The sequence below is a fragment of the Elephas maximus genome, chromosome 1 (genome assembly GCF_024166365.1).
Source record: "Elephas maximus indicus isolate mEleMax1 chromosome 1, mEleMax1 primary haplotype, whole genome shotgun sequence".
Lineage (NCBI taxonomy): Eukaryota > Metazoa > Chordata > Mammalia > Proboscidea > Elephantidae > Elephas > Elephas maximus.
Window position 1 is genome coordinate 131,591,260 of NC_064819.1, and position 1,153,433 is coordinate 132,744,692.

The 1,153,433-nt window shown below is 37.2% G+C and overlaps 1 protein-coding gene across 8 annotated transcripts; it reads left to right on the forward strand.

The window, feature by feature from the left end:
• Window positions 1–144,029: 144,029 nt before the first annotated feature.
• ADGRB3 (adhesion G protein-coupled receptor B3) lies at window positions 144,030–936,401 on the forward strand. Of its 8 annotated transcripts, none has more exons than XM_049895042.1 (33): window positions 144,030–144,121; window positions 144,992–145,299; window positions 146,702–146,868; window positions 147,954–148,725; window positions 463,028–463,138; window positions 470,924–471,085; window positions 476,862–477,026; window positions 491,289–491,453; window positions 492,345–492,509; window positions 509,473–509,574; window positions 509,926–510,032; window positions 533,150–533,344; window positions 553,042–553,110; window positions 557,527–557,635; window positions 588,974–589,123; window positions 590,216–590,291; window positions 603,555–603,657; window positions 616,135–616,178; window positions 778,301–778,427; window positions 780,012–780,115; window positions 784,303–784,405; window positions 871,568–871,718; window positions 874,859–874,928; window positions 877,378–877,444; window positions 880,151–880,236; window positions 885,712–885,810; window positions 886,133–886,304; window positions 899,387–899,482; window positions 901,196–901,235; window positions 906,025–906,668; window positions 917,656–917,691; window positions 930,284–930,388; window positions 935,822–936,400. In XM_049895042.1, the coding sequence occupies exons 4-33, from the start codon at window positions 147,969–147,971 to the stop codon at window positions 936,008–936,010; spliced, it is 4,569 nt and encodes a 1,522-aa protein (XP_049750999.1). In that variant the 5' UTR covers window positions 144,030–144,121; window positions 144,992–145,299; window positions 146,702–146,868; window positions 147,954–147,968; the 3' UTR covers window positions 936,011–936,400. The 8 variants fall into 8 exon arrangements, with proteins under 8 accessions (XP_049750999.1, XP_049750991.1, XP_049750979.1 ...); XM_049895034.1 differs by lacking the exon at window positions 144,030–144,121 and adding an exon at window positions 144,390–144,812; XM_049895022.1 differs by lacking the exon at window positions 144,030–144,121 and having other exon boundaries at window positions 144,390–145,299.
• The last annotated feature ends 217,032 nt before the right edge of the window (window positions 936,402–1,153,433 follow it).

The following is a 1,153,433-nucleotide window of genomic DNA, read 5'->3' on the forward strand; positions in this document are numbered from 1 at the left end:
CCAGGGTTTCCTCTGCTGATATATGTTTGTCTATTTCTGACCTTTTTATTCTGTTCCATTTATCTTTTTCTATCTTAATGCCCCACCACCTTATTGTGGTGGCTTGCATGTTGCTGTGATACTGGAAGCTATGCCACCATTATTTCAAACACCAGCAGGGTCACCGATGGTGGACTAGTTTCAGCAGAGCTTCCAGACTAGGGCAGGTTAGGAAGAAGGACTTGGCAGTCTACTTCTGAAAAAATGGCCAGTGAAAAACTTATGGATAGCAGTGGAATGCTGTCTGATATAGTTCCAGAAGATGAGCCCCTCAGGTTGAAACACACTCAAAATAGGATTGGGAAAGAGCTGCCTCCTCAAAGCAGAGTGGACCATAATGACTTAGATGGAGTAATGCTTTCAGGACCTTCATTTGCTGATGAGACATGACTCAAAGTGAAAAGAAAGAGCTGCAAATAATCATTAATAATTAGAACATGGAATATACAAAGAATGAATCCAGAAAATTATCAATCTTCAAAAATGAAGATCTATAAAGATCAAGATCCCAGGCATTAGTAAGCTGAAATGGACTGGTATTAGACATTTTGAACCAGATAATTATATGGTCTACTGTGCCAGGAATGACAAATTGAAGAGGAATGACATCGCATCCATCGTCAAAAAGAACATTGCATTTCATGATCTAGCTTGAAGTACACTGTATGTGATAGGATAATATCCATAAGCCTACAAGGAAGGACAATTAATGGGACTATTTTTCAAAATGTGGGCCAACCACTAATGCCAAAGATGAAGAAATTGAATATTTTTACCAACTTCTGCAATTTGAAATTGATGAAACATGCAATCAAGATGTATTGATAATTACTAGTGATTGGAATGCAAAAGTTAGAAACAAAGAGGGATCTACAGTTGAAAAATATGGCCTTGGTGATAGAAATGATGCCAGAGATCACGTGATAGAATTTTGCAACTACTGATTATTCATTGCAAAGACCTTTTTTCACCAACATAAACAGTGACTATACACGTGGACCTTACCTGATAGAAAACACAGGAATCCAATTGACTACATCCGTGGAAAGAGACAATGGAGAAGCTCAATAGCATCGGTCAGAACAAGACCAGACAGTAACTGCAGAACAGGCCGTCAATGCTCATATGCGAGTCTAAGTTGAAGCTGAAGAAAATTAAACATACCTATGAGAATTTTTTTTTTATGAGAATTAAATTGCAACCTTGAGTATATCCTATCTGAATTTAAAGACCATCTCAAGAAAAGATTTGATACATCAAACACTAATGATTGAAGACCAGATAAGTTGTGGAATGACATTAAGGGCATCATACTTGAAGAGAGCAAAGGGTCATTAAAAGGATGGGAAAGGAAGAAAAGACCAAAATCGATGTCAGAAGAAACTCTGAAACTTGCTCTTGAACATAGAGTAAATAAAGCAAGTAGAAGAAATGATGAACCGAGAGAGTTGAACAGAAGATTTCAAGGGGCAACAAAAGAAGGCAAAGTAAAGTTTTATAATGACAAGTGCAAAAACCTAGAGTTAGAAAACTGAAAGGAAAGGACACGCTTGGCATTTCTCAAGCTGAAAAAAAAAGAACAACAAAAAAAATTCTATGCCTTAGTTTAATATTGAAGAATTTTTTGAGCAAAATAATGAATGACGCAGAAAGCATCAAAAGAAGATGGGAGGGGATGGAGCCAAGATGGCGGAATAGACAATCGCTTCCGTTGAGCCCTCTTTACAACAAAGACCCGAAAAAACAGGTGAAACAAGTACATTTGTGACAAGCTGGGAGCCATGAGCATCAAAGGCAAGCTTAGACAATGAACTGAGGGGCAGGGGGAGGAAGAAGCCGTTCAGAAGTAGAAAGGAGTTACGGGACCTGAATCACGGGGAGCCCTCAGGCACCATTCCTGGAGCAGTGGCAGTGGCAGCGGGCTGGTCCTAGCGTTGGGCAGCAGTTTCTTAAGGGAGAAGCAGCCAGCCACACAGCCCACTCACACCTCCAGAACCTGAGGAGAATGGCGTGCTCTCAGCAAAAGCTAAGTACTTGCGTATGTTTTACTACGCCCCTCCACACGCAAGCCAGCTTTAGCAGCTGAATCTCTGGGCCTGAGATACACCCTGGTGAGCACCTAGAGCCGTCCTCCCAGCCTTGGGGAAGGAAAAAATTTGCAACTGGGGGAAAAAGATAATTTGCTAGCTCCATTAACCAGGGAAGCTCAGGACAGAAGCGGCTCCTGTCCAGGCATAAACCATCCGTGGACCTTGAGCAACTTTCCCTTCTGCATAGACCTTAGCAGGCCTATTTCTGAAGAATAGGCCCTTGTTGGCAAACTCCAACCACTTCAGCTATGCGGTGGAGAGGTGGGTGTGTGACGTTTGACATTGCTTTGCCTGTTAAACAAGGTCCTCACCTACCCACAACAGGGACCTAAGGACTGATAGCTCCACTCAAGTCACCCAGCCACTCGTGACAGGGGTCCAAAGATAACTGGTACCTCCCAGTCCTTACAACAAAAAACTTTGGGTGCCCATGGTCCATCTGCAGAACCCACCCACCAGCATGCTCTAGGGAACAGAGGTGCATTTTCCTCAGAGACACTTGGGGGTCAGTTCTCAGCCCCCTGCCTTGTTCAGGGCATAACCCCCTGCTGCAATCAGATACGGGTATATACGTCAATCACCCCTGCACCTCTTACACTGTAGGACAGAGTCTGTACCACACATTTGATATCAGCTACCTGGAAACCTGAGCTGAATTCATACAAGAAAACTGAATGGACTCCTAGACTGCTATACCTGATAACACCTCTAACCAGCTGGGGACAGGACACCAGAGCTCCAAAGGCAAAAATAATCAAGCTAGCTCACTCAAGCAACCCATAGAGGTATACCAAAACAAAACAAAGCAAGCAGCTCCGACACAGTAAGCAAGCATAAGCTAATACAATAACTTATAGATGGCTCGGAGACAACAGTCAATATTAAGTCACATGAAAAAACAGGCCATGATCACCTCAACAGCCCTCAAAACAAAGAATCCAGGGATCTTCTAGACGTAAGTGCATTCCTGGAATTACCAGAGCCAGAATACAAAAGTTTAATATACAGAGCCCTTCAAGACATCAGGAAGGAAATGAGGCAATACGCAGAACAAGCCAAGGAACACACAGATAAAGCAACTGAAGAAATGAGAAAGATTCTTCAGGAACATAATGAAAAGTTTAATAAGCTGGAAAAATCCATAGACAGACAGCAATCAGAAATTCAGAAGATGAACAATAAAATTACAGAAGTAGACAACTGAAAAGAAAGTCAGAGGAGAAGAATTGAGCAAGTAGAAGCTAGAATTTCTGAACTCAAAGATAAATCACTTGGCCCTAATATATTTGAAGAAAAATCAGATAAAAGAATTCAAAAAAAAATGAAGAAACCTTAAGAATCCTGTGGGACTCTCTCAAGAGAAATAACCTACAAGTGATTGGAGTACCAGAACAGGGAGGGATAACAGAAAATACAGAGAAAATTGTTGAGGACTTGTTGGCAGAAAACTTCCCTGATATTCTGAAAGATGAGACGATATCTATCCAAAACACTCATTGAACTCCAGATAAGGTAGATCTTAAAAGAAAGTCACCAAGACATATTATACTCAAGCTTGCCAAAACCAAAGATAAGGAGACAATTATAAGAGCATCAAGGGATAAAAGAAAAGTCAACTACAAAGGAGAGCCAAAAAGAATAAGCTTGGACTACTCAGCAGAAACCATGCAGACAAGAAGGCAATGGGATGACATATTTAAAAAATTGAAGGAAAAAAATTGCCTGCCAAGAATCATATATCCATCAAAACTGTCTCTTAAATATGAAGGTGAATTTAAGACATTTCCAGATAAACACAAGTTGAGGGAATTTGTAAAAACCAAACCAAAACTACAAGAAATACTATAGGGAGTTCTTTGGTTAGAAAATCAATAATATCAGGTATCAACCCAAGACTAGAACACTGGGCAGAGGAACCAGAAGTCAACCCAGACAGGGAAATCCAAAAAATCACAGCAAGATTTAAAAAAAAAGGCCCAACACAGGGTAACGGTGATGTTATTATGTAAAAGAAGACAACATTAAAATAATAAAGAGGGACTAAGAAATGTAATCATACACCTTCCATATGGAGAGGAAGACACGGAGATACAAAGAAATAAAACCCGATAAAAATTATTAAAAAAAAAAAAACAGAAGCAAGCAGAGAGTTGGGGGCCTCATACCATCAAAAAAGCAGTGCTGGGAGCAGAGCATGTCCTTTAGACCCGGAGTTCCTGTGCAGAAAAGCTCCTAGTCCAATGCAAGATTGATGAAGAAGACCTTCCTCCAGAGTCAACAGAGAGAGAAAGCCTTCCCCTGGAGCTGACACATTGTATTTGGATTTCTAGCCTACTAGACTGTGAGAAAATAAATTTATCTTTGTTAAAGCCAAAAAAAAAAAAAAAAGATGGAAGGAATACACAGAATCATTGCGCCAAGAAGAATTGGTACATGTTCAATAATTTCAGAAGGTAGCATGTGATAAAGAACCAATGGTACTGAAGGAAAAAGTTCAAGCTGCACAGATGACAGCGGTGGAAAACAAGGCTCCAGGAATTGACAGAATACCAATTGAGATGTTTCAACAAAAGCATGCAGCACTGGAAGTGCTCCCTTGTTTATGCCAAGAAATGTAGAAGACAGCTACCTAGCCAACTAACTGGAAGAGTTCCATATTTGTACCCATTCCAAAGAAAGGAGATCCAACAGAATGCAGAAATTTTCAAACAACATCATTAGTATCACATGAAAGTAAAATTTTGCTGAAGATCATTCGAAAGTGGTTGTAGCAGTATATCAACAGAGAACTGCCAGAAATACAAGCCAGGTTCAGAAGAGGACGTAGAATGAAGGCTATCATTGCTGATGTCAGATGGATTCTGGCTGAAAGCAGAGAATGCCAGAAAGATGTTTACCTGTGTTTTATTGACTATGCAAAGGCACTAGACTGTGTGGATCTTAACAAATGATGGCTAACACTGCAAAGAATGGAAATTCCAGAACACTTAATTGTGGTCATGTGGAACCTGTACACAGATCAGGAGGCAGTCATTTGAACAGAACAAGGGGATACTGTATGTTTTAAAGTCAGGAAAGGTGTACATCAGGGTTGTATCCTTTCACCATACTTATTCAATCTCTATGCTGAGCAAATAATCCAAGAAGCTAGACTACATGAAGATAAATGGGGCATCAGGATTGGAGGATGACTCATTAACAACCTGAGATATGCAGATAGGACAACCTTGCTTGCTGAAAGTGAAGAAGACTTGAAGCACTTACTGGTGAAGATCAAAGACCACAACCTTCATTATGTATTATACCTCAACATAAAGAAAACAAAAATCCTCACAACTGGACAAAAAACAGCATCATGATAAACAGAGAAAAGATTGAAGTTGTCAAGGATTTCATTTTACTTGGATCCACAATCCACACCCAGCAGTCAAGAAATTAAAGAACATATTGCATTGGGCAAAACTGCTGCAAAATATCTCTTTAAAGTGTTAAAAACCATAGATGTCTCTTTAAAGACTAAGGTATGTCTGACCCAAGCTGTGGTGTTTTCAATTGCCTCATATGCATGTGAAAATTGGACAATGATTAAGGGAGACTGAAGAAGAATCAATGCCTTTGAATTATGGTGTTAAAGAAGAATATTGAATATACCACACACTGCCAGAGGAAAGAACAAACCTGTCTTGGAAGAAGTACAGCCAGAGTGCTCCTTAGAAGCCAGGATGGCCAGACTTCATCTCACATAATTTGGAACAGTGCATGGAGAAGGACAAGATGCTTGTTAGAGTAGACGGTCAGCAAAAAAGAGGAAAACCCTCAGCAAGGTGGATTGACACAGTGGCTGCAACAATGGACTCAAGCATAGCGATTGTGAGGATGCCACATTGTTTCATTCTGTTGTAAGTGGGGTTGCTATGAGTTGGAACCAACTTGATGGCGAATAAAAATAACATTGTGTATGTGTGTATATATACAGATATATATTGCTGGAATTGATTTTCTAATATTTCTTTAAGATAGTATGTCTCAGTTCATGAGGAATATTTGTTTGCTATTTTCATTCTTTGTAATCTCGCTGTCAGTCTTGGGTACCAAGATTATGTTGGCATCATAAAATGAGTTAGAAATGATGTGACTATTGTGTCAAACCATCTCATGGAGGGTTTCCCTCTTTTTCACTGACTCTCTACTTCACTAAATAGGGTATCCTTTTCTAGTGGTTAGTCTTTCTGATACATATTCAAAGTATGCAAGATGAAATCTTACCATTGCTGCTTCTAAGAAGCATTCTGGCTGTTTTTCCTCAAAGAGTGATATCTTGTCAGTAGTCACAATAAATGTAAATGGTCTAAATACTCCAATTAATATGAAAATATTGTCAGATTCAACAAAAGGCAAGAAACTCACTTTAAATATGAAGAAACAAGTTAAAAAAAATAAAGAGGTACATATAAGAAAACTAGAATGCTTATATTAATATCAAATGAAGTAGACATATAGGTAAACAATATTACCAGTTATGGGAATTTTTATAATGGCATAAGGGTCATTTCATCAAGACATAACAATTATAAATATGAATGTGCATAACAGAGCTTGAAAATTCATAAATGAAAAATATAATAAAACTAAAGAGAATTCCATAAATCCAGAATCATAATTCTCTCAATGATTAAGAGAATAAACAAACAAAAAATTACTGTGAATATTAAAGTCTTATAAAAACTTAACCAACCAACCAGACCTAGGACACATTTACAAGAGATTACATATTCTTTTCTAGTGCACATAAATCGTTCACCAAGATTGATAGTATTTTGAGCCATAAAATGAGTCTCAACAAATTTAAAAATGTTGAAATAATAAGGAATACGATCTCCAAATTATGGATATCAAGCAAGAAATCAACATAAAAATATATAGAAAAAACACAAATATCTAGAACTGAAATAACATGCCTCTCAATAACCAATGTGTCAAAACTGAAATCACCAGAAAACTAGAAAATATCACTAATTAAAATGGAAATGTAATATATCAAAATTTGTGTGAAGAGGTAAAAAGTCATGCTTAAAGGGAAATTTATAGCAGTCAATGCTTATGTTAAAAAAAGAAGGAAGATCTAATATCAATGATCTCATCATCTACCTTAAGAAAATAGGAAAAGAGTAAATTATACAAAAAGTAAACAGGTAGAAAGAAATAATAAAACAGGGACAGAAATCAATGAAACAGAGAAAATGAATAGAGGAAAATCAATGAACCCAAAAGCTGTTTGTTTGAAAGCATTCATGAAATTTATAAGCTTCTAGGCAGCTTTATCAAACATACAGTCTCCCCAGTCATGTGACCTGAAGGTAGTTAATTGACTGAAGGTCTTTCCATTGACTCAGTAACTTCTTAATAAGGCTCATTTTCCATTCAATATATCATACTTTGTGATAGAAATATCAAAACACATGGATATAAAACCAAGCTATCATCAATAATGCTATGAGTTGGGAACGACTCGACAGCAGTGGGTTTTGGGATCATCAATAACATGGTTGCTGAAACCGGTGATTTTTAGCATTAAAAAGAATAGATCTTGGGAGAAAAGAGTACCTGTCTTTGAATATATTCCAGCCAGGCAAGGTACAAATGTATCAGATATTCCAATTCTTACTACCAAGGGCATTGACAATACAAATGCATGAAAACTGTGAAAGACAAATATGGCCTGCCAAAAGGAAAGGGTTTCCTCAATTCCTATAGGGCGCTATTCGATATTCCCTTCTGACACTACTGTGTTTGTATTATTTGTGTACATACCACCTTCCTGAGGGGAGAACAAATATTTTATGTATTTTGTATTCCGCACAGTATCTGGCACAGAATTTTTTCATTGTGCTTTGCTTTTTTTTTTTGCTTATTTTGGGCTTTAAAGGTGCATTGTATAATGGATCAGAATTGATGCCCTAAAAAGAAAAGAAGATGAATGGAATGTTTTGGCAGTTACTCGGTTACCCCCCAGCAGAAAGGCTCAAGCAAACCTGGATGACATTTCTTTCGATCTCTCGTTGAAGCAGCTAAAGGGGTGCTGGCGTGTTAACTTAGGACCTGTGTTTCACAAACTATATGCTGGAAACCATTTGTGCTGATTTGTTCACTGCTGCCAGTCAACAAGTTGTGTCTTTCCTGAGCCATACAGAAAATGAAAGTAAGTATACAGGAAGATTTATAGCAATTAAACAGATTAACTTTGTCTTTTGGGTTAATTATAAAAATTGGAGCCTCATATATGTCTTTATTTTATGTTTATGTTAATCCATTTTTTATGTTACAAAAGTATCAGCTCACAACAGAATTAAAAAAAAATTTCCCCCAGATTGTTTGAAAGTGCTGCTATAAAAAAATAGCTCCCCCCCTCCCCGCCAAATTCTTTATCCTCTAAATATTCCATGGTAAAATGAATTCAGAAAATGTTTCACGGTGTTGCTCTTGCAGATTACAGTACACTTGGAAGTGATAAAGTGAATGAAAATTAAAGATGCCTCTTCAGTTTTCTTTTTTAACCCATCATTTTTCAAGCCTTTTTGAATGCAGACTTATCTTCAAACGGTACTGTTAAGATCTTCGGGAAGAGTGTTAAAAGGAGCACACAGTCATGTGATATGAGAGTTATGAGGAAGTATCTAAATCTATGAAGTTTTAATGATCATGTCAACAAGCTAACCCTTGTAAATTTCTAACAATATTGAAAACCTTTTCAGTTATTTATGAGAACTCAGCTGATGTGTAATAAATGGTGATTTTATCATAATTTTCCATTACCAGTATTAGATTGGTTCTCCTTTCAAATAATAAAGTGATATATATTTTTGAAATTAAATAAAATACTCTTTGCATGGTAAGTGTAAAATGAGGTAAGGGGTTCAAAATATAAATCATTGTGCAAAATCACAAATATAAAATACTTTTTGTGTCCTAAATGCATTTTTTTAATAACTTTTATTAAGCTTCAAGTGAACGTTTACAAATCCAATCAGTCTGTCACATATAAGTTTACATACATCTCACTCCCTACTCCCACTTGCTCTCCCCCTCTTGAGTCAGCCCTTTCAGTCTCTCCTTTCTTGACTATTTTGCCGGCTTCCCTCTCTCTCTATCCTCCCATCCCCCCTCCAGACAAGAGTTGCCAACACAATCTCAAGTGTCCACCTGATATAATTAGCTCACTCTTCATCAGCGTCTCTCTCCCACCCGCTGACCAGTCCCTTTCATGTCTGATGAGTTGTCTTCGGGGATGGTTCCTGTCCTGTGTCAACTGAAGGTCTGGGGAGCATGGCCGCCGGGATTCCTCTAGTCTCAGTCAGACCATTAAGTTTGGTCTTTTTATGAGAATTTGGGGTCTGTATCCCACTGATCTCCTGCTCCCTCAGGGGTCCTCTGCTGTGCTCCCTGACAGGGCAGTCATCGATTGTGGCCGGGCACCAACTAGTTCTTCTGGTCTCAGGATGATGTAGGTCTCTGGTTCATGTGGCCCTCTCTGTCTCTTGGGCTCTTAGTTGTCGTGTGACCTTGGTGTTCTTCATTTTCCTTTGCTCCAGGTGGGTTGAGACCAATTGATGCATCTTAGATGGCCGCTTGTTAGCATTTAAGATCCCAGACGCCACATTTCAAAGTGGGATGCAGAATGATTTCATAAAAGAATTATTTTGCCAATTGACTTAGAAGTCCCCGCAAACCATGTTCCCCAGACCCCCGCGCTTGCTCCGCTGACCTTTGAAGCATTCATTTTATCCCGGAAACCTCTTTGCTTTTCGTCCAGTCCAATTGAGCTGACCTTCCATGTATTGAGTGTTGTCTTTCCTTTCACCTAAAGCAGTTCTTATCTACTGATTAATCAATAAAAAAAACCCTCTCCCACCCTCCCTCCCTCCCCCCCTCGTAACCACAAAAGTATGTGTTCTTCTCAGGTTTACTATTTCTCAAGATCTTATAAGAGTGGTCTTATACAATATTTGTCCTTTTGCCTCTGACTAATTTCGCTCAGCATAATGCCTTCCAGGTTCCTCCATGTTATGAAATGTTTCAGAGATTCGTCACTGTTCTTTATCGATGCGTAGTATTCCATTGTGTGAATATACCACAATTTATTTACCCATTCATCCGTTGATGGACACCTTGGTTGCTTCCAACTTTTTGCTATTGTAAACAGAGCTGCAATAAACACGGGTGTGCATATATCTGTTCGTGTAAAGGCTCTTATTTCTCTAGGGTATATTCCGAGGAGTGGGATTTCTGGGTTGTATGGTAGTTCTATTTCTAACTGTTTAAGATAACGCCAGATGGATTTCCAAAGTGGTTGTACCATTTTACACTCCCACCAGCAGTGTATCAGAGTTCCAATCTCTCCGCAGCCTCTCCAACATTTATTATTTTGTGTTTTTTGGATTAATGCCAGCCTTGCTGGTGTGAGATGAAATCTCATCGTAGTTTTAATTTGCATTTCTCTAATGGCTAATGATCGAGAGCATTTTCTCATGTATCTGTTGGCTGCCTGAATATTTTCTTTAGTGAAATGTGTGTTCATATCCTTTGCCCACTTCTTGATTGGGTTGTTTGTCTTTTTGTGGTTGAGTTTTGACAGAATCATGTAGATTTTAGAGATCAGGCGCTGGTCGGAGATGTCATAGCTGAAAATTCTTTTCCAATCTGTAGGTGGTCTTTTTACTCTTTTGGAGAAGTCTTTAGATGAGCATAGGTGTTTGATTTTTAGGAGCTCCCAGTTATCGGGTTTCTCTTCATCATTTTTGGTAATATTTTGTATTCTGTTTATACCTTGTATTAGGGCTCCTAGGGTTGTCCCAATTTTTTCTTCCATGATCTTTATCGTTTTAGTCTTTATGTTTAGGTCTTTGATCCACTTGGAGTTAGTTTTTGTGCACGGTGTGAGGTATGGGTCCTGTTTCATTTTTTTGCAAATGGATATCCAGTTATGCCAGCACCATTTGTTAAAAAGACTATCTTTTCCCCAATTAATTGACACTGGTCCTTTGTCAAATATCAGCTTTTCATACGTGGATGGATCTATGTCTGGGTTCTCAATTCTGTTCCATTGGTCTATGTGCCTGTTGTTGTACCAGTACCAGGCTGTTTTGACTACTGTGGCTGTGTAATAGGTTCTGAAGTCAGGTAAAGTGAGGCCTCCCACTTTCTTCTTCTTTTTCAGTAGTGTTTTGTTTATCCGGGGCTTCTTTCCCTTCCATATGAAATTGGTGATTTGTTTCTCTATCCCCTTAAAATATGACATTGGAATTTGGATTGGAAGTGCGTTAAATGTATAGATGGCTTTTGGTAGAATAGACATTTTTACTATGTTAAGTCTTCCTATCCATGAGCAAGGTATGTTTTTCCACTTAAGTATGTCCTTTTGAATTTCTTGTAGTAGAGCTTTGTAGTTTTCTTTGTATAGGTCTTTTACATCCTTTGTAAGATTTATTCCTAAGTATCTTATCTTCTTGGGGGCTACTGTGAATGGTATTGATTTGGTTATCTCCTCTTCGGTGTTCTTTTTGTTGATGTAGAGGAATCCAAGTGATTTTTGTATGTTTATCTTATAACCTGAGACTCTGCCAAACTCTTCTATTAGGTTCAGTAGTTTTCTGGAGGATTCCTTAGGGTTTTCTGTGTATATAATCATGTCATCTGCAAATAGTGATAACTTTACTTCTTCCTTGCCAATCCGGATACCTTTTATTTCTTTGTCTAGCCTAATTGCCCTGGCTAGGACTTCTACCACGATGTTGAATAAGAGCGCTGATAAAGGGCATCCTTGTCTGGTTCCCGTTCTCAAGGGAAATGCTTTCAGGTTCTCTCCATTTAGAGTGATATTGGCTGTTGGCTTTGCATAGATGCCCTTTATTACGTTGAGGAATTTTCCTTCAATTCCTATTTTGGTAAGAGTTTTTATCATAAATGGGTGTTGGACTTTGTCAAATGCCTTTTCTGCATCAATTGATAAGATCATGTGGTTTTTGTCTTTTGTTTTATTTATGTGGTGGATTACATTAATGGTTTTTCTGATATTAAACCAGCCTTGCATACCTGGTATAAATCCCACTTGATCAGGGTGAATTATTTTTTTGATGTGTTGTTGGATTCTATTGGCTAGAATTTTGTTGAGGATTTTTGCATCTATGTTCATGAGGGATATGGGTCTATAATTTTCTTTTTTTGTAATGTCTTTACCTGGTTTTGGTATCAGGGAGATGGTGGCTTCATAGAATGAGTTGGGTAGTATTCCGTCATTTTCTATGCTTTGGAATACCTTCAGAAGTAGTGGTGTTAACTCTTCTCTGAAAGTTTGGTAGAACTCTGCAGTGAAGCCGTCTGGGCCAGGGCTTTTTTTTGTTGGGAGTTTTTTGATTACCGTTTCAATCTCTTTTTTTGTTATGGGTCTATTTAGTTGTTCTACTTCTGAATGTGTTAGTTTAGGTAGGTAGTGTTTTTCCAGGAATTCATCCATTTCTTCTAGGTTTTCAAATTTGTTAGAGTACAATTTTTCATAATAATCTGAAATAATTCTTTTAATTTCAGTTGGGTCTGTTGTGATGTGGTCCTTCTCGTTTCTTATTCGGGTTATTTGTTTCCTTTCCTGTATTTCTTTAGTCAGTCTAGCCAATGGTTTATCAATTTTGTTAATTTTTTCAAAGAACCAGCTTTTGGCTTTGTTAATTCTTTCAATTGTTTTTCTGTTCTCTAATTCATTTAGTTCAGCTCTAATTTTTATTATTTGTTTTCTTCGGGTGCCTAATGGATTCTTTTGTTGCTCACTTTCTATTTGTTCAAGTTGTAGGGACAGTTCTCTGATTTTGGCTCTTCTTTTTGTATGTGTGCATTGATCGATATAAATTGGCCTCTGAGCACTGCTTTTGCTGTGTCCCAGAGGTTTTGATAGGAAGTATTTTCTTTCTCGTTGCTTTCTATGAATTTCTTTATTCCCTCCTTAATGTCTTCTATAACCCAGTCTTTTTTCAGGAGGGTATTGTTCATTTTCCAAGTATTTGATTTCTTTTCCCTAGTTTTTCTGTTATTGATCTCTAGTTTTATTGCCTTGTGGTCTGAGAAGATGCTTTATAATATTTCGATGTTTTGGACTCTGCAAAGGTTTGTTTTATGACCTAATATGTGGTCTATTCTAGAGAATGTTCCATGTGTGCTAGAAAAAAAAGTATATTTTGCAGCAGTTAGGTGGAGAGTTCTGTATAAGTCAATGAGGTCAAGTTGGTTGATTGTTGTAATTAGATCTTCCGTGTCTCTGTTGAGCTTCTTACTGGATGTCCTGTCCTTCTCCGAAAGGGGTGTGTTGAAGTCTCCTACTATAATTGTGGAGGTGTCTATCTCACTTTTCAATTCTGTTAAAATTTGATTTATGTATCTTGCAGCCCTGTCATTGGGTGCATAAATATTTAATATGGTTATGTCTTCCTGATCAATTGTCCCTTTTATCATTATGTAGTGTCCTTCTTTATCCTTTGTGGTGGATTTAAGTCTAAAGTCTATTTGGTCAGAAATTAATATTGCTACTCCTCTTCTTTTTTGCTTATTGTTTGCTTGATATACTTTTTTCCATCCTTTGAGTTTTAGTTTGTTTGTGTCTCTAAGTCTAAGGTGTGTCTCTTGTAGGCAGCATATAGAGGGATCGTGTTTCTTTATACAGTCTGTGACTGTCTGTCTCTTTATTGGTGCATTTAGTCCATTTACATTCAGGGTAATTATAGATAAATAAGTGTTTAGTGTTGTCATTTTGATGCCTTTTTATGTGTGTTGTTGACAATTTCATTTTTCCGCATACTTTTTTGTGCTGAGGCGTTTTTCTTAGTAAATTGTGAGATCCTCATTTTCATGGTGTTTGAGTTTATGTTAGTTGATTCGTTACGTTTTTCTTGGCTTTTATCTTGAGTTATAGAGTTGTTATACCTTTTTGTGGTTACCTGATTATTTACCCCTATTTTTGTAAGTAAAAAGCTAACTTGTATTGTTCTATATCGCCTTGTATCACTCTCCATATGGCCGTTCAATGCCTCCTGTATTTAGTCCCTCTTTTTGATTATTGTGATCTTTTACCTGTTGACTTTCATGATTCCCTGTTATGTGTATTTTTTTTTAATTAATCTTAATTTGTTTGTTTTTATGATTTCCCTATTTGAGTTGATATCAGGACGTTCTGTTTTGTGACCTTGTGTTGTGCTGATATCTGATATTATTGGTTCTCTGACCAAACAATATCCTTTAGTATTTCTTGTAGCTTTGGTTTGGTTTTTGCAAATTCTCTAAACTTGTGTTTGTCTGTAAATATCTTAATTTCGCCTTCATATTTCAGAGAGAGTTTTGCTGGATATATGATCCTTGGCTGGCAGTTTTTCTCCTTCAGTGTTCTGTATATGTCGTCCCATTCCCTTCTTGCCTGCATGGTTTCTGCTGAGTAGTTTGAACTTATTCTTATTGATTCTCCCTTGAAGGAAACCTTTCTTTTCTCCCTGGCTGCTTTTAAAATTTTCTGTTTATCTTTGGTTTTGGCGAGTTTGATGATAATATGTCTTGGTGTTTTTCTTTTTGGATCAATCTTAAATGGGGTTCGATGAGCATCTTGGATAGATATCCTTTCATCTTTCATGATGTCAGGGAAGTTTTGTGTCAGGAGTTCTTCAACTATTTTCTCTGTGTTTTCTGTCCCCCCTCCCTGTTCTGGAACTCCAATCATCCGCAGGTTATCCTTCTTGATAGAGTCCCACATAATTCTTAGGGTTTCTTCATTTTTTTAAATTCTTTTATCTGATTTTTTTTCAGCTATGTTGGTGTTGATTCCCTGGTCTTCCACTTGTCCCAGTCTGCATTCTAATTGCTCGAGTCTGCTCCTCTGACTTCCTATTGTGTTGTCTAATTCTGTAATTTTATTGTTAATCTTTTGGATTTCTACATGCTGTCTCTCTATGGATTCTTGCAACTTATTAATTTTTCCACTATGTTCTTGAATAATCTTTTTGAGTTCTTCAACAGTTTTATCGGTGTGTTCCTTGGCTTTTTCTGCAGTTATCCTAATTTCATTTGTGATATCTTTAAGCATTCTGTAAATTAGTTTTTTATATTCTGTATCTGATAATTCCAGGATTGTATCTTCATTTGGGAAAGATTTTGATTCTTTTGTTTGGGGGGTTGGAGAAGCTGTCATGGTCTGCTTCTTTAAGTGGTTTGATATGGATTGTTGTCTCCGAGCCATCACTGGGAAACTAGTTTTTCCAGAAAATCTGCTAAAAAAAATGCAGTCAGACCCCTATCAGAGTTCTCCCTCTGGCTCAGGCTATTCGGATGTTAATGACGCCGCCTGGGGAGGGTGGGGGAGGGAACAGAGAAATAGGAGAGTAGCACCTCAGAATATAGCCAGAGTTGCTTGTCTTGCTTGGAATGACTATTATATCTGAGATTCCCGCGGGCGCGTCGCCTATGTATGCTGGCTGTGTGGATATTGCCCGGGGGGTCTGGCCTGCTGGAGTCATGGTCAGATCCTCCGCTTCCAGCCCCACGCCCAGCGTCAAGACTCCCCTACTGGGACGGTACACTCTCGACTCCAAAATCAGTCGCTGCCTCCTGGAGACTTCTTGTCCCTCCAGCCGCGTGGCCGTGCCGCCCCTGCGAACTAGCTGGGCCCCGTTAGTTCGGATGGGTGGAGCAGCTCCCCGTGCTTGTGCCGTGACCGAGTGTCCCGGCTGGGACGCTGTTCTCCCCGCTCCAATACCAGTCGCTGCCTCCCGGGGACTTCTCCTATTGGCTGCGTCCCACGCCGCCCACGCGACCCGGCTGGGCCCCTTCCCGGGGTTAGTTCAGGGGGGTGGAGCAGCTCTCCATGTTTATGCCGTACCTGCGTCCAGTCCAAATCCCGGCGAGATGGTTCCCCGGCTGGGACGCTGCTCTTCCTGCTCCAAGACCTGTCACTGCCTCCCCCGGGGACTTCTCCTACCGGCTGCGTCCCACGCCGCCCGCGGAACCGGCTGGTCTCCCTCCTGGGGTTAGTTCAGGGGGGTGGAGCAGCTCTCTGTGCTTGTGCCGTACCTGACTGGTACGGTGGCTCCAGGCTCTGGAAACAATCGCTGCTTCCCCGTATTAGTTCGTTCTCCATCTCTAAATCTGTGTTTGTTGTTCAGGGTTCGTAGATTGTTATGTATGTGATGGATTCACTTGTTTTTCCGTGTCTTTGTTGTAAGAGGGATCCGAGGTAGCGTCTGCCTAGTCTGCCATCTTGGCTCCGCCCCCCCAAATGCATTTTTATCTGGATAATAAATTTATATGTAAGCTTTGTAATAATAAGCTGTAAATATAATTTTGTCATTTATATCTACCAAACCAAAACCAAACCCAGTGCCGTCAGGTCGATTCCGACTCATAGCGACCCTATAAGACAGAGTAGAACTGCCCCATAGAGTTTCCAAAGAGCACCTGGCAGATTCGAATCGCCAACCCTTTGGTTAGTGGAAGTAGCACTTAACCACTATGCCACCAGGGTTTCCATTTAAATCTAAGATATTTTAAAATTACCATTATCCCACTTTCATACGAAATCATCTTTTTTCTATTTTCCCTTGCACAAATTATTGCAATATTTTTACTAAAGGAAATTACAATACCTCTCGCTCAGACTTGGGTATAAAAAACTACCAAAACCCACTGCCCTCGAGTCAGCTCTGACTCATAGCAACCCTACAGGACAGAGTAGAACTGCCCCATGGAGTTTCCAAGGAGCACCTGGTAGATTCAAACTGCCAACATTTGTTTAGCAGCCGTAGCTCTTAAGCACTACCCACCAGGGTTTCCTAGACTACGGGATAGTGATTTTTTTTTTTTAACCTGATGTCTTTCATTTTGTAAATTTAGGAGAATATCTCACTAAGAAATTACTTAAATGTCTATTTTTCAAAGATTAATTAGGTATATAGTAAGGGAAAAAGAAAGACAGGCATCATGTAACATAACCTTCCATAACTTTGGAAATACACAAAATGTAAAACTGCTAGAAAGCTTCTCTATTCTTACAGCTTTTTTTCCCCCCTTCAGAAGATAGTTCAACTTTAAATAAGAGCTATAAAGCATGTTGGAAAACTGCCATATATAATTAATTAGCAATGGTAGAAGTTAGATAATTGAAAATAATACTTTACTCTGACCCACCAGCCAAATAAAAATTAGTTTCCACTCCTCTCCTTTTTGTATGAAATGTCTAAAAACATTATCATTTGTAGAGAGATTTGGCTTTCTTTTAATATTTACTTGAACTGGAAAAAGCAATAGATATGTAAAACTCAATCTGAGCATAAAATTTGTTATGCTTATAAAGTATTCTGTGGTCATTTATGAATTTTAAGGTTTATTAAAATCAGTTTGCCTGTCTGTGAATAATATTCCAATTTCAGAAACACTGACAATCTATTCAAATTTTGAGAAATCCTTATGGAAGAAAAGTATTTCAGAAACTCAATATTCAACTTCAACACTGATTAACTTGGTCTTTAGTTTTTGATAAGAGAAAATGAGAATAATTATTTGGTACCTTCTGTAAGCCTTTTTTGTGTGTGTGCTTTAGGTGAAAGTTTACAGCTCAAGTTAATTTCTCATTCAAAACTTTATAAACATATTGTTTTTTGACATTGGTTGCAATCCCCACAATGTGACAGCACCCTCCCCATTTCCTCCCTGGGTTCCCTGTCCATTTGTCCAGTTCCTGTCCCTTCCTGCCTTCAGACATCAGCTGCCCATTTGGTCTTGTATTCTGGTTGAACTAAGAAGCACATTCCTCATGTGTATCATTTTTTGCTTTATAGTCCTGTCCAATCTTGGTCTGAAGAGTGGGCTTTGGGGATGGTTTTAGTTCGGGATTAACAGAGCTTCTGGGGGCCATAGTTTCAGGACTTCTGCCAGCCTCTGTTAGTCTCATCTTCATACTTGAATTTGAATTCTCTTCTACATTTTTCTCCTGCTTTGTCTGGGACTGTCTGTTGGGTTCCCTGTCAGGGCGGTCATTGGTGATAGCCGGGCACCATCTAGTTCTTCAGGCCTTAGGCTGTTGAAGTCTCTGGCTCTTTTGGTTCTTTAGTGCGTTGGGCTAGTATTTTCACTGTTTCTTTGGTTTTCTTCATTATCCTTTGCTCAGAGTGGGCTGGGACCAATAGCTGTATCTTAGAAGGCCATTTGTAAGCTTTTAAGACCTCATACACTACCCACCAAAGTGATGTGTAGGACATTTTCTTTAAAAACCTCATTATGCCAATTGACCTAGATGTCCCCTGAAACTATGGTCCCCATGTGAGCCATTTTTGAAGAGGTTATATTGACAAATAGGAAGCTATTTAGTGTAATAGCCAACCAAGAGTTCAAGAACAAGAGAACCCCTAAGGAGACAATCATTTTCAAATAGTTGAGATGTTAGACTTATTCTATATAGTTATAAATCTAGAACTGATGAATAGGTATTACAGAGAAGTATATTTAAATGCAAAATAGAGAAGAAATTAAAGATAATTACAGTATTTTGGAAATTGAATGTGGAATAGTGAATGGCTTAATTAGCGTAGTAAAACAAAAGCTTAAGTGTTCCTATGTCAGGGGAATTTTAGAGGGAAAAAAACCTAGGCTGAGAAGTTAAAGAGCTCTGAAGTCTCTAAAAGTTTGAAGGTTCTATAATTTGATCGAATATTGTCAAAGCAGTAGTAAATTCTTGATATTTTAAATCTTTTTTCACCTTAAAAGAGAAAAGAAAAGGCGATCTAGGTAAAATGCTATCTGCAGTTCCATTTAGTAACTCAGATGTACTTTTTACACATCTAACTCATTAAAAGCAACATGTACCTAATAGACTGAGCAAAAAAAAAAAAAAAATCAAGGTTTTATAACTACTACCAGTTTTTGGTTTTTTTTTTTAGTTGTGCTTTAGGTCAAAGTTTACTGCTGAAGTTAATTTCTCATTCAAAAATTGGTACACATATTGTTTTCCTATGTAGATTGCAATTGCTGCAATTCAACAGCACACTCTGCCTTTCTACCCTGGGCTCCCTGTGTCCATTTGTCCAGTTCCTGTCCTTGCTGTCTTCTTGTCCTGCTCTTGGACAGACATTGCATATCTCGTCTCATATATCTGATTGAACCAAGAAGCGTGTTCCTCACGTGTGTTATTGTTTGCTTTATAGGCCTATCTAATCTTTATCTGAAAAGTAGGCTTTGGAAATGTTTTCATTTCTGGGCTAGCAGAGTGTCCGGGGGTCATTGTTTCGGGGCTCCTCCAGTCTCTGTCAGATCAGAAAGTCTGGTCTTTTTTCTGTAATTTGAATTCATTTCTAAATTTTTCTCCTGTTCTGTCCAAGACTCTCTCTAGTGATCCCTGTCAGAGTGGTTGTTTGGTGGTAGCCAGGCACCACCTAGTTAGTTCTTCTAGCCTCAGGCTTGTGGAGTCCATGGTTCATGAGGCCCACTAGTCCTTTGGGCTAATATTTTCCTTGTATCTTTGGTTTTCTTCATTCTCCTTTGCTCCAGACAGGATGGGACCAATGTTGTTGTTAGGTATAGTCGAGTCAGTTCCAACTCATAGTGACCCTATGTACAACAGAACGAACACTGTCCTTTGCCGTTTTCATGATCGTTGTTATACTTGAGCTCATTGTTGCGGCCATTGTGTCAATCAGTCTCACTGAGGGTCTTCCTCTTTGACACTACTTTACCAAACATGATGTCCTTCTGCAGGGACTGGTTCCTCCTGATGACATGTCCAAAGTAAGTGAGGGGAAGTCTCACCATCCTCCCTTCTAAGGAACATTCTGGTTGTACTTCACCCAAGACAGATTTGTTAGTTCTTTTGACAGTCCATGGTATATTCAACATTCTTCCCAACACCATAACTCAAAGGCATTAATTCTTCTTCAATCTTACTTATTCTTTGTTCAGTTTTCCCATGCATATGGGGCAATGGAAAACACTATGGCGTGGGTCAGGCACAGCTTAGTATTTAAAGTGACATCTACACTTTTTTGTAAAGAGGTCTTTTGAAGCAGATTGGCCCAATGCAATGTGTCTTTTGATTTCTTGACTGCTGCTTCCATGGGTATTGATTGTGGATTCAAGTAAAATGAAATCCTTGACAATTTTAGCCTTTTCTTTATTTGTCATAACGTTGCTTATCAGTGCAGTCATGAAGATTTTTGTTTTCTTTATGTTGAGGTGTAGTCCATACTGAAGGCTGTGGTCTTTGATCTTCATCAGTAAGTGCTTCAAGTCCTCTTCACTTTCAGCAAACAAGGTTATATCATCTGCATATCTCAGGTTGTTAATGAGATTTCCTCCAATCCTGATGCCCCGTTCTTTTTCATGTAGTCCAGTTTCTCAGATTATGTGCTCAGCATACAGACTGAATAGGTATGGTTTTTAAAGGATACAACGCTGATGCACACCTTTCCTGACTAAACCAGACAGTATCCCCTTGTTCTGTTCTAAGGACTGCCTCTTGATCTATGTACAGGTTCTTCATAAGCATACTTAAATGTTCTTGGATTCCCATTTTCCCAATGTGACCCATAATTTGTTATGATCCACTCAGTCAAATACCTTTGCACAGTCAATAAAATACACGTAAACACCTTTCTGCTATTCTCTGCTTTCAGCCAGGATCTGACATCAGCAATGATATCCCTTGTTCCATATCCTTTTCTGAATTTGTATTGAATTTCTGGCAGTTTCCTGTCAATGTACTGCTGCAATGACTTTTGAATGATCTTCAGCAAAATTATACTTGCATCCATTTGTTAAAACATCTCAGTTCGTATTCTGTGAATTCCTGGAGGCTTGCTTTTGTTTTTGCCAATGTCTTTACCGTGCTTGGACTTCTTCCTTCATTACCATTGTATCTCGACCATATGCTACCTACTAAAATGACTGAACATCAACCAATTTTGTTGGTATGGTGACTGTGTATTCCTCCCACCTTCTTTTGATGCTTTCTGCATTGTCCAGTATTTTGCCCATTGGATCCTTTGATATTGCAACTTGAGGCTTGAATTCTTTGTTCAGTTCTTTCAGCTTGAGAAATGCCCAGCATGTTCTTCCCTTTTGGTTTTCTAACTCCAGGTCTTTGCACATGTCATTATAATACATTATCTTCTTGAGCCACCCTTTGAAATCTTCTGTTCAGCTGTTTTACTGCATAATTTCTTTTGCTGGCTTTAGCTACTGTACATTCAAGAGCAAGTTTCAAAATCTCTTCTGACATCCATTTTGATCTTTTCTTTCTTTCCTGTCTTTTTAATGACCTCTTGCTTTCTTCATGTATGATGTCCATGATGTCATTCCCTAACACATCTGGTCTTTGGTCATTAGCGTTCAGTGCATCAGATCTATTCTTGAGATTGTCTCTAAATTCAGGCGCGATATACTCAAGTGAGATGGTATACTCCATATAATTTTCCTCTCCTGGGCTTGTTCTAATTTTCTTCAACTTCAGCTTGCACTTGCATATGAGCAGTTGATGGTCTGTTCCACAGTCAACACTTGACCTTGTTCTGACAGATGATATTGAGCTTCTCCATTGTCTCTTTTCACAGATGTAGTCCATTTGATTCCTGTGTATTCCATATGGTGAGGTCCATGTGTATAGTCACCATTTATGTTGTTGAAAAAAGATATTTGCAATGAAGTAGTCATTAGTCTTGTAAAATTCTGTCATGCAATCTCCAGTGCTGTTTCTAACACCAAGGCCATATTTTCCAACTACCAATCCTTCTCCCTCATTTCCAAATTTCCCATTCCAATCACCAGTAATTATCAATGCTCCCTGATGGCATGTTTGATCAATTTCAGACTGAAGAAGTTGGCAAAAGTCTTCAGTTTATTCATCTTTGGCCTTAGTGGTTGTTGCATAAATTTGAATAATAGTTGTATTAACTGGTTGGTCTTCCTTGTAAGAGAAAAAAAAAATTCTTTTTTTTTTTTTTCCTTGTAGGTATATGGATATTATCCTATCACTGACAGTGTTGTACTTCCGGATGGATCTTGAAATGTCCTTTTTGACAATAAATGCAGTGCCATTCCTCTTCAAGTTGTCATTCCTGACATTGTAGACCATATGATTGTCCAATTCAAAATGGCCAATACTAGTCCATTTCAGCTCACTAATGCCTAATGCCTAGGATATTGACATTTATGCATTCCAATTCCTTTTTGATGATTTCCAATTTTCCTAGTTTCAGACTTCATACATTCCACATTCTGAATATTAATGGATGTTTGCACCTGTTCCTTCTCATTTTGAGTTGTGCCACATCGGCGAATCATCACTGGCAAGCTTTTAAGACCCCAGACGTTACTCACCAAAGTGGACTGTAGAACATTTTCTTTATGAACTATGTTATGCAAACTGTGTTCCCCAGAGAGTGTGATCCCCAGCCCCATGAACTTCTCAGTCCCTCAAAGTGTTTGGAAATTCCTGGGAAACTTCTGTGCTTTTGCTTCGGTCTAGCTGTCGTGACTTTCTCTATATTATGTGTTGTCCGTCCCTTCACCAAAGTTGGCACTACCTGCCTATTAACTAGTTAATAATCCCCCCCCCACCTTCCTAAACATCAAAGAATGTTTTTATCTGTGTGTAAACTTTTTCTTGATTTCTTATAATAGTGGTCTCATACAATATTTGCCCTTTTGTGACTGATTTATTTCACTCAGCACAATGCCCTCCAGATTCATCCTTGTTGTAAGATGTTTCTGGATTCATCACTGATCTTTGTTGCATAATATTCCATTGTATGTATGTACCATAATTTATTTATCCATTCATCTGTTGATGGGAATTTAGATTCTTTCCATCCTTTTGCTATTGTGAATCATGCTACAGTGAACATGGGTGTACATACATCTGTTTGTGTGAAGGTTTTTATACCTCTCAGGTATATCCCCAAGAGTGGGACTGCTGAATTATATGGTATTTCTATTTCTAGCTTTTTAAGGAAGTGCCATATCATTCTCCATTTTCCATTCCCACCAGCAGTGCATAAGAGTTCTAATCTCCCCACAACTTCTCCAACATTTGTTATTTTGTGATTTTGGATTCGTGCCAGTATTGTTGGGGTGAGATGGCATCTCAGTGTAGTTTTGATTTGCATTTCTCTAATGGCTAATGATCACGAGCATTTCCTCAGGTATATGTTGGCCTCCTGAATGTCTTCTTTGGTGAAGTGTCTGTTCATTTTCTTTGCCCGTTTTTAATTGGATTATTTGTCTTTTTGTTATTCAGGTGTTGAAGTATTTTGTAGATTTTAGAGATAAGACCCTTGTGGGATATGTTGTAGCCAAAATTTTTTTACCTAGACTGTAGGTTCTCTTTTTACTCTTTTGGTGCAGTCTTTTCATGAATATAAGTGTTTAATTTTTAGGAGCTCCCGATTATCTAGTTTCTCTTCTGTGCATTGTTAGTTATGGTTTGTATACTATTTATGCCATGTATTAGGGCCCTTAGTGTTGTCCCTAGTTTTTCTTCAATGATCTTTTCCATTTTAGATTTTATATTTAGATCTTTGATCAATTTTGAGTTAGTTTTTTGGATGGTGTAAAGTATGTATCTTGTTTCATTTTTTTATGTATCGACATCCAGTTATGCCACCACCATTTATTAAAGAGACTATCTTTTCCCAATTTGTTGGACTTTGGCCCTTTGTCAAATACCAGCTGTCAATAGATGGATGGGTTTACATCTGGGTTCTCAATTCTGTTTCATTGGTCTTTGTGTCTTTCGTTGTACCAGTACCAGGATGTTTTGACTACAGTGGCTGTATAATAGGTTCTAAAATCAGGTAGCGTGAAGCCTCTCACTTTGTTATTCTTCTTCAATAATGTTTTAGTTATCCAGGGCCTCTTCCCTTTCCGTATAAAATTGGTAGTTTGCTTTTCTATTTCATTAAAGAATGCTGTTGGAATTTGGATCTAGATTGCATTGTATCTGTAGATCTCTTTGGGTAGAAGTGACATTTTCACAATATTGAGTCTTCCTATCCATGAGCATCATATGTTTTGCCACTTACGTAGGTCTCTTTTGGTTTCTTGCAGTAGTGCTTTGTAGTTTTCTTTGTATAAGTCTTTTCCAACACTGGTTACTTTATCTTTGAGGCTATTGTAAATGGTACTGATTTGGTGATTTCCTTTTCTAATTTCTCTTTGTTGGTGTAGAGGAATCCAACTGATTTTTGTATGTCATCCTTGTATCTTGCTGCCTTTCTGAAATCTTCTATTAGTTCTAATAGCATCCTTGTGGATTCTTTCAGGTTTTCTGTGTATAAGATCATGTCATCTGTGAATAGGAATAGTTTTACCTCTCCCTTACCAGTTTAAAAAAAAAACAAAACAGTTTGGATGCCCTTTATTTCTTTTCCGTGAAACTAAGACTTCCAGCACAATGTTGAGTAAGAGTGGTGACAAAGGACATTCTTTTTCTGGTTCTCAAGGGGAATACTTTCAGTCTTTCTCAATTTAGAACGATGTTGGCTGTTTGTTTTGTATAAAAGCTCTTACTATGTTGTGGAATTTCCCTTCTATCCCCATTTTTCTTTTATAAGAATTTTTATCAGGAATGGATGTTGGACTTTGTCAAACGCCTTTTCTGAATCAATTGATAAGATCATGTAGTTCTTTTTTGTTTTATTTATGTGGTGGATTTCTTTGATTGATTTTCTAATGTTGAACCACTCCTGCATACCTGGTATGAATCCCACATGATCATAACATATAATTTTTTTTTATATGCTATTGAATTTTAGCTAGAATTTTGTTCATGAGGAATATTGATCTGTACTTTTCTTTTTTGTTGTGTTTTTGCCTGGTTTTTGTATCAGGGTTGTGCTGACTTCATAGATTGAGTTGGGAAGTATTCCTTCCTTTTCTATGCTCTGAAAGAGCTTGAGTAGTATTGGTGTTAGCTCTTCTCTCAAAGTTTGGTAGAATTATCCAGTGAAGTCACCTGGGACAGGGCTTTTTGGGGGGAGGGGGAAGTTTTTTATTACCTCTTCAACCTCATCTTTTGTTTTGGGTCAGTTTAGTTTTTCTACCTCACTTTGCATTAATTTAGGTAGGTAGTGTGTTTCTAGAAATTTGTCCATTTCCTCTAGGTTTTCAAATTTGTTGGAGTACAGTTTTTCGTAGTATTCAGTTGTGATCCTTTTTGTTTCAGTTGGGTCTGTTGTGATATCATCTGTCTCATTTCTTATTCAGGTTATTTGTTTCCTGACCTGTTTTTCTTTTGTCAGCTTGGCCAGTGGTTTGTCAATTTTGTTGATCTTTTCAAAGAACCAACTTTTGGTCTTGTTGATTCTTTCAATTGCTCTTCTATTTTATTTATTTCTGCTCTAATCTTTATTATTTCCATTCTTCTGGTGCCCGAGGACTACTTTTGCTGCTCTTTTTCTCTTTGTTCGAGTTGTGGGGTTAACATTTTGACTTTGGCCCTTTCTTCTTTTTGATGTGTTTATTCCTATAAATTTACCTCTAAGATCTGCTTTTGCTGTTTTCCAAAGGTTTTGGTAAGATGTGTTTTCATTCTCATTTGATTCTATGAAATTTTTTATTCCGCCCTTGATTTCTTCCACTACCCAGTAGTTTTTAACCCAGGTGTTGTTAAGTTTCCATGTATTTGGTTATTTTTTTTCCTGGCAGTTCCTGTTATTACTTTCTACTTTTATAACGTTATGATCAGAGGAGATGCTTTGTATTATTTTGAATTTTGGATTTTGTTCAGGTTTACTTTGTGGCCTAAAGTGTGATTTATTCTGGAGAATGTTCCACGTGCATTGGAAAAGAATGTAAATTTGCTGCTGTTGGGTGGAGTGTTCTGTACACATCTGTGAGGTTGAGTTGGTTGATTGCGACATTTAGATCTTCTGTATTTTTATTGAGTTCCTTTCTAAATATTCTGCCCTTAATCAAAAGTGGTATGTTGAAATCTCCTACTATTACTGGGGAACTACCTATTTCTCTTTTCAGTGGTGTTAGAGTTTATTTTATGTATTTTGGAGCCCTGTCATTGGGTGCATATATATTTATTGTTGATCCTTTATTCATTATATAGTGTCCTTCCTTATCTCTTATGGTGGATTTTGCTTTAAAGTCTAATATCACCACTTCTGCTATTTTTTGGTTACTGTTTGCTTGATACACCTTTTTTCCATCTTTTGAGTCTGTCTGTCTTTGTTTCTAAGGTGTGTCTCTTGTAGACACCCTATAGATGGATCATGTTTTTTTATCCATTCTGCTACTCTCTATCTCTTTACTGATGCATTTAGGCCATTTTCACTTAGTGTAATTATTGATAGGTATGAGTTTACTGCTGCCATTTTGATGTATTTGTGTGCATGTGTGTGTGGTGCTGATGGCTTCTTTGTTCTGCTTAATTTTCTGTGCTGAGTTCTTTTTGTTTTTATATTTTCTTTTCATTTCTTTCATTATTGCTGATTTTGTGTTTGTTGAGTCTTTGTGTTTTTCTTCCTTTTTATTTTGATGGGTAGGTTTGCTAGTTCCATTTGTGGTTACCTTGAAATTTACCTTTCTTTTTCTAAGTTTAAACCAGTCTTTTATTTCTTGAGGATCACTTTGGCTTCCTCTCCATATGGAAGTTCTATGACCACACTATTTTTTCACTCTTTTTTGCTCTGACATTGTGGTTGTTTACGTATCAACTACCTGGTTCCCTATTTTCAGTCTTTTATCTTTGTTTTGTTTTTGTGAATTCCCTATCTAGGTTGGTATCTCATTGATCTGTTCTGTGTCCTAGTCTTGGATTGTTGTCTGATGTTGTTGGTTCTTTAACTGGAGGACTCCCTTTAATATTTCTTGTAATTTTGGTCTGGTTATTACAAATTCCCTTAACTTCTGTTTATCTAGAAAGGCCCTAAATTTGCCTTTGTATTTTAGAGACAGTTTTGCTGGATATATAATAATTCTTGGCTGGCATTTTTTTTTCCTTCAAGGCTTTGTATATGTCATCCCTTTACCTTCTGTCTGCATGGTTTCTGCTGAGTAATCAGACCTTAGTCTTATTGGCACTCCAGTGCAGGTGGCTTTTCATTTATTCCCAGCCACTCTTGGGACTCTTTCTTTGTCTTTGGTTTTAGTGATTTTTATTATGATATGTCTTGGTGACTTTCTTTTGGAGTCTATTCTGTATGGGGTGTATTGAGCTCCTTGGATAGATGTCTTCTAATTTTTCATGAAATTAGGGAAGTTTTCTGCCAGCAAATCTTCAACAATTTTGTGTGTTCCATTATCCCCCTCCGTTCTGGTACTCTGATCACTTGTAGGTTTTTCTCTTGATAGTAGCCCATATAATTCTTAGGTTTCTTCATTCTTTTTTTTCTAATTTTTCCTCAAACAAATTGATGTTGAGGGATTTATCTTCAGCCTCACTAATTCTGACTTCCATGGTCTCAATTCTGCTCCTATGACCTTCTATTCAGTTGTCTAATTCTGAAATTTTATTGTTAATCTTTTGGATTCCTAGTTACTGTTTTTGTATGATTTCTAGCAGCCTATTTATTCTGTCATTTTGTTCTTGTATTGTTTTTCTTAATTCCTCTATTGCTTTTGTCTCTGTGTCCCTTGGTTTGATCTATGTTTTGCCTGACCTCCCTCTTGATCTCTTGGAGAGCTCTGTATATTAATCTTTTGAATTCTTTATCAGGTAGTTACATTTCTTTCTCTTCCTCCAAAAGGCTTCCTGGTTCTTTATTTTGGTTACTTGCAGGAGCCATCTTGTCCTACTTCTTTATGTGGTTTGATACTGACTGTTGCCTCTGAGGCATCAATAAGTTATTATATTTTTTATTGCATTTTTTCACTGCATCCTGTATTTTTGTTTTGTTTTGATATGTCCAAGTAGCCTGGACGTGTGTACTACTCTGGACGTTGACATTGTTAAAGTCCTCACCCTTTGTCTCCAAATGGTCAGAGCAGCTGCGAGATGTGTGAGCCCAGAAGTCTGTATGCTGTTCTTGCAGGGAGTGTTGAAGGTGTAGGTGGCATTTTTTTGTGAGATGATGAAACTGTCCTTCTGGTCATCTGTCCATGGGTACAGGGGATGTTTTCCCTGGTTTTTGGGTTGGGTTTTGGGTGTGTTCTCTGCTGCTTTCCATTTGGTTGGGGTGCAGACGTCCAAATCAATGGTTACTGAGTTTGTGGTGCGGAGACTCTCATCTACAATCCTGGTTGGGCAGGGCCGTGTGGGGGTGTTCGGAGCAGGCACAAGTCCCTGGTTACAGTGGGATGTGATGTGGGGGGCAAGGCAAGGGGCTGTTGGCTGCCCCTGGGTGCCCACGTGGAGAGTGTTCCCCTGTCCACTAGAGTGTGTAGTGTGTTGAGGGCATGGGGATAGGATGGAGTTATGCCCCTGTCCACTATAGTGTGTAGTGTGTGGGTAGTGCAGCCAGTCCTTGGGTGCCCAGTACTGTTGGCTGGAGGAGTTGGAGATACCACTGATTCTTAGGCCCCTGTCGTGGGTGGCTAGATGGAGTGGGTGGTACCATCTGCCCTCAAGCCCCTGGTGTAGGTGGTGAGGTCCCTTCTTAGGGAGTGGGGCAGCATCAAATGTCACACATCCATAGCTTCCACTTGGATGCTACAGGTAAAAGTGGGCTTCAGGTAAATGCCCTGCCCGTTCTGTCCCTATAAGAGCATGTGGTGTCAGGTCTGCCTGCTAGGCATTGGGGGCGAAGGGTTCTGCAAGTCTGTTGATCACCTAAGCCAGTGGATGGGCAAAGGAGCAAATAAATGCGTCTGGTCCCAGCTGTGAGTTCTCAGCTTAGGAGGTTTGAGGGTATTGAATGCCACAGGACTGGTGTGGGAGTGGGAAGGGGGATAGATGAAGAGAAAGGAGTACTCTTAGGCCATGGAGCTCTGGTAGGGGAAGGGGCTAATGTGTATGCCATGGTTTGGGAGCTTACACTTAACTTTCTGAGGTCTGGTGTTGCTCCTGTTTGGTTCTGGATGTAGGTGCAGATTCTCTGCTGCTTAGCTGCACCAAATGGGCTGGGTTTTGACTTAGGATGTTGCTGCTTGCCTTAACCTTTGTGTGCTGTGCCGATGCAGCTAGGAAGACACCATCAATCCCATGATCTGTAATTCCGCATTTCAGCAGTTTTTGAATTGTCTTTCTTTCCACCTGTCACTGAGTCCAATTCTTCAGCCTTGTCTTTGATGATTAGGGTTCCTGGATTGTCACATATATCTGATTCACTTGTTTTCTTAGGTCTTTGTTGTAAGAGGTACAACAGGAAGCATCTGACTATTTCACAATCCTGGTCCTATCTCCACTACTACCAGTTTTTATGGAGCCATGAAAGTGGTTGTTCTTATATCACCTACCTGATTTGATAGGAGAGATATTACACAGTTATTCTAGGTACTTATTGAGTGTAATTTATAAATTTCTGGTTCATTATAGATGTAAAGGAGTCCTTGTTTTCCAGGGGGTCCATAACACCAAAAAAGAGTGTTTTTCCAACCTTTGTAATAGAAACATAGTTTTGCCAGTGCAAACTATAAGAGATGGATATAAGCATTTTACTTGTCAAGTCACAGAAAATGTTTCATTCTACAAAACTATGTCATTGGACCACAATTTGTTAGTAGTATGATATGTTTAGAAACTATCAGCCATGGCAGTTACATGCATTGAATTTGTTAAAAAAAAAAAAAAAAGATGTAATTAAATTCTGGATTCATGATTTATTACTTCTATGGCATTGACAACAGAACCACTCCAATTGCATGTAACTAGTCATCATCTTAAAAAACAGGCCCTAAAATAGTGCTAAAAACAGAGAATACCAGAAGGATATTTACCTGTGTTCTATTGACTAAGCAAAGGCATTCAACTATGTGGATCATAACAAACTATGGATAACACTGTGAAGAATGGGAATTCCAGAACACTTAATTGTGCTCATGAGGAACCTTTACATAGATCAAGAGGCAGTTGTTCAGAGAGAACAAAGGGCTACTGATTGGTTTAAAGTCAGGAAAGGTGTGTGTCAGGGTTGTATTCTTTCACCATACCTATTTAATCTGTATGCTGAACAAATAATACAAGAAGCTGGACTATATGAAGAAGAATAGGGCATCAGGATTGGAGGAAGACTCATTAATAACCTGCATTATGCAGATGATACAACCTTGCTTGCTGAAAGTGAAGAGGACTTGAAGCGCTTACTAATGAAGATCAAAGACCACAGCCTTCAGTATGGACTACACCTCAACATAAAGTAAACAAAAATCCTCACAAATGGACCAATGAGCAACATGATAAACGGAGAAAAGATTGAAGTTGTCAAGGATTTCATTTTACTTGGATCCACAATCAACAGCCATGGAAGTAGCAGTCAAGAAATCAAAAGACGCATTGCATTGGGCAATTCTGCTGCAAAGGACCTCTTCCAAGTGTTGAGGAGCAAAGATGTCACCCTGAAGACTAAGGTGTGCTTGACCCAAACCATGGTATTTTCAATTACATCATACGCATGTGAAAACTGGACAATGAATAAGGAAGACTGAAGAAGAGTTGACATCTTTGAATTGTGGTGTTGGGAAGAATATTGAATATACCATGGACTGCCAAAAGAAGGAACAAATCTGTCTTAGAAGACATACAGCCAGAATGCTCCTTAGAAGCAAGGATGGTGAGACTGCATCTTACATACTTTGGACATGTTGTCAAGAGGGATCAGTCCCTGGAGAAGGACATCATGCTTGGCAGAGTTCAGGGTCAGCAGATAAGAGGAAGTCCCTCAACGGGGTGGATTGACACACTGGCTGCAACAATGAGCTCAAGCATAACGACAATTGTAAGGATGGCTCAGGACAAGGAAGTGTTTCGTTCTGTTGTACATGGGGTCGCTATGAGTCGGGACCGACTCAACGGCATCTAACAACAACAATGTAGTACCTGTGTGGAAAACACAGCCTCAAACCCACCTCTTTAATTCAATGTCCTATGCAAATATGTCTTAAAATAAATATACTTCATAATTTTGTCTAGCTTCTATGGATTCAGGTCCTTCAACAGATATTCATCTTAATATCTCCTGAGTGCCATGATAATAATACCCTATTTAAGACATAACCACTGACTTCATGGAGGGTCTCCTATCATGGGTTTAAATAAATGAGAAGCATTCTCTCTCTCTCTTTTTTTTTTTAGACAAAAGCCTTCAAAACTAAAGCAAAACAGTTTTTCATTAAAACCAAATATGAACAACTAGGAACATATGACTTAAATATTGAGCACCAGAGAAATTATTTCTGCTTTACGGCTACATATCCAAGAAGAAAGTTTCCCAGAGGAAGCATTATAGGTGTGATCTTCATTTATATGCAAATATAAGATGAATTGATATATTAGTGAGGGTAGGCTAACTGCTATAACAAACACCAGGAAATGGAGGGGATAGGACCTCTGTTCCATGCAGTTATCTAGGGACCCATTTTTCATTTTTACTGCACCCTTTCAGGCCCCACTAGCCATCTCCATTCAGCCTGCAGGTGAAAGAAAACAAAGATTACCTGTGGAAGGCTTGTAAATAACAGGAACTATGGCACATAATTTGATTAGCATGCCATCAGTCAGAATTTGGTTGTGTGACCACCTTATTGCAATGGAAGTTGCAAAATTTTGTCTAGCTGAATTTACAAGAAGAAAGGAAGAACATGGATATTGTTGCGCACCAGTGGTCTTTGCCATGAATGGTCAGATTCCACGGTAAAATCTGGAAATGTCACTTACAGAAGCCCCTGCTATGCAGAGATGTTCACTGAAGAGAAACTTAAGAAGCTCAGGGACACCTGGGAAGGATAGCATTGCCTCTGTTTCTGGGATTTAAAAATAAGATGATCTGTTGTAGAAAATCAGGTGATCCAAAACTAGACTCAGTGTAAAGAAAGGGCAAGAAGACTTCTAAAAATAATTTAGAAACCCATTACTGCCAAAATGAGGGTCATAGCTCAAGATTAAGGCCAGAGAGCTTTGAGATGGAGGGATGCTTAAGCCACTCTAAAATAAATCCATGCGCCTGAGAATAATAGTTAATTATGGGTGTGGAAGTTAAAAAAAAAAAAAAGGTTGCTATCGAATCAGTTCTGACTCATGGCAATCCCATGTGTGTCAGTGTAGAACTATGCTCCATAAGGTTTTCAATGGCTGATTTTTTGGAACTAGACTGGCAGGGCTTTCTTCTGAGGCATCTCTGGGTGGATTTCAACCTCCAACCTTTTGGTTAGCAGCAGAATGCATTAACCTTTTGCACCACCCAAAGACATGGACGTTCGAGAGGGAGTCTAAGCTTAGAATAACCTGGAAAAGTTTGCCGGTAGAGGAAGAGAGGATCATTCCCCCCCACAGGACTTATGTGGCCTCCTCCATGGCGTGGAGCCAGGGGAATCATCTCAAAAAAGAACAGCATATGAAGTACTAGCATTCCTTACTGCCTTCGGTGGCAGTGAGAAGCTTTGCAGAAATACCAGCGTTTACGTTTCATCATTTGGCATGGAAGTCAGAAGAATTCTTCACTTTAGTTAGCTTCCTTTCCCAAGAGTTGGGGAAAAAGGTGAAGGAGAAACTGCAATAAATGACTTGTTATGTCACCCATTCCACAGGTAGAAACTCCAAATAATTTATGAAAAATTTTAAGAGTGATATACAATAATTACACCTAGAATTCGTGAGAAGATCATGCCATTTACAGATATTTGACTTTCTTTCTTTATAGTCTTAATATGAAGATCAAATGAGATAATGCTTATAAAACAGTATACAAATCAGCATGTATTATGAGTTGCTATTGAGTAGATTCCGACTTATGGTGACATCATGTGTGTCAGTACTCTGCTCCACAGGATTTGCGATTACTGATTTTTTGTAAGTAGATTGCTAGGCCTTTCTTCTGAGCTGCCTCTGGGTGGACTCAACTTCCAACGTTTTGGTTAGCAGCTGTGCACGTTAACCATTTACACTACCCAAGATTACATAGTGTATGTTATGTAAAAGTAATTTTTATTACACAATTCTCTTATTAGTATTATCAACATGAATCAATGTTTTGCTAAAAGATTTATACATGCTTATTATTATATATATATAATTTAAGCACTGTATATTATTGTTTCACAAAAATCCATCTTCATATTAAGTATGATATATATAACACTAGATATTATTTATGTAGGAGAATGGGTTTGGGGATTTGAACCCTGTTGCCATTGAATGTAGATCTTTTTGCTACATTTGCATTCCTGTAGTTGTATCAAGAAATCAGAAGACATGTTGCTTTGGGCAAATCTGCTGCAAAAAACTTCTTGAAAGGGCCGAAAAGCAAGGATGTCACTTTGAGGACTAAGGTGCAACTGACCCAAACCATGGTATTTTCAATTGCCTCATATGCATGCAAAAGCTGGACAATGAAAAAGGAAGATGAAAGAATTGACGCATTTGAATTATGATGTGGGCAAAGAATATACTTTGGACTGCTAGAAGAATGAACAAGCCTGTCTTGGAAGTAGTATAGTCAGAATGCTTCTCAGAAGCAAGGATGGCAAAACTTCATCTCACATACTTTGAACAGGTTATCAGGAGGGACCAGTCCCTGGAGATGGACATCATGCTTGGTAAAGTGGAGAGTCAGTGAAAAAGACGAAGAGCCTCAACAAGATGGGTTGACACAGTGGCTGCAACAATGGGCTCAAGCATAGCAAAGATTGTGAGGATGGTACAGGACCAGGCAGTGTTTCATTCTGTTGTGCATGGGGTTTCTGAGCCAAAACTGACTCAAGGCACCTAACAACAACAAAGTTGTATAAGTCTAGGCTTTGAAATAAAAAAAATAAATTAAAAAAAAACCTTGCCATAAAGTTGATTCCAACTCATAGTGACCCTATAGGACAGAGTAGAACTGCCCCATATGATTTCCAAGGAGTGCCTGGTAGATTTGAAATGGGGTTAGCTTAATAGTAGATACTGTTTCAATACAGAAGCATCGTTTCAAACTTTTGTTTCCTCTGCATGCCAATGTATTGCTATCATAACTAAATGGTGGGTGGTAAAAATAAACAGAAAATTCATGGTGGTGGGATTGTCTTCCTCCTTTAAATGGTAAGGACTGCGCGTGCTAGTTGAAACACCATAGCAACTGCATATAATTCACTAAAACAGTGTTTTCTAGGGTACACCATGTTCCTGGACTTTCAGCACATCCAATCATGCTGGAAAGAAAACCTAGCACAATGGGATCCTGTGGTAAGATTCTGGAAAGTTTTTCCAATTTCAATTATCAACAGTAAATACTCCTCTGGGACTTTCTGCCAGGGCTGAGATTTATGACAAGTAAAATATGGCAGAAAGGAAGAAAAGGACTTCAGCATTATGGACCAAAACACAATATCACATCATACTAACAAGTAAACCAAAGCTCAAAGGGGTCATACAGCAGATTAGAGGTACAGCCCTGGGACTGAGGCTAGTGAATTTAGCACAGGAAATAAACATAAGGGGAGTTACTTGAAGCCGTTTTGCGTTTACTTTCCTTTTGTTTGCTTCAATTTAATAAAAGCATTTACCAACTGTGTTCTTTCTAAGTATTTGTCCTCAAACTTTAAATGGCCTTAAAGAGACAAACATTTACATCAGAAAATAGAAAAAGTCACAGTACAACACAAGGCAGTACATGATAAGTTCCAAAATGTCTACACACGTAATTGGTGAGGCTTTGAGTGAGTCTTCAGGGAAAAAACGGGGCTTTTCTATCTGAATGGAATATTCAGTTTTTAAAACGAAACTCCTTTTCTTTTTTATTCTTTCTCTTGACTTACTCTTGTGGTTTCTTTAAAGAACTAAAACTATCTGTTAGAAACATATATAACTTTTAGCTATAAAAACAGGTCTTGTTGCAAACAGGAAAACAGGCATTTTTGACTTTTGGCTTTACCAGTCACATGTATCATTGAGAAACCTGTGTTCCCTGGACTTAAACAGATTTAGGTAAACATATGCTTCCCTGAAAATACCTGCCAGGGGAGTCTGGTTTTGTTATTAAAATAGGATTGCCATTTAGAGCAGGTGGATTCGGCTATTGTTTTTAGCTTCCTTCTTTCCTTCCCTAACACCTTTCAGGAATAAGAAGCTGGATGAGCCCGATATACCTTCCTCAGACAGGTCTCTCAATTCTGGTTTACTTTACCAAATAAAACAAAGCATCTTGAGATGCGGTCATTTCTTAGACAGTGGCTTCCATAGTCTGTCCATTTTTAAAGAACTGAAAATGCCTACCAAACTATCCAGCCGCTGCTAAAATGGAAAGTGGAATGGAACGCTTCAGAGAAGGAAAACATCTTTAAAATCTATATTTACTTTTAGAACTTGCCCTAGAGAGTTGTAATGATGTAGATGACTGGGTAGATAAGATGCGGTTTTCGGTATAATATTTGTCAGTGGTCCATTTAATGATCACCATGGATTCATTCAGCCACATAGCTATAGGTAACCACACTAACTTCAGATGTTCTATTACACATTAAGGGCCAACTCAAGATAAAAATGTAAGGTAGATAGTTTATTTTTAGCCCCCATTCATTCTTCTATCAGAGCTTTCCTTGCCCTTTAAGTCATCCTTGAAAATCACTCTAAGTCATCCTTGAAAATCACTCTTTTTTTACTACAGAGCTCTTACTCTTGTGACTTTTAGTCACTACCAGAAAGTGAACCAAGAAACTAATCCCTGCCAAAGCAGTAGTTGATAAGGCTTCAGTTCTGGTCCCTTCCAGAATCTATTTGTTTATTTACTTTGTAACATGTAAATGAAAGGCTAAAACTGGATCCCATCTCTTTCAAATTAATGTATAAAAACATTTCTACTATCAAGATCTGAGTTTTGAAGAAACAAGTTTGGGCACAGGAACTTTCTCAGTATGTAGGAAATCAAGCCACATATTTCATCTATTCAGAAAAAAAAAAAAAACCCATTGCTGTCAAGTTGATTCCAACTCATAGCAACCCTATATGGCAAACCCTAACTATGGGTGGTTGCCTATATTTCCAAACAGGTTACTTATTACTTAAAAAAAAAAAAAAAAAGTCCAAAAAATTAGAGAACATGATCCCTTCTAAATAGTAAATAGATATCTTTGGAGAGAAGTTATTTACCTGGCAATGATCAGGGCTTACGATCCAGTAAGACAAACCTCACATAACTTGGACTGGAAGGGAGACTGAGAAGTTCACTGAGATAAGATGACTAGGTCTGTGAGTTATTGATAGATGGGACTGATGCCAGGAAAGTGCAATATGTTAGTGAACTCTAGGAAGGCATGCTGTTTTCAGAGCATTCTGTTAGTGGTTAGTAGAGTTTTAGAGAACTGAAAAATAATTTAGCACTGGACCACAAGTGAGAACAAAAACATAACTGCAATGGATAGAGTACCAATCAAGAGATTAGGTCTGGGGGATGTATCTAAAAACTTCTTGAAGGAAGAAGCAGAGGCTTGGTCTCAAAAAATAAGAGAAAAACAGTAAGAGCTTTAGGCAAATTAAGTGCTGCATTTCAACTTCAGGCCATGATGTAGCAAAAGGGAAACAGTTTACCTCCCATCTTAAACAATAATAAGCTGGACAAAATACATGAAACAACAGTTTTCAGATGTTACACAACAAACAGCACAGGAAAGAAATCCCTGAAAAAGGGAAACAAACAAGATGAGTCTTACGATTACCATGTAGTGTTTTCTTTTGACTCATGTTTACATGTTACATCCTTTTCTAACATTTTATTTTAATCTACTTGTTTTTCTGTGTTTTAAGTTGTATTCTTGTAGATAGCATATATTTGGGTCTTCTTTTTCTGCAATCAGATAATCTCTGTCTTTTATTTGGGGTGCTTTGACTGCTTACATTTAGTGTGATTATTTACATGATTAGGTTAAAATCTACCATTTTGGTATTTGTTTTATATTTCTCTCATCTTTTCATTGTTGAGTTTTTTTTTAATCAATTTTTCTGCCTTCTTTTGAATTATTTGAGTAATAATGTTCTTTGGATTATTTTGAGTGGTTGTATTCATTGTTTTGTCATTTTCGTGGTTACTTTAGGATTTACAATATGCATCTTCAACTTCGCATAATCTACTTCAAGTAATATAATACCTTAATGTAGTATAAGATCATTATGACATAATATTTCCATTCTATGCTATTGTCAAATATTTATATGCTCTAATTTCACACTTGGAAACTCTGTGGGGCAGTTCTACTCTGTCCTATAGGATCGCTATGAGTCAGAATCGACTCGACGGCACTGAGTTTGGGTAATTTCACACCTTTTACTTCAACATATGTAATAAATACCACAATACATTATTACTTTTCTTTAAGCAGTACATTTTTCCTTTAAAATGTTTTTAGAAATAAGGAACATGTTTTTTACACTGATCCACATATTTACCATTTTCAGTGTTCTTTATCCTTTGTGTAAATTCTAAATTCCATCTGCTATAAATTTCCTTCTACCTAAAAATTGTTCTTTAACATTTCTTGTCATGGTGGTTGGCTGGTGATGACTTTTCTCAGCTCTTGTGTGTACAAAAAGGTTTTATTTCATATTTTTCTCACCGATGTATTCCAAGTGTACAGAACAGTGCCTGCCCCAAAATAAACATGCAATACTTACCAAATCATTGACTCAGTAAGTAAATGAATGAATATTAAATTTAAAACCAGTTCTTCATTAAAAAAAAAAAAAATGCTACATACTTTATTCTCATTTGAATTAAGTAAGATGACAAATTCAGGTTCTGGCAATATTTACCTTAACTATTAACTCAAAAAAAAATTTTTTTGCTCTTAGTCCAGTCAATTTTAAAACAAAATATTATTCGATACAATGTCATTCAGATGACACCACCTCAAATTGTGTAAGAAGAGAAAAAAAAAATCACTGTCATTCTGTACAATCATTTTGTGCCTGATTCTCCTCAAACATTTCCAAAATATGTCACACTGGCAAAATATTAAATTCTTTCAAGCCAAAGGTCTAAAGTAGGAATTTGCAAGATGGTAGCCTAACATCTGAAATAATCAATATAACTACCAAAAGGTTTTAATAAACTGAAAGAATGTAGTCTAAAATAATAACAAAACCCACTGACCTCTTAAACAATGATACAAATACATTACTGAAATCTAAATTATCTCAGTGAGAACTATCAGAATTAAATAATAAATGCCTTTTCATGACAATGAGAAATTTTCTCAGTGGTCAGACTACTGCATTAGAAACAAAGAAGGAAAAACAGTGTACAGGTATTCCCCAACTTACAATGTATTCAGGTTACCACAAACCACACTTACGACTGTCCATTTATTTTGTTTTTTGTATATCTTATCGTTAGTAATATGTACTACGTACAATGTTGCAGCACATAATTTGCTGGTATTATCGTTCTCAGATGTAATATTTCTAACCCCCAAACAGAAATAAAGATGGAATTTATAAAAATACTAATGATAAAAGGCAATAATAATGAAAACTAAAAAAAAAAAAAATGAGGTATTTGACTTACATCACAACTAGTTAACAATGGAGTCATTCGAACAGAACCTGTCATAAATCAGGGACTACCTGTAGTTCATTTTAAAATTCTATGTTAATCCTATCTGAAATTATTAGACATCTACAAATATTCTGTTTTTCAAACTAAAAGATACAATTAAAGATTATGAGATCGAATGACACACTGTTTTCAACTTTCTTTTCATATTTTGGTTTTTATATGCAATTTTTAAAATGTTTTTTAAGCCAAAGAACCATAGAAACTATAATCCCTTCATAATTCACATTGCTATCCCTGGAACCTCCAGGATGCAAATGTTTCTCATGGTTTTGGACTATAAATATAAATCATTTACATACTTCTGTCTACAGTGTCTACTACCTAACATAGTGCTGTACTCAGTGGCTATTAATAAATATGTATTAAAAAATGAATGAATAATAACAGTAACTCTGATATACACCTGAATTCCTTAACGTTAACATTTCATCCATCCTTTTGCCTAAATTGTGTTTTTCTTTTATCAAACATATAAGGATGGTTATGTAAATGGTTTCATCTATTTCTATCAGTGATTTTACATACTGTTCAGCCCATATTGAATAATGCACCATCTCAATATTAAAGATTTCAATAAATTTCAGGGTAAGTAAACTCACTGTAACTTAAAATTTGAGTGATATATTTTGATACTTAATCATATCATCTTCAATTCAAGGTTATTTCCTAAGAATAAGAGTTGTAATATAAGAAACACCTAATATTTGCTTACCCAATTTATGTGCAATGCGAAAATCTGTAGTGTACATACACCCTCACACCCTTCCCCAAGTCAGTGCCAAATATTACTCAGTAAGAAAACCTACTGAATGTGAAAATTGATGTTTCAATGCCTCCTATTACAAGAAATATGTCATACCTTTTGGACACAGCTATGACTAACAACTTCAAGGAGACACTGAGGAAAATTTTATTTTTAAAAAGAAGATATATTTATAAATGTCACTATATATGTTTATATATATCATCATATGTAATTTTAAAATTGATAAACAAAAATAATTGAAAAATGAGCCTTTCCTTTGAGGGTTTGTTATTCACAGAGATTGAGCCTTTCTGGGGTAACCTATTGGAGCCCTGGTGGCACAACGGTTAAGAGCTCAGCTGCTAACCAAAAGGTTTGCAGCTCAAATCCACCAGCCACTCCTTAGATACCCTATGTATGGGGCAGTTCTACAGGGTTCTATAAGGTTGATATGAGTTGGAATCAACTGGACAGCAACAGGTTTGGTTTTGGTTTTATTGACAGTAAAATTACTTAAAGATGCAAAACCCCAATTTTGGATCTAGGGTTTTATGCAACTTTTTGCAAAACAGATTAGGTTCTCATATTAGGAAAGTAACATACAACTATAGTCTATTTTCATATTTTTCAAATGTTAAATGATTATTTCACTTCCCCACCCACCCCCCACCAATAATACACATCTCCCCACATGTGAGTCTCCTTCTTCCAAGAATCTACATTTTCAGCCTGCAAAACAGGCTTCAGAAAAGATGGGTATAATAATTTGATTTCTAAAGAGCCTGTTTTTAGTGCATATCTATGTTTACTTCAATACTACAGAATTTAGAACCTTATTAGTACATGGTTAAATTCACTTTGCATGGTAGGCTTATTAAATGGAACACTCAGTGTTAAAACAGTTTTAATGTCACTAACTAAAGGAGGTTCGACTATTTTTTAAGACATTGGGATTCCTCCAAGGGAAAAGTAGTGTCTAGAACAAGTCCATTTTTATACATTTGGCTCCAGCCATTAATCACCTACAAAACTGATTTTAGCAGTTCTCATTAGATTTCTTCCCTACCCCATGGACATAATGATTTGCAAAGGTTAAATTGAATCATGAGCGCTAGCCCACAGAGTTTCATCAGATCCTGCACCTTTACCATCCTAACAGTGTCTTTTCCAACTAATTCAGTCTCTGCTGTGCGTCCTATTTTTAATTCATGGATAATAGCCTGCCTTGCTTTGGAAAGGTACACCTTTTTCCCTTGATCAGTGACTCTCCTCTTCCTCTACCTAGAGTTCTATTACCTTCACTAGCCAGCCCAGGCCTCTCCCTATTTCTCTAAACTCTTGATGTCAACTCTCTGTCTAGATATGAACCTGCTCTTGCTACATATTTTAAATATCAGTGCTGACCTACAAACCTGAACTTGCCTTCTACTCCTGCCACTGGGCCAATGCCCTCCTCACCCCAATGTCTATTTACCAGCACATGTCCAATGCAGTCACATCTTATGATATGTAAGATCCTAAATGAGAGGCTGTTCCTAGGGTTGACTGTAAGTCCACTATGACTTTACATTTAACTTTTCTTAAAGTGTTGATCATATATCAATTCTACCCAGTACACCAGAACTTTATAAGAGGAACAGCAACATTTTGTTAATATCCATGTGCCTAGAAATGCTTATCACAGGGATTATAAACCCCCAAATCAACAGACTGTACAAAGTGAGTACTCTGTGCTGACTGTCTGGAAGAGCTGTCTTGGAAAGTCATACTAGTAGGGATTACATAACTCTACTAAATTGATAAACTTCTTAGTCAGATATTGACAATAGGAAATTATGCAAAGTTTTTATCCAGATGAATAACGTGGCAGAATTTTTAATTTGGAAAGTTTCTATGGATGCAGTGAGAATATAGGATGGAGTGGGAGAGGTTCTTGGAAGGTAGCCTAGGAAAACCTAGTAGAGACAAAAATAGATGCCCACTTCTATGGACAAGATCAACACAGAGCATTTAACAGGAAAATTTAAAGAAAGGGATGACTATGCCATTGGAGCCCAGATCCCAGGGAGTGACTTAATTTTGAACTTTCTAAATGTGTTTCTGAGGTTATTGATAATTTCCTTGCCTCAATTAGAATTAGTTTACAAAGAGATCCTGTTAATTCCCTTGCATCAATTAGAATACGTTTACAAAGAGACAAAGATAGTTTCCTTGCCTCAATTAGTTTACAAGAGGCAGGTGGCAGAATGTGCAGGTGGGAGCAATCAGTGAACCTAGTTCTAAAAAAGAGGTCTGGTAGGGCAAAGGGCAAAAGGGCAGACAATGACAAATTTTATCATTAAATATGGTGATATTTTAAAAAGAGAAGCAGTTTTCAGAGTGAGGATTAAGGGGGAAAAAGTGTTAAAATGTAGTCTTTTAAAAATTATGTTGAGTTCTTAGTATTATGGACTTTTAGGTGAATGACAAGTGGAAAATTGGCATGTTGAGTGTGGAACTCTGGAGAAAGGTGTGGGTTAGGGGCAATAGGGTTGCTAAATTCAAGAGAGGAACATTTCAGGAAGAGAAAGGCAGCATTATCTCGGGAGCTAGAGAGGCTATGTTGCAGGGCAAGGCTTCCCACCTTGGGACTAAGCCCTGCCTAAGTTCTTGCCTTCTACTGACAAAAGAAGGAAACCCTGGTGGCATAGTGGTTAAGTGCTATGGCTGCTAACCAAAAGGTCAGCAGTTGAAATCTGCCAGGCCCTCCTTGGAAACTGTATGGGGCAGTTCTACTCTGTCCTATAGGGTCGCTATGAGTCCGAATCAACTCGTCGGCACTGGGTTTGGTTTTTTTGGTACTGACAAAGAATGACCAGGAGAGGCTTAGAGGTTCCACAGGAACAAACGTCTATAAGGGACAGAAAGAGAGTAAAGGCTCGAGAGCAGGGAACAGAGAGGGAACAAGCAACACTAGCCTCTGTTCCCCCAAAGGTTTTTCTGGGGCTTATATGGGTTTGGCCAGGGTAATAAAGTAATGAATATTTAGTAGGTTTCTTTTAAGGGGCAGGTACTTCCCAGAATGGCGGTGAATACTAAATTAGGCTGCAATGAGCATCTGGGATCCAAGATAGAATCCTCAGCAAAGGCTCCTGGGACTGGGTGGCAGAACTTATTATGGGGTGTTGTGCCTGCGCCGTCCCCCTGCGGTGCCAGTTCAATCCCTGTAGCAGGTACTTGCATCACGGGGGAAGTCATCCATCCATCGCCTTGCAGATATCTGCGGTGCTCCAGGGACCAGATCGGGCGGTCCTTCTGAAAAACATCTTACAAGGAAGTACATCGTTTGTTCTTTTCTTATAGCACATTCCTGGATGGGGATTTTAGTCATTAGCCAAACACATAGCATTGAAGTTGCAAGTTGCCCGTACTGCAGGACTCCTTGCCTAGGGGCTCGGTCCCTGTTTCTTCCCTAGCTCAGTTAAATAAGGGATAAAAACGGCCATTGATTTAGCAATTAGGAAGTCATTGATCATCTATTACATTGTTTCAATAGTGTGATGGGATAGAGAGTAGACTATACTGACTCCTGAGAGGTGAAGAAGTGGAAGTAGTTAACGTTTTCATATAGTCTGACAAAGAATGAAAAGAAAATACACTAACAGTTTGGTGCCCCCCCCCAAAAAAAAGAAAAGAAAAAAGTTTACAGATTTTTAAAAACTTATTTTCAGACATGGAAAACTCAAGAATGTTAGCAAAAAAAAAAAATTTTTTTAAGTAAGTGAAGGAGAGAGACTAAAGATGAGAGAACTGCAATGGTCAGGGCTTCTAAAATGTAGGACAGAAAATTAGAATACAGAGGAAACTGTTGGTGGGAATATAAATTGGTACAAGTTTTCAAGAAAAAAAATCTGTCAACATTTTTCAAGAGTCAGAAAGATATTCTTACTCTATGTAGAAATAATTTAATTTATATGATTCTATACTAAATAAGTTGTATTATGTTATGATATAGTTTCTATAATTATTTCCAAAAAATCAGGTATGGTAAAATATTTACAAACATATATGTAAAATCATTGGGTAAATCTTGATAAATTGGAAACTCAAGGGTCTTTTAATAGTGTAATGATTAAATAAGTACCTATGCATACACCCCAATGTTATGGGGGTCATTGAAATCTTTGCTTTTGAAAAATATGTCATGACATGGAATAAATTTTCATGACATAGTAAGTGAAAAAGCAGAGTACAAATTTCTTTAAAGGGCATTACTACAATTTTATAAAATTGAAATATGTAGACTAATGACAACCATGCATATAATTTATAAACATAAAAAGGACTGAAAAGCATTGTATTAGAATTACTACACTGAATCAATCTGGAAGTGGTGGGTGAATCAGATGTGCATTTTTTTAAAGACAATTTTGGGTGCAGCATAGATAGAACAGGTTTCAGTTGAGCTTCCAGACTAAGACAAACTAGAAAGACCCTGCTATCTACTTTTGAAAAGAATTAGCCAGTGAAAATCTTATGAATAGCAGTGGAACACTGTCTGATATAGTGCCAGAAGATGAGCTCCACGGGTTGGAGGACACTCAAAAGACAACTGGGGAAGAGCTGCCTCGTCAGAGCAGAGTCGACATTAATGAAGTAGATGGAGTTAAGCTTTCAGGATCTTCATTAACTGATGTGGCACGACTCAAAATGAGAAGAAACAGCTGCAAACATCCATTAATAATCAGAACCTGGAATGTATGAAGTATGAATCTAGGAAAATTGGAAATTGTCAAAAATGAAATGGAACATATAAACATTGATATCCTAGGCATTAATAAGCTAAAATGGGCTGGTAGTGGCTATTTTGAATCAGACAATCATATGGTCTACTGTACCGGGAATGACAAATTGAAGAGGAATGGCATTGCATTCATCATCAAAAAGAACATTTCAAGATCTATTCTAAAGTACAGTTCTGTCAATGATAGGATAATATCCATACACATACAAAGAAGACAAGTTAATACAACTGTTATTCAAATTTACACATCGACCACTAAGGTCAAAGATGAAGAAACTGAGGATTTTTTACCAACTTCTGCGGTCTGAAATCAAACATGTGATCAGGATGCATTTATAATTATTGGAGACTAGAATGCAAAAGTTGGAAACAAAGAAAAAGTACCCATAGTTGGAAAATATGGCCTTGGTGATAGAAATGACGCCAGAGATCTCATGATAGAATTTTGCAAGACCAGTGACTTCTTCATTGCAAATACCTTTTTTCACCAACATAAACAGCAACTATACATGTGCACCTTGCCAGATTGAATACACAGAAATCAAATGGACTACATCTGTGGAAAGAGACCATAGGAAAGCTCAATATCATCAGACATAGCAAGGCCAAGTGCCAACTATGGAACAGACCATCAATTGCTTATATGCAATTCCAAGTTGAAGCTGAAGGAAATTAGAACAAGCCCACAAGAGCCAAAGTATGACCTTGAGTATATCCCACTTGAATTTAGAGACCATCTCAAGAATAGATTTGACATGTTGAGCACTAATAACCAAAGACCAGATGACTTGTGGAATGACATCAAGGAAAAAAGCAAGAGGTCATTAAAAAGACAGAAAAGAAAGAAAAGACCAAAATGGGTGTCAGAAAAGACTCTGAAAATTGCTCTTGAATGTTGAGTAGCTAAAGCAAAAGGAAGAAATGATGAAGTAAAAGAAATGAACAGATGATTTCAAAGAGTGGCTCGAGAAGGACAAAGTATTATAATGACATGTACAAAACACTGGAGATAGAAAACGAAAGGGAAGAACACGCTAAGCATTTCTCAAGCTGAAAGAACTGAAAAAAAATTCAAGCCTGGAGTTGTAATAGTAAAAGATTCTATGGGAAAATATTAAATGATGCAGGAAGTATCAAAAGAAGAAGGAAGAAATAGAAAGAGTCACTATACCAAAAAGAATTAGTTGACGTTCTACCATTTCAGGAGGTAACATATGGCCAGGAACCGATGGTACTAAAGGAAGAAGTCCAAGCTGCACTGAAGGTACTGGCGAAAAACAAGACACCAGGAATTGATGGAATATCAGTTGAGATGTTTCAACAAATGGATGCAGTGCTGCAATTGCTCATTGGTCTATGCCAAGAAATTTGGAAGACACCTACCAGCCCAACTAACTGGAAGAGATCCATATTTATGCCTATTCCCAAGAAAGGTGATCCAGCTGAATTCAGAAATTATCGAACAGTATTTTTTTTTTTATCATTAACATCACACGCAAGTAAAATTTTGCTAAATATCATTCAAAAGTGGCTGCAGTAGCGTATCATCGGGAACTGCCAAGAATTCAAGCCAGATTCAGAAGAGGATGTGGAACCAGGGATATCATTGATAACATCAGATGGATCCTGGTTGAAAGCAGAGAATACCAGGAAGATGATTTACCTGTGTTTTATTGACTATCCAAAGGCATTCGACTGTTTGGGTCATAACAAATTATGGATAATGTTGTGAAGAATGGGAATTCCGTAACACATACTTGTGCTCATGAGGAACCTGTGCACAGACCAAGAGGCAGCCATTCTAACAGAACAAGGGAATATAAGCATGGTTTAAAGTCAGGAAAGGTGCGCATCACGATTATATCCTTTCACCATACCTATTCAGCGGCACTGGGTATTCAATCTGTATGCTGAGCAAAGAATCCAAAAAACTGGACCCTGTGAAGAAGAACGGGGCAACAAGATTGGAAGAAAATGCATTAACAATCTGTATTATGCAGATGACACAACCTTGCTTGCTGAAAGTGAAGAGAACTTGAAGAACTTACTGATGAAGATCAAAGACCACAGCCTTCAGTATGGATTATACCTCAACATAAAGAAAACAAAAATCCTCACAACTGGACCAATAAACAACATCATGATAAATGGGGAAAAGATTGAAGTTGCCAAGGATTTCATTTTAGTTGGACCCACAATCAATACCCATGAAAGCAGCAGTCAAGAAATCAAAAGATGCATTGCATTGTGCAAATCTGCTGTAAAAGACCTCTTCAAAGTGTTGAGAAGCAAAGATGTCACGTTGAAGATTGAGGTGCACTGACCCAAGCCATAGTGTTTTCAATCACCTCATATGCATGCAAAAGCTGGACAATGAATAAGGAAGACCAAAGAAGAATTGACCCCTTTGAATTGTGGTGTTGGTGGAGAATATTGAATATACCATGGACTGCCAAAAGAATGGCCAAATCTGTCTTGGAAAAATGTATGACCAGAATACTCTTTAGAAGCAAAGACATACTTTGGACATGTTATTAGGAGGGATCAGTCCCTGGCGATTGACATCGTGCTTGGTAACACAGAGGGTCAGCAAAAAAGAGGAAGACCCTGAACAAGATAGATTGACACAGTGGCTGCAACAACGGGCTCAAGCATAACAAGGATTGTGAGGATGGCGCAGGACTGAGTAGTGTTTAGTTCTGTTGTACATAGGGTCACTATGAGTCAGAACTGACTTAATGGCACCTAACAACAACAACAACAATGGATAGAACTTGGAGGGATATAAGAAAATATGCAGGGAGAATAGTTAGGAGGCTATTACAGAAATATTGCAGGTTGCTGAGACTAGTAGACTGGTGGGAACAATAGGGAATAAGTCGAAACTTTCTCCAGATTTGGAAGTTAAGTAGGATTTGATGAAGTTAGTGTTGGGCTGATAGAGATGATGCTGTCAATTATGGCTCATAGATAGATCTCTCCCTTGAATAACAGGAAGGATATTGGAGCCACTTGTGATCACTTATTGCTTGTGATCACTTATCACTTATTGAAGGACATCATGCTTGGTAAAGTAGAGGGTCAACGAAAAAGAGGAAGACCCTCAATGAGATGGCAGCAATGGGCTCAAGCATAACAAGAATTGTGAGGATGGCGCAGGATGGGGCAGTGTTTTGTTCTGTTGTACATAAGGTCGCTATGAGTCAGAATTGACTCAATGGCACCTAACAACAACAACATTGCTTTTCATGCTTCTCACTTGAGCACTTAGCAGTTTTTCTCTATAGCAATGTTTGTTACATTCTCTATGATCACATGACTTCAGGATAGCACCTTTCCTGTCTCTGGCTATGTCTTATCTCTCTCCTTCTCTAGGTCCTTCCCTACTACACCTATTAATACTGTAGCTGTTAAGATCACAGATATAAGCCTCTGTCATGGATTGAATTGTGTCCCCCCAAAATATCTGTCCACTTGGCTAGGCCATGATTCCCAGGATTGTATGATTGTTTACCAGTCATATGATGTGATGTCCCTGTGTGTTGTAAATCCTATCACTATAATGTAATTAGATGGATTAGTGGCAGTTATATTGATGTGATTTGCAAGATTTGATAGTGTCTTAAGCCAATCTCTTTTGAGGTATAAAAGAGAGAAGCCAGCAGAGAGACAGGGGGGACCTCATACCACCATGAAAGCAGCACCCGGTGCAGAGGGTATCCTTTGGACCTGAGGTTCCTATGCTGAGATGCACCCAGGCCAAGGGAAGACTGATGACAAGGACTTTCCTCCAGAGCTGACAGAGAGAGAAAGCCTTCCCCTGGAGCTGGCACCCTGAATTTGGACTTCTAACCTACTGGACTGTGAGAGAATAAACTTCTCTTTGCTAAAGCCATCCACTTTTGTGGTATTTCTGTTACAGCAGAACTGGGTGACCAAGACAGACTCCCTCCCCCTTTTTGTTCTATACAGTCTTTCTAGGTCAATGGCTTAAAATGCTTTTGACTGTGACCACAGTAAATAATACATTTTACACTGCAACATAGGACACATACATTTATATATTATCGAAACAAAAGATTTGTGAAATAATATTTACCTGAGCTGTATGCAACACACGCTGACATTTTCTATTCTGTGGTACTTTGTTTCACTTTTTTGGAAATTTCAGTCCCTCTAAATTTGTTTCATGTCCTACAAAGAGGCCTTTGCCCATGATTTGAAATAATTTTGAGGGGCTCTTATCTACTACAATGGCTTCAGATTTCTCTATGCTTAATTAAACACAAATTTGTATCCTTTATAAAGAATTCTCTCAAAATCCACACTGATGAATTTTTCTATTTTATAACTCCGCTAGAATGAATTACAGACGCTTCAATTCAAAATGACTGAAATTGAGCCTATGATATCAGTTACCAGTTTCTGTCAAGCTGATTCCGATTCATGGTGACCCCATGTGTATTGGAATAGAACTGTGCTCCGTAGGGTTGTCAATGGCTGATTTTTTTAGAAGTGGGTCTCAGGTCTCAAGCCTCCAATCTTTCACTTAGGGGCCAAGCACATTACCATCTGCACCACCCAGGGATTCCTGGACCTATGATAATTCCCTCCAAATCTCTGCTCCGTTTCCAGAACTCTGTATTTCATCAAATGTTGTAGCATCTAAACGTTGTGCAAGCCAAAAACTAAGGGTTCATCCTTGAGGCATCTTTTTTACTCCTTATAGTCAACTAATTCCTAGATCCTGTCCATTTCATCAGCTTAATATACCTTAAAGACACATACTTCTCTTAAGCTCCATTAATAATATCTTTCTTGTTGTTGCTGTTGTTAGGTGCCCTTGAGATAATTCCAACTCATAACAACCCTAGATATAACAGAACAAAACATTGCCCGGTCTTATGCCATCCTTACAATAGTAGGTATGTTTGAGCCAATCATTGGAGCCACTGTGTCAATCCATCTCTTTTAAGGTCTTCCTCTTTTTCACTGACCCTCTACTTTACCAAACGTGATGTCCTTTTCCAGGGAATTGGTCCCTCCTGATAACATGTCCGAAGTAAGTGAGAGAAGGTCTTATCATCCTCACTTCTGAAAGCATTCTGGCTGTACTTCTTCCAAGACAGATTTGTTCATTCTTCCGGTAGTCCATAGTTTATTCAATATTCTTTGCCAGTGGTATAATTCAAAGGCATCAATTCTTCTGTCTTCTTTATTCATTGTCCAGCTTTCATATGCATATGAGGTGATTGAAAATACCATGGCTTGGGTCAGGTACATTTTAGTCATCAAAGTTACATCTTTGCTTTTTAAGATTTTAAGGAGATCTTTTGCAGCAGATTTTCCCAATGCAATAAGTTTGATTTCTTGACTGCCCTTCCATGGACAGTGATTGCAGATCCAAGTAAAATGAAATGCTTAACAACTTCAATATTTTCCCCACTTATCATTTTATTTAGTTGTAAGGATTTTTTTTTTTTTTTTTTTGATCTTCATCAGTAAATGCTTCAAGTTCTCTTCGCTTTCAGCAGGTAAGGTTGTGTCGTCTGCATATGGCAGGTTGTTAATGAGTCTTCCTCCAATCCTGATGCCACATCCTTCTTTATGAAGTACAGTTTCTTGGATTATTTCCTTGGCATAGAGATTGAATAAATATGGTGAAAGGTACATCCTGATGCACACCTTTTCTTATTTTAAACCATACGGTATCCCCTTGCTCCATTTCAATGACTGCCTCTTGATCTATGGACAAGCTCCGCCTGAGCATGATTAAGTTTTCCAGAATTCCCATTCTTTGTGATGTTATCCATAATTTGTTATGATCCACACAGTGAAATGTCTTCGTGTAGTCAATAAGACACAGATAAACATTTTCTGATATTCTCTTCTTTCAGCCAAGATCCATCTGACATCATCAATAAACCCCTTGTTCCAGGTCCTCTTCTGAATCCCTATCTCTAAATCCCATAAAAGTTTTTCTGGATTACTGCCTCAAATGTTATCTTAGCTTTCAGACTAGGCCAAGGCAATCTTTTTGCCACACTACATCAGTTGTATTTTTTTAAAAAACAAAGTATTTATAGCTTTTTTTTTATTATTATTTTAAACTTCTTGAATAGTTCCATGCTGCTAGTAGTAAATATTCTTAAGAACAGAGATAGCAGCCTTCATGATCACATGCTGATTTGCCTCTTTTGTCTCAAATATTAGCACTTATTCCTCTGCCCTTGGATTATTGCACCAGTCATACAGAGCTTTTAAAGCTCTCTTTAACTCGCACTTGAAATACTACTCTATCCCAATTCTCAAATACTTATCCTTCAGGTTTAGGACAAATACAACTCTTTCAAGAAGTCTTTCTAGTCTTTCTATAATGGGTTAGAAAATCATTCTACAAGACCCCATTTTGTGCTTATTTCAAATATAGAGCTCATTATACTGAATTGGAATTGCCTAATTGCCACATTAGAACATGTGCTCTTGAGGGAAGGAACACTTTCTTCTTCATTACCAACTCTTCAGTGCTGGGAAATGAATGATTGCATAGAAAGAAAAACAATTATTCAAATTTAAATGATAGAATTAGTTATCAAAACATATTTCCAGTGATGTCATTAAATTTAGAGATGCAGGCTAAATCAATGCTAACTTTTCCTTCCAACTTTTCATTAAAATACTCATGAAGGATGGATTTGGTACAAGGATATCATTGTAACCAATTTAGACACTCACCATATGATTAAAGGATCAAAAAGTAGGAAAGTATAAATATGAAAAAGAGATACAAACATGGATAGGGTGCCATATATATAATAAAGTTGATATATTTGTGCAAGATATATTGCAAATGGAACCATTACCTATATTTAATAAAAAAAAAAAAAAACCTGGTATCAACCCAACAAACATTACATCCTTGAAAATAAAAGCAGAATTTTCCATAACTCCATAACTCTTCCTAATCTGAGAAGGTCTGTCTTAGAGGGAAAGAATTGTGGGTCCCTCCTTTTTTTTTTTTTTTTTTTCCACATGAATGCTATCAAATCTTCCCTTTTCTTAATTCAGGTTACTGTATTTTTTAATCCTAGAATTTCTATTTGTGGTAGTTTCCAATTACCTGCTGAAAATCTCAATGCTGCTTGAATTTACTTGTGCATATTGAACACCACTATTTTTTAATAAAATTTTATTGTGTTTTAGGTGAAAGTTTATAACCAAATTAAGTTCTCATTTAACAGTTTTTATACAAATTGTTCCTTGACTTTGGTTACAGTTTTCACAATGTGTCAGCATTCTCATTAATTCTATTCTGTTTGTTCTCTTTCCGTTGATCTAACTTCCCTTTCCCTCCTTGCCGTCTCATCTTTGCTTTTGGGTAAATGTTGACCATTTGGTCTTATATAGTTGATTGTTTAAGGGAGCACATTACTCACAGGTGATATTGTTTATTTTATAAGCCAATCTATTATTTGGCTGAAAGATGACTTCCAGAAATAGCTTCACGTTCTAGTTCAAAGGTTATTTTTGGGCTATAATCTCAAGGGTTCTTCTAGTCTCTATTGGTCCAATATGTCTGGACTTTTTTAGAAATTCACATTTTGCTCTGCATTTTTCTCCCATTCTATCTGGGACCTTCTATTGTGTCCCTGGCTGGTCAGAACAGTTGATAGTGGTAGATGATCACCACCTAGTTCTTCTGGTCTCAGGTTAGAAGAAGTCATGGTTTGTGCGGGCTATTATTCCTATAGACTGGTTTCTTCTTTGAGCCTTTGATTTCCTTCATTTTCTTTTGTTCCATGCCAGTAGAAACTAATAGTTTTATCTTAGATGGCCATTCACAAGCTTTTAAGACCCCAGATGCTACTCACCAAACTGAGGTGTAGAACATCATTTTTAAGAGCTTGTCATACCAATTAATTAAGTTTTCCCCTCCAAGACTATGGTCTTAAGTTTTAACTCAGTAAACCAATCCCATGAGTTGTTTACATATGTCTAGGAAGACTCTGTAACTGTGCCCTCTATGTGTTTTGTTATATTTATTGATATATATATATATATATACACCCACAAACATGTATAGATACGTGCACACAGATACACCTGTTAATGCACATGCATTTACTCACAGATGCCTTCTTATACATATCTACCTATGTAACCACACATATTTTTTAGTTGTTGTTAGTGTTGATGCAAAATTTTACTTGTTATAACATGTAACCCAAATTGTCCCTTTTTTCTTTTGTGCTTCTTAGTGTCTTTACTTACTTTGGTCAAGTTGTGCTTGACCAAATTTGGTATTGCCTTTCCGTCACCAAAAATATCAAGTGTCTACTATCTAGAAAATAATTTCCCCCCTCTTTCTTCCCATTCCTGGTAACTGTCAAAGAATGTTGCTTTCTGTGTGTATATCTGTTCTTGACTTTTTATAAAAGTGAGACCAGACAATGTTTGTTATTTTGTGATTGAATTGAATGTGATTGACATTGAAATATCACTCAGCATAATGTCCTCCAGATCAAAGACTGTTATTTTAGTATCTTTTTTTCTTACAAGTTCATTATCTTGCTTTCCTGTGGTTCTGTTTTAATTAACTATTGTTTGTTATGGTTTAGAATCATATTGTCTTATCTCTTGATGTGTCTGGTTAGCTTTGCTTGAGTGGTAGATATTGTATACAAAAATTGCAGAAATAATTTTAGGTCCAGGATGATGCAATTTTCTTCCACAGTGAATTTGTTTTACTTCTGCCAGGTGCTTGTGGCAAATCATTGTGGGAGAACTACAGTCCAATTCCAGGACTGAGATGATCCAAAGCTGAGCTACAGAGTCTGTTAGATCATTTGTATTTCTGGTTCACCCCTATACCTTGAGGGGCAGCTTCTCTTTATCTCACCTCAGGGAAAGAGTATTCATTAGCATGTGCCACTCAATAGGCCCTTGATTTCAATCTCTGCTTTGCAGCGATGTGGGGTTTTCAAAATTGTTTCTCAACTTTTCAGATTACTCATTCCCTCCCAAATGAATGGACAAATGTCTTGAGGGTAAAGGCAGACCTAAAGGCTTCATTCTTATGCCTAGGTCTCCTTTCTCCCTTATATCTTGGTCCCGTATGTCTTCACTATCTTATCTCTCCTATGCCTTCATATAGATAGATATATTTGTATCAATATCAATGTCTAGGTCTAGGTTTAGATTTATCCACATTTTACATTTGTTCTGAGACAGGGGATTAGTCTAGTTAGCATGGTTCCCTATTGTTGGAAGCAGAAATTTCTAAGCTTATCTTCAATAAAGTTTTCTCTGGAAATCCTGTGAGAAATGCGTTGACTCTGTCTTCTCTTAAAGTATTTTTCTTTTGTACTTTTTACTTATTTTGTACTTCTCTTAAAGTATTTGCTTTTACTTGTTGCCTCCAGGCTTGGGATAAATTTTCATCATGATTCTCTCATTTGGTGCCTTCTGGTAGTACAGATTTGAAATCCAAGCATATTTGAGGTTCAAGCCCTTGGTTACAAATTCTCAGGTAAGATATTTTTCTGAACTAGGGCCTAAACAAAAATAGAGAAAATCTTCGCTCTGCTAGCGGTAGTGGATTAACTCCTGGTGTTATTCAGGGTTTTGGTTCCAACTCAATATCTTCTACAGACTCAAGCAAGGTCTTAGCATGTCTCCCCAAGAAGATGTTAAAAACCAAGGTTGTTGGTTATCAAACTGGAAACTCAACAGAAGGGCCTTAACAAAAGTTTAGTCACATAACTATTCTGATTTCAGTTCCACCTTCACTTTAGATGCTTAGAATTTCTCTTGCTTTCTTGAAAGTTCAAGTGCTCATTTAAAAAGATGTTTAATAATTTTATCCAGCATATCTCATGTTTTGTAACAGCAGCTTTTTCAGATTAATTTGTGTGATATACTGCCAGAATCAAAGGTCTATTGAAAATTTTTATTTATACTATTACTTTCTGAATAAAGCAGCAAAAAACTTAATTTGAATAACGATGAGACTCACAAAAAGTAGAAATATCATAATAGCACCAAAATGTAAGAATATGAATTAGCATACTTTCAAAGAGGAACAGATTGAGAAATTATCAGTGCTCAATGGATATTTTGAAGTCTAAACCAGATTAACAGCATAAAAAAAAGGGGGAGAGGTCAGATGTTGGAATTAGATTTGACCTAAGTCTCCTAAGATTCACTACTACAGAATCTCATTCTATCAACTCAGAAACTTGATAATCAATCCTTACTCCATGTGAACCCCTTTCTCAGAGCGGTCCACTCTTCCAACCCCTCACCTCTCACTGATTCCACCACTTCTCGTAGCCACCTAATTATTGTATACACCTTTATCCCTCCATCTATTTACAGCTACAATTCCCATGGTTGTACTAAGTCATCAGTGTTATGGACTAAACTGTATCCCCCCAAAATATATGTTAGAATCCTAACAACTATCCCTGTGGAAGTAATCTTATTTGGAGATAAGAGTATTCCTTGTTTCATGAATGAGGCCATATCAGTACGGGGTGTGTCCTAAACCTAATGACTTCTGAATTATAAGAAGCAAGACAGACACAAAGACAGGAAGCACAAAATGGGGGGGAGGGGGGAATAGATGTCATGTGAAGATCACCAAGGAACCAGAACCAAGGGACACTGTAGCTACAGGAGCTGAAATAGACAAAGTATCCTCTCCCAGAGCTGACACAGAAAGCCCTTCCCTAGAGCCAATGCCCTGAATTTGTACTTCTAGCTTCCCGAACTGTGAGAAAATAAACTTCTGTTCTTGACCACCACACACTTGTGGTAATTTCTCTTATGGCAGCATTAGGAAACTAAGACAATCAATGAAACAAGCCTAGGAGACAAAAGGAGTGCTTTTTTTCTTCTGTATTTCAGAAGAAAAAGTTGATATTAGAGGTGAAGTTGATAGCGTTCTGAATACAATTTACTTTGTTGATTGTAGTGTTTTTATGCATTCCTTTTGGTCAAAGAAGAAGTACACACTGCTCTTTATTTTACAGGAATATATGTTTCTTCCACAGAGAGAATCAGATAGTGGGAGCAGGGAAAAGTCCTTTCTTACTCACTAAATCCATTCTATACAAATGCTGCAAGGTTATGGGGCTTGTTAAGGGTGTGTACACCTCTAGGCTTTACAGCTTAAAACCAAGAAGAAGAATCCTGTCCTTATTAAGCTGGACATTAATGTGCATGAAAGAGAAATTCACACCTTATCAGTTGGCAAACATCAGTCTTACACAGAGCTATCCTTGTTTAAAATGAATAAATCATTAGCAGCAGGAGAGAAAAAATGAGAAAATGCAGCAATATAGGTGAAAGGAGCATTTCCCTAAAGATGGAAAGACAAATCATGCATTTTAACAAGTTTTTTCTGGGAAGTAGAAAAAATATTTGGAAAGCATCTAGCTTACACAGTTGTAAGACAAATACAAGACTCTGCGGCTGCTGTGAAACACGAGATTAAAGATGAGATTAAAAGACAATGGGTTGGGTGGCCCAGGGTGCAGAATAAAAAGGGATTTCACGAAAGATAGGAAAAGAATAAAAAGTAACTAAAATGCAATATCAAAACTGAGTTCCTCAGTAGAAGTGTCCATAAAAAGGAGAATCAACACGGCAAAGCAACGAATGAGGGAAAAAATGAAAATGCTTCCTAAGAAATGAGGGAAAATGAAATATAGATGAAAGTGAAACGAAATAAGGAGGGCAAAGAAGGAAGGCCCAACCTATGACTTACAGGCGCTGCTGAGGAAGTAATGAGAACAAGGGGACTAGAAGTAATCATCATAAGTATAATAATAATAACAGTAATCAATGTTCCTGTGGCAGAAAATCTGCCTGCAAATCTTTCTGCTCATAATATCATGAGAAAAGAAACAAAATAAACCCATGCCTGGGTTTACAACAAAATAGGTACGCTTTTGTTCAGAACTTAAAGGTGAACCACTAGAAGAATTTTTAAACGCAAAGATAAATAAATGAACATCACACCTCACAGAAAATATATATAAAAAAAAGCTCATTAATAAGGAAAAAATAAAAGGGAATCAAAACATTAGCTAAAGTATATTCAAATATTACATACCTCATTATTTTCTAAACACTTTATATAATCCCATTTAATTCTCACATCAACCCTATAAGGTAAGTATTATTAATCCCGTTGTGCAGAAGTAGATTAAGTGATTGGCCATTGTCACACAGCCAAGAAATGGTGAAGCTGGCTCTAAAAGCTGTGCATTTAATCACTATGGCATATCATTTAAATTTATTTTTTCAATATTTTAAAAGAGCAAACAAATAAGTTATGATTAAAAAGTAAAAAATGGGTTTAACTTTCTAATTCTCAGATTGGAATAAAAAATATAAGTGTATATGTCAATTATTCAAGAATCTTTTGGCTGCTAGTAACAGAAACCTGAAGCCCTTGTAGCGCAGTGTTTAACAGCTTGGCTGCTACCCAAAAGGTCAGCAGTTTGAATCCACCAGTCGCTGCTTGGAAACCCAATGGGGCAGTTCCACTCTCTCCTATAGGATTGCTACTGACGGCAACAGATTTGGTTTTTCTGGTTTTGAGCAGAAACCTAACTCAACAAATAAAATGTATTGCCTCTGATAATTGCAATATAAAAAGGATGTGACTGGCTCTAGATGTGATAGGATGCAGTGGTTCAAAAGATGCCCTCCATCTTTTCCCTTTATTGACTTCATTGGCTGGAAAGCTCTCCTCACCAGGTGTCCAAGATGAAAATAAGCTACCGCTAGGTATAAAAATTCTTAGTAATGAGTGATGACACAGAAAAGAAAGAGGGAGACCCTAAACGAGATGGATTGACACCATGGCTGCAACAATGGGCTCAAGCATAACAACTATTTTGGGATGGTGCAGGACCCGGCAGTGTTTCTTTCTGTTGTACATAGGATCACTATGAGTCAAAACCAACTCGAGGGCACCTAACAGCAATAACAACAAGGGTCACGAAACCATTTCTGAACCAGTCACTGTAGCCAGGTGTGTTGGACCACATGTGCCCACCCTGGAGCTACAAAGGTGGGAGTTTGCAACTAAAAGTTCCCCACGCCCACACAAGTAAAGGACCGACTGTTCACAAAGGGAAGAGATGAAGGACAAGCAAAAACAGTAATAGACGACCAGTTCAACCTGAGCATCAAAATGATGTAACATTTTTTTTAATGAAAATGATGAACAAAAATAAAGAAAACATAAAGTAAAATTGAGTATTAACATTAGGAAAATGCAAGTAAAACATCACTAATGGAACAAAAAATGGCATTTATATTGATGAAAAGTAAATGCATAATGAAAACCCCAAATTTATAGGCCTTTGTAAGTTGTGCAAGAAAAAAAAATAAACATAAAGTGTGAGAACTAAAAACATATCATTCCTCTTATAACAAATCAGTGGAAATTTGAAGACTAACAAGAGTGTTCAACATAATCGATAGGATGAAATGTTGATATATTTTTTTAATTTTATAGCCTAAAATACAAAATATGGCCTTATTTCAATTAACCATAAAATATTTTCAGAAATTGGTCATGCTGGAAGGCAGGAGGGAACAGGAAAGCTGGTGATATGGAACCCAGGGCTGAGAAGGGAGAGTGTTGACATATCGTGGGGTTGTTAACCAACTCATAGAACAATGTGTGTACTAACTGTTTGATGTGAAACTAGCTTGTTCTGTAAAACTTCATCTAAAGTACAATAAAAAAAGAAAGAAAGAAAGAAATTGGTCATAAACTGGAACACACAAATAAAAACATTCTCTAAATTTTAAAACATTAATTATCCCACCTGGAATTAAATAACAAACATTTATATAAAAATATTCCAAACACATATATTTAAAAATTCTCCTGAATTAATTACTAGAACAGATAAGATAAAAGATCCCTTCTAATTCCACACTTCCAGGATTCTGTGAGTTGAAAAATAATAATATGAATACATTAAGATAATGGGCCCCATTATTTTTAAATTAAGTGAAAGCATTGTTTACTCATGTTTAAAATATTAATGATAAATTCAACAGACAAAAATATAAACTGATTGCTTAAAACTTAATAAAATTTACTTTTATCAAATTAATTGTATTTTTAAAGTCTCAGCTTCATTCTGTCAGGTCTTTCAATACACAAAATAACCTGTTTCTTCATACTTAACTCTTTCAAAGAGGTTGATGTATACTAAAAGGTATCATACACATATGATGATAAAGTCAATAAAACTTGATTAAAAACCCAATATAACTATATTCTAATTGGGTTTTATAGTTATGATTGACATGAGGATGACGAAAAAAATTATCTAGAGTCATCTTCTACTTCAAGACATTTAAATTAATCTTTGTTTACTCTGATAGCGATGCTATTTTTCTCTCAGATATCTCTAAATTCTTAAAAAAAAAAAATTCTTACATACCATTAATTTTCCCAAATGAACTTGGCAAGCCCAGCTACTAGAGGGCAGTAAAGTCTTTTATAGTCAGGAGGTGGCCAGTACAATTGGTCCCTTGCAAAACCACATGGGGTACTGGATGATGTAACTTTAGGCTTTATTTTCTGCCAAGTAAAAAAGTCTACCGGAGAAAACAATCTGGTTCTCAGATTTGTGCCTTAAACAAAATCCAGTCACTTGATCCAGTCCAATCAATAAGCACTGATTAGCAAGTCCACTACGGTAATTAGGTTACAAATCAGTTAAGGTAGTATATTCCTTTTAAAGTATCAGAAACTCACACTTTCTTATAGAATTCCCTACTCAGATTGTTTTAGGATTTTTTTTTAAATGGTCATTAGAAACATAAACAGTTGCCTGTTTAAGATCTCCTGACAAGTATTTACTGTAAAATCATGTATCCAGCAAACTTTTCAACATTTGGAGATTCATGGGGGAGAAATATCCAAACTAAATTTTGATACTCTGAGAAACAGAACGTATGTAAAAATTGTTTAGTTGCCTAGCAACACCCTAAAAAATAGACGATGAGAAACTTTGTACAGTGCTCAGCCACTTTTTATTTAAACGTTATTCCTGTCCTGCAGCGTATTAGATCAGCTCGCCTTGTGAACAGGCTTTTAACAGTCAGGAGATGTGACTGTGTTTAAGATTCCTTTTTCCAGTCACTAGTTCATTGTCAGCGGCGGCTACAGAGCAGCTTTCTGTGCATTCAGAGACCGCCAGGAAATTAGTTCTGCATGACTGAGTCAGCACTGTAGCCCAGAGAACGAGGATCGTACATTTCCTTAAGCAATTGTTTATTCCTTGTTGTGATAACAATGTTAAATATAATTCTGGTGTAAAAAATAGTCATGCCATTATATTTCGTGTAAAAATTAAATCACCCCTACAACAGTGTACAATACTACACCCTTTCTGCTAAGTTCAGATGTGTAACCTGCAGGGCTTTTCTGTGCTCCTCATTGCATTCCAAAGTGCTTGAGAGCGGTTGATAACTTATTTTGTGTCTTCAAACCTTCTTCTAAACTATGTGAGACACTGAAGTAAAATGTCAGTGAAATGAATTCAAGGAAAATGAACATTTTAAATTGGCAACAGCTAAAATTAAGCTGGTCTTTAAATTAAGGCACATGTTTTTGTTTCTATGGTTTTCAAAGGGAAAAAATAGCATGGCAGTAAGATTTTCCTATCTGGACTAATTAGTCAGTGGGCTCTACCCCAAAGTAAATTAATGTTGTTCCCATGTGCTTCACAACTACCCAGTTCCTTGCATTCCCATACCCAAAGTAATACTTCATTTTTGTTCTTTCTGCAATGAGGAAATATAAAATGTTCAATATCCATTCCCATAAGTTAGGTCCTGTTCCTAATTATACTCTAACTTGTTTATCTGGATAAATCTCGTGCATATTCTTTAAGACTGGGAAGAATAATTTTCCTCATTACCACACTCTACACACTCAGGCACAAGCCTTCAAATAGTCCTAGTTTCTTCTCTTTTTGATATGTTGTCTAATCATATATCACAGTATTACATACAAACACGCACATATCTGGGAAGGGCCAGTTATCTCTGCCATAGCCCAAAGAAGTAAACAGTTTAGAATGCGGGCCTATGAGCTTTTGGGGAACTACGTATTTAAGGGCAGGGTTCCTAGTCTATGTTCTTTAGCGTACACCATATATATGCCTCTTTTTAGGGTTTCAAAAAAGTCGCTAGCTGTCACTTTTAGACCTGGGAAACTGACTCAAAGCTATAATCTAGAAAATGGCTAAGTAGTTCAAGTCAAATGAAATTTATTACACTCTTACTCTGTGGCTCAAACTTTGGTACCTGAAATAGTGAATACAGACAATGTGACACAGTTCTAACCCTGAAGGTTGTTCCTTTAACAACATGAAATATGCCGATTTACTCATCTGTCATAATTTTTCCTGGTTGAAAAATATAAGAACACATCAACCAAAATCAATTTGTAAAATTCTGTAATAGCATGGGGAATAGGAGAGAAGTTGCACATAACCATATTTTTCAAATTGATCAAATTCCCTTTTATGATGGAATGATGGACTCAGGAGAACCAAGAGATGTAATATATTGAGTCTATATAGTAGAGAATATTAGCAAAAAAAAAAAATGGAATTCTGGTTTACTACAAACTGTTTTCTCTGATGTTAGAGGCATAGTAGTCTCAGAAATAAATATTAACTCATTAGCCCAAGGAAAATGAAAAACTATGCCTAGTATGTTTCATTTGCACTTGATAAGTGGTAAGGTAGCCATCACAGGGCAAGTTGTACCACACATCAAACTGACGATGCGGCACAGATTAGTACATAGTATTAAAAACCCAACAAGGAATACAGGGTCGAATCAAGGAGTAAAATCAAAGACAATGAAGATTTTGCACCTTGTGCTACTTTCTAAATAAGTTCTATATTTGGTTCATGATTTGAGACTATCTTAAAGGCAGTCTCCTGAACATGTTAGAAACAAACTAGGTTAAATTCGAAAGAACTAAATCCCTACCACCCCCCCACCCAAAAAAAAACCCATGCCATCAAGTCGATTCTGACTTACAGTGACTCTATATGACAGAGTAGAACTGCCCTATAGAGTTTTCAAGGCTGAAGTCTTTACAGAAGCAGACCTCCACATCTTTCTCCAGCTGAACTGCTGGTGGGTTCAAAGCACTTAACCACTGGGTCACCAGGGCTCCTCTTGAAGAACCAAAGGGTATCACAATTCATTTAGTAAAAAATTTAGTCTTTAAAAAAATATATTAGGGACAATAACCCATAAAAATTTAGTAAAATACTTGGAATATTAAATTACCCATTTTATGGTAGTTTTGGAAACCCTGATGGCGTAGTGGTTAAGTGCTACAGCTGCTAATCAAAGGGGTGGCAGTTCGAATCCTCCAGGCGCTCCTTGGAAACTCTATGGGGCAGTTCTACTCTGTCCTATAGGGTCGCTATGAGTTGGAATTGACGGCACTGGGTTTGGTTTTTGGTTTTTATGATAGTTTTAGACTGTGTAAATCAAAATCATTACCATGAGTATCACTCCATATTTTACTTCAAATTTATCTGCCTGTGAGCATAAACTGGAATGTGAAGGTAGTGAGGGAATACTCTTAAGACATGTATAATGGTTATCTGTAAATATCATCAGGGGTGTTTTGAACAGGTGTGCAAGTTGTGTCCTACACAATTTGGACACTTGTCTAAGGGAGTGGTTATAAGCTGAAATGCACTTACTTTGCTTTTCAGGCTGTGAGCTCTAAATGGGGCTACACTGGCCTGAAGGAAGAAGTAAAAACAAAAAACCCATTGTTGTCAAGTCAATTATGACTCATTGCTACCCTATAGGACAGAGTAGAGCTGTCCCATAGGTTTTCCAAGGCTGTATCCTTACAGAAGCTCACTGTCACATCTTTCAACTGTCTGACATTAACTTCTAATGATCCTTGAATTTTTTTCTTAATTCACTTGCATTTTCCTGATCATTTGTGCTATTATGCAATAAAGAGGCATCTGCACTTTGTATTAATCTATACATTTTTACATACATTGGTGACATGTGAGGAGACCTGATGGCACAGTGGTTAAAAGCTCAGCTCCTAACTGAAAGGTCAGCAGTTGGAACCCACCAGCCACTCCTGAGACAGAAATATGTGGCAGTCTGTGTCCTTAAAGATTACAGCCTTGGAAACCCTATTGGATAGTTCTACTCTGTCCTAGAGGGTCACTATGAGTCTGAATCAATTCATTGGATGTAGGTTTGGTGTTTCGGTTTGGTAACATTTATTACAAAAAAGAGTGGACATAATTTTCATCCTTTTCATACTTTGTTGAATTATTTTATTCCTTTCATGTTGAATTTTTTTAAATTTTAAAGCAAAATTATTGTTTAGTTAGTTGGTCCATCTCTAGCACAACTATTGTTACTTTTAAAAAATGTGTCTTTCCAACAATAAAGAACTAGTTTTGTTTTCATTTTATTTAATAGATATGAAAATAAATTCCCTTGATCTTTGTCTTATTTAAAGTCAATGATTTTATCTTGTAAAAAAGAGCTAGTCAAGTGGTAAGAATAAAGATTACAATATTAGTTGCAAAGATTGATTTTCTAGGTAGGAATTATATAAATCTTAGAAAAATGCAGAAAATTATCCATTAATGACTGTTGTACAGTGGTGGGATATTACATTTAAATGACCAGATATTCAAAGCTCTGAAAACAAGACACTATACTAAGAACTGTTCAAAATTTAAACATTAAAAAGACTCTAAGCCCATTAGAAGCTGACAATCTGTCATCATAAGCAATTTCTACAAAGCAAGTGTGTGACAAGACTTGCAAACGTATATTTACCTTCCAAAAACATAACCTCAGTTATAAGATTTTAAACCTCTGCCTGAGAATGTAAAGAACCAAGGGATAATAAATTGGGACTTCATTGAGAAAAAGGAAATATAAATGGTGTGGGTAGTCTGTGGCAGACAGGTAGATGATAAGCATTAGAATTCTTAAAGAGAGCAGAGACAATACATGATGAAGGAATAAAGGAGAGAAAAGGCAACGTCAACCATGTTGCTGTTATTAGGTGCCATTGAGTCAGTTCTGTCTCATAGCAACTCTATGTACAACAGAAAGAACTGCCCAGTCCTATGCCATCTTCCCAATTGTTGCTATATTTGAGCCCAGTGTTGTAGCCACTGTGTCAATACATTTCACTGAGGTTCTTCCACTTTTTCACTGACTCTCTACCAAGCATGATGTCCTTCTCCAGGGACCGGTTCCTCCTAATAGCATATCCAAAGTATATGAGGCAAAATCTTGCCATTTTCACTCCTAAGGAGCCTTCTGGCTGTATTTCTTCCAAGACAAATGTATTCCTTCTTCTGGCAGTTCATTTTATATTCAATATCCTTCACCAACACCATAATTAAAAAACCATCAATTCTTCTTCAGCCTTCCTTATTTGTTGTCCAGCTTTCCCATGCAAATGAGGTAATTGAAAATACCATGGTTTGTGTCAGGGGCATCTTAGTCCTCAAAGTGATATCTTTGCTTTTTAACATTTTAAAGAGGTCTTTTGCAGCTGATTTGCCTATACTATATGTTTTTGATTTCTTGACTTCTGCTTCTATGCATGTTGATTGTGGATCCAAGTAAAATGAAATATTTTTCTCCATTTATCACCATGTTGTTTATTTATTCAGTTGTGCGGATTTTTGTTTTGTTTATGTTAAGATGTAATCCAAAACGAAGGCTGCAGTGTTTGATCTTCATCAGTCAGTGCTTCAAGTCCTCTTTGCTTTCAGAAAGCAAGGTTGTGTCTTCTGCATATTGCACATTGTTAATGAGTCTTCCTCCAATACTGTTGCCATGTTTTCTTCATATTGTCTAGGTTCTCCGATTATTTGCTCAGCATACAGATTGAATACGTATGGTGAAAAGATACAACCCTGACACACATCTTTCCTGATTTTAAACCAAGCAGTATCCCTTTGTTCTGTTCTAACACTTCCTCTTGGTCTATGTATAGGTTCCTCATGAGCACAGTTAAGCGTCCTGGAAATCTTCATTCTTCCCAATGCTATCCATAATTTGTTATAATCAGACAGTCAAAAATGCTTTTGAATAGTCAATAAAACACAAGTAAACACATTTCTAGTATTCTATGCTTTCAGCCAAGATCCATCTGACTTCACCAATAATATCCCTTGTTCCATGTCCTCTCCTGAATCTGGCTTGAACTTCTGGCAGTTGCCTATCAATGTACTGCTGCAACCATTTTTGAATTATCTTAAGCAAAATTTTACTTGCCTGTGATATTAATGATATTGTTCAATAATTTCTACATTCTGTTGGATCACCTTTCTTTGGAATGGGCGCAAATATTGATCTCTTCCAGTCAGTTGTCCAGGTAGCTGTCTTCCAAATTTCTTGGCATATACCAGTGAGCACTTCCAGCATTGCATCTGTATGTTGAAACATCTCAATTGGTATTTGGTTAATTCCTGGAGCCTTGTTTTTTGCCAATACTTTCAGTGCAGCTTGGACTTCTTCCTTCAATACTATCAGTTCTTGATTATATGCAACCTCCTGAAATGCTTGAATGTCAAACAATTTTTTTGGTACAGTGATTCTGTGTATTCCTTCCATCTTCTTTTGATGTTTCCTGAGTCAGTCAATTTTTTTCCCATAGAATCCTTCAATATTGCAACTCAAGGCTTGAATTTTGTTTTTAGTTCTTTCAGCTTGAGAAATGCTGTGTTCTTCCCTTCTGGTTTTCTTACTACAGGTCTTTGCATATGTCATTATAATACTTCACTTTGTCTCCTTGATCCACCCTTTGAAATCTTCTGTTCAGCTCACTTACGTCATCATTTCTTCCATTCACATTAGCTACTCTAAGTCCAAGAGCCAGTTCAGGGTTTCTTCCGACATCCATTTTGGTCTTTTCTTTCTTTCCTGTCTTTTTAATGGCCTTTTGCTTTCTTTACGTACTATGTCCTTGATATCATTCCACAACTCGGCTGGTCTTTGGTCATTAGTGCTCAGTGAGTCAAATCTATACTTGAAATGGTCTCAAAATGCAAGTAGGATATTCTCAAAGTCACTCTTTGACTCTCACGGATTTTTTAAAATTTTCTTCAGCTTCAACTTGAACTTGCATGTAAGAAATTGATTGTTCCAGAGTCAGCCCCGACCTTGTTCTGACTGATGATATTGAGCTTCTTCATTGTCTTTTTCCTTGTATGTCAACCATACAAGTTAACAAAGCAAAACAAAAAAAAAAAAAGTTGTTTCTTTCTTAACTGTCACATTTATTTGACATTGTGTTTCATCTCTAGTCATCCTCTCTCTACCAGCATGCCTCAGAAGAAGACTCAGCAAATGATAATACAGTTTTCAAGTCTACTCAGACCCCTTAGCATCTTACAGATTGAGACTCATACAGACACCCGCCGCACTGAGGGATTCACTCATATACCTCCTGTCTCTCTTCCTTGTCCACACCTTTGCTAGGATGTTAAGATACATCCTCTAGGTTGGTGTATTTTCTTGGCTCCTACCAGTCATCTGGGCATCCTGATGACTTTCTTCAGAGGGCGAGAAGAGGAGACCTACAAAAGATTATTCATGAAAGTAATGAAAATTCACAGTGAAAAAAATTCTCAAGTGATAAGCTCTCCAAGACACTAAGGTTGTCTATCAGAGTCTCGTGCTTTGCCCCAGAACCATTCCTCTGGCCATTTGAGTTTGCAGTATCATTTCACAATGCAATGCCCTCCACATATTAAATTTTACTGTTTTGCAGCTTCATTTACAAGGAGAATAACAGATGACAACTTGGGAGAACATACACAAACCCAGTAAATAGAAAATGGGCTTAGATTGAAAAGTTCTGAAAAAAGCACTCTTCCAACACTGTTAATTCCAAAACACAAAATAGAGAAAATATCATATTTACTGTCTTTAGTCAATGAGTCTATGGATAGCGCAAACAGTTAAGTGCTGGGCTACTAACTAAAATGTCAATGTTTTGAACCCTCCCAGAGATGACTCAGAAGAAAGGTCGAGCCATGAAAACCCTGTGTAGCACAGTTCTACTCTGACACAAATGGGGTAGCCATGAGTTGGAATTGACTTGTCAGCAAATGGTAACTTGTAATCATTAGTCATAAAAGAATAATTAATTAAATGTCATTCGAAGTTTGTTGAAAGAGAATAGAAGTTTTATTTCAACTTGGTCAATCAGGAATTGATGAGTTCATTATAGAATTTAGATAGGATTATGTTCTCATTAACATCATTCATAGGGTTGCTATGAGTCAGAACCAACGACATGGCACCTAACAACGGCATCACTTATAGTGTGATCAGCTATGTAATGGGGCGTTTCATAGACAGCAACGTACTTGCTTGATTTCTATTTATGAAGGCTATTAGTATTTTTAAATTATAGATTTTCTTTTATAGATTTATAATAATAGTAGAGACTAATGTTAAAAAATAGTGAGATTTGCAATAGATCTTAAAGTATATAAAGTTGTTAGACCATGACTCACAGTTTGTTCCCATCTTTAGAATTAGAGACCCTAACAGTTTCATAAGTTACCTATTTTTCCCTTCCTGAAGTTTCTAAATGCTCTAAGCCAAATTTTTTTTACCTTAACAGAATCTTGACACTCCATCTGGAACTTCTTGTGCATTGTCATCCATTACCTGACTGAACTGTGGAAATAATTTGTTGTTTTGTCTTCAGTAAGTGCACTAATGGACATGTGATAGACTCATAACCCTTGAAGGTAATGGTGTGAAACTGCTCCAAAGCTGGCTAGAAAAATAGAGATCCCATTTCAGCTCTGATCTCCTGATGGTTGCAAATCATATGTTTTTTTTTTTTCTATTAGAGAGTAAAACAGTCTTTCAGTCAAAGAATGTTCCTTCATTTTCACTCGAAATGAAATAAAATTTAAAAAACATTATGTACTAAAAAACAACTTTCTGGCCAAATAAATAGTTTGTATGCAAAGCTTTTAAGATCTAGATATTGGATGATCATGAACAAATCAAAGGAGAGGTTTTATCCCAATCGTAAAACTGCCTCATAACAATGATAACAGCAATAACTTACCTAGTACCTGAGGTCTAACTTACTAAGCACTATGCAATGTGTTTTACATGTACTATTTCACAATTCGCTGCCTGCAAACAAGCCAGCAAAAGTGACAAAATTACCTCCATCTCACATACATTACATCAGACTCAGAAAGGTTGAGTAACTTGCTCTGGACTGAGCCACAGTATATACTCCATCTTCATGAAATCTCATATTTTTGAATAGCACAATGACTTCATATGTTTGCCTTCACTGTATTTTTTTATTCTGTTTGTAAGCATAAACTGATTCCTCACAGAAAAATAAATTGCCATTTTAAATTACAAAAATTCTTTGATTTATGGATGTTTAAATCATTTTTCCTTTGTGAGAGGTTAACACTGAGGAGAACTTACATGGAAGGCTCCACAGTGTATGTTTTCTACATATCCAGGGGAAATCTGATTTCTTTCTTATCCTAGCAATTATATTTTAATGCTTTCATCCTAAACTACTCTATCCAATAACTGCTATATTTCTTCTTGTTTTCAAATAGCCACATTTTGTTTTTAATTATTTGTTTTCTAAAGGCTATACAGGCAGATATAGTTCACTGTCTATGTGGTAGATAGAAGGAACATGCTGTAGCCATCAAAAAACTGCAGACTGGCAGAAGAACAAAAGAGATAGTATTTTTTTTTTTTTTTTAAAGAGCCAGATTCAATGTGAGTGCTTATCTTACAGTATATCCCTGTTTTCATAGAGCCGCTCTCACTCATCCTCATAATACTAACTTTTGCAGAGTTAAAAATATAAAGCCATTGGAATAAATTATATCTAAAAAAGGTCATTGGAAAAAAAATGTCCTCTGATGAGGCAAAATCTTGTACTGTGAGATAAGAAACAGATAGAAAAAAAAAAAGATAAAGAAAAGGCAGGAGGGTTGAATGTGTCTACACAAGAGTGGATAAAGTAAAAAGATAAAGACTCTGAAAGTGGATAATTTATTAGCAGGAACATTTATACTATTTCCCCACTCCTCCTTCCCCAACCCTGCTTCAACGCTCTTCTCCATTCCAAAAAAAATTTTTTTGACTAAAAATAGTCATGGATCTTTTTATTATGCTCCATTAAAAGAAACAACATCTCCAATACTTGGGTCAGAAATATTTTGAGAATCAACAATACAGTAATAATAAATTTCTACTATGCTTAATTATTAAAAAGGCATGTTTTTTAGTGGGTTTGAATCTTGGGAATACTGCTTATTATCTAACTTGCTTAAGCTTTCTGAATCCAGCTTCCTTATTTTAAAACAAAGACACTATTTATCTCATGGAATGATTGTGCAGATTAGATGATTGAATAGAAAATACTCAGGAAATTATAGCAGTAAGGAATAATGAAGCAAAACTAGCAGGCCTCACTGTCTTGCTCCCTGTGACACAGCCCATCCATCCTTTCTTCTCAATGTTTTTCTCCCTCGTTAACACCTCCTCTGGTAGGCATCAATTCTGACTGACTCTGTACTCTCTTGATGACTTAATGGGCAGCCACTACCCATACACTTGCACAAAATAAATAAAAGTTGGGTGGTGTGATGACTTACAGTAACCAAGTAGATCTATCTTATAGACTTGATTCCTTTTTTGACTCTTAGGAATTCAGGGAAATCTACTAGCATGAATAAGTATAAACAAGTGGTGATGATACAAGTAGGAGTTTGGATAGTGATGCCAAGCAAGAGGTTTGAGATGCTGAGTGGATCGCATGGCAAAAAGTTAAGAAGCAACAGTAGAAGTAAGAGCAGAACGGGAAAGATGTCAACAAATAGTCTATATTTTGGAAACAAAGTCAGGAATGAGTGTTTTATTTTTATTGTTAAGATATGTATCAATACTTCAATTATAAACCCTATATAACACTAAGCCTTGGTGGTGCAGTGGTTAAAGAGCACGGCTGCTAACCAAAAGGTCAGCGGCTCAAAGCCACCAGCCATTCCATGGAAGAAAGATGTGGTAGACTGCTTCTGTAAAGATTTACAGAAACCCTATGGGGCAGTTCTACTCTCTCCTATAGTGTTGCTAGGAGTTGGAATCGACTCCACGGCAGTGGGTTATATAACACTACTCGCTCAAAAGTGGATATTGTTTCCTGTGGAGAGATTAGAAGAGTATGGATGTGGTGGTGGACTAACATCTGTCATTGCTCCCAGGGTAAAGACTGAGATATGTGTACGAATGAACTATCTACAGTGAAAACAAGGTCATCCATAGCTATAGTGACCAGACACTAGAGCATGAAAAGTACGAGAAAAGGCAGAAACGAAAAAATGGACACAAGAGAAAGCATTTTGAATGACAGTTTTAAAGGGGAAGGAAGTCAAAACATAAAAATCTGCTTTAAAACTAAATGGTTATTTGCAAAGCTGAGTTACATGTTATTCTATGATATTTAACACAGAGATCATTTTCATTTCAGTCAGCATCCCCACCTAGGAACTATTTTTGTCCTACTTCAGCTTATGTAAAATTGTAAAGTATACAAAGAGCTCTTTCTCCCTAATTTTTACTCTTTACCTTCATCTGAGTAATCTGCTGTTCTCTTCTTATCAAGATTTGGTTTTGTGGTCTATAAATAATTTACAAAAAGTCACCTAAAATGTCACCCTTAAGTAGCTTTGAATTAAGTAACACGGACCAGGGCTTGTATAAGGTCCAAGTTCCCTAGAGGCAAGGCCTGAGATGGAATGCCTATGATTTATTGAGTATCCTCAGGAGCAACCTGTAAGAAATTAAGGAAGCAGCATAGCAAAGGGGAAAAGCTAAGTAATGATGTGGTTTCTGGTGAAGTGTAGTGTCACTCTGATCCTATGTGGCGCTCTAGAGCATAAATTGCATCAAAGAGTCTGTCTCCTGTGAGGCAAAGGCTTTCGTAGCCCAGCACCAGTCAGTCATTGCCTAGTGAGCCAGCTCCAAGAGCTCACGGGAGTCTTCCAGAGAAGGTTGCAGATTGAGCCTTTAGCAGAAATGCAACCACTGTTAAAAGAAATTCCCAGGAGTCTGGGTGAAGACACCCACAATAGTCAGCTGCAGAATCATTATAAAAGAATTATTTCTCTAAAAAATTTAAAAAATGAAATAATTTTTGAATTATTCTGGAGGATTCTGGGGAATAGAAGAGGCATCTTTTGGGTCATTTTCCCAAGTTCCAACTCTGATTCCTCATAAATCTGCCATTACCCATGTTTGCTAAACATTTAGCAATCCGAACAAAGAGAAATGGCCTACAGACTTTCTGATCTGAGTGGCTCTTTTGTGCGTATAGGATTTTTCAGGTTGCTGTCTATAATATAGATATTAGTCTATATTTTCCTAACGATGCTGAAGGGCAAGCAGAACAAATGGTCGTTTTCATTTTACAAGTAAGCAGACCAAGGCCCAGAAAAGTCACGGACTAAAGTTATTCACACAACTCTTAAGTGGTGCTTCCAAAACCTGTGCCCAGAGTTTCACTCCAAGTTCATTGCTCTTTTCACTTCACTACGACATACATTCCAAAGGATATTTTAACTTCCCAAATGATGTATTTTGCTTGTTTTGTTTTATTTTTTAAAATCTTCTGTTGTCTAAGTAGGTCAGAAATTTATCATTCCAGATAACACTTTATAAGTAACCTCTACAGAAATAAAGAGGCAAAGCACCTAGAATCAGATGAACAACATTCAAGACCTATATTTATCACTTATTAGCTACGTAACCTTAGATAACTCATGCTAGGCTTCAGTTTTCTTCACTGTAAAATGACAGGTAGAAGAGTAGGTTGGGCTATTTTTGCAAGAGATACAACATTTCCATATTGTAAAGTACTAAACCAAGCCAAACCCATTGCCTTGGAGTCAATTCTGACTTACAGCAACCCTATAGAACACAGTAGAACTGCCCCACAGGGTTCCCAAGGAGTGACTGGTGGATTCAAACTGCTGACTTTTTGGCTAGCAGCCAATCTATTAGGTATTATTTTTATCATCACTACCATCATTTGGAAAGCACCACATAACCTACTGCCAGGCACAATCCTTTCCAGATGACTGTTATATCAGGCTTTCAGATCTTCTATCATCAACAGTTTTTAAGATTCAAAGACAATAGGACTCCAGACCTGATTTTATGAGACAGTGTCTCGACCATCCCCCACGTCTGTCAGTTTGTTGTACTGTGGGGGCTTGTGTGTTGCCGTGATGCTGGAAGCTATGCCACTAGTATTCAAATACCAGTAGGGTCACCCATGGAGGACAGGTTTCAGCTGAGCTTCCAGACTAAGACAGACTAGGAAGAAGCACCCAGCAGTCTACATCTGAAAAGCATTAGCCAGTGAAAACCATATGAATAGCAGTGGAACATTGTCTGATATACTGCTAGAAGATGAGCCCCCCAGTTTGGAAGGCACTCAAAAGACAACTGGAGAAGAGCAGCCTCCTCAAAGTAGAGCTGACCTTAATGACGTGGATGGAGTAAAGCTTTCAGGACCTTCATTAGCTAATGTGGCATGACTCAAAATGAGAGGAAACAGCTGCAAACATCCATTAATAATCAGAACCTAGAATGTACCAAGTATGAAGATAGGAAAATTAGAAATACTAAAAAATGAAACGTAATCCACAAACATCAATATCCTAGGCATTAGTGAGCTGAAATGGACTGGTACTGGCCATTTTAAATCAGACAATCAAATAGTCTACTATGCCGGGAATGACAACTTGAAGAGGAACGGTGTTGCATTCATCATCAGAAAGAACATTTCAAGATCTATCCTGAAGTACATCGCTGTCAGTGATAGGATAACATCCATACGCTGCTGCAGTCTGAAATTGATCGAACATGAAATCAGAATGCATTGATAATTACTGGTGATTGGAATGCAAAAATCAGAAACAGAGAAGAAGGATCGGTAGTTGGAAAATATGGCCTTGGTGATAGAAACAATGCTGGAGATCGAATGATAGAATTTTGCAAGATCGACTTCTTCATCGAAAGTACCTTCTTTCACCAACATAAATGGTGACTACACACATGGACCTCGCCAGATGAACACACAGGAATCAAATTGACTACATCTGTGGAAAGAAACGATGGAAAAGCTCAATATCATCAGTCAGAACAAGGCCAGGGGCAGACTGTGGAACAGACCATCAATTGCTCATATGCAAGTTCAAGCTGAAACTGAAGAAAATCAGAACAAGTCCACGAGAGCCAAAATATGACCTTGAGTATATCCCAGCTGAATTTAGAGACCATCTCAAGAATAGATTTGACACATTGAACATTAGTGACTGAAGACCAGACAAGTTGTGGAACAACATTAAGGACATCATACATGAAGAAAGCAAGAGGTCATCGAAAAAGACAGGAAAGAAAGAAAAGAGCAAGATGGATGTCAGAGGAGACTCTGAAACTTACTCACGAACATCAAGCAGCTAAAGCAAAAGGAAGAAATGATGAAGTAAAAGAACTGAACAGAAGATTTCAAAGGGTGGCTTGAGAAGACAAAGTAAAGTATTATAATGACATGTGCAAAGAGCTGGAGATAGAAAATCAAAAGGGAAGAACACACTCGGCGTTTCTCAAGCTGAAAGAACTAAAGGAAAAATTCAAGCTTCGAGTTGCAATAGTGAAGGATTCTATGGGGAAAATATTAAAAGATGCAGGAAGCATCAAAAGAAGATGGAAGGAATGAATATGCAGAGTCATTATACCAAAAACCGTTAGTCGATGTTCAATGATTTCAAGATTTGATCAGGAATCTATGGTACTGAAGGAAGAAGTCCAAGCTGCTCTGAAGGCATTGGCGAAAAACAAGGCTCCAGGAATTGATGGAATATCAAATGAGATGTTTCAACAAACGGATGCAGCCCTGGAGGTGCTCACTCAGCTATGTCAAGAAATACGGAAGACAGCTTCCTGGCCAACCGACTGGAAGAGAGCCATATTTATGCCTACTCCCCAGAAAGATGATCCAACCAAATGTGGAAATTATAGAACAGTATCATTAATATCACACACAAGCAACATTTTACTGAAGATCATTCAAAAATAGCTGCAGCAGTATATCGACAAGGAACAGCCAGAAATTCAGGCTGGTTTCAAAAGAGAACCTGGAACCAGGGATATCATTGCTGATGTCAGATGGATCCTGGCTGAAAGCAGAGAATACCAAAAGGATGTTTACCTGTGTTTTATTGACTGTGCAAAGGCATTCAACTGTGTGGATCATAACAAACTATGGATAACACTGGGAAGAATAGGAATTCCAAAACAATTGTGCTTATGAGGAACCTGTACATAGATCAAGAGTCAATTGTTCAGACCGGACAAGGAGATACTGATTGGCTTAATGTCAGGAAAGGTGTACATCAGGTTGTATCCTTTCACCATACCTATTTAATCTGTATGCTGAGCAATAATCCAAGAAGCTGGACTATACGAAGAAGAATGGGGCATCAGGACTGGAGGAAGACTCATTAACAACCTGCATTATGCAGATGATACAACCTTGCTTGCTGAAAGTGAAAAGGACTTGAATCACTTGCTGATGAAGATCAAAGACCACAGCCTGCAGTATGGATTGCAACTTAAAATAAAGAAAACGAAAATCCTTACAACTGAACCAATGAGCAATATCATGATAAATGGAGAAAAGATTGAAGTTGTGAAGGATTTCATTTTACTTGGGTCACCAATCAACAGCCATGGAAGCAGCAGTCAAGAAATCAAAAGACGCATTGCTTTGGGTAAATCTGCTGCAAAGGACCTTTTTAAAGTGTTGAAGAGCAAAGATGTCACCCTGAAGACTAAGGTGCTCCTGACCCAAGCCATGGTATTTTCAATTGCATCTTATGCATGTGAAAGCTGGACAATGAATATGGAAGACTGAAGAAGAATTGACACCTTTGAATTGCGGTGTTGGTGAAGAATATTGAATATACCATGGACTGCCAAAAGAACAAACAAATCAGTCTTAGAAGAAGTACAACCAGAAAGCTCCTTAGAAGCAAGGATGGCGAGACTGCGTCTTACACACTTTGGACGTGTTGTAAGGAGGGGTCTGTCCCTGGAGAAGGACATCATGCTTGGCAAAGTACAGGGTCAGCGGAAAAGAGGAAGACCCTTAACGAGGTGGATTGACACAGTGGCTGCAGCAATGAGCTCAAGCATAACAACTATTTTAAGGGTGGCTCAGAACTGGGCAGTGTTTCATTCTGTTGTGCACAGGATTGCTATGAGTCGGAACCAACTCGACAGCACCTAACAACAACAACAACATCTTGACCATCCTATTGACAGCAAAACATTGCCTGGGTTTAAGGCCACTTTGAAGCCACTCTGCCCACACTCAAATCATGTTCTGACTTTCTTATTTGATTTCCCTGTTCTTTTTTTTTTTTTTTAAACTAAGTGTATCATTTGCTGCCTAAGTAACCTAGTTTGGTGGTGCTATTTAATTCCACTTCTCTGGAAAAAAAAAAAAATCTTCACACTGTTCTGTGTTTCAGCTTCCCTGTGACCTCAATTAAAATTTCAAAAAGAATTCATAACTCAATTCTTGAACATAAAATAGGGATACCCATAAGAGATTTTCATTGAAGGTAAATAAGAATAAATTCTGAGGTTTTAAAATGAGTAAAACTACCACTCTTTAAAATGCATGTCAGATATACATTATTTTTAGTCCTGGACAATGAGTTAGAAGAGATTTCAAAAACTAGATTAGGAAGGCAAGATTTTCACCTCACTCTTTCCATAAGAAGCTCTGAAGATTACTGAATAGTTACCCCAGCATTCTGAGCTACGCTAATCATTATCACAAGCCATCACTGACTCCAAAGTTTTATGAGTGTTAATAAATTTTAAATACACCAATGCATGTTGATAAACTCACATTCATAAGATATTTGAATTCAAATAGTACTCTGTTTAAAACTTTTATAACCTAACCTAAAGCAACCATACCTCAAATTATTTTATCAAAATCAAATGTGTATTTTGACTTAAAGAAAGTACCTAAAAGACAGTCAAATAACTGAATATAATATGGTGGTAATAGAAAAAAAATATTTTTCACACACATATAGCAATTGGCACTGAAACATAAATAATTTTGCTTTAGCTTCCTGTTTGTCTGAATTGAAACCAGCAGTAGGTGGCTGTGCTATAACGCAAATGACTAAATATCCTAAATGCCTGCCATCTTAAATTTTATGGCAGATAATTCAAACTGCAGCACAATGCATAATTCAGCTCTAACAGAAGAGAGGGAGAGGGAGAACGAGAGAACGAAAGAAAGAAAAAATTTTAAGAAAGAGAAGCTTTTAATGTTTCAGTGAGATCAGATACCATTTTGTCACAACACTTGCTTGCTTAAATTCCACTGGAGCAATGCCAACTGTAGCAAAAATACTAATTCTGTGGAAATTAATTCTGCAATGACTTTAAAATATTTAGAAGTTGATGCCACTCAGTATTCTTTAACGAAATGGCCCTTCTAAATCAAGCATTTTGTTTTGACATTAATACAGTCTTAAAAATAAACAAAGTCATATATCTCATAAGGAAAGCACTGGTTTTACTAACTCTCAGAATTTTGCCTTTCTCTGCCTTCCTCATCCATGTGTAAGGAAGGATTTAAGAGGGCAGTGTATTAGCCTGTTAAACTCTAAGGACAAAAAAAGATGCCCTGATCATCTTAGATCCTCCTCTTCTGCTACTAGCTTTTTAGACCCCCGGTGCTCATCCTAACTTGAAGAGAGAATAGTACTGCTCATATAGGTTTAGTTTGGAAGAGGAGAGCACAAAACAAACAAGAATTCTAGGGGAAATTGAACTTGTGTATTGTTGTTAGGTGCCATCAAGTCAGTTCTCACTCACAGCAACACTGCCTGGTCCTGTGCCATCCTCACAATCATTGCTATGTTTGAGCCCACCATCGTAGCCACTGTGTCAATTCATCTCATTGAGGGTCTTCCTCTTTTTCACTGACCGTCTACTTTACCAAGCATGATGTGTTTCTCCAGGGACTGGTCCCTGCTGATAATATGTCCAAAGTATGTGAGACAAAGTCCTGCAGTATGTTTTTGAAAGTTTCATGTCAAACTGTGAGGTAGAAAAATAGTACATTAGGTCAAGCAGAGGACTTTCATCTTTGTCCAATTATTTTCAGCACAGGCTCTATCCACCTATGGTCACAGAATTGTCTGGTTATTCTTTTTGTTTTTCTAACTTTCCATAGTTACACAATTGATTGTATACTGGCCTTGCTAAAGTCCAAATTGACTTTTAATAAGTCCAGAATTTTGGAACAACTATTTAATGACGTAGTTGTTTCCATCAGTAAGACACGCTTTAAACTTGTAAAATCCCTAATGGATGTTGCTAATTGGCTTGCAGTTCTGAAATGAATCATTATATATTTTAATTATTTCCATAAATCAGTTTAAAAAAAAAGGTTCAAATTAAGTGACAACTATTAACTCCTTGGTTGCCATGGAATAAAATAGCAAAAGCATTAATTCTTCTACGTTAAAAGCTAAATGACTATTAGAGTGTAATAGCATGTAAAGCGGAGTGCCGAGACAGGAAGAGACAAGCTATCTGGTACTCTGTAATGAAAGCTCAATTGTTTTCTCTGTGTCCAAGAAATTGTTAATAAAATCCCTCCATCATATTCTCCTTCGGTCAGTGTTCATCTACTTCGGAAAGCAAAAATTTCATGTGTATTAGTGGATATTTTATCACCATGAAAGTGGTTCTATCTATACCTAAGTAATAATACCATTTATTTGTATGACACATAAAAGTTTAAAAAAATCTTCTACATGTTGCTCAACATGATAGTACCTCTGCACTTTGATCAGACTTCCTTTTGGGGAAGTATACTTTCATATCAATCACAAATTTTGCTTTATCTTCTTATAGGAGATCAGTTTCAAACTCATCCTCAGTAACTATCTTAGTTGGCTGCCAGGAAGTACATCCTCCTGCATATAAATATTGGAAATTTATGTTACATATGCGGGGTGTTAGTTATGTTTAAAAAAACATAGGGTAAAAGTATTTGGACAGAGCATATACAAACTAAACCTATATGGGGAAGATATGCCAGTTTTAACAAGCAGAATAATTTCTACTCCCTCTTATGTAAGATTATACTGTTTTTTATTAAACCAAACCAAGCCTGTTGCCATCAAGTTGATTCCAACTCAGAGCAACCCTGTAAAACCCAAACCAAACTCATTGCGGTCAAGTAGATTCTGACTCCTAGCGGATTACAGCTGATTCTTTCTCTGCTTTTTCACTAAGCACTATTTTAAGATCTGTCTGCGCTATTGTATGAACCTCAAATCAGTTGCACTCAACTGCAGTACAACAGGGCATGCACCAAGCACATTTTATCTATTCAGTCCTCAATAATGAATACCCAGAAAGCTTCCAATTCCTCACCTTTATAAACAACAGCTGAAAGGAACACATACGTTTATAATCACCTATAGATTTGCTTGGAAACCCTGGTGGCGTAGTGGTTAGTGCTATGGCTGCTAACCAAAGGGTCAGCAGTTCAAATCCACCAGACGCTTCTTGGAAACTCCGTGGGGGCAGTTCTACTCTATCCTATAGGGTTGCTATGAGTCGGAATCGACTCAAAGGCACTGGGTTTGGTTTTTGGTTTTATAGATTTTCTTAAAAATTATTTCAGGATTTGTACTCAGGAGGATCATTCATGGCTAGGTAGTAGTGTACTCCTCTCAGAAATGGCTGCACCAATCTACAACCACAGGGATCTGGGAATTCCTAAATCACACATAACCTTCAATGCTTTCCACTTTGGGTCAGGCTTAGAGTTGTATCATGAAATCATATGGCTGTTTTAATTTGCATTAAAAAAAAAAAAAAAAACCCATTGCCGTGAGCTATGATTTTACATTTATGTGATTATAATTAGTTTGGAAATTTCTCCATATGCTCATTAGATTTTGGGTTTACTTTTCTGGTCCTTGTTTTTTTGTTATGATTTGCTCATTTTCTATTTTGGATGCTTTCTTCATTTTATTAACAAGAGTCTTTTTGTCTTAGTTATCTAATGCTGCTATAAAAGAAATACCAGGAGGCAAAGCCAGGATGGCAGAATAGACAGACGCTTCTGGCGAGCTGTCTTTACAACAAAGACCCAAAAAACAAGTATATTTATGAAAAGCTAGGAGCCTTGAACATCAAAGGCAAGCTTAGAAAAGGAAATGAGGGTCAGGGGGAGGAAGAGATGGTTCAGAAGCGGAGAGGAGTTACAAGACCTGAATCACAGTGAGCCCTCAGGCACCATTCCTAGCAGCAGGGGTGGTGGGCTGGTACTAGCGTTCGGCCACAGTTTCCTCAGGAAGAAGCAGCCAACCACATGGCACTCTCGGCAAAAGCTAAGTACTTACATATATTTTACTGCACCCCCACACCCCCACAACCCCTGCTACCATGCCAGCTACAGCGGCTGACTTTCCTGGGCCTGAGATAGGCCCTGTTGAGCACCTAGAGCTATCCTCCCAGCCATGGAGAAGGAATAAATTTGCAATTCAGGGAAAAAAAAAAAGATAACTTGCCGGTTCCACTAACCAGGGGAGATCAGAAAAGAAGTGGCTCCTGTCCAGGCATAAATGGTCCGGGGACCTTGAGTACATTTCCCCTCTGCATAGACTTATGTGGGCCTATTTCAGGAGAATAGGCCCTTGTTGGCAGACTCCAACCATTTCAGCTATGCGGTGGAGAGGTGGGGTTTAATGTTTGACATTGCTTTGCCTATTAAACGGGGAACTCACCTACTCACATCAGGGGCCTAAGGACTGGTAGCTCCACTCAGGTCACCTAGGCACCCAAAACAGGAACCCAAGGATAACTGGTACCTCCAAGTCCATACAACCAAAAACATTGGGTGTCCATGGTCATCTGCAGAACCCACCCACCCGTACACTCTAGGGAACAGGAACAAGCTATCCTCAGAGACATATGGGGGACGTACCCAGCACTCTGCCTTTTTCAGAGTGTGACTCTCTGCTGCAACCAGATACTGGTACCTACACCAATCACCCCTGATCCTCTAAGACTGTAGGACAGAGCCTATACCACACACTTGAGGATCAGCTATGTGGACACCTGAGCTGAATTCATATGAGAAAAGTGAATGGACTCCTAGACTGATATTCCTGATAACAGCTCTAGCCATCTGGGGACAGGACGTCAGAGCTCCAAAGGTGAAAATAATCAAGCTAGCCACTCAAGCAACCTATTTGGGCATATCAAAACAAAACAAAGCAAGAAGCTATGATACAGTAAGCAAACATAAAATAAAATAATACAACAACTTATAGAAGGCTCGGAGACAACAGTCAATATCAAGTCACATAAAGAAACAGACCATGATTGCCTCAGTAAGCTCTCAAAACAAAGAATCCAGGGGTCTTCTAGATAAAAGTGCCTTCCTAGAATTACCAGAGGCAGAATACAAAAGATTAATATACAGAACACTTCAAGACATCAGGAAGGAAATGAGGTAACATGCAGAACAAACCAAGGAACACACAAATAAAGCAGTTGAAGAAATTAAAAAGATTATTCAGGAACATAATGAAAAATTTAATAAGCTGGAAAAAATCCATGGACAGCAATCAGAAATTCAGAAGATTAATAATAAAATTAGAGAAGTAGACAACTCAATAGAAAGTCAGAGAAGCAGATTTGAGCAAGTGGAAGGTAGAATATCTGAGCTTGAAGATAAAGCACTTGGCACTAATATATTTGAAGAAAAATCAGACAAAAGAATTAAAAAAAAAAAAACAAACAAAACTTAAGAATGATGTGGGACACTATCAAGAGAAATAACATACGAGTGATTGGAGTACGACAACAGGAAGGAATAACAGAAAATACAGAGAGAATTGTTGAAGATTTTTTGGCAGAAAACTTCCCGGTATCATGAAAGACGAGAAGATATCTATCCAAGATGCTCATCGAAATCCACATAGGGCAGATGTTAAAAGAAAGTCACCAAGACATAATCAAACTTACGAAAACCAAAGATAAAGAGAATTTTAAGAGCAGTTAGGGATAAACAAAAAGTCACCTGCAAAGGACAGCCAATAAGAATAAGCTCGGACTACTCAGCAGAAACCATGCAGGCAAGAAGGCAATGGGATGACTTCTATAGAAAATTGAAGGAAAAAAATTGCCAGCCAATAATTGTATATCCAGCAAAACTGTCTCTCAAATATGAAGGTGAAATCAAGACATTTCCAGATAAACACAAATTTAGGGAATTCGTAAAAACCAAACCAAAACTACAAGAAACAGTAAAGGGAGTTCTTTGGTTAGAAAATCAATAATATAAGGTGTCAACCAAAGACTAGAACACTGGGCAGAGCAATCAGAAGTCAACCCAGACAGGGAAATCAAAAAAATAAATCAAGATTAAAAAAAACACTCAAAACAGAGTAGCAGCAATGTTATTATGTAAAAGGAGACAACATTAAAACAATAAAAAGGGACTAAGAAATGTAGTCATAGATCTTCCATATGGAGAGGAAGAGAAAGCGATACAAAGAAATAAAAGTTAGGTTTAAATTTAGAAATACAGGGGTAAATAATAAGGTAAACACAAAGGAGACAAACTATCCTGCTCATCAAAATAAAATACAAGAGAAAAATAGAGATTCAACAGAAACAAAATCAACAATGACAAATATGAGGAAAAGACAATATATAAAGAAAATCTGCTCAGCACATAAAATTAAGTCGGAAAAAGAAACTGTCAACAACACACAAAAGAAGACATCAAAATGATAGCACTAAATTCAAACCTGTCCGTAATTACACTGAATGTAAATGGACTAAATGCACCAATAAAGACACAGATAGTGGCAGAATGGATTAAAAACACGATCCATCTATATGCTGCCTACAAGAGACATACCTTTAGACTTAGAGACACAAACAAACCAAAACTCAAAGAATGGAAAAAAATATATCAAGCAAACAACAAGCAAAGAAGAGCAGGAGTGGCAATATTAATTTCTGACAAAACAGACTTTAAAGTTAAATTCACCACAAAGGACATTGAAAGACACTATATAATGATTAAAGGGACAATATACCAAGAAGATATAACCATATTAAATATTTATGCAACGAATGACAGGTACCCAAGATACATAAAACAAACTCTATCAGCATTGAAAAATGAGATACACAGCTCCACAATAATAGTAGAAGGCTTCAACACACCACTCACGGTGAAGAACAGCACATCCACAAAAAAAGCTCAATAAAGACACAAGAGATCTAAATGCCACGATGAAACAAACTGACCTCGTAGACATATACAGAACACTCCACCCAGCAGCAACCAAGTATACTTTCTTTTCTGGTGCACATGGAACATTCTCTAGAATAGACCACATATTAGGTCATAAAGCAAGTCTTAGCAGAATCCAAAACATTGAAATATTACAAAGTATCTTCTCTGACCATAAGGCCATGAAAGTGGAAATCAATAACAGAAAATGCAGGGAAAAGAAATCAAACACTTGGAAACTGAACAATACCCTGCTCAAAAATGACTGGGTTATAGAAGACATCAAGGATGGAATAGAGAAATTCAGAGAATCCAGTGAGAATGAAAACCCTTCCTATCAGAAACTTTGGGACACAGCGAAACAAGTGCTCAGACGCCAGTTTATATCAATAAATGCACACACCCAAAAAGAAGAAAGGACCAAAATCAAAGAATTATCCATACAACTTGAACAAATAGAAAGGGAACAGCAAAAGAAACCCCCAGTCACCAGCAGAAAACAAATAATAAAAATTAGAGCAGAACTAAATGAAATAGAAAACAGAAAAAACAACTGAAAGAATTAACAAGACCAAAAGCTGGTTCTGTGAAAAAAATCAACAAAATCGGTAAACCTTTGGCCAAAAAAACAAAAGAAAAACAGGAGAGGAAGCAAGTAACCTGAATAAAAAATGAGATGGGTGATATTACAACAGACCCAACTGAAATTAAAAGAATCATATCAGATTACTATGAAAAATTGTACTCTAACAAATTTGAAAGCCTAGAAGAAATGGATGAATTCCTAGAAGTACACTACCTACCTAAACTAACACAAACAGAGGTAGAACAACTAAATAGAATCATAACAAAAGAAGAGATTGAAAAGGTAATCAAAAAACTCCCAACAAAAAAAAAAAAAAAAGCCATGGTCCGGACAGCTTCACCGCAGAGTTCTACCAAACTTTCAGAGAAGAGTTAACACCACTACTACTAAAGGTATTTCAGAGCATAGAAAAGGACGAAATACAACCAAACTCATTCTATGAAGCCACCATATCCCTGATACCAAAACCAGGTAAAGACACCACAAAAAAAGAAAATTACAGACCTATATCCCTCATGAACACAGATACAAAAATCCTCAACAAAATTCTAGCCAATAGAATCTAACACCATATCAAAAAAACAATTCACCATTACCAAGTGGGATTAATATTGGGTATGCAGGGATGGCTCAACATTAGAAAAACAATTAATATAATCCATCATATAAATAAAACAAAAGACAAGGGCCACATGATCTTATCAATTGATGCAAAAAAGGCATTTGACAAAGTTCAACACTCACTCATGATAAAAACTCTTGGCCAAATAGGAATAGAAGGAAATATCCTCAATATAATAAAAGGCATTCGTACAAAGCCAATAGCCAACATCATCCTAAATGGGCAGAGTCTGAAAGCACTCCCCTTGAGACAGGGAACCAGACAAAGATACCCTTTATCACAGCTCTTATTCAACATTGTGCTGGAGGTCCTAGCCAGAGCAATTAGGCTAGATAAAGAAATAAAGGGCATCCAGATTGGCAAGAAAGAAGTAAAAGTATCTCTATTTGCAGATAACATGATCTTATACAGAGAAAACCCTAAGGAATCCTCCAGAAAACTATTGAAACTAATAGAAGAGTTCAGCAGAGTATCGGGATACAAGATAAACATACAAAAATCAGTTGGATTCCTCTACACCAACAAAAAGAACATCAAAGAGGAAATCACCAAATCAATACCATTTACAGTAGCCCCCAAGAGGATAAAATACTTAGGAATAAATCTTACCAGAGACGTAAAAGACTTATACAAAGAAAATTACAAAACACTTCTGCAATAAAACAAAAGAGACCTATATAAGTGGAAAAACATACCTTGCTCATGGATAGGAAGACTTAACATTATAAAAATGTCTATTCTACCAAAAGTGATCTATAGATTTAATGCAATTCTGATCCAAATCCCAATGACAGTTTTTAATGAGATGGAAAAACAAATCACCAACTTCATTTGGAAGGGAAAGAAGCCCCGGATAAGTAAAGCATTACTGAAGAAGAAGAACAAAAGTTGGAGGCCTTGCTTTACCTGATTTTAGAACCTATTATACTGCCACAGTAGTCAAAACAGCCTGGTGCTGGTACAACAACAGATACATAGACCAATGGAACAGAATTGAGAATCCAGACATAAATCCATTCACATATGAGCAGCTGATATTTGACAAAGGTCCCAAAACAGTTAAATGGGGGGAAAAGACAGTCTTTTATCAAATGGTGCTGGCATAACTGGATATTCATCTGCAAAAAAATGAAACAAGACCCATACCTTATTCCATGCACAAAAACGAGGTCAAAATCGATCAAAGACCTAAATATAAAATCTAAAATGATAAACATCATGTAATAAAAAATAGGGACAACGTTTGCAGCCCTAATACATGGCATAAACAGTATACAAAACATTACTAACAATGCAAAAGAAAAACTAGATAACTGGGAGCTCCTAAAAATCAAACACCTACACTCATCCAAAGACTTCACCTAAACAGTAGAAAGATTACCTACAGATCAGTAAAAAGTTTTTAGCCATGACATTTCCAATCAGCATCTAATCTCTAAAATCTACACGATACTGCAAAAACTCAACAACAAAAAGACAGCCCAATTAAAACATAAGCAAAAGATATGCACAGACACTTCACTAAAGAAGATATTCAGGTAGCTAACAGATACATGAGGAAATGCTCACGATCATTAGCCATTACAGAAATGCATATCAAAACTACAATGAGATTTCATCTCACTCCAACATGATTGGCATTAAATCAAAAAACACAAAACAATAAATGTTGGAGAGGCTGTGGAGAGATTAGAACACTTATACACTCCTGGGGGGAATGTAAAATGGTACAACTACTTTGGAAATCGATTTAGTGTTTCCTTAAAAAGCTAGAAATAGAAATACCGTACAATCCAGTAATCTCACTGCTTGGAATATATCCTAGAGAAATAAGAGCTTTACACAGATATATGCACTTCCATGTTCATTGCAGCACTGTTTACGATAGCAAAAGGATGGAAGCACCAAGATGCTCATCAAAGGATGAATGGATATTTAAGTTATGGTATATTCACATGATGAAATACTACACATCGATAAAGAACAGTGGTGAATCTGTGAAACATTTCATAATGGAGTAATCTGGAAGGCATTATGCTGAGTGAAATTAGTCAGTTGCAAAAGGACAAATATTGTATAAGAGCACTATTATAAGAACTCGAGAAATAGTTTAAACAGAGAAGAAAATATTCTTTGATGGTTACAAGAGGGGGAGGGAGGGAGGGTAGGAGAGGGGTATTCACTAATTAGGTAGTAGATAAGAACTACTTTAGGTGATGGGAAAGACAGCACACAATACAGGAGAGGTCACCATAACTGGACTAAACCAAAAGCAAAGAAGTTTCCTGAATAAACCGAATGCAGGGGCAGGGGTTTGGGGACCATGGTTTCAGGGAATATCTAAGTCTAAGTCAATTGGCATAATAAAATATATTAAGAAAACATTCTGCAACCCACTTTGGAAAGTAGCGTCCGGGGTCTTAAACCCTAGCAAACAGCCATCTAAGATGCATCAATTGGTCTCAACCCACCTGGATCAAAAAAGAATGATGAATACCAAGGACACAAGGTAATTACGAGCCCAAGAGACAGAAAGGGCCACATAAACCAGAGACTACATCAGCCTGAGACCAGAAGAACTAGATGGTGCCTGGCTATAACCGATGACTGCCCTGACAGGGAACACAACAGACAACCACATTGGAGCAGGAGAGCAGTGGGATAAAAAAAAATGCAGACCCCAAATTCTCATAAAAAGGCTAGACTTAATGGTCTGACTGAGACTAGAAGGATCGTGGTGGTCATGGCCAGACCTTGGCCCCCAGACCTTCTGTTGGCCCAACAGGAACCATTCCCAAAGCCAACTCTTCAGACAGGAATTGGACTGGACAAGGGTTGGAGAGGGATGGTGGTGAGGAGTAAGCTTCTTGGATCAGGTAGACACTTGAGACTGTGTTGGCATCTCCTGCCTGGAGGGGAGATGAGAGGGCAGAGGTAGTTAGAAGTTGGAGAAATGGATACGAAAAGAGAGAGTGGAGGGAGGGAGCGGGCTGTCTCATTAGGGGGAGAGCAATTGAGAGTATGTAGCAAGATATATATAAGTTTTTGTATGAGAGATAGACTTGATTTGTAAACTTTCACTTAAAGCACAATAAAAATTTTAAAAAAGAGAAAGAGAGAGAGAAACATCAGAAGTAGATGGCTTTAACAAAGAGAAATTTATTCTCTTACAGTCTAGGAGGCTAGAAGTCCAAACTTGGGGCACCAGCTCCAAGGGAATGCTTTCTCTTTCTGAAGGCTCTGGATGAAGGTCCTTATTATCAATCTTTCCCTGGTCTAGAAGCTTTTCAGCACAGGGTTCCTGGGTCCAAAGTAAGCGCTCTGCTCTCGGCTCTGCTTTCTTGGTGGTAGGAGGTCCCTCTCCTCTCTGCTTGATTCTCTCTTTTATATCTAAAAACAGACTGACTCAAGATACAACCTAATTCTGTAGATCGAATCCTGTCTCATTAACATAACTGCTTCTAATCCTGCCTCATTTACATCATAGAGGTTAGGATTTACAACACATAGGATAATCACATCATATCACAAAATGGTGGACAACCACACAATACTGGCAATTATAGCCTACCAAGTTGACACATTTTGGGGGTACACAATTCAAACCATAACACTCAAGTATACTCAAAACATTAATTCAGGGTCACTGTCAGTTATCACATGTACCTTCTCCCATTCTATTGTCTAAGTCTCTTTCACTGAAGAAAAATTTGCAATTTTTACATAATCCACAAACCAAACCCATTGCTGTCAAGTTGATTCCAACTCAGAGCGACCCCACAGGACAGAGTAGAACTGCCCTGTAGGGTTTCCAAAGAGTGGTTGGTGGATTCAAACTGCTGACCTTTTAACAGCTGAGTTCTTAACCACTGTGCCATGAGGGCTCTTTTTACGTATTACCATGCTCACATTTCTGCCTTATGATGTGTGCTTTTAAAGATTGTTTAGTATTTCCCTATGCTTTGGACACAAAGACATTTTCCTGCATTTTCTTCTACTAACTTTACAGCTTTGTATTGCACATATAGGTCTTTAAGCCATCTAGAGTCCTCCTTTGCACAATTTTTCTATAATATACAGTGAATAAAATTGCCTTAAAAAAGTGAATAGGTATTAAAGCGTGAAAGTGACATTAAGAAAGTATAAGAGGGAGTTATAATAACTGACAAGAAAATATATTCATGGGTAGTAAAAACAGATTAGAGAATTATTTTTAACCATTTCACCTTCTAAAGTAAGTTTATTTTCAGATTCTTGCAGATGTATTCTAAAACATATAGAAAGGTAAAGGCACTTTACAAAGAATTATATATTAATTCAAACAGAATTTAGCCAGAGTTAGGTTTTACTAATACTGTAGAGAAAGCTGACTCATTATTGCAACAACATGTATATTTCTCGGTGTGGACAAGTAGTCCAAACTTTTTGCTTCCTCCACCGCTATGCTTTCCCCCTACTCTTTCTTCTTTCATCTGGGATATATATTTAGCATAAATGAGGAATTAATAATAATTATATAATTCTTCCATGACAATTTGCTTTTTAAGCATTTCTTCAGGTAGTGAAATAAAGTAGATTTTAAAGGAATTTCAAGTGTCATAACCAAGTCATTATTTGAGCTTTGAAATAATGCAAGAACATTGGTTTATCTTTGAAAACTAATAGATTACATATATCATCAGAGCAAACTTTCACCATTAATACTATAATGACACTTAAAATTCTATACGAATAATAAGAACATGGTAAAAACTGAATTGACTATATGAATCCCCTTGCACTGGCTATATCAATTAGAAATAGCAAATCCCTGCTTTTCACTTTGTTGCCATGTCTGTTCTGACACCAACTGCACGTGCAGCACTTCTGCCTCTGACCCTAACCACGCAAAGCTAAATCAGATCTTACACTTTAAAGAACACAACCCTCCAGACTACAAAGTAGGCCCAAGACAGATACCAGCACAATCTTGGGAATCACTAGGGATTCCCTCATTTTTGATCTACTGGCTAAAAATTCAGGGATTGTCTCTACTCCTTCAGGATATCAGCTGTAAGCTCAAAGCTCCCCAGCCTCCTCGATTTTGGTGTACTGGCTCGCACTGCTTCCTCAGTTTCAATAATTCACTAGAACAATTCATAAAACTCATGCAAAACACTATTCTTACCATTGCAACTTTATTATAAAGGATAAAAATCAGGATCAGCACAAAAAAAGAAGAAGAGGCATAGGGAAAAGTCTGGGAGGGTTCCCTACACTGAGATTCCATGTCCTGAGTGCTGATATGCTTCACCAACCAGGAAGCTCATGGAACCTGCAGAGCCCTTACAGAGACTTCATTGTGTAGGCATGATTGATAGAATCATTCACCCTCCCAGATCAGTTGATATCATAAGCTGGTTTTTCTGGCCAGACCAGCCTCCACCTGAATCATTCTACTGGCATAAACTTGCATGTGTGGCTTAGAGATCTCCAAGATATTTCAATCACTGGGGAATTCCAAGGATTTAGAGGTTATGGCTCAGGAACCAAGGACAAAGACTAAATTCTTTGACTAAACTTAATCGTAAAGCCCAAAGCCATAAATATAATAATAATTAGAGGGATGGCTAGAATATAAGAAACCTTGTAGCTATTATGAAACATATCAAAATAACTTCATTAAACATATTTTATTAAAAGTTAAACTGCTCATATACACTAAAATTTTCAATTTATTTTATGTTCATCTGTGCATGTAGGAAGGGAATATTGATGATCATTACGAGTGTTCAAAGTTTCAAAACAATTTAAATAATTTTAGGAGAAGCAATTTCAAAAGTAAATTAAGTTCTTGAGGGAGGATTCGGTCAATCGGCATAACATAGTTCTTAAAGTTATAGTTTACTTATAACCATAACTATTATAAAACTATAGTTATAGTTTATAACTAAAGTTATAGTGTCTGGGGTCTTGAAAGTTACAAACATCCATCTAAGATAAAATATTGGTCTTTATTTGTCTGGAACAAAAGTGAAAGAAAGAAGCCCAAGAATTAGAGAAAGAACTGGACTACAGAACTAATTGTTTCCATGAACCACTGCCTCCTGGACCTGGAGACCAGAAGAACTAGATGGTGCCTAGCTACTACTACTGAACATTCTAACTGGGGATACAATAGAAGAATCCTGACCTAAAGGGATAAAAATGTGAAACAGAACTTAAAATTCTTAAAGAATCCAGACATACTAGACCTATTGAGACTAGAGGAGTCCTTGAGGCTATCTCGCTGAGTTGCTCTTCAAACTTTGAATTGAAATTACCCCCTGAAGTCACCTTTAAACTAAGTTTAGCCACAGAGTAAAGATTGTCACCCATGAGTATTGGATTAAAATAATACATATATCTATATAAGACCAAAGGGTCAACAGCTATTTTAAAGCACAGACAAGAATGTTGGGGGACAGGGAGTTTTAGTAAATGGAAGTGAAGGCACTAGAACAGAAATAATGAGAATGCTGGCACAATGTGAAGAATGTAACCAATGTCGCTGATCATTATGTCTAGAAACTGCAGAATGGGGATGGGTTTTGCTGTTTATATTTTCACCAGAAATAAAATTAAATATTAAAAAAGTAAATTAATTCTACACATTTTAAATTAAACTTTAAATTTTGGAAAGTTATAAAAGCAGGTATACTGTTTCACTGCTAATTAATATATTTTTGTTCTATTTAATTTAGGTAGAAAGATTAAGAAAGCTTTATAAGCACAGGAGATATAAAAGATCTATGTCAAGAATGAAGCATTTCTTTAGAATATTTGTATCTGAATTTTATTTCTTTAAATTTCTAGCTCTATACAAAACATGTTAATTTCATTTCCTTTGTTTACTTATTCATTAATTCAGCAAATTTTATTTTAAACTATTATTTGATAGATACTTAATGCATCTCATAGACTCATAAAAAACACCATAGGACAGAGTAGAACTGCCACATAGTGTTTCCGAGGCTGTAAATCTTTATGGAAGCAGACTGCCACATCTATCTCCTGCTGAGGAGCTGGTGGGTTTGAACCAATGACCTTTAGCTAACCAGCTGAGTGCTTAACTGTTGCACCACTAGGGCTCCCCATAGGGTCACTATGAGTCAGGATCAGCTCAACAGCAACAGGTTTGATTTTTGGTTTACTTAATGTGTAGTACAAAGAAAACTAAATGTGCTATTTCCTACTCTTTAAATGTATTAAAAAAAAAAAAAAAAACAATTCCCTGCTGAAACAAAACAATGCAAAAGGAATTCTATAAACGAGTGATTTTTGTCTGACTATTCTTCCCATAAAAAAACAGTCAGCCAATAAAAAAAATTCTCCCTAGAGGAAACCCTGGTGGTGTAGCGATTAAGTGCTATGGCTGCTAAACAAAGGGTCCACAGTTTGAATCCACTAGGAGCTCCTTGGAAACTCTGTGGGGCAGTTCTACTCTGTCCTACAGGGTCGCTATGAGTTGGAATCGACTAGACTGCACTAGGTTCGGCACTGGGATTCTCCCTAGAATGTGTTTTCTTGTTTCATTTTAAAGGATTCCTAATATGGAATTTGTAATTGAAAAACACTATTAAAAAAGCAGAACTTATTTTTAATAAACTGTTTCTCCATATAAGTTAGAAAACAGAACACTCATAATAAAAGATGTTTCTCAATATCTTAACCAAGAAGATCTAATGATACCTTATAGATTATAAATGGATACTATATTTTGTCATAAAAGCAACATTCTTCTGAGCTTTCTAAAAAGGGTTTAGTTGTGGAGATCTCTTTTGTTTTTGTTTTTTGTTTGTTTGAGATTTAGCATGTCAATAAATTGTAAATTTTAGTACCTGAGGATAACCTAGACTCTTGTCTTGAAGTTTAAAGGAGGTGTCCAATTTGATTCAACTATAATTTTTCACAGGGATTCCTTTCTCACTACAATACTGTAAAAATAAATGAAAACAAATTCTTTCAGCGCAGCTTTAAAACTAAGAATCTGTTTTTATATGCATTAGTCATTGGAATATATGGGGAGGACAAAGATAAATATAATAAAAATAATTTAAATTGCTTTCAAGCAATTTTTAAATTAAAAGATAACACGGGCATCTGTTGTTATTTGTTGCTGTCCAGTCGAAACCGACTCATAGCAACCATATTTCCAACTGAGTGAAGCACTGCCTAGTCCTGAGACATCCACATGATCATTGTTATGCTTGAGGCCACTGTTGCAGCCACTGTGCCAATTCATCTCCTTGAGGATCTTCCTCTTTTTCTCTAACCCTCAACTTTACCAAGCATGGTGTCCCTCTTCAGGGACTGGTAGCTCCTGATAACATGTCCAAAGAATGTGAGACAAAGTCTCACGATTCTGGCTTCTAAGGAGCATTCTGGCAGTACTTCTTCAAAGACAGATTTGTTCATTCTTTTGGCAATCCCTGGTATATTCAATATTCTTTGCCAACACCATAATTCAAAGGCATCTGTTCTTTGGTTTTCCTTATTCGTTGTCCAGTTTTCACATGCATATGGGGCAATTGAAAACACCATGGCTTGAGTCAGGAGCACCTTATTCCTTAAAGTGACATTTTTGCTTTTTAACACTTTAAAGAGCTGTTTTGCGGCAGATTTGCCCAACGCAATGCACCTTTTGATTTCTTGACTGCTGTTTCCATGGGTATTGATTGTGGATCCAAGTTAAATGGAATCCTTGACAACTTCAATCTTCTCTCCATTTATCATGATGTTGCTCACTGGTCCAGTTGTGAGGATTTTTGTTTTCTTTATGTTCAGGTGTAATCCACATTGAAGGCTATAGTCATTGATCATCTTCAATAAGTGCTTCAAGTCTTCATTTTTAGCAAGCAGTGTTGTGTCATTTGCATACTACAGGTTGTTAATGAGTCTTCCTCTAATGCTGATTCCTCTTCATGAAGTCCAGCTTCTCAAATTATTTACTCAGCATACATATTGAAAAAGTAAGGTGAATGGATACAAGCCCGATCTACACCTTTCCTGAATTTAAACTATACAGTAGCCCCGTGTTCTGTTCGAACGACTGCCTCTTGATCTATGTACAGGTTCCTTATAAGCACAATTAACTGTTCTGGAATTCCCATTCTTTGAAATGTTATCCACAATTTGTTATGATCTACACAGTCAAATGTCTTTACATTGTCAATAAAACACAGGTAAATATCTTTCTGGTAGTCTCTGCTTTCAGCCAGGATCCATCTGATACCAGCAATGATATCTCTCGTTCCATGGCCTTTTCTGCATTCAGCTTGAATTTCTGGCTGTTCCCTGTCAATGTACTTCTGCAACCAATCTGAATGACCTTCTGCAAAATTTTACTTGCTTGTGATATTAATGGTATTGTTCAGTAATTTCCACATTTGGTTGGATGACCTTTCTTTGGAATGGGCGCAAATATGGATCTCTTCCAGTCGGTTGGCTAAGTAGCTGTCTTCCAAATATCTTGGCATGGCATGAGTGAGCATTGCCAGCACAGCATCTGTTTGTTGAAACATTTCAATTGGTTCTGTCAATTACTGGAGGCTTGTTTTTCTCCAATAACTTCAGTGCAGCTTGGTCTTCTTTCTTCAGTACCATAGGCTCTTGATCATATGCTACCTCCTAAAAGGACTGAATGTTGACCAACTCTTTTTGGTGCAGTGACTCTGTGTATTCCTTTGAAATTTTCTGTTCAGCTCTTTTACTTCATCGTTTCTTCCTTTGGCTTTAGATACCCTGTGTTCAAGAGCAAGTTTCAGAGTCTGTTCTGACATCCATTTTTGTCTTTTTTTTCTTTCCTGTGTTTTTAATGACTTCTTGTTTCATGTGTGATGTGCTTGATGTCATTCCACAGCTTATCTGGTCTTCCCTTATTAATGTTCAATGTGTCAAATCTGTTGCTGAGACGGTCTCTAAATTCAGATGGGATATACTCAAAGTCACACTTTGGATTTGGTGGACTTGTTCTAATTTTCTTCAACTTCAACTTGCATATAAGTAATTGATGGTCTGTTCCACAGTCGGCCCCTGGCCTTATTCTGACTGATGATATTGTGCTTTTCCATGGTCTCTTTCCACAGATGTAGTCTATTTAATTCCTATGTACTCCACCTGGTGAGGTCCAAGAGGTTTGCAATGAGTAAGTCGTTGGTCTTGCAAATTTTATCATGTGATCTCCACCTTCATTTCTATCATCAAGGCCATATTTTTCAACTGCAGATCCTTCTTCTCTGTTTCCAACTTTTGCATTCCAATCACCAGTAATTATCAATGCATGCAGATTGCATGATCGATCAATTTCAGACTGCAGATTTTGGTAAAAGTCTTCAATTTCTTCATCTTTGTGCTTAGCGGTTGGTGAGTAAATTTGAATAATAGTCACATTAACTGGTCTTCCTTGTAGGCGAATGGACATTATTCTATCACCGACAGGTTATACTTCAGTGTAGATCTTGAAATGTTCTTTTTGACAATGACTGCAATGCCAATCCTCTTCAATTTGTCATTCCTGGCATACTAGACCATTTGATTGTCAATACCAGTCCATGTCAGCTGACTAATGCCTAGGATATCAATGTTTATGTGTTCCATTTCATTTTTGACAATTTCCTGTTTTCCTGGATTCATACTTCCTACATTCCATGTTTTGATTATTAATGGATTTTTCAGCTGTTTCTTCTCATTTTGAGTTGTGCCACATCAGCAGATGAAGTTTCTAAGAGCTTGACTCCATCCATCTCATTAAGGTCAATGCTACTTTGAGGAGGCAGCTCTCCCCCAGTCATCTTTTGAGTACCTTCCAACCTAAGGGGCTCATCTTCTGGCACTGTATCAAACACTAAGACTTTCACTGGCTAATTTTTTTTCAGAAGTAGACAGTCAAGTCCTTCTTCTTAGCCTGTCTTGGTCTGGAAGCTCAGCTTAAACTTGTCCATCCTGGGTGTCCCTGCTAGTATTTAAATACTGGTGGCATAGTTTCTAACATCACAGCAACTCACAAGCCCTTGCAGTGTGACAAATTGAGAGTTGTGTGGGGGCACAGGCATTTCTTACTATGTAAATAAACAGCCACAAAATCTCAATAGCATATAAAAACAAGCCTTTATTTCTCATGCATCTGAGGATCTATTTCAAGCTATGGTTCTGGATGGGCTTGAGCCTTTACTGCCTATTCATCTCTGTTCTGCTTAACATGTATTCACTCAGAAGTCAGAGTGAAAGAGCAACAACTACCCAGGGGATGCTGTTCTCACAGTGATGGTGAGAAACAAGATGCAAGCCCCATTGCACAAGTACATCCCTAGTGTTCACTTGCATCATCATTTTAGTCATTCCTTTGGCCAAGCTAGTCACATGGCCAAAGCTAATGTCAGTTGTACACTCAGCCTACCATGAGGCCAAACCAGGATACATGACCAACACAGCACTTACTGATCTAGGAAATACATGCCACCCAGAGCTGGAGGGAGAGGAGAGTATGTTGTTTCTAAACAATAATGAAAACTATTACAAGATCCCTTTTAAAACAAGTGGTTAGAGGCATTCTTTACTCTTCTGTCTCCCTCATTCTTTACATCTATCTAAACTTTTTATTTTATCTCAGTATTTACCATGTAAATCCTGGTTTTCTATTTCCACTGCATTGCATTAGTACCATCATTAACTCTTGCTAGAGTTTTAAAAGGGAACTTGCCCCCTAACAGTAATATCTCTTGTATTCCAACACCTCTTCCAAACTGCTGACAAAGTAATTTTCTCAAAAATCAACTTCTATCTTTTTATATTGTAAGATAAACTCCTCATTACTTAGTATATAAAGTAATTAATATAGCATATGAGATCATCAGAATGAACCACTTTTATTTTACATATGTAGTATTATATACCTAACTATTCACATATTTATTTTCCTTTCCACACAAAAAGCAATTCGAGAGCAGCAACCATGTCTGCCTTAAGTATTTCTGCACCTGCCATGTTGTTACTGGTTGTCATCTAGTTAACTATGACTCATGATAACCTTATGTATAACAGAATAAAATGTTGCCATCTACACGATCATTGGCCCCTACCATAATATCTGGCATATAGCAAGATACTTGGTCTTTGGTATAAGGATATACTGATTTCAGTCCTGGTTCTGTCACCACCTGCTTCGGTAACTGTGACCAAATTACTAAAGCGTTCTCATCTGTATAATGAGAATAATAAAAGTACCCACATTTTAAGGTTGCTGTGAATCTTAAGATAATGTTGCTAAGATATTTAGTACAGCCTTTATTGAGCATTTATTACCTGTTTCATGGATGAATGAACAAATAAATAATATATGAAGGAATAAATGAATAAAAATTAAATTCAGAAATAAAAGTGCCTCCCAATTCTCACATTCAGCTAATTTAAAATAGCCATATATGTTTATTGAGCATTGAGGAATTACCTGGCATGAGTATTCCCCAATACCATAATAACGGTTATGATAATTGTATAAGATAAAATTCAGATATACCATCATAAACTCCAAATGGAAAAGATTTAAGTGTAAAAAAAAAGAAACAATATAGGTAAAAATAATATCATACAAGTAAAATAAGAAATACTGACGCATTTCCTTTTAATTGGAATATGGAGAAGGGACTTCTATGTCTGACTCAAAATCTAGATGAAATTTTTTTTTTAATTGATATATTTAACTACATAGTAAAAAAACTTTTGAGTGCCAAAAAAACCACTAGAAATGTCAAAAGAAAATGAACAAACAAGGAGAAAATAGTAGCACGAAAGAGTCACCAAAAAGAGCTTATCTTTCAAATATACACATTTGTGTATGTTTGTATGTAAATAACTCAAACATGAAAAGATAGTTATATTTACTCATAATAAGAAAAATGAAAGTTAAAACTACACCTAGATACGATTTCTCACATTGACTCTACTAGTAAAATCACAGGGAAATAGACTACCTCATTTATTGCTGGTATGAGTGCAAATCTAACAAAACTACATATACTTTTATTTTTTTCATCCAGCTATCTCACTTCTAGGAATTTGCCCTGAAAATATACCTTTAAAAACCAAACCCATTGCTGTGGAGTCAATTCCAACTCACAGAACAAGATTATTTATCGTGTTATTGTTGGTAATAGAAAAACACCAAAAATAATGAAATAGCAAAAAATAATAACCACATTAATGTTTTATATATTAAAAAATAAAATACACAAGGATGGAGAAAAAGCTTTAAAATTGAATACAAACAGAAACAAATGAACCTAATGGCATATCAAATTGATGAGATAACAGAAGAAAAAAATTATTTCAAGTAATTTAGACACAGTGCTCTTACTGCACACCTTCATGAGATCTCATCTAAGGACAAAGAGAACTGTGGAGAAAATATCTGAATCATACTTGGTGGGTGGGTAGTGTTGTTTTAATTCCAAAACCGTTTTGCTGGTAATGAAATTAGAGTAAGTGAATAAATTCTTTGAAATTGTTCAGCACCAGGCTTCTCAATGTGAAAGAAGAGAAACATAAATACGGAATGCTAGAAAGAAAGAAAGAACCGGGTAGGTGGTTTGGGAATGGGAAATATTAATATGAATGCATGACCTAGAAGCAATGATGCCTCAGTAGCAATGAACATATCCAATGCCATATTTTATTTACTAAATTCTTTTCACTACAAAAAGAAAAAAAAAGAATTTCTGGAGAAATGAATGATCCCAGGGCTGGAACATGGAAAGTACAGCTTACATTAAGCATGGGACATCTTGTTGCTGTGCTGAAAGTAAGACAGTGCTCAAAACTGAAGAGAATATGTCACAAGATGGAAGCCAACCTGAAGGAGCTCCACCTGATGGCCCAATCTGGAACACTTTGAGCATCAAAAAGAATAATGGCTTTAATAGAGTATTACACACATTGAATATTTGTGTATATATATTTTTAACTGTCATTAAAGATATGCAAAAATAAAATGCAAATGGATTTTTTAAAAAATAATAATGCCTGTGACTTTTTTTTGTGTGACATGAAAGGCACCAAATGAGGGGAATGGCTTTTCTAGATAAAAGGAAACTATACAAGTGAATTCAATGCTTTAAATTTCACTGTAGTCTGGATTTGTGTTAAAGCTATAAGGAATATTTTTGGAAAAGTGAAAAATTTTGACTATACACTATACATTAGATTACTGTGTCGAAGTTAAATATTTTCTTCTGGTTACTTTAGTGGAGTTATCTGACTGCATTTCCCTTCATTACTAAATATTGTATATTAAATATAATATAATTTTTCTGAATTATCGAAGGTTTGGACAGAGTTTTATTATGATCAATAAACAAACATTTATTTAGGACCTGTTATGTACCAAGTCTTTAACTGCCATAGGGCAATTCAGAGGCTGTGCCTGCAGTTAAGAGATCAACTAGTTACGTAAGGAATAGCCAATAATATAGAATTGTATGAAAAAAAAGCCAGTCCTCCTTGAGGTAGACCAGTGCTTTGTAAACTTTTTATGTGCCTATGAATCACTAGGGATCTTATTTAAAAGCAGACTCTGATTTAAAAGCAGACACTGATTTAGAAGCAAACTCTGATTCAGTAGGTCTGGGGCAGGACCTGAGATTCTGAATTTTTAATAAATTCTGATGATCCAATGCTCTGGTCCTTCGATCGTACTGTGAGTAAAAGGAGTATAGATTCTAAGAGCTATAGAAGAAAGAAATGATTAAAAATTAGAGTAGTTAAGGAAGGCTCCATGGAGGAAATGAACCTTGATGAATTAATCTCTTCTCAAAAATGAAGGGCAAAGGAAAAGGTATGACCTTATTTATAATATCACCATTCATTTATGCATTCCTTACCTAGTATATCTGCTCAGCATCTAACCTGTAAAAGACACTATTTGCAACAGTGAGGGCAATGTTTCATTCATCTTAGTATCTCTCACAGTGTCTTATATACAGTAGGAGCTCAATGGCTATATTTATTGAACTTAATTTAATTTATGGCTGGGATAACTTGAAACAGAATTGGAGAGAAATCATCATGATGCAATTGTGGGCTGGTAAAATAAATTGTCCTAACACAAGAGGAGTATAACTGCACCTGGGTGGACAGGATGAAGAAAGATTATGGAAACTAGAAGAGAAATATACATTTAGGAGTCAGGGTACAGGTTATTTTATATAATTAAAATTTTTCAAATTGGGGAATGACATTCCAAAAATAATATTTTAGGACAAATAATCTTGTAACAAAAAAGAAGTGTTGACTGGAGAGAGCGAAGTACACGCTAATCAGAAGCTGTTACGTAATCCAGAACACCTGGCTCTCCTTTCAATTGATTCATCTGCTCCTATCTGCAACCAGTTCCTTTGCCATTTCCTCCTTCGCCTGGATCAGAGCTTGAGAAAGCTAAGTTTATTCTAACTCCAGGACACTAGGTTATTGATAAAGGAGGAACCCTAGTCATCTTTTTCCTTTATTTATACCCAAGCTCTTACATTGACTTTTTTTTTTTTTTTTAACCTCTAAAAAAAAATTATTTTTAAGTCTACAGGGAGTTGATGTCAAGGCTAAGGCACCATGTTAATCTTTTTAATCAGGCTCTTTCCTGAATCATTGATAAAGTTCAGTTAGCTGGGCAATTGTTGATGTTAGCTTGTTAGGTATAAACATTTAAAAACCTCTGTATGCTACACTTAAATCCATCAGTAAATATTCACATGCATATCGTGAAAAATTTCTACCCATTCAGGGTTTGCTTGTTCATTTTCTTAATGCTGTATTTGGCCAACAGAAGTTACTAATTTTTTAAGAAGTCTTACTTATCTATTTTTTCATCTATACCTAATAAGCTACTGAAAACTGTCTAAAAAATTTTGAAGAAGAAATGAGGGAGGATGAAACTTTAATTACTAGATTAAATCATGTTATAAAGTTAAATGATTTGAATATGTTGGTTCTCTGGGTTATGGACCTCCGATTTATGGACAACTCATATTTGCCGTTTAATGTTATGTAAATTTGCCTTCACTTTAAAATGATTGAACCAACCCCTACTCCCAACAAATTCATCACAATCACCTTCTCTTGCTGCATGTATATCTTTTAAATCAATGAAGAACTTCTAGCATTTTCTTTCACTAAAGTGTGGGTCCTAACAAATTACAGATAACATCGTGAAGAATGGGAACTCCAGAAGCATTTAATTGTGCTCATGAGGAACATTTACATAGATCAAGAGGCAGTTGTTCAGACAGAACAAGGGTATACTGACTGGTTTAAAGTCAGGAAAGGTGTGCATCAGGGTTGTTTTTCTTTCACCATACTTATTTAATTTGTATGCTGAGCAAATAATAAGAGAAGCTGGACTATATGAAGAAGAATGGGGCATCAGGATTGGAGGAAGACTCATTAACAACCTGCGTTATGTAGATGACATGACCTTGCTTGCTGAAAGTGAAGAGGACTCGAAGCACTTACTAATAAAGATCAAAGACCACAGCCTTCAGTATGGATTGCACCTCAACATAAAGAAACAAAAATCCTCACAACTGGACCAATAAGCAACATCATGATAAATGGAGAAAAGATTGAAGTTGTCAAGGATTTCATTTTACTTGGATCTACAATCAACTGCCATGGAAGCAGCAGTCAAGAAATCAAAAGATGCATTGCATTGGGCAAATCTACCGCAAAGGACCTCTTTAAAGTGTTGAAAAGCAAAGATGTCCCCTTGAAGACTAAGGTGCACCTGACCCAAGCCATGGTATTTTCAATTGCATCTGATGCATGTGAAAGCTGGACAATGAATAAGGAAGACCAAAAAAGAGCTGATGCCTTTGAATTGTGGTGTTGGCAAAGAATATTGAATATACCATGGACTGCCAAAAGAAGGAACAAATCTGTCTTAGAGGAAGTACAACCAGAATGCTCCTTAGAAGCAAGGATGGCGAGACTGTGTCTTACATACTTTGGACATGTTATCAGGAGGATCAGTCCCTGGAGAAGGACATCATGATTGGCAGAGTACAGGGTCAGTGGAAAAGAGAAAGACCCTCAACAAGGTGGGTTGACACAGTGGCTGCAACAATGAGCTCAAGCACAACAACAATTGTAAGGATGGCACAGGACTGGGCAGTGTTTCGTTCTGTTGTGCGTAGGGTCGCTCTGAGTCAGAACTGACTGGACAGCACCTAACATCAGCAAAATAAGGCTAAATAAGAACCCTATGCACCAGTTCTAACTTACAAATACACTTAAAGATGCAGTTAGGAACCCGAGGACTGCCTGCTTTAGTTACCTATTACTGTGTAGGGAGTCCCTGAGTGGCACATATGGTTAAGAGCTCCACTACTAGCCAAAAAGTTGGTAGCTTGAACTCACCCACAGGTGCCTCAGAAGACATGCCTGGAGATCTGTTTCCAAAAGATCACAACCTTGAAAACCCTATGGAGCAGTTACACTCTGTAGAAATGGGGTCGCCATGAGCCAGAATGGACTCTACAACAACTAACAACAACAACATTGTGTAACAACTTACCACAAATTTAGAAGCTTTAAAAAGCACAAATGTATTATATTCACAATATCTTTGAGTCAGGAGTTCAGGCACAAGTTAGTTGGACCCTTTACTCAGAATCTTAGAAGGCTAAGCTGAAGGAGTTGGCCTGGGCTGCTGTCTTACATAAGGCTCCTGATCCTCTTCCATACTCTTCTTGTTGTTGGCAGAAATGAGTGCCTTGCAGTTGTAGGTCTAGAGACCACTTTTTGTTCCCTGGTATATGGCCCTCTCTGTAACTTGATAGACTGCTTCTTCACAGACAACAGGAGATCACCTCTGCTGTTTCAAGTCTCTCTGTCTTCATCAGTCTCTGACCTTAGACCTTCCTTCAAAAGTGCTCACCTGATTAGATCAGGCTCACACAGGATAATTCTTTTTTAATTAACTTGAAGTCAACTGATTAGGGACACTATTACATATGCAAAAGCCCTCTATCTTTGACATATAACTCAATATAATCATGAGGTTGATAGCTCACATTCTCCACCCAGAATCAAGGGAGGAGATTATACAAGGCATGTATAGTGGGTTAGGAATCCTGAGGGCCATTAGCGAATACTACCATATAAAGGCATTTTAAAGTTCATTCACAACACCTAAGTTAAAAGGTTAAGCATAAATTTTTTAAATCATTAAAAAAAAAACTAGAAGAAAATAACAGTGGACATTTAGGCCTTCCTCCTGGTGGCGCAGTGGTTAAGAGCTTGTCTGCTAACCAAAAGGTCACTAGTTTGAATCCACCTACTGCTCCTTGGAAACCTTCTGGGGCAGTTCTACTCTGTCCTATAGGGTCACTAGGAGTCAGAATCAACTCCAGGGGAATGGGTTTTGTTTTGTTTTGTTTTGTTCTCTCTTTTACTGTGGGCAAGAACATTCCCAGAATGTAAGGAAAGAAAGAAATGACAAGAGAAAATGATGATAGATTTGTTTAAAAATATTTTTAAAATACATACATTGAAATAATATATAATAAAACTAAATACAATAAACTGAAAAAAACACACATACAATTAAGTGTTCATATGCAAATACCTCTAATAATTAATAAGAAAAAAATAACCTCATCAGGAAAATTGAAAAGTTATAGGAACAAGAATCTGAAAACATCATAATATTAGCCAATAAAGATATTAATTTTACTCTGGCACATGCTGTGCTATGTATAAACAATCATTTAATATTCACAATGATGTTGTGGTGAAATAGTATTACTATAACTTTTTTCAACGAGGAAACAATAACACAGATTAACTTCCTTAAGGAAATGCCTCCACCCTTCTGTCAGTTTGTCATATTGAGTTGGCTTGCATGTTGCTGCAAAGTTGGAAGCTATGCCAGCAGTATTTCAAATACCAGCAGAGTCATCCATGGTGGGCAGGTTTCAGTGCAGCTTCCAGACTTAGACAGACTAGGAAGAAGGACCTGGAAGTCTACTTCTGAAAAAAATTAGCCAATGAAAACCTTATGAATAACAGCAGAACACTGACAGATATAGCACCAGAAGATGAGCCCCTTAGGTTGGAAGGCACTCAAAAGACAACTGAGGAAGAGGGGCCTCCTCAAAGTAAAGTCAACCTTAGTGATGTAGATGGAGTCAAGTTTTCAGGACCTTAATTTGCTGATATGGCACAACTCAAAATGAGAAGAAACAGCTACAAACATCCATTAATAATCAGAATGTGGAATGCACAAAGTATGAATCTAGGAAAACTGGAAGTCATCAAAAATGCAATGGAACGCAAAAACATTGACATCCTAGGCATTAATGAGCTGAAATGGTCTGGATTTGGCCAATGTGAATCAAACAATCATATGGTCTACTACGTAGGGAATAACAAATTGAACAGGAATGATGTTGGGTCCATTATCAAAAAGAACATTTCAGAGGCAGGGCCAAGATGGTGGAGCAGTCAGACATTTCTGGTGACCTCTCTAACAACAAAGACCAAAAAAAAACAAGTCAAACGATTATATATATGAAAAGCTAGGATCCCTGAATATCAAAGGCAAAGGTAGAAAATGGACTGAGCAGCAGGGGAAGGGACAGGCAGTTCAGAAGTGGTGAGGAGTTGTTGGAACTGGCTCAGCAGGAGCTGAAGCCCCTCGAGCATGATCCCCTGGAGCAACTACAGAAGGGCTGGCAGTAGTGCTTGGGATGCAGTTTCCTCAGGGAAAGACAGCAAGCTGCACAGTCTACTCACACCTCTGGAACCAGTGAAAAGCAGTGCTCTCAGCAAAAGCTGAGTTCTTCAGCTTATTTTACAAAGCCCCCAGCCCCCAAGCCAGCTTCAGCAGCTGTCAATTTCCCTGGACTTGAGACAGGTCCTGCTGCACACTCTGAGCCATTCTCCCAGCCTTGGAGAAGGAATAAATTCACATTTGGGGGAAAAGATAATCTGCCAGCTCCACTAAGCTAGGGAGCACAGGACAAAAGTGGCTCCTGTCCAGGCACAAATGATCCAAGGATTTTGAATGCCTTTCACCCCTGCTTGGACCTGTGTGGGCCCATTTCAGGAGATTAGGCCCTTGTTGGCAGACTGCAACTATTTCAGCTGTGCGATGGAGAGGCCGGTTTTTTATGTTTGACACTGCTTTGCCTATTAAACAGGGTTCTCACCTACCTACATCAGGGGCCTAAGGACTGGTGGCTCCATCCCAGGTCACCTAACCACCTGAAACAAGGGTCCAAAGATAAATGGTACATCCCACTCCTTACAATGGGTGCCCGTAGCCTGGATGCAGAAACCACCCACCTGTGCACTGTAGGGAACAGGGACATGCTTTCATCACAGCACTTGGGGGACAGTTGTCAGCCTCCTGCTTTGCTCAGAGAGTGACCCCCTGCTGCAACCAGATACTTGTGTCTACTCCTATCACCCCTGCCCCTCTAAGACTGTAGGGCACAGCCTACATACTTGATGATGAACTACCTAGACGCCTGAGTTGAATCCATACAAAAAAAAGTGAATGAACTTGCAGGCTCATGTACATGATGACACTTTTAGCCACCTGGTGACAGAACATTAGAGTTTCAAAGGCAAAAATAATCAAGCTAGCTCACCCAAGCAGCCTATTTGGGCATATCAAAACAAAACAAAGAAAGAAGCTAGGATACAGTAAACAAACAAAAAAACAAATTAATATAATAACTTATTGATGGCTCAGAGACAACAGTCAATACCAAATCACATAAAGAAGCAGACAACGATCACTTCAACAACTATCAAAACAAAGAATCAAGGAATCTTCCAGATGAAGATGTATTATTCCTTGAATTACCAGATGTAGAATACAAAAGATTAATATACAGAACTCTTAAGACATCAGGGAGGAGGTCAGGCAAAACACAAAACAAACAAGGAACACACAGATAAAGCAGTTAAAGAAATTAAAAAAAGTTATTCAAGAACACAAGGAAAAATTTAATAGGCTGCAAGAATCTATAGAGAGACAGCAATCAGAAGTCAGAAGATTAACAATAAAATCATAGAATTAGACAACTCAAAAGAAAGTCGGAGGAGCAGAATTGAGGAAATGGAAGGCAGAATTAGTGAGATAGAAGGTAAAACACATGGCACCAATATATTCAAAGAAAAATCAGATAAAAGAATTTTTAAAAGTGAAGAAACTCTAAGAATTATGTGGAACTCTATCAACAGAAATAACCTACAAGTGATTGGAGTACCATAACAGGGAAGGATAACAGAAAATACAGCAAGAATTTTTGAAAATTTGTTGGCAGGAAACTTCCCTGATTTCAGGAAAGATGAGAAGACATCTATCCAAGATGCTCATTGAACTCTACATAAGGTAGATCTCAAAAGAAAGTCACCAAGAAATATCATAATCAAACTTACTAAAACCAAAAATAAAGAGAGAATTTTAAGAGTGGCTAGGGATAAACAAAAAACCACCTACAAAGGACTGTCAATAAGAATAAGCACGGAGTACTCAGCAGAAACCATGCAGGCAAGAAGGCAAAGGGATGACGTATAAAAAGCACTGAAGAAAAAAAAACTGTCAGCCAAGAATCACATATCCAGTAAAACTGTCTCAAATATGAAGGTGAAATTAGGACATTTCCAGATAAACAGAAGTTTAAAGAATTCAAAAAAACAAACCAAAACTATAAGAAATACTAAAGGGATTTCTGTGGTTATAAAATCAATAATATCAGATATCAGCCCAAGACTAGAACACAGGACAGAGCAAAAAGATGCCAACCCAGCTACGGAAATCACAAAAATAAACCAAGATTAAAAAAAAAAAAAAATGCTCAAAACAGGAAAACAGTGAAGACAACATTAAAACAATAAAGAGGGACTAAGGCAATATATATATATATATTTTTATATATATATATATGTATTTTTTTAAGGCAATATAAAGAAATAAAAGTTAGGTTTAAACTTAGAAAATTAGGGATAAATATTAAGGTAATCACAAAGGAGACTAACAATCCTACTCGTTAAAATAAAATACAAGAAAAAAATACTCAACAAAAACAAAATCAACAATAACAAATAAGAGGAAAAGACAATATGTACAAACTACTCAGCACAAAAAATTAAGTGGGAAAAAGAAACTGCCAACAGCACACACAAAATGACATCAAAATGACAGCACGAAACTCATACCTATCCATGATTATGCTGAATGTAAATGGAATAAATGCACCAATAAAGAGGCAGAGAATGGCAGAATGGGTAAAAAAAAAAACACACACACACACAATCCTTCTATATGCTGCCTACAAGAGGCACACCTTGGACTTAGAGATGCAAACAAACTAAAACTCAAAGGATGGAAAAAATAAATCAAGCAAACAACAATCAAAAAAGAGCAGGAGTGGCAATATTAATTTCAGACAAAATAGACTTCAAAGTTAAGTCCACTACAAAGGATAAGGAAGGATACTATATAATGATTAAAGGGACAATATACCAAGAGGATGCAACAATATTAAATTTACACACCGAATGACAGGGCTTTACAATAATAATAGGAAATTCAACATGCCACTTTCAGTGAAGGACAGGACATCCAGAAAGAAGCTCAATAAAGACATGGAAGACTAATAGAAGAGTTCAGCAGAGTATTGGGATACAAGATAAACATACAAAAATCAGTTGGATTCCTCTACACCAACAAAAAGAACATCAAGGAGGAAATCACCAAATCAATACGATTTACAGTAGCCCCCAAGAACATAAAATACTTAGGAATAAATCTTACCAGAGTTGTAAAAACCTATACAAAGAAAACTACAAGACACTACTGCAAGAAACCAAGAGTGGAAAAACATACCTTGCTCATGGATAGGAAGACTTAACATTGTAAAAATATCTATTCTACCAAAAACGATCTATACATTTAATGCAGTTCTGATCCATATTCCAATGACATTTTTTAATGAGATAGAGAAACAAATCACCAACTTCATATGGAAGGGCAAGAGGCCCTGGATAAGTAAAGCATTACTGAAAAAGAAGAACAAAGCAGAAGGCCTAACACTACCTGATTTTAAAACCTATTATACCACCACTCTACTCAAAACAGCCTGGTACTGGTACAAACAGATACATAGACCAATGGAACAGAATTGAGAATCCAGACATAAATCTATCCACATATGAGCAGCTGGTATTTGACAAAGGCCCAAAGTCAGTTAAATGAGGAAAATGTAGTCTTTTTAACAAATGGTGATGGCATAACTGGAAACCCATCTGCAAAAAAATGAAACAAGACCCATACCTCACCCTATGCACAAAATCTAACTCAAAATGGATCAAAGACCTAAATATAAAATCTAAAATGATAAAGATCATGGAAGAAAAAATAGGGACAATGCTAGGAGCCCTGACCCATGGCATAAACAGTATACAAAACTTTACTAACAATACAGAAGACAAACTAGACAACTGGGATCTCCTAAAAATCAAACACCTATGCTCATCCAAAGACTTCACTAAAAGAGTAGAAAGATTACCTAGAGACTGGGAAAATTTTTTAGCTATGATATTTCCAATCAGCATCTGATCTCTAAAATCTACGTGACACTGCGGAAACTCAACAACACAAAGGCAAATAACCCAATTAAAAAATGGGCAAAGGATATGAAAAGGCACTTCACCGAAGAAGACACTCAGGCAGCTAACAGATACTTGAGGAAATGCTAACGATAATTAGCCATTACAGAAATGCGAATCAAAACTACAATGAGATTCCATCTCACTCGAACGAGGCTGGCATTAACCCAAAAAACACAAAATGATAAATGTTAGAGAGGTTGTGGAGAGACTGGAACACTTATACACTTCTGGTGGGAATGTTGAATGGTATAACCACTTTGGAAATCGATCTGGTGTTTCCTTAAAAAGCTAGAATTAGAACTACCATAGGATCCAGGATTCCCACTCCTTGGAATATATCCTAGAGAAACAAGAGCTTTACATGAACACCCATGTCCATTGCAGCACTGTTTACAATCCAAAAAGATGGAAGCAACCAAGATGTCCATCAACTGATCAATGGATAAACAAATTATGGTACCTTCACACAACATCGATAAAGTACAATGATGAATCCGTGACACATTTCATAACATGGAGACATTTGGAAGGTAGTATGTTGCATGAAATTAAAAAATAAAAAATAAGTAAAAAATTGAAAAAGGATAAATATTGTATGTGACCACTATTATAAGAATCCAAGAAATAGTTTAAATAGAGATGAAAATATTCTTTGATGGTTACAAGAGTGGTGAGGGCGGGAGGGAGAGGGGTATTCATTAATTAGATAGTAGACAGGAACTATTTTAGGTGAAGGGAAAGACAACACACAATACAGGAGAGGTCAGCACAACTGGAGTAAACCAAAAGCAAAGAAGTTTCCTGAATAAACTGAATGCTTCGAAGACCAGAGTAGCAGGGGTGTGGGTTTGGGGACCATGGTTTCAGGGGACATCTAGGTCGATTGGCGTAATAAAATCTACTAAGAAAACATTCTGCATCCCACTTTGGTGAGTGGTGTCTGGGGTCTTAAATGCTAGCAAGCAGCCATCTAAGATGCATCAATTTGTGTCAACCCACTTGGACCAAAGGAGAATGAAGAACACGAAAGACAGAAGACAATTATGAGCCTAAGAGACAGAAAGGGCCACCTAAATCAGGGACTACATCAGCCTGAGACCAGAAGAACTAGATGGTGCCCAGCTATAACCAATGACTGCTCTGACAGGGAACACAACAGAGAATTCCCAATGGAGCAGGAGAGCAGTGGGATGCGGGCCTCAAATCTTTGAAAGAACAGACTTAATGGTCTGACTGAGACTAGAAGGACCCCAGAGTTCATGGCCCCAGACCTTCTGTTAGCCCAAGACAGGAACCATTCCCAAAGCCAACTCTTCAGACAGGGATCGGACTGGACTATAAGATAGAAAATGATACTTGTGAGTAGTGAGCTTCTTGGCTCAAGTAGACACATGAGACTATGTGAACAGCTCCTGTCTGGTGGGGAGATGAGAAGGCAGAGGGGGACAGAAGCTGGTTGAATGGACACGGGGAATATAGGTTGGAGAGAAGGAGTGTTCTGTGTCATGGGGGGTGGCAACTAAGAGTATACAGCAAGGTGTATATAAATTTTTTTTAAGCAGAATTTTAAAAAATTAAAAAAAAAAATTCAAATCTAGCATGAATTACCACACTATCAGTGACAGGATAATATCCATAGGTCTTCAAGGAAGACAGAAAACCCTGTTGGCCTAAGAGCTACAGCTGCTAACCAAAAGGTCGGCAGTTCGAATGCACCAGGAGCTACTTGGAAACCCTATGGGGCTGTTCTACTCTGTTCTATAGGGTCGCTATGAGTTGGAATCAACCTGATGGCAACAGGTTAGGTTTACAAGGAAGACCAGTTAATATGACTGTGATTCAAATTTACACACCAACCACTAAGGGACAAGATGAAGAAATTGAAGATTTTTACCAACTTCTGCAGTGTGAAATTGATGAAACATGCAATCAAGATGGATTGATGATTACTGGTGATTGGAATTCAAAGGTTAGAAACAAAGAAGGGTTGGTATTGGCCTTGGTGATGGAAACAACTCCGGAGATCACATGATAGAATTTTTCAAGACCAATGACTTCTTCAGTACAAATATCATTTTTTCAATGACATGAACGGCTACTACACACATGGACCTCACTGGATGGGATGCACAGGAATCAAATTGACTACATCTTTGGAAAGAGACTACAGAAAAGGTCAATATCATCAGTCAGAAAAAGGCCAGGTGCTGACTGTGGAACAGACCATCAACTGCTCTTGTGCAAGTTCAAGTTGAAGTTGAAGAAAGTTAGAACGACTACACAAGAGCCAAAGTATAACCTTGACTATAGCATACCTGAATTTAGAGAACATCTCACCAGTAGATTTGACGCATTGAACATTAATAACAGAAGACCAGATGAGCTGTGGGATGACATTAAGGACATCACACATGAAGCAAGAAGTCATTAAAAAGATAGAAAAGAAGAAAGACCAAAATGGATGTCAGAAGAGACTGAAAGTTGCTCTTGAACATTGAGTAGCTAAAAGGAAAGGAAAAAATGATGAAGTAAAGGAGCTGACTCAACAGCACGTATGAACAACAACAACAGGAATCAAAAGAAATCCTTGACCACCTGTAAAACATGGCTTCCCCATCCCCATAATCATTTTCTACCATTTCATGCAGGCTCATTCATATTCATATGACATAAAGGAACAGTGCCTTATTTGACTTTAAATAGAAAAACATTTTAATAATAAATTACACAGTGAGAAATAGTTTACTGAATTGGTCACTGTTGCTCATTGTTATTTAGAACGTAAATTAACACAAGCTGATTTATGACTTCGATACTTTGGCAATATAACCAAATTAAAAAAAAAAAAAAAAAAACCTGTTGCCATCAACTTGATTCCAACTCATAGCTACCCTATAGAGTTGAATATAGAACTGTCCCCATCAGGTTTCCAAGGAGCTCCTGCTGGATTCAAACTGCTGAGCTTTTGGTTAGCAGCCTTAGCTCTTAACCACTACACCACCAGGGTTTCCTTGGCAATGTAAGTATACAGAAAATCTTACAAGTGTTCATCTTCTTCACTCAGCAGGGGGCTATCCTAAAATGTTATTAGAAAGGTGCAAAATGTTTGTCATTGCAGTAAGTCTTATGGTATCAAAATACTGGAAACATTTATAGTGATCAACAATAGGGGAAAATATAAACAGATAAGGCACATGTACATGATAGAACTTCATGTAATCATTAAAAGTGATAAAATAAAACTTTTTTTAATAGCTAAGCATATATTATTAAAAGAAAATTATTGGTGGAAACTTTTAATATCGTGAAAGGATTAAGAATGATATAGACAGATTTAGCACATTAAATTTTTACAGTATGTCCCACAGATCATTTTTTAAAGCAATAAAACTTTATATATACAGTTTAAAAACACCCTCACCACCATCCTTTTCTCATTCTTTCTTATCCAGACTAAACACTACCCTTGAATTCCTGTCTACTGCCTGAATGTATTGTATAAGTCAATTTCAACGTGTAGCTACCCTACAGGACAGAGTTGAACTGCCCCATAGGATTTCCAAGGCTGTAATCTTTATGGAAAGAGAAGGCCTGCTGAGCGGCTGGTAGGTTCAAACCGCCCACCTTTCAGTTAGCAGCTGAGTGTTCAACCACTGTGCAACCAGGAATCCATGCTATATATGTTGTTGTTGCTGTTAGGTGTCCTCGAGTTGGTTCCGACTCATAGCAACCCTATATACAACAGAAGGAAGCACAGCCCAGTCCTGCACCATCTTCATGATCATTGTTATGCTTGAGCTCATAGTTGTAGCCGCTGTGTCAATCCATCTTGTTGAGGGTCTTCCTCTCTTTTGTTGACCCTCTACTTTACCAAGCATGATGTCCTTCTCCAGGGACTGGTCCCTCCTATAATATGTTCAAAATTCATGAGATGAAATCTCACCATCCTTCCTTCTAAGGAGCATTCTGGCTGTACTTCTTCCAAGACAGATTTGTTCCTGCTTTTGGCAGTCCATGGTATATTCAATATTCTTTGGCAACACTAATTCAAAGGCTTCATTTCTTCAGTCTTCCTTATTCTTTGTCCAACTTTCCCATGTATATGAGGCGATTGAAAACACCATGGCTTGGGTCAGGAGTACCTTAGTCCTTAAAGTGACATTTTTGCTTTTTAACACTTTAAAGAGGTCTTTGCCAATGCAATGAGAAGAATGGAAATTCCAGAACACTTAATTGCTCTCATGAGGACCCTGTACTTAGCCAAAGAGGTAGAAGATCGAACAGAACAAGGGAATACTGCGTGGTTTAAAGTTAAGAAAGGTGTGCGTCAGGGTTATATCTTTTTACCGTACTTATATATATATGTATTTTTTATTCAATCTGTATGCAGAGCAAATAATCCAAGAAGCTGGGCTATATGAAGAAGAACGCAGCATCAGGACAGGAGGAAGAGTATTTAACAACCCAGTTATGCAGATGACACTAGCTTGCTTGCTGAAAGTGAAGAGGACTTGAAACACTTACTAATGAAGACCAAAGATCACAGCTTTCAGTATGGATTACACCTCAACATAAAGAAAACAAAAATCCTCACGACTGGACCAATAAGCAACATCATGATAAAAGGAGAAAACAGTGAAGTTGTCATGGAATTCATTTTACTTGGAACCACATGCTATATATAGTGTGCTGTTTGCTGTTGAGTTAATTCTGATTGGTAGCGACCCTATAGGACTGAGTAGACCTGCCCCGTAGACTTTCCAAGGAGTGGCTGGTGGATTCGAACTGCCAACCTTTTGTTTAGCAGCCCGATCTCTTAATCACTTGCCACCAGGGCTCTGCTTTATAGTAAAATTTAAAATTTCTTTTAAGTTTACATAAATGTGTTCATATCGTAGTATCAGTTTTTCCACTCAGTTGGTTTCAAATTTAATAAGTACAATACATCTATTTACATCATTCATTTAAATACTAAAGCTTGTTTAAATAATACATTTTTTCAGTTTATAAAAGTATGTTACAAAATATTATGTACAGGATGATAGAATTCTGTGTATGTACTTATATGTATCTGTACGTAGACAATAATACTGGAAGAACATAAGCAAAACTATTACTGAGTTTAGTTCTGAATATTTCCTTCTGAAACTGTTTATATTTTTTATGAACATGTGTCCATTATGAACAGTTTTCATGATAACCTGAGATATGAAACATGATTTGGATTCAAGCAAACATAAGTTGTCAGGAAAGAAGAAAAAGAAAATCTAAAATCCCTTGAGATATTTTCATCACTATCTCAGCCTTTTGCCTATAAGCCAGTGTAACCGAGGCATACAGGCAATACTTGCTGGCTGGTGAAGGTGAGCTTCAGAATCCCAACAGTGTTGGATTCAGTATGCTGGTTCCCAACCTACTCTGTCTGCAAATATTTCAGTCTGTGTGTCTTTACCTTTGGACTTCTGGTTCCTGAATCGTAGCTTCCCCAAGTCTTTGGCCTGGCTAAAGCTGTACACCCCTCCACTGCTGTCTTTTAGAGCCCATTATTGCCTGTCTACCTTCCAACATAATGCCTCAGTTTTCTCTCTCATATTCTCTCCATCCCTTGTAGATTCCTTATAATTATTTGTATACTCATATGGTTTCTATGTGGTTACATCAAATAAAAATAGACTCGTAATGCTTTTCATTGTTGAGACAGGTGTTTCTTGCCAATATCCATATGATAGTAAAGAGAAGAGAAAATAACCCTGGACTTGGATTCAAAAGACTTAGGTTTGCAGTCTGGTGATCCTAGATGTACCCCTTTCATGGCATCTGGGACATATGCATCCCAGCTACATTTTCCACACCTGAAGGTTTGTTGGCAGGTATTTGAGTCACTTTCTAGAGCCTTGGCAAATAGTGGTGCAACTGCCGAAAAAGCAAGACAGTTGGTCTTTGCCACATTTGAGTGTCGAGAGCCATTTCTATGAGTGGATGTTTCCTAGATGCTTCCCAGAGGAGTGATTATGTGGAACTTTTGTATCTTTCAGCATCTTTACAGGAAGATAAGGCTTGCAAGTACTTTTACTATTTCTTTTATGTTGTTGGCAAGGTATGGTTACTGGCATTCAGAAATATTCAAGATGAGTAATTTTGGGATTTATTCAAATATTCAAAATGAGTGATTTTTGGATGAAAACAGTTTGTGATGCACTTCCTGGGCCATGAGACTGATATGTCCCATCGCTATGATGGCTTCATGGAACATGGTACTGATATGGCCTGCTCTAAATCAAACTGATAATTACATGCATTAAGTGCAATGGTTGCTTAGTATTTCATGTGTCTTTTTGGAAAGTTGAGTAAGATATTTTATGGCTCTAGTGTAAGCAAGAAGTGTGATGTACTTCCTGGGCTATGGGACTGATGTCCCGCTTGTGTGATGTGTTTTATGGAACATGGGACCAACATGTCTCGGTAGCAATAGGCACCCCATTTTTTCCAGATAATAAAAAACTACCAGCAAACAATGATTCAGCATCCATTACATTATTGAAAATATGGCATCACCAAAAAATTCCAAAAAAAAGAAAATTCACCCACAAAAGCAATATAAAGCAAAACCCACAAAAGCCGAAACTTGTATTAAGGCGGAAAATTGTCAGAGAAGGAAAACGCAAATATTTTCCACTAAAACGAGTGATAGAAAAGTGGTAAACTTGCACCCTTTCAAAGGCGGAAAACTTAAAAAATTGGGAATAACAAGGCAGTCCCTTTGAATTCCAGCTGTCACAGGTTTCGCTGTAATATGATATATTAGATTAGATAGATAGGTAAAATACATTAGCCACACTTTCTGTAATTCAATTTAGTTATTTATAACAAGGATGGGGAAACTTTTTCTAAAGGATCAGATAGTAAAATATTTTAGGCTTTTTGGACTATGTAGTCTCTGTCACAATTATGCAATTCTGTCTTTGTAAAGCCAAAGCAGCCATAAATAATATGTAAAAGAATGAGGGTGGCTGTAATCCAATAAAAATTCATTTACCAAAACAGGTGGCTGTCTGAATTTGGCCCACATACCATAGTTTGCTGTCCTGTGGTCTATAAAGTGCTAATAATAATACCAATTCGGATTATGCCTGGCCAAATGGAAAACACAGGAATCAAACTGACTACATCTGTGAAAACAGACAATGGAAAAACTCAGCATCATCAGTTAGAACAAGGCCAGTGGCTGACTGTAGAACAGACCATCAATTGCTCATATGCAAGTTCAAGTTGAAGCTGAAGAAAATTAGAACAAGTCCACAAGAGCCAAAGTATGACTTGAGTATATCCCACCCGAATTCAGAGAGCATCTCAAGAACAGATTTAACTCATTGAGCACTAATGACCAAAGACCAGAAGAGCTGTGGGAAGACAATAAGGACATCATGCATGAAGAAAGCAAAAGGTCATTAAAAAGACAGAAAAGAAAGAAAAGACCAGAATGGATGTTCGAAGAGACCCTGAAACTTGCTCTTGAACATAGAGTAGCTAAAGCCAAAGGAAAAAATAATGAAGTAAAAGAGCTGAACAAAAGATTTCAAAGGGCAGATCAAGAACACAAAGTATTATAATGACATGTGCAAAGAGCTGGGGTTAGAAAACCAAAACGGAAGAACTTGCACAGCATTTTTCAAGCTGAAAAAACTGAAGACAGAATTCAAGTCTCTAGTTGCAATTTTGAAGGATTCTATGGGCAAAATATTGAATGATGCAGGAAACATCAAAAGCAGATGGAAGGAATACACAGAGTGACCATACCAAAAAGAATTGGTAGAAGTTCAGCCATTTTAGGAGGTAGCATATGATCAAGAATGGAGAGTATTGAAGGAAGATGTCCAAGCTGCACTAAAGGCATTGGAGAAAAACAAGACTTCAGGAATTGACAGAATACCAATTGAGATGTTCCAACAAATGGTTGCAGCAATGGAGGTGCTCACTTGTCTATGCCAACAAATTTGGAAGACAGCTACCTGGCCAAACAACTGGAAGAACTCCATATTTGTACCTATTCCAAAGAAAGGCCATTCAACAGAACACAGAAATCATTGAGCAATAACATTAATATCAAAATTAATATTCAAAATTTTTCTGAATACCATTCGAAAGTGGCTACAGCAATACATCATCAGGGAACTGCCAGAAATTCAAGCTGAATTCAGAAGAGAATGTGAAACGAAGGGTATCATTACTGATGTCAGATGGAACATGGCTGAAAGCAGAGAATACTAGAAAGATGTTTCCCTATGTTTTGTTGATTATGCAAAGGCATTCGACTGTGGGTTCATCACAAATTATGGATAACATTGCGAAGAATGGGGATTCCAGAACGCTTAACTGTACTCATAAGGAACCTGTACATAGATTGAGAAGTAGTTGCTGGAATCGGACAAGAGGATACTGTGTGGTTTAAAGTGATAAAAGATGTGTGTCAGGGTTGTATCCTTTCACCAGTACAGACTCAATCTGTATGCTGAGCAAATATGCTGAGAAGCTGGACTATATGAAGAAGAACGAGGCATCAGGATTGGAGGAAGATGCATCAACAACCTGTGATATACAGGTGACACAACCTTGCTTGCTGAAAGTGAAAAGGACATGAAACACTTATGGATAAAGATCAAAGACCACAGCCTTCAGTACAGATTACACCTCAACATAAAAAAAAAAAAAAATCCTCACAACTGGACCAATAAGAAACGTCATGATAAATGGAGAAAAGATTGACATCGTCAAGGATATCATCTTGAATCCACAATCAAAGCCTATGGAAGCAGCCATTAGGAAATGAAATGATGTCTTGCACTGGGCAAATCTGCTGCAAAAGACCTCTTTAAAGTGTTAAAAAGGGAAGATATCACTTTGAGGACTAAGGTGCACCTGAACCAACCCATGGTGTTTTCAATCACCTCATATGCACTTGAAACCTGGTCAGTGGATAAAGAAGACGGAAGAAAAATTGATGTCTTTGATTTATGGTGTTGGCAAAGAATATTGAATACACCATGGACTGCCAGAAGAAAGAACAAGCCTGTCTTGGAAGAAATACAGCCAGAGTGCTCCTTGGAAGCAAGGATGGAAGACTTCATTTCAGGTACTTTGGACATGGTGTCAGAAGGGACCACTCCCTGGAGAAGGACATCATTCTTGGTAAAGTTTCACCGAAAAAGAGGAAGGCCACCAATGAGACTGATTGGCACAGTGGCTGCAGCAATGGGCTCAAGTATAACAGGACCAGGCAGTGTCTCGTTCTGTTGTACATAGGGTTGCTATGAGTTGGAAGTGACTCAAAGGCACCTAACAACAACAATACCAGTTTGGGCTCTTTCACTGTGTTGATGTAAGTAATCAAATACATGGGGATTGACTCTCTAAACTATAAAATGCTATATACTCTTATATGATAATGACTACTATTAAATATTTTATAAACTTTGAATTCATTCCATGATATATTCTTATGTTAAAACATCATCTGATCCATCAATGCCATAGCAAGTAACTTTACAGTCTTCCATGAACAGCCTTATTCTAAAATCTGCTATATAATATTGAAATATAAGATTCCTGTTTTTTTTAAAATGTATTCATATAAGTGTAAAACTTCAGATACTTCGTTGATGCGGAGGGTATGGCACAAGCACATCACTGTATTTGATTTGTCTAATGAAAATTGACGAAAATGTAGAAATTCATGATTGGGGAAATAAAGTCATGATATAAAATTAAAAATGTAAAATATGGCACGCTTTTTTACTGGGCTACCTTAAGGAGATAGAATGTTCTTTCATGGTTTTCCATGAAGAGTACTAAGAGATGATGCTATCCATTTAAACAGATTTTAATTTGTTCTAAATTATAATTGAAATACAAAGCACATGAGATGACAACATTAAAGAGTCATTGTTGAGCAAGTCAGAGCTTGATGGCAGTTTTGCTGTCTGCTTGGGAATGCTGAGCGGAGACAATGGCACTTCTGCTAGGAAGTCTGGGAGAGCACATTTTATGGACATCTCTGAGGAGCAATTAAACTAACTGAATTCAATTAAAAATTGGCATGAAACCAAGAGGATATGAACTTAGCTAGGAGAATAGAGCTATGTATTAAGAAAGGAAAAAAAAATCAGACTTGGAGGCAAGAGGTAAAAGATTGTATTGATTTTTTCGGATGCTATCGAAAATGAGACTGTGTTATTGTTATAATAACAAATCATTTTAATAAGCGAGGAACTTGAGGAATTTTTTCCAGGTCACTGCTTCAAAAGCTGAACTTAGAAACTGAGTATAAACTTAGCCGAAGAATTGAGTTAGAATTGTTCTTATATCACTGAAGTTATTTTCATCTTTCTGATTACAAATTGTTTAACAGATGCTACATGAAACATTAAAAGTTATTTATATTTTTCTAAATTAATCATTTTTATTTAGTTTAACCTCGTGTGTTTTTCCCTTCTATTTGTATTGTGTTAACCTCAGCAAAACACACATAGAGTATGTACATAATAAACAGTCATCTATGAAGACTGTCACCAGAAGGCTATTTTCTATTATACTTAGGAGAGTGGATAACAAGCATCACAGATTATCTTCTTTTATTTTTAATATAAAATTTACCACTAATTAATAGTATGGATATCAAGCTCAGTGAAATGGAAGCATGTATTTCTTCCTAGGTACTTTTATGTTTATCTATTAGATTAACAGCGCACCTGAGTTTGAACATACAGGCCTAGTAAAAAGGCTTGGCTCCAGGATAGACAATAATAAGCAAACTGGCTTGAAGTTATTGTTTAAAATGATATTCTTATTAATAATGAGTGCTTATTAGAGTGCTAACTGGAATTCCTGGGTGGTGCAAGGGCTTAAGCACTCGGCTGCTAACCAAATGGTTAGGAGTTAGAATCCACCCAGAGACAACTCAGAAGAAAAGCCTGGCACTCTATTTCCAAACGATCAGCCATTGAAAACCCTACGGATTTACTAGTAAGGAATGTCTGCCTTGATCTTTGTGCTCTTTTAAGATCTCTCTGTATGGGGTCAAATTGATAACAGCAACTCAAAAGATTAGATAGAAAATTTAGGAAGCAGTGAGTTTCTGTTAATGGGGGAGGAACAACTCAGAAAAGGTGGGTGAGAACAGTTGTATAACTCGAAGAATGTAATCAATGTCACTAAAGGAAAAAAAAATATTTAGCACAGTTCTACTCTGACACACACGGTATTGCCATGAGTTGGAGTCAAATTGACAACTGGTAAATGGTATCATTATCACTAATTGCTAGATATATTAAATAGGTATTTTTAGAGAAAAATAATGTTGAGTTACCACTAATACTAGTAGCAAAAAATACATTGCTCATCTATTGTGTGGCATGACCTGTGCTAAGCACTTTAGTTGCATTTTCTCACTTAGATCTAATAATAATTTTGTGAAGCAGGTACTACTATTATCTCCATTTTATATTTGAGGAAACTGAGTACCTATGATGGACTAGGATTAAAAAAAAAAAAAGGATTAGTAACTTAATATTCCTTACCATTAATCTTCACAGCAACCCTATTAGCATTATTCTTCCCCATTTAACTGATGAGAAAACTGAGGTCCAGAGAAGTTAAGGTCACATCATGAATTAAGGGATAGGAATACAAATTAAACCTCAAACTGTGATTTCAGAATTCACCCTCTTCATCAACACAATATGCAAAATATAATCAGTAATATCAATTTCAATGTTGATATTGACTTAGCTATAAAACATAAGATTGAAATTAACTATCTTCACAGCTGGCACTGGAACATTTCTCAGGGAAGAAAATATTTTTCTATGAAATGATACATTGATGAGCTGCTTGAATGTAAACCCTGAAGAAGGATTCCGAAAACGTAAGAGAAAATATGATAATTTTGGGGGGTCTTTATTTCTGGAGAAGAAGAGAAAGAAGATGGAACAGGGAGATAATTATGTAATTGCATGGAATTTTAGGAATATGAATGTGTAATATGCAATGTCAAAATGTGTGGTGGATGGTGTGTGATATAATCACTCCATAGGTATGAAATTGGGTTTTTAAAGCACTCTTATTAAGATCTCAAAAGAATCCTGGGTGGCACAAGTGGTTTTTGATTGGCTACTAACTTAAAGGTTGGTGGTTTGAATCCACCCAGTGGCTCTTCAGAAGAAAGGCCTGGTGTTCTACTTCCATAAAGATTATAGCCAAGGGAACCCTAGGGAGCAGTTCTACAGCATAATACCTGGGGTCACCATGAGTGGGAATCAACCTGACAGCAACAGATTTTGTTTGGTTTTTTGTTAACATCTCCGGAGACATAGAAGACTCCAAATAACATCAGATTGCTCTATCTACCTACCTGTCTGTCTACCTACCTATTTAATAAAGATTGTTGTACCAAAACCCAAGTTAGCTTACTTATCAGATTAACTGAGATACCCATTCCTTTTTAAAATATATTGACTGATATCCCATGCTTGAAACTATAATATTAAATAGCATTTTGTAAATTATATGTTTTATCAGGGCAGGATAACCCAGTTTCTTCTTATTTATCCTTCTATGCCTTGACTTTTACTTTATCTTACTTTAAAACTGCCATCTTTGTTTATAGTTGTTTGCATAATATAGCTTTGCCCTTCCTTTAATTTTTAACAGTTCAGTGGTAGTTGTTACTGATTGTGTTTCTTTTAAATTAGTGTATTATTTCATATAATCTTGTGTCTTAAACTGGGTAGGCCGGACAGTGGGTTGGAAATTCTGGCAGAATGTTCACGGTTTTGAGGCAGGCTATTTCCTTTCTCCCTCAGGAAACCAGTTTTTGCCCTTAAAGCCTTCAACTGATTTGATGAGACCCACCAGCAGGAAAATCTGCTTTATTTAAGGTTAACTGATTAAAATACTAGTCAAATGTAATTACCTTCATAGCAATATCCAGACTAGTGTTTGACCAAATAACTGGAAATTATAACCCAGTTGAAACATAAAATTAGCCATCATAGATATGTTTTTTCCAAGTTGCCATCTTATGTATTTAAGCTCTTTCTTATTTATTGTTTTATTTTTCTCTAGCTTTTTCTGATAGCCAATTTTTTCTTTTTTTTTTTCTCTACTTACTTGTAAGATGTACTTCCTACTTAGCTCTAGGTTTAAAAAGATGTATTTGAATCAGCTCCATTATCAGCAACGAACTTTATAATTTGACATCCTATTGTATAAGATTAACAGTCTGGCTTGCTATTACAGCTTACCTCTTCTTCTCTTACTCTCACTGCTCAGGTTTCTATTTTTAATTCTTTATCCAAATTCTTCTCCAAGACAAACTCAAGTCTCAAGACTTCTAGTGTCATCTATTCAAATATTTACACCCAGGAGTCCCTGGGTGGCACAAATGGTTAAGAGCTCAGCTGCTAAATAAAAAGTTGGCAGTTTGGGTTCACCCAGAGGCACCTTGCAAAAAAGTCTCTGTGACCTATTTCTGAAACAACAGCCGTTGAAAACTCAGTGGAGCATAGTTCTACTCTAATTCACATGGGGTCGTCATGAGACAGAATAAACTAAATGGCAACTGGTTTGGGTTTTTTTGGATATACAACCAACTATGGTTTTCATTCCTCAGCATCAACAACCTATTTAACATTAGACAAAGATACAACAATGTGAGATACAAATTTATCAAATTAACTTCTTAAAATTTAATATGTTCAAAACAAACCTTCATTCCCTAAAACCCCAAACCTGATCCATTCTCATTTTTCCCTGTCATGGGAAATGGCACAACTACTCACTCTAACCCAAACATGGATGTAGCCCTGAATTCCTCTCTTTCCCACATACCCCACATCCAGTCTGTCAGTAAATCCTGTGGACACTAATCCCAAAATGTATTCCAAATCTGACCATTTTCGCTGCTACAACCATAAGTTAAGGCACCATCATCTCCCACCTGCCATGGACCCTGATTCATCTCCCTCATTCCTGTCTTACCTTATCCCTGCTATATTCTATTCTCCATACAGGTAATCTTTCAAAAACGTGTCATATTGTATCATGCCCTGGTTAAAACCATACATTGATTTCCAGTGGATCCTATGACTTACAAGGCTCCTGTCACTGACCCTATGACGTATCATTATCCCTCTCACTCACCTTCCTTCTGCTTTTCTTACTTGTCAAACTTGATACTGCATTCGGCCTTAGTGTTTGGGAACTTTCTCTCGATATTTATTCGGCTGGATGGTTCTCATCATGTGGGATTTCATCAAAATATTCCCTTCTCATACATTAGTTTTGAATGTTTTTAAATATTGTGCAATCGCCCTAAGTCTCATGTAAGTTTATAACTGGACAGGTTGAGAAAAAGTGGTATTGAAATACCTGGCTTAAAAGAAAGAGTAAATTAAAGTATATAAGGTGTCGAATAGATGATGTAGGAATTTGATCAAAATTTAGTTTTATTAAACCCAAAATCTGATTCCATTCCAAACTCCAATAGGCAGGAGGAGACTCTACAGAGAAGGGTGAAATTTCACTTGATACATTGTACTACATCTGTTGCGCTGTGAGGGTTTCAACATCCATTTCCTTACATAATGGGGGAGCTTATCTGATTCTAAAATTCCTATTGAATTTCAATGGGATTTTACAATTTTATGAGCTCCCTGGGCATTGATATGTGACTTTGATGTCTTTTCTACATAGTGATTATTCACGGAGACTCAGAAGAGTAAGAATTTCTAAGAGTCTGACTGAAAGTAGGTACAATGTTCTCTTCAAAAGTTTCTGTAAATTCTTTACTGCTCTTACATTAAAGTAACTGATACACTCAACAATCTTTTTAAAATAACAATATTGGTTGTTCTATCAAATTGGAGCCCTGGTGGAGCAGTTGTTAAGAGCTACAGCTGCTAACCAAAAGGTTGGCAGTTCGAATCCACCAGTTGCTCCATGGAAACCCTATGGGCCAGTTGTACTCTGTCCCATAGGGTCACTATGACTCAGACTCGACTTGACAGCAAGGGGATATCAAATTAACTCTTACACCTACTAATTGTTTGGAAAGAGTGTTGCAATTTAGTAGCACAACCCCAAAACACCATTTAACACCTTTCAAAAAATTTCAATACCTAGTAACAGCTAGGGTTTAATCTTAAAATTTGATTCATATGAACTAAGTTTTCAATGACTCATTACAATCTGCTTTTTACTGTAAGCACACTACAGAAATTTAATTTTCCAATTACTTCAGATTTATTATAAAGCACTCAATTATACTGCCAAAGTCATATTCTCTGAGTGTTTTTCAGAAGGTTACAAGCAGTTTGACATTAGCTAGAAATGTTCATCTAAGAATAAAACTTTACATTCGTGTCTTACAGCAAACTTTTAATCCCATAGATTGAAAAAATATAAAAAGTGTTATAGTTCACATACATTTTGAATTCATTTTCGTGCAACCCTTGAAATTTAAGGTGATCTCTATTGAATAATAAAAATAAAAAGTTGATTTAAAGATTCCAGTGATATTTGCTGACATGCAGAGAGATTTTAGTATCTCATAGATATTTTGATAGTTTATTATCTCTCTTATTTCACCAAAAGAAAACTAAATTTGATTTCCAAATGCTAACATTTGTCCTGAATCATGGGATAATTATTCTTTCCTCAGATCTGCTTAGGTAAAATTATTTAATATAATTAGGAATGTACCTGAATGCTGGTTTTCTATGTCATTAATATCTAAGTGTTAAATTCACAAAGGTCAGATTTTTATTTTAGATACTTACTAGTTGAAAAGTCATAATTCATATTTTACCATAAATAAGGTTTTTGAAAGCAGTCTTAAAATATTCAGCATGTACTGATTTCAGTCAGACTCCAAAGTTTATGGCATAAATGTCATCACCTCTAGAGAACTGTTTAATTCAAATATTTTTCTATATCTGGATTTTATTTTGCTTCTCATTTTGTGTGTATGTGTCTATATATATATACACACACATTATATATACACACACACATTATATATACACACACACATATACGTGTGTGTGTGTGTGTGTGTGTGTGTTATGATGATGCTATGATGATCCAGCAATCACAGGCCTTGATGTTTACTCAAACGAGTTGATCCTATAGGGTCGCTATGAGTCTGTGATAGATTACCCAGTAATAGAAAGAAAGGAACTATGAAGCCAGGAAAAGACATGGATTTCATTAATAAGTGAAAGAAGCCAGTTTGAAAAGGTTACATACTCTGCACTGTATGATTCCAACTACATGACATTCTGGAAAGGCAAAACTATAAACCAATCAAAAACCAAACCCAATGCTGTCGAGTCGATTCCGACTCATAGGGATCCTATAGGACAGAGTAGAACCGCCCCATAGAGTTTCCAAGGAGTGCCTGGTCGATTCAAACTGCCGACCCTTTGGTTAGCAGCCATAGCACTTAACCACAATGCCACCAGGGTTTCCGGCAAAACTATAGTGACAATAAAAAGACCAATGATCGCCAGGAGTTCAAGGTGAGGGAGGGAGTGATGAATAGATACATAATTGTGGATATCTATGTCAGTAAAACTATTCTGTATGATAATGTGATGGTGGGTAGATGACATTATGCATTTGTTAAAACTCATAGAACTGTACCTCACAAAGAGTGAACCCCACTGTAAACTGTGGACTTTAGAAAATAATAATGTATTGGTTCATCAGTTGAAACAAATGTACCACACTAATACAGGGTGTTAATAATAGGAAAAACTGTGGAGTGGGGAGGGGCAGGGGCATATGGGAACTCTATATTTTCTGCTCAATTGTCCTGTAATCTAAAACTTAACTTAAAAATAATCAAAAACAAAACAGCAAGACTCAGAGGTGAAGTGACTTGCCCAAGTCTACACAGTTATTAGGAGACCAAGTCAAAAATCAAACCTTAAAAGACTGTCTCAAAAAGCTGTACTGCTTCACTAATGTGTTTTGGTCTTCTTTGCACTGTGGGCATGAAAATCTCCTTTGAGTTTTATTTCGAATACAGCATGTATGATGCTGGGTAAAAGGCACAACAAAAGTTCTTCTTAACTGTGTGTATTCATAAAAAGTTTATTAATTCTATGAAGTTCTCCTTTACTACCATGAAGTTCATCAGCAAATTTAATTAATTAATTCTGAAAGAATTATAGTCTTTTTGCCTTTACCAGTGCACCCATCAAAGCTTTCAGCAGTTACAAGATACTTGATCAGCTCTCTATCTAAATGCAGATCAAAAGGAGTCCAGGGGTGGCTTCACATCTTGTGAAGGGCACCTACTCTAAGCAGTTAAAATGTGGATCCCAGTGCAGAATGGTAAACAGTGCCTATATCTTATCAAGGAAGAAAAGATAACGTAGTGCATATTAGTTCAAATCTAATACAATGATCAACAACATATTGGTTCCAGAGAATAGAATGAGTAATTGCTTAACCAAGATTAAAATATCAAATTAGAAATGGTTTTGGAGATAGAAAAGTACAAAAGACCATAAAAACCTAGCTGATTCCTGTTCTACCATCATCTGGCTGGGTAACACTGGACAGCTCACTGCTGGTGTCTGTGATTCAGCTTCCTTATCTGTAAAATGATGACCTTGAACTGTATCATTATTTCCCAAAATTGTCTGATCATAGAATCACCTGGGGTCATGGTTAAAAATATAAGCCTGGAAAACTTAGAGAATCAAAATCTCTGAAAGGAAATTGTGGGGTGTGTATTTTAATGAGCAGCCCAGTTGACACTGATGATTGTGCAAGTTTGAGAAACAAAAGAATAAACTGTTGCTAGTGTTGGTAACAACATGAAAATCCATAATTCATCATAGTGATGAAGTTTTATGTAGTAGTATGGAGAGTGGATAAAAGAAATGATTTATCATTGCCAATATTTGTGTTTAATCTAATTTTTTTTTCCAGTTTATAAGTCACTTTCTTAAAGAAAATAAAATTTTGTCTCAGTTTTTTTTTTTTTTTTCTGTTGTTTCTGGAGGCCCTGAAATGAGGACAGATGAAGAATGAAATTTTGATTTGATGAAGATAAATTTGGGCGTATAAGACGTGAAATTCTTCCTATATTTTATGTCTTCAGTTATTCAGAGGGTAACATTTGTTCACTGAACTTACTTCATTTTTAGCCTGTGGGAATACTGAACAACTTGATATGAATGTGCATTTTCATATCTTAATGCTAGATTAAAGTGAAGTTTTTTACTATTCCTAACTCAGTTTGATTCAAGAAAGGCACAGAGAGAAAAGGACTAGTAAAATCCGTGTTGGATACCTATCCCTTTCCTATGAAGATAGTATAAGATACCTGATATCATATAACCAATTTGTTTCTCTTTTGAAGTCACTGAATGAGTGCTTTAGAGTTAATGTCCTGAGGATTAAGTTGTGTCTGCCGTCTGGGCAGCTTCAACTCCACAATAATATTGAACAGCCTTTGGAATACAGAGAAATGATTTTAAATGTTGACACTGAATGAGTTAATTAAGAAGGTTAGATGGCTTTTAACAGGAGAAATTATTGAAAAGTTGTTTACCAATTTTTCCCTTAGTAGAGCAACTGAGATCCTAGAGAGACAGTGTTGATATGGAAATGGGAAATCTGCCCAAGATTTACTCTCCAACAGCAAAATCAAAGAATAACCTATTTAAAGAAATGCTTTCTCAATACATTGAAACTGTTAAATTCTCCATAGTATTAAATTTCAGGATATAAAAAAGAGATTTTAGTTTTTAAACAAATGCACTCCAAAAGACTTGAAATTTCTAATAGACGCTTTTGTCTTAATTTTTTTTTTAGTTATTTAGAAAAGAAATCGTTAAAAATGGGAGAATCCACATAACTACTGCTGATTAAGGCCAAACTGATGTGAGCCACAGTCAGTTGGATCAGTAGGAATCCTCTCACTTATATCAAATTTTATAAGAATGTGAGAAAAGGAGAAAGAATGCTGCACAATGAAGAATAAGAACAAAAAAGCTCCAATGTGTAGTAATAACAGAAACCCTGAAGAAGATCTGACTTTATGACACAAGTTGTTTAATGATAATAGAAGACAGAGAGAAGCAGTATTGCTCAATTGCTACTTTAATTCCATCTCCTTCCAAAAACAGAATAATCTTTCATGTTAAGTATGGAGCAACAGTATTTAAGAGTGTAATGATACAAAAGGAATCATGAAGACAGTAAAAAGAACCTAGGATTCTTTATATGAGTTCAAATGTCCTGATCTGGAAGAACTGCAACACAGTGTACTTAAAAAAAAAAAAAAAAGTGTTAAATGTTCTTCTGAAATCATTTTCTTATGAAAACCCTGGAAAGCAAGCAGGCACAGGAAAGGGACTGTAATGAATTGTTGACCCTGACACTATTTTAGAAGGGAAAAGGGACTGATTTCTAGCAGTATAATTTAAAGAACTGAATATCGCCCTATGAAAAAAAAATCTGGAATAAATGATTCAAAGGATTGTTTGAGTGTATATATATATATATATATGTAAATGGTGGTAAATGGGAACCATCTTGGATACACTAAGAAGCAATTCTATTACTCTAACAGTTACTGCTAGGGAAGTCACCAGAGGAGAATGTTGTAGGCATGATGCATATACTTATTATAAAGTGAGTGGCCTATTCTGTCACACTCCTGGGAAGAGAGAAGATAAACTGGGATTGGTTGGTTAAACAGCATTCTTTAATAATTAAAAGAATCTTGATTAGTGAGCTATCCAACAAATACTGGATGACATCCCAAAGGCTGCTAATACTGCCGTAGGAAATAATCACTTACCCTTCAGAAATTTACATACTAATGACTCTGTATTTGAACCTGACCTCCTTAACACTGGCCACTGACTTGGATGAGCACATCAGATATTTAGATGTCACTGATTATGGAATAACACCTAATGTTTTAAAAAAGAAAACTCACCAAGAAGACGTCAGCAAACTGAGATTGTGCACCACATATCATCGATTCTTTAACGTTACTTACATCAAGAGCTGGAGACTTTGTCCCCATCCCCATACCCCTTCCAGTCCAGCGTCTTGAATCTGGGCAAACTTAGTGACTGCTTTGACGTATAGAATAATGTCGAATATGATGCTGTGCCAATTTCTGGGCATAGACCTTAAGACACTGGCAGCTGCTTTTTCATTTATTTTGGTACATTGACTCTTGGGAGACACCTGACATGTTGTGAAGAAGACCAAGCAACTCTATGGAGAGACTCATGTGAAAATTTACTGACCCTTCCTGCCAACAACTTCAGCTGAGCTCCCAGTGGACAGCCAGCACTAAATTACCAGTCATATAAGTGAGCCATCTTGGAAGTGAATTCTCCAAATGCAGTTGAACTATCCCAGCTAGCATTGCAAGACAAAGAAACAAACCATCCCACCCAAAGAGCCCTCCGCAAATTGCATATTTATGAAAAAAAAAGTTTTGGGAGTGGCTTATTACAGAACAGTGTATACACACACACACACACACACACACACACACGTACACTCCTGTATTTAGGATAAAATATTCAATTGCACAAATATATAAATAAGTGAACCAATCAATCAAAGTTTTTTAACTGACTTTCACTTCAATATGAACAAATAGTGTGCAGAAAATAAAGCCCTTCTCAGGTAAGACAGTACACAATACTGGAGAAGCCAGCACAACCTGCAGAAGGCAAGGTCATGGTAGCTCCACAGATACCTCCAAACTCCCTGAGGGACCGAATTGCTGGGCTGAGGGCTGTGGGGACCATGGTCTTGGGGAATATCTAGCTTAACTGGCATAACATGGTTTATAAAGATAATATTCTCTATTCTACTTTGGTGAGAAGCATCTGGGGCCTTAAAAGCCTGTGAGTGGCCATTTAGGATACTCCACTGGTCTCACCCCTTCTGAAGCAAGGAATAATGAAGAAAACTAAAGATAAAGGGAAAGATTAGTCCGAAGGACTAATGGACCACATCTACCACAGCCCACAGCCTCTACCAGACTTAGCCTAGTACAACGAGATGGTGCCTGGCTACCACCACTGACTGCTCTGACAGAGACTATAATAGAGGGTCCCGGACAGAGCTGGAGAAAAATGTAGAAAAAAATTCTAACTCAAAAAGAAAGACCAGACTTGCTGGAGTGACAAAGACTGGAAAAACCCTGAGAGTATGGCCCCCAGACACCCTTTTGGCTCGGTAATGAGGTCGCTTCTGAAGTTCACTCTACAGCCAAAGATTGCACAGGCCTATGGAACAAAACAAGACTAAAGGGGCACACTACCCCTGGGGCCGAGACCGGAAGGCAGGAGGGAACAGGAAAGCTGGTAATAGGAAACCTAGGGTTGAGAAGCGAGAGTGTTGACATGTCGTGGGGTTGTTATCAATGTCATAGAACAATGTGTGTACGAACTGTTTGATGAGAAACTAGTTTGTTCTGTAAACCTTCATCTAAAGTTCAATTAAAAAAAAAAAAAAGCCCTTCTCTAAATATAGTGGAAACCCTGGTGGCATAACGGTTAAGTGCTACAGCTGCTAACCAAAAGGTTGGCAGTTTGAATTCACCGGGCACTCCTTGGAAACACTATGGGACAGTTCTAATCCATCTTTTAGGGTTGCTATGGGTCAGAATCGACTCAAAGGCAGCAGGTTTTTTCTCAATATAGTCACTCCTTTTATATCTAATCAATGACAAACGCTCTTGGTTTTGTCTCCATTTGTCTCTCAAATATTTCTCCTCTCCATTTCTACTGATGCTACCCTACTCCATTGTCATGTACGCAATAGCTTCCTAACTTGTTTCTTCACATTCACTCTTACCTCTCCCAAATTCTTCCTCATAGTGAAGCCAGAAAGAACTGTTAAAAATATAAACCTGAGTGAGTTACTTCTCTGTCTACAATCCCTGAATCCATTTTGCCACTAGAATAAAGGCTCGCTGATCTCATCTACATTCCTTGCCATTGTTGCTTTTCTATGTTTCCCTCACTTTGATCTTTTCCAAGAATCTGTTCTGCTCCATCCTGCCTCACAATCTTTGTATACTCTGTTCCCCTTCCTGGAATGATTAGTAATCTTTTATTGTCCTTCAGCTCTCTGACAAAATGTTACTTCTTTGGGTAATTTTCTTTGCCTTCCTACATTAGGTAAGCACCCCACCCAGAAACACACACACAAATACATACTCTTCACATTTCCTATAACATCATATCTTTCTCCTCTGAGACATGTAACACACCTGCAATTTATAATCAAGCGGTTGCTAGCTATTTATTAGCCATTTCTACCAATAGAAGGTAATCATCACAAAGGTAAGGGTTATATCTGTCTTGTCACCTCTATTTCCCAAACATTTTACAAAATATCTTACATGGAGTATGTGTTCATTGTTTATTTTTAATGAATGTTTGATTCATTTCACAAGGAAAACTATGCATTTTTCAGTTCTGTAACTGCAGAGTATAACTAAGTGAATATTCAGTAAATGTTTACTCATAAGCATTAAGAAAATAGATTTATCTTAGTTATACTTGTGAGTGAAAACCTGAAGTATTTTGCTTAATTACGGAATCAAAGGATCTTGACAAATTGAGATAAATTCAGTTCAAGATAGTCACAAAGATGAAGAGTCTGGAGGCCATGTCACATGGAGACCATGTCACATGAGAAACCACTGAAGAAAATCCAGAAAAAAAACTCTATATAGGTGGTGATATAAAGAGATTTTACACAGAAGTTAGAATATACATCATTCCAATGGAAAGAACTAATGACAATATATGAAATTTATACTATTACAAATTTCAGTTAGTTCATTCAGCAAATATGTATTAAGCACTTACTATGAGCCTTGAACTATGTTAGGCAGCAGCTGATCAAGAGCCAGTCGTTTAAACAGAACAAGGAGACACTAGTCCAAGAAGTTGGACTATATGAAGAAGGGGGCATCAGGATTAGAGGACAATTCATTAACAACACATGTTAGCAGATGACACAAACTTGCTTGCTGAAAGCCAAGTGGACTTGAAACACTTGCTGATGAAGATCAAAGACTACAGGCTTCACCATGGATTACGCTTCACCATAAATAAAACAAAAATCCTCACAACTGTACCAATAAGCAACATCATGATAAACAGAGAAAAGATTGAAGTTGTCAACGATTTAGACATGTTATCAGGAAGAATTGGTCCCTGGAGAAGGACGTCATGCTTGGTAAAGTAGGGGGTTAGTGAAGAGGAGGAAGATCCTCAATAAAATGGATTGACACAGTGACTGCAACAATGGGCTCAAGCATAACAATGATCATGAGGATGGCACTGGACTGGGCAGTCTTTCTTTCTGCTTCACATAAGGTTTCTATGAGTCAGAACTCACTTGACGGCACCTAACAAGAACAACGACAATATAATATTGCAGCTTGCAGGCTAAAGAAGAAAACAAATAAAGGAAATTAAATAATTACAAACCAGTACATACTATAAAACAGACAAACAAATACCTTGAAAGAGAATGGAAGGAGAGAGCAGCATAAATTGGGTGGTGAAAAAGCTTCTTTGAGAAGGGGACCTTTAAACTAAGGCCTGAAGGATGAGAAAGAGGCAGGCCTGTGAGGGTTCTCCTAAAAAAAACCACTAGCAGTGGAAAAAGGGAAGGTCATTTCAGGCAAAGGGATCCTTATCTAGAAAGGCTGTAAGGAAGGAAAAACTTGGTTCATTTGAGATACTGAAAGATGGTTAATGTAGCTTGGGTATTATAATTGAGCAGAAGAGCATTACAGGATGAAGTTAGAGAGGCAAACAGGAGTCAGATGATGTAGAGCACTGAAGGCTATGATAAGGGTTTTGGATTTTATTACATGTCTATTGAGAAGCCACTGAATAAAAAAAAAAAGAAAAAAGTTAAAAAATTTTTTTCAATTTTTTTTTTTAAAGACACATCTTTTTTTTTTTTTGGCTTGAGTAAAATTTATTAGTGGTAGATTAACAAAGAATATTGAAGACCAGTTAGGAGGTTATTAAAGTGGACCAGTCAGAAAATTACATGTCTTGGAAAACAAAGATGGCAGAGAAGAGGGAATTAATTAGACAGATTTGAGGTATATATGTTGGAGGTGTCAGAACTTTTCAAGAAATGGGTGTGGTAAAGCAATAGAAAATTAGGCAACAAACACAATGCCCATGTTTGCAGCTTGAGCAATTGGGTAGATAGTAGTGCCATTTCCTCTGAGGGAGTAACTGGGGGAAGAACAAATTTCTTGGGAGTAATCAGGCGTTTTTTTCTTTTCTTTTTCTTAATTGTACTTTAGATGAGGTTTTACAGAACAAATTAGTTTCTCATTAAGCACTTAATATACATATTGTTTTATGGCATTGGTTGCCAGCCCCACGACATGTCAACACTCTCCCCTTCACCTTGGGTTCCCCATTACCAGCTTTCCTTTCCCCTCTTGCCTTCTCATCCTTGCCCTGGGCTGGATTGTCCATTTAGTCTTGTTTTGTTTTATGGGCCTGTCTAATCTTTGGCTGAAGGGTAACCCTCAGGAGGGACTTCAGTACCAAGTTAAAAGGGTATCCAGGTTCCATCCTCTTGAGTTTTCTCCAGTCTCTGTCAATCCAGTGCTTCTGGTCTTTTTTTGTGAGTTAGCATGTTGTTGTTCTACATTTTTCTCTAGCTCTGTCCAAGATTCTCTATTGTGATCCCTGTCTAAGCAGTTGGTGGTAGTAGCTGGGCACCATCTAGTTTTGCTGGACTTAGTCTGGTGAAGGCTGTGGTACTTGCGGTCCTTTAGTTCTTTAGACTAATTTTTCCCTTCTCTCTTTGGTTAGGACTTTTGTTTTGATAATGTTAAATCTGATATGACTGTGAGACATCTTTAGTAGAGTTGTCAATTAGACAGTTGTTTATATAAAAATATAGAGCTCGGAGGAGATATTCGGGCTAAAGAATATATGCATGCACGTTTGTATTTATGTATGTATATCATATAGTCTACTATGCTGGGGATGACAATTTGAAGAGGAATGGTGTTGCATTCATTGCCAAAAAGAACACTTCAAGATCTATCTTGAAGTACAATGCTGTCAGTGATAGGATAATATCCATATGCCTAGAAGGAAGACCAGTTAATATGACTATTATTCAAATTTATGCACCAACCACTAGGGCCACAGATGAAGAAATAGAAGATTTTTATCAGCTGCTACAGTCTGAGATTGATCGAAAGTGCAATCAAGATGCATTGATAATTACTGGTGATTTTAACCCCAAAGTTGGAAACAAAGAAGAAGGACCAGTAGTTGGAAAATATGGCCTTGTTGATAGAAACAATGCTGGAGATCGAACGACAGAATTTTGCAAGACCAACGACTTCTTCATTGCAAATACCTTCTTTCACTAACTTAGACGGTGGCACATGGACCTTGCCAGATGGAACACAGAGAAATCAAATTGACTACATCTGTGGAAAGAAACAATGCAAAAGCTCAATATCATCAGTCAGAACAAGGCCAGGGGCTGACTGTGGAACAGACCATCACTTGCTCATATGCAAGTTCAAGCTGAAACTGAAGAAAATCACAGCAAGTCCACAAGAGCCGACCTTGAGCATATCCCACCTGAATTTAGAGACCATCTCAAGAATAGATTTGACACAGTGAACACTGTTGACCAAAGACTGGAAGAGTTGTGGAATGACATCGAGGACATCATACATGAAGAAAACAAGAGGTCATTGAAAAGAAAGAAAAGACCAGGATGAATATCAGAGGAGACTCTAAAACTTGCTCTCAAACTTCGAGCAGCTAAAGCAAAAGGAAGAATTGATGAAGTAAAAGAACTGAAAAGAAGATTTCAAAGAGCGGCTCAAGAAGACAAAGTAAAGTATTATAATGACATGTGCAAACAGCTGGAAATGGAAAACCAAAAGGGAAGAACATGCTCGGTGTTTCTCAAGCTGAAAGAACTAAAGAAAAAATTCAAGCCTTGAGCTGCAATAGAAGGATTCTATGGGGAAAATATTAAATGACGTAGGAAGCATCAAAAGAACATGGGAGGAATACACAAAGTCATTATACCAAAAAGAATTAGTCAATATTCGACCATTTCAAGAGGTGGCATATGATCAGGAACCGATGGCACTGAAGGAAGAAGTCCAAGCTGCTTTGAAGGCATTGGCAAAAAACAAGGCTCCAGGAATTGATGGAATACCAAATGGGATGTTTCAACAAACAGATGCAGTGCTGGAGGTGCTCTCTCGTCTATGCCAAGAAATATGGAAGACAGCTTCCTGGCCAACTGACTGGAAGAGATCCATATTATGCCTATTCCCAAGAAAGGTGATCCAAGCGAATGTGGAAATTATAGAACAATATCATTAATATCACATGCAAGCAAAATTTTGCTGAAGATCATTCAAAAATGGCTGCAGCAGTATATCGACAGGGAACTGCCAGAAATTCAGGCCAGTCTCAGAAGAGGACGTGGAATGAGGGATATCATTGCTGATGTCAGATGGATCCTGGCTGAAAGTAGAGAATACCAGAAGGATGTTTACCTGAGTTTTATTGACTATGCAAAGTCATTCGACTGTGTGGATCATAACAAATTATGGATAACATTGCAAAGAATGGGAACTCCAGAACACTTAATTGTGCTCATGAGGAACCTTTACATAGAGCAAGAGGCAGTTGTTCGGACAGAACAAGGGGATGCTGATTGGCTTAAAGTCAGGAAAGGTGTGCGTCAGGGTTGTATTCTTTCACCATACTTATTCAACCTGTGTGCTGGACTATATGAAGAAGAACGGGGCATCAGGATTGGAGGAACACTCATTAACAACCTGCGTCACCCAGGTGACACAACCTTGCTTGCTGAAAGTGAAGAGGACTTGAAGCACATACTAATGAAGATCAAAGGCCACAGCCTTCAGTATGGATTGCACCTCAACATAAAGTAAACAAAAATCCTCACAACTGGACCAATGAGCAACATCATGATAAACGGAGAAAAGACTGAAATTGTCAAGGATTTCGTTTTACTTGGACCCACAATCAACAGCCATGGAAGCAGCAGTCAAGAAATCAAAAGACGCATTGCATTGGGCAAATCTGCAGCAAAGGACCTCTTCAAAGTGTTGAAAAGCAAAGATGTCACCTTGAAGACTAAGGTGCACCTCACCCAAGCCATGGTATTTTCAATCCCATCATATGGATATGAAAGCTGGACAATGAACAAGGAAGACCAAAGAAAAATTGATGCCTTTGAATTGTGGTGTTGTTGAAGAATATTGAATATACCATGGACTGCCAGAAGAACGAATAAATCTGTCTTGGAAGAAGTACAACCAGAATGCTCCTTAGAAGCAAGGATGGCGAGACTGCATCTTACATACTTTGGACATGTTCTCGGGAGGGATCAGTCTCTGGAGAAGGACATTGTGCTTGGCAGAGTAGAGGGTCAGCAGAAAAGAGGAAGACCCTCAACGAGGTAGATTAACACAGTGAATGCAACAATGGGCTCAAGCATAACAACGATTGTAAGGATGGCACAGGACCGGGCACTGTTTTATTCTGTTGTGCATGGGGTCACTATGAGTCAGAACTGACTCGACGGCACCTAACAACAACAACATAGGTATACATTCTTATAGACGATATTTAATATTAGGAAATGGATTAGATTACCAAGGGAGAGGGTAGAGGAATAAAGGAAGCAGACAAACACTTATCCTTAAGGAAGTCAGCATTTGGAGCTTATATAGAAGAACTAGCAGAAGAGACTGACAGTGAGGTGGAAGTACATCTAGGAGAACGTGGTAAAACAGAAATCAAAACAAAATTGTTTTTCAAGATGAATGGCATTGCAAGCAAAATGCTCCTGAAAGTTGGAGCAAGTGAAGTGGTGGGAATGGAAGCCAAATTGCAGTGAGTTTACAAATGAGAGGTAAGTTAAGAAGTGAAGTAAATGTGATAGATGATAACTTTTTAAAGAAGCTTGATTTTTAAGGGGAACTGAGAAATAAGGGTTTTTGATCAAAGGTTGTTTTAGGGTGGGTGAACTGATATAAAACATCTGTATACTGAGGGGAATGATCCAGGAGAGGAAGAGATTATTGATGTGAGAGAGAGTCAACAGAAATGAGATTCAAAGTACTTGTGGTAGAGACGGCTTTTGAGATAAAAGGCAGTATCTAGTGGAGTGGGTTTTTTTTAGTGGAGTGGGTAGTGGAGACAGGAAAAAATGGAGATAATGGGTGAAGATCCAGTAAGTTTATTGAATTTATTATGTAAGATAAGGGAGTTTCCATCTGATTGCCTCTGTTTTATTGAAGAATGAAGAAAGATTAGTTAAAATTGAAGAGTCAAGGGAGGAAGTTTTAAAGATCAAGTAAAATTTACAAAATATTCATAGGATATAAAGAGAGAATGAACATACAGGTGAAAGTTAGGATTGACAGCCAATGTGATGAGGTCACATATTGTGTCCTCCAAAAATGTGTATCAACTTGGCGAGGCCATGCTTCTCCGTATTGTGTGGCTGTCCACATTTTGTGATCTAACGTAATTGTCCTATTGTCCTATGTGTTGTAAATTCTAATCTCTATGATATTAATGAGGCAAGATTAGAGGTGGTTATGTGGGTGAGGCAGAACTCAATCTATAGGGTGGGGTTGTATCTTGAATCAGCCTCTTTTGAGATACAAAAGAAAGAATCGATCAGAGAGGAGGAGGAAATCATACCACCAAGAAAGAAGCACTGAGAATGCGACACATCCTTTGGACCTGGGGTTCCTGTACTAAGAAGCTTCTAGACCAGGGGAAGATTGATGAGAAGGACCTTACCACAGAGCTGACAGAAAGAGAAACCCTTTTTCTGGAGCAGGCACCCTGAATTTGAACTTCTAGCCTCCTAGACTGTGAGAGACTAAATTTCAGTTTGATAAAGCCATCCACTTGTGGTATTTCTGTTGTAACCGCACTAGGTGACTAAGACAGAGTTTGGCACTGAGAAAGTAAGGTGCTGCTCTAAGAGCTACCTAAAACATGGAAGTGGTTTTGAAACTGTGAATGGGTAGAAGCTGGAAGAGTTTTAAATTGCCTAATAGTAAAAGCCTATAGTGCCTTGAAGAGACTGTTGGTGGAATTATGGATATCAAAGACAATTCTGGTGAGGACAGTAGGAAGTGAGGACAGCTGTTATACTGGAGATGACACAGGTGGCAAGAAACAGCAGCAGAGAAATGGCAGGAGTAGAGAAAAGTCAGCAGCAGAACCAGGAAGCCAGTGAGAGACAATGCTGGAGCTGACTCACAGAGCAAGAGAGCTGAGTACCTTCTGGCTGAAGGTTACTGGCTGAGTGGAGTGCCTCTAGGCACTTATCAGTGGAGCTAAAGAGGTTCAGAACACTTGCCCAAGCAGACCAGCCATGGGCAGTGAGGCCCGGGGCTAAGAGGCCAAGGAAGCAGGAAGCAGAAGCTGAAGAAACAAGGAACACAAGAAGCTGAACTGCCTCAGTCTCAAAGGGTAGAGCCACAACCTCTGGGGTCTCAAAGGGTGGAGCCATGGCATCTGGGCTTCAAAGGATGGGGCCATGGCCTACTAGGTGTCAAAGAGTCAGATCTTCACTAACTTGGTTCTGTAATGTGTGTGGTGTGTGACTGCCTTTCAGGAGTGCAAGAGGGATGGGACCAGATCCACTGCCCAGAACTGAGGGGGTGGGGCAGCCATGCCGAAGGGGCAGAAGAACGGGCCTGCTGGGGCTGAAGGGGTGAAGTCACCATTCAGGTGGACTAGGAGAATGGGGCTACCCAAATCCAAGGGAGCAAAGTTGTCATTCCAGTGAGCCTAGAATGCAGAGCTGAAGCCCAGGACCAAGAGGCCTCCACCCAGAATCCGGAGAGTGTGGCCCACATCCAGAGTCTGGAGGGCAGGGCCATTGCCTAAATGGTCTCAGAGAACAAAGAATTATTTTCAAGCCTTAAGAACTAATGTAATCTGTTCTGCTGACTTGCTTGGTCCATCCCTTTTTTCCCTCCAATTTCTCCCAATTTTAATGGAAATGTCCACCTTGTGCCTATTCCACTGTTGTACTTTGGAAGCAGACAACTAGTATTCTAGATTTCACAGGTGAAGAGGAATTTTTGGAATTTGGACTTGGAGTTGATTTAAGACTTTTGGGATGATATGATGGGTTAAAGGAGTTTTACATGTTGCAAGGATATGAATTTTGGAAGACCAAAGGGTGGAATGTTATGGATTGAATTGCATCCCCCAAAAATGTGTATCAGCTTGGCTATGCCATGGTTCCCAGTATTGTGTGGTTGTCCACCATTTTGTGATCTGATATAATTGTCCTATGTGTTATAAATCCTAACCTTTACGACGTTAATGAGGCAGGATTAGAGGTGGTTATGTGGGTGAGACAGGACTCATTCTGTAGGATGGGGTTGTATCTTGAGCCAATCTCTTTTGAGATATAAAAGAAAGAATCGATTGGAGAGGAGAAGGACCTCATACATCCAAGAAAGGAGCATCAGGAGCACAGCACGTCCTTTTGACCTGGGGTGCCTGTGTTGAGAAGTTTCTAGACCAGGGGAAGATTGATGACAAGGACCTTACCCCAGAGACAAGAGAGATTAGAAAACCTTTCCCTTGAATTGGCTCCTTGAATTTGGGCTTCTAGCCTCCTAGACTGTGAGAGACCAAATTTCTCTTTGTCAAAGCCATCCACTTGTGGTATTCTCTTATAGCAGCACTAGATAACTAAGATACCATGTGAGTCTGGTGATAGTGATCATGAATGTATAAAGACATCAAACTGCCTGAGGGTGCGAATTTTTTTTTTTTTTTTTTTTTTTTTTGCCAGTGTTCTGCTATACGGGTGCTGGCTTATAGGAGATAGTGGTATAACACAGTATATGTTGTGATCTGACCAGGAGAATATAATAAAGAGCTGAAGGTCATTGCAAGGCAATGATTATAATAGAATATGATTACAATGGTGCATGCAGAATCTATGGGGTACGTATTAGTTATCTATTGTTGTATAACAAATTTCCCCAAGACTGGGAAACCCTGGTGGTGTAGTGATTAAATGCTACAGCTGCTAACCAAATGGTCGGCGGTTCGAATCCACCAGGTGCTCCTTGGAAACTCTATGGGACAGTTCTACTCTGTCCTATAGGCTGAGCAGTTAGAAGGAGCAAACATTTGTTATATTACAGTTTCTCTGGGTCAGCAATCCAGGAGCAGCTTAGCTGGGTGGTTCAGGCTCAAGGTCTCTACAAGGCTGCCATCAAGGTGTTGGTCAGGCTGTAGTCATCTCAAGACTTGACTGGAAGAGCTTCCACTTCTAAGCTAACTCACATTGCTGGTGACGGGCCTCAGAAGATCTACCCACTTCTAATCACACTTATATGGGCCTCTCCACAGGGTGCCTTTCCACAGGCTGGTTTGTGCCACAGTGAGTGATCTAAGGGAGAATAAAAAAGCTCCTAAATGGAAAACATAGTCGTTGTGCACTCTAAATTTGGAAGTGACATCCCATCACTATTGACATGTTTTATTCATTAGAAGCAAGTCTCTAAGTTCAGCTCACATTCAAGAGTAGTAAATTACATAAGGATGTGAATACTAGGAGATGGGAATTATTTGGGGCATTGATAGAAGCTTCCTAACACAGAGGATAAGGAAGGGAGTACAGATAGTGGAAGAAATTGTAGGCATCAATGAATTAAAGATCTGAATTTTATGGAGGAATAGGCTTCATGTGGTTAGTAAGAAGGCATGTTTAGAAAAAAAAAATTTTCCAGTTGCAATTGATTCAGTTCCAACTTACAGTGACCCTGCGTGTGTTAGAGTAGAAATGAGCTTCGTAGGGTTTTAAAAAGGCTGAATTTTTGAGAGTAGACCACCAGCCTTTCTTCTGAGGCACTTCTGGATAGATTTGAACCTCCAATCTTTCAGTTAGCAGTTCAACTCATTAACCAGTTGTATTACCCATATAAAAGTTTGTAAATAAAGAATTGAAGCACTGAATGTAAAAGATTAGAGGTGACACAGTGAATGATTATGACACCTTTAATGGATGACCATGGAAAAAATGTGGTTGAGTTGTTACGGAGGAAAACATAGAAATGGAACTAAGAAGCTAGTATGTCAGACAAACCATCTACATTGATGTTGAAGACATGAGAGGGAAGAATGGAAGTTGAATGGAGAGGAAGACTGTGAGCCAGTAGCTAAAGGGTTCCTTGAATGAAAAGCAGTAACACAGAAGCCAATAGATGATGGTAAAGGAGAAAAGGGCAAAGCCGGCAAAGGCAGAAGGCATAACCATCAATGAAAAATGGGTATAAAGTGAAAAGAGGAGTAAAGATCTGAAATCAATGCTGGAGAGGCAAGGATATTGATTCTATCTCCCGACAGTACCTAGTTAATCATGGTGTGTAAGTAGCAGGAAAATAAGTGGCTTTTACTGGAAGCAGTTGCAAAAGACACTATGTCTTCCTAAGACGGCAGGTTTTAGTCAATGAAAGGTGTGGAGAACATTTTGTGAAAAGGTTTGTTGGTAGAGGAGAGCAAGAAGATACAGAGGGGAAGATGGGAGAATTTGACAGGAAGAGTAATGGTGGGGTGAGTGAGTCAGGAACAGATTTGGAGACACACAAAAGTTCAGAGATAATGGGTGACCAGAGGACCTCAATCTCTAGTACTAACTAAGGTCAAGAGATATGCTAGTTCTGACCATTTCAGCTCTTGTCTTTATTAATGGTAGGGTGTGACCTCAGTTTGAGAAAGAAATTTATCACAATAAGGGCAAAATAGGAGTGGAGAGGAGTGTCTGGACATTAGCAGATGACAGCAAGGAGTGAGGGGTAAAGATGGTACTACAGAGGTTAAAAAACTGTAGTAAAGGGCTTTCCAGCATTTGAATGAAACGAATGCGGTTCTTCCTAGTGTAGGATTTTGGTGTATTTTTCTCTGACTGCTTTCATTTCTTGTGAGATATTTTCTTTTATTTAGAGTCAGAAAGAACCTTAGAAATGGTTCTTTTTCTGTGAGGAAACTGAAGTCCAAAGGGTCCATATCTTCTTGTTCATACCCAGACTCCCAGTGCCCTCTTATTCATAGCCAGGTATATAATTAGTGTCAGATTCAGGGGTAAAAATGTAGAAATTTGATTTCCAGTTCATTTGAAATACCAGGAACTAAAAATAATAGCATAAATATAGTAACTTTATTTAAAAAATAGACAAAATAACTGACAGAAAAGCATTGTGGGGTGAATTCATGTTTAACTGCTAACATATATTTTGAGCTTTTAGAGTCCATATTTTCCAAGATCCTTCTGCAACACACAAACGTGATGTTTTGTTTTACCTATATGTGGCATTTGTCTTGGAAAAAGTACAACCCAAATTCTCCTTAAAAGCAAGGATGGTGAGACTATATCTCACTTACTTTGGACATGCTGTCAGGAGGGATCAGTCCCTGGAGGACATCATGCTTGGTAAAGCAGATGGTCAGCGGAAAAGAGGAAGCTGCTCAATGAGATGGATTGACTCAGTGGCTGCAACAATGGATTTAAGCATAACAACGATTGTGAAGATGGTGCAGGACTTGGCAGTGTTTCCTTCTGTTCTACATAGGGTTGCTATGAGTCAGAACTGACCTGATGGCACATACCAACAACATTTGTGGCATTTCCTGAGGGTCACAAATGAATCCTTGGGGTAAGGTAGCCAAAAACTTTTGTCACTTTGATTTTTTGTGTCATTATATAGGGAAATAACGATAACAACTAAGATGTGATGCAAGCAGGCTCAATGAACTTTTAAATAATTCTGGCTATGAGTACCAAGAACTAACCGCAGATAACCACCCTATCTCATCTGCCTTTACCCTACTCTGTCCTTTTATTTTCTAGCATATTTGTCATGTATTTTCTATTCTGGGGTGTCCAAGTTGAAAATGGCCAAATGGTTTTTAAATAGAGGCTACAGGGAATTCAGCTTGGTTTCTAAGAGACCTTATTATTAAATAATAATACTAAGTAGTAGAAGTAGTTTCAGTTAATAGTAAATATGCTAATTTCAAGCATAAGGTAAGTACTCATAACAATGTAATCTTGTAATATTTTGATCTTTTTATTAACACAGAATATATTAAAGCATTTCTTGATTATAGCAAATAATAAGATAATTAAGATTCATATCTCCAAAGATGTTACTAATTATGGAATTAGTGGTTTCCAAAAGACTTTTTTTTGCATGTATTCTAGACAAGTATTAGAAAATTGGAGCATATTGAACAAGGAATAATCTATAAATCTATTTGTGATTCTTAAAGTCTTGCTGAAGAAGACAATTTACAAGAATTAGGATGTGTATATACATACAGAGAGAGGAAGAGAGAGAGAACACTTTCTAAAATTGAGTAAACATACGCTAAGGACATGTTATTTGAGTCTGGAAAATATGCAGGTGATACGGAATTGAAAGCAATGATGCCGGAGTATGGGGTTATTCTCAAAGACAGAAGGACTAAAAAGCAAAAGAAGAAAAAGAGATATACTTATAAAATTACACTTAGAAACCTCATTTCTCTGAAGCAATCTTAATAAAATGTATAAATAATGGGTTAAAAAATCTGAAACAAATTAACCTTACATATCTGGGTCAACCTATATTTTGATGTGTTAACACTGATTTCTAAATAACCGTTTTGAAATTGTCAAGAAAACGTAAGTGACAATGACTTTATACAATTAATTGTCAGGTTTAGAGTGATAATACTACGATTTATCAAAGAGAAATATAAAGCAATGTAGTGAAACCACCCTCATGTTATTTTAACTTGAGTTTTTTTTTCTATTTTACTTATCAATAAATTTAAGAAGAGGCAGGTGAGTTGATCAAATCTCCCAGATACTAGTGTAACAACTGAAATGCATATGTGCATATATTATATATGCATATACGTAAATGTTTATCTATACGCATGTATATGCAATTTATATATGTAAACATGGGTATATGTGTGCACACATATATACATATACACACATATGCAGACACATACACAGAGCCTTGTGAAAGAGGCCAGTGAAGGCCAGTAATCATAATATGAAATGGTGCCTTAAAAATACATTGAAGCATAAAAAATGCGCCACTCTGGGGGGGGGAAGGGCACAGAGAGCCTAGGTTATGTAAACCGCTGCTCCCTTTCTGTCATTGGGTTAATTAGGTCAGCATTGCTTTCACCTGAAATATAGTTCAGACACTACACAAGGTGGTTCCTCCTTGGTTTGCCTTCGGATTGTGCTGTTGTCAGGGTCCACAGCCCAGATTCTCCATATACGGTTCTTTTTGTGATTCTTGATTATGACCCCCTGAGGAAGTCAGGCCAGCCTGGGGTTACTGGAGACTGTGTCTTGCTTGGCATATTTATCATCCACAAATCATCTGCTATAAATATACCTCAGCAGGATCATCATCAGGCCAGCTCAGTAGCCTGCAATTTATGAAGGTTATGGGAAACAGTGTGAAGGGTGAAGTGCTTTATTAAGGGTGGCTTTCTTCTCTGATCCAGTCCTTCATTCTACTTGAATATAAATGACCTGGGAGGGAGTGCTCCTTTCCATTAGGATTAAGGCTTTATAAATTGCTCCTTTTGGCTGTTATTCTTATGTCACTGTATCATGAATTTAAGAATTTCTAAGAAATATTAAGACCACAGTGGTGAAAGACAATGTTCAAATCACTGCAGAAAAAACAGAAGCATATCTAATCTCAGATTGTTTCCTCTCCTTTTTATGTACAAATCACGTAAAACATTCTCTTTTTCCCCCCTTGGTTTTATATCTGTCATTAATATCTTTATTTTTGCTTTGGTTCAAAGAACAGAACTGACCAAAATGTCAACAAATGTCATAATTGCAACCTCTGCTGAAGTTGGAATAAATGAAATGTTTTTCTGTTTTGCATTACTGAATGTTGTTTTTCAAAGAAACTGCGTTTGCCTAAGCAGCAGTGCTTTGGATTATGCCCTGAACATAAACCTTATTTTCTTTTCACATTCTCTCAAATGAATAAAAAATCTTGTAATGAAGCAAAAATGACACAAAACCAAAACACCACCCAGGCTGCTCTCTCAGGCAGTGATTTGTTCTTGAGAATATGGTTAAAGCCTGCTGAATGGGGAATGATTAACTGTTTCCCTTACAGGATGTTATTCCAAACACTTGTCTTAGAAGAGAAAGCCTTGAAGGGGGTGACCTTATTAATATGTATTAAGGAGTAAAGGGCCAATTTTAATATTTCAAACAACTCTGGTGAATAAAAGATCATCTGTACCTTCATGTTTTCACTATAATTCTCTTTTAAAATGGTGTTCTTGGCTATCCAATCGCCCCAGGGGAAAGGAACGGGAGGAAGAAAAAAAGGCAGAAAGAGCAAAAAGAGGAAATGATGGAAAATTGCTTTATTCAACTCCACCTGCCGCTCAAGCAACTCACCCTTTAGAAGACTTCCACACTTTATATGAATTACCCGTTAGGGTCTCCTCCCACCACATCACTGCACTGTTTTAGCACTTGTCTTGCAAACCACCAACTGCGTTTACAAGTAGAGACATAACCCAGAGGCGAATGACCTTTTTGCAGCATGTATCTGAGGCTAGTTCATCAAATACTTATTCAGCCCACTGCTCAGGAGGCAAAATTAAAAAAAAAAAAAAAAATTAAAATAAAATAAAGAGGAGAAGGGTGAAAAATTATCTTTTTTTTTTCCTACTAAGTCCAGAATCTGGTAGCTTCTCTTCCTTTTCCTCGTTTCTTACCACCCTCATCCTAAAACCTGTTACTAGGGAAACTTGAAAAAAAGAAATCAGATACATTAAAAAAAAAAAAGTTCAGACATCACAACCACGATCCCATTGCCATGCAGAAAGCAATGCAAGATGCCCAACCTCGGTCGCTGCACCGCGGTCCTGACAAAGCCTGTATCTAGCCAGAACAAATAAGATGTTAATTGCGACCTTGCTGAAAAAAACTATTGTTCCACCCGGAGACGCGCAGCACTTCGACCGCTGAGTTCTGCCGCCTCCGCAGCGGACTGAAGCAATTCCTCTGAATCCCGGTGTTGAAATGACAGCTGCGACAGGTCCGTGCTGAAAGACACTGAAAGAGAGACGATCAAGTCGTGCATTTACTTCCCACCCCTCAAAGTCGCCTTCCTGTCCTCCGCGCCCCCCTGTCTCGCTTCCCGGTGAGTTTCTCTTACAGTAGGTCGCCGCCAGCCTCAGCGGTGGGAACTGAGGATGCAAAAACCTCCCAGACGTAGAAAAAGCCGCTTTCAGGACGTGCTTGGTTTTGAGTAGCCGTTACGTTCAGGCGCACCGTGGTCCTGGCTGGAGCTCCGCGGACCCCCCTCCCGCACGCTCTCTCCCGCCGCCCTCCCTCCTCTCCCGCCCGCTGTTCCTGTGGCCTTTTCTCACACACACCCGCCCGCGCCCTCAGGAGGCAGGACTCCGGGGAAGGCGCAGCAGCCGCGCCGGGCGCGTCGAGCTTCATTTGGGCCGGCAGCCGGGCGCACAGGCGCTGGCGCGGGACGCTCGGCGCACGGGGACGCGCGCGCCCACGAGCACGCGGGGGACCGGCTGGCGGGCGGGCGCGAGCGGGCGGGCGCACCCCCAGCCGTCGCGCGCGCCCCAGGGAGAGCGAGCGCCGCGCGCCGGCGCGCACTCCCGAGACAGAGCTTTACTATCTCGCTCCCTCTCGCGCCTCCCTCCTTGCTGGGCATTCAAACAGCTTTCCGACATCACCAGCCAAGGATTTTTCTCCCCTTCTCCTTTTTTTTTTTTCCGTCAGTACCTGCGAGGGGGAGGAGGAGGAGGGAGGAAAGCGGAAAAAGGAAAAAGCATAAGCTTGAGCCTTCCGATCCGACCACGAATACTCCTGTAATAAACCCACCGCCCCAACAAATCTGCCTTCGCAGCCGCTGCCGCCGCCGGTCACTTCTCGTCTCAGCGCTTTCTTTGCTTTTGGCTAATCGGTTTGTTGGGGGGTAGATTTTGTAAAACAAATCCTCGCTCTTAAGCCACTTCCATTTTTTTTTTGTTGTTATTTGTTTTCTTAGAGTCTCTCTTCGGGAGGTACCCCCCTTGGTTTGGAGGTTGGATTCAGTTGGATACGGCGCCAGGCTCCGGGATCCTGGGGGCTTTTTTTTCTCCCACCCCTCTCTTGTGATTTTTTTTTTCCCCACGCCTTTTGCTTCTTCTACGTGTGCTTTTTTAAAAATAAACCCTGACTTTTGAAGCCGAGCCGGGGAAAATGGGCAACGGTGATTGGGACCGAAGGGGAGTCTCTCCGTCACTGTTGCTGGGACGCGTGGCTGTGCTGGTGTCTTAGAAGAGCAAGAGCCTCCCGGAGCTTTCGGAGTGGAAGGTAAGGAAGGGGGTCTGGGGGTCACCTTCTCTCTGCCGGGGGTCGCCACAGACGAGCTTTCGGTCTGGCGTTTGGGGGAGGGAGGACGAGGAAAGGAAAGGCTGTTGCTGGCGGATGGAGGGGGCTGCGAGCAAATCCGGCTGTCTGCATTTACTTAAACGCCGCAGTTGAAAAGTTAGAGAAGTATGGTTTTCAAGAGATGTACTGGGTCGGAAAGAACAGGCAGAGAGACCGAGAAAAGCTGGCGGTCGTGTGTGATTGAGGTAGCTTTTTGGGGGGGGGGGGAGTGGGAAGGATTTTAGGTTAACAGAAAATTAAAATAAGGGGAGGCAGTGGATCTTCTATAGGGGAAAAATTTTAGTGGAGTGATGGCGCCGTCTATGTTCGACTGAACTAAAGTGTCACCCGGAAAATCAGTTTTGAGAATAGCTCAACTAAACGCCCCTTTCCTTCTCAGCAGGAGACAAATAAATAAATAAATTCAACCTCCTTGAGACTTCGGTGGCTAACCCTACAGCCACTCCCCTCCCCCACTTTTTTTTTTCTTAAAGAGGGAAATACAGTTGTTTGAACTGGCTCTGCAGTACTGAGGGGGATGGGGGTTTCAGTGATTCCTGTTTGACTGTTTAGAAGAAAATGAGACTCTACACCAAGGCTGATTAGAGATAAAGAGCATTATATTGAGGAAGCTCTCTTGAGCAGGCGTGAAAGTGAAATCAGAGCTATTTCCTCACTCTTCCTAACCCTTGATGAGCACAGCACTGCAGACCTGCACTGTCAGATTAATGGAAGCAAAAGTACCAGATTTCATTAGGAAAAGATATACGACCGCTTTTTGAGTTACCGATTATAAAATGAAGCCCCTTTCAGGGATGGAATTCCTAATTTAGACACTTATTGTCACATTGGCTTTCAACGCCTACACTATCCTGAAGAATACTGCGCAGACCTGCATTGCCTGCAAAGTGCTACAGCAAAAAAAAGGAAATTGTTTCCAAAATTTCCTCCAACTTTCCTTGTTTTTTTAACCTTTAAATGCTCATTGAGTTTGTTTTCTCAAGAATAAGATGAATTATTCATTGAGCTGTATGCTTGAGATCAGAGAGCACTGTTTTGATAGTCCCAGCAGTTGCTGATGTTATTTTAAGTTGCTGCTTTATAGAGATTCAGAGTTGGGGCTGTTTTTGCCAACATCAAGACCAGAATTTGAATTATCATCTCGAAAATGCAGATCTATCTTCAGGGACTTTGGACACTGGATTCCGTGTGCATGTGTTGGTGTGTGTTATGCAACGGGAAGGAAAAGGGTTTTTTTTTTTTTTTTAATCCTCTAGTTCAGAAGCCCCAGGCAAAGAGATGAAAACTCTTAACTATGTGTCTGTATGTCTGTCTCTGTTTACAGAACAGTGGAAGAGACTGCAGCCTAAAGACTTTTAAAATTAACTCGGTATCACTTTCCTCAGCTCAAAGGCTAAACAAAAAAGCAGTGTCATTTATTCTAAGAAATAACTTCTTAAAGGTTAAAGCAGAAAAAAAATTCGAGTTATTTTTGGATAACAACTTACAGAGGTAAATATAACTAAAGGATTACTTTATTATGCAAGGCCAGGGTTAAAGAAAAAAGAAAAGAAGAGGAGCTTTGGAACTGTGTTGGAAAGGGAGCAATTCAATAATTGAAATCCACTAGAAAAGAAAATGCTAATATGTGTTATCTACCGTGTGTAAATCTTAAATTACAGTAGATAACTCCAGATAAAATAACACTAATTAAAAAAAAATTAAAAACTGAAGCCAGCTCAATTACTGCAGTTCTGGGATTTTTCACTAGTATCGCCTTTTGGATAAAGATACTAAAACAGTGATCCACTTTATGCATCCCAAGAGAGCATGTCACATTGAAATGACTACCTTAAATCCTGATTCTCAATGGCGATGTTGAACAACAAGTCTTAGCTATGTCGCTAGTGATCTAAGTCCTTTCCCAGGTGGTAGTTTTTAAATTCTGTTAACCCACAGGAATGCCCGTGTTTTTGTACAGGAGTTTTCCCATCGATATACATGGTGGCCCCTGCAAAGGCAATTAGGGGCATTTGGGAGATGATGTTCCATGTGCAACAAATTATAATCTGTGCTTTTAAAATCGTGGCTATCATTTATCATAATTGCTTTTCACATTTTAGAGAAAAGAAATAATGTCATGACAGCTGTTCCCAGATTATCAGATTAGATTTTGTGTCATGATGTTTACTGCAGACAGAAGACTGAGGGAGAGAAAAGGCTGTATAGGTTGATTAAAAATACCTCAATAATTAACCTGTCGGTTATGGTATAAAACATCCTATATTTTACTCTATTTACACCATAATGCACTTGGAGGGAAGCCTGCTAGATAAGTTAGGGCATTCCTACTAATATTCTATTAAATGTTATTTTTAAATTGAATCTAGAGAATTTGACCATTGTGTATAACCACGTGAGGGCGCTGTTCACACAGCAACGGATAATTTCCCGACGTTATAAAATAAGAATCACCAGCCCTTCTTTTAAAAAGGGTTTTTACTGAAATCTTGAGAACAGCTGGCTGTAATATTGGAAGAAGTTTCTTTTTTCAATGCGCATAGACTTGCATTTTACTTTCGTTGCCATTTTTACAGGCCAAATGACATAGGATGAAGGCTGTTCGTAACCTGCTGATTTATATATTTTCCACCTATCTCCTGGTTATGTTTGGATTTAATGCTGCCCAAGACTTCTGGTGTTCAACTTTGGTGAAGGGAGTCATTTATGGATCGTATTCTGTAAGTGAAATGTTTCCCAAAAACTTTACAAACTGCACTTGGACGCTGGAAAATCCAGATCCAACCAAATATAGTATTTACCTGAAATTTTCCAAAAAGGACCTTAGCTGCTCTAACTTTTCCCTCCTGGCTTATCAGTTTGATCATTTTTCTCATGAAAAAATAAAGGATCTTTTAAGAAAGAATCATTCTATAATGCAACTCTGCAATTCCAAGAATGCTTTTGTTTTTCTACAGTATGATAAAAATTTTATTCAAATACGTCGGGTATTTCCAACTGATTTCCCAGGATTACAGAAAAAAGGGGAAGAAGATCAGAAATCTTTTTTTGAGTTTTTGGTATTGAACAAGGTGAGCCCAAGCCAGTTTGGTTGCCATGTATTATGCACTTGGTTGGAGAGCTGCTTAAAGTCGGAAAATGGGAGAACAGAATCATGTGGGATCATGTATACAAAGTGCACCTGTCCTCAGCATTTGGGAGAGTGGGGGATCGACGATCAGTCGCTGGTTTTGTTAAATAACGTGGTGTTACCCCTGAATGAGCAGACCGAGGGCTGCCTGACCCAAGAGCTGCAAACCACCCAGGTCTGCAATCTTACCAGGGAGGCCAAGCGACCGCCCAAAGAAGGTGAGTGCCCAAAGGAGAGGGGGAGATCAATTCTGGGAAGGGGGGGAGGAGATGAGTGTGGGGCATGGAGGTAAAATGTGCTGTTTTGACACATGGGCCTAATGGTTGCTCCATTGCTTTGCCATCTTTGGATTCCTTTTTTGGTGATCTTTACTGGTAAAGAAAGGTCTCTTACACTAGTTTGAGGGTTCAAGATTTTAGAAATGGTACGATGAGGACGGTAATAGCCTAGCAGCATGTCCTGGAAATGCAGATGGCATATTCAGGAGAAAAAGAGATGCAGAAACGTGGCTGCCGGCTTGGGCTGTGGAGGTAGGGAGGAGAGGGAGGGGTGCCTTTATTCAGGCTGCAGCCCCTGGAGCGGACCTACACTCGCAAACTTACATATACACACTGCTGAGAAATGAGTTTGTAGACTTCTCTCTGCTCCTTTCCAGCCCTTGATCCTCTTTACCTCCCTTTGCCCCTTCTACCTCTTTCCCTCTCTCCCTCCCTCCCTCCCTTCCTTTCACAATTCCCCCCTCCTCCCCACAGCGGATTTGAACTTGGGCAACCCCACTAAAAGGTGCCACAAACTCAAGAGCAAGCCCCTTTGGCTCCAACTGACTTCCTGACACATGAATACAAGACCAGGCCTCACCTCACCCCCCCTCCCCCCCAGGCCCGGGATTTTATTTCAGATCCTCTAGCTCTTTGGTGGGTCAGCAGAACCCCACATGGGACCCAACTGGAAGCGCAAACTCTCGTGGTCTGCATTGGCTGTGAAGCCACGTGCCGGCAGGAGAGGGGGCCCCAGAATGAAAACGCAGACTTTGATTTGACTTCCTTTGTGGGATCACGTTAATGAGACTGTGGTTGCCGCGTGTGCTTAAAAGCAGATCCTGTAGGACTCGATTTGCCTCTTGCAAGTGGTTTTTGCGCTCACTTCTTGGTCCTCTGTTGATATACACGAAGAGGGAGCCTGTCAGAGATGAGCTAGATCGAAAAAAACAGTGCAACGGAAATGCGGAGGAAAAGACGGAAAGTGCAGGAGTGATTTATAGCTTTCCGCCCAATCCCCAGTGGGGGAGCTGCTACCAGAGGATTTAAGATTGTGGATTAGGTTTAATAATGCAAGAAAGCATGACATACTTTGAGAAAATGACATTCCTGTTTGGGAGGTTAATGGATGTGTTTCATTGGTGTGAGGAGAGGGCCGATACATACTCCTCCTCGCTCCCCAACGCTGCAACCAGGGAATGTGTTGATTTTTATGCAGGAAATGTTTTCTGATCGCCACAAAGATCCCTGTCTGTGGAAAGGGACAGCCAAGCTCCAGTCCCTCATTCCTCCTCCCTCCCCCAACAGAAGTTGTCTTTGTGACCAATATAAAATTGACACGTTGTTGGAGAATTTTCTTTAAGGGTAGCCAGAGCTTTGTAAAGGGAGGAAGGGGTGGGGGGAGAGAAGGACTTAACTAGCTTAATGCTATTTCTCTGCTGGGTGCAATTTGGGCAGGGAATTATGGAGGAGCCCTGGTACAAGGGGAAAAGATAGGTTAGAAAATAAGTGCAGACTAATGGCAATACAGGAGGGGTGAAAACCCTTACTATCACTACAGGTCAGCCTTTCACCAACAGCTGTGATTGAAGAAAACAAAGTGGTTTTAAATTACAGGAGTTCTTTTCTCTAGTAAAAATCCCAGAGAAGCACTTGCAACTGCAGGGATGGTATTTAACACCATTTAGAACTAATTAGTATCCCCTAGAATAAGAAGCTACAGTACACACAGAAAATGTAATCTTAACCCAGCCCAGTGCCATCACAGACTAGCTAATAAGACAGTTAACACCAGAAACTAGTTTTTGCTTGTTTAAATACTATCTAGAAAATACATTTCTTCAGTGGTTAAAATTCTGCCATCAAATTGTCTGTTGACGATAGTGGAAAGTGAATCCATTTTCATAACCCTTTGCTGTGAATGGTAGCAAATGACAAAAACAAAGTTGCTGTGTCCACATTAAACATGATTTTCAAAGATGTTCCTGGTCATAGTCGTGAGATGTGGGATAGGACAGTGCTGGGATTTATGGAAGCTGTAAAAGACTGTCATTTTTTGGTAAATGAATAAAAAATATTTTTATACATTAGATGTATAAATCAAGCAAGGGAATTTATATTTTTGTGACTGATTAGCTGAAAAAATGAGGAAGGAATACTTCTATAGGCAAAGAAGTTATATTAAAATTATTAAGATGTTAATAAGGCTGATCTAGGATAAGTTTATGCAATATGGGAACAGATCTAGGCTGTATCAGCAAAATTTCACGGCCTGTATTCTCTGTATTCTGAATATATGCCCTTTGTTTAGGTACTTTGAGTCAGAAAGGTAAGAATAAGTAATTCCTGGTGACATAATGTAGCTGATGCATTTTATAAGTAATTGTCATAAAATGTATATAACACTCTTTACAACTTTCAAAGAAGACCTTTTGTGCTATGTTGCATTGTAGGAAAGAAATATGACAATCTACATTCTCTTAGTCAGGTTTACTCAAAGTGTATTAAATCTTAAATATTGGACATAAATGATAGATGATACCTTAGGAAAGAATTATTTAATGCTGTTTCAAATGAACTATCATATAATAATATGCATAGGGCTTGGGGTTCATAATTACATATAGGTTTTGCTACTCATGACTAATTTTATTCCACTTTTTATGGTAGCATGTAATGCCATGCTTTAAAGTGACTTTTAAAAAATTCCACTTACATTACTTGATGAATTCTATTTCCTATGGAAAAGTACTCACAATATCCTATAAGTGATCAAGGGAATAAATCCAAGGTTACTCTCCACAGTTATTGGGTCCCATTTTCTTCACTGGAATAAGTACTGAAAGCCTCAAGTAGAAATGTTTTTCACATGAATTGCATCATAGAACTGACATAAATTTGACAAAATAGAAATCCTATACTTAGTAGATGCAATTCCAGATTGTTTTGTGTAACACTGTTATGATGGCAAAGGTATATCAAATGTTGAATATTGTGAATGTGCCCATTGAGATTACAAAATCATATTCATTTAGTATTTGTGAAAACATCAGGCTCCCAGGAATGGAATGTTTATTTTAAGATAGGAATCCTGCTGGAAAGTTCTTTAATAATACATTCACGCACCGAAGAATTTCATAACCAGAAAACAGCAAGAAGAAAACTATCGCTATAGTGACAGCACCAACAATGACAAGTGTAATCTCGAATATGTGATCAAAGGAAGTTATTGGATTGATGCTTCGTTAAAGAATTAAAACTTTAGTCCATTTAAGTATCTTTTTATTGAAAATTATATTTTATATATTTAGGGTGTCATGTGATTATAGAGCCTTAGTTGTCCTTACACCCGCTATTTCACAATGTGAAATTGTAAAAAAACAAGTAAATGAACACGATAAAGCCTTTTAGAAAATACAGGCAGTTATTTAAGCAAAACAAAACATAAAAACTCTCTATGTGGGTGAGTGTAACTATTTTTGAAGGAAACTCAATATTCCTGTTTACCGGATTTTCAAATATGACAGATCTAGAGAGAGACTGGCATTTATTCAGGAGGTCATCTTCAGTTTTCCTGGGGTCTTTACTATATAGGACCCTTTTACCAAAGATGATTTTGGACTATACATTTAAGATATAAAATGTGATACAAGATCTTATTTCTTACCATTTCATTTATAATAAATAATGAAAAGTTTAGACAGAAAAATTCCACACCAGGATATCTAAATCACTTAATAAGCCTTAATAGAACCTTTGTTCCTTACTAACATCAATGGCCCTACTTATGTGAAGGAAAATTGCTACCCCTGTATAAAAAAAAACAAAACCCTGTATAGAATCCAGGAAATCTGAACACACACACTCACTTGTCTTTCTACTCTGCCTCTGCTAATTCTTGAATTCTGCCACCCAAGGGAATACTCACCATGTGCCTGTTTAAACTTTAGCCATGTTTGTGTACATCTACAGATTTTTAGGCATACAGTTGGCAGTCTAGAGCAGTTTCTGCTCTAGCAGTTTAACTGTACCCAGTTCTTTCTAAGTGTGCTCTTTTTGCCCTCACATTACTTTTTTAGCCACCTCTCGTCCTCCTCTGTACATTCCTGTCTTACTGCTTTTGTTAATGACTGCCATGATCCCATACTCTTTATCGGAATGTAGGAGGGAATACTGGGTCTGTTGTTCTTTGATGAAACAGAGCTGACAGTTTGCTCCACCCCTTTGCTTAGTCCCATACCCCTTTGCACACATTGTATTCTGTTCTAGCATTTATTATATTGGACTTTTTACATTTCTGCCTCCTTCCACTAGACTTGGAACTCTTCAGAAATAAAGTCTGGTTCTTTAAAGTGACTAACACAGTCTAAACAGGCTTCAGTAAATATTGGTTGAGATAAAGCTTAAATGACCAAAAAAAAAAAAAGTCATTAGGAAGGATCAGAATAAATTAATTATAATCAATAGAGTAAAAATACATCACTTTGGGAAAGCAGCCATCTTATTACTTTTTTTTTAGGGGAAGATGGCTACCATTTATATAATTTCTGATTTCATCAATATATTATTTATGCCAGTTCCAGGTTTTAAAGTGTTACTTAATAAAATGTTTAAAACAACAAGAAGAATGGATTCATTAAGAAATATCCTTAATTTCATATATAGTTATTTCAAAAATTTAATGATTTATATAATTTGATATACATGGCTCTCTAGAAAACTTGCCAGTTTCTCTGTTTAATTCTTCATTTCTCTCTACGTTTCTCGTTTCTGGCCCTGTCATTGCTTCTTCAGTAATGACACTTCCAAAATCCTCTCTTCCCCAGTTTGAAAACAAATATATTCAATCTCTTTCCATGAAAGAGAAAAATGCATCATATTTCCATGCCAAGTCCAGTGCTTTTCTTATTCATCCTTAGTTATGATCTATAAATGTAGTAATAATGATAGAATATTACTAAAATTGTAGATTTGGGCAAGTAAAACACCATAATTTTTCCTTTTATCATTTAGGACAATTTAGGAAGTAGCTTGTATATGTAGTATTTAATAAAGCAAAACTCAATTACATGATAACATTTTTTGTAAATAATGAAAATATTAAGAGGACCGTGAAAGTCTAAGTTACATGTACATATGTGTGTGTGCATTGTGGCATGCATGCACACATGTGCCAGGATGTGTGTCGTGGCAGGTTTTTATGATAGCTGTAGATAAACGTGCTATAGATTAGTTTTATTCTGACATTGACATGGGAATTTGATTTCACTTGGAATCCCACTTCAAGCATGCCTTTATTTATTCTATTTCCTAATAGAAATGATTTTTTCATTGAAAAAAACTTTTTTTTTTTGAGATAGCTACTTTTATAAAGCATAGTTTTCTTTAGGCTCAATCTAATATATACATATTAGGAGAGTCATCCAGCTTCAGAATCAGAAATAAACCTTCATTAAAAAATAAGCTTTTCTTATTGTATTTAAAAGATCGTATTCTGGGTTTTAAGATCATGAACCAGAGAAAGCTGAGTTTTAAAATCCTCCTCCTTCCACATAGTAATTGTTACTCTGCATTACTACTTCCCTCTTCTCAGACACATTGCCTCGAGTTGATTCTGACTCATAGTGACCCCATAGCACAGAGTAGAACTGCCCCATAGAGTTTCCAAGGAGCACCTGGCGGATTCGAACTGCCGACCTTTTGGTTAGCAGCCGTAACTCTTAACCACTAGGCCACTAGGGTTTCCCGGATTAGTAATGCTTATAATCTCAGGGTGGAGAACAGGAAATGACATCATGTATGGAAAAAAAAAAAAAAAAACCCTAGTAAAATTAAAAGCTTGAAATATTTTAGTTCTTGTCCTTGTGGAAATTTCTTCCCAATTCAATTAACTAATAAGAAATCAAGAGAGGTATTCAATTTTTCTAGGTGTGTCGTTTCATTGAAACGAAAAATGTGTTTTGGTGTCAGATAGACTTAAGTGACTCAGCCACTTAGTACCACCTTTGGCAAGTGACTGAGTCCTCAGTAAATGTCATTGCCTTTTTCTTTTCCCTCACTATCCCCTCCCAACCTTTTGATGGGTAAAAGCAACTCCATTTAAAATCGATATTGTATTTTATATTCGTATAAAGATTTCTTGTAAAATGTTTAACATTGTTTTTATTGTCTTTTAAATCCATGTACAATAAATACTCCAGACATTAACATGGGAAAAAGTTGACATTAAAAATAATAAATTGAATTTGCATAGTGCTTCATAGTTTTTTGTTGCTTCATTTTGCCCTTTAATAAGCCTTCCGTATATCAGCTCTGGAATCCCTTTTCGTTTTGTTTTGTTGTATTTGGGTTTTTGATAGTTGTTTTTTGGCTGACTGGGGATTGGGGTAGTAAAGAGAAGAAATGGCTTTAATAACTGTGTGATAGTACAGGGGAGCTTGGTGGGTCTGCAGAGTTTTGAGAACCATTAGGAACTTTACACTAATGGTGCAAGTGTGTGGTATATGTTGTGTGAAGAAAGGTATAATGTCATTGGTTTAAAAACAGTTTTTTCTCTGGTGTGTTCATTATTACAAACATCTATTATTTAGTGATTGACAGCTTACTGAGTACTCGGCCTGGGTGGTGAAGTTTTTTGCATAGAGTCCCTTTCTTAATGAATGTAAATATGGGGAGCAGTGGTGGGAATTTGAGTTAGAAATTTTAACAAAGGGTTCCATTGATTTTTAGGTATGTAAAAAAAAAAAAAATTTTTTTTTTTTTTTTTTTAATGGATGAAGATATAAATAAGCAAAGTAACGTTCAAAGGAAAGAACACTGCTAATAGTGAAGTTGTTTGGTGTATAATAGTGCTCCAGTATTGAGAATCTGCAGGTCCATACTTTAAGCATGGAATACTCTCAAAACCTATGAATTGTAGGTGAAATAAATTCTCACTGCAGCATTTTTCACTAAATTTGAAACTGCAGATAATATTTCTTTGTGAAGCAAGAATTTATTTAAGTATATTCTTTACAGTTACAATGGTTGTGATTCTATGTATTTCTCATTCACTTTACATAAAATCCTTGCATGGTATTTAGTGTATCTGGTTGACTTTACCCAGCCTTTACATTTTATTAATCTACATCAATGTAAAAGATTGTTCTCAAATCAACTCAACTGTTGAAATATCTTTTTATTCGCATTTTTTGGCTGTAAACTATGGAGAATTGATAATAATGATGTAGCTTGTCATTGAATTTATTTGAATTTAGGGCATTTAACACCAAATCATAAGCATTTTGAATATGTTTCTATTTTGTATTAAATGTAGAAAAGATAGCATCTCAATACCTTTGTGTTGGTGGAGGCATGACTAATACATCAAAATAGATCAAGCTAGTGGTGTGTGAGTCACTCCAGGACTGGGAAGCTGTCCTTTGGGTATCATTGCTGATAGACTGCAAAGCCATTTGAGTTAAACAGTTTCAGATATTTTAATCTTTGCTGTATTATGCAAATAAAGTTTCTGTTTTGAGATCTATTTTGAAAAGGAATTATTTTGAAATTCTAGCTCATATTAATCCACTTGGGAAAAAATGACTTTCTTGAAAATTTTTTTCACTGAATTGTGATCAATTATTATAGATCAAAGAGTCCCAAGAGTCTCCCAAAGGCTTACACAGTCACATATTAAAAAAAAAAACAAAAATCTTTTGTTAGTGCTCATTTTAGGGCCCTGCTCATGCAATGGTTAAGTCTTCAACTGCTAATATAAAGGACAAACCCACCAGTGGCTCCAAAGGAGAAAAGACCTGGTGATCTGCTCCCGTAAAGATTACAGCTGAGGGATCCCTATGGGGCATTTCCACTTTGTCACATATAGTTGCTGTAAGTTGAAATCAACTGTATGCCACCCAACAACAGAACTCATTCGAAGGTTCTGATGTTTTCTTAACGCAGGTTAGTTATAAAATGGCATCTATAAGACTCTGTAAGATATTACATGCTCCATATTTGGCTAGCTTTCAACTAACCTCAAGGAATCTTGCTGACATGCAGAGAATGACCTAGTTACATAGCTGCTGAACCCAAACCCAAACCAAGCTCGCTGCCGTTGAGTCAATTCTGACTCATAGCGATCCCATAGGATGGAATAGAACTGCCCCATAGGGTTTCCCAGGAACGACTGGTGGATTCGAACTGTGACCTTTGGGTTAGCAACTGCTAAAGGTTAATAAGTAATGCGTTTCTAGTTTGCACAGGAAGTGCCAAAACCAAACCAAACCCTTTGCCATTGAGTGGAATCTGACTCATAGCGATCCTATAGTGGTATTTTTGTAAGAGCTGCTATGTGAATTTTTTTTTTGTTGTTACTGTAAAAAAATTAGCATAGTGCGATTATGAAAATACCTCATGGGGGGGAGGGAGTGGTTGGCAAGCCAATGAAGAAGTTGCACGTTATTTTTGTAAAATATAGTACAGCTTAGAAAACTGAGCAGGGCTGATCTACTTCTGTCACGTGGGGTTGCTATGAGTCAGAGTCAACCGGAACCTAACAACAGCCTAACAACAACAACATGTTAAAGTAATAAAAATACAAAAAAAAAAATGCTCTCCTGGGTAATTCATATTGGGTTAGTAGTGAGTACACAGTATTCATTTCATATTTCTACTGGTATACTTACCTTTTAGTTGATTAAAAAAAAATTGGTTATCTTTTTTTTCTTATTAATTTCTCTACTTGCATATCTAAATAATAATACTTTGTTCCAAGAAAACACATTTTAGAGAGAAGCTGTCATCTACATATCACTCCTAAGAAAATAAAGAAGTAAAGCATTTAAATAAACGTAAAAAATATTTAGAACAGTATAACAAAAACACTATTAAAAAATTAAAACATTGTAATTCAGGGTATGCTTTCCAGTTTGTAAAGCTCTATCTTTTTTTTTTTTTTTATTACATATATTCATTTGTTTAGTTTGGCCAATGGCTGTATGAGACACATATTCATAGTGCCATGGGGCATGTGCCAATTATGTAGAATACCCTTAATATCGTGGTCTTCCTTTCTCTAAAAATTTTAATACAAAATGTTTCAAATGAAAAGCTGGAGAATTTCAGAGCTATGAAACACTTATTTCAGAATTTCTTACACCCTCTTTTTCTAGAGCACTTGAATCTGAATCATAGATACTCAGATTTGTAAGGGATTTTGGGTTATTATCTAATCCAAAACGTACCTGATTAATGGAATCCCAGTCTGCATACAAATGATGGGAACATTATTTCAGCTGAACATAACTCTTAGAATTTATATTCAGTAACGTCTCTATAATGTAAAACGGGCACGGCTACCTAGGACTGTTTGATAAATCTAACCATTAAAAAAAAAAAAAAAAATTACTTGGTATCCAGAGAGGACAGTAATTAGATCAAAGACTGTACTTTGCTATACTGTTTAATGCAGACTTAAAAAAAAGACAAAAAAAATGTAGACTAGTCTCTACAAATTAAGGCTTCCATTCATTATATTTTTGTTCCATTTGGTATATGTTAAAAAAAAAAGTGGCATTAGCTTCAAAAAGCTATTGTTTTCTATGTATTCTCATTAAATTTAAAGAGCAATGTCTTTCAACTTCAGAGTGTGACCAGATTTACTAAAATGATTTAACAAGGCCTATCTTGGATTTTCATTTTGTTACCATTTACTAGGGAATCTGTGTTTTGGAGAGATACTATTGAGGGTTTTAATGAAGATGCTGCTTGTTTGTCTATTGCATGGACTGCTACTATTAATTCAATATAAGCAATCATGTTATGCTATACTAGGTACCAGGCAAAAGCAACAAAATTTGTATAAAAATTACCTGAAATTTCAATCTTCCCCCCAAAATGACTTTGATTAAAGTTTGATGTTACAACATGTCTGTAAAAAAAAAAAAAAAAATGGCCACAAAGTCAACTCCAGCTCATAGCGTCGCTATAGGACAAAGTAGAACTGCCCCATAGGATTTTCAATAGAAGCAGACTGCAGTGTCTATCTCCCGCAGAGAGAATGGTGGGTTTGAATCACCAGCCTTTTTGGTTAGCCACTAAATGCTGAACTACTGCTCCACCAGGGCTCCTTACAACACCTATAAACCAAACCCAGTGCCGTAGAGTCGATTCTGACTCATAGCGACCCTATAGGACAGAGTAGAACTGTCCCATAGAGTTTCCAAGGAGTGCCTGGTGGATTCGAACTGTCAACTCTTTGGTTAGCAGCTGTAGTACTTAACCACTACGCCACCAGGTTTTCCTACAACACCTATAGGATATTTTAAAACGATAAAAAAGATTGAACTGTCCTAAGTAGGTAGTTGTGCTGGATGTTTTCCATTCTCCCCTTCAGATCCACTTAACCCTCCTCCACTCTCCCTGAGTGGCATCCTTGCCCTTTGACTGCCTGCTGGCTTAGCAAAAGGGGGACCCTGGAAGGAGATTGGAGGGCGGAAGGAGAGTGAGGTCAGGGTGTGGCTCCCTCCTCTTTGGGTTGCTGTGGGTTGGCTGCATCCTCTATTGAAGGTAACAGCTCCTGTCTGGCAGGCTTCCCATGCAGCTATCCCTTTGAGGCTCTGGTGGATCACCCCTCATTCCTTTAGGCCTCCAGGTTGTATCAGTTCCCCACTGTTTTTAGCCCTGGGTACTATATTTTCTTTGGTTTCTCCAACCGTTACCCATGTCTTCATCTCTTCTCAAATTACCATAATTGAGGACACCATCTATTTCTTACTAGGACCCTGACTAACATAGGGATATATAGTTGTGTTTGTGAGGGGATTTCTGATATGAGTTTGGCCTGAAACTTTAAAATTTAGACCGTTCCATTTAATGTGATAAAGGTCTTATGTAGTCATTAGCCCTTTTGCAGATTGGCTTAGAGATCAGCCAAAACACCAAAAACCAAACCCATTGCAAATTCCAACCCATAGCAACCCTATAGGACAGAGTGGAACTGCCCCATAGAGTTTCCAAGGAGCTCCTGGTGGATTCAAACTGCTGACCCTTTGGGTAGCAGTCGTAGCACTTAGCCACTATGCCACCAGGATTTCCAAATCAGCCAAAGTGAGTAATTATTATTATTTAAAGAAGTGAATTAATAAAAATTAAAATCGTCTACTTTCTAGCTTAGTTGACATTATTATTATTTTATATTTAATCCTAACTCAGTACCAGTATGCGTTCATTTTAATAACTAAATTGAGCTTAGGCCCTCCAGGTGTTTTTCTAGATTTATCTATTGGTTTCTTATTGTCGAGCCTGTTTTAAAATTACATTATATGTGTATACCCACACACACACATATATATATGAACCTGGTGGTGCAGTGGTTAAAGTGCTCAGCTGCTAACCAAAAGATCGGTGGTTTGAACCCACCAGCCTCTCCCTGGGAGAAAGATGTGGCAGCCTGCTTCCATAAAGATTTACAACCTTGGAAACCCTGTGGGCCAGTTCTACTCTGTCCTATGGGATTTCTAGGAGTTAGAATTGACTCGATGGCAATGGGTTTAGTCTGGTATGTATGTGTGTGTATATGTAGGTATGTGTGTGTCTGTGTGTGTTTCAGTGTTGATGTGACCCTGTAACATTTGAACTGGCCTAGTATTCCAAAGAAATGTTTGTAAGTTGATAATTAAAAACAAATAACTTCAAGACCCCATATAAAACAAAAAATCCTGATGGATATTTAGTTCTAGTTTTATTTACAATACCAGAGGGATAAAATGAAAATAGGGTTTCGGTTCTAACCCAAGTTTCCCTTTGCCTGTGAATCTCACTATTCTCAAAGCAAAATAAACACACACACATTTTTTTTTTTTTTTTTTTTTTACTTTCTTCGCTCTTTATTCCAAAAAAGGAATCCGGGAATCCAGGTTTCCCTTATAGTTTCATAAAGAAGATTACAGTTATTTTTTTGTTTTGTTTTGACTTTTTCTCTGTTTATCTATTTGTTGCTTTTCACATCATGAAAGGAACCTCAGAGAGGAAAAGAAGTAACTACCCCCCTTCCTCCCCCCAAAAAGGCTACCCTTTTCTTTCTGAACTTCTGTTGAAAGAGCTTAAGATCTTTCTGAAGAAGTAATATATAACACATATTTAGTATATAGTGGGTGCTTTTGGAAATATGTCTTCTTATGTTTGATACTCATAATAATTATAATGTGGAAAATAGGGTACCTTGGGAAGACAAAATCTTTTTAACTTATACAATCTTCCCCTCTAAATCTGGCATACTTCCAAAGATCAGCTTTTGCATGTGGACTGAGAAATTTCAGTTTATTTTGGCCTCCCAGAGAGGTCAGCTTCCTCTGCAGATAGATCACCCTGTGGTCAGCTCTCTTTGGCTGGCCTTGGTTTTTATAACTTAGAGGGCAAACTGTGCATATTTTTTAAGTGGTGCCTGATGAATTAACCAATAACAGTGGCCTTTTCATTTCACAATAGGCTTTACTTTCCAAAATGATAAAGTAAGTAGCTATGGAACACCATCGTTCCACCTGCACAACAAAGAGAATTTTAGTACCTAGCTTGTATTAAAAATCTGCTCTCTTAAAAACACATGGCTTCTTTCTTTTAGTGATTTCCTTAGAATTTTCTGATGGCCATATTTAGGTGTTGAATTGGTTATAAAAGGCATAAATGAATTCTGGTCATAATAAATATCAAGTATGCTTGTCTTCTGAGACCACAGAAACCACAAAAATGAAGCAATGGCAGTTTGGGAACAGGATTGAGGTTGACTCACTAAATTGTAAGAACTGAGTAAGGAGAAAGAAATAAGCAAATGTCATGATGTGAGTTAATAAAACTTTCTTTTTTCTTGGTAGTGGAGCCTTTTTTCTACATAAAAGCCAACATATAAAAGAGATTTTTAAAAATAGAGCTGCTTTGGTTGAAGTGGGCAGGAGGCCTAGAGGACTACCTAATCAGTCTCTCCGAAATTTCTTCCTTCGTTGGTCCCAGAGGCAACTCAGCTTGAAAAACCACTGCAGAACTATAAATCTTGGAGCCTCCATATGAAGCTACATTTTAGAAATTAACCTTAGAAACTTTTCTAACTCTGCATATCTAGTATTTTCAGTACTGTGATCGCTAAGAATATGTAAGAACAGTCATTGTGTTTTTACTTCATTTTGCCCAGAACACAATTCATCATTTGTCTAGGTTGCTGTAGGCCACGTAGTATACTTAATTTGCTTCCATACCCTCTTCCTCCCCACCCAACAAAATAATCAGGTTCCCCTGGCTCTAACTCCCATCCCCTTGTAAAAGCCCTCAGCTTCTTATATTATTCCTCTTTGGTGCCTCCCGGGAAGTGGTCCATGAGTGTTCTCTGTCATGTCTCTGCCATGTTCATCCTATTTGGTGGGCATTTGCTATCTCCTGCCAGGCATCACTGTCTCTGCTTTTGCTTTGCAGATACCATAGTGTAAGGAAGCCATGTTGTGTTCAGGCCAGAGGTGAGAGACTGCCCCTCTTCTCCACTTTGTGTTGAGCTTGTTGAATAGGAGAACTGCTCATGACCCACCCCTAATTCCTGTCACGTAAGCACTTCCTTCAGAGTCTATCTGGAGCCACTGTGTTGTGAGGCTTCCTAAGGGACGTCAGGGTGAACTCCACAATTCTCCATCTCTCCCTCTAGTCACCTGGAGTCCAAACCTTTTTTTTTTTCAACCTGGTTTTTCAAACAACAAGTACTCCTGAAAATTACCTTATGCCAATCATCCTTCTTGTTCATGTACCTGCGTACCTAAATGTGAATCTTAGTTTAGAATTATTTCAAACCTTTAACTTTAGTTTTTAGAAATCCAGAAGTTATAATTTTAACTCTTTATAAATTGGATACAGTCCTCTGGGTGGTATTCATTCTGACCCTTTTTTTATTATTTTGTTAATCCCCAAATAATTCATTTGCCAACCTCCAATCTTGAATTTCTTGGAAGAAATTAAAATTACTAAGGCAATTACAACTGTTTTAAGCTTCTTTGATTGTTCACACATAATGGATAGCCACAACTGAAGACAGCTTATTATAACAACAAGGAAAAGCTTATTAACCTTGACAATCAAATAAATACAAGTAAGTAAGTAAATTATTAATGCTAGTCACCAAATATCTCCAGCCCTCTGCCTTGTGAAGCATATGTAGGAATTGTATTCCTGGCCCACCTGTGGTTGTTTGGGATTATGTATTTCTGGCCAATGAGTTGTGAGTAGAAGTGACATCCTCATTTTTGAACTTGAGCACTCCCCAATGGTGTCCCTACTTCTGACATGGTAACCTACACCTAAAGAGAAGGGGCCCCTCTGTCAGCTTGAGTCCTTGAATTAATAAAATAAGAAGAGGCCCATGTGCTGTTTGCAGGCCAAATGGGGATTATGAGGATTGTGTAGTATGAGCAAGGGATAACTTTTCCTGTTATAAAACACTGGGAATTTTGGGTTTGTTTTGTTATGGCAGCCTAACCTAACCTATTCTGACTGATATAATGTCCACCTGGGGGAGGACAGGAGAGTAGTTCTGGTGATGGTGCTAAAAGATGATCAGGTACGCTGAGATTGAATTCTCTAATTTAACTGAGATAACACGACGGCCATATCGGTATATAAACTCGCTCACATAGTACATGTTGTACGCTGAGGTGTCTGTATTTGAACTTAATGCTAGCAAGACTCTGAAACTCATTTTAGGTATTATATGTTTATCCATATGTTATTGTTTCAGTCTATTTAAAATTAATATTAAAATAGCTACAGTAATATATATTTACATTACAAGAGACCATTCCTCCAACATTTTTCCAAAAAGTTACTTGAGGGTTCCCATATTTGCAACTGTACCCACATTAGAGGGGGTACTGTGGTCTTTTGCTGAGCCAAGACTATCACCGGACTAAGTGGAGAACATCCATTTAGCATGGTAATTCATGCCGAAAGGTAAAATCTTGTCCTACTCACTGCTCCTCCTTCCTTCCTTTTCTTCCCTTACTTTTTTCTTTCATTCTTTCCCTCTATCCCCTCCTTCCTTCCTCCCTTCCTTTCCTTTTTTTTTTGGCAGATTAGTAGGTTATGCTTTGCTGTGCAGATTTAGGGACTATAGATTAGACATTGCAACAGTTTACAAGGAATCTGTTATTAATATACAAGTAGGTGTTTTTTGTAAACAGATATTTCTATGGTAGTTCATAGGGAGCTTCTAATCACTTAGTAAACAGTGCTTCATTAATCTTAACAATTTTCTTGTGAGGTTAATTATGTACAAATAATTAACCTCCCCTTTGAGTAGGTGGTGCTTTTGTCACATTGAGAAGTATTCTTAACCTCCCATGAGAGGGGGAAAGAGTAGGCTGCTGTGAACTTTAAGAATGCCTCTTTGTGACTTAGTGGGGAGAGAATAATTCTTCCCGATGTTTGTGGTACACTGGCAAGCTGGTCTACGGGGCTGTGCCGTCCATTTATTTCCTAGTTCCAGTTCTCAAGAAGTTTGGATTATGGTATGCTTGTTAATTATAAGAGACACACTTCAGCATTCAAAGAAGCATATATTGACCAACCGAGAAATTAAAATAGAAAACAAACTGGTGATGGTGGTGGTTAGTTGCAGGCAAGTCAATCCTGACTCATGGCAGCCCCGTGTGTAAAGTAGAACTGCTTCATAGGGTTTTCAAGACTGTAACCTTTCAGAAACAGATTGCCTTGTTTGTCCTCCAACATGCCTCTGGGTGGCAACCTTTTGGCCAGTAGTCGAGTGCTTAACTGCCTGCTCCACTCAAGGACTCCTAAAACAAACTGCTTTCTACTTGTTCCCCATTATATTGTGTCCTAAAGAAAATTCGGGAATGGAACAAATTGACAGGTTGCACAAGTTTATATCTGATACATAGGAATGCACATACACATACACACTTGTACATGAATATGTGGAATTAAATGCTCACAGGCATTATGTTGTTGTTGTTAGGTGCCATCAAGTTGGGTCTGACTCATAGTGACCCTGTGTACAACAGAATGAAACACTGCCTGGTTCTGTGCCATCCTCACAGTTGTTGCTATGCTTGAGCCCACTGTTGCAGCCATTGTGTCAATCCCTCTCTTTGAGGGTCTTCCTCTTTTTCACTGACCCTCTACTTTACCAAAGCATGATGTCCTTCTCCAGGAACTGATCCCTCCTGATAACATGACTGAAATTACTTGGAGGCTAATAGCAAAATGTCATCGAGAAACCATTTTTCAGGCTTCTAATTGAAGTGCTCTTCCAAATACAAAGTACCATAGAGAGTTAAAACTATGTGAGATGTCGTCTTGCCATCCTTGCTTCTAAGGAGCATTCTGGTCGTACTTCCTCCAAGACAGAATTGTTCATTCTTTTGGCAGCCCATGGTATATTCAGTATTCTTTGACAGCACCGCAATCCAAAGGCGTCAGTTCTTCTTCAGTCTTCTTATTCATTGTCCAGCTTTCGCATGCATATGAGGCGATTGAAAACACCATGGCTTGGGTCAGGTGCACCTTAGTCCTCAAGGTGACATCTTTGCTTTTTGACACTTTAAACATGTCTTTTGCAGCTGATTTGTGCCCAGTGCAATGTGTCTTTTGATTTTTTGACTGCTGCTTCAATGGGTGTTGATTGTGGATCCAAGTAAAATGAAATCCTTGACAACTTCAGTGTTTTCTCCATTTATCATGATGTTGCTTATGGATCCAGTTGTGAGGATTTTTGTTTTATGTTGAGGTGTAATCCATACTGAAGGCTGTGGTCTTTGATCTTCATCAGTAAGTGCTTCAAATCCTTTTCAGTTTCAGCAGGCAAGGTTGTGTCATGTGCATAATGCAAGTTGTTAATGAATCTTCCTCCAATCCTGCATATATAATTTGAAAAGGTAAACATTTGTCATTAGTTTAGAATATGCCCTTTGTTAAACTGCATTTACTGACTAAATGTTTACTAAATATAAATTTAATGGGATTGACTTAGAAGAAGGTCATAGGAGTGATAAAGGAGTGATGGAGACTAAAAATACCTTTTGCAATGGAAGCTTTAAAATTTAAGTTGATTTGTTTGAAAATTCATTTGGAATCTTTTTAGTAAATACATTCAGAATAGTGTTCACTGGATTTGCTTGGATACCACAAATGAAGATTTTACTTCGGATTTAAGAGTTAGTCATCTGACATATAGGTTTCTTGAAACAATGTCAAATTTAAAAGAGAACAACTCAGTTTTACATTTTGGAAATGGGAACATATATCATGCTGTAACAAATTAACCATCTTTTAAATTATCTTTAATCATCTGTTGTTTCCTCCATTTGGAACATTGTTACATACTAGATCACACAGCTATAAATTTAGTTTCAGATTTTAGATATTTCCTGGGAGAAGGTAATTTTACTGTAAAACATAAATTGCTGCAAGTAACAAGATCTCGTAGAGTTTAAGAGTTAGACTTCTTGGGTTCAGGTCCCAGTTTCCCCAATTCTAGCTCTGTGACCTTGGGAAAATTACATACCTCTCTAAACCTCAGTTTCTTCATCTGTGAAGGGATAATGATTTTAGTGAGTTAACTGGGAAATTAAATGAGGTAATACATATTACTACATATAAAATACATAGCATAGTGCCTGGATGGTTTAGTACAGGCTCACCAATTGTTAGCTGTCATTAATTGGATGATCCTGGAACCCTTCACTGCATTAGATTTTTTAATTCAACAAATTTTGATTCATATAAAAAAGCAATCAATTCTTTTATTGACCTTCTAGATTGTTCTGTCTTCAGAAAAGCACTATATCTTTAAATATTTATTCCTTCTCTATCCTCATGCTTCCGGAAAAAAATGCTCTGAGTTAAACTGCCATATTTGTTTTCCTTTTGTCCTCATTAAATTAAAAAAAAAAAAATCACTCTGTTCACAACATCGTTATTTTTTCCTCTTCAAACTGACTAGTCAGGGATATTCACAGGTTGTTTGAAAAAGGGTGATTGTCCCCAGATGATAGCCTCCTCAAGACTCGGGTCTACTCGGAAGAAAAAGCAGCAGCAATTGTACTGTATTTTGGCTGCCTAAGCAAATTTATCTTCTGAGTGTTTTCCTGGAAATATTTATGTCCCTTTTGTCTAGTCCTTTATCAATACTTTTACAGTTTAAATGGATTCACACTTTATAAGTTAAGTCAAGTTAAAATCTGTATTCTGATTCATTCTAAGGATTGCTACGCATGTTAAAATGAAGCAAACTATAATTTATGTCTTGGTCTGAAATTAATCGCTTTTCTCTCTGCCTTCTCCTGAGCAGAGTCGGTTCCCCTTGAAAAATACCTTACTTGCTGCCTCCTGTTAAAATTTGTTCTTAGGCTTAATGCACAAAAGTTGCAATAAAGTAGAAATCTATGTTCTGTTTTTCAGAAGATTATACTTCTTTGCTTTCAGTTTTATAAAAGTTCTGGACATTGCAAACAAGAGAATTAGTAAAGTGATAGTAGAGTTTTAACTCGCTATAGTGCTTTGTATTTGGACGAGCACTTCAATTAGAAGTCTCAATACTGGTTTCTCGATGACATTTTGCCATTAGCCTTCAAGTAATTTCAGTCAAGTCACATACTGTCTCAGAGAGAGCTTCAGTTTGATCAGTTATCAAGAAGAGTGGCCATCTGTAACTCACAGAATTGTGTGGAAAGCAAAACTGTAATATGCATGAAAGCCATTCAGAAAATAGAGAGTGATATCCATAAATGTTGGTAGCAGTTGTTATTATTATTGCCAACATAAACTTGTAAAATTAAGCTTTGTTATTTTAGTTCATTGTTGTGTATGCATGTAAAATAATGCTTCAGTCCTATGATGATACATGTGACAGCATGTCGGGTGGATCCCTGGACTTGGCATTTTTAGATAAGAATCTGATCCTCTGTCCTTGGAGACACATATTTATTATTTGGTTTTTCTTTTTATTTTCTGTCTCAATTGGAGCATTACAAGATTGGGCTTCACATTCAAATATTTCAGAGTTTGAGTCTCAGTCCTGCAGTTCATGAGCTTTGTGACCTGTGGCAGTTTGCTTCATATCTGTGAACCTCATTTTCTGCATCTGTAAAATAGAGATCATTCCTATGCCATTATTTTTAATGTAGTTTGTACAAAAAAATAACATCAATGTGCAAATAATGCAGAAGTGGGCAATTTTCTTAATTTGTGTGTTTTTGAGTAATCAAATACCTTAAGTTTTAGGCTGCTCACAGTAAATTGATGTATAATGACTTCGGTTTTATTCAGCTCCAGCTATTGTCCTTTGTACGTGAAGATCAGAAATATAATGAATCACCTCACAGGCAGCTTCCACCCTTACGTCAGTCAGACAAGCAGCTTCAAGAAAACACATGCCTTTCTTCCCTTTTGCTTCTTGGGAAAGTCAAGAGTTAACATGGTACAGATGGATGCTTACTGAAAACTTTTCCCAAGTCCTAAAACAATTGTCTGAGATCGGTCGGAATTTTATAGAACTATTTATTTTCTCTAGTGGCCAGTGGCTACATAGGAATATTAATTAAATATTAAATGAGTTAATCTTTATGGAATACAAAATAGGTAAATTTTACATCATTGTACATTTTTAAGCTGAGCAAAATAGAAAAGAATGTGGGCAGAACTTCTTAATTTCAAGGAGTATCTTTGTATCCATCTCGAAAAGACTACAGATTGGAATTTATCATTCTCTGCAGTTCATGGGGAGCCCTGGTGGCACAGTGTTTTAGAACTTGACAGCTAACCGGAAAAAAAGTCAGCAGTTTGAATCTACCTGCTGCCCCTTGGAAACCCTGTGAGGCTGTTTTACTCTTTCCTGTGGGGTCACTATGAGTTGGAATTGGCTCGACGGCAATAGATTTGGGTTTTTTTTTGTTTTGTTTTGGCAGTTAATAAAAGTTGAAATGTGGTCTAGCAGCCAGTCGTTTAGTTGTTCCCATGGGATTACAGAGCAAATTTAGGAGATAAACACCTGCTTGTTACTTTCTATTTGAGATAATCAATTTGTGAAGAGTTTTGGCAAACCTAATACTTGGCAAACACTTAAAATAACAACACTCAGTTTTGTGCTTTTGAACAAGCATAGCAAAATAAATTGATGAAACTATATGCAGATTTTTAAAAATAGACCTTGCTTAATTCCGATTATATCAGCCTTATGTCAAATATTTAATATTTTTGAACTTTAAGATTATAGCTTGCTACAACTGCATTGTACAACGTAACCCCTGAATATCATAAACTCTTCCGGTACGTGGCATCTGTGGGGCATGGCTACTTTCAGAACTCATTAGTAGAAATTAACCGTGTGTAGTGGATATTTTGAAGAGAATCCAGACAGAGCAAAACAGACCACTGAGCTTATACTTTTTATTTATTTATTAAATAATCACAGATACTAATGAATCAATTACCTGTTGGTCAGTTATAATTTTAAGTGCTTCTAATCCTCATAGATATGAGTCAGAATTGACTTGATGGCAGTGGTTTAATCCTCATACAAACCCTGTGAGATATCCATTACTATTATTATCCCATTTTCTAGATGAGGAAACTAAAGCACAGAGAAGTTAAGTGAACTTGCTCAGTGTACCATTGAGAATTAGAGGGTGCAGCTGAATTTGAATCCATGCCCTTAACTCCGACTGTACTGCCACTCTGTTGTGAAGATAGTCTAATATTTTCCAGTAATTCAAGAGCTACTTGATTTATCCAGTTCCTGTTGCCATAGAACGTTTTAAAATAGGGTAAAATTCTATTTTAAATCCTCTGAAGTACATTTCCTCATATATGTATAGTAGCCTCTGATAGGTTAACTCTTAGCCTTTCCGAAGCTGTAGCCCGCATCTATCTTCTCTAATAAAGGAACTTTTTTCTTTAACCGAGTCCATTAGTCAAACAACTCTTCATCTCATCTCTCCCAGGACATCTCCAAGTGATTAAAATAGGCATATTGATTTTGACCTGCTCTGAGACATGCAATGCTTATCAAATACTTTTTACTCATTAATATTAATTTCTTGAATTTTTATATTTAAATTAATGTAAATATTCATTTAGATATTACTGTAGTCTGTTTTTAATATTTCATTCTATAAAAGCATGAATGTCTTAGGTTACAAGGGCATAGATGGTAAAGACTTGGCGGTTTAATTACTTTGAACTTCACTTAGCACCACATTAACACAATGAGGTGCTTAATCTTTTCTGTAATTATGATCATAGAAGATCAAAATAAAACTAGAATTACAATGGTCTTTTCTTGTGTAAGTTAATGATTATAATTTGTTCAGATGTCATTTATATTAGACGAAAATAGTTTATGGTTAGATTAAGCGTCTCTAATACTAAAAAACAGTACTGTATAAAAAGAAACAGAGGTGAAAAGTTCATTCACTGTGTCAGGGAATATTTAATTTAATTTTTGTCTTTAAAAATAATTTTTATAAGTACTTATGAAATTCTCAGATTTTGTTTACCTGGGTACTGAAGATGAGTACTTTTCTATTCAGAAGAATAATAAATCCTGATCCATTTTGAATATAATGATACTTTGTGGAATTGTCTTAATTGTGACAACACTGAATTTCTGAAAATCAAGCTGATACAAACTTAAAATTTTTTTTTTTTAAATGATAGTGATTCAAATTTCTGGGGATGCAAAGGTTTCCTGACAGGAAGCAGTCAAAACAAAACTATTTTTCTTTATAAAAGAACATCTTCGTTTATTCTAAGAAAGGGGATCAGAGACCTTATGTAGAGCGGTGCCAGTCAAAATACAACAAACAGAAAATATATCTTGAAAATAATTACTTGGAATGTTCACAGACACTGGAAGATTTCAGGCTTTTTTTCCATTTTCTCGTATTGATTTTATATTTTCATGAATTTCTTATATATGTGCTGGAAAGCATACTAGGCTTTTGGTCTGTGTTATTTTTAAAGTACTTTGTACGTATTACATTTTTATTACAACACAAACGTGTCATCTGTCCTTTCAGCCCCAATGCTATTTTTATATTTCACCATTTCAAAAAGGTATGAGACCAGAATTACTCTGGAATTCTTCTATCATGATAATCGTGTAGAAGGACTTCAGATACATGACTAAAAATATTCTAGCATTTGCATAATTTAGAAGATTAAGAAGAAGAATTTAGAAAACCATTCCAGGGCAATTTACTTGTTTTGAACATCTGGTAAACAGCTGGAGTAATGAAAGTTAACACAGCAGTAACCATCTTTTACACCGATCCCCCATGCACACACAAACACTAGAAAGGATTAACTACTATTAATTCTTGCTCTCTTGTGCCATAGGGCTTTGCTTTAAAAAGGAAAAGAAGATTTGAGAATTCTTAACTGTAGAATGTCAGCTGAACTTCATATGCAAAATGAGAACAACACTGATTAAAATCAGATTTCAGCTTCGTCAGTATCAATCCAGAAAAGGAAGTTAGCTCTTGACAATTGATGCAGATAGTTGTGTGGTTCTTCGAAATTCATCTAAACACAATTTAGGCAATAATATTACAGTAATAGCCAATGTTACATTCCATAGAATTTGAATGTTGATTTGTTGATGAGGACTGAGGACATACCTTTTAAGATGTTTAATATATCTGTTAGATTGTAAATTTTATGATGTACTATGTATATTGGGGATATATCCATAGTATACTTCAATACTGCACATTTTTACCTTTTTAGCTAAATCTGTTTATTAATTTTTATGTTTTCATTTAGTTTATTGATAACATTGGGATACTTTCAGTTAAAAATGTTAGATGAACGTGCATCCTCAGGTCTCGGTAAAAAAAATAGTTAATTTTCTAATTTAAATTAAAAAATAATCTTTTATACTCTCAATTACCCTACGTGGGAATGGGAAGCAGCAGAAGTTGGCAATGCGAATTGTCCTTTCAAGTTACACATCACTCAGAGTCACTCAGATTGCTATCCCTCCCTTTTAAAATTTTATGTCATCTTTCCAAATTTTAGGACTATGGTAGAGCATAGTTCATACTGTGACAAAAGTTAAAGGTAAGGTTGAAACTATTCTAAAGTAAACCATGATGTAATTCTTTTAAAATGTCTCAGCTCTAGCTAAGTGCTATAGTAACATAGCAGGATATATAATTTTACAGTTACTCCTACACTATTTCTAGTTTTTGAGATCTTGTCAAAGAATAGGATTGAGTTTTGCTGTGTGCTTCTTCTCTTCAGCAAAAGTTAATTTAGCTCATGCCATGTTATAATGGTTGTAGGTGGCATACAAATGATTTACATGGGATAAGTTGGATAAGTGGCTACAAGAAAAGCATGATTCTTGGTGTTTTCTTCCTCTTAGTCTAATATCCTTTTTTTTTTTTTTTAAAAATATCATGGTATTATGTACTAGTTCACAAATATATAATTACCAGCATACGCGTGCCATGCCAGAATGATGTAGTATACTATGAATTTGATAATTTTACATGGCAAAATGTTTGAATTTCTTTTTCCAAGTAGTGTCCGTAGTTACTACCTGAATGAATAATGGCACATGAGTACTTATTGCATATTTAATGTTCTTGCCCTTGAAGTTTGAACCATGGAATACACATAAAGAATATATTTTGTTTATACCCCCAGATGAGGAGAGTGTTTAATATTTTTGCCACTACTGGGAAGAAGAAAATGCAGTAGTGGGCCAAAGAAGGAAAAGAACAATATAGTCCATGGCCATTAGGATTTGTATTGGACTTTCAAAGATTTGCAGGAATATAATTTGGGTAAAGTAAACGGCTGTAATGAGGTTATATCAGTAAATGTTTATGAACTATTCTTGAGTGGTAAAGAGATTGCACTGCAAAAGGTACGGGCTAAGGGAGACTTATGTATCTATGTTTATATATATACCTGTTGCCATCGAGTCGATTCTGACTCACCCTATAGGACAGAGTAGAACTGCCCCATAGGGTTTCCAAGGAGTGGCTAGTGGATTCAAACTGCTGACCTTTTGGTTAGCAGCCAAGCTCTTAACCACTGTGCTTAGGTGGGACAACTCAGAGTCCTTTCTTTAGGCTAGCTAGGCACTTTGGATTTTAATCTGAAGGCAATGGGAAGATTTAGAGGGAATTTGATGATGAAGGTGGTAGGAGGGAGTTAAGAGGTTATCATGAAGAAGGTAGAGGTTGAATGAAGTTTGTTGTTGTTATTAGTTGCTGTCCAGTCGATTCTTACTTGTGGCAACCCTATGTGTAAGAATCTTTAAGTTACCAGAATTAGGCTGTCTAGGAAGGGATATAGGAAACCAGGCATCTTGTCGCGACCAGTAATGGGGCTTCCTCTGTATGTAATACATAGGTAATGTGACTAAAACAGTAATAACTGAAAGTCAGTGATGACTTTGTGATCAGTTGAGAGATTTAAAATGGCAAGGGGTGATAATTTTTGTAAATGAAGTACCAAAGAGAAGGAAAATGCCTGAGTTTTGATGATCGTGGCATTGACCCAAGTTTGGAATTTGTAAAGGGGAGCTGGCTCATGCTGAGTCAAGAATGGTTCAGAAATGATGAGTCTGAAGTTTTTGCAGATAATTAGATTGGCAATATCTTGTGAAAAAGCAAGCAGACTTTCAAATTACAGTTCTGTTAACTTACTAGCTATGGGACTTACCATATAAAGGATGAAATAAATCTAAAGAACTTAGAATAGTTCCTTGCATGTAGTTGGTGCTTAATAATTTTAGGGAAAAATAGGAAAGAATTAGAGAAAGTAGTCTAAGTTGATTTTCAGAGGAATATTTATTCAGTATTATTAGAAGTGACAATAAGCTGAGAGAGAAAATTGAGGTGAAGTCCACAGGATAGAGCATGGTCATGGGGCTCTCTCAAGAACTCAGTGAAGAAGTGGAATGAAAAAACAGGATCAAGAAGCTTAAGGAAAGAATGTGTGGTGAGAAATTAAAAGTTGTGGTCACAAGATATGCATTTTAAGAATTGTATGTTTTTTCAGTGGAAGTCCTGTTGGCACAGTTTTTAAGTGCTCGGCTGCTAACCAAAAAGTTGGTGGTTGAAACCTACCAGCCGCTTCGTGAGAGAAGGATATAGCATTCTGATCCTGTAAAAGTTTACAACCTTGGAAACCTACAGAGCAGTTCTACTTTGTCCTTTAAAATGGCTATGAATTGGAATCAACTTGCTGGCAGTGGGTTTGGTTTTTTGGGTATGTTTTTTCAAAGTCCCCTAAGACTTGATGTCCAAAATCATATGAGGCAAAAAGGTAGCCAGGAATGTTCAAAGTACCAAGCTATTTTTCTTTCAGTGTTTTTAAAATGGTTTTTCTAGGGGTCATTGAGTTTTTTTAGGCGTCATTGAGTTAAGTTAAAGATAAAAGTTTTATTCTAGTGTCTGTGCACAAAGAAGTGGTAAATGTGTATTTTTTAAAATAGTGTTAGAATATAACATACCAAAAGTATAGACCACAATATGCCATATATAAAAATATCATTTTTGGTTTTGTTAAAAATTTATTGTGCATATACATCGATGTCATCATAAGTTCTGCATGCAAATAGTGTTTGTTACCTTCCTTTATTGATTATTTCACAAATTAACTCTAAAATCACTATTCTAGAATTATTTGGTTACAGGAGAAAAATGAAAGGAAAAAAATTAACTACTGTGGTTTTAAGAATTTGTTATTTATACTATGAAAAAATGTTATGTTAATTTTCAGATACGGTATAATTTTGCTTTGTACATGTAAAGAATGTTGGAGTGGCAAATGTTTTATTACATACATATTTAACACAATAAAAAAATAGACAGTTTCCAGGAAATTCATTTCATCAGCTTTCAATGATGTTATAAAAGCTGAAGTAGATAAGAAAAAAAATTAAATAACTCATATTTTCTTTCAGATTACCTCTGTTACTCCAATTTATTTTCTAAAGTTTTAGAAATAGGTAGGAAGAAGACTATTTAGATTTTGAGACAATTTTGATTGCAAACAATTATAGTTTGTATTTATTATGTAATTTCTACATAGAACTCTACTGTTCCCCATCAGTTCTAAGCTTTTGGAAATAGTTCTGATTTTTGAATCTTTTTATCTTATATTTGGAAAGAGGGATATTTAAAAAAAAAAGTATGATTTACCAAAATAATGCACAATTATGCAAAAGGCAGCATTTTTATATTTTAAAAAATGATTATATTTTATGCATGATTTTATGAGTTTAGAACTTGAGATTGATAGCATAAAGTTATCCATCAAGTCCATGCAACCAATTTTGTGTCTTTTTTTAATGGCCTGAGTTTGCTCAGATCTGCCATTACTTTACTTGTGTGTTCTACCCGTAGAAGGCAGTGCATTGTAGAAACTCAGAGTTATTATGAAAAAGATAGAATTTAAAGAAGAAAGGATTCAGGATTGTCCACTTGAAGTTTTTGCCGTCATTGTTTAGAAGCCATTAATAGGCTTCAATAGAAATAATTTTTAAACAGCGTTAAGTTCTGCAGTTACCAATGAGCTCGTTGCCCTATTTCAATGTGAGTTAAATATAAAGAGTTGAACAGAGTATTTGGCCTTCCACTATTTCTTCTTCATCTAGAAACTTCATTGTGAAATATGTGAACACCAGAGATGACCCAATTGTTTTAGTATACTACAGATTGTGACCTTTAGAGTTACATTATCTATAAATTACAAGTTACCTAAGTAAAACATCTCTAGTAGGGTGATTTCTACGCAGCATGACCGTCAATAGGAAAATCACCCTGTCAGCAAAATTTGAACATAAAAATTCTACTCAGGAGATAAAAGGATTATTCTAAGATGGGGAAAAAATCTTGAGTGACATTTGTTATTTTGTTAATGCTCAGTGTTCTCATTCGTCTTGATTTACTTTTATTTCCCCTAGTATGTCCTTGTTGTTGTTGTTAGATGCCATTGAGTTTATTCTGAATCATAGCGACCCTATGCACAACAGAACGAAACACTGCCCGGTCCTGTGCCATCCTCACAATTGTTGCTGTGTTTGAGCCCTGCTGTTGTAGCCACTGTGTCAGTCCATTTCCTTGAGGGTCTTCCTGTTTTTCACTGACCCTCTACTTTACCAAGCATGTTGTCCTTCTCCAGGGACTGGTCCCTCCTGATAACAAGTCCAAAGTACCTGAGACGAAGTCTCACCATCCTTGCTTCTAAGGAGCATTTTGGCTGTACTTCTTCCAAGATAAATATGTTTGTTCTCCTGGCAGTCCGTGGCGTATTCAGTATCCTTTGCCAACACCATAATTAAAATGCATCAGATCTTCAGTCTTTCTTATTCATTGTCCAGCTTTTGCATGCATATGAGGTGATTGAAAATAGCATGGCTTCGGTCAGGTGCACCTTAGTCATCAAAGTGACATTTTTGCTTTTATAAAATGTCATGGGTAATGTTTATATATTATACAATATCGAAGATAGGCAAAGCAGATGCAGCATCATCTTCAGAAACTGTATTCTTTGAGTAACATAAAGATGTTTGAAATTGTTTGATATTTGGGATAAAATATATCTGTCATCCTAGTATTTTCATGTTGTTTTGGCCCAGATGAAGAAAGTGAGAACTAGAGGTTAAGTGTCTTTCCCAAGGACTGACAGTGGCAGAGATTTGAACCAAGGTAGTTTCCAGAGCATATACCCTTATTCACCATACTTTTCTGCCTCCAAATAGTTGCTGAAAAATTACATAGTGGGAGGACAGTTAGGGGATATTTTTCTGGGTGGAGTGGGAAAGGGGTGATTGCAAATGAGTAAGCCAGAGGGTCTTTTATGAGAGTTTACTGCCTTACACATATTCTTAGTAAATCTTATTTTTGGTAGTTGGCAGGGGGCATATCTCTCAGTTATTTATTTATTTTTTTTATATTCATGTGCCTAGTGTGTGGTTTAGATTGTAGACTTGAAGCCACAGGATCTCTCCCCTTCCACCTTTAGCACACATCACCTTCAGGCCTCTGTATTGGATGGGATACTTTAGGGAACTCTGTGTCTTGCTCTAGGTCTGAGGAGTGAAGCACCACTCTTTATCATCCTCTGTATTTCACAATATTTGGTAACTTCCCTGTAGTTGGTGTTTTGGGGTTAGAGTGGCCTCATTTCTTTGCTGAAAATGGAGAGTTTATCTTCTTTATATTTGCTTTTTTGTGCTCAGTGGGTTTCAGGGATTGAAGGAAGGGGTTAAAGAAGTGTTGATTAACTCCAGTCTTTAACTGGAGTCCAAAATGTTTGCTCAAAAGATTTTTTAATATAAATTAAAATTAAGATTTTAGGTACCTTAGTATAACTTGTATGCCTTTGCGGGGGTGGGGGAGTACCTATTGCGTAGAGCTATGGTGCAGTTAAATGAAGCTAATAAACATGTAAAGTGTTTAGTCAAGTACCATATACCATAATAATTATAAAACAATGCTTAGCTGCCGTCACCATTGTCATAAATTAGGGCTTTTTTTTTTGCTATTATAGGGTAACTATGAGTTGGAAGTGACTCGATGGCACCTAACAACAATAACAAATATATTTGTTGTTTGTATTTCATTTTAAATTCTTGATTAATTCTAATTAATATCTTTACATATACTTTTATTCTGAATATAATAATTGGTGCAATAAAATAATTTCAATACTTTGTATTTAATAATTGTAGTAGAATCAATGTATTCATGTACTGAGTATTTTTTTAAGTTATAAGCTGTAGCCTATATGGATATAAATTTATATCATATAAATGTCAATATATTAGTGTCTGATGTCTGTTTTGGAGCCCTGGTGGCTCAGTGATTAAGAGCTCAACTACCGACCAAAAGGTTGGCAGTTTGAATCCACCAGTCACTCCTTGGAAACCCAATAGGGCAGTTCTTCTCTGTCCTCTAGGGTCGCTATGAGTCGTAATTGACTTGATGGCAACATGTTTGGTGTTTTGGTTTAATGCCTGTATTGCTATGTTTAGTAGTGAAACATAACCTCTTAAAAGGTAATCTAACATCAAATGATAGATATATTCTTATGTTTAATACAGTGTCATTTAATTATTTATGTATTTATCCCAGCTAGAATATAGTCATAGACTTTTTTATCTACCCCTGGCCCTAGAGGACACACTTACTTATTTCTGATTCTCATGTTTGTCATTATTAAAATATCTTACAGGCAAGCTCAAGAATCATAAACTAGCAGACCTGAATCTGGCCTGGAGAAATGTTTTGATGTATCTGCACAGTGTTTACAGCATTCTTGAATTTAAATACCTTCAGCCAAAGGCACAGGGTTCCAGTTCCCTTCAGTCTATGACTAAGTGTTAGTTTATGTAAGGCCTCTTCATACATTCATGTTAGATGTGTGACCACTGAAAGGATTTGAGATTTTGACTCCTAGACCTACATCTCTCAGGTCCCTTCCGACTTTAAAGGTTTGGATATCCATATGATGTTCCTCTTTAGTAGAAGGCATTTGAACAAATCCTTTATTTGCACCACACTGCCACATGCATTATACTTTTTTAACTGTTCTGTAACTAACTGTACTATAGCTCTTGGGAGGAATGACTTTGTTTTGTTGGCATGCATATTGTTTGACCAGAGGTCCCAGAGAGTAACATATTATGGATTTTTTAAATATCCATTATTTTGCTGACTTTCTAACTCCAGATATATTTCAAGAAAAAAAAAGTGTGTTCATAATTAACTATGAAAAAATAGCAAATTTAATGTCTATTTTATGTTCTTAATTTTTTTCACTGGCTATTTTCATTTTCTCTTATAATAATTTTTGAAAACTTGTGAATGTTGGTACTACAACTTATTTTGAGCTTCATAGAATAATTGGATGATTATTCAAAAAAATTCCTTAGTCAGTTATTTTTTAATAAAATAAGACTTGCAGTTTCTGTGAAAACCTATAGTACATTTATAAAATGCTTTTAATAGAATACTTTTTCAGATAACTTTTTAAGTTATATGTATCTAAACAAGTTTTTGAAAATCCAGAGGCCATTGGAGAAAAATGAATTTGTTAATATCAGATCAAATGACTGTTTTCAAAATTGAAAACAAAATAAAGACGTGGTATGCCTTAAGGTAAGATTACTAAAAACTATTTTTCAATTTTAATATATATCCCTCAAATAGCATATATTGGTTGCAATAAGGCTAAATTGAATTGAATATAACTAGGTTTCTACAAGTTAATTTATTTAGTTCCATCATTTACCCTTTGAGATTAATTTGTTAAAAATATTTTTTATACCAACTGGAGGATAGATCCTTTATAGGTAATCAAGTATGGAGCAGATAAATGCTGTTGATATCATGAAAGTCATGGAATTCTGGTGGGCTCACTATCAAGATAATGAGATAATTTAAGGAAGAGTCATTTGTACTGTTTGCAAATGTATCATATCCAAACAAATATGGTTATTTTTTGTATCTATAAAAAGGACGTGATCCACTAGTATTAGTACTGCTTGAAAAATTATAGTTGTCATTCAGTGGTTCTAATGGATTTGTTCTCATCAGCTGAACTCTGTAGTCATAATGAAACAATGACTGTGGATATTCTAATTGCTTAAAAGAAGGGCTTTGATGGAAGTTTAAAAGTGAATATTTGCTCATACCACAAATAAATTGTTTTAAATGTACAAAACTACACATCAAACTGGTAGTTTTGTACATCTACTGAAACTGCTTTTGTATGTGAAGATGCTAATGGATAGTTTCTACGATGAAAGTCAGCCGTACTGTGTTCTTTGGTTAACACAAGTCAATGGGCACAAAAATGTCAGGAAACCTGTCAATATGAATTTATGTTTATAGAATCTGAGAGAGTCAATCAAGCAATTATTAGAATTAATATGAGTTCCAGATGAATACAAGAAATCAATTATGACAGAGTGTGTTCACGTTATAAAGAAGAGCAAAATTTCATAACTATTATAAATAGCTAAAAAAAATTAGAAATATTTGGGGAAAAAACAGTACAACATTTTAGTAAAGAATATAATTTTAACAAATGCAGAAATATGTTCTTAGAAGATAATTTTGAGTATTATTAAAACATTAATTTTTCCTAGTCAAATTTTGACTCCTGTGGATTTTTTTTATGGAAGGAATTAAAAAATTGATGACTGGACATGTCATGTGAGAGCTTTCAGGAGAGCTTATACTCAGTGCTCAAATACTTAGGAATAACAAGTGTTAGTATGTACCCGAGAACCGACAGATCAGTGGGGTTTAATACAAAGCCTTACAGACCCTACATAAATTAGAACTGAATATCTCATAAGGGAAGCGTCACAAACAAGCACAGATGGAATAAATTATTCAACCCATAGGATCGGATGAATGTGCTATTTGGAAAATTACAACTCAAGTGAAAAATCTGCCCCCTTACGTTACGTCACGTCAATTCTGACTCATAGAGACCCTATAGGACAGAGTAGAACTGCCTGCATAGGGTTTTGAAGGCCGTAAGCCTTTAAAGCAGACTGCCACATTTTTCTCCCATGTAGCTGCTGGTGGGATTGCATATAGGGTTAGCCACCTGGAAAATGAGAGACCATAGGATAGAGGCCCTAGATCTTCCAGCCACCCGAGCTATATCTAGCCTTGGACCCAGATATGTGACAATTCAGCCAAAGTAGAACTGGCTGAGGATCAGAGGAACTACCCAGCCAACCTACATGACCTTGGAGAATAATGAATGCTTACTGCTTTAAGTCACTAAATTCTAAGCAGCAAAAGCTAGCTGATAATAATCCTCTCTGCTGCAAATCAAAGACCAGGAAGTTACCACTACAAATCCTGGCTCAAAACAATGTAGCAACTGCTAGAGCCAAAAACCGAAACCCTCTATTGTAGCTTTTGAAAACCATCCAGAGTGGGGCAATGCCCCAGAAAACCAAATGCTTTCATGGCCGTACTTGTGGCAGAAAGTGCATCCATCTTATAAATTGTACACAGTGGTGTCTAAAAACATGAAACTAAATCACAGTAAGAACTCGTATTTTCAGGGGATTCTGAGAAATGTAAATTGTAGCACTTAGAATTGGTTGTACAGGGACTCATATTAAAAGAAAAACAAAAACCTAAGCCTATTGCCGTTGAGTCTATTCCAGCTCATAGAGGAACTCATATTAGGAAAGTGTAAAAGATGTTGAAGAAGCCCTGGGGGTGCAGTGGTTAAGTGCTAAGGTGCTAACCAAAGAGTTGGCTGTTCAAACCCACCAGACACTTGTGGCAGAAATACATGGCAATCTATTTTTGTAAGGATTACAGCCTTGGAAGCCCTATGAGACACTTCTAACCTGTCCTATAGGGTTGCTATGAGACAGAATAGACTCGACGGCAGTGGGTTTTGGTTTAATAGATATTGAGCTTTAATTTATGTAGCCAGTCAGCATAGATTTTTTTTTAATTGCTTTCTTTTTTAAGAATTTTAGAATATAATTTCCTATAGTTTGATAAAGCACTATATTACAACTCATATTTTTACTCTTTAGATATAGAAAAGGATATAATCTGTCTTTGAATTAATATATATACCAAAAAACACAGTACTTATTCTTTAGGACTAGAATTCCCTGTAATTTTCTTAAGGATGGAATGATAAGAAAGGATCTTCTTTACGCAGTCTTTATTCCCATCTCCTGTTTAGCTTACTATTGTAGAGTTCCTTTTGTGTCAGGGCCCTCATATAAAGTACCACACATATCTGTATCCCTTCTCTCCACCTTCCAAGTCTAGTTATTTAGCATATAATTTACTTTACAGCCTAAATATCGCTTGCTGAGGGAGGCTTTCCCTAACTCCCGAAACTTGGTTATATCTCCTGTTATAGGCTTTTATAACACTGTATATTTCCTTCTTATGGTCATGGGAAACAAGAATGGTTAAATTTGTTTTAGGAGGAATGGTTCCTAAATGACTATCACAGAGAATATGTTTTAATGAAATTTAGCTAAAGTAATAGATGAGACCATTGTGTATTCCTAGGGTATAGCCATGAGTGAGAACTGACTCAGTGACAACGGGTTTGTTTTTTTTTTGGTATCTACCATTGGCAGCAAAGAACACAATCTACCCAGTATACAAGGGGTTGGAGTTTCTAAGTTGAATTTATCTTGGAATGTAGTCACCTGCCTGGTGCATTGGAGAGATAGAATGAAGGGAAGTGAGGTAACTAACCTACTGTTATGGATTGAATTGTGTTTCCAGAAATGTGTGTCACCTTGGCTAGGCCATGATTCTCAGTATTGTGTGGTTGTCCATCATTTAGTGATCTGATGTGATTATCCTCTGTGTTGTAAAACCTAACCTCTATGATTTGAATGAAGCAGGATTAGAGGCAGTTATGTTAATGAAGCAGGACTCAAACTACAGGGTTAGGTTGTATGTTCAGTTAATCTCTTTTGAGATATTAAAGAGAGAACTGAGCAGAGAGGGACCTCATGCCACCAAGAAAGAAGCTCCAGGAGCAGAGTGTTTTCTTTGGACACGGGGTCCCTGTGCTGAGAAACTCCTAGACCAGGGGAAAATTGATGACAAAGACTTTCTCCAACAGCTGACAGAGAAAGCCTTCCCCTGGAGATGGTGCCCTAAATTTGGACTTCTAGCCTCCTAAACCGTGAGAGAATAAACTTGTGTTTTTTAAAGCCACCCATTTGTGGTATTTCTTTTATAGCAGCACTAGGTAACTAAGATACCTACCAAGTGCAAAAACTTTGCTTGGATCACTGCTATTAGCTATTTTAACTCCCACAGAAATCCTGGAAAATGAGTATTAACATTATTGCCATGCAACAGGAGAATAAGAGAAGGTAACACTCATAGCGACCCTATAGGCCAGAGTAGAACTGCCCCATAGAGTTTCCAAGGAGCCCCTGGCGGATTTGAACTGCCAACCCTTTGGTTAGCAGCTGTAGCACTTAACCACTATGCCATCAAGGTTCTATAGGGGCGCTATGAGTCAGAATCAACTCGACGGCACTGGGTTTGGTTTGGTTTTTGGTTTAGAGAAGGTAAGATGTATTGCAGCCTAATGAATGATGCCATCCTGTGAACGTAGCTAATTCAATCTTCAAATCCCCTGTTCTCAGATTATTTTGCGCCTGCTAAAAAAAAAAAATTTATTCCTATCCCTGAGAGGAATTGGTAGGAGACCCTTGAAAAGTCAGAGAACAGTAACAGTATGTATGTTGCTAAAATAGGGCAGGGTCTGTGTGGAAGTCAGGAGAGGATAAAGGATAAAACTTGAAATGTCGTTGGGAACTTAATATAGTTGTTACTTGGGTTTTACAAGCAATCTTCTTCCTGCCACTGCCATGGGTCTCAGAGATGACACAGAAATTTCTCTAGTTTTAGAAAAGGAGTATTTCTCTAGACCTTTATTTTTAACCTGGGAAGGTTTTTGTCCTTGCTTTCAAATTTAGTGCCTAATTCCCCTGAAACAAGTCCCACAATTGGATATTTCACTGACGCAGGTTATGATGAGTTTTAGGACCAACTACAAAGTTTAGACGCAACAGACGCCACACAAAATCTTCACTTATGACACCAACTGCAGGAGAGTTCCCCAAACCACCTAGGGAGTCAGGACGCATTATTCTCCCAGTATTGGTTTGTGGCAATATGCCCAGAGTGTTGCCAGCCAGGGCTGCTCACTTGAGCTTTGGTGTCCACAGTCACCTTCATGTAACCTTCATGTGGGTGTGATGAATTGATTGGTTGCACAAGCGGTTAATCTCTGTCCCCGGGTCAACTGATAAACTTGACCTAAAGCCTCCATCCTAAATCGCATTTTTTATCTTTCTAGTATATCCAGTCCCCACCCTAAGACTATATGGGTATGTCCAGCTCCAAGGCTAAATCACATTGTTAGACTATCTGGAATGACCTAAGACCTCCAGGCAAACAAAGACTAGAGATTATCTCCTAGGAGCCAAGGACAATGGCCAGATCTTTTCTTTGGAGAAGGTCAGAGTTTTTAATACATGCAGGTCTAGGACAAATCTTTATGCCCTAAACATGGAGAGTGTAGGAGCTTTATATGTTTTTTATTCTGCTACCCATGTGTGCCTTGAAGTAGGAGCAACTGCTGCAAGAGTTCCCAAACTTTTTTTATGCTATAAAATAAGAGACAGCCTTCAATGCCCAATGCCAAAGTTATTTCTAAATGTTGCATTATTTAGAAGTTCCCTGGAAAGCAGCTCATGTCTATTTTTAGAACCATTGAATATGATGATCTGTTTGAGACACCATATTAGATTTCTCTTAGGATGCTCAGTGGTCGGCATCTTGTTTAGATATATAGAAGACGGATATTCTGATATTAATAATATGCTGTCCTTAATTGCTTTTTTTGCTTGGAATTCTGTCAGAATTCTTTATTTGAAAACATGAGTTAGGTGCAACATACATGATTATAAAAGTTAACGAGTTTTAGAAGATATGAGGCATTTTAAGACTTGGCAGAAGATAATTTTTTTTTTTTTTACCACAAAATAAAAACAAATATATATAAATAAAAAACTACCTTCCACAAATACATATAAATAAATATACTAGGTGTCATAGGGAACATTCAAATGAAAAGCTTATTTTTCAAATTTTTAAGAGGTTTACCATCCATTAGGGGTGACAAAGCAAATACAGAGGAATTATTAGCAGAACTAGAATTGAAAACAGATCTTCAAAGAACTGTAAACAGAGTATATCTCCTGGCTTATTATGCGAAAGGAGAAAAACAATTTCAGGTTTAAGTGAGGGGTGAGCTGAACCTTGAAGGACACATGGGATTTCAGCCTGATTAGACCTGAGGAAAAGAGTCCTGGTTGCACAGTGGTTAACTGCTCAGTTACTAACCAAAAGTTGGCAGTTCAAACCCACCAGCTGCTCCACGGGAGAAAGATGTGACAGTCTGCTTCTGTAGAGATTACAGACTTGGAAACCCTATGGGGCAATTCTATAGGGTTGCTATGAGGTGGAACTGACTAGACGGCAACAAGTTTAGACAAGAGGAAGCTCTTCTGAGTAGAAATGTAGCCTGTTTAAGGGTACAGAGGTGCAACGAGTGGAAGGGAAAAGAGAACTACATTCAGTTGAGCCAGGTGTGAAAATAGTAGCTCAGGTGAGTAATTTGTTGGGGATACCAGGACTAGTAAGTAAAAGAGGCAAATTAAAAGCCAAGTCTTTTTGATGCCAAATCCTATGTTTTTCCAAATCCGGAGAGCAGAGGAGTGTTCTCAGGGTTCATAGATTACTTAAATTTTGCTTGGAACATAGGGTGTGGATCAGAGTGAGACATAAGATAGGTAAGTTAGTTTAAAGTTTAGGTTTTAGACTCTGTTACAGGGTGTATCCTCAGTGTAGCTGACTAATGTATTTTAAGGCCTTGCAAGCTATTTCAGAAATCAGCCAGTGAAAACAAGGCTTTAATCTCATTGTGCATGAGGTCACCCTGAGTCCGGGCCTGACTTGGTAAGAGCTAGCAACAATCACAATCACCTCAAGTATATTTTGCAAATACTGAAATTTACAAAATGTCAACCCTTGCTTTGATGCCATGTCAGTTTAATTGCATGCAATTGGTATTGTCAAGGAAAAATAAATATTTTCTTCAGAACCCCTGATTAGAAAGGTCAAGAATAGCTGGAAGTCGCCAGGTCTCAAGGAGGCTTAACTTATGTGACAGTTCTCTGATAAAGAGCTCTACTGAGTCCTCCATAGTCAATCCTCTTGTTCTTATGTGGCTGCTTCTCCACCTGCCTGAAGGTGGTGAAGGACATTGGTTTAGTCCTCTCTTTTTCACTGGTGGTAATGCTGTGAATTATACGGTAACTCAAAACAGTTTGAGTTGCCAGAGGACATGTAGCTTTATGGATGTGAGAGCCATTTATCTTTCTCCTTTTTTTTTTTTAATGAAAATAAAAATATTAGGGGTTTAATTCCCTTAAAAAAAAAAAAAAAAAAAGAATAGCTGGAAGTGTAATACCCCCCATCCTCCTTAGTTTGTTATATTGACATTCTCTCTTTCAAGCTTGCATTTTGCTGATAAGAAATTTAAATCAGAAGAGAGAATAAAGGAAGCAAATAATAAATCAATAAATTATCACTGAGAAAGTTAAGGCCAGGCTTAAAACCAGTAACCAAAATAAAATACGGGGAAACAAATAGATAAAGATTTAAAGTAGGCGATATTAAAGATCGAAAGCAAAGAAGAAAAGGAAAATTACAACTGGGCTTAAAATTCCAAATATAGTTTTTAAAACTAAGAAATAAAGTACAATAAATGCTAGAATAAAAAGAAAAATTGAGAGCAAAATAAGGTAAAAATGCGTGTAAGATGGAGAGAGTATGACAACACATAGGGAAAGCTAAAAACCTAGTGGAAATGAGATTAGGAATAGAAGGACTAAAAAGTAAGAGAAGAAATAAAGAAAAGATCTGCAGAGATATCAAAACAAGTAGCAATTGAAGAATCTTTTGTTTACAAAATCCAATGCTGCTTTTTGATGTTTCTCTAGATTTTTAATTTTATTTTCTAGTTAGATTCATCATAATTAAAAACATTTTGTATAATTATAAAATGTGCATTTTATTTGCTAATTCTCGCCAGTTGTCTTCCACTCATCAACCAATGGCTTCTTTGTTCCATTTTAGCATTTATATAAAAAATAGTTTTTACACATTTATTTAAAATGTTTGACCTAAATAGTACCCTCCTTTAAAAGAGAGAATTAAATTGTCTTCCAATATTATTTGTTTGCTTTCTTGATGAAAGTGTGCCATCTTTATGAATGGTATTATCTTTCTAAAATGCTAATGCAGTAATGGAACTGTAAGAAAGCTAATTCATTGTCAAAGAAGTGCTATTTAAGCATTTACGTTGTGAATCTCTCTCAAGCTGTATTATTATATGCACTTGCTTTTGTTTTCTAATACTTCTGTGATGTAGCATTCCCAGATAGACTGTGAAATCCCCCAGGATGGTAGTATCTTACTGCTTTTATGCCCTCCATAGCTCTTGGTACATTGCTTAGTAAAATGTACTTTTTAATGAATGCATTTTCCATTAATGATACAGTTCTTTTGTGCATATAACTCGAGCCATGTGGCATCTTTAAATTACCAAGGATTTCAACTCTAGTAAACCTGCACTTAAATGAAAATAGCTAGCTTCCTTACAAGATAAGCATTTGCTAAATTCTTATAGTCCCTAATTCAATTTGCAAAAAATAATGCAGTTACACAGGAGCCAACCATTTCAACATACTGTTTATTTTAATTGCATTTTGCTGTTTCATTTTAGAAATCATAAATAAATCGTATTTAGTGCACATTTTTTCTTTTTGGCAAAAAGTATACATAAACAGTGAATACTCCATACATTAATTTTTGGCAAGGATACTTCCTTTATTTGGGAAGGTTCTGTTGTTTCTTTTATTCAGATATTTGTATTTCTTAAAAGCCTCACAGCAAACCAAAACAAAATGTGCATTATGCAAAACTAAAAGTTGATTCTTGAAGCTGCACGTAGCTTTCTTCTATTAAATATTAAAAGGTTTGCTGTCCTCCGCGTATTTCTGCTGGCTTTGGTTCAATGTAAACCATAAACAATGCTCAGTTTTCTTAAATGTTTTCTTAAGTTATTTTCTTCTTGTCACTACAAACTCCATTGAGAGTAATTTTCATGGACTTTCACTACTTTGACCTTTTATGGTTTTTTTTTCAACCTATATGTTAAAAGGATCCTTGTGGCACAGTGGTTAAGAGCTTGGTGCTAGCCAAGTGTGAGCCATTCAGATCTATCAGCTGCTCCTTGGAAACCCTATGGGGCAGTTCTACTCTGTCCTGTAGGGTCACCATGAGTCAGAATCAACTCAACAACAACTTTTTTTTTTTTTCCAATATGTTAAGAAAGAGCACTGAGAATTTGTTAATAGAAATGGAATTATGAGAATTTTAAAAGAATTTTTCAGAAATATTAAATGGGGCTACATAACAGATGCATCCAAATTTCCTTCCTTTTTCCTTATAAACTTATATGAAAATTAAAAAAAAAATGAGATTGTATGAGAAATACCCTGGGAAAAAATGACGCTATTAATGATCTATTTTAAACCATCATAGAAAATGATACCTCTTTCGGTCATGCAGAATCAAATGAGAAGCAAAAATACCTTTGCTTTCAAAATGATCTTTGTTCTTTATTGTCCTCTCCAATTTAAAATATATTCTCCGTCGTTTACATGTAGGTAGAATCTTCAGAACAAGGGTCATTACTGTGTACATAATGTATTTTTTTTGCATCTCAGTGTTTCCAAACTTAAGTCATTTCACTTGCAACTCTGGATTTTCAGTTTTCTCTGACAAAATCAGAAGATCTGAAGTCACTAGTGTGGCATTTCTACAAGGCATCAGTTGCCTGGAGCCTGATCATCTGTCCCATTAGACAGCGTGCTGCCTCCTGCATTTTGTCACAAAGCTCACCACTCCGGATAAGCATAACATAGAATTTATTCCTTCCCAGCTCCTGGTAAGGTTTTGAGATTGTGAATTCCGCTTTAGCATGTATAAATGGAAGGTAAGTGAAAAGCCGTGAGGGAAAAGTTGCATTTGGAGGGTAGTAGTGAAGTGAAGTGAAGACAGTTGGATGAAGTAAAAGATACGAAATTGAGGAGCATATCCTGGCTCAAATCATTATTTTAAGGAATCCTCATTATATTTAAGAGTTTTGTATCATTTCTGTGAGTTGCTCATATTCCTTACTTTTCTTAGGAATTTTAATATGTAACATTGTTAGTATTGTTATCAAAATCTTAACACTCCACTAACTCTAGAATTCACTTTAAATCTATAATCTGTAAATGAAAATAATAATGATAATGTCAATAACAAGATTAAAGGGATATAATAATAATAAAACATTTCAAAAAGGGCATTATTTCACATTGTCCAAGGACTTACCTGACAGATGTCTTGGTGTTATATATTTGGACGTGATTAATGGCTTTTCTTAATCCCAGTTCTTTTTAAATTTGTTTTCCCATATTAATGAATTGTTCAGATTTTGAGATCTTTTATTACCTCTTTTTAAAATAGAATACAATTTCCAAATTGTATAGGAGACCCTTCTCTAAGTTTAAATATTTTATATATAGTATGAAAATATTCAAGTCTGGGGAAAAAAAAAAACCGCTGTCATCAATAGAGCATTAGTTTGGGTAATGTTTTTTGCTATAACAAACTCCAAGGTTTTAGTGACTGAAGACAATGAATTAACAGTTCATTGAAGATATTCCTGGTTTATGAATGGCTTTTCTTTGTGGGGTGTTATAAGGATTCAGATTCCTTCCTTCTGTGACTCTGTACCACCTAGGGGCATAGAGTGTTTTGCATCGAGGTAGAAAAAAGGAAAGCTTATAGAGGAGACTTCGAGTGGTCCAGGAGTGTCATTTCCACTCACATTTCCATTTGCAAAAATTAGTTACATGGCCACACCTACATACAAGGAGTGTTGAGAAATATAGACCCTGGCTGGGCAGCTACTTTCCAAGGGCAAGGTAATTATATCAAAGTAGGAGCTCAAGTTTTGATGGGTAGCATGCCATCTACCACAGGCAACACTATCTGCCAGTGTTAATGAAATCTTTTTATTTGAAGCCTCAGTTTATAGCGACTGCAATACCCCTGACAGGCTGTAATTTTTAGTTGCCATCCAGTCAGCCCCAACTCATGGCAATCTTATGTATGTATGAACTAAATGTTGCCCTGTCCTGCGGTATCTTCATGATAGTTGGTGTGTTTGAGAACGTTAAGTCAATCCATTTTATTGAGGGCTTCCTTTGTTTTCATTAACTCTCTGTTTTACCAAACATGATGTCATTTTCTAGCAATTGGTCTTTCCTGATAACATGTCCAGAATAAGTGAGAAGTCTCACCGCCCTTGCTTCCAAGAAGCTTTCTGGTTGTGTTTCTCCCAAGACTGATTTGTTTGTTCTTCTGACCAAAAACCAAACCAAACCGATTGCAGTCGAGTCGATTCTGACTCATAGTGACCCTATAGGACAGATTAGAACTGCCCTATAGAGTTTCCAAGGAGTTCCTGGTGGATTAAAACACTGACCTTTTGGTTAGCAGCCGTAGCACTTAACCACTATGCCACGACAGTGCATGGTATATTCAGTATTCTCGGCTAACATCACAATTCAAATAGATAAATTCTTCTTTTTTCATTTTTCAGCTTTCACATGCATACGAGGCAATTGAAAAGTCCTTTGCTTGGATCAGGCACACCTTAGTCCTCCAAGTGACATCTTTGCTTTTTAAAACTTCACAGAGGTCTTTTGCAACAAATTTGCCCAGGTTGTTTGATTTCTTGACATTGGTTTCCACGGGTATTGATTGTTGATCCAAGTGGAATGAAACCCTTACAATTTCAATGTTTTGTGCATTTTTCGTGATGGTGTTTATAAGTCTGATTATAAGGATTTTTGTTTTCTTTATGTTGAAGTGTAATCCATACTGAGTGCTGTGGTCTTTGACTGTCATAAGTAAGTGCTTCAGGTCATCTTCATTTTTGGCAAGCAAGGTTGTGTCATCTGCATATTGCAGGTTGTTGATGAATCTTCTTTCAATCTTAATGCCATATTCTTCTTAATATATTCCCGCTTTTCAGATTATTTGTTCAGCATACAGATTGAATAAGTAAGGTGAGAGGTTACAAACAACCCTGCTACAAACTTTTTCCAATTTCAAAACACAAAGTATCCCTTACTTTTTTGAATAATTGCCATTATTTTCTGTGGAAAAAAACAGTAAATAAAAGTCACTGTTAGTAAAACCCAAGAAAAGTTTCATACACAGAAACAATCTTTGATGATTATTAGGGAGAGAAGGGTTAAGGAGGGGAAATCACTAACTAGGTAGCAGACAAGTATTAACTTTGGTGAAGGGAAGTCAACACACAATATAGGGAAAGTCAGTTCAACTTGACCAAGGCAGAGCTGTATAAGCATCCTAGACACATTCAGACATCTTGAGGGACAGAGTTACTGGGGCTGAGGGCTTGGGGACCATGGCCATGAGGAGCATCTAGATCAACTAGCATAAAATAGTTCATAAACGAAGTGTTTTGCATCCTACTTTGGTGAGCAGCATCTAGAGTCTTAAAGAGCAGCCATCTAAGATACATCTATTGGTGCCGTCACGTTCAGAGCTGAGGATAACGAAGAAAACCAAAGACGTAAGGAAAATATTAGTCGAAAGGACTAATGGACCACATGAACCAGAGCTTCCAGCAGACTGAGCCCAGAAGAACTGGATGGTGCTTGGCTACCACCATTGACTGCTCTCACAGGGATTACATTAGAGGGTCCCAGACAGAGTGGGAGAAAAATGTAGAACAAAATCAAAATTCACAAGAAAAGACCAGACTTACTAGTCTAACCGAGACTGGAGGAACCCTCAAATACGAATAATATGAATAACTGCTGATAATGGCAGTTATTCGAAAAGGACAAAAGCCACGCATGAAGTCCACTGTCATGAGTTGGACTGCCCCCAAGTTATCTGTCAACTTGGCTAGATCATGATTCCCAGTATTGTATGATTGTCTACCATTTTGTCATTTGATATGATTTCCATATCTGTTGTAATTCCTCTCACTATGATGTAATGAGATGGATTAGTGGCAGTTGTATTGATGAGATCTATAAGATTAGATACTGTCTTAAGCCAATCTCTTTTGATACATAAAAGAGAGAAGCCAGCAGAGAGACAGGGAGACCTCATACCACCAAGAAAGCAGTGCTGGGAGTAGAGTGCATCCTTTGGACCTGAGGTTCCTGTGCTGAGATACTCTCAGACCAAGGGAAGACTAATGACAAGGACCTTCCTCTGGAGCCGACAGAGAGAGAAAGCCTTCCCCTGGAGTTGGCGCCCTGAATTCTGACTTCTAGCCTACTGGACTGCGAGAGAATAAACCTCTTTGTTTAAACCATCCACTTGTGGTACTTTTGTTATAGCAGCACTAGATGACCAAGACACCTTTCAGCCAAAGATTAAACAGGCCTCTGAAGCGAACAATAACACACATGAGGAATGTGCTTCTAGTTCAGTCAAGTATATGAGACCAAATGGGCAACACCTGCCCAAAAGCAAAGACAAGAAGGCAGGAAGGGACAGGAAAACTGGACGAATGGACACGGAGAACCAGGGATGAAAAGGAAAAGGGGAGAGTGCTGACACATTGCAGGGATTGCACCCAATGTTACAAAACAATTTGTTTATAAATTTTTGAATGAGAAACTACTTTGCACTGTAACCTTTGACCTAAAATATAATAAAAAAAAAAAATCAGTGTGATTGTTTTAGTTGTCTAGTGCCATTGTAACAGAAATACCACAAGTGAATGGCTTTAACAAAGAGACATTTATTTTCTCACAGTCTGGTAGGGTAACAGTCCAAATTCAGGGTGTCAGCTCCAGGGGAAGCCTTTCTCCCTCTGTTGGCTCTGGAGGAAGGCCCTTGTCATCAGTTTTCCCCTGGTCTAGGAGCTTCTCAGCATAGGGACCCTGGGTCCAAAGGAAGTGCTATTCTCCTGGCTCTTGTTTCTTGGTAGTGTGAGGTCCCTGTGTTTTTCTGTTAGCTTCTCTCTTTTATATCTCAAAGGAGGTGGGTTTAAGATACAACCTAATCTTGTAGATTGAGTTCTGACTCATTAACATAACTGCTGCTAATTCCATCTCATCAACCTCGTAGAGATATGATTTACAACACATAGGAAAATCACATGAGATAACAAAATGGTGAACAATCACACAATACTGGGAGTCATGACCTAGCCAAATTGGCACACATATTTTTGGGGGACATAATTCAATCCATGGTAGTGATTGACATGCTTAAATGAAAAGCATCATAAAAAAACCCCACCATAATTCAGTTGTTTTCTCCTGTAGAGAATTAGAAATAACAAATGTAAACATTTAAAAAAAGTAGCACCAAAAAAAAAAAATGAAAAATATTCTTCTTGCATATGTTGTTGTCAGATAAGAAAAAGAGGATGAAGAATCCAACAAGAAGGAAAAAACAATCAATTAAGGAATAAACCAAACCAAACCCAAACCCATTGCCGTTGAGTTGATTCCAACTCATTGTGACTCTATAGGACAGAGTAGAGCTGTCCCATAGGGTTTCCAAGGGAATGCCTAGTGGATTCGAACTGCCGACCTTTTGGTTAGCAGCTATAGCTCCTAACCACTACACCCCAGGGGTCCGAATTAAGGAATAGAAAAAATAAAAAGGAAAAAAGATAAAGGTAGTAAAAACATCGATACGAATGAAGCAGGAGGGAGAATGAAAGACACTAACGATGGGCAGAGGAAGACACATTTTGAAGTGTGTGCTGGAGGGTGTCTCTAGCTATGCACTTTGGTAATGGGCTTTAGAGCATTCTGAGTGCTTAGTGTCTTAGAAACTCAGTAGAGCTGGTTAACCTTGCTGTGAGCTCTTTAGCGCCTTTAATCCTAGAGGCCTTACTCTGAATGGAATAACTAGAACTGCCCAACAGGGTAGAAATTAATTTCCAAGCCTAGGGGTCAGTAACCGGAACTAAATGAAATCTGTCTCAACTGATCTCAGTTCAACCTTCCTTTGAGGCATGGATTCAAATAACTATCAGTCGGTGAATGTGGAACTTTGAAGTTAAAACAAATTTTACTGAATTTATTATTTCACAACTGTGGGATTTTAAGGTTGCCATTGGAGGACTTAGATCTCATATTCCATGATTTATACACAGTGTAAGAGGTAAGTTTACTAGTCACATGGGAGAATAGTGTAGAGGGTAATAGGTACTTCAGTAGGATGTTTTAGAATCATCCGAAAGAGAAAGAGATTCAAGCCTGTGGGAAAAATGCTTTTGTTTTCTTATTCATTGTGTTTTTGATCTCTTCTTGCTTACCTCTAAAAGTTAAAATAAATTAAGTATACTTTGAAATCTATAAACTAGTCCATGAAATACTACTATTTCAGCCGTTACTGCTTTCCTACTCTATTATCTTAGTAAAACTTAAGTTGGGCCCAGATTCTGCAATATTATTATTTTAATAGGAATGAAGTTGGAAACATTAGGACATTTTTAAAACTACATTTTTTTCCCCTCTAAGTCAAAATCTCTTCAATTTTTTACGTCATTTTTCTAAAACATTGACCCTCTCCTAAATCTGTTGAGATGGTATAAACTAAAGTTAATATCTTACGTTTAATGAGGTCAGATTTATTACCATTTTATTTATTTCAGCATTTGGAAATTTAGATGAAGGAAAAGAAAAGTTTCTGATAAAGCTAAAATATTTTGGTTGGTAATAGAGTTTCCTCCATTTATCAGCGGGTACTTCCAAGTTGCTATCAGTATTTATTGATTTTTAAATAACAATTATTAATAAACTTGGTGTCTTAGTTATCTAGTGCTGCTATAACAGAAATACCACAAGTGGGTGGCTTTAACTCATAGCAACTTGGAAGTTTTTTTTACTTCCAAGTTGCTATGAGTATTTATTGATTTTTAAATAACAATTATTAATAAACTTGGTATCTTAGTTATCTAGTGCTGCTATAACAGAAATACCACAAGTGGGTGGCTTTAACAAACAGAAATTTAAATTCTCACATTTTAGCAGGTTAACAATCCAAATTTAGGGTTCTGGCTCTAGGGGAAGGCTTTCTCTGTCTGTTGGCTCTGGAGGAAGGTCCTTGTCTCTTCTGAGTTTGTTTCTGGGTCACCTTCATGTGGCTTGGCATGTGTCTTCCCCTGTCTCTGCTTGCTAGCCTGCATTTAATCTCTTTTATATCTCAAAAGAGTTTGAAAATACACCTTACATTAATTATGTCTCATTAACATAACAAACACAACCCATTCCCAAATGGGATTATGACCACAGGCACAGAGATTAGGATTTATAACACCTGTTTTTAGGGGACAGAGTTCAATGATAACATTTGGTTATCTGATTTTTCAGATTAGAGGTGATAAGAATACTGTAATAATAATAGTCTCATATAATGTAGAAGACACTGTCTATATAGTACCTGAAATCTAAGCATCATACAGTTTAGGCATAATACTATTTTCATACTTCTGCTGGGAAAACTGAGTTTTGTCAGAAATGGATAACTTACCAGGTTGCATAGGTGTAGATGGATTTAGAGCTAAGGATTGTCTGCACCTAGAACATAAACTCTTCGAATGACACCATTATAATCCCTAGTCTCAGAACACGGGTCACTTTATACTTTATTCAACATTGGACGGCCAACATGGTGAGACCATGTAAGAAATATATGTATTTTATATGCGTAGTTTTAAAAAGTGAAGAAATGTGTTTTCAGAGGACTCATTGACAAAAAATATATTTTAAAAATGGAAAATGCTAATTTATTGGAAAATTAATTTATGTGAAAAAGTACATTTCCTGATTGCTGTTTTTTATATCTGCAGAGCCAATGACTTGCTCATAGATAAAAAGAAAACAACTACACATTTACTCCCATGTGTTATGTTTCGAAGATTTTTCCACAGAGAATTACTATTTCCTACTAGAAAAATCGGCATCAAAACTAGTGTTTTGAGTCATCATTAATATAATTACAGAGCAGTATTAAGTAAATACTAAACATCTATCATAAATGTACCTAACTAACCAGTTTTTAAAGAAAAAAAAAAAGATGGTTACTATGTATCTATCTCCAGTCTTTAAAAATTATTTCTTTCTTAAGGTTTATTATTTCTCTCTCTCTTTTTTTTCTTTTTGAACTACTAATCCAAGATTAGAGAATTCATTATAGAAATAGACTAGACTTAGATTGACCTCTAGGCAAGTATTTAATAATAAGTCTAAACAAAAACAGCAATAAAAATAGACTTCAATTGATTGGATTAGGCCCTGGGTTAGTGTACTTTAGAATGTATTTTCATTTAATCCAGGAAAAATTCAGGAGCTATCCATGTCAGATTAGATATTGACAAGTATCCTATGTTAAACTTATCCTAGGAGCCTATGCTTTTACCCTGTTTGGTGTGACAAGCCAGCAGATAACCGGAAACCCTGGTAGCATAGTGGTTAAGAGCTATGTCTGCTAACCAAAAGGTTGGCAGTTCAATCCACCAGGTACTCCTTGGAAGCTCTATGGGGCAGTTCTACTCTGTCCTGTAGGGTCACTATGAGTCAGAATCGACTCAACGGCAATGGGCTTGGTGAGACAAGCAGATTAAAGTGTTGGTTCTAGGTGAGCAGGAAATGGACACCTGTGGAATGAAGAAAGAGCACCTGTAAAAAGTTGATAAAAAAGAAGAAAAGAAAGTGGGAGGTAGGCTGTGAATGGTATGCAGGCCAAATGATAGGAGGTTACTAGGGGTTTTAGTAAGCCAAGCAAAGGAGGGTCCGTGGTCAAGACTGACAGTGAGACCAAGAATCCGAGGAATAAATCACCAGGCACTGTGATTGGGGAACCAGTTGCAAGTAGGCACCATCTGTCTTCAACATGGCCAGGCTTCTCTTGCTTCAACTGTACAGTTAATCTAGTCTCTTTTATGTGAAGTCATTTTCTCTTGTTTTGTAAAAAACCAGTAGCTGCCAAGCCGATTATGACTCATGGTGACCCCAGGTGTGTCAGAGTAGAACTGTGTACCGTAGGGTTTTCCGTGGCTGATTTTCTGGAAGTAGATCACCAGGCCTTTCTTCTGAGGCACCTCTGGGTATACTTGAACCTCATCCTTTTGGTTGGCACCCAAATGTGTTAACCATTTGTACCATCCAGAAACTCCTGTTTGAAGACAAAGCTATTATATAAAGAAAGAAATAGATGGATATATTTGACTCCACAAAACTAAAAAAAATTGTACACTAAAACATTATAATAAGATAAATGACAGATGACACCTAAATAGTTGATCCAATTAAAAAACAACAGATAAATATTTTAAAATGAAAAGAGCCAATGCTGGTTAGGTTAAGGTAAGATATATATGTTAGCAACATCTACGTTGGTTTACCTGCATATTTTTAAAATAAGTTAGTATACCATCTACTTCCTAGAATATATTTTGCAAAAAATAATCTGAGATGTTAATAAAGATTTTTATGGGAGTAGTGTTTATAATACACTGTTTTGGAAACCAAGTACCTAAGTATTTGATGATAATTAAATTATGATATAAAAGGCAATATGTTGCAGCCATGAAACAAAGATGACTTAGAACATCTTTATTGAAGTGGTATATTTGTTTGCAGCATTACTATTATTAAATCTTAAAAAGCAGATTTTCAAAAAATTCATGTAGAAAAAAAACCAGCATAACAATTATTTTAAACTGTGGAATTATGAGTAATTTTTTTCCTTCACATGTTTTATACTTTTTAAGTTTTCTACAATGAGTACAGATTACTGTATATTAAGGAAATCTTTATATCAAGGAGAAGCAAAATAAGAGAAAATGACCTACTCACATCACTGGAATGAAGATGAATTTTGCAGCCAGGCAGCCGGGGTTGTGTTGATACCTTAAGACCTCTGGTTGTTCGTTCGGAGCGAGTGAGGTGTGGAACCAATAGAGTGTTATGATAAGAGGAATGACATTTTCTGACTTGTGTTTTCAAATGACTGCCAATATTTCCCTGCATTTAACCTTTAAGGCAGTGTTCTTCTGTCTGTACAAATGCCTCAAACAATGTATGGCAAATACAATGGTCTGCATGGACCAAGGAGGTACATAAGTGGGTAAAGGGGGCCAGGTGTTAAGTGCATTGGGAGCGCCTACACTGCATGAGTGATGGGGACACAGATTGGCTGTCTGGAAAGGTATTTGCCTCTCAGCTCCACATAATTCTGTCATTTTGAAATGGGGACACATGTTACCTAATTGACATGTAATCAAGAAAAGCTGGAAATCTGGATTTTATGTGAATTAAAATTTTTTTCATGTATCTGGCAACACAGACATATGGAATAAATCTAGCTCTGGAATGTTAGTTTGTGGTCGTTGTCTTGTTCTCATTCATAGTCTTCTGGAATAATTTGTAATGTTCCAGTCTAGTTTCCCTCTTGATAGCTCTCAAGTCTGCCCTCCAGTTTTCTCTGTCATTTTGGATTTAATCTACTTGGTTTATCTACCTTGTCTGTCTTATTTATTGATCTGGTTTGTTCCTGAGCCTACACAATGCCTTTCCTAGCCATATGATTCTTAGTTTTCATTTTACTGTATTGTTTGTTCCAGTTCATTAAGTCAGTTGAAAAAATAATAATTTCAGCATTGTCTGTAATAATACTGTTAGCTTAGATGCAAAAAAGGTACAACGATGTATTTTTTAAGACCCTCAACACTTAAGATATACAGAATATGGCCATTTCTTGAGATTCAATCTTGCATTTTATAATGGGGTCAGTGAAATCCAAATTGAGATGTCTGGCCTACTTTTAATTAGGCCCTCTCTTTTAGTATAACCTTTATTAAGAAGGACTTGATTTCCGTTGGGAGAAAAGTGAAAGGAATATGATATGAGTTGCAATTAGGAGATATTTTTATGTTAATGTAGGAGAAATTTTCCAGAGAGATTTTGAGAATGTACTTAGGATACACTGACTACACATAATGAAATATAGTGTAAACAGATTGTCTCTCTTGGAGTCGAACTGGGGCCATATACTGTACGGCCATATAATTTAATTTTGAAATGATTACTAATCATTAAAATCACCATAAAATTCCCAACTTTTAATAATCAGTCTTTTTAAATAGATGTTTATATTTTTGTATGCTTAAAATATATGTAAATATGGAACCAGGGAGTTTTGGCATGATTTCCCAGAATGATGAGGGGGTGGGGTGAGTTGCTAGACAAAACTGAGGGAATGAAACTATATGAGGAAAAAGGTGAGACACCCCTCATCCTCTTAACTCACTCTCGCCCAATCATTGTACCATTTATATCTCCCAGGGTAAGAATGACCAGAAATTAAACCAATCCAGACGAAAGCCTGTGCGTATTTCAACGTTCAGCATCCTCAGTGGAGGAGCTGCATGGCCATCTATTTGCGTATCTGTGAAACCCATTGATTAGACAGACATACAGAGTTTATAATCAACTTATTCATTGCATTATTCCTAAATAAGTAAAAGAAATCTTCTAATATTAAGAGTCCAAACAAAAGGGGGGGAAAAAAAAAGAACTCAAAAGAAATGAAGACTTTCAGAAAGCGAAATAAAACTTCAAAGAAGTATAAATTATCCTGTGAGGAATAAAATTAATATATTGCATCTCTGAAACCAAAAAGATAATTATATAAAAAATAACCAGAGAGCAAAAAAAGAATTCTTGAGAATTAAAAATATGAGCTAAAATAAAATTTCAGTATTTGAATTTGAAATATGAAAGTAGAGATAATATTCAGAAAGTCGAAAAAGTACAAAGATAGACAATGGAAAAGGAAAGAAATAGAAATGTATAGAATCAATCCAATATTTGACTGATAGGCATTCCAAAAATTTTTAAAAAATGGACAGAAAATAAATTTTAATAAGTTAATGAAAAATGTTAGAAATGAGTGAAGGACATGAGTATCCTAATTTGGGCCCCCAGTGAATGGGGGTGGGGGACATATCATTATTAATTTTGGAATATTGAGGAAAAAACGATGAAATCTTAAAAGTTTTCAAGAAAAAAATCAAACAAATTTATAGCATACAAGTAATAGAATAGGGAGATCGAATGTCGTTTAACGGCAACATTGTAAGCTACAAGATAATAAATGAATTCTTTGAATTTTTAGTTGGAATTATTTTCCACCCAGAATTCTATACTTAGCTAAATAATTCAACCAACATAAAGATTAATTGTAGACATTTTGAAACATAAAAAAAAAAATGACAGTAATTTGTCTCCCACCAGTATTCTTTCTCAGGAAGTTTTTAGGTGCTGTACAGCAAGATGAGATATAAACTGAGAAAGAGGAAAACGTGGCATCCAGAAAACAGGGGATCCAGGGAGAGGTGAAGGGATTCCCAAGACTAATGGTAAAGGGACATCCCACATGGCATTCTGTACCTCAAGGATTGGCTATAAGACAAAGAATACGGCATGTATTTGAACGTACTTAAAAATGTACAGAATTCCTACTTGTTGTTAAAATCCAGCTCAGATAGGATATTTCTCTTTGTCTTTCTCCAATCTAGAATTAATTTAGTAATCTCTCATCTCTGTTTCCATTTAATTACCAGTTCATTGAGATTGCCCTTATAACATGGAACAGGTTTACGGTGATTTTTTTGTGGGCATATCCAACTCATCCATGCATCAGCAATGCCTATTAGAGAATCACATTATGGCAGATCTTTAAGATTTGGCTACATGTTACTGAGCATGTGCTCAGGAAAGTCTTTGTTGTTTTCAATTTCAGAGAATGTTTAGCTCTGGAATGTTTAAGGAGAGCTCATTTTATATTCTTTAATTACAATAGCAAGTTCTTTAACATAAGGCAAATTCTGTGTTATTGTGTTGACTCAAAATTGAGAATAGTAATAGCTTTCGTGTAGCAGTTATGTATATGTATTTATAGTCCTTGGGTAGCACAAACAGTTAAGCACTGGGCTACTGACTGAAAAGTTGATGGTTCAAACCCACCAGGAGGCACCTTCAAAGAAGGGCCTGGTGATCTGCTTCCAAAAGATCACAGCCGTGACAACCCTGTGGAATGCAGGTCTACTCTGAAACACATGGGGTCTTTATAAGTCAGAATAGACTTGAAGATAACTGGTAATATGTAATATATATGTGTATATATATATATATATTTAAAACTTTCAAAGAAAAATGATAAATGATGTGAAATATAAATGTCTTTCTCCATAACACTAATAATAAAATCTTATTTTTCTCTGATTTGAAACTGATATTTAGGAATGTTTTTGTATGATATGTTTATGGATATTTCTGCAACACATTCAAATCCCCAAACTACTAGAAGGCATTGAATGCACTTAATATTTTAGAAAGCTTATATTTTTTTTAAATCACGTTTGAATTCAGTGACATTGATTACATTCGTCAAGTTGTGCAGTTATTCCTAGCCCCTTTTTCTGAGTTATTCTCCACCATTAACCTGAACTCACTGGCCCCTAAATTTATTCTTTAGCATTTCAAGTTGATGTCAGTTTGATCCCACAAAGACCTTTAAAAGAGCACAATGCTCAGTGCTGACATTCTTTACTAATTTAGCTATTCTTTGGTTTAAAGACAACTTCAGGGCATATTTTTGGTTTAAAATTTAAGGTTTAATGATTATCTCAGGGCAGTAGTTTCAGGGATTCATCCAGCCTTTGTGGCCCCAGAAAATCTGGACTTCATGAGATTTTAAAATTCTGTTCCATCCAACATTTTTCCCCCTTTTGATCAGGATTCTTCTGTAGAATCTTTGATCAAAATGTTCAGTAATGGTTGCCAGCACTATCCGGTTTTTAAGGTCTTATGGCAAAGGAGGCAGTTGTTTATTGTATGTATTATTGTGCATGTAGAAGTTGTTGAGTTGGTGTATTTTTTCTGTGTACATTTTCAACAACGATAACAAAAAATAAATTATTAAAAAAAATAACTTTTTAGTTTATAAAAAAATAAAAATGATTCTGACTCATGGCAGCCCTGACTACTAACCTAAAATTTGGTGATTCAAACCCACCCAGAGATGCCCTGGAAGAAAGAACTGGTGAATTGCTTCATTAAAGATGACAGCTCAGTAACCTCTGTGTAGCATTTCTTCTCCGTAACACATGAGGTCACCATTAGTTTTAATTTATAAAGATAGCTTTTTAGGTTGTCAGGTTATATCTCCCTGAGAACTAGAAATTATTAATGAGGGAATGTATTATCTGTAATCTTTCTGTAAACTACAAATAATAAAATTGGAGCTAAGTAAATAAAGAAACTTAGTGTGTGTTAAGTACAAGCTTAATAGATGAGAGTAGAAGAATTCAGATGTAATTAAAGGTTATATTAGGGATGAGGATGCTAAGCTTAAAGTGGTTATACAAATATGTGAGAATCAGTATACCCAAGACAGAAATCTAGCATTTCTGTGCCTCAAGTTATGAAGAGAAAGAGTTTTTTAAAAATTTTGTTTTTTGGCGAAATGGATTATCTTGGAAGAACGTGGAATTTCTCTTTGTGCAGGTCTTTGAATATAAGATTGCAGTCTCAACCATGTATGTTTGTTGAAAAGTCCTGTTTAAAGTGTGGGAGTGAGCTAGATGATTTTTTATGGTATTGTGTAGCCATGCTCACTTCTATATCCTTACTGGAATTCAGATGTAATTAATCAGCATTCATTCATTGATTCATTAATGATCAACAAACATTTATTGCATATTTGTTATAAGCCACTCACCATGAATCTTACCTTTCAGTGGAGAAGATATTAAATAAATAATTCACGTGAATAAATACACAGCTAGCAGTTTTCATCAATTCTGTGTGGGAAAAGGACAGAGTCCTACGAGATTTGAAAAGTACTTTAATATGCTTGGTTTTAAATGTGTAAAATGCCTGAAAGTTCCAAGCCTATTTTTTCCCAAATATTAGCTGCTAACTGAAAGAGCGGCAGCTTGAACCCACCAACGGCTCTGCGGGGGAAAAGACCTGGACGGGAGCTGCTCCATAAAGATTTCAGCCTTGGGAACCCTATGGGGCATTCTACTCTGTCCTATAGGGTCACTCTGAGTTGAAATTGACTTGGTGGTGACACACTGTCATCACCAATATGAGAGAAAAGACAGTCCTATGAGAATTGAAAAGTACTTTAATTTTTTTTTGAGTTTTCTTGTGTGAAATGTCTGAAAGTTCCAAGCTTATTTTTTCTGAAATACCATCATTTATAAAGTGAATTTTCTGAAGTATATTAATTACTGAGGTACACTAAGTTTTAGTGTAAATAAACGGTAATTTTTCACCATTCCTGTCAGTAGATTCAGTAAGAGAGAAATATATTGGTCATTGGGGAAACTGAGTCAAGGGGAGATTAACTTGTCAAAAAAAAAATGAAGTCATGAAAGCTGGAGCGCCATACTTCCAGGAACTATCCATAAGACCAAGTTGTCAAAGTCTGATTTATAGTTACAGGAACAACATAAAAAAATTGAAAGCCAACCGTATCATTTTGAAGATGATAACGAGATGGGTTGACACAGTGGCTGCAACAGTGAGCTGAAACATAGCAGTGATTGTGAGGATGGCGCAGGACTAGCAGATTTCATTTTGTTTTACACAGGGGCCCCATGAGTCAGAACTGACTGTACGGCACACTACAACAACAACATTTAGGTCAGAGAATGTGCCCACTGATAGCAAAGTGCTGAAGCTTAACTAGGATACAGATGACTAGATTCTAAGTCCTCTGTTCTTTCCACTCCATTGCCTTATGCCAGAATCAATAAGTTTAATTTGAAACTAAATCTAATTTTTAAAGATTTTACTTTCACTTCAAATTTAAATAGTCTGTATTGTAGGAGATAATGATTTTCCCTCCACCTACCTATGCTTCGTTGGGTTAAACATTTGGTATTCACCCAGGCATCAAATATGTATAGGAGGTAAAACTCCTAAGATACATCTAGTTTCAATCTTTTCCTTATGCTGGAATTTCTATTGAGAAAGACAGAGAGAGAGAGAGGGTGGTGGGTGTCTTAGTTATCTAGTCCTGCTATGACAGAAATACGACAAATGGATGGCTTTAACAAACAAATTTATTCTCTCACAGTTTAGGAGACCAGAAGTCCGAATTCAGGGTGCCAGCTCTAGGGGAAGGCTTTCTGTCTCTGTCAGCTCCAGGGGAAGGTCTTTGTCTCTTTTCAACATCGGTGGGTCTGCCATTCCTTGCAGATCTCCATGTTTCTTGGCATCAGTCTTCCCTGGGTCTAGGAGGTTCTCAGTGCAGGGACCCCAGGTCCAAAGGATGCATTCCACTCCAGGCTCTTGTTTCTTGGTGGTAGTCATGTCCGTCTCCTTCTGCTAACTTCTGTCTCCTTTTATCTCTTGTAAGATAAAAGGTGATGCAGGCCACACCCCAGGAAAACCCCTTACATCAGATCATCCCACCCTAATTCTGCTTATCTTTTGTAAGGAGGCGAAGGGGTGTGACTCAAGATACATCCCACCCTGACCCCGATCCTCATTAACATGTCCTAATTCTGTCTTGTTAACATAACGAACAGTTGACACGCAAATGGGACCATAACCGCAAATATACTAACTTGCTGCCATCAAGTCAATTGTGACTCATAGTGACCCTGTAGGACAGAGTAGAACTGCCACCTAGGGTTTCCTAGATTTTATAACACATCGCAAAATGGAGGATAATCAAATTGGAAAATGGAGGAAAACCACACAATACTGGGAACCATGGCCTAGCTAAGTTGACATATATTTTGGAGGAACATAATTCAATCCTTGACAGAGGGAAATGGAGAGAGGACATATCGCATTCAAGGTTGTTCTTCCAGAAATGCCAAGATATTACATACTTACTTAAGTTTACTAGCTTATTTTATACATACCACTGATTCGTATGCAATCACATGCTCCACTGTGTGATCATGAAAACGCATCTTGTATACCTGCCTTGATTTTTTTATGAAGAACCTGTCCTAAATTTATATCCCTACTAACTACCAATAAAAAGCAAACTATAATGTGGGCATTGCGTAGAGGGGAATTCACTAAATGCAAGCTTTCTCATGTTTAAATTATTTTTGATTTTTTTTTCCTGGTTATTATGTATTCATTCTTGAAATTTTTTTTTAATATAATGATTATTACTGACCTGAATTTTATGTATCTTTTATGAGTATAACATTGCTAGTTGAGGCTTAGGCATTAGTGCAGGCACTGTTATCCACCCACTGCCATCAAGTCAGTTCTGACTCATAGTGACCCTGTAGGACAGAGAAGTGCCCCATAGGGTTTTCAAGGCATAAATCTTTATGGGATCAGACTTCCACATCTTTCTCCTTCAGAGCAGCTAGTGGGTTTGAACCACCAATCCTTTGGTTAACAGCTGAGCACTTAACCACTCCACCACCAGGGCTCCTTGCAGGAACTGTTATATTTACTTTTCACAAAAGAACTTTTTTTTTTTTAATGTTACAGATAATATTAACCTAGTTGGTGTCTTAGTTACCTGTTGTTACTGTAAGACTACAAATGGGCTGCCTGAAAGCACAGAACTTTATTTTCTCACGTTCTAGATGCTAAAAGCCCAAATTATGGTGTCAGCCTTGTCGATTCCTTCCTGATTGGTAGCCCTGGTGTTCCTTGGTTCCTTGATATTCCTTGGCTTGTAGATAGTCGCCACATGGTATCTGTCTTGTGTATGTCTGTCTATGTGTCTGTTTTGGTCTTCCTATAACTCAGAAGTGATTAGGTTTACAATCTATCCAATATTGGTATGACGCCAACCAACTGATTATATTGCACGTGGAAAGTGATTAAATGATATTACATGTAAGGTGATTATATTATATTATAGTACATTATGGAAGGTAATCTCTACCAGAGGCTAACTGATGTAACCATTCCATTGAAGCAACTAGATTATTGTTTGACCGAACAACTGGGAACCGTAGTCTAGCTATGTTGACACGTAAAATTAACCATTGCATTTGCTTATCTTTACGTTGACACTGTTGTTGTGTGCCCTTGAGTCGATTCCAATTCATAGGGTCCCTGTAGGACACAGTAGAACTGCCACTTAGGGCTTTCTAGGCTGTAATCTTTACAGGAGAAGATAGCCAAGTCTTTTCTCCTGCAGAGCTACTAAATACTAGTGGGCTGAAATTGCCAACCTTTCACTTAGCAGCTGAGTGCTTAGCCATTGCACCACCATGGCTTTTTTCTTTGACATTAGCAGGGAAACAAAAAACAAAACAAGGAAACAAACAAACAAAAAAACCCTAGATTTTGTGGTGTCCAAAGCCTTACTCAATTTTGAGGACCCTTTTAAAAAAAGAGAATGCAAAAGTAGGTATGAAAGTAAACAAAGATGAGGAGAGAAATTTATAGCAAAATGCAAAATTTAAAAACTTATAAATGCCATAAATATCATGAAATCTAAAATAATAATTTAACAATGATAATATTTAACAGACTTTCACAGCTTGTTAAAATTTTTTTCTAGATTTTTGGCTGCATATTTTCGAAGCATTTTAATACTTTTTCTCCTAAAGAAAATAGATAATTCAATCTTACTCTAGCATGTATTTTATTGATAGCTGAGATGAATAAAATATGTAACTTTGCACCCAGATAAATTTACTGCTTGTAGTACTGCTACCCATTTGTGCTTTAAAAACATAGAGGTTCTGATAAATTCTGTTTCTTACAATGCCCATCAAAAAAAGAGAGGGGGAAAAAGTATGGTGTGTTTATCGAGTGTATGGTGATAGGAGAGCGTTTCTGCTTTGACTTTTTGGCATAGTCTTTGTCCATTGTGTATGTGGTGGTAGGCTTTGTTGTTGTTGTTAGTTGTTGCTGTCCAGTCACCCCGACTCATAATGACCCCAAGCACATAAGGGAACACAAACCGCCCCTCCTGCGCAATCCGCATGATTGGTTGTGGATCAGACTGTTGTGATCCGTAGGGTTTTTATTGGCTGATTTTCCAAAGTAAATCGCAGGCCTTTCTAGTCCTTCTTAGTCTGGGAGCTCTGCAGAAACCGGTGTCATAGCAACCTGCAAGCCTCCACTGACAGATGAGTGGTGGCTGCGCCTGAGATGTGTTGGCTGGGTTTCTAACTGGCTGTCCTACATTCCACCACCGAGCCCCTAACGCCTAGGCAGTGAGTGAGAGGCATCCTTGCCTTCCCTTCCGTACAGGCCTGTGATCGTTGAATGTGCAATGCTCTGTGAAGTGAGTGATTAATGTGGATACAAAGCTGGGCTTTTATGTACTGCTGAGATGCTGGGAACAACTTAGAGGACCAACGACAACTCTAGTTTGTGTGCGGGAGATTCCTCCCTAAAGATTTGGAAATATTATAATGTGCCTTTGTTTGTTTCTGAGGCATTGAAACACAGTTTAAAATATATTTAGAGTTCAATAACTGCAAGTTTCCTCCTTTCAAAATGTACATCACAAAAAGAATAACTCCTTTTTGTGTGACATTATAGTAGGTTTCCTGGTATCAAACTGCATGTTTCTGCCCATTCCTGTGCTCTCCATGAGCAGGATCACATTACTTTATACTTTAGATGTACAAAAATACTAAGAAAAAACTTTGCATTTCCAGGCCCTGCATGATTCTAATTTATCAGTTTTCATCTGGTGAAGAGAACAGACTTTTGAGTTAGAAAAGCTGGGTTTGAATCACTTTACTAGTTTAATGAAATTGAATTTACCCTCTAAGCTTTGCTTTTTTCATCGATAAAATAAGGCCAGATAGCAGCTACTACTACAAGGGTTAAATATAATTATACAGGTCAAACCTCTAATTTGGTATCGGGCATATAGTAGGAACCCTAAGTATGATGGTTCTCTTCTCTCAGTTTTTCCTCTTGAAATAACATGCTTTGTGTTTTATGTTTATTTTATGTCTATTTTCCTATTTATTTTATAGAGGACCCAGTCAAGTTACATTTTTTTCTTAAGAAAGAAATTATGCAAGGAATAAAAAAGAGAAAAAAAAATAACTAGGATATTTTTCCCCAGACAGCTAGATACTTTATCCAACGATACCGTGTCATAGGGTCGCTAAGAGTCGCAATCGACTTGACGGCACTGGGTTTGGTTTTTTTGTTGGTTTTACCACATTATTTTACACCTATCAGAGATTTAATAAATGTTCGTCAAAAATACTCTTCACTGATTTTATTTCATTTGTTATCACCGTGCACTTCCGCATCAAGTAGGTTTAAACACTTGTAGGCTTAAAACCAAAAAAAAACCAAACCCACTGCTGTCTAGTTGTTTCGGATTCATAGGTATAATTATTTGTGCATGTTAGATCTGGAAGCATCGGTCAAATATTGGACTGAATCTTAACAAAATTTAATGTGCTTTATAGAGTACATGATTTTTTTGTTAATTAACCGCCTGAATTTTGGCAGGCATTGAGGTAGGTTACTCACCATGTTTTCTTTTTTTTCTCTAAAAATAGCTGCTGACTTTGTAAGAGTGCTAAGTCACAGCTGCATGAACATTTAAGAGCCTTGAAACAAGAACTTGGCATTTGGTCGATTGATGGATGAAAGTGCAGTGTCTGAGTTTTATTCCTCTCAGAGAATTTTTGAAATTGATGTGGCTATAGTTGGCGGCAACTTACATGCACTGTTTGAAGCTTCTGTATTGCCAAGTATCTTGGTTAGTACCCTCCCCAGATTGACAACTGTGTATTTAAATTTATAATTTATTATGCAACCACCTAAATGTAAGTGACTTTAAATTCATGAATTCTATAGTTGCCATTCTTTTATTCAATAATTTTAGGTGTGATGGCAGTCATTGAAAAGACATTAATATAGTTATTATTTTATTTAATTCACATTTTCATATCAAAATAATTTGGAAGTCTGCATATCAGATCACATGCTATTTCAGTACATAGCTAGTTACAGTAAATGCCACTACTGACAGCTAAGTAATAACAGTAAGCATTTATTAAAATGCCAATTCCTTAGAACTAGAGAAGAATATGGAACAGAGCTTAAATACCTAAAATAAAATAAAATAAAATAAAAAAACAAAGAATATCACCAATGAGTACTGTGCTCCTTTAAAAAATCATCTATATAAGACCAAACAGTCAGCAAGTACTTTAAAACAAAGATAAGAATGTAAGGGGGCGGGAAACTAGATGAATGAAAATGGAACAACCAGAATGGAAATGTTGAGAACGGTCACACATTGTGAGGAGTGTAACCAATGTCACCGAACAATTTGTGTAGAAATTGTTGAATGGGAACCTAATCTGCTGTGTAACTTTGACCAAAAAACACAAGAAAATATTATTTAAAAAAATTCTAAAATTGATTGTGGTGATGTTTGCGTAAATTTGGGAATATACTAAAAAAGACACTTAAAGAAGTGAATTGCATGGTATGTGAATTATATCTCAGTAAAGCTAATACAACAACACAATGCCAATTCTTATTTCTACTCTGCGTGAGAGTGAGCACTATCTTAAGCCTTAATTAAAAGAACCACAATTTGTATGTATTTCAGTAAATTTTGCTTTTTTTGGCTTAAAAAAAAAGCGCATATTTGGATTCCTTATAAATTTCAAATGTGTTGTCTTTTCCTAAGAGGCACTAACGAATTCAAGGAATGAAGCTAGATCTTCATGCATACATTTTTAATGTAGAGAGTATTGCCAAAAAATAGCCACATGTATACAATTTGTACTACTGTGTACATATATACAAAAACTATGATAGATTAATTACAATATTTAGACCACATTATAATTATGAAAGAAAGAGAATTTTAATATTTATTTCCAAGAAAAATTTTAAATATATTCCCCCCAAAACTTAAAATAGAATAAACATTTTCTAACATTTGGAGTAACTATGCAAAATCTCTTGAAAACAGTTTTTAGAGTCCATTAACTTTGATGTCATTTGAAATGCTGTTTACATATGGAATAACTACTTTGATTATTCCCTAGGAAGTTAATTTGGTGTTTAAAGCAATGAAATCTGCTTTCTCCCACATTCAAAATTACATAGGGAGACAAAAAAAGCAAAGGATAGCAGTACAGTAAGCTAAGATATTGAACAAATATAAGCCATGCTGCTCAATGTATGCTTACTCTGTGGTCTGGAATGCCTGTTTGTTTGTTTTGTTAATTTTAAGAAGTGAGGCAGCATATTTAAATTTTCCGTATGTTACACCATTTCTGCAACTTGGTTAAAAACAAACAAGGAAAAACTTCAGTAAAATATACCTGAGGAGTTATTTAAACCTGTACTCTGGCTACCCAAAGGCCCATGAAATGCACATTTGCCAGCAATGGCCTTTAACTAATGCTAAAATCAAACCAGCAAGGGAAACCTTAGGGTATTTTGAAGTGGTTGTTTGAGACTAATATTGTCTACTAGAGGCTATTGAGCATTTCATTGCTGTGTTGTGTTACTGTAGTTTTGAAACTGATAGAATTTTGAAACTTGATATCATTGTTTTAAAAAGTTTGCCTTCTGACTCCTATTCTTACTTTGGAATGTGGGAAAATGATATTTCCTACTGCAAAGGGAGCTGTAAAGAGACATGGAAGTGGTAGCTACTAGTGTAGAGAGAGTTGCCCCCTTAAACATGTCAACAGTGAAATAATGTTTTCCAAAGGACGCAGAATCACACAGTTAAAAACATATACTGAAAAAAGAGTTGTCTTCAGGGCTTCTATACTTCACCTACTGTGTAGAATCAATTTAAGAAAATGCACAAACTGAAAACTGAAAGCATGTTCAGTTTTAAAGGTAACTGAGTTTAAGGGAAGAAGTAATAGTGGAAAAATGCTTGAAGTCAGATTTTTCCTAATGTCTACTTTTATGAGTTCAATGAATACTATAGTTCATTGACCACATTTTTATCACATGTCCCTATAATTAACTGTGAGTCTTAGGTTTATGAAAACTAATTGCATAACAAAGAAAGTGAATGAAATGAATGATCAGGCCTGGGGTATGGCCATCTATTGAAACATACCAGCTGTATCATGAATCTAGTGAACATTGCATTGCTATATTTCTTAGAGATGGTCTTCCATACTTAAGAAGTTTACAAAGTATTGAAAAGATTCCAGAACCTTCCATATTATGTAATACGTCAATTAACTGCCATATATAAATAAACATCATATTACTTTCTCTGACTTTTTATGGAATAATTTTGCATTTGCCTAAACCTAAGTAATGCATGATACTTTATACTCTAAGCATTTCTTTTTTTTATGATGTATGAGTCTTTGATTTTCATGCATATTTATGCCTGTGAATTACCAAAACAATTTTTTCATCCTGAACTTATGATATCAGCAGGACTGGATGTTCTATACTAATTGACAAATTAGATGCACATTAATCACCAGGAAATTTGGCATCTACCTCCAAATTTGGAAAGCACTTAAAGGTATCATTTGCAAATTTAGGACTGTTGACAAAATGAGCAGTTTTTCTTTGCATAAGACATGATGTCAGGTGCCTGGCAAATTGACATATTGAACTCTACCCATAAGAAAGTATAGAAGGCATGAATATAATTTCCCAACCTGCGTAGTAAGACATATAGATGTTCCTATAACAACTTATTCCCCCTTGGAATTGCTATTCCATTAGGTGGCAGAAATCTTATTTCAGTCAATTTCTGACATGCCTCCTCATCTCAGTTCCTGAGATTTGTCCATATTCCAAGGGGCAACTGGTATTAAGGCATTATCAGGGAATGGGGTGGGTGGGGGAGATGTGTGTAGGAGAGCTAATTCATCTTGTTCTCAAGTCCTGTGCCCATGCACACATATGTCTTCTGAGATGTCCATCATCCCTTATAGCCCTCAATTATGTTGTTCTATAATTACCCAGAGACATGTTGTTTTCACATCATTCCAGCACCTTAAGTTCTGATGCTCTCTCTCTCTTTTGAGGTTGGCAATTATTTTATTGTTTCTAGGTTACGTTGGGGAAAAGAAATAGGTAAACTTTGAGCTTTCCAAAATCCCAACAACCATCTAGACTGGCTGTGCCCTCAGGAAGCAAGAGTATTGGACCTTCCATCTCTGGAGTCTCTCCTTTAACCACTGTCTCTTCACTCCTCAGGTAGGGTCCTATCTCTGGAGAAAGCTCCAATCTCCTTAAATCTCCTTCTACACATTGTGGTTATATCTTGGAGTTCTCACTATATCCCTATGGGTTTAAGCTTTAAAACCAAAATCAGGAATAGTTGTTTCTTCTCTCTGTTGGGTTCTTTTATATTCCCTATGACGAGGCATAGGCACAGTTTAGTCTATCATCAGTGCTTTTCAAAGAACTTTTAACAATGATAAAAACATTCTATATCTGTGATGTCCATTATGGTAGCCACTAACCACATGTGACTATTAAAGATTTTGAGATCAAAGTTTGATCCATTCCACACACAGTTCCTCAGGAGTATCTTCATAGGATTGCCTATTTAATTTAAATTAAACTTAATTTAAATTTCCACATTTGGCTAGTGGCTACTGTATTGGATAGCACAGGTAGCTGCTTGAATGTCCGGATATGACAAAAAGGTGAAAAATGAGAATTTAAAGAAATGGTTATAATAGCAGAATATCCTCCAGTCCTAAAATCATATCCAAGAACTACAGTATAGCATAACAGAGTCGAATTTTACTCACTGCAACTCAGATTGCCTTTTTGGAAAAAATTGTCCCTTCTTCATTTACCATATCTGATTGGCATTTCCTCTTGTGTTCCTGTATCACTGAGTAATAAGTGAAGATGGGTAATTGGGAGGATAGAGGGTGACAAACCGAAACCTTTAGTTAAAGATCTCTTCCGGGTAAATGTGACAGTTCTCTCCTTCTCTTTCAAAGATGGCACCAGGCTGTAAAACAAAGTCCATGAATATGTCTTCTGGTGATGGGGAAGGGACCCCTGGATGCATGCCAATCTGAGTCTCTTCTGGTTTCCTATAGACTGATGTTGGACTGGTATGATGCCTGGGCAATCGCATCACCCCATCTGTTAATAGTCCATGGCAGGTGAGATGGCTAGTCTTTTCCTCTTGACAGCTCTGGCTGTCTGTGTTCACTCCCAGTCTGGTCTCTTAGTTGATGGGATTAAACGGCTGCCTCTATCATATTAGCACATGTGAGGATCTCTGAGTCCAGATGGATAATTCCCCAGTGCTTTGGAGTATGTTGTTGTTGTTAGGTGCCGTTGAGTTGGTTCCGACTCATCGCGACCCTATGCGCAACAGAGGGAAACACTGCCCAGTCCTGCGCCATCCTTTCAATCGTTGTTATCCTTGAGCTCATTGTTGCAGCCACTGTGTCAGTCCACTTTGTTGAGGGTCTTCCTCTTTTCTGCTGACCCTGTACTTTGCCAAGCATGATGTCCTTCTCCAGGGACAGATCCCTCCTGACAACATGTCCAAAGCATGTAAGATGCCATCTTGCCATCCTCACTTCTAAGGAGCATTCTGTTTGTACTTCTTCCAAGACAGATTTGTTCATTCTTTTGGCAGTCCATGGTATATACAATATTCTTTGCCAGCACCACAATTTGAAGGCGTTAATTCTTCTTCGGTCTTCCTTATTCGTCGTCCAGCTTTCACATACATGTGATACAATTGAAAATACCATGGCTTGGGTCAGGCGCACCTTAGTCTTCAAGGTGACATCTTTGCTTTTCAAAGGACCTTTAAAAAGGTCCTTTGCAGCAGATTCACCCAATGCAATGCGTCATTTGATTTCTTGACTGCTGCTTCCATGGCTGTTGATTGTGGATCCGAGTAAAATGAAATCCTTGACAACTTCAGTCTTTTCTCCACTTATCATGATGTTGTTCATTGGTCCAGTTGTGAGGATTTTTGTTTTCTTTATGTTGATGTGCAATCCATACTGAAGGCTGTGGTTATTTTACCTCTTTGGAGTATACAGAGGTAAAATAACTACCTCTGCCGCAATAAATGTGGTGGAGAAAAGTAACCTCATGCTTGGTTGGGTATTCTTGGGTTCTCCATTTGCACATCTGGAGTGCAGTGAATTATCTTAGTCCCTACTCATATTTTGTTGCCGTTGAGTGGATTCTGACTCATAGCGATTCTGTAGGACAGAGTAGAACTGCCCTAGAGGGTGTCCAAGGCCGTAACCTTTGCGGAAACAAACTGCCGCCTCTTTCTCCCAAGGATCAGCTGGTGAGTTCAAACCACTGACCTTTCAGTTAGCAGCTGAGCACTTAACCACTCAACCACCAGGGCCACTCAGCAAAGAGGACTTGAAGCACTTACTGATGAAGATCAAAGACCACAGCCTTCAATATGGATTACACCCCAACATAAAGAATGAAAATCCTCCTAGCTGGACCAATAAGCAGCATCATGATGAACAGAGAAAAGGTTGAAGTTGTGAAGGATTTCATTTTGCTTGGATCCACAATCAATGCAATCAACTGGAAGCAGCAGTCAAGAAATCAAAAGATAGACACATTGTATTGGGCAAATCTGCAAAAGACCTTTTTAGAGTGTTGAAAAGCAATGGTGTCGCCTTAAAGACTAGGGCATGCCGGACCCAGGCCATGGTGTTTTCAGTTGCCACATATGCCTATGAAAGTTAATAAGGACAGTGAATAAGGAAGACCAAAGAAGAACTGATGCCTTTGAATTGTGGTGTTGGTGAAGAATTTTGAATATACCATCGACTGCCAGAAGAATGAACAAATCTGTCTTGGAAGAAGTGCAATCAGAATGCTCCTTGGAAGCAAGGATGGCAAGACTATGTCTCACATACTTTGGAAGTGTTATCAGCAGAGATCAGTCCCTGGAGAAGGATATATCATACTCGATAAAGTACATGGTCAGCCAAAAAGAGGAAGACCCTCAAAAAGATGGATTGGCACAGGGGCTGCAACAACGGGCTCAAGCATAACAATGATTGTGAGCATGGCTCAGGACCAGGCAGTGTTTCGTTCTCCATAAGCTGGGACCGACATGAAGGCAGCTAACAACAACAACACTTGTGTTTAGCCGAGGCCCAGAGGGGTAGCCTCTTTACAGCTTCTGTTTGTCTGAATCTCCCTTTCCTTCCTTCTAGAGCCTTTCCATTCCTCCTCCTGCCTGGGCAGGACTTCTCTTAAATCTTATTATCAGTGGTTTACAGTAAGCTTTTATGATCTGAATTGGGCAAGCTTAAATCTTTTATTTAAAGGGAACTTTTGGAATTTCTGATTTTCCTTTTTCAGCAAAGCCTGGCCTTTAGGATAATTGTGTCATTGTATAATCATGCTTATTTTGAAAATTAAAAGCTGAGTATTGATTTTTTTCTCTTTGCTTTCCTGTATTAAAAATACAAAGAGCATAAATAATAATGTTAATAATGAGTTTTGAGTAAAATTTTTTTATAGTTTCCTGAATTTTTGAAAACTAACATTTGTCACCTTTAAAAGAAAGACTTAAAAGAGAAAATTATGAGAGATCACAGATCCTTATTTACCAGTAAAATAAAAATCACAGGTGAATTAATGAAAGTGTTTGGATAAGAAAACTCCTGCACTTGATATATTATTACTCTGACAAAGAACAACATTTATTCATGAGCTTCTTTCAAAAATGTTTAAATCTATACCAAAAAAAAAAAGCCAAAACCCAAACCAAACCCACTGCCATAGAGTTGATTCCGACTCATAGCAACCCTACAGGACAGAGTAAGAACTGACCCATAGGGTTTCCAAGGAGCGCCTGGTGGATTCAAATTGCTGGCCTTTTGGTTAGCAGCTGTAGCTGTTAACCACTATGCCACCAGGGTTGCCTTAAATTTATAAGAAAAATGAATATTTTCACATTTTATAATAAATTCTGAATCATAAAGTTTTACCTCATTTCTGTCCTAATGATTAAATGTCAGTTTCCAACCTGGCTCCAAATAGTTGGCTGTTAAACTATTTTAGATATCATAAAGTGGGTAGATTCCTTAGTCAAGAAAAGTAAGCCACTTACTTTTGTGTTATAGGAGGTCAATGTGAAGCAAATTTAGCCAAATTGTAGCTAACCTTGCATGAGTATTTGCTTCAAGAAAGTCTGAAAAGCCCAGATTGCTTTGATGTAATTAAATGGCTTTCATCCTCCCATAAATTGATTCCATTGTGCTAATCCCTTGTAGTATAGTACTTCTTACTTTAGGTGGATTATCACCTGTGCTGTTCAGTCAGATCCTTCAGTGGGAGAATAATAAAAAGACCTCAGGGAACCAAAAAGAATCCTCTGAAGATGTTCTCTGAGGAACTGTGTGGGATGAAATTCTTCAATCCTGATTTTATATAAAAGAAAAAGATATAGCTTTGAATATTTCCACATGGAGATGTTTTACATCTTTTTTTTTTTTTTGCTGGTATATCATTTTTGTGTTATGTTGGCAAAGATAAATTCATAAGCTACTGTTTAATTTACAAGTTCCTTCATGGTTAATTTTAGGATAGACCTCTTAAAGAAGGATTCTGTTATTTTAAAGTTAGAACTTTTTACATACGGTCTGAGTGGTCATCTGTATTGGCAACCCTTTTTTTATGTTGAATAGTGTCTCAAGTGGCTGGTGACTTTTTCTCTTTGAGCGTGTAAGTTAGTATTCCATTAACATTGTGTATTCTTTTAAAAATACACAGAATGACTTCCTGTGCTTCCCCCCACTCCCCTCATTTGTCTTCACTGTGGGAGGCTACATCCTTCATGATAAAGTTTTTGGTGTGGTTCCATATGGGTAATTTCATTAACAGTTTCAGTCATTTTAACGGAATGACAGCTGTTTGGTTAGTCCTGATGGTGATCATGATCTAGGAAGCAGGGATTCCACTGTCCTCAGCCTTCGGTGCCTTCTGCTCAGTGGAACAAACTGAACATCACTGTAACTTATTCTACTAGTGGGTGATATCATTGCTTGCCACCTGTCTTTTAATCTTCAGCATTTGGCAAAATAGATACTATTCAGCATATTCCAGGTTGCCCTGATTTCCAGACACATGATTACTTCTTTGTTATTGAAGATTTTCAAAGCAGGTAGGATTTGTAATCAGAGGGATTTGAGGTTGAATTCTAGCTCCACCAGTTAGTATTCAAATAACTTTATACAGTTATTCAATATGTATAAACTTACATTTCTTCATCTGTAATATTAGATTAATAATATGTACCATTTAGGATTATCGTAAGGATTAAATGGATATAGTTCAGTAGATACGGGTACGGATACTGATACAGATTACTAAACACAGTATGTGGCAAAAATTAAGATAAAAGTGTTATAACTGTTGCCATATTTGTTGGATTTATAACTAAGCAATCAAATCCTAATTCTAGGTATTTTCCAATTTTCGATAAGGCTCTGTTCCGATGTTTCCATCGTAAGTTGGTTCTGATGTAAATTGAATGCTTCCTTTAAAAAAAATTCAGTTGTCACTGCTTTTTATTATCAGGATCTTTATAAATCTGATCTTTGGGGGTTGGAAACATTACATATAACTTAATGTCTTGGTTATCTAGTGCCGATAACAGGAATACCACAAGTGGATGGCTTCAACAAACAGAAGTTGATCCTCTCACAGTCTAGGAGGCTAGAAGTCCAAATTTAGGGCATCAGCTCCAGGGGAAGGCTTTCTCTGTCGGCTCTGGAGGAAGGTCTCTGTCACCAATGTTCCCATGGTCTAGGAGCGTCTTGTGCAGGAACCTTGGGTCCAAAGGACATGCTCTGCACCTTGCGTTACCTTCTTAGTGGTATGAGGTCCTCTACCCTCTGCTCACTTCTCTTTCCTTTTATCTTGTAAAATAAAAGGTGATGAAGGTCACACCCCAGGGAAACTCCCTTTACAATGGATCAGGAATGTAACCTGAGTAAGGGTGTTACATCCCACCCTAATCCTCTTCAACATAACCCAATCCTGCCTCATTAACCACAGGCAGAGATTAGGATTTACAACAGATGGGAAAATTGCATCAATCACAAAATGGAGGACAACCACACAGTACTGGGAATCATGGTCTAACCAAGTTGACACATATATTTTGGGGACACAGTTCAATCCATAACACTTACAGACATATTTTAATACATACATACATAATTAAAAAAATTCATACATAATAAAAAAAATTCAGACATCATAAAAATTTACTTCCATAATGAAGAAGATTTGGACGATGTTAGCATTTTGTCAGTTGCAGCAATAACTCCACTTTTTGAAGGTTCTAGATCATCTGGATTATCCCCGGGGATGGGGATGGCCTTTCTAGTCAGAAAATTAGTGATAGTTATCTGTATGGCCCATTTCTTTTCTTTTTTTTCATTTATTTCACAGTCACATCTCACTGCTTCCCAAATCTGCCTATTGGCATTAGCAAAGCAGTGTTTAGGTCCATGCTTTTAGCAACTGAAGCCCCTGATTTAGTTTAGAAAAAAATCTTCATCTAATCCTTTCACTGTAAAATTTTGACTACTTCTCTCCTTTCTGTTCCTCGTTATTTCTTTTTTCGTTATCATTTCTTTTCTCTTTAAAACCTGTTAAGCCCTGATCTGTCAGTTCCCTTTCTGTGTGGTCTGTGAGCTGTTCCACATCAGCGATATCAAGTTCTAAATTCAGTCTTCTAGCCATAGAGATGATTTTTCCAGTAATCTCTTCTACCATATTATACTAATCAAATGCTTAGAGTCTGTTCAGAAAACTCAGCAAATTTTTCCATATCCCCTGCATGCATTTTCCTGTAACTTCCTCAGGAATATGCAATATTTTAGTTACACTGAAGAATATAATTTTTTCCAGAAATCCGCTAGTGTTACCGTACCTCCATCTGTGGCAGCTACTGCCTGAGGAAACATAGTCCGCAGGTAGCGTGCCTTGAAGGTGGTGACTGCACCTCAATCCACAGGCGGAATCACAGCTGTGATATTTATTGGGAGGTAGATAGACCACTTCCACATCTTGATTTAGATCAACTACATGAGGAGGATTTTCTGGGGCATTATCAAGTAGCAGCAGAATCTTGAAAGGCATGAATGCTCTTTTCAAGGCAGTAGGCATGCCCCTCTGGGCTGAAACAATTTAAAAACTAGTCTTTGAATAACACAATTGTCCTCAAGGCCCCAGAGTTACTCCTGTAGTAGTTCTGCAGCTTATTTTTGTCAGTGCTTTTGAATGCTCGGGGGTTTTCAGAACAGTAAACAAGAAAAGGTTGTAAATCCAGGAGCATTTCTTCCAAACAGCAGCAGAATTCTGTCTTTAAATGCCTGGAAACCAGGCATAGACCCTGCTGCTTTGTGCATAGGGAGGTCCATCCTGGCATCCTTTTCCAAAGCAAGCTTATTTCACACGTTGAAAATCTTATTGTTAGTGATATGTAGTACATACAGTGTTGCAGTGTATAATTTGTTGATGTTAAAAAAATGAAAAAAAGGATAGGCCTGAGTGCAAAGATTATCTGTATATTTTAATTTTACTGAATAAGTTGCCAATTTAGAACAATTTTGAGTTGTACACTGTGTGTTTGATAGTAAGCAAGACTGTCAAAGGTCAAAAGAACAAGAGAAAAGCAAGCTTTAGAAAAAATCTAAATGAGACAGTGATCACTTAAAAATGTGATTGTAATATAAATAGAAATCAGTGAGGAAAGATCAAAAGTAAGACACTTAAATCACACCACACAAATTTAGAATGAGTTTTTCACAATAGATGGATATCCTGATTCATACAAATGATTGCGTATTTCTCTATTTTGTTAGTTTATTTCATTTATTTTAGATCATTTATCTTTTTCCAAGCTTTTTGTTTATTTCATTTCAACTGACATCACTGAATGTCTACATGTTGTAGGCACCAAAAATATTCTGACCTTTCTGAGTATGGGCATTACTTAGTGATGGGCATCAAAGAAAAAAACCAAGCCCATTGCCATTGAATCAATTCTGACTCATAGCATAGGTGCATTTAAATATAAATAATACAGGTAATTTGGAGAGAACATGGTTATTCATAATGAGGTGAAAATATGCCCAAGGAAGAGATCGCTAGGGAAGTAAATAATTTCAAGTAAGTAATTTCAAGTTAAAGAAAGACAAGAAGGACATAGGTAACTGGCATAGCTCATAGCACCATCAAAGGTATACTTCAGACCTTTTGACTCTGTCTTTAAACTGTAGGCCTAGGCATGAGTGTTGTGTTGGAAAAAGTTTCCTAGATGATTCTGATGCTTATCTAGGGCTCTTTTTACTTCAAGATAGAAGTTTCTAACTTTTCTGTAAATTTTTCCCCAGAAAAAAATTAATAAAGTGAATATGAAAATTATTATTTTAAAAAAGAAGCGTTTATTCATAATGGATTTTTTTGTACCCTACTTAATTTGGACCACAAATCCTGAAACGTCCAGCCCTACAATGCACTAAGCTCTTGCCTGTTTAACAACTTCCTAGGTAACTTAGTCTTTGAGTAAGAACTTTATATTTTACTGGCACTTCAGCCCAATATATCTGACCAGACTGGCAGATCTACTTGTGTAAACTAGAGAGACAAAAAGAGCCATGTAAATGAGGTAATTGTAAAGAGTAAACCCAACTAATTTGTTCCTTGAAATTTTTAGAGATCAATATTTCACAGCTTTTAGAAAACAACATAGATAGAATTCTTGGGATGTAGTGATTTATTTTGAATCCTAGCAGAAGGGGAGGCACCTTCATAGTTTGGCTGACACAAGCTTTAATATTTTATCATGTATTTATGCGACACTGAAAATGTATTGTCTGTAGTAGGTGGTGGTAGATTGTTTACATTTGTGTGTACTCAGACAACCTCTTCTTTAATGTCTCATAGATTCCTTTGTATTTGGGGACCCAAATCAGGCCTGAGGGCATTGATACAATTACAAAGAGAATACATACCCTCAGAGCTGGGAGAGTGAGAAACTAAGGCGAAAAGAAGGTGATTGCATATTACCATCCAAAGCAGTTGAGCAGAACAGCATGACAGAGGATGGCCATTGTGTCCCTTAGTCCTAGGGTTCTTCCGCCCTGTGCCCAGTTTAAGCAGTCTTCCTGGTGGCAACAACAGGGAAAATAGGAGACACCTGAGCCCACCTCTCCAGGGAAGGTTGGTTAGTGATTCCAGCAGAGGGCAGTGTCCACTGTTTATGTACGTGGGACCAACCACTTGCCTTCAAGTCAGCTCTCACTCATGGCGACCCCATGTGTCTCAGAGTAGAACTCTGCTCCATAGGGTTTTCAATGGCTGATTTTTTGGGAAGTAAATGGCAAGGCCTTTCTTCCAGTGCATCTCTGGGTGGACTCAAACTTCAACCTTTGGGTTAACACTCAAACTCCTGTATATGTGGCCTATTTCAAAGGTATCTCCTCCCTTCTTTCTATTATTATTATCACTTACAGTGAAGAAATTTACTAAATGACGCAGCCATTATTTGGAAATCTATAACACACCAAACACATGCAAATTCTTTTAAACAAAGAGTTAAAAGAAAATTTTAGTGAAAATGGTATAATCTAACCCTAATGCAGAGCCAAGGATCCCTGATGGTGCAGTTTTTAAAGCGCTCGGCTGATATCTGAAAGGTCGGCAGTTCAAACTCACCAGCCACTCTGCTGGAGAAAGATGTGGCAGTGGGTTTCCGTAAAGATTACAGCCTTGGAAACCCTAAAGGGTTGCTGTGAGTTGAGACTGACTCAGTGGCAATGGGTTTAGTTTGGCTTTTGGAACGCAGAGCCAGATACTTAGACAAATAATGCAAAAACAGATATAGGTGTGTGGGTCAGAGAGGAGCTAGAGGAGACCATTCTGAATGTGGACTTTCATGTGGAGTCAGGGCAAAATCTCCAAATTCAAAATAGCTGTGGCCACAGCAAAATTTTCGGATAGGAATACCGTAAATATACTACCAAATATTAATAGTCCTTAGAGGAAACAATGCATTTTTTTCTTCAGGATTTTATTTTCAAAACAATCTCATTTTCACTTATTAAAGTCAATAGAAGACAAAAACTAATCTATGCTAAATGCGTTGGATTCATTTTGGCATTTCCCGATCATAGGAAAGGGAATTTGGAAAGCATGAGAGATGTGTCTGGTATAGTTTTTCTCCGCTAACTCCTGCTGTTAAAGCAGACAAACAAAACCTATATTCAAAGCTATTTTAATATGTTTTTTAAGTGTGTTCCCCCATCATCCACCACCATCTGAATAGTTTCATCAAAATAAAAACAAATGCAAAGCCCTTTTACAAATAATTCGTTAGTGATCATGGAATTGAGGAAGTTTTGGGCCTTTTCCTGTCTTTGTAACTAAGATAAAACATTCGTAAGATATTTTGGATTCAGTGTAGGCATTCTGTAGAACACATGAAAGGCTTAAATACTCTTTAATGTGTACCTTTAATGCCATAGAGAAGTAAGAGTAAATGTAATACCAAAGCATGAAAAGCATTTTTAAATGATTTCAATAGCCAGTGAAACTTGCTGTTATGAAATTGTAATTTCTTTTTGTCAGTGAGAAAATGCCTCTGACTAAGTCTTACAGTGTTGAAAAGAGCACAACATAAAAACCAAGAATTCAATTCCATTACATAGATGTTTCTCAGTCAACGACTATAAAGTAATTTCAGAATAATGCTTGGGACGAGGATGACAAATAAACAGAAATCATAGCTCTTTCCCCCCATCCTTTCCAAAGGCAGCCTTCAATCACCACTGGGGCATTTTTCCCTACCTGACCCCAATGAGACCCCACAGTCAAGTTCAGTACAGGACTCCAGGCCATCACTACTGACTGATCAGAGTTCGCACATAGAATGAAGCCTACTCACCCTCCCAGTGTTAGTATATATCTTCATAAGATAATTTAATCACAGGGAAAGGAAAAAAAAATTGTATTTGCAAGGTGTCTGTAGCTATGCTTATAGCTCTGCCTCTTATCTCAAATTAGCAGAACGTCTTCTCGAAAACTTACTTCTTTTACTTAATGGTTTCATTTTTATCACATCTTGGTTTAGAGCTCTTTTGATTGAGGGCTTGCAAAACAATAGGACCAAAGCAGGTTCATTTTTCTCCTTTGCTTTGAAAGCAATTTAAATTGGCTCTTCATTATTGCTCTGCTTCAAAAAAGGGAATCAGAGGTTTCCCAGATCAAATGCCACAGCTACATGACACTAGAAAAACCCTCCTTTTCACAACTATCCATTGCCTGATCACCCTTTAAAGATAGAAATGGTATTCATACATACATGAGGTTGTTAGTTTATTTATTTATTTTTAAATTAGAGGAAGCAAAATATATTGTATAGAGATAATTGATTATAGTTAGAAATAGATAATTGGCTCAGAGTTTGCAAAATTTGATTTTAAATATATTCTTTGACTGTATTTATTTAGTTAATTGTATTATGTATAAACTCCTTAAGGACTTGAGTGTCAGCAAGGCAGCCCTCCTGCCCTATAGAGCAGAACAGGAGAGGGACATGGAAAGGATCTGAGGCCAGAAGGCACAGGACTCAGCATAGCGATTGACCCCTTCCTTCCAAATGTTAGAGACTCTTAATGTTTCAGTCCTGTTGCTAAGAACACATATAAAAAAGAATCTATAATCAGCTAAGGTCAAAGAATCAATAAAGATCTCATGGTTATAATTTTGGACATTTAGAATCACTCAAATTCATTTCTCTTTTCCTGATTGGTTCCAGGCTGATGTGTTTGACTGTGAATTATAAAATATATCAAGACTTGTTTTATTTTCTGGATACATTTATAGGTGGTTAAGAATTTACATACTGTTTATGACACTACTGTCCTTTATTTCCACAGAGTATTTAAAATATATCTATGATTCATGAAATATTTTGAACTTAAGATTTTAGTAATATGATTGAAAATATTATTTAGTAATCCTAAGGATTTTTTCAATAATTAAAAGAACTGAATAAAAATAGTAACTGATTATATTTAAAATGTAATGTGAATTTATTTTAAAATGCATCAAAAATAGGTGGATTCTCTACTCAAGTGGATAAAAAAAAAGAATGAAGGAAATCAAAGACTCAAAGAAAAAAACTAGTCCACAGACTAATAACCCACAGGAACCACGTCCTCTTCTAATCTGAGACCAGAATAACTAGATGGTGCCTGACTACTGCTACCAAGGACCACAATAGAATGTCCTGGATAGAATGGGAGAAAAATGTAGAACAAAATTCAAATTCCTAAAAAAGGCCAGACCTACTGGACCAAAAGAGACTAGAGGAACCCTGGAGACCATCACCCTAAGATAACCTTTGAAGTTGGAATGGACGCTTTTCTGGAGGTCACCTTTCAGCCAAATAGTAGATTGGCTTATAAAATAAACAGTATCGCACGTGAGTAATGTGGATCCATTAAACAATCAACTGTCTGACACCAGTCAACATTTACCCAAAAGCAAAGATTAGAAGGCAAGGAGGGGAAGGGAAGCTAGACAAATGGAAACAAAACAAACAGAATAGAAATAATGAGAAGGCTGACACATTGTTAAAATTGTAACCAATGTCCCAGAACCATTTGTATAAAAATTGTTAAAGGGGAACCTAGTTTACTGCGTCAGCTTTCACCTAAAACACAATCAAATATTATAAAAAAAAAAAGTGAATGGATGGAAAGATTAAGAGATAATAGAAGTATAATAAAGTGTTAATAGGAGACGCAAGGTAGTGGGTATATATATAGCTGTTTACTGCAAAATTCTTTCAACTTTGTTCTGTGTTTGAAATTTTTCATAATAAAATGTTGGATAAGGCCAATTTTGCTAATTTTGAAACAATTTATCCTCTTTTTTTTTATACTTGGAATCAATGATTTAGAGCTCCTAATCAATAATTTTTCTTCTCTTAATTTGGTAAAAATGAACAAGGACAACAAGCATAGATACAGTTTAAAAAGTGCTTCCCATAAACGAACGCTACTCTGTGGATCATCAAAGGACTGTAACTTCAAAATATTTTGGTTGCATCGTCTTCCAGTCTTAAAGGCAAGATTCAGAATTGAAATTTTTAAAGCCATCATGACCATTTACTAATTTGTAGAGTAAATTTTGGATATAATTGGTGACCTTTGCTGTTTCAAAGATTTAATTGATGTTTTTAGAAGATACCTAAAATATTAAATAGAAGGACCCTTCTCCATTGAGGTTGCAATATTGCCATTGAGATACTCCATTTAAAGGTGAGTTTTTAGCATGAAGCTTTCAAGTGGAGCATTGTCAATATATGTTACTGATACATTTTGAAAACCTATTTGGTCATTTATAGTTTATCCATGAACAGCATCTGAACATTTTAATCATCAATTATTATGAAGCACCATCTGCATTTAATTTTAAAGGTAGTTCAGGTTTGTTATAAAATACAAGAGAGATATCTCCTGATATATTAAGGTAAACATATTATTTTTAAAGCATCAAGGCTTCTTAACCCCAAATATTATATATTTTTAAGTTTTATATTTTAAAAGTTTTGCCCTGTTTTTAGGTATGGGGCACCTAGAGAATAATGCAAACCTGATTATCATTCTCGAGTGAGCTTTCAAGAGTTCATTAAAAGGTAAGAAGAGAACAGCATGCTCTAGGAAGCAGCTATTTTTAATAGCACCAAATTTGAATTCACCTACTTTAAAACATTTTGCTGTTTTTAGAAAATATTTCTATCGATAACTTTTAGCTTATACATCTATTGAGGTCGCAGTTCAGTTTCATATTGCAGTGATCTGACATTTTTGCCTTCTTACAGAATTCATGGAACCCTAATTTTTTCACTTCAAGAATAGCCTAAATAGAGAGCATAGTGTTTGCTCTAAATAAATTTCAAAGTGTTCCATGTAATCAGGGGTCCACATAATATATGTATAATTATGCTTTGATGTGACAAAAGGCTGCTGAGAATTTTTACCATATGAAAAACTTGCTTTATGACAGTATTTGTTTCCCAAGGCTGCCATAACAAAGCACCATAAATTAGACTGCTTGAAACAACAGAAATTTATTCTCTCAACAGTCGGGAGTCTAGAAATCCGAAATCATGGTGTCAGCGCTGTTCTGTTCTCTCTGAAGGCTCTAGGGTAAGAATCCTTCCTTGCCTCTCCCTAGCTCCTGGTGGCTCCAGGCCATCCTTGGTGTTCCTTGGTTTGTTGAGTCATCACTCTAATCTCTGCAGCTGTCTTCACATCAGCCTCTACTGTGTCTAGGTAGTCCTGGGAAACTCTATGGGGCAGTTCTACTCTGTCCAGTAGGCTCACTATGAGTCAGACTACAGGGCAGTGGCTTTGGGTTTTGGGTTTTTTGGGCTTAGAGAAATAACCTTTGTGATTCAAAGCGACCCTACAGGACAGGGTAGAACTGCCCCAAAGGGTTTCACAGGCTGTAATCTTTATGGCAGTGGACTGCCACATCTTTCTCCCACAGAGCTGCTGGAGGGTTCCAACCACCAACCTTTCAAGAACAAGTCCTGGGGCATAATAAGCATTCATTAAAGGTTGATATTATTATATGTATATATAAAAATTTGTTTTGTTTTTGGTGTATATATAGTGTTGTTGTCACCAATGTTGTTGTCAGTTGTTGTGGAGTCTCTTCTGACTCATGAGGACTCCATACGTTATATATGCTTCATAAGGTTTTCTTGGCTGTAATCCAAAAAGGCTTTATCTTCCAGGGTACTCCTGGGTGTGTTCGAACCACCAACCTTTAGGTTAGCAGTCAGTGCCACCTAGGGACCTTATATCCACGCATAGATATTCAATTATAATTAAGATTGTTTTGAAGAAGGGATTTGCTGTCCGTTACTGTATCAGTGACAAAAACGGATTAAAAAGAACCATCTTTTTGCTATGGCGCAGCCCGTTAGAACGGATTGCCTGATGAATTATATTGAAATTGGTCATAAAACCAAGCTGAAAAAAGAGATTAAATCACATCTTGTTAAATTGTTTGTGCTCTGTGTTTTCCTTCCTAGCACATACGTATTATATATCCAAATTCCTTATGAAACTCCATAGTTAAATATTTTCTGTTACAATGAGATAAAATGGTTTTTATGTGTGTGTGGGGGGGGGTGTATGTATTATATGTCATGTGTATGTGCAGTGTGTGTTTGGAAGATAAAATATTTCAGATATATACAATTTATCAATATATCATACTCCAAGAAAATCAAATGAGTCTATTTTTAACTGTATCATTTGTTTACAGTTAACGTGCTCAATTAACGTGAACCAATTAAATAGGCTAAAGTTAAAAATGTAGTTTCACATAAGCATGAAATGAATTGAGTAATAACAATGATAAATAATTGAGAAATAATTTTTATTCTTATTCAAAATAAGGAGCCCTTTGTGGCGCAGTAGTTAGCGGGAGGTGCCGAGACTGTTGATGAGGATGGCTATGATGAGAGGACAAAAGCAACTGTTTTCCCAAATCCTGTGATTTGAGGCTGAGGAGGAAAGAGTGTTATTTCCATCAAGGACACAGCACCTATATTAAAATACTAAACTAGGATACATTTTGGCTTCAAACCAAAATCTCAGCAGTTTGAATCCACCAGCTGATCCTTGGAAACCCTATGGGGCAGTTCTGCTCTGTCCTGTGCGGTTGGTTGGTATGAGTCGGAATCTACTCTAGGCCAACGGGTTTATTGAAAATACATTCATCAAGTGGTTATAATCACATTAACTCATAAATGTTGTTGTTGTCAAGTGCCATTGAGTCGGTTATATAAAATTGGGTGAACTGCACCAACAGTGTAAGGACTGTAAGAGATGAGTTATTCTGACCCTCACCCTCCTCCACCCTGTTAGAGAAGGAGCCTGCTCAGGGCCTCAGGAGGAATGACCTAATGTTCCCTGTAGTCCTGCTTTACCCCAGTCCACAGCTTTTTGAGGTTGACACAGGGTAGGAATATCTAAGTCAGTCAGCAGTGGAGAGCTGAACAGGAAGCTCAAAGAGCTTGAGGGGCAAAGACCCTGTGCAAGAGGTTGGCTGAGCAGAGAGTCAAGTCACAGAGAGAAGCAGAGATAAGAGCCCATGCAGCTTTGGAGGTGGGATGAGGGCCAAAGAGACAGAGAATATCTGGACATTTTCTAGTTCTTCCTAGGCTCAACTGTAGCTTCTATACTTAAGGTCCATGAGATTTTCATGTTAAAAAAAAAAAAAAAAGAACTCTTTGTATGTGAGATAGGTCTGACGCACTTTTGCTTTCCTGGTTCCTTTCTTTACAACAGCAAAATATCACAATTTATGTGTTAGTATAAAAAGGAATAAATATAATCCAGGCTAGATTATAATCATTTTTCTCCTTCTGAATTTGCAAGAAATGAAAGGATTTCTCTGGATTCCTAAAAGTGTTGTGGGCTGTAGGTCTCTGTGCCTTCTGTACCTAAATGGCTGAGTCAGTCTTGACTGGAGTTTCTTTGGGTTATCCCTCACCACTGTCCGCAAGCAATTCCTACCTATGAAAACAAGATTCTCCAAAGAACTTTTGAAGGACTCAGTTTATGGATGCATAAAAATCTGTAACATTTGTAGAAGTCTGGAACATATCACATTGTTTGATTAAAAAAAAAAAACAGGCACGTGTAATTAAAAAGGTCTAGCACATAAAATATCCTAACCATGGCTATCTGTACTACTGAATATTTCAAAAATACATATTTTGAATTATTCCAAGGATAGTTAATTACGAACAATATCATGTCTTACTCTGGATACATATCAGATTTGAAGCTTCATTTGATTTCATTTTAAAAATAATTTTTTGTTACAGAAAATTAGGTATTTTATACTTGCAAATGGTGTCTTATAAAATTCTAAAAGTGAGCTTGATTAGTATCAATGCCTATTATCTATTATCAATCTGTACCTAATGTCATTTTTTAACTTAATACCATTGAAAGCAGAAAAAATCGTTATAACTCACTCATTGGCACATACACTGGGGTTTCAATGAAAGGAAATGCATTCCACATGGACCCTTTTAGTAAGGGTTTGTTTAAAATGTAGGTTGTTCTACTGTAAAGCTCAACGCTCTGGACATTTTGAACCTTTTGCTTCATTAACTGCATTCATTCTAAAATACCTTTCAATTTAAAACAGGAGATAATTGTAATACCTTGAAGCAAATGAGATGTTATTGCAATAATTACATCCAAAATGAGATGCAGATACTTTAGACCTGCTGCTGTTTCAGCTAGTTAATAGCAAATAGCATTTCCATTGATCACACTGATTTCTTTCTTCTCCAGTTGAGATGGAGTACTGCATACTAATCGTATTCTAATGTGTTTTACAAGAGGGAAAATGTGTATTAAGCACTATCACACTATTTTAAATTAATTTAACTTTGCAAAAATTATAATAATTATATGACATGATGCTTTCATCCCATGCAAAAATGTATCAGGTTTAAGAAAATAATTTAACATAACAATAAGATTGCTTGAATGCTAAATGCATGTTTTTCCACTAATGAATCTGCTGGTGGAATCAGGGTTTTTTTTATTAGCTCCCTTAAGGTTCAGAAATTTTCAGTGTTTAAAATATGCCTCAACATTTCAGCGGGAGGTGCTGAGCCTGTTGATATGGATGGCTGTAATGAGGGAAGGAGAAAACTGTTTTTTCTAAATCCTGTGATTTAACGGTGAGGAGGAAGGAGTATTATTTCCATCAAGGGCACAGCACCTATATTAAAACATTAAACTAGGATACATTGTTTGTGTCAAACTACATATGTTAGAGTAAGTTTCTGTTTATAGGAATGACCTAAATATAATATTTCTCTTGAAGAACTGCTTCAGGTAGAGGAATTTCTCTTTTGATGAAGATCATTACGTTCTTTGCTTTCTGAGAACCTGAAAACCACTCTGTTCTTGACTTCTCTTCATTTTACCCTTGCCTGTCTCATTCCTTATTGCTCTTCTCTTTACTTTTAAATCTTTATAATGATGATGAGGAGGAGGACACTAATAATAGCTAACACTTAGTGAGCACTTACCGGGTACCGTCCACTGTCCCTATTGCTTTGAAAGAGTACGCTTTCAATCGTCACACACATAAAATAGATCCCTTACTAGCTACAGTTTATAAGCAAAAACCAGAAGCACTGGTGATAGTGTAACTTAAACCTAATGCCATACAACTAAGTGGACAGTGAATTTGAACCTAGGTGGTCTAGCTCTTTCAGCTCCTTCCTCATCAGAAGCTACAAGGGCAGGTAGGGTAGAAGTGAGGAGAATAATCAAAAATGTAGGTACTTTTTTTTTTTTTTTTAAGTATTCTGAATAATCTTTAACCTGCAGTCTTACCCAAGGGTCAGGGAAATCTCATTCCCTAGAAGCCCCTTTCTTTGCCTAATTCTTTTTGAATGTTATTAAATACTTTTGTTCCCGTGTTGGTGCTATGAGTTTCCATTTTCTTGACCTCTGGCTCCCCATGCTCCCACTTGTACTGCCTCAGCTCCTGCTGTTATTAACTTTTCCGTTAAGTTTGGCGTTTCTCAATGTTAAACCATTTTTATTTGGGTTTATCTGTTCCCTCTCCTGGATGCTGATGTGTTTTCACTAAGTAGTTAAAGAAGAGTCAGCTACAGTTTCTTACCTCTACGGTGTTTTTATAATGTTTCTAGTTTAAAGCAGACCCTTTTCTCCACCTGCCACATGAACTTCAGGGAGTGAAGCAGAAACAGTACCAGTATACCATTTGCAGAAACCGTGAAAAATTACGAGACAGCCCTGGCTCCTGCCCTAGTTTCAGAGCCTTAGGCTTCGGGATGAGTATCAGCTGAGTGTTTTGCGTCATTTCCTAACCCTGATTCAGCCAGCTGGCCTTCATGGGAATTGAACTTCTGGAGATGTGCCTTAGTGATTTAAAATTTCTCTGAGGACTTGCTTCCCACTATAGTTTTCTTTCTGGACCCCCCCTCCCCCCCGCTTTCTTCTACCTTCCTATTTGTCAAAATAATCAAAAATTTTGGTGGGGAAAAGTTACCTATGCTTGTTCGCTTTATGCCTTCCCACCCATCATATTCTGCTGTGACATTAACCCCACTGGGTCTCCATTGGAGCCCTGGTGTCGCAGTGGTTAAGAGGTTGGCCGTTGAACAAAAGGTCAGCAGGTCGAATCCACCAGGGGTCCCTTGGAAGCCCTATGGGGCAGTTCTACTCTGTCCTATAGGGTCACTATGAGTCAGAATCAACTTGTCGGCATCATTTTTTTTGGGGGGGAGGGGGTTGGGTAAGTGTCCATTATGGTCTGTGCATTCTTTGTTTTTCTACCCAGGCCAGATCTTTCCCAGCCAGGTCTCTGCACTCTTATAGAATGAGGGCACTTGATGCTATCTTTATCTTTCTGGATCCCAGATTCACAACTCAAGACCTTGTTTCATTCCTCCTACCAAGGATGTGACCTGTTTGTCTTTCTCTCTCTCTCTTTTATAGCTACTGTAACATTTTCTTTGTTGTGGATTCCTTTCCACTCTACAATGCTGGTAAACTGTAGTTTGCAATGTCCCTTCTTCCTCCTTTATTATGCAGTTTGCAAAAACAGCCCATAAAGTGATTTCTGATTCATGTGAGTTTTTATGGTCAAGAGCTAGGCTGCTAACCAAAAGGTCAGCAATTTGAATCTACCAGCCACTCCTTGGGAACGCTATGGGGCAGTTCTACACTGTCCTCTAGGGTCACTATGAGACAGAATCAACTTGATGGCAAAGGGTTTTTGTTTATTCATAGGCAAACAAACAGAATTTGCAAGATTAGCACATACTGAGAATCGTGGAAGTGCCAGAGAATTTATAAATATTAGCCACAGTCTGCTATAGTCTTAATTTGATGAAATGGGAGCCAAGTGTGTTTTATAATATTCCCCTGATTGCCCCTACCTTGATTTTCAGCATGGGTGTTTTCCTCCCAACATCTGGTTATTGTCTGATGTTTTTGTCAGACAGCTCAGCAAAGCTGATGAGATTTTAGCCACAGGAGAAGTGAGATTGGTTTTGCTACTGGGTCACCTGTTACCCCATCCCTTCCATATAGTGTTTTTCAGTTTACAGTGCTAACCCACTTCTCTTTTCAGTATATATAGACTTTCTGATTGGTACATTTGCACTCTAGTGTCATTCACCAACCCAACTTATATCCATACAGTTACTGTTCACATGACCCAAAGAACATGTTCCTTACCCCTTGGTAGGTTAAGCCTAATTAACATAAAACTTTCTTGAGCACTCAGTACTGCGTCTGGGAAAATACCTGACCTAATGGGTTTTTTTTTTTTTTTCAATGGGTTAGGATTGGGAGTAGTTGCTTTTTTGGAGAAAGTATTTTGTTGGAAATCATAGTTTTAATGTGACTGTACTTTAATAATCCTGTTTGTTCTTGGATTGAAATATGATATGAAAACAAAGATAACTCTGGGGAATATATTCTTAAATAGTAAGAATTAAGCCTCCAAAAATAATGACTGAAGCAAAAATATTATTAATAAATTCATTAACTTCCCAAGTGCACTAAAATTTTTATGAAACAGAAGTTGAGCAGAGGCTTAATTTATGTGTGGAACATCATTATCTTGCAACTTACCTGAATTCAGCAGAGATAAAACTCTTTTCAGAAATGTAGAGGTAAAATGTTTGGTGGCTGTGAATGAGAAGGCAAAGGGCACAGTGTGCTTGCTGCACATAGTGGGTTTTAGTGCACTTGGGAAGTCAATGTATTTATTAATAATAATTTTCATTTCAGTCATTCATTTCAAATTCATTCTAAACTTTTTTTTTTGCATTTTAATGACTGCTACTAACACTAAAATGTAAATGTGAATTTTTGCCTCTAGCATATTTTACTCCTACCTTGTCAAAATCACCATGAGTCCACATTCTTATAATACTACCCTGTACTTTTCAGAAATCAGCAGGGGAAAGAATATGTGGGTAAATGTGAGAGGATAATGAAAAGATTCATGTGAAAGGAGGTCAGAAATAGAGACAAAGAAGTGAAGAATAAAGGAGGACGTACAAAAAGAAGACACTGGAGAGAGAGCAGGAAAAATAGGGAGAAAATCATGAGAACGAAGTTTAGTAAATTGTGACCTCGAATGTTTAGACCCAGGTGAATGGGTTTTGCTTTTCCCCATTTCCTTGGGTGATAAACATCCATAACTTCTATCACTGTTAATGGGAATGCTCACAATCTAACAGTTAAGAGCACTCCTTTTTTTTCCTTGAAAGCTTGTCAGCTTTAATTTTTATAGTCTAGCATTTTGATGTTTTTAAAATAAACCTTATCTTTTTGAATACTGGTGATTTTGCTAATGAATGAAGGAATGGTTTTTGTTTAGAAATTCATTTTGGGCTCTTACAGATGTTGGTCAATTTATTATATGTACTTAAATGCCTCTGACATTCAAACACTGGGAAAAAATCTAATTTTTTGTGTATTTTGGATTATTAAGTCTGCCTTTTACCAAAATAGATGAAGATTATACTTTGAATCAGCATATATTTCTAACTTCTCAGCCCTTTCATTCAAATCAAACTCAGGTTTATGGTCTAATTAGGGATAACACATGGTATGAGTAACAATAACAAAATGACGCCTTGATGGGGAAAAAAAAAAGACTCAAAGGTAAAATGGACTAGAAGCTTTTCCACTGTCTTCAGTTTTTGTGAGCAAATTGTTCAGAGAGTATCGTTCTGAATCAAATAATCAGAGCACCCACCATTTGTCTACTTGTTCCCGCTGCAAACACTCTGTCTACCTCAGATCCGGCAGATTCCAGTTTACTCTTTTACTGGTTTCTTGTAGTTCATGCTTTTGAAATCTCCAGAATATTTTATGTGATAGCAGAATCATTCCCAGAATGACCACGGTAGCTATTCTGTCTACTATGTCTTGATCTGCCTCTTGGTCTTCCTTTCACTTTCTCTCTTAGTGACTACCCATTGCTTTCTCAATCAAATGGAACTTTCTGAACGCTACCTTAACATTTTCATTTGTTTTACCAAAATTTATTTCTACTTTCATTTTCTATTGTGACTCCTCTGTTGTTAGCCCCCTTGTTAAAACAGATTGCCTTCTCTTTGCCCTTATGTTAAAATCTCTGTCCAGTATCTTAACAGAGAGAAACTTCTTTCAGTTATGCGCATACCTCTCTATCTTTAAATCCAAGTTAAATATTTATTCCTATAATTAGAAATTTGAAATTATTATTTGTTGTACTAGGACAGTCTCTCTGTTTATCTAATCTCTCTATGTATTTATCTCCATATGTGTCTGTGTATCTATCTATGTACATTTATCTGTTACTTATACCTATAGTTATCTGTTACTTATACCTATAGTTATTAATGTATATTATATGAATGTATATTGGTGTATATTAAAACACAGGTTTTAATATATTTATTATCTACTTTATATTATAATTCAATAGAATAATATTTACATTATTTATATATTAACATGTATTATACATTATATACATATATAAAGCACATTTTATGTAAATGGAACATTATGAAGTCATTTCTATTTATTAGAAGTGAAATAAATATGTGCTGATATTTTAAAATCATATATTTTCAAACTTTGTTGAGCATCCATCAGTGTAGTCTGCTGACAACCTGGGCAATATTTTTAATTCCAAAAAACAAGAGCGTATAAGAGAGAATATATCCAAAACAATAAGTGGATTTTTATTAATACAAAGGATTTTTTGTCAAAAGGTAATTGTACAAATTGTACAAGTATTTTTCATTCTACCGAAGTCATACGGCACTCTGTCCGTGTTTAGGAAACTTTTATCACCATGTGGCGGTAGAGGGATGGCTGCTGTGTAGGTGTGCATTGACCACACATAGATTCATATGTTTATTTTACCTAATAGCCAGCCTGAAAAATAATGATGAAAAATACTGATCTGGTAGGAAAACACAGCTTGATTGAATGCTTTGTGTACCACAATAAAATAGCATGTTGAAAAATTATGCTGAGGGTGTTTTAATCTAAAATGTACATACAATGAGGATAAAGGGGGAAAATACTAAAGAGTGTATAAAATAGCAGGTTTGTGGGGAAATAAGTTTTATAGTTTGATAATATTGTATGTCTTGGGAATAACAATGAATCTTTTCAAAGAGACAGGAAAATATAAGGAACATGAAGTTTTTTTGTTCATTTTTAAAATTGTCCTTTATTACATATTGTAGCAAATGTTCTTAAAAAATATAGACTTTGGAATTAGGTGTGAATTGCTTTCTACTTCCTAATACTTCTAGGTTTGTGATCTTCCGAAAGTAAGTTCTCAGAGACTGAGTATTCTCATCTGTAAAATAAGGTTAATATATGACCCATGTCAAATTTGAGGTTGTGAAGAGAATCAAATGATCTAATGCATACCAAGTGCTTAGATCATGGCCTGACCCAAAATAGATCCTAAATACATAGTAGTTACCTTTTTCATCCTTAAAGTTACCTTTTTCATCATTAAAGTTATATATTACGAATTGAACTTTATTTATGACAAAACATAAAAGAGCTTGAGGTTATTTCTTTCATCGTATCTATTTAGATAGTAGGACAAAACTAGGAGACCCTGGGTGGTGCAAATGGTTAAGCACTCAAGTTCTAGCCAGAAGGTTGGTGGTTCGAATCCACGCAAAGGTGCCTTAGAAAATAGGCATGGCTCCCGAAAGGTCACAGGCTTGAAAACCCTATGGAGCTGTTCTGTTCTGCACACATGGCATTGCCATGAGTTGAAATTGACTCAATGGCAGCTAAAAGCAACCGGGTAAAACTATAGTCTGATTAGAAAATAATTGGAAAGTTCTTTAGTATTAGTTATTATTATAGTTCTAGGTACTGAAATTGCAACTGAGATTTGGATAGATCACTGAGGAACGTAATAGTTTCTCTAAGACTCTAGTTCCATTCAGTTGGTGGCTCTGCAAGTTCTTTAACACACATCTGGTCTTCATTTCTGTACTGTCGCCATGCCCTTCCTATTTTAGGGATTGTGGAGAAGTAAAAGTTCACTGATGTTTATCAAGCACTGGTTATCTATGTGATCTTTTCACGTATTTTCTCTTGCTTACTCCTCATGGTAATATTTTCCAGTTGGGAATATTGCCTCCTTTTAAATAAATGATCAACTCATGCTTGGAAAAGTTAATGACTTTCCCACAGTCATGTGACCACTAAGTGGCACAGCTTGTACTAGAGCCGAGGTTTTCTCTTTGCATAGCGTATGCTCCCACTAACCTTCTGTGCTATTTCAAATATTATCATTTTTTTATAAATATATAAAAAGAAGGAAAGACCCTTTCTGGTAAATGTGTGGGCAAGTAGTGTTCTTTATTTTATGCATTCTGCCCAGGGCTTTAGTATTAGTTCTTATTTTATTTCCATTGATGCCAGTTAGGATGCTGTTGGATGTAATTAAACTCAAAATGGTGTAATAAGAAAGGGAAGTTACTATTTTACATAGCAAGGTGTCCAAAAATAAGGAAAGGAAAGAGTCCACAACCTGCAGGATCTCCTGCGTTCTTTCAGGCTTTTTGAGTGTCAGTGTAGGAGGCGAGGATGTACTATTGGAGTTTGGGATCTTAATCTTTATGAGCTTCTACTAAGTGCCAAGCATTTTACTTACATTATCCCAGCAGGGTTGATATTATCTGGAATGAACAAAATAAAGAAACAGATTCAGATAGGTCAAATGAGTTGTTCAGAGTTACACAAATCCTAATTGGCAAACTTGGCATTCAAACCCAGGTTTTTGTGATTCTGAAATCTGTGGTTTTTCCAGTGACCACACCATACTTCAGTGTAAATGTGTTGGCAATACCTGGAGTTGATCCTTTCATCTGCTTCAATTAAATGATAGGGTAGATTTACACTTGCTCATCTCTCATGGATATATGTTTATGTTATAGGGACTATATGTATAAAAACAATCTAGCTGAGTAATTTGAAATATTATTACCCAACCTCATTCATTGCAACTTATTAGTATATACATGCTCATGAAGGACCTTTGGAGATATTAAAATCCCCTAAGATTGTGGACCCATGTTTTACTGATCCTGTAATACTGGCTGTGTTTCCCACATTTATTTGTACATGCTAAAATTTACATCACAGCTTAGTTTTTATTTCTGTACTAGAAGTGTACAGGAGCCAGCTCATACCAACTCATAAGAGCTAGCATTTCTTCCCATTTCTTCTTTCGGTGACATCACACTGGTACGAAATGGGCCAGGGTGGGAGTATTTACACTATTGAAATTAGCAAACACTACAAGGCAGAGCTTCTTACTTCCTCCCCAACCCTCACTCCAGGAGAGTCAGTTGTTAAACTTTTACCAGCTCAACACTACTTTTAACTCTTTCTGTAGAAAGCCTGCTGACTTATTTGGGAGATTTTGTGAAGAGTCTGCATATAAGCAAGTTAATTTACCCTCCTGTTCTCTAAAGATAAGCTCTAACTTTTGGAAATGATTTATTTTCTCTAAGCCTGTAAAGTTAAGATTGAAATATTTTCTTTATTATAGGATTTATTAATTTTTCTCATGTTCTTTACTCTATGAAGAGACCTTATGATAAAGCTGAGTTTCTTCAATTCCTACTTATCCTTCTACATGGGATATTCAGCAATTTTCAAGCCCTACCCAGGAATATTTTGTTCAAAATGGTCCTTTTTTTCAAAAAGTGCCACTATATTTTATAACATGTTTGTAAATAAGTTACTTCAATTTGCCTTGAACAACCTTTCAATAAAGAACAATCTTTAAGGGAAATTTTTGCTTCTGCCATGTCACCAGTTTTAAATGTTAAGCATGCACAGCCCTTAAGGTCCTCATAGCAATAAATAAAAAAAAAAATAGACATACATAATTCACAGCAATTTATAACATTCCAAATTTAGAGCCCCTGTTGTAGATGCCAATATCTCCAACTCAGATTGTACTCAAAGAAAGCCTTGGCATTAAAAAGTGTATATTTTGGAATGCCATATCATAACAAATTCTGGTCCACAAATGCCTTAGATATCCAAAATGATGAAACTAAAAGTTATTACAGAAAGTCTTCTTGAATAGGTAAAATATCAACTGAATCTTAGTGTAGACAAGTGCAAGGCAAATCATTTAGGGAAAAGTGCTTCTACTTGTGAGGTGATTGGCTCCAAGAGATCTCAAGTACTGGGAAAGGGCTGGAAGGACTTAGCTGTTTTTGTTTTTAAAAAACGTGATGTGCACCTGTGGATTAGTGATGTATATATGTAGATTATAGATTAGAATCTGTAGATTTATATCACTGGGTGTATTTAATGAGGATTTAAAAATTACCCCCAATTTTTTCTTATGATTTTATAAATTAATAAAATGTTAGTGTGTATCCAACTGCTATGTTATATAAACCTCGTTGATGTGTCTCAAGAAAGAAATACTGAGAAATTCCATAGGGCAGATGCTTTGAAAATGAGTGAGAATAATTAAAAGGGGTTGTATATTTCATTCCTGAAAGCCAAGGCCTGGAAAGGAGATTAACTGATGTATAAAAATTCATCAGTGAATTGATATGGTGAACACAGGCTCATTCAGTGAATTTAAATAAATTACAAAGAGAAGGAACTTCATGAAATCCGCTTCAAACAGCGAATGGTAAACTTCTGGAATCCTTTACTTAAAGAGGGGATAAAAGCTGAAAACAGCTAAAATGTTAATTCTGAGACTGCTCAGCTTGTCTTACATGCTCAGCCTGTTTTAAGTGTTGAAACTGTTTAGCCTGTCTTGAATGATTAAGAAAATGAATTTGGAGATGTAGTAACTAACCGTCTATGTCAGTGGTTCTCAAATATTAATGTGCCTCAGAATCACAGTAATGCTTGTTCAAAATGGAGATTTCTAAGCCCTACCACAACTCTACTGAATTGGAATCTCTGGTGATTGGGGTCCAGAAATCTAAATTTTAACAAATAGTATAGATGATAGAGCTGGCCCATCGATCACTTAGGGAAACACTGGTTTTTATTGACGATAGGAAAGAACATGCTGATGTATTTTTAGAAAGCATGGTAACCTCCTGCTAATACGTGTTTTGGTGCCTCTGTCAGCTCCAGCTACAACGATCTACCTTCTCCTCATTGAACAAGTCCTATGCTGTTAAACCTTTTGTCTTTTCTCAAGTTGTTCCCACTTGCTGAAATTCCCTTCTCTCAATATTAATGAGGCCATATTCATCTTTCAAGACCCATTTCATATGTTGCCTTCTATAGGAAATCTTGCCCAGTTCTCTCAAACAAAATGTCTCTCAACCCTGTGTTCCCATAAGACACTAAACATATTACAGCATTTATCATAATTTTTTTTTTATGTTGTATCTATATAGAGTTCTATATGCATAATGTAATTGCTTGTCTATCCACTAGAGCAAGTGTTGGCAAAGTACGGTCTGGGGCCAAAGTCCTGCTTGCTCCCTGTTTTATAAATAATGCCTGTGAGAACACAGCCATGTCCATTCACTCACGTATTGTTTAAGACTGCTTTTGTGCTATAATGGCAAAGTTGAGTAGTGGCAATAGCAACATATGATTCTCAAAGCCTAAAATATTTACCATCTGGTTCATTTGAGTTTGCCAAACCCTGAACTAGGATGTGTGCTGTACATAATTAACACATTTATGCATTAACTGTGCATTTGTGCTTAATAGAATGTTTATAGAGATTTGGTACTATATAAGTTACATGAAATAGCTGGTTAAAGAATATAGGGAGTTAGGGGATATATGTTTGTTATACCAATAAAGGAAATACAAACTGTATTCTCACTCCTTAATGGTTTTCAAGTCTCTGTCCTTGAGTAACTCATTATGCAGTGCCATCTAATGGAAGTTTCTGTGATGATGGAAAATGTTTTATATCTGCAGTATCCAATACAATAGCCACTAGGTCCATGTGGATATCAAGCAATGGACATGTACAAGTGCCACTGAGGATGTTTAATTTTATTTAACATTAATTAATTAATTAAAACATTGTACTTAGTGGTTGCTGTATTGGACAAAGCAGATAGAGGGAAAAAATATATACAGATGTATCAATCATTCCACTAAAGAGAGACTGTAATAATTATGGAGGAATAAATACCATACAATGAGAATGAAAGGAAGGAAGAAATTAATTTAAGTCATAGTATATAATCTATAAGAGAACACTGGTGCCTTTTTTTTTTTTTTTTTTTGATAATTGATACGCTTTGGAAAGATATGTTATCCCTAGTTTTATTTTGACTAAGTTTTGGGTGTAAAAAATTATAATTAAATTCCAGATGTTAGACTAAAATTTTTACAGATATAAGCTTTTTTCACAGGTTTCCATTTTTTTATTCCTGTTGAGTCTATACCCATTGCCATTGAGTAAGCTCCAACTCATAGTGACTCTATAGAACAGAGTACAACTGCCCCATAGAGTTTCTAAGGAGCAGCTGGTGGATTTGCATTGCCAGCCTTTTAGTTAGAAGCCTAATCCTTAACCACTGTGCCATCAGGGTTCCACTGAGTCTATAAATCAAAAACCAAACCCATTGCCATCCAATTGATTCGGATTCATAGCAACCCTATGGGACAGAGTAGAACTACCTCCTAGTGTTTCCAAGGAGCACCTGTTGGATTCGACCTGCTGAACTCTTGGTTAGCAGCCATAGCTCTGCATTTATATTGATTATAATGGCATCAATTCAAAGAGTAAATGGTGCCAGAGAAAAATGTGAAAGAAGGAAGTTTAGAAATGCCTAAAGATTGATGCATAAATTCTGCATGTGAATGTATTTGGAGTAGTGAGGAGACTAACCTTGGATTTTTAATTTTAACCTTATTAGAATCGAATGCAAATGTTGAAAAGCAGGTACTCTGTGAGAGTTACACTGGATACGGTAATCTCTGGAAGGGAAGTATAACTTATCAAAGTTACAGGTGAGATTCATTGATTATGTTAATACAGTTTCTCCTCTTAAGGTAACAGACCAATGTGAGAATCTTGAGTCTATTACTATTTATAAAACCAAGTAAATTTCTCATATAGAATCTTCCATAGTATGTCCAATTAACAAAAAAGAAAAGAAAGGGCCTTGTATGTTTTCAGTTGGGTTTTCTAACCTCTTCTTCCTACAGCTTCAGCCATTCCCCCTTATAAGGATCCCACTGCACCCATTGGTACTACTGGCCTGGCCTCTGTATGCAAAAGTAGGTAGTGACACATACAGGGTAGAGGACAGGTTATTTCTGACATTACCATGCAGAATCTGGAGAACAGTAAGACACTCATTGAATATTTTGTTTCACAGAGTTCTTAGAATAATCATCTTGCCATTCTGGGTAGACAATGCCCAGGTTAAAGGGATGATAATAATCTTTGTCTTAAGTAGTCATTTAGGTATGGTATTTAAGCTCTCTGAGAGTTTTTTGCTCTTCAAAATGAGTGGGATATACATCTAGATTATCTCCTCAACTAGATATGTTTAAAATAAAGTGCTCTGATCTCTAAATTGCTTTAGCAAAGGAATGGAAGGCATACTTTAAATGGGTCTAAATGTTTTCAGAGGTGGGAAAACCCTAGTATTAACTGAATTTTCTTTTTCTAATGTGAAGATCTTTAAGTGGGGGAGGAGAGAATAAGACCACTTGAATAACTTTTTAGGAATGTAGATTAAGCATCTCTTTAATTTATAATAGTTTTTATGTAGCCACACAATAAAATTCTCTTAACAAATACTCATTTTTGTCTTTACACACACTTTGTGAAGCCATTTTCCTCATCCTTTTCACGTGCATCTTCTGCAGCTATGTCTATGTCATCACCAGGGTTATTTTTTTAGTTTTCTAACACAGATTTATAATATCACTTCCTATCATGCAGCCTAGTTTGAATCTATTTATAATTTTATTCCAAGCCACAAATATTCATTTCATAGTGTGAGGATTTAAAAAAAATGATTCTGAGGTACATATTTGTGGATGCTACAAAATTTTAAAAAGTGAGGTTATATTACCTTGAATAATGACAGAATTTATGTTAAATTTCTTTTTTCTTTTTAACTGAACCCATCAGATTACATTGGTAAGCATCCAAAACCAGCATTACTTGAGGTCATTTCAGGCTGATGTGTATTCTGCAAATAACAAATATATTTTTCAAAAGACAGTTATTAGAAATTGCCCCATAATATGAGAGACTGCATGAAAACTCAAATATAAACCAACTTCTTTTTTAAAGGATCTCTTTAGAGGGAATCCATTTTGTCTATATTTAATTATTACCTATGGTGGTGCTCATTTAGAAATAAGACCGTGAAGCCAAATAATAATAGTAATAATAAAAAGGCAAGGAAAAAAATCACAGAAGTACCCAGGGGAAAAATACGTACAACAAAAAGCCCCCAAGGGTACAGTACTCTCTGGAGGGTCACTTTTGGGTTTCCCAAGGGCTTCAAATGGTGGTATTCCTTTAGTGAAATTTCATCTGTAGACATGGCTGTACTCAGATAACAGTATTTGAAGGTCTTAAATGTATAAACAACTTCTCTTTTTCTCATTTCGTACTGAGCTAGCAAACGTATAACTTGGCTTCCCATGCGATTTGCTATGAAAAGATAATATGAAGATATGACTTGCAAAAAGACATTATGCTACAAGGAGTCAGTTCTTGAATTGACTAAACCCTGCCTTTGCCTTACTTTCTGTTTTGTCCATTTTTCCCAGGTTGAGCAGCTTGCTTTTAAATGACTTCTTCTGTTTTCGGGTGTTAATACATTCAGTGAAGGTACAGCCCATGTCTGCCAATCTCAGAGAGATTTGGCCTCTTTAAGATGACTTCGTATGATCTCTGCCTGATCTGTTAAGTGATGGCTTGGCAGTTTACCTTGCATGGGCAATCATATTTCCCTCTTGTACCAGGAGTCTGTAATCCCTGAAGACGAATGATTATAAATTATGTTCTCCCTCACATAAGAGATGTTGCTGCCCACCTACAAGCAAGAAAGTCAGATGATGTAAGTTCCCAGGAGCAGGGAAAGTTGATCACCCTCCTTCTGTAGGTATGGACTGGATATACCTTATGGATAAAACATATACTTGTAGGATTGCTGAGATAGAGTACAACGTATAGTCTCAAATATTAATTCAAGAAATATTTATTGAGAACCTTCAATGTGCCAGATGCTGTGTTGTATGGTGACTATATAAAGACATATAACCCAAGTTGCCCTACTATCTGAAGCAGTGATTCTCAGTAGGAGCTGATTTTGACCCCTATGAGACATTTGGTGATGGATAAGAAACTTTTGGTTATTGTACCTTGGGGTAGAGGGTACTGACATCTTTGGTGTAGAGGCTAGGGATGCTGCTAAGTACCTACAACAAAGAATTATCCAGCAAAAAATGTCAGTAGTTCCGAGTTTGAGCAACTTAGTGGTGTAAGGGTTGCGGGCTGTACCGGGTGACTCTGTCAGAGGGGGTGACACCAAAATGTATAAAAAAATCCCTGTAGCTAGTGATAACAAAAGTGTTTTTCTTAAGCCCAGCTTACATGTATCAATGTACCTACAAGGCTAAAACTCTGTGCTAATTTACTTTTTGAATCTTTTAATGCACTCAGGCAGAGCTGTCATTATTACCCAATTACAGTGACACTTTGAGTCATGTGGTTTTATCTGCATGTGCTACAAGCTTGTTGCTGCCAGTGTTTTTATAATGACTGATTTTGTAGAACTTTCTGGTGCTTTAGCCACAATATTGTGGTAATTAGTATTTGTGAGCCTATATCAACAACTGTTTTGAGAATGAAGTAGTAACAGAAGGAAAAGAAGGGGCGATATACAGGAATTACGATTTATGAATAACATTAGTAGAAAAAAACATTACTAAGAATTCTGTATGGCCTGGTATGGGGGGAGATCCATGGGGGCGGGGGGGGTGACACCATGAACTACCGCACGGGGTGACACCATGAACTACCCCACTGGGTGACACCAATCCTAGTGATGCCACTGGAGAAACCCTGCCCCAGATGTTAGGAAAATGTAAATAAATATTAGTATGACATGGTAGTGTCTCTAACAGAGATGTACGTGGAGAAGAGACTCAGTGAAAATGATGCATGCTATGTACTGTTGAGGAAGTGTGAGGTCTCAGTAAGTGCTTTCAGGAGTCCTAGATGTCATGTTACCACATTAAGAAGTCCCAGTTCTCCACACTGGCTCCTTTCAGTCTTTATTGTGCAGATTCTAAATTCCTGTCCAGAAACAGAGTTTAGCTGCAACATGGGGAATATGGAATTTAATTAGAGGTTCAATGGACTTTTATTCACTTTTGGGAATGGTCAACATCTAGGTCAACTGCAGGTCAGTTCTCTAAATTTCAATAGTTCATTGTCCTAGGAAGGAAGTTTCTAATTTAATAAAGCCTTGCTTATGGTGAACAACAAGTTTTTCTAAGTTCTGAATGCTAACAACATTTTTTTTTAATTAAAAAAAAAAAAATCCTTGAATTAGAATTAAGCAAAAAAAAGAAAAAAAAATTACAAACCCCATAAAATTTTAATCTGAACATGCCAAAATAAGAGAATTAATTACTGACTTTGTGTGTCCCTTTATTTTTAAGAGTTACGATCTTGGCACATCTGGGCTAGCAAATATAACAAGTAAGTACAAAGTAATAAAAATGAATTGTCTGTAAAAATCTCACTCATTTTTTGATAAGTTATTATGAGGAGTTTTCCCCATTATCCACTATTTCTTTAACATTTGTCATTAGCAGAAAATAATTAAGAACGATTTAGTTAGTTCATCAAGCAAATGCTTAAACAGTTTGTAAGGTACTAGGGATGTAAAGGAAACCCTGATGGCATAGTGGTTAAGAGCTATGGCTGCTAACCAAAAGGTCAGCAGTTTGAATCCACCAGTGCTCCTTGGAAACTCTATAGGGCAATTCTACTGTGTCCTATAGGGTTGCTATGAGTTGGACTTGATGGCGAGTTTTTTTTTTTTTTTGGTTTAGGGATATAAATAAGAGCAATATATGGTCTATATAGAAAGATAGCTACAAATGTTATAACAAAAGCATGCATACAGCCAGCATACATACCTGAATTTCTAGAACTGTCTTAATGTGTAACAATCTGATCTATCATTTCCATAAATACATTTATATTTGTCAGGTCTCATGGCTGTGCTACTGGAAGTCAGAGGAGCAGTGCTATTAATCACCATGGGGAGCATAAAAAGGCTTCACAGATGAGGTGGCATTTGAGGTCATCTTAAAGAATAAATGTAAGCCAGATAGGCAAAAAAGAAGGCGTTAGGATAGTCCAGGCAGAGATGATGGACTATTCAAAGGCACCATAGTATGAACATGTATCACACATTTCAAAAATGGTAAACTTGTGCTACTCGCGGGTTTGTTGGAGGAGCGTGGAGACGAAGGTGAAGGATTCAGTTTAGAATTTGAAGGATATTATAGGATGTTTTAAAATGTTTAGGCTTTATTCCATTGACAATTTATAAAGCATTGGGAATGACATGATCTGACTTTTGTTTTAGAAAGGTAATTTAGATAGTAGTTTGATGGATTAGTTAGAGGGAAAAGTGGAAGGAGATAAATTAATTAGGAGACTATTGCGATAGTTCACATGCCATAGATATGAACCAAGCCAGGAGGTGATATTACCGAGAAGTATTGTATTCAAATAGCGTAAATTGAAAGCAATTGATGGTAACTAATTAGATGTCAGAAGTGACAAAAAACAAGAACTAGAGAAGATGATTCCAAGGTTTTAGCTTGAGTGACAGGGAGAATGCAGACTAAAGAGCTTTTGAGAGTAAAGGTGGTTATTAGGTACCTGCCTGTGCAGCATTCAGGCAACAGTTGGAAAGACTCATCGGATCTCAAGAGAGAAGTTAGAGTGGGAGATTGGGATTTGGAAGTCATTAGGAACTGCAGGTGTTGGTTCTGATTCTGGGAGGAGATGAGTCAGCACTAGCAGAGAGCACAGAGTGAAACATGAGGATAGTTCAGAGAAGTTTAAGGGGATGGTTGAGGAAAAAGAGTCACAAGTCTGAGATTAAATTAAATTAAGGAAATACAGAGAAATTCGAAGAGAGTGTTGTCACAATAATTAAGATGGGAATAGAGGAGGACCATCAAAACTATGCAAGAGGCTTCTGGATTAGGTAATTGGGAAGCTATTATTGATGGTACATTTTTTTTCAATAACATTTATAGATAGTAACCAGGTTGTCGAGCTTTGGCTAAGTGTTGGTTTATTAAGAGTAAGTTTAGTTTAAGGAAGTTTATTTTGGATTAACTGTGGTGAACATTATCAAAAATATTATTAGGAAAGGCTTTCTACAATGATCTTTTTATTTGTTATTATTTGAGTGAATTTTTTTCATCTGAAGGTATATATAAAACCAAAACAGAACCCATTGCCATCGAGTCGATTCTGACTCATAGCGACACTATAGGACACAGTAGAACTTCCCCATAGAGTTCCCAAGGAGCGCCTGGTGGATTCGAACTGCCAACATTTTGGTTAGCGCCGTTGCACTTAACCACTACACAACCAGGGTTTCCGGAAGGTATATATATAAAAAAAAAAAAAAGTATATGTAAATAAAAAGTAGTACAGAAAAATAGTAGAGGGATACTGGAAGGGACTTTAGAGATTGTTTTATCCCACCCACTCAATTTAGAGAGGAGGAAATTAGAATAAAAAAGGTTAAGTGTCTTGCCCAATGCGTGCACACAGTCCGTTGCAAAACCATGTCTAGGATTGGTCTCCTGACCCCTGGTCCGGTATATTACCCATTACTCCATGAACAGAAAGATAGAGGTCATTTCTATGCAGAGAAAAACAAATGAGCTGTGTTATTGCAGAAATGTTCTGCATGGTTTGCCTCCATCTGTCCTAAACCTCAGTCTGGACTCCCAGGAATTGAGACTGCTGAGCAGCATTTTAGATGGACTGTGTGGACAGGCCATGGAAAATCCTGTATTTGGCAGTTTTGGTTATATCTATACTTGGAAGATAGAAAATTTTATGACAAAAATAATAGCCTAGAGCTATGGAATTTTTGAGGTTTGCTTTGATTTTCTGTTTTGTAAGATTTTGGATGTCTTTGTCATCTTGTTAGACCTGCTGTATTTTATGCATGTTAAAATGCTGATGGAGTATAATAATAAGCATTGCTTTTGGCGAGAAAAAATTATAAAGCAGTTAGAGCACTGAGATGGAAGTCAGGTAACCTAGATTCTGGTCCCAACTCTGATACTAACCATGTGCCTTTGAACACATCGCAGTATCTGGGTCCCATTTTCCTTGTTGACAGAATGAAATTATTGGACTAGATCAGGGTTTGAAACTGGAAATTTTTTGAAGCCCCTTGCAGACTTGTTTGGTCAAGCCTACACACCTTTTGGAATTTGAGTGCTGTTAATCAAGAATACTTAAATCCTGTTGTCATATCCTCCTGTCCTGGCCTCTGTAGGCAGTTGGGTTTGTAACCTCTGATGTTTAGTTTCCTTTCAGCATTGCCATTCAATTATTCTACAACAGGATTCAGAGTTAATAACTCTGTGGAGCCAAATGTTCAAAATATTGATTAACTATGTCAAAACTCTCAAAGCAAAGACCCTAAAACTGTATCTATGCAACAGAGAACAAATAGAACCCCAGAACTATTTTCCAGGCTTATTATTTGTTGTTCATTATGAAACGGTTATAAACTCCTTGAAAACTAATTGAAGACTAGAAACTAGGAATCCCTTAGTTTAAAGAAATATATGCCCAAAATGGCACAGCCACTTTTGAAGACACTCAAGCAGTTTCTTATAAAGTTAAACATAGGCTTATCATCTGATAGTTCTCAAAGCCATTTACCCTAGTGAGTTGAAAATGTATGTCCACATACAAACCTGCACATGAATGTTTATAGCAACATTAACCATAATTGCCCCCAAACGGAAGCAAACAAGATGTCCTTCAATAGGTGAATAGGTGAAGAAACTGTGGTACTTTCATACAATGGAGTATTGTTCAGCAATAAAAAGAAATGAGCTATCAAGCTGTAAAAAGACATGGAGGAACCTAAAATGCATATTGGTAAGTGAAAAAAGCCAGTCTGAAAAGGAGCATACAGTATGATTCTAACTCTAAGACATTCTGGGTAAGGTAAAACTATAAAGACAGTGAAAAAAAAAAAAGGTTGACAGGAGTTCAGGGGAAGGAGGGGTAGAGAATGAATAGGTGGAGCACAGGGCATTTTTAGAGCAGTGTAACTATTCTTTGTGATATTGTAATGATGGACACACTACATTATACATTTGTCAAAAATCACGGATTATGCAACACAAAGAGTGAACCCTAATATAAACTGTGGACTTAACAACAATTTATCAGTGTTGATTTGTCAATTGTAACAAATACGCCGCATGAACGCAAGATGTCAATAGTAGGAGAACAGTTGTGGTAGGGAGGGACGTACGGAACTCTACTTCCTGCACAATTTTCATATAAACCAAACGTTGCTCTAAAAAATAAAATATGTTTAAAATTAAACAAAAGAAATGTATCATTCAGTGGAATAAAGGCAATACAAAAAGTATCAGAGTATTTGCCCCGAGATTTGATCAGTGGGATACTCTTCCTTGATTGGCTGTATTTAAACACCCTTTCCAACTGACTCACAGTGACCCCATAGGATTTCCAAGGCTGTGAACCTCTTTGGAAGCAGCTTGCCACATATTCAGTACTCTTCCGTAAAATTTGGAGAAAGAGTAAAAGATATATACCAAGAAATTTGTGGTGGTTCATTGTCATTTAACCTTTTTATCTGAAAAGCCACTTTGCAGAGTAAGACATGTTCATCGCTGTAAGGAGTCACTACAGTTCTGTACTTTCTTTCACTGAAAATTTCTCAATTTGATTTTGAAAGGCTCATACAATTTGTCTTATGTACAGAACATTGGAACTTTGTGTTTTCTACATATTTCTTGGAAATCCAAATGTCACATGAAAAACTAGAAAATTGGTGCTAGAAATTATTTGTATGAATTCACTAGCGTGTACTGATCCAACTAGTTGACAGCAAGCCTGGGTAATAAAATGGTTGTCATGTCATTCAGATGACATAAAACAGTTCTCCAGAGTCCAGCTGATCTTCTTCCCTGAAGAAGAACGTTGAACTTTTAATAGTTTCTGAAAATGAAATAAGGATTTGTCAGAAACTTAATATAAATTTCATCTGTTTTATTTTATCTGGGTATTTATTATTGAATTTTATTTTATTTTATTTTTCCGACTCTTCTGTGACAATGGCTTATTACTTGTAAGTTTACTCAAATTGACATTTTGATGGTTTAACACATTAATGAAATTCCTAGAAGATAGGCTGTGTTCTTTGAAAAATAACATATTGACAGAGTACACTAAAAAAAAAAAAAAAAAACACTAAAGGGACATTTTAAACTGCATTTTGATTTCCTTTGCAGCTTGATAACGTATTTGCTGATGTTTGGTAGTTCCCTAAGCCATACTTTCTGCTGCGTGTCCAGATAAGATCTGACAATGTCATAGTACATCTTTCTGTACCAAGATTTCTGTATGCAAATTGAGTTCTTGGCATTATGAATACCACAAAACTCTGATCTCCCATTCTAGCAATATGGGACAATAAAAAAAAAATGCCTTCTAAAACCATGAAGGACTAATTTCCACAGGCACTGTTGCTTCCAGATCACACCAAGGGTTTAATTTGCTTCACAAAATAGTTTACGTCACCAAAACACAAATACGCGCATATGTAAAAACACATAAAGCACTATGTGCCCAGTACTCTTCAAAGTGACTATCTGTATTTTTGTATCTGCCTGCCTATCTGTCTGCTTATCTCTACTCTCTCTCACTCTATCCATCCATCCGTCTGTCGGTCCGTCCATCCATCCATCCATCCATCCATCCATCCATCCATCCATCCATCCATCCATCCATCCATCCATCCACCCATCATCAATCATCATTTTATTTGTTCCAGTTAGCATCCCTAATCATATAGGGATTATTTTTAGCTCTGTTTTACAGGTGAGGGAACTGAGGAACACAGAAGTAAGTAATTGCCCAAGGTCACACAGCCACCAAGGGGCAGAGCCAGGATTTAACAAGGCAGTGCATGGCTCTAGGGTCCCTGAAGCTAACCAATAAACTGCAGTATGTGGCCCTGACTTAAATGAGTGGAATAAGATTTAGAAGCATAGTTCCAGATCAGACATTATAATTATCAGAAGTTCTTAAGCTAAAAATTCTGTGAGGGAATATTTTTGTTTTGTCCATTAAGAGATTACTATATAACTTTTTACTTTCCACTAGTGAGTAACAAACTAAGATAAGCCACTCTGATGTACACAAGAAGTTTAGAGGATCTAAGCATAAGGTAGCTATGAGTAGGAATTGACTCAATGGCAGTGGGTTTGGTTTTATGTGGTGGCGCAGTGGTTAAGCTCTGGGCTGTTAACCAAAGCATCCAGCGGCTTCACAGAAAAGCCCTGGCAATCTGCTCCAGTAAAGATGACAGCCTCGAAAACTGCGGAGCAGTTCTACACTGTCATACAGGGTCGTTGAGTTGGGATGGGCTTGACAGCACACAACAGAAACAAGTGTGGAATAATAAGTAAACAGAATACTTTTGCATTGCAATCAGTTAAAAAAAAGAAGTAGACTCTATAAAAGGGTGGTATTAATTGTCCCAGGGACATTCTTTTTTTTTTTTTTTTATTTGAATTGGCATATATTTTATTTTTTAAATTTTTTATTGTGCATTAGGTGAAAGTTTACAGCAGGGACTTCTTGTCCCTTCTGCACAGTCACCCTGCTCTCAGAGATGCTCTTGGATGGCAGAGCTGCAGTGAAAGCTCTCCTTGTTAATTCTCCTGGTGTTTCTGGTGATAAATTTAGACGTCATTACCAAGAGTGCCCCTGAATAAGTAATCAGGTCAATATGAAGTCCCTTTGGAAAGTAAAATGCTGTACTTAAAATCAAGATCCATTCTAAATGCTTAATTTGCCATAAAAATCAGTTTCTTGGTATTGAAAAAGTTGTTATTTATTGCAAGACTTTATATATGCTGATATCTTTAGAAACCTTGATTAGAGCTAAGGAAATGATATGTCATCCGAACTCTTCTTCAGATGAACCGAAATCCAAGGTTCAGTTTCTGCATGGGGTCCTGAGTACCCTGGCTAGAGAAGCAGGGGCTCAGGGTTGCTTGTGGTTTGTGGTTCATGTCAGCAAGGGTTACTGAAGTGTTGGCAACCAAAACCTGAAACTCCAAAGCGAAGCTGGCAGTCTCACGAAGACATCAGTCTGAAGAGTCAGGCAAAGGGGTAGCAAACTAGTGCTGGAGAGCCTGACGGACTTTGTGAATGGGTAGCAGTCCAGAGCAAGAAGACTTTAAATGTTCAGTGTGAAGCAGATCCTGGAGGAGTTTCTCACGCTCCTGCACATCCATAGCCTGAGTTTTGTATGAAGTTCTGGTGCAGGCAGTTCAGGGCACTGAGCCAGCTTGGGTCCTGTAAGAATACCAGAGAATCTGTTCTCTACGGTAACTACTTACAGAATCAGGGCCAAAGTTTCAATTATTGTGTGGTTGTTGCAATTACTGTTCTTGTTATGGTGGCACTTTTCAGAACAGTTAACATCAGTGTTGTGCTGAAGAAAGTATAGTCAGATAATGACTTTTCTTCCTTGCTTTATTGATTCTCCATTTACAAATACACATTTTTTTTCTATATTCTTGCAGTATAGATCCTATCTCTAGAAGTCAAAAATCTTTGGTGCCACGTTATAAACTAGTAACGCAGTTTTCTTAGCTCTGGGATTATAAAGATGAATAAGAAACTGACTGTGCCTTAGATAGGTTTACAGTCTAGTAGCAAAAGGAGACTTGGAAAATAAGCCAGGTGGTATTTAGGAATAAGGCTCTATTTTAGTCCATTTACTTGCCTGTCTCCACCATTAAATAGTGTGATATTGGAATATAGGGCTTATGTCTTATTCGTCTTTATATATCTAATGCCTAGCACAGTTCCTGGTGCATAGAAGTCTTTCCAAAATGAAACCATGTGAATACTTAAACTCTTACACTCCATTAAATGTACAGGAAATCATATTTAACATTTTAGTAAATGTCTAGCCTTGAATAAATTATTAACCATACAGCCTCACACAAGTCATTTCTATTCTCTGAACTTCTAGACCCATCATAAGAGGTTGAGGCACCATCATAAGAGGGAAGATAAAATTAATCCTATAAGAGGAGGAATATCTTGTTGCCGTATACTATTTATTAATGTCTGAAGTGCCATACAGAATCTAAACACCATGACGTTTCTTTCTTTTAGAAATTTGCAATTTTAACATGGAATTACAACACTCATCCAAAGTAGGTGATGACTCAGGCACTGTGGAGACGGAAGAAAGAATTAGAAAATATGGTACATAAATATTGATAAATGATCTATATGGAAGAAATTGTAATTTCTTATAAGTTAATTTTAGGGACTGCTTTCATTTCTCCTCTTTTTATTTCTTGCTTTTGGTCATTGCTAGACTCACTGTTCTAGTAGGTTTAAGTAGGAAAGAAGGAAGTTAAAGGGGATAAAGCTCAAGAAAGTTAATTCTATCATTTCAACAATTCAGGTATAAAGAGAAGTAGTAGTGGAAGGTGCTGAAACTAATGGTTTAAATGAGACTTTTTAATTATATGTAACTTTCATTTATGCATAAGTATCCTTGTTTTCAATTAGCCGTAAATATGTAGTTACCTTTTATTCCAGACATTAATGTACAGATTGAGAAATTGTTCTGCTCTCTAGCACTAGCACTTGCTTTGGTAGATCAGTCACAGGCTTTTAGAATTATGTTCAGAAGGGAGGGAAAATATGTTATTCAGAAAGGCAAGGACAAACTGTAGGGAGAAAAAAAAAGATTTTCCTGGGCAACAGGAAAAAAAAAAAAGCTGTTGTGCCATTTCTGACTCAGGGTGATCTCATGTGTGTCAGAGTAGAACAGTACTCTATAGTTTTTTAATGGCTGATTTTTTGGGAAGTAAATTGCCAGGCCTTTCTTCTGAGGCATCTCTGGGTGAACTCCAACCTTCAACCTTTTGGTTAGCAGCCAAGAGTGTTAGCTGGTTGCACTACCCAGGGACTTCAAGGAACTGATAAGTTACATGTATTGTTTGAGCAGGTTCAAGAAATTGTAGTAAACAACCCCAAAAGATATATATCCTTTCTTGCAACTATGTTGAAGACAAAAGAGACTTAATAATGATAATAAGACAGATACATAAATGAATGAGTCTTGGGGTGGAACAAACAGGTGCTTGACTACTATAACCAAAAGTTTGGCAGCTCAAACCCACCCAGAGAACGTCAGAAAACAGGCTTTGGGATCTGCTTCTGAAAGGTCACATCTTTGAAAACCCTATGCAGCAATCCTGTTCTGTATACATGGGGCTGCCATGAGTTGGAATCTCCTCAGCAATCACCAACAACACAAATGAGTATTTGGTCTATAATCTCATATCTATTTTTTATTTTCTCTTGAAAGAGGATTTCTTACAGATGTAGCTGACTCTTCATGTTACTCATTTACTCCAGGTCAATTGCATAGTGTGTGTGTGTGTGTGTGTATATTTTAACTTAAGTCCACTAGAGTATGATTTAAATTATTATTTCTATTTGATTCTTATAGAAAGAATATGCAGTATTCTTTAATGCAGTAAACTTATAATCTGCATTTACAAATGTCAATAGTAGTAAAAGACCAGTCACATAAAAAAGTTACTGAAGAAAATAAAAGTCTAAAATTTCAAATTTAACATTAAAATATGCTGATACTTTTATTGAAGAGCTTCACATTTAGAATGTAAATGTTTTGAAAGCTATCCTTCAAATAAATATGGGTTTGTACTTTCTGATAATATTATGATACATCGCTTGTATTTTCATTTTCATATGCTTTTTGGATTACCCATGAGTCTGTCAGTTTGTCATACTGTGGGGGCTTGCATGTTACTGTGATGCTGAAAGCTATGCCACAGGTATTCAAATACCAGCAGGGTCACCATGGTGGAAAGTAACCTACCAAACTAAAACAGACCGGGAGAAGGACCTGGTGGTCTATTTCTGGAAAAAAAAAAAAATAGCTAGTGAAAACCTTATGAATAGCAGCAGAACATTGTGTGATATAATGCTGGAAGATGAGCCCCTCAGACTGGAAGGCACTCAAAAGATGACTAGGGAAGAGCTGCCTCCTAAAAGTGGAGTCAACCTTAATGATATGGATGGAGTCAAACTTTCAGAACCTTCATTTGTTGATGCAGCATGATTCAAAATGAAAAGGAACAGCTGCAAACATTCATTAATAATTGGAATGTGGAATGTACGAAATATGAATCTAGGAGAATTGGAAATCATCAAAAATGAAATGGGAAGTACAAACATCGATATCCTAGGTGTTAGGGAGCTGAAATGGACTATTATTGACCATTTTGAATCAGACAATGTTATGGTCTACTATACCAGGAATGGAAAATTGAAGAGGAATGGCATTGCATTCATCATCAAAAGGAACATTTCAAGATCTATCCTGAAGTACAATGCTGTCAGTGATAGGATAACATCCATAAGGCTACAGGGAAGACCAGTTTATACGACTGATTCAAATTTACACACCAATACTAAGACCAAAGATGAAGAACTTAAAGATTTTTACCAGCTTCTGCACTCTGAAATTGATCAAACATGCAATCAGGATGCACTGATAATTACTGGTGATTGGAACGTGAAAATTGGAAACAAAGAAGGATCAGTAGTTGGAAAATAGGGCCTTGGTGTTAGAAATGACGCCGGTGATCGCATGATAGAATTTTGCAAGACCAGCGACTTCTTCATTGTAATATATATATATATTTTTTAACAACATAAGCAATGACTACACATGTGGACTTTGCTGGATTGAATACACAGGAATCAAATCTACATCTGTGGAAAGAGACAATGGAAAAGCTCAATATCATCAGTCAGAACAAGGGTAAGGGCCGACTGCGGAACAGACCATCAATTGCTCATATGCAAGTTCAAGTTGAAACTGAAGAAAATTGGAGCAAGTCCACAAGAGCCAAAGTACCACCTTTAGTATATCCCACCTGATTTTAGAGACCAACTCAAGAATAGATATGATGCATTGAACACTAATGATCAAAGACAAGACTAGTTGTGGAATGACATCAAGGATATCATACATGAAGAAAGCAAAAGATCATTAAAAAGACAGGAAAGAAAGAAAAGACCATAATGGGTGTCAGAAGAGACTCTGAAACTTGCTCTTGAATATAAGTAGCTAAAGCGAATGGAAGAAATGATGAAGTAAAAGAGCTGAACAGAAGATTTCAAAGGGCAGCTCAGGAAGACAAAGTAAAGTATTATAGTGACGTGCAAAAACATGGAGTTAGAAAACCAAAAGGGAAGAACACTCTCAGCATTTCTTATGCTGAAAGTCATTTAAAGACACAATTTATTAGTCTTAAAATTGTTGTACAGGTTAATTATTTTAAAATTGAACCATTTTTAAAAGAAAGTTGTTTCTAGTTAAAAAAGCCATACAATTTAAAATGAATAAAGGATATAAAAAACCATACTGCCTTATCATGTGACCATGGTTAAAATTGTGGGGTGGTACTGGAGAGATGGTGAATGATATGAGAACAGAGATGAGATCTGAGGAATTGGAAAAATGAAGTTCAGGATGTCTTTGCAGAACTTTCATGGGTTGGGGGGGCGCGACGGGTAGGAGTCAGGCAAAGTTCCAAAGACTTGTGTGGGAAGTGAAGGAGACCATGAGTCTCCACCCTCACTGTGTATCAGAATCTTCATGGAACCTCTGATTCCTACTCAGATACTTGAATTCACATGGTCTGTGGTGAGTCCTTTTTTTTTTTTTTTCTAGTGCCAGAGTCCTAGGCAGGGGTAATTTTTGAAAGCTCCAGGTATTTTTAATGTGCAGCCAGGTTTAAGAACAATTATTATTCATAGTTCTCATGCTTTGTTCTTGTTGTTGTTACCTGCTGTCAAGTTCATTGTGGCTCATACCGACCCCATGAGTGCAGAGTAGAACTACTTTAAAGAGTTTTTGAGGCTGTGACCTTTTGGAAGCAGATCACCAGATCTGTCTTCTGAGGGAATGCTTTTAAACTTTGAAGATCATCCAAATCACCTATAGGGCTTCCTCAAGCACAGATTGCTGAGCTTCACCCCCGAGTTTCTGATTCAGTAGTTCTGTGGCTGGACTGAGAGTTTGTATTTCTAAAATTATCAAAGGTGATGCTGATGATGTTGTTCTGGGTACCATATTCTTAAAATCATTCCTTAACCATCTTTATAAGAATTTTGGTTTTAAGTTTCATGAGAGTGTCCTTAATTAGAGAGGGTACTTTCTCAAATCCTGTATGGTAGAAGGTGGGATCACAATTACATATTTAAATACACAAACTTGAAAGTAAAGCAAACTTCATAGAAATATTTTGTACTAGAAAATAGCTAAGCAAATTAGTTGTTGTTAGTTGCCATTGAGTTGATTCCAACTCATAGTGAAACAATAGAGTGAAAGAAAAATCCTCTTGGGTGAAAAAAAAAAAAGTATATCAGAAAGAAGGAACTATTAATGATTCAGAACTCTTAATATCAAGGGAATATGGAATATAGGTGGAAAGGAGTAAAGACGTATCCCTCCTCTCCCGACATGGTGATTTTGAACATTTTATTTTTGAACATTTTTTTTTTTTCTTTCTGAGCATTGCAGACTTAGAGATTATCTTTAATTAGGTTCCTACTTCCTATTCAAAGTTATGAATTTACATTAAAAAATCAGCGTCTTGCCCCTTTATACTGACTGGGATTTTTCCTTGCTGGGGACATCCTTTGACAAAAGTTAGAATCTCTTGCGGAATTAGTGGTGCTTTAACTTCTCCAGAACACAAAGAAAGTTAAGCACACAGAGTTCTCCAGTGTTTGAAAGCCAAGAGATCTTATTAGAGAGGGAAGGATTTAAATATTGTGGAAGGATCAAAAGTTCTGCCCCTTGTAATTATGTGGTTCAAGTGTTGGGCATGTTCCTTCTCCCTATTCAAAGGCATGTGTGGAGTGAGAGAATGCAAGAAGAAGAAAAAAAAAAAAAAAAAAGGAAGAAGAAATTGGACCTGAGGTCATGAAACTTTGAAAGGGCCATCCATATGGATTTTTAAAAATTTACCTAGTATTTTAGCTTCCTAGGGATGACATAACAAATTATACCACAAACTGGGAGGCATAGAAGAACAGAAATTTGTCATCTGTGGAGTTGATAAAAGCCTAAATCAGGATATTGGCCATGTTGATTCGTTCTGATAGTTGAGAGAGAAACTGTTCCATGCCTCACTCCTGGCTTCTGGTGGCTCCCAGCAGTCTTTGGTGTTCCTTGGCTTGAAGCTGCATCAGCCTCCCTCCTTATAGGACACCAATCTTGTAGAATTAGGACCCACCCTACTCCGATATTAACTGTTACCTCATGTTAATTTATAACATCTTTAAAGACTCCATTTCCACACAAGGTCATTTTTTTCAAGCAAGGTATAGGGATTGGGACTTCAGTATATCTTTGTGGAGGATACAATTTAATCCATAACATTAAAGGTGATATTAACGTAGAAGAAAAGTGGGACCATGAAAAACAAATTCTGTGAGAAATGTACTGAACATTGGAGGATGGTAATGAAAATGGGTAGAAGTGGATGTACTAAACATGACAAGGATAATCAAGAATGAATAAGGAGGCTACTTGGAAATCTAGTTAAACACTGTTATCTATCAATATAAGGAAGACATCAAAGAAGAATGAAGAGAATGGTGAACTGTCCATTTAAGAGAATATTTGGAAGAATAGGAAACTCTTGAAAGGGCTTAAAGGAATGTGGTATAGGAAGAGGGGAAATCGAGTTTTTGGTTCAGATAAGATTAGATCTGTCTAAGGAAAAGCCAAAGGTATGTATATTAGTTCACCTGAATGCCCTCCTACCTCATACCCTATTGATAAAGTCCAACCTGGGCTTCTGGTAGGAAGTTCAGTACTTAAAGGAGTAGAAGTGAAGTGATAACAATATAGAGGTCACACAAGGTCAAATACTACCATGAAAGTGACCAATACTGATAGAAAGGTTCAAGAAAAAGTTGAAATATTGAGATAGATTATACCACTGAGTCACTGCTAATTTAAAATCCTTAAATAGATTCCCCTTGTAGTCTCTCAATAAATCTGTCTATCTGTCATTTAGCTTTCTATCTTTATATCTCTGTCTTCATCTTATTCAGCTTTCACCTCATTCCCTATTCTACACTCAAGCTATTCAGGACTCATTTTATTTACTAAAAATATACCTTGATCTTTCCTGCCTCCTGGTCTTTGCATGTGATCTTTATTCTGCTCTGAAGCTATCCACACCATCTCTCTCCCAAGCTGTCTTTGTCTCTTTTGGGTCACTGGTTATCATCTCCTTTATGACACCAAAAACTGATTGAATTTGTCTTAAATGTTTTATGTGGAGTGCCTAGTATATAACATAGCACATGATCAAAAATAATAGTTGAATGAAGGAATAATCAACTAAATTCTAGAAGGAAGCCTATTATTTAAATTATAACGTATAGATAGGGTAATCTAAGCTGTGTTTGGATGTGAAAAGTATACTTACCCTAGATTCTGAAAGTCTAGTCTTTGACTTTTCTACCATGGAGGATAAACTGAAGATTTTTTTCTTTTTTAATAAAGGACCAAAACAAAACAAAACAAAAATCCATTGCTTTCCAATAAATTCTGACTCATAGTGACCATATAGGGCAGAATAGAACTTCCCTGTAGGGTTTCCCAGGAGTGGCTGGTGAATTCGAACTGCCGATCTTTCGGTTAGCACCGATAGCTCACCACAGCTCTTAACCACTGCGCCACCAGGGTTCCAGTAAAGGATGCTATTTGAGGAAATGGGATTAGATAGAATATGAGAAGATTTAAAATGCATTACAATTATAGGCTGTTCATATGTGTGATATAGAGAAGAAAGCAGGAGTATAAATTGGAGATACAAAGTATATCTGTTAATATATTGATCAAATGTTTGGAAAGTACTAGGGAGATTATGAAAATTCACAGCATGATTGTTCCCATGTTAAAATATATTGGCAATTACGGATTTGTCCAATTGATTAAAAATTTTGGCATTTTTTTAGCATGCTCGGCTTTGAGTTGTAACAAAAATTAGGAGGGGTAAGTTCCATCTTGAAATGTATTCCATGGAAAAGGCTTTCAATTCGAATACTTGGGATTATCCTGTTACCATGCCTTGCATGAGATAATTATTCATTGGATGTGTAAGGCTTTAGGCTGAATTTAATTTATGGAGAAGACGAACCAGAGACTATAGAATCCCGTATTATGGGCAAACATCTGAAACCTATTTGTTTTTTTCTGTCTGTCTTAAAATAGGTAAATGTTTCCACTTTGTGAAAGTTTTTTGGTGAAAAGATTTTTATATGTTCATAACCCAACAATCAGTGAATATCCTCTTAAAATAATACTTTATTATCATTATTTGCTTTGAATTTTGAATTGTGGGTAGATAATGGCATGACTTTAAATAGATTTTCAGTATTTTATGATGAAATGGACCTATTTAAATTTGTAAACTGGAATCATTATTGTCCTTATCAGAGAAACAGGAAGTTGGTCAATAATTTTTTAAGAAAATCTACAATATAAGTAGCATTGAATATCTCCGTGAAAATACAAATATATTTAAGCTGCATTAATTTGAATTCCACTTATCTGCAGTTGGTGATGTTAATTGACAACAAGACTTGTTTTCTCACAATTTGAGTGGCTCTAGTAATTGGACTTAATTAAATGCAAATGTATTACTACTGTTCTGTTTAAATACTAGTAAGATTTAAATGAGGCCTCTATGATAAAGGCCTCTGGATGAATAAGTAGCAGAGAGGGACTGGCACATGGATGCTTGAGAACTCCCTAAAACAGAACTTGGATGTGTTTTAGAGGAGCTGTGTATTTACCATGACCTAGGAGAATGAAGACTGAATTGTGTGTTAACAACATGATAAATATAACTAATGTCAATGGATGGTTCACGTGAAGAATGTTGAAGTGACAAGTGATTTGTTAAATATGTGTTTAGGACAATAAAAAGTGAACTGTGTGAAAATAAAAGGGTAGGATTTCGTGTAAATAATTTCAGTACCTTTAATTAATATAGCATCTTTGAATTTATTCACAATTCTAAGGGAGGTGGGCAATTTTTTTTAGTTATTATTTTCACTTTTTTAATATAGAACCCAGAGGCACTCCCTGCTAATCGTTTTTTTCTTCCAGTCTTTTCATACATCTTTACTTGAGTTTGTCATGTTTAACGCTTTACTTTCCTACATTCACTAAGAATAACTAAAAAAAAAAGAATACTTTCCCTTGATTATATATAATAAGAATTTTCCTGTGAAATGACTATTACATATGGCTATGTTATATTCTAGTTTGTGAACAAACTATGATTTACTTAACTTTTTTTATTTTTGATCTTTTTTTAATGTTTCAGCATAGTAACAAATGTGACACTGAACATCTTCATGCTTAAATCTTGACGTGTACCTCAGATCATTATTTCTCATAAGCAGAATTACTGTATTAAGAGCTATGGATAAGTATAGGAATTATATGAAATGATCTATCCTTTTTTTCATCCAGGAGCCAGCTTCCCACATCCTTAATAACAATGAATATTTTATAATTTATTATTTAGTAGGATAAAAAAGATATATTGTTTTACATTCATTTCATTACTAAAACCCAGACCCAGTGCCATCAGGTTGATTCCGACTCATAGCGACTCTACAGGACAGAGTAGAACTGCCCCATAGAGTTTCCAACGAGCGCCTGGTGGATCCGAACTGCTGACCCTTGGTTTAGCAGCCATAGCACTTAACCATGACGCCACCAGGGTTTCCATTTCATTTACTAGTGATCATAAATGCTTTTTATATGTTTAAGAGTCATTTGCACATTTTTTAATGTGATTTCTGTTGTTATAATTTGTTTATAAATATCCATTTTAAATATTAGGAAATTGTATCTTACTATTGACTCGATGGCAGTTGTTTTGGTTTAGTTTGGAGTAAGTCTTTTAGCTCCTTAGGGCTGGAATTAGGATTTGAATTCAGGTCTTCTGTCGCTAGAAATTCAAGTTCTTGCCACTTGGCTATCATACAATAATGATATTATTATCAAGCACTAGATGGAAGGCAAGACAAAGGAGTGGAAGGACTGTAGGGATCTAAGATGGTAAGCCAAGGCCAGCGACACAGTGGACTGTGAAATTAGGGTGGTTAAACATAGATCCTCTCTCAGCCCTTGCTATGCTTGTAATCCAGTTGTCCTCAGAATTCAGCTCATCTTCCTATAAACAGTTGTTTCAAACTAAAGCCAAAGAATATGAAACCAAAGTTCTTCTTTTCAATGAATTTATTGAATAAATATTTTGAACACTTCCTATGGGCCTACTTGAGCACTAAGGATACAACAATACACAAAATAGACAGGAGACAAATGTGTGCTTTACAGGAGTTCACATTTAGTGGGTAAGGGCTATAATAAATAAATACATTCATCAACTAAATACATAGTTTGCCAGTTAGTGACAAGTGGTGTGCAGAAAAATAAAAGATAAAAGAACTTGGGTTAGTAAGAGAGTTTTTACTAGAGTGGTTGGAAACGGCTGGTATCACAGAAGATGATATGTGAACAGAGATCTGAAAGAGAAAAGGAAGAGAGTCATGCTATGTTGGAGTAAAGAGTTCCCGTCTGTCTTAGGCTGAGTTCTCTAGAGAAGCAAAACCGGTACAGAGTATAAATATACATATGTAGAGAGAGAGATTTATATAAAGGAAATGGCTCACATAGTTGTAGAGGCTGGGAAGTCCCAAGTTTCTGGGTCAGGCTGAAGGCTCCTCCTGACTCATGTAGCTACAGGAGCTGGTGAATACAAGATCGGGAGGTCAGATAGCAAGCCCCTGGCTCACAGGCTGTGGAAGCGGACGAATCCCAAGATCAGCAGGTGAGACAGTAAGTAAGCTGCTAGCTCACATCCCAAGAAACGGAGGTCAGATGAACAGGAGCCAGCTGCAGGATCCAGAGTGAGTGAAAACCAGTGAGCCTTGCCATAAAGTCTGCCTACACTGAATGCAGGCCACATCTCCAAGGAAACTCCCTTTCAACTGATTGGCTGCTCACAGTACACCTCCTCATGGAGGTAATCAGATTATATCAGATCTCATTATGGAGGTGATTACATCATTAAAAAGCTTCCAAACTAATCATAACTGTGAAACCACTGAAGATCATGGCTCAGCCAAGTTGACACACAACTTTAGCCATCACACCATCATAAGAAATGTCAAGTACAAAGACATAGAAAAAGAGCATTGCTAGCATTTTGAAGAAAAAGGAGAAAGGCCATTGTGGCTTATGTGAACTGAGGAAGGGAGGGAGTAAGTAGCAGGGGAGGTCTTAGTGATAAGGAGAGGGGCTTGTAGCATCTTGTGAGCCATTAGGAGGACTGGGGTGGGTAAACAATTTAACTTTACCTGAAGAATTTGATCATTGTCCTTGGCTCCTGAGAGATAACCTCTAAAACCTTGGAATCTCCACAGTGATTGAAGTGTCTTTGACAAGGCCTCCAGACCATACCTGAGGGCTTATGCTAGTGATGTGACTGAAGTGGGGGCTGTCCAAGTCACAAAGACCACACCCAGTGATATTAGCTGACCTATGACTGGAGGATGATTCAATCAAATCATGTCTATGCAATGATGTCCCAATAAAGGCTCTGGACATGGAAGCTCCATAAGCTTTCTGCATCAGTGCATGTGGGAGGGTAGCGGATTTCTTTTTGGGATATGGAACCTACTCTTGGGAACTCCCTAAGACCTTGTCCTATGTGTCTCTTCATTTATATAGTTTTTCCTATAATAAAACTTCAGTCATAAGTACTGTGAGTTGTTCTACCCAATTATCAAACCCAAGAGAAGAGCAGGAGTCAGCAAATCAGAAGTGAGGGTGGCTCCAGGAACCCCCAGGCTTATAGCTGGCATGCTAAGGGATAGTGGGAAAACACCAAATCCGTAGTCCAGCAGGACAGAAATGATGGTGTCATGGGGACATCAAACTTAGGGCTAGCATCTGAGGTCTTGGGCAGACTTGGCAGTCTGGAGGATTGTGTCCTTTAACTTGTGAAATCTACCCTAGCTCCAGTGGTTAGAGGAATTAGCACTGTGTTATACAGTTGGTATGAAAGTGGAATTAATAAAATTGCATTGATTTGATCTAGATGTCAGGTAAGTTGGATTTGCTTTTCCCAGCAAGGACTTTGGTTATTTTTCTGAGTGAAATGTGTAACCATCAGAGGATTTTGAAGAGAGGAATGACCTTATCTGACACACATTTTAAATGGCTCACTGTGGCTGCTAGGTTCAGAACAGTTGGGGAACAAAAGTAGAAGCAGGAAGACTAGTTCAAAGGCTATTCCCATAACCCAGGAGAGAAGATGGTGGTGGACTGAGCCAAGGTTATAACTGTGGAGATAGGGAGAAGGGTTTGGCACAGTGGAGAAAGAGAGAATTATTGGGCTGTATTTTGACGATAGAGCCAAAAGAATTTCCTGCCTGATCAGATACAGAATATGAGAGTTAAGAGAGTATTCAGGGATAGCCCTGAGGTTTTCAACCTGAGCAACTGTAAGGATGGTTTACTGAAATGAGGAAGACTGTGGGAGAAACAAGTTTTGCAGGAAGATTACTACTCTGGTGTGGGTCATAATATATCTGAGATGTATATTTCACTTTCAAATAGAGATGCTAAATAGGCCATTAGATGTGTCAGCCTGGAGTTCAGGAAAGAGGTCCAGATGAAGATAAAAGTATGGGTGTTGTCAGCAAATCAAATGGTGTGTAAAGCCATGAAACTCGGTAATCTTACCCAAGGGCGATTATAAATAGAGACGAGATCTGACAAGACCTGGACCACTCCAAAGTTTAAAGGTTGGGAATATGAGGAAGATACAACTACGGAGACTGAGATGGATTGGTCAATATGATAGAAAAGGGTGTTGTGTCGTGTATGCAAGTGAAGATAAAGGATTGGGTATGAGCAAATATTGCAAATGCTGCTGTTATTCAAGTACAGTAGGACTTCCCATGGATGATTGAATTACACACGGTGGTCATTGGTGCTAACTTTTGGTGCAGTTTTGAAGGGCAGAAGCCTGAGTGACCTGATTGGTTTGGGTTTAAGGGTGAATAGGAGGTAAGGGATTGTAAGTGATAAGTAAAGACAACTCTTTGTTGGAAAGGGGGTAGACAAATGAATACTAGCAAGTTATGTATGGTCAAATGAGAGTTTTTTGGTTTGTTTTGTTTTTGAGGTGTGAGAAACTTTTGCATATTTTTATATGTTAACAAGAATGATTCCTTGGAAAAATTGAATGGTATAAGGAACCAATAGGAAAGAGCTTGTCCTTAAATAGATGAGAGGGGGTGGGATCTAGTACATAATTGGAGAGATATTCTTGAAATGGGAGCATACAGAGAGTTGAGGAAGGCCAGAGTCTGTAGGTACAGATGCAGATAGATAGTAGATATGGTGAGAGCCCTGGGAAGCACTTTTTTGCTTGTTTATATATTGAGTAAAATAGAAGGGTCATCAGCTGTGAGAGTGAGGATGGGAGGTGTTGAAGGCCTGGGGAGAGAGAGAAGATGACAAGGAAAGTGAATTTTCCTTCCTTTACTGACTTTTTCCCTAAAAAAAAAAAGAAATCCATGGTACTAGATACATTCCACGTAATGTTTACATATGCAAATTGTCATCAGTTAATTATTAACAGACCTCAAGCCCTCCGTGTAGTTTATTGTAGAGTTGAAGCCATCAGTAGTCATTTAGTTTCATTATCTCACCTGTTTGGTTTTAATTAACTTTCTGTGCTTTTGTTTAACTTTCTGTATGACTGGTAGCAAAAGGTTGTCTCTGATTAAGGAAAATGCTCATTTAGCATTTTCAAGTGAATAACAACATTCATCAATAAGAGGCTCAACCGTAAGTGACTAATGCCAATTATTCAGAACAAGTAGATCATCCACACAGTTTTCTGACTCTATTTTATTTTACACTCGATTGAGCCCATATAACGTTTTCTGCTTCTACTCTGTTCTGCTAATCAGTAAAGAATTCCTTTCAAAACAAATCTCAGAGTGCATTTTAGTGAATGCAAGTTTGGGCTAATTATAATCATGAACAGTGTTTGGGCAGGCTTTTCAAAGGACACTGGTTATAGTAATCCATAAAGTGATAATTAGAAACAAAAATCAGAAACTGGCAAAGAAACATTCTTATGGATATTTAAAACACTTAAAAAAACCCATCAGCTTGTGTCGTTAACCTCAGATGAGAATATGAACTAGATACAAATGTTTTTAAAAATTCCATTTTGGATAGTGAGAAAGAATCATAACTTTTATAAAAACCATGATGTTATGTGAACCACAATATCAATGTTAATTTTTACATGTTTTTTATTCAAAAAGTATATGAGAATTACAAATTTGTTCTTTAACTATATTATATGTTAGTAAGTTTGAAAAACTAGCTTTAACCTGTCTATAGAAGGACATCAGTAATTATGGAATTTAAATTGGCACACATTCTTTTCTTCCATTTCTCCTACTCCCTTAACAAAGATGAAGTGAGTTTGTGCGAACTGAAACACAGTTGGAGGGGATGTTGGTAGGCCATGTCATTCCCTTGCTTTGGTCCCTCTCCCTGATTTCTCTGTCATATAGAGAATGAGCCACATTTTAGCTGAGGGAATTGGGAAGCTGGTCTGGATTCTTACAAGAAAGGAAGTGTTTTGGTTTCCTAAGAAGGAAAGGAAAGTAAGCAGAAGAATGCAGGGTGAATTTAAGTTTTTAACATAGAAATTGTTTTAACACATTGAAACCGTAGTGAGACCAGAATGAAAAATGAAAGTAAGTTTCTGTAGGACTGTAGCTCTCAGCACTTAACATTTACCCAGTGAGGAGATCACAAGCTTTATTACTTACACGGTAGTTAGGACTAAGAGGAACTGGGTAAGAGTCCATCTCAGGCTGGTCTTCCTTTGGCCCTCATCTCAGGGTATGCTGACAAAGAGACCTTCTCTACTCATACTTCGCTCCTCGATGAATCATCGTAGGTGAAAGCCAGAAAGCCAAAGGGCCAAAGAGACCAGGGGCTTATATACCTGAGGGGTTTAGTTGTTGAGGTGCATAGGAAAAGGGGAAAGGGACAAAAAGGGAGGTACCCTGTGATGCAGTCTGTGCTCAGTGTACAAGTCTTGTCATTATCTCCAGCCTTGATGGCATCAAAGGAAGAACATTCTTTCCCCTCTGGAATCTAAGATTAGATCTTGCCAGCATGCAATTATATAGTTAATTACATACCTTACCCGTAAAGGCACTAGGGGAGGGGGACCTACTTCCCCTGGGGTACATTCTTTCAGTACAGCTTCAGTGTAAAGGTCATGCAGGTGGTGGAAGAAGAAATTGCTCTCTGGTTCTTCTGCAAAAATATTTCTGGAAAGTTGGTGGAAATCCATTTGTTACTTTGACATACAAAAACAATATAAAGGAAATACACACAGGAACACACGCTCTCAGAGAAAATAGTAGTGTCTGTTACGTACACAGGGCTTACTGTGTGCTTACACTGTTTTAAAGCATTTTACATTTGTTAACACATCTAATCCTCGTGACAATACCAGAGTTAATACTGTTTTCTATCCAGGTTGTACAGATCATGAAACGGAAGCACGAAGAGATAGAGTAGTCTCCCCAAGGACACAAAGCTAGTAGGTAGCAGAGCTGGTCCTGGCCTTTAAAACCACTATGTCATGATGTCTTTTCTGTCGTACACATGGAACAGTGAGCTAATATCAAATTGGTTTATTGATATGGCATTTTGGATCCCTTCTGTTAATTCCTTACTCATAACTTGTTGCCGTTGAGTGGATTCTGACCATAGCGACTAAGAAATTTGCTTCTGATGAAATGTTTTGGTTTCCTAAGAAGGAAAGGAAAGTAAGCAGAAGAATGCAGGGTGAATTTAAGTTTTTAACATAGAAATTGTTTTAACACATTGAAACCGTAGTGAGACCAGAATGAAAAATGAAAGTAAGTTTCTGTAGGACTGTAGCTCTCAGCACTTAACATTTACCCAGTGAGGAGATCACAAGCTTTATTACTTACACGGTAATAAACTTCTCTATCGTCATTTGTGACATTCTGTTTTTAAAAATATTTTATCTAAATGTGAAAATTCACATTCTATGCTGTTTTGGTAAAGAGGAGAACATGAGAAAGGTTGTTTAAAAAAAACTTGAGTCCACATTACTCTCCTGAAAGCTTTGTCAAAGGACTGAACTTGGATATATCTCTCATACAAAGAACTTAACCCTCAAAAGTGAAGAGTGACACCACAGCAGCACTTTCTCTGAAATATGAGTTATAATAATGTTGTCATTTACTGATGACTATTGTCACTGGGTTTTTGTTTTTGTTGTTTATTGTCACTATGAATCGGAATCGACTCGACAGCAGTGGGTTTTAGTGGGTTTTATTGCTTTGCAACTGACTTTTGGAGAAATCCTAGAAAATAAATTGCCTTCCCCCCCACCAGCCTTATCACAAATCATTGCTAATGAGCAGCTTCTCCGTTATATAAAAATAGTTTCAAATTCAGCATACGTGGTAGATTCTCCAAGCCCTAATTAAGCACACTGTTTATATACTATATTTCAACATAAATGTCTGAATGAAGGTTTAAGCCTTTCCAATGGCAAGTGATATACATTTAAAAAGAAATCTGACAATTTTTCTACTTCCTCTGGGATTTAGCTCTGACAGAAGGACAAAGAGAAAAATAAGAACACTATCTATTAAAACCTTTCTCAGAATTGAGGTTCATTTTTTGAAAGGTGAGTTGGTATAGTTGAAAGAGGACAGGCTTAGAATAGAAATATCACGGAGTGAGACCTGATTCTGCCTTTCACCTAGGTACCACCCTGGAAAGGCACTTACTCTCTATAAAAGGAGGCTAATTAATGCTTCTGCGCAGGATTTCCATGAAGGATAAATTACAGTAAAATTAAAGGAAATGTGAAAATTTTAACACAATGCGTGGCACTCAACAGGCAGTCCCTAAATGTTAATTCGTTCTAAAATATTAATTGAAGCCATAAGGCATAATATGATAAAGTACCCATGTGAGTTTCTAATTCTTTTTTTTCCTGTCATAGAAGGAAATAAACTCAATATAATGCTGTTAGAATTAAAAATCATTATGTCATGTGATGGGATTGTAGGTGATTTTTAATCTCTTTTATTTTCTATGTATTTCCAACATTTGTGTAATAAAAATATGTTACATAATTCTTTTTAAGTGTTTTTATTTTTCTCCTGTCTGGAGTTATGTAGGACTTTTATGTTTATTCTTAGAATTCAGTTAGTGTGTCAGATATAACTAGGTATGTATGTGTTTTGTGATACATATAGACTGGAATTTGTAAGCCTTTCTATTTATAGAATCACACATTTCTTTAGCTCAGAAACATTTGCTTCTGTTATATCCTTAGCTTCAGCTTTTTCTCCTTCTGTTGCTTCTTTTTCTGGAATCCTGGTATTTGAGTATCAGGTCTCCCAGACCTATTTGTCAAGTCTGGTATCTTTTCCATCATGTTTTCCTTCTTCTATGGATCCTTTAGGTCACTGATTCAGGTCTCAACAGTGACTGTCTTCACCTTCAGTTTATCTCCTGATGGCTTTAGTTGAGAAATACTTTGCTTGTATATTGTTTGTGGATATCCAGAACATAGTTTTAGTGGTGCATTTGAAAATTGTCAAGTGCACCGACTGTTTTGTCTGTGCAAGATGTTTTCTGATCCCCCAACAGTTCTAGTTCATCAGATGTGTGTTCTGTTTGTTTGGGCTCATAGTCCTTTCTCTGTGAGCTACTGGACGCGTGTGTTTGTGTGTGTGTATTTTTTATTTAATCAGTGCTGGTCAGGTTGTTAGGGTATACCAGGTATAGGCAGTCTCACAAATGGACGAGAAAATACTAATGCCTAACAACATAAAAAAAAGAACCTAATGCTCAGTATTTGCCAGGGAAATGTAGATTAAAATGAGATCTCTCCTTACACCAGCAGGCTGGCAGAAATTAAGAACCACAGAACTAACGCGTAGGGAATGGGGGCCTACTTATAAGCTGCTGATGGAACTCAGACTTGTTATAGCCTTTTTTTTACAAGGCAATCTGTGTGAGTTTATTAAAACTTAAGACACTATATATGGATATGTGTATATATGTTCATATGGGTTTGTGTGAGCACGGAGGAAAATGGCAGTATATATACTAGGTTTTTACCATGAATAAAGGGTGTGAGTACGGATGTGATTTGACAAGTAGGAATGGAGGAAGATGGGGAGGGCAGAACTAAGACAAAAAAGAAAGGAAGAGAACGTGTATTTTATTTTATTTTGGAAACTTCTTTCTCACTCACTTTTTTTTTATTACAAAAGAGAGCATTACACTTAGAGTGATACATGAAATAAAAAGTGAATGATGCTTCCACCCCTCTCATTTCCGTAGCCTGTGGGTTAATGCTCTTTAAAAATCAGTATGTAGTATCCTATCCTCCCATGCAATTTTTGTGCGTTACATACATATAAATCATATATATGTATATATGTACACCCCCCCCCCCACACACATACACCTTGGAAACCCTGGTGGCATAGTGGTTAAAAGCTAAGCTGCTAACCAAAAGGTCAACAGTTCAAATCCATCAGGCGCTCCTTGGAAACTCTCTGGGACAGTTCTACTCTGTCCTGTAGGGTCACTATGAGTCAGAATCCACTCGATGGCAGGGGGATTAGTGTGTATGTATATCATATATATATATATATAATGCATTTTGAGCATACCCGTAAATATGTTTGTGTGTGTGTTTGTTGTTACTAGGTACTGTCGAGTGGTTTCTGATTCATAGCGACCCTATGTATAACAGAACGAAACTGCCCAGTCCTGTGCCATCTTCACAATTGTTGTTATGGTTGAGGCCATTGTTGCAGCCACTGTGTCAATCCATCTCTTTGAGGGTCTTCCTCTTTTTCGACGACCTTCTACTTTAACAAGCATGATTTCATTCTCCAGGGACTGATCCCCCCTGATAACATGTCCAAAGTGTTTGAGACATAGTCTCGCCATCCTCGCTTCTAAGAAGTATTCTGGCTATACTTCTTCCAAGACAGATTTTTTTGTTCTTCTGGCAGTCCATGGTATATTCAGTGTTCTTCACCAACACCATAATTTGGAAACCCTGGTGGTGTAGTGGTTAAGAGCTATGACTGCTAACCAAAGGTCAGCAGCTGGAATCCACTGGGCACTCCTTGGAAACCCTATGGGACAGTCCTACTCTAGCTTATGATAAAATAAATTTAAATGTTTTATCTGAACAATTAAAAAATTAAGAATGTTTACTAATTCAATTTGAATGTATTATATTTTTATTTTAATTTACCTTTCCTTGATTACTAACGAGATGAGAATTTCTTCCTTTGTTCACTGGTGATTTGTAATTTTTCTCTGTACTTCTTGTTCATATCTTTAGCCAGCTTCTCCCTTTTTATTCTCGTTTTTGTCTTTGTCTTCTTAATTTAAGAGCTCTTTCTATAACTTTGTTTAAAAAAATCTCACTATAGAAATGCTTATGATTTTTTATGCAATCAAATAAACTAGAATTTGTTTTATAGTGTATTTGATTCTACAATTGTGATTAGAAGCCTATTTCTTGTATTATAGTAGAGCTCACCCCACTGTGCCTTGTAATATGCATGTTCTTTCAATGGCCTTTTAGCTCTTTCTTTCTTTGGTTGTAAAATTGTTCTCATTTCTACTCCTTCTTTATTGTAGAATGTTTTATTCGTCATCTTTGGGTTTTCTCTCTCTCTCTCTTTTTTTTTTTTTCTGTAGTTTTTTTCCGTATTCTTGAAAGGTCTTCTCTTAATTTCTTTTGGACTCTGTAATCCTTTTAAACAAACATTTTTTATTTTATTTAATACTCTTTGGGGCTAATTTGATTTTCACATCCTCTAATATTTCATTCCATTTGCTTTCCCTTGTGTATTGTTGAACTTGCTCACTTATTGGGTTGTTATGTCTTTTGGACATAATATATCAGTCATAAAAGCAGCAGGCTCTGAGTCATCTTATAGCTTTCATAAATTGCTACCTTGTTAATGCAGCATGCACTAACAGTGGCTTATACAGAGTTCAACTGAGGGTGAGATGAGGCAGTGAGCCCCTTGGAAACTAGAAAGTGGATTGCATTGTACAATCACATGTAATTCATGAAATCACGGGTGTGTGCGTATGTATACACACACATATATAATAACATTTTTTTAGTGTAAGGCATATGCATGTCTATATATTTATATATGTTTATGTATGTGTGTGTATATATATATATGCACACACACACACATGCTGTGCCTTAGATAAAAAAATATTTTCCCTAAACCCAAAAAGAACTTTTTCTTTTATGCCTATATGAGCAAACACTCTGGCTACGTAGAGAGAAGAATATGCTTGTGTACATGGCCCTCTCTGCCACTTCTCGGAGAGCAATGACTAAGCCATACATGCATCCTAAATAGGAAATGTAGTGACATCAGTCCAAAGGCAAAGGTTTATGTAACATAATGTTACGTTTATGTAACATTATGGCAGTTTGTGGTAGTGGATCAATTGATTAACAACTCTGTTGAAGTCTGTATTCAGATGGTATATTTCTTAATTATACTTTTCATCCATTTGAATATATAGAATGCACTTTCAAGCCGCAGAAGAAATCTCCTAGCATTGACTCAGAATCTGAATATACCATTTCCATATACTTTAGCATAATTCATCGAAGTTCTTTAAGTAGAACCATTTCAGCCAATTTTCATTTGCAAATTTGGCACTAAACATGGAGTAGGGAAGAAGGTGCTATGAAAGTGTGAAAAGGGAGAATCTTTGAATAGTTTAAGGGAGATTATGAAATCTAGAAATAGAATTATCTAGTTTAAAGTTTTCTTGGCATCAAAATGCCCACAGCCCTCGTATTACCAGTTGGCAAAAATTGTCATTAGCAGTATTAGTATTTCATTGGCAATATTGTGTGTAAATTAGTCCCATATTGTAATGCTGAATAAAAATAGTTTCAAATAACTACATCATGGCTCAGTTTTGTGTCAGTGTGAATCTGTCCAATGATACTGGCTGTCGAGAAAAAAATGTTTTTAAATTCCATAAATCATCATGGCTTAATCACTGTGATTACCTAATCTAACATTTTAGCATCAATAATTATGGCAGAGTTGCAGGATACATAAAACAAAGGACTCTATAACATTCTAAATCAAGGGTTGTGACTACTGATGAAATAAGTCAAAATAATTAAACACAGAGGGAAGCTTCTGTACCTGGCATTATGGCAGCATTTGTACACACAAGGATATTGATATTCATATTGATGACTCTACAATACCACAAGCTCCTGAAGCCCTATTTGAATCAATGAAAAATTAAATTGTTTATCGTAATTTAGGAATTGAAGACTTCATTGTATTCTAATTCTTGTATAATTAGTAACTCATGTACAACATTGTTTTGTTAACCAGAATATTTGATTAATGAACATCTGTTTCATGACCATACTGGATAATTAAAACAAAAATTACATTAAAATTTCAGGGGCTATGTTATGAAACTGGGTTTATTGCAACTCAAAGATGAACATTACTGCCTTTAACATTAGTAGCTGCATATTTTATGGTAAGAATAAAATAGTATTACTCTAAAAGGAAGTGGCAAAGTTTAGAGTATTTTATATTTAAGTTAGTATTAAATCAAAGGTTTTTATTAAGTAATGAGTTTTCTTGGGATTACTGAATTACTGTAAAAGCTTTTATATATGTGTAGGCTATGCCGTATTGAACACATGGTTTGGATCTGTGTGATGTGGGAAGTAGGGTGAATTTTGGAGAGAAAGATGTCAGTCATAGTAGGGCGTGTGTATTATTGACTGTCCGTGCTAGCATTTTGGTCTCCCATTGTTTACAGCTCTTGCATAAATAAATCGAATATATTAGTCCTTATTTTCCCATGTTAATCAAATATAGCTTTTCTGTATACTTGCACTACAGCAATATGTTATCAAAAAACTTCTCAACCAATTTTCATTTTTGAAGAAGTTTCTTACAACTTTGTTCATAAATGATTTTTTTTCCTGGTTGTTAGGAGGAGTTTTTTAATACTAAAAAGACTTTCTTCCACCTCTGCCTTATTTTTAAAACTTCTTTTGATGTGTGTTTTGAAACCCACCATTGGCCAGTGAATGGTGGGGGTGCAGAGGGAGGAGAGGAGGTGTGGGCTGGTGGAAAATTTGTACAGTTTTAAAGTACTTCTCTTTAACTGAAATGTTGCCGACCTCAGCCTTCAGCCTTTAATGCCTTAACAACCATTGTCTAAGTCACAGCATGCCTGATGGCAGGAACCCTTTGCTAGGTTCCTTTTTCCATGTATTTGAGACTCCCAAGGGCACTTACCTTTTCCTCCCATCTGCCCTGAGTTGCTGAAGCTCTTGTCTCATTACTCTAGGAATTGTCTCTTACCAGCAGAGTGTGGCTTCCCTTGCCCAGAAGCTGTTCCTCTACCTGTACCGCTGCTCCTCCAGCTGTGGATACAGGGTACCCTTTATTGCACCTAGCATACCTAAATCCAGGATCTACCATATAACAGAAAATGCCAGACACAGGCAGGAATGATTACAACTCCATACTAGATACAACTGCTCTCAGGCTCCATAAGAGAAGACTCTTTACCTGGTCTCTCACTGAGCACTTCTTGCTTAATCTTCTGTCATATTTCACAGACCAATTTATCTGCTCAAAAAGAGTATCTTCTTTTTTTAATTCTTGTGGTAAAAATATACATGTAACAACATTTGTTGATTCATTTTTTGGATGTACAACTCAGCGAAGTGACGTTGATTATGTTTGCCACGTTGTGCTACCATCACTAGCATCCATTGCCAAATATTCAATCACTGTTAACAAATACTCAGTGCTTCCTAAACAGGAATTTCCCTTCTCCCCTTCCTGCCCACCTCCTGCCCCTGGTAACCACTAATAAACTTTGGTCTCTGTACATTAGCCTATCCTAGATATTTAATATAAGTTGGATCTTACAATACTTGTCCTTCTGTGATTGACTTACTTTACAAATCTTTAACTGGATCACTCCCATCCAGAGTTTATGCTCACCTAACACCACCCTTCCCCTGCCCTGAAACCCTGCTGCTATTGGGTCGATTCTGACTTACAGTGACCTTATAGGACAGAGTAGAACTGTCTGTAACTAATAATGGAATTAGTTTATAAATTGTACTCATAGGGTTTCCGAGGCTGTAAATCTTTAGGGAAGTCGACTGCCACATCTTTCTTGCATGGAGCAGCTGGTGGCTTTGAACTGCCGACCTTTCAGTTTGCAGCTGAGCTCTTAACCACTGTGCCACCAGGGCTCCTTAGCTCCCCTTCCCTACAAACCTTAATATGCCAAGGCTAAGCAGAGACATAAAAGTGTACACCCCATCTTCCTCTTGTGCAGTCACAGCCCAGCCTTTAGGTTTAAAAAACAGAGAGAGAACCCTGAAGCTGCAGAGATGAAAGTTCATGGAGTAAGGAAGACAGCTATTAAAATATATATATTATTATGCAAAACAGTTGTCTTCTTTATATTATAATACGTTTACATAACCAAAAAGGCTTATTAAATTTCAACTCATATCAAGGGAGAGTTTTGCCCTCCAAAAATTCAAAATGCAACCTGGAGAGAATAAGAAAAGCTGACCATTTTTACAAAATGTATTCTATCCTCACAACCTCTGTCAAAATTGGAGTTTATTCACTGCTGGAAAATTCTGTTTCTTACACAGAGAGAACATAAATTGAAGAGGGCATACTGCAGTTAATTTTAATTATTAAGCATATATGATTATTTACTGAGCACAGACTTTGTGTATAACACATCTGCACATCCTCTCTCTATATACCATACAGTGCCCTGAGGATGCGATGCAGTTATATGAATAATCGGGAACTAATTATGCATATCCTGTTATTCTGTGTTAATTCAATTCAGTTATCATTAGCTGACTATTCATCCCACATCAGCCTATGCCAGATACTGTGGAAAATACAAAGACATTTAAAAGAAAGGTTTCTAGTTTTTCAAGAACCTATGATTTAATTGGGTAGAAGCTTAGGTATGAAACAGTCCGAGGTAGCTTGTAAAGCAATTATAAACAAATGCAAGATAAACTTGCATTCTTTAACACTATAAGTATTACAAGCAATAAAAATTGGGATATGGAATTAGTTTATTAAAAAAATTATAGAAATTGGCTCAGCTGAGAGGACTTTTCAGTTGTGGTAGAATATTCCTGAAATAACAAGTCTCAGAAATACATAGGCTGATTAAAGGAGAAATATTTAAAATGAGAAGGTGCATTCAGTTCATGGAAGGTCTTGAGGGTCACACTGACTTGTCAGGATTGAGTTTAAGGGCAACATTGTAAGTTTTGCTTCAGGTAGAGCAGACACATTACATGTTTGATTGCTTGGTTGATTCATTAAAAAATGTAGTGTTTTAGCATATAAATCTGGCACAAACTTGCAAAATATTTTAGTGTTGGAAGAAATTAGGAGCAAACTAGCTTCCAAGAATCAAACAAGCTTTAAGAAGCTTCTGAAAGAAAGAAAAGGAGATGTGTTCAGTTTTAACAGAGACGGCATTTGAGGTAGGACAAATGAAGCAGAGTACCTGTGGAAGATAATATGTTATGAACCTAAGTGGATGACACCATATTATCAGCATTTTCATAACAAAATTAGAAGAGTTACTTTGGAAAAGACACCATCATAGGTGATAAGGATAGAGCGTGGTATAATATACTACCCATGCCTTAGAGGGAAACAGAATTTGTACACAAAAATATCAACGACAACGAAAGACTTCACCTCCCAAGTAATTGTCAAATTTGTGTACCTGTTCACCATGGGAGGTTGATTAGAGTCTTTTGGACAAAGTTGAACTTGAGATAAGTCTTTAGGGAAGAGTAGGGGAGAAGGTGGAAAAAGGAGATGAGTCAATGACCTAGGTCACCTGGGTGTCTGCAGCTGTGTAACACCAGATTCCTGTAGGGGAGTACTAGGACATCAGGTTGACAAAGCAATTTGGAATTCATCTTTCCAGCAAGGGATACCTATGGAATGTTGTAAAATATAAGGGTGATCTGAAAACATTTGTTTTGGGGAGATATGATTAAGTTTGTATTACTTGGGTGGAGGGTAGAAACTGAAGGCAGGCAGGCCAGGTGCCACATAACTGTAATAGTCTAGGTGAGTTTCTTAGTAGTGAAAGATTAGTAATAGAAACACAAAGAACAGGACAGATTAAGAAACATAAAATATAATGCCAGTAACTGACTGGAAGTGGGAGAGGAGAAAGTAAAAAACAAAAACATCTTGTTTTCTAACGTTTTTTAGACAATATATTGACAAAAATAGAGTGGTCTGGTGCTGGTTGGAGAAGGGTGCGAAATCCCTAAGACAACACGACAAATTTGGTTTGAGGCCATGGAAGGGTCCACAGCTGGAAATGTTGGATAGAGATGTAATTTTTGAAAACATAGGGTCATTTTAAAAGGGGATTTTAGAAATTAAATCACTTTAAACAAAAAGGATTCGGGGACCCAGAGAGGCTGTATTATTTGTCTGAGATAACAGCTGTAAAGTGAAATAAATATAAATCCAAATGGTGTGTGAGACCTGTAAAAGAGCAGGTCCTTAGAGAAAGAGCATAATGTTACATTGTGGCTTGGATCATTCATATAATGAGGAAGTGAGAGGGTGGCCAGAAATCAGAGATTAAAAATAAGGATTAAAAATTTACAAACTGTTTTCAAGGACAAGGCATGTTTGAGTCTCATCTTAATTATGACTTAGGCAGGATATACAGTGTTATCCCTATGTTAGATTCAAACCAAAAATCCAAACCCATTGCCATCTAGTCAATTCCAACTCATAGTCATCCTATAGGACAGAGTAGAACTGCCCCACAGGGTTTCTAAGGAGTGGCTGATGGATTCGAACTGCCAACGTTTTGGTTAGCAGCCAAACGTTTAACTGCTAATTTTTGTTAGTCTGCGAACTCTTTCTTTTTCTGCCAGTCCCCTGGTTAAAACCAGTTGCCTTCAAATTGACTCTGACTCACGGCAACCCCATGTGTGTCAGAGTAGAACTGTGCTCCATAGGGCTTTCAATGGCAGATTTTAGGGAAGTAGATTGCCAGACTTTTCTTTTGAAGTGACTCTGGGTGGATTTGAACTGCCAACCTTTTGGTTAGAAGCTTAGTACCTTAAATGTTTAGAGGAGGGGAATTTTAGAGACCAGAGGGAAAAGGAGTTTGGATAAGGGCAATCATCAAGTGTAACAGAGAACCGAGAAGTTGAAAGGGAGTCCATCCTCTCTCCTGTTTACTCTCAGAGCATGCTGTGCTTGTATCTACTACTGTAACATTAACAGCTTGGTATTTTGATTGTTTTGTCTATGCTGGTGAACTTTGGATACATGCATGGTATCTTGTTTGTATTCTCTTCTTCCCAGCATTAACATAGCACCTGATAGGTGTTTAGAACATTTTTATTGATTTCTCACTATCTGCAAGGTACTATTTGCACAGAATTGGGGAATATGAAATGTATGAAATAGAAAATACCATTCCCGAATTCAAATAAATCATAAACTAAATAAATTTAGATGAGACTCTCTTCATTTAACAAAAGTGCTTATATGTGTAAGTTGTATGCAAAGGATAAGAATTCAAGAAAAATTTGAAAAACCACCATTCAAGAAGTCGCAGATAGGCATATGGATGCTCTCTCTGAGAATTCAAAAAAAAAAAAGAAAAGGACTGAGGATTAAACCTCCAGCAGTATTCTTGAATGTCAGGGGCTATGGAGCAGGTGAGGAAGGAGACATGGGGCGATGTCATGAGCAAGAAAAATCAGACAGAGGCAAAGAACTGAAGATGTTGAGGGGGGAAAAAAAAACTAGATAAGTAGAATATAGTAGTATCAAATGGAAAGAGAATCCTGAGGATGTGGAATGCATACCTGTCTATATGAGTTTATGTGTATGTGTTTGAGTGTGTTTGTGGTTGGACAGATTTATAAACACAATTGTATTTGACACAAAGATATGGGAACAGAAGCTAGTCGAAGGCACTAATAAGAGTAGGACTGAGGGCAGTAGGGTCAGATAAATTTGTGGAGTAGAGGCTTTATTTTCTCACAAGTTATTTGTCGATATGAAAGATATAAAGGAAGAAGCCAGGTAAGGAAGACAGCAAAATGCCACTGTCGGTGAGGATAATGAGTGAATGGATATCTCAGGAGTAAGAGGTGGGGGTTGGGCATCCAGGCTATTGTTTGGACCTCATCAAGCAGGAAGGGGTGCCTCTACTTTGTGACATTGGAGAGAACGATAAGAGTTAGCGATACTGATTGACCTGGGTGGCAGCTCTGGGAAGGAGCTCACCATAGTTTAGATGGTCTGCCTGGATTTTTCTTGCAGAATGAGAAAGTGAGGCCACCTGCTGAGAATGAGGTTGATGTAGACCAGAAGAAAGGAAGGTCAGTTGAGAACAGCCACTCTGTGGGAGGAGATCAATAAAGATGAATAAAGATGATGGGAGTTTGAGGGAAGCCAAAGATCAGCACAGGGAAAATTGAACATTCAGTGGTTGATGGTAGGAGGGAAAAAACCACAACGGGGAAAAGATTCAAAATATTTATGATAGAAGAGAGACGAGCAGGAGCTAATGTCTTGATTGACAGGAAGTGGAGAGGTCTTAGACACAGGGGAAATATTTTCTCAAGATTTTTACTCAGGGCATTTGCTTTAGAATACCGTGCCTAAGACTTCCCATTTTCTGACAAATGTCATTTTGTTGTTTTGTGTCAACCTTCTGATGTAGCCATGGTCCATTTGTGAGCTTTACCCTAAAGTCCATTTTTTTTTTTTCAAAAACATATGTCTTTAAGGAGGATAATTCTCAGGTAGAGTTAAAACCCTTCTGACTTTTTCAAGGCCCTGTTAGAAAAAGCTTTTAGAAAACATTGATGTATGTGTTCTCTAAATCTAGAGTTTCGATTAATGGGCATGTTGGCATGTTTCCGCTTCCTTCACCTGCTGGCTAACTCAGCTCTGGGAAATCTCTTCAGGTCAAATTAAGGGTAGAGGATAGAGTACTAATGCCCCAGGAGACGGCTGTATATAACTTCCATTTAAATGCCACCAATGAAAAAATTGCCGTGGTTTAATTTAAAGCATTTGGTTAAGGAGAGAGTTACTTTATAATTGAATAACGCTGCTTCCTTCCTATCTACCCCATGGGTATGAGAGTTAAGAACTAAAACAATTTAATAAGATAATATTTCAAGTGCATACAGCACTTCCTTTCCCATACACAGAGCACTTTAAATCCAAGGGAAATTTTGTGCATAGAGGCAATATAGAAAGCTAGGCTTGTGGGAGAAAGCAGTTGCCTAAATACAAACACAGAGCAGCAAACAAAAACACAGTTTCCTTGAATTTGAAACCCTTTTGAGATGAATGGCATTGGATTATTTTCCTCTAGTGCAGGAGCTCACTCTACTGCAGGCTGTATTCAACACCACAAAATCACTCAGGGTATATACACAGGCTTCCTGTGCTACACAGAGACCAGATGGGAGCTCGGGGTTGTTTTGTTTATCATATGGCCTCTAATGATGGAGGAAGTTGCCTCAAGGAACAGACACTGTTTACTTCCAAACCCCTTGGTATTCTAATAGTTGCGGATAAACTGTTTCTGTGTGCACCACATTTTTACATTCACGGAATGATTAAAATTTTTCAGGTATGGTGTTTCTCAAGGGTTGATAATGGACATTTAATCACATAACATGTGCCTCCCATTTGTGAAATATGGAACATTCAGTTTTCATGCTGTTACAGGCTCCATTTCTCATGTCTATGGTGCTCCTCCCTCCGAATGGCTGTTACCTATCATTAGGCTCTTCTCACATCTTCACATTCTCTTCCCTACACCCCAGATTCCTGTTTCTCTGTGAAGTAAGAAACCATTTGTTGAGAATTACTTCAAATTCCCTCCAATTCCATTATAAATTTCTGTGTATTCCTCCCTCTCTTTCTATTCTGTATCGGAGGAGGTGCCTCAGCCTCTTTCTGAGCATAAACTTTTTGACCAGGACTCTGTCCTGAACATAAGGTTGTGATTCTCCGGTTATCCAGATGTGTGAGTACTGTTATCACTGGGTGCCATTTAGTCAATTTCGACTCCTAGCAACCCCATGTAACAGAGTAAAACAACTGTATAGGGTTTTCTTGGCAGTAATCTTTATGGAAGTATATCACTGGGCCTTTCTCCTGTGGAGCCCCTGGGTAGGTTCAAACAACCAACCTCTTGGTTAGACGCTGAGTGCTTAACTGTTGTGCCTCTAGGGCCCCTAGTATTTTGGCTAACTTATCTACCAGTGCTTTTAGTCATAGGAGTTTCATTTCTCTAGTAATGTGTCCTTCACTTCCCCACATTCTCTTGAAATTTCCTTCTCACCCCTTCACAGGCTCTTTATCTGTAAGTCCTGGAGATGCTTGAGTCTTTGTACTACTAAGCAAATCAAGAAAAAATAAAAACCTTCCTCTAATCTTGCTTTCTTTCCTCAAATCACCATCCTATCTGTCTTTCTAGAAAATTACTGGAGGATCATGCCCTTCACCTCTTCTTCTGCCACACCATCAGTGTTTCATTCCTTTACTGTCTGGCTTCCATCTTAACCACTTAGAGAAATTGTTCTCTAGTGTCACCAATGATCTCTGAAATTGTTGAGTTCAGTGTTTGTTCTGCTTGACTCTACTTAAGCTTTGATCATAAGCTCCTCATTATGTCTTTCTTTTAGAGAGAGTATCACTGTTGGGAAGCACCATGGGGAAAGTCTAAAAATGTGTGGGCTTTGGAGGCTTTAGTAGTATGTGATCCTAGGGGAGCTATTTAATGGTTCCAACACTCAGTTGTTCAAAATTGGAGGATAAATTGTTCATACTTATTTATTACTAAGTTTAGAGGTAAGAGGTATTAACATTTAGCAAATTTGGCATACATATGAGGAATTCAGTAAAAAGTAGGGAGTACACTGACTCCTGATATCACCGGCTCCACCATCACCATCACCACCATTATCTGCAGCATCAGCACTGTCACCATCACTGTCATCATCACCACCATTACCGTATCATCATCATCATCATCATCATCATCATCATCATCATCACCTTTATTATCGGATCATCTAGGTCCTCTCTAGTCCTATTTTTATTCTCATTCTCATGGGACTGCATCTGCTTTTGTTAACAGTAACACAGGGATGATAACAAACACAGCTTTGAAAAATATAATTTCATCTTGTTGCTTTCTAAAAAGTTTCCAGTTGTAACTCAACTCTTCCTAATATGTCATCTGTGTCATCTATGATTTTCAGTCTTATTCTAACACGTTCCTCCATACACCCCATGTTTAAGTCACAACAGATCACACACTTCCAATTTTGTGCATGTTAGCTCTTGTCATGTCAGCCAAAAATGTTATTCCCTATGCTTCTCTCCTCATGCAGTCCAGCTGAAACATATCTTCTTCTTTGAAGTCATTCATACAGTGTCCAGTTGCAAATGAGTGATTAAATGTTCCTCCTACTGTATTCATGCAGCACTTTTTATAACTTTATGGTATTTTGCTTTCGGTATAACGAGTTTGCTTATATGTCTATTTCATCATCCTCTTCCCAATCCTAAAAGATGCTTGAGAGTAACTGCAGTATTTCATTCATTTCTGAATTAATCAAAACCAGTTTTGTACCTCAGATGGGTGGTTTCAGAGACTGACAGTTTTACACATACATGTATACAAACATACACATTGCCAAAGACATTTAAATATAGCAGGTACCCAGAGTATGAAGTGTTAGGACATGAAGCCCTCCAGGCTTAGAAACTTTGAAAGATCATTCTGACTGGAGAGACTAGCCACGACAAAGTATTATAAAACAGGCAACTTGCCTTGACAGTTTCTTACCTGCCGAGAAAATAATATATGCTGAATTATAGAATATCTGGGTTATTTAAGTATGTATTTTATTAATGGCTTGGGGCCCCTTTATTATTATATAGAGTGAATAAATATTCACAGTCACTAAACAAACATTTATTTTTCCATACATTTAGGGCATAATTTTAAAAAATATATAATCAATATATTCTAAAATATGTTAAGCTCCTTTGGTGTATATTTATCAGTTCAAAAATATTTACATATCCCTGTGAACTTTATTCTTCTCTGTGCTCAAAAGATAATTCACATAACCTTGCATAGCAAAATGTGAGCTCTTTACTAACTTCATATCTTTGCCAAAATCCTTTTGTTTCAACTGTCTGTATTAATTCTAATCCTGGCCTCATTTTGGTTTTAATATAGGACCTATGTGTGCAGCTTTTAGCCATTGCTTTCCTTGTTTTGGAACTGCCCTGCATTCTGACGTGGCCTAAGGGTGCTCACATAGTCTGTATATTAAATTGCTTCTTTTGTGTCCAAAATATTTCCAAAAACAGTATTTCTTTAACGTGTAAATTCCTTAAGCTCAAATGCAACTTAAGTGCAGAATTTTTTGTGTATTTATGAAAATCCCCTTAATATGTAAAAAGACCATTTCTTTCCTGAAAAATCAAACGAACTAGGTCAATTGAAGGGTGAGAAATGAGGGCTATTGTTTAAAAATATGGATGTTTAACAGCAGAAATTCTTTCATTAACTTCATATATTATAAAATTTTACCTAAGAAAATTTCATAGATTTTTGTCCATTAGCTAAAGTAATACCTTAATTATTTGCAATTATTTCTTTTATTTCATTTTGGAGACCATACTATACCTTTGGCTTCATTCTAGTCGATGTATCCTTAACATGGAAAATTATATTTAATTACCTAATTTTCTAATTAGGCTCATTCTTTTCTATTATTATCTTGATTAAAAGCGTAATATATAGGCAGAAGCAGGCAATTCAGTATATCTAAGCTTTTATAATTTCTATAATGCTCACCATTGTACAATAAAAATCGTTATTAGCTGCAAATGATGCTAGCTCCTTATGCCATTGAAATTGAAGGGAAAAGTTTTTGGAAGTATATGAGTTGACTCCTAAGAATGGCACACGCGTATCTTAAAAGCATTTCTACTCTAGAGGTGGTTGTCATGTTTCAATAATAGATATTAAATTCCTAGTAGTAGTTGGATAGATATTTTTCCTAACAGAGAAGCTAAAATTCATTAAAAACGAATTAGGAATGTATGCTGTTGTTGTTAGGTGCTGTCGAGTCGGTTCCAACTCATAACGATCCTCTGTAAAACGGAAGGAAACACTGCCTGATCTTGCACCATCCTCACGATCCTTGCTATGTTTGAGCCCATTGTTGCAGCCACCGTGCCAGTCTATCTCTTCGAGGATCTTCCTCTTCTTTGCTGACTCTCTCTCTACTTTAGGAATGTATAAAGCCAAAACCAAACCCATTGCTGTCCTGTCGATTCCAACTCAGAGCGACCCTGTATAACAGAGTTGAACTGCCCCATAGGGTTTCCAAGTAGCGGCTGGTGACTTGGAACTGCTGACCTATTTAGACCTTATTAAAGTGAGATAAGTAATTCATAAAGTATCAAAGGATTACTTTGAACAGAACCAAATCAAATGACACTAGTAAGTATTGTTTGCTAATAAATTTCAGAAAGCAAGTCAGTGCAAAGACTCAGGTCCAACTCAACTTGCTTTTGGTCAGAAGGAAAACAACAAACATAACGTCCACACAACTCTATTAAATTAAATAGTGGCTGCTGGCAAAGAATCTGTGAGGTAGCAGCTGTCTATGCAGGTGGACTGCATCCCTTTTAGTATTCTAGCTAGAGAAAACATGCCATTTGCCAGGATAAATTTTCCCTCAGCAGAACGTAGCTGGGTATGAATTCTAGCTAGATATAATGTCCAATTACTGAGTCTACTACAGAACACTATAATAGCAACATGTCCAGTTCTGGGAATACATTTGTCAGCTGCGTTCAATGTGAGATTTAGATACATGGCATATAATGGAAAACAAGGGAAATGTATTAAAATGCTATAATTTATCCTTTTGGTAAACTTACAATCTCTAAAATATAGAAGCATTATTTTTAATCTTGCCTTCTTGCTAAATAGCTTGGACATTTCTGTGCTGGAAAAATAAAGTCCATTTTGTTGATATCCTTCCCTTCTACCTCCTAGGGTGGGTGGTATCACTTCTCGCTGGTGGTTCTGAGGGTTGAGAGAGCTGCTTACAATAGTCAAACAGTAAAAATTGCAGCACAATTTCTGCAGTCCCAATTCAGCACCCAGAGCCTGCAAGGGAAGTGAACTTCCTCTCTCCTGGTCTCTTCATGAGAGGCAACAGAAAGAGAGGGAGGAAGAAGAGGTAGGTGGTGGTGGCGGTGGTGGTGTGCTGTCAAGTCAGTTCCAATTCATAGCAACTCTACAGGACAGAGTAGAACTGCCCCATAGGGTTTTCTAAGCTGTACTCTTCATGGGAGCAAATTGCCACGTCTTTCTCCTACGGAATTACTGACCTTTCAGTTAGGAGCTGAGGACATAACCTTTGGGTCACCAGGACTCTTCAAGAGGTAGGTAGTGCCCTAAGTGTTATTCAGCAGACTCCTTTGGGTGTGTATATACATACATACATACATATATACACACTGTCTTAGTTATCTAGTGCTGCTATAACAGAAATAACACAAGTGGATGGCTTTAACAAAAGGAAATTAATTTTCTCACAGTAAAGTAGGATAAAAGTCCAAATTCAGGGTGTCACCTCTAGGGGAAGGCTTTCTATCTCTGTCGGCTCTGGGGGAAGGTCTTTCTCATCAATCTTCCCCTGGACTAGGAGCTTTTTTGCGCAGGAACCCCGTGTCTAAAGCACACTCCCCGCTCCTAGTGCTTCTTTCTTGGTGGTAGGTTCCCCAGTCTCTCTGCTCCTTTCTTTCTCTTAAATCTCAAGAGATTGCCTCAAGACACAATCCAATTTTGTAGATTGAGTCCTGTCTCACTCACACAACTGCTGCCCATCCTACCTCATTAACATCGTAGAGGCAGGATTTACAACATATAAGAAATTGTACCAGGAATCATGGCCCAGCCAAATAGATACACACATTTTTTGGGGGAAGTAATTCAATCCATGACACACACAAACACAAGAATGGCCCAAACTTTATTTTGTTTGCTCTTTTGACTCTACCCAGGTTTTGCCTGATACCTCTTTGTGGGCAGTCTCTGGCACCCCAGGTAGTGCTGCCTACTCTGGTGCCTAGATTAGACTTGTACATCCACTGGTATTTCTTGTGAAATGTGCTAGTGTAACGTAGGTTGTGCCTTGTGTCCTTGGCAGCCTTGTTTGGTACCTGCGCAGTCCTTTTTTGGTTTTCCCTGATGAATGTACAACATATTATTACAGTATGATCCAAATTATGCACAACCCAGACATTTATTTCCTGTTTTATCACACGTAGACTCTAGTTGGTATTAGATTGACCTATTTTCTCGTTGTATTTTTCTTTAGTTTCTGCTCTTTTTTTTTAATTGTGCAAACTTAGTTTTCCTTAGATTAAGTATTTTGAATATGAAAATGCTAATATAGATTACCGTCAGGTTTTCTCCACATCATTTTACTCTCCTGTCATCCAAAATGATAACTGAAAAATAGAAAATGTAGTTATGAGTCTAGTTAGATAACGTTTATGTTAAATTTGAATTTACCTGAGAGATAGTGTACATGAATGTTGTATCACGTAACATTTTTGCATAAAAGAATGACATAGCATGTATAATGATCTAAAACACAGCACCATGTTTAAAATCTACCCTATGTAACAAAGTCCACCTAGTTAATATATTTAAATATTGGAGAGATTGGCCATGTTCTTGGAGGGTGAAACTGAGTAATGCGCAAATGTCACTTATTTCCAAATTACTTTGTAGTTTTAATGCAGTATTTTTTTTTTAAGGCCTTCATCCTTCTTCTCTTCTGTCTTTTTAAATTCCTCGTCCTTGTTCCTCCCTCCTTCTCCTTGACTTGTTCCTCTCTTTTGCTCCTCCCCCTTTTTCTTCTCATTCTTCTATCCCCCCTTTTGTAAAAGTAATCCTGGAATTTATACAGAAGTACAAACAGATGAAAAATAATATGTATTTTTGTTTGTAAAAAATTAGTTATGATGAGCAACTTGTACTAAGTGTTAAATCTTACTGTGAACTCACAATAATTAAATTAGCATTGTACAGATAGAAACACCAAAATAAAGCAAAATATATCCACTCCGTCACAAGCCCAAGTATGAATAAAAATATACTAAGTGAAAGATGTGGTCAAATAAATTATTAATGAATCAAAGGATAGTTGAATAAATGAGACTAGTAAATTAATTATTTTTTAAAAAATTAAGTTTAGATTCTCACCTTTCACCTAAGCCTGAAAGTAATGAAATAAATCATAAACTTACAGAATAAATTTCAAATCCTATGTGAAACTTTAAGTCGAATAATAGCTATCATATAATAGTTGGTAAGTTAGAACACACATAAAAATGGCAAAGAGTAGTTATGAATAATGAAATAACAGCAATAATAATAATAAAACAGTTGCCACTGAGTTGATTCCAAGTCGTGGCAACCCAGTGTATTTCGGAGTAGAGCTACACTCGATGGGGTTTGCAATAGCTCTGATCTTCTGGAAATAGATCACCCGGACCTTCTTTGGAGGCACCTCTGGGTGGATTCAAACGTCAACTTTCAGTTAGCAGCCAACTGCTTTAACTGTTCACACCACCCAGGGACACGTGGGAAACCCTGATGACATAGTGGTTAAGAGCTACGGCTGCTAACCAAAAGGTCGGCAGTTCGAATCCACCAGGTGCTCATTGGAAACCTAATGGGGCAATTGACTCCATGGTAATGGTTTTGGTTTCATTTGGTTTTATCATTTACTGAAACCTTGTGTTCTTTCAAGAATGTTAAGTGATTTATATGTAGCCTCACACTTAATCCACTATGAATTATATAAATTCCACAATCTTCAGTTGAGGGAGATAGGGTTTGTAGATTTCAAGTAACTCACCAAACTCAGAGTCATAATTTAAACCTTGGCCTGACTCTATACATTTAGTTCAATATGCTCCTGTATATGGTCATTTAGGTTGTTTAAATTTAATAGTTTGGTAGATTTTCTAAATGTGGACCATCTTTGGAAAAAACTTCCCTGCATGTGATATAGCATGTGATACATTTGTTTTTAAATATACCACTGGAACAGAGGTTTGACTTAATTATGCTTCATAGTTCATAGTGTTCTATGAACATTACTGATCCCTGCAAGGTTCTTATTTAATTCATCTGTATTTATAAGTTTGATAAGTTTATAATTTTCTTTCTTTATGATATTTTGTACTGTCCTAAGATCAAGATTAAAATTGGATACCTTTGCCTCTTTTTCTGAACTATGGAACGTAGTGTATAAGGGTTATCTATTTCTTGAAATAATAAAATATATATATATATCTCCCATGAAAGCTCCTTGACAAAAGCTCCTTGACAAATTATAAAATATATATATATATATATATTTATATATCCCACAAAAGGAACCATTTTTGAGGAGGTTTTTACAACAATTTATTGTTCTATTCATCCATTCTTTTTATTCTTTGATCAATTTTATAATTTATATATTTCTATATACTTGTTTATTTCTAGAAAAAAGCTTCGTTTAGATTTTCAGGTTTATTAACTTATTTTTAATAATAGCTTATGTGTTTTAAAATCACAAATTTTTATGTAGTTATATTATTTTACATATTTTTATCTTATATGTGGCTTGTATTTTTTTACTCTTTAGTCTTAATAGTTTTCTGGTTCTTTTTCAGAAATCGAGAAATACTTTTGTTGACCATCTCAATTGTACTTTTTGTTGTTGGTTTCTGTTTCATTGCATGAACTTTTTAAAGGTTGAACACAAATTGAGCATAGTTTCATAAAGGTTATGCCAGTTTGTACAGACAAATGCTTTACATATGAAAGTGCATGGTTTCTTGTATGATATGTCTAGCTCTGTGTATTCTAGAGATATATATATATTTTATTTTTTTAGATTTTAATAATAAATGAATTAGAATAAACACATTGTTACACTGATGTACACAATAGGAAGTTGCAGTTAAAAAAATTTCAAGGGCAAATATATACACAGTTTCTCCCTTATAAAAAATAATGTAGTATAATTCCTTACGGGGGAAAAGAAAGTAAAATTGTTTAAATTAAAAAAAGAAAATTAACTTTCTACTATTAAAAGCTATAATAAAATATCGGGGCAGTTACATTTTATATGTTAGTGCATTTTAGGTGTTGGCATTTAATAAAATGAAAAAATAAAATTGGAGAGTTTTAGTAAATATAGCAGTTCCATCATGAAGCATGTGTCACTGAACAAAAGACTCAGTTAAAATCTCTTCTTGTATTTTAGAATATCTTCCTCACACTAAAATTCCTTCCTCTGGAGAGATGGCTGATTTTTTCCTACAACATCTTAAGTAGTTTATTTGAGCTACTTTGTGTAAATATCTTTTAGGTTAGAGAAGGCAAAAAAAAAAAAAAAAAGAGAGAGATGTATAATGGTTGTCACAATGAAAAAAAAAGCATACATGTGATTCAACTAAAAAGGAAAATCCAAAACAAACTTGCCAATTTTTTGTCCCTAGTTGTTAAGTTCTACGGCTGCTAACCAAAAGGTCGGCAATTCGAATCCACCAGGCGCTCCTTGGAAACTCTATGGGGCAGTTCTACTCTGTCCTGTAGGGTCGCCAAGAGTCGGAATTGACTCGATGGCACTGGGTTTGTTTTTTTTTTGTTTATTACAATTATAAGCCTTTGTATGTAAAGAAAGTAAATTCACTTAAAACATGGCACAGGTAAACATATAGAAGATATTTAATGGTCTGTGTTAGTACTCTTTCCAAGGAGCGCCAGCACCATGACACATTTGAATTATATTGATAATAAATTTTAATCTACTATATTCACAGTATTATTTTTCTTGAAAGTAGTAAATATGCAAAATTAAGTTTATCTAAATTTTATTAAAACAAATGGGACATACGAAAATATTTTCTCATGCCCTATTCAGTAAGTGAATTTCTGAGACAAATTTTGAAATTGTTTTTATTGAATGTTATAAGAAGAATAGATATCAATCAGGTAAGAAGCTATTTCTAAACTCTTTGTCCTCTTACTCAAGATGGGGGAAGCTGAGTATTCTCCCCACCTCTCATTTTAAGAACCACTAAGAGAATGTGCCAAATTCTGAATGACTTTCTGTTGACATTAGCTGAAAATGAATCATAAAAACACGACATTGCATATCTTTATGCTTACAGTACTTGGGATTATGCTGGCTGTCTTCATTTTCAACTGACAATCACTGTCTGCATACTTCATTTATACTTGTTTTGTACATGAACCCTAGTAATTGGATTCTGAGACTCAGTTGTCATTTTTATCCCAGAGCTCTTACTATTTGGCCAGTAAGACAGGCACTCTGGAAGGAATACATTAGGGGAACAGCGACATTGATAAGTGGTTGCCAAAACCACTGATGTCGTTATTTTGGTAATGCACATCTCTGTCTTGCATTATAAGGTTAGGAATATACAGACCCTCTCCTCATCACTTTATGTATTATCAGTTGCCTTTTTGCCTCTTATTAACATCTGCAACCTGATATGGACAACAGAAGCAAAGGCAACGGAAACTTTTAAAGGAACATTTAAAAGACTTTTCTATTTTTTACTTGGTGCACAACCTTTAACACCACATCCACCAGCAGTGTAGATAAAATAATTCATTTTCTCTTTGTTCAGAGAGCTTGTTTCTAAAACGGGATGGTAGTTATTTACATGGAGGACTTAGGTTCTTTTCTTCCTGTCATTCATACATACCTCCATTGTGTTCTGAAAAGAATATGAGAATGTTTAAAATGAATACAAGAGTTTGTCCTCAGAGCTTGAGAATATAACCAGCTTGTCTTAGTTAGCTAGCACTACCATGACAAAAATACCACACATGGGGTAAAGAAAAAAAAAAAAAAAAAACCATGACAAAAATACCACATATGGGGTAGCTTTAAAGAATAAATTTATTTTCTCACAGATTTGGAAGACAGAAGACCAAATCAGGGCATTGGCTCTAGGAAGGCCGTTCCTTGGCATTCTGTGTCATTCCTTGGTTTATAGACTGTTCCTCACATGGCCTCTCTCTTCCCCTTATGTGTCTCCATGTCTGTTTTTCCCTTTTTATGATACAATTCAGAAGAGATTAGGTTTAGGGCCAATCCTACGCCTCTATGACCTCATTAACAGAAAAAAAGAAAAACTCTTATTTCCAAACAGGGCCACATTCACTGGTACAAGGATTAGGATTTCAATGTATGTTTTAGGGGGACACAATTCGATCCAGAACAGTAATATAGCATTATTTTTTAGATTTCCTTTTATTTTAACTAAAAGAGTGTTTATCAAACATTACCAACCCATTAATTATAAATAAGAAGAGTTTTAAATAAGTTTCAGAAAGTTGATAGAGGTGGGGCTAGTGTTGGAACCTTGTGTTGTGATCCCTGAGAAGTGACATGGGATAGTGGCTTCACGGGGAGAACTGAGCCTCTCCTGCAGTCAGACACATCTGGCTGCACAGCCTTCATCCTTTGCTTTTTGAGACATTGGGGGATTTACTCATTTATTCAGCAAATATATATTTAAAACTTCCTTATTAGGCAAAAATGTTAGCTACTCTCTTGAGCTGCCTCTTAACATTGCTATGAATTGAGAGAGGTGGTACGTGCCACGTGACTGGCACATGGTTGGTAGTCAGTAACTGCAACTCTTTCTCTTAGTCTGTGAATCCTAGGTAAAAAGTCTTTAACTTTCATGAAGTGAAGGGTCTAGCCTTTCACAGATTGTAGTAAGTTATCTTAATACTTAATTTAAACTTTTACTATTTAAACTTACTTTTCATTAGGAAATGTTTCACTCTCCAAATGTCAGATGTTGATGACTTCAAAAACAAAATAATTGAACTCAGAAGGTTTCTTTCTTTTTCTTAAGGGATTGAAAAGTGAGAATTAATGAAATCAGATACTCAAGGTATACACGAAATTCTATTCAATTCACCATTTATTGAACATCTATAATGTGTCGGAGACAGTGCTAGATACTCTGTTGTTGTTGTTGTTAGGTGCCGTTGAGTTGTTTTTGACTCACAGCAACCCTATGTACCACAGAAAGAAACGCTGCCCCATCCTGCAACATGCTCACAATTGTTGTTATGCTTGAGCCCGTTGTTGCAGCCACTGCGTCAGTACATCACCTTGAGGGTCTTCCTTTTCTTTGCTGACCTTGTATTTTACCAAGCATGATGTCTTCCTCCAGGGACTGATCCCTCCTGACAACATGTCCAAAGTATGTAAGACATAGTCTCACCATCCTTGCTTCTAAGGAGCATTCTGGTTATACTTCTTCCAAGATAGGTTTATTTATTTTTTTGACAGTCCATGATATATTCAATATTCTTCTCCAGCACCACAGTTCAAAGATATCAATTCTTCTTCAGTCTTCCTTATTCAATGTCCGGCTTTAACATGCATATGATGCGATTGAAAATACCGTGGCTTGAGTTAGGTGCACCTTAGTCTTCAAGGTGACAGCTTTGCTCTTCAACACTTCAGAGAGGTCTTTTGCAGCAGATTTACCCAACGCAATGCACATTTTGACTTCTTGACTGCTGCTTCCATGACTGTTCGTTGTGGATCCAAGTAAAATGAAATCCTTGGCAACTTCAGTCTTTTCCCCGTTTATCGTGATTTGTCCAGTTGTGAGGATTTTTGTTTTCTTTATGTTGAGGTGTCATGCGTACTGAAGGCTGTGATCTTTGATCTTCATCAATAAGTGCTTCAAGTTCTCTTCACTTTCAGCAATGAAGGTTGTGTCATCTGCATAACACATGTTGTTAATGAGTCTTTCTCCAATCCTGATGCCCTGTTCTTCTTCATACGGTCCAGCTTCTCAGATTGTTTGCTCAGCATACAGATTGAATAGGTATGGTGAAAGGATACAACCCTGACGCACACCTTTCCTGACTTTAAGCCACGCAGTATCCCTTGTACTGTTCAAACAACTGCCTCTTGATCTATACACAGGTTCCTCATGAGCACAGTTAAGTGTTCTGAAGTTCCAATTCTTCGAGATGTTATCCATAATTTGTTATGATCCACACTGTTGAATGCCTTTGCATAGTCAATAAACATGGGTAAACATCTTTCTGGTATTCTCTGCTTTCAGCCAGGATTCATCTGACATCAGCAGTGATATCCTTGGTTCCACATCCTCTTCTGAATCCAGCCTGAATTTGTGGCAGTTCTCTGTCAATGTATGGCTACAGCTACTTTTGAATGATCTTCAGCAAAATTTTACTTGTGTGTGATAGTAATTATATTATTCAATAGCTTCTGCATTTGGTAGGATCGCCTTTCTTGGGAATAGGCATGAATATGGATCTCTTCCAGTCAGTTGACAGGTAGCTGTCTTTCAAATTTCTTGGCATAAATGGGTGAGCGCTTCCAGTGCTGCATCCATTTGTTGAAACACCTCAATTGATGTTCCGTCAATTCCTGGAGCCTTGTTTTTCGCCAATGCCCTAAGTGTGGCTTGGACTTCTTCCTTCAGTACCATTGGTTCCTGATCATATACTACCTCTTGAAATTGTTGAACATTTTTGATGTAATGACTCTGTGTATTCCTTCCATCTTCTTTTGCTGCTTCTTGGATCATTTAATATTTTCTCCATGAAATCCTTCACTATTGCAACTTGAGGCTTGAATTTTTTCTTCAGTTCTTGCAGCTTGAGAGATACCAAGCATGTTCTTCCATTTTGGTTTTCTATGTCCAGATCTTTGCACATGTCATTATAGTATTTTACTTTGTCTTCTTGAGCTGCCCTTTGAAATCTGCTGTTCAGTTCTTTTATTTCATCATTTCTTCCTTTTGCTTTAGCTACTCAGTGTTCAAGAGCAAGTTTCAGAGTCTCTTCTGACATCCATTTTGGTCTTTCTTTCTTCTTGTCTTTTTAATGACCTCTTGCTGTCTTCATGTATGATGTCCTTGGTGTCATTCCACAACTTGTCTGGTCTGTGGTCAATGCATCAAATGTATTCTTGAGATGGTGTCTAAATTCAGGTTGGATGTACTCAAGGTTGTACTTTGGCTGTTGTAGACTTGTTCTGACTTTCCCCAGTTTCAGCTTGAACTTCCATTTGAGCAATTGACAGTCTGTTCCGCAGTCGGCCCGTGGCCTTGTTCTGACTGATGTTATTGAGCTTTTCTGACTGATGTTATTGAGCTTTTCCATCATCTCTTTCCACAGATGTAGTTGATTTGACTCTTGTGTATTCCATCTGGCGAGGTCCAAGTGTATAGTCGCCGTTTATGTTGTAGAAAAATGTTATTCGCAGTGAAGAAGTCATTGGTCTTGCAAAATTCTGTCATGGGATCTCCAGCATTGTTTCTATCACCAAGGCCTTTTTCCAACTACTGACCCTTCTTCTTTGTTTCCAACTTTTGCATTTGAATCACCAGTAATTATCAGTGCATCCTGATTGCATGTACGATCAATTTCAGACTGCAGAAGGTGGTAGAAATCTTCAGTTTCTTCATCTGTGGCCTTAGTGGTTGGTGTGTAAATTTGAATAATAGTTGTATTAACTGGTCTCCCTTGTAGACATATAGATATTATCCTGTCACTGACAGTGTTGTACTTCAGGATAGACCTTGAAATGTTCTTTTTGACAATGAGTGCAACACCATTCCTCTTCAATTTGTTTTTCTAGTGGCAGCATTTGAACTAGTCATTGGAGATATATAAACTTTGGGCAAATTAAAATGAGGTAGCTGGATTTCATGTAGGTGGGATATTGTGGATAAAGGCAAGAAGCCAATAAATGGAACTTGAGGGCAAAGAGGCTGTTTTCTAGGCACAGTTGTTATCAGACTGCATGGGGTTTTGAGTGGTTGCTAAGGAGTATGGCCTTCTAAGGGAATGGGAAGCCATTAACAGCTCTGTTTATTGCTTGCTTCTATTTATAAGCAGAGGACTACTGTGAGAAGAGCCGTACTTTAGGAATGGAATATTGCTCCACCTGCACTTTGTAGGAGGAATTGGAGAAGGAAAGAGCTCAAATCAGGTAAATCAGTTTGGAAACTATAACAGTACCCCAGGCAAGTGAGAACTAAGATTGTAATGGGTAAAGAAGGATGTACAGCATTGCAGAAGTAAAACTGGAAAGACTTGGCAACCTAATGTGTGTGCAATGGAAGGTGGTAGGGATGAAAGATGGGGAGCACTGGAGCTGCTTCAGAAGTTTTGAACCCAAGTAAGGAAAGGGATGGTGATGTGTTAAGGGAAAGATGGAAGATGGATGGAGGAACCTGTTTCTGGAGTTGGGACAGGCAATTTCAGACTTAGATCCTGTGATGTTGATATGGATCTTTACTTGAATATCCAGGAGACTTATACAGATGAGAGATGGATTTTGGAAGAAAGTGTGAAGTTCAAGATGCAGATTTGAGAGAGAATTTGTTTAGCATTAAAAAAAAAGGTATACCTGCGACATGTGATATAAAAAGAAAAAAAAAAAACAAAAAACGCCAGTAATGAATTACTGTATTGTTGCGTGCCATCAAGTTGATTCCAACTCATAGTGACCTATATGATAGAGTAGAGCTGCCCCACAGGGTTTCCTAGGCTGTAACCTTTATGGGAATGGATCGTCAGGCGTTTTCTCCAGCAAAGTGACTGGTGAGTTCAAACCACCAAACTTTCAGTTAGCAGCTGAGCACCTAACACCGGTAACCAATTCTGAGAGATTTGATACTCTGTCTGAGAAGAGGGATTCTGAAAGATTATTATTATTTTTAAGGCAAGGGTGATTTCAGTTGTTTAACAGAGTAACTTGAGCAGGAGACAGTGAGGTCTACGGAATGGTAAGAGGCTCATGGCTGTGGCCTCATCCGGAGAAATGGGAATAGGAAGAAACTTTCCTTAAGAATGAAATAAGCTTTATAAAACCTTAACTTCCATACTTTCACAAGCTACTTGCTCAAAAAAAAAAGTTAGATTTCTTACTTTTACCCAGTTCCCACTTTAATTCTAGGCAACATTTCTCAGTGGCTCCTGATGTGAATGGTTGATCAATAGGAGTTAAGATGAATGAGGACTCAAACAGGGGCAGTTAGCGCCTTCTACTCTGTCCTACAGGGTCGCTATGAGTCGGAATCGACTCGACGGCACTGGGTTTGGTTGTTTTTTTTTTTTTGTATTTCTTTAATGTAAGAGAACCCTATGGGCTGGGCCAGGAGAGCGAAGCTTCTGCCTCCATGAATCAGGAGCCATGTGTGAGCCCACAGGCCTCTGCAGGCACTGGAGGTGGCCCTGGGAGTGAGAGCAGGACAGTGCTTGCTTTTAGGGAGAAGACAGTAAGGGTAAGGCGGGAATTTCAATCCTGTGTGCAAACGCCCTCCGGACAGCAGCTGGCCAGAAAAGTTTTTGATGCCATACTCCTCAAGTGGCCCCCAAGTTGCATGCTTATCCTTGATGGTGAAGATTAAATAAATGAATATTTATAATGCACTCAAGACAATGACTGACATAGAGCAGGCACTGTGTAAACTGTTTCAAATAAAATAAGTAATCATAACTTCTTTCTGCTCTGTGATATCGAAAATAACAGATAAGAATAGCAAGACTCCACTTTGTGCCCTACATCTCCTTTTATACGCCAAAGCAGAAACTACTGTGCTTCAGCCATCACCAATTATGACTTAACCCTAAGAAGCTTCTTTTCTTCTCTTTCTCAATTCATCTTGAATTCAGGCAACCTGGCTGCCAAAATAATTTTTCTTTTTTAAAGAAATACCCAGCTGCTGATTTATCATAAAGATATTTTATTCATATAGTATTCCTTAAATAATGAATAGTATATGCTGCTAACCAAAAGGTCGGCAGTTTGAATCCATGAGCCACTCCTTGGAAACCCTATGGGGCAGTTCCACTCTGTCCTATAGGGTCACTATGAGTCAGAACTGACTCAATGGCAACAGATGGTAGTGATGTCATTAAATAATCCGTTGCTTTTTTTTTTTTTTTAATGGTTTTGCAAATAATAATTTGGGGGTCAATACAGAATTCTGCTGTTTCACGTAGTTCAGAATTTTCCTTACATGCTTTAGTGCATATAAAGTGCGTACTCAGTCAAGATCTAGAGGTTGTGACAAACTCTGTTGCTGCTTACAGCTTCCCTTCTTCACTTCTCATTTGTTGGACAATTCACTACTTAATAGCACCTCAAGTTTAACTGGATGTGTAAAGAAGAAACGGACTGAGTGTTGTCACTTTTATTCCTGATGAGAAACTCTAACAAGAACTTTAGTGAAAAAAGTCATGATATAAAAAACAGTGCCTGCAAATGTAGTCAGTGATGCCCTTTATAACCCTGTGCCCTAGACAAATGAGGAGAGGTTAAGTATAATGGAATATTTCCACATTCCCAGGGTGGCTGAGGAACATGGATGGAGTAGTTGACCTCTCCAGGTTCCTTTCGGCCCTTTGATTCAGTAAATTGAATGCATAATTTCATATGCATTTATTCAGAAATATGTGCACCCAGGCTCCTTTCTGCTAAATGCAGACTCCCACTCTCAAACACTGGAGAGAAAAACCTGCTAACTGACATTTACGATTTCAGGATGGCATTGTGTGGGAGAGAAAGCTGCCAATCATATCTGCCAACATGACTCTCAAGGGAAGTCTCAACGAGGCTAGCTTGGTCCAGTTAAAAGAAGCAATTATGAGTAATGGAAAGTAAACAAAGCTAAGAAAATGGATATTACAGGTTACATTGGGAACTCACAATGAAAGGCTGTGGTCCTTACGAATTTGCTTCTAAATCTATTAATATACTTTGATTTTCTTGAAGATTTTCATATGAAATAATAAGAAAGAAATCATTACACTTTATTTCATAACAGAAAATTCACAGTAGTAGAAAAATTAAAAAGCTTTTTACAGAGATTTAATTAGGTCAGAGTTTTACATGGCCTTTGGGTTAGGAAAAATATATAAAAATATTATACTGTGACCCATTTAGCTTCTTGATTACAGAAAATATTGCAGAACAGTCTAGCAGACCTATGTTTTTGCAAGTTTGAATGAATATTATATGAAGTCTGCTCTTGTGTTATGATACAATCCCACTGTTGTAAAATGCAGACTTTGATAAGTGGCATCCTATTGCCCTATGTGCAGGGGAAATTGAAGACATGATTTATCAGCACTGATACAGTGTGTGTTCCTACCTCTGAAAGCATAAAGATGGAGTCTTTTTACCAGGCCAACAAACTCTGCCAAGTTAATTGACCTTAGTACTTGCACAATGATGCAATTGACAAATATCTGTAGACATTAATATTTTGATTGTATTCCTAAATAGAATCATATGCCTGACCCAGCATTCTGGGAAGAATGTAGAAATATTTTTTCCTAAGTCATGTTCCTGCCCTGAATGCTTCTATACTTTCCTCATGCAAAATGAATTTATATTAGAAAGCAAAAATACAAATTTGTATTACCTGCCAGTGAAAATAGGAATTATCTGTGATAGAAGTCACAGGAGCAAGGGGAAAATCTCTTTGGACACATGGAAATGTTGGTGGATGGCTAAAAAAAGAAACATGCTCTTCCTTAATACTAGAAAAACTGCCAGTGGGGTCAAAGGGTATAGAGAGGGATCAGTTGCTCTGTCTGGGATCTAAGAAAACAAGTAAATATAAACACGGTATGCTTAACATATATGCATGGAAAATACCTAGATTAGCTCTCAAATGTGTTTACAGTTGAGTCTTAACTGAGCGGAAGAAAGTCAAGAGGATTCATACACAGGCATGTACAGAGTCTGCTTCAAAAACATTAGATTGAGGAGAGAGGCGGGGCCAAGATGGCGGACTAGGTGGACGCTACCGCGGATCCCTCTTGCAACAAAGACTTGGAAAAACAAGTGAATCGATCACATATATAACAATCTATGAACTGTGAACAACAAACACAGACTTAGAGACAGAGAATGAACAAATATGGGCAGACAGCGATCGTTTTCAGAACTAAGAGCCAGTGTACCAGGCAGGTGACCTTTGGAGCCCGGGCTGGGGCAGAGCCCAGGGGGGCAGACGGCACAGACAAGGGGCCCAGCCCTACCCCCCCAAACCCATCCCAGGAGGAAGTCTAGCTGGTTGGCGCGGGCGGCGTAGCGGCGCAGCCGGTGGGAGAAACACCCGGGAGGCAGTGACAGATCTTGGAGCAGGGAGAGCAGCGTCCCAGCCGGGGAGCCGTCCCGCCGGGAGTTTGGCGGGAGGCAGGCGAGGCGCGAGCGTGGGGATCACCTATATTTCCCTAAAACGACCCCGGGGGGGGCGCCCAGACGTTCGTGAGGGCCACGTCCACCCAGTTAGCACGAGCGGTGCGGCGCACCGGAGGGAGAAATCCCCGGGAGGAAGTGACAGATCTTGGAGCGGGGAGAGTAGCGTCCCAGCAAGGGAGCCGTCCTGCCGGGATTCTGGCAGACGGGGGCGGAGCGTGAACGCGGGGATCAGCTCTATATTCTGTGGTGCTACACGCCTAGCTCTCTGATCCCTCCCCCACCCTCCCCAGGCGGCTCCATTAACATCCGAATACCCTGAGCCAGAAGGAGAATTCAGATAGGGATCTGACTGTATTTTTTTTAGCTGATTACCTGGAAAATCTAGTTTCCCAGTGATGGCTCAGAGACAGCAGTCCATATCAAACCACATAAAGAAACAGACCATGACAGCTTCTCCAACCCCCCAAACAAAAGAATCAAAATCTTTCCCAAATGAAGATACAATCCTGGAATTATCAGATACAGAATATAAAAAACTAATTTACAGAATGCTTAAAGACATCACAAATGAAATTAGAATAACTGCAGAAAAGGCCAAGGAACACACTGAAAAAACTGTTGAAGAACTCAAAAAGATTATTCAAGAACATAGTGGAAAAATTAATAAGTTGCAAGAATCCATAGAGAGACAGCATATAGAAATCCAAAAGATTAACAATAAAATTACAGAATTAGACAACACAATAGAAAGTCAGAGGAGCAGACTCGAGCAATTAGAATGTAGACTGGGACTTCTGGAGCACCAGGGAATCAACTCCAACATAGCTGAAAAAAAATCAGATAAAAGAATTTAAAAAAATGAAGAAACCCTAAGAATCATGTGGGACTCTATCAAGAAGGATAACTTGCGAGTGACTGGAGTCCCAGAACAGGGAGGGGGGACAGAAAACACAGAGAAAATAGTTGAAGAACTCCTGACAGAAAAATTCCCTGACATCATGAAAGACAAAAGGATATCTATCCAAGATGCTCATCGAACCCCATTTAAGATTGATCCAAAAAGAAAAACACCAAGACATATTATCATCAAACTTGCCAAAACCAAAGACAAACAGAAAATTTTAAAAGCAGCCAGGGAGAAAAGAAAGGTTTCCTTCAAGGGAGAATCAAAAAGAATAAGTTCAGACTACTCAGCAGAAACCATGCAAGCAAGAAGGGAATGCGACGACGTATACAGAGCACTGAAGGAGAAAAACTGCCAACCAAGGGTCATATATCCAGCAAAACTCTCTCTGAAATATGAAGGAGAAATTAAGATATTTACAGATAAACACAAGTTTAGAGAATTTGCAAAAACTAAACCAAGACTGCAAGAAATGCTAAAGGAGATTGTTTGGCCGGATGACCAATAATATCAGGTACCAGCACAATACAAGGTCACAAAGCAGAACGTCCTGATATCAACGCAACTCAAATAGGGAAAGCACAAAAACAAACAAAGTAAAATTAATTCTAAAAAATAAATAAATAAACAAAATAATAGACATAACAGGAAATCATGGAAATCAATAGATAAACGATCACAATAATCAAAAAGAGGGACTAAATATAGGAGGCATTGAACTGCCAGATGGAGAGTGATACAAGGTGATATAGAACAATACAAGTTAGGTTTTTACTTAGAAAAATAGGGGTAAATAATAAGGTAACCACAAAAAGGAATATCAATTCCATAACTCAAGAAAAACGTAACGACTCAACAAACATAAAGTTAAACGTTATGAAAATGAGGATCTCACAAGCTACTAAGAAAAACGTCTCAGCACAAAAAAGTATGTGGAAAAATGAAAAGGCCAACAACACACACGAAAAGGCATCAAAATGACAGCACTAAAAACTTATTTATCTATAATTACGCTGAATGTAAATGGACTAAATGCACCAATAAAGAGACAGAGAGTCACGGACTGGATAAAGAAACACGATCCATCTATATGCTGCCTACAAGAGACACACCTTAGACTTAGAGACACAAACAAACTAAAACTCAAAGGATGGAAAAAAATATATCAAGCAAACAGTAAGCAAAAAAGAAGAGGAGTAGCAATATTAATTTCTGACAAAATAGACTTTAGACTTAAATCCACCACAAAGGATAAAGAAGGACAGTATATAATGATAAAAGGGACAATTGATCAGGAAGATACAACCATATTAAATATTTATGCACCCAATGACAGGGCTGCAAGATACATAAATCAAATTTTAACAGAATTGAAAAGCGAGATAGACACCTCCACATTTACAGTAGGGGACTTCAACACACCACTTTCGGAGAAGGACAGGACATCCAGTAAGAAGCTCAATAGAGACACGGAAGACCTACTTACAACAATCAACCAACTTCACCTCAGAGACTTATACAGAACTCTCCACCCAACTGCTGCAAAATATACTTTTTTTTCTAGTGCACATGGAACATTCTCTAGAATAGACCACATATTAGGTCACAAAACAAATCTTGGTAGAATCCAAAACATCGAAATATTACAAAGCATCTTCTCAGACCACAAGGCAATGAAGCTAGAAATCAATAACAGAAAAACTAGGGAAAAGAAATCAAATACTTGGAAAATGAACAATACCCTCCTGAAAAAAGACTGGGTTATAGAAGACATCAAGGAGGGAATAAGGAAATTCTTAGAAAGCAACGAGAATGAAAATACTTCCTATCAAAACCTCGGGGACACAGCAAAAGCAGTGCTCAGAGGCCAATTTATATCGATAAATGCACAAATACAAAAAGAAGAAAGAGCCAAAATCAGAGAACTGTCCCGACAACTTGAACAAATAGAAAGTGAGCAACAAAAGAACCCATCAGGCAACAGAAGAAAACAAATAATAAAAATTAGAGCTGAACTAAATGAATTAGAGAACAGAAAAACAATTGAAAGAATTAACAAAGCCAAAAGCTGGTTCTTTGAAAAAATTAACAAAATTGATAAACCATTGGCCAGACTGACTAAAGAAAAACAGGAAAGGAAACAAATTACCCGAAGAAGAAACGAGAAGGACCACATCACAACAGAACCAAATGAAATTAAAAGAATCATTTCAGATTACTACGTAAAATTGTACTCTAACAAATTTGAAAACCTAGAAGAAATGGATAAATTCTTGGAAAAATACTACCTACCTAAACTAACACATTCAGAAGTAGAACAACTAAATAGACCCATAACAAAAAAAGAGATTGAAACGGTAATCAAAAAACTTCCAGCAAAAAAAAGTCCTGGCCCAGACGGCTTCACTGCAGAGTTCTACCAAACCTTCAGAGAAGACTTAACACCACTACTACTGAAGGTATTTCAAAGCATAGAACAAGACGGAGTACTACCCAACTCATTCTATGAAGCTACCATCTCCCTGATACCAAAACCAGGTAAAGACATTACAAAAAAAGAAAATTTTAGACCTATATCCCTCATGAACATTGATGCAAAAATCCTCAACAAAATTCTAGCCAATAGAATCCAACAACACATCAAAAAAATAATTCACCCTGATCAAGTGGGATTTATACCAGTTATGCAAGGCTGGTTTAATATCAGAAAAACCATTAATGTAATGCATCACATAAATAAAACAAAAGATAAAAACCACATGATCTTATCAATAGATGCAGAAAATGCATTTAACAAAGTTCAACACCCATTTATGATAAAAACTCTTACTAAAATAGGAATTGAAGGAAAATTCCTCAACATAATAAAGGGCATCTATGCAAAGCCAACAGCCAATATCACTCTAAATGGAGAGAACCTGAAAGCATTTCCCCTGAGAACGGGAACCAGACAAGGATGCCCTTTATCACCACTCTTATTCAACATCGTACTTGAAGTCCTAGCCAGGGCAATTAGGCTAGACAAAGAAATAAAGGGTATCCAGATTGGCAAGGAGGAAGTAAAGCTATCACTGTTTGCTGATGACATGATCGTATGCATGGAAAACCCTAAGGAATCCTCCAGAAAACTACTGAAACTAATAGAAGAGTTTGGAAGAGTCTCAGGTTATAAAATAAACATACAAAAATCACTTGGATTCCTCTACATCAACAAAAAGAACACCGAAGAGGAAATAACCAAATCAATACCATTCACAGTAGCCCCCAAGAAGATAAAATACTTAGGAATAAATCTTACCAAGGATGTAAAAGACCTATACAAAGAAAACTATAAAACTCTGCTATAAGAAATTCAAAAGGACATACTTAAGTGGAAGAACATACCCTGCTCATGGATAGGAAGACTTAACATAGTAAAAATGTCTATTCTACCAAAAGCCATCTATACATATAACTCACTTCCAATCCAAATACCAATGTCATATTTTAAGGGGTTAGAGAAACAAATCACTAATTTCATATGGAAGGGAAAGAACCCCCGGATAAGCAAAGCATTACTGAAAAAGAAGAAGAAAGTGGGAAGCCTCACTCTACCTGATTTCAGAACCTATTATACAGCTATAGTAGTCAAAACAGCCTGGTACTGGTACAACAACAGGCACATAGACCAATGGAACAGAATTGAGAACCCAGATATAAATCCATCCATGTATGAGCAGCTGATATTTGACAAAGGACCAGTGTCAGTCAATTGGGGAAATGATAGTCTTTTTAACAAATGATGCTGGCATAACTGGATATCCATTTGCAAAAGAATGAAACAGGACCCATACCTCACACCATGCACAAAAACTAACTCCAAGTGGATCAAAGACCTAAACATAAAGACTAAAACGATAAAGATCATGGAAGAAAAAATAGGGACAACCCTAGGAGCCCTAATACAGGGCATAAACAGAATACAAAACATTACCAAAAATGATGAAGAGGAACCAGATAACTGGGAGCTCCTGAAAATCAAACACCTGTGCTCATCTAAAGAGTTCACCAAAAGAGTAAAAAGACCACCTACAGACTGGGAAAGAATATTCAGCTATGACATCTCAGACCAGCACCTGATCTCTAAAATCCACATGATTCTGTCAAATCTCAACCACAAAAAGACAAACAACCCAATCAAGAAGTGGGCAAAGGATATGAACACACATTTCACTAAAGAAGATATTCAGGCATCCAACAGATACATGAGAAAATGCTCCCGATCATTAGCCATTAGAGAAATGCAAATTAAAACTACGATGAGATTCCATCTCACACCAACTGGACTGGCATTAATCCAAAAAACACAAAATAATAAATGTTGGAGAGGCTGTGGAGAGATTGGAACTCTCATACACTGCTGGTGGGATTGTAAAATGGTACAATCACTTTGGAAATCCATCTGGCGTTATCTTAAACAGTTAGAAATAGAACTACCATACAACCCAGAATACCCACTCCTCGGAATATACCCTAGAGATACAAGAGCCTTCACACAAACAGATATATGCACACCCATGTTTATTGCAGCTCTGTTTACAATAGCAAAAAGCTGGAAGCAACCAAGATGTCCGTCAACGGATGAATGGGTAAATAAATTGTGGTTTATTCACACAATGGAGTAATACGCATGGATAAAGAACAGTGACGAATCTCTGAAACATTTCATAACATGGAGGAACCTGGAAGACATTATGCTGAGCGAAATTAGTCAGAGGCAAAAGGACAAATATTGTATAAGACCACTATTATAAGATCTTGAGAAACAGAAAAAACGGAGAAGAACACATACTTTTGTGGTTACAAAGGGGGGAGGGAGGGAGGGAGGGAGAGGGTTTCTTATTGATCAATCAGTAGATAAGAACTGCTTTGGGTGAAGGGAAAGACAACACATAATACAAGGAAGGTCAGCCTAACTGGACTGGACTAAAAGCAAAGAGGTTTCCGGGATAAAATGAAAGCTTCAAAGGTCAGCAGAGCAGGGGCTGGGATCTGGAGAACATGGTTTGAGGAGACTTCTAAGTCAATGGGCAAAATATTCTATTATGAAAACATTCTGCATCCCACTTTGAGTTGTGGCGCCTGGGGTCCTAAATGCCAACAAGCGGCCATCTAAGATACATCAATTGGTCTCAACCCACCTGGAGCAAAGGCAAAGGAAGAACACCAAGGTCACACGACAACTAAGAACCCAAGAGACAGAAAGGGCCACATGAACCAGAGACCTACATTATCCTGAGACCAGAAGAACTAGTTGGTGCCCGGCCATAATCGATGTCTGCCCTGCTAGGGAGCACAACAGACAACACCTGAGGGAGCAGGAGGCCAATGGGATACAGACCCCAAATTCTCATAAAAAGACCATACCTAATGATATGAATGCGACTAGAGGAATCACAGAGACATTGCTCCCCAGAACTTCTGATGGCACAGGACAGGAACCATCCCTGAAGACAACTCATCAGGCATGAAAAGGACTGGTCAGCGGAGGGGAGAGAGATGCTGATGAAGAGTGAGCCAATTAAATTAGGTGGACACTGGAGAGTGTGTTGGCAACTCTTGACTGGAGGGGGAATGGGAAGATAGAGAGAGAGGGAAGATGGCAAAATTGGCATGAAATGAGAGACTGAAAGGGCTGACTCAATAGGGGGAGAGCAAGTGGGAGAAGGGAGTATGATCTATGCAAACCTACATGTGACAGACTGATTGGAATGGTAAATGTTCACTTGAAGCTTAATAAAAATTAATTAAAAAAAAAAAAAAAACATTAGATTGAAAGCTGAGGCCACATTTTGCTTTAGCGTGCTGAGAAAATGCTATCTTGATAAGCGAAGTAAAGCAAAACTATCCCAGTCTGGTAAGCTAACCATATCCTTGAAATAATGAACCAGCAAAGTCTGTTGATGCCAAGGCATCATCAAGTTTAAGTAGATAGAGGACTACCAGTATTGATTTTACCCATTCTTCTCTATGGAACTGGCCCCTTAGCCTGTCATAGCTATCACATCAGGCATCCTGAAGTAGATGCTATTTCATTAGCATGACTTACTGCTAGCAAATGACGTGGTCTTGGAGCAGAGCCAGGCTACTGGCCTGAGAGATGTGTTAAAGATTCCGGACTGGATTTCCCTAGGGAATGGGTAAGAACTATCTAGTCTAGTGTGTGGTGAGGGTTGCTATGATAGACAGATGGAAAAATTTCATACACCCCATGTTGTTGGGCAAAATTCGATTTTAGAATCTCTTTATCACCACAGAAAGACGATCCCTTACAGGTTGTTTTTGTACATGTATACTGTCTCATCTAATCGTACCAGCAATATGTTGTCATGCCCATTTTCCAAATGAAAAGTTTGAGGCAATTTTTAGCTAGAAGCAGAAGTGTATTTAGAATACGAACCAAATGCCAATACTGACTGTAACCACAGACCTAAACACATTCTATGTTTTGTGGATTTGTTTTCAGTTCTTGCAGTGTCATGTAGCAGAAGCTTAGGTTAGTCATCAAAATATTGTTTTTTAATTCAGGCAGCTTCAATTGTTTGCTTTTTAGAAATGTTTGCAGAACACTTGTGATGAGTTTGTACAAAACACCTACACTTCATTTCTTATGGAACCAATCTGCATATTTGTCAGTTTTTCCCATTTAAAAAAATACCAGAATTACATACTTCTGCATCCTAAATCCAACCCCCCCCCCCCAGTGTTGTCTTTTTCTGTCCTGATGTGGGACTGCCATCTGGTGGAACAGAGAGGGCACTTCTGCTTTGGACTTAACCAAAATGATCAGGGTTTCTCAGTTAGGTTTCCAAAGGATCATTATAGCAAATGGGAACCCTGTCTCTGGCTTCAGTTGGAGATGAGCCTACTGGGAAGAAAGGAGACAATGATAATGATTATGGCAGCTGACATTCACTAGGAGCTGCAGTAATTATGGCGAATGATGAATTGGCAAGAAGAGACCACACACTCAATTTTATTAGGAGCACGAGTACCAGTTGCAGTTGATTCAGTTCTGACTCATGGTGACCACGTATGTGTCAGAGTAGAACTGTGCTTCACAGGGTTTTCAATGGCTGTGATCTTTCAGAAGTAAATTACCAGACCTTTCTTTTGAGGCACCTCTGGGTGAACTCAAACTGCCAACCTTTTGATTATTAACTGAACACTTAACAGTTTGTGCCACCCAGGGACTCCTCATTTTATTAGTCAAGATTAATATATATATATATATTTCAAAATAAAATTGTGTTTGCATATATGTATTTGTGTATATATATGTATTTGTGTATATACATATATACACGTGTGTGTGTGTATATACATATATATGTATGAAAATCCCAGTGGGAAGAAAGCAGCCTCAAAAGCTAGAGCAGATACAGCAGAGCTGCCTTTGCCCCGTCTACCACATACAAACACATAGCCACATGCTCACTCCCTAGAGATGCTAACGTGGGCATACTCTGTGCCCATATCAGTCTGCCCGAGCAATGTGGAGTCTCTAGATGTGGAACACTCAATTCCTGCAATGCCACAGTCTTAATTACACTCAGACTGAAGTCACTACTGCTGACAAACCATGAGCTGCCACTTGAGGAGATATTCCAACGTTTGGTGGACCTTATGTTGAACCAGAATTAGTATCAACCATCAGTGGGTAGAAAGCAGAGTCAGAACCCTGATCTTTCTGAATAATATCCCTGCCTCTGCATAAGAGAAAAAAAATGCTTCTCATGTGCCAGACTCATTGCCAAATTTATATAAACTAATCACATACTTCAACATATTAGTATTTTTACTCTGAGGCATAGAGAGGCCGAGAACTTTCTCAGAGTCCCATAGCATACATTTATGCTACTGATGGTTCATTCCTGGCGACTTTTTACATGTAAGAGAAGAAATGAGAGAGCAAGAGTCCATTGACTTGTTACTTTCCCCACTTCTTACTGAGCTGTGCCTGTGTGACAAGAGTAACATTTTGGAAGGGAATAAAACCCCAGTAGAGACACTAGGAGCCCTAGTGCTGCCGTGGTTAAAGTGATCAACGGCTAATGAAAGATCGGTGATTGGAAACTACCGGTGGCTACACCGGAGAAAGACGTGCCAGTCTGCTTCCATAGAGATTTACACCCTTGAAAACGCTTTGGGGTTGCTATTAGTCAGAATCCACTTGACAGCAGTGGGTTTAGAGATACTTTGCTATCCTCTAGAAGCAGTTTCCCTAAGAGTATGTCAGTTTCATTGAAAATAGTGTCTTTCAAGTTGAAGCATTCCATTGTATAAGAGAGAAGTATGCATGCTTGATTTTCATCTGGAGGAAAGTCAAATAGTTTTGTGAAATTATATAACCATTATTTACTGTTAGAACTGGGGTTCAGGCACCATCTTAAAAAACTGCAGGAATACCCAGACTCAGGGTGAAATCACTGAGATATCTACAAGTACACCCCAAAACATCTTCGTAATTAAGAAAGGAACTATGCTGTTTGTCCAACTGTTTCCTTTTTTGCTGAGTCCTCAAATAGGCCATCCATGTCAACTAATAGGTAAATATGGGAAAATAACCCAAAATCTTATGCTTGACTCATAGATACACAATGTGTCATTTTGAAAGCTGGTGTGGAGGATTTGATGAGTATTGTCCTTGAATGTTCAAGTGGATGACTAAACCTGGGGGCAGAGGAGTTTAAGTTACTTGAAACCCACAGCCAAAAGAAAGGAAAATAAAACATTTGCCAAACAATAAAATAAGTCAGAAGGAAAATGACAACACAGCCAATGCATGATATCTTGATACTCTACGTTTGTGCAGGGATTCAAAGAATCCATGAGTGTCTTAGTTATATAGCAGAGTGAGAACCATATTTCCATTTTAATGTAGACAGTTCTTTTAAGGCTGGCAAATTTTACTCTTCACTTTTTTAGTGGATTCTTTCTGCTGTATTATACATCCCTGGGTGGTGCTAATGATTAAGTGCTCAACTGCTCGCCAAAAGTTGGTGGTTTGAACTCACTGGCTGATCCTAGGCAAAAAGACGTGGCAGTCTGCTCCTGTAAGATTACAGCCTCAGAAACCTTATGCAGCAGTTCTACTCTGTCCTATAGGATGCTTATAAGTCAGAATCAACTCGACTGCAATGGGTTTGGTTTTGGGTTTATGCCTGTGGTTATAATTCCATTTGGGAATGGATTGTCTTTGCTGTTAATGTGCATAGGATTAGAGTAGGGTATGTTTTGAGTCAATCTCTTTTGAGGTGTAAATAAATTAAACAAGCAAGCAAGAAGCAGAGACGGGGAAGAGAGATGCCAAACCACATGAAAATCACCCAGGAGCAGAAGCTCAGAAGAAACAAGAAGCTTCCTCTAGATCCAAGAGAGAGGGAAAGCATTCCCCTAGAGCCAGCACCCTGATTTTGGACTTCTAGCCTCCTAAACTGTGAGAAAAAAAAAAAAAAAATTGTTAAAGCCACCCACTTATGATATTGCTGTTATAGCAGCACCAGATAACTAAGACGATGATTATACATATTAAAAAAAATTTTTTTTAGCCATCACTACCTTGATTAATTATTTTATTGTATCCAGATAGCTGTTTTGTAATATGTTCTAATTAATTCAGAGTTCAAAAATTTGAATTTATTAAGCAAATTCTTGCTATCATTTTTTATGTTTTTTGTTTATTTGTATTCTTCTCTAATAAGTGGATAACACTGCCTGCCACTGCATGAATTCTAGTGGAGTTTAATGTGAATGCTGACGTGAAAAATTAAGACTTGGAGCAAGATCTAAGATGGCTGTCTTCCAAGTGGTTCCTTGCCTTCGGTAAAATCATAATTTTCACTGTTTCCATCAGTGTCTCCTGACTTATAAGCACATAAAATGCTTCTTAGGCCAAACTCGGTGGCCACTTTGACTTTGTGCTCTCCTTTATTCTACCGTGTAAGTTACAGGCCTGGTGTCATGAGAAGACATTAGTATCTTTTAGAACATTGCTACTATAGAGCAATGAAACTAGGTTGATCATTTGTAATTAAAAATAATAAGAGCGAAATGTGTATATGTATAATAATTCCTAGTTTGAAAACGCTTTCATGGACAGAATTGTCTTTGATCTTAACAAGAACAAGAAATAGAGCAAACATTTTTACCTCCACTTAAGCTCCAAGGGTCCCTAAAACTATAAAGGTCATGTTCATTCATTGAAAAAACTTGCTTCATTCATTGAAAAAATCCTTGGCTCAGCCAGGACATATTTATGGCAGATAAATCACTAGAGGAAATTTAATATGGAGAATTTAATATGTATGATTAGAATTAGATAGAAGAGCAAAAAGAACAACCAGGGGGAGATGAAACAAACCTAAGGTCAGTAGTCATGAGCACCTGTGCCACCATGCCTAGGGCTGGACGACAAAGAGAGGAAGTTACTGGATCCCAGGAAGTAGAGGTACCTTCGTAGACAGTTGCTGCTTACTGGCCAAACCTTGCTGGAAGCCTGTTGACAAGGGAACCTGGGAAACATAGTTTCAACTCCCCAGCCAGCCTCCCTGAGATATTCCAAGCAGAAGCAGGAAAATGTAAGAATCTGAGAGCAAATATGGGAAATATTGTTGTGCTATGCATACTTGTTTTTTATGGAAGTATCACTTGGTGTAGCATGTTGTTGAACATGACAGATATGGATAAAATGGACATTATATCCTCTGTGAAGAAATTCTCAGACTTATAAGGGGACGCTGTCATATAAACAACAAAACTACTATCATTATTAGTGCTGCTGTCATTGCTAATACCAGCTAACATTTTTGAATACTACATATAAGGCCAGGAATTATAATAAATGATTTACGTATATTTTCTCATTTAATCCTTTGAGTTCAGTTTATTATTATCCTCATTTTGCAGAAGGTAAAATTGAGACTGTGTGATGTTAAGTATATTGCCCGGGGCCACACAGTGGATAGCCAAGATTTTAAGACAGTCTAACTCTGGAATCCATACTCTTAACCCTACCTTAAATATAATAAAGTGTTAAAAGTTCCAGGATTACTTCTATGTCCAGAACTGTGATGGTTAAGGTTGTATGTCAGCTTGGTTGGGCCATGATTCTCAGTGGCTTGGCAGTAGTATTATGTTGTGATTACTTCCATGATAAGACTTGGTATAATATGATCACCTCCATGAGGTAATCTGCTGTGAATAGCCAATTAGTTGAAAGGGAGTTTCCTTGGGTGTGTGGCCTGCATCAGATAAAAGTGGACATCCTGGCAAGGTTTGTGGTTTTTGCTCACTCTGGTTCCTGCAGCTGGCTCCTGTTTGTCTGACCTCTGGTTCTTGGGAGTTGAGATAGCAGCTTACCTGCAGTTTGTCAGCCTATCTTGGGATTCGACCATCTTTGCAATCTGTGAGTAAGTGCCCTGCTCTCTGACCTGCTGATCTTGGGTTCACCAGCCCATGTGGCTACTTGAATCGGGAGAGACCTCTGTCCTGACCCATGTATGTGGGACATTCCAGCCTCTGCAACTGCCTAAGCCATTTCCTTGATACACATCTCTCTCTCTCTCTATATATATGTAGTGTGTGTGTATGTCTATTTTTATTTATTTTGTTATTTTTTTGTTTTTTATATATATTTATACAGCCTAAGTTAGTTTCTCATACAAAAATTTATACACACGTTGTTATGGTTATGTAGCTCTAGTTACTATCCCTAAAATGTGACAGCACACTCCTGCTTTCCACCCCAGATTTCCTATGTCCATTCAACCTGCTCCTATCTGGTTCTGCCTTCTCATCTCACCTCTGAACAGGAGCTGCCCGTTTAGTCTCGTGTATCTACTTGAACCATGAAGCACGCTCTTCACCGGTATCATTTTATGTCTTATAGTCCAGTCTAATCTTTGTCTGAACAGTTGGCTTCAGGAGTGTTTTAGTTCTGGGTTAACAGAGAGTCCAGGGGCCGTGTCTTCTGGGGTTCCTCTAGTCACAGTCAGACCATTAAGTCTAGTCTTTTTATGTGAATTTGAATTCTGCACACTACTTTTCACTTGCTTTGTCAGGGACCCTCTTTTGTGTTCCCTGTCAGAGTGCTCATTGGTGGTAGCCGGGAACCATCTAGTTCTTCTGGTCTCAGAATATTGGAGTCTCTGTTTTATGTGGCCCTTTTTGTCTCTTGGGCTCATACTTCCCTTGTCTTTGGTGTTCTTCATTCTCCTTTGCTCCAGGTGGGTTGAGACCAGTTGATGCATCTTAGATGGCCACTAGCTGGCTCTTAAGATCCCAGATGACACCAAAGTGGGATGCAGAACATTTTCTTAATAAACTTTATTATGCCAGTTGACCTAGATGTCCCCTGAAACCGTGGTCCCCAGACCCCCACCCCTGCTACTCTGCCCCTTGAAGTGTTTGATTGTGTTCAGGAAACTTCTTAGCTTTTGGTTTAGTCCAGTTGTGCTGACTTCCCCTGTATTGTGTGTTGTCCTTTCCCTTACCTAAGGTAATTCTTGTCTACTATCTAGTTAGTGAATTCCCCTCTTGTAACCATCAAAGAATGTTTTCTTCTGTGTTTAAACCTTTTCTTGAGTTCTTATAACAGTGGTCTCGTACAATATTTGTCCTTTTGTGACTGACTAATTTCACTTAGCAAATGCCTTCCACATTCATCCATGTTATGAGATGTTTCTAGGATTCATCATTGTTCTTTATTGTTGGTGTAGTATTCCATGGTGTGAATATACCATGACTTGTTTATCCACTTGTCCGTTGATGGGCACCTGGATTGTTTCCATCTTTTTGCTGTTGTGAACAGTGCTGCAGTGAACATGGTGTGCATATATCAATTCGTGTGACAGCTCTTATTTCTCTAGGATATATTCCAAGAAGTGAATTGCTGGATCATTTGGTACTTCTGTTCTAGCTTTCAAAGGAAGTGCCAAATCAATTTCCAAAGTGTTCGTACCATTTCATATTCCTACCAACAGTGTATAAGTGTTCCAGTCTCTCCACAGCCTCTCCAACATTTGTTATTTTGCTTTCTGGATCAATGCTAGCCTTGTTGGGGGTAGTGTGATACCTCATTTTAGTTTTGATTTGCCTTTCTCTAATGACTAATGATCATGAGCATTTACTCATGTATTTGTTAGCTGCCTGAATGTCTTCTTTGGTGAAGTGCTTGTTCATATCCTTTGCTCATTTTTTAAATTGGGTTGTCTTTTTGTTGTTGAAGTTTTGCCATATGTTATAGATTTTAGAGATTAGACTCCCACCTGATATGTTGTAGCCAAAAAATTTTTTTCCCAGTCAGTAAGTTGTCTTTTTACTTTTTTGGTGAAGTCTTTTGATGAAGTGTTTGATTTTTAGGAGCTCCCAGTTATCTAGTTTCTCTTTTGGTATCTGTGTGTTGTTAGTTATGATTTGTGTTCTGTTTTTAGCATATATTAGGGCTCCTAGCATTGTCCCTATTTTTTCTTCCATGACCATTATTGTTTTAGATTTTATATTGAGGTCTTTGATCCATTTTGAGTTAGTTTTTGTACATGGTATGAAGTATGGGTCTTGTTTCATTTTTTTGCAAATGGATATCCAGTTATGCCAGCACCACTTGTTAAAGAGACTGTCTTTTCCCCAATTAACAGACTTTGGGCCTTTGTCAAATATCAATTGCTCATAGGAGGAAAAATTTAAATCTGGATTCTTAATTTTTTCCCCTTGGTCTATGTATCTGTTGTACCCATACCAGGCTGTTTTAACTACCATGGTGGTATGAATAGATTCTAAAATCAGGCAGAGTGAGGCCTCCCACTTTGTTGTTCTTCAGTAATGCTTTACTTATCTGCGGCCTCTTCCCCTTCCATATGAAGTTGGTGATTTGTTTCTCCATCTCATTAAAAGATGTCATTGGCATTTGGATTAGGATTGCGTTGTATCTGTAGATCTCTTTGGGTAGAATAGACATTTTCACAATGTTGAGTCTTCCTATCCGTGAGCAAGGCATGTTTTCCACTTATGTAGGTATCTTTTGGTTTCTTGCACCATCGTGTTGTAGTTTTCTTTGTGTAGATCTTTTACGTCTCTGGTTAGATTTATTCCTAAGTATTTTGTTTTCTTGGGGACTATTGTATTGTTTTGGAGATTTCCTCTTCGAAATTCTCTTTGTTGATATAGAGGAATCCAGCTGATTTTTGTATGTTTGTCTTGTATCCTAATATTTTGCTGAAATCTTCTATTAGTTTCAGTAGTTTTCTTGAGGATTATTTAGGGTTTTCTGTGTATAAGATCATATCATCTGCAAATAGGGATATTTTTTCTTCTTCCTTACCAGTTTGGATGCCATCTCTTTTTCTTGCCTGATTGCTCTGGCTAGGATTTCCAGCACAATGTTGAATAAGCGTGGTGATAAAGGGCATCCTTGTTTGGTTCTCGTTCTCAAAAAAATGCTTTCAAACTCTCTATTTAGGATGATGTTGGCTGTTGGCTTTGTACAAATGCTGTTTATTATGTTGAGGAATTTCCGTTCTATTCCTATTTTGCTTAGAGTTTTTAATCATGAATGGGTGTTGGACTTTGTCACATGCCTTTTCTGCATCAGTTGATAAGATCATGTGTTTCTTATCTTTTGTTTTATTTCTGTGATGGATCACATTGGTTGTTTTTCTAATGTTGAACCATCCCTGCACAACTGTTGTGAATCCCACTTGGTCATGGTGAATTATTTTTTTTGATATGTTATTGAATTCTGTTGGCTAGAATTTTGTTTAAGGATTTTGGTAGAATTGTCCAGTGAAGTTGTCAGGGCCAGGGCTTTTTTTGTTGGGAGTTTTTAAATTACATTTTCAATCTCTTCTTTTGTTATAGGTTTATTTAGTTGTTCCACCTCTGTTTGTGTTAGTTTAGGTAGGTAGTGTGTTTCTGGAAATTTGTCCATTTCCTCTAGGTTTTCAATTTTTCATAGTATTCTGTTAAGATTCTTTTAATTCCAGTTGGGTTTGTTGTGATATCGTCCATCTTATTTCTTATTTGGGTTATTTGCTTCCTCTCCTGTTTATCTTTTGTCAGTTTGGCCAGTGGCTTATTGATTTTGTTAATCTTTTCAAAGAACCAGCTCTTGGTCTTGTTAACTCTTTCAATTGTTTTTCTGTTGTCTATTTCATTTAATTCTGCTTTAATTATTATTTTTTCCTTTCTTCTCGTGCCCGAGGGCTTCTTTTGCTACTCTCTTTCTGTTTGTTAGAGTTGTAGGGTTAATGTTTTGATTTTGGCCCGTTCTTCTTTTTGAATGTGTGCATTTATTGCTATAAATTGACTTCTGAACACTGTTTTTTGCTTTTTTTTTTTTTGCCTCCCAAAGGTTCTGGTAGGATGTGTTTTCATTCTCATTTGATTCTGTGAATTTCTTTATTCTGTCCTTAATTTCTTTTTGAACCCAGTAGTTTTTGAACAAAGCATTGTTCAATTTCCATGTATTTGATTTTTTTTCCTTGTTTATTCTGTTACTGATTTCTACTTTTATGGCTTTATGGTCAGAAAAGATCTTTTGTAATATTTCAGTGTTTTGAATTCTGTTGAGTCTTACTTTGTGGCCTAATATGTGGTCTATTCTGGAGAATATTCCATGTGCTTTGGAAAAGAATGTATACTCGGCGGCTGTTGGGTGGAGTGTTCTGTGTATGTCTATGAGATCAAGTTGGTTGATGTGACATTTAGATTTTCCGTATCTTTAGTGATCTTTTTTCTGGATGTTCTGTCTTTCACCGAAAGTGGTGTGTTGAAATCTGCTGTTATTGTGGAGCTATTTCTCTTTCCAGTGCTGTTAGAGTTTGTTTTATGTATTTTGGAGCCCTGTCATTGGGTGCGTAAATATTTATTATTTTTACGTACTCCTGGTGTATTGACCCTTTAATCATTATATAGCGTCCTTCCTTGTCCTTTGTGGTGGATTTCGCTTTAGAGTCTATTTTGTCAGAGATTAATATTGCCACTCCTGCTCTTTTTTTGGTTGCTTTTTTGCTTGATTTTTTTTTTTTTTTTTTATTCTTTGAATTTTAGTTTGTTTTCATCTTTGAGTCTAAGGTGTGTCTCTTGTAGGCAGCATATAGATGGATCATGTTTTTTTATCCATTCTGCCATTCTCTACCTCTTTTTTTGGTGCATTTAGTCCACTTACAGCCAGCGTAACTATCCATAGGTATGAGTTTAGTGCTGTCATTTTGATGTCTTTTTTTGTGTGCTGTTGGCAGTTTCTTTGTTCTACTTAATTTCCTGTTCTGAATCATTTTTCTTTATGTATTTTCTTTTCATCTTTTTTCATTGTGGTTGATTTTGTATTTTCTGAGTCTTTATCTTTTTCTTGCTTTTTATTTTGATGTGTACGATTGTTAGTTTCCTTTGTGGTTACCTTAGTATTTACCCCTATTTTTCTAAATTTAAACCAATCTTTTATTTCTTTATGTTACCTTGACTTCCTCTCCATGGGAAAGGTCTATGACTACATTATTTAGTCCCTCTTTTTTGTTTTAATGTTGTTATCTTTCAATATTAATGTCTCTGTTTCCCTATATTCAGTGTTTTAGCTTTGATTCATTTTTGTGACTTCCCTTTCTGGGTCGATATCTGGTTGTTCTGTCCTGCATTCTAGTCTTGGGTTGTTATCTGACGTTATTGATTTTCTAACCAGAGAACTCCTTTTAGTATTTCTTGTAATTTGGCATGGTTTTTACAATTACCTAAACTTTTATTTATCTGGAAATGCCGTAATTTCTCCATCATATTTGAGAGACAGTTTTGCTAGATATATAATTCTTGCTTGGCAATTTTTTTCCCTTCCAAACTTTATATATGTCATTCCATTGCCTTCTTGGCTGCATGATTTCTGCTGAGAATTCAGAGTTTAGTCTTATTGGCTCTCCTTTGTAAATGACTTTTTGTTTATCCTTAGCGACTCTTAAAATTCTCTATTTTGGTTTTGGCAAATTTGATTATAATATGTCTTGGTGACTTTCTTTTGGGATCTAGGCTGTGTGGGGTTCAATGAACTTCTTGGATAGATATCTTCTCGTCTTTCATGATATCAGCAAACTTTTCTGCCACCAAATTTCAACAATTCTCTCTGTATTTTCTGTTACCCCTGTTCTGCTACTCCAATCACTCATAGGTTATTTGCCTTGATAGAGTCCCACATAATTCTTAGGGTTTCTTCATTTTTTAAAATTCTTTTATCTGATTTTTCCTCAAATATGTTGCTGTCAAGTGCTTATCTTCAATCTCCCTAATTCTCACTTCCATTGGCTCAGTTCTGCTCTTGTGGCTTTCTATTGCGTTGTCTAATTCTGAAATTTTATTGTTAATCTTTTGGATTTCTGTTTGCTGTCTCTCTATGGATTCTTGCAGCCTGCTAAATTTCTCATTATGCTCTTGTATAACCTTCTTAAGTTCCTCTGTTGCTTTGTCTGTGTGTTCCTTGGGTTGGTCTGAGTTTTGCCTTATCTCCTTCCTGATCTCTTGAAGAGCTCTGTGTATTAATCTTTTGAATTCTACCTCTGGTAATTCCAAGAATTTATCTTCCTCTGGGAGATTTCTTGGTTCTCTTTTTTTGGTTGCTTGCTGAAGTCATCATGGTCCGCCTCTTTATGTGATTTGTTATTGGCTGTTATCTCCGAGCCATCAGTAAGTTTTTATTTTTATTTACTTTGCGTTTGCTTATTGTGTCCTAGCTTCTTGTTTTGTTTTGTTTTGATATGCCCAAATAGGCTGGACATGTTAGGTACTTTGATTATTGGCGTCTTTGGAGCTATCACATCCTGTCATTAGGTGGTTAGAGCTGTTACTAGGTATGTGAGCCCAGGAGTCTGTTTACTTTTCTTGTGTGGATTCATCTCAGGTGTCCAGGTCGTCAGTCACTGAGTGTGTGGTGCAGGCTCTCACCTATGGTCTTAGATGGGCAGGGCTGATTGGATTAGGCACAGGTATCAGGCTGCAGTAGGGGTCATGTGGTGAGCAAGGCAGGGGGCTGACAGCTGGCCTTGAGTCTCTGGGTGGAAGGCATGTCCCTGTACCTAAAGCATGTAGGTGGGTGGGTTTTGCAGCCAGACTTTGGGCACACAATGCTGTTAGCTGTAAGGTCTGGGAGGCACCACTTATTCTTGGACCCATGTTATGGGTGGCTAGGTGTAGTAGGTGGAACCACCAGCCCTTAGGCCCCTGATGTGGGTTGGTGAGGACACTGCTTAATGGTCAGGGTGGTGTCAAATGTCATGAATCTGCCACTCCCCCTTATAACTGTTGCAGGTGAAAATAGGCTTCAGGTATATACCCTGTTGTACTGTGCTAATGAGGGCCTATGCTGTTGAAATGCGTCCATAGAGGTCTATGCCAGGTAAAAGACATTCGAAGTCTGCAGACCCCTAGGCAAAGGGGCTGTGCCTGCCCTGAGTTCTCTGCTTAAGGGAGCTGGCAGATTATTTTTTCATGTATGTTAATTTGTTCCCTCTCCAAAGCAGGAAGAAGGGCTCGGGGCACATGACAGGCCCTACTTCTGGCCCAGGGGACACAGCAATAGCTGAAGCTGGACTGGGACCTGGAGCAGAACGGGGAGGGGCAGGTAGATGGGAGAGAGGTACTTCCTAGAGAATGAAGGATTTTTTTTGATCTGCACGGTGGGTTAGATGCTTGTACTTACCTTTTGCCTCTTGAGAGCTGCTTCTCCCTGGTTCTGGAGGCTTGAGGGACTCTGCACTACTCGGTATCTCCTGACGTGGAAAACATGCCCTAAGCGCTACTGCTTGCATCAGCCCATGAGCTCTGGGCGATTAAGCCTGTGGGGTGCCGGCCAGGTTAGATCTGGTAAATCCTTGCTGCTTCTGAACTGTGTCTCCCTCCCCCTGCTGCTCAGTGTGACTCCTCAACTTTGTCTTTGATGTTCAGGGCTCCTAGATTGTCATATATAATAGAGTCACTTTTTTGGGGGGTCTTCATTGTAAGAAGGACCACAAGTAGTATCTGACTACTCTACCATCTTTGCCCTGCCCCTCACTCTATATGTATTTATACGCTTCAGTGGTTTTGCTTCTCTAGAGAACCTAGCCTAAGACAAGGACATAATGTAGGTACAGAACAAGAAGTGACCCAGTTTGTCTCAGTGGACAGGAGAGACTTCAAAGGAGGCAACACACTTAAGTTTAACTTGCAATGTGCCTGCGAGTTTCTCTGGATGAACAAGAAAGGCAAGGGAGGTCAGGGCAGAGTAGCAGTATCAGCATCGCATAACATTTGCTAAGAGCCTATTAAGCTTGGCTATCTGCAGGGAATTGAGAACTGTTGGAGCACAGCATGGGAGAAGGGCTTTTGGTAAGAAAGAGAAAAGGCTAGGGAAACAGGAGCCAAGTCAGGAGCTATGTCCTGCTCAGAAAACACTTCGCACTATAGAGAGTGGGAAGGTGTTGATTTTGTGCTGTCGGGAGGTCCTAATCAGTTCTGCTTTAGAAATACCACTTTGCCTGCAGAGTTAAGGAGCTGTAATGATGTGCTCATAAAGTACATGGTCATTGTTTGGGGCACCAGGTGAATGTCAGAAGAATGTCTTGAGAAAAGGGACTTGGGTTTAAATGCTGCACTAGTGCAGTAGAAATGCCACCAGTTCCAACTGGCCTTTTATCATTTTTTCTCAACTTCTCAATCATGGAAAATCAATATTCTTGACAACAGTTTGATGACATTTGAGAGAAGACTTTAGCTATACATGCTTGATTGGGACCTGTCTTAGTTATCTAGTACTGCTGTAACAGAAATACCGCAACTGGATAGCTTTAACAAAGAGAAATTTATTCTCTCACAGCCTAGGAGGCTAGAAGTCTGAATTCAGGATGCCAGCTCCAGGGGAAGGCTTTCTCTCTCTCTTGGCTCTGGGGAAAGATCTTTGTCATCAATCTTCCCCAGTTGAGGAGCTTTTCAGCACAGGGATTCTAGGTCCTGAGGAGACGCTATTCTCCTAGTTCTTTTTTCTTGGTGGTATGGGTCCCCCGTCTCTCTGCTCCCTTCTCTCTTTTGTATCTCAAAAGAAATTGGCTTAAAACATAACCTAATCATATAGATTTAGTCTTGCCTCATTAACACACCAAAAACAAACAAACAAACCAAACCCAGTGGCATCGAGTTGATTCCGACTCATAGCGACCCTATAGGACAGAGTAGAACTGCCCCATAGAGTTTCCGGGGAGCACCTGGTGGATTCGAACTGCCGACCCTTTGGTTAGCAGCTGTAGCACTTAACCACTATGCTACCAGGGTTTCCTCATTAACATAACTGCCTCTAATTCTGCCTAATTAACATCAAAGGTAGGATTTACAACACATAGGAAAATCACATCAGATCACAAAAATGGTGGACAACCCCACAATGTATGGAATTGTGGCCTACCCAAGTTGAAGCACATTTTAAGGGAAAAAATTCATTCCATGACAGGATGCTTTATTAATTTGACTCAAAATTAAAGCAATGATATCTGAATAAACATAGCTGTATAATTTTATAGGGAGACTTAGTGCTGCAGTGATTAAGCACTCAGCTGCTAGCTGAAAGCCTGGTGATATAAACTCACCAGCCACTCCGTACTACAAAGATGTGGCATTCTGCCTCCATAAAGATTTTCACCCTTGGATACCCTATGGGGCAGTTCTACTGTGTTGTATAGGGTTGCTTTGGGTGGGAATTGACTCGATAGTAATGGGTTTTGGGTATCTAATTTTATACTATATCAAACCCACTGCCATTGAGTCAGCTCTGACTCGTAGCGACCCTGTAGGACAGAGTACAACTGCTCCATAGGGTTTCCAAGGCAGTAACTCTTTACAGAGCAGACTGCCACATCTTTCTCTCACAGAATAGCTGATGGGTTCCAACTGCCAGCCTTTTCATTAGCAGCAGAGCCCTTTAACCACTGTACCACCAGGTTCCTATATAATTTTATACATTGCCATGAGACTTTCCCATGAATTTTTATATATGATCCTCATAACCCTATGATTTTAATAGCACAGCTGTATTAGCCACAATTTGAAGGTGATGAGAGGAAGCAGCAGAAAGATGACCTATTGTGATAGACCTATTACATAGCAGAGCCAAGACCATCAACTAGGCCTTTTTGTTCAATCCATTGTTACGTTTGCATATGTTCACAGATCATCTTGAACTGAGTCAACTTATCTCACATTATTATAATTATGTCACGTGTTTATTTAAACAATTTAAATTTTTTAATAATTTTCCTTTGAATTTTTCTATATATTGTGTTTTCCTTTAATACCCATATACACATTTATTACTTCTCAGTAGTAGATTTTCTAATGGATTTAATTTTTTGCATTGACAATTGTCTACATCTCAGAAATGTCACCAGTCAAGCATATCCATTACTTTAGTGAATAGAAAGCTGTTCAGTACTTTTTATAAGGGCTTTAAACTTAGCTTCACCTGGTATCCATTATGTTGTAAGGAGCTTTAGAGGTAAAAAAAGCATTTTTGGTCTGCTCACTAACAGATGAAAAATTATTTTTCTGCCTTCTTTGATTTTACTTTCTCGTAAACACTCATTTGAGTTATATTTCGTCTGTGTTAAAATTGGTAGCTTTATATCAGCAAAGCAGAAAGAAGTTTTGATATTGAAATAGTTTGTTTCCTTTTCTTGTTTTCTTTGTCACCGAGTTTAATAATGTTTGTTTCATTTATTTGTGTGTCAGAACTCCATAGTTTACTGCCATGTGTGTGATTAAAACATTTTGGATGAATGGAGAAAAGAAGGGAATGGCTGAGTTTAATTATGTTTAATGACCACATGAGGAAGGGATGAAAGACTTAATGATTTGCATAGAACTTCATTACTTATTTATCAAAATAATTTAGTATTAATACAGTTATAATTGATGTATTCCTGACTGATAGAAGAAAACGAATCTTCGATCAATGAATGGCAACATATATCTCCATCTTCTTAGTCTCCTTGGTCATAACTTCCTCTACCTAGTCAATAAGCTTTTATTTAGAGAAAAGAGTAAAGATTCTCCATATCTTGATTCTATAAGAAATATTTATTTATGTCCTTCCCATTTGTGCTGATATGCACATATATCCACAAAGAAAATCATGACCATGCAGGTGAAGATGAGAAATTTTTCTTTTGAAAAAAGTGTATATGTGTGTATATATACGTATGTGAAATAAAAACTATGAAGAAAATTAGTTTATTATTGTTTTTTATGTTGTTTCTATGCAAATTTACTATTTAGGAAAATTCATTTTCCTACTAGGAAAATATTCATGCTGGGTCATATATAGACACTATAGATTCCCTGAGTCAGAAGACAAGTTTCACTTCCAACTGTGCAATTAGCTAGCTGGCAGATTTTGAATGAGGAAAGTATGGCTTATTTTCCATATATGAAACGTAACTATCTTCTCAGTGTAAATAGTTTTCTTAAAGATAAATTACAATATAACCCACGAGAGACTTTGATGAGCAAGGTAAATTTGGTATTCAAATTACATGCTTGAAATTACTTTTATGCTTTAATAAGGTAAATTGGCAGTCAGTTCAGTGTGACAGTATAGAAACTTTTAGCCAAGTCAAGGATATTGTGACAATGCTTGTAGACAAATTGAAGTTATGATTTAGAAAGCTTTATAAAAGAAAAGTTCTAGGAATGAAATCAGAGTCTAAAGTCTGAAAAGTCAATGCAGGATTAAACAAGTAGTCAACCAGAGTAGTGTTAGTATAACTTGTAGTTTACCCAGAAAAATAATTTTTGTTAAGAAAAAATTTGGCTAAATAAATATGAAGGAAACCCTGGTGTCATGGTAAATAAGTGCTACAGCTGCTAACCAAAAGGTCAGTGGTTCAAATCCACCAGGCACTCCTTAGAAACTCTATGAGGCAGTTACATTTTGTCCTGTAGGGTCTCTATGAGTCAGAATCGATTCAACAGCAACGGGTATAGGGTAAATAAATGTGAATAAGTAAATAAATATTTTCCCTTTTTTGACAGCCTCTAGACCTCAGGATCTTGACTAAAAGAGTTACATAGGGTGCACCTAAGCCAAGTATCTTGAAAGATTGTTTTACTCAAGACTTTATCAAGGTAAATATATTTGTAAGAATGACTGACTAAACCCGTGCTCCGTAATGGCACTTAAATATAGTGTATTGGTCCTGAATCAGTCTGTGCCCTCCTCGCTGAGTTGATAACCTTAGAGTTGGAAAGAAAACTGTCCAACATTGCTTCTGTCCTGTGAGCTACAATGCCCAGTCTTGCTTCAGGGTCCTTATCACTAAGTTACAGTATGTCCCTACTCTCTTGCTTAAATGGTCTTTAATATTGAGTAAGGCCTCACACTTCTTTCTCTATGATCAACAAAATGAAAGTTGCCTTGTGGTTCTGAAGCCATCCCTTTTTCCTACCTGAGTACTTTCATGACTATATCTGTGCTGCCCTGGTGGCTTCATTTGCTCTGTGTGATCAACATTTTAAGTCCTTTTGGTAGAAACAGTTGTTTATTATTTGGAGTTTAAATTGTAAATATATCTCTTGATGGGCAGAAAAAAAAGCGTACCCGATGATGCTTATTTTTCATCAACAGTAAACAATTCTCTTTCACATGTCCCTACCCCTCACCCTTGCAACAGCTCAGAGGCATTACAGTTGAAAGACTTCTTGTTCTCTCCTGTACTTTTGTGCCTCCTTGTCATCTGGATAGACCAGGTTGGATTGCCAAATGTTCTACACAAAGATACAAGACCACTAGTGGGGGAGACGTGAAGCACAGTGAAAAAAGGACCAACCATATAGTTGGTTAGGGGAGCCCGTATGCTCAAACCTTGGTCTAGACCTGCCAACCTGTTCCTGGTGTACTCCTTTCATCCATCCTGTTTGTCCTTTTAGATCCAGGAGTTCCCATAGCCCGTTTCCTGATCTTGAAATGTTAATAGAAAAGTGCTGTATGGAACACTCTTATACATTACTACGTAGAGCCCTTGACGTCCCAGTCAGAAGTGTTTGCATTCAGATACCTGATCCAATGTCTGTGCTTACCCCGCAGACAAGATACAATACCTATATGATCGAGAAGACTCTGCAAAGTCACCCTTGCTAAAATACAGTTGTTCGCCTCTAGTAAGCACGTTTTTGGCCACTTTAGAATGGCTGTCTTTTCACTTGTTTGTTTTTTTATCCTTGCTTTTCATCATCAGGCACTTATAATGACTCCTGGTAATTTTTTCCATTTTATATATGTGAGATATTTATTTTATTTATTTGGCTTTTGGAACCCATTTAAGATCCTTGATAAACCTAGAACAAGACTTCATGGACACATGATTGTAACTAAGTTGAGGGATAAATCATGAGTGTGTAAGAGGTCTTCTAGGCCGTTTGTGTATATTGAGGCTAAACTACTGCATTCCTTCCATCTGCCTGGGCTGATAACTGGATTTTGATCATTACAATTTTCTGCTTATTTTAAGTCCCACACCCCACAGACCACACAGCTTGTCTGTATCTTTAATGTTTTACCAAGTTTACAGACTTAAGTGTATATTTTTTGTATCCTTTGTAGATATACAAATAGATAGGTAAGTAGGTAGGTCTGTAGGTAGGTAGATAGATCTATATATAGATACGTGTGTGCTTGTGTGTGTATTTAGGTTTTATATATATACTTTATATCCATAGATTAGCCATTTATCTGCCTAGTCCTAGTCCTTGTCTCTCTGCATGAATTTGTTCTGAGGGCATTAATAATTTTCTTTGGGTTATTCTCTGTTTTTAAAATTTTTAATTGGTTAAAAATTATTGGTTAAAATTATCATCCTATTTAGAGATAAGTTTGTATGACTTAGAATCCCATTCAGCATTGAAGAAATTCATCATATTTTAAATCTGAGAATTATATATACAGTTCCTGTGTTATTTACTGCCCTTATATCAGTGACAAAGTGAGCTTTCCCACTGTCGCTGTCTCAAGATGCATGTAAAACTGTCTCTCTAGAATTCTAAATGTTAAAAATTTCTTGTGCAGTTTGGGACTGGTATGTGAGAAGCAGTATTTCAGCCAAATGTGGTTTCTTACTTTTTGGTTGTCTGCAACCAACCCAACACTGGGGCTGCTAGATGGATAAATTGCTTATGTATATAGCAAAGTTTATGTATCTTTTAATTTTGGAAGTGATATAGGGCTATAGCCAGAGCCAGTTTATAAATCAAAATATCCCTTCAGAGTGAGCCATGTTGGTTAGCCCCGCTTAATGTTTTGATAACATATATCTAAAATTTATACTAACCTCTGAAAGTAGATCAATAAAATATAAGAATTGTCAATGCTATAGAATCAGCTTGAAATGCAAGCGAATTCATTTTACTCTTCTGCAAATTGAGGTGCCACCTGTGGAAGAAATTTATGCTGTGGTAATAGCTACAGCATATTGAGCTCATATCATGTGTGACTTCATATGCACATATTATTTAAAATTCACGGCAAATGTATAAAGCAAGGATTATTATTATTCCTAAATTACATATGCAATGAGACTTAAAGAAATTCTGTACTTTACCCAAGATGTGGCAGTTAGCACATCTGCAACCCAGTGATCTGGTTTTTGTCTTTTTATTCCCTTTGTAGTTCAGAAGGAAATTAAGAGCTACAGTGATGAACCCTTGATTGACTTTCTGGAGGATATTCTGTGAAAAATTTTGTAAATGTCAATTTTTAACCACAACTATTTTTGCCAACTCTGAGATTATGTGAAATAGTGACTAAAGCCATAGGTACATAGGAGAAACCAAGTAATGGGACGTTTTAGTAAAACTTTGGTCAAAGTGAACACACGTGTAGCAGTTAGAGATCCACGCCTCCTGAACTGTCAGGTGTGTACAGTGATTTTAGCAATTAAGTCATCTTTTAGGTATATGCCACGAAAATACAGTACTTTAGCAATCACCAATTTTCAGTCTTGTAATTAGTCTATAGCATTTCAAAAGAAGCCAGATAAAAATAGAAAACTAAAGTTATCTTTGAAAAACTCCAGGTAAATGAAATTATTTTAGAGGAAAAAATGTCTTGATATAAAAAGGTGCAGAGTCTAAAATAAATGAGCTTTTTTCTTTTTAAATAAAAATTGATTAGGCATTCAAGAAGGTAGAGGTTGCTATGAAAAACAGAAGCCATTATAAATTTCCTTTTAAAATAATCAGATTCAAATATGCAATGATAAAAATGCAAATCTTAACATGCACTTAGCTAGCTAGAGGTCAAACCAATGTTTTCTCTCAAATCAAAACATCACAATATTTCGTGAGTTAAGTTTTATTTTTTAAAGGTTGAATATGGGATAACTAAAAGTTGAATTTTTAAGAAGTCCTTGAAAAAGATGAAGCTAAGTAAGAAATAAACACAATGTTCTTGAATGGGCTTGAGGATGTCCACGACCATCCTTAATTAAAATGCAGAGCGCATGCATATAGATCGAAGTTCATTTATTCTGGGCAGAAAGTTTGTACCTTTCATCAGATTTCCATAGAAGTCTAAAACTCTCAACTATTATCCCAGAATAGTATATTTCTTTTTTTAAACCTGTCCATGGGTAGACTGGCTTGCAGACTTCATACTTAATGTGTCAAGTGGCTTTACATAATGCTGTAGAAACACAGACTCATAGAATTTCAGGTTCCATCATCCTGACTCTCTTCTGTTTTCACTGCCAAGTCAATGATAATCCTGTGCTTAGGAATCAGTGGCATGAAAGGAGGAAAAAAAAACTTTGGAGCCAGGTAGATTTGAATTCAGATGTTACTCTGCAACTTGGTCAGGTTTTGTAAGCTTTTTAAATCTCATCATTCCTTATCTGTAAAAATAATACTCACATATCATAGATTGTAGTGAATTAAATGAAAATAATATACACATACATAAAATAGAGAATGGACTAATATGGACCTATACCTAGATGTCAAGTGACACACACACACACACACACACTCACGCACTGTATTTTTCTGCAAAGAATTCGCACCTTCTATGTTTGTTTATCAACTGCTCCCTCCATCTGTGAGGCATTTTCATAAGTGGGCTATGTTAATTTTTGTTACAGAAACATGAAAAATATTGGGATAGCAACACTTATGAAAATACCTCATGGGGGGAGGAAGTGGTCGGCGAACAAATGTAGAAGGTGTGTACTATCTGTGTGAAAATACAGTGCATATGTGCTTGTGTGTGTGTCACTTGACATCTAGGTATAGTTCCATATTAGTCCATTCTCTGTTTTACTTATTTACAAATACATTCTTCCATATACCTCACTGACTGGAATCTACCTACATGTAATTTTCTGCCAGTGCTTCTGTTTTATAGTCTTGTATCATATAAGTCTAAATTCTCTTCTGCCTGAAAGTTCCTCTGTTATTTCCTAATACTGTAGGGTTATAAGTTTCCTCATCCTTGTCAGTCTTGTGAGATAGGAATATTCACGTTTTATGCCAGAGTTTCTGCAGCCATTCTGCCAGCAGTCTTTCCAAGTGATTTATGAAAATTTTCCTATTTTGTCTGAGAACTTCAGTTAAGTACTTTCAGAATACGGATCTTCTGGGAGTATGTTTGCCCCATCTTTGAGGTTCACTGCTTCGGTCTCTGTTGTCTTGGTGACAAGGCTGCTATTATGGCCCAAATTCAGAAAACTGTGAAATGAAATGTTTGTTTCTGAAGCTTCTGTTGCAGTCAGTCCAGGGGATTCTATTGCCCATTCATAATAAGTTAGGCACGATTCTTTCTGTAAATGCAAACAGAATGGGTTTGGCTGAACACAGGGTGAAACTTTTTAGGTATACTTTATAGGGGTCCTCCATTGGGGGTGAGGTGTGGGAATCAGTGTAGGACTAAAAACGTGATACTCAGCTATGTTCTTGTATCTGTGCTATACCTCTTCCTTTGCAAAATCAGAAGTATCCCATGGGTGTTGGTAAAAACTATTTGATAAACATTTCCAGAAACATAAAAATATTTGTTTCCTTAATTACCTAGGTTTTTTGTTTTTTTTCCTTTTAGGGGGCAGAAGGGATACCCTATGGCTAGAATGTCTGATTCTTCTTATTCTAGGCCTGTCTAGCAGTTAAAGTATGCCATGATTCTGAAATGAATGAACCGTGATGATAGTCCCTTATGTTAGTCATTCCTGTATTCGTTCACGGCACACAAATGTATTAGGTTTCTAACATAGATCAAACGCTGTGACAGGAGCTTCAGGGTTCCTGCCCTCCAGCAGCTCAGTGTCCAGGGAGAGGAGGCAGACGTGAACAAACGATAAGTTGTAGAAAAGAAACTACACAGAAATGTTAAAGCCTGCCTGAGTTGTAAGGGAAAGCTCTCTGGGAATATTTTTCATCTGAGTTTCTGCAGGTGAAAAGCAGGAAAAGGGTGGGACGTTTTAAGCAGAAGAAGCTGCTGCTTGCAGAGTTGAAGAGATCAGAGAAATCCTGGCACCCCCTGAAAATGAAGTCACCTTTCCTGGCTGGGGGGCAGGGCTCTTCGAGCTCACTACAACATCCATAGAAAGCTGGGAGGACACTGAGTCAGCTCCTCATCTTAAAGAATGGGAGTGGAGGTTCAGAGAAGTTAAAGATTTGGCCACAAGGCCACTATTTAAAAGTTAATTCACTGACCTTGAACTAAAGGCTTCCAGGTTCTGGGCTAGTGATTTTGCCACCTCACTAAAGGCTTCTGCTTGCTTTGGCTACGTAGAGGTGACCCATCCACCTCTTCATCAAGTCTTGCTTATCAGATTTTTATTTAGGTTATTCTTTAGTCATCTATGCTTTTTTATCCCTGTTGGACAGCAAATATTAAACAAGGAGGCTGAAACCATACAATGATAGTTTCTTTGCTTTACTAGTAAGCCATTTAAAAGTCTTTCAATCTGACTGCTTCTAACCAGTTACCAATGAATATACCCCTGTGTCTTTTCTTATCATGTTTCCTCCCTCTTACTTGTACTTTCTTATTTTGACATTTCTATTGTTCTAATTTCTAGTTTGAAGTCATTTTCTACGAGATGCATTTGTAAATTAAAGAGCATCTACCTTCTACCCCCTCCCCAGCAACAGACTTATTTTGCAAGTCAAAGGATGAAAGGTTTAAATAAAATTAAAAATAAACTTATTAAAATGGGTGGTTAACTGAAAAACAACTAACTGGCGTAGTGGTTAAGAGCTATGGCTGCTAACCAAAAGGTCAGCAGTTTGAATCCACCAGGCAGTCCTTGGAAACTCTATGGGGCAGTTCTACTCTGTCCTACAGGGAATCGATTCGACTGCAGTGGAGTGGGTTTTTTATACATGACACTGTAAGGTCGTTATGGTTCAAATCGATTTGATAGCAGCGGGTTTTTTGTTTTTTTTAATACATGACACAAGTTTATGAAAGTATGTTTTAATTCGGTTCAGCAAATATTCACACATTCATAAACCTGTTATGTTCAAAATCTGTTCTAGGTCTTCACGTAGAGGATTAAAATCCATTGCTGTCAAGTCAACTCTGACTCATAGCAACCCTATAGGACAGAGTAGAACTGCCCCATACGGTTCCAAGGAGCATCTGGTGGATTCGAACTGCCGATCTTTTGGTTAGCATCTTTAGTGCTTAACCACCACACCACCAGGGTTTCCATGTAGAGAATTAGGAGAGGAATAAAACACTGTTTCCACCTTAAAAGAGCTCTCAGGTTAGTAGGGGAGAAAAACATTTAAGCAAATGCGTTGGAATGCTGAATACAGAGTTCAACAGTAGAAGTACATTTAAAATATAGAGGTAACACTGAAGAGAGAGTGACTCAGTTTAAAGAGTAAGAAGAGAATCAAAGTTGGGTCTCAAAAGATGTAAAGGAGCTTTCTAGGAGGAACAAGTCAGTGGGGACAGGTTATTCACAGAAAAAGAACGTTTTGTGCAAAAACGTTTAGGAGTGAAACACTGTGGGTTATTAGGAAAGTTAAACACCTCAGTCTGTGGAAGCAACAGGTGTGAAACGGTGAAGAGAAGAGGGCCCTGGTGAGACTGATTGGCTGAAAGGCCTTAGATACTTATTGCTTAGACTTCACCCTCTGGGAAGACAGCGGAGTGTTTAAAGCAGAACAGGTATTCAAACAGGCTTACAGAATAGAAAAAATAAATACTTTTCAATTCAAGAATAGATTAGCGAGTAAAGCGAGGGAGAAGGAGTAGCAAATCTAGAGGGAAGGAGACTAGTTAAGAAAAAACAGAAAACAAAATATTAAAACACGTGCATTCACAAGGAAAACACTGTTACACAAGGCAGTGCCATAGGGAAAGGAGGAGAAAGTTATTTGGGTGGAAGGGAGGAAGAGAAACACTAGAAACTAGTGACTCTTTGAATCTGGGTAACAAGGAGGACAGAGCCCAAGATTACTTCCAGATTTCAGGCCTGGAAAACAGACTAAGAATTGGTACCATCTACCAAAGCAGGCAATAGAGAAGAAAGAGGTTTGTGGAGTAATAGTCATTCATTCATCTAACAAATGTTTTTTACTATATGTTAGTATTGTTCTAAGTGTCATATTGGAAACCCTGGTGGCATAGCTGTTAAGTGCTATGGCTGCTAACCAAGAGGTTGGCAGTTCGAATCCGCCAGGCCCTCCTTGGAAACTCTATGGGGCAGTTTTACTCTGTCCTATAGGGTTGCTATGAGTTAGAATCAACTTGACGGCAGCGGGTTTAAGTGTCATATTTACAGAAAATAGAAATTCTCTGTTTTTTTAGCTAGCTTATATTCTATAGAGAAAATACAGACAAAAAGAATATATAATTCTACATAGTGTTAAGTGCTATAGGAAAAAATGAAAGCAGATAAGGAAAGAGTGACTGTAGTCCAGAAAGGTTATTATAAGCAAGATGGCTAGATAAAAGGCCTCTCTGAGAAAGTGACATTTAACTAAAGAGATGAACGAAGTAGACATCCATGTGAAGATCAGTGAGAAGAACATTTTAAGTAGAGAGGTCGGGGACTACAAACACACTGAAATATGAGTAATGTTGGCAGGATCTAAGCAAGAAAGCCTGTACAGCTGGAGCGGAGAGAGCCTAAGAGGGGCTGGCTTAGGGAGTGGTTGTAAATGAGTTGCAGAGAGGTAGGCAGCAGCCTTGCAATGGAAAGAAGCCTGGAATTTATGCAGTGTGAAATGGAAACTCTGAAGAGCTTGACCATCAGAGTGATAAGATAAGATTTATATTTTTAAAAGATCACACTGGCTGTTGAGTATAGAGAATTGATTGTTAAGAGGCAAGAGTGAAAGCGGAGAGACTATTTAGAAAGACTGTAACAGTTAGGTGGTATATGATGGCATCTTGGATGAGGGGGATGATGAGGAACTGAGGACAGGTTTTTTTTTTTTTTTGGATTCAGTAAATATTTCAGTATTTTAAGTGAAGGTTTTGCTGATGGATTAGTTTCAATGTGAAGAAAAAGAGGAGTCAAGAAGGAATATTAGCTTTTTAGCCTGAACAATTAAGATGTGGGAATAGCAAAATTTTAGGAAGTTTTGAGGAGGGAAAATTAGGAATTTGTTTGGAGACGTTAAGTTTGTGATGCCTTTTAGACATTCATGCAGAGATGTCAGGTAGGTAGTTGAATATCTTTCTCTTGAGTTACGAGAGAGATCAGACTGGAGATACAAATTTGGGAGTCACCATCATAAATGCAGCATGAAATAACGTAGAGTAGAGGAAGGTAGCAGATGAGAATGATTGGAGACTCGTTGAACCTGGTGGCATATTAGATGATCAGGAAGAGGAGAGCACTAGCAAAGGAAAGCTAGAAGAAACAGCAAGGGATTTTTTTTTTTCTGGGGGGGGGGAAGAGTCTTACCTTTGAATTTAAGTTAATAAAATATTACTGGGAAGAAGGTCTGGTTAACTGTCAATTTCTGTTGAAAGGTTAGATAAGTTGAACATTAAGGTATTACAGAGTTTTAATACAAATTAACAGGATTCAGCTTCTTAATTAGGAGTTAAGATCTGTACATCTAAAATAATTCTGCAAAAATAAAATATTATTACTTTAAAATAGGTGCAAACAACTGTTTTAGGAGCACAGAGAAGGAGGTAAGTATGTCTACATGGGGGAGGGGGAGGATAGGAAACATGGGATTAACAAGCAGCCAACGTCAGAGCCAGAAGTGCCTAGAACAGTTACGCCAGTATGCCTTCTACCTCATCAGTGGCTTAATATAAAAACTTTATTCTGAGACATAAATGAAAGGGACTGTATGCTGCTGATGAGATGATAACCAAAAATAATATCAGTTTCCTCTGGTTCCATCGGCCTATATGTATAAAAAAAAAAAAAAAAAAAAGTATAGCGTTAATTAATGTAGGTACCATTAATGTCATTATTTTACTTGCTTGCTGCCCATGTATATAATGGAAAAACTTAGCTCTCTTCTTTTGCTCTGTGTTACTTCTGGGAATTCCAAGAATATGGGCTCATCAGGTACTCTTTTCTTAGCAGAAGAGTTTCTCTTCACTACTCAAATTGCACTTTATTCTTAGGGGATCTAAGCCTCACTGGCCTTCAGTTTGGGATTACAGCCTCCATTTTTTTTCCTCATAGACTTCAAACTCAGCAGAAAGACAATGTCTCAACTCTGTCCTTTCAATTGCTGATCTCCCCAACAGTTCTCAGCCTCCATTCCCAGATACCAAGAGCACAATACTCATTCTTTCCTTCATAAGCCAAAAAACTAAATCTTCCTGAAAATGCGTAAATCAGGTCTTTTTCCGGTCTATTCCACCAGCTTGTCAAACGTATCCAGACATGCCTGAATCATAACAATGGAAATAGCTTAAAATTAAACTAAACTCTTTGCCACATAGACTATGGAATTTAGTGGATATTGAAAGCACACAGTAATGAAGCAGATTAAAAGAAAAAAAATGGTATATTAAGAGTTTAGACAAAGAAAGGTAATAATCCAACTCCTTTTTTTGCACTTCAGGAAATTGAAATCCAGTAAGTTTGATATATCTGAGGACACAGTGTTCAAATTTGTAGAACTCAGACATGAACCCAAGTCTCCAAAATCCCAAGCTTTTCTTTTCCCATACAATAAAATATACCACAGTAACTGAAGTTTGAATACAGTTTAATTTCTTCTGTTGAGTAGGCGGATTAATTTTACTGCACTTTTGGAAACAAGAGCATTATTTGAGATGGGAAGTAAACACTGTAATACGTGGTCATGTCATATTACAGATGCAGAAAGAAAAGTACAATGCTCAGCTAATTTCTCTTCATGTTTTTCAGGTTCAAGTTGTATTCATTTGTTGTAACATAGAAACAGTGATATAGTTTTGAGTATACCTGCTGAGAGGATGGGGAACTTAATCAGTATTGACAATGAACGTAAACTCTTAATATTTAGTTTCTGAATACTCATGAACCTTGTGGAGAATAGCTTGGTACAACAGAATATTCAAAGTGATGTGTGTTTACTGAAACATCTGGTCAGTTGAAATGCAAATCTAATTGAACTAATCATTTGATTACTGAATCAATTTAGTCAAACTCATAACTGTATGTAGATAAAGCAGATGTCAGAGTTTTTAGAATGTATTTGTGTAAATGGCCAGAAATTAGATATTCTGTGTAGGTGGTTAGACAGTAGTCTCTACAGATCTCATACAGGTTCCACATTGCTGCTGGAGTTACCTTTTTTAAACCATTTATTAAAAATCTTGGACCACAACTCATTTCCCACAGAACAAATTTTAAGCTCCTTTATCTGATGGAGTCTTTTCCTTCTACTTCCCCTTACCTTTTCAGAGTCATCACCAGCTCCTGTTCCTCATTTCTTTTCTAGCTACACTTTTTTAAAAAAAAAAATTTTTATTATCTACCTTTTATTGAGCAACTGTCTGATTTTATTTATATTTCTTAATTATTTATTTTTTGGCCTGGACACACCACATACTTTCTCATGCCTGGGCTTTTATGTTGATCTCTCTTCTTGGAATGTACTTTTAATCCTCCTCCACTGGTTGAAAACTTCTTCAAAGGCCCAGATCACATGTTACTCAATCTGAGAATCCAACAACTCCTGGCTGGCTATGTTAGAATTTATAATCTCCATATTCATGGTATGCTTCAAGCTACCCAGCTCTCCCTTTTGCTATCCAAAGTTGCATACTTTTAGCATTCTCTGAAGTATCTAATTCAAATTTCACCACCCTTTTTTTTCAACTCTTTAATCCTCCTCAAGCCAAAGTATGACCTTGAGTATATCCCACCTGAATTTAGAGACCATCTCAAGAATAGATTTGACATGTTGAATACTAATGACCGAAGACTAGACGAGTTGTGGAATGACAGCAAGGACATCATGCATGAAGAAAGCAAGAGGTTATTAAAAAGACAGGAAAGGGAGAAAAGACGAAAATGGATGTCAGAAGAGACCCCAAAACTTACTCTTGAACATCAAGTAGCTAAAGGGAACGGAAGAAATGATGAAGCAAAAAGCTGAACAGAAGATTTCAAAGGGCGGCTTGAGAAGACTAAAGTGTTATAATGGCATATGCAAAGACTTGGAAAACCAAAAGGGAAGAACATGCTCTGCATTTCTCAAGCTGAAAGCACTGAAGAAAAATTCAAGCCTTGAGTTTCAGCATTGAAGTTTTCTATAGGGAAAATATTAAATGACTCAGGAAGCATCAGAAGAAAATGGAAGGAATACACAGAGTCACAGTACCAAAAAGAATTGGCCGATGCTCAGCCATTTCAGGAGGTACCAAATGAGCAGGAACCAATGGTACTGAAGGAAGAATCCAAGCTGCACCGAAGGCTTTGGTGAAAAACAAGGCTCTGGGAATAGGTGAAATACTGAGATGTTTCAGCAAACAGATACGGTGCTAGAAGTACTCACTCGTGTATGCCAAGAAACTTGGGAGACAGCTACCTGGCCAACTGACTGGAAGAGATCTCTCTATATATATATTCCCAAGAAAGGTGGTCCTGCTGAATGTGGAAATTATTGAACAATATCATTAATATCACACACAAGTAAAATTTTGCTGAAGATCATTCCAAAGTGGCTGCAGCAGTATATTGACAGGGAACTGCCAGAAATTCAAGCTGGATTCAGAAGAGGATGTGGAACCAGGGGTGTCATTGCTGATGTCAGATCTATCCTGGCTGAAAGCAGAGAATATCAGAAAGATGTTTACTTGTATTTTATTGACTATGTGAAGGCATTCAACTGTGTGGATCATAACAAATTATGGACAACATTGCAAAGAATGGGAATTCCAGAACACTTCATTGTGCTCATGAGGAAACTGAACATAGATCAAGAGGCAGTAGTTAAAACAGAATAAAGGGATACTGCGTGGTTTAAAGTCAGGAAAGGTGTGCTTCAGGGAGATATCCTTTCACCATACTTATTTAATCTGTATGGTGAGCAAATAATCCCAGAAACTGGGCTATATGAAGAAGAACGGGGCATCAGGATTGGAGGAAGACTCATTAACAACCTGCATTATGTGGATAACACAACCTTGTTTGCTGAAAATAAGTAGGACTTGAAGCACTTAGTGATGAAGATCAAAGACCACAGCCTTCAGAATGGATTACGCCTCAACATAAAGAAAACAAAAATCCTCACAACTGGACCAATAAGCAACATCATGATATATGAGGAAAAGATTGAAGTTGTCAAGAATTTCATTTTACTTGGATCCACAATTAACACTCATGGAAGCAGTAGTCAAGAAATCAAAAGACACATTGCATTGGGCAAATCTGCTGCAAAAGACCTCTTTGATGTTGAAAGCAAAGATGTCAGCTTGAAGGCTAAGATGCACCTGACCGACACCGTAGTGTTTTCAATCACCTCCTATGCATGTGAATGCTGGGCATTGAATAAAGAAGGCTGAAGAAGAATTGACAGCTTTGAATTGTGGTGTTGGCGAAGAATATTGAATAATGCCATCGACTGCTAAAAGAATGAACAAATCTGTCTTGGAAGAAGTACAACCAGAATGCTCTTTAGAAGTAAGGATGGCGAAACTACGTCTCACATACTTTGGGTATGTTGGCAGGAGGGATCAGTCCCTGGAGAAGGACATCATGCTTGGTGCAGTAGAGGGTCAGCAAAGAAGAGAAGACCCTCAGTTAGAAGGATTGACACAGTGGCTGCAACAATGGATTTAAGCATAGCAGTGATTGTGAGGATGGTGCAGGAGTGGGTAGTGTTTCGTTCTGTTGTGTATAGGCTTGTTATGAGTTGGAACCAACTCGTTGACTCCTAACAACAACAACAATCCTAGTACTTTTACCTGTCATTCAACAGAAGACCTTGTCTACTGACTCACTGAGAACTCAGCCTATTAAATGTGAGCACCAAATTCTATCCTTTGACCTCCATTAAAAAAAAAAAAAAAACATTGCTGCTGAGTTGTTTTGGACTCATAGCATCTGTATAGGACAGAGCAGAACTGCCCCATAGAGTTTCTAAGGACCAGCTGGTGGAGTTGAACTGTAACGTTTTGGTTAGCAGCCAAGCTCTTAACCATTCATTGTGCCACCAGGGCTCCATCTATCCATAAATTTCACTCCAGCTTCTTTCTTTCCCACCAAAGCAGAATTATTATCTTCTAAACCTTCCACTAGTGCTCTTGGTCACATTTCTTCCCAGTCTGGGACTCTGACACATCTGTCTTTTGAATCTTCAGTATCTTTTTTCCCCACTATCTCCTTCCTGTCAGCCTACAATATGGTTGTTTATGTCATTGTCAAAAACAGTGTTTTCTTACATCTCTGCCTCTTTCTCAAACTACTGTCGCGTTGCTCATTTCTTGCCCTTTGTTCATGACCAACTGTGTGGAAATGTTCATTGATTCACATTTCTTTCGTTCATTTCCATTCGTTCTTCAATTCTGTGCACTCAGATGTTAACTTTCACAGCGCTACTGAAATAGCTTTGAAGTCCAAATCAGTGGTTTTTCTTTGTTCTAATCAATGGTCTTTTCTTCCTCATTCTCATTGTACTTCACTTTTCCCCAACACTCAATACTATTGAACACCTGTTCCTTCAGAAAATACTATCAACTCTTAGTTTTAGGAATAAGGATTTTTCAGGATCTTCTACATTTCTCCATTAGCTGCTCAAGGCCTAGTTGGAAGACAGATCAGAGAATGTCACTCTTCATGAAATATTGGTGTCTCCCCATTACCTACAGAATAAACTTTATGACCCTCCACAGGCTTTCTAACTTCCACACAACCTTTTTCATAGTCACACCAAAAGGTCTGCAAAATATCATGCACATTCATGCCTTGAGACCTTGGTTTATGCGGTTGCCCTCCGCTTAGAATGCTCTTTCATACTTTTCAACTTAAGAAAGTCATGTTTATCTTGCAGTTATCTCCCAACTGTTGTCCTTACTGTGGTACTTTCCCTGATTTTTACATGAAGAATTAGCAGCTTCTCTGTGTTGCCTTAGTACTTTTTATGTACCGTAGAATTTTTCAATAAAAGTGTATATATATAAAATTAAATATTTTAATCAGTATTTTAAAATATATTTCCTTAATGTTTATTTTACATGTCAGTCATTCAATTAATACTAATTGTAGTTCCTATTTTTCTGACCTTTCATGATTTGTTATCTCTGACTTTTCTCTGGTTTCTCATATTTTAGATTAGTGTTCTGAAAAAAATGTATCTTAAAATATGTCTATACTCTTAAGGAACTACAAAATAGAGTATGAACATCTTACAGGTACGTAATCTCCCAACAATATTGAGTGCTCATCTGGTAATTTATTTATTTTTTTTGGCTAATTTTACTTTACTCATGTTTTTAAGCTTCATTTTGTTAGTGACTGTAATTGAATGGCTTAGGGAGTTCAAGATGAGGCAAACTCTATTGTGTTTTACCTTAACTAATCAAAGAACCTCCTGTCCCTCAAGGGTTCTGAAATTCTTCTCAACCACTGAAGGCCTTGAGATCAGAAATGAGAATTCAAACTGTCTAAAGCCATTGAGAGTATTATGTACATAATATTCTCTGTTCGTTATGAGTTGGAACCTACTCGATGGCACCTAACAACAACACAGCCATTCCACCATGGAAGTAGATATTTAGAGTTTGTCTTCACCAACCACATTATACGGTTCAGTCGGCAGTTACTGTGTCAAATGTGACTGCATCCTCAGAGCCTGGCATCAAAAACCCATACCCTAACTTATTGCCATTGAGTCGATTACAGTTCTTACCGTGAGTTACCATCCTCATCGTGTGTTACAGACTAGAACTGCTCCGTAAGGTCTTGGCTATAATATTTATGGGAGAAGATAGCCAGGCCTTTCTTCCCTGGCATCACTGAGTGGGTTCAAACTGCTAACCTTTAGGTTCTTTTTTGAATATTTTGAAATTATTCTGTTAGTAAAAATTAATGAATTTTCTTAAACATTACAAAATATCTCAAAATGCAATTTTAGTTACAGATAATTTGAGATTATATATTAAATATATTCCATCCAGATAACATCAAAATATATATTATTTTTTCTTAACATGACAGTGATTAGTGATATATTCCCTATTTGCCATGTGATCATAATTTCCAAAGTAAAAATAGAGACAGCATGATAATAATGCAGAGACAGTGGCATTCCAATTATCAGTAGCTTCTAGATGAGTTTTTTCAAATTAAGCATTTTAAAAAAATATGTAAACATCGTTCCACTTAACAGAGAGGTCAGAAATCAGTAAAATATTTTAAAAAAAGAGTTGTATTCTAGGAGATACTGTGCCCCTTTATAAGTGGAGCCACTGAGAACAGTGCTGTTGTTTAAAGTTATTATTAGGTAGTGTTTGCAAGGATTTCATGAAAGAACAATGAAAACATTTAATGAATATTAATATCCCACTTGATTTTACTGACTTTAGTACCTGGTCGCAATGAATTTGCCGGACCTTTGAGAAAGCTCTGAAATATTTGCAAAATTAGTTCGATAAGAATATTTCAAGGCCAAACCAAAACCAAACTTGTTGCTGTCCAGTCAGTTCCAACTCACAGCAACCCTGTAAGACAGAGTAGAACTGTCCCATAGGATTTACAAGGAGTGGCTGGTAGATTCGAATGGCTGACCTTTTTGTTAGCAGCTGAGCCATTAACCACAGCACCACCAGGGCTTCATTTCAAGGCCAAATGAATCTAATTTCATTTTTATCTATGAAAAAATAAAGCTGAATAAAATTAAATCAGACTCCCTGAATTCCTATATGGTAGTTTCTGACCCAGCATTTAGTGGTGTCAAAAGTACAATCAAAGGGAGAAGTACTTATTCTGGTAATATCATCCATCACCTTGTTAGCTGAGTACAAAGTAGACATTTGGATTATATTTCAGATAACATTATTAGGATAGTTTTCAGTACCACAGCCTTGTTACTTAGGTATTCAGGTAAGAGAAAAATCTTACTTTCAAAGAATTTTGTTTTGTTACCCTTAAGTATTTACTGGAGTCACTGGGTGGCACCAATGGTTAAGTGCTCCCCTCCTAGGCAAAAAGTTGGAGGTTCAGACGCACCCAGGGGTGCCTCTGAAGACAGGCCTGGTGATCTGCATCTGAAAAACCTTGAAAACCCAATGGAGCAGTTCTATTTGACACACATGGGGTCTCCATGAGTCAGAATTGTCTCAGTGGGCAACTAACAGCAAACACTATTTACTACATTTAACATTTTTTTCAAATATATTTTCAGTGCTATGAAGATTGTATTTTTCCAGCCTTTTTTTTTTGCACATTAATAACATATGCTATGAAAGGATGACATGAAAATACTAAGGTAAACTTTATAAATAATTGTTGTTTATTTCATAATATCTCTCAGAATGCAGTAACATCTAAGAGACACTATACCCATTGCTATTGAGTCAATTCTGACTCATAGTGACCGTATAGGACAGAGTAGCACTGCCCTATAGGGCTTCCAAGGAGCCGCTGGTGGCTTCAGACTGCCAGTCTCTCATTTAGCAGCTGGACTCTTAACCACCATACCACCAGGGCCCAAGAAACACTATACAAGGTAACTCAATTTGTATAAAAATACATTTTATATAGTAATGGATATCAGGATGAAAGAGGAGGGGGGATGAAAGAGGAAGGCAAGGCAGAGTGCAGGAGGAGGAGGAAGAGAAATAATGAATGATTAATGAACAAATGAAAGTCTTTGCACAGGGAGCTGTATCAGAGAATTACCTAAGGCAACATTTTTCTAAGTGTAGTTAGAGGATCACTCACATCAGAGTAATACTCTGTGCTTGTTGGAAGTGGAACTTCTTGCATGCTACCCCATAGCTACTAATTAGATTCCCTTGGAAAGGGGTTTAAGGGTCTGTATGAGCACCAAAGATGAGTCTTGTGCCTTTTGAAGTTTGAGATCTATTGAACTAATGTGTAAAGTTAATTGAAAATTCAGACCCATGGCCTGGTTTTTAATAACTTTTATTGCTTTAGAAAATCTATTCAGATATTATTATTTGCCCTCAAGCTTTAAGAAGCTTGTAAACACACAGAGAACTCTAAGAAAATGAACACTGGAAGGCAGAAACTCGTAACTTATTCACCCTATTCTGTTCACTACTGTGGAAGGAGCATCCTTAAAACAGGAGCAGTAGAATTTTAGGATACAAAAACTTTTTACTTATATTTTCTTTCAAGATGAGCTAAATGATGAATGTGATTAATACCTAAGTAACAAAATAATTAAGCTTGTGTAGGTATAGCCTATGAATTGCTAAGGCATAGAAATTATTTTTAGAATTTGAATACCAAATGTTGTTTGCATACCATCATATTTCACTGTGCGTTTATTGATGTTAAAATTTATTTTGCCCAGAAAATTATTGTAAATACAGTCTAAATAGTAGATAATGGCAGCTGAATATTGTGAATAGTGACTTTCCTTAAATAAAAAAAAAAATGTAAGGGCATGTTTAATTGTGACTTCTGAAATTGACAACCTATTTTTCTATATATAATTTAAACAATTTTTCCCATCTATGACAAAATCTAGCATAAAAAGCAAGTGATAAATTCGCAGTTCAAAGGTTAAGTTTGAATGTGTTTTTCCTTCATTTCAAAAAATATTGCAAATATCTATGTTGAAAATTGATTAAGGGAAAAAGGGATTTTCTAGGGATCTCTCTTTGACATGTACATTTTAATCTGTATTAAAAGCACATTAGTCTCTGCCTCTTTTTTCCTACTATGTTCGAAGTTGAATTGCAACCAAGCATATTATGCAAATCAAGACCTCTTTCCAAAGTGCTAGGAATCTAATGTCAAAAAATACATATTTTAGCATATATTATTTAGTGAAAAGTTCATTTTTATTTTTCTGCAAAAGTGTGCTAAAGTTTGGAGTAAGAGAAATTTGTGGGCACCTGGTTAAACCATATAATTAAGAGATTTTAACTTCCTCATGGGTATCTAAAGATGTTAATGTTTTACTTTTCCTGGCATTGCACCAATCTCATTTTATTATTGTTGTTGTTGTTATGTATGATCATAAATGGGAAATCAGTAGATCAGCAGTCGACAGCCTTCTTACTCCTGGTCAGTAATTTATTAATAATTAGAATGTGGAACATACGAAGTATAAAATCTAGGGAAATTGGAAGTTGTCAGAAAAAGAAATGGAACACATAAAGATTGGTATCCTAGGCGTTAGTGAGCTGAAATGAACTGGTATCAGCCATTTTGAATTGGACTATCATATGGTCTACTATGTTGGGAATGACAAATTGAAGAGTAATGGTGTCACATTCATTGTCAAAAAGAACATTTCAAGATCATTCCTGAAGTACAGTGCTGTCAATGATAAGATAATATATGCCTACGAGCAGACCAGTTAATACCACTATTATTCAAATTTACACACCAACAACTAATGCCAAAGATGAAGAAATTGAAGATTTTTTTTATGAACTTCTGCAGTCTGAAATTGACCAAACATGCAGTCAAGATGCATTGATAATTACTGGTATTAGAATGCAAAAGTCGGAAACAAAAATGATCAGTAGTCTGAAAATATGACCTTGATGATAGAAATGATGCCAGAGATCGCATGGTAGAATTTTGCAAGACCAACGACTTCTTCATTGCAAATACCTTCTTTCAACAACATTTATGATGACTGTACATGTGTATATCACCAGATGGAATACACAGGAACCAAATTGACTGCATCCGTGGAAAGTGATGATGGAAAAACTCAATATCATCAGCCAGAACAAGGTCAGGGGCTGACTGTGGAACAGAACATCAATTGCTCATATGCAAGTTGAAGCTGAAGAAAATTAGAACAAGACCGTGAGATTCAAAGTACAACCTTGAGTATATCCCACCTGAATTTAGAGACCATCTCAAGAATAAATTGGAGACTGAACACTAATGACTGAAGACCAGATGAGTTGTGGAATGATATCATACATGAAGAAAGCAAGAGATCATTAAAAAACAGTAAAGAAAAGGCCAAAATGTGTGTCAGAAGAGACTCTGATACTTACTCTTGAATGTAGAGTAGCTGAAGCAAATAAAAGAAATGTTGAAGTAGAACTGCTGAACAGAAGATTTCAGAGGGTAGCGTGAGAAGACAAAGTATTATAATGAAATGTGCAAAGACCTGGTGTTAGAAAACCAAAAGGGAAGAACACAGTCAACATTTCTCAAGCTGGAAGAACTGAATTAAAAATTTAAGCCTTGAGTTGCAATATTGAAGGATTCTCTGGGGAAAATATTAAATCATGCAGGAAACATCAAAAGGAGATGGAAAAAATACAGTGAGTCACTATACCAAAAAGAATTGGTCGATGTTTAGACATTTTGGGAGGTAGCATATGATCAGGAACCAATAGTACTGAAGGAAGAGGTCCACACTGAACTGAAGGCATTGGTGAAAAACAAGGCTCCAGGAATTGAAACACCATTTGAGATATTTTAACAAATGGATGCAATGCTGGAAATGCTCACTCGTCTACGCCAAGAAATTCGGAAGGCAGCTAACTGGCCAACTGACTGGAACAGATCCATATTTGTGCCCATTCCAGTGAAAGGTAAGCCAACAGAATGTGGAAACTATCTAACAATATCATTAATACCACACACAAGTAAAATTTTGCTGAAAATCATTCAAAAGCAGCTGCAGGAGTACATGGACAAGGAACTGCCAGAAATATAAATTGGATTCAGAAGAGGATGAGAAATGAGGGATATCACTGCTGATGTCAGATGGATTTTGGCTGAAAGCAGAGAATACCAGATTATTATTAACAACCTGCGATAGGCAGATGACACAACCTTGCTTGCTGAAAGTGACGAGGACTTGAAGCACTTACTAATGAAGCTCAAAGACTGCAGCTTTCAATATGGATTACACCCCAACACAAAGAAGACAAAAATCCTCACAAATGAACCAATAAGCAACATCATGATAAATGGAGAAAATATTGAAGTTTTCAAGAAATTCATTTTATTGTATCTACAATCAATGCCCATGGAAGCAGCAGGCAAGAAATCATGCATCATAATGCACTGGGCAAATCTGCTGCAAAAAACCTCTTTACAGTGTTGAAAAGTGAAGACGTGACCTTGAGGACTAAGGTGTGCTTGACCCAAGCTATGATGGTATTTTCAGTTGCCTCATATGAATGCAAAAGCTAGACAATGAATAAGGAAGACTAAAGAAGAATTGATGCATTTAAATTATGGTGTTGGCGATGAATGTTGAATATACCATGGACTGCCAGAAGAATGAACAAGTCTGTCTTGGAAGAAGTACAGCCAGAATGCTCCTTAGAAGCTGGGATGGCAAGACTATATCTCACATACTTTGGAGACATCATCAGGAGGGATTAGTCCTGGGAGAAGGACATCATGCTTGGTAAAGTAGAGGGTTATTGAAAAAGAGAAAGACCCTTGATGGGATGGATTGACACAGTGGCTGCAACAATGGGCTTAAGCATAACAAGGATTGTGAGGATGGCAAAGGACCTGGCAGTGTTTTGTTCTGTCATACATAGGGTTGCTATGAGTCAGAACTGACTCAATGGCACCTAGCAAAACAACCGTCATGCTTTTTTCTTTATTTAACAAAGATAACAACCTTTTTTTTTTTTTTTTAGTTTTTTACGTTGTATTTTTATAAGGGCCATTTAAAATATAATCTTCCAGTGTTGATTAAAATTAAACAACTGACTTTTACTTCAGTCATAAATTTCTAATGCATAAACATACTTCTATACTCTACCTTAATACTGAATTGATGCCTATTTCTACTTCTATTTTTTTAAACTACATTCTTTTATTTCTGTAATAATGATGTGGCGTAAGAACATTTTAATTTCTATGCACTTACATTTTCTTTATATTGGCAACCTGTTGAGCTTTCTACATTTATATGTACAAACAGAAGTGCCTAAAATTATGTATGACATAAATCATAGGGAGGAAAGACTAGGATTTTCTTAGTTGTTGTTACTTAACATATTGAATCATCCCATGCCAAATCCATTTTTTTCCAAGAGGTACTTGCAGAGCATTAAAATGTGATAAATACATACATACAGATATATATATATACAATTTATAATGTTATTAAATATATAAATATGTGATTAAGTCAGTGAATACTCTAAGACTTTAAGGAGAAAGAGATTATTTCCAGTTGTGTTAGATTTAAAAAAGCTCATATGGAGAAATGAGAATTTTTGCATAGGGACTTTATGGATGGTAGGGTGAGACAGGAAACCCTGGTGGCGTAGTGGTTAAGTACTACGGCTACTAACCAAAGGGTTGGCGTTAGAATCCACCAGGTGCTCCTTGGAAACTCTATGAAGCAGTTCTACTTTGTCCTATAGGGTTGCAATGAGTTGGAATCGACTCGACGGCACTGGGTTTGGGTGTTTTGGTTTAGGGTTTGAACAAGTGCAGAGAGGAAGGTCATTCCATATGGAGTGAAGGGCATGAGTAAAGATACAAGTTAGCAATGCCTGAAGTGTTCTCGGGGAAACACCAAGCAGATAAACAGATTAACCTGGCAGTTGCAGAGGCCTCATATGAGTGACTAGTGGTAGATGAAGGTGGGACCTGGTTATAAACAGCCTTAAATACCAGGCTAAGAGACTTCGAAATATATCCTATGATCTGCAGAGAGCTGAGGAAAAAGGTTGCTATAGAAATATTTACATTATTTAGTATGCTTAGGAAAAGCTTAACCTATCTTTTTTATTATTTTTGAGTTAACTTTTTCTAAAGAAAATCTACTTTGGAAATAAATATATTTCAGACAGTTTAAATACTTTTTTTCTTAGGCAATTATATTAGTTGGTAATAGAAGAATATTAAATCTTTTAAAGATATCTTTCAGATAATAGCAATACTGTCATAGTTATTTATACATTGTGCCTTACCTAATGGAACTGACCCCTGTGGGAATCACTGTACAAATTAGTGTCCTGTGTAACACAGGAAGGCTTATTCTTATCACAAAGAGTCATTTATTAGGTGCTTAATTGTGAACGTTGCTCCCACCAGACAGTGCACAAAGATTGCTACTTAGGGGTTTTTTATGAATTGAGCACGAGGAATCTAATTGTTTTTAGAATTCTCAATACGGCACAGTACTTTTACACCCACTGGGCATAATTGTGCTTGATGGTGTCAGCTAAATATGTTAAATAGTCACAGCAACAAACCAGCTTACAGTAATAACAGATATCTGACCTAATGTTACATGTTGCAGGTATGTAGGTTCACATTAATGGTAGACCTGCAGGAATCAGACAGTGAAAAGTATTGAACTTGCTGTGAGTAATGGAGTTTTTTACTACTTGTTGACTAACCAATCTGCAAGGATCCTTTACTCAGCTGGTATGAGTATTCAACATAGAGTTTCAGTTAGAATTTGAATTGCAGTTCTTAATATCTTCCTTTAAATACTGTATCTCAAATGATGGAGCTCATGTAGTTTTGAGTCTTTGTGTAAGGTAATTGTGTTGTTGTGTGCTGTTGTGTCGATTTTCAATGCATAGTGACTATGTGTGACAGAGTGGAACAGTCCCATATGGTTTTCTAGGATGGCACAGGACTGGGTTGTGTTTTGTTCTGTTGTACATGGGGTTGCTATGAGTCAGAACTCACTTGACGGCGCCTGACAACAACAACACAACAGTCTTTACTGAAGCAGATCTCTAGGTCTTTTTCCCATGTTGCTGATGAATGGGTTCAAACCAGCAACCTTTCAGTTAGCGAGCATTGGCATAATAAGGCAACAGGTTAAGTTCGTCAGAGTGAACTCAAGTTTTCAAATATCTTTGAAAGAAGCCAAACAACAGAGTTCTATGTCATTTTATTGAGTTAGAATCCCCAGGAGACTATTCTTACCAGCCATCCAAAAAGAAAATATATTCTCTTAATATAGTTTTTGTCAATCCAGAAATACTTTTAATAATTAACACTCAACTTTTAAGAGACTCATTTTCACATACAACTGATAGGATTATTAAGAATAATTATATATATAATATAAATATACATATGAAATATAATATAAAGTATATACAAAATTACATGTATCTGTGTGTGTGTGTGGTTCCTGTTTGTAAAATGGTTCCATGAAAATTCTTCCTGGTTAGGAAACTCAGTGAAAGAAAAAATTATTGACCATAGGCATTTTACATGTAGAATTGTACAAAATGCATTTAAAATTCAGACTTATGCATACAGAGCCAAAAATCTTCAGTGTAATTTCTAATATCTACACTTGATATATAGTTTTCTTAGAAGAATGGAATTATTTGATTGATACACATTATGATGAATTTTGACACTCTTTTAAGACGTTCATAATTATGTGATATTTGCCATACTTTGATAGAATTATTTACCAGACTCAAATTATTTTAAATTTTTTCTTTTGGAGCAACATTAAACCTCTCAGTTGCAAAGTGTTCCCTACTTCCAAAATCTTTGGCTATTTCTCTGAAATAATAATACCCCTGAATGTCATGGTTGTAGATTATAAAAATACTTTGGAACAAAACATTCTTAAAAAGAATTTGATAACAAGAGACAATTGCCTTTTGACATTACGGTTATCTAATGAAGTAAAGTTAAGAAGTCTTTGTAAAATAGGATCTATCCAGGGTATTTCAGCTTTCATTTGTTGGAACATATGCATTTTTGTTTTAATATGGTTTGGATAAAACTGTATCTTGAAAGAAAATCCTCAGCTGTGTAGACAGATATGAGAAAGGTGTTTTCCAACATCCTTTCTTCTGTTTTTACCTTTGAAATGCACCAAATACCTCATATAAGAATTTATTGCTAGGAAAAGAGAGGAAATAAATAAAAGATCAAAGAAAACTATATGTCATGGACAAAAATAAACACAGTAGAAACAAAAGCTTCTGAAAACAAAAATTAGTTAATATATGAGAAGAAAATAATCTTATTTCATTGATTTTAAAGGAGCAAACTAAATTAAATTGACTTTGAATTGAATTGAAGCACTCATTAATTTACCTAAATATAATGAATTGAAATAAACCTACTAAAAATGTTTAGTTTGCAACAAGTAGCCAATGCTTATTGAAATAAAAGTTATGATTATTTATTATCATGAAAATGATTAAGAATCTTTCTGAGTTATGACACTGTTAAATGGAGGGTTATTAGAAAACATAACAGAGTATTAATATGTAATTATATAAAATTGATTTGTAATTAGCTCTACCAGAGTGCAAAATAATTCTTGCAGTCTTAATGACAACCAGATTAAAGAGGAAGGCATTTTTCTCCTTGCTCTAATTAGTTTGGCTTATAAATTCTTATTTATGAAACAAATATATTTTGTATTTATCTACCTCTAAATGCCTGTGGCTCTCAAGCCACCTTTTCTACTGAATAAAAGGTTTTGTTGTCTTCACTTTAATTTCCTTTAAGTTATTAATGGAATCACACAAACATTAAGACAAATGAGGAAAAAAAAAACACACACACAAAAAAAACCAGAGCCATGCTTAACCAGTGTATGAATTAGGAAATGCTGGTGTTTGGTAATCCCTTTATTGTCTTTAATCCTGTTTCCCGATCTCTTTCAGATGTCAGGAGCCATCAGAGACATTGGTAGTATCAGCGCTCTCTGTCCCATTTCACCAGCTTGCAGGTTCCAGCCAGGGCCTGTACTTTGACTTCTCCTGACTCCCACTGCCCCATCAAAACTCAAATCTATTGGATCCTATTCTGTTATGTCTCTCCACATTTCTTGGTGGCAACCTCTAATGTGTTAGGAATCTGCTAAATGATATTCTCCCAGATATTATTTGGAGAATATGTAGAGAAAACTTCTTATGCCAAGTTATCAGATCTTCTTAACTTGGTTAGATGATCCCTGACTTTAACCTTCGCAAGACTCAGTATATTTTGTAGTATATACTTGCCTTTTATACCTGTCTTCTCTGCTAGACTAAAATTTCTTGATGTAGAAACATCTGTGTTATTCATCTTTGTATTCTTCAGAGGCTAACCTAGCACCAGTGCCACATGCTTGGGCATTGTCAACATTTAATAAATATTTGTTAAATGAATGGATAGGAAAAAAAAAAAAAAAATCAGCATCTAGTTTAATACAAATGCCAGTAACTACAGTGTTATTTAGTTAATTCTGAGGCAATTCATGGTGAAAAGGTACTTATACTTGCCATTTGTCCATACTTGTATAAAATATGTGACATTCTATTTCACATTTCTTGCTTTAAGGTATTAGTTATATTCCTCTAGCTAGTCTTCCCCCCTCCCCCCACCTTCTGAGTAGTCTTTTCCAACTGGTATCCCTGTACTGTACAGAAAGCTTATTTAATGTAGTATGCTAAAAGAATCCTTTAAATTAAAGCACTACAAGCTTTGTGAACATAGCTAGTAAAACACCCAGCAGCATCCAAAATACCTCTGTAAAATGGGTGTGGTGTAGTGGTTAAGTGCTACAGCTGCGAACCAAATGGTTAGCAGTTCGAATCCACCAGGCACTCCTTGAAAACTTTATGGGGCAGTTCTGCTGTGTTCTATAGGGTTGCTATGAGCCGAAATCAACTCAATGGCAACAGGTTTGGTTTTTTTGGGTTAATAACCCTTAAGATTGTTATAGATTTAGTAAAAATGTTTGTAAAGTACCTGGATAGTGCTTAGTGTCCATGGTAAGCTCTTAATATGTTGTAGCTATGATAGAACTTTATGCTGATTTTCAAGACATGCATTTGTGAGTAGCAGAAGTTCAGTTAAATAGACTAGTTATGATACATGTGGGAAAGTTGCATGTTAGAACTTTGAGGAAAAAAATAATCGCTCATCTGGTTTTAACATTTTCATTGCCATCTACCTGCTCATTACTGTAAAATACCTGTCATTCTTGTAGTTTAAATAGGTAGTGTTGTGATTTGCATCATTTTAGATGCGTATGACCCAAAAGACTGAGTAATACATCTTTAGCTAGAGGTAGAAGGACAAGAAAGGCAAGTGAGTAAATGAATGACTTTTTTTTTTTAAGCCGCTGAAGCACAGGGAATAGAGCAGCTTTCTGTCCTTATACTGCGTGTTAGTTTCCTAGGGCAGCCATAACAGGGCAGCACAAAGTAAGTGGCTCGAAACCACACAAATTTATTGTCTCACAGTTCTGAAGCCCAGTAATCTAAATTCAGGGTATTGGCAGGGCCATGTTCTCTGAAGACTCTAGGAGAGTATCCTTTCTTGTCTCTCCCAGTTTCTGGTAGTCCCAGATAGTCCTTGGTTTGTAAATGCATCTTTATATGGTGGTCATTCCCAGTGTGTCTGTCTGTGCCTCCTCTCTTCTACAACGACAATACTCAGATTGGTTAGGACCCACCCTACTCCAGACCTTATGTTAATTTAACTGAAAACATCTTCAAAGACCCTGTTTCCATTCAAGGTTATGTTCACAGGTACTAGGGGTTAGGACTTCAACCTATCTTTGTTGTTGTTGCATGCTGTTGAGTTGATTCTGACTCATAGCAACCTTTTAGGACAGAGTAGAACTGTCCCACAGGGTTTCCAAGGAGCAGCTGGTGAATTTGAACTTCCAGCTTTTTGGTTAGCAGCCTGAACTCATAACCACTTCGCCACCAGGGCTCCTCAGGCTCCAACATATCTTTGGAAGGATATAATTCAACCAGTGACTTTTTTTTTTTTTGTGACAAGGTGTGAACAATTCTTTCTGCTTCGCTATTTCAGCTGTTAGCTGAGAGGCTCCTGTTGGAGGAGGAATGTAAATGACATGTAGGTTCTCTGTGCCCTCAGCCTTCTCTATCTGTACACTTCTCCTTGCAGTATGAGTGGTTACAAGCACAGATGTGGGAGTTAGACATGACTTATTCTTTCATACCTTTAATGTCTGTAAACCTTCAAGGAGCTCACTCACCCACTCACCTGTATTACTGAGGATTGAAGACCCCATGACTAATAAGCATCCAGGGCCAAGCATGGCGCATGGTAGATATTCAGGTCCTTCCTCCTTTCTACCTTTCTCTTCCCTTTTCCAGCCCTCCATCCAATCTGTTGTGATGAAAGCACTTGGAGAAATGAAACAGCTGGGTTTGGTGAGAAATTCTAGGAGGGGGAAATTTTTATTTAGAGACAATATGGTTTAACTAGCATGAAGCCTTTATTGGAAAGGAGAAAAAAAAAAAAAAAAAACTCTGGCTTTGTCCTCACTAGCTATGCAATCTTGGGCCTTCTGAACTTTTCTGGCTCTCGTTTTTCTCTATAAAGTGTAGGTTTAATTATTTATCACTTACAGCCCTAATTACCTACAGTTCCAAAATGAACTATCCAGCTCTTCTTATCCTCAGGCAGATAGACCAAAAGAGATGTTATTATATTTTGCCAATATAAAAATTTTAGCTGCAGAAAATTCAAGGACAAGAAAGCCTCTCCATTCTTTATTTAATCTTTCTGAGTTTCTCTCAAGTTCTTAAAAAAAAAAAACAAAAAAAAAACTAACTCTGTGAGGAAAGGTAAATTTCAAAGAAATCTACAGTACTTCTACAAAAGATTGATAAATGCATGTTTCAGTATATAAAACATTTGCATGGAAAAGAACAATGTACATGGCCGATACTGCTTTATCTTGGAATTTCACAGCTGTCATCTGTTGCAGGAGCGATGGTTAAATGAGTGAAATATTGTTTATGCCACTAAAGAAATAATCCAGTCTTTAGTATATAGATACTTCTTTCATTTTTCTCACCTTTCTAGCTGAAAGTAATGGCACACACCTATCTTCTTTTGTAACTAACTGCTTATTGTCAGTTAGATGGGCTTTCCATCACATTCACTCCTCTTTTAACCCTTTATATTCTGGTGTTCATCCTTTTAACTCCATTAAAACTGTTAAATTCCCATTGCAATGACCGTGTAACAGCCTGACCACTTCTCTGCTCTGTCCTCCCAAATCTTTCTGCATCAACTGGCACTTTCTATGGCTCCCTTCACCATGTTGTTGTTGTTAGGTGCCGTTGAGTTGGTTCCAACTCATAGCGACCCTATGCACAACAGAGAATGAAACACTGCCCAGTCCTGTGCCATCCTTACAATCCTTGTTATGCTTGAGCTCATTGTCACAGCCACTGTGTCAGTCTACCTCATTGAGGGTCTTCCTCTTTTCCGCTGACAGTGTACTTTTGCCAACCATAATGTCCTTCTCCAGGGACTGATCATTTCTGACAATATGTCCAAAGTATGTAAGATGCAGTCTTGCCATCCTTGCTTCTAAGGAGCATTCTGGTTGTACTTCTTCTAAGACAGATTTGTTAGTTCTTTTGGCAGTCCATGGTCTATTCAATATTCTTCACCAACACCACAATTCAAAGGCATCAACTCTTCTTCAGTCTTCCTTATTAATTGTCCAGCTTTCACATGCATATGATACGATTGAAAATACCATGGCTTGGGTCAGGGGCACCTTAGTCTTCAAGGTGACATCTTTGTTCTTCAACACTTTAAAGAGGTCCTTTGCAGCAGATTTACCTAATGCAATGCGTCTTTTGATTTCTTGACTGCTGCTTCCATGGCTGTTGATTGTGGATCCAAGTAAAATGAAATCCTTGAGAACTTCAATCTTTTCTCCGTTCATCATGGTGCTGCTCATTGGTCCAGTTGTGAGGATTTTTGTTTTCTTTATGTTGAGGCGCAATCCATACTGAAGGCTGTGGTCTTTGATCTTTATTAGTAAGTGCTTCAAGTCTTTTTCACTTTCAGCAAGCAAGGTTGTGTCACCTGCATAACACAGGTTGTTAATGAGTCTTCCTCTAATCCTGAAGCCCTGTTCTTCGTATAGTCCATCTTCTTGGATTATTTGCTCAGCATACAGATTGAATAGGTATGGTGAAAATATACAACCCTGACGCACACCTTTCCTGACTTTAAACCAGTCAGTATCCCCTTGTTCTGTCCGAACAACTGCCTCTTGATCTATGTAAAGGTTCCTCATGAGCACAATTAAGTGTTCTGGAATTCCCATTTTCGCAATGTTATCCATAATTTTTTGTTGATCCACACAGTTGAATGCCTTCACCATATATACTTCCTTTAACTCCTCTGCACTATCCTGCATTCCCCTTCATTCCATCTTCTTTATTAGTCTGCCTTCCGTCTGTCTGCAACTAGATTGCCACCTCAGATGACTGCTTTCTGTAAAACTCTTTTTTGTGGTATATTTGTTCACTCCCATAAATTAAATTTACCTAGAACCTCTAGGGATGTGGCTTCCAAATTCTATCTGTAGTGCTGACAGCTCCCATATATTCCCTGCAGCTCCTGGGCATTTCTGCCTGGAGGTACCACTGGGCACCTCAACTGCCATATTTCCAAGGCCAAAATCACTATGTCCCCATGAAAATTTACTTCTCCCCTGTTTCTTATTCTTGTTAATAGAGATCAGGTTTGAAATGAAAGCAAACCTTACTTTCTTGTTCTCTTTTCTTTCTTGGTTGTTTTGTCCTATGAAATTTTCCTTCAAGGTTTTTTTTTTTTTTTTTCCAAATTCATTTTTTCTTTTTGTTTTCCACTATCACCAACCTTTCTAGTGCCAGCTTTTATTACTTTTAACTTGAGATATTGAAATAGCCTTATATAGTGGTTGTTCACATCATCTTATTCCCGATACCAGTCCATCCTTCTTCTCTGCCACGTCAGCCTTATTAAATATTAGCATTGATAATATCATTTCCCTTCAGAGTAGCTTCCATTGCCTACTGCATTGACCTGACATTCAAGGCCCTACACAGAAGGGCTCTGATTTACCTTGTATCCGCTCTCCTTCATGCTACCTGTATTTAGCCCAATCACTTCTATTGCAGCTATATCCTTCTCTCTACCCTTGCTCAACTTTTCTCTCTGTATAAAACTGTTCCTTTGTTCCTTTTTACTATCATAGTTTATCAAAATAATTCCCTTCCTTTCTTCCTCTGTCCATCCTTTCTTTCCTTTTTTTCTTCTTCCTACTGTCTTTTTCATTCTGTTTATTTCCAACTAACCCACCCATCCTTTTATTTATTCATTTGTCCACTTAAAACTTGTTTCAGTTGAATTCATTCTGACTCATAGCAACCCTGTAGGACACAGTAGAACTGTGGTTTCCTAGGATATAATATTTCCTAGGATGTAATATTTATGGAAACAGACTGCCACATCTTACTACTTCAGAGCAGCTGGTGGGTTTGAACTGCTGACCTTTTGGTTAGCAGCCAAGCACTTAACTCCTGTGCCACCAGGGTTCCTCTTAATCTACTTACTTGACAAAAATTTTTTGATCACCTATACCTGCACAGTCCTGGAGACTGAGACTAGAATGCTAGAGCAAAATGAAGGCTGTGTTCTCTTGCCTTGTATGGTCTACGCAGAAAGGCAGAGAATACTCAAATGGTCACATACACTATGGTCAGTGCTATGAAGATGAAGTACAGAAAAGACTGTTGAGCTGTCCTTTATAGGCCTGGTTTGTTGTTCAAGACTCCCTTCTTCATGAAGCACTTGCTAATCACTTGGCCAGGATGTAAATTTTGTGTCCCGATAATAATGCTAACTTTATGAAGACAAGAATGATTGCCATTTTTTTTAATGCTTATATTCCAGGCACCATAAGAGCAGATCTAGCCAGTGCTCCATAACTATTTATCAAATGAACAAATAATTGAAACTCCTAATTCTCTGTTTTTATCTTGTCTTATGGCACTTTTGGTACCATACCTTATTCTATTACTGTATATTTATTTGTGAGAGAAAGATGTGTCAGTCTGCTTCCATAAAGATTTACAGCCTTGGGAACCCTGTAGGGCAGCTCTACTCCTATAGCATCAGTATGAGTCAGAGCTGACTCATGGGATATTTGTATATCTCTATATTTATTTCATCCTTCCTTAAGTCTGTGAGGAAACCCTGGTGGCGCAGTGGTTAAGTGCTACGGCTGCTAACCAAAGGGTCAGCAGTTCAAATCCACCAGGCGCTTCTTGGAAACTGTATGGGGCAGTTTTACTCTGTCCTATAGGGTCATTTTTATAGGGTCGCTATGAGTCGGAATCGACTTGACGGCCCTGGGTTTGGTTGTTATTTGGCAAGTCTGTGAGGACTAAAAAGTCAGGGACTGTATTTTCCTTACTTTTAAAACCTTCCAGTGTTTAGCACAATGTACAGTATTCTCAAGTGATTATTGAATTAAATAAATATACGTTCAAACCTATCATTGCATCTACATGAATATACTTTTTACTTAGAAGTAAATATTAGTCAAATGCTATTGTCACATATTGACAGTAGTCTCATTTTGTCACTTGATAATACATTTTAAATGGCATGTCTTAATAGGCCTCACCTATTTATATGAGTCGGAATCGACTGGACAGCAGTGAGTTTTTTTTTTTTTTATTATTTGTCTCTACAAAAATTTTAAGTGTTCAGTGGACTGAACCATGTATGCAATCTGCTTCTTATTTTTTAAGACTACAAAATCTAGCATAGTGTTATGGGAAAAGAACTGCTGATTTTGATAACTTCTAGCTGCATTATTTTATTTAAACTTTTGTTGCATTAATGGAGTTATTTATAAATTTCTGACATGTATTTTATTAAGAGATGAAAGTATTTCCATGACACAATTGGATATTTGAAAATGATACAACTAATACTAGTTAAAATGTGTCTGACACTGTTCTAAAGAGAGATGTTAACCCATTTTTAATAACCATGCTAATTTTTTATGAAAACCATGGGAGGTTGGCACTATTATGTATATTTACAAATGAAGAAACTGAGGTACATGGGCCTGAGGTAATTAAGCACAGCACAAACCTAGTAGGTCAAAAATGCTGTGATTGAATCCTGTCAGTCTGTCTCCAGAGTCTGTGCTCTCAAGTTGTAGTTGTTAGTTGCTGTTGAGTCAATTCCTGCTGTTAACAATATTACTCTATTGCTTCTCTTAGATATGGATGTGCCTGTGGGGTAAGAGAAAGAAAAGCTGATGGCACTTTAGAAAATTAAGAGAAGAAAGACTAATCTTAAGTAGGTTATTAAAAATACTAAACACAATTTAATAGACAGCTTTTTTACAGCCAATCTCATCACCTCCAAAGTGATGAATATTAAAGAGAAGTCATAAAAAGAGAAAAATAGGGGAAAATGAAATAACTATAATTTGATGCATGCAATTCTTTATTCTATCAGAATATAGTAATTAAAACTGGTGTGGTGAGATCTTACTGATCTAATAGAATCTGGTTTCATTTTGCCTACCTTCTCCTTTTCTCATATTTTGTTCCATTTGAAATACTTATTTTTTAAAATATTTGAAATGCATTGTCATAGTAAGAATAGTTTAAAAACGTTCTTCAAATAGAGTTAATTGCGTCTTCTGAAAGCCAGTATTTCTGCTATTTAGCAATTTTTCCTATTAAAATCCAAAAGCAACCACTCAAGGTGTATCTGACGTCTATCTGAGCCTCTAGATCTCATACTGAAAGAATAGCTCATCATGCAGATAAAAAATGTTTCTTCGGTAAAGTTTCCATTTTAGAGCCTTGGATCATAGCTAAAGAAACTCTGTAGTGATCTTGAGAAACAGAAATTGTCATCCAAGCATTTTATGAGGCACTTCATTTTAGACTCCAGATTAAATGACTCTCTGGTTGTTAAAAAAAAACTTAGTGACAATTTACAGAGGCTGAGCTGGCAGGAAGTTAAGAGTCTTTGGAAGCATCTTTTCCTTTTACATCCTACAAAAAAACTATATTAGTTTCTAAGCTAAAGAATATGTCATTTTGCTTCTAGGAACCCAACTGGAAAAAAAAAATAAACATAAAAGTGCAAAGTTTTAGGCACAAGGATGATTGCTACTGTCAAACAATTCACAGCAACCGAAGAGATCCACAACAGGGGGAGAGGAAGGCACATTTTATACATCTGCAGAGTGGGATGTGATGCAGCCACTAAAAGGAACTTGTTAAAGTTGCTGATAATGTTAATTTAAAGATCCAGATGATAAAATTCTATAGTCAATATGATCATGACTTAAAAATGTGCATAGAAAAAAGAGGAGTGATGCAAGTTTGAGTTGTTACATATTTCTGAACTTTTGAAATCTTTGGATTTTGAATGAGAAAGCATTGCTTTTATGATTTAAAAAATGTGATTTACCTCAAAACTGTTGTAGCTTGTTCTTCCGTCTTACTCTTTAGGGGCTTCTAGACTAGATGATAGATTGGTAGAAAGAGTCACGCGCTGCATAGCAGCTACTGGGGCAATGTCCTACTGCGTATACATCCATGGTCCCAGAAGGTTGTAGTAGAGTTCAGAAATCCCAATGGGAGAACTGGACGTAGAGGATTTAGGCATGTCACACTCCACAATCACAATGATCCTCAAAAACAAAGGAAAAAATTCTCCAAGATGTAAAGGATTGGCTCCACTGAAAGCTATGAGGCTAACAAAAATGCAAGAGGGACTTAGATATGGAGAAATTGCTAATGAGGTAGATTGAGGACCAAAAGCAAATCCCTCTCAGCATGTTGGCAATCACTGCTAAGGTACGAAGCTTATTCAAGATACTTATAGAAAAAGCAGGACCAGACTGTGGTATCTGCAAGTTTAGTGGTAGCTCTGGGTGGTTCAAGTACTTCACACAACGTTTTTCCCAGCATAATGTGACAGTGAGTGGTGAGTTGGTGAGTGCTGATGCGAAGGCAGCAGAATACTTTGTTGAAATCTTAAATAAACTAATTGTAGAGGGAGGCTGTTTGCCCCAGCAAATTTTTAATATGGACAAGACCTCCTTATTTTGGAAGCAAGTGCCTGAAAGGACCTTCATCCATAATATGGCGCTCATATAATGTCCAAAATCACATGGTATCCTATTGCACAGAATACGTCATGGACTTTAAAGGACATGTGACTGTAGAGAGGTAGGTAGGTAGATAGGTAGGTAAGTAGTTAAGTCTGTAAGTAGGTAGGTAGATAGACAGACAGATAATAGCATTCTATGATTTATTTAAGCAAGCAAATGTTTATTAAGTTAATACAGAAGAAAATATTTCCTTTTCCATGTTCTTGTTCTTGATGCTTTAAGGCCTTCATTATAAATAGTGATGAGAATTTTTATTCAGTTATGGATATTGTCAGTTTTTCAAGAAAAACACATATTTTGGTTAATAATCAAGTCAGTGTCTAGCAATCTTAATGAGGCAAAGCCATTCATACTTCATGTGCTCTGTTAGATGATGTGAGTAGAATTTTGAAACAATATTAGAAATATTGGATCATGTTATAAAGTAGGAAATGGAACTCAATTACTTTATTAAACCAAATAAGCATTGCTTCTTGAATAACAATCCTTCCTTCAAGTTAGAAGTTCTTTCACTGAGTTTCTGTTTGTGGTAAGCCTACTCATGCTTTGCATAAAAATGTCATAGTAATTCCTTAGTTCTTGTTTTTTCTGAAAACTGATGATTTTACTCCATTATCTTCTAATTTCTGTTGTTACTAGCTTGTCTAATAGTTATTCCTTTATAGTATTTTTTTTCTTTGATTTTTTTTTTTTAACATTTTCTCATTTTTTGCTGTGGTGTGCTGAAGTTTTGCTGCTGTGTACCTGAGGAATTATTTATATTTGCTATATTTACTTGCTTCTAAATTTGAGGTTTCATGACTTTCATTGATTCTGGGAAATTTTATCCATTTTCACTTTGAATATTGCCCATTTTGCATTGTAGCAATTTTCTCATTGTGAAATTTATATTAGATCCAGGTGGGACTGATTCTATTTTTACATGTAATGTACCTTCTCATTTGGAGCCCTGGTGGCGAAGTGGTTAAGAGCTCAGGCTGCTAACCAAAAGGCTGGCAATTCAATCCACCAGTCACTCCTTGGAAATCCTATGGGGCAATTCTACTCTGTCTTGTAGGGTTGTTAGGAGCCAGCATCGACTCGATGGCGCACACGCGCGCACACGCACGCACACACACACACACACACACTCACACTCACTTTCTTTCATGCCTTCGTGTTTCCATTTCTTCTATTTCCTTGTGAAGAAGAGTAATTTCTCCACTTTATCTTTTAGGCCACTACTTTTTATATCATATTTAACCTACTGCTTACCCCATCTATTGGATCTTAAATTTCAATAACCATATTTTTCATTTCTAGAAATTATTTTTAATTCAAATGTGCAATTCATGTAACCACTACCACAATTACGATAGAAAACATTTCTAAAAGTTTTTTTTGTTGTTGTTCTTTTCCTATTTTGTTTCATTTTGGTAGTATCTTATTCCTTTCCTTTCACATATTTTCATTTATTATTTTATGTTTTTAATCATTTAGATTTATTTATTTTATAATATACATCTAGTAATCCTATAATCCGAATTTCTTAGTGGTCTAAATCTGCTTTATTTTTTGGTTTTGTTTTGTTTTTGCTGAATTATGCTCATGATGGCCTCTCTCCTGTGTTTATTTTGTAAATTTGCACTGCGAGTAGATTTTTTTTTTTTTTTTTTTGCACATTTTTATCTCTAGTAGTTCCATACGACCTTTATGGTGAGTCTGTTCCTCAAGAGAGAATTTGTGTTTGATTTTGCTAGGTGCCCAATGGGTACCCAGACAATTTAAAAAATTTTATTGTCTAATATTTCACATATGAACAAAATTTTCACATATATAAGATAATGCATACATATATACATGTATATATCATAGGTAAGTAAAACTCAGTAATAAAGTAAATGCCTATTTTCCCATCACACAGATTAGGAAACGGAACTTGACATGACCACTTTCTATAATAACTTCTTAGGACCTGACTGCCCATCCTAATGTTCAGTTTCCTCCCCATTTCTGTGCCAGAAAATTTTTCTTAGGAGGCCATCTAATCATTTATTTATTTATACCTTTAACAGATATTTATTGAATGCCTACTATGTGCCATACACTATTCTAAATGCTGAGAACACAAGAGTGAGCAAAAGAGACAAAACTCCCTGCCCTTATATAGAACACATTCTAGTAGGGAAAAGGCAATAATTAAAAGAAGTCATATAGTGTACCAGATGGAGATAAATGCTATAGAGGACAGAAATTAGGAACATAGTATAAAGAGTGTTGGAGGAGAGGATTACACTTTGTAAAAAGCCAGGGATAGCCTATCTGAGAAGAAAGACCTGAAGAAGGTGAGAAAGTGAGCACTAGAGCTATGTGGAAGAAGAGTAGCCCGGTGAGGGATGAAGCCACGTGGAAAAAGATTAGCCTAGGTAGAGGGACAGAAACCCTAGTGGTGTAGTGGTTAGGTGCTACGGCTGCTAACCAAGGGGTTGGCAGTTCAAATCCGCCAGGTGCTCCTTGGAAACTCTATCGGGCAGTTCTACTCTGTTCTGTAGGGTCACTATGAGTCGGAATCGACTCGACAGCAGTGGGTTTGGTTTTGGAGTTTTGGAGGTAGAGAGACAGTAAAAACAAAAGCCCTTAGTGGTATGGCGTGTACAAGGAAAACAGGGGAGTCAGCTTGAGTAGAGCAAAGTGATCAGAGGGAGAATGATAGGAGATAAGGTCAGAGTAGTAATGGGTTCAGACTATGTAGGCATTGGAAGAAATTTGGCTTTTATTCCAAGCGAAAGGAGCCATGGTGGTGCAGTAGTTAAAGCACTCGGCTGTTAACTGAATGGTGGGTGGTTCAAACGCACTAGCCATTCTGCAGGAGAAAAATGTACCACTCTGCTTCCGTAAAGCTTATAGCCTTGGAAACCCTATGAGGCAATTGTACTCTGTCCTATAGGGTCACTATGAGTCAGGATCAACAGCACTGGGTTTGGTTTGGTTTTTGACTCCAAGTGAAATTGGGAGGGAACCTTTGGAGGGTTTGGGGAAGAGAAGTGATGTGATCTAGCATATGCTTTAAAGTGATTTGTCTGGTTGCTGCTTTGAGATACACTAGAATTGGTCAATGATAAAAATACAGAGACCTGACAAGAGGCTCTTGTAGTAACTCAGATGACAAATGGTGATGGTTGAATCAGAGTGATAGAGGTGGTGAGAAAGTAATCAGATACTGGAAGTATTTTTAAAGTAGAGCCTACAGCATTTGTTAATGAATTGCATGTGAGTATGAAAGAGGATATTCAAGAATGACTGTAGTGTTTTTGGTCTGAACAACTGTAGGGATGGATTTACCAGTAATTAAATGGGGAAGAGAATAAGATGATGAGAATGTGGAGAGAAAATCAGTTTTAGAAATGTTAGGTTGGGAATGTCTATTAGACATCCTAGTGGAGATTTCAAATAGAAAGGCAGTTAAAGGGAGCAGGTCAGGACTGAAGATGTAAATGGGGGCAGTAACAATAGATAAAAACCCAAACCAAACTAAACCGAGTGCCGTCTTGTTGATTCCAACTCATAGCGACCCTATAGGACAGAGTAGAACTGCCCCGTAGAATTTCCACGGAGCTCCTGGCGGATTCGAACTGCTGACCCTTTGGTTAGCAGCCGTAGCACTTAACCACTATGCCACCAGGGTTTCCATCAATAGGTTTTAATTAAAGCCATGAGACTGGATAAACTCCCCAAAGCAGTGGGTGATAATTGAAAAGAGATAAATTCCTAGAGCTGGAGAACTCTATGTTGTGAGGTCTGGGAGATGAAGAGGAACCTGAAAAGCAGGTTGAAGGTGAACATCCCATGAACTGGACGAAAACTGGTGAATGCAGTGTCCTGGAAGCGAGGACAATGATGGAGTGATGAAATGTGTCAAGCGGTGTTGATAGGATCAAATAAGGTGAGGGCTGTGATTTGGTCATGGCGTTAGTAACTTGGAGAACAGCTAAAAGACAGATTGAAGTGCATCCAGAGAGAAGACATGAAATAGTTTTTGTTTTTTTTAAAATGGGGAGAACTGGACTATAGCGGAGAGGGAAGTGGGGACATAAGAGGGTATTTTTCCGATGGTAAAAATAACAGCATGTTTGTAAGGGGAAAAAATAAGTTGAAATAGAAAAGTAGAAAAAAATGATGATGCAGGAGAGAGAAGGCAGAACTGCTGGAGCTTTACTCTTGAATAGATGAGACAAGATGGGATCTAATGCAGCCTCAGTAGAGGAGTTGGCGTTTGCAAATTGCTGAGAGAGTTTGGATTCAAAAGAATGTTTTAAGGTATTTCATGGATGGAATTTTTTGGTTATGTAGTGTTTAAGATTTTCAGAAATGACCATAGACATTCACAGATAAAAAGTGTCGTGTTTATCAGTGAAGCATAAAAGGCCTTGCATAGTCTAGCCCTTTTTCTATGAGATACAATGGCCTTTCGGTTCCGGAAAGCCTCCTGCTCCCACTCACCACGGGGCCTATGCGTGTGCTGTTACACCTCCTTCCAAGGCATCCACTCTGTAGTTCAGTCCACGCCTTCATAGCACTTTCCCCAGATGTAATTTCCCATTTATTTGTGTGCTCATTTAATTAATGTCAGTCTTTAACATTAGGCATAAATTTCGTGAGGCCAGGACCACACTGTTAAAAATGAATAAAAAGCACATAGCATACTGACTAGCAAACAGTGGCATTCACTACTTATTAATTGATTGACAAGCACAGTGTAAACTAAATACATTTTTATTACAAAAATTGTACCTAATTTATGGTTACATAGTACAAAGTAAATAATGCAGGTGTCTTTTATTCAGCTCAGTTGCTTAAATGGCATATGGATTAAGTAGATTATTGCTATAATTACACTTAGTTTTGTGCTGCCCAGATAACATATTTTAGTGGGCAAAGTATAATTGCAGTAAGCCAGCAAATAGCTTTATACTGGAACAGGATGTTCTAGTACTTTGTTCAAAAGAGCAAAATACATAAAGAAAATGTTACTTACACATCCAAAACTAAGTTTAAATTTAAGAACTTCAGCTATGCTTCTACAACTTAGATAAAGTACTGCCTCAAGTATTTGTAATATTTACTCACTAAAATAAAATGTTCTCAGGTCTCTAAAGGAATGTCCTTAGGGGAGCATATGGATGTTCATTCAGACTATGGGTTGGGCAGGGCTATGGGAGCAATAGATAGAAATCAAAATTTAAACAATAAATCTGAATCACTGGCTCCATGTAGATTCAAATGTATATAAAAACAACAAAGTGAAGGATAAAACAATATGGTTGATTAATATTTTATTGACTTTCAAAAATCAGGAAAATTCTAACACTAATTAAAACCTAGTAGCATGAACTGCATCAAGCTTGGAATCAAATAAAATGAATGTTCAGCCATGGTTTCTGCTACTTGTGTTATTGTCAGCAGGGTTTTAAAGAGCAGAGACCTCAATTTTATAATGGTGGAATGGAGGCTACAGCATTCCTCCCATGTGCCTACCATGTGACTGGAGTTAAAGGTAGAAAGATAAATTTAAAGAATTGTGTTCCATGCAAAGAGATGGCCTAGTATTATCCTAGATTTTTTAAAAAATTTTCTATCAGTAAATTTGTAGCCTCCAGACTCATATAATCCTTTTAGTTGATGTCCAAGTGTTCCATTAGTACCTCAGGCAGAGCAGACAAGTTTCTTAAATGTACCTTTCAAGTAACTGTTATGCTATTTGACTGTACCTTTCAAATAACTGTTAGGTAATTCCTGCAGTCTTAAAGCAAAACTCAGCCCTAACAATTTCTAGTATGCAATAAGCGAGGAACTTTCTGACACAAAAATTTAAGGAAATGAAGGAACTAAGGTAGGGTAAAGTGTTACATAAAATTTTTGGGATCCTTAATGAAATATTCCGCTTTTTTAGAATTAATGGAGTGAAGGGGAAAAAAAAACTTGATGTTCTCCTGTTGGATCAATCTAGAATTTATTATTTTTTTTTAGAAAAAATTTATCGTTTTTCAAAGAAGTTGCAATCAACCTAAGGGAAACTAACATTACTTCTGAAAAATTAAATATGGTATGTTGTGTGCCAGGTTTGACTGTGTCCCAAAGGAGAGAGGATCAAAATCTCAAAATTGTCACACTTGCCAGTAACTTCTTAATAGAAGAGAAATTAATAATTTGTGAGGAAGACAAAATATTAATTTTTCAGCATGCTTTTAATGATACTTAAGGCCCTATTCTTGATGAATATAAATTAGGAAAAATCGTTATTGACAAATACGTTTAGCAATTTCAGGCACTTCTTCTTTTGAATTGAAACCTAATCAAAAGAGTTCACTTAGAAGTCACATTATTCAGGTTAATAGTTATTAATGTTTTCTACATTCATATTTAAATGACTATCATGTAACAAAAGCCCTATTTTGCACTTTGATTAAAATAGAAAATAATGTCCTCTATGGAATTTACTGGAAACTCTGGTGGCGTAGTGGTTAAGTGCTACCACTGCTAACCAAAGGGTCAGCAGTTTGAATCTTCCAGGCGCTCCTTGGAAACTCTACGGGGCAGTTCTACACTGTCCTATAGGGTCGCTATGAGTCAGAATCAACTCGACACCACTAGGTTTTTTTATGGAATTTACTATTCTTGGAAGAAGTAAAATCATCTCACATGAGATAGAACATAATGATTAGAATGAGTATTTGAAATAAATAGCTACATCTGTTACTCAAACATACTAAGTTTACAAAATTATCAGTGGGTAGGATTATACCTTGTTTAAGGAGAGTGATAAACAGCTAAGATCTTACTATCAAAGCAGATGTAATAAGAGCTGTCTAAACTTTCACCTTCAAAAAGAATAGTTGCAGATGAGGCTCATTTTAAGGAAAGTCTTGATTTCTTGTGAATCATAAGTATTTCTATAATCAGAGCCAGTTAACAATCTTCATTAGCAAGTATTATTTTTGACATTTTCAGATCTATGATTGTATCATAGAGAACTAGAAATACCTCGCCCTTTTCTCTCACATGGACAATAAAACACTGGATAAAGGGGAAAAAAGGAGAAAAATTCAAAGTAAGCAACGGTTCATATTCAGATTTGGAATTTGTAATATGAACCAACTTTTTCAGTAACCTAGATCTCTCAATTCTAACTACAAATCCAGTGTCTAAGGAGCAATATATAGAACTTGGAACTTTTGTCCTAGTTCTCTCATCTGCATGCTATCTGCTTCAAGAGACTTGGTAATCATGCCTTTCAGTTTCAATTAAAGCAACTGGTCTAATAAAATTTAGAAAACTGAAGTGAATTCATTCTCTGAATTTTTCTTAATTTCATTGACAATTTTTTGTGCCTGGGTTGCCAGAAATTATGTATTTAAAAATACTGTAGAACTAAAAATGTCAGGAATTGACTACCCAACAGAAAAAGTCAAGGTTAAGAGGAAGTAGAAACTGAGGATATAATAAAAAATTAATGGGGTTAACCATTTTAACCGTTTGTACAAAGCCTGTTATAACCATTTTAACCATTTGTACAAAGCCATAGAAGGTGAAAGATCATGGTATATGAGGGTGGTAATTCTGTACTCTGGGGCAGGGGTGCAGTGGGGAGGGCAGTAGGAATGGGGCTGAAAACATGGACAGTTTTTTTTGGCTTTGGTTTTTTTCTGTCATGCTAAAGAATTTGGCCGTCATTATAAAATGCAGGAGGAACAACTGAAGGGCTTGAATAATAGAAATGACCTTTTCTGACCTATATTTCACTCTCTGAATTTTAACACCATTACTGAAGGTGGATTGAGAAGGAGAGTCTGGAAACACAGAGACAAGTTGAGACGTTATTGCAGTCATCTGTGCGAAGGACTGCAAAGAACTGAACTGTGACAGGGAAAAGAGGAATGTAGAGAATGGACCTACCTGGAAGATGTAGAAATGCAACAGGAACAATGGTGATGAACAAGACATGCCTATAAGAGAGCAATGACATCAAAGATGACCACAAGGCTTCTCACTTAGGTAATGGGAAAGACAGAAGAAAAGATCTAGTTTTAATGATTTTGGACATGTTGAATTTGAAGTATTCTAGATTTTTGTAGACTACTTTTTACTTGGGTTGGAAGGTAATTAAGCAATTAGAAAATGAGCACAGAGCTTGAGAGATGATTGGGTTGTATTTATCAGATTGCTCAAAACTGCGATTGTTCTGTCTGTGGGATACGTAAGTCTGTCTTTAAGGTTTCAGAGTCATTGAATTTAGATAGCATTGAACAAGAGCAGTAAATGAGTTCTGCCAGAGAGAGCCTTTGGGGAAAACACTAGCTGAAATAGTCATCAGAGACATAGAGATAGAACCAGGAAGGAACGACTTCAAAGACAAGCGAGGAATCATTTCAAGAAAGGAGTAGTCGAAAGGATCAGATTCCTCAGGGAACTAAAATGAAATGAGAAATGAGTTGTGTCCCAAAGATTTTGGGTTTAGGAAATGATTGGGTACCTTAAAAAACAAAAAAAAAGCAAGCAGTTGAGGTCTACACTGAATTGTAAATATTGCCTTATTTGTTAGCACCACACAAATTCCTGTTCTGAGATTTGACCTTGTCATAAATTCTGAACTTCACTTTGTCATCCTAAATTCTGTCCTCCCCTCAAGTAGTATTTCCAGCCATCCGTCATTAGACTTCCAAACTCTCTTTCAGATCACTCCTAAATTTTCACTTCCATTAAATGTAACTCTTTTGACTTACACTACAGTGATCTGGGCCCAAATTGACTTTATATTTGATGTTGTTAGTCCTAACAGGACCATTGCAATGGATATATATGAAACTAGCAGCTACCTTTTAAATCCCAACTTTGAAGAGTTTGAATCAGAGTATTTATTTTAATTACTTATGTATATTTTAAATTGGACTTTATGTCCAGATATGAAGAACCCAGTAGGATTTAAAAAAATTAACATAAAAATTCTTAAGGTTATTTGACATAAACATATTTGTAAAAAATTGAGATGTTTAGAAGGTATTTTAAAATAATACTGTGGCATTTAAATCTATCTCAGTAATATGCTTTTATAGATATTAATAAGATAGCATATTCATTGTTTCTATTTATTTATTTTTACTGTGGTTTATAATTATTTGACTAGTCATTTTATCTCGTCATTTAGACTGAATTTCCCTGTAGAGGGAGGGTACTAATGTTTGACTCATTTCTGAGTTCCAACATTGCTTTGCAACCAGACACAAAGTCTAAAATTAGAGATATAGTGAAATATTTTCTCAATATGTCAAATCAATAAAGACGATATATCATATATCTGGTTTGATGAGATTAAGTTTTGCTACTGCCTTAGTAATAACAGCTCACATTTTACTATTTTATGGTTCTTCAGATTATCTCGTTTAATCTAATTTTCTCATTACATCCTTGACTAGTTATTAGATTGGTTTAGAGTATGCTACAAATAAAGTCAATTAAGCATTTGAATTCAGAGTGGAATTTTTAGCTGTCTTTTCCACAGCCACAAGTTCACTCAACCTTGGCCACATTTGCAACCGTGCACTACTGATTAAAAATAAAGATGGGGAAGGGTAGACAGAGGTAGAAAAATCATTTATATCCCTGGAAAACAAGTTCAAAGAGCATCATCTGTTTTTGCTTATTCTTAAGGATCAGCACAGCATTTTCTTCCCCCTGACTTGATACTTGAATTTTCTATGTTGATGATCTTCCCATATTGACTTGTTAGCAGGTGCCCACTGTTTACTTTCCTGCTGGCTGTTATCATCAGAATGCTCAGAAATACCATTAGCCCATACTTGAGGAATATAAGCCCGTCTCAGGAAGACTTTAAAGAAGAAATGTTTATTTCAGAAGCTTATGATTTGAAAACAAAATAGCTGTCTCTTATTTTTAAAGGAAAGATCATTTTTATGCAATTGAAAACTCAAGATAACCTATTGCTTCTTGGTTCAATCTTATACTTGTAACTTTTCATGCTGAAGTAGTTCAAGAAAAATTATTATTGAAACACATTACTTTATCCAAAATAGAACACAGAATTTCATCTTTAAAAATAATTTTTATAAGCAATATACCTAATAACCAAAATATCGAAAGAGTATTGGAGAGCAAAACTTTAAAATATTAAGTCATTCACTTTATAACGTTCTTGGCATTATAAAGGCCTTGTAGCATCAAAGGAACACAATATAGCTAGTCTTTCAGTTTGTGGCTTTGGCCAAACCTAATGGTTGAAAATTTGATTGTTGAACAAAAATATTATTACAATGTTCATATTATCAAGTAGTTTAAAAAAAATTCCTTATTATTTTAACTACTTTTTACCTTAAACGATAGAAAAGCATTTCAACTCAGAATGTTGCTAACTTTTCTATTTCACTGAAATCAGTATATCAGTTAGCTAACTGTTATTTATCTTACTAAAACAATAGCAATTCATTAATATTATTATAATTTATTTAAAACAAAGAAAAAAGTATTTTCTCAGCACTCATTCTACTAAAAGCAATTCATAACTCAAAAATGATTTAACTGTTAGTCTTAGTGGAAAAAAATTCAGTCATTACTCCAAAAAAAATTTCTTTAAAGCTTTCTTTTTTTCCTGGAATTAAAAAAATAACACGTAAAATGTCATTTTTTTGATACAATAACCGAGGCAAGTGGAAAGCCTTTTCCTTTGGTAAAGAGTATAAGCTCCATGTAGGAAGGGGTTTTGTCTGCTTTGTTCACTACTGTATCCTCATCACCAAGCACGGTGCTTATAAATAGAAGATTATTAATAAAAATTGTTAAATGAATTAAATGTGAAACTGATAATCTGGAAACGAACTCCTGTATATAAACCAATGTGATTGTGCTGTGCAAAGAAAAATAACACATAAACCTTAACTGAAAGCTAAACATTTTGGTATCGCTTTTTAACTCTAATAAATTTTCCAGTCTATGTTGTTGTTGTTAAGTGCTGTCAAGTCGATTTTGACTCATGAAGACCTCATGTGATATAGTAGAACTGCTCCATAGAGTTTCCTAGGCTGTAATCTTTACAGGAGCAGATTGCCAGATCTTTTTCCCATGGAGTTGCTGGGTGGGTTCGCTTACCCATTGCACCACCAGGGGACCTTTCCAATTTATGTAATACTTGAAAAAAAAGTGCCATTGCATCCATGTCTTGAAGTTCCCAAAGCTTTTTCTGTTCAATTGGACCAATGGAAGTTGTATACGGATTAACATAAAGCTAATAACCCTGAAAGAATCAAAGCTTATGGTCTCCAGAGTATGGGCCAATTCAGGAAAAAATAGGATATTATTAAAATAGTAATGGAACTAATACTTATAATTTTACATATATATATATAATTTATTTTTAAACATCTAAAATATAATATTATTTAAGATAGTTTGATGGTTTTCTCCTCTGGCTGTCATTGTTCCTGTTTTCATTGAGTTGATTCTGACTCATAGTTGACCCTATAGGACACAGTAGTACTGCCCCATAGGGCTTCCAAGGCTGTAATCTTTACAGAAGCAGACTGCCCGATCTTTCTCTCACAGAGCAGCTGGTGGGTTCGAACTGCCAAACTTTTGGTTAGCAGCCACGTGCTTAACCACTGTGCAACCAGGGCTCCTTTCACTTGTGACTAGTTGAACTGAATTCAAAAGCATGGAAAAAGCGGCTTAAAAAAATAATGACTTTGTGTAAAGGAGCAGAAACCTAGAAGATTGTTGCCATGTTGAAATCCTTAAGGAGAAAACTTCAACCCCATGTTTCCCAGATGTTTAAATTCTGAGTTAGGTTTGCTAAGTTTATTCATGGCTACTCTATCTGTTCAATGCAGAGAGAGCCTGGTGCAATATATTTCTGGGCAGCCTCTAACTCCAATCCCATGAGTCACTAAAGCAAAAAAGTACTTGGATTATACCCTAAGTCAGCAGGGCATGTGAGATACTGTTTATAAAATAAAGCTCAGGATTTTGCTTTGAAGAATCTGGGTCAGACCTTAAACCATTAAGTCTTGGATAAATTCAGGTGTATATATATATGTATATATATATATATATGTTTTGTTTATTTTTTTGGAGCAAAAAAAATTTACTATTTAGCCAAATTGGATATTAGTTGAAGAAACCAATATTTGGATCATATAAAACCATTTAACCTATTTATTCACGTAGTTTCCCTCCTTGAAATATTTTTCAAACCCTATTACAGGAGAATTTTAGGAGAAAGGACAAATTCATTTGTCTACATTGGAACGTTTTAAACTGACTGTATGGAGTTGGGACTTTAAAATAAGGTGTTGGACCCCAAGAGTATGGCCCCCAGACACCCTTTTAGTTCAGTAATGAAGTCATTCCTGAGGTTCACCCTTCAGCCAAAGATTAGACAGGCCCATAAAACAAAACAAAACTAAAGTGGCACACCAGCCCCGGGGGAAGGACTAGAAGGCAGGAGGGGACAGGAAAGCTGATAATAGGGAACCCAAGGTTGAGAAGGGAGAGTGTTGACATGTCGTGGGGTTGGTAACCAATGTTTTAAAACAATATGCCTAATTGTTTAATGAGAAGCTAGTTTGTTCTGTAAACTTTCATCTAAAGTACAATAATAAAAAAATAAATAAGGTGTTGAGTGTTAGGTTAGGTTGGTGAGGAGGCCTTGTAGAGCCACACAGAAGGTCTAGACATTTCAGTTGGTCCTCATGAACCAATACGGTTTTCCTGATTCAGCTTGAATTTATATCACTGAACACATGAAATGGTTGAGCTCTGTCTTTTTGTGGAATTTGTAGTTAGGCAAAATGTATGAAAATGATGAGTCTGGTGCTTCCTTGTACTTTTTATTTTTATAAGGAGGGAATTTGTGTATGTTTACTTTTCAGTTATCTTAGAAAACATAGCTATCTTAAACAAAAATGAAAATTATCTAGATGAGTCAGGGAGGAGCCAAATTACACCCTAAACCTATACAAATATGAGGGTCGACCTTATTTTTTTTTTCTTTCCAGTATGTTTCCCTTGCTATGCTAAAATTTCATTTTGTATTTTCTCTTTTTGAGCTTTGGAAGCCTTTATAGAGCTCTTAGGTCAGATAGTTCACAATTTATACAATCACTTAGATTTCATGAAGGAGCCTGTTTATAGCTTTCATCTACTTTACAGCATAATTTTTCTGCTGTGGAGTCTCCATCTGCCTTTAGTTTTTCTTGTCCTTCTTTATTTTTACTGGCAGTTTTTATTTTTATTAAAAACAATTTTCTTCCTGAATACTGCTCATCTTTTAGTGGAGGCTGTTTCTTCTTTCCAGGCTAGCTATTTTCATGTATAATGTGTGAAAATGGACTGGTGGAATATTAGCTGGTTGAAGCTGGAACTGGACCTATCTGGCCCTCCACTCTACAAGGAAGTGCCTCTGCCCTTGGCTAGAGGATCACCTGGGCTGAAAGAGATACATTACTCACTACCAGTTCTGTGCATTGTGCTTTATTGTACATCAGTATACCACACGCACGTTGCAGAGGTGACTTTTGTTCCTCCATGTGACAAACCAAGCCCAAATTGTATCAGAGATGCCATGAAGCTATGTTTTCTCATCTGACCTCATCTCCCCTGCCACCCTTTAGTGACAGGCTCAGGGATTTTGTTGCACACCTGTCCAGACACCTAGATCTTGTCTGTCTAAGCAAGGGGACACTGGTTTGGCATTTAAGGGCACGTATTCCCTGAGAGTTGCAGTGGAATGGGGTCACTTCGTGTTTCTTCCCTGGACCAGGTCTAGTTTTCATTACCCTTGGCAGCCATCTTCCTAGATCATGGTTCAGTATTGTGGTGGGGCATTTTCTACTTTCATCCAAGGTGGTATTTTCCTTTCTGTGTTTGTATTCTTGTTGATTAGTTTCATAGAGAAGAATCAGGCCAAGACAGACTTATACTTCAGCACCTTTAACTGGCCAAATTGCATTTAAATATGGTCTGTGCTCCTTCAAATTCTCATGAGCTGCCTGCTGTAGGTACTGGTGAACGTTCAATCTGCTATGGAAAAATGATTTTTCTCAGTTGTAAGAAGACAGCATTGCATAATATCTTACCTCACTTCCACATACTTCATTACAAGAGTAAAATGTCAGTGAAAAGAAGATATGTGGAGTGAGGATGGGAAGAAGTTATATATAAAATATGGTGCATGTGACTTCAGAAGTCATTTTCGTTTGATTACCATGCATCATTAAAAAAAAGTCCATGCATCATTAAAAAAAAGCAACCTCCTTTTGGAGGATTCTAACTTAGAGAAATTGGAAAACTGTTTAGCTTTTCCCTCCTGTAACTTTCCTCTCACCAATCCAACCACTGACCCTTCCCACCAGCACTTTCCTGCTCAAACCCCGTGAGAGGAAGAAGTGCCTTATTTCGTAGACTCAAACACCAAAAAACAGACATGGTGTGAAAAATAAAGCACTTGAGGAGTTTTTCTCTGTAACTGACTTACTGACTGTTAGACTTTGCTGGGGTGCAGGAATTAAACAACTGTCTTGGTTCATACAACTGTTCCTTTTGATACTTGCTACACCATAAGAGACGTGTAAGAATATAAGTAAAGATACTAATAATTTGAACTGTGAAAATTAGGAAAAAAAGGTGGGAAACCCAGCAAGAGTTGATATATTCTTACATTAAAATGTATCTTTGATATTATTAAATTCACTTTACATATTTATTTTAATGACAGATATGACTTTCATTTATGTAATTATTTGAATATCCTCATAGATAATGTGATAAAATTAATCTGTAATTTGTATGATGTAAAGTATATAAATGTAAGGATTTCTGTAAACAAAATTTTTTATTGATAGCCCCTTCTTTAAAGAAAAAGAAGGGGCTATCAATAAAAAAATTTTGTTTGCTCTTTTTGAAGTCTTCAAATAGGATAGAAACTGAGTTGTATCATTCAGCAATAGTTTATGGCCCTAGCTGAAGAAATAGATATGGGCTTAAAGATGTCCTTTCCAAGCTGGGATTATAGCCTTTCTCATTTGAAAAATTGGTTTGGTGACCTAGAGGGCTATTGCATGGCTTCTGAAGGCCAAGCTTCCCTCAGAGTGGATTTATTATTTAGAGCCACCTATGTACTTGGACTCCCACTAACTCTTTTCAAGGAGAATGCCACTGTGCAAAGATTTAACCAGGTTTAAAAACTATCTGTAGAAGCAACTACCAAACAGTATCGTCTCAAGCTGAGCTGTGGGAAAGCCCATTAAAGTTAACTTCCAAGGCTGTCTGATAGCAATCACCTCGATTCTGGATCTTGAATTTTCAAAACCTAAGTTCTCACTTTTATGTGGGGGAAAAAAAAAAAATCAGAGGTAAAAAGCCATATTCAGGGAGAAAACGTATATATAAAGGGAAATATCAGCCTGAAAAATGATAGGTAAAGGTGTGCCAACAATTCTGCAGAATGTATCTTCAGAAGCCAGAGTAGGTAGATGCAGAAAAAAGGAGTTTATAGAATGTTCAAGCATTACCAGAGCTCATTTTCCAACGCCTCCTTAAAATAAGAAATTGACATTAACTCTGTCCATAATACCTTCCTGGCAGAACAGATCAGAAGGACACCCTAAGATTGTTCTGCCTGCCTTTTCTAACCCTTGTCCCCTTGTAGCTCATCTGTAACACTGTCAGAAATGTAGTTCCTGGGGACATATGTGTCAATTTGCCTCAATTTTCTTTGTTACTTTTTAAATAGCACTAAAGGAAACAAATACTGCTACAGCTTTACTGAACTGGCTTTACTTCATTTCCCTTTTTCTCATCTCATTCTACAATAACTTCATTTTCCAAATACTATCAATTCAGATAGTATTTGATGGCAGGTAACAGTAAGATCCTCTTATGCTGTAAGCTGTTTTTTCTTTTGATTTTTTTCTTTAGTAAAATTGAAATTGCTGTAGCATAGCCAAATGAGCTAATAAATAGGAAGAGCATTCAGTGAAATAGGAGTGAATCAGTCAGATGGTTTAGAGTTCTAGCTCTGTTACTTATTTACTGATTTGATTTATACAATTTGCTTCACCCCTTCATCTTATCGTTCATGTCTAACATGCTGATATGCAAAGCTGATATGCTGTTTCAACTAGCTTAAAGGGCTGTTTTAAAGGTTATTTCATATGTCTGCTATAGGTCACTATGAGTTGGAATCAACTTGATGGCAATGGGTTTGGGTTTTTTTTTTTTTTTTTTTTTGGTCTGTATTTATTTTTTTTCACCCTGCTTCATTCCAAAATCTATGTGAAGTGTCTTACCAAGATTCATACAATACAAAAGAATAATTAAAACTAAGTCAAAGGCTAAACTAAAAGTATGACCAAAATTGGCTCTCAGTTCCTAGAAGTTAACACAAGAAGAAAAAGTAAACTGGTTACGTACTCACATCTGAAACACACTTTAATACACACGTTCACAGGAGACATTCCTGTGACCAGTGTGAATGGAGTGGTCCAAATTAGAAATACGGTTCTCATTTGCATGCTGCTCTAGAAATGCAGGTACCTCTTCTGCCATTTTCTCTCAGGACTCTCAACACCATCTGGCTCCTCATGAAAGCCAGACAAAGTTGTATTTCCTGCCTTCTTTCTGCTCCAGTGTTACAGCATATATTCATCAAAGCTTATGAGAGACCACGAATGTACAGCTTTCCGTATGATGATTTGATTATTTAGAACGTCAAAGGCAGCACTGTTCCAAAAGGTCAGGGTTACCATTTCTATCTGGACGTTACTTATTGCCCTGGGGAGGTTTGCTTTGTCATTCTCCCAAGTATCCAGGAATAAAAAATTTGTGTTGAACTGGTTTTAGATAAATGCTACCTAATAGAGAGAGAGCTCCAACCTCCTCTTGGTGATGTTGACTTTCTCTAGCCTTACAATCTTATTCCTCATTGACCACTGTAAAAGCAAATGATATCAAAAGAAGTAACGAACATAGAAATGGTCATTCAAAAGGAATTAGCAGAAGATTAGGTTTGTAAAAAAAAGAGCTGCATTAGCAAAGTAAAATTTTAAGAACCTAAGTAATACAGCTGAAAAATGAAGAACAAAAAATATATCAACAGAAAATAATTTTTAAAAATCTAAGACTTACATGAAGAAGAACTAAAATATGTATTGTATAGTTAAATAGTAAGGCATTAAATAAAGTGAAAAAGTTTATAAGTTAAGAAAGATTAGAAAATTTTTAACATAAAAAAGAAATGGTGACTATTCAAAACTTTTTAAAAAGCAATAAGAAAGTCAAAGCGTAAACCTGAATATTGAGTCCAAGGCTCTATTGACCTTATTATACAGTTCACTAAATACGATGTAAATAAAATGCATTCTAGTATTCCTATTAATAGTAGGAAAAATAACATCCTTTAGGCTATAGCTCAGAGGGAAAATTCTAATATTTAAGAAGACGGTGGAAGCTCAAGTCCTAAAGGCTTTCATTTAAAGTTAGCTGTTCCTAAAAATATGTTGACTCTTGTGCGTAAAAAGTCCTACAAATAATAAAAAGGCTATTGTTTTGCTTTTATGTAAGAAATTTGATGTCAAGTGCATTCCATTTATCATATTTTTAAAGAATCTGTTCATTCTCTGACCCATGACATTGTGCATGGTGTTTTGTATCATTCTACTAAAATGTTTCAGATTTCCTACGTCATTGAAACGACAATTTCAAAATCAATAGAGCAAAGGCAAATTCTGACAAGAACAAAATAATGCATGCAATGTTTTATTTGTTTGTTTTGTCACTATTTGTTTCACCTTAAAATTTGGTAATTCCATCAGTGATTAATACTATCAAGATTTAATAAACTTAATATTATTTCATATATATTGACATCAAGAACTTTTCCTGAGGTGGTATTGCACCCTCTAAATTTTCTATTGAATTTTGAACATTAACAGGTCAAAGACTAACCTGAGTTTTGATTTGTCTTCTTAGTGAAGGAGAAGGTCATACCTGAGATTGGTTAGAGAGAGGAAGAGGAAAACACTGAAGACTGCTCTCCGAGGTTGATTAATTAAAAAAAAAAAAAAAAAAAAAAGTTAAATGCTCGCTCAGACTCAGGTGGTGACTGAAATGTTTGAGTTGTTTATCAGCAAGATTTTGGAGAAGGAATAATATTTGCTTTGATCTTTAGGTGAAAATGGTTCTTGAATCATGAAAAAGGTCTATTGGAAAATATCGATGGCCTTAAATTGCTCCTGGTGGAAGTAGTTCATAATGTATTTTTATAAATATCATTTTTAATCTGTATCTGTTTGGGGGTTTTGGAGGAGATTTTAATGAATGACCACAATTTAAAGACTGGCATGTAAATTACACATTTAAGTTAAATTCAAACATACAATTGTTAAAGGATTACTGAAAATTATTAATTATCTCTTAGGAGAGGAAATATCAGAGAATGAACAGATAAGCTGCCTACACATAAGTATTAAAACCTAAATTACCTAAATCAAAACTGTGATAATCTTTGGTTAGGATTCAGCTACTGAAAATTAGAATATTATACATTTTTACATGTGCTCTTCCTGTTTTTAAAGAAAAAAATACCCCATTGGTTTTGGCAAAAATTTTCTAATACTGAAAGTATAAAGATGAAAATTCAAATTCTACCACTCTGAAATTACTATTTTTAACATTTGCTGAATTCCATTCCCTGTATCTGTTGATGCTACAGTCCCATTTACATCTCTGTGCCGAAATACAGGTAGAAATTTGGATGCGTGAATGGATGGGTGGATGAATATGTGAAGATAATTTATATGGCAATCACTATCTATATACTGTTTAAAATAAAAAATTGTCAACTTTAGAATGTCATAGGAAAAAAAGACACTGATACGGAAATGAAGAAATTGTTTAACGCTAAGTAAATGATTCTTCACCACAATATAGTACTTTCTAAAATATGACGCTAAGATAATGGAAAGTGAGAGGCAGTGGGAAAGAGGAGAGCAAGGAATGGAGAGAAAAGAGAAGAGACTGTAAAACTCTTTTACAGTAGAGTCATTTTTCAAACAACTTCCTTCAATTTTAACTGTTTATTGACACTCTGTTTAAAAGATGAATGTATTGCCACTCTCACATCTTCTGATTTTAATAAAGAAGAGTTTTACATTGTCAATGTTTATATCCCCCATGTGTCTGTCAGTTTGGAAACAAAGAAGAATCGGTAGCTGGAAAATATGCCTTTGGTGATAGAAATGATGTTGGAGATCACATGATAGAATTTTACAAGAATGACTTCTTCATTGGAAGTACCTTTTTTCAACAATACTATAAACGTGACTATATATATGGACCTCTCCAGGTGGAATAAATTGGAATCAAATTGGCTATGTCTGTGGAAAAAGACTGAAAAAGCTCAATATCATCAGTCAGAACAAGGCCAGGGGCTGACTGTGGAACAGACCATCAATTGTTCTTATGCAAGTTCAAGTTGAAGTTGAAGAAAGTTAACATAAGTCCATGAGAGCCAAAGTACAACCTTGAGTATAAAAATCTGGCCTGAATTTAGAGACCATCTCAAGAATAAATTTGATGCGTTGAACACTAATGACTGAAGACCAGACCAGGACATCACACATAAAGAAAGCAAGAGGTTATTAAAAGAGAGAAAAGAAAAAAATGGGTGTCCGAAGAGACTCTGAAACTTGCTTTTGAGTGTTCAGTAGCTAAAGCAAATGGAAGAAATGATGAAGTAAAAGAGCTGAATAGAAGATTACAAAGGGTAATCTGTAAGATTACAAAGAGTAGCTTGAGAGGACAAAGTAAAGTATTATAATGACATGAGCAAACCAAGAGGAATTAGAAAACCAAGAGGGAAGTACATGCTCAGCATTTCTCAAGCCGAAAGAACTGAAGAAAAAAATTCAAGCCTCGAGTTGCAATGTTGAAGGACTGTACAGGGGAAATATTAAACAACACAGTAAGCATCAAAAGATGGAAGGAATACACAGTCACTATACCAAAAAGAATTGGTCAATGTTCAGTCGTTTTCAGGAGGTAGCATATGACCAGGAACCAGTGGTACTGAAGGGAGAGGTCCAAGCTGCACTGAAGGCATTGCTGAAAAACAAGCCACCAGAAATTGACAGAATACTAATTGAGATGTTTCAACAAACAGAAGCAGTGCTGCAAGTGCTCACTTGTCTATGCCAAGAAATTTGGAAGATAGCTACCTGGCCAACTGACTGGAAGAGATCCATATTTATGCCTATTCCCAAGAGGGGTGATCCAGCTGAATGTGGAAATTGTTGAATAATATCATTAATATCACACGCAAGTAAAATTTTGCAGAAGATCATTCAACAGCAGCTGCAGCAGTATATCAACAGGAACTGCCAGAAATTCAAGCCAGATTCAGGAGAGGACATGGAACTAGGGATATCATTGCTGATGTCAGACGGATCCTGGCTGGAAGCAGAGAATACCAGAAAGGTGTTTTTCTGTGTTTTATTGACTATGCTAAGGCATTCGACTGTGTGGATCATAAAAATTATAGATAACACTGCGAAGAATGGGAATTCCAGAACACTTAATTGTGCTCATGAGGAACCTGTACATAAATCAAGAGGCCTTTATTCAAACAGAAAAAGGAGATACTGCATGGTTTAAAGTCAGGAAAGGTGTGCATCAGGGTTGCATCCTTTCACTATACTTATTCAGTCTGTATGCTGAGCAAATAATCCATGAAGCGGGACTATCTGAAGAAGAATGGTGCATCAGATTAGAGGAAAATGCAGATGACACAACCTCGCTTGCTGAAAGTGAAGAGGACTTGAAACTCTTACTCATGAAAATCAAGCCTTCTGTATGGCTTACACCTCAACATAAAGAAAACAAAAATCCTCACAACTGGACCAATAAGCAACATCACGATAAACGGAGAAAAGATTAAGGTATCAAGGATTTCATTTTACTTGGATTCACAATCAACACCCATGGAAGCAGCAGTCAAGAAATCAAATGACTTGTTGCACTGGGCAAATCTGTTGCAAAAGATCTTTTAAAGTGTTTAAAAGCAAAGATGTCTCCTTGAAGACTAAGATGCGCCTGACACAAGTCATGGTGTTTTCAGTTGCCTCATATGCCTGGGAAAGCTGGACAATGAATAAAGAAGACTGAAGAATTGACACCTTTGAATTATGGTGTTGGCAAATGATATTGAATATACCATTGACTGCCAAAAGAATGAACAAATCTGTCTCGGAAGAAGTACAACCAGCTTGCTCCTTAGAAGAAAGGATGGGGAGACTTCCTCTCATACTTTGGACATGTTGTCAGGAGAGATCAGTCCCTGGAGAAGGATATCATGCTTGGTAAAGTAGAGGGTCAGGGAAAAAGAGAGACCAACGAGATGGATTGACATAGTGGCCGCAACAATGGGCTCAAGCATAACAATGATTGTGAGGATTGCTCAGGACCCAGCAGTGGTTCATTCTGCTGTATGTAGGGTCACTATGAGTAGGAACTAACTAGACAGCACCCAACAACAATGTTTATATTTTCATATTTTTGTTTTGTAACCTCAGATTCCGTGTGTGTGTTTACAGTTTTGTTACCCTAAAACATTGTATATATTGCTTAATTCTTTCATTGAATGTTAGACATATTTACGGCTAGCCTAATGCTTTCCCTCCCATTAGGTAACTTTTTTTTTTTTTTTCTGGGTCGGGGGTGGCGAGCAGTAATCCATACGATAGTCAATAGGTATTGTCTCAGCATTGACAATTTTGTATTATGTTTGATTGAAGAATGATGTTTTCTTTTTATGTTTAGATTCAGTTCCTTCTTTATTCTTGGGAATTCTCTTATAATACAGATTTAAAAAGCACCTTCTCTTGCATTTGGTGGGTGCTGTACTTCACAGACACTAATTATCTTTATGCTGGATTCCCTTTGTCTCACTTTCATATCTACTTGTGTTCTCTAGTCATTTTAATCCCTTTCACTTTTTTAAAAAACCACATTCACTACAAAAACTTAAAGGTTTTCACTTGTTTTTTTGGTCAAGTCAGTTGTGTTTCTACAGTGTTATGTGTTGTTATGAAATAGTGGAGTTTTGATCCTCCACTGATAACCATTTTAACTTTATGTAGTTGTTTTATTATCTCATTTTTGAGCTTGTTTGTACAGAATTCATGTTTATAAGATGAAATAATTATGAGGAATTCCCCTATGTTCCATGCTTTATTTTTTCTTCTGTGTTGGTTTTGTCCCTTCTTTCTTTGCTCAAGCTGTGAATTCCATAGAGAAATTCTATCGCTCTAATAAAACGTGAGTGCTTTTTTTACTCTCTACGAAATATATGAGGCCAGTTAATATTTCTTTCCATGCTGCAATGTGAGAGCTGGGCATTGGTATTCTATTTTTTTTTTTTTTTTTCTGTAGCCTGAGGTAGTGGCAAAGGAAGTGGGAGGGAGAGGTTAGACTGACATGGTATGCAAAAAAACCAAATCAAACCCACTGCCATTGAGTTGATTCCGACTCATAGCGACCCTATAGGACAGAGTAGAACTGCTCCATAGAGCTTCCGGGGAGCACCTGCTGGATTCAAACTGCTTAACTCTTGATTAGCAGCTATAGCACTTAACCACTACGCCACCAGAGTTAAGCCTTTGTGAAATATTTCTCTTAACTCTGACATTTTGTCAAATGTCCAATTCTGGGTTCACACGATCTAACTGTGGGTATTATAGCATATATGATTCTATAGGGCTAACTCTTGGGATTTGGATGAACCCCTCCAATTCATATTTTTCCCCAGAATCTTTACTTCTACCCCATTCTCCTAATATGGGTGCCCATTCAGTTTGTTTCTATCCATATTTAGCAATATTAGTGAAGATTTTCAGGATTTCGTTACTGTTTGTAATAGCAGTATTGTTTGTAGAGGTAGAATAAGGTGCCAGGAAATGCTACTCTTAGTAGCTTCACATAAGAGGACACCCCCACCCCCACCCCTCCCCGCATTCATCTCTCTCTCCCTCTCTCTGTTGCTTAATAGTTTTGGAAGATCATTGCATTAAGTTGGCTTATTTCATCACCTGGATACCATTGAGATTTTTTTTTTTATATCATCATTTGTTGCTCATTAGGTATAAGTGGTGATATTTTAATTTGCCATCTTAACCCTGAAGTCCCTATTTAAAGTTCCACACATACATTGTCAAATTATTTCCGAGTTCCATGTGTAATTTTTCATGCTTGTTATATTTTTCAGACAATGGGCTGCATTAACTGTGGCATTTTTAAAATATCTTGCATTAAAAAAAAGTCCTTCAATAATGACAGAAGGTTTATCATATAGTATTGAGATAGTCTTTAGATAATCTCTGCACTTTGTTTTCCTCTAATTATTTCAGGTAGGTAAAATTACTTTTGGAATAATTAAGCTTAGTGAGTATAAGTTGCATTAAACATGGTTTTCATGGAGTTTATCCCTTTTTTGATATTGTTGACTGATGCAAAAAAAGATAAGTGACTTATTTGCATTGTTCCATGAGTTAAGTTTTATCTTCTTACGTGGGCAAGACACAAGCACGTGGTTAAAAATCTCTATATTAATTATTAATTTCCATGTTGGTTTTTATAATCCTTGTGCTTTAATCCAGTAGTTACTAGGCCACTTCCTAAATGAATTTATTTATGTTTCCTCTTTGTAAAAACCAGGGAATAAGAATCGTATATCAAGCAACAAGTACTTATAAATATGTTCTAGTCATGAAGGTCCAGATTTATTTAGTTATTTTTATTGTAGCTGTGTAAAAAAAATCGTATTATACTTCAAATTTTTAATTGTTAATTAGTGCAGGCTCCGCAGATAAACATTTGTAAATGGGCACGAGAATGTTTAAATAGCTAAGTCAGTATACATTGAATATATTAAGTTAATATAGTATAGATAAATAAATGAAATAGACTAATGAATCTCTATGATAAAAATGCTCATATTATTTTATATAGTGAATAGAAAGCTGTGTTAATATATATGCAATAACTTGTGTATCTTTAAAGACTATAAAGAAACTAGCTGTTATTAAAAAGTTCATAAAGACCACCTAAAATTATTTTCTTTCAGAGGTAAATAAATGCATTTTGGCTTCATTAAAAATCTTGATGTAAAAAAAAAATCTACATTTTAGGATTTATGTCAATATCAGTGACATCGGTTTAATAATATCCCTCTGTAAAAACGCTAAGTAAGCATATTCTGTGTTTTTTTAGGCTCTTGATTTTTTTTTTTTTTTTAAGAAACTCTGTAGACTTCAGTGCTGCACATTCTAACAAGGCAGGCTGTCAAGGACTAGATAACTAATTTAGCTGGAAAATGAATTAATGCTGTGCTCGTCTCACGTTTATTTCGGTGGAATTGGGTCTCAAGTAGAAAATGTTGGTCTTAAGTGTGGAATAATGAGTTACATCTTTAGACTCAATGGACTAAAATGCCAGGCATGGAAACTATGTCACCTTTCTGACTGGAATATTAAATAATGAACCATGAGTATTGTTCAACAGCACCAGTTTCCTCAGTGCAGAATTGATCAACTTGACTGAGCTCAATATTTAAATTCATCCCTGAAATAATAGTTTGCATTGTATGCATTCTAGAGCCCAGATTTTTTTTTCCTGTTGGAACTCTTGTCCATTAGTGTATATAATTGATTTTATCCCTTGAGTAAACCTTTAATCTCTTATGCAATCGTGACAAGCCAAAGCATAACAAATTATATGTCTTTGTATGGTAATACCTGACAGAAAATGCCCAGAGTAAATATAACAAAAAATACATTTGGGAAAAAAGCAATTAACTGTGTTATAATTCAGTGAGGATTTCATAACCTTTATTGTTTTCAACAGTTTTTAAAGCCTCATATGAATAACCTTATGCTTGAAATAAATGAATGGTTTCATTCTTTTTTTTTTTTTTTGGCAAGACATTCAATAATATTTTTCATTCTGGAGTGATTTTTAATCTAAGTAAAAAATTAGAGGAACTATAAAATCTAAAAAGTCATCACACAGAGAAGACCTGCATCCAGTGAGAGAAACAACTAAAATCTTAAATATATCTATTATTTTATTTTATTTTTTAATGTAGTCATAAAGGTCATTGTTGGTTAAATATATCTCTGTAGAGGGTACAGCACTCCTTATCCGCCCAGTCTGGGAATCTTTTCTGTATTTGTCAGTTGGGGATGTGCCTGATTCAACTATCTTTGTTTAAAGTAACTGAGGAGGTTCTTCTCAACTTCACCTTGAAAAGATAACCTAAAGTGTTGTGAAAGTTTTTGAAATGACACATGGAATCCACTTTTCACGATTTATTAGAAAGTTCATTTAGACATGGATAATTTTAACAAATTATGAATACTAGCAATATGTTTCTGATGTTTACTTCCAGTCTCTTTTCACCAGAAAAGTTCTGAAATATTTAACCACATGTGTGCACAGGAAATTTTCTTTGACTCAGCCCTGTTCAGACCTTTTATTAATCAGCTTAATTCTTAATTTTGCACCACCTTCTTATTGGTTGCTGTGTTTGTTTTGTAGTGATCTATGTAGGGATGGCCAATTTCTCATATCCATACTTAATCTACATATCTGTTTTTGATTGATCAAAGTTAAGACTATGTACAAGGCTTCATCAGTGGCCCCTTTATAGCATCTAGTGTTTCTTTCTGTTGGGCAATCTCTGCAGATCTCTGGCTATGGCTGCAAGTTTTCTGGAAATAGCTTTTCTCTATTTAGTTTGCATCTTTGCAGGTTCAGGAACTTGGCATTTGGAGCTGTGCTGGGCAGTTCAGAGAAATTACCAACCTATAAGGTACTCTGCCCTTATCCTGACAAAGGGTTTGGCTCTAGAGAAAAGACATGCCTTGCTTGTGCCAGCCATTTACAGATTTATACTTTGAACTGCCAGATGCTATTCACTCCATGTAGCACTCCAAACTCCATTCTCTCCAAAGCTGGAGATAGGCCACACACTTGTGTGTGTGTGTGTGTGTTTAACCTTGCCTCTCCAGCTTGACACTTGACCCAATTTTTAATCTTATTTTCCTTCCCTTAGCTATACTTCAGGGCCTCTCCCAGCTACATATTCATCTCTTCTTCTGGGCAAGGGCATTAATGGAGAACCAGCAGGGTATCACTGCTCTTCACTTCACCCTGCCCTTGGACCCCACTTCCTGTATGCTGCTGCTCCATATAACTTCTCACTTGTCTTGTCTCAGCCTGAGGAGCTAAGCTCAGGTGGGGCAGCTTTTATCAGGAAAGAAATTGCTCCCAGACTTAATTTGACGTGAAGAGCTTCTCCAGTGCCCAAAGTCTTTTGCTGTGTGTTGCATTGTTATTCTCTTTATGAAAGCTCAGATTTTATGCCTCAGTTTTAGATACGGAACCCTGGTGGTGCAGTGGTTAAGAGCTTGGCTACTAACTAAAAGGTCAGCAGTTCAAATCTACCAGTTGCTCCTTGGAAACCCAATGGGGCAGTTCTACTCCGTCCTATATGGTCGCTATGAGTCAGAATCAACTCAACAGCAATGGGTTTGGGTTTTTTAGTAGATATACATACTAAATATCTTTGAATATCTATAGCCAAGGTGATTGTAGAGTAGATTTTAAAGACAACAAGAGCTCTAATCTTAAATACTTGTAAATAACAAATAGAGCTTCAATTTATAGTGTCTTCAAGTAGTTCAATGTCCATTTTCCCTATTCAAGTCTACCAGAACATGAGCATTGAGATCCATAAAATTAATTTCAACACTTTAGTGAAAAAACTAATACAATCTAATTTCTCAGTATAAATTTATGTTGTTAGTGAGTTCTTAAAATAAATGCATCCCACTAAAAGTGGATCCTTCCCCCCCCAGATATTGAAGACTACTTTCCCATATAAGATGATCAGAAATTTTTATTTTACAGTTCATACCAATATTAAAAAAAAAAAAAACTCTGTAAGACCTTGTTAGATGATGACAAGCTTAACTCTGCAAAGAACAATAGAAAATAATGTTATAACTCATAGTCTTAATTGTATTAACAAATATTAGGAATATACTGGATTAGTAACAATTCTATATTTATATGTTTGAATAAAATGTCCAGTAATACAGGCATTTAGAACCTTTACCCTAGGTAGTAGAATGACACATTTTTTTTATTAATAATTTTTATTGAGCTTTAAGTGAACGTTTACAAATCAAGTCAGTCTGTCACATATAAGCTTATATACACCTTACTCCATACTCCCACTTACTCTCCCCCTAATGAGTCAGCCCTTCCAGTCTATCCTTTCATGACAATTTTGCCAGTTTCTAACCCTCTCTGCCCTCCTGTCTCCCCTCCAGACAGGAGATGCCAACGCCAACACAGTCTCAAGGGTCCACCTGATACAAGTAGCTCACTCTTCATCAGCATCTCTCTCCAACCCATTGTCCAGTCCCTTCCACGTCTGATGAGTTATCTTCGAGAATGGTTCCTGTCCTGGGCCAACAGAAGGTTTGGGGACCATGACTGCCGGGATTCCTCTAGTCTCAGTCAGACCATTAAGTCTGGTCTTTTTATGAGAATTTGGGGTCTGTATCCCACTGATCTCCTGCTCCCTCAGGGGTTCTCTGTTGTGCTCCCTGTCAGGGCAGTCATTGGTTGTGGCCGGGCACCATCTAGTTCTTCTGGTCTCAGGATGATGTAAGACTGGTTCATGTGGCCCTTTCTGTCTCTTGGGCTCATGGTTGTCGTGTGACCTTGGTGTTCTTGTTCTTCATTTTCCTTTGATCCAGGTGGGTTGAGACCCATTGATGCATCTAGATGGCCGCTTGTTAGCATTTAAGACCCCAGATGCCACATTTCAAAGTGGGATGCAGAATGTTTTCGTAATAGTATTATTTTGCCAATTGACTTAGAAGTTCCCTTAAGCCATAGTCCCCAAACCCCTGCCCTTGCTCCGCTGACCTTTGAAGCATTCAGTTTATCCCGGAAACTTCTTTGCTTTTGGTCCAGTCCATTTGATCTGACCTTCTGTGTATTGAGTATTGGAATGACACATTTTTAATTTACAGTGGGAACACTCATATGGATCAAAAAATTTATATATTATTACAACTGAAATTAAGGGAAAGGCTATTGGTATTTATTGGGTAGGTGCTATAGGCCAATAACTCTCAAACTTTTGGACTCAGGGCTACTATACACTCTTAAAATTTATTGAATATCCCAAATGACATTTTTATATGTCATTTTTATCAGTATTTACTGTATTTCAAATAAAATGAGAAAAATTTAAATATGTATTAATTCACTAACATCATAGAGGTAGAATTTACAACACATAGGAAAATCACATGAGATGACAAAATGTTGGACAGTCACACAATACTGGTAATCATGACCTAGCCGAATTGATACACATATTTTGGGGGACACAATTCAACCCATGATACTGTTAGTAGTTGCTTTTGTAAAACAAAAACAAGACGTGAAGTAAATCCTATTACTCTCAATTTGCACATTATGAATCTGATTTTAATAGAGTGGACAATGCCCAGACTTTATATTCCACCTGGCCTAGATTTGCAGCCCAACTCCACCACTTACCAGCTGCTGATTGAAACATTTTATGCACTTTTCAGTATACCACAGTCATGCAAGTATATAAACATGTAATATTACATTTCAAAGGACCATGTCAAAATGAACTCTCTGTACTTTCCAAATTGCAGGTTAGTCATGTCAGATAGAACTCAATTTTAAGTGACCATTAACCAGGCATGTAATTAGACACACTAACTCTTAGAACCAAACTTTTTCAATTCAAATTCAGATTGTACCAATTTCTATCTGTACAGCCTTGGCATGTCACTTAGCTCTCCGTGCTTCAGTGTCATCGTGTAGTTTATGGAGTTGTGGGAATTAAATGAGGTAATATGTGCTAAATACTTAGATCGGTGTCTGGCATATTATAAGGGCTAGATTAGTGTGTATTACTTATTGCAATTATTATTGTTATTGTCATTATTATTTGCATTAGTATTTTTATTATCATTAATTATCCTGCTGATGTTGGCCACTCTTGCATTTTCAGGAATGAGTCAGGCATTGCCCTGCCTGGCACAAATCCGCAGAGGATGTACTTCAAGCTTTCCAGCTCACCCCAGGAAACCTCCCTCACTAGGATTAAGGAGAATGAGTGGGAATCCCTATCCTCAGTAACCCTGTTCCCTTTGGGAGGATAGGGACTCATCATAGCTCTCCAAAGAAGCTCTCCTTCATAAGCGGCCCCCTCTCCAACTCTGACGCCCTTAAATAGCCTTGATCTACCCAAGTGTTATAGCATTGGCTTTCAATAATTTCTTTGTAAAATCTGTTTATTGGGATTTGTCTCTCACTCACATTGGTGTCTGCTATCTATCCTATAGACACCATGGTTGAAACAAACGTAGGTGTCCCATCCTAATATCCCATTACACAGTTGTAATGAATTAAATTATGCCCCCCCCAAATGTGTGTATCAGTTTGGCTGGGACATGATTCCCAGTATTGTGTGGTTGTCCTCTGTTTTGTTATTGTAATTTTATGTTAAAGAGGATTAGGGTGAGATTGTAAGCCCTTACTAAGGTCACATCCCTGATCCAATGTAAAGGGAGTTTCCCTGGGGTGTGGCCTGCATCACCTTTTATCTCACAAGAGATGAAAGGGAAACAACCAGAGAGTTGGGGACCTCATACCACAAAGAAGGCAGTGCTGGGAGAAGAGTGCATCCTTTGGACCCCGGGGTCCCTGCCTGAAGAAGCTCCTAGTCCAGGGGAAGATTGATGGGAAGGTGACAGAGAGAGAAAGCCTTCCCCTGGAGCTGACACCCTGAATCTGCACTTCTAACCTATTTTACTGTGAAGAAATAAATTTCTCTTTGTTAAAGCTACCCACCTGTGGTATTTCTGTTATAGCAGCACTAGATGACTAAGATAACAGTAACAGTTCAGGAAAAGGTGAAAGAGAACTAAGATCCTGTGTGCTGGATGCTTATTGTACAGCAAGGTGGTGTTGGCACTTTACAAACATAACCTCATTTAATTTTTACAGTGTCTCTCTAAGAGAGGTATCCAGTTACACAGAGGGCAGGTCAGGGGGACCATGGTTTAGAGAGATTAACATCACAAATCACGGAGATTATCAGAATGTACAATGTCTGCCCAAGCTACTTTAGCTAAATTTGCCTGCCATTTATACAGGAAATTTTCTTTCTTTCATTTTCTTTCTTACTTTTTTTTTTTTTTAATTAACTTTTATTAAGCTTCAAGTGAACATTTACAATTCCAATCAGTCTGTCACATGTAAGTTTACATGTATCTTACTCCCTTCTCCCACTTGCTCTCCCCCTATGGAGTCAGCCCTTTCAGTCTCTCGTTTCGTGCCAATTTTGCCATCTTCCCTCTCTCTCTATCTTCCCATCCCCCCTCCAGTCAAGAGTTGCCAAGACACTCTCCAGTGTCCACCTGATTTAATTAGCTCTCTCTTCATCAGCATCTCTCTCCCCCCGCTGACCAGTCCCTTTCATGTCTGATGAGTTGTCTTCGGGGATGGTTCCTGTCCTGTGCCAACAGGTCTGGGGAGCATTTCCACCGGGATTCCTCTAGTCTCAGTCAGACCTTTAGGTATGGTCTTTTTATGAGAATTTGGGGTCTGTATCCCACTGATCTCCTGCTCCCTCAGAAGTTCTCTGTTGTGCTTCCTGACAGGGCAGTCATTGATTGTGGCCGGGCACCAACTATTTCTTCTGTTCTCAGGATGATGTAGGTCTCTGGTTCATGTGGCCCTCTCTGTCTCTTGGGCTCTTAGTTGTCGTGTGACCTTGGTGTTCTTCACTTTCCTTTGCTCCAGGTGGGTTGAGACCAACTGATGCATCTTAGATGGCCGCTTGTTAGCTTTTAAGACCCCAGACGCCACATTTCAAAGTGGGATGCAGAATGTTTTCGTAATAGAATTATTTTGCCAATTGACTTAGAAGTCCCCTCAAACCATGTTCCCCAGACCCCAGCCCCTGGTCCACTGACCTTTGAAGCATTCATTTTATCCCGGAAACCTCTTTGCTTTTAGTCCAGTCCAATTGGGCTGACCTTCCTTGTATTGAGTGTTGTCTTTCACCTCACCCAAAGCAGTTATTTACTGATTGATCAATAAAAAACCCTCTCCCTCCCTCCCTCCCTCCCCCCCCGTAACCACAAAAGTATGTGTTCTTCTCCGTTTTTTCTGTTTCTCAAGATCTTATAATAGTGGTCTTATACAATATTTGTCCTTTTGCCTCTGACTAATTTCGCTCAGCATAATGTCTTCCAGGTTCCTCCATGTTATGAAATGTTTCAGAGATTCGTCACTGTTCTTTATCCATGCGTATTACTCCATTGTGTGAATAAACCACAATTTATTTACCCATTCATCCGTTGACGGACATCTTGGTTGCTTCCAGCTTTTTGCTATTGTAAACAGAGCTGCAATAAACATGGGTGTGCATATATCTGTTTGTGTGAAGGCTCTTGTTTCTCTAGGGTATATTCCGAGGAGTGGGATTTCTGGGTTCTATAGTAGTTCTAGTTCTAACTGTTTAAGATAACGCCAGATAGATCTCCAAAGTGGTTGTACCATTTTACATTCCCACCAGCAGTGTATAAGAGTTCCAATCTCTCCGCAGCCTCTCCAACATTTATTATTTTGTGTTTTTTGGATTAATGCCAGCCTTTTTTTTTGTTGGAGTGAGATGGAATCTCATCGTAGTTTTAATCTGCATTTCTCTAATGGCTAATGATCGAGAGCATTTTCTCATGTATCTGTTAGCTGCCTGAATATCTTCTTTAGTGAAGTGTATGTTCATATCCTTTGCCCACTTCTTGATTGGGTTGTTTGTCTTTTTGTGGTTGAGTTTTGACAGAATCATGTAGATTTTAGAGATCAGGCGCTGGTCGGAGATGTCATAGCTGAAAATTCTTTCCCAGTCTGTAGGTGGTCTTTTTACTCTTTTGGTGAAGTCTTTAGATGAGCATAGGTGTTTGATTTTTAGGAGCTCCCAGTTATCGGGTTTCTCTTCATCATTTTTGGTAATGTTTTGTATTCTGTTTATGCCCTGTATTAGGGCTCCTAGGGTTGTCCCTATTTTTTCTTCCATGATCTTTATCGTTTTAGTCTTTATGTTTAGGTCTTTGATCCACTTGGAGTTAGTTTTTGTGCATGGTGTGAGGTATGGGTCCTGTTTCATTCTTTTGCAAATGGATATCCAGTTATGCCAGCACCATTTTTTAAAAAGACTATCTTTTCCCCAATTAACTGACACTGGTCCTTTGTCAAATATCAGCTGCTCATATGTGGATGGATTTATATCTGGGTTCTCAATTCTGTTCCATTGGTCTATGTGCCTGTTGTTGTACCAGTACCAGGCTGTTTTGACTACTGTAGCTGTATAATAGGTTCTGAAATCAGGTAGAGTGAGGCCTCCCACTTTCTTCTTCTTTTTCAGTAATGCTTTGCTTATCCGGGGCTTCTTTCCCTTCCATATGGAATTGGTGATTTGTTTCTCTATCCCCTTAAAATATGACATTGGAATTTGGATCGGGAGTGTGTTATATGTATAGATGGCTTTTGGTAGAATAGACATTTTTACTATGTTAAGTCTTCCTATCCATGAGCAGAGTATGTTTTTCCACTTAAGTATGTCCTTTTGAATTTCTTGTAGTAGAGCTTTGTAGTTTTCTTTGTATAGGTCTTTTACATCCTTGGTAAGATTTATTCCTAAGTATTTTATCTTCTTGGGGGCTACTATGAATGGTATTGATTTGGTTATTTCCTCTTCGGTGTTCTTTTCATTGATGTAGAGGAATCCAAGTGATTTTTGTATGTTTATTTTATAACCTGAGACTCTTCCAAACTCTTCTATTAGTTTCAGTAGTTTTCTGGAGGATTCCTTAGGGTTTTCCATGTATACGATCATGTCATCTGCAAATAGTAATAGCTTTACTTCCTCCTTGCCAATCCGGATACCCTTTATTTCTTTGTCTAGCCTAATTGCCCTGGCTAGGACTTCAAGTACGATGTTGAATAAGAGTGGTGATAAAGGGCATCCTTGTCTGGTTCCCGTTCTCAAGGGAAGTGCTTTCAGGTTCTCTCCATTTAGAGTGATATTGGCTGTTGGCTTTGCATAGATGCCCTTTATTATGTTGACGAATTTTCCTTCAATTCCTATTTTGGTAAGAGTTTTTATCATAAATCGGTGTTGAACTTTGTCAAATGCCTTTTCTGCATCAATTGATAAGATCATGTGGTTTTTATCTTTTGTTTTATTTCTGTGATGGATTACATTAATGGTTTTTCTGATCATTAAACCAGCCTTGTATACCTGGTATAAATCCCACTTGGTCAGGGTGAATTATTTTTTTGATGTGTTGTTGGATTCTATTGGCTAGAATTTTGTTGAGGATTTTTGCATCTATGTTCATGAGGGATATAGGTCTATAATTTTCTTTTTCTGTAACATCGTTACCTGGTTTTGGTATCAGGGAGATGGTAGCTTCATAGAATGAGTTGGGTAGTATTCTGTCTTTTTCTATGCTTTGAAATACCTTCAGTAGTAGTGGTGTTAAGTCTTCTCTGAAGGTTTGGTAGAACTCTGCAGTGAAGCCGTCCGGGCCAGGGCTTTTTCTTGTTGGAAGTTTTTTGATTACCGTTTCAATCTCTTTTTTTGTTATGGGTCTATTTAGTTGTTCTACTTCTGAATGTGTTAGTTTAGGTAGGTAGTGTTTTTCCAGGAATTCATCCATTTCTTCTAGGTTTTCAAATTTGTTAGAGTACAGTTTTTTATAATAATCTGAAACGATTCTTTTAGTTTCATTTGGCTCTGTTGTGATGTGGTCCTTCTCGTTTCTAATTCGGGTTATTTGTTTCCTTTCCTGTTTTTCTTTAGTCAGTCTAGCTAATGGTTTATCAATTTTGTTAATTTTTTCAAAGAACCAGCTTTTGGCTTTGTTAATTCTTTCAATTGTTTTTCTGTTCTCTAATTCATTTAGTTCAGCTCTAATTTTTATTTTTTTGTTTTCTTCCGGTGCCTAATGGGTTCTTTTGTTGCTCACTTTCTATTTGTTCAAGTTGTCGGGACAGTTCTCTGATTTTGGCTCTTTCTTCTTTATGTGTGCATTTATCGATATAAATTGGCCTCTGAGCACTGCTTTTGCTGTGTCCCAGAGGTTTTGATAGGAAGTATTTTCATTCTCGTTGCATTCTAAGAATTTCCTTATTCCCTCCTTGATGTCTTCTATAACCCAGTCTTTTTTCAGGAGGGTATTGTTCATTTTCCAAGTATTTGATTTCTTTTCCCTAGTTTTTCTGTTATTGATTTCTAGTTTCATTGCCTTGTGGTCTGAGAAGAAGCTTTGTAATATTTCGATGTTTTGGACTCTGTAAAGATTTGTCTTATGACCTAATATGTGGTCTATTCTAGAGAATGTTCCATGTGCACTAGAAAAAAAAGTATATTTTGCAGCAGTTGGGTCGAGAGTTCTGTATAAGTCAATGAGGTCAAGTTGGTTGATTGTTTTAAGTAGGTCTTCCGTGTCTCTATTGAGCTTCTTACTGGACGCCCTGTCCTTCTCCGAAAGTGGTGTGTTGAAGTCTCCTACTATAAATGTGGAGGTGTCTATCTCACTTTTCAATTCTGTTAAAATTTGATTTATGTATCTTGCAGCCCTGTCATTGGGTGCATAAATATTTAATATGGTTATGTCTTCCTGATCAATTGTCCCTTTTATCATTATATAGTGTCCTTCTTTATCCTTTGTGGTGGATTTAAGTCTAAAGTCTATTTTGTCAGAAATTAATATTGCTGCTCCTCTTCTTTTTTGCTTATTGTTTGCTTGATATATTTTTTTTCCATCCTTTGAGTTTTAGTTTGTTTTTGTCTCTAAGTCTAAGGTGTGTCTCTTGTAGGCAGCATATAGAGGGATCGTGTTTCTTTATCCAGTCCATGACTCTCTGTCTCTTTATTGGTGCATTTAGTCCATTTACATTCAGCGTAATTATAGATAAATAAGTTTTTAGTGCTGTCATTTTGATGTCTGTTCATGTATGTTGTTGGCCATTTCATTTTTCCACATAGTTTTTTGTGCTGAGACATTTTTCTTAGTAGATTGTGAGATCTTCATTTTCATAATGTTTGACTTTATGTTAGTTGAGTCATTACGTTTTTCTTGGCTTTTTTCTTGAGTTATGGAATTGATATTCCTTTTTGTGGTTACCTTATTATTTACCCCTATTTTTCTAAGTAAAAACCTAACTTGTATCGTTCTATATTGCCTTGTATCACTCTCCATCTGGCAGTTCAATGCCTCCTATATTTATTCCCTCTTTTTGATTATTGTGATCTTTTATCAATTGATTTCCATGATTCCCTGTTATGTGTATTATTTTGTTTATTTTTTTATTTTTTAGAATTAATCTTAGTTTGTTTTTGTGCTTTCCCTATTTGAGTTGATATCAGGACATTCTGTTTTGTGACCTTGTATTGTGCTGGTACCTGATATTTTTGGTCCTCTGACCAAACAATCTCCTTTAGCATTTCTTGTAGCCTTGGTTTGGTTTTTGCAAATTCTCTAAACTTGTGTTTATCTGTAAATATCTTAATTTCTCCTTCATATTTCAGAGAGAGTTTTGCTGGATATATGATCCTTGGTTGGCAGTTTTTCTCCTTCAGTGCTCTGTATACGTCGTCCCATTCCCTTCTTGCCTGCATGGTTTCTGCTGAGTAGTCTGAACTTATTCTTATTGATTCTCCCTTGAAGGAAACCTTTCTTTTGTCCCTGGCTGCTTTTAAAATTTTCTCTTTATCTTTGGTTTTGGCAAGTTTGATGATAATATGTCTTGGTGTTTTTCTTTTTGGATCAGTCTTAAATGGGGTTCGATGAGCATCTTGGATAGATATCCTTTCGTCTTTCATGAAGTCAGGGAAGTTTTGTGTCAGGAGTTTTTCACCTATTTTCTTTGTGTTTTCTATCCCCCCTCCCTGTTCTGGGACTCCAATCACTCTCAAGTTATCCTTCTTGATAGAGTCCCACATGATTCTTAGGGTTTCTTCATTTTTTTAAATTCTTTTCTCTGATTTTTTTTCAGCTATGTTGGTGTTGATTCCCTTGTCCTCCAGATGTCCCAGTCTACATTCTAATTGCTTGAGTCTGCTCCTCTGACTTCCTATTGCGTTGTCTAATTCTGTAATTTTATTGTTAATCTTTTGGATTTCTACATGCTGTCTCTCTATGGATTCTTGCAACTTATTAATTTTTCCACTATGTTCTTGAATAATCTTTTTGAGTTCTTCAACAGTTTTATCAGTGTGTTCCTTGGCTTTTTCTGCAGTTAGCCTAATTTCATTTGTGATGTCTTGAAGCATTCTGTAAATTAGTTTTTTATATTCTGTATCTGATAATTCCAGGATTGTATCTTCATTTGGGAAAGATTTTGATTCTTTTGTTTGGGGGGTTGGAGAAGCTGTCATGGTCTGCTTCTTTATGTGGTTTAATATGGACTGCTGTCTCCGAGCCATCACTGGGAAACTAGTTTTTCCAGAAAATCCGCTGGTGCGCTGGCTCCTGGCTCTGAAAACAATCGCTGTCTCCCCGTATTTTGTTCGTTCTCCATCTCTAAATCTGTGTTTGTTGTTCAGAGTTCGTAGATTGTTATGTATGTGATCGATTCACTTGTTTTTCCGAGTCTTTGTTGCAAGAGGGATCCGCGGTAGCATCCACCTTGTCCGCCATCTTGGCCCCATCTCCCTCTTTCTTACTTTTAAAGGGTCAAATACATACAAAGGATTCTATCATAAAACAATTCCTTTTCTTCTCCACCTTTTTCACTAAGGCCACCACTTTTTCTTCTTTTGACTCTGGCATTTACCTTGATAACTCTTCATATAATTTTTCAGGTTTAGAAATTATTTCTTAACTTCCCATCATAGAAGATGAGGATTTGTTTCTCTTTTCTCTCCCTGTGCAAATACGTGCATCCTTCCCATAAAAGTTAGGTCATACTTCTGATGCAGATGAATATTATGTGTTTATGTTATTGTGACTATGTGAATGCTGTTCTCAGCTATGAATTCTTTGCCTTTTATGCAGTACTTTTTGTTTTCTCTGAGGTTAACAATGATTTTTTTTTCTTAGCTTTGTATATACCTAAAAACCATTTCAATCTGCCAATTTTTGCCAATTATCTAAAATTCCCCAGAAGCCCTCCAGTGAGGGATGTGCAAATAAAAACGAGTGTTTTTTGTTTCAGTAATGGTAACATTCTATTACCACCTATTTGGACTTTCAGGGATATTTTAACTGTAATTATAATTTCAAGGGTATTGGTACAGAATAAAGAAATAGCTGCATATATTCATTTAAGAAAAAAAATCACTAAAAATTCTAAGTATTAGTCATCAATATTTGATTTATTTACTGGCTATGTGACCATCATGAGATTCAAGGACAGGTATCCATCCATCTTATTTTATCTCCCAGTCACTCTCCTCTCTCTTTCTCTGTCCTTTCCTCTCATTCTAAGTGTTAAAAGTTAGTTGTTAGTAAAGTTACCGTATAAATATGAAATAAATAGTTGGTATATAATGCTTCACTTTGCACAGTGGCTGCAATTAAGTTTAAAGTAATTTGTAATACCTTAGCAATTATGACAAATTATGCCATTTCAGGATAAATGAAAATATTTCATTAAAGTGATGATGCATTTTTACTGGCACAAATCAATAAAACAGGAAATAACAGATGTTGGAGAGGCTGCCGGGTGATTGGAACTCTTACGCACTGCTGGTGGGAATGCAAAACGATGCAACCGTTTTGGAAAACGATATGGTGCTTCCTTAGAAAGCAAGAAATAGAGATACCATATGATCCAGCAGTCCCACTCCTAGAGAAATAAGAGTCGTCACACGAATAGACATATGCACACCCATGGCCATTGCAGCATTGTTCACAGTAGCAAAAAGATGGAAACAACCTAGATGCCCATCAGCAGATGAATGGATAAACAAACTGTGGTACATACACACATTGGAGTATTGTGCAACGATAAAGAACAATGATGAATATGTGAAGTATCTCATAATATGGATGAATCTGGAGGGCATTATGCTGAGTGAAATAAGTCAATCATACAAGGACAAATATTGTATGAGACCGCTACTGTAAAAACTCATGAAAATGTTTACATAGAAAAGAAACCATCTTTGATGTTTAAAAGGGAGGGGAGTGATGAGGATGAAAAAACACTTAATAAACAATAGATAAGTGGTAGCTTTGGAGAAGGGTTAGACAGTACGCAATACTGGGGAAGCCAGCACAGCCTGTACAAGGCAAGGTCAAGGTGGCTCCATAGACACATCCAAACTACCTGAGGAACTGAATTGCTGGGCTGAGGGCTTTGGGGACCATGGTCTTTGGGAATATCTAGTTCAATTGGCATATCATAGTTTATAAAGAATATGTTCTACATTCTACTTTCGGGAGTAGCGTCTGGGGTCTTAAAAGCTTGTGAGTGGCCATCTAGGATACTGTACTGGTCTCACCCCTTTGGAAGCAAGGAAGAATGAAGAAAACTAAAGATATAAGGGAAAGATTAGTCCAAAGGACTAATGAACCACATCTACCATGGCCTCCACCAGACTGAGTCCCGTAAAACTAGATGGTGTCTGGCTACCACCACTGACTGCTCTGATAGGGATCACAACAGTGGGTCCCGGATAGAGCTGGAGAAAAATGTAGAACAAAATTCTAACTCAAGAAAAAGACCAGACTTGCTGGCCTGACAGAGACTGGAGAAACCCTGAGAGTATGGCCCCCCGACGCCGTTTCCACTCAGTAATGAGATTACTCCTGACGTTCACCCTTCAGCCAAAGGTTGTACAGACCCATGGAACAAAACAGGATTAAAGGGGCACACCAGCCCTGGGGCAGCGACTAGAAGGCAGGAGGGAACAGGAAAGCTGGTAATAGGGAACCCAGGGTTGAGAAGGGAGAATGTCGACATGTCATGGTATTGTTAACCAATGCCATAGAACAATGTGTGTACTAACTGTTTGATGAGAAAGTAGTTTGTTCTGTAAACTTTCATCTAAGGTGCAATAAAAAAAGAAAAAAATTATTGAAATTCAATATAATTTCAATCCTCTTTAAGTGAATGCAGTCAATTTACAAGTCTATATATTTTAAAAATCTGTAATCTCATGTACATAAAGGTTGTTTACCAATGAACACATTTAAAAATATACATATGAGCACATTAAAATTAAACTCTTAGCTATCTAGATTATTTAGAGAATGGATTTTCTGGATAGCTGAGTTTTTAAAATACCCGATGAGTTTTGCTTGTAAGCATAGCAATTGGTTTAAGTCACTAAAAATGCATTACATTCAACCCTATCTTCCTTAAAAGAATCCAGCCTTTTTAAAAGACTCATAATGAACTTCAATTGTTATTCCATACTTGTAGTATAAAATAACAAATGAATAGTATACACATTGTACTAAATACTTCTAGATCTCTGTTTTGTTGGGTTGTTGGGTTTCCCTTTTGATCAGTGTAAAAATTGATAGTTCGAATATGAGAGGCTCTTGTGTGAATAAAGTGCACAAAGCTTATTGTTGTTGTTAGATGCCATTGAGTCGATTCCGACTCATAGCAACTCTATGTACAACAGAATGAAACACTGCCCAGTCCTGAGCCATCCTCACAGTCTTTATGCTTGAGCCCATTGTTGCAGTCACTGTCAATCCATTTCATTGAGGGTATTCGTCTTTGTCACTGACCCTCTACTTTACCAAGCATAATGTCCTTCTCCAGGGACAGATCCCTCCTGAGAACATGTCCAAAGTAAGTGAGATGTAGTCTTGCCATCCTTGCTTCTGAGGAGCATTCTGGGTATACTTCTTCCAAGACAGATTTGTTCATTCTTTTGGCAGTCCATGGTGTATTCAATATTCTTCACCAATATCACAATCCAAAGGCATAAATTTTCGTTTGGTCTTCCTTATTCATTGTCCAGCTTTCAAATGCATATGAGGCAATTGAAAACACCGTGGCTTGGGTCAGGTGCACCTTGGTCTTCCAGGAGACATTTTTGCTTTGTAACACTTCTTTTGCAGCAGATTTGCCCAATGCAATGTGTCTTTTGATTTCGCGACTGCTGCTTCCATGGCTATTGATAGTGGAGACAAGTAAAATGAAATCCTTGACAACTTCAGTTTTTTGTCCGTTTATCATGATGTGGCTTATTGGTCCAGTTGTGAAGAGTTTTGTTTTCTTTACGTTGAGTCGTAATCCGTACTGAAAGCTGTGGCCTTTGATATTCATCAATAAGTGCTTCAAGTTCTTTTTGCTTTCAGCAAGCAAGGTTGTGTCATCTGCATATTGCAGGTTGTTAATGAGTTTTCCTCCAATCTTGATGTCCTGTTCTTCATATATTCCATCTTCTCAGATTATTTGCCCTGCAAACAGATTGAATTCTGTTGCTGTAGAGTCCATTCCGACTCATAGTGACCCATAAGGTTTCCGAGGAGCAGCTGGTGGATTCAAACTGCTGACCTTTTGGTTTGCAGCTATAGCTCTTAACCACTACGCCACCAGGGCTCTATTGAATAGGTATGGTGAAGGGATACAATCCTGACACACACCTTTCCTAACTTTAAACCATGTGGTTTTCCACTGTTCTATTTGAACAACTGCCTCTTGATCTATGTACAGGTTCCTCATGGACACAATTAAGTGCTCTGGAATTCCCGTTCTTCTCAGTGTTAAATTTGTTATGATCCACACAGTGAAATGCCTTTGCATGGTCAATAAAACACATGTAAACATCCTTCTGGTGTTCTCTGCTTTCAGCCAGGATCCATCTGACATCTGCAATGATACCCCTTGTTTGACGTCCTTTTCTGAATCTGGCTTGTATTTCTGGCATTTCCCTGTTGATGTACTGCTGCAGCCATTTTTGAATGATCTTCAGCAAAATTTTATTTGAGTGTGATATTAGTGATATTATTTGATAATTTCCACATTCGGTTGGATCACCTTTCTTGGGAATAGGCATAAATTTGGATCTCTTCAGTTTGTTGGCCAGGTAGCTGTCTTCTTGGCATAGATGAGTGAGCACTTCCAGCACTGCATCCATTTATTGATATATCTCAACTGATATTCCATCAATTCCTGGAGCCTTGTTTTTTGCCAATGTCTTAGTGCTTGCACTTAGTCTATGGATTTCTAATACTTACTTTGGCTGTACCGAATATGTTTTTATGCAAATAACTTGAGCCTTCTACATTTGTTTGCCAACTATTCCTTCCCCCCAGCAGGTATTTTTGTAAGCACGCTATGCTAATTTCTTTTTATAGCAACATGTAAGAAAAAACTGGCATATTGGCGCTAATGAAAATACCTTTCAGGGAGCAACAAAGATAGCAGGTGTGCCGTATTTGTGTAAAAATACGGTACTCTAGTCCTGTTTTTGTTAAGTATGCTGTTGAGTTGATTCCAACTCATAGTGACCATATAGGACAGCGTAGAACTGCCTCATATGTTTCTTAGGCTGTAATTTTTACAGGAGCAGATCAGCAAGTCTTCTCCCATGGAGCATCTAGTGAGTTCAAACCAGAGCTTCGAACCAGTTTGAACCAGTTCAGTCATGATGGATGAAGTAAAATCACAACAGACGTAAATTCTTAAAATTTGGGTAAACTGAAATGATGACCAGAATGGGAAATATTACAGCTTGAAGCCTTGGAATGAGATATTTGGAAGAGGCATAGTGAGCCCTTTCAGGAGCCTAATGTGGGAGATTGGATTATTGCAAGTTCTGTCAAGAGGGATACACATGCAGAGTGGTGCAGTCAGCCACCATCGTTGAGTGGAGCACTGCTGTTTCATACCCTGCCTGTCAAGAGATTTGTTTGCTATGCAACGAACACATTTCCCTTGTTTCCTAAGAGGGAGATTCAGTTTCTAGCATGGCTTCAACCCATAATTTTTCCCATTCTGGTTTACCCACATTTTTAAAATTTGGTTCTGTTCTGGCGTTGCTTCATTAACCATGACTGAACCTGGAAGAACTTCCAACTTTTCGGGACCTGAATACTTAACCATTGCTCCACCAGGTCTCTTTATTCAATTCCTAAAAAAAAAAAAAAACCTAGATATGGTTTATCTATGTATAATTAAGGTTGCCATATAGGTGATTTGTGACATATCTTATCCTTTCTCCTGACGGACAGTTGTTTTGGGTCAGCATCTGCAGAATGGCTCCATTAGTGTCACCTGGTCCATGGAAACTCAAATATATTCCCATACCCAATGTTGGGTGTGTAGGTGGGCCAATATTACTCCTTCTGTGTACCGAGCCTGCTGCCTCTCTCCAATTTCCATTTCTCTTCTGTTCAGAGAGGCCTGGGTCATATTAGTAAATCTAATATGGTTACTAAACCTAAACAAATATCCACCCAGACAACAGAATGCTAGTCTTCCTTCCCCCTTTTCCCCATGGCGAGGGGAGGGAATTGCCTTTTATCAGAAACACAGACATCCTGCAGGACACATGACTCACAACTCTCACTCCACCTCCTCTCTTCTCCATGTACTTACTAGACAGGGATGGGAGGAGTTCTGTGGCTCCTACGTCTTAGAGATGACGGATAGGAGCCTGGCCCCCAGTACAGACAGCTGTCTTCAGAAGGTGAGTTGCTTGAAAACTCTTCATCATCAGAATTTTTTATGAATCGCACTCAACATGCTGTTACCTTTAAGAAGACGTAGTGGGAGAATTTGTAGTGGGGAACATGTATTGTTTTATACAGCACGTTATTTTTAAACCCAAAACAGATTTGTTTTAATCAATTACACGGTAGTTTCATAACACGCTTTTAAAGCAAACATTTATTTTCTCTTGCTCCCATAATGCTGCTATTTTTAAGTTTCATTTTTGAAAACCTAGTTTTGGGAATTGTCATAACCTTGATAACTACCGTTATCTTTCTGTGAGATGTTTTGAATAAATATTATGATACACATTTGTGCAGTATTTCTATGTGAGCATATGCCAGATGTGTGATGACATACAGTCTTGTAATATAAACTCCTGGAAGGGTAGTAACCATGAACTACTTTATATAATGAATATAGCTCAGAGGCAAGAATTGCAGATAGTTATGTGTGTGTCTGTGTTTGTGTGTCTGTGTGTATGTATGTGTATTTAACTCTAATATCTAACCCAGCTCTAAAATTCTATGCTTTGGTTTTGCTGATGCATTCTGAAAGCAAAATGAATGCTTTCCAGAAGATCCCACTGAAACTAATGAGTTTAACCTCAAAGATTTTTATCCTTCTCAGCAGTCAACTGGAAGCTAAAGTACATCAGAGAGAAACTAATTGCAAGATGCTTGCATTTCAATTATTCTGCATTCATCATGGCAATTACTGATTCTTTCCATCTTTCGCTTGCTAAATCTAGGAAAATGAAACACAAAGACCCCCAAGTTCATAATCCCTTCAAAAATGTAAAAAGTCTGTAGTTTATGTACACAGTTATTTATCTATTTATAATTTTAACTGTGACTAAAACCATAGTTAGAATTATTTGCAGAGATTTCTGCATTAAGAAAATCAAAGTTGTTTTAAGTATGCCAAATGCATGGTTATAATTTAAAGTTATAATTATATCTGCAAAAACTTAAGTTTTCTAGATGGAAAAACTGGGAAGGAAATCATACAAGGACATCCAGGGTAAATTTAAGCATTTATGATACAAAGATTGAAAGCTGACAGTAAAACCTAGTAAACAAAATTTTTTTTTTTATCAGTTAGGACATTCAATTCATAAATACAACATAAGAGCAAAAGTAATATTCCTGTCTAAGAAAAAGAAAATAACAAAAATAATCTATGTTTTAAATTTATTTAAAATTCTGGAATCATTCTCAAATATGAAAGATCATTACAGTTTATTTTAAAACCTGACGCTTTGTACGGGACACATACACACATCACATAGTTCTGAATAAAAGGCAAATATCTTGTACTATGGAAGCCAAACTCATCTTCCTTAATATGATTTTCACTGTATGTCCTGTATCAGAAACCAGTGGCATCATTTCCTTTTTTTCCCATGAGGAATGACCATTAAATACACCACCACAATGGATCTTATGGAAGAGTTTTAAGGCATTGACTCTGGAAGAAAACTTAAAAGTCATCTAGACTTGGAGACACACCCTAGTGGGTCATGGGCAGTATTCAGACATGTTGTGCTTGGCCCATTTAGTATTTGAAACATTTGGAATTTTAACATAAAAATCTTTATTCCTAGCTTATCTCGAAAAATTAAAATACACTTGAAAATACACTAAACTTGTCTTGTTACATGGCACCCACCATTTGGAACTGGTCCCTTTACTCCAGGTTGCCAACAGCACACATCATCCTTATTGTTTTACAACCAGCATGCCATACTCATTTAGTACCTGCATAATTTCCAAAGACATTTGAATCTTTTTTTTACCCCTGATCTAGTCTGTCTTTTATAATTGAAAAAAAAAATTAGGTCTCATTGCTCCCCTGAGTTTTCCAGGCAAAAAAATATAATTGTAATGAACATGGTCTCTGGAGCTAGTCTGTCTCAGTTCAAATCCCAGTTCAACAATTTACCAGTTCTGTGACCTTTAGCAAGTTTTCAAACATTTCTAAACTTTAAAGTGAGTAGAAAAATAGTACCTGCCTCACTGTGTTTTGTGAGGCTTAGATGAGGAAATATATGTGAAATGCTTAGAACAGTGCCTGGCAAACTTTATGTTCTACGTAAACATTTGCTATTGTTATTATATTACTGTATAGAAGCTGAGGACCAGAGCAACCTGCTGAAAGGATGAGTCCATCTGTGGCCAAGCTCCAAATCCAGGTCTTCCCATGTAGCCTGTTGTGGATTGAATTGTGGCCCCCTAAAATGTGTATCAAATTGCTAGGCCATGATTCCCAGTATTGTGTGGTTGTCCACCATCTTGTGATCTGATGTGATTATGCTATGTATTGTAAATCCTAACCTCTACGATGTTAATGAGGCAGGGTTAGAGGCAGTTATGTTAATGAGGCAGGACTCCATCTACAGAATTAGGTTATATCTTGAGTCAGTATCTTTTGAGATATGAAGAAAGAATCCAGCAGAGAGAAGAGAGACCTCATACCACCAAGGAAGAAGTATGTCCTTTGGACTCAGAGTCCCTGCACTGAGAAGCTCCTAGACCAGGGAAAAATTGATGACAAGGGCCTTACCCCAGAGCTGACAGAAAGAGAAAGCCTTCCCCTGGAGCTGGCATCCTGAATTTGGACTTCTGGCCTCCTAAACTATGGGAAAATAAATTTCTCTTCGTTAAAGCCATCCACTTGTGGTATTTCTGTTGCAGTAGCCCTAGATAACTAAGACATAGCCCTATCCATTTAATTACCCTTCTCTGTAAATTTTACCTCAGCTCAAAGTATTTGAATGAAGATTCATGCAACCTTGGTGTATGTGACCTTTCACTGCTCTTAAGACAATGTGGGCTTGAAATGAGGACAGGCACTATGGTTAGCGGGAAGATCACGCCCAACATGTAAAAAAGATCAAAGGAAAAGGTGATGAAAAAGAATTAAGCATTGTTCTTATAAACAACTTTACTTCTTTAAGCAAAAAACTGTGGAGATAGAAAAGCCATTTATGATTGCCACATTTTAGCTGTCAGTTGCAAGTATATAGAATGTCACTTTTCTTCCACTTCAAATGGAAAAAATGCATCATTAATATTAACATTTTGAGAAGGTAGAAACAGATCACTCATGGGGAGGAGGGGAGAGAGAAAACTTGCATTCATTCCCTTTCGAATATATTTTTTACCTTGGTTAGGTCAATTTAATGGTCTCTTCTTTAATCAAAAAAAAAAAAATTTTTTTTTTAAAGTTATATTGATTGCATTGGAATAAAGGTCCTTTTTTCTGATTGTTCATATAATCAATCTCATACTCCATAAAGAATGACTCCACATGATTTTGAATAAGCATATATAGAATAAGTACATTTCTTGTTGATAAGCTTGTTTGTATAAGTTTTAAAATATATGTATCCAAATGTCCTTTCCCCCAATTTTGTTGTAGGCTTAACCTGGCTCCCTGAACACCAATCGGGAGTCTTACTTCTTCCCATGATAAAGATTTAAGAGAGTTTTTCACACGCATCAGTCTATTCTCTGTCAAAAGGGGCTCAAAAGTCCTTTATATAAAGAAAAAAAAAATCTGTATTCTACAAATATACATAGGGTATATGTCATCCTCATCATCAATTGGAACTCCATCACCTTTCAGTCAAATGAAATTTGCTTTGTCATCCTAAAAATCTACCAAGAAGCAGGAGAGAACTTTTTGTTGAATGATTAATATTTCGTTGGAATTAGGTCTGTTCCGTCTTTTCATTAGGTCTGTTTCTTCATAAAGTCATCTCTGATGCTGAAGCTTGATTTTTCACTGATTATGAATGACCTCTATAATGGCTTATGAGTTTTGCTATTAAATTTCATTTTCTCTTGCTGTACCTCTCATATAAATAAAATGTGCAAATATCCATGACACTTGGATGGTAGGTGGAAGGGGGCGGGTGGTGGAAAGCTTACCATAACTCAGTTAAGGCAGAAATTATGGCATTTGGAACAGACACTTCACTAAAGAAGACATTCAGGTAGCTAACAGATACATGAGGAAATGTTCATGATCATTAGCCATTAAAAAATGCAAATCAAAACTACAATGAGATTCTATCTCACTCCGACAAGGCTGCCGTTAATCCAAAAAACACAACACAATAAATGTTGGAGAGGTTGTGGAGAGACTGGAACACTTATACACTGGTGGTGGGAATGTAAAATGGTACAATCACTTTGGAAATCTATTTGGCGCTTCCTTAAAAAGCTAGAAAGAGAACTACCATATGATCCAGCAATCCCGCTCCTTGGAATATATCCTAGAGAAATAAGAACCTTTACACGAACAGATATATGCGCACCCATGTTCATTGCAGTGCTGTTTACAATAGCAAAAAGATGGAAGCAACCAAGGTGCCCATCAATGGATGAATGGATAAATAAATTATGGTATATTCACACAATGGAATATTACACATTGATAAAGAACAATGATGAATCCGTGAAACATTTCATAACACAGAGGAATCTGGAAGGCATTATGCTGAGTGAAATTAGTGAGTTGCAAAAGGACAAATATTGTATAAGACCACTATTATAAGAACTCGAGAAACAGTTTAAACAGAGAAAAGAATATTCTGTGATGGTTACGAGAGGTGGGAGAAAGGGAGGGAGGGAGAGGGTTTTCACTAATTAGATAGTAGGTAAGAACTATTTTAGGTAAAGGGAAAGACAACACACAATACAGGAGAGGTCAGCACAACTGGACTAAACCAAAAGCGAATTTCCCTGAATAAACTGAACACTTCAAAGGCCAGCATAGCAGGGGCAGGGGTTTGGGGACCAAGGTTTCAGGGGTCATCTAAGTCAATTGGCATAATAGACTCTATTAAGAAAGCATTCTGCATCCCACTTTGGAGGGTGGCATCTGGGGTCTTAAACACTAGCAAGCAGCCATCTAAGATGGATCAATTGGTCTCAAACCACTTGGAGCAAGGGAGAATGAAGAACACCAAAGACATAAGGTAATTATGAGCCCAACAGACAGAAAGGGTCACATAAAGCAGAGACTACATCAGCCTGAGACCAGAAGAACTAGATGGTGCCGGCTATAACCAATGACTGCCCTAACAGGGAACAGAACAGAGAACCCTTGAGGGAGCACGAGAGCAGTGGGATGACCCCAAATTCTCGTTAAAAGACCAGACTTAATGGTCTGACTGAGACTAGAAGGACCCTAGAGGTCGTGGTCCCCAGACCTTCTGTTAGCCCAAGACAGGAACCATTCCCAAAACCAACTCTTCAGACAGGGATTGGACTTGACTATGGGATAGAAAATGAAACTGGGGAAGAATGAGCTTCTTGGATCAAGTAGACCCAGGAGACTATGTTGGCATCTTCTCTCTGAAGGGGAGAAGAGAGGGTTAGAACCTGTCCGAATGGACACGAAAAGAGGGAGTGGAGGGAAGGAGTGTGCTGTCTCATTAAGGGGAGAGCAATTAGGTGTATATAGCAAGGTGTTTATAAATTTTTGTATGAGAGTCCGACTTGATTTGTAAACTTTCACTTAAAGCAAAATAAAAATTAAAAAAAAAATTATGGCATTCGTAGCGACTAATGACTCCTGTCAGGTTGAATGAAATGAGAGCCTCTTTTTAAAGATAAAGTCTATCTTTTGTTTGCCTGTAAAAATACTGTGTGTAATTACTTAAGCACCTGTTATTTGTGTTCTATAATGCGATCACTAAGTTGTCATTGATGGGTGCAGGAGAATATATGGTGAAAATGAAGCTAAAGATCATCAGGGAAATATGATTTAAACAGAAGAAACAACTAGGAAAATGCTTTTTTAAAGAAAAAATGCATGAGAAGAGAAAGCAAAAAATAAAAGAGCAGTTTTGGAATTGAAGGTCTGATAGACATATTTTTTGAAGCTTCGCATTTCTTTAATTCCCTTAAGAAATAATAGCATTAGAGTCTCCAGATTAGAGTTTGCCCGTGTTTAGTGTTTGGTGTACAATATACTCCAAAAAGAGTGATCAGATGCCCTTATGAATATGTTCTTTAGTAATCTTGGGATTTATTTTACCTTATCGTTTGAATTAAGGATAAAATTCTTTAAATAATGTACCACAGAAAATGTATAAACTAGTTTTAGGCTTAATGAGGCTATATTTGCACTGAAGTGTAACCGAAACTATGACTTCAGATGGACTTCTTAGTGCTTAGCTGCTCTGAGCACGCAGTAGCTTCATGTTAGGAGGATGCTTGGAAGACACCTGGTCAAGAGGATGATTATAGGACCTCAGTCAGGATGGCATTGTTTTTATTGCTGTTTGAGCAGTCTGAAACATTCTAGTTCACTTTACAAAAATAGTATCTCAGAAAAAGAGAGTTGAAGAGAAACATACTGAATACTTAGATTTTGGTCTCATAAATATACTTATTAAGTAGTTATGGAAACCCTGGTGGTGTAGTGGTTAAGAGTGTGGCTACTAACCAAAAGGTAGGCAGTTCGAATCCACCAGGTGCTCCTTGGAAACTTTATGGGGCAGCTCTGTTCTGTCCTATAGGGTCACTGTGAGTCTGAATGACTCAATGGCGACAGGTTTGGATTTGGTTATGGCAAGTGGCTACAGACTGATCTATCTCCAAGTTCCAAAACCTAAAACCATGTGTGTATCCCTAGGCACTTAGCTGCTGGAAGACATGCTGACTTTTGGAAAACAGCATTGTTGAAAATGAAAAGAATTTAGATAGCCTTTATAAATTAAGAGTTTGCAATTATAACATTGTGACAAACCCTTCAATATGTCTTAAAACAGATGGTATTAATATATAATATGATAAATTTAACTTTGTATAATTCTAAGCCAGTCTCAGCAAAGAAAATGGATGAAAATTGTTTCTGAACAGCAGGTGAAAATATTCTGGTTTTAGGTTTGGCTACTTTTGTGAGATTCTGGTTTGTATAAAGGCTATATTTCATGTATTTTTCTCTCTGAAAAAGCTAATGACTATCCTTTTTTTTTATCCCCTGGATGTAATGCCATTAATCTCTGGGGAAGAAATAACCGGGACAACATTTAGTATAACAGATGTGATTGCTGTAAGTGTCAGTGATAAAGTAGGAATCTGTACATTAGCAACAAAGATTAAATAACAAAAGTTAGGAAATAGGGAAGGAAAATTTTTTTTCCCTGAAGGGAAATTTTGTGATGAACCAATCCCTTCAATTGTTATTTTCAATAACTTTCAAGTAGTAATACATAAGATTGAACCTTAAAATGATTGACTATGAATTTCAACACAGAAAAGTATAGGATATCATTTTAAGATCTAAGTTTCTTCAAAAAAGTAGCAATGTTAATAAAATATTTGCTCTTGGGAGGGGAAGTGAAAAAGAAAGTAAAATTGTGGTGACTTTATTATACTAGAAATTTGTATTAAATATTCAAAATGCTTCTATTACATTTTTCTGAAGGTAATTCAGTAGGTTCAGAAGGATGTTTTTATTCTACAAAAATTTTCTATATAATCTCTCTTCGCTCCAAGTTAGTTAACATAACTCAAAAATATCCTAAATATTAAATGAAAACTCTAAAATTATATTGGTGATAAAATAGTGTAATTATAATGATTCAATACAGAAGATCTCTGAATGTGAATATTCTACACATCACTGTATGTAAAAAAATGTACCGACTCTGAAATTTTGACTTTTCAGGAATGCTGGCTATGTGTATTTCTCATCCTCGGTGATATTGTTGATGGTATTAAGATTTTCTAATATGATGGGATAATATTCCCTGTAATAAATGCTACCATTTATAAATGTGCTGTTGGGAAGCATAAAAGTGTATGATCTCACATAAATATTACTACTGCAACTGTTTTCTTAAAACATGACCTTCTGGGAAATAACATGTTATGCCCTAATGATTGATTATTGCATTTCCAGGTAACACCTCTAGTTTCTGGGCTTGACTCTTATAACTATAAATCCTTCATAACTATGAATTATGAATTATGGACTATGAATTATGAACTGAAGACTCTTAAACACACTTTTTAAAATTCCTACCTCAAAGAGCACTTAGTCTTGATAACATCCTGTCTCTTAGAAAATTAATAATAAATAAAATTTTCACCATTTTCTGAATTAGCTTTCTATGAATCAATCCATTAAGCTTCATACAGTTATAGCCAATAAAAGGATTTAAAGCACATGTAGGCAGACTTGAAAATGGTATTTACATACCTTAACTAAAAAACAGAATCAATTTAGGAAGACTGAGAAGGCCCAATCTTAGTATTTCAGTAGCCAAATGTGTATGAGCCAGATTCTGTCAGAATTCCATACGTGAAATTCAGATAAAGCCATGAGTAGTTAAATATTAACATCAGAGACTCTATGCATTAAATAACTATCAGCTACTTCCATGGCATTTGGAACTAAATTGTTCAATTAAGCCATCCATCTGTGACTGTGTTCTTGTAACTTTTTGATCATGACTAACAGAATATGTTATTTGGTGTTTGCTCTTAAGAAATCTTGAATTTAAAGAATCATGAGCCGAATATACTGGTGACCAAAGATTACACCACGTGGAGTAAAAATACAAGCTCAAAGCAAGCTGGGTCCCACAGTGCCGAATGCTGCACATGAAAACTTGTGTAAGGATGATAAACGCTCCTGACGCAGACAGCAGCACTTTCCATTCCTTCACACCCTTTATGACAACCACCTCAAGCATCTGTGTGGGTAGAAATGAAGTATTTGACTTCTTTCTGCTTTTTTTTTTTTTTCCCTCAAAGCAAAAGTATAAAAGGGAGATTGGGTCTTAGTTCCCTTTCTTTTCAGTACTTGACTAAATCATCAGAGGCATTTGATAGGGTTAAATTAGAAGCATGAGCTTGAACAATTGCATATAGAAATAAATGGTTTCTTACAGATAATGACTGGGGCTCTAGTGGGGCAATGGTTAAGGGTTACAGCCGCTAACCAGAAAATTGGCAGTTCAAATCTACCAGTCGCTCCTTAGAAACCCTGTTGGGGCAGTTCTACTCTGTCCTATATGGTCACTATGAGTAGGAATTGACTCGACGGCAACAGGTATAGATAATGACATCGTCCTAAGATTACATTCTAGCAACAAATGCATATGTCCAGTTAGAACTACAGGTAATATCTCAATTTCAATTAGCAAGATGTTCTTTACCATCTTGATGTATGCCAAGCATTTACTGAGGTTTTATTTTGTTTCAGTCACTGTGCTGACCAAATGATTACATGAGTATAACGATATTATTAATGCCATTTCATGGATAAAGAAACTGAGTGTCTTACTGAAGTATACAGAGTTGGGATTTGAACTCAGGTCTTCTGGGTTCCGAACAGTTAGAGTACTTTAATTATTAACTATGTTGATACTATTTTAATCATACTAAAAAAGAAAAACAAATGACCTTATTTCAAAAAGAAATGAGTGAAATTTTTTCTGAAAATGTTGTATTAGATAAGCCATTTTAATTTTTTTAAAGATTTGAATGGGAAGAGTGAGAAGAAGCAATTTTATTACATTGTAATAAATTGTAAAAATTGTAAGAAAATACAACTGCTATTATTGTACATGCACCAAATGATGAAAATTTTAATTCATTAGTTTTTCTGTACAATCCTAAAGCATAGACTAGAATGAAATTGATGAAGTTATTTTAGTTAAAAATACTAGACTTTTATTTTTGAAACATATTTCCTTCATATACAGTTTAATAAGTAACTATATAATTGTAACTTTAAAATATAAACAATTGCTTTATTCATTTCTTTAACTGAGTAGACCAGTCATTCAGCTAGAAGCTGAATGAACCAGACATAGTCTGTCCTCAAGGAGCTTTCTGTGGAGTGATTCTTACAAACATACATGAGATGAATTATAGCTAAAAAGATAGCAGAGAGGTGAGCTACTACTTTGAGAAGTGCTCCCTCCCTACATGAGCTATGTCTTGGTGGAGTAAGCAAGGCCTTCTTTGAGATTTCTGAAACTGAACTCCATCAGTCTGCTAAGAAATGATCAGGCTCTGATAGACTCATTTTCACCAAACTCGTAGGAGAAGGATATAGAAATCAAAGCAGTATTTTACTGACTTATGAAGGGTGACATTAGGTAATGCCTTTATAGGAAGTACCTGGAACTTGAAATTATTTATAGATGGTTTTGGCAAATTTGTAATTATAGCGAGGGAATTTAGATGGTGTCACCAGATGGAAAATTTGTTTTTCTTTCAGTAATGGTCTCCAGCCCACTTCTAGAATACATTTTTGGTGACCAAAATACTTTCATTTTCCAGATATTGTTAGTCTTTATAGGCAGTGATAAATAAACACTGCAAAATTCTTTTGTTGCTGTTTTCTTTTTGTGGGTTACCAAAAGTACCATTATTAAAACATTAAGTAGGTTAACAGCTACGTTTCAATGCTGCCTTACTCTGGCTATACCCTACTCATCGTGATTAGACTGAGGCATTTGCCTTCTGCAAAATATTTACAGACTATAGATGCATTCAGTGTTTTTGCATATGGCCAAGTTTGCTTTTTATTACAGGTTTTGACTAGTTTGCATAAATGGCCTTTTACTAACTTTCTCTCAAAATCTGAAATTTCAATTTGTACTTAGTCCATAATGTATCAGCAAGAATGGAGCTCCTATTAATCTTAAATTTCTGGTCAGCAAATAAATATTTCAGACCTTTTCTTTGGAAACTGTCTTATTTAATATCATCTTTATTATTATACCATTTTGGTGCATATTTAAGTCACTGTCTTGATTTTTCTTTTTGCTAGTGTCACTGAAAGTCCATTCATTAATAATTTAAGTTTTTTTGAATCTCCAGAGAACATTCTCAGAGACGAGTTTAAATTAATATTTTGGCATCATGAGATGATTGAATGTTTTTTTAAATCTTCAGGTACTGTCCTTTTTTTGTCTCTAGACATTATGAGGCGTTACCCAACTTTAACCTTTAGGTGGCAGCATTTGAGAACAGTTATAGATAGAAAGTTGCCACCAATTAGAAAAATATAATGAAGAATAATTCATATGTTGAAAAGAAAGGATTTAGGGTTTATTTTTCTAAATGTAGATACATGATAATCAAAACACATGGCTTATCAAGCCATAACTCAGGCACATAATTTGGAACACTCAAAAGTAATTTCATGCCCAAATAAGGCCAGTTTATGCCCATAAAAGCCCATTATGTTTTGCGCTGCCATTTGTACTCTGCTTTTACTGAAGCTGGGGGTCTCCCTAATGGGTACTTTTAAGGCCCTTTGTCCACAGCATATCCCCAATTTTAATGAATTTGGGCTCATTAGACATACCTGAAAATTCCTTCTAAAGTGTTGAAGATAAAAAGATACTCTTGCTTCCTGCGATATGTTGATTTAAGAAATACTTTACATTGATACAGAATGAGAGATAAAAGGGGAAAATACAATTTAAAACTAGTCCATTTCAAACACTCTGGTTAATAGTCTGCCTTAGTTGTTAACAACAATAATTATTACAAAAAGTAAGTTTTGTTGAATAATTTACAAACCAAGTTAATCTGATCTGTCACTCCAATCTCATTTTCCTTTTGAAAATTAGGATCGACCAGTTTTGTTTCAGATTTACTCTGGATCCACGTTAACTATAATTTGTATAGAGCTGTAGTCTCTGGTATAAAACATCACTCTACAAAACTCAGTTTTCTCTGTAGTAAAATGGGGTATGATGGTCAGTGCCTTGGCTTTTATAAGGGTTCAGTGAGACATGAGTCCGGCACAGAAACTCACACAGAGCATCTTCACTTAATGATTGTAATTCAGATAACACTTTTGTGATAAAGATTAAAATTATTAAATAAAATTAAATTAAAATTATCCGATCAATTATTAGATTAAAATTATTAGACTCTTAAAAGTTTTAGTTACAGAAAAACTAAAGGTTTTATAGATTAAAAAAAAAATAGTTAAATTAAGAGTCAGTATATTCTTTAAAAAGCAAACCTATGAAGACTTTTTTAGACTCCTCTAAATTAAACCTCTGTATTTTCCTCTTGTCCTTGACTTGTTTTTTTTATTTTCCTCTTGTCCTTGACTTGTTTATAATAAAGTCAAGATTAAAGAGAGCGAATGCGAGCAATTGAGTAGATGTGCTCGTTTCCCAAGGACCACATCATTCTGCTGCTTGTTTCCTTGTGACTATCATATTTCTGTTCCTGTGATCCTGCTGTTTCCAAACTTAAAGAGTCTTGTATTAAAATCCTTTAGTTTTATGAAGTGTTTTGCATATATAGGTACTGAAAAATATTAGCAGAATAAATGAGAGAACTAATCCACATTTCATTTGGCATCTTTTCTTAGTTCCAACTGAGATCAGGCTCTGATGCACATTTTAGCTTATACACTGTCCAAGTCATTTGGGGCCAGCAGTTGATCTTCATGTTCAATAAAAGTCTGGAGAAACAAGCTAAATAAAAGAGGCTTTTCACTCTTTCTGCTGGCAGTTTGATCCAGTCAGTTGTTTATTTAAAGTGAGTCCACATGATGGCCTAGTAAGATGTAAACCAGCTTGTGAGATGTAAACCAATTTCAGTAAAACGGGAGTTGTGTGTATCCTAACACCTTGATAATACTGAGTAGGTATGATCAGATTGCTTGAAAACTGCTGAAAGTGGAGAGATTTCTAACTCAGGAGAACTGGTTATATTATCAGAAGGTTTGGTGTGTCAGAGATTCTGACCTTTGACTTTAGGTAAGAGCAGCCACTGCCTAGGAATAAGGGGAGGGTGTTATGGAGAACTGACCCACCGTCAACTAGGTGATGATGTTGAATCAGAAGTATAGGCTGCCACCATCTGCTAATAATTCCTGAGCCTAAGGCCAGGCATGACAACCAGTTCAAATATGTCCTATGTCAAATATGGCCTATGTCATCTTTTCCACATGAACAGTGTCCTGTTCTGTGTACTATATGCTCTATCACTTTAACAAAGGAGGTAACACAAGTCAATAAATTTTTTAAAATTAAATGTAAATATTCTTACACAGCCAAAATTTCATTAAATTGAGTTTAAAGGATTAACTTTTTTTTTTTTTTTTCTAAATTTTGGTCTTTTTATTACTTGGCAACTAAGAGCAGAATCAATTTTTCCCTCTTCAGCAGGGAGGTACCATGCATAGTAGGGTTAATAGGATGGTGCTCTATTGTCTGGTGAAGGGATCCAGGGCAAATAACTAAACCCTACCACAGCCCCATTTTTTAAGCTATCATTTCTTATAAGGTTATTTAATAGAAGTACTAAAAAATATGATTTTTTACATATTTGGTGTCAAATGTACAATTTGGTGACTGATAAAACACGTATCTTGCCTTCCTGTCATTTTTTCTCTGTACTGCAGCCAGAGTGATCTCTCTAAAAGGCAGATCTATTCGTTATGGCCCTCCCTTACTTTTCAACCTTAGGTGTCTGTCCCTTGTTCATCAGACATATTTATTAGCACATACTGCAAGGCTTTGTATGATTTCATCCAGGCTCATCCCTCTAACCTTTTCCACCATCCTTTCCTCCCCACTCTCCTACTCTGTTCCTTTGAACTTCTTTGAGTTTCCCTAACACAGCATAACACAGCATACTATCCTTCTTATTAAGCAACCACTGTCACCATTCTGGGTCCTTCCCATTCATCAGGGCTTGCTTTGCCATAATATCTTCCTTCAGAAAGTCTTTCCAGACTGCCTAGTTTGGTGCCCTCCTGCAGCATCCCGTGGCACACTCTTTTCATGTATCAGGACACCTCACGTTTATTATTGCATTTGTGTTATTACTTTCTGCCAAGCATTTAGCTCCATTAGGAAAAGGACAGTGTTTGCTTTGTTCAGTGCTTACCACAATGTTGGCACATAACAGGTGTTCAGTTAGTGTATGTTGAATGAGTAAACTATGTTCAATTCAGTATATGATTACTGAATGAGTATAGATATGCAAGGCACTGAACTGAGCACTATTTTTAATTGCTTTATATTCAATTCCGCCTTATGGCAACACTATGAGCAAAGAGTGGAATTGCTCCATTGGGTTTTCAAGGCTGTGACCTTTCGAGAGCAGATCGTCAGGCCTGTCCTCCAAGGAGCCTTTGGGTGGGTTCAAACTGCCAACCTTTTGGCTAGAAGGTAGTTGAATGCTTAACTGTTTGCATCACCCAGGGACCTATGAATCGACCGCTACAAAGATGACTAAGACAGGGTTCTTCTTTCATTTAGAATTGGTATACGTTTGGGGATAAGTCATGATACAAATCATATTATAAGGCAACATATATGGGCTGAAAAGAGTCTGTCATGAACAAATGGTTATGAAGGTTTAGTCTAAGAGATTAGAGATCATGGAGTTTCCTGGGGATTAGAGTTGATTGTGGAAGACTTTGATTAGTGTTTTGGAAGGTAGTTCTCTCTCTCTTAGCAGCTAGATTATAATCAGCTTTTTTGATAAATGAGTAAAACATAGCTTTGTTTCCTTTATGCTTGTGTTTCAGGTTAAAGTAGTAAAAGCAATTACAATACTCATCTTTTCTATACTGGAGTCAACTAAGTATTTGATACATATTTAAATACTATCATAATTATAGTTTTGATTTTATTAGGCAAGTTATACCTAGTTTTTTTGTATGTACATCTGTGACTATAACAATCTGTTCCTAATTACTTGTGTGAAACCTATGAATCTTTTTTTTTCTCCTCACTATTGTATCCTCCTAGATGTTGATAAGCTAGATCCATTAGCAACCTTTCATGTTCTCTTAAAGGTTATTTGACTTTGATTTAGAAATGCTACATTGCCATTCATTTCATAAATAATCTTCAAATGCTTTTTCTAAACCTGGGGCATAATATGAATCTTACTTCCACAGAAAATTATGGATATTATCAGTAATTGCTCTACTACTACTATGAAAAAAAAAATTTCGATTGTGCAGTCCCAAGCTATTTCAAAAAACCTTTTGTAGTAGCGATTCAATATAGGTAATGTATGTACTTTGCATGCAAATAATAGTTATTATACTTTCCCATACAACGTTTAAGCCACAGTGTACTGAAGTTCTCATTTCGTGTTGGAGTTTCCCATGGAAATGAAGTGCTATTCTACCTGAAGAGCTACAGATTTCTACTTTATTGTGTTAAATATACTGTGGATTAATAATGCTTTGGTGAGATTTTTTTTTTTTAATTATTATTTCAGAGGTCTTAAAAGAATTCTACTTTTCTTTCATATTGCATCATTTTCTTCTATTCCATGATAATTTCTGATAAAATTCTCTCCCTAAATTGAAGTTTACTCTGTGAATGGGATCATCCTCTTTCTTTTAGTGGCCCCTAGACTTCTTCCTTCTCTTGTGATATACAAAACCTCAGCTATGGTATTTGGTGCAAATTATTTCTGGGTATTCTCTGTAGAAATATAGGCTTCCTCCTCTTCCTGACTTTTTCTATAATTAAGTTCATATAACACCTAAAAAGCCTTTTCAGAATAGTTACTAATGTGGTGCTGAAGAGGCCCTTGGTGCTTATTCCCCTGAAAAACCAACAAGGTAAGCACACAATCCTGTTAGCTGCCACTTGTATCACCAATTTTGTAAGTTAGATGTAACAAGCTGACCTATAGAGGAAGAAAACTTCTATGATAGCAAATCTGTTTCTGAGGTGCTCATATAAAAAGGTATTTGACACTTAAGAGGAATTCATTTTCATAAGTATTTCATTATTCTTAATTCTTAATTGGAACCCCTGGTGGCATAGTGGTTAAGAGCTATGGCTGCTAACCAAAAGGTCAGCAGTTCAGATCTACCAGGTGCTCCTTGGAAACCCTGTGGGGCAGTTCTGCTCTGTCCTGTAGGGTCGCTATGAGTTGGAATTGATTGGACAACAATTTTTTTTTTTTTAATTCTTATTTGTCCACGTTGTAATTTTTTTTTGTCTTTCTTTTAGCCAAATGAGTAAAAAAAAAAATAAAAAAAATCAAGCTTATTCCTCTCAAAATCTTAAAGTAAAAGTAAGTAATAATAATAATAATAGCTGCCTGTTATTATTTTGGAAACCCTGGTGGTATAGTGGTTAAGAGTTCGGCTTCTAACCAAAAGGTTGACAGTTTGAATCCACCAGGTGCGCCTTGGAAACCCTATGGGAGAGTTCTACTCAGTCCTGTAGGGTCACTATGAGTCGGGATTGACTCAATAGCAGTGGATTGGTTATTATTTTATTATAATAAAATATATATTTTTAATAATTTCTTCTGATACGCCTTACTAAGCTGTCTTTGTGAAGAACCATCATATTATAAAGATGGAAATACTGAGGGAAAAAGATAGCTTTAAATCTTTATGGGCCCTGGTGGCACAGTGGTTAAGCATTTGGCTGCTTAAGTCTATATGCATCTCATTTATTTAATTAAAGTTAGAATTAATGAAACTCGAACTCAAACAGGAAGTTAAGCGTACTGCCCAGATTGCTGTTCCTGTCAGTGGGTATTTGTTTAATGCTATATTACAAATAAAAATGACAAAATGAAAAGAGAATTTGACTGGAGAGCTTCGTTCTAGTTCTAGCTTTGTTCATCATTAAATGTGGGACCCAGGCTCCCTCTCAATCTATAAAATGAGATCACAGTTTTGGTTTCCATGTTCTCTAAGGCTCATTCTAATTGTTCAATATGTGTAATTTTAGAGTTAATATATGCTTTCATACACTCTTTCACGTATTCAGTTTCTGAGCACAGACTTTGTGCCAGGCACTGTGCTACACACAGGGATGAGGCGGTGGACAAAACAGATGCAGTTTCTTCCCTCGTGGACCTCAGGGTCTAGGGGAAGAAAAATGGTACAAAATCACACAAATAAATATCCAAATATAAATTGTGAGAAGTGCTGCAAAGGAGTCAGGGGAGACAATAATGGGATGAAACTAAATTAGACTGAGTGTTAAGACTTGTCTTTCTGAGAGAAGAAGAGCTTTAAGCTGAAACCTGAAGCCTGAGAAAGAATTAGCAAGATGAAGAAAGAAGCAGGGCCCACCTAGCACTCCAGGCAGAGGAAAGTGTTCACAGAAAAGCCCTGAGGCATAAAGTCACCCAAGGGCCCAGGACAGTGTCTGAGATGAAGTTGGAGAGAGAAGGCAGAAAGTGTATCATGGGAGGCATAGGCCAGGCTAGGTGCTTGAAATTCAATGAAAATAAGACAGAGACAGAGAAATAGAGAGGCAGAGGAGAGGGAAGGGAAAGAAGGGGGACGAAGGGAAGGAAGAGGTATAGTGTGTGGGGTGTGTGCATGTGTGTTTGTGTGTGTGTGCTGAGGAGAAATGTATGCAATGCACAAAAGGTAAGCATCTAGATGGATAAGAGATTTGCATTTTGTCTGTTTGTTTTGTAAAGATTTTAATTTTTTTTGAGAAAGCTGGATTCTCGGGGAGATATTTTCAGGCAGGAGCACACATGGAATTTGAAGATTTGAAAATGTTCCTTAGAAAGGCTTCATGTACCCCTGGGAGAACTCATACCCCAATATAAAGACCACCAATATAAAACCCAGTACCTAATCTCAGGGAGTTTGAAATTTATTTGGATAGAAAAGCCTATGAAAATTTAATTCATTGTAAAATATTTAAATAACAATTCAGGATGATAACAGAGGAACTATTACAAGCAAGTCTTGTGTAATTGGTGCAAACGATGATTTGTCAGAAGGTTGCAGTGGCCTGGGACGTCTTTTGGGATCTTGAAAAATTGGGAGAATTTGAATGGGCTGAAAGGAGGATTTACAACATCCCAGACTAACAGTGGTGGAGACCATTTAGAAAGAAAGTGGAAGTTGCATTGGAGGCGACTGTGAGTATAGATGTAGGAAAACGTTAAGAAGTCAGCTTGGACTAGATTACAGCGAGTTTGGAATGCCAGCCTTCAGAATTTGTACTTCATTATGTAGGTCATATGGACCCACTGCAAGTCTTGGAATAGGAAAACACTAGGATCGAATTGACATGCCAAGAGTATCTAGTGAGAGCCTAACAAAGAGATTAGAAAGCTGGAAAACTATTTAGAAGCGTTAAGTTAGAAACTCAACCTGAGGCAGTAGGAAAACGAAAAGGAAGGAATAGTTTTTGAGAGATTAGGTAAAAGAAATCCAAAAGGACAGGATTAGCTGCTTAGATGTGGAACTCAAGGCAAAGTGAGGAGTCCTAAAAAAGCAGAAATTTGCATCCTTATTAATTTTGGGAATAGGTTTTGAGATTATTTGATCAACTGGAAGGTTTGATGAACTATAACTCAATGAATGAATAATAATATTTTTCAAAATGTATAGCTTGCACATCAACCAGATGCGACCTATTCTTAGCCTCCACTTCTACTTATTGGTTGTGACGTTATATGCCATTGAGTCGATTCCAACTCATAGAGACCCTGTATGACAGAGTAGAACTTCCCCATAGGGTTTCTTAGGCTGAAACCTTTATGGAAGCAGATCTCCAACTCTTTTCTCCTGCAAAGACACTGGGTAGGCTCAAGCCCAGTTAGCAGCCCTGGGCTTAACCATTGTACCACAAGGATTCTTTGTTGTCATAATACTAGTATTATCAGTGCAAGTTTTAGACCTAGGATCTGAGAGCCCCAAAATCTTCACAACTGTCAAATTCTGGTATTTAGACCTGTTACTGGGTTTGGGTTTAGTACAGTAGGTTTTCACTGCTGAGTCATTTTAGAAGTAGATTGCCAGGTCCTTCTTCCTAGTCTATCTTAGTCTGGAAGCTGCCCTGAAACCTGTGCATCATAGGTGACCCTGCTGGTATTTGAAATACTGGTGGCATAGCTTCCAGCATCACAGCAACACAAAGCCACTACAGTATGACAAACTGACAGATGAGTCCTTAAGTTGTAATGGTAAAGGATTCTATAGGAAAAATATTGAATGATGCAGGAAGCATCAAAAAAGATGGAAGGAATACACAGAGTCACCATACCAAAAAGAATTGGTTGATATTCAGTCATTTTTGGAGGTAGTGTTTGGATGGTATTGAAGGAAGAAGTCCAAGCTTAACTGCAGGCATTAGCGAATAAAAAGGCTTCAGAAATTGACGGAATAGCAAGTGAGCTATTTTGACAAAGGGATGCAACCCTGGAAGTGCTCATTCATCTATGTCAAGAAATTTGGAAGATAGTTACCTGGCCAACCAATTGCAAGAGATCCATATTTGTGTCCATTCCAAAGAAAGATGATCCAACAGAATGCAGAAATTATTGAAAAATATTATTAATATCACACACAAGTAAAATTTTGCTGAAGATAATTCAAAAATGGTTGCAGCTGTACATTGACAGAAAACTGCCAGAAATTCAAGGTGGATTCAGAAGTGATGTGGAACGAGGGATATCATTGCTGATTTCAGATGGATCCTGGCTGAAAGCAGAGAACACCAGAAAGACGTTTTTCTGTGTTTTATTGACTATGCAGAGACATTCGACTGTGTGGATCGTAACAAATTATGGATAACGTTACAAAGAATGGGAATTCTAAAACTTTTAACTGTGCTCATAAGGAACCTGTACATATACGAAGAGGCAATTGTTCAAACTGAACAAGGGGTGGATACTGAGTGGTTTAAAGTCAGGGAAGGTGAGTGCCAGAGTTGCATCCTTTCACCATACTTACTCAATTATTTGCTGAGCAAATATGCAGAGAATCTGGACTGTGTGAAAAAGAACAGGGCATCAGGATTGGAGGAAGACTCATTAACGAACTGTGATGTGCAGATGACACAACCTTGCTTGCTGAAAGTGAAGAGGGCTTAAAGCGCTTCCTAATGAAGATCAGACTACAGCCTTCAGCATGGATTACACCTCAATATAAAGGAAACAAAAACTATCAGAACTAGACCAATAAGCAACATCATGGTAAAGAAAAGATTGAAGTTGTCTAGGATTTCATTTTACTTGGATCCGTAATCAGTGCCCATGAAAGCAGCAGCCAAGAAATCAAAGGACGTATTGAATTGGGCAAATTTTCTGCAAAAGACCTCTTTAAAATGTTGAAAAGCGAGGATACCATGGCTTGGTGTGGTACACTTCAGTCCATACTTGTGGACTGAAGTGTACCACACCAAGCCATGGTATTTTCAGTCACCTCAAATACATGTGAAAGCTGGACAATGAATAAGGAAGACCAAAGAAAAATTTATGCCTCTGAATTATGATGTTGGCAAAGAATATCGAATATACTATGGACTTCCAGAAGAACAAACAAGTCTGCCTTGGAAGAAGTACAGCCAGAATCCTCCTTAGAAGTAAGGATGGCGAGACTTCGTCTCAAGTACTTTGGACATTTATCAGGAGGGATCAGTTCCTGGAGAAGGACATCAGGCTTGATAGAGTAGAGGGTCAGCAAAATAGAGGTGATCCCTCAACGAGAAGGATTGACACAGTAGCTACAACAATGGGCTCAAACATAGCAACGATTATGAGGATGATCCAGGACCAGGCAATGTTTCGTTTTGTTATACATGGGGTTGCTATGAGCTGGAACCAACTCAATGGCACCTAACAACAATAACAGTACAGCAGGCTGAAGTTTACCTTATTTGATATTATTTATTTAATTTTCACTAATTAATATTTTCCATAGCCTAAAGTGCAATATTCGTTACTTTGTGATTAAACTTTAATACAACCCTCCACGTGGCTCTCTTTTGATAAGATCAACTGAGACAGTGATGGCCCCTGTTCATGCTCTAACTTTGCCTAGTAAGTGAAAGTAGAGCACTGGTCAGACATGTGGATTGTCTCAGGTATACTCTTTCCTGCTCTTTTTTTAATAATACCCAAAAAACCAAACCCATTGCTGTCGAGTTGATTCCAACTCATACCGACCGTATATGACAGAGTAGAACTGCCCCATAGTGTTTCCCAGAAGTGCCTGGTGGATTTGAACTGCCGACCTTTTGGTTGGGAGCCATAGCTCTTAAGCACTACACCACCAGGGTTTCCATTTAATAATGACCTTCCAAAATTATAGTTAGACATAGCTACAGTTCATTTTAAAAAGCAAGTTCTAGTTCAGTAAGACTTCTTTCTACAGCCAAAATATCACCTTGTTTATTTTTAGGCAATTTTTCAAAACTTTTTATTAAAATAAATATCTTAATGCAATTAGTCCACTTATTAAGAAATCTCTGAACAACAAAAGATAATTAGAATTAAAACCACCCATCATCACCACACCATCCAGAGGTAACCACTGTCAGTATTTTAGCATATATCCTCAGGTGGTTAAGTGCTGGTCTACTAACCTTAAGAAGCGTTGGTCGTTCAAAGCTACGCAGAGCCACCTTGGAAGTAAGGCCTGGGGATCTGCTTCCAAAGAGTCACAGCCTTGAGAACCCTATGGAACAGTTCTGCTCTGCACACATGGGGATGCCATGAGTCAAGATCGACTCGGCTGCAGCTGACATCAGCAATCCTCCCATCTTATTCCTCTGCATAATACATAAAACTAATGCTTGTTACTGAAATATGATCATATTCTACGTACTGAAAAAGTGATCATTGTATATGTACTATTCTGTGGCCTGCTTTTCTCAATTCATCATTTGTTGTGAATATATTTTCAATGGATGACTGTAGAACATCATCCTTATGACTGCTATAAAATTTTCTTTAAGCAGCCGTCTCTTTTTAGATGTTTGGAAGGTTCTCAGTGTTTCCAGTATAAACATTGTTATAAAAATATTTGTATACACACATTATAACACTTGTAATATACATATACACATATATTTGTAAGCTCTGGTGGCGCAGTGGTTTAGAGCTATAACTGCTAACCAGAAGGTTGGCAGTTTGAATCCACCAGGTGCTCCTTGGAAACCCTTTGGGGCAGTTCTACTCTGTCCTGTAGGATTGCTGTAAGTCAGCATCAACTCGACGGCAAGGGGTTTGGGTTTTTTTGGTTTATATATGTGTATGGTGTGTGTGTGTGTGTATGTATACATATGTGTGTCTGTATATGTGTGTGTGTACATATACGTGTGTGTGTGCATACACACACATCCACACACACTTGTCTGATTAGTTCTTTAGAGTAAATTTCTAAAAGTGGCATTGTTAGGTCAAAGTTGTGCATTTTTTAAGAATTTTTGGTACATATTTTCAAAATGCCTTACAGAAATAAACGTTTCCTCCCCGAAGCAGGATGTATAAACACAGTCATCCCTCGGTATCTGTGGATGGTAGCCTAGGACTTCCCTGAATACCAAAATCCGTGGATGCTCAAGTCCCTTATATAAAAGGGCATAGTATTTGCATATAAGTTACACACATCCTCCTATATCTTTTAAATCATCTCTAGATTACTTGTAATACGTAATACACTGTAAATGGAATTTCAATAGCTGTTGCACTGTATTGCTTAGGGAATAATGATTAGATGCGAGGGGAACATTGCTCAGACAAGAGCGCTGGAGAGAGACTGAGGATCTGTGAAATGACAGGAGGCTACAGCAGGGTATGCCTACACGTCATTTCATTCGTGTGGATTCAGCGGTAGTGCTCGGCATGTGGCAAGTTCAAGTTTTGTTTTTTGGAACTTTCATTTTTTTGAGCATTTTTAATCCACAGTTGATTGAATATTCAGTTGTGGAACCCATGAATATGGGGGGCCAACTGTAGCTATTCTCTTACTCTTGCAACATTAAAACAATGGGCCGTATCATTGATTTTTATCATTGCAATCTAATCACTGAAAAACGATACCTTAGGGCTTTAATTCACACTTCGGGGCTTACTTGTAGGTAAATATTATATTTGTCTATTTATTGGTCATTTGCATTTCTCCTTTTTAAACTGCTCATTCTTTGCCCATTTTCCCACCAGACAGCCTGTTTCTTAAATCTTTTTATTCTGATCAACTAGCACAACTAGCTTTGAAAGCTTATTAAAATAATTAGATTTGTTATGTCTGCTTTTATATTGCAAAGAACTTTCTATGCCATGCAAAAGAGTTAAAATGCTGTACATCTAGTATTGTTTAACACTAATAGTCCTAGTTTTTCTGAACTGTTTATTCAATATATGCTTTAAGTAAAATGCATGTAAGTGGCAATATTTATCAAGATTATCTTATTTAATTATTTTACTATTCTTTCATGGGGATTTTCTTCTTAAAAATTCTGAAGTATATCAAAAGAGAACTGTATAAAAACAAAATAATTCTTGTAAAAGCCAAAAAAATAAGCAGTTACCCTCTACTGCCACTGAAGACAAACCTTGATTTTGACCAGTATCTGAACAGGCAGGATAATGTGGAAAATTCCAAAGTAAATCAGCATGACTATTCTTGAAAATTGAAATCTCTGCTCACATTGGTTGGGTGAAAAGATCTGGGCTTTTTCCTTCTCAAATTTGTCACTCCTTACAACCTGGTATGCTTACTGCCTACCAAAACAATTTCCTTTCCATTTCTGAGACAAAATCTTAGTTGCCTAAAATCTATCTTTCTTAGATGGAGATTTGGGATTGAGGAACCATTTGATATTGACAGTGGGAATGGGATTATGATGGTGTTCGTGGACCAGCGAGGTGAGAATAGAGGACTTGGGGGAGGTTAAGATGAAAATACTTCCACAAAGCATTGTTGGCCACAGTTCTCAAATATCTACAGGAGAAGACCCATGATGAAAGTGGCTTTTTAATATGGCTTAACAAATGATTTCGTATAGTAATAATAAGAAACATGGTAGTAATTTAAAATGATTTATTTTGTAATTAATATTTTAATTCATTCATGGACAAAAATTTTCTATAGATTATGGAAGAAGCAGACATCATGGGTATCTATTCATTTGATCATGCACTTGAATTGCCCAATAGGTTAAAATTGATATTTATTTATCATCGGTCTTTGTCAGTTACTCTTTTGAGTGCTGGACATGTGATAGAGGACAAAAGTCCTGCCTTCCACTTATATTCTAATGAGGGGAATAGATAATAAACAAATAAGTAGATATGGAACGTAATGAAGGATAATGATAAGTGCTATGGAGAAAAATAAACTATGGTAAGGAGATAGAGAAAAAGGGAGGCTTTCATTATTGTTCAGAGTGGTTGATGAAGATCATTTTGAGGAAATGTTATTTGAATGTGGTCTTGGGAGAAGTGAGCAGACATATGGAGTAAGAGCATTAAAGGCTGAGGGAACAGCAAGTAGGAGGACCCTGAGGCAGGAGAATGCTTGATTCTTAGCATATTCAAGGATTATTTGGAAACTTTGTTTTCCTTCCTCATTTTCCTATTGATTTTGTTTTCCCACAGTTAATATCCAAATCCATTAATTAACCCAGGTGGCTAGAAAATAGTAAACACAGAATCATCTTCATTACAAATTTGGTTCAGACACATTGATTTTCTTTTTTTTGAATGTTAGAAAGGACTCAAAGACCTGGGATAGGGGATGACGGGAAAGATAGGTTAGATTAGTATAAGCATGAAAGTGAGACAAAAGTGTGTAATTTGCAAGTATATAAATATTAGCAAAAATATTTTCATTGTGTTACCTGTAACAGTGACTTAAATAAATTAATATTATTCTACTTATCCAAATATTAAAATTGAAACTCATTTCAGCTTTGTATCTTACTTTACATGATTTAAGTTATAGTTTTAAAGAAAGTAGCATTTCAGAACAGTAACTCTAGGAGCTATATCTACATTAGGTGCCTAGAATTTGTTGATGGCCAATCAACCTGATACTATGAGCCTATAAATTGGCACCTAATGGAACCAGTTATATTATATCCATATTTTAAACAACATCTTGATTTTTGCTCCAGTCTGACAGCAAGTAAATATTCTTGACATCTAAATGAACAGCAAAGTGACTACAAAGCATGGGGCTTGTCAATAGCATTTGCATGGTTAACCCAAAGTTATGAAGTAAAATTTCCATATTCTTTTGTGTTTACACACATGTTTTAGGTACATAGTTATATGGAGATGCAAGTAGGTATAAATAGTGTTGTAAAACATGACTGTCAACTACTTATGAATTTCAAAATATTTCAAATGATTTCCCCAGAAGTATATACAAATAGGAAACCCTGGTGTCACAGTGGTTAAAGCTATGGCTGCTAACCAAAAAGTCAGCAGTTTGAATCCACCAGACGCTCCTTGGAAACTCTATGGAGCAGTTCTACTCTTTCCTATAGGGTCGCTATGAGTCAGAATCGACTCGATGGCAGTGGGTTTTCGTTTTTTTATATACAAATAATAAAACTCCAATGACATTTTGTAGACATTTTATGATTTAAAAGATGAAGGTATTTTCTTCTTGAAATTCCTTCTTTGGATAAAGTCCTAAGGAAATCATAAAACTCTTAGCTCATCAAAATGTCAGCCTATCATTGTGTGTACCTTTCATCAGAACTGTGCTAAGTATCCAAGAGCAAATCATGACTTTTACATTCTCAGGCATTCGTCTTGGACTAAAGAATTTGAGAATTGAACTCTTGGCAGAGGTTGACTTACAGGTAAGTACAATCCCTTGAGAATTTCACACACGATGTTCAATTTATCCTTAGCAAATACTTTGCCCTGACAAAACAGAACATTTTATGCTTCTTTTCACAGGTAAGAGCAATCCATTTGAGTGACTCCAGAGTGATGGAAGACTCCAGTTCTCACTTCCAAACTTTTTAAAAGAAACATTGTGATACTACATTTGAGCAGTCTTTACAAGGACATTAGACTTATATTGATAGCTAGATAAATCAAGATGGGGTGTTTCTCTTTATAGCTTCAATAAAATCTGTAATGAATTTGGGAGTCTGTGTATTTTACTTAATTCAGTTAAATACGTTAGGTGCTGCTGGGGATATAAATTTGTTCACACTATTCTCACTTTCAGAAATTGCTGGGAATAAGAGATTAATAAAGTCTGTAATGCAGGGTGGAGATTGTGAACTCCAAAAACAAAATTAAAAAAAAAAAAAAGTGCCTAGGAATTAACGAAAGAAAATACCAAGTTTTGAATCCAAGGAATAACCTCCTAGAGCAAATAGCATTTATGATGTGTACTAAAGTTTAGATTCACCCCACAACCATAAAAGGAGGTTAGAGGTTTGGCAGAAGGAAAAAGGATAGTGTGAGCAAAGTTTGAGGGTAAAAAGCATGGTACAAATTCAGCAGATGAGCTATGGATAATCATAGAAAAGAGTAAAATTGGAAATCCAGTATTATTTTTATAACAATACTGGGAGAGCAGTATGTGTCTTTGAGAACTTTAGTTTAAGACTAATCTACCAATACTGATTTGGTTTATATTTTAGCAGGAAAACAATAATAATAGCTTAGTCAAGGAGCCCTGGTGGCCCAGTGGTTAAGCGCTTGGCTGCTAACTGAAAGGTTGGTGGTTCGAACCCACCCAGCAGCTCCACAGGAGAAAGACTTGGTGATCTGCTCCTGTAAAAATTACAGCCTAGAAAACTCTATGAGGTAATTCTACTTTGTCACATGAGTTGATATTGACCAAACGGCACCTAACAACAACCACAACAGGCATGAATTAGGTAGGTAATATTGGAAATGAAAAGCATATGAGACATTATGAAGGTAAATTCTTTATGGTCAATGCAATTGACTGAATACCTGCCTGAGCGAGAGGGAAGGAGTGCATGTGACATCAGGATAGTGACGAAGAGTTTGGTAGTGCAAGGAGTAGAAGCAGAGAGGTCAGGAGGAATTACTCTCATGGTGAAAACAAAATACTTTTGAACATCTCAAATTAAAGGTGCTGTCATAATAGCTCTGTGAAGTTGGATAGCAGGCTGCTGGAAAGCTGGATCTGGAGCAGAGGATGAAGGGATGGAGGAAGGAGACTGAGAAGTGCTTATAGAACTAGAAGAATTAGGAAAGTGAGGAATGAGAATGAGGAAGCCAAGACCAATATTATAGCCGCCAGAGGCTGTAGAACGTTGGAAGAGCTGAAGAGTGGAGGCCAGGAGGATATGTGTGGTGTTCCAGAGCAGTGGTGCCCAGGAGAGCGTCCCTGCAATGACGGTAATGGCCTTTACTCATGCTGTCCAGTATGGTGGCCAGTAGTCACATGTGACTCTTGAGGAATTGAAATTTAAATTTATATACTCTTTATAGACTGGTGGCACAGTAGTTAAGAGCTCGGCTGCCAACCAGAAGGTCAGCAGTTTGAATCCACCAGCCGCTCTCTAGAAACCCTATGCGGTGGTTCTACTCTGTCCTGTAGGGTCGCTATGAGACAGAATCAACTCGACAGCAATTTTTTTTTTTAAATACTATTAATTAGTTGGAAATGCTGGTGGCATAGTGGTTAAGAGCTATGAATGCTAACCAAAAGGTCTGCAGTTCAAATCCATCACGTGCTCCTTGGAAACCATATAGGGCAGTTCTACTCTGTCCTTTAGGGTCCCTGTGAATTGGAATCACCAATGGCAATGGGTTTGGTTTTTGGTTTGGTTAATTAGTTTGCATTTAAATAGCCATGTGCAACCAGTGGCTACTCTATTGGGCAATGCAGCTATATACCCATTGCCATCCAGTCAATTCCAACTCATAGCGACCCTATAGGACAAAGTAGAACTGCCACACTTATTTCAGGGCAATAACTTTTCCACTCAGCTGCCCTGTGACAACCCTAAAATGATAAACTGGAACATGGCTTTCCTCTGCTTGAAACTTTAGTGCCTCCTCATTGTCTGGGAGTAAGATCCAAACTACTAAGCCAAGGCTATAAGGAAGTGTCAACATCACTCTTACCCACTAAAGACCCAGTCACACCAGCCTCTGAGTTGCCAAAAGAGGATATACCCCCTTTTCTGGACAAGTCCTTTGTCCTTCTTGATTTCTCTCTGCTCTTCACATTGCTGGCCTCTTTTCATCTTTCAGGTCCCTGCTTAAGTGTTGCTTCTCAAAGTGGTCTTCTTTCAGCCCGTTGCATAAATCTGATTTGTTCTATGAACTTCTATGACCCTTGAAAATACTGGAAAATATTTGCTCAGGATATTTTCTGGAATCGTCCATAATATTGGGAGGTACACACCACTATTTTTAGCATGTAGGAAACAAAATAAAAACTTTGGTTCTCAGATGGACAGTTTATTAGTGACAGAGAAAGGATCTGTTATTGCTTGAAAATGCATGAGAAATAAGGACCAATTTATTATCCAAAAAAATAGTTGTTTGCTTTCATTATCTCAGTGAAATAAAGCAGCTGGCCTGTTGAACTTAAGTAACCAGAGTGATACTTTTCAGAAAATTTTATTTCACTAGAAATGAAATTGATAGAGCAACATTTTTACTTTTTTTTAAAGATCTTAAGTTAAATATAAAAAGAATTACATATATGAAATCCAGTATTTTTCCTTAGCATTTAAGATGAGGATGCATATTTACCGTCAAAGAAAAGAAAACCTGTCTCTAGGACAACAGCTCTTTCTTTTTCTTTTTTTTTTTGGTGTTATGCTTCATGTTCTACTGCTATGAGTGTTTTAAAAGTAAAAAAAAAAAAAGAAGAAGAAAGGAGGAGGAAAAGCTCAATATGCTAGTATGAAGTGGGCAGCCTTTATCTCAAATAAAGGTATGGGTTTAATGAATGCTAAATATATTTCCAAACCTAAGTTTAAAATTAAATTCCCTGTATTATAATTTTTATGTATATTTGTGTAGCCTTTTTAAATACAATTGCCGTCAAGTCGATTCTGACTGATAGCAACCCTATAGGACAGGGTAGAACTGCCTCATAGGGTTTCCAAGGAGCAGCTGGTGGATTCAAATTGCTAACCTTTTGGTTAGCAGCTTGAGCCCTTAACCACTGTGCTTCCAGGGCTTCTTATAAACATAAAGGCCCTGGCAAATAAAGTTGAATTTTAAAAGCAGATGCTTATTTTAACTCTTTGTTGTTGTTAGTTGCCATCCAGTAGATTCTAACTCATGGAGACCGCATGTGTGCAGACTAGAACTACTCCATAGGATTTCCAAGCCTGTGACCTTTTGGAAGCAGCCCACCAAACCTGTCTTCCAAGGAGCCTCTCGGTGGGCTCGAAACACAAATTTTGACTAGTGGTTGAGCACTACGCAAATGCTTATATATCTTACTTTGTCTGAGCCTTAGCTCCATATGCAAATAGGTGGCTCCATAACTTAGTCAGAAAATATTAAAATTTCTTAAATGAGACTAGATAATGTATCTATGTAATATATGTGATTTATTACAAAAATGATATATTTTAGCAATATTAAGTTAAGCTTCAAATATAAAAAGTAGTTCTGCTGATGTTCTCAAATTGTAGATAACCTTATGAATAATATTGTGAAATAGCTTCCCTTCTGAAATTCTTCACTAATTCCTTCATCTTTCTACTGAATTAAATGTGGTTCAGTAGTAGAATTCTCTCCTTTTGTATGGGAGACACGGGTTTGATTCCTGGAAATGCACCTCGTATGCAGCCACCGCTTGTCTGTCAGTGGAAGCTTGCATGCTGCTATGATGCTGAACAGGTTTCAGTGGAGCTTCTAGACTAAGGCAGGCTAAGAAGGAAGGCCCGGCAATGTAGAAAATCAGCCAGTGAAAACCCTGTGGGTGACAAAGATCTGATCGGCAACCCATCAGGGACATGGTGCAGAATCGGGCAGCATTTATTTAGTTGTGTTGTGCATGGGGTCACCATGAATTGGGGGCTAACTCCACAACAGCTGACAGCAACAACTCAATGGCCCATTACTTAGCAGGTGATAATGGAATGCCTGTTAAATTAGATAAAAATATACTTCCCCACATAGAAACACAGCGTTTCGTAGCTAATTTTCCACATTAAGGAAGAAAGCAAAGTGGGTCTTTGTTTACTTGAGGCATGAAACATGGGACATATTATGTGAGCTATGTAAGGTTTTTTCCTAGTGTAACCATTGAACTTCCAGAATGTCTGTCGTGGAGAAGAATGCCTGTACTATGTGAGTTACAAAATGTATGTCATTGATATGCTGCTGCTACACTTAGGTAGAGAATTTAAGTAAATAAAAGATAGATGATTCCCAAGTGGTGACAATTACAACATGAGTCCTCAAAAGACCACATGCATTTTCCTTTATCTGCCTCTGTTTCCCAAAGAGGCATGTTAAACAGTAGATAATTACCTTGTGAACTCATGTTGTATACACAGATGGATTGATTAATATGAAAAAAAATACATTAATGGCCTGTGTAGATGAAGTAATTATTTAGATAGCTCCGTCAAAACACTAACTCATTCTGATCTCAAAAAATTTAAATGAGTCTAAGGAACATGTGGTTTACCCCAGTAATTTTGGCATAAACATTTCATTTCAAATAGTAAGAGTTAAGATGCAAGCTTAAATAACTATTGCTCCATTTGCTATGAGAATTAACATATTCTTTAATTTTAGTGTTTAGTGTATTGTGTATACTCAGATCGGATCCCATCATCACTTATAATCCCTAACTAGCTGAAGGCTTTAGGTTATCAAAAAGCATCATGGTTGGAAAAAAATCTGCTACTGTCATAGGTAAAGGGAGGTGGTGGAAAAATAATTCAAGTAGCAGCAAACGTGTTTTTAAATACAGTAAACAAAATTCTAGAAGGTATTCTCTGAAACAGACCATGTTCATCAGCATAATAATCCTGCCCCAGAAGTGACTCTCCTTTGGAATCCCCTTCTGCAGTATTTCGAGAAAATAGTTCATAGGCTTTACGATCTGCTGAATCTGCGAAAATTATTTTTTTTTCTAAGTTCGATGTTGTGTAGATGATACTTCCTTTCCAAGTCTTTGAAACAACTCACACTGATCTGAAATACGTCTTTTCGCTTTTTTCTTTTCTTTTATTTTATTATTACAAGTCTTTAGGAATGTGTATTTAATGTCCAGGATTTTTACAAATTATTATATTGCTCAAGAGGACATTTTTCTGGATATTGGGTTCTAGCCATCTACTAAATAGGTGGAGCTGAACAAATCTCTCTGGGCATTCCCCCATAGATCTGCAGTATTTGTTGTATACTCTCATTTAAGAGGAATAAACTGAACCTTTCGTACATGGAAGTCTTAAAACATAAATAAAGTTATGCTGTCTCAAAACTTGATACTGGCAAGGTGTTACTATACACCTTCTCACTTATTGACTATCTTGTTATCCAATATTTCGCGTTTATAACAATAGTAAGAAATCTACTATCCGACTGTTTTGAACATTAACGATGTACATCTGGCGGTAACAAATGCTGAGGTGCAAGGTAAGGGTAATGCTGGCTTTGATGGTTAAGGTTATGTGCCAGCTTGGTAGGGCATGATTCTCAGTGGTTTGTCAGCTATGTAATGATGCAATTTGGCAGTTATGTGATGATGTGGTCATCCTCTATTTTGTGAGCTGATGTGGTCATCCTCCATTTTTACGTAACACCGATTTCCCATAATGACCTCATCTTTGGAACCTATGTCAGTAAGTGAGGAGAGGGTATACTAGACAGTGTGCCAGTTATTTACATCAGTGTTTCCCAATGCTTGCTGATCATTGAAATCACCTAAAGAACTTGCTAAAGATATAAATTACTAAGACTCATAACAGATCAATGAAATCTGCATACTTAGGGGTGAGGCCTGGGAATGTAGGTGACAATTTTTATCTTAGATGGTCGCCTTATCTGCACTAACAGACAAAACTTATAAAAAATCAAACTTATATAGTTCAAAACAAAATATGACTATCTGGTACTAAAAATTATGGAGCAGAGAGCAAGAGACAAACAAAAACAGTGGTATTTCTTTGTGTGGCCAGCAATTTCACACAGGGAACTTCAGGTTCTGATTTAAGGATAAGAACCAGAAACAAGGTTAGTATGACCTTCTTGTGGATTTCAAAGATTAATGGAATTGGCAGCTTTTTTAAGAGGAACATATATACTCAATAATGTATGGGAGAGGAGCAGGGATTTGGGCATAAGTAATCCTTGAAAAAAAAAAAAGAAAAAAAAATTTTTTTTTTTTTAATCCTTGAAAGCTATACTTCTCTTAGAACTTGTTGACCTGACAGCTAATAATCACATACGGTTTTGAAAAAAATATAAAAGAGCTGGGAAATTCATAATAGTTTCTGAATGTTCTCTAAGCCCTGATACACATCATTTAGATGGAAGATAAGATGAAATATCCAAAGGACCTTGGGACCATGGTCAGAGACATTATGAGGAAGGAATGCAAAAGTTTCTCTTCTCCCTGATCAGACTAAGATTGCTCTTCAGCTTTACAAAAAAAAAAAAGAAAAGACAGAAAAGAAAAAAACAATAATTAACTGAAGAATTTTCAAAATGACAATTTTAAAGTTACTGAAGCAAGCAGAAAATGCTGAGAAGAATTTTCTTAGTCAAGACCCAGTTCTTCTCTTTTTAATTGACTATAACTTCTCCAGACTGTAACCTTCTTGCCTTAATTAAGCATACTTGTAAAGGTAAGATTGTGAAGGCGTGTATGAGTCTCACTGACACAAACCTGCTTCTTCCTTGGGAGGCACAAAGCATGTAAAGGAATGAGATTGAAGATGGAGGTAAAATGTATTATGTTGTACTCAGTAGTTTAAAGAGAAATTGTATTAAAAATGGTCACTTGATCCAACTGGATTATCAAAGATAAAAATAAATACATGTCTGCCAGGATAGGCACCTTGGTTCTGTTGCCACCCCCAACAACACCCTTGCCAGGGAAAATGGTTTCTAGCACATTATTTGTGGAATCAGAACCTTATAACTTAAAAATAAAAAAAAAAAACTGATTACCGTATCTATCGATCAGTAAATCTCTTGGTCCTTTGGCCACACCCAACAGCAACTCATCATAGCTCCTGTAGGTTACGAGATCAATCTTAGACTTTAATCTCAGTCCTGCTTTACTCACACTAAGACAAACTCAGGGATAATCCAGCCAACTGATGTAAACTCTTATATGTGTAGCCTGGCAAGAGGATGGTAGGCACTGAGAAAAGAATTGCAGAAAGGAGATGAACTAAAGGTAATTTTTATTACTTTAGAATTAGTATGTCTAATACAAGAAATGGAAACTCTGGTGGTTAAGTGCTATGGCTGCTAACCAAAGGTTCGGCAGTTAGGATCAGTCAGGCGCTCCTTGGAAACTCTGTGGGGCAATTCTACTCTGTCCTATAGGGTCGCTATGTGTTGGAATCAACTCAACGCCACTGGGTAACACTGGGTAATACAAGAAGTGCTGAGAAACACATTTTAGCAAAACTCCAGAGTATTTCCTTTGAGAGAAAAGATATTTCTGGCACTATTTTACAAATTAATTGATCTAGCCTCATAAAGGTGGAGTATAAATCCCTATTCCTTAAGTGTGAATTGTGCATAATGACTTCATTCCAGAGAGTACAGTATCCAAAGGAGGAAAAAAAGAATACAGTAGAGAAAACAGTAAGCCATCACCTCAGGTGATCAAGGTCAACATCAGCAGTAATAAGTCATGTTGATAGTCTGTACCCTTAATATATATGCTGTGATGAGAATGACATTTTACACCTGTGGCCTTCCTTCCCAAAACCCATTTAAAAAAAACAAAACTATTGCGGTGAGTTGATTCTAACTCATAGTGACCTTACAGGGTAGAATAGAACTGCCCCATAGGATTTCCAAGGCTGTAATCTTTCTGGAAACAGACTGCCACCTCTTTCTACTGTGGAGTGGCTGGTGAGTTTGAACTTCCCACCTTTCCGTTAATAGCCAAGCACTTAACCACTGCACCACGGGGCTCCTTCCAAAACCAATTAAAAAAAAAGTTGCCATCAGTTCATTCTGACTCATAGCCACCCTATAGGACAGAGTAGAACCGCCCCATCAGGTTGCCAAGGAGTGACTTGTGGATTGAACTGCCCTCCTTTTGGTTAGCCCAACGGCTCTTAACCACTGCACCACCAGGGCGTATGTATGTGTATAGACCTCTCTGAACAGGCAAACTGTTGCTGTTTTGTTGATTCTGACTCGCGGAAAACTCATGCGTTTCAGAGTAGAACTGTGTTCCCTAGGGTTTTCGATGGCTGTAATATTACAGAAGATCACCAAGGCTTTCTTCTGTAGCACTGCTAGGTGGATTTGAATCACCGGCCTTTAGGTTTGTAATTTGGCACAAACCATTTGCACCACCCAGGACTTGAATAGACAACTACTGTGAAAATATCTGTATCCCATGTGAAATGCTCACTAAAGGATGACTTCAGCACAGGAGAGTTTTAATTAACGAGTGAGTACGATGACCCATTCAGTGGATGTCAGTAAGCCTTCTTCCCCAGCCACTCCCAACATTGCCAAGACACTCATGAATGAAGTGACCATGGTGGCAGGAATGGAGGTTATGCCTGGGCTCAATAACGTGGACTTCCACTCACCAAGGGCAATATGGCTACAAGCAGTACTGAGTGCTTAGTCAGCTAGCAGGAGAGGACGACACTGAGCTCCCAATATGGCATCATTCCCCTAGAGCATCAACCAGTCATGGACCACTTTCATCATAGAAGGGGCAACACTTCATTCTTACTCAATAGACGCTTATTCTGGATATGGATTCATCTTCCCTCCCTACAGTGCTTCTGCCAAAACTGTCATCTGTGGATCTACAGAATGACTTATGCACTGTCACTGTATTCCAAAGAGCATCGTTTCTAACCAAGGAATTAATTTCCCAGTAAATGAAGCATGGCTTCATCCCATACGCATGGAATTATTGGTCTTGCGTATATCCCACTTCTGTTACCAAAATCTGTATTAGTTATCCATTGCTGGGTAACAGGTTACCCCAAAATTTATCAGCTTAAAATAACAAATGTTTGGTATCTATGGGTTTCTACGGGTCAGGAATATGGCTCCCAGCTTACTTCATGCTTCTTGCTCAGGATCGTTCATGAGGTTGCAGTCAGACAGGGTATGGTATCATATGAAGACTCAACTAGTGGGAAGATTCTGTTTCCAAGGCTCAGTCAAGGTGTGAAGACCTTGGCTCCTTGTTGCATGGGCCTCTCAACAGGGCATCACAACATTGTAACTGGCTTCCCCCAGGACAAACAAACCAAGAGAAAGAAAGAGCACTCAACACAGAAGCATCCACAGTATTTATATAACCTAATTTTGTAGGTAACATCCCATGACCTCTGTCATACTCTGTGTGTAGAAGTCACCACATCTACTCATTAAATCCAGGAGATTACCCAAAGGTGTGAATGACAGGAGCTGAGAGTCATTGAGGACCATCTTAGACACTGCCTACAACACTAAGTAAATGGAAGAAAAATACATGAAAATGCTTCTTTTTTTCATTATTTGTAACAACACTGTGAATTTTTAAATAACTTAAATGCCGAACAATAGAGAAACAAATAAATGAATTAAAATACAAGAAGCCCTTAAAGTAGTTATGTGTACTACAAAATGTAATGGAGACTGCTTATAAAAATAATCTTAAACCTAAAAGCAGAAAACAAAATTATCAAAATGTATGCATAAAGGTAGAGACTGGAAGAAAAGATCTAAAAAGCAAAATAATAATGTTGGGTTAGAGTAATAGTATTATAGCTAAGATTTTTTTTTTTTAATGTTTAGTATTATGGAAACACATTTTACTTGTTTTTTAATGGAATAAATTGTACCATATTGGTAATGTTTAATGTTAACTCATTCCTTAGCTGTAAGAAATATCTTGTTTTCAACATAAGAATTCACATTAAAGGCTATCAATGGATGTGACTGAGTGTATGGGTGTCTCACTACAAACCTGTCATCAGTAGTGATATTAGGTTTTTAGTAATATCATCTTGGTGTATATAGAATTCACAATTTTGTGTCATATATTTTCTTATCTATGTTCTGAAACCAGTCCACAAGAGATTAGATATTATTCATACTGCTATCTCTGACTCAAATGGCAGGTTTGGGCAAACATACTCAATTGTTTTATTCACCAAGGATCATGTCTATTATCACACCAAAAAGTGTGATAATAGAGGGTTTGTCCTTGGCAACTTTTTTTAGACATTAAACCATCAGTAGTAATGTTGGAAACCCTGGTGGTGTAGTGGTTAATTGCTACCACTGCTAACCAAGAGGTAGGCAGTTTGAAGCCACCAGGCACTCCTTGCAAACTCTATGGGGCAGTTCTGCTCTGTCCTGTGGGGTCACTAGGGGTTGGAACCGACTCTGCAGCAATGGGTTTGGTTTTCGGTTTTGTAGTAACTTTTTTTTTCTACTTAAGAAATGATTGTTAACACATGGCAGTGTCAAATGATTTTATCTTTCGTTAGACATGAAACAGCACATCATGGCTTCAGTAGACTGGGATTGTTTGCTTTTTTCATTATGAATTGCTAATTAAAGGGCAGTGCCTATTGCCCTCCCCAACATTATGTCAGAAAAAACTCAGAAACGTCCCTAAATTTGTGTTGAATAAAAGGATTTAAAGAAAAAATAAGTAATTTACTGTTAGTTCATATTTTGACACCCAAATTGTGATTAATATGCTTGGTTGTATGATAATCCTGAAAGAAACCATGAAAAAGCCTACGATCTTGTTCAAATAGGACCTTGGAGGGACAAATTAAATTACTTGCTATAAAAATGAAAAAAAAATTCATTTTACCAAATATAATCATATGAATCTTATTCCATTTGGATGATAAACTGAAAAAAAAGCTCTGAGTAATGATCTTGGCACTAGTGCTGTCGATTTAAACTCTGTGTGATTGAATGAATGAGGTTAGATGATGTGATTTAAAAGTCTCTCTAACCTCACATTGTATGTGCTTTCGACATTATTTTTAAATTGTTTAATAGCAAGGAGTGACCCTTTGCAAGGATTCTAGTTTCTGTGAATGGTCTCTGAATATTGAATATGAAAACAAATAACAGTCCATGAGTTCTGATAAGTATGAATATATCTATTGGTAGAGAATATTTATATTAGGACTTCCCTAGAAATCTAGAACATATAACTTAATCTTGGATAGAGATTAAAAAGGCAGCTGGCCCATAATTCGCATTTCTGACCTGAGCTCATTAGCAATAGCTCAGTGATCTAACCATAAAAGAAGTTCTCTGTGAGAAGAAGGTAAATTATTTAGGGAGACAAGGAGGAACTTTGTAAGTAACAGGCAATGATAAATGAGAGCCGTACATAACGGATTTGACAGCCCAAAATTGAACAGTTTCAGGATTAATAAAAACAGTAAGATTACACATTACCTTATCTCTAAATCTCTTATTACTTAAAATCAAGAAATTGCCAAATGATCTCTCATTTAACCAAAAGCCAGCCTAAAAGCGTTGATCACATATTCCTTCATGAATGGAATAAGATTTCAAAGTTAATGATGACATTTCAAAAACATTATGGCCTTACCAAAACTTATTTAATATTGGTATATGTTTATTAATTCCAGGATCAGATTTAGCATAAAAAAGCTAACAACCCAATATTTTATTACAATTTTTTAAATAGGAAATTCTACTTAAATTGGATACCTACAATTGACTTACTGCTATTTGGAACTCGATATAATGATAATAGTGCTTTTAATACTGATTACACCTATATTACTTTTAGCACCCTAAGAGCTGTAGCTAAATATCTCTCATTTACTCATCCTGAAGAAATTACGTTAAACTCTGTATGAACTTGCGATGAATAAAACTAAATAATTTACTGAGTGCATTTAGCACATATACAAGATGCCCTCTACAGAAATTCAGTCTGAAAGTCAGACACTAGATGTGAGTTATGAGATGGGATAACAAAATTATTTGTAAATACAGGAAATTCTAGAACCTACAGTTGCTAATGGGTAAAATTGATTAATGAGGCTCGTAAGAAAGGTGGTTAGTGTCTGGTGGGAACCGTGTCTAGTCTAAAACAGTTTTTATTTTATTTATTTTTTTCCATACAAGTAGGGTGGCCTATTTTGCCAGATCCGTAGATGTTTAAACAGAAGTTAGAAATATATATTTCATGTGAAATTTTATGATAGTTAAGATATGGTGCATACCAAACCAAACAGTTTTGTGTACCGTTTGTGATGGTTGATGCATGCTTTTGAAGATGAGTGGCTGTTAGGAAGGAGCCCTGGTGGCTAGCAATCTGCTTCCTCAAAGATTACAGCCTAGAAAACCCTAAGGTATAGTTCTACTTTGTCCTAAGTGGTTGGTATGAGTCAAAAATTGACCTACAACAACAGTAATAAATAAGTTGAAGTCTGCTGTAGAATCACCTGGTGTTTGTTAAAAATGCATATTCTTTGGCCCCTTCCCATTGATCTATTCACCAGGTATTCCTTATGCAAACTAGAATTTTAGAAACTCTGATTTAAGCTATTTATTCTAAAAATTGACAATGAAAGGAGATAGAAAAATAACTGGCAGGACCTTATTTACAGGCATTATTGAAATATCATGTCCTTCTCTGAAAACATCAGGTTTCTAGACAACATTACACATGCTAAGAGAGCACATCTCAGCCATGAGCAGAGGCCTGCTCCTATGCCTACTGCTCTCGTCTTAGACACAACCACATATAATACCTTCTAATTATTAACATTGAAAAAAATGGCACTTGGGCATGAGAATATTCATACTTTAAAACAATAAGAGTTTGCTAGAATAAATCACCTTAAGTGCAAATACTATGCTAGAAATAGAAAATTGCAAATAATGATGCCAATGGAAGTGATGGGTGGACCCAGTGGGACCAGCAGCAGTTTATCGTGTTTTGACTACAGAACTGAGTTAGTTGGGATTCTAAAGAAATATCCACATGGCTCTCAAAACCAAGGGAGGTTGTGGAGATGAACAATACAAATGCAAGTCTCCTAATGTAATAATCTCCCTCCTCAGCCATGGTTCCCTAATGCTTGTCTTTTAAGTAATCTATTCCCTGTATGCACCAGCAAGTCCTGAGCCACCTCTGGTTTAAAATTGTTTTTAAGGCATGTTGTTTTGTGTGCCATCGAGTTGATTCTGATTCATAGCGACCCTGTAGGACAGAGTAGAGCTGCTACATAAGCTTTCTTTCCTAGGCTGTAATCTTTAAGGGAGCAGATCTCCAGGTCTCTCTTCTGTGGAACCCATGGTAGGTTTGAACCATCAACCTTTCAGTTAGCAGCCAAGTACTTAACCCCTTGAGCCACCAGGGCTCCTCTTTTTAGGGCATATAAACCCCTAATAAATTTATTTAGATTTACAAGGATTAGGACCCTTTGGAGTCTCCCTGGCCTGACTGAATTTTTGGTTGTTATTCATAATCTATAGACCTTTTCTTTTAATGTTCACTGCAGAATTATTTTTTTTAAGTTTTTATTGCTTGAGCTATTATATCAATTCTTGTTTATTGTAAAAATTCCAAACTGTACAAGAGTTATATTGACTACATACTCCTCTGCTTCCCCCATCCAGTTTTGCTAAAATGAGGTAGCCAGTGTTAACAGTTGGTTTAATTCTTCTGAGACTTTTCTACAGAAATACCTACCCACACATACAGACATGTTTTGGTGAGAGTCTTGCATATATGTAATCCAGGTACAAGTTGTCTGACACTTGTATGTTTTGCTTGGCAATATATGTTGGCCATCGTTCCATGTCAATATGCACAAATCTTCCTCATACTTTAATGCTTCCATAAAAAAAAAAAGTATTTTGGATATATCCTAGTTTTTTTCTTTTTTATTCTTGGCTTATTGATAGCTTATTGTTAATGTAGGTTATTTCCATGGACTACTTCCAACCATGGATATCCGGGAACCTTCTGTTTCGATTATCAAGTCTCTGTCAAATTCTGAAACTATTCCCCAAAGCCATCCTATCCCTATACACCCAACCTAATGAAGTTCTATTGTGATTTCCATCACTTCAGTGGTGATAGGACTATTAAGAATGTCAATCTCCCTTTGCTTTTAATTTGAAGTGGGGACTGTTTAGAAAATGCATGACATTGCAGGGGATTTGAATGGTCTCCATTTACAAAGAGGAACATGACTATTGGGTGTAAACTACCAACTTTGGCTCATACTGGATGAAATCATAAGGAAGAAAATGTATGTTTAGATTGTTGGTGTTCTCTTCTACAGCTTATATTATCTGGCCAATGTATATAGCACCACTATTTCAGTATTTATGTCTATATTAGTAGTCTTAAATATTAGGCCCAAAATAATGGAGCTCTGGTTATTCCTAAAGAAGAAAAGCAAACATTTAGGATTCACTTATAAAGGTCCTCTAATTAGTTCTCAGGTTAGTTTTGTTAATGATGTAGGCATAGCTGCATTCTTTCTCCAGGTGGCATGAACTCCATAAAGCCTCTTCCTGTGCCTCTGGCATTAAGAATAACTAATAATAAGTTAATTCTGTTCCTAATTATATGAGACATCTCTTCATTTCTTCCCAATAAAACTGAGCAAAAGCACTTCCTTTATTATGGGCTAAAACTGTGGAAGTTTGGGAATAGATTTATTTTACAACAAAATATGCTGTGATCTATTATAATCAGAATAACAATGGCAGCAATTCTAGCAGGCTTCCTTTTCTGCTTGGTTGGTCAAGCAGACAATTGCTCCTGCCCTCCTCAGAGCCTACCTGCTACAGGCTAGTCCATGACCTCCATCTTCAACCCTGTCATTCCACAGAGGGGAACAGAAGTGGTGATCATCCCCGTGTCTCCTTGCTTCACAGCAGTTATTTGTCTTCAAACAGTAAATGAATTCTGCAAATTAGGTTGAAAAGTTTCCCAAATTTTCAAACTTTACTCTTCCCTCTAGCTATTGTCCCAATTTCCTTGTTTTTCACAGTCAAAGTTACAGAACGAGTTTGGCCACTGCTTCGCCACTTACTGACTCCTTAAATGCACAAATCTAATTTCCCTCCTTATATTCTAGAGGACTGTGCTGAACACCAGTTTGTTTGTTTGTTTGTTTGTTTTAATGCCCCCTTCCTGATTTTTAGAAATAATATATAGTCATTGTGGAAACATGGAAAAGACAGTTGTAAAGAAAACATAAAAATTATTTGTAAATACTGTGGCTGTGTTTTCTTGTTTTTTTCTTTTTAGTCTTTTTTACTGTGCTTATAAATATATAGCAAGAGCATTTTCTTTTGCCATTAAAATTTCTTGAACAACAGTTTTCACATGCTGCATAAATTTAATTATTTACTAGCTGTCATTCTTCTAATTTTTTGCTTTTACAAGTAATTCTGTAGTTAACATTGATCGTACATCTTTTTAATAAGGCAAACTCAGGAAAGTTGAAGTGCTCAGTCAAATAGTATCGGCAATTTAAAGTTCCTAGTCAAAATTGAGAATTTGTAAAGACAAAGGTTGAAATAGTTTAGATTCCAGTCACATTCTGTAAGTGCTCATGGGAGTGTACATTTCACTATACCCTTATACAAATTGTGTACGTTTTCATTAAATTTGCCAAACTAGTAAATAAAAATAATTATTGTTGTTGTAGTTTATTATATTCAGATTGGTAGTGGAATGAGCATGTTTTTAGTTATTGTCACTCCTTTTTGTGTATTCACGTAACATTGTCACAAGTATTTCCTTGGTTAGTTGTTAAACCTTAAATTGCATTTATGATGTTTCTGATTTAAAAAAAAAAAAAAAAACCTTTTATTATGTACAGAACGCCTTCCATAATCACCCCATCAAATCTAAGAATGTTTGCCTGTGTAATCACCATCTTACTCATCTCCTTTTCCTTCACCTCTTTCCTCTCCCTCCTGCCAGTTAATGTGCGATATTAGGCATGTTTATTTGACTTTCTAAACCTCAAAGGATACTAATAAATATAGGCATACCCCGAAGATATTGCAGGTTTGGTTCTAGACCACCGAGATAAAGAGAGTCACATGAAATTTTTGGTTTCCCTGTGCATATATAAAAGTTATGTTTATGCTATAGTATAGTTTGTTAAGTGTGCAATAGCATTATGTCTAAAAAAAAAAAGTACATGCCTTAATTAAAAAATATTTCTGAAAAATACTAACCATCATCTGAGCCTTCAGCAAGTTGTAATTTTTTTGCTGGTGGAGGGTCTTGCCTCGATGTTGATGGCTGCTGACTGATCGGGGTGGTGGTTGCTGAAGGATGAGGTGGCTGTGGCAATTTCTTAAAATAAGACAATAATGAAGTTTGCCACATCAATTGACTGTTCCTTTCCTGAAAGATTTCTCTGTAGCAGGCAATGCTGTTTGATAGCATTCTACTGACAGTAGAACTTCTTTCAAAATTGAAGTCAGACCTCTCAAACCCTGCTGCTGCTTTATTAACTAAGTTTATATAACATTCTAAACCTTTTTTTGTCATTTCAACAGTGTTCACAGCATTTTCACCAGGCGTAGATTCCATGTCAAGAACCACTTTCTTTGCTCATCCATAAGAAGCAACTCCTTATCCATTAAAATTTTATCCTGAGATTGTAGCAATTCAGTCACATCTTCAATCTCCACTTCTAATTCTAGTTCTCTTCCTATTTCTACCACATCTACAGTTACTTTCTCCCCTGAAGTCTTGATCCCCTCAAAGTCATCCATGAGCGTTGGAATCAGCTTCTTCCAAAGTCCTGTTAATGTTGATATTTTGACCTCCTCCCATGAATCATGAATATTCTTAATGGCATCTAGAATGGTGAATCCTTTCCAGAATGTTTTCAACTTTCGTTGCCCAGATCCATCAAAGGAATCACTATCTATGGCAGCTATAGCCTTATGAGATGTATTTCTTAAATAAGATTTGAAAGTCGAAATTACTCCTTGATCCATGGACTTTAGAATGGATGTCATGTTAAAAAAAAAAAAAAAAATTGCCATCGAGTGGATTCCAACTCATAGTGACCCTATAGGACAGAGTACAACTGTCCCATAGGGTTTCCAAGGAGCAGCTGGTGGATTCAAACTGCCGACCTTGGTTAGCAGCCATAGCTCACCATAGCTTTTAACCACTGTGCCACCAGGGCACTGCTTTGTTAGCAGGCAGGAAAACAACATTAATCTCCTTGTATTTCTCCATCAGAACTCTTGGGTGACCAGTGCATTGTCAATGAGCAATAATATTTTGAAAGGAATCTTCAACAGTGCAGTAGATGTCAACAGTGAGTGGGCTTAACATATTCAGTAATCCATGTTGTAAACAGATTTGCTGTCATCCAGGCTTTGTTGTTCCATTTATAGCCCACAGGCCGAGTAGATATTTAGCATAATTCTTAAGATCCCTACGATTTTCAGTATGGTAAATGAGCATTGGCTTCAACTTAAAGTCACCAGCTCCATTAGTCCCTAACAAGGGAGTCAGCGTGTCCTTTGAAGCTTTGAAACCAGGCACTGATTTCTCCTCTCGAGCTGTGAAAGCCCTAGATGGCATCTTCTTCCATATAAGGCTGTTATGTCTTCACTGAAATCTGTTGTTCAGTGTAGCCACAGTCATCAATCAGCTAGATCTTCTGGATAACTTGCTGCAGCTTCTATGGCAACAGTTGCTGCTTCACCTTGCACTTTTATGTTTTATGGAGATGGGTCCTTTCCTTAAAATTCATGAACCAGCCAACCTCTGCTGGCTTCACACTTTTCATCTGCAACTTCCTCACCTCTCTCACCCTTTATAGAGCTGAAGAGAGTTAGGGCCTTAGTCTGAGTTAGGCTTTGCCTTAAGGGAATTCTGTGGCTGGTTTGATCTTCTATCCAGACCACTAAAACTTTCTCCATATCAGCAATCAGGCTGTTTCACTTTCGTATCATTCATGTGTTCACTGGAGTAGCTCTTTTAATTTCTTTTAAGAACTTTTCCTTTATATTCACAACTTGGCTAACTGGTGCAAAAGGCCTAGCTTTCAGCTTTCAACATGTCTTCCTCACTAAGCTTAATTTCTAGCTTTGATTTAAAGTGAGAGATGTGTGATTCTCACTTGAACACTCAAAGGCCTTTGCAGGGTTATTAATTGGCTTAATTTCAATATTGTCATGTCTCAGGTAATAGAGAAGCCCAAGGAGAAGAGAGAGACAGGGGAACGGCTAGTCAGTGGAGCAGTCAGAACGCAGACAACATTCATCAGATAAGTTCGCCATCTTATACGGGTGTGGTTCATGGTGCCCCAAAACAATTACAATAGTAACATCAAAGATCACTGATCACAGATCACCATAACAGATATAATGAAAAAGTTTGAAATATTTTGATAATTACCAAAATGTGACACAGAGACATGAAGTGAGCCCGTGCTGTTGGAAAAATAGTGCCAATAGACTTGCTTCATGCATGTCTATTACAAACACTCAATTTGTGAAAAACACAATGTCTGCGAAGCACAATAAACCAAAGTGCAATAAAACGAGGTATGCCTATATATAGTAGGATCATTGTGAGGATTAAATAATATAATGTGGTAAAGCACTCAGCATAAAGTCTGACACACTCAGTAATTCTGATTAAAATGTGTGGCTTTACTTCGTACTACTGGGTTACTTCATACAGCTTTTGGCTATTTATTGTTAATTTAATTAGTTGTTTTATACTTTGTTGTCAGTAGTTTTTTTTTTTTTTTTTTGATGTTTTATTGTGTTTTAGGTAAAGTTTACAGACCAAATTAGTTTTCCATTCAACAAATTGTACACAGAGTGACACTGGTTGCAATACCCACACTGTGTCAACACTCTCGCCATTTCCACCCTGGGTTTCCTGTTACCTTTTGTCTGGTTTCCTCCCCCTTCCTGCCTTCTCATCTGTGCTTTTGGGCAAATGTTGCCCTTTTGGTCTTGTGTAATTGTCTGTTCTACAGAGCACGTTCTTTAGGATGTTTTTGTTTATTTTATAAGCCTGTCTTATTGCTTGGATAGAAAGTGGTTTCTGGGAATTGCTGCAGTTCCAAGTCAAAAGGGTGTTATAGGGCCTAGTCATGGGGGTTCCTCCAGTCTCTATCAAGCCAGGAAGTCTAGTCTTTTTTTATGAATTTGATTTTTTGTTCTACATTTTTCTCCTGCTGTGTCCGGGACCCTCTATCGTGATACTAGCCACTGCAGTCTTGGGCCGAGTGGGCTGTGGTGCATATGGTCTGTTAGTCTTTTGGACTAATTGCACCCTTGAGTCTTTGATTTTCTTCACTCTCCTTTACCGCGGATGAGAAGAGACCACTAGTATCTTCGATGGCTGCTCGCAAGCTTTACAGACCCCAGATGCTACTCACCAAAGTAGGATGTTTTTATGCACTATGTTAGGTCAGTAAGTTTTTAAAAATTATTGCTTATAATTTATCATTTTTGATATAGAAAAGCTATTCATTTGAGCATTTTTATCACATATTCAGAAATTATAATGAAATCTTATTGATTCTACTAGTTTTAAAATTAGATCTCTGGGGCTTTTTAAGTAGATTATTCTGTCCAAATAAAAACAACCTGTTTCTTTTCCCTTTATTGTTTGTCGTATAAATGATTTGCGTCTAATTCTGTTGACTCTACTGTTAAATGATCATTGTGACAAAGGGCATTCTTGTTTTGCGCCTTTCTTTATGCAGATGCCTCTAGACTTTTATCACTAAGTATGATATGACAATTGATTTGAGACTTTTGCTGTTGTTGTTGTTACTACTGCTTATATTAAAGGGCCCTGGTTTTAGAAGAATATTAATTACGAGTTCTTGAAACATTCCAGGTTTATCCAGGGCTATTTAAATTATATTTTTGAAAATGAATTCATAATATTAGGACATTTTAATCCTTGAATAATTGCAACTTAGTTGTAAGAGAATTTTCCTCTCATGCAGTTTTAATTTCATCCTAGTATTTTATTTAGGATTTTCACATAAATTATTTTTGCCTAAGATTTTTATTTTTAACTATGTCTGTCAAATTTTTCTATTCATGTTGTTTTAATTTTATAAAATGAATTAGGGAGCCTTTAATATTTTTCGAGTTCTGTAAAATATTGTATATATCAATCAATGTTGTGTATATCAATCTGTTTGTTATTTGTGTATAGTTTTTTAACATTTTCCATGTCATCTTTGTTTATTAGTCTAACAAAACTACTTCTTGAATTACTGTTTTTATTTTTTCTGAAAATTTTCATTTCAATGAGATCTTAATATTTTTATACATATAACATTTAATACTGAAAATTAACAAATTATGTAATTATCTATTATGCTTGCATTTTTTACATTTATTTATATCTCTTTATTGGATTTGCAGGAGTTTTCCAGTCATCCTCAAAGTCAAATAACATATTGACATTATCTATCAAGGATCATTTATAAAGTTTTTCTGTTTCTAATCAATTTTTTTTCTTTTATCCTTATGGAAATTATTTGATTCCAGAGAGTCACTAACAGTTACCTAATCTCCAGACCTAGTAACCTTCTGAGTCCCCAAGAGAATTTCTTTACTGGTTGAATGTGTCTCTTGACTGGCCCTCCCTGTGAAACACCCTCTTAGATTTTCTGTAATTTTCACTGTTTTTCTTCATCATACTTCAAGTTTCCTCTTTCTGCTCTCAAACCCAAATGCGGGTCTTACCCAAAAGCATCCTGTGAGTTATTTCCTTATTTGTAGAACTCATCCAACTTCCATCACAGTAAAAAGGCAATAAGGCTGTAGTCTCGTAGTGACATTCTTAGTCCGTATTTCTAACTACTTGCTGAACATTTCCATTAAGACGTTTAGTGAAATCATAAAGTTATTCCTTGTTGTGGCTTCCTGACTGTTGAGAGGTTGAATCATTTCTGTTACTTCTAAATCTTTTTTATCTTGAAGTTATCCAAATCCTTATCTGCTTCCTTCAGAAATGAATCCAAACTTGTATTTGCACTTTTTTTTTCATCATCCCACCGTCTCCCTCTGGTGCTCTCTCCTCTGTATCTGGCAGCAGCAGAGCTGGCAGACGGACTCTGGATGATTAAGCAGACATTCAGTGGGGAAAAAGATTTAAGTCTCCCCTGAATTTAAAACTGGTTCACCTGATACCCCTTTTTTTCTCCTTTTGGAAGAAAAATCTGTCAACCACCCTACCTTTGGATGAGTCTCGGTGGTAAAAGCTGCCTCTTCTGTTCCAAGGAAACATAGGATATTTTAATCCAGTAAATTTGTTCTCAACAGTTAAATCTTTGTGCTATTAGGTAACCACCTGCTGCGAGTTCTCAAGAAATCCTCATAACCCACGCACACACACCACACACACAAGTCCAAGACTTGGAAGATGCTATACCAAAATGTTAGTAAGGGTTTTTGGTGGTGGAGTGGGAATATATATATATATTTTTTTCCTAGCTCCTGTATTTCCTCTGTTGAACTTAAAATTACTTTTCTATGAAGGGAGAATACCCTGGCTTTGTTTGCTTGCTTCTAGTTTTGCAGGTCAAAGAACATGGACCTTTTACCTTTGAAATTATTTTGTTTTTTTTTTTACATGAGAATCTTTATTTTGATAAATAAATGTAGTATAAAAAATTGACCTGAAAGTTAAAAAAAAAAAAAACAGGTAAAAATAAATACCTTTACTGTACAAATAACACAAAAGAGCTTTAAAATTCTCAAAAATGAGGAAAAATCAAAATGTGTCCAATTATATAAAGGCTCCTCCCTTGCAAGAAATGAGGATAAAGCTGAAGACCCATTTTGAGTTTTTCTGCTGTGGAAAATGTACAAAATAACTCTTAAATTTACCATTGCTGGGCGACACTGTAACATTATTTTTTACTTCCTCATCCCTACATCGGGTGGGAGGAGTGAGAATTCTTATTTCACGTAAATAAATAAAGTAATAAATTTCATCCTTCCAGCAAAGGGTAATGACACAGTAGGACCTTACGAAATATTAGTATCACCACTTAAGGTCAGAAAGAAGAAAATATTGACACACATCTCTGTGCACTCTTAATTGATGTTTCATAGGATCCCTTCATGGTAGCTTTCTTTCTCCTGTGCTTGTTGATAAAGCTTGCTGTTTGGTCTCAGAGTGGGCCTTAAACTTGTTCTGAGTAACCTTTTCCTGACAATCGGCTTCTTCAAGCCTGGAAAGCACCTTTTCTGGACTCAGCAAGAGAATCGCTGAAGTCAAGATAGCAAACAAATAACCTACTTTAATGCCTAAATCACCAAGTTCAGTGAGACCTGATGGACACTAGCATGCAATGCTATGTCTCTTAACAGAAGACTGTGGGAGAAGGAGGTTTAGCAATTAAACAGAAAATGTACATTTTGTAGAGTTATCAAACCTGATTCAGCAGTGTTGCAAAAGTGACATGAGAATTGATGGAGCATTTCTACTTAATCTGGGCATTTAACTTCACTAATTTCAGTGGTGTTTGCAAAAAAAAGTTTATGCCTAGTAATTACTATTTTAGCTGGTAATGTCTTTTCATTTGCAAATTTGTTTCTGGGAAAGTCTGAATGTTGGCTTTTTGGAAAATGACTTCTCTTTTTGCTACACAAAAAAGGTCATTCTTAAATGTCAAACATCATTTGGTGTTTGTTTGTATTTCATTTTTATAATGTCTGGAAGCATATTTTTTCCAGACTTGTTTTTGAGGTCAATCTAGTGTTTTTTGGGTAGTGGGAAATCTGGTTCTCGGAAACCATAGGGTTAGAGAAAAACGCAGAGCACTGTTAAACAGAAAAATTAAGTTTTTGTGTGATTCAGTTGTGACCTTTCTGGGTAATTAACAGTTGCTTGTCTGGTTTTTTGTCTGGTAAAGGAGTTCAGCTCTTTCTCAGCCATTTACTAAGAAGAATTGAGTACTGTTACGAGAAATTTATTCTTTTGTTAAAATTGGAGTCAGAAAATTTTTAAGCTCTACAGAGAAAACCAAAATTAAATTAATGGTTTTTCAGTCTCAGTAACTTATGTAATGAAGTATGTAAATTTCTCTGATTTTTTTATGTCCCTCTTCTAGAATGGCTCTAATGTGGCCTAATAATCACACTTTTAAATGCTTCATTGAGAATATATATGCATATTCTTATTTATGGAGCCCTGGTGGCACAGTGGTTAAGAGCTCGGCTGCTAACCAAAATGTCGGCAGTTTGAATCTACCAGCCACTCCTTAAATACCCCATGGGACAGTTCTACTCTGTCCTGTAGGGTTACTGTGAGTCAGAATCGACTCAATGGCAACAGGTTTGGCTTTTTTTAATTCTTATTTATACTCAACAAAAGAAATTTTGATGTGGGCAAAATTAACAAGGCATCTGGCTGCCAAGGGCAGAAACATTAGGGAAGAAGATATGCTACATAACTCACCATTAAGGTATTCCCATTATATCAAACCTCGTGTTAATGACATTATAAGACTGCACACTTTTTTAGGGTTTCTTAATATCGATTCACATTTTGAGGCTCTTAATTTAGCATATTTTGCTTTCCATGGAGTATCAAGTAAAACCTACAAAGCAGCTGGAAGGGGACTACAGCTGAGGTTATTAAAACCCTGAGCATACGATAGCTTGATTCTATATTAATTATATTTGGGCTTATGCATGATGATTAACGCCATGATACCACACATTAAAGTTTAGGAAAGTTAACCACGAAAAGTGCAATTAACTTTACAGTTGAAAGAGATCTTACTGGTGATAGTAACTATAGTCATACTTGAGAGTATGCCTTGGCCACCATTATGTTTGATTTTTTTGAAGTCTCAGATCCAAAATATCTAGCTGTATAATGATGGACAAGTAACATAACCTCCTGCAATCTTATTGCCTCCATATCAAAAATGAGACTAATAATTGTACTTAATTCATAGGGAAATAATAATAATGGTGCCTAACTCGTTGGAAAAAATCCCAGCAGCATGGCAGAATGAGCTGATGTGGATGGACCCCACACCTGGTACAAACTCATAGAAATGCTGGATAAAATATAATGACCGTAAAAAAGAGCCAAGCTCTCAGTACAACTGGACTAAACTAAAAGCAAAGAAGTTTCCTAAATAAACTGAATGCTTCGAAAGCCAGCGTAGCAGGGATGGGGGTTTGGGGACCATGGTTTCAGGGGCCATCTAAGTCAACTGGCATAATAAAACCTATTAAGAAAGCATTCTGCATCCCACTTTGGAGAGTGGCTTCTGGGGTCTTAAATGCTAGCAAGCAGCCATCTAAGATGCATCAATGGGTCTCAACCCACCTGGAGCAAAGGAGAATGATGAACACCAAAGACACAAGGTAATTATGACCCCAACAGACACAAAGGACCACATAAACCAGAGACTACATCAGCCTGAGACCAGAAGAGCTAGATGGTTCCTGGCTACAACTGATGACTGCCCTGACAGAGAACATAACAGAGAACCCCTGAGGGAGCAGGAGAGCAGTGGGATGCAGACCCCAAATTCTCGTAAAAAGACCACACTTAATGGTCTGACTGAGACTAGAAGGACCCCATAGGTCATTGTCCCCAGACCTTCTGTTAGCCCAAGACAGGAACCATTCCCAAAGCCAACTCTTCAGACAGGGATTGGACTTGACAATGGGATAGAAAATGATACTGGTGTTAAGAGTAAGTTTCTTGGATCAAGTAAACACATCAGACTATGTTGGCATCTCCTGTCTGGAGGGGAGATGAGAGAGCAGAGGGGGTCAGAAGCTGGTGGAATGGACACGAAAATAGAGAGTGAAGGAAAGGATTGTGCTGTCTCACTAGGGGGAAAGCAATTAGGAGTATATAGCAAGGTGTATATAAATTTTTGTATGACAGACTGACTCGATTTGTAAATTTTCACTTAAAGCATAATAAAAATTAGAAAAAGATTAAAAAATTAAAAAAAAAAAGCCAAGCTCAAAAAAAGGGAAATTTATAGGTATTCAAAAAAAAAAAAAAAAAATACAATAATGACCATAACAACAAAAAGACAAAGTGTTAAGGGTAAGCTTGGGACTTTATTAAGTGTTTTCCATAGCTGTTGTTATTAGGTGCTATCGAATTAGCTCTGACTCCTAGCAACTTGATGTATAACAGAAGGAAATGTTGCCCAGTCCTGTACCATCCTTACAGTCATTGCTATGTTTGACCTCATTATTGCAGCCCAGCTGCTATGTCAACCCATCTCATTGAGAGTCTCCCTTTTTTTTCACTGACTTCTGCTTTACTAAGCATGACGTCTTTCTCCAGTAATTGCTCCCTCCTGATAACATGTCCAAAGTAGGTGAGACAAAGTCTCGCCATCCTGACTTCTAAGGAACGTTCTGGCTGCACTTCCTGCAAGACAGATTTGTTCATTCTTCTGGCAGTCCATGGTATATTTAATATTTTTGCCAACACCACAACTTGAATGTGGCAGTTCTTCGGTCTTCGTTTTTTGTTGTCCAGCTTTTGCATGCATATGAAGCAATTAAAATACCATAGCTTGGGTCACATACATCTCCATCATCAAAATGACATATTTGCTTTATAACACTTCAAAGCATTCTTTTGCAGCAGATTTGTCTCTAAATGGCTGAGAATTAGAATCTTGGTGCTGTTTTGTGGACAGGAGACTGTCCTTAGCCTATGAAGTTTTGAGGAACTAGTAGTGATCCACCTACATAAAGCCTGGAGCCTCAATAAGCTCTCCCTTCTTTTAAAAAAGGACTAAAAAAAATCAGTGGCCATGGAAAATAATAAGGAGGAATCTTGCTTCCTGTCTTGCACCTTGGATAGGGGTAAGGGGGAGGAAGCACCCAAGAAAAACCCAAATACTATGCAGGTGTAGTGTGAATTTATACTTTTTGTGATGCAGCAATCTAAAGTCAAGAAATTTGCTGCTGTGGAAGGATACTTTTACACTTAGACCTTATAGGAATTTCACAGGAAAAAAATTACTGCGCAAGATGAACCGTCAGCAGAAATAAAACTAAAAACCTACATGAGAAAACAAAGGTCATACAGGAGCATCAGCAGACGACACAACACAAGGAGCACAACAAGAACTTGGTTAAAAAAAACTGAATAAATTATAAATGATATGTTAAAAAAAATTTGTAAAAAAGAGTAGAAATAATAATGGAAGAATAGAAAAATGTGGAAGAAAAAATATTCAGATTTAGAAAAATAGAACTAAAAACAAAACATATAGTCATTGTAACTAAAAAGGTGTTAAACACCAATGTAGACACTATCAAAGGAAAGGTTTGTGAGTTGGAAGATAGACCTGAAGAAATCACCCAGAATGCAGTCAGTAAGATTAAGATGATAATATTGTTCAATAATATCTCTCTTTCTCCTTTCTTCAAAAATACTTTTCAGTCACTTACAAAGCATATAGTTCAGTGATGAATAAAATATAGACGACTCCTACTTTTATGAAGCTTACATTTTAGTGGGTTGGTGGATACAGTTGTTAAACAAACAATGAAGAAAACAAAGATAGTGGTGTTATGTGCAGAAAATTAAAATAGAGTCTTAGAGAATGACTGTATTTACTTTATTATTTGGTGGTCAGGGAAGGCCTCTTGATGGAGGTGAGATTTTAGCTTAAATAAAAATGACAAGAAAGAATTAGTCATCTAAAGATTAGAAGAGCATTCCATGTAGAAGAATCAGTTAGTGCAAAGAAGAAGTAACTTAAGCATGTTTGAGGAACTAAAGGAAGGCCAGTGTGTCAGGAGTGTTGTAATTAATAGGAAAAAAGATATAAGATGATTTTGGAGGTGTAGATTGAGGCCAGTTTATACAGGACTCTTTATGACAGCCAGGATAAAGAGTTTGAATATTATTCTAAGAGTTGAGAGGCCATTAAAAAAAAAAAAAAAAAACTTTTAAGAAGGGGATTTATATTATCTGTTTTAGCTTTTAAAGGATCTGTGTGTCTGCTGTAAGAAAATGTATTAGAAGCAGGAGAAATGAAAGGGGAGGGGGAGCCAATTAGGAGGTGATTGCCGTAGTCCGAGAGATAAAGGCTAGTGTTTGGACCAGTGCTAGTGGTGAGAATTATGAGACACTGGCTGATTTGGAACGTAATTCAGATGAAGACATGACAACAGTAGCAAATTGATAGACTGTGAGGTAAGGGGGTGGTGAATTGCAGTCAAAACCTAGGAATCAGAGATAATTCCATGTAGAAATTGCCTCTAATATTCATTATAGTCACAAAATCACTGCTTGAGCACTTCCAGTGATCAAAAACTTGGTCCTTCACATGGCCACCCATTCTTTTTTATGCATCCCAAATTGTTAAAAAGCTTGTCCTTACATTGAGCAAAATGTAGATTTGACTCATTTTTCCTGATCCTTTCCTCATAAATGACATAGTTAATTTATGTCCAATCCTTCTGCTACATGTAAAGAATTTCCAATTATTCTAAGACAATTACCTTTCCTCCCTGGGGTTTTTTTTTTTTTTTTTTTTCCTAAGCTAAATATCCTTAGTTCCTGACTGTACAAAAAATCCATTTGTATGTCACTTATAACACTTATACTTCTATATAGAAGATGGATTATTTAAATTTGTCCTAACTTCTCTACTAGATTCTATTCTCTAAAATACCTTATCTTTTTACTGGGGTATTCAAAAGTTTAACACCTAACAATAATATATAGATTTGAAGAAAGATTGAATTAATTGGGAAATACTAGGTAAAACATTAAAAAAAGAACAACTATAATGCAAAGGAAAACATTTTTCCTTTAGAAAAACAGAATTTTAGTCACACCCCCCCACTTCAGTGTTGAAGACAAAGTTCACTATAATAGGGTGGTCGGATCCAGCATCTCCTGTAAATGTTGAGGGGAAGGGAGAATAAAACCCTAAACTGAAATAGAGAAGGATTTAGTTTGCAGGAGAAGCCATCTTTAACTCCCATCATTGACCACTTAGCTACCAACCCTGTAGCAGTCCAGTCCCATGATGATGAGTAAATCACGATGGGCTCCTTGCTAGAGTATTTTATTCTATAATAGTTCCCATATGGCTCAGAAGATACAAAATTAGCTGGAGGAGCATACTTAATGGATGTTATCGATATGAACCATTCCAGAGACCAATATAAAAATATGAATTGTAACTTTGGTGGTGATGTCCAGGTTCTCCCAAATTCTGCAGCTTTCTGAAGACTATCTTTAATGTAATTTTTAGGTCAACAGACACTTGGCTTGAGCTTCCACGTAACTCAGAACTAGAAATTTAATATCCCCCTAATATTCCTGAAGATTCTTTGAAGGAGGAGCTGCATGCATTTCTACCTATCCACTCTTCCATGGATTTCACCTGTATTATCAATAATTTTGCATTTTGCTTACTGGAATTTTCTCTTTATTCTGTTCCTTGTAAACTCCAACATGAAACCAGCCTCCCTTTTCTTGAATCCTCTCTTTTAAATATTTCTAAGACAAGGTAAGTTGGCTTTCAAATAAAGTCGGCTTCAGTGGAGAGGAATTATATTTCACCCCATCATAGTATATAAATTTATAATTAAATATCACTTATTAAAATTGCTTCTGATATTTCCTCCACAAGAATTTCTCAGTGTTTCATCCTTCAGCTATTTCCGTGGACACATCTGTCTTTATTCCTCCCCCCAAATCTCTAAACCTCAACCTCTTTCTCTCTTGTTTCCAGTAACCCTCACCTTCTTTCTCTGGAAGCCTTAGTAGACTTCAAACTATTACTCATTTATTATGCAAAATAATTTCTGTCATTTTTAGCCTTTCACTTTCCAGATTAAGCCTTAAATCCTATCTTTATACAACCAAACTGGTCCATCAAGATGTTTTCATAAACCAAAGACAGTCTTCTGAATTATCTCTATTTATCAAAAACAAAGTTGCTGTTGAGTCAATTCTGACTCGTAGTGACCCTATAGGACAGAGTAGAACTGCCCATTAGGGTTTCCAAGGAGCAGCTGGTGGATTCAAACTGCCAATCTTTTAGTTAGCAGCTGAGCTCTTAAACACTGCAGCCACCAGGGCTCCAGAATTATCTCTACTGAAATTATACTTTTGCTTTGTATTTATTTTGGGTACTGGATGTTTGTTAAAAGACATTTGAAATTCTTGGCTAGGAATGACTCTCTTAAGGAAAACGATTCATTTGCTTTCATAAATGCTGTTTGCCAGCAAAATATGTAGATGACACTGTAACATAGGTGATCTGGAAGACGTGGATTGACCTATAGAAGTGAGAGGGAGACTGACAGTTGTTTGCCTAAAAGTGGTACCTGAATCGTAGAAGTTGGTGGGATTTCTGAGGGAGAGAATGTTGAGGTGGAACATGGGGGAAACCTACATTTAGTGAATGATGGAGGGAGGAAAGCAGCCAAGAGAGGGAAGGAAAATAAAAATTCTGTCAGCTTTGAGAATCAAGGGAGGTGAATATTTGAAGAAAGGTTGTGGGATGGGGGATGGTGTGAGGGTGTCAAATGCTGAAGAAATCAAGATGAATATGACAGTTCTAAGAGGAAACTCGCTTTCAAGAGAGCAGTTTCATTTAGGGAAGAAGGGTTGAAGTCAGATTGCCTGACATTATTGAGTGAGTGGGAAGTGAAGAAAGCTTTTCACAGATTTCTCTAAGTAAGAAAGAGAATTGCTCAGAGGATGAAATGGAAAATAGTATGTTTTGCAGTCACCCCTTAATAATAAGAAATCAGGGGCTGAGTTTTCCCAGAGAAGACTCTCACGTGTAGGGGGCTGAGATGGAAGCAGAGTACTGTGTGAGATAACTCAGAACCTCTACAACAGTCATGGAGGAAACCAAGGGAAAAAAAGTTTGGCTTAGGAGAAAAACATACTCAATATGCTCAGCTAAAGTACCAAACATTGTACTGAAATGGAACACAGAGTACCAAGTAAGCAGAATGAAAAAGATCCGTATCTAGATAAATACTGGCAAAATTTGAGAACTCCAAGGATAAAAGGAAATATCCTTCCCCCCTCCCCCCGTCAAAAAAAAATCTAGAAAGAAAAGCAGATTTTTTTCAAAGGCAGCACTGGGTACTAGAATTATTTGTAAAATAAGCTTTGAAGTTCTATGAGAAAAAAAGTTGTTGACTCTGAATTTCTAAGTCTGACAAACTAATATTCAAATGTGAAGGCAAAATAAATCAACTTTAGACACTTTTTCTATTCAAGGAATGCTTGAGCAAAATGAAGAGTATCACCAAGAAAGAAGATAAATGAAGAAGCTAATACAATTAATAGTTAAGTCTAAATAATTGAAGCACAACGGGCAAATATAACAATCTGGAATAAATAACATCTAGATGTCAAGGCAGGTAGGGGAAGTGATAGCACATTCAAATTACTGATAAAAAAAATGATAGTTTATATAAATTCCATATTTCTCTCAAAAAGTGATGAGATTATCAAATGCAATTGGACAATGTATAAAAAATATTACAAATAATTCCTATATGATTACGTGCATTGATGATTTCTCACATGGAACAGTGTGTCCAATTTACTAACATTTCCCAGAAGGATTTATACCCCAAATTTCCTAGAATTGTCCTAGATAAGATATTTTAGCATAATAATTTCTAAATACATATTCGAGAAGTTCTAAAAAAAATTCACCTTTTATAATTATTTCAAATTTCATTGGAATAAAGATAAATTAAAAGATAGCATCAGTGTTTAAAAGTATATAAACTATATTTGATAATCATGACTATAAAATATTTTATAAACTTTATAATTTAACAACTTGATTAAAAACTCTTGAATGTGTTTAACTCTCCTAAAAACATACTAAAAAAACTCATAGCCGTTGAGTCAATTCTGACTCATAGCAACCCTACAGGACAGAGTAGAACTGCCCCACAGGGTTTCCAAGGAGCACCTGGTGGATTTGAACTGCCGACCTTTTGGTTAGCAGCCATAGCACTTAACCACTACGCCACCAGAGTTTCCAAAAACATACTAACCCAGTATAAGCAGTGTGCTATTTGAGTATTACATGTTTTACCCGTTTGTGGAAGTGGAATAAAATTACCCATCTACTTAACAGGGTCATAGCCAACCACCTAATAAAATTATGTCTGTGGGAGCATTTTGAAAAGCAAGATTCTGCTTGGTTGTTATAAGAAATAGTAACTTGGTCCCTATACAAGTATCTAACTAACCAAGAAATAATTTCAGGGAAAGAATATCAACCACTTGTATTTTAATGATAGATTTTCCTGATTCCCAATATTCCTTAATATTTCTTAATTTATTTAAATATTTCTTAATATTAGTTTTAATTTCCTAAATATTTTATTTAAATATCTCACAATATTTCTCAATTTATTATATAACTATTACTTTCAAATTCTTTGGAAGTGATCTCCTACCCATTTAATCTCTGCCTGTTTGGTTATTTAGGAAAATGAGTTGCTTTTAGGACTCATTAAGACATACTTCCTTCCCATTAGAAGACTAGGAAGGGTAAAACACATAGTCTATTAAGTAAAATGAAAGTCCATTACTGATACAAAGTAGAACTTTTTAACTAATTCCTTTGAATTTCAAAAAATGATTTCTCACTGTAGAATTCCAAGTTGCAATAAGTGCATGGAAGTTCTACTCTGTCATATGGGGTTGTTACGAGTATATAGACTCTTTTGCCCAGCAGTTCTATCTTTTCATGAAGCACCTGGCTGTACAGGTACCTGACAAATGCTTGCTGAGTAAAAGAATGCAATTTTTAATTCTGATCTCACGTAAAAAAATATAAAAATCAAAACACAACCTCGGAAAACAGAAAGATGTCATAATGACTGATGCTCTGAATTGCCCTTCATTGTCTAACTACCTCCCGAGTACATTATGCGGGAAAAAAAAATTGCATTCGTGCAAAATTGTTATGCCAACTCTGTTTCCAGTAAATGTAAAAATAAATGAACAAATTCAATAAGTTTTATTCATTCTTAAATATGATCCTAAAATGCATTAAATCTAATAATCTTATTTCAGAAAATATCTGGTTGCTTCCTAACAGAATTTACTTTTCTACTCTATCTTAATCCCTCCAGATAATGGAATCTTTCTTCTGCTGACATGTCATTCATTTCATATTCTTTCTTGTAGGTTATCAAAAATGAGATGTCACTTCAAATTTTTAGGATATATATTCTCTCTTTAGAGACATATTAGTAAGTTACTGTAATTAAGGTTATTCTATTATTTGTGGAGTCTTTTGGTGGCACAAACGGTTAAATTCTTAGCTTCTGACCAGAAGGTTGACAGTTCAAATCTCACCCAGAGGCATCTTGGAAGAAAGGCCTGGTGACCTGCCTCCCAAAAGTCACATCCATGAAAACCCTATGGAGCTCAGGTCAGTTCTGCAATGTATGGAGTTGCTATGAGTTGGAATTGACTTGACAGCAACTGGTTTTATTATTTGGGCAATTAATATAAAAAGTGGGTCTCAAATGTAGCATACTTACATTTTTACTAAAATAAGGCATTTTACATATTTCTGTGGATGAGGCCATATTTAATTAGTGGTTTTCCTTGGACTGTGAGCTATAGAATATCAGGAAGCTTTTCTTATTCATCTTTATAACTTTAGTATATGATATGTATTAAGTACTTAACGAATATTTGTTAAAAAATAAGGCTTTATTTTTGGGCAGTGAGCACTTCTTTAATTCCTAAATGAAGTTTTATTTCAATAATGTATTTATGGATAATGAAACTTACTGACAGAAAAAATATTGACCATCGTACATAACTAAATTTCAAATAAGTCAATAAAAATTTTATTTTCTTTATCAATCTGTTGACAAAGCAAATTGGAGGCATGGCTCTAGACATCAAGAAAGTTTCATTCTGGAGGAGCAGCTCTAAATGTGAAATTTATTCCTTTAATAAAATAAGTATTGAATTCCAGCAACACGCAAAGCAGGTGGTAATTTTAAGACTTATAAGATATACTTTATAAGACATACTTCCTTTTCCTTAGAAGTTTATAATCTAGTAGGAAAAATAAGAAACTTATTCAGATAATTAAAATGGAAGTCTATTATTGACACAGAATCAAATAGAACTTAAAGAAGAGGCCACGTCTGAATGGTTGATGAAATAGTTCATGGAGGTAATGGCCATTAGAATTGCAGGCACGGCTGTAAGAGCAGGTGTTTCAGGTGGAGGAAAAGGTGTGAATGGTCAAGCAACTGCTTGACCATTTCTGTGACAAAAAGTAGTTGAGTATGACCACAGAGAGAGTTTCTTGCGAAGCAGTAATGGCCTGGACCAGGATAGTCTCCTTGGAAATTGCAATGGAAAGTTAGCTAAGAGTGTGAAGTTTGTAATCACATTGGAAGATCTGTTGCAGTATAACTGTTATCTGCTAATCTGGTGTTCTGCTTGTCGATACGCTGACAAATAAACCTATGGTAAAATAATAAATGAATATGTGTGTGTGTCTTAATTTTTGATGACTTTAATTTCACCTGATCATAACCCTTAACTTCCAACCAAAAACTTCATAACTGACAATTGACTATCAAAAGTCAGGTTTGAAGTCTATTTGTTTTTAATGATCCACTTATATGTTCCTGGATGGAAGAAGAAAAGACATAAGAAATCTTTCTTTCATGTAACTCTGATTGTATCTGACTGCCTGAGCTCTTTAGCAAGAAACACAATGAAAGAGGGCCTAAGAAAATGTGCCTAAACACGAAAGTCATCTCCAATCATTTGGGTTTTATACGTGAACTAATTGCTTACCCACCACTTCAGTTATATCACCAACATTCAACAAATAGGAAATAACCCTGTATTTTCCTAAGCCCTGTACCATATGTACATATACAATATTATGCTGTACAGGATTTCATTTGATTTCATAACTTGGTTTTCATTGTTTTCACTGAAGCAGGTCATCTTTTTATTTGGCTATGCCATTTTTCTCCTGTAACGAATGTAGTATATTATCTTTGCTAAACTGAATATGAATCAACTACCCATGGAGAACTTACATTATTCAGAGAGCATAACATGCTTAAAGCTTTACCTCAACCCACATTCACCGCAGAAGAGAGCAATAGCAAAAGTAATAGTTTGTGTTTTTTTTCTAAGTTTGAATGATACAATTGACCTATATTTAATTTAAAAATGAAGAAGATAATGTCATCTTGAAAGAAAACATAAGTATTTTCAAATTATCTCATTATTAGATATGGCTAGAACCACAGCATTTGTTATTGAATGTTAACATTTTTAACAATGCTGAAAAAAATAGATTTTTATTTTCAAACCCTTAGCACATACATATACCTAAGACACTCAGATAGTACTTTATATGTTTCATTTATAAATTTATATTGTGGTTTATTAGGTCTGGAATATTTTTTTTAAAATACCACCACAGTGTTATTTTTTTCACCTGAGAAAACGAAGTATGAATTATTGTCTTCTATGTTACAGAGAATTGAGTTTTATCAGGGTCTTATATGAATGTGTACTTTTTAAATATAATTTTTGTGAGAAATTATTTTGAAGATAATATCAACAATTTCATTTAGAACATTTGAATATATAAGAAGTATATAATCAAGTTCATAAATTATTGAAGCATTTTATATCTTAAATACCGTGGCCCATGATAAAGTACCAACACCAATACTCATGTGACATTCATTACTGATGATAAGTAGGAGATTGCTGTAGAGAAGGTTGAAATTTTAATTTGTATCAAACAAATTTTTGAGATATAAATCACATTCCAGCTAATAATTTGAAATGAGTTGCTAAAATTCTAATGTTTTTAAAAAATAAGTACTTCACTTGCTTTTAAACTTAACTAATCACTAAAATAAAAAAATGACACATCTAAAAATTATTTAGCAATGTCCACAGGCATACTCAGACCCCTAATTGCCAGGATCATAGCTTCCTCTACAAATAACCCTTTTTCCTTAGAAGACAAATTGCAGGTTATCATGCTGCCATTGAGTGGAATACTATTCTTCTACTAGAACAGGTTCTGAAGTTATATACTAAGAAGTTGTAAGTATGAACTAATTTGGAGGACGGCATCCTTTGTCAAAAATACCTTAGTGTGAGCATCAGAGCTCCCCGACTTATTTATGTAAACATATACTCTGATTTGAATGTCGTAAGTTATAGATACACACAACACACATTTACACACAATTCAAATTGCAAATTCAAGAGGAGATAAGTTGAAGCATACTATTAATTGAATGTCACTTCTAAATTTATTTTGCTTTTTCAGTTCAATAAAAATTTAATTATATGTAATATTTTTTAAAAACTGGATAGTGCATAAAAGTCTAGATATAAATTTTGTAAACAGCCAATTTCCAAAATCAATAAATGACATGTGATTAAATGCTTATTAACCAAAAAAACCCAAACCTGTTACTATTGAATCAATTCTGACTCATAGCGACCCTATAGGACAAAGTAGAATTGCCTCATGGGGTTTCCAAGGAGCACCTGGTGGATTCCAACTGTGGACATTTTGGTTAGCAGCCATAGATCTTAACCACTATGCCACCAGGGTTTCTAAATGCTTATTAGCATGGTGAAAATGTGGCTTAGGTAGTATATGATGGAATGAAAGAGTGTTTACATAATGGAAATCAGTGAAAGATTTTATAAGATAAAACCAACTGATATTTTATGAAATTTTCCATTTTCCATCTTGGATTTTATCTAAGCTGACAAAAACAAACACACATTTAGATTTCTTAAAATTTCTCAAAGGATAGAATATCTGGAAGGAATTTCTGTCACGTCAGCCTGTCAAGTGCCATACTTTACTTTTTATGCGGGAATTTTCCAGAGTGGACAAAAACTTGCTAGTCTTTTTTTCACTACGTAAAAGACAACAGTTGGTGGAATTAGTGCTTACAAACACACTGCTTGATTGTAAAAAGTAAGTTATATTATTTAGAAGATTATTATTTAAAAATTGCTGAGAAAAGGCTAAACAATAAGCTGGTAAGATTATCCGTTCCCAAATTACTGATAGAATATTTCAGGTGATATGTCTACACTATCATTAGAGTGTGTTTTACCTAAGGATTTCTCTAATACATAAAATACCTGGTCTTAAGGGCCCAGTCATTTTCTTGATGTAGCAGAAAACACTGCCCTGTCTGGCCCCTCAGAAATCCCTTTTTTCTATCTCCACTCCTACTAGGCAGACCAGCAATGATTTCATGCATTAGGCTTTGGTGTTTCAAAATCTTTTGACAGTAACAGTGCAGTTGAATTGCACCTTTGGAGAATTCTAGGCATATGAATTTTTAAAAAATATATTCGATGGAACGCCTTCCTTTGTCCGAATTACCTTTTTTTTTTTTTTTTTTGTCTCCCCCATTTCCCTCTGAGTAAAGCCCAGATTTTTTTTTGCATTTACTGGCAACTATATTTTTGGGTTATACCATCAAAGGATTAAATAACAGAAAATGGAGTCTCCCAATATACCTTTATCAGAGAAAATGCGCTCCTACCTATGGTTTGAAAAGGGGTGAGGAATTATTTTGGGGCAGGGCATGAGAAACTGAGGTTTACTATGGCCACCATTTTTCATGAGCATTTGGTAACACCAAGTGCAACCTCGTCCATCAAGTGAAATGTTTTACTCAGGAAAGCTGGGGGACCGAGTTCCCCATTCCTCAAGAAAAGTGCTGAAAAAGTTGTGGAATGATGAGTATTCAACAAAGAAGCAACTGTTAGCTAGTCAGGAGTCCATTTCTGAAAAACAATAGTTAACATTGTGGTTGTGTTTTTTCTGATGTGTTGCTTTAAAACCTTATCAGAAAAGAGTACAGTATTTGCTAATTGAGCTGACTTAAAACCTAATGTGTCATTTCATTGACTGTTAATATTGTTTCTTGAAACTTTGTTCATGTTTTTAGGTTTTCTGACTTGAGTCTAAAGATATTCCAAACAGACTAGCCTAGCAAATGTAGAAGCTGCCGAGTTTAATCAATTAACTCTAGGTATATGTAGGAACATATTGCATGAGTCAGGAATGTAATTTGTGAGAAATGTCTACACACAAGCTTTCATATACCTTTATTCTGTCTTTAGAATTTGGAATGATGGGAGATCATACAATTAAAAGTCAGCGACCTCGATCTGTTCATGAGAAAAGGGTCCCTCAGGAACAAGCTGATGCTGCTAAATTTATGGCCCAAACTGGTAATACGTTAGTTACATTTTTCTATCTATTGTCGTTAATTTAAATGAAACCACTGCATGTTTTCACAATCTTTTGCTGCACATTTGTCAGTTTTTGGAGCTGATATTTTTTTGAGCCATTTTTATTTTGGTCACCAGTTAAAGTCCATAAATAAAGTAGCTGTGAATTGAAAAGTGCACAAAAATTATGTAGCAGGACTTATTTTACTTTCAGTGTGGGACATTGAGAATTTACATATTATTATTTATATGTTAATTAACTGCTTAAAATGTATTGTTAAACTTTTAAAGAAAGTTAAAAAATTATTTCCAGAATTAGAATCTTAAATAGGACCTTGGATGATGAACTTTAACAAAATTTAGTATTTTGAACATTTTTCAAATTTCATACTTCATGTTAATATTGATTGCTAAAATGTATAGAGATTAGTTGAACATTTTTTAAGAATTTAATATTTTTGAGTTGAAAAGAGGGCTTTGTTATATAAGCTAAATAGTAAAAAGTTGACAATCTTTATTTGTAAGCTATAATACACTCCAAATAATTAAATATCAAAAAAATGACTTTTTGATTTATAAAATTTTAGAGTTATATATTATTTATTTATAAATGCCCCAGTATGTGTATGTATGTGTATATGTGTGTGTATATATGTATATATTATACATTCAGAATATATATATCTGTATATATTCCGAATTATACAATTTATGCCCATACATTTAGTTATAGAGTTTGAACAAAGAAATGCAATAAATTTTTTGACTGATCATAATAAATGGGCTATAATTTCATCTACTTACGTTGCATGTGACACACCTTTAAAGGAAAAGAATGTTTAAACTGTGTTATGAACATTTTCAGCTGTCACCTTTATTTTGGGAAATTGAAAACTAACCATTTCATCTGTGTCTTTAAAAGTTTTATACATTGCAATCTAGATGATTTGTTTTACCATTAATACAGAAGTTTCAAGTACATGATCAGAATGATTTTGATGAAATGCCGTCGAAGAATGAATTGCTTCCTTCAGTTCAAATGTTCTTAGGATAATATTTATTCAGAATGCTAGATCTGAATCTACAACTTAAAAATGCAAATGCTCTTAGGAATTATGTTCTTGGTAACAGGTGAGTAGTAGATTTTAATGCATTAGTTGCAAGTAGATCAAAGTTAGAATTCCCAGAACAGGAAGGATATTTAGAAAATGTTCTACAATAAGGACATATTTTTAGTTTTTTAAAGGTCTATGTTGCAGCCAAATCCAGAAAAAATTGTTTATCTGGATTGCTTTTGTTTCACCTTCTTATTTAAGGAAAAATGATTTATAATTTTTTACTATTTGCTTGAACAAGTCCAAGAGTGCATTACCAGGATCAGGCAAATTTCCAAGATTTCTAAATGTACTTTTCTCCTTAACAGGTAGCAAAAATCTCAATCACTGGCCAGGGATTAGGGGATGTTTGACTCTGAATAGGAGTGTAGAGTATGGACTGACTATTCAGCCTCCCTTAGGCACCATCACTTTGCAGTATTTCTACAAGAATAGAGAAGGTGCCCTCCCTTTCATTGTGCGAAACAGGTGGCAGGCATTGGTTAACTGCAGTTTCTATATGTTAGGGTTGGGTGGGAATAAAATGGAGAGCCATAGTTTTAGCTTTCCAAAAACGTGAAATTAGATTATACATAAATATTTCACAATTTGGCCAGGAATTTTTATAGGAATTTAATTTTTGGATTTGTCTGTTACGTAAAAAAAAAAAAAAAACAAGAAAATTCACAAACACAATTTTCAGCCAGAACCCTTTTGCAGGTTTAAATCACAAGGAATATGTGCTTTCTTATTGAGAAATTATTAATTTCTCTTTTTCCACTCTTTTCAAGGCATTGTTTTGTACCTGATAGATACAGTAATGTATGATTTGGTAAAATAGATAAAGTATTTATTAAATAGAGCCATGAGGAACTTCAAAACCATTTCCCCATATTGTTAACAATAATTCAGAAAAGACAATGAATGTCAGAATTAAAGTTTTGAAAATCTTGATTGGATGCGTCAATTGATAAATAATAAATAATAAGTATTTGCTATTTCATTTTAAACCAAAGCTAATATAAGCAAATAAAAATACAAGTATAATCCTTATTTTTAAATTAAATTGCTGCAATATTGACATAAGACCAGAAAACTGCATTGTTTCGAATAGTTTAAAATCCATAATTTTAAGAATAATAAGGGTAGTTAATTAAGGGAGACACTAGGCAGTTATACAGATAAAAAGGGAAGTTTTTTGCTTTAATATTTTTTGAGACTATACTTTGTTTAGGTGTTCAGATAGTCTGAATAAATTCTGGGGTCACACAAAATTTTACAAAAATTAAGTTTTATTTATAAAACTTTTTTTTTGTACTGCTCTTTCAAAGCAATAAAGAATGGGTGTTAGGTATAAACAAGCATAAACATTTGCTAAGTTGAATTTCAGAGCAAAGTATAATGCAATAGAGGTAAAATTAGATGATAAAACTATTTTTTTACATTAGAAATGAAGAAAAACAAAGCAAAAACTATCAGACTTTATAATTTAAGGACCCAGAAAAAAAAAAAAAAGAAGTACCCAGGTCTCTTCAATCAATATGATAAAAAAAAAAAAAAAAAGGGATTTTTCTATAAAGTGACTGAAAATTAAAAAAAAAAAAAGAGAGAAAATAATATCTGATAAAGGAGCATGCTTTATCAAAATAACTTGATTATGATATGGTCAGTCCAATAATTGAGGTAAAGTAGCTTGACTATAAATAGCCTCTGTTCTATAACCTAGGACACAAACTGCATTTATGGTCAAGAGAAATACAATAAACTAATAGACATAGATATACCCATATACTGTGGAGTTGATTTCAACTCATAGGGACCCTATCAGACAGAGTAGAACAGCCTAGGGTTTCCAAGGAGGAGCAGGTGGATTCAAACTGCCAACCTTTCGGTTAACAGCCAAATTATTAACCATTGCACCACCAGGGCTCCAGATATAGATGTAGACACATCTAAGTTAAATTCCAATAAGATGGTATAAGACACCTTCATTATATTTAGTAAGTTTTTTTAATCATCATAGTCAGTAAATGATTTTATAAACATGTTTAGAAAACTAGTCTTTTGTTACAGTGGAGAAAACAGTCTACACTGGGAATGTGTAGCATGTTATCTAAAGTGGAAAAATAAAATTAAAGGTATGTTTCTAATTTCATGATTTTAACAAACTAGCAAAATCTTATATTAGTAATTTGTTTATAATTTAAAAAGCACTCTCGTACATTATTTAATTCTCGTGAATAGAATTTGAGGTAGATAGATGTATTACTCATTTTATTGAAGTATTTCAGAGAAATGAGAAGTGATTTTCCCAAGGTCACAGAGCTAATATTCAGTAGGTTTCCATCAAGCCCAGGTCTTCTGACTTTAATTACAGTGATTTACCTTTGCTTTCCTTTTTTTTTTTTTTTGTGCCAGGATAAGAGCCTTAATAGTGCCTTAGGTACTGAAGCCTTCTACATGATCTTTAATATGCTTTCTCAGTTATGAGTTAAGGTACCAGATTAGTTTATGCCATCTCCCAAGGTACATACATTTAAAATAGTACACTTTGCATTAGACTTTATTTTTCAATGTTGTTAAAATTATTTTAAATATCTTTCTTAAAAAGTATATTAGCTGTTTCTCACAATGACCTAATGTGCTCAACTAGAATAGTCTTCACACTTTTGTAGGAATAAGGAAGTGGCAGCATGGAAATATTAAGTAATCAGTGGAAATGTCACTCACGATTGTAGTATTTGAGCTATAACAAGATCATTTTGGTAGGTAGGCCAGCATTTTGGTGGCAAAATTTGATTCCAGATTTAAAAGTCAGCATATGTTTTCTTTATTTTTGTTTATGATCAATGAAATGGACCATCAGTTTGAGGTAAAGAAGGCCAGTTTTGAGCTTTCACGTTCAACCTCTTATGATCTGGATGCCAGTGCTTAGCCGGTTCAGTGTGATTACTGTGCATTGATGGATGTACAGTCCTTTCATCATCCAGGAGCAACAGACACCCAGCATTCAGAATGGTGCAGTGCACTCATGCACTCAGAAGCAACCCAATTTTAAAAATATTTGCAGAAAAATACATTTAAAAGTATTTCTTGATCCTAATTTGTTGCTCATTTTAATTAAAACATTTTTTTCCCTGCCATCATAACAATGCATGGGTAAAATAAGGACTGCTTTTGTGGCCAAACATAATTAATTTTATTCATAACCTTTAACATTTTGCTTATTATAGAACTATTATTTATTATTTTCTGTTCTTAACTAATAACATACAACCATAATATTTTTGCTTGACTTAATCTAATCACAAACACAGGTTTAATATAAGAAAAAAAAATTGCATATTTTCACAAACTTTAAAGTTAAAATTTTCACTGCTAAATATGCATGTGCATATGTGCATATATACGTTTTGATATTTTTTAATCATTACCAAACAATTTGGCTTGTAGAAAAATGATTTTCACACTTCAGAGTATTCTTTACATATAAAAGGACAAATAATGAGACGTGATTTTAAACGTTGTTCAAATAGTCATACAAAGAATATTTTTATGAAATTAAAGTTATATTTTGGTGAAGGCAAAAAGTACTGAAATGAGCAAGGGTGTACCTTACTCCCAAGACAAACCCTGATCACAAACAGAAAAACAGACCTATCTGATGTAGTATGTTACTCCAATTACCGTTGTCTGAGACCTTATAGTATAAATCCACTCACACTATCATGTGCATCTCTGGGTGCATAGTGCAGATCAATAAAAGAGCGAATGCTTCATAATGGTGGTCAGATGCCCAGTGATTGTCAGCCAACAGGTTGTTATGGGCCCTCAAAGAAATAAAGAACTTGCATCAGAATGTAAAATTAACTTCTCCATCAAGCACATGTTTTAGTTCAGCTGACTTTTTTTTTTTTTGAGTGGAAATTTCTCAGTGATAAGATTAGTGTGCTGAGTTACATTTTGGTGCAAGCTCCTTCTGTCCTGGGGCACCAATAACAACCAATTTGAGTAGCACTGCAAGGCATTTACTAACCACCTCCCAAAAGCAAATGGATTATCATATTCTACCCTTTGGAATTCTATTCCAAAGGCAAATTCTAAATCAAATCTATAAAATAAAACCAAAATTGTTCTCCAATCTATATAATCAGTGATAGAAAATTCTCAGAAACACCTAATTTGTGAAGTTTTTAAACAACTAATGGGTTAACTTAAATAGTCACTGCTAGTAACTGCAAGGTCTGAAATCAATTTAAAAAATCTATCCTGAGCCCAATGCCAGAATAGAATTAGGAGCCTGATGTCATTAGAAACTCTTGACTTTAAATCTCCTTGAGACATGACTTTAGATAATAATAGAAATTAGGCACAGTTTTAATGTAATGCTTAGTTCGAGAAAATTAATGAATTCAGACATTCATTGGCTTTTTAGGGCCCTATTTCTAAGTAACTTTTAGTTTCATCTTAAAATTATAGAACTCTTTGAGGAATTTTTCTCAGTTTTGAGTGAAAATCACTTCATTATTTTAGATTGTAGGGAAAATTGTGAGCAGAGGTTTCTAATAAATTACCACAAAATAAAAAGCTATCGTATGATTAAAAAGCAGGAATTGGCACTAGGCATAAATTATAAATGAGTGTCAGTGTTCATCTCAGTGAAAATTAGATGTGCCCAAATTTCCAGAGGCCCATTTCCTCCAGCACTAGAAAGGGGGTCTGCAATAAAAAACTGAGGAAGAACACATCAATATATTCCTGCTCACGAAAGACATAGAGTAAGCTTAGCAATACGTTTTGCTTCCTCTCCCATCGTAGTGCAAAGCCTTATGGCTTGAAGAAAATTTCTGCAAACACTATTTGTGTTGAAAAACGCTGACTAGTCCTTCATAACACCCATACCAAAAAACCAAACCCGTTGCTGTCGAGTCAATTCTGACTCATAGTATCCTTAAAGGGCAGAGTAGAACTGCCCCATAGGGTTTCCAAGGAGTGCCAGGTGGTTTCAAACTGCTGACCTTTTGGTTAGCAGCTGTAGCTCTTAACCACTATGTCACCAGAGTTTCCTCCTAGCATCCATAGCATCCTCTAGAGCATCCATAGCATCTCTAGAACATCCATAGCATCCCCAGAGCATCCACAGCATCCCCAGAGCATCCACAGCATGCCCAGAGTATCCCCAGAGCATCCACAGCATCCCCATAACATCCATAGCATCCCCAGAGCATCCTCATAGCATCCCCAGAATATCCATAGCATCCCCAGAGCATCCATCGCATCCCCAGAGCATCCCCAGAGCATCCATAGCATCCCCAGAGCATCCATAGCACCCCCAGAGCATCCCCAGAGCACCCATAGCATCCGCACAGCATCCATAGCATCCCCACAGCATCCATAGCATCCCCACCGCATCCCCATAACATCCATACCATCCCCAGAGCATCCCCAGGGCATCCATAGCATCCCCATAACATCCATAGCATCCTCAGAACATCCATAGCATCCCCATAGCATTCATAGCATCCCCATAACATCCAGAGCATCTATAGCATCCCCAGAGCATCCATAGCATCCCCAGAGCATCCATAGCATCCCCAGAGCATCCACAGCATCCCCATAACATCCACAGCATTCCCATAACATCCACAGCATCCCCATAACATCCACAGCATTCCCATAACATCCATAGCATCCCCATAACATCCATAGCATCCCCAGAGCATCCATCGCATCCCCAGAGCATCCATAGCATCCCCATAACATCCATAGCATCCCCATAACATCCATAGCATCCCCAGAGCATCCATCGCATCCCGTAGCATCCCCATAGCATCCATAGCATCCCCAGAGCATCCATCGCATCCCCAGAGCACCCATAGCATCTCCGTAGCATCCATAGAATCCCCGTAACATCCATAGCATACCCATAACATCCATAGCATCCCCAGAGCATCCATAGCATCCCCAGGGCATCCATAGCATCCCCATAACATCCATAGCATCCCCAGAGCATCCATAGCATCCCCAGGGCATCCATAACATCCTCCAGAGCATCTACAGGATCCCCAGAGCATCCACAGGATCCCCATAACATCGATAGCATCTCCAGAGCATCCATAGCATCCCCAGAACATCCATAGCATCCCCACAGCATCCATAGCATCCCCATAACATCCATAGCATCCATAGCATCCCCAGAGCATCCATAGCATCCCCAGAGCATCCATAGCCTCCCCAGGGCATCCATAGCATCCTCGGAACATCTACAGGATCCCCATAACATCGATAGCATCCCCAGAGCATCCATGAAAAAAAAAAAAATAGCATCCCCATAACATCCAAAGCATCCCCAGGGTATCCATAGCATCCCCAGAGCATCCATCGCATCCCCATAGCTCCCCAGAACATCCATCCCATCCTCATAGCATCTCCAGAGCATCCATAGCACAGTGGAATTTGTGAAGAGCACCTTTGCTAACAAGGTTATAGCCAACTCAGCCCTCGCATTGGCATTATACACTTCCTGTCTTTACATTTCTTTTTCTCTGAAGAGTTATCTTGTACCTTTCGATGAACTGTCACATTTTTACATGAAAATTTTTCTTGCATGTTATAATGTCAGATTGATATAATGTTTTCTCTATGAATATTCAAGGCAGTATTTCATGTTTATTTGTTGTCTTGCACACAGGTGAATCTGGTGTGGAAGAGTGGTCCCAGTGGAGCTCATGCTCAGTTACTTGTGGTCAAGGGTCGCAGGTGCGAACCAGAACTTGTGTATCACCTTACGGGACACACTGCAGCGGCCCGTTAAGAGAATCAAGGGTTTGCAATAACACTGCCCTCTGTCCAGGTAGTGTTAGCAGCAACTACAACTGTGGATGTTATTGAATTGTCTCATGCTACGCATTTGGAACGATTTGTTATTTTCCTATGAACTGGGTATAGGCATTTTAATTAGAGTGGATAAGTGTAATTCTTATTCAACTGTAAAATTTTATTATGCATGTGATCGTTTCTGCTTTCAGAGCAGTCAAGAAATTACGTAAGTCACCTCTCTTCCCCTTCCGCCACAAGTATCAGCTTCAAATTTCTGTATCTGCTTCTAGTCGTATTTGAGGTTGAGATCTCTTTCCTGCATTTTAAATGGGGAAAATGTCCAATTTTATGATTCAGGAATAGTGTGTATTTTGCCAGCATACTGATAATGTGATTTGCTTCCATTGTTTAAGGCCGTGGTTGATACAGTCTTTAAGACAGTCTGCTATTTTCCTGCCATTTAGAAAGATCTTTAGTGTTAATTGGAGCACAGCATAATAGCTTGCCCACTTAGGTTGAGATTTTACATGTTACATCAAAATTTCCTTCTTCGGTTGATGCACACTTGCATATTTAAGGCTTTTCTCCCTCTCAGACCACTAACTTTCCTGTAAAAATAAGTACTAAAAGAAATCTGGCCTTTCCTTCCAGAAATCCATGCATACGATGCTGTGAATCTCCAAGTTTATGTTTTTGTCCAAACATCTGGTGGATGGATGACTGCAGACTTACTGCCCACTGCAGCTAACACTGAATATGCATTTTCATTCTTTCCAGTGGCCTCCAAAGCAGGGTGGGCACTGCAGCAGCTTTTTAGCTGCTAAATTGTATTTAAAAGTTTCCCAGTGAGTTCCATTTCCAGAGATGGCTGGCTTAAAGACAAAGTAGAGAGTAGGTGGCCTCAACGAAGGGCATGGATGATTCCAGTTCTCCAGCAGAATAGGTAAGGGAGAGCCATTAAAAGACAGTCTGGAGGGAATAAAAGGTAGAGGAAGTGGTGGGGAAAAGGTGAAGGAGGAATGATGCAATGAGATTGGAGATCCCTTTGTGAAAGAATTGGGTGGGAACAAAGCCGTAGATGAAGGTCGAATTATAGGCTAAACAGAGCAGAAAGCTGAAGTCTATGAGGAAGGAAAGATAGCATTAGCAGGAAAAGAACAATAAATGTCCCTAAAAACAAAGAAAATCAATGAAGGTCAGTGGGAATCAGACTAGATTAGAAAGGACATGAAGTGAAAAATGAAGATTTCAGAAGAAAATAAATGCTTAAGTAGTTCATGGAAAGGGGGAAGACATCGCAGGCAACAATGAAAAAAATCATGAAAACGGGTCGTAGAACAATGAGATTCTTGGTATGTTAGGCAATAGAGGTAAAATGAGAAGTAAGGAGCTGGGAATTTTAGAAATGAAGTCTTCAGACAACAAATGGCTTGTAGATTTTCAGTTGGGTTGAGTTCAGTGGGGTGTCTGGCTGAATAATTAAAGTTGGCCCCTGTTACAGTGTTTACAGCAGGGGCTCCAGTGTCCAGTTGCCTGCCCTTGGCAATGAGAAAAATGTCAATAGAGAATTAAGCTGTACTAGGTATAAAAGTTTATCTTATGAGCACCTACTTGAATCGTCAAGAACCTTTCAACATGTTCAAGGATAGAGTCTAATGGGACTCTGAGTTGGTGCTAAAGTGTTTTTCACAATTCTGCATTTAGAGGTTACTTTCCAGCCACTCGTTATGCACATTCATAGGGTTGACATGTGGAGGTCTCCATTCTACTGCCACAGATCTCTGACTAAACCCTCACTGGGCATGGACAGCGGCTGTAGCAGGACCAGAGTGCTTCTCCCAGGGTTTCTACCAGACCCTCCCTTTCTCTTTGTGTCTGATGTGCAGAAAGCTGATTAATATTCTATAATTATAAAGGTTTTCCTCAATTTCTTAAACTTCCTATCCTTATACCTGCTGAAGAAGTACATAATAGTTACTGGTTTCTCTTCACTTTAGTGTATACATAATTTTGGTCTTTCTAAATTTGGTTAAATAGTACTGATAATAATAATAAAATGCATCTTTATATCCTTGTTATAGTTCAGGTTGTTCAATTAAAGAGAGTGAAAAATAGTTTGTGGATTTCTTTTTAATTTTGCCAGCATGAAGAACATTTTATAACTTAGGAACTAAGATGTAGAATAAATATCCCACTATGGGAAATAGGAATTCCTTCCATATAGTTATTTTATTTGTTATGAAATATTTTGTGTTCAATATTTTGTTTCATTGTTTGCCATGCTAGTAAATATATATACTTTTTTTCAAACTAATATATCCTGAAAACAGTGACAGAAAATGAATTTAAATAAACAAACAGTACTTTTAACAATGTAAACATTTTTCTAAAATAATACTTTAAATTTCCAAGAAGAAAATTAGCTTAGAAATCAATAACCAACTTGTCATACTGTGAATACTCAAATGTAGTTGTCATTGAATTAATGAAAATGTTACAAGGAAAGGATGAATAGAATATTGAAGTCACCTTCCACAAAATATGTAGAATGATAGAATTAGAGCTTATGTTTATTTGAACTTTAAAAGATAAGAGTCATATAAACTAGTTATCTTTCACCTATACTTTTCAAATTTCACAAGAAGTATCTTTTTTTTAATTAAATTGCATAATAGTATGTTATTTCTAATATGGGTCCTAGGATATCTTGTCTTTTTCAAAATTGATGCTTTGACATTCTACTCTCTTTAGTAGGCCTATTACTCAGAGTAGAAAATGATGGGAGATACAGAGAAACTAAACTGAGAAAAGTAGAGAGCTACATTAAATTGTATATTTACTGGCCTGGTTGCTGACTAATGGTTTTACAGTCTACTTTTCAAGGTTTCTCAGTCTGAGCACTATTTCCATTTTGGTCTGGATAAGTGTTGTGGGGGGCTGTTAGCAGCATCCCTGGCCTCTACCCACTAGATGCCAACAGCACATCTCTGTCTACCCTAACCCACCCCCAAATTGTGACAACCAAAACTGCTTCTAGACATTGACAAATGTCCCCTGGGAGACAAAACTACGCCCCCCCTCCCCCCTCATTGAGAACTACTGGTCTACTCTATACATATTTTAATCCTTTAGAAGAAACTAATGGAGGCTAAGGAATGACTTCTGGTTCTTTTTTGTAAATGTCAGTTTTCACATCCATTTTTTATTAAGAAAGAATACTTTTATGTAAAGAATTATTTTATGTACAGCCTAATCTAAATCATATGAGAATTTATTTCAAAATCTGGTAGTTATATTTATTTATTTCAAAACCTGGCAGTTAAACAGCACAAAGTAGAGATGTGATCATGTAGCTAGCGTCTAAGTCAAAACTATTAAAATCGATACATTTGATTTAACTTTCTTAGTTTTATTAAGTATATTTTTCAAATGGGCTGGATAATTTACAGATTTTCATATTTTACTGCAAAATAAAAGAACTTACATAACAATTTGCCATTTAAAGGAAAGTATCTAATCTTTAAATCTTATGAATAGCATCTATAAACATTACAAGGTATGTACTATAATTCCCTACTAATTCAATACTTTCTTAAATATATTGATACAAATTCTGAGTCTTTTTTAAGTAAGAGTAAGCATTTTGCATTGAGTTTGATTAAACATTCCTAATTTTTTAATGAGAATAATTTTTGGGGCTTTCGCTTTTAAAAAATGATATGGATGAGTCATGAAGTCTCACCCTGAAAAAATAAAGACTATGGAAAAAATGTTAAGTAATTTTTTAGTTTTCAGAGGATTCCAGTTTCACAATTTAATTAAACTGTCAAGGTTAATAAACCTTTTGGGGATTAATAGAGAAAAATCTGCCAATTTAGCAACTTTTTTCCTGGGACTGTGCAGGGCTTATAAAGCAACATGGTTTGATAGAAGAGTAAATGCACAAAACCAGCAATATGAATGTTATGTGCTATTATTAACATTTCATACAAAAAATGGGGGGAATTTTTTTTTTAATACAGCACTCTTGGCAAGTGGAAATAAATACATAAATTGGTAAAAATGTATATTTCACATAAAATGCATTCATTTAAATTACTTTAAATATATTTAGTCATAATTGATTTTAATATATGTATGTATGTGTATGTATATAGTTTTCTTAGCATTAAATACAAACTTACCATTTATTCATATACCAATAGATACAAATTGGCTTAAAAATTATGATTTTCTTGATCATTCATGAGCAAAATTAAAATATCTTAATTTCTCTCATTCTCTTATTCTTTTTCTATATATTATTTAAAATATTTTTACTAATAAGTTTACATAATTTTAAAGAATTTTCATTTAATATTAATCAAATTTGGCTTTTTTTTCAATATTTAAACATATTTTCATAAGCCATTTCAGGTAACTAAATAGCATAAATAGAGAAGAATGGGGTACCTCATGATTAAGGTACCATATATATGTTTTTGAAGTAATAACTTGGTTAGCAAATACGTAATTTTTATTCTAGATACACTGTATTTACATGCTAACTTCCTCTGCCACTTTATATGGCCTTCTGCCAACACTATCAGTACTGGGGAGAATATGAAGATCTTTTTTTGTCATCTTATTCTATAAACTTTCACTCCTCTTACCCACCCCAGTGGCTGCCATATATTAAACGTCTGAACTCTTGAACTTCTGGTAAGACCAGAGGTTCAGAATCAAGATAAGAGCTTTTGAACCAAAAAGCACATTTGCCAGCCTTCTTTTTATTTGTATTATTTATGGGGTGCTATTCACTTTTTTTTTTTTTTTTATTCACTTACTGTCCCCAATATTAAGAATTGAGATAAGGGTAGTGAGTTGACAATGCAGGGAAGGAATCTAGACTTTTAAGCCTGATAGACTTTTGCAAAAGATATCAACATTTATTCACATTGGTTGGTATGTAGGAACACAAATTATGTTAGTGTTTCTGATGAAGTTTGAATTCATGGTAGTGGCATACTTGAAGAACAGTGTATCTATAGTTATGATAGGCGTAATCTTAGGTCATTTATTTTCTTTAGAAATTTGTATTTATTGGATTTCCACTTCCTTCAAGTTTGGGGGAGATGAATGGCGTCTTCTGGTGTCATGACCATTCGAAAGAGATCTTCATATTCGCTACTCTTGAAAACAGAGAAAAAAGAAGGACCTTATATAAGTGGATGCAGTGTCTAAAATTTCCCTCTTAGTCATAGAGACTGTGACTTTAAACACCCAAATATTTTAAATGATGAAAATACATTTATTTTCTCAAATGAGAGGTTAAAAATCTTTTAAAAATATGTCCCATTAATTTTTAGATTTATTTATTTTTTTCCGTTTTCTGAAGCCATCAAATTCATTAATCCTGAAACTTTACAGGTGTTGGAATAATTAAATTGAACCTTATCTACTTAAATCCAAGTTTAATTCCAGAAGATTTTCTGTAGTAACTTAGCTAATATTACTTTGTCCTAAATATAATTCATGACTATTTTACCATGTGGGAAGGGGGTGGATTTTCATTCAAGAAAAGAACAGCTTAAATTTTATTACATGAATAATTGTGTTTGAATGCAGAAAAAATACGTGTACTTTCTGTTTAGTGAATTTTCAAATGAATTTTTACATGTTATGGCAAATAATGTTAATTGTGTTTTTAAAATATCTTCCTACTTGTCTGTTTGCTGAGGTTTTGTTTTTCTTTCTTGATTATAAAGAAAACACTATCATTGCCTTTATCTCTCTGCTTTTGTTGTTGAAGCTCGTTTGCTTTATTACAGTACATGGAGTTTGGGAGGAGTGGTCACCATGGAGTTTATGTTCATTTACATGTGGTCGAGGCCAAAGAACAAGAACAAGGTCGTGCACACCTCCTCAGTATGGAGGAAGGCCGTGTGAAGGACCTGAAACACATCATAAGCCTTGTAATATTGCTCTTTGCCCAGGTGAGCATATTCTGCATTTGGTGAACTTTGCATTTCTGTGCTTCATCTATGGCCCTTGATATTAAGAGTAGAATGTTGATTCAGTCACACTGGATAATGTAGTCTTTGGTTTGAGAAACTTTGCATCAGGAAACTGGATTCTTTCCATGATTCTATCATATGCAGTGGTGTAATATTTCCTTGGCTGAGTACCATTCAATTCTCACTTTTATAGGACTTCTGTAATGTGTGTAATATAATCCGCAAAGGTTTTATCTACCCTCGATTTTCCCTGCTAGGAAAATTACAAGAAATCCCAAACAACTTGAGATTCATTATTGCCTTCATATTATAACCAGAGAGACTGTTTTAGAGGCAGTCTTCCAATGTTATTCTCTCACACTCATTCAAATAAAGAATGACAATGTATGAAAATAATCAAATATGTGTTAGGATATTAGACTTTCTAGATCTACTGCAAGATGTATACAATGGTTTATAAATGCTCTATAGTCTTCATATGACTATGAATACTCTGTATTCTGTTTTCAGAGTCTATTTACTTTATCTTAAAATTTTCTTTTCAATTCTATATCATCTTGATAATTAACTTCACCCAGTATGCTAGAAAGAAGTCTTCGAATTGATGTTCTTTAGGTTATTCAGACACTCAATAAAACATATCTACAAAATGGATAAAACTGATTCCCAGCTCACAACTTATGGAAGAAAACACATACACACACACACACACAGAGAGAGAGAGAGATGATGAAGCCCCAGAATTAGCAAAGGCACATCTTAGAGGATATGTTGTTGTTGTTCTTAGTTGCCATCGAGCTGATTCAGATTCATGGTGACCCCGTGGGTTACATAGTAGAACTGTGCTCCATAGGGTTTTCTTGACTGTAATATTAATGCAAGCAGGGCTTGTCTTCAGCAGTGATGCCATTAGGTGAGAACCACCAACCTTTAAGGTTAGCAGTCAAGGGCAAACCATTTGTTCCACCTACATAACTAAACCAAAAACCAAACCCTTTGCTGTCAAGTCTACTCTGACTCGTAGCGACCCTATAGGACAGAGTAGAACTGCCCCACAGGGTTTCCAAGGCTGTAATCTTTACAGAAGTGGACTGCCATATCTTTCTCTCACAGAGCAGTTAGTGGGTTTGAACCACAGACTTTTCAGTAAAGCCAAGCACTTAACCACTGTGCCACCAGGGCTCCTTAGAGGAGGATACAGGCATTCATAGATGTCAAATGGTAATGCCCAACAAGAAGAGAAAATGCCAATATAAATTATTGCTCTTGTACTCCTTTGGTGACTTTCTCAATGGCCCATTTAGTCACACATTCTGCATGCAAGCAGCCTAGCTGGGCTCCCAATAACATACTCCAAACACATATTCCAGTTCCCATTCAGTCCCATTTGCACTCTCATTTTCCCAAGTTAAGATCTTACATTATGAGGCAATCCTTCAAAGTTCTTCTGGCAATTTGAAGTATCTAAAATATCTGAGAAGAGTGAAAAACCAGCCAAAATGTACATATGCAACAGTCATTAACTGTTCCCTTTTATTTCAGAGAAGGGCTACTATTAAAGGACTTACAGATTCCTGTACTTAGGGCTGGAGACCTGGGGGCACAGTGGTTAAGACCTCAGCTGCTAACCAAAAGGTCAGCAGCCACTCCCTGGAAACCCTATGGGGCAGTCTACTTAGGGTCACTATGAATCGGAATCGACTCTATGGCAATAGGTTTGGTTTTTGGTTTATACTTAGGGATACACAGGTAAAGATATAATAGTTTTACAGAATATTACTTGCTAAAATTTTATGAATTAATAAGACAATTCGTGTGATTAAACATTGATGTAATTATCAATATTGGGGAGTCACATTCATAATTACATATTTGTAAATCACTCCCAAAAAATCTGGTTATGAGCTCAGTTTTATTCTCTCTAATCTGTCTATAAAAATACAGATAGACACACAGACACACACATACGTATGCCCTGCCTTTTCCCCAAAGATTTGGCAAAGCTTATACAAAGTTTAGGATCATTTTTTTTTTTTTTTAATTTCTAAACTGTGACATTTACAGAGAGCCACATACATTTCACTCTGATTTGTCTAATAGAATGAGAAAAATATATATAACATGGGAAAATAAAGAAATGATAGCTAACCATATGTCTTAGTTATCTAGTGCTGCTATAACTGAAATACCACCAGTGTATGGTTTTAGAAATTTATTTTCTCACAGTTTAGAAGGCTAGAAGTCCAAAATCAGGGTGTCAGCTCTAGGGGAAGGCTTCCTCTCTCAGTCATCTTGGGGGGAAGGTCCTTTTCATCAATCTTCCCCTGGTCTAGGAGTTTCTCAGCAAAAGGAACCTGGTTCAAAGGACACACCCTGCTCCTTGTGCTCCTTTCTTGGTGGCATGAGGTCGCTCTCTCTCTGCTTCTCTCTTTATCTCTTGTAAGATAAAAGATGATGCAGGCCACAACCCAGGGAAATTTCCCTTACACTGGCTCAGGGCTGTAACCTGAGTGAGGGTATTGCATCCCACCCTAATCATCTTTAACATAACCTATTTTGCCTCATTAACCATAGGAAGAGATTAAAATTTAAATCACATAGGAAAATTACATCAGATCACAAAAGGGAGGACAGCCACACACTACTGGGTGTCATGGCCTAGCCAAGTTGACACACATTTTTTGGAGATACAATTCAATCCGTAACACTATGGAATCTCTCTTAATACACTAGTTTTTATTACTTCTACTCACTCGGTCCCGTAAGTACAAGATACAGTGGCATTAATCACTTCAAATGTTAATGAGCCAGGTCTTTCATAATCTGCATTCTATGAACTTTCTCACGAGTAAAATACCTAGATATCAATTGATAGGAAGACTAAATTGTTAGAATTCAAATATGAAAACTTATTTTCCTAAGTTAATATTGTTGTGGCTTTATGACCACACGTTTAAACCACGTGTTTTAACGGTATTACACTATCATTAGAATCACTGTAAGACCATTAAGATCAGATGGCTTTTGTGCAGCTCCTTCATTTTGGGTTACTATGAGTTGGAATCGACTCGGCAATGGGTGTATGTATTTATATTGAGAAGTTATGTTTACATTATTTGTAAATTTGTATTCTTTCGTAAGTGAACATTATGAGTCCATTCTTTAGTACTTAATAAATTTCTCATGTGTCATTTCTTAATCTTGCTATATCCATTCTTGAATTTAGTTGTATCATAAAAGATGTAAAATTCTTACTATATTGTACCCTGATTAATTTACTATCTGAAAGGGAATTCTAATACCTAGTATTAAAAACCAAACCCTTCGCAGCTGAGTGGATTCCAACTCATAGTGAGCGAAACACTGGTTGCGTAGTGGTTTAGTGCTACAGCTGATAACCAAAAGGTCAGCGGTTCAAATCCACCAGGTGCTCCTTGGAAACTCTATGGGACAGTTCTACTCTGTCCTATAGGGTTGCTAGGAGTTGGAATTGACTCGATGGCAATGGGTTTATGGGTAGTATTAAAAAAAAAAGTATACTCTGCCAAAAATGTTGGCATTATGCTTTTAAAATATTTAGGATTTATTTGGTTCAAACATTTGGAATTCTCTTTAGAACTAATTTTCTTATAGCTAAACTCAGGTATATTCAGTGAATATAAAAACATCAAATATTGACTAGAAGTAAGACACTACTGAGAAGAATATAGAGTCCATGATCTCAAGAACCGCACCATCTATTCAGAAGATTCATACTTAAGTATGTTAAAAGTTGAATGCAGTTTTGAAAAAAATGTACAAATACTCTAGTCTCAATGAAAGGTTGTGATATGAGGATTCAGTGATCTTGCATATGCTTCTTCTAGCCATTCTACCTGAGACATCACGTGGGGGTGGGGGCTGGGGGAAGGTAAACTGTGATAGGAAGTGCATCAGCAGTGAAGGAAATGAGCCAAGCCCTACACTTGATACTTCTTCATTAGGCAGATTGTGAAGGGCAAACCGGAAGGGAGAAACATTCAAAACCAGGAATTAGGTGTCTAATTACTCACCACCTTTGCAAGACTTGACCATGTGGGTTGTGAGATTTTAGTGTGAGATCATGCCAGAACAACATTTGGGCACTCTGTATTTTAAGAAACATGTATAACTACCATCATGAAAGGGATACTTTGTAGGGATGATGTGCTATTCACATCAAGTAATGAAATATGTTTTATTTTTGCAGATTTTAATATATATTTATAAGTAGATGATACCATATTTTTATCAGATACTTCCCTTAGTCAGTGTTCAACTTTCTTCCACCTCCTTTGAGGTGAGAGTAGACCATTTCACTGAGATCATATAAGGAGAAAGAAAGAGTGGATACAATATTTCTTAGTTTAAGTTATTATTTACTAATTTGTGTGGCATGTCTGAGAGCAGGGATTGAAGTCAGTGAGGCCAAGTGGGCAGAAGGCCAAGAACAACAAAAGGAATTTACTGGCTCATAAAGGATTCATTCACTGGCTCATAAACTTAATTCCTCCTTCTCTTATCTGTCCTAATAATTAAGTGTCATATTATGGAAAAGTGTGTGTATGTGTGTGTTAGTTGGTCTTTGTGGTGTGTTTGTCTTATCTCACCAAATTGAAAGCTTTAGCAGTCCAACTTAAAAATGTCCAAATTTTCTATTTGCTCTGAATTTTCATTGCGGTCATTAATTGAGCATGAAGGTCCTAGTGGTATTAATTGATATAGCTGAGGACAAGGAACTTCTTTTCCATTTCCTCTTTATCTTCCCATGCAGCTTTTTACCTGGTAGTAACTAATAAATTACTACTGAATGGATTTCCATGACATGCGGATGTTCAAATTTCTAAAAAAAAACCCATTGCCATAGAGTCAATTCTGACTCATAGCGACCCTATAGCACTCATCTCAATTTTCCTTATAGGATCTTTTCTGTGTCTATTTATTAATGAATTATTGTTTAGTGGAAAGATCCTGGACTTTTGCAAGAGATCACATTTTAAAATTTACATTCACATTTTAGCATTTATTTCACTCTTCTGATCCTTAGGTTTTTCATGTGTTAATACAGACAACAGTAATACCTCACAGGATTGTAAGGGGACCATGTGAGATGTTGTAAAGGAGAAAACTCAGTAAATAACAAACGACTATCTGAGTATTATTGTTATCCTTATTATGTCAATGACCTAGAATCAAAGCCCACTGGGATTTTTGTACAGGACGACCTGTAGTTTAATAAGTTATGTTTGCTGTTCATGGAATGTGGGGCATCTCAATAGGAGGGCGTTAGAGAAGAGTAAGGAATTTGGACATGTGTTAGATGGTTCGGAGGAGGATTTAAGGAAAAGGAGTTTTGTTATAAGCTGGGTGAGTCAGGAAGGGGAGCAATTCTGAGATTGGGTATTTTAAGAAATCTTATCTAGGAGGAGGGAAGACGAGTGCAGAGTTAAGCTGTAATTGGTAAGGGAGTAGCTGCTGTTGTTGTGTGCCTTGGAGTTGATTCTGACTCATGGCGACCCTATTGGACAGAGTAGAACTGCCCAATGGTGTTTCCTAGGTTGAAATCTTTATGCGAGCAGATTGCCAGGTCTTTTCTCCTGTGGAGTGGCTGGTGGGTTCGAATGAATGACCTTTCCTTTAGCAGCCCAGTGCTTAACCATTGAGCAACCAGGACTCTTTAAGGAAGTAACAGCCTTTCATATTAACTGTAAGAGAGGAGTGTTTGGTATTTTTTGGGTTTCACTGTGACCTTGTTTTGTCTGTGCTTAGTCAAAATTATGAAGTGGTCTTGTTATACTTCACTTTATCATGGCCTTAGAATGAACTTGTCTGATGTTGAAGTTCTCTGAGATGGTTTATGTCCAGCAGAAGAACAACAGGGCCAAACTGTGAGCCCTAGGCAAGCTGCTAACAACATTAAGACCTCACTGTGAGTGTCAGACCAGTTCCTGTTGTCACCTCAATGGTGACTCCTCCTCTAGAGTGATTTGATCTCTTTAGACATTTCTGTTTTTAATATTTTTTGTTATTAATATTTAACAGGAGGAATAAATTCAGAATATTATGATCACTTTTGAGTCCTTTTTTTTTCTACAACCTTAATCATAGACTCAAAGGTATTCATTCTCTCAAGTTCGTACTTGAGAATGCACACATGGACTTGCGTCAGTGTGGGGGTTGAGCAGTGTCACACTGGGCAGCCCTGCATTTGAGAAATGCATTTCTGTGAAGCCGGAACTCCCCTAGAGAGATGCTGCCAGGTTGTAGCCTTCAGGCACATTTCCATGCTCTGACGAAGAGTAAGAAGAGGGAAGGAACTACCCAAGGGCAGGGCAGGGCCTCTGGAACACAGCAGGACCCAAATCTCTCTGTTACCTAGAGCAAGAGGCTTCAGACTCTGTGAACCTGAAATTTTGATCCCTCAGCATCTATGGGAGGGCGATCTGCCTGAGGTCCCTCTGCAGGGAGCCCTTCTGGTGAGGACAGTGGGTGGGAAGATGCTTAACATGAGCTCCAACCTTGGTTCAAAGGTCGCTGACTGTATCTGCATGAGAATGTTATAATTTGAAACTTATATGCTGCCTCATTAACCTGTTTGGTAATTAATTTAGATATTATCTTTTTAAACTTCTAGTCTGTTGTATTGTTATTGGTATTAGTTTTGTGTCATTTTAGATGTCTAGTATTATCTTGGTAATCTCTCAGTTTTCATTAATTGTGTCTTTATTAACCCTGGCATGCTTTCTTTACTAATTAATATTTTTTTCTCACTTACTTTTTTTTTTAGTTTTTACCAACTTTTAAAAATCCTTACTGTGATAACTTGCTTCTCTTTTTAATTCTAAGATAAAAAAATGATATTGCGTTTTAATTTTCTTTCTTTCATAGTTTATTTTAAAATGACAAGTAGGAAAGATAGGTTTGTGCCCTTCGGCGTATACCAAATGCAAGGGAACTTGGACTCTTTAACACTGCAGTCTTGTACTCTGAAGGAGTCTTTCCAGTTCTTTGTGTAGCTCTCAACTCAGTGCAAATCTGTGCTCTCCAAGGTTGTTATTATTAAAGTAAATAACCTGAAATCCAGGAGTCAGAATTCTTCCCCCACTGCAACTCCTACATATGACAATAAGCCAATCAGCACTAATCAACATGGAACAATTGCCAAAAGGATAATTGTATTATCCAAAATATTCATGACTTTATGGATGGGTACATAATCTAACTACTGTTCTATATGGTCACTAGTAATTGGTCAAGTCAAGTCATGAAAACAGACTGAAACAATACTTTCTTTAAAATGTGTCCTAGCTTTTAATTGGCCACTGGTCAGGGGAGACACGTTTTCAATCCAGGCAAACTCCGTATGTATGGTAGGAAGAGTTCACAGAGCAAAGTAAATTCCAGGAATCTAGCAGTTTCGCATTTGCAGTTTTAAATTCTTTGGAGTCTGAAAATCTGGTAATTTGTTACACTGCTGAAATGAAACTTTGTCCCTGTAGCGACACTGGTGTATAAGGAAGCACCTTACATTATGGTAACATAGGCTGAACTCTCAGCGTATTCCCAGCTTCACAATATAGTATTAATGTTCTCTGTCCTTAGTCACCTTTATAAATGGTTCATAAAGTAACAGGCATTTGGAGTTTTTTAATTAAAACCTAATACTGAAGATAAAGAAAGAAAGAAAAAAAAAAAAAAAGAAAGGAAATCCAACTGGCAATGCTCATGATAGAAATGAGGTGAAGTCAAAAAAAGGTCTGAGAAAGTGCTGATTCTTAACCTGGCTGCATATTATAGAAGAAATTATTACCCTAGTGCAGTGTGTAACGGGGAAGGTTTACATTTCAAATAAATTTGAGAGGCACAGTTTTAAATAAAGTTGATTTAATGCAAGACTTCCCTGTACTGTCTAAAATGGCACCTCAAATTTAACTTGTTCGAAAAATACATTTTTATTTCAGAGCTCTATGCCTCCAACCTGTTTGAAGCCCAGTATACCCTTGTTCAATAAGTAGCTCCACTATTCACTTTTTGTCAAGCCAAAAATCTAGAAGTCAAGCTTGATTTCCAATTTTCTCTTACCTCACCTCTGGCTTATCAGCTCCGTGTCCAGATATATTACAGATTCATTCGCTTCTGTCTCCACTGACGCCACCATAGTCCAAGCCACCATCATCTCTGTCTGGACTAGGGTGTAATCCCTGACATCTACCAGTACTCATTCTTGCCACTCTATTCTCTGTACAGCAGGAAAATTAATTTTTAAAATATGAATTATTTCATAAATAAGCAAGTGACTTATTAAGTACATTCTTTAACATCCTCTCTTGGCTTGCATCTTACTTAGTCACACAGCATATAGTAGGAAGTGGGAAAGAATCACACAAGAGTAGGGCCCCAGGAACACAGCTGACCCAAATATTTCTGTTATCTAGAGCAAGAGGTTTCAGACTCTGGGCCTAAAATTTTGGTCCCTGTGCGTCTATGGGAGGGTGACTGGCTTTTGCCCCCTCTCCTGCCACTTCCCCTTGTTCATGATCCTCGCAAGCCACAGCCTTGCATCTATTCCTTAGCAAGGAAGCTTGCTTGACTTCAAGACTTTCCTTTTGTGGTAAAGCTATCCGTAGATCTTCACGTGGCTGGCTCCTTTTAGTGGTTCAGAATTCAGTTCTAATATCATCTCTTCCGAGAGGTCTTGCCCAGCACTCCCTATCACATTCCCTCTTTTATCAGTTTGTCTTCATTACCCCTGTAGCTGAAACTCTTTTGTTTATTCTTTTTAACTTTTTAGCTTGTGTATCCTCTCCACCACAGCTCCCAGACTGTATGTTCCATGGCAGCAGACCCTATTCGGTCTTTATCACCCTGGTTTTTCCAGGATGTAGTAGAAAAATGCCAGTCACAGCATAGATTCTCTAAAACTCTTTATTTATGAGTAAATTATGAGACTCCAGGAGGGGTTGTGGAGTGTTTAAATTTCCCAACTTATCAGGGAATCATTTTCTGATACAGTGCCAAGATCTAAGTCAGCTTATCGTAGGAACATAGTTTTAGAACAAAGGTTTGAAGTATTTTCAAATGTGTGAGTTTTCAATGACTCTGGAAGTTATCTCTTATAAACATTGGGGATCAGCTGTGCAGATGGGACGGGTGGGCATTGGTGAAAGACATTGGTTGTCTATTGTCTCACCACTAAACCATGTGAAAAGCCAAACCTGGATGTAGGCCTGAAGGAGAAGCAACTTTGTACCTGCTTGGATCCCTACTTGAGGATCAGATAAACAGAAAAAGCAGTCCCTAGATGGGTGGTTATAAAAAAGAAATATTAGGAATATAACAGGATATAGGTTTTTCTTTTTAAATATCTCTCCATTTATTTCTTAAATATAATGCACATATCTACTTGGATATCTGGTAGGCTGTTATGCTTAACATGTCCAAAATAGAACTCTTAACTTGCACCTCCAGAAATCCTTCTCCTCCTCCATCCTTTCCCATTCAGTAAATGATATAACCATTTCCTGAGGACTTGGAGCTGATGTGCCTAAAAAGGACATAAGAATCAATGATTTTTTTTCTTTATTTCTAGAATATCAAACTGAAAATAAAATGTAAAAATAAAACAGTATCTCACATTTAACACTTAAAAAATTCTTTCATATATATGTAATGTCTGTCTTTTATCTAACTGTTTAAATTAAATTAGTATATCCCTTTCATTTCTGGCTTCTCAGTTTTCCATTTCCTCCATAACTTGAACTTGACATGCTGAAGAAATATTGTGTTTTTCCTCTTTCGTTTTTATATCCAATTAGTTTCTTTGTCAGGCCAGTTCTTTTATAATGGTGGAGCTAATGATCAATAAAAGGAACTTCCAGTTCTCAGAGCAAAATAAAACAACAGCAGCAAAAATCACTTGATACATCTTCAATTTCATTGTTATTTCTTTTCTGTAACTGACTTTGTAAATAAAACTGTTCCCATCTAAACTGCATGCTTTGGTGATGTTTAGGGTAGCGTTGAACCTTCAGAGGTCTCTCTGATATTCACTATTAGCTCAGTCTTGAATTTTGGCCAAAATAGAATGTATACATTGGCAGAAAGGACTGAACAACTAAATATTACATATTTAAATATGAATTTAATTTTTTTTTCTAATTTACTAATAGTGGTGCAAAGTCTTCTTCCAGGAAACATCTGATCAGTAAAACACCTCACAAGCAGATATTTTCATTGTCCTTCTGGAACGCTGGTGGTGCAGTGGTTAAGAGCTTGGCTGCTAACCAAAAGAAAATAGGTTGGCAAGTTCGAATCCACCATCTGCTCCTTGGAAACCGTATGAGGCAGTTCTACTCTGTCCTACAGAGTTGAATATGAGTTGAAATCAGCACTGGGTTTGGTTTTTTGGGTTGGAATCTCTTTTCAGCCTGGTCTCTTCTTCCATATCGATAATGGAGCCCCACGCCAAATTAATCTTTGATTTCCACATTTGACTTGCTCATTCCTGACTCCACATCTTCTTAGCTGGAAAGACTTCTCTCCTTTGCCAACGACTGTGTAACTATTCCATTAATAAAAAACAAATTGAAAATTTACCTCAAACCAGAATCTTTAAGGACATCACATATTCCTTTCTTCAAGTCGCTCAGTGCTTAGATTAGGTTGAGGTCACTTAATTTATGTCTGTTATTGTTTCTGACTATTCTCATTAAGTTGTGTGTCTGTACATCATCTTGCCAAATAGATTGTAAGGTGCAGGGCAAGGATCTCATCTTTTTAAGCCCTTCTCAGAATGTTTAGGACAGTGAGGATTCATAATGCAAACTCAATAAGTGTTATCTTTGAAAAGCAAAATTCTGAAATGAAAAATGCACTCATCTTTAAAGCCAAAATAGAGCGGAAATGGATCATTTATAATGTTCTTTTGAGTCATTAAAATTTTCTCTTTTTGTCTTGCAAATAGACTACATAGCCAATATGATGGTATCAGATACTTTTAATAAAGTGAGATGCTGAAATTATATAAATGGGCTGATTTAACTGGCATTTTGTGATTTTTCATTATCTTACAAGGGGTTTATTAAGTACAGCTAGAAAGCTGTTAAATGACCCTCTTTTTAATAGCTACATGCAAGGTCTGAAATTAGTTGAAAGTACTTACATTCTGCCTGGCTTTCTCATTTGTTTGGATGACTTTTCATAGCAATGTTAGTTTATGTTAGAATTTGGATTTAGGGTGAATTATCTTTCACCTGTAATGAAATTGACTAAGAGTCAGAAAATGATACTGGAAAAAGTAGATAGCCATATACTAGTGTATTTATAACATCTGTTTAGTAAAAAAAGAAAAAAAATTATATTTTTTTTATTCCTTTGGTCACTTGTATTTTGTGGCTTTGTCAATGCTGTCTCCATTCTCTAAATTATCCAAATTTCACCATGCTAAATCTAACATGGAAATCCTGGTGGCGTAGTGGTTAAATGCTACAGCTGCTAACCAAAGGGTCAGCAGTTCGAATCTGCCAGGTGCTCCTTGGAAACTCTATGGGGCAGCTCTACTCTGTCCTATAGGTCGCGATGAGCACTGGGTTGGGTTAAATCTAACATAATTACTTTCCAAGTAGATTGTGACCTGTCTTTTGAAAGTCTAAACACTTCGTGTCATTGTCTTAGTTTCCTAGTGCTGCTGTAACACAAATACCACAAGTGGGTGGCTTTAGGAGGCCAGAAGTCCAAATTCGGAGTGTTGGTTTAGGTGAAGGTCCTGGCTTGTCTATTTCAGCTTACAGTATCCAGAAATCCGTGGAATTCCTTGGCTTGTAGATTCATCTGTCTCCTTGTCATCAAATAGTATCTGTCTACCACCTGTATGTACTCTCTTCTGTATCTAATCTGCTCTTTTTAAAACTCAGAAGTGATTAGGTTTAAGACACACCTTACACTGACATGGCTCCATTGATATTAGAAGGAAAATTCTGTTCCCAATCAGGATTACATCCACAAATATAGGAGTTAGGATTCCAACACATATTTTGGGGGGGACACAGTTCATAATAGTCATGTTAAAATGTTATTGTCTTTAGCCTTTTATTTATTTATTTACATGCATAATGCAATTCTTTTATTAAATTATAAGGCTTTTGAGAGTAGAAAAGATATTTTTTATTTCTGTATCTCTCATAGCACCTATTGGAGTGTCTGATAGCTAGTTGTTGTTAGGTGCTGTTGAGTGGATTCCGACTCATAGAGTAACCCTATGTACAACAGAAAGAAATACTGTCCAGTCCTCTACCATCCTCACAATAATTGTGACATTTGAGCCCATTGCTGCAGCCATTGTGTCAATCACTGTCTACTATACTAAGCATGATGTCCTTCTCCGGGGACTGATGCCTCCTGATAACGTATCGAAAGCACATGAGATGAAGTCTTGCCATCCTTGCTTCTAAGGAGCATTCTGGCTGTATTTCTTCAAAGGCAGATGTCTTCATTCTTCTGGTAGTCCATGGCATATTCAATACTCTTTGCCAACACCATAATTCAAAGATATTAATTCTTCTTCTCTCTTCCTTTTTCATTGCCCAGCTTTCCCATGCACATGAGGTGATTGAAAACACCATGGCTTGTGTCAGGCGCATCTTAATCTTTAAAATGATTGAAGAGATCCCAACTTGAATATCTCAAAGACAAGTTCCACAATTTATATTAAATTCCTGTCACCAGAAATCTAAGAGTCATCTCAATCTTTTCTCTGCTTCAACTCCTGTGGCCAGTTCATCTGGAGGTCCTCACTAGTATCTCTAATCTCTCCAGGACTCTCCATCAGCACTGCCTCATCACCCTACTCAGATTCTCCCCATCCTCTCTGGTAATCCCTTCTCTACCTTGTACAAGAATGGACTCAAACGTATGAAGGATCATGAAGATAGCACAGGACGGGGTTACATTTCAGTCTGTTATGTATAAGGACTCAATAAGGAAAAACAATAACAACGCCCTATGCTATATCTGATCATATCATCCTCCATTTAAATCCTTCAATGGCTTCTTAATGATTTGATGATCATAGCCCAAATCCTTAAGACAACTGACAAAAGCAAAAGGCCTGAAAAATCTGATCTCAGCCTTTTTGATCAATCTCTGGTACAGTTCTCCACAAGGCTCTCTAGATTCCATTCAAAATGACCTTCATCCAGCTCTTGGGACTAACCGGGTTCCTTTCTCCAAGAACCTTTGTACATCCCTCTTCTTGAAACATACCTTTATCCTGGATATTTCCTCATTGTCCTTTACAGCTTACTTGAAACCTTACTTTGTGAAGAAAGACTTCCAAGATCCTTTAACCTCTCATCGCATTGTCTTGAAATGCTCCTTCATAGCACTGGTTTGTAATTAGTTTATTTAGCATGAATTAATTAAGTATAGAGACGCCTTCCCTAGAATCTGATTTCTATGAGTTATCGACAGGTATTTATTTTGTTCACTGTTCTTGTCTTGTTATCTAGTGTGGCTATAACAGAAATACCACAAGTGGCTGGCTTTAACAAATAAAAACTTATTTTCTCACAGTTTAGGAGGCTAGAAGTCCGAATTCAGGGCACCTGCTCTAGGGGAAGGCTTTCTCTCTTTGTCCTCTCTGGAAGAAGGCACTTGTCTCTTTGAGCTTCTGCTCCTTGGTGATCTCCATGTAGCTTGCCATCTCCCTTCCCATCTCTGCTTCTTTCACTTGCTTGTTTTATCTGTTTTACATCCCAAAAGAGATTGATTTTAAGACACTCCCTACACTAATCCTGTCTCGTTACTGTAACAAAGACAACTCATTCCCAAATGGGATTATGACCACAGGCATAGAGGTTAGGGTTTACAACACATATTCTGGGGGGACACAATTCAATCCATAAAAATTCTGTGCACATAAGGCCTTGCAGTTTTAAGTGATCAATAAATATTTTTGAAGGAAAAAATGAGTCAAAAGAGATATTGCATAAAAGGAAGTAGAGAAGAGAAAATTAAGTAGTATTACTTTGTGGGGGCAGGGGTGGGGGGTAATAAAAAAAAAAGTTTAATGCCAATGTGACCTTCTGTTGTAATCACTCACAGTCCACTGATTCCAGCTCATCATCAGGGTTAGTTTTACCAGGTACTTATGTACTTTCTGTACAGCCCTAGCTATGGGAAGATCTCCTTACTCTCCTAACACTGTCTCTCTTCTTGCTTTGGTAGTTGATGGACAGTGGCAAGAGTGGAGTTCCTGGAGCCAGTGCTCAGTGACGTGCTCAAATGGGACCCAACAGAGAAGCAGGCAGTGCACTGCAGCTGCTCACGGAGGCTCTGAATGCAGAGGGCCATGGGCAGAAAGCAGAGAGTGCTATAACCCTGAGTGTACAGGTAAGGCCTGATCATTGCATATAAAGTGTGCCTGCTATTTATAAAACATGACAGAATCATGCCAGAGTGTCATGGAATAATCAAATAATACCTACTTATTTCTAGTAAATGAAGCCAATTATACCAGAACTCACTGTACTGTGAGGCACGTTAATAAAATAACAAAATCCTTAAACAAAAGGATTTTGTTATGAGACAAAAGGAGGCTATGAGATTAAATGCTCATAAAGTTGATGAAATTTAGCAGTAAACTTTCAGTTTTTACAATTAAGGCCCAGTGTCCATGGAACAGTCTGACAAGCATATAAATTCCTGTTAATCACAATGCTTTATATTTGAATGGTAAGTCAGATATTTGAATAAAGTCTATTTATGTTGTTGTTAGCTGCTGTCAAGTCGGCTCCAACTCATGAAACCCCCATGTACAAAAGAACGAAATGTTGCCCAGTCCTCTGCCATCTTCACAGTTATTGGTATACTCTAGTCTATTGTTGTAGCCACTTTGTATTTTGAGTGCCTTCCAACCTAGGGGGTTCATCTTTCTGAACTATATTGTACAGTATTCTGTTGTGAGCCATGGAGTATTCACTGGGTAATTTTCAGAAGTAGATTGCCATGGCTTTCTTCCTCATCTGTCCTAGTTTGGTAGCTCTGCTGAAACCTGTCCACTGTGGATGACCCTGCTGATACATGAAGTACTAGTGGCATAGCTTCCAGCATCACAGCAATGTGAAAGACACCCCCATACAACAAACTGACAGATGGATGTTAGAAAGTCTGTTTATGGTGGTAGCTTATTAAAAATTGAAGGGACAGTGCTGTCCTCAGATTTTAAAATTTCTAAAGCAGTGTGTGGTAGACTGCTGCTCTTGACTCTAACGTTTCTTTCAGCCAATGGTCAGTGGAATCAGTGGGGCCACTGGAGTGGATGTTCCAAGTCCTGTGATGGTGGCTGGGAAAGGCGAATAAGGACTTGCCAGGGTGTGGCGATAACAGGGCAGCAGTGTGAAGGAACAGGCGAGGAAGTGAGAAGATGCAGTGAGCAGCGATGCCCTGGTGAGAACCAACTGAAATTAACCCTATGCAAATATTTTGTGACCTGAAAAAAAAAAAAAAAAGAATTAAAAACATTGTCATTGGTTAAGGGAAGTACTTCTTCAATTGTAGGATTACTAACGATAAGTGATAATTGACATATTTCTACTGTTTGAGGCATCCTTTTTTTTGCTTGTCATAGGATATTTCTGCAGTAGATTTTTAAATTGTTCACTGGAAAAATGACATTGAATGAATGATGTGATAATACCAAACAGCCATATCAAACAGCAAGGGGACTGAACGGGTATAAATTTGTGACGGGTACTATTTTTTTTCCACTGTTCTTTATGACATTTTTGTTTACTGAGAACATAAAACAAGTTGCCTTAGATCATATATACTACAAACAAAGACGTGAGTACTAAGTCATAGCTAAGTGAGAAAACAAGGAGATGATGTTGAAATTCAGAAGCTTTAAATTTCTGATCCTAATTAATCTTACCTTGATGTATGACCTTGGCCATCTCCAATAACTTGCTCTTGCCTCATTTTCTACTATGAAAAGGAAATACCTATGAGGAATACATTTTAAAATGAAAGTATAAGGTCTTAATCAGTAACAAAAGAATGGAAGCATTGCTATATTAGAGGATTTTGCATATAGGCATAGAAAAGAATAAAGGGTCAGAAATTGCCTAGATTATGGATCGTATAGTTTAAAAGATCATTTACAACCAAAAATCTTCTTAATCATGTTTACCAGTACTTGTTGTCATGGAGTTTATCCTCCATAGGTTTTCAATGGCAGATTTTTTAAAGCAGATTGCCAGGCCTTTCTTCTGAGGTACTTCTGGGTGAACTCAAACCTTCAACCTTTCGGTTAGCAGCCCAGCCCAGTGCCTGTTTGCACTACCCAGAAACTCTAATTCTGTGTACATTCTCTGAAATATTATTAGCACATTAAAGACTTAATAAATATGTGAAGATCAGGGTTTTAGAATGATCCAAAACAAAAAAAACCAAACCCATTCCAGTCGAGTCGATTCTGACTCATAGCGACTCTATAGGATGGAGTAGAAGTGCCCCAGAGAGCTTCCAAGGAGCGCCTGGCGGATTCGAACTGCTGACCTCTTGGTTAGCAGCCATAGCACTTAACCACTATGCCACCAGGGTTTTAGAATAATAAGATAGGCAAAATTGGCATAAACACAGTAGAAAACGTGAAATTTTAAAATTTCACAGATGGGTATAGAGGAAAGTGCTAAAATGAGAGAATTTAAAGACCAACTTAAAGTCTTGTCTCTGCTAGTAACTCTTTGTGGGCAAGTAGCTAATCTCTCTGGATGCTGGTTCCTCAATGATACAATGAATGGAGGTGACTGGAGATGTCTGAAATTCCTTTTCAGTTCAGAAATATGTGAATTTTTGTCTCTAATGTGACTATGTCAATTTAGAAAAAAAATAAGCAGCTCTAAGAGTCATCCAGGAGTCAGAACTTTCCATTTCCACAGTTAGAATTCAAAGATTTCTCACACTTCAACACAAGAATACCAACAGGAAATGGAGTTTAAGAGTAAGAACATTTCAGTGTTTTTTTTTTTTTCTTAGAGCTTAGAAAATATCAAAAAACAGTTTTTAGTTGTAATTCTTAGGACCACGTGAATTCAGAATGATAGTAAGTAGCCAGGGTGCAGGATCTGTTGAATAGGATACATATACAGACCTGCGTGCTGTGAAATTCCTCTTGTGCTGCATGAGAATTAAGAAGCATTCAACAAAAACATTTATTTTGCCCAGGGAGAAATTTCATTAGAACCATAGGCATGTTTAAGTAAAACCCTTTTAATATCTGAGGTTAGCTAAACCAGTATGTGTGTACCAAGATTAAGTGGTCTTTGAAAACTGTTTTTCATCTGCATATACTGAGGTAATATGGTGTTGCAGCAATCAAATTTACAAAGATTGCCACCTGGTGTTTGGAAAACATTTTGCAAAACTTTTTGCGAGAAAGATATTATACCTTATTTGGTAGGCTTGTTTACTGACTTTTATGATTTCAGGCAGGCTAAACTGATAGAAGCTTTGAAAAATCATGAGATAAAACAAACAATATTGTATTTATTTATATTACAATACACATTTTCTGGCATTCACCTTCGCATTTTCATTTTACTCTTTTCAGTAATATGACTTGAAAAGAACCACAAATCACTTCTAAGTATATAAATAACATTTTCAAAATTAAAATGAGTTCTTGCATCAGCTAAAAAATCTGTAAATTAGCACTTATATGGGGTAGAAAAATATTTGTACATACTGAGATATAATTTTTGAATATATACTAATCTGATGCTGTTACATAAACAAAAATAGCATTTTCCACCAAAAATTGTATGTGACTGGTAATTTAAAACGTGCCTCTACATAGAATTTTTTACCAAAATAGAAGTGAATTTCTTTTATATTTACCCTTTAGCTTTTCAATGTGCAATCATATTATTCCCAAATTATCTGGTCAAAAGAACAGGATTTGTAAATTACTCAGTTTTTCATATGGACTTGATTTGCATACTGGAGTTCTCTGCTCAATTGTCTCTGTGGTCAATACGTATTACCTTTTAATTTTGAGTATTGTATTCCTAATGTCAGCCATTGTGTTGCTCCAAACTTACATATTGACAATGTTAATTAAGAAAACTTGAAAATTACCAAAACAATCACTAAGGCATTTTTTTTCTGTTTTTAAAGTTACAAAGCTTCAACAAATATTTCTTTCGAAACAGTATATGTTTTTTTGTAGTATATTTTGAGTATTGTTCATTCTTAATTTTTATTCAGGTTGCTTGAAACAGCTAGTGTTTATTTTCATGTCTCATTTAATTTGGATGCAAAACAAATTAATCAAGTTTGCCAAGAGACCTCTGTCGTCAGGAGGGAGAAATATACGGATATCTTTGTCTGAATAATTAAAAAAAATAATGATTAATCATCTGGGTTTAATCAAAAGCTGCTCTGATGTCTACAAACAGTGGAAATAAAGAACATTTTCCCATGAAGATTAGGGTATTTCTTTACTGGCAAAAAAGTAAAATAAGAGGACGAAAAATGGCATCATTGACCAAAAATAAGATACTGCTTTTGTCTTCACAAGAGAAGAGAATTGGAGGAATAAAAACATTATATTATTTTAAAACAATTCTATTAATTAAGAAATAGAGTAGCTGCAGAGGAAATAATTTTTAAATTGGTCAAGTTGACCAAATAATGACTTTAATCTCATTGAACAGCCCCAGGCTTTGAGGGTTAAAATCGTAGAATGTTCATAGCTCCACTGATTTTGTCACATTACTATCATGTGAGAGCATATTATATTATTCTGTGTGTGTGTGTGTGTGTGTGTGCATGGGTTGAGGGGGAGTATGCTTGTTTTCAAATATTTTCTGGTCCATATCATTCAGAAAGCAGATGTTATAGATGGATAACTTCTAGGCTTCCTGGGAACCTCCTTGCGCCGTTGTCAGAGGCAAAACCAAACCTGTTGCCACTGCCTCCCACTCATAGCGACCCTATGCCCCATAGGATTTCCTAGGCAGTAACCTTTATGGAAACAGTCTACTACCTTTCTCCTGTGGAGTGGCTGGTAGTTTAGAATTGCTGACCTTTTGGTTAGCAGCTGAACGCTTACCCACTGTGCCACCAGGGCTCCTGTTGCCAGGAGAGGGGTTCCCTATCCCTCTAGCTTTAACCCTAAAAGCCATTACTCTGTAGTCATTTACTGCTAAGGGGGAACCTGCCGTTCCAAGGTAGATGTTAATGTAATTTATACATAAAGTTTTCTTCTTGGAGCTACAGTTGCCTTATCTGCAAATGGTGAGTGAAGGCTGCAGGCTGAATATGCTGAGAAACACTTGTGAAGTGATGTAGCCATATCAGAGATGTATACAGTAATCGTAGCTTAAATGTAGCAGTTGGAGTCATATATAACTCTAAAATAGTCATAGCAAAGGAAGGGAGCAGGGGCGATTGTCATCCAGAACTTCTTTTCTTCCACCTTGGGATGCATTTTGTGTTAGAATTTGGCACCTCTGTAGTATAGTGAATGTGAAGGACATGCCATCCTAGGAGTGACTGTTCCTTGTCTCCGTAAGGCTGCTTTCCAATAGCCTCATGTCTTCTCGGGAGACTAAGGGGTTTTCTTTTGGTTTCTGAGTAATTTTCTTTGAACTCTGCTTCAGTATCAAGAAAGAATTACAAAGCTTGTTTTCTTTGAGCTCTGCTCCTCATTGTCTAGAGGAGTGCTCCCCAAACCTTAGCATGCATAAGTATCTCTGGGAGACTTCATTAAATCGCAAATTCCTGAGTTATACCCCCAAAGCTTCTGATTCGTCAGGTCTAGTGTGGGCCTGAGAATCTGCATTTCTAACCAACCCCCTGGGATGGTGATGATGCTGCTCTGTGGACCACACTTTGAGTTTCGTTGGCCTAGAGTAAAACACATAAGAAGATAAAATTAACAAAGAAGTGGAAAACGGTTCTTCACCTTAGATCCCTGGTAAAAGTTGAGATATCGCCTTAAGATTGCAAAATTTTATTTTATTGATGCTTCTTCATAAATGGTGAAGGATTGTTTCTAAACAGGTTAATAATGAAAATACAGATTAATCTATTTTAAGTCTCCCGAGAGTCAAAATTGATTTGATGGCAATGGGTTTTTTTGTTTGTTTGTTCGTTTGTTTGAACTCATGTTTCAACCAAAATAAGATCTCTTTATAGTAGTCAGTCAAAGAAAAATTGGGCTTTTAACTAATTGTTGTAGACAAAGAAAGATGGTTTGTCCATTATCCAATTTTCAGTTCCTCAACTCCTATTCCCATCCCAGGGTAGGAAATGACTAGAGTTTGGGAAATGAAGATGTCTCATGACAGATTTAAGAGAAAAAAAAAATTGGGTGTTATTTGAGCAGGTTTGACATAAAACTGTCCACTGCCAGGACAGAGATCTTCTGTAGACTCACCGTTCCCAGCAGGACTCTTCTTAAGCAGGAGCGCATTTTTACTGCCTCATATCTTTCCAGACTGTTAGCTGGTGCGTACATATACAGGTATATAACATTTGGCGGTGGGATGAGGGAGGTGTGTTAGGAGGAGGATGATGTCTTATCTCACATTGACTTATTTTTCTCTAAAGTCCTAGCTAGGGGAATAGTGAATGAACCACTACAGACAGAAATTTTTTGTCATTGTTAATGACAAGTTTAGTAATTCAGATTCTTCTCCTAAATAGTGTGGACCACTCCATTTTAAGGCTAGACATAATCGTTTTGTTAAATATGTCCTGTGAATTTTACGTTTATTTTCTAAAGAGCAAAAAAAAAAAAAATCATAATGTTCTATGCTGGAACATTCCATACAATTTGAATCCTGCTTTACCTTTTTCATTCCAAACCATGAGGTTAGTTGATCACAAACAGTACTTTAAATGAGCTCCTATTCCAGGAGAATTTCTATTATTTTCTGTTATCAGATGCCAGGTGTATATCCTGTAAACACATTGCTGTCGAGTCAATTCTGACTCATAGCGTCCCCATAGGACAGAGTAGAACTGCTGCATAGGGTTCCCAAGGAGCACCTGTTGGATTCCAACTGCCGACCTTTTGGTTAGCAGCTTTATCACTTAACCACTACACCGCCAGGGTTTCCATATCCTATAAAGTAGTTTATAATTATGTGTTCAGCTCATAAAAGCATGAAAGCATGTTTTCACTGATTATTTATGGATGTATGGAAATAATGTCACGCTCCAGTGTTCACACTAGTTGTTCATCTACAACCAACCACTGAGTTCAGCGTTGACAGTAGGTGGCACTAAGTAATAATTTCTTTCATATCAAATGTTCTATTTTTTCTTAATCACCTCAGATACATTCTAAAAAGCAGGAAAATAAATTCAAGCTTGAGAGACTAAGCAAGAGACAACCTCTTGCTTAATAAGTATCTGAGGTAGCATCCAGTCCTTCCAAAAATCATGGGTTTTATTATCCATTCTAGCCTACAATTCTGGAACAAATCAACTAAATTTTATGGGCAGGATTAAGGAAGATCCACTGAGGTCTAAAAGAATTAATGTGTATCCCAGATATTACTACATGTGCATTATTCAAACCTGTTGGGGCAGTTTTACTCAGTCCTATGGGTCACTATGAGTTGGGATCGACTCGATGGCACTGGGTTTGGTTTGTTTTTTTTGGTTGCTATGGGGACAACTATTATCATAATTTATAATTCATCTTATCAGATGCTCATCAGACGAGACTTTGAGAAAGCTGTCTCAGCTTCTGCCACTGTAGAAACTTAAAAAGCAATTTGTTATAATCTTATATTACCCTGCTTTAGCCAATTTAGAAATATTTGACAACATGCTGATCATTTTAACTGAAATAGAAAATTTAAACAACAATTTTTGACAATTTTTCTTTCTTCCATTCATACCTCATTGTTTTTATAGTAAAAATAAACATAAATTATAGTGTCTACTTAACTAGAAAATTAAAATTATTGCAATTAGTGAAATTCCTTTTGAGGTTCAATGCTTACCAAGACACTAATCCTGAACGTCAGTCCTTGAAGTTTCTCATCCCCACTTAGTTCATCTCGTCTGATTCTCTGACATGTGTATGACCGTAAGAACTTTCCCCTAGTATGCTTCTTTTTGATTCCTGTCATCTCTATCTAAAACTATCAATCTGTGAGGAGTGCCAACAAATCTACATCTTCATGCTTAATCCCTCCCAAATTCCTGATGTCACCTCAACTCAGACCCTGTGTGACCAAGGAAGCTTTCCTCTCTGACCACTGCAAAGCCTTTGGTGTCTTCTGGAGTAGCTCCTCGCTCTCACCAATCCTTTGCCTAATGATGGACTTCACCTTCATCAAGTCTCCTTCCTCTGTGGTTCTGCTTTCTGTGTCCTCTACCACCACCTACTAATGGAGGAGGGGCAGTGCAGCATGAAGAGCCTGGGATTAAACAAAGTTGGGTTGGAATTTTGACTCATCATAAACTAAATATATAATAAGCTTGGACAAGTTTCTTAACCTCTCTAAGCCTCAATATCCTCGTGCTTGGCGGCTAACTGAAAGGTTGGCGGTTTGAACCCACCTGTTGCTCCAGGGAAGAAAGGTGTGGCAGTTTCTTCCACAAAGATTTACAGCCTTGGAAACCCTACGGGGGCAATTCTACTCTGTCCAGTAAGGCTGCCATGAATCAGAATTGACACAATGGCAATGTTTTGTTTTTTTTCTTGGTATCCTTATATATAAATTGGAGCCCTGTGGCACAGTGGTTAGGAGCTTGGCTGCTAAACAAAAGGCCAGTGGTTCTAATCCACCAGCCGCTCCTTGAAAACCCTATGGGGCAGTTCTACTCTGTCCTGTAGGGTTGCTATGAGTCAGAATCAACTCCATGGCAATGGGTTTATATATAAAATGGAGATAATAATACTTACCTCATGGAGTTAAGGATGAAAAAATAAAATGTTATCATATTTGGGATTATTAAATAGCAGTTTAGTTCCTCCTTGTCTGTTACCCGTGTCATTGCAAAAACCACCTTCTCTAATCTCTTTTACACAGGTTTGTCTGATTACTCTCACCTCTTCACGTGACTCACTTGCTCAGAAAACTTCTAGAGCTTCTCAATACTTGTCAAATTATTGCTAGGATCCCTAGGATCCTGGTAGCCCCATGTTTTGCTTTCCTAGGTTATCTCCCTCTACTCAAATATGTCCAATCTCTGGTTCGTGGATATGGAATACGTGTTCTCTCCCTAGGCTCTTGCTATCATTGTTGCTCACCAGGAATCCTGTAGTGTCCCTGTCCCCCTCCATCCTCACCTACTGAAATTGGAATATCTTGGGAGCCTGTCGTTTAAATGCTGTCTCCTTCCTGAATCACTCTTCCTTCTCCCACAATCTTATGAGCTCTCTTTCCTCTTTGAATTCCTATAAAATCTTCTTTGTACTTCCCTTATTATATTGTAACTTGTCTCTCCTGGCTAGGACTCCAGCTCATTGAAGATGGGGTATTTATTTTCAGCCTCCCAAAGCGCCTACTTTGCATTGAAACTATGACCATGTCTTGAACATAATAGATCATTAAATACATGCTATTTTGAATGTTTTTATTCCATACAATACCCACCTTAACTGAACTGGAAACTCTGGTGGCATAGTGGTTAAGAGCTATAGCTGGTAACCAAAAGGTAGGCAGTTCAAATCCACCAGGCGCTCCTGGGAAAGTCTGTGGGGCAGTTCTACTGTGTCCTGTAGGGTCGCTATGAGTCAGAATCGACTCGATGGCAACAGGTTTGGTTTTTTGGTTTTTATAACTGAACTAATGAAAACATTTGTATTAATATAAAATCATATGAATATAAAAGCTTTGCAATGACCATGATATTAATACTTCAGTGTTAGATCTTCTTTTACTCTTTCAAAATGTTTTAGTTTACTTAGAATTTATTGGATGACACTTTTATCACATATATTATTTATATTTTGTAGTTATAATTTGTGGTACAATGCTTCTTTCTTTATAAATAAATAATTGAGATTTTGGAGGTAAGAAAGATATGTAAGTTTTTACAGCAAAATACTCAGTCTCCCCAACTTATTTTTTAGACCAGAGCTCCCCAAGGCAGGCCCTCTCATGCTGGGTTTGTCCCAAGTGCACCCACATATTGATTTTCTAAGGCCTCTGGGAAGGAGCCCTGGTGGTGCAGTAGTTAAGCACTTAGCTGCTAACCAAAAGGTTGGCTGTTTGAACCCACCAGCTGCTCCAAGGGAGAAGAGACCTGGTGATCTGCTACAGTAAAGATTTCAGCCTAGGAAACTCTATGGCGCAGTACTACATTATCCTATGGGGTCACTATGAGTCAGAATCCACTCAAAGGCAATGGGTTTGGTTTTGGGGGCTTTTTAAGACCTCTGGGCAGTTGACAAGAGAGGAGGCTGTGGCCAGTGGCCTTCAGCCTTGAACAGCCTTGCCCGTTTACTCCATTGTACCTATAAATATGGTCATCTCATATATGTGTCATTCCATGGAGAAGGTTGAGAAGCAGTGCTACCCTAAGCAATTCATAAGATAATATAAAAAAGATAAGTAAATATCATTTCTCCAGCAACTCTTGAGTGTATCCCAATATAAAACTTAGACTAGCTAAAAGTTATTACTAGCTACTTGGAGTTATTCCTCAAAATTAAGTTAGCTATCTTTCTTTTCTTTCTTTCTTATTACCAGCAGGTTACAGCTAGAGTGACTTGTTTGCACCACTGAAATACAGAATTAAAAAACATATGTAATACAGAATTTGGTTGGGTATGTATATATAAAAACCATCCAGGACAGGTACTCAAACAGGCAAACTACAATGTGCTTTGTCTACTAATAAATTTAAAGCTTGTGGTTTGCTGACTTCTAGACTTAAAAACAGGAAATTATGCAAAATATCTAAGTAACTCGTTTAACACAACAAAACAAAGTCTCCTATGCTTACAGGCAGTGTAACATTCTCCAAGAGTGGTCTTAGAAGTCCTGGGCTTGATTGGTCTTAGGTCTACTACCTCCTAGCTAAGTGACTTTAGGCCAGATACTTCTCTCTCTCTGGCTTCATTTTCTCTTGTTTAAAATGGGACAATAATTGCACCCACTTTATAAGGTTACTGAGAGAATTGCATGAATTCAAATATGTAATACACTTAGAAGAGTGCCTTACTCATGGTTAGTGGTATGTGAGTACTGTGCTATAATTATATGGGTTTTCAGTTTGAGACAGGTAAATGCCATTTTCTTTGTGATAAATGGCTGTTTTGAAGCACACTTCATAAACACCATTCTTCTCCCTCAGCTCTCAGCAGCACCATGAATTCTTCACGTGAGAAGGTTTTACCTATTAAATTAGAACTGTAAGCTGTAGGGGCAAAGAGACGGGATCTCCCTCACTTACCTCCGCATTCCCTGGCACATGGAATTCTCAAAACATAAGAAATAATGAATTGCCAGCCAGTGAGATTTGAAATGGGGGGCCACACATAGCGCATGATTTTTTTTTTTTTTCTGCGTGCTAGCTTTACAGTGTAGAATCAGTTTCTCTTTAACGCCGGAATTCTAGCATATGGGGTAAAAACAAATTTTCCACACCAAATTGATTTAAGCTCTGTATAATTTTTGCTATTTTTAAGAGACAGAAAATCAGCTTGAATAGACAGATTAACAGCTAATCACTAGGTAATTGGTACCTTGTATATCGAATTCCACAGAGAAATCCTCCTCAGACATACTCTTCCCTAAAGTATTCTGAGAGCAGTCAGCACTTCCCTCATCATAGTGGGCATCTTACTGTGTTGTAATTTCTCCACTTACGTGTCCCTGACCAGCTTGGCAGTTAAGCAACCATGCTAGGGAGCATGCGGACTACATACTTACAGCTTTAAGTACAGTGGTATCTTACAAATGGGTTTTTATATCTTTGCCTGGTGATAGTAAACAGTTGTACCTTTCAGCTGATAAACAGAGTTGCTATTCCATTTTGCTGTGGCTTAAAAATATAAGAGCCCTTCATATTGCTATACAGTGATATGTTTTATTTTGAGCGCAGTGAGTGGACTCAGCTAATTCTGTATTTACTATTTTACAAAATGGAAACCCCGGTGGTGTGGTGGTTAAGGGCTACAGCGGCTAATCAAAAAGTTGGCATTTCAGATCCACCAGGCGCTTCTTGGAAACTGTAAGGGGCAGTTCTTCTGTGTCCTGTAGGGTCGCTATGAGTCAGAATCAACTCTATGTCAATGGGTTTATTTTACAAAATATAGGTAGCATTCCAAACCAAAACCAAACCAACTGCCGAGGGGTTTACAAGGCTGAAAATCTTTACAGAGGCAGACTGCCACATCATTCTCCCTCGGAGCTGCCGGTGCCTTCGAACCACTGACCTTTTGGTTTGCAGCTGAATGCTTTAACCACTGTACCACCAGGGCTCCTCATAGGTAGCATTAGGCGGGGGCGGGGGGGTGGTGGCTAACCTCTGCCTTATGTTTCTTTCCTGAGCTTTAGATCTCTGTTGTTGGTGGTGGTGTTAGGTGTTATGGAGTTGATTTTTGACTCAGAGCAAGCCCATGTGACAAAGTAGACCTGCCCCAGAGGGTTTTCTAGGCTGTAATCTTTTTTTTAATCTTTATGGGAGAGATGGCCAGGTCTTTCTCCCACTACTTAACTGACTTTTTTATAATAACTAGATGCGCTCAGATATCTCAGACTTGAAACATTTTCAGCATCATCACTCCCAGACCATCTTCTCCTTTGTTGTAGCTCAAGGTATAGCCCACCAGACATCCTACTTGAGCTTCATCATTTTTGCTCTCTTATCCTTTTTTTTTATCCTTATCTCCTGTGTCCAGTCAGAATGGAGCTGAGCCCATTCTCCTCCAAAATAGATTTGAATCCATCCACTTTCTATTGCCACTCCCTGTGACTCCATGCCCCTCCTCCGACTATATCATTTGGATTGTCACAGGCCTCCCTGCCTTCAGTCCTACTTACGTTCAATCTGTGCTCCAAGCCACAGGTGTCTTAGTCATCAGGGCCACTGTAACAGAAAATACTACAAGTGGGAGGCTTAGAAAACAGAAACTTACTTTCTCACAGTTCAGGAAGCTAGAAGTCCGAATTTAAGGTGTGGCTCTAGGGGGAGGTTCTTCTTTGTCTATTTCAATTTCTAGTAGCTGCCAGCAATCCCTGGCATTCCTGGGCTTATAGACATATCTGTTTTCATTGCCTGTATTCGTCTTTCCCCTGTGTGTGTGTGTTTCTGCATCTATTCTGGTTTTTATAACTTAGAAGTGATTAGGTTTAAGGTTCACCCTACATTTGTGTGACCGCTAATATAACAAAAGAAAAACCCCAACAGGGTCACATTCACAGGTATAAGGGCAAGGAACTCAACACATATTGGGGTGGGGGGGTACACAGTGGAAATAGCATTTAAGATATTAAAAAAAACTTTTTCCTTGCCCTTAAAATAAATTCAGACTCCTGTTATATCTCATCATTTCTTATAACTCCTCATCCTCCTAATATCACCCACCTCTATCCATTCCCAGCTTTCACACTAGCAGCTCTGAAGTAGAACGTGATCTCTCACATGAACTGACTTTTCTTTCATTCATTCAACAAATAATTATTATGTACCTGCAACATCCCAGGAAATGCTATGAGCTCAAGGGATATAGGAGTGAAAAAATACAGAAAATTCTATATTTTGTATAGAAAATATAGAATTCTATAGAGAAATCCCTACCCTCATGGTGCTCACATGCCGGCAGGCAGAGGCAAAAATAATCAACAACAAGAAAAAAGCTAGAAAAATATGTAGAAATTACAAGATGATAAGTGCTTTGAAGAACAGTCAAGTAGTGGAAGGCTTGGGAGCCCCTGAGAAGGTGGCCTTTGAGTAAAGGTTTCAGGCAGTGGGAGCGTGAGGCACGCAGCCATGTAGGTGGGAAGGATTGTATCCTGGGCAGGAAGATCCACCACAAGTGCACAGACTTTGAGGTGGGAGCCTTTCTGGGGCACTGGAAGAGCACCAAGGAGGACAGGCTAGCTGGGGAGGAGACAGAAGGGGTGGAAACTCATGTAAGGGGCCAGACTGAAGGGCCTTGCAACTGAACCTAATTTTTTGTTAACTGTGGTATTTACATGAGAGGAAGAAATTTCTTTTTCTCTTAAGCAGTGTATGTTAAAAAAAAAAAAAAAGAAAGAAAGAAAGAAAAATCAAGTATTCACCCATATTCCCAGGCAGATAGCAACTAGTGCTTTCCACCCTGATTTTGAACCTTGTCAGTTTTAGCTGCCTGCTCAGTAAGGATTTCACCCTATTTGCCCACCAGTGCCATCTTGTGGTATATGTTTGTAATTGCAGGATACTCTGACCGTAAAGTCAAAAGTGGGGGAGGGGCACAAGAAAGGGGAGTGACTGGCCAGGATGACAATTGTGAAAAGCTTTCTGAAACCACTACAGAGAAATGAAGAAGTCCAGTGCAAACTGCTTTTTCATTGAAAAAACATTAACACTAAAACAAAAGCTTTAGAAGTTATAACCACTGGTTTTATAAAATGTATTTCAAATTTCTTCAATGGAACAGAAGAAATGTTGAGCTTGAAAGCACAGAAAACCAAGAAGACGGTAGGAGTGAAGTGAAGGTAAAAGATGTAAATGAAGGGATAGCGAGAAAGGTAATGAACAGAAGTGGGGTGTGTAAATAGAACAGAAAGAATAATCAAACATAATACTAATTAGATAACTAATACCTTATCTTTTTTTTTAAATAGTCTAGTCATTGTCTGTAGAATTCAGTTACATAATAAACTGTGCTTCATATTTTTGTATTGTTAATACAGTTGAAATATTTCTATATTTGGTAACATTTATTCTTTTTTTTTTCCAAATTCTATAGTAGCTGTTGGTTGACATTTACAGAAATACAATGATCGTCTCTACAACACTATTCAACACCATAGCAATTTAAATTTAAGTTTGTGCTTATTAAAATTAAATGAAATTTAAAATTCAGTTTTTCATCATTGCAGAAAGCTCAATTGGACAGCATTGGTCTATTACATTGTTCCTTCAGTAAAAGTGATTTATTTAACAAACATGGTTTAAACACCTCCTGTATGACAGACACTATTGTAGTTCATTGTTGTTGTTAGGTGCTTTCGAGTCAGTTCCTACTCATAGTGACCTCACTGGTTGAAAAATCAATCTTAGAGCTTGTTGTAGTTCATTACAGGAGATTAAAAGGCAACAAAATAAAGCATGTTTACTCTCTTAAAAGATGAAGTTTGGGGATTAGGGAGGTTTCCACACATTACCAAATGCTTTCAGTTCACTGTTAAAAGAGTTACAATATTCATATATTCAATGGCTGGGGTATTTAGGAAGCCTTCTCAGAAAACACATTATTTAAGATGTTTTAAAGATGAATAGGAATTTTATCAGAAAAAATAAAGAAGAAAGCATTTTACGTAAAGGATACAGTTTGTGCAAAGACAAGGAAGTATGAATTGTCATGGAATATTTGAGGGGTGACAATTACCTGTGGCTGGTCCGTAGAATACATGTTAGCCGTGGTTGGAATGCCAGGTTGGGGCTTGCTAGAAGGGCCTTTTTCGGCGTACAGTACTCAGTACTGTAAGTACTGAGGAACCATGGAAAGGTTTTAAGCAGCAAATTATGGGATTAAACTTTAGAGATTACTCTGTTTATGTGGTGTGAAAATTGGATTAAAGAGGGAAGATGCTAGAGAATGGTACCAATTTGTACCCAGTTCTTCATGTCAGAAAGCAAACTTTATCCTTGACCCCTCCATCTCCCTCATCCCTCATGTCATTTGGCCCATCTCCTAAATTTACTGCGTGTCCATTTACTTTTCTTTGTCTTTAGTCCAGCCATCCTACCTAAAGCCACCATCGTTTGAGTGCTGAAGCTCTGAATTAGCCTCCTCAATGGTCTTGCCCCATCTGCTACCCCTATCCATTTTATCCACAGAAGGCAAACTGACCTTCTTAAATTAAAAACTGAATCCTGTCAGTCCTTTGTTTAGAACTGTTCTGTGACTGCCCACAAGGCTCTGCGTGCTCTGATCTCAGCTGCTCTCTTCAACCCATTACTCCACACTCCTCTTTGCTCTTCCCCCTCTGGCCACACTGTTCTGGGTACCCTAGCCTCTTACCTGCTTCAAAACCTTTGCACATACTGTTCCCTCTGCCTGGATCACTTCCTGCGTTTTACACAGCCACTTACAATTAAATGTTACTTCCTCCAGGAAGCCGTCTTTGATCCTTTCAGATTTTAGATGAAAAGAACTGTATTTTCCCCTTGTACGTTTTTATCACAGTTAGACTCAAGTAATTATATATTTCATTGTTTGCCCTCTGCCTCCTCCCATTGACTGAAAGTTCCATGAAGCAGACTGTTTTTCTCTTGAGTCACTGAACTTCCCTACAACAGGGCTTAGCATATAAGTAGGGTAATTGTTCCCTGATTGGATGGGACAGAATGAATGCCTGAACTAAAACAGTGGCGGTAGAGTCATTAGGGGTTAAGATGAGGTGAAGGTTTAGTAGGTTAATCTCATGGTTTTAGCTATGGGGCTAGAATAACCAAAAACCAAACTCATTGCCATTGAGTTGATTCCAACTCATAGCGACCCTATAGGACAGAGTAGAACTGCCCCATAGGGTTTCCAAGGAGTGCCTGGTGGATTCAGACTGCCGACCTTTTGGTTAACACCCGAACTTTTAACCACTACACCACCGGGGTTTCCACTATGGGGCTAGAATAGGATACCATTAAATGCAATAGAAAATACAGAAGAGGGAGGAAAGAGCTTTATGGGAGGAAATAAAGGGACTTGAGGTATAGGCAGGTTCACTTCGAGATTTCTTAGGGACAGCCAAATAAAAAATGCCACCCAGCAGCCTGATATACCAGTCTAAAGCTCAAGAAAGTCATCTAACCAGAAAAACACGTATGTGTTAACAGCACAGAGCTGAGGTGGAGGGCATGTGTTAAGACATAACTGCAGCATAGCAGTTAAGAGTATGGGATCAGAAGTAAAACTGCCAGCATTTAATTGTGGCTCCAGTATTTACTGGGAGTCCCTACTTGGTACAAACGATTGATGCTCTTGGCTGATAATCCTAAGGTTAGTGCTTTGAGTTCACTCAGAGGTACCTTGAAAGAAAGCCCTGGCAATCTACTTCCAAAAAACTAACCATTGAAAACACTCTGGCCCTGAAACTATTAGGTACGTATATATTTACTAAGGTAACTATATAGTCATATATTCATTTGTTTATTCATTCAATTTTGGGTAACTTCTGTATGCCAGACACACTGTTAGGTGCAGGTGAGAAAGAGATGAGAAGACCTAAACGAGATCCCGAGCAAGTAGTGAGACAAATATATAAACATATGAATGACAGGGCTGTGTGACAAGTACAACAGCAGGTGTGTCTAGAAGAGGGACAATCGCACTCTTTAATCTGTGAGGAAGTTATCATTTTGAACACAGTATAGATAGGTCTTTGGACATGTTATCAGGAGGGATCAGTCCCTGGAGAAGAACATCATGCTTGGTGAAGTAGAGGGTCAGAAAAAAGGTAGACTCTCAATGAGATGGATTGACACAGTGGCTGCAACAATGGGGTCAAGCATAAGAACAATCAGTAGGATGGTGCAGGACTGGACAGCGCTCCCTTCTGCTGCGCATAGGGTTGCTATGGGTCAGAACAGACTCGACGGCACCTAACAACAACAGCGACATAGATAGTCTCATTCTTTCAAAATTCTTGGGCTTTTCTTTTGCTATTCATCTGTTATTCTTGAAATTCCCTTTTTTGCCTCAACAATTAAATTGGACTTTTGAAAATAATAAGGCAAAAAGGTCAAATCAGTTTACTTTTATATCATGCAGTATAATTGGCATCATTGCTCTTGGTTAGAGAGATAAAACGTTATATACTTTTGCCCTTTATGTGTATTTACTCTTTACTATTTATAGCTGATAATTCTAATAAGGATTTCAGTTGATTGGAAATCACTTTATTGTATACACGTAAAAACATTATGAGTATTGGAAAGGATTTTGACTTATGTGCTTTGAATGTAATTTCACTGTCCAGGCAAATCCGAATGACTTTTTTAAAAACCCTATTCAGTAAGCACATTGTGGAGATTTTGTAGATAATGAAGTGGAAACCTGGAGTTCTTTTGTTTATGAAGACATCTCAAACCTTTCAGTAAACAATACATTTCAAAGAAAATGAAAGAGCTCTGGGGTTACAGAGATGCATTTGAAGATTGTTATTGCCAACATTTAAAAAATTAAACACTGCTGGCATTCAAGTCTCTCTGATTTAAATTGCAGCACCTTATGAAATATGCCCAGAGGATTATCTGATGTCAATGGTGTGGAAAAGGACTCCAGCAGGCGACTTGGCATTCAATCAGTGTCCTCTGAATGCCACAGGTATAGTAGGATGACCCACCCAAACCCGAATGATGGCCATCATCCGAGAGCAGCATGCTCTGTTTGCTTAGGAAGTCATCTTGTGTCTTACACCCCTTAATGAGTCCGTCCTGCAAACAATTCATGAAGCAGTTTTAGCAGAAGACTTCCTAAGTGAGCCAATGAGGAGACCTAGAAAAGATTACTGATGCACTGAGTTTTCAGTGTGACTGATGTGCATTATAAGAATAAAATTATTTCATGTGCATGTTGTTTAAAGCAAGAAAAAAAAAAAAGTACAAACCCCATTTTTAGCCTGATGCCTTCTAGCACCCTGTTGTAAAGCTTTTCTCTGTTCTTTGTGACGCGCAGGCACCACTAGCAGACGCTGCTCTCTCAGTCTTCATGGAGTGGCCTTCTGGGAACAGCCGAGCTTTGCAAGATGCATATCAAATGAGTACAGACACTTGCAGCATTCAGTAGGTGCAAAGCCAGCTTTAGTACTTGCTCTGTTTATTTCTTGCTAATGATCACTGTGTGAGAATTTAACCTTCTGCCATACAATCAAATCAGTACAATCTCTGAAAAAAAAAAAAATGCCTAAAGGATGTGATAGAAAGCTAATTTTTTTAAGTCAGTGAAAAATTGCTTTGTTTCTAGGATTTGTGTTTTATGGATCCTGCTTTAAATGAAAGAGTTGCTTGCCTAATGGGTGAAAGGACTGAGCAAAATCTGCTATTCATTTATATCTACAGGAGTTAAACTGTATATTAGGGTTGGTACAAGTCTATGTTCAAATAGTAAGTAAGAGGTGTTTCAAAATCAGTTACATTTTTTAATTAAAGTCTTTTAACTTTTCAGTAGTTGGAGAATGATAAATCTATCATTTAGGTATAAATTTCTCACTACAGTTTGAGATTAAGACATGAAATAATGACAGAGGAAATTAATTACTCGCAAAAGATTACATGGAGCAACTTCTTCAAAAATAGCCTCTCTTTCCCCACACTCACTGACTATGCTCAGAGTATGATATATGAATATTTTGAGCACAATTAAATTTTGCTTGGTAGTTTACAAGCACAAATCATTGTCATCAGAGACTTGTTATTTCATCCCAGCAGTCAGGCGAAACTCGATACATGAATAAACTCTGTAGGGTATGGAACAAAATACGAGCGTGAGCCAAATGGAAAGTTAGGCATTGGCAGAAATGATGTTAAGAGCCTTTAAGTTTTGTTGTTCTTTTAATTTTTTACTGTCACTCACAAATACACGTAATTAAAAACAAAACAAAACAAAAGATTGTTCTTGTGGATGGTGAAGTAGTTTGTGTAATATAACCCTTATCACTTAATGGGATTAGAAAACGTGCATTATTTTTATTCTGAAGCCAAATGGTGCTTAATATGTTTACATGCCAACATGTATATGTTAACATGTAATATGTTGAATTTATGATTATTTGGCTACATAGAGCCTATTTCTGTCTGTGTGTATACACCCAGGCAGAGCTTTTATATATATATATATATATATATATATATATATATATATATATATATATATATGCTTAACTTTATAATATGAAAATGAAGAATATGGAATTTAAAGTTTCTATTATTAATAGCTGTCAGTAACTCAGACCATGGATTTCAAAATTAAGTATAAGCAAAACATTTCTTATAAATTTAATTTTCTGATGGATTTTATTTTTCCCTGCTTTTAGACATTAAATTTTGTTTACTTTAATCTTAATTATATCCATAATTAGTTTTTGCTTAATCATGGTAATGGGTGGGAACATTACACGGATAAAGTAAATCGTAATATAAGCCAATTCTTACAAGTTTGCTAAGAATGAATAGTACCACTTGCTTTTGCAGAGAATTTTTACTTTATAAATTCAGTGTTTTTACATTAATATGTAAATGAGCTTGCATTCTGTGAGTGCAGACCCATCTGATAATGGAGAGAAACAAAGTACTCTATGAAGCAGAAAAGAAATTAAATCTCAAGTTGTGAATCTGGTAAAAATTATTTACTCAGAACTTTGACAATGTGTATATGCCCTCATTGATTTGGCTACAAAAATCAGGTGCATGAGATAGTGGAATAAAAATCAGTCTCCCTGTATGCAGCTCCTATAAAGTGCTGAGCAGTCTCGGGGGCACTTGCATGAATTAACTCCACCCCTCACAAGAACCTGCAAAGGTGGGATTCCTGTCTTGGTTTGCATAGAAAAAAAACTGAAGATAAACAGGGGAGCAGTTCACAAACGAGAGGCAAAGAGTGAAAATTATGCACCAGGCTTCAAAGCCCACTGTCTTGTTCAGGCTCTACTACCTTCTGAGCTCTTGCTTTAAAATCATCTGCCCTAGACTGGAGTACCGGGGGTATCATTTTCTGATTATCTGTACTTAGGATAAGTCATATGATCTCACTGAAGCCTCAGCTCCATGTCTGCAGAATGGAGTTGTTACCATCATCTTAGCATACCTGGAGGATTTGGGGAAGAGTAGATAAGATGCTGTATCCAAAAATATTTGCAAATTATAAAAGAATTATATAACTATGAGTTGTAAATATGTGTGCAGAAAATGCATTTGAGTTGCAAAAAATCATATAAAGAATAAAATTTTAGAACTCAAAATACTATTATCTGGAGTTGTACACATGGATGATGTAGCTAGAGAGAAATATGGATAGATTATAGATTGGTAGATGATGATGGTGAAGAAGATAGGTGGGTAGGTAGATGATAGATAAGTAGGTAGATAGACAGGTAGGTTGGTAGGTAGATGATAGGTAGGTAGATGGATGGATGGATGGATGGATGGATGGATGGATGGATGGATGGATGGATGGATGGATGGATGGATGGATAGATAGATATTTGTATTTGGACACATAAACTCCAGAAAATACATATACATGCATATATACACACATCTAGTGCTTGCTCAGGTATCACGATCTTCTCCTTTACATGTTCAGGGAAGTATAGGACCAATCTGTACCTAAAATGATGCTTGACTAATATAAATGTCTTATCATCTTTACAAAGTTAATTGGAGAAGGAAATGAAATCAACTTCTCCGCATGCTCTTACTCCTTCTGTAGCTTCCCTAAGCCAAGCTTTGTCTGAGTAGGACAGCTAGATAGTTTTGTGATATGGAACAGCCTTGGCTTCCACAAATTCTTAATGTACTTTGGAGACTCTTCATTTTCTCCTCTTGTAGAATTTATGAGTTCCACTTTTCATTGCTGTGTTTTCCTTGAGGGATTTCATTTTGCCCATTTATATCATGTTGTTGTTGTTGTGTGCCATTGAGTCAATTACAACTCATAGTGACCCCATGTGACAAAGTAGAACTGCCCCATAGGGTTTTCTAGGCTGTAATCTTTATGGAAGCAGATTGGCAGGTCTTTCTCCCTCAGAGCTGCTGGGTGGGTTCAAACCATCAACCTTTTGGTTAGCAGCCAAGTGCTTAATCATTGCTGCACCAAGGCTCCTTTTTTATACCATAAAGCTCATTAAATATTAATTGTCATCTGTTACAGAGAATTATTTAAAATATGTAACAATAGACTTAAGTTTTCAAATGAAACTTTGTTATTATACAACATTAGTTGAGCATGTCCTGTGCACCCTCATAATTATAAACCAGTTGGGGTGGAGAGAATAGGATAGTTAATCTGTTTAATATATAAAATCACCAATTTCTGTCATACTGGGCATTTAGTTTGAGTTCTTTGAGAATAGGGACCATGTTTTTCACTTTCATTCCTTTAGTGTTTAACAGAATGCTAAGCGTGTGTGAGATATTCCATAGATGCCTGTGTTAGAAATGACTTCACCACTTTTCTTATGAGTAGGAGGATGTTGTACATCCTGGGTAGGAGGATGTTGTACGTCCTGGGTAGGAGGATGTTGTACGTCCTGGAGTCTGAGGCAACTAGAGAGTTCTGAGAAGCTGATACACCAGACTTAATGATCATGAATTTTAATCATATGAAAATAATAAGCATTATCCTTAACATGCAATTTTCCTAGCCCAAAAATATTTAGAAATGTGGAATAATTCATGACATTACTTTATGAAATTATTTGGTCATTGCAGACCCAGTTTCAATAAGCTAACAATAGTGAAATTTGTTTCAAAACCATACAAGATACAAAATTAAACACTATGACCCAAATGTTACTTTATAGGCACACAGACACAAATACATGCACACTATTTAAAAAATGATGGTTTAGGATCGAAGTGCAAAATGTAGTGGTATTTTTGGAAAACTCTTTTTTTTTTTTCCATATGATAATGTTTCATTTCATACTGTGGGGTATTTTCTAAATTTTATAATATGCAAGGTAGAAACAATATCAGAACCAGTTGAGAGATAGGAACAAGAGTCCATAAAGCGCTTTGGAGAAAATAAGTGAATATTGCAGCCAAGTGAGGCCAACCTCACTCTTAATTAGATAAACAGACCCACTTCATATATAACCTGTTCCTGTCCGTCCGTCCATCCGTCCGTCTCTATCTTTGTATCTCTCTGTCTCTCTCTCATACACAAAGATACATTTTCACAAACACGCCACACTTAGAGGAATAGGCTGTGTACAACATGGCAGAATGCATGTTGTAAGTAGAAATATCTAAAGGAAAAAGAATTGAAATGCTAATTCACTCTCCTAAATTCATCAGGCCGATAAGTCACTTCTTCCCTAGTCAGAAGTGAGGGATGGGGGCAGAGAAAGACCAAAGATATTGCTCTAATGAAAGTTATTCTACATGTAAATATGAGGAGTTGGGTATAAATATCCCCTTTTAAGTTGCTGATCTGAACTTCTGTATCTGCTCTTCAAATCTTCATTTAGCAAATAAACAGATACAAAATTTGGAGTAAGGATTGCTAGTCATCAAAAGGTAGACTTTGTGGAAAAAAATACGTGAAAAATCTTGAATCCTGCCTTAAAGGCTTTATTTCTTCTATTTTCCCCTATTTTTATGAGTGGTTTGTTAGACTAGAAGAGATAAAGACAATAGATTTTCTTATTTTACTTCCTGCTTCTCAGATAAATTTTGCTTCATTGCAACAATAATCCTCACACTTATCACACTGTCCTGATTGCCACCTCATTGCGCAAATGCTCAAAACATTGCCTAAAAGAGGATAATACATTTTTATTACTGTAGCTTATCTAGGGAAAAAAGAAAACAATAACTATCATAGAGTTTGTTTATAACACACATTTACTGAGCCAAATATTGTACGAATCTTATTGTATCTTTAATGAAAAATTAAAAAAAAAAATCAGTAGTAGATCTGATCTGGCCAGGAGATCTAGGAGGTGATTTTAATTTTCAAATATGCAGCAGGTAAGTAGGGGTGAGTGAGTCTGAGAGTCAGGAGTGGCCTGTTCTGAGAAGTTTGCACAGCAAATATGGCTGGTACATGACAAGTTACAGGGAAAGCAGGGAGAGCTCTATCAGTAGTTTCAATCCTGGCTGAACATATAATCACCTAGGAATTCTTAAAAATAACAATGGATCATTCAAGACCAATTAAATGGAGTTTTGAACAGCCCATAATAATCATTCATTAAATGTGAGCTATTATTATTATGAATGGCAGTATTGATTTGGCATCTGCATACATGTATTTCTAATTATATAACCCACTCTTGAAAAAATCTGGACAGTCGTGTACTAAGTACTGAAACCATGGCGTCTGACTGCTTTTTCATTCTTGTTGCCATATTCCAAAAATTTGTCAGAGCTCCCACTCCCAGAATTCAGATAATCACTGCCCAACCAAACAATGCCAAGGACAAGTTGATGAACATTATGTCCTTTAAAATTGCCAGAAACTTCTTAATTTTATTCAGAACCACATGTTAAAGCTTTGGGATCTGAGTTCAACTCTAAATTTCAAAGTTTTTAACAGGTGGCCCTGAATAAAATTGTGAGTTCACGATATATTCAGAAAATAGTAATAATTCACATGTATTGAATGCTATCTACCCAGAAGGAGCTGACGGAAAAGAACTACTTGGAAGGTAGGTGTTGTTTAGATCTTGATGTTCTAAACAATTCCTGTGTCAAAATCTACAACGTGTTTCACAAATTCCTGATTAACTTTCCATTACACATACGAAAGTTTAATTGTACTGTTGTTGTTGTTAAGTGCTGTTGAATAGCTTCCTACTCCTAGCAACCCTATGTTACAACAGAAACGAAATACTGCCTGCTCTTGCACCATTCTCAAAATCTTTGCTATGGTTGAGTCCATCCTCACAGCCACTGTATCAATCCATCTCCTTGCAGGTCTTCCTCTCTTTTGCTCACCCTCTGCTTTACCAAGCATGATGTCCTTCTCTAGGGACTGATTCCTCCTGATAACAAGTCCAAAGTATATGAGATGAAGTCTGGCCAACCTTGCTTCTAAGGAGCATTCTGGCTGTACTTCTTCCAAGACAGATTTGTTCATTCTCCTGGCAGTCAATAGTATATTCAATATTCTTCAACAACACTGTAATTCAAAGGCATCAATTCTTCTTCAGTCTTCCTTATTCATTGTCCAGCTTTCCCATGCATATGAGGCAATTGAAAATACTATTGCTTGGGTCAGGCACACCTTACTCCTCAAAGTGACATCTTTGTTTTTTAACACTTCAAAGAGCTCTGGTGGGGCAGTGGTTAAATGCTTGGCTACTAACTGAACGGTTAGTGGTTCAAACCTACCAGCCACACTGCACAGGAGAGAGATGTGGTAGTCTGCTTCCATAAAGATTTACAGCCTGGAAACCCTACAGGGCAGTTCTACTCTGTCCTACAGGGTCACTATGAGTTGGAATCAACTTGATGGTAGTGGTTTTTTTTTTTTTTTCCCCAGCAGATTTGCCCCGTGCAACATATCCTTTGATTTATTGACTGCTGCTTCCGTGGGTGTTGATTTTAGGTTCAAGTTATAATGAAATCCTTGACAACTTCAGTATTTTCTCCGTTTATCATGATGTTGCTTATTGGATCAGTTGTGAGGATTTTCCTTTTCTTTATGTTGACCAGGTGTAATCCATACTGAAGGTGGTAAGTCTTTGATCTTCATCAGTAAGTGCTTCAAGTCTTCTTCACTTTCAGTAAGCAAGGTTGTATCATCTTTGTATCACAGGTTGTTAGTCTTCCTCCAATCCTAATGCTGCATTTTTCTTCATATGGTCCATCTTCTTGGATTATTTGCTCAAATTCCGTCTTAGTTATCTAGTGCTGCTATAACAGAAATGCCACAAGTGGATAACTTCAACAAACAGAAGTTTATTCTCTCACTGTCTAGAAGCCCAAATTCAGGGCATCTCCTCCAGGGGAAGGCTTTCTATCTTTGTGAGCTCTGGAGGAAGGTGCTTGTCATCAATCTTCCCCTGGACTAGGAGCTTCTCAGGGAAGGAACTCTGGGTCCAAAGTATATGCTCTTCTCCTGGCACTACTTTCTTGGTGGTATGAGGTCCCCACATCTCTCTGCTCGCTTCCTTTTTTGTGCCTAAAACACAATCTAATCCTGTAGGTTGAGTCCTGCCTCATTAACATAACTGCCACTAATCCCATCTCATTAACATCATAAAGATAGGATTTACAATACATATGAAAATCACAACAGATGGCAAAATGGTGAACAATCACACAATACTAGAAATCATGGTCTACCCAAGTTGACACATATTTTTGGAGGCACAATTCAATCCATGACACTCAGCATACAAATTGAATAAGTATGGTGAAAAGATACAACCCTGATGCACACCTTTCCTGTTTTTAAAATATACAGTATCCCTTTGTTCTGTTTGAATGACTGCCTCTGGGTCTATGTTCAGGTTCCTCATGAGCACAGTTAACTGTTCTGAAATTCCCATTTGTTATGATCCACACAGTCAATTGCCTTTGTATAGTCAGTAAACCACAGGTAAACATTTTTCTGGTATTCTCTGCTTTCAGCCAAGATCTATTTGACATCAGCAATGATATCCCTCATCTCATGTCCTCTTCTGAATCCGGCTTGAATTTCTGGCAGTTCCCTGTCAATGTACTGCTGTAACAGCTTTTGAATTATCTTCAGTAAAATTTTACTTGTGTGTTACATTAATGATATTGTTCGATAATTTCCACATTCTGTTGGATCACCTTTCTTTGAAGTGGTCACAAATGTGGATGTCTTTGAGTCGATTGGCCAGGTAGCTGTCTTTCAAATTTCTTGGCATAGACAAGTGAGTGCTTCCAGCACTGAATCTGTTTGTTGAAACATCACAGTTGGTATTCTGTCAATTCCTGGAGCTTTGTTTTTCGCCAATGCCTTCAACACGGCTTGAACTTCTTCCTTCAATACCGTTGGTTCTTGATTATATGATACTTCCTGAAATGGCTGAACATCAGCTAATTCTTTTTGGTATAATGACTCTGTGTGTTCATTCCATCTTCTTTTGATGCTTCCTGTACCGTTCAATATTTTGCCCATAGAATCCCTCAAATTTGCAACTCAAGGCTTGAATTTTTTCTTCAGCTCTTTGAGCTTGATAAATACTGAGTGTGTCCTTCCCTTTTGGTTCTCTAACTCCAGGTCTTTGCACATTTCATTATGATACTTTACTCTGTCTTCTCAAGCTGCCCTTTGAAATCTCCTGTTCAGTTCTTTTACTTCATCATTTCTTCCTTTTGTGTTAGGTACTCTATGTTCAAGAGCAAGATATTGTATTGTATCATAGTTCCAAAACAGGGGCCAGCAAATTTTTCTGTAAGGTAATGGACAGTAAATATTTCAGACTATACAGACTGTCTATACAGTCTCTGTTATAAGCACTCAACTTTGCTGTTGTAGCATGAGAGCAGTGATAGACAATAAGTCAATGAATGATTATGACTGTGTGGCAGTAAAACTATATTCAGTAAAACAGGTGGTAGGCTGGATTTGGGTCACAGGTGTAGATTACTGACTTCTGATATAAAATATACATCTTCTTCTCTTTTAAAAATATTCTAACATTTTTGGAATTCTGAATCATTTAATCTATTTTGTCCATTTTTCCTCTATTTTCTTTAATATTTTAACCATGGTTATTTTAATATCCTTGCCAGTTAACTGTAATGCTGGATAATTTCTGGGTCTGTTTCCCTTTCCCCTTTATTATCAGTTACTCTTCTGGCCTCTTTGCATATCTGGTAATTTTTTTTTTTTTTATTTAATACCTGACATTGTGTATAGAAGAAATGTAGAGTCTTCAGACAATGTTATTCAACAGAAAGCACTCCCCTTTCCTTGACTGGGCAAATACAATGATGGGCTGATACCTCCACGCAATTAAGAATTGGTGTAAGTCAAGACTGATTTTTAGTTTTGTTAAAATGACTTCTGCTTAGCCCCTTTTCCTCTAGCACGGCTTTTATAGACTTGGAAGGTGCCCATCTGTCTGCTTGAGAAATGGTGGGAGATTCAGCTCTCCCCTTCAGAGGTTCCCTGCTCAGTTTTCCAGCTTTCTGTCCAAACAGCCTCAAATCCAACAAATGTCTTGACAGGGAGACCAGCTGGGTGCTTAAAGCTGGACTCATCCCTCAGTAGGCATTTGTTTCCAAAGCATGTAGAAAGATGGAGAAAATTGTGCTCTGCATTTTTGTCTTCATCCTAACTCCTCAGCTTCCTACACACCCCAAAACTCAGCAAATGTCTCATGGAAAAAATCCCAGCAAAGTGTTTAGAATCCCTTAATTTTCCATATGTTTCTTCAGCCATGGGCAACCAAAAACATTAGTTCCTCTTTCTGCCCCAGGGGTCATGCCCAGATTTAGCAAACCTCTCTAGAAGAAAAAAAAAAAAAAAAAAGCAAAAACAGTTAAAAAAACAAACAAAAAAATTGGTTGAAATTGTTGGTTTACCTCAGAAAATCTTCATTGTTTCTGGGATTTCAGTTGAAGTCTTCATTGTTTCCATAGCTCTTTGATGCCTTTAAAAGTGTACTTTTTATAATTTATATGGAGATTTTTCTAGTTGTGGTGGCAAAATGTTGGCTTTACATGAATGACTACGCTCTACCAAACCAGTAAATTTCAACTGTAGTTAAAAAAGGAAAAAAAAAAATCTTGAGGCACATATGATGTGCTTCCTAGGGTTTTTGAAGGAGGTCTATTTTATAGATATATAATGAAATATTTCCATAAGTTATACACATTTTTCCTCTTTTGTATCATTACAGTGTTTTACAGATCATAGCTACAAAAGACCAGGAGATTTTTAGGCTTCTAGAAGCACATGGATTTAGTATGATTTAGAGAAGAAATTTTAGAGGAAGATTTAAACATTTAAATTCACTGAATTGAAACTGTTGTTCCTAGGATAATAGAATACAGTTGTGTAGATAGTTACATTTAGGCTAATACCAAAGAGGAAAAAATTACAAAAGAATATGTACCTTATTATGTAATCATTCATTCATCCATTCACCTACCCATTAATTAATTTTGCATAAATTTACTGAGCTTCAACTATGTGCAAAGCACATTGCAAAGACTTGAGGATGCAACATGAGTGTAACACACACCATACAGACAAAATAAAGTAGAAAGAAAAAAGGGATAAAGTAATTTCAAACTGTAATATTTTGAAGGAAAAAAACAGGGTGCCAACATAGAGAATAATGGTTGGGGTAAGGAAATGGCATCCCAAACTGTAACTGAAAGATGAAATGGATTTGGACATGCAAAGAGTTTGGCAGGAAATGAGAGCATATTCCATGTACAGGGAATAACATATTGGAAAACCCTAACCCTAACCTTAAAAAAAAAAAAAAAAAAAAAAAAACCATTGCCTTTAAGTCAATTCTGACCCATAGGGACCGTGTAGGACAGGGTAGAACTGCCCCAGAGGGTTTGCAAGGAGTGGTTGGTGGATTCAAACTGCCGACCTTTTTGATTAACAGCCAAGCTCTTAACCACTGTGCCAAAGGGCTCCAACCCTAACCTTAAGAAAGTAAAAAAGATACATTTGTTGAAAGGTTTTGATTAGGAAGAATGTCATGAGATGAAGTTGGAGTTGGGTAGGAAAAAAATTATGCTAGATCTTAAAAGGTCTTTTTTAAGACTTGATTTTATTCTAAATGCAATGGAAAGCCATTGAGGGTAGAGGAGTGATATTATTTAATCTAATTAAAGACGATCATAGAGCTGTTCCATGAAAAGTAGACTGTAGGGTGGCAGGCCTGCAAGGAGTGATGTCAGCTGCAGTAATCCAATGAGAGATTATGGTGTCCTGTATTAAAGTTGAGTGAACATGTTTAGCTGCTTGATGGGGATGTCATTTCCTGAGATGAAGAAGGCAAGGCCCTGAGGAAAAGCTTGGGATGAGTTGGGGTAAGGGAGCTGTCAATAGTGCTATTAGTTCAGTGGGCTATGCACTTGATAGATACTGAGAAGGTAGTTAGATATGGGAGTTGAGAGCTCAGACTTCAGCTCCTTGTCTAGAAATATAAATTTCAGAGTCATCAACATAAAGAACAGGAGGTGAGGAAGTGAAGAAAGACTGCATATTTATTCCTGTATTAATCAGGGTTCTATAGAGAAATACATACATATATACAGAGAGATAGAGAGAGTTATTTTAAGATATTGCTACAGAAGATTGTGGGTGTAGGCAAGTCCAAAATCTGTAGGCCAGGGGACAGACTGGAGATTCCAGCGGTCTTGAATCTGAAATCTGTAGATCTGCTGAAACTTCTGCAGAATATCAGCGTTTCAGTCTTCGGGCAGAACTCCTCTCCTTGGGAATCTCAATTTTTGCTGTGAAAGCCTTTTTGCCTTCAACTGATAGGAAAAGGCCCACCCACATTATGCAGAATAATCTACTTAGAATCAACTGATTGTAAATGTTAATCACATCTACAAATACCTTTAAAGCAATATCTAGACCAGCATTTAACCAAATAACTGGGTATCATAGCCTAGCCAAGCCAACATATAAAATTAACCATCACAGTCCCTTTCTAGGGATCATGATCATGAATGAGAGCAGAAAAATTGGGGCATAGTTAGTAGGAGATGTGAAGTCAAGAGGTTTTCGTATTGTTTTGTCTTAAATGGAAGATATCAGAACATTTTTGTATGTTAAATGATCCAATGAAAGGGTAACAGTAAGGATTTAGGAGAGAAAGAAGAAAATCAAAGAAAATTCAAGAAGGCAAACAGAGCTGACACCCAGAGTGAAAGTCAAAGAATTTTCTTCCCTAAAGGAAGGACACTGGTTCCATTATAACTGGAGGAAGGAAGATGGGGAAGATATGTGCATTGAAAAGAGCTTAGTAGGTTTGCTGTGGGGAAGATGATGGACTTTTCAGCTAAGGGATTCTCATTTCTCCATTGCTAATAGTGAGAATTTAAGAAGAGATGTAGATCATTTGAGGGGAAAAGAACAGGTAAGAAAGAGTAATTTCCAGGAGTTTGAGAGTAAGCCTACTAAAGACATAAAATTACCAGGTGTATTGAGTACAAGCTGAGATTGTCAATAAAGAATCTAGAATATAACTAGTAGGTTTAGTTGTAATTTTTCTCTAGCAGAGTTGAGCTACTTAGATGTAGGTGTAGAGAAGGCCTTTGATAGAACCTTGGTATTTAAAATATTTTCTGAGCACTAACAACATCCGCGGGACTTGGGAGCCTGTTAGAAATGCAGAATCTCAGACCCTGTCCCAGACCTACTTAATCTGAATCCACATTTTAAAAAGTTCCCTTTGTGATTCATATGAACATTGACAGTTGAGAAACACTGTGGTAGATTTCTCCTAGGATCAAGATTTTGGTGGGTGAATGCAATAATGGAGTGAGGGGGCAAAGAGATAAAATGACTCTTAGCTCCATAACCATCATAAAAACTGAAAAAAAAAAAAAAAAAAAACCTGTTGCCACTGAGTTGATTCCAACTCATAAAGACCCTATAGGACAGAGTAGAAGTGCCCCATAGGGTTTCTGAGGAGCAGCTGGTACGTTCAAATTGTTGACCTTTTAGTTAGCAGCCAAATGCTAAAACCAGTATGCCACCAGGGCCCCATAACTCTCATAAGACATGTCAAATTTGGTGATATCCAATTCTCCACTCCTGTGCACATAGGAAGATTGAACTTCCCCACCACCTTGAGGCTAGGTGCCCCAATGCGACTAGCTCTGGTCAATTGGTTGTTGATGGAGGTTGATCTGTAGCACCTCCAGACCTGAGATTGTCATTGCCAGTGCATGATCTTTCATCCTCCATCAGTCCTTGAATGGCTATGATGAACAGAAGAACCTCCCTGCTGACCTGTCTTGCATATTATGTAGTGTGAGTGAGAAATAAACATTTGTTGTTTGTACCCACTGAGATTTTGGTGGTGTTTGTTATCACAGCATAACCTAGCCTATTCTGGCTGTTGCAATATCCCTAGAACTCTAAAATCCAAGTAATGAAAATAGAATTGGGAAAGCCTTAGAGAAATACTAAGTTACTTAGAGCTCTACCTGCCAATGGGTACATTCCTAGACGTTTGGGTCCCACTTTGTGTCCACCACAGAAACCCTGGTGGTGTAGTGGTTAACAGCTATGGCTGCTAACCAGAAGGTCGGCAGTTCAAATCCCAGGCACTCGTTAGAAACTTTATGGGGCAGTTCTGCTCTGTCCTACAGGGTCGCTATGAGTCCAAATTGACTTGACAGCAACGGGTTTGGGTTTTTTTTGTGTGTGTATGTCCACCATACTGCTTTCTACTCATTGTGCATGCATTGGGCTCTAGTTCTGTCTCCTGGCTTGGAATACCAAAAATAAATTCTAGATTTGTTTGGTGTTAGGAAAAGGAATCTCACTCACCTATATGTCTTTTGCTCAGGAAATGTATTTTTGATGAATTCTAGCCATGAACTACAAAATGAGTTATTGTTTAGTTCCTACTAGGTAGGCAAATTTACTGTGTTCTCACATTTATTCTGAAAATTTCCAGGCTTTACCCTGAAATGTGCACGTTGTGTACTTGTCTTAGTTTTCTTGATCAGGTTAGGCAAGGTTTTTCTCATACAATGCCATCTAGTCCTCAAATTCATGGCATCCTCTCTCTCCCTTCAGGGATCCCTGGGACAGGAAAACAGAGTATCCAATTCCTCTATGGCCACATGTTATTGAAGCCACAATCCTGGGTTCTGTATCACACATATATGATTGCCCAGGGGAATTCTGGACTAAATCTGACTTATCAGGTTGTCTCTAGATAAAAATTGGCTTTTCAAATTTTAACCCCTTGTTCTTAGACAACTCTAAGGTGAACTCAAGCTCTTTGTATCAAATATAGTGAAAATTAGAAACTATTCATGCACTAGAACACAGAGTATGCCATCTTTACTATACAGAACGATCTATCTTTCCTGGAGATGCTAGGTAGATCTGTATATAATTTAATACCATCATCCAGTGAGTGGCTTTGGTATTAGAAAATGACAGAATTATCAACAGAAGCAAAAGAGGTATATTTAGATTATTGCTTTTTTAAAAAAGAAGTTCCTTGTATAATTATCTTTTAATTGAAGCCACTTGGAGCTGTGAGAACCTTTAATATACCTTACAGATGGACTGTAGGAGTTGATGCTGAAAATAATATATAAATATATGATGCTTAAAGTGTGTCATTTGCACAAAGTGACTATGATAAACCTTTTTTTAGCAATCACACAATAGAGGCAACTGTGGCTGGCAGTAGGAGGCATTAAGTGAAAAGAATAAGGTTATTTCAGAAACACACCTACTCTGTAAGCCGTGACCCTCACCACCTCTCTCTATACAAAGAACAAGGAGGCTTAATCTAAAACTGTAAAAAGTAAACTGTGTTTAGACCCCAGTTTTGTTTTTATTTTTTCTTTTCAATTGTTAGTCTTGTTAACTAGTGCCATCTAGTTAACCAGTGTTAAATGTGAATGAACACAAAAACTTTTTATGATTTGTCCTTTGGAGAAAAAATGCTCATAGAGTATTATAATATGAGCTGGGGTAATCACTGATAATTGTGATTTCAAAAGGAAATATTAAAATTTTAACACCTTTCCAAGCTACCTCAGAGACTAAGAGAATTAAAAAATACAGCCCAGGGGAAATAGAATCCTTAATATAGCTCAGTTTTTTTTTAACCTCTATTTGAATAAGACTATCCACAAAATCTTTTATAAACCTTGGTAAATGGTTTTAGGAACATTTAAATATTATATTGCAAAACAATGACTGCTAATCAAATAATTGGCAATAATACCACAAGGGTCTGGCAAATCATTTCAAATCTCTTGCTTTTTGTATTCTTTCCTCATATCAAAATATTTAATGTTTCCTTAAAACAAGCATGGTTGAGAATGATTTTTAAATATTTAAACATTTTGACAGTTTCTAACAAAAGCACTATAAAAAGCCTGAGTTAAGAGTGAGTCGTTAAGAATACTGAGTCTGAAATCAGCCTGCCTGGGCTTAAATCTTTCTAAAACCACTACTGAAGGGCTTTGTGATGGTCCTAGAAATTCAGTTAGCCTCACTAAGCCTCCATCCCACCATCTGTAAAATGCAGATAATTATAGCACCACAAGAAGTTGTTTTAAAAGTCAAATGAGGCAACTCATGTAAAACATTTAGTCCAATGCTTGCCATATAATAGGCACTCAATTAATGTAATATCATTGCTGCTGTTAATAGTTACTATTCTTAAAGGTAGCAATCATATACATATAACTGTAGATGTCTAAACTTTTTGAAATTATTTGCCTATTTATATTAATTGGATATCTTTAAAAGGTAATTCTCTCAGGAAGTATAAAAATTCTCCAATTACTACATATTTCTTTCTCTTGAATAATCACGGACTGCCATGTTTTACTTTGTTAACTTCTGAAGATTATAGCTTCAGAGGAAAAGAATGTTTCTGTAGTTCAATTCAATTTGGCAAATACTTTGAGCAGCTATCTATTATGTGTCAGACAATATGCTAGGGATTTCAAAGGAAACCAAGATGAGTAAAAAAGTACAAGTTCTTTAGGAATTTATAGTCCAGTAGAATGGATAAGATAAGAATACAAACACTATAATAATATAAAATACAGGAAGATTACTTCTGTGGGGTTGCAAGTAGAGATCATATAACGATTACGGTTATCTAAAAAGAATTCATGAAGGATAAAGGAAAGATACCAATTTAACAAAAGGACTTTTGGAGTACATTTAAAGTTATAGAATAGCATGGATCAGGTTGCAAAGACAGAAACCCATGGGGTTTCTTTGGGAAATGGTGAGTAGTTGAGCCTGGATGGTGTTAGGGTACTTCTATCAGTAGTGGAACAGTGGGATGGGCCAAGCTGACACCTAATAGATCATACTGAGTTTTGAATGCACTACAGCAAATATATGTTTTCAAGTATTGCATTATGGCTGTGCTCAAATGAAAAACAGGTAAATACTTAAATTAGGTACCAGAAATGGAGGAAAAATCAAACCCAGAGTTATAAGGGAAAACTGATGATTCAGCAGCCTGTAGGCGTTTCAGATCATACGTAAGCCTTAAGTGTTGAAGGCTGAGATTCTAAAGCGCTCTTGATGATGCTGATAAGGTACCCTCTCATACAAGCGGTGATGCTATATCTGTGCCTCCTGCAATGACCCAGCACCATCTTTCTGCCCTGGCCTTATGGACTAGAAAAACTCTGTGCACCCTCAGGTCTAGGATGTGTCTAAGAAATTTACAATCTATCTGTACAAGGATTTAAGGAAGGGAGAGGAAAGTTGTTGCCATTCAGAAACTGAAACCCCTAACATAAATCATAGGCAGAAGGAATTAACATAAAAATTAGAGTAAAATTGTCCAGGATCATTGAACTGCCTAAGATCCCCCCAGACAGTTACACTCAAAACTAATCTCTAACAACTGTTTCACACACTAGGGACTTTATGCCCCCCCACCAAAATAAATCCAACTGAATACAAGTTTGCAATAATTATGAATATCATGAGACAAAATACTATGAGGGAGAATCAGCAAATATAGCAATAAGAAGAATTAGCAATGCTAGAAGTAAAAACAATAGAAAATATCAAACTATAAAATATTTGTTGAAAATAATTTGAGAGGTGAAGAAAAGAAAGAACAATTAAAGAATGGAAGACTACAAAAAGGATTAAATGAAATTTCTATAAGTGAAAAATACTGTCACTGATAATAACGAATAGAATCATTATCCAACTAGACACGGTTGGAGAAAGAATTATTGATCTGGAAGTTAGGTCTGGAAAAAGATCTCTCAGAAGCCAGAATATATAAATAGATGAAAAATGTAACAGAAATATAAAATGAAGAATAAAATAAGAAAGCCTGGCATGTGTTTAATAGGAATTCCAGAAAGAGGCTATGAAGAGATTGAGTGAGAGGATATATTTTATGAGCTAGTTAGTGTGTGGAAATTTTCCAGAGTTTAAGACAGATAAGATATTAAGATTATAAAAAGGTTCCGAAGTCCCAAGCAGAGTAAATAAAAGCAAATACACAGAAGCTTAATATGCATTATACCTAGGATAAAAAGAAAAAACTTTATAGCTACCACAAATTAAAGATCGATAACCTATCAAATAAGGCTATTTGACAAACAGCAAACTTTTCAGCAGCAATAAAAAAGGCACTAAAACCACAATTTGAAAATGCTGAGGAGAAGATAAAACCATCTCTATCTAAAAGATCTATCAAAAGTGAGCCAACTGAAAAAAGTAAGTCAAAATTGAAATACCATTCATAGAACCTTTTTAAAACAATCACTAAAAGATCAGAAAAAAAGGAAAATTCACCCAGAAAAAAAGGAATAGAATGAAAGAAGCAATTATCAAGAAGCAATAGTTAATAAAGAGACTGGTTACAAATACTATTATCTTAAAAATCAGTAATAATAATTGTAAGGACAATTTGAAGAATTCAAAAAAAGATGATGAAAATAATAAATAGCAATAAAGATGGAATAGTAAGAGTGAAATAACCACTAACTGAATAGAAATGGAGCCCTGGTAGCACAATTGTTAAGAGCCCAGCTGCTAGCCAAAAGGTCAGAAGTTCAAATAGAAATAGTGGTCAAGTAGGGTTGAGGTAGATAAAGTAAGGTGGTGAGACCAAAGATTAGAATCCTAAGTTGGGGCCATATTTGAAGGGTCTTATGAATCAAACTACTGAGGCTGTTTTTATTTGAAATGAAATTGGAGGAATTTTTGTTGTACTGTTTTTTGTTGTTTTTTTAAGCAGGGAAAGAGGTTCAGAAATGTAAAAGATAGCATAGTTTGGCACAGAGGAAGACTCAGTGAGACAAGTTAGGAGACTACTATAATGAGTGAGATGAATGAACCAAGATCCAGCTCATGTCTATAGGTAAAAAGGTTGAATGTGAGAAATATTACTGAGTTAGTACTCAGAGGAGTTATGGAGGAAAAGAGAGGGAAGTCATTTCCTGAATATCAACCATGTTCTAAGTTTTCTATCCAGTGCTTTAATCTCTATCCTTGTATTAACTCATAATAACAAACATGTGATATTTGCTTCTTTCCACAGATGAATCAGTCTGATGATCCTGGGAGAGAGATAATAATTTGTTCAGTGGTCCTATGTAGTAAGCAGTAAAACCACAATTTAAACACAGGTTTTATGACTCCAGCTGCTCTTTAAATTAACGTACTAGCAAAATTTCCAGAAAGTACGTAATTAGCAAATTTAATATACAACTTACAGAGTCATGGGGTAGAAACCAGATTTCATGCCTACATCATCACTGATTTTGAAGAGAAACAGAGAAAACAGTAGTTGAGAGGGAGTATAAATATGGGAAGTTGGTATTTAAATAAGGTAAATGATATCAGACTATATTTTTGAGAGAGGGCAAGAATGAAGAAGGGATTCTATTCAAAATCATAAAAGGAGGGGGCTACCAGGTGGTGCAAATTGCTAATGAGCTCAGCTACTAACCAAAAGATTGGTGGTGTGGCACCTTGGAAGAAAAGTTGGGTAATTTACTTCCCAAAAAAACAGCCAATGAAAACCCTTTGGAGCACAGTTCTTCTCTGACACAGATGGGGTCGCCATGAGTCAGAATCAACTCGATGATAACTGTTTTTTTATCTTAAAGAAGAACGACACTTCTTCCATAGAGATAAAAATACAGGAGGAGGGGTAGAATGCAGGTAAAGGACAGTTTGAAATGGAGAAAAGGTAAGGTGAGCAAGCCCAATTTGAACTCAAGTACTTCATAATCTAGAGAAGAGACAAACAGCCTAGCAGTGGATTTGCCATTCTAGATAAAGGTAGTGAAAGCGTAGACATGAGGCAAGGAAAGAACTTTCACAGTGTGCCTGTATTGTGAAAGGATGATCGAGAAAGTAGAAATTGTCTTTGAACTAAATATGTTGTGGATGGAAATATGTCTTATGCGAACACTCTGTAGCCACTTTATACATGCTAGTAATCGTCCACACCAGCGTGTAAAAATACTGCAATATATTTGCTCTGCATGCTTTCTTCTGACATACCAGGAAGGATGCTAATTAGTACCAGTTGTGCGGGCTGGTGGTGTGATCTAGACACCTGTCTGCTAAAAGCTGGACTGAGAATAGCTCATTCCACATAAGCCTGCTAAGCAGCTGTCAGGTGGCAATGACGTTAATTTACTACTAACTCTGGCCAGATTTGGTGCTGACCCCGAGGTGCCATTCAGCGCCTTCTGTACCTATTTTTATTACAAACAGAAAACATGTCTACATGCTTTATTCCTCAAGATTCAAGTCAGTGTCGTGATGCTTTTGTTGGAGAGGAAGGATAACTTAGATCTGTACAAGTTAGATCTCTCACAGACATGGGTAAGGATTACCAAAATAATCAATAAAGGCCTGATTTGAAGCAATAAGGTATTGTTTTCCTAAACCATTGTTGCATTCTGTTCCTAATAGGGAAAAATTTAAGTCTTCTACAGCTTTGAGTGGTACAGCTGTGATCTGTATCAGTGGCAAAAACCTAAAGGCTGAATTTTAGGGTTTTTTCGTTTTTTAGATTAGACCCTATTATCTTCATTACTCTTCAGAACTTTCTTCATATTCCACCTACTGAACCAGACACTTTCCAGCTTAGAAGCTACACTGTTTCTTTAAGTATTAATCTCATGCTATTTGACACAAGTCCTGGGGTCATGTAAACAGTTAATACACTGGCTGCTAACCAAAAGTTTGGAGGCTCGAGTCCACTAAGAGGTGCCTGGGAAGAAAGGCCTGGTGACCTACTTCCAAAAACATCAGTTATTGAAAATCCTGTGGAGCACAGTTCTACTCCAGCACACAAGGGGTTACCATGAGTCAAAATCAACTCTGTGGCAATTGTGGTATTTGATACTAATGTTCGCTATGGACTGTGTTATGAGTGAGTTAGGAAAACTCTCAAGTGTGTCTGATTTAATCCTCAGATCTTATGCGAGCATAGCAGGAAATTGACTCAATCATTCATTTAATTCATTCATTCATTCAGTATGTTGAGTTATGTCTCTAGGAGACAGGAATATAACAGTAAACAAAATAGTCCAAGACCCTTCCTTTATAAGGCTTTTATTCTAATGCGGAAGCAGGAAAATGAATAAGCCAAGAGATACATGGCGCGATGTCTGGTCAAGTTAAGCATGATGAGGTAGACTAAGATGATTGAGAATGGCAAGAGTACCATAAGGAGTCAAGTAGGACTTCTCTGAGGGAGCTGACATCTAGGTAAAAACTTAAACCATGTGAATCTCTTTTGGAAGACGAGTCAAAAGGACAAGCAAGTGCAAAGGCCCTGAGAGAGGCCTGCACTTAATATGTTTGAGGAACAGCAAAAAGACTAGAGTGACTAGAGCACTGAGAATGAGGAAGAGAGGGTTGTAAGTTTCTGAAAACTAAAGCATGTAGGGCACACAAGTCATGGTGAGGCAAGAAGCTTTCATCTATTAATAATAATAAGAAAAGATGCCGTTGAGACGATTTTAACTCATGGCTGCCCTATGTGTTTCAGAATACAACTGTGCTCCATAGAATTTTCAAGGGCTGACTTTTCAGAAGTAGATCTCCTTGCTTTTCTTTCGAGGTGCCCCTGGGTGCACTCATTCTGTTAACAGTTTGGTTAGCCACCGAGTGCATTAACTCTTTGCACCACCCAGAGATTCCCATCTATGCAGTAACCCAAAAAAATCCAAACCCGTTGCTGTTGAGTCGATTCCAACTCATAACAGAGCAGAACTGCCCCATAGAGTTTCCAAGAAGCACCTGGTGGATTTGAACTGCCAACTTTTTGGTTAGCATCCATAGCTCCTAACCACTAGGCCACCAGGGTTTCCATTTATGTAGTAGCTTGTGCTAATTATTTTAGGCTTGTGTGAGTTTGTTTGAATTAGTAAAATGGCATTCAAAACTCTTTTACCATATAGGCATGTTTATCAAATCTTAGAGGAGAAGTGGTAAACTGAGTTACCAATGGGCTAAAATTTCATAGCTAATAAGTTGTGAAATTGAAATTTAAACCCTGGCACCGCTGAGTTTCAAAACCCATCCCATTTTTTTTTTTTACAACTGTGTAGTTAGAACATAACTCAGTACAACTAGATTTACTCCAACAAACATTAACTTTTGCTTTGTGCTAAGGCTATAAATAAGGCAGATAACTTACCCTCAAGGATCAGAGAGACTATTGGGCCAGAAAGATATTTAAGCAAATAATTATAATTTGCTGTGATAAGAACCAAGTATGTATAAGATAGGAGTACAGAGAAGGAATTCATTAACTCTGTTTAGATAATTAGAAGAATCAGGATCAAAGCTGAGTGGTTTATAAAGAAAAAGTGCTGAAAGGAAGGAAGATGGAATATCCAGTGCAAAAACATAAAGGCATGGAATGTATGACCTGAACAGAAAATTGCAAGCAGTTATCAGTAGCTTAGAAGCAGAGCTGGATTCAGCCCGGCATATACTATCATGGCAAAGCAGCTGGCTTCTTCTACTCTGCTTGGTAGATGTCCTTTCTGATTGGCCAGTGCTGTGGCTGTATCATGATTAAATACTTTAAAGCCACTTCTACTTAGAGAGAAACAGAAATGGACACTGAGACTAAAGAGACAGGCAAGGGCTCGATCATTGATGCCATGCTAATTGTTTGGACTTCAGTCAGTGGCTGATGGCTTCCACTGAGAGGAGACAGGGAAAGAAATGAAAGAACATGGGAAGAAACAAACTATTTAAATATGTTTTTTAGCATAAAACAATGAAACTAGAGTATGTCTCTGAAGATTTTTATTTTATCAAAATATTTTTAAATAAGTGAGAGACTAAAGGAAAGTATAACGGTTGTAAAATATCTAAAGTGTCAAAATAACACTTCAGTGAATATATTTTTTAAATTCCTTTTTGATTAGATAAGCTTGTCATTTTTGAAGGACTTGTTGGCACTGCTTTAATGGAAACAGAAAATAAGAAATTGATGGTTAAGCTTTTTTCACTTTAACCTTTATATTTTAATTTTTCTGTGGTGTTCTTGATCGCTTTATGATCTTTTTTCTTCTTTCTTCTTTTTTATTGTTGTAAAAATATATACACCACAACATATGCCAATTCAACATTTTTCACATGTACAATTCAGTAAAACCAATTACATTAATCATGTTGTGCACCCATCACCAATATACCTTATGGACTTTTGATGAGTCAATTTTATCACAAATTTAGCTATGGGAAGGTGAAGATTAATCTTTTAGTAAACAAGCAAAATTATAATGGATCCTTGATATCGATATCTCTTTATCCACTCTTACCTTACCGTTCCTCCACATTATAGTAAGATGATTTTCTTCCCTTGAACTGTAACGTAAACATATATGAAAATTGACAGCAGACTTCACTGGCCATCAAACTGATTTAAGTCTTGCACTTTAATAGTCTGTTGTTCTGCTAAAGACTTAGCTGAGGGTTGTTGGGTTTTTATTTATTTGTTTTTAGAACACAGCTAAAGTAATCTTTCAGTCATGCCATGGTAGTCCCTAAAATTTGGAGATCTTTTCTTAAGCTGAAATTGTTTTTGTGGTAGTTTTGTTTTTGTTGCTGTATAAAGATGTGTTTACATTAAGAGGTAAGGCAAAAAGTATAAGTTCAGCTTGTTAATAAAAATGGGTATTTTGAAGTATTTATGATCTCTCATCTTTGATCACACCTTTCAAAACTATTTTTATGTTTACTTCAGTTAGAAACCTAACTTAATACTCATTTTTCCGAATTTATTGAATTGGGGATTCTGAGAACTAGAACTGGCAAGACCGTCAGGCCTGCCAAACTGTATACGCTCATTAGTTTTCTGCATCTGGGATGTTTACCCATCTGAGTGTGAGATGCACACAATTTACAGTTCTGAAATGCTCCCAAGAATTCTAAGACTATTTTAAAGTTGACTGAGTGAATGTAAATACATGTGCTTGATCAAGATATGTAGAGAGCCAGTAATGAAGATTCTGATATTCTTACTCTGTTCTTTTGACCATCACAGATTAAAGAACACCTTGCTAAGGGGCAGCGAATGCTGGCAGGTGATGGGATGTCCCAGGTGACCAAGACACTGTTGGATTTAACTCAGAGGAAAAATTTCTATGCAGGCGATCTCCTAATGTCCGTGGAAATCCTCAGAAATGTGACAGACACGTTTAAAAGGGCAAGTTACATCCCTGCATCTGATGGTGTCCAGGTAAGGGAGACAATCACATGAAGGAAAAGACAAAAGACTAGAGACGATGCAGTCAATTTTTGGTCCCAAGAAGTTAGTGCAACCATCTTGAAGGCAGCCCTAGACTAAAAAAAGGAGAAAATGCTCAGTTGTGCAGGGGAGACATCCGGTTTGTGCTTAGAGTGAGCTCTTGAAATGATCTCATTTCCCTTAGTCATTTCCGCACCTCAGTGTCCTCAAACCATAAAATGCAGATAATGTACCTCAAGGAGATACTGAATGACAATATCAGACACATGAAGTGCTTTGAGCTCTCAGCTAAAAGGCGCTATAGCAAATTCAAGGTGGTATCATGAATGTTTTAGTCTCACATTTAATATCACCATCTTGCCATAGGAGACTATTAAAAGTACGTTAAGTGTAATGAAAGCACATTAACTGTAACATGCAAAGAATTCATCATTTAAGGTTTGTTTGGGGTTTGCTCTTAGAAGGGGGGAAGCCATATTTAATTTTGCAGAACCTTTGCCTGAAAATATCAGGCACACAGAGAATTGTTCTGAATAGGAAATTCAGTGACTCTTAACAGCATATTCTTCTTGTCAAGGAAGACTTTTAGAGTAACATTTATTTCCATAATAAAGTTTAAGTACTCATCGTATTTCAGTATTGCCTTTTTCATTAAAACAAAGCTAGTTGAATGGCAAACAAAGCATATTTAATGCAACTCCTGTTTGCATTTCAGATTAACCCCTTTTGTGCTGTAGGCTAAAATGTACTCCTGCCAAGAATGCTGAGCCGATTTCTGCATTTCCAGCTTAAGGTTCTTCCTGTATCTCTGCATAAAGTTCATTAAAATAGAGGGTTAGCAAGACTCCCAGATAGGTATTGTTTTCTTTCAGCCCACCCTTCATTTGGGAGTTTTATTTGCATTTCTCTTGGGCAGTGCAAGTTTCTTCTTCTTATTTTGGGGGACTTTGTTTTATTTTAATCAGCTATTGAAAGAAAAAGTCTTTTTTAGAATCATTCATAAATAATACTAAGGTCATGACTTGTGGGTTGTTGTGTGCCACCCAGTCAGACTCATACTGTCCCCATGTGACAAAGTAGAACTGCCCCACTGGGTTTCGTAGGCTGTAATTTTTACAGGAGCAGATCACCAGGTCTTTTTTCCCACAGAGCAGCTGGTGGGTTTGAACTGCAAACCTTTCAGTTAGCAGCCAAACTTAACCATTGTGCCATCAGGGCTTCTAGACTTGTGGGTAACCCAAAAAAAAAAAAAAACCAAACCCAGTGCCGTCGAGTTGATTCCAACTCATAGCGACCCTATAGCTCCGACTCATAGCAACTTGTGGGTAGAGATATATATATTACTTCTTACTGGTGAAAGTAACTGCTCTGAGAAGTATTAGCATGGGATTGTGTATTATTACCAGTGTTCAGAGAATACATATTTAATGGCTTTACTTCAGGGGAAAATGAAAAGATTGCCCTTATTTTAGCATTTTGAAAATGGTTTTTTTCCCCCTTACAAAGAATGAAAAAGTTTTCCAATTTTAAAAATTTAATAAAGTAAGCAAAGAACAAGTTTTTTTTCCCCGCAGTTCTGAAATACTTCTTTTCATTAGCATTTACATTAAATAAAATTCGATGTTCTTGACATAAAATGCAGGTTGTATTTTCAAATATATATGCATTTACATATATATGTATGTATATATATATATAAATCAGACACTGTATTTACTGTTCATACATCAGGTAGACTGCTACACTAAGTAATCTGTAGATCCCCTTCTAAGTCTCAAGAGTACAGGGCTTTAAAAAGTTTAGGTGGTAAAGTTTAAGACATTGAGATGATCAGGTTATATTGGGAACGTATTTTAATTGAGCTATTCGTTAGAGCGCATTGATTCAATGAACAATTAGTTTAAGCAAGTGCTTGGTCTTGGACAGTCACTGACTGACTTAAATAGAGCAATTTGGCTGATTATTTTGTTGTCTTTTGCTTAGTGAGAAATGGGCTCCTCCATTTCTATACTGCTAGCCCACCAGTCTTCTATATACACAAAGTTCCAAGCACATTGCTGTCCTAGTCATTCCCTCACAAACAGCAGCTGCATTTTATAATTTCACTGTCTTTACTAGTGTCTTTTCTGACACATAGAATGCCTTCCTCTTGTGGAACTCTTTCTTCTATCTCTGCCTGTCAAAATTCTAGCCCAACTCCAGCAAGTCTGTCTGAATGCTAGACCATCAAGTCCCCAACTCCATCTGACCTTTCTCTCCTTTGAAATCCCAGAGAACTGGGTACTCTTCTTACTCAGATTTTCGCAGTTAACTACATGTACTATAGCTGGCCGCTTGCTGTAGAGTCAGTTCTGACTCATGACAATCCCACACGTATGGGACTAGAACTGTGCTGCATAGGGTTTTCAATAGCTGATTTTTCCGGAGTAGATCACTAGACTTTTCTTCTAAGGCATCCCTGGTAGACTCGAACTGTGAACCTTTCAGCTAGTAGCCAAGCATGTTAACCATTTCCATCACCCAGGAACTCTATATATACTATTCATACATTTATTGTCTTCATTACTCTTGATTATAAACTCTGGTTTGTAACCTTAGTTAACATTCCCTGTACCTTAAGTAAATTTCAGTCTTCCATTTCCAAGGGCTCTGGGCATTTCTGATTGGCTATCACCTCAGGTTTAATATGACATAAACTAAACTCATCTTGAATTTCAAGTTTTCTTGCATTTTCTATTTCTCTTTGTAGAATTACCAGTCCCTAGGCTAGAACCATAATGTTGTCTTGACTTTTCCCTTCTCTTCCTTTCCTACTGGGCTGCCTACATAGCACCTCTTCCATCCATTCTTTCCTCTCTCTTCCCACTGCCGTTATACTAATTCAGTCTCTAATTACCTCAGCCTACATTATTTCCATGGCCTCATTCCCGTCTTTATTTACAACCCCATCATCTTATACACTGTGGTCCTGTTAGTTGTTCTAACAGCTCCCTACTGAGAAACCTTCAGCAGAGCTTCGAGGCTTCTAGAATGACAACCCAAAGTCTTTAGCTTGGCTTCTAGTGCACTATGTAATACATCGGTTACCTATCTCTCCAGCTGCATGCATGTATTTTTCTTCCTTTCACAGTCCATATATGAGCTAAATTAACCATTTCCTGCCTCTTGAGTGCCCTATATGTTCTTGGCTTTGCATCTTTGCCTTCCTCTGTGCTTTCAGTCTGGCTTGGTCCATCCAGTCTTCTAAAGTAATGTCTTAGTCCTCTGGGCTTCTGAATTCCAGTAGTACCTTCTTTGCTGTTTCTTTTTGTATTTTGTATTATTAGCACTCACAAGTAAGTCTTTAAAATGGAAGAAACTTTCCTGACCCAGCATTGTACCCCTGCCCAGCTCCAGCCCACTCCTTCAAACATGATTTAGCACAGAACTTTGACTCTAGAGGATGTTAAACAAGTGTTTTATGAATTAAAATTAATTTTAATAACAAAATTAATAATCATGTAGGCACCACTGAGTTTTTCATCCCTTCTTTCACTGGGAAATGATGAGAAAAGTTTAAAGAAAGATTAACTAAAAATATTTAGGGAGAGTATGTTTCTTTATATGTAGCCGTGTATAAAGCATTTTATCTAAAATGCCCAATAATGCTGGAAATACTGGATTCAATAAAAGATCCATCTGATATACTGTTGAAGGAGATAGAATAGCCACAAACTTAACTGACATGATTCATCCCAATGTATGAGGTCCTTCTATTTGCTGAAATGACTCCTATTTAATAATCATTTCCAGAAAGTAAGATTCCTTCACCCCTTTGGATGAAATCTATCCATGGACAATTTCATTTAGCAAGGCTTCTAAATCTCACCAAGACATTCTTCATATACAGTTTAATGCCATCTTTATCTGTTCAATAATCATAGTTTAGGACATGAGAAATGTTTATAAGTGGGTTTAAATGAACAAACTCATGGAACTTCATATTTAATTGTATGTTTTAAAGTTACATAATTATTTTTACCTTCCCTCAAATCAACTCGTAGCATTTTTTTTCTTTTTCATGGTGATAAGTTTTTCTTCCTTTTCATTCTTTATTTCTTTTTTTTTTTTTTCAAACAAGTGTGGCTTGACAACTTCATAAAACAGACCACTCTTTTAACTTAATAATATCAATTGCTATCAAGTCAGTCTGGGCTCATGTTGACCCCATGTGTGTCCAGAGTAGAACTGACAAAGGGTTTTCAATGGCCACTTTTCAGAAGTAAATCACCGAGTCTTTCTTCAGAGGTGCCTCTGGGAACCCCCAACTTTTCTGTTAACAGCTGAGCGTTAAAACCATTTGCACCACCCAGGGACTCTGCTTTCAGCTTAAGGAATCAGGAAAATTATAAAGTTAATGTTCCCTCAAATTATGCACCTTAGTGAGAGACAGCATCACTAGCTGAAAGATTGGCAGTTTGAAGCCACCCAGAGATGCTTGAAAACCCTGTGGAGTAGTTCTACTCATGGGAGTCTCCATGAGTCAGAATTGACTAGACAGCAATTAACAATAACAACCTGAATTTGGAGACCTTAGACCAGATGTCCTCTTTTATTATTTAAGAGCAATAATTTACTGCCACTGACAACTGAGAAAAATAGGAAGCCGAAATATAACCCACACATTTTCAAAAATCAGGGCAGTATGTAGTTTTTCCTTATTTAATGATTTTAATGAAGGTAATTAAGATTTTAAAACTTATAGTGTGGATTTTCATATGTAAAAAAAAAAAATGTACTTACCATTAATTTCATTGAAAAATTCATGATATGCACCACAAAAGCATTGCTTTGCTAAGTCAACACCAAATTCCATTTAAATGGGCACAGTTACTTTAATAAGTGACAATCATTTAAATAAAGTAAGACCCTTTCTCTTCATTTATTATTACTCTGTCTGCCAAAAGCCATTTAGCTCTTTGGCAGCTATTACATATTAAGATTATGCCCACCATCAAAGCATACATATGTACCCATTGTTTATTTATTTATTTTTATAATGTATTTTATTTTTGCTTTTGAGAATACACACAGCAGAACATACACCAATGCAACAATTTCTACATCTAAAATTCAGTGACATTGATTATATTCTTTGAATTGTGCAACCATTCTCACCCTCCTTTTCCAAGTTGTTTCTCCCCCATTAACATAAACTCACTGCTCTCTAAGGTTCCTATATAATCCTCTGAGCTGCTGTTATCAATTTTATCCCATATACAGAGTTCTTAAAAGTGGACATTGCTCAAGGCAGACATTCTTTACTAGTTAAGCTAAACTATTGTTTGGCTTTAAGAAGGCTTTAGGGGTTATTTTTGGCCTAAGATTTAAAGATTATCTCAGGGCAATAGTTTCAGGGGTTCATACAGCCTCCATGGCTTCGAAAAGTCTGTATTCCATAAGAATTTTCAATTCTGTTCAGCTTTTTCCCCCTTTTGATCATAATCCTTCTATAGAATCTTTCATGAAAGTGTTCAGTAGTGGTAGCCAAAAACCAAACCAGACCCATTGCTGTTGAGTTGATTCCGACTCATAGCGACCCTGTAGGACAGAGTAGAACTGCCCGATAGAGTTTCCAAGGAGCACCTGGTGGATTTGAACTGCCATTCTTTTGGTCAAGAGCTGTAGCACTTAACCACTATGCCACCAGGGTTTCCAGTGGTAGCCGGGCACTATCCACTTTTTCTGATAGAGGAGGCAGCTGTTCCTGGAGGCAATTGACCACACATTCCATTTACTCCTCCTATTTTTTTTTTTTTTTTAATTCCTGACTCTTCTTCTCCCTCTGTTGCTCCGGGCAAATAGGGACCAATTGTTGTACCTTGGATGGCCATTTGCAAGCTTTTAAGACCACAGGCACTTCATAATGAACTAGGAGGAAAACAGAAGCACTAAACAAACATATTATTAGGCCAATTAACTGCCATGTCCCATGAAACCATGACTGGAAACCTCCAAACCAAGGAAACAAATCCTATGAGATTTTTGGCTGTACATAAGCAACTCCAATAATTTTTTGGGGGGGAGGGAGGGGGCAGGGGTCATTGTTTTAAAAATATCTATCACATAACTTTTGTCAATTCTTCATTGTTTATTTTTAATCCCATAAACTTGACATAAAACCAAAACCAAACCCACTGCCATTGAGTCGATTCCGATTCATAGCGACCCTGTAGGACAGAGTAGAACTGCCCCATAGAGTTTCCAGGGAGCTTCTGGTGGATTCGAACTGCTGACCTCTTGGTTAGTAGCTGTAGCACTTAACCACTATGCCACCAGGGTTTCCAAACTTGACATAGACCAGGGTAAAATAAAAATGAATGAAAAAGGAGGACAAAGAAAATAATTTATGGGATTTTCACTGTCATAAACTAGCCACCTAGTAGATCTTTAGGCAAGGAATTTAATGCAACATGTGCCAGTTTTTCCTCATACAGAAGTGCAGGCCCTGGTCTCGCTTTGTTCAGTTGCTGGGTCATAAAATGAGGCTCCTCGTAAAGTCACAGTCTTCTCACCTGAAAGGACCCATCTCTGAATATGACTATGAGATTGTGTTTCATTGAGTTTTAGACTCTCTCAACTATAATACACACCATTATTTTATGTCCCTCTTTTTAAGAAGAAAAGATACTGCATGTAACATGACATGATGCTAAGATGCCACTAATTTCTTGACTAATCCTGATTTCTGAGATACTAAAATTTAGAAGAAAAAAAGTATGATGGTATATCTTAGAATGATAAGATATAGGTAATTTTTTTAAAACTGGTAGAACAGATATTCCAAAAGTCTTTTCCTTTCGGGCTTATTATTTTCCAAACTTTGGGATTTTGTCAGATATCCAAGACTCTACTTATGCCAGTTATGGGGAATTCCTTTTCCAATCTTTCACATGTTCCTTCAAGGCCCAGCTGAAAAATAATTTTTCCTCAAAAGTCATTCCACCAAATTCCAGACAGAAATTAGATTTTTTTCTTACTTCTGTGATCTTTTGAAACTTTGTAAATATCCCTCCCATATAACATTTTAAGTATTTGTTCCTAGGTCTTCCTGCAGCAATAAATTTAAAGCTCCTTGAGATACTATTATGTCTATGTTCCTTGGGCTTACCCTGACACTTGAAACATAGTAGACACTCAGATATTTGTTGGTATAATTAACAAATAAAAACCCATACCTGTTGCTGTCAAATTGATTCTGACTCGTCGCGACTGTATAGGACAGTGTAAAACTGCCCCATAGGGTTTCCAAGGAGCGACTGGTGGATTCAAATTGCTGGCCTTTTGGTTAGCGGCCAAGCTCTTAGCCACTGTGCCACCAGGGCCCCACAATTAATGAATGAACATGAGTAAAATAGTGACGTTTGGGGAATTCTCATTGCTTCGTGAAACATAAGAAAACTACTCTGTGAACATACTGTTGAGAGAGAAGGAGAGGAGGGGAAAAGGAAGGGATGCAGAGAGAAAGTAAGAAAGAGAGAGAGAGGCTTGCCTGTTTACTTTTTTTAACTTCTGTAAAAACACATACTAGTCTTATTTTATCAATAGAGAATTGAGTTTATACCACCTGCACCAGGAACTGCAGAGACTATAAAAAGAGGTGTCAGTGGTTATTTTACAGGGTTGTTATAAGGTTTAGAAATATAATATATGCTAAATACATAATACATACATAATAATATTCGTTAACACCTGGAACATAGTAAATACTCAGTAATGCCATTATTGTTAATATTGTAACTCTTAACCTAAAAGTAAGATAGTCTTTGCTGTCAAACTGATCATAAATTATTGAAGAAAAAAATAACACATAAAGCTAGAGTATGGTGATATAGTAGAAAGATATATGTACAGTATGTCCTATTTCTAATAATTCTAGAAAGATAGAGGCCTGAACTGCCACAGTAACAAAAAAGGCTTTATGGGAGAGTTAGGACTTGAGATACAATTTGGTGAAGGAAGATAGGCATAGAAACACTGAATAAATAGTCAAACAGTACAATCAAAAGCATGTTGGAAAGTGCAGATCATGAAAACAAGAGGGTCAAGGTCAAAGAGAAGAGTTTGGACTTGATTTTCTATAGACAAGTTTACTAAATGCAAGCACGATTATTGAAAAGATGCCCGGTAGAAGCAGAAAACTGGATTGGTGGATTGGTGAAATAAAGGAATCTTGGGAGGAAGGAAACCCATGGAGAAGCTATGGTAGTGATCCAAAGGAAAGAAGAAAGCTTGTTTTCCTGACAGTGGATCCGAAAATGTGGAGAGACCTCTCAGTGGGATGAAAGCCAGGTCCTTGAGACAGTTTAGATGAGGAAATGAGAAAAGAAGATATCTAAAGTATACATACCTGGAGGTATCCATGGAGACTCGGGGAGCTGTGTCCCTGAAACACTTTCTCACCACTCACCTGAATGCAAGGACCAGCCTCTACTTAGGTGTCCTGTTTTCTGCCAAAACTTGTGTGGGTCTAAATCTGTGTTTCCAAAGATTTTTCATTGTGTGTCACTGTAAAAAGCAACAGTTTAGATCAATTTACAATTGAAAACTGGGGTTTTACAAAATAGTATTTACTCTTATGATAGCATTCTATTTTCTACTCTTTTTTATTTCATTAAAAAAATGGTCATGAATGTTTGAAAAACACGTGTTTAGCTGATACTTTCCTTATGTTTGTAAAATTTATTTCTCTGTAGTTGAGATTAAGCAGGAAACTCAAACCTCAGTTTCGAATTTTTCCTTTAAATGTAGACTATATTCTAAATAAAATATTTCAGAGTGAGTGAATTAAAAGCAGAGGTAGTGATTTCAGCTTAGTCAAACATATTCTATCCTAAAACACTTGCCGAGCAGGCAGGTATGTTGCACTGTGGAACTTTCCCATGCTGACCATGAATAGTGTTAGGTCACCCAGTGAGGACCCTTGAGTATTATTTCTTCTCTGGTTGCAGTGCCAGAGACAGATTTTGCATAGAGAAGAGTGAGTTGGTGATTGTGTGAGCAAGTATTGCTATGACAATACATAATCTCATCATGTAATGATAAACTTCACCTGTAGAAGCAGTATCTACTTCATAAGGTTGATGTGGGGATTAAATTATCTATGGAAAACAATTTTGCAGTACCTGGCACATAGTAAGAACTCAATAAATGTAGCTACAATTATTATCTGTGAAGGTGACATTCTGATAGAGCAAAAAAACCTAAGGAGTCTGGAGAATAGTCAGCTGCTGCCAGCGCTGATGTGTACTTTTGGCATCTCTCCTGCCAAGCAAGGAAGGTCTTTCTCATGGCACCACCTAAGGAAGTAGGCACTGCTTTTTTGTTACTTGATTCAAAGAAGGATAGGCAATGTGCCAGGGAGAAATGGGAGACAGAAAAGATGCACTGGTCCTTATGGAAGAAACTAGAAGGCCATTTTGAAGTTAGAGAGCAAGTGGTTGAGGACAGTCACTTAATTAAACCAAGATCTGTGTTTCCTGGCTCAGTGGGAACCAAGTCCTGTACAGGAAGGTAACTCCCAGCTCACAGTCACTTCCTCAAGTCATCAATGGCTGTTCTTTTCAGTGCTTAACAGCCTGAGAGGATTCCCTGTTTTTTCTCTGTGGTAGAGGGAACCTTGAATAACTAACATCTCTTTCTAGGTATTATTAAAGCCTTGCCTTTATTATAAACTTGAAAATAAGAAAATTAATATCAAATAATTTTCTTAAATGGAATATTAAGATGTTAAACCACAAGTCTTTCTGCACAAATCGACACCATTAAATCCTACCATGAACAAACTTGGAAGATGGCTATTGGCTGACAGGAGCTAACAGTATCCATAAGAGAGTGGAAAGTATGCCTAACAGTCAAGTGGGAAAGGGAAAGGAGGCAAAGAGGTTTTCAGAATGTGTACGTCTTATAAATAAATTATTTATTTAAATTAAAAAAAAAAAAAAGAAACACTACAGAACATCTAATAGGTAGTGTCATCTTTTCAGATTCCCCCATTATTTCCTTCAGCATCAAGAAGATAACTGAGATTTGCATTAAAATATTGTACAGGTAGATTTCTATTATGATTCCATTTATTATCAAATTTATTTCTTTTTAAAACTTCATTGGAGAATCTTGAAGGGCTGTAAGAGTTAGCTTTTAGAGAAGGTGTGTTCCAGCCATCCTTCCCCAGCATAGGAGCCACTGTGGCTGCTGCATGCTGAGCGTCACAGGGGAGATTTATGCTGTGTGTGTCTTGCACATGGCAGCTCTCGTGTGTGTCAGCCAGGCCTGCTCAAACTTGAGGATTCATTGCCTCACTTCAGGCGTGCCCTGTGTGAATTTGGTGATGATTTTAATTCACTCAGTTATGTTTTTATAATGCTGGTTGCTCTTCCAGCCTGCCTCTTGGGAATACTCATTTTAACATTTATAATCATTACTAGTAACACTACTTTTTTTTACTTTTTATTTGTAAATAAAGTCTGGAGAGTAGCATTAAGCTCATGCCCCAAAGCACTGAAGATTAGATGACTTCTTTTTTTCATTTCAGCCTCTCCCCAGCCACTGCACCTCAAAGAAGACTCACTCTGCCACCCATTCATGAAATCCTTGATCCCAAGGACTGGTAGCTTTGTGTAAAAAATTACCCGTCCACATTATTTGGAAACCTTGCAGGTCAGACTGTCTTACGTCATGGCAGAGCAATGACAGTAGTGTGAAAGACAGCCAGTGATTCCTGGAACAGTGTTCTTATGTTGTTTTCCAAATGAGTCAGAGCTTCTATGATATTTGTGACTAAAAGAAAAAAAAAAAAAAAGTGTCCTTTAAGTCTCTATGCTTTTCTTAAACTAGAGGATATTAGAGGATATCATTTTCAATGACCAGCCCTCCTGTTGCACTAGGTCTGGCAGCTTGCAGTGGTCCAGTTTGGGCAGGCCCAGCCCTGCTGTCAGGAGCCCTAATTCAGGGCTGAGGATTCCACTACTGACCTTGGTACCCCAGTCTTACAGATAAGCACCTGCCCTTTGCCTCCCAGTTTTCCAGTAGCTCAGCTTATCATCTCTGGATCATATTCTCCGTATGTCTTGATCCCTGCTACCTGTTAGGGAGCCTTCTGGATTATAATCTCCTGCTTTCCTAAATCCTTGATGAAGCCCAAATAGTTTCTAATGGCCAATGACCAGTTCATCTGCTGTATGTATAGATACACTGAGTAACGGATCTAGCATTGTGATTCTTTTTCCTGCTCGATTATGAATTATTTTGCCTATTTACCTGTTACAAAAAAATAGTTGAAGCACAATTTAGGGGTTATTTATTTTTTTAAACAAATACATCAGAACAAACTGAAGACTATTCATATAATTATCCATATAATAAAGTTGCGCTTACTTTTTTTTTTTTTACTTAGTTTTTCCTATATGCTTTCTTAAATAGGAGACTAAAAAGTAGAGTTCCAGCCAGCACAAAGGGAATGAGACATTCTCTTATCCATGATTTAGTTAATCTATAATCTAGGTGTGTCCAAGGTCTTGTATATCATACATGCAAATGTTATCAATCATGTGCATTGAGACTTAAAAAAAAAAAAAAACCTTGAGAGTTGCTGCACTGTATCTTGAGCTCTCTTTGGATTTTTAAATGCCTGGCCTGTCTTCTCTGGCTTAATTCATTGCTTATCTCTTTTACTTATTTGGAAACCCTGGTGGCGTAGTGGTTAAGTGCCAAGGCTGCTAACCAAAGGGTGGGCAGTTTGAATCCGCCAGGCGCTTCTTGGAAACTCTGTGGGGCAGTTCTACTCTGTCCTATAGGGTCGCTATGAGTCAGAATTGACTCGATGGCACTGGGTTTGTTTTTTGGGTTTGGTTTACTTATTCCTCTTCCTCTCTAGTGTTCCTCAGTGTTTTATCCTTGACTTCATCCCATTTGGTAATCTGATTTTTCTCCCCCAGAAGGTTTCAAGTTTTCCGCTAAAACAAATGATTCACAGATACCTACCTTTTGAGTTTCAGGCTTGTAGTTACAAGTGTCTACTGGGCTTCTTCTCTTAGCTATATTATAGATTCCTCATAGTCAACTTGAAGGAAACTAAGTTCGCCATCTCATGTCTCAACCCTACTATTTCTTCTGTGGTATTCAGCATGAGTAACTGTATCACCAGCCTGCATTACCTAAGTGAGAAGCCAAAGGCTGCTCTTTGATTCTGTACTTTCCCTCCTGTGTAGTTGGTCATCATGCCATGCTATTTCCCTGGACCAAGGTACCATCATCTTTTGCCCAGCCAATTAAGACAGACCATGATCCCTCTTTTCACTCTTACACTTAATTTATTCTTCACTCAGAAGCCAAAATACAGTATTTTATTTTTAGTGAAACTCAGGTTGTATAAACATCCTGGGATCTGGGCTTCATTTGATCTTACTCATGCCTGTATTATTAATTCTGTATTAATATTCTGCACCTCTCTTCGCTTGCCAGTTCCTCTATTCAAGAGCGCTCCACCTCCATTGGCTTTCATTCTGCTCCTCAAACGTGTCCGGATTGTCTTCTTCCCAGGGACTTTGCACTTTCTCTTCTCATTTTATTCTGGAACTCTCTTCCTCCTGCTTTCGCATGGCTGCTTCATTCTCTTCATTCTGCTCTCAGCTTAAACATCACCTCCTTAGAAGGTCTTTCCTGCTGATTACCCAATCTAAAATAGCTTTACACACACACACTTACACCCTGACCCAGTCACTCTCTATCCCTATAAACAAATCTACTTTTGTATCACTATCTGAAATAGTTTTTTTGTTTGCTTACTTATTTATTGCCTCTTATCGTCTGCTAGAATGTAAGCTGCGTAGGGCAGGAACCTTCTTGTACATCTTGTTGTTTGCTGGTGTATCCTCAGCACTTAGAACAATTCCAAGCACAAAATAAAAACCAAACCAAACCTACTGCCGTTGAGTCTATTCTGACTCACAGCAACCCTATAGGACAGAGTAGAACTGCCCCATAGGGTTTCCAAGGCTGTAATCTTTACAGAAACATACTGCCACATCTTCCTCCCACTGAGCGGTTAGTGGGTTCCAACCACTGACCTTCAGTTAGCAGCCAAGAGCTTTAACCAGTTTATCACCAAGGCAAAGGCACTCAAAAAAAATACTTCTCAAATAAATAGGTAAATTCCCATTTTTTAGGTATTTTCCATGTCTTTCCTGCCTTTTCATTTCCACTTTCAATCGTCTACTTCAGACCTTCAGAATCTCTACTTTGGGCTATTGATAAAGCTTCTGGAGTGCTATTTCTTTCTCCAATGTTTATCTATCTTTGGAAATCCCTTCCGCTTTGCTGCCTGGGCTATATTTTTATAACTCTCCTTATGCTATGCTATTCTTTTGCTGAACAAATTTGCATCCTTGCCATCAAATCCATTCTGCTGGGGGGTGGGGGTCGGCAGTGAGGATAATAGAGGTACGTAGCTGGGGTTAGCTGTCTAGCAAAAAATGAGCTGTGTGCCTATGGAGGGAGAAGCGCCTTCCTTGGTTGCTGCCATGTCTAACCCTGAGGACCAGGGTCAAACATCTACAGATGCTTCCTCTTACTTGTAAAAATGTGTCAGTTTTCTTACTTGTAAAAATGTGTCAGATCTCCTTCCCTGGACATAGTGAAAACCCTGGTGACATCGATTGCAGGGGAAGGTGTCAGTGTGGATAGAAGGCAGCAGGTGACACCTATGAACCCCACTGTGAAGTTTGGTGAAAAAGCTAGAGGATTTCCTTGTCGTTCTTATGGTGGACACTGTGGAGACAGGTTTTCTGTGCAGGTCTCTGTGTTGGCGTTTCCGAACATCCTGATTTGGAAACCCCGGTGGCGTAGTGGTTAAGAGCTACAGCTGCTAACCAGAAGGTCGGCATCTTGCTTTAGCATTTCCTTTAAGGCAGGACGATCATTTCATGTTTTATTTTAATTCCCCCAATGACTAGCGCCATTGCCATATACACAGTAGGCAATCAATTAATTGTAAATATTTGAGTGTCTACATTTTGCTGTGCCTGATGCTGTGCACTGAGGGCCTAACAGTGAATAAAATCAAAATAAGGAGCCCTGGCGGCTCAGTGGTTATGTGCTTGGCTGCTAACCAAAAGGGTGGTGGTTCAAACCCATCCAACATCTGTGAGATAAAAGACTTGGCAATCTGTTCCCATAAAGATTATAGCCCAGGAAACCCTATGGGGCAGTTCTCACCTATCATATAGGGTCGCCAGGAGTTGGAATCGACTCGGTGGCACACAACAGTAGATTACAGATGGTAGAAGAGCAAGCACTAAACCAATCATTGTGCAAATAGGTCATAATTAAAATCGTGATGCACATCAAAAGAAGGCTACACAGTACAATGAGAGGAAAAAAGATAAGGAGACACAGGGGTGGTGGTGGTTGTCAGGCAAGCGCTTTTTGAGGAAATGGCAACTCAACCTAGATATGAAGGATAAGAAAGAGTTATCCAAATAAAGTGTGTGCAATAGAGCAGTCCATTAAAGGGGACATCATGTATTTATAGGTCTGTAGGCAGGGAAGAAAAGAGTTTGGGATATTTGTAGAAGGCCAGTGGCCCTACAGTATAGAGAGTATGAGGTGGAATAGCAAAAGATAAAGTTGGAGAGTAGGAAGGGCTTGGAGCATGAATGGCCTTGTGGCCATCGACTGTTCTTTGAATTGGGGATCCATTGTTTACCCTGTGTTCTGCATCCTTACCCTAATGGCTTGTCCCTGCTTCCTTGTTTAGTCTTTATGCCTTTCTTATGGATTTTACTTCTGGTCAAGACCATCAAAATTCTTCAGACTTTCAGCTCTATATTATTAAATCTTATTCCTTTGGGCTTGTCTGTGTCTCTCTGTGTACAAGAATTTTGCAACTGGATTAAGACGAAGTAAACACATTTTCTGTGGCTCAGATACCCCAAATTGCTAGCCTAATCTATAGCACCATTTCCATGAGGAATTCAGCAAAAGCTAAATGCTAAGGAAGACTAAAAAAAAACTACTTCAGTATATTTATAAAACCTTGCATATAACCCATGTGGAATCAGTCAAGTAGAAGTCAATCGGAAGTAGAACACAGAATCGTTTACCACTTTTCATAAAAAAGAGTATACCTTCTGGTTTGTAAGGTCAAATCTTGCATTTTGAATGTGGCAGAGGCATTTTTGAATCTCCTTGTAACATATTTTTACTGCAACGATTTTCATATGCTTTCTGGAGAGAAAAAGCAAAGAGCCATGCCTCATTGCCCTTTGTGTCCCATGACCATTTGTCACAGTGCCTGTCACATAGTAGGCATCTAATAATAACTGCACTTAAAACTCCTCCCAAACAAATGGATACCTAGGAAGAAGAGTTTTCAGCTGAACAACTTATAGGCCTGAAGTTAGTGGTGAATCCATTTTGTGCTCTACATATTACCAGAGAGGAAGAGCCATTATAAGGGGATAGGAGAGAGTGTCACTGGTTGTGCAAGGCTTTATCAGCATCATAGGTACATATTTGCTATCCTGCGCTATAAACACAAATCATGCAGCCAGTCATAAAAAGGATAACACAAAGGGAATAAAATCATAAAGCCACCATATAGCAAGCACTTACCATGTATCAGGTACTGTGTAAGAATTACCTCCAAGCTTCACAGCAGCTCTGCATGGCAGCTATTATCATTCCTGTTTTACAGATGATAAGGGAAGTAAGGCATAGGAGGGCAGCCTTTGCCCAAAACCACACAGTTAAAAAAAAGTTAGATAAAATTTTAAAGTAAGTCCGCCAACTTCAAGCTGCCAAGGACACTCAGTTTTTCAAATTACGCAAGGCCACAGAGAGCAGGGCTGATGAAAATAAATAAATAATTCTTTGCTGTCAGATACATTTTGTGATGTGACATAAGTGACCTGATCCGTATATCATCGCAAGAGAGATCCACCATTAGCAGAGCTCTTAAAGAACTGTAAGCAAGTAGTAGTTCTGTTGCTGTGGAAGGTGCTTCATACTTCCTTCAAAAATAAAGTCAGGTGACCTGAAATGTAATTAGTCCCCTCTTAAAAATACTGTTCTGTTTGGTTCAATTCTGTTCTCTCTGTATGATCTTTGAACAAATGTCAAAAATAATTGGCATATATCTATATCTGCATATCAATGCTAATTCAGCTCTGCTGATAAACACACATATATTTATATTTTACTTATATATGAATATATCATATATGCACATATATACACACACGCGTATATACTGTCATGTGCCCCATGGTCCATTCGGGCAAGGTCCGACCACATATACGTTCATGGTCCTATAAGGTAATGATAGAGTTCAGAAATCATGATCGGAGAACAGGACATAGTGGATTTAAGCATATCACACTTGGATATAACGATGATCCTCAAAAATAAAAAATTTTCCAAGCTGTTAAAGGATTGGCTCCGCTGAAAGCTACAAGGCCAACAAAAGTGCCTGAAGGACCTATATCAGATAAGGAGAAATAGCTCTTGTCGTGGATTGAGGACCAAACACAAAGGCGAATCCCTCTCAGCCTGTTGACGATTACTGCAGAGACATGAGCTTGTTGGAGATGCTTAAAGAAAAACAGGAACAGATTACGATATCGAGTTTAGTGCTAGCTCTGGGTGGTTCGAGCCCTTCAAACAGCATTTTTCCCTGCATAATGTGAAAGTGAGTGGTGAGTCTGCGAGAGCTGATGCAAAGGCAGCGGAATAATTTTGTTGAGACCTTAGATAAACTAATTGTGGAGGGAGATTAGTTGCCCAGCAAATTTTGAATATGGACGAAACCTTTATTCTGGAAGTGAATGCCTGAAAGGACCTTCATCCATAATATGGTATTTGCATAACATCCAAATCACATGTCTTATTTCACAGAACGGATTGTGGACGTCAGGCAATGTATGACTATGTATTCCTTAATTCTTTTTTCAATGTGGGTAACGCAAGCTGGAGCAGAGTCAGCTCAAAGAAATGGTGTTTGGGTCTTAGAACACTTGAGGTACTGACTTTGTAAATTCATTTTTTCCTATAACTTAGAACCTTATTAAATATCTGCTCTGGACCCAGACATTGTTATGCTGCGGGTACACAGGTGAATAAGAAAGATTCACTCTCCTCATGAACCTCATCCCCAGAGATGTTCAGGCTTCGCTCACTGTGCCCCTGCGTGGTCCCCCTTGACAGGGTGCTACTACTGATGGTTGCCAAATCCAATCTGCAGTGAGATAGAAGGCGAACCTAGCCTGTGGCAGGATCTTTATTCTCTACTACTTTCCCACTCTGATTTAGTAAAGCCTGATTTATTGGCCTTGGAGAATGGTACCAAATATTTCTTATGTTCTCTAGTTAGTTGAATGCATATTTTAATAGTTTTTTTTTTTATGTATGCTTTTTGATGACTTTTAAAAACTGAACTCCGAATTTATCATTTTTATCGAGGAGTTGTGCGTGTGCACTGGCTTTCATGTAAAGTGCAGTGTCACTGGTCCTCTGTCAGTAATACAGGTGTTGTGAAAGGTTTTCCCAGCAATGGAGATGCATTTGCACGAATTATTTCCGTTCTCCGGGTATCTGTTGTTAGCAGCAGCATGCATTTTGTATGAAAGCTGGCAGGGGACAGGACACAGAGTGTGGTCGAGGGCCTCAGCACAGTTAACTGACGTGTACAGGGATGAAATCTGCAACATTTGCCTCATTAGCCCCATGTCCCCTTCTGAGTTAACCAGCCACAGGCAATTGGAGAACTCCGAAGGTTAATTCTTTCTGCCCATAGGTAGAGATACAGCTCAATGGACTAAGCTCTTAAAATGTTATCATTCCAATCAGGAAATTTTTAAGTAGAAAAAAATGGCTGGTAGTACAAAAAGGTTAAATGAATTGAAAATAGGTCTAAAACAGACTTGCATTGTTTTTCAAGAGTTGCATAAAATATTCTGTAACTTTTATCGAGGTTATGACTTGAAACATGTTTCAACCATGTGATTACCAAGAACTTTTAAAATAAATAGCACAGATAGGGCAATTAAATATAGGTACTAACAGCTTCAAACCATAAGAGAGGGGGAAATAAAGCAGCTTTTTTTTTTTTTTCTAAAAACATCCAGGTGAATTTATTTGAATTAGAACAAATGCCTGTTTTGAAAACCTAGATAGGGAGGCCTACTCATCAGTCTAAAAAATCGTGATTATTTCTGGTCTCAAAGGAGTCTTGTCCCATGGTAATGTCTTAGTATGTAGGTAACATTCCTGCTAAACTACATGCAGACCAGTTAGAAGCCATGGGCTGTGAGGACACAACCAGGTGACACCATCTATGTAACTTCAGACAGAGGTCAGGCCCTGGCTTCACTTTACGCTTCTTGGGTCTTCTGTGATGCCCAAGTCACAACTCTCTTCTCCTACCTCCTGTGTCTTGATGGCATAGAGTATGAGAGGATAGAAAGGTCTTTCTCTGGTTTAAAAAAAAACCCTTATGAGTGAAATGAACACTTACAAAGCCGAACTGGATCCCATTCTTTGTCAGTGTGTAAACGAGTGAATGAAAAATGAGCATCAAGATGTGCCTGTCTGCATGGGAAAAGAAAACCAAAACTTCAGCTGGGGCATTGCTAGACTAAGATAAAACAAAGAGGGTCCTCAACAGTTAGTTAGGGAAGAGGGTGTTGGCAAAGGTTTTAAACTCTATTAGGAAAATGCTACTGTGTGTACTCATTCTTCCATTGTGACTTGCTGGCAAAGGGCAGAAGTGTAAAGAATAATTAAAAAACAACAACAACAAACGAATCAGTTGCCATCAAGTTGATTCCAACTCATGGTGACCCCGTGTGTGTCCGAGTAGAGCTGTGCCCCATAGGATTTTCAATGGCTGATTTTTCAGAAATAGATCACCAGGCCTTTCTTCTGAGGTGCCTCTGGGTGGACTTGAACCTTCAGCTTTTCAGTTAGCAGCCAAACGTTTTAACTGTTTGTGCTCCCCAGAGACTCCAATTTAAAAATGAGTAGGATTTATTGAGTGCTTTACCATGTGCCATATGGCAATTACTTGGAACTTTTCATTTAATCTTTGCAATAGGTAGTTCTACTATCACCATTCCGTAGGTGAGGACACATGCTAAGTGAAATAAGTAAAACATCCAGAAAGGGCAGAGCCAGAACTCTAACTGAGTGTGTCTGCCACTTGCCTCAGCTTTGCCCATAGTCGTGGTCTTCACTATAATGAACTTGAGAGCAACAGTATAAGTAGCAATCATAGTGAGAAATTAACAGGATAACTTGAAATAAGACAAATACTGGTGACTTTTGTTACAGAAGGAATAAGATGTGTTTATACATAATAATTATATAATGATATCCTAGAATAGAATGTAGACTATAAAAGAACAGATGATTGTGAGAGAAAATATGTATTTTACCTCCTCTAATTTCTTCTGAGGTTTATATGTGAAGCTACGTAGAAATCTTGAAGTTATGGTGCTAATAAAGGGTCCTCAGAGATCTAGAATAATCCATTAGAATCACAAAGCAATATTGTGACTTTTTATACCCTTGCCACATAATTAGCCCCAATGGGCGTTGTTGAAAAGTATATTCTCTCATGTAATATTAAACCTTTTATCTAATTTAATTTACAGAACTTCTTTCAGATAGTTAGCAACCTTCTAGATGAAGAAAACAAGGAAAAGTGGGAAGATGCGCAACAGGTAAGGTGTGAATTACTCAGAACGTAAAAGTGACATTGGCTAAGGGAAGTTTGAAATTTTTTATAGAAGTTAATTGCTTTCTATTCCAAGAATATAAAAGGATTTTTAGAAAGTCATTCTACATTATATCATGCTAAATTTAGAGAAAATACATGATCTTTTTATTTTATCGTATCAGTGTTTGGAATGAATGATATTTATAAATCTGAAAAAAATGAGCAGGTTAATCATTTATTTTAAGGAACTAATTCATAACAACTATATGCCTTACTTGGAAACCCTAGTGGCGTAGTGGTTAAGTGCTACAGCTGCTAACCAAAAGGTCAGCAGTTTGAATCCACCAGGCACTCTTTGGAAACTCTATGGGGCAGTTCTACTCTGCCCTATAGGGTTGCTATGAGTTGGAATCATCTCAACAGCAGTGAGTTTTTAAAAATTTTTTTGGTTTTTTATATGCCTTACCAATCAGTTTCATTCCTGTCTGCAGACTCTGGGAAAGACAGCGAATATAAAAGCACATAGTTCAAAATCACGCTAAGGAGCATTGACTAGCAAAATCACTTGCATTTACTACAATGCTCCCTATTGCCTGGGTCATATGTACAGATGTGATTTTTATTCAAAACCAAGAGTTGTAAAAAAGAGCTCACATAAAATCTTGTATTCTGATTTTTTTTTCTCTTTCTGCTATGCCTTATCAGTCTAGAAAGTGGTCTTATTACTTTAGTATTGTTTTAAAAAGCCTTGGACCACCATTCGTGCTATAGTAACTGACATATGGCTAGTAGCATTTTTTCTTAACTACATAAAAATGGGTTAGGAAATCAAGGAAGGGGGAATAAGCATGTTTTTAAAAATCCTACGAATGTTTAATTTAACTGAATGCACCAACTTCTTCGTTTTCTACTTGATCTTTGTTAAAAATTCCCTGAGAACAATGCAATTTTGAAAGGAAGAATGAATATTTACTGAGGTTCAGGTGAACCGTCTCCCCAATTTTCCCTTCGTAATTCTGTTCCGGAAGCAGGCCCTTTATTCCTTTCACGATTAAAAAAAAACAAACCAAACCCGTTGCCATGAAGTCGACGCCGACTCATGGTGACCCTAAAGGAACTCTAAAAATGGTCCAGTGTGAGCCACCTCATTATTAAGTACAACTTTTGTGCTTCTCAACATAGCAAGAAAAAAATCACTCCTTAGTTTGAGATACTGAGTCTGTCTTTCAGTAGAACTAGTTGAATTCTGCATTTGCCCTTGGCATCCTTCTAGAGGAAAGCCTCATTCACTCAGGGTAGAGAACATGGTATCTGTCCTTAGAATACAGCTGCAGAGGCTAAACCCATCTTTATAGAATGCTGGAGACTATTAATTATGGATATATTTAGAACAAATGTATAATACCCTATTTAAAACAAGACTGCAATTCATCAGATGGTGTAATTTACTGTGGAGTCCCAACTTGAACAAATAATGAATGGTGCCCTTCTTGTAGCCAATGGAAACTCCTCAATCCCATCTATTTGCTTGTGATTTTGAGTAAGCTATATTCTTGTCTTTTAAATACTTTTTCAGTAGTAATAATCCTTAGTATTGTTATTTTTTTAACTATTTGAAATAATTAAAAAATCTATTTTGTAGCTTTTGCTAACAGGAGTTGTCATAAATGCTATATTGTACATAGGTCTTCAAATCTGTGGCACGAAGGGTGGTCAGTGTCGTGAACTTTCCAGTAATGAGAGCAGTTTAAAATCTACCGAAGATAATCCCTTGTGGGTCTCCTTATCTTATTACAGAGGAATAGCATGAACAAACGAAAATATAAAACAACTCTGTATACTTTTGGAAATCTAGCTAAGAAAAATGGTGAATATTGATGTCAGAAAGTTTTTACAGACAAAACTTACATGTTTGAACAATAAAAAGTGTCACTTCAGGGCTCGGCGACTAGCCACCAGCCCTAGTTATGAAGGATCAAACTATATTCAGATAAAGCATCCTACTAGAAATGTGGTATTTGAAAGTGAAAAGAAGACCATGCTCCGTACAGCATATTTTGTACCACTTGGACTTGACAAGTCATTAGCCATTTCAGTCATGATGTTATGTTCTCTATTTCTTGTTAGACTGAAAATTCATGTGTCTCTAAAGCAAGAGTCAGCAAACTGGAGGCCAATGAACCAAATCCAGCCAGTTTTGTAAATAACGTTTTGGAACACAGCCACACCCATTTATGTAAATATTGTCTAAGGCTGCTTTCTTGCTACAACAGCAGGGTTGAGTAGTTTTGACAGATACCGCATGGCCCTAAAGGCATAGAGTATTTACTTTCTGGCCCTTTACAGAAGAAGTTTGCCCACTCTTGCTCTGGAATATTTGTCTATACATACCCATACACATAAAACCCAAACCAGCGGCCATTGTGTTGATTCTGACTCATGGCCACCCCGTGTGTTTCAGAGTAGAACTGTGCTGCATAGGTTTTTTCAGTGGCCATGTGATCTTTTGGTTGCTATTAGGCTATTAGTCGGAATCGACTCGACGGCACTGGGTTTGGTTTGGGTTTGGTTTTGGTTTGGTTTGTTCTTTTGGAAAACTCACTGGGTAGTACAAACAGTTTGCATTCTACTACTAACCTAAGGGTTGGTGGTTCGAACCCACCCAGCAGCAGCTCAGAAGAAAGGTCTGGCTGTCTGCTTCCATAAAGGGTATAGTTAAGAAAACCTATGAGCAATTCTGCTCTGTCACCCGTGGAATTATGAGTTGGAATTGACTAAGCGGCAACATTTTTTTGTCTTCTGGAAGTAGATCGCCAGGCCTTTCTTACGAAGCACCTGTGGTGGATTTGAACCACCAACCTTTGGTTTGGGTTGGTAGCCCAGTGCTTAACTGTTTGTGCTACTCAGGGACTCCTCATATACACATTACCTACACAAAAACAGAAAGAAAACACACACACATACAATAGTAATAAGAAGCTTTAGAGCCCATGGAGATTTTATGCACATTCTTAGAATGGGAATGACGGATTTTCAGAAATTATACTTAATGACTGGAAATGTAGGTAAGAAATAGGACTTTTTTTACCAAGATTTTTCTGAAATTAAAAAATGACCTCTATCTATGCCATACATTTTTAAGTGTAATAACCATTTTTTCATGTCTTCAAGTACGCATGAGTATATATATCATGGACATTCAGTGTCTGATTTTTAGATAGGCACAGCCACAAACCACAATACACACTGTGCCTGCTACCCACTCTTCCCTACATGCTCTCCTCCTCAGCCCCCTTCCAGCTCCTACTGTATGCTTTCCTGCTAGTGTCTCTTCCCCTAATGCTCTAACCTTTGCAAATATGAAGCAGCTGGAACTCTTTAATCCATTCAGTTTTTCGTGGCTTGAAGCTACAATGTTGCTGGATGACTAAAAAGAAGTGAACCTAACTTCAAAAGACTTTCTGCTCTAATATGGTCTTATAATGAAGGCTGACTTCAAGTTTTATGAGTTACACATGCGAAAATTCATATGCCCTTTTAAATGACCTTCACATTCCACACATAATAAGCTATCCTAGGATCTGGTTGTCTTTAAGAAAACATTTATCTGTTTATAATGCATGAGGTGGCATGGTGTTGGGGAAAAAATACTTGGGCCATGAAGGCAGATAGTCCTGAAAGAGATAAATATACACATAGATAGATACACAGGTAGGTCTATGGGGAGGCCCACCTCGGCCACTAGCAAAGACACATATGTCCTTTAACCTCCTTGAACTGCTTTTTCTCGCCTAAAATAAGAATAATAGTTTCAATCCCAAAGATATGTTTTGTATATGTACATGTGAAATATCTACACTAGAGCTATTATGATCCAGAAGTCATTGCTAAATTATGACTCATCAAGTGGCTATTGTAATTTTTAGACAATATTTCTCCCAAGATACATATTTACTATGCAAGGATGTAATAATTTGTAAATATTCTCATGATATCAATAAGATTTGTTTCTGTGTTTTTTCCTTATAGTATCATTTTTTATCCCTTTATATAGATGCTAAGTAAAAAGGTAAAAAGAGGCAATTTCAGTGTTTGTTTTATGTTACATTTAAGTGAGGAAAGGAGCCCAGTAAGAGTAAGACCATGTTATTTCGGAGTAGACAATCTCTCAGATATTTTGAGTTTTCTTAGATTTAAAGAGGATTAATCCCTGTGTCCTATTGCTTTCTGAGTTCTTGCTGTGTGATACCTGATGTCTTTCTCAACTAGTAGTTCAAACATTACAGCTGCTGCCAGGTGCAGAAACTTCTTAAAATAAGCCAGAACTCACTTGTGACCTGATTATATTGTCTTTCAGATTGAGTTATGTATTCCATTATAAAAGTATTTTATTCCATCTAACCTTTACTTATTTTTATAGATTTATCCAGGCTCAATAGAGTTAATGCAGGTGATTGAAGATTTTATACACATTGTTGGAATGGGGATGATGGACTTTCAGAATTCATACTTAATGACTGGAAATGTAGGTAAGAAATAGGATTTTTTCCCCAAATCTTTCTGAAATTAAAAAAAAAAAATTGCAAGTATCTACATCATTCATTTCTAAGTGTAATGTCCACTGTTCATGTCTTCAAGTATATGTGAGTAAATATATTAAAAATACCCAGCGTCTGATATTTAAATAAGCCCAGCCACATATATGTTATGCATACATGCACACGGGCACAAACACTCACATATGTGTGTGCATCTACGTGCATTTGTATGAATGCATATAGGCCTACTAGTGTGTATCTAGACATGGAAATGTAAAGGAGAATACATGCTACCTTTCCCATCTGCCAAATGCTCGTTGCTATCCAAGTTGGTTTCGAATATGTATACACCGGTGCATTTGAAAAAAAAGGAGTCTTCATAACCTTGGTGTCTCAAGCAGGTGCTGAATCTGTGTGTGTTGTGGACACTTCATAGTGCGTCTAAGGGTTGTGACAAGGGCATCACTGCTGCCAATGCAATTTTTCTGAAGGCTTCAAGGACACAGTGGGCCTCTCAGGTCCCTCTGTAGTGAATTCTATAATGCTGGAGCACATAAAGTGAAAATGTGTTTCTTCCTTTATTCGCCTTTAACGCTGCCTCTTACAATAGGAAGGAATAACAGAGAGAAGTAAAACCTACACACATTCACACTCCACACGTGCATTGAACTAACAACTATTGTATTAGCAAAATTGAACATTTCTCTTTGTAGGTAAAAAATGAGAAGAACAAAGAAATAGTCTTCCTAAATATTACACACATTGAACTGAGATAGGTTTACAGGTTTCTTACTTCTTTAAAGCTTCTTCTCAAAACGTTACCGTGACTCGGAAAGATTTCCTTTCATTTGTCATGCTGTAAGTAGTCCTCATGTAAAGACCACTGAACATTTTACCTTTTATTCTTATTCACAGTTGTTTAAGTTTTGGTTTCTGGATCAGGAAGAGACCTACCTTGGTGGAGGATCAACTAAGGGGTTCAACTGGTACAGAGCATAACTTTTTCTTTTTTTTTTTTAACGATTAAGGCTTTTGGTAATTTATTTTACACTTGATTACTTCTGAAGGTCCTCCAGTCCTACAGGGACTCATTCAATGCTAGAGTATCTTCCACCATGGTGGCCTCAGATTGTAATATTCTTCAGTAGAGGAAAGTCTATGTAAAGAAGTCATCAAAAGTCTGGAGACCTTTTGATGCCCTTATACCCTCTTCATGAATCATAAGGCCTGACCAGTTAGATTGATGTCTTAATGACCCCTCTGAATCATCTTCACTTCCCAGACTTTTCCCCAAACTGTGTGTCCCACAGCTTAAGTTGATTCAGGAATGGAGACAACTGCCCTTTCCTATAGGCAATGAGGAAAAAAGAGACCAAAGAGAGTATCTTTGTTAAAAAAAAATGAGCTCAGAAATCAGAGAAAGTCCAAATTAAGTATGTATTTCAAAAATGACTGGGCAATGAGGGGAAAACAATGCCTTAGGAAAGGATAAGCATGGTGAGCCATGTGTTTCAGGACACATGGAAGGAGAAACCTAGAGAGTCAGGGGATGCTGACCAATCGAGCTGGAACCTCTCCCATAAAGCTTTGTAGTTTCTCTGGTGGAGTGGGGAAGGAATTATGAAGGGCACTGTGCCAGACTGGACAATTGGCAAAGTAATTTAGTAGTAAAACCGGAGGAGAAAAAAGAGCTATTGTTTTCTCATTCTTCTTGTAAAACGTTGCCATCTAATTCTAAAAAACCAAACCCATTGCCATCGAGTCCATTCTGACTCATAGCGACACCATAGGACAGAGTAGAACTGCCGCATAGAGTTTCCAAGGAGTGCCTGATGGATTTGAACTGCCGACCTTTTGCTTAGCAGCCGTAACTCTTAATCGCTATGCCACCAGGGTTTCCAGTTCTAAAAGACACTGATATTTAAAAGTATTATCAGATCAATACATGGCATTTATTCAGAATGTGTTTGGAAAAAAACAAACTATGAAACAAGCCAATTTCAAGTAAAGTTAAACTTGGACTTAGAGTAGGCTGTTTCAGAAAAAAAAAAAGAAAAAAGTGTATTAAATTCTCTGTGGTACTAGTATTATTTGCTTTAAAAATTCTATAAATGTCTCTTTAAAGCTTGCAAACATTCATTCTTCTTTACTTTTCTTTTAACTTACCAAAAGTGTATATTTGAAAGTTTTGTGTATTACTTTTTGCTTTAGAATATGCTATCTAGGGTTTTCTACTTCCTTTCTTATCATAAAACTTTAAGAAGTATATTAAACATAGTAACTCAAAGCAGTTGAATGCTGCAAATAAAGTTAATATTGTCCTATATTGTCTTCATCTTGTTCAAAATCAGTGTCAATTCTCAGCCTTCTCATCATTTATGTAGTGCTAATAATCTGTATAAAACAGGTTATGTTCTGTGAATAAAGATCCTAAGCATTATTACATTGATTACCCAAAGAGACCTTATTTATTGTTGATTTTTCCAAATACCAGCCCAGGGTGTGCCATATAGTAGTTTGATGACCGAACTGAAGGTTATTCTCCACTACTAAAGTATATCCACTAGTATCAAATTGAATACCATGAAAAATAATCATTATTCAGGTTCTTCGTGTTCTCTAATTTGATACTAGTGAACATACTACCAGTTGCTGTAGACTTGATTCCGACTCATGGTGACCTCGTGTGTGTCAGAGTAGAACTGCGCCCCACAGGATTTTCGGTGGCGATCTTTTAGAAGTAGATCGCCAGGTCTTTCTTCTAAGGAGCCTCTGGGTGGACTTGAACTGCCAGCCTCTTTGGTTAGTGGCCAAACATGTTAGCTATGCACCACTCAGCAAATCTGTTAGTGTATATAGAATATGATATACTGTTTTATCTGATACCTGCAATGTTTTTGAACAAGGATGTGCATAGGGAACATTTTACAGTAGCAAATTGTGAAACTTGTGAGTTGGCAGTCACTAGCCCTATACATCCTAACTTCAAATATTAATTATCCAGCACTGATTTTTTTTGTTTTGTGAAAGTGTACACAGCCAAAGATACACCATGTCAACAATTTCCACATGTACAGTTCGGTGCCATTGATTATATTCTTCGCTTTGTGGTAGACACAATACATTTCATAAAAATATTAAGAACACTGCAGGTCTGCAGTGGGCTATTGATGACACTTTACAATAATGTTAGAAGAAAAGCTAACACCTTTATTAAATGGAGATATAGGAAGTATTTTTACTTTTTTTATAAGTTGTTCCTCCCACATTATCATAAATTTACTGCCCCCTATGTTTCCTATTTTCCTAGTTGCTGTTGTCAGTTTGATCCCATAAAGATAGATCTTAAAAGAGCACAATGCTTGAGGCAGACATTCTTTACTAGTTAAGCTAAACTATACTTGGTTTTAAGAAGACTTCAGAGGATATTCCTGGTTTAAGCTTTAAGGTGGTCTCTAGTCATCTGGAGCAACAAAGAAAGGAGAGTCAGGAATAAGAGAAGGAAATGGAATGTGTCACTAATTGCTCCATGAAAAACTACCCCCTTTGCTGTGAGACCAGAAGAACTGTATGGTGCCTGGCTATCACTACTGAACATTTTATCAAAGATTCTTTAGAAGAATCCTGATCAAAAGGGGGAAAATGTAGGACAGAATTTCAAGTTCACATGTAGACTTTCTGGAGCCATGGAGGCTGAATGAACCCCTGAAACTATTGCCTTGAGATAATAATTGATGTCTTTATACTCAACACACACACATACACACACACACAGAGCATATGAGTGATAAATAGAGACAAGGGAAGTAAGAAAGGTTGCTTATTATTTATGGCCACTTTCTTTAAGAGTGTTGGGAAAAGACTAAAGAATTCCAAAAGATCATTATGTATAAATAACCACCTCACTTTCCTGGAATATAGATAATAAGTTCCTTGAGAAAGAGAGAGTGCTGAATAGCCAAAAATAAATGTCATAAAGCCCTTACAAGTTAATTAGAAATCCTCAAAACCTTGCTAATAGCCTATTTATTTTATTTTAACTTTAAATATAGTTTCAGCATTTCTGTTTTCTGATTACTGGTTTAGATAAAATACTTCAGAAGCAGAGAGAGGGTTGTTGGAGTCACATACATAACAAGTAGAATAAATGAAATAAAGAAAAAGAAGTATTAAAAGAATGCAGCAAACAGTATGCAGTCCATTTTATGGGACCAAACAACTCTTCATGCCTTACTTTTGACAGCATTACTTCTAAGATTTAGGACATTAACTGATGTTTAAAATGATGGCTTTAATTCATCAAGATAAAAGTTCCTATAATCAGATTAAGATGACAGAGAAATGAGTAGCATATCTTAGAAAAAAAAAATTTTTTTTCCAAAAATAGTTCAAGTGAAAAGGTGTAAATCTTTTATCTGAAAAAATGTCCCTACCTACATCAGCTTGTGATAAATGAAATGCTCTTTTATGCTAAAAATCTGTGAATACTTTGGTATGTAGGTATGCATTCATTTTTCCAGGGAGCAGGCCCACAGCTTTGATCAGATTCACAAAAGATTTATGATCTCAAAAAGTTTAATACAAGGCTTGGAAAAATAGTTTTACTAACAAAAACGTTAAACCAGCCAATGCATTTATAAAAGCATTGGAATATGTATTTTTCATATTCATATATGAATATAACATTCAAAATAGGCATATGTTAATTATAATAAATGAAAGTTAATGAGCACTTTATTGTTGTTGCATTAGTTACTGTCTAGTTGATTGCAACTCATGATGACCCCATGTGTTTCCGAGTAGAACTGCTCCATAGGTTTTTCAAGGCTGTGACATTCCTGAAGCAGATTGCTAGGCTTGTCTTCCGAAGTGCTTCTCTGTGGGTGGGTTTGAATAATCAACCTTTTGGCTAGTAGTTGAGTGGTTACAGTTTGTGCCCCTCAGGGACTCCAGTGAGCACTTATTAAGGCCTACATATTCTGCTAAATAGTTCGTATAATTACTGAACAAATGAATGAATGAATGGATGAAGTAATGCTACAGATAGATATCAAATTTCTATCGGTATCCCTCATTTTATTATAAAATTGTATTCTAAATGTTTTAAAATATTGTAAAGGTGGATGGTTTTTATTTTAGCCAAAAGTGGGCATTATATAATGTATCGGTAATTTTTAAAATTATTATTGTCAGTTAGGTCAGGGGAACCATATGTTAATGTTGTATAATATGAATTTATTTTTCTTCAACAAAATGTTCTTTAAAGAGTTATTTACCCTTGCTGTCTGTGCTTCCTCTCCAAAGATTTTTCTCTTCAGTCCCTTGAAGTCAAGCATTTCTCCCATCATTGTCTGAAACTCCTCTTGGAAAAGCCCTCAGGAAACTCCCAAATGCCAAAGGAAACCTTTTCCCATTCCTCATCACTTCATGTTTTCTATGCCTTGATAACTACTCTCTTCTATTTGAAACTGTCCATTCTTTTAAAAGTTTTTATATTGGCTATAATATAAAATATTATCGAGGATGAAAATGAGACTCATGACTCAGAAAATTTTGGATTTTTTTAGAAGCACTAGCATAAAACAAATCAGATAAAGCACTGAAGAGGCAAAAATGGCATTTTTTGAGGCCCAGCTGTTGGCAATTCCAAAGACAAATAGAATGTATCTTATCTGATTAAACAATAGGACACGTGCATGCATCTTCATTGTTAGGAAGATTTGTCTATAAAGTTGCCATGTAAATTGGTTTTTAGTTTTTTATTATGTTTTTAGTCATCTGTTTTCCACAGTGACTTACTGTTATATATTGTATTTGCTTTATTTATTGTTAAGAATGGCCTATTCTTTAGAAATTGTTTTATTTTTGGACTTTGAATTTGAATGGTACTCATCAAATTGAATCCAAGGAAGATCAGCGATGTGTTGCATTGTTGCTAGCCCACTGATTATGTTCCATTTAAAAAAAAAAAAAGAATTCCTTACTATAAGCAAAGTCTTTGCTAAGTAATCTAGAGCATTAAAATAAATGAATGTCTTCTGACATGGAGGGATATTACAGTCTAGTTGTGGGAATAAAAGAATTACATAAATAAATAAAATGTCAAGTAAATGTTGGCATGTGTCATATAAACCAAATGTTACAGAGTTTCATTCCAAGAGATGTTGTTCCATGTAAAGATCTAGAGAAAGTTCTTAGAGAAGGGTTTAATGTAGTTTTTGAAGGATGGCTGGATGGTTGACAATTCAAGATGAAGGGGGAGTGAGTGATAAAGGGGTGGGCTTTGTGCCAGTACATTCTTTTAACAAAAATGATATAGAGATGTCAAAGTTGAGATTATGTTTAGGGGATGACAGGTGGTCTATCTTGATGTGAACACATATGTACTGAAGTAATGAAAGTGAAATAAGAATGCAGAGGCATGTTGAAATATGGTGGGGATGGCTCTGAATTCTAAGACAATAGGCAGCCACTGAAGCTTGCCTTGATTAGAGCTTTACTTTGGTAAAACATAGGTTGTAGCAGAAAATAGAATTTTTTGACATTGGGAAGACTATAAACATGGGGACTAGTTAAAAGGCTTTTTTAGAGTAATCCATGCAAGAGACAATGGTAATGGTAATAAGAATAGGAACAAAAATGTGCGTATGAATTTAAGACTCTCTCTGAGGGTATAATTGATAGGGTTCCATAACTTACTGCGATGTGAGAAAAAAAGGAGGAATTGATATTATACTTGTTGTCGTTGTTGTTAGGTGCCGTCGAGTCAGTTCCGACTCATAGCGACCCTATGCACAACAATATAAGAGATATTATACTTTCTAGGCAAATATTTGAGAATGTCTTCCATATATTGATGTTTAGATACAAATGTAATCTCCAAGCCAAAAAGAAAATGAAGTCTTGGGCTTTAATGGAGAAGCGAAATCTATAGATACACACGTGGGAATCAACTACATAAAAGCTGAAGTCATAAAAGTGTTTTAGATTATCAAGACAGTAATAAGAGAAAAGAGAGCTACAGCAATGCCTGCATTAAAAGTCAAGAATCAGGGCAGGTATGAGAGTAAGAATGGTCAGAGGTAGGCAGTACAAGGAGTTCCAGAACAGGGCAATATAAAATCAGTGTCATATAACTTATAGGAGGAAGTTGTTGTTGTTAGGTGCCGTTGAGTCGGTTCCGACTTGTAGCGACCCTATGCACAACAGAAGGAAGCACTGCCCGGTCCTGCGCCATCCCTACAATCGTTATGCTTGAGCTCATTGTTGCAACCACTGTGTCAATCCACCTCGTTGAGGGTTTTCCTCTTTTCTGTTGACCCTGTACTCTGCCAAGCATGACATCCTTCTCCAGGGACGGATCCCTCCTGACAACATGTCCAAAGTATGCAAGACGCAGTCTCACCATCCTTGCCTCTAAGGAGCATTCTGGCCGCATTTCCTCCAAGACAGATTTGTTCATTCTTTTGGCAGTCCATGGTATATTCAATATTCTTCGCCAACACCACAATTCAAAGGGGTCAATTCTTCTTCGGTCTTCCTTATTCATTGTCCAGCTTTCGCATGCATATGATGTGATTGAAAATACCATGGTTTGGGTCAGGCACACCTTAGTCTTCAGGGTGACATCTTTGCTCTTCAACACTTTAAAGAGGTCCTTTGCAGCAGATTTGCCCAGTGCAATGCATCTTTTGATTTCTTGACTGCTGCTTCCATGGCTGTTGATTGTGGATCCAAGTAAAATGAAATCCTTGACAACTTCAATCTTTTCTCCGTTTATCTTGATGTTGCTCATTGGTCCAGTTGTGAGAATTTTTGTTTTTGTTTTCTTTATGAGGTATAATCCATACTGAACACTGTGGTCTTTGATCTTCATTAGTAAGTGCTTCGAGTCCTCTTCACTTTCAGCAAGCAAGGTTGTGTCATCTGCATAATGCAGGTTGTTAATATGTCTTCCTCCAATCCTGATGCCCCATTCTTCTTCATATAGTCCAGCTTCTCGTATTATTTGTTCAGCATACAGATTGAATAGGTATGGTGAAAGAATACAACCCTGACACACACCTTTCCTGACTTTAAACCAATCAGTATCCCCTTGTTCTGTCTGAACAACTGCCTCTTGATCTATGTAAAGGTTCCTCATAAGCACAATTAAGTGTTCTGGAATTCCCATTCTTCGCAGTGTTATCCATAGTTTGTTATGATCCACATAGTCTAATGCCTTTGCATAGTCAATAAAATACAGGTAAACATCCTTCTGGTATTCTCTGCTTTCATCCAGGATCCATCTGACATCAGCAATGATATCCCTGGTTCCACGTCCTCTTCTGAAACCGGCCTGAATTTCTGGCAGCTCCCTGTCAATATACTGCTGTAGCCATTTTTGAATGATCTTCAGCAAAATTTTGCTTGTGTATGATATTAATGATATTGTTGTATAATTTCCACATTCAGTTGGATCACCTTTCTCGGGAATAGGCATAAATATGGATCTCTTCTAGTCTGACAGACATGTGGGGGATAGGAGGAAGAGAACATTTCAAAATGAATACTGTAGTTAGTTACTAATGAAAGTCCAAGATTTTAGTCCAAGAGTTGAGAAAAATTGTGTGTAATTGCTGATGGTATAACAAACAAGCTCTCTAGGAATAGTGCAGGCACAAGTGAACGTGATCTAAATTTCTGAGCTCTTTAGGTAGTTTCTGTGGATCGCACGATGAACATTTTGATAGTTATCTTCAAGTAATTAATTTGCACACATGAAGGTTTCCACACCCATTTACTGCTATCTCATAACTGTTCCTTAGGAATTATTCAAAGTTAACAATGTCGGATAAAAAATGAATGTTTTTAGGCTAATAATATCTCCAAATACAGAACGTTATAATTATTAGTTGTAAGAAATTTCAAAAGTTGCTCCTATGCATAAACTCTACAAGAGGTACAAGACTCTTTAATGTACAGTTTCTGTTCTTCCCGGGTAATCCAATAAGGCCAGCATCTTGAAAACACTGAAGTTAAGATATTTTTCTTTGCCAAGCTAAATATTACTGTCTATTCTTCTCTTAGAAATATGAAATACTAGGGTTTTCAGAATGAACATTCATACTTGATATTTTCCAAAATTGAATCCAAATTCAATCTGAAGAATGGCATAATTCTGACATCCCATCTTCTTCCACAATGCCTTCTCATCAACATCAAATCTATGGTATTTCTTACATGAAACTTAACCATGTCCTTGGTAGAATATATTGTTCTAAAATTGAGAAACCAACCTTCAATCTGATGATGTAAGTATAAAAATGAAGTGGCTTGCCTTTCTGGGCTTATTTTCCTTTTTGTTATGCTGAGCTTTGTGGTTCACACATGTTCGTTGCTTGTTCAACTTCCTTTCTTTAAAAATAAGACACTTATAGTCAGTTGACACCAAGTCTGAGAGATACACAATGTAACATCTTTTTTTGTTTATTTGCAGCACCTGAGGTCTGTTAAGTCAGCTAAACTTGAGTTTGAAAGTGTCAGGTTCTACCTCCGCCTCCCGGCTTTCTACCACTCTTGATAGACACTTGAAGCAAGCTACGTGTTTTGCTGTAGGTCAGAAAGAGAAAACTAAAAATACCTAGGTTGTTTTTTTTTTTTTTATGTTATTAATGTACTGGTTCCTTTGAGAAAAATAAATGATTTAAACATGGTTTTAAGCTCTGACTTGGAAAGATGTGCAGCACAATGAGTCTCTTAGTTGCCTAAGGCTGCCATAACAAAATCCCACAGAGTTGTGGCTTTAAAGGACAGAAATTTATTTTCTCATAGCTCTGGAGGCTTATGTCCAAATTCAGGGCAACAGCAAGGCTACGCTTTCTCTGTGGGCTCTGAGGGAAAATCCTTCCTTATCTCTTTCATCTTCTTTAGCTCTTGGTGTTTGTTGGCATTCTTTGGCTCTTAGACCATCCTCACAGGCTGTCTTCTCCTGTGAGTGCCTCTGTTTCTGGGTCTGTCCTTTTCTTTTGTAAAAAGCCACTCAGAAGGGATTAGGATTAGGACCCACTCTACTCCAGCATGACCTCATTTATCTTAACATCTGCAAAGAAAAGCCCTATTTCTCCTAACATGGTCACATTCATAGGTATAGTGGTTAGGACGTCAATGTATCTTTTTTATTTATTTATTTTTTAATTTTTTTGGAGGGGACACAATTCAATCCATAGCAATGAATTTTTTTTTTTTTATTATTTCTCATTTAATAGAAATTATCTCATTGTATTTTCTATGATCCATTTATTCCAAATGGTTGAGGGTGGAGGCACTAAGAAAGTTGTTGTGAAAAGCTGTATCAGCTCCTTCAACGGCCAAGCAAGGCACAGTCCTCAGCGGGATGGGCTCCTTTCCATCCAATCGAGAACCCCAATTTTAGATGGTCCTCAGTGTTGCTATGGTAAATTGGCAATGATTAATGGACTTGTCATTAAGAGGTCACAGACATTCATTCAACAAATATATACCAGGTTCTGTTCTATGTTCTGAGGATTTCACAGTGAACAGATCAGACATGAGGGGTTATAGGAAAACCAGTGAGGAATTTATTGCAATAAACCAGGTGAGAGAGCAGAGTGGCTTGGACCAAGTGGCCGTGGAAGTAGTGCGAAGAGGTAAAATGCTGGATGTATCAGCACTGCATTTTCGAGAACTCATCTACAGAGACAAAATAAGGCAGATTTTGAAAGCTATGCTAGAAACTAATGTCAAAAACCTACTTTGGCCACCATTTAAATGTCTCTGACATTTAGAGCCCCCAGCAAGCTTGTTTGGGTTTATTTTTATTTGTTCTTTTTCTTGAGTCCAACATAAATCCTTGCTCTTTCAATTTAAGCCCATTTTATTTTTACTATTCTCTGTGAGGTTGGACAATTTCTCCTTAGAAGCCATCAGAATTTTATCGTCATTCTACCATCTGAACATTGGGCAGGGCTAGAAGGAAATTATTCATTATTAGGACTTTGTAAAGATAAGCTGCCACTTCATGAATGAGATAGATCATGTTTTCTCTAACATCTTTATATTTGTGTTGCTTCTTCTATTTGGAAGGTCATAGAGACTCAGAATGAAAAGACTCCTCAGGGTTAACCAAGTCTAATCGTAAACCAGTCAGTTCCTTTCTGCTTTCTTTAACTTTTTTTAAATAGAAGTTTTTGTTTTTTTTAAATCTGTTTTGGAAAAGTTTTTGCCAGACATCTTTATTTATATGCTTTTAAAAAAAAAATTTTTTTTTTCAAAAATATATATATTATTTGTGATAGCACCACAGGTAGTCTTCTCTGACATTGGGGTTCCGATCTGAGGATTCTGTTTTAAGTTGTTCTAACGTAAATTGAATACCTCATTTTTTTTTTCGTTTTCACTATTACTGCCTTTTATTATCAGTATCTTTATAAATCATTTGTGAGTGAACATCTGAGTGTGATCATATCAGCCAATTCCGCACTACAACACTATATGTAGTACATATTACATAAGATAAAAAAAAAAAAAAAGAAGGACTCTTGGAGTGTGGCTCATTGTAACTTGAATACAGTGTAAGTTAGGGACTACCTGGACTACCTTCATTATAGACCTTGACCTTACGTAGAAAACACTGCTTATGTTATGGTGCTTCAAATTATCATCAGACCTGTGTTCTTTTAGAAGTTAACTGGGTGGAAAAAAATCTGTACAATATTCCTGTGTTTTTCTAGTCTGTTTTACACAGCCATGCTCAAGGACACAGCTTTCATACAGCTATTATCAAATAAAGCTTGTTGTTATTGAAAAATTATTCCAAAACTAGAAAGCATTTAATAGCCTTCCTTTCAGAAATTGAATAACCCAAGTGCCCTAAATGTTTCCTATATTGTCTCTATATTGCCTTAATTTCAGGAGTCCTGGTGGTGCAATGGTTAAGCACTCGGATGCTAACCTAAAGGTCAGCAGTTTGAACCTACCAGCCACTCACCAGGAGACAGATGTGGCAGTCTGCTTCTGTAAAGATGTACGGTCTTGTAAACTCTATGGGGCAGTTCTACTCTGTCCTGTAGGGCCACTAGGAGTCAGAATCGACTCTGTGGTGACAGGTTTGTTTTTGGTATCCCTATTTCTAGCTCGATTCCTAACTATTGCTCTGTTCTGAGTCTTTCATATCATCTCCAGATCTTGGTTTAACAGCTTTTGCTTCGTTATCCTGTATTAGTTTGTCATTAAGAAAGAACAGAGTCTTCCTCTTACCGCTTTGGAATGCCTTTTTCTTGCACTACCTTTGTGTGTATTATTTAAATGTACATTTTAATGGAAACTCACTAGTACCATCGGTGATTATTATTCTAAGAAACTCTTTTCGGAGGTGCTGTTTGAGTACAATGTATAGGAAAATGTTTTGTTTTTTTTTTCTCCTTTTCTTGCCTACACTTTCCAAGAAAAGTTTTGGTAAAGCATCCCCTATGTCTGACTGGCACATTATGAGCATTTTCCAAATTAATGCTATCATAAATATTTACAGTAGCATTTACTCCTAATAACCTTGAAGCCTGAGTTTTAAGGGCAACCACACAATTTGTCCTACCTCAGTGCTTCCCATTCAGAGTGGATACATTTTCCCACTTAGCATCTCAGTAATTGAAAGTTAAAGCTTTGTTTCATTATCTTGCTCAGCCAACCACACTTTAACTTTAACCAACTTATGTTATATAAAGGACTTCAGTGTGGTTTTGATGTGACTCTAGAAAGATCTTACTCTTATTCTTGTATTCTGTATCTGTATCTACATCAAGATAAAATAACTCCTGACCATTTTTTTTTTCTTTTGTAGTAATATTCTTTAAATATACCTCCTGTTTTAGGAAGTCTTAAATTGTTTCTTTGGTTAAATATGCTTTTTTTTTTTTTAAAGGATTCATCTGAATTACTCCTTTCATGAGTCTTTTATATTTTAGGCCAGTGAGATTTCATGAACTTTATTTTTACTCATTCCATCTCCATTCCTTCAGTAATGGTATAACAGAAAGAGATAGAGGAACAAATCTTTGGCTCTGAGGTCCATCATTTGTTTTGGGTTTTGTTGTATTTACTGGCGAAAATGCTAATGGCCTAACGAAGCCTACGGAGATCACACAAACTTCAGTTGAAAGTACAGTATGTATAAAACTAGTTGCCATAGAGTGAATTATGACACATGGTGTTGTCATGGCAACCCATGTGTGTCAGAATAGGACTCTGCTCCATAGGGTTTTCTGTGACTGATATTTTGGAAATAGATTGCCAGGCCTTTCTTTCAAGGCACCACTGGGGAACTCAAACCTCCAACCTTTCAGTTAGCAGCCCACCATGTTAACTCTGCACCACCCGGGGAATCTATATTACATATAGAATGCACCATAATAATGTCCTGCAGCACTGGGAACATGAATAGAAAACACAGAGGAAGGCCTGACTTCCATCACAGCTGTGCTTACTTATGACAAAAAAGTTTAAGGCCTAAAGGATGAAATGTAAAAAAACAGAGATATTGGCAATACCCATGTTAGTAGTATGTCTTGGTATATTGGACATGGATTGTAGACGTTGTCCTCAAATGAAAACCACAACTTTCAAAAATTGGGATTTCTGGTGAGAATACAGGATGAGAATTCTTGGACTTTTCACAGGTCGACACATAGGCATAGTCACAAACATTTTTCATTCTGAGTTTTCTTTAATTATTCTGTGTGCAGTTTTCTGCACAGAAATTGCTGATTACCTCTGTGCTCTAGGGAAGCTATGAAGAGGAGCTTTGCGTAAGGGGTTGGTGCTTTGCCTCAGGTCAAGAAATCTAGCAGAGGACTCTAACAAGGGAAAGGATTTTAGAGACAGATTGAAGACAGGGATGGAATGGGAAACCAGCTACTCCCTACTCCCTGGAGACCATGTATCTAAAAGAATATGGAAGCTGGGTCTCCCCAGTGTGACTTCATTCTTTTGTTTGATATAAATTCTTGCAAAATCTGGTAGACTCAGATTATATGCAAAGATAAAATCTAAAATCAAGTAAAAATAATTTTGGTAAACTACCTAGCCTCTATAGGCTTAAGTGATTCAAAATTAGTTAAATTGGCCTACCGTTCGCCTTTTTTCTGATTTTGCGATTCAACTGAATTAGAAGGATTTTTCTACCTGAGTTTGTGTGAATATTGAAAAAAAAAAATCCATTTTAACTGTCTGTATTATGGCAATAATTGCTTAGCTCTATAGTAATAGTGGTCTACCTCTATAACAATAACCAGTAAAGAGGAGAAAAAAGACACTGTCTTTTAAAATTTTTTCCAATTTTATTTCATTTTTATATTTTCATGGTTTCACCTTTTAAACAATCTTATTTTGTTTGGCCATACCAAGAATTCTGTGCTAAATTATTCCTCTTCTCCATTGCTTCCTTCACTGAATTCCAAATAAATGAGTTCTCATCTGGAATTAATTTTGCCCTTGAGAGACAAGAATTTGACAAATGAAAAATCTGACTCAGATTAAACACTGGTGCTTCTTATACCAAGGTGAACAGAGATGCTATTTTCTATCTTGGAAAACATGCTGGTTTTGGAGCTAAAAACATCTGGCTATATTGTTACTGTACGCCCATCTCTAAATTCCTCAGTGTGCTCCTCTCTAGAGATAATATCTCCGCTATACAGTTATTGGAAAGATTAAGTATCTGTCACATAATTGTTGTTAGTTGCCGTCAAGTCAGCTCCTTCTCATGGTGACTCCATGTACAACAGTCCTGCACTAGCCTCATGATTGCCAGCATGCTTGAGTCCACAGTTGCTTGCACTATATCAGATAATGTTTTGTTGTGTTCCATAGGGGTTTTTTATTGGCTGATTTTCGGAAATAGATCACCAGGCCTTTCTTCCTAGTCTGGCTTAGTCTGGAAGCTCTGTTGAAACCTGTCTGCCATGAATGACTCTACTGGTATTTGAAATAGTGGGTCATATCTTCCAGCGTCACAGCAGCACACAAGCTACCACATGATGACACATCGACCATACGGTGATGGTGGCACATAATAGCCCCTCAATAATTGGTGGACAGAACAGAGTCATTATTATCTGGGCTCCACTACTGATTGGGTGTGTGACTTTCGTTAAGTCATTCAGTCTCCCTAAGCCACGGTCTGCTCCTCTAAGGGCCTTCTAAAGTCTCTACCTAAATTTAATATCTTTTTTTTTGTTGTTCTCAATATTATGCTTAAAGATTACTTCACAAAGCAAACCAGGATCCCAGACTTCTAGACAGGTAATGTAACTAAAGCTAGAAGACTTTGTATGCCGTGTCTCTGTTTTAAAAGAGGTCTACTCTCTGTGGTGTAATGACACCACAAAAATTTTAATTATATTTGACTTTTTCTGTCATAAGAAACTACCTCTTTCTTCCATGTATTTATTTCTTATTAGTTAGATCCTAGCTCCTTTGAATGATTTAATGTAAAGGAATCTTTTCTGTTTTAGTCTTATAATTTCTGCTTCTTATGTGTAATTCATCAACTGTGCTCTGCAAACTTTTATCAATTTCTTTATGTTGTTGTTAGGTGTTGTCCAGTTGGCTCCAACTCATAGCGACCCTGTGTACCACAGAATAAAACACTGCCCAGTCCTGCGCCATCCTTAAAATCGTTGTTATGCTTGAGCCCATTGTTGCAGCCACTGTGTCAATCCATCTCCTTAAGGGTATTCCTCTTTTCCGCCAACCCAGTACTTTACCAAGCATGATGTCCTTCTCCGGGGACTGATCCCTCCTGATAACATGTCCAAAGTATGGAAGACCCAGTCTCACTGTCGTTGTTTCTAAGGAGCATTCTGGTTGTACTTCTTCCAAGACAGATTTCTTCGTTCTTCTGGCAGTCCATGGTATATTCAATATTCTTCGCCAGCACCACAATTCAAAGGTGTTGATTCTTCCTCGGTCTTCCTTATTCATTGTCCAGCTTTCACATGCATATGATGCTTGGGTCAGGCACACCTTAGTCTTCAAGGTGACATCTTTGCTCTTCAAAACTTTAAAGAGGTCTTTTGCAGCAGATTTGCCCAATGCGATGCTTTTGATTTCTCGACTGCTGCTTCCACGGGTATTGGTTGTGGATCCAAGTAAAATGAAATTCTTGACAACTTCAATCTTTTCTTTACAGATGTGTCAGAACATTCTTTAATGTTAGGATATGCTCCTGCATTCATAAACAAATTAGTACATTCTTGTCCTTCAGTAATGTCTTTTGAAGAGTCAAAAATATTTTTATCTGCTTTTGTAACTTACTTAAAATTTCCACATGAAGAGTTTTAACTTTAAAAATGTTAATGATTACTTACATGCTAGTTCAATTTGATCCCTTTAATTTGGTCTTTTGTTTTGGTCTGTGGCATGTAGATATAAGAGAGCAGGTGTGAGTGTGTGTGTATTTGTGTGTGCATTTCTGAAATATTTATCAGTATTTGAACCTGGGATGCAATTGTTTTCAATACCATTAAAATTCATACTGTGAGGCAAGGGGAATGTTTGCTATTCCTTTAAAAATTACATTAAGACTGAAGATGCTTTTAAATTAAAGACAAGCTACATTCAGAATTCAAAAATAATAATTCTAAAGGGTGTATAATTTTATCTGCTAGACGGTATTATATTTAAGGTATATCTGATCACTACAAAAGAGAATATTAAAGTTGTAGGGACTGAACAAGTCATAAGACAGTGATTTATATTGAATAAATAGGTTCCAAATACATATTCTGAATTCAAACAAAACCTAACACATTGAAGTTATTTTTAATAGAATTCTAAAATGCAGTGCGGATACAAGGGGATACAATTGAGACTAAGATATTGAAACATTTTCTTTGCTACTATAAAAGTGTTTTAATAATCATCTTCATATCCACTTGGGCTACATTATTCCACTTTGAAATTTGAACCTTCCTCCTTTTAAAGAATCTGTCTCCATTATTTGAGAGCATTAATGCCATTCTCTGTTTTTCTTCTTGTCTCAGTTTGCTTTCCCCAAACTCATTGCCTGATGCTCTCTCTTCCAACTTCTCCTTACTCCTTCACAGCCTTTCTTCATTGTCACTAAAGTAGAATAACATTCTTACTAATGAGGATAACCTCTATCATCTTTAACATTTATTCTAAGAATCAGTACCAATTCAAATTATCATAGCATCTTAGAAACATAGAATATTTGATTTTACATAGTAATTTCTTAGCAAAAACGTAGTACATATTATGCACAGTAATGTATATTATAGGTGAAGTAAAATTGTAATTATTTGGTACGTTCATTTCAACTAAATATAATTTATTGTAGTGAAATAGAGAACACATTTTATATTTGATGTGTTTTTATGTTTGTGCATCCATACACATGTGGGCGGAGGGAGGAGGAATAAATTACTGTTTGTTTCCCGATTTGGTTTTTGGTTTGATGATCCAAAGACCAAAACTGTTTTCTGAAGTTTAGTTCTGTTAATGAGGTTATTCCTTGAGATGGGAAAGAAATGATATTGACAAATACAGACCTGATATATTCATTTTTTCAGCAGTCATATTTTATTTTGTTTGTAATTTCAACTCTAAGTGCATGGATTTCTACTAACATATAATTGGGATCTAAAGATTGTTTTCAAGACTTTATGATTAAAAAAGAGCCTATAAGTGGGGTTAATTGTGTTTTGGTCAGAGCATGTTGTGGGATCAAGTCAGGTAGTGCACTGGTATCCAATACTTGGGTGCTCGGTAAATGTCTATTTTCCTTCCTCTTTCTTTAGAAAATTACATTGGCAAACGTACTTAATCTCACCTCTCCCTATTTTCACAAGTTCATAGGACTCATGATTTCTCTTTGCTAAGATAAGATGGCTGAAATTCTATAAATAATGGAGATCAAGGATAGGACTAAGGAAAAAATGTTCTAGATAAACCACTGTCGCCAAGTTGATTCAGAATCATGGCGACCCTGTAGGACAGAGTAGGACTCCCCACAGGATTTCTAAAGTTATAAATCTTTATGGAAACAGACTGCCACATCTTTTTCCAGTGGCACAGCTTTGGGTTTGGACTGCCAACCTTTCAGGTAGCAGCCCAGTGCTTAACCACTGCGTCAACAGGGCTCATGTTTCTAGATAGAGAGTAAACATCCTATGGTAGAAAAGACCTGTGTGGCTTGATCAGAGTCAGTAAAGGAGACAGCCATGTATAATGTGACTAGCATCTTAGAAACATAGAATATTTGATTTTACATAGTAATTTCTTAGCAAAAACGTAGTACATATTATGCACAGTAATGTATAAGAAAATTTTGCTAAGAAATTGCTATGTAAAATCAAATATTCTATGTTTCTAAGATGCAGAGACAAACAGAAGCCAAGCCAAGTAGGGCATGCAGGCCATGGAATAAGATTTAATTTTTATTCTAAGAGCATTCGCCAGCCATTGAATTATTTCAAATAAAGGAACAGCATAATCTGATTTATATTTTTAAAAGATCACTCTGGTATCTGAGAGAAAAAGGAATTGAGGGGACTAAAGTAGAATCAAGAAGGCCAGTCAGGTAGCTCTTGAATTAGTCCAGGTGAGACATGCTAGTGGCTTCCATTGTCTGATGGAGATGGTGGGAAGTTTGGGGATTTAAGACACATTTTATGTGTTGATGGTCAAGTTGTAGGAAATGAGGAAAAACCAGAAGTAAAAATGACTCACAGGTTTTTGGCTTGGTCACGGTAGAATTTTCTAGTAAATTGGGGAAAGACTTAGGAAGAAAGTGCTTTGGTAAGGGAAAATCTGTGGCCCTGCCTAATATTTGTTGACTTAAAGAACTATTTACTATTACTATTGCTCATGTAATGCAATTTTTTATGATTAAATACCATATTTTCTTGCCCTAACCATTCATTTCTGTACTGTTCATGGCTGCATTCACACTATAATGGCCAAGTCGAGTAGTTGCAACCAAGAATGAGTGGCCCGCAAAGCTGAAAATATTTACTGTTTGGTCCTTTACAGAAAAAGTTTGCAACCCTTGATTTTGAGCATAGCCTCAGCCTAATTTTAGAGTGTAATCTTCATTTTTTTTTTTTTTTTAACCCAATGGCCCTTCTTCATTCTCCATAATCTTTATAAAGCTTTGACTGTGTAAAGCCATTCTCTCATTATGGAAATACATCTCTCCATTTTTTAGTTAGTTTCGTATTCTGGTTTTCTACCCCCTTCTCTCTGTTCATTTAATTTTGATTTTTCTCTTCACCTTTTCTTGTTGAATTATCTTCACCCTCTAAAAGTAGGCCTTTCCTAAGCTAAATGTCTCACCTTTCTGTCATCTCCTCAATACCTACATAACTCACCATCTCACATCTTTCAAGTGTCTGCACAAGTGCCACCTTTTAGAGAAACCTTCCCTCTTTAGCATAGCCTCCCAGCCACACTCATCATTCTGTATCATGCCATTTATCACCAACAATATTCCACCTGGTTTTGTTTGTTTCTTCTTTGTCTGTCACACCAACAAGAAGCATGTCAGCCCCATGAGGGCAAGGACTTAGACTGTTTCGTTCACTGGTGTATTCCCAGTGCCTAGAACTGTGCTGGACATATAATAGGTACACAGCTAATGTTTGTTGAGTGAATGTATCTGTCCATTATATTTTCCCCTTAGGAAAATATATTATCAACTACTTCCAGTGAGAAAATATCCAATGTATATCTCCATATTCTAAATTTGATTGTTCTCTGGATTCATTAGTCTACAATTTCATTTTCAGTCCTTTCTCTTACTGCTTCTCTACCTAAACTCTATGCCCTAGAAATATAGTTATTAGCTATTTCCCTAAGATACCTTAGGTTTCCTTGTCTCATACCTTCGCTCATGTCATTCTTCCTATCTCGAATGGCCTTCCTTTTTTCTTCCCTTCTGGAACACTCCAGGCCCTGTCCAGCCTCTAGATCTGCAGAAGCTATTTCCTCTTCCCTTAGCTCATACTCATCTGTCAGATCACAGCACTGACAATACCACCTCAGTGAAGCTTTTTTGGCCAACTGATCATGCTCCATCTCATCAGTCATTTTCTTTATTAAAAAACCCATTGCCATCGAATCAATTCTAACTCATAATTCATGACACCCATCAAACTCTGGAATCATCTGAATTACTTACTGACCAATTGTGCATATTCCCCCAGTGGACTGTCAGTTCTTTAAGGACAAAAACTTTTTGTCTCTTGTTTATTTGCTACATCCTTAGTGCTCGGATAGTGCTTGGAACTCTCTGGGTGCTCAATAAAGGTTTGTTAGGTGAATGAATTTCCTGATTAATCACTTCAGTTTGTAATGATCTCTTTTCTGTCCTCAAGCCATAGCACTTTCCATTGTTTCTGCTCTTCTGAGAATGGATCATTCACTACCTTGTGCAGTCCCTCGTATCGCTGCCTTCAGTTGTCATTTCCGGCCTGCATTGATGCCTAACTCCTCATATGCTCCTGACTTATTTTTCTAGTAAGGTTTTAAATCAAAGCATCAAAAATTATATATTTTCTAATAATCACACACATATAGTTAATAATGCTGCATATATAAAAACCCTCATTTTTTAATGGTTGGTTGATTTTCATTTGATTCTTTTTCCTGCAGGATTTCTGTTCTGTAATTTCACTAGTTGGGGGAAACTAATTTCCTAATGTATTTTCTACATTGATTTTTATTTTTAATATTCAGATATATCTGCACAAATGACTCCCATATCACTTTCTTTAAATTCATGTTAGGTGTAAAATCATGAATTATTTGTGTAGAGAAGATGAATATTTATAATTGCTTATTTCTAAAAGGCCACAAAACATATCCTTTTTGGAAATGGAAAGGAAATTGGTGTGATCACTTTAAATTTTCTCACTATATTCTGTGCATCATAGAAAGAATAAGATAGAAAGAACATGTAATAAATATTAGGATAAGTGCAGAAACTAAGATGCTTTTAGAATATAAGAAAACACTGTCATATTCAAAAGTAGTTCTTACAAAATATTTCTAAACCAGGACTTGGCAAGTTTTCTGTGAAGAGCCAGATAATAAATATATTAGGGTTTGTGGGCCATGCGATCTCTGCAGCAACTACTCAGCTCAGCCATTGTAGCACAAATGCAGCTGTAAACAATATGTAAACAAATGGACATGGCTGTGTTCCAATAAAATTTTATTTATCGACACTGAAACTTGAATTTCATACTATGTTTACATATCAAGAAATATTATCATTTTGATTTTCAGGTGTTTAAAAATGTGGAAAATATTAATTTGCAGACCACACAAAAACAGGTACTGGGACAGGTTTGGCCTGCAGATTGTAGCTTGCTAACCTCCAATTGAGATAAATCAGCTTAAACAAAAGTGATGTGCATGGCATTGGAGGGACTGTGTGCATCATCGTTATTAAATACCGCGGGAATGGGAAGGACCAGAGAGGAAGCTTAGGGAGTCCTCTGAAGAGAGCACAAAAGTCTGGCAGAAAGACCAGGAGCAGAAATCACATATGTGCCCTGCTGCCAAAAGGCTCCCAGACTTTGAAATAGCTGGTGGATAAATAATGCTAATAATAATAATTTGAAGCTGATAACTCACAAATAATTTATAAGTTTTTCAGTTTTGACTCTGAAAAGGAGTATGCAAATGGTTAGTTATTTAGAGTTATTAAAATCATTATTAAATAACTGCTCAAATCATTATGCTATTAAAGATTTAACAAGTTAAAAAAAATTACTTTCTTGACTGCCTACCTTGTTTGTCTAACTTTTAAAATCAGAGGATCCTGCTTTTCTTCTAAACAACTTGTGATCTCCTGATGGGAAAAATGTTTCTCATCTAAATTTCCATGTGAAACTCCCAGGACTTGGGGATTCTAAACTATGTAACAGCAATGGTGAAGACAGAGCTGATGGAAGCAACTGTCAGAGCTCTGGGGTCCTTACAGATGCCCCTACCTTCCTGCTTTGTTAACTGGGAGGCGATGGCTACATGCTACTCTCCAGCCATCCTGCTCTTTCTCTGTGGCCATCAACCTTCCACCCCCAGCCACTGGCTTTGGAAAAGGAGACAGAGTAGATAAGGGAACCAGAGTGGAGAAGAGAGCAACTAAAAATCTGTTCTGTCTGAATGCTTGAATATTTTCTTTAGACCACCATTGCAGAATCCTAAAATGTGATTTTTCATAGAGATGTTAGAACATAAAGATTACGTTGGACTAATTAAAGTGCGTACATGCACCTGTATCTCCTTTTGATAACCACCATTCTTGAGTGGCATCTAGTTTTGATCTTCTGATAGACATGTGAGATAGTTTTATTTCCTCAAATTAAATATTTACATCTTTTAAATTTCATACAAAGATATTTCAGTAGAACGAAGTAAATTTGCTGTTAAGTAAAATCAAAGCTGCACCAGCTGGGCAAAATAATGGACTTTTGAGTAGGCAAACCGGAACTTGAATGACATTACCACTTATGACTTGTTTGATCTTGGGGAAGTGACTTAAATAGAGTCTCTGCTTCCTCACTTGCAAAATGAGGACACTGATAATAAGGACGAAGATACTGATAATAACAATAACCATATACGGTTGTTTTGAGTATTAAATAAGATGTCATTCATAAATCACCTGGCCAAGTGCTATGCTAAGAACGATGCCTGGCAAAGAGAAGGCATTTAAAAATACTTGTTGAATGCATTAAAAATTGAATGAAGAATGCTGAGGTCATAGCAAGACCACGATAAATGTCATCTATCTTTCTGTCCCCACCCAGATGCAATCAATATTTTACAAAGCATTTACCACTGGTTTTATATATATATATATCTCATATATATATTATACCATATATATACTGTATATATATATCTCATATATATATTATACCATATATATACTGTATATATATATACCATATATATATTATACCATATATATATACTGTATATATATAGCACTTTATATGTATATATATACACACACTATATGGTATATATATATATATGGTATAATATAAACATAGTAATCATCGCTTTTTAAACCACCAGATGCCAGAGGTCCCACTACGTGTAGGTACAGCACAGCCCCTATGTGCTTGCTGTGGGCACATGAAAGATGAATCACTGCTTTCTAACACACTGAGGAAATATATCGTTTCCTCCCATATTTTTCTTCCTGAATTTCAAAACGGTGTGCTTGACCATCTAGTAATGTTGAGTGATGTTTTTCACCAGCAATTCCTTTTTGATAACTGGGCAATTTTCTAATATTGATGAGTCCAGACCCCATTTGTAAGTTGGTTCCCTCTGGATCAACATGAAAAATGATGCAAACTTTAAACATATCAGAAACATCAATATTAGGAAACAATGGAAAGAGGGAAGGTTTTAAGGCAGCTCAAACTTCTCCTGTGTTGCCTACATGTTTGTTTATGATTATGAGGCACCGTTGTTTGGGTGCTTCCTCTAATTATTTTCACTGAGTGCTGTAGAACGTGAAGCACAGCGTTTAACACAAAAGCCACTGCTGAAAAGCCAGTCTTTGTAAGCTCTCTTCTCATTTTGCGGTCTTGGCTCTAATGGAAATACTGTACTTGTCGTCCGTGATGCAGTGATTCCCTTACTCTACTGAGGCAATAGATTTTTTCATCTGGCAGAATTTATCTGGAGAGAGGGGCAGGGGAAGAAACATCACTGAGCAAAAAGGATCCCTTACCCAACTCCCAAGCTGGTACATTTAAGTATTAAAGGATGAGCTCTATTTAAGTTCCATCCCTACCTTTGATTGTCTGAATATATCCAACATAAAGCTTTGAATGGAAAACCTGGTGGCATAGTGGTTAAGTGCTACAGCTGCTAACCAAAAGGCTGGCAGTTCAAATCCACCAGGTGCTCTTTGGGAACTCTCTGGGGCTGTTCTACTCTGTCCTATAGGGTCGCTATGAGTCGGAATCGAGTTGATGGCAATGGGTTTGGTTTTTTTGGTTTAAAGCTTTGAACATGTAATCTCATACCTAAGGTCACTGAAGGACAACCAAAAACAATAATAACTGGATGTAAAATTCAGATGCTTTATCATAACATGAAGCACGCTATAAGGTGTTTCCCTTGGACCCAATTATGGGAGAACTTGCTGAAAAAATAGCCAACTCTCACATTGTATCGCTCATGTGCAAGACACCAAGTGCACATTGTATCACTCACATGCCAGACACTCACCACTTGAAATATAGTAACGGTTTAGTACTCCAGCACCCCAATGAGACAGACAATGACTGTTGTCCCCATTATAGAAGAGGAAACTGAGACACAGAGAGGCTAGGCAACTTGCCCAGGGCCCCGCAGTTTATAAATTGAACATATAATTTATCTTCTAAACTGAGATTTTGAGAGGGAAATGAGTTGCTATTAATAAATGTACAAAACAGCAGGGGTAACCTGGGATTGTCCTGAGAAAACTAGGATGTAGTTACCCTAAAAAAATCAAGGATTTGAATCCAGGCGCCAGACTGAGTCCACAAGTAAACCACTCTAGTAGACCATTGTATTCCATTATTGGCCTCATTCATTTCCCCAGCATTTATCCATGTACTTATACTGTCTTGCGCTCTAGTCTTTTCTTTCTACGTGCCTTCCATTCCTCTCATTTTGCAATGTTGTATCAAATTAACTAACTCCAACCTGTATGTGAAGCATTGACAGTACAAGAATGAAGTAATACAGAGGTCTTATTCTCCAGGAGTTCAATAAGAGCAAAGGCCTAAAATCTCATGACTTCCCTTAGGAACAAGGTTAGAAGCACCACCTTGCTTTGATGAACCGAAGGAGGGCTCCATGGTTACCAAGTCAAATATCTCATGTACTTTTAGGCCCAGCTGTGAAAATGTCCATATACTTTCTGATGAGCAAAATCCTATACTGAACCGGAGTCCTGTGAAGCTGGGCCAGTATCAGACATGGTGCTCTCAAACAGATTTTATGCTGCAAATCCAAATTCAAAATGAAAGTATTAAAATTACAAAATGAATGTACAGCTGGTTTTGCTCCAGGGTTTATCAGTGATGAGTCACCTGTTTTTATTGCATAAGAAATCAAATCTAGTGTTGTAATGAAAACATGATACAGTGAATTTAGAATAATTCTTGGAGCATTCGAGATGTGCCTATTTGTTCAGGGACACTGTGTCCTTTGAGGTTTCCTCTAAGCAGTGTAATCTTCTGTAAGAAAGATGCTTTCTCATTTTTTTGAGAAAAGATGCCCCATCATCTAAACACTCACAAGGACTGGTTTCTATGCAGCAATTATTGCAGAAGCAAGGTATGTAGATTGTACATTTATGCTTCGCGTTAAGTTCCTTTGTCAACGCTGGGCACACATTTATTCTAGCTGTAGTTTAAGGTATTTATTTTTGAATCTTAGCTCTTCGGTATTCACTTAATGTATGAGCTTCCCATTTCCCTAAAGATTATAACTGTAACTAAATTTTACCTAAAGGTTTTAGGCAAACTCAGTGAATAGGGAAGAGATTAGGAACCGGTCCCAGTGTCTGGTATAGGGACTGAAGGACAGAAGAAATAAAAGCTGTTCTTAAAATATGTTTGCTGTATGGAAATAGGTTTTCTTATTAGCCACTCAGGTCATGAAGAACTACAGTGTCATCTTAAGCTTCTGCTTTGTTGGTTCAAGGTAAAGATTTTTATAATTTTAATTTACTTATTTTTTATTGTGTCTTAAGTGAAAGTGTACACTTCAAGTTAGTTTCTCATACAAAAACTTATATACACATTGTTATGTGACCCTAGTTGCTCTCCCTATGATGTGTGTCCACCCCGACTTTCCTGTGTCCATTCAACCAGCTCCTGTCCCTTTCTGCTTTCTCATCTTGCCTCCCGGCAGAAGCTGCCCATTTAGTCTCATGTATCTACTTGAACTAAGAAGCACCATCTTCACAAGTATCATTTTATGTCTTACAGTCCAGTCTACTCTTTGCCTGAAGAGTTGGCTTCGGGAATGGTTTCAGTTCTGGGCTAACAAAGAGTTCGGAGGCCATGTCTTCTGGGGCCCCTCCAGTCTCGTTCAGACCATTAAATCTGGTCTTTTTTTTACTAGAATTTGAGTTCTGCACTCCACTTTTCTCCTCCTCTGTCGGGGACTCGTAGTTGTGTTCCCTGTCAGGGCAGTTGGTGGTAGCCAGGCACTATCTAGTTCTTCCTAATTTTGCCATCATAGCAAAGACTGAGAGACAGTTTTTCTGGATTTATAATTCTTGGCTGGTGATTTTTTTTTTTTTTTCATCAAGGCTTTGTATATGTCATCCCATTGCCTTCTTGCGTGGTTTCTGCTGAGTAGTCAGAGTTTAGTCTTATTGACTCTCCTTTGTAGACGACTTTTTTTTTTTTTTTTTTTTATCCCTAGCCATTCTTAAAATTCTCTCTTTATCTTTAGTTTTGTCAAGTTTGATTATAACATGTCTTGGTGACTTTCCTTTGTGACCTACCTTGTGTGGGGTTTGATGAGCATCTTGGATAGCTGTCTTCTCACCTCTCAGGATTTCAGGGATTTTTCTGCCAACAAATCCTCAACAATTCTCTCTGCACTTTGTTATCCCTCCCCCGCCCCCTGCCCCTGTTCTGGTACTCCAATCACTCATAGGTTATTCCTCTTGATAAAGTCCCACATAACTCTTAGTGTTTCTTCATTTTTTTTAATTCTTTTATCTGATTTTTCCTGAAATAAGTTGGTGTCAAATGCTTTATCCTCAGTCTCACTAATTCTGACTTCCATTGCCTCAATTCTGCTCCTACGACTTTCTATTGAGTTTCTAATTCTGAAATTTTATTGTTAATCTTCTGGATTTCTGTTTGCTGTCTCTCTATGGATTCTTGCAGCCTGCTAAATTTGTCAATGTGTTCTTCTGTACTCTTAAATTCCTCTATTGCTTTGTCAGTGTGTTCCTTGGCTTGTTTTGCGTTTTGCCCGATCTCTTGAAGTTAGGCTTCAGGTATATACCCTACAGTACTGTGCTAATGAGGGCCTATGCTGTTGAAATGGGCCTACACAGGTCTATGCAGGGGTGAAAGGCATTCAAAGTCCACAGACCCCTTATACCTATGTCTAGACAAAGGAGCTATACCTGCCCTGAGTTCCTGGTTTAGGGGAGCTGACAGATTATTTTTTCTGTTTGTTAATTTGTTCCCACTCCCAGGCCAAGAGAATGGGTCAGGGTGCGTGATGGGCCCTACTTTAGACACAGGGGAAGCAGCAATTGGCAATCTCTGAAGCTGGCCTAGGACCTTGTGCAGAGTGGGGAGGGTGCAGGGAGGGAAGTTCTTCCCAAAGAGGGTGTTTTTTGATACGTGTGGTAGTTTGGACGCATGTACTTATCTTTTGCCAGTTGAGGGCCACTTCTCACTGGTTCTGGAGGGTTAAGCAGACTCTACGCTGCTCAGCCTCTCCCAGTGTGGAAGATGTGTCCTGAACACTACTGCTTTCCTCACCGTGCACAGCCAATCCAGCCTGCAGGGTACTGGTTCCCGCCAGGTCAGGTCTGGCAACTCCTCCTTGCTTCTGAACCATCTCTCCCTCCTCCTGCCACTCAGTCTGATTCCTCAACTTTGCCTTTGATTTTCAGGACTCATAGATTGTCATATATAATCGATTCACTTGTTTTTTCAAGCCTGTGTTGTAAGAGGGACCTTAGGTAGCATCTGACTACTTGGCCATCTTGTCTCGCCTCCCTCGATTTTTATAATTTTAAATACGTCACATTTTAAAGACTATGTATATTGATAGTTTGAAGGATAGCATTTGAATCCCATCAATCTATGAAGTCATGTCTTTTTATAATGGATTTACTGAAAATATCTTACATTAATAATTGCATTCCTGGTATAATGAATAAATATTTGTTTTTCTGCATTCCCTAAAGACTGCAATTTAAATGATGTTGTTGTACAAATAGGATAGTGATCCTAATTTATTTTTATATTCTTTTAATCTGAATTATGTTCAAAAGTAAAATCTAATCTATGTAGTCATAATTTAATAGTCAATGTACCACTGATTGAAGAATGAATATGTTTCATAGAGTGAGATATGTGCATATAAATGGTATCATTTTCATGTATTTCAGGATATGGTGTTAGTCTCTAACAGTTATTCAGGATAAAGTAACATGTAGTCAGTATAGGACATCCCTCCTCCATTTATTATTCCTCCTTTTTGCTTTGTTTCTTTGTTTTTCTATCTAAAGTATATAGAAACAGAAGAATTATTAAACATCAAGGTCCAGTAATCGATTTTATTTTCCTTTATAATAGAAGCCAGTTGTGTGACAGTCAGAAAACTTATATTTCTTTAAATCAGTTTCTAGAGCAGAGAGGTGAAAGGAATTTGTTCTAGACTCCAGGATGACCAAAGTTAGAGTCAATGAATTTTGAAGTGGATGAGCTTAGTTTTACATGTTGAATAAAGCTTAGAGGACTCTTCAGAAAGAATGTGTTGCTAATGTACTGACCTGTCCATCTATATGCAGTGGAGGATTTGGACCTTATAGGACACGTAAACTGGGTTATTTGTGCACAGCAAAGAGTTTATTGTTTTAAAAATAAAAGAAATTAAAATAATTAGAGCTGCTATCCAAAACCAGCATTTAATATTGATAACTTCTTTATAAATTCTAGTCACAGTAGTAGTAGCATCATCAGAACTAACCTGTCTAATTTTAGGGAGGATAATGTGAATCAGGAGCCCTGGTGGCACAGTGGTTTAACTTTCATCTGCTAAACTAAAGGTTGTCAGTTCGAATTCAGCTACTGCTCCTTGGAAACCCTATGGGACAGTTCTACTCTGTCCTATAGGGTCTCTCTGAGTCAGAATTGACTCGACAGCAAGGGGTTTGGTTTTGGTTTATAAGAATCAAGGCTGATCCCTAAGAGGTAAAGGTCAGACATACCTCCACCCACAACCTTTTTAATAGCCCTGGCACCAGCCGTTCGCCACACAGCACTCTCTATTTCTCTGCTGGGTTTGGTAATCTGTTGCGGTGGCCACACAGAACTCACAGACCATGCTTACAGTTAAGTGGTTTATTAAAGAAGCAACAGGATACAACTTGGGATCAGGATCAACAGGCTACAGCTCAGAATCCAGATAAGGAACTATGTAGCCAAAGTCTCCCTTCTTCAGCACAGAACAGCGTCCTCAGGTCCACTTAGCTGTGCAGGCTTCTTCTCAGTCCCCTCAGGACAGGCCTCCTCTTAGCCTCCTGAGGACAGATCTCCTCTCAGCCGCCTCAGAAGAAGTTCTTCTTGGTCCTGCTATCTGTCACTTCTAACTATGCTGCTGTGCTCCTTCTGGGCCTATCTCTGCTGGCCCTGACACAGAGGCCTTTCTGGGCCTCTCGCTGTCTTCAGTGTTACAGCCCTTGACCCATGTTACGGCTCTTTTAAGATGTTCTTTGTCTTCTGTCTCTCTGCTTCATCTCTCTTCCTTCTTCCTTCTGCTTCTCTTCCTGCTTCTTTCTGTCTCTTCCTGCTCCTTCTGCTTCTGAAACCTCTGTGAGGTTGGCTGCTTATATCTACAAAAGCCTTGTCAATTTCAAGGCATGGCCCTCCACCAAGACCACAAACTGACCAATCCCTTCTCAGTAGCTCACAGACACTTCCTTTGCACAGTCGGCTACAGACATTTCATTTGCAGAGTCTCTAGTCACTTCATTTGCCTAGTCTACTGACCAATTACTGCCAGGTGCATACCAGTCACGGAGCGGACTGCAGCCCAGGGCCAAGCAAAAAGTATCAAACCATCCTGGTTTACAGCTTACCCAGGAGATGTCAGTCAACCTGGACAAATGTAACAAACACTCTGGGGTAGAAAACTAGGACGAAGGTAATTCCTCAGAGCTTAGGGGAAAAAAATCTCTCAAGCTGTTTTTCCAAAGAACCAAGGCAAAAGGCCACATAAACGAACTCATTTGACCCAGCACCTTCTTTCCTTGAACATTTAGTTGTGAAATACTTTTTTTAAGCTTAGCATGTCAAATTACAGGCCAATTGAAATTCAGTTCTATGCTGATAATGGATGTGTATAACAGCCTGAAAGAGCTTTAATAAAGTACAATTTCACTTATATGACGCAATAATATATTACCAGCCCAATTTGGAACTACGCTAGTGGTGCAGTAATACATTTATACAACTAATATTCTTAATTTTCATCCTCTCTTGTGTTAAATTACAGCTTCCTTTAAGATTAAATCTACTTTTGAGCCTAATGGTTTCTTACTTTAATTCTCCTATTCTGATAGCTTTTACATTTTTCCTCATCTTTCTGTTTAAATCCTCTATGAGATACTTGTAAATTTTCATGAAGAGCAAGTAAGAAACTATGTAAAAGTCATACAAATTACACCTCTTATCGAAAATATGTATGACCTATAAGTGCTTAAGTATTTATCATAATATTACTACATTAGTGTAATAATATATATATTATAAAATATATATATTCAGGCATCACCAAACGTCATTCATGAATTTTCTCAATGTATATTAAAATTTTTCCAGTTGGTAGTGACACAATTCACCATTCACACACATACATTAATGACATTCACTTGCAGGGAGAAGTTTAAAGAATTGTTTATTATTATTACCTATTTGATGAATGCTTCTACATATAATATTGAATCTGTGGTTATAGCATTATCAGTGCTTTATTACTTGGATTCGTACTATCCTGTCTCTCAAAGCAATGTGGTTTTGTTCTCCATGTCTTTATGGTGTCCCATGTAATCAATGAAAAATTTGTGCCTAGTACAACATTCGGATGTAAATGCAGAACATTTGTTCTGAAGACAGAGCTCATATTTAAATACAAATTTCAGTCTAGTAATCAGGTGTTGTGATCAAAATATTTGACAAATAATACAGTATGGTCTGCTAACAATTGGAATGGAGGCCAGCCATGAACAACCAGTATGGTGGTACTTGTCCTCTCAGAATATCCACCATGCTCTTAACCATCATTGTATGATTCATGCTGCCAATAACACAAAACCTAGATTGATAAGTGAAAGAATCAACAAATTTAATGAAAAATATTAAGAATCATAAGAGAGAAGTCTGCTGCGTGGCTCTGATAAATATAATTTTGACTTGAAATTTTATTTTTTAATGTACATTAAGACTTAATTTGATCTACAGTGATTATACCAGGAAGTAAAACAAGATTTTATTTGACATGGTTTTTGTTTTGTTTTTTTTGTAGTGGCTAGCATTCAGAAGCTTCCTGCAGCCTCTGTTCTAACAGACATCAATTTCCCAATGAAAGGACGGAAGGGAATGGTTGACTGGGCAAGAAATTCAGAAGATAGAGTGGTGATTCCAAAAAGCATTTTCACTCCTCTGTCATCAAAAGGTAAATATGTGAAATGATTTGAGCTTTGAACAAAACATTTTCTGATAAGATCATTTAATGAGATGCTACATGTAAATATCCATACATTAAATGGTTTAGAAACAGTCCACAATCATGATTCTAAACTAATTTTGTAAATATAGAGAACTTACAGTTAGTCTTTACATCTCTGAATTTACTGAAGGAAAGGATCTATTAAATTGGCACACACATACACACACACACACAATTCAAGTGCTAATTATAGACCTGAGCTTAATGTAGTCAAGTTTCAGTATTGACAATTTTATTCCAGTATAACACCTGGCCTAATATTTTAACTTTAGCTATTAAAAAGCATTGCATTTTCTATGCAAAGTCATTTTATGTGCCTCACATTAAAATCTTCTTTGGCTTGAAGACACTAGTATATAAAAATAAATTCTAAAAAATAATTTTTAAGAACATCTTCAGTAGTTGCTAAAATTAATAAGCATTTTCAAGAGCGATAGTGTGCCCTTAATTCTTACCTTGGAGTCCCTGGGGGTAGCAAATGGTTAAGCACTCTACTACGTGCTGAATGGTTGGCAGTTCTAATCTACCCAGAGGTACCTTGGAAGATGGGCCTGGCAATCGGCTTCCGAGAGATCACAGCCTCGAAAATCCTATGGAGCAGTTCTACTCTGAAACATATAAGGACATCATAAGTCAGAACTGATTTACTGGCAACTAAAAATGTAACAACAGTTCTTACCTTGGAGATTTTGTCCATGTAACAGTGCTCCAGAAGAGAATTGACTCTCCTTTCCCATATCATTTGGGAATTTAAACTCATTAACTGCAATTAAAGCAGTTTCTTATCTCAGTGTGGTAGAGAAAGGTTACTTCACGATGCAGAACCACAAAAAACACATCTTTTAGAGCCAGCACCTGTGAGGCACATGAGGTATGCGGCTATCCTTCCCCATGGATGGTTAGGAAGGCTTTTCTTCTCCTTGGCTTCATCTTCACATCAGCAAGTAGTATAATCCCCTTATAATAAGCGGATTACTGTTTTATAAAACAGTATTTTTCTTGCTATTTTGCTAATTTTAAAAAATTTATTCTTTCTAGAATTAGATGAATCATCTGTATTTGTTCTTGGAGCAGTCCTGTACAAAAACTTAGATCTTATTTTGCCCACTTTGAGGTAAGCTACAAAGTAATAAGCTGTTGTAATCTCTGTAAATTATTCTAAAAGTGTGATTATAGTTCATTCTATGAAAATAGTCAAACATGCTTTGCTAATACAAAGGGCTTTTTCTTAAATGAAATAGAAAATACCAATTTAATGAACAGGTTATTAGCATATTACGCATTTCAAAAACAACTAGAAAAGACAATTTTGGTGTCTGATTATAGCCCTGCAATTCTTTATAACTAATCATGACTTGCTTTAAGACTGAAAAAAAAAAAAAACCCTCAAATCTCTGTACTAGAATGGGCCATTGTAGAATTAATCTGTCTCCCTGTATTTGTAGTTAATGGTGCTGTTCATCAATATTATATGAAACTGAAGGAGTGGCAGGATGACTGGGAATATGTGGTTTTTTTCGTCATTTGCACAAGATCTCAATTTGCTGTTAAATAAATTTTCAATTACAGCTACATTAAGAAAAAATGCTCTTGTTCAGTTAGGGAACTATTTTTGAAAGAAATTCATTGATTTCTTCCCTCCCAGGCATTAAAAGAAACAATTACAAACAGTAATTCTACTGCCATTAATTTATTTGTTTTACTATCTTAGCTACTTTACCAAATCTCACTGAAAACATCATTTATGTTTCTTTGGATAGTGATGTCACTCATAATGACCTGTTCCCTCCACACTGTCTCATTTTGGAGGACTGAGACAAAGTTGTATTTTAGTTCAACACAGCCACATTTGCACTTAGTACATACTTACCCCCCAAGAATAAAGCTGCAAGGTTTTAGGGAGGAGAGACTGTGACTGATGCTCACAGTTATACGAGAAATGTAATAGTCTAATAAATAAAAACAATTAGAGTTCAGTGCAGCAGAAAAAGCCTTCCTAAGGAAGTGGCTAGGTTTTCTGCAGCTGCAGTGAGTTGTCATAATCTTCGCAGAAAACATTTCTATGTGAAGCATTTATTATTAGTAGAGTTGGTGAGTCACTGAGAGTCCCTGATGCGAAACAGATTCTCCTTCAACCAGGGAGGTAACTGTGGGGAGGTATAGAGGTTTTTGTTTGTTTGGTTGGTTTTTTAACTCTCTTCTGTGGATGGAATTTGGGCTTCCTGAATTTAGATAAATTTATGTTTAGCTTGGTTTTGCTAACATAAAATTTTTTAAAATGAATAGCTTTACTCCCAAATTTTTTGATGGTTTTATTAGAACACATTGGTGTGTACAGTTATTTTAAAATAAAATTTATTTATAGTTACATTGCCTGTACCTTGGCTATGATGTTCACTTGAGGAGAGATGTGCAAAAATTTAAAAAGTTTTCAGATACTCCAATTCAGATATTTCCACAGGGGATCATTTATATTAAGCTTATCTTATAAGAATTCTAGACTAGACATTAACTTGAAATCAGGTAAATTAGGTTTCGATTTCAATTTTAACATGACAAGAGTTTTATAAACTTGTCCAGGTCACTGGACATGTTTCTACCTGGACAAGTTTCTGCTTTCAGTCCAGCTTTAAAATAGACACACATTTATGGGCAACATTTACTCTATTTCCCACTGAGAAGTATAGAGAGTGCAAATAAAACATTCAACAAAAGTGCTTTAGATTGTAAATCAGTTTCCCTCCCAGGTGTTTATCAAAGTTGTACTATGATTAATTTCATTTTGTGTAATATCAAAGAACTCATTCACCTGCATAAATGAAGTCAGGTTATTGTAAGTTTCACAAATTTACACAGTTAAGGAAACTGGAAATTTATCTAGGGACATCAGCCTTTAAAAAAAAAAAAAAACTTTTTTTTAAAATAATTTTTATTGTGCTTTAAGCGAAAGCTTACAAATCAAGTCAGTCTCTCACATATAAACTTATATACACCTTACTACATACTCCCACTTACTCTCCCCCTAATGAGTCAGCCTGCTCCCTCCTTCCAGTCTCTCCTTTCATGACCATTTTGCCAGTTTCTAACTCCCTCTACCCTCCCATCTCCCCTCTAGACAAGAGATGCCAACACAGTCTCAAGTGTCCACCTGATACAAGTAGCTCACTCCTCATCAGCATCTTTCTCCAACCCATTGTCCAGTCCCTTCCATGTTTGATGAGTTGTCTTCAGGAATGGTTCCTGTCCTGGGCCAACATAAAATTTTATTCACTTATCGTTTGAACACTTTTATCATGGCAGAGACAGTGGCCTCTTACAGTTAATAGATAAAGAGTAGAACTATAATTTAATAGATACAGCAGGAAGTATTCAGGACGGTTGGCTCCTAATCCTACCTATGACACAAACAGACTCAGATCAGGCTTGGACAAGCCATTGGCTTTCTTTATTTGTAAAATGCAGGGTCTGAACTCAAAGAATTTTCCTAACTTCAAAAATGTTCTGTTTTTATTTCAGTGAAATTATACAATTTCTGACATATTCTCTAAATTGAAGTCCTTAGTAAACTATGTATAAGAATTATGAATATGCATACATATGAAACTCTAATGGCACAGTGGTTAAGAGCTCGGTTGCTAACCAAAAAAAAAGGTCAACAGTTCAAATTCACCAGCCACTCCTTAGAAACCCAATGGGGCAGTTCTACTCTGTCCTGTAAAGTCACTATGAGTCAGAATTGACTCGACGGCAGTGGGTTTTTGGTATATGTACTTATAAGGAGCCCTGGTGGTAAGGTGGCTAAAGTTCTTGGCTGCTAACAAAAAGGTTTGGACCCACCAGACACTCCACTGAGGAAGATGTGATAGTCTGCTTCTGTAAAGATTACAACCTTGGAAACCCTATGGAGTGATTCTACTCTGTCCTATAGAGTCACTATGAGTCAGAATCGACTCTATGGCAAAGGCTTTGGTTTTGGATACATACTTATGCTTTCTATATATACATTAATTAGGCAAATGATTACTGGAGAAAACTGCTCTTTCTAGGAAAATTGTACTCACATTTTGTTTCATTGACCAGAAATAACAACGATAGAATGCTCAGTAAATAATAAAGGGCTAAGAAATGTTTGTTGACATAATTAAGTGTCCTTTCTTGATAGAATGTATCTTATATAATCATTTTTAAAATAAGGTACATAAAAATTTAGTTTTACTATAAAAATATTTTAGGAACAGAGGGAAAAAACATGTACCTTGTTATTTGTCTTGCTGTACATGTTTGACTTCATAGATTGAACCAAATAGGAAAGGAAGTATCTCCTTATTACAACATGGAAAAAAAAAGAATATACAAATTTGCTCTATACTAGTCATTTTTTTACCAAATTTTCATGAAATATTTTCCTAAGTGATCATTTTACTAAGCATTTTCTGAAGTTCCTGGGGCCATACACAGAGTAATGTCACGTTTGCTGTTAGGTTTCCAGAAATTTGATATTTTAGCATAATCATTTTCAAAATAATATATTGCATACTTTCCCTCATGGGGACTTTGAAGGAAAACTTGATGTCACGTTTCGAATAGATATAGTTTAGAAGTTTTTCTTTATACAAAGACAGAAATATCTTTGTCATGTTGACTCTTCTGTTTAGATTTGTTCTCTTCCCCTTCCCTAATATGCCTTCAAATAGTCTTCGAGCTGCAATGTTTATGTTACTGTTTGACTTTCTTCCTTTTTTACAGTTAAGTAGACTCAAATTGTCCCTTTAATGGAAGGAAATATGTTCTACTAAACCAAGCCAAACCCAACCCATTGCCAAAAGTCGATTCTGACTCCTAGTGACCCTATAGGACACAGTAGACCTGCCCCATAGAGTTTCCAAGGAGTGACTCGTGGATTTGAACTGATGACCTTTTGGTTAGCAGCCAAACACTTAACCACTTTGCCACCAGAGCAACTCAAGTTCAAAGTAAATATGTGCTATTCTTAGACTCCCACTTTTATGCTTCTTCAGAATTATTTCTTATAGTTAAAAGTTCTAGAACCATATTAGTGCTGCAAGGCATTTTAAAGGTCTTTGCATCCAGAACTTTCATTTTACAGATGTGAAAACTGAGATCCTCTTGCTTAAAGATCCTTAAGCCAATAATATATGACTAATAGGTGACTGAGTTCTAACCTTAATATATGACTAATAGGTGACTGAGTTCTAACCTAACTCAAGTCTTTTGTCTATCAAAACCATGACTCATCCACTGTATCTGGCTGTCTTTGTTGACTGCCAGTCGTGATTCTCTTAAGCGATTTAAATGGTGGCTTTCTTCTGTGTCAGTGAGTGGATACACGTGTAGCTTCCACAGAATGTCTTGTAAGGCAGCCACGTATGCATGGGCTGGCTCAGGGAGGACTGGGATCTTCCCAGTGACCCCAGCGTAGGCTTTGGAAGCCAAGACCTTAGGTGCTGCTCTCCCCACCCCCACACAACCACTCTTGGGTCTGAGAGATAAAGATGGTTGATGGTAATGCCTTCCACCCTGGAAACGCAGCTCTGGCCAGAGAATCCTTTGGGGAGGTGAGGCCTCACTTACATCAAGGAATTCACGAACACCCACGCTCTGGCATGCCCAGAAACTGTTGGTGAGAATTTTAACTGGAATGACATTTCTGAAGGCCAGTTTGGCAATATCAAGACACTTTACAAAATGCATTGTCATTGACACAGCAAACAACTTCTAAGAATTTATCTTAAGAAAAAAAAAAATTTTTTAATTTATGCTAGTGCACACTCAAGCCAAGGGCTCAAACATCAGTTGTAAACACTCCATTTGCTGATTGGTTTAATAAATTCTGGTTCTAGTTTTGTGGGAAACCAAATTACACCTAAACATATGAGCAATGTGCGATTATCCTGGTAAGACATGAAAAATGTAATCCTGTAAAAAAAAAAAAAAAAAATGAATCATATTAGTGTAGCTGTTAACATTCAAGATATTTTACAGAATCTAACTAACACTATATGCAAATGCGCCTGTAGTATTAAAATGCCAGGAAAAATACAGACGAATGCAAAACCACAACCTTCTCATAAGCCCAATAGTAGTTTGAAAATTATCTTCTAAAAATGGAACAAATTTCAATAATGCAAAACCACATGAATTTGCTGTCAAGTGCTCTGACCTAACAAAGATAAATGATGCTGAAATTCCTTCATATTTAGGAAATGGAACTCATTTGTGTTCCTAATATTACAGAAATTAAAGGCAAATGGGAAAAGCAATTGAACTAAATAATATTGGAAATAATAGAAAAGCAAAGACATAATCACTTTTATACCAATGCACCCAGAAGGCAATCAGCGTGAAGTAATCAGCTCTCTCAAGAGCACATGCTCTTTAGTTTCAGGCCCTAAACTTCGAACCTTATTTCTTTATTCTGGGTTTGCAATGAGATATTGTAGTTTAGTGACAGTCTATATCTTTTTATAATACCCTATCATGAACACATTAGGAATTACAATTATCCATGGGACAATGAATTTGCAAAACTGTTTTTGTTAGATCCCATCGAGTCTGTTCCGACTCATAGTGACACTATGTATAACAGAATGTAACACTGTCTGGTCCTGTGCCATCCTCACAATCGTTGCTATGTTTGAGCCCATTGTTGCAGCCACTGTATCAATCCATCTCGTTTAGGGTCTTCCTCTTTTTTGCTGACACTGTCTTTACTATGCATGATGTCCTTCCCCAGGGACCGATCCCTGCTGATATTATATCGAAAGTACATAAGATGAAGCCTTGCCATCCTCCCTTTTTAGGAGCATTCTGGCTGTGCTTCTCCCAAGACAGATTTGTTTGTTCTTCTGGCAGTCCATGGTATATTCAATATGCTTAGCCAACACTGTAATTCAAAAGCATCAATTCTTTGGTCTTCTTTATTCATTGTCCAGCTTTCTCATGCTTATGAGGGGATTGAAAATATCATGGATTGGGTAAGGTACACTTTAGTCCTCAAGGTAATATCTTTGGCTTTTAACGCTTTAAGAAGGTCTCTCGTAGCAGATTTGCCCAATGCAATGTAATTTGATTTCTTGACTGCTGCTTCCATGGGGGTTGATTATGGATCCAAGCAGAATGAACTCCTTGAGAATGTCAATCTTTTCTTCATTTATCATAATGTCACTTATTTGTCCAGTTGTGAGAACTTTCGTTTTCTTTATGTTAAGGTGTAATCCATATTGAAGTATGGATTTGATCTTCATCAGTAAGTGCTTCAAATCCTCTTTGCTTTCAGCAAGGAAGGTTGTGTCATCTTCATATTGCCACAGGTTGTTAATGAGTCTTCTTCCAAACCTGATGCCATTTTCTTCTCCATGTTGTCCAGCTTCTTGGATCATTTGTCAGCAAACAGCTTGAATAAGTATGGTGAAAGGATGCAATCCTGACTCATACCTCACAGTATCCCCTTGTTCTTATCAAATGACTTTCTCTTGGTCTATATACAGGTTCTACATGAGCTTAATTAAGAGTTCTGGAATTCCCATTCTTTGCACTGTTATCCAAAGTTAACTATGATTTACACAGTTGAATGCCTTTGCATAGACAATAAAACACAGGTAAACATCTGTCTTAGTCATCTAGCACTGTTATAACAGAAATACCACAAGTGAATGGCTTTAACAGAGATTTATTCTCTCACAGTCTAGGAGGCTAGAAGTCTGAAGTCAGAGTGCCAACTCCAGGGGAAGGCTTTCTCTCTCTGTTGGCTCTGGGGAAAGTTCTTGTCATCAATTTTCCTCTGGTCTAGGAACTTCTCAGCATGAGAACCTCAGGTCCAGAAGACACACGTGCTCCTGGCTTTTCTTGCTTGGTGGTAATAAGGTCCCTCTGTTTTTCTGCTTGTTTCTCTCTTTTATATCTCAAAAGAGATTGACTCAAGATACAGCCTAATCTTGTAGATTGCATCATTGATATAACTGCCTCTAATCCTGCCTTGTTAACATCATAGAAGTGGGGTTTACAGCACATAGGAAAATCACATCAGATGACAAAATGGTAGACAATCACACAATACTGGGAATCATGGCCTAGCCAAATTGACACACATTTTGGGGGGGACACAATTCAATCCATAACAAATTTTTCTGGTATTCTCTGCTTTCATCCAAGATCCATCTGACATTACAGTGATATCCCACATTCCACATACTCTTCTGAATTCAGCTTGAATTTCTGATAGTTTCCTGTCGATGTCCTGCTACAGCTGTGTCTAAATTATCTTCAGCAAGATTTTACTTGCATGTGATATTAATGATATTGTTCAACAATTTCTGCATTATGTTGGATCAACTTTGGAATGGACACAAATATGGATCTCTTTCAATCAATTGCCCAAGCAGCCGTAGTCCAAATTTCTTGGCATAGATGAGTGAGTGCTTCCACCATTGCATCCATTTGCTTAAACATCTCCATTGATATTCTGCCAAATCTGAAGCCTTGTTTTTATCAGTGCCTTCAGTGCAGCCTGGACTTCTTCCTCCAATACCGTTGATTCTTGCTCATACGCTGAAATGGTTGAACATAGGCCAATTCTTTTTGGTACAGTGACTCTGTATATTTCTCCCATCTTCTTTTGATGCTTCCTGCATTGTTCAATATTTTGCCTATAAAAAATACATAAAACCAAACCTGTTGCCATCGAGTCAATTCTGACTCATAGCATCCCTATATTTAGGACAGAGTAGAACTGCCTCATATGGTTTTCAAGGAGCACCTGTTGGATTCAAATTGCCCACCTTTTGGTTAGTAGCCATAGCTCTTAACCACTATACCACCAGGGTTTCCATTTTGCCCATAGAAACCTTCAGTATTTCAACTCGAGGTTTGAATTTTTTCTTCAGTTATTTCAGCTTGAGAAATACCACACGTGTTCTTCCCTTTTGGTATTCTAACTCCAGGTCTTTGTATATTTTGTTATAATACTTTACTTTGTCTTCTCAAGCTGCCCTTTGAAATCTTCTGTTCAGCTCTTTTTTTTTTTTTTTTCCATCATTTCTTCCAGTCACTTTAGCTACTCTTTGTTCAAGAGAAAGTTTCAGAGTTTCTTCTGACGTCCATTTTGGTCATTTCTTTCTTTCCTGTCTTTTTAATCACCTTTTGTTTTCTGCATGTATGATGTCCTTGATGTCACCCCACAACTCCTCTGGTCTTCCGTCATTAGTGTTCAACGTGTCAAGTCCATTTTTGAGATGTTCTATAAAGTCAGGTGGAAAATACTCAAGGTCATACTTTGGCTCTCGTGGACTTGTTCTAATTTTCTTCACCTTTAACTTGAACTTGCATATGAGCAATTGATAGTTTGTTCCGCATTCGGCCCCTGGCCTTGTTCTAACTGATGATATTGAGCTTTTCCACCCTCTCTTTCCACAGATGTAGTCGATTTGATTCCTGTGTATTTCATCTGGTGTGGTCCACGTATATAGTCACTGTTTATATTGTTGGAAAAAGGTATTCGCAATGAAGTCATTGGTCTTGCAAAATTCTATCATGTGATCTCCAGCATTGTTTCTATTACCAAGGCCATATTTTCCAGCTACTGATCTTTTTTCTTTCTTCCCAGCTTTTGCATTACAATCACTAGTAATTATCAATGCATCTTGTTTGCATGTTTCATCAATTCTAGAGTGCAGAGTTGGTAAAAATCTTCAATTCCTTCATCTTTGGCATTATAGTTTGGTGCATAAGTTGGAATAATTGTCATATTCATTGGTCTTCCTTGGAAGCATATGGATGTTATCCTATTACTGACAGTGTCCTATTTCAGGATAGCTGTTGAAATGTTCTTTTTGACAATGAATGTGATGCCGTTCCTCTTCAAATCATCATTCCAGGCATAGTACACTATGGGATTGTCTGATTCAAAATGGCCAATACCAGTCCATTTCAGCTCATTGATGTCACTATGAGTCAGAATCGACTTGATGGCAATGGGTTTTTTTAATGCCAAAAATATCGATCTTTAAGCATTCCATTTCGTTTTTGACAACTTCCAATTTTCCTAAATTCACAATTTGTACTTTCACATTCTGATTATTAATGGGTGTTTGCAGCTGTTTCTTCTCATTTTGAGTCATGGCACATCAGCAGATGAAGGTCCCGAAAGCTTTACTCTATCCACGTCATTAAGGTGGTCCCTACTTTGAGGAGGCAGCTCTTCCCCAGTTGTATTTTAAGTGCTTTCCAGCCTGAGGGACTCATCTTCTAGTACTACGTCAGACAATGTTCTGCTGCCATTTTAAGGTTTTCACCTGCCAATTTTTTTAGAAGTAGATTGCCAGGTCCTTCTTACTAGTCTGCTTAAGTCTGGAAACGCCACTGAAACCTGTCCACCATGGGTGACCCTGCTGGTATTTGAAATACCAGTGACATAGCTTCCAGCATAGAGGCAAGACTTCAGCCACCACAGTACCACAAAGTGACAGATGAGTGGTGGGTAACTAATAGTATTCAAATATTGTAATATATTCAGTGTATTATTTGCAAAAATCTGGACTTACTTCTGCCACACCTTTTGAAAGTGATTTTAAGGCTCTGATCATTCAGCATTTTTGCCACTTTAGATGCTACATCTCTTAGCAAACCTAACCTATAATTCTGGTTAGGTTGCAGAGGTCTAATTAGGTCCAACCCCGCCTTTTAGCAGCCATCAGTTGATTTCCTTTTTAAAAACAACTGAATTTGGCCTAATGATTTTGATGAAGGTCTCAGTTCCCAGAATATATGAAATCACCTATTTTACTTTTTTTTTTTTTTTGGTGGGGGGCTTTCAAATTTGAAGCTGTATGACCTATAATTCTAAAAATGGGAAGTGGCTACTGTTAATTTAATAATTTCTGTTAAACCATTAGCACATTTTTCTTATGTACCTTATCTGGCTGGAATTTATTTGCACCACAAGCGCCACAGCCCCCTCCACTGATGTGTGTTCTGTAACACTGCATTGCATGGTACCATCACTTTTTTTACCCTCCTTGAAGTGCGGCTTATGTGTCCTAAGCACCTTAAGGCTCTTCAAAAATTGTGAAGAATAAGTTGAGTCTCCTTGGAATGAATAACTCCACACATGTTAAAATGTTTTAGAGAGCAGCTAGCACTAATCTCAAGGACAGGAAAGAACTTTATGACTTCAGTCATGAAATTCATTTGGCTGTAAGATCTGCTTTCCTAGCCATGAACACAAACATGTACCCAGACAGGAAGTGCTAGTACATTGCAAAGCCTGACACGGCATATCAGGAGCCAGCTCTTCACTTATGCAAACTGGAACAAATTGGTGGAATAAATTAAAGAGAATTCTGTACACTGAACACTTTTTAAAAGGGAATCGTTGTATAATGTAAATTCACTTACATTTTCCTTCCTTAAGCATTTTAACACTGATACTGGGATTACATCTTAAACCAACTTGGTCAAAGTTTCAGTAGTTGTATTTAGTATGTATTTATTTAACAAGCCGTTGAAATTTATATTGAGCACTAAAATGTGCCAAGCAGCATGTGAATGGGGATATACCAAATGACAGACACAAATATGTCCTCACTGAGCTCATAACCTTGTGGGAAGGACACATAGTATTGATGGGTGCCGTGGTGGTGATAGGGACACGTCAGTGTTGTGGCACAAGGAGAGGAGTACTTACACGCTAATGAGATAAGCATGTTCATCTGCATGCATGCATCTATGTGCGTCATTTCCCAGTTGTATTCTAAATACATTACACAAATACACACACACTTCACCAAAGATATCTGGCCAACTCCATCCTCTAAGGACCTACTCCACCGTACCAGGTTGAACCTGACACGATATAACATACCCCACTGCTTATCTTAGCTACTTTGCCTCCCATGGCCCAGATGTCCCAGGCCAAGATCTCCACATTCCTAAGCATGCAGAGCAAACTTCATAAATACCTTCACGAAATTATGAAGCCCTGGATAGAAATTCTGTGTTTCTCAGTAAATTCTCCACTTGCACAATTTTTAAAATGATGCGAATTATATGTATATTATCAAAATTACCTTACATTTACTAATCAAAATTAAGAACCATTGGATTTTATTTGTAGCAGAGAAATGGGTTATAAACAGAAGCAGAATAAAAGGGCAGGTGGAATTTGGGTGATGAGGAAGTCATTTTCATTCAGGTCACCAATCAGAAATCATACATCTTCAGACCAATGTGAAAACGTCACTTGTATCTGTGTGCTCAAGACCTGTTCTTCTCTAGGATAAACCTCTATATTCTTTCTGGTGGTGACAGGCAGCCATTTCCCCTCAACTCTAAGCCATGTGTACCTTGTCATTCTCTGGGAACCCTGTCAGTTCTACTGGTACACTCAGTCGCCCAGTATTGCCTCCCAGTGTTAATTCCACCTATTCTCAGTTGATCCCTGAATCCTTTTCCTCAGCAGAGAAACAGGGAAGAACAAGTTGGCACAGGGAGCATGGCATGTGGAGCTTAGTTTTATATCCTCCTCAAGGTAGCTTACCTTCAGTTGACTCACAAAGAATGTGAGGTCCAACATTGTCCTGCAATATCAGAATTAAGTGACTTTGATGCTACAGCCACCTTAGAAAACAATATGGCAATAACTTATAAAATTAAACATGTCTTTATCGCATGACCCAGCAATGCCATTCTTAGGTATTTACCCAAGACATAAAAAATACATGTTCACACAAAAAGCATGTATACCAATTAATCATAATAACTGAATTCGAATAGCTGTTATTCATAAGATCTAAAAATCTGAAGCAACCCAAAGGTCCTTTAATTGATAAATAGACCAACAAATTGTAGTATGTGCATACTGTGGAATATCACTGAGCCATAAGAAGCAACAGGGATGAATTTCAAAAACGTTATGTTAAATAAAGTCAAACACAAAAGTCTCTGTAGTGTATGGTTACATTTGAGTGAAATTCTAGAAAAGACAAAATTATTGTGACAGCATACCCAAGGCTACCAGGTGAGGAAAGTAAAAAAAAAAAAAACCAGGGAAAAGGTGATTGTAGAAACTGGTTAGGAGAGAGAGCAGCTGTCTGTAGTCATTGTGGTGGTGGTTGCATGGTCATACACAACTTCTAAGAGCACTAAACCACACACTTAAAATTGGTAGATTTTATTATCTGTAAGTGATATCTTAACAAGCAGAAAGAGGGAAAAAAACGACTTTGTCTTTGATACCAAGTATGAGTTTCCCAGAATTGTACATGCCCTATTTTTTTTTATGAATAAGTAGTTTATTTCAAATCAAACAGCAGGGGTGAATACATATATATTTCTTCAAACAGCTAAAAGTACTATCAACAGATCTTTAAATTTCTAAATAATAAGGGATCTGGAGTGTTGTATGCATTTTGGATTAAAACCTATATATGCAATAAAGGTTTATTTCAGTTTTATATATTTAAATTATATTTATGTCTAATTTTTATGACTTGTAAATATGATTATACTTAAAGTAGCTTAAACTTTTTGTGAGTGAACTGTACTTGGTAAGATATTTCAAAAGGTAAATGCTTTCCATAGATTGAGCATATTTAAATAAAGCATTGACTTGTAAATTTCTTTCATTAGAATAAATGGCAGTCAATAATTAGGAACTAACCCAGTGCCGTCGAGTGATTCCGACTCATAGCGACCCTATACGGCAGAGTAGAACTGCCCCATAGAGTTTCTAAGGAGCGCCTGGTGGATTCGAACTGCCAAACCTTTGGTTAGCAGCCCTAGCACTTAACCACTACACCACCAGGTTTTCCAATTAGGAACTGCACTCATTTATATTTAATCTCTACTTGCTCTCTTGCTATGCCATATTCCAATCATTTTTCATAATGTATTTTGGGATAGTTTAAAAAATGTCGAGATAGCATTTTGCAAGAATATTTGGGCTCCTGGAGAACAAAACTACTAAGTCCACCTTGAGATAAATGAATTATATCCATTTAAAGATTGCCTTAAGGTTAAATTTACAATCCATCTCTCTCCTAGGTGAATCAGATTTAAGTAATGGAAAGCTTGTCAGTACTGTGGCTTTTTCATCTTTCTTAAAATGGTAATATTCAGCACTAGCTTTTTCCCAAAGTTCTCTAATTCCAGAGAGTCTGTTTGTACCAATAAACGGACTGTATCCTTCCATGAATGATACCTTGATATTTGTATCACGTTTTAAATCTACTCACCTACAGTTTCTTTTATTTTTTGCTTAGGTTGCATTTATTTAATGTGTCATTCCAGCACGTATTGAGCAGTAGGAATTAATATTTTTCATCAATCTTTTCTCCTTTTAATCATAATTACTCTGTTTCAGAAATTATACTGTCGTTAATTCCAAAATCATTGTGGTCACAATCAGGCCTGAACCCAAAACAACTGATTCGTTCCTGGAGATAGAACTAGCTCATTTGGCTAATGTAAGTATCATCCACTTGGCACTGAGTTGCTTGTAGAATTTACCTTAAGAGGTTAGCAGTCATTCTTTCTGACCAATAAAGCCTTTAACAGATTTTCTAGAGTATTTGTAGTTACAAATGAATGTATTTGTTATATATTGTTATTATATAGAAACGGAATGTCATACTATTCTATGATTTTCTTCAGGATTAATCTCTTTTTATTTTATCCAAGGAAATAGCTAGTGAATAGTTAATTTATCAGTGTATGCACATTAACTGGGCACTGTGCTAGGCACAAAGAGACCGAGATGAATAAAAGCCTGTTTCACTATGTAGTGGGGAATACTGACACATAAATATATGGAGTTAAGATGCATGCAGCAATAGAAGTTATAAAAGTAGTACAAAGGATTATGATTAACTGTGGATAGGAGGATATATAAGTGCAATGCGGAGGATGAAATTCTCCAGATCTTCTTTGGTGAAGGATGAGACAGTACACAGCACTTGGCAGGCCAGCACAACTTAACCAAGACAAGGTCTTGGAAGCTTCACAGACATATCCAAGCTCCCTGAGGGACGGAATTGTTGGGCTGACGGCTTTGGGGACCATGGTCTTGGGAAACATCTAGCTTAATTGGCATAACATAATTTATAAAGAAAATGTTCTACATTCTACTTTGGTGGGTGGTATCTAGGGTCTTAAAAGCTTGCGAGTGGCCGTCTAAGATGCTCCACTCATCTCTCCCCATCTGGAGCAAGAGAGGGTGAAGAAAACCAAAGATGCAGGGAAAGATTAGTCCAAAGGACTAATGTATCACAAGTACCACAGCCTCCACCAGACTGAGTCCAGCACAACTAGATGGTGCCTGGCTACCACCACCAACTGTTTTGACAGGGATCACAATAGAGGGTCCTGAAAAAAGCTGGAGAAAAATGTAGAACAAAACTCTAACTCACAAAAGAAGACCAGACTTACTGGTCTGACAGAGACTGGAGAAACCGTGAGAGTATGGCCTCCAGACACCCTTTTAACTCAGTACTGAAGTCACTCCTGAGGTTCACCCTTCGGTCAAAGATTAGACAGGCCCATAAAACAAAATGAGCTAAATGAGCACACCAGCCCAGAGGCAAGGATGAGAAGGTGGGAGGGGACAGGAAAGCTAGTAATGGGGAACTCAAGATCGAGAAGGGGAGAGTGTGTTGACATGTCGTGGGTTGGTAACCAAAGTCACAAAACAATACGTGTATTAATTGTTTAATGAGAAATTAATTTGCTCTATAAACCTTCACCTAAAGTACAATAAAAAAAGAAAAAAAAACTGTTGAGAGAATTAAAGGAGATAACATGATGTAAAGCACACACCACAGTGCCAGGATCATTGTAAATCTGTGATAAATGTTAGCTTGAAAAAAAAAAAAAAGAATGAAATTCTTCAGATCTTGTGCAGTCTTATGTAGAAATTAAAATTATTTATCACGTACATATTCACTTTAAACACTTAATCATTAATATGTTGGGGCAAGGCAGGTGATTCCCATTAAAACTTGGGTGAAAGTCAGCCAATCTCATGCTTAACATGTACATACTGTTTATCTCTTGTACTATCAAATTGATCTTTGCATACCAAAAAACTGAAGTGAAAAGTGATTAAGTCATTTTCCCAAGTCATCTAGTTAGTGAATGATGAAACAGAACTTATATTTACATCTTCTGGGCTACCAAGCCTGTATATTTTCTGCTATTGTATAGTTTGTGATTTCACAAAGAAATCAGGCTTGGTTTTATAAAAATGGCAATGATCTTCCCTGTGAACCACTTTTTACTAAGGTACCTCAGGCTTTCTAGATTGTTTAATGAAAACTGCAAATCTTTCAGCAGTAACTTTCAAATATCACGAATAATTCTTAAACTATCTAGGTCTTTTCCTACTGTTGTCAAAGCGCTATTGCATATACTGGTTCCCTCTAAACACAAGAACATGTTTTATTTCAATAGCTATCTCCTCATGCCTTAGTAGAGACCTAAACTCATCACTGCACTGAAAACTGGAAGAAACTTTTGATGTTTGTTTTCGGTTAGAATTTGTTCAAAATACGTTTTTAAAATGTTTATTTAGTTCTTTCTATTGTTCATTATGGTAATGCCTATCCTGTTGCAAGCACTGGGGAAAAACAGCAAGATCCAGTTGCAGGCGTTGGGGAAAAACAGCAAGAGTCTTTGTCTCAAAACTGTAGAATTACCGAGTAATCAATATCATGTCAAAATATGCACCATATTCCTTAGGGCGAAAACACTTAGTAAATGAAGAATCACTAGACCTTCCAAAATAGAGACAAAATCATTAATTGGAGTTCAAAAAGCATGTGAATTAAAGGAAAACATTTTGATAAGTTGAAAAAGAGTAACCTCAAAAACAGTCTTAATAAAGAGTCTCATTGTTTTAATTCAATAAAACTATTTGAAATGAACATATTTAAGCTTTGAGTCAAACGTTCTCCTCTGGCTGCATGTTATGTCTACCAATATACAAAAGAACTAAACCATATGTGATGGTTAAGGTTGTGTGTCAATTTGGCTGGGTCATTATTCTCAGTGGTTTGGCAGTTATGTAATGATATAATTTGGCAGTTACGTAGTGATGCAGTCATCCTCCTCTATGTGATCTGATGTCATCAGCCAGTCAGTTGTACAGGGCATTTCCTCAGGGGTGTGGCCTGCGTCCAATATATATATGGACGTTCTGGCACAGCTCACTTGTTTGCCCTGGATTCTGCATCTGGCTTATCATCGTCTGACTTCTGGTTCTTGGGACTTGAGCCAGCAGCTTACCATATTGCCTGCCAATCTTGGGTTCATCAGTCCCTGAAGCTGCAGGAGTCAGGAGAAGCCTCCAGCCTGTTGCCTGACCCATGAACTTGGGACTTGCCAGCCTCTACAACCATGTGAGCCATTTCCTTGAGATAAATCTCAATCTCTCTGGTTTTGCTTCTCTAAAGAACCCAGCCTAAGACACTTGGTACCGAGAGTGGTTCTAGAGAAACAAAATCGTAAGGATGAGTTTTCTAAATTGGTTCGCAAGTCTGACTAGCCTTAAAGGCAGCAATGACTCTGCCTCCAGTAGTAAAGAGGGTTCTTCTAATCCATGGCATGAGGTGGCAATATTAATATGCAAAATATCACCACCAGTAGATCAAGTATTAGTGAGGAGTAAGGCTCTGGGTGATAGCATGTTTATACTTTTCTACAATTTTGTCAGAATGAGACATATAAGGAATCTGGTTGGCTGGTGCTCCTTTCACTAGACAAAGCAGTGAAAGAAAGAGATTAGGTCAGGGCTTCAGAGTCACAGTTCAAGCACCACATAAAAGACCTCAAAGTTGCCACTTGTGCCCTAAAAGAAAGCCTTATTTTTGGTAGTCACAGAGCTAATATTGCCAAAAACCAAACCCAGAATTTATTGTAAGAGTGGCTAAATTACAATACCAGCTGAATTCCCAACATTCAGTTGTATCTGAAGTTAAAGTTAGGGTGTTGATTGGGAAGAAATGGGATCCTGAAAAATAGGATTGGGACATATGGGCAAATAATCAGGAAACTGAGGCCACTGGGCCCATAAATTCCATTGACTCATTCCTACCAACAGAACCAGCCCTCTTACTCCCATTTTAAGAGATTTCTCCATCTTTGTCTGCTAAACTACCTTCCCCAGTAAAACCACTAGCCCCTCCACCTCCACCTCCATCTGATGAGGTTAACCCAGGTGTGTTTGAATAGCCTTTGTCTGAGTCATTGCCTTGGGTGACATCTGAGTCATTGCCTGAGCACTGCCGGGGGTAGATGCCTTACTAGATATTGCTGAATGTTCCCAGGACCCACCCCCACCACCCATTTTTGTTTCTGGACCTATAACTAGACTTCGGTCCCAGGAAGCCCCAAAAGGTGAAGTACAAAGTGTGACCCAGGAGGAGGTACACTATCCTCCAAAAAAACTGCTGGAATTTTCTAATATGCACAAACAGAAATCTGGAGAATATGTGTGGGAATGACTACTAAGGGTGTGGGATAACAGTGCCAAGAACGTAAAGTTGGTTCAGTCTGAGTTTGTTGATATTGGCCCACTAAGCACAGATTCTTCAAAGATTCAATGCTTCAGCTCGAGAGGTTCAGAAAGGATCTAATAGTTTATTTGGTTGTTTCACTGAAGCGTGGTTTATGTGGTGACCTACACTAAATCAAATTGAAGCACTATACCTGTGTTGTTGTACTGTAGAAGATTTCTAAAGTTTAGGGAATTGGCATGTTAGGTGGATTTACTAGGTTAGGCCCACAAACCCACACATGGAATGCCCAGAGAACACATATTTTACAACAGTGAGGAGCAAATTTATGAAGGGAAACCCAGCATCCTTGAAGACTGCCATAACTGCTATTTTATGTAAGTGAGATTTAACAGTGGGAACTGCCTGAGCTGAATTAAAACACCTAACTACAATAAGGAGCCCTGGTTGCATAGTGGTTAAAGCACTTGGCTGCTAACCAAAGCTTCAGCAGTTTGAACCCACCAGCCATTCCATGGGAGAAAAGATGTGGCAGTCTGCTTCCATAAAGATTTACAGCCTTGGAAACCCTACAAAGCAGTTCTACTCTGTCCTATGGGATCCTTATGAGTTGAATTTGACTCAACAGCAGGTTAACTACGATGGGACTAATTGGACCCCATGGTAGGGGCCAAGTGGCAGCACTGAATTGACAAAGACAAGGTGAGTATGGTTACTGAATGGACAGTGGAGTTGAGGCAGTAATCAGAATATTCTGACTCGTATGGACTTATGGCATTGGCTACTTAGTAATGGTGTTCCTAGGAGTGAAATAGATGAATAGACACTCTGAATATGGACTTCCCTTCCCTGCATGCAGTGCTTCTGCCAAAACTATCATCTGTGGACTCACAGAATGCCTTATCCACCGTCATCATATCCCACACAGCATTAACTCTGGTTAAGGAACTCACTTCACAGCAAATAAAGTAAGGCAATGGGCCCATCCTCATGGAGTTCACTGGTCTTATGTTCCACATCATCCCGAAGCAGCTTGATAGAGTGATGGAATGGCCTCCTAAAGGCACAATACAGTGCCAGCTAGGTGGCAGTACTTTGCAGGGTTGGGTTAATGTTCTTCAGGAGGCTATATGTGCTCTCAACCAGCATCCAATATATGGTACTGTTTCTCCCATAGCCATGATTCACAAAACCAGGAATCAAGAGGCAGAAATAGGAGTGACACCACTTACTATTATCCCTAGTAAACTACTCTCAAAAATTTTGCTTCCTATCCCCACAAGCCTATGCTCTGCAGGCTTAGAGGTCTTAGTTCCAAAGGGACAAATACTCCCACCTTGGGACACAACACGGACTCCATTGAACTGGAAATTAAGAATGCCACCTAGCTTGAGCTCCTTATGCCTCTGGATCAACAGGCAAAGAAGGGAGTTACCATATTGGCTGGTGTGATTGATCTTTACTTCCAAGGGGAAATCAGATTGGCGTTGCATAATGGAGGTGAAGAAGATTATGTGTGGAGTACAAGAGATCCCTTAGGATGTCTCTTAGGACTACCATGCCCTGTGATTAAAGTTAATGAAATAATTTAAAGAAAGAAGTACTAGGAGCACAGTACTTCCTTTGGACCCAGGTTCCCTGTGCTGAGAAGCTTCTTGACCAGGGGAAGATTGATGACAATGACCTTCACCCAGAGCCAACAGAAAGAGAAAGCCATCTCCTAGAGCTGGTGCCCTGAATTTGGACTTCTAACCTCCTAGACTGTGAGAGAATAAATTTCTATTTGTTGAAGCCATCCACTTGTGGTATTTCTGCTATAAGCAACCCAGTTCCAACAAGATTACTTATGGCACAGACCCTTCAGAAATGAAAGTTTGGGTCATCCCTCCCACCCCCAGGCAAAGAGCCATGACCAGCTGTGGTGCTTGCCAAGGGTAAAGGGAATACGGAATGGGTGGTGGAAGAAGGTAGTTCTAGATACCAGTTACAATCATGTGGCCAGTTGAAGAAATGATGACTGTAATTGTTATGAGTATTTCTTTATTTCTTCCTTGTATGTGTGTATCAAATATTTTTGTTTTCTCACTTATAAAATATAAGATATAAACGGGACTAGTGAGTTTTCAGTTGTATGCATGTTAGCTGTATCATGTTAGGTAGAAGTATGACTTTGTAATTGTCTTTATTTAGAGATTTTGTATGGTTTAAGGTGATGTGTACAGGTGCCAAGCTGACACAGGGTGGACTGTGATGGTTAAGATTGTGTGTCAACTTGGCTGGGCCATGGTTCTCAAGGGTTTGGCAGTTATGTAATGATGTAGTTTGGCAGTTATGCAATGATGTAATTTGGAGTTACGTAATGATGTCATCTTCCACAATGTGCTCTGACATCAGCAAATCAGTTGTAAAGGGAGTTTCCTCAGGGATGTGGCCTGCATCCAAAATATATATAGATGTTCTAGCAAAGCTCACTTTCTTGCTCTGGATCCTGCACCCAGCTCGTTATCTGACCTCCAGCTCTTAGGACTTGAGCCAGTAGCTTGCCATATTGCCTGCCAATCTTGAGATTCATCACCCTCTGCTGCCTGTGAGCCAGCAGCCTGCCATCTGACCTGCCGATCTTGGGTTTGTCAGCCCCTGCAGCCACATGAGTCAGGAGAAACCTCTAGCCTAACACCTGACCCACGGACTTGGGACTTGCCAAACTCTACAACTGTGTGAGCCGTTTCCTTTAGATAAATCTCTCTCTCTCTGTCTCTCTCTCTGTATATATGTACACGCTTCACTGGTTTTGCTTCTCTAGAGAACTCAGCCTAAGACAACCTGTATGAACAAAATTTTTTTTCTACATATGGAAATCGGTGGGTTAGTCACCAAAATCATAGTAACGTTAGCTAGATTCTGGGGTATCAATGAGAGTCAGCATGTGAGAATGATGAGGTAATTATCCCAACTGTCTTAGAATCAATCCTATGCCTTTAAGTATTTTGAGTGAGTGAATTGACCAGGTGGCTAAAAGAATACTGTCCCCACTTTAAAAGACCCAACTTGTAGAGAATATAGGCACATCTGTTACCAAAAAAGGGTGGAATGGAGAAGAGGAAGAAGAAGAAAAGCTTAGGCTGGAGAAGAGAAGACCATCACAAGTGCTCTCGTTCTGATTATCCCCTCACTTGGAGTGTCGACCCCCTTGCTGTCTTTGGAAACCTGTAAGCCAGTTGCATTTGAGTGTATTCCAGCCCACAGCGACCCCACGTGTGTAAGCATAGAAAGGTGGCATTTTCGATGACTGATGTGTCAGAAGGAGACCACCAAGGCTTTCTTCCAAGCCACCTCTCAGTAGACTAGAACTTCCGACCTTTCGGCTAGCAGCCAAGCACCTTAACTGTTAGCACCACCCAGGGATTTCGATGTCCTTAGAGGCTACTTCAGTTATCACCCCACAATGGAACCTGTCTGGACTGCTCAAACCCTCATTTCTTCTCTTTAGTTGTCTATACCATATATAAAACCCTTTATGGTTACTCATTTTGAATTACTATGCTTGTTACTTTTATCTTATAACCCAAATCAGACTTTTTAAAAACGACTTTACCTCTCCAGTGAGAGGAAATATATGACTGATTTATTAAGTATCTTAGTATTTTTTGTCACTTTTATAAAGATATGTTCAATATACTAAAATCAGTTTATTTCCATTGAAGAGATAACCGATAACACCCTATGCAGAAATATAACAACCTTAGCTAAAATGTGAAGAAAAGATATGTCTTAAATATGTAGAATGAAATTGATAGGAACAAGCTGAAACATCATGTTGGGGTATAACCATCATAGCTGCTTTCAAAATTGAAACAATTTTAGACGGGACTTATCACTAATATTATGTCTGGCTGCTTTCACCTATTTTCTTATATCAAAAGTATCTGCAAGCACTTTCCTGAAGCTCAGGAAAGAATAATAACTTGCAAATTATATTTGGTTCATATACCATGTGGAAAAATGAGGAATGGGAACTAATAGTGAGTCTAGGGAAAAGCCTGTTACCATTTTCTTAATAAAATGTGTCCTTTTAAAAAAGCTTTTTAACAAATAGCATTTACAGTATGTTAAATATAAATAAGGCCCTTGGGAGCTGATAGGACCAGGTAATAGAATGTGGGACCTTGGAACTACAAATCGTACTCAGCAATGCCAGCAGCAGTTTTAACCAGCTCATAAGTCATTAATGAATCAATTGCTATTCTTAGTTCAGTTCTTCAGACGAATGATTTTATTGCTGTGATCTGAAGAGTCGTAGTTTGTAGTCCTTAGTGCCTAGCCACGGTGATTGTTTGCTCTTTAGAAATATCAAATTTGTTTTTCCCAGAAAAAGAATATTATTTTTTGTATTACTTAAAGTTACTTCAGAGTGACGTTTATATTTATCGATATTACTAGAATCTATGGTATATAAGGAAAGCACATAAGTAAATAGTTTTATTGAAAGTAATTCTTGAGACTTAAATAAGTGAAGTAGAATGGATCTGTAGGTGTACACATACACTCACACTTAAACACACATACACACACACACACCCCCCATGTGTGTGGGCCTGACCAATCAGGGCTTACTGTTACTTTCCAAGGTGGATAACATCTCTATCTTTAAGGAAGCAAGTACTTTGCTACCCTGAAAATATTTCCTTTTTCCAAACAAAAGTCATTGTCTAGTTGCATTTCGAGTGGGTAGGCAGATTAGACCATGCTGGCCTGCAGTCTTGTCTTGCCTTTCTTTTTCTTTCTTTCTCTGAGCAACAACTCCAATGGTGTAGGTAGGGTGTTACTGCTGGCTTTCAGGGTTGAGAAAAACTCATCAAGTTTACTTATAGTTCTCAAATTGGTCATATACACAAAAGATCTCATGGGAATTTGTGTGATGTATTATACTTTTAGGGGCTATGAAGCCATTTATGTGTTAGAAAACATAACCTTGGGAGGGTTCGCTCCCATGGATTAGTTTTCAGTGACCTGTCATAGATTTGACTGTGGAAAAATCTGTGATATCTACTAAGGTCTTACTTCTCCCCACATGTGTTCCCCAGATTTTTAATGTGCATTTCCTCAATTAGTACTAAAATTGTGCTGGCAAGGATGTACTATTATGTCCAAACCTCTTATTTTGTAAATAAGGAAAGAGAAAAATTATGCAGACCAAGGGAAAAGAGAGAACCGTCATAGGACTATATTGACAAAGCTGGTGATTTTTTCTTTTATATTCATTGTTTAAGTAGATATTGGGTTGGTTGACAGTGAAACAGAGAAGTAAAAGAAATAGCAAAGACTACTAAAGACACTTGAAAGTAATGTGTAGAACATCTATGGCAACTGGAAATTTGGGACATGGTGCATCTTTCAAGGGCTTAAAAATTGATGACTGAAAATGTTTAATTTTTAGGATAGAGCAAATTCAACTATACTATTTTGAATAGAACAAAGAAACTGTGTATGTGTGTGTGTGTGTGTGTGTGTGTTTTGGCCAAAAAAAAAATTGGCTGTCAAGAATACCATATCTTTTCCAAAGTTTTCAAATACACACAGTTTTAATATTTTTAAGTGTCAGTTATATTGACAGCTTGGTAAATTAATCTCCTTTAGCCCATCTGTTTCTTTTACCTGACAATTTTTGTTTTCTTTGTTTAATGCATTTCTTAAATCCATTTCAATAGGTTAGTTCATAGCTTGCTTGCTTTCCTCTTGCCCCCTGTCATTACATTTTTCTATTGCTCTGTTGGGCTCAGCATTTCCTGCTATTGATTTTCTGTAAATTCCTCTTAACAGATCTTGTAGCAGGGTCCCTTTGAGAGAAGTATCTGAAAATTTATAACAAATATTTTACAAGTGGTTTGTTGGTAGAACTTTATAGCCAGTTTTTTTTTTTTTTAATATTTAGAATTTTCTCATCTTTTGCTTTTTGCTTTATGTTTCCCATCTCACGTTCTTACTCCTTAAGCACAAAGATTCCTTTAATTGGTTTGTTTTGCTTATTTTTCTAAACTTGAGATTTGTACAAGTCATTGACCTCAATTGTCAAGCTGTACTAGAAGAAATGCTCACAGAGGGGGTCTGTCTGTTGTGAACATCCGAGAATGTATTGTGATACACAAGATTGAGGGGTGCAGTTTGGAACCTATAATAATTCTCACTTAGATGTTGTTCAAAATTTCACCAGCACAGAGAGAAAGGGAAAGAAGCATGAAATAATGTATAAAATGTGAGGGGTGAAGAAGGTAGAGGATAAAACTGAGCCTTAATGAAGTTATGGAATAAGTGTAAAGGAAGCATTTCCCATTTTTATGCTTTAATCTGAAAGCAAAAATCAGTTTTTTTAGGGGGTTAAGAAAGGAAGAGGGTGCCCAAACATCAGCTTTTATTGATGTCCATGTTGTATTTTCCTTCTAATATTTATTGTCTTTTGTCATAACCTATTATGAATAATAATTATGAAATGTTAATTCTGTAATTAGTACCCCATATTGGTTTATATGGCAGTTCAAATCTGCCAGGTGCTCCTTGGAAACTCTTTGGGGCAGTTCTACTCTGTCCTATAGGGTCGCTATGAGTCAGAATCGACTCAATGGCACTGGGTTTTTTTAATCGGTTTATATACAAATTAACTTTATTGGTTTATATACAAATTAACTTAATCTAACTCATACGTCATAAAAAGGAGTGAACCAAAAGTCTAAGTTCTGCATCCGAGTGATGTGAGTAGTATCTGGGGTCTTAAATGCTTGCGAACAGCCTTCTGAGATACAACTATTGGTCTCTACTCATCTGAAGCAAAAGGGTAAGAAGGTAACCAAAATCTCAGAGAAAAAACAGTCTACAAGGCCGATAGCCTACACGATCCACAACCTCATCTATCCTGAGACCAGAAGAACTAGATGGTGCTCTGCTACCACCACCGATCATTCTGACCAGAGTCACAACAGATAGAATGGGAGAAAAATGCAGAGTAAAATTCAAATTCTTTAAAAAGCCAAGACTAACTGGCCCAGTTGAGGCCAGAAAACTCCCTGGGACTACTGCCCTCAGACACTCTTTGAACCTTGAATTGAAACTTTCCTGAGATCACCTTTTAGCAAAAATAGCAGAGTGGCGCACAAAATAAAGGATATTACCTGTAAGATCAGTGCTGTTCTAAAAAAACATCCGAATGAGATCGATAGGTCAACATTTACTGTAAAGCAAAGATGAGAAGATAAGGGAGCAGGGAAACTAGAGTACTGGAAATGGAACAACCAGAATGCAAAGAGAATGTTGACAAATTGTAAAAAATGTAATTAATGTCACTGAATGAATTTTTGTAGAAATTGTCATTTGGGAGCCTAACTTGCTGTGTAAACTTTCATTAAAGTTTCATTAACTCCTGTGTACACTTGCGTTATTAGGAATATGGCACCAAAATTGTAGATGCACCTAAATTGTAGACTACTTTATTCTGCACAGGTTGGACACAAGTGGATGATTTCATTAAGCACACACACTTTAATAAGAGTGTGTGCTCTAAAAGATGAGTGACATGGAGGATGTAAGAACTTGAAACCAACAAAAGCACAGAGTACGTTTAATGTAGAAGAGAAGACTCTGCAGGAATGTGATATCGTCTATAGATATCTAAAGATATTCCATAAAGGAAGAATCACTTAGTTAATTTCAAAAGTCAAAATAAGGCCCAAAGGAATATAACCAGGCAGAAATAAAGAAAAAAAAATTCCAACAATTAGAACTCAAAACAGAAAGTACTTCCTTTGATAATCCAGTGTGGAAAACTCATTGTGTCATCCTGATGGTTATGGTGGGTACCCAATACATAATTATTGAATTGAATAAAATTCTAGCACTTTTTTCTTATAGTTTCATTAGACATGACTCTATACAAGTATGATCTGATGATTGAGAAGGTATTGCAAGTCAACAAACTCCTTGGAAGTAAATAGATAATACAACTACCTCTTCACTCCAAGCAGCTCACCATCTAGAGGCAGAGGAGCAGAAGTGGTGGACATACATGTGCATAATACAATGGTTTAAATATTGTGAATTTGTTGGTCTTCTTAAAGAAGGTAATCCAGAAATAAATATTTTAGAGAAAGCAAAATGAAATAGAAGTCATCAAAGTATGGGCCTTGTGGTATATGAAAGCTTCACTTTCAATTTTTGATGTTTGGAATAAATGTGTTGTTTTCATGACTGAGATTTCATGAAATGGGTCATCAAATTTATGAAAAAGGAAATGCGATTTCTTAAGCATAAAAAAAATAGTGAAAGAATCTTTAAAGGATCTTAGTACAAGATAAGAAATCCACCAATCTGCTTGCATTTTACATAACCCCTCATTTTTTAGTTATGTACTCAAGATATATTTATTCTTTCTCTGCTTATTTTTAGGGTACTTTGAATCCCTATTGTGTGTTGTGGGATGACTCAAAAACGTAAGTGACAGATGCTTTCTTACATTACTTTGAACTAAATATTCAAAGCATATTAAGTTATTTCAGCCGCCTGCTGGTCAACAGGAATATGATAAGTCAGTGGGATGTGAGTTACACTCAGAGAGAAAACATTCTCTTTTGTATCTGCAGGACAGCACGATGAATGTGTTTGTGTGTGAGGCCATTAGGTTATGTCCCAAGATAGGATTGCATTACCTAATATATAAGGCACATTACAATGTGGAGTCCATGAAGATTTTTTAAAATGTCTGGTATTTTTAAATTATAGAAGCTCAAATGCTATTTCAACATCTTCCCCTCATAATTCAGCTTAGCATTGCCGATTAAAATAGCAACTTCTATGGTCACTTGGCCAATGCATTACTTGCATGACCTTGAATCTATTATCAGAACAACCCGATATTTTTATGGGTCTTTCAACTTGTTTTGATATAAAAAAAAACATTGCATGACATTTAATTGTTTGTATTCGTATATTCTATGAATTTTTGCAGAAAAAAGGAATAATAATTGTACTCAATAAGGGTGAATAATTCTTTTATGTATTTCCTTACTTGTACAAGTGATTGCAATATATCTGGTCAAAATCATCTTCACCTCATTCATAATTCTGTGAGATTTTAATGTCTCAAAAAACAGAAAAAATCCTTCATTAATTCTTAATTAGACTCACACTCTAAATACTTAGGTAGGTTTCTTTCAGTGATGTAGCCATATTATACATTCCTTTTTTGAGGGAACAAGTGGGGAAAGGTGGAGAGATAAGTATCAATCAATCCCACGGCTAAAATGTTGTGAAACTATATTGCTGGATCCTGTGTATTTTAAGAATTCAGCCAGTATTCTTCAGCCTAAGTCTGATGTGCATACATCTGAGGTTTCATGATGTCAATTGCCTCTCACCAGTAGTTGTGGGTAAGTCCAGAAGAGGGACCCTGGCCATGTGCCCAGTCCTACAGTACTGATATAATCGAATCTACAAGTATCTTTATCTAGGTAAGAAATCCATGATATTAAGCATAATTTTTTGCTATTGGTTCAGGTATTCTAGGCTAGGTTCAGGTATTCTTCTGTTAGGAACCCTAGTGCCATAACGAGAATTCCAGCTTGCCCTGATGATTATATGAGCTGGATGCCTTCACTGATGTCATGATTTTTTTTCTCTTTGAAATATCTCCAGGAAATCACATAGAGAAACCCATAGTAGTAAAATTTCTGTGACTTTTCCCTCTGTGCCAATAGCCAAAGAAGACTTTGATGGACTATTCTAAGACACTACTTAGTATATTGTATAACCAAGGGAAGACTAAAATACTGTAAGAATCTAACTGAATCTTTATTGCTCAAGAAAAACATGCTGTCTTAAACTCCAAAGTTTAGCTACTTTCATATATTCATGAATAATAGCCAACTTTGATTTAGGTTTATTATCTTTTCAGTGGGTAGAACATACTTCTATGCTGATCCAGAGGGAAATGTTACTTATTCCCAAAGTCCTTCAGAACCGTTAAAGGGACTCTACAAGAGACAGCATTCCCGTATTTTTTTTGCCTCATCGTGGTTTCCTTTCACAAACAGTCTAAGGTGTTGAGTTTAATTTATAAGTCCACTGGTGTTTGAGGTCAATGTTAACCTTAGAAATCAATCACGCTGTACTTTCCTTAACATCTGCTGGTAACATGGCTCTTCTCAGTCACAAATAACATGTTTTAGCTTTACAAACTTCAACTTCGGAATTGTCCTTGAAGAAGAGTATTTGGTGAGAGAAGGAAGTATGCTTAGCTGCTTTTCAAAGAAGATTACATCAAGAGATAAATGTAGTCCGTGTTTCCTTGATGTAACGAGAAAAGTGATCAAAAAGCTTCCCACTGAGAGAGAATTTCTGGCCCAGCACACTTTTTACCTAATTGCTTTTCTGAGTGAGTTTTTAAACAATGAAGGTTAAAAAAAAACTTATTCCTTTGTTCACATCTCTTCTGTTTTGATCATGTTCATATATACAATAATTTCACTGATGCAGTGGTTTTAATGTTGAGTATACATCCTCTAAATAAAGATAATAAAAGAGGTATTGCCACTTCTTTTTATACAGAAGATGGATGAATTAAATGATACTTTAAAGATTACAGTAATAAAGTTGAAATTAGAAATTAGTTTTTAATTTTGGTTTAGGTTATCAAATTTTCTTTTAAAATTGTTTAAAGTAATTTTTATTACAAAAGTAATACATGTGTACCTTTTAACTGTAAAACTTTAAAACATTACTGCTAAGTCTAAAGGTTCCATTGACCATCACACCCCCACTTGGGTCTCCATACCCACGCACCTCTCCAGGGTCACCCTTATTAACATTTTGTTATTTATAGTTTCAGACATCCATCTCTTCACTGGCGTATGTATGCATACATAGAAATTAACCCTGCTTTAAAAGAAATGTTATCACACTGTATGTAATACTTTACAGCTTCAATTTTTCATTCAGCACTAGGTCTTGGAAAATTTTTGATGTTACTACTTACATTCCTTAAACGTGCTACATTGTATAGATTTATTTAAAACACCCAAAAACCCAGTGCCCTCGAGTCGATTCTGACTCCTAGCGACCCTATAGGATGGTGTAGAACTGCCCCATAGAGTTTCCAAGGAGCACCTGGCAGATTCGAGCTGCCGACATTTGGATTTATTTAGTGTTCCTTATTTATTTATTGGTCATTGAGGTAGTTTCCAATTAATTTTATTCTATAAACTGTGCTTCTATGTACCTATTTCCTTGTACATCCCACCTTGAGGATGTCTCTGACCAATCCAAAGTATTACCCTGTTGTTTATATTACCCTGTGTTATATCCTGCACAGTACACATTCCTACTTTCCTATTTATTTTTCTATGTAATTATTGTCTGTCTCTTCCACAAGAAAGTAAGCACCATAGAGAAGTATTTTATCTTTCCTATTTATCAATGCACTCTTGCCTACTATGATACTCACACATAGTATACATTCAACAAATATTTACTGGTTAGTTTTTTGAAAGAATGAATATTTGCATGTTCCTTGGGTACCCTTTCTATTTAAGAATTATTCTCATTTTTTTTTCAGTTGACTTACATATTTCTAGCAATTATTTGATCTAATATTAGAAGTGTAAAGGGAGAACATTTCGGCTTGTTAAGATACTAAGGTCCTTTATAAGCAACTAATTTTATTTTTAAGGATAACCTATTACCTAATGATGCCAAGCAAAGACATTGTAGTCTACTCTCATTAGGCATAACAGTTTTGGAAAATTTTTTAAATGTATTTTGATTTTGCCTCAGCTAACAAATTAACAGGATCCAGAAAATACTTCTCACTGCTGACCCATGAAATAAATTAAAAATAGTTTGCTCACTTCAAAAATAGGTCTGTTTTAGGTAGGAGATAACATGTCTCTTCTTAAAGTGTATTACAAAGTTATCATTTGGGTGACTGATAATTTTCACATTCTCTGGGCTAGCCCAAATCGGGATTTTGAGTATTAGAGTACATGTGGTGACTACTATATTCCCTGGGTAACATGTTTTAAATTAATCTGTGGTCTTTCTCTATGGGCCTTGGTAACACCATCTGATGCCCTCAAGTCTGTGAAGGGTTATGTTTGTTTTCACAAAATGTTTCAGAATTTTAATTCCTTAGTGTAACTTCTTAACTATCAGTGAACGGTTTTATCAATCCATTTGTAATTTATTTGCCTACATTGCTGTTGAAAACAAGAGCTTTTAAGGACTGGATATTCCCATTTTTCTACATTCCAAATTCATTTATTGGAGTTGGAAGTAGCAATAGTCATCTTGACTGAGACTGACACTGGCTTTTTTTTTTTTTTTTATTGTGCTTTAAGTGAAAGTTTACAAATCAGGTTAGTCTCTCATACAAAGATTTATATATACCTTGCTGTCCCGCTACAAATCAACCAAACAGCAACATTAGCTATATTCTCTGCAAATAGTAATTTATGACATTTCTCCAAAAACCAACATAGTTCCAAGTTCAACAGTAAAAAGGAAAAAAAAAAAAAAAATCACCAGCAGTTGCTACTTTGGAGCTCAAGACACTGTTTTCAACAGAATTTTACGTCTACAGTTTGGTTCTCTGTTTCAGAGCATGAATTGCTTTTCAGATGAAAAACCTGGGGTGGTGGAGGTGTATGTGTGAGGGGAGAGAACCCAGGAAGGAAAAACACTGGGCAAGTAACAAGAGGTGCATTTCTCCGGTCAGACAACCACATGAGGAGGTACTTATTCTGAGAACTTCTCAAATAGAGAATATTTTACTGATCTACTGAGAGTTGGGGAAATACAGGAGCTTCTCTGTGAAACTGAAGATAGCAACAGGAATACTTCTCCTCCCGGGAAGTCAGGACCAGGTGTCAGTGCAGCTTGAAAGTGGCTCTTTTCTGATGATAGAACTCTGTAAGTATCTTGTTACATCACCACACAAGGCAGCCACATACAACCTTGAGTTCCATCATCGCTGCTGTTGAGTTTTTTTCATTCCGCACTGACGTATTTCTCTTAAAAAAAAAAAAATTTTTTTTTTTTTTATTTCTGCTCCCTGTAGAGGTTAATATCTGCAAATGATTTGCTATTATTGATGGCAAACACACAGAGGAAGCCTTCGCCTGTCCTCACGTATTGGTCTCTCATGGCACTGTACTCCTCTTGTCCAGCTGTATCCAGTATGTCCAACAGACAGGTTTCACCGTCTATAACCACCTGTTTTCGGTATGAATCCTCTATGTCTCTCCACCCTGTATTCTCCCGTGTCCATTCAGCCATCTTCTGTCTCCCTCTGCCTTCTCGTCTCCCCTCCAGACAGGAGCTGCCCACACAGCCTCATGTGTCTACCTGATCCAAGAAGCTCACTCCTCACCAGTATCATTTTCTTATAGTCCAGTCCAATCCCTGTATGAAGAGTTGCCTTTGGAAATGGTTCCAGTCTTGAGCTTACAGAATTGCTGGGGGCCATGACCTCCAGGTTTCTTCTACTCTCAGTCAGAACATTAAGTCTGGTCTTTTTAAAAGAAATTGAGGTCTGCATCCCTCTGCTTTCCTACTCCATCAGGGATTCTCTGTTGTGTTCTTTGTCAGGGCAATCATTGGTTGTAGGCGGGCACCATCTCTAGTTCTTCTGGTCTCAGGCTGATGACACTGGCTTGTTTTATCTCAGTGTTAACTAACCAAGATGCAGTGACCCCTCTCCTTTGGTTCTGTTGTGCCTATTTCTTCATAACCACGACATTTCTCTCCTTTTGGCATCCATACTGGTAGTCACCATTTCATTTACCTCACAGTATGACTCCTAGCAAATATATAAGTAGCACCCAGCCTCATCCCATCATTCCAGGAGGGTTGCTCTTCTCCTTTAATCTTAAAGTGATTAACATAATCTATACCACTAGGGAGACATAGCATAATACCTTTAGGAATATAAAGCTAGAAAAGATCTGTTAGCTTTTAGAAGAAGTTCAAAGCAATTATACAAAGCATCACTATTATTGAATAGCCATCCATTCTCCTCGAGGTAATAACCAAATTATAAAGTTCTTTTTTAAACTTTATTCACACTGTGCTAGGCTGGGGGAAAACTAATATGGGCAGAATTTAATTTTCTTAAAATTGTAATAAGCAAAAAGAATAAGAATGAAATCTTGTTGATGATTTACTTTATGTAATAGTTAAGAAGAAAATTGTCTTAGTCATGTAGTGCTGCTATAACAGAAATACCACAAGTGGATGGCTTTAACAAAGAGAATTTTATTTCCTCACAATAAAATAGGCTAAAAGTCCAAATTCAGGGCATCACCTCCAGGGGAAGGCTTTCTTTCTCTGTTGGCCTTCCCTAGGAGCTCCTCTGTGCAGAGACCCCAGGTCCAAAGGACACATTCTACTCCCAGCACTGCTTTCTTGTTGGTGTGAGGTCCCCATGTCTCTCTGCTCACTTCCCTCTTTTATATATCTCAAGAGACTGCCTCAGAACACAATCCAATCTTGTAGATTGAGTCCTGCCTCACTAATACAACTGCCACCCGTCTTCCCTCATTACTGCCATAGAGGCAGGCTTTACAACATAAAGGAAAATCGCATAGTACCGGGAATCATGGCCCAGCTAACTTGATACACAGGTTTTCTGGGGGACATAATTCAATCCATGACATTAAATAGACCCAGAACAGCTAACTGTGTAAAACAGTAATATGATAGTCATGTTGTTTTTTGGGGGGGAGGGTATGAAAGCATTCTTTCCAGCTCTGTACTTACTTGACCTCTTTTCCTGAGCAGCAATGAAAACAAAACAAAAAAGACTGTCTCCAAAATATTTAGCACACATATAATCATGTTTCTAGTAGATCACTATATTTCCTGGTGATTCATTCAACCAAAGATAGATTTTAAAACTGTTTCACTACAAAGAGTATTGTTAATTTTATTACAAAGATTGATTTGTCTAAAACATGTTCATATGTACCTGAGTACATCATAGCAGTCAGTTCTTTGGAAGGAATTGCATGATTATATGACAGACGTATCTTCCAAATTAGCAATGTTCTAAGCAACTTCTAAACTGTCCAGCATATGTTCCAAGTGTCCACATGTTCAATTTCAGTCGATAGTCTTTAAGGTTATGTTTGCTTTTCCATAATAGAATGGTAAGAAATAACTATTTCTGACTTGGTGTGAACCTGCTTCAGTGAGTATATTCAGAGCCAGTATAAATATAATTGCAGAAACACCCATGTTAAATATTTGAAGTTTGCCTCTAAGATGTCAGGATTTCATGAAACTTCCCACAGTATAGCCACTCAGTGGGATTCAATGATCCATTCTCTAAGTATGTAAAACTATGTTACGCTTTCTTGTCCCTTGGTTATATTCACACTGATAGAAATGAGAACGTTAGACCTTTAAATGATTTAAACACTAGACCTTATAAATTGGCATAAAAGGTACCCAATCTCCAAAAACAAAGCATTATATCATAGTAAAAAAATAAATAATATTCAGAATCAGACCAGTTATTTCTTTTCAGATTTATTGTTGATAAAAATTTTTGCTTCTGTTTTCAAAGGAAAGGTGCTGTTTTAGAAGTGCTGTACACAGCAATAGAAAAATCTTCATTTCCTGAGAAAATAGAAGTGTAATTAAAGATTTTTTGGTAGGAAGCTTTATTTATTTTTTCTCTCTTCTGTTTTAGACTTTACATTACTTTTTGAAGTTTTGTGATTGCCACACTTGTGTGTTTTCTAATAAAGCCTTTATAAATTCTGAAGGACCTTGTTTCAACTTTCTTCAGCAATTTTTTTTTCTTTTTTATCCCTTAAAATGTTTTAAATTACATCATTGGTTTTATGATATTGAATCTTAAGTGCCTAGTTGCCTGAAGCTGTATTCCTGAATTTGTTAGTGCATAAACTATCCCTTTTTAACTGATAAAGTTTATATAAGTGCTTCTAATGTTATTAACAACCGATTTTGTCCACTAGCGTGAGCTATAAAGCTCAAAAAATACTGCATTATGCCTTCAACCTTCAACATGTATTCTCAGGGCTAACATTGAGAGTACAATGACGCTGCTTTTTTTTTTTTTTTTTAATTGCTTGCCTTGGTCTGTTAAAGCAGAGATTGGAAACTATAGCCCGTGGGACAAATCTATACTGCCACCTGTTTTCATAAATGAAGTTTTATCAGAACTCAGTTGCTCCAATTTGCTTATGTATTGTCTATGGCTGCTTTAGCGCTACAGTTGCAGAGACAAGTAGTTGCAGTAGAAACAGTATGGTCCACAAAGCCTAAAATATTCACTCTCTTGTCCTTTATAGACAAAAAAAAAAAATGACAACCCCTTCTGAAAACAGTGCTTTCCAACATGTTTCAAGGCTTGACACACATAAAAAATATTGATTGTACAGCACATTGGAGCAGAATGAAAACATTTGCAAACAGAGTCAGGATTGGGTGCCTGGGGCAAAGAGAACTGATATCTACATCAGTTCTGGAAAATTCTCAGTCATTATTTCAATATTAGCTTTGTTTATAATCGGTCTTATCTTCACCTGGAACTCTAAGGAATATGATTTCTTATCCACCTTGTCTCATAACTCCTCTTCCATATTTTCTGCTTTTTTTTTTTTTCTCAGTGGTACATTTTGGATAAATTTTAACCTGTCATTAAATTCAGGAATTCTCTCCTCAGCTCTGTCTAACCTGTTATTAAATATATCCATAGAGTTTTAAATTTCAGTTTTTGTCTTTTTTCATTTTTAGAGTTTCTGTTTGATAGTTTGAAACATTTACCATATTACTTTTTTGTTTCCTTTTTTAATGCAGGCATTTTTAAGCTTGTGCTTAATTTCTTTTAATCTAGTAAGCATAGTTGTTTCATAATCTCTGGCTGCTAATTCCTGCATTTGAAATTACCAGTCTGTTTCTGTTGTCTTTTGTTTTTCCTGATTCTCACTCAGTTCCTAATTTACTGGTATGCTGGATTAGGCTAATTGCGCTTGAAGAAATATTTGTGAGGATTTTTTGAGGCCTAGTATAAAAAAAAAAAAAAGTATAAAGGTGTATTTCTCCAAAGGGGATTTGTATTTACCTCTACTAAGCACTTGGGCATATGACTTTAAACCTAGGTTCCTTAAACTCAAATTCAGCCTAGAGCATCCCTGGACCATGGAGGTGATGTCAACCTAGGCTGAAAATCCACATGAGGGCCACATCACTGTTGTATTTGGTTTTTTCATATATATCTCAACATTTCTAGCAGTACTCAAATGGAAGGTTGATCTTCAAAAAAAAGTCATTACCAGAACTAGGAACTCTAAATCAATAACTCCTCACACATGTAAGTTTTTAACAAGATGCCAGTACCACAGCATACCTTATGCTAAGTGCTGCCCTAAAGTATTTTATCTATATATCTTTCATAACTTGTATATTAAAGCAATTTTATGTCCCCTTCTAGACTTATGTACTATAAGGTGTGGAAATGTGCCAGATTCTTCTTTGTAAATTCTACTGGGTTTAACAAAGAGATTTGCAAATAGTGCTTAGTAAATTCATCAATTTATTTGGCAAATATTTCATAAGAACCTATTATTTGCTCTGCTCTTCTTGGTGTTTGGCACATATATCAGTGAACAAACAAAAATACTGCTTTATGGAATTTAGATGGGGGTATGGGGAGGGTAATAAGAACATAAACGTAGTACGTAAATTATGTTGCATTTCAAAACGTAAATATTTCTTTAGGGGAAGGAGTAGATCAAGATAAGAAGAATGTTGTTGTTGTTGTTGTTAGCTGCCATAGAGTTGACTCCTGACTCATAGTGACCCCGTGCACAACAAAACAAAATGCTGCCTGGTCCTGCTCCATCCCCATGATTGGTTGTGGATTGGACGATTGTGATCCATAGGGCTTTCATTGGTTGATTTTTTTTTTAATAACTTTTATTAAGCTTCAAGTGAACGTTTACAAATCCAATCAGTCTGTCACATATAAGTTTACATACATCTCACTCCCTACTCCCACTTGCTCTCCCCCTCTTGAGTCAGCCCTTTCAGTCTCTCCTTTCTTGACAATTTTGCCGGCTTCCCTCTCTCTCTACCCTCCCATCCCCCCTCCAGACAAGAGTTGCCAACACAATCTCAAGTGCCCACCTGATATAATTAGCTCCCTCTTCATCAGCGTCTCTCTCCCACCCGCTGACCAGTCCCTTTCATGTCTGATGAGTTGTCTTCGAGGATGGTTCCTGTCCTGTGCCAACAGAAGGTCTGGGGACCATGGCCGCCGGGATTCCTCTAGTCTCAGTCAGACCATTAAGTTTGGTCTTTTTATGAGAATTTGGGGTCTGTATCCCACTGATCTCCTGCTCCCTCAGGGGTCCTCTGCTGTGCTCCCTGTCAGGGCAGTCATCTATTGTGGCCGGGCACCAACTAGTTCTTCTGGTCTCAGGATGATGTAGGTCTCTGGTTCATGTGGCCCTTTCTGTCTCTTGGGCTCTTAGTTGTCCTGTGGCCTTGGTGTTCTTCATTTTCCTTTGCTCCAGGTGGGTTGAGGCCAATTGATGCATCTTAGATGGCCGCTTGTTAGCATTTAAGACCCCAGACGCCACATTTCAAAGTGGGATGCTGAATGATTTCATAATAGAATTATTTTGCCAATTGACTTAGAAGTCCCCGCAAACCATGTTCCCCAGACCCCCGCCCTTGCTCTGCTGACCTTTGAAACATTCATTTTATCCCGGAAACTTCTCTGCTTTTGGTCCAGTCCAATTCAGCTGACCTTCCATGTATTGAGTGTTGTCTTTCCCTTCACCTAAAGCAGTTCTTATCTACTGATTAATCAATAAAAAAAAACCCTCTCCCACCGTCCCTCCCTCCCCCCTCGTAACCACAAAAGTATGTGTTCTCAGGTTTACTATTTCTCAAGGTCTTATAATAGTGGTCTTATACAATATTTGTCCTTTTGCCTCTGACTCATTTCGCTCAGCATAATGCCTTCCAGGTTCCTCCATGTTATGAAATGTTTCACAGATTCGTCACTGTTCTTTATCGATGCGTAGTATTCCATTCTGTGAATATACCACAATTTATTTACCCATTCATCCGTTGATGGACACCTTGGTTGCTTCCAACTTTTTGCTATTGTAAACAGAGCTGCAGTAAACATGGGTGTGCATATATCTGTTTGTATGAAGGCTCTTGTATCTCTAGGGTATATTCCGAGGAGTGGGATTTCTGGGTTGTATGGTAGTTCTATTTCTAACTGTTTAAGATAACGCCAGATAGATTTCCAAAGTGGTTGTACCATTTTACATTCCCACCAGCAGTGTATGAGAGTTCCAATCTCTCCGCAGCCTCTCCAACATTTATTATTTTGTGTTTTAGTTTTAATTTGCATTTCTCTAATGGCTAATGATCGAGAGCATTTTCTCATGTATCTGTTGGCTGCCTGAATATCTTCTTTAGTGAAATGTGTGTTCATATCTTTTGCCCACTTCTTGGTTGGGTTGTTTGTCTTTTTGTGGTTGAGTTTTGACAGAATCATGTACATTTTAGAGATCAGGCGTTGGTCGGAGATGTCATAGCTGAAAATTCTTTCCCAATCTGTAGGTGGTCTTTTTACTCTTTTGGAGAAGTCTTTAGATGAGCATAGGTGTTTGATTTTTAGGAGCTCCCAGTTATCGGGTTTCTCTTCATCATTTTTGGTAATATTTTGTATTCTGTTTATACCTTGTATTAGGGCGCCTAGGGTTGTCCCAATTTTTTCTACCATGATCTTTATCGTTTTAGTCTTTATGTTTAGGCCTTTGATCCACTTGGAGTTAGTTTTTGTGCTTGGTGTGAGGTATGGGTCCTGTTTCATTTTTTTTGCAAATGGATATCCAGTTATGCCAGCACCATTTGTTAAAAAGGCTATCTTTTCCCCAATTAATTGACACTGGTCCTTTGTCAAATATCAGCTGCTCATACGTGGATGGATCTATGTCTGGGTTCTCAATTCTGTTCCATTGGTCTATGTGCCTGTTGTTGTACCAGTACAAGGCTGTTTTGACTACTGTGGCTGTATAATAGGTTCTGAAATCAGGTAAAGTGAGGCCTCCCACTTTCTTCTTCTTTTTCAGTAGTGCTTTGCTTATCCGGGGCTTCTTTCCCTTCCATATGGAATTGGTGATTTGTTTCTCTATCCCCTTAAAATATGACATTGGAATTTGGATTGGAAGTGCGTTAAATGTATAGATGGCTTTTGGTAGAATAGACATTTTTACTATGTTAAGTCTTCCTATCCATGAGCAGGGTATGTTTTTCCACTTAAGTATGTCCTTTTGAATTTCTTGTAGTAGAGCTTTGTAGTTTTCTTTGTATAGGTCTTTTACATCCTTGGTAAGATTTATTCCTAAGTATCTTATCTTCTTGGGGGCTACTGTGAATGGTATTGATTTGGTTATTTCCTCTTTGGTGTTCTTTTTGTTGATGTAGAGGAATCCAAGTGATTTTTGTATGTTTATTTTATAACCTGAGACTCTGCCAAACTCTTCTATTAGTTTCAGTAGTTTTCTGGAGGATTCCTTAGGGTTTTCTGTGTATATAATCATGTCATCTGCAAATAGTGATAGCTTTACTTCTTCCTTGCCAATCCGGATACCTTTTATTTCTTTGTCTAGCCTAATTGCCCTGGCTAGGACTTCTAGCACAATGTTGAATAAGAGCGGTGATAAAGGGCATCCTTGTCTGGTTCCCGTTCTCAAGGGAAATGCTTTCAGGTTCTCTCCATTTAGAGTGATATTGGCTGTCGGCTTTGCATAGATGCCCTTTATTATGTTGAGGAATTTTCCTTCAATTCCTATTTTGGTAAGAGTTTTTATCATAAATGGGTGTTGGACTTTGTCAAATGCCTTTTCTGCATCAATTGATAAGATCATGTGGTTTTGTCTTTTGTTTTATTTATGTGGTGGATTACATTAATGGTTTTTCTGATATTAAACCAGCCTTGCATACCTGGTATAAATCCCACTTGATCAGGGTGAATTATTTTTTTGATGTGTTGTTGGATTCTATTGGCTAGAATTTTGTTGAGGATTTTTGCATCAATGTTCATGAGGGATATAGGTCTATAATTTTCTTTTTTTGTAATGTCTTTATCTGGTTTTGGTATCAGGGAGATGGTGGCTTCATAGAATGAGTTGGGTAGTATTCCGTCCTTTTCTATGCTTTGAAATACCTTCAGTAGTAGTGGTGTTAACTCCTCTCTGAAAGTTTGGTAGAACTCTGCAGTGAAGCCGTCCGGGCCAGGGCTTTTTTTTGTTGGGAGTTTTTTGATTACCGTTTCAATCTCTTTTTTTGTTATGGGTCTATTTAGTTGTTCTACTTCTGAATGTGTTAGTTTAGGTAGGTAGTGTTTTTCCAGGAATTCATCCATTTCTTCTAGGTTTTCAAATTTGTTAGAGTACAATTTTTCATAATAATCTGAAATGATTCTTTTAATTTCATTTGGTTCTGTTGTGATGTGGTCCTTCTCGTTTCTTATTCGGGTTATTTGTTTCCTTTCCTGTATTTCTTTAGTCAGTCTAGCCAATGGTTTATCAATTTTTTCAAAGAACCAGCTTTTGGCTTTGTTAATTCTTTCAATTGTTTTTCTGTTCTCTAATTCATTTAGATCAGCTCTAATTTTTATTATTTGTTTTCTTCTGGTGCCTGATGGATTCTTTTGTTGCTCACTTTCTATTTGTTCAAGTTGTAGGGACAGTTCTCTGCTTTTGGCTCTTTCTTCTTTTTGTATGTGTGCATTTATCGATATAAATTGGCCTCTGAGCACTGCTTTTGCCGTGTCCCAGAGGTTTTGATAGGAAGTATTTTCATTCTCGTTGCATTCTATGAATTTCCTTATTCCCTCCTTGATGTCTTCTATAACCCAGTCTTTTTTCAGGAGGGTATTGTTCATTTTCCAAGTATTTGATTTCTTTTCCCTAGTTTTTCTGTTATTGATCTCTAGTTTTATTGCCTTGTGGTCTGAGAAGATGCTTTGTAATATTTTGATGTTTTGGACTCTGCAAAGGTTTGTTTTATGACCTAATATGTGGTCTATTCTAGAGAATGTTCCATGTGCGCTGGAAAAAAAAGTATATTTTGCAGCAGTTCGGTGGAGAGTTCTGTATAAGTCAATGAGGTCAAGTTGGTTGATTGTTGTAATTAGATCTTCCGTGTCTCTATTGAGCTTCTTACTAGATGTCCTGTCCTTCTCCGAAAGTGGTGTGTTGAAGTCTCCTACTATAATTGTGGAGGTATCTATCTCGCTTTTCAATTCTGTTAAAATTTGATTTATGTATCTTGCAGCCCTGTCATTGGGTGCATAAATATTGAATATGGTTATGTCTTCCTGATCAATTGTCCCTTTTATCATTATATAGTGTCCTTCTTTATCCTTTGTGGTGGATTTAAGTCTAAAGTCTATTTTGTCAGAAATTAATATTGCTACTCCTCTTCTTTTTTGCTTATTGTTTGCTTGATATACTATTTTCCATCCTTTGAGTTTTAGTTTGTGTCTCTAAGTCTAAGGTGTGTCTCTTGTAGGCAGCATATAGATGGATCGTGTTTCTTTATCCAGTCTGTGACTCTCTGTCTCTTTATTGGTGCATTTAGTCCATTTACATTCAGGGTAATTATAGATAAATAAGTTTTTAGTGCTGTCATTTTGATGCCTTTTTATGTGTGTTGTTGACAATTTCATTTTTCTGCATACTTTTTTGTGCTGAGGCGTTTTTCTTGGTAAATTGTGAAATCCTCATTTTCATAGTGTTTGACTTTATGTTAGCTGAGTCATTACGTTTTTCTTGGTTTTTATCTTGAGTTATAGAGTTGTTATACCTTTTTGTGGTTACCTTATTATTTACCCCTATTTTTCTAAGTAAAAACCTAACTTGTGTTGTTCTATATCACCTTGTATCACTCTCCATATGTCAGTTCAGTGCCTCCTGTATTTAGTCCCTCTTTTTGATTATTGTGATCTTTTACCTGTTGACTTCCATGATTCCCTCTTATGTGTATTTTTTTTTTAATTAATCTTAATTTGTTTGTTTTTGTGATTTCCCTATTTGAGTTGATATCAGGACGTTCTGTTTTGTGACCTTGTGTTGTGCTGATATCTGATATTATTGGTTCTCTGACCAAACAATATCCTTTAGTATTTCTTGTAGCTTTGGTTTGGTTTTTGCAAATTCTCTAAACTTGTGTTTGTCTGTAAATATCTTAATTTCCCCTTCATATTTCAGAGAGAGTTTTGCTGGATATATGATCCTTGGCTGGCAGTTTTTCTCCTTCAGTGTTCTGTATATGTTGTCCCATTCCCTTCTTGCCTGCATGGTTTCTGCTGAGTAGTCTGAACTTATTGATTCTCCCTTGAAGGAAACCTTTCTTTTCTCCCTGGCTGCTTTTGAAATTTTCTCTTTATCTTTGGTTTTGGTGAGTCTGATGATAATATGTCTTGGTGTTTTTCTTTTTGGATCAATCTTAAATGGGGTTCGATGAGCATCTTGGATAGATATGCTTTCGTCTTTCATGATGTCAGGGAAGTTTTCTGTCAGGAGTTCTTCAACTATTTTCTCTGTGTTTTCTGTCCCCCCTCCCTGTTCTGGGACTCTAATCATCTGCAGGTTATCCTTCTTGATAGAGTCCCACATAATTCTTAGGGTTTCTTCATTTTTTTAAATTCTTTTATCTGATTTTTTTTCAGCTATGTTGGTGTTGATTCCCTGGTCCTCCAGATGTCCCAGTCTGCATTCTAATTGCTCGAGTCTGCTCCTCTGACTTCCTATTGCGTTGTCTAATTCTGTAATTTTATTGTTAATCTTTTGGATTTCTACATGCTGTCTCTCTATGGATTCTTGCAACTTCTTAATTTTTCCACTATGTTCTTGAATAATCTTTTTGAGTTCTTCAACAGTTTTATCGGTGTGTTCCTTGGCTTTTTCTGCAGTTATCCTAATTTCATTTGTGATATCTTTAAGCATTCTGTAAATTAGTTTTTTATATTCTGTATCTGATAATTCCAGGATTGTATCTTCATTTGGGAAAGATTTTGATTCTTTTGTTTGGGGGGTTGTAGAAGCTGTCATGGTCTGCTTCTTTAAGTGGTTTGATATGGATTGTTGTCTCCGAGCCATCACTGGGAAACTAGTTTTTCCAGAAAATCCGCTGCGTCCAGTCCAAATCCCGACGAGACGGTTCCCCGGCTGGGACGCTGCTCTTCCTGCTCCAAGACCAGTCACTGCCTCCCAGGGACTTCTCCTACCGGCTGCGTCCCACGCCGCCTGCGGAACCGGCTGGTCTCCCTCCCGGGGTTAGTTCAGGGGGGTGGAGCAGCTCTCTGTGTTTGTGCCGTACCTGACTGGTACGCTGGCTCCAGGCTCTGGAAACAATCGCTGCTTCCCCATATTAGTTCGTTCTCCGTCTCTAAATCTGTGTTTGTTGTTCAGGGTTCGTAGATTGTTAAGTATGTGATCGATTCACTTGTTTTTCCGTGTCTTTGTTGTAAGAGGGATCCGAGGTAGCGTCTGCCTAGTCCGCCATCTTGGCTCTGCCCTTCGTTGGTTGATTTTTGGAAATAGATTTTCAGGCCTTTCTTCCTAGTCCAGCTTACTCTAGAAGCTTCACTGAAACCTGTTCAGTGTCAGAGCAACACACCAGCCTCCACTGACAGAGGGTGGTGGCTACACATGAGGTGCATTGGTCAGTAAACAAACCCAGGCTTCCAGCATGAAAGGCCAAAATTCTACCACTGACCCACTAATGACCTTAACAGAGGAGAATAAGGTGTGCCATTTAATTCAATTAATTTATTTACATGCCTTTGATTGCCTTATTCTAAGATGCCACAATTCATTTATAATTTATTATTTATTTATCAAGTACCCAAAATGTGTAAGATATCACTTCAGGACCCATTTCTGGTTGCTCAGGTTTGGTCATATGCTTTCCTAAGCCACCTAACTAGCCGTGACGTTCAGCGTTAGAGTTCTCTGTCCATCTCACTTAGCTTTTCTCAAGTGTTTAGCCTACCATCTTCATCTGTATTTTGTGTGCAGTCTAAATGTCTATCCCCTCGACCCCACAGTGGACGTTATCTCAGGCATCCAATTAAATTGTGTATTGCCTGAAAAGTGGCAGGCATAAATTATGAAATGATGGCTAAATATTCTCAAATGAACACAGTTAAAATTCTGGCCAAAATGTATCCATATTACGTAAAGGGAAATTTTTTTAAATCAAGAAACCATGTCTGCTTGGCTCAGTGGCTAACACATAGAGGGTGCCCAATAAAAGTTTGGGGAATGGGTGGATTGTCTGGTTGATTGGTTGGTTAGTAGGAGTTCTTAACAGGGAAGGAGAGTTCTTTATATTCCTTTGCCCACACAATGGGCCTCATCTATCTGGGAGCCATTTTCTTTCATTTTTTTTAATGTGTCAGACACCTTGGGAAGTATTCCCAGAGTGGGGAGGAAAAAAAAAAAATTAACTTGGACGAAGTAAGGTCAAGAGATGCAGGCCAGGAGACTGAGGTGTCACCGGAAGCTGTCATCAGTGTCTGCAGTGGGTTAAACATACACTCTCTCCCTTGCCCCGTCTACCCTCTTTCCCCTTTCATCCCCTGAAAGTCATTGAAGTTAGTTTGCAAAGTATTTACTTAAACAAAATGTTTTAAAACCAATAATAGCAAAACTGGGAATTCATCCAATATTTCTCACCAATTTATACTGTTCTTCAGGTCCCTGGGATGATTCCAAGAGATCCTTTTGACAGGATTTTTAAAATTATGTTGTTAAAATATTAATGGGCATAGTATTAATAGGAGCAACCTAGCACTGGCTGGTAAGGATAGGCCCCTGGTGAACTTCTTCATTTTCTAGTGTCTGTGGTTCTATTTCCAAAAAAAAGGTCTATTTAAATTGCTGAAAATTCATATTAGATAATTTTAGAGCTGTATTTTTTTTTCAGCCTTTTAAATGACTCGGGCTAAAATTTTCCCTTCTTATATATCCTATAAACAACAAACTAGACATTTTTTCTTAATATTTAATTTGCTGTTTCCTCTTCTTATTTTAAGACTCAGAACTGCCCACTTGTAGCATAGTGAATAACGTGGTGTCCAATAAGAAAAGGTGGCAGTATCAGCGCTTCTTAGATACTACTAACGAAGCCATCCACTATGTATTTGTACCTATTTCTTAAATACCTTACTAACATTTTTTTCTAAATCATTTGAAATGTTGATTTGAATAACATTAGTGAGTGGGAGAAAAACGTAAATAGAATTGTCTTCAGGTGTGGTCATAAATACTTGAGGTTATAGAGCCAACTTTTGGGGGCCATTGAAAAAAGCAATAGGATAAAAATGCATGTCATAGTAATGGTTTTAATTTAAAAAATTAAAATCTAATGTTCAATCATTTTATTTTTTTGATATATTGTACATAAGTAATTATATTTGAGGATTGTAAATCAAATAATAACTATAACCACAACGTATTACAAATTTTATTTGGAGACAAATTGACTCCTATTGCTGATGAAATATTTTGCAAAGATTGAAAACAAAAGAAGGCATTTTAAAAATATATGGAAACATGGCTTATAAGAAAGAATGTTGTTTGGAAAGATGCGTTTGAAAAGATGTTAATATCTTCAAAATAGGAGTAAAATAATACATTGCCAATACAAAACAAACAAAAGGATATTTGGCCATTCTCTCTCCTTCCTACAAGCAACTCTTTTAGTGTGAACTGATAAATGACTGCTTTTTGTTGCTTTTAGTACAACTGGGCTTTGGAAGAATTGGCCCATTTCATTGCCTTGAATTTTTATCAGCATCATAAGCCTGCACTGGCCAGCACTGTTCTCACATGGTGTACTCAACAGACAAACTCAAAGTGGATGGTGCTTTTTCCTGTCATTAGTAGATTGTAGCTATGTTCTGTAGAAGTGTGGTTTTGTTTACCAGGTTTTGTGAAACTAAATTTGAGAAAACAGCTAGGAACTTGAAACCTGGTGCCAGATTTTTTGATTATTTTTGGTGCGTGTGTGTGTGTGTGTGTGTGTGTTTTGAGAGGTTGTCTTAGTTATCTAGCACTGTTATAACATAAATACCACAAGTGGATAGCTTTAACAAACAGAAATTTATTTTCTCACCGTTTAGGAGGCTAGGAGTCCGAATTCAGGGTGCCAGCTCTAAGGAAAGACTTTCTTTTTCTGTCAGCTCTAGGAGAAGGTCCTTGTCTCTTCAGCTTCTATTTCCTGGTTCCTTGGAGATCTCCATGTGGCTTGGCATCTGTCTTGCCCCATCTCTCAGTTTGCTTAATCTACTCCTTTTATATCTTGCAAGAGACTGAGTCAAGACACATCATACATTGATCCTGCTTATTAACATAACAAAGACAACCCATTCCAAAATGGGATTATAATCACAGACATAAAGTTTAGGATTTACAACACATTGAAGGACATATTTCAATCTATAACAAAGGGTAAGAGGGAAATTGGAGTAGTGTTGAAGGAAGTAAGAGAGTCTTCCAACCATATATATATATATAATTTTATTGTGCTTTAAGTGAAAGTTAATAGCCCAAGTTAATTTATCATTCAAAAATTTATACACATATTGTTTAGTGACATTGGTCGCAATCCCCACAATGTGACAGCACAGTCCTCCTTTCCACCCGGGGTTTCCCGAGTCCATTCATCCTGCTCCTGTCCCTTCCTGCCTCATCTTGGTTTTGGATAGGAGTTGCTCATTTGGTCTCTTATATTTGATTGAACTAAGAAGCGCATTCCTCACGTGTGTTATTTTTTGTTTTATAAAAAAAAAAAAAAAAAACTGTCTAATCTTTGAAAAGTGGGCTTTAGGAGTAGTTTCAGTTCTAGGTTGGCAGAGTGTCCTGGAACCATAGTCTCAGGGGTTCGTCCAGTCTCTGTCAGAGCAGTAAATCTGGCCTTTTTTCATGAATTTGAATTTTGTTCTACATATTTCTCCTGCTCTGTCTGGGACTGTCTGTTGTGATCACTGTCAACGCAGTCGGTGGTGGTAGCCAGACACCATCTAGTTCTTCCGGGCTCAGGCTGGTGCAAGCTCTGGTTCATGTGCTCCTTTAGTCCTTTGGGCTAATATTGGGCTACTACGTAACTAGGGTTGTCTCTCTATAAACTAAAAAAACCTGTTGCCGTCGAGTCGATTCCAACTCCTAGCAACCCTATAGGACAGAGTAGAACCATCCCATATGTTTCCAAGGAGCAGCTGGTGGATTTGAACTGCCGACCTTTAGGTTAGCAGACCAGCTCTTAACCTCTGCACCAGCAGGGTTTCTCCTGAAACCAAATAGCTATTTAATAAATATATGCTTAATTGAAACTTAATGAAGCATTTAATTTTATAATGGATTGAGAGAGGCAATTTTCTTGTCTATATTGATGTATATGTTGCACTAAAAATGGTAAATTTATGGACAGATATAAATAAAGAATATATAGTATTTCAGAGTTGATAGGTCACCTGGTTCAGCTTATAATGCCTAGCAATCTTACGTGTTCCTGAAAGTCGAAATGTTCTTGTTCTTCTTTTTTTTAAAATGAGAAATAAGTTCTTTTTGCCACAGAAAATACAAAGTGATTCAGTGTTCATGGGAGGGATTCATAATTCAGGCTCTTATTTTCACACTGCCTTTCAACAACACCTACGCTACCCAGAGTAATAATGCGCTAAGCTGCAGTGCCTGCAAAGTGTTTCAATAAAAGAAGGAAATTATTTTCATAATTACTGATAAGTTCTTAATTTGTTCTACTAAGTGGTAAATCAACCAGAGTTGGTGAAAGAAGCGATTCTTGTGTGTTGACATTACAGGTTTTAGAGAAGGGCTTACAGTTGTCTTAAAACGTTAGGGAGTGAGAATTTAATTTTTAAGAAGACAAAGGGTTAATTAGCAGTAATTCTTTGGTGCCAGTTCTTTGAAGATCTGACAGGCAAGTATCCTATTGCTTCCTGATATTTAAAATGCTCAGTAAAGTCATTGACTGATTTCTCCTATTAAAGTAGACAGTAGTAGGTTTTAGTGAATACAGCTTCAAGATATCAGCAGAACAGAAAGCAGTTGAAACTATAATTAAACTTGTCAAAAAATATTAACATGAAAAGGTATTTACTGAGATCTGCTCTGCACAGAGACATAATCATTGACTTTACAAAGAAGTGCACTGTTTCAGAGATTTTCCGATGCATGACAGTTTGGTGTTTAATAAATGTATATTAAAGGAAAGATTTGTTACATGAATGAATGTATGAATGAACATTTATATCTTTTTTTTTTTTTTAATGAGCCAGTCTCTCCCTTACAGGTTACCTGGCAATATCACAAACTGTTCTGAGCCTCTATTTTTAGAGTTAAGTAAATAATTCACTGACACTTCATTTATCCAGCATCTTTGTAGGATGAAATAATCTTTATACAAAAAATTCTGCTTAAGTGACCCTTATCTCTTTTAGATCTAATCTAAATGTTCCTAGAATGTACTTCATATCCTCGCATCTGTATGATGAGCATGTCCTAAGCTAAGATAGTGTTGCTGCCCTGGAGTACTGTCCCTTTCTACCTGATTAGAGGAATACTATCAGGCACACCTCTCTACCTTGCCATTGCAGGATGTTTAGCTGCATCCCTGGCCTCTACCCACTAGATGCCAGTAGCAACAGCTCCCCCTCAGTTGTGACAACAAAAAAATATCTCTAAACAAAAGATATCTTTAGACAGTGCCAACTGTCTCTGGGATGAGGGAGGATCATCCCCAGTTGAGAGCAATTGATACAGGGCGACTTGTTAAAAATGCAAATTTCTATCTTGTTTTTCATTTTTGAAACTTGTATTTCCTAGACTTGAAATCAAATAACCAAACTGAGTCTGTAAACTTAGTTTTACACAGACTTCTAAACCCCTGTTAGTGTTACCATTTATTCAGTACCTCTTTTCCAAGTTAAGTGCATGGACCCTGAAACCGTGCACTTCCTCGGGGCCCTCAGCTGTTGCTGAGCCAGTGAGGGGGCATGGCACGGTGAAATATGACTGTAATGTAGTGTGCTGTACATACCAAGGTGATGGGTGATGTCACTGTACAGATCATTCTCTGGCTCAAAGTGCCTTTTCTTCCAGGGCCTTTAACAAATTTTCTGCAACTAACCAAATAGGTAGCAACCATTGTAGATGGGGCATAACTTCTATTCACTCACTCACTCATTAATTTAGTTATTAACTTACTTAATCCATTCATACATTCTTCTATTCAAGAACTGTTTATTAAGCATCCACCATTTGTTGGGAATTTTGTTAAATGTTGGAGACACAAATAATAAGCAAGATATGGAACTTGCAAATTTTAGGGGAAGCATTAGCAATATGGTCACAAAAACAAAGCCTGCTCAACCACTTCGTGATTAAGACCTTGATCTTCATTAGCAAGATTCTATAACTGAGCTACCCAGCTATGGGAGGTAAAATAGCAACTTATTCAGCAAAGGAAATAGCACGCTGGTTGTCTGGAAAAGATAATTTAGTGCCTGATGTTTGCCCCAGTCATAATCAGTAACATAGGGGAAATTAGGTTAACGGTGCTGAACATATTTCCTATGTTCTTACTATTAGAGAGAGGAAATTTTCCTGAAATTTAATTAAATTACCATGATAGTTTAATTTTAGACATAAAAGTGTGTTAAAAATAGCATTCTGTGTCTTCTACTAATTTTAAATAAAAAATCATTATGTTAAAAGTATTGACAAGATTAGGAAACTGTAAAAAACATTAACTTTTAACAATAAAGTTAGAAAATGATTATCAAAGGGGTTGCTTAAGTTCCTTTCTGGAGCCCATTTTCCTTTACACTGTCTGCAGACATGGCCCCTTTTCCTGGGTTCTGGATTCCCTTTTCTCTAGCTTCTCTCAGGACCTTTCTCCAGCAATTACACCCTCCCTTTTCTGTTCTATAGCCTGGCCTTCCCTACTGACTTTTCCCCCTTTGCTAGTAAAGATCCTTGGGTTCTATTCACCTTCAGAATAAACTCCTTTTAACCTATTTAATTTTGTAGTTATTCTCAAAGGCTTGAGTCATCTGTCGTATTCCCTCTATCCTACATCAAGGTCAATGGCTTCTTTTACTGAATGCCAGAAATGTCCAGCATCCTTCTATATGTCCTGATGTCTATCTAAAGGGAGATAGAAACAATATAGTTGGCCCAATACCTTACATGCTTATTGAATGGTTTATTTGAAGTTAACATTTCTAATTAACTTTTCTTGAGTTCACTTCTTTCAACAATTAGATTATAAGTATCTTAAGGACAGAGACAAATTCTCTTTACCTTTGTATCCACCACTAGTCCCATCCCAAACCTGCACCTACCTTTTTACACATAGCAAATGATCCAAAAGGACTTTGGAAATTTGAATGGCTGATGATGCTTGTAACCAACATGTATGAAATGTGTTTGCTGTGCAAGTCGCTATGCTGGACACGGAGGACACACAAATTAATAAATAAATATCCTTCCCTCAAGAAGTTTTAGTTAGTGGTGAAAACAAAAAAGTAAACAGATGATTACAGTTGATAAGCAAAAGAGTACATATAGGGTGCTCCGATCTTACATTAGAAAACATTTAACCATCATTGAAAGGCATCAATTCTTCCTTGGTTTTCCTTATTCACTGTCCATCTTTGTCATACATATGAGGTGACTGAAAATACCATGGCTTGGGTCAGGTGCACCTTAGTCTTCAAACTGACATCTTTGTTTTTCAATACTTTAAAGAGGTCTTTTGTAGCAGATTTGCCCAGTGCAATTTGTCGTTTGATCATGGCAGGCTCCCGGCCTAGAGTTCTGAGCTGCATGTTATGAAGGTAGCACGCTCTGTATCAGCACAGGGAGAGAGCAAGCTGGCAGGCATGGCTGTCTGTCGGGGCCTGAGCATTGAGGAAGGAACAATAAATTTGTTCAAAGGCACAACCAGCATATTTAGTTAGTGAAAATTAGACTGGGAAAGTAGGGAAGTCTGGTTGATAAATAATATTAAAGTCCAGGCTAAGAAAATTGGGTTAGGAATAAGATTTTTCAGTTTGCCTGGATATTTTAATAGCTTTGTCTGCCTGAAAGAAAATGCAGTGCTTTGAGATGTTTACTTTTTAGTTCATGAGTTCTGCGCGTATGAAAGACATTTATTTACCTCACAAAGTAATCATGAAGTGAGTCCCTGAACTGGACAAACAGAGATGCCTATCGAAATTTATAGCTTCAATATCATGGGAATGGTGCCATACACACACACACACACACACACACGTCTTTGTTTGTACTGTTATATTCAGTATTGTTTTTTATTCCTATATATTCTTGGATTATCACACAAGTTTTTTATGTTTTCTTGGTTAATATTGCATAGGCACAGTGCAGGGGTAAATAAACATAATACCATTATTTTACATGTTATCTAATGTAAGATCAGAGTACCTAGAATGTCTTTGAAGACAATGAAAAAGCAGCACAATGTTCATTGTTCTCTCTCAGATTTTTTTTTTTTTTGTGGCTCACATTGCATTTTTTTTAGTGGAATTTTCCATTTCTTCCTGGAACTTTTTAAATACTCCATTTGGAGCGTTTCTGATATGATAAAGCCTGAAGGTCCCTTTAGGTCATAAATGAATATTTCAGCTTTACTAGTTCTTCACTACAAATTGTTATAGTTGAAAGCTTGAAATTTAATTTACTGTTTTATGTGATGATGCCTAACATCCGTATGTAAAACCAACCCAAATCCCAAAGCCATGTGAGCTTGCTTTAATTGAAGACAGTTTTATTCTGTTCAAGAAAAAGGATTTCCTCCCTTCTTGTTCATCACTATTAAATGCATCATTTATCCTAAGCGTCTATTACGTACGCATATCCAGATTTTCCGTGAAAGTAAGAGACACGTTAGCAGTTATATTAACTATATGATGCCACTGAAATACTTATAAGTATAAAAACCTCTCTGAATATTAACTCTCCTATGGCCTTAATTTAAAAAGTATCTGCGTTTTAGCTCATTAACTTAAAATCTGGTATTTTTCTGAGTTTAAGTCACCATAATAGTTTTTGTGATTTATGTTTAATTTTTTTTCTCTATAATAATCTTAGCTCCTGGTTTTTTCTACTCTTCTGATCCCGCTCTCATATATTGGGCTGGTACCCAGTTTTAAAAGGCACTGGTACACCCTGTCCAATTACATTAAATCTTGACTTCACCATAGAAGATGGTGATACCTTTTTGACCTCCGTGAGTGCCTCATTTAATCTTAGGGAATAGTTAGACACCAAGAAGCTTTGTTCTTTTGCGTGTTATCCGCACTACACACTGCGTTTCAAGCAAAATGTGAAGTGAATCGTAAGGTTTCTTAGGAATCTAAATGGAATTTGCATTGAGTCTTTGAAAGAAAAAGAACTCGTATTCTCTCTGCAAGTTAGGCTATTTGAATTGCTGCCTTATATAAATACTAGAAGCTGACCCTGATGTCCTCGAACAGAATAAAAAGGACACAAAGAAAGTGATTTCACTTTAAAAGCTATGTATTGGATGAGCCGGTAATGAGAGTTAAATATTACGCTGTGTTTCGTTTTATCTTTGGAAATGTTCAGTGATTTTTAAAGATGGGTCATGTTGATGCAATTTACAACTTTATGAGATTAGAATATCTGCAACTCAGATTAAGCTATGCACAATGACCAGTTAACTAAGGATAATAATACAAATGTATCTCTTTATTTAAACATTTCAAATGAATGGTAATATTCTTAGAACAAGAACTTTGAGCCAAATGATTTCACTAAAAGAAAGTTTTTTTTTTTTTTTTAATAATAGCTAGATCATGGATGCATTAATTAATCTATTCCTGAAAATGTACTGCATTTTCTGTGGTGTTTGAGGGCTGTAACTTCTCTGGAGTTCTTAAATGAGAAGTATTTCCTGAATGCCAAATGCAGTATACGCAGTCAATCATGTCTATGTGCTTGAGATACATTGTCTCAAATAGAATCTACTTTTCTGGGGTGGGGATGGTGGCAGAATAACTGTGAATTCCAAAGCCATCTCTAACACTAACATCACTGCATTACAAAATGATTGTGTGTGTGTGTGTGTGTGTGTGTGTGTATACAGCATGCATATATATACCACAGGCTGCTACTGATGTTGGCAAAAACTGGATATATCAAATATATTGGAAATGTTTCCTAGAATTTTTTAAATAAACAAATATATTCACCATCACTGCAAAATTACAGTCTTCCCTCAAAAGACCCTAGAAAATAGATAAAAATATTGAATTTAAACATTTATGCATTATTTTAACTAAAACTGTTGTAGTAATCCCATGGAAAAGAAAAAGTAAAAGCAATTATGTTAACATTAAAACCAGACATTCTGTGGCCTTATTTACACAGTTGGAATTTAGGTCATTGAGGTAAAAATAGGTTAGTTTCTTTCATTACCCAGTGAATGACTTCTGACTTGAATAAGCTACCTCAACTTTATCAGTTATTTTCCAGTTCTCTCTTTTACTCTGTGACACTTCACAGACATGCAAAAGGAAAACGTACCAAGTAGAACTGCAGCTTACATGAGTTTTTCTACTTTGAGCACCGGGATCATGACAGAAACAGACCACCTAGTTTGAGTATTATTAACTTAGGACTCTAAGAAGGCAGCAAAAGAATTTTTGAGAACAAAAGAAGTCATACTATGAGATATAAATTCATAGTTACTGTGTATTAACTTGGGATGTAATTGTTTCTCAACAAATAGTTATCAACTTATTTTGCTAAAAAAAAATCCAAAATAACACTATATATTATTGCCATCACATTATTAAAGTATTTTTTCACTCAAAATAACTTAAAAATTTAAACAGAAAAATTATAAAGTACATTTAGCTATGCTAAAAAGTCAATATATTGTCTTTATTTTTGTCATTTAATCTCATTTAAATGAAAACTTCACCAGTGCCAAGCACCTCTTTGAGAACTGGTATGTGGGAATCCCTTAAGTAACTTAACCTTAAACAGCTACATCTATAATGTTGTGACATGTGCAGTTTAGATATTAACATCAAGTTCGTTTCAATGGTTCACAACCAGGCACAATTTTGTCCCTTTGGGAACATCTCTGGAGACATTCTTGGTTTTCACTACTGTGGAAGGGGAATGCTATTGGCATCTAGTAAGAAGAAGCCAAGGATGCTACTAAACATCCTACAATGCATAGGACAGGCCCCACAAGAAAGAATTAAAACCAAAACCAAACCCGTTGCGGTGGGGTTACTTCCAACTCATAGCAGCCCATAGGAGAGAGTAGAACTGCCCCATAGGGTTTCCAAGGAGAAGCTGGTGGATTCAAACTGCCAACCTTTTGGTTAGCAGCCAAGCTGTTAACCACTGCACCACCAGAAGTCAATAGTGGTGAGTTTGAGAAACACTTTTAAACCTTTCTTCATGTATAACCTAAGGAACAGGTGAGACCATATAGTCAAATTGGCTAAGAGAGTAACAACTTCTGTTCTGATGGAGCCTACATTTCTCTGCTTTCAAAATCAAACCAAACCTGTTGCTGTCAGGTCTATTCCAACTCTCAATAGGATAGAATAGAACTGCCCCATAAGGTTTCCAAGGCTGTAACCTTTATGGAAGCAGACTGCCACATCCTTCTATCTCCAAGAGGCTAATGGTTTCAAACTGGTGATCTTTCAGTTGGCAGCCCAGCACTTAACCACTGCACCACCAGGGTTCCTTTTCTGCTTTCAGATTCTACTAAAACTCTCATATGTCTGGTGCTGATTTCCTTATTTCCTTACATGTTTCAGAGACTCCTGCTGTGTTATTATTAACAGCCAATCCCTCGTTTTTGCCTATGCATTTGTACAAAGTTCCTGTTAAGTAAAACCATTATCCATGGTATCCTAAGGAGGCTTTGCTCCCTTCCAATATGTTCTACAAAATCGTGGCCGTTCAAATGCAGTCTTCATCACCAGTTCAGTGTAATTCCATACCCGGAGTTTCAAGTGCTCATTCTGCTTAGCCATCTTTGTCCAGTATCCCATAAGCTATACTAAGCCAAGCTTAATGCCATAACCATGTCACAGTGACTTACATATGGAATATGCAATATTTTACAGTGCTTTCTTTATGTGCATGTTTGTGGCTCTTTCATAAATATCCATAAAGAACAAGGTAGGAAAAAGTAGAGTACTTTCAAATGTAGAAAATATTTTTAAAGTCTATTTTGTAAATCTTTTGGACACATCAGTTATTTACACTTGAATAGTTAAACAGTAGTATTTCCTATGAATAAACAACTCCTACTGGTCTCTCTCTGGATATTATTTTAACTATCATTAGAAATATGCGTCTGCAGAGGGATATATGTGGATGTGTTTCCTCTGTTGTAGTGTAAAATTCCATTTAAATCATTCTGTGCATAGCTATAATTTTAGTATGTCTCATATATTAACTTTCTATTCATCTTTCTTACTGATTTTGACTTTTTTTTTCTTTCCTTTATATTCTGGGAAACACACATATTATTTGTCATTCACCTGGAGGGTTGTAACTGGATACAGAAGAAATAAAAAAATAAAAACCAAAAAACATTTGTTCCAGTCCATAAAATGTTCACTGAGAAAATAATAGTGTCTTGAAAATAAATCACAATAAGTTATTTATACTCTGAGGCACGAATAACTTGCAACAAATACCATATATTTTATGCTTCTGTTTATTCCATTGTACAATTGAGAGGTCCATCCAATTTAATGCAGTATACATCAGGTTCCCCATACTAAGAGCAATAACCAAAGAGACAACAAAATTCTCAGCTCTGAATTTCAGCAGCAGCCATAAAAGATGAGAAATACATGCTTCCCTAGATTAATATTTTTTTCTCTGATTCAGGTCCCTAAAGCAATTTTTTTTTTTTTTTTTTTTAGGAGAAAGGGAGGGGGGAAAAAAACTAAATTATCCCATTTTGTAATTATTAACTGGGAAGTTTTTACTTGAGTGAAACTGTTGACCCTCTCCTACATTAAATGTCTTTGTGCTGTTCGGGCCAATGGAAACAGAAGTGCAACTGTCATAGACCAGATCACACACTGGTTTCTCGTCTCAAATTAGGTAAGGCCCTGATACTATTCTGATTGCTAGAACTTTTTAAAAAGAAGCCTTAAAAATGTATGTAATAATTCCAGAAAGATAATTACTATTTACTATTAAATTCTTCATTTTTAAAGTACATTTTTATTTCCTTCTTTTAAGAAAAGGGTAGATTTATTAAAAGGAAGGAATAAAGGAAAGGAGGGAAGGAAGGAATGAGAGAGAGAGAAAAAGAAAAGGAAGGAGGGAGATAAAGAGAGGAAGGGAGGGAAAGAGAAAGGAGGGAAGGACAAACCTGTTAAGCCCAGACTATCATAGGCCTGAACAAGCATCCACAGTCACTTAGAGAATATTGATGTGCAGTTATGATCCTGGAAACAAGAGATAAATCATTTTCTAGATTTTAAAATGAGATTTTATTTCCTACCTCATTTCCCAGATTAAGGGCAGCTTGGATAAGACCACTTTTTGTGCTTTACATGATTCCTAGTGAACCCTCAAGTAATCTAAAGTGAAGCACTCTGCTTAAACAAAAATTGTGGTTCACTAGTGGGTTTTTTAGTGGGTAGTGTATAAAAAAAAAAAGTGTATAGTGGGTAATATATATGTATCATGCATCAGTTGTTGATCTTCAAAGGTCTGTGATACAGCAAAATAAAACTTTGCCTAAAATTTTTCTTAAACAATGTTGTCTCTTTAACTTTACCCAGAAGGTTATTTTGAGACCTGAAAGACTCTTAAGCCACCAGCACAAATATTAGATACAGTAAGTATCATGTAATGTGTTAATAAAACAGCGGGCGAAAGTGGGAAATACAAACATCTGAGTCTAATTGGCATTAGACTGACAAACACTGGAATTGTTTAGTTTTTGCTTGAGTTTTTATTTGCTATTTATGTCCTTCTGATCCTTCTGATGAAAATAGAGTATGAAAGAAATAAATTTTAACCGTTTACTTCCTGAAAAAATATATTTGTTGACCCATACTGTATAAGAAACACTGACATGATACTCTCTATGTCTAGAGTACTGTTCTAAGTGTTTTTGTTTTTTTGTTTTTTAATATAAGAACATATTTAATCTCGTAAAGCCCTATAGGATGGTATTGTCCCCATTTTGCACAATAGAAAATGAAGAACAGAGAGTTAAAAAGCGTGTCCAATATCACTAATCTAGTGAGGATAGAGTGGGATTTGAGCTCAGTCTGCTCCAGCATCAATGCTGCTTGCCTCCTAAAATAGTCAAGAATCTCCATCTTAAAAACATTTACGTACAAAGTTTGCATAGGCTGTGGATTTGAAGCCTTCATATTGGAATCATTTCAATTTTTTATTATGAACTTGGAAAAGTGGTTTCAAACAGCAGAGAAACACATTTCCTGAAATTCTTGCAAGCAGGGTAAAATAGATCAGTATGAGGAGTACCCTAGAATAAGACCACAAAGATATTTCAGATAGTTGTATTTTTGTGCATTTTTAATGTACATCTAAAGCTTTGTTTAAGAAAGACCAACTTGTGTCTATAATGTGTTTCAGCTTTTAAGAAGCACTTTTTAAATACATGGCACTAGGGACTAGGGGTTACTGGCATTGTGATTGAGGCCATGTTCCCTGGGCTAAAAGGGAGCTGAGGCCCTCATGTCACCGTGAGTATGAGATGATGTTAAGGCACGGATCAGTGAGCAGCAGGGCTGCAAAGGTAGGACTGGTGAAGTCCAAATGGAAAATTGAGCTTCAGTAATTGTGCACTGATTACTTGGTAAAAAGAGTCTACCTGGTGCCACATCTGATTTATGGAACAGATTGGACTTGTAATGAGAGTCCAGATATAACTGACCTTTTCCAAAGGAAGTCACAACCCTTTTTTGATATACTTCACGTATGGGCTCATGAATAAATTAGTGCTATGGAGTTTTTATATTTTTCTGGAGGTCATTTTTATAATGTTTAGATTTATTCAGGGTTCTTTATAAAAATAGACATCCACAGAATCCAAAGTGTAATTCACTTCATTCTTTTACTGCTTTTTTTCTACTGCATTATTTAAAATAAAAAGGCATCGTGTTATATTGCATATTCGTTCTCATGACAACAGGTCCAACAAGAAAAGTAGGCTCCGAATGAACTCATTTCCATGGTATTCTCAATACAAAAATGTCAAAGCGCTCAGATATTGTCCTCAAAAAACCTAACCAAAAAAGCTACTGACCTCTGTATGGAGGATGGCATAGCTCTTGTTTGGGGCTTGCACACATGAAATTCTAGCTACATTTTAGAGAGAATTCAAATGCTTCTGGTATACAGAGATCCTATTACATTCAGCTGGAATAAGTGGGCCATAACTGGGCAATTGTTACAATATTTGCTGAAATGAAATTTAGACCATGCTGATACATAAAGAGAGGCTGATTTTCATCAAGTAAAGTAGGTATTGGAAAAAAAAAATTATATAGCTAAACTTAGATGGCTACATTAAACACGTTTTTAAAATAGATTTAATTATGCATGCCATAACTAGAGTGTGCCAATTGTTAATGAAGTAAAATGTCCTCACCTTCTGTCTCCATAATCATATTTTGTAATGTATTGGTTAAGCTAAAAAAAAAGTCTCGTTTGACAATGAACGTTTGGATATTTATTAATTATGACAACTCCATGGCAGCTGTCCAATTTTAAAAAATCTTTTTATCATCTCTTAATAAAATGTCTTAGGGATTTTAAGCAGGCTTTCTTGTGGCTGCCATCCTTTATTCTATCCTGTCGAGAATTGTGAAAGAAATGAAGAAGGGTAATTGCATGGCTCCTCTCGCATCTGCACTCAAAAGGCTTCCTTGACCATCCGTATTCTAAGTGAGTTTGTGCAAAAAATGTGTTTATGATTAGAAAGAAGCCTATATGAAGGCAGAAGCATTGGTGTTTAAGAATTATTAGGTAATGACAGCGGGAGAAGTTGTAGGCAAACTAACGATTAGGTCTTATCTCTCAAGGTTTTCGTGGGTGCTATCATCAATATTTAAATTATACATGAATATGTCAGGCACTGAATAATAATGTTCTATGAAGCTGGAATTTTTGTATATATCCTAGAGCCCCTGAAACTTCATATTTTAATGTGGCAAGGTATAGGACAGAATATAAAATCTGCTTTATTTAGTTATAGTTTGGAACTTTTTTTGTTTATTTTTATTAGACTGCTTTCAGTCTTTTGATAAAAAAGTATAAAAATAATAAAGTTTTAGAGTGAAGAATATTCTGCACTGTTCTATAACCCAATAAGGGAAATGTGTGGAAACTCCTAACCAACTACTGTTTGTGGTAAAGAAGCAATAAGTAACATTGAAAACATATTTGTTTCAATAAAACCTCCCCAGTTGCTTGATAATTCAATATTTCATTACTTATTCAGTCATTTTCTGGTAATTCACTTTTCCGGAAATTTGTAGGGAAAAATTCATATTTAAACTAGTTATTTGTGGTCTGCTCCAAAGAAGTTTAAGCAACTATTGTCTGTTCTGCTTTACTGTTTTGTTTTCTGTCCATTTTGGTCCAGAGAGCTCTTTCTTTAAAATATTTTGTAATTGGAAGATGTCAGTATCACAATTAACATGTGTATTTTTATGGTTTTCATATCATTTATAATGTGAAATTATTTCAATATTGTACTTTATATCAAATGCCTTAAAAACTGATCCTCAAATAAGTAAAGTAGAAGCTTAGTCAATACTAATAATACTAGTGATATAGGAACAATATTTAGTGGATATATAACTTGTGCTCCACAAATTCAGGATTGCAAGAAATATGCAAGAAATGTCTTATCATTTATTTTCTTCAAAATCAAATGTAATCTGATTCCTAAGTCCTGTCTTACTATGTTCCCTGGAAATTCAATCTACTGTTATAGCACCACCCTTTTCTCCTTCGCACCCCAACTCCTGTTCCTCCCAGCCTCTTAAGTCCTAGCAGCAGAATATTCGGGGGCCTCTACTGGTGTTGACTTCACCCTGGCTACCATGGATAAGCTCATTTTCCAGACTGAGGGTCCTTGAAGGCAGTATCTCTGCTGCACCCTTGGCCCTCATGGGTATGGGACTCCTTCCCAGCTCTGGATCCAGGTACCCTGAAGCATCATGCAGTCATTCTCCTAATGTCCTGCCCTCTCCTGGAAGTGATTTAAGGCAGCACTCCTCAGGTCTGTGCTGCCCTCTGACTCCTTAGTCTTGAGGAAACTCTCACTGTCTCTAGTCAAAGCTAGACTAGTTCATCACCTTCCATTCCTGCCAGGTCTAGTATTCTTCCTTAAGGAGTTTAGGCTTTTATAAAAGAAAAGCCATTTAATACTCAAAATAACTCTGTGATGGAGATACCATTATTGTCTCCCTTTTATGGATGAGAAAACTGAGGACAGGTTTTGTGGATGAGAATGCTGAGCACAGGACAGGTTCAGTAGCATGCTCAAGGTCACATAGCTGGTAAGTGGGAGACCCAGATTTGAACACAGTCTAGCACCAGATTCCAGACCTGCATCCCAGGGAGATCTGATTACCCTGTTGAATGGGGAAACAACAAGTACTAGAAGAACAAAAAACAAATCAACACCTCGGCAAATTATTTTGCTAGACCAGAATTTCTCAAACTAGACATCACCAGCATTTTAGGTTGGATAAATTTCTTTTTTAGAGGCTGCCTTTGCAATTTTCTTTTTTTTAAATATTCAGCAGCTCCCTGGCCTATACCCACCCACACCTCCTCAGTTGTGACAATAACAAACATCTCTAGTCATTGTCAAATGTCCCTTGAGAAAGGCAAAATCTCCCCAGTTGAGATACTTGCATGTACAATGATTTGTGCAATCAGTGTGTACTTTTATTTGTTGATATGCATCGGTTTAGTATAATATCCTTTTAATCTCTATTGAAAGTCTATCATGATAAGATGTTGTTAGGTTAAAACAGACAGGTCTCCTTGAAATGCCAGTTCACTTTACAACTGTGAGTTGTCATTTGCTAACTCTCAGATCTGAGTGCATGTTGTACACCAAAGCTGCTAAAATAACCTAGAGTTGGCTTTACTGTTGATCAGCCTCCTAACGTGTGCTAATTCTTCTCGTAGAGCTTCAGATTAGTTTGCAGAAATTAATGTACCTCATGTACTTTTTTGTCCCTTAAAGGAAAAGTTGATTTTTTTCTCCTGGTTGTTAAATGTACTATGAAATTAATTAATAAGTACAAAATGAAGTAACAGTCAGCTAGAGAACATGGGAATTGTCATATTAAAAGTAAAAAAATGTGATTATTACTATGATCCAGTTAAGATATAGGTTTCCATAAAAGCTTCTTTCTTAAGCTATCTGAACTAAATACCTATGCAAAAGTTAAGTATTGTGTCATGAAAATAATAATAATGCTCTTAAGGACATCATTTTATGACATGATCAAACCTGATCATATTTTTGTTACAATAATTACTATTACTTGACCAAGGCATGCTGGTCCAGCTATGCGCTTCCAAGTATATGGTTGTAAAGAGGTATAAATTGCATTTAATTGAGTGGCAGTGTGTATAGCTTGACAGGCCTGCCTTGAAATCTCAACCTCTGCCAGGTAGTACTTTTATTGGGCTTTGTTTTCACCTGTTCCAAGCAGTACTGAAAATGTGGAAAAATGTATTCATGTGCCCTCCTCCCTCCCAAGGAAAAATAAATGACCTTTTGAAGAGTATCTAAGTCAGTAAAAGCTTTTGTTTCTCTGCCAACTCATTTCAATTACCAACACTGGTAAGAGCCATTTTTTGCCATGAGGATTCCATGGATTCAACAGTTTTCCAGAGACTTTAATTATATTCCGTATTGTAAAGCTGGAAGAGACACTTTCCTCAAGGGGTTTCTGCTGTAAAAGAACTTTGCTTCAGGGAAAACATTAATCATGAATTATTTGTTCCCACCTACACTATTAGGTAGTGTAGAGATGGTCACTGCGCTACAGTGGCCATGTAAAAGACAAACAGGATTCTCTAAATAGCTAAAGGCAAATTATATCAGAATTTAAATATGCTGAGAGTATTCCAGTAGAGGAGCATCACAGTGTAACTCTGGCCCTGTGTAGAGGTTTCCAGGTTCCTGCAGAATGGAAACTTTCCATCAGAAAAAATCAAAATGGAGGAACTTTTGGTCCAGTTATGTCAGCTAACATGAACATGAATCTGGCCAAATTCGCCAGTCTCTCAAAACTTGTGTTGCTTCATCTGTGATCTTTATGCCATTATTATACATAAATTTGTTCCAAAATTATCTTCCCCAAAGAATGTCTAAATAAATCTTCGATGTTCTTTCTAAATAGTAAAACAATAGACTCTATGACTAATCTTTGTTGAGCTTCTGTAAGAAAATTATATGGTGTGTGTAAGTGTGCTTTCTTATTAATTAAGCTTTTTTTATTTTTAATAGAAGAATCTTGTATACATTTCTTCTTAGATACATAAGCAAGACAAATGAAAATCCAGGTTTCCTAAAATTAAGAAATTTCTTATTTTAGCACACTGAATGTAAGTATAAAGATCACTTTCATACATATGTTATTTGAATATATAACATTAAATATATGTTATAATATATTGAAATCATAGATTTAAAAAATATTTATTGAATGTCTGATATACGCCCAGCTATTGTTGTTTGCCATTGAGTCAATTCCAACTCATAGCAACCATATAGGATAGTGGAGAACTGCCCCACAGGGTTTCCAAGGAGTGGCTGGTGGATTCGAACTGTTGACCTTCACCACCAGGGCTCCATGCCTAGCTAGGTCCTAGGAATAAAAAAGGTTTGTTCTTTATATCCCTTTTTAAGTTGTAGCTTTCTCATTGTGAGAAATCAATCAAGAGTGTGTGAATTTCTTACAATCACTACATACACAAATAGTTACTATTTTTTAAAATGTAAAGAACATCCAAGGAAGAAGGAGCTGTCTTAACTGTCTAGATCATGGAGAAAGTAGATGTATGAACTGAGAATCTTAACTGCAGGTCACAAAGTATTGAATCTCTTCCTGACCATAAATGCTGACCTTGGCTAAGAGACCTCTTCTTCTTTTTCTTCTTTTTTTCATTTTTTTTTCTAAATTTTATTTATTTTGTTATTGTTGAGAATATACAGTACATAGCATCCACCAACTCAACAGTTTCTACTTGTACGTTTTAGAGTGACATTGATTACATTCTTGACGTTGTGCAACCATTCTCACCCTCTTTTCCTGAGTTGTCCCTCCCTCATTAACATAAACTCACTGCCCACCAAGGTTCCTATTTAATCTTTCCAGTTGCTGCTGTCAGTTTGATCCGATATAGCTAGTTCTTAAAAGAGTGTAATGCTCAAGGCAGACCTTTTTTTTACTAGTTAAGTTGAACTATTGTTTAGTTTTAAGGACACTTCAAGGGTATTTTTGGTTTATTGCTTAAGGATTATCTCAGGGCAATAACTTCAGGGGTTCACCCGCCCTCCATAGCTCCTGGAAGTCTAGAGTCCATGAGAAACAGACCTCTTCTTAACACTGAATTCCTCCATGCATTGAAAATGTGTACAGTGAAATGGCTGATTGTTTACCTAAGCTGTCAGACCAGACCAGCATGGTACAGGCAAGTATGAGGGAGATGGAGTTGAACAAACTTGAACTCTAATATCAGTTCCATTTGTAACTGGCAAGCTTCTTATTTTTTCTGAATCTCAACTCTCAAAGGAGGATAAGAATGCCTACACCGAGGGCTGTTGTGAGATTTTAAAACAAATATCATATGCAAAATACCTAGCTTCTTGGAGATGAGTGTAGGAATGAGGAAGGATATACACTAACATTTGCTTGTGTGTGTGTGTGTGTGTGTGTGTGTGTGTGTGTGTAATGGCAAATTTCGATAAGGACTAGGATGGAAAAGAGCAAGGTACTATGAGAGAACAATAGGGTGGAGGCCATAATTTAATTTGGAAAGTCCAAGAAGGCCTTTTTGAGGAAGTAAAATCAAGTTGATGCATTGATTACATCTGAGAATCATCCAGGGAGAGGTGGAGAAAACGCATTCAAAACAGAGGGTTAGGAACGTTGAAGGCCTCTGGGCAAGAGAGAGCTTGGTGCCCTCAAGGATCTGAAAGGCCAATGGTGTGGTGGAGGTGGGATGTCACGGGATAAATTAGGTCTCTTTTGGAGATGATTACATAATCGATATTCTAAGCTGGGACGCTTCGGAAGTGAAAGTTGTGGTAAAGAATGGAAACTTTCCATCAGAAAAAATCAAAATGGAGGAAGTTTTAAGCAATACTAAGCATTATGTAGGGACAATAGGCATAAATCTGGGCTGCCCTGGACATATAGGGCTACATGGGCACCAATTAGTTGGCCAGGTCAAAGAGTTTTGTTGTTTTGTCTTGTTTTTTTTTAATTCTAAATGCAGTGGGAAGCCACTGAAGAGTGGTCTATCAGAGAGTGAAATTATGTGATTTCTGTTTTAATAAAAACTGCCCATTCTAAGTGGCCTGTAAGATTCTGGGCTTATTATATTTATCTTGCACAAACAAGAAGTTTAAAAGTCCAGTTTGATAATGTAATTTAGCCAAAGTTCCATTTCTTTTGAAATTATATTTCACTAATGAAATAAATGGTAAAGAAGGAGAAGTGTCTTTTGAACTTTGAGGAGGGGTATGGAAGATCTTTTACTGTTGCCTACTATTGTGGCATGCTTCCATTACCAGCTGCCTAGGGGCAGTGAAGTCTAAATCAATATTGCTAACCAGTTCTACTCCTCTCAGCCTCCATTGCCTTTATTCCTTTGTGCCTAAGTACGTGGTTCTGCTACTCCCCACAGAGCTCAATAAAAATAAATAATAAAAACAGTAATAGTAAGAGGTAGTATTGATTAAGTACTTACCGAGTGCCAGAAAGCACGCTATGGGCTTCACATTCACTATTTTATTTAATTCTCAAACTACGAGCTAAGTATTATTAACCCTACTTTAGGTATGAAAAAATGAGGTTTATAGGGGTTAGACAACTTGTCCAGTTTTACTAGCTAGTAAATAAAGAGTTGAAATTCATCCCAGGTTGTCTAATGGCAGAGTGTCTGCTCTAAATCCCTATACTCTGGGTGGCTGGTCAGTGACTACTCAGAACCACATTTTGGTGATGTGGCTGAAGACGAAATGATTGACTACTATTTGATGGGATTAGCAAAGCAAGTCTTGTTTCTAAGGATAGTTCCATGTAAAATCAAACAGGGTTATGAGAGAGCTCTGCTGTTTTGAGGTAGTATGGCCAGTACTGTTTATTACTAATAACCGTGACACTTTAAAAAAAATGGACGGGTCACAGTGATACTATGATGGTGTTCTGTAAGTATTTTATGAGATGAACTATTGTTATATTGTTATATTTTGAGGTTGTGGTATTCACTCTGGACTAGCTTAATATAATGAGATTAAAATAGTCTGTGTTTTGACTTAAAGATGGAATAAGGCCATAATATTTTGGACATAATATCCCTAAGAGTAGTGAACAATTTATTATTGCTTAGTAACTCTAACTTTGTTGAAAAAGGAAAAAAAAATCATCAGTAATTACAGAACTACTGTTGGAAAACAGTACCCACTATAAAGACAGTTAAAAGTCTCCTGTGTAGGTGAAACCTCATTGATTGTTTTCAGGGTGTTTTGTCTTTGTTTGGGGGGCTTATAACAAAAATGCAACTGAGTTCTTACCTCATGAAACCTGTTTCATCATTATCTTTTCCTTTTTCCTGATTAAAGTGATAGGAGATAAGGAGTTATTTTAGAAAGTAAATTAAAAAAAACTTATCTATTTTATAATACAAAGCCCATCAAAATTGGTGAAGTGCAACCATTTCGTACATAATTTTGAGGCTGTTGATGGTACCAGCGGTTTATAAATTGAACAGGAAAATTAACAGCCTTCTTAATGTTGATATTTATTATCTTCCGTTTACATATGGTGAACATTTTAAAATCTTGTTCTTCAGCTTCTGACTGGAATATGCATGATTAGACTTTCAGCTTGTGGGAACAGTCAACCTTACAAAAATAGAGAATACATTTAGGAAATTTTCCTTGAAAATAAATAATGCATTTTCATCATTATTCAGAATATCAAATGGATTTGGTTTCTTTTTGATGATTCAGTTTTTAATGAAATATTATTATGGCAAAAATATATTCTATCTTTTATCAACAAATAATGTGTCCTTCACACAGAAACGTTAGAATTATATCCCATTTACACACATTAGAATCACTTAGGGACCTTCCAAATAGACTGTGATTGAAGTGGGTGGTTTGCTGCCCAGCGTGTATTTCCATTCCTTCTGGGAAGAATAACACAGCGACAGTCCATAGCAAAACCTCACATCCCTCCATACAAAGCCGTGTGTTTTTGTTTGGGTTTGACTTCATTCCTAACCAAGCAACAGCATATGCTGACTGGTCTAAATCTATTGCTCTGACTGTGTAATTGATTTGGGGTAAATGCATGAGCTAAGTTAGTCCAATCAAACCATATCTCATAAGTTTTTCAGGGACAAGGAATCTCATTTTTTGTGTCCATGACTGAGGCAATGTGTAGCCATGGTTGCCACCCACAGCCATCTTGTAACCTTGGGGTGAGCCAGCAATAAAATAAAACTATCGTGGAGGTGAGCAGCTTGGAAAAATCAAACAAAAGCATGTCCTTGGTGATAATATGGAGGTTCTGACTAAAGCCACACCTGAACTTGGCACTACCTCTGGATTCTTCAGTTAAGTAAGCCAACATGTTCAGTCAGCTTGAGTTGAGATTTTGTGTAACATGTAACCAAGATCATCGTAATTGATGCAGTGAACTATTTTTAAATAAAATGTCATTTCACCTCAGACTTGTGAAAAGCAGAATAAATGAAACAACTAGGTACGTTCAAGCCATCTGGTGAAAAAATTTCAGTGATAACTTTGAAAGAAAATGTGAAAGAACTTTTTTCCAGTTGGATGGCATATTGGGTATATGATGGGATATGGGCCAGTTTTTGTTGACATGAAGTCGTCATTTATAATGCCACTGGTTTGGAGTCCTTTCAAGGTCAGAACCGATCTAATCATTTGGGGTCAAGAATCTCCTGATTGCAAATGGACTTTGTAATATTCAGGAATAGGCTAAGCTTGTAACGAACAGATCTGAAAATGCAGGGGATCAAATAAGGAAACAACGTATAGGTAGACAGGCACCCCGGAGAGGGTGGGTAGCTCTGCTCCAAATGTCAAGGACCCCCCAGCAGGGAGTCTTACTTTGCTATCCTCTACTTTGGCTTCCATATCTGAGTCCAGGGCAGATATTCCACTTATCATCCTTGCCCAGTAGGCAGAAAGGGGGAAAGAAAGGAAGTGGAGAGTAAGCAGTTTCCTTTATATGATATGAATTAGAAGTTGATCACATTGCTTCTTCTCACATCCCATAACCAAAACTTCAGTCAAAAATCACATGACCCACCTAGCTGCTATAAGGAGCCCTGGTGGCACCACGGATAAGTGCTCAACTGCTAACTGAAAGGTTGGCAGTTTGAATCCACCAACTGCTCCTTGGAAGTCCTATGGGGCAGTTCTCCTCTGTCGTATAGGGTACCTATGAGTCGAAATCGACTTGAGAGCGAAGGGGGTTTTAGTTGCCATAAAGGGTGGCAAATGTAGTATCTGGCTAAAACTCTCTAAGGTCCTTATACTAGAGAGATGAGAGCATATTTTGGGGACAATTTGAATATGCATCACAAGTACAGGTCTCCATCTTTCCATAACATTAATATAAGAAAATATATACATATGAGTATATCCATACCAATATAAAGGTATAAATATGCATCCTGCTACGGTTACTCCTCATTGAAACACTGCTTTTTCTTATTTTTATGTGCCTTTACAAATTTTTAGTTTTTTTTTTTTTTACAAATTACAAAAATTCAAACTATAAAAAGTAAAATAAAGTAATAATTAGTAACCACAATAGATTGCATAATTGCTGGTCCTTTGTAGTTCTCAGTAAATTAAGTGAGGAAACCAGATTTTCATCTTAAAAGATTATAAATGTTTACATGCAACTATTAAATTTACTAATATATTACCTAAGTTCAGAAATGTGTGTTATTTGTTACATTTTCTGGAATGAAAATGTGGAAAGGGTAAACTTACATGATTGAGGCTATTAGTCAATTATTTTGCTTCCAGGAAGTGATTTATTCAAAGCCTTTTTTTAAGCAGCAGTGGACATAATTTGGGTCTTTATGACTTCTGTTAATAATGCTTTGTAATATCAAATAATTGAATGAGTATTACTTCAGGTCTGATTTAGACAGCTATTAATCATGTCACCTGAGTCAGCCTGGGTGGGGGAATTTATATAGAGTGAGGTGCTCTCTTTCAAGTCCATATTAAAACTGATTTGCATTACCTGGTCTCCTGTGTTCTAAGGGTATTAAAAAAAATATTCCTTCCAGTAGACTCCAACTCATGATGACTTAACCCTGCGGAGTTTCTGGTACCTAGAACAGCGAAGGGCCCAAAACAATGACATTCTGGGAGGAATAATGCAGTATCCTAGGATAGTCCCAGGCACTGTCCTAAATCCTTTAAATTTATCCCTTACAACCAAAAAAACCAAAGACCAAACCCACTGCCGTCGAGTCTCGATTCCGACTCATAGTGACCCTATAGGACAGAGGAGAACTATCCCATAGAGTTTCCAAGGAGCATCTGGTGGATTTGAACTGCTGACCTCTTGGTTAGCAGCAATAGCACCTAACCACTATGCCACCAGGGTTTCCAAACGCTTACAGCAGGTAAGTGTTATTATCACCATTTTACATATAAGAAACCTGAGTTTTGGAAAGTGATGGAATAGTTCAAGGCAGGACTGAGCCGCTCCCTCCCCCCCCCCACTTTCTTCTGATTTCAAAACTCTTGAGAATTACAACTTTTTGTTTACATATAGATAAGAGTGGATTTTAAAATAACACCCCAAACACACCCGTCTTCACCTCGCAGATTCCTTTTATGCCATAAAGACACAAAATAAAACTGAACTCAGGAAACCATCTTCAGGCTTTCCCCAACTTGTGTAGAGCTATGAGGATAAAAGATTTTTTTTTTTTTTAAAGACACAGAAGGGGTTCAATATTGTGACAAATTTTCCTTGATAATACTCATGTAAGCTATAAAAAAAAAAAATTTTTTTTTCTTTTTTAAGCTATAGGAGGTATCAGGAAAAATAAATATACTGATCGTGGTGAAAACTGAAGACAGTTTCTTGCCCCAGGTGGTGTTAAAAGATGGAGTTTCTGAAAAATATAGTATTAAATGACATCTGTGCCTTCTTTGGATCCCTGGGGGTTCAGTGATTAAGAGCTTGTCTGCTAACCAAGAAGGTCCACAGTTCGAATCTACCAGCTGCTCCTTGGAAACCCTATGGAGCTGTTCTGCTGTGTCCTATAGGGTCCCTATGAGTCAGAATCGACTCAATGGCAATGGGTTTGGTTTTTTGGGTTTTGGTGCCTCCTTTAAGGTTAACACCACTAGAGTGAGATGAAGGTATATAGTTTTCAGAGGGAAAATTTCATTAGCAAACTGACTGTCCTTGGGCCAGTGTCTCATGCCTGGGACAGAGCTTTGTGAAAGCGCATTACGGGCAGTGCGCATGCTGGGCTTACTTATGTGCCCTTGCTCATATGCATGCTTCATTAGTGGTTTCCAAGGGAGACTACTCATTGCAAATGTGGTCCTTGGCTGGTGGACCTCTGTGCAACCTCCTTCCTAGCTGCCCCTTTCCTCCAGCTGAGCCATGCTGACTTCAGAAGTCAAAACCCCAGAAATACTTCCTCTACCTCCAACTATTTGATTTTTTTCTTATTGCAAAAGTCATATATATTCCCTGAATAAAAATTAGAAGAAGGGATAAGCAAAAAAAAAAAAAAAAAAACTGTAATTCTACCACCTATGTTGGTGCATGTTCTTACACTCTTTCAATTTAACATGAATATTAATGAGGATTTGGCCATGTATGTAGAATGGAAGCTCTGGTGCAATAGTGGCTAAGAGCTATGTGTTAATCAAAAGGTTGGAGGTTCAAATCCACCAGGTTCTCCTTGGAAACCCAATGGGGGAGTTCTGCTCTGTCCTATAGGGTCACTATGAGTTGGAATCGACTCAACAGCAACAGGTTTGGGTTTTTTTTTTTTTTGGTAGGTAGAATATAATCACAAAAATGGTTTTATACTCTATACAGTGTTTTTATGCCCCACTTTTTAAATTCACTATTCATTAATATAGTTCCAGGTCAATGGATATATTTCTGTAAGAATCGTAGAGGCTGCATAGAATTCCATTATATTGTTGCTCTCTACTCCTATTTAAGTGGAGTGTATAATCCGTTGAAAAAGTATTAAGTGTGTTATTCCACTATAACACACATTCCTGAGACTTTTGTGGCTCTCAGCCTGTTCAGCATGCATTAATTTTTTTCTCTCTTTAAGCAGGAGGAATGGGAAAAGATATACTAGTGTATTCTAAATCACCACCTACTAATAAGTAATATCAGAGCTATATCACAGTAAGCTGAATTCTTGGAGGAAATAGGTAATATTTCAGTAGTAAACATTAGTTTAAAATTTAATTTTCATCTCAAGTTCAGAAAGAAGAGTGATGAATCAAGAACAGCCATTTTTTAATTTTTCATTATTATGAGCTTTAAGGTATCAGGCTCCAAACTCAAGAAAAATTTTCAGTGCCCTCTAACTATTGTCTTGTCTTCTTGTGTCTGAGTATGATGTGTTTTATTGAATTAGATTAAAATTAAGCTCTGGAGCTTATTATGCAGTGGTCTCCAAAGAGCTCACTTTTTCTTAACCACTGCTTGCTTTATGAATTGCTAATATCCACAGCATAAAGCTGTATTGTTCGTTTCTAGAAAGACTATCTCAAAACGTGAAGTTGATAACAGCACTGTCTGATTGCAACATTCAAGTTTTTCTTCCTTGTTTTTCTGACTCTCCTACCAATATATGCATTTTCCAAAGTCAGAACAATAATGGTGTAATTAATGCTTTTAGGCTAAGTCTATGAAATATAGTAAGAATTACTCTATACAAATAGGGGTACCTGGAGTCCAGGTATGGCTCTATCATCGATAAACTTGAGAAAGTAGCTGCCTCCCAGTTTCCTCATCTGTAAAATGAGGTGGTTGAACTAAAGGAGCCTTGAGATTCAGATAATATAAATTTCATATAGCACTCTCCCTTGAAGACCAGAATCTTCTCCTTCTAATTCATGCATTGATGACTGAGAACTAGTCCTGGGATTCCGTACTGGTCCAAGTCAAATTGCCAAGAAACAATCAACTTTAGCTAGTTTAATATATCGTATTAAGCGACATACTCAATCAACTAGTCTGAGCTTCTGGAAAAGACTCCCAACAGAAAACTTTAGCCAGCTACTTGGGTAAATGCTGCTCCTGCTACAATCAAGAAGCTGCCTAAAAAATTAAGCGACATACTCAATCAACTAGTCTGAGCTTCTGGAAAAGACTCCCAACAGAAAACTTTAGCCAGCTACTTGGGTAAATGCTGCTCCTGCTACAATCAAGAAGCTGCCTACAAGAGCTAAAGACACAGACTACCAGAGTAAGGTCCGGTTAAAATTTGTGTCAACAAAATGAATGCCTGGTGTCCTGCCTCTCTCTTCATTTACCTCAGTTCTAAGTTCAGGCCTTGAATGCATCTGATTGGGGAAACTTAAGTAATATTGAAAACCCTAGCTGCAGGGGCCTCTGGGACACACCACGTTTTAAATTTCCAGTCTCTGCAGTTGAGGACATCACACTAGACAGAGGTTGGATTAGATGTTGAGGGAGTCACATCACAATATCGACTTCAGATATTCTCAGTATCAGTTGGACCAGAAAGCCATAAGTAGGCCACTGCTTTATCAAAGAAATATGCCTTCATGTTGTAGTAAGTACACATGCTTTTTTTTTTAATTGTGCTTTAAGTGAAAGTTTACAATTCAAGTCAGTTTCTCATATAAAAACTTATATACACATTGTTATGTGACCCTAGCTGCTCTCCCTACAATGTGACACCACACTCCTTCTATCTACCCTGTATTTCCCATATTCATTCAACCAGCTCCTGTCCCTCTCTGCGTTCTCATCTTGCTTCCAGACGGAGCTCCCCATATAGTTTCATGTGTCTACTTGAGCTAAGAAGCACACTCCTCACCAGTATCATTTTATGCCTTGTAGTCCAGTCTAATCTTTATCTGAAGAGTTGGCTGCAGGAATGGTTTTAGTTTTGGGGTAACAGAGATTCCAGGAACCATGACCTCTAGGGTCACTCCAGTCTCAGTCAGACCATCAACTCTGATCTTTTTACTAGAATTTGAGGTCTGCATCCCACTTTTCTCCTGCTCCATCAGGGATTCTCTGTTGTGTTCCCGGTCAGAGGCAGTCATTGGTGGTAGTCAGGCACCATCTAGTTCTTCTGGCCTCACGCTAATGGAGTCCCTGGCTTATGTGGCCCTTTCTGTCTCTTGGGCTCATATTTTCTTCATGTTTTTGGTGTTCTTCATTCTCTTTTGCTCCATGTGGGTTGAGACCAATTGGTGCATCTTAGATGGCCACCTGCTACACATTCTTATTTTTTAAATGGGAACACATTACCATATAAAATTTTGAAAGTGGTTACTTAATAATTAATAATCAAATTTGTATTTGGTCTATCCAGAATAACATTGTTTTTGGTAACAATACTATAAATATTTTTTTTCTTTGAAATGAAGAACGTATGATAAATATACCCTAAAAGAATATGAGTTAAGCTCTAATTTTGTTCATATTTTATCCTACTCAGAAAGAACTAGAGCTGCTACTGTATGAACATATATTGGTACTTAACATTATAGATTTCTCTAAGCTGACATTTGTTATTAATAGCATTTTGAGTCCTCATATCACTGTATAAATACTCTTTTGCCAATTAGTCACTGTCATAGAAATTGATTTACATACAAGTCTGAAATTATTGATAATTGTATTTCTATGTCTGACTTTTAATGTTATTTCAGAGAAGGCATTGATGAGTGGCTCAGTCTAAGAACAGATCCCTTGCATGGAATTTATTAGTCTATGATAAAATATTAGATGAATAGAAAGAATTATTCATTCTTTCAGCAAATATTTATTTGTGCCTACTGGGTTGGAATATATTAGTGAGCAAAACAGAGAAGAATTCTTGTCCTCTTGGAGCATATATTCTAGCAGGGTAGACAGGCAATAAACAAGAAACATAACAAATAAGCACATTATATTATAGAAGGTAATAAGTACTACAAAAAAATAAAAAGCTGAGTAAGGTGATATGGGTAGGCATTGTGGTGACAGTGGTCAGCATAGGCCTTGCTGAGAAAGGTGGTTTGAGCAAAGGCTTAAAGTAATGAGAAAGTTATTCTTGTGACTATGGAGGAAGACAATTCCAGGCAGGGGGAACAGCTAGGGTAAAGATGCTAAGCAGGAGAGTACCTGACTTGCTCAAGGAGCAAGGAGGCTGGTGTGGCTGGAGTGCAGTGAGCAAGGGGAAGACTATGATGATGTGAGCTCAGAGAGCTCTGAAGGGTATGTAAGGGCCTTATAAGCCATTACAAGGACTTGGGATTTGGCTCTGACTGGAGGGTCACTTCAGGGTTTTGAGCAGAGGAGTGATATAGACTTACACTTAAAAGGATCTCATGGTACCTACTGTGTTGTCAACAGGCCCTAGGCAAGAAGGGGAGAAGCAGGGAGACCAAGTAGAAGTTTCTCACAGTAATCCAGGTGAGGGATGATGGCATCTCTGTCATGGTGGTAGCAGTAGTGATCGTGAGACGTGGTCTGATTCTGTATTTGGTTGGAGGATTGGATTTAAAGTGTAAGGGAAATAAGGGATTCAAGAATGACTTCAAAGACTGGCTGGAGCTATTGGAAGAATAGAATTTCCATGAAGTGAGATGGGGAACGCTAGAAGTGGATCAGGCTTATGGGGTAAGAACAGGAGTTCTGCATTATTTTATTAAAGGTGAGGAATAGGCATTTGTATATTGCAGTGGTTCTCCAGTTATGGTCCCTGGACCTGTAGCATCCACCTCCCCTAGGAACTTCTTAGAAATGCAAATTCCTGAGCTCTGTCAGGAACTCTGGGCTTGAAGCCCAGCAATCTGTGCTTTAACCGGTCCTCCAGGTGATTCTGATGCATGCTCAAGTTTGAGAAACACTATATATCCCTGCAAGCGTCAAGGACTACTGTTTCGGAACAGGAACATCATGGGTTTTAAAGTTAGAAGAGCTGGATTCAAATTCTGATGAGTTTGGAACAAGACGGTTACTCTACCTGAGCCTTAGTTTCTATATTTTTAAAGGGTAGATAGTAATAGTACTTATGTCACCAGATTGACCTGAGGACTCAGATAAAGCAACATAGGTTAAGGTGCATGTTAAACACCTTAAAAGTTTTGTAGCTTAAGATGGGAGGGTGCAGGTGGGGATGGTGCAATAGACTTTGCCTCTAGTTGTCTCTCATACTTTCTTGCTTTCAAGAAGAAATAATAATTACATGGAAAATCAGAGTTATTCTTAAAGGTTTGCTAGATTTTAAAACAGGATGACTTCTTTTCAAATAGACTAATCATGCTATATGTTCGATTCAGTAGAAATAGTAGCTGTATTTAATAATTTCTTTACTAAACACAAGTAGAAGAAAACAATCTGTACTTTTGAATAAAAAATGGAAAAACGTTCCATTTCCTTCCCAAGTTTATCTTTGTTATCTTTATATATTTGTTTAAATTTGGTTTTCAATCTTCAGGTTTGTTTTTCCCACTTCACCAAGTAGGGTATGACATCTGTGAGCTTTTTAGAAATCTCTAGATAAAGTAGGAACCCTGGTGTTGCAGTGGTTAAAGCACTCAGCTTCATAAAGTTAAAAATAAGAGGAGATACAGTCAAACTATTTTTTCAGGAAGACTCACCATTCTCTCATTTTGTCATAGGAAAAGATATTCAGGCTATTTGCTAAGGCCGAGTCTATGTGGTAGAAAAGCAATGCCTTAAGGTTTAAAGGATTTATTATATGTCATGGGTTTTTACATTTAAGGTAACTAACAAAGCCTCCCCTTTGGCAATGTTTTCACCAAAAATATGTTTGTGAAAACCGGCTTAGTTTGGCTATACTGATTTCCAGACAAAAGTGTCAGGTCATAGTTTGTCATGCTGATCTTCATTATTCTAGGTTTCTGATTGAGGAGCTATTAAGTGCTACATAAGAATGAATAAATTTGCATAATATCAATAAAGGGCATTAGGCTGAGAAATTGCAAATTAACTACTGTTTTGTATTTTTACACAATCCTTAGAGAATGAAGGTAATATATGTATAAATAGCAAATAATAAAGTCATGTTAAAAAAGGGTTGCCTCATATAAGTAGTACTTAAGTCAAATCTCACCTGCCAATTTGAGAAATGTTTGCTTTCTGCCTTTGAAATTATCTAATAATATTATATCAGATTGTTCAACATTCAGCAAATGTATATTGAACACTTACTGTCAAATAGAAACAAATCCAGGCTTAAGTAAGCAGAGACTTTGTTCAAAAAGACTATCGCAATAGATGTATTTGCAATAGGATGCTTTAAAAATATTGTCTAACAAAAATACCTAATTAAGTGGTAAATTTTTGTTTCAGTGCTAAGAGATAAAATATTCAAATGAGTTTCCCTCTGGTATTGGTGCTTAGGCACTGTCATATCTGTTTGTAAATGTTGTAGCATCTTTAAAGCCTGGATATAGTTACCATGTAGACCAGTCAAAAGTCACTCACAATCCATCAACTGTTCTAAACAATCAACTTTATATGTTTAAAAATTGAAAATAAAAACAAACAAAAAAACAACCAAACCCGTTGCTGTTGAGTCGATTCTGATTCATAACAACCCTATAAGGAGATTAAAAGCTAAGCTTTCTCCTCCCATTCTCAATCCTAAAAAATGAGGTCCTGAAATGACATTAAAACAATTCACTACAAGTCCATTAAAACAACTTTTACTCATTAGTACTCTTATTCTGCCTTAGCATATTTTAAGCAATCAGCAAATATTAGTTAACTCAGTGCTAGAGGAAAAAGGATAATGTAATACTTATGGGATCACTTCCTGCTTGACATCCTATAAATTAGTATTTGCACATGAATTGATTGAAGTGAATTTGAAACCAATCAAACTTGGTATTTCTCGACTTCGTATGTGAGTTTGTTGTCATTGAAAATGGCATCCCTAAATTGTAATGCCCAAGCTGGATTTTCCACCATCTGCTGCCTGAAGGCACTCTATGCCAATCTCCTTTTGGTTCATGTTTACTTGTTTCTCTCTATTGTGATAGTTCCTGGGCTGTGTTCTGTGACTTTATAAGTCTATCTCTGATCTCTGACTCTTGTTAAAATGGATCCTGTATGGGTCAGCCTGATCTATAAACTACAGAAAATTGTTTTTGAGGTTTGAGGCATTAATAAGAGGTAATGTCTAAATCTGCCATAAAAATTTCCCATGTGCTTTTTGTCCCACAGATAGTAATTACCTTCTTTAGAACCATATTCGAGTCTTGACAGGCTATGTTGCTTTAATAATACTGAAAGAGAAACAACCACATTCTTCTTTTGTCAAGCCACATGGTATAGTTCTTTTTGGAAATTAAATACTGATACTCCTAAATACAGACTTTCTCTCATAGTTTTGTTTTTTTCCTTTTCCTAAAGGAAATGATTGCTATTTTAAAACTCAGGTTATTTATGTGTGATGTCCTGGCTTCATATTCTTGAATGTGAGTTAAGCCTCTCATATTGGAAATTTTTCCCCACCGTCTTAAAATACATGCCATCAATCAAAATGATCCTTTCTTTAACCAGCAGGTGAAGGTGTGGTGGCTTGGAGAGTTCACAAATATTCCCCAGCCAGATTTTCACCTTATGTCTAGACAAGCTTGAATTATAAACCGAAGAAAAAGTAATTGGCATCAATTTTGCATTCAAGTTTTTGCTCTTATGTGTGATCATCCTTTTTCACATGGAAAAACTGAGTTTAAGTGGGATAGTAAAGGATGCATTTCACCCCTTAGTTCTGGGAATAACCAGCTGTGTAACTTTGAACAAATCAGTTTCAGTGAGTCTTTTATCTTCCATAAAACTGGAGGTAATTGGGCAGAAACCTTCTCCCTTATGAAGTAATGTTGTTAGCTGCCATTGAGTCAGCCTCCAATTCATGGCAACCCCACGCACAACACAACAAAATGTTACCCAGTCCCGCATCATCCCCAGGATTGGTTGCATATTGGACTGTTGTGATCCATAGGGTTTTCACTGGCTAATTTTTAGAAATAGATTGCCAGACCTTTCTTCCTAGTCCATCTTAGTCTGGAAGCTTGCTGAAACCTGTTCAGCATCATAGCAACATGCAGGTCTCCATGGACTGACAGGTAGTGGCAGTGCAGGAGGCACACTGGGCTGAAATCAAACCCAGCTCTCCTGCATGGAAGGCAAGGGAATCACTAATAGCAGCATTAAATGAGGTAGTTTATATGAAAGCCATAATTTAGTCATAGAGCAAAATATACGTTTAAAATAATGATGATATGATAATTTCTACTAGGGAGACAGAAAATAAACTACTTACACTAAATAAATGAATCATATTTAACTACGTTGGAAGACTATGTTATAGAAAAAAGCAGAGCAGGGAAAGGGAATAAGTGCTGGGGGTAGAGGGAATATTGTAGTATTAAATAGGGCGATTGGGATACACCTCAATGAAAAGTTGGCATTTGAGCAAAGTCTTGTAGAAAGTGTTTAGGAGATATTCAGGAGAAGAGCCTAGCAGGAAGAGTATTGCTTTGCTTTGTATTACTTAGGTTGTTGGCAGTTTGACTTTATAACAAAAGGCTGCAGCAAAGTAGTGCGTTAATAGGATAGACATTTATTCTCTGCTCTGACAAAGGCCGGGGAAGGGAAGCAAGGGTTGGCCTGGACTCATCAGGATACCAGGCTGCCTTTGCTGTTTTGCTCTGTTATCCATAACGCATGGCTTCCATCATATTATCTCCCAGGTGAGTGCTCTGGTACCACCATCACCTTTTGGGTAGTTAGTGAAAAGAGGGACAGAAGAAGATAAGGGTATGTTATTCTCTGTAAATGAAGCAACCAGAATTCACAACCAGAAATACAGATATTAACTGGGGTATCCTTGGGTATAAGAAAGGGAGAGCAGCTATTGGGATACACCCACTAGACTCTGCCACACATGGTTTATACTCTTTTAGCCAGGCTCTCTCAATGACTCGAACACCATGCCAGGGTATTTGGTTGACTCAGAAGTAGTTCCTGTCAAGATGGAGGTATAGGTTGTATAGCCAAATGGATTGTGGTTTTTTTCCTTTCAGCTTGAAACTATATATATTTAATTTTGCTTAATTAGCATTTTTGAACCGTGTTATGTGGAAAAATGCTAAACTAGAAGGAGGAGGACGCAATATTGAATACAAATTGAACTTTTCGCCAAAGGATCTTGATACTGGGGACACCAGTGTGCAGACAAAAAATAACATGAAGGGAAGGAATCCATGGGGGAAAGTTTAGAACTGGAAGAAAACACTAAGTGTACACTGAGAATGGAAGTAGTTAGGCTCAAGATTTTAATTTAACCATTGTGATTTTTTTTTAAGTCCATCCTTGTGAGATGGATGTCATTTAAAAATATCCAGGTTTTGAGAGAAGAGACCACTTTAGAGTCCTTTGCCAGCAGTAAACCAGAGCTGAGCACCAAGCCTTTATTAAGCATATCAAGAAGGCTTAGCAGCATATTGCTTCCCCATCTCTTTATGTTTGGGTAGGAGAGAAAATATGCTTTCCCTATAGAAATCATTATAATGCTACGTGGAAAGCAACAGGTGCCACAAGGGAAGTTTCAAATGAGTACTGTGAGAATTCAGGAATCTGAGATACTGCTTTCAGTATGAGGAGCAAGGCAATGAAAGAAGTGTCATTTGATCGGGCACTGGTGAATGAATAAGTGACAACTATATCATTTGCCATGAGGCACTGGCAGTTCACCAGTAGAATTCTCACCTTCCACACTGGAGATCCGTGTTGGATTCCTGGCCTGTGCACCTCAAGCACAGCCGCGGCTTGGCTGTCAGTGGTGGACTGCATGCTGCTATGATGCTGAATATATTTCTGCAGAACTTCCAGACTAAGATGAACTAAGAGGAAAGGCCTGGCAATCTACTTTTGAAAATCACCCAGTAAAAACCCTCTGGGTCACCATGGTTCAGTCTACAATCGGAGATGGAAAAGGACTGGGCAGCTTTTCATTTCCTTGAGCATGAGGTCACTATGTGTCAGGGGCCGACTCAGTGGCAGCTAACAATAAATATCATTCCCTACACTCTCAATCAATTAATCAAACATGTCTTAATTCATGGATTTTTTTTGTGTGCTATGTGGAAGACACAGAAGTATTCTAAGATCCTGCCCACAAGGAATTTACAATAAAGTTGTAAAATAATCTGTTGTCTGTGAATAAATGGGGTGGCAGAAACACTAGCCCGTGATAGAGTGTAGAGATCATGATTTGCAGTCAAACAGTTTCTAGCCCAGTTTCAGCACAATAACTGAGTAGAATAGAATAACTCAATAACTTGTGGCATGTCATTTGACCTTCTTCTGTCTTGCTTTCCTCTGTTATAAAAATGATAGTATAATACTAACCACTGAAAGTGTTTTAAATTCAATGTATTAACAAACAGCTGAATTGTGGTTAGAATTCAAAAACTTAACCTTCCTTCCTTTGTTTGCATTATACAAATCCAGTTTTATTCCAGGATTCATCAAGCCCTTATTTAACTGTGATTTTTTTTTCAAAAATTCTTTATATTGGTACCAAGACAGAAATCAGATTTTTACAACTATAAATGCTAAACCTTTGCTACATAAGTGCCCTGTGGCCTGATAATATGTATAAGGCAAGACCTACAGAGCAAAGCTACAGCCAAGATAATAGGTGTTGCATCTGCCGTGGCATTTGGACACAGATGCCATCGAAGGTCTCTTTCATAACCTCCCGCTTCACCCAGACAAGACACTAGAGTTGTCTCCCTATAAACCAAAAAACCTGTTGTCATCAAGCCAATTCTAACTCATAGTGACCCAATAGGACAGAGTAAAATTGGCCCATAGGGTTTCCAAGGAGTGGCTGCTGGATTCAAACTGCCAACCTTTTGGTATGTCTCCCTATAGAGAAAGAAAATTGAATGCCAAGAGTCACCATAATGTGTTCATATATGGACAGATTATGCATTAAAAAAAAAAAAAAAAAAAAAACGCAGTTACTCCCTTTCCAGTAAGAAATTGAAGGTAGGGTGTGAAATCTGTGAAAGATGCAGGCTAACTGTAAACTGCCTGTGCTTATTATCAGTATTTAAGACACGTCTTCTTATGCTCACTGCTACCTGCCTGTTCATAAGAAAAAGTATCTAAGAGATGTTCTTTTATTTGATGTATCTTTGCTATATCAATTTTGCTTAAAGACTTGATTCCCCAAAGCCAAAATGACAAACTCCACAGCTTAGAGTCATTTATTAACATGTTTTTTTTTTTTTTTAAAGCCTCAGTTTAAATGAAGAGAGCTGTTAGGGCATCCTGTGGTCCATGATTTGAAGATATTTATTCTGCAGGAATAATACTATAAATTATAATGTTCCTTCTCTGCCTTTAATATATAGTAATCGTAATCACAGAATTTCTTCTGAAATCCCCTGTCACTTGTGAATCATATAGAAGATATAGGTCCACTCACCCTCCTTGTCCCCCCAGGGAAAAGGAAAAAACAATAAACCCTCCAGGAATCATTGATCCAGGCTTGCAGCCAAGCCATGTATTCTTAGTACTTTCTCAACAGGCCACACAATAAAAATATAAACAGAATGGTGCTACTTTCTCCTCAGAATCTTTTTTAAAGTACGAGTTTGCTGCTGTTTAAATTGCTTATTTTGGGACCATCGTTAAAGAATTTAGTTACTCCAGCTTTAAGGCCTGCATACTCCAATTTCACATTAATTATCGCTCAATGTTTTTTGTAACTTCGTAACACCTGGCCTTTATAAACACGTAAGGATCAACTTGAGATATCTTCCCACTTCTTGTTGTCAAATTAGCACTCAGTCATTTAAGTCTATCAAAGTCTTTCTGTGACCAATAGACCAGTTCTTTTCAGGTTATTAATCCATTCTCCATATGGCATATTTTCAGTCAGGCTCTTAGGGTAGACGATTTACCGTTCTGGGACACCACTAGATTATAATAAACTCTTTATGAACACAGAACCGCATTTTTCATCATTTTTATCATCTGTATTACTTAGGGAAACCCTGGTGGCCTAGTGGTTAAGTGCTACGGCTGCTAACCAGGGGGTCAGCAGTTCGAATCCGCCAGGCGCTCCTTGGAAACTCTGTTACAGTTCTACGCTGTTCTATAGGGTCGCTATGAGTCGGAATTGACTCGAAAGCAGTGGATTTTTTTTTTTTTTGGTGTTACTTAGGACCTAACCCAGTGCCTGAAGTATATAATATTGGATAAACCCAAAACAAACAAACAAACCCATTGCCATTGTGTTGAATCTGACCCTATCTATATAGCACTTACAAAGTACTAACTGTATGTGCCAGGCACTGTTGTACACTCTTTACATATATTAATTTATTTAACCTTCACAGTCTTTTGAGGTAGGCATTATCATCTTCATTTTCCAGATGCATAACGTGAAGCACAAAGAAGGTAACTTGGCCAAAGCCACACAGCTAGTATGTGAGATAGCAAAGATTTGAGCCCAGCAACTCTTAAAGCCTACTTTATGCTGCAGCAATTCAGTGCTGTGTGTTGAATTGAATAAGCCCCTGTGGATCCTCGTGGGACTTTTAACAATTGTATATGATGCAGATGAGATAAGGACAGAAAAATAAAAAGAAAGATATAGAATAAGGAAGTTGGAGAGTGGCACCAAATAAAGAAGAGGCATGAATAAATGGTGAAGGAGGAAATTAGCCCAAGTGAAGGCGTTCCTGTGAATGTAGGGGAAAAGAGTTGAGAAGAGCCTGCTTGGAAAAAAGAAATAGGACCAGTAGAAGAAGGAGCATTAAATAGGAAAGGTCTGAGAAATCCTTGTTGATGAGCTTGGAAGATAATTGCAAATTGAAAAATGTAAAATAAAAAAAGCTTTATTCTTAAAATAACCATGCACTTGCTATTAGCTTATCGCTTCCCAGGTTTCATTCACTGTAACCTCTCAGCCTCCCAATCTCTGTCCCATGTGAATCAACATCAGACACCAGTTCAGATGCAAGGAGAAATTATTTCACCAGACTATATAGCAGTTGATGGAGCCTTAGTGGTGTAGTAATTAGGAGCTCAGCACTAAACAAAAGGTTAATGACCTATTACTATTTGCTGAGTCCTTACATTGTACAAAATCAGAAAAACAAATGTACTCTAAAGATTGTTTCTGGTGCAGATATTCACTATCAACCTCTCCTTGAAAACATTTACCAGATTCTATCTCGTAGCTCTCTTTCTCGGTAAATAATCTGCTCTAACTATCCGTAGCCGGTTTTTGTAGGGAGTTTTGGCCATGCCTGGTTGGTCACAGGAATGATGGGAAAGCCTTGGTTATCATTTTTGTCATACATTGTTCTTTTGTCTTTTATCTCCTTCTGTGTATCATCGTTTAAAAATCTTCTCCCTGATCATAAGAACTAACATATATATTGCACTTTTCAGTTTACCAATGTATTCCTGAACTATAATCTCATTTAAATAGACCACACAGCAGTTCTGTAAGTTAGGTTCTTATTACCCAACTATAACTAAAGCTCAGACTGGTTAAGAAACTTACCTGAGATCATAGCCGGCATGAGGCACAGGTATCTAGAACTCAAAATGTTTAACAGTAAATCCTATGTTCTTTGTGCTCTTTTATTTTTGCTTAATTTTAATGGAACACATATATTTTTTTTTTTTGTAGCGTGTGAGGGCTAATATATATTTATATTTTGTTCATTAACCAGTTAAAAAAAAAAAACCAAACCCACTGCCGTTGAGTTGATTCTGACTCATAGCATCCCTATAGGACAGAGTAGAACTGCCCCGTAGAGTTTCCAAGGAGCACCTGGCAGATTCGAACTGCCGACCTCTTGGTTAGCAGCCATAGCACTTAACCACTACGCCACCAGAGTTTCCATTAACCAGTTATTGCCTAACAAATAATTAGGATTTCTTCTTGCCTATTCTTTACCATTTGTATCAATTTGTAGTCAAAGTGAATATACCCTATTCAAAAATAGTCTCATTTCCAGTTGAATTAAAATTAAAAGACAGTTTCAAAACAGTTGAATTTCTGGGATGAAATTACTCAACCGCATTGACCTTTGCAGTAAATTCTGACTTGCCTTTTTCCTTTATTATTCTCTGATGCATTTGGTACTGATCCTCCTACTTTCATTGTAAAACTCTTTCCTTGCCTGTGACAATCAGAAATCTGATGGTCCTCTGATTCTTTTCTTAGCTCATTTCTGCCTTCTCTTTATTGTTGCTCCTTAAATGTGAGCATCCCTCAAGATTTAGCCCAGTGAGTTTGTTTGTTTTCACGTCTGTGCACTCCATCAGGAGCCTTGGTGGTACAAAGCTTAAGTGCTAGGCTGCTAACTGACAGGTTGGCGGTTCAAACCTACCCAGCAGTTCTATGGGAGAAATACCTGGCAGTCTGCTCCCATAAGGATTATAGCCTAGAAAACCCTATGGGACTGTTCTACCCTGTCACACGGGATTACTGTGAATCGAAAATCAACTCAACAGAACCTAGAACAACATATGCACTCTCTCAGAGTATTTATCTCACAACTTCTACTTTCATTCTCTGTGCTGGTGGATCCCACAACTATGTCTCTAACCTCTTACCTTAACTCCACTCTTTTAAGTTCCTAGACAACATCAGGGAGATCCCACTGTCTTGACCACCTTGACTTAACATGCCCAGTTCAGAACTCACTTTCAACAGAGCTGCCCTCCCGCATGGATCATATCGCTCACTGAAGCTCATATCCTTCTAAGGGTGCTGTACTGAATTTAAAATGAAAAACCAGTGAGATAGATTTAGAAGTTGTTTTGTTTTGTTTTCCCTATTCTTTTATCCCTTCCTTTGTTTCTTTCTTTTGTATTATTTAAGGCTTTTTGATTCCTTTTTTCCCTTTTCTGGTTTTAGAAGTTATATGTTCTGTTTCTTTTCTTTTAATGGTTATTCATTATTTTTAGATTATAAATTTGAGTTAACAAATTCTAATGTGAACCAGTACCTCAGCCCTTTTCCTGAACAATACAAAAATTTGGAATACTTTAACTCCTATCATAATGTCCTCCTGACTTATTCATTTTTATTTCCTAGACTTTTCCATATCTACCTTATGTTCATACTCCCCAAATTTTGTCATTGTTATTTTTGTTTTATAAATCTGTGCTTGTTAAGTTTTACCTGCACATAATTAGTAAATTCTTTGCTTAGTATTCCTTTCAGCATTATCACTCCTTCCTATTGGATCAATTTTCTTCTACTTGAGATACATCCTTTAGTTGTTCTTTCAACTAGCAAATCCTATTAGAGACCTCTCTCAGACTTTGTCTGAGTGTGTATTTTATTCCGTTAATTATTGAATGATGTAGGACATGAATTTTTCTTTGGCTAATTTTTACCCAAAATTATATTTTTCTATGAAAATAAAATCTCCAGATAAGACTTAAGAGCCAGAAAAATTAATGATGCCTGGAAAGAGGCCATGAATTTCAAGTGTTAGAAGATAGCCATTAATTATTTCAAGATGAAAACCTAATATAAATTGGATCCAAATAAGAAAATAGAAAAAGAGTGTTTAACTCAATAGCTTTCAGTATAAGACCTTTAATTAGAAATTACGGAATTGTCATGGAGGCCAAATTGTAGAGCACGAAAATCTAATATTGGAAATTCTCTTTAGTTAAATGAAGAGAAGATATGATACTGAAAATTTCTCGTTATGTTGAGCACCAAACAGCATTGAAGGAACTAATTTTAAGTTTGAATACAAATCCATGGTGCATAATCTCAAGTAGCACAGTATCTGTGTCTTCAGAGTTGTAGCATAAAATTTAAAACTAAGACTCGGTAAAAATTGTTAGTCATTATTTACTACACACTATCCATTCCAGCCTCCCATCCTTTGCTGTAACCAATGCAGTCTTACCCTACACTGAGGACTTGGGACAAGCCAATTTTCTTCTGAAAGCTTTTCCTCATTACCATAAATTCCTGTATCTTTCATAGCACGAATCATTACAATGCTCACCACCACCACACATTGCATTGTTGTGTCAGCTAACTTTCCCTTCTTACTTTGCCAGTTGAATTGTGAGAATGTATTTGAGTTTCAGGGGTGTGTCTTTTACTTCTTTGTAACCCCCCGTAACACTTCACGTGCATGTTGCACACATCATTCTCACTGGGTTTGTTAGTCCAGTAGTAAAACATGAGCAGCTTGCGGAGGAGAGAACAGGAGGGTACAAGGAATTTGAAAAGACAGCTTCTCCTCTTATGAAATTAGGCAGGTTAGTACGCTTATTGAACAGACATACACACCTACATAACAGAATTAATTGGAAAACAATTTTTTAAGATCATACACGAGCATACGGACAATAAGGAAATCCAAGGTAGACAACTAGGTTGCAAAAGAATAAGAACACCTTCTCCATAGAATATATTAAGTCAGAGAAAATTAACTACTGGAATATTTTTAATGTGCATTCTTTCTAAATGTAAGCTTTACTTTTAGCATACAATCTCTGTTGATGGTGGTTTTTTGTTGGTGTTGTTTGTTTTCTGTAAAAAGCACCTAATTTCATGGTATTTTTTAAGGGTATAAATTTCAATAGAATCAGAATCTTACGAAGAGGAACCCCTGGGTATTGTTTGAGAACATCATGTTAAAATAATAAGAAGATTTTTAAATTCCAAATAAGTAACGGAGCTGATTATGCTCAATAGTGACCTTTGTTGTCCGTTATAGACTTCTTATCATCTGTTTTCTGCTGGAAGTGGCCTCATAAATCCAAGTACTACTCAGCAAAAATCACAACCACATTTTATTTGGTAAGGATTTTGGTGTATTACATTAAGCCTTTTCAAGTAAAGTGTTTTCAGATTTTCACCTGGTGATATCAATTTTAATGGGGTTCATAAAAGTGTCTTCTAAAAGTTAATTTAATGCCAAGAAAAATCTAGTCATCTTTTTAAAAGTTCTCTTAATTCAATGAAATAAGATGCACTGTATTTCTAGGGAGGAAAGGCTATATATGAATTAACTCCTACATATAAATTTGTGAGTAGAGACAACATGGCATTTCTACTTCTTATGTCATTATAAAAAAAAAAAAATTCTTGTCTCAGCTCAAAGAAAGGCAGGTGGAAGCCTATGAAGCCTATGAATTGGTAGGACTGTGCAGTCTCTTGTGTCTAAATGCTGCCAAAGGACCAATTTCAACTCTGACTTGGGAAAGTCAGCAACTCATGTTTTTTGGCTTATGATTATCAAAAACAGCCTGAGTGTAAAAGGTCCTTAATATTCAGGAAAAGATACTACAGGGACAATTAGGAGAAGAAGAAAAAATGCCAAGTGTTAAATTGGAAAAGTCGTAACAGTTTGTTGTCGTTGTTTTTAGGTGCCATTGAGTCGGTTCCAACTCACTGTGACCCTATGTACAACAGAACAAAACACTGCCTGGTCCTGCGCCACCCTCACAATCATTGTTATGCTTGAGCCCATTATTGCAGCCACTGTGTCCGTCCATCTTGTCAAGCCTGTAGCAATAAACAGAAAATAAAACAAAAAATGTTCCCTGTACAAGAGATTACTTGTATAATTAAAATGAAATAAAAGGAAATGTACCAGGATATAACTTTGCTTTAGACATCACTGAGGAAGGGGAAAAATCACAGGAAACAAAATTAGGTAATGACTTGTGGTATCTCTTCCCTAGTCCATTCTTTAATTAAAAGAAATAGTTTGGGAAATATTACCTTAATTAGCATGAACATATCCAAAAACCAAGCCAGTTGACATCGAGTTGATTCTGACTCATGAAGACCCCATGTTTTCAGAGTGGAACTGCACTCCATAGGGTTTTCAATGGCTGTGATCTTTTGGAAATAGATCACCAGGCCTTCCTTTTGAGGCACCTTGGATGGATTGGAACTACCAACCTTTCAGTTAGTAGTTGAGCACTTAAACCTTTGCACCACTCAGGGACTCCATATATGTATATGAATGCATATACATAAAAGTTTTCGATCTGTGTGTTTATATATTAAATATACATATGTATTTTTTTTTTATTTATACATACGGCTATAGAGTACAAAGTACAGTGGCTATGAAAAATGTCGAACATAAGAAATAGCACCCTGAGTAAAACATCAGTTTTTCCTCCCATATTCTGTAGGTAACAGTGGAAAATAATCCATGCTTATAACCTCAAAAAATTTAGAAATGTACACCTAGCGTATATTTTTCTCTATGAATGCATCCTTTGTAACTGTAAATAGGTTCTTCTTTATATGCTGGTTGGCCCATGCTAAATGCTACCTGATGTTTTATGCTGCAAAAACATACATCCTACTATATTAAAAAGTACTTTCTTTTATTTGATATTAAACTCATTGTTTACTTCTATAGGTTGATAACTTTGGAATTCTGTAAACAAATCCATTTTCTTCAAAAAATTCCTGTGATGATTTTATTCCTTTTGGTTATTCTCAACTTGATGTCCTTTTTTTTTTTTTTTTTCCTTCAAAATGAAGAAAATACTACAGGTGGATGGCTTTAACAAACAGAAATTTATTCTTCACAGCCTAGGAGCCTAGACATCTGAATTCAGAGTGCCAGCTCCAGGGCAAGGCTTTCTCTGTCAGCTCTGAGGGAAGGTCCTTGTCATCAATCTTCCCTAGTCAAGGAGTTCTCAGTGCAGAGACCCCGGTCCAAAGGACGTGCTATTCTCCGGGCTCTTGTTTCTTGGTGGTATAAGGCTCCTATGTCTCTCTGCTCACTTCTCTCTTTTATATCTCAAAAGAGATTAATTTAAAACACAACTTAATCTTGTAGATTGAGTCCTGCCTCATTAACATAACTGCCTATAACCCTGTCTTATTAACATCATAGGGGTAGGATTTTCAACACATAGGAAAATCACATCAGGTGACAAAATAGTGCACAATTACACAACATTGGAAATCATAGCCTAGCCAAGTTGACAGATATTTTGGAGGGGCATAATTCAATCCATGACAAAGTTTATTCTTTTTCCTTTCCTTCTTTTTCAAAATGATTTACTTTCTAGTAGAAAATATCCATCATCTTCCCACCCCACTGATGTAGCTGTGTTTCTTTTTTGTATAATCTTTGTAGTGTCAAGTGTGAAATTAAAAGAGATGACCACTGTGGTCCCCTGTAATACATTCAGTGAGTCTCTGGTGTAGAATCTTAGTGCAAAATTCATAAATACCTAGTCTTTCTCCTTTTCTCTGTGCAGAGTTATTTTTATCTCAAACAACTGTTACCCTTTCCCCACTAGATGATATTTAAATATATTTTCAGTAATCTTATCCTTTGTTAAAGATCCATCAATTCAGGAAATGGTAAGGTAAACCTATGAAAATACATTTCCTGTGGTTTGTTGCATAGTCTTGAGGTACTCAGTTATGCTGTAGTAATTTAAAAACAAACAAACAAAAACAATCAAGCAAATCTCAGTGATTTAAAGCATCAAAGATTTATTTCTTGATGGTGCTTCACATTATCTTAGATCAACAGTGGGCTCTGTTCTTACATCACAGTAGGGGAGGGAAGGAATGTGTTGGATCATACATGAGGTGATCTTCCAATGGGCAAAGGAAGTCATATGGCCATGCCTAACTTCAAGGAGGTAGGGAAGTCCAGTCCTATCATAAGTTTGAAAAATGTTTAACTGAATGCTAGGAAACATCACTAATGGCAACTGCACCACCTGAAGTACCAATGTGAAAGAATCATGAGTGAAATTCTGTGTTATAGATGGCAAACACTTTATAATGATATCCAGAAAACTGGTATCCCAAAATGGATATTGGCCTCATAAATTTCATTTCTGATTTTTGGTTCATTGTTATACTACATTCTAAGAAATGGCAAAGTACCAAATATGAATGATAGCATCTATTCCTGTGTAGAGGATTTTTCTGGAACAAACTGGCCTTTGAGGGCCTTTCAGGGGTAAGATGTTTCTCAATCTGTAGTATTTGCTGTATTAGTTAGGTTATTCTAATTGCTGTTAAGACTAGCCCCTTCATAAACAGTGACTTGAACGCAATAAATCTCTTTCTTTTCCTCATGTTAGCAGAACAAGAAAGTAAAGAGTTTTGTGGGATAACCGCACCCCCCCCCCCAAGTTGTCATTCAGCAGCTCTGGCTGATAAAGGATTTGCCATCTTCAAAAAAATATCTTCCAAGGTGCTTTGAGGCCAGGTCCATTCCAGCCAACAGAAAATGGAAAATAACATGGAAGAGCACGTGTGAGAGATTTTAATGACTCCATCCTAAAAATCTTATGCATCACTTCCATGCACTTTCCATTGACTAAAACTGCATGAGGTGTTGTCTTAGTCCTCTAGCCCTACCATAACAGAAGTACCAAAAATGGATGGCTTTAACAAACAGAAATTTATTTTCTCACAGTTTAGGAGGATAGTTGTCCAAATTCATGGCACCAGCTTTAGGGGAAGATTTAGAAAAAATTTAAAAAAAAAAATTTTTTTTTTTTTTCTTTCTCTGTCAGTTCTGGGGGAAGTTCCTTGTCTCTTCAGCTTGTTTCCTAGTCCTTGGCCTATGCCTAGTCCATGTGGCTTGGCATAAATCTTCCCCCATCTCTGCTTCTTTTGCTTGCTTGTTTAATCTCTTTTACTTATATCTTAAAAGAGATTGGTTTAAGACACACCGTACACTAATCCAGTCTCATTAACAAAACAAAGACAACCCATTCCCAAATGCTATTATAACCAGAGGCATAGAGGTTAGAATTAACAACACATCTTTTGGGGGGACAAAATTCAATCCATAACATTCCACCCTTTGGCCCCCCAAAACTCACATCCTTCCCACATGCAAAACACATTCACTCCCATCACATCATCCCAAAATTCTTAAATCAACTCCAAGTCCAAAATCTCATCTTCAGAATCATCTAAATCATATATGGGTGAGACTTTAAGCATATTCCATCCTGGCACAAAATTCCTCTTCATCTGTGAACCTGTGAAATCTAGACTACAAGTTATCTATTTCCAAAGTACAATGGTGGATCAGGCACAAAGTAGACATTTCCATTACGAATGGGAGAAACTGGAGGGAAAGAATGGATAAAGGGCACCAAGCAAGTCCAAAACCCAGCTGAACAATTTATAGTAGCTCTCAAGTCTTGAAAATAATCCTCTGTTCTCTGAGACCATCTGGGCAATGGCGCTGCTCTCCAGATTCTAGGTGTTTGCCACACCCTTGGGATTCTGGGTGGAAGCCCCTTGGCCCTGGGCTTCAGCTCTGCCTTGTAGACCCACTGAGATGACACCTCTGCTCCCTTGGCTTTGGGCAGCCCCATTTTCCTAGTGCATCTGAGTGGTAACCCTTTCAATGTGGTCTTTATAGGCCCCGTTCTTCTGCACCTTGAGCAACAGCCCAAACCCCCTGGCTAGTGAACAGCAGCCTCGCATTCCAGAGCCGAGTTGACGCAGACTCTTTGAAACCTAGCAGCCATGGCCCCACCCCTGGAAACCCAGGAGGCAGTGGCTCCACCCTTTAAAATAGAGGCAGCTCTGCTTCCTATGCTCCTTCCAACAGTTCTGCTTATCTCCAAGCTGCTCCAAGGATGGTCTTTTTCTTTATTTGGAGGACAACAGATATAGATCCTTTGGCCTTTTTCCTGCCTGTAGAATTCCAAGAGGTAGATAATTTTCTTTCCTTTTATCTTGTTTCTGACCCCTTCAGTCTGAGCTAATGGGTTTTCTGCTGTGGTAGTTGGTTAGATCCATCAGTTACAGACTTAATCTCTTCAACAAATATTGTGTAGCCATGTCCTTGGCGAAAATTCTAGGACATGTGTCCTTAGTTTGTGCAGCAGAATTTTCCAAATCTTTAAGTTTTGTTTTCATTTTGCACAGTTCATTTTTAAGTCCATCTCTTTCCTCTCACATTTAACTATAAGCAACAAGGAGAAACCATGTGGCCCCTTTACAATCTTGCTTAGAAATCTCCTCAGCCAGGTGTCCAAGTTCATCCTTCCACTAAACATTTGAACACAATTCAGACAAGTATTTTGCCACTACATAAAAAGCATCGCCCTTCCTCCACTATCCAATCACATGCTTATCTTCTTTTTTTAAAGCCTCACCAGAGCACATTTAACATCCACATTTCTAGCAACATTCTCTTGTTGGTACCATATGTATTCTTTAGAACGATAGAGACTTTCTCTAAGCTCTCATCACTTCCTTCTAAGCCCTTACCAGAATTGCCTTTGACGTCCATAATTCTACCAGTAGTCTTTTCAAGGCAATCTAGGCTTTTACTATTAGGCACCTTAAAACTCTTCCAGCCTCCACCCACACTACCCAATTCCAAAACTTCTTCCACATTTTAGATTTTTTTTTTTTTTAGAGTAACACCCCACTTCTCAGTGCCAAATTCTTAGCTATCTAGTGTTGCTATTACAGAAATACCATAAATGGGTGGCTTTCACAAACAAATTGGAAGCTAGAATTCTGAATTCAGAGCACTGACTCTAGGAGAAGACTTTCTCTCTCTGTTGGCTCTGGAGGAAGGCCCTTGTCTCTTCAGTTTATTTCCTGATTCATTGGAGATCTCCATAGGGCTTGCCATCAATCTTCCCCCATCTCTGCTTCTTTCCATTCCTTGTTTAATCTCTTTTATATCTCAGAAGAGATTAAGACACAGCCTACACTAATCCAGTCTTATTAACATAACAAAGACAACCCATTCCCAAATGAGATTATAACCATAGGCTTACAAAAAAAAAACAAACCCATTTTTGTTGATTCGATTTCAACTCATAGCAACCCTACAGGATAGAGTAGAATTGCCCCATGTGGTTTCCAAGGAGCAGCTTGTGGATTTGAACTGCTGATTTTTTGGTTAGCAGTCAAGCTCTTTACCACTGCACCATGAAGGCTGCAACCACAGGCATTGTTGTTAGGTGCCACAGTGTCAGTTCTGACTCGTAGAGACCTTTTGTACAACAGAATGAAACGCTACCCAGTCCTTCGCCATCCTCACAATCATTCTTATGCTTTAGCCCATTGTTGCAACCACTTTGCCAATCCATCTTGTTAAGGGCCTTCCTCCTTTTCCCTGACTGTCTACCAAGCATGATGTCCTTCTCCAAGGACTGGTCCCTGCAAAGTATGTGAGACCAAGTCTCACCATTCTTGCTTCTAAGGAACATTCTGGCTATACTTCTTCCAAGGCAGATTTGTTCGTTCTTCTGGCAGTTCATGTTATATTCAATATTCTTCACAACACCATAATTCAAAGGCATCAATTCTTGTTTGGTCTTCCTCATTCATTGTCCAACTTTCATATGCATATGAGGCAGTTGAAATGCCATGGCTTGAGTCTGATGCACCTTAGCCCTCAAAGTGACATCTTTACTTTTTAAGACTTTAAAGATATCTTTTGCCACAGATTTGCCCAATGTAATACGTCATTTGATTTCTTGACTGCTGCTTCCATGGGTGTTGATTGTGGATCCAAGTATAATGAAATCCTTGACTGAATAAGGAAGGACAAAGAATTGATGCCTTTGAATTTTGGTGTTGTGAAGAATATTGAATATACCACGGACTGCCAGAAGAACGAACAAATCTGTCTTAGAAGAAGTACAGTCAGAATGCTCCTTCGAAGGGAGGATAGTACAACTTCTCTCACGTACTTTGGACATGTTATCAGGAGGAACCAGTCCCTGGAGAAGGACATCATACTTGGTAAATAGAGAGTCAGCGAAAAAGAGGAAGACCCTCAACAAGGTAGACTCACAGAGTAGCTGCAACAATGGGCTAAAACATAGCAACGATTGTGAGAATGGCACAAGACCAGGCAGTATTACGTTCTGTTGTACATGGGGTCACTATGAGTCAGGACAGACTCGGCGACACTTAACAGCAACAACAACATCGAAGTTAGGATTAAAAGCACTTAATTTGCGGGGACACAATTCAATCCATAACAGATGGCCATACCCAACTGCAAGGATGGAACCTGGAATATATGGTGCACTATGTTCTCAGGAAGAAGAAAAAGAAACGGTGATTTTTAGATCAGCGGATACTCTGCCACGTCTACTTTAATCAGCAATATTGACACAGAATCAGGAAAGAGGTACTAGAAAGTCACTAGCTACAGACGGTTTGTGGTTCACTATCTCAAGGTCTTCAGCATGCCAGAAGGGTATTCAGCTGCGAATTTCCAGAGCTTTTTTGGGGCTCAAAGCATAGCTATGTAGTGTTCTGACATGGTATCATCATTTTATCATTGCAGGTTACTGAACACTTATTTAGCAGCTGCCATGTTTAAGTTTATTGATGCTGTACGAATATGCCAAAATGAGAGTGAGATTTAAAACAAACCTTAGTAACCCTCACCTTCCACACACCCATTGACAAGTTATTTGATTCTTTGACAAGTTTTTTTTTTTTTTTTCTGTTGAAAAAGAGGCTGGCTCAGTGTCAGGTTCTTCTGTGATTAAAATGAGTTATCAGACACAATGAATTATTTTTCACTGGAGGTTGCTACTTTTTCTTCCCTGAATTTCAAATTAATGAGATTTACAATATTAAGTTTATAAAATGCAAAGTTAATGAATTATAATGAGCAATAAGAATATTCCATTGTAAAGCTGCCATTAAGACTACAAGAGAGTTGTATGATGAAATTCACATCATAATTCAAGTGACTAAGAAAAGCAAAGGTTATAAGAGGAAAAATGTTAATGTGAGAAAAATTGCTTTATGCCCATCAAAAGACTCTAGAGGGAAATATTATTTGACTTTAAAATTAACTAGTGCATGGCTCTATACAGAATAAGGAGCTTCTGGGTTTTTTAACTTACTCTAAGCCCAATAATTTCTATTTGAAAACTGACGAAAATGACTTAACATGAGGTGACTAGTACCTGCATTTTTGTGTGACTATATTTTTTTTTTATAGCTTAGAAGGCAAGTATATCACCAACTCCTGTCACTTAGCATTCAGTGACTCTGGCCTTGTTTTGTATTTTCCCAACGCTCTTTTCATGCCTCTTCACCTCATCCTTTCCCCACACCAGATACATGGTTACACCTGATAATCCAGGCTTTCCCTTCCATCTTAGGTCCCATGTTGCTCACCTGTACTCACTCCATTCACCTCACCTCTGTCAACACTCACCTGGCCTACTAGCAGCCCTCAGGGCCTTGCCCCCTACAGGAAATTGAACAAACAGATGCCTATGTGACTCACTCATATAAAATGAGAGTAAATAGGGGAATTCATGATGTGAGGGTGGGTTCTGCCACACCCTATTAGTACCAAAAGTAAGTACTGATCCAAGAATTGTAGGCATTCTCCATTCCATGAAAATGGTTTTTGACTATGGGTGTATCTTTGTTGTCCCTGAAATTATGACACATACCTGTTGGATAAAGTTGTGTTTTATGTGAAGAACTTTTTTCATTCATTTTTACATTAATAACATAATTAAATTATTTGTGTATGTGTGTATACATAGCTATAAATTAGATGTAGAAATGGGTAGAGAAGATAACAATAGTTACAATTTTGACTACCTATTATATGCCATTCACTTTTCTAAGTACTTTATATGTCATCTAAATTAATCTTCCTAAAAACTGTTTATGTTTATGGATTTTTATCCTTGATTTACAAATGAATAGAGATATTTAAAGTATGTAAATTGCACAGGCTCACCCAGCTACTAAGTGGAGAGCAAGCTTAGAACACTGGCCTGTCATGGGCCAGCGCCCAGTGTCTTAACCACAACTAGTTGATCCTGACTTCAAATACATATTTTCATTTGACTCTCAATATGCAGTGAACAAATTAGAAAACTCTTAGGTTTTGAAGGAAATTAAAGAACACCTTGCCTAAAGTGGTTGCTTAATGGTGACCCACAGAAATGAAATGTATTCATCAACATAACCTAACTGGTTAGCTGCACAGTGCAGACTAGAACCAGAGTCAGTATTCCTGCCTCTATAACATACTGCCTCCTGCATTGTGGCCTACATGATTCATTGATTATGCCATTTTAGAAACTTATCTTTTGAATAACTAGTCCTTTGAGCATGAAACACACACATAATAGAAAATATGGAAAGATTCTAAGCTTAATAGAAACACAGTATTTGGCAAGTTATATCGCATAAATTTATACTCTAAATTCCAGAGCCTCTAAGCCTGGCATATAGAATGAGAGTAAATAGGGCAATTCGTGAGAATTGTAGCTGGACTCAGTCTTCAAGAGGAGCACAGAGGAAAAATAAACAAAAAACTGCAGTCTTATTTGATCACATCCTAGATTAGAACATGTACATACTCCCACACAGAGAGACCCGCTGAGAGAGAAGCTCTCAGCAGAGGCCCCTGCAGACATGAAGAGACATTCACATCGAGAAACAAAATTGCTGCTCATCTGCCTTTGTTGTCATGAGCCAGAAAGCAACCAGCTTTACCCCAATTCAAGGCTAGGCAGTGGGTTGCCTGTGAGTGTTAAGAGGATGCTGCTGACCCACTGTCAGTACGGCATATGCTCTGAGCAATTTCTTTCCATCAGCATTGATTGACTTGTGTGGCTCTGTCCGTCTTCTGACTGACAGCATGGATTTTCAAGACAGCTGGCCAGGGTTTGGGATGCATTCTGCAGCTGTGGTGGGGCCAAAGAGCAAACCCACATAGGAAAGAACTCATGCTCTCAACTTAATTAGCTTCAGGCTTTAACCAACTGAGCTAAATGACCATAGAAAACTTTCCCGTGAAGCCCTGACTGTGTGCACACTCATATACAATTATAGACAAAAGATGATGCAATTTATATGCACAAAGCACAGAGGAGCACTGTATAGCCCCTAAACCAACTTTTGAGACTATTTTAAACCAACCTCCGAAGAATCAACTTAACCACTTGAAAACTTCCGTATGGAACACGCTCTCATTAAAAACATTCAGTAAATGAAATATTTGCCAAAATCAAGATCAAAGCATAATGCTAGAGAATTCCATTTCCCCCAGACACTTTGTTAATGTAATTGTTCAGCTTTAGAGTCACTGATTTTAAACTCATCAATACCAATCTCAAGTCTCCTTGAAGCTAAGAATAGTGTCTATGAAACTTTGAGACAATGTATGTGATTAAGATAAGAATTAGTTTCAAGCAGGGCTCCCCCTGCTGATAATTTGCATTTCCACCCCAAATACACTGAATCAGAATCTACATTTTAATGGCATGTCAAAGTGATTCTTAAGCATAATAAATTTTGAGAACCACTGCTCTACTAGTGGTTCTCAGAATTGGTCTCTAACCAGCAGTATTAGCATTGCCTGGGAACTTGTTAGAATTGCAAATTCTCAGAAGAGATTGGAACCAGAATGAACCCATTCCAGGCCCTGGTTTCAAATGCTAATCATGCTTCTTACAAGCTACATGTGGGCAGACCCCACCTCCTTTGTGCTTTGATTTCCTCATCTTAAGATAGAGTGCTTAGACTTGGGCATCATTAAGATACCCCAATTTCTAAATTTCTAAAATTTCACAACCTGTTTTTTTGCTCATTGTATCGGTAGGCAAAGTTCCTCTCAGACCGTGAACGCAAAGTAAAAACTGGCAGCTTTACTAGGACGTTCTGGTTTCTGCATGAACAGTCCTCCTTGCTCTCCACATTATTCTGGCCTGCCTGCTTTGCTTCCTGTACAGTAGGCACCCTCACCAACAGTGCCTTTGCACTCACTAGAATGCTTTCTCTCTAGATGCCTATGCACTTTGCTTTCTCATTTCTGCTGTTGACTAAAGTATTACCTTCTCAGTGGGGCATCCTCTAACTACTACCTCTGAAATTTAACAGCTGTCCCCACACTAGGAGGAGCGCTGGTGGCACAGCAATTAAGCACTCGGCTGCTAAGTGGAAGGTCGACGGTTTGAAACCATCAGCTGCTCCTCAGGCAAAAGATGTGGCAGTCTGCTTTCGTAAAGATTAAACCAAAAAAGCCAAACGGGTTGCTGACAATTCCAACTCACAGCGACCCAATAGGACAGTAGGACTGCCCCATATAGGGTTTCCAAGGAGTACCTGGTGGATTCGAACTGCCCTTCTTTTGGTTAACAGCCAAGCTTTTAACCACTGTAAAGATTACAGTCTTGGAAACCCTCGGGGGCAGTTCTGCTCTATCCTGCAGGGTTGCCATGTGTCAGAATCCACTCTACAGCAGTGAGTTAATAGATCCCCACACAGACACTTTCTACCTCTCTCCTTGCTTTATTTACTCACCTTAGCCCCAATACTGTATATTTACCTATTTATCCTGCTTGCTACTTGCCCCTACTACGTGCAAGTAATAAGAGAAGGGATTTATGTCTGTTTTGTTCACTTCTACATCTGAAACAGTGTCTGGCACTGAGTAAAAAAAAAAAAAAAAGTAGGGCTCATTAAATGTTGAAAGAAAATATAAATGAATTAGTGGATTTTTCTTTTTTTTTTTTCGGTCCTGTCTAGGTCCTCCTATCTATATATTTCCGATACCATAAATGGTCTGGATAGTTGGTTATATTATTCCAAAGGACCTAACCAGAGCTTACCAGTGCATTTTACTTTTGTTTTTAAAGATACCTTTTTGGGTGAGGAAAGAATAATCTTATTTCTTTCAAGCTCTATATCTAATTTAATGTGTCAAAAATACTTTCCTCAAAATGGATTTATCTTGTGGGGCCGATGCTCCTTGTAGCTTCTGCAGCATACAGAGAAAAATCTTGAAAAGGTAATGCTTAAATTCAGGTCCCAAATGTAACTCTCCTTGATGCAAATTGAGTATGAATTTATCAGAAACCATTAGTGGGATAAATGTTCTCCTATTATGTAAATCTGTGTCTTTAATCTGAAATGTGGAAAGCAAATTGCTTTCCAGAATATCTAATCTACGTTTCTGTAATTAGGAGAGCAGATGGTTAATTACAGGTGCTGTTCCTAACTTGCCCTCATCACAAGGACACAAACGTCTAATTCTCTGTGTCCCAAGTCAGTCATGGGGCAGTTGTGTTGGATGCACAATTTTTAAATCCATAAGTGTGTTAAGTGTCTGAATCCATAAGCAGAACTGGGTATGTGTTTTTATTTTATAAATACCAAAGTTGACCCTTCACATTGGCACACATTTAAGAAATTTTTTTGTGGTACATTGATATTGATTTTACTTGGTATTTTACAACAGTATTTGGTTGAATGTCCAAAAAACTGTGGAGAGGGTAGAGAAACTGTGTTTTTTTAATACTATAACAGTATGTGAAAACCTTAAATAAATTATAAAAAGGATCGTTTATATCTCTGGCTAAACTGAGAGTCCTGGAATTGCATTGAGGTACTCAATTTATGATATCACTTGTTTTATAATAAATATATAAGTTACAATGTTAAGGAAAAATTGTAAAATATGTCCAGGTGCTAAACTTGGAGTCACAACCAATAATTTGTAGCTCTAGCAGTGAAAACCAAATGAAGGGTCATCCCAGATATTAAATAGACTATCACTGGAATGTAGGATGAAGCTCAAGAAATCTAGCAAAAAGGGTTGAATTTTCATTTCTAAAATCTGTTACAAGGTAGGAAATTTAAAAAAAAAAAGAGCATAGCATAGGGGCAGAGATTGGCCCATGGCAGAAGATGTGAGAGAATAACATTATAAAGTTATCCTTAAAGACTCCTGAAGCTATCCACCCTTTCTCCTTACTCTAAACATATACCTTTGAAACCCAGGGAGTTGTAAACATTAAAGACATAGTAGTGAAAGTGGGCCTAGCATAATTTTAATAAGACAAAATGAACTGTAATGATGTAATAATAAAGTTGACTTCTGGAGCCACATACGGTTACCTTATACAAGTGCACTTTTTCTTTGCCCACAGTTCTTCAATTACTTATTGTCTCTATGCTAGACCACTATCAGGGTTTAAGGATGGCTCCTGGTTTTCATGTTATGATGAGACCTACATTTGTAATGAATAATTTCAGTAGGAGAAATGATTTGACCCTTCTCTTCTGTTCTCACGTCTCTCTTCTATTTTTCTACCAGAATTCTTTGTCTTTTGATAGTTCCCCACCACCTCATTAGATAAAGCCAAGGCTCCTCAGCATAATTAAGGAGGCCCTCCTCCATGATGCGGCCTTATCTCCCATCATTCTCTCTTCCCTCCCTGCACCTCTCTTCTCACTCCAGCAGTCAGCCATTTGTAATTCCCCCAACACACCACACTGATTCACATCTTTTGCATACCGTTCCTTCTGCCTTGAATAGCCTTCTCCGTACACTTTGCCTGGCAAATTCAGGTCACAGCTCCAGCCCCTACCTTCTGTTTTCCCAAAGCACCCTTTATCTACCACTAACTTAACACACAGCACAAGGTAATGAGCTTCTGTGTTAGTGCCAGCCTTCCCCTGGAGTACAGGTCTAAAGATCAGAGACTTGGCCCTTCAACTTGATTTCCCCAGTGCCTAGCACAGTGTCTAGTTCAAAGTAGATGTCCATTAAATGTCTTTTGAGCTGAACTGTATGCCTGAGTCTGCCACAATGTATTTATCCATCTATCCATCCATGCATTCAAACAACAGGTATTGGATTTCACCGTGTTTACCAAGGCCCTTGATACTTGCTGAGATAGCATATTCTTATAAATAAAGAATGATCATCTTAAAAGTTTTAAAATCACAGTAGCTTTGACAGTTTAAAAGTGATAAACTGAATAGAGAGCATTGAAAATGCATTTTGCCTGCATCTGGTTATTTAAGTAGCACTGAAACTCTTAATAGTCCTTACAAGTATTCTAAAATCTAAGACCTGATTTATTAACTTGGATTTGAGAGCTAATTCTCATACAGCTAATAACCTAATGTGACAAATTGCCTCATTTAGAGGGAGATGTCCAATATATCTAACAAAAGCAGAGACGGGAATAAACTGAATACTTCATGCCTTGGTAATGTTTGTCCTTCCCAGCCACATTACCCAAAATACTACATCCATTAACTTTTGAGACAAGATAAACATCTACATTTTGGTATAGGCCAACAAGAAAGTTATGTTTTTCTACCAAAATAGAAATAGCAATTCTCTATTCACAATGGTTTGTTTGCTTTCCAGAAAATCAAAGAAAGTTCAAGAAAAATACAAACTGACATTATGCCACTGTTAACATCAGTGAATATCTTTTGTTACTAATCAAAGCACAATTTAAACTCTAGATTATTATAAAAATTAAGCCAATAGTATTTTTAAAGAGTTATTAGATGTAGAAACAAATTGAGTCATCACAGAGTAGGAAATTGAGAAAGGCCAGCCACCACTATCAATCCAAATCAGTCAATCTATTGCGGTATCTAATATTGAGCTGTTTGTATGGCAGACCTCAAGGTACAAATAATCTCTATCATTAACAAATTTTTTCATAAGCCAGCCTGTTTCTACAAAATGCATTACTTTCAACTGCTTCCTAGAGAGGAATATATAATTTAGTAAAGCAGAGGACATTTTTTTCTTTATTTGGAAGCTTCAAACAAGAAAAATCACATGTAACTACCTGAGTATGCATATTTGCAAAATCCCCCCAAATTAGTCTTTTTCACTGATACAGCTAGCTATATGACAGTGTCTGTATATGTTCTTATATTTCTTATACATATTTAATGAAACTTAAAAAACGTACACAAGATATATAGGTGTAATTAGACGACCTATTAATTTAGTTTTATATATGCTCATTCTTTTAATTTAAATATATTGATATTAATATTAATTAAATAATATTCATTTTAAATATTAATGTAAATATTTAATTGAGAACGTATTCTAATTTAACTAAACTGTAAAATATTGTAATTGTCATGTACGGGTTAAAGAAAGGATGTGGTCCCTGCCCACAAACTAATTAACAATTTCAGAAAACGGAAGAATGCGATGAAGGAAACAAAGCAGAACGGTGTGATATAGAACAATTGTGTTAGCTGAGAGGCTGAGAGGGCCCTATATCAGACGGAATGGTCAAGGAAAGCCACTGTGAAAAGGTGATACTTGAGACCTTAAGTTAATAACTTTAGGATCTCCTGAGAAAGGCTGGAGCAAGAGTGCTCAAGGCTGAGGACATAGCAGGTCCAGTAGCCCTGAGTCAGGAAATAGCTTGATATGGTGAAGAACAGGAGCATGTTCCATGTGGCTGAGGCGTATTGAATGAGAAATCAGAGCTAGTCAGGGGTCAGATCATGTGGAATCTTCAGGCCATTTTAAGGAGTTTGCATATTTTAAAGACAGCAATGAGAAGTCACAGGGGGCCCTTTAGCTAAAGGAATGACATGATTGCTTTAATTTTCTAAAAGATTCTTCAGGATGCTATGCGCACAATGGATTGTAAAGAGACAGAATGGAAGTAGGAAAACCGGTGTTGCTCAGAAAACAGGAGTCTTACTTTCAAATTTTGTCAAAGCTACTCCCAAGATAAGCAAGCAGCTTTCTGGGTAAACCAAGCTTGCAAGTCAGAGAAAACACCAAACCTCCATAAATTCTTGAGGAGGTAGCATGTAAAGATGGTAAAAGTGCCAATTGTGGACCAAATGGCCTAGTTTTATATCCTGCCCACTACTTTACTGGGTGTGTGATTGTAGGCAAGTTACTTAACCTCTCTGGACCTGACTTTTCTCATGTGTAAACAGAGTTGATAATAACAGTACCTACCTCATAAAGTTGGTATGAGAATTGCAGGAATTAATATTCATAAAGTGCTAAGAGCAGTACTTGATAAGTATTATAAAATGTTTCTTAAGTAAGAAATAAGAGTAGACCACTGAAGCACAGGCATGGTAAGTGTTGTAAGCAACAGGTGCCAAGGCCCCAGAGATGTGCATGGAGGTTTGGGAGGACAGTACAGTAGTGGGAATGGCGAATGGTGTGCGTGAATCAAAGAAACTACTTATAGCAAAATAAACTTAAAAAAGAAGTTACTTGATGATGATATTACCAGGATCATCCACTTTTGGCTTCCTAACTAACAGCAATTTACCTTTCTTTTCTTCTTTCTTTGAGAGCTTAAGTCTCACAGAAAACAAACAACAAGTTTAAATGCCACATAAGTTTTTTCCCATATTTCGTTTCTGGCCTTGACCATCTAATTCTATCTAAGGGCCATAGGGAATGTGCTGGGGGTGGGGAAGAGGTACAAAGGCGGAACAAACTTCTAATAACAAATTGCCTCTCTAATTAAAAGATTATTTCTTTTCCCCTTCATGATTTTGGATATATTTACATGAGGATCTGATGGTTGGGATACGTAAACCAAAACCCATTGCCCTTAAGTTAATTTCGACTCATAGCAACCCTATGTGAGGAGTAGTAGCAGCCATGTTGTGACCAGGAAGAAAAGTCTAAGAGTGTTACAGAATGATCAGAATCCTGCAATTGTCCAACTGCTGAACTAGCCAGCCTGGAACTACCTATGTCTGGAACTCTATTTAAGGGAGATTTATTAATGGGTCCCTCTGTTTATGCCTCTTTGGGACTAGTGTTTTATTACTTGCAGTAGAATCATCCTACCTGATATGCTTTCCCCAATTATTCATTTTTTTCAACAAATATTAATTAGATCTCTGTCAGATCTCCTGCTTAATGTTATTATGTAAGTAAAAAAATATCTGAACCCTAATAGCATTTTATGATGATCTTCTTATTCCCTGTTTACTTCTATGATTTCTCCCTCTGTTGCCATCAAGTCAGTTCTGACTCATAGCGACCCTGTAGGACAAAGTAGAATTGCCCAATAGAGTTTCCAAGGAGCGCCTAGTGGATTTGAATAGCCTCAATTGTAAATAACCTCTGAGATTAGAGATTATTTTTTACTTGTTTCCTCCTCTGCCCCCGTTAACACCTTCTGAAGTTTTTTAGGTACTATATGAACTTGATTAATGTTTATTGAACTATATTGAATACCAAACCCATTGCCACTGAATCAATTTCGACTCATGGAGACCCTATAGGACAGAGTAGAACTGCCCCATAGGGTTTCCAAGGAGCAAGTGGAGGATTTGAACTGCTGACCTTTTGGTTAACAGCTGAACTCAACCACTGCACCACCAGGGCTATTGAATAACTTTGGATAATTACAACTTCCTTCCCCCATTTCTTATAGCTCTAATTCCATGTAACCTATGATGATCAAACTTAGATTGCAAAACACATATTGTTTATTTCCTTTCCCACAGCTAAAGTTCAGTTTAAGAAAGCAATTCAGAACAAGGGTTGAACAGTCTCAGAATCAATAGGAATAGACGAGTGCTGCTCTTATTGAAAAGTATTCTGGCTAAGAATTATGCTTCACTCAAATATAGCCTCATAAAAATAGGAAGAGTAAAATAAAATTAATTTTGAATTTACATTACTTTTAAACTTGCCTTATTGATAATACTTATAGGAGAATATCGTGCGGGAGAAATGTCCCTATCTCATAAGTCTTTTGCTAACGTATTGTGACGGATTTCTCTAAAACTACTTGAAGATTTTTTTTTTTCATTTGCTTCCCTACAGCTTTTTCTCATCTGCTTCAAAGTGAACATAAGAGCACTTTCAGAGTGAGCTGGTTTTCTCCCAACTCCAAAGTAAAGAACATAGTAACACAGAGTATAATATAATTTGATTACCACAATTTTTCAATCTTTTTGAAGATCTGAATAAGGTAGACTGGAGCTCTCATTTCCATAGATTTCTTAAACCATTTTTCATCTTCTCTTGTTTCTCCCAGGTTCCAAACCCCCTCCTCTCTACCATATCTTGGAAATTCTTTTCAGGTGTCATCAGGTGCAGAACACTGATAAAGTCCGACTTTAGTCTAATGTCTGAAGTTTCAAGATGTCCTTTGGATTCCTACATAGAGTCTGAAAGGTAGACATTCATAAATAACTAGGCCTATTTCCCAACTCCCTCTAATGCATCTGTTTTCATTTTTTTCTAAATTATACTTCCCAGGTATTAACTTCCTAACCTACTTTTAAGTTCCAAGCCCTAATAAGAGTCTTTCATGATTAAGTGGAATACAGATAGTCCCCAACTTACGATGTATTTGAGTTACAACGAACTACACCACAACCATTGTTGTCTTTTTTAATTTTATATTGTATCGTTAATAATACGTTGCAGTGCATAACTGCTGATGTTATCATTCTCAGATGTTCACTTGAAAATGATTTAATTTGTGATTTACTGCTTGAAATACTGCTTCATTTATAGACAGTGATAATAAAAGGCAATAATAATGAAAACCAAAAAAAAAAAAAAAAAAAGAGGCGTTCGACTTATGTCATATCCAATTTGTGACAGAGTCATTGGGAGGCAACCCAGCTCGTAAGTTGGGAACTACCTGTCTAGGGTTCCAAACTAAAAGCGATGACCTTCGCTTACATTCCACCAGCATCTTAAGATGTTGGTGGAGTGTAAGAGTGTATGCCGGAGTAGAAAGGGGGCGAGTGCTGTCACATTGCCGGGATTGCAACCAATATCACATCTTAATCCAACCATGTAAATCCCTCTGCTCAATACCCTCCCATGGCCTCCAATCCCATGAAGAGAAAAATCCAGAAGTTTTATATGGGGTTACAGTGCCCTTCTTTATCTTGCCACCCCCTTCTTTCTCTGACCTCATCTACTACTTGCCCCTTAACACACTCCAATCCAACCAGGTAGCCTCCTAATATTCCCCTAACACGGCAGGCACTCTCTGCCTCAGACGTTTGCACTCGCTCATCTCTAATCATGGCATTCCTCTACCCAGGCCACCAACTGCATCCCTCACCTGCATCAGGACTTCGCTCAAATGTTGTATTTCAGGGAGGGCCTCTCTGACCATTGTACTTCATATTGGGATCCCTCCCTACACCACCGCCAGATATCCTCTAGTCTTTCCCTACTTTATTTTACACCATTTTCCTATTATAATCTAGAATAACTATTTACTTTTTTCAAGTATTTTTTGTAGACTGTTTCCCTCCACTAGAATATAAGCTCCAAAGCAATAATTTTTTGTCTAGTTTTTTATTGTTTTTTTTTTTTTTTCTTCTAGCATTAAATGTTTAACATCTGTAATATTACTAGGTTTCTATAGTAAGCTTGGAACCCCTGGTGGCGTAGTGGTTAAGTGCTACGGCTGCTAACCAAAAGGTTGGCAGTTTGAATCCACCAGGCACTCCTTGGAAACTCTGTGGGGCAGCTCTACTCTGTCATATCGCGTCGCTACAAGTTGGAATCAGCTCAATTGTTTGATTTTATAGTAAGCTTGAGGAGCCCTGGTGGTGCAATAGTAAAAGCCCTTGGCTGCTAACTGGAAAGTTAGTGGTTCAAACTTACCAGCTGCTCCACGAGAGAAAGATGTGTCAGTCTGCTTCTGTAAAAATTACAGCCTTAGAAGCCCTATGGGGCAGTTTTACTCTGTCCTATAAGGTGGCTATGAGTTGAAATCAACTCAAGGGCAATGGGTTTTTGGTTTGGGGTATAGTAAGCTTTCCATAAATTTTTTTTTAGTTAATGAGCATATATCTCTGCCAGAGAAAGTTACATAAAGGGAGTTACTCCTGAACTTGGTCTTGAGACTTCAGAGAGCACGGAGAGTTTAAGGAAATGTATACTGTGCATTCTGGGAGGCAGTGTAGGCTTAACATTCCAGCTCTACAGCAGGAGCCATGTGGTCTCGGGCAAGTTACTTTCTCTCTCTGAAATTTATTTCCCTCTGTTATAACATGAGAATAACAACAGTATCAATCTCATATTGTCTTAGTTTCCTGGTGCTGCTGTAATAGAAATACCACAAGTGGGTGGCTTTAAAGAATAGAATTTTGTTTTATCACAGTTTTAGAGGATAAGAGTCCAAATCAGGGTCTCAGCTATATCGGTTTCTTCCTTGTTGGTAGCCCTGAGTGTTCTTTGATTCTTGGCAAACTTCATGTGGCATCTACCTTCCCCAGTATGTGCTTGCAACTATGTCTAATCTGCTCTTTTCATAACTTAGATGAAGTTTAGGATACTCCCTATACTGATAGGGTCTCATTAACATAATAAAGAAAACTGTGTTCCCAAATGGGATTGCATCCACAGATACTGGGATTAGGATTCTAATACATATTTGGGAGGGGGGACACAATTCAATTCATAACACATAGGGTTTGGTTAAATAGGTCTCATGAAATATTACATTGTTGTTGCGTGCCTTTGAGTCAATTCCGATTCATAGCCACCCTTTATGACCGAGTAAAACTACCCCCATAGGATTTCTGAGGTTATAACCTTTATGGGAGCAGATCATCAGGTCTTTCTTCTGCGGAGTTGCTGGTAAATTTGAATTGCTGACCTTCAGTTAGCAGCCAAGCACTTAACCATTGCCCCACCTGAGCTCCTTGAGATAGTGCATAGAGAATGCTTTTAATAAAGGCGGATATGTATTCATCACCCAACAAGTGTTATCTATCATTATTTTTATTATAATTATCACTAATAAATACAACAAAAATATTTATAATTTACTTAGCATAGTTTTGGCAGCAGTGACGGCTAAAACTTCCTCAATTGCAATCACCACTGCTGAGGTTGGTTAGAATGGAAAATGCTTAGGATGAATGGTACAAGCTGATGGAACAGAGGTTTAGAAAGAAAAAGGGGGGTATAGATAGGGCCATGTGTCTTAGTTAAGGAATTTTGGACTTTATACTGTAAAGTAGTAGTGCTCAAACTTGAACGAACATCCAAAACACCTAGAGGACTTATAAAAACACAGATTCCTAGGTCCCACCTCCAAAGTTTCTGATTCATTAGGTCTGGAGTTGATCCTCAGAATTTGCATTTCTTAACAAATTCTCAGGTGTATTTGCTATCTATTGCTGTATAACAAACTATCCCAAAATGTACTGGCTTAAAACAACAAATATCTGTTATCTCACAGTTCTGGGGAAGCAAGTATCCAGGTGCATATTACAGTCAGGGTATCAGCTAGGACTGTGGTCTCATCTTAAGGCTCTACTGGAAGGAGTTCCACTTCCAAGCTCACTCACGAGGTTTTTTGGCAGAATTCATTTTCTCTCAGGCTGTTGGACTGAGGGCCTCTGTTTCCTCCTGGTTGTTGGCTGAAGACCTCCCTCAGTTCTTGGCCACATAGCTTTTCCATAGGACAATTTACAACATGGCAGCTGGTTTTCTTCAGAGTGAGAAAATAAAATAGTAAGAGAGACTCCCCAAGATGGAAGCCACAGTCTTTTTGTAACCTAATCTTAGAAGTGACATCCCATTATCTGCCACATTCTGCTTGGTAGAACTGAGTTACTAAATCCAGCCCATACTAAATGGGAGGGAATTGTACAAGGGTGTGAATACCAGGAGGCAGGAATCAGTGGTGGCCAAGGCGGTGGTGATGCTGCTGACTCTGAGAACCACTGCTATAAAAGATTTTAAGCAGATGAATCACATAGGTGGATCCAGCATGGAGAGGTGCTGAAAATGGAGGTAAGACTAAGTAGGAAGTTACTTATGAGTAATCCGCACGATTATTTTTATGTTTAGATTAAAAAAAAAACGTTGCCGTTGAGTCAATTCCGACTCATAGAGACCCTATAGGACAGAGTAGAACTGCCCCATAGGGTTTCCAAGGAGCCCCTGGTGGATTTGAACTACCAACCTTTTGGATAGTAGCTGTAGTACTTAACTACTATGCCGCCAGGGTTTCCATGTTTAGATACTACTATTTTATGTTTAGAAAATCAATACCTTTTTTTAATCAACTTTTTTTTTTTTTAACAATTTTATCTAACAATTCTTTGTATGAACTTCTTCTATAAGTGATAATTGAAAGTAACTTTTAAGGTTATATAAAAAGAACTGTGTGGAGCTAAATTCCATTAAAGATTTCAATTCAGTCTTGTCCCTTTATTTTCCGTTAAACATGCGTTTAAATTGAGAGAGGCTGTAGCCTGCAGTTTCAGTAAAGATACTTTGGGTTTGGCCACTAATGACATTCCAAGTTGAAGGCACCTGATTTCTCTAAATACGTAAGTATACACATTCAAACATGCCTCTCTCTCTCTCTTCTCTCAAAAACAGTAAACTATCCTGCAAGTTAATAATATAATCAAGGACACAAAAACTGTTAAAGTCATGAGGAGAATCAACATAAAAAATAGAGCAGCATTTCATAAAGGGAGGGAAAAATGAATGTACTATAAAGGTAGAAACTAAGTGCCTTTAAAAGTGTGAGGAACTGTCTAAGTAGACGTGAACATTATTTTAATAGAATTACTTTTGCATGGAAATACGTGATGTTTTAATTATATTTTTTTCAAAATCTTGGTTGTCCAGTTGAGACTCCGCACCAAGAAGCTGTCCTCTGAGCCGAGCAGGGCAGGCTCCCTGCTTGACCTCATCAGCCGTTCCCACACAGACTCTGGGAGTCACTGTTATCCAATTCCAACAGCAGATTTCATATTCTTTTGCCACTGCACCAGGGGGCAGCTTAGCCTTTCTGGCTGAGGAGTCTATTCCCTCGGCCTGCTTATTTATCTGAAGTCAGTCCACTTGCCTCAGACCACACTCACCTCCCCGTTATTAATTTTGGCTGACATTTAGTTCAACATGTTATCAATTCTCTTAATCATCTCAAAAAGAGAAAAGGGAACAGAGATGCTCTAACGGTTACGCATCACATCAGCCAGACAGCTTCAGGTCATCCATTCCCCAGACAGCAGCCCATTCGAGATAAGCCTTTTCCTCAGCACTACTTCAGCTGTTCACTCCTGAATTAATGGCAATGGAAAAGTTAGCTCATGTGTCCAAAAGTACATCAAAGATTTGATTCGTTACTTAAATCAGGCAATTTGTCTTCAGTGTTTCTGCAACCAGGTGTTCCCACCCCTTCCAAATACTGCCATGGGATAAATGATTGATTAATGCTCAGCAAAGTGCACATGGACATGATTTTGAAAAGGTTAAAATACTAAGAAAATCAGCCAGTGAAACCGTGCACACCATATGGAAAAATTAAAGAGACAGAGATAAGATGTATTTTCGTTTGGCCTTACAAATGCTAATCATTTCAGCTAGGGAATCAGAGATGTAACAAACTGCTTTGAAGTGAGCCAAAGCCTGGGTGAAATAGAACAGGCAGGCAGGTACTGGTCACCAAGATTGCCTGAGGATAGATTAAGGAACTGGTTGAATTGTAGATGTGTAACCCTGTCAGAAAGAGGCTGGGTTCTAGTTCTGCAGCACTAAATTAAAAATAATTCAGCAAACAATGCTTCATATATAATTAAAAAAAAAAATTTTTTTTTTTAATTATCCAACAGTAATTCTATGGGGAAAATCTAGTGATCATTTGAAAAATTAACTGCTGTTTTTAAATTGTGCACATTCTGTTTAGAGTAAGCTCCTTCAAATATTGTATTAGTGAAACCATTTCTATGTTCATCTGTGACTTTCTCCTAAATTCCAGATCAGTATTTCTAATTGTCTAATGAGACACCCTTCAGGTCTGAGTCTGCCCCTCCTTAGTACACCCTGACTCTCTCAAAGGACAAAATCATCCATCTTGTTGTGAGATCTTTGAAGACAGAGGTAATGTCTAACTCGACTTTCTAGTCTCAGTATTTTTTTCCCGAGGTAGAAAGGAGTCACCCTTTTTTTTCTCTGTTTCTCAGCTCTTTTTATCATAATGACTTGTCCGTATGTGTATTTGTCATCAACTCAACTAAGCCCATGGGTAGGACCTGAGTTGCCTTTATCTTTTTTTTCTATTTGCTGAATAGAGAGGCCAAGACCAAAAGAAAGACAAGACAAATCAAGTCGACAGTGCCATTTTTTTCTTGTCAAATAATAAAAACTCAGAGAAAATGGCTTGCTGAATAAAAACATGTAGACTCAGAGGCAAACAGATGTAATCACATATCCAGACATTGAAATGACCCCATGAAGAGTAAGAGGAAATGATTTTATTATTTTGCAGCTTGGAATTTTAGGTTAGCATAAGATATGTCTCTTAGAACAGGACTTCGTCGCTAAAGGATAAGTAGAAGATGGCACTGGGTTTTTTCAGTGGTTATATAAGCATGATTGCCATCCCAGAGCCTACAGAGCTGTGTCTGTTGGCAAAACAGATAGGTTACCAGTCGAGGAACAATTAAGATATTTATTCCATTAAGCTCACTGCCATCAAGTCGATTCCAACTCATAGCGATCCTACAGGACAGAGTAGGACCACCCCAAAGAGTTTCCAAGGCTGTAAATCTTTACAGAAGCAGACCGCCACCTTTCTCCCACGTGGGGTGGCTGGTGGGTTCAAACTGTGGACTTGATGGTTAGCAGTTGAGCACTTAACCACTGCACCACTAGGGCTCCTACTTATTCCATTAAATAGACATTAATGTAACACTTCTGTGTGCAAGTCACCATACTAAAGGATAGAGAGATGAATATGATATAGTCCCTGAACTCTAGAAACTTAAATTTTAGGAGGAGGCCGAGCATTTATCACAGTAACAATAAGATAATTTCCTATGGTGTGTTTCCTCTATTAGTTTCAGAGCTCCATAAGGGCTGGGATTGTTCATCCCCAGCAGCTAGCACAGTGCCTGGCACATCCTTGTAGAGTGAGTGGATCATTCTAATACAGAGGTGAAGTGTGGTCCTCCTCTCCCCTCCATGCTGTCCCTCCCTCCTCCTTCAGACCCTGTCACCTGTGTCTGCACCACTAATTACAGAGGCTCCTCACTTCACACTGGAAATCTCTATGGGTCATGCTTCTTCCTTACTACCACCATACTGCCACTAGAGGGATCTTTCTAAACCCCCTCCCAAAAAAAAAATGACCCTGCTTAAAATTCCTTAACCCCAAAAACTAGCAGTAGGTCTTCATTCCCTTTGGAAAATGTAATGGAACCTCTCCCCACATAAAATACATCTACACACAAAATTTTATGTCTAATTTCTAGGAGTTTTAGGATCTCTCTGAAGTCCCTATAGAGGTCTGAGAAGCCTAAGTTAGGAAAGCCAGAGTTAACCCCACATTATTTAATAGGACAGAGGATATCCATCACTTCTCTGTGTCATTTTCTGGCACTGCCTGTCCTCTATCAGCTACACCCTCAACCTTACTTTGCACTCCAGCAATAACAATGCTTTGCACACTTCTCCCCCAATGTACCCTGCTCTTCTGGACTCCATGTGCCTTCCTGGTGTTGATTTTCTCATCTTGCTACTCCCAGCCCTTGTCTGCATCCTTCAAAAGCAAACTCACATACCACCTCCTCCAGGAAGTCTTCTACAACAGACCCTGATAAAAAGTATCACATATTTCCTTGGGTTACCTCTAGCCCTTTCACATACCTCTGGTGTTGCTTACCTTGTTTTTGTTAGGTGCTGTCAAGTTGGCGCCAACTCGTAGCAGCCTGTGTAAAACAGAAGGAAACATTGCCTGACCCTGCATCATCCCCACAATCATTGCTATGTTTGAGCCCATAGTTGCAGCCACTAGTTCAGTCCTTCTTGTTGAGGGTCTCCCTGTTTTTCACAGGCCCTCTACTTTGCCAAGCATGATGTCTTTCTGCAGAAATTGCTCACTCCTGATGACATTCCAAGGTAAATGAGATGAAGTGTCATCATCCTCGCTTCTAAGGAACATTTTGGCTGTATCTCCACCAAGACAGATTTGTTCATTCTTCTAGCAGCCCACGGTATAATATTCAATATTCTTCACCAACATCATAATTCTTACCTTACCATAATTGCTTAACTTAGCATATTATCTTTACTTACAAGTCTCTCCTCAAAACTCTAGTTAAGACTCCTACCACTGATCATAATGGCTAACTATTTAAGTTGCTGAGCCCTGGTGACACGATGGTTAAGAGCTCAGGCTGCTAAGCAAATAGTTCTCAGTTCGAATCCACCAGCTGCTCCTTGGAAACCCTATGGAGCAGTTCTACTCTGTCCTATAGGGTTGCTCTGAGTCGGAATCAACTAAATGGCAAGGTTTTTGTTTTTTTTTTGTTTTTTGGTATTTAAGTTGCTGGATGCAGAATTAAGGCGTATATTAGAAATTAAGTTATAGAAAGTTAAAGAAATTTGCACAGTATCTAAACCTAACTTCGTACCTGGAAACTCTTACCTGCTACATAGTTTAGCGTCCAATAAATTGTACAAGTCAGTGCCTATCAAGGAAAGTTGTTTAATCAATTGAGTCGTATAGCGTACGGGCATACCAATTACCTGTATATTCACTAACTGAGTACCAAAGTTATGATGCTGATGGAAAATCAAAGGTCATTTTAAAAGGAAAATATTCTCTAATAAATTAATGTTTTGTAAAACTAATCCCCATTAAAACACCCCACCCTGTTCACCATAGCATTTATCTCTATCAGGCTGATCAGTTTTTATTAGTCTGTTGCCTATTACGGCCTGTATTAAATGTTCACCCTAAAACTCAATTTAAATACAAACCAATTGCAAACTAAAATTTGGAATTTTCCAAGACGTGATTTCCTAAGTTTCTATATGTAGAATTACTCATTAGCAAAATCACTTTTAGAATGTCATTTTGTCCTATCTTAAATTTCTGTTGGAAAAACCAGCATTTGATTTAGCAGACACTTCTGAGAAATGATGCATAGTTGAAGTGTAAACTCAATTTTGTTAAAATACAAAATAAACATATTGTGATAAGTTATCTATTGGGTTTTGTACTTAAGTAACATTCCAATTTAACTTGGGTTTGTTGTTGCTGTTTCGTAATATTTGCCATGAAAACTTGTTCTGTTTAAAAGGGACTCACTTTCAGTGACTTCTAATACTGAAATGAGTATCTGTTGTAATAGATAAAAACCCAAAAAGCAGATAAAAATTTATGCAGTTAAAAAAATAGTTCCTCTCTATCTCTCCTGCCTGGGGGACAAATATATTTTAAAGAAAGGACCCTGATGATAACAGGGGAAACTTGACCAGATAGATGGATGGGGGGGAAGCTCAATGCCCATTCGTTATAAATCCTCTTTATACAATTTTAACGACTGGCTTCTGGAAAGGCAGCTTGTTTTCAAACACGTGGCCTACACTGAGCAAGCGTACGGGTCTTCACAGCGGACATGCTACCTTCACTGTAGCTTCAGGCTACAGTTGACTTATCTATCCTTGTTTTCTTTGCCTATTTCTTATGTATTTTAAATTTCTTTTGTCTTACAATGTTGTCTGCTTATTTGTAAGCCATCTGAAAGCACTTTAGTTAGAGTGACATAAATTAAACCATAAACAATAGATTTTAAAGATCTTGCAAAAAGTCTGCAAGTGTGAATCTCTGCTGAAGATAATAGCTTTAATTTTAATGTAAACAAGATATTCTGAGAAAAAAAACTAAAGAAGGAAAATATTCTATAGCTATTGGTTTACAATTTTAAGAGCTCAGGAATTTTCAACCTTTTCTAAATGCAGTGCCTCATAAACTTTTTCCTGACAAATGTGGCCTGGTAGTTGATAGTTTACGGCATGACCTTGAATTAGATTCTTATTCACAGTCTCTGTTCTGTCTGGGCCTTGGGGTCCTTGGCCAGCTAAGTGCAGAAAAACTTAGAATTGGCTCTGTGGTGCACCCTTGGAACCTATTAATTCTACCAGCAATTCAGCTCAAGAAGACCATCCAGGCTTCAGGAGGCACTACTAGTTCTAAGCACCACTAATGAGGGGAAGTTGACCCAAAGGAGAAGCTCTGGATGGATTTCCTTTGCCCCTGCTCTCAGGGGACCTCAGAAAGCTGAAATATCATGGTCATTTTACTAGTTTTTTAGACTGAATTGCTTTGAGAGGCTCAGAAGCAATTTTCCGAATTTCCATAATAAGGCCAAACCTGAGGCTTTTTCCCTTGAACCATTCCAGTTTAAGTGTATGTTGAGAATATATAGTGTTTTGCTTAAAAGCCCCTAGAATTAGGTTCTTTGACTGATGTGGATTCTCAGCTGCACACTTTAGCTTTCTATGGAAGGATTCTTTTTCTTTGCGCCCCATAACTCGTATTTCACGACTTTGAAACGCCCTCTGTGTCTTTGCTCTTTCTCTAGCACTCTCTCTAATTCCTTAGCCATTCTTCCAGAACATGCTTACCTGCCCCTCTTGTTTCTCACAGCAGCACTATTTGTTCTCTCATCTACTGATATTTTGTTAAGCATCTATCACAGCCAAGGGATTACAGAGAGAGTCAGAAGCACAACCTCTGCCCAGAAAAGAAAGTAAGAAGTCTAATAAAGTTTTTTAAATATACAGGAGTTCACGGTAACATAAAATAAAGGATGATCTTGGCCAGAAAGATCCGCAGATAAAATTGTAGGGTAGTCACAGACGGGAAAACATGACCTCCATTTGGGAAGGAATCATGGCAAGATTTTGAGGAAGAGATGGCATGGGAGCAAGAACTTGAACAGTAAGTAGGGATAAGGGATGCACTTATGGAATTAGAGCAAATCAGCTACAAGAAGTTCAGTTTTGCTTAATGTAGAAGGTGTCAAGGTGGAGAGCTCACATAAGGTAATGTCTTAAGAAAAAATCAAACACCTTTTAGGTCAGTATTGTCCAATAAAAATACAATATGAGCTGTATACATTACTTTTAATTTTCTAGTAGGCACGTTAAAAAAGCAAAGCGGGGGTAAAGAATTCGATATTATATTTTATTTAACCCAGTATCTCCAAAATATTATAATTTTTAACATGTAATCACTATAAAAATTATTTAGCAAATATTTACTTTTCTAGATCAGTGTAGTTATTTGGGTTCTTTTCTAAGAGAACTGGGAAGTCACTGAATTTTTTTGAAGCAGGAGAATAAAAGGTCTGATTTATTTATTATTTATTTAGTTACTATTTTATATTTTTGTATATCACTTAGTGGATAAGACAGGAGCACGAAAACTGCAGCAGTCTTAAGTAAGAAATTATTGTAGCTTGGACTAAGATGGTAGCAGTAAAGATAATGATGGACACATGGATTTTTATGCAATTAAAGCATTGTATAAATGGAAGGGACACTACAATAGTTAATTAACCTTGAAGCAATGATTTTTCTTTTATTGGATTATAAATCATTACTCCTCCTGTCCTCACCTAGCAGAGAGCAGGACCTAGAGTAGGAGAAATAATAGGTAAATAATGGCAGGTAAATGAAAAAAAAAAAAATTTTTTTTTTTTTTTTTAATTAAAAAGTTTCACAGAACAGGATACTATGTGAGAATACATAATCAGAGCAGCCAAGAGACAGCCTGAGGACACTGAGCAAATAAACCTATGGGAGCATCCCAAAGGTTTTTTTTTTTTTTGAACATTTTATTGTGTTTTAGGTGAAAGTTTACACAGCAAATTGGTTTCTCATTCAACAATTTATACACAAATTGTTCTGTAACATTGGCTGCTATCCCTTCAATGTGTCAGTACTCTCCCTGTTTCCACCCTGCCTTCCCCATTTCCATCCCTCCAATTTCCCTGTCCCTCCTTGCCTCTTATCTTTGCTTTTGGGCAAAAGTTGCCCATTTGGTCTCACATACTTGATTGTTCTGAGAAGCACTTTCTTCATGGGTGTTATTGTTCATTTTACGGGCCAATTTGGTTGAAAATTAACCTCCTGGAGTGGCTTCAGTTCCAGGTTGAAAGTGTGTATTAGGGGAATAGTCTCTGGAGTTCACCAGTCTCTGTCAGCCCAGTAAGTCTGGTGTTTTTTATGACTTTGAGTTTTGTTCTACATTTTTCTCACATTCTGAGACCTTTAATTGTGTCTCTGGTCAGAGTGGTTGGTACTGGTAGCCGAACACCATCTAGCTCTTCTTGTCTCAGGTTAGAGGAGGCCGCGAATCCTGTCAGCCATTAGTCCTCTGGAATAATTGCTTCCTTGTGTCTTTGGTTTCCTTCACTCTCCTTTGCTCCAGGTGCGAAGAGACCAATAGTTGTATTTTAGACGGCCGCTCACAAGCTTTTAAGACCGAAGGTGCTACTCACCAAGTAGGGTATAGAACATTATCTTTATGCACTCTTATACCATTTGAGTTAGAGACTGTGGTGCCCTGGGATTATGGCCCTTAGACTTCAAGCCCAGTAACTCAGTCCCATGAGGTGTTTGGATGTGTCTAAGAAGTTTCCATAACTGTGGCCCCTATGTGCTCTACTGTATATATGAATACATATGCAGCACATATAAATATGTATATACAAATGCCCACAACTGTACCTATACAGACACACATATGTACTTCCATATGCCCTCCCACACCTATATAGCATACATATCTACCTGTGTAACCACTCATAAAGTTTTGGTTGCTATTACTGTTATTGCAAAATTGTATATGTTACAGCAGTTACGTAAGTGGTCCTTTAATTCTTGCGTATCTCCTGTTGTCTTCATTTACCTTGATCGTGTTGTGCTGAGTTCCTTATATTGTGTATTGTCTTTCCCTTCATCAGAGTTAACACATGACTACTACCTAGTATTCTGTCAATTCCTGGAGCCTTGTTTTTCATCAGTGCCTTCAGATAAGCTTGAACTTCTTCCTTCAATACCACCAGTTCTTGATTATAACCTACGTCCTGAAATGGTTGAACGTTGACCAGTTCTTTTTGGTACAGTGATTCTGTGTGCTCCTTTCATCTTCTTCCCCGCCCCCCCACCAAAAGTATTACTTTTCTTCTTTATTTCTTCATTCTACAGGCCTATTTTCTTTTTTAAAATTTTTATTGTGCTTTAAGTGAAAGTTTACAAATCATGCCTGACTCTCCAAAAATCTATAAACACCTTGCTATATACTCCTCATTGCTCTCCGCCTAATGAGACAGCACACTCCTTCCCTCGTCTGTTTCTTTTCGTGTCCATTCAGCCAGCTTCTGACCCTCTCTACCCTCTCATTTCCCCTTCAGACAGGAGGTGCCAAAATAGTCTCATGTGTCTACTTGATCCAAGAAGCTCATTCTTCATCAGTATCATTGCTATCCCATAGTCTAGTCCAATCCCTGTCTGAAGAGTTAGCTTTAGGAATGGTTCCTGTCTTGGGCTAACAGAAGGTCTGGGGACCATGACCTCCAGGGTCATTCTAGTCTCAGTCGGACCATTAAGTCTGGTCTTTTTACAAGAATTTGGGGTCTGCATCCCACTGCTCTCCTGGTCCTTCAGGGGTTCTTTGTTGTGTTCCCTGTCAAGGCAATCGTTGGTTGTAGCCGGGCACCATCTAGTTCTTCTGGTTTATGTGGCTCTTTCTGTCTCTTGGTCTCGTAATTACCCTGTATCTTTGGTGTTCTTCATTCTCCTTTGCTCCAGGTGGGTTGAGAATAATTGATGAATCTTAGATGGCTGCTTCCTAATGTTTAAGACCCCAGACGCCACTCTCCAAAGTGGGATGCAGGATGTTTTCTTAATAGATTTTATTGTGCCAATTGACTTAGATGTCCCCTGAAACCATGGTCCCCAAACCCCCATCTCTGCTATGCTGGCCTTCAAAGCATTCAGTTTATTCAGGAAACTGCTTTCGGTTTAATCCAATTGTCCTGACCTCTCCTGTATTGTGTGTTGCCTTTCCTTTCACCTAAAATAGTTCTTATCTACTATCTGCTTAGTGAAAACACCTCTCCCTCCTTCCCTTCCTCCCCCACAACTCATAACCATCAAAGAATATTCCCTTCTCTGGTTGAACTATTTCTTGAGTTCATATAATAGTGGTTTTATACAATATTTGTCCTTTTGCAGCTGACTAATTTCACTCAGCCTAATGCCTTCCGGATTCCTCCATGCTATGAAATGTTTCATGGATTCATCATTTTTCTTTATGGATGCGTAGTATTCCATTGTGTGAATATACCATAATTTATTTATCCCATTCATCCGTTGATGGGCACTTTGGTTGCTTCCAACTTTTTGCTATTGTAAACAGTGCTTCAGGGAACATGAGTGTGCATATATCTGCTTGGGGAAAGGCTCTTATTTTTCTAGGATATATTCCAAGGAGTGGGATCGCTGGATCCTACGGTAGTTCTATTTCTAGTTTTTTAAGGAAGTGCCAAGTCGATTTACAAAGTGGTTGTACAATTTTACATTCCCACCAGCAGTGTATAAGTGTTCCAGTCTCTCCACAACCTCTCCAACATTTATTATTTTGTGATTTTTTGATTAATGCCAGCCTTGTTGGAGTGAGATGGAATCTCATTGTAGTTTTGATTTGCATTTCTGTAATGGCTAATAATCATGAGCATTTCCTCATGTATTGTTAGCCACTTGAATGTCTTCTTTAGTGAAGTGTCTGTTCATATCCTTTGCCCATTTTTTAATTGGGTTATTTGTCTTTTTGTAGTTGAGTTTTTGCAGTATCATGTAGATTTTAAAGATCAGATGCTGATCGAAAATGTCATAGCTAAAAACTTTTTCCCAGTCGGTACATAATCTTTTTGCTCTTTTGGCGAGCTCTTTGGATAAGGATAGGTGTTTGATATTTTGGAGCTCCCAGTTATCTAGTTTCTTTTCTGCATTGTTAGCTATGTTTTTGTATAATGTTTATGCCATGTGTTAGGGCTCCTAGCATTGTTCCTATTTTTTCTTCCATGATCTTTATCGTTTTAAATTTTATATTTCGGTCTTTAATCCATTTTGAGTTATTTTTGTGCATGGTGTGAGGTATGGGTCTTCTTTCATTTTTATGCAGATGGATATCCAGTTTTGCCAGCACCATTTGTTAAAAAGACTCTTTTCCCCATTTAACTGACTTTGGGCCATTGTCAAATATCAGTTGCTCATATGTGCATGGATATATGTCTGGATTCTCAATTCTGTTCCATTGGTCTATGTATCTGTTGTTGTACCAGTACCAGGCTGTTTTGACTACTGTGGTGCTATAATAGGTTCTAAAATCAGGTAGAATGAGGTCTCCCACTTTGTTCTTCTTTTACAGTAATGCTTTACTTATCCGGGGCCTCTTTCTCTTCCATATGAAGTTGCTGATTTGTTCCTCCCTCTCATTAAAAAATGTGGTTCAAATTTGGATCAGAATTGCCTTGTATCTATAGATGGCTTTTGGTAGAATAGACATTTTACAATGTCCATGACCAAGGTATGTTTTTCCACTTATGTAGGTCTCTTTTGGTTTCTTGCAGTAGTGTCTTGTAGTTTTCTTTGTATAGATCTTTTACATCTCTGGTAAGATTTATTCCTAAGTATTTTATCTTCTTGGGGGCTACTGTAAATGGTATTGATTTTGTAGTTTCCTCCTTGATGTTCGTTTTGTTGGTGTAGAGGAATCCAACTGATTTTTGTATGTTTATCTTGTATCCTTATACTCTGCTGAACTCTTCTAATTAGTTTCAGTTGTTTTCTTGAGAATTCTTTAGGGTTTTCTGTGTACAAAATCATGTCATCTGCAAATAGAGATACTTTGACTTCTTCTTTACCAGTCTGAATGCCCTTTATTTATCTAGCCTAATTGCTCTGGCTAGGACCTCCAGCACTGTGTTGAATAAGACTGGTGATACAGGGCATCCTTGGTTGGTTCCCGATCTCAAGTGGAATGCTTTCAGACTCTCTCCATTTAGGATGGTGTTGGCTGTTGGTTTTGTGTAAATGCCCTTTATTATGTTGAGGAATTTTCCTTCTACTCCTATTTTGCTGAGAGTTTTTATCATGAATCGGTGTTGAACTTTGTCAAATGCCTTTTCTGAATCAATAGATAAAATCATGTGGTCCTTGTCTTTTGTTTTATTTATATGACGGATTACATTAATTGTTTTTCTAATGTTGAACCATCCCTGCATACCTGGTATGAATCCCACTTGGTCATGGTGAATTATTTTTTGATATGTTGTTGAATTCTATTGGCTAGAATTTTGTTGAGGATTTTTGCATCTACGTTCATATAAGGGATATAGGTGTGTAATTTTCTTTTTTTATAGTGTCTTTACCTGGTTTTGGTATCAGGGAGATGGTGGCTTCTTAGAATGAGTTTGGGAGTATTCTGTCATTTTCTGTGCTTGAAATACCTTTAGTCTTAGTGGTGTTAATTCTTCTCTGGAAGTTTGGGAGAAATCTGCAGTGAAGCCATCCGGGCCAGGGCTTTTTTTCGTTGGGAGTTTTTTGATTACCTTTTCAATCTCTTCTTTTGTTATGGGTCTATTTAGTTGTTCTACCTCTGTTTGTGTTAGTTTAGATAGGTAGCGTGTTTCTAGGAATTCATTTCTTCTAGGTTTTCAAACTTGTTAGAGTACAATTTTTCATAGTGATCTGATGTGATTCTTTTAATTTTCTTTGGGTCTGTGGTGATATCAACCATCTCATTTCTTATGTGGGTTATTTGCTTCCTTTCCTGTTTTTCCTTTGTCAGTTTGGCCAAAGGTTTATCAATTTTGTTAGTTTTTTAAAAGACCCAGCTTTTGGTCTTGTTAGCTCTTTCAATTGTTTTTCTGTTTTCTATTTCATTTAGTTCTGCTCTGATTTTTACTATTTCCTTTCTTTTAGTGCCTGAAGGTTTCTTTTGTTGCTCTCTTTCTATTGGTTAAAGTTGTAGGGATAAGTCTTTGATTTGGGCCCTTTTATCTTTTTGGATGTGTGCATTTATTGATATAAATTAACCTCTGTGCACTGCTTTTCCTATGTCCCAAAGGTTTGATAGGAAGTGTTTCATTCTCTTTGTATTCTATAATTTGTTTATGCCATCCTTAATGTCTTCTATAACCCAGTCTTTTTTGAACAAGGTATTGTTCAGTTTCCAAGTGTGTTCCCTGCTTTTTCTGTTGTTGATTTCTACTTTTATGGCCTTATGGTCAGAAAAGACACTTTGTAATATTTCGATGTTTTGGATTCTGCTAAGGCTTGCATTATGACCTAATATGTGGTCTATTCTAGTTAATGTTCCATGTGTACTAGAAAAGAAAGTATACTTGGCTGCTGTTGGATGGAGTGTTCTGTATATGTCTATGAGGTCAAGTTTGTTGATTTGTGGCATTTAGATCTTCCATGGTTTTATTGAGCTTTTGTCTGGAAGTCCTGTCCTTCACCGAAAGTGGTGTGTTGAAGTCTCCTACTATTATTGTGGAGCTGTCTATCTCATTTTTCAATGCTGATAGAGTTTGTTTTATGTATCATGCAGCCCTGTCATTGGGTGCATAAATGTTTAATATGGTTATATCTTCTTGGTATATTGTCCCTTTAATCATTATATAGTGTTCTTCCTTATCCTTTATGATGGGTTTAACTTTAATGTCTATTTTGTCAGAAATTAATATTGCCACTCCTGCTCCTTTTTGATTGTTGTTTGCTTGATATATTTTTTTCCATCCTTTGAGTTTTAGTTTTGTTTGTGTCTCTAAGTCTAAGGTGTGTCTTTTGAAGGCACCATACGGACAGATCATGTTTTTTAATCCATTTTGAAACTCTCTGTCTCCTATTGGTGCATTTAGTCCATTTACATTCAGCGTAATTATCGATAGGGATGAATTTAGTGCTATCATTTTTTGTGTGTTGTTGACAATTCCTTTTTCCCACTTAATTTTATGAGCTGAGTAGATTATGTATTGTCCTTTCCTTATATTCATTGTCATTGATTTTGTTTCTGCTGAGTTTCTATTTTTTTCTTGTATTTTATTTTGATGTGTAGGATAGTTTGTCTCCTTTGTGGTTACCTTATTATTTACCCCTATTTTTCTAAATTTAAACCTAACCTTTATTTCTTTGTATCACCTTGTCTTCCTCGCCATATGGAAGATCTATGAGTACATTTCTTAGTCCCTCTTTATTGTTTTAATGTTGTCTTCTTTTACATAATAACATCACCGTTTCCCTGTTTTGAGCGTTTTTTTAATCTTGGTTTATTTTTGTGATTTCCCTGTCTGGGTTGACATCTGATTGGTCTGCCGAATTGTCTAGTCTTGGGTTGAAACCTGATATTATTGATTTACTAACCATAGAATTCCCTTTAGTATTTCTTGTAGTTTTGGTTTGGTTTTTATGAAGTCCCTAAACTTCTGTTTATCTGGAAGTGTCCTAATTTCACCTTCATATTTGAGAGACAGTTTTGCTACATATATGATTCTTGGCTGGCAATTTTTTTCTTTTAATTTTTTATATAAGTCATCCCACTGCCTTCTTTCCTGCATAGATTCTGCCGAGTAGTCTGAGTTTATTCTTATTGGCTCTCCTTTGTCGGTGACTTTTCATTTATCCCTAGCTGCTCTTAAAATTCACTCTTTTTCTTTGGTTTTGGCAAGTTTGATTACAATATGTCTTGGTGACTTTCTTTAAAAATCTACCTTATGTGGATTTCAATAAGCATCTTGGATAGATACCTTCTCATCTTTCTCAATATCAGGGAAGTTTTCTGCCAACAAATCTTCAACAATTCTCTCTGTATTTTCTGTTATCCCTCCCTCTCCTGGTATTCCAATCACTTGTAGGTTATTTATCTTGATAGAGTCCTACGTGATTCTTAAGGTTTCTACATTTTTTTTAATTATTTTATCTGATTTTTCTTCAAATACATTGGTGCTAATTGCTTTATCTTCAAGTTCAGAAATTCTGCCTTCCATTTGCTCAATTCTGCTCCTTTGACTTACTATTGACTTGTCTACTTCTGTAATTTTATTGTTAGTCTTCTGAATTTCTGATTGCTGTCCATGGATTTTGCAGCTTATTAAATTTTTCATTATGTTCCTGAATAATCTTTTTAATTTCTTCAACTGCTTTATCTGTGTGTTCCTTGGCTTGTTCTGCGTATTGCCTGATTTCCTTCCTGATGTCTTGAAGGGTTCTGTATATTAATCTTTTGTATTCTACCTCTGGTAATTCCGGGAATGCACTTTCATCTAGAAGATCCCTTGATTCTTTATTTTGATAGCTTGTTGAGGCAATCATGCTCTATTTCTTTATGTGATTTGATATTGACTCTTGTCTCTGAGCCATCTGCAAGTTATTGTACTAGTTTATTTTAGGTTTGCTTACTGTGTCATAGCTTCTTGCTTTGTTTTGTTTTGCTATGCCCAAATGGGTTGTTTGAGTGAGCTATCTTGATTATTTTCACCTTTGGAGCTCTGACATCCTGTCCCCAGATGGCTAGAGCTGTTATCAGGTATATCAGTCTAGGAGTCCATTCACTTTTCTTGTATGAATTCAGCTCATGTGTCCAGGTAGCTGTTCATCAAATATGTGGTATAGGCTCTGTCCTACAGTCTTAGAGGGGCAGGGATAATTAGTGTAGTAACAGTATCTGGTTGCAGCAGGTTGTCACACTCTGAACAAGGCAGGGGACTGAGAATTGTCCCCCACATGTCTCTGAGGAAAGTGCATCCCTGTTCCCTACAGCATGCAGGTGGGTGGGTTCTGCAGATGGACCATGGGCACCCAGTGTTTTTGGTTGTAAGGACTGGGAGGTACCAGTTATCTTTGACCCCTGTTGCAGGTGGCTGGGTGGCCTGATGTGGGTAGGTGAGGACCCTGTTTAATAGGCAAAACAATGTCAAACATCAAACACCCACCTCTCCACCACACAGCTGAAACAGTTGGAGCCTGCCAACAAGGGCCTATTCTCCTGAAATAGGCCCACACAGGTCCATGCAGAGGGGAAAAGTACTCAAAGTGCTTGAACCATTTATGCCTGGACAGGAGCCGCTTCTGTCCTGAGTACCCGCAGTTAGTGGAGGTGGCATATTCTTTTCCCCCAGTTGCAAAAATATTCCTTCTCCAAGGCCAGTAGGATGGCTCTAGGCACTCAACAGGGCCTATCTGAGGCCCAGGGAAATCAGCCGCGGAAGCCGGCTTGGGAGCAGGGGGAGGGGAGTAAAATATACACAAGTACTTAGCTTTTGCCCAGAGCGCCGTTCTTCTGTGGTTCCGGAGCTGTGAGTAGGCTCTGTGGCTGGCTGCTTCTACCTGAGGAAACTGTGACTGAACACTAGTACCAGCCCACTGCAGCCGCTCCCAGGAATGGTGCCTGAGGGCTCCCGGTGATTCAGGTCCAGTAACTCCTCTCCGCTTCTGAACTGTCTCTTCCTCCCCCTGCCCCTCAGTTTATTTTCTAACTTTGCCTTTGATGTTTAGGGGTCCTCAATTTCACTTGTTTTTCCAGTCTTTGTTGTAAGAGGGCTCACTGGAAGCATCTGTGTATTCTGCCATCTTGGCCCCGCCCCCTCTCTCTTTTTATTTTTTTGGTAAAGACTTTTAATGAGCATAAGTATTTGATTTTAGGAGGTCCCAGTTATCTAGTTTATCTTCTGTTGTTTGTACATTTTTAGTTATGTTTGATAGTGTATTTATGCCATAAATTATGACCCCTAAGTTGTCCCTATGTTGTGTTCCAGAAGCTTTCTAGTTTCAGGTTTAACATTCAGGTCTTTGATCAATTTTGAGTGAGTTTTTGTGTATGGATCCTGTTTCATTTTTCTACAAATGGATATCCAGTTTCACCAACGTCATCTGTTAAAGAGACTGTCTCTTGCCCATTGAATGGACTTCAAACAACCCTTTTTTCAAGAGCAGCTGTCCATAGCTGGATAAATTTACTTCTGGGTTCTCAATTCTCTTCCACTGTTCTACGTGTTTGTCGTTGTACCAGTACCAGGCTATTTTGGCTGCTGTGGCTGTATAGTTAAGTTCTAAGATCAGAAAGTGTGAGGTCTCCTACTTTGTTCTTCTTCGATAATGCTTTAGCTGTTTGGGGCCTCTTTCCATATAAAGTTGGAGATTAGTTTTTCCATTTCATTTTAGAATGTTGTTGTGATTTAGATCAGGATTACATTATATTTATGGATCATTTTGGGTATTATGGAGCCCTGATAGCACCGTGGTTAAGAGGTATGATGAGCTACTGCCGCTAACCAAATGTCCACAGTTCAAATCCACCAGCTGTTCCTTGGAAACCCTATGGGGCAGTTCTACTCTGTCTTATAGGGTCACTATGAGGCAGAATCAACACAACAGCAACAAATTTGGCTTATTTTTATTCAGTTTGGGTAGTATTGACATTTTCATGATGTTAAGTGTTCCAGTCCATGAGCATGGTTGTTTTTTGTTTTTTTGTTTTCATTTATGTAGGTCTCTTTTGGTTTCTTGTGGTAGTGTTTGTAGTTTTCCTTGTATAAGTCTTTTACATTACTGTTTAGATTTATTCCTTGGTATTTTATCCTTTTGAAGGCTATTGTAAATGTTATTGTTTTCTTGATTTCTTTTTCTAAGTTCTCCCTGTTAGTGTAGACGAATCCAACTGACTCTTGTGTGTTGATCTGGCACCCTGCCACTTTGCTGAATGCTTTTATTAGTTCCAGTAACTTTCTTGTGTAGTCTCTGGGATTTTCTACGTATAGGACACAAAGGGTTTTATGAATAGGCAAAAAAAGAAGTTCAAACCAAAAGTAAGGGGGAACATAGAAGAAAGGGAATTTGCTCACTTCAAAATTTTATCCAAGCCTATCTTGGAGAAAATATTTTAAATGATAGGATGAAAGTCTGAAAGACCTAGAGAAAGAGGTCTTCTATCATTTGCTGGCAAATAATAAAACTTTCGTTATCTTAAATGAAATGGCTCCTTTCTTAATACTGATGTTTTGGTCATGATTTATACCTTTCACTTTATACTTCCTCATAATATTCTTGTTTTCTTTTTTGATATTAGTACTACATTTTGCTAGTAAGACAAGTTGACTTCATGAACTCATCTTTTTAGTTAAATAAATTTTATTTTTTAGTTATAGGTACTAGATATGCATTATAACAATTTGTAAATTGGTAAGATATCTAGAGTTAAAAATACTCGTAGTTCCATTAGCTAGTGGCAAACTCTTTGACTAAATTTCCTTTAAAAAAATTTTGTACTGTTGAAATCACACAATTTTAAACAATTTGTTTTTTGGGGTTTCTTTCATATGTGTTATCAAATAAATAGAGTTCTATGTTTTTGAAACATTTTCAGTAAGAGATTTTAATGGTGGATAATATTTAATTTCATGGATATTGCACATACTTTCCTTAGCCACTTCCTAAATCTTAAATATATGGATTATTTTCATTTTTTCACTATAATAGGTAATATTGAGATAACCATCTTTGTGCATAAATCTCTGCCTTCATTTCAAGATTATTTCCTTTGTTTTGATTCCTAAAAGCAAAATTAGTGGGTAAAAAAATGTAAGTTTTTTTTTTTTTTAAATCTTATCTGGAATTATCCTAGACTGTCTTTTTCCTGCCTTCTCACATTTGGCTAAAAGCTAAATCCTGTAAAGCTCATTTCCGTCCTGGGTGTCACATCAGGCCCTACCTATTTATTCCCACTGCTACTACCCTCATCAAATCCTAAATTACATTTGCACTGTCCCTGCAGTAGTCTCTTTTCTGAACTCTCTAATGTCTCCTCTCCCTACTCAGATAAGTGCTGTGTACACTCCAGTGCCAGATTAACTTCTCTCAAGCCTGTCTCTAATACTGCTTCTCTGATCAAAAACCTTCTCAGTGGCTCAGTGCTGACCACTTAAATAAGTACAGATGCCTCATCCTCCTGATAATCAAGACCTAAGTGGTTCCTTGCAGAGTACGCAGAGTTTCCTAGTGGTTACTATATCTCAACCTATACACAGAACATAGCCTGCTTGGTCTTACTTCTGTCAAGAGCTGTGAAGAGTCTGAGATTTTCTCCTACGTGTACTGTATTCAGGTAGCCTTCTACAGTTTCATGAATGCTAGTAGACTACATGAAACTTCTGGGTCAGAAATGAAGGGCAATTTAATACTCAGTGCAAAAACAATAGCCAAGTTATTGTCTTTTTTTTTTTGTGCAAGTTCCTCAAGCCCCACTTCACACAGGTTGACACAAAGAGGGCCAGAAAATACCTGTATTTTCAGTGGGTTGTGTTATAGGAGAGAGGCCCTGAGTTTAGGAAACCCAAATCTTTTATAATGAACAGTGAGCATACCTGTCCTTTGTTCCAGGGGGAAACACTATTTGTATCTTTAAAATATGGTCCAGAGAAGAAGCAATCAGTGTCTTGCCCCCAAGATATGCAGAAACATGACAGACCCATGGAGAATTATCTCCCAATAACTTTAAAATACACTCTTTGTACGCTTTTTAAAAAATTTAAAATGCCCTCTTTCTACACTTTGTTTTATCAATAATTATCCATCTATGAAGGCCATTAAAACTATTCATCTTGAAACTGTCCTTATTTTTGTAGCCAGAAGTGTATTCTTCCTTCTTTGAATGCCTAAAGTACTGCCCTTGTACCTTTTCTATTATATTTACCTTATTTCATTTTTACTATAGTCCTTTGGAGCCCTGGTACTGCAGTGGCTAAGAGCTGGGCTGGTAACCAAAAAGATCTGCAGTTTGAATCCACCAGCCGCTCCTTGGAAACCCTATGGGGCAGTTTTACTCTGTTCTCTAGTATCTCTATGAATCGAAATCAACTTGACATAGCGGCAATGGCTTTTTTTTTTTTTTGGTACAGTCATATAATCAACTAGATATTTTTAGAGTCAATTAGATTGATAGTTAAGGAGCCCTAGTGCGCCAATGGTTAAGTGCTCAACTGCTAACCAAAATGTCATTGGTTTGAACCCACCAGGTGCTCCATGGGAGAAAAGACCTGGTAATCTGTTCCTATAAAGGTTACAGCCTAGAAAGCCCTATGGGGCAGTTCTACTCTGTCACATTGGTTCGCTATGAGTCAGAATCGACTCAAAAACACACAGCAACAGAATGACAGTTTCTTGTGTTTAGGGGTAATCTTAATTAGTATTGTGTTTCCAGTAATACCTAAAGTAGATATTCAATAAATAAGTAAACTGTGTAAAATTCAGTGATTCCAGTAAGAAGACTTTAATGGCAGATGTTCATCACTGAAATTGGTAACTCTATTAGGCAATCTTAGCACGTGCCATAATCAGAGTCTTTTTCCTAGGAGAAATGCCATCTGAACATTCTTCCTTGAGGGGATACCTAGATGTGTGTTCTGTACCATGTGACCCATCCTCCCCTTAGCCTTAGGTGATTTGATCAGGGGTTCATCTAGAACCCAATAATAGCCAGTCAGTTGACTGGCCTGTAGCCTGTTGAGTGGATAGCACAAAAACTCAGAACAAATAAGGATGAACTCACCAAATTTGCCAACTTCAATAATTTTGATGTGGAAATATGGGGAAAAATCAACTATTTGACAGGAACACTGAAAATGAAAAGATACACATAGGTGCACAAATGATATAGGAAGCATCTTATAGTTGTGAGTGATTCAGAATCATGAGGAGGCATAAACTATGACAGAGGAAAGTCACAGCTTAGAGTATGAAGAAGCTAGTCCCCAAACCAAAAACCAAACCAGTTGCTGTCAAGTCCATTCCGACTCATAGCGACCCTATAGGACAAAGTAGAACTGCCTCATAGATTTTCCAAGGAGTGCCTGGTGGATTTGAACTGCTGACCTTTTGGTTAGCAGCTATAGCACTTAACCACTCTGCCGCCAGGGTTTCCAGAAGCTTTTTTTTTTTTAGTTAGTAGAGGGAAAATAAAGATCATTGTTAGCTGCCTTCAAGTTGACTCCAAATCCTGACAACCCCATGTGTGTCAGATAGAACTGTGCTCTGTAAGGTTTTCAGTGGCTGATTTTTCAGGAGTAGATCACCAGGTCTTCCTTTGGAAGTGCCTCTGGGTGCACTTGAACTGCAAACCTTTAGAATAGTAGCCAAGTGCTAGCTTTAGATTAATAGCCAAGCATTTGCACTGGCCAAGGTTCCTATATAGTTACATACAGAAGCAGAAACCTAGCTAAGGAGTCCTAAGCTAAAATCCTACTACAGAGGAGCCTAGAGCTGACTGGATTCTGAGTCACTGACCTTTGCTTTCTCATCTCAGTGTTGCCCTGCTATATTTCATTCCTGATCTTCCCACTTAGCCTTGTGGTTTCACAACTAGACATTGTACCCTCATAGCTGAAATTAATTTCTTCCTTATTCTTCTCATTTCCACCAATATTTCGCCCATTATTAGAGGACCTGAATGAGTCACAGTCTCTTGCAATTGAAAGAGCCTAACATAAACATAAATTGGATATTACCAACTTTATGATGGTAAATGTTTAACAACTGGCTCCCCAGGGGGGATGGCTCTGATTTTTAGCATTTGTCAATTTCCCTGGTGTAAATACTCTCATCTTGGTTGATGTCAAGCTACCAGCATAACATTACAGAGCAATAAAGAAATGAGAAAAAATGTGCACAATTGACTCTTATAAGCCAGTATGAACTGGCTCCAGCATACTACTTGATAAGACATTAAACCTGAGAATATAGGTTGAGTTTTTGTTTTTTTTTTTTAATATTTCATTATAAAATTCAGTCTCCAAGTTATTACTTTAAAAACCTGATATTACTGTTATTTGAATATTAACCCCCCCACCTCTCCCACCTTTTTATGCCAACTGAACAATTTATAAGACAGTTTAACTTCATTTGAGAACCCTGGTGGCGCAGTGGTTAAGAGCTTTGCTGCTAACCAAAAAAATGTCGGCAGTTCAAATCTACCAGGCTTTCCTTTGGAAACCCTGTGGGACAATTCTCCTCTGTCCTGTAGGGTTGCTGTGAGTTGGAATCCACTCAAGGGCAGTGGGGCTTTTTGTGTCTGTATGTTTTGAAGGATATGTATTTTATATATATTTTCTTCTCTAACTATGTACACACTGTTTTTTATAGTTTTGATTAAATTGGAAATTCCTTTTGAATTGTTACATAATAAAAACTGTTTGACTTATTGTCAAATTGAAAGCCCTCAAATGAAACAGGACAGCCTATAAGTACTTCACTGCCTTAAAATTGCCCTACACTGTACACAGTGATTTGAAATCACTGTGGTACTTTCCTTTTTGTTATAAATGGCTCTTTTTATAAGTAGTGGGTACTTTAAACTTACAAAGTAGAAAATAATTTGAAATTATTGGAGTGCTTCAGGTTTTTAGGAGACCTTCATTCTTTCAAATTGAAATTCCAGTTTGTGAAGTGCACCAGTAGCTTTAAATTGCTGAATGATATAGACTCAAGATTCTGGTACAGAGCTCCTTACCAACGGACTTATAAAACATTAGAAATCCTTCATCTAATTCTCAGAGGACATGGCTAGATTATTGATTTGATTTTTTTTTCCTGAATCTGCTATTAAGAACTTAAATGGTATGCATGAAGACTAAAAGTAGATCCATATTTTAACTTTTAATGTTAATTTTTATCTTTAAATTTTAATTCCTTTAAGATAAAAAAGATACACAGGTTTATATCAGACTTTCTAAAACACTAAAAAAAAAAAACCCAAAAACACTACAGACTTGAAAAAATACAAATGAAAGTCAATTGCATGGATATGAGAAAAAACACCTCACTTTTGTGGAAGAAAAATGCCCTAATATTATACTTTGTACTTTGTGGATACAGACAATATAAATAAATTATGTCCTTAATCTTCCTTGTATTATGGTTTTAACAGTTATCATTATGTAAAATTAATTAACACAGTAGTTTTATTCCAATTGAAATAAAAAGAAATTTGCAAAAGGCCAAGTATAATTACTTTAGAATATGTTATGATAAATAGGCCAAAGAGATAGCAAACCATCATAACTCAAATGACAATTGAAGCTGGTAGCCATGACATTTTAGTTTGTCCAGTAAAAAAAAATTTAAGGCATCCCCACCTCCTCATACTTCTAGGAAGTCATTATTAAAATCAGTGACTCTTTGTATACCCACTCATTACAAAGTGGGTCTCCTTCCACTGGTTTCTAGTGCCATTTCCATTACTTGGTACCCATGTGTCCTTAGTGCTATTAAAAAAAAAAAAAAAAAACAGACAAATTAGCGTGACAGTTTGCCTTTTCTCCTATGACTTAGAGAAAAAATGTAAATGTAATTCTCCTTCCCTTTGAAACCCAAGCAAACAAACCATAACTACCACTACTACCACCACCACCAACAAAAAGTTTAACAAGTTAAAAATCATTTTTTTTTAAATCTAGGCAGAATGCATCACTAATTTGTGCAAGTACCTAGCTGTACATGGAATTTATGATTCTCTCTCATACCTAGAATTTGCAGTCCTAGAAACATGTATGAAATCAAAAAGCAGTGTTTTTTGTTTTGTTTTGTTTTTTTAATTATAAACTGGTTTGATATTTTTGCCTTAGTGGAGAAATTTGCCTTTTTTAAGTTATTTTATTTCATTGGTTAAAAAAAAAAAAAAATGGGCCTGTGGAGAGCATAAAAGGTAGTTTCATATAAATTTCAAAGAAAAACTCCTAATGCAAGGAAAAATAATATAAATGAAAATGCTTTGAAAAATATCCTTGTCATCCAAAATTCACAATTTTCATGGAGTATATGTTTTGGGGTAGAAAATAATAAGCTCTTAAAATTTCAGATTATTTAAGAATATATTTTTTAAATGTCTGATTTTGAAGTTTGGAGTGTTTTTTTTTTTGAAATACTATTGAGGGAAAAGGATGTTCTCTGTATAGCAGTTTTTTTTTTTTTTAATTAAGCACAAGAACCCACCTATGCATTATGCATGCATAGAGTTAGACTTGTCAAAGAATTCACATCTTTAATTATTTTTTTAATGTTAATATTACATAAATTGTTTTATGATTTTCTAAACTGGGGTTAACTTCAAATGCTTCCTTATAGGAAAATGACTTGTATGTGGAAGGACAAGGGCAATAAGTATACTTTCACTTGTATGGTCATTTTTTGGGAGACAATTTAATGAAATTTCATAAGCATAGTTGTACTATACATATAATCTGCCTCATCTAACTCTTAGATTGATCAAATGCAGGCGATCTAGCTGGAACAGAGGACAACATAGCATGAAAACTCTTCTTGTATATTTACAGGCTTTTATCCACTGATACAAGGAGGCCCAGTGGTACAGTGGTTAAGAGCTATGGCTGCAGACCAAAAGGTCAGCAGTTGGAATCCACCAGCCAATCCCTAGAAACCCTATGGGGCAGTACTACTCTGTCCTTTAGGGTCGCTATGAGTGGGAATCGACTCGATGGCAAAGGGTATGTTTTTTTTGGGGGGGGGGTTATCCTCTGATACAAAGGAGCCCTGGTGGTGCAGTGGTTAAGTGCTCAGCTGCTAACCAAAAAGTTGCCCCTTCGAGCCCACCAGCTACTCTATGGGAGAAAGATGTAACAGTCTGCCTCTGTAAAGATTAAAAAAAAAAAACCCAGTGCCGTCAAGTTGATTCCGACTCATAGCGATCCTATAGGACAGAGTCTTGGAAACCTTATGGGGCAGTTCTGCTGTGTCCTACAGGGTCACTGTGAGTCGGAATCAAATCCACGGCAATGAGTTTGGTTTTGGTTATCCACTAATACATTGTTTAAAATGCTTGACTGTACATCCTCTTGGCCACAGGGCTGCAAAAAGAGTATCTGAGGCCTCCCGTACCTTTCATAAAAGGAAAACTACTGTATGACTGAAGCACTAGGTTAGAACAGATACAGAAACATTTCCAGCACAGAACAGAACATGGTATATAGGTACAAGTACCAGGGTACCCTTTCTTAGCATTTCTGCTTTCATTTTATCCACTACTGTTCACACTGTATGCATTCTGAGTAGTGAAATGCTTTCTGAACTCTTAAAGGACCTCATTCATTCTTATCACTTCTTTTATAGCATACACACGTTGATCTTATTTCAGGAGGATCTATTTAGTTCTCAATTCATGTAATTGAAGGAAAAAAATATGTGCACGCATCTTATCTTTCAAAGGCAGAACCTACTTATCGTTGACTTTTAAGTTAAAAAAAATAACACGGTGACTTCTGTATGCTCTGGGAAGCAATTAGCATATTGTGAATTCCCAAATTTTATACAAGAATCTGGCATCTAATGCATTTTGAATCCATATTTCATGAAAATATTTCTGTCCTACGAAGTCTCTTTAGAATAGGCCAGAAGGACCAAAGTGATCAAACTGAGTAAAAGAAAGAAAATCAGAATTCTAGATTTAAAAATAAGCGGTGTCTGTGTGTATATGCGGGGGTTAGGGATAATTAGCTCTGTTGGAGATCAGCTCTGATGAAGAAAACTGGGTAAAACTTACTTGAGAGGGGTTAAAGGAGCTGGGTATCCTTTGCTAGACATTCAAGTGGCTGATCAAATATGCTACCAAATGAAACAGAGAAACAAACAAACAAAAAAGGAATCGTCAACTGGCTCACAACCCTTTACCCATCAAAGAGAAGTTTACCCGTTGCCGTCCAGTTGATTTCGACTCATAGCAACCCTAGAGCACAGAGTAAGCCTGCCCCATAGGGCTTCCAAGGAGTGGCTGGTGGATTCAAACTGTGGACCTTTTGGTTAGCAGCCAAGCTCTTAACCACTGCGCCACCAGGGCTCCAAAGAGAAATTTATACATATGTTATCTTTGTGCTTGGCCACAACTAGATTAATAGGCCCCGTACTTCTTATTTTAATAGTAATAAGTCTAAACACATTTTATTCATCTTTTAGTAGACACAGCATTAGAAGGCAGCATTGACTTTGTTGCCACTCAGAAATTTGGAATCTGTGGTGAGGACGGAAGACAGAAGCTTAGTTCAATAGAATCTCCCATTCCCCCATCATCACTAATCTCACTTATTGCCGACCCACTAGAACAGGAATACGAATACCACAGAAGGGGCAAATTGATCAGTCGTATGATCATTATATCCTCAGTGCCTAAAACCAATGCCTGGCACGTAGTAAAACTCAGTCACTGTTTTTTAATACAGATTTGAATAAATGAATAATTAAATAGAATAAATTAGAATCTCCAAATGATTGCATTAATTGAGCTTCTTAATGAGATCTTATCTTGAATCAGAATTCTGCTTTCTCAAATATTCCTTTCAGGCCTATACCGGAAGGAAATAGAATTGCATTCTGTAAAAGCATGAAATGTCAGTCCTCCATATATGTGGGAGTTTGAGTGTGTGCGTGTCTGCACACACATACTTTTTTTCTTCCTTAACCAGGTTGTGGTATTATCAATTTCATGGATCTCTAATCTCATGTATAATCATAGTAAGAGTTTTTTAAAGGAACTATGTGGCTTAATTGAGTCTTGTATGTCTAGGTTCAGCTAGTAGACAATAAGTTAGGATGGTAAATGCAACACTTGAAATTTGATTTTTTCTTTCTGATTTTCCCTTGTTTTCTTCTGAAATTATAAGGATTTCAAAAACATACTTGATTCTTTATAATATTTATGTTTCTTTGTGTTTTACAATCTGTGTGCATACATGGAAGAATGGGGTAAAGAGAGAGACCATGCATTTGAAAATCATTTTAATTCACCCAACAAATATATGTTAAGTGCCAAATGAAAGAAATAAATCATTTTTGCTTTTAAAAATCCACTAAGTAGTTAATTTAAATAACAATTTTTAAATAAGAAAAATTAAAATATTTACCTGTAATGTTGGATCTGAAGCTTTAAGGACCAGGTGTGAAAACGGCGTGGGCAACGACGTTCAACCTCTTCTAAATTCACAAGAGGGAAAGGGAATCAAGATCCACAGCCCGACACTGATTCCTATGAGATGGAGGTCAGACAAGCCTCCTCTCTCCACCATTTTTACTCGTTCTGATACCAACCACCCCTCCCATGGCACCCTCTCTACTTCTTTGCTGGGTTTGATAATTCATTGCAGTGGCCACACAGAACTCACAGACCGCACTCACGATCATGGGTTTCGAAGGAACAGGTTACAATTCAGGTTGAGGAACGCTCAGGATACAGTTCTTCCATCCGGATAGCCTCTTTTCAGCTGTGCTCACAGGCACACCTCTCCCCGGCACTCTGCCTCTGCCCAAAGGCACTTAGGGGTCTCACTCCGTGAGCCAGGAAGCTCACTGTGCCATCTCCTGCAGGTCTCTCCTGCTGATCTGTCTTGCTGACCTCTCCTCCCTTGGTGGTGGCGGGCTCTTCTATTTCCTGCCTTTGGGGTGGCTCATTTCAAGCTCAGCAGGATGGCAAAACTGACTAATTCCCTTGATAGGCCACGATTACCCTATCACACAATCCCAGCCAGTCATCTGGGTAGGAGTTACAAGACCATACGTAGCTAGAAAGGCCACACACAAAAGTGATCTACCACACTACCAAAGATAAGATTTTTACTAGATATGAGGCATAGGACAATAACAGCCACTATCATTTGTATGAAGCTGCTGCTGGTGATCCATAAAACTTACAAAATTATATCTGTATAATGATGCTGGAAACCCTGGTAGCGTAGTGGTTAAGTGCTACGGCTGCTAACAAAAGGGTCAGCAGTTCAAATCCACCAGGCGCTCCTTGGAAACTCTGTGGGGCAGTTCTACTCTGTCCTATACGGTCGCTATGAGTTGGAATCTCGACAGCACTGGGTTTGTTTTTTTTTTTTTAATAATGATGCTGTATCACAGACTAATAGACAACAACCTATATTAAATCAGGTCATATTGAATGATGTTTTCATTTTTAAAGTAAAATTATATGACTCATGTGATATTCAAATTCAGGCAGTAATGTGGCATCAATAATAATTCCACATTGCACTATTCATGTTGTGGCTTATCATCCTCTTTGAAGATGTTAGCCGGTGAGTTTTGTTTCCTGGAGCTTAATCAATTTAAAAGCAGAATGGAAATCAGTTACTTTAGTTTCAGCATAAATCAAAGAAGGATATTTTCTAAGTAGATGTTCTACATATAGGGACTTTCCAGAGCCACCTTTTTGTGAAGCCTCCCCAGCTTTTGACAGAGCTGGCTCTTGAATGGAGATTGGAGGCACAATGTGTGTGAAAGGGAAAAAAGCAGCTAGAGAAGCTGTGTGAGCCAGGTATTGGCTGATCACGAAGTTCTGCTTGCCCGGAGAGTCTTGAAATCAGCAACTGTGGAGAAGGACCTGGAGGCTGTCAAGTTCCTTTAATTTGGGGGCCATTCAGAAAATAAATTTTTCTCTGGTTTATCCAAGTGCTGGCTAAACTGGAGATAAACTAAAGATACTTATTCCTTGCAGAAATCATGATATGTTATTTCTTTTGTGAAAGGACCTTTTTCCTCAACTTTCTATAGTCATATAACGGTTTCATGATTAATATTGCCTTGTTCTATATGTGGTTGGAGAAGGGAGTGAGGTGCAGATTCAGGGAATTACTCATTCTAATAACACTGAAAAGTTGTATTCTTTTGTTTGTTTGGTTTTGCTTTTTACCTTAACCAATAGAGAAAGTAGTGTTCACCATAAATGCCTTTTTGTCTAAGAATTATTATCTAGGAAATATTTTGAGGCCATTTTCACTGTTTCCATCCTAGGGTCTCTTTTTACTAGGTTTATGTTCTGTAACTTTTCACAGCAGATACATTTTTATGAACCATGGTGTGTTCAGGCCTAAATACTAAAGACAAACACACAAACTTGTTTTAAAATATCTATGTGTTTGGGCTTAATTTTTTTAAAAGTTATTTGAAACATAGCGGACAAATTTATTTGGAATGTGCATATCTGGAGAAGCCGTTTGTCTCTATATATCTTTATTGGGCTGCACAGACAACTGTGAAATTTGATTATAAATGTCCCTCCGTATGTCGTAAAATTAAGTATCCACAGCAAGATAAAATAAAAATAATATTGCAAATGATCTCTGATATTTTACCGTGAAGGGAAAATTTTAAAACTTGAAGTATTTCTGTGTTGTTTCTCTATATAATCCCTCTGAGAAACGGTATTCATTGAACTTAACATCATTTCTTCTAAAGTACTAGGTGTACTTTAGAGGTACTTAGAAATGGAAGCAAAACTACATGTCCACATTTTGGGGAAAACAGAAAAATGTCAGAAACTGTGTAATGAAATGGATTAATAACAGCATCTTCTCTCTAGTGGAATCAGAATAGGGACTTGTGTGGTTCCTCAGTATTTGGTCCAATACTTCTAGGTCAATTCCTCTGGGAACTATTCACCGAAGAATTATTACCAGTTCAACTACGTTTTGATGTTTGCATTTACAACAACACTTTCCATGCTGCCAGTTCTTACTGCCGTTTGTCCACACGGGAGCTGTTTCCTGTTAAAGGTTTTGCATCAACAATGAAAGATTTTAGGGTTTACTCTTGACTCAGCATGAGAAAAAGAGTAAACTTTTTCAGTCTTGCTTGGTTAGGCATATTATAGAATCATTAACGTGACTATAACCAGAGCCATACACATATTAACATTCACATTCATTTCTGTGGGAAAGACTTCTGTCTGGTAAAAATAACATCTCGTTCAATATCCTTCTCCTTAGGGAATCTCTCAGAATTATAAATAGGCACATCTATTATCATTTGGGCCAATTTCTGCTAAATGAGTCAGCTGTTGACCTTAGATTGCTCATCAATAAAATTTTAGTCTCTTTGCTTTGTAAAGTACATACAGAATATTGAATTTTATTTACTAATATCATCTAACCTTATTTTTGGATAGAAAGGTCCTCTGCGGGATATAACCATAATAATGTCTTATGTTTGTATGGTGCTATTGGTTTTACAAAATGCTTTCACGTTCTTAATCCTATCTGATTCTCTCTGCAACTATTAATACCTCTTAAAAGTGAAATTCTGGCCTCTGAATATTATTGTTCTTTTTTAAGATCACGTAGTTATTAATGGTGGGCCTAAGACTAGAATCCATGGCTTCTCACTCCTAATTCAGTGTTTTGTTTTGTTTTGTTTTTCATTCCACCTTGCTGCTTTCACTTGTAAGTAGTCTCAACCATTGCAAATGTAAATAATTTCAGCTTTTGCAAATATAAAGGGATTTATTTCTGAAGGAATGGGTTGAAAAGTTGTAAGCTTTATCTAAAATCCAGGAAAATAATGGAAGTGATAAATATATAATTTTTTGACAAACACACCAATACAGTCATTGATTCTTTCTTAGCATTAATATTAAGAAAAAAAAAAAAAACTCATTAGATGTTGATATGGTAAAACTGGGACTCAAATATTTTACTTTTATATGATTCATAATACTAATAATATTATTTATACCTTATGTTTGCATAGCAAATATGTTTTAACGTGTTATCTGAAATAATTTTGTACTTATTTTACCCTCTCATAAAATACATACTTTATGGGAGAAACTGTGGGGAATCCCAAAGTCCAGCAAGAAAAGTGCCTTTGAAATACATTTTAGTTCACCCAACAAGTGTTTGTTAAGTGCCTAATGCGTGCCAGTCAAAAAAGCAAGATACAGTCCCAGTTGGAACAAAGAGCTCAAGATGAAGTAGGAAGACAATTAAACAAGTAAAGAAGTAATTACAATGCAGGTTGATGAGTGTTATGATTGGAAAGTACAAGATGCACAGGTTGCAAAGCAGGCTACGGGCACTTCTGGGACAGGTGTGAGTGAATGTTTCTTTACCGAAGTCTGGAATAGGGAATGAAAGAAAAAAACGAGGTTGGGGGGAATAAGGGAAGAACAGCTTGGCAGACAAAATCCTGCTAATCTAATAACCCTTATCCTTGTGAATTTTGCCCTCAAAATGTTCCTTCATCTACAATATAAAATGCAAAAGAGGTTCTAAAACTTTGAATCTTTTCATCATTTTTTTTTTTTTTCCAAAGTTGACCAACTTGGGTTGTCAATTTCTTTGTGAGAGTACTGCTGATTTCTTCTTAGGAGACCTTGCTTACATCTTGTGAATTGTAAAACATCTTTTCTTTTTTTTTTTTACTTCGTAGTCTTCTGCCAAATGTTTAAGTGTCTATTATGCTGTGCACTAATGTAAAGGGAAGGGGATACAACAGTGAGCAAGCAAACACATCACCAGCGCACTTAGAACTTTTATTTACATATATTTACATAGCTTTTCACTGATGAATGCAGTATTTTGCTAAGAATTCAGTTAGTTTTATAGGGAAGCATATACTTGGCTACTTGACGATTTTCCTCGAACTTATATTGGGGAACTGAAGCTAAGGATCATCCTTTTTCTTACTTTCCAATATCTTGAGTCCTGAACCATCAAGGTAAGTTACCTTAAACTGGATATCTTTTTGCTTTTAAATCAAGGCTCCAAGATTCTGGTGTGTAGTACTCTCTGCCAGTTTTTCATCAAGACAGCCTGCTCCTATCTTCCACATCCATCCCATTCCATCCCACAGCCAATTTCACCCTCCCAGATGGAGTCATGCCTTCCTCTGACTCAGCAGTCCATCTTCTACTTGGCTCCCCTGCTCCTCTCAGAGATTAGCCAGGAGTCATACGAGACAAAGTGGTGGCTAGATTACAGGTACTTGCCTGAGGAGAGACAACTGAAACAAAAACTATGTTTATACCTTTTGTTTGCATAGCAAATATGTTTTAGCATGTTATCGGAAATAATTTTCAGATTATTCTGAAATAATAATTCTCATGTCAATCTCATACAAAATCAGGATTGAGAGAGACAGAGAAAAAGAGAGACATCAAGACGCTAAGGATTTAGAAAAGTAGGCTTATTTCACCTTTCCTAACACTATGACCCCACATTTTGTAAGAGCACATTGCAGAAGTATCATTATGTAGTAGAAAGAACATTAAGTTTGTAGCTAAAACACCTGGACTGTGCCAGTAACTAGCCATGTGACCTTTGGAAAATTACTTCACCCTCTGAATCTCAATTTTCTCACCTAAAATGTAAAATAATAACCTGCTTTGGGCAAGTCATAGTATTGTTTGGTGAATTAAGGGATGAGAAGGGCTATATAAATTATGAAGCATAATGCATATTAAGATGACATTATTACAGTACTTGAAGTATAAGAGACCCAGGTCAAGTCTGGAAGGAAAAAATAAGAGCCAGGGCAAAGAAATGAAGCTCTGGTTTGTTCTGTTCCTTAGCATACAATGCTCATTCCCTTTCTCCAGCTACTATTTTGTTTCTCATCTGTCTTCTCCATCCACTATATTAATTTTGTTTTTAATTTGACAAATGGGCTTTATTTTTAGTTTGGTAACAAAGAAATTAGAAGTGGTTCCTTTGAGTATGCATTGAATTTGCTATGAAAATGGTAATACTTACATTTCAATCTAGCCATCAAATCGATTTTTAAAGCTCTGGGTGGGTTTTGTGCTTGTTACTTCAGAAAATGTTGTTAGTTTCTCAGGGAAGATTAGGATTTCAGTGGACTTATAAAGCAAAAATACTTTGGCACTGTTATCAGATTTAATCACAAAGAAATAAAGGCTAGAAACTAAAAGGTGTAGCAATCTTCTTATCTCAAAAAGAAGCTCCATTGAAGAGGGAGTTTTAAGTATTAACTTATTTGTTTATTTTAAAGGTGCTAATTTTTTCAAGGTTTAAATATAGTAAAAAATCCTCTCTCTCTCTCTCTCTGTATATATATGAAGAGATACAACGGATTGACGGGCATAGGAAATCTACTGTATTCATTTTTCCTTTTCATAGATTTTTCTTCCCCATCTTTCTCATTCTTCTCACTTCTCTCTGTAAATGTTCAAACCAGTGAGTGCCATCTTAGAGTGTTTCTCTCTCTTATTTCTCTGTTTACCTCAGGGTGACTATAATCAACAAACCTACTGCCATTGAGTTGGTTCTGACTCATAGCAAAGCTGTAGGACAGAGTAGAACTGCCCATAGGGTTTCCAAGGCTGTAAATCTTTTATGGAAGCAGACTGCTCCATCTTTCTCCCATGGAGTGGATGGTGGTTTCAAACAACCAAACTTTAGGTTGGCAGCCAAGCACTTAACCACTGCACTTAATAGGGCTCCACTGGGGTAACTATAAACACCTAAAACTAAATATGTATTCATTTTAATTTATTTTTAAAATGTAAGTCATATGACAGATGGGGGAGGAAATGGGAAGGCCCATTTACTCAAAATCAAAGAGCAGTAGGATATAGCACCTTCAAAATGACAGGAACTAAGAGTGTGTGAGGTTTTATTTAACTATGCCTTATAAAAAAAATTTTTTTTTTTTATAAGCATACTGTACAGTATTCTGCATGCCCACAAGAGAATCGCACATATTGGGTAATGGTGATGCTAGCCAGACTCTATCATTGTTTAGGAGGCCTTTATCTCTGGGACTAGATGCTGTAACTATCTCCTTTGCAAGTTTGCCAGAAGATCTTCACAATTTCTTAATAGTTGTTCTGGTTGTTCTTGATAAGGGCATAGTTAGGAAGCTAAAACCAAAGAGGTGATTAGCACTGAGTTCCATTCCCTGTTGCCAAAAACAATTTTTGATTGTGTGAGAATTATCATGGGGAATGAGATGTATTGGCTTGTAGTCCTGTTTCTACCATTTGTATTAGGAGTCATGTGATGGTAATCAAATCACTTAACCTCTAGTAAGGTTACTTCTTAACCTTACTAGAGGGACTTTTGGTGTTCTAAAAAAGAGCTTTATTTTATTTGAGTCCAAAGATCTTAATGTTTAAGGGTGAGGCTTCTGGGGCTACACTGCCTGGGTTTGGGACCAACTCTATACGTACTAGCTGTGTGACTTGGGCACTCAGTATCTCTCACCTGAGTGTATCAAAGTATACTACTAGTAATAGTAATATATTCTCACAAGATTATGAGACTTTAATGTGCTACTATGTGTAAAGTGCTAAGAACAGTGCCTTGCACATAGTGTCATAGTAGGTACTCAACAAATGTTAGCTGCCCATGTGTTCCATTTATTATGTGGCCAAATCACTGAACTTCATCGCTGGAGAGGGGTGTCTATTTGTAGAGAATAAATTGGAATCAGTAGACACACTGGTCCCACTATGTTTGAGCAGAAAAGGGGCTGGGAGAAAGATACCCCAAATATCCTAGGGATAGTTATTTATTGGAAGGACTCCCCATTGCTCTCACTTCTTGTTGGACACTTATTGGAAACAACAAGCTTGAATCCTTTCCAGTAATTCAGGGTTTTATTAATGGAACTATTCCAAAGCTATAAAAATTACGGATTCTACTCTCCAAAGTTGAAGAGGCTAGCTAGATTTTTAAAAGAGTATGAAGCCCCAATTTCATCTATTATTCTCTCGATCTTTTTTCCACACCTCATTTTTTCTTCTCACTTCTGTGAGGGAAATCAGGTTTTCATTTATTGGTTTTATTTACAGAAACCAATACATAAAGAGATTTTGTATACACAAAGCCAGACAAGGCCAGACAGAACAGAATCCTACAGGTACTCACAGTCCTTGCCTCTCTTCCTGTTCTATAACACCTTTCTAAACATCAATTAAATAAAACCTTTTTTTTTTCTTTATGCTTCACCAAGGCATAAATATGTGATAGCAAGCCCTATTTATCTTTTAGAGTTTGGAGTTTGGGAAACAACTATTGATTTCAAAGGAAAAATGAATATTCTACTGATAAAAGTTGTATGCTACCCAGAGAATCTCAAATTACTTCTAAACAGAAGTTTCCATTCATCTTATGATGCTTATAATGTAATGCACAGGTGCATGAACTCATAAAATTTTGCATTACAAAAATTTTCTCCCTTGCCAATGCCACATAAATTAGAGTCCTAGCTAGAGTTCTCTGTAATAAGAGATCCTTTACGTCATTCTTCATACAATGTCGAACAGGCCAGCCTTACATGACAAGACACTAGAGCAAATATCCCATTGCCATCAAGTCGATTCTGACTTATAGTGACCCTATAGGACAAAGCAGAACTGCCCCATAGGGTTTCCAAGGCTCTGTCCTATAGGGTCACAATAAGTTGGAATTGACTCGATGGCACTGGGTTGGTTACTGGGTAATCTTAATGGAAGCAGACTGCCACATCTATTTCCGGGGAGAGCAAATAAGGTCTCTGTTTTTATTTAAAGAGATAATTCCTTGGTTTATTATAGAGGGTGGTTTGTCATTTACTGAAAGGCAGTGTTGCATAGTGAAAGATGCATAGGCCTCAGAGTCCGACAGATCTGAGTTTGAATGCATTATTATATGCAAGTTATTTTTACCTCTCAGAACCCCAATTTTTTCGTCTGCAACATACACTGTGTTGTGGGAATTAGAAATAATTGCACTTAGCACTCTGCCAACCATATATACATTTGTGTGTGTTTGTGTCTAGGAATGTGTGTGTAATAGTTCTTATTATTACATTGATAATGTTGTTGTTGTGAGGTGCCGTCAAATCAGTTCCGACTCATAGCGATCCTATGCACAACAGAAAGAAACACTGCCCAGTCCTGAGCCATCCTTACAATCATTGTTATGCTTGAGTTCACCATTGCAGCCACTGTGTCAATCCACCTCGTTGAGGGTCTTCCTCTTTTCCGCTGACCCTGTACTCTGCCAAGCGTGATGTCCTTCTCCAGGGACTGATCCCTCCTGACAACATGTCCAAAGTATGTAAGACGCAGTCTCGCCATCCTTGCCTCTAAGGAGCATTCTGGCTGTACTTCTACTAAGACAGATTTGTTGGTTCTTTTGGCAGTCCATGGTATATTCAGTATTCTTCACCAAGACCACATTTCAAAGGCGTTAATTCTTCTTTGGTCTTCCTTTTTCATTGTCCAGCTTTCACATGCGTATGATGCGATTGAAAATACCACGGCTTGGGTCAGGCGCACCCTTTGTTTTCAGAGTGACATCTTTGCTCTTCAACACTTTGAAGAGGTCCTTTGCAGCAGATTTACCCAAAGCAATGTGTCTTTTGATTTCTTGACTGCTACTTCCATGGCTGTTGATTGTGGATCCAAGTAAAATGAAATCCTTGACAACATCATTCTGTTCTCCATTTATCATGATGTTGCTCATTGGTCCAGTTATGAGGATTTTTGTTTTCTTTATGTTGAGGTGTAATCCATACTGAAGGCTGTGGTCTTTGATCTTCATTAGTAAGTGCTTCAAGTCCTCTTTACTTTCAGCAAGCAAGGTTGTGTCATCTGCATAACGCAGGTTGTTAATGAGTCTTCCTCCAATCCTGATGCTCTGTTCTTCTTCATATACTCTAGCTTCTTGGATTATTTGCTTAGAATACAGATTTAATAGGTATGGTGAAAGAATACACCCCTGACGCACACCTCTCCTGACTTTAAACCAATCAGCATTCCCTTGTTCTGTCCGAACAACTGCCTCTTGATCTATGTAAAGGTTCCTCATGAGCGCAATTAAGTGTTCTGGAATTCCCATTCTTTGCAATGTTATCCATAATTTGTTATGATCCACACAGTCGAATGCCTTTGCATAGTCAATAAAACACAGTAAACATCCTTCTGGTATTCCCTGCATTGATAATATTAATATTATATATATTCTGTGTCCCCTGAGTACAAGACAGAAGATAAAAGATAAAAATTCTGCTAGTAGATTTTAATCTAAATTGAATATTTTACTGGTCAATAAAATTCTGTTTTCTTATTTAGTGGTGTTAGCATTCAGATAGTTTATTCACTATTTTCTCAAAAACAAAAATATTTTTTCATTTTTATTTTTGAAAACTTATGTATCTTGCATATGGTGATTGCTTAGAATGTCTCATATAAATTTCTTTTATATTGAGCAACTGGATTTATGTTTTGGCTTGAATTTTGAAAGCAAAATGCTTTAGGATCATTATTCTAAAGGCTATATTTTTCACTGCTGGATTTTTCAGTGACTCCCTTGGGTGAGAAACTGATAAAACACTGACTCATTTCAGGACTTCAGAATAAGAAAATGTACAGGATACATATATTCTTGGGCATGCTGAGTTGTGGAGACAGCAGAAAACTGCCACATCAGACCTCTTCTATGTGCTAGATTCCTGGATCCCTTCTGCTTTCTAATTTATGTTCCTCAGCTGAGTCTCAGAAGAAGTGTAGAGCACTGGGTATTACAAATAGTATCAATGCATAGGCATTTTATTGGTATTACAAACAGTATCATGTATAGGCATGTTATTGGTATGGATATAATGTTAACCAAAAAAGGTAAGAGACTAAGCAATGTAAAGATGGGGAGGAAATGAGGCAATCTGAAACAGTTAAAATCTAATAATGTACTTTGAAGAAAAGATTTAATCTGATATACATGGAAATTTTCCTGCCTCTGTATCCATCCACCCAACCTGTCTTCCTTTACTTAATTCAAAATTCACCTCCTTTGATTCCCTAACACTTAATCCTTGCTGGTTATTCCTTTGTGTTACTTTTCTTACATTTGTATTTGATTCCTTTGTATTTATATGAATAATTATCAATCCTTCAGGGTAGGAATATTTACTACAGGTTTATTTTTGAACCTCTAAACAGTGGTGTATTAAGGGTACTCAGATAATTAATTCATTACCATCTGTCATAATGAATAATTACTTATTTGTTTATTATTCATCTTCCCTATTAGAATATAAGCTCTATGAAAACAAGACTTCATCAGTCTTCTTCATTATTATATCCCAGAATCTAGAGTAGTGCCTGGAATAAACTAGATACTCAAGATGAGCACCTGCAATAAGCTAAGTACTGTTGGAGGTGCTGGTGATAAGAGGTGTGAACTGAAAAAGCCCCTACTCTCATAAGTTTATATTCTAGTGTATAAAATGGGAATAAACAAATATATGTTCTATGTCATCAGTTAGAAAAAGTGGTATGAACAAAAAAGCAAGGTGCAGGGGTAGAGAGTGGGATGGTGAGATGGTGTTTTAGATAAGGTGATAGAGAAAGCCACCAGGAAAAAGTGACATTTGAGCAGATACCTGAATGAAGTGAGCAAACAACCATCTGAGAATTCAGGAGGTCAAGTCGTCTGGCAAAGGTATCAGCAACTGCAAACTCTCTAAGGCAGGAATACCTTTGTCACGTTTAACAGAAAGAAAAAAGTCCCTGGACATTGCAAACAGTTAATGCCCTGGCTGCTAACGGTAAGGTTGGCTCTTCAAGTCTACACAGAGGTGCCTTGGAAGAAAGGCTTGGCAATCTACTCCCAAAATACCAGCCATTGAAAACCCTATGGAGTACATTTCTACTCTGGCACATGGGGTTACCGTGAGTCTGAGTCAACTGAAGAAAAACTGGTTTTTTAACAGAGAGAAAATAAATAAGGGAGTGCTGGGGAAAGTTGTTAGAGACAACTTGGGAATAATTAAAAAGGGGCCAGATCATATAGGGCATTGCAGTCATCTGGGAAGGGGTCTGATTTTTATTTTGAGTGTGCTAGGAACCCACTGAATGAATGAATAAGCGAATAAGTGAGTCAATGAAAGCCAAATATGGTGTGATACAAGTACATTTACTTAGGAGCAATTAACTGATTAATTGCTATAATATCATTTTCTACAACCTAATCACACCATCTATCAAAATCCAAAAAAAGTCTGATCATTTAATATGAATCAAGCTCAAGGGATGTGCTCATTGGAGCAAATGATGAGGACAATGGAGCAACTGAATGTGCAGCTAAACGCAGATCCATTACCTAGTTCCACCAAAGAGGCAAGAGGGCGCTGAAGGAGGCAAAGCAGAGATGTGCCCACAGCTGATATAATGCAAAGCAGCTATGGAGGTGACAGTGGAGCCCTGGGGGTGTAGTGGTTAAGTGCTCAGTGTTATCTGAAAGGTCAACAGTTCAAATCCACCAGCCACTCCTTGGAAACTCAATGGGGCAGTTCTACTCTGTCCTGTAGGGTCACGATGAGTCGGAGTTGACTCAAAGGCAAACTGTTTGGTTTGGCTTTTGCATGGAGGTGGCAGTAAATATCCCTAAAGGGGATACACTTACTCACTCTGAAAACTTTATTTCCCTAACTTTTCCTTTTCATTGTTCAGCACATCTCTGCTGACACTTTTTAGGGCACTACAATAAGATTCTGGAAGAAAAGCTTTCTCAATAGACCAATTGCATTCCAAGTGTTTCAGCGGAGAGAAAGTATATACAGAGGTTAACCACACAGGCTCTGGGATCAGGCTGTTTTTGAAGCCAACAAGGTGACCTTGGGCATGTTAAATTCTCATCGTCACAGATTCCACATTGGTAAAATGAAGATAATCTCACAGTATAGTTACGAAGATTAAATAATTCATTTAAAGCACTTAATAGAGCTCCTGGTACATAACAATTGTTTAAGAAACATTAACTTTCTTTTTTTTTTTTTTTTTCCAACCAAGAGAAGATAGAGTGTTTCCTGGCATTTAGCCTTACCTGGATTAATACTATAGGTTTCTAAAACCTAAGATGGGAATTAACCTCTTTCTAAGAGAGGAAAGACACATCCTATTTTCACTTTTAGTGGTTCAGGACAAATCACTACAGTGACAGAAGTCATGAATATTCTCAGAAACAGTCACATGTAGATTGGAGGTGATGTGGAATTGTGGAAAGCTCTTGAGGTCTGAATCCAGAAGACCTGGACTTGAGCCTTAGCTCAGCCACCTGCTTTATAGATGATTCTGTGGAGATTATTTAAGCTCTCTGTTCTTGATGGCTTTGGCTGTAAAATGAGGGTAATCATAATAATACCTCTCTTGTGAGGTTTTAACATGAATAAAAAGTGATCATGTAAATAAAAGTCCTTTGAAACTCATATAGTCCTGTTCAGATGTTAGGTATTTGCTATTGAAGTTTTTGATACCTTCAGTGGTAATTAAAAGGGTGTTTCTTAAACTGAAAAGGTACATGGGTCTGGCATTTGCTTTCTGAAGTAGAAGTAAAGTGTTGTTTATTTAGATGGCTGGCACTTGATGTCAATTGTCTTTGTTTTACACGTGTTTCTCTGTGTGTGTGTAGAAAAATAGAGAAAACTCTATTGGGTCTGGTATTCTCATGTTCAAGGTATTGGTTTACAATATGACAAAATTTAAAGAAATTCAGAGGGAGAAACTGAAGGGTTAGAGTTATGCCTGCATTTCATAAATTCAGCTCTGTTGGTAGTGGTAACTTGAAGAAAATCTCTAGATACTCTCTCCTTGACGTTAGTTTGGCAAGCGTATAGCACAGATGTGGCAGAGAGAACATTAAGGCTAATTTTATAACATCAATCTGTTATCATCAGTATACAAACGAAATTAAACCCACATTGACAGATCAGATTACTAAAGGGAGGCATGTGTGCATGAGAAAGGAGAAAAGGCTAGAGAACATAAACCATGCAGACACCTGAGACGAAATGTTGAGTGTCAGAGTCTGAGCCACCAACAGGAAGTTGTGTACCTGCAATTTTTATTCAACTGGAGGTTCTGTCCAAACATATAATGTTTCTGTTTGAAATGGAAACCTAAGCATCCATAGAAAAGCAAGTGCCATTATGACCTGATGGAGGAAGCTGTGAGATCTATGACATGGCCTTGCAAGGCTCCTTGCCACATTTCCTTTGGGTCACACACATCTTTAACAAGTGACACTCCATTTCTGTGCTTTAGGCAAAAACAGACCCAAAATCTGCAAGCAGGCAGCTTTTAAAAAACTAGAAGAAGCCAACTCCTCAATCCCCAAAGTTAAATTTTAAAAGTGGTCAGAAATAAAAGAAGAAATGGCAAAGAAATTTCTCTAAACCAAAGCTAATACCCACCACCTATGCAGTTTTAGAAGGGCTTAGGGCCTTTTTTTTCTATTGTTATTGATTATTAAAAAAAAATTCAAACAAATAAATTTATTTAATAAGTAACATAAGATGACAAAATGCTTCACAGAGCACATGACTTTATCTTTAACATGGAAATCTCTACTCTTATTCCACTGTCTTTCTTCATGGGACCTTGTTCCATAAATCACCTATTTTCTCTACTTCTTCAGTTGTACCCATCAAGTTTCTTGCTCTCTGAAGGAACAAAAATAAAAACAAGAAATCCCTGATTATTTCTCCCATATCTTAAAATATTTCCCTTGTCCCTTTTGAACTACCACCCATTTCTTAAAATGTTTTGCTGAAGAAAACTTTACAGAATGTTCTGGATTTGTTGTTTTCTCATCTCCCTCATCTAGCCTGGATCTGACTTCCTCCTCTAACTTCCTTAGAGTCTCTGGTTCCCAGGACTTTGTCTCAGCTCTTCCTTCCTGGACCTCTCTTTGTGACATCCAGCACTGTTGACTACCCACTCTATCTTGAAGCTCTCTACCTTTTTTTCCCCCAAACCTCCTTTTCACTTCTTTTTTATTATTTTCCCAACTTGCCTTATACTTACTTTTTCTCTGACCCCTCCATCTTTTCTTATTTTTCTCTGGTTCCTCCAATTTTTGTTCCTTAACTTCTTTAAGCAGGCATTTCCTATAGTTCTGTTTTTTTATTTTTTATTTTTTTACTCCACTGTGTTCTGTACATTTTCTTCTTATTTCTGAAAATATCAGAAGTCAACACTACTATCTTCCTTATATGTCTGTGTTCCTAACTTCATCATTGTCAGCATCGCCACTCTCTGGTCTATTTTAGAATTGAAACCAAGAGTTAATCACTGACATTAAGTTTATCTGAAATAGGGCCCCTTCTTCTGTAAAACTTCTCTTATACCAGAGTTTCCATTTGAATCCTAGTCTTTCCTTGAATGAAATACTTCAACCACCTTCAGGATATTCCCACCACTCTCCAACCCAGCCTGTCATTTCTTCAAATACTGTATATCTTCTATTACCTGCCCTTTTGATTTAAAATTACACAAATAAGGTATCCAGGAATATCTTATCATCACATTCAAAAATCTGATCCAGTCCTGAGCATCACTACTCAGAAATCTTATCCAGGTAAAAACTGAGCCGTGCTTTGCAGCTATTTGTATTTTGAACCCCATTCCAAGTATGCCAGTAGGCGTGATTTCTGAATGCCAAATTGGCCTATCTGTGTGATTTCCAGTAGTTTATGTCTTCTGCAGTACCAGAAGTTGAAATTAAGTTTACCTTGAGGATATATTTTATTCTGCTAATTCACAAATGTTTAATTTAGTGAAGCTGTGTTTTAGTTTTAAACATTCTAATGTTGATAGGAAGGTTATTGCATGAAATTGATATTTTGATGTTTCACTTTAGCCATTGAATATTAGGAATAATTCTGAGATTGAACTGTCAAATCGAGACACTATCTATGGTTTTATCTTATTTGTCTAGTGCTGCTGTTAACGGAAATACCGCAAGCATGGCTTTAACAAACAAAAGTTTATTCTCTCACATTTAGGAGGCTAGAAGTCCGAATTCAGGGTGCCAGCTCTATGAGAAGGCTTTCATTGCATGTCAGTTCTGGGTGAAGGTCACTGGCAGCAATCTCTCCATGGTCTAGTAGCTTCTCAGTGCAGAGACCCTGAGTCCAATGGATGTGCTCCGTTCCTGGCACTTTTTTCTTGATGGTAGAAGGTCCCCCTACTCTCTGCTCAATTCTCTTTTATATCTCAAAAAAGATTGACTCAAGATACAACCTAATCCTGCAGATTGAGCCCTGCCTCATTAAGATAACTGCTTCTAATCCTGCCTCATTAACATCATAACCCACTGCCATCCATTTGATTCCAACTCGTAGTGACACTATAGGACAGAGTAGAACTGCTGCATAGAGTTTCCAAGGAACACCTGGTGGATTTGAACTGCCAGCCTTTTGGTTAGCAGCTGTAGCACATCGTAGCTCTTAACCACTCCACCACCAGGGCCCCATTAACATCATAGAGGTTTGGATTTATAACACATAAGATAAGTGTATCATAAAATGGTGGACAAGAAGACAATACTAGGAATCATGACCTAGCCAAGTTGACACACATTTTGGGGGTGACACAATTCAATCCATAACAGGTTTCTATGATAGATTCCAAAAACCTCTGTACCCTTCTGTGTACTGAAGTAGATTCTGACTCTCTTTTTTTCTCAGATATACGGTTTAGATACTTAACCTGTTGCGTTATTCTATTAAATCCTGTAATACCCTAATCTATTTTTTTATGCTTTCTACTCCATTTATTTTTTTGTTTGTTTGTTTAGATATATAGAAACAGTCTCCTCCCATTTGTCTCAAAATCATCCTATAATTCACAGTTTACACCTGCAATATTAATAGACCTTTTCATAGAGAGAAATGAAAATATTCTTCTATATTTCTGAAAATACACAATGAAGTGTCCTAGTTGAGATTTAAAAGTAATATTTAGAACTAAGTTATTCTTCAACTGATATTTGAAGGTTGAGTGTGTAGGAAGCTGAATTTTTATGAACACCATTTCTCACAACTACTGAGTTAAGAAAAGCTGGGTATGAAAACAGAGAGCATTTGAGAAATCAGATACTTTATTGGCAGCCACCAGAAATAAGTACCTACTTGCTTCAACTCTGTGGGTTAAAAAAACTGATAAATTCCACAGAAGCCTGAGGAGTTGCCAGAAAAGAGTCTTTTCTCTGGCATAGTGTGCAGGGTGTGATCAAATGCTTTAAACAGGACGTTGCAGTTATATGACCTTCCACTATAATAACCAAATAATAAATTAGCCTACACAGCTGCTAGTACATAATCATAACAACAAATATTACGTGAAAATTGACTCTATGACCAATAGTGATTGTGGTAACTTAACATATTGATCACAACCACTAAAGGATAGAGTATTGAAGCCTGAAAGGAGCTTGGTAAAGACTAGAGAGATGTGAGAAAAAGCTACTTGTGAAATTAGCACAGCAATATAGAAAGAGTTGTGAAAACAATTTGAAATCACACCTTAATCCTGGAACATACAAGGGTATTGTCTGGCACATCTGATCGTTATTGCCTTAGTTTTATTATCATTATATTTGAATAGGTACTGAGCCACTACACCTTGTTATAAGCCATTCATCCACAAACGAAGCATTCTCAAAACTGAATGCCTTGATTTTAGAGACATAATGGCAGAACCCTTTCTCTTATCCTTTCTTCTTTATCCCTTCCTTCTAATTTTCTCTCCATTCTTCCCTTTCTTTTTCCCATGGTTAATTGCAAGCACATTAGATATTATTAACATTGGTAGAAGCTATGTCGTTGGCCCTTAAAATCTCGAAAAGTTGTCCCATCACCTATAAGATAAAGGCCAATCTTGAAAATGTGACCGTAAGTTCCTTAAGTAACTGGTAGGAGTCCCCTCCTGCAGCCACAACGCTTTTCATTTCCTGCCCCACATACTCTCTGCAGCTCCTAACTTGCTTCACCTCACATTGTGTTTCCTTCTAAGCTAACAAACATATTGGTGTTGCCAGACGTAACCCACTCAAACTGAGTATTATCATATGCCATTCTGAAAACCTGAAAATCCCTTCTGATGAAATGCATCATTTGCAATCTCATGGTTTAATTTCCTTTACCTCTCCACCAAAGTGTTGTCTATCAGTAGCTCCAATGATCCCTCTGTTCAATGTACAGAGGCTGTAAGAGCTGCCACTAGTTTTGTTTATATTTGTGTTTTATTTGATCTCAGATTTCTCATGTGAGAATTTTTCTCAGTTGTCATTAAGATAATTAACAGTTCTGATAAGAGAAATAGAGCTACCATTTATTTTTTTAATTCCCAAAGCTGTGCCTTGAATATATTCAGTTTTCAGTGAACTGTATTGACCTATTGACTGGCTGACCAGTGGTACACTAAGAATAAATACTAACCTTTGGTCTGGATGCATTAACTTAAACTTTGAAAGCCTCTGTGAGACTTGACATGGCTCTCAAGCCTTAAATGTTCTGTGTGAAATATGAAAGCCCAGAGCCCTCAAAATAATTTTCCCTTTTCCTTGAGGCAAAGTGTTTTCATTGAACATTGTATTTTTAGTTGACACAATTATTATTCTTTTTCCTGTAACAATAGTAAAAATTATTAAATTCTTAATTACAAAAATGTCTAAAGTGTCTAAAGATCTGAACAAGCAATTCGTACAAAACCGAGGCTTGTGTGCACCAAACTGGTATCTGGATGTCTTCAGTTTTCTTTCCTCTTGACTTTCAATTTTCCAAGGATGATAATAGAAGAGTTGGGTTCATAAAATTCATTTACTTGGTTACTTTTATTTATTTATTTGCTCTGTGTGTGTGTTGTATATTTTTTTCTTAACACAGTGACTTACTAGAAACCAGAAGACTAATTTTCTAGTTGTCACCATTGGTTGTTTTTTCGTTGAGCAAGTCTTTTAACCTCTCTGACACCTAGTTGCCAAAACTGTAAAATTAGGAAACTATTGACTATTGTACATTGGAAACCCTGGTTAACAGCTCAGCTGCTAACCAAAAGGTGGGCAGTTTGAATCTACCAGGTGCTCCTTGGAAACCCTGTGGGGCAGTTCTACTCTGTCCTATAGGGTCGCTATGAGTCAGAGTCGACTTGATGGCAATGGGTGTGGTTTTTTTTGTTTTTTTTTTTTTTTGTATTATTGTACATTATCTTCAATATCCTTTCCAGCTCCGGTACTAATGGGCAAATTAAGTGACATCTGAAAGTAGATAGTAGGTTATGTGTACTTTATAGAATTTTCAATTTCTGAAAATCATGGTGTGCTTCTTAACATGTTCCTAATGTAATATTCAGCAAAACCTAGTATGATAAAGCTGCATTCATTTCATATTGAGTTAAAAAAATCTTTTCATATAATGTGCTCATATATTATCATTATTTGAAACATTGCCCAAGTAAATGCTAAATAATTTGTTTAAAAAATTGCCATATAACAAACCCAGCCAGGAATGAACCTCGTTAAGACACAGGTGTAGGTGGAATAAGATATTGCTTAACACTATTACCATCAAAGTATTGACTCAAGTGGTCAGCTAATGTCCACTCAATACATACAAGTGCTGTTTAGCTTAGGTCATCTGGGGTCTACCAGGTTCCTGCATTTCTCCCACTCTCTGAGAAGATATTAGGAGTTTCACAGCTACTCCAGAGGAAGAAACTCATCCTATTTGGAGTTCTTACTTAAAATAAACCTCCTTGTTTATGTTGGCCCCTCTGTCCGAGGCCAAGACTGCTAAGTACCCACCAATATTTTCCCCTTTTTCTATAATAATAGACCTTCCATTTTTAGGTGGGCACATAGCCCTCCAACCCCCCTAAACAAAACAAAAACCATACATTTCAGACTCTTTCACTAAATCTGGCTGCAGAGCTGAATTCTAGGCAATGAGATATAAAAAGTGTTCTCTGCAACTTTTGAGGACAGTGCTAGTTTAGTGGAGAACTCTCTCCTTCTATGCAAGAGACTCAGTTCAACTCCCAGCCAGTGTACCTGAAGCATAGCCACCACCTGTCTTTCAGTGGAGTCTTGCCTGTTGCTATGATGCTGAACAGGTTTCAGCAGAGCTTCCACACTAAGATAGACTAGGAAGAAAGACTTGGTGATCTACTTTTGAAAAACTGGCCGATGAAAGCCCCGTGGATCATAGTGGTCTAGTCTTGTTGTGCATGGGGATCCCATGAGACGGGGCCAACTCAACGGCAGGCAACAACAATATGGAACTTTGAGGAAGTGTTCTTAAGGGAAGGTGGAAAATTCTCCTTCCTTTTTTTTTTTTTAAGCTGACTGGAATGAAGATGTGATATATCAGCCATCTTGGGGTATAAGGTTGCAGTGCCCTTTGAACTGGAGACCACACATGATGGAGCAATAAGAAAGAAGAAACCTGGGTCCCTGACTCAAGGGAGTATCAAACCAGCCCTGGACCACCTTCAGATTTTATGTGTGAGAAATGAGTATTACTTGTAGTTTTCTGCCAAATGTAATTCTGTAAATCCTGAACATTTGTTGAGTACATCTAAGTGCCAGACACTGGCTAAGCATTTATGAGTCAGAATCGAATTGATGGCAGTGGTATATCATTCAATCCATTACAACAATTCCATGAGATAGACAATATCATAAAAGTTAGAAATTGAGCTTAATGATGCCAACTTTCCCAGGTAGAAGCCCTGGACCCTGTCAGTCACTGACTATTCCCTTATCCTACTCTAGCTTATGTTTTATTACATATTTATTGGTTTACGTTATTATCTGCATCCTGCTCAAATAAAGGGACAAGGACATGGCTTTGTTCACTGCCGTATCCTCAGAACCTTGAACTAAGCCTGGAACGGTATTTGTTCAATATATGAGTGTATGGCTCCAAGGCCCATACTCTTAACCAGCAAATTATACTGATACCCAAAGTTTAATCTTTTATGACCAATTCTATATGGATTACAAATAGGCTACATGTATTTTGCATATTCTAACCTTTTTTGATTATAGAATAAACGTTTAGAAATTACATAATCCAAAGAAATCTATCTAAAGAAGGAGAGATAAAGTCAAGAATATACTATATTATTCTATTTAGTGGACTTGTTTTTACTTGTAGATGTAAAAGAAGTTTAATATGATTTGGCCCTTATAAATTCTAACATAGGAGTACCATTAATCTCCAGTATTAATTGCAGAAAATCAAATAAAGTTGCTGTAACCTCACTTAGAACAATAAAGCATTTGGAAATGCATCAAAACTCCCTCTCATTGCTTATTTGCTGTGAAGTGTGCTTCATCATGGCCTTTTCCAATACTGCCTTCTAATTAGCTCTGCTGAATTGGGGAAAATATAAATCACACACAACTACATTTAAAAATTAAAGTGGGCACATGAGTCTATTCAACCTAAAGTGAGAGAAGTTTAAGACTTTCTATTTAAGAGTAATGCAGACCCCACTATTTTGAGTTCCCATTTTATGTGAAAGCACTGAATTTTGCAAAAGATGGCCTAACAAAAGAGCTAATTTACAGCATTTTCAAAATGCATTTAAGGTTAAAGGTTGTATTTCTTCCATAAAATTTTTATTTTAAAAAAGAAAAAAAAAAAGACTCCCCACTAGAAACCAAAATACACCCTTTTATTCCTCCAGACGAAGTTCCATTCATAAAATTGTGCTGCTTGATTGTCCTGTTCCTCCCTTGGTTTGGTAGGCTGAATATTTGAAATATTTAATTGACCAGTTATTCCTCTTCCAAATCCCACTGCAGACAATAAAACTACTGGTTTGGTATGAAAACTTAATGTGTTAGAAAAGAAGAATGGGAAGCGTTTGATTAAGGGTCTTTGCATGTAACCTTTATCAGCAAGTCAAAGCCAGCTTATCATATTTCTTATTTTAGAATTTCTCATTGATCTGTGGGCCTGAGATGCTCCTCTTTGCAGCAGTAGAATGTGGTGAGAGGTAGCCAAACTTATTTTAGTTTTAAATTTATAAAGGAGTGAAAGGGAAAAAATGACATTAACTCGTGTAACAAAGCTGATGCATACCTTGACAAAAGTGTCCCTGCAATATGATCAAAGAATGTTTCAGTGTCACTTACTAATCTAATGAGATACATGAGTAGGTGCAAGCCGTAGACAAGGCTTTCGTTTCTCAAAGAAGTTACTTTATTTTGTGATGAATGTGAATACTTGATACAAAATTAAACTGCATGCACAGGAAAAAAAAAAATCCGCTAGAAGTTCATATTTCACTTCCCTCACCTCCTCCCTTTTGAAAAACTTTCAAATGGGCATAATTTTCTTCCCTATGTATTAATTCCAGGAATAAGAAAATTTGCAACAAACAGGAGAATTAATTTATACTTAACTCTTGCATGATGTTTACCTTATGGACAACATACTTATCCCTGGCTCCCACTGAGCTTTATTCCAAAATCACAACTGCTGTGCTGAAGAGGAAACAGATGTGTGCCTTGCTTCAGCAAACCTTCAGGGACAGGGTTATTGCTGTGTTTTTCCTTTTAGACCTTAATATTTACCATTATTGGCTTTTATGTAAAGAAATAATCACGCAGAACGTTCTGTGGCTACACAACATTGCCACATGGGTTTTGTGGCATTTTGGAACTTTTTCTTTTTTTTTTTTTAACATAAAGCTTAATTCGGACCTTATCTCTCAAAAAAATAAAGGCCATCATAGCATGTATTTTGCTTTATAGGCCACTGGTTCTGTCCTCCCATCCCTACTTTTTTGTATCTATCTTTCTTTAATATTATTTCTGTCTTTCATGGTATATTTAAATGTCACTTTAAATAATTTCTGGAACAAGGAGAGTTTATTTCATTCATTGAATCTTTCTATCTGTGAAATGCCCATTATTTTCAAAGTTACAACATTCTTTTCAGGAAAATGTTAACAAGACCCAAGCCCTTTTGCTTGAATAAAGCATTATATGACCTACCAGAGACTTAATGTAGCCTATCCCTACATTTCTCATTAAAGATACTTTAAAGACTTTTTTTCTTCATTTTTTTATTAACTTTTAATGAGCTTCAAGTGAACATTTACAAATCAAGTCAGACTGTCACATATAAGTTTATATACACCTTACTCCGTACTCCCACTTGCTCTCCCCCTAATGAGTCAGCCCTTCCAGTCTCTCCTTTCGTGACAATTTTGCCAGCTTCCAACTCTCTCTATCCTCCCATCCCCCCTCCAGACAGGAGATGCCAACACAGTCTCAAGTGTCCACCTGATATAATTAGCTCACTCTTCATCAGCATCTCTCTCCTACCCACTGTCCAGTCCCTTTCATGTCTGATGAGTTGTCTTCGGGAATGGTTCCTGTCCTGGGCCAACAAAAGGTTTGGGGACCATGACCGCTGGGATTCCTCTAGTCTCGGTCAGACCATTAAGTATGGTGTTTTTGTGAGAATTTGGGGTCTGCATCCCACTGATCTCCTGCTCCCTCAGGGGTTCTCTGTTGTGCCGCCTGTCAGGGCAGTCATCGATTGTGGCCGGGCACCAACTAGTTCTTCTGGTCTCAGGATGATGTAGGTCTCTGGTTCATGTGGCCCTTAGTCTCTTGGGCTCTTAGTTATTGTGTGACCTTGGTGTTCTTCATTCTCCTTTGATCCAGGTGGGTTGAGAGCAACTGATGCATCTTAGATGGCCGCTTGTTAGCATTTAAAACCCCAGACGCCACATTTCAAAGCGGGATGCAGAATGTTTTCATAATAGAATTATTTTGCCAATTGACTTAGAAGTCCCTTTAAACCATGGTCCCTAAACCCCCGCCCTTGCTCCGCTGACCTTTGAAGCATTCATTTTATCCCGGAAACTTCTTTGCTTTTGGTCCAGTCCAGTTGAGCTGACCTTGCATGTATTGAGTACTGTCCTTCCCTTCACCTAAAGCAGTTCTTATCTACTAATTCATCAGTAAAAAACCCTCTCCCACCCTCCCTCCCTCCCCCCTTCATAAACACAAAAGTATGTGTTCTTCTCAGTTTATACTATTTCTCAAGATCTTATAATAGTGGTCTTATACAATATTCGTCCTTTTGCCTCTGACTAATTTCACTCAGCATAATGCCTTCCAGGTTCCTCCATGTTATGAAATGTTTCACAGATTCCTCACTGTTCTTTATCGATGCGTAGTATTCCATTGTGTGAATATACCACAATTTATTTAACCATTCATCCGTTGATGGACACCTTGGTTGCTTCCAGCTTTTTGCTATTGTAAACAGAGCTGCAATAAACATGGGTGTGAATATATCTGTTTGTGTGAAGGCTCTTATTTCTCTAGGGTATATTCTGAGGAGTGGGATTTCTGGGTTGTTCTATTTCTAACTGTTTAAGATAACGCCAGATAGATTTCCAAAGTGGTTGTACCATTTTACATTCCCACCAGCAGTGTATAAGGGTTCCAATCTCTCTGCAGCCTCTCCAACATTTATTATTTTGTGTTTTTTGGATTAATGCCAGCCTTGTTGGAGTGAGATGGAATCTCATCGTAGTTTTAATTTGCATTTCTCTAATGGCTAATGATCGAGAGCATTTTCTCATGTATCTGTTAGCTGCCTGAATATCTTCTTTAGTGAAGTGTGTGTTCATATCCTTTGCCCACTTCTTGATTGGGTTGTTTGTCTTTTTGTGGTTGAGTTTTGACAGAATCGTGTAGATTTTAGAGATCAGGCGCTGGTCGGAGATGTCATAGCTGAAAATTCTTTCCCAGTCTGTAGGTGGTCTTTTTACTCTTTTGGTGAAGTCTTTAGATGAGCATAGGTGTTTGATTTTTAGGAGCTCCCAGTTATCTGGTTTCTCTTCGTCATTTTTGGTCATGTTTTGTATTCTGTCTATGCCTTGTATTAGGGCTCCTAAGGTTGCCCCTATTTTTTCTTCCATGATCTTTATCGTTTTAGTCTCTATGTTTAGGTATTTGATCCACTTGGAGTTAGTTTTTGTGCATGGTGTGAGGTATGGGTCCTGTTTCATTTTTTTGCAAATGGATATCCAGTTATGCCAGCACCATTTGTTAAAAAGACTATCTTTTCCCCAATTAACTGACACTGGGCCTTTGTCAAATATCAGCTGCTCATATGTGGATGGATTTATATCTGCGTTCTCAATTCTGTTCCACTGGTCTATGTGTCTGTTGTTGTACCAGTACCAAGCTGTTCTGACTACTGTGGCTGTAAAAAAAGTTCTGAAATCAGGTAGAGTGAGGCCTCCCACTTTCTTCTTCTTTTTCAGTAATGCTTTGCTTATCTGAGGCTTCTTTCCCTTCCATATGAAGTTGGTGATTTGTTTCTCTGTCACATTAAAAAATGACATTGGAATTTGGATCGGAAGTGCATTGTATGTATAGATGGCTTTTGGTAGAATAGACATTTTTACTATGTTAAGTCTTCCTATCCATGAGCAAGGTATGTTTTTCCACTTAAGTATATCCTTTTTAATTTCTTGTAGTAGTGCTTTGTAGTTTTCTTTGTATAGGTCTTTTACATCTTTGGTAAGATTTATTCCTAAGTATTTTATCTTCTTGGGGGCTACTGTGAATGGTATTGATTTGGTGATTTCCTCTTCGATGTTCTTTTTGTTGATGTAGAGGAATCCAAGTGATTTTTGTATGTTTATCTTATAGCCTGAGACTCTGCCAAACTCTTCTATTAGTTTCAGTAGTTTTCTGAAGGATTCCTTAGGGTTTTCTGTGTATAAGATCATGTCATCTGCAACTAGAGATAATTTTACTTCCTCTTTGCCAATCCGGATGCCCTTTATTTCTTTGTCTAGCCTAATTGCTCTGGCTAGGACTTCTAGCACAGTGTTGAATAAGAGCAGTGATAAAGGGCATCCTTGTCGGGTTCCCGTTCTTAAGGGAAATGCTTTCAGGCTCTCTCCATTTAGAGCGATGTTGGCTGTTGGCTTTGTATAGATGCCCTTTATTATGTTGAGGAATTTTCCTTCAATTCCTATTTTGGTGAGAGTTTTTATCATAAATGGGTGTTGGACTTTGTCAAATGCCTTTTCTGCATCAATTGATAAGATCATGTGGTTTTTGTCTTTTGTTTTATTTATATGGTGGATTACATTAATGGTTTTTCTAATATTAAACCAGCCTTTCATACCTGGTATAAATCCCACTTGGTCATGGTGGATTATTTTTTTGATATGTTGTTGAATTCTATTGGCTAGAATTTTGTTGAGAATTTTTGCATCTATGTTCATGAGGGATATAGGTCTGTAATTTTCTTTTTTTGTGATGTCTTTACCTGGTTTTGGTATTAGGGAGATGGTGGCTTCATAGAATGAGTTGGGTAGTATTCCGTCATTTTCTATGCTTTGAAATACCTTTAGTAGTAGTGGTATTATCTCTTCTCTGAAAGTTTGGTAGAACTCTGCAGTATAGCCATCCAAGCCAGGGTTTTTTTTTTTTGTTGGGAGTTTTTTGATTACCTTTTCAATCTCTTTTTTTGTTATGGGTCTATTCAGTTGTTCTGCTTCTGATTGTGTTAGTTTAGGTAGGTAGTGTTTTTCCAGGAATTCATCCATTTCTTCTAGGTTTGCAAATTTGTTAGAGTACAATTTTTTGTAATAATCTGATATGATTCTTTTAATTTCACTTGGGTCTGTTCTGATGTGGCCCTTCTCGTTTCTTATTTGGGTTATTTGTTTCCTTTCCTGTATTTCTTTAGTCAGTCTAGCCAATGGTTTATCAATTTTGTTAATTTTTTCAAAGAACCAGCGTTTGGCTTTGTTAATTCTTTCAATTGTTTTTCTGTTCTCTAATTCATTTAGTTCAGCTCTAATTTTTATTATTTGTTTTCTTCTGGTGCCTGATGGATTCTTTTGTTGCTCACTTTCTCTTTGTTCAAGTTGTAGGGACAGTTCTCTGATTTTGGCTCTTTCTTCTTTTTGTATGTGTGCATTTATCGATATAAATTGGCCTCTGAGCACTGCTTTTGCTGTGTCCCAGAGGTTTTGATAGGAAGTATTTTCATTCTCGTTGCATTCTATGAATTTCTTTATTCCCTCCTTAATGTCTTCTATAACCCAGTCTCTTTTTCAGGAGGGTATTGTTCAGTTTCCAAATATTTGATTTCTTTTCCCTAATTTTTCTGTTATTGATTTCCACTTTTATGGCCTTGTGGTCTGAGAAGATGCTTTGTAATATTTCAATGTTTTGGATTCTGCAAAGGTTTGTTTTATGACCTAATATGTGGTCTATTCTAGAGAATGTTCCATGTGCGCTAGAAAAAAAGTATACTTTGCAGCAGTTGGGTGGAGAGTTCTGTATAAGTCAATGAGGTCAACTTGGTTGATTGTTGTAATTAGGTCTTAACGTGTCTCTATTGAGCTTCTTACTGGATGTCCTGTCCTTCTCCGAAAGTGGTGTGTTGAAGTCTCCTACTATAATTGTGGAGGTGTCTGTCTCACTTTTCAGTTCTGTTAAAATTTGATTTATGTATCTTGCAGCCCTGTCATTGGGTGCATAAATATTTAATATGGTTATATCTTCCTGGTCAATTGTCCCTTTTATCATTATGTAGTGTCCTTCTTTATCCTTTGTGGTGGCTTTAAGTCTAAAGTCTATTTTGTCAGAAATTAATATTGCTACTCCTCTTCTTTTTTGCTTATTGTTTGCTTGATATATTTTTTTCCATCCTTTGAGTTTTAGTTTGTTTGTGTCTCTAAGTCTAAGGTGTGTCTCTTGTAGGCAGCATATAGATGGATCGTGTTTCTTTATCCAGTCTGTGACTCTCTGTCTCTTTATTGGTGCATTTAGTCCATTTACATTCAGCATAATTATAGATAAATAAGTGTTTAGTGTTGTCATTTTGATGCCTTTTTATGTGTGTTGTTGACAATTTCATTTTTCCACTTACTTTTTTGTGCTGAGATGTTTTTCTTTGTAAATTGTGAGATCCTCATTTTCGTAGTGTTTGACTGTATGTTTGCTGAGTCGTTAAACGTTTTTCTTGGCTTTTATTTTGAGTTATGGAGTTGTTATACCTCTTTGTGGTTACCTTAATATTTACCCCTGTTTTTCTAAGTAAAAACCTAACTTGTATTGTCCTATATCGCCTTGTATCCCTCTCCATATGGCAGTTCTATGCCACCTGTATTTAGTCCCTCTTTTTGATTATTGTGATCTTTTACATATTGACTTCAATGATTCCCTGTTTTGAGCTTTTTTTTTTTTAATTAATCTTAATTTGTTTGTTTTTGTGATTTCCCTATTTGAGTTGATATCAGGATGTTCTGTTTTGTGAGCTTGTGTTGAGCTGGTATCTGATATTATTGGTTTTCTGAGCAAACAATTTCCTTTAGTATTTCTTGTAGCTTTGGTTTGGTTTTTGCAAATTCTCTAAGCTTGTGTTTATCTGTAAATATCTTAATTTTGCCTTCATATTTCAGAGAGAGTTTTGCTGGATATTGGCTGGTAGTTTTTCTCCTTCAGTGCTCTGTATATATCATCCCATTGCCTTCTTGCCTGCATGGTTTCTGCTGAGTAGTCTGAACTTATTGATTCTCCCTTGAAGGAGACCTGTCTTTTCTCCCTGGCTGCTTTTAAAATTTTCTCTTTATCTTTGGTTTTGGCAAGTTTGATGATAATATGTCTTGGTGTTTTTCTTTTTGGATCAATCTTAAATGGGGTTCGATGAGCATCTTGGATAGATATCCTTTCGTCTTTCATGATGTCAGGGAAGTTTTCTGTCAGCAGATCTTCAACTATTCTCTCTGTGTTTTCTGTCCTCCCTCACTGTTCTGGGACTCCAATCATACGCCAAGTTATCCTTCTTGATAGAGTCCCACATGATTCTTAGGGTTTCTTCATTTTTTTTAATTCTTTTATCTGATTTTTTTTTTTCAGCTATGTTGGTGTTGATTCCCTGGTCCTCCACATTTCCTAGTCTGCATTCTAATTGCTTGAGTCTGCTCCTCTGACTTCCTATTGCATTGTCTAATTCTGTAATTTTATTGTTAATCTTTTGGATTTCTGCATGCTGTCTCTCTATGGATTCTTGCAACTTATTAATTTTTCCACTATGTTCTTGCATAATCTTTTTGAGTTCTTCAACTGTTTTATCAGTGTGTTCCTTGGCTTTTTCTGCAGTTTGCCTTATTTCGTTTCTGATGTCTTGAAGCACTCTGTAAATTAGTTTTTTATATTCTGTATCTGATAATTCCAGGATTGTATCTTCATTTGGGAAAGATTTTGATTCTTTTGTTTGGGGGGTTGTAGAAGCTGTCATGGTCTGCTTCTTCATGTGGTTTGATATCGACTGCTGTCTCTGAGCCATCACTAAGATATTGTAGTGGTTTATTCTATATTTGCTCACTGAGTCTTATCTTGTTTTGTTTTCTTTCAATATATGTGGTTGGGCTACTAGATTGTGCTGTCTTGATTGTTGTAGCCCTTGACTTACTTATGACCTATTATCAGCTGGTTTGGGCTGTTTCCAGATATATATGCCTGAGTCTATTCACTATTCTTGAGTAGAATCTGATTTTGGGTCATCAAGTGTGTGCTGCACCCTAACACCTATCCACCTTGAGAAGCAGTGGTGATAGATGTGTGCACCAGATTCTATTAGCACCTGGGGTTCACGCTCCAGGGGGGGCAGGATGCTGACAGGCTTCCCCCAAGTGTCAGTGAGGTAGGTGTGTCTCTATTCCTAAAGCACCTTTGTGGGAGGGCTCTGCAGCTGTACCTTAGACCCCCAATGCAAGTACCTCTACAGATTGGTAGGTGTCAACCTCCTTAGACCCCTAAGGCAAGAGGCTAGGTGGTCTGGGGGGGGAGCTTCAGCCTTCAGTTCCCTGTTGTGGGTCAGTTAGGGCTCTGTTGAATAAGCAGAGATATCAGACCTGGGAAACTTGTTTTTCCAGTAAATCCGCTAAAAAAAAATGCAGTCAGATCCCTATCAGAAATGCCTTTGCATTATAATAGCCACCTTGTTCCCTGTAGAGATGAAAGCCCAAGATATGGATCATATATGCTTTGCTGGAGCTGTTTCTGTGTTTTTAGTCCAATTAGGGAAGGATTTTTGGTCCGTGGGTTTTTTGTGGTTGCTTCTCTCAGGCCAGAAGAATGGGTTAGGAACAGACCAAAAAAAAAAAGGGAAAAGAAAAGCCGCGGAGCCGGAGCCGTTCTCCCTCTGGCTCAGGAAATTCCTCTGTTAATGAAGCCACCTGGGAAGAGGAGGGGAGGGTTCAGAAAAACAGGAGAGAGTAGCACCCCAGAATATAGCCAAAGTTGCTTATCTTGCTTGGGATGACTATTTTATCTGAGATTCCTGAGGGGCCTGTCGCCCATATGTGCTGGCTCTGTAGGGATTGCCCCCGAGGGTCTGGCCTGCAGAAGCCGGGGTCGGTTCCTCCGCTGCCAGTCCAAAGCCCCGCGTCAAGGTTCCCCGGCTGGGACGCTGCACTTCTGGCTTCAAAATCAGTCGCTGCCTCCCAGGGACTTCTCCTTCCGCCGCCCGTGCAGACTGGCTGGGCCCCCTCCAGGGGTCAGTTCAGGGGGGTAGGGCTGCGCCCCGTGTTTGTGCCGTGACAGGATGCTGTGCTCAGCTCCCCTGTGCCCAGTCCAAAGCCCAGCGCCAAGGCTCCCCGGCTGGGATGCTGCACTCCCAGCTCCAAAACCAGTCGCTGCCTCCCGGGGACTTCTCCCGGCCACATCGCTCTGCAGCCCACGCTGACCAGCTGGGCCCCCTCCCGAGGTCAGTTCAGGTGGGTAGGGCTGCCCCCGTGTTTGCGCCATCACAAGATGTTGTGTTCAGCTCCCCTGCGCCCAGTCCTAAGTCCGGCGCCAAGGTTACCTGACTGGAACGCTGGCTCCGGGCTCCGAAAACAGTCGCTGCTTCCCCGTAGTTGTTCGTTCTCCGTCTCTGTCATTCAGGTCAACTCTTTAAATCTGTGTTTGTTGTTCACGGTTTGTAGATTGTCATGTATGTGATCGATTCACTTGTTTTTCCTAGTCTTTGTTGCAAGAGGGATCCGAGGTAGCGTCTACCTAGTCAGCCATCTTGGCCCCCTCCTCCAACTTATACATTTTAGGGGGAAAAAAAAAAAAATCCAGGGCTTATAATGATGACCTTGTCCAATATCTCACCATAATATTCTTACAACTGATTTAAAGGCCTCCTCCCAGTTAAAGCACAGTGGTTAAGAGCTATGGCTGCTAACCAAAAGGTTGTTAGTTTGAATCCACCAGCTGCTGCTTGGAAACCCTATGGGGCAGTTCTGCTCTGTCCTGTAAGGTCACTGTGAGTTAGAATCAGCTCAACAGCAACGGGTCTGGGTTTAGGTTGCCACAGTTAAAATTTCTCTTGTTTCTTGTTAAAATTTATGGGCGGTCATCATTCACACAATGAAATAAATGTCCTGGGTCCTGATAATCCTCCAGCTGAATGTTGCTAACCCCTTTAATTCTTTTTCAAAGTTGAGCTAGATGGTTAAAATGAATTCAGATCTCCTGAGCTGATTTATCTACCTTGACTACTTTCTAGAATGCAAAGACTATTTTCAAAAACTTCTACTTGAACAGAAGATTATTGTCTAAATAAATGTGTACTCCACCCAGTATATTTTTAGGCTGTTACTAAATACTGACTTCATTTTAAATATTGTAATGGATTCGGCACAGAGTATCTTTTTCATTTTCCCAAATGCCTGACAGTAGTAGGCACTTTATTTATTAAGTGGATGGATGGATGGAAGGCCCTAGGCTAAAGAATTTACTTGATTGAGAGATCCTAATGGGTCTAAATAGAACTGCTTTTCATCTCCAAAGACTAATGCCTGGGGTCGTTTGCATCTGAACACCTGGAATTAGCGAGAAAATTTGCTTAAGACTGAGAATCAAGGTTCCCCTTGAGAAGCCAAGTAATTTGAAGGGCTTTTAACACCTTGTTAAAGGATGAGGCATCCTAGGTCTTGTTGGGGTTATCTGAAGGTGCTCCCGATGCCACCAGCCCAGGTTAAGGAGAGCACAATGTCAGTAAAGCTGAAGAAGTTGCTCCCAGACAATACCTACAGGTAAGGCTTGAACTCTGTAAGAACATATACAATAAATGTATATAATGAAGCCCCCAAGGATGTCAATTCTGTAGAAACAGAAATATAGCCTAAAAAAAAAAATAGCCTAGAGAGCCTTAAAAGGATCCCATGGACTCCCGAGATAATACTTACGGGTAAAACTTGGACTCTGTAAAAGTCTAGAACCATGGAGACTGCTGTATGACAACAGAGGAGAGGGGGTCATTCCGAGAACATATATAAAGAACATAAATAATGAAACTCCCATGGGTGCCAATTCTGCAGAAACAGAAAAATAACCTAGAGAGCCTTAGAAGGATCCCATGGACTCCTGATTGAAAAAGAACCTGATTGGACAGATTAGCTAGAGAGCCTATTCTTTGATTGTGGAGCCAAAGTGATCAGTGCGGACCCCAGTGGTTTTCATATTTAAATGACAGTCTACAGGAGGATAGTGAAATCAGCGTCAATCTGGGAAGGAAACTGCTTGCCCTGTGATTTGGAGATGAAGAGGGCACAGAGCTGCTGGCCCAGCTCCCACTCCTGCCTCACCCCTGTCTACAGCTGGCCTTGTCCTGAAACCATGAAGGGGCTTATTGAGGAAAAAGGAAAATGACATTCAACGGGCATGATTCTTTTTCCTGGAACAATACCAAAACCAAACTCACTGCCTTCAAGTCGATTCCGACTCATAGTGACCCTACAGGACAGAGTAGAACTGCCCAATAGATTTTCCAAGGCCATACTCTTTAAGGAGGGGCCCTGACAGCGTAACGGTTAAGAACTCAGTTGCTAACTAAAAGGTTGGCAATTCGAATCTGCCAGTGGCTCCTTGGAAACCCTATAGGGCGTTTCTACTCTGTCCTATAGGGCCGCTATGAGTCGGAATCTACTGGACAGCTAGGGGTTTGGCTTTTGGCTTAATCTTGATGGAATCAGATTGCCACATCTTTCCCACACTGAGCGGCTGGTAGGTTCAAACCTTCAGCCTTTTGGTTAGCAGCCCAGATGAGTGCTTTAGCCATTGTACCACCAGGGGTCCCCAAAAAAAAAAACCGTTGCCATAGTGACCCTATAGGACGAGTAGAATTGCCCCATAGGGTTTCCAAAGAGTGGCTGGTGAATTCGAACTGCCAACCTTTTGGTTAGCAGCTGAGCTCTTAACCACTGTGCCATCAGGGCTCCAACACCAAAAAAAAAAAAAAAAACTAAAAAACCGTTGGCTTGGAGTCGATTACAGCTCAGAGCAACCGATAAAAAAAACAAACACCAAACCCATTGCCATTGAGTCGATTCTGACTCATAGCGACCCTATAGGACAGAATAGAACTGCCCCATAGAGTTTCCAAGGAGCACCTGGTGGATTTGAACTGCTGACCTTCTGGTTAGCAGTCAAGCTCTTAATCACTAGGCCACCAGGGTTTCCATAGTGACCAATACAGGCATACAAATCATCCTCCTTTCAGCCATTTGGGATCCAGTCTAACTGAATTGCTGCAAGAACATGGGATCCTCATCTTCTCCGAGTCTTGAGTGGATGGTACAGACGCCTCACTGAGGAGCTGTGACAGTGTGGTTCTTTTAGAACATACAAGCCCTCTGGAGGCTGGCCAGAGTCCTGGCAGCAGTCACCAAGAAGCTGAGAGGGTTTTTCAGTTCTTATACTAATAGGGTGGTCTGAAATACTGACTAGACTTTTTACAGGAGCCTCTAAGACACACTGTGCGGTGATTGCAATTAAAACTTGTGTGGGGATTTTTTTCTTTTTTTAATGAAGTGCTAGGCAGCAAACAAAATAAAACTGGCAAAACCTGGCCTTGAGTGTTTGCTTTTCTGGTTCCTTATTCCTGAGTATTGCAGTCATAAATTATCTATAGTTCAGTAACATGGCTGATAAGGAAGTCTGCATGATGCAGCAGGAACGCAGTGGTTTGTTCAAGGTGGCCTTGCTGCAGGGGAACAGATGTAGAGTGTCACCCAGTGCCCCATGGGCTGCAGCACACTCCAGCTCTGGTCTGGAGTGCCTTCAGTTTGGTTCAAAGGTGCAGTGGGAGATGGATGGTTGGATATTAGTATGTTTTCTCCTTTTTTTGCTGGGGTGATAAAAACTCCAATTTGCTTCTCTGTGCAGCCCCTTTGACTATCAGGGTGAAGTCCTTGAGTCCTTCGTGAGATACATCTGACAGTAAGATTGGAACCTGAGAGAATTAAGAGTAATGTGGCTATCGTCTTCCCCCTTTCCACCTTGAGAGCTAGACAGGTATTTATTTTAAGAAATGAAAAGAGTATGATATAAGTGATGGGGAGTATAGCTCAGAGTAGCCCACTCTTACACACAGATACAAGACCATCTGGTATCCAAGAGATTACTTTGCATAAGCACTTTTTTTTTGCACTTAATTTTGCACATTGCTACCTTTGGGCAAACATGCATAACTCTTCCCTCCACCCAAAAAAAGGATCAAGACCTTTCAAGTCTTACACTGCAAAATGAAAAGTCATTCTTATATTAATATAAAACCTTTTGTGCAAAGAGATTCATAAGTACTTGTAGCTAAATATGTAGAACCCATTAATGTCAGCACTGATTCTGGTACAGAAAGAAGCTACTCATATTTTGAATAAGAGCCCAATCATAAAGCCCATTTGAGCCCAATCATAAAACCCATTCGTAATATTTTTCCATCTTTAATTCCCCCTTTTACATGAAGAGTCTATATTAACTGAAGCCCTTTGCAGTTTGTGTCCCTGTGTAGATGAATAAACAGAATCACTTTAGTCTCTGGGAAGAAGAAGAAGAGGGTGAATAGCTGTGTAACACTGAACAATAATGTTTTCTGTCTTGTCATGTAAGATATGAATTTAAAAAAACCTAATTCACAAGGATATGAATAAATTGCGGTAAAAATGGCTATAATCAGGACCTAAAAGAAATCATACTGAGCCACTGGAATTTAGACAGGGGACTCAGAAAGGAAGTTCTTTTTCCTATTCTTTTGTCCTTGACTTTCCATAGAGAATCTGTATGCTTTTATAGGAGGCTTTGTCCTCCAAGCTTGGTAGCAAAAAGAGCATAATTAGGTGAAGATAGCTCAGGAAGAGAAGGAAATTTATGGTTACTAGACAAAATTGAAGCCAATCAGAATTTGTGAAAATCCACACAATGGATTTTCTGTACATGTACTGACTTGTTAAACATTTTCCCAAACTTACATTTAGTTCATGGAATAACATCACTCTCACTTAAAGGTGCCGTAGATCTCCATCAGCATTTCTCTCCCATGTCAAAAGGTATAGAAGCCACCTTGGTAAGACAAAACTTCTGCTCCAAAAATGTAGTTATTATACTACTAGAGTTTTTTTTTTTTTAAGACTATACGTGAGACTGGCTACAGTTAAACTCTAAACCCAGTGCTGTCGAGTCGATTCCGACTCATAGCGATCCTAGAGGACAAAGTAGAACTGCCCCATATAGTTTCTAAGGAGCACCTGGCAGATTTGAACTGCTGACCTTTTGGTTATCAGCCGTAGCGCTTAACCACTATGCCACCAGGGTCTCCTTGGACATTGAAAATACATTTAATGGCCTGAGTTAGAGACTTTTGAACTTAGATTATTTGTTTCTTTGTCTTGAAATTTCAAAGTAGAAAAGTAAAATTTTATGGGCCACTCAGAATAAATAATCTTCACACCATCCTTCCCAAATGTATGCTCAGGAGGAAAATGTCTGACTTTTTTGCAGCTTTCTGTGTATCTTAGATAAACCCAAAACCAGACCCATTGCCGTCGAGTTCATTCCAACTCATAGCGACCTCATAGGACAGAGTAGAACTGCCCCATAGGGTTTCCAGGGAGTGTCCGGTGGATTCAAATTGCTGACCTTTTGGTTAGTAGCCATAGCTCTTACCCACTACGCCACCAGGGTTTCCGTACCTTAGATAGCTGGCTGTAAGAAATGAATTGCTTATATGGTGGGGCATGCTGCTGTCTGATTCTCTTTGAGAAACTTAGAGTCCACTTGTCCAGATGAAATTTACATCTGTGACAGATACTGTGTTCCTTATATAACCAACAAATAAAATATGGCAAATATTTTATTCTTTAACAGAGTTTTTTGCTTTGCTTTTTTAATATCCTTGACTAAGGTTAGGAGAAAAACAGAAGAACTGAGGGACACAGTGAACACACTGAAATTTGCAACATTGCTGAAGGGTTATGTAACTCATGGGTAAATGAGCATGATGTCCTTGGTTTTATGATTGAATCAGTAAGCAAAATTTAAAGTAGTGGTTGAACTACTTCAATATCTATGCGGATTATTAATGCTCACATCTTCTTTAGAAAGAAATAACTTGAGATGTTTTCTTTTCACCAAGAAATAAGTGTCAAAATTCTCTGAGATTCTGGAGCCTTTACCTAATAATAATATAGTACATATAGTACCATATGTGTAATGTACTTTCCAGTAATGGGTCTGCAGCACTCAGGAATGAGATATAAAGTCAGCAGAAGAGGCCTGAGTCTCATATGACTGATGCTATATTGACTATGACAGAGAAGGCTTTTCTTTATAAACCTCATTTTTAAGATGCTTGAAACTTTCCCACAGGACTTTTTCTCATGACAGTTTTTTTTTTTTTTTTTTGCCTAGTAATGAAAATAAGCAGACTGGTTTTTCAAGTTTTTGAGAGATTTTATCTGAGAATAAAAGTGTTTTTCCATCGACGAGAACATTTTTTAGGGTACTTTAGTTTCTGAAACCTCAAAACAAATAGCTGTTTTAATGACCTTCAAACTTGTCTCTAATGAAGAAGTTTAGTTCCTTTGGTGTTTTAACCAAAGTTTAATTGGCAGATAATTAAATTACAAGCATTACCCAATGCTTCCTCTGCAAATAACTGTGTCCCCAAATAGCAGTTAGCCCACCACACCTTACAAATGAGGGGAACTTAACAATGAGTCAGTCAGTTCCTCAAAATTAGCTACCCCTGGATTGTGAATGTTATGAGTAGAGTTTTGTGCTTGCTGAAGAGAGGAACCAGAGCTGAAAACTAGTTGTTGGACACTGGCATGGAGCCTTCGAATAGAAGTGAACTTTGTTAATAAAGGAGAGCAGCAGCAAGCTGAAGTAGTGGCTACGTGATATACTTTTGTTTCAAAATCTCAGCAACACAGAAACAATTCATGCTCTGAGCTCAACAGATTGAGATCCTCTCAGGAGACACACAGTCCAGATCCAAAACACCAAAGGCCTTGACTGCTCGTTAAAATGTTAATTATGCCATTGAGGGTTCAGTGCTGTCCTTCAACCAAGAATTTTTACTGCTTGCCTTACTAACATATTAAGAAGCGATAGTACCAGAGGAATAAGAGCATGATAAAAAGATAGAATGAACATTTATTTAAGTACATGGCAATGTGTATTTCTGTAAATGCCAAGTTTTTTCGAGAGACGTATTTATGCCTTTCTTCTTCTTTGTCACCACAGCGCTAGGCATAACCCTGTGATTTCTGATTTGGTTGCACTACCACCAGGTACAGTGGCGTCAATCCCAACTCACAGGGCCCATATGCTTCAGAGTAGATTTTCAGTGGCTGATTTTTCAGAAGTAGACCTCCTTCTTCTGAGGCACCTCTGGGTGGACTCGAACTGTAAACCTTTAGATTAGCAACCAAGCAAGTTAATAATTTGCATTGCCCCGACCCCATTTAGGTTATAGGTTTTGGATTTTTTTAATTGGGGGTGGAGCAAGCTGTATATTTGTCTCCACATGCTACTTGGGGGCAGAGACTATGTTTATCTTTTAATTTTTGAAATCCCAGTGCCTAGTACTGTGCCTAGCACCAAAAAAAAAAAAAAAAAAAGGTGGGGGGGAGGGCTAAAAAATTTCATATAAACTGACAAGTGTATGAGGTTAAGGCAAAATTTCATATTCTCTAAATCATGAAAGTTGGTATTTTAGGGTGTCCAAATTAGCACTGAAAATGCCTTAATTCCACCTCCTCATGAATTCATAGAAGAATACTGCCCTTTCAAATTATATATCAGAATTTTAAAACCAACTTTCATTGAACTTGTAAAGTACCATGCTGTGTAATCCATTTAAAGATACTCCTGCCTTTTTGTTATCCTTTCTGCACGTGCCATCATCGAGGAATTAAGCAGGGGCTTCCTTACTTTTCCTTTACTACTCTTTGGTCAAGTTGCCATGTAGACATAATACAGAGCTTGACAAATGGCCGGCTGACCCGGTAGGTGGTACAGGGTGGTCTGGAGCCTCAGGACAGTGCTTCCTGTGTGATCCCTTGTCAACCGTAGCACCTATTCTCCCCTCACTACCTAGTATCTTATCGTTTTGTGAAGGGTGGGTAGCTTATTACCACCAATTGCCAGTTGTCTTTGAGTCAAGTCTGACTCCTGGGCAAAAGTTTATAGAAATCAATACCTTTTTTGGAATTTCACATTTTGTTCTTCTTGACTGTACTTCTGATGCATTTATTTTAAATATTCATTTTTTCCAAAACAGCATTTATTAAATGGAAGATTTCCACTGATAATTTCTTGGTAATGGAAGTGTTTAGGAGATTGGAAAGATTATATCCTTTGCATTTTATGCTGGGGTATGGCATGGGTTCTTCCCCCGGGAGTATATAATTTTCCTTTTGCTATTTTGCTAGCCATGAGTGAATTAAAAACAATATTCAATTTAGCATTTGGTTTGCAGTTAACGTGATTCCAAAGAGATTTGCTAATCGGGGATTCCATTTGCACTTCTTAAAATCTTTATAGTGACAATTTTTTTTTTTTTAATGGTGAAGATCAATTTATACCATTTCTTTTCTTCTTCATGGTTGTATTAATTTCCTAGGTATGCTGTAACAAAATACCACAAACTGGGTGGCTTGTAAAAGCAGAAAGCTATTGCCTTACCGTTCTGGAGGCTGGGAGTCCAACATAAGGGTCTTGGCTGTGTTGATTCTTCCTGGTGACTCTGAGAAACTATTCCATGCCTCTTTCCTAGCTTTTGGTAGCTCCAGACATTCCTTGGCTTGTAACTGTAGCATAACATGGCATGCTTCCTCTATCTCTGTGTATCTTCTCTTTTATAAGGACACCAGTCAAATAGGACTGGACCCACCCTACCCCAGTATGACCTCATATTAACCTAACTGTTAACATCTTGAAAGAGTCTACTTCCAAACTGGGGCACATGCAAAGGTTCAGGGGTTAGGCCTTCAGCATATCTTCTTGGGGACCAAATTCAATCCATAATAATGAGGGACATCACTTACTTTATTTCTTTAACTTTGGGTCTTCCAAACCTGGACCCTGATATTCCCCTCCCAAACCTGGAGATAATCTTGGGTGGATAATCTTATTTATGTCACTTGATCCTTCTGCTGTAATTTTCTTGTCAATAAAAGGATACTTGTGATCACCTTAATAGGATATTGAATTTATATAGAACTTTTAACTTTTAGAAAAGATGTTTTCATTTCCATAACTTATGCCTGACCCATAATAGTCACTCAATAAATAATTGGTGAAGACATCTACTGTCTTGATTTTTACCAACACAATATTCTACAAGGTTGGTAGAGCATGCAGCAGCCTGATTTTATAGGTGAGGATACTGAGTCCCAGGTAAGGCTGATGATGTCCCTCAGATATCAGCAGCTGTAGAAGTGCAGCTGAAACCAAAAGCCAAGTTTCCCATTGTCATAGCCATGACTTTTTATTTTAACTGTATCTGCAGAACAAAAATATTTGGAAACCCTAGTGGCGTAGTGGTTAAGAGCTACGGCTGCTAACCAAGAGGTCGGCAGTTCGAATCCGCCAGGCACTCCTTGGAAACTCTGTGGTGTAGTTCTACTCTGTCCTATAGGGTCACTATGAGTCGGAATTGACTCGATGGCAATGGGTTTGGTTTGGTGTTTTGTAGATTCTAGAGATGATGTAAAAGGGAGGAGAATTGGCAAGCTCCTTTTGAACTAGTCACAAGCAAAAGCAAAGTATAATTTCAATTAGATGAAAAAAAAAAAAAAAGATGAAAAAAAATTTCCTGGTATTTATTGAAGCCATTATTATGAAGTATGATTTGATGGATGTACTTATCTCTATCATCAAGTAGGTACAAAATGTTTGCCCCATGGCTTTTATTGAGTGAACTTTTTTATTTTAAACACTGCAGTGCTGGGATATTGATTAGTTTTTAAATAATTCAGTAGTTGCAAATGAGTGATATTAGGGCTAGTACAAAATTAATGTGTTAGTTGAGTAAATATATGACTATGAATCACTTGGTTTATTGTAAATTGATGGTGTTCTTAGTTTATATTTTAATTGAATCCAGTTTTTCATACAAAGAGATCACTTTATTTCTTTTCTGTGTATTTGTAGGTAGTATACCTTTGTTCAGCCACTCGATCATTTCCATTTTCTCTCTTCTTATATCAGGGCTCCCAAACTACACATAATACACTGAGGAAGTAAGGACAGAAACATTCCCCTCGTACTCAGGACTCCCTTTTTCAGAATTCTAAGACTATCTTGTCATCCAGATAGTCACTTAAATTATAGAAATAACCAACGAGCCCTCATTTTTGCATTTTCTATGTAGATAATGATGAATTATAGTTTTTGAAGCATGATTAACTCAAGATTTAAAATTTGTATTTATTGAAATTGATACTCTGGTATCAAGATCACATATTCTTGACCCCTTTTCCAGAACTACTGCATCAGAATTTTGAGTGAATTAAGCTTCAACTCCTAGGCAATGCCTCTGTGAAGTTAACTGTTCTCCCAACTTGTGGTAACATTGAAGACACGTACTCAAATTATTGACTCAGAAAACAGCTAACCTATGACCCACTGCCAAAAGCATGATTAGTTCACTTTGTAGCCAAGCCTCGCCATAATTATAATCTGAAATGGAATGGGGAAAAAAAAAATGTTAAATGCAAATAGCTGCCTAAGATGTTTACTCAGTGATTCTGCTGTTGGAATTTTTGTCCCAGTGTTTTTGCCTATAGAAGACTATTGTGCATTATGGATGCACCTTTTATAGCCTAATTAAAAAGTTTTATAAAACATTTTTGTAGATAATGTTTAGCAGTATTGTGATTTGCCTTAGAAGGGAAGTATGAAAGAATCCACAACTCTTTCATAATCTCTTCTCAAGCTGTGTAGTATAAATTTTCAGGAGAAACACGTGACCTTCACTTGCAGGCCTACAACTATATGCTCTTTTTATCAGTTGTCTTTTTGCTAGGTCTTCTGCAAAATAATGGTAAAATCTTAAAGATGATCCTTGTAAGTCAGTAGTTAAATATCATTTGCAACATCTGCCTTATCACCACAGAACTGGATAAATTATATACATAAATTTACCAAAGGTTACATAAGATTACACCTCTTTGGTTAATAGTGGAAAGTAATAAAAATAAACATCAATCTATAAACACAAACATCGTTAATTCCATTCAGTGTGCCATAATGCTCCTGTAGTTTAAGAGCAAATATTCATGCGCTTCAAAGTGACTTTTGATGACCAATAGTAAAAGATTTGGAGAATCCATTTGAAAATGAAACTCTCATATTCTTAATCAGTATAGAGTCATATGCGTTATAAAACATGTATACGTTTTCCATATATCTATCTCTTTAGTTTTCTGGTGAGGGGACAATTTTGGTTCAAGTTATAAAACTAATTAAGAAGATATGTTCATTTCCTACAAATACACAGTATAAAAGAATTAACTGTCTGATAATCTTATGTTACTGTTGTTGTCATGAGGTGCCATCAAGTTGGTTCCAACTGATTGATAGTGACCCCATGTACAATCATTGTTATGGTTGAGCCCGTTGTTGTAGCCATTGTGTCAATCCTTCTTGTTGAGGATCTTCCTCTTTTTTGCTGACCCTCTACTTTACCAAGCATGATTTCCTCCTCTAGGGACCAATTCCTCCTGATAACATGTGAGATGAAGTCTCACCATCCTCGATTCTAAGGAACATTCTGGATGTACTTCTTCTACAACAGACTTTTTTCTTCTTCCGGCAGTCCATGGTATATTCAATATCCTTCACCAATACCACAATTCAAAAGCATCAATTCTTCTTCAGTCTCACTTGTTCATTGTCCAGCTTTTGGATGTATATAAGGCAACTGAAAAAACCATGACTTGGGTCAGGCACACCTTAGTCCTTAAAGTGACATCTTTGCTTTTCAACACTTTAAAGAGGTCTTTTGCAACAAATTTGCCCAGTACAATGCGTTGTCTTATTTCTTGACTGCCGTTTCCATGGATGTTGATTGTGAATCCAAGTAAAATGAACTCCTTGACAACTTCAATCTTTTCTCCGTTATCATGATGTTGCTTATTGGTCCAGTTGTGAGGAATTTTGTTTTCTTTATATTGAGTTATAATCCATACTGAAGGCTGTGGTCTTTCACCTTCATCCGTAAGTGCTTCAAGCCATCTTCACTTTCAGCAAGCAAGATTGTGTCATCTGCATAATGCAGGTTGTTAACGAGTCTTCCTTCAATCCTGATGCCCCATTCTTCTTCATACAGTCCAGCTTCACAGATTATTTGCTCAGCATACAGATTGAATAAGTATGGTTAAAGGATACAACCCCGACGTACACCCTTCCTGACTTTAAACCATGCAGTATTCCCTTGTTCTATTTGAATGACTGTCTCTTGATCCATGTACAGGTTCCTCATGAGCACAATTAAGTGTTCTGGAATTCCCTTTCTACACATTTTGTCTATAATTTGTTGTGATGCACACAGTTGAATGCCTTTATATAGTCAATAAAACACAGGTAAACGTCTTTCTGGTATTCTCTGCTTTCAGCCAGGATCCATCTGACATCAGCAATGATATCCCTGGTTCTGCATCCTCTTCTGAATCCAGCTTGAATGTCTGGCAGTTCCCTGTCAATGTACTGCTGCAACTGCTTTTGAATGATCCTCAGCAAAATTTTACTTATTATTTTATTAGTGATGTTATTCAATGATTTCTGTATTCAGTTTGATCGCCTTTCTTTAGAATGGTCATAAATGTGGATCTTATCTTAGTTTGACATTATTTCACATAATCTTCATTTTGAATTTCAAAAGAAAGTTTTCCTAATTTTGCCGTTGCTGTTGTTAGATACCGTCGAATCAGTACGCACTCACAGTGACCTTATGTACAACAGAACGAAATACTGTCCGGTCCTGTGCCATCCTCACAATCCTTGCTATGTTTGAGCCCATTGTTGCAGCCACTATGTCAGTCCATCTCATTGAGGGTCTTCCTCTTTTTCAGTGACTCTTTACCAAGCATGATGGCCTTCTGTAGGGACTGGTCCCTCCTGATAATATATCCAAAGCATGTGAGATGAAGTCTCGCCATCCTCACTTCTAAACAGCACTCTGGCTTTGAACAGATTTGTTCGTTCTTCTGGCAGTCCATGGTATATTAAAAAATATTCTTCACCAACACCAGAATCCAAAGACGTCGATTCTTCTTTAGTCTTCCTTATTCATTGTCCAAATTTTGTATGCATGTGAAGCAATTGAAAATACCATGGCTTGGGTCAGGTGCACCTTAGTTCTCCTTGCTTTTCAACACTTTAAAGAAGTCTTTTGCAGCAGATTTGCCCAACACAATAAGTTGTCTGATTTCTTGACTGCTGCTTCCGTGAGCATTGTTTGAGGATCCAAATAAAATGAAATCCTTGACAACTTAAATATTTTCTCCATTTATCATGATGTTGCTTATTGGCTCAATTGTGAGGATTCTTGTTTTATGCTGAGGTACAATTCATACATCTGTCAGTTTATCATACTGTGGTGGCTTGAGTGTTGCTGTGATGCTGGAAGCTATGCCACTGGTATTTCAAATACCAGCAGGGTCACCCATGCGGGACAGTTTCAGTGGAGCTTCCAGACTAAGACAGAATAAGGAAAAGGACCTGGTTGTCTACTTCTGAAAATATTGGCCAATGAAAACCTTACGAATAGCAGCAGAATATTGTTTTCCTGGGTATAAAAAAAAAACCCCAGTGCCCTCGAGTTGGTTCCAACTCATAGCGACCCTATAAAAAAAAAATGGAAGGGGTAATTTAGTCACATTGGAAATAATCGAAAGGTACAAAAAAATGAAGGAGCAAGAAAATAATACCTATGATAAGTACTCTGATATAACTACTGTTAATTATCTTGCCAAATATCTTTCCAGTTTTTTTTTGTCTATGTGTATTTTACATATTTGGCATTACTTCTCTATAGGAGGTATGTGAAGCAAAAGTCACTAATATCAGGAAATGGCCAAGTTGGATTCACATTGTCGTTTTATAAATTTTACAATGGCCTAATCATATCCCAGGAATGGATTTGTGTCCAGATTATTTGAGAACTAGTGTGGAAAGTAGCATATGTTTAAATTTGCTCTATTCTGTCTCAGTGATCCAACTTTTTCAGGTTTATGCACCTCAGCTGTTGTGAATTACATCAGGCCATAAATTGGTTCCTAGATCAGATATTTTTTTTTTCTTGAAAGAGAAAATATCCAAATATTTTGTGTTTGTGATGTTGAGATTAATTAGCAAACACTCAATTTTCAGTATATAATAAAGCATTTTGGAAAAAAGAAAAAAAAAATTGACTTGTCCCTAAGAATAACCAATAATGGCTTTGGAAAATTTTTTAACCTAGTTGTGTATAGAATTAAAATTTATTTTGCTATTTTATTAGATATACCTTCCACAATCCATCAATTAACTAAAGTGGATAGTAGCAGCCTTCTTCAGTTGTATTCAGAATTCTATTTCCATATCGCCAAAACTGTCTCTTTTCTCTGCCCACATCAGATTCTGCTTTTTTTTTTTTTTTTTAGTGGTCTATATGAATTTTGGGAAACCTTATGAGGAAAAAAAGCTTAAAACAATACAAGTGAAGCTTTATTTTCTTCCATCTTATTGAAAGGAATAATGTTTTTCCCCCTGGAATTTTCAGTAGAAGATGTTTTTTCTCTCCTTGTTTCTAATATTGAGACCCTCATTACTCTTAATCAAATTGTAGAATTTATGTCTCATGGTTACTACATCCTATCATAGCCTCTCCCTGTGTGGAATATTTTAGATCTGCTCTGAAAATAGTTAGGAGATTGATTACCACCTCCAAGTGAAAACACGCTCGAAAAAAATTGATCTGCTCTATTCGGCTTTCATGCAATCTTTTCCTTTTGTTGTTAAATTATTTGATATTACTAGATTCCTTTTTTAACTTTCAGCAACTAATTTCCATCTGACACCTCTACTAAAGTTGTTCTCTCGAAGGTGCCGAATGGCTTCCTCATCTATGCCAATCCAGTGACCTTTATCAAGCTACATCCCTTTCTTCTCTTAAGCATTTGACCTTTTGAGTTTACTTGGCCCTAAACACATTTGCATGAAGTTCTCCTGCACATTTTCTGTGAGATTTTAATCCCCAGTGCTCTAGCACCTTTCTGAGTGCTCTCCCTGCATGTTCCTAACTTTGGCTCTGCTTTTTCACTGTGTCTACCCCCTGCGTAGTGATTAAGCGCTACTGCTGCTAACCAAAAGGTCGGCAGTTCAAATACACCAGACGCTGCTTGGAAACTCTGTGAGGCAGTTCTACTCTGTCCTACAGGGTCGCTATGAGTCGGAATCGACTCGACGGCAGCGGGTTTGGGTTTTGTTTTGGTTTTAGCCCTTAGCGAGAGAACAGAGGAAGGGAAATCTGCTCTGGAGGCATACAGATTAAGGCTCAATTCCTGACTCAGACTTTTACCATCCGGATGGCCATGGGAAAATCATAATCTCTTGACTCCATTTATTTTTTAAAAAATAAAGTAATAAAGTCAAGGTAGGCAGTTCATGTTTTGCATGGCAATTACACAGGTTGAGATATCCAGGCAACTTTTAACTCCAGGGTCTTTCTTTTCTAGGGTCTTCATGATCCAAGATGTAGGCAGGTACTCCATCTGACTCAGTCGTCCTATCTGGGAAAATGACAACATTAATGTCCACCTTGAAATTTAGTATAAGGGTTTTTTAAAAATGTATTTGAAGTATCTACCATGCCACCTAACATTGAGTAGACACTCAGTAAATGTTAGCTGTTATTTTCATTAGTGTCGTTATTATCATTTTCCTATTGACTAATTAATGATGGCAGCTAGCATATTTTAACCTTTACTTATTAATAAATCATAGTGATGATACTTTTACATATTTATAACATGATGGTATATTGGCTTCCTTAATATTATTCCTTCCCATATTATTTTCTCCTCTAGCTATTTCCAATTTAAAAAAGAAAAAAAAAGTTACTGGCAATAAAGCTTGTGTTCCCATTCTGGTAAACGATGTACAGTGACCACAGAGTGACGTTCTTGATTTTACTGTGTATTTTATGACAAATAGTGATACTACACACCCAGAAAATAATTTCCATTGACGCTCCCAAGTTCCAAAAGTCAAAGTGGAAATGTAATATGTCCACAAAATAATTCAGAGCAGTGTCTGCCTCATATTTGATGCTGAATAAATGTTTGCTGAGTAAGTAAATTAATGAATGATTCAGGACAGCCCAACTATATCAGGTCATATTTTATACCTGGTATTCATTTAATAAATTTTTATTGAGCACTTTCTATGTGCCAAGTACCATTGTAGGATCTGGGAATACCAAAGTGAACATAACAATATCTCTGTCCTCATGAAGCTTACATTCTGGTGATGAAAGATAGGCGACAAACAAATTTTTTAAAATATACACATCTATCTATATTATATGTATTTTTTTATCAGATGTGATAAGTGTTACGGGCAACCACAAATCAGGATAAGGGCAAAGGGCATGCATAAAGTGCATGGAGTATATCAATTATTATATAACAACATATCTGAAATCTTAGTGACTTAAAGTAACAACGCTTTTATTTATTCAGAATTCTGTGGGTCAGCTATTTGAGTTGAGCTCAGCTGGTTGATTCTTCTGTTGGTCTCATCTAGGGTCATTCATGAGGTTGCAGTCATCTGGCAGTTCAACTGAGGCTGGATGGCCTAGAATGTCCTCACTCATTTACATGTCTGATGGTGGTGGTCTCTGATCCTCCGTGAAGCTGGTCTGGACTACCTCACTTGATGGTATTACTACAGGGTAATAAGAGTAGAAGCTGCAAGACCTCTTAAGGCCTAGGCTTGGAAGTCATACAGTGTCACTTCCATTGCATTCTTCTGATCAAATTAAGTCACAAGTCTTACCCAAATTCAAAGGAATGCTGGTAGACTCCACCTCTTGATGGGAAGAATTATATAGAATTTGTGACCATTTTTATCCTACTACAGATGGAAAGTTACTATCTTATGTTGGAAATTCAGTGACATCTTTGACAAGATGGCATGTGAGTAGAGACCTATATGATGTAAGGGACATGCAGTGTGGACATCTGGGGGGGGGGGTTATTCCAGGCTGAGGAAATAGGCTGCACAAAATTCCAAGGTGGGACAATAAGGAAGTCACTGTAGTTGGAAATGATTGGGCAAAGGCAAGTTTGGTAATAGATGAAAGGAGGGAGGCAGTGAGGAACCAAACAGTGTAAGACCTTGTGACCATTGTATGGGTTGTGCCTTTTACTCTGAGTGAGTTTGTAAGGGCCATTGTAAAGAGTTTTGAACAGAGTTGCATGATCTGACATATATGCCAAAAGGGGCTCTCTGCCTGCTGTGTTCATATTGGAGTTAAGGGTGTGTGGCTAGAATGAAAGCAATGAGCCCACTGAGGAGACTATTGTTATACTCCAGGCAAGAGATGATGGTGGTTTGGAATAAAAGGGCAGAACCGACAGCATTTTCTGGCATAATCTGTAGAGCCGATAAGGCAGAAAACATGTTCTTGGATTGTGTGTTATTTGGTGTTCCTAAACTGATTGTCAGCTTCTCTAAGAGAGAAACTACATTGTTGTTTTATGTATCTTCTACCTCATCTGGCATTTGATAAGCACTGACTAAATACTTATTGACTGGTTAGTGAAGACTCAGGTCTGGTTGCTGGATTGAACATAATCATCATAGGATGCTGATTCTTTCAGAGTTCACCATCAAATGATATTTGAAGATAAAAAAACAAATAGATGAGCCTATTAAGATCTGTTGATACTCTTTATATTACATCTCTGCTATAAGCTGAAGGGCAGCAGATGAGTTAGAGCTAAGAAAATCTGGATCAAACTCAGTATTAAAAGTCATCCCTTGAAATGTAAATAATTATTTAACTAACTAAATAGACATTTATCACTAAGTGCCTACTATGTGTAAAAAATGGAAACCCTGGTGACATAGTGGTTAAATGCTTTGGCTGCTAACCAAAGGGCCAGCAGTTTGAGTCTGCCAGGCGCTCCTTGGAAACTCTATGGGGCAGTTCTACTCTATCCTATAGGGTCACTATGAGTTAGAATCGACTCGACGGCACTGGGTTTGGTTTTGGTTTGGATGTGTAAAAAAATCCTCACAACTGGACAAATAAGCAACATCATAATAAACAGAGAAAAGTTTGAAGTTGTCAAGGATTTCATTTTAGTTAGATCCACAATCAATGGCCATGGAAGCAGCAGTCAAGAAATCAAATGGCACATTGCATTGGGCAAATCTGCTACAAAAGATGTCTTTAAAGTGTTAAATAGCAATGACGTCACTTTAAGGACTAAGGTGCACCTGACCCAAGCCATGGTGTTTTCAGTCACCTCATATGCATGTGAAACCTGGACAATGAATAAGGAAGGCCAAAAAAGAATCAATGCCTCTGAATTATGGTGTTGGCAAAGAATATTGAATATAGCATGGACTGCTAGAAAATGAACAAATCTGTCTTAGAAGAAGTACAGCCAGAATGCTCCTTAAAAGTAAGGATGGTGAGACTTCATCTCATATACTTCGGACATGTTGTCAGGAGGTGTCTGTCTCTGAAGAGGGACATCATGCTTGGGAAAGTAGAGGGTCAGCAAAAAAGAGGAAGAACCTCAATGAGATGGATTGACACAGTGGCTGCAACAATGGGCTCAAGCATAACAATGATTGTGAGGATGGCACAGGACCAGCAGCATTTCGTTCTGTTGTACATAGGGTTGCTGTGAGTTGGAATCAACTCGACAGCACATAACAACAATGTGTGTAAACAGCATATCAGGGATTCAAACAAGGTGCAACTCTCCTCAAAAGCACTAATATTCTAGTGTGTCATGGAGAGTGTTAATTTCATAAATGAGGAAAATTTATCAACTAACATTGTAGTGTAGGAGGAGGACTTAATAAGTGTAGAGGAATTTAGATAAGTTCTAAGTGTAGACTGTTTCTGGAACTAGTTAATATCTAGATAAGAAATTGGAAATCTGGGGTCTGGTATAGAGGGGCTACTCTTATATCCAGGCCCAGTAACATAGTGAATAATAAATATTCTCCTGGTGGTGGGAAAGTGCAGTCTTCTAGATCTCATACCAATGAATTAAGTATATGTGCTCTTTGTCAGTGTTATTGTTTTTACAGTAAAATACCTGTATTAGTATATAGTTATATATACAAACGTTATGAGAATTAACATAAAAATAACTTTGAACCATGATCTTCCATTGAATCAAACTACAGAGGATATCATTTTTTTTGGAAGGAAACAGAGCTTGTAATTCTTACCCATTATTGTGTTTTTAGAATTTGAAATTTTAAGATTTATATTATCCCAAATAGTGAATGACCTCACCAAAGAGATGTGAAATGTTTTACACCATTAAAAATTGGTTAAAAAAATAGATGTTTTTCTTCAATGTGTTATATGGTATATTACTGGGAAAAAAAAAAAAAAAAACAGAACGTAGACCATAAACAGAGCATGGCAGCCTATCTTATTTATTTATTTTATCCATTAGTAACATACACTTTATTAAAGCTGTGACGCTGGTGCCACAATGTACATGAGGGTAAATAGGGACAACACTGAGATCTTCTTATAATGTCATAGGACATGTACATTGCATTTTAAAATAGATTACAATTAAAAATTAACATTTAAAAAAGAAATCCCTAGTCTGGAAATGAGAAGAGCTGCATTCTCCTAGCTTTGCTTCTAACTCTATAGCTTAGAATAAGTTTCCTAAATTCACTGCACTTCCCTTTCCTCAACTATAAAACAAAGTGGCTGGGATAAATCCATGGTTCTCAACACTGACTGCACACTAGAATCACCTGGGAAGTGCTTTAAAAAGTAAGAATGGCCAGGCCCCACCCCAAGGTTTACGTTTTAAAGCTCTCCAGGTAATGCTAATGTACAGCAAATGTTGAAAACCAGTGGGCTAGAAGATCACTGAGGTCACTTTTAGCAAAACTCTCTAATTTCATGATTTACTTTGTTTTGACATAGTAACAGTTGCTAGAGATAACAATGTTCTTTAGTATTTGCAATGCTCATGAAAACTAGAATTACCCCCGAAGACTGTTTCAACTCAAAATTGGGAACATTTTCTCATCTGTACTCTAAAGTTTCTGAATTATAAGGATAATTTACACCAAGAGTCAGATATATGCCATTCCTTTGGGTGTGACATATAAATGAAAAATAATATAGTCACCTAATTCTTAAACATGAGCTATGTTCATTATTGGGAAACAAGCACTCTCTTTCCACACACATACGATGTGAGGGCAGTGTGTAAAATGCTTTAAGAATTGCTATTATACCTAAAGATCTTAAATAAATGGATCATTAATTTCCTAAAAGTTAATAAACTTTCTAAAATGTATAACTTACTGATAATAAATAATTTGTACACTGACTTATTGTGAAGCAGAATAGGCAGTTTTTTAAAAACTGATTCAAGCGCGATATCTATGTATGTGTTGACATTTCAAAAATTAAAGTGTGATTTTTTAAACAGTTTTAAAATGTATCACTATAACTTTTTGCTATCAGCTTTTTACTAAGCAATTTTTCACTGAAGGGAGCAGATAACGTTCCCTTTAATTTTAAATGCTAGAGATTATAGTCACATGCTTTATTATTTAAAGCTACCATGAAGCCCAGAACTGATCCATATACTGATATGTAGAAAGACACTGTGTAACTTCCTAAGAAATTGGGGAAAAGCCTCAGATAAATATTAAACTGGGAATTAATAGATTTTGTGTCTTATATTTTACAGAATTCTGTGTTTGGAGGTACATAGCTTTGAATACTTGGGACAGGCAGACTCATTCCTTCTTTTAGCTAGCCTAATAATAGAGAGAAGGAGAAAAGGTACAGATGACAGCTAGCAGCTAACATGGGTGCATGTAGGTGTAGCCAACAAAGAGTGTGCTGGTTTTATAGAATTTCTACAGACCTAGCTATTTTTGAAAAGTATTTAAAATATGACTTAATGCCTAGAAAAGATTCTATAAAAAATAAATATGTGATTTCCAGTATAATACATATGTCTGTACTATCATTCTGTTTTTGCTTCTGACATTGTCAGTTATTCTTATAATATCTATAATATTCATACATATTTTACTGTATTTGTTTGTCCTATTGATGACAACCTAGACTTAATGACAAAGTACAATTTACAGATATACCATTTATTATAGCATGCAAAATCATGACATTGGAAGACTAATGTGACTGCTGGAATAGTCCACATGTTTAAAAACCTTGTTCTGTGCAGACTGGGGAGCTGTTCTGGTTCACATCAGCTCTACCACGTATCAGTTTGCTTTACAAGATCTCCCTGAAATCAATCAGACGCGTGTGCCATGCTTTCAAAGAATTTTGTACAGTAGGAATAAGCTATGAAGAGTTTGGAAATAAAAGCAATACATAATACAGGAGTTGTAATAGTAGTGATATGTATGCTTGCAATTAAAAAACTAATTTGTGAGAGTTTTATCTGATTTGAAAATATCAAGAGGCTTCATGGAACAATGGAAAATTTAGAATCTGAGTGACATCACATTTCTTATTGTTCAATTCTTGGGAATGGCTAAATGCAGTAGTGGGTCTTACCTTCCCTCTACCCAGAATCTTCTATTCTACACAACTGCTACAGAGTCTCATGCTGTTCTCCTATCATATGCATTCTTTTGTGTTATATATCTTCTATTAAACTGGGAAGAGCATGTCAAGCCATACTCAATTACTCGTATAATATTATACATTAACTTAACGAAATAAAATCAGTGAAGAGATAACAGTTCTAAAGAAAGGGAAGGACAGAGGTGACATGTCCTCAAGAAGGTACACATGAAAAAGGGCTCACTGAGAAGATGAGAGGCATTTCTTGTTTCTGGAGAGCATGAGACTAAAAGATGAACCAAAGGTTGGAGTTAAAAAACAGTGTCACTTACTTCAGTTTTGCCTGGGGCTGGGCAAAGTCAGCAATGTAATCACTGTTCAAAGTAAGATAAATTGACCTACTTTTCTAAGGATGTCATATCAAATTTACATGATCTTCAGAGTCTAGCAATGTTATTGCCATGAACATAGACTTTTTAGCTGACACTTAGTCACAGTTTAGTGATGCTAACATTGTCTTTAGTAAATAAACTCTTATTACATGGATGTAAATATACAACTTCGTTTCATATGAGGTCTTAATTTTTTTTTTCTTGTTAAGCCATTGAATTGGTTTATTGGTAGTAGCCACATAATGTTAAAAGTGCTTATGCTGGACCCCATCTTGAAAGCACAAATACTGCATTAAAGTAAAGCTGCCATCAGGATGAATAATGCAGACTTATGTTTTAAAACATGTCAGATTCTCTTAAATGTATCTTCTTTAAACTTTAATCAGCTAAGATAAATGTTTTTCATTTCACCTTAACTGTTTGTTATAAGGAGATAAGAAACAGACAACTAATGAAATAAATTGATGTGCTACTATGGTTAGGTAGATTTACAATTTATTAGTGTTGTAGTGGAAGGTATAACTGATTTTTTTTTTTGAAGATTTGTCATGGTTGCATGAGAGCATGAGAAAGAAAGAGACCTATCGAGTTTTAAAATGACTAATATTTAGAAGTACTTAGGTGAACTTGAGTGTAATTTTTATGTAGCTCTCCCCAAATACATTGTATTGCTTCTTAGAATAAGTTATAATTAAGAATATATTGAGTCATAAATATTAAAGCTATTGAATCATGAATATTAAAAAAAGGTATTGCTTCTAGAAATGAAAAAGGGTAGTGTAAATTATATGCTGAGCTCAACTTGGAAGTTCAGCTGTCACAGAGCAGCCCTCTCATTGGAATCTCTCAGAAATAGATTGCCTGCATATTTAACCCAATAGCTTTAGGCATTCCGAGATGGAGAAGGTGAAATCAAAAGCACCATCTCAAAATTAACATCAAGCTGTGTGTTTTTCTCTTCTTCATGTTTTCAAGTCACTTTTAACATGGATAGTAACTTGGTTTGAAATTTAAACACACACACACAGTTTTGCTAGCTGGAGAGTTTCTGTGCCTGGGGGAGGGTTGGTGGCAATTGGTGCATTCAGTTTATAACACGTGTAATGATAATTAAGTTGATTGGTTGAATTGTATAGCTTTTTTTTTTTTCCCTTTTCTTATTTTTCCTGTAGAGTAGCTCAGCTGGGGGTGGAAGGGTTCTCCCACACCTTCCCCCCTACCAAGAAAATGTAGGTTGATACCATTTTTATTGTTCTACTGGGGTGGAAAATAAACCATATGCTTTAGCATTTTGAATGCTTAAAGCAAGTAGAAAATTGAACCAGGAGCCTCTTTTCCCTCCACCTACTGGACTTTGGGGTGGGCTTATTCCTCCAAATGTTCTAACAGACTTGGCATTAGCTTCTTTCTGCCCCAGGGCAGAGAGAGGGGTGAGGGGAAGACAGGTCAAGGACTTCAGAGGCGAGTTGGGCTGAGTGAAGTATGGAGTGGGAAGCTTGCCTCTGAAACCCACCCCTCCCCTGGATACCAGGCAAAGGCAATGAGAATCAGAACCAGCTGATGCCGCTGCTGCTGCTTCCCGTTTCCAGGGTGAAAATTTCACAGCAGCTAATTCTAAAGGGAGGAAAAATCCCTAACCAGCAGCGAAGATCCTATCTCCCAGCCCAAGCAATGTAACCTTTCAGGCAGGCTTTTCAGAGACATCCGCATTTTAAAAGCCAGCATTCACGGTCCAAAATACGGGACAAGAATCATAGCTGGTATGAAAATATGAAAAGCCTCTTTACACCCTGAGTGTTTGAAACGATCCGATGAGCATAGGAAGTGGCTGCCAACGCTCTGGCGGCTGCTCGTGCCGCCGCCGCCGCCGTTTCTGGCAGAGGGCTGGACAGAGCTAGTCCAGGTTTCAGCACCGCCGGCGCTGGACAGCTCTCTGAACGCCGCACCGCCGCCTGCTTGCTTTTTCCCACTCTGGCTTTGCATTACTGGAAATGCATCTAAATTACGTCCTGTTCAACAACAAGTAGATTTTTTTTTTTTCCTGTACGGGAATTACAGTAGACGATTCTCTCAAATAAACTGCATTTTATTCTTTACGGATTTGGCCGTCAGGCGTATTTATCCCGATCTCCCCCCCTTTGCAGGAACGAGTCTTTGGGAACGTGGTCCACCCAGGGATGTAAAACTGTGCTTACCGATGCATCCCATACGAAATGCTTATGTGATCGTCTCTCTACCTTCGCCATTTTGGCTCAGCAACCTAGAGAAATAGTAAGTAACAAAGGGAAAACACGGGTTTAATGCAAAGGCAGGGACATCGTGGCGAGTGTTTCTCCAGGGAACTGCATTTTAAATGGGAAAATGGAAAATGTTGCAGGGTGGCAAAATTGGGTTCATCTCCTCCTTAGCTACAGTGGCTTGGTGAAATGAATTATAACTAAATTCTACTCAGTTTTATGCCTTCTAACTTGAAATTTCTGCAGTATAATTTTGAGGGTGTACTCTAATCATATTACTAATATGCTACAAACTTTCAAATAAAAATAATTGCCAACTTAACCTTTATTTTAAAACTGAAAAGCTGTTCTGGGGAATTTGTGAAAATACCACTGGTAGTAGAATAAAGACCCCAGGCACTATAGCCAAACACACTGGATATCTGCATTGGATATTTTCAGTACAGGTTTTCTGAGGGTGTCCTTGAATATATCTATATATATTTTTAAATCAAATGAAGTTTTCATGAAAGCACAGTCTGTCAGAAACTGTAAAATCATTCCTTAAAAGTGGGCAGGTTTGTAAAACTAGTTTTAGGAAGAAAAAGCTATATAGAACTGTCTGTAAGAAAAACAGTACACTCATCAAATGTATTTTAAGAAGTTGTTTCAAAAACTGAAATACTGAAAAATAATTTTTAATATAAATGTGACTTTCTGCCTAAATTTGGCCTAAACATGCATCACTCTTTTTGCTTATTCTGATGATAAAAAAAATAACTTAGTATAATTTTATGTGCAAATCTAAGGACTTTGGAACACACTTGATCTTAGAATGTATTTCTTCAAACTTCCAAAATTAAAAATATGAAAAATATTTTATTAGTTAATGGCACGCTAGTATCTAAAAGAAAGAAACCTCTCAGATAAGTGAATGCTATAATCTTTATGTATGTTTTAACAGATATAAGGCTTACTTTTCAAGGTCACGTATTTGGGGAATGATACTGGCATTCTAAAAATTATTTCTATATATTTTGTTTATGGAAAAATCATGAAATATAAGGTCTTGCATTTGAAATTTGATATGCTTCTCTATTCTTAGAGGCCAAGCAAGTGAAATTAAGTGAGAGAATACTTAGAACAAAGTTGTCAAAAGTCAAAAAGTTTGAAAATTTTACAATATTCATATACCAGATTTGGCTAACATAATGGTCTGTACATGGGAGGATTAAGATAAATTTTATCAAAATACATATTGTGAAATGACTGGACTGTAGTTAGTTGAAGAAAAAATGAATGCTGCTTCAAATTTCAGCTAGAGAACAATTTTAACATGTGAATGTTGACCAAGTAATAGTTTCTGTTCTTTGTTTTAGAAAACAGTAAGTAGATAATATACCATAATCAAGCATTTACAACTCTAAGACTTTTATTAGTTCACAGTGGGAGAGAGGGGAGAGCTAGAATTAGTCATTTTAGTGGTTGAGAATATGGGAACAGAGTGGGTCCATGGGTAATTATTTGATAACTACCACTGTATTGACTATTTTTGAGTGATAAGTTAGCTTTGCTAAGTTTAGAAGTTATTTTAATTTATAATTTTTTTTTTCATCTTTCTTTTTTGTCCAATGTACAGATCATGGAATCCTCTGGTACACCTTCAGTCACCCTGATAGTAGGCAGTGGCCTTTCTTGCTTGGCCTTGATTACCCTAGCAGTTGTCTATGCAGCATTATGGAGGTATGTAATCAACTGACACTTGAAATAGAATGCTCAATTGTTCAGAGTTAAATTAGAGAATGTGATAACCATGGTATGTCTCCTGTCTTCTTAATTTACTGAAAGCTGTATTTTTACAGCAGTTATAATTGTAATTGAGCTATAAAAAATGAGCTGTGTTTACCTAATTTTTCTGTCTATATTTGCCTATGGTGGGAAAATAAACAAAACACACACACGAACACACACACACACACACACTTTTCTTCTCAAATGATGCTAGCTTTTCAACAAGTCCTTACCCCAAAGCCTGGTACTCTTATACCCCATTTTCAGGTCTATGTGTGGGTTCCATTTAACCCAATTGCTATTGAGCCTGAGTTTAATTGGAGTATGTAGTCAAATTATTTTATCTGTTATGGAAGTATGGTCTCCAGATTCTTAAGTTTTGAACACATGCTTTCAATATGTCTTAGGCAATGACTGAAACCTTCTGTGAGACTGAAGCACCAACATAATGCCACTGCTCTAGAAAAGGCTCTTTGTTGAGTGTCTCCAATAAATCAGATTTTGACAAATTGATTAAAGGGAGTCAGAAAAAAAATACACAAACAAGGAAAAAGGACTGAAAATTTTTGTATTATAATATTTGAAATTGTATCTGTTTGATATTATACAAAAAATTACTATTTTCTAAGATTTGGAAACCCTGGCACACCTTGGAAACCCTATGGATCAGCTCTACTCTGTCCTCTAGGGTAGCTATGAGTTGGAAATGGACTCGACGGCAAGGGTTTTTTGTTGGTTTGTTTTTGTTTTTTAACACTTGTGAGGTTTAATATATCTGCTCACATAATGACAACCTGTACATAACCACATGACCAACCTTTCTAATGGATTTCTAAAATTTTAAACGTTAAACATTTTTATATCCATTCGATTATTAAAAATGTTTTTAAAACATATTACTGTGTTAGGGGATAGATAATTATCCATCACTTGTTGAGTGTTTGCAATATTAAAATTGCATAAGTAAATGTGGTTTCTGCTTCAGAGATCTGCCAGCCCTGGTAAGTAAAAAATTAAGATGAAAAAACAAATCAGTTGAAATTAATTATAATTTAATAAGGAAAGGCCATTTGATTTAACATCTTTGTTTTCTAAATTATTGTTTTTCCATTATATTTTTTACTCTTTGAGGATAAAAATTAATTTTCAAAGACTATTTAAATTGTCAAAGATACTGATAATATTCATGCTTCGTACCAAAGCAAAATATGTACACCTTCTGGGCCCATTGGTGCAGGTATATAATAGAGGTTCTCCTTTCTGGTAAAGGAGTTACCTGGTAGGGAAACACTGACAAATTGGGACAGTCTGATGAAGCCCTGGTGGCATAGTGGTTAAGTGCTCCAGCTGCTAACCAAGAGGTCAGCAGTTCAAATCCACCAGGTGCTCCTTGGAAACTCTATGGGGCAGTGCTACTCTGTCCTATAGGGACACTATGAGTCAGAATCGACTCGACAGCAGTGGGTTTGGTTTTGGGTTTGGATGAAATATGGCCTATCCTAGAAAAAGAAAACAACACTTCATTAATCTAGGCCTGGCATTGTAGGCAATAAAGTCATAGGTTTAGGGCACAGTCAAGTAGGCATCGTCCTGGTAATATAAGAGCAAGATGGGCAAAGGCTGGAGGAGAACTTTTTCTCCCACAGTTGCCTGAACTGCACTTTCTGAAAAATGAGGCAGTGTCTCAGGGGCAGGATATTAGGTAATCACAATAGCATCATAACTTATACTCACTGAAGTATTTAGAACAACATTCCATTTCTTAGCACTTAGGGTTCCAGCACCATTAATTCTGCCTTCCTCTTAGCCTTGAATACAGAAGGCTAACCATACAACAAACACTACCAGTATAAATGACAGGTAAAATTTATCAAAGAAATACAGAATTAATTAGTCCATAATAAAATTTTCTTTTACCGGGAAAATCATCTACAACAGTAGTTTTCCAGGAACTACTAATAACCCTTGACATGAAATTGAGAAATATAGAGGAAAGTATCAAGAAGCAACGCAAATCTGAGTTCTTTAAGTTTAGCAGTCATAGACCCACTGTCTACTTTTCACATTGCTCAAATGTGTGTGTCTAGTAAAACGGAAGAATTGAAGTAATCTTAATAGTTTGATAGAAGTGTCAAGACTCATGAATTATTAAGCGAATCTTGTAGCATTAATCATTTAGTGCATTTTACAAATATCAAATTTATCTTGTAATATTACTGTTTGGTAATAAGCATGTTAAGACACTATCACCCTTTTTTTCTGACTAGAAAGTTGAAAGTTTTTTATTTTTTAATGATTTATAAAATGTACAAGTATAAGAATTATTTTATATATGTAATGCTCTTTTGAAATTGGCTGGTGTTCCATTTAGCTTGTCAGAAACAGCACACAAAGTTATGTCCTCTCTATCTCTCAATGGCACTGGGTTTTTTAATCTATAATTACGTTCAGTAGAGTTATATTGTTACATCAATGAGCAATTGAGCATGTCCTTTTAATAAGCGCGCTGAAATTATGTATTGATAATTTTCGTTTCAAACATCACGCATGGCATACAAAGTTTTAAAAGTTGAGGCATTTCACAGCAACTTTTTAGGCCACAATCTGTCTTAACATTGATGAAAATGGAACTAGCTAAAGACTCCTCGGAGCAGCCAGTTCTGGGTCTGTTATTACCATGATTTTCCTATTTACGGAGTAAATAATATCGCTGAAACCCTTTTAATAATGTCATCTGTGTGCTTGTGATATTGTAAAAGCCATTAACATCATATAAGGGATCAATTTTGTGCAGCCATTAAACTTTTTGTTATACCCCCACCTCCAAAAATGGGACAGTTTAAATTTGATCATACCTTTGGTGTTCCAGTGTGTGGTTTATTATGTTGTTAGCTTCTGATGATGTGGGGATGAGGTTAAGCAATACTTGAGGCCATTTTGTGCAAGACTCAACTTACCCAACAAAGGTTAGCCCTATTTGGGTTTGTTTCATGACGAAAGAAGTTTCTTTTATATTATAAAATCTGGGTTTTTTTTTCCTCTTGTTTTTGTTTTACTTTCTCATCTGAAATATTGGATGATATGTGGCACTTCTGTGTAAATACTCTTCAAAGACAGAGATTTTTACCTTCCAAAGAGTGCCTCCAGATCTTGGGCACTTCCATCTAACACTGCACAGGAGAGCCCACACCTGCTGCCGAATACGATTCTATGTCCTAATACAGATTGAGCAGGCTCAAACAACAAGTACAAGCGTGTCTTTTTGTTACTGCCACTCAGAGATTTACCACAGGGTACAGTAAAGTAAAATGCTGTCACCCTTCGAGGGCAAACAGCTGCTAGAACATTTGATTCTGACTAGTTTCCTCCGTGGCTTACGTTCTTGGTGCACTTAAAAAATTATACAATAAACCGTATATAAACACTTCTTCATAAGGGTAAAATATGGCAAGTGCCATGTAATTTTCCAGTCTAATGGTAAATTATTATAGGCCGGACTAGTTTTTAGAGGTATTCTTTTTTTTTTTTTTTTTTTTGGACCAATTATTCAGGAAAAGAAAAATATAAAGAGTAACAGCCTGACTACATAAAAATGCTTGAATGCGTGAACTGGTGGATGAAAAAAAATGTTCATGGCTTTATGAAAATCATGGCACCTTTCTCCTAGTAATCACAAGGGATACTTTTGAATCTGTGTGGGTTTTCATTTTTCAGTTCTCAGAGTTTCTGTTGGTTAATTTACATGACAATACTTAACATATTGTATACATGCATATATATATGTATATTATAAAGGTACATTATACTAACTGACATATTTCAAAATATTTCTAATTTCTAGTAAAAAAATTATACTGAAAACAGATGTTCAACTCAAACTCTGTCAGATATGCCATGTTGTCTACACAAATGTCTAAGGAAAAAGTAATTCTTAAGCCCACTTTCACATACCATGCCACCGTACAGTTGAGTCTCTAAAACAATATTTATTTAAAAAGCTTTTTTTCATATTTTTCTCCTGTAAAGGCTATGTTTTAGTGTTTTGTTTTTCTAGATGAGCCTCACCAATTTTCACAATATAGAATTCTGCACCTTTCTGTTGAATTTTGAAGTTGCACACTCTTTCTCTCTCTGCCTAGGTACATACGCTCTGAGCGGTCCATAATTCTGATTAACTTCTGCCTGTCTATCATCTCATCCAACATCCTCATACTGGTTGGACAGACTCAGACGCATAATAAGGTATGACTGGTAAATATTTTAATTCCCTTTGTGTGTTTGTTTTGACATAAAGTTGGTTATTGATCATCTAAATATTTATTCTAGATAAAATGGAGTGCTGATAAAATTATTCTTAAAAACCAAATAATCTTCTTGGCTCCTGAATAAAAGTATTATCTATTACAGTCCAGGAATATAGTCCTTGGCTTCATTTTCTAGGCGTTGAGCAGATGTTTTTAATAATAAAGATAGTGTTTGCTAAACATTATATGAAAGCTCCATGAGTTCAAAGCCTTGGGACATCAAAAGCACAAATTTTGACTTATTATCCTAATTGTAATAGGATTGCCTGTGTTTTGGTCTAATTTATTAACATACTGATTCTTTAAAGGCAGCTATAAATTGCTTACAAGAGTAGCATTGCTCTTGAAAATCTACTAAAAAAATGTCTATAAGCAACACTAAAAGAGAGCATTAAGTGAAAGCTACTCAAGGTTTTATGCCTTTTAATTTTTTTTCCTTTACCAAAAAATATTAGATACTTTACCAATAGGGGAGTTTAACTGCCTAGTCATTTTTAGTAGAATGTAAAAGTATAGGTCCTATTTATATGAATTGACCTGAGCTGAATGACCATGTCTTTTCCAGAAATGACTGTCAACTCTCTTTACTAAACTACTGTGAAATACAGCCCAAGAAACCCATTACAGCAATCTTAAATTAACTTACCCCAGCCTTGAAGGGATTTTGTTACACATTGCCTTGATAACTTATTTGTCAGTCAATCACATGGTTTTAGGCCTGCATTTTTTTTTAACTTTTTTTTTTTTCAAATACTAAAGCCAATAATTCAACTTTTTAAATAAGCTTTTATTTTTAAAAAATCAAATGCACTTTCAGTTGGTTCCTTTAATATGTTGGATATTCATACAACGTATATCAACCTCAAGGATGATGGGTTGTCTGTTTTGCTAATCTATATACCTGATATTGTTGATTCTCACCCAAAGAAACTGATTCTAGGTCTAGGTAGGGCTTAGGAAACTGCTTCCATGATTCTGATGAAGGTTCCTTCTTGAACCACATTGCTGGAGGGAGGCCACTAACCCTTTAAGGATAAAAGAAAAACAACAGCCTAATAAAGGGCCCTGTAGAAATTTAAAGCACTTTCATATATTTGAGTTGTTTTTTTTTTTTCTCTTCTTTCCTGTTTCTTTTCTTCTTAAAGAAAGGTGAGAGAACATAAAGTCTATTAAAATATATTCCAAGGCCACATTATAAACATTTAATATAATTTAAAATAAAGAAATACTTTTAATGAAAAGGGAAAGCAGAGGGAGATGGAATCAAAGGTGAGAGAGATGCCAGTTGGAATTGGTAGAGGAGAAATAGAAAAATACAAAATAAGCAGTAGGGGAAGAAATGAGGGTAAACCTGGGTATGAGCTGGGAAGGGAAGGAGAACCGGAGAAAGTGAGAGGGAAAGAAATAGGGCGAAGGAGAGAAGACAGGACTGTAGGTCCTCAGGACTTGTTAGATCACTCCTGTCACCCCTCCCTTTTTGGTTGTTCATTTGGGCTGAGCTTCAGACACTTTAGAAGTGCGCATTTCCTGATTAATGCCTGTTCACAATTCTTTAACCTTAAATCTCCATCCAGAAAACGAAACTTCCCTCACAATCAAAATATATCAAGCCTAGAGTCAGGTTTAGCCCATAGTTTAAGTTTTTTCCACCAAAGCTTCCCTTCCTGTTGTTTTTTACCCTCCAAACGCTCTTAAATAATTCTCATTAAAAAAAAAAAAAAAATTCTCATTAGGCAATGCAAAACTGCATGATCTTCAGTAGGAAATATGCTTTAAAAATCGTTTCATGCTGTGTGGCAAAGTTTTCACAAGTTCTAAGCCAATTAGAGAATTTTCCACAAACTTTACCACACATTTATAGTGGTCCAAATCAGTGCTGACCAATAGAAATATAATACAAGGCACAAATGCAAGCCCCACATGTAACTTAAAATTTTCCATTGGCCACATTAAAAAAAAGGTTTTTAATATAAAATTAATTTTAGTAACTTAATATACCCCAAATTCAACATATATTCAATATGAAAATTATTAATATGCTTTTTTTTTACAATTTTTTTATATTTTACACCTACAACACACCTCAATTCCAACTAACTGCATTTGAAGTGCTCAATAGGCACACGCATCTAATGACCGCCATATTGGACAGTGTGAGTCTAAACTGTAACTATTTTCAGGAGCTAAACTAGTCTCAAGAAATTATATCCTACCTACCCATTTTGGCCTTCTCAGAGTTCCAGTGTCCTTTTTAATGAAAATGTGTTTTTGATATCCATGAACATTGTGAATATGCCCCCAAAGATAGGATAAGACAAGTCTAGTTTTACTTTTTGTTTCTGGTTATGAGGAATGGCCGGTATGTGCTTATTATCTTTAAAAAAACAAAAACATTTAGCTTGATTTGGCTCTCCTCAAGTAACTAACTGTTGGATGGATTTCACATGGGTTTGGAGCCTTAGTGGTTCTATTCCAGATTGACTATGCTAATTTTTGCTGCTCCAGTTATTGATACTTGTGGAGAGGGATGGGTTGTGGGTGGTGGTGATGATAAAGAAAATGAGAAATTACTGGTTTTCTCTCATGCTATGTTAATTTTGCTTTACTAGCTCTGAGTAGATAAACTCACAAGCCTAACGGAATTCACTATGAAGTGACTGAGAAAGGAAAAAAAGGGAGAAACTGCGTTTTTACTCTTAGTCACTCTCAGCCATATCGAGTTTCTGGGGCTGGGGATAATCGTATATTCCATTACGATGTATGTATTGAATTGAACTAAGTTGGTTCTCTTTCATTTCATAAGTGAGATTTTGGTATGTGAAAGGCTACACCTGTCTTACTGTACTTGGGAGTAATGCTTTAAAAAAAAAAAGAACAGAAAAAATTATAGAATGTCTTATCTGTACAAAGTTAGGATGACTAAATCAGGAAAGCATTAAAAAATGCATAATAGTGATCACTGGCTACTGTATTTGATTTAAGTTGTATATAGAACCAGAATTGACTCCATGGCACTGGGTTTTGTATTTTGGTTTTGGTTATAGAACCCCTTAAGCACTTGGTTAAGTGCTCAGCTGCTAACTGAAAGGTCAGCAGTTCTAACCCACCAGCTGCTCTGTGGGAGAAAGACGTAGCAGTCTGCTTCAGTAAAGATTTACGGACTTGGAAACCCTATGGGGCAGTTCTACCCTGTCCTGTAGGGTTGTTATGATTTGGAATCAACTCTAAGGCAATGGGTTTGGTTTGGTTTGGTTTGGTTTGGTTTGATTTGGTTTGGTTTGGTTTGGTTTGGTTTGGTTTGGTTTGGTTTGGTTTGGTTTGGTTTGTAGGACCCCTTTGCTGTTGTGAGCATTTTGTAATAGGTAAGTTCCTGATAAGTTTTGATTTATGCTTTAGTATTTCCTATTTGGAAAAATGGAAACATTTGAGAAAGATTCTTGGTGAACAAGTTATTTGATACTGTCCCTGAGAGTTGTCATGGGTAAAAGCTGATATAAAAACTGGTATTTGATGCTGATGTCCAGAATAGTTTTGAAGAGTTTGTTATACAGGGATTTTTCTCTGAATTGCTTGTTGGAAATATAATTGACCTGGTTATCTCACTACTGAGTACCTCTGCTTCCTTTTGAATTTGGATAGAAACAAGGTGAAATAATCCATTGTTTAAAATATGATATATTCAATATTTTAAACCATGGATTCAATTGCTAACAGCAAAGTAAGGAATCAAATGCAATTTGTTATGTCTCTTCTTAAAATGCAATTGTAAAATTTAATTATAGCTCACATCATTATATTTTGAACTTTCTCGTGAAGTGGCATTTGATTGCCCTTTGATCTCTTTGTGCATTAAAAATTTCAACCAAGGTGTTCATGTCGCTTATTAGCAAAGGAGTTTTCTTTGCACCTTAAAAGTATGCACATATCTTTTGTTGTGATGTGTAAACTATTTTTGGAGCTACTATTTGAAAGAAAACAAAGATTAGTTTTGGAAACAGATAAATTCAGAGAATAGTATTTTTATCATATCTCCTTCTTCCCAAAGACTTAGAGGTGATTTATTATATTAAAACATTGATAGCATTCTTCTTAACCAACCAGAGCTAAACTTGGTAAAACTCTTGGGGTTTTTTCGGTTAGGTAATGGTAGCTACCCAAGGTGTTGAAAATATTATTCTCTTCCACAGCCTCACTACCAGCCTATAATGAAGGCAAACCTAAGTCCAAATTTTGTCATACATGTTGATATTATATAACCGCTGATTATCAAATCAAGAATAAAACCTATTCTGCAGGCTCAGTGAATTCCTGGGCCTTTGTCCTTTAGACATCTTGACTTCACTTTGTATGAAACTTTTCCCTGAGATGGTGTCTTAGCCTGGGTTCTCTAGAGAAGCAAAACCAGTAAAGCATATATGTATGTATATATATATATATAGAAAGAGATTTCTATCAAGGAAATGGCTCATGCAGTTGTAGAAGCTGTAACGTCCCAAGTCCATGGGTCAGGATAGAGGCTTCCCCTGATTCACGTAGCTGTAGGGGTTGGCGAACCCAAGATCTGTAGGTTGGAGAACAGGGCTGTTGCTCACAGGCTGTGACAATCCACGAATCCCAAGATTGCAGGCAAGACCACAGGTCAGCTGGTAGCTCAAGTCCTGAGAACCAGAGGTCCAATGAACAGGAGACAGCTGCAGTATGCAGAATGAGCAAAAAAAACAGAGTCCTGCCTGAACATTTGCCCTCACTCATGCAGGCCACACATCCAAGGGAACTCCCCTTCAACTGACTGGCTACTCATAGCAGATTCCATCGTGGGGGTGATCACATATTAAATCTCAATAGGGAAGTGACCACAACATCACACAACTGCCAAAACACTGAGAATCATGGCCCAGCCAAGGTGACATACAACCTGAACCATCACAGATAGATATAACAACAGTTTCAAGAGCCCTTTGGTCAGCATCAATCAGAAATACTTCTAAACCAATGGCTGGACACAGAATGATTAGGTATAAAACTATGGGCCCTATCTCTAAGAGGTATAGGATATAGGCCTCGATGGAATTGTTTGTACAAATTCATTCAAGACTAAGAAGTATTTAACTATATTAGCCAATCCACATATCTCAATGCCTTTATTTTCACCAAACTGAATTCATCAATATATCCATCATAATAATTAGACAGTATTCCAACAACAAAGACTCATCTTTTACGTCCAGCTTGGTAGTAATGGTTATCGTGACAAATACACCTAGATCAGCAGAAATTGTAGATGCCAACTCTAATTTAATGCCAACTGACCAGCCTACTGTGTGCATTCCTGGACCACGCCTAGAATTAAGGGTAAACTAACTGGTAAATACATAGTATAATACTGAGAATACCAAAGTTTTGTAAAATAAATTATAGGCATCCCAATATGCACATAAAAATTAAATATTTTGAAAAACAATAGAATCTAATCTGAGAGGAAAGTTAGACACCAGCTTCAGTCCTAAGAGACCTAGGGGCCAAGCAAAATCCTTATTGATAGATAAAGGGAAGCTTCCACATTTTTTGGTACGGGCAAACATTTCCTTAGCACTGTATAGGAGGAATTTATCTCCTGTATCTTTATGTATGGCACACTGAGTTATATAATTGGCTGTATTGTACCCCCACAGAGTTCCAAATATTCCCTAAGGGATTCTTACCACCCCCTGGTTGAGAACTTCTGAAAACTAAGCTACAGAAGATAGGTAACATGTCTCTTAGGCTAGGCCTGCCAACCCTTTTCATGGCATGACATTCATAAAGAATATTTTTACTTGTATGCTTGCTGGGGTAAACAGACAAGGCTTCTCCAGGCTGTCTGGAGAGCTGAGACAATTAGACTGCCACTCTCAAATATTAAATGTCTCAGCAAAAAATTGTTTATCCTGTCTACCCTCACTTCCCTGTCTTCTACAGGTTACTTTCTAACACAGCTTGGCTTCTGCTTACTAGCCCTTCTCTGAACCACTCTCCTTAAGGCCTCCAATGACTACCACGTTATCAAATCCAAAGGGACTTGTTCTTTCTCATCTTATTTTCAGTCCTTTTGTAATGGCAAGACCACTTCTCAATCCTTGTTAGACTAGTTCCTTTGCTTCTGAGGCACTTAACTCCTGAAATGTCTTTATTCCTCTCTGTCCATCCTTTTTGGTTTTCTTTTAGGGCTCCTCTCTCATAGCCTGCCATTAAATGTTAGTGCTTATTAAAGCTCACATTCTCTACAAAATTTTCTTACTTCATTTTGTGCTTATTTACCCTCTATAAAGATGCTTTGTTTTTGTTCTGTGGTTTATATAGAGATAATTAGTAAAGGTGGGCCAAACTACAAGGCTGTGATCATCCTAATGGAAATTTTTGTTTGCTTGTGTTAGTTTAGGGCCCTAGTGGTACAGTGGTTAAGAGCTCGGTTGCCAACCAAAGGTTGGTAGTTTGAATCCCCTAGCCGCACCATGGAAACTCTTTGGGGCGGTTCTACTCTGTCCTGTAAGGTTGCTTTGAGTCGGTATTGACTCAACAGCAATGGTTTTATTTTTTGGGGGGGAGGGGGGTGGTTTTGTGTTAGTTTTGGCAGAATTGTGCTTAAAAAAACAAAAACTACCTTGAATTTGAATACCTTGAACTCACCTGGTTCTACCATGTCCTTCTTTTGTCATAGACCCAGGTGCTTCACACATTTACTCACATGCCTGACCTCTGAAGGCATATGTGTTTTCCACTTCCCAAAAGGAATATCGAATATGTGCTTCCAGCTACCCATTTTTTCCTCCTGATACCCACTGAAACAGTGTGCCCTCTTTCCTTGAGATTTACTGCTCTACGTGCTTCCCTGGGAGGTAGCAATTACTCAGGTGGTGATGGTTAACAGCAGGCAATTTGAGCGAGATAGACCTAGGCATCCAAAGTCTGGAGTCCCTGGGTGGTACAAACGGTTAATGCATTCAGCTAGTAACCAACAGGTTGGAAGTTGGAGTCCACCCAGAAGTGCCTTGGAAGAAATGCCTGGTAATCTACTTTTGAAAAATCCACCATTGAAAACCCTATGGAGCACAGTTCTACCCTGACTCACATGGGGTCATCATGAGTCGGAATCAACTCGACTGAAACTGTTTTTCTTTTTTTTTAATTCTAAATCTGCTCGTTCTTAGTTACCTGACCTTGGGCAAGATACACAGCCTTTTTAGACTTTAGATGCTTCTTAGCATCCCTCTTACAGTGTTGTTGTCAAAGTTCTGAGAGATATCACATACAAAGTGCTTAGCCCAGTCTAGTACTTTGTAAAAAACTAGTACTTTGTAAGCACTCCTTAAATAGTAGCTGTGATTATGACAATGATGATAACGATGACTCCCAGCTGTACATCTAGTTCCAGACTTCTCTTCTGAGCTTTAAATTTCTGATGTCCAGTTCCCAGCTCACCACTAAATTCACCATGTCCCCACCCCACCGCAATCCCAAAAATTAGGTATAAATTGAGTGCATCTTCTGTAGCGTTCAACCCAGATACACAAGCTAGAACTCTGAGTCGCCCTCAGTGTCTCCATCTCCCTCACAAATAAATCTAATAAATCACACACCCGTGCCAGTTTTAACCTCAAATATTTACAGAATCTAGTTTCTTGCCTCAGTCAGGCAATCATCACCTTTACTAGTATACTGCTTCCAGCGTCATCGAATGCACTCTCTACACTGTGGCCAGAGAGATCAAGTGAAAATTCAGCCCTGACCACTGCACTTCCCTCTGTCAGCATTTATTGTTGTTCCATCTCTTACAAAAGTGGTTTTTAAGTTGAGCTCAGACACAAATAGTGAAACAGACTTCACTTAAGTATGAAGATCGCTACTGATGGCTTTTTCCACATTAATATGTTGGAGTTCAGTATTAAATTTTACTTGAGAAAAGCTCTGCAGCTACAAAGCTGGAGAAACCACAGAACTATAACCTGACCCACACTGACATCTCCATCCTCCCTCTTATTGTTCTCCAACTTTCATTTTACAACACTAGCCACACCAAATTGCTCATTTTATCAAAAAGCACTCTATGGTTTCTTGTTCCATGCTGCCCTTCGTGCTGGAAAACTGTTTCTCTTCCCCCACTTCACTTGACATCACAAGTCTTCATCTGGCTCCTGCTCGTTCTCTGGCATTCATCTCATTTCTTTCCCCCTATAGGAAACTCTCTTACATCCTCCACTCTTAGGTACAGCTGCTCTGGAGCTCAGTGAATCCCAATGCATGTGTACCGTATTGTATTATGATACCCATTTCCAACAAGACTATGTACTTCTTAGGGCAGATCTGTAAACTGTTGTCATCAAGTCAATTCCAATTCATAGCGATCCTATAGGACAGGGTAGAACTGACCCGTAGAGTTTCCAAGGAGCACCTGGTGGATTTGAATTGCCGACATTTTGATTAGCAGCCATAGCTCTTAACCCCTATGCCACCAGGGTTTCCTTTTAGGGCAGAGCTATGTTATATTCCTTCTTAACCTCGTTGCCCAGCATGTAGTCTGATTATAGTAAGCATAGCATAATTGCTGACTGTATGAATTAATGAATGGATTTATTTGAATCCATAATTTGGTCCTATACTTATGGAGCTAGTATGGAACATCAGTTAGTTTTACCAGGATTAGGCTCCCCTGCTCTAGACAGAATCTAAGCCAATATGGTGATAAAACTATTTTCCTCGGGCCTGCTTTAAGCTGTAAGTGATTAATAGCTTTAAAGGCAATCTGGTTCCTGGATTTTAGTTAAGGGGATTCTAGAATCTAACAAATATGAGCTTACTTACTTGATAAGTCACACAAAATAATGTTTATAAGTTTCAAAAGAAATGTGCTTATGTATGATTCCTCTCATAAAAAGAATGCCCTGGCCAATAATGTCTCAGATGTGTGTTTATTAGGTTTGAAATGTGTGCATGATCCTAATGGCTGAAGCTAAAGTTCCCTGTAGAGAATTTTTAATATCTGATTTATAGACTGACTCTTATGTTTCTGAAAAGATTTGGATGAAATAAGCTTATGTATGATTCATTTTTTTTATGATTCATTTCAGTCCATTTTAAGGTACTTACTAACCCTGCCAGGATTCTCCTAGATTCCTAAAAACCTTTATTAAACCATGGGACAGGATAGTTGGTTGGTTTCTTAATTTTCTCAGGCTCTGAGTTAGGAAGAATTAGTTTTTCCAGTTGGATCGATATTAACAGAGGTGAAAGACAGTATGATTTGGAGATCCTTTTGGCCCAATATAACCTTCTAGTCCCCTAACTATGCATTTCTGGTTTTGTGTGGTTTGAGCCAGAGATCACATTATTGAAGTCAACTTTCCACGATAGGGTAAGACATTAATATGTTGGATGGGTTTGATACAAGCAAAGAAAATTAAAATGGAATTATTTGAGAATAAAGAGTAATTGAAATAACTGAGATATCAGCAACCAAGTAACCTCAAGGGACAAGGAGGCCAGTTTGGATAGCCAATGAGTTTTCTTAAGTCAAACTCCAAAGCTGAGCAAAGCTCCCAAAGAATGAATACTCTCATTCAATAGGAGAGAAGTAGAACCAATCTGAGCTTGTATGATGGTAATTGCTTTGGGAGTATCAGGCCTACCCTGATTACCTTCTGTTCATTTATCTTTGGGTAGTTGTACAAAAGTGTCCTTGAGGCAGTGTAAAGAAACTACTTGGTAGAAAGCTTCCTTGAATTAGTTAATGCCCACTCACCATTCTCACCATCTCAGCTTCAGACAGAACTTTCTTTTGTGTAGGGTTTTACCTTAGAAAATTAATAGAGATACTCAGCCTTGACATGCACAAGCTCATTTAATGTATTGCAAGGTAGTCATGGCAAGGCATGCAAGTAAGACCTCACAACATTCATTAAGAACTGGAGAATCAGAATTAACAATTACAATTACAAGGTTAGTTTAATGGTTAGAGTCCAAACCTTAAGACTTCAGGCTTTTACCTTTAATGAGAGGTCTCTGGAGGAAGGCTTAACCATGGCTCACACTTGGCAGAGGTCCCTCATAGCTAGTGTCCAAGGTTGGCAGCAGCAGACAGAATTGCAGTTCCATCTCTGCCTTCTTTCAGTGAGTGAGCAGAAATTTAGGATTTATGTGTAAATTTGTCACCTTGGGTCTACATGACAAGGGCCAGTGTGATGTCAAAGAGTGGCATGTTTTGTCTGTTCTCTAGGGTTATAGAGTAGCCGAATGATGCGTCTTTTCTCCAAGGTTAGTGATTAGGGAAGTTGTTTACATTTATGTTATTTTTCTGTGTGTGTGTCACAGAATTCTGGGTCAGAGTGAACTTCAAGGTTGTGTACGTTCTTTACATGCTTTACATGCTTCTATGCTTCTATGTCTAAGTTCAGGAATTTTCTAAATAATTTTCTTATGACTAACAGGTTTCTAATGACTTATAGTTAATGTTAAGAGAGCCTCACAAATGTAGACATATTTCTCTTAAAATTAAAACAACACCTGATCATATCATTTCCCTGCTTAAAACCCTGCAAAGGGTCTGTCTACCAGGCACATAAGATTAGCTCTATGTTCTGAACATCATCCCCATTCAGAGTTGCCTCCAGCCCATAATGTGACTTTCTGGGAGCTAGAAAAAGACACTCCTTTTCGGTAGATAAATTATAAAAGTTCTCCCCCCACCCTCCACCCACCCCTTTCAGATTGGTATAGCCCCTATCAGGGCTTCAGACTTGGCAGCAAGAACTGGATTTCAGCCTCTCTTTTCTGCTCCCTGCTGGGTGTCATGTCTCTGTGCTTTTGTCCTTGCTGTTTACTTTGCCTTCTAAACCATCCTTTAGGAGTTGGGTAATGTAAATCATCAAAAACCCCTTAGATACTCCTTTCTGCTTCCATAAAAACCCATTGCTGACGAGCTAATTCTGACTCATAGCGACCTTAAAGAACAGGGTAGAACTGCCCCATAGGGTTTCCAAGAAACACGTATTGGATTTGAACTGCTTCCATAAAAAAAAAAATAGCACCTGGTATATTCCTCTGTTGTTAGAACCAACCACATTATTTCATTTTGGCATGTTATTTTGTAACTGTTCAATTACCGATTAACCTTGGCCATTGTATTGTGATTCTCAAGGGTGATGTTTTAGTTTTGTTCCTAGCCTTTAAACTCACTTATATGAGTACTTGTTTTATACATGGTATGAAATTAATAAATGTTGGGTGAACAACTAAATGAATGAATGAATGAAGTTGTAGTTTTATGAAATGACAGATCATAAAACAAGAGTACAACTGCTTCCACACTGGGGAATCTATTGGAGTAATTTCAACCCAGGCTAATTTTAAAAAGTGTTATGATTGTTGTTGTTTTCTGATGAGAGGAGGGAGTTGAGACTTACAGAAATCTCTGAAGTCCTACACTGCAGATGTACAGAATACTTTTGAGACCCTCCTTTGATGAGAGATGGTTGAGTTAAATCAGATTTTATCTAGATGCAGGGATATATAAAAGAAAATTTGAGAAGTTGAGTGGCTCTCCAAGAGTCTTATAGAAAGGTTGCTGATGATCTATTTTTCTCCCCTGGAGTCATACCAGTAAAGAAATCACAAATTTCTCCCTATGATTTTTCTCCTTTCCTGTTCTCAGTACACAATATGATCTGGTCAGAAGCTTGGCTAATGTCTGAAAGGGAGTCATAATGTAGGTAATTGTAGTTGACAATGTTTATGGGAATTCTTAATATTGTTGTTTGTTGCCCTCAAGTCAGCTCTGATTCATGGTGAGCCCATGTACAACATAGCAAAACATCTGGTCTGATGCCATCTTCATGATCATTTGTATGCTCAAGGCTATTGCTGCAGCCGCTGTGTATTTTGAGTGGCTTACAACCTAAGGGACTTATCTTCCAGCACTCTATCAAACAATATTCTATTGTTATCCATAGAGTTTTCACTGGCTAATTTTCCACAGTAGATCATTAGGCCTTAGTCTGGAAACTCAGCTGAAACCTGTCCACCATGGGTAACCCTGCTGGTATTTGAAATAGCTTCCAGCATCATAGCAATATGCAATAAGCAATATGCAAACCACCACAGTATGACAAACTGACAGATGGGTGGTGGATAAGAATTTGTAATATACTGTAAAATACTGAAGTGCTAAATAAACACCACATAAAGTGAATTATTTTAATCACAGATATTCTCACAAAAATTAAAGGCCCTTAAGTTAAAATTACAATTGAGTTTTCAGGGGCCAACTTTCCTAAATTTGGGGCCATGCCTTTCTGGGGGTGAGTGTGAGATGAAGAGGGTAGAATTTAGGTTTATCGCTAAGATCACTTTTCAAAGGCAAAATTTGTCTTGGAGGGAAATGGGGATGGATGGAGAGAACTCTTTTCACAAATGCTCCAGAACCTAATTCAGGTATTAGCAAACTTTTTGGATAAAGAGACGATAGTAAATATTTTAGGCTTTGGTGGGCCCTAATGTCTCCCTAGCAATTACTCAACACTGCAGTTGTAGCTTGAAAGCAGACATAGGCATAAAGGAATGGGTGTGGCTGGATTTGGCCTGGGACTGCAATTTGCCAACACTGGGCAATTTGAACTTTCTAGAAGCATCTAGTGTACATACAAACAAAAAGAACTACAATGTAAAGTGGGGCCAGCTCATTTTTAGGCTGCTGTTTTTAATGTAAAAATGACCTTCAGTCTTGAAGTGTCTATAGAGGGTTTAGCCTGTGTAGCCTGCAGAAATGGAACAGGGGACCTTTGACCATGTCTGAAAAGGCTTCTGCAGAGTTAAAAAGGAGTGAAAAGCACTTTGAATTCCTCCTTTGGAGCAAGAACTTAACAGAATTTCTTCACTTACAGTGACTATCAGTTGTCAGAATATAAAAAAAATAAAACATAAATCACTCAGTACCAAGCAAGGCCTTTTATGAACTGAAGAAGCAAAAAGCAGCTAACAAATGTTCAGTGCGTAAGACAACAAAGCTGGCTGTATTTGCAGAAACTTCTAAAGTACAGCAATAAATATTAAAGCCCCTATTAAAGAAAGTCTCCCATCTGTCAGTCTTGGGCAAAGAAACAACATTTGAAGCTGAAAATGGGGACAGCAGCGTCCAGCTAATTTCCCCTCAAAATTTAGCCATTGACAGAGCCCTCTTTTCAGTTTTCAGCCTCTTGCCCTTCCTGCAGCCTACAAATTGGATTATTATTATGTATATTAGTTATAAGCATTGCTACAGCAATCTCCAGAACTAAAGACCAAACATTAATGCCTATTATCAGGAAAAAAAAAAAAAAAAGCATATTTACAGATAAAGGCTCATCTTCCACTACTTTTGTAAAGGGCAGTCAGTTAACTTTGAATCTTAAACCTTGAAGAAAAAAGTAGGCATATGATTGAGTTGGGTCTAGGTCTTAACCATCAAATGTAAAGCATATGAAATTCAAGGTGAGTTAAATTCAAGTATATTTATACTTATCCTAGGCCAGTAGTGGTCTGAATTAAGGATTAAGGTTTCAGCTGTAATATGAGGAAGAAATGATTAGCTTTAACAGTAGGAGTATAAATATCTTAAACCATGAATATTCAGGATGAGGGCCTTTATAAATGTTCTGTGTTAAACTACAATATACATGTTGTTGTTATTTTTGTTAGGTGCCTTCTGGTGGATTTTTGACTCATAGCAACCCCACATGACGGAGCAGAACTGCCCCATAGGGTTTTCTAGGCTATAATCTTTTAGTGAGCAGATTGCCAGGTCTTTCTCCCTCAGAGCAACTGGGTGGGTTCAAACCACCAACCTTTCAGTTAGCAGCCAAGCACTTAATTGCTTCACTATCAGGGCACCTTAAAATACATGTAGTATCTATCTATAATTATCTCTGTATCTATCTGTCTATCTATATTGTGTATTAAAAAACAAAAACAAAAACCAAATCCATTGCTTTCAAGTCAAGTCCTACTCATAGTGACCCTACAGGACAGAATAGAACTACCCCATAGAGTTTCCAGGCAGCAGCTGGTAGATTCCAACTGCTGACCTTTTGGGTAACGGCCATAGCTCCTAACCACTGTACCACCAGGGCTCCACTGTGTGTGTGTGTGTGTGTGTGTAGGAGATGATACATCAGTGTATACGCACAATTAGGACTACTAAGGATTTTTGAATGAATCTCATCTGTATCTATTTTACTTTCCTACTGCTAATTAAATTCTGTTTGTATTTCAAAGTCATTTTTCCTAATGAGTAAGAGTGATGTACGTTACTTTGACAAATATGAATTAACTCTGGCCTTCTGGTTTTCATTCTCATATAGAGACTTATTTTTGTTTGTTTTTCTTTTTATTAAAAATAGGAGCATCTATTTTTCTGTTTAAAACTTTGTTGTATATTTTCCTAATCTCCAATAAAGTTAAAAAGTGAATCTTGTACGTACTTGAGGAATAATATTCCATATGGAAATGAAAATGATAATCTTTATTGGCTGTCTATTGCTACATACCAAATTATCTCAAAGTTCAGTGGCTTAAAATAACAATAAATATTTATAATCCTCACAATTTCCGTGAGTCAGGAATTTGGGAGCCATTCAGCTGGCCAGTTCTCTCTCAGGATCTCTCATGAGGCTGTGGTTAAGATACATCAGAATTGCAAGCATCTGAATACTTGACTGCGGCTGGAGGATCCGCTGCTATAAGGTCTAATGGAAGCTTCACTTGTTCTAACTGAAGGGTTTAAAGTTCCATCACTTACTGGCTATGTGCCTTTTGTCAAGTTACTTAGCCATTCTCCACACAGCCTAGAGATCTTCTAAAATTGTAAATCAGGTCATGACACTTACCTGCTCAAAGCCCTTCAGCTAGAATAAGTGAACTTCCATTACACCTGGAATGAAATCCAAACCCATAGCATGGCTACAAGCTCCTATATGAGATGGCCCCTAAGCACTTCTCCCACCTCACCTCCTTATCTGCATTACTTTTTCATTATTTTGCTATATTCCTGTCACACTGGTCTTCTACTAGAGACATTGCAGGAGTAGCCAATAAGCCATTAGCCAGGTGACCACATGTCCTGCTTTTGCCTCTTGTCCTAGTGCAAAATAACAGGGATGGTTATGAAAGTTTCCCAGCAATTATATGCTTCGCCAGCATACAACTCTTTCCCTACCACTAGGCTTTGTCACATATTGTTTCCTCTGCCAAGGCTAGTCTGCCATTCTTATCCTAGCCTAATTGGCTGGTACATGTCCCGGAGCTCAAACAGAATTTTCTCAGAGATGCTTACCCTAAACACCCACTCCCCCAAAACAAGCTAAAAAATATAATAGTTTTCCTGTTATTCTCTGTCAAGAAACCTTGTTATTTTTAACCATCATAGCCATTACTTTAATTTGTAATCTTCATTTAAACTCAGAAGTGAAAGGACATTATCTCTTTATACCTAGTGCCTAGCATAGGCCCCAGTATACAGCAAGCACACATTAAGTGTTTTTAAATCAATGACTGTACGAAGGAAGTTTTCCAAGCTTCAATTCTTGTTGCTGTTATAGTTTTTTTTCATCTGAAATAGGAGATGTGTTATGAGGATCAAGTAAGATATTATACCTAGGACAGTGTCTGTCACACATAAGCTTTTAATAAGTGTTTTTTAATTGTTATTATTGAGGTAAAATTTTCATAGAGTGAAATGCACAGTGAATAATTTGATGAGTTTTCGTCAATATATACCCATGTAACCTACAGCCCAGTCAAGATATGGAACATTGCCATCACTCTAAGAAGGTTCCTCTTGTCCATTTCCATCAGTCATCATCCCCCATACCAAAAAAAAAAACCCTAACCTATTGCCATCAAGATGATTCCCACTCATATCAACCCCATAGAGTTTCCAAGGAGCGCCTGGTGGTTTCAAACTGCTGACCTTTTGGTTAGCAGCTGTAGCACTTAACCACTATACCACCAGGGTTTCTATCATCCCCCATAAAAAATATCATCCCCCATAAAAATCCCCCATAGGCAACCTTTATTCTGATTTCTGTCATTAACAGTAGGGTTTTTTTTTTTTTCCTGTTTTGGGATTTCAAAAAATGCAGTGAGAAGTTTTTTTCTGGCCTTTTTCATTCAATATATTGCTTTTGAGGTGCAACTATGTTATTCTCCAATTGGCAGACACTTGCATTGTTTTTAGTTTTTTGATCACTATAAATAAAGCTACTTTAAATTTCTTGTACAAGTTTTTATGTACACATATGGCTTTGGGTAAATACCTAGAAATAGAATTGCTGAACTAATGGTAGGGTAGATATATTTTATTTCAAAAAGACTGCTAAACAGTTTTCCAACACAGTTGTACCATTTTATACTCTTATCATCAGTCTATGATAGTCCAGTTGTTCCATATCCTTGCCAACATTTAGTGCTGTTAGTCAATTTAATTTTAGCCATTCTAGTAGGTATAGTGGTTAAAAGCTTGGCTGTTAACCAAAAGATCGGCAATTCAAATTCACCAGCCACTCCTTGAAAATCGTATGCGGCAGTTCTACTCCATCCTGTAGGGTCACTAAGGGAGCAGCTATGTCCTTGTCTAGTGGAAATATCCTGCTCCAAGCCCTTGTTTCCTTGCCTTGGTTTCCTTTCAAACCCTAGCACTTTTTACATTTTTCACGGGAGATCTCTTGATTCAAGACAGACTACATTTATTACTTCTTAAGCATGTTTTCTTTTAAAACTGGAGCATTTGCCTTCCAAAATGCTATATGGTTTCATCAAAACATGTGAGGCAATTAGCAACTAAATTTATTTTCTCTGCCTTTCTTGAGATTTGTAATTACCAGCTGAGGGCAAAAATATTTCTAAGATCAAAAGTTCATGGGCTTTATGCATGTCCTTTATTTCTAGGCACAAAGAGAGTACTTGTAGAGAGTTAGAGCCTGAGTAGCCGTGTTTCCCTCTAGGCAGTCAAAGGCTGGTGGCATATTTCTTGCATGGGAGAAAAATATTTCTCAAATTAAGAAAAAAATAAAAAGGATCAAAACTCATCCCAAGCAAATACCCTTTGACTTCATTTTCAATGAATGAGAACAAGTTATGAAATTCATTAGTAAATATTTAGTCTAGAAACCATTTATGTCTTAAATTTTACTGACTAGGTTTGAAAAAACAGAGGTGGTATTCTGTATCTGGCATCTTTTAAACTGCTCCAAGCAAAAAAAAAAAAAAAAAGGGACCCATTGCCATTGAGTCAATTCCTACTCATAGCGACCTTATAGGACACAGTAGACCTAGCCCATAGGGTTTCCAGGGGCGTAGCAAGGGAGGTGGGAGGTAAATGGGGGCACTTGTGGGGGGTGGGGAAGGGGAGAGTCTAGGGGGGCCAAAGGGGGTGCGGAATGATATTCCCAGGCGCCACAAATATGAAAGGCGCCTGATCCAGGCAGTTGGACAAGAGGGGGGAAGGTGTTTGTGGAGGGAAGGTGTTTCTGCTGTGGCGTTGCTACTATCAATGTGTATTCATCCTGAAAGTATTCATCTTGAAATTAGTGGGGGGCAGTTTAGAGACTACCCCTGGGTTCTCAAATTGTGCGGGGGTACAACCTAGGACTGCCCCTGGGCCCTTGTCCTCCCTAGTCCCCTGAATTTACCAAGACTGTAAATCTGTATGGAAGCCGACTGAGACATCCTTCTCCTGAGGAGTGGCTGATGGGTTCGAACTGCCACTGAGCCACTAAAAAAAAAGGACTCCCTTTAAACTGCTCAGCAACCCAATATCTGAAAACAGCTGCTCTTTTACCTGTTAATTCAAATGTAATGAATGTTGTTATTTAAACGGTAAGATAAGACATTTCCCCATGCATAGTTAATAGAAAATGGCCCTTTTTACTAATAATAGCATGAGGGTTTCTATATAGTTTTTCATATACAAAGAAGGATTCTGTTGTGTATTAATTGCTTCTTTTTTTTTTTTTTTTTTTCTTATTAGAGAACTTTTCCATTTTTCTCTGTGAAGGTGTTGCCTGTTATGGAAACATGATTATGTTGCATAAATATTTTTGTGTTATCTTTTTTCTTTTGCTTTCTATACTATCAAGAAATAGTGATGTGTTTTATTTGATCTTTAAGTTTTGAAGCTATATGTCTTCTAATTATTTCCTAGATTTACCTTATTAAGTGTCTTTCTTTTTTCAATGGGACTGATTTTTCCCCCTGAAAATATGTTTTAATTCCATCCTGCAACCATTGCAGCCGTGTCTCGTTTGGCTTCATTAGCTATTGGCTGTAAATTTTTTAAAAAATCAAAATAAAAACATTTACCATCTGAAGTAAACAAAATACTGCTTACTTATTTCCACTGCTAGAAAGTGGTGATAAACTGAAATGAAAAGAAATGGCAAAAAAAAAAAAAAAAAAAAAATTACACAAATGGGAAAAAAGTTATTTTCCATTTTGTCTGCTGATCATGTTTAAGATTTAGTTGACTGATCTACAGTAGTGTCTCAAAGGGAGATGATGTGAATTCTGTGAGAGAAGTGCATTTTTTGGTGTACACTCTCCCCTGGATACTCACTTGTAATTTCTGTTGGTGATAATAGAGCTTAGCTATGCACATCAAGGGAAAACTAGATTCTCCAGGGTATCATGCAGGGTAGCTCATCACAGTACCCTTAATGCTTGTTGGCAGACCTATCTGTTTGTAAAAATGTGGTTGTTATTCTGTGGCAGAGATTGCTGGTATACATTTATGAAGCTTCCCCTGTCTCATGTCCAGCTATGAAGAGGATCCTTGTAAGCTTCCAGAGCCCATTTGTTGGGAAAGAGGGAATTTGAATGAAATCTCTGCAGCTAGTAATATAGAGAAGAAAATGTTTAAGCTTCATGTCCAGAAATGGAATCACAGAAAAGGATTAAAAAAAAAAATAAACTATTTCTGCTGGTAGGGATAACTCTAAGAAAATCCAAGGAATTCTTGGGGATTAGAGAAAACTAGCAAGTTACAGTGTTGAAAATGTTGATGGGAGGAGCTGATTATAATACTTTTAAAATTCTACCCTAACGAAATTATTTCCTTTTGTTGGCACTTGGAGGAGATATGAAGAATGTGTAGGATACTGACAAAGGGGCTAACTTACCAACAAAAGAAATCTCAGCATACTGAATATATGTATATATGAATGTATGTGTGTGTATATACATATATATACAGTTGATAATTGTTCTGATTATAAAATATTAGATAAGGTTAATGCATTCAGCTAAGTAAAAAGTTACGTCATTAAAAAGATGAATTATCTTTATGTGTCAGAAAATATTAGGGCTCACATCCATTTTTCTAAAGGTTAAATGGTGTATAGACCAGTGCTCAAAGGAGGCATTCTTCTATTGTAATAGTGGGAAAAACATTTAAAAGAGGATAACTCAGGGAAAAATATTTGAGAACCAGAGTGCATATATTGGGAAACTATACAAGGATCCAAACCCATTGCTGTCAAGTCAATTCTGACTCACAGCAACCCTATAGGACAGAGTAAATATCATATCATATCCTTGAAACAAACAAACAAATCCGTTGCTGTTGAGTCAATTTTGAGTCATAACAACCCTATACGACAGAGTAGGACTGTACCATAAGGTTTCCAAGGAGTGGCTGGTGGATTCAAACTGCCAACCTTTTGGCTAGCAGCTGAGCTCTTAACCACTGTGCCACCAGGGCTCTTCATGCAAGAATAGTGGTTCTCAATTAGGAGACAGGGCATTTAGAACCATCTGGAGAGTTTTCAAACTATCTTCCCCTCACCTCCTCCAAATTCTACTATGCCCTGGGCAACTGTATGAATAGATTGAACACAAAACATGGGTGATTTTGATAGGCTGCCTGCTACTGGAGCTTGTAACAGAAAATGGAAAACTGGGTAAGAAATAGAAGGCTAAAGTTTGCCTGTCAGTACTTCTGTGTTGCTCTATTCCATGTAGCCTATTCACCTGAGCTTTACTACATGTCAAATAAAGATAAGAATATACTGCAGCCATGTTATGAAGATTCATATTAAACTCTCTGATCTTCCCAGAGAAAAGCACAAGATTAAGAGAAAGGAATCTAGCAAAGCCAAATATACCATATCATTTCAAATTTGCTTAATAAGAAAATGAGTCAGTACAGTGTAAATGTAAGTTCTCAGCTCCAAGCAGATGAGATTCAACAAAGAGCAGAGCCTACAAGGAAAATAATTTTAAGTAATAGATAGCTTGTAAGTCTTCAGTGACTAACCTTGTTGCAGCCAATTTTATCTACCCTCCGACTGCATTTCTCTAACGTTACCCTCTGTGCCTCTGTTCAGGAACATATGGTTGGTTTTAACCTTGAAGAGGTTAAATAAGAACATGTTGTATGTTTTTAAACCCTTCTTTATTTGTAATAACATCTTAAAGTATCTCAGCACATACTGTTTACATGAGTTACTAATGGAATCAGAGAAAATGAAGGCACTGAACGCACAAAAACACATAGGAGAATAAAAAAATTAAGAAAAAATAGAATTCTTCAAATTGGATAAGTTTTCTTTTCAGGTTGTAATAAGCCATATTTTCCTGACTACACAATTACACTTAGCAAAAGAGAAAAATTAGCTAGAAGTTAAAAAATAATCTTGTTTAACTCAAACTTATGTGATCAAAAATCATCTCTTACGTAGAGGCCTTGTATAAACTCTGCTTTTTTAATATACAAAAATATGTAGGTGTGTTTTGCTCAGTCATAATTTTTTTCCTCATAATTCTCCATTTTATTGTAGGAGAGAGGATGTGAAGGAGGGATGTATTAAAAGTCAATTTAAAAAAAAAATTTCAAGATACGATGTCATTTTAATGCACACTAGGCCAGGCTAGATGAGTAAAGCTTTTGGGAAAAATACTTTGTCTGTATTTTATATGGCGAAGCTACCTATATACTTCCATGTGTTTTACCAGACCTTGGTGTCCTATTTTCCAAAGTTAGTCATTCAAACACACAGAGGTAGTAGGGCCTTTGCTTTAAGTACGGTTACCTTTCTTTGAGAAGTGCAAGGGGAGAGCTAGTGGCATTTCTCATTGAGACCGAAAATCAATCTATACATTTTGTCTTATACTTAGGACTTTCTTCTAGACAGTATTTCAGAGCCAACTGGGTATAACAAAAAGAGTCCTAGTCTCAAATCTTAACCTTGTCACCAACCAGTAGGTAACCTTGAGCAAGCTGCCTAGCCTATCTCAGTACCAATTTTTTTTTAACTGTTGTCTTGGTCATCTAGTGCTGCTATAACAGAAATATTACAGATGGATAGCTTTAACAAAGAGAAATTTATTCTCTCACAGCCTAGTAGGCTACAAGTCCAAATTCAGGGAAATAGCTCCAGGGGAAGGCTTTCTCTCTTTGTCGGCTCTAGAGAAAGGTCCTTGGCATCAGTCTTCTCTTGGTCTGGGAGCATCTCAACACAGGAACCTCAGGTCCAAAGGACTCGCTCGGCTCCCGGCACTGCTTTCTTGGTGGTATGAGACCCCTTGCCTCTCTGCTCACTTCTCTCTTTTATATCTCAAAAGAGATTGGCTTAAGACACTGTCTAATCTTTAAGACCACATCAATATAAAACCAAAAAAAAACCAAACCCAGTGCCGTTGAGTCGATTCCGACTCATAGTGACCCTATAGGACAGAGTAGAACTGCTCCATAGAGTTTCCAAGGAGCGCCTGGTGGATTCGAACTGCCAGCCCTTTGGTTAGCAGCCACAGCACTTAACCACTACACCACCAGGGTTTCCCATATAAATATAACTGCCACTAATCCATCTTATTACATCATAGTGATGGGATATACAACACATAGGAAAATTCACATCAGATGATAAAATGGTAGACAGTCATACAAGGGAATCATGACTTAGCCAAGTTGACAGATATTTTGGGAGGACAGAGTTCAATCCATGACAACTGTGACAGGGAAATCAGTGTGTATATGTTGGATGGAGGTTGGGTGGCTGTGGTGGATTAGGGGCAGGATGAGATGTGGCTGAGAGGAGGAAAATGGAAACCATCCTCCATTTCCTTTCAAAATTCTAAGATTCTAGGATTCTTACCTAGAAAAACAACTGATATTCTTTTTCATTTCCAGTACTTCTGTTGCAACATCCATAAACTCTCTTCTAGACCAGTATCTGTTTTTATTAAAATATTCTAATTTCTCTATATCCTAAAATTAAAATGTGGGCATTAGCAGTTGCTATTGTGTTTTTTTCCTAACAATTTAGTGATGATAAATCTGTATACTAAAAATGGGAAATATTTTGTTTATTATGCATTGGGACCAGTCTAAGCTGTATTTAGGAACATTATTTCCCTGCAAATGGACCAAATCTGCCCTCAGTCCCTTACACAATGATCCTTCCTAATGGTAATTATCAGTAAGTAAGCACAATCATGTGTTGCTTACCGTCCACGATATGTTCGGTGAAATAGGACATTATGTGATTTGGACCTTGTGTGAACACCATGGATAAAAAAAATGGGTAGGACCCTGTAATTGGGGTAAAATGCTTAGATTTTATTTCAAGGGCAATGGGAAGTTTTAGAGGGTGTTACATGGGGCGGAGGGAGAATGGCATGTTCCAATTTGATTTTTTGAAAAACTCTCAGGCTATGGTATGAAGATACTCTCCAGGGTGGCTGGGAGGCCAGAGAGGAGGCTGCTGGAATAGTCCTGAAGAATGATTATGGCTGACTGGGCTGGGGTGGCAGAAGAGAGGATAAGCAGGAAGAGTTGGGTTGTATTTCAGAGGCAATTTCCCGGAAGTTGTTTTTACAAGAGACATGAGATACATGAGTTGCCTGCAAGAAGCTGTTTCATTCGCTGCGTCTGGTTATGCCTGCAAGTCCTGTTCTCTGATCAGAATTTTTGAACTCTGTTATAACCTTATGGGACCACGGACATATATGTGGTCAGACATTGCCCAAACGACATCATGCGGCGTGTGCCTGTAAGGTGAAGAACAAAATTATGTCTAAAGTCATAGCAGTTCACTTTTGGATGTTTTTGCCACCATTTCCTCATTCTTTTACAGCAGGCTTTTGTATTTGAATAATTAGATGCAGTTGCACTACTGAATAGAAAATTGTCACCAAAGAAACACAAGGAAAATGGTAGCAGCAAGGCTAATCTATAGCTGTGGCCTTTCTTAATGAGTGTTGCTGGGAAACTTTTTAGAACACTGCAGGGAAATGCATGTTTTTGTAAGAGAAATGTCTCAAGCTGTTCGAATTGATAGAATTTCAGAAATGCCATAAGTTCAGATTGTAATAGATTTGTAGGTTTTATAAGCAGAATGTAAAAAAAAAAAAGAAAGAAAGAAAAAGAGAATTCTTTAAACATTCCTTTGGAATCAAAGTTCATCTAGAATGAAGAGCCATCAGTTGCAGGAAACTGAACATAGGTCTGACCCCAAATACTTATTCAGAAGCTGCTGAAAGAATTGAAGTTGTTGTAAAATAGGCTGATTTCTATAAGCTATACTTCACCTGGAGCCCTAGTAGTGCAGTGGCTAAGAGCTCATGCTGCCAACCAAAAGGTCAGCAGTTCGAATCCACCAGTTGCTCCTTGGAAACCCTATGGGGTGGTTCTACTTGGATTCAACTCGATGGCAACAGATTTTTACTTCATCTATTTGAAAATCATAAAGCCCCTGTAAAATTATGAAAGTGTCTTATTCTAAAAGGCATTTTTATACTTTTATTCAAGAACCACATAAAATCAGAAAGCCCGAAGTAAATACATATTTTTTATGTACATATATGAATCTCTATGTAGGTTTCTTGAGATAGAATTATCTTCTAAGCCATTGTATACAGTAATACTTCAAGTTTGGCTTTCATGGTAAATCTTTGGTTTATGTTATATAGTATTTATTTCAACCAATCAAATTGAAAATATCCAATAAAGGCAAACATATTTTTATACTTTTAAGTAAAGAAGGATTGTATGGTATATGCCCAAGAGGTATTAAAGGAAGCTGCAAACATAACTTTGCTATGACGTTCTTCAGCTCGCTGTGTGTAAGGCAAGGGAATGAAGCAACTGTCTTGATACACTAACTCTTGTGTAAGGGTGGCTGACGTCCGTGAATGTTCTCTATGCTACCACTGATGCCCGCAGGGTATACAAACCCTCACTCTCATTCACCTGCTGTATTTAAGATATAGAACTGGTTATGCTTCAGAAATATTTCTCAGTTCTTTTTTTCTTACAAAAATCATAACAGTGAGAAGGAAGGTTTGTATGTGATGGCACATGACTGACTTTTGCATTTTGACACAGGGAAGTTGGTTGACTGGAGTGAAGTCGCTGTTTTTTGTAAAGCAGCATTTGTGTTTCCTCACGGCACAGTGTTGAGAACCACCCTCTGGGAGCTACGGCCGTCTAGCTGGAATACCAGTGTTCTGTTTGCCTCATATATAAGTCTTCCATTTATTAACTTTATGTTTAGAAATCGAGGCTCAATTTTAAAACTACAACCAGTGAATTTCCACCTTCATCTTCAAATGCAGGCAGATTAGTGGTCTGCTTTTTTTTTTTTTGATTGATTAGGAAAGGCTTCAGGGAGAAGGGAAATTTCAGGCAGATTAAATGCGAAGGGAGATCAATGTGATGTCTCGTAGAAATTCATATAATATTGTTTTGGGAAGTAGTAGTAATGATTAACTTCCACCAAACCACTGACTTTATAGATGAGGAAACTGAAACATAGAGAGTTGATTAAAGCCGATAACTAGCAGGAGAGCTGGCACAAGCACTCAGCTTCCTCAGATTATTTGATGCTCATGTGAACCTGATTTAGATAGCTTCTATATAAATAAAATATTCTTTCTATTTTGTATATATTCTTAGATTTCATACCAGGCAGTTTGAACAGATGATACTGTACTCCAGAGTCAAAACTATAAAAGGATGCGGGGACGGAGCCTTTGCGCACAGAAATGCAGCATCCACAGATGGGCACATATAATGCTATCCTTATCCATTTCTTATCCTCACTTTTTACCGAATCAAAGATAAACACTATGATAAAATTATGTCCAATTAAAATTTGTTGGCAAAGCTGATTTACAAATCAAGGAAGAATCTCTTGGCAGAAATTTATTTTACTTGAAATACAAAAGTTAAATACAACTAAGTATTTGTGATCCATAGACTAAGGAGATTTATACCGAGAAGTGGAGAAACTGCCTTGGCTATTTCAAGCCCAGCAGGGCATCTTTTTCACGTGCTAAAATCTATCAGTGTGATCAGTCTTAACTTGAACTGCCAAAAACCAAACAAAAAAAAAAAAACCAAACCTGTTGCTATCAAGTTGATTCCCACTCATAGTAACCTTACAGGACAGAGTAGAAGTGCCCCATAGGGCTTCCAAGGAGCAGCTGGTGAGTTCCAACTGCCAATCTTCTGGTTAGCAGCCGAGCTCTTAACTTGAACTGCCAGTCTTAAAAATCTGGTTTCATTACCATATCCTGTTAACTATATTTTATCCTCTCCCCCTTTTTTTCCTTTTTTTACTCCTTTTTGTACTGAGACCATCTTTCTTACTAGATGGGCATGTCTTCCACGCCACTCCCTTTCTTTTCGGTTGATTTTTGTGCAGTAACTTGAGTATTTTACTACCAAAGCCATTTTAGTGCAGCACAATCTCATTATCCTATTTCGGCTCTTACATTCTCACTCTAGGTTTACTTCTCACAAACGTGGCTATAAATGTTTCTCATCTATACTCATTCCACACACCCACCAAACTATCCTATAGGAAACAAAACAACTGCAACAGATTTTAATCAGAGTTCCTTTCAACATTAGAAAGAAATATTTTTACACAGTTGCTAGGAAAATATCTATTTGTTTCTAAACTGGTTGTCTGACAATATTCTCAAGATCTTGTTCTTTGTTTCTGTTTCATTAATTCATTAAATTTCTGGGAAGTCTGAATCATTTAAGAAAACAGGTCCTATTGGTTTCTCTCCTAGTAAAATAACTAAGCAAAATATGATTAGACTTCTATCTTTCTCTACCTTTTCCCTCTCTTTTTGTTTCTTACTAAAGTCCTGGTAACAGCCTTTCACCAGGAACAAATGAACTGGAACAGTGCCTTATACAGTGGTCCTCAGCTCTGCTTACTCAGCAGAATCACCCATAGAGTCATTTACAGCTGAACATCCTGGGACTCAGCCGTGAAATGGACTCAACTAGAACCTTTGAGGATGAGCTTAGGGAACTAGAGTTGTACAAAGCGGCACAAGTAATGCTGACATACAGCCAAGGTTGAGTCATGTAGTTTTTACACTGCTATCAAAAATAGACTTTATAAAGTGATTTTGTGCTTCTACACAGGTAGAAAAATCACCTGTCCATAAAGTAAAATGCAAATATCTTTACTTGTTCATAATCTAGAGACTGTCTGTACTGTTTCCATGTGTGTCCTAAAGCACATTTTCAATTAAAAAAAAATTTCAATTAGCTTAGCCTAAATCCATGATGGACTGAGGTAAGCAGACATTCCTCCTTTTGGTAATAACCTGCTCATCAAGGTAAGACAAATGACTTCTTCAAGGCAAATGTAGTTTGTTAGTACCTCAGTCAGTCTTTGCTTCATTCCTTGGTCTGTTATTTACATGCTTAATACCTGAAAAAAATTTACAGAAATACTTCAAATTACTTGAATCCTTTCAGGAAGTATATTAAGATAAAGGAGAGTTTATAGGCTCTTTCTTAGAGGTTTTATTTATCTGATTTTTTAGAAGGGTAGTGTCGCTAACAAGTTTGTTTTGCTTGAGAATTTTAAAAAAGGGAGAAAAAGAAAAGGAAGATATAGTTCAGAGCTAAAGACATGGAATGTTTCTGAATAATTAAATGTAATAATTATATATTTGTGTATATGTCTTCAAAGGACTGCGTAGGATGTTAATTGTGTCTTGTTGACCGTAATGGGTAAAAAACAAAAACTAAATGTGTTTGTATGTTTTATTATTGTTATTATTATTTAAGGGTGTCTATTTTTTTTTTTATTGTAGATTTTCAATGTTTATATGCACTTGGTGACAGTGAGGTGAACAGCCCAAAGTCTCTGGAAGTTTTAGCTAGGTATAGATAGAAAATTGCTCCTTGAGAGCCAATGAGCGTACCTCTTTTGAATAAGTAAGAAATGGTAACAGCAATTGCTACCAACTTGTTCAACCCTTGAGCTGTACTGAAAGGTCAGAATAAAACCAGGATAGTGGGATGCCCCATACAGTATATTACTGTTAGGTGATGATTGGATTTTGAAGCAATTTGATATTGAAATGCTTTGATATTCCAATTGACATGGAACAAGCTTTTTTCCTGCCCCCCCAAAAGAATTCTGTAGCCTGCTTTGCTGTTTTCTTAAACCTTCTGTAAGAATTTATCATTTCTTGGGGCATGGCCATCCATCAGCAAATATCCTAACTGCTACTTTCTTTATATGAAATACTTCCTTTCAACCCAGTGGTGTAATGAATATTTTGAAAGAAATTTTTTTTTAGTATTATTTTTATCATGGAAACCTTGAAATCAGCTTAAACTACAGGTTTTATTACAAAACTATAGTTGTAGCTTTTGGTCAGAATAATATATGGTGATGGAAACTTGTTCATAATTTATGGTTACTATCTTTTTTTTATCAAAATGTTTGGATTTTCTCATTTTAAGCTAAATATTTTGATTTGTTCTGTGCCTTCAGTTTAAATTATTTCAGAACTTTTCATATGTGTTTAAATAATAGTGTGATAATCATTCAGGATGGAAGTAAAAGTCATCCTTTCTGTAAAAAAAAAAAAGATTTATTATGGCAGATAGAACGTAAGAGTCATTTGTACTAGTCAGGGTATTAATTTGTTCACCAGCTTCAATGTTACGTTTTAATAATATACCAAACAATCTTTTCCTGTTAGACTATTTTTAGCAGCCATACACACACGCACACATACATATATCTACATATATAAGTTAGGATATATCAAATAAAATATTTCTTGGAAACCCCGGTGGTGTAGTGGTTAAGAGCTATGGCTGCCAACCAGTAGTTTGAATCCACCAGGCACTCCTTGGAAACTCCATGGGGCAGTTCTACTCTGTCCTGTAGGGTCGCTTTGAGTCAGAATTGACTCGATAGCAATGGGTTTGGTTTTTGTTTTTTTCACAAAAATCACTTGAGACTTAAAAAAAGAATTGAGAATTGATTTTACTTTTATTTAATATTCAATGAGATTTAAATTAAACAATTTCTGTTAGGTTTGGGATTCATATCATGCTGGCATAAGTTTCTAATGTTTACTCTCTGGGCATTGAGTAGTAAATCCATGGGCACTGTTGCCATTAGTCGCTTTGACAACTGTAATATCTTAAGTGCAGCCCTGAAAATTATGGCACGAGAGTAATAATGTTACTGTTGTATTGTGAATGACATGTCAATAAACAGGAGTCCCTTGGGAGATGCAAATGGTTAATGTGCTTCAATTATAACCAAAAGGTTGGAGGTTTAAGTTCACTTAGAAGTGCCTCAGAAGAAAGGCCTGGCAGTCTAAAACTACTTTTGAAAAATCAGCCATTGAAAACCCCATGGAACACAGTTCTACTCTGACACACATGAGGTCGCCATGAGTTGGAGTCAATTGGATGGCAACTTGTTTTTCATCAGTAAGCAAATTCTGCTTCATTATAGCAGTTTTTTTATATTGAAATATTCATAAATGGGGACAATATTTATTCATAAACCAAAAAAATACTCAATTAAAAATATTTATTTTTATTCCCAATTTGAAAAATATGAACATTTGAAGATTTCTTTTTTTTTTTTTGCCTGATCTTGGAAAGCATTTAGCATTTTTTAAAGAGATATGTATGATTGTATCATTTTTTCAATCTTATTAAAAAATAGTAATCAAATAATAAGCATTTGAACAGCACAATGATAGTATTTGGATATGTACTGTGTAGATTTGTCATAGTTTTTTCTAATATAGTACAGTTGTAATTTTAAAATCCAAATTAATAATAGAATTGCATGAAAGCTAAGGAATGACTGTATCTTATTTTCTTGAACATATTATTTGACTGAGTGGTCCCAAAGAGCCTGCTTCTTTGTGGGTGAGTAGGATGTCAGACACAATGTATTATATTAAGCAATTACGATGTTATATTCAGTTGAGCTTATTGCCGTTCATATCAGTCACTATTTTGATAAGATGACCCTGCTAACATTTTAAGGCAGCCAGAATGCTGATTTGCCTTCAGGCTCCCAGGACGTTGTGAGAGTATACATGCACGTATTGACACATTCTGTCCTGGGGGCCCATGCCCTTTATTCTTTAGGCCCTGAGACCACTTGTTCTTAGCATGGAAGCGGTTCTTTGCATAGAAACTTCATATTGATTTTCTGAGCAATCAGTGAAGTGATTTAGCTTTGCCCTTCTGTCATGCGTGATTCCTCTCTGTCCGTTAGAGGAAAACCTCTTTTGAATTTGACATTAACACTACTTTCCTTGTGTTACTCGCTCCTAAAATGGGCTGCAGGGGATGAGGGCAGGGTATGTTAATAGCTAGAGCACTTTACAGAGAGTAAAAGAGCTGTTGGACCTGGTGCTATCACTGGAGTTCTCAGGCTCTTGGTCTTTTTCTCCATAAAATTAGGTGAACAGATGATCGTGGAGGTTCTTTTTGGTTCAAATATCGTACATTTGCAGTTTAGACACCTGAAACTATGCTACTGCAGCTACTTATGATCATCATCACCATAAGTGTTGTAATTGTTGCCATTAGCTCACTTTTTGTCAGCTCCTGACTCATAGCAACCCGATGCCCAGTGGCAAGAAACACTGCTCAGTTAGCACCATGCCAATGACTGCTTACGGATCAGACCATTGTGATCCATAGGGTTTTCATTGGCTGATTTTCAGAAGTAGATCACCAGGCCTACTTCAATATCATAGCAACACACAAGTCTCCATTGACAGACAATTGGTGGCGACACATGAGATGCACTGGCCAAGACTCAACTCAGGTCTCCCTCCTGGTAGCTGAGAATTCTACTACTGAACCACCACTGCCCCCATTGTTACTATACCCAGCATTTATTGACTATTTACTTTCTGGGAGGCACTATACTAAACATATGATATAAATTAAATCAGTTATCACATTGACTACTCAAACAACCCTTTAAAATAAGTTCTTTTATTTTCCCCATTTTAGAAATGAAGAAGCTGAAACAAACGTTAAATAACTTACCCAAGGTCACACAGCTAGTATAAGGCAAAACCAAGTATTGAACTTAGGCTTGTCTGCTTGTAGAAACAATATTTTTAGCCACAGCAGAATACAAAAAAAAAAAAGGTATTTATTCAGAATGTAAAGAAAAATTATGTATTAAAAGTTGTTTTCATTTAGTACAGCATTCCTTGAGGTTTTATTTGTAGAGTTTAAAATATTAAAAATCTTTGATCTTTTAAAAATGTTTTAAACAACAAAAAAATTCAGCTTAAAGTGATAGCTCCTCCTGTTATTTATAACTAAGCCGATGTGAACATTTTGACACTTATAATGGTACATTTAAAATTTATTATGTTTAAAGTGGCTCTCCTTAGTCAGTGTTTAAATTGCATAAAATACATACTCATGAAATAATTTTTGTATTTCTTTAGTTAGCATTAAAACTTAATATTTCTAAGAGTCAATATTAGTGCTAAATAATTTTCATTTCAAATCAAAATCATGGAATATCATGAGTGATGTGCCTATAGAAATAATTATTTTATAGTATCATATGATTTTCTAGGTAAAGACTAGGAAGTGGTCCAAGAAGTAAAATTTATTTTAACATAAGGCTTCATTTAGCTTCTATGTCATATTCTTGGTACTGTAGGCTTTTCAAATAGAATTGCCTGTGTAATAACTTCCTTTTAAAATTAAAAATGAATTAAGTGTTGTAGAAGCTACATTACACTTCACTGTCCTATAGAATCCTTCTTTCACCAAATATTAGAAAATCATTTGTCGTATGAACACCTTAGTAAAGACTATAAAATTAAACATTTGAGAGCAATTCTGTTAATTAAGGGACAGTTTTCTGTAATACAAAGGTAAAAAATGCAAGGTTTCTCATTTTTACAGTTTGCTTTATCAGAGTTGCATGCATGGTTATGGCAGTTTTGGGAATTTATGATGGGTCTGTTACACTCAATGAGCATGGGTCCTCCACTATGGCTGGTATTTTGATATTAGACTTCCAGCAGTGAATTCTTGCCGGAGATGTGTTTGAGATCACCAGGCGTCCATGATTAGAGTGTTGGGCATATAATGCCAAGTACATTCATCAGTTAAATGAATTAATTGTAAATGAGCATACTGTTGGTAACACAATGACAAAAAGAAATGCTGTCAGGGAGATAAACTTTGGTACTTGGAATAGTTCCTCTGCTCTTTTTAAAACATCAGGTCTTATCTGGCCAGTGTCTCTTATGTGAGCTTTATAGGGCTTACTCTGAAGAGTAGACTATGGACATGATTAAAATAAAATTATAATTTTTTAGCAAAAATGCATAATAATCTGTAATAGTTCAATGTTGATAAAATTGAAGAAATCCTTAAGAATTTAAAGTTGATCAAATTGTTATTTTAAGGGAAATGGAACTAGTTGTATATATATTTTACTGAAGAGAAAATTAAAACATGTAGAGACTATGAAACTGCGTAACCACTAGTTGATTTAGTTGAGCCAATCAAACGCATATGTCCCTTTTAGTAACAGTTTGAACCATAAGCCATAATAATACTGCAAATCATGGTGAGAAAGGGGGGCTGGAATCTCAAATTCCACTCACTGCCCCTTTGTGTGGATAAGAATGGTATTTTCCCCCAGGTTCATTTGAGCCAGTGGTGTGTATAAATGTTAAGTTGGTATTCTATTTTTTTGTTTTTACACTATTCTTAGAGTACATGTAGCTAGCTATCAATATTTTAAAGAAAAAATTTGCATGGAATAGTCATTTTTCAGGCAACCTAGTAAATTGATAGCATGACAGTTTTGTCTTCATTGCTTTTAGAGCAGTTGACAATTTTCTCATTCAAATGATTGGTTACCATAAAGGCATGCATAATTTGCATTAAATCAGGAAAGCTACAAATTGTGTAATTAACAGAATTCTCCGTCATGATTCTCTTAAAAAGCAGGAAAGTATCCTTTAACCATAAAAAAATGGCTTAACTATGAGAATGTTCATATTTATAAAATAAAACTGATTAATTAGGAAAGAAAGGCACCGTGAACACAGTATTTAGGATGATGGCTAACACAGGTTGAAGGAATCAAGGAGATTGAGTGGCAGAGGACCACGTGATTACATATTAGGCATTTTCAAGGTTCTGTCTTTTTGGTTGGGTGAGTCAGTCATAGGTACATATTGCCTTATTAATACATCAATAAATGAATAGATGAATGGATGAAGAAAGAGCTGTACATAGATTAGTGATAAGATTGTTTTATGTACCAAGGAGTAAGATTGCTCCAATATAGTGCACTTGAAGTAAAAAATAATACAAATAATTTTTTTAATCCATTCATCCAGATTTTTTCCCATTTACCAATAATATTTTCGGTAACAGGTTTATAAAACAACAAGAAATCATCAAAATTCCATTAATTATTATATTTTAGTTTCTATTTAAAATTAAGACATACAAAACATATTATATAATTTGTTTCCAGTCAGAAATTTAAACTTACTCCCCTCTTTCTCGTTCTTGCTTTCGTTCTCACTCTCTATGTCACTGAACTTGACTGTTCATGCAAACACACACACACGCACACCCTCCAATAACAGGAAACAATATTATAATTTAAATTAATGATTAACCAAAAAGTCTTTTTGTTCCAACCTTGTTGGTTTTTATTTTCTTAAATATGAATTCATTACTGACTTAGTGGGTACATTATATTAAAAACATCTGAGTCTTTCCGTGCTTATCTACAAAATCACATTGCTTAAAGCCATGATTTTTTTTTTTATTGTTGGATAGTGTGTCTGTTTGTGTGAGTGTGTACCCCATACATGACTACTTATCTGAAAAGTAAAAAGCAGCTTACAAAGTATTCCAAATACCATAAGGACAAAAATAATAGCAAAGAAGCAAAGAAAAAAATAAAGCATGAAAAAATGCGAGTAAACACATACACATATATCCAACCAATTGATAAAGTGTAGGATTTGGTCCAAATGGCTATAGAAATTCTTCTCAGAATTTGGACTACATCCTGAGATTTATTGTTATACCTCCCTTACTTTCATCTCCTCCCGCCCACAAAGTACTAGAGGTATGGAGAAAAATGGGTTTCACTTGCTGCCCTGGAGGAGACAGGCATGTCGGTAGCTAATTAGGACACAAGGCGGTAATTGGCCAAAACAAGACAGGAGGAGGGAAATAATCCTGCACAACAAAAATGAGAGTGGGGCAGAAAAGTAAGGGAAAGCTCCATGGAGGACATGATATTGGATAAGGGACTTGATGCATATATAGGAATTTGCCCAAGCAAGAAAGACATATTGGGGTAGACAATAACTAGCACTGTGGTGCAGTTACAACACAAAGTATATAGGGAAAAGAAGGGAGGAAATTGGAGCCAGAATGAGATGGACCTTAAATGTCATAAGAATGTTGAATAAAACTGTACGTTAGGTAAACAAGGCTGGCTGCAGTATGAGGGAAAGATTACAATGAAGAGAGACTGGAGATGGGAAAACAAAGCACATGTCTGTTGCAACAGAGAGGTAAGAGATGATGACCCCTCAACTAGAGAGCAGCCATAAGGGATTTGTGACTGTGGGAGGCAGAGGCGGAGAGAAGATCTGACATCAGACAGCACTCACAACTCTTCCCTGGTAACTATGGTGACTGGCCCACCATAATTTTTTTTTTTAATTATTCAAGAGTCTGGGATTCCTCATCTATTTTATGTTCCTGGTAACTATTTGGAAACCCTGGTGGTGTAGTGGTTAAGTGCTACGGCTGTTAACCAAAGGATTGGCAGTTTGAATCTGCCAGGTGCTCTTGGAACCTCTGTGGGGCAGTTCTACTCTGTCCTGTAGGGTCGCTATGAGTCGGAATCGACTCAATGGCACTGGCTTTGGTTTGGTTTGGTAACCATTTGTTCTCTCACCATTTTTTGAACTAACTACTCATCCATAAAAAAATCTACCTCTTTTTTTTTTTTTTTTTGTGAAGGTTAGATTTAGTTTGCTAGTCAAAGTTTGCTATTTGCATGTAAGAAGGTATGTAAATTTGGTTTATCACATTGAGTTCTCTGGAAAAGAAAATGAGGGCACATTGAAGGGCAATTTTATTGATCACATATAGCATAGGAAAAAAAAAAGGTAAATGCATAAAATCGAGAAAAATGGAAAATTTGGTTCCAGGTGGATTCTAACACTGGGAAGCCTTTGTATCAGCTGTTTGTAGCACTCAGGAATTTGAAAAATCACATCACCAGTAAGGCCTGGTGCAGAGAAGAGAAAATAAAGCAGTGAATTGGGGTGAGGAACTATTAGGACTTAGAAGAATTTTCTTCCCTTCATCATTTTCTTTGTTGATCTGTTTTGGGAATGTTTACATGCAAACTACTTTAAAAAAATATGGCAGCTTTCAGGTTTCTTTGTGTGACTCTATAGAACCAGTAATGTTCAGGTAAAACAGCCTTAAATAGCTGTGGATGGGTTGCAGGGATTTCAGGTGTAATGTGGACTATGATTTTGGAAAACAATGTGTCACTCAAATTCTCACCAGTCACCTGAAATACAGATAATGAAATGTATTAGAATAAAAAGGATGGCTTTAAAAGCTAAGCTATCTATATGGTAATTGGCATGGGGGCATGGTTGTTGTTAAGTCAATTCCGATTCATAGTGACCCTATAAGACAGAGTAGAACTGTCTCATAAGGTTTCCAAGGGGTAAGCCCAAAACCTAGTGCTGCTGAATTGATTCCGGCTCATAGTGACCCTATAGGACAGAGTAGAACTGCCCCATAGAGTTTCCAAGGAGCACCTGGCAGATTCGAACTGCTGACCCGTTGGTTACCAGCCGTAGCACTTAACTACTATGCCACCAGGGTTTCCTGGAGTGGCTGGTGGAAAAAATATGAATAGAGAAATTAAAAAAGCCTGTTGCTGTCAAGTCGATTTCAACTCATAGCCACCCTATGGGACAGAGTAGACCTGCCCCATAGGGTTCCCAAGGCTGTAACCCTTGTGGAAGCAGACTGCCACATCCTTCTCCTGCGAAGCATCTGGTGGGTTCTAATGCTGCCCTTTCAGATAGCAGCCAAGTGCTTAACCACTGTGCCACCAGGGCTCCCTCAAAGGGACATCCAGGGTCAACAAATCTCTATTTAAACCTAAAAGGAGCTGAATTGGGCATTTTGAGCAAAACAGCATCAAAGAGTTAAAAAAAAAAAACATTATCCATTCATACACTGAAGTGTTCACTTTAAAAGGCCTGAGGAGGAAAAAACAAAAATCAGTGTTTGCTGTACTGGTACACAAACCTTTCACCTCTGGGAAAACTCTTTGGGTTCTAAGCCAAACCAATTTTGTGAGCTTTACCTTCAATCCTCAGGTCACAAACAGCTAAACATTTTTACCTGACTGTCAGTGTCCATGCCAAGAAGGAAAGAATTTTGGAGTTACTATTATAGAAGTAGTGTACAGCAGCGGGAGAGAATGCACTGAGAGAGAGGTTGCCTTTCATGTTTGTGATTGTCTTCTCTCTTTTTTTTTTTTTTTTAATTCTAGCCAAAATATGAAGTTCAATCCAGTAAGAAAGATGATCCTGTACACTAAAAAAAGCCAGTCAGGCTACAATAAAGTGTTTAAAGGCCCTCTTACATCCTCCCTTCCCATCTGCCTCTTCCTGAAGGACAGTCTGGGGGACGCTTGACCAAGGAAGGAAACCACATCTTAGAAATGTATTAATGTACAGCTTATGGTCCCCCATTGTACCCCATCCCTGTTAGCAGTCTTCATTTTGTGCACTCTGTTACTATTATCTGGTCTTCATTGACTTAGAAAATAGTTTGTTTTCTTCTCAGGCAAAGGCAGGAAAAATAATCAAAGTGAACACCTTGGGATAGTATAGACCCACTGATAGTGAGCATCTTATGACACTATCTTGCTTCCCAGTTCTAGGACGTAGGACTGGGATGCCAGGAGCCTTGGGATCTGACAAATATGGCCTCCTTCCAGAATCTTACAAGCTGAACACTTTGAATAGGTTTAATTCTTTATGCAAAAATCTCAAAAGTGTATCACAGCTTACATTATCATTACTTTATAGCTTTCTCTCATCTTTATTTCACCTGAAATTCCTTAGGAAAAAAAATGCTCATGAGTCTAAGAGTTGTGGGTTATGAACAGTTAAAAAGAGAAAAAAAAAAAGGAAGGAGAGACGGGAGAAAGAAATGTTACTATGTGAGTATTCATAATTCCTCATTGGTCTAGAGATCCCAAAGATTATCTCTATGCAAGGCAATTTTTTAACTTCACTTTTTTTTTTGAAGGGGGAGTGTACATAATTGAAATTTTGTTACAACCTAGACATCGCTGTGATATATACTCAGAGAACTTTTTCCTATAAAATACATTTAATGATCCTCCCCTGTGTTAATTCTTGTTATATTTAGGTTAATGAAGACCCTTAAGATAGAAATGATAATGGTGTATCACACAATGCACGGGGCTAGATATAATTCTAAAAAAGCCAGTAGACCTGCTAATATTTCATCAGTATGTGGATTTATTTGAAATTACTTACTTATGGTGTCCTCTGATTATTTTGAGATTAATGGAATTATTGCTTCTGAGTTTCAAGGGCTAGTCTTTTCCGGAGGAAAGAAACATCTATCTCAAAATAAGAAAACATCATTCATGCTATGAAATTTCTCTCAATATTATTTCACTAGATATAAGTAATGGTGGCACGATGGTTGAGTCCTTGGCTACTAATGAAAAGATTAATGGTTCAAACCCAACCAGTGACTCCACAGGAGGAAGACCTGGCCATCTGTTCCCATAAAGATTACAGCCTTGAAGATCCTATGGGACATTTCTACTCTGTCACATGGAGTTGCTATGAATCGAAATCCACTCGACAGAATCTAACAACAACACATTGTTCCCTTTAATTTAAATTGCAGTTTCCCCATGGTAACTCAGCATCTTATTGTAGTTCCTTAAAAAAAAAAAAAAAAAAAAGTTCCTTACATAGTATTAAATGCTAGTTTTAAAAATAATAAAATTGTTACTTCATTCAAATTTATAGTAAACATTTGTTTTTCCCGTAAGGTAAAAATACAGACAGGCCTATGGAAAAAAAATTGATGAATTGCTCTGAGTTGCAGAGAGGAATCTCTTTGGAATTCTAAAGCGGCTGGTATTTAGCCTATTCCTGTGAAATGTCTTCATTTATGCTTGGGAAGAGGGAGTGGATGCCATGGGGAAGAGAAATATTGAAATCATTTAAAACAAACTCACAAATGACACTGAATATCTGGTTGCTAACTAAGGGCCAAATGGAAAAGAAGAAATTAAGATAAGCAGTCTTATAAATTCAGGCTGTGGTCAGGGGACATTCAAATTCGTTTTGAAAAAAAAAAAGAAGCAGGTAAACAACCTCTCAAGTACAAGTCGTTCCAAATCTGAATCAATCTAAAAAAAAAAAAGCTACTCCAAGGGCAGGTGAGGAGGAAGTCCCTACAAGAGAGAGATGTTCAAATAAATTCCTATAAAGGATTTAAAAAAAAAAAAAAAAAAGACATATATAATATCTGGGGCCAGAAAGGGCTTTCCAAGTCTTTCCATCAGCCACCAGCAGAGAATAGAGGGGCTCTTTTGGGAATGAATAAATGAACAGGATTCAGATTGGGTAAAAATTAGCCACCCTCACTGATTTTCCCCTTATAGTTTGTCTTCCTGAGGACCTTTGGTTAGCAGGGACCCTGCCTTTTTATAATGTGCTTTAAGAACACAAAATCTTTCCTAAGGTCTTAAACCTCTACTCATTTGCTTAAAAGTTGATTTTTGGAACACTGTTCTACATCGACCAGCACCATTCTCTCACAGGCAGAGTGGCCCATTGTCCTTTGCTACGTATGTAGCCAGCATAAATGCATTTGATACACTGGTAAATACAAGATACCAGGTTGGGCAAGGTAGCCACAGAGTTGGCACAGCTCAAAAAGAAGTGCTAAGTTTGTGAAGTAAGCTTTTCCCCCAAAGAACTTTACAGGTTTTATAGCTGTCATCTCATAAAGAGGAGTTCCTGGTGGCACAAATGGTTAACTGAAAGGTTGGAGGTTCCAGCCCACCCAGCAGTGTCTCAGAAGATAGGCATGGTGATCTACTGAAAAATCAGCCATTAAAAACCCTATGGAGCACAGTTCTACTCAGATACACATGGGGTTGCCATGAGTCGGAACTGACTCCATTGTAACCGGTTTGTTTTTGTTGTTTCATAAAGTGCTACAATGTCAGCTTTCAGGCAGCATATAGACTGCATTTTAGAGTTGTGATTAGCTATTAATGATTTCTATAGAGTTTTTTTTTATACAGTTAATATTCCTCTCACCCCCAAATATCATTATTTATTATTATTATCATTATTATTAGAAAACAGAAGAAATAGTGGTTGAGAACACAAGCTCAGGAGTACAACTCCCTGGCTCCACTACTTGCTTCCAAACCTTGGGAACCTCTGTGCTTTTGTTTCAGAATCTATAAAATGGAGATGATAATAATACCTACTTCATAGTGTTGTAAAGATTGAATGAGATAATACAAATAAAGTGTTTAGAAAAGTATCTGGCAAATGGTAAGAACATCACAGATGATAGCTATCATTGTTACTGCTATTTCATTGTTTTATCACATACCAAGAATAGTTTTCTATGCCATGGAGACATTTGTACTCTTTCTCTCTAGTATCTTCCTTTTCACATAAGGGGTCTTTTTCCTTACTGGTGCTTTATGAACATGTTTTTGAGGGAAAATAAGATGTTTCTTCAAAGGGTAGTGTCCTGAGATGTAAAATGTATAACCACAGTCTCAGAATTCCAATGTCTACGCACTGTGGGACAAACTGAGAAGAAAAAAATGTTAGTCTTTAGCATTTTCCATACAGTGTAGCATTCTGGAAAAACAGATTTAATCTATTCATCCAATAAATATATTCCTATATTCTGATCAGTTGCTTTTATAAAAAGGCAAGAACCACTTTGCTATAACATCGTCATCCTTTCATGAAGACACTTTTAGAGGTTTTAATTTAGTAAACGCTGATAAGTTCCTTGTGATGCATAGCACTAGTATATTAGTGATGAATTAATTCAGTGTAACAACTGGGATATTAGAATTTCTCTATTATCTCATAAATTACTTTCTCTCCATTGTTTATGATATCGTACCTCTCTTCACCTTTCTCAATCTATTTGTTGATGAATAGCTTTGATTGCTAATTACAAGCACAAATTCTTTATTAACCCTCCTGCACTTTTTTGTGTTTAAGAGATGACAACCAGGTTTTCTGAAAAATCAGTAAGCATTTATTCATCATATACCGTAGGAACCAAGACAGTGTCCTGGTGAAGAGCACAAGTTCCAGGTTCAATTTCCTGTGTTTTTGTTTTCCTACCCAATTTGATGTGGCCTCAGTTTCCTCATCTGTAAAATGGGAATAATAATAGTGTCTTTCTTAGAGGGTTATTGTGAGAAGTAAAGATAATAAAAAAAAAAGCTGTATAAAAAAACTTAGCAGTCCTAGCAAGGAAGAAAATGCTCACTATATTGAAACTATCATTAATAAATCATTTAGATATAATCCAGATGTAAAGAACTTTATGGATACTTGGAAAAGAAAATAAAAATCCTTTTTTAAAAAAAAATATTCTGATCATCACATGCCTATATAGGAATTCTATTCCAGTGATTCACTTCTCACTCCCCTTCCTTTCTTCCCCAGCATTCTGAATGATGATACCTTGCATGACCCCTTTTAAAAAATTATTTACCTAGCTATTTCTTAAATAATGATGCCTTCTTGTCTACATTTAAAAATGGACACTAGCTGATTTTGCTATAAAAACTAGTGTCATACCAGATATTAAATATGTGTGTGTGTATGTAGTTTTTGTACCACACTGGATTGACTACTAGGAGCCCAGGTGGTACAGTGGTTAAAGCACTTGTCGGCTAACTGAAAGGTCAGCAGTTCGAATCCACCAGCCACTCCTTGGGAGAAAGATGTGATAGTCTGCTTCTCTAAATATTTACTGCCTTGGAAACTCTATGGGGCAGTTCTACTCCATCCTATGGGGTCAGTCTCTGTGAGTAAGAATTGACTCCACAGCAGTGGGCTTGGTTTGGTTTGGGAGTGACTACTTTTGAAATTTTGGAGAAGCCTGGCTCATCACCGATTTCAAGGTTAATGCCTGCTTCATAAGCAATTCAATTGAACTGTGGTCTCCATTTGGCCTCATAGCATAATCCTGATGTATATGGGACCCAGCCCTCCTAAGGAGAGATGCTAACTTTGTCCTCAGCCTGGAAATGAAGAAGGGAGCAAATGGAAGGATCAGGGAAGGACCTGTACACTTACATTAATTAAATGAAACTATCCTCACCTTTCATTCCTTTACACTAGGCACCAGTACTCCCTCTTTGTATCCTGTCTCTCCAGTGAATACCTCCTTGGAAGAAAAAAGTGTATTAGAGAAAAGCCTCCTACTACCCTCAGCTGCTGTAGTCAGAGGCCTCCCACGGCTGCAGGTTGTCTGTGCGCCTGTTCCTGGCTGGGTTCCTTAGTGATCGGCAGGAGATGCACTCCTCAGAGGGGTGCTGACAGCCAGAGGAAGGAAGGAGGGCAGAGTGGTGGGACTTTAAAAATATATGTTCCTGGTTTTTACATTTGCTGTCTATTCCGCTATATGCAGAAGAATATTCCTCATTATAACAAAAGGCCAGAGTCAAGGCCAGGTCACCTGTAGATCTCAATGGACAAAGACATAAAACACTGGATGCTTGGGGCTGTCAAATCTTAAAGCTTTCCCTGATCTCACCAGCTAGAATTAACCCGTATCTCTTTTGTAACCGCACCCCTATTGGAGGACCTATCTCACTGCTGTACATAAATTTGTTTCTTCTGTGGGCTCCTTAGGGGCAGCATTCTGTTATGTTAAAATCAAAGACTCTGGCATAGGGCTGCCTGGTTGTGAAACCTGACTCAATCACAGCTTAGCTGTATGGCCTTGGGCAAGGGTTTTCACTCCAGTCACCTTATCAATAAATGGGAATAATAACAATATCTCCCTCTTGGTAATGTTTTGAAGATTAAAAATGAGTTAATACGTGTAAAGCACTTAGAAGCGTGCCTGGAGCATAGTAAGTACTATCAATAATTTTCTTTTATTTCTTTGAGAGTAGGGAACAGGTTTTGATCAATCCCTCTAATCCCAAGAACCCAGCACAATGCCTGGCACATAATATGAGTGTGTAACCTAATTTTCAAAGACAAAGCTATCCAGTGGCTCCAAATGGCAAATACTCCAGGCAGCCTTCAATGGCAAAAGAAAACTGTATGTTCTTGTAACTACAAAAGAAACCCAAAATGTATAGGAACATAATGGAAAAAAAAAAAAAGAAAAGGGAAAACAAGAAGTTCTCTGTAACAGGAAACAGAATCTCGGTGGGATCTCTTTTCTATCAGACTGAAATGTCCTAGTAACCAATCTTTCAGAATTCCCTCTTGAAATACAGCAGCAGGCCAATTAATTAGTACGAAAGCTTAGTCAAAAGGACAATGCTACCTGGAGAACTAAGCAATTCAGTCAGCCTCATAGCATTTAATTAAGCCACAGACCAAGGAACAACTTTGTTTGGTAATTTAGAGCATACATTTCCACTGGAGCATGTTTTCTGATACAGGTTTTCTATACAGTTGTTTTTCTGCTGGTCAAATGTGTTCTGAAATAAACGGAGAAACAGCGTACTCCGCCCACACAGTGGGTACGCCAGAGATATACTACCAGGCTCTTGCCCATATTTATTAAGGAATTTGAGCCTGTCTTCAGACACAAATAGTGATTCATAGACCATTAGCACTTTTACTCACTTCCCAGGAAACATTCAATAGAACAAGTGGTAAATTAGAGAAAACCTCTGATGGTGTCAAAAAGCCTAAACAACATGGCACCCCCATATAAATGTTTTGTTGCTCATGGAAACCTAGCTTAGAAGCAAAGCACAGAGTGTAGAGCAATTATCCCTCTCTTTGCAAACCCTAGAGGCCTGACTCAGGTGGGTGGGGAAGATCTAAGCTACCTTGGAATGCTTTCAGCCCACCTCACCTGCTGCATCCCAGCCTGCACTGCTCTGAGTTCTCCCATACGAGTCCTCCACGGCACTGGCAAACTGCTTTGGACTAGAGCCTAGCTAATCCAGCCAAGGTGCACCAAGGATTAGATAACTGTGGCTGCTGAGAAACGCTTGTTTGGGAGAATCCACTCTTTTAGGCAAATACAAAAGACTTATTCTGTTTTGGGACCAACTAAAATTACATAATGGACAGCTGTGGCAAGAAATTAAATACATTGTATTAAATTTGGCATAGCACATCATGTTACTCGAGGAAAAGGTGAGTTTCCTTGTGGCCAGGCTGGATCCCACAGACATCGGGAGTATACTATGACGACAAATGGAGACCACGGTACAACTGAATTGTTTATGGAGCAGGTATTAACCTTGAAATTGGTGATGAAGCAGACTTCTCCAATATTTCAAAAGTAGTCACTCCAGGGTGATACAAAAAAACATCTGGTAGATCAAAATCAGCTAGTGTCCATTTTTAAATGTAGGCAAGAAGGCATCATTATTTAAGAAATAGCTAGGTAAATAATTTTTTTAAGTGTTTTGAAGGTATCATGTCATTCAAAATATTGAGGAAGAAAGGAATTTAAGAATTTATAGGCATCCTAATTCAGACAATAGAAAAACCAAAACCATTGCCATAGCATCAACTCTGACTCATAACAACCCTATCTGGTGGATTTGAACTGCTGGCCTTTTGGTTAACAGCTGAGCTCTAAACCCACTGCACCACCAGGGCTAATGTTAATAACTAAAAAAAAAACCAAACCCGCTGCTGTCAAGTCAATTTTGACTCATAGCAACCCTATAGGACAGAGAAGAACTGCCTCATACGGTTTCCAAGGAGCATCTGGTGGATTTGAACTGCCTACCTTTTGTTTAGCAGCTGTAGCTCTTAAAGCAAAGGGGCCTCTCCCATAGTCTAGCATGTGAGACTCACAAAGAGAAAAGTATGCTCAACTTGAACTCTTTCCAAAGGGTTCTCCTTTGTACCAGAGTTTAGGATAGAAAGCTCTCTCTCCTCCAAGGGGTCTTACTTCTACCTCCCACCCAGCTTTCTGAAGAGAAATGGCTGCAAGTGAGAATTATTTGGCAAAAGGATGAATATGAGGATTTGAGCATCTGACTTAAAAAGCTGCTTACATGGAAACCCACCTACTGCTTTGAGAAGGCATAAGACTCTTCATATTTATTCCCAGAACTAAATAATGAGATCAACGTTGTGAGAATAAAAAGATCATAAACCCCAAAATAAAAGAGCAATAGAAAAATGCCCTAACCACCGTCGTATAGCCACAGTTTATTTTTAAAAAAGACAAATTTAATGATGGCACTGAAGTTGAATTACTTTAAAAAAAATAAAGTACACTTGGGCAGTCTCTATCTGAGTAACATGGTTCTTCAGAATTTGATTTTAAAAACTCTCAATTTCAAAAAGTACTTAAAGGGCTTAAGTCAGAATTATGAAGAGTTTGTTGGGGTTTTGCTGATGTTTTGTTTTTAGAGGACAAGCAGGTGATGGTGGGAAATAGTAAAATCATCGATAACGGCACTGTTGCATTTAACGGTAATCAGTATTTATTGGGCAGCCATAAGCTGCACAGAACTAAATTCGATTCCATGAAGTGGGAACATAGCAAGTAAGATCATTACATTAATATTTATCAATCCCTAGGTACTACGTAAGAGACATAAAAATGAGTATAAGTCGTGTCCTTAAATAGCTTAAAATACACAAAGGATGTCATGATCACAAATCTCACCATCCAAAGCATTGTAAGATACATGGATTCAGGTAAAATTCTATGACAGTATGGAAGAGGGGGTGAGAATAGATCAAGGACATTTGAGCTAGCATAAGAAGGATAGATACAAAAGAGATAAAGGTAGGCCAGTGAGAAGGGAAAGGTGCAAAGGCAGGAAAACCAAAGCAAGAAAAGAGCAATTGTGAGCAGTCTGGTGGCCCAAGCACAGGATAGCATAAGTGGAGTAAAGGGAGGTGTTGTTATGTGCCATCGAGTCAATGCCGGCTTACAGCGACCCTATAGGACAGAGTAGAGCTGCCACATAGGGTTTCCTACGCTAAAATCTTTATAGGAGCAGATCGCCAGGTCTTTTCTCCCTCGGAGCAGCTGGTAGGTTCAAACTGCTGACATTTCAGTTAGTAGCTGAGTGCTTAACCATTGTGCCTAAAGGGAGATAAGCCTGGGAAAATAATGGGAACTTTATTCTCTAGGAAATTACCAGCGGGCCTGGGAGATACATTAAAAGATATTTGTTTTTGCCATTGTTATGTAACAGGGTAGTGACACAATTAGGAACTGCTTTAGGGAAGAGATTAGATTGTAATGAAAGTCGAGTAAGACTGATATACCGTTGATACCCCAGAGAGCAGCCAAGCCCAAGGGGCTGCAGACAATTTCACGCTTCACTCTTTTTCTCAGGAGTGGGAGAGGGATATCCTGCCCTCTCAGCTGATTGTATAACAACTGTTATTTGAGGGGGGAGGCGGGGAGGGAGTCTCTCCCACCCTCTCTTGGCCAGGTGGCAAGCTGGGCTTTTTCACTCCACCAGGGTAGAACTTCTGGAGAAGTTGGCCACTGCTTTGGCTCCTTGTGGTGGGACTTATATTCAAATAGTGGTTGTATGAACTTTGGCAAATTACCTGACTTTTTTATACCTCAGTTTTCTCTTTCATGAAGACAGGTTGGCACATTGCCTAGCACATAGCAAAAAGGCAATAGCTAGTAGTTATAATTATGAATGGAGTTCTGGTGGCACAGTGGTTAAGTATTTGGCTACTAATCAAAAGGTAGGCTGTTTGAATCCACCAGCTGCTCCTTGGAAACCCTATGACGCAGCTCTACTCTGTCCTATAGGGTCACCGTGAGTTGGAATCGACTCTACGGCAATGGGTTTTTTTTTTTTTTTTTCCTTGCATGAATAGAAGGCCCTGGAAGTACAAATGCTTAATGTATTTGGCTGGTAACAGAAAAGTTGGAAGTTCAAGCTCACTGAGAGGCACCCCAGAATAGAAGACTGGTGACCTACTTCCAAAAAATCAGCTATTGAAAACCCTGGAGCACACTTCTAATATGACACACATGGAGTCGCCCTGAGTCGGCTTTAACTTGACAGTGACTGATTTACGGGTATATGATTAGGAATATGAATTATAGGAACAGCAAGTTGACTTTGGATCTGTGAATATTCTTTTCAATAAACCAGTGTGTACTTTACTTGACATATGATCAAATAGATTCAAGTTTCAACACAAGCAGATAAGGCAGTAACATTTTGAACTGTGGCATTACTAGACCAACTAAACATGCTTAGGTAGGGTGATGTCAAGTGAAAAGCTGAGCTTTGTACATATTCCCCCATTAAAATGCAGCAACGTGAGACAGTTACTGTACTCTATAAATCCTTCCCTGAAAAGAGAAAACAACAAGCATGACTCATGAGCCGCTGGCTTATTCACAAAAGGGGCTTTGGAACGATGCCTATTTTACCCAAAATTACTTTTGCTTCTGTTCTGTGTAGTGATGAGGAATCCCTAATTCTCGTTGTTCATTTGGAGGCTTGTCGGAAGCAGAGCAGAATTGATCATCTATCACCAATCACCCTACCAGGCAGCACTGGCCTGAAACAGAATCCTGAGTTTTTCTTTGTTGCCCCTCATCCTCCTTCCCGCCTTTTATCTTTTCTCTCTGTCACACCGCCTTTAGGCACATACTTTCCACACAGTCATCATATTTTTCCCACTACATTTGTAGTCAAGCTTTTTCCCAGACTCCACTGGGCAATGAAAATAATTGATCCCTGTTGTGTTCTTGTTAAAGGTCATAGAATCATATCAGCCAATTTGATCTGCTTGACTACCAGCATCGTGATTTGTATACTGGCAACTTGAGAGGGCCTCAAACTGTCAGAATTAAGGCTGCAAGCCTGGCCAGGCACTCAAGAAAGACCCTACAGGCATCACATAAAATGGGCTTGGTTATTGCTTTCTAACATCTGGCCCTTCCTCTGAGTCTATCTAAAAGGACTTTTTCTTGGCATTGTGCATCTTGCCTTCAAAAATAACTTTAGTTTATTTAGATTTATGTGAACATTGCCACTTAACCTGACAAACGACCAAAGGTGCTTCCTGAAATGTCTAGTTGCTGAAATGGTAGCACTTTTTTGTGCGTATGTGCTCCAATTTAACTTTTGTCATTTGAAACATGGAGAGAAGGAAATATGAATCATTATAATGAGCTTTATAGTAGGTGCAGAAAATGAGCAGGGAAAATTGAGAACTATAAGAAAAACACTAAGGAAACAAAAGAAAGTTTGAATTTAACTAGTGAAATTTGGCGAGAAATTGCAGAGAAAATCATTAAGAATATAGTTATTAACTGAAAATGAAAAAATGATTAAAGTTGACAATTAAAAATATATATATATATACACCTTTGGGGAATAATAAGATGCTCAAAAAAGGCTTTAGAATTTATAGGCTCTTATTTTTCATTTGCTTGCCTAAGAGGCATAAATAATTTTAATTTAAAATAATCCACAGGGATTGAGGCAGTGGTTCTAGTTTCCATTATCAAGAAGTCTGATGAGAGAAATTCTGCCAAAGGAAATAGAAATAATTTTTGCTCCTATACACTGAATAGTTAGGAAAGAGAGCATAAACTTGCCTGTGACCTGGGCTCCTAATAAGTTAATATGTGATCTACTTTCCCTAACCCCTCTCTCTACAAGTCTGTCTTGCTGCAACAGCGTCACAGTTGCCTCTACTTCCAAACCATCTCCACCTCAAACCCATAGTGATCTTCCTAAAATAGTACTTTCATTGTGACAGCCTCCTACCCAAGGACTACTTGCAACAGCAAGTTCAAGGCCTCTACTTGAACTTTCCTGTTCTGTATAATCTTTCCACACCCAACCCCTATCCAGCCAGCCTCTTCTTAATGCAGACCTTCTACCTGGGACTGGCCTGTCTTCCCACCCATTACCTCTAGGCAGGTGCCAGTTTACCAACATAGGTCTTCCCAAGTTTGGAGAAAGCAAAAGCAGTAGTTTAATTCTTCCCTGATGGTTATCGTTGCAGTTAGGTGCCATCGAGCCTACAACAGAAGGAAACACTGCCTGATCCTGTGCCATCCTCACAGTAGTCTTTACTATGTTTGAGCCCATTGTTGCAGCCACTGCGTCAGTCCATCTCATTGAGGATCTTCCTCTTTTTCTCTGATTCTCTACCAGGCATGCTGTCCTTCTCCAGAGAGTGGTCCCTCCTGAAAACTTGTCCAAATTATGTGAGACAAAGTCTGGCTATCCTCACTTCTAAGGGGCATTCTGGCTGTATTTCTTCCAAGACAGATTTGTTCATTCTTCTGACAGTCCAGTTCACTAATCTTCACCAGCACCATTCAAAGGCATCAATTCTTCTTTCTTCCTTATTCATTGTCCAGCTTTCACATGCAGATGAGGCGATTGAAAATACCATGGCTTGGGTCAGGTGCACCTTAATACGCAAAGTGACTTCTTTGCTTTTTAACACTTTAAAGAGGTCTTTTGCAGCAGATGTGCCCAATGCAATATGTTGCTTGATTTCTTGCAGGGACAGATTAGCCAGCAAGCATGGTATGTACCAGTTTACAGTAACCAAAGTAAACTCGGGCTTATTCGTGCTTACTTACTGATCTGTAGTTTATAATTTCACCTGTTTTTTATCACACTTATTGGGTAATCCATCCAGATTTCTTGACTGCTGCTTCTATGGGTATTGATTGTGAATCCAAATAAAATAAAATCCTTGACAATTTCAGCCTTTTCTCTGTTTATCATGCTGTTGCTTATTGGTCCAGTTGTGAGGATTTTTGTTTTCTTTACATTGAGGTGCAATCCATACTGAATGGTGCAGTCTTCAATCTTCACCTGTTAGTGCTTCAAGTCCTCTTTGCTTTCCGCAAGCAAGGTTGTGTCATCTGCATATCACAGGTTGTTAATGAGTCTTCCTGCAATTCTCATGTTGCATTCTTCTTCATATAGTCCAGGTTCTCGGATTATTTGCTCAGCATATTAAAGGAGTATTGCCTTTGCCTCCTTCTGTGGCTCCTGCCCCCACTTAGTTTCTCACTTCTGATACTTGAGTATCCCATTTGCATTGGCCCGTTATGGTTCCACTCTTGCTTCTGCAAAACAAACTGATGAAGAAACAAGAATAGGTAAACAAGAAAGCATTTTCCTAGGAAAAGTCTATCATTGTCTAACTTTTCATGGAAGTCCTCATTCTGTCTTCCATCTCCACCACGCCCCTGCTTTTTTTTAAGGGTTCCAGACAACTTTCAGAATATACCCTTCATTCATAAACCTTATGTTTCCCCCATTTGCTTAATCTCACCCCCTCTCTTCTCACTTACCCTGCTTTCCCTCTCTCCTAATCCCTTGTTTTAATATTCTCCATTTCTCCTTTTCCATCCTACTTCCTTTCCCATTTAATCTGCAGCCTCTTGCTTCCTAATTTCAAAGGCTCATTCCTAACAGCAGTGAGGGAGCCCTAACTTTCAGAAGAGGTGCTATTTATCCGTCCCTTTCTAACTGCTGTATTTCCAGAGTCTGTGTGTGCCAGACATCCCAGGTCTAGCGAGAGGAGACTGACAGGGTGAGGCTTGAAAGAGCAGCACATCCACAGGTCCAGGGGAAGGCCTGCCAAAACCAGACTCTGGATCCAAGCAGAGGATGCAACTGTTGCCATGCCAAAGATTAGACCAGGGAGAAACTGTGTTGCAGTCTTCTCAAAACTGGAAACTTGCCGTAAATACAGTGTTTAAAAAGTCACCATGTTTAAATCCACCATGGAAATCCATTTAACTCTTGGTTTGGATGCAACATATTGTAAAGAAAGAGAATAAAAATGTAACTCTTACAAGAAAAGAATTAGAACCAAGTTCTTATAAAATCTTTATATTCTGTTAGGGATTAAATTACTATGTAATATCTGTGCTATTAAATATGTAATATGTTAGTGACCAAATATGATATCCTTTTCTGTTGGGATTAGTGCTAATACACTGCTACATTGCTTTAATATTTATCAAGCCCCTATAATGCATGAAGTTCTATAGAGTCTACTGAACCATTTTATATGAATAGTCATTTCGAAGTTTGCAAGTCTAGGTAGCCTATCCTGATATCATACAACATTTTACATTGTAAAAACATTACCCAGTTGGCATAAAGAAAACCAGTTTAAAGGACGAAGTTTTCTGAATAGGTGTGTGTGGTGTGCACGTATGTGTGCATATTTTACCTCTCCCTTTCAAGGTTATGCTACTGGTGTTTCAATTTCTGGGGGCACTCAGTGCCTGGTTTTTAACTCTTAGCTGCAGAGTGAAGAATGACTCCTAAGCTAGAAGGGAGTGGCAAAGCCCCTGAAGTCTCCAAATGAATTGAGGCTTCCTGTGGGTTGAGAGAACAATAGGAAAAATTTTAGCATGCAGATTCTATTTTAAAAAGAAGTAAATTACGTAAATTTTCAATAGCACTTCTCCTGGAAGGAATTATTGCCGTAAGGAAAGAAAAAGTGAGACTGTTATGTAGCAGGCATCAAGCCAAGTGCCTTCACTAATGCTGATTTATTAGAATTTCAGGACAAGCCAGTGATAGTGTAAATTGTTCCTCCTTTTTCACAGTTGAAGAAACTGAGTCTCATGAAGGTCAAGGTCATAGAGCTAATAAATGACAGAGTCAAGGTTTAAACCGAGGCCCACTGGACTCCCAACCCCTGTACTCTTTTCACTAAACATGCCTCTTTGAATGTCATTTTGCCTCGATTTCCTCTTTAGTGGTGTCAGACCCAATTGATCTTGTGGATGAAAGTGACTTGGGTGATCTCTTGAGCTTCAATTTAAATCTTTTCTAGAATTGAGAAAATCCAATCAATATACGATATTGCCAGGAGTCTGAATTGTTCTTGTTCATGGAAGGTTACTCTAAAATACATAGAAACTTCCAGAAGCCTACTTTAAAAAAAAGGTAGAGACATGAATTCTCACTGTGTTCTGTTATTTGGGTGGCTGAAACCTGCGGTAGCAATAAAACTCATTTCTGACAGTGCCTTTTATATTGCAATTGAAACAGTTTTCTCTCCTTCAAGTGCATTGCTTACCATTCTCTAGCAACTAAAATGAAATTTCACTCAGACCTCTTTACACTGTTGCATCTTGATAGACAGGTTTGAGGTTCATCAGTCCAATGGCAGTTCTTGCATGTATGTCTCCTCAAGGGAGTCATTCATTAGCTTAAACACTGCTGTACTTTCTGGGCAAGGGTTTGATTTTAGCTTTACCAGTTTAGTTGCTTATTTATTTATTTTAATTAAAGACCTTACCTTCAGATCTACTGCAGAATTTCTTTTGATAACAATGGTACCTCTATATGTGGAACAATAGGAAAAAAAAAGAATATCCAGTTAGTTTCCTCTTCTATATGTCAAGGTGACATTATTGGTACAAGCATAGCCAACTCTCATTCAAAGGAACACAGTTCCTCTTTGTACCCCATACTTCTTTTTCCATAACATTGTATTTGCATGTGCACCATTTGTCCCCCAGAGTGAAATGCCTCTGTGTTATGTTTATTGCTTTGTGATCTATTTGCATTCCAAACAAATAAAAAATATAGCTAATGCAGTAATAAAATCTTTGGAAAGGAGGGCCCCTGTCTTGAGGCTTATTGAGTAACACAAGGGTATTTCAGAGGTGGGCTCCTGAGATAGAGTCCAGTTTTCTACCGAAGAGAGTAGCACTACATGGTGTGGACTTTAAACCAGGTGCAAAGGAGGTAGGTAACACAGCAAGGGATAAAAAGATCATTTGTGAGTGTTGGAGCCTTGAGCTGCCTCACTCATTACACATCTTAGAAAGCCAACTAAATAAAACCTCCACATACAGGAGGACCCTAACATACTTCACCCCCTAGAAAAAATGATGTGTGCTTCAGTAAGGGTCCATTTTGTCAAAACTACCAAAAAAACCCATTTTTACACTTTTAATAGAACTCTTACCAAAAGGAGGGAGAGAAAGACTTTTTTTTTCATTGTCCCTTTCCTTTCACAATTCACTAAGAATGGATTTTATTTCAGGCCTACGGGAATGTAAGTGGATTCCTTATGGGTCCGACACAGACTTTTCTTTGCAGCCACACCTGTTTCACTTACAGCCCACTCAGTTATTCGGCCCTGTTTCATGCCTCATCTACTCTTGAACGTCCGTGATCTACTCTTGAACGTCCGTGACACCAAAGACAGCATTAGCCAGGTGTGCACGGAGATGACAAGCCAGGCCCAATGCATCTGATCTCTGCCAAACCAAGGTGTACTTTTCTGTTCCCATAAACATCTTTGGCCATGCAGCCTCACCTGCGCTACCAATGGTTCCCTAAGCAGCCGGAGCCCTGAGAGCAGTCTCTCTGGCTTCACGTTGTGCTGTTCCAGTTGTGTCCATCACTGACAGATCACCCTGCATCCGGCCTCATCTGGTTTGCGGACAAATCAAACAGGATTGATATGCTGCAGTGATTTATGTCAGCACGTGCCACGGCCTTTCATGAATCACCTCACCTTCTCTGAGTGCACGCAGCCTCTAAATTATGAGGAAACAAACCTGTGGGAAAGCCACAGAAATACTGGATTTTCTCAGTGGAAGGTTTAATTTTCACTGGTTACGGATGCACACAGGAGCCCTGGTTGTGCAGTGGTCAGGCCTTGACTGCTAACTGAAAAGTCGGTGGCTGGAACCAGAAGCTCTGTGGGAGAAAGATGCGGCAGTCTGCTTCAGCAGAGATTTACAGCCTTGGAAACCCCGTGGGGCAGTTCTGGTCTATCCTACAGGGTCACTATGAGTCGGAATTCCCTAGGAAGGGAATGCATTTGCTGATGTACACACACCCCTCAGGACTAAAGCTGTGGCAGATTGGGCCGCAAATAACTCTTCAGTTCAGGTTGATAAACGCAGAGGATTAATTGCGCTAAATATTATCAGAATGAAAGGGAGTGGTGGGGAAGGATTGAGTCATCCTCATCATTAATATAACTGAGTGATTATAGACCTTTCCCAGGAGAAAATCAGACGGTAACTGGCCATTGAAATATAGAATAGAATCCTGAAGAAGCCTGGCACAAGATCTGTGCTTTGTAGCTAAGAATAGCAAGGTTAATTACAGAAGGGAGTGACAGAAACAGGAAAGCAGCAATCGCACCCAGCAGAAGTGCTGCAGCGGTAGTTCTAAAATAATTAGTAACAAGGGCTGATGGTGTAGTTGTCAAAACATTAACCCTTGAGGGCTGGAAATGGAGGAAGATGAGAGAGGTAAGAGAGCTAGAAAGCAAGCAATGCCCCAAGAATAGGTCACTTTTGCTTTCAGGTTCTTCTTGTAGTGTTGTAGTGAAGGGTAACAGTCACCCTGAGTCAAAATCCGAGTCTTTATATTTATGAATATATGACTCAGCCTTCTTAAATTCAGAATGTGTGATAGTCAAACATCTGTATACAATTCTATTTCATTATTCTCTGACAAGCACTAAATACTGTAATAAAAGTAGAGTATTTCAAGCAAGTAAGTAAATAAATTTTGTAGTAAAAGTCTAAATAAATCCTAGTTATTGACTTTTCTAACCAGATGAGTTGACCGGACAAAAGCTTGTGAAACTACTTAAGGAAATGATGATGATGATGGTGTTAATAATGATAAAAGATTTTTAAAAGAGGCATTAAAGTTAACACGTGAAAACATCGAGACAAGTGCATAATGAGGCTTTTACTTAAAAATAGGTTTTCTAAACATCTAGTATTTTTTCCTTACGATGATTCTGAGTCAAAGTTTATTACCTTTCCCAGATGGTAGCTGATAATCCCACATATTCCATGTATGCTCTGCTTTCACTTCCAGTCATATCAGATTGTGCAGACAGAAAAATTTTGGCTCAAGCGTTAAGATTAGTGATGAGGAATAAAATATTTAAAACTTGAAATAGGTTTCTAAAGGAAGCTTTGTTATCATCTTAATGTTCCTTGGCTTAATTTTTGAGATTGTCTCAATTTTGCTTTCCTGGAAAATAGACATAAGGGCTACTTTAGCCCTGTGGATATGTTCCCTCCTTCATGTAAATCTCAGGGGACCATCAATGCCCACTTTATTATTATTATTACCATGATTATTACCATCAGTGGTATTATTGAGCATCTGTTGTATGACAGGTATATGCTAGAGTATTTACATGCCTTAATTAGAACTCATAACTAAATATGTGGATACTGTAATCCTCATTTGAAAGATAAGAGAACTGAGGCTCAAGTGAGTTTAGAAATTGGCTGGAAGATATACAATAACCATTAATAAGTGGCAGAACTTGGATTCAAATGTAGAAATTCATGGTTTTTCCACAGTAATCTGCGGCTTCTTACTTTTATTATTGTTATTATTAAAATGATAACTCTTTTTTATTATTATTATGAATCCCAGCTTCTTTAATACTGTCAGCGTTAAGTAACTGCATTAATTTTTAATATGAGAATGCAGTTACTCATAATAGTATTTTCTATATTCCTTAACCTGACCACCAGTTTAGAGAAGCTGTCCAACCTTGTATATTGTGGTTTTTTCAATGAGATAAGCCCATAGCAGTCCCTAACCTCACGGCAAACATTTTGTAGAGATAGCAGAATGACTAGTTGTTATAAAAAGAATAAGGATGTATTTCAAATTGTCCCCCATATCACCCCAATTCTTCTTCCTTTATTTAGAAAAATTGATAAAGACAAAGAAAGGCATAGTATATATTCTTTGCTCTCAAGAAGTCTTTGAACTCTGAACAAGATCAAGAAGCCCATAACAGAATGTATTTGGTTTTTAATTTGTTTTATGTGGCATCCTTTGTTTGTCTGCTCTCACTTCCATCCCCTACTTCTTTCACTTTCAGCCCTGCTCCAGGTCACAAGGAACTGCACTTAGACACCCTCATTCTCTGGTTTGTGGGCAGGCTCTGCCAATGGGAGAAGGATGAAGGGAGGAAAAGGGAGGATGTCAGCCTGTTTCTTTCAACCTCTTTCTATGCTTAGAGTGGCTGCATCTCCTCCGTGATTCTGGCTTCTGTTGGACTGCCCCTTTCTTCACAGCCCCAGATCCCTCCTGGCAGCTCCCCAGTGCATGGCCAAGTGTCTAGCTCTCACTGCATGGTCCCAGCTGATGGACTTTGGCCAGCCTGTCTCAAAATTTATGAGACCCAGGGCAAGGGTACAAAAGGAGGCCCACAGATCTATGTCCAATATTTAAAAGTTATAAATTAAATTATCAAACTATTAAAAGTATTTTCCATTTTCCTACCTTGAAAAATACAACTTCTTAATGAAAAATGTTTTTTAAAAAATCACTTGCTTGGGTAATCCACAGGATAAACACTCACTTTCTCTTATTCATTATGTGTTGCGTGGGAGCTCTTATATTCACACTCAAGGCTTGGTTACTCACCCACCTATTAGTCCTCCCCCATCCCCAATGTCCAAGAACTGGAAGAACCCTCGGAATGGGACACCAGGGTGTTTCGTCTTACTCCAGCCAATCCAAGACAGGAATCCCTTGCCCATAACATGCACCACTTCCCCTATTCCCGCTAAAGTTATCCTTTAAGTTCTTCAAAGGAACCTCAGACTGGAAGGCCAAGTTCAAATTTAGAATTGCCAAACTATTTAAACCTCATGCTTGCAGCGTGCCCTCTTTTCATGTTTTCTTGTCTCTTTTCCATGCACTAAAGAGCCTGTGTGCATACACATGGACACTGTAGCCCACCCCACCCCCCAAGATCTATTTACCCCCTCACCTGGAAACAGTTGCCTCCCCCAACCCTAGGCCAAATCTTGACCCTAGGGATTGCAAGGGAGGACAGACCCAAGGAAAGGCCCATTCAGGCCCTGGAGACAGGCTTCATTCATCTGGGTAGATAAGGCCAAGGACCTTTAGGCCTGGTGCTTGGTCTGGAAGAGGAGTGGGACATGGAATTTTGCTGAGAATGTCACCTTGACCCAGAGGTTTCTTCTTCCTGTAGGAAAGAGCATGACTGTGGAAGACCAGAGTAGGGTCTTCTAAAGTGTGGAACCTATAACGGTCTATGCCCAGGTCTAAGGGTCCCACTAATTTTGAGGAATTTCCCAGGATGGTGGTGGTAGTATCTTTCTACTATTGCTAATCTCTGGATTACATCACTCTCTCCCATTTGTCATCTCAGCACTTCTATTACCTGTTTACCCAATTCCCTGTACTAAATTTCTTCTGTTTAAAATTCCTATAGAGATTTCTGTTTTCCTGACTGAACTCTGATTGATACAGCTTATTTAAAATGTTTTTTAAAAGCGTTAGATTACTGTAATATTTCTGTGCATTGTTTATCAGTAAATTTAAGAGAATAGGTCAATTTCAAAGATAAAGAGGTATAAATTCTTTTTCTGACTATCTAAATCTTTTCCTAACCCATACACATTTCATAAGTTATATTCCAAAAGACATTGTATATTTAGCTGTACCTAAATTTGCATGTGGAGTTACAAGGTAAATAGGACAGATAGAGAAAAATAGAAGTGGAATATTTCAACATGCTAGGCAGAGGGACAGGAAAGTGATAGTGATTCAACTAAATGCTGCCTCTTACCTAATATAGAGCCTTTGATGGCAAGCTGCAGCCTTTGGGTTCTCCACAATCCACTCTGACACTTCCCACATTGAAATTTTTTCACGTGTCATTCTACTAGGGCAGTGCACTGCTAGCTCTTAAAATAAGACTTAAACATATGGTACTTATATAATGAAGATAAAACCCATGCAGCAGGGCTGGAAATGTTCACATTTGGTCTCTTGATAACGCTTGAGGAGAGGTACTGCCTGGTTATGTAACAATTCAATCCCTAGATTAGGTTTTTTCCTTTTTTCCTAGAAGGCACAAGCACTTGACATACATGTAATTTCTGATCTTTGCTCCTTGTTTTTTTTTTTTTTTAAACAAATAACGTTTTGCATTTTTTTTTTAAATCCTTCATTTTGGTGATGAAACAATTACATTCTATATCATGTGTCCCATTATTCACTAATAACATGATTACTGAGAAAAACCAAGGATCTATTCGGTGATTTCTATCACTTCTGCTTCCGAGCCTTTGTTTGTAACTCTCACTGCAGCAAACCTGCTCTCTGACTGACCCAGCAGACCCTGCCAAGATTTAGCAATAGAAAGAAAAGGAAAGTAATCAACTTTATTGCCTGATGTGACTAAAATCTGCAGCCAATTTTCAATTATCCATGTCAATAGAGGCAAGGATCTTTGAAACCTAGATCTGATCTATAAATAGCAAGGCAACAATAGAAATGTAACAATAGAGCTTCATCTGATCAATAGTTACAGCCTCTTCCTGTATATTTAGCCAGTTTTTCTGAGGTGGTTATCATACTTCCTCCCAAGTAAGAAAGAGGTTCAAGGCAGGGTTGTGACTGATAGAGCTGGACTGGGAAACTTAGACTTCAGTTTTAGGCCTATAGGTATCCTCCTTCCCCCACTATCTTCAACTTGAACTTCCTCTCCCAGACAACACAGGAAGAATAGCTGGAGAAATTGAGTCTTCTTGCCATAGGGGCAAGCTACCACGAGTATAGAGGGAAAAGGGGGTAGGCTGGTGCATAGGACTGAGCAGGCTACCGGGAAACAATATTATCTATGTACCATCTTAAATCCACACAGTAGAGGAAAGAGTGAGAGGTGATGAGAAGGACTGCAGTGTTTCTGCGATACTCCTCCATCCTGGTAGCAGAAGCTCCATCATGCAAACACAGGGCAAGGAACAGAGTTCTTTCCATCAATTGCACCTGAGCTATTAAATATCTGCATGATTTTACTTTTCTTTTGACAGTACCTGAACCATTCCCAATGGAGACAAAAAAGTAGAGTCAAGCTGCAAACCATATAATTAACCCAGTTCCGTGAAGTGTTGTTGGTTTATGTTTATTGTCTCCAATTGTTTGTTCTGTTCCAAGTGTTGACATGGCCTCCTTATTCACAAGGGGGACCAGACTAGACTATGTCTATGAATCAGAAAATCTTGTTGACATGTTGGAGAAAAATATGAGATCATATATCCCACTCAATGAACTAGTAGTATCATGTTTACATATGTAGAATGGCTTATCCTACCTTCTAGCTGGTCTGTGAAATTGTGTCTCCCTTATGGCTTCTGTTGGCATTAAGGCTAAACAATAAATTGTGCTTTGTTGGTGACTCCCACCAAACCCAGAACCTTTTGTCATAATATCCGTGTTAACTAAGTTCATGAATATCCAAAGTGAGATAAGGTTATTATTGTAAACAGCTGCAATAAGTACAATGGACAGAATTGCATTGCAAATTTCAAGGAATTAAATAGTCCCATGAAGGTAAATAACCAGTGTGGATGGTTATTTACTAGCATTACAAACAAGAGACTCAACAGTGTTTCCATCTCATCATTAATTACTCATTTTATCTTTGTTTATTCCTCTTCTCCCCATCTCCCACATGCACATTTTGGGACATGGAAACAATTTTCAAGTGTTAATATGAACTGATGTCTTCCTTAGAAATAATTAGAGCCCTACACATGTCAGAGAATTATGAGACAGAGTGTCTTTCAGCTCAAGTAACGTTCCAGCACAGGAGATGGTGAAAACGTATTATCTTAAAATCACTCCATATAAAGTGAATACTCGTGTTCTCACTTGAATTCTTAGGAAACAGATGGCCACACTCCTAGTGATAAAAATAATTCTCTTTACTTACCAAGCTTTTTTTTTTCAAAATATATTTACTTGAATTGTGTCATGTTCTACTCATTCCTATGATGGAGATAGAGGCTAGACATGATATTTTATAGAGCCCTCAGCAGAAAAGTCTGAACCCAGCCTCTGAACTTGTCATCATCTTCAAGGGATCCCACGACTCCTTAGTGTCTTTATAGACACTGTTTTTCCCAGTGAAGATTTGCTGTTGCCTTTTAAAAAGATATTCTGAGGACAAGGAAGAAAGAAAAGTGCATGTCAACAGGGTATGAAATCAGAATTTGGTTTCTATAGGCTTACATTACATTCTTATTCCTTGGGCGGTGAAACCATTTGTGCTTGGCTACCAACCTAATGGTTGGCAGTTTAAACCCACCCACTGGTGCCGTGGAAGGAAAGCCTGGTGATCTGCTTTTGTAAAGATTACAGCCAAGAAAACCCTATGGGGCAGTTCTATTCTGTAACACACGGGGTTGCTGTGAGTTGGAATTGACTTGACAGCAAAGGATTTGGATTGTTATGCTCTAACCACATTGAAGCAGCACTTGGCCCAACTCCCATCTTTCTGAGATTCACTCAGGGAGAAGTGCAGCCCAACGTTGATGCATAACTTGCATCAGTTGCCTCAACAGAAAAACCAATTTGATCAGCAACCCTTCGTACTTTGAGTTTTGTCTCTGGGGTGATAGTGGAGGTCATGGTTTTTTCCAGCGGAGGCTGTTTGTCAGTGTATGAGGTCAATAGAACCAACGTATACCAGCCCAAAAAATGTTAAGGCAATTCCACTCTGTAAATGACCTCCGGCTTTCCATTGATTCCATACCACAGACCACTTAAAAGAGCTTCAGGAAACCTCTACCTCAATAAAACATGCTTAGAGATGGCTTTGTGATATAAAGCTACCAAAAGTACTCTCATTTCCTACCATTAAGATATGAGGGGTGTAGAGGTGGTAGGTCATGACTTTTCTCCCTCAGCAATCTGGTTGCTAAAGCTGACAAAAAAATGTTGGTTGTCAGAGGACTTAAATGAATAGAATATTTTCAAAAGATGGTTTACAAATCATATAAGATGAACTCAGAAAGAGGGACATCATTTGGTAATTAGGGACACTTTAAAATGGGAGAAGTAGCCAAGCAAGTGAACACTAAAAAGGTACATATAGTTGGACTCAAAATAGAAAACTCACTTTTATTTATGACTTTTTTTTAATGAGAAGGAAAGATTAAAATAGATTTCTATCAAAATATATATTTTACATGAATCCTTTCTGCCATTAGTTTGCTCCTTTACACAGGAGAGTGGAAAGAACTTGGCCTTGCATTGAGAGAGCTCCTGATATGAATTCCTACTCCACCAATCACTAAGTGTGTTTCCTTTTCTTATGTGGCCTCTTGAAGTTTCTGTTTTCTCACACCATTCAGGAGTGATTCAGGGAGTCACAGGAGATCACACACTGTAAGCACTCAGAAGTGTGATGTTCCTCCTCTTTCCTCTTACGTGTCATGCCCTGTGGTCTCTTATATTCAGCATTTTTCCTTCTCGCAAAGTTTTGACCTTTGTTTAGTTCCTCTCATCTAATCGGATGTCTTTAGAGGCCATCTCATCTTAAGCTTTTCTTTCCTTTTTGCTCACTTTTACTCTGTATCTTCTCTCCTACAAAATGATAGACAATTTTTCCTACATTATTTAAAAATCACACATAAAACTGACCTGTCTTTAAAGGATCCTTTGTTGAATGGAAGGCCTGGGAAAGGGGGCTTTTATTTTTCAACAGTTTGGGATTTGGTTTAATCATAAAATAGGACCCCACCATTAGCTTAATAATAACCACCTGCCATAAACTGTGATTCTTCACTGAAACCTATTTGCCTTGCCCCAGAGTGCATTTTAATGCCTCAGAGCCTCCCTGCCCTCCAAGTGCTCTCATGGCTCTCATTTATTATGGGCCCACCTTAGACTTTAATCCTTGTTCAACTTTCAATAACCTTATCCTAACCAGAAATTTGAACCAAATCAGAAATTGTTGTTGTTGTTTTAAAAAAAAAAGGGAAATTATACACCTATTTTCTAATTTCTATGTTGAACTAAATGTTTACACTCTTGGTTTATAGCTAAATAGTAAAGCAAGCTGAACTCTTGTATCCTTGGGTTGTTGATGTAGGTTTTTCCTGAAAAAATTATATTGAGTGAATAATTAAATCCTCATGGAAAATCCCATTTATTTTCTACAGGCTTTGAATCAAAACAAAAGGGTAACATCTATGTAAGTTGAACCTACTCATTAAGTTCAGACCCCTGATCCTAAGACTTCAGAGACAAAGGAAATAAATTTTAAAAGCCCTCTCCTTTCCTGGATAATATGTTTCTTAGACTATTTGCTACTAAAGGTGGGAATGGAATGTAGAACACATAGAGATACTGGAATTTAATTAAAATTGAACTAGATGTCCTAGACACTGCAACTTCTGTCCTTATATTTTAATTATGTTAATTTGGAATCTTAGCTATATTAAACTTATCTTTTTGCCTCTTCAGTGGCTTTATTTTTTTAGGCTTTTGTGTCGTAGCTATATGTCCAATTGTTTCTTCTACTGCTTCATTTCTGCCATAATGAATGTGGCAGTTAACTGTACAGAACTTGGTAATTATGTTCTTGACTCCTGTTCTGTCTTGTGTCTTCAGAGGCACAATATTTTTTCATTTTTCTGTTTAGCTGCCTAGTAAGGGCAGTTATTTCTATCAGAACTTTCCATTTTGAAGTTATGTACTAGTCTTTCCATTTCCCAAATTAGTTTGAGAATGAAGTTGTTGTGTTGTTAGATGCCGTCAAATTGGTTCCAACTCATAGCAACCCTAAGTACAACAGAATGAAACGCTACCCAGTCCTGTGCCATCCTCCCAACCGTTGTTATGCTTGAGCCCACTGTTACAGCCACTGTCTCAGTCTATCTCATTGAGGGTTTTCTTCTTTTTCGCTGCTCCTTTGCTTTACCGAGTGTGATATCCTTCACCAGGTACTGCTTCCCTCCTAGTAACATGTCCACAGTATGTGAGATGAAGTCCTACCATCCTTGCTTCTGAGGAGCATTCTAGCTGTACTTCTTCCAAGACAGATTTGTTTGTTCTTCTGCAAAACAAACCCATCGCTGTCAAGTTTATTCTGACTCATAGCAACTCTATAGGAGAGTGTAGAGCTGCCCCACAGGGTTTCCAAGGAGCAACTGGTGAATTCGAACTGCTAACCTTTTGGTTAGCAGCTGAATGCTTAACCACTGCGCCACCGGGGCTCTGCTCTTCTGGCAGTCCATGGTATATTCAATATTCTTCACCAACACTGTAATTCAAATGTATCAATTCTTCTTCGGCCTTCTTTATTCATTGTCCGGCTTTCATGTGCATACAAGGTGATTGAAAACACCATGGCTTGGGTGAGGCCCACCTTATTCCTTAAAGTGACATCTTTGTTTTTTAACACTTTTAAAGAGGTCTTTTGCAGTAGATTTGCCCAATGCAATGCATCATTTGATTTCTTGACTGCTGCTTCCATGGGCTTTGATTGTGGATCCAGGTAAAATGAAATCCTTCACAGTGTCAATCTTTCCTGCATTTATCATGATGTTGCTTATTGGTCCAGTTGTGAGGATTTTTGTTTTTTTTTTGAATTTGAGATGTGATCAGTGTAGTCTTTGATCTTCCTCAATCAGTGCTTCAAGTCCTCTTCAGCTTGAGCAAGCATGAGCATGAAGGATTCGGTCTAACAGCAAGTTCTGGGTTCTGAATCTGTTGTGGAGCATGCATGGTCTCTGTTTTCTACATCTACAATTTTCCAGTGTATCAGAGGGAGTATAGAGTCGTATTCATCACCTGGGAGTTTATTGTGTGGGGTGGCTTACATGTTGTTATGATGCTGGAAGCTACGCCACCAGTATTTCAAATACCAACAGGGTCACCTTTGGTGGACAGGTTTCAGCAGAGCTTCCAGACTAAGACAAACTAGAAAGAAAGGCCTAACAATCTCCTTCCATAAATTAGCGAATGAAAACCTTATGGATCACAACAGAACATTGTTCAACTCTCTTGCTTCGGACACTATCAGAAAGGCTCAATCACTGGAGGAGGACATATCTTTGGTGAAGGAGAGGGCAAGTGAGACCCTCGGTGAGATGGATTGGCACAAGAGCCACAACTACGGGCTTGACCGTGCTTCAATCATGAGGATGATGCAAGACCAAGCAATATTTCCTTCTGTTGTACTTAAGGTCACCATGAGTTGGAGTAGACTTGATGGCATTTATCTATCTACCCATCTATTGAGTCATATAAAGAGTTCGGGCAGAAAAGTTAAATGGGCATGTATTTGAATCCCAGCATGGGTCGTTACATTTTATGAGACCTTGGGCATGTTACTTAATCCTTGTGAGCCTCATTTTCCTCCTCTGTGTAATGATAATAATAATAACCTCCTGCAAGGGCTATTGTAAAGACTAGAAATAATAAAAGTAAAATCCTTACTACAGTGCCTGGCACATAGCAGCCCCTCAAAACAAAATGAAATAAAAAAACAAGAGTTTTTATTGCCATAGAAAGTATAATTTTCCTAAATTATACTTGTCCTAAATAGATTTAATCCAAAAACAAATGAACAGTATTTAATTCTTCTCTGATTATTAATCATAAGGTGTTCAGATTGTAACAATGCCACAAAGCCATTATTATTCACAGTGATTATTGTTATTTGCACAAAATTTACTTTGATGGTAAATAGCAATTCTTGATTGATAGAATGTTAAGTTATTTTTGTTTAGAATTGTGAGATTGTATTTTATTTATACTAAGCTTCTTTCCTTCAGGTATGAAGGTGATACTCCTAGCTCACTTTGAATGCTTTTTCTAGAATTAAGGTTGGATTTCTACCTTTCAGCACATAGGCTCCTTCCCAGTTATATTGGGACCAATTCACATTATGGCCATAGTCAGATTTGTGAAGCTTTAGCTAAATAAGCTATCTGGTTTCAAACTCATGGAAATAATCAACACTGGGCTATGTCTTTGACCACAGAGCTCTCTCTTACTCTTCAAGCCTTCAGATATTCTGTTATCATAAATTCTGAAGTGAGCAGAGAGTAAGTGCCCGTGAATTTTCCTTTATACCCTAGAGGTTCAGAGTGTGTCTGCGTATCATCCAGCACCATCATGATGTTATCTGCATAATTCCAAAGAGGAAACCCTGGTGGCGTAATGGTTAAGTCTGTAACTAAAAGGTCGGCAGTTCGAATCTACCAGGCACTCCTTGCAAACCCTATGGGGCAGTTCCACTCTGTTCTGCAGGGTCACTGTGAGTCAGAATTGACTCGACGGCAATTTTTTTTTTTTTTTTTTAATCCCAATGATGTCTTGACATACTGCCATCCAACACGTCATTTCATTTAAAAATCAAGACCACTGAAATTTATCCTCTGTTCTGTCTTAAATCCCAAATTTACGGTCTCCGTCATATATAGAATAACATATTGACTCTTCTCATTCATGGAAAAAATAAGAATGCCTTCTCATTCATGCATTCATTGAGTCCAAAGCCATTAGCTGAGAACTTGAGTGCTACATATGGTACATATACAGAAATAAATTGAAAATGGAGCTTCTTCAGGAAGCTTACATTATAGGGAGCTAAGGCAGAAACACTAATAACTATAAATACTGCAATGCAAACACAGAAAGTGCCTTGCCTAATAATTTATTCACTCATTCATTCAGCAACTGTATTTTCATTTCTTAACACAGGTCAGGCTCAGCACTCAATTCTGGGGTTACAATGATAAACAGCAACAATGATAACAAATAGTATCTCCCTTTATGGCACTTACATCCCAAGATGCATGAGTGTGGGGGTGGAGTGGGGGCAGGGAACAGACAGATAATTAAACAAGCCATGTTGTACAATGTGAAATGTGCTAATGGTGCTTATAGGGGAGTACAGGGCCCCCTAGAACACAGGAGGGCATATTGCAGACATTGGAGATCAAGGAAGATTTCTCCCCAGAGTATTTCTCCATCAATTTCTCCTACTAACTTTGATAGCATAGCTTCTTATTATAGCCTCTATCACACTGCATTACAATTCCTGGTTTACATGCCTGCCCCTCCCCCTCCTGCCCCTGCTTTGTGTTCTGTGCTCAAGACATTGTAGTAACTACATTAAAAAAAGAAGAAGAAAAAACCTCTTATTTTTTTTGACCTTTAACAACGTTCTTCCTTTCCCAATTATACTCATATTCTAGTTTCAAACTAATTTAAATACAGCCTCACTTTCTTCTCAGTAACTGCACCTTTTTATTGGCTGTTGTATTTGATTCCAGGGCAAGAATCTAGTGTTTCAAAAAGCTATCTGAATGTTGTTATCTTCTAAAAAGTTCTGATATTAAAGAACCAATTACATTGCAAATGATTAAAAAACATTTATTGTACTTAATTTTCTTCTGACATGGTGGATTTCAGAATCACATTGTATCAAGTGCAACATTTCAATCGAAGCTAAGGGATGTTTCCATGTTTGAGTGATTCACATAAAAAATAAGTCAAGTAACAAAAGAGAGAGATATTATAATCTTTAGCCTTTTAATAATTTGAGTACTTATTCATCTTGAGTTCCATTCAGCATCTGGGCTCAACACCCAAAAATTTAGTTTAGTGAGAAATTTTAGATGTTTAGAATTTGCTCCTGTCTAATAAAAAGCAATAGCCAAATTGGAATTGCATTGTAATCATATTTCCTAGCTTGTTCTTTGTCCTCTTTCCCTGACAATCTTGGAAGTTCTCTTCATGAGCATGCTTTGCCTAGATTTACCCATTTCTCCATAATCCTCTCAAATATCTCCTGTTATTTGCATTTTTCCAGTCTTTCCCTGTTATTACAAAGATTAGGATTTTTTTTTTTTTTTGGCCCCATAAGTTCAGTATTTGTGGTAAAGGTACCGGAAGGATCATGTATCTAGTTGTTCTCATTCGTTACAACAGCCCTGGCCAGTTGAGTATCCCAGTGGAATAACTAGAGGAAGTAGTCCGTCTGATGGTGGAATAATCTGAGTATGTGGCTGGCACAATTTTACTCTTTATTGTCATGGAGTCCCTAATCTCAAATAAAAGGGTGAGGGTGGTTCAATCGAAGTTTCAAATCAAATTGAAAGCTCAAGAGTAAATTCTCATGGCAATACTACAACGAGGAAAATATGAAGACCAGGGATCTTGGCATGAATATGCTAGAAAGGCAGGAAGGAATAATGTGAGAATTTAAGTTTAGTGAGAAATTTTAGATGTCTAGAATTCGTTCCAGCCTAATAAATTTAGATGATATCAGTCATTTTCAATTCAAATGATTCCACTCAGACTATTTAATGTAAAGACAAACCAAAGAGGCCTGTAGTAAATCAAAAGGCATGAATTTGGGTCCTGGCTCTGCCTCTACTATGTGACCTTGGGAAAGTCACTCAATCTCACTGGGCAAATTTCATTCATCCATAAAATAAAAATGAAAGTAATTATACCAGACCTACTTCACTTTATAAATATCATTATTGTTAAGTGAAGGAGGATTTAATGGGAAGTGAGAAAGAGACGGTTCTGAGTTTATTCAATGAAGTATAAATATTCAGATTCAGTTCAGAGGTTGCTAAATTAGTATAGTTCATTCCAGTTCACAGATTGCTTTTACTCAAGCACATTATGTAATATTTTACTGATTAAGGACATGATAAACCATGCATGTTTTCTGTGTACAGTCAGCCCTCTGTATCCACAGCGTCTGCATCCACTGATTCAACCAACTTCAGATCGAAAATATTTGGGGGAAAAAAAAAGTACCAAAAAGTAAAACTTGAATTTGGCCACGCAGAGCACTATGCTGAATCTAGCAAACGAAGTGATATGTAGGCATACCTTGCGGTAACCTCCCACCATTTCATAGATCCTCAGTCTCTCCCCAGCACTCACTGTTTGAGCATTGTTTCACCTCACGTCTCGTTTGTTCACTACTTGTGTTATGTGCACCCTCTGTTTCTGTGAAAAAATGGCCCCTAAAAAGCAATTAAGTGGTCAAAGCAATCCCTCAAAGGCTGAGGGGGAGAATAAAGTGCTATCCCTCAACAAGGAAATAAAAATCTTAGATCTTTTGAAAAGCAGTATGTTGCTGCTGAAGTGGGCTGTAAGGTCAGTAAGAAGGAATCAAGCATTAGCACAATAAAGCAGAAAAAACCTGAAATTCATGGAAGTGTTAGTGCTGCCCTATGATGGCAAAAATGGCCCTTCTGCTTCATGATAAAGTGCATGCAAAGATTGAGAAAGTATTAAGTGTAAGCATTAACAACTATTTGCATAGCACTTACATTGTATCAGGTATTATAAGTAATCTAGAGATGATTTTAAAGTATATGGGAGGATGTGTGTTGATTATATGAAAATACCACACCATTTTATATAAGGGACTTGAGCATCTTTGAATTTTGGTATCTGTGGGGACCCTGGAACCAATCCCCTTGCCCCCCTGCAGATACTGAATGACTGTATTAGTACCAAATGTAATGTTTAAGTTTAACTTTGGCTTTGAGTTATGGGGAAGCCCACGAAAAGTGTGACAGAAAAAAGATTAAAATTTATTTTATTCTTACATAAATATAGGCAGGTCTGTGATCACCAGGGACCCATTTCTAAGTGAATGTTTTGCTCTACTAAACTTGCAATTTTTACCTCAGTGTCCAAGATGGCTGCTCCAGCTCCAGCCATCAAGTACACATTCTATTTGCCAATAATAAGGAAAAGGGAAAGAGGATACTGTCCAAAGCTGCATATACTACTCCAGCTTATCTCCCATTGGCAAAAGTCTAATCATGTCACCTTAACTGAAAGAGAAGATGAAAAATTCATGTTTTATTTGGAGGACCCATGTACCCAGGTATTATTTTCTAAGATTCTGTTACGAGGAAAACAGAAAAAACAAATTTTTTGGAGTGCTAACCATCTCCACAATAACTGAAGAACTGTCTTTACTTAATAACCAGTAAGTAATAGCATGGCTATTCAGACCAAAATTTCCTCTAAAATTATTGATAACAGAATGGTTTCCCTAATTTTTCCCATAACAAATATATACTGGGTAAAATCTATGGGCCAGGTATTCCACTGAACATACAAAGATGATAACAAATCCCTGCCCTCTAGAAGTTATAATCTATGAAAATAGGGAATCCCAACAGATAATGTGATGATACAAGAGAATGGTGTTTTTTAATTCACGAAAGAAAAAAAAAGTGTTGTATTATTCCGAGGTGCAATCATCATTTGCCGTAGTCATGCATTAAATGGCATCCTAGAGACTTGAAAGAATGTGTCTCCCTTTCAAAGTGCTTCATTTACTACAAAGTAATATTTCATGCATTGAGAGACTGTAACTGAGAACCAAATATGAATAATAATCTAGTTTTTACTTAGAAATATACACTTGGTATATTCAAGTTGAATGGAATAGGATAGATAAGTAGGTACTTAGACAAAGACAGGAATTATTTATGTAATATTAGCTTGGTTTGAGTTGACGCAGTTATTTATGTTGTATTTGGTTCATTTAAAGTCAAGTAGATTCTGCAGCAAGGCTCTCTTCCTTGTGGAATTCTGGCAGTAAGGCATTGTGGTCAAAGTAGGAGGACAGGTTGCTGGATGTAATTGGATTCTCTTTGTCTTTCCTTCTCCAATACTATCTCTGACTACTGCCACGCCTCTTCTCAGAAGGCAAAAATGTATGGAAAAGAATAGAAGGAGGCAAGGTTGGAGGTGGGGTGAGAGGAACGGTTTTCACCCACTTAAAATGATAGGAGTGAAATTATAGCTCTCCAGAGAAGACCGGGAACACATTTCACCTCTTTTTCCACCCCTCTCCACCCTCTCCTCTCAACCTTGGGCCCAGATCTCTTTCTTACCCTACACTACTTTTATGCTCGTGTGTGAAATGGAGGGAGTTTCACAGCTCATCCACATTACTTTAAGCTGTATAATTTAAAGTCATGATATAAGAATAAAAGACTATACTTAAAATATTTGGTAAGTTCTATTTTTGACTTAATGGTTTTTTCGGTTTTGCTTCTGTCTTCTTGTTGAGACTTTTTCCTGTTTTAGTTTTAAATAAAGATTTAAAATATGGTAAGAGGAAACAGTATAATGCATGTGTCTTAGTTATCTAGTATTGCTGTAACAGAAATACCATAGATGGGTGGCTTTAGCAAGGAAATTAATTTTCTCACAGTTTAGGAGGCTAAAAGTTCAAATTCAGGGTGCCAGCTCTGAGGGAAGAGCCCTGGTTGCACAGTGGTTAAGAGCTCGGCTGCCAACCAAAAGGTTGGCAGTTGTAATTCACCAGCCACTCCTTCAAAACCCTATGGGGCAGCTCTACTCTGTCCTATAGGTGTCTATGAGGAGGCTTTCTCTCTCTGCTGGCTCTGAAAGAAGGTACTTGGCCCTTTCAGCTTTTGCACTGGACAATTTTCAAGTGGGCTGGAATCTTTCCCCCTATCTCTGCTTGCCTCCTAACATGCTTGTTTTAATCTCTTTTATATCTCAAAAGAGATTGACTCAAGACACGCCTTATGCTAATCATGCCTCATTAACACAACAAAGACAACCCATTCCCAAATGTGATTATAACCACAGACATAGAGGTTAGATTTACAACACAGAATTCTGGGGGACAGAGTTCAATCCATAAGAGCATGACATTTCTTATTGAAGTCAAAGGAACTTAATAGTAAAGGTTTGGCTCAACCCAGAAACATTGTGAGCCAGCTGTCACCATTTCTAAACAAACTCAAGGATTACTGTGTAATATACTGCTAATTTTTTCATGTTCTGAAAATATAGAAAATGAGGCTTTACTTCCTCCCTCTTTTCTGTCAACTCTTTTGCTATTCTTCTTCAGGCTCCAGATTTGCAATTGAGTTGTATCAATAAAATTGAGCTGTATTCTCATATCAATTTCTGATAAAGAAATTCAGGGATTGTAGAATCTGTTTTATGCAAAAAAATGTAAATTCAGAATTTGAAGAATCCTTATCTTCTTCACCTTGCTCATTCCAGTAATTCATTCTAAACACATGCTTATGTCATAACTGGATGCAGACATATTTTTATAATTACATATATATATTTTTCTTTTTTTAGTTTCTTGTGTAAAACCTTTATAACTTGCCTAATACAGGGTTTTTCATACATAGACTATTCAATAAATATTTTGACTCTGAATTCCTCATCAACAAAATCCATTAAGACGTAGCAAAAAAATAAAAGTTAAAAAAAAAAAAAGATTGCCTAGGGGTTGTCTGTGCTGAGCTATTCTTTATCAATAAATGAATGTCTTCCAAAGGATATTTATAGTTATCACTTATGAAAGTAGTGGCACTAGAAATGGTTTGTTTTGGCATCTGTTATTTTTGTCCAATCTGGCCTAAGCACCCTGACCACAGTCGTCTTTAGCACCTGCTGGGAAACTGAGAACCTTGCCTAGTAGGGTTCCAAGCTTTCAAAGGTAATTGTTTATTAAAAAGATAAGAAGCAGCTTGAGACACATCTTCAATCTTGCTGCAGAAAAAGGGATTCGCTACGATGTGATGTAGGCATTTCCCATCCAGCGTACTGAAATCTTGATTTGTTCCTGGTAATAGCTTGAATTGTTTTCGTAGAGCTTGTTTAATCTCTTCTTGGGGTACAGTAGGAAGGAGTGTTTCACTAGAAATCAAAAGGGGAAGGACAAGGAACTGTGCACTGGCATGGGCCATTAAAACAGTAGCCAAGAGGAGACCACCAAACAGCAAAACCAGCATTCTTTAACTTTGCAGAGGACTGGAATCCATGGTTTCAGTGTCAGGAGGTGGTCCATGCTACAGGTCTTTTGTTTTTCTGATGGTAATTAGTTGACAAATTCATGGTCACTCTGCTCAACAGAGTAGAACTGCCCCATAGGGCTCAAAAGAGCAGCTGGTGGATTCAAAATGCCGACATTTTGGTTAGCAGCCAAGCTCTTAACCACTGTGCCACCAAGGCTCTAAGAGGCCTCAGTGATACCTAGCAATTATGTGTTATTTGGTTTTCCAACTCTTGACAAAGACAATTTCCAATCTAGTCACATCTACTCAAACCTCTGATCTCCTTCCTACATCTTTAGTTTCAGTACCTAACCCAATACCTACTTCACAAAGAATTTGGTAGCCGTCACAGGCAGGAACTAACTCAGCTTCTCACCACAAAGTACGCTAACTTATCTACAACTGTATCCAGTCTTTCTTCTTTCATACCTGTGACAAACAAGAGGGAACCTCCTCTTATGAAAGGCCAGCCATTCTCATGTGCTTTAGATTTCATTTTTATTAGACTTTTCCAGAACTTGATGCAATCATTTATTTTCTCTCACTCTGATTCATTAGTTTCTCTCTCTACTTAATTCTTCTCTTACCATTTAAACATGCTTTAATATTTCTCATCTTTAAAAAAAGTCCTCTAATCACATCCCTTTCTAATAATTATAAAAATAATTACAACTCAAATTTATTGAGCACTTTGTATATGCTATACATATTCTAAAACCTTTCTGCTATTAACTATTAACTTGTTTAATCCTTTCAATAACCCTGAAGGAGCTGAGGCATAAAGGATAAGTCTTATTTCAATCATATCAGAAAAGTGATATAAGCCTATGTTTATTCCACAAATATTTCTGGAGATTTTACACTGTACCAAAGATCAGCTCAGCAATGCACAGAGACAGGGACTCGCTCTGCTTGAAGTGTGGAAAACAGGATATGGTCAATTCCCCGTGTTTTTCATGACTTAGTAAAGATGGTTACAATAGAGTTGCTTACTAAAAGAGGATCATGAATCAAAGTCTGGTAATGTAGGATGACTCAAGAATCCCATGGTGACTGATTTACACTGGGTTGAAAGACATGATGGAATTGGTAATGGTGTCTCAAGTCAGCGTGGAATCTTGAGGGGAGGGAAAAAGGTCTCTCTCCAGGAGCATGCCTAGGTCTGGAGCATCCATTTTACTCCTGCCAATGAAGGTGGACCCATGGGAGGGCTGGTCTTCCTGCAGGAATTTTACTCATTCATTGATAGGCTAGAAGACAGTGAATGAAGGCTCCTTCTAGAATCATGGAGAAAGAGAGGTCAGTGGAGTTGAGACACAGTATTAAGTAAAACAGAATTGGTAATTGATGGATGTAGGGGAATTACAAAGATGACATCCAGGTTCTTGATTGGGAATGAGGAAGTTCTTTCACTGGTTGCTAACACAGAAGGAGGAGCTGGCTTAGAGAAAGGTGAAGCATTTGTTTTTGAACATGTTGAGCTTGTAATGTCTGAGGTTGAATGGTTCGGAGATAAACAGGTAAAGATTTGAAAGGTAGGCACAATTAGAATTAACCAAACTCAGGGTTCAAACTGGTACTTTGTGGTAGATGTCCTTTGCGATTGCCACACGTTGTCATAAAAGGCCCAGTGATGACACTGAGCATAATTTAACTGTGGTGGTTGTTCCACACCAGAAGGTATTTTCTCTCAAGTGTCTAGAGAGGGGAAAGGACATGAGCACGTGATAGTGTGCTTTCTTTCTGAACACTGCCAAGAATAGTGTAAATTGTATTTTTGCTCTTTTTTTTTTTTTTTAAACACATTTCATTGTTAGAAAGTTCTTCCTGGTATGAACCATTTGATTCTGTTTTCATGTTGTTGTTGTTAGCTACTCATCAGTTCTAATGACATTGTAAATAAAAATATGAATGTATAGCAGAGTGCTCCATTTTTGTTACTTTTTCTAAAACTTTTAGGAGCTGGCTAACTAAGCCCAAATATATCATTACAATAGGTTGAGAATATGCCTGAATAACTGTTGTTGTTAATACTTTTGAGGACACATCAAGAACTAGTCACTTTATATTTATTATATGTGATTCTTAGAATAACTCTACATAGTTTGTATTTTCACTCCCATCTTACAGATGAGAGTAGAAGTGGAGAGAAGTTGAATAATTTGTCCAAGGTCATACATTTGGTAGCTTCAGATGCCCAAGTCAGTCCATGCCTGTCTAAGTTTCTGATCCTGAACCCTGGATGCATGTTAGAATCATCAGGGACCCTTAACAATTCCAATGCCCAGGCTGCACCTTAGACCAATTGCATTAGAGTCTTGGGGGACAGCACAAATGAATCTGTATGTTTTAGAACTCCCCAGGTGATACCAATGTGCAGCCAAGGTTGAGAATCTCTGGTCCACATCTAAAAACCTAGGAACTTTTCAATTATGCTGCCTCTGAATCAAAAATTTGTGTTCATTCCGTATTGAAATACTCTTTTGCCTCCAGCAGGACCACTGATAAATGAAATGTCTTCCTGATAGAAAAGGCATTGCTATCTTCCTCTGCCTTCCAAAGTCATCAAAGAAACATTTCCAAAGCCTAGAAATCTCACAACTTGGCTACAGGGTTTTGTTTGCTCTGCTTGTCACAACTTGAAGGCAACTTAACATTTGCATTAGCACTAGCTCTCTGACTGAGTGACCATTTATGGTGCTTGCAAGCTGGGAAAGGATGTCTGAACACACGAGCAGGTATAAACCTACCAACAGATATCTCCTTTATAGGCACAGAACACAGTGAAAATCAGTTCCTGGAGGTATCTTGGAGCTTAGGATACATTTTGAAATTTCTAAATTATTAGTAAATCTTTAATTGAACTCTTGGCCTTATTTAGTAAGTTAATTATATTTTGTTTTGAATAGAATTGTTATTTTCTTAAACCTGGAGATAGTAGTATATAAATGAAGCATCTGCTGTGTTTGAGGTACAAATGTTTGGATTCCCAAAGGGCACATTTCAAAAACTCAGATTTTCCTGTTACATATGGCAGACTTTCCAAGGTCTTCAAATTAGAACATGTTTTCGGCATGATCCATATTTTCGACATCTGCGCAACAGATTTTTATCTCTATTGACATCTAGCTAGCATTTCTTTTCTTTTAAATAATGATGCTTTATTTTAATATGAAATTATAAAAATCTAGCAGATTAGAGTTGCAGTGGTCTGAGGTAGTTATATTTAGAACTGCTTTTACTGTTCCTTCAGTCATTAACTATTTTGTATCATATGTGATTTTATATTGGCAAGTTCTTCTGTTTATGAGAGGTCAGTCTAGTGACAGAGATTTCCATTACACAGAAGTAACCGGACTCAATTTTTTCAAAGAGATGAGTTGAAAAAATACTTCTCCGTCATAGTTTTTTTTTGTTGTTGTTGTTATAGCTTTTACACAAATGTTGCAACTTTTGATTAATGGTGAACCAAGAATTTTCCAGAGAAAAATAAATCCCATTGTATCTTTTCCATTGCAATTTCTTACAACCAAGAATAAGAATTCGTAGGCTAAGTAGTTCGGGTCTATGAAAGACATTTGTCACCTGTCCAGCAATGATATTTCCATAGATGTAGCTTGTAACAGCAGCTCTGGAATAAGGATTAAAAAAAAAAAAAAAAAAATGACCTTTAAAAAAGCTTCCGATTGAATAGTTAATACCACAGAGGTTTTAATTGAATTTTATGAAACATGAAGCTTGTGGCCATGTTGCCCGCTGATTTTAATCATTTATATATCGTTGGGTTTAAAGTGCTCTGTCCGCACATGTTGGTGGAGTCTACATAACCATAAATATATTTGGAAATGCTCTATTTTTTTCTGTATTAGTTGGTGGTGCTATGGAAACTAAGGACTTGGCACATAATGTCTTTTTTTTTGTTTTTCATAATATGTATTTATTATCACTCTACACTGCATTCTTTCAGGAGGAATTTGAGGTGGTTTAGAAATATGTAACATAGCCATATCAAAATAAATATTAGCAAACTCACAGGAAAGAACACAAGCTTCTTCACTTGCTACCTGTGTGATTCTGGGCAGCTTATTTAACCTCTCTGTGCTCAATTTTGGAAATCCTGGTGGTGTAGTGGTTATGAGCTACTGCTGCTAACTAAAAGGTCAGCAGTGTGAATCTACCATGTGCTCCTTGGAAACTCTATGGGGCAGTTCTGCTTGGAATCTATTCCACGGCAACAGGTTTTGGTGCTTGATTCCCTCCTTCCTAAAATATTTACATTACAACGTTGCTATTTAATGAAAAGTAGGTGCTTCATATATTAGTTTTCTCATCATATCTTAAAATGCAGTTGAAAGTCTTTAATCATACTTATTTTGCGAAAAAAAATCAATTCATGTATTTGACTGTCTTTAATTGTGATATTATTATAAATGACTATCTTTTTGAGTGCTTACTGCATATGAAGTTTGCATTATCTTTATGAAAACCACATTTAATCTATTATTTTATCCTCATAGTAATTCATTTTTGGTCTGTTAGAACTGCCATCTTCTGAGTAATATAAATATACAATTAATAGTCTAGCCTTTCAAGGACTAGCTTTGAAATTACTGCGGTGATGAGCCAGGATTTCTTCCCAGAGCATCACTGCTACCCAGATAATTATTGGTGTGTCCTAGAATCATATCTATGTGTCTTTGTGGATATTTTTTACCTGACATGAGTACCAAGATGTTGTTGCTAGGTGCCCGTAAGTTGGCCCCAACTCATAGTGACCCTATGTACAACAAAACAAAACACTGCCTGATCCTGAGCCATCCTCACAGTTGTTACCAAGTTTGAGCCCATTGTTGCAGCCACTGTGTCAATCCATCTCATTGAGGGTCTTCCTCTTCTTCTCTGTCCATCTACTTTACCAAGCATGATGTCCTTCTCTAGGGCCTCGTCCCTCCTAATAATATGTCCAAAGTATGAGAGATGAAGCCTAGCCGTCCTTGCTTCTGGCTGTACTTCTTCCAAGACAGATTTGTTTGTTCTTTCTGTCAGTACATGGTATATTTAATATTCTTTACCAACACCATAATTCAAAGACATCAGTTCTACAGTCTTCATTATTCATTGTCCAGCTTTCCCGTTCATGAGGTGATTGAAAACACTATGGCTTGGGTCAGGGGCACCATAATCTTCAAGGTGACACATTTGCTTTTTAACACTCTAAAAGAGGTCTTTTGCAGTAGATTTTCCCAGTGCAATATGTCATTTGATTTCTTGACTGCTGCTTCCAGGGGCATTGATTGTGGATCCAAGCAAAATGAAATCCTAGACAACTTCAATCTTTTCTCCATTTATCATGATGTTGCTTATTGGTCCAGTTGTAAAGATTTTTGTTTCCTTTATGTTGTGGTGTAATCCATACAGAAGGCCACAGTCTTTGTATTTCATCAGTAAGTGCTTCAAGTCCTCTTTGCTTTCAGCAAACAAGGTTGTGTCATCTGCATATTTCAGGTTGTTAATGAGTCTTCCTCCAAATTGATGCCCCATTCTTCTTCATGTAGTCCAGCTTCTCGGATTATTTGCTCAGCATACAGATCGAGTAAGTATGAAGAAAGCATACCTTTTCTAGCTTTAAACCCTTGTTCTGTTCAAACGACTGCCTCTTGGTCTATGTATAGGTTCTGCATGAGCATAATTAAATGTTCTGGAATTCCCATTCTTTGCAATGTTATCCATAATTTGTTATGATCCACACAGTCAAATGCCTTTGCAAAGCCAATAAAACACAGGTAAACCTCTGTCTGGTATTCTCTGCTTTCAGCCACAATCCATCTGACATCACCAATGATATCCCTGGCTACACATCCTTCTCTGAATCTGCCTTGAATTTCTGGCAGTTCACTATCGATGTACTGTTGCAACCATTTTTCAATTATCTTCAGCAAAATTTTACTTCTGTGTGGCATTAGTGATATTGTTCAATAATTTCTGCATTCTGTTTGATCACCTTTCTTTGGAATTGCCACAGATATGGATCGTTTCCAGTCAACTGGCCAGGCAGCTGTCTTCCATTTTCTTGGCATAGATGAGCAGGCACCTCCACCGCTGCGTCCTTTTGTTAAAACACCTCTATTGGTTTTCTGTTAATTTCTGGAGCCCTATTTTTTGCCAATGCCTTCAGTGCAGCTTAAACTTCTTTCTTCAATATGATTAGTTCTTGATCATATACTACCTACTCAAATGGTTGAACATTGACCAATTCGTTTTGGTACAGTGACTCTGTGTATTCATTTCATCTTCTTTTGATGCTTCTCATTCAATATTTTGCCCATAGAATCCTCCAATATTACAACTCAAAGCATGAATTTTTTCTTTAGTCCTTTCAGCTTGAGAAATACCAAGCGTGTTCTTCCCTTTTGGTTTTCTAACCTCAGGTCTTTACACATTTCATTATAGTACTTTAGTTTGTCTTCTTAAGCCACGCTTCGAAATCTTCTATTCAGCTCTTTTACTTCATCATTTCTTCAATTTACTTTAGCTACTCTAATTCAAGAGCAAGTTTCAGAGCCTCTTCTGACATTCGTTTTGGTCTTTTCTTCCTTTTCTGTCTTTATAATCAGATTTTGTTTTCTTCATGTGTGATGTCCTTGATGTCATTCCACAACTCGTCTGATCTTTAGTCATTAGTGGCCAGTGTATTAAACCTGTTCATGAGATGGTCTCTAAATTCAGGTGGGATATTCTCAAGGTTGTACTTGGGCTCTCGTGGACTTGTTTTAATTGTCTTCAGTTTCATCTTGAACTTGCATATGAGCAATCTGATGATATTGAGCTTCTCCATTGTCTCTTTCCACAGATATAGTCAACTTGATTCCTATGTATTCCATCTGGTGAGGTCCACATGTATCTTTGCCATTTATGTTATTAAAAAATATATATATATTTGCAATGAAGAAGTTGTTGGTCTTGCAAAATTCTATCATGTGATATCTGGCATTGTTTCCATCACCAAGGCCATATTTTCCAATTAACAATCCTTCTTTTTTTCTAACTTTAGAATTCCAATCACCAGTATACCAATGCACCTTGATTACATTTTTGGTCAATTTCAGACTGCAGAAGTTGGTAAAAATCTTCAGTTTCTTCATCTTTGGCATTAGTCGTTAGTGGGTAGATTTGAGTAATAGTCATATTAACTGGTCTTCCTTGTTGGTATATGGATATTACCCTATCACTGACAATGTTGTACTCCAGGATAGATCTTAAAATGTTCTTTATGATGATGAATGCTATGCCATTCTTCTTCAATTTGTCATTTCCAGCATAGACGACCATAGGGTTGTCTGATTCAAAATGGCTGACAACAGTCCATTTCAGATCACTAATGCCTAGGATATTGATCTTATTCATTTCATTTCTGAGGACTTCCAATTTTCCCAGATTCATACTTTATATATTCCATGTCCGATTATTAATGGATATTTGCAGCTGTTTCTTCTCATTTTGAGTTGTGCTACATCAGCAAAGTTAACTCTATTTTGAGAAGGCAGCTCTTCCCCAGTAATGTTTTGAGTACCTTCCAACCCAAGAGGCTCAGCTTCCAGCACTCTATCAGACAATGTTCTGCTGCAATTCGTAAGGTTTTCACTGGCTGATTTTTTTTTTAGAAGTAGATCGCCAGGTCCTTCTTCCTAGTCTGTCTTAGTTTAGAAGCTCCAATGAAATCTGTCCACCATGGGTGGCCCTCCTGGTATTTGAATTATCAGTGGCATAGCTTTCAGCACCACAGCAACACGAAAGCCACCACAGTATGACAAATTGACAGAAGAGTGGTGGCTAATTTATTATAGACAAATCAGCACATGAATGGAAGAAAATTACATAAAAATTCAAATAAAAATTGTTTCATAAGTAGGAATTATTTTAGTTTATTTAAGCTTATTGAAATGCTGCAATAACTGCAAAGAATTCTGGAATTCTCAATAAATACCACAATTAGAGCACTTAGATATTGATACTATTTGTGAGATTGTGAACATGGTCCTGAAGTGCTTTATCTGTTCTGTTTTTTGCATTTCTAGTAAAAGCAAGCTCCTCTACATTTACATTCTGTGTATGTTTTTTATATCATGTGTCTCTCAAAAAAAGAAACGTTTTCTTTTTTGCTTTTTGAAATGATTACAAAATAGATTTCTGAGATTGCTTATTTTTAAAATGCTGACATCCTTTCTCCAATTCATTCAAAGGTTGGGAAAAAAGGTAAGCATAGTATTTTATATTTTGCTTTTAGAATTCTTGAAAATCTGCCAAATGAAAGTAGTAAAATATATATATATGTATATATATCATGCACTCTAAGAAATACTTCAATGTACTAATGTAAAAAATATGTTTTCAAAGTAGAATGAAAGTATTAAGATTTTTTAAAAATTAGTAGACTTCTGTGATATATCTAATAAGAAATAGAAAATGTAGGTATGCAATATTCAAAATGAAAGAAAATGTATTTTTTTTAATTTATAAGACAACATTACATACTATCGTGTACTAAGGATGGAAAATATAAATGAAATGGATAATTTCCTGGGAAAATATAAATTATCAAAATTAATTCAAGAAGTAAATAGCCTGATGAGACCGTTAATAGAGAAGATTATAGTATTGTAGAATTTTAGAGCTAAGAAAACCTTTAAAGACTATGTAGTAAATGTCCCTTATTTTATAAGTGAAAACAGGAGACCCAGTTTTTATGGCAAATAGAGAACATGTCTTTCATTAGCTTTGGAAATTAGGGGGGCATGGGTGATTCCCATGGGAGGGCAATTCAGGGGAGATGCTAGATGGCAAGAGGAAAACCTGTGAGCAGGTAATGAAGAAGTTAACATGTAGCTTAACCTTTCAAGATATTTGACCTTGACTGGAAAGCAGTGGTACCAGTGAGACAAACCAATCAAGAGGTTGTTTTGTTTAAGATGGAAATGTCAGCATATCAATAGGCTAAGAGATTTATTATATAGCCAATAATAAATAGGGGCTAACTTAAGGAGAATTGTATAGCATTGACCAAATATGGGAGCAAGAGTAGATACTATGCATCAAGTTCCTTTTAAAATTCTTTTACATGTCATTTAAACCTTGTAACGAGAGGTAGATGCTATTATTATCCTTATTTTACAGGTAAGGAAAGAGAATTGCAGAGACTTGGGGTAACAACTAGTAAGTGAAGGAGTGTATGAACTGTTCTCTATTGTGACTCCAGGGACCCACCTTCTAGCTATAGTATTATTCTATTACTTCTGGAATAGGAAGGGCTTGCTTAGGGAAGGGAGAAAGTGTGGATGAAGTTAGAGGGAAATTTCAAGGTGGGGAGCTCAGAGAGTGCAAAGATATATACACATGCATGCGATCTGTTTCTCCTCCATGTGATAGAAGGCAGGGGCATCTGATCTGAGAGGAAGGACGACAGTTGGGGCTTGAGAAGGTTGAAAAAGACTGGGGATTAGAATATGAAATAAGCACAAAATATTGTCAAACTGTATTGTGAGGTAGTAAAGGAAGTGCACAAGATCTGTAATCAGAGAGAATGATTTAATCCCAGCTCCCATTCCTTAACCACGTGATATTGGCCAAGTTACTTAGTTAGCCTTCTAAACCGTGACTTCCTTATATACAAAATGGGATGATAATCTGGCTGCATATTATTCTGTTTTGTATCATTAGGAAAATCTTTATCCTGCTCTCTTCTTTTCAGATTTCTGGACTATTCTTTGGATTTGATTTTCTCTATGATTTTCAGAATTGGCTTGTTAAACTAAAAAAGAAATTGATTAGGATGTGATGGGAAATGCATTGAATATCCTTATTAGGAAACTGACATTTATATGACATTGAGACTTCTGATTCATGTACATGGCATATTTTCCATTTATTCAGGTCTTCTGTTATGTCTTTCAATAAAATGTTAAAATTTTCCACATTAAAAGTTCCTGTGCATTTTTGTTAAATTTATTTGAAGGTACTTTATAGCTTTTGTAGTTATTATGAATAGAATCTTTTCTTTTAGCTGATAATTTTCCCTTGTACTTTTGTTCTGACACTTTTTGAAGAACTTAGCCTTTTTTAAGTTTTGGGGCTTGCTTTCTTTTTTTTTTTTTTCTTTTGTCTCTTCTTCTTCCCTTCCTTTTTACTTTTCTTTGCCTTCCCCACCACCCCCCCTCATGTTGGAGGCTTTTCTCAATTATCTGGTTATCCCAGGCTGTCCATTCATATATAAGAGCAATCCCCTAAAACATCATGTGAAGCTCTGTCTGGATGGATGTGCTTCTCAAAGCCTCCCTGTGTCAATGCTGGGTTGTGTTACATGGGGAGGAAACAGAGTTCCAGTCATTCCATAGATTTTGCAACCAGTCCTGTCTTTTTCAGCCCCATGCAAGTCTGTGTCCTTCTCCTGTTTCTGGCACCTACTGTTTTCAAGTATTAAACCCTTCAGAAGGTCTGACTAATGAATTAGCTCTATTAAAATCAATATTTCCATCACCACCCCCTGCACCTCATGGGCCCTTAGGCTGTAATTTTCTCTACCCCTTTATGTCAGTTAGATCTTCCTCAATATTTTCTGAATTTGTCAATACCTTGAATCCACTATTGTCTACAATACCAAAATGACCAAGTTTTTAAACCATGAGGAAGGAATAGGCATAAAAACATCGTCGTTTTAGTGTAGTTTGAGAGTGAGAAGAGAGATTAAACTGTCTTGTTTAAATAGAAATTTGTTACTACATTTTCCAAGTGATATTGTTCCATTGGAAAATTTGTTTTGTATATTGATATCAGTGCATAGGAAATACAATTTTTGTATGGTGATCTTGCATCCAGCTACCTTGTTGGTACTTATTTTTTCTAACAGTTTAAAATTTGATTCTCCTGGATTTTCTAGTAAGGAGATATGTTGTCTGCCGTAATGACAATGTTGTCTCTTCCTTTCATATTGCTTTTTCTTGTATTATTTTGATGAAGACCTCTGGTACTATCTAGTAGTAGTAGTAGTAGAGGTGACAGTGGGCATCCTCCTCTTATTCATGGTTCATGGGAATGCCTCTAATAGTTCAATATTAAGTATAATTTTCACTATAATTTTTGAAATACCTTTTGTTAAGTATGTTCTATTCATAATTTGCAAATAAGATATCTTTTTTTAAAAAACTGATAATTGGTTATATGAATTTCATCGTATCACATTTATTGATATGACCACATGGATTCTGTCCTGTAATCTGTTAATATCATAAAGTATATGGGAGTCATTTTTAGTGTTGAACCATCCTGCATTACTAGACATACTTTTATTTGGTAATGATTTATTATCTATTTGCTATATTTCTGAGTTTGATCTTTTGTTTGGTACTTTCACATTTACATTGACAAGTGAGAGTGGCTTCTAGTATTCTTTTTCATTTTAGTATCCCTGACAGCAGGCCATATTTAGTGAGTTGGATACTTCTGATCTTTTCCTGTGGCCCAGAAAAGTTTTATAAGATGGAAATATAGAACTTGCCTGTATATTTTAATGAAATTTTTCTCTTTTTCCAAGAAGTACTTCCTTTATTACCATTAAGTTTTTTCTAGGATTATTAGTTCAATGCCTTGGGCCATTTTGATAATTTATATTTTTGTAGATGAATGTCCATTTTATGTTAAGTTTTCAATTTTATTTACATACAGTAAATGCCATTCTTTTATAATACTTTTAATAACCTTTTTAATTCTTAATATTATTTATTTTGTCTTCTCTCACACCTTTTAAAAAACCATTATTGCCAAAAGTTTGGCTGCTTTATTGGCCTTTAGAGTCAGTTTGGCTTAATAGATCAATATTATTCTATTTGATTTTACATTTTATTAATTTTTTGCTCTTATTTTAATTAAATTCCTCCTTTTTATTTCTTTAAGTAGCCCATTTACTTTTTCTCTTATGTTCTTTCTTCTTAAGGCAATAAATGTCCTGAGTACTGTCATAGCTAAATTCCACAAGTTTTTATATATTTGTCTTCATTATTGTTGAGTTCTAAATCGTTTATAATTTAGACTTTTATTATTTTTTTTAATTCATAAATTATTTTAAAGCTTTTTTTTTTAATTTCCAGGGATAGAAAATTTTAATTTTGATTTCTGATTTCATTGCATTGTAGTTTTTAAAAATGTCCTATATTATGAACTTTCTTGAATTTATTTATTTTTTGTTTCCACTGTTCTGTAGTTACCTTAACATTGTTAACATAAATATTCAAACATATGTTTCTATCATCTAAAGATAATCAATTAATCAGTATCTCCAATGTCTCTGGGAAAATAAAAAATACTTAGTACACTTTTATTTCCCCGTGTCCTCTTGTGGCTCTTTCATCTTTTAAACCTGGTTAATATTATTTAGAATTTTATAACCAAGTGGCTATACATTTTTAGATTTAAAATAGGCATTAATTAGACTCAATACATTTTATTACTTTCTTTGCTATCCATTGCTTCTTTTATTTCATTCCCTCCTCCTGGATTCTTTTTAAACTTATTGGTTTATGTTGTCTAACAATTCTTTCAGAGAAGATTTTCAGGTAGAAAACTTCAAAGTTTTTTTCAATCCTAAAATATCTTTACTTCTGTGTCTCACTTGAATAATAGTTTGGCTGGGTGTAGAATTCTACTTTCAAAGGTATTTTACCTTAGAACATTGAAGATATTATTCCACCATCTTCTTGTATCCTGGGTTGCTCCCAAGGAGTCCTATATCAGCCTGATTCTTGTTACTTTGTAAGTAGTTTGTCTTTTCACTCTGTCAGCTTTTAAAATTTCTCTCTTTATTCTTGATGTTTCTAAATTGTGTAACAGGAAAGTGAGGTAGGTGTGTGTGTGTGTGTATGTATACAGTCAGGAAGATCTTTAAGTTCTGAGAAATTTGCTGGTAATATATCTTTAAATGTTGCATTTTCTCTCAATTTTCACCATTTCTTCCTTCTGGAACTACATTTAGATGGACATTAGAACTTCTGAGTCTAACCATGTACTTGACTCACACTTTTCATGTTTTCTTCTAGTAAACATTTTTTTAAGCACAAATTCTACCTTTATCAGCAGTTTTGGGCCATGGTATCCTTCTTTAAGCTGCTTTCAGTTTTTCAGCAATTTCTCAGTCTTTAATCCAACAAGGTTTACATTTCTTCTTCTTTTTCCCCACCCCCACCCCAAGTTAGTTAGTTAAAGAAATCTTTTCTGTTGTTTCTAGGGATTGGAGTGAGGGTATATGTGAGAATGATAGATATAAGCAGTGTTCAGTTTGCCAACTTACATCCCTTTTCAAATTTTGAAATATGTGTCAACAGCACTCATCATCTCTGAAGCAGAACTGATTGGAATTTGGTAAAGCAGGTGGAGTGGAAGAATTGTATGATCAACTTAAGGGTGCTAGGGAGGCTCACATCTGGAATGATGAATTTTGAAGACCTGGCTATCACAAGAGCCAAGAGTAGACACAAAGACATTAAATAGAGGTTCTAAGACTGGAGGTTATGACAGTGGGTCCAGTGGTGGCAATAACTGAATGGGTGCAAAAATTCTAACCTGTTAACAGAAGAGGAGAATCAGAGTTTGAGGTTTATTAGTAGAAAAATTACCAGTACTGAGGGGATCCAAGGACTGGTGATGTGGAATTTAGGTTATGTGGCAGAAGAGATAGAAGAACCCTGAACCTAGGACACTGAAATGGCCACCCTTGTGGATACCAGTGTGACATGTATGGAAAACAATAACGTTTATTTGCAAATTGTTATTTACAAAAGTAGTATTTTAAAAAGTCCATTTGCATCATTACAGCTTAGCAAATATGATGTATCAGTACTTAATCAGTATGTGCTTTATTACATGGAATATGTCAGTTTTATACTGATCACTCACATGAGGATGAAGCAAAATGTAGCTTCCTTTATCTGTTTCTCAGGATCATAGATTTTGTTAGAATCTTCATACAAGGTTAGTTTTGTGATCTTAAACCTATTTAGTACACACACACACGCACACACACACACACACACACTCTTTAGGTTCAGACATCTTACCTCCATACTTGAAGCATTTCCCAGGCATATATGAATATGTTCACCTGTTATAACAGAATGTTTCTCTAGTTTTAATACATTTCCCCACACATGTTGTGGCCATATTATTGTCCAGGGAGACATGAATTATTGAAATAAATTATATGCCCTTCAATTTGTATGAGAACTAAAGTGAGTGTCTGAAAGTTCCAAAATAACTAAAGAGAACAAATTAAAAGTCTCAGATCCAGACACTGAACACCTTACTCCTATATTTCCTATAAAATTTCAGTGTCTCCAGCACCTAAGATCTAAAGTCTCAAGTCATTTTTACATTGTTTAATATAACCCCATCTTGACAGAAAACGGTCTTTGCTAACACATACAGGCAGTCCCTGGGTTACAGTTGTCTGACTTACGTACAACCCATAGTTGTGAACCAAACCCCATAAAGCCTATTATTTTAAGAATTTGAGGTACGAACAATGGTTCATAATAACAAACGGGTGCTACTTAACAATGTGCATCAAAACATTATTATTATTATTCTGTATTATTATGTTAAAGATGTTTTAGTGTATCTGGAAGTGTTTATTTTATTCATAGAAAAGTACACTATATACTATGTGCTAAGACAAACATTTGACTAACTGACAGTAGATATGAATTGTACCTAACTGTTCTGACATAAAGACAGATTTAGGAATGGAACTTATTTGCAATCCGGGGACTCCCTGTACACTCTTGAGATGAGAAAAACCCGTGGAAGAAAATGAAGTGTGAATTAGAAAGTGTAACTAGTCTTCAGGAATTACATGGAAGAGTTATCTTTGAAATTCAAATATGGATCGGGACTGAAAATCAGAAATGAGCTAAGCAGGCAGCTCACAGATATTTAAACCTTGCTGTTGTTAGTTGGCATCAAGTCAGACTCATGTACAACAGAACAAAATGTTGTGCAGTCCTGCTCCATCCTCATGATCAATGGTATGCTCTAGCCCATGGTTGCAGCCACTGTGTATTTTGGGTGCCTTCCAACCTAGGGGTCTAATCTTCCAGCACTAAATCAGACAATATTCTGTTGTGATCCATCGAGTTTTTATGGGCTAATTTTTACAAGTAGATTATCAGCCCTTTTTTCCTAGTTTGTCCTGGTCTGGAAGCTCCACTGAAACCTGTCCACCATGGCAGAGACCCTGCTGGTATTTGAAATGCTGGTGGCATAGCTTCCAGCATCACAGCAACACAAAAGCCACCACAGCATGACAAATTGAGAGACGAGTGGTAGATTTAATTTGGAAAAAAAAAAATAGTCTGTATGTCTCATGTATAGAAGGAATCACAACTGGTTAATAGTTACTACATTATGCCTCATACAGAAATAAAGATAGGAGAAAGAGCATTCAAGAAATCCATGATTTTATCATAGAGAAAATTATAATCTTTGTAAGCATAAACATAAGTACTAAGTCGATTTAAGTATAGGAAAGTTTCCATACATTATCTGTCGTCATTGCCACACCCTGGTATGATAAACATGGTAAATATGGTAAAATTCTTCTTAGATTATTTAAAGAACTAGAAAGCTAAATTAACATCTGGTGAGTTTCAACAGAATAAACACATAGTATTTCATAAAAAAAAAAATTTATGAATAATTTGGGCCCAAAAATAAAGATTCTAAAAAGATATCCTGCTTTAGCAGTGGGGCAGAGTGGAGGTGGTACGGTAGGTTTGTACCTTAATTTACTTTTTTGTTTGTTTGTTTATATTTGAATTTGTTTTTTGTAATTTTTTTTTTTTTTTTTTAGTTCTATTGTTTTTGTTTTGCTGGTCTTCCATTTTTGGACACAACAAGACTGAGACTGATAAAGAAATTACTTTTGTTGCTGGCTCTGGTTTAGAAAGGATTCCAGCAACATTCACATAAAGAATTTATACCAATAGTGAAATAAGTATTTTTTACAGAAATGAAGCTGCAGAGCTTTTGCAGATGAGTCAGAAATATTTAATGGTGGGTATATTCACAGAGATTAAATATCATAAAGAAAATATATGAAATCATAGCTGTGTACTGCCAGTGACTTGATTAGCTTTTCAAAATGATTTCATTAGGACACACATGCAATGTAACACCACAGAAGCAATGTGTTAAAGCACTTTAAAATACATACATTATTTTTGTGTTGGGCTATTAGCCAAACTTCATTTTATAATTTGCTGTAATACCTTGAATATCATACTTATATAAAAGGAAAGTAATGATGGGTCATTTTTCCTTTTGAAAGGCCGTTGAGCTTGCATATGTAACCCTAACAACAACACAGATAAAATAACAAAGAAGGAGTCTCACTTAAAAAGGAAGGATATAAAGAATGCAGCCAAAATAATTATGCAAGATCTGTGTAACTTAAACTAGAGGAAGGACCATTCCCATAATTATATTCCAAGAAAAATTTCAAGTAAAGCAGTAATTTTAATCTCCCTTGAGTTTAAATTTACAATCAGGGTTCTCATACAAAATTGAATGTACAAATGGAATCAGGGCGTATTTTTTCTTTTTTATCCTAGATTCTGTGTACAGCATAAACAGTATAAGGTTTCTGATTTCTGCAAATAATTACTTTGTCACAGAGGTGAAATAGATATTTGAAGTAAAAGTAAAGAGTTGGAGGTGAACAATTCTGTGAAGTAGAAATGATCCCCCTATATTCAGTGGGAGTCTTTTTTGTTTTCACAGAGCATCTGTACAACTACCACTGCGTTTTTGCACTTTTTCTTCCTGGCTTCATTCTGTTGGGTTTTGACTGAGGCGTGGCAGTCATATATGGCTGTAACTGGAAAAATTAGGACACGGCTTATAAGGAAACGCTTTTTGTGCCTTGGATGGGGTAAGCATATTACTATGCCCTTTCATGGTCTTGTTAAAATAACTGTGAACACTTACATTATGATGCAATAGAGAGTGATTGTGCCCAGGCTACTTTTCTTTGTGTCTAATTTGATATATGGAAGTGGAAATATATTTTCAAACATTCATTGGTTATAAGGTATTGAATGACCATAGAGCTAGTCAGTTAACAATCAGCACAACCCACATGATGTGAGATGAGACTAGAGTTTTCTACAGGTGGGAAAGCAAATTATCCTCTAGCAATACTTTCTGAAAAGGCAAAGTGTCCTAAAACGTGTAGGATCTAAAGCATGACGGTTCACTAGGCATGTATTCCACCCGAGAAAACTTTGAGGAGCCCATTCCAAGAGACTTCAAAACAACTAAAGACTAAAGCTGTTCATGTGAAAGGAAGAGAGCCATTTAAAGAATAAATGAAATCTCATCCCTCATCGTGAGGGTCCTCAAAGGAAAAAAAAAAAAGAGAGAGATTGCTGTCAGACTGAGAATTGAGTAAGTTTTTGCCTGTCTTTATCAGGAAAATCTTTCTCTAAAATTGCTTCATGAAATGGATATTTTGAAGATCTATATATTTCATAGGCCCAACTCTAATGATAGCCTAATTAATTTAAGAAGTTAGATTTAGAAAAACCCAGCTATTTGGTCATGTTTCTCTTTGAGTTTTAAGCACTGGGGGGATTTTAGACCAAAATATACAACAAATACCTATCAATGGTACGGGGTTTTGTTTACCTAATGTATTAGAAGACTGGAGAGGAGAATGCTAGAGAGAACCTGGAAAAATGCAAATAAATGTAGAATCAAGAATACTTAAAGATTATCCATCAGGTTTATGTCTGACTGATGTATTAGGGCTCTTCCTACAGGCAAATTAGAAAGCGTTTAAGACAAAATTGGAGAATGTGTTCTACTTATGCTTTCATGAAACTTTGTCTAGGTTCCATGCCAAAGGCCTTTTAAAATTGAGCTTATATTGAACCAGAGGGACATTTTCTCATGAATTAGTATCATAGCTCCAGAAAATACAGACTGGGATAAATGAACACTTTTCTTAATGAAGTATAAAGAATGGTGATTTGCAGGATTGCTACTTGCCTTATTTAACGTGATTATGGAAGGTCTTGAGGAGAGAGCTCACAGCTAAGTCTCCAAAGTTTACCACTAGTACTAAACTAGTTATAGAAAGCTAAACTGATGGTTCTAGACTATCAGAAAGTCTATGAGAGGGCAGAAAAGTGGCATATGATTTCGTTAGGGGAAAGTGCAATGTAATGAACTTAGAAGAATTTTTTTAACCCTTTTTGTGAACCAGTTATTTTCTGCTTTGAAGTTTTTGTTGATACCATGTGTTTTCATTATTGGAAGCATGCTAAGTCATTGAGCGTGTCTGAATTTCTGGTAGGAAGTATGGATTTTTGTTGTTATTGTTGTCCCCTCCCACAAGTCTACCCTAAGTGTTTAGTGGTACATGTGAAGCACCACTAATTGTTCCCCAGAGTCCCCACTAGGGTCTATTGGTATATATGTATAATAAATAAAAATTTTCCAAATTTCTGTTTTTCCTACCAAAAATTCAAATACCTCTTATGATACCTTGTAAAAACAGTCATTTGTGGCATACATGCATTTCTTTGGTTTCAAACGGTCATAAAGACCCTTGCCTTGTGTCAGCGTGTCAGTGGTGCAGCAGCTTTCCAATAAACCTTCAGAGGCAGAAAAAGTACCCGTGAGCATGAAAGGGTTAAATCTAAATTGTATGGAGTGAAGAGCATTAACCCTTCAGTTATGATCCAGGAGAGAAAATTATTTTTTTCTAGTGAACTTGTTCCAATCAATCCAAAAAGTTGAAAATAATGTGAAGAAGAAGGAAAAAGAAAAAATATACAGAGAGATAATCACAGGCATTTGTTTAAATATATGGTATGTCCCTCCTGAGATGCTCCCCGTAGGTCTTGTCATTGAAACTCATGAAGGAATGCAATGTCACTAGACAAGGGTCCCAGAGGAAAGAGTTTAGCAGGAAGGAGGGGAGCTGGTAGAAAGAAGGTGGGGGGAGAGTATGTAAGAAAAGTGATGAGATGATGGACTTTTTCAGCCTGAAAAGGCAAGCATGAAAGAAAGGCATAGCTGGAATTGAAAAAGATTTAAACGGCATAGATTAGACTGAGCTCTATCCACAAAACATATGCAGGCTTCATGACCTTGAATGAGTTAAGTGTAATTCCCATAAATATAAATTAAAAGACATTAGTTGATAAAATTGGGACAGGTATGCAGGTAATTGAACTGAAAGAGAGACTGGGCAATGCTTGGAGTTATACATACCTAAACATCCATGGGAAACCCTGGTGGTGTAGTGGGTAAGTGCTACGGCTGCTAACCAAAGGGTCAGCAGTTCATATCTGCCAGGCGCTCCTTGGAATCCCTTATAGGGCAGTTCTACTCTGTCCTGTAGGGTCACTATGAGTCAGAAGCAACTCGATGGCAATGGGTTTGTATTTTTTTAAATGCCCATGAAGAGAAACTGGCAAGTATCTAACCTTCTTTCAGAATTGTTACAGAAGGATGACCAGGCTATCCAAAACCCAACCCCTGAAAACCCCTTAAACCTGTTCCTACATTCTTGTTATTGTCAGTAAATCATAAAGAGTTAACTGATAAGCTTTATTTTTTTCTTTGTTACTGTAAGTACAGCTTTTTATGATCAATATGTGGTCGACTAAATGTTCCACTTCTGTGATAGTCCATCACACCAGAACATCCATTTTTTGCCTTTCTGATTTTATAACTGTAAATTTCCTTTATAACGGTGTAAACCCCTAGGGAAAAAAATAACTTAAAAGATATACTAAATCTCTGTTATTACTTCCCTTTAAGCCCATGTCAATCGTGGTGGTAACCTAGCAACATCAGAGAAGTGCATTGAGTTAAAAACCCAGCTGTCGCTTTCAGATTTTTGTACCTGAACAGAATCTTGTAATGGAAACATACTTTGTGAAGTGATTCATCCAAAGGTAGTCTCTCTGATTTAGGCTCATAGAGTTTCTCCTGGCTACTCTTGGGCCAGTTATCAGTGGTTATAGCTGAATGTAACACGTGACAATGCTTTTCTTGCAGGTTTACCAGCATTAGTAGTGGCCACATCAGTAGGCTTCACCAGGACGAAAGGATATGGCACTGACCACTAGTAAGTCCATCCACAGTGATAAATCATGTTTTTAACTAAGCAAGCCATCAGATAGGCTTCATTAGTCTTGGTTGGCACTCCTGACAGTTGGCATTTTGTCACTGAGTCATTACACTGGCAGAAATTGCATTAGTGGGGAATGATGTAAGGTAGCTGAGATGCACACAGGTTGGGGAATAAACACTGCAGCTGTTCAGATTCCTTGTTTCAATTTTGCATTTCCCAATAAGGTCAGTGTATTTTACTTTTTAAACATTTTAATATTTACTTTGGATGTTCCATCTCAAATATTTTTTTTAAACTCGATAAATCTTGCCATACTTATCTTTAAAATATTAATTACTGCGATCTGAGATTCTAATTTCACTGATGATAATGTGTATTGGCATTAAGCAAATTTTGTCACATTAGTTCAAGTTTTGTTGCTATGTCACAGTGATCTATTCTGAAAATAATGAATCAGGTGAATCAATAGATTTCACATTAGAAAATGCCTGGGCTATGGAAGAAAATAGAAGAGAAAAAAGGACATGAACGACATCAGCCCATCTTAATCATAGCTGTAATGCTGATAATTCTATGATGGAATTTCTATGGAAAGTTTATATTTAATATTTTGTATTTAAAACAATGTATTTTTATATTCTGTCTCATCTCCTCTTTGATGTCGGGGAAGCAATTGATAATGGGGAAAGAAGTCTGATCTTATTAGAGAAATAAGTTTTAAACTGTGATGTGTAGTTCTGTTCAATTGCATCAGGATTCAGGTAGGAATCACTGCTCATTAGGCCTTCTGGTGGGCTCTTCCAAATTAGGAATGTGCAAAGAGACACCATTTCACCTGCCCATCCAAAAGTAACTTCGAAAGGGTTTAAAGAGCTTATTTTATTACAGCACTTGATTTCCTTATGCAATCTAATTATTAAAAAAAAAAAAATTCCAGTAGCACACAGTGTGTTTATTATAGCACTATTCCTTTATGTTATTACTATCTGACAACATTGTGACTATTTTGGTATAAAACCAGTATTTGAAAAGCACTGTAGTGGGAATATGGAAAGAGTAGGATTTTAGATGCTATGGTTCCTCTTTCAAGGAGTTTATATTTAAAGGCTGATACAATGAGTAATACATGTCAGTTTGAAGATTAGCTGAAACAAAATACAGTAGAAATTTAATGACAGTCCCAGAGACACCAAACTAAGGTTTTGTACCAGACAAAGGGCTTTCTCTCCAGGTATTTTATAGAAAATAGATGTTAAGTTGCCTATTCCAAAGTGGAATAGTAGTAGTATTTTATCTGTCCACTGCTATGGCAAAGAGCAATAACGAAATGCAGACTTTGAATACACACATGCATTTGTGTGTGTATATACCTTTATATGTTATTTGTGTGTGCATATATACATATATATACTTGATTAAATTTTTAATTAAGATGTAATTTACATAGAGTAACATTCACACTATTTAGTGTACAATTCTGTGAGTGCTTACAAATTCATACGGTGATGCCGTCACATATAAAACAGATATGGAACAGTTTGTCTTTATCGTTAATTTTAAGGGCAGTATGTGTATTCTGATAGCACACATTGAACTGATTTTAAAAAAGTATTAAAAGGATCAAATGTCAAAAATAAGTGGATGGAATGGCGGATGGGCTACTTGCCCCCAGAAGTGGTGAAATGCTGTCTCACACTTTCCTCCTGTTGACTTTGTGGATGGCGCATGTGCATATGGGCCACCCTGCAGGGTCTCCAGTGCCAAACCCCACGTCCTCTTCGCTTCTTATGCTGTGAAAGGGTGAATGCTTTCGCATAAATGGGTTACCATATCTCTGCATCTCTAGGTGACTTTAATAACTGAAATAAACACTGCTGCACTTATTTTTATTCATAAGCTTATCTTTAGTGAGTTTTCTTAGTGGACTGGGGAAAAAATAAAACTAGAAGAAAGTAACTATACAAAATGCAGATTACCTATTCCTTGCCATGATGGCTTTTAAACCAGTTTCTCCTGATATCTCAATGGCCTCGAGGCAGAGCAGGTAAATGGCGAGTCTAAAACTCTTAAAACATGCTATTCTTGCTTAAAAGTATATATAAAAAATTCCATAATGAAATAAAGCAGCATTTTACGAAACTTAATAGCCACGTTTATACTCAAACTAAATATAGAAATCTCACTGCAAGAGTAATTCGTCTGAAATGTTTTACCTGCTTTGTAAACAAGTTTCTTTTCAGTGAGCACTATAGCACTGCTCACTCACGAAAGGCTCTAATTCTAGCCTTTTCCACTTCTTCCAAATTTTTTATTTTATTTTTATTAGAAACCCTTAAAGTGTGCCAAAGTTCCAAGGCTAAATGCATAAGTTATTTGTATCACATTTTCGTGGTTTAACAATTTTCGCTAATTTTTGTTAGTTTTTATCTAATGTTAATTTCAGCTGCTGGCTCTCTCTTGAAGGAGGACTTCTCTACGCTTTTGTTGGACCTGCGGCTGCTGTTGTCCTGGTAAACATCAAAATCAACTTACACTGTTTCCTTAGTGAAGAGAGACTGTTTCCTTTCAATTAGAGCAACGATTTGGGAGTGCTGGATAGAAACTTTAAAGTTCAATGAACTATTACTTTGATTTGAATATCAATTGCTATTCAGTCCTTTATGACTTTAAAGTATTCTTATTCTGAATACCGAAGAATATTAAACGTGGGAGTGTGGGATTTCTCTTACGCAATTTTAGATTTACGAAAAAGTTTGAGTAAGCTTGAATAAATTCTTTCCCAGTAATGTATAGAATTCAACATTTATTATCATTTCACATTTATACCTATCATACAATCTGTGGGGCCCTGATGGTGCGGTGGTGAAGTGTTTAGTTGCTAACCAGAAGGTCAGCAGTTCGAATCTACCAGCCACTCCTTGGAAACCCTATGGGTCAGTTCTACTCTGTCCTGTAGAGTCACTATGAGTCGGAATCAACTGGAACACAACGGGTTTGTTTCTTTGTTTTTTAATACAATCTTTTCTTTTATGTAGTTTTTTTTTTTTTTTTATGTAGTTGTTAATAGGAATATCTCTTCAAGGCTACTACTACCGAATACCTACAAAAGAAAATATACATCTATATGTCAGCATTTCTCAGCCTCAGCTCTACTGATATTGTGGGGACTGCCCTGTGCAGTGTAAGATGTTTAGCAGCATTGGTGGTTGCTTCCCACTAGATGCTAGTAACACCCTTCAGTTGTGACAATAAAAAATGTCTCTAAGCATTGCCCGGTGTTCACTGGTGGTCAAAATCACCTCGCAGCAAGAACCAATGCCACATGTTATACATAAGGACTTAAAATTTTTCTTTTTTCAATCACAAAGATAATTCCTTAACACTTTTAATTATAGTAACTTGTAAAATTTCTCACCAATTTACCTTTGTCTCTCCCTGGAGTTATTGATTACAAATCTTTCCTGTCCAATAAATCTTTGAAAAAATGAGGGAGGAAAGAAATGATCTGAGTTAAATACAAAAATCTATAGGGTTGTACAATTAGATTTCTAATTGGAAAATTATCCTTTGGTTCCTCAAATGATCCATTCAATAAATTGGAAGCTAGTGACATCTTTTCTAATAACTCTGACATGCGACTTTTTTTTTTTTTCCTTTAAAGTTTGCTCTCTCTCCTCTAAACTATAACAGGGAGGAGAGGCTATCTATGGTTCACAAGAAAAATAAAATCTAGGCAGGAGATTTAGAAAAGAGCATAGGAAAATGAAAACTATTAGACACATTTTTGCCTGCTGCATTGAATTTTTATTTCATCAGTTGAATTATTTCCCTAAGCTACTAGGCTAATACACATCTAACTCTAAAATCAAGAAACAAAGAGTATGTATGTAATTGAAACACCACAGTATGGCCTTTGGAGTAGTGATAAATTCCCTCATGCTTACATTGTAGATTAATAGAATCCATGGAATGTAGCTCAAATTAGCTCAAATAATGAGAAGTCCAAAAAATGAGTGAATCTTTCTCTGGATTGAATACTATTTATCAGGAAGCAGACCATGAAGGGTGAGACCTCCAAAATCTCTGCCTACTGGGCGTGCTTTGGATCTTCCTTACATCAGCAGTCAACCAAGTTTCGCCTGTGTATTTCATCTAGCCAGAGTGCATTGGAGACAGAATTTTTCCTTTTTTCCTTAATTAGTCATCCTGCTTAATTTAAAACAGATTCACGTGAACTAATAATCTTAATGTAAAGGCTTCCCTGTTTGCATTGGGGAGCACCAAGATTCTGTTGCCCAGGGATCATGAAGGGGAAATGGTGAAGAAGACAAAAGGAGGAACTGTTTTTCCATGGTTATATGGGTTTAGCATTGGTCTGGATTCCTTTACTGTGACGTGCTGGTAGGTTAGAGAACCATGGGTCCTCATTGTATTATAGAGAACCATGGGTCCTCATCGTATTAAGCTGCTACAAATAGACCCCAGCTGTCTCTACAGCTTTTTACCATTCTACTTGAGAAAGAAAAACATGTGTGATTTGATTTCAGCTGTGTTATGCAAAAGACCATTTAAATGGGAGTAAGAGAGTCTAAGAAAGAAAATGACGAGAAGTATTCGGTTGAGTATGTTGTTAAAAAGGTGTTTCTGTCCATTTCTTAAAGGATTCTGATTAGTTAAGTAGGTTTTCCCTTTCAAGATGCCGGACCTCACAGGAAAGAATAGCCACACATCATGAGGAATTTGGCATTATCTGCTCACTACTGGGGACAATGACCTATTGTCAGCACCTTTGGCTTTCAGGGCTCACCCTAGCCTCACACTTTAAGGCTCAGAAGCTTTTGACTCTCAGGCATACGATAAAACTCATTTAGCCAGATGATTTTATCCAGGGATGACTAGAGAGAGAGAAGAACACCAGACTGGCATAGTATGGTACAATTTAAAAGTTAGGCCATTAAAGTTTCATTTCTCCTGTGTTAATTGCAAAGCCTGGAAATTAAGTGTTCTTATGAACTTTGAAGTAACACACCACTGTTAAATTGTTCCTTATTCCTTTATGCAGTTCTAAAATATTTGAGGAGTGCTTCATATGGCTCCTATTGTGAGTATATGAATCTGTGGTGGTTATAAACTGGTAAAAGATGGTTTTCAGGAAAAACAAATACCTGATTCCCTTCAATATCATTGAAAGGTCAACCTTTGTTTCTGTTTGACAGGTCAACATGGTGATTGGCATTTTGGTATTTAATAAACTTGTTTCCAGAGATGGGATCCTAGATAAAAAGCTCAAACACAGAGCCGGGTAAGCTGCAATTGGTAGATTTCAAAGGTTCTTTACCAGTGAATCCCATACTCCAATTCTAGATCATCATGGATTGCATTTGACTGTGCCTTGAGTTTTGTTCTTGACATCCTGGTCTGTCTGGTAGATTTAGTCATTCAAAAATTTCCAGTGCACTATGCTGAAGTAATAGGTCAAAAAAATCTATAAATAATAAAACAGACCATTAAGAAAATCTGGGTTTTTTTTGTGGGTGGGGTTGATTTGTACATATTGTCTCCTTTTAAGGTGAGAAGATTAAATGTTAATGCTCAGCTCAAAATAGTTGTCCTTGGGTAAAAGTTTCCAAAGGCCACCTAGTTTTGATTACAAAGGACAGGAGGATAGGTTGAACACAATGGATGTATGTGACAAAACGGAATGCGGACAAGCAAACCTACATAGGGCAAATATTCTGCTTTTTTTTTTTTGCTTTATTGAACATACCAGCATAGTTCTACACTTGAAATGATCACTTATCAAATACTATTCTTGTCATAGAGTGAATGGCAATGACAGAATAAATCTTCATAACATTTTGGTTATAACTTGCTAGAAAGCGTTGTGCATAATTTCCACTTGCACATTTTAACCACTTACAAAATTTGGAAAACCATCGCTCTTAATTTTACTCTTATTGTAATGTCACCATATCTAATGGATTAATGAAGACATTTAATATACGATTGATAGCAGTTTTTCCAGGTTGCCTCATCACCTCATCATTTAAATTTGTAGTAACCTGAGTGAAATATCAGTGCCTTTCAGTTTCCCTTTATATCTTTCTTCTCTTATAAAAAGTTTATAGTTTTTCTCCTTTCTGCTAAATTGTACCTTAATTCAAAACTTACCCTACAATTGTTCCCTTCTCTTTCATAATTTATGTTACTACTTAATAACCATAGTATTTGATCACCTGCTAGTAAGAATATTAAAAGTTCTTTGTTTTTATAATTCCATTTATGAATTTATTTGATAAAATCGTCCAGATATTTTATCCTTAGTAAACCATTGAGTTTCATGGTTTTCAATATAAAGATTTGATATCATTCATATCAAACATTAGAACTACAATGGAATAATAGAACCATAACTAGAGGTTCCTTCCTGGGTGGAGAGGGTATCACTTTCCATCTAGGATAGATTTTTTTTTTTTTTTCATTTCAGATATGTCTCCCTAGTATCCTTAAATGGGCAGACTTGAACTTCATACAGGAAATAAGCTTTCTCCACTATGTGGACCTGAAATTTTCATACTGTTACTCTTGTTAGTCTGCCACTTGTGGTGTGAATTGCAGTAATAGCTTCTTTAGTTATTTCTTTCCAGATCAATCATGTAAGAATAAATCAGTCGTACTGAGTACTGGATATAGAATCACAGCTTTGCTACTAGTGTCATAAACTTGTATGTATATTTTCTTAATTTCTTGGGGTTTTGGTGGTTAGGATAAAACTTTGAATTCAAACAAAGGCATGCTTCGTATCCAGCTCTGCATTTTACTAGCTGTGCTTCTTTGGGTCTGTTACTTAATCTTTTACAGTTTAGTTTCCTCACCTGTAAAATGGAGATAATAACTCCTATCTCAAGGAATATATTAAATATGATGTGCATGAAGCATTCATTAAAGTATCTGGCAAATAGCAAGTACTCACTCAACAAATGGTGGCTGTTCTTTTGATGAGTGAAATGAGGAAGCAAAGCCAGCCAGGTTGTTTTCAAAGATCCCTGCCCCCTTTATCAATCAAGGGTCCAGGATTCCACCTTCATGACATTGAGGCAGAGAAGGAGATGAGATCACCAGAATGCATACAACACTGAAGATTTATTAAATTTATTTTAAAAAATATATTATTTATTTTATATGCAATGTCCAGTTTGATTCACACAGATCTTTATAGATAAGTTTAGAAGAAATGGCAACATTACCATATTACAAAGTTAGAAATTATCCATTTCAATCTATATACAAACAAAAACAATTACAATTTTAAAACCACTAACTTTAAAAATATTCTTAGAAGTTTCATACATTTTAATTGGCAAAACTGAGTCAATACTTTTCTGGCTCAAAGGCCATTGCTCAAGAAACAGAAATATTGTTACTATATATTATAAAAGAGAATCCTGGTTACTGTCCAAAGCAGAAAACAGCTATTCACAAATTAATAGTTCTAGTTTTTGTTTAAATATTTCTGTTATGTAAGATGCATAGGTATATATGGATTAAAATTTGCTCTGTACACCAAAGTGTTAATAAAGGAAATTTTTTAGAAGATATAGATATTTGGAGCTAATTTTAGTTCACAGAGAAGCAGTGAGGACAGTAATAAAGAAGATTTGAGTGAAAAACAAGTAGTCTACATTAACTAAAGAAACGCTGAGCCAGGAGAGTACCTGATTGACTTAACCATCAGCCTCCCTAGTTTTAGAAATTGATCATCTCAGGTTTTTTAAATAAACGTATATAATCACAATTTCTTTTAAAACTATGTTTATTATTTAGAATCAAATAAGGTGTCAGGAAGTTACTCCATGCATTTTCTCTATTCTTTTCTTCCCTCCCTTCCTTTGATAATCAGTTATTAGAAACTTTCAGGCATATAGTTTGTGCTCAATAAATATTTATAAAGGAATGAGTAAATGAGTGAATATTTAATAAATAATGTACTAATTTAACAAGTTTTATAATACTCAAACTATATTAAATTTTTCTAACACATAAAATATATTTACCAGGGGGTAATTAGTTATTTAATATCAATACATGTATAAAAAATGGAAATTAGAAAATAAGATAACAAGATAAAGTGGCATATGGCTTTTTAGAAAATCTAAAGATTTTTGCAATGGAGTTTTATTATCTACTGATTTAAACTGCTTTATCTATGTGAAATGAAGGAGACTAATTTACCAGTGTCATTAACAAATTTCAGGAGCTTTTTCTAAAGGGAATACTTATATTTTCTTTCTAGGGAAGTTTTTACATGAAGAATAAACCTATCAGTCACACAGCATATAAAGCATTAGAGATTTTAATTGTACAGTAAAACATATACATTGACATTGCTGATTTCACTTAAAATTTAGTTATAAAGAAATGAAAAGGAAAATTGGGAAGGGAACTACCACCTATAGACTTCAACGGTCTTAGTAAAGGTAGGAGGAGATAGAGAATAACGAAATGACCCTTGTTATTACTTGGGGTCCCTGGTGGGTATTGGGTACATTTGAACTTATGGGCAATTTTATTCAATTTTTTTAACTGTCAGCACTTTTTATTTTATAAATGCAGAATTGTCTCTGTAACAAAGAGATAAGATTTTATTTTTCATTGGATATAATCTATAGTAATAGATTATAGATATACATTATATAAATTAACTTCAATAGTGATCATGCAAACTAGAAAAAAATATTAGATCACTCTGGGTAACCTATCTTCCCTGTGCTTCATTCAGATTTAATAATAAAATCCCAAGGATGCCCAACCAGTTTGCATCAAACATAGTTTTCAACAGTTATCTCTAACTGTTCATCTCAAATATATCTCAAATAAAGAGACATGAGCATTTCAAATACTGATTTAAGATTTTATTAAAAAAAAATACTTGGATTAAATCAATTTTAGGGTCAAAATACTTGCTTATATTGTGCAGTTAAAATTAGTTTTTAGTAATCCTTGACTTTCTAATCTCATTTCAGAGCTTAGAGCCAAATTAAATAGGGAAAAACAACCACATCCATGTTTGAAGAGCAAACCCCAAGTAGCCTAAACTCGGGGAGAAAGAAAACAATAAAGGACTAAGCCATGCCTTTTTACTGTTATTATGATGGGACTTAACAAGATTGAAGAACCTCAAATGTATCGTTATGTCAGTGATTTTCAGTTGAGCTTGTACATCAGAATAAGCTGTGGAGCTTTAAAAAATACAGATACCTGAGTCCTGTTGAGTAAGAGCCTTTGGGTTGGGGTCGGAGGAGCAGCTGATGTGCAACCAATGTAGAAAACACTGGTCTAGGTCTCCCTTTGGGCGTCATCTCAAACACATTGTCATGCCCATTGAGGCATTCATGAACTAAACTGGATAGACTATTGGTTACATATGATTTTGAAAAATTTGGACACATGTGGCTGATACATATGCCCTGGGTTGGAGAAGTACAGTGAGTGACTTAGTGTCATTTTCCCTGCTCCTACACTCAGCTCTGAAAGCTTTGATTTTTTTCTTATGGGCTGTATTTAACAATCTGCTTACTTAATAGCTTTCACATTTATTATCCCATCCAAGCACCTTTCACAGATGAGTATATTTCTGTATTTAAGAGAAATCAGACATTATAAATAATAAGCATCTTACAATTCTCTCTCTTCTACTACTTTTAATGGTTGTACATAATTTCTACAACTCCACTCTCATATTACGGAAAACTTACAGGGCAAACTTAGGTTTTAGAGGTAAAGACCACGTACGAATGCAAGAGAGAAGTATACTGCAGGAGATTATTTCAAGGTGTTTTTGAATTTTGATTCAATAATTTCCCATGTTTTTTTTTCCTAAGAGTATTATGTTTTAATAAAACAGCCATTTTCAATGGATTCTTTTTTTTTTTTTAAGCAGAATGTGTGTGAAGTTTTTCTTTGTAGTGTGACCTTGCTTCTATGATGTAGTAGACTGAATCTGAACTATTCGAACCTAGAGTTTACCCGCAAAAGCCTCTAGCTTAGAGCAGAGCATTTAAGGAGTTTATCACCAAATGTTCAGAAAGAATATTTTGACCTTAATAATTATGCTAAATGTGTTTATTAAAGCAGAAGACTATCATCCTTTTTATTATCAACTAATATTTCATTGAATTTCATCAGTCCCTATATTCAGATCATCCTAAAATATGGACAATACGTTGATGCTATAAGAAATTTCAGGATGTGAACCTGTTGAGCTACAAGCTACCTCTTCTGCAAATGATTAAAGACTCTTTAAATTATATCTTCCTCTAATGGACTTTAAGATACATGCTTAGATTTCAGAAGATTTTAACTGATTGCATGTGCCTTCTGCAAATGACAATAAAATTCGTTAAACTCGGGAGTCCTCACGTGTTCCATTATCGCGGGTCTGAATAAAGGGTGTTCACTGTGTGTCCACGCGAGCACATGCTTATGTTTAACTCGTGTATCGAGCAATTTGATCTATAGACACAAGGGCCATCTATGGTGTAAATGATGGAAATATGTTTTGCATGCAACAAAGGCCCATATTATTAAAAGATAAATGTTACAAAAAATAATATGTAGTGTAAATGCATCTTTAAAACAATCGAGAGCATTCGTCTTTGATAAATATACTTATTTTCTGCATGTAATCGTATTTAAAAGCTAACTTGCAGCAGCAACTTTTTTTTTTGGTGACAATTCAATATTTTGTTCTTTTTGTGGGTGTTCTGTTTGTTTGCAGTCAGATGAGTGAGCCTCATAGCGGTTTGACGCTCAAATGTGCCAAGTGTGGAGTAGTTTCAACAACAGCTTTGTCAGCCACCACCGCCAGTAATGCCATGTTAGTCCCAATCATTTACATCTTCTTGTTACAAATCTTTTACAGTGCATGTGAGAAAGTGCTATGATGAAAAAAATAATGTGTTTGCTAATACTAGAGCTAAGAGCATACTTAAATATTTATAATTGGCAACTGCCTTTATAACTATTGTGGGATAGTCTATAAAAAAAAACAAATAAAACCCTCAAATGTTATCTGCTTTGTGGTTTCCAAGTTAACGGTCTTGGTCCACACATAAAAATGCTTTGCTGAATGGGGATCTGGTTATTGCTTGGGACATGACATGCAGCTACGTAATGTTGTTTTCTCTGTCTCTCAACAGGGCATCTCTTTGGAGCTCCTGTGTGGTGTTGCCCCTGCTGGCTCTGACATGGATGTCTGCAGTTCTGGCCATGACAGATAAACGCTCCATATTGTTTCAAATACTTTTTGCCGTGTTTGATTCATTGCAAGGCTTTGTTATTGTCATGGTCCACTGCATTCTTCGGAGGGAGGTAAGAAATAAAAGTCCTGTGAAAGGAATGACTGTTGGGGGCGTCTTTTCCTTGCTAACAAGTATAGTCTTTTATTTTAATGTCTTGGTCTTCAGGTTAAAAGTAGTTTCCTAGAAAGACAATCATTCAGGAGCCAAAGCTGAAAAGTGGGTTTAAGAAATAGTTCAAAAGTATCCCTGGGACTTTGAAAGTGACAGATTGAAATACATGGGAGGCTATACAAGGGGAACCACAGCCCCAGGTGCCAAGAACCAGGGAGAGCAGATTAAAGAGTGGCGCTAACAGGAACCCTGGTGACGCAGTGGTTAAGCACCTGGCTGCTAACTGAAAGACTGGCAGTTCGAAACCACCAGCTGCTCCGAAAGAGAAAGTTGTGGCAGTCTGCTTTTGTAAACATTGTAGCCTTGGAAACGCTATGGGCAGTTCTACCCTGTCCTATGGGGTAGCTATGAGTAGGAATTGACTACATAGCAATGGGTTAGTTTTTTGTTTTTATGAAGGAACAGTTGGTGTAAATAGGTCTGTTAGAGAAACAGATCTCTGATGGAGAAGAGATTTCTTGTTATTAGCTCCCTTTGAGTCGATTGGGACTCATGGCAACCCCATGTGTGCACAGTGGAACTGCTCCATAGGGTTTTCAAGGCTGCGGCCTTTCAGAAGCAGATCACCAGGCCTGTCTTCTGAGGTAGCTCGGGGTGGATTTGAACTGCCAACCTTTCCACTAGCAGTGAAGCACTTAACCATTTGTGCCACCCAGGGACTTCTATGGCAGAAAGGGCAGGGTGGCGTGTTATAAAAAGTTACGGTTTACAAACATAACACAATATTTCTTAGACACATTCCCTAACTCATTCTTCTGCACACAGCACTTCCCCCATTCCTCACACTTAACCAATTTTACTTAAACAGAAAATGTTGAAGAATAATGAACAGTTCTTTTGTCTCTATACCAAATTGATGTAAAGGTTACTGAAGATTAATGATTTTAACATGGGTGTTTATGTCAGAAAACAAGAAAAATGTACACACTGGGGCATGATAGGCAGTAATTGTCCTAAAGAACTGTAGACCTGTAATCACGGCATTTCTCCAGGTCATGGTTGGGGGTTCCTGTCAGCAATGAGAGAAAGAAGTCTTCCTTCATGAGCAGAGACGTGAACCAGCACCAAATCCACCCACGACACTGATAGATTTCAGACTTGATTTGTTTAGGGATAAAATGATGTTTTCCAACCTGTGTGAAAATTATTCTGAGTGCTTGCAAGCACTGACACAGTGTTTACAAGGTTTATGAGTCATTTTAGCGTTTACTCTGGGGATGAGTGGTAACTAAAACACACACTGATGCAGTGCCATGTTAGTGATTTTGAGAAAACAGCCTACCCTGTCATTTTGCATTATCGAGCTGGTATGAGAACTTTATTATACAATGTGCACATTGCAGGAAGATACGTGTGCCTATGAGCACACACCACATAGCTTTTACCGTGATGTGTGAAGGTGACCAAAAGCTTTTACCTGATTTACCAGATGGGAAGAGCAATCTACCTGAGCAGCTTCAGTAAGATACAGATGTCAGCTGTAAGGACACATGCCTGTTCTAAGAACATCACATGATGAAAACAGAGGGAGAGTAAATTCCTATTTCGAAAGGGAGTATTTCAGCATTTAAAAAATCCAATTTAGCGTATGGCCACCAAAACTTATTCCCTCATCACAAATTTCTACCTAGAACGTCAGCAAATTCTTTATAACGCTCTTATTAGCAGCTAAGGTGCCCTGGTAGTGCAGTGGTTAAGTGCTCAGCTCTTAACGGAAATGTTGGTGATTCGAACTCACGAGCAGCTGTAATATTTACAGCCTTGGAATCCCTATGGGGCAGTTCTACTCTGTCTTATAGGGTTGCTATGAGTCAAAATCGACTCGATGGCAATGGGCTATGGTTATAACCCGTTGCCCTCAGTTTCGACTTATGGCGACCCCATGAGTGTCAGGGTAGAACTGCGCTCGATACGGTTTTCAGTGGGTGATTTTTTGGAAATAGATCACCAGGTGTTTCTTCCTAGGCACCTCTGGGTGGACTCGAGTTTCCAACCATTCGGTTAGCAGCCAATTTTTTTTTTTTTTTTGTACCATCAGGGACTCCTATAGACCAAGATAAATAAAAGTAAATAAAAAGAAAATTTAACAATACTTTAGGGTTATGTTCTTTTCCAACTATAACTTTCTTTTGGGTCTTCTATATTAATATTTTTATCTAATATATTTAGAAAACAAAATTATTTTAAATGAGTAGACACAGGATGCATTTTTGATTGACAATTAAGGAGGGACCATTGTGGGTTTTAAGCAAGGTATGTGGTGTACCTACATGGACTTTTTAAAATGTATCAATACCTCAAGTGTTAGAGCAGAAAAAGAGGAGAAGTGGCCCATCTCTAAATAAGCTTCCCTTTTTCTTCAGAAATAAACTTCATGGATAGCCTAAGGCTGTGGTTAAAATATGCAGGTTTTAAAGTGACAGATATATCATGATGGCTTATTATCAATTTTTTGCTGCTTACATGAAGAAAAATATTTGGCACCAAAAATCATTTCCATGAGAACTTGTCCATTCTTGCTAATTGGACTATTAATTGCCAAACACATGATGTAAGGGTAATTAAGTCAAATCATATAAAAGTGCTTTTGCTAAAGTTATGCCAGTAAATATGTGTTTTCTCTATTAATGGGGAATAAAAATGTGGACATTGGCCCTGTTATTATTGCATTTTCAATGATAAATTGAATAATTTTACAGCTGATAAATTAATAGCAGAGTAGCAAAACTCTTTTTAGTTCCAAAGCTGAAATGACAAATTACATAGCCAATATTTTTGCACCGCACCTTAGGAAAAAAAAAAAAAAAGAAACACCCTATAATATTGCCATAAATGCTTAGAGAAGATTGCACTTATTGGGTACATTTGCTTCAGAATTTCTCAAAGATATTGTTTTAGGAGGGGGGAAAAAAGAGCCTTGTTTAAAAGTTTTGCAAATCCCAAAAAGACTACATCATAATTAATTCTCATTGGGCCCTCAGAAATTATTTTTGACTTTATAAATGTATATTGCCTGGCACTAGGAAATTGGTCTATCTTATAATACTTGCAATCACATTGCCCTAACGTGACCCACAGTCGAAGAGAACAGAAGCATGTTCTCTTATCCTCTGTGTCTCCTGTGAACACAAGTTTCATAAAAATGGAATAGATAGCTACCTAAGAAATAGAGGGTAATAGATCATGCCTATTTTTTTTTTTATTTATCTACTTGATAATCTCATAGGCAATGCTAGGAATACAGTTTGATCTCTACTGTTTTTTCACTTTAAAAAGTATTTTCTTCACAATAATTCAAGATAATTCATATGGATTTTTCTTAAAAAATGTATAAGCAATGTAAGAAATATTTTGATTTAGAGACTGAACACAGACATACATATTTTTATTTTTAATGTATCATTGACATATCCTAGCATAATTTGGTAGGGTTTAGTCTTTAATGATTTTCTCAATATGAATTCAAAAGACTTTACACTTACATATTTTTTCAATTTTCCTAATAAAGGATAAGTGTACATAGGGGAGGAATAGAGCCTTGAAGTTTAACAGAGAAAAAAAAAAGAAAGAAAGAAACACTGTAACTGGCATTTTGAATGTAATGTTTATGGGACCTAATTTATTTTAAAAGTGTCTTTGCTTTTAGTGGTTTCAATTCTAAAACTAAAATTATTTCAAAACAAGAGATAAAGGAGAGCCAATCATTCTGGTGCTGCCAACTCAACTATACACCACATTAAAAAAAAGGAGCAGAATAATTATTTGTGTAACAATTTGTTGTGACATCCAGAGTTGACATCTTAATGTTTCAATTGAATAAAATTTATACTCTTGAAAATATAATTTCTTCTTCTGAGGTGCCTTTCTCTTTTGAAATACTTTCATAAATGCTTCTTTTAAAAAAGAGAAAATAAAAAGAGGAATCAGAATGAAAAAGAAAAAATTAAACCATCTGATTTGTCACACGCATTACTTTTCAGCAACCAAACGTACATCTTGGACACTAATAGGTGTAATAGTAAGATAGAATCTAATAGAACAAATACAGCTGCTCCTTTTATTTTTCCATCTTGTTGATTAGAATTCATTTGGATTAAGCAGGTAACAATGTATACTATTTACTATTCTCCACATCGCTATGGAAATCCAAACTACACAAAAGTTGTGAAACCTTTGAAGTAGTTACTGTTGCTAGGAAACCGCTTTCTTGGTGCCTGCACACTCTTCTCAAGTTTCTCTGTCTCTGGCTGTGCCTGGCTGGGAGACAATTTTACAGCTTCTTGTCAGAGGGGGAATATAACGAGATTGTGATACAAAATAAGCTACAGTAAAGCCCTTTTGCTAAATGAAAGGGAAAAAAGGAAAGTGCTTAAATGGATGATTTTGTTGTATTGGTGTGTGAGGATCCGGTGGCTGTTCCGTAAAGTCAGTGAGGTAACAGGGCCAGGCTCTTCTTTTCTTCTTTCCATGCACTGGTGGGAGGTCTGGGCTGTACCAGATAGGTCCCCAAAATCCTCATCCAGACCTGAGAAGTGATTTTGTACCAAAATGCTTAAAATAAGCATAACCATTTTTTCTTCTTTCTCCCTTTCTTTCTTCTTTCCTCCTTCCTTTCCTTTTTCTTTCCCTCCCTCCCTTTCTCCCTTCCTTCCTCCCTCTCTCCTCCCTCTTTCCTTCCTTTCTTTACTTCTTTTCTTCCTTCCCTCCCTACCTTCCTCCTTCCTTCCTTTCCTTCTGTGCCTTCCTTCCTCTCCGCCACTCTCTTTCACTTTTTTGATTCTTGCCAGTTTTCATTTCCATAATGAAGGCAGATAAACAAAATGGTTTAGAAACACACCATGGTGGCTATACAAAGCAGACAAGCATGTTTACCTACCTGTTTTCTTACTTAGTGCTGCAGTAACACAAATACCACAAGTGGGTGACTTTAAAGAACAGAAATTTATTTTCTCACAATGCTGAGACTACAAGTCCAACTCAGGGTCTCAGCTATGTTAATTCCCTTCCTGTCAGTAGCCCCATGCATTCCTTGGCTCCTTGGTTTGCAGAGGATCTTTACCTGGCATCTGGCTTCCTCAGTATGTGCTCCTGTGTTTCCGTGTCTAGGCTGTTCTTTTTATAACTCGGAAGTGATTTAGTTTAGGATATACCCCACACTGGTATGACCTAAACTGATTGATTGATCACATTACATTAAATTACATTATGGAAGATGATTACAGGTGGTTCAGTCATAGAATTCTCGACTTCCATGTGGGAGACCCAGGTTCAATTCCCAGTTAATATACCTCATGCACAGTTGGTCTGTCAGTAGAAACTTGGACGTTGCTATGATGCTTAACAGGTTTCAGCAGAGCTTCCAAGCTAAGACAGACTAGGAAGAAAGCCCAGATGATCTCTTTATGAATATCAGCCCATGAAAGCCCTATAGATCACAAAGGTCCAACCCATGATCAATCATGGGGATGGCATAGGTCTGGGAAGCATTTCATTCCATTGTACGCAGGGTCACCATGAGTCTGGGGCTGACTTGACTGCAGCTAATGACAACATTAGGTTATAGATAGCCACAGGTAGTGGGGTTAGGATTCCAACAGAAATTTTAAGGGGACATAATTCAGCACATAACACAATATATGTAACACCTCTCTAACCTAAAACCAATATTCTCCCCAAAATAAGCCATTTTTAAATTAAATAAAGCCAGTAGTAGTGAAATAACTACACAGCAATTTTTTAAAAACCCCATTCTGTATACAACATAGTTCAGATGGAGAGTTGCATGAATCTGAAAGCTTGACTTTTACAGGAAAATTAGGTTTGACTCATTAGTATGTGAGATGGTTAAATTTGTGTGTCACCTTGGCTGGGCCATGATTCTTAGTAGTTTGACAGTCATATGATGTTGTGATCGACTCCGTGATGGGGTCTGCTGTGAGTAGCCAATCAGTTGAAAGGGAGTTTCCTTGGATGTGTAGCCTGCATCAAACATAAGTGAACGTTCTGGAAAGGCTGGTGGGCTTTTCACTCGCACTGGGCTCTGCAGCTGGCTTCTGTTCATCTGACCTCCTATTCTTGGGATTTGAGCTAGCAGCTTACCTGTGGGTTTGCCTGACCATCCTGGGATTCACTGATCTTTGCAGCCTATGAGCAAGAGCCCTGCTCTCTGACCTGCGCATATTGGGTTTGCCAGCCCCCGCAGCTATGAGAATCAGAAGCCTCTATCATGACTCACAGACTTGAGACATTGCAGCCTGTACAACTGCGTGAGCTATTTCCTCGATATAAAATCTCACCCTATATGTATTTATACACTTTACTAGTTTTGCCTCTCTAGAGAACCCAGCCTACGACAGTATGGAAGGATATATTTGTTCCTTCTCTTAATGAATGGGACAGGAGTTTCAGTTAATCTTTGAAGATGAGATAACGAATGATAGGAGACTTCAGAATGTAATGGGTTCCTGAGGGAAAATTGGTGTTGGAGGATTAAAGTAGTAAGGTTTCAGGTAGAGAAAAAGGGGCATATGGTTTTCATGGAACCGAGCATATGATGCATGGTAGAGAGTTTGATTCTTTTCTGGGCCACAGGAGCACATCAAGGCATAAACATAATCATTGACACTTGAGTGATTTTTTTTTTTTAAACACCAATTTGCAGCACTGAGGGAAAGATAATATGGACAACACTTGAAGGCATAGCATGACTAAGTCACGGTTTAGAGCCTCCTACTTAGTGTGTTCAGGAGCCTGCTCAGTAGCCATAAGAAGCTACTGTGGGTGGTGCCGTGAAGAAAGTTAAATCAGTTTTGGACAGTTGAGTGAGTAGCCCTGGGTGTCAAGGGTCACGGTACTGATCCTAAAATTCTTAGCTTGCTCCGAAGGTAGTTGTGTATGGACAAGGATTTAAAGGGAGCCGAAGGGGGTTGTTAAGAGCTTTGTCTTTATCAGACTGAATTGGATGTTCAAAAAGAAATACACTTAAATAATTTGTTCTGATACACAACTAAGGTATGAATCTTGAAGTGGGAGAATGGCTAGCAGCATGACAAATCTGGATGTTGTTGGAACGGAGCATGGAGAGCACAAAGACTGCCTTTAAATAAGCACGAGACATGACAGCAAAGCAAAAGGAGAATATGTTCATATTCCTATATACCTTTCTCCAGAGATCACCAATACACTTCACCCAATAGCCATCCCATTTTTTAGGCAGGTAAATATAAGTCCTACCTCTCCTTCCAGAATGGGCTTTTTTGACTTGAGCATATTGGAATTACATCATGAATATTTACATCAGTCAACCTTAATCTGTACATGTCATTCTCCAAGTCCACGCAGAGGCTTAAGAGGTTAACAAGAGCCTGAAATCAGATGAGAAAGATGGAATCAGTGAAGAAGTCCAGACAAAGAGAGTTCATCTCAGAGATTCACAAACTGTGGCATATCTGCCGGGTAGCATCCAGCCATGACCTGCCACTAACCAAAATCCTTCTGCTGGAGCCTCATACTGCCCTCCCTGCTGTCCCTGCTCTGGGTAGGAGGACCTTTAGGCCAGATTCAGGAGGTGTACTCAACCACAGGCATGTGGATGGGTAAGTCCCACAGACCTCAGGCCTCCTCCCCTTGCAAAATTGTTAAACTGGGCATGAAAAGTTGAAAAAGATTGCAACAAAGGTTTAAAACTAAAACCAAACTCATTACTTCTTATTGTTTATACCCAAAAACATTTTAGTTAAATCATAAAAGGTAGAAGATTGTTGTTTAACAGCTTAATTTCTAAGGAGTTTGAAAATAATTGCTTTGGTTCAATCCTTCATTTAAACTGTCTTATTCTTTGCTCAGCAAGGCTATAAGAGACAGAGGCAGTGTGGCATTATGGGAGGACCAGGTTTCATGTCAAGTGACCTTGTTCCATTCTCAGCTCTGCCACTTGTTATGGTTATGATCTTGAGCAAGTACTTAAGCTTTCTAAGGTTCAAGTTCTTCATCTATGACACTGCAAAAATGTCCGCATCAAAGGGGATGGCATGAGGCAGAAATGAGATATCGAATGTGAAGTCATGGGCCATGGTGTCTAGGATATAATTTCCATTCCTTCTTTTCTTGTTTGCTTGCTAAAGAAATGCAGCTCTATTTTATGCAGATCATGTATGTGAAGTGTAGTCTAGGGAAACTTATGTGACCCCCAAAACTCTGATACAAAAAAAAAGTAATTTAAAAGTAAAAAGTTACACCAATTTCAGAGATTGGTAGATTTATTAGTTGTGAGAGGATTCCTATAGGACTGTAACTTGAGATGGAAGATCATATTTTTCCTTCATTGTATACCAAATGACAAAATTTCACTTTTGTTTATTTCTTTTGCTACCAGAGAAGTCAGATAATATTTTAAAAACATGAAGCCATTTGTGTTGCTTATGTCAATTGGCATAATACGTATGGAATTGAGAACAGTCTTACTTGTTCTTTTAATAATTAAATTATATAAAATTTAATGTCATTAAAAAGAGCTAAGACATTTGTTCAAATAAGAAACAATAAGAGGCATGAGATTCAGAACGGAGTGGGAGAATGGCCAGAAGTACAGCAATGATGCTGGATATTATCAGACCAAATAAGAAGCCTCCTCCCTAAAGCTAACAATCTCAAATAATTACAACCATGTAACTTTATTTCTTTTCTTGGCTTGTAACCATCCTCTGGAATAGGAAGTCAAGAATAACTGGATGCAAACTGTCTCTTTAAAGGTAAAGATTTGGGGTCTGCGCTGCTCTGTGGCTAAACACAGAGCCCATTTCAAACAGTGCAGCTCTTCCCTGTGAGGTTTTTCTAGATTGCAATGCTGCCAACCGTTGCTCGGTGCTCTTCCCCAGCAATCTCTAAATCTGGCACCGACTGTCACAGTGATACTCTGCCAACTGCCTTCTGAGAGAGGCCCAGTGGAGAAGCTCTCAGCTCACCACTGCTGTCAGGAACCAAATCACACTCTCCCTGGGGGAGAGACAGGAGCCAGACACACCCCTGCAAACCTCTTTGAATTCAAGTCTTATCCAAGAATCTGTCCACAATGAGAAGGGCTTAGTTTTTTTCAGGCATTTTTAGAGCAGCCCTCAGCAGGATCCAGTCAGGGTAACTTAGGTGGCGCCTAGTTGAATTCTCTCAGAAGGCAATCTTGATACTTTATTGTTTTCACCTCACCTTATTTTTAAAGACATTTCTTGCCATTCTTTTTTTAATATTTTTTATTTCACAACACCAACTGTCCTAAAGCTCCATAAATGTTCCAAGACTATTTGCACATCGTTTCTTTGCTCCTCCGCTATGCATATTTAAACCCTCTGTTGGTCTGGCCAACAGTGTGCTGTCGATTAACGTGAAAGACCTTTTGTAGAGTGTTATAAAAAAGAAGAAATTTTGAAGTCTAGATTTTAACTATGCCGTAATTTATGTTAAAGATTTAGCCATTCCAGCCAGTTTTATCTGAAAATTATAATGACTGTTCTTAAGTTTTAAAAATTCTAATTTTGAAAGGATTCAGAGGTATAATGATTTTAATTTCTAAAAATAATCTTCAAATTAAATAGTGTTACTTAAAATGTGACTTATTCTCCAGAAATAGTAAATCAGCTTAAAGAGTAAGTATTTGAATTGCTTTAACAATTATTTTCCTTCAATCTTAATCACAAGGCAAGAAAAGCGTCAAGACTATTGTCCAGCAATGTAAAAGTGACTCTTGGTACAGAAGACTCTCCCTTCAGAATGAGATGATCATCTAGATGTAGTTTTGTTTCATTTTGTTTTTATACTTTCTCCTCGTCTAGGATTAACGTCCTTGTAGACGGCACTGGGTTTTTAGACTTGCTTTAAAAAAAAAAAACTCCAGTTGTTTTCTATCAGGATAACTCACGTTGATTCACCAAAGATAAAATTCTTTTTGTTTGCCTGACAGAAAACTCAGTTAGTTATCAAAAATATTTCCAAATAGCTGCAGATGCATTTTCTGGGTACTGTCTTGCCTGAGGTACCCTATTCTGTGAGAAGCAATGTACAGTGTAAAATCTAGTCTAATTATTCTTCGCTGACAATATTGGACAAACACTTAAGGTTAATTCACCTAGATTGCCCCTATGCAATTTAAAGATATTTTAAAATCAAATGGAACCATTTGGAATCAAGTGGAATTTCTCCTGCAAATCCATCTGAATTAGAGTACCAGAGGCACAAAAAAGTGCCTGAGAATTTTATATAGCTATTAAAATGACCTTGAATTTACTGGGGAAGTTTTATGATTTTCTGTTTTATATTTCTTCTAAACAGCATTGACTGATTCATGAAGCTGACATCCTTCTCCAGTGTAGAAATGCACTTAATCTATTGCCATATTTGGGAGTTTGGTACTTTAAGGTATTGATTGTGTGTGTGTGTTCTATAAAGGTTAGATTTCTTTTATATCTCCTTCCAGCAATCAGATAGTGGATTTTGAAGAGGAACTTGACGAAGGCGCTTTTCCGAATTTCATTGTCAGCCAGAAATATCCTTGACAGCTATACTCTGAAGGCCTGAAAATAAGAGTATGGTTAGCGAGAACCAGTTAATGTTTAGTATTACCAAGTGCCACATTTCTTATTGTATATGTGCTAGTACTTAGAAATACACTTGAAGAAAAAAAATCCTCATGTTACAAGCTCCCGGAAGGCAATGTTTCTAGCGTATTATTTATCTTCGTTTATAAATGTGCTTCTTTAACAGTTGCCTCAGGGCACAAGTAGAAAATTAGCATGTACCTATTTTTCTGTCATTGGTTCTTCGGATTTTTTTTCTAAAAGCTAATATGCTTTCTTAGTGTTTCCTTGATACATATTTCTGCAGAACAGAAAAAGTGGTGATAGAGCAAGCACTATACTTGTTAGCAATTTTTGATTATTAATGAGTCACTTTATAACCTCTAGCTATGACTTCTCTTAATCTAAAAGGGAGGAGCCTAAAAGCATTCACAACAATGAACCTTTGTCCTAGTAATGTCTTCTTCACAGAGAGAATCTGAATGACTTAGTCCTAAGTATTTATCCAGTTTTTCAGGAAAAGGTGATCAGACTAGATTTCACTGGGTCTGTACTTTCACCAAAGTGTTGGAAAGAGGAAAAAGGAAATTACCCTAGTGGGGTATATCAGGAAACTACTCATTCTTTCTCATGGAAAAATTGAATTTAGAAATACTAAAAAAAAAAAAAAAATACTAGAAGCAAATAATAGAAGTCAGAGAACATTGAGTCCATCTATCTACTCCCTTATTTCATAGCTATAGTAGTGGCATCTCCAGAATTAGAACCTGAGATGGAGAAACGGAAGTGAACAAAGGTCTCATTAGTGGCTTGGTTGCTCAGAACTCTGTGGTGGTGACTAAACTCCATGTCACTTTCCAAATCCTGCAATTTGAGAAAGAGGCTGCTAATGACTATGAAATGGGTGAGAGAACAAAGAGGAAGCTGTAAACAACGTAATAGACTCAGTTTTGTTTTGTTTTTCTGGCTAACACATCTACTATGCACATCTCACATCGAAATAGTGGTAGGATATTTATATCAGTGCTTTTATCAAAAGTAAACATCATTACATGTTTACCTTGGTAGTGCCTAGATTGGTGCTTCAGTATGCTAGGGGAAATGCAACAGAATCTATGCTGTTTATGTTCTGGGAAGTATATAGGCAACAGAACACATATCATTTCTACAGTCTTCACATGTACAGTTCAGTGACATTAATTACATTCATCATGTTTTTCAACCATCACCACTATGCTTTTTTTTTTTAATCTAATAAAACAGATTATAAAAAATGAAAAGGGAAATATCAACAAGTCAGAAAAACAAGATATTAATAAAATGATCTTGCCATGGACTTGGGATAAGTAGCTACATATGAAGATGTCTCCTAACAGCTCCTTAGGAGCCTAATGAGCCACAGAAGGGAGAAAGAAACGTCACATAATCAGAATAACTATCTGTTGACTGGTGTGTTTGCTAATCGGCTATTCATGTTTATTGACTTGATAGTTAATAAAGGAATTATTCTTCAACACTTCCTTGTGATAAGTTTCTTCTTTACTTAGAATCTGAAGGTGAATGGATAGTAAGAAAGTTTCACTTTGCTAAGTGACCGTGTTTTTCCAAGACAGTCCACCAAAAATACAGATGTTTGCTTTGTTTTTGTTTTTCTTTGTTTTGTTTTTACCGCAGGGTACATAGCCCTGAAGGGAGACAAGAGTCTCCTGGAAGATCCCTTACATGAGATATAAGAGGAAAATCCCTAATCTATTCCAGTTCAAAAGGTCATAGAGTAATCTCATTTTTCACAATGTTTAAAGCTGTTATGAAGATTAGACTGTACCAAATAGTAAATCCCCCATGAAAGACACAGATATTGTTTGTAACAGTAGAAATAAATTTGCCCTTTGGCTGGAATTATTAGTGTTGAGCCAGATATAGCTATTTTGATACCCAAGGAGTTCCCACACTCCCTTCTATAGATGATGGCAAGTAATAAATTTCCTTGGCATACAGCAAAGTCCAGGTACACCTGTATTTGTATTAAGAAGTAAACAAAATGGGCATTAGATCATAAAAGCAATATGATCATCCCTTTTACATAGTGGAATGCCAATATAGACAGTGTCTAGCCATTATCAAAAGGAGCCCTGGTGGCACAGTGGTTAAAATCCTCAGCTGCTAACCAAAAGGTCAGAGATTCAAACCCATCAGCCACTGTGCAGGAGAAAGATGTGGCAGTCCGCTTCTGCTTTCAAGGGGTTACAGCCTTGGGAATCCTATGAGGCAGTTCTACTCAGTCCTATAGGGTCGCTATGTGTCAGAATCGACTCTATGGCAATGGACTTGATTTTGGTTTTTGGTTAGTCATTATCAAAGGAGAAGAGAATTAATGTTTTTCTTTCTCTCTGCCTCCACCCCTCCCCCCAACCAGGTTCAAGATGCATTTAGATGCCGATTGAGAAATTGTCAGGATCCAATCAATGCTGATTCTTCAAGTTCTTTTCCTAATGGGCATGCTCAAATCATGGTGAGCTTTCATTTTTCTTTTGATTGTTAATTAAGTCATGATTTCTCAAGGGAATAAATAAATATCTTAATCATAAAATCGTGCCGAAGTCCCATTTTGAGTAATTTTGGCTTTAGTTTATCTTTGAAAGACTTAGAAATCTGATACCAGATAAATATTCTGTCTGGGTTGCTTAGAATCCAGAATCTGTTATTGGTCCTCTGGGCTATTGAGTGTGGGAGTCCTCTGTAACAAAGCAGAGTATTTTCATCCTTGCACAGAATTAGGGATAAAAATTTGTCTATAGGACCATATTTTTTATAGCTCAGGAAACTATAAATCTGAACTTCTAGCCTTAAAGCAGCGGTTCTCAGATTTGGTTGCACGTTAGAATCACCGGAAGAGCCAATTAAATCAGAATCTCTCGGGCTGGAACCCAGGCATCAGTGTTTCCAATGTACAGCCCAAGGTGAGAACCATTGCCCTAAAGCATAAGGGGTAGTCACCCTTCCAGTGAAAGGTCAGTTATGATGCATGAGCTCTGACTACTGCTATAGCTAAGGGATACTATAGGTCTGACCACTTCAATATATTTTAGAAATGAGATAACATTTTTTTTGCAAGGTAAGGTTTTTTTTTTTTTTTTTTTTGGACAGGAAACGTGAGAATAGACTAAATGATACCCTGATGACTAAGACTTGAGAAGAAAAATCAATTCCTTGCTAAAAAAAGACAGATAGATAAATACTGAAATCTCTGATTTAAAGAATTGTAGAAAAATACGTATGATTAAATGACCGTGGTTAAGACGGGAAAATTTTATTATTTTTTAAAATCTAATTATTTAAAATAAAATTCGGGGAAAATACAAGAGTACAGCTAACCTTCAGATGGTTCTGGGGTGTTGTATTATTAGTATTATTTGACTGATCAGTATTATACAACTAGACTAGTATTATTTAATTGATTCAGATACTCCCAAGTTTTTAATTCCTAAACTTGGAAGCCTTTTGTCCCAAGTGAGTGAAAATGTATGATTAGAAAGGCCTAGTTTGACCATGTTATCAGGAGGGACCAGTCCCTAGAGAACGACATCATGGTTGGTAAAGTAGCAGGTCAGCAGAAAACAGGAAGACCCTCAACGAGATGCATTGGCACAGTGGCTGCAACAATGGGCTCAAGTGAGAATGGCACAGGACTGGGCAGTGTTTCATTCTATTGTACATAGGATCGCTATGAGTTGGAACCGACTCGACGGCACCTAACAACAACAAGTTTGACTATTGAGTTTGACAAAGCTGTGTTGTACATAGTACATGATAAACAATGTGTTCAAATCAAATGTTTCAAATAATACAAGTTACATAAAGATATTTATTTAAGTATAGTCATAATACTGCCTATTCCAGTCTTTTTCTTATGGCTTAGGGAATAGCCTTAAAATTCCATTTTTTAAAGCATGGTGGTCAGTCTCCTGACTGAAGATGGCACTGGGCATATTGCTTTATTAAAGTTGTATGCTATGTTTCCAGCCATTGATTTTATTCAACATTTTCCCTCTAGGAGATAGTCTTGAAAAAAATCTGGTAATTCCATGAGAAAATTCCTTTGCACAAAACAATACACTGGTACTGCCTAGTCAGGTCTCTATAAACTTCAGATAATCTGATTAGTACTGTCCCTTGAGATTTTCATTAAAATGACAGTTCTATATCTTATTATTTCTTGTTACAGACAGACTTTGAGAAGGATGTAGACATTGCTTGTCGATCAGGTAAGAATATTTGGATTATGAAAATATAGTCATTAGGGATGTTAAATCATTTCTATAGATTTAGGTTTTTTAAAAAATGCTGCAATTTACACATCATAGATTCATGTGGAAGGATAAATAGAACCAGTTGTAAGCAATATAAAAGTAGAAATGTGTGTGTGTGTATGTGAAGACAGGGAAATTGAGAGAAAGAAAGTGAGAGCATGAGAAAGGAAATGAGACTCAGAATGATTAAATTAGAGCACTGGGAGAGCAGTAAACCACTGACTCTGAGACAAAAGACTTGCATTCCACAGATTACTGGCTGTCGGGCAAAAGGCCCTTCCATTTAGTCCCTCTGTGGCTCAGTTTTATCATCTATAGAATATGAGTTGTTGTAAGGATGAAATGTGTGTGTGTGTGTTGTTGTTATACTGTGAAAGGGGAATAGGAGATACCATGCAGCACACCCTGCCTTCAAGGGCTAGTGTCCCTCATGGTTGTCCATGGGCCTATGTCTAAAACCTCACCAGAGCAGATGGCTCAAGAGTTTTGAAATGAAGCTACAGGGTTCATTTTTTGGTAAGTTCCAATTGTTGAAAAACTGTTGTTTTTTTTTTTTTATGTTAGGGCAAAATACACCTCATTTTACCTTTTACATATTGGTCTTAGTGCTGCCTTTTCGAATGAGAGGGCCTATCTACTTCACACTTAAGAAACAGTTCTCCAGATATTCGAAAGCAAATATCGTATAACCCAACCAAGTCTTTTTTCTCCAGACAAAACAAATTGTGTCTTACCATTCATTCCTATCTCCCAGGCATAGTGCCCCAGATAGCATTCAATTTGTCAATGATTTTAAATTATAGCACCCAGGTGTGTACACATTCATCGAGAATTTATCTGGTTAGTGAGAGTCAAACATTCGTCACAGTTGGGGCTTATGTTAATGCTATTTACATTTGTATCTGATTTCATGGCAGCTATTTTTTTTTTTTTTTTTTATGGACTAGCTGTCATTGGCTTTGTAGTTGACTAATTAAAACCTTTTGTAGGAGCTGTCAAGACTTTCCCAGTCAAAGATTATAGGAAGATTCTGCTTTTGTTTTTTTCTTTGCCTTTACCTCTATTTGTTATTATCTTACTTGTTCAAGCTTGGTATTCCATCCCTTTGAGATTTTTTGGCCAATGAAACTTGGTAAAAGTACCTTCTAAGTCTTCATTCAAATAGCCCATAAAGGAGTTGAATGGTATGAAGCCTAGTACAGCACCCCGCTATATTCAATAAGGCACCCCCCAGCCCCACCCATGCAGACTCCCTTTAAGAGTAGTTTTCAGATTCAGCTCATAGCTGTTAAACATCTATGGAGAGTCCCAGGTCACCATTTTTGTCACACACAATGATACAAGACACTAATCTCGTATTTTTATTCCTAAATTCAATCACAATGCTATATGTAGAGTAGGTTCATAGCGGGGCAATAGAATAACTGTCATGATTCGGGAACCCATAATTGATCTGTTAGGGGAGTTAGGAGTCACTCTTTCCTATTTAATATCTAATAAAATATTGCCAAGGCACAACCACACCAGTGTTTGGTTTCACGAATCTACCATTTTCCTCTCTGGAAAATTGATAAAACTTTTGCCTTTGCTTCATCTGTTTTTCCGAAATTTCTCAAAGATCACTGGTCATGGCTCTAGGTTCCACGTACATATCAGGGATAGGATGGGATATGTCTAGGCCAGATGTTTGAATGTACTTAAAATAATTAGATATTTGTTTAATTGCTATTCTCGCACCTGCAATTCAGTTTGCTTTCAGCCCTCTTTGGTGTACTCTTTACAGTTCTCCTTGGTAAAGAAGCAAAATAGGAGCGGACAGTTTTGTCTTTTCTTTAACAGCCATTAACATTAAGACAGTGATTGTCGAAGCGTGGTCCCCAGACCAGCAATGTTAGCATCACCTGAGAACTTGTTACCCACAAAACAAAAACCCACTGCTGTTGAGTCGATTCCGACTCATAGCGACCCTATCGGACAGAGTAAAGCTGCCCCATAAAGTTTCCGAGGAGTGCCCGGCGGATTCAAACTGCCGACCTTCTGGTTAGCAGCCGTAGCATTTAACCACTACGCCACCAGGGTTTCCGAGAACTTATTAGAAAAGCAAATTTTCAGGTCCTACCTGAAACCAAATCAGGCGGAAACTGTGGGGTGGGGAGAGACATAGTGCTCAGTCTTTTTACAAACCATCTAGATTATTTTGTTGCATGCTAAAGCTTGAGAGCTATTGCCTTAAACAATCCTCCTCAACCTACGGTCTCATCCCTTTGTATCCACCTTATTCTGAGTGCAGCCCCTCTTTTGTTAAATTACAATTTTTCCGAGCCTCATTTTATTTTGGGATTTATGTTCCTAAGATAGGCTACTATCATTATATTATTTTCTTCTTGTTTACATTTTCTACCTGTGCCCTTTTTTAGTTGAGCTCATCAGGAGCTTGCCTCTGAGTTTTTCTGAAGAGCGCTATCCATGTTGAGGTATACTCAATTTGAAAGTCTTAATTCACAGACTCTGAATCTTTCTTTATGTTGAATTAGAACTCACTTTTCCAAAGGGTGGAGTACACATCTGATTATGCACAATATTTGGGTGACTTTTGTTTGCTTTTTGACTTTGACACTTGATTAATTTCTCTCAACAGTCCCATTGCTTCATCAACATGTTTGTATGTGTGAGTGGTATGAATTTGTTTATGTTGTACATTCAAAACTTGGATATACATTTTAGTCAAGTCTATGAGATAGGTGTATCTCTCAAGATAATTCATAAGAATTATCTTTCCCCAAATATTTAAGATATACAACTTTTCCATAAAGATAGTTGAATCACTTGATAAAAATTTGTTACATAGAACTTCAAATCATATTATATTTTTACAAAACTAAATTTTGTACAAACTATGAAACCAATTGGTTTTTTTGATGAAACCAATACTCCTCAGTACCAATTCTCCCTTTAGAGTTTACACTATATCAATAAAAGTGTAAAATTACATGTTCTTAATTCAATATGATAGATTCCCATAACTAGCCTTCAAATTTTACTGCTATGAATCTTGGATTAATTTTTATATACAGTTAAGAATTGAAAGTATTCATCCCTGAATTTGAGGTTGTTTTTAAAGTATTTTATTTAGAATATCATTAAATTAAAATGCTGTGCTTCTTAATATTTTTTTGTGTATAATTGCTTTTGGCAACCACAATTTATGACAATCTATTATTTTAGAGGGTTTAAAATAACTTTTATTAAACCGAATTTTCCACTTTTTCGTGTAATAGAGAAATGTAAACGCCACAACCAAATTGTGGATTGCTTAAAAATATGTGGACATAGACTTGGCATAATTTTTAATGTCTAAACTAAAGACATAGAATACAGTAACTCCATACAAGATATCTAATGATAAAAGATACTAGATGAATGATGTGTATTTTGAAACAATTTTAGAGGTTTCTCTTCTTTGTAATAGGAAAAGACATTCATAATTTTCTACTTTCCAACTTCTGCTTTAATGCATAAAAATTATGATTCTACTTGAAAATTGGATAATGATGGGTAAAATTCAATATATCTGAAACTTTTTATGAGACATTAAATGAAATATTTTGTAGTTCCCTCTGCAAATTAAATTTTAAGTGACATTTGCCCTGCTTATATCATGAGGCACACATGTTGAGCCAAGTTTCACATAGTGCTATTCTGTGTGCTTTAATACCAGAGATACCAAGGCTATTTCTTTCTTCTTTTGTATACTTCAAAACACATTTGTTTATAACTAGGCATGATTTGAGTCATTCTGCCTCTATCTGATATAGAACATGGCTTTCTTTTTATGTAGAAGCAATAAAACAAAGTGAAACTAAAATATATTTTAAGAATTGCAACCTCTTTGTTGATGGTTTGTTTGTGTTTTCATTTTGTTCCCTCTCATACTATGAGTTATTATGCACTTTTATTTTTTTTTCTAAATCATTATTTTGCAGCCTGAAATCAGAATGGAGGTTTCAGAACCTCATAACAGTTTTTTTTTTTTTTTTTTCTTGCTTATACCCAGTCGGCAATTTTAATAGCCCCTCAGCAGCATTTGAGCATATGGATGGGTCTTGTAAAAAAAAAAATTTTTTTTTTCTACACCAAACTGAAGATGATAAATACTTTTGAACCCTGTACCTACCTTGACCATATGGACTTCAATAGATACATGCTCATTAGTTTTCAACATGCATAATTTTTGGAGAATTTTCTGATGCAATAGGATGAAGTTCTTATTGAGTACTTCTTTCAAGAAGTATTTTAATGAATAGAACTTCTAGAACACTTTAGGGGAAAAGCCTTTAAGAAAAACTCAAATTCACATGAATATATCTGTCGCATAAAATCCTTTTAATTAGATTGATGTAGAAATCTTCTCTCACAATCTTCCTTTCTCCTGGAAACTTAAACATAGTTGTTTAAGGAGAGTATACTGAGATTTCTGAAAGGCCATTAATCAGCTTTCAGGTAAGTTTTTTTGTTGACTACCTGGGATAGTATTTAAAAAAGTATTTAACAATCAATAAAGAATGATTGAGTCATTTGGCTTTAATTTTGGGCAATGTACAACCAAACAGAAAGGTAATTTTTTTAATATTAATTTTTTAAATTTTATTCAAGGAATTTTTTAGTAGGAAAAGAGACAACAGAATGAAAAACAAATCAGAATGCATTAGCTTTCTTTTATAAACGTTTATATTCTAATTCACAGTTCTTCATAAGGATATTGGTCCTTGCCGAGCAGCAACGATAACAGGAACACTCTCTAGGATTTCTCTAAATGATGACGAAGAAGAAAAGGGGACAAGCTCAGAAGGGCTAAGCTATTCAACATTGCCTGGAAATGTCATTTCCAAGGTCATCATTCAACAGCCAACAGGCCTGCATATGCCCATGAGTATGAATGAGCTGAGCAATCAATGCTTGAAAAAAGAGAACAGTGAGTTGCGGAGAACTGTGTACTTATGTACAGATGATAATTTGAGAGGGGGTGATATGGACATAGTTCACCCTCAAGAAAGAATGATGGAAAGTGACTATATTGTGATGCCCAGAAGTTCTGTAAATACCCAACCATCAATGAAAGAAGAAAGCAAAATGAATATTGGCATGGAAACCTTGCCGCATGAAAGGCTGTTGCACTACAAAGTGAATCCTGAGTTCAACATGAATCCCCCTGTAATAGACCAGTTCAATATGAACTTAGATCAACATCTTGCACCCCAGGAACATATGCAGAATCTGCCCTTTGAGCCTCGCACAGCTGTGAAGAACTTCATAGCCTCTGAGTTGGATGATAATGCAGGACTATCAAGAAGCGAAACTGGATCAACGATATCAATGAGTTCTTTAGAGGTGAGCAAGAGAAGAATAAACCTTTCCTTAATAATTGAAAATAAATAATGACTGATTCATGTTACAATGGCATTGGGGGAGAAGACTCACATTAGCTTTTGTAGTTATGTATCATAACAATTTGGGCATGTTGGAATTAAGATTCTGGACATATTTTTTCTTTCTTTTTCCAACAGTGCATAAATTCCCTTATCCCAAGACCTTGCTAAAAAAGGAACATGCTATAATTTTAAAAAAGGCCGCTGGGTGGCATGAATGGTTTGCAGTCAACTATTAACCTAATGGAACCCTGGCGGTTAAGAGCTTGGCTGCTAACTGAAAAGCCAGCAGTTCAAATCTATCAGCCGCTCCTTGAAAACCCTATGGGGCAGTTCTACTGTGTCCTATAGGGTTGCTATGAGTCAGAATTTTCTCGACAGCAACAGGTTTGGTTTTGGTTTTATTAACCTAAAGTTTGGTGGTTTGAACACACCCGATGACAATCTTCCGAAAAGATTACAGCCAAGAAAACCCCATGGAATAGTCCTACTGTGCAACACATGGGATTGCCATGAGTAGGATTCAACTTAACAGCAATAAGTTTCTTAATATTTAAAAAGGTAACTATCATTCATAATACTGTCATAATGGGAACTAAAAAAAAAAAAAAAAAACACCTTGCTGTCGAGTCCATTCTGACTCATAATGACCTTATAGGACAGAGCAGAACTGCCCCATAGTGTTTCCAAGGAGTGGCTGGTGAATTCAAACTGCTGAGCTTTTGATTAGCAGCTGTATCTCTTAACCACCGTGCCACCAGAGCTCCAAAACTAAGTAAGGCACTGATTAAGAATAAACAGAAGACCCTTGATGTGTCTCAGGTACCAGAATACTATATTTTGAATAGCATTACAAATCTGAAACCAAGATCTGGAACTTTTTGTATGAGGTCAACTTTTAAAAATAACAAAATTGGAAATGTTTCTCTGAGCTCCATTATTACACTGATTATAAACTTGTTATTTTTACATTGGGTTAGTATCTTTCAGAGTTAATATCTTGTTCTTAGCTCTTACAGAATGATGGCTACTAAAATTTTTTATTTTCAATTGTGAATTGTCAGGAGTGTTGTAAATCAAGCAGACTAAGTGTCAGGTTTCTAAGGTCTAACCATACTGGTATTGGACTTCATAAGGACTAACAGAATTAAAAAAGGAAACTCCTCTCAGAACCTCCTTTCTACCCCAAAAGTGAAGTTAGAGAGTAGCCAACAGCTATCAGTATCATATTGTATTAGAATTGATCAAGTAAGATCTAAAGAGTATAGTCTTATTTTCTCTTGTAATGTATCCTGTTGCTGACTTGTATGAAATATTTATATCCTTTTACCTTGAAGTTTTGCAGTAAACCCACCTCTGATATATTGCGTATATTTAATATGCATTGCAATACATGCATTCTTTTATACGTATTACCAATTGTCTTAATATGATAGATTATTGCATAAGACACTAGAGAAAGACACTATAGTCACTTGCCTACACTTTCCGTCAGATGTATGCTGATAGTCATATGGTCTAGTGTCCAAAAGTGCCTGGAGGCTATTGTCCCCCTCTTTTCCTCAAAAAGTTATGCCTTCTACCAGGTCAAAATGAAGAGAGAGGCTGAGATGCTAAAGTTACTTGGTGAGTGGCATAATTTTGAGGTTATACCCAAAGGAACTGGAGAAATTCTAGACCAAAATGGGAATGTAGCTAGGAACTAGAAGAAGTCCCTAAAATATGGATCAGCCTCAAACAGACTAGGATTTCTGTAGTTAGCAGAATGAGCTACTGTTTCTGCATTTGTAACTTGCATATCTAGGAGACTAGGAAACCTACTACAATAATGACCATATAAGCACAAACTACATAATATTTATGCAAAATCACAAAAGTTTTTAGAAGGATTTTCAGTGAGTATGCATATAATAACATAACATCATAAGTAGTCATAATGACTGCATGAGAGTTTTCTATATAGAATTGCTCTTTAAAATGTGCTAAAGAGGCTTGAATGGAATTGCATTAAAATATGTTGGTTATTATAAAAATGCTTTACATCTAAAAGCCTAAAACCTTGCTGGGTTTGATATTGTGCAGGCTGTGTGTGTTTGAACAGTAGACTGTATTTACAAGTGCTGCTTTGTCCAATTCGTGATTTTTTCCAAATCCCCATATCCTTATTATTAAGTATAAGCATTAACCTAAAGGTTGGTGGTTTGAACACAAACTAAAAGATCTGCATTTAAATGACTTAGAGATCACAGGGCTTACATCTTGAAAAGGTAGGAAATTTGGATTCAGAATGAAATTTCAGTTCTTCATTTTCATTCTTAAAAGAGTTTAATAGTTGATAATTGCTTAGAGTGACCATTTTAGAAGACAGCAGAAAAAGAATATATAGATGTGGGAATTAATAATAAAATTAGCATTTATATAGCATCTTTCATTAGTAGATTCTCAAATCACCTTAAAATATGAATTAATTAATCTTCACAACACCTCTGTGCAATGGATAAGCTGTTAAAATCTTTGAAGTAAAGTCATTTCTTCAAGGTTACAGAGCAAGTGCAGAAAGTCCTTATTGTATAGATGCATATAACCAACAGACTTCAGGGGTGGGTCTATGGCCCATGAAGGCAAAGGCAGTGGTACAGTTTTCTCTTTGGGCAGAGTGCCACATTGTCAAGTGGAGCTGTCAACTCTGCTAGAGTGTATCTGTAGATCCAAGCAGTGTGGAAAGTGATATTTTGACAATAGTTGAGGAGAAACAGAAAGAAGACTGGAGATCTGCGTGAAGAATTAGGATCAGCAGTGGCCAGGAGATATCTTATGTCTTTGAAAATAGTGGGAAGATGAAAATGAGTGAAGATGTTGTGGACATGAAGCCTAAGCGATAGAACAATTTGAGTCTTCTCCCACCTTGAGTGGGAAGGGAAGCTAGAGCCACAGGAGCATCCAGTCTGGGAAGCTGGGCCAGGAGAGGACCGCCAGGTGCCCCATGATCTTTTCAAGGATAGAATATAAAGATTCCTATTGATTCAGGAAGTTGCCTCCAGAGGTGTGGGCTTTCACAAAGTGAAGATGGGAAGTGAAGAGGGAAGACAGAGAAGAGAGTAAGTTACTGGTTGTAGCATGTTGTTAGTTGCTCTTGAGTAGAATGCATTATTCCTGAGGGAGAATGCAGGTAAAAAAAAAAAAAAAAAAAAGAGCTAAAGAAATTAAAAAGTAAAAAGGAAGCCAAAAAGACTTGTTGAGTGAGTGAGTGGGTAGAAGTGTGTATTCAAATAAGCAGGTGGCTAAAAAGAAAGAGGGAGGCTCCCCAACCCTGTAGGCAATGCCAGCAGAAAAGGCTCAGTCACCAGAGGAGTTTGTTCAGTTAACTCTCAATTATTGGGTGTAAAAAGTTGAATAAATTCATGAAGTGTCTTGGCATAAAAGCATATCCAGATTTTCTCCCTGCCTAACATCTTTGTTTCTTTCCTATAACATGCTATCTTCCAAACTGTAGCCATTCCCAGAATGGACTTGTTAAGCAGTTCTGAAATTTTTAGATTCAGAGTTTCCATATTTGTGGAATAATTGCAGCATTAATATGGTAGAGTTTTTCACAACAATGGCTCCAACCCCAGATATCTTCTGTTTTGCTTAAAGTGAAGCACTTAATTCACCTTCAATTAATGAGCAAAATGAGTTGAGTGCATGGCATGTGTATAAAAAAAATAGAGAGCAAAAAACACTATGGAGCAAGAGACAAAAATAGGTGTCATACCTCTCAAGCCCTTGAGGACTGTGAAATCTAGTTTAAATCTTGAATTATGGTTTTATATATGTATATATTCATTCAGTCAGTCATCTGTTTATTTTAAAATTTGTGGTTTGATTGGAAAATGACTGATATTATAGGAGGATATTTTAGTTATTTGTTTTAGATCACTGAAATACTGGTAGCTTGTAGCCATTAGATCTAAATAGTGAGAAGTTTCTCACAGAGAAATCTTCCTAATGTCATGGACTTGTCGGACACATGATCCAGAGTTTTTGTATCAATCAGTGTTCAGCCAGCAGTAACCACTGGTGGGAGATTGGAAAATGGGAAAAAAGAGAAACCAGGATGTTTGTCCCCCTCCCTTTGGGCAGCATCTTGGGCAATACTTGTGTCTCTTTAGCTGCAAATCCTACTGAATTTCTAGTTTCTGTCAGGTGCCCCAGACCCTGGGCTTAGGTCACCCTGTCAGCTCCCTTTGTCCCCACAGTTTGTCAGGGATCAGAATAGTGGTTTACTCTCCTGCAAATTCCTGAGTTACTTGAAGGTCCCTCATGTGGCTTTTTAGCTCCTCTATCCCTGGAATTATGTTTTTTTGGGGTTATCACTGGAATTATAAAATAGTTTGCTCAAATATAAACACATTAAAGTGCATTCCATTATTCTCCCCACAAGTCTTGCTTTATATTTTATCTTTAATTAAAAACAAACATGTTATTAGCTGATGAGAGTTAGACACTAGCTTGCAAATTTATTTTTATCAAAAACAGAAGCTTTTGTTTCTCTTGCTTTTCTGATCATTTTGGTGTAAACTTACGTATATATCTCTTTATATATCTCGAAACATGCTCAGGTAAGTCTCTCTCAATTTGTAAATGGTGGAAAGGGGCACCAATTCTAGGATAAATTTTTATGTGCCAATTCTCCTCCAAACATGAATTATAGAGCTCTCAGAGTAATGGTTCTTAAAAGTAGAACATTTTAGCTGTAATGTCACATCACAAGTGCCTCCCATATGGCTGTTATGAGGATGAAATTGGATAATATATGTGAAAGCCCTTTGAAAATAGTAAGGAGCACTTCAGATGTGAGGTTGTGTTATTATTTCATTATCGTTATCCCTTGAATTTCTACGAAGAAGCTTGAATGCTGCACCAAATCAATATTCAAGATGTAAGACAAAATGTTATGGCCTTACTTGGGAACTGGAAAACTTTGTCACTGACAGAAAGCATTCTATGGACTGACCATTGTACAAAAACAACCTTTTCTTTTTTACGTTTTTTCTCATGTAGTTCTCATGAAATGAAGGCTTGCCCTTCTTTACTGTTTTGTTTTTGCTCCTAGGTTAGGGAATTCTGTCTTTTATGCAGGCGTACAAACAAAATTAGCTCAAAGGAAAGTCATTTTAAAAACTTGATTTATCTCAGCTTTCATTTCCACAGATATTTTGGATGGATTTAGTATCAAAGCTTTTTCTTCTTGGTAGGCTTTTTGCTCACCCTGTAATAAAAACTTTTAATGGCAGATATATTGCCATTCATTAGTCAGTAGAATTTACTTCCTTGCTGTGAATCTTCTAGCGCCTTGCGCTGCTTAATTTGCAGTGACAAAAACAATGAAGTATTCCCTTTGAGAAATTATTCATTATTCTACAAGACATAGATATGAAGAGAAGTCGATATGCACACACTTGCTAATAAGTCTTTCTCTGAGTAGCCTATACCATTGTGCATTTTCTTACTCTTAAATCATTGTAAAGAATTTCTGCCTTCTATTAGTGATAAGCCTGCATTCTTGTAAATTGTTTTGAACTTCTTGGCTGCCAATTGATCCACTCAGAATGGTTTTCTTTGTGTATCTCATCCACCTGATTATTCAAGTTCTCACAGTGATCTGTAAAAACAAACAAAAAACCACCACCAACAAATTCTTTTGGATTTGTTTTGACTGCCATACTGCAACTAATTCAATCATTCATCAGTGATTTTGTGTATGTCTGCTATTATGCCAGGCCTTCTGCTAGATGCCAGCAATACAAAAGTAAGCAAGACAAGCCTGGAATCTGCCCCTCTGAGAATAGACTATGGGAGGGATAGATGATTAACAATTTAAAACAATGTGCTGTGATGGTTAATAAGCATGGGAGGTGAGGCAGGGACTTCTTTAGGTAAGGTGGTCTGGGAAGTCTTTTGAAGTGATGTATAGACTAAGAACTAAAAGTTGAGAAGGAACATGACCAGAGAGGAGCTGGGGGTGAGAGAATGTTCCACACAAAGGAAACTAGAAGTGCAGAGGCCCTGCAAGTGCAGTGGCCCTGAGACCTTGAGGAAAGAGCTTGGCATCTGCTCATAAGACCATTTTAAGGAGAACTCCTTAAAATGAATTTGGAATAAGAATAAGAGGGCAGATTACACAGGACTTGTAGAAATGGAAGCAAAAGAAGGCTTTTAAGTAAAAGATTGCTACAATCATCCATCCATCCATCCATCCATCCATCCATCCATCCATCCATCCCTACGTGGTTTGAAAGAGAAAAGATTAGGGACCAGTGGTAGTGGGAGAGAGGGTAGGACAGAAGAACCATTGGGAGGCTCCTGAAGTAATCCAGATAAGAGATGAGAGTCTCTTTGATCATAGACGTAAAAGCGGAGATGGAGAAGAGTGGAAGGATCAAGATGTATTTTGGAGGGAACAGAGCACTTGCTGGTGGATTTGATGTGCAGGGAGGGAGAGGGAGATACGAAGGGTGACTTCTAAGTCTCTGGCTTGACCAACTAGATATCCAGAATTTTCTGTGATGGGAAAGATATGAGGAAGAAAAGGATGATTGGAACATAAAGATGGTATTTAAAACCACAGGAATTAGTTATGTCGAGGAGAGATCTCGAGAAAGAAGAAAACTCAGGCACTCAACATTTAGAAGTTAGGGAGATGAGAAAGAGCCAGCGAAGACTTGAAAAGGAATCACAGCAAAATGAAAAGAAAGCCAGGGAAGTGAGACTTAAGGAAAAAAGAAAAAAAGCTAAGAAATAATGAGTGTTAACAGAGAAGTGATTAACTTTCAAAAAAACTTCTGAGAGGCCAATAAAATGAGGACAGGAAACTGACCTTGGAATTTAACTGGATGATGATCACCAGAGACCTTGAAAAAAAATAATTTTAATAGGGTGTTGAGGACAGAATACATGTTGGAGTGAGTTCTAAATAGAAAATTAGGAAGAGGAAACAGCATTGAAAGAAACATCTCCTACTTTGACCAAACTTGATTATTAGTATCAAGTTATTTAGATAAGTAGAAATATACACAGAGTGATTTATATCTTCACAAAATATTTCAACATCACCCTGACTTACTTTAAATTTTCAGATAGTATTTCCGTAGCTGTCAACTTGTTAGAAAAGTTGTTACGACTTGATCATTTTTCATAGTTGATCCTCATTTTTAAACATATAACCATTATTTCTAATGAATGTTATACCCTAAAATAGCACTTGAGAGAGCTCAGAAGGACATTTGAATAAACATGTAAGTCCATCATGGTTTCAACTGGCTTTGATGGCTTTGAAAGACTCTCCAGGATACTGTATGTGGACCAAGAGTGAAAACATACAAAAACTAAATGGAATCGAACATTCTGGTTCATCACTCACACTACCAAATTCCTCAATGACAGATATTTCTTTAAGTAGACTAGATTTTGCAATGGGAGAGTCACACATGGAGGCAAGGCTTTGAACCTGCTCATTCTGGTTGGCAACCGCTGCTGAGAACTTGCATTTCTAAGAAGTTCCCAGGCAATGCTAATGCTGCTGTTTAGGGACCAATTCTGAGAACCACTAGTTGAGCAATGGTTTTCAAAATTTATTATACATAAGAATCACTTGATGATCTTGATAAAATGTAGATTCTGATTCAGTAATCTGGGGTGGAAATGCAAATTCTCAGCAGAGGTTCGAACTGGCAGCCCTGCATGGAGGTGAAGTCCGGAGCTCTTTGATAGTAGTGTATTATTGCTCAGAAAGTATTCCATATTACAATGTTTAAGTTATTTACTCAATACAAATAATTGTACATTGTCATCAGACTTATCTCTCAAATGAGAGATATCAATACTTTCTGCCTTTCAAAATACAACTAACAAGCTTATCTGTTTGAACCTGCCTTATGCTTAAAAATCATCTAAGTCCCACTGCTGTCAGCCTTGACTGACTGGGTCATTTAATGTTATTCTTGTTGCATTCTAGTAAAAATCAGCAAAATATCACAGGCATGTTAACCAACCAAAAAGCCAAACCCATTGCTGTCGAGTCAATTCCGACTCATAGCAACATAGCAACCCTAAAGGACAGAGTAGAACTGCCCCATAGGGTTCCCAAGGAGCACCTGGTGGATTTGAACTGCTTACCTTTTGGTTAGCAGCCGTAGCTCTTAACCACTATGCCACAGGCATCTTAGCTGTAAAATATTACCACTTGTACCACTGAGCCAATAGCGAGATACAGTGGAGAAAATACTGGGTTTGGAGTCAGAAGACCTGTGTTGAATCTCAGTTGATTTGCTGGTGAAGTGACCATTATTTTAACTCTACTGGCCCTCACTTTTCCTCTTTCACAAACTGGGGATAATAAAATACTTTTCCTGACCATCCCATACAATGGCTAGCATGCTCAAATGTGAAAGCACTTTGAAAACTATAAAAAAATGGGCACACTTAATCGGGATTGTGGGGACCTGATTAACAGTACACATGTTTTTACCTCCCTTGGGCTCTGAAAATCTGCCACATTTTTCTTTCACTCTCCAGTTTTTTTTAGTCTCCCCTCTTTTATTTCCCAGCCCCCCATCTTTGGACTCTTTTGATTCAAATCTGTGTCCTTCATTTGTTCATTCTTTAGCCTAATCCTACAAGGCTGCCATTTCTGCTACACTTTGACATTAGAATTTTAATAGAATTAAATAGAAGAGAGAGTGATCCGTCTTTAGGAATGTATCTATTTTCTTTCCCATATTTCACATCCATACAAGTGACATCTGCTCTCAGAAGCAAAATCTACCACTATGTTCTTCTGGCTTCCCATCTTTTGCTCTTACTCCAAAAATACACAGCTTTTAGTGACACTTACCTGTCAGTATTTCCAGTTCTTAGGCAACACAACACTGAATTCAGAAGTGAACAGGGCAACATATGGCTGTTATGACCTTTGGCAACAGAGAACCAACCCTTTAGTGCCTGAGCAGAGGGCCTCTTTCTTACTCTTTTTCATAAGATTTTGCTATTTACTTTTCAAATGGAACTCAAAGCTCATGATTAATGCTCTATAATAATTGCTTAAAAACAAATGTCTCTGTGTTTGAATTTTGCTGTATTAAGAAAGAATTTTGCTTATTGTATACTTACAGAAATGTCCTGCTGAGTCACAGTGCCAGGAAGGCGAGGCATCCAAGAGCAGAATGGAAACACTGACATTTAGTCTAGCATATTGTAGCAAAGTGTGGTGCGGTGGTTGGAGCCTGATTTTTACACAGCACAGCTAGATAACAATAATGGCAGAGAGATGGAAAAAGGGGCCCGGTTATTATAATGCCTTCCCGTACACCTCTCCTTCTGGGATGTCTCCAGGGCTACACCAGGGCAATGGAGACAAGGAGCAAGGCCAGATTAATGTGCTGGGCTTCCATTTAATAAAGTAGTCTCCCTTTCAGCTCTTTCCTTGATTGTATATGAAGGCTGGATTCTCGGTCTTAAACAGCTCCATCAAAATGAAATTATTTCAGAATTTTACTTAAAAAAAAAGAAAAAATACAACCTTTCTTTTGATATATCACTTTCTGTCCACTGAAGCATGCTTTGGGGAGTCAGTTAATCACAGGGAGGTTCTGGTTTTGTAATGACAACTTTAATTCTAGCTGCGGAAGTTTAACCATGCGTTAGTGCTTTTCTGTCTTTCCTAATGGTCAGCAGTTATAAAAAGGCATCCCACCTATTACAGGTAGGATTCCCTGTTAGGTCATTGAAGATAATATCGTAAGTTTGGGAATGGGAGAAGAGGAAAAACTGAAACAGAAGATGTTTGTCCAAAGCTTTGCATATTCTTTTCCAACTGTCTTAATATTACTTGTGTTTAATATTTATTGAATATCCCTAAACTTCGTCCACACTCTTTCACCAAAAAAAAAAAAAAAAGGAAAAAAAACCCCACAAATGCCAAATTAAAAAAAAAAAAATCTATATTGGAAATTTACTTTGTTCTCTAAAAATATGGAGCTCTCTTTCCGCGTTTACCAGACATGGCCCTTCCTCCCATCTGTTCTAAGAATTCAAAAAAAAAAACATTGTAAAACAGAGTCTAAGAACCACTTGCCTACACTAATGTCAGGGAAACCATATCATCACATGAGATTACATTAATTTCATTTAGTCTCTTTGCTGATCTTATTAGGCCTGCTTCCTAATTATTTTATTAATGCTTGTTTATAACTAGATTTGGGAACTGTTTAACGGAGTTGGAGCCATAAAGGAACATTGAGAGATATTTACATCTACATCTATGCTTTGCTGGAGTGTGGAATATTTGTTCTTTGTTTGACTGAATTAAGATAAATACTTTAGTTGGCAGTGACTAACAATTAGAAGGACTTTCATGTATGGAAAGCTATCAAATGCCAAGAAATTTACAAATGAGAAGGGTATAGAACTTTGGGACGCTTAGGGCTAGTCTGAATTTGGTTGGTTGGTGGGAAGTGTGGAGGAGACTGCGTTATTTTCCTAAAGTTATGACAACTTTAATTCTAGCTGCGGAAGTTTAACCATGCGTTAGTGCTTTTCTGTCTTTTAATCTTCTCTTTCTATTAAGTAGTTTTGCTGTACTATATCTTATGTCTCCTTCAAGATTGAAATTTTGTGTGAATTTTCATGGAAATCAATCCCTATTTCTGGAAAATTAGTGTTAAAAGGTCAAGATGAGAAATACACTGTATTTTTTATGGGCTTCAGCTTCAAAGGAAGCCCTAAATGAAAATGAAATAATGTGAATGGAATATTTTGAAATCATAAAAATGTCCACCTTCTCCCATGTGAAGGAATATGCATGATACAAAGAAGCAGGGTTATCTTTATTGAAAATAATGAAAATGTTTGAATGACTAAACATACCTTTATTGATTTTTCTTCTTCTTTTTATAAAATATATCTAACAGAGAAGAAAATCACGATATTCAGACCTTGACTTTGAGGTAAGTTTCTATGAATTAATTCATAATTTTTATTATTTGAATTCAAAATTAACATAAATTACTTAAACATATTTCTCTGTGCAGCTATATAGGGGTACTATTTTTTTCATTAAATAAGTCAAACTCTTTTTGATTAAATTCTTACTACGTAATTAGCTGTAGACAAGATTTTTAAAGTTCTCGTGGTTTGTTAAACTGAGATTTCCTGGACAAGTAAGGAATCTATTTTACAAATGCTAAGATGAACGAACAATTTATGGTGGGGGTTGAGCTTGGTTGATTCAGTTCATGGAAAAGTGGGAATATCAGTTTCCTGATTTTTCACATTTAAAACAATTATCCCCGTTTGTCATCAGTGACACCTACTAAAGGTAGTGTCTACCTACAGAGAGTTTGTGAGGAAGCTTTGGCTGGTTAACTAGGCTTTCTCTGGTATTTTAGTTCCCTTGCTTCCCAACTCCTATTATTTAGGTTCTCTGTGGTACCTTTAGATTCATTTTTCCAGTACCTAGCATTGGTTCAATGTGCTCCTGTGTTTAGTAAATGCCTTTTCAAAGATATAAACAAGATGAAGATTTTCATTTTCCAATTTACATCAAATTTATATTGATGCTGTAATGTGGATGCTGGAAATGACTGAAATCATACCATTTGAGCAGCTTATGCTAAGCACAAAATTAATGATGTTTGAGTGCCACATAAAATGCAGTTATGCATCTTGGTAATTGGATATGATTCATAGCCTGCTGACATAATTGGATATAATACATAATAAATTTCTCCAGCATCTCCTATTTGTACCTTTGCACTGCTTAGCTGATACTTAGCTCCTGAAATTTTAGGAGCCTTCCAGAGCACGGAAACTCATAATTCAATCATTTCATTTATATAAATGAATGCTGTAACTCAGCAATGGACATAATGTATCAAAAATGAGACTTATTTGTTTTTATTTATTTCAATGGTGGACAACCTGTGGTTTTGTCTTGAACAGGGTTCTGCAAAAATTGGCCTTATTCAGTAATATTTCAGGTTCCAAGATGCAAAATAATGATAAAGAACCTAGCAAATTTTAATACTGATGCAGCTAGATTGTAGCAACCTGGCATGGGATATTTTATTATTTACTAACGTTTTAGCATAAAAATATAAAACTGTGCATTCAAATAGAAAGTATCCAGACATCTTTCCTTTCAGATTATTTAGTGCCTCATAGGTGGCAGGTATTTTATTATCTTTCCTATTAATTCTTCAGGTACAAAAATAGAAGACTATAATGTGTATTTTAGTTGTTTTAAAAGTAGTGAATTATTATGCTCAAAGGAAAGGAGGTAGGAATTAACCCACTAAGCATCAGGGGCAAAAGATGGTAAAAATCTGGATCTAAAATTAAGCCTCTGTGCAACCAACCAAAGTTATGTAATCATAAGCTCTGTAAAGCATTCTAATCACACTGCATCATTTAAAGCATTAGAAAAACTTTTTTTTTCTTTCATATGTTCTCTATGGCAACTGGTGGCAAGACTCCTTAAGCTGATACTTCTTCCTGTGCTTCACATTTTGCACATACAGCCATGGTATTTTCAAAACATTTTCTGGTGATGAGAGGAAGTTGCAACACAAGAACCCTGGACATTTTCTCTAGCTCTTTAATTACCATAATTTTTTTTTAATTACCATAGTTATTGTGTGATCGCTAAAGATGTCAAAGTCTGGGGATGGAGGGGAGGACTTTGAGGTATTACGTTTTTCTGCATAAACAGTTTGGTGCTACTTCTCTTAGTCTCATGTACAATTGCAGTTATGTGGCAGCTATTTCATAGCTTGTGTCCAGAAAAATTATTGCCAGATTTTAACACTGATGAATTTTAATACAATCTATTAGTACTTTTGGAGAAGGACATCATGTGTGGTAAAGTAGAAGGTCAGGGATAAAGAGGAACGCCCTCAATGAGGTGGATTGACACAGTGGCTGCAACTACAGGCTCCAGCATTACAAAAATTGTGAGCATGGCACAGGACAGGGCAGTGTTTCATTCTGTTGTACACAGGGTTGCTGTGAGTCGGAACCGACTCAGTGGCACCTAACAACAACATTAGTGCTTTGTGGATAGTCCATGAGGAAGAGTCTGCTGTCTCCCTTTTAATTCATGCTGGATTGATTAAGCCTGTTTATATAGCAAATTTGACCCCCCTCACACACACACATACACTCACACATTTTAATACATAATGGCCAACTTAGGCATTTTGCCAATGACAACCTTTGCCTCCTGGACTCCTGAAAAGAGGAGTTCTTCCCTTCAGGCTGTAGGTATTGGACAGTCTCCAGAGTCTATACATGATAGTAACTTTCAGTCAATTCATAGATCCATAAAAACTTTGTGATTAGCTAATGTTACACCTAGGGAAAAGCCTATTTCATGTAGCCAATCTCAGGACAGCACTGCATTCTTGGAGCAAATAAACAGTTGGCTAGTCATAAAATGATGAAACACCAATTTTTGCTTTCTGGAAAATTTTTAAAAAATACTGTAGTGATATTTAATATTCTTGACCAAACTCTTTATTCAATTTGTATTTCCAGTGCCAAACAGAATATACATAGTAAGCACTCATTAAGTTTCTACTGAATGATAAAATACATTGAATTACATATAATCCAGTTTACTTTAATAAAGGCAGCTGGGTTGTAAAAATGGTTAAGCACTTGACTACTAGCCAAAAAGGTAGATGTTCGAACCCACCCAGAGGCACCATGAAAGATAGGCCTGGTGATCTGCTTCTGAAAGGTCACAGCGTTGAAAACCCTATGGAGCAGTTCTACTCTGTACACATGGGGTTGCCATGAATCGGAATCAACTTGACGGCAACTAACAACAACAGTTTTAACAAAGCTGTTGAATACTATACTATATCCTAGTATAAAAATGGACAATTCTAGAGGTGGCACTTCAAAGATAACCATGATGGACTTCAGAGATATCCATGTCAAATATAACTCAAGGAGGTGGAAATGGCAGGTAGAAATTCCAGGAGGAGGGAAAGGCGTTGGAGGTTGGCTAATGGATGACATGCTCAAGAAACAAGACACCACACACCAGTTGCCATCGAGTTGATTTTGACTCATGGTGACCCCATGTGCTCTATAAGGTTTTCAGTGACTGATTTTTCAAAAATAGATCGTCAGATCTTTCTTCCAATGTGCCTCTGGGTGGACTCAAACTGCCAACCCTTCGGTTAGCAGCCAAGCACATTAACAAGAAGCAAGTCAAAATTCACTGAAATATAGGGTGTATGGAAAAAAAGAACAGCTAGAGAAGAGATAGACCTCCAGAGGGAGGAGTTGTTGCCTAGTTTGCTACTAACAGCTGCTAAGACTTTTTTGTTTTCTTCTGTTTTTTAGTGAGGAATTATGTACTCTGATCTGAGCTTTAAAAAAAAATGAATCTGGTATGACTGGAAATGATGGGTTCTAACAGGGTGAAAAGAGAAGTTGAAATACCAATTAAAAACCAAACCGGTTGCCGTCCAGTCAATTCTGACTCGTAGTGACTATAGAGTGACCCTATAGGACAGAATACATCTGCTCCATGGGATTTCCAAGAAGTGGCTGATGGATTTGAACTGCTGACCTTATGGTTAGTGGCCAATCTCTTAACTGCTTCACCACCAGTGCTCCTAAATACCAATTAAAAACCAAAAAACCAAACCTGTTGCCGTCGAGTCAATTCCAACTCATAGCGACCCTATAGGACAGGGTAGAACTGCCCCATAGGGTTTCCAAGGAGCACCTGCTGGATTCAAACTGCCAGTCTTTTGGTTCGCAGCCTTAGCTCTTTAACCACTACCCCACCAGGGTTTCCAAATACCAATTAGGAAGTGGCAAATCTAGGAAAGAAGTAATGAGTGTCCACTTTCTGAAGGTGGCAGGAAAAGAAAGAGATGCAGAGGCAGGATGTATGGGATTTGGTCCTTACCAGATTATAGGGGTGAAAGGGGCAGGGAGCAGAAAAAGATGTGTCTATAATTCTCAATCTAGATTTCTACTAAAACTAAAACAAAAAACCAAACCCGTTGCCATGGAGTAGATTACAACTTATAGTGACCCTTTAGGACAGAGTAGAACTGCCCTATAGAGTTTTCAAGGAGCACCTGGTGGATTCAGACTGCTGACTTTTTTGGTTAGCACCCTTAGCTGTTAACCACTATGCCAAACAGGGTTTCCAGATTTCTACTAGTACCATTAAAAAGAACAAGGGAAATCAAGGAGACATCTGTTTAGGGTGAGTTATATTTTAATACTTTGGGATCAAGGTGCCTAATATGATGTCGATGCGGTAGTTAAGCGCTTGGCTGCTAACCAGAAAGGTCGGAAGTTTGGACCTACCAGCTGCTCTGTGGAAGAAAGATGTGGCAGTCTGCTTCTGTAAAGATTACAGCCTCAAAAACCCTGTAAGGTAGTTCTCCTTTCTCCTATAGGGTCACTATGAGTCGGAATCGACTCGATGGCAACGGGTAATATGATGGTAAATCAGAAACTTTAGGAAAGTATTTAAATAATCCATCTTGGTAAGTAACGAGAAAGAAAGCTCAAGGAGCTCTGAGGAAAGCAACCACACACAACCATGCTGAAACCGTAATAGATAATATCATTCATTACATGTTAAAATAAGTACGAGTAGAGAGGTATCTCTTCCAAAAACGTGGGGATAAACCTTATCATGTTCTTCTATGGGAACCATGTAACCTCTTAACAACATTTTAGAACATTTCTTTAAAGTTCCTGATGACCCCACACATCCACTAAACCCATGCCTCTCGGATTAGGGGAGGTGATGGTGGGCAGAGGGCACAAGAAGGCAGTCACAGGATAATTATGGGCTATTTTCTTGGTGGCTTGGATTTTTATTGGAAGATTTTGGGGAACATAGTCAAATAAAATAAAATATTATTTTATATTAATTTTATATTACTGCGAACAGTTATACTATGACAGACAATAAAATATATATTAATTTCTAAATATAAAGCATAAGATTTCAAAAAAATGTTTTGCTCTAGTAGACCCCTTACTGCTAAGCACTCTCCTTTGGGAAATCAGGGTGCTTGTGGAGGAAAAGCTTAAACGGCTCAGTCCAGGCTATCTTGTTGTTGTTAGGTGCCATTGAGTCAGTTCCGGCTCATAGGGACCCTGTATACGACAGAACGAAACACTGTCCAGTTCTGCAGCATCCTCACAATCGAGGTTATGCTTGAGCCCATCGTTGCAGCCACTCTGTCAGTCCATCTCATTGAGGGTTTTCCACTTTTTTATTGACCCTCTACTTTACTAAGCAGAAGTCCTTCTCCAGAGACTGATTCCTCCGATAACATGTCCAAAGTCTGTGAGAAAAAGTCTCACCATCCTTGCTTCTAAGGAGCATTCAGGTTGTACTTCTTCCGAGACAGGTTTGTTCATTCTTCTCGCAATCCATGGTATATTCAATATTTTTTGCCAGTACCACAATTCAAAGGTGTCAATTCTTCTTCAGTCTTCCTCATTCACTGTTCAGCTTTCACATGCATATGAGATGGTTGAAAACACCATGGCTTGGGTCAGGTGTACCTTAGTCTTCAAGGTGACATCTTTGCTCTTCAACACTTTAAAAACATCTTTTGCAACAGATTTGCCCAGTGCAATGCGTCTTTTTATTTCTTGATTGCTGCTTCCATGGGTGTTGATTGTGGATTGATTAGCTAAAGCAAAAGGAAGAAACGATGAAGTAAAAGAGCTGAAGAAAAGATTTCAAGGGGCGGCTGAGAAGACAAAGTATTATAATGACATGTGAAAAGACCTGGAGCTAGAAAACCAAAAAGGAAGAACACGCTCCACATTTCTTAAGCTGAAAGAACTGAAGAAAAAATTCAAGCCTTGAATTGCTATATTGAAGGATTCTACAGGAAAAATATTGAATGATGCAGAAAGCATCAAAATAAGATAGAAGCAATACGCAGAGTCACTATACCAAGAAGAACTGGTCAACATTCAACCATTTCAGGAGGTAACACGTAATCAGGAACCAGTGGTACTGAAGGAAGAAGTCTAAGCTGCACTGAGGAATTGACGGAATACCAATGGAGATGTTTCAACAAACGGATGCAGCGTTGGAAGTGCTCACTTGTCTATGCCAAAAAATTTGAAAGACAGCTACCTGGCCAACCAACTGGAAGAGATCCATATTTATGACTATTCCCTAAAAAGGTTCAGGCTGTGTCTTTTTCTATATTACCAGATTTAAACTGTTGGAAAAATATGTATTTGAAGCCAAGTTTACTCTTGAGTAAGATGACGTAATAAAAATATATACCTCGTGTAGTTTTCTCAGATTCCTAGTCTAGTTTCTTTCAAGCCCAAAGTATATATTTATTCAAATAAAAATATATTTGAAACATAAATAGGCTCTGTTATGCCAGGCAATGTCCATGGGCTACAGATTCTATCTTATGGACACATTGGGACTGTGGCCAAGAACAGGTACATAAGTCAATCTCCTCCTACAATACAGCTTTAGGAATTAAGGTTAATTCCTGCAATGTGTATTGCTCCCTAATACGAGTTTTAATGTTCATTGCAGACTACTGTCCAACAGTCCACTCTGGAAAGAGACCCTTACATGCAAACAGTGAAGAAGAGAAATGGCCACAGGTTTATCCCTGTGGATGTGGACAAGGCCAGTGTAGGTGCTGGAAAAGGCAATTCAGGCAGAGCGGTTTCTACTTCCTCATCAGCATATGAGCTCCAGTCCCAGTAGTCTAAAGTTTATAGTCAGATTCCCCAACTTTATCTAACAATTTTTCTCTGTTTCTTAAAGTTCTTATGTATGGTAACGCATCTCTTATTTAAAATTCAGGCTTAAAGAAACTCCAACCCTGTGGTTCACATTCCTGAATTTAGAAGTGAAAATCTCCAGTTTATTGGAAGCCCACTTACAGGCTCTTTATAAGCCAGTTGCTGGGAAAATAAGATAAAAATAAGATCAGAAGGCAGAGGCAGGACTCTAAAGAGATGGAAAAATTATAAAGCACACCAGTCTGGGGCCATTAAAATGAGCCTTCCTTCCAATGGGAAGGCTTCCGATGTCTAAGGAGGGAAGGCAACATTTATCATGGCCTTCCGTGCTGTAGTCACCTTCCTTGGCCTATAAACTATGCCATTTCATTCATTTAATTTATTCAGTAAACATTTGTCAAGCACTTCCTGAATGCTAAAGACTGTGCTCAGTGCCTGGGATACAAAGACAAACAAGTCACTGCCCAGGAGGTAGAGACAAGATGCAGGTATTAGCCCATAAAAAGATAATTTCATCCTTGTGGAATAGCTGCAGGGTGATCAATATCCACAGTTTATGGGCTCACTACCAAAGACACATAACCCATCCTGGATTGTTTTATCTCCTTTTGCCCCTGAGCAGAGCATAATCACAAACTTGAATAGTCTAAAGGAGGATGCTCCAGGAATTTGGGAAACCAGTACTATCACATGATTTATGGGATACAGCTAAGATAGCAGCATAGAAAGAGAATTGGCTTTGTATTCAGAAAGAATTCCAGCTCTCTACCACCACCTGTGTGAGTTTGGGAGTCTGACTTAACCTCCTTGAGCTTCAGTTTCCTAATCAGTAGAGATAATGGTTCCTGCCTCCCAGGGTTATTGTGAGGATTAAGAAAGCTAATAATGGCTACCATTTCTTAAGTGGCTCTTATCTCCGTGGTCCAGTGATAAGTGCTTGATATCCCTTTTTAAATCTTCAAAACAACACTGCATGGCAAACTGATTATTGAAACTGGGGCTAATGGAAGATTGGATTTCCTGCCTCAGACCACACAGTTGTTGTTGGAACTGAAACCTAATTCTAAATTTGTCTTGATACAGACCTGTTAGATTTGACATGTTCCAAGTATTTAAGGGGTCTGGGAGAGTATCTGGGATATAGTAGGTACTCAAGACACACAGGTTACTTTATATCCTCATTTCCCTCAGTAACCTGAAATATCATGAAAGCACTTCACAACTTAACATTTTTTTTCTGTAATATCAACACTAAAGCGTTGCAAAGACTGACTGTCTCCCTTAAGTTACAAAACTATAAAGTGAAGGTAGGAGTCCTATGAAATAAACCACTCAAGAGAGCATATTTCTGTTCAATTATGTTGATGGTCCTCTTGGGATAGGGGTTCATACACAACTTCAAAATAATGTCAGGTGATATTAATCTAAATAGAAGGGAACATTACCAAGCATTTATCTTTATTGCAAAAATATCTATAATATTTGACAGACATTATAACTAAAGAAATTTGAATTTTATAGATACTGCCAATCAGAATATACCTTTATTTATTTAAATAGAAAATCTACATAACTTAAATTTTTATCATTTTTACAAGGTTTTAGAAAAGTGAATTCTAACTTAAATTTTTCACAGGTGTCATTTTTTTTCAGAGAACAGGATGTTTAAGTCACAAAGGAAAGAAAAAGGTAAACATAAACCTTAGTATCAATAAAGAGTCAAAAATAGCAATTGAAATGGACCAATAAGGTTTATAAGCATGAAAACTTCTAATTAGGTGATTAAGACCATAAAAGTCATGAGTGCTGCCTAAAAAATTATCAACACAATAAACAAGGGGAAACCCTTACTATTTGTGAAAACTAAAACTGCAGTTTTTATCCGTGAACATTGCTGGGGTAGAAAATTTCCAATGTGCACTGTGATGGACTCTCCCCCACCTACCTCCACTATAGAAGAAGCATTTGAGTTTATGAACAAGGAATCATATGTGGAAAAATCAAACTGAGCCCACAACAGATACGTGAGCTGTCTATTGGCAATTCTAATGTGGCATTTCTGCCAGAACCACCAGGTCATCATTGCTATGGTGATTTCTGGCTATGCCAAGATGGCAACTTCAAATGAGAATGATTAGCTGGCATGAGAATGTATTTGCAATTAATGTTTCTAGGTAGGAAGTGTCTTGGATTTCAGTTTCTAATTTTCTCATTTGCTTCTATATTCATTTCAGGTTCTTGATATTTATTATTCAGAATAATTGTCATGAACCTCTGCAGAACATTGCAAAATGCTTTTTGGTTATGTGTCCTTTGAGTGTGTCTTAGCAATCCAACTTCTCGAAATAAATTTCACTCAGTTCAGAATCACGTTCTGTCCATTTAATCAGAATATGATTATAAAAATGCCAATCAGTTAATGTAGTGTCATTTTCATGGGGCATGTTTGACACTCGGTTTACTTTATTGAACATGCTTTATCTCGTAGAAGTATGTGGTTGCAAGAAATATGAAGTGACTTTGACTAACAAACAAAAGAGAACTTTGTTGGAAAAGATAGGAAATAATTCACCTTTGGGGCCAGCAGGGATCTCACTCACAGTTCCAACAACATGGGAAACTATAGCTTCCCAAAACAAAATCGGATCCTTTCATGAGATGAACGGTAAATGGCAGCTTGCACAGACAAAATCGTCAGATATCCACCTCAAAACAAGGGAGCTGTGCCAATAGTATTAACTATCTTAGAAGAGAATGAGTTCCTTGTCTTTGAAAAGGAAAGATCTCATTGAGAAGAGGTGATTCAATCATAGGCTTGATCTAGAAATCCTTCAAATTCTAGAAAAGGGAAGAAAGAGAAGAGACAAGATCATGGCAATATCTGATTGGAGAATTTTCAATTTAAATATGAAAATGTAAAGGTTTCAGATCTGTCTTACTTAAATTTAGCAAATCCCCCAACCACTTACTCTCTTGTCAGCACCATTTGCTTCTGTTTATTTTTAATCACAGTTATAATTTTTCATTTATTGGTGTTATTATGTGACTAATGTCTATGTCCTCCATTAGACCTCAAGCTGCAACAGGACAGGAACTCTATCAGATTTTGGGGACCATTGTCATTCCAGCATCTGAATGTATAATGCTCACATGTAGGTAGTAAATGAAAGAATGAATGAAATATTTCTAGATGTATGTCAGGAGTATGACATCACTCCAACTTCACCCCAGAACAAAATTACTCTGTGTAGTAAGATTCATTACTATGAAAAATGCTATAACTTAGAGCCAGTCAGTATTCTAACTAGTATAGCTAACTACTATGTTGTTGTTAGGTGCTGTCGAGCTGGTTCTGACGCATAGCGACACTACGTACAACGCAAAGAAACACTGCCCAGCCCTCACAATCATTGTTATGTTTAAGCCTATTGTTGAAGCCACTGTGTCAGTCCATCACATTGAGGGTCTTCTCCTTTCTCTCTGACCCTCTGCTTTACCAAGCAGAATGTCCTTCTCCAGGGAATGATTCCTACCGATAAAACGTCCAAAATACCAAAGTATGTGAAAGGAAGTCTTGCCTTCCTCCTTTGGAAGGAGCACTTTGGCTGCACTTCTTCTGAGACAGATTTGTTTGTTCTTCTGGCAGCCCATGGTATATGCAATATTCTTCTCCAAACACCATAATTCAAAGACATCAATTCTTCTTCGATCTGTCTTATTCATTGTTCAGCTTTCACACACATATGAGGTGATTGAAAATACCATGGCTTGGGTAGGTGCACCTTAGTCAAAGTGATATCTTTGCTTTTTAACACTTTAAAGAGGTCTTTTGTAGCAGATTTGCCTAATGCAATATGTCGTTTGATTTCTTGACTGCTTTTTCCATGGCTGTTGATTGTAGATCCAAGTAAAATGAAATCCTTGACAACTTCAGTTATTTCTCTGTTTACTATGATGTTGCTTATTGGTCCAGTTGTGAGGATTAAAAAAAAAAAAAAAAATACTCCTTGTGACACAAATCCTGTGTCAGTATCTTAGGACCTGGTATTACATGGAAATATTTGCCTCACAAAGGACAGGATGTACTGCATTATGTTTGCCAGGCTCACGTCTCTCCATTCAGTTGCTTATGCAAATCCTCTCATAAATCTCCATCAGCTATCACCAGTGAAATTATGTTTGCCTGGCGTTTCTCTGTAAATCCTGCAAATCTGTTTCCTGTACTCTCCCCAAAACTGATGGGAAGTTAATCGCTCTATAATTGCTTGCTATGTTTCATGTCCCTATCATGAGTAATGTCTCCACATTCCAGTCCTCAACCACCTGATTCTTCACCAGCCAACTCCTAGAGCTGAGAGAAGCAAAGAAGGAAATAATTTGGTTATTGCAAGACTTAAAATGGCAGGATTCTCTTACATAAAAGTAGGTTAATTAAAATAGAAGAAATTAGCTAAGCAAATGATTGTCTAGATGCAGATTAATTGGACGTACGAAACTGAAGTTGGCATAGGAGAGAATAGACTGTTAATATGTAAAAGGTTCAATTTTCATTTCTATTTTGCACTTTTTTTTCCTCAAGGAGGTAAAGTGGGTTCCACAAGGGTCTTTTTAGAAGGAAATGAGGTATTACAGATATTCCCCCGAGATATATTTCTTTTTCAAAACACATCCATACATTTAAAAATATTTGATAATCAAAGAAATAGACCAAATATTCAAATCACATTTTAAGCATGCATATAATATACCTATGCAATCCACAGGAGCAAACTATGAGGTATGAAGTGTGTGCTTGAAAATACTGTAAAATCTTACTCATGCATGAAGCCACAATCTTGGAGAATCACCAAAATACTGATTTTTAACTTTTAAAAATCAAAACTGAGGAAGACTTTCTCTTTTAAAATAGCCCTTGTCAATCCAGGGTACTTATTATGTAGCTATTCTTTATAAGTGTTCTTTTAAATGCTCTGTAAGAGAAAAAGAGTCAGCCCTTGATGCTTCACCCTAAGATCATTTTTATTTACGGCTCTATTTGTTGCGTTAGGACGGAGCTGGGAGGGAAGGGTATAACTGGGGATGCAGAGTATTAATATATCTGTGTCTTTGATTTTAGAAGGTCATAAACCACACAACTTATGCTCTGAACCCTAATTGTTAAGATTCTGTACCATCTAGTAAACAAACATATGAAACCTATGGGTCAGGTGTTCCTGCTGTGAAACTCAATCATTATTCACATGGAAAGTACAGGGTTTTAGATCCCACATATATTTCAGACACTTTAGTGCTTTGAGTCAGCCTTAATGGCAGGGCCCGGGATTTTCCTCCCCCTTTAGTACAGCCAGCTAGGATTTTAGCATTTATAGAAATAAAACATAAAAAAGTAATATTTCCCATGATGAACATCGAGGGGCTCAGGTGCTTTGCAAGTCCAAATTTTTTATCATTTTTTTATATAGCATTAACTTTTGAGTGATGAAAATCTTACACAGCAATGACTGCTACATTTTTAAGGTACTCACAAGAGAAAACTATTTTTTTGGTAATCTTGTAAGTGGAAGAAAAAGCCAATTCTTCATGAAGTGCTGAACGGGAAGCAAGTATTTGGTGTAACTCATTTGCATTTTTGCTGTCTTCTGGGACCTCCTGGTTCCTGACTAACTTGATTTTCCTTATTAGTAAAGTGAAAATATGAAATCTCTTTTTTTAATGCATAAATCAGGTTAGCGATTAAAGCCAGCCTGTTCTTTTTTGCAGAAGGTCATGCATACAAGGAAGAGGCATATGGAACTGTTTCAGGAACTAAATCAGAAATTTCAAACTTTGGACAGATTTCGGGATATACCAAATACAAGCAGTATGGTGAGTGTGCTTTGCTTCATCCATGCCTAGTACCACCATGCTAAATGATGTGTAAGATGCCAGGTGTTAGCACTACTCTCCAAACCAGTTGCCACTGAGTTGATTGCGACTCATGGTGATCCCGTGTGTATCAGTCAATAGTTGAATCAGTGGTTGTTAAATGAAGATTATAAGAAATACTACCCATTTTAATTCTTAATTGGTCTCTAAATAGTTCATATATGCCAGTCTTTTTTCCTCTTTACAGCAGGAATCGTTCACTATTTGTATCACCAATACAATGCTAGGCAGATAGAAGATACTGCATACGTGAAGTGGTTCTTTCCCATCTACTCTTCTTAATATTAAGCTGTCAATTTTTAGCTAGCAAATAAAATGAGAATTACACCATTGAGATTAGACCTAAACACATTAGCTACTCATTTTGGAATATTGAAAGCTGACATTGAAATAAATAAGAAATTCCATTTGTTAAAATAAAAAAAAGGAGGGGAATATATTTACCAATCTTAAAGACTTATGTAACAGACACAGCTGGCTGACTGCTATAATGTGATTGTAGTTTCCCCTTGTTGTATGGTCTGGGTATTAAATCATTAATGCCACAAATATCTGTATCCGTATCTCAGTTTCCTGACAACCAAAATAGTCTACTAATTATACCAGATCTCTGCAGCAGCATGTCTTTTCTAAAAGAGATTTACAAATATTTAGTCTTTGGGAGGTTAGGAGTGGGGAGGATAGAGTTGTCATTGATGCTTGAATATTGTCCCAAATATCTGAGAACAGGGAAAAAGACCAAGAGTTCCTTATTCAGTTTTGATTAATAATGAACATGTGAGTTAGTTCATTATCCCTAATTCAGATACATAATTTGTTGTGGCACATCACTAATGAAAAATTGTATAAATGGATAAAGACATTTTTAAAAAATCTCAGTCTTTTCCCTTTTTTTTTTTTTTTCTTTCTGGCTACTAACTCACAACACCTGCCCAGCACTGCAAATGATGGTAATTATGTACGATAATAGAATACAGGGACTCGAATGGAAACTGAAGGACCATTTAAGTCCATTTACCAGCTTCTAGGCAGGACAATATTTAAATCACACTCCAAGCGAAGGCACTATTTAATGACACTCAGAGACACACTCTATTGCTTTGAATGGGCTTCTCAAACCATACGAAATCAAGACCTCTTTCCAAATAGCTTACCCAAATTCTTGCTATTTTAAAATAAATAAAAATGTATTTGTCCCCAAATATTGGTAGGTTGGAAGAAGGAAGAAAGTAAAGAAGTGAGGGAAGAAGAATTATAAGAAAGGGAAGGAGAAATGGATAAAAGGAAAGATGAATGAAGAGAGGGAGGGAGGAGGGAACAAAGGAGGGAGAAAGAGAGGGACTTATCCACAAGTGGACTAGTATCCTGCTTCTGGACCCATGAGTTATGGGAAAAGCTCAGGCAGCCTGGACGTATTTTGGGTGGCTCTAAATTCTGATATTCAGCTAACATCTCATCCGAACATTCTATTTCTATTGATGCAAGGTTAAGACCATATTAGCATTTTTGGAAGCTCTATAACATGTTGCCTCATATTGAATTTATAATTTATTAGAATGTTATTACACATGCTTCATTTTAGCTACGTCTCCTCTATTCTGTATTTGAGCTCAAAAACAAAAAACAAAACAAAACAAAAAACCAGCTGTGGAAATTCAGGAGTTTATGTTAACTCTGACTGAATTTTATGTTATGAGATTGAAGGCTCCATTGAAGCCTTCCCCAGCCTCTGTTGCTCTCACTACCATGTACAATGGCCCCTTTGAGCTGCTCCACAGTTTATCATTCATTTGGACCATTGGAAAGTGTTATACATTTCCACATGAGAGCCTGCAGGCTCATCTCCCAACCATATAGGAAGTTCAGTAGTTTGTGAGCACCATCCGCTGACCAACAGCTGTCTCCTCACTCCCTGCATTTCCACTTTCCACTCTGATTGCTGGGTGCAAGATGTCCTCACCACTTAAGGAGCTGAGAGCTTCTGCCCTACAAAGTGCACACACATTTGTGAGCAATGGTAAAAACCATAATTCTTCTGGGAGGATCACTGAATGCCAAAGGAGATGAACAAGAAAGCCAATCTTATTTGAATTAATTCATTACTCACTAATAGAATCTTTTAGAAATTCAACTGATAGAATCTTTTAGAAATTCAGTTGGTCCAGTACTGACAATAATACGGTACTCTTTGGAATTCAAATTTAGGTGTTCTGACAAGGCTTTAAATGGGCCTTTTTAATTCATGTATCTTTGGTTCTTGATCTTCAAAATACACAAATAATATCCCAAAGGGAACTCCCATTTTCAAAGAAAATTAACACTCCAGATACCTTGAATCCTTTTAGGGTTAAACTAGTTGAACTTTCTGTCAAGTTAAGGATTCCCAGGAAGTTACTTTAGACACAGCCCTTGTCTAAGATGGGTAAGACCATAAGACCACTCTATGCACTTGACTCAACCAGTGGATCTTTCATTTGATGATTGATGATTCAGGTCACTGTGGCACCCAAAAATGTTCAGTGGTTCCCCATTGCCTATAAAATGAATTCCAAATTCAGAACCCCTTATGACTCCCAATTCACCTTCCACCTGCTTTTTCTGTTATTCTTTTTCACTGTAACTAAAATTCATCACTTTTCTCAGAGTTTTCCCATCTCCATGCTCTCTGGGTTTTTCCTTCTCAGTATGCCTATTCAGTCACCCCATTTCCAACCACACATATGTTTTCATGCCCAAGCCTGTCTTCCTATTCCAGCTCTAATTTCACTTTTCTTGGAAAGGTTTATGTGCTTCCCACAAAAGGAAACCATCTCTCCACCTTCCTCTGAACTCCCATAGCACTTTTGTTGGATCATGGATATAGATATTGATATAGATAGATATACCTTATATAGCTCTTTAAGTATAAGCACCTTACATAATAAGTATGATTACTCTATAATTCTAGGCACTGTGCTAGCCCCTCCCCACCTTTGTGTGTTTGTGTGTGTGTTGTTGTTGTTTTTGGCAACTCCACAAGCTAGGTAGGTACTGATCTGCTCATTCTACCAACTTCTTGGGTCCATAACACAAAAAGTATCCCTGTCTTGCAGATACTAAAGTTGAAGTTCAGAGAAATTAAATTGCTCAAGGTAATATTCATATGAAGTGGGGAACTGGAAATTGGATCTGCATGCCTCAGGCTTTAAATCTTGTGCTCAGGACTACACTGCTTTTTCATATTTTACTTATCACCTTATTACCCCTAGCGCCTAATACAGTGTCCAGCAGAGAGCAGCTGGTAAATACATATTGATTCAAGGGTGACAGGAAGGAAAGAGGGAAGAAAAGAGGCAGGGAAAGAGAGAAAGAAAGGAAGAGCTGGCTCATGATACAAAATTTCAGAATATTCAAATTAAAGCATAATTAATCCCCTGCATATATCCTAAAAGTGAACTTTCTATTAAGTCTTTACTATTAGCTACTTTTTTTCTTGTATTTCTTCATGATGAAAGCTAATAAGTGCTGAAAACATCTAAAGTATTGAGGATTTTGATTATTTGGTTTCTAGTTATAGTAAAAAAAAAAAATTTTTTTTTTTTTTAGTTATAGTATTTTTTATAGATTGCCTCTCTTGCTTACTTGTAGCTATTTTTTATAAAATCATCTTGAGATGATGTTTAATACACTGGGTGGGACCCAGAAAATAATTCAAGCATCTGTATTATGTTCCACCTGCTAGTTGATTATAATCGTTTGAAGGTCTTGTTTAGGGATATGGTAGCAGGAAAGAACACATTCAACAACCATAGTAGTCTAACTAAACATAACGTTTTATCATGAAAATGATAATAATAGTGGAATTTTAGGCCTTTTAAACAATTTTAATGATCAGAAAGAATAGAAATCAAGAGCTTATAGAAATGAAAAGGCAGTGTTTTTCAAAAAGAAAATCTTTTTAAAATGTGGTGTATTTTGTTGGGATAAAATTAAAAGTAGAAAAATTGTTTAGAAAGAGTTAAATGGTCTCCGTCTCCTTTCATGAATAATGACTAATTTTAGTGAATCTCTGTATTGAATTTAGTAGTAGTGTGTAGCAGACAATTTTCATTTGGCCTTTTCTCTAAAAACAATAAATTCAGCTTTAATCAATAATCTCCATAATTCTGCATCCTTTAGGTTACCCACTGGTTGTTTTAGTTTTTTTTTCTGAGAAGTTTTCTGTTATGATTTCCTTCTTGTTCATTGATGATACTCAGCTTAGTCTATCCCATTCACATTCCTTTATTTTATAGAACGCTTTAAACATTTTTTTTAATAAAGAAAGTTCACTGCTAAATTCTAGCAAAATATTAGGCTACAGAAGCCTCTAGTGGGTCTATTCATATATTTATTTACTGAACACCTACAAAATAGCAGGGAGAAAAAATCCAGTTGCCGTCCAGTGGATTCTGACTCATAGCGACCTTGTAGGACAGGGTAGAACTGCCCCATAGTGTTTCCAAGGAGCAGCTGGTGGATTCGAACTGACGACCTTTTGATGAGCAGCTGAGCTCTTAACCACTACACCACCAGGGCTCCTGACAAGTATGAATGGGGTCATAATTAGGTAAAACATAATTCTTGGTAATAAGGGGGTGTGTGCCATAAGGATGATAAGGAATGGTGGTGTGTGGACATTTTCAAAGACCTGCTTTTATTGTTGGGTGCTTTCTCAAAGAACGGTGGGCTTTGAAATAAAGAATAATTTGTATTAATTTGTGTGTCATCCAAATATATAGAAAATTGTGACGAATGTATAGCATAAAAATAGATCACCAAACAAGAGAATATTACAATATTTTAATATTCTAAAAAGGATAATTTCTTGAGAAAAATTAAGCAAAGATGGGATCTAAAATTCTGTTTTTATGAAATTCTGTTTTATGAAACAGTTTGGGTAGCTATTTTTACTTAATAAATAACATGCCCCATTAAATATTCTCAACTTTGTTTACCCCAAACACAGATCCTGCCACAATATTTAAATTTTATACATTTCATCTTAGCAATGACTTAAACTCCTCTCCTTCCTTTTTGAACCTCTGGCCATACTGATCTTTAACAAGATACCCAAAACAAAATGTCATCTACGTTGCCTTCCAGAATATTAGTCACTTGCTTCGGTTCCTGGAAAAAAATATTTAGGATAACTTGAGAAGGTGTTCATCAGTTTGTTCCATGAGAGAAAGCTAGAATGATGACTTTTTCCTGCAGCTGGCCACAATTTCAAATCATCTCTGTAATCATATAAACTGAATCAGGCTTACAAACATGTTCTCTTCCTGGAAAACTTCGACGAGCAGCAATCCAAGTCATCAAATAAATGACTCTCTTCCTCTCTTTTCTCAACAGGAAAACCCAGCACCAAACAAGAATCCATGGGACACTTTCAAAAACCCCAGTGAATATCAACATTATACCACAATCAACGTCTTAGATACAGAGGCAAAAGATGCTTTGGAACTGAGGCCGGCAGAGTGGGAGAAGTGTCTGAATTTGCCTCTGGATGTCCAAGAGGGTGACTTTCAAACAGAAGTTTAACAAAATAAAAATGGATTGAGGTGGAGGCAAAACAATTTATTGCACTGACACTTAAGACTTGAGAAGCCTGACATTTCTATCTGGACAGTTTGACTATCCTATGTCAGGGCCTTCATGTGCCAAACATCAGTGGTGTTTTCGTATGGTAACTTCTCACTAGTCAGGCTAATGGAGAGAGGACCAGGTGTACAGTTCTGACCATCCTGTGTTGTAAGTACCCGTGGAATGGATTTGTAAGGTAATCTTTATAGATAAACCTCAAGCAACGATTCATGTTGTAACCGCTTCATATGGTTTAGTTTTCAAAAAACTTCACCATGAAGCACAATGTATATATTTATGCAGTTTTTAAAGTTTATAACAGTCTGTTTGGCCATTACTACACTTTTTACTTTATAATATAAAAGCAAAGTTTTTGTCATTAAATGAATGTTTGTTGAGCTACATTCTTCATTGCTTTAAATGCAATAAAGTAATAATCTCACTTTTATATGAATAATATATTTCACATCTTTATTATTGCAGTTTTCTCCAGAAAGCTCTGAGTAGCTTTCTCTGCTGCAGCTGTGTATAAAATATTTAAAATGTTGTATGGTGTAAATAAACTTTTGTCTACATATCAGTTTTTAGCGCATTTTATTTTGGATTTGTTGAAATTTACGAACTTTTTTTTTTTTTAATGCAGATACTGAAAATGTATTCCCAGTTTTAATAGCATACCGTTATTACTCCTTTGAGGCTAATGATTTCTCAGATGTAATAGTAGGTTTGTACAGTGCTGATGTATCTTCTACTGAAACACCCTTTGGAACAATGTACCATGTAAATGGAGCTTGTCGAAAGCCTGCTGCAATCATACTCTTACATAAATACTCTGTTTTTTCCTATCTTGTGGCAAAAAGACAACTAGTAGAAAACAGTAAGGAACAAAGAATATTAATACAGGGAAAATGCTTATTTTAGGTAATGAAGTTTTGTGCATGTTTCACAAAAGAAACCAATTGTACTAGTTTTTCACAGCATACAAGAAGTAGACTTATTCAGGATTTTTAGAAATCGTAGATATAGATTTCCTAACAAAAGGGAAAAGGGGATTTATCTCTGATTTGAAAAGTGGGAAGACTGAGGTGAGCTGGCTGCACAAATGGACCCCGGTGTCGTCTCTTGCATTAAAGCTCCGCTGGTGATGTCTCTCGCTTTCTTAGGTCCTCATGAAGGGAAATGCCATGGGAAGATCTCCTTTCCCTGATTTGAGATTGTATTTTTAAGTCTGAGGGAAGTGAAATGGGCTGGCGTCGGAGGGATATTAGGCTCCTTCAAAGTTCCTACAATATTTATTTAGCTTGTGGTTCAACTTGAGCTGCGTGGCCTTCTGTAGTCTGCCAGAAACTGAGGTGAGCCAGCCCCTGCTCCTCAGGGACTCCAGGGCCCAGCGTCTCCCGCCCATGAGGCAGAGACAAAGGTGCTTCAACACTCAAGTGGGTCACTAAGCTAGACCCTTAAAAACCACACAGCTGAGGCTTAACTCCTGTCAGATACTTTAAAATGCTCTCAATGTAAAGACATAGAAAGTATATTTTTAATCAGATTTAAAAAATAAAAGCAACACCATTACGCAGAAGAAGAGTATAACAAAATTAAGGATTGATTTTTCAATGAAATATACTCATCATGCTACTTATAATGTAATTTTAAAGCCTATTAAATTTATAAAATGACTTTCTGGTGATAGGAATGATATTTGATAAATCAGTCTTTCTCCCTCTTTGCCCCTCCCATTTATATATATGTGAGTGTGTTTGTGTGTGTGTATATATGTATGTATATATATATAATAAATATAAACTATCAATATATGTATACATATATATACACATTATGCTCTGCTCCAGCAACCTATAGCTATGAATGCAATGTAATGTATGCAGCCATTCATTACAAATTGTAAAAACCTTGGTTAAAAAAAAAAATCACACAAATTATATGTTTGAGAAAACATATAAAATCAATATGTTGGAAAAATATATATATTCAATATATTAGACTAGTATTTCTTCTAAAACCGTGTAATATGTACTGCCATAAAATAAAATCATTTTTTTCATTTCCTTATTTTTTTAGTTCTAGTAACTCAATATTAGATTAATATATGAAAGCTAACCAGAAATTACATACCTAAAATGTCAGAGTGAAATATTTGGTTGGTGTACGAGTAATAGAAGCTCTGGTAGCACAGTGGTTAAAGCTTTCAGCTGCTAACCAAAAGGTTGGAGGTTTGAACTACTCCCTGGGAGAAAGATGTGTCAGTCTGCTTCCGTGAAGACTTATAGCCTTGAAAACCCTACAGAGCAGTTCTGCTCTGTCCTATGGGATCACTATGAGTCAGCATTGACTCTACAGAAATGAGCTTTTTGATTTACACGAATGGTGCCACATTGTGGTGGTGGTGGTGGTTGTTTTTGTGTTTGTTTTTTGTTCTATAAATGTACAGAAGTATCAAGGCACCATAACTTTAAAGGAAGGACTCTGCTAGTCTACTCCTTTCCAGTTTCTACTGTACGTACACATATACACAGAGCTAAAGCTGACTTGCAGCTGTGACCTTAGATGGTGCACATGTCCTCTAGTCCTCAAAAGTTCCCTCCTAGAATTCATAACCTGCTGGGGTCGTCAAGCCCTTTCCCTCCCCCCATGTCAAATTTACTTATGTTTCAAGGTTCAAATCATATTTTATCTTTATGAAATCTTTCATAATCCCCCAAGCTAGAAAGAATTTCTCCTCTAAAGTCTTATAGCACTGCTTTTGTATCTTTCTTAGGACCTTTTTTCACTCTTCTATCTCGTTATTTATCTGAATATCTAATAACATCTGATGAACTGTAAGGGCCTGGAGGACAGGACTGACATCTGATTCATTTTGTATTTCTTCAAGGCCAAAGCACAGTAATGTTCCCACAATAAATATTTGTTGAATTATTCATGGAATTTATTTTAGCATGACTGCAGTCATCTATATCAAGTTATATGTTGGAACAAATTTTTTGAGCAACTGTTATGTGTTTACCCCTACGCTAGGCAGTCAGGGGACTATAGAGCCTATTTTAGGCAGCTCAAGTTCTATGGAGAAGACATATATTAAGTAATAATGCTATTTAAATATTAATAAATCCTCAGTATTTTATTACCTTATATCATCTGTTTTTGTCCTTTAGGCTACCACTTAAGCCAAACCAAACTCATTGCCATTGAGTTGATTCCAACTTATAGTGACCCTATAGGACAGGGTAGAGCTGCCCCATAGGGTGTCCAAGGCTGTAATTTTTGTGCAAGCGGACTGCCACATCTTTCTCTCATGGAGTGGCTAGGGGGTTCGAACCACTGACCTTTTTGGTTAGCAGCTGAGCACTTTAACTACTGTGCCCCTAGGGCTCAAAACTACCACATGAACCAGAAATTGTTATCCTAAAGAAATGGAGTCTCTGAAGAGGTTAAGTGACCTACCTGCAACATCATAAATTACTGACAGACCCAATTTTAGAGCCCAGGTGTTCTGACTCCTACTTTGGGGTCATTCCCAAGATACCATGTTGTTTCCACTTGTTCCTTGTAGATTATTAAGTTCCCAAATCAAATAACAGCAAGTTCCATAGGGAAGCTCTCAGGTGGAGAGCAGGGGCATAAACTGGACACATGTATCAGGTGTCACAGGGGTAATGAGGCCAGTAGCTGTTTGTAACAGCAAAGTGTGGCTGACCCAAAATTCAAGTGATCTTAAACAGATTTGATTCTGCAGCTTATTGTGATTCTATTTACACCTGCAGTGCTTTGCAAATCCTCTTCCATGGAGTTAATATTTTACTTATTTTATTACCTGGACACACGCAAAAGGAGGCAGAAGAGAGAAAGTATCTTAAATTTTCAGACGCCTTATGAAGTAAAAACATACAGCCACAATAAAAAGAAACCAAAGCCGACAAAACTTTGCTTCAGAAATTTAGTTTGTAAATTTTGAATCATCCTCAGCTGCTTAGAAAAACTTCTTTCGGTTTTTGTTTTCCAATTATCTGTGTCAAAAGCAAGTATATTCTGCAAATCTATAGTACTATATTGAACAATATAAAAGAAATATGTCTCTAGTATGTCATCTACCAAAGTTTTTTACAGTGACAAAATCATCTTGCCCTCTGGGATGTTTCTGTAGTCAAGTTTGGGTAACTGGGGTAATTGTAGCAGAAAAGAGATTTAAAAACCAGGAACCGTAGAATAATAGAGATGAAAGAAGCCTTGTAATCAATGAAATGATTAATTTCAGGTGAAAAAAAATCAAATCCAGACTTCTATAATGAGAGATTTTTATTTGAAAAGAGTATTGCAATAAGGGAAAGGGACTATCGCAATAGGGAAAACTGTCTCACCATCAAAGCTATGAACATCTTAGAGATCAGGCAGAAAGGTTAACTTTTTATTCTAATTACTGTTGACTCCAACTCATGGCAACCCCTAGTGTGTCTTTTATACGGTGGGGTAAACCAGGCCAGAAAGAACCAGGGGTCACGGAGTGGGCTAAACAGATGGCACAATTAGACAGGAAATGGCTTTAAGGTTGGCTGATTCTCCTGAGGGGCTGTTAAAGGAGGTTATTCTGCATTCCAGTGCTTGGTTTAACTCTCAAAGCTTGCTTAAGCTTAAAGAAAGGTAGGCCAAAGTTCCGGGGTCTGGGAGAATAAGAGAAGTGTGAATAAAGTTTGGTCAAGTCGAGTTAGTTTGTCCAGATTGGTGAGTGAGGACCAAGAACTCATCAAATCTGAGAAAAAGAATGGAAATTGGAAAGGTCTGTGTCCGGCCTCATTACAGGTAAACAAGGGGTTCATCTGTGAGCCTTCTCTAAGTAATACGGAAAAGGGTAGTTCTCTGCAGTAAGCTGTTCTGGGAACACAGAAGTGTGGAGAAATGTCTTGACTAGTCTGTTGCTGTTCACCAGGAGCACAGGGCTCGGGTAAAGTTCAACATTGTCACAGGTGAGGAAACTGAGCCCACAGGAATAAGAAGAAATTCTTCAAAAACTGTCAATGTTCAGCCAGCAGTGCTTCAGTGAAAGGTTTTTCTCATACTAGACAAATAGCCATGGTTCTTTAAGCAGAAATAATTCCAAAGTGAAAAATGGTAAATATTACAAACTGGATGAAAATACCTAATTATATTTAATTCTGAGCTTACCAATCATCTCCTGGTTTGGATTCCTGCTTGTGTCTTTATACCATAAAACTTGATGGTATTGAGATTCTGATTCAGAACTCATTTTTTATATTTACCTTCCTGCAATATAAAAAATGGCACTTTGGTTTGTGAATCAGTCCCTAAATGTCATTAACAAGAATCAGGGTCCACAAACTTGACCCCCAGGTACACTGAGAGATGTGGCACATGAGCACCACCTAAACTGAGAACCTTCCATGAGCTTAATCCATTGGAACCCAGTCACCTCAAAACACCCAGCCAGAAACATCTCACAATTCTCACTCTTACATAAAGACAAGCCATTCGTTTGAAAATGAGTCTTCTGGTAGCAACCACCTGTGTGAAAGATAGGCCTAAAAGCCTTTTGACAGGTGGCTGAGTATATCTCTCTCCTCACAAAACCAGCCACCAGCCTTGACAAAGAAGGGCCGACTCGTCTTTAATAAGTATTTTTCAGCAAGAAGGAAGAGTCACAATAATTAGAATTGAAGGTCAGCATTTCAATTCATTTTTTTCCTCCAGCTCAAAGTTTGTATCAATTTGCCAGATGAATACATTATCTAGTCTCAATCTCTCTCAGATGTAGAAGACCTCTCCTAAAATTCATAAAGTATATAGAGACCAGAGATCTAAATATGACTTTTTTTAGTAATTACATTGTGCTTTATTCTGAAATGGACTTGAGGTGGTTTATAAAGATACATACATTCTTTTGTTCATTCAACAAACACTTATTTAGAACCACTTGCAGTCTAGGCACTGTGTTAGCTGCTAGTGATTCAAAAATAAGTAAGACACAGTCCCTGTTTTCAAGAGACTTAGCATCTTTGGGGACACACACACCAACAAACAGAATTATAAGAACTTGTTGGGTTTCTGTGGGAAAGAATGATATGCTAGGGGAACACTTAGAAACAGCATGAATACATATTAATAAAAATATGAGGAAGGACAAACAAGGTGACATAGAGGCTAACTTAGTTCTTAAAATATATATCTTAAGGCCCTAGACTGTTCTATGGATCTGTGCTACATGATGGCTCGGAGCTTCCTAGCAACTTATGAAAATACAGAAACCACCAGTAGTTATGTAGTTCACAATGTCCTAAGATAAAATCAGACACTTCCTCCATAGAAACACAAAACCAAGAAATGGCTCCAGCGAATCCTCATGCTTTATTACATGGTAAATAACCAATAGCGTCCTTATAAATTCCATGAGTTTTATAGAGATAATTCTTAAAGTCCTTTCTTGAAGGGTAAATACTTAGCACCCAAATGGGTCAAAACAATGTGGTTCAAATGCAAAGCTCTCCCATTCGCTGCTGAATTTAAAAGAAAAAAGTAAGTAGAACACCCATTCTACTTCAAGAAATCATCCATGAATAGATTTCTCACAACCAAGCTTTTGGTAATAATTCTAAACTCTTTTGAGTGCTTTTGAATACTTTAAGGACAAATATTTATTTAATCCTTGAAATAAACCTATGAGTTCTATTTATATTTTCATTTTACAAATAAATTGAGGTACAGAACTTCTCCAATGTCACACAAGGCAGAGCCAGAATTCAACCTCACAGTTTAGCTTCAGTCTAAGGTCTCAATTATTATGCTGAAAATAGAATAATTTTTAGACAGTGAAAGTTCAAGATTAACTTTGCTGACAACTGGGAGGAATTAAGTGCAGCTCTGGGTGCTTTCCTGTCTACAGAGTCAACCAGAAATACACGAGTATTCGAAAGACCCCTCCCACATCAGCCAAGAATTTCCTCAGAACACACATTTCAGTTTGGTTCAACACAAGAGCCCATGAGAGACTGAAATACCAAAGTTCTATATGGTAACTTTTGCTTAGATAATATAATCCTCAGTTTATTAAACCATGTCATGTGCATAAAAATATTCTTCTGCAGTTCAGTATTCATGGAATATCTAACTTTAAATGATTTAACTTTTCAGTGAAATTTATAGGATAAATTGGCCACAAGGCATAATCCAAGGAAATCAATTCATATGAATTATTTATTAGAAATTTATTAAAAATGGTGACTAGGGTTTTGAAATGGTAAAGTGAAAGTTATGCTATAATGATTACATTACCCAAACCAAAAACCCAACCCAGTGCCGTTGAGTCGATCCTGACTCATAGTGACCCAACAAGACAGAGTAGAACTGCCCCCATAGAGTTTCTAAGGAGCGCCTGGGCGATTCGAACTGTTGTCCCTTCGGTTAGCAGCCATAGCATTTAACCACTAGGCCACCAGGGTTTCCAATGATTACATTAGATTACATTAGAGCACCACTATTTCTTATGGACATGTTATTTTATGATCATAAATTCATGTATGGGGGTACTAGGGGAGACAACTTATCTCTTTCTGTTTTGTAAATTGGAGGGTAGAGGAACGAGAGTTAACAAATATACCCAGTTAATCAAGAAGTGGGACCAGTTCATTAATGTAAACAGGAGCAGGACAAAGCTCATTTTTCTTCCCCTGTGAATTATCTAATACTTGGAGAGATCATTTCCACAAATCCTGACTCTCGAGGTAAAATTAAGAATTGGATTATGTATAAGCATGCCACTGACTACTGCCAAAAGGTTGGGAGTTCAAACCCACCCAGAGGTGCCTCAGAAGACAGGCCTGGCAATCTGCTTTCAACAGGTCACAACCTTGAAAACCTTGTGGAGTAATTCTACTCTGCACACGTAAGGTCGCCATGAGTCAGAAGTGGCTTGACAGCAACTAACAACAACAACAACAATAAATATCATTGTTATTCATTATCCAGGAAAATACATATTATTCATTATCCAAGGAATCCCAAGTTTATATGTCTTAACCTGAATTATTAAGTTAAAGGTAAATAAAGGCTACAGATAATCTTAGGGTCCCTCCTACCTCCCCACCCCAGCCCCAGCCCCGCAGAATTCCTGTCAGGTGAAAAAGAGCTTAACAGTCAAAGGAGGGTCACTGTGTGTCCAGGGCTCACTAGCTTTTCAGGTCAAAAACTGGCTTAAGAAGCCCAGATTTGTGATTTGTTCCCTGAAGGAAACTGCTGTGTTTTGGATGAGATGTCTAGCAACTAATAGTTCTAATTGTGGAAAGAGTGGAAAATTGTCTTTAGAAGAAAAAGAATGATTTTACCTAATCCCAATAGTTTTCGTCAACATTATCCTAGGGCAGGACTAATGCTAATTCTGAGCATACAAATGTCAAATTTGCCAAGTATGATTACAAAGTTTTATGTTGTTTTTGTTAAATGCCTTTGAGTCGGTTCCGACTCATAGTGACACTATGTACCAACAGAATGAAACACTGCCTGGTTCTGTGTCATTCTAAAACTCATCCTTATGCTTGAGCCCATTGTTGCAGCCACTGGGTCAATACATTTTGTTGAGGGTCTTCTTCTTTTTCTCTGACCTTCTACTTTACCAAGCAGGATGTCCTTCTCCAGGGACTGATCCCTCCTGGTAACATGTCGAAAATATGTGAGACAAAGTCTCGCCATTCTTGCTTCTAATGAGCATTCTGACTGTACTTCTTCCAAGACGGGTTTGTTCATTCCTCTGGCAGCCCATGGTATATTCAATATTCTTCGCCAACACCGTAAATAAATGTACCGATTCTTCTTCAGGCTTCTTTATTCAATGTCCAGCTTTCACATGCATATAAGGCAATTGAAAACACAATGGCTTGGGTCAGGGGCACCTTAGTCCTTAAAATGACATCTTTTCTTTTTTAACACTTTAAAGAGATTTCTTGCAGCAGAAATGCCCAATGCATAGCGTCCTTTGATTTCTCACCTGCTGTTTTCATGGGTGTTGATTGTGGATCTAAGTAGAATGAAATCCTTGACATCTTCAATAGTTTCTCCGTTTATCATGATGTTGTTTACTGGTGCAGTTGTGAAGATATTTGTTTTCTTTATGTTGAGGTGTAATCCATACTGAAGACTGTGGTCTTTGAACTTCATCAGTAAGTGCTTCAACTCCTTTTCACTTTCAGCAAGCAAAGTTGTGTCATCTGCATATCGAAGGTTGTTAATGAGCCTTCCTCCAGTCCTTGATGCTGTGTTCTTCATATGGTCCAGCTTCTCACATTATTTTCTCAGCATACAGATTGAATACCACCACCACCCACTGCCATCGAATCGATTCTGACTCATAGCAACGCTATAGGACAGAGTAGAACTGCCCCATAGAGTTTCCAAGGAGCAGTGGATTCGAGCTGCTGAACTTTTGGTTAGCAGCCATAGCTCTTAACACTATGCCACCAGAGTTTCCACAGATTGATTAAGTACAGTGAAAGGACACAACCCTGAAACACACCTTCCTTGACTTTAAACCACACAGTATTCCCTTGTTCTGTTCAAATGACTGCTTCTTTGTCTACATGCAGGTTCCTCATGGACACAATTAAGTGTTCTGGAATATCCATTCTTCAAAATGTTATCCATAAGTTGTTATGATCCTCACAGTTGAATGCCTTTGCATAGTCAATAAAACACAGGTAAATATCTTTCTGGTATGCTCTGCTTTCAGCCAAGATCCATCTGACATCAGCAATGATATCCCTTTTTCCATATCATCTTCTGAATCGGGCTTGAATTTCTGGCAGTTCCCAGTGAATGTACTGCTGCAACTGCTTTTGAATTATCTTTAGTGAAATTTACCTCTGTGTGACATTAATGGCATCATTCAGTAATTTCCACATTTGGTTGGATCACCTTTCTTTGGCATGGGTACAAAAATGGATCTCTTCCTGTCGGTTGGCCAAGTAGCTGTCTTCCAAATTTCTTGGCATAGATGAGCAAGCACTTCCAGTGGTGCATCCATTTGTTGAGACTTCTCAGTTGGTGTTTTGTCAATTCCTGGAGCTTTGTTTTTCACCAGTGCCTTCAGTGCAGTTTGGACCTCTCCCTTCAGTACCATTGGTTCTTGTTCATATGTTGCCTCCTGAAATGGCTGAGCACTGATCAGTTCTACTTGGTACAGTGACTGTGTGTATTTCTTCCACCTTCCCTTGGTGCTTCCTGTATCATTTAATATTTTCCCAGTAAAATCCTTCAATATTGCAACCTGAGGCTTCAGTTTTTTCTTCAGTCTTTCAGCTTAAGAAATGCTGAGTGTGTTCTTCCCTTTTGGTTTTCTATCTCCAGGTCTTTGCACATATCATCATAAGACTTTAGTATGTCTTCTTGAGTGGTCCTTTGAAATCTTCTGTTCAGCTCTTTTATTTCATCATTTCTTCTTTTTGTTTTAGCTACTCTATGTTCAAGAGCAACTTTCAAAGTCTCTTCTGACATCCGTTTTGGTCTTGTCTTTCTTTACTGTCTTTCAGTGTATGATGTACCTTTTGCTTTCTTTGTGTATGATATCCTTGATGTCATTCCACAGCCCATCTGGTCTTTGGTCATTAGTGTTCAATGTGTCGAGTCAATTATTGAGATGGTCTCTAAATTTAGGTGAGATATACTCAAAGTTGTACTTTGGCTCTTGTGGACTTGTTCTAATTTTTGTCAACTTCAACTTGAATTTGCATATGAGCAACTGACAGTCTGTTCAACAGTTGGCCCTAGCTTTGTTCTGACTGATATTGACCCTTTCCATCATTTCTTTCCACAGATATAGTCGATTTGATTCCAGTGTATACCATCTGACAAGGTCCACGTGTATAGTTGCCATTTATGTTGTTGAAAAAAGGTATTTGCAGTGAAGAAGTCATTGGTTTTACAAAATTCTATCACATGATCTCTAGTGTCTTTTCTATCACCAATGCCATAGTTTCCAACTACCAATCCTCCTTCTTTTCCAACTTTCACATTCTAATTGCCAGTAATTATCAATGCATATTGATTGCATGTTTGATCAATTTCAGACTGCAGAAGTTGGTAAAAATCTTCAGTTTCTTCATCTTTGGCCTTATAATAGTCGTATTAACTGGTCTTTCATGTAGGTGTATTGATATTATCCTATCATTGACAGCGCTGTACTTCAGGAAAGATCTTGAACTGTTCTTTTTGAGGATGAATGTGATGCCATTCCTCTTCACTTTGTCATTCCCGGCATAGTAGACAATACGATTGTCTGATTATAAATGGCCAATACCATCCATTTCAGCTCACTAACACCTAGGATGTTGATCTTTATGCATTCCAATTCGTTTTTGACAACTTCCAGTTTTCCTAGATTCATGCTTCATACATTCCCAGTCCAATTATTAATGGACATTTGCAGCTGTTTCTTTTCAAGTCATGCCACATCAGCAAAGGAAGGTCCCAAAACATTGACTCTATCGATGTCATTATGGTAGACTCTACTTGGAGGAGGCAGCTCTCCCCCAGTCATACTCTGAGTGCCTTCCAACCTGAGGGGCTCATCTTCTGGCACTATATCAATGTTCAACTCCTATTCACAAGTTTTTAACTTGCCAATTTTTTCAGAAATTGACTGCCAGATCCTTTTTCCTAGTCTGTCTTAGTCTGGAAGTTCCATTGAAACCTATCCACCAAGGGTGACCCTTCTGGTATTTAAAATACCGGTGACAAAGCTTCCAGTATCACAGCAACACACAAGCCACCACAGTACAATAAACTGACAGTTTTATATCTTATATAAATTTTTACGTACACTTGCCATTTGAGTTATGAAACAAGACTAATTTGAATGGCCTTAGATGTATTTCTACACAAACTCTGACTACCTGGTGTTTTTAATAAGAACAGCTAAGTACATGCCCAGTGTTGTCCTGCCTGAACCTGAGGAGGGGATGGACCTGGGATCTCACATGGCTGCTCCTTGGTAGCGGGAGAAAGATGTGGCAGTCTGCTTCCGTAGAGATTTACAGCCTTGGAAACCCTATGAGGTTGCTATGAGTAAGAATTAACTCTATGGCAGTGGGTTTGGTTGGGTTTGGCTCCTTGCTGATCTTCCCCTTCACGGGAACAGAGAGAAGCTGAACAACAAAAGCAACTGGCAAAGCCCTCCTCTCATTGTCCAATCTTCCCAAGGATCAGAAAAGCAGAATAAAGAAGAGAGAGTATTCGTGGCCAGCCTCCCCTTCCCATATCATCACCTCAGCAGACAGATTTGGCAGCTGTGCTTCCTAAGAACAGGGACGTCCCACCAATCACTCTGAGCAAATAGCCTCCCCCATGCGGCAGCTCTACTTGGCACTTCTCTTTGCTCTTGTTTTAGGATCTTAGAATATAGCCAGCTTTAAGGCAACTACCCATTTTCTTTTCATTTCCAGAGTTCCTTAAACCCATCTACCAGATGGATAAGCCATATCCAATGTTCCATCTGATGGGAGATTTTGGATAAAGCAGTTTATTTGCAAAATCTCACTCCTGCTTGTTCATCATGTGGTAGAATCGGACCCAACCTTCTTCATGGAGAGGAGCAAGTATAAAGTGTGCCACTTACCATGCTTTGATTCGATACGCTCCAATCATTATCACGGTCCCCCAGGTTTACTGACCTATGTACTCATTTGCTGGGAAGCTTGTTTGCTATGCAACTTTAAAGAGAGAAAACACAAGGGTGCATACAGAACTGTAGTGGAGCTGGTTGACTCACATGGAGTGCTGCTTGTGGATGGAGCACCAATCTCAGGGCAGGCCAAGCGCTTTTCTCTTGCCACAAAAAGGCATGGATGAAGAGGCCAAAACAAACCTCTATCCTTGCCAAGTTTGGCAGCGAATTAGAGAGCACTTCATAGAAATCCACTCTGTGGCCTCCCAAACAAGGAAAAGGCATTTGTCATCAGCACAGTTTCTTTGATTGAAGAGCAGATCATTTATCTGATGAAAAATATTTATTAAGCTGTTCAAAATACTTGAATTATAAGTAGGGTTATGACCATTTATTCTTTATATTCTTCCCAGAGGTATCAGAAAAAGCATTTTATCTTACAGAATGTTTTGTGTGTTAAACAAAAGAAAAAGGTAATTCTATGACGCAGGTGCTGTTCCAAGAAATTGTTACAACCACATTATAAACAGGTTTCTCAGGAATCCAAGCAGAGACCCTCTGCCTGTGGGCTTATCAGACATGTTTTCTGGGGCATTTCGGAGCTGAGGTCGCACATCTTTCTGTTGACATCTACATTATGACATTATGACAACCGTGTGTTTATGTAGCAGGATGCTAACCCTTGTCCACAATCCCAAATGCTTCCTTCACTTCACCACAGCTGTGCAGAGAGCTTGATGACCCTATTTGAATGAGCATAATTAGCATCCAATGTTATAATCCTAGCATGGTAGTTTTTCAGAATTTATCATTTGATGCTCAAAGAGAAAATCCATGAAAATTACTTCATCGTTTGAACAAATTATCCTAATTTGGCTTTGCTTCCTTTAACCAGGCAGCCAAGAAAAGCTAGTCAGCATTCACGGGCAGGTACCTAACTGTATATTATATGCCTGCAAAATTGTATATGTTCACTTTCCTCTGGTGAAGCAAGGGCTGCCCCAGAAATATTTGATATGTTGAGGGTGAAGGAGGTTGAACAATGAATTCCAATTCTTGCTCATAAGCACAGATGCAGAAATAAAGGTCATTCAGAAATGGCTCCCTTTCTCCTAAGCATCAAGTTATGCTTACATAAGGCTGTGTATTTCAAATTTCTACATATCAGAAGTTTTTCTGCTGTTAATGAAATTTTTATAAAGTCAAAGGTGAAAAAGAATGGTTTCGGCACGTAAGCTGTATAATGAAATTCAGTTTACCACTCTGCCTGGTGGTCGGTGTTTTCTCTTTCAGCAACATATAGATTAAAAATGTGATCATTGTTTTTAGGGGCTGGTGAATGAGAAGGGGGAAACAGAGAGGACGGGGGAGGGAGAGAAAGAGAATGAGAGTGAGAAAGACTTGACAGTTAAATTGGGAGAAATACAAAAGGCATATGTAGAAAATGATTTGGGGACCTGAAAACAAATGTGTGTTTCTCTGCTAGCCAAAAGCATGCAAGACTCGTGGGGATTACAAAGCATCTAGTCTACGGCAAAAACACTGTGCCAAAAAGAAAGGCCAAGAGGTATTATACATGTAGTGAATAGCAAGGCGTGGTGGACATTGAAAGGGGAAGAAAAGCAGACAGATGATGGAGATGCAGACAGAGATACCTACAGAGATGTTCAGCTACAAGGTGCTTTGTCGAGGCCGGTGTTCATGGGCTTTCCATCTGTGTGCCAGTTGTTGCTATGAACAATGAATAATGCTTCTTAATTTCTTTCCTCTTACAGCTTTTTCACATATGTGTCTAGGGAAAATCAGTCCACAGGTAGATCGTATAAAATCATCAGGGAAACATACTTATGGTACCACAGAGATATTGTGAAACTAACCCTGTTTTTCAATGTGCTTGAAGTCCGTTTTTATATTTTGCCAAAGTACTGATCAAAATGAAGAACAAGATTTTTTCCCTTAGGAATTTGTTCAGCCTTAACTCTAGACTCACAAAAGTGGCCCAAAGGAACAATTGTTCTGATTACTTATGCAGAAGAGATGCAAAGAATCTATTGCATGAGAAAATATGTGGCAGAAGGGAAAAAGGAGAATAAGAATGGGGAAAACAGGAGGGGGCTTTTTTCATGGAAATAATTCTCTTCTAGTTGGACAGAAAGTGGGACAGCCAAGCAGGATTAATAATAACCTCACTACCTAGAGGACAGTGTGTTGAATCTGATGATGTCTTGAAGTTTTCTCTGACTTAGAGTGTCTATGATTACATTGAAGGATTTTGACACAGAAAATGGGTAAACACCAGAATTAGTCGTATTAACAAAGCATAGTTGGATAGAGAGACAGATGGATAGAGAGATGGATGGGCGGATGGATGGGCGGGTGGACGGGTGGGCGGGTGGACGGATGGGTAGGTAGATGGGTAGATAGGTAGATAGATGACAGATAGATGCTGTCCAGTCAACTCTTACTCATGGCAATCCCATGTACAAGAAAATGAAACATTGTTTGCTTTTGCATCATCCTCACCATTGCTGGCATGTTCAAGTTCATCATTGCAGGTACAGTGCCAATCCATTTTACTCAGGGTCTCCTTAGCCCTTACTGGCCTCTACTTCACCAAAGATAATGTCCTCCTCCAGGAATTGATTCCTCCTGATGACATATTCAAAGCAAGCAAGTTGGACAATGTTCTGTTGTGATCCATAAAGTTTTCATTGGCTAATTTTTGGAAGTAGATTTCTAGGCCTTTCTTCCTAGTATGTCTGGAAGCTCCACTGAAATCTGTCCACCATGGGTGACCCTGCTGGTATTTGCAATACCAGTGGCTAGCTTCCAGCATCACAGCAACACAAGAGCCACCACAATATGACAAACTGACAGACAGGTGGTAGTAGCAAAGTACCACTTCTTCTCACTTACTTTGGACATGTTATCAGAAAGGACCAGACCCTGGAGAAGGACATCATGCTTGGTGCAGTACAGGATCAGTGAAAAAGAGGAAGACCCTCAACAAGATGGACTGAAACAGTGACCCCCAACAATGGGTTCAAACATAGCAACGATATTTAGGATGGCACAGGACCGGGCGGTGTTTCATTCTGTTGTACATAGGATCGTTATAAGTCGGAACCAACTTGATGGCACTTAACAACAGCCATGCCATCCTCACAGTCATTGCTACATTTCAGCCCATTGTTGCAGCCACCGTGTTATTCCTTCTCACTAAGGGTCTTCCTCTTTTTCACTGACCCTCTACTTTACCAAGCATGATGTCCTTCTCCAAGGATTGTACATAAAATATATAAAAGTATGTAAGGATAATATTGGGGAAATGTATGTTAATAAAGAGGCTATGTGTTTCTGTGTTCCATGGCAGTAGTTTCTGGAACATAAATCCTCTCCTTGGAATGCTGTCTCATCAGCCCTGGATTGCAAGTGATATAAAAATGCCCTGTGTTTCTGTCCTCAGGGAAGAAACCTGTGACACATGCCTCATTTCCTACTTGGCATGGCCTTTAAAAATTTTCAGCATTCTTTTAGTCAGTTTTTGTTTTTAATGAAGATGAAACAATGAATGCTTCCAAATATTATTGAAAGAAAGGAGAAGAAAGATTTTATGGCCATCGTTGTATACCATCCCATCATAGGAAACAGCACAGAGCTCACTGCTGCTTTGGTAACAAAACCTGGTTACATCATCTGATAAACCAGTTGCCAGTGAGTGGATTCCAACTCATGATGACCTTATGTGTGTCAGTGTAGACCTGTACTCCATAGGGTTTGCAATGGCTGATTTTTCAGAAGGAGATTGACAGGTCTTTCTTCAGAGGTGTCTCTGGGTGGACTTGAACCTCTAACCTTTCAGTGAGCAGCCTAGAGTGTTAACCATGTGCACCACCCATGGATTCCTCATTAGCTGGTAGGAGATGTCATACAAAGCTGCTTTCTTTCTCCAGGGAGCCTAAAGGGATATTGAAATATATGAAAGATTGACCCAGTCCAGTTTAAATACCCTCTAGCAGCAATGATTTACTCCTTTTTCTGAGAATAAAGAAAAAATTTTCTTTTCTGACTAAGGTAACTAAAGCAATTAAGAATTAAGTTATTAAAAAGTAGATTATCAGTTGGTGGTGGTGGTGGCTGCCATCGAGTCAATTCCAACTCATGGCGACTCCATGTGTGCAGAGTAGAATTGCTCCATAGGGTTTTCAAGACTGTGACCTTTCAGAAGCAGATCACCAGGCCTGACTTCCAAGGTGCCTCTGGCTAAGTTTGAACTGCCAACCTCTTAGCTAGTAATCAAGTGCTTAACCGTTGATACCACCCAGGGACTCTACAGATTATCTGATAATAGTGTCATTTCCTGATGTAATCAGAAAAGCTGGAAGGGAATCTCAGGATGTCAATGAGGAAGGGTTTAAAGAGAAAGTCACATTGTCTTTACAATTGGTTGGCAGATAGGGTGAACAAACCCTTGTCAGGTGTGGTTGTTTACTTTGCCTCATCCATCAAAGGCCTTTTCTTACCCTGATTCCAAGCTGAATCTAGCTTTTCAAATCAATTTTTCTTATATAAAGTGATAGCGTTTAGTGTAAGAAATTAGATTGTTGTTGTTTTTTATGTTTAGCTAAAGTCAGCTCCTGGTGAGTCGAGCCCTCCTTAACCTGGATTTCTCCTCCTCTGCAGAGCCCTGAGGCTCAGCAGAGACATAGCAGCAACTTCAAGCCTTGCCTGACCTCAGCCTTACCCTGTCTACCATACCAACTTTGGTAACATTCTAGAAAAGTTTCTACAGTGCAGTGATTAACACCAGGCCTCACACAATGAAGCATTCACAAACTACTCAGCAATCATCCCTGTTTTGTTGACTTAAGAGTTCTGATCTATTATTCCTAAAAGAAGCTCAAGGATGTCCTTTCCCTTAGAAAAAGAACACTGCACAAAAACAAAAATCTGCTAGTGCTTGCTTGAAAATACACCTGTAGGTAGGCTTATTGGGCCTTGAACTTCTAAAGCAATACAGAGAATGCCTTTCAGTTGTCCACTAACCCACAATGAAAGCTGGTGGTGCCCTTTGAAAATGTTATCTAACCGCCTAATAATAAAATAATAAAAATTATTGAAATAGCTTCAACATCTCTCCTCTCTGTAAGAAACATACCTCTTTACCTGCAATTTAATCCTTTTTGAAACGCTTTGAAAGATTTTCAGATAACAGAATTTTTTTTTACTCTAGATTATGTCTTGAGCTTATATAGAAGAGAGGTATTTGAATTTTTTAATTATTAAAATTGTTACAGCGGGCTTGAATGCAGATACTCTGCCTATAATGTCCCTGTGAAAGGCAGTGAGTAAATGAGAATGGATAACCATTGTCACAAAACAATTTAGTTCTCTGGTAAAGAATTAAGGAAGATGTGCTCGTCATAAAACTTGGTCTTCATTTGGCAAGTTGCTTTTCGTCAAATGGTTGAAGTTAGCACTTCATAGAGATTGTTTCACCACAATTTTACAATCAGTTTTGCCCCAGTTGTACTTTTCCAATTTCAGGAAGAAAATAAATATCTTCATTAAAAACTCAAGATGATAGCTATACTAATCGTTCCAGAACAAAAACTTTCCATGTCACATACCTCACCTCCCATTATCATTGCCCAAGTTATTTGCAAAAAATAAAATAAGAAAGAAAATAGACTGACAAGAAAATTGATTGAATTATCATGTTCTACAGACGGAAAAACATTTAAGAAAACAATGAGAACATAATTAAAGGTTAAAAAAAGTTTACAGCAAATTGATTCAAATTCCTGTTTCTCTTCAGCCGTGGAGCCGACATATGCCTGTGTTCTGGGGCTTTGACGCATGTGAAGCGGAGCCAAACAGAACACCTGGAGCTGTGGTTGCCAGGAGTGAGGTGGACTCGTGTCATGAGTCTGACCAGTATGCAAAGCATTTTCAGGTTTTTTAATCATCAAAAATCTCTACTATGCCTAAGCCAAAAAACAACAAAACCAAACCAGTTGCTGTCAAGTTTTTAAGCCTCTTTAGCCATAAAAGGCCAGGGGTCTATTACGGGGAGCCTTTTATGCCTAAAAGGAGCCCTGGTGATGCAATGGTTAAGCACTCCGCTGTAACCAAAGATTGGCTGTTGAAACTCACCCACTTGTTCAGTGGGAGAAAGACCTATCCATCTGCTTCCATAAAGATTATACGCTAGGAAACCCTGTGGGCAGTTCTATTCTGTCGCATGAGGTCACTATGAGTAGGACTCAACTCTGTGGCTCCCAGTAGCAACCCACTAAAAAATAACCCACTGCTGTCGAGTCGATTCCGACTTATAGCGACCCTGTAGGACAGAGTAGAACTGCCCCATAGCGTTTCCAAGGAGTGCCTGGTGGATTTGAACTGCCGACCTCTTGGTTAGCAGCCGTAGCCCTTAATCACTATGCCACCAGGGTTTCCCCAATAGCAACATTATGCTTAAATAGTCTTAAAGTGCCCCTTCCTTTGTACGATTCCACAGGGAAGCCCAGATGCAGTGCACAGACTTCTCAGAAGGTGGAGGGAAGGAGGGTGCCACAGGGCTGTGCAGAGAGAAACCTGTCCCCAGGGGTCTTGTACCACAGTGGTGCTCAAAGTTTTCTTGGGCTCAGGACCCTTTGTACTGTTAAAAATTATTAAGCACCCCAAAAAGATTTTATTAAAATATTTGAAACATACACATTAAACAGTCATAAGAATAATTTTTAAACTATTTATTAATTTGTTTTAAAATAACAATAATAAACTTACTACCTTTAAAGATAAATCATATTTTGAGGGAAAAAACCTATTTTCCAAAACAAGTTAAAATTTAGTGAGAATAACATGGTTTTCCATTTTTGCAAATCCCTTGAATGGCTGACCATAGGAAAGAGCCGGATTCTCTGACCTGCCTACAGCATGCAATATGTTGTAATACGTTGCTTTGATAGAAGCATATGAAGAAAATCTGTCCTCACACAGTTGTGTGGTTGGAAAAGGGAGGAGTCTTTGAATTACATTTTTTAGATAACTTTGGATCTTCTTCTTTGATACCACACCAAGACTTGACAAGTGGTAATAGCTTAAAAGTTATTTGCAGTGTGGAATCTGAAACCATCCATACAGTAAACTTTTCATATTCCATTATGTTAAAATAGGGTAGTTTTTCTTGCTCTGTGAATAGACCTTGTAGTCTGCACAGTTTTGGAATGGTAATGCATTGACCATTGGAAAATATTGGTTCTATTATGTACATCTTTCAAATTTTAAAATATTTATTTATGTAAATATCAAGAAATCACATCCATTATTATCAACACCATTCTCATCAGAAAAGTCTTTGAGTATTTGCAGTTGTCAAGCTCACAATGGTGGATACAAATTTTCCAAAATTGTAAATTTTGTTTGAAGCCTCAGATTTTATCACTGGCAACAAATTCTATCAACCGTTTTCCTTACAGTGGCAGGCTTATCTCACTCAGTTTCATGAAAATATTTCCCAAATACCCAAGCAGGGCATTTGTTATATTCATTCTTTCAGGCAGAAAAGTTACTCCATGAAAAAAAGTAGCTAGTTCATTTTGCATATCAATCACGGTGTTTTTTCTTGAGACAACCGTGGTATTTCAGTGGGCAGCGGAAATGCTTTATGTATACATCTCATTTCATCTCACATAAACCTACTAATACAATAGATGTTTTTTAATGTTCCACTACTGCAGTTCTAATATGAAACTGGTTTTTTGCTGTGTTTTGTTTTTGTTTTTCTACTGGGTGTGCCTGGTAATAAAGAACAACACAATGACTGCTTTATTCACCCTAAAAGCACCAGAAGTTTTTTTTAACTGTTGCTTTTTTATTTCATTAGTGTAAACATCAACACTGTTGCTTTTATTGCATCAGTGCAAATATCCAACCCCTTGATTAGCAGCTGAACATGTTAACTGTTTGCATGCTTATGGTTAACGAATAACAGAGAGATTGAAGATTGGAGTCCGTCCAGAGGCACCTCGGAAGAAAAGCCTGGCAAACTACTTCTAAAAAATCAACTATTGGAAACCCTGTGGAGCACAGGTCTACTCAGACACACAGGGGTCTCCATGAGTCAAAATTGACTGGATGGCAACTGGTACAGGGCTTACGGTACTTTTGTACAAATTAGAAAAAGATATCCCAACACAAGGGCACATATTCTGGAAAGCAGAACATGCACTGAATTTCTCCCACCTCCCATCCACTTGGCCAGGTAGCCTTTTATGCATGGAAAATCCTGAGCAAACCATTCTCAGCAGCCCTGATAGGCTGAGTTCTGAGGGCAGTCAGTGATAGCAGGACCCAAACTTCTCATCCTCCACAGGCCCAGGGAATGACTTTCCAGCCACCCTAGCCCAGCAGGCTTGCAGCTCTGTCCTAGAACAAAACAAAGAAAAATGGAAGACAGGGAAATGTGAAAATAACCAATATCAGAACCATACCTGTTTTAATAGAAGACAGATATTAAAAAAGAAAAGGCCTGAAGGTGAGAAGGGAAAGGATCAATAACAAGGGGAGAAAATGGTACAAAATTGGAGACCGATGATGAAAATAAGTGCAAATATCTGGCGTCAAGTGCTTTCCTGTTTTAATAGAAAGGAAAGAGTTTGAGAGAAGGAGGCAAAATGGGCTTGAAACAGGGGCAACAGAAGGACACAGAAAGGGTGCACAAAAGCTTCAGAATTTAGTTTAGAGTCACCTCTGCTTACTATCAACTGCTTGCAGGCAAATAGAAGCCAAAACAGACCGGCTGTGGCCCACGGGTACACACAAAGCCCAGCCCAAACACATACTGTCAATGCTTCTTCACCAGGTTTAGGAGCTTTGCTTTAACCTCGTCCACATCAACAAACTAAAGCATCAGGCCTAAACGATGTCTTATACAACCATTAGAGCATGCATTCATTCAGCAAATAGCTATTGAGCGCCTCCTATGTGCCAGGAACTGTTCTGGGAACGGGGGACACAACAGTTAGTGAAAACAAATTTGGCCCTAGACCTTACAAAGCTTATAGTCTTATGGTAGAGACTCCCCACCGTTAATTAAACCCAAAACCCATTGCCGTCTGGTTGATTCTGACACATAGCAACCCTATAGCACCCTGTAGAACACAGTAGAACTGCCCCATAGGGTTTCCAAGGAGAGGCTGGTGGATTTGAACTGCTGACCTTTTGGTTAGCAGATGAGCTCTTAACCATTGTGCCACCAGGGCTCCACTGTTAATTAGGGATTCCTGAAGTAAAATAAGTGCAGTGAAGGAGAGAAGTGCTATGACACAGTGCCATGAGGATGACATTTCCCAGGCTCTTCTACAGCCTCCTGTGGCCCTGAGACTAAGTTCTGCCATGAGATGTAAATTAAAGTACTGAATTGTATGGGGACCTTTAGAAAGTCTTCTTAAAGGGATAAGGTGCCATTCTTTGTCCCTTTCTCAGTCCTGTTGGTTGGAATGCGAATAGGAATATTTGCACTGAAGCAGCCATCATGCGCTACGATATAAAACTCTAAGAATAAAAGAACAGTAAGAAAGAAGATGCCTGCATCCCTGAGGATTGTAGAGACACTATGAAGGTCTTTGTCTGCCAAAAGTCCTCGCTAGAAATATAAACATCTAACTAGTTTAAGTCATTTTTTAACGGGTTCCTAGTACATGCGTATGGACCTAGTACTAAATAGCTTAATATTGTAACCTGAGAAGAAACTACAGCAGACAGAAAATCCAGGTGAGACTTCAAGAATGAGGAGGGTTAATTGAAGTTGAAAGTTTAAAAATAACGACATTCCAAAAGAACAGTAAATAAAATAGATTCAAAGAAAGATGCCATTCTCTGTAAAATTAATCAAATTTGGAGTGTTAAATATAATTTGTGTAAACCAAATAATGTTTGTCAAGCATGTCTCTTCTTACTTGTTTTCAATAATATGTTAGAATTTTTCATTTGTCTATCATTTCTGGTTTCATTTACCTGGAGTTAAGATAAATTCTACTACACAGTTAATAAGAAAATTTAGAATTTAAATTTCAGGGGAGGTGAGAAGGTTGTGATAAAGCACCCATCCCTTTAAATGGCCATAAGCCTCAGAGAGGAGATGAATGGTGCTAAAAATGCTGAGGAACATGCAGCAGTGAACTCAGAGCCTGTCAGTGCAGTCACTGAGGAATAACAGAACTAGGAGACGTGCCAGGGGTGAGATGGGCAAACGTCCCAGGAATTCCAGAAACTATAGATCAGTGAGCTTAACATCCATCTTCAGCAGAATCCTAGAACAGATTATTAAATGAATGGTTTATGAGCAATTTAGAAAAAAATGGTTAGTGGAATGGAAGATCTCTAGGTACCAGAGTGGAATGCTGTGTATTCCTTCTTACTCTCACCTGCCAGTTCTCCTCTTCTTTATATACTGGTGCTTACCAGGATTCCATCGTCAAGACTCTCTATGCTCACTCTACAGCCTCCTGGTCAGGATATCTCATATACATTCATGGCTTTAACTACAATTCAAGGGTCGCCAACGAGACAGTGAAATTCCAGAAGTACAAGAGATACCAAAGAATTTTAATACAATTATGCAGGATGCATTAGAGTGTGCTAATATCAGACCAGAGAGGGCAACCGTTCCAAATTTTGGACACAATTGGGACATTAATATGCCTGTGAAAGAGGGATGGGATACCTTCTGGATTCTCCATCCAGTATTTCTTAGCTCTCCTGTCTTTCTACCTCCTCCTTGGGACTGAAAACAAGAGCACAAGACGCCAAAACAGAGATAATAGTTATTGAGGGGAGAGAGGTGGTAGGCCAGTCACAAGGTATCTTAGGCTGGGTTCTCTAGAGAAGCAAAACCAGTAAAGCTTATAAATATATGTAGAGAAAGATTTATAGCAAGGAAATGGTTCAAGAGGTTGTAGAGCCTGGAACATTCCCAAGTTCACGGATCAGGATAGAGGCTTCTCATGATTCACATAGCCACAGGGGCTGGAGAACCCAAGATCAGCAGGTTGGAGAGCAGGGCTCTTGCTCACAGACTGTGAAGACTGAGGAATCCCAAGATTGGCAGAAAAGATCACAGGTAAGCTGCTAGCTCAAGTCCCAAGCACTGGAGAGCAAACAAACGGAAGCCAGTGGCAGGATCCAGAGCAGGCAAAAGCCAGAACATCTACTTATATTTGGATGCAGGCCACAGCACAAGGAAACCGCCTTTCCATTGACTGGCTACTCATAGCAGATTCCATCATGGGGGTGATCACATATCAGATCTCAACAGGGAAGTGATCACAGCATTATACAACTACCAAAACATGGAGAGTCATGACACAACCAAGTTGACACAGTCTTAACCATCATATATGGGAAAAGAAGCAATATCAGGGTTAAGTAATAATAGAAAGCAAGTGTTCAGTAGAAAGCATTTGAAAAAAAATACCACAATGGAGGCCCTGAGTGTTGCAAATGGTTAACATGTTTGGCTGCTAACAGAAAGGTTGGCAGTTCAAGTTCACCCAGAGATGGCTTGGAAGAAAATCATGGTGATCTACTTCTGAGAAATCAGCCATTGGAAACATTACTGAGTACAATTTTACTCTGACACACATAGGGCTGCCATGAATCAGAATAGACTTCACACAACTCATTTGGTTTTTTTTTGTTTGTTTGTTTATTTAGTAGGAAACATTTGAGAAAAAAAGGAACCTCTAAATACCACAATAATAGCTATTCTGAAAGTAAACTTTGAGCAATTACAGATGAATTTATGGACATAGCTTACTGGTGTGGGACAAAAACAACAAGGAACATACAAGAAAAAGACCAACAGAACCAGGAGGAAAAGAAATAATTATCTTTACCACATCTGACAGAAGATTTTGTCCAGTTCCATGAGCAGGATCTAGATGTAGATATGCTTGACCAAAACTGCTTATTATTTAGAAATTGCCTATTATTGGATTGAACTTAACTCCATTCAGTTCTTGTTTCCTAGTGTGGGCTCAGTTATTTTTAACTCATTCTTCTATTATCTTCTTAAAATCCTGAGGAAAGACCCCCTCTAGGTATTGTTATAGGTAGGGACATCTGAATAAGGTGAACCCCTTCTGATTATTGTAGTTAAGATTCTGTTGTCAAGAGTGAGTAAGCCAGCTGAACAGAGCGACTTCCAGAATGCTGCCTTCCCAAGGCTTACTGGAGTCTATGTGGTAACCATGAAATCTCCTGATCAGTGCACTCCATCCCCATCTGAACTCACGGCCACACTTCTATCTGCCTACCGCACATTGCTACCGAAAACTCAGAAGGAACAGGATTTAAGACCTTGTCTTTTCCCACACTGTCCCCTACCTTAGTCAATGGTATCATCATCTTCCTCCATTCTGTCTAATCAGGAGAGACTCCTCAGAGTTACTAAGCATTCCTCTCTGCCCACCCGGCACTTCCATCAGCCACCAAGTCTTATTGATACCGCATCCAAAATTCTCTTGAATCAGTCAATCTCTTTATCTTCTTTCCCTCTGCCACTGCCCTAGTTCAATCCCCTATCTATTCTCATCTGCAGTTATCTTTCTAAAACAAAAATCTAATTATGTCACAGCCATACTTTAGAAAACTTTCTGTGGTTCCACTCTGCCTACTGGATAAAGGCCAGCTCTTCAATAAAGCTTTCAAAGTCCCGAAGGATTGAGTTCTACTTTTTCAGCCTTATCTCCTATCCTGTTGCCAAACTCCTATTGACTCGTACTCATTCTCTCTCTCTGCCTCTACTATCCTATTTTCTCCTTCCTTTCACAGACTGCAAGACAGAAACAGAAACTCCTTGTATTCTAATCAACAAAAGTTAACCTAAATACAAACAATAAATTTTTACCCCCAAAATACAAACAATGAACATGTATCCCCACAGAGTTTTGTTCCTCTGGGTCTGCAATTCCTGCATTACTGCCTCTAATCACCAACAACACACCAGTAGCAATTCCACAGACTCTCAAGCCCAGCTCAAATATCACACAGGAGATGCCTTCCCTGTTTTCTAAAGGCCAAATTAATAGTTCTCGCCTTTGTGTTTCTGTAACACTTTGGTCTGATTGAAATGCTGGGTTTTTGTTTGTTTGTTTACTGTCTTTGGTGTGCCAGGACTGTTTGGACCCAGGGGATTCTGAACTGGAAGGAGCATGTGGGTCTGAGGCCAGGCCACTCGGGTGAAGCTACTATAGTTTGGATGTCGCCATTCAGGAATATCACTCAGAGGGTAATAAGTAGCTTGGGGAGAGCAGAGATGAGGAGGGAGAAGGAAAGGGTTTCTAGTAGTTTGGTTCTTTTGTCTATTCCCCACACTATTCAACATTTTCTCAGTGACTTTGATAAAGACATAGATACTACATCAAACAACTCAGCAGATGAGACAAAATAATAGAAATACATAAGGTGGTAAAACACAGAATAAGAATAAAATATATACAGGAGTAATATGAAGACATGCACTTAACATTTAAACACCAACTCTGCACAAGTACAAGTTGGAAGGGGAGGGATAATTTAATGTAGTTTATGTGAATTGGATTTAGTTGAATAAAATAGTTAATATTTATTTACTATAGATTCTGTGCTGTGTACAGTGCTAAATGCTTTATAGGCAGTATCTTTTTTTAGGCTTACAGCAATACTATTATCATCCTCATTTTACAGATGGGGAACCTGGGGCATGGAGTGTCTAGTCCAAGGTCACACAGCTAAACATAATGGGTCCGGGATTTGAAACCAAGTCATCTGACTGAAGCTACACAATCAATCATTGGCAATGCTGTCTAGAATGAGCAATATGGAGCTGGTGAGAGGATATGACTGATTTAAACAGTGTCTTAGTTATCTAGTGCTGCTATAACAGAAATACCACAAGTGGATGGCTTTAACAAAGAGAAATTTATTCTCTCACAGTCTAGGAGGCTAGAAGTCTGAATTCAGGGTGCCAGCTCCAGGGGAAAGTTTTCTGTCTGTGTCAGCTCTAGGGGAAGGTCCTTGTCATCAATCTTTCCCTGATCTAGGAGCTTTTCAGCACAGCGACCCTGGGTCCAGGGGACACATTCTCCTCTGGGTTCTTCATTCTTGGTGGCATGAGATCCCTCTGTCCCTCTGCTAGATTCTTTTGTATCTCAAAAGAGATTGGCTCAAGATACAACCTGGTCTTATAGATTGAGTCCTGCCTCATTAACATAACTGCCTCTAATCCTGCCTCATAAGACATCATAACCCAAAAAACCCAGTGCATCATAGAGATAGGATTTAAAACACATAGGAAAATCACATCAGATGACAAAGTGATGGACATCCTCCTAATACTGGAAATCATGGCCTAGCCCAGTTGACACACATTTTTGGGGGATACAATGCAATCCATAACAAATAGCAAGTGCAATATTGGGCTGTATTAATAGAAATATATTTCCCAGATCAAAGGAAGTTATTTTCAGCTGTCATTGATTACTCACCAACTAACCCAAATGTAGAATACTGACTTTTATTTTGGAATCGTGGTTTAGAAAGAGCATAGACAAACCAGGAAGCACACAGTGGAAGGCAGTTAGAAACATAAAGGTTCTGAAACTTAGCTATATGACTAAAAGTTTGAAGCTCTGAAGATGGTTAGCCTAGAGAAAGGCTGGAAGAAAAAAAAAAAAAACTCAGGAAATATACTAGCTTTCTTCAATCATTAGAAATTTTTATATCATATAGAAGAGGATTAGGTTTACTCTGTATTGAGGTTGTTGCTAGTTACCATTGAGTCAATTTCAACTCATGGTAACTACATGTGTACAAAGTAGAACTGCTCCAGGCCTGTCTTTCAAGGAGTCTCTGGGCAAGTTAGAACCATCAGCCTTATGACTAGCAGTTGAGAGCTTACCTGTTCGCACCACCCAGGGACAACTTCTGCATTGATAAAATAAGCAAAATTAGGATCAAAGATTAAATAAAGAAGCAACTTTTGACTCAATATAATGAGAAAAAATTACAGCATTTAGAACTATTAATAAATGTAATAGTTCTGACAAATGAGTAAGTTTCTAGTGGTGAAAATGTTCAAAGGGAATAGAGTTGATCAGAGGCAGGGTAATGTAGACAGAGTTTCTGTATTAGAGAAAGGTTAAACTAAATGAACTTGTATTCTGTCTACTCTATGGTTTATTTTTCACTAGTCTAGTTTGACAATACTATAGTTAAACAGAGAATGTATGACAGGTTTTTATAAATGGCTGAGCAAAGAGCAGATGCTCAGTAATTATGCCTTCAGTGGTCTCGTTATGGAGGATATTTCGTTACGATCAAAGGCTTCCTTTCATGGGCAACATGAGACTTCAGTGTGTTTCTATAAATAGGAATGTGGTGTTTTTAAAACATGGACTCAACATTTTTGGACACACTCCTGATTGAGAGGTGGGGTCTGCATTGGATTGAATTATGTCCCCCCAAAAATGTGTGTATTAATTTGGTTAGGTCATGTGTGGTTGTCCTCCATATTATGATTTCCCTACGTGTTATAAATCATAATCTCTGCCTGTGGTTAAAAAGGATTAGGGTGGCAGGTAACATCCTTGCTCAGGCCATATCCCTGATCCAATGTAAAGGGAGTTTCCCTGGCATGTGGCCTGCACCACCTTTTATCTCTCAAAAGACAAAAGGAAAGGTAAGCAAACAGAGACTTGAGGACCTCATACCACTAAGAAAGCAGTGCCAGGAGCAGAGTGCATCCTTTGGATGTGAGGTTCCCGCACTGAGATGCTCCCAGACCAAGGGAAGACTGATGTATCACAAGGACCTTCCTCCAGAGCCTGCAGAGAGAAAGCCTACCCTTGGAGCTGACACCCTGAATTTGGACTCGTAGCCTACTCTACTGTGAGAGAATAAACTTCACTTTGTTAAAAGCCATCCACTTGTGGTATTTCTGTTACAGCAGAACTAGACGACTAAGACAGGGTCTAAGTTTCCACTGTGGCATCTGTGCAGGCTCCTGTCTCCTCTGACCTATAGTACAGAGCAGAGGTGACACTGTGTGACTTCGGGGTCATAAAAGGTAACATAAGTATCTGCCTGTTTGCTGAAAAACTTGTCCTTGGAGTCTCGAGCCACAGTATAAGAAGTCTGACCATCCCGAGGCCACCGTGTTGTGAAGAAACCAAGCCACTTTGAATGGTCTCGTCAGCACTCTGTATGGCAGCTTTAGCCTTTGAATCACCCCAGCCCTGACAGATGAGTCCAGTGCCCACCCATCAATCATCTCTGACCTTTGAGTCCTCCCAGCTGAGGCCTCAGACATCAAGAAGCAGAGACAGGCCATCCCCCGCTGAACCCTGTCCAAATTCCAGACCCACAGAATCTCTGCGCATAGTTAAATGGTTGTTGCCTCAAACTACTAAGTTTGGTGGTAGTTTGTCACACAGCAATAACAGCAAAAACAGAATAACAAAGACCCAGGATGAGTAAGGACTCATTTGAGTTGAGCCCTGTGCTTAATAAGCTTCCTGACAGGAGACACTTGGAGATACTTTCTACAGGCAATATGGCAAGAGGCTTTGCCTTAGGAAATAGATGGCTGAGGCAAAAAAAAAAAAAAAAAAAACCCAAGATCATTTGAAAAGTAAGCTAGAAGGCTGAATTGAATCTATTTCTCAAAGACGACACTGGCAGTGACACTATGCAAGTTCTTAAGTAACCCGCATATTTTTCCTTTGCCTTTCTAAATATACTTGACCATCTCACTTGAGGACCCTCCAGGTTTTAACCTTTCTTTTAGAAACCCTTGGTAACCAGAAGCCACCCCTTCTTACTGTCATTAAAAACCCAAAAACTAATTGTACGTGATCCTTCTCATTTTTGACCAGGGTGAGGAAACCATCACAAAATTGGTCTATTCTCTTGAACTATCAAATTCCTAGCAAATAACTCATAACTTTCTCTAATAAACATGTATGTTCTGTTTCTATTGGAGGGGTCAGGTGGAAGGCATCATCCAGAGCAGACAAGCATTTTCCCACAAAATAGACTGTTTATTCTACAAACTCTTGCTTTAGAGGTGGTACAAGGCCTACAGCTTCACTTCATTAATATTTGCTTCATTATTTCACTGGAGGATGAAATAGAATTAATAGAAGATAATTATATTATTGGCTTTGGGGCTTCAAAGGAAAGAGAGAAAGAAAGAGATCAGTATTACATTTGCTCCTTCTTAATCCCCTAGCTCTTCTCAGGGCTTTTCAAAAGATAATTGCCTGTAATTCAGAAAGTGTATGAGTTAATTTACTTAAGACCCTAGAAACACACATAAGACCCAAGGAAGACCTAGGGACACCATCTGTAATCTTTTTCCTAACAAGATTATTGAAGAGAAGATAATTATAAAGATGCTGTATTAAAATGACATGAAAACTTTTTTTGGGGGGGGGGTTATGCAGGTTTTTGCAAAGCAAAAATAATAGTATCACAGTATTCGTGAAAAGCAACATATATGTTAGCATTTTTTCTTAGAAAAGTAATACATGTTTGTGATTTTTTAAAAAGGGTATCAGTCAAATTCCCCTCCATGAGCCACCTCCAGTATACCCTAAACTTTTTTCCTAAAAGTAATTAATCTAAAAGCCTGTATCCATATAAAATATTTATGTGTCCTGGATTTGGGGACACAAATCCAGAAACTGCACCTCAGTATAAAATGCAAAGCCAGGCCTGCAGTTAAATCTGTTTTCTATCTTGCTCTGTTTCAAATAGGAATTTTATATACATTTTCTTCTTCAAAATTTGTCTATGTAATATTTCCTACAAAAATACACCAGTATCAATATTTTTAATGGACCTGGTATTCCATTTTACGACTGCCTGATAATTTGTCGTCAATCCCCAGTTAATGGATATTTACATTGTTACCAGGTTTTTGCTCTTATAACCACTACTGCAATAAGTGTCCTTGAACTTACATATTTCCGTAACTGGGAGCCTATTCTATGATAGAGGGAAACCCTGGTGGCATAGTGGTTAAATGCTGCGGCTGCTAACCAAAAGGTCAGCAGTTCGAATCCATGAGGTGTTCTTTGAAAACTCTGTGGAGCAGTTCTACTCTGTCCTATAAGGGTCGCTATGATTGGAATCGACTCAGTGGCAATTGTTTTTTTTTTTTTTATTCTAAGATAAATTGCTAGTAGTGGAATTCCTGTATCAGAGGATGTATGTATTTTAAAAATATGCCAACTGGACCATGTGTTTTAAATCCATGAAGAAAAAATGATTAATGTCTGCATGAAATTTATAGCAAAAAATGAAATTCACTTTATTTGAAATGGAACAGAGGTTATAATTTAATTGTTTGCCTCCAAAATATGAGGGATCTTAAAATGAATCCTTTCTTTTCCCTAAATAAAGCAAAAGGGGTTAAAATCTCTTGTTTAAGCATTTCCCAGAAGGATTGCCATGAATAACAGACAACTGGAATTATTTTAAAGAGATGCATTTTGAATGGTGCTGTATGTTTACACATTTCACAAACCCCGGAGAATATAAGTGCTATTTGTGAAACAGTGTAGAAAAGGAATGCTTCACAAGAGTTAGTTATTTGGAAGGTTATTAAAAAAAAATCTTCCCAGTGAACGAAAGCCAGTACTACTAAATCAGACTGCTACTAATGCTCGACAATGGGAGCACAACACATAATAAGTATGATTGCATGGAAAACAGCGTATGGAAATGGGTGGCTCCACCTGCTCAGATATTCGAAAGTCATTTCATGGTTGTTGTAATCTAAGATAAATTTCCTTGGACGTGCCTACTTGTGCATGCATTAGACATGCCTCTAAGCCAAAAGAAACTGTACCTCAGTACAAAATGCAAAGCCAAAGCCCGCAGTAGGTCTGTTTTCTATCTTATTCTATTTCAAGTCCTGTTTTTTCTAATTCCTCAATTCCCTAGGTGTTTTCTGTCGCTTTCTTTCTTTCTCTTAATATAGACACAGAAATTGCAAAATTTCACTAAGAAAAGTTTGGAACTATACATTTAAATGTTAATATTTAATATCCCTCCCCCCTTTACAGCTTTGGTTTCACTGTCAGAATTGCTAAATAGAAGGCCCAGGCAACCAGTGATGGCTCCCTTGTCAATCTCAGTGGGCACCAGCAGTCGCTGGAGCTTGCAGTATCAGTTGCTAGGCAACCTGTTCATCTGCTGAGCCTGATATTTCAATTCAGCAACAGTAAACTTCTGTTTTATGTTATGGCCTTTCGGAACTACCTTCATTACATAATATCTGCCATTTATAATAAAGGAGCTCCAAATGTGGAGGGGTAGGAGGGGAGCAAGCAAAATCAGCGCAGCTGTGGTACTGAGTGTGTCAAATTAGACTTTCTGCATATAAAAATGTATAAAATGATGACATATTTAACACTCACTCCTTCCTGGCAGAGCACTGAAGGAACAGGAATATGTACTTGACAATATCAAATCCAGCCTTGTTATCATTCTAGAAAAGTTTCTAACTGCCACTAGAATGAAAGTAATACAGCAATGGCCTAGAGAAATGAGAATATTAATGTTCTGGATATAATAAGTGATGCCGGTATATCCAACCAAGTATTTGTACAAAGAACAATTCGTCAGAACAGGCTTTTATGTAACTAATTTAAGTCTGAATAGCCACAGGTGTGTATTTTGGGTTGCTAATTTTTTTTTTTAACCTTGCTAAGGAAACCCTGGTGGTGTAGTGGTTAAGTGCTACGGCTGCTAATCAAAAAGTTGGCAGTTCAAATCCGCCAGGCGCTCCTTGGAAACTCTATGGGGCAGTTCTACTCTGTCCTATAGGGTCGCTATGAGTCGGAATCGACTCGACAGCAGTGGGTTTGGTTTGGTTTTGGTAAGCTTGCTAAAACATTTTTCTTAATAAATGAGATTCTACAGCATTCACTGGAAATGATTTCAAATATCCCACTCTTTATCCTTGAGTTTATTTTAAAAGAAGCAAATAATCATTGTAATATAATGGCTCAGAGCACAGTTTTGTTCACTTTTCTACTCTGTGTCCAAGTTTAGCCTATTTCTAAAATAAAAAAAAAAATTTTTTTTTTTAGGACTGTATTAATTAGAATACAAATCTGAATTCAGTAACCAAAAAACCAAAAGTTCCAATTAACAGTGTTGTAAACAAGATGGAAGGTTATTTCTCTCCCATACAATAGTTTAAGAAGTCCAAGGTTAATATAGCAACTTCTGTTTCATTTATTTTTATCTTTGCAATCATCAACATGCAGTTTCCATTTCATGGTCTAAGATGGCTGCTCCAGCTCCAGCCATCACAACTGCATTCCAGCCCATCAGAAGGGCAGAAGTGCATACACTCTTCTTCCCTTTAAGGGAACAAGTGGTAATTGCATTCATCACTTCTGCTCACATCCTATTGAACAGAACTACCTTAAAGAGAAAATGAGAAATATGGTTTTTAGTTAGGAAGTTATATGTCTAGATGAAATTCAGGGTAGCTATTACTAAAGGAAAAAATTAAAGAATGGATTTGGGGGGATGCCTTACTCTCTTTTCCACAGAAGAAACAAAACCAATCCTCAGTGGTGTTGTATAGAAGAAATAATAAAATTACCTTAAGCTGTAAAAATAAGATCCCTTTTATAAATTATAATATGGAATAAAACATGGAGAATAATTTAAAAAATTAAATTCACTCTTATATCTTACTTCTTCATGAAATGATCAAGGACTATGAAGAGAATGGGCCTGAAGATCAAAAAGAAGGGGAGGTGGCAGATATGTTCATTATCTTAATTGTAGTGACAGTCTTATCTGTATACACATTTGCCAAAGCTTAACCAATTGCATACATTAAATATGTGCAGTTTATTGTATGTCAATTATACCTCAATAAAACAGTTTTTAAAAAGTATGAAATGAGATTTTAAAAAAAAAAAACATTTAACTAAAGTCATGGCTTTCCCTAGGGAAATAGCTATCAAGTGGGTTAAACACAAAGGATTCAAGGTGACGCTCCCACCATAAAGTTCTCTGGTGAAGCAGAAAACTAAAAGTGTGGCAGTTGGCAAACACAATAGTACAAGGTGTATGGAAAAAGCCAGCAGTCTCTGTAGGAGAACTTCAGCTGAAAATGGATCACTGAGAACACTTGAGCCAAACTAGATTTGTTCAGTAACGTTTTGTTCATGATCTCTCTTGAGTCAACAACACAGGAACCTACTGCATTCAGGTCAGGGTCAAGGTAATTGCGATGAAGTATAGGAAGAACAGGCCTTCTGGGTAAAAAAAAAAAAAAAAAAAAAAATGCAGATACACTCTCTTTTGGAACAGAGTCAGAACCTCCAGGCAGTAGACAACTGGCAAAAATAAGACTGAAGCAAATGTGCTTTGTTTTTCTATAAAGATAAATAGAAGAGAGAAAAGCAGGGAAACCAAAAACCTTCCTGATAACAGCAACGCACATTGAGAAGGTATCCTTGTAAGGGGTTGTAACTTCTGCCTCCTTTCGTTGTTGTCCACTACTGTCTTCTTTATCTAATGCAGCTACAACAGAAATACCACAAGTGGATGGTGACTTTAACAAAGAGATATTTATTTTCTTACAGTTTAGGAGGCTGGAAGTCCAAATACAGGGTGCCAGCTCCAGAGGAAGCCTTTCTCTCTCTCTGATGGCTCTGGAGGAAGGTCCTTGTCATCAATCTTCCCCTGGTCTAGAAGCTTCCAAGTGCAGCGACCCTAGGTCCAAAGGACTCACTCCACTCCCAGCACTTCTTTCTTGGTGATATGAGGTCCCTCTCCTCTCTTCTCCATTCATTTATATCTCAAAAGAGATTGACTCAAAATACAATATAATTTTGTAGATTGAGTCCTTCCTCAATAACATAACTGCCTCTAATTCTGCCTCATTAACATCATAGTGGTTAGGATTTATAACACACAGCATAATTACATCAGATCACAAAATGGAGGACAAACACAGGGTACTGGCCTAGCCAAGTTGATACACATTTTTGGGGGGGGGGGCACAATTCAATCCATAACAGCTACACGTTTCCTAATCTCATCATTCTCAGGAATTGTTTTTATATATTTATGTATTCGGATATTCACCCAAACATTTTTTGAGTACTTAATTTTTATGTTTCACTTTGATAAGTGCTAGAGATAAAAAATAAATTAATTAATTCAACCCCAAAGAAGCTCACAGTATAGACAAAGAGATAGGTGGAAACCAAATCTCTCCTGCTCAGTTCATCCATTAATTTTATTCTTTTTTTCTATTGTGGCAAAATATATATACAATAAAATTGTCATTTTAATCGTTTTTAAGTATACAATTAATTTGGTATTTATTATATGTTGTGCAGCAATCACCACTATTTGTTTCCAGATCTTATTCATCAGCGCAAACAGAAATTTTGTAGCTATTAAGAAATAACTCTCCCTTTCCCTCCGCCCCCAGCATATGGTAACCATTACTCTGCTTTCTGTTCTAATGCATTTGTCTGTTCTAGATATTTCATATAAACGGGATCATACAATATTTGTCCTTTTGTGTAGGGCTTATTTCACTTAACATAATGTTTTTAAGGTTTATTCATGGGGCAGCATGTACCAGAACTTCATTCATTTTTATGGCCGAATTTTATTCCATTGTATGCGTATTCTACATTGTCTTTATCCATTCATCTGTTGATGGATCATCCATTTATTCTGAGTTTTACAATTACAATGTAAAAAAAATTCCAGATTTGTTATCTATTTTAAGTAAGCCCCGAGGAGATAAGTGGTAGAAAAGTGACAGAAGGCTTTGCTTCCTGCCCTAGATCCCAGAATTCTTTCCTGGTGTGCATCATTGGGAGTTATTTTTTATCTTTGTTTTAGAATAACAAGTCGGGTGGGCTTGGCCTCTTGCATATCCTTGGCTTCCCTTCTCTCCACAATATTGTAATATAAAAAGAACACAGATTGAAGAGAAATTTATGAGACGTGCATACATTTCAAAAATAAAATAAATTAAAAGCTAAAACCCTTCTCTTAGAGCAAAGAGAATAGTGAGATTTTATGCTAAGGAATCAACTAAAAGTGAATAAATGTTCTATTTTACATTTCACATAATTGTTTTCCACTTTGCTTTATCTTTCATCCAATGTTAAATAAATACATACATGGAATATGATTTACTCTATTAGGTGACTTGTCCACAACCCCACCAAACCTTTTCAAATATAAAGCCTGTCTTCTTTTCAGAGGAGCTAAGAAATATGCCATCAGAAAAAGGGATGCACTCAGGGTTGACATTCTTTTCTTCTTAGCCAGGTAATGTACTTAGGATCCCTTATATTTGGATGAAAAATGAATGTGTGGACTTGTGAAATGTGGTAGAAGCAAGCTGAACACAAGGAGAATGTCTAAATGGCAACGGTGACAATAGCCTAGGTGAAAATAGTCTTACATCATCCCCATCAATGTATAACAAGTACAGATTTCATAATGTTAATTAGATAAATTAATTTATGTAAAAAGCATGATTCATAATTTTAATTTTGTATATCTACTTACCCTTAGTACGTTTTCCATATTGTCAAAAACTTTCTAAACTCTTTATAAGCAATACATAGTCCAATTGGTGCATTGTGATGCCTTTGGAACTCCTTGATTGAAAATTTCATTTTCATTTTAATACTTGCATTGAATCAGCAGTACATATTAAAATAGGTTGGTTTTGGACATCACATTCACCATCGGCTGGATGAGACCCTCACACCCCCAACAGCTCTTTCCTGACTTGGGAAAGCAATTGAATTATAGGTGAAAGTACCGACTGTGCTTCCGTAAGCAGACAGGAAAATTTGATGTTCATAGGCTCTACCTTCTGTCCTTTACTCAAGTAATTGAAAACATAACTGGAGTACTTGCAACCTTCTCTAAATTATCAACACTGCATGAGACAGTTGAGTGCCCAAGGAGTAAACATAGCTTCCAAAGGCAAAAACAACTCCTCACTCTATCTAGCAAAACCTCATCTCCACTACCTAAGTAAAGTTTTCAAGAAAGTTAAAGATATAGAAATTCATAGCACTGGAGTCCAGTGCAGTTCAGGTGCTGCCATTTATAGTCTTTCTAAAAACTGATGATGATTATCTTAATTTGAAATAAGAATCTTTCTCCTCCCCTTGATCCATGGCTGTTATCCCCCCAAACAGCTGTGGGTTCATAAAAGAAAAAAGTAATGCCTACGGTTGCTATTTTGCAAGTTCTAAAATCTGGAGTGTGTTTTATATTGATTAATTCGAGAGTCTTTCTCCACAAAGCTGCAGGATTTCAAGTGTTATAGAACCTATGTGAAAATGTTACTGCAGGCTGTTGTGGGGTAAACTGGAGGCAAAAAATTCAGGTGGACACCTTGCCACTCTGTCTCAGGCTCACTTGGAGGCAAATCTCAGCCTCGGGAGAGGGAAGTGATTATTGCAGTCAAGGATGTACTTGTATTTTAACAGAGTACTCTTGAAGAAAATCCTTCAATTAACACACTAAACCAAAATGATAGACAAGGGTTGGTGTTTTAGGAATATATGCTAGAAGTACCTCCATTAAATCACAGAGATTCTTGCTTAATTTGCCAACATGCAGAAGAAAATGTATTAACTAAAATGGTGTATGCCTATAGGAAAACAGTGCGTTCAGATAATTCCCAGATTATAGATCATACATTGGCAGCTTGCTGTGTCAATGTTGCTAACATCCTGAACTTTATCAACCCATATAAATTACTAAAAAAATTATTCATTTATTCAACTGCTAACTACCGTGCCATGAGCTGTGCAAGATATGGGGGCTTTGACAGGGAAGAAAACAAATGTCTTCCAGGCCATTCTGTTGTTGTTAGCTGCTGTTGAGTTAGTTCCGGCTCTTGGTGACCCCGTGCACGACAGAACGAAACACTGCCTGGTCCTATACCATCCCTAAGATTGGTTGTGAATTGGACTGTTGTAATCATAGGATTTCATTGGTTGATTTTTGGAAGCAGATTACAGGCCTTTCTTGCTAGTCTTAGTCTGGAAGCACCACTGAAACCTTTGCAGCACCATAGCAACACCCAGGCCTCCCCTGACAGACTGGTGGTGGTTGTACATGAGGTCTGTTGTCAGGGAATCAAATCAGGGCTGATCATGTGGAAGGTAAGAATTCTACCACTGAACCACCAATGATCCCATCCAAGGCATTCTAGGAACTGTCTAAAGGCCAGTGGGAAAGAAGCACAGATTTCCCAGAGAAAAGCAGCCAGAAAGAGGCCTGATCAAATGCAGCAAAAAGAGAATGTAGGGAAATTCATCAAACAAAATAAAGATAATCACTGAATGGTTAAAAAAATAAAAAAGTTTAAAGCAAATTTCTCCTTAAATCCCCCTCCCCCATCCATTCTCCAAATTTTTTGCAAATGTATGTATGAGTTTTAAAGCACATCACAGATGTTTCTTAAATCACAGAGAATGTGAATTATTCAATACCAATACTATTGGAGTTCAATCAAGGTTAAAGAATAATAAATAATAACACATTCAGAAGCCGTTAATCTACTGCGCCAACGTTTGTCAACCAAAATGATTACATGTTTTATCACCCAGGCTAGTAAAAGTGTCATTTGATGAAGCATTACATATTACATCATAAAGATTAGAAATTGAAAAGCCTTTAGAAGTCATATAATCTTGCTCCACTCATCATGGTGTGGCAACAAATTTGGTGGACCTGCTCAGTTACCCAGGAAGGGCACTGTAGGGAATTCTCACACAATATACCATTAACTTACAGGTCCCCAAGAACCCAGAATTCAAACATCCTTTAGCCTTCTTTGAAGCTGATAAGGCAAGAAAGACTGGTCTGCTTTTTGGAGAGAATATCTCCTTTCCTTGTGGAACTGGGGACAAGGCTGTCAAAATAACAAGGATTCCCTGATGACGATTTTGTCTGGCTCTCCGAACTGGGGAAGTGAAAATTGGAGTATTTACAGAAAAGACTCCAATTTTAACTTCCCCAGTACCCCCAGGTGCCCTGTTGGCACAGAGGTTAAACCAATAGACTGGTTGGCAGTTCGAAACCACCAGCACCTCTGTGGAGAAAGATGTGGCAGTCTGCTTCTGTAAAGATTTTACAGCCTTGGAAACCCTATGGAGTCACTATGAGCTGGAATCAACTCCACTGCAATGGGTTTTGGCTCGTATCCCCGTATTCAACTAGCTTTTTTTGAAGTTCAAGAGTCTTGCTAGGTGGCACAAGTGCCTGTTTAAAGACTCAGGGCATATTAATAGAGCTGCTACTAATCAGCAGAGTAAGCAGATGGAGACTAGAGATCTGAAACGGAAGGCTGGTATGGTAGTCAGAGGTAAGAGGCACAAGGGCAGACTTAGATAGATAGGGTCTCTGTGTATCTTGTTTTTCCAAAGGCAGTTCCTCCTTATGCTTGTTGTTCAGGCATAATTTTAGTAGTACCTCCTTTCACTCTCCAAGTTTTTCTATAGTTTGGAAAACAAATTATATAATTCACCTATAGACAGCAGAAAGAGGATTGCTGACATCATCCCACATGGCCAGGCCTCAATACATTTGTAAAGCAGACACTAAGGTGTAAGAGCATACCCAAAGGATCTTGCTTCCACTGTACAATTTGCTGAGTGAAGTCTGATTTTACACTCCCCTCATGGGCAACATAACCTTCTCATGGACCGTGATTACCACTCATGCACATAGACAAAAGGTGGTTATTTTCATAAGCACTATTTAAGACCATGAAGACCAGGCATATCCTGGAGCCTCAGTATGTTGCTGAGAATGTGAGCTCCTTGCAGGCAGGGACTATGTGTGCTTTGTTTATCACTGTATCCCCAGTGCCATTAGAAAAAGGGCATGAATAATATGGATTGCTCCGTAAACATCACATCCTGCTTATCAGGGCCTGAACACACACCGGCACATGGAAAGTAGCTTTTATTACTTACAAGAATCAGACAGTATACCACTGAAAATCCCCATAACAAGCAATACCCCTTCACAGGCATCCAGGCAGAGATGCACACCCCATTTTTGCAATGGCTGAGGAGCTTAAACGGGATCCTACTTACTGCTGGTCTTCCCGTGGCCGGGTAGGTCCCCTTAGGTGGACTATAATTTTATGCTATGTGTGCTACACTACAGCTGAGGACACAAAGAAAACTTCTCTCCTAGCTACTTTATGAGTTGAAATCCACTCGACAGCAACCACAGGTTTTTTTTTTCTTTTTTCGGTTTAACCTAAGTGTTTACCTGTATCTTGTTAACCCTACTAACAAACATCTAAATGCATCATGCCACCCTGAATTTCTGAGGAGGGGGGTGTTGGTTAGCCCAGAATTGTATCTTTTTGATCTTGGTAACAAACATTAGCCCTCACTGGAAGGGAAGGAGGGAACTGAGGCCTAGGAAGCCCCTCACACAACCAATTGATCATGTTGCCATGCTAAGCTCAGGAAATCAAGCATATACTCTTTTCTGATACTCCTTTTCTCCTCTCTGGTAGGTTTTTGTATGAGACTTCCAAATAGCTAATTTACTGCAACATTTTTTTTTTCTTTAAATTACAAAGAAAAGTTGTACAGGATAAAATATCTCTTCCCCGTGTTTAACCATTGCTCGAGCTAACACCAAGAATCTTTTCCAAGATGGGGGAGAAATCAGTAACAAAATGTGTTAGTAAAAGTCATTCCTTTTTATTTACTAAGACTTGGGTTTATTATCTCTGCAAATTGCAAAGCTGTGACCCTAACTACTATATGTAGATGTGTTTCTTTAGGAAAAAAAATTCATAACAAGGAGAATAAAACACATAAAAATTTCTTAAGGAAAAGAAATTCGTAACAAGGAGAATAAAACACATAGCCCAGTTTGTATGTCATTTATTTTCCCACTTAACAAAAGGCATTTTTCATTTTGAATATCTTTCCAGACTTAAAAAATATCTGGAACTTCACAGAAAGATCTAGAATAGGTCTTAACTACCCATAAAAATGGATATTTACCCAAACTACAAATCATGCTCACATGCAGCAGGGTCTTCTAAGTGTATCCCCCCTCTAAAACTCTCTGGACAGAAACACTGTTTATATGCTTTCTTTGTTTTGTCCGGTCCCAAAAGACTGGGGTTGAGACCAGCAGCAGAATGTGAACAAATACATCAGTTTGGAATACTTAGATTCCTGTGACAGCCACCCAGTGCAACTAAGAAAATAGACCAATGAGTTCTCAGAATTTAATGGACTTATGTACAGCTGGGCTCCAACAAGGGCAGAGGTGTGTGAGGCCTCAGGGCCACTTGAGACCAGGGAATCCCAATGGAGACCTCAGGACACTGTTTCCATTTCTAACCACGCTTTTCAGCATATTGGCTTGATTCTCCTTTCTTACTACCAAGGGATTTTCTCCACGTGGCAGGGAAACATTGACTGCTGCTAGCCCCAACTTAGCAACAAGAGGAAAGAGAGACAACGTAATTCTTTTTCTGAGCTAGATATGAATTCCAGGAAGCAACTACAGCATTCCTTGAGTCACCTGTCCACCCCTTGAGTAAATCATTATTGTCAGAGAAATGGGCTACTCCTACTGGTCAGGTCCAGGTTACTCAGACACACAAATACATGTAATAATACCATTGTAGTATAAACACCACATGTTTATTTAGGCTTGAAAACAATATGTTTTATTATGGCAAAGAAAGTGTCCTGCAAAATGGGGAGACACAGTGCTGGGAGAAATGCAGCAATTGGTTCCTGAGGGGAATACAAATACAAAGACTTATGAAGATAAAAACCACAAGCGGTCAATCACAGCTAAAACAATTTTGACTGGTTAACATACACAAAGCTGCAGGTGACAATGCCTTGGTTGACCACCCTGGCAGGTGCTGACATATTTAGCAAGGATGGCTCTAGGTGATACAGAAATGCCACAACTTTGTAACATTAGTTTATTCTAAGTTTTAAGGTCCTCCTTGGGTTTAGGCTGAACAAGATTATTAAAAAATACAAGGGTTCGTAAAACCTAGGCACAGACTAGAAAAACATTTTTCAAGGGAAGGCACCTGCATAGGTCTTGAATTCTCTTTTTACCAGTGGCCATTTTCTAACCATAAGCGCTTCCTCTAGCACAGTCGGAAAAAAAAAAAAAAAAAACCATTGCCACGAAGTTGATTCCAGCTTATAGTGACTCTATAGGACAGAGTAGAACTGCCCACATAGGGTTTCCAAGGAGCAGCTGGTGAATTTGAACTGCCGACTTTTTGGTTAGCAGCCAAATGCTTAACCATTGAGTTGCTCCTGTTGTTAGGTGCCATCAAGACGGTTCTGACTCATAGTGATTCCGTGTACAACAGAACAAAACACTGCCTGGTCCTTTGCCAGCCTCACAGTCATTATTATGCCTAAGCCCATTGTTGCAGCCACTATGTCAATCCATCTCACTGAATAAAAAAAGGCAAAAATGACAAGCTGCATTATATGACAAAGAAGAACTCCAACATGGAGTAGTTTAGGACAAGAGAGGATTGGACTTAGGCCCTAGCTGGAAATCCCAGTCATGCCAAGGGTTTTAGCTTCGGAAATGCTCTTCCTCCCTACCAGCCTATGACTGGTTATCTCTATACATCTTATCTATAGGGAGAACACGCTAGAGTGAGGAAAAAGCTATAACTGGCAAAGAATCAGCTGTCACTCAGGTTAGCTGAGAAGGGGAAGTTGATATTTTGTGGATCACACAGTGAGTTTGTTTTTGTCTCACTTATTGTTGCCTCTGATTGGCCTTGTCTGATGTTGATGTTCTTTAAGATTGTTTATGTCCTACAAAAAGATGACTTGACCTAGCTGTGAGCGTCTTCCCAGCGTGTAGTAACAGTGAGGTCTAGATATGTCAGATCAGTTTCTGGATGTCAGGGACTGCTTTATTATTTTTTTTTTTTCTTTTTACCTTCTTTCTCAAGGCTTTGAAAACCGCACAATCATAAGCAATTTTGAGAGTCACTAATGGTGGGGCAGGTGGGTAGGTAGTGATGTTTCAGTGGTAGAATTCTCACCTTCCATGTGAGAGACCCAGGTTCAATTCCCGGCCAATGCATTCATGCGCAGCCACCACCCATCTGTCAGTAAAGGTTTGTGTGTTGCTATGACGCTGAACAGGTTTCGGCAGGGGTTCCACACTAAGATGAACTAGGAAGAAATACCTGGCTATCTACTTCCAAAAATCAACAAATGAAAGCCTTATGGACCACAAAGATCTGGTCTACAACCCATCATGCAGATGGTGCAGGACCTGACAGTGTTTCATTCCATTGTGCATGGGGTCACCATGAGTTGGGGTCAACTCAACGGCAGCTAACAACAAGGTTTAGGGAATAACCAAACAGCAGAGGACAGAGTTTTGAGTAGCCAGGAAGCAAATGAGCATATAAAAACTTAAAAAAAAAAAAATTCAACCTTGAAAGAAACAGTAAAAAAAAACACCAATAGCTTGAGACTACCCATAGGCAAGTGGATAGAAGTCAGTGGAATAGGGTTAATAAATACACAAAGTGCTGGAGGAAGTGAGAAGGGATGAGGTAGAGAACTCACTTCTTATTCTGGGGTGGAGGAAAAGGATGTGATGAATAAAAGCCAAAAGTTTGAGATGAGTGAGATAAAATTTAAAAGAGCTTTTTTTAGTGGATCTCAGTCTCAACAGGCAGTCTGTAAAGAGTAAAGAGGATCGGGATTGGGTTTGGAGGAGAATAGAAAAGTACCACAGCGCCATTTGGAATGTGTCCACTGATTATTCTACCCTTTCATGGACAAATTTTTTTCGGGAGGAGCTTTTTGGTCATGTCATGTTTTTTCACTAATAAAATGGATGCTGATAACATGGAGGAATCTGGAAGGCATTACATCGAGTGAAATTAGTCAGTTGCAAAAGGACAAATATTTTATGAGACCACTATTATAAGAACTCAGTAAAGAGTTTAAAGACAGAAGAAAATATTCTTTGATGGTTACAGGAGTGGGGAGACCCTCTGTTAGCCCAAGACTGGAACCATTCCCGAAGCCAACTCTTCAGACAGGGATTGGGCTGGACTATAAGATAGAAAATGATACTGATGAGGAGTGAGCTTCTTGGCTCAAGTAGACACATGAGACTATGCAGGCAGCTCCTGTCTGGAGGGGAGATGAGATGGCAGAGGGGGACAGGAGCTGGTCGAATGGACGCGGGGAATACAGGGTGGAGAGGAGGTGTGTGCTGTCACGTTAGGGGAGAGCAGCTAGGGTTACACAGCAAGGTGTATATATGTTTTTGTATGAGAGGCTGACTTGATTTGTAAACTTTCACTTAAAGTGCAATAAGTAAAAAATAAATAAGTACTTAAAAATAAAATGCCAAAAAAAAAAAAAATAGCCTTAAGAAAATCAAGAAATGCAATAGCTGAGCTGTATTTAAGCATTTTAGGGTTTCTTCTTTAGCTAAAATGTCAAGAACCACATGATTAGCCTGCACTGCAGAATCTAATTTCAATATTGCACCTTTGAATAAATTTGATTGCTGAGGAAGACAAAAAAAAAAAAAAATATATAGGATGCTGCATCAGTATTTGTTGGTAGTTTTCTTATTATCTGAAAAAATGGATGCCAATTGCAAAATATTAGTCCCATGTTCCAAGAAGCACATTGTGCACACAGAACATATCGGGCCCATGGCACGTCACACTTCTTGGTTACACTTGAGCCATAAAATAGCTTACTCAAGTTTCCAAAACCACACACAAAATACTAAATAAACATTGCATTTGCTGCATATCACTGTTATCAGTTTGATTTATAGTGGGCCATGTCAGTACCATGTACCATGAAGCATACCACACACACAGGGCATATCAGTCCCATGGCCCAGGAGGTGCATCACAAACTGTTTGTACCCCCAAAATAACTAATTTACTTGAATATTTCCAAATGCTGGTAAAAATACCTTCCCAATAACACAAAGGAAATAGTAAACAGACTTGCAAGCCTTATCTCGCTGTACAGAAGTCAAAAGACATAGAAGTTTCACACAACCTCTCCTCCAAGAGGCATTCCCTTAGATGAATGGCTCTTAACACTCAAATGTGGTGCAGACCAACTTCCATGTTTTTTGGGCAGTTGCATCAGCATCCACCAGTGTGCCAGAATGTTCTAAGGTGGCTCAAATGCCCATGAATAAACCTCTAGGGGCAGAAAACATAACAGGGCATATATAACCCATGGTTCATGAAAGGGTCCAAGAAAGGATTGCTGGCTATAGTGTGGGTCTAGCTAAGATCAGGTCATATGAATTGGTGGTGACACCAGCTGTGTCCTGACTTTAAGTGATGATGATGTAGACATTATCCTGACACCATGCTGGACAATGGTAATTCATCCATAGGCTTAAGATTAGAAAATAATATTGATACTCTAATTCTAAAACTGGAAATATTTAGACAAGATAGATCCCTTTCACTGTTTTTTCTGAAACTGTACCTGAAATGTTACATTATAGGAACAAATTCTGTTATTCCTTTCTATCCTAGTGTTCCAAAAATCTCACTCTGCCTGTATATTACATTTGTTTTTAAGTCTACAGTGTTTCCATCTGATTTTACACATCTAATGAGATTCAGAGAGTTTAGAAATGTTCAAGTATGAAAGTATTCAAATTTCCAACTTAATATGAACCCAAAATATCAGTCTATACGACTGAGTTATTTAGTGTCCTCAAACAGGGGCTCTGAGCTAAGAATGAATAAATGGATGAAAATGTTAATAACATTCTGACACTGATCCATTTAATTGCCATTAAGTGTGGACATCTTATAAAAAGTACCTTTTTCAAATTACCACTAAAAAAAAAAAAATTTTTAATTTTTTTTTTTTTTTTACCACTAAGATTATGTTAAAATACAATAGCAGACATGCTAAGTCAAGCAGATTTTCTGCTTTGCTTCTGGCTAGACAGATATATCAGGTCTTAACTCATATATACATTGATTTGTTTTCTTTTTGCACCCCGCCACTAAACCAGAATGTAGATGCCACATACTATTGACAATATTCAAATCTAAAATTCAGTATTTAAGTACTAAGAATTCACCCCAGTAAGGATTAAAAAAGTGTTTGAATTCATAAATTCTAAGCTCTAAGTCCTATTTTGCTTTTTGAATCTCTAAATCTTATAGGTAGACTTGCCCGGGTAGAAAGAACAAGAGTTTTAATTTTGAATGGAAACCTTAGACTTTGAAAGGTATGGTCTAAACTTCCTCAATAACCCAAATAATTTTATTAATTCAAGTTTTGGAACTTGAGCCCATCTAACATCAAAGAAAACAAGCTCTCTTATAATTTTAACCATGGCATCTTCTGTGTCTCGTAGTAGAGTTGGCCATTAAATAATGTATTAACAACCAAGCCAAGGGCTAATACTAGGGGAGAAAGAAGAAATGCATTGTTTTATGAAGAAAGAAATACTGAAAACCACAGTCGTGATTTTAAGTCTGTCCTCGTCAGAAATCTAAAAAGTCCCAAATGAAAAAAGTAATGTAACAAATATTTCCTAGAGAAGCCTATAATTTAAAAGCCCCAGATTTGGTGAGTTTTGCTTTATTTCCTATGGATCCCAGGGCCCAATCAAATCAGAGGATTAAGGATAACTTTCATCCTTATGAGGCTCTGAATAAATTTAGTTTACCACTCTGCTAACAGATACGGCAATTTCTTAAGTTTAAAACTGTTGTGACCTTTCCTTGAAGTTTTCTTCTTTAAAAATCTAACTTACATTTTAGTTCAGTGTTAATTTAAACTAACTAGATTAAATTCATTGGCATCCAAGAGGGGTAATTTTAATAAACTCTTCCAAGGAAAGGAACTATGGCTGTACGGAGATTTCTGCGTGACTCACTTGGGTCATTGCCTCAGTGCACAGCACCCAGGGATGTAGGAATAATTGTCCTGCCTTTGGACCAATGGCTTTAAAGAGTACTCACATTAGTTGAATAGAGTACTGTCTTAGAGGGCACCAAACCTAACAAACCAAACCGGCTGTCATTGAGTCAATTCTGACTCATAGCCACCCTGTATGTATGACAGAGTAGAACCTCCCCACGGAATTTCCAAGGTTGTAATCTTTATGGAGGAGACCTGGTAGCACAATGTTTAAGGGCTGCTAACCAAAAGTTCAGCAGTTCCAATCCACCAGCCGCTCCTTGGAAGCCCTACGGGGCAGTTCTGTTTCCTCCTACAGGGTTAATATGAGTTGTAATCTACTCAGTGGCAATTGGTAATCTTTATGGAAGCAGGTTGCCACCTTTCTTCCATGGAGAAGCTGGTGGATTCCAACCACCAACCTTTCTTTCTGTTAGCCACTGAGTGCTCAACCACTCCTCCACCAGGGCACCTCTTAAAGTATACAGAAGTGTCAAATTAGAAACAAATCCCGACTTAAGCAAGGAGAGACTTTATTCAAAAGGATTCTTGTAAGAGAAAGAAAAGAACAATTGCAGTAAGGGGAGGAGGACTATTACAATAAGAACACTCTGAGCATAAGATCTGCAAGGGTCTCAAGGGTAAGGGTCTCAAGGGTAGGCAGAAGGGGGCTCTTCTTTTATAGGGAGGAATAAACAAGGCTAGAAAGACCCTGGTGTGGGGAAGTAGAATGAAAGGGTGGGAGTGGCTGTGATAAGGCAGTAGCTCACAGAATGCTTTACTCTGAGGTTAGCCTATTCTCTAGAGGGGCCATTACAGAGATACTATATGCTGCTCAGCCTGAGAGTAGGCCTGGGGAAAAGAGATAAGTGTATCCAAAGTTTGGTTACCAAGAATTTTGCTCTGATTGATCAGAGGGGATAAAAAGCTCAGCTAATTATTTCTGAGATAAAAAATGAAAATTTGGAGGGTCTATGTCTGGCTTGGTTACACTTAAACGGGCAACCGTAAGTTGTGTCTGAGCCATATGGAGAGGGTGGCTCTTTGCATTGAAGTGTTTCCCAGAGCACAAAAGGGTAGGGGGATTTTTCAATCGTCATTGTTTTCTAGGAATACAGGGTTCTGGTGAAGTTGAACGTTGTCAGTGCACAGATACAATAATCAAGCTTTTTACTGCCTATTATGTATGAGACAGAGGAACCCTGGTAGAGCAGCGGGTTAAGCATTCAGCTGCTAACCGAAAGGCTGGTGGTTGGAACCCATAAGCCAATCGGTAGAAGAAAGATGTGACAGTTTGCTTCCATAAAGATTACAGCCTTGGAACCCCTATGGGATGGTTCTACTCTGTCCTATAGAGTTGCAATGAGTCAGAATCAACTCGATGGCAATGGGTTTGGTTGGGTTTTTTATAAGTGAGATGACAAAAATTTCACACAGGAGCTTCTCCTACCCTGTGAAGGCAGAATTCTAAGATGGTCCTCATGATTTCTGCCCTTTAATGTACACGCTCTGTATAATCCCCTTCCCTTGAGTGTGGGCAGGCCTGTGAATATGACGGGATATTATACCCATGATTGTTACCTTAAAAGAAAAAAAGCGGTTTTGCAGATGTAATTAAGGTGCATAATCAGTTGACCTCTTCTCTCTAGCAGAAACATATCAATAATATTTTGCATTAATCTGTCCAAGAAGCCTCTGTCCTCTATCCAGTTGCCTACTCTGCAGAACATTATGAATGTTACATAAATAGCCATTCAGTGCTGTAGGAGATTAAATTGCAACTAGAAGGTTGAAAACATAACAAAATGAACTCCTTGCTTCACCCAGCAAGGAAGTGTCCTACTCTGAATTGCCACTGGGCATTTTGTATCATCGAATCTCATTTCTTTCTGTGCTAAGTAAGGTAATACTGCCCTTTGAGGTATAAAAATAAGTGACATGGGATTTTAAAGATCTTGAGTATGCTGTTACCACAAATGCAAATTAAAAGTGGCTAGCTGAGTGGGGACACAGCTGGCTGAGGGTGGGTTCTTCAAAACCTTCCTCTTCAACCATGTGTCTTTAGGTAAGTTCTGAACTTCTCTGTGCTTCTCTTTCTTTGTCTGCTAAGTGGGAACAATAATACTATGCTCCCATGAAGCTATGAGGAGGAAATGAGATATTCCATGTCTATAAATAATAGCTAACCCTGGTGGCATAGTGGTTAAGTGCTACCGCTGCTTACCAGAAGGCCGACAGTTCAGTTCCACAAGGCACTTCTTGGAAACTCTCTTGGGCAATTCTACTCTGTCCTATAGTGTCGCTATGAGTCGGAATCAAATTGATGGCAACAGGTTTTGGTTTTTGGTACAGTGCTTACCTAGCATCAATAACTGTTAGTTGTTATGGTACAAAGGAGGATTATAAAGAAGGGATAAAGAGTTTTAGTTTTGTTTTTGTGGTTTGTATTAAATTGCCTCCCTTGATTTAAATGTGTCCTTAGTTAAGATTTTTGGGTTTTTGTTGTTGTTGTTGTCATTATTTTTGTTGTTTGTTATAATTGGTAGGCTATGAATTTGTTTTGTTCTTTTTCATTTTTTGTTTTTCTATTCCAGTAGAGGGGTAAAGAAAAATATTTTAGAGAGTTAGAGGTTTACTTTTTAAACTGTGTCACTAATAAGATTCTAATTTTTATTTAAGAACAAAACAGGAGACCCTTTGTTTAGAGGTAATAACGAAAGGACAAAAGAATCTGTCAGGTTGCTGAGGGAACTTACATTCTAAGGTAAAAGATAGATCAAGTCTTAGATTAGAACAGAATGGATTTATTTGAATGTCTTGGCTATTAGGGCAAAGTAGACACAATTGCTCTTATAACTGCAATTTTGATTGACTTGCGAATACAAAGGTAAGGAATAAAATTCAAAGGAGAGTTATTTTTGCAGAAAGACTAAACAGGAAAAACATTCGCCCTTTCTATTCAGTTGGCTGATAATGTTGCCCTTTCTTTCTCGAGGACAACAGCCTAGGAATGCCTTCTCAAATGAATTTGTGGGTTCTAACTTGCTTTTCATTTGCTACATTAGCTTTGCTGTTTAATTAAAAAATTATCTGTCCATTTAGTTTTCTAAATAAACAAAGGAGCCAGTGTATATATGTTAAATTCTAGAAAAGTCTTATGATTTTGTTATTTCAGTATTCAGTAACAGCTTCCACTAGCTGGTTCCTGCTTAGCCACTTAATGCCTAGGAAACCCCTCTAACTGAAAGATAAAAAACACTGAAAACCATTGCCACTGAAGTGTTCTCCCTTAATTAATCAGAAGAATTGAAAGAAAATGCAAAAAAAAAGGTTGGAAATTAAAAATGGACAGCATCATATATGTTCTTTGGATATCCAGATCTACAGGGGGAAAAGCAGCGGACAAAGAAGCAGGGAAGAAGCAAGGAAGGTATTCCCCAGAAATTTTCCTGTTTTAGCTTAGCATCTCCCTGGACCTTCCTAATAGTAAGACCCCGTTCACAGCTCTCAAGACATCAAGATGTCCATTGGCACTTAGGATGGAGCTACAGTTCTGTACAATAATGGTTGGAAAAAGGAAGTACAATTCTACTTTATGATCAATGGGATTTTTTTTTCTTTTTGCTGTCACTTATTTGTGTGTGTATGTGTGACAATATGTATGATATTCTGGCCACAAAAGCGCCAATCTAGTTATTCCATTCCAGCATTTTCTTACTACAGATGAGATATGGGTGTAGGCAGGCAGAATAATTCATCGGGGATGGCAGAATCCTGATCACAATTTACAATGCCCAATTTTGTGATCTATGCAGGCACCTTTAGTTATTACACAATTTCAGAATACTTTATAATTGAGTTTCAGATTAAAATCCTCGTGGAAATTATTCTTCATTTTACTGAACTGGATTCCAGTTTTTTTTTTTTTTTTTTTTCTTCACTACAGTTGATTTCTACCTACCTGTGTTTTATTACATTCCCCACAGCTGGAAACTAATACTCCTAGTTCATTTTTCAGCTGTTCCATTAATTTGATGTTTACTTCTTATTCAGATTTCCTAATAAAAATGCTAATTATGATCATGTCTAATAGGAACTGCTGAGGCACCCTGCCAGCTCCTTCCCACCTCCAACTGGACCTACTCACATTTATTATCAGGCTTTGGTTCGTCAGCCAGATTGCAATGTTCCCAACTGCTCTTCTTCAAGCCTGCTAGACCCAGTTTGGGAAATAAATCCAATTCGCAAGATACACTATCAATTATCCTAGCAAACCTCAGATGCAGAGCCACATTCTGTTTATTTACTAATGTAATTCCAGTGGGAAAGAGAAAAAAGTTGAAGATAAAATTGAAATTATTCTTACCTGTTCTCATAATATGATTGCATTATTTATTGCTTCTGCATGTATAGATTTTTCTGGAATTGCCTCTGCTAATATTAAGTTCACGTGTTTATCTATCTTTCACAAAGCTACAAATCACAATTCTATGTGCATGGAATTATTGCCTTTTGTTATCTCCAAACTGATTCACATAATGTGTTACACGTGGCTCTGATGTCCTGGCTTTATTTTAGTATTCTTGGGCATTCTTGTTATTTTCCCAAAAGCTATTTTGACAAATTCTTTAATACTCTGAAATAATAAATTTATTTTTTGCTAATAGATTTAAATGAGCACAGCATGCTTTTATAAAGTCCTCATGTTCACTACACAGCCACTTATTTATTAGCAAACATTTCTTCTTTCAAATGTTACTTTAGTCATCCAGATACTATGCTGTGTCTTTCTTTCTTTTTAAAATTCTATCTTGGCATACTATTTCAACCTTGAAAAGAGAATTCACTCTGAAAGATAAGCTATAGGAAAAACTTTAATGTAATCAGCTCCCTTAAATAATCAGTCCCTCCTCCCCCTCAAAGACACTCCCACCACCTGTGGAAAATTCTTGGTTCCTTGAAATTAGAATATCTTTATTTTTCTTGTGATGTTCAGAACTACTCTTTTCTATTTCCACATATCTCCCAATAACCCCACTCTGAGTATCAGTTTTGGTCCCTCTCATCAACTATAGTCCCCATGTCCATCAACTCAAATAATGAAAATGAGTCTTTTGGATTGTGTTGCCATGAAAGTGGGCTGTTGTGCAACCCACAGCTACAGATAAGATAAAGCAGCTGTGATTTTTCCCACAGAAACTTGTCCCTTCTTACCTAAGTTTCAAGGCATGATTCTGATCCAGTAAAGGGAGTCATCACTTTGCACAAATTCCAGTTGCCACAATTTAGTTAGATAATACCAGTTTCCTAAAACATAGTTTAAATCTCAGTATATTAACCGAGAGTAATTGCATAGGGTGCAAACGACACTGCCAGCTCTTCGGTCCACAAATCTTTACATAAATAACAACAGTAAGCAATTGCCTTAGCTATCCAGTGCTGATATAACAGAAGAATCACATGTGGGTGGCGTTAACAAACAGAAATGTATTGTCTTACAGTTTAGGAGGCTAGAAGCCTGAAATCAGGGCATCAGCTCTAGAGGAAGGCTTCCTTTCTCTATTGGCTCTGGAGGGAGGTCCTTTTCTCTTCGGCTTCTGTTTTTGACCCCTTGGAGATCTCATGTGGCTGGAATCTATCTTCCCCCATCTCTGCTTGCTCCTCTGTCCTGATCTGCTCTTTTTACATCTCAAAGGTGATTGGCTTAAAACACACCCTACACTGATATGACTTCTTAACACAACAAAGAAAATTCATTCTCAGCTGAAATTATAACCATAGGTATGGGGTTAGGATTTACAGCACTTATTTTGGGGGACACAATTCAATCCGTAACACCAATCACATCACTTCTTTCAAAGTCTGTCCACAGTTGGTCACTGCATATCTGTTACTCAGTTCACACGCAAGCAGTAAAGCAGGCACGTGGGTTGCCACTTCAGTTCCCGGTGTTAAACTCATGCGATATTTTATAAAAATGGGTCATTGAAAAGAGAGAATTGTCCTAGAAAGATAAAAGTGCCACAAAGAAACAAACCATATAAACACTGAAAGTGAAATTTGAACTGTGCATAAACGGAGTTATAGAATAAACAGCTGACCGTGGGGACATTGATACTGCCACTGCTCAGGACAGCCTAGATGTGTGGTCAGGGGAATTTAGTCAAAGTGAGTCTACTGCTATACATGAGAAAAGTGACCATGACCAAAAGGATGGATTTGGCCCAGATGAAGTGACACTGGCAAAACACTTCTTATTAAAAAAAAACTCTTAGAGATATTTTACAACATTGAAAGTGCAAAGGATAAAATGTTGGAAGTTGATTTATTTTAGGAGTATGACCATTTGCTAAGGCATAACAGATGCTCATTTCATATCACAATTTTTATGATGCCAATAATGCAAGCATTTATCAAAATGCTCTTTGTAGAGTTTTTTACCAACACCTTGATTACTAGTGTTTCTAATATTTTAAATTAAAGTGTACTGAAAATATTTCACAATTTTTTTTTCCCTGAACATTTAAAACACACAGTAAGAGAGTTTTTAAAGTGTTTTGAGAAAAAATTCTGAGGATCACAGAGCGATAATAATTTTATCCTTACATTATTATTAAGATCACTTTACATGGTCATTTTTATGTTCTCAAAGTACTATGCAAACTGAGGACTGCCTGTATTAACAAGAAATTTTTTTTTTTTTTTAAAGCATAAATAGCTAACAGGGAGCTGTGGTTTTCCATAAGAGATTTATTTCCAGACTGGAGAAAGGAAAAAGAAATTTATTCACGCATTGGACTTTCATTACCCTCTCCCTATGGGCATTCAGTTTTAATATTTTGATACAATATAGCATATTTCTAGTTCAATTCTCTGACTTTTTTTTCCAGAAGCTTAATCTAAATGCTGTACAAGTTCTGATTTTCTTCCTTCTTGTACAGAAATCAAGTAGCTTACACTTCTGGTAACAAAGTTGTATATTGTTCTCGCACGAGTACAGATGTCTACATCACCCAGGAAACCAGAGATGTGTTTCTAAAAAGCTCTCAAGGGCTTACAATTGACTGAGTTTCATTGGATTCTGGTTGAACTGCACCAAAAGAGCTCTATGTGTACACATCTGAGCCCAGCCACGGCTGTGGATAGACTGGAAGTACTTTGACCAACTTCAGGGAAAAAGAAGCTCAGAGGGAGTGGATAGAATCTTTTCCTTAAATTTGCAGATTGTCTAAATTAAACTTGCCACTCAAAGTAGGAACACAGATTGTCTCTTGTTTATTCAGAGTCTTACAATGGCCCAAAAGGCTAAGTGACTGCCAAAGGGAGAGAGTGTCTAGAACAGAACAAGAAGTTCCCATTCGACAATACTTTTTATAGCAAAGAATGTTGGTTGGAACCCCAAATGATTTTGTTTTACACTCAGCATTATATATGGTGGATGGGCCAGCCCACAGAAACCTATTTATCCCATACAGCACCTCAACTGTAAGACTAACAATTACATTCCAGTAAAAATAACAGTATAAATAACAATTACATGGCAGTAACTATTTTTCTAAAGATTATTTACTCAATAAGCTTTCAACAGGAAAGAAGTGATAAGATTTCTGGGAATTTATCTTACGGATATACTTGTACAGTACGAAAGGATATAATAAACATCAATTCATTGCAACAGTGTTTGTAAGAGTGAAAACTGGAGACAACCCAAATGTTAATTAATAGGAGATTGTTAAAAAATGATGCTATCCCATACGGCGCAATACTCTACAGCTATAAAAAATGTAAAAATCCCTCTACATCCTGATGTGGACAGATCTCCAGGATATATTTATTGAAAACTCAAGATTCAGAACACAGTAAAAAAAAAAAAAAAAAAAAAAAGGATGAGGAAATAAAAATCTGTATTAACTTGATGGTATTTGCATAAAGAAACACTGGAAGAATATACAAGAAAAAGAATAAAATGATTTTTTATAGAGAATGGGAGGAAACAGGGTAGGCAGTGACAGGGTAGGAATAAAGCATGTCAGTGTATACCTCATAAGATTTTATTTTTGTACCATGTGAAAGTATTATTCATTAAGAAAATGAATACATTTAATGTAAAACTGTGTAACAATATAAAGAAATGAGGCAGGAGAATTGGGGTAGCCCCAGGGGAAATATTTTATTTCTTTAAACAATAAGAATTATTTTCGTTAGCATTAGAACTGATTGTTAATTGAGCTCTAGTTGTTTTAGGTTTTTAAACTGAAAACCAGCTTTTAATAAGGGTCTTTGAAAATTCCTTTGGGTTTTTCTCTAATACATAAGCTTTTGATTAAAGTAACTATGCCCATTGTCTCCAGCCCTGTTCTATTAAAAGGTCACTCAGGTTTTAGAAAAGCAACAAGCTTAGGCAAAGCAAAATCAGAAAACTTGATCAATACACTTAGAGCATAACTAGTGTACCCATTTCTGGTCCCACGTCTTCTAAAGAAAGACTTTAAATACATGTGTTTTGTTATCACCAACCCAAGTTTCACACATTATGATGAGATTTTCAAACAGTCGTGTACATTCTTAAAAAACAAACAAAAAACTTCTCCAAATGGTAGAGTAAAATACTGAGGCATAAAGTCCTGTCTTGGTTTTAAACTGTAAAAATCAAAGAATATTGATCTTAACATAGCAGTACAGTAAATAATGGAAGCTTAGTCCTGTACTGCCACTAGCATTATTAGAAGTTTTGTCTTCCTAATGCTCTCCCAAGTAAGCACTTAAACAGTCAAACCCATTAGCTCTTTATAGAGATCAACTTTGTCAACTTATCGACAGATTTCTTTAAGCACAGATCTCTTCCCTGAGTCTGATTACTTGCTCGGGCATAGTGATGACAAAGTGTACCGTATTATCCGAACTCTCATTTAAAGCAGCTGTAAACACCTGCCTATAAGATGAATGCAGGTGCACAAGTAGCACAATTTTCGTCCTTCCTCTTATTTTCTGTCCTGCTGCACTAGTCTGCAGTCGAAAACGCAGTACTCACTGGAGAAATGGCAGGACATGAGTTTACTGGTATTAATTGCCTTCCTACCAACACCACCAACACTTTTCTCCTCCGACGAACAAATTGAAAACAGCCTTTGCATTATAAAACATGATTGCAGAAGATTGTATTGAACAACACCAAAAAAATTGGAAAATGTGCATTAGAATTCTGCATGAAAAATGGTTATAGTCCATCCATGTGAAAATATTTACAGAGTCAAGTTGAAATTAGTGATTAGTGAAAATAATGGGAGTATTTTTTACCAATAAGTACAAGGTTTGAGCATTATTTCACATGGTTTAGAATAAAAAAAAAATTGCTCTTTTGGTGAGCAAAGCTTAATCAGGACAGTCTTTTTTCTAGAAGGAGCGTGGGGCTGGGGATAAGGAAGCCAAAACAAAACACCCAGCAAGGCGTCTGGCACAGGGTAACTTAGTAAGTGCTCAATAAATCAAAATCAGGATCAAGTTCTCAACATGCCACTCACTGCTTTGTGACCTTGGATACTTTGCTTCTCTATCACACAGTTTTCTATTTAGTATAACGGTATCTACCTCATAGAATATCATGTTGCAATATACATAAACACTTGAATTGTTTCAAAGGAATATATTATCACAGCATTTTACTATCTGCTTCACTTAGGAATTGCTGTCTTATATCAAGATATCAGAAACCATGTTGGAACAACCCAATATTCACCTATTTGGCTAAATTTACAGGTTCGTGTGGACAAAACAGTAACATAATTGAATAAGAATCCACCATTTGGCGCTATGTAAGTCAGATTAAAAATGAGCTAAAGACCCGTTGTTGTGGACTCATTCCAACTCAGCAACCTTGTGGTGGTAGAGGTTAAGCACTCAGCTGGTAACCAAAACATTGGCAATCCAAACCCACCAGCCACTCTGTGGAGAAAGATGTGGCAGTCTGCCTGCTTCCATAAAGGACACAACTTTCAAAACCCTGTAAGGGCAGTTCTCTGTCCTACAGGGTCACTGAAAGACAAGCTAGATACCTTAACTTTCTGTCTAACTAAACTACCTCAAGCTCCAGGTAGTAAAGGCTTCCATGTATTGGTTCAGAACCCTGGTGGCATAGTGGTTAAGACCTTGGCTGCTAACCAAAAGGTGGGTAGTTTCAAATCCACCAGCTGCTCCTTGGAAATGTTATGGTACAGTTCTGCTCTGTCCTACGGGGTCACTATGAGTCGGAATTGACTCAATAGCAATGAGTTTCTGTATTGGTTTGAACCTCCCAGCACCTAAGCAGAATATTAGATGTAGGATCTGTATCTAGTGTTCCTGCTGGGCTCTGGTTGTACCTGAGATGAGCTGTGCACATCACAAGCACACACCAAGCTGAGTCTTCTCTCTTTATTCAGTTCTTTCTCATGGCTTTGCCTTGATTTTCTGAGTGTTTTCCAGATCACAGCCACTGCTGCAATCAGTGTCTACTCTGAGATCCAGCTTTCTTGATTGGGGCTCTAATGCCATGTCTAGTTCTTCCTAGTCTCCTACCCCTACTCTCTGTCCAATTATGTCCGTGTACCAGCTGGAGACCTGACTGAGCCTGAGATAAACTTCTGAGAGCTAGACCATCACCACCTGCCTATTTATTAATTGATCCACTAATCATCCCAAATACACATTTAGCTGTTAGACTTGAGACCTATTTCACTGATAAAATCAAAAAGAACTTCCAGACTCTCACCATCACCTCTACTCCTCTCCCTTCACACACACCCACATACTCTGCCTCCCAGCCTGCTACTAAAAATGATCTGTCCCTACTCCTATCTAAAGCCAAGCCACTCAGGTGATGCCAACTCTTCCTTCCTACTCAAGGACACCATTCTAGCAAGTTTCCCCCTTTCTCCCCTACATCAACACTATTTTCTCTACTTGATCTAGTAGCATAAAAATGCACTGTAATTTCTCCCATATTTAAAAAAAATCCTTTCTCTCACCATCCCCTGCCAGGTACCACTCAATTTCTTCACTCTCCTAGGGCCAAATTCCTTGAATGCATTTTCTACACTCACTATCTCCAATTGCACTCTTCTACTCTCTTTAAATTCACTCCAGTGTGACTTGTATGGCCAACTTCATCAAAACTGCTCTTATCTAGGTCACCTATCACCATGTTGCCAAATCCAATTCTCAGTCCTTATCCTACTTGGACTATGGGCAGCATTTGACTCCTCCTTGATGTGCTTGGTTTATGGTAATCCCACTCTTCCAGTGAAAGAGTCAGCCCTCATCTTGCCACATCCAATCCAGGAAATCCCTTGACATTGCCTTCAAAATATACCTAGTATCTGACCACATCCAGCAACTCCAGTTCTCATACCAAGTTGGAACCACCATCTCTCTTGTTTAGATTATTATGGTGACCTCTTAACTGGTCTTCCTGGCTTCACCTTGCCACATTACAATCTCTTTTCAACATTAGACCCAAAGTAATACCTTTAAAACATAAGTCAGGTGATGTCTCTCTGTTCAAAATGTTCCAGTGGCTTCCAATGTCACTCAAAATAAAACAAAAGCTTTAAAATAGCTTATAAGAACCTGCAGGATGAGGTCACCAATTCTCTCCCCTGACATATTCCCCTCATTTGTTCTGCTCCAGTACATGGCCTTGTTGCTTTTTCTCAAACATGCTGCCACAGGACTCCCTCTCCCCTTGGGGTATCGCCTTTCTTGTTGCTCACTTTACCTCCAAGTTTTCTGTAAGTGTGTCTGCTTGGAGGAACCTACGGACATGCAGGATCCTAGCTGCAAGGGAGTCTCAAAAAGTAATTAGTAGCTGGCTAGCATTTGTAGTATTGGGAGGCCAAACAGAAGGGTGATGGAATGGTACTGGGTAAGCCAATCGGATTGAGAAGCCACAGGAGTGAAATAATAACTAGAGTTTAGTAGGGAGAAAAGGTAGTGGGAATTAATAATGATTTACTCTGCACCAATGCAAGAAAATAAAGAAACTCCCTTTGGATAACAAAATCAATTTTAAAAAATGTATATATGGCAAACAATGAAATCCATGTATTATTTTTCCTTTTAAATGTATACGTGCTAAAGGAAACAGATTTACTCCACAGACTAATATGATGCATATAAGACAAAACCACTTTTTTACCCGAACACAAAATAAAATGTCTAGATTGCTTTCAGGTGAAAAACAAAACAGATCATGCCACATAAACTAGCTACTTATTGATTATACAGTTATCTAGTTATATAGTTATCTAGTGCTGCTATAACAGAAATACCACAGTGGATGGCTCTAACAAAGAGAAATTTAGTCTTTCACATTTTAGGAGGCTAGTAATACAAATTCAGTGTGCCAGCTCCAGGGGAAGACTTTCTCTCTCTGTCGACTCTGAGTAAGGTCCTTGTCATCAATCTTCCCCTAGTCTAGGAGTTTCTCAGTGCAGGGACCCTGTGTCAAAAGAATGTGTTCTTCCCCTGGTTCTTCTTTCTTGGTGGTATGAGGTCCCTCTCCTCTTTGCTTCCTTCTCTCTTTTACATCTCAAAAGAGATCGAGTCGAGATACAACATAACCCTGTAGATTGAATCCTGCCTCACTAACATAACTGCCTCTAATCCTGCCTCATTAACATCATAGAAGTTAGGATTTACAACACATAGGATAATCATATCAGATCACAAAAGAAGTTAGGATTTACAACACATAGGATAATCACATCAAATCACAAAATGGCATACAACCATACAATACTGGGAATAATGGCCAGCCAAGTTGGCACACATTTTGGGGGGACACAATTCAATCCATAACACATAGTAATTTGGATAGTGTATCAGATACATCTTATATGAGCTATACAAGCAGGATGGTAGACTTAATAGGTCCTTTCTAAATATATAAATGGATCTCACGGTCACCATCACAAAATGATATGTAAAATTTCCATTTTGAAATTTCACAGGGTTTTAAGAACCTTCTCTAGTTAAAAAATTTTTATGTGCTTACTTTTGGGTGTGAAACGAATGATCTAGAGGTTCAAACAGGCTGGTTAAACACCACATGCACAGCCATAGATAGATACTGAGAACTTTGTTATCTCTATTCCTAAGATTATTCTGCTTTAAGTTGAGATATTGTGGTTGTTTGAAACAAGGTTCAAGAACAGCATATTAAATGAAAGGGGGCAAAGTATTTTATTTGTTTCCTCAAGGCAGGTTTTACAGTTCAATGATCTCAGGATCCAATAGTAACATCAAAATACTGACTTGATATTACTTTCTGCCAATGCTGCATTTCTTCCACACTACCACACCAGTCATCTCAGAGTTCAATCACTGATGGAACTGCCAACACAGCTCAAAAATGTTTTACTACTGGATTATTTCCAGAGTCTTCCTGGTGCACTCCTTGGAAATAGATTTTCTTCTCTGTCCAATATTTCCCATACATTTCAGACCATCATCAGTTATAATCCTCTACCTCAGAATAATTTCAAACATTTTTTTCCCTGGAAACATAAAAAATAATGTAATTTCTCCATTGTTTTTCATGGGATAGGATGGCAGCCCCTTTTGCTCTGTTTTCTTCCTAAATGCTATTTTATTTTATCACTTCTATAACTTCCTAAATGCAGTAAATTGAGTGAATACGTATTGTTAGAAGATACGTACTGAAGAAGATGGCTTTGATGGCTTCATTTAAGAAGAAAACTCCCCAATATAAATGATAAATTCCTAATGTCAAGTTTGACTTCAGTCAAACACATAATGCCCCAAAGAGATTTCTTTACCTTTTCAACTGGTGATGATAGCAAAAGGCCAATATTTACTGGGCATTTTCGAATGAGAAGCACATTTTTTATAATAAGATATATAAATAATAGCAACAATTTTGTGTAAATTATAAGTATATAAAACATAGCATTATACCTCAAAATCTTAGTGCTAATGAGCAGTACAGCAGCTAGGGGACAGAGATCACCTCCATCTGGGGCAGCGATTCAGGATATAGGAAACTTTTCTGGTGTTTGAAGGATCTGAAAGACATAGACTTTGGAAAACAGGCTTCTAGGTAAAGGGAATGTGGTGACCAGAGACTTAGACACCTGAAACTTAAGGTGAAAATAATCAGTTGTTCAGGGGTTAGTAAGCAGAAAGATTATTATTATTATTATTATCTTTTACTAAAACCCGGGATTGTTTACCAGCTAAGCAAATCCCAACCAGAAATTTTAGTTAAATTCAGATCTAAGAGTGGCCTGAGCATAAAACTAAATAATTTAGGCATCATATTTAGATGTATTATAAATCAGGGTCACAAATTGATGGTCTGTGGGCCTCACCAGCAGCATATAGTTCCTGCTTTTACTCACCTGAGGGCATTTGTGTTTGAGACTCCCACTCTGAATAGTGGAGATCCATTTAAAGCACTATGTGGAAGAATAACATGTAGAGTATAGTAGTTTCAGAAGAGGAGTCCATGATGCTCAAGAAGAACTAGAAAGCAGATTAACTTTAATGAAGGCAGGCATTCATTAAAGGAGACAACAGCAGCAATTTAATTTTGAAATGATGAAGGTCTGAACCAGGGTAGTGACCAGAGAGGAGATGGGAATCCCCAAGGGCATTGAAGAATTCATGTATTTACAAAGTGCTTAAGAAGCATCTAACACTGTGGATAAAAACAATAATAATCCTTGCCCTCATGTAGCTTATGGTTTAGCGTAAGAGACAGAGTAATAAAATCATAACATAAATAAACACAAAACTACAAATATTATAAGTGCTTCAAAGGGAAGAATATGCGTATAATTGGATGCTTTGACATAACCATATTAATGAAGGAAAACTTCAAGTAACCCTTGAGCTTGGATCTGAAAGATGAGTTGCAATTAATCAGATAAAGAAGAGAGGAAAGCGAGTTCTGGGCAGAATATATGTGTGGTAAAATAAAGAAGTCCTTTAATGTGGGCATTTGCCTTAGTTCTTTGGAAAACAGCTTGAGAGATTTTTCCCCAAAGCCTTGAGGAGTTACCCTTGCCCTACTTTTCTACCACAGAGGGTTTGTTAGCCAGGTTGAAAGACATTTCCTGGATAAGCTATAAACAACTTGTGGTTTGATACTTTTTGTCTGGTCCTGGACTGCAGCCTGCCTTATGATTGGTATGCACCTGGCAGGGATTGGTTAATAGACTATGTAAATGAGGAAACTATAGCCTATTATACAAAAGAAGTGTCTGTAGCCTACAGAGAGGGGATCGGTAAGGTTGTGGCCCCCCTCCAGGAGAGGCTGTGCCTTGAAATTGATAAGGAGTTGCGTATGTAGGCAACCAACCCCACAGAGGGTTTTGAGACAGAAAGAAGCGGGAAGGCAGGAAGCGGATAGAAGCAGAAGGAAGAAAGAAGAGAGAGGAGGTAAGGAATCTCCTAAAAGAGCTGTAACTCGGGTCAAGGGCTGTAACACTGAAGACGGTGAGAGACACAGAAGGGAACCAGTGGCATAGCCAGTTGCAACAGATGTCAGGGCTAAGAGAAGCCTGTCCTCAGGAGGCTGAGAGGAGGCCTGCATGGCCTAGAGGAGCTGAGAGAGCTGTCCTGCACTGAAGAAGGGAGACTTTGCCCACCTGCTTCCTGATTCTGATCCTGATCCTGAGTCGTAGCCTGTTGATCCTGATCCCAAGGTATACCCTGTTGCTTCCTTAATAAAACACTTAACTGTAAGTATCATCTGTGAGTTGTCAAACCCAGAAAAGTAGAGAGTGCCTTGGGAGGGAGGGATGGTGTCAGAATTGGTAAAAAGGTGGGAGGTATGCCTGACCTCCACTTCACGGGTATCAGCTTTGGGCTGATCCTGGTCATTATCCTCCTGAAGTTAGACAAGTTCTGACACTACCACTACTACTCAACAATTTTTACAATGTGACAAATGAAAAAATCCCCGTGGTGGGAGGAGCATGGCGAGCAGTAGATACTGAGAGAAGGACAGTGTGGCTGAGGGCAGGGGAAGCGGAGCACAAGGTAAGGCTGGAGAAACTTGAGGGGGCCAGATCATGCAAGGTCTTAGTAAGGACACTGGTCCTTATTCCAAGAAAAAAATGAAAGGTTGTCTGAAGGCTTTAAACAGTGGGTGATAGGACCCAATTTGCATTTTGAAAAGACCAAGCCATCTGTCACTAAAAAAGTCACTAGGAGGAATGAATTACAGAGTGGGCATGGAGGATATAGTTCAGACCTGAACACCACTGGTAGTTTTGACAGAGAGAACGTGGAAGTGAGATAAGATATTTAGCACTTTCTAAAACATGTTTCATAAAACACCAGTGCAGAAAATCCCGAGGGCATGGTCCGTGTTCCATGGTCCAACAGCTTTGGGCAACCCTGTATACTCTTCTCCTACTCTGAGAGAGCTGCAGTGACTATAACATATTAAAGGGTAAGGTTGTGAATGTTTACACCTAGAAAACAGAAGGAAGCATTTTTGACTTTGTTAAACCTGAATATTGCAACTGTATCTGACCTTGGAACTTTTTGCACACAAAATACTTCTGGGGAAATACAGCTATAAACTGCTTTCTTACAGACACTGATACGTATTTTAATAGATGACTCTGACAAATTTTTCATGTAACTATTACAGACAAAGGAGCTCTCGTAGTGCAATGGTTAAGCTCTCAGCTGCTAACTGAAAGGCAGCTGCTAACCAGAAGGTTGGTAGTAAAAAGTTGTGCAGCCACTCTGCAACAGAAAGGTCTAGCAATCTGCTCACGTAAAGATTACAGCTAAGAAAACCCTGTGGGGCAGTTCTACTCTGTCACATGGAGTTACTATTAGTCAGAATTGACTCCATGACACCCGACAACAACATTACAGACAGGTAGTTATCCACTGAAATTTTTAAGAATAATATTGAAGCGAGAAAAACAAGAATGTAAGTTAAACCATTAAACTATCACTACCATAGAAAAATGAAATAATTTTAGAAGTATAAAAAAGTGAATAATAAAGATAGGTTTATTTCTAAGGAACTGATGTGGGGGGGGAATAATTTAAAAAAGATACACATTTAAAAAAGAGAGAAATATTATTTTCCACTTCTAAAAATAAGAAACGAGTGTTTGAGTGGTAGCTGGCCTCCAAGACGGGCCCTAATGATATATTCCTCCTGCTATTTATGCCCTTGCTAGAGCTCTACCATACTGAAGCAAGGGTGACACTGTCGACCAATAGAATTCAGTAGAAGTGACTATGAATCTCAAGGCTAGGCTATAAAAACACTACACCTTCCACACTGGGCTCTTGGATCACTTGTTTTGAGGAAAACTAGCCATTATGCTATGAGGACACTTAAACTACCCCATGGAGAAACCCAAGTAGAAGGAGCTGAGGTCTCTGGTCAACAGCCAGCACCAACTTGCCAGCTATGGAGTGAACCATCTTACAGCAGATCCTCCAGCCCCAGGCAGGCATTGAGATGACGGCAGCCCCTACTGATACGTGACCGCAACCACAGGAAAGACCCAGAGACAGAACTGCCTAGCCAAGCACTTCTCAAATCCCTGACCTACAGAAGCCAGAAGAGACAAGAAATGGTTGTCATTTTAAGTCACTAAATTTTTGGAGGGTTTTCAAATGTAGCAATAGATACCTAACACACAGAGGTTTTTTTTTTTTTTTTTTTTTCTTAATTCAAATTTCTTGTTAATGTAAGTCATTGAGCTATACTTTGCCAATTAAGCATGAAGGTTTGTGGAAGCATTATTTGGTTTCCAAATTAGCTTTGACTATGATCTTCAGGAAGAAAGAAAGTTCCAAGGATATCACCTGGTAATCCACAGGAACTCATCAAAAAATCTGATGATATAACTCGTAGGGACTGACAGATAACATCCCAGGTGTTAATGCATAACCCTTTCTCTTTAGTGGAATCAAATTTTCACAGAAGCAGTTCCTTAGAAGGCTCTCAAATCTTGAATGGGATAGCTTTTTCTGATGATGAATATGACATAAAGGCTTTGAAAACTCTGATAGCCACTCTGAATGAAGAGGAAAATTTCACCAGTTGAAGAGAGTAAGTCGCACATTTTGCAAGGTCTTTCCTTTAATACTATCTACCAAACTCTTCCCACTTGTATTTTCTGTAGAGCCTACTCAATTAGGAATAAGAATGGAGGCCTAGGACAGCATAGATAATTCATTTCCATGATCCTAATGCTTCATTTCATCCATTAGCTTCAACCTAGTTCCTCACTCTCACCCCGATGCTTCTAATAGAGAAAAAAAGTGGGCTTGGTTTTTCTTTTCTTCCTCTTTTCTCCCACTCCCAACCACTGCAGGAAGTCTTTTTTTAACCTAAGAGAATTGCACCAAATCAGAGACATTTGAGGAAAATGTGAGAACGTATAGCTACAGAGACTCTAGAAGTAAAATCAGCCTTTGGATAACTAAGATGTGACTACTATAATTGTAAGTATATCCTGTTTTATTTGTTTTAGAACCTCCTTGACTAAGAAACTCTGTAAATATTTTATATTTGTTATAATGTTGAAGAAAATAAAATGTTTCATTTATTTTTATTTATAAAAAAAGATATTTGGACTTCTAGTTTTAGCTTGGACATGTAAAGAGCTTAGGAATAGTCACTTCTGCTCCTACAACAAGAAAAAAGGTAACCAAATGGAAAGTAAATGACTTTTTTGGACCCATTAGTGAATTGAGGTCTCAGGTCAAACATAACCCCAGAATTTGGAGAAATAGGCAAATACAGAGATCATACCTGAGATCAGCTCATGTGAAGCAGAAGCCACTGGAACCATAAACTGTTGTTGTTAAATGCCATCAAGTCGATTTTCGAATCATAGCAACCCAGTGTGACAGAGTGTAACTGCCCCACAGGGTGTTCTAGTCTGTAATCTTTGTGGAAGCAGATCACCAGGTCTTTCTCCCGAAGAGCCACTGGGTGGGTTCGAACCACCAACCTTTCAGCTAGCATCCGAGCACTTTCCTGTTGACCCACCAGGGTTCCTACACACTGGTAGGAATGCTTAAATGGTAATTGTATGAATTGCTGGAGGCGAGTGTGCACTAGCTTGAAAGTGAAAACTCCTGGGGTTCTAGTCTTAGGGGAAACCCCCCACACACACTTCTTTTGGGTTTTACTTCCAGAATTTCTTAGTTGAGAAGGTTTTAAAATAAATAAACCTGAATATACTTAAAACGGTTGTTGTCAGCTGCCATTGAAGTCAGACCCTGCCTCACGGCAGCCCTGTGTGTTACAGACTAGACTTGATCCATAGGGTTTTCTTGGCTATAATCTTTACAGAGGAGCACTGGTGGCCCAACAGTTAAGTGCTGGCTGCTAACTGAAATGTTGGTTGTTCAAATCTACCCAGCAGCTCCATGGGAGAAAGACCTGGTGATTTGCTCCTGTAAAGACTACACCCTAGGAAACCCTATGGAACAGTTCTCCTTAGTCACATAGGGTTGGCTATGAGTCAAAAACAATGCCATCTAACAATAACAATCTTTACAGAAGCCTATCACTCGGCCTTTTCTTCTGTACAGCTGCTTGGTAGGTTCGAACTGCAACCTTTTGGTTAGCAGCCCATTGCAAACTGGTTGTGCCACCCAGGCTCCCTTAAAATGAATGTGGTCAAATCTTACTTACCAAAAGGCTAGGTTCTTTTTCATTCCTTTCTTCTTCTGGTATTCCAATTAACTATCTGAAATTGTACCACTGTTTTTGATATTCTGCTCTTTTTTTTTTTAATTCTACCACGCTATTTACATACTTGTTGATAAATTATTGTCTTAGTCATCTAGTGCTGCTATAACACAAATACCTCAAGTGGATGCCTTTAACAAAGAGAAATTTATTCTCTCACAGTCAAGTAGGCTGCAAGTCCAAAATCAGGGCATCAGCTCCAGGGGAAGGCTTTTTTCTCTCTGTCAGCTCTGGAGGAAGGTCCTTGTCATCAGTCTTCTTTTGGTCTGGGAGCATCTCAGTGCAGGAACCGCAGGTCCAAAGGATGTGCTCTGCTCCTGGCACTGCTTTCTTGGTAGTATGAGGTCCCCATGTCTCTCTACTTGTGTCTTTCGTTTGTATCTCAAAAGAGGTTGGGTTAAGACACTATCTAATCTTGTAGACCTCATCAGCATAACTGCCACTAATCCAGCTTATTACATCATCGTGATAGGATTTACAACACATAAGGAATTCACATCAGAAGATAAAATGGTAGACAACCATACAAGGTAATCATGATGTAGTCAAGTTGACAGGTATTTTGGAAGGACACAATTCAATCCATGACAATTATATATTTATAATACCATGCAAATATTTTTGTATGTTATGAATACACCCAAAGATAAAAAATTTTAAAGGTATTATTAAAGCATGCAATAGAATAATATTATAACTATATTTTCAGATGATATTGCATACATTAAAGTATGCAATATCATCTGAAAATACAGCTATAACATTTTTCACTATGCTAATAACTATCTTGTATGTTCTTGGGATATACACACCCCATTTAGAAATCCTTACTCCAATCTGAGACCCTTCCTATAATAATCCCCAAATGAAACTCTCCAATTTCTCAGAAATCATGCTATTTTCTCTGATCAGCTAGCAGTTTCTTCTAAAATTCATCTCTTTATCAGAGAATGTAAGTGTCATGGATTGAATTGTGTCCCCTCCTCAAAAAAATGTATCAACTTGGCTAGGCCATGATTTCTTGTATTGTGTGGTTGTCCTCTATTTTCTGATCTGATTATCCTCCATTTTGTGTTGTATTGTAAATCCTAGTCTCTATGCCTGTGGTTGGGGTCAGTGGTTAAGAGCTTGGCTGCTAGCCAAAAGGTTGGGAGTTTGAAGCCACCTGCCACTCCTTGGAAACCCTGTGGGCCAGTTCTACTCTGTTCTATAGGGTCATTAAGTCAGAATTGACTCAATGGCAAAGTGTTTGTTTTTTTATGCCTGTGGTTATGGTCCTATTTGAGAGTGATCTGTCCATTATGTTAATAAGGCAGGATTAAGTCACATCAAAGAAGATTAGGGTGGGATGCAATACACTTACTCAGGTCACACCCCTTACCTGCTGTAAGGAGTTTCCTGGAGTGTGGCATGCATTGCGTTTCATCCTACAAGAGGCAAAAGGAGAGAGAAGCGAGCAGAGAGGGACCTCAGTACCATCAAGAAAGAAGAGCCAGGAGTGGAGCACATCTTTTGGACCCAGGGTCCCTGCACTACGAACTTCCTAGATCCCGGGAAAGGTTGATGCCAAGACACATGGAGACCTCCAAGGAACATTGGGCCCACATATGTTGAAAGCAGATAAGGACCGTCCCCCAGAGCCAACAGAGAGAGAAAGCCTTCCCCTAGAGTTGGTGCCCTAAATTTGGACTTCTAGCCTCCCGACCTCTGAAAGAGTAAATTTCTGTTTGTTAAAGCCGTCCACTTGTGGTATTTCTGTCATACCAGCACTAGATAACTAAGATGATAAGAAAGAGCCCATTCGAAAGAACTTACACTTTTTGAGGATAGGTTGAAAGCCATCCGATTGATTCATTACTCTATCCATGATTTTCAAACTTGTCTGAATATTGGAATATCCCGAGGAACTTTAAAAAATTGCTGATACCAGAGTGCTACCCCCAAAGATTCTAATTTAGTTAGTCTGGTGCACAAGCTGGCAGTTGAAGGTTGCGAATCAATGCTCTGCCTTTTGCATTATGCCCTGGCTTTACACCAGGGAAAACTGCAAGGAACACTGTATGAAATCTACTGTTACTTTTATTGTAAAAATATGGTTGAAGATTTTGCTCCTCATTCAGTTTCATCAGAACACTTCCTTGACTGTGGGCTGGAACTGGTGATTTTTTTTTTTTTTTTCAGAAACTAATATTCATATTCTTGATGGAACGTGCAAATTACATAAATATTTTTTATTTGGGCTTGAGGAAGCTCAGTGCTAAATTTATAACACACCTTTAATAACTGGGTGTGATATTTTGACTTGCAAAATCACATCTTAACTTCCTCTTTGACCTTAAACTTCCATTTTATCTGTACTGTCCCTGCTCTAAAATTTTTAAAGTTTTCCAATTTACTAAGTGCACTTGTGTAAACAGTCTAAATCCTCTTTAGAATAAGATAAGGTATTTTTTAAAGATAAGAAGAGAGATTTCATATTTAGTGCCTAATTTCTATAAACACTTCTCATCAATAAGTAACTGGTTGCAAAGAAAAAATACATACTTCAAGGTATATTAGAACATAGAACACTATCTCACATAAAATATCTTATTGACAATAAAGCATATTCAAAGACATAAAACACTCTCCCAATGCAAATTGGTCCTGGATTAATATTATTATTCTGGAATTCTCTAAATGTTTCTAGGAAATGCAGCCCCACCCTAATACTCACACAATTCCTTTTACCTCTCTTTTACCCTCACATACATATTAGAGGACAAACACCATGATCAAAAACAACTCCCAGCTAATGGAAGCCCTTAGAGAGAAATCACAATGCGAAATGTATGAAATGGAGAAATCAAATGCTTATTCTTGCCCAGAATTATTTGATAACATCAAATGCAATATACTATGAATCAACATTATTTTTTATCTCAGCATTTTTTAGAGCTGCTCTTTTCTTGTAAAACACAACTCGGCATTTTCAATTAATTAGACAATGTGGTAGACAGCTTTCTAAGATGGCTCCCAATGATAGCCAGCTACTGGTATTCACATATTTGTGTAATTTCCTCACTTGACTAGGCTGGAACTGGTGACTTTTTTTTAATGAATCCAACTTAAAAAAAAAAAAGTTGCCATTAAGTCTACTCCTACTCCAGGTTGTCAGATGAAAACTGTGCTCCATACGGTTTTCGGTGGCTCATTTTAGGAAGTAGATCTCCAGGCCTTTCTTCTGAAACACGTCTGTTAGAACCTTTCAGTCAGAAGTAGAGTGTGCTAACCCTTTGTACCACTCAGGGACCTTAATGAATAGAATGTGGATATCAGGTTAAAAAAGACTGTGACTTCCATTCTGCTCAAAGCCTTGCTTCATTCTCTCATAACTTCTTGCTTGCTTGCTCTGATAAATCAGCTGCCATTTTGTGAGCTGGCCTGTGGAGAGGTACATGTGGCAAGGAACCAAAAGACACCTCCCACCATCAGTTCATGACGGACTAAGTCCCTGAGTCCACAGCGGTAGAAGAACTGAATCTTGCCAACACCAACTTAAGTGAAACTTGAAGCAGATCCACACCCCCCTCCCCAATGTGAGCCTTAATATGATTGCAGTTTTGGCTGACACCCTGATTGTAGCCTTGTAAGAGATCCTGAGAGGGAGGACCCAGCTAAGCTTCTGACTCACAGAAATGTGGGGTAATAAATGTTGTTTTAAGTCAAAAAACTTTGAGGTAATTTGTTATGCAGTGTTAATACAGACATTAAGAAGATTGAATAAATGTTTTCACCTAAACCCTTCAACTCCAGCCCAGTCAACCATCAACTACCCAAGGGAAGGAATGAAAGAGCAGCTTCCAATGTCAACTATATTTGTTTGGAGGAATAATTGTTCAACTCATCTTGGCTAAATTGTGAATGATACTACAACTTTGCTGTTTCCCAGGGACTTTTTCATTTAAAGTAATAAAATTAAAACTTTTTCCTTGATCACATTGATTGCCATTGTGGAAATGAATTTTCCATTTGCAAATATCTAGTGATAATTAAGCATAAGGACAGACCTTCATAATTTTTAGTGGGCAGGGGAGAGGCAAAAGTAGAGCTCGTGAATACATTAAAGGAAATTTTAAAATCCTTCTCACAAAGTGACCTAGTTTATCTTTATGCGGTTCTTACATCTCTGTAGGTAAGCTTTGCCCAATTACCGAGAAACGTGTTTTTTAAAAGTTTGCTGTGTTTCACAACATTCCAAGCGGGATTCCATTCAGGACTAAAGTGAAGGAGAAAAAATACTTCAGGTTTAAGTTAGGATGGGAAACATACAGTGGTTTAAATGAGGGTAAGTTTAAGTGATTTAGGAGATTTCTGAGAAGATTTAATTATAGAACAAACAAGGAACAAGAAAAGGTTTCCTCAATTGCACAAAGTTATATATTTATGTTTAAGAAACTATATACAAGCTTTTCACAATTGCCCTGTTCAAGCTACTGAATCATTTAAGAAGGGACTGAAGAAGGAGTTTTGTGAGAAAGACCATTTTACTCTGAAGGTTTTAGAAAGCACTTTGTATCTTGGAAACAAAAGCAGATACGGAGTTTGTTGCAGTATTGTGGTACAGACCACATACACATAAACACGAAGCTTCTGCATGTCTGATGTGGAAAGTCGGCAATAAACAACATTTTTCAAGCCCAATGTAGCAAGCAAACGGATACCACTGAGCTGAAACAGCCAAACATTTCCAGGTATTGTAATGCTGAAGCTGTCACAGGCAGAAGGGCCAGACATTCAGATCATAGATGTGTCAATGTGAATTACACCTTTGGGAAAAATGGACAAAGTATAGTATAAGCAGTCACAGTTCTCTTCTTCCCTTCTCTTCTAAGTACCATCTTCTTTTAAGTTGCCCTGGGCCCTTTATTTTCCTCATCAGGACTAATGTGTCGAGAGAATTTGAAGGTCATTAGCAGTTAGTTGTATGTAGATTTATATTTTTTTAAAAGTAGGAAACTGGATAATATTAAAACTAAAAACTTCCACTTATCAAAAAAATACTTATAAGGCAGTATAAAACAACATGGAATGGAATGGGAGGGGATATATATATATATATATAAAGTATCCAGAATGCATAAAGAATGCTTATAAATCAATAGAAAAAGAACACACAACCCAGGGGAAAATGAGTAAATATTCCTGAGCAAACACTTTACAAAAAGGGATATCCAAAAAGCCAACGAAGATATGAAGAGGTGCTCAACTGCAGTCATCACAGAAATGCAAGTTAAAACCACAAAGAGAGAAGGAAAACAAACCAACAAGTAAAAAGGAAAAACAGCAAGTGTTGTTTTGGTTGTAGAGCAATCAGAAAGCTCATATTGTTGGGAGGGTGAAACAGTCCAACCACTCTCTACCACCTATTGGCAGTATCTACCACAGCTGAACATGCTGGGAGGAAGGAGTTAAAGTGGCTGGACTGCAATCCACTCATTGCCTTCACCAGTGGTAGCTCTTGGGAGAAAGAAAAGAAGGCAGGTGATCCAGTCTAATCTGTTTCACAGTCGGACCAACCTCCAAATAAATGTTGTTGTTGTTAGATGCCTGCCGTAGAGGCATAGTGATCCTGTGTGACAGAGAACAACTACCCCATAGAGTTTTCTAGCTTGCAGTCTTTATGGGAGCAGATCTCCAGGTCTTCCTCTCATAGAGTGGGTGCGTGGGTTCAAACCGCCAACCTTTTGGTTAGCGGCTGAGTGTTTAAGCATTTGTGCCACTAAAACAAAACCAAACTCATTGCCGTTCAGTCAGTTCTGATTCATAGCAACCATATAGGATAGCGTAGAACTGTCCCCATAGAGTCTCCTTGAGGGGGAAGACAGGACCTGAAAATCCACCCTGATACCCCAAACCCTCTCTTCTAATGGATAAACTCTGACTCTTGTGAATCTGATCTGATAATTCAATTCTCTGTATTAGCTTAAAAAAAAAAAAAAAAAAAAAAAAAGCTAGCTGCCTTAGAGTCAATTCCGACTCAGGGCAACCCCATGTGTGTCAGAGTAGAGCTGTGCTCCATCAGATTTGCATGGCTGTGACCTTTCAGAAGCAAATCACCAGGTCTTTCTCCTAAGGTATCTCCTAGGTAAATTCCTGATACTGCAGGGTTACTATAAGTCAGAATCAACTCGACATCAATGGGTTTGGATTTTTTTTTTTTTTTTGGCTTATTATATTCATAGCAGCATTATTCTTAATGGACCCAAATATATACAAATGCTCATAAAGAAGAATAGATAAGTTGTAGTATATTCCACAATGGAACACTATTCAGCAATTAACACTATGCGTTATGTAACAATATGTATCAATATGGATATATCTCACAAACATAATGTTGGTTGCGGGAAGCCAGACACAAGTAAGTACTACATGTTTCTATTTAGATAAAGCACAAAAACAGGCAGCTTAACTAAGCTGTTACAATAATGTTACCCCTGTTGGAGGCAAGTAATAATGAAAGAGAGAGTGAGAGGGCTTCTGGGTAACATTTCTTTATCTAGGTGCTGGAAAATCCAGTTTGTAAAAAATTACTGAGCTGTACACTTACGATGTGTGAACTGAGTTTAGAGTAAAAGAAGACTCACTGGAGGGACCAATGACCATAAACGAGTTTTTGAGGGTTCCATGATTAAGAAAAGATGTTAGGAATTTTTGCTAGATAATAAGTCATAGAATTCTCCCTTTGCTGACCCTTCTGGAGGCTTCTGAAGAGATTTATACAATTTTCAATGGTTTTAAAAGTCAGATTGTTTATCTTTTCAATTTGATAAAATGTGAAGATGGGTGTTTTGACATGAACAACAACATACTAGGATTACAACTGAAAAGAAAAATAACCTTGTCAAACAGACATAAACAAGAAAACTTTGGAGATAGCAGGTCGTAGGATTGCTGATAGTCCTGATACTTTATATTTTGGTCTTAAGAAAGTACCCTTGTATAGTGTTTTAGTTAAAAATCTATGCTGTCATATTTTAGTGAGTTTTGTTGTTGTTGTTAAAAATATCGAGTAACAAATTAACTTATTTGATAATTTTCTGCACTTCTATTATCCACTTGGAGCCCTGGTGGTGCAGTGGTTAAGAACCATGGCTGCTAACCAAAAAGTTGGCAGTTTGAATCCACTTTGGAAACCCTGTGGCACAGTTCTACTCTTTCCTATAGGGTTGCTATGAGTTGGATCAACTTGACAGCAATGGATTTGGTTTGGTTTTGATATTATCCACTGAGTCGTAACAAAGCTTTTCTGCCATCTGATGGCAGCTACCAGAATTACAGGCACAGTGTGTTGTGTGCCATTGAGTCAAAGGCACAGTACATCTTTTAACAAATATTTATCAACACCTATATATATATTTTTTTTTCTATTTTATACATAGAGAGAGAGAGAGTCCCTGGGTGGTACAGTTAAGTGCTGGACTACAGACTAAAAGGTTGATGGTTCAAATTGACCCAGAGGTGCTTTAGAAGGCAGGCCTGGCAATCCTTTTCTGAAAAGTCACAGTCTTGAAAATCCTATGGAACAGTTCTACTCTGTACATGGGGTCGCTGTGAGCTGGAATCAACTTAACGGCAACTAGCAACAGCATCATATGTATGAAGTCCCTGGGGGGGGAGGCAAACAGCATACTTACTGGCTGCTAATTGAAAGGTTGGCAGTCTGAGTCCACCCAGAGGTGCCTCAGAAGAAAGGCCTGGCAATCTACTTCCGAAAAACCAGCCATTGGAAACCCTATGGAGCAAAGTTTTACTCTGACACACATGCGGTGCCATGAGTCAGGATCAACTCCGTGGCAACCAGTTTACTATATATTAAGCATTGTGTTCTTACTCTAGGCCTGTGCCTTATTAAGTCTATGCTATTTAGGACTCGCAAATGTTAAAATTATATATGTTTTTCATATAAATTATTTGTAAAATACCTACAACCATCACTAGCTCATAGTCATTAGTCTTCACCAACGTTTTTAATGGTAATACTTGGATATTGTTCATATGAGTGCATATCTGAGGAAAAGATATTTCTCATTCTATATTGCTAGTGAACACTCACTTTGTAATATTTTCTTAGTATGTCCTAAGAACTTTAAATGCATTATCATTACATCAATAATCCCAAACACATGTTCTTGCCTTCCTAAATGATGACAATAATGATGGTAGTAATTGCAACAATATCAAATTTGCTTAAACTATTAATCTATAAAATACTGTGCTAAACCCTTTAATGCAAGGTTCTTAATTCAGAGTCCAGTGGAATTCAGGGATCCATAAATTTGATAGGAAAAAGGTACAACTTTATTTTTACTAAGGTTTAACTGAAATTTACCATTACTGTCGGTAGAAATTAAGCATGTACTTCAATAGAAATCACAAATATTTTCATAACACATTACACTTACAATAGATATCTTGAAAAGCTTGCTTATGCTCATCATTACTTTGAACTTAAGAGTTATTAGATGTGTCATCGGATCTACTATTTAATGTGTAGAGAATCACATCTATTTCTATCTCACATGTTCTTTAATAGTTTGATAACTAAATTTCAATTTGATTGTTTTCATTGTAACCCCACAAATTTTATTTTATGCATTGAAAATATTATTTTTCAGTTGTGCCAAAGGGTACTGTGGCACAAAAAAAGGTTAAGAACCCCTGAAATATCTCACTTAACCCTTACAATCTTATGACATTGATAATATCATCATCTCTTTTTACCTTCAAGCAGTCCCTAGAAGCAATCTTTTACCCTGAACAACTTTAAGGGAAGGACCCCTGTTGCCATCAAGTTGATTTTGACTCATGGTAACCTCATGTGTTATGAATTAAAATTGAGCTTCATGAGGTTTTTCTTGGTTGTGATATTTATGGAGGCAGATTGCCATGCCTTTCTTCCATGTGCCATTGGGTGGGATGGAACCAGTTGATAGCCAAAGGCAAACCACTTGTGCCACCCAAGGACCTATCATCCTATTTTAGAACTTAGGAAAAGAAAACAAGGAAAGTTGACCAACTTGCCTAACTTAACAAGACCAAGAAATCCCAGGGTTAGGATCAGAACCCAAATGCATTTAGCTTCAGAACCTGTCCTTTTGACCACTGGTCTATGTAACTTGTTATGAACAATATCTATTGTCTACAGAGTCCTGGGGTTTTTTTGTATGTTCCCTGGGGATGTCATGGAAAGGAAAGGAGGCCAAGCTTCACACAGACCAATCCCGTATTTATGAGTTTGATAATTTGGAGTTCTATTTAAAATTAAAAAAAAAAAAAAAATCCTGGTGGCATAGTGGTTAAGAGTTTGGTTGCTAACCGAAATGTCAGCAGTTTGAATCTACCAGGCGCTCCTTGGAAACCCTGTGGGGCGGTTCTACTTTGTCCTATAGGGTTGCTATGAGTTGGAATGGGCTTGACGGCAATGGGTTTTATTGAAAATTTTGCTTGCAGTTTAGAATGGCTAAACTGTTTCCTCTTTTTTTGCCACATGAAAACATCAGACAAATATCAAAGGAGAGACACAAGTTAAGCAAATATCCAAGTCACAGTGAGAACTCCAACAAGTGCCATATGCATGAGTGATGGACAAAGGTGACAGGTGGGGCCCGGGGCAGGATTGCAGTAATGAGACAGGCAAGCAAAAACCTAGGCTGCTAAAGAAAACATGGTGCAGTGGTTCATGACTCGACAAACAACACCTTGGGCCTCCCTGTAACATAATAACATCTCAACTTCCCACGTGATCTACCCTACCATCTCAACACCAAGAATGTTCCAGTCCTATCTTTTCATTTTCGTATTTCACCTGCGTGTTCTCAATCCCAAAGTGGCACAGGAGTGAAATACACAAAACCTCATTCTTTAAAGCGAAATCTCTTTGTGTGCTGTGATAGCTCTAGAGCCTAAATTAGTGCCTGGTATACCGTAGGTGTTCAAAACCTGTGTTAAATGAATGAATGTTTTACTATTCACCTAACATAATTCATTGATCTCCCTGCGGCAGTCATATGTGTGTGTACCACACATTTAATCATATGCAAGTATACATTAGATGAATACGTTGCAAATATACCTGGAGGTACATGTAGGGCAATGCATGTGATGGCAATGTTAACAGGAACCCTTTCAAAGACTTACAACCTACATGGGGGAAAGACGTGCACATAGCCAGATAAATCATACAATTCAGCATGTGCTATTTGATGAAATAAATGGTGTACTCATTATATGATTACAGGAGAAAACCATCACAGATGGGTGAATCCAGGAAGGAAAGCTTCATGTTAAGAATAACAATAGCAATAGTTGAGATTTTAAGCCAGTTATTTATATACATTACCTAACTTAAATACTTTTCCATTACCCTGTGAAGTATGTACTCTTATTATTTTCATTATACGGATGAGAAAGCTGAGGGTCAGGCAGATTAAGGAGCTTTCTACAGGTCACACAGCTAGCAAATGTGGACTCAGCTTTGGAGGCCCATACTCCTAACCACTATGCAGTAGATAAGGAAGCACAGACATATATACTTATTACTAATAATAGTTATGTTGTTGTTGTTAGTTGCCATCAAGTTGATTCCAACTCATGGCAATCCCACGTGTGCAGACTAGAACTGTCCCGTAGGGTTTTCAAGGCTGTGACCTTTCAGAAGCAGACCACCAGGCCTGTCTTCAAAGGATCCTCTGGGTGGGTTCGAACCACCAACATTTCAGCTAGTAATGGAGCACTTAACTGTTTCTGCCACCTAGGGACGGTCAATAGTTATGATAAAGCCAAAATCAAACCCGTTGCCATCGAGTTGATTCTGTCTCATAGCGACACTATAAGATGAAGTAGAACTGCACCATAGGATTTCCAAAGAGCGCCTGGTGGATTTGAACTGCTGACTTTTGGTTAGCAGCCAAACTCTTAACCACTGTGCCACCAGGGTTTCTAATAATTATGGTAGCATCTAATATTTATTGAGTGCTTTTTTTCTTATGTGCCAGACACTGAACTAAATGTTTTCCATATATTATTTTATCTACACAACAATTTTATGAGATAGGTTCGATCTTAATTCCCACTTTACAGATGAAGAAACTGAGACTTAGAGAGGTTAAGTAACCTGCCAAATTCCAAGGGTTAGGATTAAACCAGGGTACAAGCTGGGGTGGCCTAACTTGACAGCCTGCACACTTAACCAGTACGAAATAGAGACAAGTCCTACACAGCAGGCAGTTTTTGAGATAAAACCAGGCAGTGGCAAAGAGGGTGTAGAGGAGTCTTTTGAAACAGAGTACAGTACTATGTGAGCATTTAAAACCAACTGTATTTTCCATCCCTTTTAAAGTAACATGAACTCTCTGAAACTTCTGTTTGAACGGAGACTGTCCCCTGCAATTGCAAAGAAAGTGATTCGGGGCTGTTAAACAGAGACCTATTTAATACAGAATTCATTGCTGTAGAGAAGTTCTCACTGTAGATTTCTGAAATCTGGGCCAGGGGTGATCACCAGAGCCTCTTCACAGAGCAACATGGATAGCCCTTGAAGCAGTACACATCAGCTAAAGAAATGAATGCCCCTTTTATGACATGTACCAAAGTGGTCTTCTCAAAAATTAGATATTACAATAAGGAGACCGGCTGACACTGAAAGGTCAGCCTAAAAAGCAGTGCGGCACAATGAGAATTTTAAGGGGCAGAGAGTCTAAATTAATGGTGATGAAACAATATGGGCAGAAATAATGATAATAATGATACAATGTGAAGTATGTAACCAAGGTTATTGAACTGTTTGTGTAGAAATTGTGAATGGATGTTTGGTTGTGTGTATTGCCACCAAAAATAAATAAAAAGAAGAAAAAGCAGTACATACAAAGATTTTGTTCTTATTACTATTGAGTAGTGTTTTTCTTAAATGTTCAAATCCATTACTAACTAAATTTTATTAAGCCTCTCTGCCTCAATCGCCTTATCTATAATTGGGGATAATAATACCTACTTCTCAGGGTTGATGTAAGGATTTAAATGATAACCTATCTTAGGTGTTTAATTAAGTGCCTAGCACAAACACCCAGTAAATGGTATCAAAATCAATATGCACAATTACTATTAGTATAATCCATCACAATAATTAGTAATAATGACCATATTTCAATTTGTCTTGTGTACCATGCAAACAAGAGGGTCCTACTGATGAACGAAAGAAAGTCAGGGGGAAAATGATTCTGAAGTGGAGAGGAATTACAGAGAGTGTAAAGAAGAGAATAAAATAATGTGATTCACAAGAAAAGAAACCCTCACAAGTTAACATCAAGTATGAGGTTTGGCCCATGGAAAGTAAATATACAACTTCTAAAGAATTATTAGGGTACGATATTTGATGAAACACCCAGGGCACTAGCCAGAGATTCTCATTGCACCTCCTGAGAAGTGGAGCTAAACCATGATGGCTGGTAACTCTCTGTCTTGGGGGAAGCAAAAGATCTCTTTTTACCTCAGATAGCCTGTGTATGGACCAGTATCTTGAGTCCCCCTACATTGCTGTGGATACTGAATTTGGAGAAGAGGAAAGGCTAGTAGCAATAAAGTCATGACATGTTTTCTTTCCACCTTTTCAAACCACCTCTTCATGCCTGAGAACTCCCATGAATGGCGATCTGCTTCACAATGCTGGGAAGACTCATCTGGAAAATGGCAGACACCAGAGCTCAATAGAAAACTCGCCTAGCAGAAACAAAACATGGCAGTGAGAACACTCTCTCTGACAGTCCAAGAGGGAACCACTGCCCACCAAGAACTGCTGTCTTTCTGTCCTTGGAAATATTTTTTATATTAAAAAGAAGGAGGAGGTGTGGAAACTTATATCAAAGGCGCCCAGATACTCAGATGTTATGCAAACCTTACTGGAGGATACATATAGATTTTATTATTATTATTCAATCAAGATGGTCAGAGGGTTTTCATAAAGTTTAGGGTAAAGAACAAAACATAAACTAAAATCCTCTATTGTGGCTTTTTCTACAGACTAAAAAAAAAACACATTACACATTACATAGTGTAAATAACAATGTTTGATTTTTATCTCGGTGTTATGAATTGAATCATGCCCCCCAAAAATATGTATTGTAAATCCTAGCCTCTATGTCTGTGGATATAATTCCATTTGGGAATAGGTTCTCTTTGTTACATTAATGAGACAGGGTTAGTGTAGGGTAAATCTTGAGTCAATCTCTTTTGAGATATAAAAGAGATTAAGCAAGCAAGAAAGAGAAAACAGAGATGGGGCAAGAGTGATACCACCCACATGGAGATCTCCAAGGAACCAAGAAACAAGCTGAAGGGACAAAGGACCTTCTCCCTAGAACTGGCAGAGAGAGAAAGACTTTCCCTAGAGCCAGAATCTTGAGTTCAGACTTCAGCCTCCTCAACTGTGAAAAAATATTTTGTTAAAGTCAACCACTTGTGATATTTCTGTTATAGCAGCACTAAATAACTAAGACATTCGGCCTTTCCATTTGCAAGTAGTCTTTTGAAACCTGTTCTGTACACTTTCCCACCCACCTTGGTAAACTTTTACACACTGATGCCTCCATTTCTCAAAAGAGTACAGGCAAGGGTTATACATTGTATCAGAGTAGTCTCATGTCTCAGAGTCTCTCCCATTAATTACAAGGTTTTATATGTGTGGTGGTCTGAGCGCCTAGAAACAAAGATTCTCCCAGAAACCTCCCCAACCCCACATAAGGAACCCACCATGTTCCAGATAGTTGGACAGGACTCGTGAAGCCCACATCTTGATTCATCAGCCTCATCTCCTCTCAGATTTATGTATCAGCAAAGAAGTCTTTGTTCTTTCAGATTATATAATTGTATGTTCTGTGTGAATCAGAAGAAATTGGTGAAAATGTGAGCTTCATGAGCCTGGTCAAACTCTTTGAGACAGCTTGAATTCATTCCCATAATGAGTGATTTGGGAAAAGCTTGGAAGGAATGTGGAATACAGTTCTCAAGGTTTCAAAGACTTGAGTAGCAAAGGTTAGGGACACAAATAATGTTTTTCAAGTTTTCTTCAAATTGATGATCGCAGTAATAAAATAAAAATTATGTTATAAATAGAGCAAAAGAAATAGGGTATGCATGACTTTTTTATGTTTTATTCTTGCTTTTGTTGAGAATATACACAGCAAAACATTTACCAATTCAACAGTTTCCAAGTGTAAAATTTAGTGACATTGATTACATTCTTCTAAGTTGTACAACCATTCTCACCCTCCTTTTCTGAGTTGTTTTTCCCGCATTAACATAAACTTACTGCTCCCTAAGGTTCCTATCTAACCTTTTGAGTTCCTGTTATCAATCTGATCCCCTATAGAGAGTTCTTAAAAGAGTACAGTGCTCAAAGCAGGCATTCTTTACTAGTTAAGCTAAACTACTGTTTGGTTTTAAAAAGACTTCAGGAGATATTTTTGGCTTAATGTTTAAAGATTACCTCAGGGCAAAAGTTTTGGGGGTTCATCTAACCTCCATGGCTCCAGAAATCCTGGATTCCATGAGAATTTTACATATTGCTCTGCATTTTCCCCCTTTTGATTAGGATTCTTCTATGAAATCTGATCTCATGGCAAAGGAGGCATTTGTTCATGGAGACAATCAGCCTCACATTTTATTTCCTCCTCCTATTCCTGACTCTCCTTCTTCCTCCATTGCTCAATATGGACAGAGACAATTGTTGTGCCTTGGAAGGCCACTTGCAATCTTTTAAGACCCCAGCACTCTGCAAAAGAAGATTAGGTAGAGCAGAAGCACTGAACACATTATTAGGACAATTAACTGGAATGTTCCATGAAACCACAACCCTAAACTTCCAGACCAAGGAGCCAAATCCCTCAGCAGTTACTCTTAAATATTTATTTTTGCTGTTGTTGCAAGTATACCTATTTTACTTTTGCCAATTCAGCTTTTTATAGGTGTACGACTTCATGACAGCAATTAACATTAATTAGCTATGCAACCCTACCCTTGATCAATGAAATTTTTCCATCACTATAAACTGATATCCCATAAGCAATACCTCCTTTCCCCCCTCGGTCCTGCCCCTGTTAACCATTAATAAACTTTGGTCTCTGTATATTCACCTGTTCTTGTCTTTTCATATAAGTGAGGCCATTTATATAAAATTGACTTATTTCACTCAGCACAATGCCTTCAAGTTCCATCCACATTGTAGCATGTATCAAGACTTCATTTCTTTTACCGGAAGAGTGGTATTCCATTGTATGTATGTATAACATTTTATTTATTCATTCAGCTACTGATGGGCATTTAGGTTGTTTCCACCTTTTGGCTATTGTGAATAGTGCTACAATGAACACTGGTGAATAAGTATCTGTGTGAGTCTCTGCTTTCCAGTCTTTTGGGTATATACCTAGGAGTGAGATTTCTGGGTCATCTGGTAGTTAGTTCTAGTTTTAGTTTTTTGAGGAATTGCCGCACTGTTTTTCACAACGGCTGTGCCATTTTCCATCCCCACCAGCGATGAATAAGGGTTCCCATTTCCCAACATCCTCACAAACATTTGCTATTTTCTGGTTTTTGTTTTGTGTTTGTTTGTTTTAATCTTAGCCATCCTAGTGGGAGTGAAATGGTATTTCATTGTGGTTTTGATTCACATCTCTCTGATGGCTAATGACGTCGAGCATCTTTTCATGTGTTTGGTGGCTGTTTAACTATCCTCTTTTGGTGAAATACCTATTCAAGTCCTTTGCCCATTTTCTGATCACGTCATTTGTCTTTTTTTGTTGTTGTTGTTGAAGCTTAATATATATTTTGGTTATTAGATTCTTATCAGATATATAGTTTCCAGATTGACACAGTGGCTGCAACTATGGGCTCAAGCATAACAACAACTATTAGGGTGTCACAGAAAAGGGGAGTGTTTCCTTCTGTTGTACTTAGGGTCACTATGAGTCAGAACCAACTTGACTGCACCTAACAACAACAACATATGGTTTTCACAGATATTCTCCCAGTGGTAACTTCTCTTTTTACTTTTTTGGTAAAGTCTTTTGATGAACAAAAGTTTTAATTTTTATGAAGTCCCATTTATTTATTTTGTCTTTTACTATTTGTGCTTTTGTTTATTATATTAGATGATCCATTGCTAAAAGCTAGGCCCATCAGTGTTGACCCTGCATTTTCTTTTAAGAATTTTATGGTTTTAGCTTTCACATTTAGTTCCTTAATTCATTTCAAATTTGTTTCATGTATTGTGTAAGCCATGAATCCTGTTTCACTTTTCTGCATATGGAAACCCAATTTTCACAGCACCATTTATTGAAGAGATTCTTCTTTCCCCACTGAATGTCAAAAATCAGTTGTGGGGTTTATTTCTGAACTCTCAATTCTATTCCTTTGGTCTAGGTGTCTATTGTTATAATAGTACCAGGCTGTTTTGATTACCGTTGTTGTCTAATACGTTTTAAAATAAGGATGTTTGAGTTGAATATGTGTGATTTTTTATTAAAAAACTATGACATTAGAACAATGGACTTTTGGCAGAGGGATTGCATTGCATAAAGCCAAGTTAATACATGTTTGAAGGAGATTTGCTCACCTAAATCAGAGAACTCTAAAGGGATAAAAAGAAGAGGAAAAAGAATCAAAATAATTGTACTTATAAATATATAAAAATGTTTTGACACATATTTACAGTACACACACACGTATATATATTACACATATTCCCATTGGCTTCAATTAGCATCTGCATATTGAATTTTCCAATAGCCTTGTTTGGTTTATGATTTTCATTCATAATCCAAAATATATGAAAACAGGGTGTTAATCGTACTTTAAATCCTCATTTTACTTAAGTTCCTGATTTTAGCTTTGCACTTAACACTTTTTCACTCCTGTCTATCCACACTGTTCTTCTTCCTATACTGACATTTCTAAAGCTAGATTGTATTGGGCCCTCTTATGTGATACTCTAACTCCTCAACTTCTCATATATTGTATCCCAAATTCAGCAGCAGAATTTCTGCGAAGCTAAAGATGCTTAACTCTTGGGACTCCTCACTTTCATGTGTCACTTACAAAGCTTTCAGAGGAGTCCTAGCAAAGGTTTTATGAAATTTAGAAATGTAAGGTATTTTCGTGCTCTTAAAGATGTAAAGCCTCAAAACTAGGATGGACTCCTGCACCAAATGAATGCTTGCTTAATATACCCATGGATGAACAAAAAAATGGGTGAGAATATTTAATTTGTAGCCTAATGGAATCAGTAGTTTAAACACCTTCAGTTTTCAAAAGAATGAGTCAACATCACAAGATAAATTTACAAGAATGAATATAAAGCCCTAATATTAAGTTCAAATAATTAAGTGTTTGGATATATAATGGAAAAGGAATGGTTTCACAGCAGCTCATATGAAAAAGCTCTAGGATATTGGCACAAACACACTAGGAGACAACAGTATTAGTGCTATAAACCAAATGTAAACTTAGATTTCAGAAATGTTAAGAAAGATTAACTAGGTCTGTTTTTCTCCACGTCAGGAAGATATCTAGAGGGTCAGATTCAATTCTAGTGGCCTCTACTTGAGTAGCTTGGTTACACAGCAGAGATAGCAGGGTAGTGGAAGGGCTAGGAGACTCAAAGAAATGGCTGAAATAAGGAGGTCTGTTTAATCTGGAGAATACTGGGGAGAGTAAAGAGGAACATAGTGCATTTAACTCATTGAATAAAGACTACATGGAATAGAGAGCAGATTTTTTCTTTCTTGCAAAAAGACAACAGTAGAATCAAAAGGTGAAAACTAGAGCAGAAGATGTGTTCAACAATTGAAATGTTTGCCTCAAGAAATAATTAGTCCCTGTTAATGGATTAAATTGTGTACCCCTGAAATAATCTGTCGAAGTTCTAATCCATATATGTATGAATATGACCTCGTTTGGAAATAAATTCTTGCTTTGAAGATGTTATCTGTTAGGTTAATAAGGTCATACCAGAGTAGGCTGGGTCTTAATCCCTCCTGAGTAGTATATTTTAAAAGAGGAGAACATACATGGAGACAAAATCACACAGGATGCCAGGTGAAGATGCATCTAAAAGCCAAGAGCTGCCTGAGGCTACTGGAAGCTGGAAGAGACAAGAAACAGTCTGGAGGAGACAGAAAGAGCATGGTCCTATTAACACTCTGAATTTAGATTCCTAGCCTCCTGAACTGAAAGACAAAAGATTTCTGTTCTTTAAAGACACCCGCTTTGTGGTATTTTGTTACTGCAGAATTAGGAAAATAAGATAGTCCCATTTGGTATAAGCACCAGCTGTAAGTACTGGGGAAGAGTGTATTATTGTTCCCAGGTGTTTGTTCCCATTTATGAAAGAGGAAAGAAAGAAAAGACCAAAATGGATGGCAGAAGAGACTCTGAAAGTTGTTCTTGAAAGTAGAATAACTAAAGCAAAAGGAAAAAATGATGACGTCAAAGAGCTGAACAGATTTCAAAGGGCAGCTTAAGAAGACAAAGTAAAGTATTATAATGAAACGTACAAAGACCTGGAATTCGAAAACTAAAAGGGAAGAGCACACTCGGTGTTTCTCGAGCTGAAAAAACTGAAGAAAAAAATTCAAGCCTCAAATTGCAATACTGAAGGATTTTACGGGGAAAATACTAAACGACGTAGGAAGCTTCACAAGAAGATGAAAGGAATACACAGAGTCACTGTACCAAAAAGAAGTAGACGACATTCAACCATTTCAGGAGGTAGCACATGATCAAGAACTGAAGGTACTGAAGGAAGAGGTCCAAGCCACACTGAAAGTATTGGGGAATATCAAGTCTACAGGAATTGACAGAATATCAAGTGAGATGTTTCAACAAATGGATGCAATGTTGGAAGTATTCACTTGTCTATGCCAAGAAATTTGGAAGACAGCTGCCTGGCCAACTAAGTGGAAGAGATCCAAATTTGTACCCATGCCAAAGAAAGATGTGGAAATTAATGAACAATATCATTAATATCACACACAAGTAAAATTTTGCTGCAGATCATTCAAAAGCGGTTGCAGGAGTACGTCGATGTAGAGAACTGCCAGAAATCCAAGCTGGATTCAGAACAGGATGTGGAAAAAGGAATATTATTTCTGATGTCAGATGGATACTGGCTGAAAGCAGAGAATACTGGAAAGATGTTTACCTGTGTTTTACTGACTATGCAAAGGCATTTGACTGTGTGGATCATAACAAATCATGGATAATATTGAGAAGAACGGAAATTCCAGAAAGCATAATTGTGCTCGTGAGGAAACTGTATGCTGAGCACATAATCCAAGAAGCTGCACTATGCAAAGAATGTGGCATCAGGACTGGAGAAAGACTCATTAACAACCTGCATTATACTGATCACACAACCTCGCTTACTGAAAGTGAAGAGGACTTGAAACACTGATGAAGATCAAAGCCTACAGCCTTCAGTATGGATTTCACCTCAACATAAAGAAAACAAAAATCCTCACAACTGGACCAATAAGCTGCTAAGTAACATCATGATAAGTGGAGAAAACATTGAAGTCGTCAAGGATTTCATTTTACTTAGATCCACAAGCAACACCCATGGGAGCAGCAGTCAAGAAATCAAAAGAAGCATTGCATTGGGCAAATCTGCTGCAAAAGATCTCTTTAAAGTGTTGAAAAGCAAAGATGTCACCTTGAAGACTAAGGTGCCCCTGACCCAAGCCACAGTATTTTTAATTGTTTCATATGCATGTGAAGGCTGCACAATGACTAAGGAAGACTGAAGAAGAATCAATGCCTTTGAATTATGATGTTGGCAAAGAATGTTGAATATACCATGGACCTCCAGAAGAATGAAAAAATCTGTCTCAGAAGAAGTACAGCCAGAATGCTTCCTCAGAAGTGAGGATGGCGAGACTCCATCTCGCGTACCTTGGACATGTTGTCAGGAGGGACCAGTCCCTAGAGAAGGACTTCATACTTGATAAAGTAGAGGGTCAGCAGAAAAGAAGAAGACCCTTAAGGAGATGGATTGACACTGTGGCTGCAACAATGGGTTCGAGCATAACAACGATTGTGCGAATGGCACAGGACTGGGTAGTGTTTCATTCTGTTGTAAATAGGGTGGCTATGAGTTGGAACCAACTCAATGGCACCTAACAACAACAAGAAAGAGAATTATTAATCCTTCCCCATTGCCATGTGACTTGCAGTGTTTCTCTGTGAGTGTGGACCTTCCTGACCCATGCTGAATTTGTCCACGTGAAGCGATTTGTTCAATGATCGTGAGGGGGTGTAATATGTGCTGGTGTTTTTCAAAAACCAATATGCCTGTGAATTAGCTGAAGATCTTGCTAAAATAAATATTAATATTCAGTAGATTTTTTTTTAGATCTGGGATGGAGTCTAAGATGTTCTATTTCTAACCCACTCCCAAGTAGTGCTGGTCATCAGACCAAACACTGAATAGCAAGGATTTATGCTACATCTAAGCTTGAAGAAGTTATCATGTGTTTACTCCAGCTTCCTTGTTTTTTTTTTTTCTCTTTGCCACAAAACCAGCATGTGCCAAATCTGGGCTACTCCTTTAGCCTGGATCCTGAAATAAGAAGACATATGGAGCTGATCCACAGCCACCGATATGAAAATAAATATGAAATATATATTTTGGAATTATTCGCTAGTGCAGCAAGGCTTACTAATGCAAGATCCACCTGTAAAGGATACATAGAGGGCATTCCTGAAATGAGAAATAGTCTGGACTTCATAAATTCCACATGTCTGCAAATTTAGAACCTATATCTGTGAATCCTGGCTCATACATTGGTGGTGTTGTTGTTGTTGTTGTTAGGTGTCATCGAGTCAGTTCCAACTCATAGTGACCCTATGTACCACAGAACGAAACACTGCCCGGTTCTGCACCATCCTCACAATCGTTATGCTTGAGCCCATTGTTGAAGCCACTGTGTCAATCCATCTGGTAGAGGGTCTTTCTCTTTTCCGCTGACCCTCTACTTTACCAAGCATGATGTCTTTCTTCAGGGTCTGATCCCTCCTGCCAATATGTCCAAATTATGTAAGATGCAGTCTCACCATCCTTGCCTCTAAGAAGCATTTTTGCTGTACTTCCTCCAAGACAGATTTGTTTGTTCTTTTGGCAGTCCATGGTATATTCAATATTCTTCTGCAACACCACAATTCAAAGGCATCAATTCTCTTTGGTTTTCCTTATTCTTTGCCCAGTTTTCACATGCATATGATGTGATTGAAAATACCACGGCTTGGGTCAGGTGCACCTTAGTCTTCAGGATGACATCTTTGCTTTTTAACACTTTAAAGAGGTCCTTTGCAACAGATTTACCCAATGCAATGTGTCTTTTGATTTCTTGATTGCTGGTTCCATGGATCCAAGTCAAATGAAATCCTTGACAACTTCAATCTCTTCTCCCTCCATTTATCATGATGTAGCTTATTGGTCCAGTTGTGAGGATTTTTGTTTTCTTTATGTTGAGGTGTAATCCATACTGAAGGCTGTAGTCTTTGATCTTCATCAGTAAGTGCTTCAAGCCCTCTTCATTTTCAACAAGCAAGCTTGTGTGATCAGTATAATGCAGACTGTTAAGGAGTCTTCCTCCAATCTTGATGTCTCATTCTTCTTCTTATAGTCTAGCTTCTCGGATTATTTGCTCAGCATACAGATTGAATAGGTATGGTAAAAGGATAGAATCCTGACGCCCACCTTTCCAGACTTTAAACCGCACAGTATCCCCTTGTTCTGTCCGAACAAATGCTTCTTGATCTATGTACAGGTCCCTCATGAGCACAATGAAGTGTCCTGGAATTCCCTTTCTTCTCAATGTTATCCATAATTTGTCAGGATCCACACAGTCAAATGCCTTTGCGTAGTCAATAAAACACAGGTATACATCCTCTGGTATTCTCTGCTTTCAGCCAGGGTCCATCTGACATCAGCAATGATATCCCTGGTTCCACATCCTCTTCCGAATCCGGCCTGAATTTCTGGCAGTTCTCTGTCGTTATACTGCTGCAGCCACTTTTGAAAGATCTTCCACAAAATTTTGCTCGCATATGATATTAATGATCTTGTTCAATAATTTCTGCATTTGGTAAGATCTCGTTTCTTGGAAATAGGCATAAATATGGATCTCTTCCAGCTGGTTGACCAGGTAGCTGTCTTCCAAATTTCTTGGCATAAAAAAGTGAGCACTTCCAGGGCTGCATCTGTTTGTTGAAACATCTCAATTCATATTCTGTCAGTTCCTGGAGCCTTGTTTTTCACTAATGCCTTCAGTGCAGCTTGGATTTCCTTCTTCAGTACCATTGGTTCCTGATCATATGCTACCTCTTGAAATAGTTGAACATTGACTAATTCTTTTTGGTATAATGACTGTGTGTATTCCTTCCATCTTCTTTTGATGATTCCTGCATTGTTTAATATATTCCCCATAGAATCCTTCACTATTGCAACTTGAGCCTTGAATTTTTTCTTCAGTTCTTTCAGCTTGAGAAATGCTGAGCATGTTCTTCCCTTTTGGTTTTCTATCTCCAGCTCTTTGCACATGTCATTATAATACTTTGTCTTCTGGGGCCACTCTTTGAAATCTTCTGTTCTTTTACTTCATCATTTCTTCCTTTTGCTTTATCTGCTTGACTTTCAATGGCAAGTTTCAGAGTCTCCTCTGGCATCCATCTTGGTCTTTTCTTTCTTTCCTGCCTTTTCAATGACCTCTTGCTTTCTTCATGTATGATCTCCTTGAAGTCATTCCACAACTTGTCCAGTGTTTTGTCATTAACGTTCAAAGCAAAAAATCTGTTCTTGAGATGGTCTCTAAACTCAGGTGTGATATACTTAAAGCTGTATTTTGGCTCTTGTGGACTTGCTCTGATTTTCTTCAGTTTCAAGTTGAACTTGCAAAGGAGCAATTGATGGTCTGTTCCACAGTCAGTCCCTAGCATTGCTCTGACTGATGATATTGAGCTTTTCCATTGTCTCTTTCCACAGATGTAGTCGATTTGATTCCTGTGTATGCCATCTGGTGAGGTCCATGTGTACACTCACCGTTTTTGTAAAAAGGTATTTGCAATGAAGAAGTCATTGGTCTTGCAAAGTCTATCATTCAATCTCTGGCATTGTTTCTATCGCTAAGCCCAAATTGTCCAACTACAGATCCTTCTACTTTGTTTCCAACTTTCACGTTCCAATCACCAGTAATTATCAATGCATCCTGATTGCATGTTCGGTCAGTTTCAGACTGTAGAAGCTGATAAAAATCTTCAGTTTCTTCACCTTTGGCCTTTACAGTTGATGGGTAAATTTGAATAATAGTCATATTAACTGGTCTTCCTTGTATGCATATAGATATTATCCTATCATTGACAGAATGGAACTTCAGGCTAGATTTTGAAATGTTCTTTTTGATGATGAATGCAACACCATTACTCTTCAAATTGTCATTCTTGGCATAGTAGACTATATGATTATCCTAATCAAAATGTACAATATTAGTCCATTTGAGCTCAATAATGCCTAGGATGTGGATGTTTTAGTGTTTCATTTCATTTTTGACAATTTCCAATTTTCCTAGATTCACACACTTGTCTGTCAGTTTGTTGTACTGTGGAGGCTGGAGTGTTGCTGTGATGCTGGATGCTATGTCACTGGTATTCAGATACCAGCAGAGTCCCCCATGGAGGACAGGTTTCAGCTGAGCTTTCAGACTAAGACAGACTAGGAAGAAGGGCCTGGCAGTCTACTTCTGAAAAGAATTAGCCAGTGAAAACCTTGTGAATAGCAGTGGAACATTGTCTGATATAGTGCTGGAAAATGAGCCCCCCAGGTTGGAAGGCAGTTAAAAGACGACTGGGGAAGAGCTTTTTCTTCAAAGTAGAGTCGGCCTCAATGACATGGATCGAGTAAAGCTTTCAGGACCTTCATTTGCTGATGTGGCATGACTCAGAATGAGAAGAAACAGCTGCAAACATCCATTAATAATCAGAACCTGGGATGTATGAAGTATGAATCCAGGAAAATTGGAAATCATCCAAAATGAAATGGAACACATAAACATCGATATCCTAGGAATTAGGGATCTCAAATGGACGTATATTGGCCATTTTGAATCAGACAATCATATAGTCTACTATACCAGGAATGACAACTTGAAGAGGAATGGTGTTGCAAGATACCATTGGTAAAGACGGTCATATTGATGCCAACCATCCGTAGACTACATTTTGGACAGGTTCGTGGGCATCAATAACTAACAGATTATTAAAATGCTGGGGTTAACACACTTCTCTTTTCAATGTTACATGCAGGGATGGATTTGTAAATTTTAAGATCTCTTAGAAGTTCAAGCTTTGCAAAATGTGTCTGAGTGAACAGCAATCACAAGGCCTAATTTGGCAACAGCACTGTGGAAAGTGACGCTAAAGTTTGGTTAAAAGAGAAATAAATGCCTTCTTTCCTCACTTAATAACATTTGCTGCCAGTTACTAAAGGTTTGGGGTAAAAGTCATTTGCCAAAAAAGTCCACCAAAGGGTAGGGAGAAAAAAACGGAGACTTCAGGTCAAACGTGAGAAGTCGCCCACCCTGAAATGATCATTGTCATATAAGTCTAGGCTTCAGACACAGAACCTAGGTATGTGGTTGAGATGAGGACTGTGGGGTTTATCAGCCACAAGAGATTTAGAAGTAATTGCCTTTAGGAAACAGGAAAACTGCCTGAGCAAGAGCAAAGTACACCTTCCTCAAGGAAGCCTTAAAGGAAAACTTTCCGCATTAGCTCTTTGGAACTGGCTGGCAGACAAACTCTTGAGATTATGACTTTGGCAGCACAGAGAAAGAGATGCTGCCAATTTCATAGTCAAACCACTGAATTAATGTTGTTTTATCTTAATTAAACTTATTATTATAACTCTGTGCTAAGTGTAGCTGTCCTGTCTTTCCAATATTCCCAAGAGGGCCAGGAGAGGGGAAATATGCCACGCCAGCAATATTCCAGGAAATTAATTACCCAGGAAAATTTGCTGGATTGTGATCTCACATGGATGCATTTCCTGCACTTACTTTTTAAATTCTATGGTTAGCTTTTAAATTGGTTAGAGCAGTTGTTACACTTTTTAAGAAAATAAAACTCTGAATAAAGCCCCTGAACAATATTTACCAATTTAATATTTAATAAATCAATAACTCATCAAGTTGGTGAACTTTTACAGGGGATTACTACTTATTAGAACCTTGCGAAATCTCCCATTGCCAACTAAGAATGGATTGTTGATATTTCCTTTGTTCTATATTGCCAACTCTATAATTTTGCAACAAATTAATTATCTGTCTAACTAGCAATTTTGCTAAATGATTATTGACCATATATTATAAGACCTGAAGGAATTACCCATCCATCCTAAAACGTAATGATCTCCATTTTAACATGCTCTGAAAGACTATATTTTTAAGTGTTTATGTAGATTTTTAAACTTCCTTAAAAGAAGAGTTTTCACTTTATTGTGAGTATAACCACACACATGCTGTTAATGAGCAATTCATTTACTACGTTGGTAGATGAATTACCTGCTTCATCATCCAAAATGCACCTCATATTTCTAGAGGAGGCTTTTCCCCAAAAGTTAAAGACATTTTATATGTCTCCTATCACAAACCGAGGATGCCTAAAAGGTACTTAGCAATAAACATTATCAAAAAACTACGTTCATAGAAATTGAGGGCATAGGACAATGGTAGCTAAACTAGACGGACACGCCTTACGATTAAATGCTTTAGTCTGAAAATTAAGTTAATTTTAGACTTTACTTATCTTTTTGTTTGTGTGTGTGTATGTGTGTGTATTTTGGTTTGTTTTCTTAATAAGCACTTAAAGACTCATTTGCGCAGTAGCTTTAGCAAGAGAATCTGAAGGAGAACCCTGAGTTTTCTGTGCATCCTGGATAAGGACTTACCCTTTGACTTTGGGCTAAGTTTCACACCAACAAAACCCTCTGCTGGGTCAAGATTATTGTTCCAAAGAAAATAATATTTATTTACCGCTTTAGAGAGCTACAAATTTTAATTAATGCTTCTAAAGAGCTTTTGACCTCATTGAACCTGTACTAGCCTTTGTATAATGATGTCTGTTTTCAGTTTGGTCATATTTTTAAAATCATCTTTAGAATGACTTCCTTGGCAGATATTGCAATAAAATGTTAGATAAGTTAAAATTAAAAGATGACTACTCATTTTTAATGTCCTAGTACATTACATTGCACAGAAGGAAAGGGTGCCCTGTGGCCTCCAAAACAGACATAACAGAAACTTAAGGACTGTAATCATTTGAAAAGAGACTACAACTATCTCCCTTGGCATTTCCACAGAGCACTGCTCTCTGTGACCTGGATTTTGTCATTACCAAACCAGTAACAGACACAATTGTTTCCAAGGTATTTTAAAAAAAAGACAGCTAACACAGATTAACTGAAATCGGTCATGACTTACTTTGTAACTCAAATATTGCTTCCTTTCCATGAGAATTTAAGGGTTGGAACAAATGTCTTATCCCCCAAATCTATGACATGAGCATTATTTTTGGAGCTCATGCCTCAAAATTTCAATCCACAATTTAAAAAATTGGCTTCCCTGATATTATGCTTCCCTTCATTCTTTTTAATCACAAGGGCAGTGTATGCCTCAAATAATTTTCTCTTTTATCTCTAGACTTCACTCATACCTACTTCATGGTTTCTCTTCTTAAATAGCTCTACCTTATCTCTTCCACAAATATCATGGGAAACAACTATAAACTAGCATTATAACTGACGCCTACTCATAACCTTAATTTAAATATAGGTACTTATGTAAATAACAAAAAATTAATAGTTAAATAATTTTAATTTGCCTATTTTAACTAAATCATACCAATTTCTTAGACTTAATCTACAAGTTACATATGCCCATGGGTTTCAATATATTTTTTCAAGTTATTTTTTATTATAAATTATATTAAATATACAGGAGAATACAGAGGATAGTAAGGGAGATATGTATGTATCCACACCCCAAAGCCAACAATATGAACATTCTACCATAATTCCCCAATATCTTCTTTTTTTTTCAGTAATAAAGTGTTACACATATAAAGTTCTCCCCGTCTGATTTCACCTCTCTTGGCTTATGTGCTTTGCTGTTAACCAACATACAGGTGGCTTGAGTGCACCCAGAGGTACCTTGGAAAAACACCCTGGTAATCTGCTTTTGAAAAATCAGTCATTGAAAACCCTATGGAGCACAGCTCTGCTTTGACACACATGGGGTCACTATGAGCTAGAACCAACTAGATGGTTTTTCTGAGAAGAAGCCACTTCATGAAGTTGTTATATAGCCTTCCCACCTATGTTTTCACATATGTGTTTTTTTCCTAAATGGTATAGAGATCAGCAAACTTAGAGCCAATGTCAGATCTGGCCTCTGGCCTGTTCATGTATGGGCCATGAGTTAGAGTAGTTTTTATATTTTTTAAGTGTTTAAAAAAAAGAAGAAGTATGTGCAAAAGAGATCACATAGAGCCCACAGAACCTAAAATATTTACTATCTGGCCCTTTACAGAAAAGTTTACTAATTCCTGACATAGAGTATGGAAACCCTGGTGGTGTAGTGGTTAAGATCTACGGCTGCTAACCAAAGGTCAGCAGTTTGAATCCACCAGATGCTCCTTGGAAACTCTGTGGGGCAGTTCTATTCTGTTATATAGGGTTCCTATGAGTCGGAATCGACTCGATGGCCAAGAGGCTTATGGATATACAGTATTGTTTTATATCTTTTCTAAATTTACATAAATGTTGTCATAGTAAAGGAGCTCTCTGCAATTTCATTTTGTTTACTCAACATTGTTTTTAAAAACTATCCATGGTGATACCTACAGATGTGATTCCTTTTGAACTGCTGCATAGTTAAAATACCAATGAAAAATGCTTTCATTTATTTTATAAAACATCTGTGTCCAATTTCTAGTTTTGTCCAATTTTTGGTTGTTAAAACAAAAGCTGCAATAGATTTCCTCACACGTATTTCCTTGTACACCTTGCAAGATCTCCTCCATCATGTATATCTAGAAGTAGCATTGCTGGGCTATATAATGTAGGCACGTTCTCTGCTTTGCTCAACAGTGACAAATCGATCTTCAAAATAGCTTTATTGATTGCATTCTCACCAGTGACAAAGGATGATTTCCATTTCCCTGCACCTTTGACAATACGTAGTATTATCACACTTGCCACTAGTGTCCCCTTCTTATTTCACTTGCATTTCCCTAATTGTCAGTATGCCAGTTACCAATTTATTGACTCTGAGCTCCAAATCTACCCTTCTTTGCCCTTTTCTATGGTTCTGGAGCTGGCCTATAAACATCTGTCCTTTTGTTTTAAGCTCTGTCAATAAAGACCACTGGAAGAATTGCAAGGCCATACCAAGAGGACGATGTAGCTAACTGACTTGTGAGAGACCTGATAGTGCACTTATCTCAAAAGCAAAAAACTCATTGCCATAGAGTCAATTCCAACTCATAGTGACCCTGTAAGACAGAGTAGAACTGCCCCATAGGATTTCCAAGGAGCGCCTGGTGGATTCGAACTGCCTCATCTCAGTGGCCTTCAAAGTCCTACTCCAGCCTACACACACCCACTGTCAGGTTTCTCAGCCCCTTGCTACTTCTATGGACCAGCTCCAGCCCTGGCCTCCTGGCAAGTTTCTTTCCACTGGCATACTAAGGCTTCCTGTGGCAGCCACACCCTCTTCAAAGAAGTTTAGATCTCAGCTGTGGCGGTACGGGTGGAAGAGGGAAGTCTTCTATGTTCTTAATTCCTTTCTTGTTTACCCTCTCTCAGTTTAGCAATAGTAGCTGCTTTCTGTGTTTTTCTGCTTCTGTACCCTTAGTGTCCTTTTTAAATTTTTTTTTTTTAGTACTTAAATCACTTGTTGTTGTTAGGTACTGTCTAGTCGGTTCTGACTCATAGTGACCCTAAGTACAACAGAACAAAACACTGTGTGATCCTGTGCCATCTTCATGCTCCTTACGCTCAAGCCCTTTGTTGCAGCCACTGCATCAATCCATCTCATTGAACGTCTTCCTCTTTCTCACTGACCGTCTACTTTACCAAGCATGTTGTTCTTCTCCAGGGACTGGTCCTCCTGATAACATGTCCGAAGTATGTGAGACGTAGTCTCACCATCCTTGCTCCGAAGGAGCATTCAGGTTGTACTTCTTCCAAGACAAATTTGTTCCTTCTTTTGGCAGTCCATGGTATATTCGATATTCTTCGGCAACACCACAATTCAAAGGGATCAATTCTTCTTCAGCCTTCCTTACTCATCGCCCAGCTTTCGCATGTATACGAGGAGATTGAAAATACCATGGTTTGGGTCATGTGCACCTTAGTCCTCAAAGTGACATCTTTGCTTTTGAACACTTTAAAGTAGTCTTTTGTAGCAAATTTGCCCAATGCAATGTGTCGTTTGATTTCTTGACTGCTGCTTCCATGGGTGTTGATTGTGGATCCAAGTAAAATAAAATCCTTGATGATTTCAATATTTTCTCCATTTATCATGATGTTGTTTAGGTCCATTTGTGAATTTTTTATTTTAATGTTGATGTGTAATCCATACTGAAGGCTATGCTCTTTGATCTTTTTCTGTATGTGCTTCAAGTCCTCTTCAGTTTCAGCAAGCAAAGTTGTGTTATCTGCATAACGCAGGTTATTAATAAGTCTTCCTCCAATCCTGATGCCCTATTCTTCTTCATATAGTCCAGCTTCTTGGATTCTTGCTCAACATACAGATTGAATAGGTGTGGTGAAAGGATACAACCCTGACACACACCTTTCCTGACTTTAAACCAGGCAGTATCCCCTTTGTACTAGCTAATTCTTCACATTAATTTTTCCCTTTTCAAATTATTGGTATAGTAATGTCTGCTGAGTGGATACTAATCGGTACAACCAATGAGGTTGAACATCTTTGCATGAATATGTTGGCCATTCAGCTTTCTCCAGTTAATCATAGATAGGTAGGTAAGTAGGAAGGTAAGTAAGTAAATGCTGTTTAGGTTGTAGACGTTCTTAATGTATTCTCAATATTAATGCTTTCTCAGATCTATGTTTTCCAACTATCTTCTCCAAATCTGTGGCTTATCTTCATACTCAGTGGTCTCTTTGCCATAAAAAAGAATATTTTCATTTATGGTTTATGTATTTTGTGTCTTATTTCATCATCCTGATATTATAAAGATCATCTCCTAGTTTTCTTATAATAGATGTTTTAGAATTTTGCATATTTTTTTTTTTTTTGTCTTTAATACACCTGGAACTTTTGTGTGAATAAAGTACATGTTGGAAATATTATTTTTCTTTTTCCATATAGATAATGATTTTGTCTCAGAACTTTATATACTGAAGAGTCATCCTTTCTCCACGAATGTATAAATACTCATCTTTTAATAAATTTTCATAAACATGGGTGTATTCCTGGATTTTTTATTCTGCTCAATGTAGCCTATTCGTCTAATCCAGTACCAATATCCACTGTTTTAATTATGAGAGTTTTTTTAATAAATCTTGAAATCTGATAGGGTAAGTAAAGACTTCCTCCATCCTCTTTTCCTTCAAAATTATCTTGATTATTTTTTGTCCTTTACTCTTTGTAAAAATGTCATGGGGGTGGCTTCTGATCTCCTCTAAGTTCACACAGGGGAAGGAGAATCAGCATAGCACCCAAGGCTATGGAGGTCAGACATGCCTCTTCTCTCTGCCATCTTTACCAAATCTGACTGTACCTCCCATGACACTCTCTACTTCTTTGCTGAGTTCAATAATTCATTGCAAAAGTCACATGGAACTCACAGACAATGCTCACAATTATGGGGCTTATTAGAGAAGAAACAGGTTACAGTTCAGGTTGTGAAACGCTCTGGATTCCATCAGGACAGCCTCATTTCAGCTGTGTGTGCAGGCATGCCTCTCTCTGGCCCCTTGGAGTCTGCTCTTCTAGGGCAGATGTTACAAAGCTCTTTCAGCTCTGCTGATAAGTGTCTCGAGGCACCCCACTCTGTTTATAAGCCTTGGCCCAAAGGCACTTAGCTCTAACTCCATGAGTTAGCAAACCTAGCTCCACTAAGTACCAGGAGGCACCTACTCCGCCAGCAAGCTTCCTGCCAAAAAAAGCACTCAGCTTTTTCACTCCACGGGCTGGAAAGCCCACTGTGCCATTTCCTGCCAGTCTCTCCTGCTGCAGTTTCTCTGCCACTGCTTCTCACCATCTTCAATGTTACAGCTGTCTCTCTGTCTGTCTCCTGGTTCCAGGAGCTTCTCAGTGCAGGGATCCCAGGTCCAAAGGATGTGCTCTACTCTTGGCCCTTCTTCCTTGATGGTGGTGAGATCCTCTCCTTTCTGCATCTGGGATGACTCATTTTAAGCCAAGCAGGATGGCAAAACTGGCCAATCCCTTCATTAGGGTTCCTTAGACCTTATCTGCATGGCCCCACCCAATCAGTTGGGTGGAAGTTATAAGACCATGGCAAGAAAGGCCACACAAAAGTGATCCATCACATTGCATCTTCCATCTGAATTTAGCATCATCTCATCAAGTTCTAAAAAAAGCACTTTTGGGATTTTGATTAGAAAAGTATTGAATTTATTAAATAATTGGGGCAAAATAGAAATATTTACAATGTTGAGTCTTTCTACCCATAGCAGCATTTTTCTCCTCTATCTTCAGCAAAAATTTGAAAAAATGTTTCTTAAAAATTTGAAATTTTTCCTTAAAAATATCTGAATAACTTTTGATATCTTTAGTCCTAGATACCATATAGATTTTTTTCTATATTAAATGTGCTTTTAAAATCACATATTATAATTGGCTTGTATGGGGTATAGAAATGCTATTGATTTTTGTACTTAGCAAACTTGCCAATCTCATTTCTAAGTTCTAATAGTTTTCCTGTAGACTCTTTTGATTTTCTATGTAGTCAATAACATCATCTGTGACATTTTGTTTTACATTATATTTCTCCTGGAGTACTGAACATTCATAAAGATCAAGGTATTTAATCATCAAAATGGAATTCACTTTTAAGGAAATATCCACATTGCCATCTACTTTAAAAAGAAAAGTTTCCTCTATAAATGAGTTTAGCAGCATTGAGAGCCCTCGTGTGGAAGCAAATCAAGAAAAAGCTCTACTTAAACTTTGTTTTATATACTAGATCAGTTCAGTCAGACATCGATGATTCACTTACCCGTCAGCATTTAGTTAAGCTGAAAACTTCAGAAACTTCATTTACTTGTGTTGTAACAGAATAGTAGGTTTCTGTAGTGTTAGCTGTATGTCCTTAAACAAATATATAAAAAAGATAATATTTCCTTTTTCTGTCTTTACTTACCAAATAGCCTCTCTAGAAACTTATACCTAAGGGCAACGAAATAAAGATTTCAAAGATGACCTCCTGGATTCTCCCCTAAAAAGGAATAAAAGGATTATAAATGATCAATAAATACATAAAACTGAACTTCACTAGTAATTAAAAAATGGAAATTAAAATAATAAGATAGCATTTTTACCTATATCAAATTATAATATTGTCATTTGGTTTTGCTATTTTAAGGGATGATAAGGAGAGCGAATGGATCTTTTTATATTGCTGGAGTTCAGGAAAAAAGTACTCTTACAGATGTTCCTGGGAGGTATAAATTAGTGAGCAAGTGAGCAATATTTATTTTAAAAGCCTTTAAATTATAAATACTATTTGGTCTAAGGGTTTCTCCCCTATATCTTTATTTTGAAGAAAAAGTCATGTCTGTAGTAAAGATGAAGATAAAAAGAGGTTGATTGTGGCATTATTTATAACAACAAAAATAACACATTCAATAATAGGGAATTGTTAAAAAAATTGTGATGCATTTTATGCCAAAATACTATGTAACCATTTTAAATCATATTACAGGAGACTGTTTAATGAACTAGAAATAATGTCTCTAAAGCTTTAAAAATCACACGTACAATATAAGTTCAATTTGAATAGAAATTATACATATATATATAGCTTTTGCTTGCCATGTACCAGACATATATGTGTGTAAGTTTATATACTCTTCACAACAGTACTCTGAAAAAGCTATTATTGTTACCCCTTATAACTAAAGAAACCAAGATAGAAGGAGATGGAGCAATTTGCTTAAGATAAGTGCCAAAGCTGATTACACACATGCACACACACACACACACACAGAGGTTTATGCTAGAAAATAACACATTAATTATCTCTGAGCAGTGGGATTGTGGGTCTTTTTTGTCTTCATATTTGTTCTTTTTTTATATTTTCCAGATTTCCTATAAGGAGCCATAATTAATAAATCCAATAAATGATATAAATACAGAAATGAATATTATTTCTGTAAGAGCTGACAGATAAAAGCCTATTGAATCATAGATAATGCAAAGGCTCATCAATTCTCTTTATATATATGTACATGTATTTTGTACCAAAGTCTAAAAAACTTAGCTCAGGTTCCATGTTGATTTACATTTTGCTGTGCATATTACTTTTGAGAAAACAAAACCAAAAAATAGTAAGCTGTTCCAATGCACCAGCTTTATGTCTACTATCAGTCACATTTGATGCTGGGGAGAAATTTCCTACCCCTCTCACCCTGAAAATAACTGACGTCAGGCAACAGCTCTGCCTGTATATACTCATTACCCTTAGCCAGAAAGCAATGGGTTCTGTAAGAAAAAATATTGCCACATTAAAGAAAGTGTCATCATTGAAGAGCAATCATTCTTTTTTATTTTTCCTATGAGGCTATGTTAATAACTCACTCATAACAGTTATCTCCCAGGGAACATCTAATTCAGAGTAAGACTGTTAAACAATATGAATCCGGTACAAATAGCACAGGATGAATGTTTCCAACCATGAAGTGTCTGTATTTATTAAAAATTCTGTAAAAGGCAAAGACTGCTGCAAGCTACTGCCTACCATTGGTGGAAAGCTAACATATTCTTGGTATTTCAAGACTTTCCAAAGTAAGCGGCTTGTCACATTAGAAGCTATCTTTTAACTCAAAAAAGAAAGCTAACTAAAACCTAATCAGCAAACCCAAATTTTGGTTTATGAGACGCAAGCTTTGTGAGTAATAATGGATAATTGGCATTTTAGATAATTGGCTTTTTTTTTTTTTTAAATCATTTTAATCTCACCAGACTAGGATTGGGGAGAACCCATTTTATTGCTTTTCTTCCAACATGAAATTGGAGGGAGAATTTCCAACAAGAGTTCCATTGAAATCTTTACAAAATGTAGATGCTTATGACCACGGGGACTCTACACACACATATGCACATAGGGGCCCACAGGAAGGATCACTAGCTCAAGTGACTTGAGCTCAGAACTACCTACATTCTTGTTCTTCCATTTATTGCATTCTTCTCAACTAGCAACTTACTGGTGGCACAACCGTTAAGCACTCAGCTGCTAATGGAAAGGTTGGCCGTTGGGGTTTACCCAGTGGCTCCATGGGAGAAAGAACTAGCGATCTTCTGTGAAAATTATAGCCTAAAAACCCTATGGGGCAGTTCTACTCTGTCATGTGGGGTTGGCTATGAGTTGAAATCAACTCAACAACACCTAACAACAACACAGACTTACTGAAGAAATATTGACAAAAAAAGGCTATGAGTTGAAATCAGCTCAACAACACCTAACAACAACACAGACTTACTGAAGAAATATTGACATCAAGCATAAATTTGTATCACTCAGTGCAGGAAATAAGAAAACACTGTTGGAAACATATTATCAAAACTTGGCTCCTAACAAACCCTGAGCATGGGGCTCAAGCGCATAAAGCTTTGAAGTAATTTATACTGGAAATCAGTACTTTTAGATTCACTACATTTTATTTTTTTCAGCGGCAATGGTAGTGTTTCATTGATGAGCCTTTTTCAGAAAGGGAATGAAGTGTCATGCAAGGAGAAATAAAAACCTCACTGCTTATCAATCACCTGATTTGGAGTGATGATTGCAATTTCCAAAGTAGGGTTTTGTGTTTCACATTCTTTGGAAGTTAGGACTGAGATTTGCTTTAGTAACCGTAGTGTACTAGTTATCTATGACTGTGTAACAAATTATCCCAAAGTCAGTGGTTTAAAACAGCAAAACCTATTATCTCACAGTGCCTGTAGACCACGAAGCCAGACAGGCTCAGGTGAGAGCTTTCCTTCAGGGCATCTCAGCTGTCTCAAGGTTTTCCTGAGGAAGAATCCACTTCCAAGCTTATTCATGTGGTTGTTGACAGGATTCAATTCCTTGTAGGTTGTTGGACTGAGGGTTTCAGGTATTCCCTGGCTCTTTGATGAAGGCTGCCCTTGGTTTCTTCACATGAGCCTCTCCCACAGGTTTCTTTCCTCATCAAAGTGAGCAATGGAAGGAGAGCGAGAGAGCCTCTTTTAGCAGCGAGAGCATGCTACCAAGATGGAAGTCAGAGTCTTTTGTAACTTAATTATGAGAGTGACATCATATCACTTTTGATGTGTTCTATTCTTTAGAAACAAATCCCTAGATCCAGCCTACACTTAAGAGGAGGGGGTTACACAAAGGTGTAAATTCCATTTTAGAAGTCTGCCAGCATACACAGTGACAAATTGTGAATTAAAATCATGCTTATATTGAGAAGTACTATAAACCAATCCTTATTTGGTTTATTTCCATTTTCTAAAGTAATTTTCATCAAAAGCATACAGTAATCCCAAATTGTTTAACTGGGAGAGAGACAGGAATCAACTTAGAATAAAGATTTCCAAGATAAGAGAAGAATAAAGAATGACATTCCTTAAACAGTTTCTAAGGTGATGCTTAGGACAAAGATGGAAGCCTATATTCAGCGATGTTTGCCTCAGGTGAGGGCCCACAGACCCCGAAATGAAGAAGTTATCTGAAACCCTAAATAGATTCTTTGAATTCAAAGCAGAAATAGTAAGCTCAAAAACAAACAAAAAACCCTTCTATTATGTTTTTGAACTCCAAAACCAAACCAAACCAACCAACCAAGCAACAAACCCAAAACACCTGATAATATAAGGATCCTTATCTGTGAAAGAAAGATCATAAAATTCAACCGTAAACGATAGACTGCAAAAAGAATAGACAAGGAGCCTGTTCCTCCCACAGGAGAAGAGATAAAAGCCCTTTAGGGTTTGGGAGCCAAAAAGACTGTGGCCCACATCCTCACCACCCACCCTTCAGCCCCACAGTGAGGGTGGTCTCCTACACTCTGGGAATGTAAAGCATTGTAGAATTTTGGAAGTAATTATGATGGAACATTGGCGGGGACATCACAGTATGGCCTTCCTGGCGTCAGTTGTTGACGCCACCAAACTGGAGCAGGAGGAGCTAATATATTTATCAGGCAGCTTCTAACCAATTTTTTTTTTTTTTTTCAAAATCTGAGTTTGCCTATTGGAGTAGGTCTAAAATGTTAATAACATCCATCCTGCTGGGCAAAAAATAAATTTTAAGTGCTATAAAGTTTTGGAAAAGGGAAGTGAATGAGGGCCGCAGTAGTCAGGGGAGACACCTTACAGGAAGTGGAACTTGAGCTACAGGTTGAAGAATGATGGTGATTTGGACAGGCAAGGTGAAGTGTGTGCCAGGTGAGGGAAATACTATGCACCGAGGCTATATGGTGGGAATCTTCTGGACCAACTTGGCTAGAAGCTAGAAGAGACCTTAAGAAGGAGTGCCTGAAAAGGTGAGGCCAGATTGCTTACGAAGCTAAATCAGGGTGGCAGTTCCAGTAATTGTGAGTAACTTGCCTGTTGTATTTATATTCATTAATTAGAAATCCAAGTACATCTTTTTTCATGGAGTTTCTCACTTTGCTTCTAAGATGTACAATAACCCAAAACCAAATCTAATCCCTGGCCATTGAGTTAATTCCGACTCATAGTGACCCTATAGGACAGAGTAGAACTGCCCCATAGAGTTTCCAAGGAGCGCCTCGTGGATTTGAACTGCTGACCTTTTGGTTAGCAGCTGTAGCACTTAGCCACTGTGCCACCAGGGTTTCCAGATGTACAATAGCACACCTTTTTTTTTTTTTAATAGTTAACTATTTTTTTCTCAAACAGCTTCTCAGAAGTTAAAATCTATGTATTTGTGTTTATTGCCTCTAACATAAGTTCAATATTTCTGTAATAGAGTCTAATAATTTAAGTTCCCAGTTGTCTCAGTCTTTCCTACTAATCTTAATAGCTTGCATATAAACCATTGACGACTGTGGGCACCAGCTGATGGGTGCTTTCAAAGCTGCAGGGTTGTAGCCTCAATTTTGGCACAATCAACCTACCTGTGCTTGCTATCCTCATTTCAGAATCCTATATCTACTATCAAGATAGGCCTTCCCGTGCTTTAGAATTTATACATTTATTCATTCAACCATTAACTTAATATGTTCCAGGCACTCTTCCAGTCACTAATGTCTGTGGCCAAGTCTGAAAAACAATGACATGTTGGTCTCTGGGAACAGACATCAACTCCCAAGGTTTTGGAGGTATCTTGTAAACTAGTTCTCCTCTTCCTTCCAGATTCTGAATGAAATAAAGGGGATTAATATATCATTTATATAAATCTGGATAGAGGACAATACATGTAGGCAAGTTAGTTTCCCAATACCGAACCTCAGACATCAACAAATTTGCCCTCTTGGACCAGAGAAGTGTTCCTGTGCCTGGCCCCCAAATTGGCAAAGCCTCTCTCTCTGGAGGAACAGAATGCAGTGCTCACTTAGTGCCTAAGAGCACAAGAAGAGGAAAGGTTAGAACTACAAATACCCAGCTTGTCTTTCCAGACTTCCAAACATAGTGAGACTATAGAGGGAAGTCGGAAGTCTTGCCTCCACACAGAACAGGAGTAGGAAAATGATGGGCCATGGGACCATATTTGACCCATGATCTGTTTTCCTACAGCCCTCAAGATAAGAATAGTCTGTACACTTTTTATTGGTTGAAAATAAATGAAAAGAAGGACATATTTTGTGACACATGAACATTATAAAAAATTCAAATTTCAGTGTCCAAAAGTAAAGTTTTATTGGAACACAACCATGCCCATTTATTGAGATATTATTGATGGCTGTTTCATGCTACACTTCCATGGTTCAGCAGCTGTGGCAGAGACTGTGTGGCCCACAAAACCTAAGACATTTGCTACTTGGCCTCTTACAGAAAGTGTTTGCTAACCCCTGACACAGAAGTAAATATCCAGGTTGGAGAAGAAGCATTCTCTCCCACAAAATCAGTCCCTAAAGAGCAACAATTCTTGCTGGAGGTGGAATCTCCCTCTATGTTTTTGTCTTTTATACCGGACCACCATTCTCTCAACCCTCCTTTTCAAAGTATGGCAAGCATTTTTTAAACTCTTTCTTAACCTTATTTAATTAACCACTCCCCTGGTTAAGTGTTTGGCTGCTAACCAAAAGGTCGAATCCACCAGCCACTCCTTGGAAATCTTATGGGGCCGTTCTACTCTGCTGTATAGAGTCGGAATCAGCTCAACAGCAATGGGTTTGGTTTTTTGGTTTGGTTTTCTGTTGAGTTTTCCTTTAAAATATTATTTGAAAATTTATTTCCATTTTTCCCACTATTGTCCTAGCTTCACCACTTCACACCAGGATCCCTGTAACAATTTTTCTATTAGACTTCTTATTTCCAGTATTTCCACCCTTTTTTAGAATTAAAATTAGCTTCAGAGAGTTTTTTCCAATCCTCTTATTAGCAAAATGTGGAAATTATTAACCTATGAGGTTACATGACTTTATCAAATTTACAAATCTAATTAGTGACAGACTAGGGACTGGACTACAGATCTCCCAACTAATGTATCTCTGTGGTCCTACTACCATGACATGCTCTCTCTTCAGGCTGTCATTCTCATAAAATTTTCAAAGGCTCCCATTGACTAAGACAAATTTATAATCTAGACTGAGGATCAGAAAACTACAGACGGTGGGCCAAATCTGGCTCTCTACTTGTTTTTGTGAAGTTTTATCGGAACACAGGCACACTCATTTTCTTACTTATTGTCTATGACTGCTTTCTTACTACAATAGCAGAGTTGAGTAGTAGTTGCAACAGAGACCATATGGCCTGCAAAGCCTCATATATTTACTATGTGGTCCTTTTCACATAAAGTTTACTGATGCCTGATCTAGACCCACTCTAAGTGCTCTACCTTATTCTGCCTCACTTTCTGTGGCTAGCTGCTCCCTATATCCACTCTCAACTCTTCTGCAGTAATAAAACTGTAAGGGGGAGGGAGAGAGCTTGCACTTGGGAAGAGGAAGAGGCAGGCGGTGGTGACATTCCTCAATAAGACAGCCCCTACAAAGGAAGGGGGGGGTGACATTCCTCAACAAGATGTTCCCTACATAGTTAAACTTTAAGCCAAGGAAATGATCATTACAGGGGCCCTTAACTTGATAAAGTCCTTAACTTGATAAAGTCCCTAACTTGGTACTTAAACCTTAAGCCAAGGAAGTAGTCTCTATAGGAGTTCCTGTTCTGGCTGTTAAACGTTAACAGGGAGAGATGAGAGACAAGAAGGGTATAAAACCCTAAGAAAATGACTATCGGGGCACTCAGATTCTCTCTCTACCTGAGTAACCCACTTGATGCTTCCTCGTCAAGTGTACTTTCACTACTAACTCTCTGCTTGCTAATAAATCTCTGCTCGCTTGGCATTATTTGTCTCAGTGTTTGAATTCTCTCCTACACCAAAGACAAGAACAGAGGCCATTCTCCGGTAACAAAACCTCTGCTTTTTTTTTTTTTTTCTTGGCAGCCTGAAATGAAGACAATATTTCTCAACTTTCTTTGCATCTTGGTGAGGTCAATGGGATCAATGAGGTCTTCGTGGGCTTGTGTGTGTAACTTCTAGGAAATGTCCTTAAAGGAAGGGAGTGCGCCCTTCTCCCCCACCTTCCCTCTTTCCAGCTAGAATGATGTCAAGATAACTGGGGAAGCCATCTTGCATAATAAGAGCACCTTGGATATTGAGTTAGTATATGGCAGAGCAAGAAGAAAGAAAGATCCTGGGAATTCGACCTCAGTGTGTTCCTACCATCCTCAGACCAAATATCTCTGGGTTTTTACTTGAGTTAGAAATGCAATTTTATGTCAAACAAGCCTCTGTTAGTTGCGATTTTTTTTTTCTGTCACTTATAATAGTACTTAGTCCTAACTGATATACTTTCTAATAGGAAATTTCCCTTCCAGCTAATCCAATACATTTATAACTTGCTGAATTGGCTATGCTTACTTCCACCTCCATTCTTTTGCTCATGCTGTTAGCTCATGTTGGATTGCCTACATTTTCCTCCTCCACTTGGCCACATTTTACTAATTCTTCAAAGCAGCTGAAATTCTACCTACACTTTGAAGCGTTCTACTTCATCTCTTCATGTTTAGAATTGGGTGCAATATACTTAGGCAACTAAGACTGCATATTATATTATATTCTTTGAGTCAAGTGTTTTAGTCTGTTATGCTTGATGAGGATGTAGGCTTCTAAAGGATTGGGATCCCTTCTTTTGTTTCAGCTTTTTTTCTAGTGTCCCCATACTATTGTTGCTGTTGTTGGTTGCCATCGAGTTGATTCCAACTCATGGTGACCACATTTCTGCACAGTAGAACTGCTCCATGGGGTTTTCAAGACTGTGACATTTTGGAAACAGATTGCCCGGCCTGTCTTCTGAGGCACTCCTGGGTGAATTTGAACAGCCAACCTTTTGGCTAGTAGTTGCACATTTAACTATTTGTGCCACCCAGGATAACCACAATATACTTGATAAATTTACTTAAATCAATTTAGGCAAAATGAAACCATACTTAACCATAAACGCATAGAATGTCATGTTTTAAACTCAAAAATGTTTTCCAACACCTAAATTAAAATGTATAAACCAGCCAAAGGAAGATCCGTCTCAGGTAAGGTCATTCTAAATTGCATATGATGGACATTTAGACCAAGAAAAAAATTGGTGCTGCCCAACTAGATTGTGCCTGGCTACCACCACCGACTGCCCTGACAGGGATCACAATAGAGGGTCCTGAACAGAGCTAGAAAAAATTTAGAACAAAATTCTAACTCACAATAAAGACAAAAAAAAAAAATACCAGACTTACTGGTCCGACAGAGACTCAAGAAACCCCAAGAGTGTAACCCCCAGACACCCTTTTAGCTCAATAATGAAGTCACTCCTGAGTTTCACCCTTCAGTCAAAGATTAGACAGGCCCATAAAACAAAATGAGACCAAAGGGACACACCAGCCCAAGGGCAAGGAAGAGAAGGCAGAAGGGAACAGGAAAGCTGGTGACAGGGAACCCAAGGTCAAAAAGTGGTGAGTGGGTGACAGGTCTTGGGGTTGGCAACCAATGTCACAAAACAGTATGTGTACTAATTGTTTAATGAGAAGCTAGTTTGTTCTGTAAACCTTCATCTGAAGTACAATAAAAAAAAAATCGTGTGCTTCCTAGTAACACCCTCATCAAACAATGTGCATTACCATCATGTGTGGTAAATTTGACAAATGTGCCATGTTTTCAACAAAACGGGTCAAATTCCATATTCAATTTCTTCCTTTAACTCCATTATTTAAAAGATGCTTTTAGCCCATGAAACTACATAGTCTTACCCTCTGCCTAACCAATGGCACATTAAACATTTAAACTGAAGAATGAGAAGCTAATCAGTTATTGTTTATATTTCTCCCAGTTCATAAAATAACAAGAAATGCATTGGCTTGTCAAGGATTCCAATGCCAAAGCTCAAACATTTGCTGAACCAAAATCCAAGCAGTTAGCTCCCTCTGGAACCGCAGGAGGTAGACTAGACCTTCTTTATGTGTAGGGCCATTTGTGTTAAGCCAGCAAGCAGTTCTTAAATGGTGATGTGTAGTCTGTCTACTCACATTAGCTTACAGCAGAGCTCTTCTTAGAACATTGTTACAAATAAATTGATTTCCAGTGTCAGCCAAAAGCCTACCTGCAGACAAATGTCAGGAGCTGCTGAAGAGAGAATTGAGTTAAAGCCATATGAGCACTGATTTTTTTGAACACAGGAAAGCTGTTTGTTCCTAATTCTTTGCTCTTACAATTTGAGATATCTCTAAGACCAAAATCCCCTGGGGAGGCAGACTGTTGCCTCTCTGCCGACGGAACTGGCACCATGGAAGAAGCAGAAACTTGTCAGATGGTATGGGAACAGAGTGGCTCTCAAGTCTTTTGTTTGTTTTAGTCAAATCCACATCTCCAAAGGCTTATTCTTCCAGTTTTACTGAACATTTTGTTCAAGCCTTCTTGATTTGTCAGTAGAAATTACTTTTTTGAAGTCCTTGTCAGAAATTTTCCTTTTCCTAAGCAGAATATGTTATTAAGTTATGGCTGTTTGATTATTATCACCAGCTCCAGTTTGAGAAGGCAGTCTTACTCTGCCTTACTTCATGCCTTCAGCCCAGCTCCACCCAGCTTCAGGAAAGTCACAGCTACGGAAGTTTCTTCCCTTTTCACCTCAGCCCCAGAGTCACTATGGAAACAATAGCAAAAGGCGTTCCCTTTAATTTTAAGATAACAGTCCTTCATAGGTGCCTTAGGTCATCTTTAAATTTCTGCCTTATCTATCCCAAAATATTTTAGCACAGTCTACTCCACCATATTTTTCCTCCCTTCCTATCTTCTAGAGTCTTTCCTTTAATCAATTGTTAGATGCCGTCGACTTGGTTATGACACACAGTGACCTCATGTACAACAGAAAAAAACTCTCCCTGGTCCTGCGCCACTCTCACAATCATTGTTATGCTTGAGCCCATTGTTGCAGCCACTGTGTCAATCCATCCCCTTGAGGGTCTTCCTCTTTTTCACTGACTGTCTACTTTACCTAGCAGGATGGTTTCTCCAGAGACTGGTCCCTCCTGATAACATGTCCAAAGTATGTGAGATGAAGTCTGACCATCATCTCTTCTAAGGAGCATTCTGGGTGTACATCTTCTAAGCCCGATTTGTTCATTCTTCTGGAGGTCCCTGGTATATTCAACATTGAGAACACTATCATTCAAACTTATCAATTCTTCTCTGGTCTTCCTTATTCATTATCCAGCTTTCACATACATATGAGGCAATTGAAAATAGCATGGCTTGAGTCAGGCACATCTTAGACCTTAAGGTGATATCTTTGCTTTTTAACACTTTAAAGAGGTCTTTTGTAGCAGATTTGCGCAATGCAATACTTCATTTGATTTCTTGACTGCTGCTTCCAGGGTGTTGGTTGTGGATCTAAATAAAATGAAATCCTTAACAACTTCAACATTTTCTCCATTTATGAGGGTGTTGCTTATTGGTCCAGTTGTGAGATTTTTTGTGTTCTTAATGTTGAAGTGTAATTCATACTGAAGGCTGTAGTCCTTGATCTCCATCAGTTAAGTGCTTCAAGTCCTCTTCACTTTCAGCAAGCAAGGTTGTGTTATATGCAAGTTAATGAGTCTTCCTCCAATCCTGAAACCACATTCTTCTTCATGTAGTCCCTCATCTTGAATTATTTGCTCAGTACACAGATTGAACAAGTATGCTGAAAAGATACAACCCTGACGCACACCTTTTCTAATATTAAACCATGCAGTATTAGGACAGGGAACAGAAGGCCCCCCAAATCTAAAAACAAAGTACAAGAAATGGGCCAGGGCGCAGAAACAAAGCCATTCCCCAGAACAATGGGGCAAGGTATCAGAAAATAGCCTGCAAATTTCTTTAAAGTTGTTTTACAGAAGCAGTTGAGTAAAACCAGCCCCAGAGACATGCGCAGAACTTCCACCTGTGGCCATTGTGTGACCTTCCACCAGGGGGAGTGAAGGACTGCAGCAGCAGCTGGGAATCGAACTTGGGGAGCAAGAGGCTGCACAGGCATGGCATCCCATAATAAGTCCTGCTACTAATTCCAGAGGCCTCCAGGACGGGAGCCATCTTAGAAAGCTGCTGAGCGTATACCTTAGTTAACCTATCCCCGCCCAAAGCGGGCTACTGGCCGGAAAATCCAGTCTATGCCTGTGAATAAATGTGAATCTTTTCCCGCCCAAGAACTTTTAAAAACCCAGGCAGGTCTTTTGTTCTGTGAGAGGCTGTAAGGGTTGCTTTAGGCCCTCCTCTTCTCTGCTTGCAAGCCTCTTCAACAAAGCTTTGCTTGTGTGGAAAATTCTGTGTGTCTTACCTGTTCATTCTTGACCCATGACAGGCAAGAACCTTATTCTGGTAACAGTATCCCTTTGTTCTGTTTGAACAATTGCCTCTTGGTCTACGTACAGATTCCACACGAGCAGAATTTAGTGTTCTGGAACTTCCATTCTTCAAAATGTTATCCGTAATTTGTTCTGATTCACACAGTCAAATGCCTTTGCATAGTCAAACACAGGTAAACATCTTTCTGGTGTTCTCTACTTTCAGCCAAGATTCATCTGACATCAGCAATGATACCCTCTTCTGAATCCAGCTTCAATTTCTAGCAGTTCCCTGTCAATGTACTGCTGCAACTGTTTTTGAATTATCTTCACCACTTAAAGTTCTCTTATTCGTGGTAAACGATGTTCTCTCCTTTAATTACCCTCCCTTAATGGGTTACACCTTGGCTTTATTATCCTTGATCTCTAGAGTAGTGATGTGAAATGGGAGAGGAGGATCAGAGGTTTGGATGTAAGGTATGAAAAACTTCCAAAAACAGGGAGTAGGGGAAATCAGAGAGGAAATAGCACAGACTTAGCCCTGAGATAGAAGAAAATATGGTTCTTGGAAGCAGCTCAGAAACGCTCACTGATCATCACAAAAGGGGGACATATTAGATGGGGATTCTCAGGTCCCACCACGGGCATTCTCATTCAGTTAATTAAGTTTCAGGAAAAGCTCCAGAACATGTAACTTAAAATTTTTTCCCAAATGACTTAGACATGTATCCACATTTAGGAACCATTGATTTGGGGCATAACAATGTGAGTGCCTCTCTAATTTTCCCAGTCCTAGAAATCTTGGCCTAAGATCTTGGAGAACACGAGAAACAAATAAAATTTGTAGTAGTAGCAGTTTGTTAACAAATAAATAAATAACCGAAGTCCATTCCATTTGAAATGTTTTGGAAAGTGGAATTAAAAAAGCTTCTCCCACCATAGCAAGGATAGCTGCTGCTGTGGGTGGTTCCTGCTTCCCTCCCACCCATGTTATGAAGTGTGAGAATTGAGCAGTAGGCAAGGCCCCAGGGCTGCAAGGGAGGCAGGTGGGGACAACAACCCAGGAGTCTTTAAGAGTCACAAGAAAAGGAGATGGGGGGAGATTGAGTGGAAAGGAGACATCCAGTGATTTCTTGGTGGAGACTCAGATCAGCTTGCCATCATCCTTACCCTTATTTACTTGGTGATCTTCATCCAGACTCAGGTTTATAGATGAAAAAGCCAAAGGGGAGCACACCACTTCTGCGGATGTGTGATTGACAGCAATAATTAAGCACAAAACTTGGTTGAAGGATAGGTTTTCTGAATAGTATTAGGACCCTCAGGGCTGATAAAATATGAATTTCTTAGCACCTGCAGGTAAACTGGAAAGCCTACAAAAGATGTTTTCAAGATTTCCTGGTAGGTGAGCAGCACTGTTCAGCAGTGATCCTGTCCAAAGAACAGATGGTCTAAAAGTAGTCTCTAGAGCACAATGGGGAGGAGTGGAGAGATGGGAAAGCAAGAAAAAAGTGCAAGGGGATATTTTTACAAATCAAAATGATTTAATAAATTGCAAAAGGAAAGTGAAGGGTATGTAATATCTAATAAAAAGATTTAAGGTGAAAGATGGACTGGGATCAGAGATAAAATTATACATAAATGCACACCACAGGTGATATGAATCTTTTATAATCCTTGCCACCAAATGGAAATATGTCCACCCCAGAACACACACAAAATAAATAAATAAATAAATGCCAGCTCACATCACTGTGGTAACAAAAATAAAACAAAAGAAATGAGAAGCCTCATCTGGTAATTATGAGAAAATTCAGTTTCAGTAAATGACCTACTGAAAACACACCTTCAACAAATGCCATAATAAAAACTGCCATTTGTTGAGCACCCACTGTGTGCCGAGCAGGAGGTTAAGTACCCCATATGTGTTATCTCAGCTAATGCTCAGTGCATTCTTAAGAACTAGATATTATTTACATATTATGTATATGAAGCATGAGTTTCCAAAAACTAAATTGTCCTAGATTGCACAACTAGCCAAGGGTGGAGGGAGAATTGAACCGAGGTCTGCGGGACACAGAGCCTTTTGCATGTTCACACTGGTTTCTAGTACAGATTCTGAGGATTATGTTTCCCATACATTTCTACTCTGTAATTCTATTTGAAATGGTCGTCACACAAAGGAGCTCTCTGATCAGCCCTTTCCACATTCAACGCTCAATCACTAGATGACTTTACTCACCCAATTAACCTCAAAGTTTGGATCTCCAAACTTTTTCTATAATATTACCCTATCAGTACAAATTTTTTGATTAGGCAGTCCCAATATATGTATATTTATCTACTTATAAATTTATACTAATATATTAATATATTGCATACATTATAACATTTAAACATGGGTAAATTTTTTCAAAAATCAGTTTGAGGTGAAATAAATAATATTGCTGAAACATAGTCTTGAGTGCAATGTGATTGAACATGAGGCCTTATTTTTTAAAAGCTTGGTGTAATGTAATACATTGTTATACAGCAACTAGATTCTAGGTCTGATTCTGAGCTCAGCTTATTTTGATATCAGCATGAGGTATCTTTCACTTGGCCATATCAAAAAACCAAACTCATTGCTGCCGAATTGTCTCCGACTTATAGCAACCCTAAAGGACAGAGTAGAGTAGTTTCCAAGTCTGTAATTTTTACGGAAGCAGACTGCCACATCTTTCTCCCATGGAGTGACTAGACCTTTCGGTTAGCAGCTAAGGGCTTAACCACCAGGGCCCCTTTATTTGGCTACGGCAGCATTAAAATCAAATATTCAGCTCATAAATGTTCATGCTCCTTGATGTTGGCCAGCTGTCCTTGAAAACTCCTCGAACAATGTTGCTTGTTTATATTTTTAACAAGTGGATTTAAAAACCTACTGAAAGCATGAAATACTTTAAGCCACTTAGAAAATTATGTTCCAAGTTTCTTAAATGTGTGTATACATATTTATAAAGATACATATATGCATATGTATATATGCATATATATGTCTTTACCAGTGGCATAGCTATTGCTGAAAAGATAAAGATTTCCAAATTTGTAATTTCAACCTATTCTTTCCATAGTGCAAGGTAGTTATTTTCTCACTTGCTATTAAATATAAAACCTATACATGGATACATAATTGTGACTTTTTTTGGCAGGCCCTCAGATCTGAGTAGATCACCATTGTTTTTACCATGTAATATGGAGCCCTGGTGGTACGGTGGTTAAGAGATATGGCTGCTAACAAAAAGTCCACAGTTTGAATCCACTAGCCCCTCCTTGGAAACCCTATGGGGCAGTTCTACCCTGTCCTGTAGGCTCGCTATGAGTTGGAATCGACTCCAAGGCAATGGGTTTGGGGTTTTTTTGGGATTTGGTGGCTGACAAAAAGCTCCTATTTGGAGAGAAGTGTCAGTTCTAACACTTTTTTTGTGGCACACATGTGCTGATATTATTAGGATCATTTTCAAACTACATAGTCTCTGTAGAAATATTTTTAAACCTCTTGTCCCTGTCCTGAGGAAGATTCTTTAAAGCTGGATAGAAAATTCTGTAAAACCATTTAACCAAATACGTCACTGTGTGTCAGTGCCCTGATGAGACAAGTGAGGGTGCTTCCTTGTTGCATAACCACACTTTTCATGCAGGAAACTTCTCTTCCTATAGGTACAAGGAGCAAACGAGAGAGTTGGTGCCCACCATATGTGACAATTAATATAGCCTAATCCCTTCTATGGAAACCCTGGTGGGGTAGTGGTTAAGTGCTACAACTGTTAACCAAAAGGTCTGCAGTTCGAATCCACCAGGTGCTCCTTGGACACTCTATGGGGCAGTTCTACTCTGTCCTAGAGGGTCACTATGAATTGGAATCAACTCAACAGCAATGGGTTTGGTATTTTTTGGTTTTTTAATCCCTTCTGCAATTTAAAAATATAATACAAGTAGAAGTTCTGCTATTTTCTTCTCACACCACAATGAGTACCCACACTCTGGAGACCATTCCAGTGGACAACGCCTACTAGATGCCCTGCACACACCCCAAAACAACTTCTACCAAATTTCTCTTTCTTCTTTAAACATCTGCCACAAACCAAAATGCATCCCTTTCCTGTATTCCCTGTTCTAAAAGCAATGAAAAGAAAATGTCAATAATCTAGAATCATTTGTTGAGCTTTTACTAGCTGTCAGCATTGTGTCAGGCCAAACAATGTAAATTTAAACCAAAATGTCAGTAACTTTTATAAAAATGTGCTTTTATAAACTAATAAGAAAAAAATAAGGATTTCTTATTAACATATAAAAGAGTTTTTATTTCATTAGTAATTAAATAAGTATAATTTTTTTTTAGAAGAGAGGCCATTTTTATAAATCAAGTGACACGTGATATTTTTAAATGGCAATACCCTGTATTGGTGATGAAGAGAATGTCCTTTTTGGAAGACAATTTGACAAGATTTACAACGAGTTTTAAAAATGTTTGCCATTTTAAATGACGATTAACAATGTCATTTCTATAAGTTTTTTCTAAAAATATAACCATACGTGTACAAAAAGACTGACTCAAAAATTAGCCTAATAAGAAATATCCAAAAATAGGGGATTTGGTAAATCCATTGCAGTAGGTCCAAAAATGGATGACTATGTGGTTACTAAAATTAGATCCTGGAAGAATATCCAATGATATGTCAAAATGTTTATACACTAATTTTAAGTTAAAAAAGGCAGGATATTAGTGTATATAAAGGATAATTTCAATTTTGTAAAGTATTCTTAAAAAAAGGACTGGAAGGAAACATACTGTTTTAACAATGTATATCTCTAGGTTGTGAGGTTTTAAGTGTCTTTTATTTCATTTCCATACTCTTTCATATGTTAAAATTTTTCTGCAGTGAGTATACACACATATAGACACACACACACACACACAGGATTCATTTGATTTGGCTGCATATCATAACCCAGACCCAGTGCTGCATATCATATAAAATCCAAATACATGGCCTAAAGAAAATATTTATTTCTCTCACTTAAAAGAGGCCCAGAGAAATGGACCCGAGCTGGTATGACAGCTCCAGAGTTGTCACTGACTCAGGTTCCTCCAATTCTGATTCACCAGGAGGACATGGATTCCTTCCTCATGGTCACCTCATAGTCCATTTCATCTGAATTCCAGGTAGGAAGAAGGATGAAAGAGGGCAGGCAAAAGGACACAACTCATGCTGACTCAGGTCCCTTTGAGGAGCTTTCTCAGAAGTCCCACCCAACGACATCTCGTGGGCACCACAATCTACAAGGAAGTGGAGTCTTTACTTAGGCTTATGTTGCTCTTGGAAAAAATTCCAGGATTTCTGCTATGAAAGCAGAAAAAATGGCATTTGAGTAGGCAATTAGCAGGCTCTGCTACATGTATGATTTTTTTTTTTTCTTTGAAGCATGATGGTGGCATAACAACAAAAAATAAGTCTGCCCGAGAGAAGGATAGGAAGGGCAAAGATAGGACATGTAGATTAAAAATTAAGAATCACAGAAATAAAAGATTATACTGATACTCATAACAGGGGGAAGAGAGGGGCTTAAAAGTGAGTTCAACTACAAGCAATGCAAGGTCTCAAACAGACCCTAACTCACCTTCTGAAAATAAATTCAAATAATAGTAAACTGGAAAAAAACAGAAAAATATGAAGGACTGCAACACTCAATATGACATTCACTCTTCTTATCTCTTGCCAGAATTCTCAGCAGGTAAAGTGAATCTTGGGATCAGAGTAGATATTGGCAAGTAGAGTCTGGTCCTTTTATTCCCTCCGTGTAAAACAGAGAAGGCTGTAATTCCCATAATGTATACCTAGAAAAGATCATTTCTATCTGTTCTCCTACTCCATGAGGTTGATACTTCCATATAATAATTGGTGATAAATTAATTTCTAGCTTTTTATAAAGATTTACTAGATAAATATGAATCTTAATATTTTTAAATATATGTAAAATTTAAAAAGCTTATACATCATTTTTTTTTTCTAGTCATAGTGAACCATTCATTTCTCCCAATAACCTCATGGGTGTATGTGAAATTATCAAAACAAAAAATATTTTAAAATTCATTTTGAGTTTAAAAGTTAAACATTATATCAAGCCCATGAGTTCGAAAAAGTCGAAGACAGTAATAGAAAGCCTTAAATTTAAGCAAACGGAAAGATTATGCCAGCTTATACAGTTACAGGCAGTCATTTGAATAGAACAAGGGGATACTACATGGTTTAAAATCAGGAAAGGTGTGTGTCAGGGTTGTATCTTTTCATCACACTTATTCAATATGTGTGCTGAGAAAATAATCCAAGAAGGTGGACTATATGGAGAAGAATGCAGCATTCAAATTGGAGGAAGACTCGTTAGCAATCTGCCATACACAGATGATACAACCTTGCTTGCTAAAAGCGAACAGGTCTTGAAGCAGTTATTGATGAAGATTAAAGGCTTACAGCCTTCAGTGTGGATTGCACCTCAACATAAAGAAAACAAAAATCCTCACAATTGGACGAATAAGCAACATCTTGATAAACGGAGAAAATATTGAAGTTGTCAAGGATTACATTTTACTAGGATCCTCAGTGAACACCCCTGAAAGCAGCAGTCAAGAAATCAAATGGAGAATTGCATTGGGCAAACCTGCTGCAAAAGACCTCTTTCAAGCGTTAAAAAGCAAAGGTATTACCTAGAGGTCTAAGGTGTACCTGACCTAAGCCCTGATGTTTTCAATTGCCTCATATGCGTGTGAAACCTGGATAATGAATAAGGAAGACCAAAGAAGAATTGATGCCTTTGAATTGTAGTATTGGCAAAGAATATTGAATATACCATGGACTGCCAAAAGAACAAACAAATCTGTCCCGGAAGAAGTACAACTAGAATGCTCTTTAGAAGCAAAGATGACAAGATACATCTCACATACTTTGGACATATTATCAGGAGGGATCAGGCCCTGGAGAAGGACTTCATGCTTAGTAAAGCAGGAAGTCAGCGAAAAAGAGAAAGACCCTCAAGGAGATGGATTGACACAGTGGCTGCAACAATGGGCTCAAACAACGATTGTGAGGATGGCGCAGGACCGGACAGTGTTCCGTTCTGCTGTACATAGGGTCGCTATGAGTCAGAACCGACTCAATGGCACCTAACAACAACCACAACAAATTCAGTTAGGTAACTAAAGAAGTCACAAGAAAATAGAAGAACTTTCTATGAAAATTGTAGATTGGCTAATTATAAGTTATTAGCATTTCTGAGTAAACAGGATGGCCAAAAAAATTGAAAAGAACCTGATGCCTGGGTTTAGAATGGAACCACAATGTCATTTTAAAGAGAACAGTTAGAAGATGCTCAATATTAGAGCATGGCAGTCTTCTTATCGCCACAGAGCTGAAACTGAATATACCATCCTGACATTCCTTTACATGTTATTCTCACTAATTTGTTTTTTTCTACTTTATTATTTTTTTCATTTGAGAACAAAACTATATTTGGGATTCCCTAAGTGACACAAACATTTAAACACCCTACCACCAGCCAAAAGGTTGGAGGTTCAAACCTACCCAAAGGTGCCTCAGAAGACAGGCTTGGTGAGCCGCTTCCTAAAGTTCACAGCCTTGAAGTCATGATAGAGCAGTTTTTACTCTACACACATGGGGTAGCCATGAGTCAGAATCAACTGGATGGCAACTAACAACACCTTTAAGCAGAACACCTTTTAGCAAAGGCAACTTAGGAATCAAAATGTTGCTGACATTATTTCATATACAATAGAGGGTCTCCATATTGCCTTTAAAAGTGATGGCCCTTTCCTGGTCTAAGTTATCAGGTTTGTAACAAAAACCCCACTCCTAATAAACACAGAACACAGAGCTGTCCTTTTGATGCTAAGCAATAGGATATTGATAACCACAAGAATTTAATTTCCCCACTAAATGTCAGTAGTAAATTTGGTTAAGGCAAGACAATACCATTATCAAAGAACAGTTAACAAATCATTGAAAAGCTACTAAATTACACCATGAAATTCTTTGAATTTATTATCTCTTTACTGTGCACTGACTCCCTCATCTGTGGCACCAGCAAAATCCCTAAATTCTGAATCTCTCTCACCTTATCATTCAGAGTCAAGCAATCGAATAGCATTTATCAGAAGCTTTGAGGCACATTCTGAAATATTGGGAATTTTACCAAGAGACTTCTACAAATATGGTCCCTGACCTCTGGAAGCTTTTGTGTGTATGTGTGTGTGTGTCTGTCTGTCTGTCTGTGAATGTAAGACCTTGCTAAAATTTTAAGAAGAAGAATTTTAACAGCTGCACATTGTTATGTATTACTTCTTATCTGGTATTGCACTAAATGTGTCACAACAATCCAATGAAGTGGGCACAATTATTATCTTCATTCTATAAATGAAGAAACTCAGGCTCAGAGAGGTAAAGTGATGTGCCCAAGATTACATGGCTAATAATAAGTGGCACTAGTTTCAAATGTAACTGAAATCCCAACACTGCCTCCTTTATCATCTCTGATCACCCAGCACTTGGAATGTAAAGTATCAGATTATCTAGGATACACTGTGCATTAGTGTGTCACAGCCACTGTGCATTTTTTTTCCTAAGGTTCTGTCATATATATAATTATGTTTTTGTAACTTCAAGGTCTTTAACAGAAGCAGATGAGAAGGTGTTACAGTGGAGGATAAGGAAACTTATTTATGGGTAAACAAAAAACAATCCACCTCTAGCTTCTATGACCCCCAAGAAGGAATAAAAAAGAACCATGTTGATGATATTCCTGGTTCTCAACAGAAGTAAATATAAATCCTCTGTTATGGATTGAAATGTGTCCCCCAAAAATGTATGTTAACTTTGCTAGTCCATGATTCCCAGTATTGTGTGCTTGTCCACCATTTTGTCCTCTGATGTGATTTTTGCAAGTCTTGTAAATCATACTTCTATGATGTAAATGAGGCAGGATTAGAGGCAGTTATGTTAATGAGGTGGGACCCAATCTATAAGATTAAGTTGTGTCTTAATCTATTTTGAAATATAAAAGAGAGAAGCAAGCAGAGAGACATGGGGACCTCATGCTACCAAGAAAGCAGTGCTGGGAGCAGAGTGTATACTTTTGGACCCGGGGTTCCTGTTCAGAGATGCTCCTAAACAAGGAAAGATTGATGACAAAGACCTTACTCCAGAGCCAACAGAGAGAGAAAGGCTTCCCCTGGAGCTGGCACCCTGAATTCAGACTTCTAGCCTACTAGACTGTGAGATAATAAACTTCTGTTTGCTGAAGCTATCCACACTTGTGGTATTTCTGTTATAGCAGCACTAGATAACTAAGACTTCATCTCTGGAGGAAAGCATCCCTGATTTAGACCCACAAGATTCCCATCAATTAAGATCAAGAAAAAAAAACAGAACCAAACCCACTGGCGTCGAGTCGATTCCGACTCGTAGCGATCCTATAGTAAACTCATAATCGAAATTCACCAAATGAACAAAAAAAGGACCAACATGTTTATAACCCCATGGACTAGCAATAGTAAGATTTTTAGATACAGTCAATGAATCTAGTCCTAATTCACTAAGAAAACTTAATCAAGCCTAAGTGAGTGTCTATGAGCTACTCCACCAAATCTACCAAAATCTACACTCGTATACACTGCCCTCTCTTTTGGCACCAACACATTTTTGGTCTCTACGTGATTATTCCATGTACTTATTCTATGTGAGGGGATTTTATAACAGTATTCATAAACCCTCCCTCCTGTCCACTGTAACTTTGCTGTCATTTATTTCCCTTATTCATAAGTACATAAATCCAATATATTGCTGCTATTATTATTTTAAACAAACTATCTAACAGTAATAAAAAAAATTTTTTTATTACTGTTAGATCAGTTAAGAAAAAGAAAATACTTAATTTTACCTTCATTCATTCCTTTTCTAAAGTTCTTCATCTCTTTATGTAATCTGAGTTCCTGACCTATATTATATTCCTTCTTTCTGAAGACCTTTAATATTGCTTGCAAAGCAGATTTATTGGTGACAAATTCCTTTAGTTTTGTTTGTCTGAGAAAGTCTTTATTTCTCCATTTTTGAAAGATAATTTTTCTGGATAAAAAAAGCCTGGGTTAATTTTTTTTTTCTTTCAACACTTTAAATATTTTGACTCCGCGTTCTTCTTGCTTGCATGGTTTCTGAAGAGAAGTTTGATGTAATTCTTATGCTTGCTCCTCTATAGTTGAGGTGTTTTTCTCCTCTGGCTTTTTTTCAAGATATCCCCTTTGTCTATGATTTTCTAAAGTTTGAATATGAGTAGATTTTCTTGGATTTATCCTTCTTGGTGTTCTCTGAGCTTCCTGAATCTGTACTTTAGTGTTTGTCATTAATTTGGAGACGTTTCAGTCATTATTACTTCAAATATGAGTTCCCTTCCGTCTCTCATTCGTTTTCTTATGGAATGTCCATTACACGTGCGGACACAATTCTTGGGTATTCTTCTTCTCTTGTTGGTCTTTTTTCTCTTTGCTTTTCAGTTTGGGAAGTTTCTATTGACATATCTTCAAGTTCGCTGATTCTTTTCTTGGCTGTGTCCAGTTTTTTGATAAGCCTATGGTACAGTGCTTTTGATTAACAGCATTTCCTTGTGATCCTTTCTTAAGAGTTTTTATCTCCTTGCTCTCATTACTGTCTGTTTTTGCAGGTTGTCCATGTTTTCCAGTAGAGATCTTAGCATATTAATCACAGTTATTTTAAATTTGAGCTCAGTAATTCTAAAATTTCTTGCTCTCTGGGTCTGGTTCTGATACTCAGTTTTCCTCTTTAGAATTTGTTTTTATCCTTCCAGCATGGCTTGTAATTTTTTGTTGCAAGCCAGACATGATGTATCTAGTAAAAGAAATTGAGGTAAATTGGTCTATAGAGTGAGGCTTCATGATTATCTGTTATGAGCTGTGTCCATTGTTTGCAGTAACTGTAGGTTTCAGAGGATAAAATTTCATCTGGTACTCATTTTCATTTCCCTAGAGACTACTTCTTACATAGAACCCAATACTTGCAGTTCTTTTCATTTGCAGTTCCCTGTTATTATACAACATCCTTGGTGCCATGGTGGGAAAGTGTGGGGGAATGGAAGTATTTTATGATCCTGTGATTAGGTCTCAGTCTTTTAGTGGGTCTGTGTCCCTGGGCTATGACCTTCACAAGTACTCCTCAGTTTTGTTTTGTTTTGTTTTGTTTCCTCTTTTAGTGAGACAAGAAGGTGAGAGGAGGGGAAAGTTAGTTGGATATTTTCCTTCCTCCGTGTGGAAAGGTAGAGGGGACTGTAGTTGAGTATTTCCCTTCCCCTACATGGGTTAAAACAAACAAACAAAAAAAAGAACTCACTGCCATCAAGTCAATTCTGACTCATATATAGCCACCCCATAGGGTTTCCGAGGCTGTAAATCTCTACAGACACAGACCACCATATCTTTTTCCCACAAAGCTGCTGGTGGTTTTCAATCAGCAACTTTTCAGTTAGCAGTTGATTGCTTTAACCACTGTGCCACCAGGACTCCCCTACCTGGGTTCCAAAATGAAAATCAAACCCGTCGTCATCAAGTTGATTCCAACTCATAGTGACCCTATAGAACACAGTAGAACTGCCCCCATAGGGTTTCCAAGGAACAACCAGTGAATTCAAATTGCCAACATTTTGGTTAGCAGCCATAGTTCACTGTAGCTCTTAACCACTGTGCCGCCAGGGCTCCCCACATGGTTTAGGCTCTGACATATTAGTTTCCCTTGAGGTAGGCCTTTGTTAACGAGAACAGAATGATCTGGGGGTATTTCAAAGTGGTTATTTCTACCCTCCCCACGTGGGAAACAGGAGTATAAGGAGATTTTTCTATGATCTTCACCCTGAGAACCTGGTGGGGCTCCTGTAGGTACTCATGAAAATGTGGTCTTCTCCCCACCCCTAAAGGCTTCTCCCCAAGGAGTTTTTATCTCTCAATCTAGTATCAATCAGTCTGTAGCAATCATTCAATTACCCTTTAACGGCTCCTTTACTAGGTACCAGCTGTGGCTTCTGCTTCCCATGAACTCTGATTCCCTGTATTTGCATGTGTCTCCAGTTTTTGGGGTGGTGTTTGCCTTGTGACCTCAATTCTCTGATGGATCTAAGAAGAGTTGTTGATTTTCAGTTTATTCAGTTTTTTTCTTGTTGTGAAGATGGGCATGGTGGCTTCTAAGGTTTTTACATGTCAGATCAGAAACTGGAAGTCCTGATATCATTTATATAAAGCTCAAAGACAAGCAAATATTATATTGTTTAGTCATATATACATATACGCTAAAACTATATAAAACAGAGGGAAATAATAAACATAAAATTCAGGAAAGTGGTTAGCTCTGAAGATGAAGTGGAAGTTTGTATAGGTGAAGCACACAGGTAGATATAGTCATTGTAAAATTCTAGCTCTTAAATTGGTTGATGGGTTCTTTCGTATTCATTTAATAGTTAACGCTTTATGCCTTATAATTTGTTACATACTTTTTTATATAAGAAATATGACATTTTAAAGGATAATAAATCAAAAAGAATAATACAATGAACATTAGAGTTTTACAAATATGAAATAATAAATGAATGTAAATTACTTCTTAAAATAATGTTTAACCAAATCAATGTTTTGAGCTATATGCAAAAAACAAAAACAAAAAAAGCCTTAAAAAATAACACATCTCTTTGATTTATCTCATTTAATCAGCTAGGTTAAGGTAAGGTTTTCTTGGTCAGTGTTCAATAAGTAATAGCTATTCTTATTATTAGTAATATTATTATTATTCCAAGGTGTTGCCTGTGCTTTCAGGGGCAAATAAAGTAGCAGGAAGGGGAAGACAGAATAGCTTTTCCAATTGGGTATCACTCTCTAGGCTTAAAATTCAAGCATCAGACCAAAAATGTGTGCTCATTCCCTCTCAACATTTAAAACTAGGCCTCTAGAAATTATCAAATCCTGATTATTCCAAGAGAATGTATACAAATTAAAATTAAGCCTCTTTCTTTTTTTAATTAAAATGTGTTTTCAGTGAAAGTTTACATAGCAAATTAGGTTTCCATTCAACAATTTCTCCATAATTTGTTCAGTGAGATTGGTTACATTTTTTCACTGTGTCAATTTTCATATTATTTCCATTCTGGTTGTTTTGTTTCCAGTAATCTAATTTCTCTGCCCCTTTGCCTTCTTGTCTTTGCTTTCGTCATGTTGGCCATTTGGTCTCATAAAGATTTTTTAAAGGAGCACAGTACTCATGGGTGATATTGTTTATTTTATGAGCCAGTCAGTTATTTAGCTAAAAGATGACCTCATGCGATAGTTTTGGTTCAGGGTTTAAAGAGTATCTCAGAGAGATATCTTTAGGAATCCTCCAGTCTTAACTGGTCCAGTAAGTCTGGACTTTTTAAGAATCTGAGTTCTGCTCCATACTTTGCTCCCATTCTGTCAGGGTCCATCTATTGTTTTCCTGATCAGAACAGTCAGTGGTGGTAGCTGGGCACCATCTAATTCTTCTGGTCTCAGGATAGACGAGGTCGTGGTTCAGGTAGACTATTAGTCCTGTGGACTAGTTTCTTCTCTGAGCCTTTGGTTTCCTTCTTTCTCTTTTACTTTGGTCATGTAGAGACTAATAGCTGTATCTTAGATAGCTGCTGGCAACCTTTTAAGACTTTGGATACTACTCACCAAACCAGGATATAGAACTTAAACTTTATGTACTATATTATGCCAATTGATTGAGCTGTTCCATGAGACTATGGTCGTAGCCTTCAGATTCCATAAACCAATCTGGTGAGCTGTTTGATTAAGTCTAAGAAGTCTTTGTGTTTCTGCCCCCATGAGCTTTATTGTATGTATAACTATATATGTATGTATACACTTACATATATATATATATATACATCTGAATATAAATGTATCTATAAATGCCAACATATATACACACATATACATGCCTATACACTTATATGCATGCATGCATACACATGTAACCACACTCCTATTGTTTAGTTTTTGTTGTATAGTTGTATGTTGTCTTAGGCTGCATTCTCTAGAGGAGCAAAACCAGACAAACATGTATAAATGTATACAGGCAGTCCCTGGATTACAAATGAGTTTCATTTCTAAATTTGTGTTTAAATTGAATTTGTGTATAAGTCAGAACAGTTTGGTACAGTTCGTATCTAATGTCAGTCAAATGTTTGTCTTAGTATATAGTATATAGTGTACCTTTCTAGCCATAATAAACATTAAAGAAACACTTCCAGATACTCTCTAACATCTTTAACATAGTAATACAGTAATAATAGCAACAATGTTTTATTGCATGTTGCAAAGTAGTGCCTGTTTGTTATTCTTAACCATTGTATATACCTCAAATTTTTAATATAATAGGTTTTATGGGGGTTGATTTGTAACTACGGGTTGTATGTAAGTCAGATGTTCTTAACCTGCGGGCTGCCTGAACATACAAAGATTTATTTCAAGGAAATGGCTCACACAATTGTGGAGGCTGACAACTCCCAAATCTGTGGGTCAGGCAGCAGGCTGGAGGCTTCTCCTGACTCACATGGTTGCAAGGGCTGATGAATACAAAATCTGCAGGTCAGGCCACAGGCTGCTGACTCACATTCCAAGAACCAGAGGTCAGAGGATAATGAGATGGATACAGGATGAGGAGAGCGAGCTTTCCATATATATTGGATGTAAGCCATACCCTCAAGGAAACTCCCCTTCTAACTGATTGGCTGCTCACATCAGATCACAAAATGGAGGATGGTTACATAATATCTGCCAAACCACTGAGAATCATGGCCTTGCCAAGTTGACACATAACATTAACCGTCACATATTAGTCATAGATTTATCAAAAATATCCTTTTTTCTGGCATACTCCTTAGTGACATTTACCTTGTCCAAACTGTGTACATTTCATCCACATTTGGTATTATATTTCCCCTCACCAGAAATAACAAGTGTCTACTGTCTAGAGAGTGATCTCTCCCCGCCCACCACACCTAGCCCTGGTAACCACCAGCAATTGTTGGTTTCAATATGGATACCTATACTTATCTTTTTATAACGGTTAGATCATATAGTATCTGTTCTATTGTGATTGACTTAAGTGACTCAGCATAATGTCCTCCAGATTCACCCACATTTTGAGAACTCATCATTACCTTAGGCTGCATTGTATTCCATTGTTTGTATGTACCACATTTTGTTTATCCATTCATGTATTGATGGGCACTTCAGTTGTTTCCATCTTTTTGCTATTCTGAATAGTGCTGCAGTGAACATAGGTGTGTGTATGTCTGATTGTGTCTTTAGTATTAGGTCTTTATATACCTAGAAGTGGGATTGCTGGATCATAAGGTAGTTCTGTTTCTAGTTTTTTGAGGAAACACCATGCCGTTTTCCATAGCGGTTGTACTGTTTTACTTTTCCACAGCAGTGGATAAGGATTCCAATCTCCCCACATCCTCACCAGCATTTGTTTTTTTTTTTTTTTTGATGAGTGCCATTTTAACAGTGGTGAGATGGTATCTCATTGTGGTTTTGATTTGCATCTCTCTAATGGCTAAGGATCATGAGCATCTTTTTATGTGTTTGTTGACTGCTTTAAGCATCCTTCTTGACTATGAGAAAGCCGGATATAACAATGTCTCTGTCAATGAAAGAAGGCCTTTGCCTCCTTCAGTCCTATTAATCCTGGACTAACTTTTCCCCAAACTAGGAAATTCCTTGGGACTATATCCCCAGTCTAGGCAGCTCTCACCTCCTAAGTCTTCTGCACAAATCCTGGCTCTCTCCACTCTGATGTACCACAGCTGACCTTATAGAGTATTTAACACTAATTGAGGACAAAGTGTCAAGGAAGAAATAGCAGAGCACAAACGTCAGCTTTCATGGCATTAACTACATCCTTCCTGATCTGACAGTAGCTTTATCCAACAAAACAATCTGCCGGATAAAAAAAAAGCAACTAAACTATACTCAACATTTTCAAATCACGATATTCATCACTAGTGTAAAAAATTCATATAGCTTAAATAGTCACCATATATCACTGATAGTGACAATTTTCAAAACAAAAACGAAGGGCAAAATATAGACTTTAGTGTGAATTTATGGTTTGTCAGTGTCATAGACAGAAATGTATCCTGACATGTTCTTTGAATTTGCAGTTTGTTATATTGCTGAGCCTTTCAGGTGATTTATCTTCTAGCTATAAGGCCAATATTTGCGTCTCAACTCATTTTTATAGCTACATTGCTGGATTCTTATGACCCAGAATGCAGTATGCTGGTATAGGAATGACAAACACTTTGGAATATTGTAAACATTTTACTTCTGTTCCTTTAGAACAGGTAAAAGGTGCTCTTCAGCCCCCTTTGTATAGTTCAGGTCATGCTACATCACCAAAGTGGATGAAATGTTTTGGAGTGCAGATGTCAGAAATAATGAAATACTATATTGACCATGTTTATATACTTTACCCATTATTAGTTTGTTTTTCTGGGAAATGATTAGTATTTATTTTTAAAAAACCACAATTTAAAAAACAACTTGTAATAGTTAACCTGCCCCAAAGACTATGACTTAAGATTAAAAAAAAGCTAGTTTCTAATTTTTAAATTCAACTATTTATATTTTAAAGTATTTAATGACTATTCTTACAATAGTTTGTATCTTGGCAATACCTAGATACCATTAGAGATAATGTATGCAAGAATATTTGTACTTTATACCTTCTTCTGATTTTATAAGTGCTGTTTTTAAAATCATGAATATATGGAAAGAATTTTATGTAGGAATGTAAAGTAAATTTATTTTATTCCATTTAACTTTGAGCCCTTGTGGCAGAATTGTTAAACACTTGTTGCTAACTAAAAGGCCAGTGGTTTGTTCTGCGAGAGAAAAGACCTGGAAATTTGCTCCCATAAAGATTACCGCTTGGCCTGTGGGGACCATGGTCTTGGGGAACATCTAGCTCAATTGGCATAACATAGTTTTTTTTTTTTTTTTTTTAATAACTTTTATTAAGCTTCAAGTGAACGTTTACAAATCCAATCAGTCTGTCACATATAAGTTTACATACATCTCACTCCCTACTCCCACTTGCTCTCCCCCTCTTGAGTCAGCCCTTTCAGTTTCTCCTTTCTTGACAATTTTGCCGGCTTCCCTCTCTCTCTATCCTCCCATCCCCCCTCCAGACAAGAGTTGCCAACACAATCTCAAGTGTCCACCTGATATAATTAGCTCACTCTTCTTCAGCATCTCTCTCCCACCCGCTGACCAGTCCCTTTCATTTCTGATGAGTTGTCTTCGGGGATGGTTCCTGTCCTGTGTCAACTGAAGGTCTGGGGAGCATGGCCGCCGGGATTCCTCCAGTCTCAGTCAGACCATTAAGTTTGGTCTTTTTATGAGAATTTGGGGTCTGTATCCCACTGATCTCCTGCTCCCTCAGGGGTCCTCTGCTGTGCTCCTTGTCAGGGCAGTCATCGATTGTGGCCAGGCACCAACTAGTTCTTCTGGTCTCAGGATGATGTAGGTCTCTGGTTCATGTGGCCCTTTCTGTCTCTTGGGCTCTTAGTTGTCGTGTGGCCTTGGTGTTCTTCATTTTCCTTTGCTCCAGGTGGGTTGAGACTAATTGCTGCATCTTAGATGGCCGCTTGTTAGCATTTAAGACCCCAGACGCCACATTTCAAAGTGGGATGCAGAATGATTTCATAATAGAATTATTTTGCCAATTGACTTAGAAGTCCCTGCAAACCATGTTCCCCAGACCCCCGCACTTGCTCCGCTGACCTTTGAAACATTCATTTTATCCCGGAAACTTCTTTGCTTTTGGTCCAGTCCAATTGAGCTGACCTCCCATGTATTGAGTGTTGTCTTTCCCTTCACCTAAAGCAGTTCTTATCTACTGATTAATCAATAAAAAACCCTCTCCCACCCTCCCTCCCTCCCCCCTTCGTAACCACAAAAGTATGTGTTCTTCTCAGGTTTACTATTTCTCAAGATCTTATAATAGTGGTCTTACACAATATTTGTCCTTTTGCCTCTGACTCATTTCGCTCAGCATAATGCCTTCCAGGTTCCTCCATGTTATGAAATGTTTCAGAGATTCGTCACTGTTCTTTATCAATGCGTAGTATTCCATTGTGTGAATATACCACAATTTATTTACCCATTCATCCGTTGATGGACACCTTGGTTGCTTCCAACTTTTTGCTATTGTAAACAGAGCTGCAATAAACATGGGTGTGCATGTATCTGTTTGTATGAAGGCTCTTGTATCTCTAGGGTATATTCCTAGGAGTGGGATTTCTGGGTTGTATGGTAGTTCTATTTCTAACTGTTTAAGATAACGCCAGATAGATTTCCAAAGTGGTTGTACCATTTTACATTCCCACCAGCAGTGTATCAGAGTTCCAATCTCTCCGCAGCCTCTCCAACATTTATTATTTTGTGTTTTTTGGATTAATGCCAGCCTTGCTGGTGTGAGATGGAATCTCATCGTAGTTTTAATTTGCATTTCTCTAATGGCTAATGATCGAGAGCATTTTTTCATGTATCTGTTGGCTGCCTGAATATCTTCTTTAGTGAAATGTGTGTTCATATCCTTTGCCCACTTCTTGATTGGGTTGTTTGTCTTTTTGTGGTTGAGTTTTGACAGAATCATGTAGATTTTAGAGATCAGGCGCTGGTCGGAGATGTCATAACTGAAAATTCTTTCCCAGTCTGTAGGTGGTCTTTTTACTCTTTTGGAGAAGTCTTTAGATGAGCATAGGTGTTTGATTTTTAGGAGCTCCCAGTTATCGGGTTTCTCTTCATCATTTTTGGTAATGTTTTGTATTCTGTTTATACCTTGTATTAGGGCTCCTAGGGTTGTCCCAATTTTTTCTTCCATGATCTTTATCGTTTTAGTCTTTATGTTTAGGTCTTTGATCCACTTGGAGTTAGTTTTTGTGCATGGTGTGAGGTATGGGTCCTGTTTCATTTTTTTGCAAAGGGATATCCAGTTATGCCAGCACCATTTGTTAAAAAGGCTATCTTTTCCCCAGTTAATTGACACTGGTCCTTTGTCAAATATCAGCTGCTCATACGTGGATGGATCTATGTCTGGGTTCTCAATTCTGTTCCATCGGTCTATGTGTCTGTTGTTGTACCAATACCAGGCTGTTTTGACTACTGTGGCTGTATAATAGCTTCTGAAATCAGGTAGAGTGAGGCCTCCCACTTTCTTCTTCTTTTTCAGTAGTGCTTTGCTTATCCAAGGCGTCTTTCCCTTCCATATGAAATTGGTGATTTGTTTCTCTATCCCCTTAAAATATGACATTGGAATTTGGATCGGAAGTGCGTTAAATGTATAGATGGCTTTTGGTAGAATAGACATTTTTACTATGTTAAGTCTTCCTATCCATGAGCAGGGTATGTTTTTCCACTTAAGTATGTCCTTTTGAATTTCTTGTAGTAGAGCTTTGTAGTTTTCTTTGTATAGGTCTTTTACATCCTTGGTAAGATTTATTCCTAAGTATCTTATCTTCTTGGGGGCTACTGTGAATGGTATTGATTTGGTTATTTCCTCTTCGGTGTTCTTTTTGTTGATGTAGAGGAATCCAAGTGATTTTTGTATGTTTATTTTATAACCTGAGACTCTGCCAAACTCTTCTATTAGTTTCAGTAGTTTTCTGGAGGATTCCTTAGGGTTTTCTGTGTATATAATCATGTCATCTACAAATAGTGATAACTTTACTTCTTCCTTGCCAATCCGGATACCTTTTATTTCTTTGTCTAGCCTAATTGCCCTGGCTAAGACTTCCAACACGATGTTGAATAAGAGCGGTGATAAAGGGCATCCTTGTCTGGTTCCCGTTCTCAAGGGAAATGCTTTCAGGTTCTCTCCGTTTAGAGTGATATTGGCTGTTGGCTTTGCATAGATGCCCTTTATTATGTTGAGGAATTTTCCTTCGATTCCTATTTTGGTAAGAGTTTTTATCATAAATGGGTGTTGGACTTTGTCAAATGCCTTTTCTGCATCAATTGATAAGATCATGTGGTTTTTGTCTTTTGTTTTATTTATGTGATGGATTACATTAATGGTTTTTCTGATATTAAACCAGCCTTGCATACCTGGTATAAATCCCACTTGATCAGGGTGAATTATTTTTTTGATGTGTTGTTGGATTCTATTGGCTAGAATTTTGTTGAGGATTTTTGCATCAATGTTCATGAGGGATATAGGTCTATAATTTTCTTTTTTTGTAATGTCTTTACCTGGTTTTGGTATCAGGGAGATGGTGGCTTCATAGAATGAGTTGGGTAGTATTCCGTCATTTTCTATGCTTTGGAATACCTTTAGTAGTAGTGGTGTTAACTCTTCTCTGAAAGTTTGGTAGAACTCTGCAGTGAAGCCGTCCGGGCCAGGGCTTTTTTTTGTTGGGAGTTTTTTGATTACCGTTTCAATCTCTTTTTTTGTTATGGGTCTATTTAGTTGTTCTACTTCTGAATGTGTTAGTTTAGGTAGGTAGTGTTTTTCCAGGAATTCATCCATTTCTTCTAGGTTTTCAAATTTGTTAGAGTACAATTTTTCATAATAATCTGAAATGATTCTTTTAATTTCATTTGGTTCTGTTGTGATGTGGTCCTTCTCATTTCTTATTCGGGTTGTTTCCTTTCCTGTATTTCTTTAGTCAGTCTAGCCAATGGTTTATCAATTTTGTTAATTTTTTCAAAGAACCAGCTTTTGGCTTTGTTAATTCTTTCAATTGTTTTTCTGTTCTCTAATTCATTTAGTTCAGCTCTAATTTTTATTATTTGTTTTCTTCTGGTGCCTGATGGATTCTTTTGTTGCTCAGTTTCTATTTGTTCAAGTTGTAGGGACAGTTCTCTGCTTTTGGCTCTTTCTTCTTTTTGTATGTGTGCATTTATTGATATAAATTGGCCTCTGAGCACTGCTTTTGCTGTGTCCCAGAGGTTTTGATAGGAAGTATTTTCATTCTCGTTGCTTTCTATGAATTTCGTTATTCCCTCCTTGATGTCTTCTATAACCCAGTCTTTTTTCAGAAGGGTGTTGTTCATTTTCCAAGTATTTGATTTCTTTTCCCTAGTTTTTCTGTTATTGATCTCTAGTTTTATTGCCTTGTGGTCTGAGAAGATGCTTTGTAATATTTCGATGTTTTGGACTCTGCAAAGGTTTGTTTTATGACCTAATATGTGGTCTATTCTAGAGAATGTTCCATGTGCGCTAGAAAAAAAAGTATATTTTGCAGCAGTTGGGTGGAGAGTTCTGTATAAGTCAATGAGGTCAAGTTGGTTGATTGTTGTAATTAGATCTTCCGTGTCTCTGTTGAGCTTCTTACTGGATGTCCTGTCCTTCTCCGAAAGTGGTGTGTTGAAGTCTCCTACTATAATTGTGGAGGTGTCTATCTCGCTTTTCAATTCTGTTAAAATTTGATTTATGTATCTTGCAACCCTGTCATTGGGTGCATAAATATTGAATATGGTTATGTCTTCCTGATCAATTGTCCCTTTTATCATTATATAGTGTCCTTCTTTATCCTTTGTGGTGGATTTAAGTCTAAAGTCTATTTTGTCAGAAATTAATATTGCTACTCCTCTTCTTTTTTGCTTATTGTTTGCTTGATATACTTTTTTCCATCCTTTGAGTTTTAGTTTGTTTGTGTCTCTAAGTCTAAGGTGTGTCTCTTGTAGGCAGCATATAGATGGAGCGTGTTTCTTTACCCAGTCTGTGACTCTCTGTCTCTTTATTGGTGCATTCAGTCCATTTACATTCAGGGTAATTATAGATAAATAAGTTTTTAGTGCTGTCATTTTGATGCCTTTTTATGTGTGTTGTTGACAATTTCATTTTTCCACATACTTTTTTGTGCTGAGGCGTTTTTCTTAGTAAATTGTGAGATCCTCATTTTCATAGTGCTTGACTTTATGTTAGTTGAGTCGTTACGTTTTTCTTGGTTTTTATCTTGAGTTATAGAGTTGTTATACCTTTTTGTGGTTACCTTATTATTTACCCCTATTTTTCTAAGTAAAAACCTAACTTGTATTGTTCTATATCGCCTTGTATCACTCTCCATATGGCAGTTCAATGCCTCCTGTATTTAGTCCCTCTTTTTGATTATTGTGATCTTTTACCTATTGACTTCCATGATTCCCTGTTATGGGTATTTTTTTTTTTTAATTAATCTTAATTTGTTTTTGTGATTTCCGTATTTGAGTTGATATCAGGACGTTCTGTTTTGTGACCTTGTGTTGTGCTGATATCTGATATTATTGGTTCTCTGACCAAACAATATCCTTTAGTATTTCTTGTAGCTTTGGTTTGGTTTTTGCAAATTCTCTAAACTTGTGTTTGTCTGTAAATGTCTTAATTTCGCCTTCATATTTCAGAGAGAGTTTTGCTGGATATATGATCCTTGGCTGGCAGTTTTTCTCCTTCAGTGTTCTGTATATGTCGTCCCATTCCCTTCTTGCCTGCATGGTTTCTGCTGAGTAGTCAGAACATATTCTTACTGATTCTCCCTTGAAGGAAACCTTTCTTTTCTCCCTGGCTGCTTTTAAAATTTTCTGTTTATCTTTGGTTTTGGTGAGTTTGATGATAATATGTCTTGGTGTTTTTCTTTTTGTATCAATCTTAAATGGGGTTCGATGAGCATCTTGGATAGATATCCTTTCGTCTTTCATGATGTCAGGGAAGTTTTCTGTCAGGAGTTCTTCAACTATTTTCTCTGTGTTTTCTGTCCCCCCTCCCTGTTTTGGGACTCCAATCACCCGCAGGTTTCTTCATTTTTTTTAATTCTTTTATCTGATTTTTTTTCAGCTATGTTGGTGTTGATTCCCTGGTCCTCCAGATGTCCCAGTCTGCATTCTAATTGCTCAAGTCTGCTCCTCTGACTTCCTAGTGCGTTGTCTAATTCTGTTATTTTATTGTTAATCTTTTGGATTTCTACATGTTGTCTCTCTATGGATTCTTGCAACTTATTAATTTTTCCACTATGTTCTTGAATAATCTTTTTGAGATCTTCAACAGTTTTATCAGTGTGTTCCTTGGCTTTTTCTGCAGTTATCCTAATTTCATTTGTGATATCATTAAGCATTCTGTAAATTAGTTTTTTATATTCTGTATCTGATAATTCCAAGATTGTATCTTCATTTGGGAAAGATTTTGATTCTTTTGTTTGGGGGGTTGGAGAAGCTGTCATGGTCTGCTTCTTTAAGTGGTTTGATATGGATTGTTGTCTCCGAGCCATCACTGGGAAACTAGTTTTTCCAGAAAATCTGCTGCGTCCAGTCCAAATCCCTGCGGGACGGTTCCCCGGCTCGGACGCTGCTCTTTCTGCTCCAAGACCAGTCACTGCCTCCCGGGGACTTCTCCTAACGGCTGCGTCCCACGCCGCCCGTGGAACCGGCTGGTCCCCCTCCCGGGGTTAGTTCAGGGGGGTGGAGCCACTCTCTGTGCTTGTGCCGTACCTGACTGGTACGCTGGCTCCAGGCTCTGGAAACAATCGCTGCTTCCCCGTATTAGTTCGTTCTCCGTCTCTAAATCTGTGTTTGTTGTTCAGGGTTCGTAGATTGTTATGTATGTGATGGATTCACTTGTTTTTCCGTGTCTTTGTTGTAAGAGGGATCCGAGGTAGCGTCTGCCTAGTCCGCCGTCTTGGCCCCGCCCCCCATAACATAGTTTATAAAGAAAATGTTCCACATTCTACTCTGATGAGTAGTATCTGGGGTCTTAAAAGCCTGTGAGTAGCCATCTAAGATACTCCACTGGTCTCACCCCTTTGGGAGCAAGGGAGAATGAAGAAAACTAAAGACATAAGGGAAAGAATAGTCCAAAGGACTAATGAACCACAACTACCATGGCCTCTACCAGTCTGAGTCCATTACAACTAGATGGTGCCCAGCTACCCCCACCAACTGCTCTGACAGGGATCACAACAGAGGTCCCAAATAGAGCAGGGGAAAAATGTAGAATAAAATTCTAACTCACAAAAAAAGACCAGACTTACTGGCCTGAGAGAAACTGGGAAAACCCCAAGAGTATGGCCCCTGGACACCCTTTTATCTCAGCAATGAAGTCACTCCTGAGGTTCACCTTCAGCCAAAGATTAGACAGGCCCATGAAACAAAGCAAGGCTAAGGGGGCACACCAGCGCAGGGGCAAGGACTAGAAGGCAGGAGGGGACAGGAAAGCTGGTAATAGGGAACCCAAGGTCAAGAAGGGAGAGTGTTGACATGTCGTGGGGTTGTTAACCAATGTCATAACACAATATGTGTACAGTTTAATGAGAAGCTAGTTTGATCTGTAAACCTTCATCTAAAGCATAAAAAAAAAAAAAAGATTACAGCTTAGCAAACTATGGGCCAATTCCACTCCGTCATATAGGGTTACTATGAGTTGGAGGTGACTCAGCACATAACAACAATCTATGTTTACTAATTCTTTCTTCTGCTAAAATCTAAATCTAGATACTTCAATCCAACATCAAGAAAATTGAAATAGTTTCTTGAATCTGTTCAATGGTTTATGTAGGCCATTTTGTGTAATAAACCAAAAACCAAACCAAACCCAGTGCTGTCGAGTCAATTCCGACTCATAGTGACCCTATAGGACAGAGTAGAACTGCCCCATAGAGTTTCCAAGGAGCGCCTGGTGGATTTGAACTGCTGACCCTTTGGTTAGCAGCTGTAAGCACTTAACCACTATGCCACCAGGGTATCCTTGTGGAATAAAGGAGCGTGGATTTTGGATTCAAACAAAACTGGAGGGAGGGAGGGAAGAAAGGAGGTAGGTAGATAGATAGATGATAGACAGACAGATAGATAGACAGGCAGATAGACAGGTAGGGAAATACAAGATAAAATTTTCTGTCATTGTCGTATGGGTTCTATTCCTCAATTTATCTCTTTGATAAATCTATGATTTATGTCTTTGTTCTCTTTGATTTAAAATACAGTTATTTTAAAATTCTTTTCATGTTGCTCTGTTATTTCCTGTTTCTGGGGGAAGTAAATTCTACCTTTTCCTCTCCCTCTCTCTGTCATGGTGGCAGATTTCGTTGTGTGCTTTACACTTTTGACTGTGAGCTTTTTAAAACAGAACGCCCGTTCCAGATTATAGAGGCTTCCCTGTGAGCAATTTTATTGTATGTTTTAAATGAGTTATAATTTATGTATAGTAAAATGACAAATCTTAAGTGTTTAACTTGAATGATTTTTACATATGTATATTTCTGTATAACTACCACATAATAAAGACATGAAATATTTCAAACACTATTATAGCCCTTCCAGTCAATGTACCCTGAAAAATAACTAGTATAAAGTCTTGATATTTGATAGCATAGCTTTCCAGCTTTGTTCTTCTTTTGAAAGGTTGCCTTTCTATTAGAATTTCCATCAAAATTTTAGAATCACCTTGTCAGTTTCCACCAAAAAAAAAAAAAAAAAACTTGTTAGGATTTTCATTGGAATTGAATTGGATCTATAGATCAAGTTTAGAACTGACATCTCAACAACATTAAAGTGTCCAATATATGAACAGAGTATATCACTCCACTTATATTTCTCTCAGCAATATTTTGCAGTTTGGTACATTTTTACTGGATTTATTTTTAGCTATTGTAAAAGGTGTCTTTTTTAAATAACATTTTTAATTATTTGTTGTGTATAATAGAAAAACAACAGTGTTTTATATATTAACCATATATTCAGCAACCTTATCAAATTTATTAATACTAATATTTTGTTTATAGATTCTTTTAGATTTTCTACAAATGCAATTATGTCACTGTGAATAATGATAGTTTTCCTTCTTTCTTTCTAATCACTATACCTTTTTATTTTTCTTGATTTATTACACCTTCTATACAAATGTTAAATAGGAGTGTTGAGGGTAGATATCTTCATCTTTTTCCCAAACTCAAGGAAAAACATTCAATATTTCACCATTAAGTATGTCAGCTGTAGGCTTTTTGTAGATAACCTTTATGAGATTTAGAAAGTTCCCATTTACTCTCAGTTTTCTGATAGGCTTTGTCATGAACAGGAGTTGAATTTTAGCAAATATTTTATCTGCATCTACTGAGATGATCATATTTTATCCTTTAATCTGTTAATGTGGTAAATTCTACTTATTGATTTCTTTAAAATGTGAAATCAACCTTGCATTCTTGAGATAATCCATATGGCAAAATTTTACATTAGCTGCTTCCATAGTCTTATGGAGTTCACTATTTCCAGACAGTATTTTATACTACTATCTGAGCTTGGAGCTTTGGGGCCGTAAGAATAGTCTAAATGAGAATCCATATATAGGAATTTAGAATCATCCTGTAGGTAGATAAGTGAGTAATATGATGGTTTTATATTAATCTGAGCTTACTAAAAAACAAATAAATAAAAAAGCCAATATGGATATACATGTCCTTAAAATTTGTGGATTTCTGCCCGAGTAGAATTCCTTAGGTGTTGGCTGTCTGATGAGACCGATGAAAAATAAGTACATGAATACGTTAGGAAAAGAGCTGTAAGCAGGAACAGGGACAGCAAAAGGTACTGAAAGTGGATAAAGGTAAGAGTATAGCCATCTGTGGCCTTCTTTTAGAGAGATCAGAAGACAAACCTGTAGCTTCTGGGATGTGGGCCTCATATTATTGCAGGTCAGAATGACAATTAATTTTATAATGATGATCCTAAATCTTCTAGAAAGAATTAAATTATATTAAATCTATTCTTATTAAGAAGGTGGAAAGATATTAAAACATGTTTTAAAAATATTTTATGTAAAATGGTTAAGATATCCCAAGTCCTATAAATAAAGAGGTAAACTTTAGTCCCATAGAAAATTCAGCTATCAGGGACTCATTCCCCAGGCTTTAGGAAAATGGAAGTTTAACTTTAGTAGGACCATGAACTCATTCTCTGCTACTGTGTTCTTTAAAAATCTAATACAATGTGCTCACTGGCTAAGAAATTTCACCTAGCAAACAATCTCAGACATGGTTTGAATAAACAACAGATGTTGTAATGGTTTGGATTTACCTGTTGTTCCATTCTTACATCAGTGAAATCATTTCCTTTTACACAAGAGTATACTGAGGAATAATTAGGTAGTGTTTTTGAAAACAATCTGGAGTTATAAAAGATCACTCCAAAATGTTAATTGTGATTATTATTATAATAGCCAAGAGGCAAGAAGGATGATATAGTGATCCTAATTGGTGACTTAATAATAGAGAAGATGTCCTTAGCCATCTGAAAGGAGTAAATAAAAAAAATCACATCCTCTGGGCCCAAAGCATTAGCAAGGAAGCAAGTGGAAAACTGATGAGGGTTAAAGTTTTGCCCTGGAGAATCCTAATTGGATTCTCTCACCTTTTGCTTGTCAGACCATAATCTTCAAAACCCATTAAGCTCTCTGTCTTCAAATGTATCCTGAAATCTCCACAAAACTCCATTTAAGTGAGACTGAGCTAGGCATTAATGCCCATTCTACAATAAAATCTAAAGCTTGTATGACCTGAAACATCAAAGACGGCAAATATGACTTCACGATAAAATACTTATTTTTGTATCTGGGATATTTCACATCTACAGAATAGGTGTATGCTATATTATATATGATCTTATAAATGTCTCATATACCATCTATATGCCAATAACTTCCAAGTTTACATCTACAATTCAGATACCACCTCTGAACTCCAGACTCACATATTAAGCAGTTATTTGACATCTCCAATTAGACATTTAACAGGTATCTCAAATTTTATGTATCTAAAATAAAAGTGCCTGTAATTCTCAATTCTCCATCTGTGTTCTTTCCCATGTATCTTCCACATCTGTATAGATGGCAACACCATTCACCCAGTCGCTCGAACCTGAGAGCTGGTTTTTCTTCCCCCTTCTTTCTCGTGACTCACATCTAATCCAAGTCCTGTCAATTCAGCTACAAACACATCTTGATTCCATTTATTTCTCTTCATCTCAACTGCCCCTGGCATAATAAAATCCATCATCCCCTCTCGCCTAAATTATTACAACAGCTGTCTGTTTATAATCCTGCCATGTTCAATGCAATAGCCAAAACAATCTGTTGAAAATATAAATCAGATTCTGCCACACGCTGCTTAAAACCTCCCAGTGGCTTCCCATTTTACTTAGAATCAAAATGTTTTTAATACGGGCCACAAAGGTCCACCGGATCTGGTCCAGTCTCATCTACTGCTCTTGCCTGTAACCCATGTTCTAGCCACACTGATCTTCTTTAAGTCCTCAAACACACTAAGCTCTTTCCCTCCTTACGATCACCAGGCTGTTCCTTCCACTTGCAGCACTTTCCACTGGCTTCTCCGGTTTCATGTCTAATCTCGAATATCGCCTCTTCAGAGGTATTTTCATCACCATCACTCTGCTAAAGTGGTTTTCTCATCCTCCACATTTCCAGATAACCTCTCTTACTGCACCTTGCTATTTCCCCCTCATAGCATCTGTTGCAATCTGTAACATATTTACTTGATTATTTACTTATTTTTTGTAACCCTCCCCAAGTAAACTAGAAGTTCCACCAGGGCTGGAACTATCACTATTTTGTTCATCATTGTAAACATAGTGCCATATAGTTGTAGAATACATGTGCTGTGCTAGAATCCTGATGGATGTGTGCCTTTGGAAAGTAGAGACTCTTTGGTTAAACTTGCTTTTAATTGCACTAGTTCCGTGCCTTCTCTTGAGTGGAGAAATTAACAATAGGAAGTTAGAAAGAGTTGCTGGCATGCTTTCTATTGGGTTGAGTGTTCACCATCTGCCCTGTCTCCTCTTCTCTTTATTTTTTGTATTCTCTCTCTTCTCATTTAGCCAACTGGTACTTCTTTCTTTGCTGCTGCAGAGATTATCTTCCTCCTCAAAGACTTTCAGTGGTGCTCCATCCCGCATTGCCATTCAGTCTGGATGTCCATGTCACTCTGCCCAACCCGCCTACCTAAATCACCTCCATCATTTTTCCCACCTGCTTCCAACACGCTAACCAAGAAATACCAATCATCTCTCCTTCTGTCTCTCTCCTTCTATAGATACTTTACAGGACAGTTTATGCTATTTCAAAAAACCTAGAACAAGCTCCCATCTGCCATCTGCTAAGCCATCACTTCTCCTTCATTAAAAAAATCTTTTTGAAATTCAAACTCATTTCGGAGAAAGTATGAGTTTAGAAAGCAGTGAGATTTCTCACATTTAGATTCATGTGTCTGACAATGTTTTCAATGTCAACCTGGTTTTACTTAATAAGAAAAAAACATTTAAATAAATCCTAAAATAGAAAAGCGAACTTATAACATTTACATTGTCTTAAATACCTGTGACTATATTTATACAGATGTGTATTCTACATGTGTATGCTGCGCTGTTACAAGGTTATAGGCGTCAAGAACTATGCTTCTCTTCTACACAATGCCTAGCACATTGAGGACACATAATAAATTTTAAAATATTGTTTAATACCATAAATATAACAATATATAAATATATATGAAACATGAGATGAGTTTCAGGTCGGAAATTTTTCTTAAACAACAAACACTAGCTTACTTCTGCTTATTAGGAATGTATCTTTACATAGTAATGTCAAGTGAGTCGACAACTAGCTCTCCTCTTCCTGGAGTAATTAAACATTTTATGTTCTTAATCGGCCCATCTTCACAAATGTGGAATAAAGAGATTTGACAGTTTCCAAATGGGGGTGCAATTCATCACTCATGTCATGCCAGCCCCCCCCAAAAAAAGATTTCACCAGGCATCCCCCAACCCTTTGAATCCTAAACCAAACACAACTCTAATTATGGAAATCACAGGCTAGACATCAGGACCATATTTTTTTTTTTAAAGTGAGAGCTGATAACAGACCATGAGTTTATAATGAGTCAGCACTGGCTCTTTAAAAAGCTCACACTTAGAGGAATTGAGCCTGATAAGAATAGGCAACGGTTCTCCTATATTTGTATAAACTTTATGTTGGTCTCCATATTTTAAAGGCAATTTAGAGAATTTGGAAAAGGCAGGCCAAAATGGACACGATGATAATAATGTCTATTAAGAAAGGGAAAGAAATGGGGGTTATTTAATCTGCAGAAGTGGAGGTAACAAAATGATGACCACTAAAAAGTGTAAAAGATTTTTATAAGGATAATACTTGCCAACTTTCCCCATAGCTATGAGGGTTATATAAGGTGGAAAATGGGCTTAAATTGTGGTTGAGAAGAGATTTACACTAGAGAGAAGGGAGGTTTGTTGGTAGACATGATAAAATTCAAAAAGAGGCTTCTACAAAAACGAATCAAATCCCTACCTTTGGAGAACCTTAGAAAAGGGTGCATAGTAATCTGCCTGAGGTTGCTTTGGTATCAGAGAAAATTGTTCAAGCATTTTGCATGTCGGGAGTCTCTTAAGAATTAGGATTCTTTGATTCTACTTTCAGTTGCTCTGCAAAACTTTTTCCTTAATAATAACAACTTTGTATCTTAAAATAGTACATGGAATACTGACTATTTTAAGAAACTAATGTTTGTTATTAGAAATCTCTGATGTGAAGAGAGAGCAAGACGTGAAACTGAGGTGTTGAAAAAGGGAAGTAACTTTTCTATGAGTACAGGTTAAATTTGACAAAAGACCATCTCCCTCTCATTCTCCTTTCCTTCCTACTTCTGAAGGTCACTTCTGACACAATACTGCATCCCAAGAGTGAGAAGGTAGAAATAGCTATCACTAAATTTAAACTCTGGGAAAATTTAAAGATGGAGAACTTCATAAATTAAATATGTCACAAATATTGTATGCTGAGGAATTGGCTTTCGTTAGACACAGAGTTGCTCTCATTATCAATTTGCAGTACCGTGCAAGAGTGATGCGGTCATCCCTATATCATGGAAATAAATTCCACTATCCTCTGTCTGGCTCTGACATTTTCTCTCCACATAAAGTGCATGATGGCTCAGTTTCAGTCTGGCCTTTATCTTTCCCTGTAAGGGGACATCCTAATAATACCTGCAATAGCAACAGGAAGTGATTGAGCTTGACCTTTACCTATCACAGGAAGGAGATAGTACTTTTTACCAATATATCACAGTTAGGAACTGAGAAACCTCCCAAAAAATTGTTTCAGAATTGTCATTACAAATTATGAAGAGTTCATAAAATCTGAAGACTCTGACAACAATAAAGATGTACAATTATGCCAAGTTACCAAAAATTTCATCCTATTTGTGGCAGACATTTTACAACTATAAACAGAATGGATAAAACAAACACAAATGCATTTATCTAGTTAAGTGGGAATTACATTACAGTTGATTAAAAAAAAAACTCAATTCAGTGACTTCCTTGGATTAATACAGTGAACCCCAAGACTACAAAATGCCTTTCTGCTAATACTCTTTTAAGAAGTCTTTCCTCTAACTTTTAGCCAGAAAAGTTCATTCAGCAAATGGACCTGTTGAACAAACATTTTGACAGTTCGAGGAGCACATTCCACACCCTGCATCTCACATCACCATCACCATCTCTCAAAATCAAGGCCCTCATCTTCGAGCAGGAGGAGGGAAGAATAATAATGTGGAGCCTAAAGTTTCTGGAAATGGTAGAAAGGGTGACTGAATGATTAAAAAAATGATTGAAAAGGGAAACATTTAGAAAATATAGTTATATGCATTAAGATATATATATATATGAATTTTTAAAAAGAAAAAATCAATAATTTGACTACAAATTTTTAGAGGTCTGATTTTATTTCTAGAAAAATATAAATAATTGACCTAATTAAGTTGTTGTTTAAACATTATCCTAAAGTTTATGCTTAAAGCTAACCACGGTTTTCGCTAACAAATTTTTGTTTGCAAAAGGTAAACATATTCCTGTCTCTTTTGCAAATAATTTCAAAATACTGCAAGATGAAACTTGACTAATGATTACCTAGATTGCCAGACAGTCAAAATGTCCTAAAGGAAATAAAATCAAATACAAAAGAACACCATATTATTTACCTCCTATTTCATGCCGTATAAATATTCAAATATTCCTGAGTAAAATAACATGTCAATTTACTTTCAAAACAAAGTTCAGGCTGATGGGTTTTTGAACGTGAGTTTTCATGTGGGAGAACTGTGATTGTCTGAAATTAGTTGAGCAAACAAGACAGGGACTTGGAGAAAAGGGAGATTAGGCTCTGTATACTGAGGACTCTTTTGGCAGCAAGCAACAGAAACCAAATCAAACTAGCCAAAGCACAAAAGTGATATATCAGCTCAGATAACTAGTAGATTCCGATTTCAGGCATAATCGAATCTGGGTACAATATCTCATGTATAGAAATGTCTATCTCTACTTTCTGCTGATCTCCTTTTTCTTTGTTTTAATCGAGGAAGGCTCAATCATACAGTAGCAAGGAAGACCTCTAGCAGCTCCAGGGTTATAGCTAAGAAATCTAGAGGAAAGAATGAGACACACTCTCCCCACTCCATCCTCCATATCCATATAAATCTATATCATTCCTTATCAACAGTGTGTCCATAGCTGAACCAATCCAGCACCATGAGATACACTGTTTAGCCTGGGGTCTTGTGCTTCCTCTGTTTCAAGGAAGGTGGAGCTGGGTAATGAACTCCCTTATCATAATCACAAAGATTTGGAAATGCCCCCTTGCTGTCAAGTGGACTCTGACTCACAAGAAATGAGTAGTTCCTAAAACAGAAAAATGTAGGACAGACCACAACTTCTTCTCCCCCTGTACCCACAACACACACACAGATACCTGATACATTCTACATGTTCCAACACATATCACACTATTATTTATCTGTAGCTCCCTTACCTCTGTTTCTCTCTCTCTCCCTCCCCTTTCTTCCTCCCTTTCTTCATCCTTCCTTGTTTTCCTCTTCTTTCTTTTTCTTCTTTACTTCATTCTTTCTTCAAAATAATGTATATATACATTTTTTAAAGTCAAATACTATTGTGAGGATTACAACAAAAAAATCAGTGTGCCTCCCCATCCTTCCTCTCCACTTATTCCTACTACCAAAAAGTAAATCATTTTAAACTGTATTAGCTCTTTATTCTATTTTTTACTTCCCTATTTCTAAATAGCAGGTTTATGCTATACACACACACACACACACACACATGCACACGCACACACTTATTCTTAAAATTTTTGGTATAATGATTCATCCCTGCCATCAGCTGTGCTTTCTGTCCTACAGTCCACATCTTCTCTGGATCAACTGCCTAGATGATAAGCCTTCTGTCTTTAGCTGGAACAGTTGTATACCTGTATGAGGTGGTAAAAGTTACATGAGAGGTCTAATTGCTTTTTATAAAGATTTTTCAGCCTGTGTTCCACTCTATTTTTCACCCCACCTTCAGATGTATATGGTGACTCCAATTGTCAAGAACGGTGAAAGATCTGGGGCAGTAGTTAACAATTATTACATGTTGTTAATATCTTACCAAATTGCTTTCCGCAGTATGATATCAAGATGAGAGAGAAGAAAGTCTGATGATCTTGACAAGGAATGGGAAGTGGACTACGTCTAGAAACTTCCTGTAAAAGGCAGATCTAAAGGTAAGTATTCCAGTGAAGATTCTAGTTCCCTGGGCCACAGTGGGAGGAAGCTTCACCAGGAATGAGGGGCAGAATAACGGAAAGGTGGAAAAGGCTGATGTCTAACTATGAATATGGCGGGATTTGGTATAGGATGAACCTGCTATATGCAATTTGCCTTTTATTTCACGTTTGGCTGTCTTATTACTTCTTTCCACAGTTGATTAAATCACATTACATATTATCCTGTCCTCTACCCAAACAGAAACTGTTGTATTCTTTCTCTTACTGAATGAAAAAAAAACAGAACTCAGATGTTACCGGATTCCTTCAACTACTTCCTGACTCCAGGGCTAATAAGCAGTGTTCTACAGCAAAGGAGGTGTCACACCCGCTAAATTCCCAGTCCCAGGTCTGCATCAGAATAGCAGCATCAATTTCACCTAAGAATTGCCATCCTATTCTCCCCTAAACCAATCATTACATTTAGCAATTATCTTCCTTGGGTGGACAGATAATAGTTTATTATCATCCTGGTCACAGTACAGAATCGATGCTAGTAGCAATAACCTACCTAGAATAGGAGATTCTTTGCCATGCCCAACTCTTGACTTACTGCTAGTATATTAAAGAAGCCCCATTATCTCACTCCTATATTTGAAATTTTCTTTCATCAGAATACTGATATTTATCTAGGTGATTCAACCCGTATACTTCTGCTAATGTTGTAGATTAATAGTACATAGGCACACATAAAAATAACACAAATAATAATCATTTAAGACCGAAGTTAAAATAGTAGTTTGAGATTTAAATGGGTAAATTTGCAGGAAAAACAAAAAAGCCAAACCTGCTGCCAATGAGTCAATTTCGACTCATAATGACACTATAGGACAGAGTAGAACTGTCCCATAGAGTTTCCAAGGAGTGCCTGGTGGATTTGAACTGCCAACCTTTTGGTTAGCCACCATAGTACTTAACCACTACACCACCAGGGTTTCCAAAATTTGCAGGGGAGTAGCAAAATATTATTAATTATTGTTACTATTGATAAGAAAGAAAGGGAATAAAAAAAAAAAGCACCATATAATAGTAAGAGTTGAGATAGGCTCTAAGCCACATTATTTAAGTTCAATGTATTTATGTAATGCCTTTCATTGCTGCTTCAGACATCTTTTTTCTTTTTTCAAGGTCACAAATCTTAAAATGTGAGCCAACGTTCTACTTTCCTGAAAAAATTGAAGCCATCCAATGTGATGTCTCCTTTTACATTCCCTTCAACCACTAACCAGGAGTGGCACAGAGTGGTAATCTGGTTAAAAGGGAGGATGAAGGGCCACGTCTTGTAATTGCATTTTTAAGCAATAACATTGTTTTTAATTATATCATATTCTTTTGGACCAATAAACAGAGCAAAGTTTTCTAAAGGTGCATTTATTCACATTTTACATAATACTAAAGACAGCAAATACATTAAATTTGAATATCATTATCATTATTCTTGTTTGGGGTGGTTTTGGTGCTCCTTCAGCTGAGAGGGGTGGCTAAAATTACCTCAAACAACTATTCCATCATTTGAACACTTCTGTATACTTTCTCCCATTCTCATATTTGTTTTTCTGTCCCAAAGAGCTATGTCCTGTCTCCTTTTCAAAGTTGTGTTCTTAACATCCTCACCAATTTTTACCAAGAATTTGACCCTGTCATGCTTTAACATATATGCATTTAAATACACTCTACTATCTTTTCTGGTAAGTCTACAGATAACAGTCTTAGGTTTATTGAAGGTGATTCAGGGGCTAGGACAGTTAATGAGGAAGTCAGGAGGAGCTGGTGAAGGTAGGATCCATCTAACCCCATCTATCAGCACTACCCACAGCAACAGTCTTTTGTACATCTTGGATTTGGAGTTTACAGTACTTTTTTTTTTTTTCCCCTGAAAAGAAACTTTCTCTGCTAGAAATGATCCTTAAGAAACCCAGGGCACACAAACCTGCTTACATCTTCCATTTTTAACAAGACTTTCCCAATTAGGAACCATCCTTTACCTTGCCTTTACCTCCAAAAGATCTATAATCATTATTGCTCACTCTCTACTGCTGCTACTTTTTCTTCCTTCTCATTTTCATCCTTCTCCCTTCTTCCTTCCCCTCTTCTTCCCCCTTCCTCTTCATTTTCCACTTCTATTTCTTTTCTGCATTTTTGTTTTTTTTGTCAGTCTCCTTCACAAGAATTTAAGCTCCACAAGGATCGAAGTTCTGTTCTATTTTGCTCATTGGATACTATCTAATGCCTAAAACAGTAACTGGCACAAAATCAATACAAACTTGCTGAATAAATAAAAATAATTAGAAAATTCAAATTAATGGTAAAATAGTGTTTTTTAAAAGATAGCAAGTAACTTTAATATCCAAAGATAATCACTGTTAACATTTTAGTGGGACTCTTTTCTGTGCAGATATATGCCATACATTCCTCAAGGAGCTCACAGTCAATTTGAGGAGACAGAATATAAATTGGATTACAACACACTAAGTGTTATAACTGAACAAAACTCTATAGAGCAGAAGAACCAAAACCAAAACCAAACCCACTGTCCTCAAGTTGATTCCAACTTATAGCGACCCTACAGGACAGAGTAAAACTGCCCCATAGAGTTTCCAAGGAGCGTCTGGCGGGTTTAAACTGCCGACCTCTTGGTTAGCAGCCTTAGCACTTAACCACTACACCACCAGGATTTCCATAGAGCAGAAAAGACGGAGTAATTAATTCCACCTGGGAAAGCTACGGAGTATACTGAAAACTAAGTGTAAACAATGAGTAGAATTTGCTGAATTGCCACAGGAAATTTTAAAGAAAATCCCCAATTTCCCATCACCCTGCTATACAATTATTTTATTTCTATTAGGATAAACAATATTAATAAGTATATGCGCATCATTCCCAAACAGGGCCAAAAATGTTTGCATGGTTTCCTTAAGGAAGGCAGAATAATGCATGCGAATTCCCTTGCCTAGGTTCCGTTTGTTCTATTGGCCCTTGGTGGCCGATCCCATCTCTATTAGTTTAAGGATTCACTTAAAATTTTGTCTCCTGTGAGGAACCCCTGAAGCTATGACCCCTGGACGCTGTCTGTTAACCCAGACCTAAAATCATTCCTGAAGCCCACTCTGCAGACAAAGATTAGACTGGACTATAAAACATAAAATAATACTCGTGAAGAGAGTGCTTCTTAGTTCAATCAGATACACCAGACCGAATGGGTGGCTCCTCTTCAGAGGCAGGATGAGAAGGCAGGAAGGGACTGGAACTGGTTGAATGGACACAAGAAATCCGGGGTAGAAAGGGGGAGTGTGCTGTCACATTGTAGGGATTGCAACTAATGGCACATAACAATACATGTATAAATTTTTGTATGAGAAATTAACTTGACCTGTAAACTTTCACCTAAAGCACAATAAAGAAAAATTGCCTCCTGTAAGAATTAATGAGATTGACTAACTTTCCAAAAAAGTTGTGAATATTTGAACAGCCACAACCTCTGCCCTCTTAGCCCCAAATAGGCAATTAAAAGAGAACCATGACATCTTTTTTTTTTTAATGACATCTTGTTCATGTACTGGTATTGAAGGTCTTGGATTTCCTGTTTTACTGTATACCCTCCATTCCATAACCCATGTTCACCGTCCCTAACAACACCAGATCTATGCCCAGGATTGTTCAGTTTTCCATCTTTAGGCAGAAGACAAAGAATATAAAAGTAACATCTAAGTATAGTTTGGGCATTTATTCAATGAGGAATAAATGGACATTAAAACCCTTTGATCGGTTTCTGATTTTGAAGGCTCAACATTTTTGCATCATTAAAATTAAAAGAAACAAAAGTGATACATGATGTGAACCATAGAGCGATGTTATCCCAAACTTGGAGCTGATTCAAAAACAAAGATTAATAGGAAGAGCAGAGAGGTTTATATTCAGGTAGAATATGAAATGAGCAAATGCATGCAGATTAAGTAAGGCATATCGAGAAAAAGGAAAGGTTTGCTGTGACAGAAGTGAAAGGTATAAACTGTACTGGAAGATGAGACTAGAAGAGATAGATTGGGACAAAATTGTGAGAAACACTGTATGCTACTCTAAGGAGTATGGAATTTATATTACATATTACCATAAAGGTGGTTTATTATTACTATACAGTGAGTTAGCAATTCCAATGGCTTCTATCAGGTGTTGATGATGCCCAATTAAAAAAAAATGTATATATGCTAGGGGAAAATACATATATATTTTTTTTCTGGGACAAACCTCAACTCCAATTCATCCTTTATACTTTGCTATAGCCTCAAGATTTTTTTTTTCTTTTGCACAAATAGAGACAGAAATAGGGACAATGGATCTTGTTCTAATAATCTTGAGACAAGGCTGAAAGAAAATTTTGCAGAGCAAATGCATGTAGACTAATGATTTGGAGGAAAAAATTTCCAAGCTAAACTAGAAGAATTATCTGGCAGTTCAAAAAAATAGACTGACTTTTATAAATTAATATGATGTTATAGTTAAACAATTACTAGTGTGAATTAGGGGTCAGCAAATCTTTTTCTGTAAAGGCTGAAAAATAAACGTTTTAGATTTTTTGAGCCATATGGTCTCTTTTACACCTACTCAACTCTGCCACTGGAGTGTGAAAGCAACTATAGATTATACACGAACCCACCAAAACATGAATTATGGAAAATAAAATTTCATATATTTCTTAGGTGTCACAAGATATTTTTCTTCTTTTGACTTTTTTCAACCATTTAAAAAGGTAAAAACCATTTTCAGCTCTTAGACAATTCATCATTTGGTTGTTTGTGGAACCCTACGTTAGATGACAATAGGTCAAAATACTTGAACAACTCCTCTTCCACTGTGCCACAACTCTTCTTCTTTTTTTTTTTTGGCCTTAAAAGTCATATGTGTATAATATAATTTTATATATATATATAATTATAAAACCCATTGCCATCAGGTCAATTCTGACTCATAGTGACCCTACAGGACAGAGTAGAACTGCCCCCATAGGGTTTCCAAGGAGCTGCTGGTAGATTGGAACTGCCAAATTTTGGTTAGCAGCAAAGCCCTTAACTATATATACACAAATAAAAACGGAGTTTTGGAAATGCAGAAAATATAACTTTTTATATATCTGGTTCCTTTAGCACTGCATAAAAGTCAAAAAGAATCTTTTACAAAAATTGAGGGGGGAGTTTTATTTTTAACTACAAAAACAAACAAACAAAGCACCCAAAAGAAAATCTCAATCATTATCTGTTTTAGAAAACTATAATGTAGTATCAGTATCTCTTTAAAGAAATTCCATAAATATTTTTTGAATACTAGAAATCTGTGAGATTTTATTCCCTGTCATTAATGTAGCCCTTATCACAGGAGCACTCAAACACCACACTACAAATGGGGTCGGCTGAATATGTTCTATTTTAGTGCAGCAGGAGGTGGCAGAGATGTCCCAGTTTAGTCAATCCCATTTTCAGTTTTGCAGGTCACACTCAAGCCTTTCAGTTCATGAAGTTTCTCTCTATTTTGGGGATAAAAGCATCCCTTGCCTGTAGAGCACTTCAACCATGTCAACTCTGAGAGGAGAGAACTGATGGGACTGATTTCTCTGCTGGATGTTGTGAGCAAGACAGCATAAAACTGACAAGCATAAGGATTCAAATGAAATATCCCAATTAAAGTGCAGTTGAAATGCAAAGACTAGTTACACAGCAATATATATGCCAAGAAAAAGAGAAAAGGGCGTTAACTGTGACCAATGTCACACAAGAAAGAGCATGGAGAAAGAATATGAAACAAGGAATTTTAAAACTATAAAGAGAGGTTATAAACAACAGGATAGAAAATGAGAGACAAAAAATCTGCAATAGATATAATGCACTCCAGTAATGAAACAGAGCATTGCAGCATTTAGGCGCATAGAAGCCCTAATGCGGTTAAGAAACAAGGAGCAGCTTCTTTATAAGACTTCCTGATTCTTCTCAAAACAACATTTTCATTTTCCTGAGCTATTCTAAAGTCCTTCCATTTTAAGCACTTCGATTAAGTATAACTTTTCTCTCTTCTTTCCCTCTATCCCTGCCCTACCTCTCTCTCTTCCATTTTAGATGTGCCTATTTGTTGTTTTCAATTGTTTGCAAGCATGGGAGGAGAAAGGAGCAAGCAAATCCAATTTAATGATGTAGAGAACAAATCACCCCAAAAGTCAAATTCATTGCCGTTGAGCCATGTCGGACTCAAGGCTACTCCATGTGTAAAGAGTAGAACTGTGCTCCGTAGAGCTTTCTTGGTTGTAATCTTTATGGAAGCAGACCACCAGGGTGGGTTTGAGCTGCCAATCTTTCAATTAGCAGCTGAGCACAAACTGTTTGCACCACCCAGGGACCTATGTAGACACCAGAGAATGTAAAGATCCAGAAAATCAAGCAGTGGGCAGACAGGAGTACCTGAAAGATATCAATGAGCAAGGGATCCCATAAGTCTTAAGTCAAAAATGGCAGCCATGGGCTACATTCAGAGTGCAGATATGTTGTCTTTGGCCTACGTTTTATTGACCCACACAATATTTACAATTTCTTTGAATTAGATGCCAACATTATAAATGTGGAGATTCTACACTAAAAAAAAATTTTCTGATTTTCTTGGAACTCTGCATCTCTAATACTGGCTCCATCAACTCTATGACCTCTGTATCTAAATTCCCTTATTTATGAAATGGGATTAATAATATAACTTACTTCTAAAGCATTATTGAAGATAAAGAACAAAGTAAGAGGCCTTGCACTACCTGACCTCAGAATTTACTGTACAGCTTTGGTAGTCAAAACAGCCTGTTACTCATACAACAACAGATACATTGAACAACGGAACAGAATAGAGAACCCAGATGTAAGACCATCTACCTATGGCCACCTGATCTTTGACAAAGGTCCAAAGTCCATTAAATGAGGAAAAGACAGTCTTTTAAACAAATGGTGCTGGCCAAACTGGATGTCCATCTGTAAAAAAATTAAATAGGACCCTTATCTCACACCACACACAAAAACTAATTCAAAATGGATCAAAGACCTAAATATAAAACCAAAAATTATAAAGATCATGGAAGAAAAAATAGGTTAAACACTAGGGACCCTAATATACAGCATAAACATTCAAACCATAGTTAACAATACAAAACACCAGAAGATAAGCTAGATAAATGGGATCTCCTAAAAATTAAACTTATGCTCATCGAAAGACTTCATCAAAAGGGTAAAAAGAGAACCTGTAGACTGGGGAAAAAATTTGGCTAGGACACATCCATTAAAGATCTAATCTCTAAAATCTACAGGAAAATCCAAAACCTCTAAAATAAAAGACAAATAATCCAATTTAAAAAATGGGCAAAGGATACGAACAGACACTTTACCAAAGAAGACGTTCAGGTAGGTAACAGACACATGAGGAAATCCTTGCGATCATTAGCCATTAGAGAAATGCAAATCAAAATTACAATGAGATATCATCTCACCTGATATTATTGGCACGAATCAAAAAAAAACAGAAAATAACAAATGTTGGAGAGGCTGTGGGGAGATTGGAACTTCTATGCACTGTTCATAGGAGTGTAAAATGGAACAACCATTTTGGAAAACAATATAGCTCTTCCTTAAAAAGCTAGAAATAGAAATATCGTACAATCCAGCAATCCCATCCCTAGGAATATATCCTAGAGAAATAAGAGCCATCACACAAATAGACATATACATACCCATGTTCACTGCAGCATTATTGACAACAGCAAAAAGATGGAAACAACCAAGTGCCCATCAACAGATGAATGGATAAACAAACTATGGTATCTACACACAATGCAATACCACACAGCAATAAAGAACAATGATAAATCTGTAAAACATCTCACAACATGGTTGAATCTGGGGACATTATACTGAGTGAAATAAGCCAACCACAAAAGGAAAAATACTGTACAAGACCACTACTATAAAAACACATGAAAATGTTTCCACACAGAAAAAAACAATCTTTGATGGTTATGAGGGAGGGAAGGGGTGAGGATGCAAAAGCATTAACTAGATAGTAGATAAGTGGCAACTTTGGTGAAAGGTAAGACAGTACACAATACTGGGGAAGTGAGCACAACTTGGGCAAAGTCATAGAAGCTTCACAGACACATCCAAACGCGCTAGAGACCAAGCTACTGGGTTAAGGGCTGGGGATCATGGTCTCTGGGACATCTAGCTCAGTCGGCATAACATAGTCTGTAGAGAAAGTGTTCTATATCTGACCACAGTGAGTAGCAACTGGGACCCTTAAAGTCTGAGAGTGACCATCTAAGATACACCTACTGGTCCCATTCTGGCTGGTGCAAAGGAGAATGAAGAAGGCTGAAGATACAAGGGAAAGATTAGTACAAAGGACTAATGGACCACAACTATCACAACCTTCACCAGACTGAGTCTAGCACAACTAGATGGCACCTGGCTACCACCACAGCTGCTCTGACATGGATCACAATAGAGGGTCCTGGAGAAAGCCGGAGAAAAATGTAGAACAAAATTCCAATTCACACACACACAAAAAGAACAGGCTTGCTTGTCTGACAGAGACTGGAGAAACCCCAAGAGTATGACCCCCGGACACCGTTTTAACTCAGTACTGAAGTCACTCCTGAGGTTCGTCCTTCAGCCAAAGATTAGACAGGTCTATAGAGCCAACATTAACACACGTGAGGGTCATGTTTCATAGTTCAATCATGTATATGAAACTAGTGGGCCCACCAGCCCAAAAGCAAAGACAAGAAGGCAGAAGGGGCAGGAAAACCGGACAAATGGAAACAGGGAACTAGGGTGGAAAAGCGGAAGTGTTGACACATCGCAGAGTTGGCAACCAATGTCACAAAACGATTTGTACATCAACTATTTAATTAGAAACTAATTTGCTCTGTAAACTTTCACCTAAATTACAATAATAAATAAATAAATAATATAACTTACTTCATAGAGTTTTTGTAAGAATTAAATGACAATGTACTGAAAGTACTTGTAATGGTGCCTGGCATAGTAAGTACATAATGCATATTAGGTATTAGCAGTATAGTAGTTGCTATTGTATTTGATAAAGTAACCTTTGTAACTTGGGGGCAAGCATCAAAAGGAACTCAGAAAAATGTTTTAAAATTTATCTACAGGGCTTATTTTGTGAAATGGAAAAATAAGCAAGTTATATATACTTCTAATATGATGATTTGTTTTAAGAGAGCACTGAGTATGCATAATGGCATGAAGAACCCCTTTCAAGGCATCTTTCAGTTCCAAAGTCTATATACATTGCCGTAGCTGAGCAAAAGCAGCAGAAATTTGATCAGGAGAGGAAATGAAGCCTATTGCAAAATGTGGCAGTCTTATTTCAGTGAGTTCTTGATAAAGAAAAGTATCTGAAACAACATTATATTAGAACTTTGAAGATGGTAAATTACTGAGGCAAAATTCCTTAACCTGCATATAAGTTTAGTAAGATCGTACTTCCAGAAATTATTTTTAAAATTTAAGAGACTTACAATGATGCTATTTCTAAAAAACAAATTTTAAACAATATACCATATAAATTAACATTCTTTTTAATCACAGCCTATAATCTAGAATTAAATAATGCATAGATATATTTATATAGGTATTTTACATGTAAGAAAGAAGCAAAACGGTACGTGTGTGTATGGGAGTGTGTGTATATATGTATAATAAAACAATATCCATCAAAACCAGTTGCCATCAGTCAATTGCTACTCATGGCAACTCCATGTGTTTCAGAGTAGAACAGCAAGCCACAGGGTTTCCATGGCTGTGACCTTTCAGAAGCAGATCAACAGATCTTTCTTTTGAAGTGCCTCTGTGTAGGTTTGAACAGCCAATCTTTCAGTTAGTAGCCCAGTGCTTAATTGTTTGTGTCACCAGGGACTCCAAAAAAGAAGTATAAATATGCAATATTTATACAGGTTTTATATATATATACACACACACACATATAAGTCAGGGAAAAAATCAGATTGTTGAATACTTACTGTGCTATGTAACAATTAAAGGATTAATATCCTTAATATATAATGAGCATTTATAAATCCATAATAAAAATTCAAATACTTAAAAATGATGTAAGTACATAAATTTTCATTTTCCCGAAGAAGAAATACAACAAACAAATAAAAAAGTGTTAGCCTCAGTAATATACTCTTTCCTCACTTATCAACATGGCTAGGTTCCAAAGACCAAATTGTTATGCAAAATCAGTGTTGTGCAAAGACGGAGGATGACCCCATCGGATCACAAAATAGACAATGACTTCATCACTACATAACTGCCAAATTACATCATTACATAACTGTCAGATAAACTGCCAAATCCCTGAGAATCACGGCCCAGCCAAGTTGACATGTAACCTTAACCATCACAGCCAGAATTACCCTTGCCTCACGCCTCAGATTTGTTACTGCCAGATGTACATCATTAATACACAAAATAGTTGAATAGCAGATTTTTTTACTATTGTCATTAATGTGAAATATTGCATAATGAGATAGTTGGTAAATGAAGGGAAGATATAAGCAAATACATGAAAGTTACAATATCATATATTTCACCTATCAAACTGTCACAGATTTTTAAAAAATTTAACACTCAGTGTTAATAAGGGCTCTAGGAAAAGTGACTCATTCATAGCTGGCATCAATTTTATACAAATTTTGGAGGGCAATATATGAATAGGTATTGAAAGTCTTAAAAATATGCCTATTCTTCGGTACAAAACCTTTTAGTAATTTTCCCAAAGAAAATCAAGTGGACAAAAAAAAAAAATTGTATGTATAATTATGTTATCCCAACATTGACTCTAAGAGCAAAATCCTGGAAACAATATAAATACTCAAAATAAAGAGTCTGGTTAATTAGGTTACGAGAGCATTTGAAGGAACACTATACAGCCTGAAAAGATGACGCCGGGAGAAACCACCTAATAATACAGCGTTTATTAAAAGAAAAGGAAGTCAGGGCAGAAATATGGACAATGTCCCTCAAAGCTCAATGAAACCATTCCAAGGGCAAATTTTCTATGGATTTCTAAAGAAGGTTTTATATTCATATCAAGTCTACTGGGATGCAGAAGAGAAATGAGCCCCTTATTCCTGTATAAAAAGTATAAATCTATCTTCCTTGATATACTTGTTGAATACTGCAGGGAAACCATTCAAGTGCTCTATATTTTATTTTCTAAATCTTCTTGAGTAAGGTGAGCAATAAACACCACAAATAGTTTCAAGAACACTGTTAGTACTGATGCACTGAAAGGACTTTCTCTGATAAGCAAACTGGGAGATACCATCTCTTTTTCATACATCTACAATGAAAAGTGTAGGCTGGGACAATGAAACTATAAAATATATTTTTAAAAGAGGAGATTCTTCATATTTCACTGAAAGCTCCTGACATACAATAACCTATTAAGAAATAAATTCTAACGAATGAGAGGCTCATGACCTATTGCTAGGGTTGCTATGAGTCAGAATCAAGTTGACTGCAACCAACAACAAAAACATTTGCTAGGACAGTCCGCCAGCAAGCTCTTGTGTTACAAGGAGGGTGATAAATTCACTACCATGGCAGATGTGACAGTGATTGCCTTCCTCTTACTACATTACTTTAATCTTGTAGTGACTTGCCTTAAAATCTGTTAAACTGGGTTGGATCATATTCAGAACTCAAACACCTTTATTCCTAACCCCTGGTTCTCTTATGCTCATCCCTTAAAAGCACACAGAACACCCAGAGAACAAAGATTATTCCCTACTCTCAAGCCCATCATTCAAAAGAAGAGTTTAAAATAAATAACAAAACCCAGAAGTCAGAGAAATATTGATTAACTTGACTACATAGCAATATTAAATGCCTACATCATGCAAAAAAAAAAAAATTCATAAACTATGTAAAAGAACTGGGAAAAATATATTTGCCACAGATATGTCAAAGATCAAATATCCTTAATATCCAAAGAGCCTTACAAATCAATATAAAAAAGACCCCAATCCCAATTTATGGAATAGGCAAAAACAAACAAAAAACTCACATTAATTAACTGTTCAAATAAAAATAAATACAATTTTTAAAATATATCAGAAGAAGTCAACCTTACTCCTACTCACATCTCACATGAATGCAAGTTAAAATTGTGAGATACCATTTTCCAGCTCTCAGACTGGTAAAGACCAAATTTGATAATCTTTTGTGTTAATAATACTGTGGCGACACAGATACCACCCTTTATCATTGATGGGTGTGTAAGTTGATACAATATCTAGGAAAGTCAAGTTTGAAAGATTTATCACTATTTAATGTGAGCATATGCTTTGAATTTCACCTCAAGAAATTGACCCTACAAGTATGCTCATATCTATAAAAAAAAAACAAAATTATTCATTGCATCATCATTTATAGTAGCAAGACTGCAAACAATCTAAATATTCATTATCAATGGGTTTTAATGAAATAAGAATATATCTAAACAACAATATATTATAAAGTAATTAAAAATATAAGGAAGGGGCCTTGATGGCATAATGGTTAAAGCACTCAGCTGCTAACCAAGAGGTCAGCGGTTTGAACCCACCAGCTGCTCCACAGGAGAAAGATGTAGCAGTCTGCTTCTGCCAAGATTTATAGCCTTGGAAGCCCTGTGGGGCAGTTCTACCCTATAGGGTTGCTATGAGTTGCAACTGACTCTATGGCAATGGGTTTGTTTTTTTGGTGTGTATATACTGGTACAGAATGATTTCTATGATCTACTGTAAATCTTTTAAAAAGTACAGAAGATACACAGGTTGCTTCCATTTGTTTCTATAAAGCACAAGTGCTTTTATCTGCATAGAGTATCTCCAGAGTATCGCAAGACACTTTTGCTAATAATACATAGAGCCCTGGTGGTAAAGTGGTTAAGAGCTCAACTGCTAACCAAAAGGCTGGCAGTTTGAATACACCAGCCACTCGTTGGAAACCCTATGGGGCAGTTCTACTTTGTCCTGTAGGGTTGCTATGAGTTGGAATCGACTTGACAGCAACGAGTTTGGTTTTTGGTATAGCTAAGTTTTACTGAGCACTTACAATGGGTCAGGCATTGTTCTAAATGGTTTACTTCTACATGGTATGTTATTAGCCCCATTCTTGAGATGAGGAAACTGATGCCCAGAGAGGTTAAGTAATTTGCCCAAGGTCACACAGCTAGCAATTGCAAGCTGTGATTTGAACCCAGGCAGTCTGACTTCAAAGCCAGTGCTTTTAACCACTAAGTAGTTTGCCTCTGGGGGTCAGGATTGGGAGAATATTTACTTTTCATTTTATTGTTTACTCTTTATCATATGCCTGTGTTACTTTTTCAAAACAAAAATAAAAACTATACAAGATATCATGCAAATTCTAAAGTGTACCTGAAAAAAACGTGAGAAAAAAAGCCCCAAAATTCTAATAAAGTCTAGTGGAGGAATGGCCCTACCAGATGGTAAAGGCTGCTATAAACGCAGAAAAATTTAAACTGCAAAGACCTGACAGAAGAATTAATAGAGAGATCACTATAATACGAAAAATAACTTAGAAGGCAATTATAGCAAAATAAAAACTTAATATATGAATTTCAAAACATGGAAAAGTTGTAGGATTATTCAATTAATGCCATTGGATAAACTGACTCATTATTTAGAAGAACATTCATTTAAGATGTCATCAGATATATACATATATAAATATCAAATATATATATGTACATATATATTGAAATGGAGGAAATAACCTGGGGAGGAAAGGATGAAGAATTTGCTAATACCAAAATTCTAAAACTGCACATTTACAAGATCATAAACAATTGGGAATAATAGTTCACAACAAATAAAATGAGTTATTAGCATTACATATTAAAAATTATAAATCAACACGAACATTAAGATGTTAAATGAAAACTCAGCTAAGGAAATGAACTGACCACATAAGAAAAATACAAATTATACATAACTTATTTCATTCTTTCTTTGACGTACATAAATTATTGTCCCCATTTTATGGATGAAAAACTGACGCTCAGGGAGTGATTAAGTAATTTGACCAATTTCATATAGCCAGATAAGTAGTGGAGGTGAGATTTGAACTAAAAATTTACTTTACACCAAAGCTATGGTTTTAATCCTTAGAGTCCAACCTCTAGATAGTGATGTGCACCTCTGTGGAGGTGGATAATGCAAGCAGTCCCCAAGTTATGAACCAGATCTGTTCCTAAGTGTGTCTTTAAGTCGAATTTGTGGGTAAGTCAGAAAGGAGCATACGGTTCTTATTTAGCCTTACTTCAGTGCTAAAAAAGATTCGAAACCTTTTCAATGATTTAGAAGTTGTACATGCAGCAAGTAAAGGTGATTGTGATGAAGAATTTGTTACAAGTACAGGTTGGGTTCAATTGTTTCAGAGTGAGGGCAAATTTGCATAACATTAAAGGGCAAGTATGAGCTGTCGGTAAAGTAGACATTCTAACCCGGGGACTTGCTGTTATATCAATCAGTGGGTGTCATTATCAAATGCAAAACTGAAGAAACTTTGTTTCACTCATGGAATTGGTAAATTGGTGAGGCATTTCTCTAAGTAAGCCTAGTCTCAAAATGATATCACGACTTATCAACTCAAGGGCATATTCTTACCACTTTTGCTGTGTGCAAATAGCCCAATGGTATCTATGTGGGAGTTTTGCATTTTGCGGGGAGGGCAAATAGAGAAAAATATGTAAATGTCTCAGTGGGAAAGGACTAAATGTATTCCTGGTTGAGTATTGCTCCGTGTGATATAGCACAGCTTTCAGGGAGCCAAAGGCCAAGTACCAATAACCACCTAAAGAATTCTGAACCTGCAAAAGCACTGCTGGCATGCCTTATTGCCCAGAAGAAGTGGAAATCATAACAATGTTAACAATATCTAATTTGAATTTAAAATTTATTTGCATTATTTAAAATAATTTTGTAACCAGAAAAAAACCTATCCATATTCCAAGTTTAAGTCAACTTCCCTGCCAAATTTTTGGCCCGAAGTGCTATTATTGCTGAAGTTAATTGACTGCTGAACAAGGAAGAAAAATGTCAACTTTGGTAGCAGAGGTTATCTACGAAGCTTTTCTAAATTCCTGCCAAATCTAAGCTCTATTTCAGTCTTAAGGCATCTGTTATTCTGCAAAGGGGCACTCTCAACCTTCCTCCCTCATCTCTCCCAGAGTCGCCAGCTTCTCTCAGCCTGGAATTTTCGTCATTTCTGACACTACTGCTTTATGCCTCTTGTTGCTTTTCTTCTGGAGCCTCACTCTGCAATAATATCCATGTTCTATTTCAAAATTCATAGGCAGCATTGGAAGGGATAATCATCTTTATTCCAGAATCTACCATGATCACTATCTAAGAGAGGGAGAGAAGGGAGGGATGGAGAGAGACTGAGCCATTGAACTTTAACCCTATTCACTTTCTCTCAGATACACGGGCTTATTTGGTAGGGAGAGACAAGAGGAGGTTGGTAAGTGACAAATTTCAGGTTCAACAATAACCATTGCTAACAATTGATGTGGCTTCAAATATCCCCTCAGCAAACAGATGGCATGCAAGTTATATCAGTAGAAAATATGACACTTCTTTAAAATACTTACAATGAATTAGCTAATATTAGGTTGAATCTCAAACTTTAAAATGGCTTTATCTTACAATTATACTTCTATGAATAAAACTCTACAGCATATAGAATATTAATACAACCATGTATCCAATACATTTCAAGAACTTTAGGTGAAGTTCTTTTTTTATTGTTGTAAAAATATACATAGCACAACAATTGCCAGTTCTGAAGTTCTTGAAATATACTATGAATATGACAATATCTATTTCTACAGAACCAAAAACCCAAACCAAACCCACTACCATTGAGTCGATTTTGACTCACAGCGACCCTACAGGACAGAGTAGAACTGCTCCATAGAGTTTCCAAGGAGCACCTGGCAGAATTGAACTGCCAACCTCTTGGTTAGCAGCTGTACCACTTAACCACACGCCACCAGGGGATAATAAATACACTAATATCATCTGAATAAAAGCGCAAAGATGAAACCATTTACATTTATTTTATTCTGGGTACTGGAAAATTTCAAAGAAAATGAAAAAAAAAGCAATTATGGGAACCATATGCATTTTAATTATTAAATTAATGTAAATACATGCATCCTATTAAAAGTTACCTAAATTATTTTCTCTTACATTCTTTAAAATATTACAGCCTAAGTTCTATTCTTACCACTGTATATAATAACTGCATTTTTCAAAATCAGAATTTTTCACTTCTTTTTTCATTTGTTTTATAAATATAAAAGTTTTGCTCACTGTATATATTCATAGCAATGTCTGTGATGAGAAGTGGATGCTAGCAAAGTTCTGTTTTACCAAATAGTATCATGAGTATTCCAAAAAGATCAGTTTCAGAAGTACCAATGAGTTCTGACACCAATTGAGCCCTCATCACTGAGGACTGATTATTTGTGCACATTTCGTGTCATATTTTAAATACCTACCATTCATTTAAACACAAATTGTCATGGTCATACTCCATGCAAAATAATAAAACATAATAAAAATGTTTCTGTTCGCTCTCAATATGACAAGACAGGCTTGATCCAAGTAACAAGGGCCAAATTTCACCCTGGAAAGTCACAAGCTATGGAGTCCCCAGTATTCCAGGATGGACCAAGGCAAATCACTCGCCTAAATGCCACACTCTCTGGAATGGACAATTTCAGGAGTCTCTAATTCCCAGGTGAAAAGAGTAAAAGGAGCAAGAAAACCAGAAGAACCAGAGTTAAAAGTCAGCATGTAAAATAAACTCTTCATTTGTAACTTTCTGATTTTTTTCTTGATATAAAACTCAAAAAGACAATAAGAAAGATAGCTGCCCCTGTATCCAAACTGGTTTCCCTCGCCAAAGTCCACAGTCTCTTGTGGATCTTTCCACAGATATGTATATGTAAAAAAAAAAAAAAGGTCTAATTTTCATTTTTTAAGCAAACATATGCATCGTTCTGCACCGTGCTTTTTTCGCTTAATTCATCTTTCAAGTCAGCACATTAGGAAAAGCTTTCTTCTTTCACTGCTTAATAGTCATTGTATAAATATACAGTTAATCATTTAAATTCCCTATTGATGGATCACTATGAGTCCGAATGGACTCAGTGTCAGCAGATTTGGTTTTGTATTTTTTTTTTTTATTATTGATGGGTATTTAGTTTGTTTCTTATCTTCATGTGTTATTATAAAAATATAGATATAGATATATACATCCTAAGACTCTGCTTGGAAACCCTGGTGGCGTGGTGGTTAAGTGCTACAGCTGCTAACCAAAAAGGTCAGCAGTTCGAATCCACCAGGCACTCCTTGGAAACCCTATGAAGCAGTTCTCCTCTGTCCTATAGGGTCGCTATGAGTCAGAATCGACTCGACGGCAAGGGGTTTGGTTTTTTGTGTTTTTTTTTTTTTTTTTTGCCTCTGCTTAGATCCTAAACTCTATAATAATTGTTTAAATACTGGTTGAAATTTTAGCACAGAGGCATAGTGTCACACTTGAAATTGTTTCATCTGGTGATTTTACCCTTTACAACTCTAATTGTCAAGTTTAACAGTAGGCCCTTAGGGTACATTAATTAAGGATAAAGTGGCATATTGAATTCATTAAAATTCTAAATTATACTACCAATAATCTGAATATTGCCTTCATTTGAAGATATGTTTGACCCTAATTAATAAACTCCACTTAACTTTGTCTTTACTGGAAAAAAAAAGGAGGCGGCAGTAAGCCACATTATTTTGGATTTGCAGCACCAGTTGTGACTGATCACCCCCATTTCAGTATCGACTAGATCGACATTTAATTCTTAGGGCATCAGTCTCTAGTTTAAAAGAATTAAACGCCAATCTACCCGATACCGAAATGTGGAAGGTCAGTCACAACTGGTGCTACAAATTCAAAATAATGTGGCTTACACCCTCCCCCATTTTCAGAAGGGATCAGTCCCTGGAGAAGGACAACACACTTAGTAAAGTAGAGGGTCAGTGAAAAAGAGGATTGAGATGAGTTGACACAGTGGCTGCGACAATAGGCTCAAGCACAGCAACGATCATGAGGATGGGGTAGGACTGGGCATGTTCCGTTCTGTTGTATATAGGGTCACTGTGAATCAGAACGTCTCAGCGGCACCTGACAACAGCAAAAACAAAGTATCATTCAGAAATTTGGAAGCTACAGAACCCAAATATTGTTCACTTTAAGAAGCAAAAGAATTTACTGGAAGCATATTGGGAACTCATAAAACTCCCTAAAGGGCTTGGAAAATGGTCAGAAACTAATGTAACTACAAGAGGTTCAGGAAGCAGAAGTACAACATTTGAACAAGACACTACATCAGTTATTTCAAACAGCATGTCTGCAGGACAGTGTGGCCACTGTCCCTGAAGGCTCCCACAGATGTCACAAAACCTCTGCAATGTTTTTCAATCCTTCTTATCTGTGTCCCGCATTAAGCAATATAGTTTACATAAACCCATTGGTGTCAAGTCGATTCCGACACATAACGACCCTATGGGGTAGAGTAGAACTGTCCCGTAGGGTTTTCAAGGAGCGGCTGGTAGATCTGAACTGCCGACCTTTTGGTTAGCAGCCAAGCTCTTAACCACTGCACTACCAGGGCTCTATAGTTTACATAGCAATCTAATATACACTCACATATAATTAAAGCCAATTTCATAAAAAGAAGACTCACTTTTGTGTGTTATGCATTGTAATAGCATCTATTCTGTTGTATTTTTGTGTGTGTTTGTGTTCCCCCCGCCCCCAATGCTGGTTGCAACCCAATAAATGGATTTCAAGATCCACTAATAGGTCAGGATCCGCAGTTTGAAAAACACTGCTCTAGAGAGATTGATTTAGACAACAGTGTCGCTGTTGATAAGTAAAGGGAACAAGTTTGTGGAGCAGGTGGAAAGTAAAGAAAATAGAAGACCATTCTGCATCTGGAAGGGGACGAAGTAGAAAAAAATGGAAAATGAAGGTTGCACACACATCCTCTATCAGCAGAATGAAACTAACACGACCTCAATTTAATACCATACCAAAGATCAACCCACACACATTGTCATTTGGCACTGAAGCCGTATAAATCCTGACTTTTTTGAGAAAAAAGAGAGGGAGCGAGAAAGGGAAACATGTTGCTAAATGCTACTTTACTATGCAACCCACCAGCTTGAATTCAAAATCATCGTTTATTTCAGAGGCAATTCTTGCTTTGCTCACGACCTTTTCAGCTTCACAAGCTTCCCTCCCCCACCATTACTCAGGCTGGAATCCCGTTGTCTGACATGAGCTGTCAGCATACTAAGAGTCATAAAATTAAAAAGAGTGATCTTGTAGAATCCTGCTTCGTCCGTACACATTCACCTTGATGCTAGACTAAATTCTTGCCATGTTGCATGCCAGGGAACAAATCTAAATTCAACGTTGAAGTTATGTGTTGAGGTCACAACGTGCCTAACCTTGTGGTCAATTTTGTGATCCTTCTGCAATTAGGTGACATTCTCCTGGTCTCTCCCTGTCGTTCTCACCAAGTGGTAACTACTTCTCCTCTGGGAACATTACGCCTTCTTGTGAGGTTCCACTGTTGGCATTTATCTCCTCTACAGTTCTAAAGTTAGTAGAGAAGTAGAAATATTTCACTTCCTTGATTATCCCTCCACTCTTTCAAATTAGTCCTAGGAAATGTCAATGCCAGGAAGAAATATCTCGGAGACTGAGCTGTGTGGAAGAGCAGCCTGCCGTAATGAAATGATCCAGGACACACACGTTCGGCGGTGAGTCCTCTTAGCTAAAGGAAAGCGTTGCCTCCATGGCTTTCCTGCTCCTGCTCAGCTTCAATAGTCCTGGAAAGGCCAGCTGGAATCTCCAAGCTAAGTAATCATGCCTCATGTGGCAGGTGCTTCTCACCACGATTTCTTCAGATGTGGAGTGAAAACCCAGTACAACTTCTATTTTTAGTCACGTTTGTAATAACTGAATGAAAAATAAGTGACTTATTGAACTGCTACACGTCAGTCAGAGAGAGCTAATATAGCCCACTCTGACAGTTACTAAGTTAGAGCTAAAGAATTTCTCAGCAGTTCAGGGGTGTGAATTTGCACATTCTTTAAGCTGGTTGTTTCCTGGGTGCACTATCTCTGCAGATAAAATGTGAAACACGGTGTGGAAGCATATTTGGCATTCACAGGTGACAATCAGATTCTTGTAAGTCTAACTATAGCATGAAGGATTATCAGCAAAGTGCTGGATTCCTAAAAGTAGTGGGACGGCGAGGCGACGTCATTATGTCCCTCCCACTTTCCCGCAGCCACAACGTCACAAACCTCAACACTACAATCAAGGCTGAAGGAAGGAACAACGTGATACAAAACGCAAAGAATCAGACTAGGGTCAAAAGGAAAACATAAGACAAGCAAGGAGTGTGCTTTTGTTAAAAAAAGAAAATAAATACAAATTGCTTCTAAATGTTGCTTCTTAACGTTCTTTAAATTCACAAATAAAATGTTAAACTTATTGTTTCCTGATTCGGTTTTGTTTTCTCTATTATTCTTTGATGTTATATCATAATCTGATTTCACTAATATCACTTTCCTGATTTTACTTTAGCAAATTATTTTGAATGAGGTAATTCAACAGATATCATTTTAAAAGAATAATTAATAGCCCATAATAAAGGATTGCATTTCATGTCAGAGAATATCTGTTCTGTAAAGGTTATTTCAAGTTGCTTCTATTTTACCGGCTTACTGCTCAATGATCAAGAGTATGTAAGATATAATTTTTTGCCCACAAATATGCACTGTCAACGTCTATTCTATGTTACCAAAATTCTGTGTCATCTTTTAGTTCCCACCTGTGTGTTTATTACTGTCTATCTCTATGCCCAGTAAGGTAAATACATGATTTTCTATGTTTAAAGACATTAAGATGCAAAGGTAAGCTTCATTTAGTTCATCCCCTAAAAGAACACTGGAACAAATCGCATATTTTACATCTCGTTTACCTCAGTCCAAGACTTCCAGGTTATAACCCATTCTCATCCTGCACAGTTCTATAGATTCCCTAATCAGATCCAATCTCAGCAGTAAAAAAAAAAAAAAAAAAAAAAAACCTTTGCATTCTAAACTTCACTTCTTCCTGAAATCTGCTACTACCCTGAGATCCACTGTAACTCACCTGTTACCCACCCAAGTGGTGGTGTATTTTTCTCCAATGCTACACATACTTTAGGATCTGGGGTTTGCATAGACATCCTCCTTTTTCCCTGTTACCACCTCCAGACAATTTCCCTGCTTCTTCTCTAATAAATCTCAATGTCATTGAAATTACAAGTCACCTGTTGTAGTTGTCTACTAACTCTCTGGTCAACCCCTCTCAAGATGTTAGCACCTCATTCATGGCTTTTCTCTCCACCACTACTCCAGTAGGATTCGTTGTTAATTCACTGTCTTCATGGACGGTCCACTCTATGCCCTGGCCTTTCAATTCCTTCCACCTTTTCTTCTTCAATGGTCTTGTCCAACAGTCTACCTCAATCATTCATTCTCATGGTCAGACTTTGACTTTCCAACTATCAGCAGTTCCTAAATGTTCATCTCAAGGATCTACCTCTATGATCACCATGATTAATCTTTCCAATCAGCTTCCTTTGGTCCTTTCACACTATCTACTCCATTTACCCTAGCACTTTTTCACTGTTCATTCTACTTTCACACCCTCCCTTCTCTAGCTTAGATTCCATGATCACTTTAATCCCTACCTTGCGTACACTCTCAACTTTTTGGACCCTCTTCTTCATCAGGCTTCCCTGCAAAATCCAAATTTGCTTAAACCCAATTCTCTGCTTACTTTGTGATTGTTCCAGAGATGCAGATGTTGGCTGGCCAAAAGCAACAAATGCACCCACTAGATTGACTTTCATTTGTTACCCCAAACTTTAAATGGGCCCTCCAGCATACCTCACAATTCTATTATATTCCTGTAGTCAATTCATTCTTTACCTTGAGATTATATTTCACATCTGCTTTTTCTTCAAAACTTCAACTTTTTCCTTCACCTCTTTGATTGCAACTGATCCTTGATCCTAATTTTTATCTTATTGGCAAATAAAAGCAATCAAAAGAAAACTATTAAAAAATGTAAACTGGAGTGGAGAAGGGTAAGGAAAAAAACTCTATCATGCTGGGCTGGAATTTGAGGTATTGGTATGAAGTCATTAATTTCTTGAAACTATATATATACCCTGGCTCTATTAGAAGGCCTAGAAACAATGACATCTCAGAAATTATGTGTGTACCTAGCATCCCATTAAGAGGTACTTGAGTTCCTTGAGGAAATAGTTATCTGTTTCTTGGGTAGGGAAAATATAAAATGAGCCTAGAACACCTTGTTGTGCCAGAAAGTAAAAAGTCAGCCTGAAAATGTTCCCCCTGGTTAGATCTAGGACATTTTGATCACCCAAAAGAATAATGGCAGTAAAAAATACTACATATTGATTAAAATAAAATATCCGTAGACTATACCAACTAGATATGTAAATAGATAAATAATAAATAGGAGAAGTTGACAACTCTTAAAGTTAGAAAGAATGATAGAGTCAGAAAACCACCATTTTGAAACCATACTAATTGTTTCATGTAAGAATTTTTGATGAATACTAATAACATTTAGGGAAAGTTTTGTTGGGGAATAAGATATTTATACAACTTCAAAGTATCTCCTCAAATATTACTTATTAACTACAAAAAAGGAGGATACAATTTCCTTTAGAATGGTGGAATCTTGCAGATACCACCTGAACTAAGTTGTAAAATTTACTATCACCAGTAATGGGGCAAACTGACAGTATGTACCTGCTTGTGCGATGCACTCAGAAGGACACTCCATTGATGTAGCATGCTTGCCAGAAATGCTAACCTGAATTTATCACAAGTAATCAATCAGATAAACCGAAGTGAGGAACATTCTACAAACAACTGGTTGGTACTATTCACAATGTCATGAAGACAAAGCAAGGGTGAGGAAGGTTCCCAATCCCAAGTGAAAGGATCTGTTCCACATTACTCGCTGCTGTCAAATTGATTCCAACTCAAAGCAACCCCATAGGGTTTCAAAGGCTGTAAATCTCTATGGAAGCAGACTGCCACATCTTCTCCCATGGAGCCACTGGTGGTTTCAAACCACTGACCTCTAGGTTAGTAATCGATTGCTTTAACCACTGTGCTATCAGGGCTCCTTTGTTGCACATTAAGGGAGACTAAAGAGACATGATAACCAGATGCAGTGTAAGATCCTGAATTGCTATGAAGGATGTTGTTGAGACAATTGGCAACATCTGAATACAAACTGTCCTTTAGATAATAGTATGGTATCAATGTTGTAACAATGTTAAATATCCGTAATTTTATGAGTGCATTATGATTATGTAAGACATTGTCTTATTTTTAGGAAATAGATGTTGAAGCTTTTAGGAGTAAAGAATCACAATGCCTGCTATTTACTTTTTAATTGTTTAGCAAACTAATAATAATATGCATATAGATATATGGAGAGATTAAAAACTGTGGTAAAAGAGTTAACAATTGGTGATGCTAGGTGTAATGTCTTTGCAACTTTTCTGTAGACTTGAAATTTCTCAATATAAATAGTAAAACAAAACAAACCAAAAAAATGGAAAATTTCCACCAGAAAGTTGGAAATAAATAATGCATCTAGCTTTATTGCCTAAAAAATCTAAGTAAAAAAAAAAAATTTAAACTATAAACCTACAAGAGCAAAGAGGTCAGTAGAAGTAAGAGAACTTAGGAAACTGAACAGCAGATGAACGAGTGATGACTTATTTAGACTCAAAAGGTTTGATCTAGCAGTGGATAAAGCAAACCAGTTTATGCTATAGAATGCCCCACAGGCCCAGTCATAGGCAGTAAGTTCCCCCCTCCAAAAAAAAAAAAAAAAAACCCACTGCCATCGAGTCGATTTTGACTCATAGGGACCATATGGGACAGAGTAGTAATGTCCCCTGGGGTTTCCAAGGAGCAGCTGGTGTATTTGAACTGCTGACCTTTTGGTTAGCAGCCATAGCTCTTAACCACAATGGCACCAGGGTTTCCATTGCACCACCAGGGTTCCATATATAGGCAGTACCAAACCTGCTGCCTTTGGGTTGATTCCAACTCATAGCCACCCTACAGGACAGGGCAGAACTTCCACATGGGGTTTCCCAGGAACAGCTGGAGGCTTTGAACTGTTGACTTTTTTGGTTAGCAGCCAAGCTCTTAACCACTGGACCACCAGGGCTCCAATAAAACTTCCAAGGAGTGGCTGGTGGATTCAGACTGCAGCCATAGCTCTTAACCACTGTGCCACCAGAGCTCCTAGGCAGTACCAGGTACCTCTAAAAGCAGGGAGGGGGCAGGTGCGAAGGTGAAACTAAAACAAAAGAGCTGGTTGTAAGCCTATTTAAAAGGTTTCCTAACTGCAACCAAATGACTGCTTCTCTCCCTCCCCAGCAGCCAACTAGAGGTTTCCCCTAGAGAGGATAAAGCAGAGGGTGTCAGCTTGGCATTATCAGGGCCTGTTGCAAGCAGAAGGATGGTACTGAAACAAGATTAATGAAAAGGACTTGCATACAAGTCTTTGCCTAGTCAAGTCGTGCACCCAAGACAGTCCACCATATTCTGAATGGGCACACTATTAAAATGCATGCAAAATTAGTTTTTTGTTTGCTTTTTTAAGAAACCACTAACCAGAGAAAAATAATTTAAAACATTACTGGGCAGCATAAAAGACACTAGATTCGCAGAATTTACAAGTTTTTTTTCTTTTAAGTTTTAACATGACTCTCATGCTGTATAAACTATTCCAGAATGTTTAAAAAAAAAATTGGCATTCTGAATTTATTTTATCAAGTTGAGGTAAACATAATAGTGATACCTAATAAAGATAAAATAAAAAATAAAACCACAGTCTATTATCATTATAAATATAATTTAAAAATCCTAAATAAAATGCTATTAAATAAACGGAACGCTATATCAAAAGAACGATACCCTATGGCAAGTAGGATTATGTAATGAAAGCAAAGATGTTTTAACACTGGAAACTCAATAACACAATACACCCTGTTAACAGTTCAAAAAGAAAAGTACAGATTGACAATTTGACAAAATAACTTGATAAAAGTCATCTGTTAATTTTCGACGAATATACCTGATTTTTAAGTAACCAAATCCCTAGTAAAATTAAAAAAAAAGTAAAATAGGAATGGTAAAATACTATTTACTATATCGTTCGTATGATACAGAAACATGTATCGACTCAGCAGCCCATCTCATATTTAACTGAGAAACATTAGAGGAATTACTTTAAAGGGAGGAGCAATAAGGTTCACACAGGTACTGCTATTGCTTGGCATCTGGAATTTCTGACTGGTGTAATAATAAGATTAAATCAGAAGTACAGTGATTTGAAAGGTTATCCACCAAGAAAACCCAAATGAATCAACTGAAGAAATAACTTCGAAGTATTAAGAGAATACGTAACAGCTTATTCCACAAATAAAAGCTTTTTAAAATACCAAAAATATCCAGTTAGATAATGTAATGGATAAAAGATTACTAGCGCAAGAAAATTTTGTACATCTAGGAATACATATTTGAAAATGCATGCAGGATCTTCACTGTAAAAATTACTAAATATTTCTCAGAGACCTAAAAAGAACTTAGCTAAATAGAAGACTTAATGTTGTAAGTAATTTAATCTCTCTCAAATTAATGTATTGTTGTAATGAAATTCCAAATTAAATCCTGATTATTATTTTAAAACCTGATAAATTAATTCTGAAGTTCATTTAGCTGAAAGAATAAAAAGTCTGGGAGAGACAATTTTTTTTTTTTTTTAATAAAAGTGATGAGGGAATTATTTTCACCAATTAAAAACTGAGTAAGTTTAATGAATAACGTGAGAACAGATAGAATTAGCGAGCAATCACAGAAAAGGCAGCAGCTGACTCTAATGTAGATTAGAATTTAGCATACAGCACTGGGTTTTTTTTGTTTTTGTTTTTTAACAGTAGACTGGAAACCCCGGTGGCGTAGTGGCTAAGTGTTACAGCTGCTAACCAAGAGGTTGGCAGTTAGAATCCACCAGGCGCTCCTTGGAAACTCTATGGGGCAGTTCTACTCTGTCCTTAGTCGGAACCGACTTGACGGCAGTGGGTTGGGTTTGGTTGGTAACAGTAGACTTTTCAATCAATAGCAAAGAAAAGAATTGTTCCATCACTGATGCTGGAATAAATGCCTACCTGTTCAGAAATTTTAAACTCATTCCTTACTTCACATACTCACTCAAAATAATTTCTAGATGAATTAGAGTTAACAGTAATAAATGACTAAACAAATAAACCACAAAAGAGCAAGGTGAAAATATATGCAACGTGAGACAGGGCTTCCTGAGGATAACTTAACTGAAGGAAGGAATCTTAAATAAAAAGATTGATAGATTTCATTACAAAATAATTAAAACCTATAAATTAAGGTTCATTATAAATAAAAAGACAACTCAAGGGAAAATATATATTAGGCAATGTGTAAGTATCTTTAATATGGCCAGTAAACAGAAGAAAAGTTTTTTCAACATTGAAATATTAATTTAGCCTACCAAATCTGTGACAATCTGTGTTTCTGTCCCTCTATTCAACTATCCATTCATCTACTTATATCCAAGACTGGATGAATGCCAGGAAATTTGTACTCTTATAAACTACTGTTTGAAGAGGGGAGTTGCAAACCTTTTCTGTAACAGATCAGATAGCAATTATTCCTGGGTTTGTGAGCCATATGATCTCTATGGCAATTATTCAACTCTGATATTATAGCACAAAAGCAGCCCCAGGCAATATAATGAACATAATGAACATGGCTGCATTCCAATAAAACTTTATTTGCAGATAGAGACAGTGAGCCAGAATTGGCCCATGAGCCATAGTCTACAGATCTTGATTGAGAGGAAAAGTTGCAACAATTCTATAGAACAACTTGCCCAATATATATTGAAAGCCTTAAAAAATATGCATGCCATTTGACCAAGCAATTCTCTTCTAGTAATATATTCTAAGAAATCATGATGCTTATGAGTAATGATATTCATCAAATAACTTTTCAAATGTCCAACCAAAAGGTTTCAGAGAAACAAATTATGCTTTACAACGGATGGCAATGCAATACCCAAAAATTATGTCATAGAAAAATACTTAACGATCTCAAAAAATATAACCAAATGCAAAAAGAGTCTTTATATATGACCCTACATGTATACACATGCACACACATACACACACAGTGGAGTTGTTAAGAGAACAGAATCTAGAATCAGACTGCCTGAGCTCAAATTCAGATTCCACAACTTTATGAATTTGGTCTGTCATTTAACTTCTCCAAGCCTCATTCCTTTCATCTGTAAACTGGAATTAGTAATAGTACTTACCTCATTGAGTTGTCATGAGAATTAAATGAGACAATACAGTTAAATACTTAAAATTAGTCAATATATGCAATAGTCACACAATAATTATATATAATAAATATTATGTATTGTATATAATTTGTATTACATGTATATATTATATATCTATATATATCCAGAATCTCCAAAATTGATTTTTTCTTCTTTGTACTCTCATATATTTTCCAACTTTTAAACACTATATATTAATCTTATGATTATGTAATAATGCTAAAATTTTGCATTTGAGAATTCTATAAAAAAAATTTTAAGCAATCTTTAATTGCATAAAAAGTAAAATGGTCTCTTCATAAATATCATTTTCAAGAATTCAGTAAGTTCAGAGGAGCACTGAGCTGGTCTAAAACCTATATATGATTTTAAGGAAGCAATTCCACAGACTGCTGAAGCCCTCTTCCCTTAGAGGAAGATATTTAGGGTTGTTTTATCTCAGGGAAGACAGACGTGGATCTTAGGCCAGTAGAACCCTGTCTTAGTGGTAATCAACAGTCAGAGTGACCGGGCCTAAGTCAGGGACATGAAATGTTCGCCCAGTTTCAAGGGCTCAGGCACCGGCAAGATAGATCTCTAAGAGCGAATCTATGTGATACCTACTTCTTATTTGAATAAATCAGTAGGTGCCATTTGAACAAGCAATTTCTCCAGTATTTGAGCCCAGAAATGTCCACCCAGCATGGTCTCGTACCCTTCCCCAACTGTAAAAAGACCAAAACTCTGTAGAGTTTTCAGTGGCTGTGATCTTTCAAAAGTAGACTGCCAGGCCTTTCTTTCAAGCCACCTTTGGGTAGATTTGGATTGAGAACTTTTCAGTCAGTAGCTGAGCACTTAACTGTTTTCACCACCCTGGGACTTCCCAACTTTACTGTTACTTAAAATTGAGTAAACTATCTCTTCTGTCTTTGAGGAATATCTGAGAAATAAGTAACTGAAACTCAGGTAAAATCCAGGGGGAGCTTCCTGAGGTACCAATAAGTAGTTCACAAATCCCCTTCACAGAATAGCCTTCCTTTCTGCCGCCCTTCATTCCTTTTTTCTTTCTTTCTTTCTTCCTTTCTTTCTTTCACCTTTGGAAGATTTAATATCATTCTGTTTCATGCAGATCAGCACAATTCCTGCCATGTAAACCAGTATTTCTGCACATGATGGCCGGCTCGTTCCATCACTTCCTCCACTCCATCACTCAGGCTTTCTTTCAGCTCTAAATATACTCCAGTCTCACTCTTTCAACACTGCATAATCTCAGAGCATCCCTTCTGCCTGGAGTTCTCTCTCCTACCTTGTCCAAATCATCCTTCAGACTACAAGCAGCAAGGTCTTCCTGGGCCCACCTTATTCATGCATTTCTAGTTCCCTGCTGGTACAAGTGTTCCCAGGGCCACCTACAAACCCTTCATGGTGCTTTTCACAGTTCTAATGTTATATGTACTGATGTGAATCTTTGATTAATATCAGTAACTACGACTAGAAGGACAGTGGATATTGTTTTAGTTTGTCCAGTTTACCACAGAATCTGCTTTACCTAGCACTGTACATGGTAAATAGTAGGTAAAATCCAAAATACCCATTGCTTTCGAGTTGATTCTGACTCATAGTGACCCCGCAGGACAGAGCAGAACTGCTCCATATGGTTTCCAAGGCTGTAAATCTTTAATGAAGCAGGCTGCCACTTCTTTCTCCCACAGAGCAGCTGGTGGATTCAAACTACAGACCTTTCAGTTAGTAGGTGAGTGCTTTAACCATTGTGCCACCAGGGCTCCTAAACAATAAGTGATGGAGCCCTGGTGGAGCAGTGGTTAAGACCTCAGCGCTAACCAAAAAGTCTGTAGTTCAAATCCACCAGCTGCTCCTTGGAAACCTTATGGGCCAATTCTACTCTGTTTTATAGGGTTGCTTTGAGTCAGAATCGATTCGGCGGCACTGAACAATGACAACAGATTTGTTGATTAATTAATTTTCAAATACCTGAATAGATAAAAAAAAAAAAATTCTTTCCACAATTACTTATAAACTCAGGTTTGTCTAAAAATTTCCTTAAAATGGAATACTCCATACTGTCTCAAATAGAAAGGACTCAGAAAAAATATATACAAATACGGATGATTTTTTTTAGTATCAATTTTTATTTAATGGGGAGTATACATATTAAAAAGTTATTTCTCCTCTACACCCACATGAAAATACAGATGATTTCTGAAGTTGACAGTTGTCATTCATGGCTGCTGAAACCCTATTGAACAACCCCCCCTTATTTAAATAGTTCTCTGCAGTGTGAATCATTCCTTCCCAACATCGAATTCAAAAATCTAAATTTATTGCAAGGGTGTGGGTATGTGACAGATTTTGCACTCAACACACCTTCATAAAACTTTACTTAAGAAGTTAGTTATATGAGGACACAAAATTATATATGTATAATATATAACACAAAGAGGTTTATTTTAAGGAATTGGCTCACATAATTGTGGAGTTTTGCAAGTCTGGAATTTGTAGGGCAGGCTAGCAGGCTGGAAACTCAGACAGGAGTTTTCTGTTACACTCTTGAGGCAGAATTCCTTCATTTTTTTAGAAACCTCAGATTTTGCTCTTAAGGCCTTCAACTGATTAGATGAGGCCCACCCTCACTAGCAGGGGTAGTCTCCTTTATTCAAAGCCAACTGATTGCAAATGTTAATCACATCTGCAAAATAATTTACTTGTCTAGACTAGTGTTTAGCCAAAAAACTGAGCACCATATTCTAGCCAAGCTGACATATCAAATTAACCATCACACCTTTTTTACTTAAACTAATTGGAGTGAATGCTATGTGGTCTGCAACAAAGATCCTTTCTGTAAGTCTCATTACAAGCCTTTGGGCTTCTTGGACATTTTCATAAAAATATTTAGGAGAATACTAAGAAGTTTGCAAGGGCTAAGAGGTGCAGCAAGAGGAATATGAATAGGCAGGAAGGGCCATTATAAAATTCTTGTGACCTACCATGATCCTGCCACTTATACAATATTAAGTGGCCTACTGTCAAGTCAGGGTGCATTAAGCTATATTCTGAAGATATAAACATGAACAGAGATGGTTCCTGTAATTATAGGTCAAAAGCAAAAAAAAAAAAAAAAAAGACAATACTAAAACCACAAGAATAACTATATGTCACATGTATTATCTCATTTTTCTTCACATAACACTATAAGGTAGATACTATTGCCTCCATATTACAAATGAGGCTAAAAGTTTGATGGACTTGCTTGCAATCATACAGCTAAGTAGCCACAGCCCCCAAAAAACAAACCAGTTGCCAGAGTTGATTCGGACTTGTGGCCATGAGATAAGTGGCTAACCCACTATCCCATAGAGTTTCCAAGGAGCGCCTGGCGGATTTGAACTGCTGACCTCTTGGTTAGCAGCCGTAGCACTTAACCACTACACCACCAGGGTTTCCATAAGTGGCTAAGACAGGGTTAAATCCAAGTCTAATCACAGAACCTTAGCTCTTAAACACTACACAGCAGCAAAAGATGTAGATTATCCTTTCATTCATTCAGTGAATGGCTACTGATATTTACTCTGTGCCATGCCTTAAGTTAGGGGTCCTGATAATAATTCAACTCATAAAAAAAAAGAAGTTGCAGAAATATAGGCAAGAAAAATGACTAGAGGTGAGTGAGAACTTGATAAGAAGACAGGCATAAGCCAATGCTCCACACACACAAGGAATTCTGTGGAATCAAATAGGTTCATTGATTGCCTCTAAGCTCCAGACACTCAGAGTTGAAGAAACAGATGAGAATCTAGTCCCTGGATGCCTCTTCTATTTGTTCACTGCAGTATCCGTAGCACCAAACCTCAAAAGTGTCCATGTGAGGAAGAGAGAAAGCAATTTATGAGCTAATATCATATGATAAGTTTTATTGTGGTAGAATGAATAAATTCTGTGCAGGGGGCAACAGGAAGGTGAAGTGAGAGCTCAGAAATACTTCAAAGAAGAAATAACTGAGCCTAGAAGAATGAGAAAGATTTTCTATTGAATATTTTGGACCAATATGCCCAGCTATCCTTCTTGAATTTCTAGTCACAACCCTGTATTTTAGTGGTTTCTTAAGACTCTGAATCTATGAATATAACTTAGTAAATGTAAGGGTAAATATTACTAGGTAAATCTTTCAAAACTGAAAATTCTTCTGTACATTTTTCCCATGTTGCTCCAGAGTTATATAAAGTACTTAGTATACATGACTTCATTCTACAAAGTTTCAAAGTATTTGTGTGTGGGTATACTGCTAACTGAGAGGCTGGCAGTTTGATACCACCATTGGCTCTGTGGAAGAAAGATGTGGCAGTCTGCTTCAGTAGAGATTTATAGACTTGGAAAATCCACAGGGTCACTATGAGTCGGAATCAACTTGACAGCAGTGAGAATATACATATATACACACACATACACATTTATGTGTACATATATATATATAAACTGTTGCTGTTGAGTTAATTCTAACTCATGGCAACCCTATTTGTGTCACAGAATAGAACTGTTGTCCACAGAGTTTTCAGAAATAGATCTCTAGGGCTTTCTTCGGAGGTGCCTCTGGATGAACTAGAATCTCCGACTTTTGGTTAGCAGTTGAGTGTATTAACCATTTTACCATCTAGGGACTCCTGGTAAATACTTAGTCTCCGACATTTTATACTGACATGAAGAATCAGTGAGTTGATTCTATTGACTTGAGAAAACACATTGTCATGCATGTTCCTGAAAATCTGATGATTCTTCGAAAAATATTTCTTGTGATCTTAATTTCTTTTAATGACTGACAATAAAAAAATTCCTCAGACATTTGGCTCATCTGGTTTCTATGAGTCATTCAGTGTTCCTCCATGTGGAGCTTCAAGGAATCTGATGAATATATGATTCTACAGGCAGATTTGATTTGGAAAAAGTGCAAAGATAACACCCAATTATAGAACACTTTGCTTGTGTCAGAAGTGTGGCCACTAAAGTCAACATGACAAGAAGACTGATGCGAGGATACAGGACAAGTTATCCCTGCAACCCTTCAGCAACAGAGAGGGCTGGTCTGGGAATGACCTTTGTGTCACCTAGGACTAGAACTCCTGGTCCAGACAAAATCACCCAGCAGGTGGAACTTAGGTGTTGACTGTATTTTTTCTCAAACCTACAAAGTAAACTAGGATCTTTGGTACAGTACCAGAGGGTCAGTTAGGGCCACCTAAAGGAGGGAGGGACTTGTACTCTACGGTCACAGAGTCCCTGAAGTCAGAAATGTATGGCCCTGGTAAAAATGGAGGCAGATAAAATAGCATGTAGACAGTTCAGCAGATCTCACCATCACTACAGGAAGTGCCCAAATGCATGAACTCCTGAAGCAGCACAGATTCTTGGACAAGACAGAGTAAGGTTATTGCTGCTCATGGAGTAGTGAACGTCTCCTGACAGGATGGGAAAGAGCCTTTTAGAATTCCCTGGAGCCATGCAATTTTTGACAATGATGAATAGAGATTGCTGTCCCTCTCTCATCTCAGTGTTCAGGAACAGGGTCACATGATTGGGTCCCAGAATGTTATAAAAAAATCATTAATTAGATAGTAGATAAATGTTAACTTTGGTGAATGGAAAGAGAGCACAATACAGGGGAAGTAAGTACAACTTGACCAAAACAAAATCATCGAAACTTCATAGACACATCCAAACATCTTGAGGGACTGAGTTATGAGGGCTGAGGGCTGGATGGAGATCATGGTTGCAGGGGTCATCTAGGTCAACTAGCATAACAAAGTTCACAAAGAAAATATTCTACATCCCACTTTGGTGAGTAGAGTCTGGGATCTTAAAAGTTTGTGAATGGTCATTTAAAATACATCTATTTGTCTTATCATGTTCAGAGCAAGGGAGACTGAAGAAAACCAAAGACACAAGAAAATATTAGTACGAAGGACTAATGGTCCACATGAACCAGAGCCTCCACCAGCCTGAGCCCAGAATAACTAGATGGTGCCCAGCTACCACCACCAACTGCTGTGATAGAGATCACAACAGAAGGTCCTGGACAGAGCAGGAGAAAAGTGTAAAACAAAATCCAAATTCACAAGAAAAGGCCAAACTTACTCATATGACAGAGACTGGAAGAACCCCTGAGACTATGGTGCCTGGACAGCCTTTTAACTCAGAACTGAACCCACTCCCGAAGTTCACCCTTCAGTCAGAGATTAGACAGGTGGAAACCCTGGAAGCATAGTGGTTAAGAGCTACAGCTGCTAAACAAAAGTTCGACAGTTGGAATCCACCAGGCGCTCCTTGGAAACCATATGGGGCAGTTCTACTCTGTTTTATAGGGTCACTATGTGTCAGAATCGACTCAACAGCAATGGGTTATAGAACAAAAAACGACACACATGAGGAATGTTCTTATTTCAGTCATGAATATGAGACCAAAAGGGCAACACCTGGCCAAAAGCAATGACAAGAAGACAGGAAGGGACAGGAAAAATGGACAGATGGAAATGGGGAATAGGAATATGCAGGGATTGCAACCAAAGTCACAAAACAATTTGTGTATAAATTATTGAATGAGAAACTAATTTGCTCTGTAAAGTTTCACCTAAAACACAATTAAATTAAAAAAAAAAAAAAGGAAAGAAAAAGGTCACATATTTCTCCTTTAAATTATATAAGTTTTAAATGTACAGATCTGTGTTGGTTTTCTATTGCTGCATAACAAATGATCCCAAATTAAGTAGCTTAAAGCAGAACTCATTTGTTATCTCACAGTTCTCTAGGTCAAGAATCTGGCTGGATTCTCTGCTCAGGGTCTCACTGGGCCAAAACCAGGGTGTCAGCCAGGGCTGCAGTTCCTATGTGGGGCTCAGGGTCTTCTTCCCAAATCACTAGTTATTAGCAAAATTCACTTCCTTCTCCCACTTTACATCAATGCCCTCCATTTTCAAGCCAGCAACAACATTTGAGTCCTCATGCTTTGATTCCTCTGGCTTCCTCTTCTGTTTTTTTTTTTTTTTTTAAACATTTGAATGGACTTTTTTCTTCTTCTTTTTTTTTTAAAAGCAGTATTAGGTTTAGGGAAAAATTGGGAAGAAAGTGCCGAGATTTCCCAAGTAACCCTTCCCTCAACACAAACTCCCCTATTATTAACATCTTGTATTTTTGTTACAATTGATGAACCAATATTGATACATTTATTATTCATCAAAGCCCACAGTTTGTGTGACTCTTTGTGTACAGTCCTATGGGTTTTGACAAATGTGCATTGTCATGTGTCCACCATTACAGTATCATACAGAATAGTTTTACTACCCTGAAAATGTCCTGTGCTCCATTTCTTTATCCCACCCACCTCTGCCTGAACCCCTGGCAACCACTAATTTTCAATTATATCTACAGTTTTGCCTTTTCCAGAAAATCCTACAGTTGAACTAAACCAGTATGTAGCTTTTTAGACTGGCTCCCTTCACTTACCAATATGTACTTAAGGTTCTTCCATGTCTTTCATAGTTCATTTCTTTTTATCACTTAATCTCTTCTGGGTTTAAAAGGCTCCTCTGATTACACTGGGCCTATCCAGATAATCCTGGATAATCTTCTTGCTTTAAAGTTCAGTGATTAGTAACCTACATAACATCTGAAAAATCCTTCACAGCAGTACCTAGAATGGGAATCTTGAGGGATATCTTTAGAATTCCGCCCACCACAGGATCCAAAAGCTCAGGCTAAAGACTGTGTAGCTAAGTGATATTTAAACTTATTATGTTAAGCAACTATGAAGAGAGGACAAAACATATTATCCAAAAAAAAAAAAAAAAAAGAGTGAAAGACCTGCTAACCATCTTGAATTTTTTGTCCTGACCCTGGTCTTTAAAAAAAAAAAAAAAGAGTGAAAGACCTGCTAACCATCTTGAATTTTTTGTCCTGACCCTGGTCTTTAAATTAAACCTTGAGTGATAGAGTGAAGGTGATTGGAAGGGAGTTTAGATCTTAGAACTCTTAACTCTGGTATTGGTAACACTGTTCGGGTAGGTAATTTAACTTCTCCAAGACTCAGTTTCCTATCTGACCCATGGCCTCATTAGATAAAAAATGAATAATATTAATGGCTTTCCAGAGTTTGTTATGAGAGTTAAATAAGGTACTTTCTTTTCTTTTTTTTTATTCTTATTGTGCTTTAAGTGAAAGTTTACAAATCAAGTCAGTCTCTCATAAGAAAATTTATATACGCCTTGCTATATGCTCTTAACTGCTCTCTCCCTAATGAGAGAGCATACTCCTTCCCTCCACTCTCTGTTTTCATGTCCATTCAGCCAGCTTCTGACGTCCTCTGCTCTCTCATCTCCCCTCCAGACAGGAGATGCCAACATAGTCTTATGTGTCTACTTGATCCAAGAAGCTCATTCTTCACCAGTATCATATTCTATCCTATAGTCTAGTCCAATCCTTGTCTGAAGAACTGGTTTTGGGAATGGTTCCTGTCTTGGCCTAACAGAAGGTCTGGGGACCATGACCTCTGGGGTCCTTCTAGTCTCAGTCAGACCATTAAGTCTGGTCTTTTTACAAGAATTTGGGGTCTTCATCCCACTGCTCTCCTGCTCCTTCAGGGGTTCTCTGTTGTGTTCCCTGTCAGGGCAGTCATCGGTTATAGCTGGGTACCATCTAGTTCTTCTAGTCTCAGGCTGTTGTAGTCTCTGGTTTATGTGATCCTTTCTGTCTCTTAGGCGCATAATTGCCTTGTGTCTTTGGTGTTCTTCATTCTCCTTTGACCCAGGTGGGTTGAGACCCATTGATGCATCTTAGATAGCCGCTTTCCAGCATTTGAGACCCCAGAAGCCACTTTCCAAAGTAGGATGCAGAATGTTTTCTTGATAGATTTTATTATGCCAATTGACTTAGATGTGCTCTGAAACCATGGTCTCCAAACCCCCACCCCTGCTATGCTGGCCTTCAAAGAGTTCAGTTTATACCGGAAAATACTTTGCTTTTAGTTTTGTCCAGTCGTGCAGACCTCGCCTGTATTGTGTGTTATCTTTCCCTTCACCTAAAATACTTCTTCTCTACTATCTAATTAGTGAAAACCCCTCTCCCTACCTCCCCCTCTCATAACCATCGAAGAATATTCTCTTCTCTGTTTAAACTACTTCTCCTGTTATTAAAATAGTGGTCTTATACAACATTTGTCCTTTTGCAACTGACTAATTTCACTCAGCATAATGTCTTCCAGATTCCTCCATGTTATGAAATGTTTCATGGATTCATCATTGTTCTTTATCAATGGGTAGTATTCCATAATTTATTTATCCATTCATCTGTTGATAGGCTCCTTGGTTGCTTCCATCTTTTTGCTATTGTAAACAGTGCTGCAATGAACATGGGTGTGCATGTATCTGTTCATGTAAAGGCTCTGAATTCTCTAGGATATATTCCAAGGACTGGGATTGCTGGATTGTATGGTAATTCTATTTCAAGTTTTTTAAGGAAGCACCAAATCAATTTCCAAAGTATTTGTACCATTTTACATTCCCACCAGCAGTGTGTAAGTGTTCCAGCCTCTCCACAAGCTCTCCAACATTTATTATTTTGTGTTTTTTGGATTAATGCCAGCCTTTTTGGAGTGAGATGGAATCTCATTGTAGTTTTGATTTGCATTTCTCTAATGGCTAATGATTGTGAGCATTTCCACATGTATCTGTTAGCCGCCTGAATGTCTTCACTAATGAATTGCCTGTTCATATCCTTTGCCCACTTTTTAATTAGGTTATTTGTCTTTTTGTAGTTGGGTTTTTGCAGTATCATGTAGATTTTAGAGATCAGAAGCTGATCGGAAATGTCATAGCTAAAAACTTTTTCCCAGTCTGCAGGTAATCTTTTTACTCTTTTGGTGAAGTCTTTGGGTGAGCATAGGTGTTTGATTTTTAGGAGCTCCCGGTAATCTACTTTTTCTATTGCATTGTTAGTAATGTTTTGTATACTATTTATGCCATGTATTAGGGCTCCTAGTGTTGTCCCTATATTTTCTTCCGTGACATTCATCATTTTAGATTTTACATGTAGGTCTTCGATCCAGTCTGAGTTATTTTTTGAGTAGGGTGTGAGGTGTGGGTCTTGTTTCATTTTTTTGCAGATGGATATCCAGTTATGCCAGCACCATTTGTTAAAGAGACTGTCTTTTCCCCCATTTAACTGATTTTGGGCCTTTGTCAAATATCAGCTGCTCATATGCAAATGGATTTATGTCTGGATTCTCAATTCTGTTCCACTGGTCTATATATCAGTTGTTGTACCAGTACCAGACTGTTTGGACTACTGTGGCAGTATAATAGGTTCTAAAATCTGGTAGAGTGAGGCCTCCCACTTTGTTCTTCTTTTTCAGTTATGCTTTACTTATCTGGGGCCTCTTTTCCTTCCATACAAAGTTGATGATTTGTTTCTCCATCTTATTAAAAAAGTCTTGGAATTTGAATTTGAATTTCATTGTATCTATATACCACTTTTGGTAGAAGACCTTTTACAATGTTAAGTCTTCCTACCCATGAGCAAGGCATGTTCTTCCACTTATGTAGGTCTCTTTTGGTTTCTTGCACCAATGTCTTGTAGTTTTCTTTGCATAGGTCCTTTACATCTCTGGTAAGATTTATTCATAAGTATTTTGTCTTCTTGGGGACTACTGTAAATGGTATTGATTTGGTGATTTCCTCCTCAAAGTTCTTTTTGTTGGCGTAGAGGAATCCAACTGATTTTTGTATGTTTATCTTGTATTCTGATACTCTGCTGAACTCTTCTATTAGTTTCAGTAGTTTTCTTGAGGATTCCTTAGGGTTTTCTGTGTATAAGATCATGTCAACTGCAAATAGAAATACTTTTACTTCTTCCTTGCCAATCTAGGTGCCCTTTATTTCTTTATCTAGCCTAATTGCTCTGGCTAGGACCTCCAGCACAATGTTGAATAAGAGTGGTCATAAAGGGCACCCTTGTCTGGTTCCTGATCTCAAGGGGAATGCTTTCAGGCTCTCTCCATTTAGGATAATGTTGGCTGATCGCTTTGTATAGATGCCCTTTATTATGTTGAGGAATTTTCCTTCTATTCCTATTTTGCTGAGAGTTTTTGTCATGAATGGGTGCTGAACTTTGTCAAATGCCTTTTCTGCATCAAGTGATAAGATCATGTGGTTCTTGTCTTTTGTTTTATTTTTATGACGGATTACATTAATTTTTTTTCTAATGTTGGACTATCCCTGCATTAAAAAAAAAAAAAAATAGTGCTATCCTGGTATGAATTCCACTTGGTTGTGGTGAATTATTTTTTTTGATATGTTGTTGAATTCTATTGGCTAGAACTTTGTTGAGGATTTTTGGTTCTAAGTTCATGAAGGCTATAGGTCTGTAATTTTCTTTTCTTGTAGTGTCTTTACCTGGTTTTGGTATCAGGGATATGCTGGCTTTATGAATGAATTTGGGAGTATTCCGTCCTTTTCTATGCTCTGAAATACCTTTAGTAGTAGTGGTGTTAACTCTTCTCTGAAAGTTTGGTAGAACTCTGCAGTGAAGCCGTCCAGGCCAGGGCTTTTTTTTGTTGGGAGTTTTTTGATTACCTTTTCAATCTCTTCTTTTGTTATGGGTCTATTTAGTTGTTCTACCTCTTTTTGTGTTAGTCTAGGTAGGTAGTGTATTTCTAGGAATTCATCCATTTCTTCTAGGTTTTCAAATTTGTTAGAGTACAGTTTTTCATAGCAATCTGATATGAGTCTATTAATTTCAGTTGGGTCTGTTGTAATATTGCCCATCTCATTTCTTATTTGGGTTATTTGCTTTCTCTCCTGTTTTTCTTTTGTCAGTTTGGCCAATGGTTTACCAATTTTGTTAATTTTTTCAAAGAACCAGCTTTTGGTCTTGGTTAATTCTTTCAATTGTTTTTCTGTTGTCTGTTTCATTTAGTTCTGCTCTAATTTTTATTATTTGCTTTCTTCTGGTACCTGAGGGTTTCTTTTGTTGCTCTCTTTCCATTTGTTCAAGTTGTAGGGACAGTTCTTTGATTTTGGCCCTTTCTTCTTTTTGTATGTGTGCATTTATTGATATAAATTGACCTCTGAGGGCTGCTTTTGCTGTGTCCTGAAGGTTCTGATAGAAGTATTTTCATTCTCATTGGATTCTATGAATTTCTTTATTCCCTCTTTAATGTCTTCTATAATGCATTTTTTTTTTTGAGCAGGGTATTGTTCAGTTTCCAAGTGTTTGATTTCTTTTCACTGCTTTTTCTGTTCTTGATTTCTACTTTTATGACCTTATGGTCAGAGAAGATGCTTTGTAATATTTCAATGTTTTGGATTCTGCTAAGGCTTGCTTTATGACCTAATATGTGGTCTATTCTAGAGAATGTTCCATGTGCACTAGAAAAGAAAGTATACTTGGCTGCTGTTGGGTGAGTGTTTTGTATATGTCCCTGAGGTCAAGTTGGTTGATTGTGGCATTTAGGTCTTCCAAGTCTTTATTGAGCTTCTTTCTGGATGTCCTGTCCTTCATCGAAAGGTCTCCTACTATAATTGTGGAGCTGTCTATCTCAGTTTTCAATGTTGTTAGAGTTTTTTTTAAGTATCTTGCAGCCCTGTCATTGGGTGCATAAATATTTAATATGGCTATATCCTACTGGTATATTGTCCCTCTAATCATTATATAGTGTCCTTCCTTGTCCTTTGTGGTGGATTTAACTTTAAAGTCTATTTTGCCAGAAATTAGTATTGCCACTCCTGTTCTTTTTTTATTATTGTTTGCTTGATAAATTTTTTTTCCATCCTTTGAGTTTTAGTTTTTTTGTGTCTCTAAGTCGAAGGTATGTCTCTTGTAGGCAGCATATAGACAGATTGTGTTTTTTTATCCATTGTATCTTTATTGGTGAATTTAGTCCATTTACATTCAGCGTAATTATAGATAGGTATGAGTTTAGTGCTTTCATTTTGATGTCTTTTTTGTGTGTTGTTGACAGTTCCTTTTTCCCACTTAATTTTTTGTGCTGAGTAGTTTATCTTTCTATATTGTTTTTTCCTCTTATTCATTGTTGTTGATTTTGTTTCTGCTGAATCTCTTTTTTTTTTCTTGTATTTTATTTTAATGAGTAGGATAGTTAGTCTCCTTTGTGGTTACCTTAATATTTACCCCTATTTTTCTAAGTTTAAACCCAACTTTTATTTCTTTGTCACCTTGTCTTCCTTTCCATATGAAAGATCTATGACTACATTTCTTAGTCTCTCTTTATTGTTTTAATGTTGTCTTCTTGTACATAATAACATCACTGTTTCCCTGTTTTGAACTTTTTTTTTTTTTTTAATCTCGATTTATTTTTGTGACTTCCCTGTCTGAGTTGACATCTGATTGCTCTGTCCAGTGTTCTAGTCTTCGGTTGATACCTGATGTTATTGATCTTCTAACCAAAGAACTCCCTTTAGTATTTCTTGTACTTTTGGTTTGGTTTGTACAAATTCCCTAAACTTCTGTTTATCTGGAAATGTCCTAATTTCACCTCCATATTTGAGAGACAGTTTTGCTGGATATTTGATTCTTGCTGGTAATTTTTTTCCTTCAATTATTTATATAAGTCATCCCATTGCCTTCTTGCCTGCATTTTTTCTGCCAAGTAGTCCGAGCTTAATCTTAATGACTCTCCTTTGTAGGTGACTTTTCGTTTATCCCTAACTGCTCTAAAAATTCTCTCTTTATCTTTGGTTTTGGCAAGTTTGATTATGTCTTGGTGACTTTCTTTTGAAATCTACCTTATGTGGAGTTCAATGAGCATCTTGGATAGACATCTTCTCATCTTTCACAATATCAGGGAAGTTTTCTGCCAACAAATCTTCAACAATTCTCTCTGTATTTTCTGTTATCCTTCCCTGTTCTGGTACTCCAATCACTGGTAGGTTATTTTGCTTGATAGAGTCCCGCATGATTCTTCTTCAAATATTTTGGAGCCAAGTGCTTTATCTTCAAGCTCACCAATTCTGCCTTCCACTTGCTCAATTCTGCCCCTCTGACTTTCTATTCAGTTGTCTAATTCAGTAATTTTATTGTTAATCTTCTGAATTTCTGATTGCTGCCTCTCTATATATTCTTGCAGCTTCTTAAATTTTTTATTATGTTCTTGAATAACCTTTTTACTTTCTTCGACCACTTTAACTGTGTGTTCCTTGGCTTGTTCTGCATATTGCCTGATCACCTTCCTAATTTGATTCCTGACGTCCTGACTTCTTGAAGAGTTCTGTATATTGATCTTTTGAATTCTGCATCTGGCAATTCCAGGAAGCCACCTTCATCCAGAAGATCCACTCATTCTTTGTTTTGAGAGCTTGTTGAGGTGGTCATGGTCTGTTTCATTATGTGACTTTATATTGACTGACATCTCCAAGCCATCTATAAGTTATTGTATTAGTTTATTTTATGTTTGCTTACTGTATCCTATCTTCTTGCTTTGTTTTGTTTTTATATGCCCAAATTGGTTGCTTGATTGAGCTAGCTTGATTTTTTTTTTGCCTTTGGAGCTCTGATGACCTGTCATCTGGTGGCTAGAGCTGTTATCAGGTATATCAGTGTAGGAGTCCATTCACTTTTCTTGTATGAATTTAGCTCAGGTGTCCGGGTAGCTGAACATCAAGTGTGTGGTACAGGCTCTGTCCTACAGTCTTAGAGGGGTAGGGGTATTTGGTGTAGATACCGGTATCTTGTTGCAGCAGGGGGTCATGGTCTGAACAAGGTAAGGGGCTGAAAACCATCCCCCAAGTGTCTGTGAGGTAAGCACGTCCATGTTCCCTAGAGCATACAGGTGGGTGAGTTCTGCAAACAGACCATAGACACTCAATGCTTTTGTTGTAAGGACTGGGAGGTACCAGCTATCCTTGGACCCCTTTTGCAGGTGGCTTGGTGACATAAGTGGAGCCATCAGTCAGTATGCCCCTGATGTGGGTAGGTGAGGACCCTATTTAATAAGCAAAGCAGCATCAAATATCAAACACCCGCCTCTTCACTGCACAACTGAAACAGCTGCAGTCTGCCAGCAAGGGCCTATTCTCCTGAAATAGGCCCACACAGGTCCATGCAGGGGGGGAAGGTATTCAAAGTCCACGGATTATTTATGCCTGGACAGGAGCCACTTCTGTCCTGAGCTCCCCAGTTATTGGAGCTGACAGATTATCTTTTACCTCAATTGTGAATTTATTCCTACTCCAAGGGCAGGAGGAAGGCTCAGGGCACTCAGCAGGGCCTATCTCAGTCCCAGGGAAATCAACAGCCACTGAGGGCAACTTGGGGGCTGGGGGCACAGTAAAACATACTCAAGTACTTAGCTTTTGCCGAGAGTGCCGTTCTTATCTGGTTCCGGAGGTACGAGTAGGCCGTGTGGCTGGCTGCTTCTCTCTGAGGAAACTGTGGCTGAATGTTACTACCAGCCTGCCGCAGCTGCTCCTGGGAATAGTGCCTGAGGGATCCTTGCAATTCAGGTCCGGTAACTTCTCTCCGCTTTTGAACTGCCTCTCCCTCCCCTGCCACTCAGTCTGTTTTCTAACTTTGCCTTTGGTGTTCAGGGCTCCTAGCTCGTCATAAATATAATCATTTCACTTGCTTTTTTGAGTCTTTGTTGTAAGAGGGATCACAGGAAGCATCTGGGCATTCTGCCATCTTGGCCATGCCTCTTAAATGAGGTAATTTCTTATATGTGCTTTGTAAATTTCCTAGTAAACTACAAAGCCTAAATTGAAATTGTTAAGATTATCCCAGAAAGTTCCAGCCTATTTCAGAAGGAATCAGCATACACAGCCACGCATTCCTTAACCTAAGTAATTACTCTGGAGGGTAAATAAATTCTGACAACCAGGAAATCTAAACTCTAGAGACTGGTCCACCATTTATGCTAGGGGATAGTTCTATGCATGCATGAGTATGTATATGTGTGAATGAGTGTGTGTTTGGGGGACAGAGGTACATGTTAGACTTATAACATTCTGATGAAAGAAATTTATCACCAAGAACTTAAAGAAAAATCTAGATTTCCTAGAATCAAACAATTACAAGTGAAGCTGTAACGAAGGAAAGAAGAGCAAAGCATTTTCACACTCATGAAAACAATCTAGTGTCACACTCAGTTTAGAAGACCTTTGTAGACCTGTCTGAATGGTTTTGGCCAGCCTCGTTTGAGAAGAAACAAACATAACTAATCATAGAAATAAGTGCTGAGGTGCCTGCTGCATTCCCATTAATTTTCTTGTCTCCTACCTCTTTGCACACAATCACTAACATTTATTTTTACTCTAAATGATTGTATTCTAAGAATTCTTTTACTTACGTACTGAACAAGTACCGATATAGCATTCACTATGTGCCAGGCACTGTTCTAAGTTCTTTATTAATATTAATTCATAATAATAGTAATTCATTTTCAAAACAAATTTATAAGGTTGAAACTATTATTATTCCTGTTTATGGAAAAATATAACTACAGTAATTTATCTCAAAATCTTTTTCTCCTTTAAAAAAAAAAAGTGTATTTTTTTCCAAATGATTTCCTCCTTTCAGTCTATCATTTCTACAATTTACATCAAGAAAGGATTTGAAATGAAGTTGCTAAAGGCTTCATCATGGTAAAAAATGACAAAACATAGGCTGATTTCAGCAAAATCTTTGAAATGAACTGTTAGCCCCACACAAAATGCACTGTGATTAGAGGTAACATTGTGATTTTTCCAAATAGCATCAGTTTTAATGACGGAAAAATTTTCCTACAAAATAAAATGGGCCAAATTGTCTTTTTTTTGATTCATATGTCTCTTGAGGCGTGTAGCTCTTTTCTGTATTTTAAAAGTACATAACAGTTTAAAATGCTTGGGTTTTATTCTTACTTCTTTCTAATAAAGGAGCCCTGGTGGCACATTGGTTAAGCACTAGCCTGCAAACTGAATGTTCAGCAGTTCCAATCCATCAGCCTCTGTGCAGGAGAAAGACATGGCAGCCTGCTTCTGTAAAAGACTACAGCCTTGGAAACCCTATGGGGCAGTTCTACTCTGTCCTATAAGGTGGCTATGAGTCAGGATTGACTCAAAAGCAATAAGTACTTTCTAATAAACACAATGAAAACCTGCCATTCCTTACTCTTAGCTGGAAAGTAATGCTCTTGATAGATTTTCTCACATTTTATTCCTTCAGCAAAGTTTTCTAAATTTCCCCCTACTTAAGAAAAAAAAAAAAAAAAACTAGGTTTTTTTTTTTTTTTTACTGTGCTATTTCAAGGTTAGGCTAAAAATCTAGAAAAAAATACTCCAAAGTGGTAGATTGCTTTGCCTTACCTTCACTTTGTAGTGGATTAACATAAATGGGTGTTGTCTAGTAAATTATGTCTGAGTTTATTCTGAAAGTTCAGGGCTGTGAGTGAAAGAGACAGCAAACGGCCAGGACTAGGGAGATACACCTCATTAAGCAGAAAGACAGCTCTGAAAACAAAGGGTTTTTTAAATATATTTTTGTATTTCAAGTTCCAGATTTATACCAGATGCTTTAAAATTCATATAAAATCATCATCAACATTAGCCAGCAGATAAAAGTTTATTATAGTCAAGGGCACATGACATTTGAGACAAGGTCTCCTGCTTTGAGAAGTTAATCTACCTGGTACTATATTTAGATTAAAAATTTTTAAGAGTTCAGAGGAAGGACTGTGTTTTGTAAACTGAAATCACCATTTGCGTGTGAGGTAATATTACTACAGAAATAATAATAACAGGTAAACTTTATTCTTACTGTGTCCCAAGCACTCTACTAAGCACTTTACAAATATTAATAATTATCTTTGTTTTAAAAATGAGAAGACTAATACCTGAGAGGCTGAGTAGTCTTCCCGGGGTCCCAAAGCTAGTAAGTAAGAGAGCCAGGATTGGAATCTGGCAGTCTAGTTCAAGAGCTCATTCTTGTAACCACACAATTCCAAATAAAAAGAGAATGCATATCAATCACCTTTATCTCTTACACAGATAATGAAGCCCCTTACCCTCTAAAATGAATATCCAAACTCCTTGTGTGCTTTCTATACCAGTCCTTAATAAACAGCTCATTCCCGAACATGTATGTGTTAGTTATCTATTGCTACTTAACAAATTATCTCAAAACTGTTGTTGTTAGCTGCGTGCTAGTGGACCCTTATCTCAGGGTGACTCCATGTACAATGGAATGAAACACTGCACAGTCCTGCACCATCCCCATGATTGGTTGTGAACTGGACTATTGTCTGACATTCATACGGTTTTCATTGGCTGATTTTCCAAAAGTAGGCCTTTCTTCCTAGTCTACTTTAATCCAGAAGCTCTGCTGAAACTTGTTTAGCATCACAACAACATACAAGCCTCCACAAGCCTGCACTGGTTGTGCAGGAGGTGCATTGGCCGGGAATCAAGCCACTGATCTACCACTGAATTACCCATGCCCTCCATCTCAAAATGATCAGCTTAAAACCACAAACATTTACCACACAGTTTCTGAGGGTCAGAAATTCAGGAAAAGTTTAGCTGAGTGGTTCTGGCTCAGGGTCTCTCATGCTGCTGTCTGGCAGTCATCTGAAGGCTTGATTGGGGCTGAGGATCTGCTTCCAAGATGTTTCACTCACATAGCTGTCAGCAGCCTCAGTTTCTTGCCATATAGACCCATCTGTAGGGTTGTTATGAGTCAAAATCAACTCGACAGCAAGGAGTTTGGTTTTGGTATAAGCTACTTGAGTGTCTTCACGACATTGCAACTGGCTTTATCCTATTCACTAACTCAAACTCAAACACAAAAGAAGAGAATAGGTTCTATCTTTTCTAGGAAGTGTCAAAGGATATTAGACATATTTCAACACACCACATTGTTTAATTTAGTTCAGCTGGTGGAATGTCTGTTTTCTGTTGTCTAACTGTGTATTACCAAAACTTGATTTTGTCTTGCATTTCTTGGAACAGTAATACTTGCTTATAGCTCATCTCATTCTAAATATTCTAAACAATACTGGCTCTATGTCATCTTTTCTTCCTAATACCTTAGTTCCACTGCAACGTACTCATGAACTAATCAGGGTTGGATACTCACCCAGCTGGCACTATTGACATTTTTTATTACTTCAGGAATAATTGCTGCATGCTCACTTTTTGTGTCCAATCATGCCCTGTGCCACACCCTCTTCACCACTCCTTCTCAAAAGTCTCAGCAGTTACCTACTGCCTCCTTAGCCTGGTAATAAGCGTCTTCTACGATTGGACCCCATCCTGTCTTTGCCCTTGATCCACAAAATTGAGCTATTTTCCCTGAAATGTCTTTTCCACCTCTGAACTCATAATTTCTTTGCTTAAAATTTTCACAGTGTAGGCTCTATTAAAATTTTACCATCCTTCCAGGTCCAGATGAAATGATTCTACCTCCATGACTCGGTCTCCAATTAACTCCAATTTTAAGTACCCTTGTACTCTCATTTCCAATAGTACCCAATCTGTACCTCTTTCAGGAACTTTTGGATTTTACCTTCTATTAAATGAGCTCTGTATCTGTCTATCCAGCCACTAAACCGTAAATCCCTTAAGGGGAAAAACAAAACAAACTAGTTGTCGTGGCGTTGGCTCCAACTCATGGAGATCCCTTCTGTGTCAGAGTAGAAGTATGTTCCAAAGGGTTTTTAATGGCTGATTTTTCAGAAGTAGATCACCAGGCCTTTCCTCTGAGGTGCCTCTTGGTGAATTCGGACCTCCAACCTTTTAGTTAACAGCCAAGTATTTAACTGATTGCACCCCCAGTTTTATTTATCTTTGCCCACAAACTTTGGAAATCATATGTGCTCAATAAGCATTTGTTGAATTAAACTGAAATTTGAGTGTTTGACACCTGCATTTGTAATGATTAAGCAAAACCTAAGCCAGCAATAAAAATTTCTACTTTCTGGCATATAATGCCAAATGGCTTAATAGCCTTGGCATTTGTAGAACATTTTTCATTTCTGAAGTGCTTTATAAATATTCTCTAAATAACCCTTCAGTAGCCAGGCCCTGACCTACCAGGTAATAGGATGATGATTTTGAACCCTTTGACACGATAGTATGGAGACCATCCTTGAAGGAGGGATTTGGCCATTTTCCAGAACACAGGGGAAAGTGGGAAACTCACAGATGCCAAATGAGATAGCCTGCCAATCATCACAGAGGGGCTGAGGCAGTGAAGACAAACAGCAGAGAGCAAAGGCTTTCTTTTCCTTTTTACCATCGATGACATTATATTCCTAACTCTAAGTGTTATTTTTTAATAAATTCTCTCAAACAATTCAACTCCTCTCTGTCCTAACGATCTGTTTTTATATAATGTAAATGTCCCAAATCCAAAAATAAGGATTAGCGTCTGGTTGTGTTAGAGAAAGGGAAAAATATGTTAAATGGATTGAAGAGCGTTAGCCACTGCTAACTTTTTCGGTGCGTTTCAACTCACCAGCCGCTCCCTGGGAGAAAGATGTGGCAGTCTGCTTCCATAAAGATTTACTGCCTTGGAAACTCTATGGGGCAGTTCCACTCTGGCCTAAAGAGTCAATATGAGTTGGAATTGACTCGATGGCATTGAATACTGAAGAATGTAATATCACAGGTGTAATATTCAAGCCAAAACTATTACATAAACATCTATATCTTTGCCACAAACCTATTAGAAGACCAATTCTTCATTTTAGCATAAGGCATCACTAAGCTTGTTCTCTCTAGATTATCCACAGAATTTAATTTACAATATATTACATTCCACATAATTTTTTAGGAGTATATCTACAAAATAAATTTTGCCTTCTCCAGTCTTCTCCCTGTTAGAACTACTTACCCTCTGAAATATCATGGAATTGTGTTTAATATAATTTATTTCAACACATTAGTTGCAAACCTATTACATGGTAGTTAAGCCCATACCTCCATTAAACTTCCTAGAATACTCTGCTTCGTATATAGTTAAATGTGTTCAGTAGTGTCTCTACAAAACTGTATCTTCATTAAAGAATTATCAGCATATCTCTTATGGAACTTCATGCATTTAATATTAAAATTGGATAACACTAGAACACAGTGCTCCATGGAAACAGTATTAAACCCAGTAGATGTGTTCCCAGATTAAAACATAAAAGTATATTAAGTTGGCCAAGGGAGAAAATCAAGCTCTTCAAAATTGCTTGTGGGCTTTTAAATTCATTTTTGAAAAATATGTCTGAAGGGTAATATTGTGATGTATAAATCATTCCTATAAGATAAATGTGCAAATAAATCTGCAAAGTAATGTCTAGACTCATATCTTATATATGGTAGTAAAATATTAGGAGCAACTTACATGTCGAACAATTGAGGATTATTTATTAAATGTGCTAATAAATTGTTTCATTCATGCACTAGAACACTAAAAAAAACTGTGCAACCATTAAATAGCATGTTGTCAAATTTAGTGTATTGTCAGGAAAGAATATTCAAAGTATATATTAAGTGAAAAAATATAAACACTCTATACATTTGTTTCTCACCCTACTATATTCGAGGTTTTCCTTATAACAATATGTAACAAGTAACCACCACAATGGTCCTAAGACAGTTGGCCTTAAATGCTGTGGTCTCATAATCAGCCTCAGTCTGTGTATGTGTGTGTCAAGGACTAGATGTAAGCATCCTTAATGCTTGATTTGAGAATTCATTCATTGGGCCCATTTCAACTCAGACTCATAAAACAAAGACAAAAGTAAGAAAGGAAAGAGGGAAGGGAATGAGGAAGGAAGGAAGGAATTAAGACCCCCCAAAAGGGGGGGAGAGGGTAGAAAGAAGGAACTGGAAAAGAAAAAAGAAGAAATAAATAACAAAAAATAAAGAAATTTGACAAAGCCAAAAACTAATCTTTAGAAATGCTAAGCAGATGGATAATTCCCTGGAAAAAATCATCAAGATAAAATGAGAGAGAAGGCATAAATTGCCAATTTTACTACACACGTTAAAAAGATAAGATGAAATAGAAAAATTCCTATAAAAATCCAATTTATCAAAACTGACACAATAAGAAGTAGAAATTATGGATGTTCCTATATCTATTAAAGGAATAAAATCTATAATTTGAAACCTCGTAAACAAAACTTCAGTATAGATAGCTGCAACAGTGAATTCTTTCAAATGCTTAAAGAAGAAATAAAACCAATCTTACCCAAAATCTTTCAGAGATTAAAAAAAGAGAGAATATTTCCTAATTGTTTTATGAGACCAGCATAGCCTTGATATCAATACATGACAAGAATACTCCAAGAAAACTACAGTAAAATTTCTCTCACAGCATAGATGTAAAACATTTAAACTACATGTTAGTAGATCAAAATCAATAATATATAAATATCATGTTAAGGTAGGATTTATTCTAGAAATGTATATATATTTGTTTAATATTTGAAATAATATAATTAACCTCATTAACAAAATAAGGAGAAAAACCATACGAATCATTTCAATGAAAAAAAATTGACAAAAATTCAAAATTTATTCATGACACACACACACATACACGCCAAACCAAAAAAGCAAATAAGTTGTCATCAAGTTGACTCTGACTCAAGCATTCCTACAGGACAGAGTAGACCTACCCCATAGGGTTTTCATGACTGTAAATCTTTATGGAAGCAGATTGCCACATCCTTCTCCCATGAATGCACGCGCATGCACACACATACACACACACACACCAACCTCATTTTATCAAATTAGGAATGGAAAATAAATTTCTAAATCAAGGACATCATCCAAAAAAAGACAACTCAGCAGCCTTTTATTTAAATTTGAAATATTGTAAGCTTTATCATCTGATATTGGGAATAAACAAGAATGTCTGTTATTATGACTTTATTTAACAATATAATAAAAGGCCTCAACATTGCAACAAGGCAAGGAAACAAAGAAGGTATAAGACTGGAAAGGAAGAAATACAACTACCATTATTCACAGATGATGTGATTGTGTGCATGGAAATAATGGAAGGATCTATGAAGAGTCTACTAGAATTAATAAGTGAAATCAACCAGGTAAGTAGATATAAGGACTAAATAAAAATTAATTGTTTTTCTATTAGCTAAAAACAATTAAAAAATTAATTTTAAATTACTACTTATAATAGCTTCAAAGCATTATGTACCTAGCAATTAATTAATTGATAAATATACAAAACCTCTGCAGAAAAAAACTTAAAAACAAGTTAAAGAGGACTAAAATAAATGGAAGGATATACCATACTCATGGATTAGAAGAATCAATATTTTTAAGATATCAGTTCTCCCTAAATTGCTATGTAGATTCAATTTAACAACATTCAGAATTTCAGTAGAATTTTTTGTGAAATTGTTGCCTGATTCTAAAACTCATACAGAAACTCAAGGGAGCAAGGATATAGAAGGTAATCTTGAAACTCAAGAAAAGGTTTAAACACAGTAGAAAACATTCTTGGGTGGTTATAACAGTGGAGACGGAGGAAGAGAGAGGGAAATTCACTAACTAGATAGTAGACAAGAATTATCTTAGGTGAAGGGAAGGACAACACACAATACAGGGACGTCAGCACCACAGACTAAACCAAAAGCTAACAAGTTTCCTGAACACTACCAAACATTTCAAGGGACAGTGTAGCAGGGGCGAGGGCCTGGGACCATGGTTTCAGGGGTCATCTAGGTCAATTGGCATAACAAACTTCATTAAGAAAATGTTCTGCCTTGCACTTTCATGAGTGGCGTCTAGGGTCTTAAAGCTAGCAAGTGGCCATCTAAGATGCACCAAGTGGCCCCAACCCACCTGGAGCAAAGGAGAATGAAGAATACCAAAGACACAAGGAAAATTTTAGGCCAAGGGACAAAAGGGGCCACATAAACCAAAGACTCCATCAGCCTGAGACTAGAAGAACTAGATGGTGTCTGTCTACCACCAATGACCACCCTGACGGAGCAGGAGAAAAGTAGCGTGCAGAACTCAAATTCTAGTAAAAAGACCAAACTTAATGGTCTGACTGAGACCGGAGGAACCCCAGAAAACATGGCCCCCAGACTCTCTGTTAACCCAGAACTAAAACCATTCTCGAAGCCAACTCTTCAGACAAAGAATAGACTGGACTCTAAGACATAAAATGATACTCATGAAGAGTGTGCTTCTTAGTTCTAGCAGATACACAAGACTAAATGGACAGTTCCTGTCTGGAGGCGAGGTGAGAAGGCAGAGAGGGATAGGAGCTGGCTGAATGGACAAGGGAAATCCGGGGTGAAAAGGAGGTATGTGCAGTCAGATTATAGAGATAGCAACTAGGGTCACATAACAATGGTGCATAAATTTTGAGATGAGAAACTAATGAGCTGTAAATTTTTCCCTAAAACACAATAAAAAAAAAGAAGATAATCTTGAAAAAAATAAAATTGAATGACTTATATTACAAAATATTGAGAATTATTACGCCACCAAATTTCAAGTCTTATTACAAAGTTACAGTAATTAAATCATGTGATGTTGATACAAAGATAAATAAACCTTTGGCACAAATTAAGAGTCTAGAAACAGAGTATGCATGTATTGTCATCTTATTATCAACAAAGGTGTCACTGCAATGCAGTAGGAAAAGGAAAGACTTTTCATTAAACGGTATGGGATCAAATGGAAATCCACATGGGGAAAAATTTATTCTAGACCCCACCTCACACCACACACAAAAATCAATCTCAGATGGATTATAGTCCAAAATACGAAAGATAAAACATTAAAACTGTTAGGTAAAAATATAGAAAAATGGCTTCAAAATCTTGGAAAGGCAACGATTTCTAAAGCAGGAAGAAACAAGCAATAACTGTAAAGGGAAAAAACTGATAAGTCAGAAATAAAATTCAGCTCTTCTAAATATCAAAAGACATCAAGAGAGTAAAAATTTAAGCCAAAGCTCTAGCATCTAAAGAGTTCAGAAATCATCACTTTCATCCTTACAACAAGAAAAGGGTTAACAAATTGAAAAACAAAGAATTTCCTTGGACCCATTGGAAATATGAAGTTGCAGGGCAAACCACCACTCCAAAATCTGGAGAGACAGACACATCCACAGAGATACACCAACTGAGACCAGCTAACCCACAGCAGAAGTCACTGGAGCCATGAACTGGTAAGAGCACGTTAAAGGTAATTTTGATGAATTGATAGAGGTTGTGTGGCTAGGGTGAGTTGTGAGAAACTCCTGGGTTCTGTAGTCTCAGGGGAGCCTCCACACTTTCATGGGCTTTACCTCCAGAAACCCCCAGGTTCTCACAGGGGATCTGAGAGTAGATGGGGAAGAGTAATCGTTGTGAAATATATCCAGAGCATTCTCCACAACTAAGGCCTACCCTCCAGGAGAAAAGGCTTTATGACATATGTATCCAACCTAGGATACAACCTAGGAAATAGCATTCCTCCCACTCCAGCACCCTCTAGCCTTCTCACGTAAGGGGGAGAGGAAAGCTATATTGTGACTTGTGAATGTCACACTGTAATGGATTGAATTGTGTCCCCCCAAAATATGTGTCAACTTGGATAGGCCATGTGTGGTCGTCCTCCATTTTGTGATTTTCCTATGTGTTATAAATCATAATCTCTGCCTGTGGTTAAAAGGATTAGGGTGGGATGTAACACTCTTGCTCAGGTTACCTTCCTGATCCAATGTAAAAGGAGTTTTCCTGGGATGTCCCTGCACCACCTTTTATCTCTCAAGAGGTAAAAAGGAATGGGAAACGAGCAGAGAGGGGAACCTCATACCACCAAGAAAGCAGCACTGGGAGCAGAGTGCATCCTTTGGACACAAGGTTCCTGCATTGAGATGCTCCCAGACCTAGGAAGACTGATGCATCACAAGGACCTTCCTCCAGAGCCAACAGAGAGAGAAAGCCTTCCCCTGGAGCTTACATGTGAACCTTCTCCTTGAGATAAATATCTTTATATATACATATATGTGTGTGTGTGTATATACATATACATGTATGTATGTGTATATATGTACACAGAGAGAGAGAGAGAGAGATACACACTTCACTGGTTTTGCTTCTCTAGAGAACCCAGCCTAAGACATTTGGTATCTACAGTACACATGAAGCAGCATAGTACTATTTGAAAGTGGACTTAGATTAATTAAAAATGTATATTGGAAACTGTAGGGCAACTACTAACAAAATCAATAAACTAAATTTACACCTTAGAAAACAAGAGAAAGAAGAGTAATGTTAGCCAAAAGCAGACAAACAGAAGAAAAGAAATAATAAGTTAGAGCAGAAATCAATGAAATTGAAAATAATAAAGAAAATCAAAGATGAATAAAATTGATAAACCTCTAGCCAGGCCAACCAAGAAAAAAAAAAAGACACAAATTACCAATATCAGCAATAAAGAAGAGTTATAATGATGGATGCCATTAAAAGAATAATAAAGGAATACTATGAATTTTATACCCAAAACTATAACTTCCATAAAATGTACCAATTCCTTGAAAGACACAAACTACCAAAACTCACAAAAGGAAAAATAGCCTGAATAACCCTGATAGCCTGAATAACCCTAATAAAACTATAGTGTCGCTATGAGTCGGAATTGACTCAACGGCAAAGGGTTTTCTTTGTGTGTGTGTGAAAAACCCTATATCTATTAAAGAATTTGAATCAATAATTAATAACCTTTCAAAATACTAAGCACCATGTCTGAATGGTTTCACCTGTGAATTCTACCAAAGATTTAAGGAAGAAATGATAACAATTCTCCACAATCTCTTCCAAAAAATAGAAGCAGAGGTAGCACTTCCTTTCGTATTACCCTAAAACCAAAACCAGGAAAATACATTACAGGAAAGGAAAACAAATGGTCAATATCTCTAGTGAACATAGATGCAACCATCTGCAACAAAATGTAAGCAAAATGTAAGCAAAACATTGTATAAGAATAATTATACAGCACATAAAGAGGGGCTTATTTCTTGTTCAAGCCTAATTCAACATTTGAAAATCAATCAATACAATCTACTATATCAGTATGCTAAAGATGAAAAATCATAGTGATATCAATTGATGCAGAAAAGTATTTGACAGAATTCAACACCCATTCATGATAAAAACTAAGCAAAACTTAAATGAATTTTCATATCTCGAGTTTACAGACTCTATTTTACAGCTACCATGACAAAAACACTGACATTATGTACCTCCTGATGGAAATATACTACACCACCTATGAAATAATCTTGCCAAAAAGATCAAATCAAACTCTGAAAATGCCTTTAGATCTAACTACCAATTTACAGGAGATAGGGGGCAGAAGAACATGGTAAATTACCAAATTTTACAGGACAAATACCTGGTTTATTAACAACAACAACAAAAAAAATGCAAGAGGAAGAAAAAAAAGGGACACCTATAGATAAATAAGACATTCCATTGATATCAATTTAAAGAAATCTGTAAAAACAAAATTAGCATTTATAGAATATAGAAAATATGACCACTAGTTATTTGATAAAATTAAAGAATTATTGTTTATTTGAGAGAAACTGTGCTGATAATATGGTGGCTATGTTTTAAAAGGAAAGTCTTTGTTTTTTACGTACATTCTGAAATAGTGTACACAGGTGAAACACGATGTCTGGGATTTACTTCAAAGTAATCCCAAGCAAGGAGAGGAAGTAAGGACATAGAACAGACATCGTGATGACAGGCTATGGATACATATTGTTGTTGTTGTTATTAGGTGCCATTGAGTCGGCTCTGATTCATAGTTACCCCATGTACAGCAGAATGAAGTGCTGCCTGGTCTGTTACCATCCTCACAATCATTGCTGTGTTTGAACCATTGTTGCAGCCACCGCGTCAGTCCATTTCATTGAAGGTCTCCCTCTTTTTCCTTGACCTTCTACCTTGCAAGCATGATGTCCTTCTCCAGGAACTGGTCCCTCCTGATAATATGTCCAAAGTATGTGAGACAAAATCTTGCCATCCTCATTTCTAAGGAGGATTCTGACTGTACTTCTTCCAAGACAGGCTTGTTTGTTCTTCTGGCAGGTGTATTCAATATTCTTCACCAAAATCATAATTCAAAGGTACCAATTCATCTTCAGTCTTCCTTATTTATTGTCTATCTTTTGAATGCATGTAAGATGACTGAAAGCACCATGGCTTGGGTCGAGTGCACCTTAGTCCTCAAAGTGGTATCTTTGCTTTTTAACATTTTAAAGAGGTCTTTTGCAGCAAATTTGCCCAGTGCAATGCATCCTTTGATTTCTTGACTGCTGTTTCCACGGTGTTGATTGTGGATCCAAGAAAAATGAAATCCTTTTGACAACTTCAGTCTTTTCTCCATTTATCATGATGTTGCTTGTTGATCCAGTTGTGAGGATTTTTGTTTTATGTTGAGGTGTGGTCCACAGTGAAGGCTGTAGTCTTTGATCTTCATCAGTAAGTGATTCAAGTCCACTTCACTTTCAGCAAGCAAGGTTGTTTATCTGTATATGGCAGATGGATACAAGTGAGTTCATTATATAACTTTCTACTTTTGTGACTGATATTTTCCATAATAGTTTTTAAAAAGAAGAAATTAATTATTATTTTCTTTTTTCAACAAAAATAATGGTACTAAAACGACCAAGAGAAAAGAATTCCTAAATGAAAAATACACCGAAGTATCGATTTCTCAATCGGGTACTCAACTCTGTCACCTACCATGGACAAAACTTCCCCAATTTTAGATGATGCAAAACATAACCCAACCCAGTGCCGTCGAGTCATAGAATGCTTAAATGAATTAGTCTCTTTAACAGTTTGCTTGCAGCATTTAATTTAATCAAAAAACAAGGAAGAAAAAAAAACTGTTGATGCGAAACACTGCTCTGGCATAATTCACTTTACGATTACTCAGAAGCACTTCATAGCCGAAGCTAGCCTAAATTCATAGGAATAAGTTACTCAAGGAATTAATTACCATCCAGTTTATTACTTCCCATATCATCTAAGCTGCTGAAGAAACTGGTTACCTGGAAAATTATGTATTTTTGGAATACTTGTCAAATTTAATTTAGGTTGAATTGTAAGGCAGAATTAGCAAGCATTTTCCTATTTCTCAAGCCTAAAGTGCCACAGGTGTGTCGTCTGCAGGACAGCTGATGGTAGTATTTTGGGTGATCCTGGTCTCCGCAGCTGTGTAGTCAAGGCTTCGAAGACCTGACATCTGAAAGGACATAGCTGGGAAATCTCTGCTGAATTTAGCAGCTGTCAACAGCCAATTACCTGTTTTTCTAGCATCTAGCATACCTGGTTTTCTAATATCACAGCGATTGATTTGAAATTTGGACTGGCATTTGATGTATTGTATCAAAGAAAAACACGTTCTTAAAAGCAAGGCCAGTATTAATGCAAAATCAAAGTTTCTAACATTTGCTTTATTCACCAATTCAGTAGGAATAAATTTGGATATCTCCAAACCAAGAAAGTGATCTCAGGAGACTCATGGGGTGCCTTTATGTTTTATGTAAAAATATAAATACATTGATATTCATGTGCTATCTTCTGATTTCCCATTAATTTGCTATGTTTAAGTTTTGCCCTCCCTGCAGCTACCAGACTTGACAAATGAAAATATAAGAGACCCAGTTCAATTCGAACGTCATTCAAACAGTGAATAATTTTTTAATATAAGTGTGTCTTATGCAATATTTGTCACATACTTATACTGAAAAAGCATTTGTCGTTGATCTGATACTCAAATTTAACTGGATGTCCTGTATTTTATCTGGCAACTCTAGCCCTCGCTATCATTAGCAATAGGAAAAACTTCTGAAATTCACAAAGGAGATGAGTCTTTTTGCATCTTTTCAGTTAGTTCTGTTCTTTTTTTTTTTTTAATTGTAATTTAGATGACAGTTTATAGAACAAACTAGCTTCTCATTAAACAATTACTACACATACCGTTTTGTGACATTGGTTGTTACCAACCCCACGACATGTCAACACTCTCCCTTCTTGAACTTGGGTTTCCAATCACCAGCTTTCCTGTTCCCTCCTGCCTCCTAGTCCTTGCCCCTGGCCTCCTGTGCCCCTTTAGTCTTGTTTTGTTTTTAGTTCTGTTCTTAATGAATGGAAATTGCAACATTCTGGTGCAGTGACTCAAGAGGATCTTTGTTAAGAGATGGCCAAGTATAGTAATATGCCACATAATATCCATTTGGGCAATGTCCAACCGCATATACATCTATGGTCCTATAAGGTTATAATAGAGTTCAGAAACCCCAACTGGACAGCAGGACTGTCATGGATTGAATTACGTCCCCCAAAAATGTGCATATCAACTTGGTTAGGCCATGATTCCCAGTAGTCTGTGGTTGTCCTCCATTTTCTGATTGTAATTTTCTGTTAAAGAGGATTACAGTGGGACTGTAACACCACCCTTACCCAGGTCTCATTCCTGATCCAGTATAAAGGGAGTTTTCCTGGAGTGTGGACTGCACCACCTTTTATCTCTCAAGAGATAAAAGGAAAGGAAAGCAAGCAGAGAGTTGGGGACCTCATTCCACCAAGAAAGCAGTGCCAGGAACAGAGCACGTCCTTTGGACCCAGAGTCCCTGCACCTAAGAAGCTCCTCGACTAGGGGAGACTGAAGACAAGGACCTTCCTCCAGAGCTGACAGAGAGAGAAAGCCTTCCCCTGGAGCTGACACCCTGAATTTGGACTTTTAGCCTACTTTACTGTGAAGAAATAAATTTCTCTTTGTTAAAGCTATCCACTTGTGGTATTTCTCTTACAGCAGCACTGGATGACGAAGACAGGGATATATCGGACTTAACCGGACGTAGCAAACACGATAGCTTCCCAGTGGCTATTAAGTCAATGCAGGTACACTACAGTATTCCATACATCTTTGCTAAGCACTGGCATTCCCCGAATTATGAACGTCTAATTTACATATATCTTGTAGTTTTTTTTGTAGTTAAGAACCAACCCCTGTAAAGCCTCATACAGTTGGCTCTCTGCATCTGTGGGTTCTGCATCCATGGATTCAACCAACTATGGATCGAAAATATTCCAAAAAAGAGAAAGTTCCATAAAGCAAAACTTGAATTTGCCTATTGAACACTACGCTGAATCCAAGCAAATGAAATAGTGTGCAGGCATATTCTGCTGTGGCCTCCCACCACTTCACAGATCCTCAGTCTCTCCTGTGCTCATCTGAGTATTATTTGCCTCATGTCTTGTCATTAGTCCCTAAACTACACAATATGACAACTATTTACATAGCATTTACACTGTATTAGATATTATAAATAATCTAGAGATGACATAAATTTTACAGGAGAATGTGTGTAGATTATGTGCAAATACTACACCATTTTATACAAGGCACTTGAGCATCCATGGATTTTGGTATCCCCTGTAGATAACGAGGGATGACTGTATACTGAAAACAGGTTGTAATAACAAACAAGTGCTACTTTTCGACAGGCATGGAAATATTATTACTGTATGATTATGTTAAAGATGTATCTGGGAATGTTTCTTTAATGCTTTTTAAGCATAGAAAGGTACACTATTATTATGAATTGAATTGTGCCCCCCAACATTGTGTTGTAAATCCTAACCTCTATGCCTGTGGTTATAATCCCATTTGGGAAGGGATTCTCTTTGTTATGTTAATGACACAGGATTAGTGTAGGGTGTGTCTTAAATCAATTCCTTTTGAGATATAAAACAGTCATGGCTTGAATTGTGTCCCCCCAAAATATGTGTCAACTTGGTTAGGCCATGATTCTCAGTATTGTATGGTTGCCCTCCCTTTTGTGATTGTAATTTTGTGTTAAAGAGGATTAGGGTGGGATTTAACACCCTTACTAAGGTCACATGCCTGATCCAATGTAAAGGGAGTTCCCCTGGAGTGTGGCCTGCATCACCTTTTATCTTACAAGAGATAAGAGGAAAGGGAAGCAAGCAGAGAGTTGAAAACCTCATACCACCAAGAAAGCAGTGCTGGGAGCAGAGTGTGCCTTTTGGACCCAGGGTTACTGTGCAGAGAAGCTCCTAGTCTAGGGGAAGATTGATAACAGGGACCTTTTGCCAGAGCTGATAGAGACAGAAAGCCCTCTCTAGGAGCTGATGCCTTGAATTTGGGCTTCTAGCATACTAGACTTGGAGAAAATAAATTTCCCTTTGTTAAAGCCATCCACTTGTGGCATTTCTTTTATAGCAGCACTGGGTGACCAAGATAAAAAGAGATTAAACAAGCAAGCAAGGGAGGGGCAGAGATGGGGGAAGATTGATGCCAAGACACATGGAGACCTCCAAGGAACCAGGAAACAGAAGCTGAAGAGACAAGGACCTTCCCCAAGAGCTAACAGAGAAAGCCTTCCCCTAGAGCCAGACCCCTGAATTCAGAGAGAAAGCCTCCTAAACTGTGAGAAAATAAATTTCTGTTTGTTAAGGCCATCGACCTGTGGTATTTCTGTTATAGTAGCATTAGATAAATAAGACAACTATATATTATACATTAAGACAAACATTTAAATAACTGACGTAAGATACAAACGGTACCTAAGTGTTCCAACTTATATACATATTTGACTTAAAGACAATCAGGAAGAGAACTCATTTGTAATATTATAAATATATATATATATAATCTGATATTTGCACAGCATTCAAATAACATAATGTCATATGTCACAGAACATATCATGGATGTTAAATGACACATGACTGTATGTGCATTCTTTAAAAACCAATCTCAAGATGGCAGAGTAGTGAGACATTTCCTGTGGTCCCTCTTATAACAAAGACCTGAAAAAACAAGTGAATCGATTATACATGACAAGCTAGGAGCCGTGAACATTAAAGGCAAAGCTGAGGAATCGGGCTGAGTGGCAGAGGGAGGAAGAAACAGTTCAAAAGCAGACAGGAGCTACCAGACCTAACTAGGTGGGAGCCTGCACCCCGCAGGCTGATTCCACTGGTGCAAGCAGGGAGACACAACCAGGGATGTTTGGGATGTGTTTTTCACATTGGGAAAGAACAAGCAGCAGAGAGTTAGCTTAACACTCCAGAACAAAAGAGAAGCAGCCCCCAATTGGCAAAAGATAAGTACCTGCATTTAACCTACCTCACAGATCCAAAAATACCCCTTTGGGAAAAACCTCTCTCCTGCTTACCTGCTCCCTTCCCACCCTGCAGTGGGTCCCAGCTGCCTACATCCCCTGGGCCAGAGGAAGGACCTTGCACTCGCCATGAGCAATTCTCCCAGCCTTGGAGAGGGAACAAATTAATAAACAGGGAAAAAATAATCTGCTGGCTCCTCTAAGCCAGGAACTCAGGGCAGAAATAGCAGCTTTGCCTGGGCACAGACACAAGGGGTCCGTGTACTTTGAATGCTTTTCACCTCTGTATAGACCTGTGTGGGTCCATTTCAACAGCTTAGGCCCCCGTTAACCCAGTACAACAGGGTATATACCTAAAGTCTAACTTTAACTGTTTCAGCTACATGTTGAAGAGGCAGGTTTGTGATTTTGACACCACTCTGCCTCTTAAGCAGGGTCCTCACCTACCCACATCAGAGGCCTGAGGACTGGTAGATCTACCCACAAAACCTAGCCACCCACAACAGGGATCCAAGAATAAGTGGTACCTCCCAGTCCTTAAAGCCAACAGATTGGGTGCCCATAGACCAGCTGCAAAATCCACCCACCTTCACGCTTTAGGGAAGAAGGATACACTTTCCTCACAGACACTCAGGGGTGGTTGTCAGCCCCCCTGTCTTGCTCAGCATGTGACTCCCTACTGCAGCCAGATACCAGTGCCTACACCAATCACCCTGCTAATCTAGGACTGTAGGTGAGAGTCTGCACTACATACTTGGTGTCTGACTACCTGGACACCTGAACTGAATCTATACAAAAAAAAGTGAATGGACTCCTGGGCTCACTTACCTACTAAAAGCTCTAACCATCTGGTGACAGGAAATTAGAGCTTCAAAGGTGCCAATAATCAAACTAGCACACTCGAGCAGCCTATTTGGGCATATGAAAACAAAACAAAACAAGAAGCCAGGACACAGTAAGCAAACGTAAAATAAATAGATATAATAACTTATTGATGGGACAATAGTCAATGTCAAATCACATAAAGAGGCAGACCATGATGGCTTCAGTAAGTTCCCAAAACAAAGAATCAAGAAATCTTCCAGATGAAGGTAAATTTCTGGAATTAATGGAGGCAGAATACAAAAGATTAAAATACAGAATTCTTCAAGAGATCAGGAAGGAGATCAGACAAAACGCAGAGCAAGCCAAGGAACACACCGACAAAGCAATAGAGGTCCTTAAGCAGATTAGACAAGAGCATAATGCCAAATTTAATAGGCTGCAAGAATCCATAGAGAGACAGCAAACAAAAATTCAGGAGATTAACAATAAAATTTCAGAATTGGGCAATTCAATAGAAAGTCATAAGAGCAGAAAAGAGGCAATGGAAGTCAGAATTAGTGACATTGAAGATAGAACACTTGGTACCAGCATACTTAAGGAAAAATCAGATAAAAGAATTTAAAAAAAAATGAAGAAACCCTAAGAATTATGTGGGACTCTACCAAGAGGAATAATCTGAGGATTTGCTGGCAGAACACTTCCTTGATATCGTGAAAGAGAAGAAGACATCTATCCAAGATGCTCATCGAATCCCACACAAGGTAAATCCCAAAAGAAAGTCACCAAGACATATTACAATCAAACTTACCAAAACCAAGGATAAAGACAGAATTTTAAGAGCAGCTAGGGACAAACAGAAAGTAACCTACAAAGGAGAGTCAATAAGATTAAGATCAGACTACTCGGCAGAAATAAAGCAGGTGAGAAGGCAATGGGGTGACATACATAAGGTCTTGAAGGAAAAAAATTGCCAGTGAAGAATTATATATCTAGCAAAACTGTCTCTCAAATATGATGGCAAGATTAGGACATTTCCAGATAAACAAGTTGAGGGAATTTGCAAAAACCAAAACAAAATTACAAGAAAATGCTAAAGTGGGTCCTCTGGTTAGCAAGTCAATGACATCAGACTACAATCACAAACTAGAACATAGGACAGAGCACCCAGATAGAGAAATCACAAAAATAAATCAAAGCTAAAACACTCAAAGCAGGGAAACAGAGACATCATTACATGACAGATGACAACATTAAAACAAAAAAGAGGGACTAAAAATGTAGTCATTGATCTTTCATACGGAGAGGAAGTTAAGGCAATATAAACAAATACAAGGTTGGTTTAAACTTAGAAAAATGGGGGTAAATATTAAGGTAAGCACAAAGGAAACTAACGATCCTACACACTGAAATAAAATACAAGAAAAACACAAACAGCAAATTCAAAATCAACAACAATGAAAAAGAGGAAAAGAAAATACATAAAGAAAAACGACTGAGCACAGAAAATTAAGTGGAACGAAGAAACTGTGAACAACACACACAAAAAAAGACATCAAAATGACAGCACTAAACTCACACCTATTAATAATTACACTGAGTGTAAATGGACTAAATGCACCAATAAAGAGACAGACAGTGGAAGAATGGATTTTAAAAAATGATCTGTCTACATGTTGCCTACAAGAGACACACCTTAGACTTAAAGACATAAACAAACCAAAACTCAAAGGATGGAAAAAATATATCAAGCAAACAACAATCAAAAAAGGGAAGGAGTGGCAATATTAATTTCTGACAGCATAGATTTAAAGTTAAATCCACCACTAAGGATAAGGAAGGACACTATATAATGATTAAGGGGTCAATACACCAGGAGGACATAACCATAATAAATATTTATGCACCCAATGACAGGGTTCCAAAATACATAAAACAAACTCTAACAGCATTAAGAAGAGAGACAGACGACTCGACAATAATAGTAGACTTCCACACACCACTTTTGGTGAAGGGAAGAACACCCAGAAAGTAACACAGAAGATCTAAATGCCACAATCAACCTATTGGACCCCATAGACATATAAGAACATTTCACCCAACAGCAGCCAAGTATACTTTCTTTTCCAATGCACATGGAACACTCACTGGAATAGACCACATATTAGGCCATAAAGCAAGCCTTAACAGAATCCAAAACATCAAAATATTACAGAGTATTTTTCTGACCATAAAGCCGTAAATGTAGAAATCGATAACAGAAAAAGCAAAGAAAAAAAAATATCAAACATATGGAAACTGAACAATGCCTTGCTTAAAAACTACGGGGTTATAGAAGAAATTAAGGACAGAATAAAGAAATTCATAGGATCAAATAAGAATGAAAACACATCTTACTAGAACCTCTGGAACATAGCAAAAGCAGTCCTCAGAGGTCAATTTTTAGCAATAAATGCACACATCTGAAAAGTAGAAAGGGCCAAAATTGAAGAATTATCCCTACGACTTGAACAAATAGAAAGAGAAGAGCAAAAGAAGTCCTTGGGTACCAGAAGAAAGCAAATTAAAAAATTAGAGCAGAATTAAATGAAATAGAGAATAGAAAAACAATTGAAAATGTTAACTAGACCAAAAGCTGGTTCTTTGAAAATATCAATAAAATCAATAAACTACTGGCCAAAATGACAAAAGAAAAACAGGAGAGGAAGCAAATAACCTGAATAAGAAATGAGATGGGTGATATCACAACAGTTCCAGCTGAAATTAAAAGAATCATAACAGAACACTATGAAAAATTATACTCTAAAAAAATTTGAAAACTTAGAGAAAATGGACAAATTTCTAGAAACACACTACCTACCTAAACTAACACAGAGGTAGAACAACTAAATAAACGTATAGCAAAAGAAGGGATTGAAAAGGTAATTAAAACACTCCCAACAACAACAAAAAAAGCCCTGGCCCAGACGGCTTCACTGGAGAAGTCTACCAAACTTTCAGAGAAGAGTTAGCACCACTATTAGTAAAGATATTTCAAAGTATACAAAAGGATAGAACACTCCCAAACTCATCCTATGAAGCCAGCATAACCGTGATACCAAAACCAGGTAAAGACATCAGAAAAAAAGAAAATTACCGACCAATATCCCTCATGAACTTAGATGCAAAAATCCTCAATAAAACTCTAGCCAATAGAATTCAACAACATAATCAAAAAAATAATTCACCATGACCAAGTGGGATTCATATCAGGTATGCAGGGACAGTTCAACATTAGAAAAACAATCAATGTAATCCATCACATAAATAAAAGACAAGAACCACATAATCTAATCAATTGGTGCAGAAAAGGCATAGGACAAAGTCCAACAAAATTCATGATAAAAACGCTCAGCAAAATAGGAATAGAGGGGAAATTCCTCAACGTAATAAACGGCATTTATACAAAGCCAACAGCCAACATCATACTAAACGGAGAGAGCCTGAAAGCATTGCCCTTGAGATCGGGAACCAGACAAGGATGCCCTTTATCACCACTCTTATTCAACATTGTGCTAGAGGTCCTAGCCAGAGCAATTAGGCTAGACAAAGAAACAAAGAGCATCCAGACTGGTAAGGAAGAAGTAAAAGTATCTCTATTTGCAGATGATATGATCTTATACACAAAAAATCCCAAAGAATCCAAAAGAAAACTACTGGAACTAATAGAAGAGTTGAGCAGAATCAGGATACAAGATAAACATACAAAAATCAGTTGGATTCCTCTACACCAACAAAGAGAACATCAAAGAGGAAATCACCAAAACAATATCATTTACAGTAGCCCCCAAGAAGATAAAATACGTAGGAATAAATCTAACCAGAGATGTAAAGGACCTGTACAAAGAAAACTACAAGACACTACTGCAAGAAACCAAAAGAGACCTACGTAAGTGGAAAAACATACCTTGCTCGTGGATAGGAAGATTCAACACTGTGAAAATGCCTATCCTACCGAAAGTGATATATAGATACAATGCAATCCTGATCCAAATTCCAATGGCAGCTTTTAATGAGATGGAGAAACAAACCATCAACTTCATATGGAAGGGGAAAAGGCCCCAGATAAGTAAAAAAAAAAAAGCATTACTGAAAAAGAAGAACAAACTGGGAGGCCTCACTCTACCTGATTTTAGAACCTATTATACCACCACAGTAGTCAAAACAGCCTAGTACTGGTAAAACAACAGATACAGAGACCAATGGAACAGAACTGAGAATCCAGACATAAATTCATCCACCTATGAGCAGCTGATATTTTTGACAAAGGCCCAAAGTCCATTAAATGGGGAAAAGACAGTCTCTTTCACAAATGGTGCTGGCATAACTGGATATCCATCTGTGAAAAAAATGAAATAAAGCCATGCACAAAAATTAACTCAAAATGGTTCAAAGACCAAAATATAAAATCTAAAATGATAAAGATTATGGAAGAAAAAATAGGGACAAAGCTAGGAGCCCTAATACATGGCATAAACAGTATGTAAAACATTACTAACAGTGCAGAAACACCAGAAGAGAAACTAGATAACTGGGAGCTCCTAAAAACCAAACACTTAAAAGCTCCTAAAAACTAAACTCTTACATTCATCCAAAGACTTCACCAAAAGAGTAAAAAGGCAGCCTACAGACTTGGAAAAAAAATCTGGCTACTACAAATCCAATCAGCATCTAATCTCTAAAATCTAAGAGATACTGCAAAACCTCAACAACAAAAAGACAAATAACCCAGTTAAAAAATGGACAAAGGGTATGAACAGACACTTCACCAAAGAAGATTTTCAGGGGGCTAACAGACACATGAGGAAATGCTCACAATCATTAGCCATTAGAGAAACGCAAATTAAAACTAGACACTATATCAATCCAACAAGGTTGGCATTAATTAAAAAAACACAAAATAATAAATGTTGGAGAGCTTGTGGAGAGACTGGAACACTTACGCACTGCTGGTAGGAATGTAAAATGGCATGACCACTTTGGAAATCAATTTGGCACTTCTTTTTTTTTTTTAAAAGGCTAGAAATAGAACTATCATATGATCCAACAATCCTACTCCTTCACGTGAATAAATATATGCACACCCATGTTCACTGCAGCACTGTTTACAATAGCAAAAAGATGGAAGCAACCAATGTGTCCATCAATGGATGAATGGATAAACAAATTATGATACATGCACACAGTGGAATACTACACAATGATAAAGAACAATGATGAATCTGTGAAACACCTCATAACATGGTAGAATCTGAAAGGCATTATGCTGAGTGAAATTAGTCAGTCACAGAGGGACAAATATTGTATGAGACCGCTATTATAAGAACTCAAGAAAAGGTTTAAACACAGAAGAAAACATCCTTTGATGACTACGAGGGTGGGGAGGGAGAGAGAGGGCTATTCACTAATTAGACAGTAGAAAAGAATTATTTTAGGTGAAGGGAAGGACAACACACAATACAGGGGAAGTCAGCACAACTGGACTAATCCAAAAGCTACGAAGTTTCCTAAATACAACCAAACACTTCGAGGGACAGAGTAGCAGGGGCAGAGGTCTGGGGACCATGGTTTCAGGGGACATGTAGGTTAACTGGCATAACAAAGTGTATTAAGAAAATGTTCTGCATCCCACTTTGGTGAGTGGTGCCTGGGTCTTAAAAGCTAGCAAGCAGCCTTTTAAAATGCATCAATTGGTCTCAAACCACCTGAAGCAAAGGAGAATGAAAAACACCAGAGACACAAGGGAAATACGAGCCCAGGAGAAAGAAAGGGCCACATAAACCAAAGACTCCATCAGCCTGAGACTGGAAGAACTAGATGGTGCCTGGCTACCACCTGACAGGGAACACAACAGAGAATGCCTGATGGAACAGGAGAAAAGTGGGATACAGACTGCAAATTCTAGTAAAAAGACCAGGCTTAATGGTCTGACTGATACTGAGGGACCCCAGACTTTATGGCCCCCGGACCCTCTGTTAGCCCAGGACTGAACTATTCCTGAAGCCAATTCTTCAAAGATTAGACTGGACTATAAGACATAAAATGATACTGGGAGGAGTATGTTTCTTAGCTCAAGTAGACATGAGCTTATGTGGGCAGCTCCTGTCTGGAGGCAAGATGAGAAGGCAGAGGGGGACAGGAGCTGGTTGAATGGACATGGGAAATACAGCGTGGAGAGAAGGTAGTGTGCTGTCGCATTGTAGGGAGAGCAAGTAGGGTCACATAACAATGTGTGTATAAGTTTTTGTACGAGAAACTGGCATGAATTGTAAACTTTCACTTAAAGTACAATAAAAAGAAAAAAAAATCTCAAAAACAAATTTTCACCTAAAAAGCAGAAGCATCAGAAAGGCAGTTTAGTTGGTTTTACAGATGAATTCACATGAAAAAAGAGATAAACTTATTGGGAAACTTGGCATCATGTGCACAGCATGTCACTAACTTTTCTCTGGGACTTGGGACAACCACAGCCTTGCTGAAGAAATTATTTTTACTAGAGAATTGATTCTCAAACCTTAGGAGCAAGCAGATCACCTGGGGACCTTGTTTAAATGCAGATTCTGGTTCAGTCAGAATGGATTCTGCATTTCTACAAGGTCCTAGGTGATTCCAGTGCTGCTGGTCCATATACCACTCTTCAAGAACCTAGGGACTAGAGTAATCTACATAAGAGACGCTAAGCAAGGTTTGATACCTAGAGAAGCAGTTGAATGTCAAGGACAGGAGTCTTGGAAGGGCCCTGAGAGCCAGGGTGAGTGAATTATGCTTAATTCTAGGCATAAAGCCAAAATTTGACTAGTGATTGAGAATGTTCTGGAACCTTCATTAATTGTATATAACCTTTGCTTGAGATAAATTATAGAAATAAAAAATAGGTAGGTCGCAGAACTGATGTTTATGGAAAATGGTTTGAAAGGCATGCAGCGCACCCATGTCTCTGGACAGTGAATCATGGGCTCTTACCTTATGGGTCTTAGTGTATGAGTAGTCCAGAAGAGAATTTGGGAGAGTTCAGGAACCTCCTGACACTTCATGCAAAATTAGATACCAATATGCAGGGTTGATATTTAAAGGTATTTAACAACACGGAAACCCCGCCCCAGGTACACTTGCAGAGCTGCCTCAGGTGAAGTGAGATCTGCATCCCCCACACGCTCCCCACTCTGGAAACCGAGAGAGAAAGAGGCGACCTTTGGTTTCCCCACTTCGCAGGAGGGCGCAGAGGTGCAGGGAGTATGGGTTTTCTCCAGAGAATTTCTTTAACTTTCATCAGATTCTCAAAGGAGATAGTAATCGAGAAAAAGTTTCAGAATCATAGCTGTCAGTACGTCATTCTAGACAATGGAAAGGACTTCAGTATAGTTGAACATATTAAGTGACTGATAAATATTATTATGTGTGAATATCATTTTTTTCAAAATTGCTTCCACTGGGTTAAGTTTTGAAGTTAAATGTTCAGTTTTTACTAAGGGTAAATATAATAAAAATTCTCATGAAATCAGTTACCGGATTTTTGCTGAAGATTATGCCTGCTACGTCTCATTGTATAACCTATATTAAGCAACTGTAGATCGATTCACCAAAACTCAACTCAGAGAATGTCCTATTTGCAAATTTACTTTTTTTTTTAACTGCTTAGTTTCCATTGACCAGTTTCCATTTGATTTTATGACATCATTTGTCATGGATTGAATTGTGTCCCCAAAAATACGTGTATCAATTTGGCTAGGCCATGATTCGCAGTATTGTGTGATTGTTCTCCATTTTGTCATCTGATATGACTTTTCTATGTGTTGTAAATCTTATCTCTAGGATGTTAATGACATGGGATTAGTGGCAATTATGTTAATGCGTCAGGGCTCAATCTACAAGATTAGATTGTGTTTTTAAGCCACTCTTTTTTGAGATATAAAGCGAGAAGTGAGTAAAGAAACAAGGGGACCTCATACCACCAAGAAAGCAGCCCTGGGAGCAGAGCCTGTCCTTTGGACCTGAGGTTTCTGCACAGAGACGCTCGTAGACCAAGGGAAGATTGATAACAAGGACTTTCCTCCAGAACCGACAAAGAGAGAGAAAGACTTCCACTAGAGCTGGCCCTCTGAATTTGGACTTCTAGCCTCCTAGACTGTGAGAGAATAAACTTCTTTTTGTTAAAGCCATCCACTTGTTTCTGCTATGGGAATACTAGATGACTAAGACATCATCATAAGGAAGGTTCCAGTTGTCTCTGCCCATTGGAGAGGGCTTGAGGGTCAATAGAGAGAAGACACTCAGGTTCAGAAAGTAAATATTTTAAATGTAAAACATAAAACTGCAAGACTTTTAGAAAAAAAATTGGAGAAAATGCTTGGGATCTAGGTTAGCCAAAGAGTTGTTAGACTTGACACAAAAAGCATGATCCATAAAAGGAAAATTGATAAATTGGACCTCATGAAAACTAAAAATTTGTGCTTTGAGAAAGACCCTATAACAAGAATAAAAAGGCAAATGATAGAGTGGGAAAAATATTTCCAAATCACATATCCAACAAAGGACTGGCTTCTAGGATATATGAGAAATTCTCAAAACTTAACAGCAAAAAAGTAAGCAATCCAATTAGAACATGAGAAAAGGCATAAAGAAACGTTTTCACCAAAGAAGATAAACAGATGATAAATAATTACTTGAAAAGATATTCAACATAATTAGCCATTAGGGTAATTAAAATTAAAACCACAATGTGATAGCACTGCACACCTATCAGAATGGCTAAAATTATAATAATTATTATAATGATAACACCAAACACCAGCAAGGACATAGAGAAACTGAATCAGTAGAAATCAGTTCAGCAGTTTCTTTAAAAAACTAAATATGCAACTACCATATGACCAGCAACTGCCCTCCTGGATATTTATTCCAGAGAAATAAAGACTTGGGTTTACACAAAACCTGAATACGAATGTTCATAGCAGCTTTATTCGTAACAGGCCAAAACTGAAAACAACTCAACTGTCCTTCAACAGGTGAACGTTTGAACAAACTGTGGTACATGCATACCTTGGAATACTACTCAGCAATTATTTATTGATGTATACAACTTGAATGAGTCTCCAGAGAATGATACTGAGTGAAAAAAGCCAATCTCAAAAGGTTACATACTGTGTTGTTCTATTAGTATAACATTTCTAGGAAGACAAAATTACAGAAACTGAGATTAATGGCTCCCAGTTCTATACAAAACACTCTGGGTAACAGTCATTTCCATGGAAAAGCTGCTAATCTCGTTATGTCAACCACCTGTGCAATGCTTGGCAGTTCAGAGCAGTGACCCTCAAACTTGATGAATCATCAGAATCTTAAAGGTTGCCAAGTTCTCCCTTAAGACCCACTGAGTCAGGATCTTGGGGCATAGAGAAAGGGTACAGGGCATCAATGTCCTTTAAAGCTCTCCCAGAAAGAACTAAACATTTATTCTGCTTTTCCTGTACATATTGTATGTCAAGGTTACCAATATTTGAGTAGGGAAAGTTCTTCTTTACAGAAGAATCATACCTAAAAAAATAAGAGAAATAATGGATTTAGAAAATGTCCATTCTGAAATCTTAAGGAAGTAATAGACCTAGACTTAGATCATTCACAGTAGCTGAAGTCATTAGGTGAAATGTTGATGAGTAATTGTATAATAGATGGATCAGGCTAACACTGAATCTACTGAGTTCATCTGAACATCCCTAAAAATAGAGCAATCTGACATTTGGGGTGATGAAATGGATCCACCCTGCACCACTTATACTTTTGCGGGGGAGGGGGGGAGGCGGGAAGAACCTGAATCCAATCAATCCCAATTCCCTAGCTCTAACTACCCATTTATAGGAAATACAGGGGTAAAGGAACATGTTGAATCTCACCGTAAGTACACAGTCAAATTCAGACTGTAGGAAATTCTGTATAAAAAATAGCCCAATTTCTTCAAGAAATAAATAACATGTAGTAGAATGTTACAGACCAAAAAAACCTAGAAGATATATCAACTAAATGCAATGTGGGGATATTATTTGAATCCTGACGAGAAATCAACTTTAAAAATATACTTTTGAGGTAACCAGGGAAATTGAACATAATAAACAATATTAAGGAATTATTGGTATTTTGCTGGATGTGAGAATGGTGTTGGTTTCAAAAAAAAAAAAAGTCCCTACCTGTCAGAGACACATACTTCCACAAAAAGAAAAAAAAAGGCGGGGGCGAAGGGGACTGAGAGGACCAAATGAAACAGAATAAAATATGGCGATAATTGTTGGTTACATAGAGTTTCATCCTTCACTCTAATTTGGTATATTATGACTTTTCTATAATAATTTTTTGGGGGGAAGAAAAGATGATAATTAGGTAGGATTAGACTGTGAAGCCATAACATAATTAAATAAGGGACAATGTGTCCTACTTACAAATCACATGTCTAGTCAGAAATAGGCTCCTGAGTCATATTCTGGCAAAAACAACTTGTCGAATGATAGAAAAACATATCTCTGTTAACACAGTTCCTGGCACATAATAAAACACATCTATAAAGCTGATGATGAATTGGCTTTTCTAGGCCTTCATAACGTTTTATTATTTGATCTTTAAAATGAAGTTCACAAGGTGTGTACATTCATCAATATATTGGTAATATATGTGTGATCTGCTGGAGGTGGTATGACACTGAACGTAGATTTCATTAAAACCTTGTGGAAAGATGTGCTCGTAGTGGGTCTCAAAAGAAATATTTAAAAAACCATGGCTGTTCATAATCAAACAGAGTGCTTGGCTTTCTTAGCAAAGAGCACAGACAACTTTCAGTTAGTTTAATGGATTCAGGCCTTGATTTGACAACATTTTGATGACAAGAGCTGGAGCCAAAATATCTTGGCAGTAGTTATGAAGATGATCTGAAGAAAGAGATGGCAACATAAATGTTATAGATTGAATTGTGTCTGCAAAAATGTGTATCAGTTTGGCTAGGCCATAATTCCTAGTATTGTGTTATTGTCCTCTATTTTGTCATCTGATATAATTATCCTATGTGTTGCAAATCCTAACCTCTTA

Excerpts from the sequence above, each read along its gene's own strand:
- ADGRB3 (XM_049895042.1), top strand. The coding sequence starts at position 147,969 with ATGAAGGCTGTTCGTAACCTGCTGATTTATATATTTTCCACCTATCTC. Across the intron at positions 510,033-533,149 it reads ACAGACACTTGCAGCATTCA|ATTAAAGAACACCTTGCTAA; the intron begins GTAGGTGCAAAG and ends TGACCATCACAG. Across the intron at positions 871,719-874,858 it reads CTTTTTGTGCCTTGGATGGG|GTTTACCAGCATTAGTAGTG; the intron begins GTAAGCATATTA and ends CTTTTCTTGCAG.